Genomic DNA, 1,063,481 nt, shown 5'->3' on the forward strand with positions numbered 1-1,063,481 from the left:
ATGAGGAGCAACTTAGGGAGCTGGGTATCTTTAAACTGGAGAAGAGAAAGTTAAGAGGTGACATGATAACCATGTGTAAAAGCAATGGTTTGTCTAAAGCCACCCAATCTGACTGATTACATTCTGAGATGCTTGCAACTTTCCTCAAAAAACCACCCTTCCAAACACAATAAACAACAACTTGTAACAATTAATCAATTTTGTGTTTTAGCACACTAGGCGGTAATGAAGCATAACTTCAGTTATATAACCAGGATACCAACTGTCTGAGAAGAGACTGTGTCCAATTAAAAAGAGAGATGGCTTCCCTGAGAAATGCTTCAGAAGTTAAACCATGAAACAGTAACTTTCAGCATTTAGATATGTTCTATAGCTATTTCTAAAATGTATGGTTTGAATTTATCCATTTCTCTCTTCATATTTACTGACTGCAAAACAATAATATTGTTTTTCACATCAACATATCATAAGCTACCATTCAGCAATATGCATGCATTTTGTCCCTTTTCACTGCACACTTTAGGTGACAAGAATTCCCTTGTGCAACAAGTCAGCACTGATAAAATAGAATTGAAAGATTATAGGCACTACAATGGATGATTCTGAATCACAATGTAGTGTCACAAAAAACAAAATGCACAACCAGAAAATAACACAGGTGCCTAATCTTTGTAAGGAAAACCTATACTCTGGGGGTAGGAACCTACCAGATGTTGTTGGACTACAACTCCCAGCAGTCTGAGCCAGCACAGCCGCTAGCCTAAAATGCTGGGACATAGAATCCTATAGACAGCCAGCTTGGTGTAGTGGTTTCAGCATTAGACCTATTCTAGAGACCAGGATTTGAAAACCCATTTGACCATGAAAATCCAATGGATGACCTCAGGCAAGTTCTCAGCCTCAGAGGCAGGCAGTGGCAAACCTTCTCTGAACAAATCTTGCGAAGAAAATCCTGTGATAGGTTCACTTTAGGGTCACCATAAGTCATAAACAATTTGAAGGCACACAACAACAACAACCATAGAACATCTGGAAAACTGCATGAATCTAACCCTTGTGGTACACAGTTAATGCAGAGCTTAAAATGTCAATTGATTACCTGGTTCTGATGTTGCCTGAAAGATTAATTGAACTCACTACTTTGATAGTCAACATTATTCTCTCGATAGATGATGAATTCCCATTTTTGTGCATTTTAAGTGCATGAAAATAATACTGTGTGTAGCACAGGTTGAGTCTCTTTATCCAAAATGCTTGGGAGCAGAGGTATTTTGGATTTCAGATTTCTTTTGGATTTTGGAATGCCTGTATTTGCATATACATACAAAATGACATATCTTTTAGATGGGGCCCAAGCCTAGTAAGGGAGAATACAGTCCTTCCAATAACCTGTACCTTAGCTGTGATTTATTCCAAATGTAAAAGGAGTATAGCATAATATTATCCCCCAAAAGATTCAGCACTCCTTTAAAGTTCAGGCAAAAACCCAGAGCAAATTTGCCACCTCACTGAGATCTGAGACACACAGCTGTCATTATAGAAAATACAACAGAATGGGTGTTTCCTTAAAAAATTTTCATTTAAAAAACTGTTCACTGGCCTGTGATGTCATTTTGATTTCCCTATATTTCTGTGACATACGCTTCAAGTAATATTTATTAAAGCATACCAATTTCTAGTGGTATTAGACATCCCACCTGTTAATTGGTAACTGCTTTAAAACAGCATAAGCAATGTGCAGCTATTAAAACTGCTTTATAAAAAACACCTGACAACCTGCAAACAAGAATCAATACTGGTCTAGTCATGCATGACAATGCATCATTAATTTTTACTACAAGGCTTCTAACAGTGCTGCAGTGCCAACATAACTTCACAAATATATACAAGGGAGAGCCAAATATAAACATTAAGGTGATCATGATCTACTTAGTCACAGCACTGGGAGCAAAGTGTATACATCTGCCTAATAAGGGTGAATCAGTAGGAGAGAGTGTTTACTTCAGAAATATCAAAAGAGGCATAGGTCAAGGATCCCAATGGATATTGTCTCTGGGATTCTAAACTAGGATGAAAGGAAGGTAAAGAAATGTCTGCTCATTTGTGACTCCAGAAAGTGTTCTGTTCTACGCTTCTTGTGACCTACATTTTGAACTTGGCTGTATCCATTCTTCATTCATTTTCCAAAGGAGTTTAAAATTCTGCAGGCTGACTAATAAAATGGGAGAGGATAGGGCAAAAAGGAAACAGTTGTATGCAAAGCACATATCGTGGTGATGTTTTATTGTTGTTGTTAATTGTTAATGGTCAACTTTGATTTATGGTGATCCTGAATGAGAGGCCTCTAAGTGACTCTAAGGTGGCCTGCAGCTGCCTCAGCTGCGCTGGATTGGGGCCACAGCAACCGTACGTCACAGCCCTGATCTAGCCTTTCCAGGGCATAAAAAAAGTCATAAAAGCGCCACAGCTTTACAGCATTCCTTTGGTGCTGTGTCATGTGGAGGCAGCTCCAGAGGAGCACCATGATAGCATGTGCCATGTGGTGTGGAGCTGGAGCATGCTTCATATGGACACCATGCCCCAACTCTGCCCCCAGACCAGCTTTTCCTGCTGGTATGCACAGTCCTTTTGTCATCAACAGCCCTGCTCATGTCTTCCAAACTCAGAGCTGTGGCTGAGTCTATAATGGGGTGGGGTCCTCTTTTCCTACTGTCTTCTGCCTTGTTGGTACTGTGTGCCTTCAAGTTGTTTCCAACTTATGGTGACCATAAGGCAAACCTATCATGGGGTTTTCTTGTCAAGATTTGTTCTGACCATTATATCACACTGACTGTCTTTTGGAATGAGTCCTGCCTTCTCAGGATATGCCCAAACTGTGATAGTCTCACTTTAGTCATCTTGGCGTCAGTGGAGAGTTTTTGTAATGAAAAAAGAAAAGCCTATGTTTATTGTGTTAGGAAATCTGTTGCAGGATGGGAAAAGAGACAGATCCAAGAAACTGATCTATACTTGATTACATTAAACCCCTAAAAGTTGGCTGTCCTGTGTGGGGGTAAACTAATAATTATTGGGGTTGTTGCTCCCTTCCCAGACCATTAAAAAAAAAAAGAACAAAGAGACTAATGGACTTCTTGAACAATGGGGAATCAACCTCAGCAGGTAAGAAGGTAGGAAAGGTTTGAATACATAGACCAAAGAAAAGATATGGAGAGGTGAAACAAAAAGGAGGCATTATTTAAGCTTCCCTCTCCCATTAAGGACCTCATACAAACATGGATGCCTCCTTGCTTCCAACTGGGTCCTTCCCCTGCTAAAGGGTAGTGATTCAGGTCTTTATTCTTTCCAACATCAGACAATGGCAGGCAGTGGCTTCCATGTCAGGGTAGTGTGCATCTGTTCTGAAAGTTAAGACTTTCCAATCCTGACATTATGCTTCAGCAGGGGCTATTAAAACAACACCTTTTATCCCTTTGAGATCTCCAAGGCAGCTCTTCTGCAGTCTACAGATATTACAGACAGTGCAAGCCTAATAAATCAACGTGCCAACTAGAAGGGGTCCAAGCCCTTTCTCCTGACAGAAACTCTTCTGCTGGCAGAACCCCCTTCTACCAGTTGAATTCAGTAAACTGCCACCAGAACCATCTGCTAGCAGAAATGCCTTTCAAGCTAAGTTCCACCAGAAGAGTTTCACTCCCTTCTCGCCCCCCAAGAAAAAGGGTGGAGAAGGGATGAGGGGAGGAAAAATCATGTTATGCTACATCCAAATATCCTCCAAGCCAGGGACAGAGCCCCAGTCCCAGTACAAAGTCAAGGCCAGAAGCAAGAACAGTCTTATGTAATTTTCAACATCCCTAGCCTAGCAGGTAGTGGATTCAACATGGCTACATCTGGCCCAGCATCACTGCCCATGGTGTCACCTGGGGTGGGGCCAAAAGTGCATGCCCGCTCACCTCACTGCTGCATGCTGCTCTATGCATGAGTAAATGGCGCACAGCATGGACAGTGTGTGTGCACTCTCCCTCGTTGCCACACATAGAACTTTATCGCATGGGGCTTAAACCGTTCCCCAGCGCGTTCTAATGGGGGCGTGCGGGGGCCACACGGAACGCGATGGGCACGGGATGGGGCCCAGAACGTGACTTTACCACACGGGGGAACACCACCACCGCCGTGCGTTCCCATCGCGTTCCAATTCAGTTCCAGAGGGCGCCATTTCTCGGCAGGAGGGGGGAAGTGTGCTCAGCCAAGTGTCACCCTTCTTCTGGGGTGTCACCCAGTGCAGTTCATAACCCCCGTGCCCCCTAATGTCATCACTGATCTGGTATACTGTTGGTTTTGATGGCCATTAGTCACTCTGGCCAATCAAGATTGCTTTCCAAGCCAGAAGGTGATGATGTTCTTGGTAGGACAGAGGGATGTAGAATTATAGGTCCACAAGACACCGCAGAAATAATCCATCCTGAAACTGCTTCAACAGCCTTGGTTCAATGCTAGGGAATTGTAGTTTGTAGTGGCATTGACAGAGAAGGCTAAATGTCTCACAAAACTACATTTCCCAGAATTCCCTAGCATTGAACCAGGGTAGTTAAATCAATCTCAAACTGGATTATTTCTGATACCAGAAGTGTGTTTTGGACTACAGAGTTGAAAGAGACCATAAAGACCATCCAGCCAAAGCACTCCCACCCTTGCCATACTGGAAGACACAGAACTTTATCTCAAGAATGCTTTTGAACAGTTCTCAAAAATCACCCCCTCTGGGACGGATGTAGAACGCAATAGGAACGTCCGGCGGCAGCAGCAGCGTTCCCCTGTGCGATAAGATGGATTCTTCATCCCATCCCATTTTCATCACGCCCCCTTTTTGGAACGCAATGGGCCCATTCTAGGGCCTATGTGATAAAGTTCACAGTCAAACTACAGTCAAACCACTCCCAACAGACGGCCATCCAGCCTCCCTTAAAAACTTCCAAAGAAGGAGACTCCACCACACTCTTAGGCAGCATATTCCACTGTCAGATAGCATTCTTCCTAATGTCAAAATGGAATCTCTTTTCCCAAAGTTTGAATCTGTTGGTCTGGGTCCTGTTCTCTGGAGCTGCAGAAGACAAATTTCTCCATCTTCAGTATGACATTCTTTAAAACATTTAAACAGGGTTATCATATCACCTCTTCACTTCTCTTCTCCAGGCTAAATATACCCTGCTCCCTAAGCCTATCTCCATAGGGCATGGTTTCCAGTCTTTTCACCATTTTATCCTCCTCTGGACACTCTCCAGGTTGTCAATATCCTTTTTGAACTGGGGTGCCCAGAAATAGACACAGTATTCAGGCGGATGTCTGATGAAAGCAGAATAGAGTGATGCTATTTCTTCCCTTGATCTAGACACTATAGTATTGATACAGCCTAGAAATGTACTTATGTTTGCACCCCCCTCATGCTATTTAGGGAAAGATGGACTTTGCAGTCTGCCAGCATTTGCCTTTGACAGGGCAAACAAAGCAGACTTGGGTGACTGGGATGCTTATACTGACAAGCACTATTCCCACAATGCCCCCTTCTTCTTCTGATAACTTGTTTGGGGGAACAAATGGTAGCACAGGAGAAGGAGACGTAAAGGGTATGGGATTCAAGGAACAGGTGTGTGATCTGAAGCGGCCATTATCGGCCAGAGTTTGGCATTATTATTTTGGGGGACCATGGCTCCTTACATCACTCAGCCAGCATGTCAGGAGATTCTGACACGTATAACCCGAAAAGCAATTTTTCTGAGAAAGGTTGGCAAATTTTTGAACGATGACTTCACAGATTGTGGTGGTTGGTGGGGTCTTGATCTGATAGTTGTAGTTCAAAAAAGTAATATTTTCAAGACCTGGTATTGGTGAAAGAACCTGAAGAAATTACACTGTACAATCCAGCCACTTATATTCCAAAAATGTGGTTGACCAGTAAGAACTCCATAGCCTTATTAGCATATGCCCACCTTAAGAGTCAAGACCCTGAAATTACTTTTTCTGGACTGTCACATGATTCTGTTTTTATGGTTTTTGCAAACCTTCTTGACCAGATCCTGCGAACCAGTCCTCTATCCAAGTGGTGATATTTTTCCTGCATATTTTAACAGCCTTGACATAAAGATAGCAAAAATGCTAATGAGCAAAAAACTATGGAAGAGATTGAGAGAGAGCTCATGCATTTATTTTTTGAAGAAAGGTTATAATTTTGAATCAGTGATCATGTTAGTGCAAAAGCTGGTGTCTTTTTTCCTTTCTTGAGTATACAAGAAATATAGCTATTCAGCATACCCAGTCTCCATGCAGCAATATTTCTCTGAACTTGTCAGCTTCCTGTGTTTTGACATGTATGCAACCAGTTCATTAAAACATCAGGTATGCTAATCATACACATATTACTTGCAGTACACAAGTCATTGTATATTTACTGAGTTGATAGATCTCTCTTTTTAAAGGAGTGTATTATTTTATATTGTTTTCCATTATTCTGTAATGTCACTGTGCCATGGAGCATATTCAAGTGTCTCTTATTTCCAATATAAACTTTCTCCAGAACATAATGGAAGTCTCATATTGTGGACAATACAGCTTCGATCAGGATTGCATTTTTATTGAGAGCTCTTGTGTTTTCAGTTCTTGTTGGTTTTTTTCATCCCACATGTCAAGACTAGAACTAGGAACATCTGGGATGCATCTACTGTTGCTGTTGTGTGCCCTCAAGATGTTACCAACTTATGGCGCCCCTGAGGTGAACTTGTCATGGGGTTTCTTGGCAAAATTTCAGAGGAGATTTGTCCTTGTCTTCTCATGAGTCTGAAAGCATGTGACTTGCTTAAGGTCAGCCAGTTAGATTCATGGCCAAGCGAGGAACCAAACCCTGGTCTCCAGCGTCTTAGTCCAACACTCAAGCCACTATGCATGCTGGCTCTCACTCCACAGTTATAGTAGCCTTATACCACTTTGTCATGACTTCATCTTACAGAACCCTGGGATTTGTACTATGGCATGGTTCTTAGACCTCTCTGTAAATAGCTCTAGTGCTGCAGTTCAGAGAAGAGAACTAAAGCTTCCTAGCAAAGAATCCTAAATATCGTTAATCTACAAACTCCAGGATTCCATACAAGAAGCCAAAAGCAGTTAAAGTGGAATCAAGCTGCAATCACTCCTATTGTCAATTAGGATTGCCAAATTTAAGAGGACCCACCCTGAGTCTCCGGTTTTCATGGGTAAGCTCCAAGTGGGAGATAGGAGTTCAATCTCCAGTTTTTGCAAGTTCATTTCTGAGCAAGAGACAAGGGCTGTGTGAAAATCACTGGGCAGGGTAGGGTTGCCATTCATCAGGACCTCCAAACCAGGACAAATGTAGGACAAAATGTTCAAATGTAGGACACATTTTTTTTGTGTCCTACATTTGAATAGGAGCCTCCGAGGCTTTCCCTCTGGGCCTGGGCCCCGCCCTCGGTGGGGGCGGAGCCCAGGCGGGGAGGGACTCATCCCCTTCAGGGAGGCTTTCCCTATGGGCCTGGGCCCCGCCCTCGGTGGGGGCGGAGCCCAAGCATAGAGGGACTCCTCCCCTTCAGGGAGGCTTTCCCTGCAGGCCTGGGCCCCGCCCTCAGCGGGGGCGGACCCCAAGCGGAGAAGGCCTCCTCCCTTTCAGGGAGGCTTTCCCTGTGGGCCTGGGCCCTGCCCTCGTCGGGGGCGGAGCCCAAGCGGAGAGGGACTACTCCCTTTCAGGGAGGCTTTCCCTATGGGCCTGGGCCCCGCCCTCGGCAGGGGTGGAGCCCAAGCAGAGAAGGCCTCCTCCCTTTCAGGAAGGCTTTCCCTGTGGGCCTGGGCCCCGCCCTTGGCAGGGGCGGAGCCCAGGCGGAGAGGGACTCATCCCCTTCAGGGAGGCTTTCCCTCTGGGCCTGGGCCCCGCCCTCGGCGGGGGCGGAGCCCAAGTGGAGAGGGACTCCTCCCCTTCAGGGAGGCTTTCCCTTTGGGCCTGGGCCCCGCCCTCGGCGGGGGCGGAACTCAGGCAGAGAGGGACTCCTCCCCTTCAGGGAGGCTTTCCCTGCAGGCCTGGGCCCCGCCCTCGGCAGGGGCGGAGCCCAAGCGGAGAGGGCCTCCTCCCTTTCAGGAAGGCTTTCCCTCTGGGCCTGGGCCCCGCCCTTGGCGGGGGCAGAGCCCAGGCAGAGAGGGACTCCTCCCCTTCAGGGAGGCTTTCCCTGCAAGCCTGGGCCCAAGCGGCAAGGGAAAGCCTCCCTCAGCTTGCTATATCTTGCCCGGGAGCAGGGGCAATCCCGGCGGCGGGGCCAAACCGGGCCGTGACCGTGCGGCCCCGCCCCAAACCGGGAAAGTCCCGCCCCCAGGCGGGATATGGCAAGCCTAGGGCAGGGTCACATCTCTTATCTTCTCTTATTTTTTCTCCTCTCTCTCTTTTATTGTGCTCTGTAAAAAAAAAAACCTTGCTTGTTTTTCAAGCTGGCCATGCTCTTTGCAAATTTTAATTGATTTCGGCTTCCAAATGCCAGTGTTGATTTGGTGCAATTTGAATGCTTTCCATTTTAACAAAATAAATGTTCCTTACCCACTCTTCCTATATAGGCCAGAAGGAATAATCTGATCTGAGAAGAGCCCCTTTAAACAGGAGTTTAGCCTTAATTTCCAAACAGAAAAATATGTTCTCTTCCCCCTACCCTGTATGAGTGTGTGTGTATGTGTGTGTTTTTGAATGACTAGCTGTGAGCAAATATGGTTGCGGCCTTCAAGTCTCTTGTTGACATATGGCATCCCCATGAAATTAATAGGGTTTTCTTAAACAAACAATGCTTAGAAGTTGTTTTGCCAGTTCCTTACTCTGAAATATATCTTAGAGCACCTGGTATTTGTTGGCGGTTTCCCATCAAAGTACTAATTAGGGATGATACCAAAAGCTTACAAAATCAGATAGGATCTAGTGCTTTTAGGGTATGTAAGTCCCTTGGTATCCATCGTGTGCAGTTAAACTTGTTAAGCTAATCATTGTTTGTAGTTGTATCTATTTGTTATAGACCTTTAATTTCTTTTAAAAATCAGTGTGGCATCATCATCCTCTACCCACAATGTGAGATAGCTGTCCACTTTTTAGGCAGTTTATTAGCTTCTGTCACATGTTTGCAAATACAACGGAGCCAGGCAGTAGTGGGTCTCCTGATCTTGCACTGGACAGAAAGGAACTGCATTGAAAGAAAGATGCTGCTTTGACACCATCTTGTATCCTAGCTGTAACATGCTCCTTAGTGGCAGCATAATGTCTGGTTGGTGTGATGGTCATTCAAACCACCACAACTCCTTCCTGATTCCTTTTCTTGGCTAGTCATGAAAAACAGCAAACAGGACAGATTACAGAGCATGAATACTGTCATCGGGCCATGGAGGGGAGGCAGCAAGCTGTGTTCTGAATGTAACATTTCATCAATTTAATAGCTCATGTGCCATGGAAGCTATTACGTGATAAAAGGAATAAAAGACACAACCAGTCTTTATGTGCCCAAGATTTTCACCTCACATCCCCAACAAAAGCGTGGAGCCAGCAACTAAAATAGGTCACTTTCCATTTGTACAGGTTTAGTCTCCCTTATCTGGACTTCTGAAATCTAAAATACTCCAAAAACCAAAATATATCTCATGGGTGGCTGAGTTAGTGGCACCATTGTTTTGTGATGGTTCAAATGGACACCAACTTTGTTAAATGCATAAAATTATTTAAAATGCTGTTTAAAATTACCTTCAGGCTATGTGTGTAAGTTGTATATGAAATATAAATGAATTTTGAATTTAGACTTGGGTTTCCAACTCCAAGATATCTCATTATATACATATATGCAAATACATTTTTTAAAAAAATCAAAAATCCTCCTAGTCCCAAGAATTTCAGATAAAGGAGACTCAACCTGTAGTATTTTCCACCTATCCTCCTTTCAAGAATCACCCCTACAGGCAGAAAACGTAATTATTATTTGTGAAACGCGAGGCATGCTACAGAGAGACGGTTCTAAGTTTAGAGACAGCTCAAAAAAATCACATCAAAAGACCAATTGCCTTAACTTCTTTTTCAGATATCATTAAGAAGCAGTAGATGGGGAGGGGGGCATTCTTTCTATCTGAAACAACAGAGCTATGTCCATCTGGGGGGAAAATAGTTGAACTATTACCAGGTCACAGAAAAGATGGTTTACAGACTGAACTTTGCTTCAGAAGGTAGAAGGATGAAAATGGAAGCTCAATGACATCTTCACCACATCCCGCTGGCATCCCCAAGGAGTCCTCCCTACATTTTAGCACCTGGGATAGCCTCACATGGTAACCTTAGTGTCAACAGATATGGGAGAGTTAATAGAAAAAAAGTTAATGCAATTACTTAATCGTTAAAAACCTCAAAATCATTATTTAATTAAATTTCCCATCCATCCCACCAAAAATCCTTATGCATCCCTTATATCTCATCTACTTAAGATTCACCTTTCCTTAACTTACTGAATCTCTAATAAATCACAGCAAAGATTCCAGGGATAAGAGCTTCAAATCTCACTTGTTTAGGACACATGAAGAGTCTGTATATAAGGGTGTCGAACACAAGGATCTGTGCTGCACTGCAGAAGTAATGAAATTTGACACTGCTTCAACTGCTATGACTCAATGCTATGGGATTCTGGGATTTGTAGTTTTGTGAGGGATTTAGTCTTTCCAATCAGAGAACTCTGGTGCCACAATAAACTACAAATACCAGAATCCCATCGTATTGAGCCATGGCAGTTAAAGTGGTGTCAAACTGCATTATTTTTGGTGTTTGAATGCAGCCAGAGTATTTCATTTAATTAATTAATAACATCATTCTGGAAAAGGGTTAGTGCTGAAAATTGATCCTGAATAAATCAAATAAGGCATGCACACACACACACACACACACACACACACACACACATTCTTTGTTTCATTCAAACATTTCCAACTTTGTTGATTTTAATTAATTAATTCCAAATTCCTAGTTGGCCTCAAAGTCTACTGGGGGCAGGAAGATTAACTTAGGCCACATTCCCACTTACAAATAAATCACTTTGTGATCCAAATCAATAGACTGGTTCAGCAGCGGAGCATGGTTCACACTACATTTGACCCAATTGCATTTTCTTGCTGCAAAATAAAATAAAATAACCCACTTGTGGTTCACATTAACAAATGAATCAATTCAAAATGGACCCACTCCAGTCAGCCAAAGGACAAATTTAAACTGATTCCGATCTGCACCTGATTCACATTTGCACGGAATCGATTTATCTAAAAAGACACAGAAAAAACAGTGTCAAAAGGATGTGGGTTAAATGGATCTAGTGCATGGCCCCCCTCTCCAAATTGTTTCAGCGATTCACTTCAAGTGTGAACAGGTCATTTAAGCCACTTCAAACCTGGTTCAAGTGTGAACCAGGGTCATTTAAACCACTTCAACCTGATTTGCCATCCGGTTTACAATATAGTGGGAATGAGGCCTTAGAGTCCCTCCATATGGAAGAAAAGTGTCTGAAAGTCTCAGATTTTGTTCTAATTGACTTTATGTTGGTGGTCCACATGATGTTTTCTTCACTGCAAAGCATTTCCTGGACTATCCAACATTATCAAGGACTTTTCATTCCTACCTTCCATGTCACCTTCAATCAATCCTTTTTCCCCCCCAATATGGAATGTATCTCTGCTTGGCCATCTTTTTGTATTATTTTGGAACTAAGTAAGATGGCTGCTGCCAGGAATACACAGCTATTCTTTTCAGGATACAGTTCAACAGGATCAAGCAAAAAAAAGAGGAATGTTTGCACCAAACCAAAATGACCATAGTGTTTCACTAGTGTAATCTTGCTAGCGTAATACAATAACTAGTGTAATTCAATAAAATACTGTAATGTTTTAGCACTTTTACATAACTCCTGAAAAATAACAAGGAAGGCTTGGTGGAAATTGCTAAATAACCATTTTCTAAAATGTTGTGTGAGTCTAGATGTGACATGTGTTCTGTAGGAGAAAGAAGAGGAACACAAAGAAGGATACCCAGGATATTTGAAGAAAGTGTTTGGATGCAAACCTGATAAAGGTAAAATCAAAACAAGACGAACGGGAAAGTCCTGGTGCTTCAGGAGACTTTTTCATTTTTTATGAGCCCTATTCACTGTCTCTTAGGCCTGGTCAGTACTGGCAAGGATACTCCAGGGGCAGCCCGGAATATCTTGGCCACGGAGCTGCCTCTACCTGCCCCCATTACCTGGCCCTCCATTCCCACACCATGGTCACCATGACTAAGTGTCTTGCTCTGACCTCAGAACAAGTGGTGGCAGATGTGCTGGGCAGTCCAGCATGACACCCACACAGTCACTCTCGATCACATAGGAAAGGAAGGCTCTGGATCTTTCCAGAAGATCCCATGTAACAGATATATTATTTCAGTGCATTTTAATGCTTTAATACCCTGGTTCTGGTGCAGAACATTGTCTAGGACTTACATTATCATTTTGGCCAATGCAGACAAGGCTTCAGCCTATCCTATGCAAAATCACTATGTAAACTCTGGAGACTGGACTCCAACAACAACAACAACAATAATAATAATAATAAATTTTATTTATATACCGCTTTTCCAAAAAGTTCAAAGCGGTTTACATAGAGTTTAAAACCAATTACAAAACACATCATAAAATAGATAAAACCAAGAGCACTAAATACAATATTCAAATCTAAAACAATCATTCAATCAATCAATAGGGTGGGGTAGAGCGTCAATGGGATCAGAGTACACGACTTCATTTTCCAGGGGGGAAGGCTTGACAGAAGAGGAAGGTTTTAAGCCTCTTTTTAAATGTTTCCAGGGGGGTGATAAGACAGAGCTCATCGGGAAGACTATTCCAGATTTGTGGGGCCTCTACTGAGAAGGCCATCTGGGATGTAGTAACATATTTAGAAGGTGGAATTTCCAACAAGTTCTTCCTGGTTGTTCTGAGTGTGTGGGGCGGATTATATGGGGAGATGCGGTCCCTCAAGTAACTCGGGCCCAAGCCATTCATGTGCTCTGTAAAATATTACAATTGAAGCTTGGGAATGTTACTTCTTGGACTTAAGGCAAGTGGATTGTGGTAGCCCAAAAATACCATTTTTCTAGCTCCTGATGATCTCTGCCAAATCTAATCTTCAAACTGCCTTTCCACTTAATGATCTTGATCTGGTTATATCTCTGTGGTGAAAGCAGGTACAAAGACATCTCTTACTTAATTTAGTCCATTACTATCTGTAGTTTTATTTTGGCTGCCAAAAACAAATATGAAGCCACAGAGAAAGCTAACTGGAAATCTTGAGGTTTTCCTTTGTAAATACTAAAAATGAGCCATTTTTATTTACCACTCTTTATATCTAAAGTATTCTTTGGTTGTTGTTGTTGTTGTTGTTGTTGTTGTTGTTGTTGTTGTTTTACCTTACCAGAGCATCCTGCATATTTCTATCCTGTTTTATACCAGAAGCTTATGTTCCACTGGGGCACACTGCATTATGTTTAATATGAATACCTACATTTTCTACAAGAAAACCCTATGATATTCATGGGACCACCTTAAGTTGACAAGTGACTTGAAGGCACACATACACACATACAGAGAGACAGAGAGAGAGAGAGAGAGAGAGAGCCATAATTTTACTTGTAATAGCTTGGAATGTAAATCAATTAGGGATGTTAAGCTCCAGTGTGTCAAGTAATTGACATGGTTAAGGCTAAGGACCAGTTCTCAAAGGGGCCTAGCATGTATATTTTACCTGAGCATGTATATCTTACCTTTACATACTTGTCCATTTAATCTAGTACTATTACCTCTAACTGGCAGTGACTCTCACATGATCTACTCCCTATATTTATTTTTTAAAGAAAATCTGGACCTTCAAGAACTTTGAACCTAGAATCTTTTTACAAGCAAAACGTGTTCCAGCTCTGTCCCCAAAAGTTACAGATCATGGACATTGCAATTAGCCCAAATTGCAGCAGGTAGCAAGGGGAAACACCAGAAAAGCAGCCGTTCAGCTTATTTGTTAGTTATTACACTGAGATTCCACTTCTCTGCCAAATGCTCAAGGTGGCCACCAATAATAAAATACCGAAAGATCCCATGTCTCAGTTAAAGCATACAAACAAATCAATCTTTTAAAATTGTTTTCATTTCTTTTCAGCAACATATGCAATAGAAACAACAAAAGCAAAATCTGACTCACAAATGTGAAGGAAATAAAAAAAATCTAAGTTAAAGAAAAGACAAGGAATATATATATATATATATGTGTGTGTGTGTGTGTGTGTGTGTGTGTGTGAAATGTGGTGGCAGAAAGAAAGAAAAATGAGTGGAATAAATGGAAAAGAGCAGTGAAAGATTGTTGTTGCTGTTAACTGCCCTTGAGGTGAACTCAACTCATGCCGACCCTGTGGATGAGACATCTCCAAGACCCCTTTCCTCGACTGCTCTGTTTAGGTCCTCCAAATTCAGGCCCATGACCTCCCTGATTAAGTCTAGTCATCTGGTATGTGGTCTTCCTCTCTTTGTCTAGCATTTTTCCAGTGAGTCATGCCTTCTCATGTGTCCAAAGTAGGAAAGTTTCAGTATGACCTTCAAGGGGTATTTCAAGCTTGATGTGTTCTAGGACCCATTTATCTTTTTGGCTGTCCATGGTGTCCTCAGCACGCTTCTCCAGCACCACATCTTAAATGAGTTTATTTTCTTTTTATCCACTTTTTTCACTGTCCAGCTCTCCCATCTTACATAGTGATGGGGGATACCATGGCTTGGATGATTCTAACTTTAATGCTCAGTTGTATATCTTTGCTCTTTAAGATCTTGTCTAGTTCTTGCATTGCTACCCTTTCTATTCCTAGTCTTCTTGTTATCCCTTGATTGCAGTCCCCATTCTGATCAATGTTTGATCAAAAGTATGAGAATTCTTTAACTATTCAAAATATCTCAGATAAAATCTCCTAGATAAGAGCTGACTTGGATGCTGGTAATATTGCAGAGGCTATAGGTGAGGTGTCCAGTGACTCTATGAACAGCATCATACTGGATCAGTTTGAATCTGTGAGTACCGAGGATGTAGACAAGCTTCTTGGAAGTGTGAAGGAGACAATTTGCCCTTTCGACCCCTGCCCTTCATGGCTGGTCATCCAAGGAGGAGATGCACTTAGGACTCACCTGAGATAAATCATAGATGCATCTCTTAGGGAGGGCTATTTTCCACCTTGTTTAAAAGAAGTGGTGGTGCGGCCGCTTCTGAAAAGCCCTTCCTAGAACCCTTGGACATGAAGCCACTCTCCAATCTCCCTCTTTAGGCAAGGTAACTGAGAGGGCTGTTGCTCTTCAAGCGGTCTTGGATGAAACAGATTATCTAGAACTATTTCAAACTGGCTTCAGGGCAGGATATGGAGTCGAGACTGCTATTGTTGCCTTAGTAGATGATCTTCGCTTGAGCATTAACAGGGGAAGTGTGACCCTGTTGGTGCTCTTGGACCTCTCAGCAGCTTTCAGTACTATTCACCATGGTATCCTCCTGGAACGCTTGAGAGAATTGCGGATCGGGGGCACTGCATTGCAGTGGTTCCTGTCCTATCTCTTAGGCAGATTCCAGATGGTGATGTTTGGGGACAGTTGCTCTTCTAAAAGGGAGCTTAAATTTGGCATCCCTCAGGGTGCCATTTTGTCCACAATGCTATTGAATATCCACATGAAACCGCTGGGGGAGATCATCCAGAGGCATGGGGCAGCATATTATCAGTACACTGATCACACCCAACTACACCTCTCCATGCCCCTGACCATAACCAACTAAGGAAGGCATCTCCCCTCTGAATGAATGTCTTGAAGTGGTAATGGGCTGGATGAAGAAAAACAGACTAAAACTGAATCCAGATAAGATGGAGGTGATCGTTGGTGGAAGTCTTAATCTGGTTATGGAGGTTTGTCAACCAGTCCTGCACGGGGTCACACTTCGCCTAAAGGACTGTGTTCAGAGTTTTGGAGTGCTCCTGGATCCATCGCTCCAGATGTCAGCTCAGATAGATGCGACAGCCAGGAGTGCCTATTACCAGCTTCAGTTGATACTCCAACTGCACCCCTTCCTGGAACCTGAAGACTTAAAAACTATGGTGCACACACTGGTAACTTCACGACTTGACTTTTACAATGCACTCTACATAGGGCTACCCTTGCACCTAGTCCAGAAACTTCAACTAATTCAAAATATGGCAGCCAGAACGGTCACTGGAATATCTAGAGGCGACCTATTATTACACCCATACTTAAGTCTCTTCCCTGGCTGCCTATTACTTTCCGAGCACAGTACAAGGTGTTGGTGATAACCTTTAAATCCCTTCATGGCTTGGGAACAGCTTGCTTAAGGGATTGCCTTCTCCCATATAATCCACCCCTCACATTGAGGTTCTCTAGTAAAAACTTACTGCTGCCAACTAAAACTAGACTGGCTGCAGTTACCCAAAGGAACTTCTCTTCTGCCGCTCCCTAATTATGGAATAGCCTGCCAGAAGAGACCTGACATATCACCAGTCTTGATTGCTTTAAAAGGGCAGTCAAGACATATCTCTTCTGACAGGCCTTTTCAGATTAATATTCCAACAATCTCTTATTAATTTAATCAGTTATTCAACAACTGCTCTAACTGCCTCTGCCCTATTTTTAATAACCGTTTTAATAATTGTTTAATAATTTAATTGTATTTTATTGTGGATGGGAGGGTTTGGGGGGTCTGGGATACAATGATGATAAGTTATTATATTTTGCTGATTCTTTTATTGTTAGCTGCTTCAATCTATTTGGAGAAGCAGGATAAAAATAAATGTTCTTATTATTACTATTATTTAGATTTCCTCATTGTCTAGACTGAATTTATGGTGGTCCCCTGAGGTCATTATTTTTGTTTTCTTTATGTGCAGCATCAAGTCTGTCTTTATACTTTCTTCCTTGACCTTCCTTAGTAATTGTTCCTAGTCAATGATGTTTTTCGCTAGTAATATGATGTCATCCACATATCTTACATTGTTGATATTCCTTCTTCCTATCTTCACCCCTCCTTCTTCTAAGTCTAATCCTACTCTTCGTATGATATTTTCTGTGTATATGTTGAACAAGTAGGGTGATAAAATACAACTTTGCCTGACCCCCTTGGCAACTGGAAACCATATTGTCTTCCAACAGTGACCTCATGTCCTGAGTACAGATTTTCATCAAAACTATCAAATGTAAATGGTTATTAAATGTAGCTAGGCAAACTTTAAAATGTTATCATACAAAGAGGAGTAGAAGTAGCTGTGTTGGCTATAAGAAAATTCCCAAAATATTGGAATTTTGATGTAGTGGTCATGCTTTTAACAACCAAAAGGAGACAAAATGTGTGCAAGCTTTCATGATCGTCAGATTGCTACAACAGACACAGATTGGTGACAGACCTGTGCAGGTTGGTGGTAGCAATTCAGATGTGGGCATAAGATTACAAAAAGAAAGGTAGGGGGAAAAGGGGGGGATGAGCAGATAATGATTTGATCTTGAAGTTATGTAGAGTGCATGCCATCTTGAGAAAATCAGCCCATGGGCCCAGCAAAATTGCCCACTTCCATTTAAAGCAAATATATTAAGCATTCACTGCAGTGGGCTTAACTGTATTGTCATCCATTTTCAATGGCTTGTATTTTGCACAACCTAGGTATAATATGAACTTTTAGATGTAACTTGTACTGCAGTTCCCAAAATACTCAGGTGAGATTGTGGATGTTTTAGTCCAAAAAAGTAACTTTTCCAACATCAGGGTATTATTTCCAAGAGTGAAACTGAGGTTGCTCACGCCTGTTTGCAAATCATATTTCCTCATGGTTTCCCTGTTGTAGAAACTGTGGGATGAGATAATCGCAACCCCTCAGCATTTCTCTTACATACCTAAGGCTGCAGTCACACATACACATACAGATTAGTAAGTCACAATTCATTGACTTACCTCTGAGGAAATATCCTTTGGATTGTAGTGCATGTTCCTTACAATAGCAAAACCAAAGTAATGAATGATAAAGTGCACATTATGTTTTGCTTCAATAACAATATTTTCATTTCCTTGTGTGATGACACATCAGAATCTTAGTGTTGCTTTTTATATAAATTGATACAAATGGCAGGATTTTTTTAAAGTGTTGCTTTTGTAGAAAAATGCACTATAATGTGTTTTAAAGCAAACAGAACTATTATTTTCCACATTTGTCATTAGCAGGCTCCCAACTTTGTTTGGTAACAGGCAACATTTAAAACAGAATGTTTGTAGAATTATACCAGAAAGTCATGATGAGCTGAAGCACTCGAGATCTCCCTTTTGTTCTTGCAAGCCAAGTCTCAGGACTTTATCACACCAGCCTGCTCTCCTGCCAAAATCACACTAGTTTAAGGATGGAAGCATACTGGTTTGGCATAATTTCTTATTGCACTTTTCCCATGACAGTGCTTTGGCAATCCATAGGTGCATGATGTTTTGACAGCCTTCCAGGAGGAAGGGTGGGAATGAGCCATCGTGGCCACCAATGGCCTCTCAGAACTGACTGCTCTGTGAATGTGCATACCACAGCTGGCTTTAAGAAACTGTTGGCAGCCAGAGTCACTGTGAAGGGGAGGGGAAAGAGGGGGAGAAAAACAGAATCATGCTCACTCACACCAAGTGACTGCCTGAGAAGCAAAACTGCAGCAGAAGGAACATATCACAGGAAGGCAGTAATGGAATGACAGCAAGATTGAGAGTGTATTGACAGGTTTTGCCCATCAATAAAAGGTGCACTACAATAATGAATGTAATGCAAGATGGCAGCAGGACAGACACAATGTCATGTGATATGTTAACCATGTGATGGTTAAAGACATCTTGTTAAAATTCTCCTTTCCTATTCTCATGTGATAAAGACCTTAAGCATGAGAACAAGTGCAGATCAGAGCAAAGCTGAGTTATGTTATGTTAGAAATTTACAAACAGTGGATTCCTAACAAAAGGAGAAAGACAGCTCATAGTGCAAGTAGAAACAGCTCAGAGTCAACATTCCGTTGTCAGCCTACATTGAGGTCCCTGAAGGGATCAGATCCTGTCTGATATTGGAAGCTAAACAGGGTCAATCTTGGTTAGTACTTGGATGGGAGACTGCCAACAAATACCAGGTGCTATAGGCTGTATTTCAGAGGAAGGAATTAGCAAAACCACCTCTGAATATTCCTTGACTAAGAAAATCCTATGAAATTCATGGGGTTGCCATAAGTCAGCAGAAAACTTAAAGGCACATAGTCACACTGAATAAAACAACCTTTTTGATGCTACTCTATATTATCTACTGTGTATTGGCATCTATCTGACTTCAAAAGAATCAAACACTATGTGTGTATTTGTGTACTTCATATAAATAGGTCCTGTCTTTCCAGTTCTTTCCAGCGGAATACATAAGAGAAAGAGAAACATCTACAAATGAGACGGTTTTCTAATAGATGATTATCTCATCAGGTTTTTTGTGGGGTTTTCGGGCTATGTGGCCATGTTCAAGATGCCAACCACAGGTGCTGGCGAAACGTCAGAAAGAAAACTCTTTTAGAACAAGGCCACACAGCCCAAAAACCCCACAATAAACTATGGATGCCGGCCATGAAAGCCTTCAACTACTCATCAGGTTTTGTTTGGCAAGAATGCCCCTTGTCCCCAGATAAGTACAGTTGGCCCTCTTTTTTTGCGGGGATCTATTCCAGACCCCCTCACAAAAACTGAATTTTGCTTATATTCAAGCCCCATTGGCTTGAATATAGGCATGGCCGCATGGGGGCGTGAACCCCATTCATCCCCCCTCCATTCATCTCTTGTACATAAGTGAGGGACACATGTCTGAAGACTGAGAATGGAGGGAGGACTGTATTTTGAAATGTTAGCTACAATAATTCACAATGAAACTGGAATATAAGAAGTTTTATAAGCAACATAAGAGCTTGTTTAAAACTAGTTGATATGTCATCTATCATGACACAATATAGGCAATCTCACTACCAGATACATGCAATATTGTGAAATGGTCACTGAATAATGATGTTGTAATGACTGGGCCCTCCAGTCGTTTGGGGACTTCCCCTGAACCACAAAGGGTTAATCTGGGGGGAGGTACATGCTAATGAGAGCTGACATCACATGCTAATGAGCAGCTACATCATAGCTGACATAAGGCTTACCTGGCCAATCAGCAGAGCCAAAGCGGCCTTTTCAAGAAGGTTCCAGGAGAGGACTTTAAATACCCTGTAGGACCATGCTTCCTTTGTTCTCCATCTTTGTGTTTGTTTTGGGGAGCCAGCTGTGTGCTTGCCCTGAGGCAGGCAGGAGGAATGCAGGTGGAGTTGGCAAGGAGCTAGCTCCCTGCATCCAGAAACTCAACACGAACTGCAAATCCCATCACTGTGTGAGTAGCTAGGAAATGTGTTAGTTAGTGCGTCTAGGTTTTGTTATGTTTATCTAATAGCTTGCCTGAAATGAACATCTTTGTAACTGTGTTTTCTGACCTGCAAGGCAAGGAGGCTTTGCATGAGTGATATCTCCTATTCTATTCTATTTCTTTAAAAATAAATATCTTTCTTTTAAAAGTATCTGCTGTCTCTCTCTGTTCCTGTACACGTGTCTTAGCTCGGTTGCGAATTGCTCAAGTTAGCAAGGAAAGGAAACTAGATCTCTCCCTAGCAAGTCCCAGTGTGTGCTTAGGGAAACGTAGTGCATTGAGATTCACTGGGTGGTGGCAGTGAAGAATAGGACCTCAAGGGGTCTCATCCAGCTCGGCAGGGAGTGGAAATGGAGACCTAGGAGATCCTAGAGGGGAAAGTGTGAAGGGGACGCCCTGGGAGTAAGAGCCACACACAGGGCTGGTTGCTCCAGGGATCACCCCCAGATCACCACAGATGTATAACCAGATTTCAGATAATACAACAAACAGATATTTTAAAATGAGCAAAAACAGTATTTTACCTGTGGGGTCTCAGGGGGCCACAAAATGGCACTAGACGCCACAGGGGCCCATGGGCCACACGTTGTCCATTCCTCCTTTAAAATCTAGAATAAAGCTCATAGGAGATTCACCATATCCTTGATATGGAATCTGTTGGCTGATGCCAAAGGCAATGCCAACACGTTTTGGCAAGACTGCATTTTCTGAGGAGCTCTCTTTTCTTTCCTAGAGTTCAATTTTAATTCCCTTCCATTGTAAATTATTAACACTCCCATTTGAAAAAAGTTATAGGAAACTATTAAGAACATAAATGAGGAAATCAGTTAGGTTTTTTTTAAGTGACCTTGGTGTGACATGTTTTAAATAACGCATTTAACTGTTAGAAGAATGCTATGCAACACTCATTTTGGAAATGCACTTAAGATGTGTTGCAATTAGTTATAGAGAGAGCAATACAATTACTCTGAAATGTAACATTGCAAAGCATGCATCCATAAAGTTCAGGTGGAAGGATAATTGTCAGTAATGTATCCTACCCTCAGGCAGATTTCTTAGTAAGTCATTTTCAAATATTTGATGCTGGTGATTTAAATAAGACATTCTAGAATGTGAAGACATTCTGGAAGGCCACCCAGTTAAGTCAATGAAGTGCCTAATAGAAAAATCTGCACTAGGTATTTTCACTTTTTCCTCCTAGAGGAAGATGTCTGGGATGTCCCCTCGATGCTAGTTTTCTTGATTTCATAACTTGCTTTTCATATTCCCCACTTCATTTTAGCACCTTCAGAGTACCTTTGAATCTTCTTTGAAAGACAGCTGAGTGATAGTCCTAATTTTACAGTTATATTTTGAGCTCTATAAAGAGACTGAACAGCCAATTTGCCATACACACATACATATATAAAAATAGAAGAACTGGCTCTCCATGAAAGCTGAATGTAATTAACTTGACAATTCATCCCCTACAGTATGTGTACCACACAGCAAACTAGAATGGGAGTGATCACTGCACAGCCACACCTGTTTGAGGTTTTTATATATTTCATATATATAGGAAGCACATAAATTTGAAAGGGTCATCACTTGAATTCTTTTTTTCTTCTCTCCTCTCTCACTTTTAACAGATAAATTGATCTGGCCCATTCTGTGGTTTGTGTTTCTTTCCAATGGATAATCACTGATGTTTAGACAGGGAAATGCCCTGTAGAATATTGTGATTCTTCACTCCACATTAAGCTCTGATATTGCAGTGTAGTGAATTTCAAAAGTAATGGAGTTTAATTAAATTACTTAATCAACACTCTTAAAAATGGTAATGGTAATTTTAATTGGTTTAAATCTTCTGTAAGGCCTAAATGAATAGACAGCAGTTCTGGAGAACTGCAGACCCTAGAAATTGTAGCAAATTTCTAAATGAATCACTGGTTAAGGAGGAAACATCTGTCAAGAGTGGTCTAATTGAATGTAGACATTCAGAGACAAATGGGTTGTATTTTGGTGGCAGTGTGTAAGAATTAACATGCATAAATCTCAAGAGCTCTTATTTTCCAGAATTTGGAAAGTAATCTTGCCAGTTTTACTGATTTTATTGACACAGCTAATTATGTTGTCACATAGCTAGTGTTTCATTTATATTACCGAGGAACTCAAAAGTATGCTTTGAAAGCATTTTAGATAGTTACTGATTATATGTATTTGCACATTTATGATAGCTTTCAGCCCTGCCTTCTTTGATTTCACATTACTCTGTCTCGAAGCTGGAACATAACAACATGAAGATTCCTGTGCCATATCAGACCACAGATAGAAAGGTTAATTTTGTAAGTGCTACTATGTTACAGTTATACAAAAAGCTTAAAACCCTGCGCTTTATATGATTACATTGAAAAGAAGACATTTAGTATAATTACATTGATTCTAACCTGCCGTTAAAATTTACTTGGTACTACTACACGAAAACTCTTTACCAGGTTGCTGTAAAAAGAAAATCTCATTCATTATTTCACTCCTTCTCCCTCCACCCATTCCTCCTCGCCCCTGTTTTGAAGCTGGCAGGGAAGGAAATATTTGCATGAATGTTGGAAACCCCCATTTCACAAACACCTTCTGAAAGGGAATGAGTATGGTTAGAAAGAAATATGGATGAACAGGAAGCAGATGGAAACAAACAAACAAAAAAAAAACCCTATTTATAAATAAAACCAGATACACCCCACCCCATCCCACCAACAATACTCCACAAGAACAATTCTCTCTCTCTCTCTCTCTCCATATATATATATAGAGAGGGGGGGGGGGGAGAGTTAAAGTCCTTTGTATAAAGTTATATCATTGATTCTATCAGAGATCAGTTCTGTCTCAAAAGATACAGGTTCTCAAGTATGTTGTCAGATAATGTCTTTTTTTTATCAATCATGAGAATGCCACCACTGCTGGAGAGGAGCTAAACCACTGCAGATGCCTGCATTGTGTTTAGTAAAAACATATGAGAGCAATGAGGTGCCATCTCTTTCAGACATTTTGGACAAAAAGGGGGACTTTGGGGATTTGTAGTCTGACTTTAGAGGATATTACCATCTTCCACTAAGAATGATAATAACAATATATATATTGATAATGATGATAACAATCTAAACTGCCACCTACTATACAGCTAAGTTTCATCTTTGGCAACTGAAAAAGGTGGAAGCTGAAATGTTTTGTTCTTGATAGATACATATTTTAGAGTTCTGTTTGTTACTTGCTCTGTATGTGATTGTATGTGATTAATTTCTTCTTTCGTGGCTCCAGGACAAACTTGGAAGAGCTGTTGGTTTGTTTTTAATCCCGAATAGATAGAAGATCAGACAGACAGACAAATCAATCTGCATTACCAACCACTTCTTTACCAGCCACACACAACAACAAAACTGCCTCCAAAAACACACCTTATAGCTGCTGCTGCTGCTGCTGCTGCTGCTGTACCCAGCTACCCCAAAATATACTCTGGCTGGTGGAGAGTAGGGAAAGCAATTTACTGTCCATTGAGGAGAAGCGACAAAGCAGAGAACCATCTAGCTATGTTTCTATAGCTGGTTGAACATCATTGACATCATCCCAGGTACCTCTGGTGAGCACTTAAGAAATCCCAGAGAATGGCTCATCATTGTGCATCCATCTATAGGAATGTAGGTGGACACCTCTCTGCTGCTCCCCTACTCTCCACCAGCAAGTAACCTGGCCATGATTTATTGTATACAAAGAACAACCTAGCAAGACCAGCACCCTGAACAATACTTAGCTTCAAGTGTTATCTCTCATTGGGTATGGAGCTTCTCACTGAATTGATAATCTCTGGAGTTGGTTGTATTGCAGTAGTTATACTCCTGGCATAACTTCCAGCTTTTTCCCTCTCTGGGTGATAACAGCAGTGATGCCTTCAATAACAGCAGGCTCCAGTATCAGCCTCTGAAAGATGGATAAGTCAGTTAACTTTTCCAGTTAATTTTTTCCCCTAAAGTCACAAGCAACCATAGACTGGTACCCTTAATCATGTCATATCCAGAAGTGTATGGATCTGTCATTATAAGGGATATGAGGGAATGGGGATAAATGACATGGTGGAATAGTGCTATGGGGGGGATAAAGAGAAATGGAAAAAGGAGGGGGCAGTAATCTGAATGGAATGCAAATAGGGACAAGATGGGCAATGGCCAGAGAAAGTGGCAGTTTATGGCTATTTTTACTTCCTAAAGAAAGACTTTGATGTTCAGCAAGACAACATCTTCTTTCCAGTGATCGATGGATTGATATGGGAGATGGGGAAGTTGGAGGAAAAGTGGCAAGTTTAAAGAGACCTTTGATGTGGTTAAAAGCGCGTGAACTCATTGAATGAACTGTTGAAAGGTGAGTCAAAGGTGAGAAAAATCTAGTTGGTTCAAGTAGGGCTATTTTAGTCAGTACTAACAATAGTTTGTAGGCATAAATCTGATTTTATATTCTAAAGTAAATAAATATTCCTATATCTATTCGCACTTATTAAAGCAATGATGCTGCAATAGGCGCGCATGCACGCACACGCACACACACACACACACATGCTTTTTTTAAATGGATCTAGCACTTTCAATTCCCATTTGGACACAGCTGATTATATTTTCAGTTAATAATATGGAAAAATGGTCCTCACTTAATTATTTGTTATTAACATTTTTACCTCATGTTTTCTCAAATAACCTTAGATTGGGTATATCAATTCACAAATGCAAAATATATATATGAATATATTGTTTTTGGTATTTCTTTCCAAAAACCACCTACTGAAATGTTCAAAATTAATTATATTGCAAATTATCCCTCATTTTATGAGTAAAAAGGTTTTTTAAAAAAACCTCTTTTCCCTTCTGTTCCTTTCTGTAGGTTAAAAATCAAACCAGTCCTGTTTGTACTATATATAGATATTTTATGTTGCATAGCTCTAATATGCAAATATATGCACCTATATAAATTTCCAAAGCAACTCTCTCCTAACAAAGAGGATAGATTCAGAACTATACCTCTTGCTGTCTTTTTTGAATAACCAAGAAATATCAATTTGGTTCAAATCAATAACCATCTGTTAGAAATAAGTGAGTGTATTCCAGGGTTAGAGAGCCAGCATGGTGTAGTGTTTTGGGTGTTGTACTAGGACTCCAGGACACCAGGGTTCAAGTCACTACTTAGACATGGAAATTCACTTGGGGACCATGACCAAGTCACATACACTCTTCATCAGAGGAAGGCAATGACAAGCCTCCTCTGACCAAACCTTGCCACGAAAAACCCATGATAGATTCACCTTAGGGTCTCCACCAGTCAGAAATAATTTGAAGGCACACAACAGCATTCCAGGGTTGTGGAACCTGTGGCTCTCCAGAAGTTGTTAGACTCAACTCCCATCATCACAGATTAGTCTGGCTATAGCTAATGGGAGCTCCAATCTATAATCACAGTAGGACCCTACTTCTCCCCAACCCATCTTATCCAGATGTACTTAACATAAATGAACTGCACTCTTAATAAGAGCTGTGAAAAGTGTATTGAACTCTTGCAATTACTGATCCAGCTATCACTTTGCATCCCCAAGTAAGGAATAATGAAACCTGCCTTTTAAACTACACTTCTAAACATATTCATATAAGAGAAGGGCTAATCCCAATGTTGACAGAGACTGTAAAACCAGGATTTGGCAGTTATCTATACTATAATTTAAAGTGTCTGTCCATCAGTCTGAACTGGGTATGTTATCTAATGAGACTGAAACCAAGACTTTTGGCTTATCTAATTCTGGTGGCTTCTGAACAGACTTTGAATTTTGTTGTTTCTGTTGTAGAATGCACATTCATAAAATATTTTTACATGAACATGATATTTAGACTTAGATTCACATCCTAACATTTAATGGAAGGTTGGGACCATTTTCTCTTTTTAAAAAATGCTATTTTGGGTCCATTTTGTGTGGAGGTTTGTATGAAACATGGGCCTGTTACAGACAGGCCAAAATAAAGCTGCTTCGAGTCACTTTGGAGGTATGGTATTTCAATGATGCATGCGTCCTAAGAGTCCAAAAGCTGCACCAAAGCCACGCTCCAGTCCTAAGGAGGTAACAGGCCATAGAGTCATAGAATCATAGAGTTGGAAGAGACCACAAGGGTCATCCAGTCCAACCCCCTGCCATGCAGGAATCCAAATCAAATCGTCTTCGACAGATGGCCATCCAGCCTCTGTTTAAAGACCTCCAAGGAAGGAGACTCCACTACACTCCGAGGGAGTTTGTTCCACTGTTGGACAGCCCTTACTGTCAGGAAGTTCTTCCTAATGTTCAGGTGAAATCTCTTTTCCTGGAGCTTGCATCCATTGCTCCGGGTCCTAGTCTCTGGAGCAAGTGAAAACAAGTCAGCTCCCTCCTCAGTATGGCATCCCTTCAAGTATTTAAACAGGGCTATCATATCACCTCTTAACCTTCTCTTCTCCAGGCTAAACATCCCCAGCTCCTTAAGTCGTTCCTCATAGGACATGGTTTCTAGACCTTTCACCATTTTACTTGCCCTCCTTTGGACACGTTCCAGTTTTTCAACATCCTTTTTGAATTGTGGTGCCCAGAACTGGACACAATATTCCAGGTGGGGCCTGACCAAAGCAGAATAGAGTGGCACTATTACTTCCCTTGATGTAGATACGATACTCTTACTGATGCAGCCTAAAATTGCATTGGTCTTTTTAGCTGCCGCATCACACTGTTCACTCATGTTCAGCTTGTGGTCTACTTGGACTCCCAGATCCCTTTCACACGTAGTCTCATTCAGCCATGTTTCTCCCATCCTATATCTGTGCATTTTATTTTTCCACCCTAAGTGCAGTACCTTGCATTTCTCCCTGTTGAAGTTCATTTTGTTAGCTGTGGCCCAACATTCTAGTTTATTCAGGTCATCTTGAATGTTGATCCTGTCCTCTGGAGTGTTAGCTACTCCTCCTAATTTGGTGTCATCTGCAAATTTGATAAGAATGCTCCAATTCTGTCATCCAAGTCATTGATAAAGAAGTTGAATAGCACTGGGCCCAGGACAGAACCCTGTGGGACCCCATTGGTCACGTCTCTCCAGGATGAAAAGGAGCCATTGTTGAGCACCCTTTGCGTTCGGTCAGTCAACCAATTACAAATCCATGTAACAGTTGCCTTGTCTATCCCACATTTTATAAGCTTGTTAACTATGGGTATGTTGGACAGCTAAAAATACATTTATTTATCCATCCATCCATCCATCCATCCATCCATCCTATCTTTCTTCAAATATGGGAGATGTTTATTTTGTTCAAATCTTAAGCAAAATGTTCAATATCAATCCAGGTATTGCCAGATACACTTCCAAGTCTCAGACAAACAAAAAGTATTTTTGCGTTCAGCTTCTAATTACTGCTAGATAATGGAGCTCCACACCTCCATCCCGTTTTCCCCCTCTGAATAAGGAATATCTGGGCAGTCGGTGAAAAGAAAACAAGGAAGAGCCAGCATGGAAAGTGGAACTGCAATTTGAAAAACAAGAGGCAGATGTCATTTATTATAGAGATGAGAAACATAATCAAAAGAGGAACACTGAATTCATTATCCTTTAACCATCCTCTTCTACACACAGTATAGTCAAAGCATGATAATCAACCCTTGAAATGTAAGGCAGTGAGTAAATCTGAGACAGTGCAGAAGGGGAGACACTGGAGTTTATCGCACAGGCCCCTGGAATGGGCCTTACGCATTACAAAAGGGGGTGTGATGGGAATAGAAAGCAGCATAGAATACTGTTTACCGCACAGGAGAATGCCAACAATGATGCTGGAAGTTCTCATTGCATTCCAGATGTGTCCCAGAGGAGGCGATTTTCAGAAATGCTTCTAAACGGTTCCTGAAAATCACCTCCTGGGAGATGCATCTGGAATACAATGGGAACTTCCGGCAGCGGCAGCACTGGCATTCTTCTCTGTGGTAAACAGAGTTCTATGCCACCTTCTGTTTCCATCACGCCCCCTTTTGTAATGCACCAGGCGCATTCTAGGGGCCTGTGCGATAAAGTCCATTGTTTATTCTAGGTCAAATAATCCAGGGTCCTTGGCCTATGTGGTTTGAGAGAGAATGGAAATGGATTTTCACAGAAAAGAGTTTTGGCATAAAGTAACACTCTTTTCCCATGCCTCTTCACTGGTTGTCCAGCAATGTGTTAGCTTTAAATAACTAGATCTGCCATCATTTCCACACTGTTGCTCAAACTAGGGCCCCTTTTACATTATGTAATTGCATTATGGGTCTCCATGCATCCTTTGGAATCATGGAATATGTAGTTGGAGGAGAAACTTGAGTTCTCTGGTCGAGAATTATAAACCTCTGGTTGAGACTTATAATGCTACACTGCAAATTCCAGCCTTCCATATGGCAGTTAAAGTGGAATAATACTGCTATACTTGCAGTGTGTGTGTGTGTGTGTGTGTGTGTGTGCGTGCATGCGCACACGTTAAACTCATGGTATGTGCCTGCATTATCTGACTTCTCCTTATTATCAGGAGGGAAAATATGTGGCTCTCCAGCTGCTGTTGAACTAAGGATCCCATCAAACAGCACTGTTGTTTCCTTAGCTAGATAGCGTTGGCAGCTGATGGCTTCTTTATCAGTGGAAAACAACAAACTTTGGCCAGAGAACTGCAGAGTATCTGGTGTAGCTATATATGAAATTTAATGTAGTATATAAAAGATTATTGGGGCAGGAAGTGTTAGATACAATAAATACTAGCATAAGGACAATTACTGTTCCTATTGTTGTGTATTTCTGTGCTCACCACTAGAATTTATATTCACATATTATAACACTAATCAACAAAGGCAAATATTAGAAAACCTGATAAAGCTATGGAAGTCTGAAACTTAAAGAGTAGCTTTCTAAGGAGCTGGACATTAGCCTCTGAAGAGATTCAGCACCTTGGATAGCTTCTTTAAAATTGGAAAATAAAACCTGGGACAGATTCACCTCCCCTTTGACGTGAAGGCCACCAGTCCACACTATTGGCTAGGGCTGATGGAAATGTCATCCAGCGAGATCTGGAAGAGCATGCACTCTCCATCTCATCTTACTTAATTACAGATAGATGTGTGGAGGGGCACAAACCTTGCTAGAAATGCAGCACTCAAGGAAGGGAGGCATAATTGGAAAGAAACTTACGTTGTCTCCTGTATTCAAGGCTAGAACACAACTGGAACATTTCTCTATTTGGCACCAATATAAACTCCCCCCCCCCCCCCCTAATCAGAACAGAGATCCATCCCCTCCTCCTCCCTACTCGAATCATTTCCCATTACTGTCAGGAAAGAGGATGACTACAAGATAGAGAATGTGAGGGGGTTTTTATGCATGCACTGTGGACAGAAAGTAATGTTATGAAAAAGAACGATAGAAAGAACAGGCATAGCCAGCAGCAGTACCTTAGGGAGAAAAGGCACACCCAGACTTCAGCCATTTTGGTAAAACATACAGAATAACTTTGTCCCTGTTTGCGTTCTGTCTCCCCTGCCCATCCCTTCAAATTGGGGTAGGGATGTAAATCTTTTCTCATCTCATTCTCACACGTGAGATGGAAATGGTTCAATATTTTTCTCCCCACTCAGGGAGTTGACAGGAATTTTTGTCTATGTGTTGAAGAGATATTATTTTCACTGTTATTTGGCATGTGGGAGATGTTATTGTGTACAAACTAAACAAACAATTTTTGCATAAACAATTTTTGCACAAAATAAACCAGCTTTTGCACAAATTGCATTGACTGCTTCTTGATTCCATGTACTACCAAAAAGTCCAAAGCGTCTGCTTTTAAAAAGTGTGGGAAATGGGTTAATCATAAAGAATACACAAACTTTTTAAATGTAGTATGATCCTTCAGTGCCAGTGCAACAATAAACAGAAGATTTGAGTGTTGGATTTCAATTCTGGAGACCAGGTTTTGATTCCTAGCTCAGCCATAAAACCCATTCTGTGACCTTGGGCAAGTCACATACTCTCAGCCTCAGGGAGAGATAATGGCAAACCTCCTCTGAACACATCTTGCCAAGAAAACCCTATGATAGGTGCCTTAGGACAGCTATATGTCAGAAACAACTTGAAAATACACAACAGCAAACGGGGATTTAGACAAGGGTGATTCATAGGACAGCTCAATAATGTATCCATTTCTCAATATAACCTGTCAAACAATGTTTGTTTGTTTTTTCCTCCACGCTATCTTTCTTCAGAATGTTCAGTTTATAAGACTTCTTCACATCCCAGTCCCTGGTTATGTGCTGTATAATTTATAACAGTTACAAAAAGACAGATTAAGGTATGGGATACAGCTAGAAAGAAAGCTTCTGTTTACCATAGACAGATTTAGTACTCTGTTATTAAGCAAGGAAAACAAATGCGCACACACCTAGCAAAATATGATGCATGCTTGCAGAGAACCTATTCCTAAAATTCAGTAGAGCATGAAAATGAACAAAACAAAACTTGAAGAGAAGGAACATACTTTCTTAGCTATGATGAACTGCCACTGTTTCTGGTGGTAGTAATATACTTCCCCCTTTTCATGTGCTTCCTGCTTTAGGACATAAAGATATAAATCTCCATGATCTCCCATTTGGCCAGCAAACCCAGTCTCAGAATATGCTTTTCCTGCCAAATGGAGGTTGAGAAGCTCTCTGGCACCATGCTGCATGGGTGCTGAGTTTCTCTCCCCCACCCCCCCCACCCCAGTACATTTATAGAATTTCTATTGCAACACTGTTACTTTAAGGTGAAGCACTGCAGATTGCCTCTTTCCTCCAAGCACTTCACACTGAGCACATTTCTGTGCAAAGGAATCCCAAAGCAAAAACAGTTGCTCAAGACTAGAGGCTCTTTGTGACTGGAATATAGGGTTCTTCCCCTAATTGCAGGACATTTCATATATTTCACTGTTCACTCAGCCTCTTGTTGATCATAAACCAGCTGTGCATTTATTCTAACATGTGACTGTCCCCGCCCCCTGACCTTTTCCTTCCAATTTTGTCTGAAAGTCCATCTAGTTTTGGCACAAGAACAATTACCCTGTGTCCAACCCAAGTTGCATCATCAGTAACACCACCTACTCATTTGCTATTTCATATAGCCATTGTCACCCATGACATGTTGGTGCACTAAGAGCATCCCATCTTTTCAAAACCTTTCCTTTTAACTTAGTTCTGCAGCTGGATCTATTTTAAACAAAAAATTGCAGACTCTCATTGGGTCACACCCTTAAACATCCATGTTCCCAAATACACATGCTCTCCAGAACTGTCTTCAAAGAGAAGAAGAAAGCATTACACAGCTTTCTCTTGAAAGCAAGGAGATTTTCAGATCTACGTGGGGAGTTATGTACAAAGTACAGATGGAAGTGGGGCGTTTTTTCCCACACACACAAAGAACATTTCCTAGCTGCCCACTGACTTGGATAATCACATCTTTAAAAGGAAAGAAAGGAAAAAAGAAAGAAAGGAAAAGAAATGTCAGGAAACTCTGCCAATAACATATTGACTCTCTCAGTGCTAGAGCATGTATGGATGTAGCATTTTGGTGATTGCTAAATGGATGTAGGAATATAGATCCCTCTGTTTTAATATGTTTTTAATATGTGTTAAATACAATCCCCTAAAGGGAAAACCAGTTAGTTATAGTAGGTTTTGGTTTTGAGCATTTGTACCATGCTTAATAAAGTGAAATTCTGAGAATGAAGAGAGGTTTGGAGAGTCTAGCGAAATGGGTAAAGGTTCTGACCTGTTCAGAATCAGGTAGTATATGAATACAGCATATTAACAGCACATACAAAGCAAATAAATAAATAGTTGTAACAGCAACACTTCAGTGGCAAAAAAATAAAAATGAAAGACAAGTAAATTAAACTAGTAGTCCTTCTCAAGGATTTCCAAAAATCAGTTAACTAACTACAAATTAAGGAGTTTAAATACTTGTTTGGGTTTTTTTTTTTAATACTTTATTTTTTATAAATCATATAAGCATAACAAAAAAACTGTTCCAACAAATATTTACAATTTCAAGATTATAGATTACAATATCCAAAATACAAATAAACAATCTCTATAATAAATTGTTCCACAAATTAAACTACTTCCGCAGTGTCTCTGATACCTATACTTCTATCTTTTTATAATTTTCTTATCCTTATTTTACTAACATTACTGTTCTTAATTACTTAATGTTTTCATAGAGTGTTCTATAATATCCTGACCTTTTATCTTATCATTCACCAAAGATGCTAAGTCAATATTATTACGTATCCTTGCACCTTTCAATATCTGTTCTTACAATATAACAATATCAGGGACCATTCCTTCTCTATTTTCTCCCCATCTTTATGGTTTAAGCAACAAATCACCTTATCCATTTCTGGCATTTCAAATATTTTAAGTAACCATTCTTCCACTCTGGGTGTTTCTTGATTTTTCCAATGTGCCAACACTGTTCTAGCAGCTGTTATCAAATACAACATTATACGACCATATTTTCTTTCAATTTGTTGTGGAATTTTATTCAGCATATTCAATAAATATATTTCTGGTCTTATTTTGTATTTTATATTTAGCATTTGTTCAGTCCTAACATGAATCAGCTTCCAATATGTTTTAAGTTTAGGACACCTCCACCATACATGGAACCATGAGCCTGGAGCCGTTTAGCATTTCTAGCATGTATCCAAACCTGTTTTATAAATCTTAGCTATTATGTTTGGTGTTAAGTATCATCTTTGTTCCATCTTCCAAAAATTTTCACATAGATTTTGGGATTTGGTAAATTTCTTCATTACATCTATTATCATGTAATCATTACATCTGTTATCAAGTTTTCTTCTTGTTTGAGGTTTCTCAAAAATTTATATAATTTAGCAGTTCTTTTCGTTTCTTTTGAACAAATGCATACCAGTGTTCATTTTAAGTATCCTACAGTGGTTCTCACTAACAACAAAAACAATAAATTGTGACTGAAATTATTAAATGATAAAACAATAAATACAGTAGAATCCATAATTTGTTGTTGTTGTTGTGTGCCTTCAAGTCATGTCTGACTTATGGCGACCCTAATGTGATCCTATCTTGGGGCTTTCTTGGCAAGATTTGTGAAGAGGAGGCTTGCCATTGCCTTCCTCTGAGGTTAAGAGCATATGACCTGACCAAGTTCACCCAGTGGGTTTCATGGCTGAGCTGGGAATCAAACCCTGCTCCCCCGAGTAGCAGTCCAACACTCCAACTACTACACCCTTAGAATCTATAATACCATTCACTAAAAACTGAGGGTCTTTAATTGATGACCGAACAACCAATGCTGAGAACCTGTCCAATTTCCCTGGGGAGACCACTCCACATGGTGGGCACCATAACAGAGGAGGACTTCTTCTATACCACAGCCAAATAAGTTTCTCTCAACCATGATACTATATGGTCACAATGGTCTGCACTAAAGAAAGTAGTCTCTCAAATAACTTTCATTTCATTAAGAATGGTCAGTTTGTAGACTGGATTTCAACAACTCTTCCCATGTATCATCTGGAATCTGTATGGAAAGGTGATCTGGGTCCATTTCAGCAAAGCAAACCCTGGAACCATGATACATGAGAGCGAACTTGGCCTCCTCCCTGCTGGCCTTTCACCAACATTTTAAAATCATGACAGTGTGGCTTTTTTATGGGGTAGGTGTTTTAGATTATGTGTTTTAACTTTTGTACGTTTTACTCTTAATTCTATACTGTTTTAACTGGGTTATTTCAATTGGTTTTTTTAATTGTATTTAAGGTGTTTTTATCTTGTGAGCCACTTTGGGTCCCTTTTTCGGAGAAAGGTGACATAAGAATGAAATAAATAAATACAATAAATAAACACAGCAGGTGGTATACAGCAGAAGAAGTATCACAGTAGGTTCCAGTATCCACTTAAAAAGTTGGTAGAGTGAGGCCACTAAGCATCAAATTCTACTCAGAATATACCTAGGCCAAAACAAAAGCTATCCAGGCTGAGTGCACAGACACCTGGCAGAGCAAGTAAAAGATGGCTGCCCAAGGTTATGTTGTTCTCAGGAGTAATTTACATCCCACTATAATGGCTATGAGAACAGTACAGTTGGCCCTCCGTTTTTGCGGGGGAACAATTCTGGACCCACCTACCCCCATGAAAACAGAGGCTTGTGCATATTCAAGCCCCATAGGTTTGAATGGGGCACATGCCTGTGTGCCTATCTGTGCATGCACACGTGGAGGCACAACCCATTAAAAATAGCGGAGATTACCCCTCTGTGCATTTTCAAGGACACTGATCTAAGATCCGCAAGTTAGGAGGGGCAACTGACAGCAAAGTTTCCTCTCATGGTCCCAGCTTCTACTAACCTTGAATCACCAGGCTATCTGGCAGGGCCTATTTAAAATGAAAACCACCCTTTTAATGCTGCTGGACAGCCTTTAATGTTTGGCCATGATGCTAATAAGTGTCCTTGAACTAATTCTCTGGTGGCCTATGTGCCTTTCAGTTTCAGGTGCCAAAACACGCTGATTCTTTTAAAATATAGGAAATAAACTTAAAGCATTTAAGTTATAAGTAAACAAATTCCATCTATGTTTATTCTTAACTAGTTAACTATTTGGTAAATCAATCTTTATCCCACTTTTCAGTGACAATGAAATGTCTTTTCCAATAAGCAACTAAGATCAGCAAAGTTTAGCAAATTTCCTTGTTTGGACTCCCAGAACTTGATAGGGGATTCCTTTGGGGAGAATGTGAAGAACAAAGAAGTAACCTTTCCAAACTGGAGAGATCATCCAAGAACCATTCAAAGAAACCACACAAGTTATAAATGTAGTATAGCCAGCAAACTGTTATTGAAAAATATACTTTCCAATTCCACTTTTCATAGCCATCCAAACTGGCTTTCCCTTCATAATAGAGTGGGTGGGGGGCGGGAGAGACACTGCTATCTCAGCGGGTAGAAATGAATAAATCTGTCATTTTGTGGTCTGTATCAGTTTCACATGCATTCAACAAGTCTGTTCCGTCCAATTTCCACATCAATCTGAATAATTCTTTTAAGTTCACGTTTATTTCAAAATGTAATTTTCCCCAATATGCACATTTTTTTATATAACTGTCCATAAGATACATATTTTGTACACAATTTTGAGCCCAGAGCTGCAGTGCCTAATTCAGAGAAGTATGCAGCTGAAGGACAAAAGAGTTTCATTTAGGTTTGCTTTAAAATGCAGCCCAAATAACCACTCGCTTCACCATGGGTCCCAAATGCATGTATCTTCAAAATGTCAACAGGACCACCTGAGGCTTAACAGTAGACTCCAAGCAGTTTGCAGGGATTGGATATATTAAATTAAAATGCCTGGAAAGACGCCGTGCCTCTCACTCTCTCCTGAGTATCAGAAGGGTGGGAAAGACTTTAATACATTTTAACCTTCTGCAGTGGCAATGTAGTTTTAAAACTGATCTAGCTACTTTAGCCACATCATGAGAAGTATGACTCATTTTAAAAGACTGCAATGCTAGGAAAGGAGAGGACGGTAGAAAGAGAGGGAGACCACATGCCAGATGGTTGGATTTAATCAGGGAGATCATGAGCTTGAACCTGAAGGACCTGAGCAAAGCAGTAGAGGACTAGGAGACTTGCAGATGTCCCATCCACAGGGTTGCCATGAGTTGAGGTCAATTCAAGGGCAGTTAACAACAACAATCTACTTTCTGCCTCTCTTGTTCTGCTGCTTCAATTTTTTGATGTGTACATTTTTGGGTTTAACTTACCATTTTTACTGTATTTTTGGGCTTTAATCTGGAAGCTCTCATGAGGTCTGAAAGGTAGGGGTAGATACTTTCATAAATATATAACATTGGTCAGATTGCTACAGTGAAAACTGGAGAAGGCTCCTGTACCTTTAATGGGTATGTAGAAAACAGAATTTCAGGACATATTGAATGCCACACCTCCAAGTAACAAGCAACACTTGTTGAAATTCACTCTTCTGCACAACCGTTCAAGTACAGGAGCCTTCTCCCATTTTCAATCTCCCAGTCCTACAAAGCTGAGAGACTAACAGAAAACAAGTCATTTTTCAAAAATCCAAGAGAGACAGGCTTTGGTGTGTCAAAATAGACCATGAAAGGTACACAAATGATCTCCAGTTTTTACTCTGGCAACCCTAATGAATAGTTACAGCATGACAATAGAAGAAGGCCCAAACGGCACAGCCTTCGGGAATGCTAAAAAGAACCCACTCCTAGAGGGTTCGTTTTAGGGTGTGCGCAGGGTGCCATTGGTGCACTCGCATAGGCAGATGAAATCCACACAGCGTGGTGCTGTTCGGGTGCTGTGCCACGCAGACGTCATCATTACATGCCCCATCTGTGGTGCCTAGTAGGACCTGGGAGTGTGTGGATGCACAAATCGCTGGTCTGTTCTGGGCCTATATTACAACAATGTTGAAAACCTAGACTTTACAAGAAGTAGGAAATCCATTACATGGAAAGAACATGAGCATCATTCAATTATTGTACTCAGACCAAATTCCTAGATTTGCTCTGCCTTTCTTAAATTCTTAAGCCTATGCCTTTTGCACCAGGCAGTTCTCAGGGTTCTACTTCAAAACAAAGTAGATCCTGTAAGCCCAAAGTCTACATGCCTCTCATGTGTAGGATAAACGTTCAGTTTATTCTTCCAGATGTATTACAGACTTTCCCCCTGTACACACCGGCTGTAAAGGCTGGGTTGGGGGTGGCGTGAGAGTGTAGTGTCTACAGGACACACACCCTGGCTCTCGCCCCAGGGCAGCATGACACCGCGCACCACACCACATGGCACACAGCATCACAGCGCTCCTCCAGCACTGTGTCTGCATGATACAACACTGGAGCCCTTTTCAGGGGGCAAAAAGGAGCCACTTTTTGCAGCTCCTTTTTGTACCCTGGAAAGGCCAAATCGGGGCTGTGTTGTGCAGTTGCTGTGGCTCCAATCCAGTGAAAATGGAGGCATCTGCAAGCCGCCCCTTTGTTACAGCTAAGAATAATTTGGAGAGTTCTTTGCTGTACCCTTACTAGCTTGTAGTTTTCATTTCAAGTGATCAGATGTTCCAACACTGCTGGAAAGCCTATCAGTAACAAACCTCATGGACTTTGACAGAATCTGATAAGCAGTTCCAAAGTTTACCAGCCCACTGGGATAATGTTCTAATACTTGTATCCTACCCTACCTTTGATAACACACACAAGACATCAGTTAGGACACAACAATAAATCAAACCAGACATTTTCAGTCCAAGCTCTTGGTGTTAAAAATAACAGCTCAATGTATGTCCTCTGCAAGATATGTGGACAATCCATGGGCTGCAACTAGATGTTGGCCATTTCCTGTGTGTCCCCAGAGTATGCCTGCTTTCTCCTACTCACCCCCTACTGTCCAGCTGTTCAACCATCAGCAAGGCAGCAAAGAGAAATCACTGATCCAGCAATCACAATCTGGATTCCTAGGGGAACTGTGTGGTAGAGGCTTTAATTTCACCACTCACATACAGACATACAAAAAGTTAGACACATACAGTGATTCAGATCTCTGAGGGAGAGGCTATATATCTGCATTTGTGTATGTGTGAATAGATGTGAGTGAGTGAGGATCTTAAGTCCTGAATGAGTGCAAATGTGTATGGAATCTCCTTTGGTGTGCTTGTTCATGTGAATGTATGAGAAGGACCCATAGTTCATTCATTGCAGCCCCAGAGAGAGAGAGAGGCCAGTGTTGGTCTTCTGCACAAAAAGTCTCTTTCAAATCATCCCAGTAACATTTTGATTTTGCAAAATTTAGTATCGAAATAAATTCTGACGGAGTCCGCTTATGCCAACTGTGTGGGGTTTTTTTAAGTATCTTGTTTTCTCCAAGGGACCTTTAAGGGAATAATAAAACACCATACTGAAAGCAAATTATATCACACACCATGATAAAAGGTACAGACCACAGAAATCATGCCTAAAAAGCAATTTCCCAAACTCCATAATCAAGATTAGAAAACAAAAGGAATTGAGACAATAGAAAATTGTTATTATAGTGAAATAGCCTCCTCTCTTAATTCATCAGTGGAGGAAAAATGTGATATTAAAACAATTATATTTACACCTGGAGTTATTCTTTCTTCTCAACATGAATTGTTTCTACTTTTAGTGTTTTCAGCACTTACTTTTCAAATAAGACACAAATCTTAGGATTATTTATAACAATTATCCTACATCAAGGACTCACCCCATTTGAATAGTAATGAACTATTCCTCTTTCTATTCTTTCTATTCCTATGACAGAAATTATAACTTCCCTGGCTAGATATTTTCAGTATACATTCAACTTACATGTACTAACATTTCACATTTTGCTATCAAATATCATCAGAATCTGAGTTAGAGTTACCATTCAAAATATGTGATTGATTGATTGCTCACCTACACAAATGTTTTCATCTCTTGTGAGTTAAGTTTGAAAAATAGATCACAATATTTTCCCCTAAAAAATAAAAAAAATATATAAAATACATTTAACTGCAAAACAAACAGAGCTACTTTTCCTTAGATATAATTAACTGGATAGCAATGGGATACATTAAGTGGATTATAACCAGCTCTCAAAAAACTGAGAGGACAGAAGTTGATGTAATCTTGGTCTTGTCATCTTAAATGAAAAGCCTACAGACAGATGATATGACACATTCTAGCATCACCGCTTTCAAACATACTTGTAAATATCACCATCAATCGCATGACCTTCTACAGAATTGGCAAAGCTTTCTGGATCTTCACTTAGACATCTCTCTAACTGAGCAAGGGATGTTATCTTTCTCCTTCTTATCTTTGCTGCATGGGACTATATTGGGCTTGTTAAATTGAATCATATTCTTATTGCCTTTATAGATTACCACAAATCAGTAAAACCCAAATGCAATGGAGATAAATTTAAAGGGTCACTCCACCAAACATTGCCTTGAAAATATCTTCTGGGAATATATTCATTTCAATATTAACACCTTTCTTACATTGCTCCTTCTGATATTCTTTTTAAAAAATCAGTACAGTTGAGTCCACTGAAACACTGGTAGAATCCAGATATAGATCAAGTTCAGGGCTCTTTCACACATAATGTAACAGTAAACTTTCCTTTGCTTGAGTTACTAATTAATAAACAATTTTCTATCTGGAAGTTTTGAAGTGGAGACCAGACAGGCATTAAATAGCATGGGATCTAGCACTGGATTTCTTCTGTCAAGAAGGGTGTTGGACTGGATGGCTTACAGAATCCCCTTCAACTCTATGATTCCAAATGCCCTAACAAGTGTATTCATGAGATACAGTTTGTCTCAGATACTAGGCTTATTGAACAGTTCAGAAATATCTAACAAAACATACTGTATGTGCTTATGAGAGAGCCAGCATCATGTTGGATGCTGTGTTGGACTAATGCTCTTGAGAGTTGGGTTCAATTCTCAGCCTCAGGGGAAGGCAATGGCAAATTTCTTGTGAACAAATCTGGCCAGGCAAACTCTATGATAGATCACCTTAGGGTCTCCATAAGTCAGAAATTATTTGAAGGCACCCAGCATCAAACATGCATGTAGAATTAGTGTTATCTAGCTCAGATGCATGCATAAATATTAAGAGATTATTTCCAATGTTTTAAATTTGAAATTCAGTATTACATTTCTCAAGCAAATAAAATGATCCATTCTGCCCTCTGTAATGAGCACAGACAGTTCAGGTGCAGAGTTGTATATGAGGTCCTTTCTAAGTCTGCCATCATCAAGCACATTACGAAGCTGAACAAGAAATACTCAATGGCATCAATATGTTGTCTTTTAAAATGTTCTGGCTTACCATCTCTCTTTCTCATCTTTGCAGTCTTTAAGACAGGGATGGGACATTTTCATGAGACCAGGAAAGAGGACACTACTGTTGGCTAGGGGACTGGATGTTACTGCTGGTTCACAAATACACAAAGAAACAAACTTAAATTCTTGTGCTGTGATGCTGTCAAAAGAAAAATGCTTGTGAAGAGAGGGAGGGGTAGGCCTTCAGGGGCTGATTTAGGCCACAGGGAGTGCTGTTTTGGCACAGGAGTACTTCCAAACTTGATCCACCACAACTTTTGTTGTTGTGTGCCTTCAAATCATTTCCGATTTATGGTGATACTAAGGTGAACCTATCATGAGGTTTTCTTGGCAAGATTTGTTCAGAGGAGGTTTGCCATTGCCTTCACCTGAAGCTGAGAGCAAGTGACTTGCCCAAGGTCACCCAATGGGTTTTATGGTTGGGGGTTGGGACTTGAACACTGGTCTCCGGAGTTGTAATCCAACACTCAGTCCACTACATCATGCTGGCTCCTATCCAGCCCTCTGAAGGGGAAGCTCAAGCACATACACAAATGCAGGTGTGCAGGATTTTGAACTCCAACATGGTCTCAATCAGTTTAATCTGCCCTTACATTCATGGTGCAAACCACCTTTCTTCCCTGCCTTGCAGATGTGCTGACACTACATTCACTCCAAGGAGATTATAACATGGGGATAAGAAATGGGAGAAAAGTGCTATGCTCTCATCATGTTTGCACAATCGCAGGAAGATTTTCACACAATGTCGTGCACATACCATACTTGTCCCATCATCAAAGCATCATGCTAGTGCAAATTCTCATTAACAAAAAGCATTAATGACTTGCCAATAGCCCTTCATTAGTGCTATCACAAATGTGTGAAACACAATCACTTTTCAATAGCACCATTGAGAATCCATCATTAAACCTTCCAAAAATGAACTGAATCCCCCAGTCCCTCAGTGTACCATTTGGCAGAATCACTTTCTGTGTCACATTTGTGAGTCACAGGAGAGTTCCTTAAGAGTGAGAGATTACCTGTTTTTTCCTCTCCGATCACAACCCCTTCTTTTGATGCGCGGAATGTAAAAGCACTAGTTTGCCATTAGTGAATCGTTAATGCCCTGTTATTGTGACACCATGTGAAAGTAAGTGTTGCAGTTTCGCCATTGTATCATTTTTGCTAAATAACAATAGAATAGTATCATTAAGGTGTAAATAGCCCTCGTGTGATAATCTCCTAAATTTGAAGAGCCGGCATAGAAAGGCAGGGGGACAGAACATGAGTAGAGCGATGTAGTCACAACAGGGAGCAGATCCTATACTCTTTGAAGGAGGATGTAGAACCAAGTCCTCAGCCATATCTTTCTCTTGGAAACAACCCTAGTTGTTCCAGACAGCCTGTCTTGCCCATAGCTGAGGTAGAGAATTCTGTTTCTGCTCCACTTGTTAAATATTGAACTACCTGTACAGTTGGTATCTAAGCAGAAAGAAATGCCATCTTGCCCTTTGACTTAGGTTTAAAAATGGTTTGGGCAGCCCCAGGGGCATCACTAGGGGTGGGGAAGTTTGCGGACCGCACCAGGTGACAACCTATGGGAGGGTGACACCACAGTTTCCTAAACATCTGCCTTTTGGCAAAAATGGGGTGGGCAATTCATCTGCGTCTCTTTAAAACACTGAAGAGTTTGTGAGTGTGATGAGGCTCAGTGGGAAGAGAAAAGAGAGGCCCATTTTTTTTAATTAAATTTTAGAAATGTTCTTTAAAACATCACATCTTATCAAATTTTCACTTTAACCACATGAAATTATGTACATATAAATACATTTAGGCTGTATGTATGATATCTTAATGTAAAGGTATAATTTTAATTTTGCTAGTTGTTTGTATCACAGTTATTGCCATTCCATTCAGTGATATACAGGAATAACGAGCAACATTAGTACAAAAAACATTAGTAAGGATTTTTTTTTTTTCCCATTAGTAAGGATTTTGTATGATGTGGTATGGGAGGAAGTGAGTGGGGTGTGTGTGTGACGCAATGAGTTACTGCACTGGTTGACAACAACCCTGGTGATGCCACTGGCCAGCCCTATCAGGAGATGACTGACTGATGACTTAATAGAAATTATAGGGAACTTCAAGCTGTTCTGGCTTGGAAGAGACAGTCGTATACATCTCCTACCATGCTCTAGCTACTTGAAATCACTATTCTCAGGATTTGGAAGGAAATATTTTTGGACTACTTCTACCAGCCTCCCCCAGCCAACATGGCCAGTAACCATACTGGCTGGAGGAATTTGTGTGTTGTACACCAAAAACAACTTTTCCAAGTCCTTTTCCTGTACTTATCTTCCATTAGTCATCAAGTGACACATACCTCCATTCTAATATATGCTAACAGCATCTTTGCTGACCCACAGTAACTGGGACTTCAAGAGTTCCTACATGCATGTTTGTCCTTCCTTTTAAAGAAATCTCATGGACTCATTGAATGAAATTATCCATTGCCTTTAAGTACCAGTTCTGAGACTGGAATTTTGCACCTTCACAAGATGATCTGAAAGCTGGGTTTCTAATGGCTCCACCTTAATGAGTTCAACTTTGAGTTACTAGCATGAATTACATGTTCTGAAGTAACTGTTTCATAATGTTATGTCAGAAGTGACCTTTTAAAATACCACAGGGGATTTGTTTAGTGTTCAGATTGGAATTGTTTGTAAATAGCATGTGTAAATTGATAAGGAATGATACTGCAAATTATAGCTCATAACCCAGCCTACCAGACATCCTCCATAGCAGGTTTTTGTTGCAATAATCTCCTCATTTCTCCCCAAAGAATGTACTCCGGATACCTGCAAACCATCAACCTTCAGAAATGGATTGATGTCATTCTAACAGGATTGTACTTATGAAAAAAATAGATCAAGTATACCATGCTAGGCTTTTTAGGAAACCATCAAATACATTTCAGTACTCAGATTTTACATCAAATCATGCATTAACAGTAAACATGGCAATCCAAAAGCCCATTTTATAGAGCTAAGGTGGAGAAGAAGAATATTGTATAGAATGGAAGATGAGAGAAACTGTAGGGCAATATAGCTGTAAAAAGCAATAAAGGAGACATGGAGGCAAATGAAATTTACTAGAAGAACAGAAAAAGATAAAGAAAAGTTGAATAAATACATTTTAAAAAATAGGGCAGGGGGGGAGACACCAAAAGGCATCCATTGCACTTGTTAAAATCAAGGGGAGGATAAAATGTTGGTTTCTGAGGAGGCCGGAGCTCTGAATACCTTCTCTTCTTATTTTTCATATAGAATATGAAGGCAGCAGAAAGCTGAGATAAATATTAATGTGTCTCTGGGAATATCAAGCAGAAGCATTAATAAGGGACAGGTAAAAGAATATTTAGTTGATTTAAATATTTATGATTCAGAAGTGCCATCTCACATTCGCTGGATTTTTTTTTAAAAAGTAAGTAGATGAGGAGTATCTGCAACTAGGGTACTCGTCTTTCAAAACCCATGTGGGTTCATGCACAGTTTCAGAAGCATTAGAACATTCCACATGTTTAACAAAACTTTTGTTGATATTGCTGATGTGTTTAAAAAAACAGAAACCAAGTAATCATTACCTGAATTATTTTAAGACTTGCCTTACTTGACTAAATAAAGTGAGGAAGCAGGGATCAGCATCACACAGTGCAATCCAATATACTGCTCAAGCCAGCCCTACTATTGGGCAGAATGAGGTGGTCCAGTGGTGTCACTAGGAGTTGCAGAGGTGCAGCTTGTGACAAGAGAAAAGCCAAGCCATTCCATCCTGCCTTTGCTGCATTGGCACTGGTCTCCTCATGAGGAATGAATGAATGAATGAATGAGATTTTATTTATATACCGCCATTCCTTCGATCACGGCGGTTTACAGAATAATAAAAATACAAAATTACACTCAAAGTCCCCCCATATTAAAACAATACAATACAAAATTGTAAAATCCATCATTCAATCCTAATAATTAAAAACCAGTAAAAACACAGTGGAGGCAGTTCCAACCATTACAATACACACAATACACAAGGAGAAGGATGGCATTAGGACACGTGGGGGAAAGCTTGGCGAAAGAGCTAAGTCTTGAGGTTTTTCTTAAAAGACTCCAGGGAGGGGGCCAAGCAAAGTTCGTCAGGGAGAGAGTTCCAAGTCTGCAGGGCCAAAGCAGAGAAAGCCCTATGCGCAGACACCGCATATCTCACATTGGGAACTCTCAAAAGTTGTCTCCCACCTGACCTGAGAGTGCGGGGCGGATTATATGGGGAGAGGCGGTCCTCCAAGTACTCTGGGCCCAAACCATTTAGGGCTTTATAGGTAAAAACCAACACCTTGTATTGCGCCTGGAAGCAAATTGGCAGGCAATGCAGACCTTTCAATATAGGTGTTATGTGGCTGGCCCTGGAGCTACCAGTGACCAGCCTTGCTGCCATATTCTGAACCAACTGTAGCTTCCGAGTTTGGTACAAGGGTTGCCCCATGTAGAGCGCATTACAGAAATGGAGTCGAGAGGTTACCAGTGCATGTACCACTGTTTCAAGGTCCCCCCGGCCTAGGTAGGGTCGCAACTGGCGTATCAGCCGAAGCTGATAACAGGCACCTCTGACTGTCGCATCCACCTGAGGAGTCAGGTGAAGCGACGAGTCCAGAAGCACCCCCAGACTGCGAACTGTGTCCTTCACGGGAAGCGTGACCCCATTCAGGACAGGTGGACAAATTTCCTTCCCGGGACCGGGGGAGCCTATCACAAGTACTTCCGTTTTCTCTGGATTCAGGCTGAGTCTGTTTTCCCTCATCCAGCCCATTACCGACTCCAGACAGGCATTGAGCGGAGAGATGCCCTCCCTAGTCACTGCATCAGTCGGAGACACAGAGAAGACTATTTGGGTGTCATCAGCGTACTGATAACACCGCGCCCCGTGTCTCTGGATGATCTCTCCCAGCAGCTTCATGTAAATGTTGAATAGCATAGGGGACAAGATCGCTCCCTGAGGGACCCCAGATGTAAGGGCCCTCTTATCGGAGCGACAGTCCCCCAGCTCCACCATCTGGAATCTACCTGAGAGGTAGGAACGGAACCACTGCAGAGCAGTGCCCCGATGCCCAACTCCCCCAGGCGATCCAGAAGGATACCATGGTCGATGGTATCGAAGGCCGCAGAGATGTCCAAGAGCACTAACAGGGACACGCTACCCCTGTCCATGCCCAGACGGAGATCATCAACTAAGGCGACCATGGCAGTCTCAACCCCATAGCCCGCCCGGAAGCCGGTTTGAAATGGGTCCAGATAATCCGTATCCTTCAAGACCCCCTGCAGCTGGGAGGCAAACGCTCTCTTGATCACCTTCACTAGAAATGGCAGCAGTGAAACAGGCTGATAATTATTTCGAATTAGGGGGTCAAGGGAGGCCTTTTTTAATAGAGGTTTTACAATGGCCGTTTTTAGACTAGATGGAAATCGGCCCTCCCTGAGAGATGAATTAACAATTCAGTGCAACATCTCTGTTACCGCCGTTCCCCCTTGAACTGCCAGCCATGAAGGACAGGGATTGAGAGAGCACGTCGTCTTCCTAACGCTGCTGAGGATCTTGTCCACATCCTTGGTACTTACAGACTCAAAGTGATCCAGTAGAACTGAGTCCACGGAAGCTCTGGACGCCTCTACTCTCGATTCTGAACTAATAACAGCGTCGAGATCAGCCCTTAGCCAGAGCAGCGAAGGAGAGAGCCAAATTCTGCCTTTGCTACAGTAGTGCCAGTCTTGTCATGAGGCTGGCACTGGCACAGGAAAAGAGAGGGTTGAGCACACCCCTGTTGGTCCCCTGCCCAGCAGCCCCCTTTCTCCCCTCCACACCAGGTAACACCAGGAGTGACAAAGCTACTGAGGCGGTCACGTCAGATGGCAGGTGCTGCAAGTTAGTAAAAAGATGTGATAGGAAAGAGTTGTGTTCCCTACCTGTCCCTACCCTTGAAGCTTGTCTGAAGTCCTCCAGTAGTGAAGGATGCTCTCCTTGTAGTTCAGTAAAAATCTGGGCTCCTGAGATGAGAATTCTGAATGCCCTTACCTAAATGGCAAAACCCAGGACTCCTTGAGATGGAGTCATGACAGGTAAAGCATAGTGCTATAACTATGTAGTATGAAAGTGGCCAAGTCAAGCTATGCTTTGCCCAGGATACTGTGTCTCTGCTATCAATCCTTTTTTCTTTCTTTCTTTAGTACTGACTACAACCACTAAAATTCTGCTCAATCAAGCCTGTTGTATGAATTTGTGTTTTGAGGATTGGGGAATATATAGTCCTTCAAATGTTGCTGGATTCCAACTCCTACTGGCTCCAACCAGCATATCCAGTTTTGAGAGAGAAAGGGTATTCTGGAGGGTCACACATTCCCCGTTTCTGCTCTGGATTATTGCTCAGTTCCAAATACAAACCCCTCAGTCTTGTAGGCACAAGTGTAGTGTAAGGCACCCTCTGCAAGGTTGACATGCCTTGGAGAATGTCTTTTTTTAGCTAATTCTGTGTCTAATAATAATAATAATAACCTCATCTGTCTTATTTGTCTAGCTCTCTGTTTTGCCTAACACTCTCCAGACAAGACAAAGGTGTTCTTGTTCAGTTGGAAGGCAGGTCGGAGAATTAGAGATTCATCCTGTTTGATAAAGTTATACTCCCCGTAAGACATATGTTCACAGTTTGCGTGTACTCTTGGACTCAACTTTGAACCTGGAGGTCCTGGTTTCTGCAGTGGCCAGGAGTGCTTTTGGACACTTAAAGCTTGTGTGCCAACTGCGTTCATTCCTTGAGCTGTCAGATCTGGCCATGGTGGTGCATGCATTAGTTACATCCCATTTTAATTACTGTAACAGACTCTACTTGAGACTGACTTTGAAGAGTATTCAGAAACTTCATTTGGTCCAAAGAGTTGATCCTGATTGTTAACTGCAGCAGGTTACAGTTGACTCAACTTCACAGTCTGCCAGTTTGCTTCCAGGCATAATTCAAACTGCCTATAAATCTCAGGTCCAGGCTATCTGGCTCAGGTCCAGGCTATCTGGCAGATGTATCTCACTATATGACCCTACCCAGGCCTTGAGATCATCAGGAAAAGCTCTTCTCTCACACCCACTACCCTTGCAAGCATAGTTGGTGGAGACACAAGAGAGGGCCTTCTTGATGGCTGCCCCTCAATTTTGGAACTCCTTTCCCAGGAAGGCCAGAATAGCCCCCTCCTTGTCCTTTCATCTGCAAGCTAAAACTGTTTTATTCAGATGGGTTTTTAAAACAGAAACTTTTTAAAGAACAGGCTAGGGAGTGCTATATTGTTTTAACTGAACTGTTTTAAGAGCTTTTAACTGTATTTTATTCTTGTAAGTTGAGGATGAATTGTTATAATACTGTGAATTATTTAATTCTATTTTAATCTTTACCTTTCTATGTTATAATTGTATTGTTCTTTTAAAGTGTGTCCCAATTTTGGTGGGAAAGCAGGATACAAATTAATAAAGGAGGAGGGGAGAAAGGAGGAGAGGGAAAGGAGGAGGAGGAGGAAGCACCAAAATGCCATTAAATGTTTTGATCTGAGCCCTAAATATCATAGGTGCTATACAGACCGCCCAAAAAGGGCGGTCTGCCGGCATCTTGCTTTGCTTTGCGAGGGAGACACAGCTGACAAACCGCGTGGCTCCCTCGCGCAGCAAAAAGGACTTGCAAAAAGTGGGTCCTTCTTGCGGTACCATGATGACATCACAATGCGCCAATGGCACACTCGTGATGTCCTTATGATGCCGGGACGTGTGGACGCTAAGCATCCGTCGCGTCAAAATGGCGGTGCCCATGTAGACAGGGCACAGGCCATTTTGCCGCCACCAGTACATACTAGGCTAACCCTACTACAGGTTTTTGCTGCCGCTAGTATGTACTAGGCTAACCTGTAGTAGGGTTAGGGAGTGTCTGAATGGTGCGCGCTTCCTAACCCTACTGCCGCCGTCACCACGCTACATTTTGCAGCCTTAGACTCATAGAGTTGGAAGGGATCCCCAAGCATCACAGAGTTCAATCCCCTGCCATGCAGCAATACACAGTAAAAATACCACTGAGAATTGGCCACCCAGCCTCTGTTTAGTGAATATCTTCGGCCTCTCATCTTTGTTCCTGTCACAATGATACCATGGCCTTTGTCTCCATATAGTACAAAGCTGAAAGTCTTTCTTATGTCTTCTGCTGCTACACTGTCACAGAAACTCATTTGTCGAAGCAATCTTGGGAAAGAACAACTGATCCTGAAGACCAGACAGAAAGGCAACTCAGGAACCAAGCCATAGAAAGTTATAGCTCAAGTTATTCACCTCATTTGCCGAAAAAACAATGCTGGCAGTGGCAACGAGACTGCTGCTGTTGCTATTAATGGCTCTATGTTCCCCAGCCATGGAATTTGGCACAGTTTTGGTCCTTGAGGCATTGAAGAGGTGGATGTGTGCCTTGGATGGAGACTTTGGGTTTGGCCAGCTTCACTGCTGGAACCAACCATTCAGTTTGACAGAATTCAGATTCCAAATCCGCCTGCCAAAATCTCAGGCTGTTTCAATTCAAGGGTTATACATCTAAACAAACCTCAACCTCAATGTTGCTGGCAGATTAGTCTGAGCATGCTTCATCTCCCCTATCATAAGAACAGGCACATCTACGCTTTGTTGGCAGGCAAAAGCAGTGAGGCTCCAGTCCAGGTCCTGCCTATTCCTGGGCTGTGTGTTTAATGACTGAATTATCTGTCGCTCCAGCTCTCATGCTTCTCTACCTGTGTATTTATTCAGATGTAGACTTTCTCCCGTTTTGGGCCAAGGGGTGAGGTTGCAGGTTGCCATTTTTACACAGAGGACAAGGAAAAGGCATATATATTCAGATGGGTAAATGGCCTAAAGGAGCTTCAAGTGACCCAATCAGCTGGCCTGCAGACACTTCATATGGACAGAGACCTTGAGTCCAAAAATACAAAAAAATTGTAAAAGAGCATTAAACAACAACCCACTTAAAAACATAAATTTTGAATACTTAAAACCATTAGCTCCTCCCTACTTGTCATATGAGTTGTATGCTCCCTATATATGTATGCTCAGCATGTGAGCTGTATGCTCCCTGTATACTTCCAGTGGTAACTGATGGGTATTCGTTGCCCTGGGGCATGAAACAACCAGTCTTTGCACATTTTAATACAATAGTAATATCCACTGGGGTTTGGTTCCAGGGCCCTCATGAATACCAAAATCCATGGATGCTCAAGTCCCATTATTCACAATGAAGTAGTAAAATGGGGAAATCAAGGTTTGCTTTTTGGAGATGTGTGTGTGTGTATTCATGCAATGTGTGGTTGAATCCATGGATGCAAAATCCATGGAAACTGAGGGCCGACTGTACTTATGTGGTGAATTAATTGTCATTGTGAGCTCCTCACCTTTAAAAATTACCACTACCTTTTTCATATGTTACCACTGCAAAAGTTACCAGTGGTTGCATGCACTGAGGCATTGCTCAATGGAATTATTATTATTATTATTATTATTATTATTATTATCAATAGTAGTGATATCATGCCCTTTTCCTAAAAAATTCTAGGGGCGGGTTACAATATTCAAACAAATACAGCATAGAAAAAGACGTAAAAAAGATTAGCCTTCAGAAGTAATTAAGCATTCAACACTCATTACGAAAATAAAAAGACATTCATTTAAAAAGGAGTACAGTTTTAAAAGGTCATTTTTAAAAGCCCTTTCTATAAAACTGTCAGTTCCCAAAAGCCTGTATACTTAATGTCTAATTCCTGTCACAGGAATGATCCTGTTGGTGAAACCCTAGAAGAAAAGAGTTCTCCCTCGAAAAACTTTCCATCACTTATGTTACATTTCTATGGTATAATCCTTCTAAAGTAATAATTAAGGTTTTCCATGATGCCAGTGTCTGCAAAGCTCATTAAGTAAAGGCTGTTGTTATTTTTTAACTGCTCCGCTGTAAGCAACCAGACAAAGTAGTCAAACAACAACAGTGTGAAATTAAAAAGCAATTTTCACATCATGAATAATAATCTGTTCAATTTTTATACAAATAAAATAAGAAACAGGAAATCATGAATAATGAGATACTAGTTGATAGGGGTGAAAAATGTCTATTAAAATGTGTATTATTAAATCCTACCTTTGCACATCATATTTATATACGATATGTTCAAAAATTCATTTCGTAGTGATAATGAATTTGTCTGTAATTAACATCCTATCACTCAGCTCTGGATAGTGTTAGAAAAATCTTCTAAAGGCACTAAATCATCATACAAGAAGTGGCAGGGTGGGTGGGAGCAAGGAAAGAGAGCCAGGCATTTGATGTAGTGCTTTTTCCCCTTAAATTTACACTGCTAATCTTTCGGCCTGTCAGCAAATTGAGGGATCTTTGCAAATAGAAAATTTATTTGGTTTCAGGAGCACTGAGGAGACAGGAGATAGGCCAGGATTTATTGCTAGATCTCTGGGTGATTTGAAGGAGATCACTCCCAAAGGGTTTCTCCCACTCGCAATTGCTAAACAACAATGACAACAGAAGGGTTTCCCTTTGACCCAAACCAAATTGTTGATATCATGAATGCTTGGGTGAACAGGATAAGTGTGAGGATCAGTAGCAGAAAGGGGCTTCTGTTTTGACTCTGAGTTTCTCATTCTGAGTTTCAGTTTGATCTGGAAAGAAGGTATCCAAGGAGCTAAACTCCTTATCCTAATTCTATAGCTTCAGGACTTCAGATAGTTCCTTTAAAGTTTGGATTACAGCCCCAAGTGAGATTCTCCAGCCCCACTGGAACGTCTGTTTTAAATGTTTAAATGGATTCTAAGACTGTTTTAAGACTCTTGTTAGGAGATTTTAAAAAGTATTTTACTTCTTTTTGTTTTAAATTGTATTACTCTTTTAAATTGTGAGCTGTTTTTGAGTACCAATTTGGAGGGGAAACAGTAGCCCCTCCATTTTCATGAACTTGAAATCTGCGGTCTTGATTATTCATGGAGGGGTGAGCCCCATTGGCTAAAATGGTGTATGTGCCCATGGCGCACACACAGGGCCATTCAAGCCAATGGAGCTTGAATATATGATAGTTTCCATTTTCACTGGTGGTCCAGAATGGATACCCTGCAAAAATGGAGGGGTGACTGTAAATAAATATTATAGTGATTTTAATGCATTTTAACATTTTTTATCTTTGTATTATTGATTCGTTTGTTCATTGCCTCTGGGTGCTTTTGTGTACTGGGAGGTGATACAAAAATGCTCTTTAAAATAATGAATAATAATTAATACTGTGACTGAATGTTAAGGTATGCAGTAAGCCTGAATGCTCTTTCATTATGTGTCATTAGTGCAGATAAGCATTTTATATACATATATGTGAAAAGTGACTTCTCTTCAAGACAGGAGTCCAGTAATGTGGGAGGAGAAAGTGCAGAGGGTGAGTTTCCTGTTTGGAAAGTACTTGACTCACTGCTGGAACTTCCTTTCTCTATGAGCTCTGAATAAAGCAGCAGATGAAAACTTGCTTTAAACCACCTGTAGGTGAAGTTGTCATTGGCTCTATTACTGCTTGCTTTAAAAAAACAAAACTAGAATCGTGGTGTAGCTACAGAGGGCAAAATGAGGATAATGCCCCTGCAAATGAGATTTGTGTAAAGTATTATTTATAAGTGTAAATATTGTGTTTATTGTTGATGTTGTTTAGACAGTATGAACATGGAATTAAACAATTAACTATATTAAAAACATTTAAAACACGCACTTTAAAAATATTTTTTAAAAAAACAATAAAAGCAGCACAGTTTGAAACAATGAAGCATCCTTTCATAGCCCTTTTCTAAAAAGCCAGCTCTAAAAGCCTGCCTGGTTTTAAAAATATATATATCTTGGAGATGGGACCCAAATTTTAACACAACAGTCATTTATGTTTCATGTACACCCACCTTATAGATAGAGCCTAAGATAATTTTATACACTATCTTTAGTAATTTTTCTGTGTGAAACAAAGTTTGTATCTACTGCACTGTCAAAAAGCAAATGTATCACTATCTCATACATGAAGAAAGTTTTATTTTCTTTTAATATTGTGGATTTTGGAATTCTGGGTAAGGGAGACTCAACCTGTATTTGTCTCTCATCCCAATCCTGCTGCTGGTGGTAGTGGTGGTGATGGTAGTGGCATAGCTGTTATTGCTGCTTTGCACTTTCAATTGATGCTAGGCCTTTCTTGAGTCTACACAGAGAAGGTTTGCCACTGTCTTCCTCATGGGCTGGGTGAGTATGGCTTGCCTAAGGCCACCCAGTGGATTTAGATGGCTGAGTGGCAATTCCCACTCTGCTGTCCCGGAGTCTTAGTACAACATCTAACTACTGCATCACGCTGGGCCCCCCAGCCTAACCTACTCATCACTCTATTGCACAGATAAAATGGGCCAATCCTACATGTCATGCCGATCTCCTCCAAGGAAAGGGAAGTGCAAATGTGATGCATAAAAGGGGCAACATCAGTAGCTTGAGGATGGAGCAAACTCTTTTCTTGCATTAAGTCCCAAAGTCAGTCCTCAGCAATTTCCACTAAAAGAACCTTAGCTCAAAGAAGCAGCCGGGGGGAACCAGTTGGGACTATGGAAAGAGTACTCAGTAGATCCATTAGAATGTAGCCTGTAGCACTATAGCATCATTAGAAACAAATGTTATTTTTGTGTTTTGCAAAAAATATAGGCCCATCTCCCTCTCCCCATCCTCAACTCCTTTCTGTGTGTTTACTGACAGGTGTCAAAATGACATTGGTGGACTACAAAAGATTCAGAGGATAGCTGCCAGGATTTAGAGATCAAAAAAGTCTAGCAGGCAGGTCCTGTGGGGAGAGGCTGAAGGACATGAGTTTAAGCAAAAAGAAGCTTAAAATAAAGCCTGTTCAGGGGTGGAAGGAACAATTACTCATAATTCATGCCCAGCAAAGGAGAACACTTAGTTTAAAATCCAAGAACTGAGGTCACAAGTACAAACATGGCAATCTAACTCAATAATAATGTAGCATCAGGATCAAGGTAGTCAGGACCATTGCAAGCATCTGTCTGAACTGTTTTAGGCATAAGCTATTGTTCAAGAGAACCATGGCACTACCTTTCCACAGTGATGGGATTGTGTGTTCTTGTGACACAAGAGGCTATACTGATGGCAGCAGTGCTGCTGATAGGATCTTGTATGTCAGACAAGCTTTGGTCAGACTACATGTGTCAAACAGCTACATGTGCCAAATAGCAGCAATAGTGATGAGTGACATTGGTAGAGGAAATCTCTGAGACAATGGCAATGGCACCCTAGTGAACACTTGTCACTACTCTGCAGAAGGAGGCACAGTAAACCTCCTTTTGAATGTCTTTTACCATGGAAAATCTATGATGAGACAATAAAAAAATAAAACAGGAGATTGTGTGAGAAGATGAGAGTCTTAGGTCAGAAAGCACTAAACAATCTACTGGGGAAGAGCAGATAAATACAAGTAGCACTGTGGCTAGTGACAAAACTGGATTCAAGCCCAAAGGATGCTCAGCTGTTGACATGCTCAGAGGTAAAATAAAATAATTGGGGTGGACCCAGTGTGGCATAGTAGTTTGTGTGTTAAACAATGACTCTGGGATTTGATTCCTAGCTCAGGCATGAATCCCACTGGGTGATCTTGGTCAAGTCACATGATCTCAGCCTCAAGGGAAGACAATGGCAAACTCTCTCTGAAAAAATCTTGCCAAGAAAACCCCATGGTAGGTTCACCTTAGCATCACCATAAGTCAGAAACAACTTGAAGGTACACAACAACAAACAACAATTGGCATGAGTGAGACAAATTGGACAGGAATGGCACATTTTAGTCACTTAATTGCATAGTGTTTTAGGAGGAATGCAAAAAGACACTGTCTGCAGCTAAAAAGAAAGAGAAACCTCACTGGATGACAAATTAAACTTTTCAAACAGTTAAAGACAGATGAGAAACAAAAAGAAAATGAGTCAGAAATAGGGTCAAATCACTGAATGCAGCTGTTCAGCAACTTGTGCACAGAGACAACTACTATAATAAACTACTATAATAAAAAGCAGAGAAATAAGAGAACAAAAAGGAAGAACAAGAGTTCTTTCTAACAAGATCTGAGTAATCAAAGAGAAATTTAAACCAAGAATTAGGCTGCTATAAAACTAGTAGGGGAACACATTACATGACCAAGTACAAATAAAAATATGGTGGGAACAATACACTGAAGATATCGCTTCTCGGCCTTTTGGCTAAGATCAAGTGTAGTGAAGAACTAAATAAAAACATGAAAAGATGTCAGATTCATTCAAGAAACAAACATTTGAAGATGAAGCTACAGTGAAGTGGAAGCTGCATTCAGAGCACTTGGGAGAAATAGATCACCAGAAACAGGTGGTATTAAAATAGAGCTGCTTAAGCTTCAGTTAAAGAATCTACTCTAGTTCTTACTAAAATTACAAATTACTAAAATTATATCTGTAGAAGAGTTCTACAGATATAAAGATAAACAAATGGGTCTAGAGTAAATCAAGCCTGATCTCTCCCAGGAACCAAAATGACTAAACTGAGATTGTCATACTTTGGCCATATAATGAGAAGATATTACTAAAAAAGACAATAATGCTTGATATGGTAGAAAGCAGTAGCAGAAGAGGGAGACCACATCCAAGATGGAGAGCTTCAATCAAGGAAGCCATAGCCCTGAATCTGCAAGACCTGAGCAGGGCTATCAATGACAGAGTGACCTGGAGGTCTCTCATTTATAGGGTTGCCATAAGTCAAAATCAATTTGATGATAGCTAACAACTAGAAAAGAGTGTTGATCAATACAGTGGTTGGCCAGAAGATCAGGTCAATGTGGTGGTGAATCTGCTATGGGTTTATTCTGAACTTTACAGAAATCATCCAAGGGGCTGAACCAGTCTGTTAATCAGGTTCGGCACTTTGATTAGCTCTTTTAAAATCCAGACTAAAATGTGGAGTGGATTTACCATCCAAATGACACAAGCCACCCAGCCATCTCCACTGGAAACTTTTCAAGGGACCCTTGATATCGGAATCAGTGTTGTAGCCTTTTTGTCTTAGACTGGCACATCATAACAATGCAGCATTTTCTGTGCAGAACAGTAGCCAAGCTCATTCTGCCTGTGGGCCACTTCTCAATATCCAATGAATTTCAGAGTGCTTACCATTCCTCTGTACTAAACAGTTCTGGCAGTGCCACTTCTCATAAGATGTCAGCCCTGATTATACTTGTCTTAACTATTGGCAAACCTTCAGACTCATCAGTTTTATAGAGGGATCAAGAGAGCTTTTTTAGGAAAAAGTAATGACAAAAATGTCTTGACTTTGATATGATTTGCTTGAAAACAATGGAGACTGACTGTAGAAGAGTATAAGGTTCGTTTAAAGTAGGTACACAGACCATAGAGACATGACAAAGGCAAGCTATTGCTAATCAGTAGAGCAAGTCAGCAATTTGGAGTGTTCCCATACTGTGATTGTATAATTTCTGAGCTGTGTTACAGTGAACGTAAATGACTTTTACCCTTTACCTCAAACTGAATGTTTTCTTCTGCCAATTGCTCAGTTTCAGAAGTACTGTATTTCTTGTAATTAACATAGTGCAGGTGAGGGACTCAAACAGTGAGTTATTTCAAGTGAAGATGATGACCAGGATGTTGTCAGCCTGTGTTAAAAAGTTTGTGTTAAGATGCATCTGCACAGGTTCAAGGCCATGGTTTGGGATAAGGCTGACTGTAGGCCAATATACAACAGAGCTATGTAGCTAGCAAAATATCATTGGTTGATTGTGTATCAGCTATGTGCAGCATGCAAAATATGTGCTCTAACTCTAAGTTCTTCTCATGCATCATATCATTTGTTATTCTTTTCCATCAGGTCACGTTCAAATGGACCTTATGAATGAAAGGCCACCAAAAGCCCCATCATTAATATCTCTGTCAAGTCTTGCAAGCTCAGGGTCATGGTTTCCTTGATTGAATCAATCCATCTATAATGTGGTCTCCCTCTCTTTCCTCTCCCTTTTACTTTACCAAGTTTTATCCTTTTTTCCAATGAGTCATTTTGTCTCATGATATGGGTCCTAAGTACAGCAGCCTCAGTTTAATCATCTTGGCTTCTGATTGGCTCTAGAACCCATTCATCATTTTAGCACTCCACAGTATCCATAGAACTCTCCTCCAGCACCATATTTTGAAGGAGTTCATTTTCTTCCTGTCACCTTTCTTCATTGTCCAGCTTTCACAACCATACACAGAAATAAGACATACTGTTGCTTGGATGATTCTGACTCTGAAAGGTAATGATATAGCTTTATATTTGAGGATCTTATCTAGTTCCTTCATAGCTTCTCCTCCAAATTGGTTTCCATTTTGATTAATGTCTGAGCCAAGATACAGAAAATCTTTTATTATTTTATTATCTTTATTACCCACTTTAAAGTTGTGTAAATAATTTGTGGTTACTATTGTTGTTTTCCTAATGATTAACTGCAACACTGCTTGTGCATTTTCTTCCTTGACCTTCATCAAAAGTTCTTCCGAATCTTCACTTTTTTGGCAAGTAATGTGGAAGTCATCAGCTTATCTTAAATTCATTATATTCCTCCCTCTGATTTTCATGCCTTCTTCCTCTGAGCCTAATTCTCCTCTCCATATGAAATATTCTACATATAACTGAAACAGTTAGGTTGATAAAATGCAGCCTTGTTTCTCCATATTAGGTCCTGACAATGACCACTTGTTCAGCATATTCATTATATATCTGGACAATCACAAACTTACTTGGGAGTAAGACCAACTGAACTCAGTGGAATCTTACTTTGAATAAATTATACAACCAGGTTTGTTGTGTCATCCACCATCTTTGATTGTAGAAAATATGTTCTAGATATAGCTGCTTTGACCGCAGTATTTTGTTTTTAAGGCCCATTTTGAGATCAAAGGCCACCATTTTCTTAAGAGAAAGCACATCCCTAAGCTGCATGTTCTCTCCCTCAGCAACTGGTTCAAACATTTTGATTAAGAAGGCAGAAAATCCAAATGAAACCTCCTCAAGTATGTATATAATAAACCTGAAGTAATGTATTTTACAATACATATATGTGTGTGTGATATATTTTAATTTTTGATGGAAATTGTATTCTGCTTCATTGTATTTCGATATTCTTTGTCATTTACTAGAATGCAGATGAAAATTTTCATTCTTTATTTCACTCTTTGCCTTCTCCTCTTGGCTGTTTTGATCTTGGTATAAAAGGAAAAAGTTGCATAAATTTTGGAAAACCCAATTTCTCATCCAACCACCCAAAGGGAATGAATGGGGTTGTAAAGATATTCACAGAGAAGATGCAGGAAACAACTTGGCTTATTTATAAATATAAGCAAATAGCCAGACCCATTCCACCTCTCACCCCCATCAACATGCCTGGATCCCTCCCACAATAATGCACAAAAGCAATTTTCTGAACTTTTTAAAAAATACACAGACAGACTAATAGTGTGCTCTTCAAATTCTTTTTCATCTCCACTCATTTCTCTCTAACCCCTGTAGAATATAACCTTCTCATTGTCCTTCTCTGGTGTCATGCACCCCCTTCTTCTATCTCTCCAGTACTCCTCCCTCTTAAGACTCTCACATCTCTGTGCGTCTTTCTGACCACTTTGTTTTGTCTTGTCCCTCTTCCATGCACCCCCACCATACTCCCAGTGCCTCTAGTCTTGTGTGATTCCTGCTGCTCTTTCTCTATATATACCTTTCCCCTCACTTCCTTTCTGTTATCTGATCATTCTTTCTCTAGTGCCACTTTCTGCACTTGCAGACCTTCCTTTCTTGTGTAGTTCTCACACTTCTGGACTTTTATAGCACAAGCCCCGTTCTTGCTGTGAACACGGTAATGAAAGGAAATGCATACATAAAGATTTGGGAGCAGTCTTTATCACATAGAATCATAGAATCATAGAATCGTAGAGTTGGAAGAGACCACTAGGGCCATCCAGTCCAACCCCCTGCCATGCAGGAAATCCAAATCAAAGTATCCCTGACAGATGGCCATCCAGCCTCTGTTTAAAGACCTCCAAGGAAGGAGACTCTATCACCTTCCGAGGAAGTGCAGTCCACTGTCGAACAGCCCTTACTGTCAGGAAGTTCCTCCTAATGTTCAGGTGGAATCTCTTTTCCTGTAGTTTGCATCCATTGTTCCGGGTCCTGTTCTCTGGAGCAGCAGAAAACAAGCTTGCTCCCTCCTCAATATGACATCCTTTCAAATATTTAAACAGGGCTATCATATCACCTCTTAATCTTCTTTTCTCCAGGCTAAACATCCCCAGCTCCCTAAGTCGTTCCTCATAGGGCATGGTTTCCAGACCCTTCACCATTTTTGTCGCCCTCCTTTGGACACGCTCCAGTTTCTCAATGTCCTTTCTGAATTATGGCGCCCAGAACTGGACACAATATTCTAGTTGGGGCCTGACCAAAGCAGAATACAGTGGCACTATTACTTCTCTTGCTCTAGACACTATACTTCTATTGATGCAGCCTAAAATAGCATTGGCCTTTTTAGCTGCCGCATCACACTGTTCACTCATGTTCAACTTGTGGTCTACTTGGACTCCTAGATCCCTTTCACACGTAGTTTCTTTCAGCCAGGTGTCCCCCATCCTATATTTGTGCATTTTATTTTTCCGCCCTAAGTGCAATACCTTACATTTCTCTGTGTTGAATTTCATTTTGTTAGCTTTGGCCCAGCTTTCTAGTCTATTCAGGTCATTTTGAATCTTGATCCTGTCCTCTGGGGTATTAGCTATTCCCCCTAATTTGGTGTCATCTGCAAATTTGATAAGTATGCTCCCAATTCTGTCATCCAGGTCATTGATAAAGATGTTGAATAGCACTGGGCCCAGGACAGAGCCCTGTGGGACCCCACTGGTCACTTCTCTCCAGGATGAAAAGGAGCCATTGTTGAGCACCCTTTGGGTTTGGCCGGTCAACCAATTACAGATCCATTTAACAGTTCCTTTGTCTAGCCCACATTTTACAAGCTTGTTTGCAAGAATGTCATGGGAAACCTTGTCAAAGGCCTTACTGAAATCAAGATATACTATAACCACAGCATTCCCTTCATCTACCAAGCTGGTAATTTTATCAAAGAAAGAGATTAGATTTGTCTGGCATGACTTGTTTCTCTGAAACCCATGTTGACTTTTTGTGATTATGGCATTGCCTTCTAGATGTTCACAGACTCTCTGTTTAATGATCTGCTCCAGAATCTTTCCTAGAACTGATGTCAGACTAACTGGACAATAATTGTTGGGATCCTCTTTTTTCCCCTTTTTGAAGATGGGGACAACGTTTGCCCTCCTCCAGTCTGCTGGGATCTCTCCTGTTCTCCAGGAGTTTTCAAATATGATTGCCAATGGCTCCGATATTACTTTTGCCAGTTCTTTTAATACCCTTGGATGGAGTTCATCTGGTCCCGGAGACTTAAATTCATTTAGATTAACAAGGTGTTCCTCTACTATCTCTTTACTTATTCTGTGCTGAAATTCCCCTATTCTGTCCTCTGCTCCATTATCCTCAGGTTGAGCACCCTTTGCCTTTTCTGAGAAGACTGAGGCAAAGAAGGTGTTGAGTAATTCTGCCTTTTCTCTATCTCCTGTTAGCATTTTGCCATCTTCTCCACGCAGTGGCCCTACCGTTTCCTTCTTCTTCCTCTTGCTGCGGACATATCCAAAAAAGCCCTTTTTATTGTTCTTAACCTCTCTAGCAAGCCTGAGTTCATTCTGCGCTTTAGCTTTTCTGACTTTACCCCTACACATGCCTGCTATTTCTTTGAATTCCTTTTTCGTGATTTCCCCCTTTTTCCATTTCTTATACATGTTCCGTTTCAAACTTAGCTCGGTTGAAAGTTCCTTAGTCATCCATCCTGGTTTCTTGAGACACCTCCCGTTTTTCTTTCTCACTGGAACTGTTTGAAATTGTGCCTTCAGTATCTCCCTTTTGAGAAAGTCCCATCCGTCCTGAACTCCTTTATCTTTTAGTATTTCTGACCATGGAATCGCCCTCAATACTTCTCTAAGTTTACTGAAATCTGCTCTCCTAAAGTCTAGGATGCGTGTCTGACTCTGCCTGGCTTCTCCTTTCCACTGTATTACAAACTCCAGGAGAACATGGTCACTTCCACCTAATGATCCCACCACTTGCACCTCATTAACCAAGTCATCCTTGTTGGTTAGGATCAGATCTAAAATAGCTGACCCCCTTGTTGCCTCTTCCACCTTTTGGACCATGAAATTGTCTGCCAGGCAAGTGAGGAATTTGCTAGACCTTGAGGATTTTGCTGAGTTTGACTTCCAGCAAATATCAGGATAGTTGAAGTCGCCCATCACTACTACATCTCTCTTTTCTGACTGTGTGGTCATCTGTTCTAGAAAGATATCATCCAATTCCTCAGTCTGACTTGGGGGTCTGTAGTAGACTCCCACCGTAACACCCTTGTTGTTTCCCTCCCCTTTGATTCTTATCCAGATGCTCTCCACCTGGCTTCCATGATTGATGTCCAGGATCTCTTCACTGGTGTAAATATCTCTGACATATAGTGCTATTCCTCCTCCTTTCCTGTTTGGCCTATTTCTCTTAATAAGGTTATACCCCTCTATTTCCACATTCCAATCATATATATTCAGTCATGACACTGGGGTTGTTGCAGCCACAGAGAGTGCCACACTCTCTTTCCAAGAGTGCTCCTTAACCCTGCCTCCCTGCTCTATTTCTCTATCCAGCACACCTTTTGCTTTTATTATTATTATTTCTCTTTTTAATACCACTCAAGCAACCATGGCAATGTGATTCAGAGGGGCGGGGGGGGGGGAGAAAAGAAGGTCTTAAAAGGAGAAAACCAGCCTACTCAGGACTAGTGAGGGAGAGCAGGGAGTGGGAAAGAGGAGATTGAGAACAAAAAAAGAGCTGCATCTGGAAGCTTATCACATTGGTGGACTAATGCTACAGTAGGGAAATTGGCAGCTATCGATGAGCTTTGTCCAACAATAAAAAGGTGCACCACAGCTAAGTGTGATCTACAGATCAGCTACAGGTCAGTCATGACATTTTCTGATAAGGTTCAGGCACAGCTGTGACTGTCCTGCTTTAATTCCACTTTTCTACCCTTGTGTGATAATCGCTACACTCTTTCTCTTCCTATGCTTTCCTCTTTCTCGTTCATTGCTGTAGCCAAGGGTCCGTTTAGGGGAATTTTATTATTATTGTTATTAGCCCAAATATTGCAAGAGGAGGGCCTGCTACGACGGCCCTTGCAGAATCGTCTCCCGATATGTATACGGAGTAGACCAGGGGATCCCAATAAATAAAGCTGAGACAGATATTAATAACTAGATGTCTAATTTATTGGAATAGGGGAAAAACACATGCGTTGCGCATACACTCACACACACACTCAGGACTCAGGAAAATTAGGGTTGGAAAATGGGAACAGATTTCAGGCGTTACTAATGGAGATGCTTACCAGAATGTAGATTCCCTCCGGGAAGCGAATGGAGTGATGGACAGTGAGACAAGTCTGCTCCGCAACCTGGGTTTGAGCAGAAATGCCAGCCACCAAAACAGAGGTCTGACTGACGTGGAGCAAGTAGACCTTGAGAAATGGTGCGCTGAGCAGCCAAAGTGGGGACTTTTTATAGGCCAAATCTGGCCTGAGGCAAAGAGGCTGGCTTGGCCGAAACAAAGGTGTTCTAAAGATTTTCTTTTCACCTGGATGTCTGCCTTAGATAGTATAAAGGGCTTATGCCACTTGGACAATAGGTTTGAGGAGGAGGTTGATAGCTTCAGGGAAGGCAATCCTTTCACTCTTCCCAGCCTTGAGATAATCCCTTCATGCGACTTCCCCGGACCCTCTGAGATGTTAATATGGGTGCTCCCTTAGGGGAGGTGTACATGTCCTCTCGCTTTGCCAGTAATGGAGGACAGGCTGTTAGAGTTCATCCAGGGGTCATTAAGGGTTATCATTGATTCCAAAATTTATATTGCAGCATGGGTAACATTGCTGCCTGTGGTGGTTACCATTGAAGCCATATCCTGTGCCCAAAACAGAGTAAAGCAAGGCAGTTTATGTGTGTGCTGGGTTGACAACATAGCAAATATAAATGCTGCCCCCCCTCCCTTAACATGACCACCCAGATGTCCTCATAGTTACCCTAAATTATGTTGGGAATACAAGTTCTGTCTTAATTTGCTCCCCCCCCCCCAAAAAAAAAATGTACAGTAATTTAATATCATTAATGTTAGTGCATGGGTTCTGATCTCTGACTTTTCCAAGCTGTTTCAACACAGTGTAATAAGGGGCTTCCTTCTCAAACTACCAAGAAGCAGGATGAAATTAATGTTATTGAAGTATTGATCTGGACACATTGTAGATGCACCGGAAGTGAGTCATCTGTACATGTAATTCAGTTCATTCCACATAAGAAATTAATTTGTGATGTACAGAAAATCTGCCATGCATGCCCGTTTGGGTGCTGTCCCCAGATAATAGCAGGGACACCAGCTTGTGATTTGCAAGGCACAGAAGGGAGGATACTAGAGTCAGATGGAAGCAATGATTCATGTAGACAAGAAAAGGTGAATGATGCAGATTTCTTAAGCATAAACTCTTAAAGGCCTGGATCCTTTGCTTCTAGCTGTATTTGATTACAATTGCATCTTGCGGGAATTAAGGAAACTTGTTGCCATTCAAGTCAAATCTTAGGAGTCTGGAGACTTCTGTTGTAAAAACACGAGTCAGAAAAATAACCACTTGCTGCAATCATAACATATCATATTAAAAGTTTCATGAGGGTTTTTAGTATGCAGGAGCAGCATACCTGCTCATCAGCTACATTAACACAATGGCTCTTTTGGAGCCATTATACTTGATCATGCCAATGGTCCATGGATTATGTACGTTTATAAAGTCTGATGCACGTACAAACAAAGGAAGGCTTTTATCCTTGCATTCCTGGACCTCTTGACATGTAGTTCTAACACTACAAAGTCAAGAATAATATGTACCAAATGTTTGATTAACACAATGTGAAAGGAACAAAAATAGTTGGTTTGATCTTGCTACATTTCCTAGTGTATAGTGTTTTATATTTTAAAATGTATTTCTTTTAAATTTGTGTTTTAAAATGTTAAAATGTCTTCCTTTTTCAAAATATAAGTACTTTAAGCTAAATATGTTTTAATTCCATTCAGCAGCAACCAATGGGCAATACAATAGCTTCTGTGTATGCACACTTAACACATGCCCTTTGTAAATCAGTAGTGCAATTTCCCCCATGTGTTCTCATCCATCAGAGCTGTTCAGGGTGGTAAGGGATCTAACTCAGATACCTGACTCCCAGAACCCATTATTAGATCCTACGATAGCCTGCTGTGATGCATTTAACAACTATTTCACAGATAAATAAGAGCCAACTTGGACACTAGTATTATCGCAGAAGTGATAGGCAAGGTGTCCAGCAACTCCGTGAATATGATTATGCTGGATCGGTCTGAGTCTGTGAGTACTGAGGACATGGACAAGCTTCTTGGTAGTGTGAAGAAGACAATTTGCCTTCTTGATCCTTGCCCTTCATGGCTGGTTGTCCAAGGTGGAGATGCAGTACTTTTGAAACACATTATTAATCTCTTAGGGAAGGCCAGTTTTCCATCTTGTTTAAAAGAAGCGGTGGTAAGACCTCTTCTGAAAAAGCCTTCCCTAGTGGCTTTTGATACCATTGACCATGGCATCCTTCTGGAATGCCTGAGAGAATTGGAGATCAGAGGCATGGCATTGCAGTGATTGTGATCATTCCTCTCAGGCAGATTCCAGACGGTGATACTTGGGGACAGTTGTTCCTCAAAAAGGGAACTTAAATGTGGTGTCCTTCAAGGCACCATTCTGTTCCCAGTGTTATTCAACATATATATGAAGCCGCTGGAAGAGATCATCGGTAGTTATCAGTATGTTGATGACATCCAGATATATCTCTCCATGAGCAACAACTAAGGATGGCATCTCCCTTCTCAATGTCTTAAGGTGATAATGGACTGGATGAGGAAAAACAGATTAAAGGTGAATCCAGACAAGATGGAGGTAATCGTTGTTGGGGCCCCTAATCCAGGTTTAGAGATATGTCAACCGGTCCTGGACGGGGTCGCACTTCTCCTAAAGGACTGTGTTCACAGTTTGGGGGTGCTCCTGGATTCGTTGCTTCAGATGTCAAACCAGATAAATGTGACAGCCAGGAGTGCTTGTTATCAGCTTTGGCTGATATGCTAGCTTCGTCCTTTCTTGGAACCAGGGGACCTGGAAACAGTGGTACATGCACTGGTGAGCTCACGATTTGACTTCTGTAATGCTCTCTACATGGGGCTACCCTTGTGCCTAGTCTGGAAATTTCAACTAGTTCAAAATATGGTGGCCGATTAGCTATCAAAAAAACCAGAGGTGACCATATAACTCCAATCTTAAAATCTCTTCACTGGCTGCCCATTAGATTCCGGGCACAGTACAAGGTGTTGCTGATGACCTTTAAAGCCCTACATGGCTTGTGTCCAACCTACTTGCAGAATCACCTTCTTCCATACAATCCACCCCACGTACTTAGGCCCCCTGGGAAGAATTTACTGCAGCCAAAAAAGATTAGGTTGGCTGCAGTTACCCAGAGGGCCTTTTCATCTGCCACTCCCATACTATGGGATGGCCTGTCGGAGGAGATCTGACATATAACTAATTTGGATGACTTTTAAAAGACTATTAAGATGGATCTCTTCTGACAGGCCTTTCCTGAATAATTCACTCGGTCACCCCGCTGATGTGAACCACCCTACTGATTATCTTAAGATGCTCTGTCTCTTGCCTCTGACTGTTAAATTTATTGTTGCAATGATATAATTAGATTTAAATAAAATAAAATAAATTATTTGTATCCCGCCTCTCTATCAAAGATAATCAAGGTTGCTTACATATTAAAACACCATACAAAATCCCAATATCCCCTTTCCCTCCCTCACCTAAAACAGAATTAAAAAATAAAATATTAAAATATCTAAAGTAAAATAATCCAAGTAAAATAAACAACGAGGAATTAAGCATAGAACAGTCGATGGAGTAAACATATTAGGTGTGTGGCCAGGATTGCTATTTGGGGAAGGACTGACGGAAGAGATCTGTCTTGATAAAAGGTCCTCTGGGAGTTTTTGTGGGTTTTTTGGGCTATGTGGCCATGTTCTAGAAGAGTTTATTCCTGACGTTTCACCAGCATCTGTGGCTGGCATCTTCAGAGATGATTTCTCTGAAGATGCCAGCCACAGATGCTGGCAAAACATTGAGAATAAACCCTTCTTGCCCACAAAAACTATGGATGCCGGCCATGAAAGCCTTCAACTTCACATCCTCTGGGAGGTTGCAGTCAATGTGGACTTTATAGGTTACAAAAGATTCCCCCCATAGGACCTGAGTGCACGGGGAGGATTGTAGGGAAGGAGGTGCTCCCATAAATAGGTTGGGCTTTAAAGGTCATAAAAACACCTTGTACTGCACCCGAAGCCAATGGGCAGCCATTGGAGTGAATTTAAAACCGGTGTAATATGGTCACATCTAGATTTTCCTGTGACCAAAATTTACATTGTTACATTTTATCTCACATGGCAATAAATCATAATTGGAACAGGATAGCCACATCTTTGGCTGGGGATTATCACATGATGCTATTCTTCCAGTGGCAGACCATTTGGGAAGCATTTCTTTTCATTAACACAAAATCTCCATTACTGACCTCCTCTCCCACTACTGTTATGCTTTACTTTGAAGTGTAATCATTCAATTTTGCTTCAGTACTGATCTTAGTTGGTGAGGGGGTGGGCATGCTGTGGGTGTGGTTTAGGTGCCACTTAAGAAGAATGTTCCACAGATACAGACCCTGATACTGAAAGGCTCACACATCTGTGTATGTCATTGGAACAGACAATAAGCTTTTGCTTGTAGATCTAAAATTCCTAGATGGTGCATAACATGCTAGCTGAGCAGCCTGGTACTGAGTCCAGGCCAGTCTGAAAAACGTGGCCAAGATCAAACATTGCCACAAACTTTACAGGACTGTATGTCTATATGTGTCTACTTGAAGTCAGTAGGACATGAAGACTGACAGTACATACTGTTAGGTACAGTACTGAAAGAAGGCATGCCCTAAATAGACATAAAAGTGCTGAGGTCTTCTGGTTTTCAGATCATCTACAGGAGGCACTGAAGGAAAAGTTACTTCTTCTACAACTACGAGAGTGCTTCAGTCATATCAATTTTTTGAAGCCTGAGGGGGCCAGAGACAAAGGAAACCACTATCTTGTGTGTGCTTTTTTTGTTGTTCTATTCCTGAACAATTTTGGGAGAGAACTTTGCCCTGAGGTTTCCCAGATTAGGAAGTAGAAACCTGCTCTTTTGCTCACAGGGAGAACATAATAGTGACATCAAAGGATGAAAGAAGATAACAGTGAACAGTGAGAGGTAATGCCAGTGTACAGAAATCTGTGTGAAGATCGCTCCGTTGATCAAGTTGCAAAATTACCTCTGAAAACAATGCAGGAGCTGGTGGGTATTCTGTGAATAGAAAGAACTACTCAAATGGGTTGTCACCATGTTTTTGAGCTGCCACTCTGTTTCAGGCCACCACTAAAGAACAAGAGTAGGAATTAAGTCCTTTATTTAGACAAATTTGCCTTCAACTCCTGTGCTGCTTTTGAACTGTTATGGTGAGTGACTTTCAGGTAGTTTTCATCTGAATTTGTGCATACCCTCCAACTGTTCCAGTTACGTAGGGACTGTCCTGTGTCACCCCAATTTGGCTGCATCTGCACTGCAGAAATAATCCAGGTTGATATTACTTTAACTGCCATGGCTGAATGCTTTGGAATTCTTGAAAATGTAGTTTGTTATGACACTAGAGTTCTCTGACACAGACAGTTAATAGCTCACAGAACTAAAGTTCCCAGAATTCCACAGCATTGAACCATGGCAATTAAAGTGGTGTCAACCTGGATTATTTCCACAATGCGAATGCAGCCTTTTTCAGCTGCTTTTAAAATGTCTCAGTTTCTCTCTCCTCTTCCTACTTCCCCCCCCCCCTTTGTCCTTGGTTTACTTTAGTTGCTGAAAATTGTGTTCAAAGTGAAAGATTACTTTGCACTCTATTCATTCACCAGAGGGGACAGAAGGGGGCAGAATCTTGCCCTTCCCTGCAAACTCAGGCAAAAGCAAATTGGTGAAGCCTCTCTTACCTTGCATGTTCATCTTCATTAATAACTTTTGCCATTTTGACCACATTCTGATGTTGCTTGTCCACATGTCCCAGTTTTCACTTGTAAACTATAGAAGGGTGTGATCTATGTCTTCCCTTTGGGTCACCAAATTACTGTTCCTGTCTGCTATCTACCTTCAGTGCCTCTTTTTTTCCTTGATTGTGGGTGATATCCAGGGTTATCAATTTAATGCATGGCTTACCAATTGCAGCAGATTGGGAGGGGCAATTTTTTGTCATTATAGAAGCCACGCTGTCTAAAATGCTCTCAGTCTAAGAAAAGTTATCAGAAGTCTATTTCTGGATATATATATTTTTCCTTCCAAAAAGGTTGTTTATGGTAATTCAAGGTGTGGGGCTGCAACCTATTTAAAGGGTGAATTGCCACTCTTGAAAGCTCCAGCTGGAGCAATTCATCTTTTATGACAAAAAAGGAGGAGGCTGGAGAGGTCAAGGACCACAAAAATAATCTTGAGCCACCTACAGTCTAAGAGCCACACATTTACTGAAGTCTGTAAGATCACAGTCAAGAACTACTAAAACCATCCTATGGCCATATAGAACCCGAGAGCCACAGGTTGTTCATCCTGATCTATTGGCAGGTTCTCTAAAATGCTTCATCAGAATAGCAGGTGGTAAACAGAAGTAGCAGGAGAGGAGGAAGCTGGCTGATGCTGAAGCTCTGGAAGGTGCATTTCATCACTGTCTTAAGGATGTTGCCTGGGATGAAGTTGTAGACATTCCAGTTACACTACAATTGTTGTCATGGTGGTTTCTAGTAAAAATGGGATCACCTCTAGGCTTGCTGGAGTTTAGAAGCCAAGGTTGTATCCCTCTTCCATTATAAAAGAAATAAAATCCAGTCATTATATAGACCTGTCTCATTCGCCAGGCAAACCAAACAAGTGCCTTGGATGGTAGAGAAAGGTCTTTTAATAATGATGATGATGATAATAATAATAATAATAATAAATATTTGTTTATATCCCGCCTCTTCTGCTTTGAGGATCGAGGCGGGTAACAGCAAAGATAATACAATATACAACAAGAAAAACAACAGCCCCACAAGACCCCGACCCAACCCTGCCTCCCAACTATAAAATTAAACAGTAAATGATGGTTAAAAAGTATATAACAATACATCAAAATTTTTAAAAAAACACAAATAAGTAAAATAAGAAAAGGAGGGGGATTCAATTGGTCCTGGACATTATCAATCGGGGAAGGCCTGCCAGAAGAGAAAGGTTTTTGTCGCCTTTTTAAAAGCCTCGAGTGAGGATAATTGGCGAATCTCTTCTGGCAGGTCATTCCAAGTTTTTAGAGCGGTGACAGAGAAGGAGCTCCAGGAGGTCACCGCCAGTCTGGTCTTTCTAGATTGTAAGAGGTTTTTCCCAGAGGATCGGAGTATACGGGAAGGATTGTATGGGAGGAGGTGTTCCTTCAAGTAGACTGGACCCAGTCTGCTTAAAATTCTGTTTAGAATTCAGAGTTTGTACACACTTCACAATGATAGCAGTTTGATCCTTTTATAATTGCCATAGCTCTGTCCTGTATAATTCTGGGATATATAGTTTGTTAAGATCCTTAAAATTATCTACCCCATGCCCCTGAATTACAGCACTAAATCCTTCTGGTGCAGAATTAATGATTCACAAATTACATACCCTCCAACTGTCCTGATTTGGTAGAGACAGTGCTGATTAATCCTCTGTCATTCCACTTTTTCAGCTGCTTTTAAAATGTCCCAGTTTCTCTCTCATCCTTCCACTTTCCCTCTTCATGCTTAGCTTACTTCCATTGGTGCAAACTGAATTCAAGGTGCACAAGTAGTTTGTGATAAGTTAACACAATGGAAATAAAAGAGAAGAAGAGGGGATATCTTGCCCTTCTCAGTTGGTTCGGGCAAAAGGAAATGGCTGCAGCCTCTCCTGGGTTGTTTGTTCTTCCTCATTAATAATTTTTGCTGTCTTGATCACACTCTGATGCACCTTGTCCAAATGTGTCCCAGTTTTCATCCGTGAAATGTTTGGACCTATGAAACTACAAACCCATCGTGGAGGGATGGCAGCTGAAGTGGGATCAAAGTGCTATAGCTATGTAATGTAGATACACCTTGAGTTAGACTGCCCATGCTTTGTACTGCCCATGCTTTGTATACTGAAGATCTCAAGTTAAAATCCCAGCATCTTTGATTGAAAGGTTCAGGTAGCAAATGAGGCAGAAAAATCTCTCCCTGAGACCCAGAAGAGCCTCCCAGACAGAGTCAAGAAGATTAGAACAAAGACAAACAGTCTGATATGGTATCAGGCTGTTTTAGGAACAGTCCTTATCCGCTGACCATGAGAGAAATTTGGGTATTAAAATAAAATTCTTTCTGTTTGTACAAGGCCTTCATGCTCGGAAATAATTATTAAATGGAGGATCAGCCATGCAGAATACTGACCAGGAAAAAAATTAAGGGCTATTGTCAAAAAGACCTTGAAATTGTCAGCCTAGCATATCAGGAGGAAAAAGACAGCTGAAATGCATCAATGAAAGGATGAAAATGCAGAAGCAGAGAATACTAATCAAAAGATGTCCTATTGTTAATGTATAAAATCTGGACCCATCTGTAGTACTGCAGTCAGCTCTGATTACATTTTTTCATAGAAAAGGATGTTGCTATCATCACCCCAGGAAGAGAAGCAAAGCAAGATGAGTTCAAGTTATAAGAGTCTTTGAGACAAGGCAATTATAAAATGTTAAGCTTGCTTTCATTGGGAGCATCCAAAAGGCATAATAGAATTTTTCAAGGTGACCACAGAAGGACTGTGCCATAATTATTAACCTAAGTATGATGTACAAGATTGGGATAAACGGGAAGATTTAATAGGCAGAGATTTCATTGACAGCTTTCAATAGCTAACTGAGTCCAGATGGCCTATAGGACTGGAAAGACTGCAACAGAACTCGTGGCTGTCATTAAAAATGTTGCGGTCCTAGGTCAGGAATAGAAATTGTTCAGCCTTCCAAATGTTAAAATACAACTCCCAGCAGACCTAACTAGCAAAGCTGAAGGTAAAGAACACTTGGAGTTACAGTCTCAACATCTGGGGGACCATATAGTTCTCACCCCTGCCCTATCTTGCATGGCTTTAATCATTCTAATCCTATAGCTTCCAAGATGCCTTACAGTTGTTTCTTTGTATCTGCAGGGGACCGTTCTGGACCCCACCCCACCACTGCGAATAAGAAAAAATATGGGACCTGAGATCCCTTTGTTCCCTATGGCCATGGAACGTGGCCATGCAACTCCATTAACAGCAACAGGGCTTTCTGTCCACTAAAGCTCAAATCCACAGATGGCAAGCCCACAGATACAAGAGTCTACTGTAGTTTTTTGTGGACCAAGAAAATCCAGCAAATGCTTTGCTCAGCCAAGGACCAGAGAGACCCTCTCACAGCCGCGGGAGTTTACCACATACCATGCAGCTGCGGACAAATCTACATAGGGACCACCAAACGCAGTGTCCAAACACAAATCAAGGAACATGAGAGACACTGCAGACTAGGTCATCCAGAAAACTTAGCAGTAGCAGAACACATTACAAACCATCCTGGGCATAAAATGCTGTTTGAAAATACTGAAATTTTGGGCCATGCCAACAACTATCAGGTCAGAATGCACAGGAAAGCCATTGAAATCCACAAACACTTGGACAACTTTAACAGGAAAGAAGAAACCCTTAAAATAAATACAGTTTGGCTACCAGTCCTGAAGAACACCAAAACCAGGACTCTGCAAATGAAAATGAGAAACCACTCAAGGTCAGGGGCTTTCCCAGCAAACAACGGTCACCAATTAGCAGACACTAATCCTCTTTTGCATATCCTCCTTCCCTGAGGCCCAGCCATCAACAACATACACAGATTAACAGGGAATCACTCCTCCTCACCCAGGGTCACACAGTATATATATACCCACTCTCTTCCAGGCAAGCATTCTCTGAAGATGTCAGCCACAGATGCTGGTGAAACATCAGGAATAAATTCTTATAGAACATGGTGACATAGCCCTAAAAACCCACAAAAAACTATGGGTGCCAGCCATGAAAGCCTTCGACTTCACAAGAGTCTACTGGGTTTTTATTGCCTTCAAGTCACTTCTGATTTACAGCAGTTCTACAGTGGACCTATCATGTTCAGAGGTGGTCTGCCATTGCCATTTCCAGTAAGACTAAGAGAATGTGAGTCACTCAAGGTTATATAGTAGGTTTCCATAGCTGAGTGGTGATTCTGACTCGGGTCTCTTAGACTACCAGTCCAATACTCAAACTATTACACCATGTTGGCTCAACCAAGATGCCTACTCTGAATGGTATCCTTAAGTTCAGAATCATCCTCCATATCTCTATGTGAACTCATAGTGCCAAACCATGATAGCATCCTGCTGTTTATCCATGACTGCCACATACTTGTATCCTCATGTATATGCAAACTCTTGGTTTGTGGATAAGGCTTTGTCATTTTAACACCTTACTTTCCCTTCAATCTAGGCAGAACTAAAGTGCTCTGTAATGTTGTTGTACAATACTATCTACAAAATGGTGATATTGGACCACCAAAATGAACAAATTACATGCTGCAAGTTTTCGAAGCTCCACTAGCTTCTTCATCAGGCAAAGGTGTTAAAAGTGGAAGGGGAAGGGAGTGGAAGGGGAAGGGAGACAATATTAAGGAAGGCGAAAGGGATGGCGAAAATAGTCAAACTGACATAGAGGAAACAAGGCAAACAGTGCAAGGACCCAGCAGTGGGAGGCAAAAAAACTTGCACAGGCAGCAAGTAAAAGGGAACCATGGTCTGCGATGTCTCTACACTAATGCACAGAGCATGGGAAATAAGCAAGATGAACTCGAACTCCTAGTACAACAAAGCAAATATGATATAATAGGCATCACTGAAACCTGGTGGGATGAGTCTCATGATTGGAATGTGGAAATAGAGGGGTATAACCTTATTAAGAGAAATAGGCCAAACAGGAAAGGAGGAGGAATAGCACTATATGTCAGAGATATTTACACCAGTGAAGAGATCCTGGACATCAATCCTGGAAGCCAGGTGGAGAGCATCTGGATAAGAATCAAAGGGGAGGGAAACAACAAGGGTGTTACGGTGGGAGTCTACTACAGACCCCCAAGTCAGACTGAGGAATTGGATGATATCTTTCTAGAACAGATGACCACACAGTCAGAAAAGAGAGATGTAGTAGTGATGGGCGACTTCAACTATCCTGATATTTGCTGGAAGTCAGACTCAGCAAAATCCTCAAGGTCTAGCAAATTCCTCACTTGCCCGGAAGACAATTTCATGGTCCAAAAGGTGGAAGAGGCAACAAGGGGGTCAGCTATTTTAGATCTGATCCTAACCAACAACGATGACTTGGTTAATGGGGTGCAAGTGGTGGGATCCTTAGGTGGAAGCAACCATGTTCTCCTGGAGTTTGTTATACAATGGAGAGGAGAAGCCAGGCAGAGTCAGACACGCATCCTAGACTTTAGGAGAGCGGATTTCAGTAAACTTAGAGAAGTATTGAGGGCGATTCCATGGTCAGAAATACTAAAAGATAAAGGAGTTCAGGACGGATGGGACTTTCTCAAAAGGGAGATACTGAAGGCACAATTTCAAACAGTTCCAGTGAGAAAGAAAAACGGGAGGTGTCTCAAGAAACCAGGATAGATGACTAAGGAAATTTCAACCGAGCTAAGTTTGAAACGGAACATGTATAAGAAATGGAAAAAGGGGGAAATCACGAAAAAGGAATTCAAAGAAATAGCAGGCATGTGTAGGGGTAAAGTCAGAAAAGCTAAAGCGCAGAATGAACTCAGGCTTGCTAGAGAGGTTAAGAACAATAAAAAGGGCTTTTTTGGATATGTCCGCAGCAAGAGGAAGAAGAAGGAAACGGTAGGGTCACTGCGTGGAGAAGATGGCAAAATGCTAACAGAAGACAGAGAAAAGGCTGAATTACTCAACACCTTCTTTGCCTCAGTCTTCTCAGAAAAGGCAAAGGGTGCTCAACCTGAGGATAATGGAGCAGAGGACAGAATAGGGGAATTTCAGCACAGAATAAGTAAAGAGATAGTAGATGAACACCTTGTTAATCTAAATGAATTTAAGTCTCTGGGACCAGATGAACTCCATCCAAGGGTATTAAAAGAACTGGCAAAAGTAATATCGGAGCCATTGGCAATCATATTTGAAAACTCCTGGAGAACAGGAGAGATCCCAGCAGACTGGAGGAGGGCAAACGTTGTCCCCATCTTCAAAAAGGGGAAAAAAGAGGATCCCAACAATTATCGTCCAGTTAGTCTGACATCAGTTCTAGGAAAGATTCTGGAGCAGATCATTAAACAGAGAGTTTGTGAACATCTAGAAGGCAATGCCATAATCACAAAAAGTCAACATGGGTTTCAGAGAAACAAGTCATGCCAGACAAATCTAATCTCTTTCTTTGACAAAATTACCAGCTTGGTAGATGAAGGGAATGCTGTGGTTATAGTATATCTTGATTTCAGTAAGGCCTTTGACAAGGTTTCCCATGACATTCTTGCAAACAAGCTTGTAAAATGTGGGCTAGACAAAGGAACTGTTAAATGGATCTGTAATTGGTTGACCGGCCGAACCCAAAGGGTGCTCAACAATGGCTCCTTTTCATCCTGGAGAGAAGTGACCAGTGGGGTCCCACAGGGCTCTGTCCTGGGCCCAGTGCTATTCAACATCTTTATCAATGACCTGGATGACAGAATTGGGAGCATACTTATCAAATTTGCAGATGACACCAAATTAGGGGGAATAGCTAATACCCCAGAGGACAGGATCAAGATTCAAAATGACCTGAATAGACTAGAAAGCTGGGCCAAAGCTAACAAAATGAAATTCAACACAGAGAAATGTAAGGTATTGCACTTAGGGCGGAAAAATAAAATGCACAGATATAGGATGGGTGACACCTGGCTGAATGAAACTACGTGTGAAAGGGATCTAGGAGTCCAAGTAGACCACATGTTGAACATGAGTCAACAGTGTGATGCGGCAGCTAAAAAGGCCAATGCAATTTTAGGCTGCATCAATAGAAGTATAGTGTCTAGATCAAGAGAAGTAATAGTGCCACTGTATTCTGCTTTGGTCAGGCCCCACCTAGAATATTGTGTCCAGTTCTGGGCGCCACAATTCAGAAAGGACATTGAGAAACTGGAGCGTGTCCAAAGGAGGGCGACAAAAATGGTGAAGGGTCTGGAAACCATGCCCTATGAGGAACGACTTAGGGAGCTGGGGATGTTTAGCCTGGAGAAAAGAAGATTAAGAGGTGATATGATAGCCCTGTTTAAATATTTGAAAGGATGTCATATTGAGGAGGGAGCAAGCTTGTTTTCTGCTGCTCCAGAGAACAGGACCCGGAACAATGGATGCAAGCTACAGGAAAAGAGATTCCACCTGAACATTAGGAGGAACTTCCTGACAGTAAGGGCTGTTCGACAGTGGAATGCACTTCCTCGGAAGGTGATAGAGTCTCCTTCCTTGGAGGTCTTTAAACAGAGGCTGGATGGCCATCTGTCAGGGATGCTTTGATTTGGATTTCCTGCATGGCAGGGGGTTGGACTGGATGGCCCTAGTGGTCTCTTCCAACTCTAAGATTCTATGATTCTATGATTCTATGATACAGAAGGAAAAAAAATATGATGATGTTAGAATCACAGGCCTATATTTTGTCAAAATGTTGTTGTTCTCAGTTAAGATTGTGTGGAGGAATATCCATGCAGACAGAGCCCATTTGGCCACATAGGTGTCCCTTGAACCCACCAGGGACTATACCCAAATCCTGCCACTGCAACTGAATTGTGGTGACATGAGAGGGCAGAAAACCCAGAGAACATGTACACTTTTCCTGCCACCACAATGTCAGTGAACTTTAGTAGCATATACGACAAGAACTCAGCAACAAAAGGGTATTGAGGTCATAGAAAGAGCCACAAGAAGGTGACTGCCTATTGACAAAGGTTCTATATCATTGGAAAGGATATACTCCAAGTAGGATTTCTCAGTCCAATAGGTATAATCAAGCTAATAGGTTACCCTAAATAGGTGGTTAACATATATCCATTAGCATCACAACAGCTGATCAGAAGTTGATGTTCTGGATCAGATTTCCTTCCTCATCAGGTTACCTCATCTAGTTCTGTAATGTCTACATACTGTAATGTGCCGCTGTAAATAACTGCCCCAGGCTCCTCCTAACAATGTAATAATTAGCGTGATTGAGATGAAGTTGACATGACTCCAAGAAGATCTCTGTGAAATATATCCCGCTGCCATTTGAGGCGGGTGGGAGGAGATGCTATGAAAAATAGATTCTCTTACTAGCATTAATTTACTAGCAATAAATAAATATAAATGAAAACAGGGTTAATGCCCTTTCAACCTTCCATGCAGCTAGTCACGCTCAATATTCCACTGAGTAGCTTAAACGTTGATGCTGCCAGCAGTCCAATGTTAATTTTTAATGCATTTCAAGCCTTTTTTTTTGCCAGAGGATTACATTTTAATGTTCCATTTTAGAGTGACTATTAAGAAGGAACTTGACACAGGTTTGACAATGCAAGTATTTTAGAGTTATTCTTCTGCACAATTGATTGCACCAGTGGAACCTTTGGTTTTATTCCCTGTTCTTGCTTGGAAAATGACAGTTGATCCAAATTAGCCCTGTGTAGGAGGAGTGTGTGTAAAAACAGTAAACACAGGCCAGGATATTGACTGGACAAAGGGTGGGGTCTCAAAGAGTACGTGGAGACCCAAAATGAGTGCATGGGAAGCATATCCTTGATTGGATAGAACTGTGTCCATAGAAAAGACACAGGAGAGTGAAAAGAGCTGGCATGACAGAAGTAGAGCAGGGGTAGGAATTATGAGGCTCTTCAGATGTTGTCTGATGGCAATTCTGAGCAGCCCTGGCCATAACGACCAATGACAAGAAAGGCTAGAGGCTGAAGGTAAAACATTGTAGAGTAGTAGAGGGGCTGTGAGGCAGAACAATAGCTTTGAGCTATATTTTGTGATAAAAGCACTATTTTTAGAATTTGGGACCACATTTTGACCCATGGGCCACCCTTTCCCTAGAGACAATAGCAGATGTGGGTTCACACACACACACAAACCAGAGGCCATCAATGCCACAAGAACTACAGCTAGTCAAAAGTAGACAATCCTAAGCTGTGCAGATCAGTATAATGCAGCCTTGATTATTCAGCATGGGTAGACTCAGCTGTGGGAAAGATGTCTTGAATGTTTGACAGACCCTGTCCCCAGGCCTAAAAGATTTAAGTATCAAAGGTGTGAAAGAGACACCAGGTAACGAATGGCTTCTGGTCGCCACTTTGCTCACTGGGTTGGGGCCACAGCAACCACACACCACTCACCTGACCCAGCCTTTTTCCGGTGCAAAAAGGAGTGGCAGAAAGCCGATTCTTGTGGCCCAACTGCAATGGTAGGGTGCAGACCAGACAGCTCATGCCAGCTGGAAACAATGTGAATTGTAGTCCAAGGCTCTGAAAGTAACCATGGCTAGCATTCTGTATCACACTTGTGGATTTGTAACCTAGAATTGCAGATTTATAACTGTTTCATTTTAAATAAAACTGTGTAGCCTTACCTCAAGACTATATAAAATGCTTCCCTCCAAGCCCACTTTAATAATAATAATAATAATAATAATAATAATAATAATAAATTATTTATTTATAGCCCGCCCAATCACAAGGAATCCGGGCAGGTTACAGCAATAAAAATAAAAATACATAGAGGAGAGTGAGAAGAGTTGGCATGAAAAAAGTACACTTTAACAGCCAACATCTGCAGTGAGTAAATTAGGTCTGTTCAGCTGCTGATAGAACCATGAGGAGGACATTTCCAGACCCTCTGTCCAGCAAGTAAGGCTGCAACAAGGCACTGCAAAAGGGTTACTTCTTCTGTTTAGGGTGGGGTTTTAGATGTCATCATCCTTGCACCTCAATCAGCAGTTGAACAGACTACTTCATCCAATTTGGCTGTTGGCTGTTACATATGGGGGGGATCTGTCCAGGCGATATTAATTAGCACATGTAGCTGATTTAGAATACTGGAAAGTTTGCGAAAGGCTGGTAGAAGAGCCATGTTGTTAGCATAACCTACAACCTTATTGCTGAATACGGTGTTTTATATTTAATATCTAGCATCAAGCAGGTTTTGGGAGAGGTTACAAAGACCTTTGGAGACAGGGTAAGGCCTAAAGACACGTGGGATACCTAGACGGGACTAAAATAAATGCTAAATGGGTTTTCTGATCCATTCCTACCTATCTCCCCCAGCTCTTCACACTTCCTCTCACAATGAAGACAAATGGAGTCCCATTACAACGCAGAAAGAACCTTACCTCCACCTCACCCCATGCTATGTTCCCAGTCACCCTTCCTGTCTGATTATCTCAGGGTTGTCCCAGATTCAATCACTGTTTTGTCATTCCAAAGTTAAAACCATCAGCCAGTTTTGCCCCTTTTGTTAATTCCATGGGAAAGCCATCAAGTCTTTGGTATACCATGTGGTAGCATCAAGTACCTCTCAAGGCTATGAAATAGGATATAAATATCCAACCCCTGCTCTAGCCTTATATGTGCACAGAGGGTCCCTCTCGCTCACTGTGTCACCCTCCAATGCTGTCTGAGTCCCACTCCATCTTCTGTGGAACCCTCTCTTCACAACTGGTAATTATCACCCCTTCTAATTCCTGATTTCTCACTATCTAACCATTCACACTTTTCTTTATGTTAGCCTTGTATGCCTCTTAATGTTGCATTGGATTGTGTATTTGCATTCACTTTTGCACACATTACTAAATAAAACACTTTATTTCTCTGCAATGAATATTGATATACATAGGTGGAAAGATCCCCTATTTTCTCGCAGGCCTCCTTTTAAGCTAATAATCCCCCCATAATACCAGGGAGACACTGACACTGTTGGTGAAGACCCCAAGTTTCCTACCTTGCCTTTCAAGGTAACAATAGCCTTTGCATTTTGTAAGTCTGCCCTTCAGCAGATTACTTCAGCTATGTTTCATAGGAATGCACCTTATTTATATATCTTTAAAATGGAACATGATAATCCTCTTTTTCTTACTTGATTTGCCTTTTCTTCTACATGCACACTATATTTATATTGTGAACAAGAGAAAGAGTTTTCCTGACTGTAGCTTGGTATAATGGAGTGTTTTAATCTTATTCTGGGCTTCTAGACATCATTGCAGTTCAAAGGGATGATAAGATTAAAGTTATGCCACCTAGGCACATGTGCTGCTGAGCCTGAATCTGCATCTAGCAGCTTGTGCCCCATGGCAATTAGAACTTGTCATACCTTGAAAACGTTTGTATCATTTAGTAATTTTTAAAAAAATCTGTAACCTTATTATAATGATAAGCCTCTTCTTTCAACAAGCGAGGGCTGCATTGCCTCCCAGTGAAGATATGATAGCCTAGCAACATGCTTGTGTGTGTTTTTTTCATTCTTCTGGGATTGCAGGAGGACCAATGAAGTTCCTAGAAGTTTCCAACCTTACAGCCTTTGCTACAAGGTCAGCTGGAATCCTATCCTGATCACTCTTGAAGTTTCTGCTGCCATTTTGACAGAGCTATCTCATCTCCTAATCCCTTCTTTGTATGTTCTTCTTTGGGGATTGGACTTTCTCCCACGACAGTAACTGAAAGAGCTAGTATTATTACTATCTTATTATGTATGGAGTATCAACTGTTCTCAGGACTGAATTAAGACATCCCAAGAGCTAAAGCTGTGCCAGGTTTAAGAGGCCACCATAACATTACAAATGTTCAATATTTAAAATCTGTAATGTGCTGCTTTTTTTGTGGGGGAGGAAGATAGTTTCTAGAGGTACTTTATAATCTAAGGTCCTAAAATGTCATTTATTTGGCTTTTGCGTAAATCTGAATGGAATGCTGCATTCATGGGAACTCAAAGGAATTATTTCCCCTCTTGTGCTCTTTCTCCCCAGCTTCCTACTTATTTTCCACACCTCTATTTTTTACCCATAATCCAATTGACCTTGTCTACATTACCTATTGTCTGTACTACCACCACTCTTCATTTTAAAATGCTAAGTATGAAAAATATCACAATGGTATGGATAGAGTTGAGCAAAAATCTCTTTCCATATCAACTGCATTACATATTAAGGACATTAGAACCAGGTGTCATCATCTGAAGTTATTTGAGGTCAGGGGCAGGATCTTTTCTGTGGTGGTGTTGCATATACAGTGGGCCCTTTGTATATGCAGGGGATCCATTCTGGACCCCTCCCCCTGTCTGCCTGCATATGGCAAAAATGCAAGACCTCAAGTCCCACTGATTCCTATGGGGGCACACATGACCGGGCTTACCATGCACAGAAACTTAAAACTGTGTATGGCAAGCCCACCTATGGTGCAGGTGCACTGTATCATTCGCCCTTCCTAGCCAGGTTTAAAGGTAAAGGTATTCCCCATTGACAAGGTTGTCAAGTCATGTCTGACCATAGGGGGTGGTACTCATCTCCGTTACTAAGCTGAAGAAGACTCCAGATTCTTGGTAAATTAAGGAGTCTTTATTTAGAAGATATGCATAGTACAAACACACATGCAAGATAGCAATTCAGACATACGCACGCGCGCGCACACACACACAGCATACAGAACTAACTGAAAAGGAATCATGAAAGGGGATAGTGGGGTTTTTAGGAGTTGCAATGGTGTTATATTTACTTGTCTGAAGAGAAGACCCTGGAAGGCTGGAGTGACTCAGACAGGGAGATCTGAGGGCAACACAGATCATACACAGAGTGCAGGCGTGTATGTGGGCTGGGCTGTTTGTACAGCAGCTACATTTTGAGGATGTAGGCTGAAAGGCTTGTGCCAGGAATTTACAAGGGGATTCCAGACTGGCTGATGGGTTTAACAAAAGCAACAATGGATGAGGATAGCCCTGAGAAGGGTAGATGAAGAAGTAGAGCTGGGATTACAACAGGGGGTAGGCAGAGAGAGATTGGTTTATTGCTTTGGGTGTGAAGAGATCCTTATTTCTGATTTTGAGAAGAAATGCAGAACGGAGGGGGGGGGGGATAAAACACTTTAGATCTGATAGTTTTGTTTACTTTTATGTACACATTCCTAGGGAATTGATTTCTTTTTTTCTGGGAACCTGACATTTTTATTGATCATGAAAGGCCATCAATCTCTCAAAAACATGCTATCTCCAAATATGTGATAGTCCCAGCCATATGCTATTGGTGGACTGGTTATTTTGTAGGCTGCAGTGTGGTATGGCTAGCTGCAAAGATGAGTCTGGAACACTGGAGCACTGCCACAGAGCTAAAAAGCAGCAGAGGGAGGGTAGAGCAGAAAGAGCGGTTGAAAGAAGGGTGTTTAAACTTTCTTTTATCTGTAATCTCTTCCCATCACTCCTGGCTCTACCTTTCCATGCACCATCTTGACCATGACAAAATTATCAGTGGATGAGGGAACTGATGTAGGGGGAAAGCAATCAGATGAAATGTTTCAGCACTGCTTGTTTCCCACCTGGCTGACATTTATTCTTTCTCCCCACCTGCCTCAAATTCATGCACTCCACTCCCATGTTTCTTCCACAATCCACCTTGAAGTATTACCATGAGCCTCCATTAATCTTCAGAGACCAATGACGCAGCTGAATAGAACTTGAGAAGCAGTGAGGTAATCCCAACCATCACCAAAAGAGTCAAGAGCATATTTATAAAGAATTAATGACAGGCTTGTTAGTTTCTTCTTCTCTCCTACACATCTTGCTGGAGATAAAGAGCTCTCCATCCGTCAGCTCCGCACTCCGAAAGGGAGTGGGAAAGAGAGATGAAAGGAGAGCAGACTTTAGTAGCTTAAGGGGGAAAGTAATTTGCCACCTACACAACACAACACTCCTCCCATCTCCCTAGGAGCCATCGCCACCACTGCCACTCTCTTTGCAATGCTGCAATTTCCAGGGAAAGTTAATTTACGAAAGAAACTACAAAATGTGTTTAGAAAAAGATTGGTCACTGTATAACAATGGTTTGCAAATTATCTGGTTGCAGATAATTGAAAATGCATATTGCCAAGAGCAATGAATGCATGAAAAAGCTGGTGGGGGGCAGAAGAAGCAAAACATGTCACCTTTATCAGTGGAGTTAATTCAGAAATAGAAGAGAAGTATGACACAGAAAACCACAGCTAGAGTGGCCATACTACCTGAATAGCTGGGTTTTACCCAGATTCCAGGCAAGCTACCCAGTGCCCAATTAGATCAGAAAACATTTTTTAGAAAAGCAAGTATCCCTAGACTTTGTAGAAGACAAGACATGGAGCAAAATGTGGAGGCACTCTTCTGTGACATGATTCTTTAAGGAACAAGTCCACCAAAGAACAACTGTGTGGGAAGTAACAGTGAGTTGTGTGAGTAGAAGAATGCAAGAAATGATGGAGGGATGTCATGCAAGGGTGTAAGGTGAGGTGGGGGGAGTAAGAGGGACCATACTGTTGTGTGAGCAGCAGTCTGAGCAGAGGAGTGCAGGAATTAAGAGAGGGGTATATTGAAAGGGCACAAAGTGTAGTGATGGAGAGAGCAGGAAAGACAGGACAGTGAGCAGTAGAGTGCAAGAAACAAGGGAAGAGTATGAGAGCATAAGATGAATGCAAGAAGTAAGTGTCATGGCCAGCCAAGATTGGAGGATGAGGAGGAGGACGAGCCTCCTCCAGAGCAAGAGCTAATTGAGGCTAAACCAGGTGGTAATCCTGCTCTGCCAGGTCCCACTTGTGCTCTCCCAGCCACAGAGGAGGAGGCCCAACCAGGTCCTAGTGCTAGTGAGAGGCCTCCTGTGGTGCAACAGCCTAGTGGTGACTCTGGGGAGGAAGCTTGCCTGGATGTGCCTACTTACAAACAGAGAAGGGCGGAGAGTGCTTGCAGGCGCAGATCCAAGAGGATTGCAGAGAGGCAATTAGCCAACCAGCCTCAGGTGGCACGGGGGAAGTTTCCCTTATTTAAGCTGTAGAGAGGCCTCCACTCAGTGTCAGAGTTTATTGCATGATCCCTTGGTGTGATTGCTGCTGGCACTAGCTCCTTGTATCTTGAGTCCTTGTTGCTTTGATCTCGGACTGGACCCTTGTTATCTTCTGGCTGCTTTGACCTTGGACTGCTTTGACTACTCTGACTCCCGGTATCCTGACTTCGGCTTGGCCTTCGGACTGCTCTGACTTCTGGTATCCTGACTTTGGCTTGGCTTCTCGGACTGCTGTCATGCTTACTCCTTGCAAGGTCTGTGTTCTGCTTCCGTTTGCTGGGCTAAGCCATTCTTATTGGTGTGTGTCTGTGTGTGCTGGCCGCAGTCCAGGACAGAAATGGAAAGGCATTATGAGGGCATGAGGGATTGAGAGTAGGAGTAGTAAGAAGTAGGAGAGAGGTGGACACATGGTGTGAAAGGTATGAGTTCAAAAAGTAAAGGAAGGGTACAGTGCAAGGACTCAACTGAGGGAGAGAGTAGGAGAAATTAGAGAACAAGTGGAGGAGTGCAACAAGTAAGGGAGGTTTTTTGTGGTGTTTTTTTTTCGAGCTATGTGGCCATGTTCTAGAAGAGTTCCTTCCTGATGTTTCGCCAGCATCTTCTCTGAATATGCCAGCCACAAATGCTGATGAAGCGTCAGGAAGAAATTCTTCTAGAACCTGGCCACATAGCCCAAGAAACCCACAAAAAACTATGGATGCAGGCCATGAAAGCGTTTGACTTCACAATCAAGGGAGGGATGAACTGCAAGACCACAAGGTGATGTGAGGGAAGGAACAGAAGCAAAGGGAGATCAAGTAGTTGAAGCAGCAGACTACAAGAAACAGGGAAGTGGTGCTTTGCTAGGTTATAAGATGAGGTAAAAAGGTGGGCAGGAGGTAGGGTGTGGGTATTGCAGTGGGAAGGTGCAAAGAGCAAGAGTGGTAGGCACGATGAAGAGCAAGGTGTCGGAGATGGAGATGTGGGATCACAAGTTGAGGGATGGAGCAAAGTGGGTTGGAGATGCAGCAACTGAGTGTTGAGAACAAGAGAGAGGAGCATGACATGAGGTGAACCCAGCTGGGGATGAATTGGGATGGAACAAGTTAGTCACACTGTGAAGGAAGCAAGGGAGAAGCAGCAATTGTCCTTGAGATGGAGGGAAACAACTTAAATAATTCCTTCAGTACTCTTCTCCTTGAGGTCTACTTTGAGAAAAGAAGGAGCTGGAAAAAGACAGGAGGAGAGGAAAACAGATAAAGTTTATTCCTGACATGCATCTTCAAATTTTGGAAAAATGCATCCAAACAATGATAAAGAGAATATAATTTTCTTTCTGATGGATTAACTTCACATTTAGTTGCCTTGGTAGTATGTATGCATATTGAAATTGTTTATGCACACATATGACACACTAAGTTAAATGTACATAAAATGTACATAATATTTACTTCCACAATCTAAACTCCACCAGGAAAAGAAAACAGCAGCTGTAGAAACGATTTATGTTGAGAAGTACAAGGATGGCGTTAAGGCCAAACACATGCGCCACTTTGGTTTAGCAATTTGGTTTGGTTTTTATTTTTATTCTTACTGCATTTTCCTTATATAGTCCACCCACGTCATACGTGGGCTTGCCATCCACAAACTTGAGTTTGTCCAGGGGGGAAATGGTGTGTGCGCCTGTGCTGCACACACAGTACCACCATTAAAATCATATTGAAAAAGGTTTTTTTTTTCCATATGAGGCGGGGTCTGGAACAGATCCCCCATGTATAATAAGGGCCCACTGTACTTTTCAAGGTGTAGTTGAGTTAATCTTTTCCAGCAAAACAACAGCATCTTGTACCTACCCTTATCTAGTCAAAAGTATCCACCCTTAAAGATGAGTAAGTTTTGTTTTGCATAGATCTTTGCAGTATGCAGCCCATTTCAGATATATGGAGTGTTGCTCAGCTGACAGGATTTATACACATATTTGAGGTGGGAGGATGTCATTAGTAATGTGAGAGGGAAATGTAAAAAATACTAACATTTATCATTCACTGGCATTAACAACATTTGGGTGGGAAAATAGACATCCTAGCACAGCTAAGCTATTTAACATGTTGTTGTTGTTAACTGCCCTCAAATCGATCTCGACTAATGGCGACCCTATGGATGAGACATCTTCAGGACCCTCTGTCCTCCACTACTCTTCTTAGTTTCTGCAATCCCATACCTGTGACCTCCTTAATAGAGTCCATCCATCTAGCATATAGCCTTCCTCTCCTCCTACTTCCCTCCACCTTTCCCAGCATTATTGTCTTTTCCAATGAGTCCTTCCTTCTAACGATGTGTCAGAAGTACAACAGCCTCAGTTTAGTCATCTTGGATTCCAGGGAAGTTTCTGGTTTGATCTGCTCTAGGATCTATTTGTTTGTCCTTTTGGTTGTCCATGGGATCCTCAGCACTCTTCTCCAGCACCACATATCAAAGGAATTTATTTTCTTCCTATCTTCTTTCTTAACTGTCCAGTTCTCACATCCATACATGATAATAGGGAATACAATAGCTTTCATGATTCTTACTATTATGCTCAGTTGTATATCTTTGCATTTTAGAAGCTTTTCTAGTTCTTTCATAGCCACCCTCCCCATTCTTCTTCTTCTTATTATTATTATTATTATTAACCTTTATTTATAAAGCGCTGTAAATGTACACAGCACTGTACATACAATCTTTTTAATCAGACAGTTCCCTGCCCTCAGGCTTACAATCTAAAAAAACATGACATAAAAGGAAAAGGGAAAGGTGGTGGAGCTAGTAGGCTAATACATATAAAGTACATAGCAATACAGGAAATGGTTCGATAAAACAGGCACCAAAAGAACATCAAATAGCAAGCGACAATTATGCAATGCCTGGGAACGCTTCTCTGAACAGGATGGTCTTCAACTACGTTTTGAAGCTGGTTAAAGAAGTGATGGCCCTTGCTCGCGGGGGAAGAAGGTTCCAGGAGTGAGGGGCAGCGAGTGAAAAGGGGCGAATCCGAGATGGGGCAGAGGAAATCTTAACCTTCTTCTGATTTCCTGACTGCAGTCCCCGTTTCTATCAATGTTTGATCCCAGGTATGGGAATTCTTTTACTATTTCTATTTCTTCATTGTCTAGGTTGAACTTGTGAAGGTCCTCAATTGTGATTATTTTGGGGGGCTTTTTATGTTCAGCATTAAGCCTTTGCACTTTCTTCTTTGATCTATCTTAGTAGGTGTTCCAGGTCTGTGAGGTTTTCTGCTAGTAGTATAGTGTCATCTGCATATCTTAGATTGTTGATATTCCTTCCTCTTATTTTCACTCCTCCTTCTTCTGTGTCCAAGCCTGCTTTTCTTATAAAATGTACTGTGTACAAGTTGAACAGATAGTGTGAAAGAATACAGCCTTGTCTGACCCCTTTGCCAATTGGGAACCATCTGTTTCTCCATGTTCTGTTATGACAGTAGCCTTTTTTCCTGAATACAGATTCCTCATCAGAATTATCAGAAGTGTCGGCACTCCCATGTCTTTAAAGGCATTCCATAGCCTTTCATGATCTATTCAATCAAAGGCTTTGCTCTAGTCTATAAAGCACATGCTGTTTTTTCTTTTAGAATTCCTGGTGTGCTCCATTAACCATCTTTTGTTTGCATCCTATGTATGGTCCCTAGTGCCTCTTCCTTTCCTGAATCCCTCTTGAGCCTCTGGGGTCTCTCTTTTCATGTATGTTGGAATCTATGTTGCAGAATTTTGAGCAGAATTTTGCTTGCATGGGAGATCAGTGCTATGGTCCTATAGTTCCTGCAGTCTCTTGTGTTTCCCTTTTTGTGGATAGGGATGTATATTGATCGCTTCCAATCTGTTGGCCATCGTTTTGTTTTCCATATCTGTTGACATATGTTAGCACTAGAGTTGACTCTGTCAATGTGGATTTGTTTAAGTCAGCTTACTAGGGTTCAAGTTTTACCCCAAGGTTAGAGCATCCAGCACAATGAGAGCACCCAAAGACATCAGCATAATCCCTTTGTGTATGGAGGGCAATGATGGGATTCTAGTTGAAGAAGGTGGTTGTGCATACACAGACAAAGGACTCTTCTCCTGTCATAGTAGTTTTCCTTTATCTGAGATATGCATGCTAATTGTCTGAATTTTTCTCTTCCTTGGGAAAACCATTTAGCAATGGTTTTGGCATAATCCATTCATCCCAAAATGGCTGCTCAGGGACATGATTTTGTGTGTATATATATGTTTATACCACTGCATAGTAATTTGCTCTAGTTTATAACTGGGCTGACACTCTGTTCGTTCAACTAACCTTCTCAATAAGCCAGCCACCCCACTTGCCAAGGTGGCTATTGAGTCATCTCCATTCCAGACGCCCATCAATTGGAGCCATGCTTCAGGATCCTCTGCAAGGCCTCTGCTTTTCACCTTCTTCTGCCTTTGCTTCATTAGTTCTTGGGTGTGTGAGTATGTACTTTTGTCTGTGTGTGTGTGTTATTTTATTAATAAAACTAAAAGCCTCATTTAGAATTGCCTGTGGAGTTCTGTGTGATTTGAAACTGATATACACAGGGCTGATCCTAGGCTGAATGTTGCCCATGCCAAAATATAATTTTATTTGAGCTATTTAAATTCCCCTAAAGAATATTAATTTGTGGGTGCCCTCCCAGGACCCCCAGCTTTTTTGGGTAACACAAGGACATGTGGCCCTCTACTGCAATTCCCATCATCCCAACCCATTGGCTGTGCTGCCTAGGGATGATGGAAATTGGAGCCCAGCAACACTTGGAGGACCACACATTTCCCCAGCCATAGGTGGCAGGCTCAAAAGTGTGCTTGGCAGATGTGAGGTTCACTGTCTCAAGCATTCTATGAAGGTCAGTGGTTAATTTCTTTAATACAGCAGGGTGATAGTTCAAGGCAAAAGTCCTCTCCTTCGGTCTGGAAGCTCTGCCTCTTAATCCAATGGCAGCTATCTCAAAACGAATAGAGCCATTTCAGAGTATTTATAAGCACATTTAGTGTGTTCAAAGGCTGAACTTTTGACATGGCCATAAAAATATTCAGATCACATCAATTATAACCCATTCAGCATGTGTATTAGATCTGGCCTCCTAGCCCTTGGAGTATTTCTGATGCAGGCATCAGAACCCAAGAAGTTACCTGCCCTGATCTGTGGTGTGTAATTCGAGGACTTTTAATGGAGCAGAGTTCAGGCTGCCTACGGAAAAAAAATATCATGGGTGGGCTAATTGTTGAGGTTAATCATCAGCTGCAGCAACTTCTCTGTCAAGGTCTGCCCAATAGGCTGTTCCAATAATACCCCTTCCTCTGGCATGCACCAATTAGAGCACTTGTTTTCCAAAGCACCTGGAATTGTGCTGCTCTTTTAGAAAGAACAACATAAGGGGGGAATCCTTTCACGCCTCAGGTATTGTTTGGAAATTAAAGCACCAAAACTGTAGCAGAGTCTGAAGGTGGTCTCCTCCCTTTTTTCCCCCTCCCTAGAGTTATGTAAAAACTGCTATGTTCAGGGTTAACTTCCTTCCTCCTTCCTCATAGGCATCTGCTGCTGCTGCTGCTGCATCTGTTTGTGGTGGTGCTGGTATGTGCCTTCAAGTCATTTTTTACTTATGGTGACCCTAAAGTGAACCTATCATGGGGTTCTCTTTGCACAATTTGTTCAGAGGAGGTTTGCAATTGCCTTTCCCTGAAGCTGAAAGCATGTGGCTCACCCAAAGTCACCCAGTGGGTTTCATGACCGAACTGGGAAGCAAACCCTGGTTTCCAGACTCATAGTCCAGTGCTGAAACCATTACACTATGCTGGCTCTGTGTCCTAAGCCACTTGAGCACACATGGAAGCCACTTGGACTGCTGTAACTGCATTTGGAGACTCTGCACCATCTTTGAGTCAGTGTTCTGACACAATAAAGTAGGTTTGAATTTTTATTTTCCTATGAGTAACTGGAGTAGTCATCCTGATTTTTTTTATTGCTATATGTTTACAGCACTATGTCATTATAGATATATATTGAAAACCCCAAATATTCTTACATGAATAAGGAAGCATCTAGTGTCAACTACTGACTGGCTAAAGAAGATGAAAGATGGACTTACTATAACAAACAGCTCTAGAAGGTGGATACCCTACAGTGAAGGAACATTATGAGAGCCAAGGGAGCCCTTTTTCCCGTAATGCAGATTATCCCTTAGTACCTCATTCTTTTCCAGAATTCCAGCAACAAGCTGAAGCTGTGTGACTTGCCAGAAATTAGCAAGTACTCTTTGGTAGACCAGACTCTGTCCTTCCCTGAATTTGCATGTTCTCTAATGGAGAAGACATGAATGAGGAACATTTAAATAATGTTTATATCAAATTCTCAAAGATTGTAATTACAATCCCATTTATTTATTTATTATTTTATTTGCTGATTTTATTTATATCCCACTTTTCTCTTTATACAGGATCCAAAGTGACTACACCAGAGTTGCATGGTATACATCTCTGCATGCAGAGTTACACATTGCTTGTGTCATGCAGCCCTTACAATGAATGGCACTGTTCCCCAACTGAATGCACAGCCCAATGTGCATGAGCATGTGTGTGTGTGTGGTGGCATTACATGCACCATTCTGCTTTTACAACTTTAAAGTGAATGCAGACATTCTGCATTGGACAAACATGTCCAACTTCTTCTGTAGAAAAATTCCTCATCCATAAGAAGCCAACAGGGTTCTCACCAGTACTTCTGTAAGCTGGCTCTTCTACAAACCATGACCTGCTTTACTACCAGGACAACCTGTTTGTTTGTTTTAAACTTCACTGCAAATAAAAGATTTTTCTGGGTGGGAAAATTAGGAAGTAAAAATGACAGTATACCAGCTTCAGCAAGGAGTGGATAACCTTCTGTTTTACATGAAATATTCTATTGCGTTATGACAAAATATTGTTATTTGACTTAACCTTGATTTTCTTAGGCTGTAATGTAACAGAACACTATGCTATTATTGAATGTAAACCCCTACTCCAATTAAGAGCTTCATCTCTTATTCATTTAAACTCTATATGCCAAAAGACTTGGACTGTTGGCCTAGCCTCTTAACTAATTTATACTTAGTAGGAACACTAATTGGTACTGGTCTCCCTGGAATCTGTGAAGTTCTGAAGAAAATAAATCCCAAAGCACAGACCACCAATTAATAAGTAACCAAGGTATTGGAAGGGTATTTTTCTAAGAAGACATTTCAACTGATTTCTGGGTTTTTGAAAAAAGCTACACAAGTCTCCTTTCATTTTATCTGTAGTATATGTTGAAATGAGGAAATCAAAATTTTGTGAAAATTTTATAGACCTCTCTTTGTGAAGACATCCACCATAGAATTGGAAAGCATTGATGTGTGGCAAAATTTGACACATTGCTGTATCCCCCACTGTTTAAGAAAACAAAACCCTGACAAAATTTATTTCTCCCTCTCCTCTTGATTTATGCAATTATCTGTTGTGGCAGACTTAGCTTGTTTAGGTGAAAAATTCATGGGAAGCGAATAAGTAGGATAACAGCTTTTCCTCGCTATTTCCTTTCCTTCTCCACTTTCTTCTAGATCTCTTTCCGTAGTTGTGTGACTGTGGTTGAGCTATGTCTAGTGCTCAACATCAATACTCTGTTGTCCTTGATCAATCAACATACTCAAGTATAACTGGCTGAAATGAAATGTGTCAACACATTCTAAACTGACAAACAGAAATACCCCCTAGCTGTGGTTATTACACTGATCTCTGAAGAGCTTGTTGAATACAATCAAGAATCAGAAAGTTTGCTATCAGGAAGCTATTATCCTGGGCTTCTGCTGAGGACTTTCCACTTCAAAAACTATGCAATTATAAATGTATCAGCAATGCTTAAATTGGATAAAAGAGATATAAAAGTATATCTCAAAATCTAAGGCATTGCTATTAGTTCTTCATTTGTCTTGCGGGGGGGGGGGGGGGGGTCCCTCCAGAATTGCTCCTCTGCAGCTGCAAAGGATCATGAGAAACTTCCTTATAGTCAGCTGACTTTATAGTCAGATCCAGAGCCTGGAACATTACTCTTAAGCCTGGATTCTTCTGTATGCTAAAAATGTACTCTGTCATGGAGCTACACTCCCTGCTTGAGTCCCATCCTCATGAGTGTACTTGCATTGTTGTTGTTGTCTGCCTTCATCAAGTCAAGATTTATGGTGACCCTAAGGCAAACCTATCATGAGTTTTCTTCTGGGGGGGGGGAGGGGTTTGAGGCTGAGAGGGTGTGACTTGCCCAAGGTCACTCAGTGGGTTTCATGGCTAAGTGAGGATTTGAACCCAGGTCTCCAGAGTTGTAGTCCAACACTCAAACCACTACACCACACTGGCTCTCTCCCATAATCTTAGAAAGAAATTGTCTACTTCCACAAAATGCTGGGGATGTAACACAGATAATGCTTCTGTGTGGCACATGATGTAGGCATGTTCATTACCCCTTGTTTTGGTTGGATGTATTATGACATGTTAAATGTTATATTAGAAAAATCTTTGGCATTTTAGAAGCACATGTTTTAAATTGTATCCCCATCATATGGGAAACCAGCACGATGTAGTGATTGGAGCATAGGACTACAGCTCTGGAGATCAGGGTTCAATTGTCTGCTCACATTTTAGTATTTTAACTGTCTGGGGTTGCTCCTTGATCCGTCGCTTCACAAGACAAATCAGGTGAATGCAACGGTCAGGAGTGCCTGTTATCAGCTCTGGCTGATACGCCAGCTGCACCCTTTCCTGGAAGTTAGGGACCTTGAGACCGTAGTACATGTGCTGATAACCTCACGTCTTGATTTCTGTAATGCACTCTACATGGGGCTACCCTCGTCCTTGGTCCGGAAACTTCAATTAGTTCAGAACATGGCAGCCAGATTGGTCTCTGGTACATCCAGAAGAGACCATATAACACCAATCTTAAGATCACTCCACTGGCTGCCCATCAGTTTCCAGGCCCAGTACAATGTGTTGGTTATTACCTTTAAAGCCCTAAATGGCTAGAGTCCAACCTATCTTTGGGACTGCCTCCTTCTATATAATCCTCCCCGCACACTTAGATCCTCAGGGAAAAACCTGTTACAACCTTGTAAAACAAGGCTGTCCTCAACCTCCCAGAGGACCTTCTCAGCTGTTGCTCCCAGATTGTGGAATGGCCTGCCAGATGAGATCAGTCATATTGCCACTCTAAACAGCTTTTAAAAAGCTATAAAGACAGATCTCCTCCAGCAGGCCTTTCCTGAATAGTTCTCCAGCCAGCGGAAGGAAAATCTAACTGCTGACCTCTGACTTGACCACAGTTATTGTATTGTTTTTAAAACATGTTTTATGTTTTTAATTCCACACTGTTTAATTGTATTTTAAGGGGGGGTTGAGGGTTTGGACTGTATATTTTAACTTTGTAAGCCGCCCCAATTGCCTTTTGTAGAGAGGTGGGATATAAATACATTTTTTTAAATTATTATTATTATTAAAATGTACTGTTTTTAAGTGCTTTGATCCTTTTGACTGCACTGTATTCTTTTAATAAGTGATATTTTAATATTGTAAAATTTGATACTTTTGTTGTGTATAAAATCTGTGTATATATGAGAAACTCCTGAGTATAATCATGCTAGGGTGCTACTTCTAACAAAACCCTTGTAAATATATATATGTGTGTATGTGTGTGTGTATTTTGAGGGGGGGAGTGGACCAGAATCCACTTTGGTATTTGGTAGGGGCAGAGCGTCATATCAGTTTTCTGAAGTATGGAATGTTTCCTCCTTGAGAATATTTGACAGGGGGGTTGTTAGAAGTAGCATCCTAGTATGACTATACTCAAACTTTTCTAAAGAAGTCACAACAATGTTGTTTTGGATGGCACCTAAAAAGAGAACCAACCCTCTGAAAGTGGTGAAAGATGGCAAGGCATAATGCAATATCTCTTCTGAAAACCCCAAATGTCTGCCACGATGGTGCACTATGGCTCCAAAAAAGGGAGTAACTGGACTCTAAATGATACCTAGCCCTGCTTTAGCCTGCTGATAGTGTCACTGCTAACAGATATAACAGCTCCCATGCAGATGTCTTTTGTGGGATTATGTATGAAAATCATCACTAAGCAAGTGTTTTATTTTGGTCCCTAATGGCAGCTGTGACCCATGTATTATAGGTATTTTTTTTCTCAAAAGGCAGTGTTGTGAATCAAGGATTATCAACATGAAAAAGAAGAACAGGGGAAAAAATGAGATTCCATATGGGTTGAGTTTTGTGCACTTCCTCCACGAGAGGATAAAAAGGATTAAAAGCACATTGCTAGGAGGCAGATAGAAAGGCTTTATTACTGGGGCAGGGAACAATATGTTTCTGGAGAAATAAAGATGCAGTGAGGTCAATGCATTTTTTTTTAATATGAGTGATGCCAGAACTGAAGCTGCTGTATAACTATCGCTTTTGGAGAATGTGTCAGATAACAACAAAGCTTAGAAATGCTAGGGGTTTGTGGCTTGTTTGTTTTTTGGCACACTGTTCCAGAATCCCCAAGCCAATATGGTGACTATCCATGCTGGTTGGGAGATTCTGGGAACTATTGTACAAAACCAATAATTGTTCAAAGTTCTGGCCATAATGTCTATGCTCTTAGCTTCTTTGTTCCAACATCTTCATCTTAACAGAGGATATCCTCTTTTATAATGGGTAGGCCCATGGAGTGACAAGAGCTGGGAAGGTGAAGCGGGGTGCAAAGTATGTTTTTCCAGAAAAATGTGGCTCTGTAATTATAGCCCTGGAAGAATAGTGAGGGACTAGATTTGCCTCCTGGAATCCTTATTGTCAGAGATGCAAAACTGGACTGTCAAAAAGATGCAAAACTGGCTCCAAGATCAAATCAAGCCTGAATTCTCCCTAGAAATCAAGATGACTAACCTGATGCTGTTGGATTTTGGAAAGATCATGAGATGGCATAGCTCACTGGAAAAGTTAACAATGCATTACAGGTGGATGGACTCAATCAGGGAAGCCATTGTCCTGAATTTGTAGAACCTGAATGAGACTGTTGATGAGCAGAGCTCATGGAGGTGTCTCATTCATGTGCATGTGCCTTCAAGTCACCTATTGGCTTATGGCCACCCCATGAATTTCACAGGATTTTCTTACCCAAGGAATTGTTAGTGGTGGTTTTGCCAGTTCCTTCATGTGAAATACAGCCAACAGTACCTGGTATTCATTGAGAGTCTTCCATCCAAGTACTAACCAGGAATGGGGCTGACTTTGCATACCTTCCAAGATCAGATGGGATCTGGTGCCTTTACGGCATTCATTAATAGGATTGCCATAAGTCAAAACCAACTAGACAGCACTTAACAAATCACAACCCTTATTGCTCTTGGAAAGGTCTGAGAACTCTCAGCACAAGGTGTAGATTAAAAGAGGTATGAACCAAATTGAAGCTTAAGAAATCTACTTTCTTTAGTTTACTGGAATCACAAGGTCCTACAGCTGGAACCATGTGAAAAAAATGCTGAACTAAGAGTTTAATCGGATACACAACTCTGGTTTAGGGAGTTGACTAATCATGATTCCTGAACCCCACAAGCCATATATTGGAATGATATGCATATACAAACATAAATCTACATCCCACCCACTGCAGATCAGGGATTTTATCAGTTCAGTTTAGGAGATAAATGCTTGCTTGTTGTTGCATTTCTTAAACATCAGAAATCCATGATCTGCCACTAGGTCCCAGTCCAGTGAATTTCAAAATGAACTGTAAATGACCTATTCTAGGGATGACATCCAGCATCTTAAAAATCAGATTGTACAGCAGATTTATTACCCACCACCACCAGTAGAACCAAGAGATGCCCAATCTAATTTTTCTCCAGTCTTAGAATCATGGAGTCATAGAGTTGGAAGAGACCACTATGACCATTAAGTCCAACCCCCTGCCATGCAGGAATTCACAAAGCACCCCCGACAGATAGCCGTCCAGCTTCTCTTAAAAACCTCTAAAGAAGGAGACTACACCACTCTCTGAGGGAGTGTCTTCCAATGTCTAACAGGAGCAACTTCCCTACTGTTCCCTAAATGTTTCGTTTACAGCAGAATGCCAATATTATGAAAAAAAATTTTTAGCTAACTTACGAAATACTTTAATCATTTATTTAAGATTATGCAGGAAAAGGAAAAAAAACTATATGAATGATATGATCTGTGGTGGATTCCAGTTTTGATAAATGTATTAGTATACTGTCACTAATAAGTGGTATTAGTGACAGTATACTAATTTATATATACACACACATATTAGATATTGTATTACTATTTTGGCAAATATCAAGTAAAAGATAAGAAGGAAAAATATAACATTCCAAAATCTTGCCTGACATTGAAGGAAAATTGTTTAATTGTACTATTTCTTGTATAACTTATTAATAGTACTTTATATGAAGATACTTCATTACTAGAAGATTAGTTACCAGTATGTTAAATATAGAAGTTTCATAAATATTTCTCATTGTGTGTATGATGAATAAAAGTTTTATTTTAATAAAAAATATGATGAAGAGATTTCAAAGTTTGCAGATATACATATTTGAAATGTATTCTCTCTTACAAACTAGTCCATGTAACCTCACAAATATACCTGGTGGAAACACAGGAAAGGGCCTTCTCAGTGGTTGCCCCCAGGCTCTGGGAACTGCCTTCCTAGAAAGGTTAGACTGGCACGCTCCCTACTCTCTTTCTGCAAACATGTTTCAACAGGCCTTTGAGAACTGGTTATACATGGCCTGTCCTACCTAAACAATTTGTTATTTTTCTTGTGATGTTGTTGTTGTATGGTTTATGTGCTTAACTTGTTTTAAATGTTTTGATAGTTTAATCACTTCCTAACTTTTGTATTTTGTGAATTTTTAACTTTGAAAAAAAAACTGTTGTAAGATGCTTTGAGTCCTGAACTAGGAAAAAGGGCAGGATTTAAATAAATATGCTAATGATGATGGTGATTGTAATGGTAATAATGCTGTGATTGTTCAGTTGACTTTGATGAAGGCTCATCTGGTTCTTTCCTCTTCCCTCTGATGATTCTGCAAAAATCCAGCCGTTCCTGTCAAGACCTGCCCAGTCCATTCCCTTTGGTTCAATAAACCAATCTTCTGTATTTCAAGCTTTATTTCAATAACCAAAAAAGTTAGCAGTATGATTTCTGCAGACAGAACTATCATAATTCAAAGGTGCACACATAAGGTAAGCAATGCACCTCCTCCATAGATTTTTTCCTACTCATTCATAAACAAAAATATTTTTACAGCCAGTGTTAGTCACTACCTGCCCCTTTCCCACGAATCATTCCCAGGTCCTTTCAAGCTTCTTCCCAGACTGGCCTTGGTGAATAAGGATACTACCATCCTCTCCCACACATCTGTTTACTATCTATATAAGCAATTATTTGAGTTTACACAGGCACTACAAATTCCATCAGCTTTACCACCAAACCCCTCTTACATGCTTCTGTAAGGCATAAGCGGTAGCACTGCATATGGAATAGAACCAGCATATAGTACTGTATAACAAAAACACATAAACCATTTTCATGTCAGGATCTATCAGATTCCTGACAGTTCTAGGCTTTCTGATCTTTACATGGGCTTTATGTAAATTGAGCAAGAACAGAAAACTCTGAAAGATGGACACATAATCCGCTAGGTATGATTATTTAATGTCTGGACTACTCAAATAAATGTCTAGGCCACTCAAGAATCACAGTTCTGTGAGGGAGGAACAATCCATTTTTAAAATCCAAAATACAATACAACATGGAAACAAACATAATAAACCAAAATACAACCATTAAAATATATAAGTATTTAAGTAAGTGAGGTTACATTTTGAACACTGAAACGTATTCTGTGTTCACAGTGTAAACATACAGATGTTTGACTGAAACCTCCACCAGTCCTAACAAACATGATCATTGGTGAAGAGTGAAGGGAGTCAGTCCAACATCTGGATGGTAAGTTCTCTTCTTCTGAAAACAGACATTTAAACAAAAAGTGAGAAACCACCAACCACCTACTTTTAAATCAGCTGATTTTTTTACTGTTTTGTCTACTTAATCAAGACTGAAGATTCACTTGCTGGATTACGTTCCTATTTCAAGTCAACTACATAACAGACAACCACTTAGCAGGCATATGCTACCAGTAATAACGCACTAATGCAAGCTTCCTCTATGAAATTAAATGGAATGTAATTGCCGAAGAATGTCTTGTAAAATACTAACTCTCGGCCACTTATTATGGGCATTTACTTATGATTACTATATCAATGCCTCTTTAATTATCTTACAAACATCTTCTTAGCAGTCTTTTGGAAAGTGAACAAATACATTGCCTTTTGATCCTGGATCTTAAGAAGAAATCTTCATTGCAAAAAGGCTCAAGTAAGAAATAGATTGGTTGAAGAGCTTTAAAACCAGTAATCAGAAGTGGATAAAATTCCGTTAACACTCTGACATGTTAACATTCCAACAGACACCATCATTTCTTCAGTTCAGATATTCCTCATATGACTATAGCCAGGAAATCACACTACCTTCACACAAGAGGGAGGTTTTAGCAGTACATCAAATCTTGAGGGGGCAACCTTTCTGAGGGAACCTCCCAAAAACTGGGAATGGTGACAGTGAGAAAACTGGCATATGGATGGCAGGGAAAGTGGAATGAAATTGCTGGAAAAGGAAACACAGATATTATTTTGAAAAGGTAAAGCCATCTTGGTATCTGGATAATTCATATCTCAATTTTTACTGAGAAGTTGATTTAAAATTTTCCTACAGACAGAAGTAAAACCTGCTCACAAATATCAGTGAAGAAATAAAATGTTTTAAACTGTTTACTCCATCACCATTACTGCAAAACACAAAATGGAGAGGGGGCTCAAAAATGGGTAAGTGAGGAGGGGGAAACTGAAAGGATCGGACCAAGCTGTGAAGTTGAAGCATTTTATTTTCTCCTCTGGAACCATACTACCTCCTTGAGTCATTCTGGTATCATGGGTGAAAGGCAGAGTATAATAAATAAATTCCTTCTTGCTCTCCCCCTCACCCACCCCACCCCACCCCAGTTTCTCATCCCAAAGGTCTTTCTGCTTCTTATCTACCTCCTTTGTATTTTCTGTTGAAATACTAGTATTCTTTTCAGGGTGTGTAGCGTTCCCTGAGCTTTTACAGGATTTACTCCAGGGTTGTTGTTCTTCTTGCCTTTTGGAGCTCCCTAAAACTATTTCTCTGATTCCCCCTGGAAAAAGGTCTCTCCCCCCCCCCCGCCCCCATGTTTAGATGAACTCCTGTCTGTTCAATCACAATCCTACCATCAATAATATAATTTTAATGCAATTCTTTTAAAACTGCAAGCACATACCAATCCTTCAGCATTTGATTAAGTATACTTGTTGAAATCACGCTCAGCACAATGGATGTTGGCTGTTTTCTCTTGCTATGAAAAACATGAACACTAATGTGTTGTATTGTACAAGTGAAACTTATTCTGAGTTGCTTTCAGCTCAGTTCAGGAATTTAAGGATATATTTAGTTCGGATCTGGTTCTAGCATCTAAGCCCTAAAGAAATAGGGAACTCTTAACTGAGAGAAGTGCTTTTCCCCGATTCCTTGTAGGGAAGCAATCAGCTCTTGGGGGATGAAGATCATCCATTTTAATTTAGTTTTGGTAGGGTTTTTTTTGTGTGTGTGCATGTTACAGTGGATGAATACTAAAGATGGATACCTGCCTAGATTGATCTTCCCTTGGTTATCATTCATTGCCTGCAGGCAGTCAACTGACATTCTCCATGTTACTCTTTCCACAAAGCCTTTCTGGGTCCCTAGAGATTTTACTCTCCTGTACTGCACTATATGACAGTGACAGAATTAACACAGCAAATTCTAGCAAGATTTCAGTGCTACAGATGTGTTGTCTTTCTGTTGATATTTATCCCAGACTCTTTCTTTTCCTCACTATGAAATTCAAATAAATACCTCCTAATATCATGGCTCATCATGGCTTGATCCATGTACGCACTTAAAGCATTCCCATCCCAAGCAGTGAAGGGCTTTAAAAGACAAAACATTGATTTATATTATATTAAACCCAGAAACAAACTGGGAGCCAGCTGAATTGGTGGGGTACAAACATAATCTAATTATAACACTTAGCTATATCAGCCACATCATGAGAAGGCATGACTCATTAGACAAGACAATAATGCTAGGAAAGGTGGAGGGATGGAGAAGGAGAGGAAGACCACATGCTAGATGGATGGGCTCTATTAAGGTCATGGGTATGAATTTTCAGGGGCTGGGCAAGACACTGGGGGATAGGGAGTCTTGGAGATGTCTCATCCACAGGTTCACCATGAGTCAGGTTCAACAAATGAGTCAGAATTGTCAAACAACAAAATATGATCTCACAGCTATATTTTGACTGACTACAGTTTTTTAAATACAGTTGTCCCTCCCAATTAAGGTCTTGCCATTCCCATCCCTTGGTCTTTTTCAGACAGCAGGATGGGAGGGACATAATGGCATGCGTGCCCGAAGAGTGCACACTGTGCCGCACACAGGAGCACAGACCCATTGATTACAATGGGGTTCCAATATTGGCAATTTTCCTGATTCGCAGGGGGGTCCAGAACGGATCTTTTGCAAATCAGAAGAGATGACTGTAACTTCAAAGGCTGACAAATATTTAACATGTTACAGTGCTCTAATCTGGAGGATATCAAGGTGTGGAAAGCTGAGACAAGTCTACCTCTATCTTAGAAGATCTACAAGCATCTCAAACTATGAACTTGTTCCTAGGATGAAAACAGCTTCAGACAACACATTATGAACATCACTAAGCCAAGAAACTGAACCACTTGCTGGTACAACCTATGTCTTCTCTGGCTTATGTTTTAGTTTATTAGTGTTTATGTAGCCCACTGCCATACTCAAAGACTGGTTTAGCACTTTAAGCAGACAGAAAACTGAACTTGAGAAATTTACATTTTGAATGCTAACTGCGTGAATCTGGGAATTGTAGTCCAGACAATAAATTTTCCTGATAAAGAGAAAGAGAATTTTGGTGGTCATCTGCACATTGATAAAACTGAGTGAATAGCCTCACTCAATGGTTTCATGTTGATTGATAAAAGTATTGGGAATAAGATGGAACCCTGTAGTACTCCCAAACATAAATGCCTGGGAGTTACATTATAGATCTCCCATCCCCAGCTTCTGATACTGATACAAGTTAGAATGAGAGTGTCCTAACACAGTGTCTCCATTCTCTGAGCAGCCAACCCAGTCAGAAGGAAACTGAGGCTGACTGAAAAGAATACTTCACTTTACTTGATATTTTACTTTTGTCAGTCATATTGAGCACTCTTTGGCTGAAAAGCAAAATGCATGCCAATATAACAAAGATGCTGCCATTTCTAATTCTGCAGCAGTGTGATTGGTCATATGGTATGTCACACCTGAGACCTTTTTGACCTCCCCACATGTGCTCATTTTGCCACCTTGCATTTTAAACAACACAACATGTCTTTATCTGCTATCACAGCTTCCTGGCTGTGTGACATGATACTTTTTCTCCAATACAGACCACCTCCAGCTGGGTAAAAATTGTTTGGAAGTCCCAGATTTTGTTCCTTTACAAACCAGTTTTATTTTGGTGACCCATACAGTGTTTTCCTCATCACAAAGTATTACTTGAGATCCAGCATGGTGTAATGATTGGAGTGTCTGACTCTAAGGACTCTCAGCTTAGCCATGAAACCCACTGGGTGACCTTGGGCAAGTCATACACTCTCAGCCTCAGGGGAAGGCAAGGGGAAACCTCCTCTGAACAAATCTTGCCAAGAAAGCACCATGACAAGGTCACCGTAAGGGTCACCATTAGAGTGACCATTAGTCAGAAATGACTTGAAGGCACACAACAACAACAAACCACTGTTATAAAAAAATATTTCTACTCCTCAGGCCAATTTAAATTAACCCAATACTTTCCCAAATTAAATGTATCTGTTACAATAATAATAATAATAATAATAATAATACAGGCTCTGTTGAAATGGATGTAAATCAGTTTCTGATATGTTGCACAAGATTGAATGTGATACATGATCAATGAAAGAGAAGGACACAAAGGAAAGAGAGAAATCCTATATATTTCAAGAGAGGACTAGATGCAAACCTGTGAATATGCAGGTACAATAAAAATAAGAACTATTGGAAAGTCTTGATATTTTGAGTCAGTCTGTATGATTTCAAAATATCTCCCTCAACCTTACCAAGTTGTAACTATTAGATAACACACAAGAACTGGTTTGAACCCATAAATGTGTGGTACACATAAGTTGCTGCTGCTGTTGCTATTAATTACACTTAAATCTCTTTATATTTCTCCCTGCCTGAACTCTGTATGAGAAAGAGAGCATTCATTTACATTGCTATCTGAGGTGCACATAGTTGACCCATCTAGTGCTCTCCTCTTCCAGATCTAGTACTCATATAGTACTCTCTTCTTCCAGATGATTCTCAAGCTGTGAGTGACAAAGGTACCCTTGGAAGAAAGGTCAATAAATTTCAAGGCAGCTCCACCATTATGCAAAGTGAGCCATCTTCCTCAGGCATCTGATTTTGGGTGCCAAAAAAGGCTAGCAAATTCCTATTTAATTTATTATTGTTTGTTTTGATAATTTGTATCCCACCTGTCTCCCAATAATAGGACTCATGGTGGCTAACAGCGTTTTTAAAAACAATACAGATTAATATTATACAAAGTCATTAATACAAGTATAAATATAAGAGTTATTTTAAAAGTGATTAAACAATTTATAAAGTTAAACCAGTAAACATTAAAAACATTAAAATTTATATTAAAAAAGATAATTTATACACCTTAACAACATCACTACATAACGTTAAAACCTTGTCCTAGTCAGTTTTTAAAAGCCTGATGGCATTAAAACGTTTTGATTTGCTGACAGAAGAAGAGTAGGGATGGAGCCATCCAGGCTTCTCTAGGAAGGGAGTTGTAAAGACTGGGAGCAGCCACCAAAATGGCCCCCTCCCTTGTTCCCACCAAATGATCCTGGGAAGGGGGCTGGACAGAAAGCAGGGCCTCTCCAGTTGATCCTAGAGTTCTAATGGGCTCATAAAGGGAGATACAGTCCTTCAAATAACCTGGCTTCAGCTGTAGAGTTCAAAAGCCCTGTACAGCACTATATACCAGCACTTCAAACATCCAGAAATGTGCTGGCAACCAGTGGAGCTGTTGCAACAAGGGAGTTAACAATCTGGTTGCAGCTCTTTGGGTTAATTCAGTTTTCTGAACACTATTCTGCATGGCCCCACATATAGCACATTACAGTAATCCAAATGGGATGTAACCAAGGCACTACGCTTGGAGGGTTTTTTTAATTTTAAATTTTTATTTATTAGAGTACTTATACTCCGCCCTTCAGCTCTAAAGGCTATCAGAGCGGCTTACAATTATTATTTTTAATTAGACAGGTTGTTCACGCTATGTTATAGACCAGATTGCAAACTGGTTTAAAAGTGAGTAGTTCGCACTGGCATTAGCTTTTGTACATCCAGTTCATGGTGGACCCGTGACAAATCCCCCTTATCACATGTTTTCAGATATCAGGTTTTCTTCTGTTTCTTTTTTGAAAATCCATGTTTTTTCAGGGTGCTGCCAATGTGAACTTGTCCCCGATCGTACTTGGGCCATTTTCAAAGGGAGAGATTAGTGAACAGAGGGTGGGCAGATGGATGCAACATGCCTGTCCCCTCTCACAGGTCGCTTGGCAAGCACCATTTTTTTACTAGTGCTAGCTGCTGCTTCATAAATTTCTCCACTGCTGGGAACTTTTAAGCAATCCATCTGCTGTTTTTCTGCTATTTTTCCTGACAATCCCACATGGTGGACGCCGCTGGAGCTGGTGGAGGGGTTTTAAAATCCTTTTTAAAAAAATTTTTTCCTGATGGAATATGCGAATGTTTGGCCAGCCATGGATTCAGGAGGTTATTTTTCCCCTAGCTCTTGCTCCCACTGCTGTAACCCTTATATTAGCTCTCAGCTGTTTCCCACAGCCAGATGCTCGACATCACCAGAGATGGCAGTAGATTTTTTAAATCTTTTTTCTAAAAAAAATTATTTGCAATAGAGCATGCGAATGTTTGCTCTGTCATTGATTTATGGGTCAAGTTTTTCCCACCCTACACAGTTTTTATTCCACCCTGCTGTTTCCTTTCCTTTTTGTTGGGAAGTTCCACATTTCCATATGTTCAGTTGTGGCCAAACCTTGGCAATGGGTGGTCCTTTGAGGGGCATGTGTTTATATTTTATTGCAGCATCACCAGCAACAACAACGGAAGTAGATCTACGTATACGCTCATTATTTGATTGACAGAACAAAAAACCAACAATCAGGAATTATCTAATATGATTGATAAGGAGGCTCCATCTTAAATTGTCACTTTTGTCAGTGTGAAGATGAACCGGGTTAAATTGCACCAGAGAGGTCTGATTGGGGTGAAGATAGTGTGAACTTCTATTCGAGACAGATTCAGTATTGGATGAATGAATCTGCCCGCATCTACCCAGAACAAAAGTGCTGGTGTGAATGGGGCCTTTCCATGAAAGAACAGAGTCACTGTAGAACAGTACCTCCAAGGCCCATCCCAGAGCAGCAACTCAAAAAAACATCATGATTAATGGTATCTAAAACCACCAGTTGGTCTAGCACAACCAACATGGGCAAACTCCCCTGTCCAGTTTCCTTCATAGGTCATCCACTTAGGCAACCAAAGCTGTCTCCATCCCCTAGCCAGGCTCGAAACCAGAATAAAATGGATAGATAATCACTTCATCCAAGACCCTTGGGATTGAAAAGCCACCACATGTTGTAGTATCTTGAATGTCTGAGACTAGCCTATAGTTCTCCAATATAGTAAGATCCAAGGAAGTTTTTTTTTTCCAGAAGAGGTCTTTCCACAGCCTCCTTGAGGTGTATTGGTACCCTGTCTTTTTGTAATGAGGCATTAATCGCTTCCCTTTCCTGCTCAGAAAGTGTCCCTGTGGCCAGGAAAGGCAAGAGTCTAGTACACATGTGGTAGCTCTCACTTCTCCAAGGATTCTGTCTACCTCCTCAAGCTGCGCAAGTATCCAAGCAGGGGCCAAAGTTATATCCACTGACCTGGCATTAAGCAGCAACATTTTCAATCCAGAAAGATTGCTGCCATGGCTATCCAGATAATTTAGGATGGGAGTTTGGAGGTGACTAATACCCGATTGTGAGGTCTACCTCTAAGACAGTGCAACCACTTCCCATTTCTATATTGCCCTCTACCCTAAATAATTCGGATGACTGCTTTCTAAGCATCATAATTTCTCCCCCCCCCCCACCCCACTATATTGGCAACACATCTCCCTTCCCCACAAAAATAGTCAGTTGTTTATTTCCAAAAGGGCGGTGTCTGTAAGCAGATGAGCTTGCAAATTGAGAGGTGGCAAATAGAATATGAAAACATTGGCAAGCTCCCTCTCCCTCACTCCCAGGTGGTATTTGGGTCCTCCTCTCTCTCTCTCTCTCTGCAGGAGTGCTGTACATTATTATAACTTGATTGTTGTTAGAGGGTGTTTGGGACTTCATCTTGGGACTCAGTTTGACTACATGGCCATAACATCTGGAATAATTTTCTGTTTCTTCGCCATTTCCATTTTGTTTGTATGCTTATTTGTTCGCTTGCTTGTTTTCGCTTCCTAGATTGATGAAGTATTCAGGAAAACTTGAAAGCTTAGATGTTTTTGTATTATTCATATCAGTTCAAGCCACTGTTACTGGTACTCTTGGGCTGCATCTGCCCTGCAGAAATAATGCTGTCTGACATGGCTTTAACTGACATGGCTAAATATTATAGAATTCTGGGATTTATAGGTTTGTGGGCTATTTAGCCTTCTTGGTCAGAGAACCCTGTTGCCACAACCAACTACATATCCCAGGATTTCATAGCATTAACTCATGACAGTTAAAATGTTGTCAAACTGGATATGCTGCTGCAGCCTTGATTCACCCAGTAACTATAATTCAGCTTCCCCTTCTGGGATCTCCACCAGCTCCTCCTCTGTGCCTCATCACAACTTGCCCTAATTATTAATGAACAATGCATTTGCAGCATCTTTCATCCAAGGACCTAGAACTGCTTATCAGCATTAATGAACTAAACCTAATAATACCCCAGAGAGGAAGGAAGACTGTTCAGCTGTTAAATTCAGCAATGATGTGAAGTTAGGAAAGAGTAGTGTTTCGTTAAAGATGAACTTAGGGCACAAGAGGTCAAGTACAAGGACAAAAAAAAGCATTACAGTGCATTACTGAGAGAGCTAGCACTAGGACCCAGGAGATTTGAGCTCTTCTGCCTTACTGTAGTTTAATATAATAATATGCTACAGAAGAATACAAGAGCACCACATGGATGATATGCCTGGTTATATTTATTGTTGTTTTGTGCCTTCAAGTCATTTCTGACTTATGGTGACCCTATCATGGGATCCTCTTAACAAGATTTGCTTAGACAGTTAGCCATTGGCTTCCTCTAAGGATGTGAAAGTGTAATTTGCTTAGGGTCATTCAATGGGTTTCCATGGTCGAGCGGGGATTTGAACCCTGGTCTCCTAAAATCTGAATTCAACACTCAAACTGCTGATTCTCTATTATATTTATATTCTAGAGAGACAGTCACACATGCAGCCTCTGCTCAAATCTCAGAAGCCCAGATAATGTAGAATATACAAGATAAGCAAAAAACAACAACAAAAACAAGCAAGGTATATGTATTTATACTAGGTTTGGACATTTTAATGCTCAGTCAGAAGTGCAGAAAAGCATCATTTATTTAGTTATTGCACTTATATCCCACCTTTCTCTCAGAATGGGATCCAAAATGAACACTTGGAAAAGGAGAGGAATATGCATACTGGTCTTTCTGCTGCTCATGAGAAATGGGATTTGTTGTGCAGAGGGAGTTTTTTGCTTTAGTCCCACATTGCTCATATGTTGGGTTGATGTTTGGACCAGCACTGTGTTGCTAAATAAACTGCTGTCTTCAGTTCACTATGAGTCCGAACAGACAGGCCAAAATAAAGCTGCTTCAGGACACTTTGAAGGTATGCTGTTTAAATGCTGCATGCATCCTAAGAGGCCGGAAGCTGCGTTAAAGCCACGCTCTAGTCCTAAGGATTGGTGCAGCTTCTGGCCTCTTAAGATATATGTGTTATTTAAACAGCATACCTCCAAAGTGACCCGAAGCAGCTTTATTTTGGCCTGTCTGTTTGGGCCCAAAGTCTCCATTCTTGAACCCAAAAATAGAGAACCTCCTTCCTCAGAAATAGGAAAAAAATACCCATTTCTGAATCTCTAAGTCCCAAATTGTAATTTGACTTCCATTGTTTTTTTTCCAAAATGAATTCCTGTTTTTTTCCACAAAGGTCTGTGTGCATTTTCCAAAATGCATCTCCATTTTTTAAATAAGGAGTATGTCTACATGGGTCATTTGCAGCTGTTTCCCTCCACCCTTGTGTTCAGAAGATATAGGGCCAAGGTCCGATTCAACTGAGAACTGCCTGCATGTGGGAAGGGCCAATCCAAACCATCTCTGTGTTAAAAGATTTTCACACCAGCACTTACTGTGGGGTAAGCACTGGTAAAACAACAGCAAAACTTCAGGGAAGCACATGTGTGTGAAAGCCTGACACACTTCCTAAATGTCAGGGAATTGTCCCCTCACCTCCAGCGTCCTTGAATCGTTTGGCGAGCAGCCATTTCTCATTAACACAAAGTTTCCATTAACAGGAAATGGCTGCTCCCCAAACAATTGAGGGACACTGGAAGTGAGGGGACAATTCCCTTACGTTTAGGAAGCACATCAGGCTTTCGCACCCATGTGCTTCCCTGATGTTTTTCTGGTGTTTTACCAGTGCTTACCCCATAGTAAGTGCTGGTGTGGAAATCTTCTCAAACCAAATTTGAAAGATTTGCTCCAGATCTTCCCAGAAAATCCAGAGCACTCCAAAGCAACACAGGGAAGACACATAGAGTCCTGCTCTGCCCCCACCACTACTGACAGACATTGCTTTTCTGAGGTCACAACAAGGTGTCCAACCTTGTGATTAATGCTGGGCACCTCCTTTCTGGCCTCAGAACTCTGGTAATGGTTATACTGCAGCTACTCACACAAAAACCACAAGATTGTGAGTTCAATCCAAGCCAGGGGCTCAGGGTTGACTCTACCTTATATCTTTCTGAGGTTGCTAAAATGAGTACCCAGCTTGTTGGGGGCAATTAGCTTACAGTTGTAAACCACTTAGAGACTGCTCAGTGTGGTATGAAGCAGTATATAAATGCAGCTGCTATTGCTCAGAGGCAGTGGCTTATGGTAGTGGGCAGCACTGGAACACACAGGGGTGGTGGTGGTCAGGACAGCTTCAAGGCAAGAATACACCAAGGGAAGCCTGGAGTATTTGGCAAGTGTAAACCCACCCAAGGATGAGTAGCAGTTGGGAAAGAAGATGATTATAGTCTTCTTTCCCAACTCCTCATTCTTTACCCAGGCACCACAAGCAAATCATAACTAGGCACGCAATGCCCCACCTCTGTTACAGAAGATTACCTTGCTGCAAAAAGAGTGAGCAGGAGTGAGCAAAGTACAGTCCTCTAGATTATGTAAGAAATCTGGGTATGCTTGCCTTCCAAAATACTGGAAAGTGGGTGTGATATAATAGCTATCTTTAAATAGTTGAAGGCATAGCAATGGCAAATCTCTTCTGAACAAATCTTTCCAAGAAAACCCCTTAAGGTCAGAAACATCTTGAAGACACATAAAAACGGCAACAGCAACAACCTCAGTAACATGTGAAGTAGCAGTACTCAGAGTTGTATAGAATCATAGAGTTGGGAGAGACCGCAAGGGCCATCCAGTCCAACCCCCTGCCATTCAGGAAATCCAAATCAAAGTATCCCCAACAGATGCCCATCTAACCTCTGCTTAAAGACCTCCAAGGAAGGAGACTCCACTACACTCCGAGGGAGTGTGTTCCACTGTCGAACAGCCCTTACTGTCAGGAAGTTCTTCCTAATGTTGAGGTGGAATCTCTTTTCCTGCAGCATGGATCCATTGTTCCGGGTCCTGTTCTCTGGAGCAGCAGAAAACAAGCTAGCTCCCTCCTCAATATGACTTCCTTTCAAATATTTAAACAGGGCTATCATATCACCTCTTAACCTTATTTTCTCCAGGTTAAACATCACCAGCTCCCTGAGTCGTTCCTCATAGGGCATGGTTTCCAGACCTTTCACCATTTTAATTGCCCTCCTTTGGACATGTTCCAGTTTCTCAACATCCTTTTTAAATTGTGGTGGGTACATCTGACCCACAATGCAGTAAAATAATTCAATGGATAATTTAGCTGCTACCGCTTAATGAATAAAGAGCAGTGGGCCTCTCTTTTGATCCCTTTTCATTCTTCCTTCCTCACACAGAAACTCCTGAACCCCACAATTGCCTCAGTCTGTGTTATTTTCTGGAATCTAAGAGCCTATCCAGGACCTGCAACCAGGCCTGGATCTTATATCCTTCTCATCCTTTGCCCTTGCAATGAGTGTGTTTCTTTGAGTTACAGTTCTGTTTCCCTGCTGTAAAACAGCTGTATTTGACTCACCTCCTACCTCTTTGCATGTTCACTTATTGTTTGCCATTTATACAACTGTGCCATAATATTTGCTATTTCCCAGTGCAGTCATCATTTGCTTTTTAAAATTCTTAATGTGTTCAGTGGGTGGCACTGGCGCAAACTCCCTTTTGGAATAGATTCTGTGTGAGGTAAATGACTGGAAAAATTCTGACTAAACCAGGGAAGGAAAAGTGTAGTCAAGAGGTGATGTGTGGACCCCAAACTACATTTTCTTTTCCTCAGGATACCTCTGTAAGTCTCCGGAACCCTCCCCAAATTACAGACTGCGTGTTTTTTTGAAGGTGGTACTACAACAGAAGGAAAATTGGTGATTTTTTTTTCCCCCTGTAGAAATGAATGAAATAATTTGAAACAACACAATCCCACCCCTGGCTCCAGTCTCCCTTCTTCAGAACCAACTATTCTTCCAGCTGTTTCTACTCTTTAAGGTCTTGTTTTGGCTTGTAACAGAACACACACACACACACACACACACACACAGAGAGAGAGAGAGAGAGAGAGAGAGAGAGAGAGTTTGGCCTAAATCCTATTTTGAGTCCTGTCTAGAGCAGACCCATTGAATCAGTAAGATTCACCTGCATGTTAACTAATCATTCCACAACAGATTGAATGAGTCTACTCTACTTGGTAATAACCAACAGGATGCTAATCTTCCAGTGCTATGGCCTATCTTGGCATTACTTTCCTTGTTTCCATAGTATATTTTTATCCTGCCTTTAATCCCAGGAATTCAGGGTAGTCAAAAGGTTATAATAATTTTGGCAAGGCACTCATTATGCTACAGGAGAACTTTGAGGCGCAAATCCCAGACCCCAATCAGCAAAATGAATAGGAGGATCCCTAAACACAGCGGGCTAGCTGTGCATTTTGATTTACCAGTAAATCAAATAACACACATTATTATTATTGGTGGGTGCAGTAAGAGTCCAGAGTCTAAAATTAGCTAACAGTACAACTGGATATAGTTTAGTCTGAGAGAGAAGCAGGAGGGAAGGAACAAGGGAGGACGACTGGCTCAGGGTCACCTGGCAAGTTTTGTTATGGGTGAGAAAGGATTTGAACCTGGGTCTCCCTGAGCTCCTTGTATACTTTCTTTGTATCATCTGGTGCTGACTTCTGTTAGATACAGAATCCTTTGACATTATTCAGACATAATGTGGATATTCTTCTTGCCTGTGACCCAGAAAAGAAAAGAACAGCTCTTTCAAGATCAGGACCTGGCACGAACTTTAGACAGTGAAGCTGTGTGCAAGCCTTTATAATGGCTGTGTTTTCATTACTCATAACCAGGTTATAAACACTGTTGTGTGCAGGCTGCTCTCATTTAAAAAGGCTGCTCTCATCTGTGAGGAGTCATTCCATCTCTTCAATACTAACCAGTGGGAACAGCTTTGATTAGTCAAGAATGCTGTGTTATCTGTGGCCACATTCATGCACATTGTCACCTCAGGAACAGAACCAATATTCTCCTCTTTAGTGAAGGAAACAATGCTGTATTGGACAAAGTCAAAAACCAATGAAAAGCTTGTGTTTGATTCACAGTCAAAGGATGACTATGGGCATTTCCAGATGGAAGACTCTTCATGCTAGCAATTGGAAGTCATTGTGGTGCTATCCCATGTGGTGCTATTCCATCTGATTCTACTTAACAGATTTTTCTCTGTAAGGGGACAAAAGATGGATGCATCATTGAAACCAACAAAGGAGCACTAGAAGCAGAGGCAGAGAAAGCTCTGATCACTCCTGTGTCAATGGGGCAAAGGCATTGCTCTGGATTTTAGTACAAATTTTAAGGGAGGCATCCAAAGTGCTACAGTTCAGGACATCTCCTTTGAAATTTGGACTAAATCCAGAAAAGATATTCCACTCCATTACTGTGGAAGCTGCTAGCCACGATTGATTACAACTGGAGAATAATGCCATGTCATACTCACATAAAATTCAGTGAATTTTATTTATTTTATTTATTGAATTTATACCCCACCTTCCTCTCAGGCTGGGATTCAAAGCAGCTGAATACAGCAAGGCACCAGCATGATACTAACCTAATCTGGAATTACTCTCTATCTTTCTAAAAGGTATATCTATATATTTGTTGTTGTTGTCATGTGCTTTTAAGTCATTTCCGACTTGTAGTGACCCTAAGGCAAATCTATCACAAGGTTTTCTGGAGCTGAGAGGTTGTTATCCAAGCAAGCTTTTAATGTTTAAGCAGGGACGGGTCATATCAAAATCCATGCTTTTGATCCTGAAACCTTCCCTCGACTTATACATGAGGTCAACTTGTACACGAGTATTCACAGTATTAAAATGTGAGTTAGGGGGAGGAAGCTCTGAATTGGATGAGGCATCATGAAGATAGTTCAGACCCAATTTGGAGTTTTGGCCCTGAGTCATGTAAGCAGGATGAAGCAAATCTGGAGAGACTTCAGGATCAATCACCCATGTAGGCAAGCCTTTGGACCAAAGCACCCAGAGTCTTTTAACATTGTTCATGCTGTCTGATAGGAATTGAAGGTTGAAACCTGGTGGGTCAGAGGTTCTGCACCCACAATCTAGAAGTTAATGTTTCATGACTTGTGTAAACAATGGGCCATAGGCTGCAGTTTGCATGCAGAACATCCTATGGTTTTTCTCTAGCTTAGAGAATCAAGTAGCAGGGCTTGAGAAAGGCATGTGCCTCAAACCCTCAAGCGGAACCAGAATAGACAGTACTCTGACAATTGTCTCAGTTCAGTAGAAAGTGATTTCATATACAACTCTGTTTTTGCCATCTGCCTTCAAGTCATTTCTGAATTCTGGTAAGCTTACAGTGACCTTATCATGGAATTTTGTTGGCAAAATTTGTGCAGATTTGTTTTGGCTTCCTCTGAGGCTGAGAGAGTGTGACATGCCTGAGGTCATTCAATGGGTCTCCATGACTGTGTCAGTATTCAAATGTTGGTCTTCCAGAATCCAAATCTAACACTCAAATCACTACACCACTCTGGGAACATTAGCAATCTGCTTTATGAGAACGATTAAGAAAGATTAGAGCAAAGCAGCCATTTTCTGGCCTTCAGAGTCTCTTTTGAACTAACATTTTGTGTTTATGAAAACTTCTTTTTAAACACAACATATGAATACACACATGGAGAGATGTTACATGGCAATCTATTGCCCACACAACTTTTGAAGAAACAAATTTGTGAATAGATATTGACAGACTCTACATTTCTCTGTGCAGTTCCATCTGGGAATAGATTTACAAGTTATGAATTCCAGGATGAGCTCTTTACTTTTCCAACCCACCTTTTATTTTCATTTGTTTTGTCTTATCTTATTTTATTTATCTTAGGCTTCCTTTAGTCAACTGCCTTCGCTTTTTATTCTCTCTCTCAACCTTCTCACATTTGACTTGTTCTTTTGTAAATAGCTGTAATTATTCCTCTAGTTTCTGATTTAAATTGTCTGTTTTCTCTGGAGGGCTCCTGACTCCCACTACTGAGTTAAAATGACAGCCTCCAATTGTGAATGCTAGAACAGACCCAGCAAGTGTTAGAAGAACTTGATAAAGATTGCTTTTTGTCTTCCCTTCATTGGAAGTGTGGCATAATGGCAGCATTTTGTATTCTTATAACTGCATGCTAATGTCGCGGGCCAAACTACCCTAAAGGCACCAGATCCCATCTGATCTTGGAAGCTAAGCAGGGTGAAATTTATGGAAGTGCTGTAAGTGAACAGGCGACTTGAAGGCACATACACACGCGTAAAGCAGCATCCATAATGTGTGTGTTTTGATGACAACTAGGCATTCAAATACACACACACCCAGGAGCAATCATCTACTATAGATTCATTACAGTCAGTACAACTCTTCATTACATTACATATTTGCCAACTGATATGTGATTTATGAACTGTATATGGTTGGCCTTTTCATTTATAAATACAAAATGCACTGTAATGTATTAATGTCTCCTTTGGTTATCATGGACTTCCACATTGAGATTTGAACTATCACTGATCGTTGTCTAGATAGCTGTATGTGACTGTTATTGTTCACTATGCAGCTGCTTTGTCATGTTGTTTGGGATTAATCTTTGTGTTTTGCATATTTTCATTGTATTGTTTAGTATTTTATTCAGGATTTATTTGATTGTCTGTTTTCCCCTCCTCCCGTCCCACTGATTTTTTTTTTTAGTTTGTGCTCTACTCACTGCCTTCATTGTGTCCCAAATTAATGAACAAGCCAAGTTAGGAAATTTGTTTTCTTTGAAGAAGTAACCAATTTATTTTCTAATGCTAGGCTCCAGCAGACTGACAACTAGTGCTAATTCATTCTGCTCCATTTAATATCTCATCATGCCACTTTGGTCTGCTTCTTCTATACACACCTTTAAGACAAATAAATGCATGATATCATCTTCTTTACTATTATTGTGTCAAATGAGATCACTGCACCCCATATACAAGATAGTCTTCTGGCATCTTAATCTAAACAGGAAATCTTCCTGAGGATCTCTTTCCTCCACCTCCTTTTTCTCTCTCTGCTGCAAAACAATGAGAGAAAGAGACAGTGGGATAAAAAGAATGGTTACAATATGATATTTCTTGCCAGAATTGACCAAGCTAGGTATAAGATTGCATAGTGAACATCTTAACATTATAAGAACTGGTAAGGGTCCAGGTAAGCCAAAAACTTTTATACTTGTGAGGGCGTACTTGCCAAACTTCTGGATCATTGTTGGGAGGGCAATATTTTGTTGAGAGGACAATTAGCTTACAGTTGTAAACCGCTTAGAGACTGCTTAGTGCAGTATGAAGTGGTATATAAATTAAGCTGCTGCTAGCTGCTATATTGAAAATGATTGTCCTTCCAACAATGATCTAGGACCGTGATGGTGAACCTATGGCACACATACCCTTTCTGGCATGCAAAGCCATTTCTGAGGGCATGCGGAAAGACAGGAGGGTGGGGGAAAAGTAGGAATAGGTGCAGACCTGTTCCTCCTCTTCCCCCACCCTCCTGTGCTTTAGCTTCCTCTCTGCAGACAGCTAAAGGCCTGAGAGGGTGGAGGGAAGGCCCTCCCGTGCCTTTAGTTGTCTCCAGGGAGGCAGCTGAAGGCCCGGGAGGGTGGGTGGAAGAGGAGGAACAGGCGCCATCACTGATCTAGAAGTTTGGCAAATAGAGATTTGTTTCTGAAAACCTCACAATTAGAATATCCCAGTGATTCACATGTCATTCCAGTTTGAAGGCATATTGATACAACCAGTAAATTGTCATTTTGATTAATAAGTACAGCGGGAAGTGCCATCAATACCAAGAGCCAGCCAATTGCAGAGTAAATTTTAATGGAATGAGGCATGCCTTCTCTTGAAGGGAGAATAGGATAGATTGAAGTTTGCTAAAGAGCTTAATAAAGGGGGTGTGACTTTGGCCTTCCCAAGACTGGCCCCACAGTTCCTAGCCTTGGATGCCTGCCACTCTCACTTTAGTCCAAGATCCCCTCATTGGGTTTGGGGCGACTAAGTCTCCAGGTGATCTCATTGTGGGCTACTGTGCATGTTAGTTGTTTATGGTAAGTATGACCACCACTTGATTTAGGGTTAACAAAGACAGTCTGAGTCAGAGTTAACAAATTAACAACAGAATTAATGTACTGTATATACTTGACTATAAGTTGACCTCATGTCTAAGTCAAGGACAGGTTTTGGACCCAAAATTATAGATTTTGATATGGCCCATGGATAAGCTGAGGGTAAAACTTAAGGGCATGTTGCAAAGGATCTAGAGGACAAAGCATACGGGGAAAATGTGAAAGAACTTACAAAATTCCAGGAGTTATAACGAATGAGATTGAATGAGATTGAATGAATGAATGAATAACTATTTAAGCTCATCCTAAAGGCTGCATGGATTAGCAACTAGAGGGGGATCAGGTCTTCCAGGACACACACTTTCCTTTCACCAGCGGATGGTTCCTTTTTTAATAAGAGTTAAAATATAGTACTTACATTGACCTGTGGATAAGTCGACTCAGTTTTTTGACTCAAATTTCTAGACTTATACATTAGTATATAGAGTATTTTATTATATCCTGTAAAAAAAAAGTAAATGCTCTAACAAATTCTAGTTCTTGGTTCCAGACATAACAATCCTCAACTTGAGTTATGTCAGACCTTTGCCCTTCAATCAGTTTAGACAACCAGCACACATTCACTCCCCATGGACTCTTCCAATTGACTCTTCCAGCCATCAAACTCTCAGCTCCACTCTGTTTCTTTCTTTCAATCTCTCTTTCTATCTAATTCACATCAGACATACAGTCCTAGTTTTTATATGTTCTGATTCCCCCACAGCAGTGGTGTCACTAGGGGTGTGTGAGGGGTGTGACCCACACTGGGTGATACGCCAGAAGGTTGGGCCCTCCTTTCCACTGTGGGGTAAGGAGTGGCAGGTGTGCCCCTCACGGCTTCGCCATGGCAGCAGGGGCCTCCTCTGCACCCCTCCTGATCTTTATACCATGGTGCCACTCTCCTCATGAGTACAGTATAACAACAGTAGTAGACAAGGGACAGCACACCCCTTTTGCCACTGCTCCCAGAAGCCCCGCCTACCATACCAGGTGACAATTAGGGCAGGGACACCATTGTCCCCCAGACCTCCTTCACAGTCTCTCTGAACCACGATTGGCTGCCTTGAGGTCAACTTTGCCTAGCACCTCCTTCACAGTGGGTTTTTCTGGGATAATAAGATAATTTAATGAGTATATCATGAGCATGGTCTTTTTTTTAATGGCTTAGCAAGTGGTATACACACTCAATATTTGACTTAGTGCAAATTCTGGGGATGATTTGGAAAGTCAACTGATTAAAAAGTTCACCATATTTTAAAATTAGCTTTCAAGCCTTATAAAAGCATGCATTTACCCACATTTTCTATTTTGTTTTGTTTTGTTTCGTTTTTTGTTTTTCTTGGTGGGTCTATGTTTCAGACTGAAGTTGTTTGGCTGCTTTTTTGTGTGCCTTTTGAAAGCCTCACTTGTGATGGCTTCCAGGTTTAATAAATTAATAATAATAAATTGTTTATTTATTGACCGCTTTTCCCAGGATCAAAGCAGTGTACAACATGTAAGATAAATACATTACAAGCAATGACATATTTAAAAATTTGGGAAATATTAAAATAGCTTACAGTCTAAAATCAAATATTTTATGGCAGCTTGCTGAATATTTCTTCAGTGGTTTATATAATTTTACAGTTTTATCTAAGTACAATGTGGTAGCTCAACTGGTTAAGATGCCAACTCTGTTGATTGCAAGGTTGGCAGTTCAAGGCCTGGATACCACATGATGGGGTGAGCTCCCATCACTAGTCCCAGCTTCTGCCAAACCAGCAGTTCGAAAGCATGCAAAGGCAAGTAGATAAATAGGTACCACTCCGGTGTGAAGGTAAACAGTGTTCTGTCCAATCGTGCTGGCCACATGATTACAGAGTAGTCTCTGACAGTGCTGGCTCAGCCACAAATTGGCAACCTTGGCAATGGGGAATACATTTACTTTTTACAATCACATTAGTGAAATCTTTTTTAGAAAAAAAGAGTGTGCATTTATGGCAGTAAATGTTCAGTAAAGTCATATAGCTTGTCTGGGGGTGTGGTGCCCCGTTATTATTCTTCCCCCTTCTCTTGTTACCTTTGCTATTGTTGCATGCTACATTTTCTTCTTTGGGAGTTTTCCTCTGGATGGCTATCTCATTTATATGAAGATATGTGCCAAGATTTCACTCTAGGGGCATAATCAGAGTTTCTTTTCATTCCTTTCAAGGTGATTTCATAGTTTCTGATTTTAGTTAAATTTTCAAGAGCATTACAATTGAAAAAATACAGGATAGTAGCAGAGAGAACAACTAACCTCTGGTCACAGCCCCTGGATAATGGGTTTTGAACTCAAATGCTTATATAACATTTTAAAAATAAGAATTCATAACATTTCCTTGTATACTGCATTGTTCTCTGGTGTCAGTTTGAAAAGTAAACTCATGACTACACAAATACAGCATTGGAAGAGGCCATTATTAGTTGGCAATATCTGCTGAACTATCACATTTTCTGTGTATGACTCATGTGTCTTCCATATCATTTTAAGACAATGTAAATAAACAGTATTTCTGCTTTTCTCTACATTACGTGGGTTTATATTTTGATTTTATTTCATTGAATGTCTTCTTCTAAAGTTAGCCATTTCACATTTAAAAATGAGCCACAATGAATATGACTTACAGTTGAATATTTTCTTTTTTGCTTTGTTTTGAAAAATGCAGTCTCCAGAGGTTTTACAAGGTCATAAAATGCTCATCAGACTTTGCCAGCATAGCCAGAGCTGAATGAAGTGACAGAACAGTTCCATTCTGTGGACCCACCATTGTACTGTAGGTCCACAACTGGGCCTTCCCTTTGAAGACCCAATTGGGTCTGGTGATCGTTGTTTTTGTTGTTGTGTGCCTTCAAATCATTTCTGACTTATGGCAACCCTAAGACGAAGCTATCATGGGGTTTTCTTGGCAAGTTTCTTTACAGAGGGTTTTCCATTCCCAACCTCTGACAGTGAGAGAGTGTGATTTGCCCAAAGTTATTCAATAGGTTTACATGGCTGAGCCGGAATTCAAACTCTGGTCTTCAGAGTCATAGTCCACCACTCAAACTACTACACTGCTGCTTGTTATTAAAGCATTTATGGCATAGTAGATTACCTCCAGACTATACATGTGCATGGTTTTGAATTCTTTTACCTTTTAAAATAGTTGGTAAATGGTTTGATACATATTCATGTGATTAAATTATTCTGATTTTTTTTAAAGTTTTAAACTGTTTGAAACTGTTTAATTTGTTTCATTTGTATTTGTTGTTCTTGTTGTGTGCCTTGAAGTAATTTCCAATTTATGGCAACCCGAAGACGACCCTAAAGCAAACCTATCATAGAGTTTTCTGTGGCTGAGAGTGTGTGACTTACCCAAGTTCACCCACTGGGCTTACATGGCTGAATGGGGAATTGAACCCTGGGCTCCATGTGCCCAAACCACTACACCACTCTGGTTCTGTTTGTTTGTATACTTCCCTGTAATCCCATTATACAGAGTAGGATAAAAGGACAAAAACAACTAGATCCAAAGGCTCTCAGCTGACCACACCAAAACACCAGAATCAGCCAAACAAAAATGCATCTTGGAGACAGAGAGACAAAGCCCTCGGGAGGTGGAGGGAGATATTCATCCTTCCATGTATCTAACTGGTGCTTCCCAAGTAAAATTGCCCTGGCTAGTTCATGGAGGTTTAGAGCTGCCTTGCGTCCCATTAGGGAGAAAAGCCAGATATAAATCAAGGAAATAAATACAGTGTGTACATATATCATTGTCTCCAGTTTGTAACCCTCGTTTTCCAACCACTACCTCTTTTTCTTCCCCACAGAAAATTCATTAAGGAGGTAAAAGTGGAACAGTTTTTCAAAGGCTTTCATCTGGTAGCTCTAAGAATCTTCCATCAGGAAGCAGCCTTGGTGATTTGCCTTGTTTCTAATAGTCCACAACACACATTTGTATAAACATTTCACCACTGTTGTAATATGCTTACTTGCAGAATTATTTTCAGGCGCCTATCCCTCAGATTACAATTCCCCCAAATTTCCTAGCCAGTCAGCATCAGGTAGAACAGCCATACTGTCTAGGAACTTGGAAAGAAAGAGAGGCTGCTATTGAAACCATGGAGTCTGCATTCAGTCACAGCCTCAACATGGGTAGGAGGGAAGGTGGGGAGAAATAGCACACATTTAGATTAGGGTGGACTAAAGGCCTGATCCTCTAGATCAGGGGTAGGCAACCTTTTTGAGCCGGGGGCCGGGTTGCTGTCCCTCAGGCGACTGGGGGGCCGAAGCCGGGGGTGGAGCTTCCATCCTCCGGGGCAGGGCCGCGTGCCAGGGGGTGGAGATTCCACCCTCCAGGGGCTGGGCCGCATGCCAGGGGCGGAGCTTTCACCCTCCGGGGGCCAGGCCTCCCCATCTTTGCTGGCCCCTGATGGGGACCCAGGCCCCTCCTGGAGGGCCCCAGCAATGACAAAGGGCCACCCAGAGGCCCCCTGCTGCCACCGGAGCCCTCCTGGAGGGCCCCAGCGACGGCAGCGGGCCTCCTAGAGGCCCGTCGCTGTTGCCGCCACGGCCGCCCATCGCAGCCTTTCGCCGCTCTGGGCGCCGCCATTTTGGGCGAAAAAAATGGAGGCGCCCATAGCCCCAGAGGCCGCTATGGGCGCCACCATTTTTTCGCCCAAAATGGCGGCGAAGTCTCGCGCGACCTCGGGGCAAGTCGCACGAGACTTCGCCGCCATTTTGCTGTCCAAAATGGCGGCGCCCAGAGTGGCGAAAAGCTGTGATGGGCGGCTGCTGCGGCGGCGGCAGTGGCAGCGGCAACAGAGGTTGCTGACCCCTGCTCTAGATGTTAAGGAAAACGCAACATGGGACATACAGTGAATGAAATAAAACTTGTATGTGAGAGTCAGGGTGACTCAGCAAAAGCAATTAAGAGCCACACAGGTGTAAAAGATAATGGAATTAGCAAGTCCTAAATGCCAAGGACAGAAATGTAAAGTGGATAATTGAACACACCTGAGAATTGTTAAAGTGGACAAGGTGAGATGATGAAATCATTAATTCTGGGTAGAAACAAGAGAACCAATGAGAATGGATGTACACGCCCACTGGGTGGAAACTGACAAGAGTGGGTGGTATGATCCAAGGACTATAATAATGGCTATGATTCCTAATGTATTTTGTGGGTAGTAGTAGTGGATAGTAGTGAGGAGTTGTATTGGATAGTTTTGGAGCTGTATATAGTAGAATAAAGTAGATCTTTTATATAAGACTACTGAGTTGTCTGGTGTCTTGAGTGAAGATACAAGAGCCAGCTGGATCCTAAAGAAGTGGGAAGACTTCTGTGGAAGCAAGAGTGAGAAGGCTTGGAGAGTTTGTCAGGGTCTTCAGCCTATTCTCTGTAACTCTGCTGCTTTTGAAGCAAAGCTTTAACCACTGACCAAAACTGGTCAGCGCCGGTGCGTAACAAGGTGGTGAGTTCGAGCCAGAGGTGAAGAGCTACAACTCCCATCATCCCTGACACTAGATACTATTGTACCAGAATTCACATTCTTCCTGAGCACTCCCTCAGCCTCCATCTTCTGGGAATTATAATTCAGTTTTGCTTTAAACAGGTATTTCTATGATGTGGGTTTTAGAGAAACACAGTTGGTTTACAACACCTTAGCAATGGTTCAAAATGTGCATTAATAAATCCAGGTCAGCAATGCACTGCACTGCATTTGTGTATATGAATGTGCATGGTCTAATGTGAGCAAAATGCATTTATTGCCCACTGTGGAATTTAAGTTCTGGAAGCCCTGTGGGGAGAAATGAGGGCTGAGGAATGACATTAAAAGGTTATGTTGTTGTTAAAAGGTTGTTGTTGTTGTGTCCTTCAAGTCATTTCTGATCCTAAGGTAACCCTATCCCAGGAGCTGCAGAATTAATGCAGTTTGACACTGTTTTACCTGCCATGGCTCAGCGCTATGGAATTTTGGGATTTGTAGTTCTGTAAATCTCTGTCAGAAAGCTCTGATGCCACAAGAAACTACAAAACCCAGGATTACATAGAATGGAGCCATGACACTTGATGTCGTGTCAAACTGCATTAATTCTGCAACGTGGCAGCTGTCAGGGTTTTCTTGGTAAGATTTGTTTAGATGGGTTTTGCCATTGCCATCCTCTGATCCTGAGAAAGTGTGATTAGATCAGGATAACGCAGAGGGTTTTCATAGCTAGGAGGGATTTGGATTCTGGTCTCCACAGGCATGGTTCAAAAACCAAACCAAATGTTTTTGTACAACCCCACCTTCCAACTAGACATCTCCAAGGCCCGTTATAGACAGGCATAATAGTACGGACTCAGTCCGTACTAGGGTTAGAAAGGGGCGTCACTTCTGGACGCCCCTAACCCTAGTATGGACCAAGTCTGTACAAAATGGCAGTGCCCGTTCCACACGGGGGCCGCCATCTTTACGTAGCAGATGCGCTGCATCCGCACGTCACGCGGTGGATATGACGCCACGAGTGTGCCATTGGCACCTCGCGGCATCATAGCCACGACGCATAGAGAAGCACCATTTTGGCACTTCTTTTTAGCTGCGCCAGGAAGCCTCGCGGTTTGGCCACTAGGGCTTCTCAGCGCAGCTAATGATGGCACAGGCAGAGCGCTGCTTTTCGGCGCTCTGTAACGCGCCCAAGAGACCCAAAACAAAACAAAGAAACCAAACAAGGAAAAAATCAGGAATGGTTTACTAGGGACAAGAAGCAGAAAATAGACAACTAGCTGAAAAAGTTATGCAAATGTGGTTTTATTATATTATTATATTATATTATATTATATTATATTATATTATATTATATTATTCCTGCCTTTTCTCCAGTTTGGGACTCAAAGCAGCTTACAACAGATTTTTAAAACATAGTTAACATTCACAAAATACAAAAAGTTAAAAAGTAATTACAGTATCAAAAAAAATTAAAATCAGTTAAAAATATGAACCATAAAAAACCACAACAGCACAGCAAAGTAACAAAAGAAAATTCAGCACATGGAAGAAAGCCTATCCTATCCAACAGCCACTCCTCAAAGGCCTATCAAAATAGAAAAATTTTCATCTGTTTACAGAAAGAAAATAGGGAGGATGCTAGTCTAACCTTTCAGGGAGAGTTAGCCACTGAGATGGCCCTCTCCCATGTTCCCACCAGATGTAGCTGTGAAGGTGGGAGAAAAGCAGGATGCTCCTGTCCTTACTGCACAATTGCACAAATATTATCACACAATGTTGTGCTCATCCTTTCCTTCTCCCATCAATGAAGTGGAATGATCCTGTCAGTTTTCATTAACAGGAAACTACTATTAATGCAAAGTGACAGGACCATTCCACTTCATTTACAGGAGAAGGACAGGATGAGCACAACATTGTGTGATAATTTTTGCGCAATCGCACGATAAGGACAGGAGCATCCTGCTTCTCTCCTAGCCTTTTTCTCTGTATGATATTCTCCAAAGAGAAGGGCCTCCCCAGAAGATCACAAAACATGGACAGGTTTGTACAGGAGAACACAGTCCATGAAATAACCTAGACCTAAGCCATATTGGGCTTTATACAGGACTTAGAATTGTGCCCAGCAGCTGGTGGAGATTTTTGAATTCTAAGTGATGACCACACATAAGACATTGTTCTCCCCCCTACCAAGAAAAAAAAGTGTCTTGCACACTTTAGGTGCTGTTTCATCAGTCTGATGCCCTGATGTGTTGGACTATAACTCCCATGATCCCCACAGAGACATGGTCACTAGGTGATGCTGTCGAGAGCTGATGCTGTTGAGAGGGTGCCAGTTTGGGGAATGCTGTACTACAGGAGACATTCAGCAGCACTATGGAAATGCTGGAATTTTCCCCCTTTCCCCTGCAATGCTCAAATTCTAAAAATAAGAATGCTGCAGCTGCTAAGTTGTATCCATGGCATGGGAGCTCTGGCACAGCTGGTTGTCAGCCCTCACCTGTCCAGATCACTCAAGCTTGGAACATCTGAATGAATGAGTTCATTAGACTTAGGATGAGAGGTGAACCTCAACTAAACTGCAAACAGGACTCTGCCCCTTGGCAAAACATGATCATTTCAGGCACTCATTACTTTCCGGAGAGAGATGGGAAGATTAAACTATGATGTTTATCACACTATACTCTTAACGAGCTATGATTCCAGTGTGAGCCTGAGAATTCTAAATACCCCTCCTTAAAACTTCCAATCCCAGAATGCAGCAGGAGGCAGCTAGAGGAGTCACACTGGAATCATAGCTCGTTAAGAGTATAGTGTGATAAACCTCGTAGTAACAAAACCATTATTATTTTCATTTCCGTTCAGAAATATGGCATGTAGAGAAATCTAGGTAAGATATTTGTCATGTGTTCAAGTCTTGAATTAAACAGAACAGGAATGTAAGAAAATAAGTCTCTTTACTTCATCTGACTGTCTTTTGGACTTAATCTTTGGGCCTTGTTATTGTGTCTTCCCCCATGCTGGAAGGGGAGAGTTAGAACTCAGGGACAAACTTGGAATGGATTCACAAGTCATCACTGTTCTTGTCTCTCAAGCTGCACAGTGACTGCTGCTGGCAGGGAGGAAGACTCTTTGTCTGCCTCCATAAGGGAGACCAGAATGCCCTGTACTTGGCACAAGGTGCCAAGTAGCATCCCAGACAGGGGATGTATAGTAATCTTAGTATGCCATGCTTCTGTCTGCAGGTTCATGCCCCTGAAAAAATGCCTGTTCGGTTTGCTGGTTAGTTGATTTCACCAACTCATGGAGCACAGAGAGCCCCAGATCTATTTTCTTATTCTTGCTATATTTCCCTGATAATGTCTTATCATTAATGGATATAGCTTTTCCTATCAACCTTAATTCCTACAATCACATGCCAAAATGAACTGAAACTCACTAATCTATGCTGAAATCCACTGAAACTTTTTTGGATATAAAAAAGTTCTTGTTCAAAACTTGAAATCTCACTAGTACCCAAAATGATTAAACTAAGGCCATTGTACTATGGATATATCATGAGATGATGTGACTCTTTGGAAAAGATGATTATGCTCAGTAAAGTGGGATGCAGTAGATGCGGTAGAAAAAGAACAAAAATGTGTTACAGATGAATTGATTCAATATTTGTAGTCCACAGTCCTAAATTTGTAAGACCTTGGAAAGTCTGTTGGTGATCAGAACTTGTATAGATCTCTCATTCACAGAGGTGCCATAAGTCAAAGCCAGCTTGACAGCAAATAATAAGAACAAATTGATTTAGAATAAATAGATTAGTTGGATTATAGAAAAATCCTCCTTGCAATGTTTATAACATTTTAAATACAGGGTTTTATTTCTAAAACTGCCTTTTTTCACCCTTTTAAAATTTATACATATAAGTATCATCAAAACATTAAAGCCCCTTTTCAATAACATTACCTGCTGACCTCAACACACATAAATATCATTTATATATTGCAGTGATGCAGACTTCACATTTCTTAGATGCTTTTTTGTTTGTTTGGCCATTTGTTCAGTTTATCATTTTAAAAAAAATCCATCTTATTTTTACCATTTTCATTGATTTTCATCACTGGTCTCTTCTACAAACCAACCAACCGCAAGTGTTAGGGCAAGGGAGCATTCTGTGTCATAAAACATTACTAGTAACCTAAATGTAAGGTGCTTCTTTTGTCAAGCAAGCCAAAGATTAGCCTTAAACCACAGAATAAGCTTCATTGATCCAGACATGGTAAGATATCCATTCAATAAGGAGTGTTTAGCAAAGTTTTCCATTTGTAAAGACTTCCTGTAAATTAAGGCTCAGCTAGTGTGTGCGGTAAACATGCCATGTCAAATAGGGTGGCACTTGTGGGAAAAGCCTCTTAATTCTTCAGAAAGAACAGCCAAAGCACCCAAGTGAAATGTGTTAAGTGGAGACACAACAAGGTTGTTAGTGGAGTTGCCAGGCCAGCATTAAGAAGAGGGGACGGGGAATGGGAAGAAAGAGATGCTGCAGAGATTTCAGGAGGCAGTCAATCATTTGATCTATATTTTCTGCAGAGTATCCGGTATGACACAAGATTGATGGAAATAGCTCAGGCTCCATAGTTGTAGCCCTGTGGTAGACATGTCTGTGAATGGATGGCTAAGGGAGGATTGTATTTATGTTTGATGCCACCCACCCTCCCCATGGCAGGCTTGATATCCATGTGTTAGATGTCAGATCTGCCTGAAACCTACACATCAAACATATATCTGACTTGGAGTCTCCCACCCCCCAAACACCCAGCTGCTTTTAGGCAAAACATAAAACATGTTGGGATATTTGATCATGGATTACCCATATCAGAGGAGTGAACAGTCCGGAAGCCATAAGTAATATCACACCATCTAAGATCCACTAGCTTGATAGCTCAAGGATAGAACTGCACTGTTATCCCAGCAGATGCAATCACAATATTTCACTGTGGGCTTGAGTCCCATTGATTTTGAGAAAATTTAAACAGACATATATTTGTTGTTCTCCCCTCTGTCTTATTTGCTGTTTCTAAACCTCTGTTGACTAAGAACTGAAAAAAAGTTTGTTGTTATACTTAAAACCTGTATCAAAATTTTGGATTATATTATGCCACAAATCCAAAGTTGTGTACTGTGATACACCAGTGTGTATTGCCATATACATTTGGGTTTCCTAGTTATCCTACTGCAATAATCACTCAAACCCTTTGTATAAATCAAGCTTCTCTCTAATTTAATTCAGAGTTAAATGAATAAAGCAAAAAGAAATCTCTACTTTAATGCATTATTGTCAAGCAACCATTACTACATATGGATTTCATTTCTATGCATACTTGGGATTGAGTCATTATTACAATTTTTCTTAATGTGGAGAAAGCGTTTTATTTCTGTTCTGTGATTTTGGTAGAGTGAATTTCCCCCTGTTTTTGTATGCATTTAAAAAAAAAACCATAGTAACAGGTTTACAGTGAATGTTAAGAGGCTGAAATAAGCTAGGATCATTTCTAGAGGCACTGCAGAAGAAGAAAAATTAAAAGAACACTCTACCAAGAATCACTTTGAATGTTGCAAATTGCTGACAAAAGAAAATAGAGACTGGGCTGGTCAAGAATTTTGGGGAAAGCTAATACAAAAAAAAAAATGACCATTTTGATCTATATGCCTTCCAGGAAGATACAATCTACTATAGTTAAAACAAGAATATTCTGAAGAAAAATACTTCAAAATAATTTTATAGATAATTGAGATGTTAATCAACATTTTATAAACTATCCTGTCATCCTGGACAAGGAATGCCTGCACATTTTGGGTCAACCAGGCTGTTCTACTAGACATGAAATTAAAATCCCCTGGCCTCAAACCAACATCTGCATGTAACTACTCACAAGCAGACATATGGTATCACTATGCAACATCTATTCAGAATAGCAGCATTGCAAAATACATGGCGATGACTGGATGCCATTGTAAAATGCACAACCAAAATGTAAAATATAGGGTGCACAACCACAGTGCACAATGTGCAACTTTCAATGTCAAGGCACAGCTGAACATGATGTCTGCTCGACTCTACTTCTGCTGCTGTCTGAAGAATACGTCCCTTTCACAATGGTAATTTTTGGGGTTGCATGTGGAAGGTGATTTACCTGAAGTCTGGCTCCTATGTTAAACACACAACTTTTTGCTTTTACAGATCTACAACCAGTTCTGTCAATTAATATGAAGTCTCTTTGACTGCATCTGCACTGCATAATAATCCAGTCTGACACCATTTTAACTGCCATGACTTGATGCTATGGAATTCTTGAAGTGTAATTTTGTGAGGTATTTAGCCTTCTCTGTCAGAAAGATCTGGTACCACAACAAACTGCAATCCACAGAAGTCCATAGCATTGAGACAGGGCAGTTAAAGTGTTGTCAAACTGGATTATTTCTGCAATGCAGATGGAGGCTGAATATTTATGCAGTACTGTATATAATATATTTGTAACTTATATATCTTAACTGGACTGGAAGATTTCATTTAAAAAATTAGGATGAATGAGGACTCATCAAGAAGGGGACATCACTACAGGATCATCTCTCTGCTTTGCTGCAGTATGTAGCTTAGCACCAGGAATTCCTTATTTTGTTAACCATGGTTTTCAATACTTTATATAAATTTTCTATGCCATAGGCCTATGATGAACCATATACTTTACATACTTAAAGTCTCAGGCCCAGTCTCTGACATTTATGTTAATATAAGAGAATGTATGTCTTTCTTATGGCAGCCAGCTCTCATTAGGATATCATATTAGACAGCTCAACATTTGACAGAGTATCTTTGGTTTTCATCCAATTGTACTACTATGTTTCAAGTCAGAAAATTGCAATTGAGAAGCAAAAAGGAGAGGTCAGCCATAATTCTTCAGGAAATGTGGTTGGTGCTTCAAGATTAGACAAAGTGTGTTTAGTCTTTGTCCAAACTGCAGTGCTCAGTTTCAGAATGAAAAATCAAAATTCAAAAGGAATGGTTTCATAGAAGAAAAAAATAAAGTAGGGAAGTCCTGCCATAATTGATTAGGAAATAATTTCTTAAGGGGAATAAAAAACAAGGCATGCCCTGGGACACTATAACTAAGTTTCCTAAAGCAGGGAATTAAGGCATGAAAACCAGAAAGGGCTAAGACACTCCTGAGGATGGAAAAATAAAGGGATATCTGAGGTAAGAATTCAATGACATGGCTGTGTTAGTCTGGAAAATCAGTATGTAAAGGAAATGAAAAGGAAATGAAAATCAGTATGCTGCACTTTTCATGCAACTCAAAGAAATAAGATGGTAGCAGGAGTTTTCCTAGACTTGAGCCTAATTGCATCTGGGAAGGTAGGCACAAGTCTACAAAAACTCATGCTACTAACCTCTTTCTTTCAACTTCAGTTAATGTCAAAGGTGCTACAAGATCACTTTGCATACTGAGGTAAGGATGTTATCTTGACATTTAAAAAAAGGAGGAAGGTCAGTGAAAACAGAGCCCTACAAATCCCTTTTCAGGTTCTAGGTAACAACCCAGGCAGCCACTGGGTATAAATCAGGTAAAGACCAAGTAGTGTGAAAGGCCTATCTCAGAGTAGAGAATACTGGGCTAGATGAAGAAACAATCTGACCAGGTATAAACCAGCTTCCTGTCTTCTGTCATGAAGACTAGAATTTTTTTCACTTTTAAATGAAACCTAAAGTCATGGAATTTCCTGGTTGTGGGAATGAGGGTGGACTTCTTAACTATACACCAGAAAACCTACCATTTTTTTACTTCATCGTTGTTTGGTTTTTGTATTGTGCAGAAAGAAAAGATGGCTGCCCGACTGAGTGGGCAGGCCATGTTGCCGCCGGAGCGGCGACGCAGGCTCGGTGGAGTGCCCCAGCATGCTTTGCTGGGGCGTGCATGCTGGCGATTGGTTGCTGGGGAGGGAAAGGGAGGTACTTCCGCCTCTGAAAGGCCACTCTAGGGGGCGGATAGTCCCTCTCTATGGTTGCCTCGGTCCTCCAGGGCAACCGATTGGTTCGGCTGCTCTGGGGGCGGGGCGACTCCCTTCCCAGCAACCCCCTGGGCATGGCCTATTTAGGCCCAGTTGCCCACTGCACGGTGCCATTTGCTGCTTGGCTCTCCCACCCGCCCTCCGCCAGGGTGTTGGTGTTTGTCACAACTTTGGGGCGGCAGCAGAGGGTCTGGATCTGGTGGTCATGGTCTATATGGTTGCATAGCACTGTATCGGGAGTCCCTATGGGACACGGGAGCGATGAGGACATGCGTTGTGGCCATTGCGGGGGCCATAACGTGGCACCGCTTCCCGGTGACTAGGGGATTTAATTTGAATGCAATCACTAGGTTGCATGGATATGAGAGGGCGTTCCATCAGCCCCTAGCTCATCCCGATATCTTGCTGATATATGACTGGCCAGTATCTTACAACAGCGGGTTGTACGATGATCCAGACCTCATGCTTTTGCCAACCCTACCTTTTGGCTGCTGGTTTTGCGTGAATAAAGTTGTGGCCTTTCCTCCACATATGGCTCATGTCTTATTGTGGCGCCGCCCTCCCAGGCAATAACCTAATATTTGATTGCTATCAAACTCATGTCTCTAGAAACAGCTTGACTCAAGAAGTTCAGATCATGAAGTCAGATAACAAATGACAAGGCAGAAAGATAAGAATTATCAAATGAGCCTCTAAATTTGCAACACAACACACCTGGGAAATGGATTTATATCTCAGACCATACTTTTTGTTCATCTAGCTCAGTGCTTCCCAACCTCCCACATGCACACACATACACACAAAATAAAATGTTGCAAACTTTGGGAGTGTTGCACTGACAGTTCTAAAAAGAGAATATGCTAAAAAGTGGCTTTTCTCTTCTAGGGAGGCAAGAAAAAGCAAGATCTCAGAATTCTTAGGAATATATATATATATATATATATATATATATATAGAAAAAGCTGAGTCACCTTTACTGTTAGGTATTAAAGGATATTGTAAATGCATCTTGTCTCTAATGTAGGTCCTTTTTGTGCTATTCCTTATCCTGCATTCCCTGTGGTAACAGGGAGGAGTGAGACAGTGGAGCGTCTAGCTTTGAGGAAGAGATGGAGCTAATGGTAGGACAGAGTCCTTTCCCAAAATCTTTCTTTCCCCATCAATTTCAACATCTCTGCCGCATTCTTAAACAGGTTAATTCAAAAGTGTTTTTGCCTTATCATGATGAGGTGTCTGAGTCCCTGTCTGCAAAAGGCCCATCCCACCCATCTTCTGGCACAATCCTTTTTGGACGACACATGTCCCAAACCCTAGTTCTGGTGTGGGCAGTCCAGACAACATCTGCCACATTCCACACCAAAACTGGGATATAACATTAATATGGAGTAAAAAAAAATAAAAACAAAATCTGTTGTTCCAGATTTTCCAGGAAGATCTAAAACCCTTCATTTCTGCACTGCAGCAGCTGTCTACATGGCTTTTCCTATGGGCCACCTAACACATCTGCCACCAGCAATGATCATGTGGTAGGTGCCTCATTCTGACCTAAGGACAGGTCAGCCCATAGCAGTGGCAGATGCACCACCATGTGGAACAGAGCCCAGGGTAACAGGGGCAGATCAGGGGAGCTGTGCTGCCAGGATACTCTGGGCTGCCCCGGAATATCTGGTCCAGAGTGCTATACATGTTGAGTTATTTTTGTTACACGTTTCCATCCTTTTGCAGTCTCCCTGAATGTCTGTGCTTCCTAATCTGAAAAAGCCACATGGAAGCAAAATCTCATGGCATTTTCCTTTGGGTTTTAATGGAAGAGGAGGCAGCTGGGATGGTTGCTGGAGAGATGACTGTGTCATGAGTGACAGGTGGCTCAGAGAAACTCCATAAGGCATGTAACCACAAGAACCTCAAAACTTACTCATGAAGGTTCATCTTCCTTTGAAATTGCTAAGTAGCAAACAAATCTATCAGACTGAAGAATAATGGTGTTTTTTTAAAAAAGTGGAAGAATTGTACACTCTTTGTAAGTGTCATTCCTTTGAGTAAAAACTACACCTGTGTGTCTTGCTTAACCACAACTTGAAAAGTAAATACTTGCAAATCTAATGGATGGGAAAGTTTCGGTCCAATTAAATCCCTTGCTGTTGCTTTCCAGAAAAGATTGCAGAGAGAGATTGAATGAGTGCAGTCTTATCTGTCAAGCCTTAAGATACGTTTGCCTCCTTCCTAACAGCATGGAAGCCTGAAGGGGGAAACTGCCCTATCAGACAAGTATGCCACAATACAGTGGTGAGTTGTCAAACCTCCATCTTTCACCACCTCAGGATACAAACAGACAGCTTGGTGGGATTGGGATGCAAAAAACAGAGAGAGAGAAATCTGTTGTGTGAACATTCTCTGAGTAGACATCTGGTCCATCAAATAAAGGATTAGGCTTTTGTGACCATTTATGAAATATTGTTCTAAGCATGATTGCTGGGAATACTGTGAACACTTAGAAATGAAGGAAGGACTTGACAAAATAATATTAATATTCCTTGATAAGGTTTTTTTTTCATTTCTTTTAAAGCATGTTAGCCCACTGTATTCAGCTTAAAATAAAGTTCTCAGAGCAGCTATGGGCATCATTAAAAAGGCAAGCCCTGTTTTCAGGCTTGTAATGTAAAATACACCTTACAAAACAAAAGGGATTGGATGGGAGTAAAGGAAAGAGCAAACCTAGGCATTAGTTCATAGTTATGGCCACCTCTTCAAAGGGAGGGGGTCCCAAAATTTCCCAGCAGTCTTGTTTGCCACATCTTCCACTGCTACAGAGTGATACTTGAAAGTGACAGCTGATGGAGTTGGAGTTAGAGCAGCTGGACACCACTCATTTCCCATAGCATTGATTCACCATAGTCCCATGGCATGGAATCCTCAGATGTGCAGTTTTGTGAGATACAGTTGTCCCTCCATATTCGCTAGGGTTAGGGGAACAAGACCGCCGTGAATATGGAAAAACCACAAATAACAAAAACACTGTTTTTACCTGAGAGGACACCTCTCTAGGAATCTCTAGGTCCTCCAGTGCAACTCTATGGTCAATGTCCAACATACACTGACCATAGAATGGCACTGGAGTAGCTACAAATGGTCTTTCAGTGCAACTTTTAGTTAAAGTTGACGATAGAGTTGCACTGGAGGACCTAGACAGTCCTAGAGAGAACATATTAATGAAATCCGTGAATAATCAAATCCACAAATATCAAAGCTGCAAATATGGAGGGATGACTGTACTTAGAATTCTCTGTCAGAGAGTTCTAGTACAGTTTTTCAGGGGAACAGACTGGACAACTCTAGAAGAGAATTTTAGGCATCTCAATAATCTACAAATTCCACGATTCAATAGGATGGATCCATGACCATTAAAGTGGTATCAAATGACAACAGCTAAAATCTTTTTGGTGAGGCTCAACTAAATTAGTCCTGTTCAGTCAGGTGTTATATAGTGAATCAACACATAGGCAAGCCCAATTGATTCAATGGCTCTGGTCTAGTCAGGACTAACAATAGGATCTAGATCCCTAACTAAGTGTAGCTGTACCTAATGTAAAGCACAATCTCAAAATATTGTGAATCTCCTCCTTGGCTGCAAAGTCCGTTTGATAATTTGTTTAATCTTTTGATTAATTAATGTTAATGTTTTATATTTAACGCTATAACTTTATATATTATTTATTTAAAACTAATTATCTGATACATGTAATTCAGACTCAACAGTTATGACTACACAGGATAGTTATAATGTATGAAGAACATACTATAGGTCTTTCAGCAGCCAAGAATTCCAGGACCGTCAGGGTCCACATGGTGCATAGATAAAAGAGTTTAATAGTTTAGGGATATCACATCCACATTTGTTCATATTCTGTTCAGGTAATAAAAAGTATTTAAAAGGTACAGCTACCTTACTTAAAATAAAACTTGCTTCCAATAATTTTATGCCATTATAAATCGATCATTAATTTTATCTATTTATGGAATGAAAACTAGATGTCTCTAGTTTTCTCCACCATTTATGTTCCTGCAGTTTAAACCAAATGTTTCATACTTATTTTTTTTAAAAAAAAAATATCCCCAGTAGATATGGTAGATATTCTCTCTCTCCTTTCTGATGTCTGTCCTGCCATATAGCAAAGAAACAGTGTTTTTGCATCTCTGTTCCTCAGACACCAGGAGATTAACTTGGGTACTATTTAAGATTCTTTTTCCTGAAATAAACTCTATGTGGGCAGATGGCTGAGCTCACTGGTTGTTTATAACAGAAAGAGGGGCCTAAATGGGCTTGCATCGCTCAATATCTCAGACAAAGTCTCCCTTCCCAACATAAAATCAATTTGGCTATAAATCATTTCACATAGCATTGATCCACCAAAATGCTCAATACATTAAGTTCAATAGGGTTGCTGATCCAAGATCATGTGAGTTGTCTATTTTTATGTGTATACACACACACACACATACAAACACATACATCGGAGGTATACTGGAGGAGTAAAATGAGGACATTTTCCTCCAAAAAAAGAATTCCCACCCCCTATAAAATTTTCTTTCAGTCCCTGAATTTCTAGAATTCCAGAACTTAAAACTTCAGTTGAGTGTTTAGGAATACTGTTTAGGCATCCAAACAAAAGGGATAGGCAAAGTTACCAAGGAAATGTGTATACAGCAAATATGAGAGTTCTACGTGTGAATGATTTTCAGTGTTTTACTCTCTTCAATGCTACAAATTTAGGGATTGAAGGAAAAATTCAATGAAGCAACAGAATTCCTATCAGGGAAGGCCTTTGCACCCGCATAGCTACATCCTTGCCAAAATCCTTGGTGCCCTTGCAGCAGATTTGGCCAAAGAGGGAACAAAAATGTACAAAAGCAACTCCATGTACAAAAGCCGGTGGGAATGCCAACTGAACTGTTCTTCGTTTTGAGGGGCGAAATTCTTATTTGAGTGGCTATGCACTTTTCCCCATAGCTATACCCCCTCAACACACACACACACAATTTACCTTCAGGAATCAGGATAGGTCCTGGGGGTACCCCTATTTGGAGATATCAGAGTGGAAGGTAGCATTTATCTGTCTTGTGTCTTTAGGTCACCTCTCCACTTATGCAAATCCCATGAATTTCATATTATTTTCTTAGGCAAGAGAAGATTTGTCATTGCCTTTCTCTGAAATCTAGCCACTAGCATCTGGAATTCTTTGATGTTCTCCCTCGAAGTATGAACCAGGCTTGACCCTTAGTTTCTGAGATCAGACCAAATCTGGTACCTTCTGGGTATTTAGGTTTCATTACTGAAAAATAAGAAGTGCATCATGAAAAAAGGAAGATAAACGAATTTGCAGACCTGCCAAACACATTCTAATGTAGGTTTTTTTTGTGGGTTTCTCGGGCTATGTGGCTGTGTTCTGGAAGAGATTATTCCTGACATTTCACCAGAATCTGTGGCTTGCATCTTCAGAGAATGCTGGCGTGGAAGTGAATGGGGTATATATATATACTGTGTGACCCTTGGTAGAGAGGAAGTGATTTACATGTTAGTCTGTTGTTGAATGGAAAGTTTCAGGGTGTCTATTTAATTTGTGATTCATTCTCTTCTGGAAACCGACCCTGGGTGGTTTTTATTAGCACTTGCTGGGTTTTGATTTTGGTGTTTTTCAGGCTGAGAGAAGAGGCAGCAGAAGAAAGCATGTTTGATGGTGAGGGGAACACTTGAAGGTGTTCAAGGAAGTCACATCTCTGGGGAAGGAACGGGAGGAGTATTTAAGATAAATACTTGGAAAGAGTCCTTTGCTTTGAAGCAGCTCCAGTAGTTAAAATCTCTCTCTTTCTCTGTCCTCATCTGTTCTCATCCAGAGCATGTGGCCACTGTAAACCCCCTACATACACACTGGCTGCACGCCCTCGACCACCATCCCATCCTTCCTCATCAGGGATAACTTTCTCCCTTTCCACCTGGTCACCCTGGGAGCTGCAACTGAACAGCTGCTGGCTGAGCAGCAACCAAGAGGCCTGTTGTCCACACTGACTTTTGCCACAAGGCAGTGACATAACTAGAACTGGTGTCCTTGGTGTGGTAACTCATGGTCTCTCTCTCTCTCTCTCTCTCTCTCACACACACACACACACACACACACACACACACACACCATTAACCTCCTCTCCCACCAGACCATACAAAATCCTTAGTAATGGTTTTGTACTAATATTATACCTTAATAATTCCATATATCACTGAATGTAATGGCAATAGTTGTGATATAAACAACTCCTAAACAACTTCTTTGTCCTCCTAAATCTTGTAGCTGGAGGATGCTGTCTCCCATTCACACAAGGTATCCCAGCTTCATGAGTGGGGTGCTCCGGAAGCAGAAGGCTGTTGTGACAATCAGAGATATCAACCTTCAGCTTCTGGAGTGGGATGCAAGGATTTCCCCACTCCTGAAGCTGAATTCCTCCAGCACCTCACTTCTGAAACTGGAGGTTGCTGTCTCCCATTCTAACAACAGTCTTCTGCTTTAGGAGTTAAGAGGTGGAAGAATCCCCAGATTCCTCCTGCATCCCACTCCCTAAGCTGGAGGCTACTGTGTCAATGGCCAACAGCAGCTTTCCTCACACTCACTTGATCCCTGATTCTCCAGCCTGCTTCTCCCTCTCTCTCAGATGGGGCCAGGCCATACCAGGAGGACAAAGGAACACAGAAAATCTTGCCCTGTTTCCTCCTCTTCTCCCAGAGGATGTTTGAAGCTGAATGGGTGAAGAAAGGAAACACCTTGTTTTCCTTTCTGACTGCATCTTCTCTTTTGACCTCCTCGTGTCTTACAAGGTACTTTAATGCAATGCTCCATTTCTTCTAAAGGCAGACATTTAGACAGCAGCAGTGTTGTTGTAAGGGTTGTGGTCATGGTGTCATCCCGCTTATGGTGTCACCCTTGGCAACTTACACCCCATGCCCCCTAATGACATCTCTGCTGCAAGGCTTCTCAGTCATTGCTCAGCCAGCTCCTTGGTTACTGCTCCCAAGGTGACTAAGTGGCAAAGGGAACAGTAACTGAGATTTGTTGTTCTGAAGATGCAGTAGAACAGTAGACCTAATATCAAGAAATATGTGTTGCGAGCATTAAGGTTGCCATTCAAGAGGAAAGGGGGTGGTGGTCAAATAAAAGTTTGGGGAACATTGGTTTTGATTTTTTTTATATACCTGTGGGAGAACTCACAAGCAGCTAAAACAAGATCTGCTAAAAATCTGATTCTCAAAATTAAAACACATTTTTAAAATCATCATAATAATACATTTTTTTAAAAAAGTATGCAATCCTTCAAAATGATAACAATATTAAAAACAGAGTGCACACGCCCCTTAAAAAGGCCCCCATCAGGGAATTACTCATTAAAAATTTGTTTCAACCAAAGTCTTTGGCGTTGGCCAAAGGAGGGGAGAGAGGGAGCCAGCCTAGGACTGGATTGGATCATGACTGATGTTGACCCTGAATGTTTAGGATAACTAGTTAGAAAGTTTCCTTTAAGTTATAGCTGCAGCCCAAATAAGAACCTAGAAATAGCATTGTAATGTTTATGGTGAACTCAGTTGACAAGCTCTGAAGGCATATGAAGAGTAATTTCTAAAAGAGCACAGGGCTATGGATTATTATAAACTAAGTGTTGGGAAGCCAGCATCATGCAAATAATCTAAGGGTAATTTATTTCATGGAAACGGCCAACTTCCAAGCAGGATGCATACGCATAAATTTAGCTGTTCAAGAACAGCATCTTCCAATAGGCAACTTGTTCTTTTATTTATTTAGATATTTATATCCCAGCTTTAGATCATAAAATCAAATTAAGATGTAGATCAAACATTTTATCTCCTTTTTAAATACCATTAACATTATTATTTGGTCTCAGTTACTTTACATCAAAGTAAGGTTATTTTGAACACCATTCAGAAAAATATAATTCACAGTTTTCATCATTTTCATTCAGTCTCACAACTCTGATGTAGCTATAATTTCAACTCTCTTTTTAAAAAGGGAAAATCAAGACAGGAGGTATGGGAGTATCCAAGGACAGCCACTGCAACCATGGGATTGAGCTATATCCCCTACATCAAGTTCTAGGTGCCATAGCCCATACTGACTATGAGAGAGAGAGCCCTGGTGGTGCAATGGTTAAATGTCAGTACTACAGCCACTCACTCACAAACCACAAGGTTGTGAGTTCAATCCCAGTAGGTGCTCAGGATTGACTCAGCCTGGCATCCTTCCGAAGTCACTAAAATGAGTACCCACCTTGTTGGGGGAAATTAGCTTACAATTGTAAACCACTTAGAGACTGCTTGGTGCAGTATGAAGTGGCATATAAATGAAGCTGCTATCGCTATCGCTATTGCTGTTGCTATTGCTATATATTGACTAACCACCAAATACTCAATAATCAAGGATGGGATGGATAAAAGTAATCATGTGAACGGTCCAAGGTAAAATTTGATCAATGACTACACATCAAAGGTACAATGTGTATTGGCTTGTAGGAGAGATACCACCCTCATGTGTTGAAAATATGATATAATACAAGTTCAAATGTATCTTATATCTGCTCACCTGCCACAGCCTAAATACGGATTTCCCCCCCATCAACTTTGTTTTTTCTATACCTCCTCCTATTTGACTTCTACCATCAAAACAGCATTTGCCAGCACTGCCTCCAGTATCATCATTTATATTTAATGTCTTCTAAATAAAACACATTCTGTGGTCCATTTCATCACACCTAGACCTCTTTAACTATATCCTTTACCCCTGTAAACGTCATCCAACCACTTCCATTTCCCACTAATGCTTTCCATACTTTCACCCAACAATTTCACCCCACTCCCTCCCTATCACCACCATTTCTTTGCTTCTGACTTTTCTTCCAATATCATTACAACATCATCTCTGATTAGCATACACACAGGTTTTTTTTTATTATTGGCACAGGAATCATCATGTCTGTGTTGAGTTCCCCAGGCTTCCATCAAAAACATCCCCTGACAAGAAACATGAAACTTAGTAAGTTCAAGTGGTAAGTTTTCCAAGGAACCTTAGAAGCTGGCTGGAGGATTCACCATTTAATTTTGATTAAAAGCACTTCTCTCTTTACCTGTTTGCTGGGGTCCTGAGATTGCCATCCCAAAGATAGCTGGGTTGACATTTGGTAGACACTGAAAGCACATCCTGTTGAGTGCCTCAGTGATGAAATTTATGAATCTGTACTGCTTAACAGATAAACAAAATACTGTACTTTAAATTGTAGGGTGTATCCACACTGTACAATTATAGTAGTTTGATACCATTTTAACCAGCATTGCTCCATTCTATAAAATGCTGGGATTTGGTATTCTAATGAGGTACTCATTACAACAGGACAGGAGCCCTCTGACAGAAAATTTGAAATATCTCATGATCTACAAGTCCCAGGATTCTATAGGTTGAAGCCACGATAATTAAAGTGGTACTGAAAATTCTGCAGTTGTGTAGTGTGGATCCTCTTTTTGTAAAGATTGTGAAAATGGAGAACAGTTTCAGACCCTTTGTCCATTTAGCCCCATCTTGTCTACACTGACAGGTGGTGCCACTTCTGGTGTGAAGCAGATGTGGTTCCCCCCCCCCCCATTGCCTATCACTTGACCCTTTTAACTCAAGGTTCCTCACACATTGATCCAGATATCTTCTGGAGGCAAAACATACATTAGCAGAAAGAACATATTCTAAAGTTCTGCCAGTGAGCTACAATCCTTAGCTGAGGAACTGCTCTGAAAATTTTCCATTATACAGCAGAACAGAAACATAGAATAAACCAAATAATGCTCTCTATAATGTCCTCCATCTTCACTTTTACCTCCACTGCCATTGTTCCCATCCCTTTCATCACATCCAGTTCCAATTGTTTGATGCTGGAATCGCTTTTTGAGAGTCACCTGAGATGCTTTCTTCTCTGAGCAAGCCTGAATGAAGGGGAAAGTATCAAACTAAAGCCAAAGCAGGGAGGAAAGAAATGTCAGGTCTTGAGGCCACTTCTGTGTTTCTTTATTTGTTTCTACAGATTGCATATGAAAGCTCTTTCTTTGCTTTAATTAATTAGTAAGCGACTGCCAGCTTCATTCATTCCTCAAAAGTTATTTATTTTGTTTCACATTTATTTGCACAGTACTACTGTTGTGTACACAGATTACAATTTAATGAAGTTCTGAACCCCCTCACTCAGCAGGCATTTTTCTATGCAGGCCAGGAAACATAACATGCCTACGTATAAGCTTCCGAGTAAAATTAATCTCACACATTTCCCCATTTTTGTGCCTTGTTTAATGATATTTTAAAAATCTATTCACTCCCCCACCTCATTCCAATGTTATCTTCCTTGGCACATAATTTTTAGACATCTTTTTGACCATTTGTAATGACTGATATTCATAATCTATTTACATTCCTTTTCATAGCTGCATTCCAATTCATTTGGCCCACCTAATTAAAAACTAGTTTATTCTGGCAAAACCACCATGACCACATGTTTGTTGCAATGTTTATATCCTGTCAATATTCTTTAAAGAAAAGAAAGATCCAAATGTAGCAAGTAAGATTTCTCTCCTATTGATTTAAATACCCACTTTCAGTCTAAGAGCAAGAAAACCAAGCATCATATATTTTTTTCTTTAAAGCAGGGGAGTGTTGCTAGGTAGGGGAAAGGCTTACCACAAATAAATAATAATCATGGGTCATGTCCAGTTTCATGTTTGGGGAAAAGATGGATTTAAAAAAAGTAAAGGTTTTAGTTTTGACAAGATTGTCTAGTTGTGTCCAACTGTAGGGGACAGTGCTCATCTCCATTACTAAGCCAAAGAGCCAGTGTTGTCAAAGACAACTCTGTGATCATGCGGCCGGCATGACTGCACAGAATGCTGTTACCTTCCCACCCAAGTTTTACCTATTTATCTACTTGCACTTTTACATGTTTTCAAACAGTGAGGCTGGCAGAAGCTGGGACTAGTGACGGGAGCTCACCACGTTACATGGCACTTGGGTCTCAAACTACTGATCTGCTGACCTTGCAATCGCCAGAAGCAGGATCTTAACTGCTAAGCCACACATCCCTTCAAGATGTGTTACAACACTCATAGCAAAAAGTCTAGGGCATTAGTTCAGCTTTGGTTCACAGCATTTCCACGCTGCAGAAATAAAGCAGCTTGACGCCACTTCATGGCTACATCCTGTGGAATCCTAGTTCTTGTAGTTTGGCGAGATAGTCATCCTCGTCTATCAGAGATCTCTGGTGTCTTACCAAACTACAAATCCCATAATTCTGTAGGATAGAGTCTTGGAAGTTAAACTGCTTTATTTCTGCAGCATAGATAAATCCTAACTGAGGGGTGGGTTTTTGGTTTAGTAGACTTTAATTGGCTTTCCCCTCTCCTCTATGCCCATCATGTTTTACTTAGAAACTCACCACCTCTGTATAATGAAAATGTTAGCCACCTCTGGTGGCAGAGACTGGGTAGGCAGCAATGGTAACCCCCAGCCATTCCTTCTGAACCCCCTTAATGTTTACTTCTTTTGGAGGACAAGTATATATGTTTCCCCAGCCCCTAAAGTAGCCTGATGCCCTCTGGTGTGGCAGTCAATCTTCTCCCATTGCCAGGTTTGACGGCTTATCAGGCAAACTAGTTAGATTTTTCTGTGTGAGATGGAGGGGGATCATTTTGTCCTTTGCTCCACACAGTAAAATGTCTTCAGTGGGCCCTCCTAATAGCTGGTCCTCCATTATTTCATCTGATCTTTTTGTTTTTCCTTCAGATATCCTCAAAGGGTCTGGGTTACATACATATGCTCTTAAATGTTATCTTTGCATCTCACATGTGGGGGCCTTTTTAACCCTCATATAATAATTGTCCCCCCCATGCCACTACATTTCTGGGCTGATGGGATTGTGTGCTCCTGTGAGCCAAGAGGCTATGCTGACAGTAGCAATGTCGCTGGTAGAGTTTCCCACCTCGGGCTTTTGCTGACTAAATGTGCCAAAAATCTACTGGGCAGCAGCAGTAGTGGGAGGTGACATTGATGATGGATCTCTCTGAGGCAATGGCAGTGGTACCATAACTAGTGTTTGCTAGTACTGTGCAGAAAAAGGCCATAGTAAACCACTCATGAAGATTCCTACCTTGAAAACCCTATGACAGGACAGTCTAAAATGAAACAAGAGATATTGCCAGAAGATGAGACTCCCAGGCCTAGAAGGCACTAAATGAACAACTAATGGCTAATGATGCAACTGGACTCAAGCCAAAGTGATGTTCAGCTGTTGACATGCTTAGAGGTGAAATGAAAACCCAAAGCTGTACAATACATATCATAGGAACATGGGATGTGAGAAGCACGGATCAGGGGAAGCTAGACATCTTGAAAGAAGAAGTGGAACATATAAACTTTGCAATACAAGGAAGCTGAAGAAGCATGCTAAACCAACTATAGTGCCAAAATATAACCTGAATAACTTCTCTGTAGAATTTAAAGAAAATGTAAACAAAAATAGATTTGCACTATTATAAAGGAAACAAAGGAAAAAGTACAAGATGGAGAACAAATAATAACAAGAGTTTAAACTGTTTTTTTTTTTTTTTAAGATGAAGGTGGTAGAAGGAGAATATAGATCCACAGGAGAGAAGTATAATCCGGCCAGAGAGAGGAGAAGGAGAGGAGCTGCTGGGCAGCCATTTTGAGACCGTGTGCTTGTTGCTGAAGGGGCGGAGCTTCTGTGAGTCACATCTGTGAGTCACAAGGGGGCGGAGCTAGCAGATTAGCTTTATATACCACCTTCCAGAATTTTAATTTTCTTTAACTCAACAACTCTACTCAAGTGGCATCGGGTTAGAATCAGATATTGAAACAGAACCTTGCCTTTAAGTATAAGAGAGCAGCCAGGACATTCCTTTAAAGTTGTATTCCCAGTAGACTGAACTCGCTTCCACAGACTTGTGAAAAAGGCCAAGTCATCAGGGGCCTTAACGTTGGTTTTTACTAGAGAATTTTTTAAAGAGGAAGCCCACAGTCCTGTTATAGTCATTACTAAAGACCTTGCAGTATGGACGGCGAGGGATCTGCTGCAGTCACCTGCAACTCTTGTGGGATGTTTCTCTTCTTGCCTACAGAAGTGGAGAACTTCACCTGCACCAAGTGCAAGTTGGTAGCACTCTTGGAGGAGAAAGTGCAGCAGCTGGAGTCCAGAGTAGCTACACTTCAGCATATTAGGGAACAAGAGGATTTCCTGGACACAACAGAACTAACCATCTTGGATGAGTACCACGCAGAGGAAGATGCTAAGGTGGAGGAGGTCACTTCACATACACAGGAGGAAGACAGCTGGAGGAATGTCACAAAGAGAAATAGGCCAAGAAGGGATTCTTCAGGGAGCTTGCAGCTAGAGAATCGATTCGAAGCTCTTTCCCTTATCAAGGAGGATGAAGAAGAGCAGCATGGACAGACTTCAGGGACAGAGCAGGGGAGCCTGAGAGTCCCACCCGAGGGAACAGTCGCTGCTAAACCTCGGAGGAGGTGTGTGGTCATAGTGGGGGACTCCTTGCTGAGGGGTACAGAAGCAGTGATTTGTAGGCCTGACAAGATGTCTCGAGAGGTGTGTTGTCTTCCAGGTGCAAAGATCCGTGATGTGGCAGAGAGGCTGACAAGACTGGTCAAGCCTACTGACCAATACCCCTTCCTTTTGGTCCACGTGGGAACCAACGATACTGCAAGACACAGCCTGCAGAACATCAAAAGGGATTATGAGGCGCTTGGTAGGAAGCTGAAAGGAATGGATGTACAGGCTGTCATCTCGTCTCTTCTGCCAGTTGAAGGGCATGGTCCAGGAAGGGAGAGGAAAATAGCAGATGTGAACAACTGGCTTCGCAGATGGTGCCGCCAAGAAGGGTTTGGATTCTTCGATCATGGGCTGCGGTTCCATGAGGAGGGACTTCTTGCAACAGACGGGTTGCATCTCACGCCAGTTGGAAGAAATGTTTTTGCCAACAGTCTCAAGAACTTGATCAGGAGGGCTTTAAACTGAGTTCCGAGGGGAAGGGAGACAATATTAAGGAAGGCGAAAGGGATGGCGAAAATAGTCAAACTGACATAGAGGAAACAAGGCAAACAGTGCAAGGACCCAACAGTGGGAGGCAAAAAAACGTGCACAGGCAGCAAGTAAAAGGGAACCATGGTCTGCGATGTCTCTACACTAATGCACAGAGCATGGGAAATAAGCAAGATGAACTCGAACTCCTAGTACAACAAAGCAAATATGATATAATAGGCATCACCGAAACCTGGTGGGATGAGTCTTATAATTGGAATGTGGAAATAGAGGGGTATAACCTTTTTAAGAGAAATAGGCCAAACAGGAAAGGAGGAGGAATAGCACTATATGTCAGAGATATTTACACCAGTGAAGAGATCCAGGACATCAATCCTGAAAGCCAGGTGGAGAGCATCTGGATAAGAATTAAAGGGGAGGGAAACAACAAGGATGTTACGGTGGGAGTCTACTACAGACCCCCAAGTCAGACTGAGGAATTGGATGATGCCTTTCTAGAACAGATGACCACACACTTAGAAAGGAGAGATGTGAAAATTCTGCCTAAGATTAATTTTTTGTTTAGGATGTTGCCAATACAAATATCAGAGGTTGAAATTAAAAATTGGCAAGTATTAGTGAATAACTATTGTAATGGGAATAAAAAAGCAAGGATTAATAAAAGATATTGATATAAACCCCAAAAAGAAGGAGGTTTGGGTCTCCCAAATTTAAAATTGTACTATAATGCAAACCAAATAAGATATATTATAGATGGAGTCATAGAGAAAGGGGAATTAGATTGGTTAGAGATGGAAACAACAGGAATAGAGGAAAAATTGGAAAATATATTTTTTAAAGAATTTACTATGAAAGAAATGAAGGAAATAGAAAACCCCTTTTTAAAGAATATATTAGAAATTTGGAAAAAAAATAAAGAAAAACTAATGCCAGCTATTTCACCTTTAACACCAGTTATAATGCTAAAAATTTTTCCAGTAAATTTAAAGGAAGAAGTAGGGAAATTATAAAAGGTCAAGAAATATATAGGATAAGAGAATGGATGAAGACTATGAGGGAGAAAGGGAAAATAAAGGAGAAATTGCAAGGATCAAAATTAACTTGGTATAATTGTATTCAATTGGAACAATGGATAAAGAAGTATGAGAAAAATATAGGAGAGATTAGAGAATACACAAAATTTGAACAGTTGATTAGGCAAAGAGAAAGTATAGAGGCAAATGAAACTTTGAAAGGGGTCACAAGTGAAATATATAAATTATTATTAAAATATAATGAGAAAGAAGATTATTTAAAGACAACATGGGAGGATGATTTAGTACAAAAAATAAATGACCACGAATGGGGGAAAATTTGGAATCAACGCCATTTAAAATTTTATTCTATACGAATAAAAGAGAACTATTACAAAATAATTTGGAAATGGTATTTAACGCCTGTAAGGTTAAGTCATATAAATAAGAATTATTCAAGGTTATGATGGAGAGGGTGTCAAGAGATAGGCACTTTTATGCATATGTGGTGGGGTTGTAGAACCGTAAGGAAATTTTGGCAAATTGTATTTGAGGAGATAAAAGAAATAACAAAAATTGATTTAGAATTTAGTCCAAAGATAGCGTTATTATCTTTATATGATAAAATTAACTGCACCCAAGTTATAAAGGATCTAATTACAAATTTATTAACAGCGGCGAGATTAATGATAGCAAAAAAGTGGAAAGACCAGGGAGATTTACAAATACAAGATTGGTATAGAGAGATTTGGCAAATAGCAATTAATGATAAGTTAACTAGTGAAATTAAGTTTGGAAGAGGAATAATCAAGAGAAATGATTTTGAAGCAATATGGAAAACATTTGTACAAAAAGTTTTAGGAAAAGAAGGCGGTGTTTTACCACCAGAGGAAGAGTTACAATTCTGGAGATAGAGTAATAAGAAGACAGGCTCGGGTGATGGGGAGCACTTGGGGGAAGGGGGGAATTATGAAAAATATATGATGAAAAGAAATATGAATTAAAGTTAGATAAAGTAGTAAAGAATGGAATATAAAGGGATATATTATATGTATGGGGAATATAATGTAAAAGTCTTTTTTATATATTATTGTAAGGTGAATTTAATCAATATTTTATCAATTTATTATAATAACATGTATCAATTTCATTCTACCAATAAAATAATTTTAAAAAAAGATTAAAAAAAAGAAAAAAGAAAGAAAGGAGAGATGTAGTAGTGATGGGCAACTTCACCTATCCTGATATTTGCTGGAAGTCAAACTCAGCCAAATCCTCAAGGTCTAGCAAATTCCTCACTTGCCTGGAAGACAATTTCATTGTCCAAAAGGTGGAAGAGGCAACAAGGGGGTCAGCTATTTTAGATCTGATCCTAACCAACAAGGATGACTTGGTTAATGGGGTGCAAGTGGTGGGATCATTAGGTGGAAGTGACCATGTTCTCCTGGAGTTTGTAATACAGTGGAAAGGAGAAGCCAGGCAGAGTCAGACACGCATCCTAGACTTTAGGAGAGCGGATTTCAGTAAACTTAGAGAAGTATTGAGGGCGATTCCATGGTCAGAAATACTAAAAGATAAAGGAGTTCAGGACGGATGGGACTTTCTCAAAAGGGAGATACTGAAGGCACAATTTCAAACAGTTCCAGTGAGAAAGAAAAACGGGAGAAGTCTCAAGAAACCAGGATGGATGACTAAGGAACTTTCAACCGAGCTAAGTTTGAAACGGAACATGTATAAGAAATGGAAAAAGGGGGAAATCACGAAAAAGGAATTCAAAGAAATAGCAGGCATGTGTAGGGGTAAAGTCAGAAAAGCTAAAGCACAGAATGAACTCAGGCTTGCTAGAGAGGTTAAGAAGAATAAAAAGGGATTTTTTGGATATGTCCGCAGCAAAAGGAAGAAGGAAATGGTAGGGCCACTGCATGGAGAAGATGGCAAAATGTTAACAGGGGACAGAGAAAAGGCAGAATTACTCAACACCTTCTTTGCCTCAGTCTTCTCAAAAAAGGAAAAGGGTGCTCAACCTGAGGATAATGGAGCAGAGGACAGAATAGGGGAATTTCAGCACAGAATAAGTAAAGAGATAGTAGAGGAACACCTTGTTAATCTAAATGAATTTAAGTCTCCGGGACCAGATGAACTCCATCTAAGGATATTAAAAGAACTGTCAAATGTAATATCAGAACCATTGGCAATAATCTTTGAAAACTCCTGGAAAACAGGAGAAGTCCCAGCAGACTGGAGGAGGGCAAACGTTGTCCCCATCTTCAAAAAGGGAAAAAAAGAGGATCCCAACAATTATCGTCCAGTTAGTCTGACATCAGTTCTAGGAAAGATTCTGGAGCAGATCATTAAACAGAGAGTCTGTGAACATCTAGAGGGCAATTCCATAATCACAAAAAGTCAACATGGGTTTCAGAGAAACAGGTCATGCCAGACAAATCTGATCTCTTTCTTTGATAAAATTACCAGCTTGGTAGATGAAGGGAATGCTGTGGATATAGTATATCTTGATTTCAGTAAGGCCTTTGACAAGGTTTCCCATGACATTCTTGCATACAAGCTTGTAAAATGTGGGCTAGACAAAGTAACTGTTAAATGGATCTGTAATTGGTTCACCGGCCGAACCCAAAGGGTGCTCAACAATGGCTCCTTTTCATCCTGGAGAGAAGTGATGAGTGGGGTTCCACAGGGCTCTGTCCTGGGCCCAGTGCTATTCAACATCTTTATCAATGGCCTGGATGACAGAATTGGGAGCATACTTATCAAATTTGCAGATGACACCAAATTAGGAGGAATAGCTAATACCCCAGAGGACAGGACCAAGATTCAAAATGACCTGAATAGACTAGAAAGCTGGGCCACAGCTAACAAAATGAAATTCAACACGGAGAAATGTAAGGTATTGCACTTAGGGAGGAAAAATAAAATGCACAAATATAGGATGGGGGACACCTGGCTGAATGAAACTACGTGTGAAAGGGATCTGGGAATCCAAGTAGACCACAAGTTGAACATGAGTGAACAGTGTGATGCGGCAGCTAAAAAGGTCAATGCAATTTTAGGCTGCATCAATAAAAGTATAGTGTCTAGATCAAGAGAAGTAATAGTGCCACTGTATTCTGCTTTGGTCAGGCCCCACCTAAAATATTGTGTCCAGTTCTGGGCGCCACAATTCAGAAAGGACATTGAGAAACTGGAGCGTGTCCAAAGGAGGGCGACAAAAATGGTGAAGGGTCTGGAAACCATGTCCTATGAGGAACGACTTAGGGAGCTGGGGATGTTTAGCCTGGAGAAAAGAAGGTTAAGAGGAGATATGATAGCGCTATTTAAATATTTGAAAGGATGTCATATTGAGGAGGGAACAAGCTTGTTTTCTTCTGCTCCAGAGAACAGAACCCGGAACAATGGATGCAAACTACAGGAAAAGAGATTCCACCTGAACATTAGGAGGAACTTCTTGACAGTAAGGGCTACTCAACAGTGGAATGCACTCCCTTGGAGGGTGATAGAGTCTCCTTCCTTGGAGGTCTTTAAACAGAGGCTGGATGGCCATCTGTCAGGGATGCTTTGATTTGGATTTCCTGCATGGCAGGGGGTTGGACTGGATGGCCCTAGTGGTCTCTTCCAACTCTATGATTCTATGATTCTATGATTCTATGATAATAAAGATAGTTGTAAAGTATATTTAATCCAAAATGACAAACAGAAGACCATGATAGAGGGAGGGATTTAGAGATTTAATTTCCAATTTTTATGTTAAAATGTGTATGAAAACGTGTATGAAATATGGCAAGAACTTTGTTTTAAAAAGAATATATATTATAACTTGATATAATAGAAAAGTTTTGGATAAGATTCATACTTTAATAAAACTTTTTCATTGAACAGGAGCCAGAAGAACTCTGGACTGAAGCCAGGGACATTGTCAGGAAGGAATGCAAAAAGACACTGTCTGCAGCCAAAAAGTAAGAGAAGCCCCACTGAATGACAGATGAAACTTTGCAAGGCATTAAGGAGAGATGAGAAGCAAAAGTAATATGGGACAGAAATAGGGCCACCACCCTGAACACAATGTGCAGGGTCAAAGAGAACTACTATAACAATAAATGCAGAGATACAGAAGATGACAACAAAAAAGTATGGAAAGAGATACTGTAGCACCTTTAACTGAAAGAAGCTGGTAGCATGACCTTTTGTAGGCTTGAGTCTACTTCCTCAGATGCAAGGTATCTCATGCTACCAGCTTCTTTCTTTCAGTTAGTCTTACAGATGCTACAAGATCCCTTTGCATACTGATTTTCCAGACTATCATGGCTTATCTTTGAGCAAACAATGTAGAACAAGAAACCTCATCTGCAAAATCCAAGAAAATCAAAGGGAAATTTACACCAAAAGTGGGGATGCTCTACAACCAGCAGGGGAACACACTGCATGATCAAGAATTAAAAGCTGATGGAAACAATACACTGAAGAACTATTTAAAAACTGAAAAGAAGAAAGATTCATTCAAGGAACAACCGTCTGATGATAAACCTACAATTAAAAAAAGTGAAGTGAAAGCTGTACCTAGAACACATGGGAGAAATAAATCACTAGGAATAGAAGGTATACCAGCAGAGCTGTTTCAAATAATGGAGACGGAATCACTCAAATTCTTACTGAAATCTGTGAGAAAAGGAAATAATAGCTCACAGATTGGAAACATGCAGTATGCAATGTCAAGCTGGTTTCAGAAAAGTGGTCAAGCTGGTTTCAGAAAAGTATGACACTAAAGATCATATTGAAAACATATGTTAGGTGATGGAGCTTACCAAAGAATTTCAGAAGAGAATCTGAAGATTGCCTTTTTTTCACCCTATTTGTCTAACTTGTACAACAAACATATCATACACAAGGCTGGATTAGACTCTGAGAAAGGAGGTGTGAAAATTGAAGAAGGAACATCAACAATTTAAGATGTACAGAAGACATTATGCTACTAGCAGAAAATAGCAAAGACTTGGAATGAATACTGAAGAAAGTGCAGTTTGACATTAAGAAAACGATAAAAATGACCAAATATTAAAGCAGACAATGAAGACACTGAGATGGTCAAAGATTTCCTATATCTTGATTCAGTCATTAATCAAAGTGGAGACTTCAGTCAAGAGTTCAGAAGAAGACTAAGGCGCGTTACAGACTGCCCTAAAGTGGGCGGTCTGCCGCCGCCGTCATTAGCTGCACTGAGAAGCCCCAGCGGCCAGACTGCGAGGCTTCCCGGCGCAGCTAAAAAGAAGCACCGAAATGGTGCTTCTTTTTGGCACCCGGAAGTAGTGCCGCGAGGCGCGAGGTGCGCACTCGTCACGTCACTTCCGCTGTGCCACGTCCGGACACTGTGCGTCCGAGACGTAAAGATGGCGGCGCCCGTATGGACGGGCGCCGCCATTTACTACACACTCCGTGCGTACTAGGGACAGGGCTGGTTAGGAAAGTAAGACCCTTCCTAACCCTAGCACGCCCCTTTCTAACCCTAGTACGCGCAGAGCGCGTACTAAATGGCTGTTTGTAATGCGCCTAAGACTTGGAAAAGCAACTATGGGTTGAAGCAGACAGGACAGCCATCCCAATCACCACTGAGACTGCTGCAGGACCACAGCAATCAAATACTGCAGTCCCGATGGTGGCTGCTGCTGTGGTCCCAGATAGGCCATGAAAAAGAGCAGTAACAAACTGCTCCTTTTGCAGCCAGGTTTGAGCTACGTTAGGCAGCCCCGGTGCGGCTTCTATGTGGCCTCTGCACAATCCGGGGACATGCATCATGTGCACACCCTGCTCCTGGATCGGCCCGACGGCAGCCCTTTTGGGCCATCTATTTGAGGTTCATGGACAAGTTCCTCAGGTGTAAAGATATTTCATTGAATTCCAGAGTGAGGATTGTCTATGCCATTGTATTTTTAGCTTTCATATATGGTTGTGAAACCTGGATAATGAGGATAGGTGATAGGGATAGAATCAACCCATTTCAGAGGTGATGCTGAAAGAGAGTTCTGAGGATGCCTCAAGACTGCTAAAGACACAAATAAAAGGGTCCTTGAGGAAATCAGGCCTGACCTGTCCCTGAAAGCCAAGATTACTAAACTGATACTTTGGATATACCATGAGAAGACATGACTCGCCAGTCGCCAGGAAAAAATATAATGCTTGGCGAAGTGGAAGGGAATAGGAAAAAAGGAAGACCACACTACAGATGGCTAGACTCAGGGCCTATACAGCCCAGCACTTTGTGCCATCCTGTGAGCGGAGTCAGGGCACAGTGTCCTCCTGCTGCCCTAACTCTGCCCCCAGGGCACCATTTTGGTGCACACCAGTCCACACGACATGTGCTATCATGGTGCGACTCCAGTGCTGCATCTACATGATGCAGCACCAAAGAGGCACCATAAAGCTGCACCGCCACAGCTATGGCGCCCCCTTGGAGAGTACAAGAACATAACCCTCATTCATAGGGGTCATTAACCGCCCTGCTCAGGTCTTGTAGATTTAGGGCCATGGCTTACCTGACTGCAGGGCATAGGGTTGCCATAAGTCAAAATCAATTTGACAGTAATTAACAAAACAATAACAATTGGAGACTGATGGTAGATGTTTAAATCAATAGGACACAATTGGAACAGGTGTAGAGAGGGGTTTTCTCCCAAGGCAAAAACTAGCCAAAAAGGTAATCTTCCCCTTCCCAGCACAGGGCCATAATAGGAGTAAAAATACTTAAAATGATTTTCCATTTACCTTGAACTGGTGAGGGGGACTCCAATAAAATCTTGCAGTCCTGAACAATTCTATATGAAGTTCTTCCTTTTGTAATTTTGGAATCTCCTGCTCCACGCTTTTTGCATTTCAAAAGTCTTGTAGTGTGTTAACACCAAAGTGGGGAAAGGCAGTACAGAAAGAAAGGAATATGTTCCACCATGTTCTGGGAATTATTCATCATCTCTGTCTTTCTCTCTCTCCTTGCATTAGGTATCAGCACATAGTGCCTACCTCTTTTCTTTAGGTACTTGCATCCCAGATCTACATAAGGTACAGATCTACATAAGATAAGAGCAGCTAACATGCTAATGAATGGCAGTAATGCCACCAGTTCTTCAATTTAAGCATGGAGGCAGCACCAGTGGTCAGACATGTTAAAAACCACAATAACAAGCCAAAAAACAAAACAAAACAAAAAAAAACAATCCCATAGTATTTATCTTATTTTCTTTACAGTAATAAGGCACCTATTGGACAGCCTCTAAATGTAGTGCAGTAAAATCAATGGAGAACATTAAAATCAGAAATAAAATCCAACCAACCTGAAGAAGCTACCAACCAGAACCAAAATCCACAAGGTACAAGGAGAATCTTAATAGCTCAGGTCTTGAACAATTACCTTTCCCTTCCTTACTCCTGCCTTTTTTGCAAGAACAAAGGGGGAGTAATTCCCATTTTATGTAGGGCCAAATCTATCCTTGGTATTCTCAGCTAAAAACTGGCTGTAATGTTGAATTAACTGTTTGCCAGCTTGTAGATGCACCAACCTAAGGACCCTTTCACATTGCACACTTACAGCACTGTGATTCCACTTTAACGGCCATACCAAGCCATATGGAATTCTGGGATCTGGAGTTTAGAATTCTTAGTCAGAGAGCATTAGGGCCTCATCAAATGCCAAATCCCTGGATTCCATAAAATGCAGCCATAATAGTTAAAGTGGCTACTACCATACTGCAAAAGTAATGCATTTTGACACCACTTTAACTGTTAAGACTCCATCCTATGGAATCCTAGGGTATGGAGTTTGTTGTGACATCAGAGCTCTTCTGAGAGAGAAGGCTAAATATCTCACAGAACTATAAATTCCATAATTCCATAGCATTGAGCCATAGTAGTTGAAGCTGTGTCAAACTGCATTAATTTTACATTGTAGATGCAGCCTAATAGTGCTATACTTATGTGATGTGAAAAGGTCCCTAGAGAAATCCAGGGATTTAAAAGAGGAACGGTGTAGTTCATATATCTCACAGCTTGGAAAGTAACGTCTGAGAAACAATGAACTATAGTTGTAATTGGAAGTTCCCAAAATTACCATGAAATGCCACAGTTACATCATCATAATACACTGATCATGTTCTGGCCAAAGTTACAATTTCTGAACAGAATTCTATTTTTCTTTCTGTTTCCCTTAAGTGAATAAAATATCTACTTCTTTAGTAATTTCTTTAGTTATTTTTTTTTAAATATGAACTCTACAAGCCCCCAATCTGTGATTTTTTTTAAAAAAAGAAGCTTTCTCCTCCTCTCCGCCTCATCATTCTCTCAACACCCACAACAGAGAATGAGGCAGCCACAAGAACCATAGTACAAGAGTGCACTTGAACCAGGTGATACTGAACTAGGAACAAATACATGTAAAGCAAACTCAGCTCCCTCCCTCCCTGAGCCCTATTTTGGTACCATCTAAAGCCTGCTGCGACGATTTTAACAACTTCTTTGCAGATAAAATCTCTCAGATTAGGGCTGATCTTGACGCCAGTATTTATGCAGATCCTGTAAGAGAGGCGTCCGAAGCGTCCGTGGCCCCAGTTATACTGGATCACTTTGAGTTTGTTAGTACCGATGAAGTGGACAAGATCCTTCGAAGTGTTAGGAGGACGACGTGCTCTCTTGATCCCTGTCCCTCATGGTTGGTAGCTCAGGGGGGTGATGTGGTGTTGACTATGTTACACCGCATCGTTAATACATCTCTAAGAGAGGGTCAGTTTCCATCCAAATTGAAAGTAGCAGTGGTTAAACCCTTGCTTAAGAAACCCTCCTTAGACCCCCTGATTCACAACAACTATCGGCCCATTTCGCTGCTACCTTTCCTGGGGAAGGTAATCGAGAGAGCAGTCGCCTTCCAGCTTCAATCGATCTTGGATGACACCGATTTTCTGGACCCATTTCAAACTGGCTTCCGGGCGGGCTATGGAGTTGAGACTGCCATGGTCGCCTTAGTTGATGATCTCCGTCTGAGCATGGACAGGGGAAGCGTGTCCCTGTTAGTGCTCTTGGACATCTCAGCGGCTTTCAATACCATCGACCATGGTATCCTTCTGGAACGCCTGGGGGAGTTGGGTATCGGGGGCACTGATTTGCAGTGGTTCCGGTCCTACCTCTCGGGTAGATTCCAGATGGTGGAGCTGGGGGACTGTCGCTCCGATAAGAGGGCCCTTACATCCGGTGTGCCTCAAGGAGCGATTTTGTCCCCTATGCTTTTCAACATTTACATGAAACCGCTGGGAGAGATCATCCGGAGACACGGGGCGCGGTGTTATCAGTACGCTGATGACACCCAGATCGTTTTCTCTGTGTCTCCGACTGATGCAGTAACTAAGGATGGCATCTCTCCTCTAGATGCCTGCCTAGCGTCAGTAATGGGCTGGATGAGGGAGAACAGACTCAGTGTGAATCCAGGGAAAACGGAAGTACTGGTGATAGGTCCCTCGGTTCCGGGTGGTGAGATTTGTCAGCCTGTCCTGAATGGGGTCACACTCCCCTTGAAGGACTCGGTGTGCAGCTTGGGAGTGCTCCTTGATTCGTCGCTCCAGCTAACATCTCAGGTGGATGCGACAGTCAGGAGTGCTTGCTATCAGCTTCGGCTGATACGCCAGTTGCGCCCCTACCTGGACCGACGGGACCTTGAAACTGTTGTACATGCTTTGGTAACCTCTCGGTTGGATTTCTGCAATGCGCTCTACATGGGGCAACCCTTGTACCAAACCCGGAAGCTACAATTGGTGCAGAATATGGCAGCCAGATTGGTCGCTGGTAGTTCCAGGACAGACCACATAACCCCTGTTTTAAAAGATCTACACTGGCTGCCTGTTCGCTTCCGAGCTCAGTACAAGGTGTTGGTTTTGACCTATAAAGCCCTAAATGGCTTGGGCCCAGGGTACTTGGAGGACCGCCTCTCCCCATATAATCCGCCCCGCACACTCCGATCATCTGGGACAAACTTGTTAGAGGTCCCTAAATTTCATCTGGCAAGGACCTCACAGAGGGCTTTTACCGCTGTTGCCCCCTTATTGTGGAACAAGCTTCCCATAGAGCTCCGCTCCTCTGCATCATTGGTTTCTTTTAAGAAACAATTAAAAACATACTTATTTCAGCTGGCTTTTTCACTTTAGCTAGTAGTGTTCTTCTCTTTCTGCCCCTGTTTTCTGTCCTTCTGTCCCCAGAGTACTGTAAATAGTGCTGCTTATTTCCCCCCTGATGAATGTGATTTGTATAGATTCCTGTTTATATCCCCCTGTAATGCTGTTTTAAATTTTATACTTTGATGTTTTTAACTGTATTTTATTGTCCTTTAATTTTGTAAGCCGCCTTGATCGCACTTGTGGAAAGGCGGGGTAGAAATAAAAATTATTATTATTATTATTATTATTATTATTATTATTATTACTTTTGTAATGTTCATGGCAATGGATTATGTTTCAGCAATTGAGTTACATAGGACCCGTACAGACAGGCCAAAATAAAGCTGCTTCGGGTCACTTTGGAGGTATGCTGTTTAAATGCTGCATGCGTCCTAAGAGGCCAGAAGCCATGCCAAAGCCACGCTTCAGTCCTAAGGACCATTACATATGCCTTTTTTAGATGGAGCACAATGAATTATCCTCTAGACCTTTACACCTCATCCCGACCCCTTCCCCTGAGTTGTCAGCTCCCAGAAGGAGCGACTACTGCTTAACGGTGTGGCAGAAGAAAAGAAAGGATGCAGATGTTGATGAACTGGGTTTGGAGCTATAGGAAAATGGGAATTTAGTTACAGATGAGGCTCACTCTCCTATCCCTTCCCCTCAGAGCTACATCATCCAAAATGCTACCTCACTCATTCCTCTCCCCACCAGTAACCAGCACCAGCAGCAAACCTTCCTGGGGCTTGACAGCTGCCAGGGAGTGGTAGATTTTGGATGTTGCACAATGGGCTACAGAATAATACCTAGCATGCTCTCTCTCAAAAACAACAAAAAACAATGTGTCACACAAGACAGTTAGGTAGACGTGCATCTGACAGGATTCCAGCCTATGTGTGTTTACTCAGAAGTAAGTTCCACTGAGTCCCACAATGCAGAGCTTGAAAAAGTACTATTAAGAGGAATGAATATATTGATGGACTGAAGCCATCCACTAAGGGACTACCTGTCTCATTATGAAACTGTCTGGATGTTCAGATATTCTGGTGAGGCTCACTCGACAGGCAACTGGGAGCGGAATTTCTCTGTCATTCCCACTCTGCTGAATGCACTCTCTTTAGATTTACAATCCATTCCCACTCTCGTTGCTTTTAGAAAAGTGCAAAGGCCTGTTTTTTCTTCTTCAAACTGGCATGTTAAGCTATTTTAATATATACAGATGGTTTCAGTGGTTTAAATGGTTTTCATTCTTGTGGTGGTTTTAATGGTTTTGTTGCCTAATCTGTTTTAATTGTCTATGTTAGCCATCATGGATGCAACTTTTTTAGTGGAAAGTTAGGATTATAAAATTGCATTCAAATTTTTAAAAAGCAAAAACCTGTGCAATGCTAGGTTGATACAGAGGGACATTTCTTGGTTATTTACAGCTTTAGTGTGTCATGATATTCAATTGTCTTAAAAGTAATTTTCCTGGCTCCGGATCAATAGGATTTATTTCCAGATTAAGTGCATATAAGATTACAGCCTACATCTGTGAACAGAGCAGGTAGGATTCATTCACAGAACAGTTTCTGCAGCAATCCTGCCAAGCATAAGCAATGCTGAGATGCAAAACTAACTCTATGGCTTCCTAATGGGGCATTGGCTACCTTGTGATTTGTTTAAAGATTTCACTCTATCATATGAAATTGTCTCTAACATTGTTAACCTGGTCATCACTGTTCCTGTTTTTGTGCCAAATGACCCACTGTTACTCCCCCCATCCTTCACTTTTTCTGTAAAACAGAGTGCTTGATTGCCTTGGCTGCGATTCAGTTGGCTCCAAAGGTATAATTCTCAGGACCTTCAGACATAGCACTTGTAAATGCTTTTGTTCTGTTTCAGCTTGCCTAGTTGCAGTTCATTCAGAGGAAAGGGAGGGGAGGTGGCAACACTTTGTCGACTTTTCAACAGAAAGCTCAGCCAACCCTTGCCAATGGTTCATGCTGTTTCATTGGATAACATCCCAGCAAAATAGCTTTGGACCATGCTAATATCATGCAATAGTGGGTAGAGGGAAATGAATCACGCAAGAGACATAGCAAAGACATGAAACAATTTGGAACCTGCAAAAACTATATGGCAGAATCTTTGGAGAGATTATTTTCTTCTTTCTTAAAACAAAAAGCTAAGACAATGTTTCATTGATTTAGTGAAAAGTTATTAGCCCATGTTTCTAGAGTGTGAGAAATCTTTGAACACAGAATCACTTCTTGTTACATTTGCATTCCATCCTTCTTACAGGGATTTTTGGGCACAACTATTATTCCATTTTATCCTCACAGTAATCCTGAGAATGGTCTAAGGCAGTGATGGTGAACCTTTTTAGGTTCGTGTGCCAGGGGGCAGGGCTTCTGGCCCAGGGGATGTGGCTGCGTGCTGGGGAGGGGCTTCTGGCCCAGGGGATGTGGCTTCCACCCTCCGTGGGCGGAGCTTCCACCCTTTGGGCGGGGCTCCTCCCCTGCCTTTTTCCCAGCCCTCAGAGACAGCTGGGTGTTAGCAAAGGCCCGTGAGGGGGCGTAGCCATGGGCACGGCCCCAGTCCTCCTCTTCTCGGACCTTTCTTCACCCCAAAGAGCTCTCTAAAGCCCTTTGGGGGCGAGGAAAGGCAAAAGGGGAAGAAGAGGAATGGCAGGGCCCCTGCCTCCCTCCCCATGGACCTTTCCCTGTCCTCTCGGTGCCCCGTTTGGGGCACTTGGAGGGCAGGGGAAAGGTAAGTGGGGGAGGAGGGAGATGGGGAGGGCCCCTTCCTCCCTCTCCATGGACCTTTCCCTGCTTCCAGCTGTCTCTCCAGAGACAGCTTTAGGCAGGCAAAGCTCCCTGAGGAGGTGGCACTGGCGCGCACCCATCGCTCCTCCTCTCCCCGCCCTTTTCCCGGCCTCTAGCTCTCTTGAAGAGGCAGCTGGGGGTTGGGAGAAGGCTGCGAGGAGGAGCCAGAGGTGCGCTCCTCTGGCTCCTTCTCCGGAGCGCCCTTTTCTGGCTTCCAGCTGTCTCCGAGAGACAGAAGGAGGCCAGGAAAAGGCAGGGAGGGGGAGGAACAGGCATGCGTGTGCCTCTTCCGCCTTCTCCCTCGCCCCGTGCCCAAGGAAATGGCCCAAAGTGCCACTTCTGGCATGCGTGCAGTGGGTTTGCCATCACTGGTCTAAGGCATTACCAAACCTAGGGCCAGCCCCACCATTGGACAAAGGGAGCAGTTTACTTTGGCAATTTACATTGGAGACAGAACAATACCTCTGCCTACTTGTATCCCCTGCCATCCCATTCTATGTAGTGTCAACTACTTCAAAATATATATCATGCAAAATGCTACAGTACGCCTATCAACATGAGGCAGACAACAGGCAGAAGTAGGCAGGTTTTTAACAAAGGGGTTTCAGCAACCCTGCTTTAACATGTTTCCAGTTTTAACTGGGTTTTAATTTCTTTAAGCAATGGTGTTTAAACTTTTTTGTATCATGTGGATTTTTAACAATTTTTTTTATTGTAAACCACTTTGAGTCCCAATCTGGGGGAAAGGTGGGATAGAAATAAACAACAAGTGTACATGTTGCTCTTCAGTGGAATAAAAAGCTTTGGTTTAGCGTGCCTTGCCTTCACATTTTCTTGCTGTGTCTGTTTTCTCAGAACAAGTCTCCTCACTTCTCTTTCTCCTGTTTTCTAATACTTTCCTGTCTATTTTCATCTTAATACTAGTTCTAGATTTTCTCCGTTATCTCTGTTTTCCCCTCCCTTTTTGCTTGGGATCTTGCCTTCCACTTCACACTGTTAGGGATTCTTCACCCTCCTTAAGCAGGTACAGCAGTGGGAGTGGGCAATCATATCTACTCAAAAATAAACCCCACAGATTTCAATACAGTTTACTCCCAGAAAAGTAGTCTGAAGGGAGAGGTCACCATTGATGTCAAGCAACTATTTATTGGACTGGTAGAGATCAAAAGACCTCCCAGTAAGCTTATGTCTGAGTGGAGATATATATTCAGGTCTTCCCAGTATCTACCATATCACACTGATTCTTCTGCATCCACTTGATAAATCTTTGACTTTAAATTAGTGACATGAAGTATTTATAAAGTGGCTTTCCAGCTGTCCAACTGATCTTTTGCCTTTGACATAGAAATGCCAGCAGATGAAAACATTTCACAGCATGGAGATAAACAGTGTGATCCCCTCCTGATCTGCACATCTGACACAAGGGCAGTTTGGTTTTTTTATCTTTTAGAGAGCTAGCATGGTTTGAGTGTTGGACTAAAACTCTAGGAGACCAGGGTTTACATCCCTGCTAGTCCATGGAAACCCACTGGGTGACCCTAGGCAAGTCACATTTTCTAGGACTCAGAGAAGAGCAATGGTGAAGCACCTCTGAGTGGAGTTGCAGCAAACTGACAAGACTATTGTCTCAGAAGATGGGAGTGTGAGAGCTTTCATACCCAAAGCTACTTTCCTAAATTTCAGCATACAAGAAATTACTGTTGTTATCCAGATTCTAAGACTCTGTGATAACTTCCTTATGAAGTTATCTCATGTTTTCTGATCTAACCAGAGATAACCCCAGATAGAAAACTTCTCATAGAGTAAGAGTGGGAAAGTTGTTGTTGAACTGCACTCACAACAGCCACAGCTAGTGTGGCCAATGGTCAAGGAAGATGTGAGTCATAGCTTAAGAGGGGCCCAATCTACACTGAAGACCATCCCAGAACATCCCTGGTATATGTCTGAATTATATGTTTCTCTCATAGCACACAGGCTTGTTTTAATCAGTATCAATATAGACTGAGAACCATGTAGTTTCTCACTCCAGGGCAGATCTGATTCGAATTTTTTTCTATACCTGTCTCATCAAGTTGTTGCCATTTTCATGCTGCTACACTAATTGTCTCCATCATCAAACACAAACACACAATATACACACAAAAAAACTGCTAAAATTGAAAATTGCCCTACAGCCCTATACTAAGCAAATATGCCATACTGCATAGGACCTCCTCCTCCACTAAAAACAACATTGGCACTGTTTTAAAGAAAGCCTACATTTCAGCCACATAAACAGAGTGGCATGCTTTCTCAGATATTGCTTTAGTGTAACATTTCTCCACAGTCCACTTGTGCCCCTTCATAATCATTTTCTGAGCAATCTCCACACATCTATTTAATTTTATAGTTTAGCTGCAGCTGCTGTTGGAGTTTTCTACTCTCTCCCAAATAGGCAGGAGGTTCTTGATTTTATTCTACTTTTAGGCTAATCTCATTCCCTTGTTCAAAGCAACATAAACAATTATTTCCCGGTTTTCAAAGCAGAATGAAGCTGCATACATGTGCAGTCCCCTAATATGTGTGAGTACAGGCAGAGAACTAAGCAAATATGTACAATCATATGGCATGGAAAGACAAAAATGGCACTGATTTTGCTATGGCCCATCTCCACCTGGATCAATCCTGATTTTAACTAGGGTGGGGAAAACATGGAAAATAGGCAATCTGGGGTATTTTTTAAAGTGCACATTTAAAATGTGTTATAATCTCCAGACATTTAAAACATTTGAGATTGCTCCAGGAAGTAGCAAACAGAAGGTTCAAATTGGGACAAAGTTGAATGTTTAGCCCTGTGTAGATTGTGTCAGAATCTTGAGAGCTGCAGGGTCCCCACTCTTGCCCCAGGTATCTCTGAGAAGGTGGAGGAAGCCACAAGTAACCTGATTCCAGCTCTTGGAGAAGCACAATACACCTCTCCACTCAAGCGACTGCATGAAATGATGAGTTACAGCCTATAAGTGGGAAACAGAGGACACTGTCTGACCCATATACACTTCCACATTTATTGGGTGAGAATCTGCTCTGGGTTTTAATGCAAACTTAAAGAAATATTCCAAAGTGCTCAACTTATTTTGCCAATGGGATGAAGAAAGTTGGAGAGCTTCATCCAACTTCAGACTAAACGTTGGAATGGATTTACCACCTTACTGGTATGGAGGCCACTTGAGAGTTCTACTTCAGAAGGTGAAACAGGCCTGCCATAGCCATGCACTCCTTCAGCTGTCTGACAGCCACCTGAATTCTCCAGAAGAGGTGGAGGTAGGAGAGAAAGCTCCAAATCCCTGGGAAAGGCAAAGGCTTTGGTGTTTGCCACAAACCCAGTCCCTCTTTCACAGACAAACTGATTTAACCAGATACAGTGGTACCCCGGGATACGAATTGACCGCGTTACGAAATTTCCGGGGTACGAAAAAGTTAGATTTAAAAAAACTGTTCCGGGTAACGAAAGATTTTTTGGGTTACGAAATTAATTTCGGCGCGTTTCGGCGCGAAATTCAAATCGGAAGCGCGGCTAGCGGCTTTCCAGCGGCTTTCCAGCGCCTTTTCGGGTTGCGAAATGTATCGGGTTACGAACGGCGCCGCGGAACGAATTAATTTCGTAACCCGAGGTAGCACTGTAATCTGATTTAATCAGAGATAACCTCAGAGAGAAAACTTCCCATAGAGTAAGAGTGAGGAACTTGTTGTTGAACTGCAGCTCACAACAGCCACAGCTAACATGGCCAATGGTCAAGGAAAATGTGAGTCATAGCTGAAGAGGGGCCCAATCTACACTGGAGGCTATCCCAGGACATCCCTAGTATACGTCTGAATTATATTCTCTCTTAAAATATAGGTATGTAAGTTGGGTGGGGCTGAGTCAACCAGCTTTATAAGTCAGGCTCCTTTCCCCCATTTGGTTTGCTAGAAGCAAAATTGGTTTCTCTCTCTGTCTGTGGGACATGACCCTGAGATTTACAACCCTTGACTGTTTTTTGACTCTAATAGCTTGACTCCGTTATCTTGCTACTCCTATTTAGATTCTGCTTTGATTTACACCTCCTGACCCCAGACTGTTTCTTATCAGACACCACTTGTTCCTTTGGCTACTGCACTTTTGGCACTCTGTGATCTGTTGCAGTATGAGAGCAGGACAGCCACCAGTTGCCCCCATACAAATGGAAAACCTAGGGAATTTGTGCTTACATGTTTCTCACAACCAATGATATCCATTTTGTACGTTATAATAATCTGAGCACCAACTAAAAATTCAGCAAGGAGCCATCATAGTGTAGTTTGAGTGTTGGATCAGGATTCTGGGAGACTAGGATTCAAATCTCCACTCTCCCATGGAAAGCCACTGAATGACATTGGGCAGATCATACTCTCTCAGCCTCAGAGGAGACAATGGAAAACTTACTCTGAACAAATCTGGCTAAGAACACACGTTGCTAAGTTTCATAGAGTTGGAAGAGACCACAAGGGCCATCCAGCCTCTGTTTAAAGACCTCCAAGAAATTCTGTCATGTTTAGCCATGTTGTTACATGACATTTTAGGCCCAGGACAGGCCCTAGACAGGTTTGACAGGCCCTAGGCAATTGTGAGCAAAACCTTTAAAACACACACACACTCTTCTATTGGCCAATGTCATGAAGTCCTAGAAAGTTCCATGGTGGGCCAATGTACCCCCCAAACCTTTGCAGTTGCCAATCCCTGAACAATATAGAGGACCTTTTTGTTGGTCTTAGGAGTAATACAATATCAAATATACGATCACTGACTCACAGCTCTGTTATACCTTTACTAGGTATCACACCTCCTGATAAATGAATAATATTCTGGTGTATGAGTGGTCCTGAATTATTAATGGGACACTGAACTAGGCAGTTCTCTCAAGCAGTTCTTGAGGTAGAGGTCTCTGAAGAGGGATCAAATTTGCTTTGAACAATCAGGTGACTTTATTGCAAAGTAGATGTGGAGGCCACCTTTCTGTTCCTGTCTAGGATACACATGGACAACCAAAAGTACACAAAATATAAACAAAATAAAAAAATGACCACTTACATTTTTGAAAACAGGGTCCCCCTTACCTGGCACAATTATAGCGCTATGATTCCACTTTAATTGCCATTCCATCCTATGAAGTTTGGTGTCATTTGGTGAAGCGCTGCAGTGCTCTAAATGCCCCTGCCTAAAATGCAAATCCCAGAATACCATAGGATGTAGCCAGGGCAGTTAACATGGGGTCATAGTGGTGTGAAGGGATCATGTATATGTGTATGGAGGATAACCTATTTAAAGTCACTACTCCCAAAAATGTCCTGGAGAGGCTATACCACACCTTTTTGGACTGTAAAAAAGATGGTTCAGGGGAGTTGAGGCAGAAGCCATTAATGCTGTTTTAGGAGTGTCATCCAGTCCTGATGCCACAGTTTATCTACTCCTGCTTTTTGGATTAGCAGATCACAAGGAACTAGGGAATCATGACTTCCCAAAGCTGACAAGCATAAAATTACATCTTTCAATCTTTGACGCTTTTGAGTGTAATTTTCCATCTCTTAACCCATCTACAAATTAAGTAAAGTTAACAAACATTTTAATACAGCTAACCTTTAGCGATAGCATGCAGCCTTCATATTTTTTTAAAAAAGAAATCCCAGTTTTTCCCTGTGTCTTTTGAATTGAAATAATATTAGAAATGCATAGCATTATTTAAGATGTTTCTTTTATCGTTTGACAGCAGCTGGCAGAGACAAGCCACAACAGCAGAGAACCCAAGTCTCAAAGAAAGACCCTTTTAAAAAAGAGAGAGAGAGAGAGAGAGAGAGAGAGAGAGAGAGAGAAACGGACTTCTGTCAAACAGGAACTCCCCCTTGTGGTAGAATCAGCCACTTAAATGGGTTTCCTGACAACCAGGGCTGATAAAAGTTGGAACCAGGTAGAGAAACAGTCTTGGTACCTAGCTGGTAATGAATTCTCATGCACCGAACTCTTTTGAATACTCCCTCCTTAAAGTTCTGCCAGCTTAAGAATACACGCCACGTTTTGTTTGTACAAGAAGTAACCTTTCACTGTAATGTGCCTCCAGGCACAGTTATGGCGTCTCAATATTTCATTGGTGCGAATTAATCTTTTACCACATCGTCTTCGAGTTCCCTCTTCCCAAATTCTTTTAATTTAGGAGCTGACATCTTTGATGGATGATGCCGCACTTATCTTTTCACATTTGTCACTATGTAGTTTTTAAGTACCATTTCAACTCCTGACTTCACATTACATTTAAAAATAAAATAATCCTACTTTTAAGGATTCTGATGTGGGGGAATTAACAAGATATCTCATTGTTTGGTTTCATAGCAAACTCCCCCCCCCCCCCCGAAAAAAACAACCCTCCCTCTAGTCTTATTGTTAGCCTTAAGGGACTTTTCCCATCTATTCTGAGAGGAGAGAGGTCTAGACAGAAGAAGAAAAACAACTTGGAATGTTCTCTAAACAATAGCCTATCAGGGATCAAAGTATAAAAGTGGGATTATTCCATAGCGAAATCTCCTGTTCAAAGATCCAGTCAGCTATTACCTTCCAGCAGGATTTTCATCTCCTTCCTATCTTGTGTCTGAGTACGAATTGTTCTCACTAGGGGCTATTCCCCATCCCCATTTTTTTAAAACAAATAACATTCTTGGAAACTTCTTCCCCCAAACATGCTAATCCTTTGCTCCTCTTCCTCAGTTGTATCCCCATTTTGGATACTGTCTGGAAGTACTTACCACCTGTGCTCACTAATCCAATTTGAGACTGCTTTAACTGCCCTGGCTCAATGCTAGGGGATTCTAGGAACTGTAGTTTTGTGAGATGTTCAGCCTGCTCAGTCAGAGAGCTCTGGTGCCACAATAAATTACAATGCCTCACACTGAGCCAGGGCAGTTAAAGCAGTTTCAAACTGGATTATTTTTGCCGTGTGTTTTGGACCAGTGTTTCCTACCCTTTTCTGAGACCATGTCATCAAAACTCAAAAGACTGAATTATTAGGAACTGATTATCTCCCAAGGTTAAGAGAAGTGTTTTCATGCTATTTCATTCCCACTGGTTGATAGTCAAAAGCCTGTTCCAGCATGACAACCCCTAACATTTGCCAAAGATTATCTCTCTTGTCATTAGAGTCAGCAGAATGGTGTTCAGATACAGACGCCCTGCATTCATGCACATGGGGAGGGGGGATGGAGTAGCTGTTTCAAACACACAGCCTAGAGATAAGTGGAAATCTCTTCAGATGCTGCTTTGAAGGTATGCCAGCAGGCCTTGGGAGCCATGCCCAATTTGCCTCCTGGAGCAGTTATTATATCAGCATCAAGAAAATCTCTTCATATACTGAACAGATACTGAACAGAGCCATCGTGAAGGACTTGGAGTAATGCAAACATCCTGCTAGCCCTGGTTATCTGATCTCTTGTGTGTCTCTGATAATCATCTATATCAGGATACATTTATTGCTTGATACATTTAGTGCTTTACTACAACTGTCTTCTGCCTATTGTGCAATGCAATGGATGGTATTTTCAACTCATAGAGATTGAGGGGACTAAGGCACCCCTATTTTCTGTGCCCAAAGGGATTGTTCTTTATTTCTTAATTACTATCTATTATTGAAAGTATTTTTCTTTCCTCCATGGCTCCCCAAATGATGTAAAGCAAAACATACTAAAACATTGTTTAAAAGCAGTTGTTTGTTTGTTTGTTTGTTTTAAAAACATTCTGAATATTAATTTTGATAAGCAGTTTTAAAAACCAGAGGCCAAATGGGACAATACAGTTTGGAAGCTCAAGGGGGATGGAAGCAACCTGAATTCCCTTGTGAGGGAATTCCACAGAGAAAACCCTGTTTCAAGTACTGAAAAAAGTACGGAAAAGCACATTAAAAGCAGAAAATGGTAAGGAGACAAGCTCCACATGCTCTAAGATGGTCAACTGGTTCTTCCTTTTAAAATAGCCCAACACATTTTGGCGTGGATGAGAGAAGGTCTTCTTCAGGAGCTGAAAACAAGCATAAATATAGATATTAAAAGAACTATACTAAAGTAATTATATCTTATAAAACCTCACAGGAATACAATGTTTTTCATATCAGAAACATACACATGGAACTTGTCTCCTTACTGTTTTCTGTCTCATGTACTGACAAATGAACCTCCATGAAGTGGTGGGACACAACCCAGCCTCTGCTGAATATTTCAAATCTTGGGGAGGCTCATACAGAAAAAGATGGTCCTTTCAAATTGCTGTGCCAGTTGATCCACACACCATTTCTGATTTGACTGGATGTGGGTTTTTTAAAAAATTGACTACTCTCCTAAACTGAAAAGATAGTGGAACAATAAGTCTAAAGTGAGGCCTTATATTGAGAACACAGTGTCTGGTTTCGCATGTAACACAGACACATAGTCTGGATTAGCTATAGTCAAGGTTAACAATTCCCTATAATCTAGGACAGTGATGGTGAACCTTTTAGAGGCCGAGTGCCCAAACTGTAACCCAAAACCCACTTATTTAATGCAAAGTGCCATGTCCCTTGGGCTTTCTAGTAACAAACTCTAGCAAACTCTGTGCTGGGACAATGGCACATGTGCCCACAGAGAGGGCTCTGAGTGCCACCTCTGGCACGCGTGCCATAGGTTCGCCATCACTGATCTAGGATACATACCAGTTCAAAATCCCATTGATGCATACATCTAGTTCAGTGGCAGCTTCTGGCTCCTATGTCAGGGGCAACGTATCCACTCTGGTTTTTAGTCTGAAATTTAAGGGAGTTGTCCAAGGTGCTAAAGTTGTTTGGGGAGCAAAGTTCTGCACCTTAGATAGTTTAGACTAAAGCCAAGTCAAGATTTACCACTCCACTAACAACAAGATATCACTGCTAGTTTCCTCATTCTCTAGTTAAGGGAGTTCAGGGTCTCAACGATGCTTTACAACACCTATGAAAAAAAGCAAAGTAGTTAATAATAAATATTACTATTTATGATTTCTTAAAACATTGATATTCCACTCTGTAATGTCTGTGGACAGTTTACAATAAAATCAGTTTAAACAATAACAAAAATAATAATTTAAGCATTCTGAAAACAGAGCAAACAACTGAATAAAGTCAAAAGTCAAAACTCATGGAACACAGACGTGGTTTCCTCCAGCAGGCCTGATTCCTTGGGCAGGTGTATATAGTGAGAAGCATTCCTTCAAGTATATTATCATAGTTCCAAGCCATTTAGGCCTTTAAATTCCAGAAACCTGGATTTAGAAATAAATCTGCAATAAACATATTTCTGAGATGCCTTATCACATTTAGGCAAATTTGATTGGTCTGAATTAGATGTACCCTTTATGCTGTCAAGAGACCTTCCCAGTGAGACTGGGACATAAGCACATTTAGTGTAAAACGTTTACTTCCATTCTGTCTCCCCCACACACACACACATACACTGCCTTAAAAAAATCCTTCATTTTATTTCTCTGACATTTTAGCGTAGCAACTGTTGTTAAATACGTCCTGTGTTTTTTCTTTGGAAGATTTGATGTAATGTGTGCTCTCGGGATGGAATTATTTCATTTCATAAAATCCTTGTCATTTTAAGAGGATTTAGGAAACTAATACAGTGCATGTCAACAAAAAAGGCATCATGTGCTAACTGGGAGAAATTCATGTTCATCTTGCAGCAGAGGGGAATATATAAGATCCTGAACACACATTGCATTTAATACATTAAAAATGAGATAGTGTCTGAAACCAAGATAGGCAGGTATGAAAGAAAAAAGTTTTGCCTCTCAGTTTAATTGCCCAGTCCTTTGTATTCCCCATCATGATGTACAGATGTGAGAGCTGGACAGTGAAGAAAGTCAATAGAAAAAAATCAACGCATCTGAGATGCAGTGCTGGAGAAGAATGCTGAGGATACAATGGATGGCCTTTAAACTAACAAAAAGGTTCCAGAACAGATCAAGACTGAACTCTCTCTGGAAGCCAAGATGATGAAACTGAGGCTGTTGTACTTTGACCACATAATAAGAAGACATAAATCACTAGAAAAGACAATAATGCTAGGAAAGGTAGAAGGTAGCAGAAAGAGAGAAAGACCACATGCCACATGGACAGACTCAATCAAGGAGTTAACGGGGTGCATTAGTTGATGGGGTGTAACCTAGTTAATGGGGTGCAAATGGTGGAATCCTTAGGTGGGAGTGACCATGTTCTCCTGGAATTTGTTATATAGTGGAAAGGAGAAGCCAGGCATTGTCAGACACACATTCTAGAATTTAGGAAAGCTGATTTCAGTAAACTTAAGGAAATACTGGGGGTGAACCTGTGGTCAGGAATACTAAAAGAGAAGGGAGTTCAGGATGGATGAGAGCTTCTCAAAAGGGAGATACTGAAAGAACAATTTCAAACTGTTCCATTGAAGAGAGAAAATGGGAGGTGTCTCAAGAAACCAGGATGGATGACTAAAGAACTTTCATCAGAGCTAAGTTTTAAAAGGGGCATGTATAATAAATGGAAAAATGGGGAAATCACCAAAGAGTAATTCAAACAAATAGCTAGCAAGTGTAAAGTCAGAAAAGCTAAAGTGTAGAATGAGCTCAGGCTTGCTAGAAAGGTTAAGAACAATAAAGGGGGCTTTTGGGGGTGGGTGGGTATGTTTGCAGCAAAAAGAAGAAGGAGGAAATGGTAGGGCCACTTCTCAGAGAAGATAGCAAAATGCTACCAGGAACAGAGAAAAGGCAAAACTACTCAATACCTTCTTTGTCTCAGTCTTCTCACAAAAGCAAAAGGGTGCTCATCCTGAGGGAAATGGAGCACAGGATACAACAGGGAAAAGGTGTGATGGACATTGTAATAAGCTTTTGTTTTATGTTATAAAATCTTTTTAATAAAAAATAAAATGTAAAAAAAAACCAACAGGGGAAATTCAGCACAGAATAAGTGATAGCACAGCAATACCTGGTTAATCTAAATGAATATAAGTCTCCAGGACCTGATGAACTACATCCAAGAGTATTAAAAGAACTGGCAAACATAGGTGCTTTACAGAGCGCCCCAAAAGGGCGCTCTGCCGGTGCCTGTGGTTGCTGCATGAGGGAGCAACAGCGGACAAACTGCGCGGCTCCCCTGCGCAGCAAAAAGAACCCGCAAAAAGCGGGTTCTTCTTACGGCACAGTTGTGACCCTGTAAGGCACCAATGGCGCACTTACGGCATCACAACTGCACCGCGACATGCAGACGCTAAGCATCCGTTACGTCAAAATGGCGGCACCCATGTGTATAGGGTGCCGCCATTTTTACGCTCCCAGTACATACTAGAGGTGAGGCCTGATTGGATGCTGCGTCCTCGGCCAACCCCTAGTATGTACTGGGGGTGGAGCAAAGGCCCGTCTGTAACGGGTCATAATCTCAGAGCCATTGGCAATAATCTTTGAGAACTCCTGGAGAACAGGAGAAGTCCCAGCAGACTGGAGGAGGGCAAATGTTGTCCCCATCTTCAAAAAGGGGAAAAAGAGAGGATCTCAACAATTATCATCCAGTTAGTCTGACATCAATACCAGGAAAGATTCTGGAGCAGATCATTAAACAGAGAGTCTGAACATTTAGAAGGGAATGCCATAATCACTAAAAGTCAACATGGGTTTTTCAAAAACAAAACATGGCAGACTAATCTGATCTTTATGTATATGTGTGTGTGCCTAATTACCAGCTTGGTAGATGAAACAATACTATGGATATTGCATATCTTGATTTCAGTAACGCCTTTGACAAGGTCACCCATAACATTCTTGCAAACAAGCTGGTAAAATGTGGGTTAGGCAATGCAACTATTAAATGGATTTGTAATTCCTTGACTGGCTGAATCCAAAGGGTGCTCAGCAATGGCTCCCCTTCTTCCTGGAGATAAGTGACCAGTGGAGTCCCACAGGGTTCTGTCCTGGGGCCAGTGTTATTCAACATCTTTATCAATGACTTAGGTGAAAGAATAGGGAGTGTGCTTATCAAATTAGGAGGAATAGCTAATACCCCAGACGACATGATCAAAATTCAAAATGACCTTAATAGATTAGAAAGCTGGGCCAAAGCTAACAAAATGAATTTCAACACAGAGAAGTGTAAGGTACTGCACTTATGTCAAAAAAATGAAATGCATAGATATAGAATGGGTGACACCTGACTTAACGAGACTACATGTGAAAGGAATCGAGGAGTCCTAGTAGACCAGAAGTTGAACACGAGTCAACAGTGTGATGAGGCAGCTAAAAAGGCCAATGCAATTCTAGAAGTGTCTAGATCAAGGGAAGTAATAGTGCCACTCTTTTCTGCCTAGGTCAGACCTCACTTAGAATACTGTGTCCAGTTCTGGGCAGTACAATTCAAAAAGGATGTTGATAAACTGGAGCATTTTGCGAGGAGGGCAACCAAAATGATGAAGGCTCTAGAAACCGTGTCTTATAAGTTAAGACTTAAAGAGCTGGGTATGTTTAGCCTGGAGAAGAGAAGGTTAAGAGGTGATATAACAGCCTTGCTTAAATATTTGAAGGGATGTCATATTGAGGATGGAGCACACTTGTTTTCTCCTGCTCCAGAGAATAGGATCTGGAACAATGGATGCAAGATGCAGGAAAAGAAATTCTTCCATTAGGAGGAACTTCATGACAGTAAGAGCTGTTTGACAGTGGGACACACTCCCTTGGAGTGTGGAATCTCCTTCTTTAGAGGAGAGATTCCACTTTTTTAAACAGAACCTGGATGACCATCTGTCAGGGATGCTTTGAGTGTGAGTTCCTGCATGGCAGGGGGTTGGACTGGGTGGCCCTTGTGATCTCTTCCAACTCTATGATTTTATGATTTTTTGATTCTAGGAAGGTCAGAGGTCTGCAAGACCTAAGCAGAGCAGTGGAAAATAGCAGGGCCTGGACATGACAACACAAAATGCATTGCCGATGTGGAGTTGATAAATTTATCTGTTAACGTATTTTAGTGTTAACAGATCCAAGAGAACACACATATGTCTTTCATTTTGTTTCTCTTCCTTTGCCTCTCACTCTGCCCTGCAGTCTTTTCTTTTGACACTCACAGTGAAGCTTTGAGATGAGGAATGTGTATTCTGATACAGGACAATAGTGATGTTACTTTCCTTAACCATGGTTAGCAGAGACTGAAATTTAAATAGTGATGGTACTTGTGCCAAACCTTGGTTAGCAGATATAGAAAGCTTACATGGATGCATAGGTCTAAATCCAGTTGATAGTCCCAACTAGAGTGGAGTCACTGAATTAACAGGTACTTGGTAAATCAAACCTGAACAGATGCTTGAGTAATTCATTCGGTCTACTCTAGTTGGATTTACACCTGTTAAAGAACCTGTCTTATGATATATCCTACCTATCAGGAAAGCTACAGCATATTTTGAAAAGATACAGCTTACACCATCCTTCAGCTGGCTTATTAAAGTAAGTAATAGTCTTTATTTCAGCCAACAGGCCATTAGACAATAAAGTGTGTATAAGTGGCTTATTAATTAATTAACTTTACTTATATGACATTTATGCTATGAAAACTGAGTCTTTTACAGCAGTTTTTCAAAAAGGAAATGGTTCTCTTGCAAGGAGCTTACAATCTATTGCAAACAGATGGTTTAAGATATATTCTGGGAGCATTTTTGGCTGAAGGGTGGGGGTGGAGGTATAAATACTTGAAACAAACAAACAGGCCAAATTAAAAGGGTTGCCAGAGTGAAAAATGGAAAGGACTCCTGTACCTTTAATAGTTGGGAAGAAAATGAAATTTGAGCAGATGATGATGATGATTAACCTTTATTTATAAAGCGCTGTAAAATTACACAGCGCTGTACATACAATCTTTTAATTAGGCAGTTCCGTGCCCTCAGGCTTACAATCTAAAAAGACATGACACAAAAGGAGAAGGGAGTGGTGGAGGGGAAGGGGATGAGGGCCAGCAGTTCTTCTCTACCTCTGAGGCCTGGATCAGGGAAGATGGACTGGAGGGAGGGCTTGGCTTCTTAATGGATGGTTAATCTTTTTCCAGGGAGGCCTGTTGGAGCTAGCCTGCCTCTGTAATAGGATAATACATATAAAATACATAGCAATACAGGAAATGATTCAATAAAACAGACACCAAAAGAACATCAAATAGCAAGTGACAATTATGCAATGCCTGGGAAGGCTTCTCTGAACAGGATGGTCTTCAACTCCGTTTTGAAGCTGGTTAAAGAAGTGATGGCTCTTGCTTGTGGGGGAAGAAGGTTCCAGGAGTGAGGGGCAGCAAGTGAAAAGGGGCAAATCCGAGATGGGGCAGAGGAAATCCTGGGCTGAGACAGCAGACCTTGACTACCAGAACGGAGGGCCCTGGTGGGAAGGTGAGAAGAAATAAGGTCTGATAAGTAAGGAGTGGCCAGCCCATGGAGGGCTTTAAACATTGACAGCAGGAGTTTATACTGAATGCAGAAAGGGAGGGGGAGCCAGTGAAGGGATGCCAACAAAGGAGAGATATGGTCAGAGCGGTGGAAGGGTGTGATAATGTTGCTTTTTACCTAGTTGCATGACAAGCAACACCTGCTGAAATTTCTTCTTCTACAAAACCATTAAAGGTGAAGGACTCCTTTCCAGTTTTCCATCTGGCAATCCTATGAGAGCTTCCAGATATTGGTGGACTGTGACTCCCAGCAGTCTTAGCCAATATAGCCAATGATGAAGAATTCTGGGAGTTGCAGTTCAACATTAGGAGGGGCACACAGCTCCCACCCTTTTTTTAAACCCATGAATTTTAGAAACAATCTTGGAACCTTAAAAATAGGAGGATTCTTGACTCCTTGAACAGTGTCATTTTTGCAAGACAGAAAGATGGCTACCAAACTGCCTGCTGACAAGAAAGACTCACATTTTGGAGTTTAAATTGTCCTAACCTAATGCTTCAACTCTGCACTTAATAGTGTTTTTTAATCACTGAATTCTTGTCTAAAGTGCAATCTCTTCTTCATTTTTCAAGTCTTTCATCAACTACGTCTTCCACAAACCTTTCCCAGAACTCTTCCATTTGCCTGTCATGCTGCTAAACTAGTTCATTTGCTCAAAATCCTTGCGTGCATCTGTTTCCTCTACTTTCCATCATTGCCTGTTGGCAGTTCTTTTTGTCCAACTTCTAGAACAAATGTTTTTCAGAACCTTTTCGTTTAACCCTCCAAAGGAAAATTGGAAACTATATGGCTTTGCAAATGTTGTTCAACCTCAGCTCAGCATTCATCACCACGATGATGATGATGATGATGGTGATGATGGTGATGATGACTAGGGCTCCTGGGACATGCAGTCCAACAACATCTGAGTGGTGACATGATATCCTCTCCTTACTCCAAAATATTGGGGGGGGGGTCTGAAATGAGAAAATACATTGACAAACTGGAGCTTGTCCAGGTGAGGGTGACCAAAATGGTGAAAGATCTGGAAACCCTGCCCTACAAGGAGCAGCTTATGGAGATAGGTATATTTGGCTTAGAGGAGACAAGTTTAAGGAGCGAAATGATAGTCATGTTTAAATATTTGAAAGGATGTCATAATGAGGATGGAGAAAGGTTGTTTTCTGCTGCTCCAGAGACCAGGACATGTAGCAAAGGATGCAAGCTACAGGAAAAATTTCCTGACAGTCAGAGCTGTTTGACAGTGGAATACACTGTCCCTGAGAGTGGTGGAGGCTCCTTTTTTACATCCGCACAATACACTTTTAATTATTTTACTATACACTATTATGTATTAGCTAAGACTGATATCTTCTCTTTCCTTCACTTATGGTGCCGCAAGTGCGCCATTGGCACCTTGTGGTGTGATAAGCATGCCGCCAAAAGAAGCCGCTTTTTGGAGCTTCTTTTTTGGCCATAGGGAAGCCTCACCGTTTGGAGGCTGAGGGTTCCCCGCGGCGGAAACAGAGGCGCTGGCAGACCGCCCTTTTTGGGTGGTCTGTAAAGGGCCAAAGTAACATACAACTTGACTCTTTCAAAAAGCCCATTGACCTCAGTAAGACTCTTGGGGATTATATTAAAAATTAAATATGCATGTTATTATCTAATTAATTAATTAAAACTCCACTTTATATCTCCTGATATAAACCCACGGCAGTTTATAACAATGGCCCAAAACAGTCAGGCCAAAAAGCTTCTGGCCGCTCCAGTGGCAGGGCATACAGACAACACAGGGTGGTCTGTACAGTCACTGCAGTCTGGGGCCACTCAGGGCTTGACTGGGGCTGGATCAGCCAGAGGGCCTCTCCAAGCCACTGGTCTGTTTAACCCCACTGTACAGCTTTGAAGTAAAAAAATGATCATGATAAAAAGGGGGGACCCCCAAAACTGGTACTGACCAATTGTACATTGGAGTACATGTTCAATTAATGGAGGGAAGTCACTATAGTTTAAAGGCTGAATACATTCTTTCTTTGTATGTCAGGATTCCAACTTGCATACTTCCCAGAATATGTACTAGAAAAGACATAAGCTTGAGAAACATAATAAAAATCAGTATGAGTAAAGTATTGCGAAGAAGAAAAAGGGCTAGGGGTGGAACAAAACATCACTCCAGCATTTTTAATGGTTGTGTAGAGGCAGCAAATGTAATTTCCCCTTCTAAATATCTATTATCCATACAAAAGCTCTGTCTACTCTTGTTTCTGTTTTAGAATATTCAAAGAAACAGAATAAGCCAGAGTTCTCAGTTATGTGGAGACGTTTGTGTTCTGGGCATGATTATATTCTTCTTGAAGACTTTCTCCATCAATACAGGGATGGTCAGCATGGAAGCAGTAAGGGCTCCTCATACCTTGTTGTTGTTGTTAGCTGCCCTCAAGTTGACCATAGCAATCCTGTGGGTGAGACATCTCCAAGACCCCATTCCTGCCCAAGTCCTGCAGATTCAGGCCTATAATCTCCCTGAATGAGTCTATCTGGCATGCAGCCTTCCTCATTTTCTGCTTCCCTCTACTCTGGTCAATATTATAGTCTTTTTTTAATGAGTCATGTATTCTCAGGATGTGGCCAAAATGTGATAGCCTCAACTTAGTCATCCTGGCTTCCAGGAAGATTTCAGGCTTGATCTGCTCAAGAACCCATTGGTTTGTCTTTTTGGCTTTCCACAGTATCCTCAGAACTCTTCTCCAGGGCCACATCTCAAATGACTTGATTTTCTTTTTATCTACTTTCTTCACTGTCCAGCTATCACATCCATATATGATGATGGGGAATACAATGGCTTGAGTGAGTCTAACTTTAATGCTCAGTTGTATATCTTTGCTCTTTAGGATTGTGTCTAGTTCTTTCATCACTGCCCTTCCCATTATTAGTATTCTTATTTCTTGACTGCAGTCTCCATTCAAAACAATGTTTAATCCAGGATGTGGGAAATCTTTACCATTTAAATTTCCTCATTGTTGAAGTTGAATTTATGTTGATCCTCTGTGATCATTATTTTTATTATTTTCTATGTTCAGCAGTAAGCCTTTTTTCTTTGACCTTAGTAATTGTTCCAAGGCTGTGATGTTTTCCACTAGTACTACGTTGTCATCAGCATATTTTAGATTGTTAATGTCCCTTCCTCCTATCTTTACTCCTCCTTCTTCTGAGTCTGAACCTGCTCTTCCTATGATATTTTCTGCATACAATACCTCCATACTTATAGCAAAGCATCTTTAGCCAAAGGACCTGTTCAGTTTAAACTTATGGGTTGTCAAACTAAGTCAGAATCAAACAATGGTTTATGATTCTGATATGTTAAAACAAAAATTAACCAGATTTCCATTCAATTGGCCTGCAGTAGTTTAAAACTACTCACAACCTTGGAGAAAAACAGAAAAAGCTAGAACATGTGAACGTAAAGCTCTCTACTGTTACCAGAAGTACCATTAAACGATAATTTAGTTTTACATCAAACCTAGGGTATGATATTCACATTACACATGCCAATTTCTGCTACTGTATGCAGTTCATGGCTACCAACATTAGACTTTAGCTGTCAGAAGTGCTTATTTCCCTGGCACAAAATGGTGTCAGTATTGGCATGATCAAGTGTGCTGAATCCTTCAGCTTTCTTAACCACTGTACTCAGTTCATGACGCCTGTGAATAGGCACTTTCTGGATTACAGGACAATATATATTTCCAAAATACCTTCAATGAGACCCTTTTTAGGCCAAATATTCAAACCACTGATCATTTTTAAAGTGAGATGTCTTAGTACAAACTAGCCAGAGGCTGAGTATTATTTTCAATGTTACTAAAACGAAATGGGTCTCATTCTTGGAGAAAGGTGGCATATAAATGAATTAAAATTTAATAAATAGATGATGACGACGATGATGATGATGACGACGACTTGTCTTTTTCTTCTTTATTCCCACCCAATTCTTCATAGCCATTAATAGGTCAATTTTAGACATTAATAATACTGTTAATATCTGTTTTCTTTAATAAACCTTGTCATCTCTGAATTCGTTGCAACATTTTGCTGCTCCCTTTCTAGTTTCTTGGCTAATTCATACAGATGACAAATGTGAATCTCAGTTTCAGTTTTCTATTATTTCCCTTGTCTGATCAAATAAATTAGCAGACTTTCATTTCATTCCCAGGAGTGATATCCATATGCTGATGGAGACAGCATTTTTTAAAATAAAAAGAACCTGTTTAAACAGTGAAAATAAAAGATAAGTTATCACTTGTTCCTTACCGTGGCTTGCAAACCAAACAAAAAGACAAGCTGAGTTTACTTTCTTCACCTTGATGCCTACCGCATTTCATGTATTGCAGCAACTGCAATAGTGTTATCAAAGCTAGATTTTATTATGGCATATCTTAATTTTCAATTCCACCTTTATATACAGCTAGAAACTATTATTTTAAGCACAGGGGAGAGAATTGGCTCACCTCAGCAAGAGACTTTCTTTCCAGCTGCAAAGCATCAAAGTGGTAAACAAAACATGGCCTTTATACAGCTTTCTCTATTTGAACAGTTAAAGGGACTATTTGTACCTACTTCTTGTTGATAGACAATGTGCCATAGGCAAAGAGATACTGGAAAGGAAATAGCTAACTGCTTAATCTTGTTTGACTCCATTCACCAGACCTCTTTCATATATTTTTATGGTTCCTCAACCCAACCAAATTGCTAATCCAGAAAGAAAAAATGACTCCATCATATTAGATTTTCAATTTGATACATGCCAATTAACTAATAATGATTGACCTGTAGCTGCAAAGAAAACTGGATTATGTATTTTCTACTCTGAACTTTCTGGACCAGATGTATGCTTTTCAGGCTCTTTCAAATCAAGGCTTGGGAGTTATCTTTTGGACAACAAATCCCAGAATACTCTGGCGAGCATGGCCATGCTGGCTGGGAGTTCTTACATGTTGTAGTCCTCCCCAAAAAGCAATGTTTCCAATCTCATAGACATTAAACCACTAATGAAATTTTTCTCTATCCATATATAGGAAGTCCCAATATCTCTGTCACTCAGTTAACATTTGTATCCCTCCCATCCTGGATTTAAATCTGAACTGGTCCATCCACAGAGATGACTTGAGTATCCAGGACTTCTAACTTGATGGGATGGTTACTGAGCCATAGTCACAGTGAAGTAAGTACTCAGTAGTTAACTGCCAAGTCAGTACATTTTTTCTTCAGTTGGCCCCTGCCACCCTCATGTTCCCTAGCTTTAACATTTATCCAGAGAAAAGAGAGCACAGAACTGAGAGTGGTAGCTGCATAGCAAATGCTATATGTCACACCATCTCCACTATGAAATTATCATGAGCAGAAATAATTTGAACAAGGGAAGGGGAGTACAGTGGGTCCTTGGTATCTGCTGGGGTTGATTCCAGGGCTCTCCACAGATACCAAATCCTTGGATGCTCAAGTCCCATTATATACTCTCTCTGGCTTTTCTTCGCGAATGAAGATTCAGGAAGGACTCATCCCATGCTTTCTACAAGCATGCTGATGACAAAAAAGGCCAATCCGAGATAATTCTTTATCCACAGTGGCATAGTAAAATGGTGTCACTTATATAAAATGACAAAATCAAGATTTGCTATCTAGAATTTGTGTGTGTGTGTGTGTGTATCTGTTTAATATTTTAAAGCCATGGATAGTTGAACCTGTGGATAAAGAATTCATGGCTATAAAGGGCCAACTGTATATCCATGTGGAGATGGAAGATGAAGACGGACGGTCAAATTTGCTGGCAGAGCTTGGAAATTTCAATTTTTCAGACAATAACCACCAGAATACCCTAGCTGGCATGGCCAGTGGGCATGTTGGCTGGGGAGAAATGATAAAAAAAATTGGTTATTTTAATCTAAAAAGGTAACTTTTCCAAACTGTGCTTGGCTGCAGCTCTGTACTAGGAAATATTGGGCAAGTTGCACATTCCTAAGAATGACTGGCCAACAAAACAGGAGTATGAGGTTGGGGTGAGGGAGATAAATTGTTTTTAAATGCAGTTCCTGCTCCATAGAATAATGTCTGCTTCTTGCAGACGGTGGGAAGCAAAATGAAGAACACTGTTGGCTAAATGCTCCCTACTACACCTCTGTCTCTATCACTGTTACTGTGTTGCACTGCATTGCAAGCCAAAGGGTTTGGATTTGCTGGCATGAAGAAGCAAGGATACAACTACCAGAATTCCATGCAGGCACAAAAAACTGGTTAAGCAATTTAGTTAGTGCAATTAGCTAGTGCAATTCAAAGTACAGATTCTCTTCTAGTTACAAAATTATACAATATTAGACACTTTAAAGAAACCAGGAAGAAATTCCTGCTGATGACAGTTGTGTCATTAGGTTTGATGTCGTGTGTGAACTGCCTTGTCACCTCACCCCACTCGGCCAGACTTGGCTGTTGGCTTTATAGTCCCATGTGGCTGCTGCCATGCAGGACTCCTCCAGCAGCTGCAGCTTCTGATGGGGCAGTTGTGCAGCCTCTGGAGGGCCAATTAAAGGTCCGGTACAGCTGCTAGAGCCCAGGTGGCACACTTGTTAAATGCCAGTACTGCAGCCAGTTGGGAGTTCGATCCCACAAGGGCTGCAGGTTGGCTCAGTCTTCCTTCCTTTTATAGGTTGGTAAAATGAATATCCAGCTTGTTGAGGGCAATTGGCTAACACATTGTAAACAACTTGTAGGGGTATAGAGATATAAAGTGAAATTTCTTTTGATGGGTAAGTGGGAAAGGGCACTCTCTCATTTGCCCAATAGCTGTGCCAGTCACTCCAGGTGTGCAACTCAACTGGGTGACACCCTCCTCTAGCATGTTGCCCAGAGCAGTCCACATCTTATAGTGACACCACTGGCTGAAGAACAAGACAGAAGACAGAAAAACACAAGACATGAACATAGAGCTCAAGCTCATTCAAAGGCATGATCTAAGTCTGAGAGCTTTGATTCTCAGCAGAGCCACCAATATGTGATTCTGAGGTCCTTGGATGGTATAGCCATTAAGACAGGAATGAGGATGGTGAGGATGGTGTGGCTCTTAAAATGTTCTTGGACTCAAAACTCCCATCAGTCCTAGCCAGCATAATCAGAGATTATGGAAGTTGTAAATAAACAACAACTGGAAGCCATACATTTCCCAGTTCTGCATTAAGGGTAAACCAAGCTTTTGGTTGCCCAGGTTTCCAAATCTCTTTAGCTCAGCCAGTCATAAGTAGCTGCTTGCCAGGCTTAAGGATGCTATAAGAGCTATTTGACAAGGATATTGAATCACCAGTTGTTAGTCTATAGTTGTAGATGCTGTCTTTACCTTCTTAAAATATATGTATATGCTGTTTGCATTGCTGGTAGCCTAATCAAGCAGTCAGTTATTTACTTCCCTGAGATGGGAAAGAAAATGGTGAAGTGGATGGCTAGAAAATTGAGCCAAGATTTAGAGGGTGTGACTGGATGGACGTAGGACTCTATATATTACATATTTCACTCTGTGTATTAACTCACCCGAGGCGGGGGAAATTTTGCTTATTCAGTACTGGGATGGGAGGGGTGCTGCAATATAGGCCACCAGTGAACTAGGAGCAGTTTCTCCAGATAAGGCCTATCTTGCCTTTCTAAGGAAAGGATCCAAAGAGCAATTGCTATTTATAGTTCATTTATATATATATATATATATAAATACACAAAGGTAATTTTAGACTAATTTAATTAAAAAAAATCAGAGTGTTTTTAAAAACAAACAGATAACACTAATTTTTCTCCGTCATCATATCATATCTGTTTCCACATTGGTTTAGAACCAGTATATAACCCCAGCAGGGATAGCAACCAATTCTTTCTCCTTGCATCCCCAGTAGGCTGCAGTGATCTGTTTTGCCAGTTCCAGAATTGTCCTTTCAAACATCCTGTACTTTTCCCATGCAATTTGTTTGAGCATCCAGGATACAGAGTTATTATAAGACTGATCTATCCTACTTACAAATACTGCATGACTCTTTGGCAATAGGATTGTTGTTTTGCTGCTACTACAGCTTTGCTTTACCTCTGAGGAAGACTTTTGTCGAAATGCATTTGGATGTTTTGATCATTTTTATTATTATTATTATCATTTACTTTTAATGCATTTTGGAAGTTTAGATCCTCCTTATCTTTAATGCATTTTTGCACAGCGTGTCGCGCTGTTTATACGCTGCGCATTTTGGTGTAAGGGAATTCTTTGTTATTGCACCATCAGAATATTTTAGACATTTTAGACATTAAAATTATTTTTATGTTTTACTCCGGGAACACTTTTTTTTTGCCTAGACTGTTGTGTTTGTTATGCGAAACGCTCAGACAATCGCTTGGTCAATATTATCCTAATAAAAGTAGATCCCCCCCCCCAAAAAATACTCTTAATTTTGCAGACTTTCAGAAGCAGTTGCATTTCAATATAAATAACAACCGTTTTCATTTTTAAAAGAAATAAAACCCACATTGGTGTGCACTGAAGGTAGCATAGTAGTACAAGTAGCTTCAAAGAGATACAATTTAGATAAGGGTTAGACACACACACACACACACAAACTGTATGTATGTATGTATGTATGTGTATATATAGTAAAAAAATAAATGGCAGATTTTTGTGACTCAATTACACATTTCATCAAGGGAAGAAGAAGAAGAAGGAAGGAAGGAAAGAAGAGAAGAAGAGGAGGGGGGGAAGCCCTCCAGCTCCTAGCCACTAGTTAAGAGCAGCATGAAGGCAAAAAACTGCACTGCTTCTAAGTAAAAGGCGATACAAATCTCCCCGTGGAAAGGAAGGGACAAAACTCATTACAGATAAGGCATTTCCCCCAGAACGCCTCTCCCCGGATTGCCGCTCCCTCCGATCTTGCCAGGGATCAGCCCCAGCCTCTGGGCGCTCTCTCTCCTGCTTGCTTTCCTGCCTAGTCGCGGATATAGAGTGGGTTCCTTTTAAACTCCCCGCCAACTCAGGTGATCCCCAAGGGCAGGGATCATGTGGGATCTGGTTGGGGAATCCTCTGGCCGGGGGTCGGTGCGTGGCAGGGTGGGCAAGGCTGACATGAAGGGAGCTTATAGCCTTCTCCATCATCATCATCATCATCATCATCATCATCATCATCATCATCATCATCATCATCATCATCTCCATCTCCATTATCATCATCATCTCCTTCATCAGGATTATCATCATCATCACCATCTCAACATCATTTCCAGCATGATTATCATCATCACCACCATCTCCATCATCATCATCTCATCATCATCTCCATCATCTCCATCATCATCTCATCATCATTTCCATCTCCATCATTTCCATCTCCTTCATCATTATCATCACCACCACCATCTCCATTGTCATTATCATCATCGTCTTCATCATCATCATCATCATCATCATCATCATCATCATCATCATCATCATCATCATCATCTTTTATGACGCCTGCTTGGATTTAGAGCGGTACAGTAAAAAAGCGACTCCAGTTGAGAAAGCCGTCTTCCTCGCTTACACAAACACACACAACACTCGGGTGTTTTAAATGGATCGATGTTGGTTTATGCTCCCCCCTCCACCTGAAGCCTTCCGCTGTCAAGAAATTGGAAGTATGCGCGCGCAGCCGGTGGGGGGGTTTCTGGGGGGGGGGTTGCAAAAAGGGCTGGGGGGGAGAGAATGTGGGATGAATCCGCAGATTTCCCCAGGCTGAAGGGATGTGTGTGTGTGAGAGAGAGGGGAGTGTGTGCTTGTGTGTGATAGAGTGAGTGAATGTGGGTGTGAGTGGGTGTGTATGCGTGTTTATTGGAGTGTGTGTATGCATGTGACAGACTGAGTGGGTGTGGGTGTGGTAGTGTGCGCCTGTGTGGGAGTGTGTATACGTCTGATACTGTATGTGTACGCGTGTGATAGAGTGAATGTGTGAGAGTACTGTGTGTATATGTGTGTGTGTGTGTGTGTGTATACGTGTATATGATAGAGAATGTGTGTATGTGTGTGATAGTGAATGTATACGCGTGAGAGTATGTGCGTGTATATACATATGTGTGTTTATGTGTGTGTACATGTGAGAGTTTGTATATGTGTGATAGTGGGTGTGTATGCGTGTGACACTGTACTGTATGTGTGTGATAGAGAATATTTGTGTGTTTGTGCCTGTGATAGTGTGTGTGACAGAGTGCGAGTCTGTCTACGTGTGTAATGGAGTGTGACTTTGTGTGTGTGTAACAGCGTGTTCGTGAGGATAGTATGCGAGTGCATATGTAATAGCGTGATTCTACGCATGTGTGTATGTGTGTGTGTCTGACAGTGTGTGCATGTGTGATAGTGTATATGTGAGGCAGAGCGTATTGTGTGCGTGCGCTCGAGTATGTGTGTGCATATGAAAGTGTGTGTGTGTGTGTGTGAGAGAGAGAGAGAGAGAGAGAGAGAGAGAGGGTGCCTTGTTGCCCTCACACTGAGGGCGGAGTGTGTGTTCATCTGATGGAGATCAGCTGCCTTGGCCATTAGCGGGCAAACGGGCACGAATCTGCCAGAGTGTCTCAGTGTTAAACACACACCTCTCTTGGCTCTGTGTGTGTGTCTCTCTCTCTCTCACACACACAGAGTGCATGAGTACAGTCAGGAGCACGCAGGGAGGAGGAAGAGTAAGCCAGTATGTTGTGTCTTGTTCCCAGTCTGACAGAAAGGGCTGCAAATAACCAGTCTGAGGGAAACAAACCCAAATAAATATAATATGTATATATGTATATATCTGTATGTGAGTGGTGTGAGGGAGTGTGTGTGTATTTCCTCCCCCCCCCTTCCAAAGAAGCTAACCTTGGGCACATGCCCAAGAAAGTATATGTGGAGAGCTCTTGGTAGCACCTTTGAGACTCACTGAAAGAAAGAAGCTTCGCTAGACTTCAGCCTACTTCCTCAGATGCAGGAAAGGAAGCCCCTGCTGCCAACTCCTTTCTTTCAGTGAGTCTCAAAGGTGCTACAAGGTGTCTCCACAACAGACTGACTCTACAGACTAACACAGCTGTATCCTTGAATTATGCCAAGAAGAAAGTGTGCACCTCAGTGTTGAAGTTGTGTAAGTGAAGTGTATTCACGGCAAAGGGTTCCTAAAGCAACGACGGCGTCCCTTTAAAAACCTGCCTTTTATTATCCTCCTCAAGTCCTAAACACACCACAGACATAATCCAGTTTGAGACCGCTTTAACTGCTCTGGTTGGGTTCTAGGGAACCCTGGGAGTATTGTAGTTTACTGTGGCCCCAGAGCTCTCCATCAAAATTGCGAAGGCCTCTGTTTGTGTGGGGAGGTAGAGATGTGAAGGGAAAGGGGTCTACATGGCCAAGCACACACATTCTCTGCCCATTGTGGGTGTGTGTGTGTGTGTGTATTGTGTGCCTTCAAGTCATCCCCCACTTCTGGCGACTGTATTGTAGGGTTGTCACGATATGAGATTGTTCTTTTCAATTGTAATTCTATGCTTAATGCTTTATTGGTATAATTGTAATCCGCCTTGATTCCCCTGGGAAAAGGTGGAATATAAATAAATTAGATTATTATTATTATTATTATTGGCCAGATTTCTTCAGAGAAGGTCTGCCATGGGCCAGACTTGGTGCCAAAGAGCCCCCCTCTCAGACTGAACTGATGTCCTCACCAACAAGGAGGACAAGGATCCTCAAAATGGAGGACGTTTGAGGGAAAAAAAGAGGACGGGGCCACAGCAAAGCTAAAACACTTATAAATTCATGCTTCTTGTTGTGCCTTCAAGTTCTTTCAATTCTGACTTATGGGGACTCTAAGGAGAGCTTCTCATGGGGTTTTCTTTAGCCAGGTTTGTTCAGAGGGGGGTTGGCGTTGCCTTCCCCTGAGGCTGAGAGAGTGTGACTGACCCAAAGTGAGTCCTGCTTAACATGGAGGACCTTTTTTGGAATCCCTCCTGGATGGAAGGCTGAAATGGAGGACAGGTCCTGGAAAAGGAGGATGGCCTCTGGCCACCCTGTGTGGAAAGGTTGTTTGCAGGCAAGGAGGACAAGGCACAGCCAAAATGGAGGGGAAAAAAGGGAGGACATGACAGCACACCAAGCTAAAAGTACTCATATAGAAATATCTATATGCTTCTTAGTCCTTCTCAACACAAAGGACCTTTTGGGCATTCCTCCTGGACAGAAGGCTGGGTGACAAGAGGTCCTAACCTTAAAAGTAACCACAGAATCTAGGACCTTCAAGGAAAAATAAAAGGGGGACAGGACCAAAGAAAAGCTCAGAGCCCTCAGACAGAAATATATCAACTCTTGCTCCTTAGTCCTGCTCCAAATGGAGGACCTTTTGGGAATTCGCCCTGGACAGAAGGCTGAGATCAAAATGGAGGGCTTGTCCTGGAAAAGGAGGACCTCTGGCCACCCTGTGTGCAAGGTGGAGGATGTCCTCACTGCAAAGGAGGACAAGGCACCCCAAAATGTAGGACGTTCAAGGGGAAAAAGGGGGAGGGCAGGACCAAAGAAAAGCTGAAAACTCTCCTACAAAGATAGAAAGGTCTTGTAGCACTTTTGAGACTGTCTGAAAGAAGTGAACAGCATGACCTTTCCTAGATCTCAGTCTACTTCCTCAGATGCAGTTGGACATCATGATGATGGTGATAATAACAAATAGTAATAACAACGTAGAGACATCTTGGAGCACCTTTGTGACTCACTGAAAGAAAGAAGCTGGCAGCCTGAGCTGAGATGCTTTCCCTTTCTCCCCAAAGCGCTACAAGACCTCTCTACATTACAGTGCTGCTACAGACTAGCACGGCTACATCTCAGCCACAGCAATAAGGCAGTGCGTGCTTCTTCGTCCTCTTGCACAACACGGAGGACCTTTCCCCCCCCCCTCCTTGGAATCCCTCCTGGAGAGGAGGCTGAAATGGAGGACAAGTCCTGGAAAGAGGAGGAGGAGGAGGAGGACCCCCTCTGACCTCTAGGTCTTAATGCAACAAGTAGACAGACTGTGCATTTCGGTTAGCCAATAGAGGGATCACTGGTGGGTTTGGGTTTTGGGGAATGGCCAACACAGCTATCCCTGAGAGAGAGAAAGAGAAAGAGGGAGAGACACACACACAGAGAGAGAGGCTGCAGCTTTAAGGGCCAGGAGCGCGCAAAGCCAGCCTCCCCTTCCCCCCAATCCCCCTCTGCGCGCCCCCGCCTTCCTCCTCCTCCTCCTCCTCCTCTCTCCCTCTCTCTCTGCTTTAAAGTCTCAGCCAGGATCCAGGCTCACATGTTACTTCCTGTATGGAAGAATGGAAAGCTTCCAGCAGCAGAAGCAGCAGCAGCAGCAGCAGCCGCGGCGGTCCCTGCCTGACTGGGTTCGCTGGCCAGCCTTCCCCAAAGGCGCCCCAACTTGCAGCCCCGCGATGGACTGAAAGCAGGCTCCAAGCAGCCGGACTCGGTGCTGGGGCGGGCGCTGCTGCTGGTGCTGCTGCTGGTGCTGAGGCGGGGGAGGCTGGGCTGGGGCTTTCTTGGGCCGGGGCTTGGGGTTGTGGTTGTCGCCTCCGCCTCTGCCTCTGCCTGGGGCTGGGCTCCTTCCCAAGCATGGCTTGCCTGCTCCGGCCTCCGAGGAGGGAGCAGCCCGCTTGAAGGAGGAAAAGAAGAAGGAGAAAGAGAAGGAGAAGAAGAAGGAGGAGGAGGAGGAGAGTCCAAGGCTCTTGGGGGGAAGTTGTGAGGCCTCCTGCTCCTGCTCCTCGTCCTCGTCCTCCTGCAGCCGAGCCCTGAACTCTGGGACTCCCTTTGGATTCCCCTCCAGCCAGGAAAAAAGAAGAGGGAAAGGAGAAAAAGGAAGGAAGGAGAAGAAAAGGAAGAAAAGGAAGGCAAGGCGAGCGGCGAGGGTTATTTTGCCAAGGCTCGCTCTCTCGCTCTCTCTCTCTCCTCCTCTTTTAACCAAATCTCTGAATTGTTTCTCCTAAAAAGAGAGCGAGCCCTTCTTCCTTCCTTCCTTCGGTTCCTGGCAGAAGGGAAGAGGGCAGCCCTCTGGGCAAGTTGATTCTTTCATTTCTTCTTCTTCTTTTGGGGAGTGTGTCTGGCTGGAAGCCCCGCTTTCCCCTCCTCTCCCCTCTTGCCTTGAAAGAAAAGAAGGAGAGAAAGAGCGAGAGCGAGAGCAGCCCCCCTCTGCCTTTTTTCGATGTTCGGCTTTGGACATGCGGAGGCTACTGCAACCGTGTTGCTGGATCTTGGGCTTCAAGATCGCCCTCTCGGCGCTGCAGTCCGTGGTCTGCCTCCCCGGTGAGTGCCAGGGCCTGCCAGGGATCGGCGTGGGCATGGCTTTGGCTTTGCTTTGGGGTGCCCCTCCAACCCCCATTTGTGATCCTCAATAAGGGAGGGTGGGGGTCTGTTTTGTTTCCCGTGGGGGGGTGTGTGTGTTACTCCTATCCTCAGTACTGTTGTTGTTATTGCTACTATTCGGCTGGATCTTTTCTGGAAGGAGCCTGGCTTGTCCCTTTCCTTTTCTTAGCTTCGGGAAGAGAAAGGGAAAAGGAGGCTGAAGAAAAGGAAGGCACCCAAGCCTCAGCCCCGGCCCTTGGTGACCCTCTGCCCAACTTGTGCGGCTCCCTCCCTGGCTTCTCCTCCTCCTCCTCTTCCTTGGCTTCCTCCATCCCCTGCTCTCTGTGGCAATGAATGGCTTGGAGGGAGGGAGGGAGGGAGAGAAAGAGGCAGCCCTAGTCTCTCCTTCCCTCTCTCTCCCTGCCTGAGGAGGAGGGGGTGCCTGTGTGCCTGCTTTGCTTCTCCCTTCTCTGTGTTTAGGGTTGCCACTTCCAAGCCCTCTCCTTGCCTCCTTTAGCAGCTCCATGCAACCACTGCCTCCCCAAAAGCTGGCAGGCCCCCTGGCCCCCTCCGAGGCAGGAGAGATGGGCTTGCGCTGCACACACTCCCTCTGAGCTTTCCTTGGGGAATTTTAGGACTGGGAGGAGAAAAGCGGGGGGGGGGGAAGCAGCTCCTTCCTTTGGGGTTGCCCTTCCTTCCTTCATTGAACTCCTCTTCAACAAGGATTAGTATTAGGGAAGATAATGGGAACACCCCCCCACCACCACCACCTAACCTTATTCCATTGCACTGCCCAGGATTTGGTGCATTGCTTCCCTGGGCAGAGAGCCTGGCCATCCCCGGCTAGCCAGGCCAGGTGTGCCTCCTGGGTGCATGCATGCAAAGCTCCTTATACCAAAGGCTGTGTGTGTGTGTGTGTGTGTGTGTATATGTAAGCAAGCAGTGCTTTCCAGCTGGGGATTGCTGCCACCCCTTCGCCCTCCATTCCTTGCAGCCCGGGAGATGCTGGTGATAACTTGGGTCCCCCGCTCCCTGCCTTCCCCCTTGGCTTGGCTCCCACCCTTGCCCTTGCTCTGTGGGGGGAATGGATGCAGGCTCAGGGCTGGGGAGAAGGAATAAGAGGGTCAGCTCCTGCTCCTGGAGGCGGGGAAGGGAAGCATAGAGAGCCTGCAGACTTGCTGGCCTTGCCCCTGCCTCTCCTTTCCTTGGCTGTTCAAGAGAACTGTGGCTACCCAACTCCCTTGGTGCCAGGCTGCTGCTGGGCGTTTGCTTGAGCCTCTCCTGCTTCTTGATGGGTTGGTTGTGTTGATTTGGGAATTGGGGGGGGGGGGGGAGGAGAGAGGGTCTCCTTTCCATGGAGTTGCAGAGCGCAGCAAACTTCTCCCCCTTCCCTTTTTACAAACAGAGCCTGATACAAGTTAAAAATGTCAGGGAAGTTGAGAGGGGAAAAGAGATGTGTGTGTGTGTGTGTGTGTGTGTGTGTCTTTTCTCCCCTCCCCATGTACAGTAACGCAGCTGGCCCAGTAGAGGCAGCCCTGAGCTTCTCTCTTTCCTGGATTCTGTTCAACACACAGCCCCCAAGTCCCCCAACATAATGCACACAGATCTCTTGGTAAGAGCTGTTCTTAAGGGGAGCATTAACCCATCCCTGTTTTGTAGATGGCATGGTATTATTGTCAGAGCCTGGCTTTGGCTTATTAATTTCAGCGCAGCATTGCACACCACAGCTGGAAAGAAAGAACCATCTGAAGCTTGCCTAGGTATTGCAAGCGAAGTGTTTACACTGCCTCTCTATGCAGTTCTCTGGAATATAATTTCCTTCCATTCTTAGCCCTTTTTGGGAAAATGTGTGTGAGGGAATCAATAGCTGGCAAATTTGCTAGAAGAGATTTTCCTGTTGTACATACTACATCCTTTCTCTAGCTTGTGTGTACTGCTCAAAAGCTAAGCTGGTCAACTTATTGCAGCCTCTATATGTGTCTACTCAGAAGGGAGCCATATTGAGTAGAATCATTTTCTCACACACACACACACACACACACACGTGTGTGTGTGTGTGTGTGTTGTACTGCCAATTACCTGGGAGTAAGACCAATTGAACTCAGTGGGAGTTGCATCTTAGTAGAACGTGCATAGAATTGCACTGTCACTGGGAACCATGTCCAGTGCATGTTTCCTTTGGGTTGAGCCCCATGGGATTAAGTAGGACTTTCTCCCTGCCATGTATGCATTTGAATTTGAACCCTCTTATTCCAGTCTTCTTGAAATGAGCAAAATCATCTAAGTTTACAGAACCCTATAGATGCAGCATGGGTTGCCTCTACCTTTATGCACCCCCTTGACACCTTTTCTTGTTGCCAAATTCATATTCAACCCCTTCCCCACACTGCAGTTTGTTTTATTAGGCTTTTAATACTTTTTATTAGTGCTGCTTTATAGCTGATTAAAAAGGAGAAAGTTTTGTGACATTGACCTTTTTGATGTCCTTTTTTAAAAAAAACAACCCTGGATCCTTTTATAGACTGAAATAAAAGTTTTTAGAGGGAGGCAAGACTTGCAAAAGAGAAGGTACAATTGAGTGTAGACATTTGCTGACAGAGTAAGCCCCATTCAACATAGTGGGGACTTGTTTCCAAGTAAGCATGCAAAGGATTGTGAAAGATCAAAATTAGACACCTATACAAATGATTAAGCCATAATTCAAATATCCCTTCTTGTAGCAGCTCCTTTGGACAAAGAGCAGATTTCAGTTCAAAGTTAGAAAGAGAGAAAAGGAGAAGAGGGTTTTTAAAAATTCTCCCTGTTTGAAATTCTGAAGCTCTTGAGAAGAAACATTTATCTTCTTTGTATTGATTTCTTCTCGATTTCATCCTTCCAAGTGAAGCCTCTCTTTCTGATTCTGGTATATATTGTACAGTAATTACATCTAGAAGGCAGGCTGTCAGAGCACTTCAAGAAAACAAGCATAGATGTCAGTTTAATAGGGCTCTATTGTAGGAGTTGTGAATTTATATCCCTGGAATCTGAAGCGGGTAACCCTTCATGCATTACTGGCCAACAGAAGAGCAGGCTCATGGGAGCCATACATTTGTGTGGCTCCCCAGGCTGACAAAAACTTGTGGGGCTCCTGAACCTGCTTGTGGGGAGACCTGGATTGAGGGGGTGATACAATCAGTTCCACACAAGGGAAGTAAAGTAGGACAATGGATCCTGACCATGACTGATTTAGAGTAAGGAATCCCTGGAGTTACTCAGGCACTGCATGGCTGACCTCTACCATCACTGACCGTACATCACAAATGGAGGTAGCTTACCAGGTGCTGTAGGCTCTATTTCAGAGGAAGGAATTGGAAAAATTACTTGGACAAGGTATTCTTTGTTTAAGAAAGCCTTATGAAATCCATGGTGTATCCAGCATAAGTCAGCAAGTGACTTGAAGGCACATACACACAACACATATAATGTCTTTAGTAGATTACTGTGAATAATAAAGTGTGGATGACTATTCTTGCTTGTTGCTGAAACCATGTGAGATCTTAAAATAAAGCATCAAAACCTCAACCTGAAATGGTCATTGCAAAGGCTCCTGAATTATCTTAGTCCAGACCTTTAAAAAGCGTTCAGTTTTTGTTACTGATATGAGGGGAGATACGTTATGTTACTAGACAAATGCTATTAATAGGTTCTAAAACTCTTTCACTGCCTCATCTGTAGAAAAGGTTCCAAATACGGGACTGTCAGGCTTGAGAAGTGCGCAGTAGGATTCATAACATCATCTGCTGGAAATTCAGATGCAGTGTGGATGCACATGGGACAGTTGTGGATGAGAATAGCTGAAGAAATCCTGAAGCTAATTTCAGGAAAAGGAAGTGTGAATGGCCTGTAAGTGGCCAGTTGCGTGTGTGTTTATGGTGGGAATCAGTGAGAATACTGGGAGGCAGGGATTGGTATCCTTCCTGTTGTTGTTGGATTTCACATCCCAGTAGCCTCAGATAGCATAATGAAGTAGTAAGGAGTGCTGGGAGTTGGAGTGTAAGAATAGATGGAGATTGCAGATTTCCCAGTTATAACATTGCCATAGGGAAAGCTTTATAATGCTTCATTCTTTTATCTTCCCCTGCTTTATGGCCAGAAAGGCTTAAATGAACATATATGGGTTTGTAGATAAATACTTGTCACTGTCGTAAGGGTAAAATTCGTATGCATTTCAACTCTGAAGTAAGTTTCAATGTGCGTTTGGAGGTATCTACTCTCAAGTGAATGTACGTGGGTTGAATCCACTGTTGCGTGAATGGATTTCTGTTCATGTAGTAGGATTTTTCTGCAAGTATATTTGGTGGGCATAGAAGGCAAAAGGGGCAATTGTTTCAATAAAACCAGTGGACAGCAAGCATGATCTACAACCCTTGTGGTCACAGCACTATGCTGCATGTCTGTGAATACTTAGTAGAAAACATGTGCAACTGAAAAACTCAGTGCCTTATTTTTGAGTAAATCTTTCATTATACTTGGAAGCTTTGCTGGTAGTATAGAAATAACTTCACTGATTTTGTTTAATTAATGAAAACTAAATCTATAAATCTAATATTAGACAGTTAAATTATAAATCTATATTAGACATCTCAGTCAGTTTCCATATTTTATGGCAACTGAATAGCTCTCCCTTCATTGACATTGTATTTTCATAGCATGTTACACATATTCTGAGTTGAAGCACAGGTGTACTTTGGCCTTGTACAGATGTATATATGCACGGTATTTGCTTTCTGTTCCAGAAGGGGGGAAAAGAGCATTTACCAATAAACAGTTAAAAACTGCAAACTTTCCTTTTTCTCATTCATGAGGCATTCTTTATTCAGAGCACTTAGTAGGTCACAAAGTTCTGTGGAACCTGAATACCTGCAGTCTCAAAATTACTAAGCTTTGCACAGTACGGCACATAGTTAAGTGGGCTTGAATCATTCTGACACCAGGGAGACCTCAAAGCCATGTGCAGGATAGGGTAGCATACGTTTAGATTTAACAACGAAAATATGCATAATTGTGCCCTCATATTTGTCTGTGGAAAAAGGGGCTGTTTTCTCCACAGAAATGATGATTGATGTTTAAGACCATGTTAGGATGTGTATGTGTATATGTGCCTTCAAGTAGCCTTTCAACTTATGGCAACCCCATGATTTTCACAGGGCTTTTGTAGGCAAGGAATACTCAGAGGTGGCTTTGCCAGTTCTTTCCACTGAAATATAGCTGGCGGCATCTAGTATGCATTGGCATACAGTGGCTGTAATCTATGTATTTAAACCCATTGAAATCAGTAGGTTTAGGTGCATCTAATGTACTAGATTACTGCCTGTGAGTATGTATAAATCAATATTTATGGGCTTAGCTGCTATATATGTAGTATTATATACCTCCTTATGGACGTTATAAGTTTCTCTGGGAGTCTTTTTGGCTGAAGAGCAGCTTATAAAAATGCCAAATAAATAAACAAATTAGGTTTCCCCTTTTGGGAATTATTTTGGGAATACAACATATATTTTCTGTTATAATATGGTTTCATATATTGATGATAGTGTATGGATTTATGTCTTATACATGCCAATGTTTCTGAATAGGAACTTTTAAAATGTTAGAAATGTGTCCTTTAAATATTTTTATGTTCCTCCCTGCTGAATGTGTGTGTAATTCCATGTAATTCTTTTTTCTGCAGTTGTGTTTGGAAAGTGTCCTTATATCAGTTTTTCTATAAAAGATTGCTTGTGTGAATGTGTGTCTTCCGGAAAGTGTGGAATGCACAGGAGAGGGCCCTCCAAGACTTGTCTGAGTGCTATAGCTTTATGGAGATGACACATCTTACATTTTAATGATGCCTGTAGTTTTGAATGTCCCCCCTCCCCCCAATACTTTATATTTCCGGAAGTGTCTAATGAAGTCCTTGCAGATTAGGAGTGTCAAATGTCTCTCTTCTGGTTTTCCCCAGCAGTGGCAGATGAGTAGTCAGTAGGCTAGCAAGCTTCAGAGGAAAAGCTGAGTGGAGAATTTTGATATCCAGTGGCAGGTTTTGAGAAGCTGGGTTTTGCAGTTAATGATGCCAGGATGTAGCTTTTGAAATCTCCTAGCAGTCTTGGAAGCCATGTATCTTTAAAAATACACTGCAGTGTTTTAAGAAAGGGACATGCATATGCAAAACCAAAAAAAATATATTACCAGTTACAAGAAATGGGATACTGATGGTGGAGTTTCCATGTATTGCGCCTTACATGTATAAATCTACTTATATGGAAGAAAGCCGGACCACAAAGGTTACTTTTTGGATAGCAGCTGCTAGAATCCCCATACATCATGGCCACCAGAGATTCTGGGAGTTATACAGTAGTCCAAAAAAGGAATGTTTCCAAGCTCTTGAGGAAGGTTATATTTACTTTAGGATTAGAATAGTAAAAGGATAGTTCTTTGTGGTGGTTTTTGTTTTTGTCATCTCTTACCCTTTTCCTGCTTTGGGTGCTTAAACAACATCTACAATAAGCTTTCTCATTTATTGGGAAAATAAGACTTTTTAACATGCTGCATTTTCATAAGTAATCTAGCCCAGAGCCTTCATGTTGAATGGCTATCACCCTCTTCTGTGGCTCTTGATGTTCTTGATGTGCTATTTTGGCTGGAAGAAATAAAATACTGAGAAAGTTGTGAATTCCCTTGGGAAGAAAGACATTAACATCAGTAAGCTTGTTGTGTATTGTCTGCAGAGCTTCAGAAATGCTTGTGAATTGTCAGATCTTTGGAGAGCTGACGCTCTATCAGTAAGATTTGGGATTTTTTAAAAAAACAACCCTTATGCATTTTTAATGAGAGCTTTGCCTTTTTTCTAAATCCACACAACTTGTAGTCTTGTTCATTGTATTCGCGTATGAAAACCACTTTAAGACACTGAACGTTATGATCAGAGTCCCACTTAGCAGCTGATTTGCTTCTGGAAATCATGTTAGCTCTAATTTTAAGTGCTCTATGACTGCACCTAAAAGAGCCACAGAGCACTAGTTGGAACTGTCTTGTTAAGATTCACATAAACATGGACAGCAGTGTTCCAGGCAACTGGCCACACTTGTGCTTAATGATGCTCATATTAATATATTTCCACTAGATTTGGAGATGGTCACCAAGCTAAAAGGCTTTAAATGGGGATTGGAAAAACCCGTGAGGTATAAGGCTGCTAATAACTTCTGGTTACAAAGGTTATTGCATCTCCAGAGTCAGATTTGCTGTATGTAGTAGTATAGCGGGAAGGTATAGTTGTTTGAGTGTTAGACTGGGATTACAGGAGGCTAGGGTTTAAATCCGCTGGGAGACCTTGGGCAAGTGACATGTTCTCTACCTAAGAGAGAGGCAATGGCAAACCTCCCCTAAATAAAGCTTCCCAAGAAAACTCTTTGATAGGTTCCCTTTAGGATTGCTGTAAGTCAGAGGTGAACAAGAACAACAGAAGTTGGAAAGGTCTGTTGCTGTCCTGTGCTGTATATAGGATTTGTGGTCACTTCTGGAAAAAAGGAATGATAGACTAGATGGACCTTTAATTTGATTTAAATTATATTTTAATTACATATAAACATAACTGTAGGTATAAATACTGTAGAATAGCAAGCAACACAATACACTACAACTTACAACATTCCCTCCTCTCTATAGCTCCCCTCAAAATAAATAAATAAATAAAGGTTGACTTCACATTTGACAAAACAAACAATGGATCCCTTATCCTTTCCCCATTTCTTTCTTATATAAACATCCTGTATTCAATTCAATCTTAGTTTTAACTCTTTATAACTAAAACAGGATGAAAAATACAAAAAGAAACTTTCCTTACAGAGTCATCTCTTTCTTAACCTAAATAAATCCAGTCAATCTTCAGAGGGTTTTTGATGTTTGTAAACCCACTATCTGAGATCAGTTCCAATAGCTTCCATTCTGTGGACTCTTGAATAACAGGAAAATGAAAGGGGGGGGGCAATTTAACCTGTTTCAAACAATCAAAACGTATGATCTCAAACACTTTAGTCCAAAACATTGACTTTTTAAAGAGTTGGGCTATACTGTATATTTTTTTTGCCTCGCTAATAAAATTAGCAACTACTAGAGTAAAAGTCTGATCCCAGGAATGTGGCTTGCAAATCTGGAAGATCAATGCCAAACCTAGTAGGGCTTCACTATACTAGATGTCTGCTTTCATTGTTGTTCATTTTGTAAAGAGCTGAAATTTGGTTCTGTTTGCTGGCAGGAAGGAGATTATCTTTTAAAGAGAGGGAAACATGTTCTATAAATTTCTCCACTAAAATAGTGACCTGTGCCTCAACTTCCCAACCTCAAAGGCACACTAAGTTAATAAATTCTTTGACCAATTTTGAAAAAGCCTGATAAACAAGTGGGTGATGGCAAAATGATACAAATGCATTGTACTGTATTTCTATTTTGGGGTGCTCACCACAATATATATATATTTAGATGCATATAAAATGTCATGTGAATAAATTTGACAACTAGGCACCTGCAAAGACATGTCTTGTACATGTGTCATGAAGGTGTGATTGGTTGCTGCTCCCTGTAAAATGGTCCTCATTTCCCCCAGAGCCTGGAAAAGATCCCTTTTGGATTACAGCTTTCAAAATTTCCTAGCCTGCTGGCTGAGGGATTCTGGGGACTTTAATCCATAAAGTAACTTTTTCAAGCTCTGATTTCACCTGCTGGACAGAGTCAGCAATAGCAGCTATTACAGTGAGCCTGTCCTCAAAGTTTTACCCTGCAATCTCATCTTGAAACTAATGTATTGTGGGTTTTGTGTATGTGCGTATGTATGTGTATTCTGATTCTGTGTATTTATAAGGACAAACAGATCATTCTAAGAGGATAAAGCCTTTGCTCCAGCTTTTGTATTCTGTATTAGATACTATCTTGTTTGTTTTGGCCATGCAGACTTTTCTGAGCCTAAGGGTATAGCAATAAAAATTTGTCTCTAATATGCTGAAGCCTATAATGGTTGGAATTACGAGGGAGTCTAATTTCTGTTTGCTTTTAAGTTACTACAGTTTTCACTTTATTACTGAGAAATATATTATTAATTGCTGCTATGTTCACACCAAGCTGCGATACTTTATGATTATGTATTCCTGCTTGCAATCTTTTTTTGCCAGGCTTAATTATATGGGGCTTTTAAACTATAAGCCTTCACATTTTACCCCACTAGCTGCTGCTGTGATAAATCTTTGAATATATAACGCGGAGTGTAATATGTAATATATTAAAAAGATCTTACTTCTCTTGTTTTCCCTTCAGAGTCTTTCTGAGCAGCAAGATATCAATAACTTGATTCAGTATACTAGATATCAATAACATAGGCTTTTCATGATGTTTGGAAGCAAGGTTTCACAATGTAACCTTGAAGATATTATTTTTCTCCCAGTAGAGAATATCTATTGAGCAGTCTTTTTTGAAAGACAGACAAGGACTCTGATTAGCGTTCAACTTTCCATGATATAATGCTGAAACTTTATTCAGAAGCATTATCACATAGCTTGTTTGGCATTGCTGTAATAAAGTTTTATTTCTCCTCCAGCTTCTTACAGCCAAAGGTCCATTGAGTTTTAACCATCACATAGTGCACCATTTGGCTTGGTACACTGTATTTTGTTTCATTTTGAGAATGATTTTCCTGAAATTCTATTTCTGGACTTCACTTACTTGTCCAGGAGTGGGCAAGACATGGCATACAGACGGATATGAACATCTGTCTGTCTGCCTTGTCTGAGGGAAACATTTCTCATGTGAAAGCACATTTCTTCCTTCAAAACAGGTAGATACTCCCTGCACACCCAACCTACATGTAGTTACACACTCCTGGAAGCAAATTTGAATGTCAACAGTTGGAATGTGTGTACCTTATTTTAAAGGAAAAAAAGCACTTTATATATGGGAAAAAAATCATTTTTATGTGTACCTTGCTGCTGATTTTGTATAGTAGTTCTGGCACTGCAGCAACATGGTGCATCCCCCTGCACATTGCAATAGGAAGGGATTGGTCCCCAGGCCTGCAGAAGCTATCCCGCTTGCACTATTTTTCCAGTTCTTTTGGAAAGGCCTAATATTGTTGTTTACTTTTGTCAAGTCGATTTTGACTTATGGCAACTCTATGAATGAGAGACACCTGATCCTCAGTAGCCTTTTTCGGGTCTTGCTGACTCAGAGATATGACTTCCTTGACTCGAGTTTATCCAGCTGTAATGCAGTCTTCCTCAGTGCCTTCTACTTGGTTAAGCATTATAATCTTTTCTAGCGTGATACAGTCAAAGTATGCCAACCTCAGTTTAGTCATCTTAGGTTCTAGGGAGAGTTCAGACATGATTTGGTCTAGGACCCATGCATTTGTCTTTTTAGCAGTCCACTAAGTAGAAAAAAGTAGAACTTTTCTATTGGGACATAACCCCCATACATGATATGTCTGACACAGTATCAACAAATGTATTTTACTTGAGGTCTATCTACACTACACAGTTTAGTTTACAGCTAAAACCTTCATGGTTCCATCCTTTAAAAATCCTATAATATATAGTATTTGCAATAGAGAGTTCTAGTCCTGAACTATAAATTCCCAAGGTACCATGAGTGTAGGATTTGAGGATTATTTTAAGGGCAGCTAGTATTATAGCTCTATAGATCACTCATCATTAGCAGTCTTGTTCTGCTTCTCAGAGTATTACTAGCCATTTAGAGAGATAAGTGTAACATGGATTTTGTATGTAAAAATACATAGTATCCCAGAATACATTTCTGGGTCCAGTGGATGGTTATCAGCTGCAACTTTCAGCCAGATTTTCCTCCAGTTTCAGAACAAAGCTTAACTGGTTAGTTAACGCATTAGTAGTGCAACCATCTAAAATTCCAGAGTAAGTAACAGTAATAGCACCAACCTGGCTTCAAGTTAAATCACAAGCAATTCAATAACTTATTTTATGGGAGTAGTATTTCTTACTCTGAATGTCAGTGGGCAAATCTCTCCTCTTTTCTTGGGGAAAGTAAAAGTAGCTTCTCAGTGTGAGCAAGGAAGTGAAATACCTAAAATGACATGGTTTGCTTCTGCTCTTTGAATGTATACCTATGTGCTTTTGTTTTTCATGGTGTAGTGCTAAAGTTTGAAATACAGATGTGCACTATGACAGTGTCTACAGCTGTAACACCAAGAAGTGTCAACAGATATTGATAGCTGTATTGATCCTTATCAAGAATCCAATTCTAGCAGGTTTTTATGCCCACCAAGAGCCAGAAAGTCTTCTATGAAATGAATGGCTTTAAACTGCTCATTCAAGACCAAGATTAGACAGCGCATAAGAATACATTATTGTTGGGAACAATTGATAGGTTTCTCCTAAATATTTGGGTGTATTTGTGTGTGTTTTTTTTGTATGTGTGTTTATCTGCAAATGTCTGGACTATCCCAAATCTGCTAATTTCTGCCTTGTATATGGGTAGAGTGGCTTTGAGTACAGCTCTCTGAGAATGGAAATTGACACACACACACAAACAAATATCTACTAATATTAATTACTATATTACCCTTTCTATATGACGGGGGATCCATTCTGTTCCCCCCCCCCCAATGTATGGGAAAAATGAGTAAGGTGAAAGCATATTTATTCTTATGATGGCGCGCTCCTGTGCACATTTTTTTCCATGGGGCTTGCCGTACACATAAACTCAACGCTGCATACAGCAAGCCTGCGTATGACATGGGAGCGCTGTATATTCTGTAACTGATGCCTTGGTTATATCCTTTTTGGATTTTAATAATACACTCCATATAGGGCTGCCCTTGAAAAGTGCTCAGAAATAGTTGCAGCCACATTATTAACTGGGGTTGGCTAAAGGGAGGACACAGTTCCCTTGCTGCAGCATGTCCCCTGGGTGCTGGTCACAACTCAAAGTGCTGGTTATGACTTATATGTCTTAAGTCTACACTATCTGAAGAACTGCATTTCTCATTAGAACTGTAAGATCTTCAGGAGAAGCCCTTCTCTCTGTCCCACCACTGTCCTGGGCATTTATGGTGGGAGCAAAGGGAAGGGTTTTCTCAGAAGCTTGCGCTTTGATTTTGGTACTCCCTCCCTAAGAAGTTTAGGGTAGCTGCCCTAAGTTAAAACATATGCCATCAGGTTCTTAGAAACTGTCTGGAATGAGCATTTGAAGGTGTACTGTGCTGTTTTGTTGTTTGTGTATAGATTTGTTCCTCCCCATTCATGGACTTGGCATCCACAGTTTTGATCCTTCGCGGATGGCAAACCAGGAGGGACAGAATAGTGTGCTTGCCCAAGGCGTGTGTGCAGCGCCATGTACACAAGCACGCAACCATTATAATCAATGTGGACTTGAGTATTTGTGTTTTTTTTCTGATTCGTGGGGTGTGTGTGTCTGGAACGAATCCCCCATGAATCGAGAGGGACGACTGTAATTCTTTCATTAATTTTAATGATTTTGTACGTATAGATTTTTTATTTATCTTTTAAATAACTTATGTATATACTTTTTGTTAATGTTTTCATATGATTTTTTTTATCTATATTGGTTTTTTTTTTTTTTTTTTTTTTTTTTTGGTATGCTGTGCGCTGCCTTGAATCCCATTGTTGGGAGTAATATTATAAATCTTTATTTATAAATGAATAAAATAACCTGTGGTAGAATTCAAATATATAATTGTGTTAGTCTTGAAAATCAGTATATAACGGGCTCTTGTTGCACTTTTGAGACTAACTGAAAGAAAGAACCTGGTAGTGTGAATTTTCCTATACTCAAGTCTAGGAAAGCTCTCTTTAGCAGTAGCTTTCTTTCAGTTCGGTGCAAAGGTGCTATAAGATCCCTTTTCATACAAAATAATTTGTGGGTGCGTTTATATAAAATGGTGTTGATGTTAGAAATTGTTGTTCACTCTAGCAAACCTCACGTCTAATAGAGGAGACTTGCGTGTCATGAAGGCTCCTGATTTTAATCCGGATGTGTTACTATTTTTTAAAAAAAATTGTACTTGGTTTTCTCCTTTGATGACCGATTGCTTGATTTGTCAGTTAGGTTGGTGGTTCTCATTTTTTGAAGGACTGTCCTCTAATTCGTCTAGTAAAACTGAGGTTGAAAAATGTAACTGTGTGTGTTTGCAGGAGAAGTGTCTTCTCCCACTTTCCTCATTTGCTTGATTTATGTATAGTGAAAACTTCACAGCCAGCGTGCTCACAGGTTAGCAAGTATAAATAAATATGATGCAAACAAATGTAAGTTGGTGAATCAAATTTTTATTTGGCAAATGGGTTGGCAAGTAAACAAAACAAACACAAGGTAATGCCTGACAGTAAAGAGGTGTGATGCTGTATTTTCTTCTTATCTTTCTCCCCTCTTTGACTTATTTCTAATGCAGTTTATCCTACTGAATTTAATGCAAGGGCCTGCATGACTGAACTGACTGATGAGAATAACTGATTAGAAAATCCTTTGATTTTAGAAATTAATTAGCCAGCACTTTTTTCTTCTATTTTTGGAAAAATCTTTTTAATATATTCTGGGGATTTTTTTTAAGTTTCTGCTGCTATTATTGCTCCAGGTGGTTAACAATGATGACATATAAGTTAACAAAATGATGATTAAAACACACAAAAAAAAATCAATTTTGAAACATCCAGAAAATAGTTATTAAATTCATCAGTTATTTAATAATTAAAATAAATACCTATAGAAACAGTAGGTAGCAAGCATGATCTGAAGACCATGCATTGTATGACAATGCTATGCACACAGAAGATCAAAACTGTCTTTTTAAGATGGACATTTCTCTTACTGCAAAAATGTAACAAATCACTGTTCTTCAAACCATGAGTTGGGGACCAAAAGGTCTCAGTCCACTCTCTCATGGTATTCATCTTACCATTCCTAGGATAGAGCAATGGAAGAAACTGGCAGTGTGGGAGAATAGTTTTATGACAGGTATGAAAGGAAAAAGGGAGAAGAAATGATAGTAGATGACTACCAATACTTTGAGAGGCATGTGAAGTGGAAAAGAAGAAATGCAAGTTCTCACTACTTCAGAGTTGTGAACTGGTAAATTCTGCCCCAAATGGGAAGGCTGAGTCACTGTATTTAGAGCCAATACCAGTAGTTTAAAAAGCTGCTGCATAGAAATTGTTGCAGAAAACAATTAAGTCATTTCCAAAGTGGGGTTGGCTTACAATATAAAATTATGTAAGTCATTTCCCAACTGATAGTGCCTACTCCTTGTAGCCATTTTATGTCTGATTTTGCCACAACATGCACTTGCCATCAGCCCTGCTATCTCAATTGTGGTGGGAATGTCTCTTTAGCATACATATGGCTGTAAAGATTTGAGGCAGAAATAGACAAGTATCTGCTTTTGCCTACCCTTTCACAATTGCTTCTTTTTTACTAGCTTTTAATTCATGGTGCAGAAGATATATGTGAAAGAGTTATATGGTGTTTGGAGACATTCATATTCAGAATGGTAGAATGGCAAAGCTGCTTTGAAAAAAACATCCTTCTCTATGCTTGTAAGGAGACCTTGAGCAAAGATGAATACACTGCTATTTAAGAGCAAAATAGTGGATATTCTGTAGTTTTCTAACAGCTGTCGGTGCTTTTTTATTTGTCTTGTTTTGATTTCCCTCTTTCTCATGAAGAACATGTCTGTCCTCTCCACAGAATTTTCTTAAAAGCACTTCTCCTGACAGCTTTCTTCTTGGAGACCAGAATTAACTGGCTGTCTCATTCTTTCTTGCAGGCAAAATAGACATTTGTACAGACCTTCGTTTCCTTTGCACTTTCAAAGAGGAAGAGATGCTGATACAATTCTTCTTACCTCTAATTAAAAACAAAATGTTTTCATAGTGTGGCTACACAGAACAGGGATTATTGCCCTTGGCTGTTCTGAAGTCTTAATCTTGGGTGGGGGGAGAAGAAGTCTGGCTTTATCTGATAAGGAAACCTACATTTATTTATTTAAATTTTGTTTTCTTTGTATAACTATTGATTGGGGGATTCAGGGAGGAGAGACTGTATGGCTTGAGGATGACTTGGAAGAGCTGCTTGTTTATTTCCTGGTCCCTCGAGCCCCAAGAAAACAGTCTGTCCTTACATCTGATGGACTCCTCCCCCAAGAAAAATATCGTGTTGAGCCCTGAGACAAGGGGAGAAGATCAGCAAAGTCAACCCCTTATGCAGACACACAAGTCAAATAGAATCATAGAGTTGGAAGAGACCTCAAGGGCCATCCAGTCCAACCCCCTGCCATGCAATCAAAGCACCCTTGACAGATGACCATCCAGCCTCTGTTTAAAGACCTCCAAAGAAGGAGACCCCACTACTCTCCAAGGGAGTGTGCTCAACTGTTGAACAGCTCTTAGTGTCAGGGAGTTCTTCCTAATGTATAGGTAGAATCTCTTTTCCTGTAGCGTGAATCCACTGCTCCATATCCTAGTCTCTGGTGCAGCAGAAAACAAGCTTGCTTCATCCTTTCAATTTGACATCCCTTCAAATACATAAACATGACTGTTGTGCCACCCTTTAACCTTCTCTTCTCCAGGTTAAACATACCCAGCTCCATAAGCCACTCCTCATAGGGCATGGTTTCCAAACATTATCCATTTTTGCAAAGTACCTCCGTTTTTTGGTGCCGTAGAGGACGAGGCTGGAGTTTTGGAGAAAAATTGGGAAGATTATTATTGTTTTTGTGAGAATGGGTATGTGTGAGAAAGCATGATCTTAGATGGACTTTGTTTAAGCATTTTGTTTGTCTTATATGCATGTGACTTGAAGACATTGTGTGTATGCATGTGAGACATCTCCAAGGTGTTGCAGACTCAGGGCAGTGGCTTCCTTGACTGAGTCTATCCACTTGCAATATAGTCTTCCTTTTTTCCTACTGTCTTCTACCTAATTTAATATTACTGTCTTTTCTAGTGAGTCATGCCATCTCATGATATGGCCAAAGTAAGACAGTTTCAATTTAGTCATTTTGGCTTCTAAGGAGAATTCAGCCTTGATTTGTTCTGTTTATTGTTGTATACCTTCAAGTCATTTCCGACTTGTGGTAACCCTAAGGTGAACCTATAATGGGGTTTTCTTGGCAAGATTTGTCCAGAGGAGGTTTTTAAAACACATTAATTTTTTTATTTAGCAGTCCATAGTATCTGCAGAATTCTTCTCCAACAACACATCTAAAATAAACTGAGCTTTCTTCACCTACCGGCTTTCTTCACCATCTATCCCCCAATGGCAAGGACAATCCTAACTTCACTTACACTTCAAAATCTTTTCTAGTTCCTTCATAGCTGCCCTTCCAAGGCCTATTCTTTTGATTTCTTGACTGCAGTTTTCATTCGGATTAATGGCTAATCCAAGGTATGGAAAATCTTTTAACTGTTTTAATTTCTTCATTCACAATAAAGTTATGTAAAGCAACCATGGTCATTATATTTGTTTTATTAAATGTTCTGCATTAAACCTGCCTGAGCACTTTCAGCCTTGACCTTCTTCAGAATTGTTCCATGTTTTTGCTATTTTCTGCTAGTAGTATTGTTTCATCTGCATATTGATGTTCCTTCCTCCAGTTTTCACACCTCCTTCCACCAATCTTGCTTTGGATTTTGACATACAAGTAGAAGATAGAAGTGGATAGAATGCAGCATTGCCTGACCACCTTTTCTGATTGGAATCCATTCTATTGATTCCATATTCTATTCTAACAATATCGTATTGTCCTGAGTACAGGTTATGCTTCAGAACAATAAACTGTCCTGATGCATAACCCTGAAGTCATATAACACAACAAAGTGCTTAAAAACAAAGGTCTGCATAAGAGAATCCTTTCCCACACATAACTCTTTCAGTTCATGTTGATTGTGTCATTGGTGTTTTTGAGCAATATTTATTCAGAGGAGATTCGCCTTTGCCTTTGTCTAAGGCTGAGAGAGAGTGATTTGCCCAAGGTCACCCAGTGGATTTCTATGGCTGAGTGGGAATTTGAGCCCTTCTCTCTGAGTCCAAATTCTCAACTCAAACTATTACACATTACTGCCTCTCCTTTGTGTACTTACTCTCAGGACTATGGAGTCAGAGTTGGAATTGTACAATCAGAGTAAGAGGCAATTTTGCTTGAAGCTTGTAGAAATCTACCAAGTTAGACTCTGGTTTCATTAAAAAAACAAAACAAAAACGTATACTCTTATGATATATGATAAATATATCATTTTATACTTAATCACATACATATATTTTATGTTTGATCAGTCTAAGTAGCCTGATGATTCACATTGTGGTGATGAAATGCCTTGTGCTATCATTTCACTGCAGTAAATTTATTATTGCTAATTAATATAAACTTTCCATTTATGAAGGAGCCAGAGTCCATCAGTAGAACATTAATAGGAGGCTGGAGTCGAAGGTTTGGTGTACCAACTCCATAGCCCAGTTTACTCTGCATTTTATGAAGTAAACTCAAGTAAGTCATGTTCTCTCAACTTCAGAGAAGAAAAACTCTGTGATACAGTCATCATCAGTTGGAAACCACTTCAAGGCATACAACAACAAGAACATGTATAAAATATCTGTGAATCTGCTTTCGGACCATACCTTTCAGAAGCTCTGAAAAAATTACTGAGCAAAGCATACAAAATATGCAGGCTGATTTCTTGTTAAGATTTACACACTTCTAGTGCAGTGAATTAATTTGCATGATAAAAAGTGTGTTTGTGTGTGTGAGGATTAAAAATCTAAGACACATCCCATTGCAGGGATATTTGGTCTTTCATTATGCCACACAGAGCAGAACTTTCAAAACGATAACTCAAAACCTGCCTGTTGATACGTGTTGCATCATATTCTAATTGGTGAACATAGTTAGTGGAGTATTCAGGATTCTAAAATTAGTTGTTTATTTTTCCTTTCTTCTATGCCCAAGGGTGTTCTTCTTGCAGTTGCATCAGATTATATGGTTTTTCTGTGCCTGTTTGTAGCCCAGTCTGTTTGTATTCCACCTTTTAAAAAATTCTTTAACCATTTAAGTAAGTGTTAAGTACATAGTCTCAGTGACAGTGAGGTTCACAAACTGTGATTTGTCTTTAAATGGTTTCTGTGCACAAAAGAAGTGTTCCTCATTCATTTACTGTGAATAAATTCACTCTTACCATTTAAAATCTTGGATAAAAAATGTGTGAACCTAGAATGTTTTGCTGTCTGCTATGTCTGTTGTTAGTGTGTGTGTGTGTGTGTGTGTGTGTGTGTGTGAGAGAGAGAGAGAGAGAGAGAGAGAGAGAGAGAGAGAGAGAGGCGTTGTTTTGAGAAAAATACAGAACTATCCTCTTAGTAATCTTTCCAGGACTAAAAAGCAAAGCACGACCATACGTGTTTTGTGCTAGTTTTACTTTTACAAGTTTCGTAAAAGTCTCTTTTGTTAGTGTAAATCATGGGTGGGTCCCCCAGAGTCGTGGTCGAATGCTCAAACCACTACACCATGCTGGCTTTCATCTGTGTAAATACCTGGATGTTTAATGTGTGTCACTACTTTGGCAGTACATTGTGCAAAAGAGAGCACTCCTTGGGGGTGGTTCCTTGTCATTTTGCAAGGTTGTCTCTGATGTGAGGGCATACTGTGTCTGTTTGACAGCTCACATTTCCTTGTTGACAGTTGTTTATACAGTTGGGTTTTTCCTTTCTCTTTTCTTTCTTTTTGGTAACATTTTTTAAAAAGGATGTCTGTTTTTACCCAGAGGAAAGCAAAGCATTAGCTAAAAAGAGGTCTGTTTGAGGTATGAAACAGCTTGATGTACATAGGTAAAATCAAATATATTCTTCAGTGAATCTATGGAGGGGGCTGTCTGCATGAAGAATGTGGCCTTCAGGTAAGAAATCCCCCCCTCTTTTGAAGGGACAAAATATGTAAGTGGAAGGCACATAGCAGAATGATAGTTGGGAGTCACAAAACTCCTGACTTCCACATCAAGAATGTATTGCTCCAGAGGAACCAAGAGGAAGTATAGAAGCATAGTGCAGTCTTTTCCTTCTGATATTTAGACTGAAAAAGCCATAAGGTCAATGCACTTCTTTGATTTTCCCAATCTAATGCTGTAAATAATAATAATAATAATAATAATAATAATAATAAAATATCCGACCCTATCTGCACTCATGCAACCAAAACTTAGGAATCACGCTCAACATGGTTTTTGGACTGCAAGTCCCACAAGCCCAAGCAAGGCCAGTGGTGATGAATGCTGAGAGCTGCAATTTATTAGCGTCTAGAGGACCACATAAATTCTTGCCCCTGTTGTAAAGTGTTCTGTTGATGGCATCATAAATACTGTATATACAGTGGGCCCTCTGTATCCATGGGGGATTCGTTCCATCCCCCCCCCCCCCCAACCGGATACCAAAATTCGCAGATGCTCAAGTCCCATAGTACTCAGTGGTGGCATGGCCACAAGGCTGTACCACTACCGAGGACAATGACACTTTGCCTCCGCCGTTTTCACTGTGGCAGGCAGCAGGGGGATACCTCTTCTTCCTCGTCTTGCCTGTCTCCTCCCTCTTCTTCCCCCATCACCGCTGCCACAGCTCTTTCTCTTCGACTTATACATGAGTTTGATTTATAGTCAAGTATATACGGTAATAATACTGTTATTTATTTCACCTACTTCTCTATCAGTCTCATGAAAATTAAAATAAATAAATAAAAGAGCCCTGCTGGATCTAACCAAAGGCCCACCTAGGCCAGTGTTCTGTTTGCACAGTGGACAATGAGATGAAATACTTGAACTGAAATTATTAAGTCATCCAAGTAAGTGTTAACTGTCTAATGGCCATGAATTCTATAGCTTGACTCTGCAAGGTATGCAGACTTCCTTCCTTGTTGTTAACTGCCCTCGACTAATGGTGACCCTGTGGATGAGATATCTCTAAGCCTTCCTGACTTCTATTGCTCTGCTTAGGTCTTGTAAATTCCTACAGGTGACCTCCCTGATAGAGTCCATCCATCTGGCATGAGGTCATCCTCTATTTCTACTACCTTCTACCTTTCCTAGCATTGTATTTTGTAATGAGTCCTTCCTTCTCATGATGTGCCAAAGTACGACAGCCTCAGTTTTTTCATCTTGGCTTCTGGGGAGATTCCAGGCTTAATCTGCTCAAGGACCCATTTGTTTGCCTTTTCCACTAGCCACATTATTGTCAGCATTCTTCTCCAGCACCACATCTCAAATGAGTTGATTACTTTTTATTAGTTTTCTTCAGTGTCCAGGTTTCACATCCTTACATGATGATAGGGAATACTGTTGTTTGGATGATTCTAACTATGGTGCTCAATTGTGCATCTTTCCTCTTTAGGATCTTGTTTTTCACCACTGCCTTTCCCATTCTTACTCTTCTTATTTTCTCACAGCAGTCACCATTCTGATCAATGTTTGATCCTGGAAAATTCTTTATTTCAGTTTCATCACTGTCTAGATAGAATTTAAGCATGTCCTCCGTGGTCATTACTTTTGTTTTCTTTATGTTCAGCATTAGGCTTGTCTTTGCACTTTCATCTTTCAGTTTCCTTAAATGTTGCATGTGTGTGATGTTTTCTGCTACTTGTATAGTGTCAGCCACATACCTTAGATTATTATTATTATTATTACAGTCGTCCCTCTGTACGGACTTCTGATCCGCGTCCCTTGCTTACTTGTGAGGGACAAATGAAGGGACTTAAATTGGGGCACATGCTGCCATTCAGGCCAATAGGGTATATGACCTGAATTTCTCACCCTTCTATTTTATGAGATGTCTTGTAGCATTGTGAAAGAAGAAAGGCCTCTTCTCCACTTTATCCATGTCATGTGTAATTTTATACACCTTTGTCATCTCATTCCTTGGTAATTTTTTGTTCACTTTAACTCCCCCCCCCCCCAATGTTGTAACCTTTCTTCATAGCAGAGTTGCTCCAACCCCTTGAATTATTTTGATACCCCCTTTTTCCCCTTTTGTGACTTGACAACACCTCCTTTCTAAGGTACACAGACCAGAACCATCCACCAGATCCCTGATTCTTGTCCATATTGTTGTCCCCTTTCAGTAGAGACCTTGGGAGACCCTGTAGTTTACATTCCCCCACTGTAAGAACTGGCCTTTTATTTCCCTTCTCTTCTTTCTGTTCTTTAACCAGTTTATGACTGATAAGAAGCCTTCTCCTTTTATATAGTGAGTGGTAACTTTCCTCGTGAGTCTTTGATGAGTCTTTGCCAAAAGGGTTTTAGACACTTTAAGTAAACATCTACCAGATGGTTCATGTCCCCAATCAGCCCTCTTAAAGAATTCATAAGAGGATATTTTGACAGGACTTACCAGTAGCTATATTGATAGGTCATATCTTTCTAAATGTTTGAGAATTTGATATTTCAGTAATGGCTTCCACCATTTTACACATAGGATATTTTCAGCTGACTGGTTCCATTTGAAAAGTTGGTGTAGCATTAGCCACTCTCAATTTCTTTGGCACAGAGACTGATCTTTGCTGTTTTTGTTAATTGCCATAAAATCAGCTTTGAGCTATGTCAGTCCTATGAATGAAAGATCTCTAAGAGGACCTGTTACCTTGGTTTTTAATGAGATATCTTTACACTTCGGGATTTTCTCTCATTCTTCCATAGATGTCCTTTGAAGTGCTACTCTGATTTCTTGACTACTGTCTCCCTTTTGGTTTGATTGGGCCAAAGTATAGAAAATGTTCAACAACATTTATGTCTTCATAATCATATCACAGATGTCTTTTTATTTATTTTTTTACTAATAAGAAAACCATCTTCTCGGCTTTTTGAGACATATCTCCAGTTCCTTCTGCAGGTTTTACTGGCTGCTTCCCAGTTTCTGCTTTTTTAATTTGTCATTAATCTATTGGACACTTTTCCACACTTTGCCTCGGTTCCTCAGGCTTCCTTCCAGATAGTATCAGTTCAGGCATGGTCCTTTGTCTTCTGCAATGATGCCGTCTGTATACAAGAGTTCATTCAACTTCTCTCTTCTCACGCTGTGTGCTAGCTAGGAGCCTATAACACCTTCTGTTTCTTAGTTTACACAGAGCAAATACTAAGAGTAACCATAATGCCATGGAAGTTCAATTTGTAACCTAGCCATCTGTGTCAAGATTGGACTCCTTCAGTTCCTCTGCGTGTGTGTGTATGTATGTATGCATGCAATGTTAGTGCCACACGGGGAGAACATGCTGATACTGTAGTACTTAACATTTAATTGCTTCTTTTATTCTGTTTTGTAAATTAGAGCCTAAAAGAATCTGGAAGAGTAACCACAATAATATCTTAATGTCTGTGATGAAAAACATAAAGAGAACTCCAGAAGCCATCATGGAAGATGGCTGTAAACCTTCATGCTTCCTCAAGCATGTAAAATGTCATATCATATTGCTTAGTAATCACCTTTCTTTTGATAGATTACCCAATTTCAAGCTTTACTAAGAGATGCCAGTTTTTGCATCCAGAGTTAAAATCCATGGCCTGTATTCAGCTGTGTTATCCACCAGTGGAACAGGTGCTGCTGGCCGGAGGGATTTCATTTCTCTCAATCTGTTCTGGAAGGTTTTGGGATCATATTGAGGAAATGGAGGGGCAGTGTACAAGGGAAGAGAAATTGATTGCCTAACCAGACTTCCGCTTGCCCAATGTTGGAGATAACCAATAATCCGTGCAGAGTCATGCTTAGTCATGAGCAGGGCAATACAGGCAGACACATTGAGCCATCACAGTACCCCACTTGAGGAAGAATCCGTGTGTCAAGGATTTGGGTTTGATGGATCAGTATTTTTGATGGGTCAGAACAGTATTTACTGCTTGTTATAGTAAGAAGGGGGTGATTAAGTGAGCAAACGGGTTGTGATAATGGGGGAAAGTGGTGCTTCTCCCCTTGCCTTTGGTGGTGAGAAAACTTGAGCTATTGCTGGCCAGCAAAATAAAGTAATGTTGAAAGTTGCCTGATAAAAGGGACTGTATAACACCAAATCCTTTAAATTCTGTACTGCCTGCCAGTTGATTTTGGGGCCTAGTTCAGTGTGCTGGCTTTACTTTCCCACCTATCCTGTGCCTTAAGATCCACTGATAAATTTAGGATCTTCTCAGCATCTGAAGTGGGTCAGGAGACCTCCTGGACCATCAACATCTCATTTTTAATGCCTTTGCTAAGCAAAATTCCTTGCCCTAAGTAGTCTGTCTGTTTCTCCTTGGAACATATGCGAAAGTTTTTCTTTTAATTCAAAAAGACTTTAGGGCAGTTGAGCATGAGAAGGCTTTTTGTCAACTGTTTTAATTTGTGTTGGAATTTTGGGTTATTTTTTATTTTTTTATAATTGCCATCTGTAATTTGTTTCAGTTTTTTATATTAAAAACCTAATTTTTTGTTTTATTTTCTCCATAATCTGCTGCAAAATCCCTCTGGGTTAATTAGCAAGGAATTCAGTGTTATTCTTAATATGTTTGTGGAAAGTAATTTAGTTTCAGAAGCCATAGTGAAATATCAAATCATACTTTCTTATCGTGTGTGTGTGTGTATGTGTGTGTGTATAAAAGAACATTCTTCTAAAATTTGGAAAACTTTAGGGGGAGAGAGATGGAGGATTCTGTATCACAGCTCCTGGAAGTTGTCTGGAAGGGAAAAATCTCTGAAGTAGCTTGAGTCATGATGACCCTATTTTGTCTATCTCCTCTACAAAAATACGACACACCCCAATGAGCCTGTTTCCCTTCCATCTGTCTTGTGTAGTCCATACATGTTGCCTTGCACTCACCCACATAAATGTGTTCTGTTGTCAATATTGTATACATACCTGTGTGTCTCTTAGGAGAGAGAGGGGTTAGATCTGATAAAAGAAGAAGGGTATTCCACCAACCCATTATAAGTAGTTGGAGAGTCTTTTTCTATAAATCCATATAGTATTCATTTGTGTATGAAGGTGCTGCTCAATTTTCTATACTGTACTGTCTCTTGGTAATCCTAATTAATATAAGCTCTGCTTTTAATGGTAAGATGTCCACAGCCTGTAGATATAGGGCACTGTAACTTTGTTGTTCTTGTTGTGTGCATTCAAGTCATTCCAGTTTATGGTGACTCCAAGGCAATCCTATCATGGGGTTCTCTGGGACTGAGTGTGTGTGGCTTGGCTGAGGTCACTCAGTGGGTTTCCATGGCAGAGCGGGGATTTGAACCCTAGTTTCCAAAGTTGTAGTCCAGTGCTCAGACTGCACTGAGCTCTTGTGTAGTCCACCATGAATTCTGTCACAGAAAGGATGTATCTTGGAAATATAACAAAAGTAATTATAGTTAAAATGGTTTGCCAATAACTCAAGTATTGGTAGCTGCTGTGGCAGCGTTAACAGTAGAAAAGGCCTGTTAACTGTATCTGCAAAGTAGGCAGGAGTGTTAATATCCTGCACACCTAGTAGGCAGTGGCAGGAGGGAAGGAGGGAGATTAGCTTTCATGAAAGCAATGCAAAAATGAGGCTGTGTTTAAGAACTCTAAAGATGGATGGACTGGATTGAATGGATGGAATTGAGAAGGGGATTTGGAAACTGTTTTTCCCACCAATTGTACCAGAATTGTTTGTAGCCTTTGTAGAGGCATAGGTGAACTGTTTTTGGTTCTGTGCCTAGTAGTATCTGGAAGAAGAAGCTATAGTAGAGCCCACAGAAGATCCCATGTTCAGTTCTTGCTGAGTTCTAACATGTGCAGTATTTGGGAAAACCTATGGTTTACTAAATGTCAATCATTGAAGGTGCTTGGCTTAGTGGAATAATAGTACAATTTGTGATAAAAAAAAACCCAACAATGTATGTTTAGAGCAGTATTACCTCAAAATTATATTTTTCTTCCAACTCAAATGTTGGTATTGTTTCATTGATATTAGATGAAAAGGCAGTCTTTATAATCTTCATTGTAAAGATAACCACATGTTTACCAAGGGTTTCTTTGTTCCTGATGCAGTTTGTGCAAACTACTCATGTATAATCAACTATAAGTTGACTGCATATATAAGTCGAGGGCAGGTTTTGGGGCCAAAACTATGGATTTTTATATGACCCATAAATAAGTTGATGGTAAAACTTAGAGGCATGTAACAAATGATCTAAATGATGAAAGAAAGGAAAACAATGCCAAAGAACCTAGAAAATTCTAGCAGGCATAACTGTGCTCATACTAAAGACTGGATGGATGAGAGAATGGAGGTGGTATCAGTGTTTCCATGATAGGTTACACTCTTGCCTTTCACAAGGGTATGGTTCTGTTTTGTGCAGCTTTGGTGCAGCTTCCGGATTCTTAGGATGCATGCATCATTTAAACAGCATACCTCCAAAGAGACCCGAAGCAGCTTTATTTTGGCAGTCTGTAACAGGCCAATAGTTATGTTGAGTCAAGTTTTTTGGGTCAGTTTTTCGACCAAAATTTCTAGACCTATACATGAATATATACAGTAATATAGGTACACCTCAGTTAATAACGTAGATGTGTTGCTGGGAATTACTTCTTCAACAGAAATTTTGGCACCAGAGAGAGAAATAACATGGAAAGAATAGGAATAGATTTCTATTCCGTGCATGCACACATACTTCAACATAGGTGTATCCGCACTGCTGAATTGAAGTGGTTTAATACCACATTTGGTGAGGTATTCAGCCTGGTCTATCATGAGAGCTCTAGTGCCTCACCAAGCTACAGACCACAGGATTCGGTGGGATAGAGTCATGGCAGTTGACATGGTGTCAAACTTTTTAATATTTGCAGTGCGCATACCATGTGTCAACAAACTTTGCATTCAACACTAACCATATGCACATGAGAAATAAAATAACCAGGCCAGGGAAACCTTGCAAAAATAAGTAAAATTTTTTTGAAACTTCTATTTGAAAGTTTCTTCCCTAATAAAAACATTTACCAACCTGAAAAAGAAAAAGAAAGAAAGCGTCTACTAAAATTCTCACAGGAGTGATTTTTTTTCTTTCTCCACATTTTATTATGTTTTCCATTTTGTTGGCCATGACCTGGAGCTATGCTTTTTAAAATATGTGGGAGGTAGCATGCTAATCTCCTTTCCCCTTTTCTCTCTGTTTTCCTGTTTACACATGCTGTGTAATGGAAGCAGCTCTTGTTTACCTTATTTGTTAAAGGAAGGTATGTATGGCTACAGTATGATGGGTTAGAGTAGAAACCCATTATTTTCCAGCTGAAGCTTTAGTGCATTGTTTACTACTGACACACTACTACAACTTGGCATTAAAAGTCTGTTTTCTAGCCCTCCTTCACCATCCTTCCACTATTGATGCTGCTAAAAGAAACCTTTCACCTAGTCTGAAGACAAGGAAAAAAGAGGGGGCTAGGCAGGTGTGAACAGACTGTGTAAAAAGAGGCTTCTTTGTCAAAGGCTTTGTTAATTGAGATACATCTCTACTAAGGGCTGTGAAAGAAGAGAACCAATAATATGGTACCCTCCACCAATGAGGTGGCCTCCAGAGAGATATTTTGGAATACAACTCCCATGATCCCTGAATATCAGTCATGGAGGGAGGCTGCTTTATAAACCATCTGGAAGGCTAATTTAGAAGAAGCTGATCAGGGGAGGAACAGACTAAAGAGAGCTTAAATGAACCTACTTGTTTTGTTCCCAATGGGGAAGGATCCTGGGGGAATCAATAAGCCGGTAGAAAAATAAATTGTGTCATCAGTCTCGGAGTCAAGGTATGTAGCACTGAATTGAAAGAGAATGATGGTGTGTCTCCTGTCAAAAGGAAGCTTATGTTCTGCTCCCTGTTAGTAAGTCTTGACAGTTTTCTACGGAGATTCACTTCGTACTTCAAAAGCCATCTTGGCAGATTATTAGTGTGTGCAGGTGTTGTTATATTCCTTAGCTCATTAATTTTGAGAAGAGTATTGTAATGTTGATTATTCTTGCCCATTTCCCATTCTATTCTATTATGTGGTGGTAGTGGTGAGATGTTACTTTATATTGCTGTAATAGTTTTAACTTTTATTTTACACATACGTCGAGTCTTGCTCTGTTCAATAAAAAAAGGCATACAAAATTACCATATATACTCAACTGTAAGTATATGTATAAGATGAGGGCAGGTTTGGGGTCAAAATTATGGACTTTGATATGACCCGCAGATAAATTGGGGGCAAAACCTAGGGACATGTAATGAAAGATCTAAAGGAAAGGAAAACAATGGCAGGCATAACTCTTTGTGCTCATGCTAATGGCTGGATGGATTACAGAATAGAGGGGAGTGTGTGCCAGTGCTTCTAGGACAAATTACGAGGATGCTTTCTTTTTTTATGTGTAAGAGTTAAAGTATAGTACTTACACTGAACCGTGGATAAGTTGGCTCGAGTTTTTTTGACCTAAATTTCTAGACTTTTATATGGTGCATACAGTAAATAAAACTTCTAACAACATGGGAAAATTCCTTATTTTTGTTGTTTTTTTCCTGTGGTGTTGAGAAGAGATTCCTAGGCTTAATGGTAAAACTGTGAGTGTTATTTGTGAAAGCTTATACTTCTGCTAATGTTGTATCACCTCTATGGATGAGTGGAGCAGCATCCCTTGGGTTATGAAGCCAACACTTTTAATGAGTCTCCTGCCTTGCACTGAAATCATAAGTTGTTTTTGTTGTTCTTTCAAGGCTGCTATAGTTTAGCCTATATATCACATTTCCTTTTCTTTGAAAAGCTTGCCAGATTCGGGTATGATGGTGGCTGTAATTGTGTTTTTTGAATAAATAGCTGCTTTTACATTTAGAATGATTTCACCAAAATACAAAAGAACAGAACTGCCTGGGTTTGGTTTAGTTTTCCTGCTGTTCTTGGTTGGTTTATAGTTTTTGCACTATTTCTGGTACCATTTGTAGGGAAGGAGGAAATAATGAGGGCACATTACCCTTATCTACAAAATGGAGAAAAACAGTGATTGCTTCCTGTATAAACAGAAGAACCCCTTTCACTTTTGTTGCTTCAAAGCCTAATTAATCTTGGTGTGGTACTGATCAAAGAGGGAGAAAGGAAGGTTTCTCTTGAAGTTAGCACAAGAAGAGCAGTTTTATGCTTGACATGAAAAGTTACTGTCACCTGGCTCCTAAAATGGAATGCCAGCCTTCTTAAGGCGTTGCAGCCTTTGTCAGAGGAGGTACAAACTCAGTCCCACTTGTCAGGGAGCACTGTTTTGTGGATTTCTAATTACGTAGATTTTCAAAAGGCCATGTGTCACAAGATTTAAGTGTCCCAATTGATTCTTGTTCTGTAGAGCTCTCATTTTTAAACATGCAAAGTTTGACTACAGTGCTAAGCAAATAGAAACCCAAGAGATAGCAGAGAAATATGCGAGACGTGAGAATAGTGTGCTCACTTAGAGTCATAGAGATGGAAGGGAGGAGTTAGGCCCTTACTCCTGGTAAATAAAATTCCCTGCCATGTAGGAATGCCCAGTTAAAACAGCCCCAAAAGATGGCCATCCAACTATGTTTAAAGACCTCCAAAGTATATAGCCCTCCAAAACAATCTACTCCATTGTTAAAAAGCTCTTACTACCTAGAGGTTCTTCCTAAATTTTGAGTGGAAGCTTTTACTTGTCCTTGTCCTATATAGAGTTTAGCTAGCAGCTTTTGTGTTTTGGTTCTTGTTATTGATTGTCAGATAATATTTTTGGCCATGATATGCCACTCATTGCATGCATTCCCAAATCCTGTGATCACACTATTGCCACTAGTTTGGATAAATCTTTTTTTTTTAACTAACCAAAAATAGTATACACATTTCAAAAGTTACCAATCCGGTATATCGCTTTTTGGGATGTATTACTGTTAAATTCACTTTCTGAAACAAACCCATAGGGCTAATCTGTATGTCTTTTTTAAAACATTGCCTGTCAATCGTGCCTTCTTCAGGAATGACAACCACAGTAAAGTACTCAGCCATATTAAAAAGTACATAGGCCTGTTACAGACAGGCCAAAATAAAGCTGCTTCGAGTCACTTTGGAGGTATGGTATTTCAATGATACATGAGTCCTAAGAGTCTGGAAGCTGCACCAAAGCTGCACTCCAGTCTTTAGGACTGGAGCGTAGCTTTGGTGCGGCTTTTGGACTCTTAGGATGCATGCATCATTGAAATACCATACCTCTAAAGTGACTCGAAGCAGCTTTATTTTGGCCTGTCTGTAACAGGCCTAAGTCTCTTTCCCTCTCAAAGAAAGTGAGTAATGTGGTGTGTGAGTATAATGGGGAGGGGAATGTAAAAATTTGGCCTGTGTTTGAAGCTTGACACTTGCTGCTCCACACCCAGAAAATATGTTCTTGGCTCATGTTGGAGAGAATTCTCTTGTCTTTCTGATAAGCTAGAAATGAATTACGGTATGCTGTTTTGCCAACAGCCTCAGTTCTTTATACAGTATGGACCACTTGATCCAGCATACTATATAATGTATAGTAAAGCAAGGAATCAATAAAGCCATTAGCCAGCTCTCTGTCTAGCGAGAAACATTGATGAATCAGTCCATATTTCCCCTGGGTCTATTTAGTGACTTATGTCAGAGGAGAAATAAGTAGTATAAACAAAAGTCTGACCCTGTTCGAGCAGCTCTCCTTCCTGCGACTGTAAAGCAGATAACAGCAGTGTGCCTCTGTTTTTTGCACCCTAGTACTCCCCTCTCCTGTGCAAGTATAGAGCAGCACAAATCTGTGCTTCTCTTCTTTGTGGTTTTTGGGCCAGTTTTGCAATACTTGCAATTATGAATACAGTTTTACAATAGCTGTCATTTCTAAATTTAACACTGAATGACAAGACTGTGAGACTTTGGAAATACTCTGACCCAAAAATCCACAACAACCTTCAGATAGTACAGCAAAGTTTATTGGAGGACTTGGGATTAAGTATTCTTGCCACGTCTTTGTCGAAACTGAGGAGCTCTGAACTTAGCGGTTCTTCAAATTTCATTTGCAGATCAGCAGCAAACTATAGCAGCCACTGAACTCTTTGCCCCCTACTTCTGTTCCCATGACAAGTGAAAGTCCCCTTGCTTCCTTAAAACACCTTTTATGACACAGAAACTATACATATTCAGCACTGGAAAGAGCAAAGCTTTCATGTTTCCCCTGGTGCAGTAGAGACAGCAGTCCTTACAGCAGGAGAAGGGAGCTCTCAGTCCTCCATATACTGAGGAACTATCACTTCTTCTGTGTCTCCCCATTGGCTAGGCTGCCTACAGCTGGTGGGATTTTTAATTCATAGCTTCACCATTCCTGTCATATGGTCTGCTGGTATACGTAATCAGTTAGGTTTACCTAATGAAGAACTTCCCTTATGGCTTGGTATCTGTACCATCAACCAGGTAATGAGTCTGTCTGCAGATCTTTCTGAGCCATCTGAAATACAAAAAATATAGGATGAAATTCAGTGTTGCATGAGTGAACTCCCATTTATGCAATACCATTTTCTCTTCCTTTTCACATAGCCCTAGTTAGGACTTAATCCCTCTGTTAATTCCTATATTAGTGGGTATTGGATTATAACCTAAGTACAAGTTGGCTGATTGTAATGGTGAGAGGATAAATGTACAGGCTTGGTTTGAATACAGTTGGCCCTCTCTATACACAGATTCTGCATCTATGGAGGTAACAATCCACAGCATGAAACTATTCAAAGAAAAAAATCGAAAAAGCAAGCCTTAATATAGCCATTTTCTAAATAAGAGACACCATTTTACTACACCACTGTATATAATTGGACTTGAGCATTCATGGATTTTGGTATCCATGGGGGGTGGGTGGGGGGGGTGGGATCATGGAACCAGATCCCAGCAGATACCAAGGGCCCACTCTATCTCATCACGTCAGCACCATTTTCATGCCTCATTCTCACAAGATGCTTGCAGATTGGAATTGCAGTTTGAACATGTCATTGAAGCATTCATAAACACATCATTGAACAAAGTGGGGCTTTTGTTGTTATTGCCATCAAGCCAAATTTGACTTTAAATTTATGAATTATGAACTTTTAAATAACAGATAATTATTTATTCAAATAAATTATTTAAAATGGTCTTCAAAGTTAACTTCCTGGAGTTTCTTTTTGTCTCCCAGAGCCTGCATGGCTAAGGGAAGAGCAATGGCCTCTGCCTACATGGATATCCCTATGAACCATCTAAACTGATAATAATTGTAACACATTGACAACATGTAGGCATATGACTCCAATATCATCATTTTTTCTTCCTCCTGTTTGATTGTTAACACCTTTGCCTGATGAAGAAGCAAGTTGAGCTTTGAAAGCTTGCATCGTGTATTTCATGCAATTTGGTTGGCCAATGTATCACTGTTTTGTGGATTTTGGATGTTGTTGTACTGTAAATGAGAGACCGCCTTAAATCCCTTGTCATTAACTGCCCTACTCAGATTTTGCAAACTCTAGACCATGGCTTCCTTGATTTAAACAATCCACATGTAAGTGCGGTTTCTCTCATGCAGCCTTCCATTTTACCAAATTGAACCTTTTCCACTAAGTCTTGTCATCTCATGGTGTGGCCAAAGTATGACAGCCTTAATTTATCTTCTACTAAGTAAATAAGCATAGGTTTGCAATATAAAGTAATCCTTTTAACACCAGCTAGAAAAAGTGATAAGAAATAAAAGAAATGTATTTTTGAATCAAATAGCCACGTACTTGTTGAATGGGGTATAACACTGAAAAGCAAATATTGGATTCCTAAGTGAGCATTATAATCTATGTTAAAACGGTGCTAATGGGTAGAGTTGCGTAGAGTAAGATTGAAACAAAACAAAAAGCTCACTCTTAGGCCACTGAACTCCCCATTGTCTTAACTATGCTACCACAGTTGTAATGTATTTGTAACAAATGCTGACTCAAGAAGAATATAAAAACAGTTCAGTGTATGAAGCAGCTAGGGGTTACAAAGACAATAAATTATCAAGTGAAACAGTACTGTGAAAATGAATAGCACTGGGCAGCAACAAGAGACACCTGGAAAGTCAGAAAGAGGAAATGGGTATCAATGTCTTGCAGTAGAGTATGAAGGTTGGAGACCAGGGTTCAACCCCCGCTCAGCCATGGAAACCCACTAGAGCAAATCACACTATCTCAGCCCCAGAAAGGCAAAGGCAAGCCCCTCAGAACAAATCTTACTTAAAAACCTCATGATAGATATGCTTTAGAGTTGTTGTAAGTAGGAAAGGACTTGAAGGGTCACAACAACAAGAGGAGCGACAAAATAAAGTAATAATTGCTGTTTCGGTCCATCACAAAAGAAAGAAAAAGACTGGGTAGCTGGAAAAACTTGATGTTTTTAAGAGCACATACTTAAAACTGTTTGACCCAACTGCACAGCCTTTCTTTTATTGCTTTTCCTGTGTAGTAATGGCTGGGTGAGTCTTTCTGTGAGGAAAGTGGGACAGGCAGGCCAGGGGCCCCTTTCGTAAAACACAAGTATAGTGCTGTGATTCCACAACTAACAGATAAGGTTCCATCCTATAGAAAGTTGGAATTTGCAGTTTAGAGAAGGGTATTTGGAATTCTCCAGCAGAGGACTCCAGTGCCTCGCCAGGATTCCATGAGCTGGAGCAATGGCAGTTAATTGTATGGTGTGAAAGTACCCCAGGTTTTTTTTTTTTTAAAGAAGCCAGTGTTCCCTCTAATGGCTAGCAGCAAGCCAATGTCATCTGTATTGGCCAGCAATGAAAGAGAGTCTGCTTCATGCTTCCAGAGATCAACATGGTGATATATATGGTGTTATACTCCCCCCCCCCCCAAAATAAGTGAAGATTAGCTCAGATAGGTTTGAAATATAGTTTGAGTGTTCCCTATCTAAGGATGTGGTAGTTTAGTGGTTAAGATGCTAATTCTGACTATTGTAAGATTGGAAAGTTGGCAGTTTGAGGCCCGAGTGCTGCATGGTGAGGTGAGCTCCCATTACTAGCCTCAGCTTCTGCCAACCTAGCAGTTCAAAAGCATGCAAATGCAAGTAGATAAAGAGGCCCCATTTCGGTGGGAAGGCAACAGCATTCATGGCATTAATGTTGGCCACATGACCACGTGGGCTGTCTTCGGGCAACATTGACTCTTTGGATCAGTAACGGAGATGAGCATCTCCCCCTACAGTTGGTTATAACTAAACATTCATGTCAAGGGACTACCTTTACCTTTATCCCCTATCTAAATACTTGGAACTAGAAGTGTTTTGGATTTCAGATTATTATTCCTTTTTATTATTATTATTTTGGATACCTAAAGGTGGGACCCAACTCTAAAGACAAAATTCATTTATGTTTTATATACATAGTATACATGTAGTTTTATATAGTGTTTTTAATAATTTTGTACATGCCACAAAGTTTGTGTACCACCAGAAAGTAAAGGTTTCAGCCAGCCATTGTTTTCGGTTTTGGAGTATTTTGGAATTTGGAATTTTGGGTAAGGGAAGACTCAACCTGTATTTCATGAGCAGATCTAGGTAAGCAGAAAAAGCACTGAGTAAAATAAAGTGGTTTCATTATTATATCTATATTTTAAAAATTATTTTGCTATAGCATGTTTTAAAGGGAGATCAATCTAAAACTAATAGATCTGTGAAAACATAGAATGAGAAACATATTATAACTTTTCAGAGATGAGGGGGTGAATGGAATTTACTCTTCCAGTGTTCCTTTCATACTAATTGTAGATTGCATAGGAAAAAGAAAAGAAAAGCTAATCGGAGAATATTTTCAGGTACAATGGCGAGGAAGGAAATGCAAATATTGGTATGCCCACGCAGTAACAAATCCCTCTAATTCTTTGTTTAGTGGTATAAAAAGAATCCCACAATCCCTGCAGGGGTACTTTGCTTTGTGCAAAGCAAAATATTCCCAGCCACTGGGAAGTATTAATATCCTGCCAAGCAGAAGGAACCAGTCCCCTGTATACCAAGTTTTCATTTTTAAGTAGGCATCATGATGTGTTAAATATTTAGGTATTAATATTCCCTCATGGCTGGATCGTAATTTGAAATGAATTATCTGGCTCCTCAGCTGTCACAATTAGAACTAGACATGCTGAGGTGAAAGGGATCATCTGTTTTCTTGAACTGGAAGAGGAGGTGTTTGGCACACAAATGGAGTCATCCTCCCAATGAATTACCTATTGAAATCCATTCCAATTACTGTACCAAGTAGATTTTTTCCCCTCTTTGTAATGAGATTTAACAGAGAAAAAAGAGAGAGGAGAGACAGCAAGGTGTCAAATGCCTGGAGCTCTTTAAGAAAAAGAAGTATGAGTTAAAAGCCAGCCTTTATCTTTCTTGAAGGTTCAGATAGGACAGCTTCTGTTTTCAGCATAAATGTCTATTTCACCTTTATGGCCTCAGGTTATTTCCTTTACTGACATATCACTATACATGCCTGTATCTCTCCTCAGAGCTACATCTAATGTCTTGCCAGGAATTACCAAAATCTTGCATAGACACAACCATCAGATTTGGAAGTGGGGAAGTGAAGCACATATGGTGATGAATGTGGGGTGGAATAAGCACATTCTGTGGACCCAGGACTCATTCATACTACAGAATTATAGTGATATTATTACATTACAGTTCTGATGAGAAATCTGTCAGAACTGAATATGGAAAAACAGAATGGCTCCCAGTTGACAAAGGGGTCAGGCAAGGATGCAATCCTATCACCCTGTTTGTTCAACGAATATCATACGAAGAGCAAATTCAGAGTTGGAGGAAGAAAGAGTGAAGATAGGAGGAAGGAACATCAACAATCGATATGCAGACAACACCATACTACTAGTGGAAACCAACAACAACTTGGAACAATTACTTAGGAAGGTCAAAGAAGAAAGTGCTAACACAGGCTTACTGCTAAACATAAAGAAAACAAAAATAATGACCATGAAAGGTTTATATAAAGTCAGCCTAGATAACGAGAGAATCAAAACAGTTAAAAGATTCCCCACACCTTGATGAATCAAACATTGAATAAAACATTGATCAGAATGGAGAATGCAGCCAAGAAATCAAAAAATCACCAGGAATGAAAGAACTAAACAAGATCCTAAAGTGTAAACATATACAACTGAGCACTATAGTCAGCCCAAGCCATTGTATTCCTCATTACCATGTATGGATGTAAGAGCTGGACAGTGAAGTATGAGTTTCTCAAAAACAAGTTATGCCAGACTAATCTGATCTCCTTTTTTTGATAAAATTACCAGCTTGGTAGATGAAAGGAATACTGTGGATATAGCATATCTTGATTTCAGTAAGGCATTTGACAAGATCCTCCATGATATTATTACAAGCAAGCTAGTCAAATGTGGCCTAGACGATGCAGCTGTTAGATGGATTTGTAATTGGTTGACTGGCCGAACCCAAAGGGTGCTCAAACAATGACTCCTCTTTGTCTTGGCGAGGAGTGACCAATGGGGTGCCAGTACTATTCAACATCTTTATCAGTGACTTTGATGAAGGAATAGAGGGCATGCTTATCAAATTTGCAGATGACACCAAATTAGAAGGACTAGCTAATTTAGTAGGTCTAAGGACTAGGGTGATGATGGTGGAAGACTCAGAGTGAATCCGACTGAACACAGGCTAGAGCTCACTGGAAAGCCTATGCCATGGAAGTGGTGTCAGCAAAGAAACTATACTTCTTTGCCACCATTGTGTCTGTGTAGTGTCATCCAATGGAGCTGTTTTGAGTTGCCAGGGGCTTTTTACATTCTGGCCCCCAAGAAAGACCACTCAACAGCTCTCTGTGAAGAATCTTGAGTTCTGTATTGTAGTTTGTTGAGGTATTGGAGTGCTCTGACTTAGAATTCTTAAATTGCTAATCCCAAAATTTCATAGGATGGAATTGTGGCAATTACAATGGAATAATAGTGCTATAGTTCTATAGTATCAATAAGGGTCAGGTGTGGAAATCATGTGATCCATTAGATAGTTTGGACTAAAGCTTCCACAGTTCATCAGCATTTGCTATGCTAACTTGAGTGTCTGGCACTTGTAATCAAACAGTGCCTGGAGGGCTACATGAATCTCATCCCTGATGCAGACTAACAAATGATTTTGGGTTTATCCAAGTGCTTCTGATTTCGGTGGCCAAAAAGCCCTGCTACCTTGAAACCAAAGTTAAGGCTCACACCCTCAGACCTAGGACATTAGAAAATAAGGGTAATGTCTTAATAAGCATGTCCTGATATCATTAATGATGCTGCATCATATGATAAATTGTGCTTGGTTGCAGCTTCTTCTCCATATCATGACACTTTCTCTCGTTCCTTTTGGCCTATATCCAAATGGGGGATGCAGAGTGCTTGGGGTCAGCAAAGATGCCCCACTTCTCTTTGTCCTGGAGTGCTTGATAAAGCACCTGAACATTCTTACCACATTGCTAAGGGAATCCTGTGTTTTGGTACATTCCTCTTTTTTGAATATACACCTTCTCACTACTGTTTAACCCATTCCCTCATATACAGATTTAAGCAAGGAATTAGCATGATTCAACTTTTTTGTTGTTAACCACCCTTGAGTCAATCTCAACTCATGGTGACGCAGAACGATTATCTCTTTGCATGTAGTGCCCTATACGTCATAGGTTTTTCTTGGTTTTATTTGCACAGAAATACATTATTTTTTATGTCAGATTCCCATTTTCTGTGATGATGTTGATGTAGACTGGTAACTCAGAGACAAAACAATAGATTCAAAGCCCCTCATTTGAATTCTACCTCTTCTGTGAATTCATTAGGGGACTTTGGGAAAGATACCCTCCTTCATCTTTGTTCCCCAAGCTGCCATATAGGGAACACTAATGATTTACCTTGCAAGATTGTTGTAAGGATTTAATCTAAATCAATGGTTCTCAGCTTTTGCCTCTTCAGATGTTGTAGATGTCACTACCCAGAAGCCCCAGCTAGCATACCCAAGTGCTCAGAGTTTCTGGGAGTTGAAGTCCCTAGCATCTGGATACCCAAAGCTTGAGAACCATTGCTCAAGATAGTAAATGTGAAACACTTGCCATATTATGACTCCATATCAGGACAATTATGACTACAGTTTTATCACCACCATGTACTTATAAAGTCCCATGTTCAGTTCGTGGCATATGCTGTTTAAGAGGTTCTGTTAGGTGGTGTCATGAAAAACTCTGTCTGAGTTTCAAATGCTACAGAACTGCTGCCAGTGAAAGTATAAAAAAATTGGTCTGGAAGGCCAATTCTCACATAAGGTTGCTTCCTATATTCTTAGGACCTAATGTATTTATCCTTTCCAATGCTCTATCCAAGAATGTGAATACAGTATTTGCTTTTTTAGGTGAACATGGAATAAGACTTTTGACATGTGTGGCAGGGATGTGAGGCTCTGAACCCCCTATTCTAGGAAGGCTTGACTAGTTCCCATGCTGTCATCTTTTTGACTGCAGGCAAGGGTTTTCCAGTGGATTTTTGATCATTGACTGGTTATTGAGGAGAGAAAGGACTTTTAATGTTGGTGCTTTGCTTAAAAAAAGTAAAGTGTATTTAAAGTTTAAAATTTAACAGTGTTTTAATATTGTGCCATTTTTTTTAGCATTTTTCACATGTTAAACTATCATACATGTTTATATACATGTTTAAATCATGTTGTATGCTGTTTCAAGTCCAGGAAATAATCAAATATTTTTAAAGGTAGGATGTGACATAAGTACAAATCAGAGCTTGGAATTTAATTTAATTTTTTTGGACTATACCTCCCAGAATCCATGGCGAGAAACCATGCTTCCTGGGAGATTTTGGAAGGTACAGTGTAAAAAAGGGGGTTTCTCCAAGCTCTGGTATAGATCCAGTGTTGTCTGCTTAAAAAGCAGTTATTCCTGCACTTTTATCTGTTCTTGGCAGATTAGAAAATTCACAACGTGTGCTCCAGAATCTAAAGGACCGAGGGACTATCTTCCCACATGAGTAGATACTGGTACCTTTTTAATTAAAGGTGCATGTGCATATCAAGAGAAGACACTCTGCTTAAATTAGATAAGCCGAATATGACAGTATAAAAAGAGATTCACCAAGTAAAAGGTTATTAAGCTACCCTGTAAAGTCAATACACATCTCTAAAAATTGAGTGCTGCTAGGATATTTAATCTTGGTACAGTAAGCCATTTTCTCCCACTTTATTACTATTATGAAAGAAACCTTTCTTTGCCTTTAAAGATAAATAGTCTTTGTGTAATTTGACTTCAAGGTATGCAGTTGTTAAAGGTGGAGATCTCATCCTGATACATTGTCTGCTTTTTTCCATTGCCTGATATTGACACAATTTAAAGTGCCTTTACGATTGCAGGCCCTTGCCGGTCTCATGATCTTAAGGAGATCGCTTTTGCGTCTGTAATGATGATCACTCTATAGATCTTGTCAGTGAGGCAGGATGGCCTCCTTTTGCTTGCTTCTTGTCAAGGTATACACAGTTAATTGCTCATCAGAGTTCTTCTTTTTTGCAGTCTACATTGGGTAGAGTGTTCTTTTCTGATGTCATTTCTTTTTACACTGCCAGAGGCTTTGTGTTAATGGAGAATCAAGAATGTGGCAGGTTTAAGGTTTGTCAGTGTGTAATCTCAGATCTGTGAAAATGTATTTTAGTATGGATTGTGTTTTTAATACTCTGGTTATAATGCTAAGGTTTTTTTAATACTGCTGAGAAAGAACTGGACAAATGGTAAATAATTCTAAATATATGTAGATTATTTTGCATTTGAGCTCAGTATTCTTTGGAGAATAGCTTCAGAATCCCCCAGACAGCATGACTAGTGACTAGACAGTTATGAAAGCTATAAGCCAAACAACAACAACAACAAAACAAAAACAAGCATATAGCTGTTGTTGAAGGCTGGCATCTGCTTGGACCTACCTGTATAGTTAGGTGTCAGCATGACAAAAATGGCCATGGGCACATCTGTGGGGTGGGAAAGAGAGAAAAGTCAAAAACAGTGGTGACAGAAGAAATCCATGGACTCTGAGCTGCTACTTTGTCCAGGGCATGACTTCAGTAGTGGTGTGGGGTGTCCTCACAACCAGGTTGCTCTGGAAAGGATGGTTTGGAGAACAGCTGGTACTGTAAACAAAATCCAGTGGATTGTTTTTCTCTCTTTAATATTCTTAGATGTGTGTATGCAGAAGTTACACAGAAAATGCATTTAGAAAAAACAAACTTGTTGGAGAGAGCTGTAGTGCTTAAACAAACTGGAAACCCCGGGATTCCACAAGATAAAGCAATGATAGGCCTTTTGAGTGGAAATGTAGTGCTATAATTGTGTTATGTGAAAGGGCCCATTTTTTTTTTAGGCGTTAAGTGACACGTCCATGCAGTCTATACTTAAGATTGAAGAGATTTCAGCAAACTGTGCTCTGTCTTTCTCTCTCTCTCTCTGTGTAAGCCTGGGCTGAAAACATGTTTGCAGCATCCAGAGAACCATATGGAAACTGCCAAGTATCTGAATCTGAACGTACTCAGTCTCATAGCATATGTGACTTTGAGGGTGTGCCAGTTTAAGAAATCTTCATTCATTTCATCCCTGTGTAGGAAAAACACAGATTTTATATCACACCTTTCTTCAGACTGGTTAATGGCAGAATCAGAATGTTAATCTTTGTCCTAAATCTTACTGTTAGTCCCAACTAGAACACACCCATTCAATCAGTGGTAACTTAATAGGTCAACATTCTTGTAAGTTCCATTGAACCAATCAGTCTATTCTAGATGTAACTAGTAATACAGTTCAGGACTGTGTCTTTCTTTGCTCTCTCGCTTAACAGAAATTATTTTATGAATCTACTGCCTTTAAATAAATATTTACACAATAGTTTATAGCAAGAAAGAAAATACTGTAATACCATGATTATAAAGCCAATTAAAAAAAACTAAATTGATGAAACAGAAAATAAAAGATAACAGCATTTAAAAATTCTATGTATGCATAAAAGCCCAGTAGACATTTTAAAAGCTCCAACCCCATTTTAACTTCAGGCAGCAGATATCCAATATCATATGTAGCTTTGCCCTCAGTGAGGCCTTAACTATTTGGCTATTTCAGTAATATAATGTAGTCAATAGACTAATCCATGGGAATTACAAGTTTCTATAAGTATTCAGTTGTATAAAAATTGTTTTGTTAAAAGTGTGATGTAGTGGTCTAAGTGTTGGACTATGACTCTATAGACCAAGATTTAAATCCTGGCTTGGCCAGGCAAACCCACTTGGTGACCCTGGGCAAGTCACACTGGCGGGTTACAAACCGCCACTTACGACGCGCTCCGTGTGTGCTAGGGTTAGGAAGGGGCGTGGTAGGGTTAGGAAGAGTTGCCCCTTCCTAACCGGCCCCGGCCCCAACATTCGCGGAGTGCGTCGTAAATGGCGGCGCCCATCCACATGGGCGCCACCATTTTGACGTCTTGGATGCATAGCGTCCAGACGTGTCATGGTGGAAGTGACGCCGCGAGGGCGCGCTTTGCCCCTCGCGGCGCCACTTCCGCATTTTGAAAAGGAGCGCCATTTCGGTGCTCCTTTTTCGCTGCGCCGGGAAGCCTCGCGGTCTGGCCGCTGGGGCTTCCCTCCGCAGCGAATGGTGGTGGCGGCGGCGGCAGACCGCCCGCTTGAGGGCGGTCTGTAATGCACCACTATTTCAGACTCAAGAGGAAGGCAATGGCAATGGCAAACTCCCTCTGAAGAAACTTGCCAAGAAAATTTCATGATATTTTAGAGTTAGGGTTATCATAGCCGCTCTGATAGCCTTGGCTGAAGTGCGGGGTATAAATAAATAAATAAATAAATAAATAAATAATAATTATTATTATTATTAGTCAGAAATGATTTGAAAACACAACAACAACAAGTTAAATTTACTTTCAGTGTAACTATGATTAACAATTGCATTTAAAAATATTTATTTCTTATTTTTAGAAGAGCACTCCATATGGATTTTCATCTTTCAGGCTCCTTGGCAGTGAATGAGAAGCACACTACACTCTTAAAAAGACATCCGCTATGTAAATAGGCTTTTCACCAGAGGGAAGCTATTTTAATTATTATTCATTGGATTATAAAGTAGAAACCCCCCCATCATTTTAAAATCTTTGATGGAAACAATCTCACTCTGCCATTTGGGAAGCAGCAAACATTCGTGCTCCTGCAGAATGTTTTCTAAAAAGACTGAAGTGCCAAATGAGGTTATGCAAAGAGAGGTATTATTTTTCCCTCAGACACTCAGTGGCCTTAATGAAAGGATTCTAATTAGCCCTGCTAAAAACTATCTGTGCAAATCTCTGCGCTGTAGAGAAAAGAATGGACCTTCAGAATGAGTGGCAGGTTTTTTCTTCTTGAGTGGTCTCTGCTCCTTTTATAATCTAAACTTCATTCCTTGTGATCCTTTTGTTTACTTGTTTCGGTGTGCACTGCTTTATTATGGTTTTTTTAGGACACTGTGACATTATACTACATTGCTGAGCATAGCTGTGGCTCCCAGTAACCACCTTGAGGACTCATTGTTCTGCTGTGATAAGTCCTGCCCATGGCCGGACTTGGTTGGAAGGGTGGGGGGAATTGAAGTGTCTGGCTATGTTCCTCACCTGGGTTGCATACTGCTTGCTGTTCCCCATAGTCACATGCAGACTGAGGATGCCAATACCAACTGGGGTCCTCCAGAGGTCCCAGTAGATGGTTCGATAGCGGTGTTATTACAGTGCCACATTGAGTCCTGTGGGGAGAGGCTTTGGCCATTGTGGAGGGAGGAAGAGAATACCAGCCTCTGTAACAACAAGAACACCCCCAAACAAACCGATATGCAAGTCTAATATCAAATTACATTTGCATATGTCACTAATAGAATGCCTGACTTTGTTTGACAATGGCTAATTTAATCAACATAAGGCACGCATTTTATGTTAGTGTGTGTGTGTGTGGGGGAATTCAGCATCTTTGGGAGGAATGCAACAAGGAAGATATAGAATACAGGGTTCTATAGTCAGGCATTATGGAAAGGAAGTATTAGCTGAAAGACAACTGATGACATTCACACACACTCTTGTTAAGATCTCTGCCTTGAGCCAGCTTGCTGGTTCTCTATAAAATTTGTGAAGAATATATTTTGTCACTGGCTAGTAGCAGTACTGGGGATATGCAACCCATAATAGGTTTCAGTGGCAGCATATAGTTCAAAATAGATTGCTCAGGATCAATAAAGGTGAAGGATTATTGCCTTCTTATCTGTTTTTTGGGGCTGCATCTGTACTGCAGAAATAACCCAGTTTGACACCACTTTAACTGCCATGGCTCTGTGCTACAGAATTCTGGGAATTGTAGTTTGTTGTAGCACCAGAGCTCTGTGACTACAAATCCCAGAATTCCATAGCACTGTGCCATGTCAGCCAAAGGGGTGCCAAACTGGATAGTTTCTGCAGGTCCAGCTCCATCAGGGCCAGCCTGAAGGAAGGAGACTCCGCCCTCCATAACTGCCATCCGCCGGCCTGAGAGGGAGTTCACCAGGCAGGTCCAGCTCAATCAGGACTAGCCTGGAAGAAGGAAGAGCCCTCCCTCCAATCCATCTGCCTTGGTCCAGGCCTCAGAGGAAGAGAAGAACCACTGGACCTCATCCCCTTTCCCTCCACCATTCCCTTCTCCTTTTGTTTCGTGTCTTTTAGATTGTAAGCCTGAGGGCAGGGAACTGTCTGATTAAAAACAATTGTAAGCTGCCCTGAGAGCCATTAGGGCTGAAGGGCGGGATATAAATGTCAGGGATGATGGGAGTTGTGGCTCTTCACCTCTGGCCTGGAACTCACCACCTGGTTGTGCACCACGCTGACCAGTTTTGGCCAGTTGTTATATCTTTGCAAGAGTTGCAGAGAACAGGCTGAAGACCCCGACAAACTCTCTAAGCCTTCTCACTCTTGCTTCCACAGAAGTCTTCACCCTTCTTCCACCAGGGTCCTGCTGGTTCTTGTAGCTTCACCCAAGACACCAGACAACTCAGTAGTCTTATATAAAAGATCTACTTTATTCTACTATATACACAGCTCCACAACAATACTCAACTCCTCACTCTACTACCCACTGCTACTACCCACAAAATGCATTGGGATCTATAGTCATTATTATAGTCAAAGCATGGTACCACCCACTGTGGTCTGTTTCCACCCAGTAGGCGTGTACATCATTCCCATTGGTTCTCTTTGTTCATCCTACAATTAATGATTTCATCATCTCAGCCTTGACCACTTTACAATTGTCAGGTGTGTCCAATTATTCACTATGCATTTCTTGTCCTTGGCACTCAGAACTTGTTAATTGTATTACCATTCACACCTGTGTGGTTCTCCATTGGCTTCTGCTGAGTCACTCTGACTCTCACATACATGTTTTATTTCAATCACTGTATGTCCCATGTTGCTTTTTCCTTAACAATAAATACCTAAATAAATAAATAAAAACAAATAAGTATGGATGCAGCCTAGGTGTATTTCTGGGGGTGGGGGGGCGGCGGCAAATAAACAAGTTCTTGAATTAGGTAGACATTTGGTCTGATCCAGCATGACACTTCTAAATCTCACTTAAATATCTCTGGTGGAATGGAAGAGGATTCATTAGCTCATCTATAAGACCCTAACTCCAAGAACCCAGGATATTGAATGCTTCCAGCTTCTCTAATCTATATAGGAGAAATGTCTCAGAGCTCTCTGACTCCTGTGGCTGAATAAAACGAGTACTGATGAGAAGTTGAAGGTTTTCACGGCTGGCATCCATAGTTTTTTGTGGGTTTTTTGGGTTATGTGGCTGTGTTATGAAAGAATTTATTCTTGACATTTTGCCTGCATCTGTGGCTGGCATCTTTAGAGAATGGTGGCATGGAGCATGGAGTACCAGTCTTAGTGTCCACTGGTGGCAGTGCTTCTGACTGAAAGGGGCAGTGCTTCCTTCTGGAAGGGGTGTACCTAGGGGTGCCATTAGTCAGGACCTCCAAACCGGGACAAATATAGGACAAAATTTTCAAATGTAGGACCTTTTTTGGGGGGGTCCTACATTTGAAAAAGAGCCTCGCTGAGGGGAGGATTCCTTCTGCGCTTGGGCTCCATTCGTGGAGCCCAAGCGGAGAAGGAATCCGCCCCCAGGGAGGCATTCTTTTCCCCTTGGGCTCCGTTTTTGCCAACGGAGCCCAAGGGGAAAAGAATCCCTCTGCTCAGCGAGGATTCCTTCTCCGCTTGGGCTCCGTTCACGGAGCCCAAGCGGAGAAGGAATCCGCTCCCTTTCCCGGCCTCTGTGGAGGCTTGGCCTTCACAGACGCCTGGAAAGAGGGAGGAGAGCGCCCGCAATCGTGGCGATCGCGGGCAGCCCCCTCCCTTTCTTGGCCTCTGTGGAGGCTTGGCCTTCACAGAGGTCGGGAAAGAGGGAGCAGAGCCAAGCCGCCTCCCTCGGCGGAGGAGGCCAAGCAGGGAACGGGCCTTGCTCATGCAAGGCTCCTTTCCCTGCCTGGCGTCCGTCGCAGGGGGGGCGTCCTGGGGGCGGGGCCAAACCGGGGTGGGAATGTGCAGACCCGCCCCAAACCCGGAAAGTCCCGCCCCCAGGCGGGATATGGCATCCCTAGGTGTTCCCTGCCCTTTCTCGAGCGCCTTCACACAGCCTCTTCCTGCATTCTTCCTCAGGGAGAACTGGGCTGAAGGAAGGAGGGGCGTGGAGGCGCACATGGCTTGCTTGGCTCCTTCCTGTGGCCTGGTTCTCCCATGGAAAACTGGGCCTCGGCAAAGAGGAATAGGGGCACGTCCCTTCTGGCTGGACATCCCAGTCCCTTCCAGCCGGAAGCACTGGGGATGGGGCAGGGGGTTCATCTGGGTGTCAACCGGTGCAGTACGCACTCGCCACCCCCACCCCTATTATTATTATTATTATTATTATTATTATTATTAAACTTTATTTCTAAAGCGCTGTAATTATACACAGCGCTGTACAAAGTCGGTAAAATTAGAGAGAATATAAAAGCCTGCCCAAGGCGTACATTCTAAAATAATAACAATTAAAAGAGGAATAGTTAAAATTACCATAGTGATGCTACTGGCATGGAGGTGTGTGGGATATGCACACACACACCACACCCACACACAATGTGAAACCCTTTGTTGAGAGGAAGTGATTTTCATGTTAAACTGTGTGTTGGTCTGTTGGTGAGTACTGTTTTATAGACTGCATGATATATAATCTAAGTTCACCATGGAGCTGTTTCTTTAGTTTAAAAAGGGGAGACACATTGGTTTCTGCAGATGCCTTTAGAGAGGACAGGCTGTTGATGTTTTTGATTATTTATTTATTTACTGTATTCATACCCTGCTCTTCAGCCAGAAAGGCTTTACATATGGTGACTTCTATGGGAGATTGTTCCTGCATACTAAATTATGATGTACATATTTATTGCTTCTGTTTGCAAAGCATGCATGGAACTGGCATGTATGCACTCCCTACTAGAATGGCACAGTGTTTGTGTGTTGGACTACAACTCTGGAGACCAAGGTTCAATTTCCAGCTTGGTCAAGTCAAATGCTCTCAGCCTGAGGGGAACAAATTTTGCCAAGAAAATCCCATGATAGGGTTGCTTTAGGGTTGCCATATGTCAGAAATGACTTAAAGGCACACAACAACAATGATAACTAATTACTTACTAATTTTGAGGTTATGAAGAAATAAAATACATAAAAACAAATGATCACAACAAGGATGTTAGTTTTGCAGCCTTGTGAAATCTCTCTTCCATCCACAAATTCCTAAATGTGAAGTAGCACCAAAATACCAGAAGATACATATGATAGATAAAATGGAAGGACAGTTGGAAGAGGGGAGAAAGATTTTTCCCCATCTGATACCCAAACCTGGGGTTGTCTAAGGAGGCTGAGAATGATAGGAGATAAAAGAAAACAGAGCACATTTAAACTATGAAATTCATTGTCAATAGACATAGTATTTACTAGTAACTTAGATGACATTAAATAGGATGTCTCTGTTCTACCTCTGGATTCAGAAGCAATGGTGTCTTTGAATACCAGATGCTGGGGAGCAACAGTGAGAGGGAGCTCTTACCTCCATGCTATGCTTGTGGACTTCCCATAGGTGTCTGGTTGGCCACTGTTGGAAACAGCAAGCTGGACTAGATAAACTTTTGCTCTGATCCAGCAGGGCTCTTCTTATGTTCTTATGATGAGTTCTCAAAGGACTAATCAAAGCCTACCTTGCTGTGAAATGACATGAAATAGTCGCTTATTCTAGAAGGGAGTTTGGCATTCTTTTCATCGTTCTACATCATTAAAAAAGAAAGAGGAAGAGAGTGGGTTGGGTGTTCTTCTGACACTTCAGGTGCAAAAATGTGCTGCAAGTGATACCATGGAATATTCGGAAGTGACAACAGGTCAGAGATTTCCCGTCATGAGCTTTTTGATAGTGTTTTTATGCATGTGCTGCATCTTAAAATGTAGCGCATATCTCTTGAGTTAATTTTGAATGGAATGGACAAGTGAATGGTAAAGGATAAGTGTTTCCTGAGGCAGGAATTGCACTGTATGTTGTATTCCCAGTCTTGATTGGTTATTCATTTTGGCCATTGATTTGGTGTTTACACCAAATCTTTTGAAGGACAGTCCTCTCAATTTCTTCCTGTGCTCTTCTATCTGTTTGATAAAACCATCTCTGGCTGAGATCCTACCTGTTTGTATAGCTCTGTACAGTCAGCCCTCCTTATCCACGGATTCTTTATCCATGGATTAAAGCATCCATGGCTTGAAAGTATTAATAAATATGTATAAATTCCAAAAAGCAAAGCAATTTTTTGCCATTTTATTTAAGAGACATCATTTTATTATTCACTATATTTAATGGGGCTTGAATATCCATGGATTTTGGTATCCATTGGGTGTCCTGGATGATGGTGGGATTGTCAAGTGATTTGGGGAATAAAATCCAAAAGTCAGAGTAAGCCTGGGTAGATGAAACGTCCATGCCCAGAGGAAGTATATCTCAGAGTAGTAGATATGGCAGAAATAGTAAGGAAAGAATGTTTGCTTCTGTGCACTGACTTCAAATTTTCAAAGGCATATTGCCACATCTTGATTTAGAAATCAGCAATTCCCAACATTTCCCATTCCCTGATAGTGTTATACACTATCTCCCATAATCCTCAGCTGCATGGCCAATGGTCAGAATTCTTGGGAGCTATATCCAGTGTGGAGCCATTCAGAGTTTGGCCTGATCCAGGAAGGCTGTAACCTTCTTACGTTCCCTAAATACTGAGCTAAAATTTGTGTCATATCTTCCCTTTAAAAAACAGTTTTGCTTCATTTTTCTACATGGCTTTTCCTTCTGAGTAGAGTGACAAAGCTCTGAGCAATGCCCATTTGGCGAAACCCAATATATCCTATGGTTTCTCATTCTGAGCTTTCAGGGCTCACTGATTTTATTGTTTTAGTTTTCTTCTCAACAGTGAGGCCAATCCAAAGTAAATAAATATGATAGGTTAGTTTTTGTTGTTGTGTGCCTTCAAGTCGTTTCCGAGTTATGGTGACCCTAAGACAAACCTATCGCAGGGTTTTCTTGGCAAGCTTCTTCAGAGAAGGTTTGCTATTGCCATCCTCTGAGGCTGAGAGAGCTCACCCTGTGGGTTTCCATGGCCGAGCTGGGATTTGAACCCTGGTCTCCAGAGTCATAGTCCAATGCTCAAACCACTGCACCACACTGGCTCCCAACATTTACCCCTTTTAAAAGTTAAAGCTGAAGCATTCAAAAATCTAACCAATGGTTGTGGGCTGCACTTTATCCCATCTTCATTTTATTAAATTTTGGAAAGAATGTAAGGCTTCTTTTTCTATGATCCTTTTCCTCTTTCCTTCCAAGAGCCAGCTTTACACTGGGTGCATCTCCACTGTTGAAACAATGCAGTTTGACACCACTCTAACTGCCATTGCTCCATCCTACAGAATCCTGGGATTTGTAGCTTTGTGAGGCACCAGCACTCTTTGGCAGAGAAGGTTAAAGACCTTGTAAAACTGCAAATCCTGGGATTCAATACGGTAGAGCTACAGCCCATATGACATTATTTCCACAATGTAAATGTACCCACTGAGATCTGATTGCTAAGCCCACTGATACACCTTCTGTGCACAGCTATCTGCTCTTCAAAGGATGCTGGTGCCTCCCACCCCCCACCTTCCTTGCTTCACTGATTCCTGTAAGAAGCAGCTCATTAACAACAAACAGGTGCCCTTGCTTAGCTGTAGTCTTACTGCTGTGAGTCTTTGCTAATGAAGACTAGTCAAACAGAAATGGAAAGATCACAGTTTAATTTTAACATGTGGCCTTTAAATGGCCCAGAAACCTTTGGGAAGAGTGCAGGGCATGTTCAGTAGGGGGGATGAAAGAAATTGGTTGAATGACAGTACACTCAGACTTTTTTCTTCCTTGCCTCCTCCTTTCCCCAAGTACGTGAGCTGTGATAGACAGCAGTGTGTTGTCACTGGGGTAATATATAGTTGATAACAGTCCCTTCATTTGCATTGCTTTGCCTTACCTTGGTCTCTGCTTCCCCTCTCGCCACTGCCTGAAGCACATGTGTTGGGGAATTGGAAATGCAGTTTGACTATTGTATGTTGGCAGTAATCTTTCAATTTTCCCCCTCATAAAAAACGAGGCAGCAAACATGAGAAGCCAGTGATGTATGGGGCCATAGATGTGAATTGAATTTGCAAAGGGGAAATGGGATTTGGTTGCAGTTTGAACTGATAATGATGGGGCCCAAATGGATTTGTGATGGTCATTCATTCAGTCATTGCTTTCTCCCAACTGTGTGGCTTGGCAAAAGAGAAAGTTATATATAGGCAGGTGACTGTGAAAATAGAATAGGTTAGCTGGATGAGTACAAGTTAATGGCTAATAGCAAGTAATAGGTATGCAAACAACAGGCACAGTGACTAGCCTATTCCAACTGACTTGTATTAGGCTCAAGGTAGGATTAAATGGCTTCTTCACAGAGGAAGTATTTCAAGGGAGGAGAAAAAGGAACAGCTGGGGGTTATTGCAGATTGCAGTTTACTAAACCACACACAGACTTCCAGACAGAATGAAAACATATCTTGGCAGACATTTTAAGAATCTGCAGATAAGCTGTACCATGTTTTGGGGATTCTTTATTGCTGTTCATTATTTATAGAATACTTTAATGATAACAGGACACTTTGCAGATGGCCCAGGAAAGACAGCTAGTGGCCTGAACAGCTGACAGTGTAACCCAGCTAAATACAGTACACCAGGGAGAATAGAAAGTGGCTGCATAGATCTGTCAGTTTCTGTAAGATTGCAAATGCTGCTTTTTGGAGCAATAGTACAGACCATCCCGATGGAACCACTTGGATTTAAAGCCACAGTCTAAAACCATAGCTCAAAGTGTGCTTATTGAAGAGAAACTCCTGCTGAATTTTGTGGGACTTATTATGGGGAGGAAAGCAAGAACTAGGTAGTTCCTAGGCCACAGTGGGCCCTTGTTATCCACTGGGGTTTGGTTCCAGGACATGCATCCTCCAATGGATACCACAATCCATGGATGCTCATGTTCCATTAAATACAAAGGTATAGCAGAATGATGCCTCTTATATAAAATGGTAAAATCAAGGTTTTCATTTTGGAATTTATGTATTTTTAAAAATATTTTCAAGTTGTGGATGGTTGAATTTGTAGATAAAGAATCCAAGGATATGGATTGTATGTATACCCTAGATGTATTGTTGGAATTTGGTTTGGCAGTATTTTAATGTAACTTGAGAACATGAAATCTCAAGGATCACCTCATGTCATATAATCCTGCTAAACTATTGCCTTCAGTACCTGCAATCCTGATGTATGTTGCTTCATTTTCAGAATTCAGATTGTGGAATGAAACAGGCCATTTCTTTTGTGAGACTATGCAAATTGCTTCTTAGCCCCCACTTTTTTTTCCAGTTTCACTGAGCTATGAAATCCCTTGTATTTAATTAGGCTTTTATTGTCAGTTAAAATTTTGTTTCCCTCTTACTTGTTCTTTGTTTCGTAATGTGAAACTGATTTTAGTAATTTGGGCTATTTTTATTGTGCCATTAATGAACTCTTTTTGGAAGCTGTTCTGAATTTTTTGAGAGTTAAAAGAAGGGGATTGATATCTTAAAACATAATATATACATCCCTATTGTAAAAGTCTGGCTTTACTTAATAAAGTTTTCGCTTTTTCAGATGGAACACTGTGTTGAGTAGGTTAAGCCAACAGTGTTAGGATAGGTACATCATTTTGCTGCTGCTGGGACTCTCCCAAATCTCTTGTTGGAGCCTCGAATAAATCGGGGAATCCCAGTGCATTCTTATCAAGCAAGACTTTAATCACAAACACATTCAGAACACGGTGCCTCAGTTTTTTGAGTCATACTCTCACCCATGCTTTCAGAACAATACTATGCTGTGGAATATATTTTGGGAATTGTTTCTGTAACCATAAATATCTTGGATATTGTGCTGAGATTGATTTCTGCCACAATGCTGTGGTCTACCAGCAAAGGTTTTCACCTTGTTGTTGTTGTTGTCATTTCTGACTTATGGTGACCCTAAAGTAAACCTATCATGGGAGTTTCTTTGCAAGATTTGTTCAGAGGTTTGCCATTACCTTCCCCTGAGGCTGAAAATATGTGACTTGCCCAGGGTCATCCAGTGTTTCTTGGCTGACCTGTGAATCAAACCTGGTCTCCATAGTTGTAGTACTGAAACCACTGTACCATGCTGGCTCACCTTGACATATGGAATATTAGAAGCAGACAAGAATTTCCTCTCCCCAAGAAATTTTTTTAGGGACTTAGGCTTCTGTTAAACTGCTGGAGTCCATATTAGGTTAGCTCCCTATTCTGCAGCTAAAGCAGGAATAGGCAGTGTAGTTTTCGAGTGTCTTGTGTATACTTTTTACTTCCTAAACAAGACAGAATCTAGTTTTTTTCAGCAGTGTGTCTGCTTTGAAAGAAAACACACTTTCCCACAAAAATGGTGAGATCCTGAACATTTTCATAGAATACAGTTGTGCATCAGTTCTGCTAGTTCATTCAGATGTTCATGCTTAATTTATTGGAAAATTATACATTCTTTCAGTCTATTTTCTGATAGTTTGTCATGAAATAACACAAGGCTTTCTGTATATACTCCAAGTACTAAAGTGTTGAAAAGGCACATTTGGGAGAAAATATTAGATTTGAGTTTGATGCAACTCTCTGTTATCAGTCAAATGTCTAGAGACCCCAGGGTTGCCATTTAGGAATTTATATTTAAATCCAGTTACTTCTTTTAAAATAGTCCCTGTTTTACAGAAGATGATGAATCCTTGTTATGAGATTTCATTAGAAAATGTGAAGAAGAAAGGAAGAATAAATTAGTATTGCATGGAAATTTGAGATGTTGAGTTTTTTGCTGTGTATTTCCTGCTTCTGTGGGCACAAAACTGTTATTGAAGCCCTGCTAGTTTGCAACCTGTATGTATTTCTTTGTGTATCTTGGCAATTATTTGTTTTCCCAATTAATAATGCTGATGTTTAGCATTATAATATTATGTTTGAATAGTTATTCTGCCCCCCTGCTGCATCATCCTAGCCAATCAGGGATCACTTAGTAAGCACAGTGTATTTCCATTATGGTGTAGTCGACCACTTTTGACTGTGTGATGGCCTCGCTGGGGGCAATTTGCTGTACATATTAGAAAGGGATGTGAGAAATCATTGGAAAGAGTGGAGAAGTGAGCAATCTGTTGGGAGGCAAGAATGTTCACAAAACAAGCTTCCATATTTTAGCTCATTATTAGAATAAATGTATACTTTAGGTTTTGCAAAACGGCACTACTTAAGATAAGATAGACATTTGCTTCTATCTTGATTGCTAAGATAACTTTCCTGATGTTTTTGAGAGGTTCTAAAATTGTATTATCCCAAACATGTTGGCAGTTTATTATTTGAAAGGGTCTGAAAACCTGATAAATCTGGGGCATAAGCCTACTGGTTAAGAAGGAGTGGTATCAGCATAAGTCTTCATGTTGCTAACATCGCTTCTGATTTTTAGCCATTTTACAAGTTGTCTCCTGCATTGTACTTTATTTAATGACATAAAGGGCACTGTATTTTACTTAAATAATAGAATCGTAGAGTTGGAAGAGACCACTAGGGCCATCCAGTCCAACCCCCTGCCATGCAGGAAATCCAAATCAAAGCATCCCTGACAGATGGCCATCCAGCCTCTGTTTAAAGACCTCCAAGGAAGGAGATTCTATCACCTTCCGAGGAAGTGCATTCCACTGCCGAACAGCCCTTACTGTCAGAAAGTTCCTCCTAATGTTCAGGTGGAATCTCTTTTCCTGTAGCTTGCATCCATTGTTCCGGGTCCTGTTCTCTGGAGCAGCAGAAAACAAGCTTGCTCCCTCCTCAATATGACATCCTTTCAAATATTTAAACAGGGCTATCATATCACCTCTTAACCTTCTTTTCTCCAGGCTAAACATCCCCAGCTCCCTAAGTCGTTCCTCATAGGGCATGGTCTCCAGACCCTTCACCATTTTTGTCGCCCTCCTTTGGACACGCTCCAGTTTCTCAATGTCCTTTTTGAATTGTGGCGCCCAGAACTGGACACAATATTCTAGGTGGGGCCTGACCAAAGCAGAATACAGTGGCACTATTACTTCTCTTGATCTAGACACTATACTTCTATTGATGCAGCCTAAAATAGCATTGGCCTTTTTAGCTGCCGCATCACACTGTTCACTCATGTTCAACTTGTGGTCTACTTGGACTCCTAGATCCCTTTCGCACGTAGTTTCATTCAGCCAGGTGTCACCCATCCTATATCTGTGCATTTTATTTTTCCGCCCTAAGTGCAATACCTTACATTTCTCTGTGTTGAATTTCATTTTGTTAGCTTTGGCCCAGCTTTCTAGTCTATTCAGGTCATTTTGAGTCATGATCCTGTCCTCTGGGGTATTAGCTATTCCCCCTAATTTGGTGTCATCTGCAAATTTGATAAGTATGCTCCCAATTCTGTCATCCAGGTCATTGATAAAGATGTTGAATAGCACTGGGCCCAGGACAGAGCCCTGTGGGACCCCACTGGTCACTTCTCTCCAGGATGAAAAGGAGCCATTGTTGAGCACCCTTTGGGTTCGGCCGGTCAACCAATTACAGATCCATTTAACAGTTCCTTTGTCTAGCCCACATTTTACAAGCTTGTTTGCAAGAATGTCATGGGAAACCTTGTCAAAGGCCTTACTGAAATCAAGATATACTATATCCACAGCATTCCCTTCATCTACCAAGCTGGTAATTTTGTCAAAGAAAGAGATTAGATTTGTCTGGCATGACTTGTTTCTCTGAAGCCCATGTTGACTTTTTGTGATTATGGCATTGCCTTCTAGATGTTCACAAACTCTCTGTTTAATGATCTGCTCCAGAATCTTTCCTAGAACTGATGTCAGACTAACTGGACGATAATTGTTGGGATCCTCTTTTTTCCCCTTTTTGAAGATGGGGACAACGTTTGCCCTCCTCCAGTCTGCTGGGATCTCTCCTGTTCTCCAGGAGTTTTCAAATATGATTGCCAATGGCTCCGATATTACTTTTGCCAGTTCTTTTAATACCCTTGGATGGAGTTCATCTGGTCCCGGAGACTTAAATTCATTTAGATTAACAAGGTGTTCCTCTACTATCTCTTTACTTGTTCTGTGCTGAAATTCCCCTATTCTGTCCTCTGCTCCATTATCCTCAGGTTGAGCACCCTTTGCCTTTTCTGAGAAGACTGAGGCAAAGAAGGTGTTGAGTAATTCTGCCTTTTCTCTATCTCCTGTTAGCATTTTGCCATCTTCTCCACGCAGTGGCCCTACCGTTTCCTTCTTCTTCCTTTTGCTGCGGACATATCCAAAAAAGCCCTTTTTATTGTTCTTAACCTCTCTAGCAAGCCTGAGTTCATTCTGCGCTTTAGCTTTTCTGACTTTACCCCTACACATGCCTGCTATTTCTTTGAATTCCTTTTTCGTGATTTCCCCCTTTTTCCATTTCTTATACATGTTCTGTTTCAAACTTAGCTCGGTTGAAAGTTCCTTAGTCATCCATCCTGGTTTCTTGAGACACCTCCCGTTTTTCTTTCTCACTGGAACTGTTTGAAATTGTGCCTTCAGTATCTCCCTTTTGAGAAAGTCCCATCCGTCCTGAACTCCTTTATCTTTTAGTATTTCTGACCATGGAATCGCCCTCAATACTTCTCTAAGTTTACTGAAATCCGCTCTCCTAAAGTCTAGGATGCGTGTCTGACTCTGCCTGGCTTCTCCTCTCCATTGTATAACAAACTCCAGGAGAACATGGTCGCTTCCACCTAAGGATCCCACCACTTGCACCCCATCAACCAAGTCATCCTTGTTGGTTAGGATCAGATCTAAAATAGCTGACCCCCTTGTTGCCTCTTCCACCTTTTGGACCATGAAATTGTCTTCCAGGCAAGTGAGGAATTTGCTAGACCTTGAGGATTTTGCTGAGTTTGACTTCCAGCAAATATCAGGATAGTTGAAGTCGCCCATCACTACTACATCTCTCTTTTCTGACTGTGTGGTCATCTGTTCTAGAAAGATATCATCCAATTCCTCAGTCTGACTTGGGGGTCTGTAGTAGACTCCCACCGTAACACCCTTGTTGTTTCCCTCCCCTTTGATTCTTATCCAGATGCTCTCCACCTGGCTTCCATGATTGATGTCCAGGATCTCTTCACTGGTGTAAATATCTCTGACATATAGTGCTATTCCTCCTCCTTTCCTGTTTGGCCTATTTCTCTTAATAAGGTTATACCCCTCTATTTCCACATTCCAATCATGAGACTCATCCCACCAGGTTTCAGTGATGCCTATTATATCATATTTGCTTTGTTGTACTAGGAGTTCGAGTTCATCTTGCTTATTTCCCATGCTCTGTGCATTAGTGTAGAGACATTGCAGACCATGGTTCCCTTTTACTTGCTGCCTGTGCAAGTTTTTTTGCTTCCCACTGCTGGGTCCTTGCACTGTTTGCCTTGTTTCCTCTATGTCAGTTTGACTATTTTCGCCATCCCTTTCGCCTTCCTTAATATTGTCTCCCTTCCCCTCGGAACTCAGTTTAAAGCTCTCCTGATCAAGTTCTTGAGACTGTTGGCAAAAACATTTCTTCCAACTGGCGTGAGATGCAACCCGTCTGTTGCAAGAAGTCCCTCCTCATGGAACCGCAGCCCATGATCGAAGAATCCAAATCCTTCTCGGCGGCACCATCTGCGAAGCCAGTTGTTCACATCTGCTATTTTCCTCTCCCTTCCTGGACCATGCCCTTCAACTGGCAGAAGAGACGAGATGACAACCTGTACATCCATTCCTTTCAGCTTCCTACCAAGCGCCTCGTAATCCCTTTTGATGTTCTGAATGCTGTGTCTTGCAGTATCATTAGTTCCCACGTGGACCAAAAGGAAGGGGTATTGGTCAGTAGGCTTGACCAGTCTTGTCAGCCTCTCTATCACATCACGGATCTTTGCACCTGGAAGACAACACACCTCTCGAGACATCTTGTCAGGCCTACAAATCACTGCTTCTGTACCCCTCAGCAAGGAGTCCCCCACTACGACCACACGCCTCCTCCGAGGCTTAGCAGTGACTGTTCCCTCGGGTGGGACTCTCAGGCTCCTCTGCTCGGTCCCAGAAGTCTGTCCATGCTGCTCTTCTTCATCCTCCTTGATAAGGGAAAGAGCTTCGAATCGATTCTCTAGCTGCAAGCTCCCCGAACAATTCCTTCTTGGCTTACTTCTCTTTGTGACATTCCTCCAGCTGTCTGCCTCCTCTGTTTGGCAAGTGACCTCTTCCACCCTAGCATCTTCCTCTGCGTGGTACTCATCCAAGATGGTTAGTTCTATTGAGTCCAGGAAATCCTCTTGTTCCCTAATATGCTGAAGTGTAGCTACTCTGGACTCCAGCTGCTGCACTTTCTCCTCCAAGAGTGCTACCAACTTGCACTTGGTGCATGTGAAGTTCTCCACTTCTGTAGGCAAGAAGAGAAACATCCCACAAGAGTTGCAGGTGACTGCGGCAGATCCCTCGTTGTCCATACTGCAAAGTCTTTAGTAATAAATATAACAGTCAATCTACTGGGAATACTTCTTTAAAGGTAAGTACTGGCTGCTATTTTACACTTAAAGGGAAGGTTCTGTTTCAATATGTGATTCTAACCTGATGCCACTTGAGCAGAGTTGTTGAGTTAAAGAAAACGAAAATTCGGTCTCAAAATGGCTGCCAAGCAGCTCCTCTCCTTCTCCTCTCTCTGGCCGGACTGTTCTGGAAGGCTCTGGAAGTTGGTATATAAAGCTAGTCTGCTAGCTCCGCCCCCTTGTGACTCGCAGATGTGACTCACAGAAGCTCCGCCCCTTCAGCAACGAGCACACGGTCTCAAGCACACGGTCTCAAAATGGCTGCCAAGCAGCTCCTCTCCTTCTCCTCTCTCTGGCCGGACTGTTCTGGAAGGCTCTGGAAGTTGGTATATAAAGCTAGTCTGCTAGCTCCGCCCCCTTGTGACTCACAGATGTGACTCACAGAAGCTCCGCCCCTTCAGCAACGAGCACACGGTCTCGAGCACACGGTCTCAAAATGGCTGCCAAGCAGCTCCTCTCCTTCTCCTCTCTCTAGTAGTGGCATGAAGAAAAGATGTAATGTGATATAGGTCACTTTTCATTAGTTAATACAGTCAACCCTTTGTTTTTGTGGGGGAGCCATTCCAGACACACACCCCCTGTGAAAACAGCGTTTTGCATATGTTCAAGCCCCATTGGCTTGATTATAGGTGCGTGGCTATGGGAGGGCATGCACCTCAGGCACACACACTATTATTTCTCTTTCCATTTGTCTCTTGCCCATAAGCGAGGGACGTGGTTTCCAAAACTGCAAGAATGGAGGGAGGACCATATTTGTATATGTAACACTTCCACTGAATTTCTGGAATGAGGAAAGAAATATAGTATGTTTTATAAGACTGTTTGCACACTTTTGGAAGATGATAATATGGTCCAAGGGAAGTTAAAGATAGTTCTGGTCATATCAAGGGGCTCCTAACCTGGGATGCCTCCCCTCCCACCTGGGATGTGAGATGGAATTTCAGGGATTGTAACAAAGAGAGGTTTGTGTTCTTCAGTCATGAGACACTCAGCCAGTCTGCCTTGAAAAGTGGTAGTGCCTAATTGTGTTGGTTAGATAGTAATCTCATTGTTTATTTAATGAAAAGGATTGCTCAGTTTAGATTTGCATTTTATGCACTAAGGTAAAAGCATATTTTTTTAAAGTTCAATTTGTTAACGCACAGTATAATAATAAATTTTATTTATATACCGCTTTTCCAACAGATCAAAGAGGTTTACAAAAATAAATAATGACATAAACAACAACATTAGCAAATATACAACTAAAATTCATCCCCTTACCTTAACTAAATACAGTTAAATTAATCAAAATATGATTAAATTAATAACATTAAAGTCTATTAAGATATACCCAATATAAAATATACAAATACTGTATGGGCTTGCACAAGTCACATTCTTTCAGCCTCAGAGGATGCCAATGGCAAACCCTATCTGAAAAAATCTTGCTAAGAAAACCCTATGGTAGGTTTTACCTTAAGTTGGAAAGGACTGGAAGGCACACAAAAATAACATCATTTAACAGTTTGGATGAAATGGAAAACTATACTTAATTATAGTTAAAGTAATCTCCTCTCACTAGAAGCAAAGATGACTAAACTGAGGCTATCGTATTTTGGACATATGAGATAACATGACTCATTGGAAAAGGTGATAATGCTTGATATAAAGTAGATGACAGTAGGAAAAGCGGGAGACTGCACTAAAGATGCATTGATTCAGTCAAGAAAGCCGCAGCCCTGAGCGGCAGGACAGATGATGGCAGTTAATGGTCTTGGAGGTCTCACTTATAGGGTCACTATAAATTAAAGTTGATTTGACAGCAGATAAGAGAAACATAATTCCTACTTAATTGCAGCCTGAGTGAAGGAATTTTCTATATGAGAGGAAAAAACCCTAGCATTTTTCTTGGCTTCATATGGTTATCCAAAATGGCTCTGCATAAAAAATGGTGTTTTCTAGCAAGTGACCTTCTGTATATGATGCTGCAGGCAACATGTAGAAAAAATAGTACTCTGTGTAGGATAACGCCCAGAAGACCTGAGCCATGGGTGACTTGTTTCTCTATTGAAATCATAGCTCAAGGTTTGCTGTACCAAAATAAAATAAAATAGAAATGCTTAGAGCACCTATTGGAGGTACAGGCTCTTCAGGATGTGGTGACTGATACTGCAGTTTCTCTGTCCGCTAACTGCACTACAGGTGATTGGTGCTGTCAAACTTGATAGCATCAACCATCTGTTCAGCAACCAAGATCCATATGCCAGCAGCAAACATTTGCCCCACTGTTGTGTGCAAGGATCTCAAGACTGAGACCAAAATAACACATTTTCTCACTGTAGAATACAACAGATCAGAACCCAAATCTGGGGTAAAGGAAACCCGGATTCCCTGCTCCCATCTTTGTCTCTTCTGCTTTTCACTCTTCCTCCCCTTCTCTCTTTGTAACTTGCCTTACAAAATGATAACAGGCTATTGATTTCGCTAAGACACCTGCAAACCATTGTAATAATAGCAAAAAGGATTGTGCTACTGGGTAGGCGCCATTTTAGCAAAATGTGCATCTGTTTCTTCATTAATTTCAAGCACAAAACACCCCATATGCTTATGAACATACTGTGAGGGGAAAAATGTTAACTCTCACTTAAACAAATTTTGCTTGCAAAGATTCCCCCCCCCCCTCAGCTGTTTGGCAACTTTGTTGAGGAATGAATTAACAAAGCATTATGTATCAATCTACCTTTATTTTCTCTGGTGCTGCTATTTGTGATGTTTAACTTTTGAAAGTTTGCACTGTATTTGTGTCTGTTTCTTTTTCTTGCCTGTCTCAAACATGGTGCTAATTAAACATTTACTAATTAAACCCATTATGAGAAATACAAAGGCACAGAGACAAAAGAGAATCACCAAACGGTTTTGTTCAAATTAACCCCATTCTCCAGCTGTTCCTTCTCCTTTTCTGTCTTTTGTGGCTGGAAAGTTGAAAAGGTCCCCATGATGATATGGCTGATACCTTTTGTGTGCAGAGCAGCTTGGAAGCAATCTTGAGTCAACAGGGAAGCAATATCTTCTTAGAGCTTCTGACTTATATTACTTTTGTGATCTCAGGTATGAAGGAGATAAAAAGGGCAAGAGGTTTAGTGTGGATTCTCTTGAAAGCATGTAGAGTTCTTGAAGTAGTAATAATGAGCAGATTAAAACTGATATTGGTGAGACTTACATGAGGGAGAAGTACATGATTTCAGCTTTTCTCTGTTTCATTGAGCAAGGCAGGTTGCATCTAACTATCAAGAAAAGACCGGGATACTCTGTGACAATAACAACAACATAATTCAAGATCAGGAAGGAATAAAAAGATGCTGGATGCAGTACACAGAAGGGCTATTTAAATGGGATAACAAAATGAAGGACATATGGATTGGAGAGTCAAATGAAGATGAACCCCAAATTCTAAAAACAGAGGTTGAAGCTGCAATGATAGAAATGGGAAAAAATAAATCACCAGGAACAGATAATATTAAAATCGAATTGCTTCGATCCACATTAACAGAATCAGCATCAGTGTTAACTAAAATATGTCAACAGATATGGAAAACACAACAGATTGGAAACAATCAATATACAGTACATCCCCATCCACAAAAAAAAGGAGATACAAAAGACTGCAGCAACTATAGGACCATAGCTCTAATCTCTCATGCAAGCAAAATCATGCTCAAAATTCTGCAACGTAGACTCCGACCATACATGGAGAGAGAACTCTCAGAGTTGCAAGTAGGATTCAGCAAAGGAAGAGGCACTAGTTACCTCATTGCAAACATACAGTGGGTAATGGAGCACACAAAATAATTAATTCCCAAAAGTAAATCAGCATAATAATAATAATAATAATAATAATAATGTTAATTTGTATTTTCCTGCTTCTTCCCACGGATCGAAGCAGGATTACAACCAAAAGTTTCCATAGAGGCAATCATGTCTAAAATACATATCATAAAAACATCACAAAGTATAAAAATTTCATGTGCTTTATAGACTATAGCAAGGCTTTTGACTGCATAGACCACAAAAGACTATGGAACACCCTTAAAGTCATGGGAGTGCCAACATATCTGATAGTCCTAATGAGGAATCTTTACTCAGGACAGGAGGCTGCTGTCAAGACAGAATGTGGAGAAATAGAATGGCTCCCAATTGGCAAAGGGGTCAGACAAGGCTCCATCCTCTCACCCTATCTGTTCAACTTGTATGCAGATATTATACGAAAAGCAGGATTGCACACAGAAGAAGGAAGAGTGATAATAGGATGTAGGAATATCAACAATCTAAGATACACAGATGACACCATACTATTAGTTGAAAACATCACAGACTTGGAACAACTACTAAAGAAGATCAAGGAGGAAAGTACAAAGACAGGCTTATTGTTGAACATAAAGAAAACAAAAATAGTGACCACAGAAAATTTATGTAGATTCAACCTAGACAATGAGGCAATAGAAATAGTAAAAGTATTTTCATACCTGAGATCAAATATTGATCAGTGTGGAGACAGCAGTCAAGAAATCATAAGAAGACAAAGGCGGGTTACAGACGGGCAAAAAGGGGTATGTTCATGACGTCATGAAGGTATAGCCTTCAGACGGCCCTTACCTGAATGCCGCCATGAACACGCCGCCCGCACGCCCCAAGCGCGAAGAAGCGGCATTAAAAAGGTGCTGCTTTTCCCCGCTTCTTTTCTATATACTGCGCAGCTGCGCATCTCCGTCTGTAAGCTGCTGCACCGGTATGCCAGAATTGTTACGCCGCTAATTTAAGTTGCCCATTTAAAAGCTCCGTGTCTGCTGCGTCGCATAATGAGTCGGGGTCCTGGAACATGCGCACTTTGCACCGAGGCTCTAATTAGAGCGTCAGATGCCATGCAGATGTGGAAGCTGCAGCACAGCTGCACTCTGTTTTAATGCTCGTAACCCTAACCCTAACCCTAGAGCAACATGTACGCATGCGCTGCTAGAATTGGGGAAAGTTTGGAATTTAAAGTGAACCCCTACACACATTCCTGTGCCATTTTCACCTAACAATAAAAAACCCCTAAAACTTTAAATATTTACATATGTACAAGGGAGGTGATGGGGGATGGCAGGGGGACAGCGGTGGCAGCGGCGACAGCTGTGGCTGTGCATTGCAGATTCAGCAAGAGCGTGGGGACCAAAGGAGAGGAGGCATCCATGATGCTGGTGACACTACCAACGTGCAAGCGGACAAGGATGCCAACACCAGCTGATCACCAGCTGGCAGGAGACCACCATTGTTCTTGGGCAGGGCGAGGGAAAAAGTTTAAAGGGGCCTGGGCGCTTTAAATGTGCACATAGGCTTTCTGCCGCCGGTGCTGAGCGCCGCAGCTGTGCAGCTGCGCATCCACCAGCCGGCAAAAGAAAAAAAAAAGCCCCGTTTTTGGCCGCCCGTGCAGAAGCTGCCTCTCTCTTTGCAGTGTCCTCCGAGGCGGCGGTATGGAAACTGCGGGTCAGAAACGGCCCCAGGTGAGGCGTCTTCACTGCCCCCCATGTGGAAGCCCCATACACCTCAGCCACGCCCCCGGGGCGGGCGGTCTGGAGGCTCCGTATTCAGCAGAATACACCTCCAAGACGTCTTCCCCTGCCCGTCTGTACCCTGCCAAAGAATGGGGGGGGGGGGCAGCTATGAGAGAATTAGAAAATATCAAAAAATGTAAAGACATACAGCTGAGTACGAAAGTTAGACTCATACAAGCCATTGTATTCGCTATTATCATGTATGGATGTGAGAGCTGGACAGTTAAGAAAGCAGATAGGAAGAGAATTAACTCATTTGAAATATGGTGCTGGAGAAGAGTGCTGAGGTTACCATGGACAGCCAAGAAGTCAAACAAATGGGTCCTTGAGCAGATCAAACCAGAATCTCTCTGGAAGCCAAAATGACAAGGCTAAGGCTGTCATACTTTGGCCACATCATGAGGAGACATGATTCACTGGAGAAAACAATAATGCTAGGAAATGTAGATGGAAGCAGAAAGAGAGGAAGGCCACATGCTAGATGGATGGACTCTATTAAAGAGGTAATGGGTATGAATTTGCAGGACCTGAGCAGAGCAGTGGAGATATCTCATCTAGAGGGTTGCCATGGGTCAAGAGCGACTCGAGGGTGGATAACAACAACAACAAGCAGCATTTAGGCTTTCAAGAAACACTTTCTACAATATTCACTGACCAGCATGTTCAAACGGTTGTACCATCACCTCCCCTTCTGTTGGACCATGAGTACTTCCCCTTGTTCATTTCAAGTTTTGGTGCAAAGCTGTCCTTTCAGTTTGTGGAGTCAGAAACATAAATCTTTCACTTATTTCCTTGCCAGCATTGGCTCTAGTCACACAACTACCCTGCTTGTACTGTATCACTTTTCTCATATGTTCAGGATAGCAATGATAATATGACTGGTGAAAAATGGTGCCTTCATGCCTGTGAGAGCAGCGCTTTTGGACTGTCATATCAAGTGAGCCCTTGGGTATCGGAAGGAGCCACTTGCACTCAGATATCTTGCCCATAGTAGAAGGTTCCCTGTCCCTGAAGTAGGTTGAACGCTGAGATCAAATCTCAACAAAATTAAATTCAAGCTAAATTCAGAGTATATTTAAGTTCAAATATATTTAAAGCAGTTGAGCAAATGTTGCAGGGAATTTTGCAATATGGAGGGGAGGTGGAAGAGAGGGTGCATTTGGCTTGATCTTAGTCTCTTGAGCATGTAAAATTGTATTTACTGGTATAGGTAGGTATTGCAGTCAAATGAACTAACTTCAGACTTGTCTCTTTCCTTCAGCTTGGCATGTTTACAGGGAGATCAGGAGTGCTTGTTGTTGTTGTTGTTGTTGTTGCTGTTAATTTTATTTATTTAGTTATTTATGGCAGCTTCTGTAACAACAAATTAAAATGTTTACAAACCTTTTAAAACAGATTCAAAATCACTACATTAAAACACTATAAAGCTGATTGAAAATCATACAAAAGTTAAAAACAGATAAAACATACATCTATAAAACATACATCTATAATTAAAGCTATTAAATCTTAAATAAAAACATTTCTGTAAATTTACAGCGCTTTATAAATAAAGGTTAATAATAATAATAATAATAATAATAATTTCTGTTTGTTGGCAAAAGAAAACCAGGGTGGGGATCAGCCTAGCTTCCCATGGAAAGCAGTTCTAGGGGGTGGGAGCAGCTCCCAAGAAGGCTCTCTCCCATGTCTTCATCAAGCGAACCTGTGGTGGTGGTGGGACTCAGAGAAAATCTTCTCCTGATGATCTTAAAGCGCTGGCAGGTTCATATGGTGAGATAGTACCTTTGAAATAGTCTGGACTTACACTGTATAGGGCTTTATAGGTAATGACCAGCACTTTGAAGTACTTGTTTATGTTTCAAAGTAACTGTGGTTTATGATCATGACCACACTGGAACAAATGTTGGTTAGTTTTAACAATGATTGGTTTGAACAATGAAACTGGGCTTCACAATCCAGACTTGTTGTAATGAAAACATAGGTTCTAACTAACCAGTTTTTAATTTGAACATAAATGGCAAACTGTACTTAGTCGAAAGTGGAAGCATATGCTTCCAGTCTGTAACTTGAACAAAGGAGGATGTTAGAAGTAACTTTGGTTCCACCTGAGGAGAAGATGGGCAGGTACAGTGACTCTTATATAGGAAATAGCCAATGCTCAGAATACATTTTGTTTGTTTTTACACATGTAACTGCTGGTCCTTAAAAACAACAACAACACTGTACAGAATCCAGTTTGGATTATAATGGATCATAATAGATCCCTGATTTCGATGTATCTGGATTTGTGATTTAATTCCAGAAAAGGTAAATTATTAGGATACATTTAGGACAAGATTCTTCAAAGGCTTCTACTACATTTAGGCAGAAAAAAAATGAAATGCACAGATATAAAATAGGGGACACCTGGCTTGATAACAGTACATGTGAAAGAGATCTAGGAGTCATAGTAGACTATGAGTTGAATAAAATCCAACAGTGTGATGTAGCAGCTTAAAAAGCCAATGTGATTCCAGGCTGCATCAATATAAGTACAATGTCTAGATTGAAGTAATAGTACCACTCTATTCTGCTTTGGTCAGGCCTCACCTGAAATACTGTGTCCAGTTCTGGTCATCACAGTTGAAGAAGGATGTGGACAAACTGGAGTGTGTCCAGAGGGGGGCAACCAATGGTGAAGGGTCTGAAAACCATGCTTTATGAGGAGAGACCTAGGGAGCTTGGGTTTGTTTAGCGTGGAGAAGAGAAGGTTAAGAAATGATATGATAGCCTTGTTTAAATATTTGAAAGGATGTCACACAGGGGATGGAGTTAGTTTGTTTTCTGTTGCTCCAGAGACTAGGACACAGAGCAATGGATTCAAACAACAGAAAAAGAGATTCCACCTAAACATTAGGAGGAACTTCCTGCCAGTAAGAGCTGTTTGACAGTGGAACACACTCCCCTGGAGAGTGGTGGAGTCCCCTTCTTTGAAAGTCATTAAAAAGAGGCTGGATGGCCATCTGTTGGGGATGCTTTGATTATGCGTTCCTGCATGGCAGAGGTTTGGACTGGATGGCCCTTGTGGTCTCTTTCAACTCTATGATTCTATGAAATGTTTCCAGTAAGTCATATGTGTGTATGTATGCATGCACGCACACACAGATGGAAAAGTTTTAATATTTTTCACGTTCCTCAACAGTTAACAATCTGGAAGTATCTCAAAAGAGAAGATAACATTTGTGCATATTGAAAAGACTGGAATCTATTACTTTAAAATGGGCATTTCAGAGATAGTTGAAAACAAAAATTATGCATGTAAGCCAAAGCTTTTTAGTATTCTGGAAGTGCATGGATTACAGCTTCTACAAATCCTATTTGGCACTGTTAGAAGCTACAGAAGACATTACTGCATAAGCAAAAGGGGTTAGCAGAAAGTCACATCTCTCTCTCGCTTTCATTTATTTCAGTAGCTTCAAACTATTTCAGCCTGAAGGCTCCATCATATATTTACAGGCTAGAGAAGTTCATTATTTGGCCTTCGAAGATTTATATATATATGTGTGTGTCTGTGTGTTTTGTTTTAAACAAAGTATATTTATATGTCCCTTGCCCTTTTGAGATTTCAGGTTATCATATTTTAAAGCTTATCTATGGTAAGGGCTCGATCTTTCATATTAAAGAATGACATTGCTCCTTGTTATTTATTTTCCCATGTACAGATTTCACTGTTAGATTGTGAAACACTCTCAGCTTCAGGAATTCATTTCTTTTTCATTTGGCCATTCACTGTGGATTTCTAAACATGTGTGTTTGTTGCCTTCAACTTCCAGGACAGGAAGTAGGTTTTTAAAAATAAAAAAAAATCTTCGTTTATATCATTTATATGAGGAATGCTTGAGAAATTGTATGCTGTGCATTAATGTTAGCCTACTAAAATAAATCATTGGCAAAGGAAATGCATTGTTAGTGAACTCAGTAGAGTAAGGGAACTGCTGCCTGATTAATTTCACAGGACCAATCTGAAAACTGCAGTACAAAATCCATGTATCTACCTTTAGACCCTATTTGGTTTTATTAAGTTGAGTGGTAATTATCCAGATACACACAAGCCCCTGCTCTCATCATTTCGTGGCATTCTTGAATGCAAGGAAGAATTCTCCAGTTAATCAGAGGCCTTGTTCCCACTAATGGAGAATTTGGTGCCTGATCTGAATTGATGAATTGACAGAAAAATAGTTCCTGGTCCCCACTATGTTTGTGCCGATTCTACCAATTCAGATCAGGCACCTTGGCCTCTTCTAGCCTCAACTGTCCCCGGCCCAGCCTCCTTACCAGCTGCTTCTGGCCTCCTTCAGCCTCTAACTGGCTTCCTTAGCTTCCATGTTGCCTCCTTCCATTCCCTGCAGCCGGGGAAGCTTGCAGAGAAGCCTCTCTGCGACATCCTTCCCAGCTTCTACCCAATCTTCTTCCGTTCCCTGAGCCTGGGGAAAGTGGGAAGGAGGTTGCAGAAAGGCTGAAGTCAAGTCGGTGGCCCATGTATGGAGTAGTAGGGAGGCCGGTGACGGGGAGATGGCCGGGGCCATTGCAGCTTCCCCCATCACTGGTGGCGGAATCGAATCCGCCCCACTTAGTTCCACTTGGGCCAGGGCGGATTCGAATCCGCCTGTGGCTCCCACTGGGATGAATCAATTCATTTGAGAATAAATCGATTCATCCCCAAAACACCCCATTTACCAACGGTTTTTTGACATGGGTAAAAACCATGCCCCCCATTTCCATATCGCTTCAGCGATTCAAATTAGGTGGGAACCATGGTAGTTTAAACTGCATCATTTCAAATCACGATCTGGTTTAAACCATAGTGGGAACACACACACACACACCATATATAAACAAAAAACATAAAACATACCGTTCTAACATACTTATACACTTAAAATCACTTCCCATCCTTCAAACTGAAGACATCTGTTTTTTTTTGTACTTTCCAGTTATTATCTCTCTTTTTACAGTTAAATTCTTTAGCCTTTACCTTTTTACCTTATGTAGTACATATTATTATACCCAAACTGCTTTAACATTTGACTTGGTATGGTAACCAAAGGGGATCCAGACAACAAGGAACAACAACAATAATACCATATATTATTTAGTTGTATATTTATTTAGCCTTTCAACAGTTCTATTGTCAATAGGTAGGGTTTGTGCCTTTTCGTGCTGCTGAGTTGATAACGTTTCATCAGGTTCTAACAATATCAGATTATCTCTGTATGTGTGGAGAGCTAAACTGTAATATCATGCATTGTGTATACTTATCTTAATATGATACGAGCCTAACTGCTTACCAAAACCATGGAAAAGTATGGGAGTTTGTCTGTTTTGATGCTAGCATGACTGGGGCAGAAAACAGATAAATTTCTCTTCTTCTATCTGTCTTCTGGAAATAGGGATGCCATATCCCTCCTGCAGGCGGGGCAATCCCGCTTTTGGCGGTCCTGGCCCGGTTCCAGCCACAAGCGGGACTGCCCCACCCGCGGCCACCCACCTCCTCCTTCTCCTCCACCTCCTCTGCCCCCGCGTGCGCCTTGTGTATGGCCGCGGCTGCTCATGCAGCCGGCCGGCCATTCACTTCTGCCTCCGCCTCCTCCTCCTCCACCTCTATAGCCCCGCATGCAAGCAGGGGCGAGTGTGTGCTGCCACTGGCCGGGGCCAAGGCAAGCACCCAGTGCGGTCGCGCAGAAGCGCGTGAGGTGGAGGCGAAAGAGGAGGTGGGTGGCTGCCTGCCTGCTGCCGGTGTGCGCGGATGGGGAGCGCGCCAAGGCAGGCGGGCACCTCCTCCTCTGCCTCTGCCTCCGCCTGCCTTGGCGCGCTCCCCGTCCCTGTGCACCGGCAGCAGGCAGGCAGCCACCCACCTCCTCTTTCGCCTCCACCTCGCGCGCTTCTGCGCGACCGCGCTGGGTGCTTGCCTTGGCCCCTGCTTGCGTGCGGGGCTATAGAGGCGGAGGTGGTGGAGGAGGAGGCGGAGGTGGCTGCCTGCCTCTCCCTCTGGAGTGCGTGGAGGGGGAGCGCGCCAAGGCGGAGGAGGGGGAGGAAGGAGGAGGAAGAAGAGGAGGGAGGAAGAGGAAGAAGAGGAGGAGGAGGAAGGAGAAGGGAGGAAGGAAGAGGAAGAAGAGGAGGAAGGAGGAGGGAGGAAGGAGGAGTAAGAGGAGGAGGAGGATTTCCATTCCATTTGCACAGGTTTGCTTTAACAAGGATACTGGTGATGATGGTGGTGGTGGTGGTGGTATTGATATCAGCAAGCCTCTGAAGTGATTTTTACAAACTCATGTGCATTGAAGAAAAACCAAAGTCCCTTGACCAAGTACACACTTCTGAGAAGTACAGTTGAACCCAAGGGCAAATCACTTCTTGTTAAACCACCTTGACATATTCAGTATGCATAGCTATGTGAACCCATGTTCAGTGTGAAACCCAAAGAGTTTGGTTACGTAATAAGCCTCTGAAATATGCAAGAGATTGCCATGTTAAGTAAAGCCATGTTCAATGCCCAAATGTGCTGTAGTGTGTTTTGGGATGGGGAGGTGGATGGTTTGGCCAGAAAGGGAAGTACATTTGTGCCATCTGTCTAGGAATAATGCCCAAATGTCCTCCATTTTGATCATGCCTAAGGAACATGCATTTATATTAACATTTTTAAAAAAACCATCCAATTTTTTCACATGTCCAAAGTCCTACATTTGAAAATTTTGTCCTACATTTGTCCCGGTTTGGAGGTCCTGACTCATGGCAACCCTATCTGGAAAGGCAGATGATTCTCTTATTTCTTGCACAGAAATAATAATTACTTCAAAGCAAGTGATCATTGATACAGAAGTCTTGGGCTGACCGCTATCTATAGTAAGCTGCTGGTTTGGGCCAGGATGTGAATTGTGCAGTACTCAAGATGTGTTAGGACTGCAGCTCCTAGCATTCTTCACTGTCAGCTGTGGTGAGATTGGCAGTCCAGCAATATCTGGAGGGCTGCATGATTTCCACCTCTGGTCTATATGCTATTTTAGCAACACAGATTGTACACATTCTGCAGAGAAACAGTGGAAACTTTGAAGGTATGTAGGAGGGAAGCCCTGTCTAGAGAACTTATTCCTTTCTGTGAAGGTACTCATGCATCCCTCCCACTCTAGAGAGAGAGAGAGAGAGAGAGAGAGAGAGAGAGAGAGAGAGAGAGTCCAACCCTCTCACTCCCTGTGCTTTATAGCAGCCTCCCCCCAACTGGGTGTCTCCCAGGGATGATGGGCGTTTTCATCTAAACACATCTAGATCAGGTTGCCATTTGTCCCAGAAAATCCTGGAATATTCCAAATTGAAGGAATAAAAAAAAATGTCCTGGCTGAATGGGCCAGTTGAAGCAGTGAACACCAGATTTGTCCATTGTTGCAGGACGATGGATACATTTAAATGTGGCAGTGGCAATGGCAAAGAAGCAGGAAATGGTGCAAGAAGACTGGCACTGGCAGGAGCCTCATTTCACCCTTCAGGCTACACTTGCTATTGTGCAGCTGCAGCATGGCCACCTTAATCTTCCATTTTCTCCCCATTTCCCCCAACAGGCCCAGAAGGTGGGAAAGCAAAGCAGATAATGGCCTTGCATTGTGTGGTAATTGTGTCAGCAGCTTGTGTCTAGGGCTAGGCAGCACGATGGAACTTTTCTCCCAAGTAGCCTTGGGAGAGTAAAGGGAGAGATCCTTCACTCTGTGGGGCTGCCTGGAAGGCTCTCCCCCTCCTCTCTTCACATCCGCTAAGGGAAAAAAGAATTTTAAAAAGAGCTCTTAGCTTGGTACTGGTATGTAGGTTGAAACATAATGGTAGAAAAAGTGCAATGATTAATATATCAAATTTGCATAATCAGAATGCAAATTAATAATATCCATAATTATGATAATTTGCATAATATGCAAAGAAGATTCCCGGATATGAGGGACTGGAATATGGGAACCCTACAGCTGGACCACATGAGAATTGGGCATAAGGCTGCCTTCAAGTGAGCCAGTGAACTTTTTATTTCTGAGGCTAGCTTATTTATGAGGCAGCATCCATTTAGAACAAATAAATATAAAGAGCAAAGCCAAACAGCTAATTCTGCTTGCAGCTAGATTACTGTTTGTTTTGTTGCTTTTGTCAACTTGGTAAATCCACCAAGACCATATACATACAAATGCTATCTAGTATGCACAAGCAAGAGATGATTAGGAAGAAATGGAATTAAAAATCCTAATAGGAAGCGTTCACTGTTGAGAAAGGGAAGGAATACATTCAAAGTATTGGACTTGAAGCAGCATGAAAAATTTCCCTTTGTTTGTATACTCTTCAGTTTTAGTTTGATACCTCTTATTACAGTCTGAAGCCAATTTACTTCACAGTGGAAGGAGAAGGATGCTACTGTGTTCAATTGTGGAACATCTTTCACGTTGATTCTGTGGCCTTACAGGCACAGTAGAGTTTTCTTTATTGGCTCAGTTCAGAAATGACACCAAAAGATGCTTAAGGAAGCTCAACAGTGATTTGACATGATGATCTAAATTGATAGCTATGCTTTGTAATAAATCAGCTAACCAGAAGATGAAACAGTGGTTTGAAGTGGGTTAGCATAAACCAAAGTTTGCAACTTTTACTAATTTACTTTTCCCTATAGAATTTTATTTTATTTTTTAATACTGTTAATAGAGGCAACAGAATACACATGAATGTACACACAGGTATAATGGTAAAACATTTTCTCCTGGTAGAAAACCTTCCTTATGTTTCCAGATAAATCGTGTGATAGTCAGCCAGTTACGTATATTCCTTACTAAAATTACAGGTTTCCATTCTATTATTTAAAAGCACTAAACTGATAGGGCTGAGATGTTAATATCTTGACTTAATCCCTTCCTCTGTTCTTGGCAATGGCAGCAAAGAAACCAGCGAGTCATTGACTAAATCAGAAAATACAGTTAACAGGTTAGAACAATTAGGGATATTAAACCTTGGTTTAATATTGGCTAAATATCCTGGCTTGTTCTGATATGATTAACCATAGTTTTCTGGACAACACAAAAAGCCATAATCTAGTCTTCCCCAACCCATTATCCTTGATCATTAGCCATGCTGGCCGGAACTCATGAAAGCTGTAAACCATGCAGAAGGTTTCAAGTCTGGGAGGGCACTGTAGTGAATAGAAGATTTTCTTTTCTTTTTTCTTACTCCTGAAGCATAGCTATTCTTACCTTAATGAGCACAGTTTTTCACTGGGGCAGAAAAGAAGGGATTCTTCCTGTTCTTTTAACTTAACCATCAGATTTCTTCAAATAACATAATAACATAAAACTTGTTGCCCCACTTCCATCATTCCCTGGCAGCTTTCATTTATAACTTATAATGACCAAATGTAACTTTTGATGGTCAATTAATCACTAAAGAAAAAGGAAGAGAGAGATAAAAACCTCCCAGCCAGAAAGCCTGAGGGATTGCTCAACAAATAGGTTCATTGAAAGTAAAAACCCTTTATTTTGGGTGTTATGCAAGTTCACTGTATTAATTAATTACTGGTACACTTTTAGAGCTTTTAATTACCTGCCATTCTTTTGTTTTTATCACACTTCAGCTACCTTTGACTCTGGAGTTTTTTCAGCTTTTCCTAATACCTGCTTGACGTTGAGCTTTGGGGTAGGAGTTCAACACTTTATTAGAATAAGACTGAGTGCTCATTCAAGAAGCTCATCCTTGCTGAGGAAGGTGGGTTTTGTGTCATTTATCTTCAGTTTTTCATAATGGCAACAAGTGCACATAATGGCAACAGGTGCACTGGACTGCAGAAGAGGAGATTTCCAAGTACTGTATTTCCAGACTGCATTTGCATGCAGGGAGGTAGGGTATTGTATATTTAAAGAAGAAGCTGGGTTGTAGGTTTTTGGTGCCTGCCAGTTGGGGATGCTCAGATATTGAGTCTCTATAGCAGCAACTTGGGAGTCCATGTTCTTATTTATTTTTATATTAATATGTTTATCTCTCACCCTATACCATAGGATCTCAGGGTGGCCTCCAAGAAAAATCCATGTAAGGCTGTCCACTTATGGCGACTCCATAAATTTCATAGGGTTTTCTTAGGCAAAGAATACTCAGAGGGGCTTTTGCTAGTTCCCTCCTCTTAAATATACCCTATAGCACCTGATATTCATTGGCAGTCTCCCATCCAAGCACTAAGGCTGATCTGCTTGGGCGGGATACAAACCGCCATATAGTACGTCTTCTATACGTACTAGGGTTAGGAAGGGGCGGTGCTTCCGCACCCCCCTAACCCTAGTACGTATAGAATACGTACAACATGGCGGCGCCCCTTCCACATGGGGGCCGCCATGTTTACGTACTGGACGCATAGCGTCCAGACGTGTCGCGGCGCCTATGACGTCACGAATGCGCCAGCGGCGCCTCGCGACGTCATAAAGGCGCCGCAAAAAGAAGCTCCGAGATGGAGCTTCTTTTTTGCTCAGCGCGGGAGCCGCGCGGTTTGGCTGCTGCGGCTCCCTCGCGGAGCAAATGGCGCCGGCGGGAGACCGCCGCAAAGCGGCGGTCTGTATCCCGCCTTAGTTTCCAAGATCAGAAGGAATCAGTAGGCCTGGTAATTTTTTTTAATGTAAAACTCAATCAAGAAAGCCACAGCCCTGAGTTTGTAAGACCTCAGCAGGGCTATTGATGATAGGTTGATCTGGCAGTCTCTTATTCATAAGGTTGCCAGAAGTTGAAGTTCACTTGATGTCAGTTAACAACAACATAAATGATAAGTTAAAAAACTGTGTAGTATTTCCTGATGGTTGGAAGAAACAGAAGTTATAAAATGTGGAATTTCTTTTCAAGGGGTAGAAGATCATCTTTGTCTCTCACCCTGAAGATGCCACGTTCTCTAAAACTTTGTATAATCATCAGTCTTTGGTTCTTTCCTTATCTCCTTTAGTACCTCCTGTCCTGAGAAAACAATAACTTGCACATTTTTTGTGGCATTTTGGTTGGTCCTAATAAGAGTATTGCCCATTTGTGGGATTTTCAACTCTGCATAATGGTTGTAATAATTCTTTCTCCCTTCTTGCTGACAGACCTTTCTGTAGCTTAGTTGCCATTGTTCATCGTGCTGAAATATTGCTTTGTTACTATTAAGTGTTGGTTTTTCAAACACCTGCTGGCCTAGCCTTTGATCTGTCCATTCACTTAGAAGGGGGAAAAATGACCAGGGTTGCTTGTAATTACTCAGTGGTGCATATGTTATCTTCTTTCCTCATATGGGAAAATGAACTGTTTTTATTCATGACCTCTGTGAAGTTCCCTTCACAGAGGAGAGAAAATGAGCCAAATTGGAACTCTGGGGAAAGCTTCTAACCATGTAAATATTTCTTTGAATTAAGCTACATTGCTGTAAGACACGCGTGGGCAAATTGAGGCCTTCGAGATGTTACTGGAAAGCAACTCATATTGGCCTTGATACTGGGAGGTGCAGTTTAATAACATATGGAGAACCACAGAGCCCCCACCCCTGTTTGAAACACCTGTTTGAATATGTCACCTCTGCTGTGCAATAGAAGGGTTATTAAGGGACCACTGCATTCTGTGGAAAAGTAAGCTTATTTATTTCCCTGTGTTTACAGATTTTCCTAGCACTCAGACAACCACAATGAAATAGACTTAAACATAATTAACAACCTAATTTAAATCTTTCTGTCTTTCACTGAACTTCATAGAAACATGATTATGATTTTGGAGGAGTGTGTCCATGCACCTGTAATAAATACAAGAACTTAGCAGAAAGAAGTTGTGCCAAATTGTATAGTTAGCCCTCCAAACCACAGATTCATTATCCATAGATTCAACCATCCACATCTTGAAAATATATTAAAAAAATATACATTCCAAAAAGCAAACCTTGATTTTGCCAATTTATATAAGGGACACCATTTTACTATGCCACTGAATTTAATGGGACTTGAGCATCAACAGATTTTGATATCTGCGGGAGTCCTGGAACCAAATGCCCGTCGATACCAAAGGCCCACTGTATATCCTCCAAGAACAATGGCTCTTGGAGGATATACAGTGACAATTGTCCAAGGTAGCTGGGCTTCTGGGAGCTGAAGTTCAATACCACTTAGAGGACAAAGTGAGAACCACTGGCTGAGAACAGCCTTCCCTAATGTGATGGCTTTGAGTGCTTTTGGACTGTAATTCCCATCAACTGCAGCAAGTAGTCATGGATAATGGATGGAGTCTTAACAAAAATTGGTAGGTACCAGATTTGGGGAAGATTCTCAGTTGGTGAGAGCCTCATTTTTCACCTTCTTTGAACCCAAACAGCTGCTAAAGATGCTGAGGTTGAAGAGCTAGAAATCTACATTTAGACACAAAACTGCTGCAGGGCTTGAATGATAAAGAACAGCCATGGTTTTGTACTATGAGGAAGAGTCAATTCACTATCTAGGGATTTTTTTAAAGCTTTGCCATAGAGGAGGTTTAAATAGGAAAGCTCTTCCCTTTTAGTGTACAGTTCAAAAAGAGAAAAATAGGGTTCTGTGCCTTATTTTACAAGAAGTTTTTGCACAGCCATGAACCTCATCTATAATAAATACTGGTTTTTAGATATATTCTCACTTCAAGATATCTTGAGCAGTTGACTATTTGCAGGGCAAATAAACGCAATCAAACGCTAAAGCTTCAAGGAGATTAGAGAGCTGCCAAGGTCTGAACTATATCAACAGCTTGAAATTGGCTCTTTCAACAAAGCTTTGACAGTATTACACTGGCAAAACAAACACCACCGGTACACTAATCACTTGTGGCATCCTATATTCCTGTAACTCTTTCTGCAGGTTTGTGGGCTTTGTGTGCATGCATGTGCACACACTCCCCACAAACATATATTAGTGGAATATAGAATCCCTACACATACACACACACACACCCATGTCAGAAAAAACTGACACACAACAACAACATGTAGACCCCCCTCCATTTACTTGAAAAAGTAGCTACTGCATTAAAGCTTTCCAGTATTGTGTCATAGGTAATTGTATGTTTGCCTGGGAAAAAGGAAGACAAGCTTACTTCTTTCACACAATTCTAATTTATATATTTGCAACTCCCTAAGAGTCAAAGTGTAATGCTGGGTATGTCTACTTGAAAGTAAGAGCTGCAGTATTCAACAGGGTTTATGACCAAGCTGTGGTAGTTGATGATTTCCTTGACTGGGGGGTATTGAATCTACTGAAGTACTGAACTCTATTCCTAAAGTAGATGGGGTAGTGAATCTAAAGTATTTAGTTGGAACTTTAAAGCAACTACCCAAGGTGCCAACCCTGTTCTGAGGGTAAGATTCAGATGGATAGGCTCCTGTGCTGTTTGCCAGGATGCCACACACTCCTTATTGGTTCTTTAATCTTAAACCTTGATTACTACGGAAAGCCACCAAGAACAAACCAGAAAGCAGCATTGAAGGATAAGGGAATGTACGTGAGCTCAAATCAATATGAATTAGAGCAAGAATCCAAGTACCAGCCAAGATGTGTAGGTCAAGCAGTGACTTTTGGATACTGAATGGCCTAGTAAAGATGTAAAAGATCTTGAAGCAATGGTTTGAATGGGGCTTCAGGGCAGTGGCTGCTTGATCACATGAATACATTGCTGGTGGTAATCTCTCCTTGGTTACGGGGATGATTGTTAGCGAGTCCTAGTTTTAGTCTTGAATCTATAAACCATCTTTTCAGTGGTTTCTGAAATCTACAGTGAAGATGTCTTCAAGGATTAAGGTTAAAGAAACAATACCCCAGTGACACACTTTAGAGAGCTTGTGGCATTCTCACATGAATTATGTTCATCTACACCTGGTACAATGAAATGAGAAAGGGAGAAGGGTGGTATATATATTAAATAAATAAATAAATAAATAAATAAATAAATAAATAAATAAATAAAGCAACATAGATGCAAATGTAGATATAAAGTAGTAAGACCATAGTGGATTTTAATCAGCACACAATAGTAGTATCTCTACATAGGTTTGTATGGCCACTTTGAAGCAAATAGCTTCTTTCTTTCTCATGCTCTCTCTGTCTGGAAGCGTGTATGGGAAACAATCATAATCAAGTACACATAACCTTATGCCATAGTCTTACCTGAGAGTATCTCCCACTGAATTCATGAGATTGCTTTGTTAGCCTCACAGCTCTACTGGATGTCCCCCAAAGCATAAAGTATTAGAGCAATGGCTTTTGAAAATGCTTCTTCCTACAATGGAAACAAAATATTCTGAGCTTTTTGTGGGTTTTGGGGCTATGTGGCCATGTTCTAGAAGAGTTTATTCCTGATGTTTCGCCAGCATCTGTGGCTGGCAATTTCTCTGAATAGCCTGAAAAACCCACAAAAAACTATGGATGACAGCCATGAAAGCCTTCTACTTCACAAAATATTCTGATCTTGAAAATGTGGAACCTGGAAATGTGAGTGTACTTGCACATTAGTACACTAGTGTGTGGTACATTACATTCAGCTTTCTTTCTTTCCTCTCCCATACCACCATGAACATACCTAATTTGGTTTGATTTTGGAAGCTAAGCACGATTGGGCCTGAGAGCCAGCATGGTGGTGTGGTTTGAGTGTTGCACTACAACTCTGAGAAGCCAAGGTTTGAATCACCACTTATTCTTGGAAATCCCCTTGGGTGACCTTGAACAAACCACATTCAGTCTTAGAGAGAGGCAGTGGCAAACCTCACCTGCATAATTCTTACAAGGAAAGACCATATGATAGGGTTGCTATAAGGCAAAGTCAGCTTTAAGATGCATAACAACAACTGTGCTTGGAAGAAAGACCACCAGACAAGTACCAGATAACTCCAGTCAGGACAAGGAAATAAACTGACCTGAAAGCCTGGAGAGCCTCTGTCAGTCAGACTTGGATTATACCAGGTTAGACGAACCAAAGATCTGACTCAGTTTAAGGTAGCATCCTATCTTCCTATGTGAAGAATAGCTTATTGCAAACAGCTAAAGAGACCATAGTTTAATTATGCGATCATGCGACTTTGCAAACCAGAAACTCAGATGTGACAAAGCACAGTCATGGATCACAGCTAGTTGTTGGTTTATGACTGGCTTTTCAGGGAAGATTTAAGCCAGAAATGTTGTCGTGATCACTACTAAATAATAAGACAGGATGATCCCTGAACCCTTGTTTACAGTTTTGAGCAAACTGGACTGTTTTGTCAGCAGTTATATTGCAAAAGCAAAAAACAAAAACAACCCTGTTTTTTTTAATCCAAAAGTTAAATAGTGGTTCCATAGTTGGGTTGAAAGTATCACTTGGTGTAGCTGCCTTTGATGATTGGCAGTTGAAGATTAGGGTGTGTATATTTTCCATGAGAATGCAATCTGGTGATAATTTACCAGCGCTGGAAAGAAGTCCAACAACTGTTAATCTCCTCCATATAGTAAATCTGCCTAGGCTCCTAGGCTCTGCAAGATGCTAAAGATCTTCCCTTTCCCTTTTCTTCTTTACTTATTAATTTGAGAAATTATTTTGCTGTCAGTTTGGAATCATGAAGATGGAATCAGTGCCCCGTTGCTTGTTTTATTACCAGAATCTCAGCTGTGGCAAAAGTTTGAAGTCCTTTTTGTCGGCTGCATTTAGTTGTCCCAAACCCTGTTTTGTTATAGTGTGGCTTGTGGTAGTGGTTTGGTAGTCCATGGTAAACGTTTGTGTGTTTTCTCATTTGATCTGGGGACATTTTGACCTTTTGGCACTTTTAAAGCAAATTTTTGCCAACAAGATATTCAAAGAATATACAGATGGGAGGTGAAGTAATAGATTTCTTTTAAAGATTAATTTCATTAAAACAGGATTTGTGATGTTTGGTCCAAATTTTATCAAGCTTTCCAATTAAAATTGCTTTGTATTTAGATCCCTAAGCGTCAAGGATAACTTTCCCATTTCCTTTGATTTCTTTGCAAATAGACCTAAGAAAAATAAACCCCTTCAGTGTTTGTGTGCATACAAACATAAATCATAAGTGTGATATTTGGAGGGCATTGAATTGTATTGTAGGGAAAACATGGGAAGTTACTGGTTCTTACATCAGAGCTGTCTTGTTGATCTTCCTGTTTCCTACAGTGGCCAACAAGGTGTTTCTGTGAAACTCACATCAGGAGGTCTTTAAAGCAATAGCCCTCCTTCCATACTATTGCCTCCTAGCATTTGCTCTTCAATCTCCATATGTATTTGCGCAACAGTATGGATAACAAAGGATTTTCTCTTTATTTCTTTTACTCTTCGAGATAATGGTTGATGTAGTTGTGCGCATCTACAGTTGCATTCTTAATTTTTTTTAATTTTGGGGGGTGGGGAAGGGAAGTGGAGGGTCTATATTCCTATAGAAAATAAATCAATGGTTGTTTTTTCCCCCCTGAAAGTTAATTAAAAATATTTTGGAATTTTCTTTCAATTATTTGATTGTTATGGGAGACTGGAATGGGATAATTACACCAACATGGGATGGAAAATTGGAGAGGAAGATAAAAAGACAAATAAAGGCAACTGGCAGAAGCTTTTTTTAAAATTGAAAACTTGGATTTAGTGGATATCTGGAGATGTAAATGTAGAGATGATTTGGAGTATACTTTGTTCTGTGAGAGTCATAAATCCTTGTCAAGGACGGGTATGTATTTAATTTCAAAAACATTGATTAAGTGTTTTAGTGTGGAAAATTTCCCAAGAGTATTTTTAGATCATAACCAGAAAACTCTTAAGGCTGAGGGGGGAAAGAACCTCTATTAATTGGAGATTAGATAAGTCATTGTTGAGAAATGAGAAGATAGTTGAAAAGGAAATTTGAAGAATATTTTGAAGATAATTTGGACAAGGGAACAGAAATTAACATAGTCTGGGAAGCTAGTAAAGCTGGAATGAGAGGATTCTTTATACAGCAGACTTCAGAAATAAAAAAGACTGGCACAGATGCAAATGATTATGGAAGAGATCCAGAGGAAGGAAGAAGAATTGAAAAGAATGCAAAATAATACAGGGATTCTCCAGGAAATTAAGATGTCACAAACACAAGCTTCAGTGATAACAGTGAATGAAATAGAAAGGAAGATGAAATTAATAAACATAAACATTTTGAATTTGGTAATAAACATGGAAAATTGGTAAAGAAGGAAAGAGAAAGAAAAAATGATTACAAAAATATATGTTAAACCTGAAATTATTGTTGATAATGATAGGATTTTGAAGATAATTCCCAGCTATTTTGTGGACTCAAGAAGACTCAAACTTCACTGAAGAAGAAATAATATTTGACTAAACAAGAATTACCAGAGATATCAAAAGAGCAACAACAGTTCTTGAATGCTTGTATTATAAAGAAAGAAGTATTAGAAGCCATTAAGAGAGTTAAATCAAATAAAAGTGGAATGTGGATAAAAAGGTGAAAGCCTTTATAGTTTTGGTACTACTGCTGTTGAATATCTTCATAAAAGAAGATCTTTCTTTGTTTTTGACAGCCTTCTTATATAATATTAAATATTTAGCATCGGTTTGCCAGAGTGATGGATTGTGTCTTCTGATAAAGTTTATTCTGGCTTAATTGGTTCTACTCTTCTTATGAAGAAAAATGTTGTAATTATTTAATGACTATATTAGCTGCCTTGGGAAGTATTTTAAAGATAGAAAGGCAGGATGTATGAATATATTCTTCAGCTCTGATGATGGTAATGCCTCTGAAGATGTTAGATCATTTAGTCACCAAATCCACAATGAATTTGTCTGAGAGGTGGTCCCTCTTTCTTCCAAGCTTGTCTGCTGAAATTGAATTCTGCATCACAATTTTTCCATGGTTCTCTTTGTATTGTATGGCCAAAATGAAAAAGGATATCATTTTAATTTTGGCACCTTTGCATGTATTTTTCTCCAAAATGTGAATATAATGCATATTAAGCAGGTTAATGCACATTTTCCCACTGTGCATAATTTGTACCAATCACAGAGAATTTGATATCATTAACTTTGATGTTTCAGTCTCTATGCTGGCTGCAAACCAAGTTGAAAGCCTCAGATAATATCTTCAATAAAATTGACCTGTCTTTTGTTGAGCTTATCCAGTAGTGTTATGTCAGACAGTGTTGTACTCTGCAAAGGATATTGCTATTGCTGTCAAGTAGTGTTAGGAAGGTGGGTGTTCAGTGTATATAGCGTTCCAGCAGTCGGTCTGTTCAAACGGTATTAAGGTTGCTTTATATGCCCTTCAGTTTCCAAAGGTAGACAACTGGTCCACCTAGCACTTGGACTAGCAGATATGCTATAAAGCCTAAAGAAAAATCCCTGCTTCCTGAGCGCCTCAAAGAGAAGGTGCTGAAAATTAACCCCCCTGACAGGTTTCAAACAAAGCTGAAATTCTCCTGCAGAGCTTTCACCCTCCCCTACATGTATAGGGGTATGCTTGCAAATTTGGCCACCTAAAATGAAATTGCATCACAAGAAGTGTGAATATCAGTTGGCTTACTGATTCGGCAATTTCCTTTTTTATTTTTGCATTATACAACAAGTTTGTTTGTTGTGATACAGAGTACACAAGACTACAACTTGGTGCTCACAGTAATGTCTAGCAGCTCCCCATCTCCATTTCAATGGCTTAGGCCACCGGCCAAGGAAGAAGTGGCCTAAGAATAAGTTTTCTCAAGGACTGGGTTTAATGCATTTAGCTTGGTAACATGTGCTGAATTATTTTAAAATTTTGCCGGTTCAGTGCAAGTTCTCCTTTTATATCCTGCGTTGACTTTGAAATATAGGGATGTTAAGCCATGTGCCCCAAATTGTTGTTCTTAATAGGTGTTTGGTGTATTCTTTTCTTTACAGCACCAAACTGCCACACTGAAATGGTCACCTTTCCATCTTTGATGGAAAAGAGTCTTGTTTATATTTCTGCACATGAAGACAAAAATAATACAAAGTGTCTCATTTAGTGCGATAATGATATTCTGTTCTAGTCAGAACATGTGCCTTGTAATGCATATTAATGCAGATTAGGGGTCGGCACCCCCCGGCCCGTGGGCCTGATTTGGCCCGCGGAGGCGGCAGGACCGGCCCCAGTCCGGTCCTGCTGCCGATTGCCGCAGGCGGTATTGCGGTGGCGGTGGCGGCGAGGAGGGCGGGCCACAGACAGTGCGCCACCGCCCGCCGGCGGCTTCCTCTAGCCCTGCAGGGCCGCGCGGAGGGCTAAATAGGAGGAGTTTCTCCTCCTGGGGCTGGCTGGCCAATGGCTGCTGGCAGGGGGTGGGCTGTTGGAGCTCCAGCCTGCCCCCATTGGCCAGCCAGCCTCAAGAGGAGGAGCTCCTCCTCTAGTCCTCGGCAGGGCAGGAGGGGGCGGCGGTACTCCTCCTCCCTCCCGCTCTGCCCGCGGTTGGCTCAGGCGGAGGAATGGCCCCTGAGGGAGCCCAGAGCCCCTGAGGGCCAGCATCCTGGACTCCCTGGGGGTTTTCCTCCGCCAAACCTCTCTCTCCAGAGAGAGGTTTGGCGGAGGAAAGACCCCCAGGGAGCCCAGGGCCTGGCAGGCCGCCCCCAGGCTCCCTGGGGGCCTTTCCTCCCCCAGACCTCTCTCTCCGGATTTTTGCCTGCTGATAGAAGGACAGCAAGGAATGGATCCTCCTAAGGCAGAGGCTCCAGTGCCCATGCTTCCACAAACTATACCTGTTGGGACTGAAAGAAGCTACTCCACTGATGATCTCAGGGTCTAGACAGACTTATATGGTGAGATACTGTCTGTCAGATAACCAGGACCTAAACTGTATAAGGATTTACAGGTATTAACCAGCATTTTTAATTGTGTTCAGAAACAGACTAGCAACCACTGGCACTGTTGATACAGGGAAGTTTTATTATCCCTAGTCTAATCAGCCACAGTCAATAGTTTGGCTACATCTTTTTCTTCCCCAACTGAAATTTCCAAATACTTATCAAAAGGCTACCCCACACAGAACATGTTACAGTAACTTAAATGGGACATAACCAATGCATGTGTCACTGTGACTGAATCAGTACCTCCAGGAATCGGTGCAATTGACACACTAGCTTTCTGTGTGCAAGTGCACCTTTGGCCATCACATAATCCTTTCTCTGCACATTCAAGGCTGAGTCTAGTATGCTCAAATTGTGAACCTAAGTCTTTGGAGAGAGTCTATCACATGCAGTACTGATCAAGAGTACCTACTGCTGTGTCTGGATGGAGGCACCTGATCCATTAATGAGGCCAGACACTGATTTAGAACCGTAGCAATTTCCTTGGAGTTTGGTGGAAAGGAGAAATAGAGTTGGGTGTCATCAACATACTGGTGATACTGAAACTCACACCATTGAATCACTTCTCTCAGTTGTTTCATATAGTTGTTGACTAGGGTAGGGTATAGAACTTGAGCAACCACACAGACCAATGGCCAGGGAGTCTAAAAAGCAATACTCCAATACTACCTCTGGGCTCACCCTTCCAGGAGAGAATGGAACCACTATAAAAGAGTGCCTTCAAATCTCCCCTGCAACGTGACCTAGAAATCCAGCAGAACAAACAGGGATATGCTCCCACTCTCTAGTTCTTGGCAAAGGCCATCCACTAAAAATTATTGAAAACCCACTGGTGGCAGAAAATAATAAGTTCTTTGCAGCCCCCGTGGCCATGGAGTGGGCCTTCAAATAGTCTGTAGCTCATGTTTGGTCAGACTTGCTCCAAGTCTTCTACTGTTGTTGCTCTAGACTTCATCTCACTCTGAGCATTTAGTGGCACAGGTCAAGTTTTAGTTACAATAGAGGGTATAAGAGTTTTGATAAACATTTTGGGTTGCATGTAATCATGACAAAATGAATTCTGTCTGAGCAAGTAGGTCTGGGCACTTCCCCCACTCTCTGCAGCCTTTGCTATGAAAGACTGGATGACCATTCAGAGCAGAATGGGAAAGGGTGAAAATGACAGGTAAAGGATGAAGTGTGTTGGGTGTTCTCATTGTGGAAGGAGGTGTCTACTTGAATTACATTTATTTACAGTTGGCCCCCCATATTCACAGATTCAGCCATCTGCAGATTCAACCATCTATGGCATGAAAATATTAAAAAGGAAAGAAAAGGAACAATCTAAAAGCCAAACCTTGATGTTGCCATTTTATGTGACATCATTTTACTATTCCATTGTATTTTATGGGACTTGATTACCTATGGTTTTTGATATCTGTATTGGGTCCTGGAACCCAAATCCCAGCAGATATCAAAGGCCCACTGTATTTTATTTGTATGCTGCTTTTCTTGCAGAGCTGGGACCAAGATGTCTCCCTCCCAAAAAAGTCAATTTAACAACCTTAATGATAAAAAAACAACAATTAAAATCCACATATTAAACAGTAGAAAATCAGTTTAAAATAAATAAAACACTTATCTCAGTCAGATGCTCCCTTGCTTATCCATTAAAACTTGGCTTAAACAACAAGCTATTTTTCTGCCAGTGAAAGGAAAGCAGGGATGTGGGCGCCAGTCGTATGGAAGCAACTTTGGTGCTGGTTGTGGTGCTGGTGCAGCACTGGTGGATTTGGTGGTGCCAGTATGTGTTACAGTTAGTAACTTTTGCATGCATGCACTAAGTGCTAGTTTGTTGACCTCTTGTATGTTCCATACAACCTGCAGCCATTTTCCCCTTCCCTCTCTCTTTTCCATTTGACTTTATATTTGATTTATGCATGTGTATTGTAAGTAAAATTACTTTTATGTTTTACCAAGAATTTTCCTGTTCCATCAGACTTTTACAAACTGATTGTGATATGCTTTCAATAGTGTGCTGTTTGTTATATATATCCTTTCTTTTCATTAATTTTAAATGGCTCAACACTGGTTGGTTTTTAAATTATATATACATATACAGATATATGTTTATAAATGATTAACAAACAAATTTAAAAATGTATATCAAGAACAAAAATGTTTCAGCTTCTGTGTTCTTCATTTGCCAAAGATGAAACTGAGCTGCAGACTGGATAGTCTAGAACAGGATTCTTAGTAGAATATTATATTATGCTCTAAGAGGTGATGCCATCTGGTATTAGAAGTTTTAGAGTAGAAACCTAAAACTTTGCATTTTTGTCCAAAATGCCTGAAAGAGGTGGCAATGCCAAACAGAGACAAATTAGAGAAACTGTGATCTTCTGGGTTAAAATGCCTGCTCACTTGCTGTTTTTGCTGTTGTTGTGTGCCTTCAGGTTGTTTCTGATTTAAGATGATCCTATAATGGGTTTAATTGGCAAGTTTCTTCAGAGGGGGTATGCCATTACCATCTCCCAAGGCTGATGGGGTGTGCCTTGCCCAAGCATGCCCAGGGGATTTACATGACCAAACCAGGATTCAAACCCTGATCTGCAGAGGCATGTGCAATGATCAAACCACTACACCATGGTGGCTCTCATTGGTTGTTCTAGCTCCCTAGTAAAAATAGCAGATTTATGGTTCTTGGAGCGTATATGCAGTCTGTGGTTGTTTCGCCTCTCTGATTTGCCCATGTACCGTAGACAACATCCAATATCCCTGCATTCATATACATAAATACTAGTGCAGGACCAACAGATACTGTGTTCTTTGGTAGTCATTGTGCTTCTAAAAATGACAGTCTGCTTAAGGTATTTACAAGCAGTGCAATGCTGTGAATTGCCGACTGTTTTTTCCAAGACGGCTTTTATATATACTGATTTTTTTTAGATTTTCATATGTATTTGTTTTAATGATTTATAAGCTTCCTTGAATCCCAGTATTGGGGAAAAGGCAAAATATAAATGAATCAACTAATAAAATAAGAACAATAGCAGTAAGAAGAAAAAGGCAACTAAGTTTATTCCTTTGTGTGCTAGACTATTTGGATATGATATTTTTTTTTGTTCAGCTTCTACTTTGCTAATTTAATAACCCTGTTAGAGAAATCTAGTACTATCTCTGAGTTTTCTGAACAGAATATCTTTCCCCTGGATGGTGTTCACCCTTCGACTAAAGCAGTCTTTCTCAACCATTTCACCCTGGAGGAACCCTGGAAATAATTTCCAGGTCTTGGGGAAACCTTGCATAAAAATTATAGGGAACCCTTGCATAAAATTATTACATCTGTATCTATCAACATACCATTTTTTCTCACAATCCCTTTGGTGATCTCTCAAGGAACCCAGGATTCCAGAGAACCTTGGTTTTAATTTTAGCAAAGTTGCTAATTTTTTTTAAAAAACTTTGAGTGGATAGTATCTACTCCCCACCCCCCCAACTCCTCTGTGTAGTGGTAGGGGCTGAATGGTGTGTGTGTGTGTATGTGTTAGAGAGAGAGAGAGAGAGAGAGAATATATATGCATTCGAATAGTGTCAGGCATACTGCCTTAACATAGCTATTGCACGTAGATGTCATATATTTTGAATTCTGACCTGTAGAGTCTAAAAGAAGAGTTACTGCAGTAACTTTCAAAGTAAGGTGTATTTATTTCAAGAGGTGCTAATCATTCCATGATATCTGTCAGAAGTCTAGAATACATTAAAATATCTTCAAATACCTAGGTTTTAATGGGGAAATGTGTGTGTTTTGTTTAGCAGGCAGAGACGTCATCCATCCTGGTAAGATGTTTGATGACATTTAATAGAAGAATTTGTTTCCAGCAGAGAGGAATTACATGCAAATAACTTGGACAGCAATTTTATATCTATTTATAACTATGAGTAGAAAAAATGCCATCATTGCTTATAGTGTTACATGGATTTGTAACATTACATTTATGTAGCGTTAACTTCTGTCTAGCATGCATGTTACTGTGGCAGAAGCATTTATAGCAATAAATAAACGTCTAGAGCCAACTTAAAATGTTGAGGCAAATTGAGTCTTACAGCCCAATTTTATGAATTTAATTTCTGTGCCTCCAATTTAAGCTAATTAGGAACATAGGTACTACAGGGCTTGGATACTTTTGTGGTTGGCTGAAACCAGTCTTGCACCAAGGAATAGGTCCTAGAGATGCTGTGTCATGGTTTGCAAACTGCATTTTCAAGCAAAAGTTGTCAAGGGTTTGCCTCAAGGTGTGTAGGGTGTGTAAGCCCTGCTTCCTCCAACTTCCCTGAGCATCTGGAATGTACGCTGCATGTGAAGGTCTGAAGAAGGCTCAATAAACACATGTAACTGATTGTGGTTGCAAAACTCTTGTGAGCAGGAGCTCCATTTTTCTAAATTACAGAGCCCGCTGCAAAGCTTTGCACTCAGCACACAAAAATATAATTCGTGGATGTTGGGGGCAGGACTTCTAGTCGAAGGATGAGTATCTATAGGATATTCTGTTCAAAACTGTGAGAGATAGTAGTAGATCTCTACCCACATCTTTGCCCCCAGTTTTAATGCTATACTTGTTCAGGGGAACAACTGAACTGGGGTGTAATATTTTTTTCTGAGTGAGTTTGAAAACAACAGGTGTGATTTTCTAAAATATCATTCTGAGATACATTGTACACAATATTTTCCCTTCCAGATATTATGATGTCCAGATTTGCCAGCTATGGCACAACAATTTCATATTTACTGACTTGAAAGCTTGTCTTCGCAAACACGTACAGTATCAGAAGTACTTTTACTTGCCTATCCTCTAATGTGATGTATGCCATCCTCTGTTAACAATGCCCTTGAGCACTCTACATTGAACAAACATTTTGGTCTCGGCACCAGAGGATAAATGGTCATAGGAATGGGAATACACAAAAATCAGTTGCAGAACACTTCAGTCTTCCTGGACATTCCATTTCAGACCTCAGAACAGAGATCCATGAACAACAAAAACAAACAAAAAAATTACAGAAGAAGGTTGGAAAGAGAAACAGCAGAATTGGAAGATGTCCACAAATCCGAGTCCATTGACAGTGTGTTCAACAGAGGCAATGGTTTCCTGGCACACTACACATATTTTAACACTTGTTAATATCACAACTTCAAGAGGGCTGCCTTGCTCAGTTTATCACATCTCTTTTTAGGTTTCCTAAAAATGCAGCATCACACTACATTCAAACAATTCCCTCCACCATTCATAGGATTATCTGCTCAGCTTGGCTTTCGGCAATATCTTTATTCCTGCTTTCCCTCCTCAATGGCTATCATTAAAACTGAACATTTCACCTCATCACCATACCCATAAGTTTTGCTTTTCTGTTGCTGTTCAAAAAACAACTAGTTCATTCATAGCTATAAAGGTTTGTTCCTTCACTTCATTCACCTGATGAAGTAGACTTAAGTCTATGAAAGCTTATCCGACAAACTTGGTTCTCTTGGTTAGTCTCAAAGGTTCTGCAAGATCCCTTTGCATGTCAGATACTTGTAATTTGCTTTCCTTTTTCATTCTAGCATTGAAGTAAGGGCTATAGGTGGCCTTACTGACAGTCTTAATTGATCAAGCTCTGCATGTCAGCCTTTACATGCCTTTCCCTCTAGAGGTAGTGTCCATCAGCTGTGTGTTGCTAACATTTAAAATAAATGTGGTTTTGTATTTTGTTAGTGAGTGTAACTACAGCTTGCATGTGTGGGTTGCCAGTTTCACAAATAGTTTTATTTTACCTTTTGGCAAGTGTTGCCATATCTTGACTAAGCATGACAGCCGTCTGGCTTTCAAACTCTGCCTTAGATTCTATGTGCACATGCTAGAGTTGTGTAGGCTTCTTCTTTTTCTAGGACTACTTGATCACAGCTTGTCATATGGATCTCATGCCTGTAGGGAACTGCAGACTCTCTGGTGCTGATGACAATTCTGTGACAGCCATAATACATGAAATGGATAAAGCACTGTTTGCTCAGAAACATTATCTACTTGCTTGGATTCTTTTGTCTACTAATTATCAAATCAAGAATTCTGCAAGATGTTTCCTTGGAAATGCTGGGTTATAAATTTTCACTTGTGCATAAACATGGAAATCAAACCTACAATCAGTAGTAAATATAATTGCATGTCATAAGTACACCCAGAGATGCACAGTTAATAAGTTAAAAGCCCTTGCAAATCCAAAGCTGTTGTGTAAGTGATATTTATAACTTGCTGAGTGTGGGGCCAAGAATGAGAATAATATGTAGCACACATTGTGTGTCTATGTGTCTTCCGATCACCTGTCAACATATGGCAACGCAATGAATTTCATAGGTATATTTTAGGCAAAGAATACTTGGAAATAGTTTTTTTTCAGTTCCTTTGAAAAATAGCCTACAACACCTGGTATTTGTTGGTGGTTTCCCATCCAGATACCAATGTTGGTCTTGCTTAGCTTCCAGGATCTAAGAGGATCTTGTGCCTTCATTAGTGCCATCTTCTTTTCTTTTCTTTTCTTTTCTTTTGCATTCCTTAGGGTTACCTAAAGTTGCTTGTCAAGGCTGATGGGGCTTTATTGAAGGGTCTGTTACCATTCTGGAGAGCTTCTCCACTTACCCTGAAGAAAGGCAGAAGGGGCCATCTGTAATTACAATTGTGTTTTGAGCTCCCTCCTGCATAAAAAGGGCACTCTAGTTCCTCACCATATTGTTTCCTGTTGTACATTCAGATTTATTGAAGTACTTGAAGTTCAGATTAACTGAAGTCAACATATTTTTTCTCACTTAGGAATCAGTGCTTATTTGCACCCACTCAAGTTGCTCTTTGAGTGAATCCCTCTGTTATCTCGAGGTCCCATACATTTATTTTTTACCAACATTATACACACACACACACACACACACACACACACACAATAAATAGATAAGAGTAAAACTGCCTATGGCATAAAATCTAAGCAAGTGTGCCCTTGTATCCACTGGGGTTTGGTTCCAGGGTCACCTGTGGATACCAAAGTTTGTGGATGCTCAAGTCCTCTTGTATACAGTGGCATAGTAAAATGGTGTGTCTTATATAAACAGCAAAATCAATGTTTGCTTTTTGCAATTTATTATTACATTTTTAATATTTTCAAGCCAAGGATGGTTAAATCCATGGATGAAGAATCCATGGATACAGAGGGCTGAAGGTAATTAAAATACTCCTCATTTGAATTGAATATATCAGATCTGACCACATGTGATTTATAGTAATTTGGGCATTTTGCAGGGCAGGGGCAAAAAACTTTCATAAAGTCTGCTGAAAAAGGATTCACAGTCTTTACTGAAGTATCTGCAAGGATGTACATTATTAAATGTAGTTATTTGCTTTGCATGGATTTCCATGGCTGCACATTTTTGGCCGAGGGAAGACAGATAGATGCAAATTTGCACAGGAAATTAAAGACAAGTAAACACCAATGTGCATGTGCAAAAATCTGCCCCAAGTCTCAGAATACACTTATGTGTCGACTAGCCCTTATAGGAAAAGGGTTGAATTCAAGGCAGATACTAGGACTGGTGTGTGTGTGTGTGTGTGTGTGTGTGCGTGCGTGCGTGCGTGTGCGTGTGCGGACACTGTTATGTCTTCCGGCTTGCTTTACAAAACCTGAGATTGGGCCTGTATATGGGTTTGTCATATTCTAGTTAGCATCTCCTGGTATCCTTTTGATGCCTTCATCCTCTGATACTGGCCATCTCCCTAAACGGAAAATTGACTTTTTTGTTGTTTTTCTTGTAGTGCTTTGTCTACCCTCTTTCCACCTTTGCACCACCACCATCTTAGCTGTACCATCTGTTTGTGAATACCTCTTTCTCCCTCCTTTTCTTCCCTTTCATGTTCTACTGAGCCTTTCTCAGATGTCATGCTCCTCAGTTGTTAACTCTTCACTGCTTCATTTGCAATATATATTAACCACATTGCTGTCCACACAATTAAAGTTTATGTTATAATTTAAAAAAATGAGTTTCCACTCTTTTGAACATACATTTAAAGCACTAACCACTGGACTTAATCTGCTTGAGTGTTTGTTGTTAATTAGTCTGTTAATTGATCTGGAGGAATAAAGCTTTGGATTAACATAAGATACTGAGAAAATTCCTACAATCACGTGTGGGAGTAGAGTTGAATATTTTACCATGTTTTTACATCCCTTTTCATTAAAACAAAAGAGTGTGTTAAGTCATTGCAAACTAGTTAACCTTTATCTTGAGAGCTCTGTGTGGTAATAATGATTTCATGCTTTGAAGTTGGAGTTCATGGTCTCATTATCACAGAACTAAGGTGGGATACAACTGGCATACAAGCTGTGTCTTCTGCTACATGGCTGTCATTGATTTGAACTTGTTCTGGAGTCAAAGAAAGTGCATATAGTGAAGCTGGCTGCTTTCTCTGTGATCGTTTATTATGTAGGGCTTGGTGGTATTGTCCCAGTTCAGAAGAAATAGGAAATGAGGTGATCCGCCAACCTTGCAGAGAATATTTCCTCTGGACCATGTTGGAGAAGAGAACAAAACTGAGAAAGGGGGTGGAATAGGGACATGTGGATGTAATTCAGGCGAAAGAGCAAAATCCAGAAGGTCAGTATGTGAAAGCAAAGAGGATTCTTGCAAGAAGCAAGTTAGGTAAGTCATTAGATATTGTTCAGTAGTGTAGGTCTTGACAGATATAGGAGGAAAGGGGGATGAAGAAGACATAGTGCAGATTTTCAACATAAGAGTGTTCTCAGCCTCAAATCTGCTTGTTGATGAATTCAGTTGAGAAACCCATCTTCTCTGAATTGTACATATGTGATAGTCAGTTGGTGCCATCTTGTAATATGGGTAAAACCCACTGTATTTCTTCTGAAAAGCACTCTTCAGTACTTGCACAATCCAGGACTGAATTTTATATTCTAAAATACATTGTTGGGTGAACTTAGAGTGCTTTACTAGAAGGGAAGGCAGCTTTATAGTTAGAAGGAAGCAACAAGGAAATTCAAATAATAGTAGCCAGAGTTCAAATACCCTCTTGAGGACAGAAACCCTCCTGGATGACCTTGGGTAACTCACACTCTCTCAGCCTCAGAGGAAGGCAAAGACAACTCTTAAGTCAGAAACAACTTCAAGGCACACAACAACAACAGAAAACACTTATGACTCCAGTGTGGCATACTTTGTACAATGTAGAACCAAAGATGTGAAATTTTCAGAAATTTTGAAGCTGTGGGGAAAACCCCCAATTTTTCTTCCATTTTTAAAGAAAAAGAAAATCCAGAAATTTTGAAAAAAAATGAAAAAAATGCAATATTAACTTGCCCCTTTAAGATTAAAAGTCATTTTGTTACTCTAGGAACTTAAAATTTATTATATATAACTTGGTTTGGCATGAGAATAATATGTTTGATAAATGAAAAGTGGAGTTGATCAGAATATAATTACAAATTGAGCTTTCTTACGTTTTATTTTATTTTATTTGTTACAAATGAAACTGCAGGGCTCTCAACTGTAAGGAATACTTGCTTAAGTAAGGGCTGGCCAAACCTCCCATCCCCTCCCCCTATACACATAAAAACAGAATAAGCCATCAATATTAGTAAAGCAGAGAAACTTGTAGAGTCTCCACTAGTTCTCCAAAGTGTCAAGAGCACATAACACTCTTTCTTGCAATAAAAAGAACTGAGAAAAGGAAACCAGCCCTATGAATTGTAAAAATTTGATTCAGTATATTGTCTTACATAAAAGTCTTCCTCATACATACTTTTTAGGAATGTTTTGGGAGCCGTAAATATTTGAACACCTTGTCTTAAACATTTTATTCATCATTTTAAAAGAAAATACTGCATAATCCATTTTCTTCATCTTTTATGGGAGATAGACTTGGCGGGGAAAAGGAAAAAAATGTCACTCCAATTTTGGGGAGGAGGGAGTGTCCTCACATTTCTATATAGGACTCATGGAACATTGTGAGATTTACTTCTAAGGAAGTTACCACATGAGATGCTAGTGATGGAATTTGAATGGAATTACAACCTATGATTCCTCCCCTTTTCACATGACATCATCACTCCTTTGTGTTCTGTTGTCATACTGTTATTATCACACAATTTTACATTAACAAGAAACACTCACCAATAACCACCAATATTGATACATTCACACAGTTGCGCAGGTGCAGATTGCTTTAGTGCTACAGTCGTGTTATTGCGAGGTCAACATGGGGCAAATGGGCATGTCATGAACCCTTCTCCCTGCTTCTGTTACATCACAAACCTTCTAGTTTAGTGCAGAAGAAGGCTGATTTTCACTGAATTTGTTGAAATGTTAATTTACATATTTATGTAAACAGTCTTCCATTTCAGAGGATCCATCAATGCGGGATAAAAGAATGCACAAAAATTAAAGCAACAGCTTAGAATTTAATAATTTAAGTATACTGAATCTCTGTAAATTAGTCGTCCAAAGAATCTCATGATTACAGGTTTAATTTTGTGAGATTTCGAAAGAAAAATAAATAAATGTGTATGTATGTACAAAGCGAGGGGGAGAGAGGTGGCGGTTGGGGTCATGTGTGTTGTGTGGAAAACACAGGCTGGAAACATTTGTCAAAAAACAAGGACTGTCATTCTGTTGAAAGGTAATGTGGAAATAGGTGTTTTATTAGCATTATTGCTACTGTTGTAATCACGTTAAAGAAATTGCACGATTACAATCCAAAATCACACTTATGCAGTAATCTCTTAAGTAAATAGATTTAGGATGGGCATATAAACGTCCCACATATGGCTCCCAAGCATGGATCTGCAAGTATGTGTCTTCCAGAATGTTCTTTCCTTGCTTAAAAAATAGTGAATTGTTTCTCCTGGAAGCGTCAAACACCCTCAATCCCCACAGTGTAAGATTAAAAATACTGACTTTTTAAAACCAAAACTGGAGTCAGGACACCTTGAGTTTAGTTTGGTTTTGGTAGGGGGCATTTTTGGTGGTCTATGCCACCCCTAGAGGATCTGCAAGGCAGAAGGTTGTTCTCCAGATCTGTAAAATCTGCCCACTTCTGCACCAATCTGTTTGAAGCTGAGATCTCTGATTAGGAACATTTCCTCTACTTCAGTCTTTTGGGATGGGAGGCTGAATCATTGTCTTCTAAACAAGACAGCTCTCTGAACAGATGGCAAAAAACCTATTTAAAAATGGAAAACACAAGACGGCCTATGGTTAAATGGTGTGTCAAGTGGCTGAATCACTACAGATGACTACTCCGTGTAGAAGTGGGATTTAAGTTCTTTTACAAACAAAATTGATGCCAGAAGTTTAGAAATGGCTTTTTGCAGCTGAGAAATAACAAATAAAATAGAGTTTATATATTTTAAACTTATTTTTTCAAGTAATATTGTCTGTTTAATCATTTTTAACCTGTGTATTATCCATTGTAGAGAACCAGCATAAATGTAGTGGTTTGAATGTTGGACTGCAGCACTGGAGGCCAGGGTTCAAATCCCTGCTTGCCCATGGAAAGTCTTTGAGCCTCAGAGAGAAACAGACAACCCTCACTGAATAAATCTTGCCAAGAAAACACCTTCGGGTTGCCATAAATCTGAAACAACTTGAAAGCACACAGTAGTAACAGTTATACATTGTCTTACTTAGATTGCAAGCTGCCTGGGGTCCCATATTAGGAGAAAGGCAAGACCTAAATTCAATAAACAAATGATGGAAGAAATTATTCCAGGAACCGCATTGTTTTAAGGAGAATCCAATGAAATCTTGGAATGGTAAACCTAATTATTGTCATCCAAGCACCATGAGTGTACCCCTTTTTTCTCTCTCCTACCCGTAACCCCATACCACCCAAGTCTCATCCAGAGGCTCTTCCAACTCATTGGAGTAAATGTAAATGGAGTAAAGCCCCATAAAATTTCATCACATGCCTTAGTGCATTTGTTCATGGCTGTGTAAGAACCACAACAGTTTTCCTACTATTGCTAGCCAGTGTGGAAAACTCATGTGGTGTATACTTCTCTACCACAAGATGTTACAATATGATGATAGATTATTCAGCCGTTGCTGTTGCCAAATATGTGTACACATGCACACAAAGCCAAATATGGGAAAGGCATTTGGATTTTCCCACCCATCTCTCCTATTTAAAACTTGAGAACTGGGCTTGTGGAGTTCAATGCCACCAAGTTCATTGAAGTATAAAACTTTACACCTATCTGTAGCTTGGTACCTATAACATATGGTATATGATTGAAATTACCATTAGAGACAGAATGAACAAAACTGAAAAGATTGTTGTAATTATTTACAAAAGAAACTATTGCTCATTGAATTGCTTAAATGAACTTAAGAATAAACATCCTTCTTTAGCACTCTTAATGCTGACACTCAGTGATACTGAAAATACTTTGGTATCCAGGGTAAATTAAAAACAGGAAAGGTTATACCTGGTAAATTCTTCTTTTTAACTTAGCCTTTAAAGGATATCTGGTGTGTTATGTTTACATTGATTATCTCAGTAGTGTTTTTTTTCTTTTAGTTTTGAATTGTGCTACTTTAATGTTGTGAATGATCCTATAATTTTTTTTGTCAAAATGGAGGGTATAGAAATATTTAATGTATGCTGTAGTTTAAAGAGAAAGAGTCTGTGGCCATAAACAGATGGTGTTTTTACTTGATTTTAGGGTTTGGTCTTCTTTTAGGCTTGCAGTAAGGCAGAACATATATTCAAGGAAACAAAACCTTTAGAGGACTGGTTGTTATTCCCTACACGTTTGCTTTGCTTATATTTGGAGAAGGCAGAACTTTAAAGGAATCTCTCCAACCTGTTGGCTGCTTTTTAAAAAATGAGATAAGCAGGGTAGTTCAAGGCTTCCTGGTTTATATATATATAAATGCCGTAATAACTTGAGTGGAATCATGGCACATATTTTCTGCAACACTACTACCAGATTAGACTATTTGCAATATCAGAATTCTTGTTCCCTTTGAATACTAGATAGGAGGGAATTTTAAGTGAAGAGGGCAGAATTGCCCTTCTGATTCAAACTTTTATCGCTATGCAACATATTGCTGTTTTTTTCAAATCATATTTTAGGTTGATAGCAGCCTATGATAATGCTGAATGTCATTATCTGTAATTTAATTATTGAAAAATAATAATGTGTGTTGGGAGGGAGAAACTTTTTTTGACCAACCAAATTATGAAGTAAAAATTAAAGGGAACTATAATTGGTTTTATCACTGTTCCCCAAAGGTTACACTATGAATATTGTTCAGTACTGCATGTCATAGTTTCTTGCTTGAGACTTAATGAGATCTTAGAGGAAAGTCACCAAAAATATAAAAAAAATAAAATACATGCCTCTGAAGTATTTTTCAAGATGTTTGCTATCTTGCACTAGAAATATGTTTCACTACTCGAATCATTTATTAGCTGGATTCACTCCACCACACAGGCTCTTTATCTCAAATTGCTATAAGCTGTAATGTAAAGCTTTTTACTTGCACATCTCTAATTGACAGAATATTTATTCGGTACATATTAAACTCGAGACTGGCCTAGTTTTGAAAGAATATTTATTGCTTTGAATCTTGGTACTTTCAAAAGGAAAAGTGTTCCCCTCCCACTCACCAAACAACTCTTGTTCCCATGCTGAGGCTAATCAAAAAGGCACCTTTTGGTTGTTTTATTAAAATATTTCTTCCAAGTGTTGCTAATCAAAGTACATTTGGCAGCAAGGTATTATAAATCAAGAATGTTAATGAAGTCAAGCCTTCCATGTAAATTATAGTTGTTCAGTACAGAAAATGAAAATGGAAATTTCATTAGACAAGCTTAACATTCACTGTTTCAGTGGTGCTGAAACTGGTGTGGTGCTGTAGAAGAATCTACTGTGAGAATCATCGACCTATTCGAACCCACATTTAAGGAGGAGAAAGAATTTAGATGTCACTGTTTTACTGCATGCAGAGCTGTGAAAGATCACAAGCTTTTGGATTTAGAGCTGGAGACCCTCTACAAATATTTACAGTGCTCGTGTGTCAAGTCCAAAACTTGTAGAGATGTTTGTGATAGCAGTTTTTCAGCTTTCCTCTCAGTTTCTTTGTTCAACAATGTCTAAACTTTAATACCGGCAAAGACGGGGACACAAATTCTGTTTCTGCTTCCAGGTTTAGTAGACTTGTTGAAACAATGGGATTAAAATAAGCGTAGACTCACTAATCAGCAGTTGATTCAAGTGAGTTTAGAAAGGATTACTGATAAGTTTCAAGGTTTAAACCTTGGTTATCAGCCTACATTCTGTGGCCTGTTTATATTCTGGGAAAGGCTTCTCAAGAATTAATCTTACTGTTGTTACAAGCAATTTCTTGTAATAATATACCTTTTCATGTGTTATTTCCGATCATATATACACAGTTGTATACTGTACATCATTTCTCCACATGTATGTATTTGGGATGCATTGTTTAAACCAAAGAACAATTTTGTGAAATTTATTTCAGCTTCCATGTTAGTTTTGAAAGTGTGAATTGCCTTGGGAGTTTATCACATGGGAGGCAAAGCTCCCAAATCCCATGGATAAATGGCAATTAAATTTGGGAATATCCCACAAAAGCAGGATTGTTTTGAGATGATGTCCCCCGACATTGCCATTATGCTGCATTTAATATGTTAATAAAGCAGGCAAAACACAGTACTTTTTATTTTCGAGATTTTTCAGAAAATAAAAAGTGGCCAGAAGCGGAGAAATTCTGTACTTTAATTAACGGGTTAAATGCGGGATAGTGGTGACATCATGGGGTGTCATCTGAAAACAATCCCGTTTTGCGGGTTATTCCCAGATTTAACTCCCATTCATCCATGGGATTTGGGCACTTCCCTCCTGTGTGATGAACTAATTGGTTAGTGTTAGAAGGTGAACTAAATGCATTTCTTTTCCATTTCTAGAGTTGTAAACTTACACGACTCTTGCCACTCATAATCATTGACAATGAGCTCAACAGAGTCAGGTTTATTAAATGCAAACTATATCTGAGCAATCACTGGAAATGGAGTTTGAAATCCAATGTTTAGGGCATTGATGGGCAAGTTTCGGAGGGCATCCTACCTTACAGCTCCTGCTCCAGGCTGCACAAAGAGGAATCCTTCCTAGATCTAGTGGGCAATTGGGCCTATGATCTTCTGTATGTAAAAGCTTGTTCTCCACCACCCAGCTGCAGCCCTTCTCAAATGTCTTAAGCTCATATGGATCCCTATTCCAAGAATTGATGTGTAGACTAGTTGAGAGTTCTTCCTGGAATATGACGTCTTAGTGGTTGTTTAGGTGTGTATTGTTTGGTTTAATACGTGCATTTCAAATTGTCACTGTCAGTGTTGTCAGAATTTCAAAATAGCAATAAGGGTCATTCAAAATTCATAACATGCAGGGTTGGCTATCAGGAAGTGGCTAATAACAAGTTTGTGTTCTACCAAATGAAAGTATTGATTTCATTTAATCCAGCCGTGTAGTTCTCTATAAAATTAACATACTGTCTGTATCCATAAATTACATGATGTACACATTTCCACTTTTATGAAGGGACCACACACAAAAATATGAGATTTTATTTTTTTATTTTTTGTCATCGTGATCAGCCTATGTAAAAGAAAATGTTTCTCAACCTTTAAGTGAAGGACTTTCCTTATAATGATGGATACCTGCTATTCCTATCAGGGACAAGCTTTCTGGCCCTCAAATAAAGGACATCCCTTATAATATTGGATGCTTTTCAACCCTACTGGTAGAAGGATGGGATTTTTAAAAGAAAAAAAAATGTAATGCTGCATAAGAGAATTCTAGAAATAGCAATCTGGTCATTAAAAATGACAAAAATATTGATTCCCTACAAAATCAATTAGACAGCAAACATATACATTTAAGCAGGAGCAAGACCCACTGACTGGATTTAGATTTACTTCCAAATATCCCCTTGCCCTGATTGTACTCTTATCCAGTGAAATGTCATGCCTGTTACAGACTGCCAAAATAAAGCTGCTTCGGGTCTCTTTGGAGGTATGCTGTTTAAATGATGCATGCATCCTAAGAATCCGGAAGCTGCACCAAAGCTGCACTCCAGTGCTTAGGAATGGAGTGTGGCTTTGGCGCGACTTCCGGACTCTTAGGACCCATGCATCATTTAAATAGCATACCTCCAAAGAGACCCGAAGCAGCTTTATTTTGGCAGTCTGTAACAGGCCATAGCAAATACCTGTGGCTAAACCCAACCCCAAAACACACTTATCTCTAACATCTGTGAAAATGAAAACATCACTACAACATTTCTTTAAATTGTAGGGATTTTTTTTTTAAAAAAAGTTTTGATTCCCAAACTGAATACAGTATTTGTTTTTATTTATATGAATTGTGATTTGGAAATGCCTTGAAGTTGTGTTAATAACAAAAGACTGAAAAATACAATTCTTTTGCCACAGATGCAATCGTATGCTGTTACTATTTAGTGAATTTGTATATGTATGTTTAGTCTGTGGGCATGTGTGTACTACTTTACAGTAACAGGGTGTCAATAATTCCATAGACAACTTGCCTGGCATAAAATGTTGGGAAATAGTTATGATACAATATGATACAAATATATTGATATGTCTCGATGGTATCAGACATAGGTGCTGAGACAATACTGGAAGGGAGGAAGGTATGCGTTAAGCCTGTCAAGGTTGTTTCTGATAAAGAGTCTAGGTGGAACAACAAAAAAGAGAAAGAGAGGTATGAGAAAGAGGAAAAATTGGTTAATTATAATGAATAATAATTAAGCCCACCTGACATTTGAAATTGTGTGTAGTTTAATGGGCAATTTTAATGCTTGCTGATCAGTTCTGACAATGAACGCCACTGGAACCATAGTTTCTTAATTTTTCTGAATTTTACTTAACAAAACCTGGCTTTCTGAACTTGGTATCTTGCCAAGAAACCATGTGTTTGAGTGCCTTTGGAGTATCTTTTCATTGTCCATACATCTTCTTGTCTAGTATAATTCTTTTGACTCTTAAGTAAAAATATTTTGGTCACCCACCAACATGGACACAGACTTCTGATTTCCTATTGCTTTTCCTGCTGTAATGTCACAGAAAGGGATGGAAGGTTTGAGACATGCAGGACTAGTTGTTTCAGTAACTCTTGGTACTAGTTCCTCTTCATGTAAAATATTCAAGCACTTTGTTGAAATTCAAGGGCAAGAAGATAATTTGAGACATCTAAGATATAGAAGTTGAATCAGAGATAATTTTAAACGCAGTGGTTTGAGCGTTGGACTATGACTGGAGACCAGGTTTCAATTCCAAGCTCGGCCATGAAACCAGGGGATGACATTGGGCAAGTAATACTTTTGCAGCCTCAGAGGATAGCAATGGCAAACCGCCTCTAAAGAAACTTGCCAAGAAAACCCCATGATAGGGGTCACCATAAGTTGGAAATGACTCAAAGGCATACAACAACAACAACAATATGGTACTATATATGCAAGGTAATGTAGGTATATATGCAATATATATAATTTAGTTATATATGCAAGGTAATAAAACAATGCAATTCCATATATGAATTTGTATATATTAATTCTTTTTGGAATCCAGTATTCATGACATCTCAACATTCATATTTTTTTTCTGGTGCAGCTTTAGAGTTCTTATTGCTGTGAAGATAGGCTTAAAAAGTATGTGGTCTCTCTCTGATGAAAACTAGTGGGGATTGAGTAGTAAATTTATGAGGCAGGGCTTATATAGATTGAATAACTATGGGACCAAAAATGCAGCATGCAAAATAGGAAAACACATGCTCATTTGCTTTATGTGCATAATTCATATAGGTTTTAAAATTCATCATTTCTTGGTACAAAGTGTATAAGGGCTTCTTTGGGAATAGAAAACTTCAAGAATTTTTTGACGTGAGGTTTTTGGTTGCATTGGTTTTTTTGCTCCAGGATAGCACCAGTGGTATCTAAATATCATATATTTATTTCTTATGCCTGTAAATTTTGCATGAATCCATTGATTGAAATTCAGTTTTCAGTGTGTCTTGAGTGAAAGAATATCAATTTTTTTTCTTGGGCGAGACCAAACTGGATGTTTTGGCTGATGGAATTGCTTCTGCCAGTGGAACCAGCAGGGGCAATTACTTCTCCTCTCTTCATTCTTCTTCAAAACATGCTTCTGTGAATTGTATTCTGATAGCCATCATAGCTTTTCAAGCTCTGCAACCAGTGGAATCTCCAAGGATGTTTTCAAGGATAAATAAGGTGCTAACTGAAATGGGCAATATTTTGCATTTTAAAGATTATCTTCAAATGTGTTCATGTATGTAAACTCTTGATAATGATTTAAGTTGAAAGAAAAAAGTCTAGTGTGAGACATTCCTCTGAATATCCTTCTTCTCCCCAGCAAATACTTTTTTTTATCATGCATTTGGCGTGAATTGCAACAACATTACTGTCTGTCATAAGGGGAGTTGAGATGTTGTCAATGCAAGTGAAATGCCATCTTGTTCTGACAAATAAATGAAGCAAGAATCATGTTCTTTCCCTTGATGCTTCTGTACTCTCTGTTAAATCTGATTTTAAGTTCAGGCTGCCAAAACAGGAGGCCAGTTCTTGCCTATTTTTAGTTGACTTTGGGCGGACACTAGACAGGAAGGAAACACAGGAACAGTAGAGCCACTTTAAAAAGCATTGAAATAACATCTGGTCACCCAAGCCGGATACTTAGAATGACATGCCCCAAGCATTCTCAAAATCCTGGCTGCATGACCAAGATTGCAGAACTCAGGTTATTAATATGTCCCTGTGCATAACATTTCTGCCTTTTGTTAAGGGTCTTTGTTGTTGTTTTATTTTTAGTACAGGCAACTCTGGCTGTATCTTTCTGTGTGCATACAGGTATCAAAACTCATCATTTCTTGGTACAAAGAGTGTAAGAGCCTACTTTGGGTATACAAACTCCCAGAATTTTTGACATGAGCTTATAATTATGTTGAGATTGTCCCTACAGGTTAACACCAGTAGCAGCTAAATAAAGTCTGAGAAAAATTTGATTGTATGCTAAAATGCAATAATGGTCCTATATGCCATACAATTTTTACGTTCTTTGCTCTTTCTCCTTCCCGTGTTCTTACTTTCCAAACATAATTTCCTGAGTTCCATAAAAAGCTCTTAAATGCAGAGCACAGGAAGTTTCTCAAAAGCTAAACGGCAGCCGGCAATTGCTAGATGAAAAACAGGGAATGGTAGTCATGGTGTCATAGGAACACAAGAGGCTCTACAATTTTTCAAGAAAGATCTTGCTTGTCACCTGCTGCCTGATAGACTCAACAGGAAATGCCAGGGACTAAGCGTAGGACCTTTTCCATGCAAAGAAGATGCTCTGACCCTGAGCTAGGGCCATAGCTACCACTTCAATAATAGTTTGTTGTCTGTGGTCATCAAGAGGAGAGCAAATGTACAGGAAGATTGGGGAATGACTGGACAGGAGGAGGTGCGGCGGCGGGGGGGGGGCAGATTCCAGGCATAAAGACCTTTGGAGATCTCAGGCTTTGTGGCTGTGGACAGTCAAAACAAAAGAACAATGGATAACAAAATAAATTTTGGTATCTAAGCAACTCAGAAAATGGGTGTAATATCTCTTGTTTAATTCAGGGTCGGGGCTTGCTTATGCATCTTGCCTGCTTCGTAGCACCAGCTTTATTCTGAGCATGGCATGCGGCAGTTATATCTTTGGCACATTAATTGTTGAATGGCTTTTACCACCTTGACATCAAAGGGCAGAAGACGTCTTGATTCCACAATTGTCTCCATTTGCAACTATCCCACTTGATTATATATAGAGAAGAAAAAACAGTGGGGAACCGTGAAAGGCCTTGGCTGTGACCAAATACTTCCCTTTGCACTTTGTTGTTGTTGTGTGTCATCAAGTCATTTCTGACATATGGTGAGTCTAAGGCAAACTTATCAAACTGGGTTTTCTTGACAAGATTTGCACAAAGGAGGTTTGCCGTTGCCACCCTCTGTAGCTGAGAGAGGGTGACTTGCCCAAGGTCAACCAGTGAGCTTCCATAGCTAAGATAGGATTCAAACCCTGGTCTCCCAGTGTCCTAGTTCAACACTCAAACCATTACACCACTCTGGCCTATACTTTTGCACTACCTAATTTTACTTATGAGCCTCATTCCTTCCTTGACTATTTCCTATTCAGTATTGTGTCTGTGGAAAGGGTAGCGTCTAATTGTAGCAGATGAATGAGATAATGGGATAGATATTTTTAATTGTATGTATAATTAGATCAGGTCAGACACACCCACCTCTTGACCTACGAGCTGCATACTATGCTCTACCATTATATAGTGGCTTTTCCCTTTGGGATTGTACACGTGGCTGGCAGGGTACACTAAGCTTGGTGGTCAGGCCTTGCTTAGGCATATGTACAAATATGCAGAGGTGGGACAAATTACTTTTTGGACTAAAACACCCAGAATTCTACCAGCCAGGTGAGGCGTTTTGGGAACTGCAGTCTAAAAAAAGTAACATTGCCTCCAAGATCTTTAAATATATATGTATAACTAAATAAGGTATTCGACATGGGAGTGACCCAGAGAATTACCTTTCTCTGAACTTGGAAAAGATACTTTATAGACTATAACTGCCAGCTTGGTCATGTTGGACAGGGGATTCTGGGATTTCTAGCCTCTAACAAAGTAATATTTCATGTTCTAATAATGGGAAGGCATTAAGTAGCAAGCCACTCTAAACATGCACCAGGGAGTGTAGCAGATATTTGCAATTCCAAGGAATGGAGATAGGCACTGAGACGATGGTGTAGGTTGGGGGGGGGGGGGGCACAAGTCAGAAAAATGTGAATTGGTAGTTGTCAGGTAGACCGATTTTACATTGTGGGTCTGTTGTGGTTGTTTTGGAGTCGAACAACAGTGCTTTTGCAGGCTCACAGGATGCCCTGTGCAAGCAATACCACTGGGCACACATTTTGATCACCACCTTTCTTTTCCTATGGACAGTTATGTTCTGCATTAAGGATCTCTGCTGCTTAGCAATTCATCTGATCCTCCCTGATTACATATTCCTCGCACACTTGCAATCATTTCATTTGCAGTGACATAATCTTATTTATTTATATTTATTTACTTTATGAGCTTTTATAGCATCTGCTTTGCTTGCCATCCAAGCGCGACTGTAAACAGGATGTTGCAAATGCAAGCCAGACATGTAGCTTGAATTCATAGAGAGCTTCTACTGTGTGTGGTTTCCTCCTCCTCCTTTTGGTTGAAATATCACAAATGCTAGGACTGCAGGCTTAGGACTTCAGAGAAATGGGATTTTAAAGCAACAGGAACATCTGAACTCTAGACAACCAAAGATCCCATTTTACTAAACAATATTTTTATAAGATCATCCATCCATCTACCAATCCAGTTTAATTTTAATTTTTCATTAGGATTTAAATGTTTAAGACCTTGAATGTTTAAATTATATTAATCTAATTGTTTTTATGTTCTTTGATAAGTGAGCTACCTTTAGGGTGATGTATAGGTTATAATAGAGCCAGCATGGTGTAGTGGTTTGGATGAACTACAACTTTGTAGATCAGGGTTCGATTCCCTCCTGGGCCATGGAAACCCACTGAGTGACCTTGCGAGAGAAAACATTACCAACCCTCAGCCCCAGAAAACCCAGTGGTAGATTTTCCTTAGGGTTTTCATAAGTTGGAAGCCATTTGAAGGCACACAACAGCAACAAAAGGTTATAAAGTGACATATAAAATCCTCCAAATAAATACATGATGCTACTGTTTCTACTGAACTGAATCCCAATTTTAGATGGCTGTTATTGATTGGAGTTCTGGACTGCCCATAATTGAGATTCCATCCAAAACGAAAAACAAAAATCTGGATGGTTAACATGTTAATCTTTTGTGCACAACAATGCACTTTATCAGATGCATCAAGATGGAACGTAGACCATGAAATACTTATGCCACAAATTCATTTGTTAGTTCTTATGCCTTAGGGTCTCCATAAATCAGAAATAACCTGAAAGCACACAACAACAGTAAAGTGGTCATAGGCCACTTTGTTATTCCATCATATATAATTCCACTGTTTCAGGGTGTTTTTTTAAAGGACTGCTTATTCTGGATACACTCTTATTTTTCCCAGTATTGGGAAACAAGTTGAAAACATCAGAGGCACATAGAAACTAATTGGCCTATCCCCATAGTTACCACTTCAGCAGATGTAGTTAACATGCATTGCAGTGTTTGCATGAATCTAGTATAGCCTGCAATCGAGACTGGAGTGGCGTTTTGTGCAGTTTTTGGCATGATGCTACTACAAGCTGACATATATGAAACAGAAAATTATAATTAGTTCAGTGTTTCAGTTGAAGCATTATTTGGGATCAAGGTCAGGTTGGATTTTAAGCTTCCAAATCCCCCCCCCCTCACAAATGTGGTTTGCCTAGTTTTTTGGGACCACTTAGTACTGCTCTTTACTTATGGTCTGGTTTGGGTGTTCTAGTCTCTTCCACGTTGGTTACTGCTCCTTCGTGGTAGCAAGTAGTCCTTGCAAACAAGTACAGTACATCAAACCAGGGACATGTTCTGCAGGTTTGAATGGCAAAGAGCCAGTTCCATATGAAAGATAGAATACTAGTTTGAGGTCATGGACAGCTGGATTGAAGCTTCTCTTTCAGCTGTGAAGCCCATGTGGCATTTTGGGGTCTGTCACTGTCATCTGGCCCACCTCATAAGATTGTTTTGTATGCATGTGTGATGGGGAGATGCATATCCTGAGTATGTTGGTAGAAGGAGTAAACAAGAATAAATTAAGCCATCTGTCAATATTTTCAGATAAATATAGGAATGGGCAGCTGAAAATAAATGAAAGATTTAAGTAACTATGGCAGAAAACCACATAAAAGATGGGAGCAGAGCTTAAGGAGAGATAGTGTGTTTTTTGGTCTACAAAAACCACAAACCAAGGATTCCTCACTGCTATATTAAAAAAAAACTTTTCAAAGGCCATTTCCCTACTCCATAAAGGTTGGGATCCACTATTGCAGCCTTCTCCTGGCGTGTTGGTCTGCAGTTCTCATTACTTTTTGTAAACCTATTTGAAGAGAACCAGGTTAAGGAACATGGAACTACAGCTTCTATCAGGATGCAATACCAAGAGTGATGCATTGAAGCCAGGCACAAATATTTAAGCTTCTTTGGATCCCATCCTGGGAAAAGGCAGGGTGTACATTTAATAAATAAATAAATTTGTTATTGAACATACATCTCTCAGATAAGAGTTGATCTGGACGTGGGCATTACATCAGAAACAGTAAGAGAGATGTTCAGGGACTCTGTGGATTATGTTAAACTGGATCATTTTGAGTTTGTAAATACCGATGAAGTGGACAAGCTCCTTGGAAGTGTAAGGAAGACAATGTGTTCCCTCGATCCCTGCCCATCATGGTTGACCGCCCAGGGAGGGGATGCAGTAAAAACATTGTTAAGATCTATTATTAATGCATCCCTTAGGGAGGGGAAATTTTCAGACAAATTAAAACAAGCAGTAGTTAAACCGCTTCTGAAAATACCCTCCCTTGACCCCCTGGTAACAAACACCTATAGGCCGGTCTCCCTTTTATCATTCTTGGGCAAGGTGATCGAGAGGGCAGTTGCCTTCCAACTCCAAGCTGTTTTGGAGGAAGCTGATTATCTGGACCCATTTCGAACCAGCTTCAGGGCGGGATATGGAGTTGCGACTGTCTTGATCAGTGATCTCCGTCAGGGCATCGACAGGGGAAGTGTGACCCTGTTGGTGCTCTTGGACATCTCAGCAGCTTTTGATATCATTGACAATGGTATCTTTCCGGAACTCCTGAGGGAGTTGGGAATTGGAGGCACTGCATTCCAGTGTCTCCATTCCTACCTCTCAGGTAGATTCCAGATGGTGATGCTGGGGGACAGCTGCTCTTCTAAAAAAGAGCTGACATCTGGTGTCCCTGAGTGCACCATCCTGTCTCCTGTGCTGTTTAACATTTACATGAAGCCGTTGGGAGAGATCATCCGGAGACATGGGTGTGGTGTTATCAGTACGCTGATGACACCCAAATATGGTTCTCAATGTCTCTGACTGCAGCAGTGACTAAGGAAGGCACCTCTTCTCTGGATGCCTGTCTTGGGTCGGTAATGGGCTGGATGAGGGAAAACAAAGTCAAGCTGAATCCAGAGAAAATGGTGGTACCTGTGATAGGTACCTCAGGTCTGGGGAAGGAGATTTGTCAACCAGTCCTGGACGGGGTCACACTTCCCCTAAAGGATGAAGTTCGCAGCCTGGGAGTACTCCTGGACTCGTCCCTACAGCTATCATCTCAGGTGATAGGCCAGGAGTGCTTGGTACCAACTTCGGTTGATATGCCAGCTGTGCCTCTACCTGGACCAAAGGGACCTTGAAGCAGTGGTACATGCACTGGTAATCTCTCGTCTGGATTTCTGTAATGCACTCTACATGGGGCTACCCTTGTACCAAGTTCGGTTGGTTCAAAATGCAGCAGCCAGATTGGTCACTGGTTCTTCCAGGTCTGACCACATAACACCTGTTTTGAAGTCTCCTCACTGTCTGCCGATTAGCTTCAGGGCGCAGTACAAGGTGTTGGTTATTACCTTAAAGCCCAACATGGCTTGGGCCCGAGTTACTTGCGGGAATACCTCTCCCTACATAATCCACCCTGCACTCTCAGAACAACTGGGAAGAATTTATTAGAAAATCAGTCAGCCAGAATTGTATCGACTTCCCAATGAGCCTTCACAATAACCGCTTCAAAACTATGGAATGGCCTTCCAGAAGAGATCCGCGTCACTGCCTCCTTGGAGGCATTTAAGAAGGCACTTAAGATGGATCTCTTCTGGCGAGCTTACCTACCTGAGCTCGTGTAGGAGATATTGCTCCACTTCTTGACCATAATATAATCTTACTGTTATTGCCACAGATGACGAGTTCGTTTTAATGGGAAAATTATTGTTATTTCATTTTATTGATGTGTTTTGCATGTATTTTATTGGCTTGTAATTCCACCTCGATCCACCCTGGGAGAGGTGGGAAAATATAAATCATTTTAAAATTATTTTTATTATTATTAATATCTATTATTTTTATATCATGTTTTGGGACCAAAACCATCTTTTCAAAGTGCCACATCAGATAGGCTCAAAACCAAATGCAAAATTCACAGTAATCTAAATATCCAATAATTGAAAAATTAGTATTAAAAATAGCTAGATGACTAGATGGATCACCTTTTTCAGGCTAGCCTCCATATAGTACACTATTGTTGTGCAAACCAGAAGTGGTTCTCAGCAAGGGTTTAAAAAAGTTACTTTTTTTGAGTAAAACAACCAGGAATCCACGACCACACTGGTTTGAGGGTTTTGTTGTACAAAAAGGCAGTATCCTTCCTCAAGCTCTGCTCTGAGCTACTTGGAAGAAGAGGATGACTACTATCACAATCTCTATTTATGGTTCAGAGGGGAGAAAACTACCTTCTTCCTGTGGTGTTTTGCTGAATATTCTCCACCTGTCAGTGTGGAAGTGGAACGTTTCTGTCGGTCCAGTCAAAAACCAGACAGGGAAGGCTGCCGTTGCAGGGCTGGGGTTGCCAGGTGTCTGTGAATAGCTCCATTGTGGTGTGCTGGTCATGGCTGTTTCCCCCCAAGAATGTACTCCTGGCCAGGTTCAGCCTTCATAGTTAGCAACCTGCTATTTTTAGCTAGAAGAATTCTAGTTAAAGCAGCTGCAATGCTAATGACCATCTGCAGAGAGGAACGCTGGGTTTTGTGTTTAGAGGGTGGGGGTCGGGTGAGATGGTATACAGGCTGCTTCAAGCATCTGCATTCATTGTGGTGAAAAGTAGATTGAAGGAATCTGCAATTTTGTGCCAGAGAAAAGACAAATCTCGCATCCCAATGTAAATGGGCTCCCTTCTCACTTATCTCATTTAGGGACAATTTCAGCTTTGTCATTTTTTCCCTTCATTTTAACCTTCCCTTCCTTGAACCCTGTGGGGGGAATGAAACCCTTGCACTTAAATAGAATGGCTATTCCCTCCTAAATGTTTAAGGCTTGGATGGCGGATTTCCCAAGCTAACAGCTCTTAGCACTGTGGAGGGGAAAAAAACCTTTCTTCCTTCTCATCTGCATTCTATTAAGGCAAATAAATACTCTATAAGGAGCCCAGACTTGGCCTTGAAGTTGCATGGCTAAGAGGAAAAGAAATTCCCACCAACTCTCTGACCAAGCTGTTTGAAGTTACCATCCAATTTCTGAAGATACTCCTTGCCTAGTTCACCTCTTTCTATAAATGAGTGGCGGCTGGTGGCTTCCATGTCAGTGATGTGGTGAATCCATCCTGGACTTTAATCCAAACTTGAAAAGAACTAGCCAAGGTGCTTAGCCCTCTCCCTCAAATTGAACTGACACTTTGGAAAGCTCCTTTTAAATTGGGACTAAAACCTGGAACAAATTCACTACCACACTGACATGGGAGTCACCAGCTGCTATTGGTATAAGTAATATGCTTGGAAAGATGCAATTAGGGGAAATAATGTTGAACAATTGCTTCAATAATAGCAATACGGGTAGTGACAAATAGGAAAGATAATTTACTCAGCTGTATTTGGCAAGATGGCAAACCCCATTTGAATAAAGTTGCCAATAAAACTCTGTGATAGGTTCACCTTAGGGTCGCCGTAAATCGGAAATAACTTGAAGGCACACACATATACATGTGATATATGCTTGTATGGAACAAGTTGTTGAGAAAGATATGGATGGACAGAAAAATGAAATGATGCTAATGTCAATATTTCTTGCTGACGGAACATACATGTATGTCTCATTGTTTTACTCATGGATGCTGGCCCATAGATGGCCAAGTTGCACTTATTAATTCCCTTTGTTTGAGAGCTGCTGATGTACTGTGTAAATGGAGAGGGACTTTTTCCATTTTGGGAAAATGGGAAAAAGTTCAGTAGTGGAACATCAGTGTGCAAAAGTTACCAATTTAATTCCTGGCATTTCCTATTGAAAGGTTCTGGAAATGAGAAAGAGAGCTGCTGCCAGTCAAAGTGGGGAGTACTAAACAAATAATCCCAGCTGGAAAAAGCAGCTTTAAAAAGATCAGTGGGAACTAGTAGAGCAACATTTAATGCCAATTCCATTGATTCAGTAGGTCTGTTTTGCTCAGGTCAAAAAATTGGATCTCGGCATTAACTCTGAAAGTGAGATATCCTTGTTATTTGATGCATCTGGGCTGGCAAGCACCTTTAGCTTCAAGGAACACCTACCTCTTACTAGTTTGGCTTAACAATTCTTAGCTAATTGTTAGGTAATGTTGCACATCACAGAGGCACATGGCTCAGTGCTATGGGATCCTGGAATTTGTAGTTTGTTGTGGCACCAAAGCTTTCTGACAGAAAAGGCTAAATATATCACAAAACTACAAAATCAAGAATTCCATAGCAGTGAGCTATGGCAGTTAAAGTGCTGTCAAACAGCATTATTTTTGCAGTGCAGATGCAGCCAGAAACAAATGAAACTGGCTTATATAGCAAGACTGTATTCCCATGTAGCCCAATTCTGTCTACATTCACTGGTAGCTGCTCTTCAAGGGTGCTGGATGAGATTTCCCTCATTATCAGCTATGTTATGTCTTTTACAATGGGAGAGGCAAAAGATTGAATCTGGGGGCTTCTGCCTGCAAGGGTGTGTTCTCCCACTAAGCTGTGCCATTTGGGGGCCTGAATATACAGTTTGTGATAATTTAACTAGACTCGGCCAACCTCAGACTAGAGTATTAACTGTGCCTTATGTCAAAGCTGTGAAACATTTTCCAAGCACTGGGCCTTAACCATTGGGCCAAATACATAAAGGTGCTGCCTTGATAGAAGAAGAGAAAGTTGGGTTTAGTTACTAATTTTTGGAGATATTGCTAAGGTCTTCTCCCTCCCCCCACTTTACTTTGGTCTGAGTTTGGCAATTTATAGGGGGGAGGGGGGAAGTCCCTGCCTAATGTTCAGAAGTTTTTTATTACAATATTTCATTTTTATCCTCTCCTTCCTTCAAGGAATTCAAGACAGCATACATGGTTCTTTCTGACCCCAATTTTATCTTTTCACAACAACCCTGTGAGGATGTTTTCAGTGTGAAAAGTTATGGAACAACATTGATTGCTAAACCACACTGGCTTGTTGCAACCTCCCCCCCAAAATAAATAAATAAATAAATAAATAAATAAATCTCAGAACATAAGTAATGCACTCTTGAGTCATAATTAATTTCTGGTATAATTTTATTATAATTCTGTTTAAGAATTAATGACAGAAAGTGTTGGCCGACTGGAATTCAAAAGAACAGCTTTGCTTTTTAATAAGTTTATATGAATCTTTCCATTACACTAAAGCTGGATGCACTTAGCTCTCTATTACAAGACAAATGAGAGCATTAGGAAAATATTTTCAAGGTATTTTATATTAATATGCAGCCATATGTACTGCTATCTGGCAAATCAATTAGTAAAACGTCTCTGCCAATGAAACAGCCTCATCTCTGTTTTGTTTTTGTTTTTTAAAGTTAGTATTATGTTTGGTTGGGGCCTAGAATACCCTAAAGGCACCAGATCCCATCTGATCTTGAAAACTAAGCAGGGTCAGCCCTTGTTATTATTGAATGGAGACTGTCAAGGACTAAAGATGCTGTAGGCTATTTTTCAGAGGCAAAACCACCTGCGAGTATTCCTTGCCTAGGAAAACCCTATGAAATTCATGGGGTCACCATAAATTGACAGGTGACGTGAAGGAATGTAGACACACAAATCAAGTTTGGTGCAAATTTTGGGAAACTGGGAGGTGATGCCCTAAACGTAGAAGCAAATGGAAAAACACAGAGTTTAGGGAAAATGAAGCTTAAAAACTGTACTTTTATTGGAACAATATGTTGAATACTAAAATAAGGGTTAACCCTTATTTTAGTATTCAACATATTGTTCCAATAAAAGTACAGTTTTTAAGCTTCATTTTCCCTAAACTCTGTGTTTTTCCATTTCCTTGGTGCAAATTTTAAAAGGAACAAGAGGGTAGATAATGGAGACAAGGAATCATGCAACATTCCAAGTGTAATTGGACTATAGCTCACAGCATTCCTCATAATTCACTATGTTCTTTAGGACTGCTGGGGCTTGCACTCCAATATCTGAATGGCTGCATGCTTTGTATCCCTAATGGAAACCATTAATATCTGAGAGAACCAGGTTGGGTTGACCCCAACATGGGATGTAGTGATAGAGAGAGAGTTCTTAAGCCCCTCAACATCTACTATTTAAACCTTGTGTAAAGGAAGATAAAGTTTGATCACTTACCAGAAATGAAAAGTGTGTGCTTATCTACCAGTAACAGGCATTACATTTTACATCTGACAACAGGAAACTAATCTAATCTGTGCAGTAACTATCAAATCATACTTTCACCTATCAGTTATCATGGCCATTTCATTTTTGCTTGCCATTTTTGCTTGCCATCTGATTTTTGTGAGGTGGAGTTGGATAAAGACAGAGTAGAGCAGAAACACTGGAAGAAGACAAGCCAAAATACTCCAGTGTACAAGTTCTTATATACCAATATTTACACTGCTCTTCTATATCCCATTTAGATGTCTCATTGAACTCACTAGATTTATGAGCAACAACTTAGGGAGCTGGGGACATTTAGCCTGGAGAAGAGAAAGTTAAGAGGTGATATGATAGCCCTGTTTAAATATTTGAAGGGATGTCATGTTGAGGAGGGAGCAAGCTTGTTTTCTGCTGCTCCAGAGTCTAGAACACGGAACAGTGGATGCAAGCTGCAGGAAAAGAGATTCCACCTCAACATTAGGAGGAACTTCCTGACAGTAATCGACAGTGGAACACTCTTCCTCGGAGTGTAGTGGAGTCTCCTTCCTTGGAGGTCTTTAAACAGAGGCTGGATGGCCATCTGTCAGGGATGCTTTGAGAGTTCCTGCATGGCAGGGGGTTGGACTGGATGGCCCTTGTGGTCTCTTTCACCTCTTTTATTCTATGATTCTATAATTCTATGAAATGTGTATAGGATTGAGGTAATAACCGCAGACTTTTCATGGATCCTAATCTTATTCTAAAATACCTCTGAGCGATTCTGTTTATAGAGGATAAGAATGCTTAATAGACAAGAGTTGCAAAGCCTGGTTATCAGAGTGAAACAGCATAGATAATAAATTAACAGTTGTAGAATTACATGTCTTAGTGTTCAGATTTGCACTATTGTGCAGGAAATGCATGAAAACATATCACTGGTAACTTTTATTTAAATCAGTGATTTAATCAGGGCTGTAAGGAATATGTGCAAATCTTGTCATTGATAAAAAAGTGTCTTGAAAAGTCAAGAAATCTTGATACAAAAAGTAGTCAACCACTTGTGTGTATGAGCAAAAAGCCCAGAGCTTTCTCCATCAGCAAGAGCAATATTATTTTGCTCAAAAAAGTTGTTGTTGTTGTATGTCAAGTTGATTCAACTTATGGTGACCCTATCATGTGGCTTTCTTGGTATGTTTCTTCAGAGGGGGTTTGTCATTGCTAGTCCTCTGAGGCTGAGAGTGTGTGACCAAGCCAGGATTTGAACCCTTGTCTCCAGGGTCATAGTCCAATGCTTAAAACCACTACATGACACTGGCTCAAAAAAACAAAACAAAACAAAAAAAACCCCATACTTTGTGCAAAACCATTCCATTTTTTCAAAGTATATTTTGTGCAAAATTTTTTAAAATCTTTGGAAATTGTCCAAGAATTCTTATTATCTTGACCAATGGGAGGAAAATCTTTGAAATGTTTCATTCTCTTGTGCAAGAATGAAATAAGCCAGGATGTTATCCATTGGTTTTAAATCAATCTACTTTGCCTCTTGTATTAAGCTTTCTTCTTGTAGGAAGGTTTAATGTAGCAGAGAATTTAAACAATGCCCCTCAACATGCATTCTGAAGTTGAACACTATTTTACAGCCTTATACCTGTGCATCAGTAGACCAGGTGAGTCACATGGGCTGAAGGTAGGCAAGTCTAGGTTTTCTATGTACCTGGATGGAAAAAGCTTTTGGAAACCCATGGGATTGTAACATTGGCTTTAGTTCAATATTGGAAGAAAGGTGGGATACAAATGTAGTATATAATAAGTAAAGTACATGTGAAAGTGATCCGGGGTTCTAGTAGGCCAAAAACTGAACATGAGTCAACAGTGTGATGCAGCAGCTAAACAAAGCTAATGTGATTCTAGGCAGCATCAGTGGAAGTATAGTGTTTAGATCAAGGGCAGTAGTGGTGCCACTCTATTCTGCTTTGATTGGGCCTCACATGGAATACTGTGTCCAATTCTGGGCACAGTAATTCAAAAAAGATGTGGACAAACTGGAGCGTGTCCAGAGGAGGGTGACTAAAATGGCAAAAAGTCTGGAAACCAGGCCTTATGGGGAGAGACTTAGGGAGCAGGGTATGTTTAGGCTGGAGGAAAGAAGGTTAAAAGGTGGTATGATAACCCTGTTTAAATACTTGAAAGGATGTCATACTGAAGATGGAGCAAGTTTGTTTTCTGCAGCTCCAGAGAATAGGACCAGGAGCAGTGGATTCAAACTACAGGAAATGAGATTCCACCTCAACATTAAGACGAACTTTCTGATAATATTCAGCAGTGGAACATGTTCCCTCGGAGAGTGGTGGATTCTTCTTCTTTGAAGGTTGTTAAACAGAGGCTGTATGGCCATTTGTAGTCCTTTGTTTGTGTCTTCCTGTATGACGGGGTTGTGCTGAATGACCCTTGTGGTCTCTTCCAATTCTATGATTCTATAATTCTAAGTATAAATTACTTTCAGGCATGGCTGGGCAACTGCAGAGGGGCCAGGGGCCATTTTTTTGCCCAGACATACCCCTGGAGGCCAGCTACAATATGCCCAACACAACTGGAAGTAACATTGCAACACTTTCAGTTCCAGTTTCTTCCCATTTTGGGTATGTGTGGGCTTAGAGGGGCTTTCATAATAGGGGAAGGAGACAAAACCACTGTGGTTTTGAGGGTTTTTTCTTTTCCTCCTTCCTTTCCTTTCTTTTTGACTGAAAAATTACCATGGAAAAACATAGGTTCTAAGTGTTACCCTAGAAGTTGGGTGTGGTAATCAGGGGTCTTCTAGTGTTATTAATGAAGAGATTTCACCTTCATAAAATGTATCCTGGCAAATACATATTGCACTAGTCAGTTTTTCTTAGAAGCTGAGGATGCTGCAGGGAGGAAGATTTTTTCCCCCTTCTGTTCAGGGTTAATTTAGATCTTGGGGATTGTGGGTTTTTGTCCTTTGTTCAGAGCAGAATATTTAGTCAAGTAGGTTTTTGTGGAAGCAGATTTCCCTTTTCCGAGATGATTGTTGCAGCCGTTTAAATTGTCTGCCAAGCATCATAATAGAGTTTTACTACTGTAGGGAAATAAAAGCACACAGATAAGCCCAACTCATTGGAATTTAAACAACAACAAAAAGAGAAGGAGATAGTACAAAGGAGAAATAATCTGAACAGCCAAGAGCCAGCAGAAGACAAGCAGGCATACAGAGAGAGTCTCATAGAAATAAGCTGCTTGAAAAAAGGTTCCTAAAATTAGGATAAAGCCAAGAATAATTATGTAAGTTTAAAGAGGAATAATACACATTTTCTATCATGCATTTCTCCTTCTGATGGTAGATTTTATTTTTTGTTGTAACAGCAACATGAGGGCAGCATATCTGACCTCTGCCAATCTGAATTTGAATCACATTGAAAATTAGTTGCTCAAATTTGCAATATGTTCTCTAAATGTCTCATTTATATGGCTGTTAAACAATTGATGCTCTTTGCATCCAACATTGTACTATGAGTTGTCATGGACATGTTTATCCAGTGACGAGAGCCCTGCTAACAGGGGCTATGCCTAAAACTAGATATAGGTGTGTGCATGTTAGTTAGAGTGTTGCCTTCAAGCCATCTCTTAATTTATGGATTTATGAATTTAATCAGGTTTTCATAGGTGGGTTACAGACCGCCCATTTGGGGCGGTCTGTACCCGCCCCTTTCCTCGGTGTATCGGGGCCTCAGCTGCCAGAACGGCAGCCGTTGAGGCCCCGATCTGCCACTTTTCAGGCTGCGGGGAAGCGGCAAAATGCCGCTTCCCCGCAGCCTGAAAAGGGGTGTCCTTGGGGCTTCAAGCCCCAAGGACACCCCATGGTGGCAGGGAGGAGGAAAAAGGGGCCGCTTGGCCCCTTTCTCCCTTGCTTCGCTGGGCGCAGCCGTCTGAAGTGACGCAAAGTGGCGCCGCAAACCAGGAAGGAGCTCTGAAATGGAGCTCCTTCCTGGTCCGTGCAAAGGGCACACTAGGCGCCCTGGTGCGGAGCAAGGACATCACGTCCGTGCCGCCCCGTATAGAGGCAGCCATCTGGAACAGCTGCCGTCATTTTTTACGCGCAGAGCGCGTATTAGGGTTAGGGAAGTGCGGAAGCACCGCACCTCCCTAACCCTAGTATGCACTCTGTGCGTACTTTAATGGCGGTATGTAACCCGCCATAGACAAGGAATACTTGAAACATAGCATAGAGCACCTGCTGTCCATAGGTTGTCTCCCATCCGAGTGCTAGCCAGGGCTGACCCTGCTTAACTTCCAAGATCAGATGGAATCTGGTGCCTTTAGGGTATTTAAGCCACTAACATTGAGTACTTACCATAGATGGTAAATAACATTGGAAACTTATCATCTGTTATAAATTGTCTTCAATTAAATTCAGATATGCAATTTACATCTCTCCTTGCTATATGAGATTACCTTTTATTCTAATTTTCTTTGTGTATTTTTCCAGTTCTCTCTCCTCCTCTTTCTTTACACATATTTAATTTCATCTCCCCATCACATCTTTCTGTTCTGTGCTTTGTTTTTTTAAAAAGGAAACACACACACACACACACACACAGAATGAAAATTGTATCTCTAACACAGCAATGGGAATCATTCAGACTTCCAGCTGTTATTAAAGTGTAACTCACAACATTCCTTGTTAATAGCAGTGTTGGCTAAGGCTGATGGGAATTTCAGTTCAGCATCCAGAGAGCCTACACAAAAACTGTTGCTCTTTGAAATGGAGAAGCTGTATTCCTCTCTTGAGGATGTTAGTTTTCTAATATCGAAGTAAATTCTGGTGTAGAAATAGTTGTAAACAGGCATGGTAGGAGAGAGTGTCTAACATTTTACTATACAGGTTGAGTCTCCCTTATCCAAAATGCTTGGAACCACAAGTGTTGTGGATTTCAGATTTTTTATTTTGGAATACCTGTATTTTCATATATGTACATAATGAGATATCTTGAAGATGCAACCCACATCTAAATACAAAATTTATTTACGTTTCATATATATCATATACATAACATGAAGGTAATATTATATATATTTCATATTCATAACATAATATTTCGCCTACATAACCTGAAGGTAATTTTATATAATATTTTAAATAATTTTGTGCATGAAACAAAAGATTCTGTACACTGAATCATCAGAAATTAAAGTTGTCATGCCACCTATGAATTTGTTTTTTGGTTTTGGGAATATTTCAGATTTTAGAGTTCTGGATAAGGAAAACTCAAGCTGTAGTTCTAAAAGAAGTGAAAATTTCGTTATTAAAAAGTGTGCTTAGACTGATTCACGGTCTATGTAAGCTGCGCCACTGAGGATAGTGTGTTTATCCATGTTATCTGTGTTACAAAAATAGATATTAGTCTAAAACTGCAACTTGTTCTCCTGTTAATTTTCCTGATAGATCAATGCTTAAGAAATCTTAAGGGGGATACAAATGTTGATATGACTTACAGATTGGAAGTCTAGGTAACCAATATGGCAAATTCCAAAAAATTCAAACAGGCTCAGATCAACAAATAAAAGGCAAAACCTTCATTCAGTCTTCTAAAAGATAAAGGAGTGGAAGAACCATGCCTGTGTCAGGAGGTAGAATTCAAAGACATGATCATGTTAGTCTTGAACGTCAGTGTGCGAAGGGATCTTGTAGCACTTTTAGGACTAGGAAGAAAAAGGTTGTTAGCATGAGCTTATGTAGGCTTGAGTCTACTTCTCAGATGCTTGTGTAATAACATCCTAGGATGTACGCTCAAGTCTATGAAAGTTCATGCTACTGACTTGTTTCTTTCAGTTAGTCTTAAAGGTGCTACAAGATCCCTTTAAATACTGTGTCAGGAGATGCTAACTTACCAAGTTCCTATTGATATAGTGGATTTGCTTTAAGTGGCACTAAAACTGGACTTTGGGTTCAGGTTATGAAAGATAACCTAGTGTATATAATATAAATATATTTGCATGTAGATTTATGTGTTTAAAACATTAGTATGTTGCCTTTCAAGGCCTTCTCAAGGAAAGTATACAAAGTAGAAGACAAAATGCTAGAAGCAGAATTAAATAAATTAACTGCAATAATTATATCTAATCAATAAATATAATTAATGAAAACAAGCCACACCTTTGAAACTCCTGCTTATGAAATTTAAACCAGGATCATTGTTATGACAGTCACAAAAGCCAATTTGAAAACAGCAAGGGAGCTAACTTGGTTAGCCTTCAGTGCAAAGGGTGTTTTGTAAATGTCAAGGCACCCCAGAAGAAGCTCTGTCTGGCAGACCACAATTTATTTTATTATTTATTTATTTATTGGATTTATATTCCCACCTTTCTTCCAAAATGGGATTCAAGATAGCTAATGACCAGCCCTTGGGCCACTTATGAAAGATATAGGCAGTTGGTCAGATGTGAAGGAGGTTGTTGTGATGCAATGAGCTAAAAGGTAGTAATTATGTTTATATAATTAATTAATAATTTGTTTTATTTATATACCGCTATTCCAAAGATCATAGCGGTGAACAGCAAGTAAGCTAATTAGCAAGTAAGCTAATTTGCCCCCAACAGTCTGGGTACTCATTTTAGCGACCTCGGAAGGATGCAAGCCTGAGTTGAGCTTGGGCCCTTTTGCTGGTCTTGAACTCGCAACCTTGTGGTTTTGAGTGAATGGCTGCAGTACAGGCATTTAATCACTGCGCCACCAGGGCCTATACCTAAATATTCCAAAATACCTAAATATTCCAAAAGCACCAGATCTTGGAAACTAAGCAGGGTCAGACCTGGTTAGTACTTGGACAGGAGACAACCAACAAATACTAGGTGCTGTAACCTATATTTCAGAGGAAGGGTCTCCATCAATGAGCAGGGGACTTAAAGGCACATGCAGACACATACCTTTAAGTCGGAATGGTCAAAAGCAGCACATGGGACACATGTTGCCCCCAAATCCCACTTTTGTGGCTGGTTGACGCCCCCATACCAGTTCTCCAAAGCTCCCTCCACCAGTCTTTTTAAAAAAGATCTGATATTTAGAACAAATTTTGCTCAAAAATCACTCATAAAGCCACCTCCCAAACCCTTGAAAACATGCTAAAATAGTTGCATCCCCACAAGTACCCCCGAACATTACAGTGCCTCCAAATAATTCCACATTCTTCTGTAGTCACTGTAAAAATAGCAAGAGGAAGACGTGTGCCATCGCCTCCTTTAGAATCATAAAGTTGGAAGAGACCGCAAGGGCCATCCAGTCCAACCCCCTACCATGCAGGAAATCTCAATCAAAGCATCCCTGACAGATGGCCATCCAGCCTCTGTTTAAAGACCTCTAAGGAAGGAGACTCCAGTACACTCTGAGGGAGTGTGTTCCACTGTCAAACAGCCCTTACTGTCAGGAAGTTCCTCCTAATGTTGAGGTGGAATCTCTTTTCCTGTAGCTTGCATCCATTGCTCTGGGTCCTAGTCTCTGGAGAAGCAGAAAACAAGTTAGCTCCCTCCTGAATATGACATCCCTTCAAGAATTTAAACATTGCTATCATATCAACCTTCTCTTCTCCAGGCTAAACATCCCCACCTCCCTAAGTCGTTCCTCATAGGTCATAGTTTCCAGACCCTTCACCATTTTAGTCACCCTCCTTTGGACATGCTCAAGTTTCTCAATGTCCTTTTTAAATTGTGAAGGTGTGCAGAAGAAAACAGAGATATTTGGCCTGTGTGTGTTCATGTGTGTGCACTTGTGCATGCAGGCCATGGGGTAGTTTGGGGGAGAAAACTGCCCCCTGGCCCCCACAGAGTGGTCTGCCCCTGCTCTAAGTGGAGGTAGTCAGGTCAGCCTCCTCAGAGTACCCTTGCATGCTCATCCACCGAGCAGAAAATGAGTTATATCATAATGGTTTTTATGTATAAAAAAAATTGTGTCCCCTCTTCTACATCTTGCTACGTGTGCACACATACGTACGCACACACACACATGGTGTTTTGTAAGCCATTGTGTGAAATAAAGAAGAGAAAATATTCAAAACAGTAAAAGCTGCTAAAACGCACAAACAGAAGTCTGCTAATGCAACAGCTCTTTTTATGCTTGTAATCCCCACTAAAGGCAATGAGATTCCCTCCTCTTCTTTATGGCCTTAAGGCCAGATCAGCTGATTTGTTGTCCTGTTTGGAATATATTATACACTGACTTAATCTTGGTTATGCAGATGACTTTTTAAAATGGAATTTTTATTTCATTTCATTTTTTTGTGCAGAATTTGCAGGCCTGGTAAATCTGCTGAGGACAGAGTAGACATGTGTAAAATTTTCTGTTCAGCTACTGGACAAGTTCAGTGAAGGTGAAATTTAAATTACCTGATAGGAAATAATGTTAAAAGCCCAATTATAAAATGTCCAGCTGGTTGCGGATATTCCAACTATGGTTGGAGAGCTCAGATTGAACATAGCCAGATCTGGAAAGTTACTTTTTCTTTTTCTTTTTAAAAGTAAATCATTGTGTAACTCATTGCACAATGTATCTCTCTCCCCTGTAAGTTATCACTGCTAAAGTTACCCCATTTTTATAGCAATGTGTTATGTTATTTGATTTTTTTTCATGGATTTGTAGTTCCTAAAAATTGGGAGGGTGGGGGGATAACCCAAAAATAAAGGTAAGAAAATGCCTTAGAATTTTTATGGGAAATCCCCCCCCCCCCCAAATCCCCTCAAAAGCAAATAATTAGGGAGAAGAAGTTTTTAAAAAGTTAGTGGAGGCATATAACATCTTAATTGGCATTGTATTGTATTATTTTACAAAATGACTGTTCTGCCTTCATTGTTACCAGATGTAATATGATGCAAATGATATGTCAAAACACCAATAACATAGCTGGAAACGTGACCATATCCTCTTTGGTAGTTTCTTTGATCAGATTGTAGTAGTTACTTGATTGGAAGCCACTGATAAGGATAAGAAAATAGGAATAGTAATTCTAGGCTGTATCTGCGCTGGAGAAATAATACAATTTGACACTGCTTTAACTGCCGTGGCTGAATGCTGTGGAATTGTGGAATTTGTAGTTTGTAGTTTGATGGGGCACCACAGCTCTCTGACAGAGAAGACTAAATATCTCCCAAAACTACAAATCCCAGAATTCCATAGCATTGCAGTTCACACAGAGTCAAACTGTATTATTTCTGCAGTGCAGATGCAACCCCAGTGGAAGAGGGCAGATAATTTTGCAGAATGAAGAAATCTTTACTTGAAGTATAGTGAGGTACCTTGAAAAGCTTTTCATTGCAACCATGAGTTTCTGAATCCTAGTTTTAAAAAAAGGATGTTAAAGATTTCTCAGCAATTGAATTTATAGTTTGATTTCTATTATGTATACTTCCTGCTTCTTCATTAGCAAAATATGGATCTCTCATTAGTGGTTAATAAGAGGGGTTTTTTTTTGTAGGAGGGGGAGAAGGCCATGAAGCAAAAATCTTCTCTTGCTAGGTCACCTAATATTCCTGCTAACCATGATTGAAATTATACACTGATTTGCTGCATTAATTCTGTTTCTGTTCTGTCCGAAGATAGCTGTATCTTTTTGAACTGCTTCCCCCCTTTTCTTTTGGTACCCTATTGCCAGCATCTTTTGAGTCCATTTATTTCAAGACAAAGTTTCTTTTAATTATTTAATTTATAGCTCAAATGACCTATCAAACATTGTGTATGTAATTCTTATTCTCTGGCCCATGCAGGCATGAAATTTTATGGTGTTTGTATTCCAGAAGAAGGATATTTAAAGCCAACTTAAACTTTAATGGAAACAAGATTTCAATTATTCTTGTAGTGGTAAGGATGAAAATTTTCCAGTTCAGCTAGAGAAAGTTCTGTCTTCTAATGAACTTTAGTAATTAGAAATGTGCCAGAATATACTCAGGCATCTAATGAATAATCTATGGACATATGTGTTGTACAATTTGGAGCTGCTGTTTTCTCCCCTGCACCCTTTGTTCCATTCTCAGCCAGCTACATATTTTCCCACTGTGTGCTCATAGAGAACTCCATCATTACACCATATGGCTGCCTTCCTCTAGCGATTAATAAGATTTCAGGCAAAGCCCTTAGATCTGCTAGTGTATGATATTTATTTATTTGGAGGCCCCATGAGACCATGCAAAATCCCACCATGTGATTTCTCAGTTAACACATTGTTCAATCAGTTTCAAAAAGCAGATACCAGCTTTGTATCAGGATCTCTTTCTCTCTTGTCTCCTTTAAAAAAAAAAAAAGTGTGGCTAACTTGAACAACAACAAAAACAACAACATGCTGCATTTCAAAGCTGCTTTGCTTTATTTTACTTTTAATGGACACTGATTTCATGGCTGGGTGAAAGTTTCATGGATGCATATAATCAGCTTCTTGGCAAACATATAGGCAAGCCAATTGTTTATAGTATATTTTATCTTTGCAGTAAAGCTTATATGGTACAAGGGATTTGGGTGTATGGCTGTACACTGGGCAAAAAATCAAGTAACAAAGATAAAAGGAATTAACATTAATTATTAATACAGTTGTGGTACAGATCAAAGTGAGGATATATGTGTGTGTTTGTGTGATGTTTTGCAGACACTGTGACTCAAATGCAATTTAATGAAGTGCCATTGCTCAGCTGCTGTAATTGGAATATATTCCTACTGGATAGTAACTATGTGGATAGTAACTATGTGGAATAAATGATAAAAACAGGTATGTCTCTTGTAGCAAATGACTCGGTTTCATTGCATGCACTTATAGTTTGCCTGAGCTTTCTTATATAACCAGTATGAGCTGCAGAGAAAATCTGTCACATTTGAAACTTGTCCAGATTCAGCCATATATTTATATAGGGATTCCAGGTGCTGATGTTCGTACTTGCTTTCCAGGCACATAACACTCTCATAAAAACAGATGAAAAAGAAACATGGGTTGCCTTTTCTGAGAATAAACATAGGAAAGATCCCTACATATGAAATCTGAGCTTGGTGACATTTTGAAAGTAACTATGCATGACTGCATGCAGCCTATTCTTTTGTTCAGCGTAATGAGTTTTGAGGCCAGAGTCAGAAAGCTTCTGAACAGTACAACTTGGCTGTCTCCTTCGTAGTGTTCAGAGTCCTTTGAGAAGATAGTAGGGAATATTCCTGGGCCACAGCCTCCTTTCTGTCTATCTCAACATCAGCCATTTTTTGATTGTTGATATCATGAGTCAGGGAGAAATAAAGAAAACACCATCCATCAGTCTTGAGGTAAACCTTGCCCAGATATCACTGACAAAGGTTTGTTGGTGGTTTTTTTTAAAAATTCTGAACTAAATCAGAGAAGGAATAGAAGAAGTGGCAACATTATTTGCAGGCTGCTTTATGGAAACATGGCAAGAACAGCCATGTTCTTTTGCTGGCACCTGCGGGAACCTGTCAAGATTGAGCAGAACCCTCATGAGGAAACTTTGTGTTTTCATGCCCTTTCTGATGAGGCACTTCCTGCTGCAGATGCAACTGTACAAACACTGGCTGCCTCTGTCCTGAAATTTCCATGAATCGCTAAGATCTTGTGTCAAGGGTGTGTGCTCTCTCTTTTTCTCTGTCTGTCCTTGCTCCCATGGAAGATAGTACAGAGGAATCTTCCCATCAGTTCCAGGCCCACCATGGGTGGCAAAAAGATGCAGTCAGTTGCATCTCATGTTATTCAGTGATGATGGCATGCACATAGATGCATTAGCACAGATATGGGACCTTATCACACAAGGCACTTACCACACTGGAATCATGGGTCAAACACTTCAGAAGCGTGGAGGTAGGATTGGCGGTTGCACTTCTCAAACATCACTGAAGCATGTCCCGTCGACGAAGCATTCGTGGAGCAGCCATTTCTGTAATGCCAGTCTCTTCCGTTATTACAAAAATGGCTTCTCCATGAACAGTTCGGTGACAGGAGAAGAGTGAAATGCCTCAATGACATTTGAGAAGCGTGACCACCTCCTCGCTTCTGAAGCATTTGGCCCACAATTCCAGCGCAGTAAGTGCCTCATGTGATAAGGCCATGTACACATGCACTATCGAAACATGGCAATCTGCTGCCAGTAAAATCTTATATAAATCTTATAAAAGTATAATCAAAAGTAAATAAACATATTGTTGTTGTTGTCATGTGCCTTCAAGCCATTTCCAGCTTATGGAGACCCTAAGAGGAACCTATCATGCATGTGGTTTTCTTGGAAAGACTTGTGCAGATGAGGTTTTCCATTGACTTCCCCCAAGGCTGAGAGCCCAAGGTCACCCAGTGGGTTTTATGGCTCAGCTGGGAATCGAACCCTAGTCTCCAGAGTCATAGCCCAACATTCAAACCATTACGCCATGCTCGCTAAGATACAAGTTTGTATATTTGTGCCATGCAGAACATATCTTTTTCTTTTTTGTGCTATGCTCTCTAGCATTCACTGTTCATGCAGCCCATCTGTTTCAGTCTCTGGGCAGCTTTTATTCCCCACCCCCTTAATAGGGACTAGACCCTGCACCTACACCCCCCTTGTCAATAAAAAGCCTGTTCTTCCCTTGTTCTTGCAGTTATTGGCTGTGGTATTTGAAGAGCAGTAAGATTCAGTCATTTTTATATCAAACCCTCTTACTGCTATCCTGCACATCATTCAATTCAATACGGAGAATCTTGAAAAGCATAGCACAAAGAATTGCAATAATGGCTTTGTTCATAGTTTAGGCATCTGTGTTCTTTCTTGGAAGGTAATTTAAGTCATGTCTATCTCAGAAGTAGATTTGCCCATAAGTGTCTTTAAGCCTCGTAAGGCTTTGGCCACTGCCATCTGGTCATTTCTAAGTTTGTGATATGTATCAACATTGGGCTAGTTTCAGATTCTGTGAAGTTAACACCAGTGTCAAAACGTTAACATCTGTCTTCCACCTGGTTTGAATAAATTTGCAGCTGTGAACTGCTATTACTTTAATGGAAAATAGGCAGTAATATAAGTGCCTCTGTGTACAGATGGAGAGTAGCTCATGTTTCCTTACACGTTCCCCCTCCAGCTATCTAAACATTAAATCCAGTATTCCTCATAGATATTGAGTACAGCAAATCTTCTCTCAAAACATAAGGATGCACATTTTGGAAGTCCTACAAGCTATTTCATTTGGACTGTTGTTATTTTCTGAGTCCAGTTTAAACAGCACCCGGAGAAGTAATAAACTTGTTGATATGATATCCTGCCCCTCCCGCCCCCGATTTTATATTTTACTTACTCATTTAAAAATATTGTGTTCCTTTTGCCAAACATGAACCTTATGCCATGCTTAACTATAAAGAATCATTTTTGTACAACTGGATAAAAATCCTTTATGCAGCCATAATACAAATAAAAGCCCAGCGGTGCGTGCCAAGAACAATGAATATAAATATGGTGGTTTGCAGAATTACTGGGTGAGCTCATTCATACTTTTGCAGCATGCCCTGCAAAATCTTGTTTAAAAGTGTCCTTGGATGAAAAGCTGTGTTGTAATTGACACTTGGATTTTCTTGTTAGTGTTATGATAAATACGAGTCCTAAATGGAATATTTAAAATTTAACAGTATTTTGAACCCTCTCAGTAAAGAGGCAGCTAACTAGCACTGTGCCATAGTGAGTCATTTGCACTGACCTCCCCATCCCAACAACACAGGAGAAGTAGAGGAGGAGAGAGTTATTACTTAGGAAAAGAGGAGGGAGCTTTACTGTTTTTGGAACATGGTGATCCTGAGTGATGAGTGCTTAAAATCAAGCTGCTGGAGAAACAGAACAGAGTACTAGGCTATGTTCAGAAATAATGGTAAATCATGCTTTATCATTTGAAGAAAGAGCAACCATGAGCTTCAGACTCTCCCACTTCGCACAGCTATTGCATTCCTGTTCTAAATTAACCATAGATCAATGCACCATCTGAAACGGATAAGCCAGTTTATAAGCCCTGGTTTACCAGAGTAGCCTGTGTGTTTGAGCATTGGATCATGTGCACATGTTCTGCTAAACTACAGTTTAATGTTTTAGAAGTGTACTGTTCTCCAGGCTTCTGCTGGTTCTCAAAGGGATGTGTTTTAAGGCTTCTCTTCATTTGTTACAAATTTCAGTTTTTTGGCTTCCTAAAAATGGAAATTATATCTTATAGAAACCATGGTTAAGATGCCAGCATATCAAATAATGGTTTAATGATATAGGATTTGCACAAACCATGGTTACCTTTATACAAATGAACTACAAAATTGTATTATATAGCAAACAGTAGGCAGAAACTTATAATGCATGTGAAGAAAGAAACAGGAAGCACCACATGGTTATAATACTAAGGCCCTGTACAGACCGGCACTTTGGGCTAGCCTGGGGGCAGAGTTGGGGCTTAGCGTCTACACGATGCATGCCCCGGCTATGTCCACACGATGCAGTGCTGAAGGAGCACTGTATAGTTGCGGCTTTTGCACCCTTTTTGTGGCTCCTTTTCACACCCTGGAAAAGCTAGATTGGGGCTGCGGTGTACGGTTGCCACAGCCCCGATCTGACTAAAGAAGGGGCGGATGGAGGCTGCCCCTTTGGAGCTGTTTGCACAGCCCCTTTGTTGTCTTCTGACAGTGCTTCTAAGCTGAGCCTTAGGCTGCTGACGCACTACAGAAATACAGCAGCTTGACACCACTTAACTGGCATGGTTCAATGCTACACAATTTTGGGATTTTTAGTTTCATAAGGGCACTAGAACTCTCTGACAGGGAAGGCTTAATATCTCACAAAATTACAAATTCCATAGCACTGAATTATGGCAGTTACAGTGGTGTCATGTTGCATTATTTCTGCAGTGTGAATGCACCCTGAGTTTTCTTTGTTTGAGATCCACCTTTTTAAGGATTGTTGTAGAATTGATGGAACAGTCTACTGGCAGAAGGACAGAAGTGTTGAACCTGCAAACCATGGAATGAATAATGTGTGCATGCTGATGTGAGCCCTCAGCAATTGTAGCTGAGATTTAAACAGATTGAAAGTGAGGCAAAAGGTTTATGTTTTTCAACACTTCAGTGAAGTACTGTACCATACTGACCTTGGAGGAAATTAGGTTTTAGAGGGCATGTGCCCTGTATTGTATACATTAAGGGATCAAGCTTCCCTTTCCAGGAATCTCTTCAGTGCCAAGGAAACTGCCTAACCTTCACTTCTCCATTTCTCTCTCTCTTGAACACCCACACACCCTTCACCCATGAAAATATTCACATATTCCACATGGTTAAAAACAATTGTCTACAGAATATGTATTGTTTTCCTTGATTAAGTATCATTAAACATAGTTAAATATTTTTAAAAAACAATGCAAGTTACGAATTCATATCAACAATATATGCAGAAAGTCTTGCTGGAGGCACTTAAAAAGATCCCATCTGTTTAGGTACTATTTTCTAGTAATGCAACAAATGCTATCATATTTTAACATTGGGATGTGGAATGTCTGTCAAGAGGGCCATTTGCTTTGTCACAGATGGGATATTTGTATTTATTCCCTGCTGTCCCAGCAGAAGGATCTCACATGGATTATTGTGAACTGGCCAGAGATGTCTACATTAGTCAGTGTGTTTTGCCATCTCTTCTGTGGCTCTAGCTTGTTTTTCAGTGTCCAATAAATGTCCAAATTATCTGGAAGCCATAATGTGATAGCCCAAGGCAGAGCATGCCATTTCAAAATATGCAGATTTCTAAAAATGTACAGTTTCATAATGAGTGCTACTGCACAGTTTTCAGAATAATTCAGATAACATTCAGAATGGTTTAGTTACTACCTGTTTTTAATGGAAAGCTTTTAGAGCAGCTAAAAATCCTGTTACTCTGCCAAGCAGCAGGGTTGTATTTACACCTTTAACATCCAGTAAATGGTGGTTAGGCAGGAGATGGATTGATATCTACTTGTAGATCTTTGAATGATTTGTAGTAGATATCCAGTTCCTCTTCTGACTTCCAATAGTTCAAAGCTCTTTCAGTTACGCAAAACATAGAGTTTAACACTGACATATCTAGACAAATCTAACATCACAGCTTAATATTTCATATGAATGTGAACCACTACTACAGTGTATCATCTGACCTGAATGCAAAGGCAAACCATAGTTTAGCAAGAGAAGAGAAGAAGGGGAGCCATTTGCAAAGGAAAAATGTAGAAGACCCATCAAAACGTAACAATCAAATGTTCGATTTGGCTAGACAATGATTTTATTTTGAAATATGATACAAATTAGAAATTGCCAATAGAACCTGTCCCTTTCCTTCCCCTGTTATTCAGTTCCATGGGCACCACAGATTGCAAATTGACAGTAGAACCAGGCATTTTAAAACAGAAAAACTATATGGAATATGGTCCCTTCCCTTCACTCTTGGTAACTTGAGGTTTGTATGTAGTGCACAACAGTTTGATCCACTGCCCATACAAAGGAATGTGAGCATTGCCATAAATAATGCCAAAAAGTCTGAAAGAGAATTTCCATTACTTAAAACCTCTGTATAAAAATGGAGTGCAGAACCAAAAGCACAGAAATGGTATTTGAGGGACAATTGAACCTCTTCATGGTAGAAAGAAATTTCACACAAAATGTCTCTATTTCATTGTTATTGCTTGAAGTAAACTGGGCTTGCTGGTGGTGATGATGATGTTGATGATTCCATTTTTGTCCCTAAACTTAAAAACTAAAAACTAAAATAACTAAAATATATATTAAACATTGACATTCAGAGTAATAGAAATAGTTTAAAAGACCAAATTGAATTGACGTGTCTTCATGGTCTTCTTAAAGTGCCAAGAGTTGGAACTGATAACAGTACCTTTTCACTGGCTGAGATGGCAATCTGCTTTTACACCTCTCTGCCCTTCAGTACTATTTAGCCCAGGGGTGGGCGGAGTGTGGCCCTGGGCTCTTATGCAGCTCCAAGGCTGTTTGTGGCCCTCAGCCTCCTCAGGCTCCCCAGATTGCCCCCTTTCTGGCCCCGGAAAACCTCTTGTGAAAGTTTCAAGCACAAGCTTCAGGGCCAGATGGACTACATCCAAGAGTATTAACAGAGCTGGCAAATGTAATCTCAGAGCCATTGGCAATAATCTTTGAGAACTCCAGGAAAACAGGAGAATTCCTAACAGACTGGAGGAGGGCAAACATCCCAATCTTCAAAAAGGGGGAAAAAGAGGATCCCAGCAATTATCACCCAGTTAGACTGACATCAATTCCAGGAAATATTCTATAGCAGATAATTAAACAGAGAGTCTGTGAACATCTAGAAAACAATGCCATAATCACAAAAAGTCAAAATGGGTTTCTGAGAAACAAGTCATGCCAGACTAATCTGATCTCTTTTTTTGATAAAATTACCAGCTTGGTAGATGAAGGGAACTCAGTGAATATCACATAGCTTGATTTCAGTAAGGCCTTTGACAAGATCCCCCATGATATTCTTGCAAACACGCTAGTAAAATGTGGGCTAGACAGTGCAACTCTTAGGTGGATTAGTAATTGTTTGACCGTTCGAACCCAAAGGTGCTCAACAATGGCTCCTCTTCATCCTGGAGAGAAGTGACCAGTGGGGTGACACAGTGTTCTGTCCTGGGCTCAGTGCTATTCAACATCTTTATCAACAACTTGGACAAAAGAATAGGGGGCATGCTTATCAAACTTAGGGAGCTGGGTATGTTTAACCTTAAGAAAGAGAGAGTTAAGAGCTGATATAATAGCCCTATTTATGTATTTGAAGGGGTGTCATATTGAGGATGGAGCAAACTTATTTTCTGCTTCTCCAGAGACTAGAACACAGAACAGTGGATGTAAGCTACAGGAGAAGGGATTCCACCTCAACATTAGGAGGAACTTCCTGACAGTAGGGGCTGTTTGACAGTGGAACACACTCCCTCGGAGTGTGGTGGAGTCGTCTTCTTTGGAGGTCTAAACAGAGGCTGGATGGCCATCTATTGGGGGTGCTTTGATTGTGAGTTCGTGCATGGCAGGGGGTTGGACTGGATGGCCCTTGTGGTCTCTTCCAACTCTGTGGTTCTGTGATTCTAAGCATTTCACCTTTTAGTAGGCTGTAACTCCCCTGCGCCATTTAATATAAAAAAAACCACTTATTTTTAGCTTTTTGTGGGTTTTTGGGACTATGTGGCCGTGTTCTAGAAGAGTTTATTCCTGATATTTCACAACTGGATGCGGCCCTTATTTTTCTTAGCTTGAAATAACTTCCAGTTTTGTGCCTCCTCTTCCTCCTCATTCTTGGCAGTCTGTGTGGTACCAGAGAGTCCCCAGGCAGAAAATTGGCCCCTGGACCTGACAAGGCTCCCCACCCTTGATATAATTCAATAGGACTTCTTCTTGAGGGCACATCCAGCTGTAATTTCTTGATGCTAAATGATATCATTTTGACGACAGAAGTATTAACATTCAGAGGCTGGCATTTTGTTACTGAGACCCTGGCAGACATTTGTAGATGATGTGTGCCAACTAAGGATGGCATCTCTCCTCTAGATGCCTGTTTGGCGTCGGTAATGGGCTGGATGAGGGAGAACAAACTCAGTGTGAATCCAGGGAAAACGGAAGTACTGGTGATAGGTTCCCCAGTTCCAGGTGGTGAGATCTGTCACCCGGTCCTGAATGGGGTCACGCTCCCCTTGAAGGACTCGGTGCGCAGCTTGGGAGTGCTCCTTGATTCGTCGCTCCAGCTAACATCTCAGGTGGATGTGACGGTCAGGAGTGCTTGTTATCAGCTTCGGCTGATACGCCAGTTGCGTCCCTACCTGGACCGTGGGGACCTTGAAACTGTTGTACATGCTTTAGTAACCTCTCAATTGGACTTCTGCAATGCGCTCTACATGGGGCAACCCTTGTACCAAACCCGGAAGCTGCAAATGGTGCAGAATATGGCAGCTAGACTGGTCGCTGGTAGCTCCAGGTCGGACCATATTACACCCATCTTAAAAGACCTTCACTGGCTGCCTATTCGCTTCTGAGCTCAATACAAGGTGTTGGTTTTGACCTATAAAGCCCTAAATGGCTTGGGCCCAGGGTACTTGGAGGACCGCCTCTCCCCATATAATCCGCCCCGCACACTCAGAATATCTGGGACAAATATGTTGGAGGTCCCTAGGTCACATTTTGTGAGGACCTCACAGAGGGCTTTTGCCATCGTTGCCCCCTCTCTTTGGAATAAGCTCCCCGTGGAGCTCCGCTCCGCCGCATCGTTAGACTCTTTTAAGAAAAACTTAAAAATGTATTTATTTCGGCTGGCATTCCCACCTTAGTTAATTTTTTTTTCTCTGCCTCTTGTTTTTTCCTTTTGACCCCGGACTATCGTAAATCGATTTTTCCATTTCCTGCCCTTGACATACGTGTTTTATACTGATTCCTGTTCCCTTCCTTGTAGCAATGTTTTTAACTTTTATTGTATTGTTTTTATCTTGTATTGTAATCTTCTTAGCCCTTGTAAGCCGCCTTGATCATCTTTTTGGAAAGGCGGGGTAAAAATAAAAATTATTATTATTATTATTATTATTATTATTTAATTGCTTTGCATCTGGGTCCACGGGTGTGGACCCAGCTGGGGTGAGGCTTCAGCTGCTCTTTAGTACATCTGGGATGGTGCTAGTTGTAAATGGTTCCGCATAGTGTAGTTCCATGCTGTGTATAGTGGTGACCTGAGAGTGAGTTTACTGTTAGTGTACAGGGCAGATTCTTGGCACTCAGGAATTGAGATGAGCTCTTGCAGACCTTATCCAAATTAATTAAAAGTAATTAGAAGTGGCTACTTTCAGAGTCAGAATCAGCAGGACTCTGAATACGAGTAGCAAAGGAAGCAACAGTCGGAGAGAATTATTGCCCTTGTGTCCTGCTTCAGGTTTCACCCTGGACGATAGATATAAGCTTGGAAAGGTTACATTTTTAGACTACGGGTGACGCACTGGTGAGGGAAGCTCTGAGCTGGGTTAGATAGCACTCTAATAATAAATAAAATAAAACTTTTATTTATATCCCGCTTTTCTGTGACAAGACAATCAAAGCGGCTACAACATGTTAAAATCCACATTTACAAATTTATTATTATTATTATTATTATTATTATTAATCTTTATTTAGAAAGCGCTGTAAATTTACACAGCGCTGTACATGCAATCTTTTTAATTGGACGGTTCCCTGCCCTCAGGCTTACAATCTAGAAAGACATGACACAAATTCCCCCCATTAAAACAGAATTAAACAAATTAAAATTAAAACATTTATTAAAAACAATAAAATACAGCGAGGACAGAGCGGTGGGCTGATACATTATGTGGGAGGCAGTCATTCTGTGGCCGGGCACTTTTATTCAGAAAAGGCCTGCCGGAAGAGATCCGTCTTGACAGCTTTTTTAAAGCTGTCTAAGCTGGCAATTTGACGGATCTCGTCTGGCAGACCGTTCCATAGTTTGGGAGCAATTGCAGAGAAGGCACTCTGGGAGGTAGCAGTTAGTCTGGTTTTTAAAGGCTGCAGTAGATTCCTCCCAGAAGACCTGAGGGTGCGGGGCGGATTATATGGAAGCAGGCGATCCCTCAAATAGGTTGGACCCAAGCCATGTAGGGCTTTAAAGGTTATAACCAACACCTTGTACTGTGCCTGGAATCTAATAGGCAGCCAGTGAAGAGATTTTAAGGTGGGTGTTATTCGGTCACTCCTAGTTTTTCCGATGACCAGCCTGGCTGCCATATTTTGCACTAGTTGAAGTTTCCGGACTAGGCACAAGGGTAGCCCCATGTAGAGCGCATTACAGAAATCAAGTCGTGAAGTTACCAGTGAATGTATAACAGTTTCTAGGTCCTTTACTTCCAGGAAAGGGCGCAGCTGGCGTAACAGGCGCCCCTGATCGCCGCATTCACCTGATTTCTCACGTGAAGCGATGGATCTAGTCTCTGTTCTGATCTTGCATGAGTCTTCTTACATTATTATGAGAGAGGATGCACACCCTGCCAGAGAGTGTGCTACATGATGTTCTCAGTGTTTCTTTTCACTTTGTATTGTTAATATGCAAGTGAGTGGCAGTCCTTGCAAAATGACATGGAGTGGTTGCCCAGAATAATTCAGCACATGACACATAGACCTCCTTTCTTTTTGGGCAAGTTGAAATTCATAGCATTGAGAATGAAATGAACCTTAGGACTCAAGTATATCTCTTTCTGGCACACGTGTAATCTTTTGTGTTGCTTTGCTGGCAGAGTCACTGCTGCACCCATTTCAGCAATTAATTTAGCGAGTTCAGATCAGTCTGCAAATGTGAAAGCTGAATAAGCAAAGAAAGCACGTTCCATGCAAAATGGTTTTGTTGGAGCTATTCTTGGGCTGTGTCTGCTGCAGCACAAGCTTTCATGGTTCTATGTAAGTCTCTTCCTCTGCTGCAGTTAATGATAATTGGGAGTTACAACTGGTATGCTGCCTTGCAAAAAAATTTGCTGTTGGAGCCTCAAGATGACAGTTTTCTTAATGCATATTGTTTTTTCAATTCACATTTTATATATAGCTGAACTGAATATAAATTCACTGAGGACCTTGAGGAGATATTGCTGCTTTAGGAGTAAGTGTAGTTTCCCAGTGGACAGATAGTAAAGTGATCTACAGTCCTCCTTTATTGACCTATTGATATGGGTGGGAAAGATTCCCTGAGAAAAGGACATTTTGAAACTACAGTTGAGCTAGGTGCATAGTTTTGGCTTCAGGGAAAACCTCGTAGTGTTGTCTTCTGTGTCCTTTTCTACCATATGCAAACCTTCCAGGAAACTGGCCCTCTTTCCCTGCTTTTCCCAGGCTGAGGGTTTCTCACTGAATAACAGGGTTTTGTTGAAACCAAATCCTACTTATGTTCATCAAAGCCAAGACCACAACTCATCCACTTTTCTGATTACCATGTCATACCATGCAGTGGGCTGCTAATTTCTTATCAGTGACACATATCTGTTTGTTTTTAGCAGAATCTATTCTTCCTTTCTTCTTGCCTTTTAGCCAGTATTTCCATGCCTCTACTGCAGCACTCAAGAACCTGTGGTCCCCCAGATGTTGTTGAACAACGGTTCCCATTAGTTCTAGTTAGACTGGCCACTGAGATGTCATCAACATTATATATGTGTGTGTTCCCCATCCCTATTATAGAAATTATACAGTTTGTAATTTTTGTTTGTGTCCTTTGTTGCAAACCTTCTGGAAATCTTCCAAGCATTGGAGCACCTAGAAATGTGAAGTTAATAGTCTGAAATATTTAATACTTAATAGACTTTTAAGTAAAGAAGGCACCTTAGTGTTCAGGTATGACAGTATGATTCCCCCTACAACTTGGAATTGAAGCACACACAAAATCTTTCCCATCTGCTGCTGTATAAATATGTAGGTACCTTGCAAACTGCTACCTCAGAAGGATGCTCTGAGTCATTTGGTACTAAAGTTGGTCCTGCAAGCTATAATTCATAAACATTTCTGGTGTAATTATTTTTATAAGACCGCTCAGTGCTTCATGCGGGAGTGGGGTAAATTATGGCCTATATAAATCTTGTTCAATGTATAAAACTTTAAAGAGATTTCACAGCTAGTCATTTATGCTTTCACTTGAGAGAAACTAGGGAAGGGGGAGAAGGCAATATGTAAGAGCAGGAATATGAGAATCTGTTTGCAAGCATTGGTTATAGAACAATTGATATAATTAAATGTATATTGATTTAGCAACATTTGTCTGGAGCAGACTGGTTTGCTGATGGAATTGTTTATCTTCACTAGTTTTAGAGGCAGCCCTCTAAGAAATAAAGTAACTAAAAGTTATGGGTGGGCAAACAGCAGCCAGCCAAAATGATTTCATTAAAATATCCAAGACTTTCTGATAAAATGTAGGTTCATTTTATCCGGACAGCAGCTTCTAGCATTTCTCACCATGGGCTCTGTTGACAAGGGTGCTGGGAGCCAGAGGGCTAGCATAAGTCTAGCATAAGTAAAGTCTATCAGATAAGTCTAGCATAAGTAAACAAAAACATTCTGAATCTTCTAGAAGCCACTTGAAAGTTTCATCCAAAATACATCCTGGAATGTGAAGTCGAAGGCTTTCATGGCAGGCATCCATAGTTTTTTGTGGTTTTTTTGGGCTATGTGGCCATGTTCTAGAAGAGTTTATTCCTGATGTTTCGCCAGCATCTGTGGCTGATATCTTCAGAGAATCCTGGAATGATTTCCCCCCTCCTTTCAGTGCTTTTCACTTGTCTCATGTTTTCCGTTTTGGTGCCCAAACTTAAAGATCTATGCTTTTTCAACATGCTAGGGTAGTTGGTGAGGCAGGGTAGTCTGCTTCCCACCCACCCCCTTTTACCTTGCCTATGTTATGTAAGCACACACAGCTACAAAGGATCATGTAGGGTAGACTCCCCATTTTTTCCAGGTCAAGCTTTACTGAAGACCTGATACCACAATCCAACACTGAAAGTATGTCCTTCTCTAGCCCTCCTCCGTCATCCTAATGCTGATGCAGAAGACAGGGAAAAGAGATCTGGGTTGGGCTTCTGTAAAAATACTTTGTAAAAAGGAACTATTTTTTCAGAAGCTTTGTTAACTGAGATATGCCTGTATATTGATGCGACCCATGCGCAAAAGAAGGATATGGCAACAGGTTTGAGGAATATACAAGTACAAAAAAATCTTAGGGGAAATGCCATAAACGCTTTTCTGTAGCAATGCCATTCTGACTGCTTGTTGGGAGTGAGGAGATGAAAAAGAACAGAAAATGGTATTAGAGTAGAATTTCAAGCACTTCAGCATCTTGTTGCAGAGATCCCACTTGTGTTTATTTGAAGATGGAGAAAGACGAAGCCACTATAGTTCACTGACAGACCACATATTTTATATGGTATAATCGAATTCACAAGTCAAGGTATGGGGAATATGTGTTGAACTTAGAGAAGGTCAGTGCTGTACTTCAGAATGTACACAGAAATTGGATTAATACCAGTGCTTCATTGTGAAAACACTTTATATTGTAATGAAAATCTCCAAAGAGAATGGGAGAGTTGGAGGGTTTGGTTTGAAGGGATTTAATGAGCATAAGCCTGGTGGAATGGAAAGAATCAGTGGGAGTTAGTCGGCAGAACAACAGAGGCGAGGTGGTAAAGGTGATGTTACTCTATATGCCAAAGAGGGTTTAGTTTTAAATAGACTAGAAACCTTAAAAGTGTCAAACTTCTCTGAAGATTTGATGTGAGTTGACACACAAGCAATTTAGTAGTGAGGCCATGCTATTGTCTTCTTGACCAAAAGGCACACAGTGATGTTGCAGTGATGAATGAAATCAGGGAGTCATCCAACGGAGAGAATTTTGCACACCCCTCATACAGAATAGATAAGTGGATGTCACAACAGAAAGGTAAAATTTCTAGAGACCCTTCTTGACCAAAACGCACACAGTGTTGTTTCAGTGATGAATGAAATCAGGGAGTCATCCAACAGCTTAAATAAGTAGCCATGGTGAAGGGACCTTGAAGGGATCTGGTGTGAGAGGTGAGTGTGATTGAACCAACTGAAAACAGTGGCTGCACAGTGCTATCAATTTTGATATAAAAGGGGAACTCCAATACATTCATATTTGACTTAGAAAGAGGAAACTTTTAAAATGAGGGAGCTACAAGAAAGGAAATTGGAAAATAAAAACCAAGAAGGTCAAATCTCACCAAAACATATGTAATTGAGACTCAGTTAAAATACGTATCTCACAGGTTAGAATAGATAGTACAAAGTCCAAGAGGTTACCAGTGATGCTAACATACAGTGTAAAGCCAGGGAATGGAGATTTCCTTCAGAGACTGGAGTTCTACTCTACTCTACTGGAGTAGAAAAAAGGGAAACAAAAACTGACACAAAGTATAACCAAGTATTTGTGTATGTGTGTGCATGCCCCAAAGAAGAGATACAAAGACTCCCTGAAACAACAGTCCGCCTTGGCCTCACACTGGGAGGCATGGAGACACACTATCCACGTTGCTGCAGCCTTTTTTGAAAGCTCACACCGAACGCGTCTCGAAGAGAAATGACAACGCAGAAAGAACCACAACCCAGAAACATCACCCAAGGAGACTTTCCACTGTGCTGTCTGCAACCAGACCTGTTTATCCCAGATTGGCCTTTTTAGTCATCAACACGCTTATAGAAAGTGCAGGATGAGTCCTTCCTGAATCTTCGTTTGCGGAGTAAAGCCAGAGAGAGACAGAGAGAGAGTGAGAGAGCATGTGTATGTCCTTTCAGATTGCCTCTTGACTTTAGGCAACCCATTGAATTTGATAGGGTTTTCATAGACAAGGAATACTCAGAGGTGATTTTCCCAGTTCCTTTCTCTGAATTGTAGCAGTAGTAAGATTTATTCGGTCGTTGACCATTATACAAAATAACTTGATACAATAATAATTGCAAAATACAATTATTAATAATTGTTAAAAACAATTTCAGATACAAATTCAAGGTCATGTTATACACATATCAGTTTTCACCAACCAATTGGAAGCGTATTTTACATATGATGTAACAAAATTCTGAATTGTACTCTACAGCAGCTGGTATTCCTTGGCAGTCTCCCATCCAATTATGAACCAAGGCTGGACCCTGTTTAGCTTGCAGGGTCAGATGGGATCTGGTGCTATTAAGGAATTTGAGTACTAACAATATGTAAAGGGATTTTGTAGCACCTTTGAGACTAACTGCTGGTAGCATGAGCTTTGTAGGCTTGAGCCTACTCCTTCAGATGCATGTTTGGGGTGGAGAGTCCAGAGAGATCTATATAAGCTGGTTTTGTGTGAGAATGTCAATTGAAATCCAAAACCTTGTGGGTATGGAGATGAGCTAGAAGTTCCAATAATAATAATAATAATAATAATAATAATAATAATAATAATAATAATAGATTTTATTTTTATCCTGCTTTTCCGCGATGATCAAAGCGGCATACAGATTAAAATTTCAACATAAAAATACATACATATCAATAAAAACAATATAAAAAATATCATATTAACAAAACTATTACACAGCCAGCTTGGTTGAACTGATCCAAAAACATTGCGAAAATCGTTACACAATAGGGGGAGAAGGCATAATATCACATCTCATGGTGGGAAAGCTTGGTGAAAGAAAAAAGTCTTAAGGTTCTTTCTGAAAAGATCCAGGGAGGTGGTGGAATGGAGCTCGTCGGGAAGGTTGTTCCACATTTTTGGGTCCGAGATGGAAAAGGCCCTTTGCAAGGTCGCCGCATATTGCACACTTAGGACCTTCAGCAGATTCTTCCCGGCTGACCTGAGTGTGCGGGGCGGATTATAATGGTCATTGAAGGGCAAATAATAATAATAATAATAATAATAATAATAATAATAATAAAAAATAAACTGTTTATTTATAGCCCGCTTTTCCTTTGCAGATCAAAGCGGGTTACACAGAAGTACAACAAATGTACAATTTTGCAAACAGTATCCATAAAAAACCCAGGCAGGGGAAAGGATGTTGCCTAAACCCAAGGAGAGTAGATAACCATATGAAATAAGTATTGGAATGTAGTGTGGGAACCAGAGATGTGATGAACTGTTTAAGGGTGTCCTCATGATATTGGAGGATTAAATAATGTTGGCATATGTATAGTGTGCCAGGAGACCATTATCTCTATTCAACCCACCGTTGATGGACTGGAGTGTGTGGATACATCTGTGGATGCATTCCAATGCTGCTATATTTCTTTCAAATCTTCCTTTGTAGTTTCTTCGTTCAAGGATCAGCATTCTGAGGACCAAGATGGAATGTTCAGGAAGATCGAAGCATTCTGCAACTAGCTTTTGTGTATTCTTATTCCTAGTGTCTGGTTTATGTCTATTTATCCTCTGGCACAGGGACAATCATGTTTGCCAAAGCAGAGTGCTCAAGGGCATTGGGAACACACTATGGCATAAATGGCATTGGAGGATGAACAAGTGAAAATCCCTCTAATATTGTGGATGATGTCATTAGGGCCTGTGCTGACATTTCCTGAATAGATCTACTGGCAGAGTTGGTATATGGGTTTGTGGCAAAACTTTGTATCAGAGCCCATATCTATGTTGTGTGTTCTTCTATAGGTAAGTAATGACTTGAGGTTTGTAGGCTCTCTGTAGTAAAGGCTTGCTACCAAGCATCTTTGAGAATTCAGCATTATTGCCCAGAATAGATTGTAATCCATTGATGATATGCCTGAGTGGTCTTGGTTGGGAGCTGTGTGAGGTTCTGTCATTATCTGTTTCAGGGCAGGAACAGCCTGGCAGGAAGGGGCAGTTTGAGTCTGCCCCCCCTGAAAATGCCTTGGGACCGCGTCAAACACATGCCCTCCATCCGGCGGTGTACTGCGTCAAAACTCTTGAGTGTGTTTTCTCCATTAGTCCACATTATGAAGCTATCTTAAATGTATCTTAGGCCTGTTACAGACTGCCAAAATAAAGCTGCTTCGGGTCTCTTTGGAGGTATGCTATTTAAATGATGCATGGGTCCTAAGAGTCCGGAGTTCACACCAAAGCCACACTCCATTTCTAAGCACTGGAGTGCAGCTTTTGGTGCAGCTTCCGGATTCTTAGGATGCATGCATCATTTAAATAGCATACCTCCAGAGAGACCCGAAGCAGCTTTATTTTGGCAGTCTGTAACAGGCCACTGGTAGAGGAGTGGTTTCTGGATGCAAGAGTTAAGAATGCATTGTTTTAGGTTAGCCATGAAGATGTTGGCGTATTGTGGTGCCATGTGTGTGCCCATGACAGTACTGTTAACGTGAATCATGGAATCATAGAACCATAGAGTTGGAAGAGACCACAAGGGCCATCCAGTCCAACCCCTTGCCATGCAGGAAATCACAATCAAAGCATCCCCGACATGACCACCCAGCCTCTGTTTAGACCTCCAAAGAAGAAGACTCCACCACTCTCTTAGCGAGTGTGTTTGAACATACCTTACCATCAGGAAGTTCCTCCTAATGTTGAGGTGAAATCTCTTCTTCTGTAGCTTACATCCATTGTTCTGTGTACTAGTCTCTGGAGAAGCAGAAAACAAGTTTGCTCCATCCTCAATATGATACCCCTTCAAATAAATAAATAGGGCTATCATATCAGCTCTTAACTGTTTCTTGCTTAAGGCTAAACATACCCAGTTCCCTAAGTTTGGTAAGCATGCCCCCTATTCTTTTGTCCAAGTCGTTGATAAAGATGTTGAATAGCACTGAGGTCTATGGAGTTTATCACACAGGGGAGAAAGTGTCATGCTTCCGTTTTTTTCTGTTACCATTGCGCAATTGAGAAGAAGATGATCATACAATGTTGGGATGACTGCGTTGCCCACAAGTTATCAAAGTGTCATGTTCTTGTCAGACTGTATTAATGATTTAAATCGTTAATAACATCTCAAAAGCGCAATCTAGATATTATTACCACAAGTGTGTACTTACAAAGCGCTACAATTCTGCAGTTGTGCATTTCTGCAATTGCGGTTTCATTCCCAGCTTGCTATTCAAAATAACAGTAATGACAGTTGGGACGGGAGGGGAGAACCACCAGGATATCTCTTCTGCGCCTGTGCAGAGACTACAAAAATGCAACCATAACGCTTCAGATATATACACTAAAAGCGCTATTCTTCTGTTATTAAAGTGGAACTGCATCGTTTTTGGTTTAGGTGTGATCATCTCCCGTTACTGTTTCGTTGCTATTGCACAATGGTAACAGAAAAAAACGGGAGCATGACACTTTCTTCCCTGTGTGATAAGCTCCTATGTTATTACCAAAGGTGAAATAATTGTATGTGAGAACAAAATAGCAAAACTTGGTGGATAGAACTGGTAAAATCCCATCAGAAATGATGCATTCTTATGTGGGATGTTGATACAGTGCACCCGAGTTATATGCAGGTGTGCCTTATGTAGCTTCCAGCATATGCAGGAAGCTGTGCCAGAAGAAATGGCACTGCACGCTGGAAAGAGTAATGGTGTGCGTGCGCACTGTCATGCTGCAGTGCGCACGAGCCCCATTGGCTTTAATGGGGCCGGAACCTACACAGAATTTCCTTTACACAGGGGGATCCGGAACGGGAAGGGATCCGTGTAAGGGAAGGGACTACTGTATATGGGGAATTCCACATCCCTAGTAATTAAGGTTGAGGGTAGAAAAAGGGACTGTCATGAACCCCTTTTGTCATTGAGATCTAAAATTGTGAAACTTCCTTGTAAATATTCTTACATCCCGAAACTAGTATGACAGCCATGCTGCAGAGGGTTTCCCCATTACCTACCTGAATTGTGGCATACATTTTGTTTGAAAGTTCAGTGGGTTCCCCATTCTCACTACTTCAAGAAAGAGTGTTAAAAACATCCTTTTAATCTAGGCTTTCACGCTGTTTTAATGGTATTATTGTGTTCTACTGTTTTAAATTTTTTTTTTATGATCTTGGTGTTTGCTTTAGTGTTTTATGTTTTTGTTATGTGTATACCACCTTGTTATTTTACAGAAAGGTGCACTTAAATAGATGGAAATCAAGGGTGCATTGTAAATAATTTAGTTCCAGAAAAATTGACCCAGACAATGTGGTGCTTTGCATTCTTAGGTGTATTTAAAGTAGTACTGTTATGCTTCTTTTATATTTAGAAATGAAACACAGAAGTTATTTAAAGTAAACTACTTTTAGAATAAAATATTAAGAATAGATGTATAATACAATAGTAATGTATAAATGATAAACTTTATTTTCTAAGTAAAGTCGTACTAAATTTTAAAATAAGCTTGTGCTGACATACTTTTTAAAAAAGTTGTAGTAACATTTTTGAAACACCAGTACATAACTCATTGAGCATTGTAATATACCACTGAAATGTTCTCTAATGCTACAGGCTAAAGGCCAGATACATTTCTAGGACACAGCCTGAATCCCATTATCAATCCTGGCACGTCCCATCCACCCATGAAGGACTTTGCTCATGTAGGTCAGCTACTATTCTAGATTTTACAAAGCTCAATTTGCCTAACAGTCAGTCAATAGTCAATGGCTGATCACTGACCTGTGTGGATGCTTTATACAGCCATGATGATGTGACATGTCATTTAGGTAACCGTTTAGACTGCAATGCCATACCCAGTTTTCTCAGACTAAACCCAGTGGGATATACTTTTAAGTAGACTTCCGTAGCAGTGCTCTCTTAATCCTGTATAGACAATCACAAATGGATGAGCTTTTTATTTTTGCCTTATGGGAAAGGGCAGTGTGCAGGCTGCTTATGGCCCATGAATGCCACTTTTGCAGTCCCTACACCTGCAAAGCCCTACAATACATTGCACACCTGTGGCATTTTTCTATCTTCAAACTGCCCCAAACTGCACAGCAACCATACCCCTTAACCCATTTGATCTCTTTTTTGTCTGAAATTTGTGTACCAGGATACTCTTTTATGCACCAAAAGCCTGTGTGGGAACTGGTCCCAGTCAGTTGCTCATCCCCATTTAACAGATACAAACATGAAACAGTAGATACATTGGGGTAGCCATATTCAAGTTTTCATATCTGGGCATCTAATTTGTACATTATGAAAATCAAACAGACCAAGTGTTGCATTTTTTTTTCTTCCCACCACATTTCAGCCTTGGTAACATTGCTCTAGTAAACATTTACCTGAGAGATCCAGTATAGTGTAATGGTTAGAATACTGCTCTTGGAACAGGTGGACCCAGGTTCAAATCCCTTTTTGATCATGGAGTTTCCAATGTGACATTGGGCCAGTCATTACCCACCAGCAATCATACCACAGTGTTGTAAAAATAATTAGGGAGAGGCGAATCATATAAAGTGACCATTTTTATTCCTGGTGTAACGGTAGTGGTAGCAATGGTGGTGGCAGCAAGAACAATAACAACAGAATGACAAGAATGCCAACAACAAAATATTTTGTTATACACAGATGCTCTGGGTGGTATGTTCTTGTTGTATCCATGAGAATACCAAAGGAAACAGAGACTGATATTACCATATGAGTCACAGGGAGAAATATGGAGGAAAGTAAGGGCAAACACCAGTAATTGCAGGGGAGGAAACAAGGTGTGATTTCTTTTCAGAGAAACAGATTAAATGTTTTATTTGAACAAGAAAATGGTCTGGTTTAATGTTGTTTGTCCTATTCAAATTTTTATCATATTCCATATGCAGATTAGCTTATCTGTACTAGGCTGCGTGTGCTACCACCCAATTGCTATTTGTTAAGATAATGATGAAAGTGAACACAAATGCAAAACTTCCAACGTAGATCATTATCTTATTCACCCTGTGAATTACACCTTTTCATCCAATAATGTGTATGATATAATAATCTGCCAATTGAGGCAACACTTCATTCATCTGGTGAAATGGGCAGTAGTTCATGAAATCGTATGCAAAATTAATCTTGCTAGTCTTTTGGGTGCCACAAAACTCTTTATTGTTGTTGCTGCAGCAGATAAGAAGTAGGAAAAATTAGCAGAAAAGTGTTGTTGTTGCTGCTGCTGCTGCTGCTGCTGTTGTGTGCCTTGAAGTTGTTTCTGACACAGGATTCGTCAGAGTGAATTTGCCATTACTGGTGGGCCACTTGTGAGCTGCAGGCTATGTATGGACATTTTTGTGCCCCCCACACCCAAGGTTAAAGATTTTTTGTCCTCCAAAATGCCCCAGAAAATGATCTCTGAGGATGAAGAGGAGTATTTCTGCATGTTTGGATCTTTCTGGATCTCTCCTGAGGTGTCAAAATGAAGTTTTGTGAAATTTTTCAAAACTATAAGCAGGTGCACCATACGCGTCTTTTGGTTTACGCAGAAGTCATGCTGCAGTTCAGTGAATGGCTTGCGTGCCTATTGAATGGGGCTTGAGCTTACGTGGAATTTGCCTTATGCGGCGGGGTGGTGGTGGTCCGGAATGGATCCCCAGCATAAGGAAAGGCTCCACTGTACATTCTAGGGCAGTGGTTCCCAACCTGTGGGTCGGGACCCCTTTGGGGGTCGAATGACCCTTTCATGGGGGTCGGCTAAGACCATTGGAAAACACCTATTTAATTACAGTTATGAAGTAGCAATGAAAATAATTTCATGGGTTTGGGTCACCACAACATGAGGAACTGTATTAAAGGGTCGTGGCATTAGGAAGGTTGGGAACCACTGTTCTAGGGGCTCAGGAAAGTGAAAAATGATGCTCCTGTGTCCCATGGAGGGTGTATGGGGTTATTTAAAAAAAATTCAGGAGCAAATGTAGCCCTCCAAGTTCTCTTAATTAGTGGCGTAAGGTTTCATGTCTTGGATTTCACTTCACTGGATGAAGCTTTAGATCTTAATAAATCTAATAATAAAGTTGTTCAGATATCACTAGACACTGTTTTTGCTACAGTAGGCTAATGTATCAACTCCTCTGGAACATCTTTATAGCAGAACCAGGGAACGTGTTACTTTTCAGGTGTTGTTGAAATGCAGTTTCATTAGTCCTAGCCAATAGAACCCATTGTGTTGCAGTCCAGGCCACTTTGCATCCCATACAAGAAGAAAAGTGGGATATAAACTAACTAACTAGCTAACTAACTGTCTCTAATCTGGTTGAGAGCATATCAGAGGTGATAGAATCATAGAGTTGGAAGAGACCACAAGGACCATCCAGCACAATCCCCTGCCATGCAGGAAGACATAACCAAAACACCCCTGACAGATAACCATCCAGCCTCTGTTTAAAAACCTCCAAAGAAGGAGACTCCACCACACTCTGAGGCAGCATATTCTACTGTCAAACAGTTCTTAATGTCTGGAAGTTCTTCCTAATGTTGAGGTGGAATCTCTTTTCCTGTAGTTTGAATCCACTGCTGCTGAAGCATCAAAAGACAAACCTTACTCCTTCATTAATATTACATCCCTTCAAATATTTAAACATAGTTATCATGTCATCTCTTAACTGTCTCTTCTCCAGGCTAAACATAACCAGCAGCTTAAGCCACTCTTCATAGCACATAGGTTTCAAACCATCACTCTCTCCTGGACACTCTCCAGCTTGTCAATATCTCTCTTGCATTGTGATGCCCAGAACTGGACACAGTATTCCAGGTGAGGCCTGACAAAAGTAGAATAGAATGGCACTATTACTTCCCTTGATCTAGACCAGTGATGTCCAAACTCTGGCCATCCAGATGTTTTGGACTTCAAGTCCCAGAATCCCAAACCATTGGTCAAGGTGGCTGAGGCTTCTGGGAGATGAAGTCCAAAACACCTGGAGGGCCAGAGTTTGGACATTGCTGATCTAGACAGTATTCTCCTATTGATGCAGCATAAGATCATAGTGGCTTTTTAAGCTGCTACACCACACTGTTGATTCATGTTTAGCTTGTGGTCTGCTAAGAATCCTAGATCTCTTTTGCATGTACTGTTATTAAGCCAGATGTCCCCCATCCTGTATCTATACATTCCTTTTTTTTCCTGCCTAAGCATAGTACCTTACAGTTCTCTGTTGAAAATCATTTTGTTAGTTTTACCCCATCTCTCTAATCTGTTAAAGTCTCCTGGGCTATTTGATATTTAGTGTAATCTGCAAATTTGATAAGTATGCCCTCTATTCCTTCACCCTCTCCCAAAAAGGAAAAAAAATAAAGATGTTGAATAGTCCTGGGCCCAGGATAGAACCTCCCCCTCCCCACTAGCTACTTCTCTCCAGGATAAAGAAGAGCCATTGGTGAGCACTCTTTGGGTTGGGCCAGTCAACTAACTATAAATGCATATAATAATTTTGTGATGAATACTTCTCCTGCTTGAATGTGATAGTGCTGTTGATCAAGTTTAATCAGCCAGTGCCCTACCCCTTCTTGGTAGGCAGATAGTTTATCACTGTATTAATCCTATTTTATCTTCAAGATAATAGGATATTGTTGTTTCTAAATAATGGACTAATAGTTTTGCCTAGTACTAAAATGAATATGCTGCAGTTGCACTATGCTAATTAAATTGAAATTATTATTGAAATAGTAGTATATGATTAGGTATGTTATTATTTTACTATAGGCATTTTCTTGTCTTTCAAATATTAAACTATACTTCTTTTGCTGTTGTAGCTTTGGAACAGCAATGGACTAACCTCTGCTGTTAAATTATCGACATTTTAGGACTTAATTGGGTGGACATGGCATATAATTTCCTACTGTAAGATCTTTGCATTGTGATTTATTAGAAATAGCCTTTAGGTGCAGAATTCTTATTTAGTAACTTTCCATACTTTCCCGCTAACTTCTCTAGAGAGTTACGAGAGGATCACCACAAGCTTGCTTTGGTTAATTAGGAGGGAGTATTTTGTAGTTAAGACGTTTATATTGGTACCCTCCAGCATATCTCTTTCTTGCTTGCTTGCTTCATGTAAGGTTTTGAAAGGCCATATTCATTCCCTTTTCTTCAAATGATTTCAAAACACTCTATAGGCTATGGTAGCTGAGAGTCATTAGTGAACTATTTTGGCATTGAATTCTTTTACTTTAGTTACCCCCCCCCCCCCTTCTGTGTGCAATCATTAGAACGGCCTTTAAAACCAAAACAATAAACAGAACCTGAAATAACCTCTAACAATGCTTTACTGTACCAACTTCTGCTCAGGACTCAAAATTCTGTTCACCACGACACCACATAGCCACTCTCACTTTTGGTACATGGGGCCCCAAAGCAAGTGAGAATGAGGCAATCCTTTGTCCTCACTCTTTATGGGTGATCATGGAATAGTTAAGACAGGGTCAGCTTAATTCTGCAATGAAGGGATTCGGGCTCGCTCTTCGTCTTGGACTATAACGTCTTGGACTATAGGTTTCCTGCATGTTCAGAGACTTGCCAACCTAGACTGTACACTTGCCAACCTAGTTTATAGTCCCTCTGAAAGTGAATGCATTTCTGAAAATTACCCACCACTGCTTTGGCTCATCCATAATGTAAATCGTATTTGCAGATGTTAATCTGAATTTAATTTTTTCCTAGAAACACAACTCTTCTCTGACTGTGGAGATTAAAACTCATGGAAAGTTTGTTCATCTTTTTTTAATTAGTTACAACAGTTGTTTTGGTGAGACACCACATATAAAAATCTCAAAATCCCCCAGTCTTGTAAAACAAAAAGTTTAGATGAGCAATTGACATGAACATGCTTGATATACTGTAAAGCTGCATTCAGAGCTTGTTTCCATGTAGGAATGGACACAACATGCAAGATATCTAAAAAGAAAGTTGAGTCAGTTGTTGTCTGCCTTTCGTCTAGCAAGACTGGTATTTATGACAGATGTGTTCTCTTTGAGGTGGAAACACAGCCCTGGATTCACTCTGTTTCTAATGATGCCACCTATCATCTTGACACTTTATGGGCAGTATGTGTATGTATTTGTTGATCCATATATGCATTTATATATTGGGGTGCTAGGAAACATCTGGCATAATTGTACCTATAAATGACAGAATGAAAGATTATGATCAGGTCTGGGACTCAGACTAAAAGCACCAAACCCTTCCCTACTCTTTTCTTTAATCTGGTGGTAGATGTGGTTTTCTACATCTGTAGTCAACTGGAGAAAGTTAGGGAGGCACAGCATTTCAGAAAAGGTCAAAGGTCATAGTAGAATTCATGGAAATGTTTTCAGATTTAATTCACAGCATCTCAGGTGAAAACCTGCTTTTGATACCCTTGCATTGTCTTGCCACTCACTGTGGACTAAACTACTGAGCTAGATGAACAAATCAGCCAATTTGGTTGCTGTTTTCCAACTTCATCTTACCAAAGAATCCCTCTAAACTTTAATGCTACTAGCCTTCTTGGGAGGTATACCATACCCTGTCCATCAGCCAAAACAAACAAACAAACAAAAACAATGAGCAGTTCATGGTATGAAATAGACTTTTTAATATCTTTCTTGCCAAAATGGAACATACAGCAACTTAAATAGAAAAAGCTAGGAAATCCACACATATTATTATAATGCAGCTGCTTTGGGGTATTAGTACAGCCAAGGACACAGAAAAACACTGTGTTGGGAATTGCCAGTATTCTAATGTTTTCTCCATATGATCTGCTTTCCACCCTCTACCCCCCTTCCCTGCTCCTGTCTCAGCCAAGTGCAAGCTGTTATCTGTCTCTGGAGAGTGATGAGCCCTCTGGTTCCAGCAAAAGTGGAGTAATTTCACACCTGGTCACTGAAGGCTTATCTCCTCTGGTTGTGCTGTGTATGATAGATATTCCCTCAAGGGAACAACCCGTTCTTTTGCATACCTCTTGAACACTGGTTGCATAACACTCCTTTTGGCACATATTGCTTACAGAAATTATGGAGCATAGGCCAACCTTCCCCAGCCGGGTGTTGTCCAGCTGAGGATGATAGGGTGGGAATTGTGCAGCCATTCCTATGTTATATTTTATCTTGAACTTTGTGTTGAGGGTCCGAATAGAACCAGGTAGGAAGCCTGTACATTTAATATTTTTCAGTCTGACACACAGACATTTTACTTTTTACTCTGTGAAGACAGCAGGCACAGTTATTTCCTTTTTATCTTCTAGTATACAGTACAGGCTTCAGGACTTGAATTTTGCAAAATATATACAGAACGTAGCGTCCACCTTATAACAAAAAGAAAATGTTTCCTAAAGGACTATTTTTACAGTGCAGTAGGAAAGGATGAGCTTATTTTTAGTGCTCTCACTAGATGTAGATGGGAAAGGAACATTGTTATGTTATACAATGTAAAAGGCACATGAAATACAGAAATGGCAATTGTGCTTCCCATAAAAACAACACCCAGGGAATTCAGGGGCTTTTGCTAAGCTTTGACCTTTTTTCTTTGCTTTTAAATATCCTGACAAACATTATGAGCACGGTAAAGTTACATTTTGGACAACATCTCCTTTAGTCTACCAACCAGCTTGGCAGCTACCGTGCTGGTATGGAGATTCAAGGAACTCTACTCCATAAAGTAACTTTTCTAAACTCGGTAGATATTATAATCCTAAACCTGCATGTGTAAAGACCCAGAAATTCAGCCATTCTGAACAGCCAGGTATATTTTGCCAGCCCAGCATGGGTTGTTGCAGTCTTTGGAACAAGTTATATAATGGAAACTTTCCAAGGGAAGCACAGTACATTTTGGATAGCTAACTCATTCTGATCATGGGGGGTGAGGGTAAAGGAAGGGGGGTAGAATCAAAGTCCTGTTATAATTAAAACTCCTACTCAGCCTCCTTTCAAATGTAGAAACGCACTATTGTTGAGGGACTTGCTTGGCAGTGTTCCTGGCCAAGGGCTTTGGTTTGTGCAAAACCTAGTTGTGTGCTGCTATTTAACTTAACAGCAGCTCTTGTGTTGCATAAGGTTGAATGGAGTCTAAGGAGAGTGATGCTGTTTCTTTAAGAAGAATGTGACTTGCACATCAAGCACTGGGGTTCTTATGCATTTAGGAAAAGGGGAGCAAAACACACAGTTCATTAGCACTATTTTGTAAAGCGAACTAAATGTTTGTAGTAACAACCAGATTAATAGCATTGGGAATGGAAGTCCTTTCTTTCCCAGCTGACTAAAAGTTACAAAAGGCAGCAGAAATGCTGCATTGAACCTCCTGCCAACTACCTCAGCTTGGCTTTCCCTCTTTTATTTTGTACTGTGTCCCCCTCCCTGCTGCTGTTGGGGGAAGGGGTAGGGGAATGAAGTGTGTTGGTGTGTTGTGGGAAAAGGACTGAACAAACTCCAAGAACTACCACACTGTCTGATGATGCAGTCAATGGGTCAAAGTATGATTTATGAGTCAGAATTAAGGGGAATATGGGATATGGATTTTCCTCCACTCATTCATTCCACACATCCCAAGTTAAAAATATTTAGAAGAGCTAGAGCTTGAAAAAGTTACTTTTTGGACTACATCTTCAAGTATGCCCCAACCAGTATGGTGACTAATCATGCTGGTTCGGGATTTGGGGAGACATAGTCCAAAAGAAAAATAATTCACATAGCTGTGTGTATGTATAGTACATGCAATGAAGCAAGTATGTTAATTTAAGATGGAATAATTTTACTTTAGACTCCTAGAGATATATGTGTGTGTGTGTGTGTGTGTGTGTGTGTGTGTGTGTTTTAAAGAATCTCGTTGCTTCTGAGATTTAGTAAAGTCAGATAATATCAAGACAAGATGACAGGTCATGAGGATCATGAGGATTTGTAGTTTCTGTGAAGATCCCTGAAGAATCTTGAGCACTTTCCTTTCTTCGTAAATAACCTATCCTGATATTTTTATACTTGGTGAGATTTTTGGATTTTCAGAAAGATGTCATATTCATGGTACATGGAAACAAACTGTCTGGCCTTGCATATGATAATGTGTATTAATCCCAGCACAGACTTGTCCTAGTTTCATTGATTTCTTGGAAGTGGTGCATAGAGGTCAAGATGATGTTTGCCTCTCCCACCTACCCCCCTCGCCAGCACACCCTGGTTCTCAAGTTGTCATTCTGCTCCAGTTCTTTCTATACTTCAGCCTCTCCTTCTCTCTCTAATTTCTCTTTTCTGGCATTTAAAGCTTCCAGATTAGCAATTTTCCATTTTATATCTACACTGATGATTATATCTCCCTAGATACATAACCTTGCATATTTCCGTCTTATACCACCCCAATCACATTTACCCATTTATCTGAGTATGCGAAATTGTTATACCTTTCTGACGCCTCCTGTGCCTCCCTGGAGTGTATTATCCCTCCTGATTTTGGCATCTTCCACAATGTTTAATGAACATGAAACAAACGGTGTGGACTCCTTACTATTGTTTGAATGTATGGAAGCAGGAGGGGGAACAATTCATGCCTTCCAACAGATGGCAGCTTACATCCACTTAATGGCCACCTTTCCTCTCCACAGATTGTGTTGTTGGTAGTCAGACAGTGTATATATCTAATGTCAAGGCAGTTACTGTAACTAATACGGCTTTTGCTTGCTGAGTCCTTTTGAGGCCATTTTCTGCCCTTTACATTCCTGCTGCCAGAGGCAACATATCAAGTGGAATTAGCTCCAAGCCATTTTTTCTGCTGTCTTTTAGACTTTTGCAAAGGAAGGATAGCCCAGCTGTGGGTGTTTTCTTAGTGGATGTGGAGTAGTCCCTGGAGTTACATGCGTGATTTCAGAGGGCTTGCCATATGGAGTATCTGCTAGACAGTCATGCTGTAGGGTTATTTCATTGGATTGCATTATTATGCTACTCTTTCTGCAAGTGATGTACACTGTTGCAAGCCATTAGATGAGTGTGAGGAGTGGGATCAGTAGTGCCCCCCCTCATATGTCAGGGATATTTTTACAATATTTGTGCTATTTGCTACAACTATTTCTTTGTTTCCTGCAAACTAGCCACAGACTGGCAGCCACTGAGTCACAGATAAGCATTGGTCTGAGGACTACCATATTGAGTAATTCTTGTTTACAATTCCTTACTTATCTTTCCATCAGGTTTTGAAATAGACTAGGCAGAGAGTGGCCTGTACCCTAAAGGCATCAGATCGTGTCTGATCTTGGAAGCTAAGTAGGGTCAGGCCTGGTTAGTACTTGGATGGGGAACTGCCAAGGGCTAGAAGGTCCTGTAAGCTATATTTCGGAAGAAGGAACTGGCAAAACCACCTCTAAGACTATCTGTACTGCAGAAATAATGCATTTTGACCCTCCTTTAACTGCCATAACCCAATGCTGTGGGATCCTGGGATTTGTAGTTTGTTCTGGCACCAGAACTGTCTGACAGAAGACTAAATACTTCACAAAATTCCACAATTCAATAGCATTGACCCATGGTCAAAGCTACAAAGCAATGTCAAACTGCATTAAATATGTGAAGCTGCAGCTTGAGTATTCCTTGCCTCCTCTAAACTTCACTCTCCTGCCGCTGAGTCTAAGCCTGCTCTGCGTACGATGTATAGGTATGCCTGTGTTAGGCATGATATGGCTAGCAACATTGCAATTAAAATGTCTTTAGGATATACTTCAGGTGAGTCATCCCAGTCCTGCTCTTATCATACATTCATGTTTGACAACACAGCAACAGCTGTCAAAATTGGCTATTCTTGGGATTGCAGGACTGACATTTATTCTCTATGTATAGTGCACAATTTGTAGTCTTCTACCTGAGACAGCTATTGCACCCAGTCCAGTCACATGGCGCGGACTCAAAAGATTATGCCTATGGGCTTTCTTGTAAAACACAATTGATAGTAGTTCAGTTTGCTTACTCGGAACACCGATACATCATTGTGAAGATAAAAGAGTAGAATAAATAAGAAGAGAAGAGATTGATATATAAATGATAATTAAAATACCAACTTTGTGACATTGGTCAGTCTCCAGTACAGGTAAGTTTGCCCAAGGAGATTTTTTTTTTCCATAAACTTCAAATCTTTGATGTTAAAAAGCTGAAGTAGGAAAAAAAAAAGCCCAGAGATGTTGCATGCTGTCAGCCAGTTTGATAGTGCATTGTTCTGAACATATTTTATTTACCGTAATGTAAGAATTGCTATCCTAGCTCAGGTGTATGGTCTACCTTCCATATCTATCATCAACCTAGGTTAATGCCAGACATTGCTACTGAATCTGAATCCACAGGAGATGCCCATTAATAGTTTTGAACAAATAGTTCAAAAACCAGTGTAAGAAGGCTTCAACTACTCTGCCACTAACCTCAAGGTGGCCATTCGGGAGCAAAGGAACTTCAAAGATGAAAGCCTCTTCCCAACTTTTCTCAAGATACACGAGGGCTCAGTCTTAGGCAAGAGATCTGTAGGCTGGAGATCTGTATACATTGAGCCTTGCCCCCTCATTCCTTGACAGTGAGGCCTGGGGTAAGATTCTGTGTGTGTTCTACTGAACACATGTAAGACACTCAGCATGATTGGGTTTTCTTATAAAATGAGATCCTGGATCACAGGGACTGGCTGACTGAATGTGAATAGAAATTTACTTCAGATCACACTGTTGTCTGCCTTGAGGCTGGGGGATGTGGGGCAGGACCCGGCATACACAGGAATGTTGATCGTGGGCCAGTACACACAATGCCATTCCAGGACTGAACGCTTGTGTCTTTTAAAAGATTCGGCTCTGTCTTGAATCATTTGAACAGAGTTTCCCCCCTCAAAAGAAATTCATACTAAGTGTGTTAATCAGCTTGCCAACGTAAGCATGCTTCCGTTATCACCTAACAGCCCTTTTGTGAATGACTGCTGTTAATAAGGTAATTATCACTGTCTGTACTTTTGTATTTGTGCTCTCTCTGAAAGCACCATTTACGGTGTGCACGTGCGTGTACACACAGATTTATAGCTGTGTGGGTGTGTTGCAGAATAACCCTTTATGATGAAGTGGGGCTGCAATCCACTGAAATGTATTTTTCTTTTAAGTTTTTAAGATAGGTCTGCCAATGCTTGTTTTGTGCCCTGAGACAGTTGATTGTAATGTACCTTTGGCTTTACAAGCCTTGCTTATCTCCTTTGTCCTTTGGACTCTAAAATTTAGAGTGTCCCTATGAGGTCAGTGGCTTATCAGTTACCGTTGTGTACTTCAGCCACTGTCGTTGAAGGCAGCGGGAGCCTTGTTGAAGGCCATAAAGTATTCTGTGCCCAAACTCAACAGACACTAAACTGGAATGCTTTTTTTCCAGGAAAGTAAGCTGCTTTATTTTTCAGCATTGGGTTAAACTAGGTGTGGGGTATTCTGCCCCTCTGCTTTTGTTTTTTAAAAAACAAATCCTGAGTTCATTTTTGGTTCATGGACAGTGGTAAATTTTTGGAGTGTATTATGAGTGGATCATGAAGTTCATCTTGACTGTCCCATAAGTCAAGGAGTGTCCAAAGATGGAGGCAGTTGTATCAGTCTTGAAGCTCAGGAAGTTAGCTTTTTGTTGTTATTATTAAATCCCCAGAAAAGAACTAATTATTGCTGCATGATTGTTATTGTTCTATGATTTATTATTCAAGTTACTTTTAGTGACTTGTTACATTACTCGTTAACCTCTGCATTGCTATGTAGTTCCTTTGGTTCAGTTGCTATTTAGTTTGTAAACTCAGTGTTGTTACCCCCCCCCCCACCACCACCAACAACAAAGTAACACATTACAACTCACAACATGACTTGGAAAGTGCCTTGCTTCCAAATTCTGATTGATCCCAGTGAACAAACCAGTTCTTATCAGTTTTTCATTTCCACCAGGAACAGGCTTTTGTAAAACTTGTAATGGGTCTTATATAAATCACTTTATCTGTATCTTCCTAGTGCAGCCTAATTACCCCAAAAAAGTACCCTGTTGCAACTAACTTTCTATGTACATGGAACTCTTTGATGTGAAAGCATTTCAGACTGTGTCAAGCACACTGCTCAATAGATCCATTAGCTGACGGAGAGAGTATTGGTGATGCACCAGATCCAGTTCTCCCTGCACAAGTAAATCATCTTTTCTGAATGTGTGTGTGTGTGCATGTGCCTTCAAGTTGCCTGTTTTCTTAGGCAAAAAACCCCCAAAAACAAACCTCAGAGGTGGTTTTGCCAGTTCCTTCCTCTGAAATATAGCCTACACCACCTGGTATTCATTGGCAGTCTCTCATCCAACTACTAACCAGAGCTAACCCTACTTTGCTTCCAAGATCAGACAGGGTCTGGTGTTTGAAAACCACTGAAGTAACAACAACCCCTAAACACCATTCAAAATGAACACCACTCCTTGGCAGTCCTTTATAGACTGAGGGGGCTCTCTCTCTGTCAACTAGCATGCAAACAGTGGCACTGATCATGGCAGGAACCAAAAGGGGAAAAAAAAAAAAACCATAGTAAGAGCATCCATAGTTCTCTTCTTTTGCAGCATTTCAGAGCTCCTTGCATATAGTTCGCCCCTCTTCCTATCGGAGAATTTAAGACATCACTAAAAATTACATTAATACTTAAAAGTTATGACCTGAGCCATTATAAAAAGGACATTATAAAAAGAAATAGCTCCACAGACTCGCTAAGTACATCTTCTGGAAGGACACATCATTAGTTTCATCCAGTACAGGAGATATGAGAAATTAACCTGACATCACACTATCATGCTTAGCCAAAAGCTGGCTTCTTATCTGTGGCACTAAGACTGCAGCCAAACTATTCAACAAGCAAGCAGAATATATATTTTTGCAGTCGTAAATGTCAAGGCTGATGTTGCTTATACTGTGTAAATTGGGAATAACTCCAGTGATACCAATGGAGTGATAAAAATTACAGTCTCTGGAGTAGGCTATTCTTTCAGTATCAGGAGATTCACAAATATTTCATGTAGCCTTCATTTCACATTCTCAACAACTGCAGAGACATGTCATTTTGAAAATCACTTAGTGACTGAAAATTAACCCTTAACGTGTACCAGGCTTTTGTAAGTTAGTAAGTCCTAGAGAATCCACACCAGTTTTCAATATTTCCTTACTACAGGAGTTGTCACTGCCAGTGGGGAAGTTTTCAGATATGTACAAAGGCAGTACCTGTCACTGAATTGCACTGCTGTGCTGGCTGTAACTCAGGCATATACTTAAAACACAATTAAATATTAAAACACAATTAACCAAATGACAATATCAAAACATTGCTTCAAAGTGCAAACATTTTGGGGTTCAATTCCCAGGGAGGACTAGGGAAGACTGCTTCCTCTTCTCAAAAGTGCCCACAACCAATCAACACCTTTTCAGTTGAAAAAAGAAGGCGTAGAACATGTCGTCTCAGTTATCGCTAGATGGGGCCATTCTGAGATCCTCCATCTAGTTGCCACTAAGCTAGCCCTAGCTCAAACTGGCCTTTCCATCTTGAAAGGCATATACTGCCTAGATGGAAGTGCTCAAAATTTGTCCAGCACTGGCCAAGGAAGTCCCCTGCCAGCTTCACTTCTCAAAAGTGAGTTCACTGGGCACTTAGCCTCCAAGGCTTCAAGGAAACATCTTGAAAGAAAAAGCAGACAGATAAGCTTTCACAGGTCTACTGCCTCAGATGATTCCACGCATCTCAGGAAGTAGACTTACATCTATGAAAGCTTAAGCTGCCAACTTCTTTCTTTCTCTCAGTTAGTCTCAAAGGTGTTACAATATTCTTTGCATACTGATCCATACTAATACAGTTATGTCTATGCATTCAAGGACTGTTCCACTCTGTTCTCCCCTTTTCAGTGTTGAACCATTGCTTATAAAAATCCTGCAGTTTTAGTTAGTCTAGTGTGCAACTTTGTCTTAGAGAGGTGTGCTGTATTCCAACTCTGCAGGTTTTAAGGCAACACAAAATTAACAAATGTGAAGTCGAAGGCTTTCATGGCCAGCATCCACAGTTTTTTGTGGTTTTTGTGGGCTATGTGGCCATGTTGTATAAGAGTTTATTCCTGACGTTTTGCCAGCATTTGTGGCTGGCATCTTCAGAGAATGTTTGTCTGGGAAAGAGTTGGGTATATATTGTCAGAATGCAGGACCAGAATCCAGGAAAATCAACCAGTCAGCTTCATGAAGAATAAACAGAATTTTATTGATAGCTCCTGAATCAGCAATTCCACATCATTCAGTGTCTTAGCTGAGACTGACTCCTCCCCGCAGAAGCAATAGCTAAAACCCCCAATCAGGTCTACTCCACCCCCAGCCAAAAGCGTGCGAAAGAACTTCTCCACCTCTTTCCCACCATTACTACTTCGCCCATCTCTCTCCCCCCTCAGCTCCCAACTCCCTTCGCTCTATGCTGCATTCCAAATCTCTGAGAGAGAGATCTCCAAGGCCACTAAGATAAGACCCACCTGGCACCACTCAGCTCCTACATGCTCTTACTAGCCCCAGCAAAAGCATCCCAACCCCTATCATCCTCACCAACAGAATATAAAGCATATATCTGGTAGAATACAACCAGGATTCTAACATATATATTGTGTGACCTGGAAAGGCAGGAGTGATTTGCATGTGTATTGTTCTGTTGCTAATGGCAGGCCTCAGAGTAGGAGGGTCTGCAAAAGAGGATGAGTGTCTGCTTGATGGTGCTCATTGTCTGCTGGGAGATTTCTCATTTGCATTTGTTGAGTCTTTATCTTGCTCTTTTTCAGGACTGGTAGCCAAACCTTGTTTACTGTAAGGGTTTCCTCTTTCCTGTTGAAATTGTCCAGGTGTTTGTGGATTTCAGTGGCTTCCCTGTGCATCCTGACATGGTAGTGGTTGGCATGGTCCAGTATTTCAGTGTTTTCAAACAGTATTTTATGCCCAGGTTGGTTTGTGGCATGTTCTGCTACTGCTGATTTTTCTGGCTGGCCCAGTCTGCAGTGTCTCTCATGTTCCTTGATTCTTGTTTGCACACTGCGTTTGGTGGTCCCTATGTAGACTTCCAAGATGCGTTTTGCCCAGTCTACCAGTGTTTTGATTGTGCTTCTTTTTTTGTCCTGGGTGATAGTTGGAGTTCTTGTGAAGATGAACTGAAACACCTGGACTGGGCTCTGCAGGCTAATGGTTATTCCAGCTCAGACATCAGAAGGGCTGCCAGGCCCAGAAAAACCCAGAGGAGGGAAGACAAGCAGCCACCCAAAGGGAAGGTATTTTTACCATACATCAAAGGAGTCACAGACAGAATAGGCAAAGTGGTGAGGAAGCACAACCTTCAAATGGTTTACAAACCGACAAAGAAAATCCAGCAAATGCTCCGCTCAGCCAAGGACCAGAGAGACCCTCTCACAGCCGCAGGAGTTTACCGCATACCATGCAGCTGCGGACTAGTCTACATAGGAACCACCAAACGCAGTGTGCAAACAAGAATCAAGGAACACGAGAGGCACTGCAGACTGGGCCAGCCAGAAAAGTCAGCAGTAGCAGAACTGTTTGGTCACATGGGTCATAAAATCCAGGCAATAACATTTAAACTTAATTAGTAACAGAAAAAGTATCTTCTCTTGAGATTCAGGTATTTTCTGTCCTTGGTGAGGCTACTGGACTCTCAACTGAAGTTCTTCACTTATTAAATAAGTGACATAAGATGCACCCCAAAATCTCTTGGCCTGTTTTAATGTCTGTGGTGACGGGCAAATAATTTGCCTCTCCTTGAATTGTGCATTTGGAGGTGCATCACTTTGATAATAATATGAAGATATATCCATTTCAAAGTTACATATAACGTGTTGGACACTATTGACACCTCTCTGTTGGTAATCACATTTCTTCTTTCCATGGGGTTGAAAGCTTAATTGTACATACAACATAATAGGTGCCACTTCATTTCAGGAAATAACCTTGAACACCAATATCTATTAAACCTCCCTGTATTTCTGAAATGTTTATTTTATAATCTCATTAATGCTGCTGTCTTCTACACACTTACTTGGGAAGAAGAGCTCTTGAATTCAATGACACTTAAACCTATTCAGGTATTCAGAAAGGGGTTAAATCGACATTGGAGGAGGGAAGCGTGATAACCCCACCTGCCCAAAGTGTTGCTTTGTTCATATCATTGGCTTTGATGAGGAAAGACTCATCTAGACATGTACAGTTTTCATGCCAGCTAGAACATGAATTGTCCAGGGTTGTGGCTTATTTGGAGACCACACACACATACAGAACTCTCTCTTCAGAACCATTACTTGTCATGTGATCAGTTCTCACTTGTATGTCAACAGGGACATAGCCAGGATTTTGGGAAGGGGGGGTCTAGACTAAGTGCCACTAAGTGGGGCTTGAGTGTGGCGACAGAGCAGTGCAAACCATTCATTGTATCTAATGGAAGGGGGGTCCGGACCCCACAGACACCCCCCCCCCCCCGGCTATGTCCCTGATGTCAATCATCTCCTTTTTCAAATGTCTGAATAAGGCTTCATTTAGAAATGTGTAAGATGACACTGTTAGTTACTTGTTCAGGTGAAGCAACTTGGACTTACTCAAAATATCATCAGATACTTTTCTCTCCTCCTCCCTTTCCCCTCACCTCCCTAGCCTCTTCATTAATGGTCTTCTGTTATAGGTAGAGAATTGCTAGGGGAAAGGCTGTTGTATGTTTAGGGTTTTGTGTTATGCATATTTGGGTGTATTGTTAGCTTTATATATTAAGTGAAGTCAGATCAAGTGTGCAGCATATAGTGAAAACCCCATTAAAGCCCCTTTATTTTCTTTGTGAAAGGTTGACTAGCACTGCCATGAGCCTAATTACAGCAGGGTGAACTAAGGACAGAGGCTATGTTACCTGTTTACGCTTGAGACTTTCTTTGTTTGGGTTCATTTCTTAAGTTTTTAAGGATATGTGTGTGAGAGGTGGTGGTGGGGGCTGCAGGGCTGACCCTTTCACTGAAGGCATTCATTTGCTTTGCACTTTTGGTTTTCTCCAGTTGACTCTGCTTAAACTGGAGCAACCGAAAGGCTCCTTGGACTATGCTGAAGAGTAATCCTGTAGTGATATTTTTAGCCAGTTGCAAGGAAGAAGTTTAGTAAATAGCAAATGTTTGTTTTATAAGCTCTAATATGAGAAAACGTGATGGAGGAAGGTCATTATTTTGTTGAAGTATTCTAATGACAATTTTCCTTTTATTCTTTGGATCTTATGTTTTAAATTGAATCTAGTTTGAACAGAATAGAGGTGATCCAAAACTTATTTTCAGCCATGTATACAAAGAGCTAATCCTATTCTACAAATTCATTGTCTCTAAATGATACCAGTGGCTTCAAAATCTTCTGATATTTTTTCATCTTTGTGGGGGCTAAAACATGTTTTAATCTAACATATCTAATAACCAAGCTAGGACTTCAGTTCTTCTGTTGCTGTGAGATAGAAGAGATGACAAAATGTAGAGTGTCTGAGGCAGGAGTTACTTCTGAAACACTACTGTGCTTAACACCAGTGTACTTTTAAAACTGTGTAATAAGTAATGGGACAAAAAATTAACTTTCCCAGCTTTGCTTTTGAGCTCTGATTACATTTGTCTGGTTGCATATTAAAGTTGCATATTAAGGTTGGCCAGATGGCCAACACAAAAACCAAATAGCTTACATACCATATATACATGACTACAAGTCAACCTCATGTACAAGACAAAGGCAGGTTTGGGGGCAAAAATTAGGGATTTTGATATGACCCATGGATAAGTTGAGGGTAAAATTTAGGGGTATGAAGCCAAGGATGTAAAGGGTGATGCAAATGAAAACAAGGTAAAAGAACATACAAAATTCCAGCAGACATTAACTGTTTGTGGGCATACTAAAAGCTGTATAGATGAGATAAATAGAAGGAGGACAGTGCTTCCAGGGCAGATTAAGGTCTTTCCTTTCACCAGGGTATGGTTCCTTTTTAAGATAAGTATTAAAGTATAGTATCCATTGATAAATCAACACAGGTTTTTGGGGTCAATTTTTTGCCTAAAATTTCTAGACTTATACATGAGTATATACAGTAATCGAAAGTAAAAGATGGTGTAGTTCCATACAGGTGGCCAAGACTAGACCAGGTGCTAATTGTGGCTCAGGTCACAAACAACTCATGTCAAAAATAAGAGTAAAACTCAAGAAGAAAACAAAACCAGTCATCATACTAAAATTTGATCTAAACAATATCTCATCAGAATTTATGGACAATCTAAGGAACAGATTTGCACTACTAAGCACAATAAACTGAGAACCAGAAGAACTATGGTCTGAAGCCAGGGACATAATAAAAGAAGAATGCAGACAGACACTCTCAGGCGGGTTATAGACCGCCCATTTGGGGCGGTCTGGACCCGCCCCTTTCCCCGGAGTATCAGGGCTTCAGCGGCTACACCGGGCAGCCGCTGAGGCCCCGATCCGCTGCTTTTCGGGCTGCGGGGAAGCAGCAAAACGCCGCTTCCCCGCAGCCTGAAAAGGGGTGTCCTTGGGGCTTCAAGCCCCAAGGACACCCCGCAGCGGCGGGGAGAAGAGAAAGGGGCTGCTTGGTCCCTTTCTCTTTTAGTCCGCTGGGCGCAGCCGTCTGAAGGCTGCGCCCAGCGGACTAAACCAGGAAGGAGCTCCGAAATGGAGCTCCTTCCTGCTCCGTGTTCAGGGCGCACTAAGCGCCCTGGCACGGAGCAAGGACGTCACGTCCGCGCCGCCCCGTCTAGAGGCGGCGCGGTCGTCACGTCCTCACGGCGGCGGCCGTGCGGAAGGGCCGCCGCCGTTTAGTGCGTGACGAGCACACACTAGGGTTAGGGCAGTGCGGAAGCACCGCCCTTTTGTAACCCTAGTGCGTGCTCGTCACGCACTAAACAGCCGGTTTGTAACCGGCCTCAGTAGACAAAAAGAGAGAGAGGAAACTATGGATGACAGATAAAACACTGCAAGAAGTTATAAAGGAAAGAAGAGAAGCAAAACAAAAGGCAGATAAGAACAAACTAAGAACCATGAATGCAACTGTGCAATGGCTAATGCGAAAAGAAAAAGAAAACTACTACAATGATCAATGCAAAGAAATGGAAGACAACAACAAAAAGGGAAGAATGAAAGACCTATTCAACAAGATCGAGGAAATCAAAGAAAATTTTAAACCAAGGACCGGGATGCTCTATGACAATAAAAATAATATAATTCAAGACCAAGAAGGAATAAAAAAATGGTGGATGCAATACACAGAAGAGTTATATACAAGAGATAATAAAATGAATGACATGTAGAACGGAGAGCCATATGAAGATGAACCCATGAATTCTAAAAAGTGAGGTGGATGCTGCAATAAGAGAAATAGCAAAAAATAAATCACCAGGAACAGATGATATGCTAATCGAACTGCTGCAATCCACTCTGACAGTCAGCTACAGTGCTAACATATGTCAACAGATATGGAAAACAAAGCGATGGCCAACAGATTGGAAATGATCAATACACACCCCCTTCCACTAAAAATGAGACACAAAAGACTGCAGCAACTATAGGACTATAGCACTAATCTTCCAAGGAAGCAAAATAATGCTCAAAATTCTGCAACATAGGCCCGTTACAGACCGTCCAAAAGGGGCGGTCTCAGGCCGCTGCCGGTTGCAGCGTGGAGGAGCCGCAGCAGCCAAACCGCGTGACTCCTCCGCACTGCAAAAAAGGAGCGCGAAAATCGCGCTCCTTCTGGCAACCTGGAAGAGACGTCGCAAGTGCCAAAGCGCGCACTCGCGATGTCTCTTCTGGGTTGGGACGTGCGGATGCAGAGCATCCGCTACGTCAAGATGGCGGCACCCATCTGTATAGGGCGCCACTATATTGACGTATCGGTTACGCGCGAAGGGCAAGGTGCGTCCGTAAGCGCCGCCCCTCGTGCGTAATCGCGGCGCAAGGACTGCGCCTCTTAGGCCTGTCTGTAACGCGCCATAGACGCCAACCATACATGGAGAGAGAAATCCCAGAGGTCCAAGCAGGGTTCAGAAAATGAAGAGGCACTAGGGACCACATTGTAAACATATGATGGCTAATGGAGCGCACAAGGGAATTCCAAAAAAAAAAAAAAAAAAAAAAAAAAAAAAAAAATTCAGCATGTGCTTTATAGACTATAGAAAAGCCTTTGACTGCATAGATCATGAAAGGTTATGGGACACCCTTAAAGACATGGGAGTTCCAACAAATCTAATAGTCCTGATGAGGAATCTGTACTCAGGATAAAAAGCTACTGTCAAAACAGAACACGGAGAAACAGAATGGTTCCCAGTTGGCAAAGGAGTCAGACAAGGCTGCATTTTATCACCCTACCTGTTCAACTCATATGCAGAACATACTGTAAAAAAAGCAGGATTTGACATAGAAAGTGAAGTGAAAGGGGAGTGAAAATAGGAGGAAGGAATATCAACAATCTAAGGCCCGTTACAGACGGGTGTAAATTACATCCTGGGGACGTACTAGGGTTAGGGAAAGTGCATGTCTTACACACGCACCTAACCCTAGTACGTCCCCAGGACGTACAAAATGGCGGCGCCCTATACACATAGGGGCTGCCACTATGACATCACGAATGCACCGCCTCCGAAACGGAGCTCCTGAGATTTGCGTCGCTGGCGCAGCCTTTAAACAGCTGTGCCAGCGACGCAAGGGAGAAAGGGGCCGAGTGGCCCCTTTCTCCTCCTCCCCGCCTCTGTCGGGTGTCCTTGGGGCATGAAGCCCCAAGGACACCTCTTTCCAGGCCGCGGGGAAGCAGCTTTTTGCCACTTCCCTGCGGCCTGGAAAGTGGTGGATCGAGGCCTTGGAGGCTGCCGTTCTGGCAGCTGAGGCTCCGATCCGGCGGGGAAAGGAGCGCCTACAGGCCACCCTAAAGGGGCGGTCTGTAACGTGCCTAAGATATGCAGATGACACCATAGTACTAGCAGAAAATGGAACAACTACTAAGGAAGATCAAGGAGGAAATTGCAAAAGCAGGCATACTGTTGAACATAAAGAAAACAAAAATAATGATCATGGAGAATCTACACAGAGTCAGTCTAGACAATGAAGAAATAGAAATAGTAAGACTTCTCATACCTGGGATCAAACATTGATAGAAGTGGGGACTTCAGCCAGGAAATCAGAAAAAGATTAAGAATGGGGAGGATGTCTATGAAAGAACTGGAAAAGATCCTAAAATGCAAAGATATACAACTATGCAGAAAAGTTAGAATCATGCAAGCCTTTGTATTCCCTTTTGCCATGTATGGGTGTGAGAGCTGGACAGTTAAAGAGGATGATAGGAAGAAAATCAGGGCATTTGAGATGTGGTGCTGGAGAAGAGTGCTGAGAATCCCGTGGATAGCCAAAATAACAGACAAATGGGTCATAGAGCAGATCAAGCCAAAAATCTCCCTTGAAGCCAAGATGACAAAACTTAGGCTATTGTACTTCAGGCACATAATGAGAAGGCACAACTCACTGGAAAGAACAATAATGCTAGCAAAGGTGAAGTAGAAAGAGAGGAAAACTGCATGTTAGATAGATGGATTCTATTAAGGAAGTCATAATATGAATGTACAGGAACTAAGAAGAATAGTGGAGGACAGGGTGTCTTGGAGATGTCTCATCCACGGTCGCCATGGTCGAGATCGACTCGAGGGCAGTTAACAAATATGAACAAATATGAAAGTTTGTTGTTGTATGACTTCAAGTCCTTTCTGACTTATGGTGAGGCAAAGCTATCACAAAGCTATTCTTGGGAGAATTTGTTCAGAATGGGTTTGGTATTGCTTTCTTCTGAGGATGAGAAAGTGTGACATTTCCAAGGTCCCCAAGTACATTTCTGTGGCTGAGTGGGTATTCAAACTCTGGTTTCCCAATGTCCTAGTACAACACTCAAACCATTACACCATGCTGGTTCTCATCTGTGTCTTTTCCCCACACAAATCATATTGACAAGACATTTTCACTTCCACCTTTTTTTTTCTCCCACCCCTGTCTTATAGTTAAGCTTTTGCTTAAAGCTTATTGAAATGGGGTTGGGAACATGTGGCCCTATAGACACTGCTGGAGTGCATAATCAGCAGTGAGTTATCATGAAATGTACAATTGTGCAACATTTGCTTCTTTATCCCTACTGAAAGTGGAGGTGTATCATTTGATCTATAGCAAAACCTCAGTCCATCCTCCTTGTTATATATGGAATTACCGTATATACTCATGTATAAGTCTAGAAATTTTAGTCAAAAAATTGACCCCAAAAACCTAGGTCGACTTATCCATGGGTCAATGTAAATACTATTTTTAACTCTTATTAAAAAGGAAACCATCCCCTGATTAAAGGCAAGAGTGCACTCTGTCCTGAAAGCACTGACTTCCCTCTACTCTCTCTTCCATCCAGCCTCTAGTGTGAGCCAAAACAGTTATGCCTGCCATAATTTTGTTGGTTCTTTGGCATTGTTTTCCTTTGCTTCATCATTTAGGTCCTTTGTTGCATGAACCTAAGTTTTACCCTCGACTTATCCAAGGGTCATATCAAAATCCATAATTTTGCCCCCCAAACCTGCAGTTGACTTATACGTGGGGTCTACTTATAGTCAAGTATATACGGTATACCAGAATGTAAAACTGAAGATACACAAACCAACAAGGTAGAATAATAGCAAGCTTTTGTTTTGTATACTTTTAACATTTTACTATTGTGTTATTAAATTTTCATGCCCCAATTTTTTTGCTGAAGGCATATCAAGTCAACCACCTTTCCTCATGGTGTGTGTATGTGTGTGTCTGTCTCCCTTTCTCTCTCCCATTCTCTATCTCACCCTGTTGAGGTGTCTATGTCTCTGTTTGTTGATTACTGGCTTTTCAGTGTTTTATATTCTGGCATACAACATTGTGATGTGTTACAGGTGGATTATGTTTTTTGACCTTTTGTGCATATCCTGTACTTGAATGTAAATCATGAGAGCTTCCTCTAGCACAGCCTTCCCCAAGAAAATGCATATCCGCAGTGGTGATAGAGGATCATAATTTTTCAGTGAAGAGCCATATTTTGCTATCTGAGCTCAATAATGAATTTAGATGAAATGAAAAGTGCAATACTGTATTAGATCCTTTATTTGTAAATACTTCCCAGAAGAGCTTGCCTGATGTCAACTATTCATACAGCAGTCCCAACAAGCTACTGTGAATTCAGTGGGAAATAAAATAGAAACTATATGATTTTCCTGTTATGTTTTGATGATGATTTATCTCTGTGGAATTGTACTCTGTTTCCTTATTCCTTTTTAGTTCTGTTGTTTTAGAATAGTTCTGGTTGTGGTGTTAGGGCGGTTTTACATTATAAAATATTGTATGTCTCCTTGGGCGGTCTTACAGAACTGAACTGTAGGAGATAATTAACTTCAAGTTGTTTCTCCAGACAGCTATAATCATTTTCTTGTACTCCATGCCTGCCTTCTTCCTGCCTACATTTTGAAGAAGGAACTGGTTACACTTGGGGCTGGGACCGCATAAGGCGTCATCATCCAGGAAAATTGTATTTTCTTCTGTTATTCCAGCTCTTCTTTCTCAACCTGCCTTTGCCTGCTGTTTAGCCAGGGGAAGAAGCAGAAGGAAGAGTCACTGTGGTAGCCAGACTGAGCTTCATCAACATGCTTCTGTGCTCCTGCACAGTGCCAACAATGCCAAAAACAGCCTGTAATCCCAGCTGTTGCAATACACTTCTGCACAAGGAATGTTGTGCTTGCTAAGTCCTCTTGACAATTCAGAGCCCTTGGAGGGAGGTCTGTCTATTAGGACTCCTTCAGCCAGCAACAAAATGTTTTGCTCCATGTAATGAATGGCAACAATGGAATTCCTCTCTGGCTCAGTGGGCCATTTGGCCTACTTAGCCTGGTTTTTTTGTGTGCCAGTTCATCTGGTGATGCCAGTGAACTCCATGGGTCCCAGTATCATTGCCCATGCAACAGTTTGAGCAGTCGAGTAAATTAGAAATGGCACAACTGCTAATTACCTAGAGGCATCCCCAAGCGATCCTGGCAACTTTTCTGTTTCAAGAGTTCCAAGCTGCCATTTTAATAAGCACTGTTTTTTTTTAAAAACAAAAACAAACCCTGAGTTTTTCCTAAATTGGGTCTTTTGTGATATCTGTAATAAGTCTGGATGATTTACTAATAAGGCCAATGTGCCTTGGCTCATCTCTAGAATTGGTCCCTTTCTGAATATAAATTGCTTTGTTTTGGCTTTCAGCTATCTGTTCTTCCAACCCCAGTCCTAATATTCAGTTATGTACAAGTAACTCATATGCACAGAAGAACAGCTTTTGTAACCTAGTAAGACCTGGACAACTTTAAGAGCATAGAATAAAAGAGTGATATCATAGAAATTTGGGCTACCTTCATTTTCTAGCACACACATTTAGTTTCATGTACAAAATCATTCTGAGAGATAGCAGAGCATAGACGAAGGTAGTGGCAAACCTCTTCTGAACAAATCTTGCCAAGAACAACAACCACCAAAATAATTCCAGTTTTGTTTTTAAAAAATTGCAATGTGGAAATGTTTTCTGCATGCCTAATAATCAAGTAGGTATTACATCTAACACTTCTATTTACATGTTGCAGAAAAGAGGACAACATTTGCATAAAATGTGTGAGTTCTCTGAGAGAGGGGGAGATACAAATGAAGAAATAATTACTTGAATTTAAGTGGTAGTATTAATATATTTCACTAGAATGGTGAAAGGGATAGAGCTCAGATGATTACGTACAGAGAGACTGGCAGTCTGTAAGTGACACATACATGGGGAAGTCACACTGTGCATGCAGTGTGAATTATTTGACACAGTGCAACGGATGTATTCTTCCAACAGTGGCAGAAGCAAAGTTGCTCATACAGCAGTGTTGTCTGTTGCAGTTCACACTGCACAGTGGGACCCAGTCACTAACATGTGTTGCACAGTGTGTCTATTCTGCATGGGGGCTGCATGGTCCTGGTATTGTGTATCTCCACCTGCAGAGATCTGTGCTCCACTGAGGGATTGTTGTATTGCAGCCTCATTCTTCTGCCCAAGTCCTACTAAGTATTGATGGGCCTCTTCAAAGCCCATCTTCTGCCTTCTTATAATTATCTTTTAAAACCCTTCGCACAGAGGACTGGCCTCTGTAAAGTAGAACATAAGACTTTCCAAAATATACATGTTCAATGGCAAAAGGGATTATTTTATTTCTTTAGACACAGCTTGTTGTATTACAATGGCGGGATACAAACCGCCGCTTTGCGGCGTTCCCCCACCAGCGCCATTTGCTCTGCGCGGGAGCTGCAGCAGCCAAACCGCGCGGCTCCCGCGCGGAGCAAAAAAGAAGCTCCATTTCGGAGCTTCTTTTTGCGGCGCCTCTATGACGTCGCAAGGCGCCGCTGGCGCATTCGCGATGTCATAGGCGCTGCGACACGTCTGGACGCTATGCGTCCAGTACGTAAAGATGGCGGCGCCCATGTGGAAGGGGCACTGCCATCTTGTACGTATTGTATACGTACTAGGGTTAGGGGGGTGCGGAAGCACCGCCCCTTCCTAACCCTAGTACGTATACAATACGTACTATATGGCGGTTTGTATCCCGCCTAAGTTGACTACCCTGGGTTGGGAATCTTTCCCAAGATAACCAAAGAATTTGGTGGTTCTTGTGTTAATAGCAGCACCATTTTGGAGCTGAGGGTTTAAAAAACCACTCCTTGTTAATGGTTGGCTTGATAAATCTGGGAAATCCAGATTAATGAATAAAATATTTTTTTCTAAGTGCTGTATATTCTGAAATTGTTTCTCTCTTAAAATCTGTAGATTTGACTAAAACTCTGAGGAATATCATTGAGATTTCAGCTCTTAATTTTGTGAAACAAACATTTCTTCAAATATACTGAGTCTAGCAGGATATTCCTCTGTCTGATTCACTTTTATTCTTGCTGATCTTATGTGCAGTTTTCAGCCTTTGCTGACGTTAGGAGTGTGATCTAGAAATTTGATCTCATTTTAACTGTCATGGTTTCATTCGGTGGAATCATGGGATTTTAAAGTTTGACAAGGGTCTTAGACTTTTCTACTAGATAGCTTTATTCCTTCCCCATGAAACTATAGCTTTCCCTGAACTACAGTCCTGAACCACCCTAAGGTTTCCGTGGAACACAAGGTTTTCATAGGATGAAGTTAAGTAGAAACATACCAATATAACTATGCAGTGTATGCAAATGAAATCTAGAAGATATATTGTTTATTTCTTGAAGGATTTCTTGAATCTTGTTTTATTTTGTCCCAACAGGAGCCTTATTTGGTTAGATATGTTGACTCTGTTTTAAACAATGTTTAAAAGGTGTTAAAGAAACACTTTGATGTCAAGTATGTCTTTCGTCTCAGCTAAAATATTGGGTTTTGTTTAACACATATGTTAACATCCACAGAAATCTAGTTTCCCCTTCGTGCTATTTTGTTTTAATTATGCTTGCAGATTCTAAACTTGTTTTTGGGGTACATTAATTGCATTGTGATGGAGGAGGTAGGCAGCTGACTAAAATTGTCATTCAATAAAAATTGTTAATTCTAAAGATATTTGAGAGCAGGGCAATATCATATGATGATACTATAAGTACCTTTTCACTTAGCAGCTGGGTAAAATATAATTTGATCAAAAGTTGAAGACAAATGTGGAAAGGATTTGAAGGGGAGTATAAAGGGAACACACATATGAAGAAACATGTAGTAAGATCTACCTCAACAAGATTGAATGAGTGTTATTAACATTTTCACTGACTTAGTAGGTCATGAGTAGATAGTTGTATCGATTTATGATTTATATTCCATCTTTTCTTTTTTGAGTAAGTTTGCAAATAATAAGAGCGATGATGATGACAACGATGATGATGACGATTATGATTAAGATATAATAAGAACAGCAATATGTAGTAAGCTACAATAGATATTGTACAAATTCTTTGTCCGTATGGAATAAATGCCATTGTGTGTGTGTTTAAAAACTGGCCTGCTTTCCATTTTTGATCTTGGAAAAAAGGTACTTACTCATATCTCACAATCCCCTCAATTTCTCTGGTGTCAAATATCTAAAGGCAGTATTGTCCCACAATGAAGGGCATTTGAAAGTGATCTTCAATAGGAAGGAGTTATCGTGTAACCTATCAAGGTCTCTTCTCAGCCTGTTCTGCCCTTTCTTAACTTTGCATCAGCTTGTGGTTGTTCATGAAGCAATACCTCACTAGCATAGATGGTTTTATGTAGGTGTACATAGAGTTGCAGAAAAAAAGCATTAGAGCTTGGAAAAGTTACTTTTTTGGAATACAACTCCTTAAGTCCCCTAACCATCAAAGTAGTCCAAAAGCCTGAGTTTTCAGAGAAGCGTGCACACAATTGTATTTAAAAATTGTATATGTGTATGTGTGCTGGAATGGTTGGCTTCATGTTTCCAATATATATATTCAAGTTAATAGAAACCTAAAACCAGTGGAATTTCTCTTGTCCTCACTTTACAGATTTTGAAAAATAAATAAAAATATAGACAGGTTAGAAAAAAAGATGTAAAGTTTTCTCAATGCTAATATTTATGTATTGTCTAAATTGGGGGGAAAAGAGCCAGTGTGATGTAGTGGTTTGAACATTGGACTATGACTCTGGAGACCAGAATTTGAATCATCACTCAGCTTTGTTAAGTGAGGTATGTCTGTACAAACCACAAAACAGCAGTGGTTCTCAAACTTTTTGCCCTTGCCACCCCCCGCTCAATGTAGTATATGAATAAAAATATTTTGTTTAGCATGCATTTTTTTTCACACATTCATATATAGTCATATTTTAACATTTTATAAGGGAATTATATTGTTTTAACTAGAACAGTTTTATTTAAATCAATCTACTACCTAACTCAACATGTGTGTAAATTTTACACATGTTATTTCACATACAGCCATACACCAATACTCACAGGTGTGTACACAGTCAGTTATGCTCCTTCTTTCACTCACACACAGACTCATTTATTTTACAAAGTTACATAGAAACATTAATGTTCATGTGCTTATGCAAATATACACAAGTGAATATGTGAGCATGTAAAAAAGAGATGAGTGTTGCTCACTCTGTGTGTGTGTGTGTGTGTGTGTGTGTGTGTGTGTGTGTGAAAAGTACAGAATTTATGTGGCTATGTGAATGAATGTATTTGATTAAGAAAGAGTCAGAAAAAAAATACTCTCCTCATCTTTCTCTTCCCCTCCAGGATAGAAAAAGTTTGGGAAGTAGAGGAAGAGGAGGGATCAGGACTTACAAACCTTGTGCCCCTCTTGGGCAACTCTCATCCTCAGCAATCCCATGCAACAGTTTGAGAACCACTGGCATAGCCCACCATCAAAAGCTCTTCTGAATTAGTTTCTAAAAGCCTGGCAACCTAAGAATATTTTGACCTGATGACGGAAGGAGAAGAAGGAGGGCACCATATTAGCCTCTTTAGGGAGGAAGTTACACATTTTTGGAGTTGCCACTGAAAAGCCCTGTCCCACCAAATGAGCCTGAGAAAGTGGTGGGGCAGAGAGACTGATAAAGGGTGAGGGTTCTCCAAATAAACTGGCCCAAGCTATAGAGAGTCAACAGGTCCACCAGCTGGAACCTGACACATAAAAACCTCATAACACTTAGTATTACAGAATTCAGAGCCTAGTTATGTGATTTGAATATTGGAACTGAACAGAGAGCACACTGGCATTCCATATAAAAATCTATTTCTGGTTGTTGAGCTCAGCAATATTATTTAGGGTGTTGTTTCTATTGTTAAAAACCTGGGAATTAGAAATCAATACTGCTCTATTGAAGGAGAACTATCTATCCCAGTTTATCTTCTGCCATCCCCTGCTTTACATCACTTCAAATATAATGTGGATAATAACAAAAATATTGTTTGTTATTAACACACCAAACTTTAATTTTGAAAGTCACATTGAACTTTGTGCAGAGGTCTTGGGGCACGTTACTAAGGCTGGTGTACTTTGAACTAGATACTTCTTAAAGAATCCATTTTTTTATGTCCATGTATGAAAGAGAATTGCTCATGAAGGGAAATATCGGTCTTACCAAGGCATCTCCAGAATTCTGTGTGTGCCATTTTTTCATATTTCTGGTTTTGCTCCTTCGTCTTGATTGTTTTCCTTTTCCAAAGAAAAGAAGTGAGCAAAATCTACAATTATGACAAGTGATTACCCTTATTATGTCAGGTGTGCCACTTTTGACATTCAGTTTTGAAGTCTTTACTGTTCTGAACACTTTGGTATTTCCTTGTTGCCTTGATCTTAGACAACTAATTTCTACAGATCTGAAAGTTTGTAGCTTCCGGATGAGTTTTTTCTGTTCTTCTGCAGCGACTTGTAACTCCTCTAAACACGGTGTATGTGAAGAATGATGATGTGGCTGAGTAAATCCATGGCAGTTGTGCTGATCATGGTCTCTTCCAAGCTTCTTATCTCCTGGCAGAGAAGGCTGTAACTGCTGGAAGAGCCAATATTTTTGCTGATTGTACACATCTGCATTATTGGACATCTTGGCAAGATAAACCCTTTCTTGCTGTCTTGTGACTTCAGGCTTGACCATATCCCAGAACTCTAAAGATCCTTCCATCGGCTTGAAAGCCTCCTGTGATACTCCTGGGAACTCTAGACCATGACCCGTCACTTCATATTGCTTGGTCATTTTTCTTGTCTTCTTCCAAGTAATATTTGATACAACATGAGAGCTAGACCAATTCCACGAAGGCCAGAAGAAACCTGAGCTTATCTGTTAAAGGTTTCTCTTTTGGCAGAGTTATTGTTTCCTAGTTCATTTATATGACTAAGACCAATGACCTCACAAATGGGAAAAAATACAGGTAGCTTGTTTGACCATATTAATAGAGTCCTGGCAACAAAGACACAGGCAGCATCTCCTTACTCTCAGCAAAACACAGAAAACTATATACTGCATATTCTATTTGCACTTTAAATGATGGAGGATGGGTGCAATTTTAGTTCTTAGGTATGGTCCCTTCTTTTATCTTCATGTGAACACAGTTTGTTGCCTCAGATGTTGAACTAATACCTTGACTCCCAAGTCAAAATGGGAGTCAAATCCCAATTTTAGCCATATGATTAGTCTCTCCCTGGTAAACCAAATGTAGTCCTGATGTTATGTCAGGAAAATTCCAGAACCCTTATTAAGACAATATATTTATTAGACCAAAGATCACAAAGCATTGTGTTAGTTTTCAGATTCCCAAAACTCCTCATTTGGCTAAATGATGATCAAAGAACAGGAGAGAGCTGATGCTGAAATTACAGGGTCTACATTTAGTCACAGTCTTAAGATGTAATAAGGGAGGAGGTTGCAGACATTCTAATTAGATCCTTGATAGATGCAGCATGAATTCTTGTTGCACCCAGAACTGTGGTTAGTACTGTTGAGTTGTAGAAACAAGCAATGTTTGATTCCTCCCATTTCTCCCCTCGTTTTTTTTAAAAATTAGAGATCATTATTGACTTCTTCCTTCTAACAGCCCAAGGGACATTTCTAGATGTAACCAGGGAAACATCAAAGCACATGCTATTTATTAATTAAACCATTTCTATCCTGTCCTGTATCAAAGGATATCAGGGGAGCCTACAGGTAAGATCAATACAAGAGTGAGATAAGAAACTGTTGGAGGATTGGAGAGACATTGAAGGACTGTACCTCCAGAAATGAAATCAAATTTTTGTCCCCAGATGATACCAAGCATCTTCTAGGGAGGGAATGGGGGCATTTTGGGGTAATGTTTTTTCTCCCACCATGCCATTTCAGGCTTTGGAGAGCCTCCCCTTTTTTTACAATAAGAAGTGGCATGGAAATCACATCCTATTCATTTCTGTTGCAAAAAAGGTACCTCCTAGACCCAAAATGAGTGAAGAAAATTCATAAACCTGGTAAAAATTCCTCCTTATGTCTTCTAGTGGGTATTTCGGAGCATTTTTACTCTCTTTTCTCAAACATTTGACCCATGCCGAATAGCTCTGGAAGATCTCTATAGGCCCACCTCTGTACAATTTGCCCATCCCTGTACTAGAATATTTGCAGTCTCCTCTTCCATTTCATCACAAAGATTTTGAGTAAATGCAACCTCTCCGGCATCAGTACCGGCTAGTTTTTTTTACCCCAGTTGCTAGAAACAAACTCAAATTTCCTATAAAAGAACCTCCAACCTGTATTTCAGGATTCCTTCCTTGCAATTTACACTCAGCTCTCTAAGCTCTAGATATCAATGTTTTAAAAGAGATGACAGAAGTAAATGAAAAGGAGCAGGTGAGACAGTCCTAACCCTCAGTTTCACAATAGTTCAAAACTAGACAGAACACAAATAAAATAATTAATAGCATTGGGGAAGGGAAAGGAAAACAAGAAAACTTATGCACAGATCTTAGTACTATGAAGTTGCTCAGCCTTGCAGAATGCAGCATGTTTGTTAGGGAGAGGAAAGATTGATGGGGCTGACTCAGGGTGACCTATATTTCAACCTTCCATCTAGGAGGAATTCCAAAAAGCTCTCCATTTTGAGCATGACTAAGAAGTGTGCATTTATATTTATATTAATTTTTCTGGCTTTTATTTGGTATATGTCCTCAATTTTTCTCGAATGCCCTACATCTTATGGTGCCTTGTCCTCCTTTGCAGTGATGACGTCTGGTCACCCTGAGCTGACTTCGCAAGACTACTGCTGATGGTGGCCCTGCTTTTCATCTCCCTTGTTCTTAGTATGGTGTAATGGTTGCTGGATGATAGTTAGGTAGGAGGCAAAACTGGTTCTCAGGAGGATGGCCCTTTTTTCCTTCTCTGCCTCTTCTATAGATTGGTGAAGGAAATCCATTTACCTTAGCCTTCCCTCCACACAGTAAAATTATAGCAGTTTGATACTATGTTAATTTCCATGGCTCCAACCTGTGAAAATGGGATTTGTAGTGTGGTGAGCAATTTAGCATTCTCTCTGGTGGAGGGCACTAATTCACTCCATTTATAGTACTAAACTTGTCACCCCACCTCACCAGATTATGGGTGCATCCACACTGTCGAAATAATGCAGTTTGACACCATTTTAAGTGCTGTATACCTCTATCATATGGAATCCTGGGATTGGTAGTTTTACAAGTACTTTAACCTTCTCTGCCAAAGGGTGCTGGTGCCTCACAAAACTATGAACCCCATGATTCTATAGAATGGAGCCATAGCAGTTAACTGCTACAACTGTGCAGTGTGGATGCACCCTTAATTGATCCAGTAATTGTGACTGTGGCCCCTGATGGTTTCCCTGTCAGTAGAGAGTGGTGAATCCACTCTTTTAAGTTTTAGTCCGAATTTTAAAAGAGGCGGTGATCCTAAAACTGCTGGAAATGAAATCCACTAGCTGCCACTGGATAGTGCAGAAGGCAGAAACAAAAAGTAACTCATTATTTCATTGCTTGTTTCATCCACTTTTGGAACTAGGTGAGGAACAGAAAACTTTTACTAGATAGTTTAAAGAAAAGATGGAAAAGTTTATGAAAGTCATATATTTGATCTCATATGAAGAACTACTGGTACACTTTGATCTCAAACAGTTGATCTCATAGGGGGGAAATACATAAATCTGAACTGGATGAGGTCCCACTGTTTCAATATGTGCAGGTGAGTCATTCTGTGACATTGCTGTATATTTTCACATAGCGATCTTAGGAGATTTTGAATACCTGGCAGGGATGGATGACATTGGTTCTAAAGATTTAATTTCTGAGATCGATAAATGCTTACTGTTGGAGACATTAAAGAATAAGATAACCTACAGACTGGGGACATTGCAGCAGTGCAAGACTGACAGATTTTGTGTGCATAGTAGGAGGCTTTTAGAGGCCAAGTTTTGGACCAAGTTTTGTTGACACTAATAAACAATTATGACCTACCAGTAGTTGGGATGAATTTGTGCCAACTTAGGTATAGAAATTGCAAACTTCACTCAAATAATGTTCCTGTGAGGAGGAGGTAGGTTGAACATTGCCATCTGAGACTTCAAAGAAACAATTTCTAGTCAGTCCCCACTGAGCCATGAGTAGTTTTAGACCAGGGGTAGTTTTGGGTACCCCTGGGTACCCAAAAAACATGGGTAGTTTTAGACCAGTTCTCTCTAATGAGCTTTCTGGTTTTCCTATCTGGTTTTACTGATGTGGGTATAAAGTTGCTGTGAGGAGATTGTGTGCTGCCTTGAGCATGTTGGCAGGTAGATTATGAATGTTACTACCATAGAGAGATGAGAAACCTTGGTGCCTTGATTCCTTTTACTCATCTTGATGCTGCTTTTTTATTTAGAAAAATCTCCCAAAGAAATTTTATGTTACAAAAAATAATAGTGTCTCTGTGTGAGTGTATTAAAAACACACACACACACACACACACACACACACACACACACACACACACCTAAGACTACTTTACAGTCAGCCCTCCATATTTGCCGGGGTTAGGGATGCAAGACCCCCATGAAAATGGAAACATTAAAAACTCTACCCTCCCTCTCAACCATATCTAAGACACACAAAAAGTACGATCTGCAGATTCAACCCACCACAGATGCCTTCAAGGTGGCGGCGGCGTTCCTTTGCAAGGCAGAAGCAGGCAGCTGGTGGGGCATGCTGCTGCTTCCATTGCTGCCCTGTGTCATTTTTAATAGACACTTACAAGCTTCATTCACAGGTTGGGTCTTGTGAGCTTTGTAGTTCCTGTTAAAAAAGGTATATGGTAGCAGTGGATGTGGCGGCAGATAACTCATGAATAATCAAATCTGCAAAAGTGAAACCTGCAAATGTGGAGGGCCAACTGTATTTCCCCCCTCAAATTATTGTTTCTGTGTTCTCAGATGTCTTGGTTTGTGAAATAAGGAGAGCAGTAAAAAAAAAATGCTCCATGTGCACTTTCCCCACCTGAAATTTGAAAATGCTGCTTAGTTTATAATTTTCTTAAAATACATATTTGAAGAGTGAAAGACGGATGGCAGTCTCGTCTAAATGTACCTAGAGTTTAATTACTAACAATTACAATTTCTTTCCCTTCATTACTAAACTGTTCAGTGTTGTAAATATAGTGGTTGAGGAAGAGATGAGTGATATGGCAGACAAGGTGTAAGAAAGCTTCACAGAGCATAAATAAAAATGTAAAAAGTTGAGCCTTGCCTTGAGTAACACTTGGGGGGGGAGTTATTGCCCCATTTGCCATCATACACACAGTTTGATGCAGACAAATGCATCAAGTTTATGGGTCCTGTTCAAGTGTAATGCTTGCAGCATTGTATGTAGAGTGAGATCAGGAACAGGGCAATAATGGCTGGGGCATTTCATGGCTTTCCTGTCAGTGGGGCAATGAATCACACCTTCTAGTTCTTGGTTCAGAGTGTAAAGGTACCGAATCTCATGCCTAAAATAGGTTTTACACTTTAGATAGCTTCTTTAAAGTTGGCACTGAATCTGTGGTGTAGATTCTAGACCTAACTGACATGAGAATTACCAGTTGCTGCTGGGAGCAGCTCTTTGGTTTGTACTCTTTCTCTCAAATTCTTTTCTCTCTTCTCAAGATGCGTGTGTATATATGTGCCCACAAGTCACCTGTCAACATATGGCAACTCCATGAATTTCATAAGATTTTTATAGGCAAGAAATACTGAGAGATAGTTTTGCCAGTTCCTTCCTCTGAAATACAGCCTACAGCACCTGGTATTCATTGGCAATCTCCCATCGAAGTACTAACCAGGACTGGCTCTTCTTAGCTTCCATGATCAAATGGGATCTGGTGCCTTTGGGTGTACTTAGGGGAAGTGTGACCCTGCTGGTGCTCTTGAACCTCTCGGTGGCCTACGATACCATTGACCACGGTATCCTTCTGGAACACCTGAGAGAGTTGGGAATCGGGGGCACTGCATTGCAGTGGTTCAGGTCCTTCCTCTCGGGTAGATTCCAGATGGTGTCGCGTGGGGACAGTTATTCGACCAAGAGGGAGCTTAGGTCAGGTGTCCCTCAAGGTGCGATTCTGTCCCCAACGCTGTTTAACATTTACATAAAGGCACTGGGTGAGATCATCTGGAGACATGGGGTGGGGTGTTTTCAGTATTCTGATGACACCCAAACCTATTTCTCTATGTCTCTGACTGCTGCAGTGGCTAAGGATAGCATCTCTCCTCTGAATGCCTTCCTTAGGTCGGTAATAGGCTGGATGAGGGAAAACAAACTCAAGTTGAATCCAGGTAAGATGGAGGTGCTCACGATAGGGACCCCCAATCTGGGAATGGAGTTATGCCAGCTACTTCTGGATGGGGGTCACACTTCCCCTGAAGGACTCTGTTCGCAGTCTGGGGGTGCTCCTAGACTTGTCTCTTCATCTGATGGCTCAGGTGGATGCATCAGTCAGGAACACTTGCTATCAGCTTCGGCTGATACGCCAGCTGCGCCCCTTCCTGGAGCAGTTTGACCTTGAAACAATGGTACATGCGCTGGTAACCTCTTGGCTCGACTTTTGTAATGCGCTCTATATGGGGCTACCTCTGTGTCAAGTTCAGAAACTTCAACTGGTACAGAATATGGCAGCCAGGTTCGTTACTGGCACACCTAGATCTGCTCACATCACACCAGTTTTAAAATCTCTTCACTGGCTGTCTATTAGCTTCCAGGCAAGATACAAGGTGTTGGTCTTAACCTATAAAGCCCTACATGGCTTGGGTCCTGACTTTTTGCGGGTGTGCCTTCTCCCATATAATCCATCTGCACTCTTTGTTCCACTGGGAAGAATTTATTCCAACCCAAGAAGACTAGATTTACTGCAGTGACCCAGTAAGATCTGTCAGATCACTACCTTGGATACCTTCAAGAAGGCTATTAAGATGGATCTCTTCTGGCAGGCCTTTCCAAACTAGAACACCCTTGCTGACCTGCCTCCCTTCCTTTCCCCTTTCATCTTCCATCTCTTGAAATTTTTATCTCATTTTAGTGTATTGTATATTAATGTTTTAACTCTTTTTTCAGTTTAATCTCTTTTTAGGAATTGATTATCTTTTTATGTGAGGGGGGAGGGTGGGGGATTTTGGAATTTTTAATCTATCTCTTTTAATTGTACTGTATTTTACTGCTGTAATCAGCTTGGATTTCCTGAGATTAAGCGGAATATTATTATTATTATTATTATTATTATTATTATTATAACAGATAACAAACTAAGTAGGGTTGCTTGTATTTGAATGTCTGCTTTTCCTCACCATGAAAAGCAGTGTTGTAAAACCTAATCTGATCTGATCCTGAATATCCTGAGAGTGAAATCACTGGCAAAGCCCACACTAAGCTTTGTCATGCTTTCACAAGATTTCTTCACTATATGGAAATATTTTTAGGTTGCACTGGCCAAACTATCTGTATTTTAATTTGTCGTTATCTTAAGAAGGGGAGACAGCTCATATTGTTAGCCAAAATAATTCCTTTTGTGTGACACTTCACTGTAGAGATTTTAAAGTAATTCAGAAGAGGGAACAAATAATTTTACAGTCAGGCATGGTAGGTATTTAAACCAGATAAGTGGTGTCAGTTGATCCGAACCTTTCAAAATCCTTCTCCAGCAGTTTGCTTAACATTATAGTTAATCAGTCCTTTGCCCTTAATGTTAGCTTTTAAAAGTAAACATGTAACATTTTTTAAAGATCACAGACATAAGACAGGAGATTTCCAAAAACTCACAGAAAATAAGACTCTTATTGAGATATACATAGTCAAAGTGCAATGGAAGTTAAATATGATGATCCGAAAAACCCACTTTATTTTCAGGAGTTGCAAAGGTGATGAGCCTGAAATTATACTCCATCACATAAATATTGGGTATACGACTCGTAGATATAAGATTAAACACTATGTGAAAGATATGTTGATGTCACTCCAATGCAACATTTGGTGTTCATGCTTGTAAGTTTAGTTACCTCTTGTTAACTAACATCAAGTCAACTTTGACTTATGGCAACCCTATGAATGAATCAACCTGCCCAGTTCTTGTAAACTCACTGTGGCTTCTTTGTTTGAGTCTAGTGTTTTTTTCTTTTTTCCTACAGTCAGTCAACCTTTATTAGGCATACAACAAAATACATTTACAATAAAACTTTAGGATCGTTACTAAAATTTAAGCCATAATCTTGTTGCCTCCACCAGAAAATTGGCCATTAGTCTGGTAATATGTGGGTTCTGATCTTCCAATAAGTATTCCACTGATAACCCATCCAAACAGATATTCATTTCCATTAACCTTCTTAACAATTTCCCCCTCGGAATTATATACAATGGACAAAGAAATAAAATATGATGGAGACCATCTGGAGCTTGATCACAGTGACATACATGATTAAAAAATGGGGTCTGCAAATATCTGCCCCTAGTCAAATTTGAGGAGTGTGCATTCAAGTGAAAGGGTTTGAAAATAATCCGGAATCCTCCCCTACTGCCTTCTATCTTTCCAATCATTATTGTCTTTTCTAGGGAGGCATGTCTTCTCATGTTATGTCCAAAGTATCACAGTCTCAGCTTAGTCTTCTTGGTTTCTAGGGATAATTCAGGCTTGATTTGCTCTAGGGCCCATTTATTTGTCTTTTTAGCAGTCCACAGTATCTGTAGAACTTTTCTCCAGCACCACATTTCAAATAAGTTCATTTTCTTCCCATCAACTTTCACAAACATACATAGACATTTGAAAGACAATGACAAGGGCCATCCTAAATTTAGTACAGTGGGCTCTTGGTATCCGCTGGGGTTTGGTTCCAGGACCTCCCATGTGGATAAAAAAAATTCGTGGATGATCAAGTCGCATTAAACACAATGACTTGGTACGATGGTGTCCCTTATATAAAATATCAAAATGAATGTTTGCTTTTTTTGGAATTTACACATTTTAAAAATATTTTCAAACCATGGATACTTGAATCTGCAGATAAAAAAATCCGTTGAAACAGAGGGCTGTTTGGTTTATCTAATGTTTATCTGTAACCCCTCAATTGTTACCTTGCACAAGCTTAATTAATAATGACAGTATTGCTGATCAAGAGCTGTGTGCAGAGAACTGCCCTTATTTAAATAGTGTAAATGGCATGGGTCTGAGCTAGTTTAAGAACAGTTTAATTATATTAGTGCAATTATTCTAACATAGCAGGGTTTCTGTTAAGAGACTTTGTTATGAAAGCTAGCTGGGAGTAATTCAAATATCAAGAATAAATTGTGAAAGCATTTAGTAGTAAGGGCTGAGTGATTAGCTTTGAGGTTTTTTTTCTCCTTTGCACTAATGACTAAGAGATGGAGTCTGAATAATAACTTGTAAAGAATCTGATGTGCAAATGGTGTAATAGTTTATGTTAAAATTATAAGTGTGTGGAAAACTCGTTTCTGCATTTTTGTTTAAAAATATGAACTCTTAATGTCTGCAAAGATATTCAGGGAAGAATTTCCTTATTACATCTCTGAGGGCACTTATCAAATCCGTTTGATTGAAAATTTTAATATGAGATAGAGAAAATGGGTAGCCTATTAGAATGTTAAATAAACAGTGTAGTCTTTCATTGCTTCCACAGGCTATAAATGTTTGACACAAGACATTTTAGTAAGTGTGTCAGATCCGACATTTAACATTCATTAAAATAAGAGGGAATTGCGAATACCTGAATGTGCAAACAGCGAGGAGATGTATTGTTTCAGATAAATAACAGTTATAGTATCTCTAGTATGACAATAACTGGGTCTGTGTTAGGGCTAATAAAAAGGGTGGCAATTTCTCCAAAACAGCTTCATCTATTTGGTGCAAGCCCAAGCATCTGGCAAAGGAGATAGTAAGGATTTCAGTTAAGGATCAGAGGTTGTTACACCAATTTATGGAGGTTTTACATTTAAGTAGGTCTCTTGCTTCTCACTGGGTTTCCCTACTCATGCCTTCAAAAACAGCTTTATCTAAGGTGTCGCCTCTGAATGCATGCCTGGAGGAGGTAATGGGCTGGATGAGGAAGAACAGATTGAAGCTGAATCCAGATAAGACAGAGGTGCTTACTGTCAAAGGTCCTAACCTGGATTTGGAGGTGTGCCAATCAGTCCTGGATAGTGTTACAGTCATCTTGAAAGATGGTGTTTGCAGCTTGGGGGTACTTCTGGATCCGTCACTCCAAATGATTGCTTAAATAGGTGCAACAGCCAGGAGTGCTTACTATCCACTTTGGCTGATATGCCAGCTGTATCCCTACCTACAGCTGGAGGAACTAAAGTTAGTGCATGTGCTGGGAACTTCAAGGCTGGACTTCTACAATGCACTGTACATTGGACTACCTCTGTACCAAGTTCAGAAACTTCTTATAGTTCAAAACGTGGCAGCTAGATTGATTACTGGTACATCTGGATCTCAGCACTTGCTGCCAGTTAGTTTTTGGGCAAGGTACAAAGTGTTGGTTATTACCTTTAAAGCCCTACATGCTTTGGATCCAGGTTGCCTTCAAGATTGCCTCCTATATAATCTGCCCTGTACACTCATATAATCTGGGGGACATTTACTCCAGTCAGCTAGGACTAGGTTAGCAGCTGTCAGCCATAGGACTTTTTCTGCAGCCATCGCTAAACTGTTGAATGACCTGATGGAACAGATTGAACAACTTAATACACTGTCTGAATTTAAAAGAGCATTGAAAACCAACCTCTTCCAGCAAGCTTATCCAAATGATTTTTAAATTGTTAATTTTAAAAGATTAATTTTAAGTGTTGATCATTTTAATATGTGCAACATATCTTATTTGTCCTTTTAAACTGGTGTATATTTTAACTGATGTGTTTTAAGTGATGTGGTGTGTCTGTTAATTGTTGTTGTTCCCCACCTCGATCCATGGGGAGAAGCAGGTTAAATATACTTATTTATTTAGGCCTACTATCAGGTTCCTGCTTCTCCAGCTACATACCTATAACCCCAAACACTTCCCCATCATTTCTCCATCAATGCCTTCACTGATAATTTGGGAAACTGAATGCTATACATACAAATAGATACACTTCTCTTTTTCTGTTCTATATTTAGGCTTGATTAAATGATAATCAGAGTATAGCTACAGAGGAAGCAAAATGAGGACATTGCCCCTCCAATAAGAATTTTGCCCCCCACCATGAAACTATATTTCAGTCTCCAAATTTCTATCCTTGCAATATAGTACGGCCACCATATCCACGGGGGATAACATTCCCAGCCTTGCTGCAGATAGTGAAAGTTGTAGATAATGGTGAACCCCAGATTTCTGCTGAACATTGATCATAGAGTCACGCTGAAGGACCTCCAAATGCCTACAGAGAGACCTTTTATCTCCTGCACACAGAAATTGAAACCACGGTTACTGGTCCCACAGGCACAGGGTTATTCATTTTGCCTCCCCTCTCCAGTTGCTTTACCCCTGCTGGTAACATTTGTTTTTGCTTGGCACTGAATATGTTTTTCTCCCTGTTAGCGTTCAGTGTCCCTGATATCCATGGTTTATACCTCTGGAACAAACACAGACACAGACGCATGCTCAGGCTCCAAGGAGGTGCCTGGGGCATAGCGGCTTTTGCTCTTTGTAGATTGCCCTCAACCTTTTATTACTAAAGACAGCACTCTTGGACTCCTGTCTTCCTCCCCCTCCTTTATATGCTAATCCTCAGCACTCAGCACAGCATTTGTAGAGGATCTTTTGGCATATGCTTTAATCCCCCCCCCCCTTTTTCTGCTGTCTCTATTGCCTTCTAGCCATTCCTGAGGCTTCATGGATGCCCTCAATCACCTTGGCGACAACTGCTTTATGCCTTCTGATTCCTCTGGTATCTGTATTCCAGATACCTCCAAATACAGTCAGGTCCAACTTTCAGCTATTCCCCTGATGATCCAGCAGCTGATCCAAAAGCCAGCCAGTCAGTATGTTCCTTCAAGTCTCCTACAAGTGATTAAACACAATACATTAATAATGAAGTTCCAGTTCTGTTTGCTTAGGAAGAAAAACACTAACGTGTTTGTGAATAGAAGGCTAATCTGCTCTCCATGCTTCTTTTCACAAACAATTTCTGACAGCTGCCCCCAACTCTCAATCACGCTTCAGGGTCCCCTGAACCATGAATTTTTTTTTTTTTAAAAAAAGAAGAAAACATGCAATTTTATCCTCCCCACCTCTCTCTCTTCTTTCTCTTTTCTTCTCCTAGGGCCTTGGGCTATGCTCCATAGGTGTTACAATCTTCACACTCATGACTGCTAATTAATTGGGGGAGGCCAAGTCTTGGTTTGTAAGAGCAGACTTGGACACTTGTAATTTTGAGACTGAAAGATGGTTCAAAGCTACAAAATTGACAATAAAAGTTTCCCTAGACCTCACATTTATTTTACGTTGGAGTTGTTTGCCAGTATGTACTTAAAAACAGACAAACAAAACAACCATTGGCCATGTCTGGCATATTTTCAAAATTCTGAATAAAAGATGCATACATAGTCTTTTGAATGCATAGACTTTTCAATTCCTATACAGTGATAAGAACTTTATGGAAAGCAGAAATGGGATCATCTGAAGGTGTTATGTAAAGAACTAACTTGTGATTTAGAAAACTTTAAAAATGAAAATATTTTAGGGGCGCAAATGTAGTAAAATGTGTTACTGGTTTTGTTATTAATTTTCTTCATGGCACAGGATATTTGATGCCTCAGATTTTAAGAAAATCTGTAAGCTAGAAATAATATCCATCTTTGACAGAGAAGGCTAAATATCACACAACAGTACAAATCCTAGAATTTCATAGCATTGGGGTATAGCAGTTAAAGTGGTATCAAACTTATTTGTGCAGTGCGGGTGCAGCCTATGCCACAGAGCTCTTGTGCCTCCCTGAACTACATATCCCAAAATTCCATTGGATGCAATCATTGATGTTAAAATTAGATCAAAGTACTGTATCACTGGAAAAGCTAGGAGTAAAAGGCATATTCCTAGCATAATTGTGTGATCACGCTGAAAATTTTCAAACGTCATTGCGCTCATCCAGGACTTATCCTGTGAAGATCCAAGAATGCTCAAGCAACAAACCATTCATGGGGGAATTCCCAGGAATAGTTTGTTGCTGGAGCATTCCTGGATCTTCAACGGATAAATCCTGGATGAGCGTGATGTGTCTGAAAATCTTCAGCGCGATTATGTGATTATGCCAGCAGTATTCCTTTTACTCCCAGCTCCCATAAGGTCCATTGTGTAGTTTGAAATGGTCCTAAGAGGAAGGAGAATGGAAAAAACAATATCCTGAAAGTATCCTGAAAGATACTTTGCTGGCCAGTTCAGTAGGTTCATTCCAGTGTACATAACTAACTCTCTCCTTCCTTACAGCAACATTGTGAGGCCAGTCAGGCTGTGCTGACCTTTATGTTTGCCTTAGTTTTCTGTGTGCAGATTTCTTGTCAGTAAAGTTAGAATCAAGTGAAAAAACCATAGTGTTTTGTAGTCACTTAAAATGTACCTTGATATACCTCTAAGCCACACAAAGCCAGCATGGTGTAGTGGTTTGAGTGTTGGATTTTAACTCAGGAGGCCAGGATTCGATTACTCGTTCAGCCATGGAAATTAATTGGGAGACCTTGGGCAAGTCACATGCTCTTAGCCACAAGGGAAGGCAATGGCAAACCTCCTCTGACCAAATCTTCCAAAAACCCAAAAACATTATGGGTTCGTCTTAGGATCACCATAAGTTGGAAGCAACTTGAAAACACAGAACAACAATAATTCCTCTAACTCAGTGGAGTTTGGGTTGGTTAACAGTAACAAATACCAAGGGAAAGGTGGGTAAAGCGTGGCATGCATTGATGCTAGGTCATTTTTGCAGGCCTCCAAGGATAATCCCCCCAACTCCACACATTTTGGGAGGCTGGGATGTTTTTACCCCCAAAGGAATGACAGCACACACAGCCCCAACATCTGAGGGATGCTGTTCACCATTTTGCCACATTTGATGGCATTTTGATTCTTCTTAAACCTTTTTTTAAAGCTTCTAGAAGGTTCCCTCAGCCTTTCTGCAAATCAGAAATGGGTGACCTTCCTGTTCTAATTACTTTCTTTTTTAAAACATACATGGGCTTCCCATATGTGGACTTGAGGTAACAGAGACGGGAAGTCCCATTTAGATGAATGGCATGTTCACTGTGCCATGCATGGGAGCACACGCCATGCATCTAAATGGGGCTTGAGCATGCAGGGAATTTGTTTTATGCATGATGGGGGGGGGGGGTCTGGAATGGATTGCGCCCCCCCCCCCCCCCCCGTGTGAAGCAAGGGTCCCTGTATCTTGTAGGCTGAAGGAAGTTTTTTAGAGGCCTAAGAAAGGTGGGTTGAAAGATATGGCAAAATGGTGAATAGCACTCCAACCCTTATTTTGCCCTGGGTGACCTTGCACTAGTCATATACTCTCAGCCTCAGGGGAAGACCATGGCAAAACCTCCTCCTAACAAATCTTGCTAAGAAAACCCGATGATAGGGTTGCCTTAAGGTTGCCAAAGTCAGAAACAACTGAAAGGTGCACTACAACAAAAACCATATCTTTTTGAGCAAAATAAGATTGCTTTTGCTGATTAATAAGCTCTGCATTTTCATTCACACACACACAAGTGGTTGACTTTTTTTGTATCACGATTTCTTGACTTTTCAAGACACTTAAAATCAGTGACAAGAAAATTTACACATATTCCTTACAGCCCTATTTAAATCACTGATTTAAATCCAAGTTACTAGTGATATGTTTTCATGCATTTCCTGTACAATAGTGCAAATCTGATCACTAAGCCATGATACTTTACAACCAGTAATTTATTATCTTGTCAATCATTCAACACAGTAGGTTGTATTGCTTCTTAATATTCATGTTTTGCCGGACACTTAAAAGAAAGTTCATCAGACCAAAATTCCAGCCTGTATTTCCTGGCTTGTTCTTCCTCTGTGTTGCCAGGACTCTGTTAGAATAGCACCTTTCTGTGTTTCAACTGCTTACCTGCTACAAACCTAGAATTATAGTTATTAGGGGAGTCTCTGGAGAGCGGAGTGAAACTCACATTTTCAGAGGAGCATCAAATTTTTAATTGCATAAATAAGATGCTGACTTAGGCAAGTGCTCAATTTCACACCACTAAAGTAAAGGATTCATAAAGGCCTGGATTTGCATAATTTAATTTTCTGCACAGAAGATACTGGAAATCAATAGCATGATTCATAGCTGTACCATAGAATTGCCATGCTGCCATTCTTTGACTACTCAGGCTCCAAGTACAAAGGATTTTACAATTGATTAAATTTTGAGTGCTGACGGAGTGTTTTCTCCTCAGAATCTATAAATGGTTTGAACCTGTTCGCTTTACCCTTGTGGCATTGAAAAGTCTTGTGGTGGGCTTGTGACTAAGGAATTATTAGCCACTGCATTTCCTTTTTGTCAGAAACAGGATAGAAATATGCCAACTTGTGCATTTGTTGTTAGGATTTTTGTTGTTGTTGTTGTTGTTGTTGTTGTTGTTGTTTTTATAGGGATCTTCTTGTGTTTCTTGCAAACTGGTGATGGGGAGATAGAGAGAAGTTGAAGCCTTGTCAAGTTTCAAATGTTCACTCATTGTTTCCCTCTTATCTCTAATTTAAGGGACTGCTAGCACTGCTAATCTTAATACATTAAAGAAGTACCACTGGATCAATACTACAAGTCACAGCCTTCTGATATTAAAATGTATTTTGTGCAGTGTTGTTATTTACCTTACAGGGATCAGGCACATTGCATGAGTGCAACTAATGCTTGAAGAAAAACATTTGGCAGCATGCATGGTCTTTGCTGGACTATTTCCAGTGCTCTTTGCTTTTCATTGAGGAATTCAGAGGATGTGGGAATGAAACTGAATAGGCAGGACATCTCTGTGGCCTAAAAAAATCTTAAGCATTTATTTGTTTCTCTGTAATTAAGACTAGTGCTGTTTTTTAAATAAAATAAAAATAAATTTTACTCATTGGAGTTTATCACACGGGAGGCAAAGCGCCCTAATGCCACGGACAAACAAGGTTTAAATCCTGGGAATATCCTGCAAGTGCGGGAATGTTTTCAGACATGTCTGGCAATTTTGACATTAAACCAACATTAACTCGTGCAGAAGGCTGCAAAATTGCCCGAAGTTAAAAAGCGGCACAATTTTGCGGCTTTCTGCATGGGGTAATATTGCATTAATGACCAAGTTGCGCAATATTGTCTGAGAACAATCCCGCTGTTGTAGGATATTCACAGATTATTGCAGGATATTCATGGGATTTGGGCACTTCCCACTTCATGTGATAAGCTGCATAATCTTACATTTCTCTCTGCACCCTGGACTGTGAGTAACAAAACAACTACACTGAATACATTGTCCTGCTGATTTTATTGTGGCAGTACAAACTAGAGAGACTTTTCAACAATGTGTCATGTTGGATGGTTGATTGGAAGTTATTGCATTGAAGAATGAACACAACAGAAAGGTCACTGAGAATATCCATAGACAAGTATGTACTGGTACTATTTTCACACATGGCAACCAGTTGGAAGTGAGTCCTGTTATGGTCCACTGGTCCACTTTGTGGAACTTTGCAGGTTGTTCTCTGCAGCAGAAGGGACTCGCGCTGATTTATCTTTGAAACACTTTACTCCCACCTTTCTTCAGATTCTACCTCTCCACTTAGGCAGTCTTGGAATGTTTGAATGTTTACAGTCAACCTACCCAGTTAACTAAGAGAGATGGCAATTCCTTCTGAGTCATTGTGATTTGCAATTTCTTTATTTTTTTCATTAATAACAATATTCTATTTTGGTTTACGCTTAATGTGGGCAGAGACTTCAACTGTGCATGGCATACTGTAAAAAGAAATTGTATTCCATTTTCAAGCAAGCTTTCTGGTATTTTTGAAACCACACACCTCCAATTCTGCTCAGTCAAGTGTATAAAAGCAATAAACAAAGATTTTGATGCCTAAAAGAGCTCTCATAAAACCAGTGCATTTTAAAGAAAATAAGAATAGTTAAAAAAAAATTGTACAGAACAGCCAGTATAAAATCTTTAGTGGTACATTGCAAAGAGCCACTCCCTTAGTATTCTTGATAAATCCATGTTCTTTAATTTTTTAAAAAGTAAAACTCTGTTTATTTCATTGTTTCACATATAGTTTTTTGACTGTAGGAGGTGCTGGGAATCTGGTAAATATATATAAGCTGCTCAGCTGGAAAACCCATGTGCTTGGCTAGAGAGAAAGTTTTTAAAAAAGAGAGAAATTTCTTGCCACAGTAGATTTGTGTACCATTCTCTCTTTCATGGTAGGTTGTATTCTATTAACTCTGCCCCTCTTTTAGACAGTATGCATTTCTAAATTTGTATGCATATGATAGAATCAAAGTATGTAAATAGGTCCCCTTTGGTAGGATGGGGGGTGTTACTCACTTAAGAGATGGTAGTACAACTGTTTAGTGGTTTGATCTGTAATAGTTTTCTGATCAGTAGATGCAAGGAATTACATAATCCTTACCTGCTATTTGCTTCTTTTATCAATTGAATACATAGTAGGCTGTTCTTAAACATTCCATTTGACCTGCTGTTTTCCTGCTCAAATTATATCCTGATGTCTTCAGTCAGGAGAAGGGATGGAATGAAAACAGATGCTGCTGCTGCTGATGATGATGATGATGATGATGATGATGATGATGATGATTTTTACTGTGTGTGGTATGTTGTCAAGAGGCAGTGTGAAGATCTTAGAGGTGGACCAAGGCGTTGCTAAAACTGACATTTGTCTACAGAGTCAGAAGTACTTGTCCTCAGGAAGAGAAAGAACGTAGCGCTGCTGGTTTCTCGATGCTTCCAGTTTTTCTAATTGTCACTGACAAATTACTGGGTTTAGTTTTATCCTGTTTGTCATGAACATTGTGATTTTTTTTTAAAGTTAAAAATTGGAAAACTGAATGTTGAGGGATTATTGAATTTCAGTTTGCACATTGTTTCAAAAGTGCAGAATTAGGCATGTTTGCATTAAGATGGAAACCAAACAATTTTCTTCACCATCTTGACTTTTAGCACTATACAAGTATGCTATCTGGGGAGCTCAGTATCATACAGTAGGTGCCTCCTTAAATATATAAGGAGTTCCTAGTTGTATTGAGCTGAACACGGGCCTTTGATGTTGACCTAAACAAATCCCTTTGTTTAGGAGTAGCTTTTCCTCACAGTTGACATTTGTTGGGAAGCATTTTGTTGGCTTTATTGTGTCCATGTGCCTTTATGTCTCCTGTGAACTTATGGCGACCCTATGAATTTCAAATAGAATTTAGTGCCTTTTAGGGTATTTAGGCCCCTAGTAGGTTATTCATCCTTATGTATCAGTTTGATTGGTAGAGGTGTTATCTCTGGCAGTAAGTTTGGCCTGGCAAGAAGGGCAGGGAAAGAGGTACTGTCATACACATGATTAATTCATCAATGTAACAACTGTTTCATATTTTCAGCAGCATGGAGGCTGTTGATCTGCTGATCTAATAATTCTAATAATGCCTAAATGATTTAATTTTCTGTCAGTGATTGACACTTGGCTAATTGCTTATGCTGATTCTTCTCCCTACAGCTTTGACTGAAGGTTATGATGGCTCCCTTCATGAGAGCAGACATGGCAGTTCAGTGCAGATCCGGCGGCGGAAGGCATCTGGGGATCTTTATTGGGCATACTCAGGTGAGTTGGGCTGCACAGTAAAAGAATGATGTGAACCCTAGAGGTAACTTGTTCAACAATAATTTGTCAGAATCAAAAGAAGAAATGAGATCACTCAGGAGAGAATCACATACACAGACACCATTTAATCTGTATGGTCAACTTCACCATGAGTCAGAGTGAGGCGTATGCCTCAAGCAGCACATTTCATAAAAAGACACCAAATTCTAATACAGAAATTTTACTTATGGACTTTTCTGCCTCAGCTACCAAAAACCTGGATCACATTAGGTATTGTGCACCCACTTGGAGTGGGGTTAGTGTGTATGCAAGAGAGAATGCACATACCACTTGCTACTCTTTCAGCTAGCAAACAGCCTTAGGTGGCGACTTGCAGGTTTTGTTGCATCAGTTTTAACAGCCATAAAGACAAGGGTTTTGCTGAGAAATAACAAACAGCAAGTGAAGCTCTGCTAGCACTTCACATCTTCCTCTTGTGCTCGTGACTCTCCTTTCAGTGTTGGGCATTGTGTTTTAATTAGTAGTAACACTGACGTATTTACCAGAGAAAGTCTTTTCCGTTATGTCTCAAACAGGCTTTCTTTTTCCTCCTGCTGATTTTCATAGCAGCACAACAATTTTAGTGAAGTGTTTTGACACTTGTCTTCCATTTTGCATCAGTTTAGTATGCTGTGATTATCTATGCTACTCACAGATTTCTGCCCATCTCCACTTATTGTCCACTAGTTTATATTAAGGAGCATTACACTTAGTAAGAAAGCATGACTTATTCTTGTCAGTGAGAATATTCATAGTTCCTAATGGATTTTCAACACTGAGTATTCAGCCTTAAGATTTTTATCGCTCAAGCCTCTGTTTTGCAACTCATTTTCTTCCATTATTCTGACAAAGGTCTCATATTGCTTATCTCTCTTAGTTTAAAACAAATGTGCTTTCAGTTGCATTTCATAATAATGCATTCGTTCTGCTTTGTAACCACCAGGCCATCTACAACTTCTTTCTATACATTTTAGGATCTTAATTTGTCCAGGAGCCATGTATTTTCTGACCTGTTGCTTTCTTGCTCTGTATTTCATTTTGAAGCTTTGTTCAGTACTCACCAAAATATTACTGGTTAACATTTTTGTAGCATAAGAATGAAATCCTATTTGCAGTATAGAAGTAGATGTGACATCTCACTACCCAGGGAGTAACACTCTACATTTAATGGAAAATGTGTGGATGTGGTAATAGATGAAGAGTTGCAAAGATTTGCAACCTTCTGTGTAACATCATAATATGATGTGTAGCATTCAGATAACAGATTTCTTTAAAAAAATGTGGAGAAGTTGGATTCCCCCCCCCCCCCCTTTTCCTGGTTAGGAGACCTATGGAAGTGGGTCAGGAATCCAGGATGACTTTTAACAGGGTTTTTTTTCCTGCTAACAAGCAAAATTATTCACATACAAAATAATGTGGGTAGGACATACTTTGTGTTATGTACAAGAGACTCTCACAAATGCTGTTATAAATACTTGTAGGAACAGTTAAATTTTAAACAGTTTTAAAAGGGTGTAGTTACCCAATTTGGGTTTAATAATATGCCTATATGTATAAGTCCATACATACTGCCTTTCTCTTTCTCATTGTTCTATGACTGAAAACTCACTGAATTAATTAACAGTAGTTTCTTGTTATTTTAGCATTAGGATTCTCTTTGGGACCAGAACAAAGTAGGATCTCAAAGCATAATTTCAGACCATGGTTACTTCAGATCCTGGTTGTCATTGTTTCCATGTTTGAAAGTATAGTTCTAAACTAAGGAAGCCTTAAATTCCAATGGAACAGAGAAACCTTCTTAGATTTCTTGAGAAGGGAACTGTGCCACTTCGATACAACAACCCAAAAGGCGTTGTCTCTGATATCAATCAAATGTCTGCCAAATACAGACTGGAGAACAGAGCCTCTGATGACAGTCTGAAGCCTTGAGTTGTTTAAAATGGGTGAAAACAATCCTGAAGATAAATTACTTTTGGTTGTCAAATCTGTGAGTTAAGACTATTTCTGTTTGCTTATTTGTTTGCTCAAGTTAAAAGAATATGTAACTAAAACAATATATAATTCAGAAGTTTTGAAAGTTTAATTGAGAAGGGAAAGAAATTACTAGCTAAATTGAAGAATTAGTAAAACAAATTCCTACAGCCTTCTTCCAGCCATCATTAGATAAATAAAGGGAAATATAAATAATTTTATTATTATTATTATTATTATTGCTTCCTTTTGTATTGTATTTTTATTTCTACAATGATACAAGGACCGATTCTTAAGGAAAATGTTTTCTTTGTGCATATTACTTTGTTGAAACCTAATCTTCCTCTGCCCAGACTACTTACCTATGGTGTTACAAATTAAGGTCTTTGCTTATCCATCCCTTAAGGCTTCAGAGCAGAGTTGCTCAGCTCAAACATTTCTGACATCCTCAGTTAACTCAAGAGGATCTTGCTGTAGTCTTAAGCAAAGTAAGGGCATTTTGTTACATGTGATCACAAGTAACAAGTAACATCCTATGTTCCCTCTCTGTGATATACACTTTGCCAGAAATACATGTTGCAAACTTTTGAAGCTCTTCATCAGGCAAAGGTGTTTAAAAAACCTGTTAGTCATGAGCCTGCATTTTGTCAAGATGTAGCTGTTCTCAGTTCATGGAGGGACATTTGTGCAGGCAGGGCCTTCCATCTTCTGGCCATGTGGGTACTCCAGGAAATAAAGTTATAAGTTCCATTAGCAAGATAAAATGACTTTTTATTTGAATAGGCATTTTGCCTTTAACTGGTTGAGACAGAAGAATGTGCAATGAATGTGCTGTTTTTAATATGCAATACCTTTTAAAATGTGTTTTAACAGGTTTAAATTTTATGTTATAATTGAATTGTTGTTTAAAACTTTTTAAATGTTCGTACTACAGATTCTTTTAGTTTTTCTGTTTTAACCTATAGTGTAAGTTACTTTGAGTCCCATGCTGTGAGCAAACTTTCAATGCATGCTTGTGAGCGAAGTAGGGATTCTGTTCAATGAAACAGGGAGAAAATAATTATTCCACATTAACAGACAGAAATCAGGTCTGTTTGTGTACCATGAATCATAAAAAGCTACAATGCTAAGACAAAGACTCAATTTCTGGACCCCTTCAGACTTATTCAAATGCCTATCTCATGAACATAATTTTTAAATATGTGCTTTAGGAAATAGCTTATAATTAACTCTTCAATTTGAAATTAAATCAGACTGATGTGCTGAAAGAGGGAAAATATCTTCCTAAGAAAGAAGAGGTTTTGGTGCCAGCTTTGCCACACAAAATTATGTGTAACATTCTCAGTATAAAGTTTTGCATAACTGATGAGATGGGTTTCCATTATACTGTCACAGAAGCTTAGATTAGGAATGTAAATTTCATTTATTTCATTCCTACATTTGAGAAAGATGTTTTCTAAGTGTTTTCTTCTTAGTGGGGAAGATTATGAGAGCCGAATCTCCCCCCCCCCCCCCAATAATTATTTGTAAGTTTCAGAAGTATTTTTGTGCTGAAATATTTCTTTGTGCAGAATGTTGCTTTTTTACACAAAATAAAATGCTTATGTACATACCACCCATATCTTGTGCAAAACCATTTTAAAATGTTACTTTATTTTATTTGCTACTGCTGATGGCGATGAAAGAAAATACTGGTCTTTTTGCTCTCTTGTAGGGATTAAAAATCTCTCAACAGTTGACACGTTTTTGTTTTTGTTAGTGTGTTGAGACACTATCAAGATTGTCACACAGAGGCTCACCATTGCTAAATCATTGCTAAAGTGTCCCTAAAGCGCTACAGTGTGATCGCCAGTCACACTTATCCTCCGAGATTAAACTGTCAGGGAGGTGTCTTGTTCATCTCCTGTCATCAAAGCATTCGTGCAGCAGCCATTTCTCCAATAATGGAAGTTCCACTGTGCATGAAAGCTTTAATGATGAGAGAGGAGTGGGACGCCTCTCTGACGATTTAATCACGGGGATGGTGATCACACCATCACAATTTATACATTTACTGTATAAATGTTTACTAAATTTCATGGGGTGGAATTATTTCCTGTACAGTGGACCCTTGTTATATGCTGGGGTTTGGTTCCAAGATCCCCCGTGGATAACAAAATCTGTGGATGCTCAAGTCCCATTAAATATAATGACACAGCAAAATGGTGTCTCTTATAAAAATTGGAAAATTAAAGTTTGTTATTTGAAATTTATACTTTTTTTGAACATTTTCAAACTGTGGATGCTTGAATCCATGTATAAAAAATCGTGTATAACAAGGGCCAACTGTATTAATCTTTACAACTGACTACACCATTGGTGGGGAGCCATTTTACGTTCAAGGGCTGAATGCCCTCATAGATAATCTGTCAGAGGTAGCATGTTGCTAGTGGATGGGGCAGGTTAGTAGTGGGTGATTTTAGAAAAAACATGGGTTAGATTCCTCTTCCTCTTTTTCTGCACAGCCACTTTTCTTTATTTTTCTGCCAACCACCCTGTCCCTTTCTTTTTCTAATACTTTTCTCTCACCCATTTCCTTCTCTCCCCAGTGGGCAACTTGGAGGAAGGATAAATCTTTCCTTTCCTACCTTCCTTACCCTTTTATTTCCATCCTTCCAACACAAGGGATCTGTGTCTTTGTCTGATCATATATCAAAGCATAGTTCTATCAACTTGTCAACCTGAAGAGCTTCCATTAAATTTAGAACTATAGTTAGCAGGATTTAACATATTGGGGACAACCTAGTCCACAACTGAACATGTTCTCTTTAAATTCTTTAGAAACCAAGGAAGTTTAAATTAACTTCACCATTCTCTGGAATTGTGCCCATTCTCATGATAAATCTACATTATGTTTTAAATACATTTCTCTTTTCTAAAATAATATGGGGCAGCAAGAGCTGAGAAATATGTTAACGTAATGTTGAAATGGAACGTCTGATTCTGCCTTTTTGTCTCACCACAATGAAAATGGAACCTTAAATGATGAATGACATAGTTATTTAGTTTTTAGTATTGAAAACATGTTTGGAAGTTTCAATTTATCATTTTTGTAAAGGGAAAAAAGTATTTAAGAAAGCATTTAGTCACATATTTCAAAACTCTGTTAAGTAGTTTGCATTTCTGAATGTTTTATTGTTAACTGGTGATGCATATTATTAAGCTTTTCTTTGTGTGTGATAGTTGCTCTCCTCTTCTAAAGTTTGTTTTTGTATGGTTTTTATTGTTTTATGTTATGATAGACTCCCTAACACACACACATCTGAATCTGGCAAAATGAATCTTTTGTCCATTGCACCTTTATGGACACATATACAAATGTAATTAGTCTATATTTGTTGGGTTTGCTTGTTTTCCTTTTCCGTGTTCTTATTTCATACAGCATATTGTCTGGTTTCCAGATGTATGAGGTAGCAGAAAAAGAGGCCAGTCTTTTTGTTTCACATGGAATCAGTAGTGATTTTTTTCTTTTAAAATAGTATATAGTCCTGCTTAGTATTATCTAATTGAAACCCTTTTTGCCATAATGGTAGATTAAAATAAAGGTAAATTTAGGACTAGAAGCAAAACATAAAAGTTGAGCAATTCTTGCCAAAGGACAGATTATGATGAGAGGTTGGTTTCGTTTCGTTGACATATGATTTAAGAAATGTTACTGTATAATATGTAACTTCATTGAAAGGGAAACTTTTAAAAGATTTGTCAGGAGTCATTTTGGATAGTATGGTGGACAGTCATATCAAAGCCACTTAGTTGTGCCATATGGATGAAACCGTAGTGGGAACTGTGATTCCCAGCAGGAACACTTGTTTCCAGCTGAGCAGCTGCTGATATTTGCATCTGTCAATGAGGCAGGAAATGTATTTATTTAGCTTGATATGTTTTCCTACCTATTACTGCCCTGCTCCCTTGAAATTTAGAGGTGTTCTTACCAAATACTAGCCAAAGATGGGCTACCCTCAAAAGGTAACCAGCTCTGGCAGTTCTGAACTAACATGAGAAGAGAAGAGTTCTTTTAAAATTGGGATATTTACAGTATAAATACATAGAAAGAAGGAGGGAGGGGGGAAAAGAAAAGAGAAGGAGAAAAGAAAGGTGAAGCAATAGAGAGGATATGAAAATGGACTAAACACATGCTTAAATATAAACTGACCATGTGTCCAAAAATACAATTATTTGGGGCAGACATCTATAAAATACACAAATATTGTGAAGGCAATAAGATCCTGGATGCTTAATATTTTGTCTTTCCAGCCATAGAATATGAGACTTTTAGCTACAGTAAAAGCATACAGGATCCAGTTGCATTGACTGTCAGTTAAATTCCAAGTTACAGGAATATAATTTCAGAATAGATGCAGAAATACATCTAGAAATACCACTGATTTTTTAAAAATTAAACATGAGCATATCTAGTCAGAGTGACTAGTGAATATACTCACAAATATGTTATATATTCATGGAATATTTGGGCTTGTATTCCAACATTTAGTTGAAGACCAGTTCTTTCTAAGAAGATATTCAAGATGCTCAAAACATTTTTTTTTGCTCCATTAAACATAATTTTAATTCTAAAGTGATGTTAGATATTGAAGGCAGAGTCATTTTCTGTTGGTTGAATTGCACAGGGACAATACCTTATTGACACCAAATTCCATGCTTTCTAACAGATATCTACAAGCTATACTTGATTTTACTTTTTCTGAGGATATAATGAGTGTTTCCAACACTGTAGGACTGACAGAGGTGCTCACAGCTGATGGCCCATAGATGTTTTGTAACTGTACATATTGCTATTATGCATGAGAAGGATAGAGAAGTAGACTACAATACTGAAAATGGCAAAAATTATTGGACAGTTAATGCAAACTATAAACCCCACAACCAACCTGTTTCTTTGAGGATTGTTTTGCTGCCTTCAAATTAGAATGATCCTATAAATTTGGATTGACATGAATTGTAATTGACAAGTGATTGTTTGTCAGGCCATGTTGGCAGCAGAAAGTAAAGGGGACATCATCCTTTTCTCCTTAAGTTGTACAGAACTGTCACCCTGAGAGAGGACCTTCCTCATCTGTTTTGAAGTCAGAAAGTTCATAGAACCAACAGGCAAGCCCCCAGTAGAAATATTATTAGTATATCAAATTGTGTATGTGCGTTTTTTCAAATATAGTTTATATTATATTATTATTATTATTATTATTATTTATAAAGTGCTGTACATTTACACAGAGAGTGAGGGTTAGAAGGCACATGTTCTCCCTTCAGAGTGTGCCTAAGGCAGTAACTGCAATTGCTGACATTGTGAAAAAAAGGTTAATGCTGATCTTGCTGTGTATATGTCTGTGTTTTAAAAGATGCTCTTAGTAGAGTTTAGCTGCTAGGGGCTACAGAGAGCCATTTAATACTTCTAATCGGTTGTACACAAGCCTCTAAGTATCAGTACATCAGGGAAATCAGTTAAGAAACAACACAACAAGTAATAGAGTGAGGAACTGTGAGCAAATGAAGTTACCTGTTTCCACTGAGGACTATTTCCCTTAGGGTCACTATAAGTAAGAAATGACTTGAAGGCACACAACAACAAGAACACTTTTATGATGTTAATATTAGCTGCTTTGCTGGGTCTGTTTGGATAAGAAAAACTAACCATTTATGCAAACAAATAAATGTCGATGAATGAGTGACTTTTTTGTAACTTAAGGAATGATTGACTCATATGACTAAAGAAAAAGTACTAGCCACACTTATTATTATTACTATGTGGCTTACAACCATTAAAACAACATAGGACTTTATCATATGGGACGAATCCTGTGCAAAAACTATATTTAAAGTAAAACAACCTGCTTTTGTGGATTGTTTTTGACATGACGTTTGGGGTTAACATGAACAGAAAGTAGAACCCCCCCCCCACACACACACACACAAATGTGGGTTGTTTTTGAGGCAATGTTTGCGTGAAAGAGAAATGATTCAAAAATAACTCAGAAAGCCAACAATTTTTGCCAATTCTGAAGGAGTCATTCAGAGGCCACTACAATGTTCCATGCTTTCTGCTTGCAAGTCTCAGTCTGGCTGTAGTCATGGCAGAATGGATTGGGAAGGTATGCAAAAATTGGGTTGTAGTTGTCCACACTGGAATAAAACCACTGTGCAGCAAAAGAGGGAGCATCTTCAATCCTGAGACAGCCGAACTGCATCATCAATGGAGATGTTTCTACCTATTGTTTTATTTTTTAAAAATATCTGTTTTATTTATTGCATTTTAAATCTAGCCTTTCCATTAAAATGCACTCAAAGCAGCTAAAATTTTCTTAATATAATTCCAACTATAAAGCCATGAATAGCATCTCAGGAGTCAATAAACATCAAAACAGTTTACCAGGTTGAAAATATTTGCAATCATTGCCTTCCAAAATGCAATGAGAATGGGAGCATTTCCATGTGCTTTTCCATCAGTTCCTTTTATGGAATAGCTGAAATCATGGTGGTGATGCATAGATTATATTTTAATCTTTTGGAGTTTGTAATATATATATATATATATATGGTTCTAATAGCAGTTCTAATGCAGTTTGATAAAGGGTTTACATTCTTGATTGGCTGCATGTCATTATGCTTCCTATCACACTCTATTGGCCAGCTTGAATTCCTGATAAAGAAGGCAGCCTAGGGGAGAAAAAGAGAATAAAAGAAAATGGAGCAGAATAGCAACAGTGATGTCGAGGCAGTGAAAGCAAGAGCTATGATTCTGTATGAAAGAGTTATGAAAAAAAAATAGTAATTTTACTGGGGCAAGTGGCAAAGAGAGTTAAAAGTAAAAAGTTCTCTTTCTCCCCTTCCCAGCTCATTTCAAAAGCGAAGATTTACTATAACTCTAATTATTATTAGCAGAAAAACATTGATGGGGGATGGCACTTGCTAATATGTAAAGTCTGAGCAGATATGAAATATATTTACTTAATTAAGAATATTTTAGCCTGCTTTTCAATTTTATAAAAGTCCTGAATCAGTTTGCAATAGTAAAAACAAGCAGAATACCAAAAACCAAAACAAAAAATAATAAAGATTATTAATTACACCAATTAATGAAATAAAACAACAGACAGCAGAATTTTTCATAATATCCAGTAGGGGAAACTGGCAAGTGGAACAATTAGGAAAATGCCTATACCATCAAATAAATCTTCCAACAGATGACAGAAAAGCATACACTCAGACCTAAATTGAATATTTCCCTCCCCAAGCATCCCTGTGCGGGATCAAAAGCCTGCTGCAGAAGAGTTGTGAGCTCGATGGAGCATGTTTTTAGAGCACAGAATAGGCTGCAGAAATGATGATCTTCCCATCCTATCTTTACTGGAGCCATACCTTTGGATACTGGGCTGATCCCATTGGGAAGATAATGTGCTGGGGGCTACAAAGAAGAAGGCCCTCTTCTGCATCTCACCAGGACATGGTAAGGTAATCAGGGCCTCCCTTTCAAAGTATAAGGACAAGGGAAGGCAGTTTAACGTAACCTGAGTCAATGTCTGTCTATCCACCCACATATTGTAATTATATGCCAAAATGCACCTTCTTTCTGTCACCCATAATGCTGAGGAACACTCATTCCATAATGTGATCTGAGTACATTACCCAGCTCAGGTAGCCAACAATAGCAGGAAAGAGAGTTTTTGTTTCTCTTTGAAAGCACAGAATCAAAGATCTCGTTGAATGGATTTGGAGTTGGCCTGCAGTGATCCTGGTGGCTGTCTAATCACATTTGCTTTTGAAGTAGGACAATATTGCTTTCCTTGCTAACCTCAAGGATGTGGATTCAAGACTTTGGGTATGTTTTCTTTCAGGGGTAAAATTGTAGCTCAGTGGTAGAGCACATACTTTGCAGTTAAAAGCTCCCAGTTTCAGTTCATGTCATTTATTTGACATTGGGTGCAAAAAATAACTCCCTCAAACTCCAGAGAGCTACTGTTAGACAAATAAATATTGAGCTAGATGGGCCAATTTTCTGGCTTTGTATAAGGCAATTATCTGTAATTTTTTTATTCGAAGTTAATTGGATGAATTACATTTGATCTATCTTTCAGGCTTCCAGCTCATTATGGATGTGGGGCAGAGAAACCAACATGTGATATGCTGCTGTCATGGCTGAAAGTATCCTATAGTTTAGTGACTGGGTTGAGGGTAGGAAAGAACTCAGCATGGCAATGCTGTGTTACATAGAATATGTATTTATGCCTTGATAAGTTTGGGTGGTATGCTTTTTCTGCATTGTGGGAGCAAAGTATGGTCTGTATCACTGGAAAAGCTCATACACCCCCTCCCCATAAACTTATCTCCAACTATGGGGTGGTTACCTAAGTGCAGCATCAGACTCAGACCAGCTTTCTTCCTCCTATAAGTTAAAATGTTTGTTGAATGAGGCATGGCAGTGGATCTGGTCAGGAAAGGTTGCTTCAGAAAAACAGGAGGATTGTAAATTGCCAAACATCTGTTCATATAATCATAGAGTTGGAAGGGGCCTCAATAGATATATAAGCTGTGTGTGGTGATCCAGTGGGGTGTAGTGCTTTGAGCATTGGAAGACTCTGGAGACTTAAGGTTCATATTCTCTCTCAGCCATGTTACATTCGTCCAGCCTCACAGGAAGGCAAGTGCAAAACCCTTCTAAACAAATCTTGTCAAGAAAACCCTGTGATTGGTTCACCATAGGTTCTCCATAAGGTGGAAATAATTCGAAACAACAAAATCAAAATCAATACTAACAGCAGCAGTAGTGAGCTGCATACTTCCTTTTACCAGGAAAAAACTAGAGCTGGAATATGAGTGGCTGTGATACCTTTCCAGAGCTGTGTAGCTACCTAGACTCAAGCTCAGCTGCAAACAGGGCTATAAATAGATGCTGACATAAAGTCCAAGGACAGTTTTGAAGCATATGGTTAAACATGTCACATAGACGTGGTTTGCAATTCCAGTTTATAGGACAAGACAGCAGTCCTCCTTTGAGTACAATTCTCTGCTTTTATTGCCAAAGCGCTCCGAGTCATAGTGGGAGGAGTTGTGCAGGAGTAATCGTACAATGTCTGCCTGCGTGCTTCTTGCGAGCAACACGACAGAATTCTCAGCAATTCTGCATTATCATTGCATGTGAATGTGCTGCTGTGCCCAGTGCCTAAATCCACAGGGCTCTTACCTTGTAGATAGTCCATCTGTATTTTTATATTTTCAATTAATACATCAATTAATTGCAATAATTAATCAGTGCCTTCAATCTTCATTAGGATAACCTTTCTTCCTTTATTTGTCAAGGTAATGACTTTATTCTGCTGGTCTAATTGATCTGCCTAATTTTTAAATGACACATATACAGCTGTTATTAACTGAATGCCGCCAGTCTTTAATGTCTGCTTAATCACAGCTGCTTTTACAGTAGTTCAGTACTGCCTTCCATATTCTAAGTACCTAAATGCAGGCACTTATTTAGTTGGCAAAGGTTTCACAGGCCTTGTGTTACCAACATTTCTGCAATACAAAATCCCATTCCTCTCAGAACTGATACTCCTTAACAACAGCTTGGTCACCTGTGTCATCACATGTCCAAGTGATGAACATTTTAGTACATATTAGAGGCAGGAGGTGGTAGGGCATTTAGTGAAATACCCCCTGAGGCCATCTGTTTGTGTGTATGCTTTAAAAAAATTAAATTAAACTTTGACCCCTCTAAAACTGGGATAGGCAACATGCAAGTGTTGGGCACTTGAAACTGGTCCCTGTGTCCTGCTGAATATTACCAGTGTGGTAGGCAAAAAACCAAACAAACATGTCTTTGCACTTTGAGAAGGCAACTGTACACCAAGAAGCCTCCACATTTCAATGGAGATATAGTGATAGGCAATGGTGGTAGGTGATGTAGCCTGTGATGGGATCTGGGGTCCAAGTATTGTCTCACTGGACCCATTAGGTTTGCCCACTCCTCTCGGAGTACAGACTTTTTCTAATTTCTGGCTGTGCTCTCAGGCTTTGGAATAAGTCTTTAATATAGATGCATTTTAAAGCTTCAGGAGCTGGACCAATAAGGAAATAGCAACATGATTTACTCCTATTATTTATAAAGTAGGATTTATTTCAGACAATTCCATAATATTATAGACTATGGATTATAAAAGCCTCCAGCGTCCAAGAATTGTCTCTATAACCAAAATTACTTGCGTTACTGTTGTGTTTTCTTGAATTGATAGGTGTGTGGGGACAATATAATTTTATATTGTATTTCACTACACATTTATTTGGCTGACATTCACAGGTCTGGAAAATTAATTTTTGGACTACAGTTTGGAGAACCTCCAAACCTTTATAGGGGATTCCTGGAGCTGTACTATATTGTTTCATTAAGTTCAGTATGATCAAACAGGCTTAACTATTTTAGTTTGTCTGCTTTAAGTATCAAAATATGGATATAAGAAAGAGTTGTATCTCTTACAGGATTTGAAAAGATGAAACAAAACCAAAGGCTGTAGGTTTACCATTCTGCCACTCTTTCACATATTGTTTTGGTACTGTGCTCTTTTGTGTTCTCTGGTTTACACATTGGTAGCAGTTTTTAATTTTTACTCAAACCTGGTTTTATTTTTTGACTGCACTTCTCTCTGGAAGCTTTCAAGGTTCCTCCGCCTATAGATTAAAATTCTATGCTGGATTTAAGTCTCTGAGTCTAAGCTAATTAGAAAATAAGAATTCAGGTTTTAAGGGATTATAGAGAAAGTAAGAAGGGGCCCTTGTATTTTCTTAAGGCTGATAAGTAAGTAGTAAACTTTAAAAATTCTGTTTTAAGGTGCAACTGAACTAGTACAAATTAAATACTGAGTAGTATGTGTCAAGTGTGGTGGACAAACAGCAGGGTTTTTAATAGCTTGCAGAGTACCATAGATGTAATAGGTGATAACAAAACTGAGCCCAAGCATGAAATAATGAAGAATAAAAAAGAATCCTAGTTTCATTAGAATTTTTTGGCCATACAAATGCACTGAGTGATGTCTACTTAGAAATAATTGGAGATACAATATAATTATTCCCATATTTTTAGATGACAGACTACCACTGGGCTACATCTCTGATACACATCAGAGATTTCTACTTTTCATCTAATTCCAAGGAAGCTCTTTCACTGCTAAACCAGTGGCTGCTGCCAGTAGTGTGGCTGGATAAGGGTGATTAAAGCTAAGATTAAAGATAAGACAGAGGTGCTCCTGCAAAAGGCAGATCAAGGAATAGGTATTCAGCCAGTGTTAGATGGATTACCTTTCCTCTGAAATTTTAGGTTTGCCACTTGGGTTCACACATGAACCCAGCCTTGAGGCTGGAGTGCATCTCCATAGTTAAAAATAGTATGACATCTTCATGTATTTCTAGAATGTCAGCTCTGGCTATAGTGACATATGTCTTCATTATATCCCATTTGGATTACAGTAATGCTCTTGGGAGTAGCTTTCGAAACTGTTTTGAAATGTTATCAGGTCCAAAATGTGGTAGCCAGAATGATGTCTCAGATTAGTGACAGGGAATCTGTAACTCCCTTGTGGCAACATCTTCAGTAGCTTCCACTCCACTTCTCGCCACAATTGAAAGCCCTGGTTATTACCTATAATGCCCTATATGGCTTAGGTCCAGAGTATCTAAAATACTATGTTTCTCGGTATGAGCAGGCCTGTGTTTTAATATCTTTGGAAGATGGTTTTCTCTCAGTTCTGCCACCCACATTGTCATGTTTGGTGAGAACACTTGTGGTGTTTCTCAGTGGATGCTCCCAGGGAGTAGAATTCCCTTCCATAGGAGGTTAAGCTTGCCCCATCTCTTCCTTTGTTCCTTCCTTCCTTCCTTCCTTCCTTCCTTCCTTCATCAGACAAAGGTAGCTTTATTCAGAAAAGCCTAGTAACTGATTACTGTATAAGGCTCTTAATGGCTTTGTCTGCTATGTTTTAAATGCCTTCGTACTGTTTAATGCTATTTAGTGTTGTTGTAATAGGATAGTTTATTTAATTGCTTTACTGTTTTTATTATAAAATTACATTTATTTATTTATTTATTTATTTATTTAAATAGAATCAGAATCATAGAGTTGGAAGAGACCAAATGTATGTGAGCTGCCTTTAGATAGATAGATAGATAGATAGATAGATAGATAGATAGATAGATAGTTTCTACATTCAGGAAAAATACTACAGTGGAAGGTCAATTTCACTCACATCATTGTGAAAGAAGATTAGTTTCTAGCAGCAATCTTATTTTATATAGTTGTGGCTGGAATTAGTCTTTGCTTGCAATAATTTTCTTAAATGGAGGAACCTCCAATTAAACATACTTGCTGGATTGAAAAAAATATTGGAAGCTAGTTGTTTGGTCACCTAATGACTCATTATTAGTATAAAACTAAGGAGAGGAATCTAAAAATTATTAAATGTATTTATCCACTGTTTTCTTTGATGCATTGTCACATTCACATTTGTTTCCCTAGGAATTGAACATTATACAACAAGATCTATGGTCATATGAATTTATAATGGAAAAGCTACAAATGGAAGTGGATAGATAATCTTCCATGTATATGCCTGCATAGGTGAGATTTTCTGGGGTGAATAAATGAATAAATGGCCCAGTGGATCATTCATATCCTGCAAAATTAGATAGTTTCACTACTGCTGTCAATTTTAACACTTGACTTAGCAGGCACTTCAAAAAGGGAATTATTTAAGGCAGTGCCCTCGCCTAAGAAGATGGGGGAAGGAGGACCTATTTGCGTATTACTACTTTGAAAGACTTTTGCAAACAATTTTCTTGTCAAATGACTGTATTTTTAGATGTTTGATGAAGTTCCCAAAAGGTGGGTAAAATTGGCAGGTTGCTTTTAAAGTGAATGCATGGCTTTCAGAAATAGAGAAACAGAGTTAACAATTGTTTCATGATAATGTTGTGTGAATTAGGTCTGGTTACCTTGGTGATTGCAGTTTAGATGATGAGACACTCACATTAACAACCCCCTTGTGCCATCAGGACTGCGATGGGAGCCAAGGAGGTCCCTGCTAAAAACATGGGTGTTCATTTAATGTGTTAGGTTTATGTAGAGTTAATGAAGCTATATCTTTTCCAGGACAAAATGGAAAATTGAAAGCATGGAAAGCAATGTCTAGAAGAGTCTCTCTATATGATATTTAGAACAAAACCCTAAATCCACAAACAGCGATACCTTTTTTGGGCCAACCAAAAATGCACAAGTCAGCTTTACTGACTTCTTCAATAATAATAATAATAATAATAATAATAATAATAATTTATTTGTATACTGCTATTCCAACATTAGATTATAGCGGTTAACAACATTAATACAATAAAAAACATAATACATATCCCCAACAACAAATATCCCCATCCCCCCCAAAAACACATACTATACAGCACATCGTTAAAAACATTACTATTTACAAGACAAGCTGGATAGAAACAGTTGTGTATTGGGGGGAGAACAAGATGGAATTAGGACACATGAGGGAAAGCTTGTCGGAAAAGGAAGGTCTTGAGAATTTTCCTGAATAGATCTACAGAGGAGACAGAGCGGAACTCTTCGGGAAGCGAGTTCCAAATCTGAGGGGCTGAGGTAGAAAATGCCCTTTGCGCGGATGAGACATATCTCGTCTTAGGAACCCTCAAAAAATGCTGCCCAGTTGATCTGAGAGTGCGGGGCGGACTATATGGGGAGAGGCGGTCCTCCAAGTACCCTGGGCCCAAGCCATTTAGGGCTTTATAGGTTAAAACCAACACCTTGTATTGCGTCCGGAAGCGAATAGGCAACCAATGTAGATCTTGCAAAATGGGTGTTATATGGCAGGTCCTGTAGCATCCAGTAACCAGCCTTGCTGCCATATTCTGTATGAATTGAAGCTTCCGGGTTTGGCACAAGGGTTGCCCCATGTAGAGCGCATTGCAGAAATCTAATCGAGAGGTTACCAGAGCATGTACCACTGTTTCAAGGTCCCCCCGGCCCAAGTAGCTGGTAACAGGTGCTCCTGACCGTCGCATCCACCTGAGATGTAAGGTGGAGCGACGAATCCAGAAACACCCCCAGACTGCAAACTGAGTCCTTCAAGGGGAGCATGACCCCATTCAGGACAGGTGGACAATCCTCCTTCCCCGGGCCAGGGGAACCTATCACGAGTACTTCCGTTTTCTCTGGATTCAGGCTGAGTCTGTTTTCCCTCATCCAGCCCATTACTGACTCCAAGCAGGCATTTAGAGGAGAGATGCCATCTCTAGTCACTGCATCAGTCAGAGACACAGAGAAACATATTTGGGTGTCATCAGTGTACTGATAACACCGCGCCCCGTGTCTCCGGATGATCTCTCCCAGCTGCTTCATGTAAATGTTAAATAGCATGGGGGACAGAATAGCTCCTTGAGGGACACCAGATGTAAGTGCCCTCTTATCGGAGCAAACATCCCCCAGCTGCACCATCTGGAATCTACCCGAGAGGTAGGAACGGAACCACTGGAGTGCAGTGCCCCCGATACCTAACTCCCTCAGGCGTTCCAGAAGGATACCATGGTCGATGGTATCAAAGGCCGCTGAGATGTCCAAAAGCACTAACAGGGACACGCTACCCCTGTCCATGCCCAGACGGAGATCTTCAACTAGGGTGACCATGGCAGTCTCAACTCCACAGCTCGCCTGGAAGCTGGCAAAGCTCATAGAAATCATACAGGAGAAGAAAAGTTATGATGTCCCAGGCCTACATTTTGTCTCAGATTTTACTTCTATTCTCAGTTAAATGGTCTGGAGGGCTGTCAATGCAGGCAGAGGCCACTTCCTTTCTTGACCATATGAGGACCAGGACCAAGGGGAGTAAAACACAGGGAATACATTTTCAGATCCATTAGCAGTAGCAAACTAACTTCCATTGAGAACCCGGCAAATTCTATCTAGTGGGAGGCTAACTTCCCCTGGATGCTACCAAGAAATACTGAGAACCTCTAAATAGAGCTAGGAAAGAATCCTGCCTAAGACCCTGGAGACCTGCTTTGGTCAGAGTTGAGAATACTGGGCAGGTAACTGCAGCATGGCCCATTTTTTAACTCTTTGCCTCCCTTGTAGGCCACACTAATGTGTCCCAAATAACTGGCAATGATGTCACATAACTTTGACTTTCAATATTTCACCACCCCTGCCCTGTTTTATTTTTTCAGGGTGTGTGGCAGGGGTGGTGGTGGTCATTCATAGGGGTGGGACCATTATATTTTAGAACATTTTTGTGGCATTTGGGGTATTTTGGGTGTGATTACACTCAAGGGTCTATCACCAGACTCCTCTTAGCTGTCTTGATCCCCAGATCACTCTTGCTAACTGTCCAAACTGGTTTTTGAACATCAGAACTTCACCCCCTGAAACGGATAATTCAATAGGCTGTTGGTAAACCCAGGAGTAGACTCCAGAACTGTCTGTCTGATGTGCTTCCTTCAAAATCAGTGGTAGTATTTATTTTATTTTATTTTATTTTTATCCCATCTTTCTCCCAAAGTTGGACCCAAGGTGGCTAACAACACATATAAAACACATTAAAACAACTATTAAAATAGTAAAATTAAAATAGAAAAAAATCTAAAAATCTAAAAAATATAGCTATATTTTATAATTAACCTTCTTCATTTCATCTAATTCATGATAGCTGCATTGTGCAGTAGTGGCTGTGCTGCAAAGGGAATGTAGAAGTTGACCACTGTAGAAAACAGAATACTAGGCAGGAATGACCTTTGGTCAATTCCAGGAGGGTATGGTTTTGGTTTTGGATTTATGCCATGTTATAGCAGTGTTGCAACTAATAGCAATAGCAGGTCCATTTCTATACTGCTTATCAGTGCACTTAAGCACTCCCTAAGCGGTTTACAAGGTGTAAGCTAATTGCCCCCAACAATCTGGGTACTCATTTTAGCGACCTCGGAAGGATGCAAGCCTGAGTCGAGCTTGAGCCCTTTCGCTGGTATTGAACTCGCAACCTTGTGGTTTTGAGTGAGTGGCTGCAGCACAGGCATTTAACCACTGCGCCACTGGGGCTCAGCACCCATCTGCCCCCTTCGGCCGCCTTCGACTGACTAACAGGGACCATGCAGAAAAATGAAGACCCAGAAATTCCTAATTTGCTTTGTCTTGGTAAAAACTGGACTTTTAACTCCAGTTCCCCCAATACAAGAGATCACATCAGGGAACTGAAGCTTAGCTTAGCCAACAGACACCCAGTAGGTATCCAGTCAGACAGCCAAAAACAGCCATGGATCCTTTCTGTTAGGCAAACCAACTTAGGCTTTGAACAGGAAGAGGAAGAGCCAAGAAAAGTGTGTCCATCTCTGAAACACCATGTGGCTATAGTCAAAGTCTTTGTGAGGACACATTAACTAAATACATCTGGAAAACTGAGTGGGGATGGGACACTGCAGCATCATAAACCAGGCAGTAACTTATGGCCAGTACTGGCAACAACTCTGATCCTGTTTAATCTCTTCTAGCAGGTTTCTGTTACAGTTTCAGATTCTTGAATTGGTTTATGTCTGTCTGAATATTTTATGGCTCAAATTACTGATAAACCCTGGATGCTGACCGTTATTAACATTCCAGCTGTCTGTAGGATTGCTGCTTGGTCATGCTATACTTCCCATCTCCTGACAAGCATTCCTGACCTGATAATTAACTTGGCTTCTCTGAACTACTGCTCACACACCTCCAGACTTTGACTAGCTACACTCCATGATACTTAAGGTCAAAGCAGACACTGTACATACACGTACACATACAGACAACATGTCCCGCTGTCCTTTATATTTATGTTCTCATTCTAGTGGTGCTGAAGTATTTTTCTACTATTGTTAGAATTGCAGTTGACTAGAATGTATGAAGATCGTAGATGAGTTCTTTACACATTTAAACATCTGATTTTCATTTGGAAAAGATCCATTGACAGAACTTAGACAGTGAGCTTAACATTTCTTTGCCAAAATTTCCAGTTACAAATCTGAGTTCTACTGATGCAGTTTTTATTATGAAGTAATAATGTTAGCTTTCTCTTTGATATGATTGTTGCCCTATAGACATACCCTTTATAGCTCAAGCCATTTCTGGGAACAACTGAAATACAAACACAATTTTTTGTTTTTGTTCCCTAAATGCCCTTTTGTATTCTTAATTACTGGGTGTAAGCCATAGACAGGGATATAATTTTCCTTTCTTGTAGAGTGCCTAGTGCAGCATGAGGCACTTTATTAATAAGCCTGATTATTTTAAAAATGCTTCATATTTTAAAAGAGTTGCATGCAGCATGGACACTCACTGAATTAATGGCGCTTGAAATGTGTATCCAATAGTAACTTGTATCCCTGAATCAATATGGCTACACATATCTCTTACTCAGCCTTTCTTCTGGTGGATACCAAAAAAATTATCCATGCTTTTACCAAGGCAGTGGAAGAATTTAATAACTCAGATTATATGTTTTAAAGTACCAGGTTTCTGACCTGGGAAAGGGCTTTAACATAAGTTTGTTGCAGATTAAGTCCCCAGCATCTCCAAATAGGGCTAACAGTGAATGCTGGTTGATCCCCTGGACAGCTATTGACTGGAATTCAGTACTGGGTCAGATGTACAATACACATGCCCTACAATGAAAGTATAGGCTGTTTATTGTACTCCCCAGAGGTAAACAGTGCTTCTAAATACTCTCTAGGAGACCTGAGGGCATTATCACGATATTCTCTGACCCTCTGAATCCATATTAGGTTCAAGAAAGCTTTTTTTTTTCTTTTAAAAGAAAAGTAAAAAAAGAAGTGGTTTCATAAGCCAAGGGTGGACTGTACATAACAAAATGGCATGTATATATATTGCTAAAAATGCAGTTTTGTGGCTGGAGAAATTTTGGGACTTTACAAGTGTAAAGTCCCCAAATTTCTTCAGCCACAAAATTGCATTTTGTTCATCTGGACTGTTGAACTGGCAATTGTACAGCTTATGGGCTGTCATAAAGACTCTGTAACCTCATATGTAAGTGGCCCCTAGGTGGCACCATGGTCCATGGTGGTCCTCAAATGATTCATGGACATTACATCTTTCCATTGTACTGGTTGTCTTTTATGCCTATCCCCACCCCCCACCCCTACCCCCAAAATCCCATGGAGCCATGCTGGCTCTCAATTATCTTGACCTAAACTCAATTTCACATGTACTGTATACGCTCGACTATTAGTTAACTTCATGTTTAAGTTGAGATCGGGTTTGGGAGCCAAAGTTATAGATTTTTATATAACTCATGGATTAGTCAAGGATAAAATTTAGGGGCATGTAACAAAGGATGGAGGAAAGGAAAATGATGCCAAAGCACACTGCTGTTTGCCCACCCAGACATTCAAAAAGGTCAGAAGTGGCACCACAGTGGAGAAATAGAGAATGGTGGTGCTTCTTTTAGTTTCTTCCAGGATTGACCAAGCTCTTGCCTTTTGCCACTCTACTCAGAGAAGGGGATGGCTGCTTTTTTAAAAAAATAAGACTTAATGTACTTTACTTACAGTACTTCCATTGACCCATGGATAAGTCGATGCAGGTTTTGGTGTCCATTTTTTGATTAAAATTGCTAGACTTGTACATGAGTATATATGATTTGTTAAACAGAGGCTGGATGGCCATCTGTCAGGAGTGCTTTTATTGGGTATTCCTGCATGGCAGGGGGTGGGATTGGATGGCCCTTGTGGTCTATGATTTTATGTTTATTCAGAAGTAAGTCCCACAGAATTTTATGAGTTTGCCAAGTAAGTGGATATAGAATTGAGGCCTAACTAACTTTTTTGGGTGGGGGGAATACAGAGATGTTCACCCAGTGTTGTCTATATATACAGTATTGCCTTTTTAATGTCAGGTGAAGACTTTTTAAAAAAATCCCTAGGCTTTTGGAATATTTTAGTAATGCTTGAGCACTTCAGTTTTTTGAGTTCTGGGATAAAGTTTTACTAAATAAAGGAATAAGTATTGTATACAGTGTACCCCCGCCATGCACGGACACATTTTATGCGGCTTCTAGCTTATGCGGAAGCCACATGGCGAGAAAAACAATGGCACACACCACACCACCACATGGACATGCACCCTTATTTCCTATGGGGCTCGAGCATAGGCGGATGTTCCCTTACGTGGGGGGATCCGGAATGGATCCCCCACATAAGGAGAGGGCCCACTGTACTTATATTAGTATAGAAAGGGATCTTGTAGCACCTTTGAGACTGACAGAAAGAAAGAAGCTGGTGGCATGAGCTTTTGTAGACTAGAGGCTGTTTCTTCAGTTGCGTGTTTGGAGTACTAAGAAAACTGCTTCCAGGTTATGCTTTGCAAACTTCTTCATACCATAGTTCACAGGCAGTCCTAGTGTGAAATATGTTTTCCCTAGTTTCAAATGTTGCTGTAAACTGTGATTTGCAAGAAAAGGAGAAGGTAATGTGATAAAGAAGGAAAACTTATTTTGAACCATAGTTTGGAGGATCAGGAGCAAGATGTCTAAACTGTGACTTAGGTTTTCTCCTAATCTGCAGTGAATCTGCCACTGAATCTGCAGTGTCTCCAGGCCATATTCATATTTTTAAATGTCTGTGTTTTAAAATACGTATTATGCTTTCAGGGGTGGCCAGGAATGTGTGGCTTTCATCATAATACTCTGTATTATTATTATGATTATGATTATGATTATGATTATTACTATTATTTAGTATTTTACATTTATTATGTACTTAAAAACCTTTAATGTAATCAGAAGGGAAACATTTTTAACATTCAAATGCACCACACTGGATTATTCAGCAGTAGTTTTTTTTTTTTTAAATGTGAGTATGTATTAAAAGTTTAAAGTCAAAGAATATATTTTAAAACTTTCTCAGGGAAAAGGTTTTAAACAGGGTATGGATATATGAATTGGGGCATGAAATTCTATGATTAGAAATGGAGCAAGTGATGGATGATAGCCCATGTCTCCATTGTGTGAAATATGGGTGTGTAAATACTTCATGGTTATCATTCTGAAAGATAATCAAGGGACGGACTGTTACTTAATGCATTGTCAATCTGGGCAGAAGATCTAACACTGCAAGATTTAATTTTGCAAAATCATAACTCATGCATGTGTGTATATCATGAGACCATATTTTTAAGAAGTCCTCTAGGGTTCGTTCCTCCCCGCACACTAAGTCAAAGTTTCCAAGTATACAGCTCCACTTGCAGAAGATGATGTTTTGGTCAGCTCATGTCGATTGTATCTTTTACCTCCAGTTCTGTACCTACAAATATAGCTATTTACTTGATAACCTGTCCTATTTCCTTGTCCAAGGATGGTCTACATACTTGCTTACAATATAAAAAGGAGCAGTAATAGAAATGGAAAACATAGAATTAAATATACAGTGGACCCTCCAGATTTGCAGGTTTCAAAGCCATGATTTCAACCGTTCGCAGATCATCATGCCCCATGTTATTAAATGGTGGTGATGTGAACATAGACACTATGTGTGTGTTCATGCCACCATTTAATAATATGGAGCATGATCATCCACTTTTTTGTATCCACACAAGTTCCTGGAACCCAGCCCCTGTGGATCTGAAGGGTCTATTGTATTTTGTACCTAGTTTCCACAGGGGTTAATGACAATGAAAATTCCTCAGAAAGTGATATTTGTTTGCTACATATTACACAGTAGCTTTTAGAGATGGTAAAGCAGTTCACAATCTCCTTTTGGCAGTAAGTGCCAGAACATGCTTACTGGCAACCTCATTCCTATTCCTGAAACCCCTTGTTGGCATCCTCATTTTCAAAACCAGCACAGCTTTTGAGGTTGTCATTTTTTACATCTACATGGTTAGAATATTTTTCCTCACATGCCCAGATAAAAGTGAATATGGCACGTGTCCACATAATGCAGGTATTCATCTAGAATACATATAGATCAGCAGTGGAGAATGTTTGGCCATCCAGAGTTTTTAGCCTGCAACTCCCATCTGCTTGGAATTTATAAAACAGCAAATGTTAAGAGATTGTAATCCAGTATTTGGGGCACAAAAAGTTCCCCAACCCTGATCTAGAGACAGTATGTTCTTTTCTTTTCTTTTCTTTTCTTTTCTTTTCTTTTCTTTTCTTTTCTTTTCTTTGGTCTTATGCTCAAAAAGCTTGGGCCAAGTACTACTGAAAAACAACACTGACACAGGAGAATGAAATTATCAATACTGTAAATACTGCAAAGACAGAACCTATTCTCAGTCTTTCTACCAGCTGATGATATGATGATGACGATGACTACAACAATGGTGATGATGATGATCATTTTGCACAATTTGTAAGCAGTTCATTCTGTGGCAAGTAGCAGAAGCTGCCAGTGTGTGAACTTTTTTTATGTCTGCTAGGTGTAACATTAGCAAAACACTAAATCATTTCTTGTTTGGTATATAAGTTCACATGAAAACAGAGATACATATGGCGCGTTACAGACTGCCCGTTTGGGGCGGCCTGTAGGCACTCCTTTCCCCGCCTGATCAGGGCCTCAGCTGCCAGAACGGCAGCCTCCGAGGCCCCGATCCACTGCTTTCCAGGCTGCGGGGAAGCGGCAAAAGGCTGCTTCCCCGCAGCCTGGAAAGGGGTGTCCTTGGGGCTTCATGCCCCAAGGACACCTGATGGCAGCGGGGAGGAGGAAAAAGGGGCCGCTTGGCCCCTTTCTCCTTTGCATCGCTGGCGCAGCCATCTAAAGGCTGCACCAGCGATGCAAACCGCGGAAGGAGCTCTGTTTCGGAGCTCCTTCGTGAGCCGCAGAAAGGGCGCTCTTTGCGCCCTCCCACGGCGCAAAGACGTCACGTCCGCGCCACCCTGTTTGGAGGCGGCGCGTTCGTGATGTCGTAATGGCGGCCCCGTGTGGAATGGGCGCCACCATTTTGTACATCCTGGGGATGTATTGGGGTTAGGTGCATGCATAAGGCACGCACTTTGCCTAACCCTAGTATGTCCCCAGGACGTACTTTACGCCCGTTTGTAACGGGCCATATATTTCCTGAAATTGTGCCTAACCAATCTGTCTGTTTAACTAACAAAGGTTTTGCCAATGTGTCGCTCCATTTAGCAAACATTTAGTTCTGTATCAAAAAGAAAAAAAAGAAAAATCAATAAGAGTTACTTATTTATTTTAAAACCCATCTTTATTTAATTTGGAAACAGAAAAGATGAGCAAATAAAAGCTAATTGTATTGGAAATTTGAGACATGCAATCCTTAGTTACCTTATTCTGTGAATGAAGTTGAGGAAAATGATCACTAGCACCTATATGAAATTCATTATGATGATAAGAGTGCAGAGAGCACTTGAATGCATGGCATTATTTATTCCTTGCCTAGTTTGTCAAACATGGCAAAGCCATTGTCCAGTATTTCATATGGACATGTTGTGTGCACATGTTGTGTGCACATTTTGCCAATGTGAATTATCATATTTTCATATCAAGTGCCTTCATGTGGAATGTGGCAAGAGACCAAAGGGATAGCAAGCAAGTGGAAAATACTCTGGCAGTCATTTTACAGAGACAAGGGAACAAAGTCATTTGTACTGAAGGCATATTTCCAGAGCATGGAAAAGTTTATGTTGAGGGCTCCAGCTCTCACGGTCACTGGCTTTATTGGCTGGAGAATTCTGAGAGCTGTTCTCTAGAACATAAAAAAATGTTTCCAAACTCTGCAGTTAAATTGGATCCGCTTGTCCATCCAAGCTGTCAATAAGTGGGGAAAGGCATTTGTTATTCCTGGAAATGTAAGAATTGGGATGGGGTCTGAAGAGATCCATATCTCTTTGAGCAACGTATAATGGCCATATCTCTTTGAGCAACTTGTGAACTGGAACTGATGTGAGATAGGTACTACCCTAAGGAAGTTTTATAAACTTTGTTCCAGAAGAATGACTGCTTACTATAAAATGACTGTTTGAAAGTTTGCACAGGTAGGTCCAACTTATTGCTCTGAACCATACTCCAGTTCTAACAGTTATGATTTGGTGCATTTTGTTTTGTTGCTGAGTTCAAGGGCCACCATTTAGTGAATTTACAGACCCCTTGGGTCCCAATAGTCTAAATCAGTGGTCCCCAAACTGTCCCCTTTAACAGATTTTCGTCAACATGGCTGAGCTCCCAGAAGCCTCAGCCATGTTGACCAATAGTCTGGGATTCTGGGAGCTGAAGTCCCAAATCCCTTAAAGAGCACAGTTTGGGGACCACTGGTCTAAACCTACATATGATATTAAGAAATTATGTACCGGTAATTCTTTCCCTTTCCTCATAAGGCTACATTTCTTGAAGATAAGGGCTTAGGTTAAAGATGATCAGTACTTGAACTTTTCTTCCATAACCTTTAATGTTTCTGACCCTTCTCTCCCTCATTTTGAGAGATAATGGAAATCCTTGCTAGATAAAAGCAGAGGCCTTGTGGTATTGATTCAGCAGTAAGACAACCAATAACTTGCTTAGGATTCTATCAATATAGCTTGTCATTACTTTGAATTGTTAAACTTTTTTTAAAGGAACAAAAATTGTACTTCAGCACCATAGTGATTATGTTGCTTGCATTAACTGCCTTTTTTGCAATACTGAACAGAGTGGTGTGCCAAGTGGGGTGTCAGTGATCAAGCCCAACAGGCATGCTTTTGTGAAGGAAGTGGGACATATCACACAAGGATTATGCACTAGCAGGGAAAAGGGTGGAGAAATGAATGAGGGAACATCAAAGAATGTTTGAAAATCAGTTTCTAGATCAAAAACCATGGCAATTTCAATGAAGAAATAATTGGTTCTGTTGTTTACTTTCCTAATAAGGAGAGGGAAATGATAGCATTTTATGCATTGCAGAACTGGCATTGGATCCTCCCAGAAGCCATGGACAGATTTAGTGAGTGAATGTTGCTCCCTCTCAACAAGGAACTGACAAAAGAATATTGTGTTCGGAGCTTAATTTTTAATTCATTGTCAGTGGCTCATGAAGCTTGTGAGCAAATGTTCCTGAATATAAAACTGGCTTGTGGGGTACATGTTAATGTTTCAAATAAAAATCCAATATTTGTTTTAAGGTGCTTATTCCACAATACCAATAAGAAAAGTTAATTGAGAATTCTAATGGGATTCTCAATTTCTTTCCTCCCTGTTTTTTTTTTTTCTTTTACTCAGTCCTGAATATGAATATTATAGCAAATCCAATTGCATCAACCCTTTTCACTTTAAAGAAAAGATTAAGTGGGTTTCATGCCTTGGATGACTTAAGAAGGGTCTTTCAAGATCTTACAGTTTAAACGAATCGGCCAGACTTGAAGATTCTTTTTCATTGCTTGCTTAATCTAAAGTGATGCCTGTATCTCTAGTGGAAAATGATAATGTGGAAAGGATGCATAGGACTTCACTAGCAGGCACATGAATCTGAATGAATAAATGCAAGTGAAAGAAGAATTTGAAAAAAAAATCTAAATAGAAATCTTCAATTAGATAAATGCTTTGGGTGCATATGACAGGACACAGTGTCACTTGCTAGCTGTTGAATGTTGCATGAGTTGTTCAAAATGCTGAATATAAATTGCAGCATATAGGGAAAAAGAGCTAGTTACAAATGCAGACAACACTTGAGACTTCAGAAAGATTCTGGGGTAATCAAATGTGATTATTCAGCTGTTAACTCAGTTTCTAATTTATAAAATGTACAAGTCTGTGTATGTTGTATTAAAATATCTTCTTGGTTAAAACTTTAAGAGAAAACTGGAATTTGTTCATGGATATTCTTTGGGAGATATCTACAGGGAAAGTGCCAACATTTGAAAAATGTCTATGTGACACTTGTAGTTTTTGATATTATCATCCATATGTTTATATTAAATCCTGCTCTCAGGAGTATATCGCCCACCTTAGAATTCTGCCAATTCTAACATTTCCTTTGATGGCTTTATCTCAGTTTCAAACACTTCTCCACCAGCAACCGTTTAAATTCCCTTTGCCTCTTGGTTGAGTCACAGTGTTGGCTATTCATTTTCTGTAGCCTGAAGATATAGATGAAACACCATTACAGGCTGGCTTGGGATGACCCTGAACCAACCAAGCCCTGGTTCTCACCCTTCCTGTTCCAGACCTATTAAAAGTGATGGGGGTGGGGTGGGAGATATTTCTAACTAAAAAAGAAGTTTAGTCTGTGTTCCTTCAAATTAAGGATCAAACAGCAACAAATATTCTTTCTTGTGTTCAGACTGTGGGTTCTATTCTGCCACTGATGACTACTAGATTGGATCAAACAGTTATGTCCTCTGACTCAGAATCTGGAACGTTCCCATGATTATAAATTGGTGTGAGAGTGAGAGAAGAGAGTTAGATTTAGGGAGGTTTCCATTTTGGAAAGGGTTGATTTTCCTCACTAGGTTCTGAAAGGGATAATATGCCACATGTTGTACACCTAGAGCATAATGTTAAAGGACCCCGGCCTTCCAGAATCTTAGTCCAACATACAAACTTTGACACTGTGCTGGATCTGCAGCCTTACAGCTTCCCAAAACAGCACACTTATCTGGAATACTAAAAATATTTACAAAGCATAAATACAAGAAGAATACTTTCTCACCTTAAAAAGATTTACTTAATAGGCCATGAAGCATATATACCAACCAGATATGACATTTCATGTTTAAAGTGGGAAGGGAAATATCTGTGAAGGTAATTGGAGAAAAACTGCAAATTCTGCAGTATGCTTTCAGGAAAGAATCTGGATCATTAGTAATAGGGATAAGAATGGCACAAAAATGAAACTAGCTCATTCATTACAGAACAAAAAATGTTATAATATCCCTGCCTAATTTTATACATTAAAATGTTCTGTCCTGGTAACACACACACACACACACACACACACACACACACACACGACATGACAGAAATAAGATGTACTTATTCTCCAGCTCTGAGTGTGTTCTTAGCTATTTGAAAGACTTCAATCATAACTGATTCATGCCTACAGTTCCTTCCAGACAAGGCTTTTATTCTTCTGTCCTGGCTTTCTTTGTAGAATTTTTCTGAGGTGCTAGTGTGAAGATGGTACTATTGCAGAGCACTCTTCACTACAACAGGAAATGAAAGCCCTATTCTAAGAAAATAACTCTGTTTAAGACATTAGATCCAAGCCTCTGTTTTTAATCATGATTTTGTTTATAAATTAATCAATTTTTTCTCTTTTAAAAACAAGATTTTCCTCTGTCATTCATTGACCTATAACTCCCACAGTATCCCTTCATGGATTAATAATCCTGCAGCTAACTACTAGTGTCCTACCAGGGTTCTTAAACTGAGATTTACCAATGTACCACCAAGGTTTATCCTATAGCTACTTTCACTGGCACATTTTCCAACTATCTATGTGAGGATTCCCTGAAATTAAAATAGAGGCTCTTCTCCCTACATGAGTGGTATTGAACTTGACTGAAAGGACATGGAAGCTACAGGTTTTGATGTAATGCTTCCCATGGAGATTATGAAAGGAGTTATTTTCTTAGCAAAAGGGGTTGTAGCAGAAGAATAGGAGAACTGTCATTACACACATTTCTGAAAAGGTGAATGTTTTCAAAGATAACAAAGCTTCTGGGGGAAACAGCTCATATTGACCTAATGTCACAAATCACTTAATGTTCAGTTCAGCCATGATCGGAATGAAGATACTCTCAAAATGCAGACTGAATATTCAGATTATTAATTCAGCAACATTTGGGACATTTATGAAAGGTGGTGCAAAATCCTCCTTAATAAATCTTAAGGAAGGCTTATCAAGACTACCAATGATATTGCTCTTGCTGGGTTGGTAAACAATGATTATTAATTAGGTCATATGTTTGACAGTATTGTTACAGATTTCATGCCAATGCTGTCTTCATATTATTATGTTTGTTTTGATTTAAGCACAGTCAGAAGAACTTAACCTTGTGTTGACAGTTTCTTTGATATGATGGGGACGTAGTGTAATAGCATGGAAATGAATGGCTTTAAAATGGGATAGCTGAAGGTCAGAACCTAGAGTGATAACTCAACTAATGTAATATTCATATATCTAGCTACAAAATGGCACTATATATCAGTACTTTATCTCCAACTTTTGTCATTATGGAAGGGCCAAGAGAGGGTTTTTTGTACTGACAAAAAATGAATAGGCAAACTGGGGGTAATTGTGTACAGAACTGGTTAAGAAGTCCTGCCTTCATTATCAGTGTATTTCTCTGCTGTTGATAATGCAGATACACACAGCAATTTATGTGTCTAGATTTTACTGTAAAATATATATTCACATGTTAATTTCATCTGTCTGCATGTCTATCTAGTTACCTACCTGCCTATGCACCTACAACAGGGCCTTGGTATCTCCTGGGGTTTGGTTCCAGGACTACCCATGGTTACCAAAATATGTAGATGCTCAGCATTGATGATATTATATTATATAGTTATATTATATTATAATTTTTAAAAAATATTTTTAAAATTGGTTTTCAATATTAAAATTTAATTTTAGTTTTAATTTTTCCATTTTATTTATTTTTTTTGGAGATGGGTGATTATTTTGTATCATTCAAAAAGGAAAAAATGAAAGAAAAATGATAAGGAACACTGATTATTTGATGTTTAAGGGTGACACTGCTTGATATTATGTAGTAGTGTACATTTTGTGTTGTATAAATTTTAATAAAAGAAAGCCTAAAAAGACTCCACATCCTAGCAGAAGAAGGCTCTAGTAAAAAAAGTTGAAATTGTTAGAAAGATATGCTAGATATTAATATTCATGGTGCATGTGCCTTTAAAAGTGTGGAAGCTTTACAAAGTTGTCTTTTCTGCTATAAAAATTCCCTTTTCACTTCAACCTACTTAAAGCTTTTAAAATAGGCATGGAACAAGAACTTAACCTTGTCATACAGAGATCAGTCTAGTAATAGAAAGGAATGGTTTTCCTTTAAGCATCTGGCAATCAGGTCACTCTTAGGCAGGAACTTCAGGAAGGAAGGAAATTCAGCTGCTACTCCAAATAAAACTTGTTTCTATTGGGTTCCAGATACTATGACTTAATGACTTCCTCTTCAGTGTGTGTTTCTCTGTATCTGAGCATACATATATGTACATGAGATGCGGGAGAGGTGCTTATTTTAGAACTCACAAATTTACATTGTATATTACTTCCATGTGTCTTCAAACTGCCAAAATGGTGGGAAAATGCCGAACTGAATTAATTCAGGTAGCATGGGAAATCACACCCATATTAGTGTAAAGAAGAAAAAGTTCCAACCGACCCAAATTGACCTGTACTGTGCACATTCATTAGCACAACATCCTATGTACATTTCAGTGGGATAAGATTCTCTGATGAGAGCCAGTGTGGTATAACGGTTTCAGTATTGGACTGCAATTCTGAGGAGCAGAGTTTGAATCCCTGCTTGGCCTTGGAAATGCACTGGGTGACTTTGGGCAAGTCTTATTCTCTCAGCATCATAGGACAGAAAAGACAAACCCTGGTGGTGCAGTGGTTATTGCAGCCACAAGGTTGTGAGTTCAATCCCAGGGCTCCAAGGTTGACATAGCCTTCCATCTTTTTCTGGGTCTGTAAAATGAGTACCCAGCTTGTTGGGGGCAATTGGCTTACAGATTGTAAACTGCTTAGAGCACTGTTTTCCAAACTTTGGTCCTCCAGATGTTTTGGTTTTCAGTTGCCAGAATTGTTGCTTGTTGGATCAAATGGCATAGGCATTTGAGCCAACAATCAGGAATTCTGGCAGTTGAAGTCCATAACATCTGGAGCACCAAAGTTTGGGAAACATTGGCTTAGAGAGTGCTTAGTTCATTATTTACTGGTATAGAAATGTAAATGCTAATGTTATTGCTAACCCCTTCTGAACAAATCTGACCAAGAAAATCTGGCCTTAGGCTCTTCATTACGTTAGAAATGACTTGAATTTAAAGGTAATTTATATGAAACATTTTGGCCCAATATGCATACCTGTAATATTAGTGGTATTGGCAGATCAACATTTACCTGCCAACAGTTACTAATCCATCCCCTACATGGCATGAAGATTGTGCCTAGCGCTACACAGAGTGACACCCATCACATGGTCAAATAGTTTTTGAACCAATAAGTGGTGTTGTGGTAAATTTTGACGTACAGGCACACAACATGACTGTCCCCATAGTAGTGCCCCTAAGAAGACTCCTCAAATACAGATAGATTTGTTATTTCATATCAACCTGCCAGTTGTAGCAGTAGTGTATAGTGCAGTGGTTCTCAAACAAGATCCCTGAGGGGTGCGAGAGTTGCTCAAGGGGCTTGTGAGTCTTAGGCCCTGATCCCTGCTCCTCCTCAACTTTCCAAACCTTTTCTGTCCTGAGGGGATGGGTGGGGAGGTGGATGAGGACTGTTTCCTTATAAAATGCTAAAATATGAATATAAATGAATCTGTGATGAAAATACACACAGTAAACCAATGAAAGATTTTTATTCATATACTATGTTGAGTAGGGAGACATGATATCCCCACGTAGATGTAAACGGGGTCATAAGGGTAAAAAGTTTGTAAACCACTGGTATAGAGAAATCTGCTTCCCATATACTGCAAGGATTTCAGCTAAGTATAGTGGGGACAACAAAGTCTGGGGAGATAGTTCCTGATAATCAAATTGTCCCATGTGTCAATCTTATGAGTCCTGTTACAGCTGCACCACAAGAACTGGTACACCCATTGTCTTCTTAACAAGAGAATGTATGCAACCAAACCCATCCTTTCCCCTTTGGTCTGAATCTGACCATGTCCCCTGTTCTCTTTGAAGAGACAGGGCAGCATTAATCTTGCCTGCACATGACAGTATACAACAGGATACAGTGCCTGCTTTTTCCTGAGCACCTGGAAAGAGTTGAATCAGGCCCATTTTAATCTGTTCAGCAGGGGTGATGTGTGCATTGACTACTGTGGGGATGGTGAATTTTCTCTTGCTTTTATGGCTTCTCCTCCTACAGATGTATGGGAGCATCCAAGTGTTGGGTTCTGTTCTTGGCATGGGCTGAACATATGGGGTATGTCTGTACAATCTAGAGCAGTTATAGGAAGAGTGGCTATAAAACCAAGAATGGATTCAGTACCCTGCTCTTCAGAGAAGTGTAGCTTCTATCAGGAAAGGTGAGGAAAGGTGTCTTGATAACCAGATATAGCTATTTTGACTTACTGCTTGGTCTTTCTAAGGATGAATACAAATCACTATGGTTGCAAATTTGGCTCTGGAGTTAGAGATCTGGGGTGGAAAAAATTTCATGGGAAATATCCCCATCCTATATTTTTATGTGGGAAACAATTGCACCCACACACACACATTTGTCCAGTTGTCTGAGCTGCTGTACAGCAATCAATCCTTTAAGCAAATGGAAAATAACTACTTGTACTGAGTCAAATTTTCCATGAATGGTAAGAACTGTTTGACAGTGGAATATGCTTCCTTGAAGAGTGGTGGGGTCTCCTTCTTTGGAAGCTGGAAAGACATCTGTCAGGAGTGCTTTGAGTATATATCCCTGCATGGCAGGGACTTGGACTGGATGGACCTTGTGGTCTCTTCCAGCTCTTATGATTCTGTGTTTCTCTGGGTTCAGACTGAATTTTTATAAATAAAAGAAATTATGAAAAATATTCTATAGTGAAATCCATTTTTAAATGTTGGGTTTTATTTTTCTCTTTCCCTCAGATATTACAATAATAAAACAGACTTTTGTTTCCTTTGGATAATATTTAAGGAGACTTTATTCTTTCCTGCCTTTGTTTTTATATGTATATTTACTTTTTGGTTTTGTTTTGCTTGCAAACCTTTTAGCACTCCTGTCTCTTTTCACTATCTAGCTCTGTGACAGGTACTTGGAGGAGTCATCAAATGCCTGTCATTTCTAATTGTTCAACAGTAGCAGAGGGGAAATCGTTTTTATGCTTGTGTGTCAAAGCAGACTCTGGTGTGAAGTTTACTGTTCTTATGTTAATATGTGGTGCGAAAATATTGCATACATTTTATATTTAACTAAGATCTTCAAATGAGCTTACAGTGAGGCACTGCCAATTATTTGGAGCCAACATTTGCAAATACTGTTGCTTATTAGTGCTAAATTCAATATGTAACAGAAATTGTGAATATAATCAGTGGCAAAGACTCACTAGCCATTCCTCATCACTGTCTGTACAGACATTCTTCCCAACTGGATCCCAGTGACATGCATAGAGTCCCAGGCAGAAGCCCTTTTGGAAAGCTGTTTACAGGCAGTCATTCACTTGCTAGGTATGTAGTTCATGGATCCTCTAAAGACCATTCACAGACTACCTAGGATCATGGTCTATAGTTCAAAACATGAGTGTTCAATTTAAGTTCAATGTTATTTTTTAAAAATACTATTTTAGTGATAATTATTAAAATCAGCCCATTATATCACTAATTAATATCATGTCAGTAAGATGATTAAAATGGCCAAATGTGACTACCATCAAACATCCTTAGAAGAGATAAATAACATTGTTATTGCTTTATGCTAGGAAATCACCACCCTTATAGCTGTCGGCCAAAATTACACAATGGCTTCATGTGCCAACAGTTAATGGGAGTGGGACAGGATTATTTGTTCTCTTCGCACTTCCATGAGATTGTCTGGCCACATTTATAGTTGATGGAGAAACAAACTTACATTTCATACAAGCGAACAAGTCTTCCACATGCTTGGTTATCTCTTCTTATGTTCCTGAGTTACGGCATTGAATCTTCTGCTGCTATATTAATGTTTAGAAAAAGGTTTCTTTTGACTCCCCTTCCTGTATAGACATTTATATTTTTGTGATATTACTTCTGCATCTAGATTTGAGAATGCCAACAGCCATAACAGAGTGTTTTCTTCATGTAATTTCTCTCCCTGGAGTAAATAACACCTTATTGAGCTGTGTTGAAGTATGTCGACTTATTCAAGCTAAGGTGGTTGTGAAGTTGATAATTACTGTGAAGGAGCTGAAATATTAGTGGGATTTTTGCATGCTTGTCATTAGCTTGTGATGGTTTTTAAAAAATAACAACAAAAATAATTTAATACGTTCACTACTCTTTTTTTTAAAGTGAGTTGGTGGACGACTTACTTGCTCTCCCTTTCACCTTTTATTAGAAAAGAACAAGTATGCTAAAGCACCTTCCTCTACATGTTGCTGGCTTTATTGGAAGAGTGATGATTTGTCAAATTCTACAGAGAGAATATTGTAGTCTAAAAATGAACCATGTTACAAACAGAGTTGGTGGGTGCAGGGAAGGTGGCAGTGAGGGGAAGAGAGATTCTTAACTCTTATTAAGTTTCATATCCAGCAATAGTATTCATAGAATCATAGAGATGGAAGAAACCTCATGGGGCCAACCAAGTCCAATCCCTGCCATGCAGGAACTCACAATCAAAGCACCCCCGACAGATAGTCATCCAGCCTCTGTTTAAAAATCTCCAAAAAAGGAGATTCTACCACCCTCCAACAGAGTCTGTTCCACTGTCAAACCGCTCTTACTGTCAGGAAGTTCTTCCTAATGTTGAGATGGAATCTCTTTTCATATAAATTGAATCCATTGTTCTGGATCTCTGGAGCTGCAGAAAACAAACTTGCTCCATCTTCAGTACAACATCTTTTTGAATATCTAAACAGGGCTATCATATCACCTTTTAACCTTATTTCCTCCAGGCTAAATATACCCAACTCTCTAAGACACTCCTAATAGGGCATTGTTTCCAGACCTTTCACCATTTTGGTTGCCGTCCTCTGGACATGCTCCCATAGCTCCATCCTACAGAACCATGGATTTGTAGTTTTGTGAGATACCAACACTCTCTGGAAGAGAAGGATAAAGATTTTGCAGTGTGTATGTTTGTTTATCATGAGCTCTGCACACTATTGATACCTGTTCCTGATCAATGTCTGCTATTGCATTTTGACATGACAACATATGGCATTCTGTTTTAAGAGAAGGGCCTTGGGAGAGGTCATAGCAGGGTAGGAAGACATGATTCACAAGGAAAGAGTTTTGCATTTGAGCTTGGTTATCTGTAGTCAAAGCATTTCAGGTATCGTTGCTGGGAAAGTAATTTCTCTGTGATGGTACATCTACACTGTAGAAATAATGCAGTTTGACACTGCTGTAGCACCATCCCATGGAATCCTGGAATTTGTAGTTTTACAAGATCTTTAGCTTTCTCTGCCAAAGGGTGTTGGCACCTCACAAAACTACAAATCACAAAGTTCTGTAGGATGGAGTCATGGGAATTAAAGTGGTGTCAGACTGCATTTTTTATGTAGTGTAGATACAGCCTGAAATTCTGGAAGGCCTCTGCTTGTCATGAGCAGGAGTAGCTAAACTGAGCAATGATCTAAAGGACAAGCAGTGGGAGTAGAAAAGGGGAATGTGACAGCACTTTTAAAACTTTAACAGGGCTACTTCGTTGAAAACTATAAGCAGTGATCTTACTCTGTAGAAGGAAGCTTCATATATTCAACTGTAAACACAGCTCAGCAGGCAGGAAAGGTTTAGCATTCTCTTTCATTGAAGAGCATTCCAACAGTCCAGGAAAGGTTTAGCATTCTCTTTCATTGAAGAGCATTCCAACAGTCCAGGAAAGGATTAGCATTCTCTTTCATTGAAGACTGTTCAAAAAAGACTGGCTAGGCCAGCTGTAGGTATTACAACTTAATTTAGAGCAATGGGTTTTAGAGAGTTTGTGGAATTTCTTTAATTTCATTTCAACAGCAGTTGTGAGACTCTCTCAGTCTTCACTGAGAGAGGAAAACATTTTCCATATTAAGGCAGTTTGGAAAATAATACCAATGGATCCAGAAAAATGGATTTGGTATTGCGTCTTGCTTTTACTTAACTAACATTAAGTAACATTTTGATTGCTTTGAAGAATATACTAATAATTTAAAAATCAAAGTCTAAATCCAGTTATTTGTCCCATCTGGAGTAGAGCTGCTGAATCAAAGGAACTCATGAAAGTCTTGCTTTACCAAATTCACAGTGGTTCAGTGTGTCAACTGTAACCAGGGCCCGTTACAGACCGCCTAAAAACGGCGGGTTCAGTGTGTCAACTGTAACTAGGGCCCGTTACAGACCATCTAAAAGCGGCGGTCTGCCGGCGCTGCTGGTTGCTCCGCGAGGGAGCCGCAGCAGCCAAACCGCGCAACTCCCGCGCAGAGCAAATAAGAAGCTCCAAAATGGTGCTTCTTCCCGTGGTGCGGTTATGTGTGTATAGGGCGCCACCATTATTACGCCCCCATCACGTGATAGGGGTGAGGCCGGTGTGGACGCTAGGTCCCTGGCCAACCCCTATCACGTGATGGGGGCGCCTCAAGAGCCCGTGTGTAACAGGCCTGAGTCTTACTATTGGGCTTCAGTCAGAGCCACCATAACTGTCTACTTATTGAAAGAGACTAAAAAGTCTCATTAAAAAGTATTATGAATTCAAAAGTATCCATAAATATAGATAGTATGAATGACATGTTAATGTTTGCATTGGGTCACACTGTGCACACTATGCTTTAATCCCCCCCCCCCCAATATGTTCTCCCAATCTATATAGAGAGCTTTTCAATTGTAGTGACTGACCTTGCATTTAGGACAGGTCTGTCTTTCTTTCTTTCTTTCTTTCTTTCTTTCTTTCTTTCTTTCTTTCGTGCATAGCACTGCAGATTTCCAAATGTACATGGAAGATTTAAAGCATATATCTAGTCTGTGCATAAATAAAGCTTTTTCCAGTAGATATTATTGAACTATCTTGTAAATATAAGAAGATTTTCACTTCTTAGAAAATATCTTAATATGTGCTTCGATAATGCTCACAACAACTGTTTTCTGATCAAATTGGCAGCATTAAGTGAACAATAGGATCATAACAGCTATCAGTGTCATATTTTAGCATGTTTTTATTGACTTTAAAGCCATGTAAATAGACATTATTGCCAAGTTTAGAACATTCTTGACAGTCAGAATAAAGAGCACCTAAGAACATCTTTTAGGATTATCTTGTTCTTCTCTGTCACCTTTATTTTTTATTGATTGAATTGTCTGGTCAGCAGATAAGTCTGGATAAGCTATTATTTATCGACTCAGGCAGAAAGGTGAGTGATTTGCTGAAATACCTCTTTTCTTTATATCTCCTTCCCCGCCCAGATAATTTAACTTAAAATCCCTTGTTTGGCCCAGTCCAATGATACACAACTTCATTAGGAATATTAACACTTTTTTGTCCGCACATTACTTTTAGATTGTCCCCTCAGGTCACTGCAGGTATGAAAGGCACTGAAGATGGTATCTTAAATCTTGAACTTGTCTATGTATATATCTTTATGAGTTCAATTAGAGATACATGCAGTGCAGAATTGATTGTTTTAATAGGATCCAGCTGCTTTTAGTTTGTCACAAGACTTGAGGAGTCTATATTTAAATTAAATTTTCCTGTATGAGGAAGCATGCTAGCAAAAACATCCGATGTGCTATTGATTTCTCATGAGTACCATGTGCTTAGTATTCTTTCAAATATCATTCCATTGAATTATATTTTTTTTGTTTGAAAAATGTGTACTGTTGTGAAAATGGTTCACTTTCAGCATGAGAATGGATGATTGATTTCTTCTACCATTTTTGCCTTGTTGGATATTTTCTTGAGAACATTTTCTGTTGTTTGTAATACTGTTGTTCTGTTGTTTGTAATAGTATACAACATTCTGTAGCTGCAGACAACCTTGCTAGATATATCTATATGGTTTAATACTAATTTATTTTACTGTGACTTTCAAGAAGCTATCTTCTTATAGTTTTACATCCTTAGGAAAACTTTGTTTAAGGGCTGGTCTGAGTAACTTCTGAGCTATAAAACTATATTTTGAAATCAATATTTCAGTAATAGTTTCAAAAGATGGGTTCTACAATCTTAGGCACGGTACACACAGGACAGGGCTAAAGCACCCTGCTCGCACCATGCTAAGGTTGCGGGACCGCATGGTACCTAACCCTAGCATGTACTGGTGGTGCCCTGTGTACACGGGCGCCACCATTATGACATAACAGATGCATAGCATTGGTGCACTCGTGACGTAACTGGTACGAGGGGAAAAGAACCCGCTTTTTGCAGGTTCTTTTTCCTCTGCAGGGAAGCCACGTGGCATTCTCTGAAAATGCCAGCCACAGATGCTGGTGAAATGTCAGGAAGAAACTCTTCTAGAACATGGCCACATAGCCCAAAAAACTCATAAAAAATCTTTGGTAGGTCAATTCTTGCATGCATCCATGTGGCAGAATTTTTGAGGAAAGAGGCTCAGGTGACATTTATCATACAGTATTGAAAGGATGGGTTGTGCCTTGAGGACTGGGAGGTGTAAGTGGTAGTCACTTTGTTGTTGTTTGTTGTTAACTGCCCTCGAGTTGCTCTCAACCCATGGCGACCCTATGGATGAGACAACTCCAAGACCCCCTGTCCTCTACTTCTCAGCTTAATACTGCAAACCCATACTGGTGACCTCCTTAATAGAGTTCATCCATCTGGCATACGGCCTTCCTCTCTTCCTACTTCTATCAACCTTTCTCAGCATCATTGTTTTTTCCAATGAGTCCTGCCTTCTCATGATGTTTCCGAAGTATGACAGCCTCAGTTTGGTCATCTTGGTTTCCAGGGATGTTTTCAGTTTGATCTGCTCTAGGACCCATTTGTTTGTCCTTTTGGCTGTCTATGGGATCCTCAGTACTCTTCTCCAGCACCACCTCTCAAATGAATTTATTTTCTTCCTGTCATCTTTCTTGACTGTCCAGCTATCACATCCATACATGGTAGTAGGGAATTTTTAACTACTTTGAATACCTGATATTAAGGAACAGATAGAGTTGTGAAGGGATGTACTGTAATATGAAAAAAGATTGGATTGGTTGTTAGAAAGGACAATAATGTTTAAGACAATGAAGCTGAAACTAGTGGAAATAGCAAGGTAGGACTGAAAGAAGGATAAAAAGACGAGTTGGTGTATGTGCACACAATTTCAATTACTGAACATTCAGAATAATATTTAATATTCAAAAACCCTTGCAGAAGGGGGGGACCTTATTTTGTATATTTGCTGCCATAGCATTTTAAAGACTATGTCCATTGTAGTGTAATAATTCTGACTTCCTGAATTTGTATCATAGAATCCTAGAGTTGAAAGAGACCACAAGGGCCATCCAGTGCAATCCCCTGCCATGCAGGAACTCTCAATCAAAACATCCCCCAGCTGGAGCCTGACTAAGAAGCATAGACTGATACTGATATGTATCAAAAAGAGAGTAGGCACTACTGCAAGCCCAGTCTAGCAGGAATGAGAAATCTTTTGTGGTTTTCAGCCTGGAATCTGTAGACAGTAATGAGAGGATCCAATTATATTATGTATATGTGATTAAATGATATTACAAAGGAAAGTGGGGTGGCGGCTTACAGAAATGGCAGCATACACAAGCTAAATGCTGTCATATTTTGGTCAATAATTCACAACAGACTCCTGTCAGCACAAGCACCTGTGGAGTCAAATTGATACTAAATACTAAATACTATAAGAGGCCTGTTCTTGCAGCTTACAATCCAGTTACCTCTGTGATCTAGTGAGATCTTTTAATTCTGCATAAATAAACATATGAATAATAGGCAGCTCTTAATCACTGTGCATGTAATTGTTTTTCTTCCAAGGTACAATTACAGAATCCCATGATGCGACCTTGTGAAAATGAAAACAGCCTACACTGAATAACAACAGGGGAGTGTTAGAATGTTTGGAGATGGAGATGGAGAGGGAGAGGGAGAGGGAGAGAGAGAGAGAGAGAGAGAGAGAGATCTGTAGAAAATAAATAGATCTCAATACATCTGGTGCGTAGATGCCAAAAACGGTGTACTTTCATATGTCACTAAACCATCTTTGGTTTGGCCAGTGACTTAAATAACCAAAGCAGGTAGTGTAATGTTTAAACTTTATACATGTGAAAGAATACAGTGGTCAAATATAACTACCATTCCATCACCTTACTTCATGAATTTTTATGAAAAAGATAATTTTTCAAATCTTATTTCATGAATTATTGTGTCACAAAGATATCATGGGGGTAGGATCTATCATATCATACATGTTGCATGTAAACAAAGTAGTATATACATCTGAATAAAAAAAAAAGCCTGACTCAACAAAATAGTGCAGTCTTGCCAATATTATATGGCAGCAACATACAAGGTTTGTTTGCCCAATACACTAAGCCCGTGTCCACATAATCCTGGATTGCTGTATACAAGTAATGGGCTGGTATATACTACCTGATCGTGCAAAGCACAAAAAAGTGGTTTGTTTTCTGAATGCAGGCACTTTCTCTTCTCTAGTTTTTTGGGAGGGAACAAACTAAAAAGGAAAGCTGCTAATTGCCATGGAGCACAATCAATGAACTACAGAGGCAAATTCCATGTTTTGTTTATCAGCTCCCATTAAAATCAGTGATGGGTAGTGGCTTCCATTTCAGTGGTGTGGAAAATTCACTCCAAAGTTTTCTCTTAATGTTAAAGGAACTATTCAGGGTGCTAAATCTCATCTCTAAAATAGTTTCAGTGCCTTGGATATATCCATACATTGGTCCTTGGCATGTTTTGCAAAGCAGCCCACAAAGTACACATAGCCCCTTGGGTCAGCAGTACTGGTCTATGAGGTGGTTTAGGGAGTAACTGCCAGCTGCCTCTGAACCTAGCAAGCAGGTTTCTACTTAGCCCTTGTCAGAAGTAAGAGATACAGAACTTAGTGCTCATCCCCCAGTCACTACTTTACCATATCCTTGCACTATTTTCTGGAGTGTTTTTAGGAGAGTCTGGTGGGTGGGGAGCAGGAAAACATGAATATTTCTCTTGCCTATGAAGCCTTCAGTAAAAACATCAAAATAAGAGCAACAATTCTTTTGTAAGTATGCATGGAAGTTTTCAAATATTAATTTCATCACTACAACCCACTTTGGAATCATTATTGTGATTATGAGGTGGGGAGAAAGGCTTAGCTAGTGAGACACAACTTTTCAAAAGCCAGTGATCTATTTCTGTTTGTGTGGTGCAAAATAATAAAGCAACAACATTGGGATGCATCTCAGTAAGAAGTACAAATATCTCTTTATTTTGTGCATTGAATTGATGTCAGTTTGGAACAGTCTAAAATGCACAATCATATGACATTGGCTTTTCCAACCTGACTCTGAAGTGCAAAACACCCTTTCTGCACCATTTCCATTGTTGTTGTAGTAGTTGTGGTTGTGAGCCTTGAAGTAGTTTCTGACTTATGGCAACCCTAAGGTTCACAATGTTTTGTGGGGGTAAGCATGTGTGACTTGCCCAAGGTTATCCAGTGGGTTTCTGTGGACAAGCAGGGAATCAAACCCATATCTCCAATTGTAGTCCAGTACTCAAACCACTACATCGTTTCACTATTATTTGCATATTTAATTTAACTGAGCAGAATAAAATCAATGCCACCTGATACTTCATTGCATATTTTATGCATTGTTTACTTTATACGTTAAATGCATGGGAAATTGCACTTTGTTTGCCAAAGCAGATATCGAAATGCTTTAAAATTGTCAGTAATGCAAAAGCTTGTTTGTGAATCTTAGAAAACATCTCAGAATTGGCCAACACAAATATATAGCAAAGTTGATAGTTTGCTGGAGAATAATAAAAAAACGATTACACCTTTGAAAACATAGTGAAGACTCTGCAAAGGTAATCAGGATCATAAATCCAGGACACCTCTTTCAAATGAATCTGTCTCACTGAATTACTGTCATATTAAAATGGCATACACTTTTAATAAAATCTTGCTTTCTAGGTTCAGCGTCTGAGACCTGATTTTCCCCAGATACATTTTCTAATCCAGTTTAGAGTGACCTATACTTTTATCGCTCCTACTTGTGTGCTTAAGAGAGGTTCTTGAAGAAGGTTTTTTAGCTTTTGATGTGTGGAGTAATAGTATAGCAAATCTTATTAGTTAGTGGTCTCTCACTCTTTTAATAACACACGCACACACACACACACACACATTCCTATACCACACATAGGTCTTTGAGGCATCAGATAAATTAGATTTCTAAAACCCAGAAAAACTAGATTCTGAAATGTGGCACCTTGAATGAAAGTACATTAGGATAAGGAGATAGTTATTAGGTACGATGACTATACAGTTGACCCTTGACTTTCGCAGCTTCAACACTCGTGGATTTGATTATTCATGAGTTTTTATGCTGCATCCAGCTTCCCGGGGCTCAGAGAAACCTGGGAGGGAAGATTGTGGGGGCTGTGGGACCCCTCAGTTATTTTTTCCACTTTCACAGGAGTCGTCTGCCCCTAATCTCCACAAAAGTGGAGGCTTGACTGTATAGTGTCTGTGGAATCAAAGGCAGTATGTCTATACATGTTTCAGACCAGGAAAAGGTTTTGGGTTTCTTTTCAACAGTAAGTGACACAGAAGTCAGCTTTGAGACCACATTTTGTTTTTTAAAAAGGTCTCCAGATTACTTTCTGTTGAAAAAAAAAGGCGTTTCTTGGGAATAAAAATTGACTGTAGAGGTCTGAAAACATGGCAAGATATCTAGGAGGTGGGGGCGTTTGGGGGTAAAAGAAAATTAAAAGTTTTTGTAGGGGGTATGAGGTGGTGGCAGCTCTCTAAGGACAATATGCCTTCCCAAACCCCAACACTTTCTCACTTTTGCACAGTTTATAGTAATTATCTAAGAGGAGGAGGAATGTTTCATGTTTGAGGAATGCATGCTATATGGTTAACAGTAGCACTATAGTGTTTCCTTTCCCATCCCTTCCTTGGTATAGACATAAAAGGCCTATCTCTCTGTCTTGAAGGCTTCTGATACTATATACTTAGTTTAGGGAAGGCTATGAGGATAAAAAAGATAGCCAAGAAACATAGCTTCAACAGCACTATAACCCTGAATCATATGCACCCCTTCTTAGTTTCTGGGAATACATCACCACTTTTTGTTACTAGTCTCACTTATCTTTCTAAAATGTTTAACTCTGACTGGGTTGTACCCTAAGAGTGTGTGTGTGTGTGTGTGTACTCGCATGTATTTTGAACTTTTTATACAACAAGGTTTTATGTCTCTCTGAGCAGGAAAACAATTGCTGCCCCCCCTTGCAAATCCTCTTGTATCTTCAAAACACACCCCCCTGCAAAAGCCCCCAGTCATCAAATGGTTCTTTCCCTTCCAGCTTTATGTCGCTGTGACCTGTAGGGAGAGGGAAAGAATTGTTCAACATGCTCAGCTCTATTCCTTTCCAGTTTCTAGTTTGCTATTTCCTTAGGAAAACTTTTCACTTGAGTCAGTAGGCATCCAATACATTCTGTACAGTTTAAGTCTCCCATATTTGAAATGTCTGGGGCCAGAGGTGTTTGGGATTTGGGATTTTATTTTATTTTATTCAATTTTGGAATACCTGTATTTGCATATAGGTACATAATGAATATCTTGGAGATGGTACCCAAGTCTAAACACAAAATTAATATTTCTTTCATACAAATTTTATGCACATAGCCTGAAGATAATTTGACAAAGGTGTCACTATCAGCCAGTCATGAAAATTTTTAGTTTTGGGAGGATTTCAGAATTCTGCACACAAGATACTCAAACTGTAATAGTGATTCCTAACACCAGAACAAGAAGTCACTGGATGTGTTGTGCTTGAAAGAAGTGGTTGGGGAACTGGTGAGGAGACTACTTGCGGTATTGGGGATGGCTAGTATGGAATGGGATTATGTCCCTGCGTCTCTCCCCAGTTGGAGTCCCTCTGAGGTGACCTTAGCCTTCTCTAAATGCTATTATGGCATGTTAAACAGAGGACTGCATGGCAACCAGTGGCTATCTGTTTTTATTATAATGGATATCAGTTATATCTGCCTGGATCCCTAGGGAAAAAAATACATCTCCGTGTTCAGGATACAGAGATATCCAGTTAAAATTTATAAAGAAGCTCTTCCTACAAGGAATTTCTATTTGATGTACTTTACAGAAGCCTTTGTAAAATAGTTCTTTGATTAAAACACACTTGCACAACCACACCATGGAAAATGGTGCTGCAAAAATTCATAACACCCCCAGGGAACCTATTTCTGCAAAGTGATATACCTTGTTTTTCTGTCATGCCATTTAGAACACTGACTTCTCCCTAAAAGGTTATTTGCTTTTGACAGAGCCTTTATAATTGTACTTTGGGCAAAGTTACTCTCCCTCAGGTATCAGAAATCTCTGCGACAGTAACTCATACTATCTGTGCTCCTCTGGAGCCAAATCCAGCTGTGCAATTTTCGTCATAGCTCTATAGTTAATTTTCCCTTGTGGCCCTTTGGCTAATCCTTTGAGACAGAACTGCAAGGTTTGTGTGAAGAAAAACGTTCAGGAAAGAATATTTTTTTCACCTTTTGATTTGCATCTCCAAGACAACTCAAGATTGTGCCACTTGAAATAGGACAGGGTATGTTAATGCTCCCATCTTTTCTGCCCAGAATTTAAATTTCAGGCTTTTTTTTTTTTAAAGGTGGCTAGAAATGAAGCTCAGGCTCTTTTGATTATCCTCAGGTCATAAACATTTATTCAAAATGTCGTTCCTCTTCAAAGAATGGTCATATGAAAGGAAATTGTAGATAAATTAATTAAAGTCCTTTTTAATCCAAGCATACTTCAGTTAACCAAGTGTCTGAGACAGAAGCTCATTTTTACAGAGTGTGTGTGTGTGTCTAACCTTGCTTTTCCTTTTTGTTCATGGTCTAGCTAGAAGGATTTTTTTTTAAAAATAGCAGCATTGCCACTGGGAGGATGATGCAGGAGGGCTTCAAAAATACAGATTTTCAGTGTTAAGAGTTCAGCATATTTCTGCAACAAACAATGCATTAAAGCTTGACCTGGGAAAGAATGTGATTTTACTCTGGCTGGTTTACTGTAGCTATGTGTGCTTGCATACAGTAGGTAAGGGAAACAGCAGCTGCCTCCAGAATCCCTTACTCAGCATGCATGAATAGCAAATTGTAGATAATAGGGGAAAGGAGAAAAGAGTCATCCTTGGAAGCAATTTGGAAGAAATTTTCATGTGATGTCTAGCAGGTTCCAAATGTTTTTGTTTAATTCAATACAGGGAGAGGCGGAATACTAATACTAATAATAATAATAATGCAAGACTTTCCTGACCTGTTTTTTTTTTTCTTTTACCCTTTCACACATGTGTAGTGTTCATTTTAGATGGGAAGTTTGCCTAAATCATTGAATTTCTCTGCTTTTTTGTGGTGTAGGGACCTATACGTGTTTCTTCCATGTTATTTCTGCTATTAAATTTTCTGTTAAAGATGTAATGCCCAGGAACACGTCTACTTTGTTAACTGAAGTATGCTTGTGTTATATTGGAAGAAAATGATGACTCTACATTTTGTAGGAAAGGACCCTTAATTTGTAATCTGTGGCATTTCAGTCTGAAGTGACAGAATGTCTTTTAAAACAGGTATTAAATTAAAGTCCATATCATTGCAGGCATTTTCTACCCCTCCCCCCAATATGTTTTCTGTCCCAGTTACTAGTTTTCTCTGTCACATTTCTGTACTTCATTCATGCTACATAGAAAATCATTGGTCAGCTTGTTGTGTGCTTCAGGATGTTTCTGACTTATGGCAAACAAATGGCAAACCTATCATGGGGGTTTCTTAGCAAGATTTGTTCAAAGGAGGTTTGCCATTGCCTTCCTTTGAGGCTGAGAGTATGTGATGTGCCCAAGGTCACCCAGTGGGTTTACATAACCATGCTAGGCTTCGAATAGTGCTCCTTACCTTAACGGCCAGTGATCTGGCTGAGAGGCCCCCAGTCTGATATGGAAGTGGGGTGCCTCGCTAGGTGGGTGCAGCCAGGTGCTTTGTTTCTGCATCAGATGCAGTGACTGGGGTCATCTCAGACGGATAGCTAGCTAAGGAGCAGGTAAGGTAAGGAGCAGGCTGCTGGTCCCAGGTCCCTGGGTCAGCATGGGAACAGGTATCTGAGCTACCCATCCTTGTGTTGACCAGGGATCAAACTGGGGCCAGGAAAGCATGGGCTCTGTCTGTGCTTACCTGGTCCATCTGCTGCGCCCCCCTCCCATAGTTACACTGCTAAAGATTGGTCACTGGTGTTTCCAGGTTTGACCATATAACACCTATTCTGAAAGATCTGCACTGGCTGCCTATTCGCTTCCGAGCACAATACAAGGTGTTGGTTATTACCTATAAAGCCCTACATGGCTTGGGCTCGAGTTACTTGAGGGACCGCATGTTACTACATCCCAGATGGCCTTCTCAGTAGCGGCCCCACAAATCTGGAACAGTCTTCCTGAGGAGCTCCACTTTATCATCCCCCTGGAAACATTTAAAAAGAGGCTTAAAATCTTCCTCTTTTGTTAAGCCTTCCCCTCTCGAATATGAAGTTGTGTATTTTGATCCCATCGACTCTCTGCCTCACCCTATTGAATGACTGTTTTAGGTTTGTATAGTGCATATTGTGTTACTGGTTTTTATCTATTTTTATGATGTGTTTGTAACTGGTTTTAATTCTGTGTAAACCGCTTTGATCTTTTGGAAAAGCGGTATATAAATAAAATTTATTATTATTATTATTATTATTATTAAAGGAGAGAATTGAAATTACAATTGAAACGTCACTTTTTTGAGCTTCAGTATTGTAAAAATGCATAAATGACAAGCAACCAATCATCTATAACTAGCAGACTCCCAGAATGGGATAGCCCCCAATATTACTCAACTGGATTAGCCTCCTCTAAGCATTGAAAACGAAAGCCTGAGAAGAAAGCCTGCATGTGTGTAGTCCCGTTCTCATAGAGTCCCTGTGTGTGAGTAGCACAGGGCTTCTTCTTCAGCTATAAAACTCAATGTATAGACTAAAGATGTAAATATTCATAAACTGTTTCAGGCAAGGATGAATAATTTCCCCTTTTCTCCTAGCTGCAACAAAGTTGTTCAACACTGCACAGTTTTGAAAGAGCATTCTTAGCCAGGGATTGTATTCAATGCAAAATGTTCCCTAAACAGAAAACAGAAACAGAAAAGGCTGTTTTTTTGCATACACAAAAACATGTGTGTATTTTTCCCCCGTGTGTGTAGAATAAATCCTGAACTGTGAAGATTCTCATCCATCTAGGATTTTTCATTTTTACACAATTTTTAAACTATTATTTCCACCCCTGGCATAGGCATCAAAAGCAGGTCTGTTCCAGCTGCTTGATAGGATTTAACCAGCAGTGACCTATCCTTGTTCTGTACATGCCCTTTATATTCTAATTTGTTAAATACTTCATAAAATATATTTGTCCAGGTAGTCTAGAGTTCCATTTAAAACATAATGACAACATAATTGAGACAGAACACAATCACAACTAAACAATAAAATTTAACACAAAATGAAAACAAGAGATATATAATGGCACAGTATAGACTATAAGATGCCTTTGCAAAACTAAAACTTCTGTTGGGTATGTGAGTGAAAGGGACAACATGGATGTTAAAATGCTGGATACTGAGAATAGTGAAAATGCCACCTTAGCCTGGCACCAAAAAAGGGACAACATTATGGTCAGCAGGCCCACCTCTCTTGAGAGAGCATTCTGTAACTAGTGGAAGGGGGTTACTGAAAAGGCCTTTTTTGTTTTAAATGTCAGCCTGTGCTCCACAGAATGAATGGACACTAAGAAGGGCTTCTGGGGATGAGGTATTCTGTCAGGTCCTGAGGATGTAAAAGTTTATAAGATAAAACACAACACTTTTCATGCAACCTGGAAATAATCTGAAGCTAGCAAAAATAAGAAACGACCAACCCAAAGTGGGCTCATCAGAATAATAATAATAATAATAATAATAATAATAATAATAATTCTTGAGGTGGGGGACAACAACATTAACAAACAAACGTCAGTTAAAAGACACCAGTTAAAACGCACATCAACTTAAAAGGACAAATAAGACGTGGGCATATTAAAACAATTCACATCTAAAATTCATCATTTAAAATTCACAGTTTAAAACTCATCTGGATAATCCTGCAGGAAGAGACTGGTCTTCAGTGCGCTTTTAAATTTAGACAGTGTATTCAGGTGTTGAATTTCTTCCGGCAGGTCATTCCACATTCTAGAGGCAGCTGCAAAAAACATCCTCTGGCTGACAGTTGCCAACCTAGTCCTGGCTGACTGGAGTAAGTGTCCGTTAGAGCACCTGAGTGTTTGGGGTCCAGCATCCTTTACTCTGCCATGTGCAGTCTTTTTCATGCAGGTTTATTATTTCATCTGATGCGGTTTAGAAGGATGATAGTTTAGGAGGAGGAGATTCTGTTGAAATCAGTGTAGTGCACTAATTCAATGCAGGTCTTGCAACTTAAATATGTAAGGTGTTCTGAGGTATATTAATTTAAATTTGTAGGAAATTCATTTTATTTTTGAGAGGTATAGTGGTTAATAAGATTTTCAATGTGTTTTTTAATGAATAGCAACGTGGAGTCGGAATAATTGCTACCTTCTTTGCTACAGGGATTCAGAGAACCTGCTTTAACAATGTCTTGTTTGTTCAGGCATGAATTCTTCTTAATAAGACAACCTTTTAGAGTAACAGGGTGGGAGAGGATTCAAAGATCATCTAAATAATTTACAGTGCCTGGAATACAGTTTACCACAAGCAAAGGATAAGAGGGGCACAGAGGTACTTGAATGCAGTGATACAGGGAGTTTTAATTTTGGCAAGGGCTAAAATTAGTTTATATTTGTAAAAAACATGAAACAATAGTGTTTACAGTAATAATAAGAAATTTAGCAGTCCCTCTCAGTAAAACAGTGATTCAGAGTAGCCTCTCCTTTAGCTTTCAACAGCCATCTGAAATACTAAGAGGCAAGTCTGTATACTAGTGTCACCAGCAGTGCCTAACCCATGTGGAGGCTGTAGATGGCCATGGGACACTAGCTCACAGCGCTTAATTATAGTAGTTCAATACCACTTTCACTGGCTTGACTTTGTCCTATGAAACCCTGGTACAGTCACCCCTCTCCCTTTATCTACAGATTTTTTTATCCATGGATTCAAGCATCAACAGCTTGAAAATATTTTAAAAAGGTATAAATTTCAAATAGCAACACTTGATTTGCCATTTTATATAAAGCAGACTATTTTTCTATGCAATTGTATTTAATGGGACTTGAACATCCACAGATTTTGGTATCCTGGGTGGTGTTGGTCCTGCAACCAAAGCCAGCAGACAATAAAGGCTCAGTGTATTTCTGGGTTGGTGAGAAAATTCTGCAGTCCATTGCTACTGGAAGTACTGATCCTTTGACTGATGGTGCTCCCTGGCTGTAGGTTGGTGGAGTGTTTCCAGGAAAGAAAGCAATAACTGTATACAATAGGCCAGCCCCTGGCACATTAGAAAACAAAAATTCTGATGTCCCATGTTGAAAGCCTGAGAAATCAGTACTCCCAAATACAGCACTTCTGAGTACCTCTGCTTTTGTACCTCTGGCTCTGTCCTAGGAGGGAGCCAAGCCAGTTAAAATGTAATAAAATTGTTACATTTTTGTAGTGTGGATGCATCACAGGATTAAGGGTCATTACTGCAGAATACCTGAATACCTGCTCTGGCTCTTGATCGTTTTATTTAATGTGCAGTGGAGTAGCTGTTCTCATTGGCACATAGTGGACAGACTTCATGGATGGGAGGGGAATTTCAGGGTGTGCCAAAGCAGCTCGCATGCCTAGATGTCTCAGTAGTTATGGCTTGATACAGACAAAGCAGGCAGAATGGGTCCAGGTCTGACAGCTGCATAACTTTGCTTGAAAGCTTCAGTATATCAAACTAAGGGCTATTCCAACCTGTACTTGAGTGATTTATCAATTTTCTCAGATGTTATTCTCTTAAGGTGATATAAAAACATTTGCAAGATAGATTTTCCCTAGCTGTTCTGAGAAGAATGTATTAATCCTGTGTTCACTGTCAACAACACCATTCTTTTTTTTATTGACTGGTATTTGTTTTGATAGTGCCAACTCTAGTAAACTTGATGCACATGATGCAGAAACATCTATGAACATGTTCTGACAAATGAAGTTACATTCATCTAGTGATAAGAATGAAGGAGACCAAATAAACAGTATACTGTATGTAAGAAGCTTTCCAGTAATAATCAAGGTATTGTGTGTTGGAGGAAGGCTACTGCAGTCTTCAGGAATGTAGAAGAGATGGGTATAAGTGAAGAATGTTATTTTTACTACTAAAGGATATTTATGAAGCAGAGCAGTGCAAACTGATTAGAAAGCTTGGTTAGAACCTATACTTCTTTAAACACTTGCTTGTACTTAAATCCCCCCCCCCCTGAGATTAGGCTTTGACCTTTTGATGGAAAGATCCCTCTGGAATGAGAGCTGAAAAGTCCATTGTTGTGTGGTGGTGATACACAAAAATAAAAAAAGATGAATTTGTGCTGATTGATACAAAAGGAACAGTTTTTGTATAAAAGACAGCTTAAGTTGTATCTGTAAGTTAAATTTCAAAGCCAAAACATGCTTTGGGGAAGGGTAAAATATAACCTATTATTATGGGTGGCGGGGAGGGGGGGGAGAGGAACCTTTGAAGGTCATAATGAAGAAAAAAATCTGTCTTACTATTAAATATTGACAGCATCTAATGATACAGGGCTGATGGAGGTTCTGTATTTGTGCTTGATATTGTACAGGGATATTTTAAGTACTTTGGCCTTGAAGACGTGTGCTATTCCAGCACCTTAGTTCCTGACATCGGTTAGAAGATTTAGCCGTAGCTCAGTGTATTATCTTTTAATGCTTCCTTAAACTTGTACATGAATAGGAAAGCTTCTGTTGATGAATTTCATAAATAGTATTCATACATTTTGTTATTGTGTTCCTTCAAGTCATTTCCAACTTAGAGTGACGCAAAGGCGATCATGAGCTTTTCTGGGGTGGAGGCTATGTAATTCACCCAGGGCCACCCAGTTTGTTTCCATGGCCGAGCTGGGAATAGAAACCTGGTCTCCAGAGCTGTAGTCCGATGCTCAAACCGTCACACTGCACTGGGTCACATACACAGTAAGAAGCTCTCTTTCTCAGTTTAATTAACCAGGATATCCACTATCATTCTGGAGTAGAATCCAGCTCATCCATCCTGCTTTGCTCTTTCCTTTTCAGGAGTAGGAATCCTAAAAAGAAAAGTAAGATTAAGTGTAGTCTCCAGCTGTGTGCTAATTTGGAAAGATGTTGGATTGCTTCCAAACAAGAGAAGATTGGTAGCTAGGCATAAACAAGGATGTGAAGTTGGTTCATACATCTTGGCTCTTTTAGAAGGACTTCACCATATTTTCCAGGAACGAATGGAAAACTGTGTTTAAGTGCTGAGTCCTAGTATGTTTTACTGTTCATGGAAAAAGTAATGTGGTGGCAGAAAAGGGGCTGTATGCTATTTGTTTATATTCAGGGTTTTAAAGATTGCAAGGTTAGTATGATATGAAAAACAGGTTCATTTAGAATGCAGTTTGCATCATGTTTCATCTAGATGGGTGGGTGGTAACAGAATAACTTATGAAGGGAGCAAGAATTAAACGTTTACCTTTATCTGTATATTTTAGGTTTATATGTGAAAGAAATCTTACCTTAACATGAAAAATATTGGCTTTGAAAATAGAAGAAAGATGCTTTGTATCCTCCAAGGAAATCTTCCCATTTTTTCAAAGACCAACAAGACAAGAAATATAAATCAGATGGTTAGGGGAAAGGAGATAGTTGCAGAGCAGTGTCCTTCAGGGTATTCTGTATTCCACTTATGCTGTTAGGGCTAATGGAGCAGAGACTTTGATCTTAATTTTAGCCAAAGATTCTGTTTCCAACTGCTGTAAATGTCCTCTTCTACCTTTTAACTCTACCTGTGAGGAAATCTTTGATGGCCTTCTGTGTATTAACCTTTATGTTCTGGTGAGGAAAACATTTTTTTGGATGCTTCTCAGCTAAAACAGAAAACAGGCAATCCCCTTGTCATTTTTTTCCTTGAGAATTTTTATAAGAGGGTAAGAGATTCTTTTGAGGAAATACAAATACCATACATTTCTTTGATAATTTTCTCATGCTATTAGTGTATTTTAGATACTACTTACATTTGAGAAAAGAAATTGTTTTGCAATGTAAATATTCATACAGAAACAGTCTTTCCTACTGACCAAAGACTGGATCAGACCTTAGAGCCATACTTGCTTATGATTTTGATGTCAGAGCTAATACTTAGCTAGTACCTAATGAATTTCAAAGTTGAAATCACATGATTTTGCAGTCCTCTTTCCCATTGATTTCTATGATTGTTTTGGAACAAATCTTCCCAGGATGGATTTCTTTTGGAAAGTATTCAGAGTCCTCTAACACAGTATCAGCATCTCTAGGTCTTCAAAGCTGATAAAGCATTCCAGCTTTTCCCCATTATTTCCCCATATCCCCCCATTATTTTTCTGTGTATGGTGTAGTGGTTTGAATATTAGACTGCAACTCTGGAGACCATGGTTCAAGTCCTCATTCAGCCATGGAAGCCCACTGGGTGAGATTGTGCAAAGTGCACTTTCTCAGCCCCAGGGGATGATAATGGAACACCCCCCCCCCCCATAAACAAATCCTTTCGAGAATACCCCCTAATAGGTTTGCCTGAGGGTTAATTGTGTTTTAACTTTTGTATAATGTGGATTTCTAACCATTTTTTTTAAATCATTGTAAACCGCTTTGAGTCCCAATCTGGGAAAGGGGCAGAGTAGAAATAAAAAGGAAGAGGAGGAAGAAGAAGAGGAAGAGGTTGGAAAAAATAAGAACACCAAATCTTAAAATCACTCCAGTGGCTGCCAATTAGTTTCTGGGTAAAGTACAAAGTGTTGGATATTACCTTTAAATACATGGTTTGGGTCTAGATTACCTACAAGACCATTTTCTCCCTCACAATCTGTCCTGCATACTTGGGTCCTCTGGCAAATGTTTGCTTCATGCATTTTTAATTGTATTTTATGTTTTAACATGCTGTACCTGTTCTCAAGCCTTGAGCAGAGGTGAGAAAGAAGTAAAATGTATTATTATTACACCCACTTACAAATTGATTAACTCATCGAATTCAGTAGAATTAACATTTGCATGGACATCTGTCAGACTGCAAGCAGGACAACTGATTTCATGGAAAAGAGTCTTCTCTATTCTGGAAAATGGAAAATAAGTGTACCTATTTTTAATCTGAAAATTTATAGGATATGATGTACCATATGTTGAGGTTCTTAAAATAACACTGATATTTACAGGCAAGAAAATCTGTCTGGAACTGATTCATTTTTAACAGGTAATCCTATGCATAGGCTGCTTATGACATCTATTGGAAATTCTTTTACATTTCAGAAGAAATGTTTCTTCTAAATTCTCAGATACTGAATTTCATGTGAGTGTCACAAGCCCTAACGTACAAATGCTGCAATGACATGGCATTACTCTGACCAGGGAATTCTCCTCCTCCTTCTCATCTTGTAGTGAATTCTAGATCAGATTAGTTTTTAATCTGGAACACACACATACACACCAACCTTTACAAACTTGGACTACTCTTTATATGGTAATTTCCGTATATACCATTTTGGGAGGCTGGGTTTTATAAGGATTTTGCCATGGTGGTTCTTGCATACATTCGTGTCTGCTGGTGTTACATTCCAGGCCCCATCATGGATACCAAAATTTGTGAATGCTCAAGTCCCATCCCAAAGTAGTAAAGTAGTGTAGTAAAAGAGTGTCCCTTATATAAAATGGCAAAATCAAGGTTTTCTTTTTTTGGATTATTTTTTTTTGGGGGGGGGGGGCGGTAATTTTAAACCATGAATAGTTGAATTTGTATGTGTAGACTTGGATACAGAGGACTGACTGTACTACAACAGATACCAAGATGCTGCTGAAAACAGCAACTCTCTCCCCTCACTTTAACATCCATTTCAGCATACCAAGTGTCCTGGTGAAATTTTAAGATGAATTGCCAAGCCCCCACCAGACAGTATAATGGGACAGGTCTTCATAAGTGCATTTCATGCATAAACACATGCACACAGGACAAGAATGAAGCTGATACAAGAAGGAGCAGTATTGGAAAAAAGTTACTCACCTGTTTTTCTCAGGTAGACTTGTAGTTGGATATGATCACATATGTTCCAAGCTGGAAGAAAACGAGTACTGATCATTCATTCATTCATTCATTCATACATACATACATACATACATACGGGACTAGATTACTCCAGGCTGGTGCCTGCTAGATGTTTTTAACTGTAATGCCCTGGTGGTGCAGTGGTTAAATGCCTGTACTGAAGCCACTCACTCACAAACCATAAGGTTGCAAGTTCAGTACCAGCCAGGGCTCAAGCTCGACTCAGGTTTGCATCCTTCCAGGGTCTCTAAAATGAATACCCAGCTTGTTAGGGGCAACTAGCTTACAGTTGGAAACTGTTTAGAGACTGCTTAGGTGGTATGAAGCAGTATATAAATGAAGCCGCTATTGCTATTGCTATCTGTTCATACTGACTGCATCTTGTAATTCAAAGAATCTAGAAGGCAAGAGGGTGGAGATAAATAACTTGGTGGCATGATGTTTTCTTCTAAGCTCTGTTAAAGAAGAAATAAGTTATGTTTTATACAAGCATGGAACAGGAATTCCCAGTGTGCATTGTAATTCTGTAATGACTGTTATTTATCACAAATCTGCCACATGTTTGTTCACCCTGACTAATGAATGACCTTTCCATCCCCACAAGCAAACCTGCCTGGGCCTCCGTTGCTGAAGTTGTAGAGTGACGGCTATTTGTCATGCTTCAGTTATATTAATCACTGATTCAAACAACCCCACCAGGGAAAACATCTTGACCTTGTGTTATGATGCTTACATGCTTGCGTGCGCACACAGACAAAGTCAATACTTTCATGGGGCACCATCTGAGAAAAGCTGCTTTTTTGTCCCCTGTTGCAATAATTCGAAGTTGACTTTTGCTAGAATTTGGATCAAATTACTGCCAATATTGTCATAGCAAATTTATCAACCGAGACCTTGTTTACCATGTCTTTGTAATGCCTGGCCTGAATTTGTTGACTGTTTTGAGTTATTCTTCTGTAACGCTTCAGTTTCTTACATTAATAATTATAGAATACACAAAGGGGGGAGGGGGTTGTTTCCTAGCCCTGCAAAGCCACTGAATTATTCTTATTTAGATTTGATCTCCTACGTTACCAATTATAAATTATAAATGTTTCACTCTTTCATTCTCTTGATACTTAAGGAGAAGTAGAAAATATCACAAGGATCATAAACACCCACTACTACTACTTTGCACTTGTGTGTGTGTTTAGCTTTGAAGGACTCTGAAACTGTGTCTACCAGTACTGAACAAATTGTTCACCTGTATTCTTCTCTCCCCTTCTCCCTTCACCCCTGTGGCGAAGTAAGTGGGAATGCGTTGTACATTCTTAATGCACAACAGGGGACATGCAACTGTTGCAAAGAATGCTAAATGTCATTAATTTATATAATAATGCTATCATCCTGCTGTTTTACAAGCCAATAACTTAGTCCTTGTTCATCCTGGTAGTTTATCTCCACAAGGGAAGTGGATTATAGCCTTGTAAAACAACACAATGGCATTACCTCTACTGTGCCAGTGGCGCGGCAGGTATTATAATCAGATCTATTTTGTTCTCAGTAGAGTGCACATGGGCTCAGCCCTCTTTGCAGATCATACTATCTGTCCTGGTATTCCATACACCAAGTCTAAGAGGCAGTGGGCTTGTTCTTAGATGATGAATTAGTTCAGGAAAGTTACCCTGTCAGCGCTCAGAGCCACTCACCTTCATCTCATGGAGTTGCCTTATACCAAGTCAGATCTACCAAGTCCCTATAGCCCAGTAGCATCTGAGTCATTTAGCAATTGCTTTCTAAAACCTCAAGAATGGCAAAGTCTTTTCTGGGCCTGCTACATGGTCACAAATACATAATGTCAAGAGAGTGTTTCACTAGAGTGGGCTATTAGGTGGAGTGTATCTGCATTACAGAGAGCCAGTTTGGTGTAGTGGTTTAAACGTTGGACTATGACTCTGGAGACCAGAGTTTGAATCCCAGATCAGCAGTGTAAGCCCAGTGGGTGACCTTGGGCAAGTCACACTCTGATGTTTATCACACTATACTCTTAAAGTGCTACTATTCCAGTTTGACTCCTCTAGCTGCCTCCTGTTGCATTGTGGGATTGGCAGTTTTAATGAGGGGTATTTAGAATTCTCAGGCAGAGAACTTCTGGCCACAGAATGATCGCCTCTCACATCATATATTAGCCCACCACTCTGTCCTTGTTACATTTTTATTGCATTATTAACAGATATTTTAATCTCCATTTTTAATTGTATCATGTTTAATCCTGTTTTAAGGGGGGGGGAATTTGAGACATAATATTGAATGTGGATATTTTAATGTGTTGTGAGCTGCTTTGATTGTCTCGTCACAGAAAAGTAGGATAAAAATAACAGTTTTATTTATTATTTTATTTATTTATTATATGTGTGTGTGTGTGTGTGTGTGAGAGAGAGAGAGATGGAGGGAGGGAGGTGTAGGGATTTGAGTGTTGGACTATGACCCTAGAGATTAGGGTTCAATTCCCCCTTGACTATGGAAACCCACTGGTGATCTTGAGTGAGTCACAGATTCTCAGCCCCAGAAAACCCATGATAGGGTCCCCTTAGGGTTACCATAAGTTGGAAGCAACTTGAAGGCATACAGCAGCAATAATGGAGAGAGAGTTTCTGATGGGAAAAAGCAAAAGACAGGGGACCCATTACACAAGTATACTAATATTTCCACTGTAACTGCCATGGTTTCATTCTGTGGAATTCTGGGATGTATTTGTTTATTTAAATATGTCTATTCCACTCTCTCTCATAAGATCATAGGGAGATATACTGTACAATTAAAGCAATACAGTCTTCAAGGATTCCATTTTGGACCTCACTGCAGATACTGAAAAACGTGGGACCTCAAGTCCCATTATTGTTAATGGATGTGTGATGTGCACGCAACCATGTTGTTGCAACCACGTACACATTTCACTATTGACAGTAACGGGGTAGGGCCATACACAGATACAGATCGCTAGCCCAATATGGAGGGCCGAGTGTATAAACAATTTAAAGCAATTCCAGATAAAACCAGAATAATTATATAGGAGAAAAACATATTTGCATTTGAAGGATGGGTATTTAGAATTCTCAGCCAGAGATCCCTTTGCCTGCCTCATGAAACTACAAACCCAGGATTCCATAGGATGCAAGCATGGCACCTAAGCGGAATATGATGTTCTAATTGTGCAGTGTGATAGCCCCCCTGGGTGAGGAGAATTTGTTTTAGGCAGTTAAGACATGGTTTCTTAGCCTTGTGTTAATATAAAAGAAACTATAAGTGTTGACATAAAGAGTAAAGAGTGAAATAATACACATGACACATTGAAAGAAGGTTTCAAATAAAACATATTTGTTGTGTGACATAATCACAACTAATACTGATAACTGGTAACTTCCGTATCAGTAGGATAGAGAATTTGCCTGGGTGTTAGTCAAGACTTTGTCACTCTGTCACCCAAATAGAATCACCATGAACATCTCCTTTAAAGTCTGGATTGAAATTGGAGCACATACAGTGACCCACTGACATGAGAATCACCAGCTGTAGCCAGGATTATAGCAAAGTATCACCTAAATATGATCTTTGTGGAAGTGGATCTATTAGGGATGCTGATAACAGCCATGCCCTAGGAAGAATATGGAATTTTGAATTGGGATTGCTAAACAGTGGAATTGCCAGGGTGAGGCCATCAAAGGGAATATGCATGGGTGTCCTAGTTTGGCTTGTTTGGTTTTACAAAACCTACAGATTCTAGCATACAAAATGTTAATTCATTTGTGTCTGTGTGTGTGTGTGTGCTGAGGTGGGCAGCTGAGGATTTTTTAGCCCTTCTCCAGTGGGCAACACTGCCATGCCTCTCCCCAGTGATATTCATATTAGTGCCTGTGATCATGCAGAGTTCAAGCAAGCAGTCAACAACATGAAAAAACCAACCCAATCAGCAAAGCTGCTTCTTTATGTCAGGTGCTCTTTGATTAGGAAAGACCAATTAGGCAAGTCTAATTGGCTGTGGTCAGTCAATACTGGAATCAAATACTGGGAACCTGTCAAATTGAACTTGGTTCAGGTGCAAGTGCCATTTAGTTTAAATCTGAGTTCCCAGATGAGACAATTTAGCTCAGTCTATTTGTCTGGAGAATCTTATGTTGTCCTTTAGTTTCTTCACTACTAGAAGTGGTGAGCTCTGCAGAAATCTAGGTATAGGGAATTGTTTTTATAGTTTTATTTAAAGGTACTTTTAGCAGTTCTTTTCGCGTTTTGGAATTGATGACCTCAATGTTCTTTTGATCTTGGAAACTTCACTGTGCCAGAAGCTTTTCAAGGAGCAACCGTACTATATTCTAGGAGGAAAAGTAATAAGAAAAAAACCATCCGATTTCTCCAGTCTCAATTATTCAAGCACCCTGTTATCTGGAACAGGGTCATGTATCTTGACACTGGTTAATTGCATTGAAAACTACCTTGATTGTCCACAAATTCCTATTATCTTAACTAATTTAATGCTATGCGACATTTGAATAATCAAGGTCAGTTTTGGAAATTCTAAGAGGCCCAGATTAGTCTTTAGGAATTAAAGGGACAGAACCTAGCTCTCATTTCCACTCTTTCCTTGAACTCCATAAATCTAGCCTTCTTCCATTCTTTATCTTTTTGAACTGGAGTGTTTAAAAATATCCCATGCTAGTACAACACAGTGCTACATATATACATGGAACTAAGTTATAATGTAAAACATGGAAATCCATATCAACTGAGGTAACTTCTGCCTTAAAGGACTTTCCTACTGAGAAAGCAGTGAGGGGATATGAAGCATACTCAGAATTTTGGAAAATACAGTGTAGAGAGGTCAAACAGTATCTCATATTACAAAAATGTGAATTTATATAAATATAAATGCCATTTGGCTTCCAATTTATTTTATTGTTTAATACTTACAATTATCTGGGGCTATGTTCACATATTGTCTCACAGTAATGCAATATTAATTTGTGGGTAAAAGAACTTAGAACCATTACACTGCTACCTTCCTTCCATTACTCTGTTTAATAGGTTTGCTGGCTATGACAGCAGCATATTTGTTAGTGTCTAGGAGCATATCTCTATAGATTTAGTATTTAGCAGTGAGCAGGAAGCAGTTTCAGTAGATGTTAGATTCCATATGGTTGGGTGGTTGGGTTGTTGTTGTTGTTGTTGTTGTTGTTGTGTGCCCTCAAGTCATTTATAACGTATGGCAAACCTAAGGCGAACCTATCACAGGATTTTTTGAGGGCTGAAAGTGTGTGCCTTACCCAAGATCACCTAGTGGGTTTCCATGGCTGAGCACCATTTGAACTCTGGTTCCCAGAATCATAGTCCAGCACTCAAACTACTTAACTACATTGATTCTATAGCTTGCCAAGAGGTGAAAGTGGAATTGGAAGAAAGAGTGTGAAGACAGCGAGAGTGATCAATGTATTGCAGGAGTTTTGCATCCTAGTTAGGGGAAGGGAAGTTGGTACGTATAAGAGAAGGTATCTAACAATGAGCTAGATAAGTGATGGTGAACCTTTTAGATTCTGAGTGCCCAAACCCAGAGCATTCCTGCAACGGGTGCCAGGGGTGGGTCTTCCGGGTCGGGACTTCCAGGGACTGGAGTCTTGGGAGTGGGATTTCCAGGGGAAAACACACAAGGAAACAACTGAGGACTTGAACCTTAAGAAAGAGACTGCTAAGAGCTGATATGCTAGCCCTATTTAAGTATTTGAAGGGGTGTCATATTGAGGATGGAGCAAACTTGTTTTCTGCTTCTCCAGAGATTGGAACACAGAACAGTGGATGTAAGCTATAGGAAAAGAGGTTCCACCTAAACAATAGGAAGAACTTCCTGACAGTAGGGGCTGTTCAACAGTGGAAGACACTCCCTCAGAGAGTGGTGGAGTCTTCTTCTTTGGAGGTCTAAACAGAGGCTGGATGGCCATCTGTCGGGGATGCTTTGATTGTGAGTTTCTGCATGGCAGGGAGTTGGACTGGATGGCCCTTGTGGTCTCTTCCAACTCTATGGTTCCATGATTCTATGACCTAATAAAAGTAAAAATGATAAAGCCCACTCGTATAAATATTAAATCCATCCTTCTCAGCCCTGCTCAAAATGGAGGACGTTTTAGACAACCTCGTGAACAGGAGGGTGAAAGGGAGGAGAGTAAAAACATTAGTGAGGCTACCTTCATCATGGCTGAAGTCCCAAAATACTCTGCAGAAATAATGCAGTCTGAGGCCACGTTAACTGCCCTTGCTCTGTGCTAGGGAGTCCTGGGAATTGTGGTTTATTGGTGCCCCAGAGCGCTCTCGCTAAATATCTCACCAACCTAAAAATCCCAGGATTCCATAGTATTCAGCCATGGCAGTTAAAGTGGCACCAAACTGGATTACAATCAGCCCTTTTTTCCCCACGGATTTTTTATCCATGGATTCAAGCATCCACGGCTTGAAAATATTTCAAAAAAGTATAAATTCCAAATAGCAAACCTGGATTTTGCCATTTTTTATAAGGGACACCATTTTACTATACCATTGTATTTAATGGGACTTGAGCACCCATAGATTTTGTTATCCACAGTGGGTCCTGGAACCCTGGGCCCACTGTATTTCTTCACTAGGAATGAAGCCCTAACACCAGTGGCTGAATATCACTGTTGTGTGGATTTTGGATGTTACTGTACTTTGCTATATGGGCAACAAGAGACAGTGGGGTGTAGTGGCTTGAAACAGAAACCCACCAGGTAACCTTGGAGAAATCACATTCTCTCAGCCTTCGAAGGCCATGGCAAACCCCTCTGAACAAATCTTGCTAAGAAAATCCTGTAACATGTTTGTTGTGACTACGTAATCCTCTGGAAGATCAGGGTTCAATTCCCCATGAAGCCACAGAAACCCACCTAGCAGCCTCGGGCAAATCACTCTCTCTTAACCACACAGGATGGCAAGGGCAAACCCCCTCTGATGAAACTTGCCAAGAAAACCCCATGATAGAGTTGCCTTAGGGTTGGCAGAAATGACAGGAAGGCACACAACACAAATACTCACCCAAGTCTGGGAGGAGGAGGGGGAAGGGGAGGGGGAGGAGGAGGTGTCTCAGGGATGGGACCTCTGGCCAGAAGGGTCGGGGCTTTCACCCAGAAGGGCTGCATATCACCCCTCCTTGTCATAGCTCAGCTTTCCATGGGAGAACCAGGCCACGTGAAAGAACTGGAGCAGCTGCACATGTGCCTCCCTGCCCCTTCTTGCTGTGGCTCCAACATCGCTTCACGTGCCAGAGAAGGCACGTGTGCCACAGATTCACCAACCCCCTTTTGGATTAAATTAGGTACAATGACATAGTTTCCACTCAACTTCTCTGTCTCGATATAGTTCAGTGACAGTGGGACTGTATTTAACCATGTTTGTTGTCTCTCTCTATCTCTCGCTCTCTCTCTCTCTCTCTCACACACACACACACATTTCCTTGAATATGTTAAACCCAGTTTGCTAACTTTTCCTTGAGAAAAAAATTTATGCAATTAAAATTTTAATGGCATATTTTAAAGATAGCTAAAAGTATTCCTGAATGGTATTGATGTTTAGAGAGAATAGCCCACAAAAATATGGTATTGATATTAAGTAATTAAAACTTTTCTTTTTTCTTTTTAATATTTAACAAACTGTCATATGAAATTACTTCTTCTCTTCCCTTTCTATAAATAATATGCTGTTCCTCACTGTTACTAGATCTTGAAAATTCTGTGTTACAAACCTTCAATACAATTTTTTCCATAACATAGATTTTAGTTTTAGCCTTTTCAATCTTTCTGTTCTCATAAATTGCTCAAAATCAGTAATAAATTACCTTTATAGATAAACAGCATTAAAGCCCCCTTCCTTGTTATTTTTAATGTTACACTAGTGAGTGGTTGGTAATCTCAATTCTAGAATGACCTATAGTCCTCTATACTGTCATTCCCAGATAAAACATTGGAGAATTTATTATCTTTCCATAAATCCATTTTGATCAGGAATACATTGGTTTAATACTTTCTTGATACTTTATTGCCAGAGGTGGGATTTGTCCTGTCACCAAACATTGTTGACCAAAACCTCTAGCATGACTGGGCAGTCTAGTGAGTACTGAAGAATACTAAGAGTTGCAGTCCATCTGGAGTGCCACATGATTCCCGTTCCTCCTTTAATTATCTATGTATTAAATATTCTTACTCATAACCTTAAGTAAAGGTAAAGGTAGTCCCTTGACATGAATGTCTAGTCGTAACCAACTGTAGGGGGTGGTGCTTATCTCTGTTACTGAGCTGAAGAGCCAGCATTGTCCGAAGACTGCTCTGATAATCATGTGGCCAGCATGACTGCACCAAATGATGTTACCTTCCCACTGAGAAGTGGTACCTATCTACTTGCATTTGCATGCTTTCGAACTGCTAGGTTGGCAGAAGCTGAGACTAGTGACAGGAGTTCCCCACATGATGCAGCACTTGGGACTCGAAGTGCCAACCTTCCAATCTCTTTATTGCCAGAATTGGCATCTTAACCACTAAGCCACCGCATCCCTTAAACCCAGTTGTTATTCCCAGGTGGAAGAGACACACAGCATCAATTGGAACTTAGTAAGTCAGCACTTAAGTAAGTTCCATTGATTCAGTGAGTGTACTCTAGTTGGAACTAATAGCTGAATTTAAGGCCTAGTTTTGTTATCAGGACAACAGTTCCAAATCTGCTTGCTGATTCATGCCAAGTGAAGTGTTATAGTGACAAAGGAAGCTGATACTGAACTTTGTTTTTTGCATGATGAAGCAGTGTCCACTTTCTCTCCTAGGCAGAATTTGATGGATTTCAAGATAATTAACCCAAACTGGGGAACTGCTGTATGGGTCTAAGGGATGAAACCTATGTGATATTCATATAGCCCAGTATTTCTCCTTTGAGTGCCAAACTTCATTTTTCATTTTTAAAGAAAAGGATGTTGGCATCAGCACTAGTTTTGATTATCACTCCTTGCTGCCAACTGCCATTGGCCAGTAAACACACAGTGAGGCTGCAGGAGGGAGGATGGCATGTGAGTGGGACGCTCACATTTTATGTGTCGTATACACATAAAATGTATGTAACAATGTATATATAATTTTGCACATATGTGCATTAAAGCACCCTTTTTCCCATTCCCATATATCTGCACTTCTAACGGTGCTATTCAATAGATATTTATAAGAAATGCAGACATTTACAACTTGTGGGAGGGTTGTAAAGAAAGGGCTTTTAAGGAGGCATATTATTTTTACTGGCCTGTTTTAAGTGCTAGTTATTCTTTTTAACTATGCGTTTTAAATGATTTTAATATTGTGAGTAGTATAATTATATTTTAATATTTATCTTTGTGTGTTTTTACCTGTTTAGTAGTTGTTTTAAATTGTAAGTAACCTTGAATATCTGTTTTGAGAAAAGGGTAGAGTATAAGTAAAGTTAACAACAAAAGCAAATCTGCTTACCCCTATTTAAAGACAAAACATTTCCATAAAAAATCACCACAGACAAGTGATTCAATTTCCAGCACTCTTGAGTCAGAAACTGGTGCAGGACAGGCTACAGAAGGACAAATTAATACATAGTATGGTGATAGGAAAGAGCCTTTGGTAATGTGTACTAGTGGAGTGCACAATCAGCTCAAGTGTTATCAAGTATGAGAACAGGAGTGTTAGGAGTCCACAGATGTCCCACTATTTCATTCTGATGGAAGGTGTGTAAGATGATGCTCACTTATCACCTGGCAGGCTAGACTCACCTGCTGTCCATTTTGTGGATCATACAAGTGCTAGTGTTTCCTCACGTGGGTACCACCGAAACAAAAAGTGCTGTTTGTTGTGCTTTGCCACATAGAATATTGTTTCTATGGCTGTCTTACCCTTGAGACAGAAGAACAGTTGGTAGTAAATTGATCTGGCAGGTTTGGCAGATGGAGAAGAGGAGCTGTCTGTCAAAAGAGAAGCCATCCACCAACTCAGGGAGAGAAGTGGGGAGAGGGGCAGCAGCTCTTTGCAAACTGGAAACGGTACGTGAAAGCAGCAGTTCAGGTGAGAGAGTGAGAAAAATCAGTGAATCCAATCTATGGGTGCATCTACCACTGTAGAAATAATGCAGTTTCACTCCACTTTCAGTGCTGTAGCTCCATCCTATGGAATCCTGGAACTTGTAGTTTTACAAAGTCTGTAGCCTTCTCTGTCAAAGTGTGCTGGTACAACAACAAATTACAATTTCTAGGATTCCAAAGGATGGAGCTGTGGCAATTAAAGCAGTGTCAAAATACATTATTTCTGGAGTGCAGATGCAGACTGAGAGGCAATACAGATTGGCACTTTGTGCCGTGCTGTGGGTGGGGTTAGGGCGCAGCATCTGCAGGATGCATGCCCTAACCCCGCCCCCAGGGCACCATTTTGACACATGCTAGTCCACATGGCGCGTGCCATGATGACACCCCTCTGGTGCGGCATCCATATGATGCAGCACTGAAGGGGCATCCTAAAGCTGCGAAGCTATGGCTCCCCTTGTTGAGCGCAAAAAGGAGTTGCTTTTTGCGGCTTGTTTTTGCGCTCTCCGGAGGCCGGATCGGGGCTGCGGCATGCAGTTTCTGCGGCCCCAATACGGCCAGTAAAGGGGCAGCTACATGCCACCCATCTGTACAGCTCCTGAGTCTGTTCTGTCATACACTTTCCTAACTTTATTGCCCTTTATTTGACTAGATGATTGGAATTTGTAACTAGACATTGTAGCAAGTTTCTAACTCTTCCCCCCCCCCCCATTTGTATACTGCTTCATACTGAACTAACATTGTCTAAGCAATTTACAACTGTAAGCTAATTGCCCCCAACAATCTGGGTACTTTTTCTCAGAGTTATCCTTTCTATACTACAAAATGAAGTGGCCAACTGAGATTAAAGATTTGGGCCCTATACAGACAGCCAAAATAAAGCCGCTTTGAGTCACTTTGGAGGTTTGGTGTTTCAATGATGTATGTGTCCTAAGAGTCTGGAAGCTGCACCAAAGCTGCATTCAAGTCCTTTGGACTGGAGCGTGGCTTTGGTGTGGCTTCTGGACTCTTAGGATGCATGTATCATTGAAACACCATGCCTCCAAAGTGACTCAAAGCAGCTTTATTTTGGCTGTCTGTATCAGGCCCTGGAGTCTCATAAAAGGGTGGCAGCAAACTATTGTTTGATTCTTTTATTTCTACTTTCAGAAAGGAGAAGATGCTTTTGCCTTGAGTGTCGGAATAATGTGGTTGTTTCTACCAGAGATAGCAAAGTATTTTGGGCAATCCTGCTTTTTTCTCTTGGTTTTGTGTGTTCTGTGTGTTGATTATAATTGATGTTTTTCTCTCTATTAATCCTGTGTTCTTATAAATGAATTACAAAGTTCCTCTTTCTAACTTGTTATGGTTTGAAGGTTATAGTGTGATTTTAGGATTCCACCCTCTTACCTTCAAGTTTGCCTATAGCGTGTGTGTTATAATGATTAAGAGAACTTTTCAGCCTGGTAGGGGAATACAGCAAAGAGGCGGTGAAACTACCTGATCAGAGATGGGAAATAATTGGCTGTTTATTAATACTCAAATGCTTCTTGAGTCACCAGGACATGTTGCATGTCCACTGTTTTATTTTATTTATTTTCCCCCCTTTAGCCTATGAATACACATAAACAATGTGTTTCTGCCAAATTCCTAGGATTTCTATTAGAATTGCTCTATGGAAAAAAAGACCCATCTTAAAGTCTAAAAAAAAAAACTTAAATAAGTTCTCTCTCTCTTTGTATGTCAGTTTATTATTTTAATTCTACAAGCAAACAACAGGATGCCATAAAAGTAATTTAATCTCACACTATTATTGAAATGAAGTACAATTATTTCTTATCTCAAAATCAGATACAAAGACGCTCATTAATTAAAATTATTAAATTCATTCTCAGATTACCACTCTGTAGATAAAGAACATTGGTCCTCTTGCTACCCAAAATGGTATTTCTATTGGAACACAGACAGAAGCAAACAGAGTTAAGTAGAAAATCACAAAACATCACATCAATCAAACCACTGCTTAATGTGAACCTGTTTTTGAACTGCTCAGTTATGTATAAAGTGGGTCATGGTACCTGAAATATTTTCTTTGATAGAGTTGTGTGTGGTTGCATGAACATTAGAAAAAAGGGAGAAAAGTATGGATTTATAACTATGACACTCTAGCACCCCCCACAACATTAACCTCTTCTGTCCATTTTGGAATACTGTGTGTATTCTAAAACAGCCACTTTACGTACAGGTTACTATTTCCAAGCAGCTGAAAAAGAGAAAGAAAAAGTTTTGTTAGTCACTCTAGTACTGTAAAACCAGGAGTTTTTAGAGTACGGACATGAACATATAGTTCACCTATTGAAGGATTACAGTTCTCATCATTTCTTACCATCAACAAACTACAGATTTTGAAGTTTCAGTCCAACCATATCTGGCAGGGTGCATGTTCCCACAACTTTTTTTTGTCATGACTTCAGTCTAATGGCAAACATTACTACTTTGTGTGAAGTCGAAGGCTTTCACGGCTGGCATCTATAGTTTTCTGTGGGTTTTCCAGGCTTATGTGGCTGTGTTCTGAAAGAATTTACTCCTGACATTTCACCTGCATCTGTGGCTGGCAATTTATTCCTGACGTTTCACCTACATCTGTGGCTGGCAACAGGTGTAGGGGAAACGTCAGGAATAAAGTCTTCCAGAACACAGCCACATAGCCCAGAAAACCCACAGAAAACTATTGCTCCTTTGTGTTTATGATATTTTCCATTTTGCCTTTTAGTGCGAACCTGTCTAATGAGACAGCCCCTGAAAAGAAAAGTTGGAAGCAATAACAGAGATAGGCAAAGTGTAGAATGCTAATTAATCTGCTTGAGTAGTGTTCATTTTGAAGGCCTCTATTGACCTCAGACAAAATACAGAAGACCCAAGGGTGGCATATATAACGTATGCTACAATTTCCCCATCCTTTTTCATTTAGTGAGACCTTGAAGTGAAAAGGAGTGTTTAGAATACATTAAAGCCAATGGAGAGGAATCTCTTGTTCTTTAACTGGGAATATCAAGGAAAAGAAAAAATAATTGCTTCATACATGCTTGCATGCAGAATCCTGGAAAGCCCAGAAGGGTTGGGCTGAAATAGTGTGAAATCTTAATGCTTAAATAAAGTCATTCATATCCTTCCAATAAAAATGTCTTTCAAATGGATATGCATACTTTTTGCCCAGGAGAATTGTTATTTCAGTTTTTTTCTGGGGCTGTTTTGTATAATAATTAAAATATTAGTTTTTGCCTGTTTATCACAATTAGCAGAACCAGGAAGTTTGTTTTCCACAGGAGTAGCAGTTTGAAAGGCATACAGATTAATGGGTTAAATCCAGAAGGTTACTAATAACTTTATAGTTTCCATCTATTATTTCCCCTGATTTCTGCTCACACAGAAAACCTAGCAGACAAAAAGCTATTAAATGACCTAATGGGGCATTGAACTAACCTAAGGCATTTTGTGTAGGAAGCTGCTTCTTCCCTAACTTCTTATTAGAACTCCCTCAAGTATAACACCAGGATGGAGGAACCAAAATAGAAAATGCATATGTAATGCACTCGACTTGGCTTTCATACTGAAAAGGGGGCTTAAAATGGTGTGTAGCATTACAATAGAGGCAAGAAGACTTAAACAAAACAAAAAAATGATTTATTGTGCTGGTTCTGATGTTTTATGAAAGCTGAGTCCAGCAGTTTATTCTGCCAGCTGCCTTCAGTTCATTCTTGGGGAAAAGGAGGGATATAAATAAGTTGATTGAAGAGTTTTGACATTTACTTAAACTTGGGCAACATCACATGATTATGAAGTTGCTGTTCCCTCCTTTAAAATACATGATTGCTGTATGGGCAGTATTTGAGTTTTGTAGGTAAAAGTTATTGATAGAAAGGATTATGGCAGGATCTGAAGGAGGAAGCAATTTTCATCATGGGTGTGTTAGAGGGAAATTTTGACCACATTGCTGTGTTCCATTTGGTGCTTCCAAGGACATGCCTGCTGATGGAGTTTTATAAAGCATAGCTATGCTTCCTAATGGTGCTTTTGGTGTTTCATATCACTTGGCCTTGATAAGTAGGTAAGGTTCAAAGCTGTCCCAGGACCAATGGAAGTTATAGTCCAGCAACCTCTGGAGATCCAACTCTCTTCCAGGATAATACAGGTTGAGTCTCCCTCATAATTCTGAAATCCGAATTCTCCAAAAACCAAAATTGTTCATCCTTGCTTTTTGATGGTTCAGTGTACACAAACTTTGTTTCATGCACAAAATGGTTAAAAATATGATTTATAAAATTACCTCCAGGCTATCTCTTTGTCTGCACATATGTAAATATTGGTTATCCAAAATCCAAGAAGATGGAGGCTGCTGTTTTTTAATGTTCACGGTCAAATTTTACGGCTTTTTCTGCTCATGAAATCATACAGAAATTGAGATGTTACTTGGTTGTTCATACAGATATTTCCCCCTTGCAGTGGCAAATTAAAACATACTCACCTTTCCTGCTTCCCATATAGAGCAAATATCCATGTTCATGCGTTTCCACGCATGATAGCAGCTGACATAAAATAATGATTTCTGAGATGGGTAAAACTACTTGCAAGTACTTGAATGCCGTGTACTCACTGCAAATTCTGTTCCAAAGAAATGGAGGGGAAGAGAAAAGATAGGAAAACCGACACTCTTTCACCTTCTTGTTTGAGAAGAGGATGTACTTGCTTGTTTTATGAACAAATCTATTTACAGGTTAGGATGTTCTGGTGAGTGTTACTCTTTGCCAGGTTAATATCTACCTTCAGGTTGTACTTTTTAGTAATCAGTGACCATGGCCCAGATAAGACATCACCTTTCCTTGTAGAGTTCTTGGGGGATTTTTCTCCTTATGAGAAAACATCTTCTCATTGTCACATTTCTCCCATACGTCTTCCCCCTAGGGAAAACTGCCACCCTCTCTACCATTAAGAGCACAAAGACTTTTTCTTCTACACAGAAGTGAGGTGCATCTTCTCCTTCCTGCATTTCTCAAAGCCACTATGTGACTACTACTGTATTTATCTTTAATGTTAAAAAAGGTGAAGTAGAAGTTTCCCCTTGACATGATTGTCTAGTCGTAATTGATTGTAGGGGAAAGTGCTCATCTCTGTTACTAGGCCAAAGAGCCAGCGTTCTCTGAAGATGACTCTGGTGGTTGTGTGGCCAGCAAGACTGTACACAATGCTGTTACCTTCCCACTAAAGTGGTACCTATTTATCTACTTGCATTTTCATGCTTTCAAACTCTTAGGTTGTCAGAAGCTGGGACTAGTGATGGGGGCTCACTCAGTTACGTGACACTTGGGTCTCAAAACTGCTGTCCTGCTGATCTTGCAATCGTCAGAATCAGCATCTTAAGCACTAAGTCACCACATGCCATAATACTGAATGTTAAAAACTTGTAAAATAAATGCTTCTCAGAAAATGACAATATACAAGTCCCTACTTGGAAACTTTGGGGCTGTACAGGTGGATGGTATGCAGCCACTCCTTTATTGGCCGGATCAGGGCCGCGCCAACCCCATGCCGTGGCCCCAATCCAGCCACTGGGGAGCGGAAAAGGAGTCGCATAAAGCAGCTCTTGTTTGTATCCTCCAAGGGGCAACATAGCTGCGGTGGCACGACTTAATGACTCCCATTTGGTGTTGCACCATTTGGATGCAGCACCAGAGGGATGCCATGTTGGTGCATGCCGTGTAGACCGGCGTGTTCCAGAATGGTGTCCTGCGCTGCACCCTAGCTCTGCCTATAGGCCGGCACAAAATTCCAATCTGTATTGCCCCTTAAAGGCCTGAACTATTGACAAGACAGACAAAGGAAGGAGAAGGCAATTAGAAGATGCAAAAGGAATGCATTATTTATAAAGTACTGCGCTTCATTAAAAAAAAGAGGGTTCAATAGAAACTCCTTGTTGTTTTTGATTTGTGAGAGGAATTGTTAGAAAAACCAAGTGGGGAGAAATGTTAAGTGTTTTTTAAAGGAAGAAACAGAGGAGACCAGCAGCATGGAAAATTCAGATGTAGGAATGAGTGGGAACCTATTATGTGACAAAAGGTGAGCAAAAAGACATCATCAGAAATTCAGCAAATGAAAATAATACCCTGAGGTCTTTGAAGTGCTGAATGTAGATGGAGATTAGGTCAAATGGGCAGGTGAAGTGAGAAGCTTGGGAAGCCTGGTTTTTGTTGTTAACTGCCCTCAAGTCAACCTCTACTCATGGTAACCCTGTGGATGAGACATCTCCAAGGCTCCCTGTCCTCAACTGCTCTGCTCAGGTCCTGCAGGCTCAGTCCCATGACCTCCCTGATTGAATCTATCCATCTGGTGTGCGGTCTTCCTCTTGTTCTGTTGCCCTCCATCTTCCCCAGCATTATTAGCTTACTTGCTAATTAGCTTACTTGCTGTTCACCGCTATGATCTTTGGAATAGCGGTATATAAATAAAACAAATTATTAAATTAAATTATTGTCTTTTCTGGTGAGTAATGTCTTCTCATGATGTGGCCAAAGTGTGGCAGCCTCAGTTTTGTCACCTTGGCTTCCAGGGAGAGCTCAGGCTAGATCTGTCCAAGGACCCATTTTTTCATCTTGAGGCTGTCCATGGTATTCCCAGCACTCTTCTCCAGCACCACGTTTCAAAGGAGTTGATTTTCTTCTTACTGGCTGTCTTTGCTTTCTATCTTCCAGATCTGTACATACTGATGGGAAATACTGTGGCTCAGACAATTCTAAATTCAGTTGTCAATCACAGCCTTTGGAATGCTGTGAAGGAGGGGGGGGGGGGGGCAGAAGGAATAACCTGCCAAGAGGCTTGTTTATAAAAGAATCAGGCCAGTCAGACAGAGTGGAGACCAGTTAGGAAGAGAGGAATTGATAAGTTCTGAATAGGGTTTTCAGACTTGAGTACAGACCACTCTGTCCCACTGGCTCTCATATATAGTGGTTACAGTAGGAAGACCAAATATCTTACAATTTAATTAGCTTAGCAATTTTAAAACATAACTCTTTGATTTTCAAAAATAAATAAATAACTAGAGTACTTACTTTCTTCTACATAAATAAATCTGAATGTTAACAAACCTGAGAACTGTTGTGAAAAACACACACTCTATCAATCTATCTAGTTGTCACTTGCACACCCACAACTGAGTGTGAGGTATACGTACTTGAACCTCTACCATTTAGTAAGGACATCACCCCACATAATGATGAAAGTACTGTAACTACAATATTACAGATACACCTCAAAAGTCAAGAAACTGTCTTGTTCAGTCACCATCATCATGTACTAATAGAGTTACATTATCACCATAATGTAATGTTACTGTGAAACATTAAAAGTACAGTAAGTGATTATTTAGTACAAGTTGCTTCCAAGCTCTGATGTTGCCAACCAAGCTGCCACTTTTAGTCTTTGCATCTGATTGTCAGGGCAAGCAATAGAGCACTTTAGTGGTTAGCAACTTTGGTCTTTCAGGTGGACTTCAGCTCCCAGAATTCCTGACTGTTTGCCAAGCTGGCAGGGCCTTCTAGGAAGTGAAATCCAAAACACCTGGAGGACGAATGTTTAAGGAACCACTGTACTACAGAATAAACGTAGAATCTGATAGGCACAGTGCTTGGTACATCTCTTCCTTTTCTGCTACAGGACCCACTGAATCTCCTGGACACTTGCAGCTTTACTGGTTTTTCTTCTCCATCTGACCCTCCATTTCATGGTTGCTTTCTTCTCCTATATCAATGTTCATCATGGCCTTGACAGAGGACTTCTCTGGAAAGAACAATATAGAGATGTTGCTTGACTTTCCTACTCTTTTCTGTACTTTTCCTCATTTGGTCCTGTTTCTGCAAAACCTGTTTCTTATAAGTTTGTTTGTCATTATTCATAAACACCCCATAGATGAAAATGGCCACCACATACACATAACAAAATAAACTTTCAAACATACAAGGTGGTGCATACAGTACTGGTAATGGGTACTTTAAGTGGCATATCTACCCGTAGTCCATTTGCTGTGTACCAGTTCACTTTGGCAACATATGCTTCTCAAGCCTGGTAAGAGGAAACATTTGAAAACAGTCCAGTAATATATCATTGTGAAAGCAAGATTAAGCTATAGCAAGCATTAAACAATTCTTGGAGTCTGGGAGATCTTTTTAGTGTGCAGTTACTTCCCTTCAAATCATGGGAAATGCATTTGTATTCTACTCAGATAAAACTAAAGTGTGATTGTATCACAAAAGATTAGTTGTTATTCTAGAAAGTCCCTGTTCACTGTATTATTTAAAAAGGGCCTTTCCCTTTCTTTCTGACTAAACATTAAGCTAATTACTTCATTTGAGCTCTGATTTAAGCAAGTTTTATTCAATTCAGACTGTACACTTAAAGCTAATTTATAGTGTCTAGATTTTTTTAAAAACCTTATCGTTCAGTTTCATGGCACTTCCTAGTTTTTAAGTTATGTGGGTTGTTTATATTCTTAGAGAAATAAAGAGGACTGCAGTTCAGACAAGCCCATTTCCTTCTCTAATGGGAAATACTCCAAACACATTTTCTAAAAACAAACCTCAAAAGATTACTTTTGCAGACTTCCGTTTAGGAGATTTTGGATAACACCCTAGAACAGGAAATCACTGTTTTCACCAAAATTTATGCAGGATAGAAATAGATAATATTCCTGTTTAAAAGCACCACTAATACCTTTTAGATTTTGTAATGGGACATTTGGTATGTTCAGTGTTCCAAGAAGTTTAAATTTAGTAAATAGTTCATGTATAAGACCTCTCAGCAGGTTAAAAGTGACATTGTACAAAGTAGTCTGCTAAAAAAAGTTTGTTAATTGTTGCCATGCAGCGTGTAACAGAAAAGATAGGAACTGAAAATCATGGTGTGAAAAATAAACATTACATTTCACAGCACAGAGCAATATTAATTGGCACCTATGAATGATTTTCAGTGTTTCAAGGCTTCAGCTGATGCCATGTAATAGAGCGAAATTTATTTGGTGTTACACATAGATTATGGAGTATTCTCTACAGTTCATTTTATCTGTCTCTTCTCATATTTTCTCTCCTAATCTTATTAGTGCAAGGAAACAAGAGGAGGTACTAGGTAGTGCAAACCTGTCTTAAACTCTTGCAGATTTTTATTTGACCCATTGCCTCCCAGTTATTCCATGTTCCCTTTTAAAAACGCTTTTAGCCTTCATATTTCCATATTCAAACTGGGAAAAATGAAATAGCATGTCAGCCAAGATTTGATATTTAAGCCATTTATTTATTTATTTCAAAGATTTATATCCTGCCTTTCTCCCACAATGGGATTCACCCTTAAGCCATGGATTGTCTGTAGGCCACAAAACAAGCCACATTTTGTTCTCCTCATTGCTAGGTTCTCTTCTACTCATTATGTAATTTCCTTTTAAAGATAAGTATCTTGGAATGCAGATTAGGGACAAAGTATGCATTTGGGTTCAGAAGTAATAACCCATTTTTTAAAATAAGCCTGAATTTATAAGCTAGCAACAAACCACGGCTTTTGATTATAGTCCATGGCTGGCTGACTAACCATGGTTTATTTGTTGGGAAAGGATTCAGATGCAACAAGGTGGAATTCAGCAGACATTACTTGACATTGTTATTCACATTCCCACCTTGTATGTGTGAAAAGTGTCAATAAAGACAACTGCTCTGTTACTCATACAAGCTCTAAAAACTTTAATTGTATTAATTTTAACTAGATTGCTTCTTATTCAGTATTTAAAGATATAAACAGTAGCTATCTTGGCAAATCAAGCTTCCAGTCTTTCCTGTTGACGGACATGCTTTATGATACATCAGAGGTAACTTAAAGATGGAACAAGGCTCAAAACACAGAAATGTGTTGTTCACACGAGAAAGTGAAGTGAAGTTCACAAATTGTTTTCTAGTGTGAACATCAGAGAGTACCAATACCACTCTTTTTCTAATCTTATGCTGAAAAATTTGCAAATGGCATACCTCATGTTTCAGAAAGATGGTTGCACAGTTACTAGCTGATGCTAGCTAACTACAGTATATGGATCCTCCAATACTGATGCTGGGACAACTGTACTTATTACCAATTTGTTTCAGGATGCTGGTACTTGGTTGTAAAGCTATTGTTAGCTTGAGGCCAATATACTATAGGCCAGTGCTACTCAAAGCGGTGCTGGTTGATGAGCCATTGGCTGCTGGGCTGTAGCAAGATTTCAGACGAGTAAGAAACAGTTGTAGCCAGTGGACACAAGTATGGTGGTACCAGTCCCTGGCACATTGGTAAAGAACTGCTGGTCTGCTACATCGGATAGCTTAAGAACTGCTGCCTTTGGCCATTTGAGAGGAGCTTGTGTACATATGAGCTGAGGTGACTGGGGTCATCAAGGAGTGCAGGATATTGGCTTTTATTTATTCAGAGGTCCGTTGTTGTCCTTTTGGAGGTTAGAGCTTTCTGTTTTGTGGGGGGAAGGTTATAGTCTTCATGTCCCACCTGTGGGGCTCCTAAAGTATCTTACTGTCTCTGAATCTTATGATCTTCAGTAATGAAGATATAAATCTGCTGCCAGTTATCATGTGTGCAAGTGATTTCAAGTTGTCAATGAATTTTGTTGGGTTTTCTTCTGCAAGGAATACTGAGAGGTGGTTTTGCAAGTTCCTACCTTTGAAATATAGCCTACTGCACCATACCACAGGTTTTATCATATCATGAAAAGTATACAAGGCATCTTTTTAGATATTCCCCCAAAGGCTGAGAAGTGTGATGAGACCGAGTTTGAAAGTAACACATTAAAAATAATCGTGTGTGTTTGTGTCTTCTTTACAAATAAAACTTATGTTATTTATATATTTATTTGACACAAGAAGACTCAATACTGCTACTTAGAATGCTATAGCAAAACTAGGGGAAATAGAAGGATATTTTCTGATGCATAATCAATAACGTTTAGTTGTTATTATAGAAACATTTCTTTTAGGGAGATCTGGCATTTTGTCATTTTAGGGTTGTGGGGGTTTGGTTGAAAAGTTACAGTGTTACCAATACGTTTTAAGAAATTACTGTCACAACAATAAATTACTAAGGAGTGGAACATTGCTTTCGCAGTAGCAATTCCAGATTCTGGGCAAGAGAAAAGAATATGGGGACTGGACAGTTCCTCCATAGTTCTTTCTGGCTTTTAGGTTAGGATTATCACCATTGATAGAGGAGATATAAAGAAATTTAGAGACTGAGCCTATGCATGTTTGCTTGTGTAGTAAATCTGCCTGCATTGAGTTGTGTTTCTTCACAAGTAAGCATGCCTAGGATGGAATCCATAAGCCTTTATTCATTTGTACATGCTTAATATTAACAATATTTACAGAAATGCAAATGAGTCCCAGTGAGTAGAGTTAATGTTTAGTCGTCAGCATCAGAAAGAAGCAAATTAATCATACTTGTGTTTGATAGAGTCTAAAGGGTCAGAATAGCCATATAGCAAAATGTTCTGCAGATTATCGAGAGCAACAAGCAGCCGCCCGCCTCACCAGGCAGGCTGCTTTGCCGCTGGGAGCCACGCTGCAAGACTCCCAGGCTTGCCCCAGCATGCCTTGCTGGAGCAGGCTGTGCTGCTATTGTGCTGGTGTGAGGAGGAGAGGTCCTTCCACCTTAGTGGACTGCTCTGGGAGGCATGAGGACCTCTCTATGGTGTGCCCCGGTCCTCCAGGGCAGCCCATTGGCTGGGTTGCCTTGGGGGAGGGGCCACCATGCCTACTATGCATGCTGGGGCCTGGCCTATACAAGGGCCATGTGGTCTGGCCCCAGTGCCATTCGCTGCTCAGCTATCCTACCCTCCCTCCCTAGGGTGGGTGGTTTTAGTCACAACTTCAGGGGCGGCAGCATAGGTCATGGATCTGGTTGGTGTGGTTACCAGGGCTATGGAGCACTGGTATGTGAGTCATTAGGTACCTGGGGGCGATGAGGGCATACGTTGTGGCCACTGCAGGGGCTACAACACAGTAGCGCCTCCCGGTGACTAGGGGCTTAGAAAACATGTGAGCAGCTGGTGGCATGGCTGCGAGATGGCGTTCCTTAGCCCCTAGGTCATCCCATTGCCTGGCGGTCACCAGGCATGCGGCTTATCGAACAACTGGGGGGTTGTTCGATACTACAGATCCTGACCTCATGCTTTGGGCCAACCTTACCAATTTTATTTGCTTGCTGAATAAAGTTGTGGCCTTTCCTCCAGCTTTGGCTCATGTGTTTACTTGCAGCGGCCTCCTAGGCAACTCTCCAGCCCTTGTACATTCAGAAATATGGGGCAAAAATGTGCATTTATTATTCTACTCTTACTTTTCTGCCTAGCCAACAAGGATAGACACTATTATGGCTGACGTGAAAGTGAAACAGATACTCTGTTTGGTTTCTCACTTACATCTATCTTCAAGCAAAAGAAAATAACATGATTTCTGTCCTTTTCCATGGCCCTTCCCCCAGTGTGAATCAGTTATGTAGCTGAGAAAAATGTGCAACAGGCTATTTTTATGCTATCATAATTGCATGCTTTGCCTGTATTTCCTGCTTCATAAGCTTTAGTTGGATTTTGAAATAAATCACTTGAAAGGGAGAAAAAAACTTCTCATGCCCTCTTGTGACAGTCTAAGGTTACCCTAGTATTTCCAATACTGGAAATAAACCTGTGAACACACAGTCTCCTTTGTTTCCGTTGCCACACTTTAATCCCTTCTAACTCAGAACTCTCCCCTAATCCTGGATACCACCACCATCACTATGATCACTATTCTAACTCAAATCTAGTGTGTGAGGTACTAGTGGTTATACTTCAGTGCTGTGCCTCCAATCTCTAGAAGCAAAACGCCATTTCATCTGTAGTGTGCTGTTATCCCAGAACCAGGCCTCCACTTGCCCCATATATTTCATATCAATCTTATATTAAAAAGGAAGCTGGAGAGGAGGGTGACCTAGGCATGACCCTGCTGTGGATGCCTGACCTTCACGCACATGGAAAAACTGGTTAGAGATAGCCAGGATCTAGAGGGTACCCACCGTGATGGGATTTCCTGAGGCTCCAGCATAATCCCTTTTGTCTACAGAGGGCAATGAGAGGATCATGGCCAAAAGTGATTGCTTGAAACTACCTGAGACAAGGGAGCACTGGCAAATCCCTTTGTCCAACACATTTACAGCAATCACCCAACTATCTGGTTCTTGTCCAAACTATTCTTTCCTCCATGGGAAAGCATTTACCAGAGCTCCTAATACTTTCAAGCCTTGGTTTCAGCCAGAAAAACAGCTAGATCTAGTTTACAAACAGGCAGGCACTCTGTCAGTTTGACTAGACTAGACACCTCAATATGCCAGCTAACCATCCTCTTTGCCACAGAGGCTATTGAGTCTTCTCTGTTCTGTTCCTCTGAGATTGGATCCACGTGGTAAGTATCACCATTAGCAAGGCTTCACATCTATTCACCTTTCCCACCTTTGCTTCCCTAGCTCTTATTCATTTGTGTGAGTGTATGTGTTGTGTGTGTTGTGATTATTCCCCTTAATAAAAATACAAAACTTATTTGAATTTGCCTCTGGAATTCTGTGTGATTTGGACCGGATATAGCTGGGTTGATCCCAAGACTGATATTGCCCCGGTCAAACTATAACTCTCATTTATGCTAATACTATAATTTGAATAACACTAGATTAATTGTGGGAGTCCTCCCTGGATCCAAGCAGGGTAACTGAACATTAAAGGCATTCTGTTTCACACTCAATGCTTACAGAAATATATTTGCCCTATAATATTTATTAAACAACAATTATTAATTTTCAGAATTCAAATATCAGGCCAGTCTGAGAGAGACAAAGCTGTAGAGAAGGCAGTTACATTATGCTGACATCTGATTATATACTGAATTTAGTCCCTTTACAATACTTTTCTCCTGTTTCTTTGCATGGAAAAACTGTAAGTGAAATCCATTGGTTGTTTAGAGATTTTCTACAGAGTTCTTTATAATGACAATTTGTATTTAATTTATTTTCCATAATCTGAGGAATGGCTTTAATAAATAAGTATGCTTCTTATTTGTGTATATGGTGAAATCATGCCATGTTGTGTAGCAGTAATATTTTTTGGTTTTACATTTAACCAATTTAAATTGATGCATCAGTGTTTCTGCTATAGCTATTTGTCCTAGCTTCAGAAAAATGTTTTCAATGGAAACATATTTAGTGGTAGCAGTATTGACCACACAGCAGAATAAAACAAAATCCACAGTCCGCAAAAGAGTGATACCTTTATTGGCCAATCAAAATGCACAAAACACAAAATGCAAGTGTCCTGGCATCTTCATTAGGCAAAAGATTCTTTAAAATTATTCAGGAGAAGAAGAAGGAAAAACTTGACAGTGTTCGAGTCATAGGCCTACATTTTGGCCTCATTCCCATTATGGTTTAAACCGGATTGTGATTCAGTACAATCCGGTTTTAATGGTTCGCACTTAATCCTAATTACTTCAGCGATTCGGAAAGGGGGGACCATGCTCTAGACTCGCTTAACCTGCATCTAAAAATGCTGGTTTTTTCTGGGTCTTTTGGGCTGAATTGCTTTATTTCAAAATATGTGTCTTGCAAAGTAATCCTGTGTCTGAGAACCAGGATGTTAATGTGAGTCTCTGCTCTAAGTTTGTATCATGTTGTTGAGTGGATCGGTGGAAAAAAATTATGGAAATGTGTCAAGATTTACAGAAAGAGAAAGCACAGAACTGCACCAAGCAAGGGATACAGTAAAAAAAAAATTAAAATGGCCTTGCCGAAGAGAAGAAAGGACAGGTCATGAAGAATACATAGGTCTACGTGAGGTGAGTTAAGCATTAATTTACTAGACTCAGACCTCTCGCAGTATAAATTGTCTTAGAGTTTATTTAGCCTTTGCGATTTCAGCTACATATTATTACTGTAAGTCACCTTGAGGTTGTGTTATGACAAGTAAATAGTGGACAGGAAAAGCCCAGTGGCCTGTTTCTTTGCTGTAGAACAGAACTGGGAAAAGGGGATTTGAGTGCAAAAATAGTGGGGATTGCTTAACCCTTCTACTTCCTGATTTGCATAATACGCAAATTTGTATAAGGCATTCTTGATTTGGCGAAATAAACTACACGGAGTGTAGAATGAGCTATCTTATAGACAGTTGTAGGGATGCATGAGAAAAGCTTACTTTAAAATATGCCTTTCTATTTCTTTTTTAATCTCCACATGCCTGTGGAATTAATTGGGCCAAATAATAGTGTAAATCAAAGTTTTGGGGAGTCAGAAATATCATTGGGAGGGAGAAAGTACAATCCATTGACATTAATGGAACTTAACCTTTTAACACCTCAATATAGCATTGTAGGAATGTAAATGATCTTGTTTTATATCTGAGGGCTTCAGTGAATGTGAAACAGTTAGACTAAAATGTCCTTATTGTTATAATAAATATCTGGTTTATGCTGATAAGAAGTGAGAGGGTTCATGTAGTGCCAGGCGAGAAAGCCCAGAGAATCAGTTTAATTGAATCTTCTTACTTAGAATGTCACAGTTCTACAGAATGGAGGTCTAGGGAATTGTGGCAAAATGCTGCCTTGGCACCTTCTTATTGGCTGAGTGGTTCAGCTGTATTACTGCTTTGGTCCCGCTGAAACCAATTGTGCCGAGTTATTTTTTGAATAGCAAACAAAATGTGCCTTTTGCCCTAGCCTTGGCTGTATAGATATATGGCTTGGGTTATACATTGTTGAATTTATTAGATCAAATAATGGAAAAAATAAAATAAAATAAATGTTTGTAGCAGTAAGAAATATATTTCTTAATGGTTCTGCTGTTGTTTTATTACATTTCAGAACTTGCATATGGATGCAACATAAATTTTATTTCTTGACATCATGCGATTCTGGCACATGCAATTTAAAACAAACCAGACACACTAAATATAGTGTAGTTGTTTTTTCCAAAACATTTCTTAAAACTGTGTTTTTGTTACATCAAAGCCCATAATTAACTAGGAAAGATAGCACAAAGTAATCTTTCAGCTCATTTTTATTACTATTATTAGACCTTCTCTACTTATCATATATCTTATCTACTTATCATAATGGATGTGGCAGCTTAGTGGTCAAGACACCAGTTCTGACATTCAGAAGATCAGAAGGTTGGCAGTTCCAGGCCTGAGTGCTGCATGATGGGATGAGCTCCTGTCACTAGTCCCAGCTTCTGAGAACCTAGCAGTTCAAAATCATTCAAATGCACGTAGATAAATAGATACCACTTCAATGGGAAGGTAACAGCGTTTGGTGCAGTCACACTGGCCACATGACCATCAGAGCACTCCTCAGACAATGCTGACTCTTTGGCTTAGTAATGGAGATGAGCACTAACCCCTACAGTCAGTTTCGAGTAGACATTCACATCAAGGGACTATCTTTACCTTTACCTTTACTTATCATATACACACAGTAGCATGCACATACAATACATGCATGATTTTATCAGGTTATCATGCATGTATAATAATAATTATGTCCATTGTCTAAATATGAATTTAACTACTAAATATTGGGAGGGGGAAGGCTTGTTGTTGTTCTGTGTCTTCAAGTCACCTCATACGTATGGTGTCCCTGTCCTAGAGCTCAGGGAGTTTTGACCTGAAACTTCTCTCTTGCGTGTGTGTGTGTGTGAGGTGGGGGGAGCTGAACTAATCATGTAAGGTTCCATTTTGGCCAGTCTTACAATATGTAGCTTGGCTTGTTTGCAACAGATATCTGCAAGTATTGCTCTGCTGTCTGTCTGTGCCACCTAGTGTTCTGAATTACATGGACTGGTGTCTGGAAGATTAGTAAATTGACAGGCCATTAGGCACTAGGCACTATGTAGGTCCCGATGGTCTCATCCATATATATATATATATATATATATATATATATATATATATATTCCACCATGCTGGCAAAAGTCCTTGGTGTGGTTTTGTAATTTTTCTCTCATCTGGTTCTAACATATTTGCCACCTCCAGGAGGGTTTTGTTTGCTGTAGACACTGAAATAATTAGAAATATGCTAATTCAGTTGCTGTCCCATCTTGCAGTGATCATTTGATGTAACTGCAGTTATGATTTCACTGAGTTTCCTGTTCTAATAGTGATTCCTTGGTTTTTTTTGCAATCTACTGATAATAAGTTTGATTCGTAGGTTTATACTGTACTGCTCTCTATATTCTTTACACTATCTTGCTCTCTATATAGAACCCTGTTTGTCTGATGACATGTGATTTTATGCAAATATATTTATATATTTGACTGACTCACTTGTTTTAGCTAGGGTTAGTTGAAACAACCATGAGTTTGTGATTATGGAAATTACAAGTCCTATTAACTCATTTTGTATGTGTGTGTTGTATCAACATGTGCAACAGGGAATATCTCAGCTCTCCTTGCCTCTTTATGACTTCTCTTGCCCTCTACAGTTGGATGGAGACAAATCTGAAAAGAGAAAGCCTCCACTGTCAATAGAGGCTCTCCATGTGAGTTGAAATCCTCAAAAATCAGGTCCAGATTCAGGTGGAGAGCATCAAGTGGCAGCAGAGTTTCTGCAAACTAGTTGCTCATCATGTTTTGGAGGGTGATGAAACTGAAGATGGTGGACCTAGAGCCCTCCCCTCCTTGCATATTAATAAAGATGTGAAAGTAATGGGTACTCAGGGCTGACTGAGAAGTCAATGAATTGATTTTTCTATAACTTTTTTTCTTGAACAGTTGAATATTAGAGTTTTAAGTGTTCCTTGATGTAAGGAATATCCCTTGATGTGCACCAAATATTAGCACTCATCTGACATATTATTAACTACACAGTTCTGTGCTTGATTAGTACTACATGTTTGTCATATATATATATATATATATATATATATATATATATATCCCCTGCGCTTGTATTTATATTTTCTAATATATATATATATATATATATATATATATATATATATATATATCCCCTTTCTTGTTTCTCACATTAAAAATATACCAGAGCACATTCCAGTTGTGAAAAATGACCCTTGCAGAGCCAACAATAACCATTATTTCAAAATGTGGCTCAGGATATTTGGGGGAAATGCATTATATAAAAGAGATTAAATATAGTTCTCTGAGACATTAAAAAACCCCTTTTTTCTTTGTTTGTTTGAAAACATTCAACTAAAGGAGCTTAGTGAAACTTTTGTGTAAAACTTGTTAATCTATTCTAAGAAAAGCAATATAGCCTGTGAAGTCTGGGATGATTACGTGTTTGGAAACTGAAAGGTATAAAATAATGGGAATGGAGGCATGCTGTGTACAAAGTACAGTGATACAATTCTGCCTCAGAGCAAATATACATAATAAAAGCAGATTAGGCTGGTAAGGAACATTATTATTGTTGTTGTTGTTGTTGTTGTTATGTTTATTTATTTCCCACCTTCCTCCCAGTACAGGAACGCAAGGTGGCTAACAAATCTAAAACAGTCCAAGTTAAAACACTATAAAAACTGCAAAATACAAGTTAAAAAAATTTAAACAATTCAAACAATTAAAAACATTACATTATTAGAATTTCAAGTTTAAAGCTCTTTAAAACAAAAGCAAAACAATATCCGTGTCATCCAAAAGCCGGGTGGTATAAAAACATCTTCACCTGTCTCTGGAAGGACAGCCGGCCTCTCTAGGAAGGGAGTTCCAGAGCTTGGGAGCAGCCACTGAAAAGGCCCTTTCACTTGTTCCCACCAAACATGCCTGAGAGGGTAGTCAGACAGAGAGAAGGGCCTCTCCCAGTAACCTCAGTATTCTGGGAGGCTTGTACAGGGAACATGTGCCTTAAAAAAATCTACCTTAATTCAAACATGCATTGAAATCAATATGCTTCATCTTAATTTTCTTGACATTTATTAAATATGATTACAGCAGGCCCTAGTTATCTGCTGGGGTTTGGTTCCAGGCTCCCCAGTGGATACCAAAATCCATGCATGCTCAAATCCCATTAAATACAATGGTATAGAAAAATGGTATCCCTTATATAAATCTACAACACTATATAAATAAAGCATAATAATAATAATAATAATAATAATAATAATAATAATAAAGCATAATAATAATATAAAATGGCAAAACCAAGGTTTTCTTTCTGGAATTTATATATATATTAAAGTATTTTCAAGCCATGGATGCTTGAACCATGAATAAAAAAAATGTGCATAAGGAGGGTTGACTGCATATAAAAAGACAGAGTGTGTTATCTTAGAAGAGCTGTTTCACAGTCTCTCAAAATGGCTTCTGAAGTAGTACTCCCCATGTGATAGTGAAATACACTTTGCTCATGAAGTAGCTGGAAGACTTCAAAACCTATGCAGGTTTTCCCAGTGCTACTCAGGACTTTGATCATCCAGAATGTCCATCATCCCATTCTACACTCCTCTTATGGTGGGCCATGCTTTGTTGATTGGTCAGAACTGAATGTTTGGAATTATCTCATGAGAACTTTGCTCTCAAGTGGCTTGCTGGAGGAGACATCATCAAGTTGTGGGATACAATAGCTATCTATATGGGTATCAATACAGGTGGGGAAAGTGAGTGTCAGAGAGCTGGGGAAAGTTATGTTTTTGGTTTATAAAGAAAATCATACAAATGTGTGTTCTATTTCAGTATACAGAAATGATTCTTCACCATTGCTTAACACAGGAGCATATGAGTGAAATGAGAGGTCGATCCACTAAAGATTCAGTTATAAAAAATAGCTCTTTGTGTAACATGCAGGCAGTCTTAACTGTACAGTTTGGGATTTGGCTGTTGCTGGGAAGGCCCTATCCTTTTACATCCCCCTATGATGTGTAGCATAAAAGACAAGACATGTTATTTTTGTTTGTAAGTGTGGTATGCCTTGACACAGGCCTTGTCATTTCCATCTTCAGGTGAGTCATACTGGATTTCACAGCTCTGATGTGAAGATTTACAGAAGATTTAATCAAGAGTCAAGAGATAATATGTACTTGCATGCTCATCCTATATTGGACAATATTCCTGCCATCCAATCTAGCTCTCAAAAGGGGGCAGGAGGGCAACTTTAGTTTAAACTAAAGGAACTGATGTATTGAAATCTTTCAACCTATTATTTGTGTGCTTATCAGAATACAGCTAAACTAAGTTGCAATGTAGAATCTAGGATAGGGTTTGTTTGTTTGTTTGTCTGTCTGTCTATCTATCTATCTCTAGGACCTGATTAGATCAATCTGGGAGTTTCCTCATTGGCCTAGGGACATGTTTCAAACTAATGCTGAGGATGTCAATATAAGGAAGGCACTTTTTCCATATGTGATGGACATGCAAGAAGACAAAAAGCTTCATTTTGGAGAAAGAATTGGAGAGTAAATATGGATTACTTCTTCAATATATGACAACAGCTTAATCTTGGAAACAGACTATAGCACTGACAATGGAAGAATGGATTGTTAAAATTGTTGAGGTAGCCCAAATGGCCAATTTAATGTGAGTTCCAAAGGATAAGCCAATTGAATACTATTTGAAAAATTGAAATGCATATATGAACTTTATGAGCAATAAGAAATCTAACAATATGAGAATGGGTGGCTGTGGTTTTTAGTAATTGCAGCAGAATTAATCAGTTGCATCGGCAGTAGTAGAATAATATTCCCCCCCCCCCCCCGGTTTTTCTCCCGGTCAGGACTGAGGGTCAGATCCCTATTGTACATCATTTATATGACTCTTCCCCTTGTCACTTTCTGACTTTTTATTTTTTTGAATGCATATTTACTTTGAGCGCAAATTAGATTGTTTGTGTTAAAATTAATTTTAAAAAGATGAAAAAAGAATAAACTTGTCCCGTATTTTGAAATGTTTGAAAATAAACTAATTTTAGTTGCTTTCATTTAATTCATAATTGCAGCTCTGGCACAGTTGTTTGAGTAAACCTGCAAATGAATTAGCAAAGGATTGATGAAGCTGTAAGAGAAAATAAAGAGGGATACAGTTAAACCATTTCCAAGAGGAAAAAAAAGAGCATACTTCATTCAGTTGTCAGTATGTAATGGCTTTATTTTGAAAGCAAAACGAAAGGAAACAATAGACCCAATCGCTGTATTAACAACAAAGGCATAATTTTCTCACAAGATTGTGAAGTATGTTAAATCCATATAATTATCTCTCAGTCTGTACAGTTTTTTTCTCATCATTTACAGCATAAATAAATCCTTTGGTCTTCTCCCTAAGCTCCCATTAAACACTCTAGAGTGGGGTAAACTCAACATGCTCCAATAGCTCTATACCATAGTATATCTTGACAGATTCTCCTGTTTACTGTACATTGACAATCACTATTAGAAGTGAATTTGGTTCTATTTATACTGCTTATTGATGTGCTTTCTTCTTAGTATAGGAACAACATATAATGAAACTCTCCACATCCTCCCTCACCAGCTTCTCGTACACAACTGTTTTCAGACCTTTTTAAAGGAAATGGCCCTGGCAACTTGAGATCACTGTGCTGCAAAGTTCCTTTGGGAAATGGTGCTGGGAGCAACGAAATTCCTGCCTCACTAGGATCATCTCCATTCAGACTAAATATTCTGCATAGAGCTCTGTTTTGTATTGAGAAGTGATGGTTCCCATGTCAATGGAGCAGTTAATCTACTGTGGGCTTTAGTTTGAACTTGAGCTTTCTATGAAGGAGAATTTGTTTTGGGGATAGGGTTAAACCCCCCCCCCCCCCCGAGACAGCTCCTTCAAAGTTGAACCGGAGGCAGCTCCACTGCCCTACTGACATGGAAGCTACCAGCCACCATAGTCCTGTCTTTGTAGTCATGGCCAATCAGCTAATTTGAAATATTTAATTTGCTAGTCTCTCAGACCTCTGCAAATTGAACCCACTAGCTATTATCCACATACTTAAGCAAAACAGCTCATGTTTTGTTAAACAGGAATGGTTCCCTATCCTTGTTTCTCTAGACTGGGAGGCTGAGGGTTCTTTGCTGTTTCTTCAGCTAAATCTGTGTCTGTTTGCAGGTCCTCTCATCATCTTCTGGTTGTCTGGGCTCCCAAATTGTACAGAATGAGTTTGCCTCCCTCTGAGGCTGAGAGAGAGTGTCTTGCCCAAGGTAATCTAATTGGTTTCCATGGTCGAGTGGAGATTTGAGTCCTGGTCTTGAGTTGTAATCCAACTCTCAAACCACTATATCATGCTGGCTCTACTGATCTTTCCTTTGTGACATATCGCTTGGAGACCAGTGTCTCTTTGCTGTTTTCTGATTACATCAGCCATTTGACTGACTCTCTGTAGTCAGTTTATTCCAAGTTAACAATTGGTTTATGTTGTCTTTCAGGGCATTTGTTCCTTTATCAGCCTGTTTAGTTTGGCTTCCGACAAGGAATTGTTTGGTGCCTCTGCCCTTCGTATTGCATACATTCCTGTTTTATACTTTACCAACCACACTTATTACATTACTAATCAGGGTTCAGGGCCTTAGATTTGGCAAAATCCAACTCAAAAAATTGATTCTCTAGCATTTAAATTGTGGCCGAGAAATCAGTTTTGCTACCTGCTTCAAGGTTTGTTTCATTTTTTGGACTAATGGATAAAATAAAGTCAGAACAAGATAAAAATAGACCAATCAAACTTTATATCCTCTCTTTCTCCCATGGAACTGAAGAAATTGGTTTGGATCTAGATTTATTTATACTTAGACTAGGCCCATTGATCTTAGTCAGTGAGTTTGCCTGGATCCAATCCATTGTGTGCAATGTTCCTAGGCAATAGCCAGCCCTAGACCTGCTTCAGTATGGTTACTGCACCAAATTCTTTCTGGTCATGCTCCAAGAGTTGCATAAAATGCATTGCATGTGAAATTTATTGAGATCTGTAGGATTTAAGTGTGCTTTAAAATGCAGTGGATTGCAGCCAAAACATTGGTAATGATATAATTCATTCCCTGTTCTACAACTGCATACTTGTTATTTTTTTATCTACATGTTGTCCCCCATCTTTCAAATAATCTCTGCCTTTCCTCTCAAGTCCTGTTTATATGTGTTCCTTTTCTGTCTGAGAACTGCAATTTATACCAGTTAATGTGATCTGATTTCAAGGGATGGCATCACTCTTTCTCTAAAACCATTGCTGTTAGCAATTAAGTCACATCCAGCCTATTTAGTCAACCTTTAATCAACCTTTGGTTTGAATTTACAATCTTTTAAACTTTTTTCTTCTTAACTAGGGTGATTTGAATCATCAGCAGGCTTAACAGAAGATGTTACTGTTAAAGGTAGATGACTGAAAATTCGTTTAACTATTTTAATTACCTATCCCAAAACCAATACAATGGCTTGAGCAGGGGAGCAGGGCTTGTTGTCCTTGTTGCCGCTGCTTTCTGATTAGAAACAGTTTGTTCCACATGAGTCTCTTAATCTCCATGAAGTAGGTTGACCTTGATCTGAATAATTTTGCTTTAATTCATAACCTTTTGGAACTAATTATATTGCTATAGTTGAGCTAGTGATTTCAGATATAGGAAAAATTAGTAGAAAACTTAATATGTTAAGTGTTCATAAGCTAAAAATCTAATCCATTTACATTTATGTTAGAAGGGGGAAATTAATTTTATGATAAAAATTGATTTTAAATTTGAATTAGATACCCATACTAAAAGTCTTACCAGGATAAAGCTGAACGCTGCCATTGCTGATCCCCCCCCCCCCATCCCATCCATGTTTTGAGTTATGGAGAAAAGGCAACAGCCGCATAGATCTGTAAGTTTCACCACCAAAATGGAAATCATATGAAAGTGGAGCCTATTGAAAGGGGGCGAAATCATCCTGGGATGCATTTTTTGAAGAAATTTTCAGGTGGTCTCTAGAAGATTCAAAATATTTTTGTTTACTTACAGAAGGCATACCTGATGTAGGTGATTACTACACACAGTTAGACTTGGAAAAAATGTGGCTTTGCCAATACTGTTTGCATGATGTAGCCTCTGACCCATAGCCGCTGTGTCTCCTACCTGCAGTTAAGGTATTCCTTTTCTTTGACGGGGCAAAACTGTCATTTAACACATAGTTGCGCTAGTTCCCAGGAATGAAATGTCGCTGCTGGGACAGTTGCATTATTGACAATCAGGTGCTGTCCGTGTCTCCTCCTGTCCTCCGTCGCAATTCCCAAACAGCCTCATCGTCTTTATTTTTTTACAAGTTAAATCACTCCAGAATTGTGTTAAAAATTTAAAATGAAAATAAAATAAAAAATATTTAAGGCATCCTGGGTAAGGCATAGGGCAGGGGGGCAAAGTTAAGGAGGAGTCAGGAAGACAGCATGATGGTGGCAGCAACCCAAGTCTCATCCTTGTGAAGATGTATGATAATGGCTGTTCTGGAACCTGTATGTTTCCATTTTTTAAAACTGACATGATTACTATGAGAATGGGGCTTGTGTGGTTATGCCCCTAGTTGTTTCATTTCACATGTGCATAATGTTAGATTTGAATAAAAAGCAAACTGAACCTTACTGCTTTTTGTCTGTGTGGTGTAGGAAACTATCCCTATACAGTCCGTCCTCGCCTTACGCGGGGGATCCGTTCCGGATCCCTCCGCGTAAGGCGAATTCCGCCTATGCTCGAGCCCCATTGGAAACAATGGGGCTCGTGCGTGGCATCGCGGGTGCGCGCGGGGCGCCGCAGCTTGAGCATGTATGCTCAAGGCCGCGCATGGCACGCCCACGTATGGCGAGGTTCCACTGTACTTTCAATAATTCTGCCTCTGGTGCCAAAGTTTCTGTTAAGGAAGTAAAGCCCAGGAAAAGATCTACTTTGTTAACTGATGTGTATCTCTAATACAGTGGTGCCTCGGGTTACGAAATTAATTCGTTCCGCTGTCAATTTCGTAACCCGAAAGGCTTTCGCAAGCCGAATTCCCATAGGCGCTAATGGGGAAAAGCCGCGATTCCGTGTGAAATCGCGCAGAAAAGCACCAAAAGTTTTTTCGTAACCCGAAAAAACTTTCGCAACCCGGAACAATAATTTCCTATGGGTTTTTTTCGTATCCTGAAAATTTCGTAACCTGGGTATTTCGTATCCCGAGGTACCACTGTAAATGCTTGCTTTTCTCATTCCCAACCAATAGAAATGTATTACTCCAACAGGAATGTCCCATGTACCTGTTTTGACATAAGCAAACATCTGCAGGATTTTCAAAACTATTCATATTTATTTTCATCAATTTCATTATTTTCATTAGGTTCATTGATTTCTTACAGTACAAGGCAGTTATTTTTAAGTGCTAATTTATTGTTCACACTGTATCTTGAGATTCTGAAAACTTCTTGTTTAAGAAGAATAGACAAATGCTTCTTTTGTATAATGACAAAAGATTCAGTAGAAAAACATTAAATGAGACATATGCTAATATAACAGCTACTAAATTAACTGTCAGGGGTCACAAATGAAATAATCTAATGCAAAATACAAGAAGAGGAAACTAAACCATTGAAGTATATATTAGACAGCCAGTGAAGAAAAAGAAATACCAGTTTTAGGAAATCTTTCTCTGCATAAAATAATATTCAGCAAGGGAGTCAAAATCTATTCTTTGAAATGTCAAGGAATAAAATAATGACCTGTGAGCATAATGAATAGAGGTGCAGATAAAACATGAAAAGCTTTTGCGTGTTTGTGAAATTAAGGGCCTGTAGAGACTGGCCTGAAAGGCCGGCCTGTGGGCAGAGTCACAGTGTAGCATCTGCATCCTCGATGCCATGACCCTGCCCCCATGTGCCATTTTGGCGTGCGTCCGTTTACACAGTGATGCAGTGCCCAAATGCCACAGCGCAGAAGGGGTGTCATAATGCTGCAGCACTTATGATGCCTCTTCCAGGGAGCTGCTTGGGGCGGCACCTTTTTGCTCCCTCCAGGGTGTTGATCAGTACCTCTGTGTGCAGATGCTGCAGCACTGATCCGGGGCAGAAATGGGTGACTGCAAGCTGCCCATCTGTATAGCCCCTAAGTCTCAGAATGGTTAGTTAGCTTTTGCAGGGATTGGGACTTATAACACTTATCAACATTTTCAAAAAGATTAATATGCTTTACCCTTTATACATCTTAAGCCTTACTTTCCAAACTGAGAGTAAAACATTATTTAATGATAGTCTGCCTTTAGTGACAGAAGAAAACAGAATAGAAAAAAAATAGCTACTTCTCTACAAATGTTTCCTGGAGGATGTTTCATGTTGTTACAGGCAAAACCTTATATTGGAATTGATTTATTTTTTAATGTCTTGCCTTGACAGAAAATCATTGTGATGTGCACGATATTCAGCTGTATGAGTGAAAAACAAAACAAAATGCATCCTTGGTTATTTCATTTTTTAAAGTGCAGTCTATCTGTTTGAGTGGGGGAAAACCAGTTGTCTGATGGTGGGCGGAAAGAAATGAACCAAGAGTATTCATTGCTGGGCTATTCATTAGAGTTCTGGGATCTTCTGTCTGAATTTATTTATAGGGACTATTCAGTTTTGTTGCTAATAAGAAAATGCAGTTACTTATGAAGTAGATCCCTAAATGTATATAAAATGTTTCCAGGGGCTGCTTGTGCAACAAAAGCAGATAATCTGTGGCACCTTATTTGGCATACATTTGCATTGACTTCAGCTCACTAATTTGGTGCTGCCCAAACACATTTAACATTATTCTCAGTATTTAAGACACTTCCAGCATGGTAGTCTGAAATCCATATTAGTGCAATATGGTTATTAGGTCATTGATAATTACTAGGGCAAGTTACATGATTCCACCAAACATCCTCAGTGTGTTCTTAGATGCTTACCAACTTGTAGCTTAGAGCTGTAGGCAATGAAACAATTGGAGTATAGATGTAACAAAAGAGTCCCATGACAAGAGTGTGCCCAAACACAGAACAAAAGCTATTATAAAACTTATTTTACGGTAGTGATGGCAGTGAATGAAGCTTGCTTCATCACTAGTGTCTGCCGAATGCTCATCTTTTTCTTGTGTGTCTACTAGCTCATAGAATCAGCATATAAAATCTGCTCAAGGAAGCTACAAAAGCCCACTGTGACCAGTTTGCATTGCATTTGCAGGTAAAATTACTTATGTTTGTTTGTCCAGTGCTTGGAAGTAAATAGCTAGAAATAAGGGGTGTGTGATATTCTTTTTCAGGAACTAAGGAATAACTAGTTCCATCATGGCTGTAGTAAGAGAAGGCATAATTTCACTTGTTTTGTAATACTTTGTTTTTCCAAAGCAACTTTTCAGTTAGTTTTATGTAACATGTGATTACCTGAGAATGTAAGTATACTACAGTACTACTTTGGAGGGCTTGGAACTGTTACTGTTAACTGATTCAAAATAATATCCCAAACTTTGGTTCCAAGATGGGCACTATAGTTTTGTCAGAAGCAGAGGTGGATTTGGCTAGAAATCCAGCAGGTTATGTTGTGTTGTAAACTTGCAGCTTCTACAGCCTCTGAATGTAGACAAGATTATTGGATGACTTTGCTCAGAGTATAGTGGAGTCTCCCTCCTTAGAGGACTTTAAACAGAGGTTGGATGGCCATCTGTCGGGGATGCTTTGATTGTGATTTCCTGCATGGCAAGGGGTTGGATTGGATGGCCCTGGTGTTCTCTTCCAACTCTATGATTCTATGACTGACACCAGTCATCTCTTCTTTGATCATTATATTTCCTGGTTAATTACACTGGTCAGTTGGGGCTGGCTGTGTGGATCTCAGATGTGGCAAATGCTTTCTTGGGAGGAAGAACAGTGAATCACCGGGATGTCATTGCTGCGCAGCACTGTATACATGGCACGCACAGCTGTGACATCACTGCTGCGCGCCGTCCAGATGGACCCATGCAGCAGCGATGTGCTCACACCACCACCAACAGTTTGCGGAGGCACTAAAAGGAGCCGCTTTTCAGCGCTCTTTTGTTTTCCACATAGCTGCGCCATGCAATTTGGTTGCTGCGGTGTGGCTATGTGGAAAAGAGGTGGCTCCCAGCCGCCTCTTTCTGGCATTCTGTTGCTTCACACTTTACTGAAGATTAGTAGCTTTTCTAGTGAAATATTAATTTCATGATATATCCAGAATACAATAGCCCCAGTTTAATTATTTTGGTTTCTATTGAGAATCCAGCTTGACTTGCTCTAGGAGCCATTTATTTGTCTTTTTAGCAATTCATACTTTTCAATCAAGTTGTTAGCTTTCTTCATTGTCCCACTTTTACAATGATACATAGAAATTGGAAATATCATAGTATGAGTGATTATAATTAAATTAAATTAAATTTGGTATTTAATGATATATCTTTACCACCCAGTATTTCACATTCCGTTTTTGAATAGGAGGGTGGTGGCATTTCAAATTAAGACAGGCTTGGATGATGCTGCAATCTGCTGCAATGCCTTTTCCTCCTTTTAGCATATTACTAGGTATGGTGTTTTCTTTATTAACAGTTTCTTATTATTAACCAAAATGGCAAGATCTTACATTGACCATCACTTTGATTCAGCGAAAGTCAAAGCAGCTTTCACAGAGCTGGGCTTTTCTATTGCTGTCATCCATTTTAACTGATCTTGGCTGGTCTTATGTTTGGTGAATTTGATCGTTCCCTGAGACCCAGAAGAGTCCAAGCTAACAAAATGCAGCTTATAAATACAAGAAATAAATATAAAACAAACAAACAATCAAAACCTTAAACCCTAGAGTTGTTAATTAAAGCAGTATTGAACAAGGTTGTACTGCTTTTCTTCCCCAGTGCTTGGAACTACCTGTTTAATTGCCTCTAGGGGGAAAAATGCTAGCAAGCCAGTGATTTCTGTGTGTGATGTGTTCCAGTCTTGAAAATTCTGATATAGTAGGAACCACATCCAAAATGGTCACAAGGAACACTGATAATGAGATATTGTGAACAAAGAAGACAACAAAGATTACGCAGAGAAGTCCAAAAAAGGGAGCCCATCTTGTCTCCATTCATGAACTATGCATAGCCAAGTTGTTTATTTTTATATTGGATTAGCTGTGGCGTCTTTCAATATTATGAAATACAAGTTATATTCTTCAGTACCGAGAGCTGTTCTAATTGCTGGAAATACTGTAAATGTCTCCATCACTCTCTGGGTTTAATCTCAGCATAATTAGCTCCTTGCACAATAGAGTGCTTAATTTGAATGGCTGACAGGCCTCATTAACTTACAGAAGTAATTCCTGAGATTCTAGTTGTTAAAAGTGGGATTTCAGTGTGAGATTTTTTTTCCAAGAGGTGCTACAGGTTTCTTTCCCATATTATAGTATTAGTTTCAAAAATCAAGCAAGATATTTAAATGCTAAAGATATTTGGATGCAGAATTTTCCTCAGTGGTAAATGATGAGCTCTACAGCTTAGTCAGAAATGTATGCAGGCTGCCTATAAAGCCACGAGGAATTCAAACAATGCATGATTATCTGCTTTTGTAGCCAAATAAAAGTCTGTCTCTTAGGGATGGTGGATGAACATATTTGTGTATCCTTTATCTCTTTCTTGCAGTACATGCAAAGATGGCCACAAATTGCTTGCATCCATATGATTTATTCCATAGAACAGGTTTATTTGTAAGAATGACATTTTCCTGTAGTTGATCGTAGTTCTGTTTATTTCCTTTTGTTTGATTAGCTCTTTTGTGGGTGGCTGTTTGTGGAAAGCTGTTTTTGGTATTTCGAGTTATGTCAACTTCCTCTTTTATGTACATTAAGAATTTGCTGAGACCCCGTTGTTGGATTTTCTTGGCAGAATTTAGTCAGAGGAGATTTGCTATTGCCTTCATCGAAGGCTGAGAGTATGTGACTTGCTTAAGATCACCCACTGGATTTCCATGGCTGAGCAGGGATTTCAACCCTGGTTTCCCAGGGTCCTAGTCCAGCAGTCAAACACAATTACATGTTGGCACTCTCGTGATTTTTGCTTCTCAAATATATGTATTTACCTGTAGAATTTGTACTTTAAAATGATACTCAATCTGTCATATAAATGACTGACTCTCACTTATTTGGATTAGCTTTGGTTTGAGCATCTAGTTTTGAAAATGCTGGAAATTAGAACCTCCATTGCTTTGAATTAACTAATTTTGAAAACGTTGGAACTAATTTGTTCCAATGTTTATTAAATGTTATAAGAGCTATTAACTAGCTTCCAATGTAGAATCATGAGGTAAGATGTTCAGCATCTTTATATATTGCCTAGATCATGGAATAGAAAGCATGCTTATCAAATTTTCAGATGACACCAATTTTGAGGGAGGGGGGAGTACATAATACTCCAGAGGACAGGATCAGAATTCAGAATGACCTTGACAGATTGGAAAGTTGGACCAAAACTAACAAAATGAATTTCAGCAGTGATTATATGTAAGATACTACATATATGCATAAAAAAAGAAACACACAAATATAGGAAGAATGACCCTTGACTTGAAAACAGTATGTGTGAAAAGGATCTAACAGTCTTAAGCGACCACAAGCTAAATATGACTCAATAGTATGATGCAGCTGCTGAATAAACCCAATGTAAATATAGGCTGCATCAACAGAAATATGGTGTCCAGATCAAAATATGAAAGTAGTACCACTCAATGTTGCTTTGGACAGACTACACATTGAATACTGTGCACAGGTCTGGGTACCACAGTCAAGAAGGCTATGGGCAATCTAGAACACATGCAGAGAAAGATGACCAAGCTGTTCAAAGGTCTAGAAACCAAGGCTTAAGAGAAATGATGTAGGGAGCTGGGCATGTTTAACTTAGGAAGATGAGGTGCACAATAACCATCTTTACAAATGTAAAGGGATGCTATGTAGAAGGTGGAGCAGACTTGTTTTTTGATGCTCCAGAGACCAGAACATGAACCAATGGATTCAGATTCCAAGAAACAATATTTCACCTAAACATGGAGTAACATGCCTCAAGGGTGTATGTGTGGATTAATCTTCTTTGGAGATCTTTAAATGGATGTATGAGCTTCAGAAATGCTTTCATTGCATACTCCTACATGGCAGAGGGTTGAACTAGATAACCTTTGTATTCCCTTCCAAGTGTAAGATTCTGTGATTCTGAGATCTCCAGCTAGGCTTCAGGAACTCAGGGTACTGAAAAAGGTCTATTGAGGTAGTACTCCTGCCCCCAGTTCCTCTGGTGTGTTTTCCTACCCCTACCGCTGAATGTGGGGTGACCAAACTAACTTAGTATGAATTTGATATACACACTGGCTCTAGACTTCTCTTTGTTTTATGGTTTGTGCAGAAAAGTGTTAGAGAAATGGTGTGCCCATTTGTTCATTGCTAGGCTGACATTTCAAAGTACCATACAAAATGACTGCACATATATACCTTGTCATTTATTCTTACTGAATTTCCCATCTTCTGAGATTTCACACTGGCAGTCCGAGACGAATGGTAACAGTTTCCATTTAAATAGCCTGACACATCTTGAAGCAACTTGCCTGTTTATTTCAATTTGACATTATATATAGGCAGGCAGGTAGATAGATGTTTTAGATAGTTTAAATAGAAACAGACTTCTTTAGATAGAGAGAAGGAAAGAGCCTTTCATTGTATGTGGTTTCTAAACTGAAGTAGCAAACAAACAAACAAACAAACAAAACCCCTTTTAAAAGCCATAAATATGTATTGTTTGGGAGGTAAAACAGGAGTACTCAAAGTGGTAATCTGTGGACTTGTGCCAGCCTGCAAGCCATCAGCTGCCAGTCTCTGGCATGTTTTCAGGAAAGAAAGAAACAGTTGTAGCCAATGGACATAAATATGATGCTGGTTCCTGATGTGTGTGTGTGTGTGGATTCCCACATCATATAACCCAAGAATAGTGATCTAAAAGACTGGTTTTCTGTTGGTGGTTTGAGAGACCACCAGGAGCAACAGGAGCAACATAAAATAAGATTATTATTTTTTTAAAAAAAAATTAAAATGTAACTCTCCAAATGAATATGAGCTGAAAGTGGATTCTAGATCTAAAAAGGTTTGGATGTATTTGTATCTCCCTCTGCCCCTGTCAGAAAGATTGACAGGAGCTTGAGAGAAGGCCTTGTCAGTCGTTTCCCCTTCCTTTGGGAACTCATTTCAGAAGATGTACAGTCAGCCTTCCTTATCCATGCATTTTTTAAATATATGGATTCAAACATCCATGGCTTGAAAATATTTTAAAAATATATAAATTCTGAAAAGCAAGTCTTGATTTTGCCATTTTATTTAAGGGACACCATTTTACAACCCCATTATGTTCAATGGGGCTTGAGCATCCATGGATTGTGATATCCACTGGGAGTCCTGGAACCAATCCCAGTGGATACCAAGGGCCCACTGTACAACTGGAGTTAACTCTGGCTGCTTTGAAGAGGATTTTGAAACCACATTTTTCCCAAAGCTTTTTTTATTGTAACCATTACAGTAGTCCCTCCTAATGGATATTTTGAAATGGAATTTTGTTGCAAGTAATTTTATTCAAAATTGGTTACATTTGCATTTGTTCTTTTTGTATTTTATACCAATCGAATAAATAGTTTTCATAAGAAATAGATCTATCTATCTATCTATCTATCTATCTATCTATCTATCTATCTATGCGCACAGCAGTTGCATGGACAGCTGCATGAAGTAGGGAAGGGCAATGCCACAGATGGAGGCAGTAGGAATCTAAGCTACAATAGACCACATCAAAGTACAGCTGGGGGATAATATTATTAAATGCCTTGTTAGATTTCAAAACACCCCTGCAAATATAAATTTAGCATAACAAAGAAACAGGCTGGGCTAGAACCAATTAGTGTTTTAAGAAAAACAAGAGCAACAGTTGTCAGAAGCTTATTTGTGTAGGAAAGTGTTAAAATTTGCATTTCCCACTTTTAGTCTCCCTTGGTCCTGCCTACACTTTTGCCACATTTTACTTCATATTTATAGCTGGCTAGAGTTCCAAAGTGAAGCTGGTAAACTTCAGCCTGAAAGTGAGCAAGTCCAGAGGTTATTTTGCACATAAGGAAACATGACACATGGATGAATTTGTTTTCCAAACAAGTATACTGCAAATTTTTAAAATGTTAAGTTTAATATCTTGCAGATCCTGATTTGCTGTGTCACTAGAAATTATATCTCAGGCCTGAAATAGACAAGCCAAATAAAGCGGTTTCCAGCTGCTTTGGGGGTCTGGTGTTTACATGATGCATGCCCCCAAAGTGGCCAGAAACCTTGCCGAGGCTGCGCTCTGGGGCTAAAAGACAAATCGATTTTTATTGACTCCTGGCTGGGGCAGCTTGGGACTGTGGCAGTAGCCCACTTTTGGCCCAGAAAATGATTCTCTACAAACATTTGGAAGGACTTTGCCATAGTCCTGGACCGATCGCGGCCGGAGTGGCCAGAGGCCACTCTTTAACAGCCATCTGCTTCACCTCTAAGTTTGAAGTTCCACACATAGAAAATATAACAGTGGGTTGTTCCCATGTAGCTGGCTGTGTTGGAAAGAACAGTATTGTGAATAGTTTTGAACAGTAGTTTTAGAAAAACTTTGACTTCCCTGTTGCATAAAAGTAGCAGCAAAATAAGTTCCCTACATTCCCAACTGTACTGCTGAAATGAAGAAAGTTTGAGGTAAGGAAGAATGGTTTTTGGTTTGGAGGGACTATGCTCTCCATTCAGTTCTTGTATTCTGGTTTGGAATCATTTATTGAATATACATATATACAGTCAGCCCTCCATATCCATGGAATTTTTGCCCACAGATTCAAGCATCCATGGCGTGAAAAATATTATAAAAGTATATAAATTTTAATAAGCAAGCCTCTTTTTTGGCATTTTATATAAGGGACACCATCATTTTACTATGCCTTTGTATTTAATAGGACTTGAGCATTGATGGATTTTGGTAGGTGGAGGGAATCAGGGATAGCATTATAATGTAAAAGCTTCTTTTTAAAAAGGTGTTTGTATTCTTGTGTTCAGAACAGATTTCTGGCTTCAGAATTGTTTAATTCTAAGGCTCCAAGTGGTGATTTTCAAGGTTCCATTAAAAAGCAAGCAAACAAAGCAGGTCCCAGTGGCTTGCGTGTCCATCCCAAGTTTAGTCCATGGAAAAGGCATGTTCAGGAACCATGACTACAGGCAGCCTGGATGTTTTTGTCTTCCACCCATTTAGCACTCCCATTTATATAGTGGAGCAGACTCTGAGCAGGAAGATAGCCATACATATCATTTGTCAATTTGGATGTTACACTAAACAATTGTTAGACTTCGCAAGCCATAATCTGGGTGTCGTCTGAATTGAGTTGATGTCTCGCTTACCCTAAATGTGGAACTAATTACATATCTTCCCCTAATCTATCCACATCATTATAAGATGTTAGAGTAATTGAGGCGGACATACTGTAATGTCTTTTCACATCATTTCACACATTACTTGAGCAGCAACTGGTATTAACTGCTGGACTGAATTAATGTGTTTTATTTTGTGTACAGAGGAGAAGTCTTCTCAATGTTCACTACTTTTGTTATGTTTTTTCAGTTTGTAACTGGAATCTTTCCCATTTCTAATTTCATCATTATGAGCCTAGAAGCCTTATAATGTCAGACAATTGGTGCAGTTAGCTCAGTATTGTCTATGCTGAATTGCAGTAGCTTATCCAATTTGCAGATGACACTAAATTAAGTGGGGTAGCTAATACCCTAGAAGACAGGATCAGAATTCAAAATGACCTTAACAGGTTGGAGAGCTGGGCCAAAACTAACAAAATGAATTTCAACAGGGAGAAATGTAAGGTACTATTTTTAGGCAGAAAATAATGAAATGCACAAATATGGGATGGGTGGAACCTGGCTTGACAACAGTGCATGAGAAAGGGATCTAAAAGTCTTACTAGATTACAAGCTGAATATGTGTCAACAGTATGATGCTGCAGCTAAAAAAGCCAGTGTGATTCTAGGCTGCATCAAGAGGAATATAGTGTCTAGATCGAGGGAAGTAATAGTGCCATTCTATTCTGCTTTGGTTAGGCCTCACCTGGATATTGTGCCCAGTTCTGAGTGCCACAGTTCAAGAAGGATACTGACAAGGTGGAATGTGTCTAGAGGACGGTGACCAAATGGAGAAATGTCTGGAAACCATGCCCCATGAAGAATGTCTTAGGGAGCTGGATATGTTTAGCTTGGAGAAGAGAAGGTTTAAGAGGTGCTATGGTGTCAGGAATTGAACTTAGGGCCTTCATCATATAAACCATGTACTCTGGTGCAAAGTTACAGCCCCTTTATTTTATTTTATTTTATTTCATAGCTAGACATTTTTTTAAAAAAATTGAACAAATTTCCTTTATAGAGCTGTGGTTAATTTAAATAGCATTTTAGCATTTTAGGTTCTCTCATCCCGGAGAGAAGTGACCAGTCGAGTTCCACAGGGCTCTGTCCTGGGGCCAATGTTATTCAACATCTTTATCAATGACTTGGATGACAGAATTGGGGGCATACTCATCAAATTTTCAGATGACACGAAATTAGGAGGAATAGCTAATACTCCAGAAGACAGGATCAAAATTCAAAATGACCTGAATAGACTAGAAAGCTGGGCCAAAACTAACAAAATGAAATTCAACAGGGAGAAATGTAAGGTACGATACTTAGGGCAAAAAAATAAAATACACAGATATAGGATAGGGGACACCTGCCTGAATGAAACTACATGTGAAAGGGATCTAGGAGTCCAAGTAGACCACAAGTTGAACATGTGCAATGGTGCAGCTAAAAAGGCCAATGCAATTTTAGGCTGCATCAATAAAAGTATAGTGTCTAGATCAAGAGAAGTAATAGTGCCACTATGTTCTGCTTTGGTCAGGTCCCACCTGGAATATTGTGTCCAGTTCTGGGCACCACAATTGAAAAAGGATATTGCAAAACTGGAGCGTGTCCAAAGGAGGGCGACTAAAATGGTGAAGCGTCTGGAAACCATATCCTATGAGGAACGACGTAGGGAGCTGGGGATGTTTAGCCTGGAGAAAAGAAGGTTAAGAGGTGATATGACAGCCCTGTTTAAATACTTGAAGGGATGTCATATTGAGGAGGGAGCAAGCTTGTTTTATGCTGCTCCAGAGACTAGGACCCGGAACAATGGATGCAAGCTGCAGGAAAAGAGACTCCACCTCAACATTAGGAGGAACTTCCTGACAGTAAGGGCTGTTTGACAGTGGAACACACTTCCTCGGAGTGTAGTGGAGTCTCCTTTGGAGGTCTTGAAGCAGAGCCTGGATGGCCATCTGTCGGGGATGCTTTGATTGAGATTTCCTGCATGGCAGAATGCGGTTGGACTGGATGGCTCTTGTGATCTCTTCCAATTCTATGATTCTATGATTTAAAGGTTTAAAAAAAGACATCTGATTCACACATCCCCAGAAAAATCATTCACCCATTCTCCAGTCCAATGAAACCCCTGGAGGAGATTAACATTTTTGTGAATTTATCTGACAGAAATTTTTTTTCAGGGGTATTTGGGTTTTTTTTTGGTGGGAGGGTGAGATAGTTCTATAATCCCATGTTTGCCATACATTTTGCTGTCAGGCTTGAAATCATTATGTTAATGAACACACAATTTGGATGTACTATTTTGCAAAATATTGTAAAATATTTAGTAAAGCTCAGATGTGTTTATTGTTTATTTTTGACAGTAGGGGCTTTCAGTTCAGATTGGATAAGACTGACATACAATGTAGAAGTTAAAGGGCAAAAGTGGGAAGGAGTTTGCCCTTGACTGTAAGTATACATCATTCTCTAGTGCAAAAGACACATTTGATGGGTGATCAAAGATTCTGAAATATGCTTCAAGGAATTATAAAGATGTTGATGTTATTGGTGATGTGTGCCTTCAAGTTGTTTCCGACTTATGGTGACCCTTAGGGTGACTCTGTCACATTTTCTTGGCAGAATGTGTTCAGAGGGGGTTTGCTTTTGCCTTCTTCTGAAGCTGAGAGAGCGTGATTTACCCAAGGTGAATTTCTGTGGCCAAGCTGGGGTTTGAAGCCTGTTCTCCAGTCATACTCTAGCGCCCAAGCCACTGCACCACAGTGGTTCTAAAAATTGTACTTAATGTCAAAATTAAAAAGATTTTAATGCTAATTAGTATTTGCCATCTTTTAAAATGGTCAGTGTAAAGTAGTTCAACCCTGCTCCTTGGCCTCCTCGTCCTTTTCGTCCTTGTTCTTCCTTCTCCTCCTCTTCCTTTTCACCATTGAATATTTTTGCTGAATATTCCTCCATTGTTGTGACTCACTTCTCTTTACAGCTGTTGTTCCCTGCTGGGGAACAACACACTCTCTTTGGTGTGAAAAAAGAAGATAATTTAGCATGCTTACTTTCTCCCTGCATTGTGATAAACTAAATGCAAATTAGCTGGGTTTGTAGTGTCTGAGAAGTAACCACTGATTTCCTCTGAAAACCATCTTCTGGTCTGTTCCTCTGTCACAACTAAAGTGAACAATAGCAGAATATTTAATGAGAGGTTAGGATAAAGACCCATTTTAACATAATGCCCATCTTCTGTGGAGTAATAAGAAGAGAAAATGCTGGTTTGTATGTTGTTTTCTGTGATCTGAAACCAGATGATTCCTCTAGTGTGAAGAAGAAACTGTTGCAGAAAATTCAGGTAAGTACAGGTCTACAATTTACCCCAACCCCATTGCAGCAGAAATTTATAAATTCTGCTGAGCAAGAGTTGTGTGTTTCTTGTTGGCTGATTTTGTTGTTAGTATGGCTTCTCTTTGGTAGTAGCAGGCATCTAGTTAGTCATACAGTTTTTTATACTGCTGATACAAGTCTTGATATAAAAAGAGCATAGGATTCCACATTTTTGTGATAATACTGGAGAGCCCATTGAATATGATCCGGCTAATTTAGAACTAGGATCTAAGCTCTTCACCTTTTGCATCTGATGAAGTAAAAGTTTTCTTTAGCTGCTCCTTAGATAAATGATTCCTAATCTTGGCTAACTCATTATCCTCAATATCTGGGCATACCAGCCAGGAATTAAGGGAGTTCTAGTCATCTGTGGATCCAAGATTTGGTACCACTCCGTGTGTGTGTGTATGTAAAACAAGAAGCTGGGGGGCCATCAATACAAGATATGCCCTCAACATTCCTCCAGTAATTCTAATGAATCCTTTATGGCGACAAAGGAAGGGTGCAAAATTATATAAAGGAATAATTAGAAGGCCACACTTTTCTCCACCTTCACTGATACTAGTAGTTCCATTCATAACTTACCATGTCAGGTGTTTCCGCAAAATTCTGCAGGCACAAGATTCAGGCTCTAGTTCCAACTAGACTGAAACTGTTCACTGTGTCAGTGTTGACTTACCAAATTCCCACTTATTCAGTGGATATTTTCTGCTTGGGACTAACACTTGGCCTCATACTTCTGTTAAAGTATCGGTAAACTGTAAACCTCTTAGCTATCTTAATGATAAGAGGTTATTAACAATTATAATCTCTGTTCCTTGGCTGTTTCAGACTTAAACATCTGTAAGCATTGTTTTTGGATGCATGTATACATTTTGTCTACTTTTGCCAAGTATTTGTCCCCAGTTGATAAAAGGTTGCTTGAGAATCTTGGAAAATCCAAGATTTACTGCAGCATGATTACCAGGGGTTTCTGTAGCATATGAATATATTCTGAGATGTGTGCTTCTGGGCATCATGGCAATTTGCCATACAATTCCAGAAGGGGTTAAATATGTTTTCAACCAGATTGATGCAAAGGTTGGAGCTTACAGAGATGTGAGGAGGACAAAAAAGAAATTATGGCCCTTGTCAGTGATTCAGTCTTAAATTATTTAACTTTCAACAGCAAGAGCAAGTGTGGTAGACCATAGTCTCTTCCTGTGCACGTAGACAAATTCTACCTGCCATCCACTACAAATAGATTAATTCTGTTTCTTAGCCTTGGATTTAGATACCTTGAGGAGTCTTTCAGCACTATGGAAGGTAATAAATATCTTATATACCTCATATGATATGTACCTCAATCTAAAGTAGAATTATAATGCATAGACAATGTCTAGTGATGTTTTTGCTGAAGCTACCGTCTGTGCTGAACCCATCCCTAAAATATGTCCAGCCCTTTAGATAGTTTCTTTAAAGTTTTCACTTAACCCTGATGTGAATTCACTGACATAGTAGCCACCAGCCACTATTAGTCCACAGGATATATAGCATAGATGCACATACATGGAGAGTCTGTGGGGTGTAGTGGTGAGAGAGCAAGAATCAGATCCCAGTTTGACCACAAAACCTAATGGGGGGCCTTGAGCAAGTCACACTCTCTCAGCCTCTGAGGAAGGCAATGGCATACCCCTCTGAACAAATCTTGCTAAGGAAACTCCATGACAGGCTCACTTTTGTGATGCCATAAGTCAAAAACATCTTGAAGGCATAAAGCAACAAATACACATATGTGATCTCCTCTCCCAAGACTCTCCTAGCAAGTAGGCCCACCAACGAGAATTATTGTCTACTGCTATAATGATGGAAAATCCTATGAAATTAATGGGGTCACCATAAGTCAACAGGTGACTGAAGGCATACATGCACACATATAGTGGTGGAAGTAAAGAAAAAAGAGAAAAGGAGAACTGGTACCCAACACGAATTTGTAGTGTACTCTCCAATATGTCCCAAGTTGCTTCCCAAAGAAAGAAGGGTGACGTAGGAATAGATGACCAGTTAATGTTTTGAAAGGGTTTATTAATGTCACTTGATGCTTTGATAAATGGAAGCTTTTTGCATAATCTCAAATTAGGCAAAGCCATGCTGGGTAAACTTTATCAAAATTTCTTCTCTTGTGGGAACAGAGCAAATTATCAAAGTCATATAATCACGGGAAATCTTGTGCAGTCTCTCCTGCGCATCTGGTTTCTGACATTTTACCTTTACAGCTTTAAGGGCTAGACATGTTCAAAAATTAAAGCCATATTCCCAGGTGGAGGAAGACAGATGATTTCATATGAAGAGAGTGGTGTTTTCTGCTAAAAATAAATTCCATAAAAACTACTTTGACTTGTCTTCTTCCTGCAGAATGGTGGCTTTGCTAGTTCTTTTGCTAGCAATCAACAAACATGTTTTAGTCTTTTGCAGCCCATTTTTGTTCATATATATTAGAGAAGCTATGGTTCAAAAATCCAAAAGCCTGTGGTTGCACTGCCCATCCCTTTTGTGCTTCCTGAACCTTAATAATAGTAAAGAAGTAGACATAGCATCAATAAATCAGTGCCTGTTGAAGTTGCATCACTTGGGACAGTTTAAAACAAGGTTGAACTTCAACTGTACCAGAAGGAATAGTCCCCTGATAGAACTGCACAGAAGCAAGTGACCTGTCAGAGCTATTCTGCCTCTGGCTAATGCAAAAATCTGTAGGTTGGCTTAGGCCATCCATCTCTAGCTTCCAGTTCTAGCCTCATCTCCATTTAAATAAGACATTATGCTTCCCTGAGATGATAGCAAAGTGGTGGGAAAGTGAAAAAAATGTTTTACTGGATGGCCAGTAGGTTGTTGTAAATTAGAACAGACGCTCAAATGTCACAAATAGAAAGAGCCATTTTATTACAGGGCATTGGGGCATCATGTACCAGATGAAATTACATAATGACAGTTCCTGGTGGTAATATCTAGAATTTTGTTCTGCAGTTTTAAAAATCAGAGTAAAAATATTTTACCATGGTTTCATTAAAAGAAACATCCTCTCACAATTTATGTCTACCTTTAAAATAGTGCATAATGCTGCTATATTTACGTTCTGACAGTGAACCTGAAATATGCTGTTAGTCCAATTATTTGCAGCTCTTTAACCCAAGACTGTGCATTTGGTTTCATAAGACTTCAGTTGGGAGACTTCATTAGAGCTACAGCGCTAGAATTATACAAGAAACAATGTTATTAATTCTCTACAAGAGTTGACTCTACAGGAAAAAAATATATTTTCCTTGGCTTTGTTCGCATGGAAATGCTTAATTTCATAAGCACAATTCTTGTATCTTTTTTGTGCGTGGAAATGACCTCATGGGTTAATGCTGGCTAATAGCAGAACAGAAGGTGTAACTGGGTAATTAAAAGTAAAATTTGATGTGTTCAAAAACTATGTTCCCAGTTTCCTAACACAGGAATGTAACAGATGTTATTACAGCATCCAGACTGTTATCTTGATAGGTGACACGTCATTATCAACAACTGTTGATGAAGTTGCTTACTAAAGCCCTGGAGACATGATGTTGTAGAGGTGAAGAAGCTCTAATTGGAATACACTTACATCTGTGTGTGTTAAAAAAATTTTAAAAGCTGTTATTTGGGTTATTGTAACCTAGTATATTTTGGGAAAGTCAATATTTCTCCAGGTGTAGAAATCATCAGTGTGACAAAATGTTATATAGTGATAGTGGTGTAGTTGTTTGAGTAATGTACTATGACTCTGGAGACCAGGGTTTGATTCCCTGCTCAGCCATGAAAACCCAAAGGAAAGGCAAACACCCTCTGAACAAACCTTACTATGAAAACGCAGTGATAGATTCACTGTAAGGTCACCATAAGGCCAGAAATGACTTGAAGACACACAACTACTAAAGGAGATCTAGTAAAATCTGGGAGTTCACCAACTCTCCCTTGTTACAATCAGTTACTTGCCTCCCCCCCCCCCCACCCCAGTATAATTTCTTTGGTCACAAGTTGAACTGAACTTGAGAAATATTCACATAGTCTTTTTTCTATTGTGTATTCTTTCAGTGACTAAATTTACATCAGAATTTTCCAAAGCTTTTAGAATTTTAGTTTAATATTATTTCATAATCTTGTATGTTTTGGATGTATGCATTTATCAGTTTATATTATATTGCTTTGATTTTTGTATTTCTGTCTGGATAATGTGTCATCTCGGGTATTAGAGACAGAATCTGTGTATGTGTTGCTGAGGAACACTTCTTCATACAGTGACTTCCACCATTTACCTGTGTGCTGCATAAAGATGTGCTTTTAAAAAATGACTTGACTCCCACTATTTTTCTAGACTCTTTTCTTGGTCTGGATTCCTTTCTTGGAAATAACCATCTCAGATTCAACAGTGCATATGTGGAATTGGGATTTTTGTGTCTCAGTATGCATTAGTTACAATTGCTTACCATGAATCTAATTTGTCATTTTATTGCCTAGTCTCTCAGTTTGGTGACATGTTTTGGAACATTTCACAAATGTTTCTGTTCTTACCACCTTAAATAATTTAGTGGCACCAGCAAAGTTTATCATCCCACCCTTAGGTTCCAATGCCAGATCATTTATAAGTAAGTTTAAAAGACCCAGTCATTAGCTCCACTCTGGGAACTGGCCATTTATTCCTGCTACTTCGTTCCTTTTCTGTAGGCTATTTTCAATCCAATAAATAAATTTCAGTAGTTAAACTGAAACACTATAAGATGTTTAAATGTCTGGTTCTATTTTTAAAAGCTTTGGTTTGGTGTTAGGAAAAACAATGATTTTGTAGTTAGGCAAGCTGCTTTGGAGAGGTCCAAATATTAGGACACTCACCCAAAAGGACTACCATCACCTTTCACTTAACCTCAGAAGGTCATAGTATTTGATGGATTGACTCAGATAAAGAAGAGGAAAGGCAGCCCTTCTGTATACATTCATGCCCATGTGTGTCAGTATATATTTGGGGTGTGTCTGTGTCTGTGTGTCTTAGATACAGAATCCAGCAATACTACTTGCATCTAGCTCCGTTTGAAATAATAGGAACCTCAGCCCCATTCCAGTACTTTCATACCTTTACTTTCCATGGGACTTACTTCAGACACATATTTGTTGGATCACAGCCACAGTATTTTATTCCTTCCTGAAGATACAGACTGAGATGCAAGCTAGTTTATGTGCATGTACAATAAGATCAACCTCCCGGGTTTTTGCTTTGAAAGTAGAATGGCACTTTTGAATACATAATTGGCTCATGTGTTTCTTTGGGTAATGGATCATGTTTTAGTGGATCATGTTATAATGACTCACTGCAGCCTAGCCTATTGGGCTAGCAACATAATTCACCCCTAGTGTAATTTAATTCCATGCAAAATTATTTCAGTCTGCAATGCATGTGGAATATATTTTATTTAAACAGCTGAAGGTGCTTTGATGGAAAATGAACATGTTCAGCTATTGACAGAAAAAAAATAATGGCTAGTAATTTTTCTTTCCATTTGAAAAGTTACATTTCTTGTCAAGTTCAATTTGTGCCTAGGGGCAAGTCCACAATGGAGTAGCAGAATTCACCACACGTACAGAAAGAGCATCCAAGGAATTCCTTAGGAGAAAAATGTATATACTCAAGTGATTAATGGACCAAGTCAATTTCATCCAGCTTTTCACCACACACACACACACACACACACACACACATGCACACGTACACAAGAAAATCATGGGATACATTTTGTGGAGAATAGAAGGCATTTGCATGATGTTGATGTTTTTTCCTATGATGATTGTGGATTTTTGCTTGCTTAGCACATTTAGAAAAGTAATATACAACATTACTGTTCACTATAAATTCAAATAAACCTTTTTTCTAGCAATTCAGAGGCAGAACGAAAAAGAAAATTTGAGAAGCAGAATTGTGGTACACACTTAAGAACAGCACTGAGATGCCTTTAAAGTGATTTTCTGTTTAAAGGTGACAAAATGCAAGAAAATTCCAGAGTTTAAAGCCTGCAATTAGGTTGAAAGGGGGGCATAAATCTGAATCCTTGCAGTTGCAGAATAATCTTGCTCTGGGGTCCAATGCTCAGAGATAAAAATCCCTGACTCCTTTTGTGAATTTAAGCATGCTGGATGATTGTTTTCCCCTCCCCCAACTATTTTATTTCAGACATAGGACAATAGGAATGATAATAGATTTTATAGGAGAGCCTACACATGGGAGTTTATCACACTAGGGAGATCCCATGGGAAAACGGGAGTTAAACGAGATTTAAATTAGGGAAAACCCAGAAATGCCCAAAGTTTATCACACAATGTCGCTGTTAATGTGAAATAATGCAAAGTTAATCCAAACACAAAGCAGAGAAAACAACCAGAAAATTAAAAAGCTGGCTTTTTTTTCTGCTTTGTGTTTGGATTAACCGCGTTATTTCACTTGGACAGTCCCCTAGTGTGATAAACTACCCGAATTTGCAAGTTTTGTTTAAATTCAAATCTCATTTAACTCCTGTTAAACTCCCGTTTTACTGCTGGATCTGCCTAGTGTGAAAAACTCCATGGTAACATTGCAGTATGTGGAATTGTGCCACTTACCTCACAAAATGCTGGCATGGTTTAATGACAGACAGGCCATGAACATCAACTTTAGCATTCCTTGTGCCTAAATTTTAAAGTTCCCCACACAGGTTCTATTGTCATTATTGGGGATTTAATACCAGATTTCAGAATTGCATTTCCCATATTTCCCATAGTTTATAACACTGGACACTCCTTTCAGCTCTCTGTGCTCTGTATTTTGCAGAGTACAGAAAAGCAGGGCTGCTGTTAAAATATAGCTAGAAGGAAATCCCAGGGGATGCTATTAGAAACAAGCTGAATGTCTAGGGCTAGGCTGTGGCTATCTGTTAGGGCTGGGTTAGAACTACATTCCACCCTTGTTTGCCAGAAACAAGGTTTTTGGGAAGGGGAGTGGGGAAGCTTCTGCAGTTTCTTTTCAGAATATGGCTTAGTTAATTGATTTGAAACATGGTGCTGTAGGAAAGGTTGGTTTGAAGATTGTCTATGCCAGTTTTGAAATGTATGAAAAATAACTTATTTATAGGAGTTTAACTTTTGATGAGTGGCCTTCAGCAGTTTGACAAGTATTGTCTACATTTTCCATGTCGCCGCATAGACTTGGCTAGAATAAGAATTCAGAGACATAGCCATGGTAGCCTGGAATATCAGTATGCAAAGGGATCTTGTAGCATCCATGAAAGAAAAAGGTTGTAGCAAAAGTTTTGTAGACTTGGTCTACTTCCTCAGGTGCAGCTAGAGTAAAGTTTGCCAGCTGATTTTCAACTTGTACAATCTCATTTGCAAAATCCTTTCTTTAACTTTTACAGTGCTCCGACAGTAGTGTATGGTAGGCTTTTAAAAATTAAAAACTCTTTTAAATACAACTTTAGGCAACATCCTGCTCTGTGACTGGTTTGTACATCTTGCCCTTCTAGTGTACCTTATAAGGGGGAGGGCAGGAGGAAAGAGGAGGAATGGGAGTGAATAAGCCAGTTTCCCTAGAAGAGGCCTAGTCTACCCTGCCAAAAAAGAAAAGATGAAATGTTTCAGAATGAAATTTCAGAATAAGTCTAAAATTCCACACTACTTTCCAAAGAGAAATGACTTGAAAATAAAGGGGAAATACTACATTCAAGTGGTTTAACCTATATCTCTCTTTGATGCTATTAGATTGCTGTTGTTGTTGTTAACTGCCTGCAAGTCAACCTCAACTCATGGCAACCCTATGGATGAATCATCTTCACTACCACCTCCCATTCTCCACTGCTCCACTGCTCTATTTAGGTCCTCCAAATTCAGAGCCATGGCCTCCCTGATTGAGTCTAGCCATCTGGGTTGTGGTCTTCCCCTCTTTCTTCTACCCTCTACCTTCCCTAGCATTATCGTCTTTTCTATTGATTCATGCCTTTTCGATTGATTCATGCCTTTTAATGATGCGGCCAACGTATGACAGCTTCAGTTAGTTATCTTGGCTTCCAGAGACAGCTCAGATTTGATCTGTTCTAGAACCCACTTGCCTGTCGTCCTGGTTGTCCATTGTATCCTCAGTACTTTCTTCCAGCACCACATCTCAAATGAATGGATTTTCTTCCTACTGCCTTTATTTATTGTCCATTTTTTCAGATCCATACATGGTAATGGGGAGTACAGTGCCTTGAACGATCTTCACTGTAATGTTCAGAGTTATGTCCTTACACTCTATGATCTTGGCCAGTTCTTTCATTGCTGCCATTCCGAATAGTCCCTTTCCTCTGCTTTCTTGATTGCAGTCTCCATTCTGATTAATGTTTGATGTGAACTCTCTGTTTCAATTTTCTTGTTGTTTAGGATTAATTCTTGTAGATCGTCTTGTAGGTTGTTTTTTAAAAAAATATTTTTATTATTAATGTTCAACCTGGGCATTTTCCTCCTTGACTTTCTTCAGTAATTGCTACAAGCCTTTGTTTGTTTATGCTGGTAGTATTATGTCATCTGCATGTCTTAAGCTGTTAATGTTTCTTCCTGCTATGTTCACTCCTGCCTCTGAGTCTACTAAGCCTGCTCTGCATATGATATTTTCTGCATATAGGAAATGTAAATTGGGTGATAGTATGCAGCCTTGCCTGACCCCTTTGCCAATTGGGAACCATTCTGTTTCTCCGTATTTTGCTCTTTTGCCTACGTATTTTTTCTTCACCTTCAGTATTCTGATCCATTCTTTAGTATCCAAGATAATACTGAAGCTGAAGCTAACCATAGCATAGGTTATCATAGCCATGTTGTTGAAATGACACATATGTGGGACGCTTGTATAGGACACCAACATAATATCCAGAAGAGTTGTCTTCTCATACTCAGAAAGGATGCTAAAGCTTACTAACCAAAAACTTGTTACATTCCAATTTTTCCTTTATAGTTTTCCATCTCTGTCAGTCTAAAGTACATGGATCCAGGCATAAAGTACATGGATCCTAGCAAACATGTCAGGCTGGAGTGTTGAATCTCACTTGTCTTTTGGCAATGAAGCTGGCTTTTGTAAATAGCTATTCTGACATCTGGCTTAGGTTCCTTTCCCCTGTAATTCAGGTGTATCCCAGAAACATAGGACCTGTCATAAGTGGAGGAAGTTCCATCTGTTTTCCCATCACTTCTCTCCCTGACGGTGTCCTTTAAAATAACATGCTTGTTTTAAATAGTTGTGATGCTGTTTGAATCATTTTGCAGAAGAAAGGTGGGACAGAAATTAAATAAATAATGAATGAATGAATGAATGAATGGGCAGGCTGGCAAAATCTTCCCTTTTCACTTAGCTGGCAGTGGTATGACTCTCCATTGTATTCAAAGAGTTTTAATGGATGTAAGTGATTACAGTGATCAGTCTGTGTGTGTGTGTGTGTTGCTTTGCTAAAAACAGATATTGAAAAAGGCAGATGGTTTCTGTGTTGTCCTTGGAGCCAGTATTAACCTGTAGGCCAGCTCAACTTGGTTGGCTTTGTCATTTGTTTTTCCCATCTATTCCTTATGGTCCTGTGGGCATAAACAGATTTGTTTCATGTTTTGTTTTGTTTTTGTTCTGTTCTGTTCCTTAAAACCATGACTTTGCTGGCATGCTTTCATTTTATATTGTAAACAGATGCCTGTTATCTGGGTTTGGTCCTATGACTCACACCTAAGATAAGGTGAAGCAAAGTGCTAGGTTGCAGGACTATAGCTGACTCTGAGTTGGTATCCCCAAGTGGATACAAAAAGAGCAAAGTACAGGGAAGGGCAGCTTTTATTTTACAAATTCACCCATTATTTTTGTTTCCTAGGTATTAAAACTAATTCTTAACTGCTGAAATAACTGATACCAAGCCAATGTAAATAAAGCATTTCTTTAGCTCCATTACATTTAGCAGTTAAGACTTGTGTTAAGATGTTAACATAGTTTTAAATTTAGATTAAATGTGATGGATGAGCAAAAAAGGAAGGGAGCTTCTAGATGATTAGCAATTCTCAGATTTCCACAGCATACTATTATTACACTTTTCTCCATTATTATGCTCAGAAATAATTCCTTTAGCTGTTACTACTTCATTAAATGAGTGGTCCAATAGATTAGGGCTGTAGAGAGTTACTTTTTGGGTTACATCTTCAAGAATCCCCCATGCTGCATTGAAGGATTCTGAGAGTTGTAGTCTGGAAAGTAACAATTACAAGCTATAATTGTACAATTTCTGGTGATGGGAAGCAGGTTGATGTCTTTGTAGGCTTCCTCAGTAACCACTTATTGAAAAGGCTAGCAAAGTAGATTAAATGACCCAGTTCCAATATAGTGGGAAATCATGGTTTTCCATTAAAAGAGTCGGTCTGTAGAAGCTTTTGGCTTTTGTATAACCTTATATAATGCTCAGAAACCATCTACTATCTGCTTGCCCAGAAGGGGTTGCACCCCAGTCTGAGAAACTTGCTATCTAACCACAGGGATTTGGGAGTGTTTTTAGTGATAATGCATACAGTTCATTGTATAGAGGGCTAGTTCTATCACTTGTTGTAAGGGGATGTTGGAACATATCATCTAAAGCGCTACATTGCTTTTCTTTGCAATGTACCACCTCCTGTGTCACTTGCCACCAGAAAAGCTTATAACTACGATGTGTGTTACTTTTCAATCTTGGGAAGGCCTCAATTTGCAGCCAGTTCCATCTCAAAATACCTCCCTCTTTTTCTTTATCAATACTTCTGATTTTAATGAACTTTCCACTGTTCTGCATTACATATCAAACTTGAGAACTGTAGGTTCCTTTAGTTTTTTGGGGTTTTTTTCGGGCTACGTGGCCATGTTCTAGCAGAGTTTCTTCCTCTCTGCTAGAACATGGCCACATAGCCTGAAAAACCCACAAAAGAACTATGGATGCCGGCCATGAAAGCCTTCGACTTCACATGTAGGTTCCTTTAACTATATGACAAGGCAAAACAAAAACCAAGATAAAATCTATGTGCACAGGTGCAATGACTATGAGAAGCATTGGTCTTTAAAATCCAGGCACTTCACCCTGCAGAGGCATACATTGCTTCTTTAGTTAGTCGTCCTTTTCATGACACAGTTCAGAAATTAGCCCTGAGCACAAATCAGATATAGAGCAAATAGGAATCAATTATGTTTTATGAGGTTAAATGGACCATAATGGAAAGTCTGTTGATAATGGCACGTATTTATTATCATTAATCTACATAAAAATGAATGATACTGATGTAAAAATAATGTTAGCTATATTGATGTGACTTGAATCTTCAAATCCCAGTTGTGGACCAAGGCAAGTGATTACCTCTCCTTGTCCTGACTGAGGATGGAGAACTGAACTGTAAATGTAATATATGTTCTAGGAACTGTTGAAGGCTTCTGCCTTTCAGTGGGAATGGAGTCAAAATTGTAGATTAGTTCTAACCAATGTGTGATATTTATAAAGTTGATAAGCAGAAAGTAACCATGAGATAATAAAATGCTGTGGCCAGAATTTGTCAAATTCAAAGTGAATCACTTGCTTCCCATATCACCCAGCCAAACTAGAATTGTAAGCTACTGTCATTATTCTTGGGACAGCAGTGAATTGTACAAAGGAACATAGGAATAATAATAATAATAATAATGATAATCTTTATTTGTATACCGCTTTTCCGTGGACGATCAAAGCGGTTTCCAATATCAGATTAACAATACACAACACATTATGACTCTGCTTCTCTCCCCTCAAGATGGTGGTCGGGAGGAGGGCTCTTCTTCTTGGCAGGCAGAGGCCTGTTGTTTCTTGCCTGCTTCTCTCCTCTCAAGATGGTGGTCGGGAGGAGGGCTGCCTTACCCTTTGTTGATATTGTCTGGAAGCTAGGTTTCAGGCAAAGGTCTTTGCAGTCCCTTCCAGGAGATGCCAAGGAACGAACCTAGGCATTTCTTTATTAGTAGCGAATGCTCCATCATTAACATACAGCCCTTCCCCAAATATGAAAAATTTATATTATTATATGTAATTAGTTGCTGGACCCACCTTTGACTTCATCAACTCAAGAGGATTTTTTTCTTTCTTGCTTTATTTCTTGTGAGTGAAATATCTATCAGCCTTCTTTTTAAAAGTGAGGAGGCCATGCTTTTAAGATTTTTGCTCATAAATACTGATGAGTCTTCATTCCAAGCAATGTGTTCAGGCCGGGTGACAGTCAGCACTGTTTTACTTCCTAAAGTGCAAAACCTAAATGAAGCATAAATTCAAGCCAAAACGACTAGATCATTTTCTTGATAGTACATTTATACTTCCTTGAAGTGGAGTCTGCTAGAGCTTGTGCTTCAGTGGCATGAGTCACCTCCGTAGCATGATCAGATGGCTAAATAGGGCTGGAATCCAATGCACAACATTGTCATAAGTACACCAGGTGATGGCAGAAAGAAAAGGACTATGGGTATTACAGTCATGAAGGAAGTAAAGCATCAAATGAAGAACTCCTCCATCCCCCTGAAAAAACTGAGATCAGGAGTTTTTGCTTCAATTCCTCTACACTATTGCATACCTCTGGAAAAAGGGGGAATATAGCATGGTGTACCATCAGAATTTCAGTCATACAGTTTTATCACACTAGCGAGATCCCACAGGAAAACGGCGGGAAAATAGGAGTTAAATGAGATTTAAAGTACATTTGAATTGAAACAAAACTTGCAAATTCGGGGAGTTTATCCCACTAGGGGACTGTCCAAGTGAAATAACGTGAAGTTAAACCGAACGCAAAGCAGAGAAAACCAGCTTTTATACTTAGCAAGATTAGAATTAGCTTTCTTGATGGGAATGATGGCTAGTTCCAGTCTAGTTTTATGGTTATATTATTTTATCTTTTATGATGTATTATTGGCCTTTTGTTGATGGATCTCTTTTATTAACTTTACCATGTTGTTTTTGGTGATTTTTATGCTTTTTTTAAAACTCTGTTTTTGTATTTACTGTTTGGATATATTTTATATTGTGACGGCTTTTAGCTTTTAACAATAAATTTCTACTACTTACGGGTTGTTCTGAAAGTAAAAGGCTGCTGGTTTTCTTTGCTTTGCATTTGGTTTAACTTAGCGTTATTTCACGTTAACTGCGACATCCTGTGATAAACTTTCGGCATTTCCAGGTTTTCTCTAATTTAACTCTCGTTTAACTCCCGTTTTCCTGCAGGATCTTGCTAGTGTAAATATCTAACACCATAAATTGCAAGTATTTTCTAAGTACAAAGAAAGCAAAATTAGCAGGAAAAAACAACACTTGCTTGATCCCTGAAAGTTTGTTTGTCTTGCCTGAAAGACAAAATACAGTATATGTGGGACCACCAAAACAAAGTTCCACAACCAGAGTGCTACCAGAAGAAAGACCTATGCAATAGTTGTGTAGGCCACAACTGAAGGGCAAGCAGAACTTCCCCATTTGATTTTAAATCCCATATTAGTACTTGGTTATGTAGTTGTTGACGTACCACCATCCTGAATCTTTTAGGGTTTAATATGCTTATTCAGACTCCTTGACTTTATGGCTTGCTGGCTCCTATGATATATACTTGTGTACTCTATTATGATTGGTAACAATTGTGCATAGTCTGAGGCAGATAGGAGTTGCCACCATTACTTGGTTCCTGATCCTTTGCATTGTGAATTTCAGGGAATGTAACCTAGCATCTGTGGTAGGACAAACATAAACTCTGCCACTTAGCAGTGGACATCTCTTTTCTGTTAGACAGTATCATTCTCGGAGATGGTTATTTCTGTCATATAATGAGTGGTGAAATAATACAGAATTTGTATCTTTGTGTGTAACATAATAGTTTTATTTAAGCATTAGTGTGGTAAGAGTAAAAACAAATATAAATATTTAATTTTCTTTCTTTAAAACCACATTTGTTGGAAAAGGCAAATTGACTTGTTGTATATAATTTCTGCTAACTTTTAGTTTTTAAATTACAATGTCATTAAGAATTCATGTACCACAGTGAATGGCATATTTTAGAATTAGGCTTTGCTTACTGATCTGAAAGTTACTCAGTTCACTTAAGCTCACAAGTAGTTAAAAAAATAGCTTATTTGCTTAACGTGGAACTAGTTAAGAGCCTGTCAGTACAATGGATCATGAGAGTAATCGAACATCTCTCTATTGTACTGCACTCCCATATCCATGGGTCTAAATCAATTAAGCCTTTGATCCTACTCCTAGAAAGTAATCCCAATATCTTGAAATCTATGGCTGAACCTCTGATATTTTGTTTTCTCTGCATCGCTTGATGCAATTTCCTGGTGTCACCAGGATGGGTTCTAGAGTTGAGCCAGCCCAGGGCAACGCACCGTGCCAAAGCCCTGTCCTGTTGTTGTGTTTTCTCTCAACATACACACACACCTTAGACTCTTCGTATACATGTTGAAAACACTTCTGCCCTATTTTTAAAAATAGTATTGCCATATAAAGGATTCAAATGTTAAATCCATAACATTCTCTTTTTATTTTTGAGAATCTATTCAGCCCTCCATTTTGCTTTGTACTTTTACCTCAGTTTTCTACGTACTATTATTATGAATTTTTAAAAAAGGAGTCTGATAAAAAGTGATTTTGGCACTGAGCTACATGTGGACATCATCTTGAATGTCCCCCGCACCCAGCATATGAATTGAGTCATTCTGGATTGGCAGAGAAATGGTGGTGACAGTAGCAGCCACCATACAAATAGGGCCTTTTTATGATAGTGTGCCTGGTTGTTTCTGTGATTACAGTTTTGATGCTTTGCTTGACCTTCAATTGTTTCCCCTCCATCTTCTCATGGAAAATATAACAACAAGCATACTACTTAAATCTTCTCATCTGTTCTAGTCCTTATATTCAATGATACAATGGGTACTTCAGTTAGGCATGCCCACTTCACATGGTGATATTCTTCCTTGATTATTTCAGTGAAGGAGACAAGTGAAAAGGGGTTTAGTTCTTTCATTATTGTTTTACTTTCCCTCTTTCTTAAAGGGAAACAGTGTGTATGTTTTAGGTGTTTAGTTTAAAGAGCTATGATGAGTATTCAAATATGCAGGTTTTTTGTTGTTGTTGAAATGCAAAACTAGTTAAGAATGAAAGGACCACCGTGTTGGATCAGAACAAAGACCTGTCTAGTCCAGAGGTTCTCACAGTGGCCAGTCAAGTACCCATGATAGTCCCCTAAGCTGTATTTGAACCTAACATCAACCTCCTGTTCTTGTTCCTCAGTACCTGATGTACAGAGGCACACTGCCATCACCACTAATGGGTAATTTGAAGCAAGAGTTTTTCTTCCTCCCACCTCACATGTATGATGAAAATCCACAATAGAGTTAATTGCCAAAGTGAAAACTGGCCACTGTACCTTTCCTGGTTGTGTGGAAGAGGGAGTTTCAGCAAGTGTAGCTTGTTGTTACCTGGTTATATGATAAGCAACACCTGCTGAAGTTCCCTCTTTTACACAATCATGAAAGGTACAGGAGCCATCTTCAGTTTTCACTCTGGCAACCCTAATCCACATACATTATACAAAAGATGGTCCTGCCCCTGTTGTCATGGTCTTGCCCCTGTTAGCTTGGTTCACTCCAGCCCAAGTATTGCTGCACTGAGATCATATGCCTTTACAGCTTCTCATAGGGATTCTTCTTCAAATATCCATACTCATTGCATAGATATAGAGCAGGGCCATCTTGGTCGCATTAAATGAGTGCCAGTTACCAGTGTAGATCCATTCTTCATTTTGTGTCCATGCATCCTTGTAAAAGGAGGTTACTATAAAATTTTGCTCCCATTCTGAATAGGGCAAGAAACAAACAGGAATGGATTAGCATGCTTGTCATGCCCTTCCCCTGCTTGAGGTTTTGGCTCCAGAAGTCAAAACAAACCTATCAGAGCTAGGCCATCCTCCAGCTAAGCCTGACAGCCATCAGTTCTCCAGAGGAGGAGGAGGCAGGAAAGATTACTCAGAGTCCTCTGGAAAGGTGAAGGATTCAGTGTTTGGCACAAATCCAGTCCCTCGCTCTGGAAATAAAATTACCAGCTTGGTAGAAGGGAATGCTGTGGATATTGCATATCCTCATTTCAGCAAGGCCTTTGACAAGGTGCTCCATGACATTCTTGCAAACAAGCTTGTAAAATGTGGGTTAGACAACTGTTAAATGGATTTGTAATTGGCTGATTGGCTGAACCCAAAGGGTGCTCCTTTTCATCCTGGAGAGAAGTGGGGTGCCACAGGGTTCTGTGCGATTCAACATCTTTATCAACAACTTGGATGAAAGAATAGGGGGCATGCTTATCAAATTTGCAGATGACACCGAATTAGGAGGAGTAGCTAATACCCCAGAGGACAGGATCAAAATTCAAAATGACCAAAATATGTTAAAAAGCTGGGCCAAAGCTAACAAAATGCATTTCAACACAGAAAAATCTAAGTTACTGCACTTAGTTAAAAAAATGAAAAGCGTCCCCCTCCCCCCCCCCCCCGAGGAGTGATGTCTACATGACCAATATGCCTGCCGACAATGATATTCTGTCTTACTCCTGGATGTTGCATGCTGTTGGATTGTTGTATTTTACTGATGTTTGTATAGATGTACCATTTTGTGTTTTTATAGTGTATTGTATTGCATTGTATGTATTGATTTTAGTAGTCTGTAACCCCGCTTCGATCCTTTGGGAGAGGTGGGGAAACACAAATAAATTATTATTATTATTATTATTATTATTATTATAAATATAGGATGGGGGACACCTGGTTTAATGTGATTACATGTGAAAGGAATGTAGGAGTCCTAATAGGCCACAAGTTGAACGTGAATCAACAGTGTGATGTGACAGCTAAAAAAGCCAGTGTGATGCTGCATCACATTGTTTAGGCTGCATCAATAGAGGTATAGTCTCTAGATCAAGGGAAGAAATAGTGCCACTCTATTCTGTCTTGGTCAGACCTCAGCTGCAATACTGTGCCTACTTCTGGGCACCTCAGTTCAAAAAGGATGTTGAGAAGCTGGAGCATGTCCAGTGGAGGGTGACCAAACTGGTGAAGGGTCTGGAAACCATGCTTTATGAGGAGAGACTTAGGGAGCTGGGAGCCTGGAGAAGAGGTGATATGATAGCCCTGTTTAAATATTTGAAGGGATGTCATATTAAGGATGGTGCAAGCTCGTTTTCTGCTGCTCCAGAGAATAGGACCCAGAACAATTGTTGCAAGCTCCAGGAACAGAGATTCCACCTCAACATTAGAAGGAACCTCCTGACAGTAAGGGATGTTCGACAGTGGAACACACTCCCTCAGAGTCTAGTGGAGTCTCCTTCTTTGGAAGTCTTTAAGCAGAGGCTGGATGGCCATCTGTCAGGGATGCTTTGATTGGATTGGATGGCCCTTATTGTCTCTTCCAACTCTTTGATTCTAAATACAATCTTCAAGTTGGGTAGGGCTGAGTTGGCAAGCTTTATAAGTCAGTGGGCTTTCCCCATTTTCTCTGCTGGAAACAAACTTGGTTTCTATCTCAGCCTGCCTAGATATAACCCTGTGATTTACGACCTGGGACTATTTCTTGACTGGGATATCTTGCTACTCGTAGACTTTGATTTACGGTTCTTTACCCTGGACTGTTTGTTATTGGATACTGCTTGTTCGTTTAGCTTCAGCACTTTTGGCACTTTTCATTCTGTTGTAGCATTGAGAGCAGGACAATACTACCTCTCCCATCAGCCACTTATCAGTTTGAAAATTTTATTGGCTTTCTCCAATTTTTATTATGTTTCATCCCCATATATGACACGCATATCTGACCATGAAGTCAAGCTGATTGGAGAGAATGGGTATACATTTTGACAAAACAACCATCCCTTGTTGAAGCCTGTTGTCCCAAGTGAGTTCATTAATGCTTGGCCTGTTGCTGTGGCAATGCTGGGGAACCACAGCATTTAATGCCTTGAGGCTTTCTTGCTATTGCAGAAGGAGTAGTGCACACATGTCTCTCAGTAATGTAGTACAGCTTTCAGGCAGCTCAGAGTGGGGGAATGTGCAGTTCCAAAATGCTGTCGTTTATTTCCAGACTGCTTGTTTGTTTTGGTGCCAGAGTGTTCTTCCTGCTGTTGAGTTGGACAGTTACAGAGAGTTACAGAAGAGGGATTTATTGTGCCTGCTTTAGAGCTCCAACCTGGCTCAGCTACTAAAATTCCATCAGGGTGCATCCTTTCCTCCAAATGTTTGCCCTTCATTCTGTATCCAAGTGACTGCTCAGGTTGGACATAAGACTGAGTTGAGACAAAAAAAAGAAAAGCTTATGCACAGAAGTGTGTATTCTCCAGAAGACTTTTGTTTATATTTCAAATATCAAATGCAGTCATTTTTAGAACACCTGGTACACTCAATTTATGGTCCTTTCTCTTTTACATACAAAGTTGGGCAACCTAGTACCCTCCAAATCTTTTGAACCACAACTCCTGAATTTGATGACTGTTCCCTGGAACTTTTGGGAATTGGAGAGCACTGGGTTGCCGACCCATCTTAGGAACTCCCTAGACAACTCCCTAAGCCCCCTACAGACAGGCCAAAATAAAGCTTCTTCTGGTCACTTTGGAGGTATGGTGTTTAAATGATGCATGCATACTAAGAGTCCAGAAGCCGCACCAAAGCCATGATCCAGTCCTAAGGACTGGAGCGTAACTTTGGCGCAACTTCTGGACTCTTAGTATGCATGCATCATTTAAACACCATACCTCCAAAGTGACCCGAAGAAGCTTTATTTTGGCCTGTCTGTATTGGGCCTAACTATGCAATAGCATTTTAGGCATTCAGACATAGGAAGATATATTGTTACATTATGAGTGGGGAGTCTTTGGTCCTCCAGATGAATTGGATTTCAGTTTTCAAAAGTCTAACTAGTGAGTTCAGTGGTAAGGGATTATGGGAGTTGGAGTCCAAAGCATCTTGAAAGTTAAATGATACTTAGGTATGCAGCACAAGAAATGAATAAGAATCAAATTTCCAGCTCTACTGCACAGACTGTCATTTTATTTGCTATTAAAAATCTAGATGGACCTGTCATAATAATCATCCCCGTAAAAATAGATAGATAGTTTATAAATGGAGAAACAGCTGGTTATGTCTGGCGTCTCAAGGCATTACATTCCTCTCCAATGTATACACCATGAACTCAGATCTCTTAAAGATGTTAAGAGCACTGATGTATTGCTGTTAGATGGCTCTCACCTCCTGAAACATACATTAAGTGTATTACAGCTTGATAAAATCTATCCTTTCCCCCTTCATGTGCCCAGCTGTATGCAAAGTTTCCATTTTTTAAAAGTTATTACTATATTTTAAAGTTATTTTTCTTCCAAATGTATATGTATGTTATCCAAAAAAGAATACTAAAATGCAGAGAGTATGTTTTCCCCCCACAATCACACTCCATACAGTTTATTTTAATTTCATTTGTTGTTTCATTCAGTATGCAAATATAGAAAAATTTTGACATGGCAATCTGTTTCTGAACGTCCTCAGATCCAAAGCAGTAACATGGAAAAAGTATCCAAAAATTCTGCATTTTGATCATTTATAATCTCATGATGCTCACTCATTGCATTTAGTTTTTCTGGTGCCCACTTTATGACAATAGACAGTGTTGGTTTGGCAGTGTGGAAAATGACTTTTCTCACAGTCTTTATTCTCTATTTTCACCTAGTTATCAAAGAAAAATGTACATACCATTTCATGTAACCACCAGATGAAGAATGTTGGATGCCTGTACAGGCAAGCTGCCAGATAATTAATTGTTCTAATCCCCCTGTCTTCTGCTCTCATTCTCCTCTGCACTGAGAAAGAGGATAAGATGGCTACCAAATTGTATGAGTATTGTAGCACTGTAGCTCTTCTGGTGAATGCCTTGTAGATGATGATTGTTCGAGACGAAAATTGATGATTTACTTTGTACATGCATTTGTCCTGAGTAGAATTCATAGGTAACAGCTATTATGCTCTAACTTTGGCTCTGGTTCATTTTTCTCATGGGAAGATAAGCCTTTGTCTGACAAACAGCTTTACTATTGATCTTTCAAATCATCCATTTAAAGGAAGGAGTGCATCTGCATTAGGGACATAGTAGTAAATAGAAAACCATCATCCATTAGAGCAGAGTTCATCTTAATTGTGATTTTCCTCCATTCTGAAATTTGTTGCATTCTGGATTATATAATTATTTGCTGATTGGAGATTTGAAATCAGGGTTTTGAACCACAAATCTGGTCCATTTTTCAAAGATTTCATGCTTCTCTAGTGTTTTCAAATGTAAATGCAGTAGGATTCACCACAAGGTAGATAGATTTAAATCACAATTTTAATCACCATGAGAGAACATAATAAATAATAATAAAATTTTTTATTTATATCCCGCCCTTCTAAAAATCAGGGCGGCTTACAACATGAATTAAAATACAATCAATATACATATCAAGACAAAAAGTTAAAATACAATACAATAATCATACAAAAAATAACCAACAAAAGCCCCATAGCCCAACCTCTTGGCCACGGAAGAGGAGGGAGGCCCACAGGATTTTATTCGGGGAATGCCTGTTGGAACAGGAAGGTCTTTAAATCCTTCCTGAATTGGGCCAGGGTGGTAGATGAGCGGAGCTCGGTGGGCAGCGTATTCCAAAGGGCTGGGGCAGCTGTGGAGAATGACCTCCGTGTGGTGGAGGCCAACCTAGCCCCAGGCACCTTCAGTAATTGCTGCCCAGACGTTCTGAGGGTGCGAGGCGGAATGTACGGGGAGAGGCGGTCCTTCAGGTATCCTGGGCCCAAGCCATTTAGGGCTTTATAGGTGATTACCAACGCCTTATATTGGGCTCGGAAGCGAATGGGCAGCCAATGGAGGTCTTTCAGAACCGGTGTTATATGGCTGGTCCTGGGAGCACCAGTGACCAGCCGGGCTGCCATATTCTGCACCATTTGCAGCTTCTGAGTTTGGTATAAGGGTTGCCCCATGTAGAGTACATTGCAGAAATCCAGTCTCGAAGTTACCAGCGCATGTACAACAGTTTCTAGGTCCCTCTGGGCCAGGTATGGGCGCAGCTGACGAATCAGCTGAAGCTGATAACAGGTGCTCTTGACCGTCGCATTCACCTGAGCAGTCAGGTGAAGCGACGAGTCAAGGAGCACCCCCAGACTGCGCACGGAGTCCTTCACAGGGAGCGTGACCCCGTTCAGGACAGGTGGAACCACCGCCATTCCTGGACCAGGGGAACCTATCACTAGTACCTCCGTTTTCTCTGGATTCAATTTGAGTCGGTTTTCCCTCATCCATCCCATTACTGACTCTAGACAGGCCACGAGAGGAGAGACGCCATCCCCGGTCACTGCATCAGTCGGAGACATAGAGAAAATAATTTGGGTGTCATCAGCGTACTGATAACCCTGCGCCCCGTGTCTCCGGATGATCTCTCCCAGCGGTTTCATGTAAATGTTAAATAGCATGGGAGACAGAATGGCTCCTTGAGGGACCCCAGTTTTAAGGGGCCTCTCATCAGAGCACACGTCTCCCAGCTGCACCATCTGGGACCTCCCGGAGAGGTAGGAACGGAACCACTGGAGCGCAGTGCCCCCGATCCCCACCTCTGCCAGGCGCCCCAGAAGGATACCATGGTCTATGGTATCGAAAGCCGCTGAGATGTCCAAGAGCACCAACAGGGACACGCTTCCCCCATTGATGCTCAGACGGAGATCATCGACCAGGGCGACCATGGCAGTCTCAACCCCGTAACCCGCCCGGAAGCCAGTTTGAAATGGGTCCAGATAATCCGTTTCATCCAAGACCGCCTGAAGCTGGATCGCAACCGCCCTCTCGATCACCTTTCCCAAAAACGGTAGCAGCGAAACAGGCCGATAATTATTATGAACCAGGGGGTCGAGGGAGGGCTTTTTTAGGATCGGTTTTACAATGGCCAATTTAAGATCCGATGGAAATAGCCCATCCCTCAAAGATGTATTAATTATCCGGCGTAACAACAGTGTTACCGCCGGTCCCCCCTGGGCTGCTAACCACGAGGGGCAGGGATCAAGAGAGCAGGTTGTTTTCCGAACACTTCCGAGGATCTTGTCCACATCCTCGGTACTCACCAACTCAAACTGATCCAGTTTAACATAGTCCATCAATTTTACTAATTTATTATTTTTTTTAAATTCCTGATACAGGGCCGAAACAAGATGGCTGTAAAGCGGTGGCTCTGTGCCGCCCCTTTGAGTGCCAGATCAGGGCTGTGACAACCACACACCACAGCGCTGATCCAGTATTTTTCCAGCCCATGGAAAATGCCACTCCTTTTTGAGCCAGTAAACAGCTACTCTTTTCACTGCCGCCATGGCTCTTCTGCACTCCTATGTCATGTGGCATCTGCTCGCTGAGCCGCAGGAATGCCCCAGTGCTGCCTGCCGTCTGGTTGGGAGGGTGGCATGGCGCTGAATTGGAAGCAGAATTGGGGTGTGTGGCATGCAATAACCACACCCCCACACCACCCCAAATTGACAACCTGTTCAGCCCCACAGTTTCATATATGTTTCAAACAACAGTGCAAATTTCATCATCAAAATTTGTTAATTTGCAACTTGGTAGAGCAGTTTTAGGAAATTGGGTCTACTCTAATAGGAACTAACAATTGTATTTTAGCTCAAATACTCATTACATATGTTGAGCTGTAGATGCTATATGAGTACATTAGGAATGATGAAAAGTAAATCCCTCACACAGACATAACTGCTCTTCAGCCTAAGCCCAACTGTTAGTCTCAGCTAGAGTATACCCACTGAATCAAAGGAAACTTGGTATGTCAAGACTTAACTAAATTCTGTGATTCAATGTGCATATTCTAGTTAGGCCTCATAGTGTGATTTTAGGCCATAGTTGATTAAATTTTAAATATTATGCATGTGTTTCATATTTGCTGTTTCAATCTTGCTGACTGATAGATGGCCGTAAAGGAAAATTATCATTGTCTGACCATCCATAACCATCTAGTTGCTTTTCATATGTATTGTACTTGGGTTAGTTCCCTAGGGATGCAGAGGAGACAGCAGACATAGAAAGCCCAGGGAGTCATGTGGACAGGGACATAATTCTTCACTAATTTTCTTCTTAAAGAAAGCAATAAGGAACTTAACAATTTTCTTCCTGCTGTGAATAAGACTTCCAAAACCACACAGGTTTCAAAACCCATTTACAATTCATGTCTTATTGTGTGCAAAATTTGCAGGTGGTTATTTTGTACATAAAACTGATTTTTTTTCTACACAAGAAGCAACATTTGCTGCTCAGAAAATATTTTTACACAGAAATGTTACTTTCTGTACACAAAACGTTATTTCTGGCACAGAATATGCTATAATTGCGGTATAAAATTCACATATGTGCCCCGCTAAAGCACAGACAAGCCGGCTAAAGCACAGAAGGGAAGGCAGGAGGGGCATGCGTGGTCACAATTTTTGCACTTTGACGGGAGTTTTGTGCTTCCAACCCTCATGAAAGTGGAGGGCTAACTGTACATAGGAAATAGGTTGTTCTTTTTCTGTGATGGAAACATTTTCCTGCATAGAACATAATAACTCTGTGTAGAAATACTATTTTCTGTGCAAAAGAAACAACCATGTGCAATTTTTCTACAGAATAAATAACAAACTGTGAAGTCCTCCACTCCTCAGGGTTTTTTGACACTCATAGAACTTTTTTTTTTACTATACCATATACTTTTAAAATACTGTATTGTTTTAATCTCTTTATATGAACACGTACTCTTTAAGTGGTCACTGTAAGCCGAGAGCTTAGAGCACTTTGTTATCACCACCAGTCACCTTCAATTTCTTTTAATTTCTATGATAAATAAATTAATACTGTCCTTAAAATCTCATCATATCTCATTTTTCATACTCCATCATTTTTATTGAAAGACTGAAACAGAAATATGTGGATTCCTGGTTGTTCACATTGGACAATATGTAACTCGGTGGGTCTGTGTCTGAATCATTAATTATTCTATAAAAACGTAAATGTTATCATTATTGATTCATTTAATTCAATTTGTACAATCCGAATTTATTTACATCCCAGCTTACCCCCAAGATCCAGGACTCAAGACATTTAACAAAGTTTTAATCAAATGAAGTGATATGCAAACACAGACAAAGGTATAAGTAAAAGCATTCAAAAAGTGTAATTAAACTATACAAAGAATTAAAATCTATTAAAGAAATCCGCTAAAAAGGCTAAATGCACACGTACATATTAGCACACTATTAAAAGCCATTGCAGTCTGTGTAGGTAAGATTGGGTATCATGTTTAGATATTTATTTATTTATTTATTTATTTATTTATATCCTATTTTTCAAAGAGAGCAGGGACAAATTTAGTATTTATTATTTTTTACAAATGTTTTAATTTAAAAAAAATGAATGAAATTTTCAGAGACATATTGATTTAAAATGTGTAATGACTAGGGTGTTTAGTATAGATCTGGACACAATCTACCCGAAATGGCTGTGCATGTGGTATGTGTGTGAGAGACTTTCTTCTTCTGTATAGATTACCTTAGGCCCCATACAGACAGGTCAAAATAAAGCTGCTTCGGGTCACTTTGGAGGTATGGTGTTTCAATGGTGCATGCATCCTAAGAGTCCAGAAGCTGCACCAAAGCTGCGCTCCAGTCTTTAGGACTGGATCGTGACTTTGGTGCAGCTTCCGGACTCTTAGGACACATGCATCATTTTAACAGCATAACTCCAAAGTGACTCGAAGCAGCTTTATTTTGGCCTGTCTATATGGGACCTACGTCAATGAGATCTCAGCAAGCATCTCTACCATATTATAGTGAGGTTCATTTCATTATGATGTGGAGAAGGACCTTCTCTGCTGTGGTGCCCATCATGTATTATTTCCCTGTTTTGATTAGGTGGGTTCCTAATAAGAAGTGTTTGACCTGCCAGCCAAAGATTTGCTTGTCCAGGTATTTTTCTGATCACTAACCTAGTTAATTGGAACCCCCCCCCCCCCCCATGATTTTAGTGACTTTAATTATCTACATAATTAATTTGAATTGACATCCTCACATACCAATGGCATATGCATATGTCTGTGCCTGGCTTCCACTCCACCAAATGCATCTGAGGAAGTAGACTGAAGTCTACGAAAGTTCATGCTGCCAGTTTATTTATTTCAGTTAGTCTCAAAGGTGCTGCAAGATCTCTCTACATATGGATTCCACAGACTAATACGGCTATATCTTTGAATTCTATTTAATTATTTGTTACTGTTGATCTGAATTCATTGTATCTTCTGCTTTTTAACATTGAAATAGTACATTGTTAGCCATTCTGAGTTCTCAGGAGAAAGGTGAGTTATAAATATACATAATAAAATATCACCATAATATTGTATATTTGGATTTTCCGTGAAATGCCACTAATGATGATTATGATACCATGTATTATATTTTGTTCCACTACATCAGAGTTAAGTAATTCTGGTGGGTACGTTATAGTTGTTGTGCTTGTGAAAACATCAAACAGCTGTCTTTTCTATATTGGTTTTTATAAGCTTTTTTTTTTTTTAAAGGTCAACAATAAACCAATTAACCAACAGTAAAGTAGCATTAAATCACACAAGGATAAAATGCCTTGATGTTCCTGAATTCAGTTTCTTGGGTCATTTTTCCTGTTTGCTTCACTGTGTTGAAGTCTTTGGACACAGTGAAGGAGGGGTGCATAGTGATCATGTACTCTGATTTAAAAAACGAAAAAAATGTTTTAGGATAAAATAATGGTATATTTATCAAATCTTTATCATATCTATAATGGCCTTTTGTCATATGAAGCCCAAAAGCTATAGAAGTGATAGTTTAATTATATCTAACGCCTTTAAGATAATAAGATTATATCCGAAAGCTGGTTTGTTTATCTTTTAATCAGGTGTGTTGGCTTCTAGCTAATGCATTACAGAATATTACCTAATGTTTTGTGGGTATATTGCAGCTGTTATTTCAAAATGAATTTAGGTTAGTGGACTTGTGCCAAAGAAAGATGCACATTGCCTTATTATGTTTCAAGCTTTCAATAACCTTCTGCCCTGCAGTGGTTCAGATCATTGCATTGCTATGTCATGCTGAATAATTCGCAGTGTTTAGCACTTAAATGGGCTCGTAACAGACAATCCAATTAGAATAAAGTCTATTATCGTCTTGGTAACTTGGAATAAAATTGCGTGTTTCAGTGACGCATGTGCCATGTGAATGCTCATTTTGCAGGGAGGTGGGTGGCAGAATATTCCAGGGTTTGGTGGGTTTCAAAGAATGGACACCAAAGGGCATTGTATGTGAAATGGTCTTGCCAGAGATGCAAAAAGAGGGGAAGTGGCACTGGGATATCAAGAAGGGAGTGACTTCCAATATGTCCATCAGCTAAGTGGAAAGCCTATCAGATACAAGAACTTGATTTTCTTTTCTCTCTCTGTCCCCACCATTTTCTAACAGCTGTGTTGACATGTATAGTTTTGCTGAGGCATTAATCAAGGTCAGGAGTGTGCCAGTACCTGGGAGCCTGAATGAAGGTGATTTATGTGACTTAAACAGAGGGTTGGCAGGCTTTAAACATGGGTTCCCCTCTTGCTTGGGTATATGACTCTTGATATTTGGACTCTGATGTTTATAGGAAGGAGGTTCTCCTTTGCTGAGGGCTTTTCTTTCTGAAAGACATAAATATGAAGTTGGACAATATTTTGATATTTAAATTTTTTGTTCTTTTTTGGGTTGATGGTGAATGGGAAAACTCTAGCTGTATATGTGCCAGTTGATAGCTTACTCTAACTTTCTGATTTGTTCTGTTTTTAACTTCTTTCTACATACAGTATTAGTATCCAAGCGTGATGGTTTGAGCATTGGGCTATGACTCTGGAGAGCAGGGTTCAAATCCCTGCTCAGCCATAGAAACCCACTGGATAACGTTAGGCAAGTCACAGTCTCTCAGCTTCAGAGTATGGCAATGGCAACAGCAACACCCCACCCCCAGAAACACACCAAGATAACCCTATGATAGCTTTGCCTTAGGGTTACCATAAGTCAAAAATGACTTGAAGGCATACAAAAACAACAGCAGCAGAAACAGTATAAAGTTCACAGGGCAGCCAGGTTAGACAATACCTAACCAAAAAGCTGCTGTTTTATTTTATTTGGGTTTTTGTAGAGGCTTCAGATATGAAATCAGAATGATGTCTCAGGGCAGAACCAAATTCACTCCCAATTTCATTTGGATATATTTGGAATAGTAAAGCCTTTGACTGCATAGATCATAAACTGTCATCTTCCAGCCTGCGAGGGAGTTGATCAGGCAGCCCAGCTCCATCAGGGCTAGCCTGGAAGAAGAGACTCCTCCCTCCATAACTGCCATCTTCCGGCCTGCGAGGGAGTTGATCAGGCAGCCCAGCTCCATCAGGGCTAGCCTGGAAGAAGAGACTCCTCCCTCCATAACTGCCATCTTCCGGCCTGCGAGGGAGTTGACCAGGCAGGCTCAGTTCCATCAGGGCTCGCCTGAAGAAAAAGACTCCTCCCTCCATAACTGTCATCTTCCGGCCTGCGAGGGAGTTGATCAGGCAGCCCAGCTCCATCAGGACTAGCCTGGAAGAAGAGGCTCCTCCCTCCATAACTGTCATCTTCCGGCCTGCGAGGGAGTTGATCAGGCAGCCCAGCTCCATCAGGATTAGCCTGGAAGAAGAGACCCCTCCCTCTATAGAGACCCCTCCCTATATGCCGCCCAATCACTGGGAATCCGAGCGGTTTACAACAGAGGAGATAATAGACGGTCCCCTGCCCTCAGGCTTACAATTTAAAAGCCACGACACAAGGAGAAGGGAATGGTGAGCGGGGGAGGGGATCAGGTCCAGCAGTTCTTCTCTCCCTCTGAGGCCTGGACCAAGGCAGATGGACCAGAGGGAGGGCTCTTCTTCTTCAGGCTAGCCCTGGTGGAGCTGGGCCTGCCTGGTCAACTCCCTCGCAGGCCAGAGGATGACAGTTATGGAGGGAGGAGCCTCTTTCTTCAGGCTAGCCCTGATGGAGCTGGACCAGCCTACTCTCTCCCTCACAGGCTGAAGAATGACTGTTAAGGAGGGAGGAGCCTCTTTCTTCAGGCTAGCCCTGGTGGAGCTGGGCCAGCCTATTCTCTCCCTCACAGGCCTAAAGATGACAGTTTAATATGATTTTGCAGGAGCTTGGCAGAGCAGTAGAGAATAGGGGAGTGCTGGAGATGTCTCCTCCATAGGGTTGCCATGGGTCGAGATTGATGAGTAGGCAGTTAACAGTAACAACGAATATTTGGAATGCTTCATCCAAGCAGCCAGTTAAACTGTAGACACACTCAATCATATGCAAACTCAACCCATTTCATTATAGTAATTTTTCCCCCTAACCATTCCCTAGTCTTGCACTCTCTATTTTGGATATATTAAACTACATTTCCATTATCTCCAGCCAGCAAGGTAATTATTTGTGCAGCCCAGACTCAACTGGAGAGTGTCAGTTTGGGAAAAGACCCATTTAAAGGTTTGAAATCTTGCAAGAGGTTAGACAAATGGTGGCACATATACAGTATCTGGCTGTGACATTTTATATTAGGTTAAAATTAGAGAGTACCATTATGATTAGGCTAAGTTGCATTGTTCTGAAAACCTTACTGAAGGAGACTGGAAAATCCACTCTGGCTAGAGAAACAGAATAATGATACCTTCTGAATGGATTTTTAAATCAAATGAAGCCATTTTTGTAATGCCTTTCTCCAGTGCCCAGGGCATCTGTTTATATAGCTTCACTTTAATTATAATATATTTTATGACTAGATATTGAATGTGAGGTAATAGAAAATGAAACAAATAATGGTTAGCATAATCCTGGATACCCAGAGGGAAAATATGCTGAGTAAATAAGCTCAGTTAAAATGCTGCTGGTGCTGCTAGCAGCTTCATATTGTGAGAAGTTGTCACTGGTTCTGTTCAAATACAGCTAGGTACAGAAAATGAATTCATTGTAGTTGACGTGCTTCCTGAACTTATCCATTTAGCACATTGTCAAACCTGTTGGTTGACAAACGGCACCTTGCCTTGGAAATACACACATTTGCAAGACTTGCAGCCTGTTTTAGAGTAACAACATACATACAAAACCAAAGTTTACATTTTTTTAAGACTGTGAATAGCTTAAAGTGCATAACATTGAAAAATACATAGAAAAACACTTTAGTCAATTGGAAAAATGTGGGGGAAATATGCCTATCAGTGCATACATAGGAGAAAAATGTGTACAAAATTGGATGGATTTTCATGAGAAATTGAAAAAAATATGGTCCCAAAGAATGGTAACAAAACACAAACCATGAGACAACAGTGTATGATATTTTTGAAGAAACAGAATGAAATGACCCCCTCCCCAATCTTTTAAAACAACTACCTTCTTTGTATCAATTTAAACACTTGGCTGAGCAGCTGTAAGATTGTGTTTTTTCTCCATTTCTTTCTAATTTTGATAACTTGGTCATCTCATATGAGGCAACTGTTGTGTATTGTGATACACACACGTACAGAAATGAATGGCATTTGAGCAAAATGAAAATTGACATTATTCCCCCCTCTCATTCTCCAGCCCTCTCATGGAGAATAACCAATTAAAAATATGTACATAAAGAACACTTGGTCTCAGTCTGATATGTAAAAATAGTGACAAAACTTTCAAGTGCTATCAGAACTCTCAACTCTGTACTCCTGCTGCAAAGCTATAATGATGTCTCCAAAGCCAGAACGGATGCAGTAGGTAATGAATCTTCAGTTGGGTATGAACTGTATTACTGAGCCCAGGGTTTTCACTTTGAGGCTGCTTCTAGTTGTCACGAGAGCAGCATTTGCATAATTAAATAAATGATCTTAAAACTGTCTTCTCCAGTGGGGCTGTGAAATACAACACTTCTTCCTGTCAGTGCTCAAGCTCACAGCCATAGATTATTGGAAAATACATCACAGGAAATTAGCATCAAACCCTTGCTTTCAGTGGCACACACAGGAAGCAGATGACTTCTCTAAAGAACTGGGTTCTGAGTTCTATTTCTCTTGTCTTGTGTAAATTGATCTTTTGCCTCATGTTTTCATGGAAGGGAGAGAGCTACAGAGACTATTCTGGTAGCTTTCTTTCAGACTGAACCAAATGTTTAGTTGTAATTAAGATTGTTTATCGTTTGTAGCGTGCTAACTTGGTCCTCAATTTTACTCCCATCTTGTATTACCTCCAGAAGCTTCTCCTGATTCAAACTGCAAAATGTAAGCAGAACAAGATTGTCAAGCAATGCATTGCTTCATTACAGCCTTTGATGGAAGTGCTTAGCAACAGAAGACTAGAGGGGAATTTTTATCACAGTCCAGGTGCACACTGCAAAAGGCATTAGCAAAAAATAATATTCTTTCTCCATGCATCCACAGCATGAAGAATGATTGTCATGGGGCATGCCTTCTACAAGAATTATTTAGGATGGGAGCAAATACTCTGTCAAGGCAACCATGGATTTTAATAGTCACTTTGGGTGAGAGTACTTCAGTACTCGTATGGATCTGCATGGTGTGTTGTAGTCATGTATTGCATACGGTACTCAAAAAGTCCAAATGTTCATCTCGAAAGGAGTAGACTGTTCACATACATAGTTGTATGTGGACTGCAGAGCTAGAAATTTCAGAGATTTTTGTGGTTTATCAGTACAGTATGGTCAGAGAGGGAAAATGTAAACCCCCTGGAAAACAACACCATCTCAGTCCACTTGAAAATCATTTTGTTCTACTGATATTTGTTGTTCTCAAGTGGATGGGAGCACAACACTATGTCATGGCTATGCAAATGCAGCCATTCCACTGCATTCTGGGAAACCAGACTGGCCCCTTCTTTGATGGCCTTCTGCCGACAGGCGAAAACCTTCCTCTTCAGACAGTCATTCAAAACATTAAAGAATGGCCTGGGATGCTATGTTGTTTTAATGTATTTGATATTTTAGCGTTGATTTTGTTTTAATTATTGTAGTCATTTAATCTTATTTTAATGTACTATTTTTATATGTTTTTAACTGTAAGTTTTTTTTAACATTGTAAGATGCCTTGAGTCCCAGTCCTGGGAGAAGGGCGGGATAATAATAATAATAATAATAACAACAACAACAACTATTCACAGGGCCAGGTCTGCTATCTGTCAGATTAAACATATATAGACTGTACGAGGTCATTCCCCCACCCCCAAAAATGGGTGTGTGGGTGGACAAGAGTAATTGACATTACTGAAGAACACGATAATGGGGCATTTCACTTCTCTGTTGTTCTAGGAACAGAAGTAGAATCATCTACCTACGTACTTTGTTGTTGTTAACTGCCCTCTCACTCATGGCTATCCTGTGGACGAGACCTCTCCCTGTCTTCCACTGCTCTGCTTAAGTCTTGCAGACTCGTGCCCATGACCTCCCTAACTGAGTCAAGCCATATGGTATATAGTCTTCCTTTCTTTCTGCTACCTTCAACCTTTCCAAGCATCATCATTTTTTCTAATGAGTTGTGCCTTCTCAAGATATGGCCGAAGTATGACACCCTTAGTTTGATCAAATTGGCATCTGGGGTTATTTCAGGATTGATCTGTTCTAGGACCCATTTGTTTATCTTTTTGGCTGCCCACAGTGTTCTCGCCACTCTTCTCCAGCACCACATCTCAACTGATTTTCTTTTTATCCACTTTTTTCACTGCCCAGCTCTCACATCCATACATGGCTTGGACAATTCTAAGTTTAGTGCTCAGATTAGGACCACTCTTACCACATCTTTAATGAAAAGATTGTGTGTGTGTGTGTGTGTGTGTGTGTGTGTGTACGCCTGCATGATATGTATATCACCTAGTAATATTCTTTGTTACTGCTTAAATATCCTAAAGGCACAAGAAGATTCCATCTGATCTAGGAAACTAAACAGGTTCAGCCCTGGTTAGTAGTTGAATCAAAACCAGGTGCTGTAAGCTATTGTATTAAAGAGGAAAGAACTGGCAAAGCCACTTATGAGTATTCCTTGCCTAAGAAAATCCTAGGAAATGCAAAGGGTAACCATAAACTGGCAGGCAACTTGAAAATACATGAGCATACACTCTATTCTATTCTGCTGTTTCATTGGTGCTTCATCTCTGAGGATATTGTCTTACACCTCTTTTCTCCCAATCCAGGCATAATAATAATAATTTGTTTTATTTATATACCGCTATTCCAAAGATCATAGCAGTGAACAGCAAGTAAGCTAATTAGCAAGTAAGCTAATTTGCCCCCAACAGTCTGGGTACTCATTTTAGCGACCTTGGAAGGATGCAAGCCTGAGTCGAGCTTGGGCCCTTTTGCTGGTCTTGAACTCGCAACCTTGTGGTTTTGAGTGAATGGCTGCAGTACAGGCATTTAACCACTGCGCCACCAGGGCATGGGCTTGAATGGGTGAAAGTGGACATTATTGCACACCTCCATGCCCAACTTGGCTGCATTGTGTACCCAATCCGGACTCCGGGCATACTTTTCAAAGAACGATACTTTCCCATGCCTGGATCAGGCGAAAAGAGGTGTGTGATAATCTCCTGAGTCTGGTCTTCAGTAGGTCTGAAGACTCATATCGAATACAAATACATGGTATACAAATAAGAACAGGATCCCCAAACCTTTGAACTAGGCTGAACTCTATTAACACAGCACAGGACACACTGGAAACTATTGAAATGAGATCTCAAACCTCACAGGGGGGTAAGGCCTTTATTAGAGCCAATGAAAATATCAAGTTGTAATTAATAAGGTACCAAACTGAAGAAAAAGCATCTCAAAACTCCCACCTAGGGTCCAGCCATTGAATCAGTTTGATTTATATAAGGTTGAATTATTAATGAGCAATTGATACAAAGGGTCTGCTTAGCTGGAAATAATAATTATCCAAGTTCAGTATGGATTTCTTACTTGATGACACCACCTAGTAAAGTAGTTACAGTAAGTTCTGTTATAATGTGTTTGTTGTGTTCCTAAAAGAGTCCACATTAAAGTAATGTGCATGCTAAAAATAATAGGAAAATAGGATTAGGTGTTGATTACTCATATCTAAGCTATTTGTGTAACTTACCACAGATTTTACTCTGCTGAAACTAAAATAAAATTGATTGGCTCTCAGAGGTTTCTATGCCTGCATGCATATTTCCTTGCTGCCCCTTCGTCTACCTCTGCTGCCAATGCCATTGCACAAGTGGGGTAACTACTTAGGAGCTAAGATGAGGAGAGGTACCCATTCTCCCATTTAGAATGCTTGCGATCGAAATTGTGTCAATTAAATGTTTGCATTATGTGAAGAGTTTTCCTCTATTAATTAATCAAGTTATTGGCAGTTCACAATAGCAGGAGTTACAGAATCAATAAATGTGTGGATAAGCACAACAGTTTAATTAAGGACATTGTCACTTGTGTCTGAATTTTTTTTTTCAAATTTGAAAAATGTTTATATTATATACTTAGAAAATAGTGGGGGGGGGGGGACTAAAGAAGACATACAACATCAACTTGTAAAGGAAGGTCATATTACTCTTAAGCTACTAAAAGTCTTATGTATCTTGTATTTGCTCCTTGAGAAAACTCTGCATGTTCAGAAGGAAAGTAGACAAATGCCTTTTTTACATCTGGATGACAGACAAAATCCAGCAAACCTTTTAAAAATAAAGATGATTAAATAAAAGTAAATTCTTACTGTTCCAAATGCCCTCCTGACCTTGGTAAGTCATTAGTAGACTAATGACCATCTGTCTTCCAAAACAATGGTTTGGATAGGGAGAAAGCAAAAAACCCAAAAAACAAAACCAACCCAATTGCCTTTTTGTTTTAGCAAGGCATTCCTAAGGGGTTTCCCCCCTTGGAGGTGATTCTTTCCCCATTGCATAAGCATGTTTGTTTATTTATAAAAATAATTATAACTTGTGTTTTGACTAGAAAAGCAAATTAACTTAAACGTTAAAACGTAGTGGATATTGATATTTATGTGACTTGTCACTGTTTCCTACCTTTTGGGGGCATTGCTAATAAAGAAAAATGTTTATATTTTCATAGGAATTTTAGCGGGATCACTTTCCTAGCATTTCACAAAAATTCTTGGAAACATTTGTGGAAGCATGTATGGTTAATTATTATTTGTGGATCCTCCTGTGCGATTATGAAACATGAAGTGATTGCCATCACTAAAGGGGGAGGTGCACCTCAAAGGAAAAAAGTGCCGGGGCAAGAAAATGTAAAACAAAACAAAACAAAGCTTGGCACAGTGTATCTGTAAGGAAGTCAGTATTTTTGAAAATATGCAGCCAGTGATTTCGTGCTATTTTCCACACATCCTATACATACAATGCATACTATGCTTGGTGACTCCCTATCTTCTTGCTATAGATTGAAGTCTAACTTAACCTCAGACTGCTATTATCCTTTTTCTAGATAGGATTACTCTGCTTAAGTAGATTATTTTTATGGAGTTGCCAGCTGGCTGGCACATAGCCAGTCCAATTCTGAGATACTAGCAGGTTTTGCACCCAAGGTTTTTGTTTTGTTTTGTTTTTCAACACAGCAAAGCTTAGCGAAGCTTGGGAAACTACTTTTTGGATTTTAACTCCCAGAATTCCCAGCTGGCTGAGAGTTTTAATTGAAAAAGTGACTTTTCCAAAACCTATTAAATGAAGGGACATTTAAATTGCATTGAACATGCAGCTTTAAAATAAAAATTGGCCATGGTAGGTGGAGCATTCTAGGAGATAGGATTGCTACAGGAGCCCTAATGGCACAGCTGTTAAAGGCCTGTACTGCCGCCACTCACTCACAAACCCCAAGGTTGTGGGTTCAGTACTCACCAGGGGCTCAGGGTCGACTCAACCTGCCATTCTTCCAAGGTCACTAAAATGAGTACCTAGCTTGATGAGGGCAGTTAGTTTACACTTTGTAAACCGCTTGGGGGGTGCTTAAGTGCACTGATAAGTGGTCTAGAAATGTACTTGCTATTGCTATTGCTACAGAACAATTGACAGAACAAAGAGTGATCAACAGAACTTTGATAAATCAGTGGCGGGTTACAGACCGCCATTTAGTACGTATAGAATACGTACTAGGGTTAGGAAGGGGCGGTGCTTCCGCACCCCCCTAACCCTAGTACGTATTCAATACGTACAAGATGGCAGCGCCCTGTTCATACGGGCGCTGCCACCTTGACGTATCGGACGCTGAGCGTCCGTACGCGTCGCGGGCGTTGTGACGTAGTGAGTGCGCCCCTGGCGCCTCGCTACGTCACAAATGCGACTCAAAAAGAAGCTCCATTTTGGAGCTTCTTTATGGGTCCGCACGGGAGCCGCGCCTTGTGGAGGCTCCGGCTCCCCCGCGGACCAACCGGCGGCGGTGGCAGACCGCCGCAAAGCGGCGGTTTGTATCCCGCCTATGTAATTACTGAAAGAATCATTGTACTTCAGGGAAGAAAGTGACTGCCCAGTTGTTTCATTTTAAATACAATTTAAATTATTGCTATTATCCCAGATCTTCAGGAATACCAGTGATTGTGTTGGCTCAAATGGTTAGGAATGATGTGTAGGCAGTACAAATATCTGATCAAACCTTCTGATGCCTTCATTCTGGTGTTGCATACAACTTTCCATGAGAAATGTATACCATCTTTCACATTGGTGGAAGCTCATTTTTGCTGGTGTGATGTTTGGAAAATTATGCTTCAGTTTTGTTAAGAGTATGCTGTTTGTTCTTTGCCAGCCTCAGGCCAGGAGGTTAACTAAACATGCCTGGTTCTTCCCAGTCCAAATGTCAATCCTGGGCATTTAAGAGGAAAGACATTCCTTTTGGAAGTATCAGAGACAACTTCTTTGCCAGAGTTACACATTTTTTCACTTGTAAAAAGACGTTGTAATATAAAACAATAAACAGTTTGAAAAAGACAGAAATTCAATAATTTCATAACAAAAATAAGCAAAAGTGCGAACATGACATGTTTTTAAGTACTGTAAGTACAATAATTCCCCTTACCAGACTGAACAGCTCAGGCTCTGTGGATCTTTCAGGTTAGGAAACTGATATTGTTTCTCTTTCTAAGCTGCTATATAGGATTTCTCCTTCTAAGACTGGGTGCCCTCACTTCTTGACAGTCTCTGTAATTATTATCATTAATAATGTTCCTGTGGATCACAGAACACAAGGTTGAAATGTATATAATCCAGATGTTTCTTTGAACCCTTGTCAGTAGGACCATGGCTTTCTGCCTCACCTGACAGGTGTCTTCTCAGCTGGTGGTATACCAGGATTTTGCCAAGGCTTTTTCTAGTTTAGCTTTCTTATATCTTTGTGGTGTCTGTATTGATTTTGTTTTATGATTTTGTCCTGCATTTCTGTCAGTATCACCAAGTATCTGTTTGGCACCCAGTAGGTTTGAATGAACTACATTTTACCTTGGCACTGCTTGCCATCTTCATGATCTAGCATCTGGGGTTAACTGTAGGGCTCCAAAGTTCTATCAAGTATTTGTAGAACACATTGTAGCTAATTTATCTTTTAACTTCAGAGTTAGTTATTAAACTATTCTGACATCTTTTTAATATTATTGCCATTTTGTTATTTATTGCTTTAGCTTCTTACTTATAAAACACCAAGCATTTTCAGCTGTTTTATTGTTATAAAAATTTACACTGCTTGGAAAGAAGTGAGCTAGAGGTCTTTCATTGGCCATGCCACCAATGACAATATGGTGAGTATGAGATGAGGAGTTCCTGTCAGGTTTCTGTCCTGTTTTACTACATGGTGGTTTAAGTGCCATGGAAGAATTTTGTCCTTCTGAATCTAGTAGAATTTAGAATTTAGAAATACGTGATAATTTGGATCATAGTCTTGTTTGTTTGTAATTTTTATGGCCTTTCTAAGAGGAGGCCTCGGTTCAAGCAGACCATGCTAGTGGTTGGGGCATGAGTATCATTTCATCACAAACCAGGAAAGCCATGGCTTATCTCAGTTAAAGATAAGTCTATGTCAATATATCCATAGTTATATCTTTCTAGCTATATAGATGTTAAGATTTCCAGTTCTTTCACTGGTAATGCAAGCTACCAGGCAGTGTGATTTCCTTTGACAGTGTTTTTAAAATTGATTCAAGGCACAAACGTGTACATTTAACTATTTTCTTATTTAAAATATAATGAGAAACAATTCTTATACAGTATAAAGTGAAATGATATGGATATGGAATACAGCTGTGTTTAATTTTAATGAAGTGCATAGGAACCTATGATACTCAGATGGAGTGGTTTTAAGTTCAGTCAGAAGACAGAGACATCTTTTTTTTGTTGTTGTTGTTCTTTCTGTTTCTGGTGTGTCTACCAAGATGAGGGGTGACATGCAATAAGCAAAGATTGATTTAGAAGAAGCAACAAGTGTGGATCTCAGGTACTCAAGCCAGTTCTCCTCATCTTGACTTTGTCACCCTTCTATGAACCTGAATCCAATGTGTGCATGTTTGTACACTTGATATGACATATAAATGACATTAAATAAGTTTTACTGTTTGGGATTTCGAGAAACCTTCTACTCATAATAAAAGCTGTTTTACCTTTTGTTAACCATATTCCCAGACAGTATGCATGACTTTAAATATTTAGGGTTTTCATATTTAGGTAGGGATAGTCATCTCAAATTGTTAGTTATTTAATTCTGATTTTAGTTTATGCTTACTCAAATTGCTGGGAAGATACACGTGAGAATTTTCTGCTTCTGTGTCAAAATATATATTTGACTACAGAAAATAATATTAAGAAAACAAAACACATATGCGCAAATACATATAACCCCCGACATGAAATACAAAGCACGCACACAAAATAATCACTTCGTATAAGACTTCCTCCCAACTGAAAATGTTTAACTCAAATTATATTAAATTTCCTAAACATTTCTACTATAAGCATATTACTATTACTTTTATGCTATCTTATAAACCCCCAAACTGATAAATTTTCCCAACTTTGTCTCAAAAAAACTGATGGACATGTTCTAATCTTTCTTAAAATTATCCAAAGACTTTTCTTGAATTGATATTGCTAATTTGTCCATTTCAACAAGCTCATATATCTTAGATATATCTGTTAGAACAACAGTTTCTTTCCATCTCTGGGTATACAGAGTTATTGCTGTTGTAACTATGTGAAATTTATGACTGACTTTAAATTCTGCACATCTGGATGTGGGTCTGATTATGTTAAGGGATGCTATTTGCTACTCTGTCTCAGGGAGCAAAATATGTTAGGCAGACCCTGATGGGTAGGAACTAAAAAATAGAAATGTGTCAAGCTTTGTATCTACAGCAGAAGAGAATGGCTAAGGCCCATTAGCCTGAAGATTAATGTGTATCACTTCTTAGCTATGTTCATTTTCATTCTCTGATTTCTCCTTAACTGTCACACCTCTCTTATTGCCTATGATTAATCTGTTCTTAGGCCATACCTTTGGGTCAGTGTGGATGCTGGATGCCTATGGTTTAGACACTGCTTTGCACCAGGAATCACACAGTTCAGAGTCCTAAACTGTTTATTGTAGGCATTAAAATGCTAAAGACCTTCCTGTCTGAAGCTCCCTCATCTGTATCAGGTTACCATCGGTCTTGAAGACTGATCTAACACAGTGATTCCCAAACTTTAATGCTCCAAATGTTCTGGACTTCAACTCCCAGAAGCCCCAGGTAATTTGACTAAATCAGGAATTCTGGGAACTGAAGTACTGTACAAAACATCTGGAGTACTAAAGCTTGGTACCCATTAGTCTAACATATTTGATTCTTTCACCAGCAACAGAAACAGCCATTGGGGATACAGTGGGCTGACTCTTGGTGTTGCCTGTTTTTCATTGAATGCATTGATGCAAATTGGCAGGTATGTTTAGAAATCCCATTTCAAGAACGTGAAACAATTCTGGAGCATGAAGTATATTTCTGGTAGCATCAAACTAGGTGTTTCTCTTTCTGAGTCACAGGGTTTTCTTGCAGGGGCACTGTCACTTCTCATATAATAAAAAAAGCAAACGTTGAAATGCCATATATGTTTTCAAGCTTTATAAGTTTCTGTAAAGATATCAACTGTACCATGACATTTTCCAGATATAATAAAATGTCACAGTTCTGCCCAAACCCTATGATTGATTGCCAGCATAATCAAAGTCAATGTACACTCCTGTACACCGTCGTTCTTAAACTTTTTTTGCCTTCACGCTTTCGCTTGTTTAACCTGACATTTCCTATTACCATATCTAGACACCTAAATATGTCAAATGTTTATGGTGTGTAAAGAGTGCTGTTCTGTGGAAATAGCACAAATCAAATATGAATCTTGCATAAAAGGAATGTCTACCAGGTTATCCACCACTGTCGGGCATAATCCCCTATTTAAAGAACCGTTTTATTGGAAACATATTTCCTCTGATGGGGAAAGAGTCCTGATTTATAATAGCAATTCAATCCCCTTTTAATCCTCTTTTTTTAATATTCAGCACCAATTTGATTCTAACGTTATTTCCCATGGTAGAGGAAGAAACCATTTATTTGCAAAGTGAGCAGCTTACTCTCTTTCCTTATGTTTTTTAATTGTTTGTATTCCTTTGTGGGAGGATCTTTAATTGAGAGAAATTGCCCTTTGGATTAACTTTTTTTTTCTTGTTTGTTTGAATTAGCTGCCTGAAAGGTGATGATTTCAATGTTAAATTTCCAATTTTGATGATCTGCACAAGAACTATTTTGAAAACAATCGGTGTCTTAAGCACAATACATCTACTCAATACCTGTCTTATTTGAGATGATTAACAACAAGCAACTCTGTGGAACGCCGTCCCTTTGGCATACCTTTATTTCTTAGCTTTAAATGAAGATAGCATCAGTGTTACAATCATGAATATATCAAAATCATTTGGGACACCTGTTGTGTTTCGTTTAAAAAAAAACAATGCATATTAACAGCACAGGTAGAGTACCATCAACAAACAGGCATGGGTACTAGGCATTTTGTCTGTCAGCAAGGCTCTGGCTTTGAGTTGCAATAAAGCAATAATGAAATACAAGGGAATAATTAAATTTAAAGCCCTTAGTGAGTATTGCTTCTTTGTTCTCATTTTATGCATCAACAGAACTTTATTGAAGAGACCAAGCACATTGTTTGTGTTCAGTTATTTTTAAGACTGCCAGCGGATGAAATGGGAAGAATTGGAGCATGCTGTGTGGGTGTTTGATGGCTTATGCTTAGAGATGTGCAAGTGACTCTTACCAAACCTGAGATGTTACAGATGCCACTGTAATGAGAAGAATGTTGAGGAAGAGATAAAGAAGTTTCACTTTAATTTTAGAAACCTGTTTTTGATACTTGAGTAGTAGTTGTTGATTTAAATGCCCCAGCCACCTGATGTGTCGTGACATCCTATCGCTTATGTGATTCAGTATTTTACAGCAAGCATCTGTGTTGTTACAGCTCATTTTACAGCTTTGTATTGACTTCAGAATTCAGAAGTGGCAGGGCTTTGTATTGCATTTTCTAATGAAAGGTTTTAAGACAGAGTGTACTGGGTGAAAATCAAAAGTTTTATATCTCTTTTTCAGGGATGGCTGATGAGATGGAAACTTTTTGGAGAATCTCATTGGTTCTGTTTTATGGATTCTCTTTCCCATCCTTCCAACAAAGTATTGTTTGCTTGTTGTGGAATTTTAAAAAAATATTGTTCTCTATGAAAAGAATAAGCAGCATTTACAAAGTAACCCCTGAACGTAGTCATCTAAACATGTGTGAAAAGACATACTTAGGCTCCCTATGAAAAGGAATGTCACCACAGGAAAAGTCCTTGTATCTATATGTAAAATATTTCAGGTGGGGGAACATGATGTAGCCTCTGAGTAAATGATCTGTAGCATCTAGCAAATCTTGAATGTGATGGATGCTGGAAGATAGGCCAGACAATGGCCCTAGTTATAAGGACAGTGGCATGGAAGCATAACCACTCCAAATGTCCCTATGGCCTCCCTTGTCAGGAGAGGGATGAAGGGTCACTGTTTTCACTGGACTGTGCTTGGCATATTTTGCAGGCATAATTATTTTCTGGTGCGGTTGATGTGCAGCTTTAATAAATAAATGATATATTTATAAATATTATGCTTGACCTGTTTTTAAAAAGTAACTGACCGGCATTAATATATGATGGCCACTTCGGCTCAAAATCTCTCACTCTGGATATCTCCTCCTCCTCAAACTCCCAGCATGTAGTGCTTTGCTGTGCAAAGGTCAATTCTAGTTCTTTCTCATTTTCCTCAAATTGGAGAAGATCTTTGGGAAAGTGCTGTCTGATGTGCCATGGCAGACATATGGTAGCAGCCACAAACAGCACTCGGGATAGTGTCATGCATCTATGGGTGTTGGCCTTGGGGAGGGAGGGCAAATTTGGTACAGTTGGCCCTCCACATTAACGGCTTTAACTTTTGTGGATTTGATCATTTGTGGTTTTGAGTAATATGTTATCTCTCATAATCTGTAGGTCCTCCAGCGCAACTCTGGTAGAAGTTGACCATAGAGTTGTCCCAGAGAACCTAGAAGTTTCTAGAGAAAATACTTCTCTAGGCATTTGTAGATCCTCCAGCACGATTGTGGACCAGCTTCTGGCAGATATTGATCATAGAGTTGCACTGGAGGACCTGGAGATTCCTAGAGAGATGTTCTCTCAGGTAAAAAGAATAGCATCTCCTCTCCCCCCCCCCCCAGTTTTTCCACATTCACAGGGGTCCTTCACTCCTAACCCCAGCAAATGTTGAGGGACTAGTGTGCATCCAAGGTTGGCATTCAGCATTGCCTCCTTCCTTTGCTCTACCTCTCCCTTACGATTTATGGAGTTTATGGAAGGAAGCTTACTTTTCAGTGTATATGGATAGAATGCCTTCATTGCCTACTATTTAGGCACCTTACAAAGGAGAACAGGGCACCTGCCCCCTTTAAAAATTGTGTGGAAAAGAGCATTTCAACAGGTATGGCTTGCATGGGAGGATACCTCTACTGAAATTCCAATTTCTTCCCAATTCTTATATGTTCATCAATTCTGTCTACTTTTGTGAATGCATTGCTCACTTTACCAGCATCTCTCTTGTGAAATGACCATGGGGTCAGTAGAGAAAGAAGCAGAGCTGTACTCCTTAAAGGTAGGCTAGGTGTGTGGCTCCACATCTAGCTTTTAGTGCTGCTGAGGTCAGGAATGAAAGAATATGGCAGCCATGTTATTTATAGCTGCTTGCCTAGGTGAAGGTCTTATGTTCATTTTGTGGGGAAATATATGTGCATGTGCACACACATGCATATACAGACACAGCCTAGTTCAGGAGTTCTGCTTCTCTCCCCTATTTCAAGACTTCTTTAGAAGGCAAGCATTTATTTACAAACATTCAGATGAAACAACAAAATATGACAGTGATTGGTAACATTAACAAAACATCGACAAACATATTTACAAGTTACAGTAATAACACAACTTCCTATCCAATAATTTCTGGATTGTGCAGTTAAGTATTATATGCTTTTAATTATTCAAAAAGACCTATGTTCATGTTCCCCTATTTCATTATATTTCATGTTTCCTTGTATAAGAGTGTATAACTTTCAGAAACAAGCCAATAATAGTTTACAGCTTCACAATAGATATTTCTCCCATTGTATTAATCAATATTGTCTATCTATCTATCTATCTATCTATCTATCTATCTATCTATCTATTATCAGTCTTTACCTAATATACCCTAATATCACTCAGATTGTTTACTACTTCAAGATTTCTAAACCAAAGATTGGCCATGCTTCAAGATTTCTAAACCAAGCCAGGAGTTTTGACGCTCTGGGCCAAGGGTTGTCACTTGTTAATCTGATAGTAGTGGAACAATCTGAGAGAAAATAATCCTGAGTGGAGCGAAAAGCTATTGTTCCATCTTTAAATAGACACTCTATTGGGAAATTGAGGGGGGGGGGTTGGGCGAAGGAATTGAGAGGAAGCAATAGTATGAGAACAGAAGAAAGAAACTCCACTAGTCAAGGCAAGAAATAATCAGGGTCTGTGTGAGAGCTTTAAGGGTGAGAAGGAAGATGAACAGATGGATATTGGTGATAACCCACCAGGATTTAGTGACCCTGACAGTGCTCTGGATTGCTGGAGGATGCTGAGATGGCTTTTATGTAGGGCAGCCTTCAGTCTAGTGATAATGTTTGTGTCATTTGATATTTAGCTTGGGTAAATAGATTAGAAGGTCTTTCCTAGGTTATGGGAATTGAAATAAATCTGGAAGTGTGTGTGAGAGAGATCCTTCAAGCTGCACACTGGTAATCTCTTGTCTGGAATGGGAAAGGGGGATAAAATGAGAATGGTGGCAGGAAGAAAATAAATGAAATGTTTGCCTGCTCTCTGAATTGGGCTCCCGTGTTTCTTTTTATCCGTAGACCTCTGTATCTCTCCTTGGCTGCCTTTTATTATGGTGCCAGCCTTGTCATCAGGCCCATCTAGAGGTGATGCTAAAGTTAAAAGGATCTTGCCATATAATGTAAATGCTTTAAAGAACCCACAAGCAACAGCTGTTGGAGAGGGATCTCAGCAAGGGGCAGGAGGAGGATTAACTCTTTCTTCCCCTTCAGTGGTCCGGCCAAAATTGTTGTGTTGAGGCTCTTCTGTTTGTACTTGGAATAAATGCCCAGCATTGGTGTCAGGAAGGTACTTGCATGTAATGTCACTCTTTCCTGCTATATGCTGTTACATGTAAACATACAGGTAACACCATATCATAGCCACTTTGAGTCCCTATATTGGGAGAAAGATGGGATATAGATAAAGATGGTGATGGTGTTGTTGTTTTTGATGATGATATTAACAACAACAACAACAAAGGCAACAATAGTTTGTCCCTTTATCCACTATTCAACCAAAATAGAGTTTCAACCAATACGGTTTTTATGAGGTAGTTATGAGATAGTTTTTCTTGTCTTGTTTTCTCTCCACCTTCAACACTTTGCTTAAACCTCCCTCTCCTCCTGTCTCTTCATCATTCTCTCCCATTAATTTCGCTAATTACTTCATCTCAAAGATCACCACTATTTGCTCTGAGATAGTCCCTCCCGATTCTTCTTCTGCTCATAATCTTCTTTCACCCTCGCCTAAAAAATTTTCTGTGTTTCCTCCTGCCTCTTTGGATGAACTATCTACACTTCTGAACTCTTGCAAACCTGCAACCTGTCCTCTTGATCCAGTTCCTACTCGTCTTCTAATTTCTATAGCTCCTTCTCTTCTGCCCTCTCTTCTCCATATCTTCAATCTCTCTTTCTCTACAGGCTCCTTCCCGTCGGACTTCACACATACTCTCATTTCCCCAATTCTGAAAAAAACCTTCTCTTGACCCCTCCTCTCTGTCTAGCTATCGTCCGATTTCTCTTCTTCCCTTTCTTTCTAAGGTCTTGGAATGGGTTGTTTATTCTCACTGTCTTGAGTTTCTTGAAGCCAACTCCATCCTCGATCCCTTTCAGTCTGGCTTCCGCCCAAGGCATTCTACAGAGACAGCTCTCACTAAGATCTCGAATGACCTTTTACAGGCCAAGGCTAATGGCCTTTATTCTGTTCTCATCCTTCTTGATTTGTCTGCAGCCTTTGACACCATTGATCACTGCCTTCTAGTTGATATACTTTCTGACCTTGGGTTCTCAGACTCTGTTCTCGACTGGTTTAGACCTTATTTGTAAGATAAATCTTTTGCAGTGGTCACAGGTAGTCAGACTTCACCCTCTGTTCCCTTATCTGTTGGAGTTCCCCAGGGCTCTGTTCTGGGTCTTCTTCTGTTTTCTCTCTACACACTGTCCTTAGGTAAACTCATTAGCTCTTTTGGTTTTTCCTACCATCTGTATGCCGATGACACCCAGTTGTATTTTTCCACCCCTGACTTTTCTCCAAGGCTTGAACAGCAAGTTTCATCTTGTCTCACAGCTGTCTCACAGTGGATGCACCATCGGCGTTTGAAGCTCAAAATGTCCAAGACGGAGCTTCTTGTCTTTCCTCCTAAGCCCACCCTTCAACACTCCTTTTCTGTCTCTGTGGACAACATTTCTATTCAACCAGTCCAGCAAGCCCGCAGTCTTGGTTTTATCTTTGACTCTTCTCTGTCGTGTATCCCTCAGATCCAGACCACAGCCAAGGCTTGTAGATTCTTTTTATACAATATTGCCAAAATCCGACCATATCTCTCCGCCTCTACTGCCAAGATCCTGGTCCATGCCCTAGTGGTCTCACGACTCGATTACTGCAACATCCTCCTGGCTGGGCTTCCTCTTTCTCACCTCCGTCTTTTAATCTCTGTCCAGCATTCAGCTGCACAAATTATCACATCCGCCCACCACTCTGACCACATCTCTCCTGTGTTGGCATCCCTTCACTGGCTCCCACTCCCTTTCCGCATTCAGTACAAGTTCCTGCTGTCGACGTTTAAAGCCCTTCATGGGCTGGCCCCTCCTTACTTATCAGACCTTATTTCTCCTCACCTTCCCACTAGGGCCCTCTGCTCTGGTAGTCAAGGTCTGCCCCATCTCGGATTCGCCCCTTTTCACTTGCTGCCCCTCACTCCTGGAACCCTTTCCCCCCGCGAGCAAGAGCCATCACTTCTTTAACCAGCTTCAAAATGGAGCTGGTTAAAGACCATCCTGTTCCGAGAAGTGTTCCCAGGCCTTGCATAACTGTCACTTGCTATTTGATGTTCTTTTGTTGCCTGTTTTATTGAATCATTTCCTGTATTGCTATGTATTTTATATGTATTATCCTACCAGAGAGGCAGGCTAGCTCCAACAGGCCTCCCTGGAAGAAGTTTACCCATCCATTAAGAAGCCAAACCCTCCCTCCAGTCCATCTGCCTTGGTCCAGGCCTCGGAGGTAGAGAAGAACTGCTGGCCCTCATCCCCTTTCCCTCCACCGCTCCCTTCTCCTTTTGTGTCGTGTCTTTTTAGATTGTAAGCCTGAGGACAGGGAACTGCCTAATTAAAAGATTGTATGTACAGCGCTGTGTAAATTTACAGTGCTTTATAAATAAAGGTTAATAATAATAATAATAATAATAATAATAATAATTGTCTCTCATCAGTTCCTTCTGAAAATTTCATGACAATTGACTTGACATAAAACAAAATTGGTAGAATCTTTTCATTAGGATGATTGATGCCAAACTACAATTATTCAGCAAACTCTCATTTTATGGTATTCTTCTATCATGTAAAACTAGAAGATTCAAATACAAAAATCAACAGTTGTATCCTTCTTCAATACTATCAGTCACTAGGCTAGAATGATCCAAAGCATTTCCAGATGAGGGCAACCAAAATGGTGAAGGGTCTGGAAACCATGCCCCATGAAGAGTGACTTTGGGAGCTAGGTGTGTTTATCCTGGAGAAAAGAAGGTTAAGATGTGTTACAATAGCTCTGTTTAAATATTTGGAAGTATGTCATATTGAGGATAGATCAAGCTTGTTTTCGGCTTCTCTAGAAATTAAGACCCGTTGCAATGGATGTAAACTACAGGAAAAGAGATATCACCTCAACATTAGGAAGAACTTCCTTGACCATAAGTGCTGTTCAACAATGGAGCACACTCCCTTGGAGTGTGGTAGAATCTCCTTCTTTGGAGGTTTTTTAACAGAGGCTGGATGGCCATGTGTTGGGAATGCTTTGATTATGTGTTCCTGCATGGCAGGAGGTTGGACTTGTTGGTCCTTGTGGTCTCTTCCAACTCTATGATTCTATGATACATTTGGACTTACTCTTTTATTTCCAATACTTTGCTCATGTTCGCTCTTTCAAACTTGTTTTGAATGACAGCTATCACAGTCTGGTGCTATGATCCATAGGGAATTGGATTTCTGGGAATTGTAAACCAAAATATATAGAGAGTATAAAGTTCTCCTGCCAAGATGTAGCACTGATTGATTGATTGAATGAATGAAATATTTATGTCCTACCGTATATCATAGGACTTCAGGGCAGTGTGTAATTAAACTAATTTAAATAATTTAACATAATTTAAAATTACAAACAGCATAAAACCATGTAAATGAAGAGATTTAGATAAAATCATTAGGCCCAAAAGACTTGAATAAGAAGCCATGTTTTATTTTCTCCCATGATATATCCAGCTTTCTCGCCAATTATGGCTCCAAAAGGAGAACATTCTACAGTGAGGGTATCACAGTAAAGAAGACCATCTCCTACTGTATATCCTCACATATGGAGCATCTACACTAGAAATAATGCAGCCTGACACCACTTTAAGTATTGTAGCTTCCATCTGGAATATATGGTGCTGCAAGGTCTTTAGCTTCTCTGCTATAAATAGTGCTGTTGCCTCACAAAACTACAAATCCCAGGATTCCATAGGATGGAACCATGGCAGCTAAAGTAGTGTTAAACTGCATTATTTCTACAGTGTAAATGCACCGACAGTGCCTTGTTCCTACAAAGAGCCCTCCCCCTCGGCAGACTACAGCTTTTAGACTGGTGTATAAAAGGAACAGATGCTCCTTTCAGGTTTCAGGTGTCAAGATCCAAAGCCTTTCACTGCCATCATCAGAATTCAGTCTGGAAGCAAATTGGAAACCAGTGGTATATGGTTTCTATATTCTATTCTGGCTAGCAGTCTAGCTGCTGCATTTTGCAGTGACTGCAGAGTTGCCTTCAAGGGCAGCTCCACATAGAGCCTATTGCATCAGTCTAATCAGGAAGTTATTATGGCATGAACTCCTAGAAGCAGGTTTCAAGAAAAATTGTAGCTGGTGCACAGTTCTAAACTGGCCCCAGGCTGCCTGAGCTATAAAAGATCTGTTTGGGCTTTCAGTGATAGAGATGAGGTTAAGACTACTTTCTAAGCTAAGGGGAATATAACCATGTGAAAGGCAGGCTGCTTACTTAATTCCTAGATGCATATACCACCATCCTCAGTGCTTCTATATTGGAATTATTACCCCGGCCCACATAACTTGTCCAATATGATACCATAGTCAGTGCCAGAAAAGCCTCTAAGAGATGCAGGAGGGTTAACAGATCAGGAGTCTTCATCTGGAAAACATTGTCTCAGTCTAAAGCTGTTTTGGTGCTATGTGTGTGTTCATGTGCTTTCAAGTCACTTGTCGATTTATGGCAACCCCATGCATACTTCAACCTGAAATAGGTCCAGATAGTGGATCCTCCAAGAATGTCCAAAGTTGCCCTGCCACTACAAACTTTAGCACCTTGCCTCCAACATGGATATTAATGATAGGACAGTAGTTCTAACCACTTTTGAGTCCTGGGAGGTCCTGTTCAGGAGAAAGCACATTACAGCATGCAACAGAGAAGAAATTCCCCAATGCACCATTGCATGAAAGGGAAGAGTGGGAGTTGTCTATGTATAGCATTGATCTATCCCATCATAATTTTAAAAGAGAGGTGGTGAATATTATGTATGACAAAAGAGTAGTGATCCCTTGTTTTAAATTTGCTTTTTTTGAATGTATTTAAGTGCAAGTGAATCAGTGTAGTTAGATATAATATACTTCATTATGTGTGGTTAGATGTCATCTTTGCATGTATAGAAAATCTGCTTCTGCACCAAAAAGTATGCATTTTTAGACTTCCAGGATTGATTCAACAAATGATATTGTGTTCTTTTTCCTCATACAACCAGAAAGTAAGTAATTGATAAAATATGTTATTAGGTCCAGAGTAAGAACCTCTTCAGTCAATACAAAGCAGTCAGATTATTTCTGGTATTCCCAAAGTGTGTGAGGTGGCTCAATATCAGAATAGATTGCTCAAGGAACATCTCTAAAGCTGCGATTCTTCTACCTTACCTAAAACAATACTTAAAAATTGCTTTTCTCTAAGAAGCAAAGTAATGGTGAGGGATTTGGAAGAATATAGTTACTACATCTTAGTGATGGCCAGTGAGGATCAACTTAAGTTTTTTTCCCTTTCCTTTCCTTTCCTCTTCTTTTCTTTTAGTACCCTGAGGTTTACAAGCTAAAGAAAGGTGCAAAACTAGAACTCAGGTGGCTTGGAAAATGCTAAGAATTAAGGTCACAGATCTTCTGAAGCACAGACTCAGGGGAATTTAGTATTAGTACACAAACCAAGCTCACAAATCCTTTAACACAAAAATCCATTTGTACTTTTCCCACAAGCATTCTTTTCCAGCAACCTGATTTAGGTGGTGGAAAGAGCTTTTTTAGTTTTTGCTATCATTACACATTGGGAACCAGAAATTCTTGTCACCTATAGCAAATCTCTCAGAAATCTAACAGTTAATCCTAATCTGCTTTTTACTCATCCTGGTCTTGTGCTTCCAGACTTTTCATACCCTCTTCATAATAGTTGCGAGAGCTTGTTCTGTCTTTCAGTCATTTTGCTTTTGCTGCTGATCGTAAGAGAGTTATATCAAACTATGAGCCACTGTAGTGGAGTGGAGAGAACATTACAGTTGGCCCTCCGTTTTCACGGGGATCCATTCCGGACCCTTCCCCCCAGCAAAAACAGAGGCTTGCACATATTCAAGCCTCATAGGCTTGAATGGGGTGCCCCCCATGTATATGGATCAGGTGTGCACGCATCATTGGAAATAGCGCAGGTTGCCCCTCCATGGATCTCCACGAGTTAGGAGGGGTGACTGTATATTTTCGCAGAAGAGACCTAGCTTCTATTCCCTCTATGGCTGTAAAGTTCACCTTAAGCTAGTCACAACTTTAAACTTTATTTAAAGAGAGAGTAGTTTTGGATGCAAGCAAACAAAAGTAGAGATTATCCATGTGCAATATTAAAAGGAACAGATCTCAGCAGATGGATGTACCGTGGTTGCTTAAATGGCTGGTTCATGATCTAATTGCTCTCCTAGCAGGAGCAGTGGAAGATGAACCACTGGGAGACATTAACCCACAATATTACACACAAGAGTTCAAGCACTGTAGCCAAGTCTCACAACATGTGACTCCTAAAAACGAAGTGGTTTTTCAATAGTGGAGTTGTCAAAAAGGAAATAAGTACAATTCAGGCAGAATTCAGGAATATTAACTTAATAGGATTGAAATGTGGTGCTTGGAAAGGAGGGTGTGTAACAAAGCAATAAGGGACAACTACCATTCTTTTATTTCTTCAAAAAGTTTATTACTTTTTTTCTCACTTTCCCCCCAAGAAGTACAGGATAGCATACCCAGTCCAGCAACTTTATCTCCATATGCTGGCGAAACATCAGGAACAAACTCTTCTAGAACATGGCCACATAGCCCTCCAAAAACCCAGAAAAAAGAATAAAATTTTTATTTGTATCCTTCATCTCTATCAAAGATAATCGAGGTGGCTTACATATTAAAACTCCATACAAAATCCCAATATCCTTTTCCCATTCTCAGGCTTACTCTATTCTCTCTCAAGAAGCCAGTAGGCTATAAATCTACCAACCAATATATACCACTCCCCACACAAAGGATCTGGCTCGATAATAAAATGTGAAACCACTGTTGGATCAGGTCACATTTTTGATAAACAGTTAGTGGAAGATACAATTAACATCAATGAAAATAGATAATTTAATACAGTTATATATATTTTTTAAGTAACAGGACTGACAGCAAAGTGTTTTCTACAAATGTATGATTGGGGAGGGGAGGGAGAGTGGATGTGATTAAAGGAAGCTCTCAGACTATGACTTACTGTTATATTATAGTGTATGTATTGTAAAAAAATTAAAAATAAACATAAATAAATAAAATGTCAGCAATGGTTTCATACTTCTAGAACATTTTACTGTTGCATATATTTACATATAACTTGCACAGTACAAATAAAATCCAGAGAAGAGAGAGGCAACATTAAAGCCTCTTTTTCTTACAGCTTTTTCCTGTGAGTGGAACTGTGGGCAAACATTTTAGGACACCTTGATTAAAAATTTATAGCACTGCCGGGAAACAGATAAAATTACCTTGGTGATCACATCCAGCCTCTGGGCTGCCAGTTGGCCATGCTTGTGTTAGGCCAAATTTTTATAGCATCTGAATCATTTTCATATAACTATTCTGAATGTTATTCCTCCCACAATAGTTCTGATATCATTGGTAGCCACTTAATTAATCAGAATAGCTTTTCTTAGGGGTGGTGAGCTCAGACTCTTCCCCCCCCCCCCTTTACTCTTTGGCACTATTAAATATTACATCTGCATTGGATCTACAAAACTGAGACATCGTTTGTATCTTTCAGCACTAACTGCTACCAAAGTAGACAACATTGTGCTTACTAGATGTTTTAGATGAGAGCTTTCCTAAGTCCCAACTAACATGACCAGTGATTGGGGATTATGGGAACTGCTGTTCAAAAAATCTGGAAGGCACTGTACTGATTTCTCCATTCTGCTTTTTTTGGAGGGGGTAACCTCTTGTCTTCAACTGAATTTCGTATGTCCCTCTGCATCACTCAGGTTTCAGTACATTGTGGGTATAGTCTCTGGACTTCTGCCTGTTCTGCTTTCTGTATGTATGCATTCACATGCACCTGTGTGAAATACAAAACAAGTAGGGATGCAGTGTGAAAGAACAGAGAGTGAATGATCTATTCACTGCTACAAATTATATGCATTTCATTCAGCCCTGTTTTTCAATGGCCTTACATTGGCGGGGTACAGACCGCCGCTTTGCAGCGGTCTGCCGCCGCCGCCAGTAGGTCCGCGGGGGAGCCGGAGCCTTCAGACGGCCCGACTCCCGCGCGGACCGAAAAAGAAGCTCCAAAATGGAGCTTCTTTTACCGTCGCGTTTGCGACGTAGCGAGGCGCCAGGGGCGCGCTCGCTACGTCACAAGCGGCGCGACGCGTACGGACGCTCAGCATCCGATACGCAAAGATGGCGGCGCCCATGTGGAAGGGGCGCCGCCATCTTGTACGTATAGAATACGTACTAGGGTTAGGGGGGTGCGGAAGCACTGCCCCTTCCTAACCCTAGTACGTATTCTATACGTACTAAATGGCGGTATGTATCCCACCATTGGAAACGTTTCTCCATCTTTGTTCTCAAGCATTATCTTATGTAGAATTCCCAACTTGAAAGCCTGGTGGTCTGATTTGGAATATTCAAAAACTGTTGTTGTGTACCTTCAAATCATTTCTGATTTATGGCAGTCCTAATGCATGTGAGTGTGTATGTGCACACCTTCAGGTTACCTGTTGACCTATGGCAACCTCGTGAATTTCATTGAGGTTTCTTAGGCAATGAATACTTAGAGGTAGGTTTGCCAGTTCCTTCCTCTGAAATGTTGCCTGCAGCACCTGTTATGCACTGGCAGTCTCTAATCCAAGTACTAACCAAGGCAGTAGACCATCACAAATGGCTACTTAGTGGTTGTAGCTGCTCAGAAAACAGCTACAGCTAATGAAACCTCAAGAGAAACAGCCAGCTTTAATCCCGCTGTTTTCTGTTCCAGAACCCCCTCTAGTTTATAGATATGTTAAGTGCTAAAGTTAAAAAAGAGAAGTCACTGGAACAGTACACAGAATTCAAACACCCCATATGGAAAACAGCCCCAGACACCCCTCCTTGCTCTCCACTATCTCCAAACACCTAACCATCTTCTCTATCCTTTGTTGTTGTTATTGCTTCAAGTACTTTCAATTTATGGCACCCCTACCATGGGGTTTTCTTGGCAGGTTTCTTCAGAATGGCCATTGCCATCCTCTGAGGATGAGAGAAAGTGATTTGCCCAAGATCACCAAGTAGGTTTACATGGCCAAGCTGGGATTTGAACCCTTGTCTTCAGAGTCGTAGTCCAACACTCAAACCACTACATCACTCTGGCCCCTGTATGTTACTAGAATCTGTACTCTACAAAGCCATCTTGAGTCCTAGTTTTAGAGAAAGTACATTATATAAATGTTTACAATAATACTCTTTGGCTTCCCCCAACCCTGTGTTTATCAGGTGTTCTGTTTTCTTTGTGACATACTGTATGTGGGCTCCTAGATTCTTATCAAATATCAGGCTGATATGGGGTGTTCAAAATTCTCTATTTGAAACAGGCACCACCTGGCCACCAGCCGTACAACCCTCCCCTCAACATTTACTAAGTATGGAAAAATCAAACCTTACTTACCTAATGCCTGAGATCTGTTTCCTGGGATTGTGACTGACATGGTACTACTCTTGCTCCCCTTTGTCCTGCCAGGTTGACACCAAGCAGCAAAGTTTTCATGTGACAACGTGTGATACACCTTCATAAGATTTCTCTGTGGTTTTGGTTCCTCAAGATTTGAAATTTCACAGGCGTTCTGATATCTCAAAAGAGGCCTCCCTCCTGTGAGACTTGAATTGGTCTTATGTAAGCCTGCCTCACACATCCCACATGCTTCTTTTGCTCCTAGGCTTTCTTGACCCCTTTGTGGAACAATATTTTTTTTAAAAAAAAGTAGTGTGAGATTGACACCTTGGTAGGTGCCAATGGAAATATCTGGAGGGCATACTTGCTCGCATAAGTACCATATTGCTGTCTGGTGTACATAACACAAGAAAAACCAGGTTGCATCAATCCAAAGGCTAGTCATTACATATGGGAAACCCATCATCATAATTTGTTCCCAGAAAATTATATATAGAGTCATACTGCCTCGGATACTGGAGGTGATGTGTAGCCATCCCACTAGTGGCTATTCATGTCCACACCCTTCTTAAATTTTGATAAATAAGACCTTTTGTCAGCCACTATGTCTTTTACAAATTTCTTGTAGAAATTTGCTGTTGAAGAGAGTTGACAACTTGCTTAGGTGTATGAACTAGGAGTAATGGCATTTTGATAAATACATGTTCAGTTGCAGGCAACTATTCAAGGTTCTGTTATTGATCTACATTGTCCTTTGTGGCTTGAGTCATGAGTAAGTGAGGGTCAACTCACTGTCATAGCTGTTTTGATGAATGGTGATGGGCCTTTGCTTTTTTATGGTTTGACTTTTTTGTTGATGCTGTATCTATATGTCAGAGGGAGTGTCCATTCACTGGAGGGCCTTTGGCTCACGATTACCTTCCCTTGTTGGTTCTTCCGTGGTGAAAACTTTTGACTTTCAGGATAGAGTGTCAGGATCATATATCACTCTGTCTGGTTTACCTGGCTGACTGAAGAGAGTGTGATTAACTGTAATGTGATTTAGAAGTCTGTTTGGTTTGTCATTTGTCAATAAGCCATATATTTTTGCAGCACAGAGACCCAGGGATCAGATTTTTATTTTTAAGTTTCTCTCATAAATTTCCAAGTAAAAAGTTTATCTTTATAAAGAGCCTGATGATTATTGTTATACAGTGCGCCTGCGTTATACATGGGCACGCTTTATGCAGTCTTGAGCGTACGTGGTCTTCAGCGTACACGCTCAAGCTGTGGGGCGCAAAGGGCGGCACATCCCATTCAAATGAATGGGTGCGTGCCGCCGCGCACAAGCCCCATTGTTTCCAATGGGGCTCGAGCATAGGCGGAATTTGCCTTACGAGGTGGGGTCCGGAATGGATCCCCCGCGTAAGGCAAGGGCGGACTGTATATTCCTTAGAGCTATAGTTCAGAACAAGAATTCAGTTGTTGTAAATTCACTCTCAAGGCCACTAACTGTAGAATGACTTTGTTAGTTTTTTAGGACAGTCATGGAGAATGTGAGGTCCTCCATATGTTGCTGGATTGCAAATCCCATCACTCCTATCTATCATGACTCAATAGTGGATATTGCTGTTTTAATTTGTTTCATATGATGTTTTTAATTTGTTGCTTTAACTTTTAGATTGTACACCATAGGCAGGTTTTTTTATTCTTGATTTTACTTGGTTTTGTACAGCATCATGTAGATTTACGGCACTTTATAAATAAAGTTAATAATAATAATAATAATAATAATAATAGTGGGGAAAGCAGAAAATTGAATTCTATCAACATCTGGAGTGTAGCAACATTATGCCCACCCAATTTCAGGTATCTGATTCCTAAATCAAAATCTAGTTAGGGCAAATCTGACAAGGTAGTATTTTCTTTCTCACTGGGAATTAAGACATCAGGTGCATTTGCTCATTGACGGCGCAGATGGCTATGAATACTTAGAAGGGTAGAATTGTAAACACTGTGTTCAAGAGGATTTTGAATGTCATAACCTGGGATCAGATTAGTTCACACCTGAAGAGTAGAACATCGGGATGCACATAGTCATATTGCTCTAAGGAAGGATTGGGCCCCTGTCAAGGAATAGGGCATTGCCTTCCCAGGAGAGCTTGGAACGTAGCATCCCTGATAAAAAAAGTTTCAAATGCATTCTAGAGGTCATTGGTAGCATGTTTTGTTTATTGCAGCAGGAGTGCTCTAAGTGTTGGACTATGACTCTGGAGACCAGGGTTTGGTTCCATGCTTGGCCATGGAAACCCACTAGATGGCCTTGAATGAGTCTCATACAATCAGCCCCAGAAAAATCTTTTGATGGAATGAACCTAGCTAGGGTCATCATAACTAGGAAATGACTTGAAGGTATATAACAACCGCAAAGGTGATCCAGAAAGCAATTTCTGGCCATTTCATCAAAGGGGAAGGGGCAAAATTGTCTACCATATCCACAGAGAGTGTTTAGGGATAAATGTTTTTTAATGGACCCTATTGGGCCCCATACTCCCTACCCCTTTCCTAATATGACTGGCCAGACTAGCCTGGAAAGTCAGTCTACACTAGCCATTCTTTCCCTCCATCTAAATTTTTCCCTTATTGGGTTATTTCTCATACTGAGGTCTCCAAACACTAGGGGTTAGGAGAAAGCAAATGAGCAAATGTCCTAATTTGGACACAACATAAACCAACCTTTAAAAAAATCTGCATTAACTAACTACATTTGTCATTATTTCTCAACTCAGAACTATTATTAGATTTAACTGTGATATATCCAAACATAAACCAAAGTTTGAAGGTGACTTGTTCAGGCAGATCATAGTGTTTTAATTTATGTCTATGTTTATTTCTATATCTGTATGCACTGCATAATGAAGAAGAAATGATTAAATCTGTAAAGATGAAGAAGGGATTAGTTAAATTATATAAATATATATATTTAAAATTAATTTACATTTCCTGATTAAAACATTACAACAAATTATAGCAGTCTGAAATTAGAAAGAAATGTTTCCAATCTTCTTTGGCTCTGCCAAGTCACTGAGGACTTTATGAATTACAATTTGGAAAGTGATGTAACAGAGAAGACAAAAAATATTTTTGTATTGTTTACAGTTCTAACAAATCCAAATATTTAGTGTTATAGCATTGGTCGCATTTCCATTTTTCCAGGCATTAAATAGAAATTTTATTTAGGAAATGTTCTTTATTATTTTGTTATCTTAAAATAGTTTACATTAAATTAATTAGACATCAATAGCTGGCATTACATTAATTAATTAATTAGATTAATGTGGTTCACCTTTATGACTGCAGTTTATATACAGATGTATTCTATAAACATATGATCTGTATGGCTTCTTTTTCTTTATTTGTAAAAATACTAATAGTTGGAACAAAGTACAGGTTGAATATCCCTTAGCTGGAATTCCAAAAGCCAAAATACTCAAAAATCCAAAAGAAAAAAATGCTAGGCTGGAGAGAGATACAAGGATCTGTGAAATTGTGGGGGGTGTGGATTTGTGCCAAAGACTATGCTTGGATTCCTGCCATTTCAAAAGATCTTCAGTCTCTCCTGCCTCATTATGTCTATGCAAATACAGGTATTCCAAAAACAAAAACAAAAAATCCAATATACATAATGCTTCTGATCCCAGGCATTTAAGATAAAGGATACTTGACATGTAGCTTAAAGAGTCAGCATGGTGTAGTGGTTTGAGCATTGGACTAAAGCTATGGAGACCCTGCCTTGAATGTCTGCTTGTTCATGGAGACCTACTGGGTGACCTTGGGCATCTCATAATCTCTCAACCTCAGAGAAAGGCAAAGGTAAACCAGGGACGTAGCCAGGATTTTAGGATGAGAGGGGGGGTCCAGACTAAGTGCCACCATTATAATGGAGCTTGGGTGCGGCAGTGCAGCAGCACACACCATTCATTTTTCTAATGGAAGGGGGGTCCGGACCCCAAGGACCCCCCCTTGGCTACATCCCTGGGTAAACCCCCTCTGAACTTATCTTGCCAAGAAAAACTTGTGATACATTAGGATCACCATAAGTCAGAAACAGTTTGAAGGTACACAACAGTGAGAACAACAACATAGCATAAATATCCCATCAACGGGAAGTGTATGGTTACAGAAACAGTAACTTACAATGCATGCTGTTGTGAAGTTATTTAGAATAATTGGATTTTTGCCTACAAGCTAGACCATGGGGCAGAGAGAAAATTACCAAGCCTTGCCTCAAACTTCATTCCTTGGGGCTCCCAGAAGAACCCTCTTCTAATCCCGGAGCGAGAACAGTGTCTAGTAACTAGTCTTCTTTGTTATTGTTTTTTGTGGTTGTTGTTATTGTTAAGTACAAAGATACCAATACAGGTTGAGTATCCCTTGTCCATAATTCTTGGGCGCAGAAGTGTTCTGCAATTTTAGATTATTTTGAATTTTTGATATTCACATATCCGCACATTATAAATATCTTGGAAATGGGATACACATCTAAACATGATATTCATTTATGTTTCATATATACCATATACACCTATCCTAAATGTAATTTTATACAATATTTTCAATATCTGTGTGCATGCAACAAAGGTTTTGTTTTGTTTTGTTTGGCATTGTTAGTATTTAGAAAAGGGCTATCTAGCAATGGATTATTTGAGAAAGGATATGATAGTGTGTATTGGGGTGTGGGAAGGAGAGAATGCATTAACTGTTATTAAGATTCTAATGACAGATTGCATCAAAATCAGATAACACAGACTGTACCCTAGAGAGAGATCTCCAGGAATGAAAAGCCAGATATAATTAAATTTATGGAAGGTTTTAAAACATTTTTTGTTCTGTAAGAGACACTAAAAACACTTCATGGGGTTCATAAACTTGACCGATGAGCAGATTTCTTCATACCTTGAAGGAACACAAGCTGAAATGGGGGCAAAGCAATATTGCAGTTGTATTGGGGTTGGAGATGCTGTTTCCTGCTTCAGTAACTAGTACATTATAAGCACAACAGGAGGAACAAACAGGGCAGAAAGAGAGGGAATCTACAAAAATGCCAGCCATGGCCCCACAGCATCCTTAGCACTACTGTCACGGCCCACCGATTTCAGTGCAGTGGTGAGGCATGACCACAATGATACCTAGTCCTCTCCACCTCCACGGTCAAGCTACATTATTCTCATCAGGAACATACCAGTGGTAGAAGCAGGAAGCAAACAGTTCTGTAGAGATCCAAGGAGATCTGTATCACATTATGTACTTGACATCCCCTCTCCAGTGTCAAGAATCAATCGGTGTGGCAGTATGTGATACCAGTTCCATCCCAGCCAGTTGGCTTTGTCAGAACTGCACATCAGCATCCTAGCAAGCACCATTCACTTCCCTGTTCACCTTCTTGATGATCCTATTCTCTCTTGATTATCTCACATGCTCTGATGGCTGTTTCTCTTAGATAGGTTCCACTGACCTGGAAAGAGCCGAAAGTTGAAGAGCCTGTCCCCCAAGAACCCCATAACCAGCTGAAGCCATTTTGTACTAGGTTTTAGGAAAGCGTACCTACCCACTGATCACCACCACCACCAAGATGAGAAAAAACACATGGGAAACCAAACAGTGCCAGGTTTGAAATGAACCCTGAAAAGAGAAATAGCTTGCCAGCCAGTCACCCCAAGAGGAGTGCTTGTTGGCAGCCCAACAAAGCAGCAATTGCAGGCATCCCTGTCATAAGTGTTGATCATGGAATCAGCCTCCCTTAGTCTGCACAGGACTGAATATGGGACCTGTGGAAGAAGTAAAAGTAGTAAAGGGAAACACAGAGCAGTAGTTCTCATTTGGAGCATAAAGTGCTTGAACTAGCAAGTATTTCTAAAGGAGCAAGAAAAAAGGCAGTGGTGTCACCACAAGCACCCAGGGAGAGCTCATGCTAATGTCAGGGATGTGGATGAAGATGAAGATATATCTAGTTCAGGTGGAACACCATTCATGTTTTAGAGCAAAGCTGGTGTAAGGAAACAAGGGCCCGTTACAGACCGCCTAAAAGTGGCGGTCTGCCGGCGCTGCTGGTTGCTCCGCGAGGGAGCTGCAGCAGCCAAACTGCGCGACTGCTGCGTGGAGCAAACAAGAAGCCCCAAATTGGCGCTTCTTCCTGCGGCGTGGTTATGACGCCACGAGGCACCAATCGCGCACTCACGACGTCATAAGCGCCGCGCGACGTGCGGACGCTATGTGTCCGACACGTAATAATGGCGGCGCCTGTGTGTATAGGGCGCTGCCATTATTACGCCCCCGTCACGTGATAGGGGTGAAGCCGGTGTAGACGCTAGGTCCCCGGCCAAGCCCTATCACGTGATGGGGGCGCCTCAAGAGCCCGTGTGTAACGGGCCATGGAGACACATAATAGGATGTACCTTACCTTACTTATGTGAGAAGCTCTCTCTGTTGAATTGCATTGATGTTTGTTGTTGAATGTTGGCTTCTAAGACACTGAAGCTGATGAGTACAGTATTCAAAGAGACAGACATCTTCATCTGTTTTAGTATAATAAGAAATAAAGGAATCCAGAAACACCTGTAGATGACAACTGGGAGGAAAGAAATTTCTAGCATAAACTTTTGTGGATGCAGTATATTATATATATTACATCAGATATATTAATAATTAAATAATTGATGTGCTCAAGGTCAGTGTGTGCTCAAAATGCAGGCTTCTTTGCCCTCTTTTTGTGTGTGTCCAGGTTGTCTTTCCACCCAAGCTCCAGTTCCAGTACAGTTATCACCAAGGGAAAGTGTCTGAACCATGCCGTAACACATTTGGATGAACACAGTATTTTGCCTGACAGACTGAGGCTATCCCCAGAAAGACTGAGATGACTGTTAACTGTGGGATAAATGCATTCGGATAAAAGCAGTTCAGCCCACTGAACATCAGGCTAACATTTAAAATGACAAGCTTAAGAAAAATAGTGTTGCAGACAAATTTGAATGGCACTATTGATAACAGTTATAATGTCCCAGTGTTGCTAAGAGTCTGCCATTATATTGTTTCCTATTTAGATTTCATTTCTCTGTTTAATAATAATAATAATAATAATAATGACAGTTCACAGTAATTTTCTGGCTTTCAGAGTTTACGATCTGTTTTTCTTGATCAATAATGGTGAACAATGGCAAAAAATATAAACTGTTTTGTTTTGTTTTTTTAATTTCTTGAGAGAATAGTATGTAGTTTCAAAAGGTATTAAAACTTCATTACAGCGTTTGAAAATTATTCATTTAATATGAAACCCGAGACGGATTTTCATGTCCTATTGGCTGCAATTCATCCTTTTGATTGTTGAAATAGATTATCATTGCACTTTAATGTTCAAATTATTTTTCAAATCACACACAGAAAATGAAATGGCTATTAGGGATCTTTTCTGGCTTTTACAAAAGATCTTACAACCCTTCAGGTTTGAATTTACATATACTGCTTTTTACTCTCCAGAAATTGATAGCAATATGTCACAAGTAACCATCTTATGTACAACGTATTACTTCACAAGTTCACAATAGTATTCTTTACACAAGCACAAATATATGGATATAAAAATAACAACTGATACTGACCATCTGCTGGGGATGCTTTGATTTGGATTTCCTGCATGGCAGGGGGTTGGACTGGATGGCCCTTATGGTCTCTTCCAACTCTGTGATTCTATGATTCTATGACTTGTCTTCTCTTCACCAAATGCATAATATCTACTTGTTTCTTTAGATGGAGTAAAATGCTTGGGGGGTATTTTCATGGGGACCCCCCCCCACAAATCTTAGATAATTTTTGTTACTTTTTAGGAAGAATAATGAGTTACTTACTGGGTGGTCGTGGTACTTTTTGAATCAGTGGTACTTATCTACCTTGGGGAATTTTGCAAAATTACATAAAGAAATAATCTGAAAAGAAAATTTCCAAGGTATGTTTCTGAACCTTGTTTTTGTTTTGTTTTGTTTGTTTGGCTTTTTTTGGACACATAAATCTCATGTTAGGTCACATAAAAAGAATTTACAATAAGAAATAATTTGCAATCAGCATAAAACAGTATACATTAAAATTGTAGCCAAATGACTTTTCTACAAAGCTCTGTTCTGGTAGTCAAGGTCTGCTGTCTCAGCCCAGGATTTCCTCTGCCCCATCCCGGATTCGCCCCTTTTCACTTGCTGCCCCTCACTCCTGGAACCTTCTTCCCCCACAAGCAAGAGCCATCACTTCTTTAACCAGCTTCAAAACGGAGTTGAAAACCATCCTGTTCAGAGAAGCCTTCCCAGGCATTGCACAATTGTCGCTTACTATTTGATGTTCTTTTGGTGCCTGTTTATCAAACCATTTCCTGTATTGCTATATACTGTATATGCATTATCCTACTTGAGAGTATGTATTTTCCCTGGAAAATGATTAACCATCCATTATGAAGCCAAGCCCTCCCTCCAGTCCATCTGCCTTGGTCCAGGCCTCGGAGGTAGAGAGGAACTGCTGGACCTCTTACCCTTTCCCTCCACCACTCCCTTCTCCTTCTGTGTCATGTCTTTTTAGATTGTAAGCCCGAGGGCAGGGAACTGTCTAACTAAAAAGATTGTATGTACAGCGCTGTGTAAATTTACAGCGCTTCATAAATAAAGGTTAATAATAATAATAATAATGTAAATTTCCAATCTGGTGCTTGGGAGAAAACAGAGTGGGTGCCAGGCAGGACATATGGGGACAGAATTCAGCAAAAGTGATGCCAAATCCAAAATCTGACCCCAAAGTGTTCACAGGGACACTTTGAATTTCAGACAGTTTGTGAAGTTGAAGGCTTTCATGGCCGGCATCCATAGTTTTTTGTGGGTTTTTCATTCTATGTGACCATGTTCTAGAAGAGTTTCTTCCTGATGTTTCTCTGAAAATGCCAGCCACAGATGCTAGAGAAATGTCAGGAAGAAACTCTTCTAGAACATGGCCACATAGCCTGAAAAACCCTTCAGACAGTTTGTATATTCTGCCTTTTTTTCTGAAGGAGCTAAATAAACCAAACAGCTAATGCTGTAAAATAAAAGCAGTATCAGTACAATCAAAGATCAGGATAAGATCAGTAGAACATCGATAAGGAACAATGCAAGGTCAACAAGAAATTGCAGAATGCCCCAAATAACATTTGTGGTTATGTTCCTCTAAGTTTCCTGAGAGGCTATCCTTATGTAGTCAAAACATCTCCAGAAAGTAATTCCACCAGTAATTCCATCAAATAATTTTATCCCTGCACTGTCTCACTTCCAAGATGATACCTATGGTAAGAGAGTCACATATGTCTTGCCGCTGGGACAGTTCATCCGGAGCCATGGAGCACGGTTTTATCAGTATGCTGATGACACCCAGATCTATATCTCCATGTCTCCGACTGATACAGTGACTAAGGATGGCACCTCCCCTCTGGATGCCTGCCTGAGGTCAGTAATGGGCTGGATGAGGGGAAACAAACTTAAACTGAATCCAGAGAAAACAGAGGTACTCGTGATAGGTTCCCCAAGTCCCGACAGGGAAATTTGTCATCCTATCCTTGACAGGATCACACTCCCCCTAAAGGATAAAGTTCGCAGCTTGGGAGTACTCCTGGACTCATCCCTGCAGTTATCATCTCAAGTAGATGCGATGGCCCGGAGTGCTTGGTACCAGCTTCGGCTGATACGTCAACTGCGCCTCTGTCTGGACCGAAAGGACCTTGAAACAGTAGTACACGCACTGGTAACCTCTCGCTTGGATTTCTGTAACGCGCTCTACATGGGGCTACCTTTGTACCAGGTTCAGAAGCTTCAATTGGTTCAAAATGCTGCAGCCAGATTGGTCAAGGGAACTTCAAGATCCGACCATATAACACCTGTACTAAGATCTCTCCACTGGCTGCCAATTAGCTTCCGGGCGCAATACAAAGTGTTGGTCATTACCTATAAAGCTCTATATGGCTTGGGCCTGAGTTACTTGAAAGAATGCCTTTCCCTACATAATCCGCCCCGCACTCTCAGAACATCGGGGAAATATTTACTCGAACCCCCCAGAGTGAGATTGACATCAACTAACCAGAGAGCCTACATGGCAACAGCTCCATCCTATTGGAATGCACTCCCAGAAGAGATCAGACTCAGTCCCACATTGGAAGCCTTTAAAAAGGCACTGAAAACCCATCTTTTTCAGTTAGCATATCCTTCCAACTCTATCTAGAGATATAACACCCCAAGAAGATCAGGATGCCTAGCCAAAACTGATAGCGTGACTGTTTGATATATTGTTTTTAAGGTTTTTGACTTGTATGAAATTTTGATGTATTGTACTCCATTGTATTGTAATATGTTATAGCTATGATATGTGAACCACTTTGATCTGGAGGAAAGGTGTATACAAAGGTATACAAATAAAAGTTTTATTATTATTATTATTATTATTATTATTGTTCAAGTCTCCTTTTTCCAAAGTATCTTCAAGATCTCCAGGAAATACTCCTTTTCTTGAATGCCCTTTAGTTTCTTGTTATAGTATTAAGAATGTAGGAAAAGCCTTCAGGCTGCATCCACACTGCAGAAATAATACAGTTTGATACCACTTTAACTGCTGGGGCTCAATGCTTTGGAATTCTAGAGGCCTCAATAGATGTTGTGTGTGTGTGTACACACACACACACATACAATCTATGTGTCTAGCTATCTCAGATAAAGAAACAAGACCAAATGGATAGAATGAGAGCATATCCTTCTCCTGGCACACCAGATGAGTAGGAAGCGCTTTGCATATATTCAGCTTAAAGAGCCCTTGTAGGCTGCATTTATTTTATTCAAATGTAATTTAAAATTTCTGACAGTTGCAGCTATAAGAGAGAGACTAGGGTATGGATTTTTCAGTGCTTTCCTGGGCATTGTATCTCTGCATGCACAAAACTCAGTAGCCACTGTGAAAGCAGACTCCAGTGGAATAATTAAAAGTAATTCATTCAATACCCCCTTTTAAGTACTAAAATAAGCTCTAACAATTGGCCAATGAATAACCTGCAGTGAAATCTGATAGCCCTGGGGGTATGGGGATGGGAGAGAGAATGAAAGCACAGGAGACCTCCAGTCAGCAAGATGTGGACTCCACAGGTACTTAACAAATCAGGTGGAAAAGGGAAGCTTTGAAAAGAAATCAATTGGAGTAAAAAAGAACACATTTATCAGTGGTTTGATTAAACAATACAAACATGTCATGTGGAGAATTGGAAACTTTTCTAATGGCTCAGTGAATCAGCCTTCCATAAACTGGGGTCATCACAATTTGCTTTGTACTAAATGAATTAAGGAAGCAAAGATACTAATAGGAATAGCATTGCCCTAACCCAAACTTGCCTGTGTAAGATGGCACAGAATTGAGAGCTGAAATCTAGTTCCTTGCTTCTCATTTCCTCTTTTGGACTTAGATAGACATATCTGATTATATATGGTCACAGGAGGATGACCAAAATGGTGGAAGGTATGGAAACCATGCCCTATGAGGAGCAAATTGGGGAGCTGGGTATGTTTCACCTTTTCTTCTCCAGGCTAAACATACCCAGCAGTCACTACACTTCACGGATGGGAAAATGTCTGGATCAGCACAATGTCATGCGAAAGTCCTTCCCACAACCACGGACAAGGATGGGAAAAGGACCGGACAAGGCCATCCTTTTGCCTGTCTGATAATCTCCTATGACTCTGGAGACCAGGGTTCAATTCTCAGCTCGACCATGGAAACCCACTGGTGCACCTTGGGCAAATGACACGCTCTCAGACTCAGAAGATGGTGATGGCAAACCTCCTCTGAACAACTCTTGCCAAGAAAACCTCGTGATAGGTTTGCCTTAGGGTCTCCATAAGTTGGAAACAATTTGAAGGCACACAACAACAACAACATGTAATTCAACAGCAAACAAATGGCACTTCTGACAAGTTTATTCTGGATCCCTGAAAGATTAAGGCTGCATCTGCACTGCAGAAATAATCCAGTTTAATATTTAACTGCCATGGCTCAATGCTGTGGAGTAGTTTGTCATGAACCAGCACTTTTTGACAGAGAAGGTTAAATATCTCACGTTACTACAAATCCTAGAATTCCACAGCATTGAACCATGGTAGTTAAAGTGGTATCAGACTACATTATTTCTGCAATGTAGATGCAGCCACAGTTAATCAGATAAAATAAGTATTTGAAGTGATTAACAAATCAAATCTCATGAATATTTAGTAAAATATTTTGGCTCCTGCCTTCTTCGGTTGCTCAAAATAAAAGTGTTAAAAATAAATAAAAGAGTGCATTAAATTTCCACTTTATTTTGATAAACTGAAGAAGGGAAAGGCTGAAACATTTTGCTAATATAAAGGCCTGTTCATTTTTCACATGCTCATTGCATGGCCACTCTATTTAAAAACATTAGTTAGCCATTGATTAGAAAGGTCTCTGTCTGAGAAACTGTAAAGTTGGGAATTGTACTTGGCATTCACAACTGTAAAGTTGGTAATTGTACTTGCCGTTCACAAGTGGTTGGATTGCAGTTTCCATGAGCCCAAGTGGATATAGTCATTAGTGAGGAATGCTGGAAATTACAGTTCAGCAATAGCTGCCAGGCCACATTATTCCTACTCCTGCTGTAAGGTTTTGCCAGTAAGAATAGACAAGGTTGGGCTAAACACTGGAGGATAGGTGGGGTGCGGAATCTGACCCTGTATAAAAAAAGTCATACACACTTACGGGTATATTCCTGAAAGCAAGCATCAGTATAAAAAGTGTCCAAGCGTGTCAGGTACAAATCATTGTTCTGTGAAACAATATATTTATTTCAGTGTATGTCTTCTTTTAAAAAAATACCATTAGTCTTTGAAAAATATATTCTAGATTGAATTTTTATTTGTTTTGTGACCTTGGGTTTGCATTATTATTGCCTTTTCCCACGTTTGTGTGAAGCAAATGCTAAATAAATTGATTTTTAATGTTTATCATTGCCTCTTAGGAAGACAAGGCCATTAGCTAATGACTACCATGATGAACATATTTAGAATAGTAAGCACCTTTTAAAATAAATAGAAAAATAGTGCCCTGTTTTATGAATGCATGATGAGACTGTGGGGAATCCTAGGACAATTGATGCTTTTAAAATGAGAATGTACATTAATTAAGATTTTTTGGGTTTTTTTGTGCAGAACTCGGGTGTAGTTAGAAACGAGGAGAACCATGTCGAATGTTCAGTTCTTTTAGATATCATTATTACCTACCTTTTAAAAAAAAAAAAAGAAATACTGACTTTCGAAATACAAAGAGGAAAAGAAACACGAAAATATTTTTGAAAATAAACAAGGAAAGGTAAATAAGGTTGAAATCTTATGATTGAAATGGGGTTGTATTTAACTCATTTACCCCATTTACTTTACAATTACAAATGCAAAATGAATAGATTAATAGCTTGGAAGATTTCCTTCATGATTCTTTGTATTAAAATTAATACTTCTTAGTACTCTTTCTTCCATAGTCTATGGAAGGGGTTTGGTTGAATAGTGAACAGTTTTCTGAGTCGTGTATAAAACAGTCATGTCACATTTTATAAAATCAAATATTCTAGCATTGCCTTGCCTTTTACTAATCATTGTCTTCTTGTTTGAAGACTTTATTCTTAGCAAAAAATAAAAATAGGATTTATAATTCAGAATTCTAGCTATGTATTTGATCATTTTCTGCATAAAAAGGGAAGCAAACTCTCAACTTGTATTTTTGCTGTTGTGTTTACAGTGAACGGTATTTATGCATTTTTAATATGTTGTTACAACAATGACACTTCCTCTTTATGTTTTTAAAAATTAATTCTACATATGCTCCCCTCAATGTATAATACCACTCTGGATTAAGTTTAAAGGAAATGCAGAACACTCAAGTAATGTAGCACCATCTGCTATTAAGACAACCACTAGAGAAATATGTTGCTCAACCCAAGTACCCTTGCCAAACCTCTGAAATCGGTAGTCAGCTGCTTCTCACATTTTACATTCAAAAACTCAGGCTTTAAGAATGGAGCCATTCCTTTTACCTACTACAGGGAAGCAGGACTTAGAATGCATATAACTACCCTAAAGGTAGCAGATCCCTTCTGATCTTGGAAGCTGAGCAGAGTCAATTCTGGCTAGTACTTGAATGGACAATCGCCAACTAATAGCAGGTTCTGTAGGCTATATTTCAGAGGAAGAAACTGGCAAAGCTGAGTATTCATTGCCTACAAAAACCCTATGAAATTCATGGGGTTGCCATAAGTCAACAGACAACTTGAAGGTGCACGCGCATGCACACACACCTCTCTCCCTTGCAGAGATAAAGTCCTGCCACTTGGACCATGGAGTGTGAAATGAGAAGCAGTTAGCACTTAGCCACTAAACTCATCTGCTCTCATGATGTGAAATCTGACCCCACAGAGCTCTCACCACAGGCTGCCTTCAGCTCTACTCAAATGGCATTTAAATCCTTAATAGGCAATATAATTGGAACATAAGGCCTAGTCTGGGCCAGTGCCCTCCAGTAGGCTTCACCCAGCATGAGGAGAAGAGACAGTGCCAGGACATGCTTATATAGGTCATAGTCAACACCAGGGCAATGAGGCCTGTATAAAAACAGCTGTAAAGATATTCTGATAAAACAAGGATTGGGCCTTTCTTCTTCTGCATCCAAAATGATTTGGATGATCTACTTGGCATCCTTTCCCATGTGGAATGATTTTAAGCTGCAAATAAAAGAAGTGCTTCTAGTTTCTTGCATGAAAAGCAATATGGAAAATGCATTTTGTAAAAGGTCTCAGGTTCTTGGTAGGACTGACTTGTCCCAGATCTAGAGTTTCCAGCTCTGCAGAGCCACATTTGTATACAAATTTATATATTAGGGACGTTTGAGCTGAAGTGTTTTACAAAGGGCAAATCTAGAAAGTAAAAAAGTAAAAAAAGATGAAAAATCACTTCTTAACTGTTGTTGCAGCCTCCCACATTCATTGAGTGGGGACATAAATGCATTGCCAATGGCAGATTTTACTGGCTTTCAGCCTGAATAATGTGCTCCTATAAAGGCAAAGTCCTTACACGCTTTTAGAATAGTGTAAATATTGTTGTTAACTGCCATCAAGTCAACTTCAACGTCTGGTGATTCTTTGAATAGGACACCTTTTATCATCAACTACCCTGCTCAGGTCCTGCAGAATCAGAACCATGGCATCTTTCCTTGAGTCTAAATCTGCCTGGAATACAGTCTTCCTCTTTTCCTGCTGCCTTCTACCTTACCAAGTACTATTGTCCTTTCTAGTGAGCCATGCTTTCTCTTGATGTGTCAAAAGTATGACAGTCTCAGTTTAGTTATCTTTGCTTCTTGGGAAAGTTCAGATTTTGTTTGCTCTGAGTCACATTTATTTGTCTTTTTAGCACAGTATCCATAAAACTGACGCATAGACTTGCTGGACCCTTTTGCCAATTGGAAACCATTCAGTTTCTCAGTATTCTGTCCTAATAGTAGCTTCTTGTCATGAGTACATCAGAACAATCAAATGTTGTGGTACACCTATTTGTTTCAGACAATGCCCCATTCCTGTCCACTTTGGCTCACTTACCTCAAGTATTGCAATGTTTACATGTTTCATTTCTTGTTTTACTATGTCTAGTGTTTCCTGATTCATGCTTCTCATGTTCCATGTTCTTATAAGCAAGTCAGAAGCCAAACATCATTTCATCTTGAATCAAGTTGTGTTATTAGCCATAATGCTTCTCATAGGTGTCCTCTGCTGTACCCCAGTAGCATGTTGAGTGCCATTGAACCTGGGAGTTTCATTGTCTGTCACTGTCTCTTGTTTCATTTTGGATTCTCTTGTTGTACTGTCTTCATGGTAAAAGACATATATTGTGGGGGTATGCTCTTTGTGAGAAAGGGTGGCATCTAAATCAAATTCATAACTGGCATGTTTTGGAAGTACTGGAACATTTTGGCCTAAATCGAACTCTTAGTCCCAGCTTCTCCTACTAAATCAATATGGGATTTAATTGTTGACTTCCCTCTGAACACTTGATTCACTTTGGAGCCATCTTGGAAAAGACAAAAATGCTTGGCAAAGTGGAAAGCATAGGAAAAGAGGAAGACCCCACCACAGATGCATTGATTCATTCAGTGAAGCCATGGCCCTGACTTTATGAGACCTAAGCAGGACAGTTGATACCAGGAATCTTGAACGTCCTTCATTCATTGGGTTGTTGTAATGCAAAGCTAATGCAACAGGAAATAGCAATGAAAGCAACTTGATTCAATGATCTTGCTCTTATTGAGGCTAGCAACTGGTTTTTAGGGCATTAACGTTTTTGTGTTGATTCCTCTGGCTCTTTTAATGCTAGAACAAGGCAAGGTCAGGTTCGGGTGGACATTAGAAGTCCCCTATTGTATGCTTTGAGGAATCTGGGTTTGGCCAAACACAACAATCAAAGGATAGTTTTTTCCCCCAGAAGAGTGGATCACTATCCTGTGATATGGGTATAGACCTATAAAGAATGTGGTAAAGACTGAAAAAGTTGAAAATCAGACTTTTATTGAGGAAATGTATACTGATTGATTTTGTTTTGGAGAAGGAGAAAGTGGATGGCACATTCACCACCTTATTCAAATGCTTACTACAACAACTACTACTATTTGGTTGCAAAGCTGAAATCTAGCATCTTCATCTGACTAACTCCATAGGGTTTTGATATTTCAAGAAGTACTCTGCTGCAAAAAACAAAAGGCAGCTGGATGAAAATGAGGCCAGGAACTGCAGAATGCCACCCTCCCATGCAAATTGTCTTGCAATACTCATCTAAGGGGCAAGTGCCCAAGAAAGGTGACAGTAGTCAATTTCCTTGAGTCTTTAAAAATTATTATGGTGCCTAAGCTATAAAGATAAGTTCTCCACATCTTAGCACTTTTGTGCAGGATTTATTCATAAGATGAATCATACTGGTCCCTTCTGGTTTAAAAATCTGTGAATTATTGATTTCTACATTGTAGGGGTTTGTGTTCAAATGTGTCTGCAACCATTAACATGTGCTTCAATATCACTAAAATATGCAGAAACATTAGCTGTCATCCAGGAATTGATGAACTGCCATTTAAGGTAGATCATATTGTCTCCTAAGCTGCAGAAATGGAATGTGCACAGGGATATTGCTGTTCTGTAAATGTCTGCTTGAAAAATCTGGCATTTGTAGCCCTGGCTGTTCAACTGTAAAGAGTTGAAAGTTAATTCTAAATTAAAATATTGCCATACAGATTAGAACCGGAAAGTGCACTACTGCCAGATTCTCATATCTTTCCTATGAATGCTGAATAATAATTCTTTTATGAGGTTAGTGCCTGGCAAGTGCTTACAATGAAGAAAAATTAAAACCTATGGAGACATTTTGATGGATTTGGTTTTTTATTCCAAGATTATTTCTGGACAGAATATTTTGTTTTACTGTAAACAGTATTTTTCTTACTTTTCTAACCCTGGTGTACAGGTTAGCGGTTCCACTTCAGGTGGGAAACATTTAGTTCAAAGGCTGAAATTTATTGTACATATGAAGTCAAGTTTTCTTGATGCAAACAAAATAAACTATACAATCATCAATATAGGTTTGTTTGTTTTTTACTTGTCAAAATAATTGCTTCCTTGTTGCCAAATGCAAGAACAACTAGGCATTATCTGATGAATTCTACATTAGATTTTATTCTGCCCAGTTTTAATAGTGCATATCTCATTAAAACACTTTCTTCCAAATTCATTTCACATTTCAAAATTAATAGCAATAAAATTTGAGTTCTTTATGAATTTTTTGTCTCAGGTGCATCGGTTTGTAAAAGGTTAACATTAACATTTGTAGCAATTTTACTTCAGCTTGAATATCCAGCATTTACTTATTTATTATTAACTACCTGTAGATCAAGTTTGTATGTGCCATTTTAGGTACTGTGCAGTTGTTCTACATTAATACCATAACATCTATCAAAAGTCTAAAAATGACACAATAGCTATTGAAATAAATACAATATCAACCTAAAAAGCGAATGACCAACCAGTGAAGACGAGTGAAGTTAAACTATCAAAGTGTCACAGAAATTAAAATAACAGATACTTTAAAAGCTTATGGGGTGGGTAAGAATATTAATGTCAGGCGAGTTTCCTTGGAAAGGGTATTCTGTTAGCTGAGGAGCTACCATTAAATCCTTTCCTCTAGCAGATACTCCCCATACTTCATAATGACGGGAGAAATGAAAAACAAAATAAAGGGGCTCCCACAGATTATTGTAAGTCACGAATCAGTCCATACAAGTAGAAGTCTTCGATAAGGTACTGAGAGCCCTCTAGCAGTTAGGCTCAAAGTACTGCATCACTGTCTTTGAAGCCTTCTGGCAAGGAATTTCAGCTGCACTTCTGCTTAGCCAGAATTTCTTAGCATACAAGCATACATTTAAGTATGAATCCATTCTTTATTATACATCTTCTCTTGATATCATCTTTGTTTTTGCATACATCCTTGAGAACTCCCTTCTGATGACCACTCTTTTCTTGAACAGCAACTCTGTAAATGGGATAAAAAATGTTTGTGTCTGTGTGTTACTTTGGAAAGTTTCCTCCACTGCTGTTTACAATTTCTCTTCTAGGCCTTACTTCCTCTTGTCTGGAACTTGCCTTCGTGCATTTTGCACTCTGTGTTGCTTGCTGCCCTTTGTGCCTGATAACTCCCTTTTTCCAATCATGTACATTGTTCCTTCTTCCTCTATCAATCTCTTTTTCTCTATTCTTTGACTTAAGTAGCCCTCTCATCGACTGCCTTCCACCAAGACTGAGGGGCTGTGCCTCCAGCCGCACCTTTTACAACCAAATTGGGGCCGTGGCAATTGCACGCCACAACCCTGATCTGGTCTTTCTAGGGTGCGAAAGGGAGCTGCAAAAAGTGGCTCCTTTTTGTGCCCTGGAAAAGGTGTGATAGCCATGGCTGTACGGTGCTCCTTCTATGTGGTGTGGTGTGTGGCGTCACGCCACCCTGGAGGCAGAGCCAGGACATGTGTCATTTGAATGCCATGCCCTGACTCTGCCCCCAACCCGGCCTTTAAGTCTAGTCTGGACAGGGCCTCAAACATTTAATAGTCGTTCAAGGCAAGAGAAAGAGAGAGGGAGAGAGGGAAAGAGAGAGAGAGAGATCACAAAAACAGCAGATAAGGCTACTTCATACCATTTTGTTGGTAGATTTATTATGTCTGCCTATAATATACAGATTCTAAGCCTATGTTCCATGAGAACCTTATTCCTGATGGCCATCAGTCAAACCTTTAACGTTAGATTTATATGAGTCTGATACTGCACTTATCCAAGAACATGATGCTCCCTTTTTTTGTTGATATTATGGTGTTATCTATTGCGATTTTCACTGAGACGGGATAGTGATGAGATCGCTCCCCTGTCCTTAATCCATCCATGACTGCTGGTGTGAAAGGCTTTCAAATCATAGCACTGATCCTGCCATTAACCTGTCATTAAAGTGGCCTTTCATTAACGCAAAATTCTATTAATGCAAAATGCTGGACAATGTTGCTTTAATGACAAGTTAATGCCAGGATAATCCCGGGATCTGCACAACTTCGTCTGAAAGCCTGTTGCACGATCACCGTCATTTGCGCTTCCCAGGTGGGATAAGTGTGAATCCTGTCGGAAAGTCCTTCCCATCCATGATCACACAGGAAGGATGGGAACATGATGGGAATATGACGGGACAGGGATGGGACGTCCCTCCTCTGATAATCTCCTGTTCCCTAAACAGGAATTTCTATCCCTGGAGAACGAAAACATTCTGAAACTTGTGTACAACCTCCAAACTTACTGAATCAGTCAGTTGCTGTGGGATGAGCTCTGGTCCAATATGAAATTTCAGACTAGGATTTGTTCAGGCAGTGTTGATTAAAGTGACTATAGCAATATTCCTTTGTGCAAGGTTCATGACAGTTCTGCCTCATCTCTTAAAAATTGAGAACTTCTGATCTTGAACATTCTGCCACTCTCCAGGTCAGGACACAAGTCTTACTGAAAGCTCAGATTACAGACATACCATCAAATCACTGCCTGCCTCTTTCTCTCATCTCTGTGTACTGTGGTGTCATTCAAATTACTTATTAATTGATTCTATGTATTTTTTTTTGCCAAAATGTATACATGTTAAGGAAGATAAAGACTGTGAGGTGGAGCTAGCATGGGCTACTCTTGTGTGTTAGTGGGCATTGCTACATTAAAAAATGCCAGAATGTTTGTTACTTTGAGGTGTGCGAGAGTGGAAGAACAAAAGGTCAATGAAAAACTCAGGTGGCTCCTGAAGATGTTCAGACACTTTTAAGTACTTTGATGCTACCCCCAAACAAGATTTGTCCATTATAAATAGGAACAGCAGGAATATATGCAATTATCTGAGCATAATATCTTCTGAACATTACAAAGGAAGAGGATGCCAAATCTGTTTCTTTCTGCCTTCCTCCCCCACTCTATATGCTTGTTCACATGTTCCTGCATATTCAAGAATATTACCTGGGTTTATGTGTTAATTTTTATTTTATTTTTTCCCTGCTACTGCTATTGCAGCAGCAACACCTATCTGGATGCTGCCAGCCACACTGTGTTTCTTCCTACACAAAGTTGCATTCAGATAATTATATGGCAGGAAGGCTTCACTTTGACTGGGGCCTGGTTCTAAAACACTCCTTGTCTAGTGGCTAATTACATTGCAGAGTGTTCTGATTATAGGCTTGGTCTTACCTGTATGTAGTTCCTTCTCTCTGATGAACAAAGATAACATTCATACTAGAGGAATTCTTCAATATTGCTTGGCTACTGTATGGCCATTTCCATGATGTGGATAATTATTCTCCTCCATCTAATATTTAATTTGAATGTTAAAGGAGGTTCAGTGTGCCTGTGTGAGCATGGAAATTTGAGGGGATTGCTACAATATGGCTTAGTGAGAGATCGTTTTAATCAATTGTTTTTCCAGAGTTCTCTCGTTTACCATTATATTCAAAAAACAAAAACATTTAAGCCACAGCAGATGCATTTCCCTTAGAAGGATGGCTCTCCTTTGTTTTCCTCTGGTACTTTAATTGCTGTGAAAATCAAATAAGTGATGAAAGCTTCTATTATCTTAGATTATCTATCATGCTTCTTTGCTTACAAAAATTTTAATTTTAAATGAATTATCTTTTCAACATAACATGATTATGTTAAATCATAGCAATAGTGTACAATACGTGGCATTATGGTCTGAGAAGATATTATTGTGAGTCTGCAGTAATGATGGCTGCTGTTTCATCTGTCCATGGAAGCTCTGGAAATAGCCACTGGCAATTCCTGTAGTGAGTACTAAAGAGCTCCTCCTGAAAAGGCATATGGGAGTTGATACACTTGAAAGAACCACATCACTTTATTTTCTTGTATTTGTTGACCAAACTCATAATTTAGTTTCAAGTCAAGTTGTCACTCAGGCATTTGGGAGAGGAATCCGTAGAAGGAATCGTGGTAATGGACTGCCTCGGCACTGTTTCAAATATCAGCAGCATTGCTGTTCTTGTGATTTTACAGTAGTGTATTTTCTCCCATCCTGAATATTGCTGCTTGTCTCTTGATTGCTTATTGGCTGCTTGTTACCTCCCTTGTCTCACTAGTTTATTTCAATATAAACTTATGTGTATTACATTCCTCTTCCTCAGAATCAAGAGTGTAGGGTAGGTTAACATTGTTATTGTTGTTTTGTCTAGATAGCATTCTGTCCTCTTACACTCTTCTTAAACTTCAACTTTTATGTTGGTATATGAGAGGAACAAGTCTGATGACAAGGGGTGAAACAGATGGGTGTTGCCGTGATTCAGGACCACAGTGAACACATGGTCTGCTCTCAAAGGAGGCCACCACCACAGTCCCAAGTGGTCCACCAGCAGGAGTAGATTAAATCCATTCCTTTTACCAGCAGCATCAGTCTGTCTTAGGCTGCCTCAGAGTGGCTTCTAGCTGTTCTGGGGGTGTGCGTCATCTGCACACCATGCTCCCGAGGCAGCTAGAAGCTGCTCCTTTTGGCCTGTCTGTTTTAGACCTAAAGTGAAATAGTGTACTAAATAGGCTACCCTCTTGATTTCTGCAATGCGCTCTACATGGGGCTACCCTTATATCAAATTCGGAAGCTCCAATGAGTGCAAAATGCGGCAGCCAGGTTGGTCACCGGATCCTCGAGATCTGACCACATAACACCTATTCTGAAAGATTTACACTGACTTCCAGTTAGCTTCCAGGCACAATACAAGGTGTTGGTTATTACCTTTAAAGCCCTACATGGCTTGGGCCCGAGTTACTTACGGGAACGCATCTCCCCGCACTCTTAGAACAAATGGAAAGAAATTGTTAGAGGCACCATAATCTAAATGTTTCCATTTCCCAAAAAGCATTTAGTATAGCTGCCCCTAGACTATGGAATGTATTTCCAGAGGAGATCCGCCTTGCTACATCCCTGGAAACTTTCAGAAAGGCGGCTAAGACAGAGCTCTTTCGACATGCTTACTCACCTGACTTTCTATGAATTACAGACTGTTCTGTATGGTACGAGAGCATCTGACCCCACAATTGTTGATTTTATGCTTTTAATCCTGGTTTTTAACTTGTGTTGTAATAATATTGTAATGCTGTAAATGTATTTTTTACTCTGCTGTGATCCCGCCTAGATCCAAGTGGGAGAAGTGGGAAGATACAAATAAAATGTATTATTATTATTATTATTATTATTATTACCCATTTTGCTTTCTTTTGGGGCCCAAATCAAAACATCCCTTTCCGCAACAAGACTTGTACATCTTAGATTATTTATTAATTTATTAAATCAACTGATTTGTACTTCCTGTTGCTTGTGAGTTGAGTAGTTTTTATGCTTCCTTTTAATGTTCTCGTTTTCATTATATCATTTCTTCCCTGTAATGGCATGTTCACAGCCCTGAGATTTGTTATGGATGAAGTGCAGTTTATAGATTAAATAAAATAAAATACATAAATACATTTATCTCTTCCCACAACACACACACACACTGCTGCACAAGCAAACAGAGCACCCTGGGTTGTATTGGTTAATCTCAACTAGAACAGATCCACTGGGAAAAGATTGTTGTATAGATAAACTTTGTTTGAGTGGGTTTGCTCTCAGTGAGATTCAGGCCAGTAACTCTTTTTGTAGGGTTAGAAAAACCAGCACGTTATGATGGAGTGAAAGATATGAGACTATTCAGAGAGACATGAGTAGATCATATGACATATCCTTGGACTCCTACACTCATGCCTGAATATTGGTATTTTATGTGAACACATTTTCTAGTTCTCTCTTTCTTGTTGACTTTATGGAACATTCTTGCATGCCTTACATTACATCCTAACTTCTACCTAGATGGCAACTATTAAGATCACTTTTCCAGCCATCAGTGCTTCTGTATTTCAGAGCAAGTCTTTATTGATTAATAATTATACAACACTGCATCATTTTAATACTAACGATGCATTGCTAGAATAGAGGGTGACAGATTGCAATTTGCATTGTTTGATTTAATTTCATTTTTAATTATATTTTTGGTGGGGAGGTGGGAAAGGGAAAGAATGTAGAATTTTATTATGCAGATTTGAACAACAAGCCCTTTTGCAGTTTCTCTGTATTGACAAGCAAATCCCTGTATTCACAGATTGTTGTTCTTATGCGTTTGTTTTGTCAGCCTGTTTCTAATGTAGAATGTCATTGGGTTCAAGCCTTTCTGGAAACTCCATTAACAGATTAGCCTGCTCTACATCATTTTAAACTATGTAGTTATATTGGCTAGAGAGTTTCTGGAAGCTGTAGTCCAAAGAAGTAACTTTTCCAAGCTCTGTCTCACTCCAGGTTGAATGCTTTGTGCATTATTGAAAGTGAGTTGGTAGATTTTGGTGGATCCCATCTGGGCTAGCTGCATGCTTCTTGGCTACTTGGGGTCAAAGCAGAGCAGTGGAGGACAGGAGGTCCTGGAAATGTGTCATCCACAGGTTTGCCATGAGTCAAGGTAAACTCAATGGCAGTTAACAACAACAACAGGTACTTGGAGTGCATATTTCTCTTTGATGTTGCTCCTTTAAATTAATCCCATCAGGTTTTCTGTTCTTTTGCAGGCATGCAGAGTGAACAACATTAGGGAGTTTAGGTTTATCTTCAGACTCTTCTAGTAGTTTGACTGTCCAGCCCTGGCTCTTTTCTTTTGTGTCTATAGATGTGTGACTAGCTCTTGCCTACAATTATCCTGATCTTATCAGGTGTCAACTAAACATCTGTCTTCCATCCACTTTACTCGTACAGTACTATACCTGCACATGGCACTGTTGGGATCATCAGGGCTACCAGACCATGAACTGTTCTTGCTACATTTATCAGAAGTGGCATCATTGGGGGGTGCAGGGTGTGTGGACCATACCAGGTGACACTCTAAAGGGGGGTGACACCACTGCTCCTCAAACACCTAAATTTTGGCAGAAACAGGCTGTGGAATTCATCTGCAGCTCTTTAAAATGCTTTAAGAGATGGTGGGAATGGGAGGGGGGAACTCAGTGGGAAAAGAAAAGAGTTGCCCCAGAATTTTTTTTATAAAATTCAAATTTCAAATTTCAAAATTATTTTTTAAAAAATGATTTTTTAAAATTTTTTAATTTTTTATTCTTTTTAAGTTTTCTTTAACAACATTACATTTTAACCAAATCTTCACTGTGTGTATGTTAATACATTTAGGTTGTGCATATGATGTTACAATTTCAAGGTATAATTTTAATTTTTCTAGTTGTTTATGTCACAACTATTAGCATTACATTCAGTGGTATATAGGAATTATGATTTATGAGCAACATTAGTACAAAAAAGCATTACTAAGGATTTTATATAATGTGAAATGGGAGGAGGTCAGTGTGGGAGGTGGCACAACGAGTTACCGCACTGGATGACACCAACCCTAGGGATGCCACTGCTTATCAGAATGTATATAATTCTAGTTTGCCGGCTGTCTGGTGAGGAAAAGAAGTGGGTTTCTATGTTATACCATTGTGGACCTAAAAGTCTTTCTTTGAAATCATTTTGCTAAGAAGAGTTTTTGTTTAAGCTCCATAAAATGTGTTTTACCAAATATGTCTTTGCTATTTTATACAGCATAATATATTTGAGGTCCCACAGAGGATAATGGCAAAGGGCAGGCGGATGTTTAATGAACTGGAGTGCCTCACTTACCAAAGCTGCTGGAATAGAAGGTGTGATCTAGCAAAAATACCTAAAGCAGTTTGAACAGCTGATAGCCACTGACATTCAGAGCATGATATAAATCTTCTCTGTTTGTTCAGTCTTTGAAGTCTATTGTCTGTGTACCTAGCTTTTCTTTTTCTTTTAGAGGTACAGGCTTCCACTCAGCATTTGTCAATAAAGTTATGCTCACCCACATTTGACTTCTGATCCCCTTCTGCACCTCCTTATATGTAGTGTTCGGTTGACATGCTTTATAAAGTCATTCATTTGAATGAATGAATGTTGGCACAACTGTTTGGAGATAAAACACACTGACTTGTGCTTGGCCTTGTTTTTTCCTACTTATGGAGTCTGAAAGCAAGTTAACATGTCTTCTGGTAAAATACTGGGCAGTTTTCTGTGATCATGCATTAACACCATTTGAATTTTCTGCACTGAATGTCAGGTATAGAATGTACAATGCACAATAATTAGAAAGTATAATGGCATGATAATGCAAACGTTTGATTTAAAAAAATCAGAGTAAAAATGAAAGTGATGTGCATGTACGTGAAAATAATGTGCACGCATCTTAGCAAATCAATTCCTTAGAGATACCATCCTCACCAAATACACATATTGTGTGCCTTCAAGTCATTTGCAACTTATGTCATGGGGTTTTCTTGACATGATCTGTTCAGAAGTGATTTGCCATCGCTTTCCTCTGAGGCTGAGAGAGTGTTACTTGCCCAAGTTCATGCAGTGGGTTTCCATGGCTAAGTGGGGGTTCTAATTCTCATCTCCCAGAGTCCTAGTCAAACACTCAAACCACTATGCCATGTTGTCTCTCCCTGTACACATATACCCTGAAGAAATTGTTTGAACACAATCAAAGACAACCACAGCCATTTCAGAACTGGGGTATCTTAGCATAATATTTCCCAGTTTATTCTGAGATAAAAGTGATAAACAGGGCTTTAAGAGGAGGCTTGATTGGAGGAAATAAATGGATTTATGTAAGGTCATTAGTTATATAACATTTGGAATCTTGTCTCCCATGAAGAATTCTTACTGTTGACAAGATGAAAATGTGTCCAATCACAGTAATTCTGTGTCTTACTTGATAATCTTTAAGTCTAGTCATGCTGTATGTTGAGCTTTGCAATCCTAGATATAAAAGAATGGGAAGGACAAGGAACGAAAGGGAGCTAGTAATCAATGCCAGCCAAGGAAACACCCTCAGAAACACTTAGACAAAGGAAAAAATGGTATGCCAGTTGTTTGGGGTTAGGAAGAAAGAAAGACAAGTATGAGTCAGTCTGGTGATTCTTGGCAACAGGTATCTGTCTGACATAAAATTTCTGATAAATATTTCTTTAAGCATTGATTAGTGAATTGTCTGTAAAAGCACAGAAACACGGTAAGGAATAAGTTTCAGAAGTATGTATAATTACTTGGAAAAAGCCCATCAATCTGCTTGTGCTTGAAGATATTAATGTGCTGAATGTGTACACATAAGTGTATGTATACTTGTCAGCTTTTGGTAGGAATATTTTTGTGACAATTAAAGGTCATGCCGGCTTCTGTTATCAGCGTGAGATTTCAAACTGCACTTTCCTTAAAAAAAACAAAAACACCCTGATATGTCCTCTCTATCTCTAGCTAGATAGATAGATGTAGTAAACTGTTTGCACAATATGGTTTATATTTATCCTTTCACTGACAGCTCTCACTATTTTCTCACATTTTCCCAAGCAAAAAACAAAATCAGGTTTCTTGTGTTTTGAGTAAATTGGCAAGGTGTTGATTAAAATAAAATACTTGATAGTCTCCCTGGAGCTGTGCAGTGTTAACTTGTGTTGTATCATTTTGCCTGCAATTATAAGTGCTTCTTAAAGTTGTAGCTGCTGAATAATTCTATTGAGTACTATTTTCATTGGCCCTTAACCCTCATGGTTACAAAGCTACATGTGATGAACTAGGATTCCAGTGTGACAGCAAGGATTCTCCTGCTGTCCTGACCCCTTTCTTGGGTCAGACAAGACAAAAAGTGGATTTTCATCTCTAGTTTTCAGAGCCACATTTGACATTTCTTTGGCAGCTGGATGAGAACTCTGGGTGCAGGACTAGGCAAACAATTGTCCCTGGCAGGGAAGGATTAGTCATAAATCCCCAATACACACACCCACACAGTGATCCCTGCTGTTAAAAGTTGACAGTGCTGAACACTGGTGCATATAAAGATCTTTGGGTTGAGGTCCATGTTTGTGCAAATGTTGAAGCCTCCTTTTTAATGTAGCAAAATGCCAAAATGTCCTCCTCCAGGAGAGATGAATATTTGTTAAGCCACTAGATGGGCTTCCTTAAATTACATTATTATTTCCTGGGCTGTTTGCCCAGAAGTTGTCATTCATGACAACATGCTCCTCGGCTGAAATGACAGCTCGCCACAAAGCAATATTGCCACGTTAAGAAGAAAAAGAATGCAAAGGTTTGTTTTAAAATTCAGAAAGGATACATGGGCCCATATCTGCTGCTTCCCATAAACATTCTAGGAGAAGAATTCAACTTAATCACAAGTGTTTGCCAGAATTGTGCGCTGTACTCACATGGAAATGCACAACATAATAGAGCCATGGTTTTACACCACGTATTTCAAATAAGTTTTCACAGTAAGATGAATCAGCTATAACGAACAATTAGTTAGTAGGCTGCTGTGTTCCTCCAATAATTGTTCCAAATATCTAATAGGAGAGGATGTTTTTATATAGAGGAGGAGACCTCAGTGCACTGCCTTGTTCATTGGAGGAAGATAGAGATATAAATGTACAGTACTCATAATGAATAAAAGCATTAGACTGACTGTATTTTGAAAATAAACCCATAGATCAGCCTTCCTCCACTTTGGCATCTTCCTGAAGCCCAATGGGCATTGCAATTATCCATTGTCATCCACCAGCTTATCAGGATGATGAGGTGTTGGGGTTTGTAGTCCATCATATTTGGAGGGTGCTGGCTTGGGGAAGGCAGGCAAAGACAAACATTTTACTTTATGAATGGAACTCAAGCTTATACTTGAAGGGAATCATCTGACATCTCTTCCACACTGCAGAAATTAAGCAGTTTGACAACATATTTTACCTGTCTCCATCCTGTGGAATTCTTGTTGGAGAGGCGGGGTAGAAATAAATATTATTATTATTATTATTATTATTATTATTATTATTTTGTAGTGAGGTGAGCTGTTCAGCCTGGTTTGTCAGAAAGTTCTGGTGTCTCACCAAACTACAAATCCCAGACTTCTGTAGGATGAAGTCATGGCAGTTAAAGTGGTGCCAAATGGCATTTTCCCCTGCAGTGTCTATATGTCCTGAATTTCACTTTATTTTCCCATAGGGTGACTGAATGGGGCAGGGCATTGATTTTTCACCTATGGAGAGGAGGTGAAGAAGATGACCTGAAGCAATAAGTTTCACTAGGACAGCGTTGAAGGCGTCATTCTCTCAGCCTCTGTCCCACTGCATGCAAAATCTGGATAACAAGGGTGGCATGTCTGGAAGGGTCACCAAAAGGAATACAAAAGTAAAGGCAGCAAAATGCTTTTAAGTTCCCTGATATGCCACATAAATATTCATTTAATTATTACCTGCCACTCCCACGAGTCGTAATTGGAGCCTGTTATAAGCCTTCCCAAGTTATATCAGTGTGGAGCTGCTACCCTCCCTTTCCCTCCCCTAAAAACCAATCTCTTTCTGGCAAAGTTTGTTTGACTGGAAACAGGGCTGCATTCTTAACTACCTGCAGGTGAATTTTTCTATGCCAAGTAATGTGTCAGGAGCTAGTGGAGCATAGTAAGTTAATTACTTGTGTGCACAGTGAGAGGCAACAACAAACAGCAAGGCACCAGTGATAGGAAGAATGAGACTTCATTTCAGTCATCAGAGATTGTGTTGTTAATGAATCTACTCAGTCAGCTGGGAATTGGTGATGCAGATAAGGCCAGGTATGGCTATGTACCGATGAGCATCTCTGCCAAAACACTGCTGTTGTTTCCCTTTTAAAAAATAATATTTTTAAAGTTCCTTGATAATAACTGATTCTTCCTTCTTCTGGGGAGTTCAGATGCCTTTTAAAAAAATCTGATTTTTCAGTCGCTCGAAAATACAATGGCCATAAATCTTCTACAAGTTGAACATTTCCACAAGTGTTCCACAGCCACCCCATAAGTCTAATAGGGTTAACTAAGTAGCTGGCACACCCTAAAGACGGTATATAATAGCAGGTAGCACAGTCATTATGTTTCAGGGGCTGCATGCAAAAAGCTAGCTGACAAGGTTGTAAGTACCAGACCTGCCAGAGTCATTAATATTTTCTCAGCATAATGCATCCTTGCCAGCAAGAAGCTGCCAGGACTCTGTAGTGCCAACCTATGGTTCACCACAGCTGCACCGTGAATTGGGAGGGAGAGGAGGCCTTATGGTGTTCCAGATATCAGTGGGAAGCACTAGTTGCTGCCTGTCAAACTACCCCATCTGTGGAATGAGTATATTCTCTTCAAAGCCTTGGCCTTCAGCAGTTCCTTTGCAGATTTGTAAGTCTTGTCCTTTTTTCTTTGGATATCTCCAGAATTCTGTGTTTATTAAGAAAGAGTGGGTTTTCCCTGTGAGCCAGGAAACAGGCAGGAAACAGGCTTGGCTTTGTGACTGGGGGAGTTATTTCCTCCAGAACCCATCTGTGTGGACCATCAGTTTTGATGCATATATTTGTTGGAGCCATATATCTCAAATATGCCATTTGGGGATTTATCCATACAGGGTTTAGAAAATTATTTTTTAAAATTAATTTGTCCCCTGTTAATTGTCATAGTGGCTAAAAGGTACTTGGTTGTCATTGCTTGTAAACCATTGTGCTGTTCAGTATGATGTTCATTCCTTTTTTGTTATATCTCTTTGAGGGGGGGGGGTTAGGTTTGATAGGAGGATAGCATAAGACTTTTTAAAAAAATTATCAAAACTTTTTTTAAATGCTTGTTAAAGGTACATTCTAAAACCTATTACTCATTACACCAGTAAAATAATTCATCTGCTTTTATTACATTATGTTTGAATGTATCCCTTCGTTATCTACCTGTCACAGTGTATTACAAGGCCGTACATTTAATTTTAAGTTACTGCTTTCAGGTTGAGTCTTTCTGTTGGAATGCACACTGGCACTGAACTAGCTGGATGGTGTTCTCATTATAGTGCTTTAAAAGCATATAACAGAGTTTTAGTTGCTTCAAAACTGGTGAATAAGCATGTAGTCTTGAGAATGAGAACAGCACAGTACTTGGATTATCCCAGTTCAGGCATCTGTAACAACCTCCTGTTTCTAATGTGTCCTCCAAGGGTCATAGGCAGGTGTATATAGGGAAAGAACCTAAGACACTGACTGACCTACATTTGTATGGCAGTCATTATTTCATCCCTCCATTGGTTGGCTCCTTACTTGCCGTGCTATATATAGAATCCACTGTATCCACCACTGAAGAGGAGACTCTCAAACAAGCTAATTAAAAGAGGGAAGCAGGGGCTCTGGAACACTTTTTAATGTCAGCAGCAGGGCCCTGGATTGCAAAAACAGTAAAGAGGCTGCTTGGTGGGTACAGCACTTAGATTTACTACTGTGACCTTAAAGATTCCCTCTGTGTTTGACTTTGATTTGTCCTTCTGCTGAAGTGATGTTGGAAAACTTGGATTTGAGCCTTTCAGAATCCAGAGAGTATCTCACAGATGTTATCTGAAATTTTTTCAAAGCACTTTAAATAAATAAAGAGATGACTCTTAGTTGCTATCTAGTCTGGAAAACATTAGCTCTACTGAAAGTGAAATGTTTGTGTGTAGTGAGGGGGGAACAATGGGCATTTATCAGCTTTTAATAAAGTGAAACACGAGAGAAAAAAAAAGAGGGGCTCAGATAGATAACTGTCCAAGACTTTTTGGGCAGTGGCCTAAATGGATGGCCCATAGCTTAGGGCAAATTTAAGACTAAATTCCACAATCAGTACATAGCAGTGAACTTAGGGCTACTTCAGCAATGACTGCAGCGACTACACGGCCTGCTCCCAAAGCAGGCCACTGCTACACTCCCAAGCCAGCCGCTGGCAGTAGCAGATTATATCCACTCCTTTTTGGGCCAACTTTTCTCCAATTAGCACAACCTTCTGGCTGCTTTGGGGGCATGTGTCATGCCCCCCAAAGCAGCCAGAAGCCGCCTTATTTGGCCCATGCATTTTGGGCTTTAGTCTCATTGACCAATGTTGACAAACTTGTAAATAGTTTAAAACAGGAGCAAGGAATCTCTTCTGTCCCAGGAATCAAGTTTCATAGTAGTTCTTGAAGTTGGAGGAAGAACAAATTACAGTGGTGGATGGGGCCAAGGGTAAAAGGTGAAGCAAAAACACTAGCACCTTTTAGCTTAGACTTTATGGCCAGTAGACTTTATGACCAGTAGAGTTTATGGCCAATGTCTGAACCTTTTAGGATAAGGAAAAGTTCATGCAAACAATGGAATACTACCAAGTGATGATGATATGGGGAAAGGGACATGCTGGAGAACTGCAGCAAGGCACATTTGAGATCCTAGGGAGACTGGATTTGAATCTCAGGAGAGCCAGATTTACCTTCATGGGTCTGACATTTCCTATTCCTAATTTAAAACATCATGCAAGCTTTGTTTGGAGAGCTTTGTTGGTCCAGAATGTCCATATTTGGCTGAAACTTCAGATAGAATCATAGAGCTGGAAGGGTCCTCAGGACCCATCAAGAGCAGGATCTCCAACTAAAGTATCCCCAGCAGGTAGCAGTCTAGTCTCTGTTCAAAGACTCCCAGAGAAGGGGATCCCACAACCCCTCTAGACAGTTGGTTTCATTTTATAATGATGGCGGTGTTGAGATTTTGGTTCCATTTGCTTGCTTCTTCTAAGTACTTATCGTGGGCCTGACTGCTTACTTGATTAATTTTATTTTATTTTGATTTTGTTTTGATTTTACTTTGAGTTTTGATTGGTTTTTGCTGCTGATAAGGTGTAAGAATGGCGTTCCAAATTATATGGAAATTCTAAACATAAGGGTGACTGGATCTCATCCTTCCTCTGTCTAGCATTTACAAATAACATACAAAAGACATTGTATGTCTCCCCACCCACCCATTTCACAAAGATGTCTGAAAAGGAAGAGTGCCCACATGTGCTGCCCTTTCAGCAGGAATCTCACACTTTCCAAGTAGGATTTTAATCTTTATCAAATTAAGCTTCCCAACCTGGTGGATGGCTCACAGTAGAAAGATACGAGCAGAACTCTTGTACAACACATCTGGAGGACAACATGTTCTAGAAAACCTCCTGTAAATGCTCATTGGAACTTTTCCAAACTCTAAGCAGTCTTAACTTTTTAGCCATTACATTCAACTTGCCCAGCTGAACTTTGTTGGCATGGAAGCAGAGTTCATTTTTGCTGATAGATGTTGTTTATAAATGTCCCTCAAGCACTCAGCAGCATACACATGATGGGGCTATTAACACAGAATGTATCAGCCCTTCCCCTTGGGTAGTGACATGTAAGGTACTCAGACACAGTGGCTATTGCTAAATTTGTATTAATCTGAATGATACATAGGAATGATACTTAGGGAGCATGGCTGGTGCATACTTTATTCTCTGGGAGAATGGGTAGCCACTCAAATATGGATGTTATTACCAGATAACTGATAAAATCAGATAACACAGATTTAAGAAGCAAGCATACTGCTGCCTATTGGTACCTGCCTTGAATCACTTTATCAAGAGAAAGGTGTGAATGAATGAATGAATGAATGAATGAATGAATAAATAAATAAATAAATAAATAAATAAATAAATAAATAATACTGGGTCTAACACACATACACATTGCCCCAAAGAGAAAAGGTCAAGACTTTTCAGAGCATCAAATCTCTCCCACCTTCATCCAATCATAGGCTAGAGGTCAACAATATCACTTGCTCTCCACCACCATGAAAAGCCTAGGAGGGCATATCCATTGTTTAAAATTAAGCTAATAAAGGATTCCTTAGGTATTACTCTAGTCACATCTGCTGCAGACCTTAAAGGAATCCAAAAGAAACAACTGTGCTATTTAGCATCTTATTATTTGCTCCAGTTCATACTGCTTTCACATTAATGGTTGGAATATGGAAAGAATGCTAATGAAAGCCAGGCTTCGGGAGTATTAAGTGTCATTAAATAAGAGCTGGCAATAGCTTGTAAAACATCTTGGGAGCTATTATGTTACTGAATATCAGAGTAAGGGACAGTTGGATTGAATAATCTGTTGTCACATCAACGCTATTTAAAGGCCCCAAGATGGAGGAATAGCTTTTCCCTTAAACTCTGAGAACTATCTGCTTGTAGACAGGTCAATATTTAGCAAATGCTAATTACTCAGGTGTTGCTTGTAAACTGTCTCAGCAATAACAGCACTTTCTGTTTTCCTCTGCCTTTGTGATCTGAATAAAGACAAGATGGAGGTCTAGCCAAGGCAAAGGCAGCACTTCACATCCAACTGATAATTAACATCCTTGTTTTAAAATGGACATCCATGCTGTCTTAAATATAAGGTGCTGTCGTGTCTAATGATAATTGGGATTTTACTTTGAATTTAAATGTACATCTGTGCAAAAAAGTTATTGATAGAAGCTTTTCCTCTTATCGTTAACACCATATATATTCCTTCTGTTTTCTTTTCTTTTTCTTTTCTTTTTGGCTGTTTTATAATATAGTCAGGCAAACATCAGTCAGACTAATTGCTGTGGAACTTTCTTTCACAGAAAGCTAAGCTGGCTTTCTCTTTGTTCTTCTTCCATCAGCGGGCAAAGACTTTTCATTTATTTATTTAGGCAAGCTTTTGAGTGTCAGCTGGTTACTAAAGAAGCAACTTTTAATTTTGTCCTTTTTTCCCTGTGCTTTTTTCATTATTATTTTTAATGGTTTTAAATGAGTGCTGTCTTAAATAGGGTAATTTCCATAGTTGTTTTAAGCTGTTGCTGTTTAGCTATGTTTTGTTTCAATCTATGTTGTGAGCTGCCTTGGATTCACATATTTGGAGAAAAGAAGGATATTATATGAATAAATAAATAAAAACTAGCCAGAAACTAAATAGAACCTCTTTGTACAAAGGAGTTCTACGCATGGGCAATAACCACAGAATAAATGCAAGAGTTATCAAGATCAGCTGGAATTCTGTATCACAACCTAGGTTCAAAACACATGGCAGAAATAATCCACGATGACATCTCTATAACTGCCCTGGCTCGATGCTAAGGAATTCTGGAAACTGTAGTTTTCTGAGACATTTACTCTTCTTTGTCAGTGAGCTCTGGTGCCACAATAAACTACAATTCTCAGAATGCCCTAGCATTGAGCTAGGGCAGTTAAAGTGGTATCAAACTGCATTATTTCTGCAGTGTGTTTTGGACCCTTAAGTATAATTAACTAAGTAACTGGCCTGACCCCATCCCCCAAACCTGACAGAAATTCCCTTCACCTGCACTCCAGTTGACATCAGAATGGATCTCCTTCTCCCCATGTGCCAGGTGCCAAGTAAAGTAGGTGGACATGTCAAAATCATGACTAAGTAGCAATTGTGGATTCAAAACCGTTGCGGATGAGTAGATCTCAGTAACTGTTTTGTACTCATAATTCTTACTTAGGGTTTATCCACACTACAGAACAAAGTTTGATACCAATTTAACTGTCCTGGCCATGATGCTCTCCTGCAAAATCCTGGGATTTGCAGTTTGGTGAGGCAACAGAGCTCTCTGGCAAACCAGGCTGAATACTTCACTAAATTATACATCCTAAGATTCTGTAGAATAGTCATGACAGTTAAAGTGGTGTTAAAATACATTAATTCTGCAGAGTGGGCACACTGTTAGCCATAATTGTGACACTATTGCCACAATTGTAAATCACCACCAAATCTACCTTGTTGGGCATCAGCTCCGTTCTGCCAGCAATTGGAGCACTGGATGAATGACATTTCCCTCAGGTTTAGTGGGGGGAAGGGGCTCAGGCCAAGAGATGTTACTTTGTCAAGTACAATCAGACCTTCATACCCCCTCCCCCCGGCAGATACAAAAAAAGCAGAACATCAAGTCCCATTTTCATTGTGCTAATGGCAGCATTATGTACGTAGAGACACTAGTGCGGGTGTGTGCATGTGCTGCCATTTGGGACAAAGGGGTTTGCTGTCCTCAGATGCTCAGCTCTGTTGATAGTGAGGTCCCACTGTATATCCTCCTGGCCCCACGTAACTAAGTAGCTGATGGGATTCTAGCCACCATTTTGAGCAACTTCTGTTAGAAACACTGGGCTAAATCTAATTTGAAGTCAAAGGCTTGCATGGCCGGAATCCATAGTTTTTTATGGGGTTTTAAAAGTTGAAGTTGTCCAGGTATTTATGGATTTCTGTGGCTTCCCTGTGCATTCTGATCTGATAGTTGTTGGCATGGTCCAGAATTTCAGTATTGTCAAATAGCATTTTATGCTCCAGATGGTTTATAACGTGTTCTGCTACTGCTCATTTTTCTGACTGACCCCGTCTGCAGTGTCTTTTGTATTTCTTGATTTGTGCTTGGACGCTGCATTTGGTGGTCTCTATGTAGACATGTCTGCTGCTGCACAGTATGGCGTAGTCTCCTGCAGCTGTGAGAGACGTTGCAGACTGATATTGAAATCCATAAACACTTGGACAACTTTGACAGGAAAGAAGTAACCCTTAAAGTAAACAAAGTTTAGCTATCAGTCCTGAAAAACACCAAAATCAAGACCCAGCCCATCCAAATGAAAACCACCCAGGGTCAGGGGAATTTCCCAGCAGACAATGGATCATTAATTAAATAGGCACCTTGAGGCCTTGTCATTCAACAACAGATCAACACAGAGATTAACAGGTAAATCACTTTCTCTCAACCAAGGGGCACACAGTGTGTGTATACACACACACATATACACACACACACATCACTCCCATGGCAGCATTCTCTGCAGATGCTATCCATAGATGCTGGTGAAACATCGGGAACAAACTCTTCCAGAACATGGCCACATAGCCTGAAAACCCCACAAAAAACTAAATCTAATTGTTAGTCCTGGCAAGAGTAGACCAACTGACCATATGGGACTTGTTAAATCAGTATTTATAAGTCCCATTGATTCCGTAGGCCTGCTCTATTTGAGACTAACCATTGGATTTAGCCCATGTTGCTGGATTTGATGGACGTTAGTCAAATCTAGTCATTCAGATGTTATGTCTTATTCATTGTATGCACTACAAAAGCACATTTGCTTCTCAGGAAGTCCCTCTGCACTCTCATTTCATACTGAATTTTTCTTGTTTTAAGACCCTGCCTTCTTTATTAAGAGAAATGTGTGTGTGTGTGGGGGGGGGAAATGCAATTTGCAAGATGTCACTGTGGCAGACAAGCAAGAAATAAATTTTATGAAGTACCAGGTTTGTTCTGAGCATTTTCCAAAAATGCAGCAAATTATGAAAACTAGAGAATGGGAATTATTTTAGTCACACTAAGTTGCTACTGAAGTTCATATCTGATGCAATAACTTATTCTCCTATTCAGTAAGTTCTGCTTATTAATTTTATTGCCACTGCTGTGCAAGCATTGTTCAAGTATGTGCACAAAGCTCTGTAAAACCTAGACGCATGCTACATCTTTCAGCAGTTTATTATTAAACTTCTTGTGTTAAATCAAAATCCACTGTGTTTCCCTCTCTTGTTGCTTTTCCTTTTTTTGGGAGTCAGTTCTACAAAGTAACAATGTCCAAATCTGGGGCATTTTAACACTGGGGCAGAGAGAGGTCCAATATGCTCAGTGACAATTTTACTTACCCTTGTTTTTATCCTCCTCGTAACATTCAGATGTCTTTGCATTGATTGTAGGTTTATAGATTAAAGACAAGTTTTGTTCTTAGCTGCCCTTCCCATTATCTTGGGAACTCTATAACAATAACATAGAGACCAATATGACCTTTTTATTTCAGTTCAGTTGAAAAAGCATGACAGTGTAATTAACATGGAAAATAACACTGATGGATTTTGCAGTAAAACCTACTATTATCTGCATCTTTGTCCATCAAGATTTTTATAGCTATCTGGTTGTCTGCCTTTTCCTTTGAAGTAGACACATGTAAACTCTGTTCAAATGTTTGTCTGGTCACTACTCTAAGTGGATTTTGAGGATGTGGGAACATTTATAAGCTCTGCCGCCTACTGTCTCCACCCAACTAGCAGCATCCCAGAAATTCATGGATTCAGTGCAAAGGTCTCTTTAGTAATCTTTTTTTTACATTCAGCTGAGCACTGTTATAGAGCTTCCATCATCAGGACCTGGTCATGTCACGTTTCCTGATAATGTAAACAAATTCAATTGAATGTGATTACAGAGACCTCTTCAGATTTTCACATCAGTGTGCAACAGTCTACCACATTATGAGAGGACAAAAGTATAGATGCTTGGAGATGGGACTTCCATGAGCACTCATCCCCTCACCATTTAACTAGTTCTGCACATGAGGAAGAAGAGAGTAAGGCTACAGTATTCTTTCCAGCTTCTAGAATTTTGTCCATAACATCTGCTTATCAGAAGTATCGGCAGTGACACATCTGTGCCTCACTTTTAAGCCCATACACATAATCCCATAGTAAAATTTATGAATTATAATGATTTCTTTACAATGGCCTATGGTTAATTTAACAGCAGGCTTAATGTTGTCTAATGTGGTGACACTTTAGTGTTGTTGTTTTTAATGCCACTGGGTGGAACTACTCCAAATGTGGTAAAATGTAGGCATCAACAGAGATGTTGGCCTTGGGCATTTGCTATTTTTGTACTCATTGGTACAAATGGACAAGCATCATTGTCAATCCTGAAATTTTGCAAATGAGTATGAACATCTGAATTTTTAAATAGACAAAAATGGCATTGTCATTTCAATAAGTTTCTCCTAAATTGAGCTTGATTGTGCTGAGTATTTTTTGTGGCGTGACAGATCTGGCAGATAGGAGGCAAATTATCTCAGTGGCCCAGATGGAGTGTCTGTCATTTTATCAAGCAAAATGGTTGGAGAGACCATATTAGCAAAGTTATGTGAAGGAAAGCTGCCATTTTATTCCCTATTATGCCAGACTAGCAAATGGATGTACCAACTTTTGGCTTCTAAAAACAGCCTTAAGGCCTAGTAGTATACAGGCACACATTCATGAAGTAGCACTGCCAGATCAAAACTTCAAAAATGAGTGAAATTACAGGGACTGTGTCATCCTATGCCGTTGAGTCTGCAGGGTTATATGGAATTAGCAGTGACCTACATCTGCAACCATGCCATTTCTTGGCAGCCTATAGTTAGTGTTTTCATCTTGGTTCTACATACCAGTACAATAAATCTTTCTTATAGTACAAGAGAAATCCTGACCAGAAAATACTTGTTCCCCCATCCCCAGGATGTCCAGGAGGCCATTGCATGAAGGCCTAGTAAATATAGAATGTGCCGAGTTAAACAATGGGTTTGATCCAAATGGTAACTTTGTGATGCTATTCTGTATTACAGTGATCTGTACTGTTTGCCCCAAGGCCAGACTCTTCCTGGTTTGGCTGTGCACAATGTGTTTTGTAGTAATTGTTCTTTAACTGCAGTGGTTGGCATAAAATGATAGGGTCATTTTGCCAATGCTGTTGTTACAAGCAGCTGAGAATACAAGCAATTGACTTGTCCTGGTTTTACTTAGATCAGCATAAAAGTAGGATAAAGAATAGCCATCAGAGTACCACAGTATTCATAGCAAGGGTATTCATGCAAGTATGCAAGTAAATGAAGAGAAATAAATGCCATTTCTGGAACTCCTTTCACTGGCAAATATATGGTGTGCATTACAAAGCACTTGAAAAGCAAAGGTATCCAGTTACTAGGAAATGAAGAGCTCCTTTTGTGTTAAGAAATATTTGCAGAGAATCACTTTATAGAAAACTACAAAACTGGTAATGGGAAAGTTAATGAAAATGAAGAAAATTTAAGCGACTGGGTGTTAATACTACTTTTTAAATTTATATATTTAATCTATATGTTTTGCACAAAAAATGACTAGGGTACATTAAAAAAAACTTGAAAGTTTATATTTGCTTTAATTAGATCTAGATGGAATTCATTATTTTTAATGGCTTTTCATTAGTGAGGTGAAATCATTATTTGGAATATACAGTAGCAAATAAGACAACAAGCTATTTTTTCAGTTCTATTTAAAGACAGCTTAAGTATTAAAGAAGCTATTATTAAAACTACTATTAGAAGTTTTTGGGTGAAGGAAAAAAGGTGAATGTTTCAGTTGAAGGTCTAACCAAGGATTCTTCCTCCCCTCTCCTCTGGAAGGAAGTATTGCCCTCTACAAATAGGGAGTTTAGGAAAGCAGTCACAGTTGGCATGTAATACAAGAACTGCCATTTAGGTGAATTAAACTGGCTTTCCCTAATCTGGTGCACAGATGAGTTAGACTGCAACTTTCATCATTCTTAGCTCTTATGGCCAGACAGTCTAATACATCTGTAGACTACTTGCTTGGGGAAGGTCATATTAAATCAGTGGTTTAGAATTCTCTGACCATGGAGATAGAAATGTGGTTTTTGTCAGCATTGGCATGATAATTTATTATTATTATTATTATTATTATTATTATTATTATTATTATTTTGTGAACTGAGAAGTATCACATTTGGTGGCTAGTGAAATAAGACTATTAGGTAGCTTGCACTCATATGCTGTTGGATACGTTTATTGGCTGCTTCTAAAATCCATAGCGATGATGACTACGTTTTCATGCTAACTGGTCAGGTCATGAGATGGGGATGTAATTTTATTTTCATGGATTGCTATGTTAATATGTAAGTCTTTCCAAAGCTTCTTTCCTGTGTATGATATTTACAAAGTGGATCAAGACATTCCTATGATATTTTGCTGCAAGTGGCAACAGAAAATGCATTTTCTCTCTCTCTCTCTCTCTGATATGTACACACATAGTGTTTTACATAGAGAAGCTTACCAATATGGAAGAGGTGGGATATAAATAAATATTTTATTTATTATTGTTGTTATTATTATTATTATTATTATTAATTGATCTATTTCAATATAAGTAGGAAGACAGCATTCTCTCCATTATATCTGTGGGCAGCATTTTTTTTTATTGATGCCTGAGATAGTGACACCTTTGTTTTCTGGTGGTTCAGTGTACAACTTTGTTTCATTCACAAAATGTTTACAAATATCATATAAAATTACCTTCATAGTATGTTTATAATGTGTGTATAAAACGTACAGGTATTCTAAAATCCAAAAAAATAAAATCCAAAATCCAAAACACTTCTAATCCCAAGCATTTTGCATAAAGGAGACTCAACTTGTATAATGTAGAACGTCAATTGTACTTTATTGTAGGTAATAGGTAATCGATACCTGCAAGCTAGAAAGTGTGTTCTGTTTCCTTCACTAATGATCCAAGATTTTTTTTCCTTTTTCTGTTTTTAAACAAGACAATGGTCTTTGGAGCATGAGCCACTTAGCAAAAGAATTATTTTGAAATCTGCAGTGGAAGATCAGTTTCAATTAAAACTGCACTTGAATGTTCATGGGCAGAAAAAAATAATAGGTAATTGTAAACTTTGCATTAGTTGGCAGCAAATAAGAAGATTCTGCTACAGCTCTCCATCTTGATTTTAAATTTTATAGAATATTTATATAAATCATTTTTACTGTTATATACTTGCTCCTCACAAGTATTTAAAATAAAAATAGAATCCCATTTTTAAAAATGTTTGTCTCATAAAATTTATTACTCCAGATTTGTAATTAATTGGCTTTGGTGCTTGAATCCGTCAATAGGCATGTGTTTAAACTAACATTCTAATGTCATTACCCATATGGAATTTGTGTTAGAAAATGTCATAGCAAACTGTATTTAGAAATGAACACTATATATAAATGCAAAGAAAATTAATTGCAGAGGTACCGTTTTATAAATATAATGGTGTTTGCCAAGTTTGGGGTGTGGGTCTGCTCTTTTAAGTGGCTCTTCATAACTCAGCTCTGTCTGCTTATTGGTTGAACCATCATTACATCGACTGTTTTTATCCTTCGAACAGGTGCATATGGTCCTGAGCACTGGGTTACTTCAAACGTGGACTGTGGAAGAACTCACCAGTCTCCAATAGATATCATAGATCATCAAACACATGTTGGAGACGAATATCAAGAAATACACCTGGTTGGTTTTGATAATGAATCTTCAAACAAGACTTGGATGAAAAATACAGGAAAAACTGGTAAGGAGGGCATTGATTTTTTTTGATAGCCATTGTTATAATTGAGTCCTTATTCATGGTTAATTTTAGCCCTAGTCAAGCATTCATTCATTTGGCTGGGAACAGTAGGGTGCAAGTCTGAACCACCTGGCTTGCTCCCACCATTATGGTTCCAGTAGCCCATCCATCATAGGATTTTCAGATTATAAGGTTTCAGGAGTGGTTTACCATTGTCTTCCAGTTGTGAATGTGGGAAAGTGAAGAAAGCTGCTAGGAAGAAAAATCAACTCATTTGAAATGAGATGCTAGAGAAGAGTTCTAAGGAGCAAATCAAACCGACAATCTCCCTCGAAGCCAAGATGACAAACTGAGACTATCACACTTTGGGCATATGTTGAGAAGAAATGACTCACTAGGAAACATAATAAAGACAATAATGCTTGGTAGAAGGCAGTAGGAAAAATGCATTCCAGATGAATAGGCTCAATCACGGAAGCCACAGCCCTGAATCTGCAACACCTGAGCAGGCTGTTAATGATAGCATGAATTGGAGTTCATAGGGTCTCCATATTTGGAAGTTGACTTTGTTGATGTTCGGGTGGTTTTTTTGTTTTTTTGTTTTTGTTTTTTGTAAAATAGTTTGAAAAAAACAAAAACAAGGGAACTATGGCTTGAAAAGTACCTGACCATGCTTCTTTAACATTAATTGTTTTTGTTCCCCTATAGTTATGCAGCTATTTAAAATGCTCTCAGAAAGATTACCTTAATATCATACTCAGATCTTTTAAAAGTCTTAAACAAAATGAAACATTTTTATATAAAATCCTCTACATGACATTTCTCTCTTAAAAACCTAAAATAATCACAGAACCCCTTTTATTTTTAACATAATTCTACTAACATCTTCCATTCTTCCTTAAAATGATCCATAGTTTTTTCAGGTATCAACACAGTCAACTTATACATTATAAGTGGAAGTTGACTAGGCAGCAGCTCAAACAAAAACAAAGCCCATCCATGGACTGGGTTGGAATGTCTGTAGAGCTCTCATTCCATTTATTAATCATGTGAGTGAATCATAAATGTCTGAAATTAATAGGTTCTTGTTGTTAAATGCCTTCAAGTCAAATCCAACTTACAATGGCCCTACGAGGAACCAATCATGGGGTTTTATTGGCAAGATTTGGTGAGGGGGAGTGTCTTTGCCTTCCTCTGAGTCTGAGAGAGTATCACTTGCCCACAGTTACCCAGTGAGCTTTCATGTCTGAGCAGGGATTTGAATCCTGGTTTCCATAGCCATACACCACAATGGCTCTCTTAAGGTCTTAAAAATCTCTAGTCTTGATATATTGTCATGTGATAAAAAGATAATTCACTGTAAAAGTGCTAATATGGTGGAAAGATAACTTTAAGTAGTGTTTAAAACAATAAAAGTGATGAGTAAATAAATTATCCAATTTATCCAATAAAAGTGATGATACAAAGTGCAACATCCTCATTGAATGATCCTTCTGCTATTCCCACTTAACAGCCAAAAGCCTGTCTAAAACAAAAAGGCTGGGGTCTGCTATCAGAAATAGAGCAGGCAGAGTGGGGTTCAGCCAGTCTTCTGGGGGAAGGAATTATTCAGCCAGGGAGCAGCCACTGAGAAGACCCTCTCCATGTTCTCACCAAACATAAATGTTGTGAAGCAAAATATCCTCCAGACAGCTGGAGTTGCTCTTAGAATACAAACATTCACCATTCCTGTAGTATCATCTTGATCTTCTTTTTTAAACAGAATGTGGATGTTTTTTTTCTGTTTAGTCTGTATTTTAATTGCTACATCTAAAATGAAATAAAGATTGATTTCCATCTTCATGAATACTACAAGAATCTGTTGTGTGTGTATGGGAATACCCAAACCCATAGTTATACAATATACATTACAGTTCTGTACAGTCTACTCAGACTTGAGACCCAGAGGGTTTCAGTGCGGTTTATGCCAAGGTAATTAGGTATGGAATAAAACACTTACCTGGAAGAGATAAATAGACAGACAGGCAGACAGACATTGCACTCAATTATATATATTTCTGAGGAGACAGCAATAGGATTTGTTCTGTAAACCCTGATAAAGGAAGTATATCTTCCATGGTCCAAGATTTAGTTGGATTGCTTCAAAATGCTGAGGACTAACCTAGAGCAGGTTTCAGGTGATGCAATGGAAACTGAAACAAAGAAAAGTCTTATTCTGCTGGTATTCAGCTGCTTCCATGATGTTGGCTTAAGGCCATTGTACGTGCTGGGTTCTATTGAAATGATGATGATATGCTGTGGAGGTCATTAAATCAACCTTTCATTTCATTCCACTGAATGGATTAGTGCTAAATTTAATCATAAAAAGAGAAAAGATTGAAAGTAATTTTAAAAGAGTCATTTGTGGTGTAGTGGCATGAATGTTGGAAACCAGGGTCTGAATCCAGATTCAGGCATGGAAACCTACTGGGTGATCTTGGGCAAATCACACTCCCTTAACCCCAGAGGGAGGAAATGGCAAACCTCCTTTAAATAAATCTTGCAAGAAAATCCTAGAATAGCTTGAAGTCACATAACAAAAATATTTTTACAATACATTTCAGTTTTTCACAATACATATATCTTCTTACGTAAGAAAAGAAGACCAATGGAATGAGTTTAACCTAGAAATAAAGTTGTGGATAGGGATAACATTGGGGCTTATGCCTGATTTTTTGAAAAAACAAATAACCAAAATAAATTGGAAAATCTGGTCACCAGTGCCAAGGATTCAAGTGAGGTAAATTAAAAAGTGACAGGTTGGATGCTGAAAAGTTGTGGTCCAAGGTTTCCCAATCCATAATAATTTTTCACTTCATTTAGTGGCTTTATTACTAATTCAAAGATCTAAAAATGTGGAAGGTTTTGAAGTTTTCATACATCTTCATCCAGGAAGATATTACCAAAAGCTTGTTGTGGTGGTAAAGAAATATGAGTGTTGGACTTATAAAAATATTACACAAATATTAACTTTTTTAAAAAGCCACCATGACTAACTTTGACTTTGTTGTGATCTTTTCATAAACTGCATTAGAACAAATATCTAGAAATATCTTGAGGTAGTCATTCTTAGCCAAAGCAAGAGAAAGCATATTCCGCACCCAATTTCCAGTAACATTTAGTGTTTGTGTGTTTTGCTTTGTTTTGCAACTTAAAAAAAAGCAGAAACCCTTATATGTGTTTCTACAAACAGTGGTATGTGGGAAGACATATTTATTCTGCATTTTTGTTGCAAAAAAGTTAAAATAAAATAAACTATACAAACAAAAACAATTCTCCAGGAACATATGTAGGGTACACAGTGACAAAAAAGGCTAAGCGTGACATCCCTAGGGTAAAGCTAATGATAACTACTGGGTCAGATGTTAACGAAGCTGAGTCTGGGCTTTAGTTCCCATTTTACAGGAGTTATCTGACGTGCTAAAATCTGTCCCAAAATAAATCCAGTACCTTGGATAGCTCCTCTGACATTTATAGTACTGCTCAGAGCAGATATTAGGTTCGCTGAAATGGGAGCCACCAACTGACAATGAGTAAAACATGCACTGCTGTAATCTTCAGCATTCCAATTGATAAATAGAATAAAATAATTCTGTTCTTTAACACTTTGTACTCCTTTTGGAACATGGAGGCAGATTCTGTGAATCTTTTCTTGCCATAAATTTCAGTCCTGTCCATGCGAATGCTATAGACCTCGTTGAACCCAAATCTTATGTGGTAATATTTTAATAGGTAAGTATGCTATCCACTCATATGAAGGTGGGAAGGCAAAGAAAAGATTTAGTTTTGCCACGTGAGGCTTTGTGAAGTCCCAAAAGATCAAAAGGAATGGAAATGCTGCTATTAAGAAAGCACTCATTTTTACTGAGTGCTTTAGAAATGCAGAACTGTGATTAACATGAGAGATTATATGTTTTTCATAGTCCATAAGCAATATGGAATTAGGACCATGACTTCTTATAGATCCACGGTAGATGCTAGACATTGCTAGCATGTTTAATGCCAGACACATAGTGGTCAGTAGCATCACTGGAGGGGCGGGGGGGGGGGGCGCAGACCGCACTAGATGACACCATCTCTCCACCTAGCACCATGGCATGGAGGGAGAGAGCCCGGTACTTCACGTCCATGCCCCGTGTGGCTTTATTCTGAAGTTAAGCTGCATGGGGCAGGGAGCGGCCCTTTTGGCTCTGCCCCAAAGCCCCATCTGCAGTACCAGGTGACACCCTGGTGTGAGACGTCGCTTATAGTGGTGTGGTGTATTCATCTAGAGCTTTCACTGCAGCAGTAGCATGAGATCACTTCTTGCTTTTCTTTGTCACACTATCATGAGCACTTTTTGTCCTGCCATCACTAACTATCTACATTACAACCCAACACTTAATATGTTTACTTGGAAAGTAAGCTGCACTAATTTCAAGATGACTGTAGATTGGGTCCTTGAACAGATTAAGCCTGAACACTCCCTGGAAGCCAAGATGATGAAACTGAAGCTGTCGTATTTTTGCTACATCATGAGTAGGTACAACTCACTAGAAAAGACAATAATGCTAGGGAAGGTACATGCCAGATGGATAGACTCAACCAGGGAGGCCATGGGCCTAAATCTGCAGGAACCTAAGCAGAGCAGAGGAGGACAGAGGGTCTTGCAGATTGCATCCACAGGGTTGCCGTGAGTTGGGGCCAGCTCAAGGGCAGTTAACAACAGCAGCAGCAGCAGCAGCAGCAGCAGCAGCAGCATAATGATTGATGGTTGCAGCTTTCAGCAGTTCCTAATGTTCTAGCAATTTGTATTTTAGATGAGGAAAAAAAGACAAAACACTATTTTTGACATTGTTCTCGAAATTAGTTTGTGTTTTCACTCAGTTATTTTAGTTTGCATATTCCTAGCCTGTTTTAAATCTTCTTTTCTTACTTAGCTGGTAGGAGGTTGATGGGAAACCTTCTAATTGGTTCTGGAGGTAGCAGAGGTGGCTGTAGCATATCCACCATCCTTGGTTGTCTCCAGGGTTCTCAGTAGCCCAGCAGTGCCATGCCCTCACTTACTTATGTTTCCAGTCTTGCACCTGGAGTGTATTTCAAGGTAGTCCAGTAAATCATATTATCATAGTATACCTTCACTATAAGCAGCCATGTCTTCAATATTTTTTTAATTTTGGAATTCCGTTATAGCTTTTTTTAAAAAGAGTTTTGAAATGAGCATACTGGACCCTTTTCACTGTTGCAAGTTTCACTGAATTTCTCACAGATGATAAAAACCCGTTAAAATTCAGTGATGGTGTGGTGGCCAGTACCAGCTCAAATTGACATTCTTTTGGAAAGTAGAGTTTTAAATTCAAGCTCTGTCTGGATGCCTACAGGGCAACACATTATGTTGTAAATAATGTTATTTGATCAACATTTTCTATCAAGTTAAACACTACAGAGTTGGGTAAGAATGAGAATTTAAAGAAAAAACTTATATACTGTTGTAGTAACTCTTAACATTCCATACTTATGCAGGATAAGTACTGGTGGGGTGTTTTTCAAAAATATTCAGATCAGAATTACGTAAGATTTGGCCAATACATGGTGATTTCTAGCCCCACAATACTATTCATTTAGACAATTTAATTCAGTATGGTTTAGTTTAGTTTAAGACAGTGGTTCCCAACCTGTGGGTCGCGACCCCTTTGTGGCGAACTGAAGGCGCATCTATCACAAGCGTTTCTTGGCAAGATTTGTTCAGAAGGGGTTTGCCTGCATTTAAGGCTTTTTTTTTTTTAAGGAAAGCACTTATAAAATCTTGGCAAGTATTGGGATTTTACTATTTCAAATTCAGGTCTTACTAAAGAGAAATATTGTAAGAAAAGAACGTCTTCAGTATTTTGTCCGTGTTGCTGTGTACGATTTAGAAATGTTTTCTGTCTTTTTCATTTTTCACTTTTAGTAAATTTTAAATTGAACTATGATGGGGAGATTCAACTATCACAGTTTTGTGTACATTACTTCATGTCATAGGTACTTCAGCAATATTTCAGGGCCATAAAACTATTTGGGTTGATATTACTAAATAAAAAGAGCAATCTATGTTTTTGTCTATGTGCATATGCATGTGTACTAACTGTTCTTCTCTCTCTCTCTCTCTCTCTCTCTGTGTGTGTGTGTGTGTGTGTGTGTGTGTGTGTGTGTGTGTGTGTGAGAGAGAGAGAGAGAGAGAGAGAGAGATCTTACCCAGCCTTATAAGAGACACTATAAAATGAACAATTAGATGAACATTTCAGATTGTACATCCTCCTAATTATCCTTTTAATTATTAATCTAAAACAAGTAAAATGACCCCTGACAGAGTCATAAATGATTTAGAGGTCATCAAATATTTATACAATGCAGCTGAATCCCACTGTGCATTGAAAGAGACTCACAAGAGCCTCCTTTCTTGTCAGACTGTCCATAAAGTATGGACATATTTTTAAAAAGCCTCAAATCCCATCGCTGTCTCAGAGTCCATCATGCTCGCACAAGTAGTCTTTCTTCTTCCAATTGTTTTTTTTTAAATCTAATACAGACAACTGGAGGTGGAGCAGGCATCCTGATTTAATTGTGACCCCCCCACACACACACTCTACCTCCATGCCACTGTCATGAAGAATTTCATTTAGAATTCAATTTGTTTCATGCCATTGCATATAAGGTGGTTGGTCTTCAATTTTTTGTTCCCACCAAACAAGCCTTGGAGAGTGGCGTGTCAGAGAGAAGGGCCTCTCCAGAAGATCTCTAGTGGGCACATAAAGGAAGATATAGTCCTTCAAAAAACCTGGCCTTAAGCTGTATAGGGCTTTATAGATCATCACCAGTACTTAGAAGAGTGCCTGGAAATGGACCAGCAGCCAGTGGAGCTGTTGCAGCAAGGGAGTTGCATGCTCCTTATAGCCAGCTCCAGTTAGCAACCTGGCTGCAGCTCTTTGATCGAATTGAAGTTTCTGAGCACTTTTCAAAGGCATCCCCACATAGATTCTTACAGATGCACCAAGTTAACTTTCTTGATATCTTATACAGTATTGTGCCCACCCCCATCCAAAAATACTTCCTGTCTAATGAACCTACCAGCTGAACCAAAAAACTGAGTATAATCATAACATGTGAATGGGAACATCTTAAGTGTCAATCCCAACTACAGTAGCGTAGTTGAATTAGTGGGAACTTGTAAAGTCAACACTTAACATATATTTAATTGGTTAAATGGGACAACTCCAGTTGGAATTAGCAATTGGGTTTCGACTATTGATTTCAGTGGTGGATGAGCAAATGGATAAATTTCAATCAAATGATGTCTGTCTTTTTGTATTTTTCATTTTCATAGACTATCTTCAAAATCAACTGGTAGAGTGAGTGTGTTAACCCATAATTGCTATATATGAAAGTTTTGTGAGGTTATTTTCTTTGTAAAGCACTTGCCAAAGCATGCTCTCATCGATTTTTTTGATTACACAGCTGGAAAATTCAAATGTATGAGATCTCTTTGAATTAAGAGTGGCAGAGTTTCATGCAAAGTGCCCTTTGATATTGTCACACGAGCTTTGGTGTTTTATCTCTGCAGCTAGCTGCTGTTAATGAAAATTGACTTGCTCACTGGAGAGATAAAATCATGTGAAAATCATGTCTGCAAATGGATGAAATAGATTCATTTCACATTATGAGCAATGCCGTTTGAGTTCCACAGCAGACATGTTCTTACCAATGCACCTGCTTCCTTAATTTGCTGTTGGTTGTTGTTGTTTGTTTATTCTTGCTAACAGACCTGCTACTCTTTACAACAATTGGGGGACTAACTATACAAGTCCTAACCCCAACTGACTTGTTTGGCATGCCTGTCAATTGTGAATCTGTGCATCTGTTTGCAGATGGGAGATAATCTAAAGTGTGGGCTTCCTTCACATATATTGTCTGGCAATACTCTTTTATATGTTCTGTATTCTCCACTTTTTGAAACCATACAGTAGATCAGCTGAAGCTAAGGGCTGCTGCTCTGTGTCCAGTTTCCTGGGATTATGTCCTTTTGAACACAGTGTGGCAGTGACAAACAGTAGCTTCCATGTCAAGCATATGATCAGTCCTCTCTGGGTGTTACTCCTGAATTTAAAGGAGCTATCCAAGATCCTGGGTGTTCTTTGGAGATAGGGTTCAACACTTTGAACAGTACTTCTGAAATCTGGAATAAAACTCAAAACAGCTTTACCATACCCTTGACATTTGAGATGCTTCTTCATTTGGGTTTATTTTGAGGCATGCTGTCACCTGCAGTATTGAGTCTCCTAGCCTTAAGACAGCTTGCCCCCGATTCCCACAGAAACTTGAAGGTTTCCTAAAATTCAGCTGTCATATTTTGGCCAAGTCATTAGAAGGCATAACTCAGAGAAAACAATCATGTAAGGAAATGTGTAGGGAAGTAGAAAGAGAGAAAGGTCGCATGCCAGATACAGTAGATCGACTCTATCGAGGGGGGCATGGGTATGAGTTTACCGGACCTAAGCAGAACAGTGGAGATTAGAGAGTCTTGGAGATGTCTCATCCATGGGGTTATTATAAGCTGAGATCAACTCAAGGGCAGTTAACAACAATAAAGAATGCCCCCCTTCAGGATTGTGGGCAGCCATACTTTCCCCTGGGATACACTATTCCATTACTTGCCTCCCTCAATTTTCCATTTATTTCTGAACAGCTCTTCAGCTTTCTGTACATGTTTACCATGTTCAGTCCTCTTTGGGCTATTTTGTCCCTCTTTCAGATTATTTTTGTCTACCAAAGATTTTATTTGGTAAGATGTACAGATATTGAGGATCCTATGACCTTGCTGATATCCCTCTTGGGCATATGGCTAGTGCAATTTTTTCTGTATTTTGATCAAATAGAAGGTATAATTTTGCTTGGGGCCAATGACATTTATGCCAAGTAAAAGTGTCTATCATTTACCTTTGAACAATATAAAAATACAGTTTCTAGTAGTTTTAAGTGTTTCATAAATAATAATAAACATTTTAGTGGGAAATTCATTACAAACATTACAAATATTGTAGCATAGATTCTCCACAGATATGAAATGCCAAATAACAGAACATCCTTTTTATACCATTTTATGACATCACTTTGAACATTACCAATGACTGTGTAAAATGGAAGATAAAGATGCTTTGTGATTTAAAACATATTACAGAAAAGTGACAAAAGATTACATTTTCAAGCTGAAGAAAGATAATGTGTTGAGATTCTTTAGGATCAGTCTTGAGATCCATTTTATGTGACACCTTCATTCGAAACTTTGTCAATAAGCACTCATGTGTCATAGATCTGCAAGTAGCATCAAGCAGGGACATTTATCAATAGAAATGAGTATCTGACAATTATGTGGGTGGAACAGAACCCATTGGAGAAGCATAAAATGTACTTAAGTGAACAGCATAGAATATAAAATGATGCACCTGGAGTAATACTGTTTTGTTCCTGCTAGGGACTCATTGTATGCAATGAGAAAAGAAGGAAGATGGCATAATAATTTTCAAGATACCAAAAGAGCTGCCACAATGATGTAGCCATTAAAAAGACAGCTAAAGTTTTGGGAAGTTTTGAATGTGGTTAAGAGGCTTTTGACAGAAATAACGAATTTTTCCCTTTCCTGTATGTACAACAGTCTGTTATGTTCTCATTTGGGCAGAGCTAAGAAAGTGGTTTTTAAAGACTAAGGTTACTCTTATAGTTCTTGGGTCCAAAAGTAATTCTAGTGCTTTAAAAATATGTAATTCTTTTACTTGTGTCAAATGGCAACTGAAATACTTTTAGTCAATGTTTGAAAGTAATGAGTTGCACCATAACACTATAGTGTAACCAGTTATTCATAATGAATCTCTTCAATGGTAATGACCACCAAATGCAACTCCTCCTTTATGTTGGATAAAACCTAAGGAAATTTCCATTCCCCACAGTAAGAATGGAGGTTTCTCCTATTAATCGGGAGAAGAGAAGGTGATATGATAGCCCTGTTTAAATATTTGAAGGGATGTCATATTGAGGAGGGAACAAGCTTGTTTTCTGCTGCTCCAGAGACTAGGACCCAGAGCAATGGCTGCAAGCTCCAGGAAAAGAGATTCCACCTCAACATTAGGAGGAACTTCCTGACAGTAAGGGCTGTTTGACAGTCCAACAAACTCCCTTGGAGTGTGGTGGAGTCTCCTTCTTTGGAGGTCTTTAAACAGGCTGGATGGCCATCTGTCAGGGATGCTTTGATTGAGAATCCCTGCATGGCAGAATGGGGTTGGGCTGGATGGCCCTTGTGGTCTCTTCCAACTCTACGATTCTATGATTCTATGAACCTTTGCAGGGTGTTGTGATGGCCACCTTTCCAACTGGGTCCATTTTTCTTCTTTCTGGAAATCCTGCAGGTTCTTGATTGGCACTAGGAAGCCTCCTGGAAGTGCTACAAGTAGGATTTCTTGCAGCACAGTGCCTTGTAGCTTCTCCATGCTGGCAGAAAAATGGGACAATAAATACATACATACATAGGAAGGGTCCTGTAGTGGTAAAGATTTGTGCAACCCACATTGATTGGACTTTTGTTTAATAAAAATAACAAAGCCGTCCTTTGGAGGGTATGAGGGGTCTGACAGGCTGCAGGTGACACAAGTAACACTAGCATAAATTGTCAGGGATGATGGGAGTTGTAGCTCTTCACCTCTGGCTCGAACTCACCATCTTGTTACGCACCGGCGCTGACCAGTTTTGGCCAGTGGTTAAAGCTTTGCTCTAAAGCAGCAGAGTTACAGAGAATAGGCTGAAGACCCTGACAAACTCTCCAAGCCTTCTCACTCTTGCTTCCACAGAAGTCTTCCCACTTCTTCAGGATCCAGCTGGCTCTTGTATCTTCACCCAAGACACCAGACAACTCAGTAGTCTTATATAAAAGATCTACTTTATTCTACTATATACAGCTCCAAAACTATCCAACACAACTCCAATACAACACTACTACCAACTACTACTACCCACAAAATACATTGGGATTCATAGCCATTATTATAGCCCTTGGAAAACACCACCCACTCTTGTCAGTTTCCACCCAGTGGGCATGTACATCCATTTTCATTGGTTCTCTTGGTTCATCCCACAATTAATGATTTCATCATTTCACCTTGTCCACTTAACAATTCTCAGGTGTGTTCAATTATCCACTTTGCATTTCTGTCCTTGGCATTTAGGACTTGCTAATTACATTACCTTTTACACCTGTGTAGCTTCTAATTGCTTTTGCTGAGTCATCCTGACTCTCACATACATGTTTTATTTCTTTCACTGTATGTCCCATGTTGCATTTTCCTTAACATAAATATGAACGTAAGGCATACATAGCATGCTAGATTTGTCTTGGCCAGGAATGTGTTGGCAACAACCCAATGTGTACTGGGGGAATAAGGAACACAATCCATTTCTCCCCCCCCCCCAGAAAAGCCCTGGTTTTAGTTACTTTTTAAATGTCTGAATTTTTTTTTGTTTATCAGCACAAGGCATAAACATGCTCTTGAAGCATGTGAAATTCCTCCTTCACCTCATTCCATAACTATTTAAATCAAAAAATGCAATGAGGCCACCCCATAACTATTTAAAATAACTGTGGTTACAGTTATATTGCAAAAGGAGGAAAGTTATGTGTCTTAACAAGTGTAAAGTAATGTAACCATAGTTTAGCTACTGAGAGAGGAATTAATTACATTCAGTGTATGCAATTCAGAAAATTCTGTGTCTGCATTGCACATTTTCTTTCCATGTTAGCTCTTAATGCAAAGAATTATTAGATTAAAAAAGAAAAGAAACATGCTGTACCTAATAATAGTATTGAACAGCAGTTTAGACTGCTTAACCAAGCCTTTGCCCCACTGATATATTATTTATGGGGCAGATGGAAAGAAAGAAACTTTGTCCATAAATTGATAGAAACTTTATATTGAATTTATATTTGAGAAGAAAGTTTGTTATACGAGGAAAATTTAAATCCCTAGAGCCTTATAAGCTTGTTATTTCTGGAAATTAACATATTGTGTAGTGAATGCTTAAAAAATTTACAGTGGGGACACTTAACTATGAGGAAATGATCTGGCTATCAGCCATGTAGAAAAGCAAGTATGATAATACTCCTTTATTGTTTCAGCTCAAGACGTGGCTTATAGGATGGCTGCTGGTCCTATATTTGGGCAGCAGGGGACAAACTGGTCTTTTGTACTATCTTTGGTCCTAATCCTATCAGGCAGATATTCATTTGGGTGAAAATGACTGTATGAAGAGAAATGATAGAGTGAGTCATCTCCACTAACCCTAGTCCCAAGCTTCACATTCTCAAGACTATGTGGAGAAACATTGAGACCCCTGTGTTACTTGGTGACATCCCGCCACATAGCTTGCAAAGTCAAAGATTTGGTGTGTTCAGATGGAGACCTTCAATTCTCTCAGATAGCTACTAAATGTATGGGACTTCACGGTTCTTTGCAATCATGTCATGAAACAGGTCCTTTGAATGAATAGTGACAAGCACCAGCAATCATCTGCTACCATGCATTTATGTCCACCCAAAAGAATGTTTATATTATCCCTGTAAACGGTCACAGCAGGTTTATGGCAGAAAGGTTTTCAATCTTGTCCTCACTTTTATTCCTCCTCCTTCTTTCAGTTGCTATCCTCCTCAAAGATGATTACTTCATCAGTGGTGCTGGACTACCAGGCAGATTCAAAGCTGAGAAAATTGAATTTCACTGGGGTCAGAGTAATGGATCAGCTGGCTCAGAACACAGCATCAATGGGAGAAGATTCCCTGTTGAGGTGAGTTGAAAGCAAGTATATTCACACTTCTTAAATGAAAAACATATTAGTTTAACATATTGGTTTATTATGAGACTTGGCAGAATCTTGTGGTATATTTTGAAGGTCTTTGCATTTACTGAAAGTTTAGATCGAAATACAGTTGTTAGCCCCAACTCGATTAAATAAAGGAATTTACCAGTTCCCATTGATTTCATGAGTCTATTCTCACTGTCTTGGATCCTGTGTAGAGAGAAAGAAGAGATATGAATCAAATAAACAGACAGATAACTGCAACTAATAATTAGCTTTCTTAATTTCCTGGTTGAAGTTACATTGTAATACGGAATTAAATAGATTGATATTTTGATATTGTAATATTATAATAACAATTGATTTCCAGATTTTTGCCCAGCATAGTAGTCAGCAGAAATAGCTACAGCAATGGAGCTCTGTCATCTTAGCTTCTTATGCCAATGCCCCACACCATCAAAAGCCTATCTTTTAATTCAGAGTGCCCCAACTGAAGGGTTTCCAAGGCACTGCAGATAAAGGGCTAGGAAATGATGAGTGCAACGTTCTCCCACTCACAGGGTGTCTTGAAATGGATAGATGAAGAAACCATTTGATGTACTGTTTCAGCTGTTTGTCTCAATATGCCTTGCCACTGGGAGAGTGTTGCAGTCACCATTACACAACATTTCGATCTGTAGTAACTTAGAAACCCTTTGGTTGTGGTGCTTGTGAAGACACACCCAACTAAAGGTGGTGGCAGGTTTGGGTGTGCAATGCTGGTACCCTGGTGAGATCAAACTCTTCTACCCAAAAAAGGCTCTGAAGCTGAATGTAAAGTTCAAAAGGGGGGAAATTTAATTTAAAGGACAAAATAAAGAGTTTTCTCCTCCCCAGCTCTAAACAAAAGGTACTTTACAGTTTCAGCAATCTTCCGGATGTCATCTTTCTGGGTCTAATGTTAGTTTGCTCTCCTCACTCAATGGAGCTGGTGCAGGGTCTTTCAGCTCCTGAATTCTTTATTCACTTGTTGTTGATAACTAATTTGGCTGAGATCTGGTAACTGAAATGGCTAACCTGGTAACTGATTTGGCTAAAGTGTAAGAAATGCCCTTTCCGTCTGTCTGGGCCTGTTTGCCACCAAAAAGACAGCTCTCTGCCTGCTCACAGCAAAGACTGCTCCAAACCTAGAAATAATACAGGGGAATCCTACAACTCCTCCCACAACTAATACAAAGAACTTTTCTACACTAAACATACTATGGCCTGAACCAATGTGAAAGAAAATGCAGGGGGAGATTCAATCAGTCCTGGCAGGACATCACAGTGCTGCCTGACTTAAGAGCAGATTTGGGGGTGGGGGGGGGGAGTCAAATTGCATATTAATGACCATAAACCTGAATCCCAAAAGTTATGCAATTATAGGTCTGGCATACAATCACATAAATATTGAACAGGATGCAAGGCAGAGTTATGAAAGCAGAAGGTCTGTGGTGACTCCTTCTCCTTCTTCCCACTACTTGCATCACAGATTGGGTTGCTGTGACCAAAGAACTGACCTTTATTAAATCGTGTAATTCAGCATTTCAGTTCCCTAATGTATAAACAATGGGCGAATACATGTTTACATCTGGTTTCTAATGACATGTCCAAGTATTACAGTTGTAAATACTGTAAAAATATTTGGCTCCTTAAAAAGTTCAATATTTTGTGTACATTAAGTGGTAGCATAGTCAATTAAATCTATATCAATGAACTTTATCGCACTGGGTTCTCGGCCCGGCCTGGCAGGAAACGGAACGAGTGGGGGACGGATTTTACCGCACACACCCGTCCCTCAATCATTCTGTTCCCCCTCTCTTCCCTTCTCATTCCGTTCCAGAGGGAATGCTTTTTGAGAACTGTTCAGAACAGTTCTCAAAAATTTCCTCCTATGGAACGGATTAAGAATGGAAGAGAGGGGGAACGGAACGGATGAGGGACGGGTGCGTGTGGTAAAATCCGTTCCCCACTCGTTCCGCACTAGTCCCTGCTCCTTCTGTTCCGTCCTCAGAACGGAACAGAAGGACGCAGAGCGATAATCTTCAATTACACATTGTAACAGAACAAATAGTGGAAATAGCAAAGTGGGAACGGGGAGTGAATATGGTGGACTCTTTACACTTTGGGGGGGGTTCAGTTCTGGGGGGGCACAGATGGGAAAAAACACAGATGGTCACAACCCATATTTATTCAATAGACAGTGATGTGTCTGTATCAGCATGTCAGAGCGCACACACCACCATTGAAAATTATGGGGCATGGTGAACCGTGGACACTCCAATCCATGGATCATTAGCTTACTGATGTGGCAGGCCCACTGTCTTTCTTCATGGCACTGATACCTGTGATAGCTTTGGGCTATAAAGATGAATGCTCAGACGTGATTAGTCCATCACTGTAATTTGGAAGATATCATGACTGTGAAGGTTTGCATCACAATCTCTCTTCTGATATTTCTTCATGCTGACCTTGGGCAGAAGGAGGCTGCTATGTCCAGTAAATTCTATGAGGCCATGAAAGCAGGTTCCTGATTGTACCCTTACCACATCAACTTTTTAAGATGAAGAGAGGAATGTGTATGAGCATGTGGACATATATGTGTGCAGGCTTAACTAAGTTTCTTGGTGTCCTTTATGAACATGCTTAAAAAGACAATACAGTGGCCCTTGGTATCAGCTAGTTGAGGTTTGGTTCCAGGACCACCCATGGATACCAAAATCCATGGATGCTCAAGCCCCATTAAATGCAATTGTGTAGTGCAATGTATTATCTTCTATAAAATAGCATAATCAAGGTTTGGTTTTTCGAATTCATGTATTTTTTTTAATATTTTGAAGCCATAGAGGATTGAACCCATTGATTTAAAAATCCTTGGATATGGAGAGAAGACCTTTTTGGCTATAATTACCACCTATGCAAGAATTACAACACAAGCCTGATAGCAAAATCAAGGCTGAGCTTTGAGGCCCTTACCCTTGCATAATACTGGACAAATAGGGTCAGGCACTAAATATTATTTTCATTTCCCAATGGTACATTATGTGTAGATGTAATTGTGCAAGAGGAGAACATCATTTTGTTTGTATTGAAGTTTCCCTTAACCTAGATAATTGTGAAATAACACTGAATTGGACTGACTTTCTCACAATTATGTAGTCCAGTTGAATGTCTGCATCTCATTAATGTTGTTTTCACTTCCTTTAGAAATAGGGTTATGTATTTCTTTTGAAAATGAGGAAATTCTGAATACTCACGCAGGTCAGTTCTGCAACATTTTCTATAACAAAAAAATAAGGAAAGGCAAATTGTGTAGAGGTATCTGTTAAAGAACTTAACATGTGAACTAGAAAAAAGCAGATAATAATGTTTATGCTGAGAGAAATTAATTCTCAGTAAAGAAATTAATTCTCAGTAAAGAAGCCTTTGAGCATATCCCTTTAAAAAAGTGCATATTTTGCTCATTTGGCTGCTGTGTACCCTCAGCACCTTCCAGAACTGATCCTCGGATTCATTATGTATAAGAAATGCCTGTGTGCAGTTCCAGAATTTAGTCTGTAAAGCTAATTGTAGTTCAACGTGCAGGGACTTGTTGTAGAGCTAATTACCTGACAATGAAACCTCTCTGCCAAACAAGACCGTACCACATGCTGGAGGCTGTATTTCTAGGAAACCTATAAAGGGAAAACAATAGCAGCAGTGATGGCCTGCTGAGCTGAGGTAGCCCATAGGCAAAGGTCAGATATTTGTGGAGTTGTCCTCCAGGTTTGGCACTATTCTGCTGTCAGCACACTTGAAAGCAAAATGTGCTCTGAGCGTAATTGAGAAACCAGATGTGGATGGTACGAGGCAAGCATTTGTTCCAAAGACTACCCCATTGGGGAATGTCAACAAATCTGCTTCATCTGCAGAGTTTGCTCTACAAACACAGAGCATCTATGTGCTTTTGCTGGAAAACAAAGTCCTTGCTGTTAGTTCTTGTTGCAGGAGGTGGCAAAGCAGTGGGCTGTGCTCACAGAAAACCAAATCTAATTTGAAATGTCAGATACGAGACAGTACCTTATTGTTTTGTTATGTTGTTTGTATTTTTATCATCACAACTAATGTATCAGGTGGTACGGTAGTGTGATTTAATTGGTTTCCTTCGTTGGAGCCCATCTGGATCATATTTTTGTGAATGATTTATATGTTAAATTAGAGTATAGGACATATGAGAACATCCTTTTCATTATGTTCTCTGAAGATAAATTAGATCAAAGTCACTGCATTTATCCACTCATTGTGCTCTTTTTATTTATTTATTTTTAAGCATTAGTTTCATGCACATGTTTGATTATATCATTTTGCCAGGAAAGAAAAGGGTTTCAAGTAATAATGTTAACTTCCTTCCTTCCTTCCTTCCTTCCTTCCTTCCTTCCTTCCACTACTATGCAGAGTCAAAATGGGCATCCTTTTGTCATGAGTAGCCAGATTGTCGTGAAATGTTTTAAGTAAAGTATTTTTTCCTCATAAAACTTGTCATGAAGCTTCCCAGAGCCTCTGTTTCTGAAACCTCATATGCTCCAACATTATCTTTAAAGTGAAATAAAGACTGATGATTGTGCAATGATACAAGGTGCTAATCTAATTTAAATATTTTAATGTTATTTCTTTGGGTTTTCTTCTTAACATTACCAGATCTTCTATAATACACTGAATCCTTGTATTATTGGTTAATATATTGGAGACCTATATGTTTGTCATCATTGCTCATCATATGCTGTCATTTTTATATGACTTTCCCCATATACTCTTAATTTGAGAGCGTCTAACTATATGCACTGTCTCAATGAGATGTAGCATCTCCAAACCAGTACTGTACACCTTGATGTTGAAAAAGGCATCATTCCCCCTCTCCTGTTTTTGTTTTTGTTGTTGTTGTTGTTGTTTTGGTAGAGGGATTTAAAATTGTTTTCCTCATTTCTGACAATCTGTATCTAGCGAGGATTCCTTAGTGTTTGTAACTTAAGCTGTCAAGGTTTTATAAATAGCAGTATTGTCCAGTAGAACAATATTGTCAGCATTAATTTTCTCCTTAGCAAGTTATTTTAAGATTTGGAATTTCAGGGAATTTTCATGGCAGGAGAATACATGCAGACTTACTGTCTCTTCTAAATTTATTAAGCAAAACAATTAACTCGTATAGTTACACACCTCTGGGGAGTGTCATATTATCACATAGACATTTAAGTTCCTATTATACTATCACAGTCAGTTCCTAAAAGCTTGATGGTAATGGAGTTTGTACTTGCAGACCAAAGGAGAGCAAGGAGAGAACCATGCTAGCCTCCCTAGGGAAAGAACTCCAAAGACAGGAGCAGTCACCAAGGAGATCCTCTCCCTTGTTTCCTGTAACTTGGCCTGAGAAGGCTGTGGTAATGAGAATGGCCTCTCCTAGAAAACTTAGATTTCAAACAGGCTCATATAGGGAGATACAGTCATTCAAACAGCATGAAAACAGAAGTATTGTATGGTCAAGGTCATCTACCAAGGCAATGAAAGGTGTCAAAACCAGTGTGAAATGGATCGAGATCATCCATTTCAGACAGGAAGCCTTGGAGCTCAGAAGCCACCACATGCCTTAGTACCTTGCCCAAAATTTCAATATTTTTCCCCCCAATATCTATCTAGTAGAGTAAGATCCTGGGAAGGATTTTTCTTTCAGTAATGGTTTTACAAGAGCCTCTTTCAGGCATGTTGCAATGTTCTGTTGCTGTAAGAAGGCATTAATCACTCCTGTTATCGATTCAACTTGGTTCCCTCTGGGCTATTTAATAAGCCAGGAGGGGCAAGGATCTAGTACATACAGTATGTGGTGATTCTTGTCTCTCCAAGGATCCTGACCACATCCTCAGGCCTCATAAACTGAAAATATCCAGTATCACTGGGCAAGTAGGAGCCAGAGTTACATTCACCAGACAGCGTTACATTCATCAGACATGTAGGAAGCCCTGGTCATGCAGCAGGGAGCTTGGTAGCGCAATAGTTAAATGCTGGTACTGCAGCCACAATGCTGTGAGTTCGATCCCAGTGGCTTTCAGGTTGACTCAGCCTTCCATCCTTTGATAGGTCGGTAAAATAGTACCCAACTTGTTGGGAGCAATTAGCTTGCAGATTGTAAACCAATGCTGAGTTCACTGAGAAGCGGTATAGAAATATACATGTGCTATTGCTATGTATCATGTGGTGTCCAAGTTGGTACAGAACCCAGTAGTTTTCTGTGCAAAGTGTCAAGCAAATTCTTCACAGCAGGCAGATGCATGGATTCCAGATGTTAGACTGCAGCTCCCATCATTCCTCACCACCACTATACTAGCTAGAATTGCTGGGAGTTGCAGTGGAACAGCATTAAGATAGGGCTACACTTTGTCATCCCTTGCTTTATGGAGGAGGGAAGATTGGAAAAGGCAACAAAAAATGGGCAAGAGTTATGTGACCTGGGGTATTTTTGGAGTTGCAGTCTGAAAAGTAATTTTCTGAGCGTACATTTTCAAGTAACTTTTTGAACTACAACTTCCAGAAACCCCAAGCCAGCATGAGCAGTAGTTGCAGTTCAAAAAGTAACCTTTCCAAGCTCTAGCAAAAGTATACAGTGCCTTAACACATACAAAAACAACATGAATACAGTTGAGTATTACTTCTACATGAGATGCTAAGTATGTGTTATTTTTAGATCATTGAGGCATAAATAACCTATATCTTGATGTTTCACAAACGGATGAAGTGGGCTGTAGTTTGCAGAAACTCATGGTAAAAAAAACTTTCTCAAGTTTTGTGTTAGTTTTACTGGTGGACTGTATTTGTGTATTATTAGTTTTATATCTTATTTTATTCAAGGCCAGTAGTATTTCCTACATTTTTGTTAACTAGGATTCTACTTTCTTCCCAGATTACGGGTATTACTTTGACATAATATGCATACTGTTATCGCACAATTGAAATGTAGTTTAGTTAAGATACCAGAGATCCAGATTTAGTTTCCCATTGAAATCAATGGGATTAGAGTTATACCATCTCTACTTTGCCTCATTGATTTCTATCAAACATTCTGGATGCAAGGACTGTGGACACATAAGGGAGCTGTGGGTGAGCATTTCTGTACTGTGGTGCTCACTGTGATCAGAATAATGTCTGATAATCCAGTCCTATATAGCTGACTGGTTAAGCTTAATATCTTCAAATGAAGCCTGACTTCAGTTTTAACAACAGAAAATCCCTTTTTCCCAATTATTAAAAGTTTAGAAAGTGCTACTTTAGAACTATAAAGTAGGGATCTGCAATTGAGATTTGGTTAATAATTTGCAATCAGTGGTGAAATTAAACCCCCCACTCCCTTGAGAAGACAGTAAATTAAACAGGCCTGTTAAAACAGTGCCAGTATTAAACTAAGTTCTGGGGTTTGTAGTGCGTCGTAAACCAATACGCATTCCAGAGTTTCCTCATTAGAAACCTGTTGAGTCTTGTGAGAGTCTGGAGAATAGCAAGTTGCCTAATAACTGATACATTTCCTGCTGCTACAGCACAAGAGCTTTTCCACAGAAAGGACACAATGTGTTCAATAATCATAATTATGTAGGCAAGACCATGAACCTCTCTATTAGCAGAGCTTGCCACCTCTGCCACAGCATGGCTGCGATTTTGCTCATTGCCTATTCATTTCTATGCAAGATGCTGATTATGTCTGTGAAGAGCAGAAATCAGAAGAGTGATTTCAATCATGACTGTGTTAATTTGATGTGAGCTTTCAGCTGTTTATGAGCTTTCGTCTTAATGGTTCTAATTGTCAGTTATAATGTGAACACCATTATACAATAATGTACAGTAATTTACTTAGTAAATGAGAATCTTGTTCCAAGGACCATGCTGCAGGCAAGCCATGGAGACCTAATCCCTTCCATCCTTTATATCAGCATGCTTACAGTGTTAGGGCTAGGCTCTCCAACTAGAGTCTCGCTTTAAAACGCTTCTGAATTTCACCTAAGTCATTCTCCTTTTCCAAATCTTTTCTCAATCCTATGCTTATGTGTTTTAACCTATGTGTTTAAATGGTTTTGTGTCTTTAGTTATATGTTGTATTTTAATCTGTCTTGTACCTAACCTTGATCCTTGGGGAGAGGCAGGTGAGAAATAAAATCCTGTTCATCATCATCATCATCATCATCATCATCATCACCATCATCATCATCCTTCCTTTTGTTACTGACTTTAAAAAACCCACTGCAATACAGCATTATTTATTGTGCTTGTAGTAAAGCGTGCACAAAGAGAAGACATGTTAGTCAGGGGCACATGTAGACCAAGCAATGGTTTGGCATTATGTGAACATGCCTTGGATTCATGTGCTTCCTTATACATTAGAGATATATTCCTTGTACACTTGAATTCAATAAGATAATTCCTCTTTAGTGCAAACCATAGTTAGCTATTACACTCCAAGGGGTAAACTATTGACTTATTTAGCACATTTATATCTCACTTCTTCCCCCGCATGCAACTCAAGGTATCCTGGTTTAAGTGGGATTTCCTATCCAAATACTAATCAAACCTTCGTAACTTCAACATTTTGCTTTCCCTTGCAAACTAGATTTGTAAACCAGCTTCAAAACATGGTTTGGTATCTTATTTTGGAGAGCAAGCACTAGAAAGCATAGACATATCAAATATATAAGAAGCTCTCCTCTTTGAAATTGGAAATTGTTTTCTCTTGTCTTAGTGTTCTTAATGGAAACCACAATAGTGGCTAAGGAAATATTACTGAAATCAGTCTAAATAATGGTGTGTGTGTCTATGTGTGTGCTCAGAAGTATTATAACCAACCATTAGCAATATTATCAGTAGAGTACAAGCCCCATAAGCTATGACTAAAGACCTTTTTCACTTATATCCAGACTTTCCAAAAAAGGTTATAAAAAGAATTCTGTGCTCACTTACTGCAACATAATTTGGTATCGCAAGTTAAGATAGCAAGATAACGTAATGCAATTAAAATATAATCCATATTTCACACTTGGACTTCAGTCTTATCAAAGAAAAACTTAATTGTCTAGGGGAATTTCATAGGTCTCCCCTGGCAGATACATACAGATATAGGTCTCCCCTGATAATGAAACTCCTTTTTACAATACTTTTTATGCCTGCCCAGGCACCCTTTCTTCTTTGTCCTTTGTCTAGGTGAAAGTTTTTTTAGCAGCATCAAATTGATAGTATGGCAAACAAGGGGTGGAGAAACACAGACATGTAGTATCAGGTTACAGCAGTGTCTCTGCAGTAAACCATGCAATGAACAAAGTGTGACCTGGGAAAGATTGGGTTTCAACTCTAGCTAAACCTGTTGTAGACATGTATGCCTCCTTATAACAGGCAAAAGAAACAGCAGCTGCCTCCAGAATCCCTAACTGAACATTGCAGCTGGGGAAAATATGAAAAATATTCAAGAAATGGTTGAAAAATATTTCTGAAATATTGAAAAAACCCTGACAAGAAGTATCCTGGACTGATGAGAATCTTTGTTGTTTGCACATGTTTGCTTTTTTGGCAGAAAACAGTATTTTCAGAGACAGCATTTTCCAGACAGAAAATAACATTTGTGTGCAGAAATATTTTCTTTTCTTATTCAGAAAATGCTGTTTTCTTCAGAAACATGCACAAGCAAATTTTGCAGAGAAGAAGTCCGGAACTGCAAATAGTGAGCAAAAACTACAATTTTTCAAAGTTGGTAAAATTATTTGTTGTTTCCTTCAACGAGAAAATTAGTGAAGTATTAAGTCTCTAATGAGCATACATGAACAGCAAACAGAGGTGAAAGGGTTATACATGCCTCATTAGCTACCGCCAATTTATTAAAAAAAAGCATAAGAAAGTGAAAAGCTGGTGAAAGAGTCATCTCTTGCTGCATTTTGAAGAAAACTTTAGGTAGTCTCTATATTGTTAAAATATTTTTGCTTACTTAAGCAAGGTTTATTCAACCTAGCCATTTCATTTCACATGTAAATATTGTTAGAATCATAGGGTTGGAAGAGACCACAAGGACCATCCAGTCCAACCCCCTGCCATGCAGGAAATCTCAATCAAAGCATCCCCAACAGATGGCCATCCAGCCTCTGCTTAAAGACCTCCAAAGAAGGAGACTCCACTACACTCCGAGGAACTGTGTTCCACTGTCGAACAGCCCTTACTGTCAGGAAGTTCCTCCTAATGTTGAGGTGGAATCTCTTTTCCTGTAGCTTCCATCCATTGTTCCGGGTCCTAGTCTCTGGAGCAGCAGAAAACAAGCTAGCTCCCTCCTCAATATGACATCCCTTCAAATATTTAAGCAGGGCTATCATATCACCTCTTATCCTTCTTTTCTCCAGGCTAAACATCCCCAGCTCCCTAAGTTGTTCCTCATAGGATATGATTTCCAGACCCTTCACCATTTTAGTCGCCCTCCTTTGGACACGCTCCAGTTTCTCAATGTCCTTTTTAAATTGTGGTGCCCAGAACTGGACACAGTATTCCAGGTGGGGCCTGACCAGAGCAGAATACAGTGGCACTATTACTTCTCTTGATCTAGACACTATACTTTTATTGATGCAGCCTAAAATTGCATTGGCCTTTTTAGCTGCCGCATCGCACTGTTCACTCATGTTCAACTTGCGGTCTACTTGGACTCCTAGATCCCTTTCACATGTTGTCTCATTCAGCCAAGTGTCCCCCATCCTATATCTGTGTATTTTATTTTTTCACCCTAAGTGCAGTACCTTACATTTCTCCATGTTGAATTTCATTTTGTTATCTTTGGCCCAGCTTTCTAGTCTATTCAGGTCATTTTGAATGTTCATCCTGTCCTCTGGAGTATTAGCTATTCCTCCTAATTCAGTGTCATCTACAAATCTAATGAGTATGCCCCCAATTTTGTCGTCCAAGTCATTGACAAAGATGTTGAATAGCACTGGGCCCAGGACAGAGTCCTGTGGGACCCCACTGGTCACTTCTCTCTCTCTCCAGGAGCCATTGTTGAACACTGAAAAGGAGCCATTGTTGAACACTGTTTAGGTTCGGCCAGTCAACCAATTACAAATTATTATTATTATTAACAAATCCATGTAACAGTTACTTTGTCTAGCCCACATTTTACAAGCTTGTTTGCAAGAATGTCATGGGAAACCTTGTCAAAGGCCTTACTGAAACCAAGATATACTATATCCACAGTACTCCCTTCATCTACCAAGCTGGTAATTTTATCAAAAAAAGAGATCAGATTTGTCTGGCATGACTTGTTTTTCTGAAACCCATGTTGACTTTTTGTGATTATGGAATTGTCATCTAGATGTTCACAGACTCTCTGTTTAATGATCTGCTCTAGAATCTTTCCTGGTATTGATGTCAGACTAACCAGACGATAATTGTTGGGATCCTCTTTTTTTCCCCTTTTGAAGATGGGCACAACGTTTGCCCTCCTCCAGTCTGCTGGGACTTCTCTTGTTCTCCAGGAGTTCTCAAAGATTATTGTGAATGGTTCCGACATTACATTTGCCAGTTCTTTTAATACCCTTGGATGAAGTTCATCTGCTCCTGGAGGCTTAAATTCATTTATATTAACAAGACATTCCTGTACTATCTCTTTACTTACTCTGTGCTGAAATTCCCCTTTTCTGTCCTTTGCTCCATTTTCCTGAGGCTGAGCACCCTTTCCCTTTTCTGAGAAGACTGAGGCAAAGAAGGTGTTGAGTAATTCTGACTTTTCTCTGTCCCCTGTTAGCATTTTGCCATCTTCTCCACGCAGTGGCTCTACCATTTCCTTTTCTTCCTTCTGCAAATCTATCCAAAAAGCCCTCTCTAGCAAGCCTGAGTTTATTCTGTGCTTTAGCTTGCTATTTCTTTGAATTCCTTTTTTGTGATTTCCCCTTTTTTCTATTTCTTATACATGTTCCGTTTCAAACTTAGCTCGGTTGAAAGTTCCTTAGCCATCCATCCTGGTGTCTTGAGACACCTCCCATTTTTCTTCCTCACTGGAACTGTTTGAAATTGTACCTTCAGTATCTCCCCCTTGAGAAATTCCCATCCATCTTGAACTCCCTTCTCTTTTAGTATTCCTGACCATGGGCTCACCCCCAGTATTTCTCTAAGTTTACTAAAATCAACTTTCCTAAAGTCTAGAATGCGTGTCTAACAATGCCTGGCTTCTCCTTTACATTGTACGTATAACAAACTCCAGGAGTACATGATCACTCCCACCTAAGAATCCCACCAATTGCACTCCATTAACTAGGTCATCCCTGTTGGTTAGGATCAGATCCAAAATAGCTGATCCCCTTGTTGCCTCTTCCACCTTTTGGACAATGAAATTGTCTCCAAGACCAGTGAGGAATTTGCTAGACCTTGAGGATTTGGCTGAGTTTGTATTCCAGCACATATCAGGATAGTTGAAGTCACCCATCACTACTACATCTTTCCTTTCTGAGTGTGTAGTCATCTGTTCTAGAAAGGCATCATCCAATTCCTCCATCTGACTGGGGGGTCTGTAATAGACTCCCACCATAATATCCTTGTGGTTTCCCGCCCCTTTAATTTTTATCCAGATGCTCTCCACCTGGGTGCCAGTATTGATGTCCTGGATCTCTTCACTTGTGTAAATATCTCTGACATATAATGCTATTCCTTCTCCTTTCCTGTTAGACCCATTTCTCTTGAAAAGGTTATATGCCTCTATTTCTACATTCCACTTATGAGACTCATCCCACCATGTTTCAGTGATGCCTATTATATCATATTTGCTTTGTTGTACTAGGAGTTCGAGTTCATCTTGCTTGTTTCCCATACTCTGTGCATTTGTGTAGAGACATCGCAGACCATGGGTCCCCTTTACTTGCTGCCTGTGCAAGCTTTTTTTTTTTTTTTTTTTTGCCTCCCACTGTTGGGTCCTTGCATTATTTGTCTTGTTTCCTCTATGTCAGTTTGACTATTTTCTCCAGCATTTTTGCCTTCCTTAATATTGTCTCCTTCCCCCATGAAACTCAGTTTAAAGCCCTCCTGATCAAATTCTTGAGACTGTTGGCAAAAACATTTCTTCCAACTGGCGTGAGATGCAACCCATCCATTGCAAGAAGTCCCTCCTCATGGAACCGCAGCCCATGATCAAAGGATCCAAATCGTTCTCGGCAGCACCATCTGCGGAGCCAGTTCTTCACATCCGCTATTTTCCTCTCCCTTCCTGGACTGTGCCCTTGAACTGGCAGAAGAGACAAGATGAGAACTTGTGCATCCATTTCTTTCAGCTTCCTACCAAGAGCCTCATAATCTCTTTTGATGTTCTGAAGGCTGTGTCTTGCAGTATCATTGGTTCCCACGTGGACCAAAAGGAAGGAATATTGGTCAGTAGGCTTGACCAGTCTTGTCAGCCTCTCTGTCTCATCACGCATCTTTGCCCCAGGGAGACACCACACCTCTCAAGACATCTTGTCAGGCCTACAAATCACTGCTTCTGTACCCCTCAGCAAGGAGTCTTCCGCTGCGATCACACACCTCCTCCGAGGCTTAGCAGCAACTGTTCCCTCTGGTGGAACTCTCAGACTCCCCTGCTCTGTCCCTGAAGTCTGTCCATGCTGTTCTTCCTCATCCTGTTAATTTTTAATCAAAAGTTTAGTGTAAAATGTTGAACTGCTTTTCTCTTTGATAGTGTAGGAACAGATACTACCCTACTCTTTCCATGTTATTTCTGCTTTTGGTACCAAATTTTCCATTAAATAAGTAATGTCCAGGAACACATCTTTTTCGTTTACTGAGGTATGCATATAGGATAATCTAAATGTTCAGAAATAAGAGGCAAGATTTTAAAAATAAAATGTATCTTTCATATAGAAAGAATGGAATGGAAAACTAGCCTTTGAAACTCTGGAGAACCAGTAACCATCAGGATTGATAAAACTGGACTTGCTAGAGTATTGATTGCAGTGTAAGGCAGTGTTTCATGTTCTTTATGTAAGGTCCATTTATAACAGAAACATTATTCAGGCCAGAGAAAAACAAAGTAGCAATTTTCTACCCAAATGTATGTTTCAAGTAAACAAAAATATTAGATGTCTGTTGTTCTGGCAAATGCATAGTTGAAATTAATGAATGTGCAGAAAAAGTATTTGGTGAATGGTATTCATATTCTATACATTTCATAATTGAGACTGTGGGTTAGATATATGTTCAGTATACACAATGCTGGTTTAAAGTGTGGGGGAATGCAGCCCCCTGCATTCTGCTTTTGAGCCTTTCAGTGTTCCCCAAGCTCTTATTCTGATTTTTAAAATGCTCCTGGGGGAAACAGAGGACAAATTTTGCCACATTTCTGGTTCCCTCAGGCCATATCTAATACAAGACTGAACTATTATAAAGCTTTCTTCTAGACTTAAGTGGTCAAAGAAGGAAGATGTTAAATCACATCCATGCTCCTAGGTGTGGCACAGGTGACAATTCTGGCCACCTCTCCCATGTTTTTAAAAATTAAAGTACAGCAGGGGATGTAGCCCTGGTAAAATTCCTTGGACTACCAATGAAACCCATCCCATCCCAGAGACTTTATCACCCCTGGTGGATGGGTTGGTTGACTATATGGATATTTTTGTACATCACTGTGCAGCCATCATATATAATGTAAGTCAAACCAAGTTAGGGCTGATGGGGGAGAAAGCTTAAGTGATCCTTCATAGCATCTGAAGACTAGTGGTTCTCTTCATTTGTATAGATATGCATATAATGCTAGTCATATATTTTATTGTGCAGTTTGAACACACTAATTCATGAATAAGCCCTCAAGCAAGACAATGTAACCTGAAGCTGTCCTGTCTTCTCAGCTTCCTTCTGTCCTTTGCTCTGCACATTCCCTTTGCTTGGAAGAACATCTTGAGATTTCTCTCATAAAGAATTCAGTATGGTCTAATTTTAAGGAAGAAAGATGACAGTAACTCTTGTGAAAGCAAGTTAGTCTGGATTTCCCTTTTGTCCAAGATTGCTGTCCATTTAAATTGGTATTCTTGTAATTGTTTTGTTCTTTGCACTCTCCTTGAAGTCATAGCTGATGGACTTCACTTGTGGTTGTCTCTTGTGTTTTTGTCATGCAACTGGGGAATAGGTTGGGTCTTTAATTAATGATTTTACTGCAATAAAGGTTCCCTTTTAGAGCAGAATGCTTCATTTTCCAGTAGTGAAATATTTAATCTCCATCTGGCTGATCTTTTCTCTGAATGTCCTTTGGTAATTAAAAGGAAGTGGGAGAGGATGGTTTGAAATTTAAATGTGTTGTGGAGATGTGCTAATGGTCTGCAGGATCAGTTTTGCACAGACTAAAAGAACCTAGAGTAGAGCAGCACAGTATATTTTATAGCATCGTCATCTTCTTGTCTGCCAGAGGCAAATATCTTTCAATCACTCAGATGCCAGACTGCATGTAAAATTTCATTTTGAAGGATCTTTCCATTGGGCACAGCACCATTAGCTCTTGATGGGAATTATTTTCTTTCCCCTGGGGTTCACCTCCAGCCATGTGTCAGTGCTGCTACACTGCAATTATGATATAATGATAGAGTAAATGTTAGGCATCTTATCTCAGTGTAATTCCTATTTTGTACAAGTTTAATCAGAGTTTATTGTGGGGAGGGGGGCTGTTGAGAATAGGAGTGATCTGTTGGAGTGAGGATATTAGATAAGACTGACAGCAAGTTCCTGTCAGGAAGGAGTTATTTTGAATAGGAGAAAAATCAATACAGAGGCTGGAGAATTTGAGAGAGTTAGAAGACCTATTTAATGGAAGGCAACAGATACAGTGATGCTATTGCTTGAAAGACTGGATTGTTCAGGACTCGAAAGCCAACACACGATAAAGTATCAAGTTAAAAAAAAGTCAGAGACAAATCATCGACACTTGGGAAGTATTTTCTATCTCTGTAATCAAAAATATAAGGTATAATTGCCAATTATTAAAGACTAATAAAAGAATCATTCTTGGGTTTTGTGTTAATACAGTGTGAATAACTTTGCCTTTGAAATTGTAAACATTTGCTATCCAATTGTCCTTTTATGAAGGGGAAAAAGTGGCATGAACTGGCCTATACCTGCCAGCTAACATATTGCTATTGGGTATACTGCATTGTAGAATACCTTGCATGATTTTGTTTGCATCTATCCCTGGCTAATCTTCAACTATGAAAAAGTAACCTAATGTGGACATTTATTATGGCTTCATCAGATCTGTTACTTAGGGTAGGGTTGTCAACTGATTTAAGAATTTTTATTTAATTGGAAAACTTGATGTTAGCAAATGTATGTAGACTTTTTTAACAGTAAAAACTGTAAACATTTATTTGTAAATGTTGCTGTTTGGTGTGGGATTCTGGGAGTTAAAGCCTCCAAATACCCTTTCCAAGCTTTACCTAGGTAGACAGTGGGCCCTTGACTTATGTGGCAGATCCATTCCTTCAGTCTAAAAAGCACAGCTACAGTTGCTGCAACCAATCCTGGGTACTCTAGCATGAACACATACACTCTTTCTTCATCCCTCTGTCTCAGTGAGAGAGATAATTAAAGTACCACTGCTGTGATGCACATTCTTTGAAATCACGGAACCAGGGCTTGGAGAGGTTCCATTTTGACTGCAATTCAAGTGGGAAATTCTGGGAATAGTAAAAAAAAAAGTTACTTCTCAGGACAGAAGTGGACAGCTGTCATTACATTCCCTTGTGTCTCCTGACAATTACTTACATGTACCTCAGGCACTTGTTACCATTGTTAGAGGAATCACCAGTGTATGCTCTCATTCTGCAACTATTGTGAGGAACCTGCATGCATGCATCCAGGGAAAATGAGCTTTATGTTTTAGTGTCATGGGCCATGATCTGCAGGATTGGGACCTAGAAGGGGAGTCTGAAGAGGAGTATGAAGAAGGGACAGACAAGTCCCCCAGGTGAAGAGCAGCCTCAGCCAGCAGAAGGACAAAGGCAGGACTCGTCTACAGCTGATGGGACAGAGGACACAACTAGGGAGGTATTTTAGCATCTGGGTCCAAGGATGAGGCAAAGGGAGAGAAGAACATACCAGCAATGCTCAGTCAGGATGCTAGCCAAGCAGCACCAAAGAAGCTTTGATTAGAACCAACTGGTGGCATCCCAGCTAAGAGCTGAGTCTGCATAAGCCTAGTGCTGGAAGCAACTCCTCTGCTTTTGGGCCAGTGTTCCTGTCTCCTGCAAATTGGACCTTTGACTTCTTTGCTTTTTTGGCCCTTGGAATGTGTTGATCTTACTGCTTACTGGTTTCCTGACTCAGACTGCTTGACAAACACATGTTTTTGGAAAGACTCCCCTAGGCAAGGGTGTATTTTGGGTGCTGGTGATTTGCTGCCTTTGCCAGCATTGCTGGTTAATTGTTTCCTCCCAGCAGCCTGTGTATGTGTTAGCAGAATCAGGACATTTACACACCATTAATCTATCAAATGTTGATGGTGAGAGGGATGTGATATTTTTTACAATTGTGTGTGATAAAAAAAGTAAGTTTCTCTATCGCACATGCACACCAACTCACTCACTTTTCATATGATTGAATGCACTAGTTATTTGCTCATTGGAAGATTCTGTATACAGTACTATGCTTCTTTGGTTATACTATGCTTCTTTTTTAGAGTAATAACAAAAAATTATATGCATTTGCAACAATTAGCAATTAAAGGTTCCCTGTAGTGATCTGTTCTTTTGGATCTGGAATAATAAAGCACCTTCTGATTGATTTTGTGAATGGGGAATCAAAACAGAAGGGGCTGTCACCTCACATACTCCTCCTTGTGTTCTCAACATCCCCAACAGTTCATTATCATGTGACAGAGACAGCTGGTAGAAGAGGATTATGGCGATGTGAAGCTGAAGATTTGGCAATCATGCTAAATCAGATAAAATGGCTGGTTTGTATATAATTAGTACGGATAATTTTCAAAACTCTTTGACCCATCATCTCTTTTATCGCACCGAAGCAAGTTTTACCTGACAATCAAAGATAACCATCAGTTAATAGTACTTAAAAATCAATTCACTCAAGCCTTATGCCTGAAATAGTATTCTGTCCTCTGGCTAATTTTTACTTGTTTCAGCAGAGTAATATAACAGTTCAAGATCCAAGAGATTGCGTTCACTGTGACACTCTCCAAGCAAAAGATCTTTTGTATATTCCAGCTTTTTACTTAATGTATCCAACTTCTAATTTGATGTTTCAGTGAGTGAGATTTATCCCTGTATTCTCTTTTTATAAAGAGATGATGATTAAATGAGTGAGTGAATACCGGGTGGAGTATAAAATACAGTAGAATCAGTGATGCTTACGACAGCATGAAGTTATAATGGAGAGACGCTATCAACCTCACAAGATAACTAATTTATTTACTTGGTAAAATGTAGAGCAGGAGGAAGGCAAGGCACCTGCATGTACAGGTTGCCTTTCATTCAGGTCTTAGGCTATGCTGGCTGGAGGTTCTGGGAGTTGTAGTCCAAAAGGGTAACTTTTTGTTTTGTTTTGGTTTTGTGAATGCAACAGCTCCCCCTATGGAAGAGGCATTTAAAAACTGTAATATGGGATGAAAGTCAAACAGTTTATGGGGGGAACTATTAATAAACTATTAATTGTTGAGTCAAAGGAGCACAAGAGGTGGATATAAGTCCTGAACTTGGATTCAAAAACAACCAGCTAAAGCTTTGTTCTAATCTGCACTACAGAAATAATGCAGTTTGACATCACTTTTAACTGTCATGGCTCAATGCTGTGGAATCCTGGAATTTGCAGTTTGTTGTGGCACTAGTGCGCTCTCTATTAGGGGAACCTAAATATCTCACAAAGCTACAAATACCAGAATCTCATACCGTTGAGCCATGGCAGTTAAAGTCGTGTCAGATTGCAATATTTCTACAGTGCTGATTAGACCTTTGTCTGCAATTCTTTTAACTATACCGAGTAAATTACAACTTTTTGTTACTTGCCCCAATGTAAAAATTCATCATCTTCAAAAAATAATTTTCCATGTAAGTACACATCTTTTAAAACTATATTTTAAGTAGATCTAATCAGTAAGGTCTCCCAGATGGCTTCCAAATTTTGTATATATAGAATTTTTTTTGTTATGTTGAATTATTTGCTATACAGTAGGCCCTTAGTGAGGAATGCGGTGACATAGAGGTTAAGATGTGCCATGTGATGGAGTGAGTTCCTATCACTAGTCCCAGCTTCTGCTAATCTAGCAGTCTGAAAGCATGTAAAAGTGCAAGTAGATAAATAGGTACCACTGTGGTGAGAAGGTAACACCGTTACCTTCATATGTCCACGGAGTCATCTTTGACAACACTGGCTCCCTCTGCTTAGTAATGAAGATGAGTACCAGCCCCTACAGTTGGATACTAGACAAACTTCTCAAAGGGGGAACCTTTACCTTTTCTTTTAGGCCCTTGGTATCTGCTGGGGTTTGGTTCCAGCCCCCTCCCCCAATGGATACCAAAATCTGTGGCATAGTAAAACTGTATCCCTTACATAAAATGGAAACGTCAAGGTTTGCTTTTTGGAATTTATCACTTTTTAAAATATTTTCAAGCCATGGATTCCTGAATCTGTGAATAAAGTATCCATGTATACAGAGGGCCAACTGTATTCTGTTACTCATCCCAGCATAAAAATTACCTGTCTCTTTAAAAGGATTATTCATGGAAATAATAGACACCTTTGCAATGCCTAAGGCTCATGAAAGGTTCAGGTGGCTGTTCAGTACAGGCAGAGGAATGGAAATCTGGCATGGCGTTTGTCCTCCACATGCATTAAAAGGATAGTCTTCCACCCCCCTCTCACCCACCCCCCACCCCCACACCTGTCTCTCTGCTCCAATATTGATGGGCACTTTGCTGAGACATGCAGACTGACAGCAATGATCCTCCTTCAGGCTTCCTTGGAAGGTTCAGCATCTCTTCCCTAGCAGGTTTTCTTCCATTTAAGCAGATTATGGTGTGAAAGATGGAATGAAAGATCAGAGTTGGCAGGAAGCTGTGATTTGAATAGGACCTTCAATTTATTTGACAAGAGTAATGTTCTTCTGAATGGAGATGGACCCCTGCTCTGTGATGATAGGTGGGAGGATTGCCTTTAGGAATGATAGGCATTTTGGACAATGAGTAAATCGATTTGCTAAAAGCAGGTGTGACACACCTTCTTGGGAATTAAAGTCACCTAACTGCAGCTTGTATTTAACACGCTAGCAAGGCTGTTTATTTTCTTGCTGTTTATTCTTGCTGAATACAGGGAGGGGGTGGGTCGGTATGGATTTAAAGTGAGTTAAAACAAATTACAGTCTCTCTCTTTCACACTAAATTTCTCAGGTCATATATCATAAGTAGAGGCACTTATAAACTGGAGGTACAAAGAATGGGGCTGCAAAATGTTAATTGCTTAAATTGACCAGATTTAAGTATGGGTATCATTATGTGTGTTTATTTCACAGCCTTCTTAAGAAGGTTTTCTCTTAATGTTTATAGAAATAGTAACCCTTGGCAGACTACATAGTATTGATGAGAAATGTTGCCTCCCCCGCTGCCCCCCAGTCCCTGAATTTTCTAAAATCTGCCTTATATCTGTAGATTGGGTATTTGTTGATAATAAATAAATAATGCAGACATAAGGACAATTTGCCCCCATTTCTTATTAATCATTGTACTTACATTTTAAAATGTCTTTCATCTAATGATCACAAAACAGCGTGCTATGTTGTTTTTAACTGCCTTTGAGTCAAACTTAACTCACAGGGACCCTGTTACTGTGACATCTGCTAGACCACCTGTCCCCAACTGTTCTGCTTAGGTCCTGCAGGCTCAGGCCCTTGAACTCCCAGGCTGAGTCTAGCCATATGGCATAGGATTTTCCTCTTTATTTATTCCTCTTTACGGTCTTTTCAAATGATTCATTTCTTCTCATGATGTGGCCAAAATACAACAGCCTCAGTTTCGTCAAGCTTGATCTGTTTTAGGACCAATTTGTTTGTCCTTTTGGCTGTCCACGATATCATGAACAGTCTTCTCCAGGACCACATCTTACATGAGTTGATTTCTTCCTATCTGCTTTCTTCACTGTCCATCTCTCACATCTATACAGATGGGTGATGGGGAATATACAGGGTGATGGGGAATACCATGGATTGGATGATTCTGACTTTAGTGCTCAGTTGTATAGCTTTACACTTTAGGATCTTGTCTAGTTCTTTCATAGCAGTGCTTCCCATTCGTAGTCCTGATTTCTTGACTGCAGTCTCCATTCTGATCAATGGTTGATCCAAAGTATGGGAAATCTTTGACTGTTCTGATTTCTTCCTTATCTAGGTTGAAGTCGAAGGCTTTCATGGCTGGCGTCCATAGTTTTTTGTGGGTTTTGTGTTCTACTCTTTTAGAACATGGCCATATAGCCCGAAAAACCCACAAAAAACTATCTAGGTTGAATTTATGTAAATCCTCTGTGGCCATTATTTTTTGGGTTTTTTATGTTCAGTGTCTTTGAAGTTTTTTCACTAGTAGTATGGTGTCATCTGCATATCTTAGATCATTGATGCTCCTTCCTCCTCCTAAGTCTAAACCTTCCTCCTCCTAAGTCTAAACCTGCTCTTCATATACATTCTATCTTACCCTCAATTTATTTCACAACAACCCTATGAGGCAAATCAGGTTAAAAGAGACTGATTGACCTAAGGTCACTTTGGTGCTGTACAGATGGGCGCAAAGCGCCTGCCTGCACACGTCCTTTCCAGACGGCCCGCAACCCTAGTACATTATAATGGCGGCGCCCTTTCTACATGGGCACCGCCATTATGACATCACGGCTGCGCCGCCTCCAAATGAGGCAGTGCGGACGTGACATCTTGGTGCTGCTGAAGGGCGCCTCTGGTGCCCTTTCAGCGGTGCTGGAAGGAGCTCTGAAATGGAGGTCCTTCCTTCGTTTGTGTTGCTGGTGAAGCGTTTACACGGCTGCGCCAGCAACACAAAAGAGAAAGGGGCCGAGTGGCCCCTTTCTCTTTTTCCTCGCCGCTGTCGGGGTGTCCTTGGGGCATGAAGCCCCAAGGACACCTCTTTCCAGGCCGTGGGGAAAGCGGCCTTTTGCCGCTTCCCTGCTGCCTGGAAAAGTGGCAGATCGGGGCCTTGGGGCTGCCGCTGTGGCAGTTGAGGCCCTGATCCATCGGGGAAAGGGGCGGGTGCAGGCCGCCCCAAAGGGGCGGTCTGTACATCTCCATAGTCAGTATGTCTTAGTATGGACTAGAACAAAGTTCTAATGTACCAGTGATTTTTTTGTAAGTTCCTGTTTGAATGTGATTTCTAGTGTACGGATGTGTATGTCTGAGAGTGCAAGGGGTATGTTAGAAAACTGAACAAGTTTGTTTGATGCTGATCCTGCACTATACATTGTTTCCATAATTATTTGTATAAAGCTAGTGATTTCTGAGCAATTGAAAGACTGTTGTGTTTGAGAAGATCAATTACCTGAATATATTTTGAATTTCTTAATACCTTAGATATAGTAGATAACTCTACAAATTAATTCCTTCTCTCCCCTCCCCCCCACTTACCCCAGAAATACTTTATGCCCCTAAAAAGGACAGTATTATTGCCAAGATGACACCCATTATTATTATTTTTTGAGCAATTTTGAAATTAAATGGACTCAGCCAAGAAACTTATTTAGTTAATGAGGCACAGAAAATGATTAAAATTATTTACTTGCAGTGAGTATAATAGGGAAAGATAACTTTTGCTCCTTGATAAAATAGCATTGTTTGTTCTTTTTATTTTAAAAATATGGAACGTCTTGTTTATCAATTGTTTGCCCCATTGGGTTGTCAACATAATTTTAAGAAATATTTAATATTACTTAATGTTTAAAAATGTGTAATTAATTTAGATTCTGGGAATTTTGTAGCCCACAAAACAAGACAACCACACACAAAAAGCCTTTTTGCAAGTCCTGCTTTCTTTTATAAGAACAGGAATCCAGGGGGAATGATTTCAGAAATAACCAATTGATTCAACAGGTTTACTCTATTTGGGACTAGCAATTGGAATAAGCCCAGAGGATACCTGTAGTACAATTTCAAGCCAGTTTAACTGTCACAGCTTCATTCCTCTGATTAAGCTTGAGTTCTTCTATATCAATTGTTCCATATTCTAACAAGATGCCACTTATTCATGCTTTTATGGAGGAAATCAGGAGTTTAATTAATATAGCATCAGTTTATAGTGTGAATCTTTTCTTCTCTTGTTTTCTTGTGTGAGAATGAGAAACTGACTGTGAGTCAGGTGATACTTTTTGTTCATCTCAAGAGACGTTTTGCACTTCTGTATAAATAGCACAAATTACATAGTGGAACTATCCTAGCTGCTGTCTTCTTGCATGGACTTTTAAAAATTAGAAGCACTGAATGAATTGTTTCTATTACTATAGTATAAATCAATCAGTCCTGTACTGTGTGTGTGTGTGCATGCTTTGCTTCACACAAATAAAGGCACAGTATTATAGAGATTTTTTTAAACAAACAATGGTAACCTCAGTGCATTCCTTGTATTGTTTTGTTTTTTGTGCTGAAGGCAAGAACTTTCCTTGATGGTTGCAGTTTCTGATCCGTCTGTCTCAGCTTTCTGAAAGAGCATTTTTCATCCAGAGTGATAAATATTGCAAATATTGTTTGCATCTGTAGTGTAGATAAATCCATAAATGTAGCAGAAAGGTGTCATAATTAACAAAAGCAATGTGGATGGACCTTTTTCTGCACCAAACAATGGGATGGTTTTTTTTTATTTAGTGTGTTATCTGATGGAGTTGCTGTTTTTGATTTTCTATGTTCATCATGGAAGAGGAAAAGAGAAAATCGCCTTAATTATATACTAATCCGGTTACCTCTGAGCTGTATCCAGTGAAGTTGGACATAGTTTGAATTCTTTACTATTGTGTTATTCTCCCCCAAAAATTTTTTTTCCAAAATCTGAAGCACCATCACAAACACCTCATGCGGATTCTCAACATGTAACAGAAACTGAAGTGTGCATTCATGCAGTGCAGTATCTAATACTATTAGGAAGATGACAATTTCCCCCCATTGCACTGTAAAGAAAATAAGTAAGTTATGAAACTCTAGCCACAGAATCAGATGCTGATTATTACTTTTTATGGTCTTATAAAAAATGAAAGAACTTTGCTTCTGTCTATGTAAGCAGTTACTTATTCCTTTCCTTCTATATGTTGATACCACTTTGGAAACCATATTGGAAACCAATATTGTAAATAATTGGATATGACTCTTTATTTTCATTGTCCATCCTTCTTTGTTGCTAGGTATGTGTAATACATTTTTTACTATGGTGCTTAAACGATTTTCTGTTTAGTTCACATTCATTATTAAGGATGGAAATGATTATGGGTAATCAACACATTTAAGTATACATTATTATTTAAAGATGCCCATTCAGTACAGTAAATAATATGTCTGTGCACAATAAATCAACTACCATGTAAATATCCATACTGATATTGACTTTAGGAACATTTGACACAGAATGATAATTGACCATTAATGTAATAGATTATTACTTTTCATAGCTACATATAAAATGACCATACGCTGACTAGTTCTCAGGTCTGGTTAATTATGCAGCAAGCTTTCCTTCACTCATTTTAAGGTGCTTAAACAACTAGAAAAATATGAAATCTCTTAAAAATGGATTGACTGGTACCAGTATATTCTTTAAAAGGAGGAAGACAAACTCAGCAGGCTGCTAGTCAGTGGTGGAAGGGTAAGTGCTTAACCCTTCCCTCACTGCTTTTGGAACTTGGAATCTCCCCATCTGCTTTTTCATGTGAGAGAACAAAATATATAGGATAACCCAGCCCTGTAACATTATAGGTGAAAAAGCAAAAGGAAAATCCATTCAGGGCTGAAAAATGACTGGATAGGAAATGTTTAAGTTTCACCTGTCTTTGATGTCTGTTCTGTTCAGGCTGGCAGCCTGCTGTCAGTGCTGTTGGTTTTGGTTTGTAAAAAAAAACCACACCAAAAGTTGAATTTGGTGTGCTGGTTTTCACTTCTTATTTCATGCACTGTATCCAGTACTAAATATCTGTGCAATCAAAAGCCTGGCTTCAGGGAGGTATAGATCATATATAGGTGGTATAGATTGTGTGTGTACAAAAAAATACTAGGAGGAATTATATGGTTCTTCAAAACTATCTAGCCATAGGTATAAAAATGTTTTATATTTTGAAGTGACTTGTAAAGTTACAGAGCAGTACTTAACCTCCTTGCACTGCTGTGCAAGAGGAATGGTGGAGTATATCTTCCCTGGACCCCAAATTATGTCCATGGTTATGCTCTGTAAACATGAAGCAACTTTCCCTAAAGTTACTTGTGATAAGCAACAGAAGACTCCATAATGGGACATTTTGGGAGTATTGCAAAGGTGCTTTACATCTTTAGCCTATTTGCTGCGGAGTGTTCAGGATTTGGTTCTTGGCTGCACCAGCCTCTTTGAATTTTGATCACTCATTGTGCAGAGCGCCATGTAAACTTATGCTATATAAATAAACAACAACAACATAACATCTCATAAATGGGAAACGATAATTAACAAAGGGGAAAAAGCCAAATTGAACAGCACAAAAGCTCCTCACCTCCTGCTCTGGCTTATCTCGGTTAACATCGATTAAGCAGGGGCAGAGGTTCCATAACTGTGTCCCTTCTTCCAAGCCCACTTAGGATTGGACTGTTACTTTATTTATAAGTATAATTTGCCTTCATGTTTACTGTGCAATATTTAAAAGGCAGATAAAATATGTTGGCATCGTAGGAAGGCTGGCTGCAATCCAACATTTTAAAGCACATTCACTGTTATTTCATAATTTATACAGTGCTATCAATGTGCGTAAAAAATACAAAGTAGCAATTTCTTTTTCTTTTTAAACCCCAAAGAGGGTTTTTGAACATTAGGGACAACTTCAGGGAGGAGGGGGGCATCAAAAGTAGTCAGAGATGAATATCAAAAGTGGATTTCAGGAGGCTGTCCACCTGAGAATATAGTCCAAGGTTTGATTATACTTTTACACATAGAGAAAGCAACACAAAATTCAAATTTGGTTTGAATGCACTTCTTTTTATACAGTACCCTCTTTAGGCTGTAGAGAAGTTTTCTCTAGCCATAGTTCATAACAATGGGTGACAGTATCCGCACTGCCTCTTACAGGGTACAAATACAATAACTTTCCATCAAAAAGAATCACTTTGCTTGACTGCAGTCTCATACTTATTTAAGACACCATGGCTCTCCTGTGAGTATTACAGGTGGGTTACCAGTTTACAAGAGGGTTGTAGAACCTTTGGTGGGAGCTATTTATTTGCTTACATATGTGTTGTTGTGTCATATTTTTACCTTCTGTCTATATTCCTTCATATTGAGAAAAATGGTTGAAAAATACTGTACTATGAAACCAAAGTAAGTATTGCTACCTGATCCAAACCTGTGAGCCTGCAGATACTTTCAGCTTGAATTAGAAAAGGGAAATCTGAAATGAACATACATGCCAGGAAGAAAGGTTTGGTGTGGTGGATATTAATAGTCAGTAGTAAATAGTCAATTTATTCTTATACGTACTGTGTTTTTCACAGTACATTATATTCAAGGTGGTTCACAGAACATAGACAAGAAAATGCAACAAACATAATTTTAATACATTGCAACATAACAATAACAACTCTCTGACAGTTCATTTAAAACACAGCAAAGTTTTAAATGAGCATAAGGCGTAGCAATATGTTAGTTAACAGTATCAAGTATTAATAAACCAAGTTTATATACATATTAAGCAGTTCATAATAAGAAACCTGAGAAAAAGATAGACCACCTTCTCCCCAAAACCAGAGCTCTAGGGGGATTCCATTTTAAAACAAGTTAAATATAGCTATAAACACAAAGGGCAACGTGTAAATGATCTGCAATATTACAGCAGTTTAAACCATGTACTTAAAAAAAGATTTTTAAAACGTTAACAACAGTTCAGTAAAAACATTTGGAATGCAATTCCCATGATCCCAACTTGTTATGTTTTCAGGGGTAATGGGAGTTGTAGTCCAGTCCAATGGATAGTTGAATAGACACACATGCCTCCCTGCCCATCCTGCTAGCTTTTTAAGCTACCAGTAAGAATGTATCTTGGGAAAAATATTTGCTAATACTTGATCTACACAGATCCCACGAAAGAGATCTTAGCAATGGAGATGTTGATATGTAAGTGAGGGACAAGAGCCAGTGAGGTGTAGTGGTTTGAACATTGGACTACAACTCTGGAGACCAGGGTTCGGATCCCTGCTCAGTGATGGAAACCACTGGGTGACCTTGGGCAAGTCACATTCTCTCAGCCTCAGAGGCAGGCAAGGGCAAATCTCCTCTGAACAAATCTTGCCAAGTAAACCCCGTGATAGGTTCACTTTAAGGTTACCATAAATCAGAAAGCATTTGAAGGCATACAACAACAACAAGAAAACAAATGTTAGACCTAAGTATTATTCAGTTGATAACAATTATCTCTGTGTTAAGTGGGATTCTTTTGTGCTAGTGGTACTTGGGAAGAGAGAAAATGGTGTTTAAATATTTTCACAGTTGCCCACTGTTTTATCTCGAGCAGCTTAATTACTGCCTGACACCATACAAAAGGTGCTATGTAATACTAGCTTTGCCTAGCTGTAACAAATATTTTGTTGTGCTAGTAAATATCTGAACACCATGATGTGCATACCACAAACAACATTAATAAACCCCTTTTGATGTTTTGCAGTATCTTATTCATTTTACTTTCACATCCATTCCTCCTAATTCCAGATTTACAAAGGTTGGCTACAGTATTGACACAATTTTCTTGAGGTTTACGTCTCAAAACAAGCCTGTGACAGACGATTCATACACCTAGCTCACATTAATACTTAAGTCTTCCATATCCTTTGTATTACACAGGATCATGTTGGACATTCATCTGTTCCAGCATTCTGTTCATACAGAAGTATTATTGGCCAGATGTATTTTAGTTGGGAACTACTTAGCCTGTGCATATACCATTAAAATGTTTATGTATAATTAAATAAGGATATATACTGTGCTAAAATCTGTCATCTAAAATCTGTGCTAAAGGGATGCAGTGGCTTAGTGGTTAAGTCACCAATTCTGACAATCAGAAAACCTGAAGGTTGGCAGTTCAAGTCCAGAGTGTTGCATGACAGAGTGAGCTCTTGTCACTAGTCCTAGCTTCTGTCAACCTAGCACTTCAAACGCATGCAAGTGCAAGTAGGTAAATAGATACCACTTTGGTGGGAGGGTAACAGTATTCGGTGCAGTCATGCTGGCCAAATGACCGCCAGAGCAGTCCTTGGTGGCTCTTCAGCTTAGTACTAAACTCTTCAGCTTCGTAACGGAGATGAGCACTGCCCCTTACAGTCGATTACAAGTAGACACTCACATCAAGGGACTACCTTTACCTTTAACTTAAAATCTATCGATAGTAGAATGTAGAGCACAGGTTCTGTGACAGTATCTGCCCATTTTCTGTTCTGTAATAAAAGAAAGGAAATGCTCATTTGGATTTCAACTCTGGGAAGAATTGCAGATCTTCTTTCAAAGAATATAAACCAGTAGTTCCCAAACTTTGGTCCTCCAGATGTTTTGGATGTCAACTCTCAGAATTCCAGACTGTTGGCCAATCTGGCTGAGTCTTCTGGGAGTTATCATCCAAAACATCTGGAGGACCACAGTTTGGGAACCACTGATATAAACAACGCAGCAAAGAATAATCTCAGGTCATCCTGAGATTTAATACAGTAGAGACAACTGACAACAGGTAGTAGGGTATAGTCTAGAAGTGGAGTCTGCACTAGACTTGAGTGTACTGAACAAAAAGATAAGATGTGAACCTCTGATAGGATAGTTGAGGTGCTTAGTGGTATTAGGAGAAAATAAAAGAGCCAAGATAGTTAGAAAATCAGATAAGCCTGGCATGTCTCCACCATAGAAGACTGTTGTCTATGATGACCCATTCCCAATAAACCTTGACATGTCAGCCTAAAATTCTGGTACTGGTACTGGAATTCTGAGAGACATATGCCTATATACTGTTAATATAGTAAGAATTGTTCCAGAATTGGTTAACAAGATTAACCCTTTGTGTAATGGATGAAAATATATTTTGTTCTGGATAACTGAGCATTAAGAAAACATGATGGCTATGGCCTGTTACAGACTGCCAAAATAAAGCTGCTTCGGGTCTCTTTGGAGATATGCTATTTAAATGATGTATGGGTCCTAAGAATCCGGAAGCTGCACCAAAGCTACACTCCAGTGCTTAGAAATGGAGTGTGGCTTTGGCGCGACCTCTGGATTCTTAGGACCCATGCATCATTTAAATAGCATATCACCAAAGAGATCCGAAGCAGCTTTATTTTGGCAGTCTGTAACAGGCCAGTATGACTCAATATAAGACACCTTATATGCAACATAATGGAAATGTCTTATATATAATGATAAGGAATGGAATGAAGTTGAAGTACCCAGTTATGTCTGTGTAAAATCATTGTGTCTTCATTATCTTCATTACATTGGTTGCAACATCAATTCTTCTAAGCTCAACTTCATACTTCTTAACCTCTCACTAGCATCACATATGACTGCCAGACACATTCATGTTAAAATGCTGTTCCCATTCTAATGCAGGTTGAAGGGCATTCAGCTCAGTAACTTCTCTGTTGTACCTGCACCTCTGTAAAGTCCTCTTGGTCTCATTTTATGTGAACAAATTTTACTGAAGTGTTAGAATATTTATGAATATTCATGGCATGGCGACAGCTTAACTAATTGTGTGAAGATAGCATCTGCATACACATTTTATTTATTTATTTATTTAATTGTTGAATTTATGTCCTGCCTTTCTCCTGAAATGGGATGCAAGGCAGATTACAAAAATACAAAACAACATGATATTAAAAATTCCTATTCTATAAAAGTCAAACAAGAATTAAATGCCAGTGTTATGAAAAAACATGATTAAAATCTTTGAAATATATTTAAAACATACATTACTAATAAAAAATGAAATAAAATACAGCACACCACTTCTCACATACTACTGCTAACACAATTCCCATCTCAAAGGCCTTGTTGTTGTTGTTGTTGTTCCCAAATGTGTTTAAAATGTGTTTTTGAATCTTTATTCAATTTTAGAAGGACTCTCCACTCCTTGGTATGGCTATTTGTATGTAGACTATATTTCTGGAAAATAAACAGTAATAATTAATAATAGTAATTTGTTTTATTTATATACCGCTATTCCAAAGATCATAGCGGTGAACAGCAAGTAAGCTAATTAGCAAGTAAGCTAATTTGCCCCCAACAGTCTGGGTACTCATTTTAGCGACCTTGGAAGGATGCAAGCCTGAGTCGAGCTTGGGCCCTTTTGCTGGTCTTGAACTCGCAACCTTGTGGTCTTGAGTGAATGGCTGCAGTACAGGCATTTAACCACTGCACCACCAGTACAAAGGATTATCTAGACCTGCCTAAATTAATGCAGTAGAAATAACCTATATTGCATAGTATAACAATGTCTCCATTGATTTGAGAGAGGGATTGTGGTCCTATAATTAATACATTTCCTTAGGTCTTTCTTAACTTGTTATGGAAAGGCAGTGAGTATAGACGTTGAAGGCATGAACTAGAATGTTCTGTCTGGGTGGATATATTTCATTCCAAACTGAAACCTGGGGAGGGAGGGACATTTTGTAGATTATACTTAGAAAACAACTCAACAGATAGTTTTCATCCTTGGCAGTGTAGCAGAGGAAGGGTTTGAGGATGGGATTGAATATGTGTCTATTCCAATGAACAGACAAGTGGGATATAGGCCCATCACTCTGCTACAGAAAGTCATACAGCTCCAAGATACTGGTGAGACTGGGCAAAGGTTTTAAATTTTCTGTAGAAAATACTGAGGATATTTGGTCCTTGATTGTGCTATATGTATGGCCCAGGGCCATTGAGCCAAATTACGTCTTCCTTTTTCCATCTTACTAAGTGCTTCAAATTATTCCAGAAGCTGGAACTAACCACAGCATAGAATACCAACCCATATCAAGATTCCCCAGGTAAGATGTCTTTCATGGATGTGGCTTGCAGCAACTAGTATTTCCTGGCTTAGTGCTTGAGTAAACATGGAAAGTTTTTAATGAAACATCTTAAACCCCAAGTTTTTGTGTTAACTGCTAGGCATTACATCTTTAATAGAAACTTTGATACCAGAAGCAGAAATAACATGGGAAGAATAAGGATAGGTTCATACACCACAAAGATGAAAAGCAGGTCAACTTGTTTCTGCAAAGTTTTTTATTCAAAACTATAAATATTCACATATGAAAAGAAACAACAAGGTGAGATAGGCCTTGCATAAGAAAATAAAAACATATTAAACCTTCTAGAGATCACTTGAAAGCTTCATCCAAAATTCTTCAACTTTCATTATTATTTCAATTCTGGTGGCCAAATATATAAATCTATTTTTTTTAAAAAAAAACATCCTTGAGGTAGCTGGTGAGGCAGGCATATCTGCTCTATAATTTTTTCTCTGTTTGGCTGAGTAAGGGGTTTTACAAGCAGCTACTGCTTACTTTGCCCGTTGTAGTCAGATATACATGGCTATATCTTTAGGATCAGCTAAAGTAGACTCCCATTCTTTCTCAGATGAAGATTTATCCCTTTGTTTACTGTAGAAAAACAACTGCAAACTAGCACTGAAAGTATGCATTTCTCAAGGCCTCCTCCCCAATAACCCAGTGCAGATGCTGATTAAAAAAACCCATCTAGCTGGACAGAGGACAAGCACAAAATAAAAAGATTTTGTAAAAATAGGAATTTCTTTGTCAGAGGTTTTGTTCACTGAAGTATTTGTGTATCCTAGTTTCATCCTAATGGTGTCATTTCAGCAAAACTAATTTAGCTTACTTGGAGCCACATACAGCTGAGGCTCTTTCACTCTGCTGTAAGTGAAATGGATTTGACAGACATGAGTATCCTACAGAAGCTAGCCCCTTAGAGAGGAATCTCTGTTTAAAGTCTGAACAGTTCGTGGCAAGCCAAACCACTGCAGGGAATCAGCCTCTTGTAGTTTTTCTCTTGCTGTTGATGGTACTGATGTATACCCCATCCTTCCTTCTAAGAGGTCAGGGTAGGTAACAATCCATATAAAAATCAAAAAGGAAAAGCCGCAGTTTACAAGTACCTAAAATCACAGTACAAGCACTTGTCTTTCTAGGTGATCCTTTAGTAATGTCTCATTGTGTTTTGTTGAGAGATTCCACACACACATGTGCATGAACACTGTTCTGTCAATGACAAACTAATTAAACAGCATACATTTTTAATGATTTAATCTCCCATCATTTTGCTAGAGAGGAGTAATCCTCTTTTCAAACAAATCTGCTATGCATGGCCAGGCACTCATTGTGAAATGTATGGTTTTCATTAAATCCCATTGCTAATAACAAACTTAAGGGATGTTTTAGATAAAAGGGGAAGGGTGGGGAAGGCAATATCAGCATGCTGAATGATTGCAGTGATTATGCTTCACTACCCATTTAGCACCACATAGTGCTACTAGCAAAGTTCTACCAGTACAGGGTGTCTCATTGTGAGAGATGTTTGACAAATCAAAAGTCATTATATCTGTCAAAAGTACTAGCAGTAGATGGCTGAACAGGCATTTAAAAAAATTTTTTTTACTTGTCTCCAGCTTTGTAGCCTTCAGTAATAAGGCAGCCACCTGGTGTTTTATACTAAAATTCTCATCTGCCCCAGCCCATACAGCCAATGCTTTTGGATGATGTGGGGCTATAGTCCAACATATTTGCAGGGCACCAACTTGGAGAAGGCTAAGAACTATCAGGTAACTGTATGTGCTTGCATTTAAGGTTGCTACAGGTTAATTTTGTAACTTGTACTTTGTGTGTGTTTGTGTCATCAGGTCACCTAATGGTGACCCCATTAATATCATAAGGTTTTCTTAGGCAATGATTACTCAAAAGTGGTTCTGCCAGTTCCATCCTCTGAAATATATCCTGCAACATGTGGTATTCATTCATCCAAGTGTTAATTAGTGCTGACCCTACTCAGCTTCCAAGATCAGATGGGATCTGATGCCTTTTTATTATCACAGGTTAATTATGTAATTTTAATTGAACATATATTTCAGAGTTAAATAAATAAATGTGTTCACTATTCTGTCATTAGCAATCAAATTCAAAATTGATTGCATGGGTCTCATGTCCATTCATATACAAAACTACGTTAACTCTTGCCAGCTTCCTTCTCTGTCTGCAGCCCTCTACAGTGCATAACATCCTAGCTGTTTCCTAAAAGTTTCCCAGCGCCAAGAATGGAATAGGAGTGAGATACAAAAGGTGTGGAGCAAAAGAAGAATCGGAACACACACACACATTATGAGATCATGAAGTTTGTTCCATTCATCGAAGGATACAAAGCTGTTTACTGCAGCATGTTACATTAAAATAAAACTAAGTGTTAACATTTACTAGTATGTCTTGTTGCTCGAGGCCCATAAGAACTGGTTAGAAATCATTATGCTATGAGCCTGGCTTTCTATGTCCATGACACAGTCCTGCCAACATTAACCAGTTAAATGGCATTTACTGTAACCTATTTATTCTCTCATATTTTATCAGCAAAGATCTTGTATAAAGCTGGTGGAGTATACATTTCTTCCAGTGTACTAACATGGAGGATGTGCTCCTAGTTTGGTTGCCAGGTTAGAATTACCACAATTCCTTCTGTTTCAAGGCCAAAACCTGAGACCTAGGGACCACTCCTTGTGATGTCACAGGGGCAGACCCTTACTACAAATGTGATGTTACAAGGAACAGCCCCTGGTGGTGTCATTAAACACAATACCTTAAGCATCAGCCATAGTCACACAGAATATGCCTTTCAAACAAAAAACACATACACTTTCTTCTTGCCATGTGATTCTCCTTGCCCTGAGCACAGGAGAAGACAGGCTTGGCAACCCTAGTTCTGGAAGAGAGGAAAGATGGCCAGCCCATCAGCAGTGGGGGAGGGCAATAGAAATCTTTCTGCAAACCTGAGAGGGGGAGATCTTGCTTCACCACACTTGCATTAATAGGCTAACTTTGGGGATGCTAGATAAGCCACATGACACATAGCCCTGTCTCTCAAAAGCTTGTTGCCGTTTCCCTGCATCTGCTGCCACAGAACTGACTCACTTTGCCTATGCTAGTCAGAGGTGCAACAGAATTCTTGTGTGGATTATCTTTTTTTTATATAGGAGCTGCCAGCTTGAACTCAGCTATCTCATGCAATGTGGTTGCATTGCAACTAGAGCCACTTTGTCCCTTCAGTCTGCTTTTGATCTTGAGACACCTTTTTAAATTTGTACTGGCAACTTTTAAGGCTAAAATATTTTATTATGGCATATACTATAAGGACTAGAGTTTGCTTATTTATTGTATCACATTATGTTTGAGCCACTGCATGATAAAAATGTTCTCAAGAGTGGTAAATCAGCCAGGGGCACCGGGTCAACTCAGCCTGGCATCCTTCCAAGGTCGCTAATATTAGCACCCAGCTTATTGGAGGCAGTTATCCTTAGTACTTCAGTAGGCAGTACAGAAATGTACTTGCTATTGCTAAATGTTAAATAAAAAATTAAGACATAAACTTATTGAGTCAAATGAAATGCTGAAATAAAGTAAAAAATAAAATAGAACAACTAATAAAAGTAGTTTATCAATTTATACACAGAACAGAGATTAAAACACAAATATAGTTGGATAACAGTTCAATAATGTTGATTAAATTCAAATGTTTACAAACGTAAGGAAGTATAACATGCAAATGCCTACAATAAGTTTATTTGTGAGTGCATGGATTTAGAAAATGAATACAGTTGATCCTCAATTGCTGTGGGGGTTAACTGAAAGTCGAAAAGCCATGATAGGAAACTATTTTTTTTTACCTGATAGAACACTACTCTAGGCATTTCTTGGTCCTCCAGTGTGATTCAATGGTCAGCCTCTGCCAGACGTTGATCATAGAATTACAATGGAAAAACAACAAATGCCTAACATATTTTTTCAGTTGCTTATAATGCAGTAGCAGAGGCGGCAGCAATTACAGTAATCTGCAAATAATCTAATCTGCGAATCCTTAACCAACAAATGTTGAGGTATGACTGCGTTTGTCTGGCAATGAAAAAGAAATGAATTACAGATGCTAGATGAGACTCTTAAGGAAAAATACGTACCTGTAATGCGAAAAGGCAGTTTCTTTTGTAGACACTCTCCAAGCCTCTGATTGCTCACATATCACCCTTAAACATACCTGGTGTAATCCAATTTAGGACACTAAGCAAGGCTGGGGCTGGTTAGTACTTGGATGGAAAACCTCCCAAAAGTACCAAGATTATCCAGTGAGGCTAAGAAAGATTCCAGCCTGAAATCCTGGAGAGCCACTGCCAACCAGTTAGCAGCACCTGGCTAGGTGTCCCAGTGGACTCAGTACAGGATAGTTTCCCATATTCCTATGAGTGAGGGGGTTGCTCAGAGAGGGACAGTCTTATAATTCCAAAGGTCCCAAGCTATGGAAGCTTTATAGCTTTTACAGCCCATTGAATCATCCATTTGGTTCTAGACTTCAAAGCAAATATCACAATAATCATTTTAACAATTGTTTGTTTTCAAGGTGTCACCATAATGAATGTTGGTTTGGCTGCAACAGACTAACATGGCTACCTCTCTGTGAATTCCATTGAACTAAATTGACCTAAACATGCCACAGATAAATTATGGCAATCTTCTACAGCAGATGATTTATAGCTCTTGTCTAGTTTTATCATATTCTGCTACTTTTGGGAGTACAGCACCAATCCAACAGGGTTCTACCTCCATTGAAGATGTTTTGTATCCCTAAAAGAGAGCATGACCATCCTGATTCAAAACCATAGTATAGCACATATTATAAGGTATGATAATCCAGAATGCATTGTACTGTAATCAGTTGGAAAGAGGGGCTATCTATATTTCAAGGGAAGGTATTTTTTAATTTTAAAAGTGTGTACAGTGGGATCCACATAGCATGTGGCATTATCAAGCCCTGATTTTCTAGCTATAACAGAAGGAAGGAAAGTGGGAGTGTGAACAACTTGTTCTTCTTTCTTCTAAGTATTAGTGAAATCTATGAACCATCTCTCAGGCACCTTGAAAGTAAGTGGGACTGAAATGGAAGTGCTTTAAAATTGCTTCTTTCAGGTAGTGCTGACAAGATCACAAGAGATTAACCTTCCCTTAAGACACTTTAACCACCTACACATTTACACAATCTGAGTAGGTATTAAGATTATTATTTTTTCCATTCTTTCCCAAAGAACTGAAAGGTAGCCAGTCTCATCTGCACTAAGGAACTCATGGATAAGTCAGTTCCAAAATGAAAAATAAACTGTGTCACACAGAGTGAAAGCAACGAGGGAAGAGCTGTCCATTACAATCATCCCTAAGCACTCTGTATTAAGTTTGGTTCCAGGACATCCCATGGATACTAAAAAACCCTGGGTGCTTGTGTCTCATTAAATAAAATGGCATAGTAAATGGCATATCTTAGATAAAATGACAAAATCAAAGTGTGGAGTTATTGATACCGTCTTGGCACCCAATTTTGTTGTTATTGTAGGAACTATAGCCTGCTGTGAAGAATGAGACAGAGCAGAGACTTCTGTAGAGCAGACAGAATAAAGGGGATTGCCCAGTTCTTATTATGTGATATTCTCTGTTCCATTACTTTGCTATGCTAAGACTCGTTCTCTCAAGAAAGCTATTACTCATGAACCAGCCACCATGGAGAGCTGACTGCCAGCCACTTCCATGGTAGAGTAAACTTTCCCATAGTGCTGCCCTCTTCTCAGCCTTCCATCTTCCTCCAAGTTTTGTTATGTATCCACAACCTGGGAAAGGTTAGCATGGTGACACATACACAAATCTTCCTTTAGCACAGAAGTGAATATGAACAATAAACCTGTGAAGGGAGTTGTATCTCTTAAATTATTGTATATGGAAGAAACTGCTGTAAACATCTTATATTTGGGTATACCTCATATTCACACTTTATGTTCTTCAAATCTTCATTAGAAGAAAGGGGATAAAAGGGTACAGTATCTTGGGATATGAAAACCAATCAGAAAGGTTGCTTGTTAAACTCAGTGAAAAATGAACTCTGGAAAAGGCAGGTGTGATGATCCTTTGAGGACATTTTGGAATAATTGTACCAATAATGTATTAAAATGTCACCAGGGGAACTGATTAATTGGCATTGCCTTCATTTTTCTCTTCCATTCACTTGCATTCCTGTCCTGTCTGCTTCCTAATAAAAAATAAAAATAGTAATGTTTGGCCCTAGCACTATATTTGAAGTCTTTTATTACTGCAAAGTGACATATGTGAAACCTTGCAACTGACATTCATAGACTTAAATGCCTACTACTCCAATTGCTTTATTAATGTTTTGGCTTTCAGCATAAAAGCAAAAGCACTGGAGCCCTTGAAAAATTCTGATTATAACTGTGACATTTATCATTTTATAATAGTAGCATTAGTAGCTTCTTGACTGAATGTTGGCTTGCACTCGCCACAGGAGAAACCCCAACTTTCATTTGTCAGCTTGATGTCAACTGTAGGCCTGTTTTCATAGGAACCATATTTGCCTGGCTTAATGCAGAACATTCTTATTTTTTAGGATTACAATTTGTCATTGCATTCATGGACCAGTAAATGTGAACTGTCTCTCTCACCTCTTCAGATGCTTGTAAAGAAGCAAGACAAATTGTTTCTTTGTAATGATGAGAACAGATACTTGCATTTCAGTTAGAACTGGCAATATGTTGAGGAACTGGTGAATCCTGAACAGACTCTCTGCATGCCTTGAAGAGATTATAGAAACCACACTACTCTCTGCCAATACTCTCTGCCTGTCTTCAGATGTTGAAGATGATGTGAAAAAACTAAAACAGTCACCCTCTAGCCACCTATCCACTATGTTAAAGTTTGTTGTGCTAATAAATTTAGGTTGAAGAGATGGGTGGAACTGTGATGGGATAATCTAGGGTTTGCTTTTGATGTGAATGTACTAACATTGAGATATAAAAAACATAAATATTTTATTTTGCTTTTAGCCATATATGATATCTGCAGGCTATCCACAATGAGTTGTAGCCACTTTCCCTTGCTATCCAAGACATGTGTTGCATAAGAACAAGGATGGGACAACACCCCTGTTCTTTTAGAAGTCTAGGGCAACACATACCTGCCTCCCATGGACCTGTGACAAATGTCCTCTAACACCTCTTTGATTAAATTTGATTAAAAGCTCCTCGCATCCTCTAGGAGATGGTGTGGGCATTTCATAATGTTTTTGCCCTCTTGGCCTGTCTTAGAACCAACAGGATTGAAAAAAGGTAATCCCTAGCCAAAAACAGGCCAGAAATCCAAAATTGATTTAAAATTAAAATCCAGTCTGAGAGCTGCACTGTGAGCCCACATCAGCATAAGGTCAAATGGCTTGGGAACCAAATACCTGAAGAACTGCTTTCTTCCTTTCATTCTTCCCTGCATGCTCTATTCTTTATCTAAGGCCCTGATCCATATTCCTCAGCCATCTGATATCCAGCACATGGCAAGATGGATAATGAGAAGGGCTTTTGGGGTCATGTTACCCACCTTGTGGGATACCTTCCTGGCTGTAATTCACCAAGGCCTGATGCTTCTGATTTTAGCCATTTGACCCAACCTGGCTGGTTAATATAAAATTCAAAGACATAGTCATGTTTATATGGATTATTATGCAAAGGGATCTTGTAGCACCTTTGAGAAGTTGGTAGCATAAGCTTTTGTAGACTGCTTCATCATAGACAACTTCATCTGATGATGAATCCCATTGTGGGAGAAAGGAGGGATATAAATCTTTGCAATAAAATAAAAAAATAAATTAAGTAGACTGTCTACAAAAGATTGGGTTACCAACTACTTTCTCTCCATTTTTTAAAAAGGTGCTACAAGACCCTCTCATTCCACCTAGATATGAACATGCTACATTTTTTTCTCTCTGCATCATCACTTTGGGTTTTGGGTAATTTAAGTTGATTTGGCAATTTGAGGATGGGAGAGGTAGGATAGTGGCATTATCTGTTGAAAGAGCTAACATAGCATAGTGGTTTGAGTACTGGACTAGAGCTCTGGGACACCAGGGTTAAATCCCCTCTCATCCACAGAAACACACTCAGTAATCTGGGGCAAGTCACATTCTGTCAGCCTTAGATGAGAGCAATGGAAAACCCGCCTTGAACAAATCTTGTCCAGACAGCCCTGTGATGATCATCGTCTGTCAGAAACTCATTACAGGCACAGAACAACAACAGTTATCTGCTAATGGTTGTCTTTGCATTTTGAGGATTTCTATGTGTCCGTTGTATTTTTTATAAGCCATTTTGACTGGGAGGTACGTCACATTAAATAAATAAATAAATAAATAAATAAATAAATAAATAAATAAATAAATCCTATCTTTAGGTTTTTGGAAATGAAATATGTGTCCACTCTATAAGAAGATGTAGGCTTGATGGAAATGCCTTCAAAGTGCATTAAAAATAAGTAATCTGCTTGTTACTTTGGGAGGCATTTTTACTCATTTTACTTTGTCATTCAGTTTGATTCACTGAACTGATTCCATTTTAATGGTTCACTTATGTATGCAACTACCTGGAAAAAATAAAGATAAAAATGCCCCTAAAGCATTTTATTGAGTTTTTGGTCCAGAAAAAAAGATCATAAATAAGCAGAAGCCCAAGTACAATAGTTTGATTCAAGAAAAAAAGGAAACGGAGTGTGCAGAGTTGAAGGGTAGGGAATTAACATTGCCGACAAAATGAAAGTTCAAAAATAGCACCTGTGATCAAAGATTCAATTCAGTGTGTTCTGTCTTGCAGTTACACAGGAGATAGAGTTTCTACTTGTATTTATTAGTATTCTTTAGTCTGTTTGCTCTTTTTAGGAAATAGTTTTGTGAATGAACAGTTTTAGAAGTGCAAGTAATTTTATCTACCTTTTGCCAAATGCACAGGCAGTGTTAGCCTCAGGGAAAATTACATAGCCTTAGAATATTGCACAATAAATATGTTGTGTCACATAGACACCATCTGTAAATTATTCTGATAGACAGAACAGCTTGCCTGCCAAATTCTAAAACATGGTTTAGTATAGTACAGAAGTGTGGTAAAATAGCTCAGGGGAATTCTAGATCAGGTTGCATGAATTAAATGTTGACCTTGAGCTTGCATAGAGCACCTGCAAGCCTGGACAAATTTTTCTCTGCCTTTCTCGTGAAGAATGATAGAACATTACCTTTTCATTTTATGGACAGATAGTTAAAGGGTTAGTTAATAAACCCAAATACTCAAGACATCAAATACACAGCTCAGAAAAATGTTGCAAGTATATAAAGTGTGGAGTAGGATGCAGATAGCTAGTAGTGTTACCAGAGGAACTTCATATATATCACTGGTAGCTGCTGGCATCATTATTTGTCAAAAAATGATCCACTGATCTCTCTCTCTCTCTCTCTCTCTCTCTCTTATTTGCAAATGTATAGTGCATCTATTTACCTTACATCTAACCTGTGCAAACCTGTCCTTGAAATTGTTGACCATGTTTGCACATAAGGTTAAGCTGGGATTCTACAAATTTCAGCCTTATTGTTTGTATGCAACATGTTGTGGATGATCCTGATCAGTACTCCCTACAAATCAGGGGCTGTTAAATTAAGGAAACCAGACTCTGGCTTCTTAAAGTATTCATTCCTTGATTCATAAATGGATTTCAAATTGTGACTTCACAGTCTGAAGAGGAGTGACAAGACGAGTCCCTGTTTTGATGCTGCACTGAGTTTTTCCACCCTAGTGTTACTGGCTAGGTTGGCTAGTTCAGCATGTAAAGATAACTGAGTGGAAACAATTGCATAGTCCACGGTGCATGCTTTCTCAATGGAAGATATGCTGGGATTCTGAGTAATTCTCATTTGCATTTTTGCAGATATGATTACTGAGTATAACAGCATTTATATTTTGCACTTACTGCCTATCTTGATTCTGTTGTGCTGTGTATGATGTGCTTTATTAGTTAAGATTTGATCATCTATTTCAAAAAGTTACAAGGACACCTACTGACAAAAGACGTCTGAGCATTTCTTTGTAGCCTTGCCATTGGCCCAGTTTTGGCAGGAAATGCCACAGCTTTTTCACCAGATGAGCTGATCAAGAACATGTTTGAACACTCCTACAACTTGGAACTCTGGTTCTACCAGCAGATCTAGGGGCATCCCAAAACAATAGAACTGAATGCTCAAGGATGATTAGATAATCCTAAACATCCTCTAAATATCACCAATGCAGATAATTCTGCCTGCATTTGATCAGTTGAAGGTGAGCGACAGAAAACATCCATGGGTCAGAAGTGGGTAAGAAATCCTGGGACATAAAAAGACATAAAAGACATTTGTGGCAGCTTTTTGTAAACTTTGGCAGGATACAGACCACCCAAAATGGGCAGTCTATCTTCGCCTTGTTTTGCTGCACGAGGGAGCCGCAACAGAAAACAGAAAATCACACAGCACCCTCGTGCAGCAAAAAGAACCCTTAAAAAGCGGGCACTTGTGGCATCACAATGACGCCGGGACATGCGGATGCTAAGTGTCCATTGTGTCAAAATGGTGGCGCCTGTGTGTACAGGGCGCTGCCATTTTGATGTCCCTGTCACATGCTAGGAGTGAGGCCAGTATGGGCAGTGTGACCTTGGCCAACCCCTAGCACATGGCGGGGGCACCGCAAAGGCCCTTCTGGAGAGGGCCACAGTTGGAGAGATATATGACTAGCAGAGAGAGAAGATTCAGAAATAGGTTAATTTGAATTCTGGCCTCTTTTTTTTTTTATCAAAGTTCATTGAACTGAACACTTGCAGAGTTTTGTTTGCTTCTAAAGTTCCATGTGAAGTAGAAGAAGCTACAGTGTGGATGATTCCCTGCTGATTGTTATCATTTTATGTCAGCTACTGTTGCAAGCAAAAAAAGTTGGCAAGTGATCAGTCAACAAACCTAGATTTTAGGTTAGGAGAGTTCTTAAGAAAGAAACAGCAGCAGCAGTTTGGTTTGTGTAGCAACCTAATTCACCCGAGGTAAACTTCACCCAAGGTAAAAAGTTCCTTTCCAAATGTAACCTTAATTTAAGCGCACATACACGCACAAAACAACGGTACTGTGGTTTCATGGTTAAAGTATCATTTTGTTCTTCTTGTAGAATAACCTAACAAAGACCCATTGAATCAATGGAAACTGGAAGTCAACACATTTATAATTTCTGCTGATTTAATAAATATAGTTCAAACTAATGTTGTGGATTTAGACCTGAGATAAGCAGTCATTTGAAACAGAGTTCTGCACCATGAGACTTACTTTGTTATTGTAGACTTTGTTATTGTAATGCACCTCACAAATGGACCCTGGTGTATATAAACATTGGAATGTATATTAGACAGTATTAAGCAGGGGTAGGCAACCTACAGCCCGCGGGCCGAATCCGGCCCTGCAAGGCCTTGGGACTGGCCCCAGCCTGGTCCTGCCACCGATTGCCGCCGGGGCCTTTGGCCTCTCGTGCGAGGGGGCAAGGGGGGGCAATTGTCTATAGAAGCCTCAGAAACATGCATTTATATTAACATTTTTTAAAAAATCAACAATTTTTTCCGCATGTCCTCCATTTTTTTAAAAAAAGTGTCCCCCATTTGAAAATTTTGTCCTACATTTGTCCCGGTTTATTTATTTATTTAATTTTTTAAAATTTATTTAATTATTTATTTTTTGCCTCCGGCCCCCCAGTTGTCTGAGTGACAGCAACCCGGCCCCCAGCTCAAAAAGATTGCCTACCCCTGGTATTAAGAAATGTTCTGCCTTCAGAAAAATATGGAAGGTACAAAATTTATCCTGTACAGAAAGAAAAATATGTTAGCATTGAACAGGTTCCCTCAAATAATGAAGGATGCTAAGTCTTCCACGTGCCACCTAAGTAGGTTATTATTATTCTAGTAATACATTGTATTTATATGATCCTGTATTCTAAGCAATATGTAGAACAGTTAAGATTTTGTGAGATTTTAAATGCAATGACATGCTCTCTCTTTGACTTTGAAAATTAGGACAGCATTAGCTCTCAGATCAAAAGTCTCAGGATTTAAGTGCACATAGCGTTTAATTCACACATCTTTGGTTATCATCCTTGTGTTGGAGGTGGATACCATGAACTGCCATAGTGACAATCAGTGGGTCCTAGAACAAAGAACCTAAATGACTAATCTAAGGCTATCGTACTTTGAACACGTCATAAGATAACATGACTGATTAGAAAATAGAATAGTGCTTAGTGAAATGGGAGGCAGTAGGAAACAGGTGGGTAGACTCAGTCAGCTAAGCCACAGCTCTGAGTTTACAGTCCTTGAACAAGGCTGTTGATGAGAGGGCATCATGGAGATCTCTCATTCATGGGTTCACTGTAGGTTGACGCCAACTCAGGGGCAATTGGCAACAACATTGTTAAAAACAAAGTAAGACAGATAGTTAAGATGCAGTAAACATCAGAAAATGTACAGTGACAGAAGACAACAGCACTGGAACCTCCAACAGAAGGAAGGAACCCCATCTAACATGAGCAACATCTTTGTACCATTCTATCTTAGCCAATTTTGAGAATCTTATTGGTTTCACTCATCAACTTACCACAGAAAAATCATGTTTGATCACTCCACAGGACATATATTGTGCATGACTTTTGTCTTGATAACCATTGAGCATCCTACATGGACAACTCTTTAATGTTCTCTAAAGTACTCCATTGTTAGCTGAAAATATTTTATGTTTGTTGTGATTCATCTGTTTTAGTTTTTCCTTCTGATTTTCTGCCTTGCCACACAAAAATGTTTTAACTAGATCATTCTTCCAGATGTTAGAGTAACCTCTTATTTTGTGCCTGGAGCATTTTAAAATATGTAGCTACTCTTGAGGGATCACATATACCTCTCTTACACACACACACTTCCCATGACTCTGCATGTGTTAATGGGTCTCAGTATATTTTTGTAGCTGTTTGTTTTCAAAACAAATAGCTGTACAATAAATAAGGTTAGAGACAGGTCCTATCCTCAGGCTTCCAATTTAACTGACAAAGACAAATAGGGAAGGGACACCATTGGAAGGGAACTGCATGCAGTCACAAGTTTATAGGCACACACGTCCTCTAGGCATACAGGTCTCCTTAGGTACTGATTAATGCATGTGTCCAGTGCTGGAGCCATTTAGTTGGGAGAACTGTCTCTTTACTGGGAAATGCTCCGGTTGAAAACTTTCCATTCCACACATCCATCAGGAATACCAGAGGGACTGTAACACAAACTCCACTCTTTTGTTGAGCATGTGACTGCATGGTGAAAATTGCTTTCTACTCACAGGGTGAGGAGCTATTCATTGATCTGAATTATTTCTCTGAGGAGAATCAGGCTGCATAGAAAAAGTAAATACATTAAAAACAAACAAAAACAAAGCCATATTGCACCCTAAAACTCAGATATCGGAGATAAACGTTCTAGCCCCATGAAACTTTTTAATATGCAGGAAATGCTTTTTGTATGGAAATGGACATGACGACCAGTTTTCAATATTGGAATGGATGTCATATTGATGTTGGAGCAACCTTGTTTTCTGAAGCTCCAGAGACTAGGACACGGAGCAATGGGTTCAAACTATCTAAACATTAAAAAGAGCTGTTCAACAATGGAACACACTTCCTCAGAGCGTGGTGTAGTCTCCTTCTTAGGAGGTCTTTAAACAGAAGCTAGATGGCCATCTGTTACAGGGGGTGCTTTGATTGTGTGTTCCTGCATGGCAGAACTGGGTTGGACTGAATGACCCTTGTGGTCTCTTCCAACTCTATGAGTCTATAATTCTACAAATCAAAATAATGTATTTTGCCGTTCTGGCTGAATTGCTGCTGTTGAATTATTTTTATCCTTAGGTCTGTTATTCCAGCACTGCACTCCATTTCTGCACACTGACTTTTGAAGCTGGCAGCTCATTTTGCAGGGAAATAAATAGGGTGGAAAGTCCCCTCCTTTCTTCTGAGGCTAGCGATTGTTTATTTTGGAGTCTTTTTTTTAAAGTGTAGCAAATAGTTCTCAGCTCTGAACTTATCATTTGATATCCAGAAGGCATAGTGAAATAGCAAAACTCATTTCCATTGTCTGTTTGATTTGATCCAGTAAAAAAAGAAAAGAAAAGACAGAGAACATAGGCGAGTATGATATATTCTTCCATTATGCTTTTATATTTATTATGTATTACAGTCATGGAAAAACACTGCCTCTGATTTATTTTTTGCATATTTCCTTTTAGAAAAGGTTAGCCTGGAACTAGACTTTATGAAGGATGAGCAACAGCTGCCACCAAAAACAGCAGCACTATGCCTCAACTGCATTTGCCCTTGTATATTCTAGAGCAGTATTTCTTAAGCTGTACAATGTGGGGATCAGCCTTTTCTTTACTTTTTCTTCTTTTCCCCGTGTACTAGGAATCAGTACGATATTTGTGCTTAATGGCTACAATTCTTGTTGTCTTTCCAGGAAACAATCCAGAGACCATCAGATGATGGCTTGAGGATGGGCACTGGCTTGTGGACCACCACTTTGAATAGTAGTGCTCTAGAAAATCTTCTGTATGGCATGATATCCTCTCACTTTAAGCATTTTTCTGGTCCATTTCACTGTGAAAATATGTGCCATTATTTGTGGATTCATTTTCATTGGTTAACATGCAATTGGCCCTTTACATTTGTGACTTTGATTTTTGGGAATTTGGTTATTTGTTGGTTTGATTAATACGTTCTCTCTAGGAATTTCTAGATTCTCCAGTGCAACTCTGCCAGAAGGTGTCCAGAGACCGGAGAATCTAGAGATTCCTAGAGAGGTGTTCTCTTGGGTTAAAAAATAAAGGTTTTTTTTATTTAAAGATATAGCCATGTTAGTCTGTAGAATCAGTACATAGAGAGATCTTATAGAAATTGGCAGCATGAGCTTTTGTAGACTGCAGGAGAATTGTGGCTGGATGAGAGTTGTATATTGGGAATGTTTTATCTGAATTTAGCTAGCATTCTAATTTATCTGCCTTCGGCCCCTTCAGAGAAAACAATATATCTTCTTTGCTAAACAAACTTCCTTGCTTAGAATTATCCATGACATTCCAGCTCACAATGCACAGATGTCGGTATTGTTCAAGGAAAAATGTAAATATTTTGGCCTAAATCCCATTTTTAACCCTAATGAGAATAGATCCAAAGACTCTGTGGGAACATAGCAAATTAAGAGAAAGATAAATTACATTCTGTCAATGAACCTGCTCTATTTGGGATTAAATGTTGGATTTAGACTGGCAGTGGGCAGTTGTGAACTTCCAAACATTTTTGGTTTGCAGCTCCTCTGATCCCTCACCTTGGAAGCCAAAGGCCAAAAGAACCTCAAAGTCCATTTTGACACATCTTTGACTTAAACTATAGTCCATAATGCCACTCTGAAATGGTACCCTCCCAGTTTCATAAATACTTGAATACTCTGTTAGATTCTTGTCATTATCTGTTCATGTTCATATAATTTATATGAATAAATTCTGTTATTGCTGATTTCAACCAGAATGATTTATAGACAAAGTACAGCCCATAGACTACATGCATCCCATGGTTTGCAGACCTCACCCCATCCCTTAAAAAATCATCTGTGGATTTGGCCAAAAAACTCAAGCAGGGTTTTCTCTTGGACCTACCATCATCACCAACACATTTGGAAAGGATAAAATCAAGAGTTTTCTCAGTGACTGCTCTCAGGTTGTGAATTCCTTCCCATTGGCAGGCAGACTCCTTTTTATTTAGGCAGAGCTTGGGCTTTTAATTTCTTTTGATAGAAGGAGCTCTTAACTGGATGCACTGTGCTTATTTTATTCTTATGTTTCAAATGTGTTTAAAACTTTTTAAAACTTTTTGTTTTTAATAGAACTGTTGTTTACTTGTTAAATTTTGTAACAGTAGGTTTTTAAAGCTATACATTATTTTTGTTAATTGTAAACCTCCTTGCATCCCATGTTTGGAAAAAGGAATGAATGAATGAATGAATGAATGAATGAATGAATGAATCCCAGCTAGCCAAGCACACACACATAAATACAACTTGGCAGTTTGGGCCCCTTTGCCCTCCACTGCCCTCCTGAATCCCCTAAATCCTGGAAAAAGCCAAAATCAGACAAATCTGCTATGGAACTGGAAGTAACAGAGGTCCAAAACACTGCAGAAGCAAACCAGTTTGAGACCACTTTAATTGATCTGGCTCAATGCTATGGAATTCTGGGAACTGTATTTTTTGCAGCACCAGAGCGCTCTGATAGAGAAGGCTAAAAGAATCATAAAACTACAGTTCCCTAACATTGATCCAGGGAAGTTAAAGCGCTCACAAACTGGATTATTTCTGCAGTGTGTTTTGGACCAGAATCTCAATTCTGCTTGTACCCGGAACAATGGTTTGGCACTGAGCATGGGCAATGGCCCTTTCTTCATTCTCAGTGGCCTACCCCTGATCTATAGAAAGGAGTTTAATGACACTTTCTGTTTTTTCAGTTTTGAGAAATAAAACAAGAGTAACAGTGTGCTTTATATAGGCTGCTTGCAGCCTATTATTGGCAGGTGTGTTGTCATTCTTTTATATGCGTAAGCATTCTAACTCAAGATGAAAGGCAAAAGAATGTTAGATTTCAGAATGTAAATTGTGAGTGATGTTAATATACAAATATATGCAATCCATAGTCACAGCTGCTCATGTGTTATCAATGGACATGCTTTATCAAACCATTCAGTATCTCAAGTAAATAGTTAAATAATATTTTTTCTGTTTTGATTTAGAACACATATTTTCCAACTCTGGAGGAGGTTTCCCAGAAGGAAACATGTGAATTACTTATGCAGTGTTTAATTCAGAGTTTACTTCCCATCACAACCAATTAATGTTATTCCATTCCATTAAAAATAGCATTTTCTCAATTGGGAAATCACTCATGTAAGGAAAATTAAAATGAACCCACCACTTGTGGGCTCAGGCCTTACTTGACAGGTCTGATAGTTTTAAGTTTTGAAAACTAGAAGAGGTAGGAGCTACCTCCTTGGATAGAGACTCATATATCTAAGTTGGAACTGTTAATTGCAGTTGAATGATTCAGTTCTGGTTTTGCTTTTAATGAATTGTAGGAATCAGAATATTGGAAAGAGTGTTCAGTGCCTTAACATTTTCTCTTCTTGTTTATTACTGATAAGTGAACTTGCTTTGTTCAATCTTGGAGTGAACCAATGCCACTCCAAAAGAAAATTGTGGCTTCTGTGTGCTTGGGCAACTGCCTAACTGTGTAGCAGAACCTGAGTGAAATCGTTTTACTGAGTCCCAGCTAAGGCTGCATCTACATTGCAGAATTAATGAAGAATGACACTGCTTTAACTAGCATGGCTTAATGCTATAGAGTTCTGGGATTTGTAGCCTTCTCTCTCAGAGAGTTCTGGTGCCACAACAAATAAAAAAATCTCACGATTTGATAGGATGGAGACATGACAGTTAAAGTGGTGTCAGACTGCATTAATTCTGCAGTGTGGCAGCAGCCTATAATAGACCCAGTAAATCAACTGTTGACTGGTGAGTTAACAAATAGTTAAATCCAATAGATTTAATGGGTCTACTCTAGTCAGGAGAAATAATAGGATTTAAGCCCCATATGTTAGTGAATTAAAAGATGGAAGACATTTAAAAACAAACAAACAATGAAACAACGGCCTCCAAGCTTCCAAGATGTACAGAAAATCAGTTCTACGTTGAGCCTATAAAGCTAAAGAAATATCAGACTTCATCACCCATTATCTGGAGATGAAGCTCTCAGTTCACACTGAAAGCCAAAGATCAATATCCTTATCTTTGTTTTCCACCTTTTGTTGTGTGTGGGTGTGTGAAGGTAGAAATGCTGTTGTTGAATCATGAATGTGATAAACTTCATTTATTCTAGATTTTCACCTGCTTTGGACAATACCTACCTTTCCTCCTTGCAAAGGAAAGGGAAGGCTGATATCAAAATGAAATTAATTTAGATGGATTATGTGACTGTTTATATAACTGAGGGACAGAACACCAGGATGACAGAGGAAAGAGATGAGAAAAAGAAAGTAGAGAGCACTGGCAAGTGGGAACTGTCCAACAAAAATCTCTTAACACTTTACAGTAGGTCCTGTGGCAGGAAATTAAAATAGATGCTGTGTGCATACCAGAATCCTCTAACTAAAATGACCATTGACCATGCTGAGGAGATCAGAAAGTTGTAAACCCAAAATTCCTGAGCTTTTAAAAGATCTCCCTACATTATATAGCAGGGGTGAGCAAAATGTGGCCCTCAAGGGTAGATTTTGTGGCACTGAACAGCACTACTGTTTAGATCCCTGAATCAGGAAGCCAGAGCTCATTTGGTCGGGTGTCATGTGCCACCAAATTTTGCTACAGATCCAGCTTGTATGTAAACGCAAAACACACTGCAATTGTAATATTAATTCTCATACTTATTTTTAATATGTCCATTTTACAGATGAGAAACCGAGGCTAAAATAGTATTGACTGCCTAGAATCATAAAGCCTTCCAGATGTTGTTGGATCACAACCCTCAACTGATCTAATAAGCACAGTCAGTGGTGAGGAATGGTGGGAGTTGCAGTTCAAAACCTTCAGGAGGAACACCTGATTCCCATCCCTATCCTAGGGACACTTCTTGCATCAAGACCTGGGTTAGATTTGAAATTAATTTATCTGCCATATCACACTGGCATGTTGGACAAATTAATTTCTAATTAATTGAATACAATTAATTTTTGCCAGGAAGAATGAAGTAAATGGTAGAGGATCTATTCTGCCACAGTTACTTATTTAGGTGCTCCTCTTTATTTCTATAGCCATGTCTTTATAATCAAAATACAGTATGGCATAATGTGGTGTCAGGGGAAGAGGCTATATTAGATAAATCGAAGGTCCCATTTTTCATTAACAATGAATGTAAAAGAGATGCTATGCTTTTACTATCTGATTTATACCTGGGTCTGATAGAATTATAAGTACCGCTATGCCGATTCACTTATGTAGCAGGCGAAATGCACTACTCCTCATAGCTGATCACATATCTATGTTTATCCCAAGGGATCAGAGAGCAGATATATGGGAGATTATTGCTTTTATTATACAGACCCAGAAACACAGCACAGTCGCATCATGCAACAGTCAAAACAAATAAAAGATCAGCTACCTTATTGTTTTTTTCCTTACCTGTGATCCATTGCAAGATGAACAAATTGTTGTCTTAAAGTCATTTCCAACTTATGGTACCCCAAGATGAACCTATCATGAGGTTTTCTTGGCAAGATTTGTTAAGATGAGGTTTGCCATTGCCTTCCCCTGAGGCTGAGAGAATGTGGCTTCCCCAATGTGGCTGAGTTGTAGTCCAATGCTTAAACCACTATACCACATTGAATCTCATAGCCAGATCATATCCCTCTACATGGTGCTAGCTTCAACACAACTACAGCTTTAAACAGTGGATAACATAAATCGGGGGCAGTGGCAAGGGTAAAATTAGTCTAACTTGCTGATATATCTATGAGTCAGCATGGTTTATTGGTTTGAGCTTTGGACTATAACCCTGGAGACTGGGCTTCGAATCCTTGCTTGGCCATGGAAACCCACTGGGTGACGTTGGGCAAGTCACACTCTCTCAGCTTCTGTGGGAGGCACTGGCAACACCCCCTCTGAACAAATCTTGCCAAGAAGACCATGGGATAGACTTGCCTTAGGGCTGCTGTAAGTCAGAAACAACTTGAAGGTACACAACAAAACAATCTACAAGTACTTGCAAGCTTTACACCTGCTCCTTCAGGGAGTGTCCAACCCCATGTAGGGCAATTTACTTATTGAAATACCAGACGCAGGAATCAGTCTTCCATCATTTCCTTCATTGGTGACTCAGGAAGCAAATAGTGATTAAAAATTGAGCCAGAATTAAGCCACTGTAGTATTTACATGAGAGGTACCCTGATGCGTCAGAAATACGGGGAAATTAGAAAACTGGTGCCGGTACAACAAAACTGGAAGAGGGCAAGGCTGCCTGACATGTACAGTTGGCCCTTCTTATACACAGGTTTTTTTTATACAAAGATTCAAACATAGGCGGTTTGAAAATGTTCAAAAAAAGTATAAATTTCAAAAATCAAATCTTGATTTTCCATTTTTTTTAATAAGGGATACCATTTTGCTATATCATTATATTTAATGGGACTTGAGCATACACGGATTTTGTTATACTTGGAACCAAACCCCAGTGTATAACAAGGGCAAGGAAACATGTCTGCATTTTAAGACTCGCCTGTGCTTTTCCTTTTGTTCTGAGTGCAGCATCGTGTCTTCATCAGTGTATTTCCAACTGAGGCTGCATTACACTGCAGAATTAATACAGTCTGATGCTGCTTTAACTGCTATGGCACAAAGCTATGGAATTCTGGGGTTTGTCAGTTTGTGAGATATTTAGCCTTCTCTGTCAGAAAGTTCTGGTGCCACAACAAACTACATATCCCAGGATTCCATAGCATGGAGCCATGCAGTTAAAGTGTTGTGAAACTGCATTAATTCTGCAGTGTGGTACCAGCCCTAGACATGTACTAGGAAGTTACAGCCTACACATGAATACTCAGGAGTGATGGTGCACTACAATTCCACCAGCATTCTTGCCCAGCAAGATGGCTAGGCTTTCTAGGAGTAGCTGAGCTTGTTTGTTTGTAACCTGAAAGTTGTCAAATAGCTGCTTCCCATACCCTCACAGTAGAAGATTCTGTTTCAGTACATTTCACCAGCACTGGTATAGATCGTATGCCCTACCCCAGCAGCTGAAGTTGAGAAGAACATTGTAACTGCTGTGTGTGAAGCAGTGTTCACCAACTTAATTGCTTAAAGTAGTGGGGTTTTTTTCTTATCTGAGAGTCTGTTATCAAAAAGACTGCAAAACATCAATAGCATCCAAAGAAAATGACTGCTTTATTTTATTTCCACGTATTTCATGTATTTGATGTTCTGTTGCTCGATAATGACATCTTTCTCAAACTGTGTAAAAAGAATTAGTAAGGGAAGACTCTGTCTGGTACAGTTTATTAAGGTTTTTGTATCTTGCTGGTATTAACATGAAAATAAGTAAAAGAAAATAGTAGAGAATACATCAAAATCAACATGGAATGAAAAGAATGTTTTACATGCAAAGCCAGTTAGAAGTGCATTGGAAATGCTTTAGTGGGGACCATATTCTGTGAACCTTCTGACGGCTTTCAAGTGCACACTGGCTTTTTGGGTAGTGCAAATATGATTAATGCATATCTCTGACCCCAAACCCATTAATTAATTATTTACAAGGGTTTTTAGTAAGCCTTAATATTCCTTAAAATGATGGTGGTTCTGGAAGGAAAGAAGTGGCTTTACTTAATATTCTATTGAGCTCCATGTCTGCAGGAGGTTTTAATGGAAATTCACTGCAGTCTCTAGCTAAAGCAACATGTATATATGTTAATGTGTTGTGTTTTATTGCACCTAAAAATATTTGTGAAGGCTTAACTTTTATAGCTCTTTAAGGCCTGTCTTAATGTTTACTATCTGTCACTTCTAAATTTATTTATTTATTTATTTATTTATTTATTTATTTATTTATTTATTTCATACTCCAACATTTACCTTTCCTCCAAAAAGGGGGAGTTGGGAAAAGAAACAATGTACACTGAAATGTTTAGTTTGCCAAGTTTTGAATCATTTCTCCCTTCTCATGTAATTCCTATATGTTACAGAATTAGAGAATGGTGGAACACTGAGAATATAAAAAGATCCCTGATAGATCAGCAAGATAGATCACTCTAATATGATCTTAGCCCACAAACACAATAGAAATGAAATAAGCTATATATTCTGTGGCTCTGAAAGTTGTCATTCAGTGGCATTGTGGACTAGATCCAGTTATTAGTCTCAGTTAGAGGAGAACCACTGAATGAGTGAAGTTATAATAGTAGTAGTAGTAATAAATAATAAAATATTTATTTATATCGCACCTCTTCCGTTTGGGGATCGAGGTGGGTAACAACAAAATTTATACAGTACACAGTACAAAAACAATAAAACCCACAAAACCCTGACCCAACCCTCCCCCCAAGCTATAAAATTTACATAATAAAACATGATTAAAATATATATCAATACTACAAGGTTATTCTACAATCTGCAAATGGCGAGGAGATATAGTAAGAAGGACGGGTAGAATCGGTTCTGGGTGGTTATCACTCAGGGAAGGCTTTTTTTTAAAGCCTCCAATGAGGATAATTTGGGAGCCGTAGCAGAAAAAGGTCTCTGGGAGGTCACCGCCAGTCTGGTCTTTCTTGGTTGTAAAATTTTTTCCCAGAGGAAAGGGAAATAAGTCAATCTAACCCTTGACTTACCAGGTTGACTCAAAGTTCCATTGATTCAGGAAATCTTCTCTAGTATTGCTGGTGTATCCAGTTCCCACAGTAGCCAAAGATTGCCTCTATAACACTTTTTTCCCAACCTTTTTTTAGAAACATAGCATCATAGAGTTGGAAGAGACCACAAGGGCTATCCAGCCCAATCCTCTGCCATGCAGGAAGACACAATCAAAGCACCCCTGGAAAGTCCATATTTACCCTGGAAAAGTCCATATTCAGTCATAATTCTTTGTGGAATTGCTTAGCATCCCAGGCTTCGAAGGGCTCTAGGGCCTTTTCAGCATGTTCAATTTCCTCCTTCCTTCTCCCCCGAGCTTGGCATGCTGGTATCTACATGCTTCTACCAGGGAGGGGTTTGCTAGACAGCTTTTTTAGGATCCAACCCCTCAACCCTCTCCCCCTGGGGGTTGCTGCTGTTGTTGTGTGCCTTCAAGTTATTTCCAACATCTGGCAACCCTAAGGTGAATCTGAATCTGTCATGGGGTTTTCTTTGCAAGTTTGTTCAAAGGAGATTTTCCCTTGCCAACCTCTCAGCTTGAGAAGTTGTGACTTGCCCAAGGTCATCCACTGGGTTTACATGGTTGAATCAGGATTCAAACCCTGGTCTCCAGAGTCATAGTTCCAACACTCAAACCACTACACCATACTGGCTCTGAGTTTTACCCTTGGCTTACCCATGAGCCATAGGAAATTTCTTAATTTGGGGTCCCAAACCTGCCCTCAACTTGTCCATGAGGTCGACGTATAAGTCGAGTACATATGGCACTTCTTATTGCTAATTTATATGGTATTTGTTATCAATGTCTAACATTTATGCTTATTTATCCTTAGGAGTTTATCACACCAGGCACTTCCATCACCCAAACGTCATAAAAACAGGTTGGAAGCATCCATGGTGTGATCGCGCCTGGTGCTAATCATTTTCTTATTAACGGGCTGTTTTTCTGACAATTCGCTGGTGATTCCATGATGAAAATGCTTCCATTTTCCTTCAGTAGCACCAGGTGCAATCACACCATGGATGCTTCCAACCCGTTTTTATGATGTTTGTGTAATGGAAGTGCCTGGTGTGATAAACTCCTAAGTATTTTATATCCAGACTTATTAGTTCATTCGACTGATTATGCCAAAGGATTTTCAAAGCTTACTACAAGTTTTTAAAACAGGTTAATAAACAGTGTCTTAAAATTGATAAGCAACAGCAAATAAACAGCACCATAAAATTGACATTCGTAAACTTCAGAAGGAAATATATGAAGACTAGAGCATATAAATGCTAGGCTGCATTCCCACAACCATCTTTTCCATGTCCTTTGACTTCAAGAACTATCGACCAACAAAAACTATCTAGACAGTGTGGCTAAATCTTCCAGCTGAACAAGAGATGGAGTGGCATTAGTTTTGCTGTGGATGTGGATAATTGAAACTGCTGTGACAGCATCCTTCACTGCTCCATTCTCACTCAGAGTTTCCCCCTGTATGTGTGTACTCAGGCAAAACTGGCATGGTTAAGCGAATAAAAAAGTCTATTGTAAGAATTGGAATAAATTAATAGTGTTAGTGAGCAATTTGGATTTTGTTGTTGTTATTTTGTCTGTCAGTTTCACTCAACATAATGTGAGCAACATTATGGAACTGGAGGTTTTTAGGCTCCACACAAAAATAGCATACTATCAAGATCATAAACATTGGAAAGGCTGGAAATTGCCTTTTTCTGGCAATAGTGTTAAGAACAATTTTATCCTGAACGTTTGACATGAAGAGCTAGCTCCGATTTTATCCAGTTAACATACCGTAGTTGTCAATTGCATATTGCTGCTTTTTGCACCTTTCCAGTGTAAAGCTTGGGTAGAGTCCATCCCATTCAAACTATGGGTTTGAATAATGGCTTATGGTCTTATTGAGTTTGGGTTTGAATTATGGCTTATGGTCTTGTACTTATTGTATAGGTGTATTTTTGCATGAGTTCCCAGCTTTGACAAAAGGTGGGCAGAATACATCCTGGAGCGTTCCCTCCATCCATTTCTCTATGTTGAGGCCCCTGAAATGCTGTGGATTTCCTGTTTAGTCTGGTAGAAGTCGCAGAATCTATGGCCATCCAGATGATGATATATTAGTATTTTCATCACCATTGTCTGGAGTCATTGTGGCAGATAGGAACTGGAGTCCTATCTGGATGCCCATAGGTTCCACTTTTGTTATGTAATATAATAATAATAATAATAATAATAATAATAATAATAATAATTTATTTCTAGCCTGCCCAATCACGAAGAATCCGGGCGGGTTACAAACAAAACAAACAAACAAGCTTCATTTATATACCGCTTCATACCGCCTAAGCAGTGTCTAAGCGGTTTACAACTGTAAGCTAATTTGCCCCCAACAATCTGGGTACTCATTTTAGCCACCTCCTCGGAAGGATGCAAGCCTGAGTCAAGCTTGAGCCCTTTTACTGGTCTTCAGCTCGCAACCTTGTGGTTTTGAGTGAGTGGCCACAGTACAGGCATTTAACCACTGCGCCACCAGGGCTTGATGTATTTACTGTTTTACAACAGTAAAATACATCAAATTACAATAGAGTTAAAAAAAACCTAGACCTACCCCCCCCCCCAAATTCCCAGTACTACAACAGAATTAAACTATAATAGTATAAAAACATTAAAGACATTAAACAAAAAATAGGCAGAAGGATAGGCAGGGAAGAAGGATAGGAGGGGACAAATATCTCTATGTACAGAAAAGCTTAGCTGCACCTATTCATGATGGGCAGTTAAGCCTATTTTGGGTGCTGCAATCAATCCACTGTAGGGTCTGGAAAGCAGAGTAAATTGATTCCACTCTGCCAAAAAATGTTTTTGAATGGAAGCTACTGGTTCTGTTGAACCGTACTGTAGCGACATATGTAAGCATGGGTTAACCAAATGAATTATACATTTTTTCTCTTTTTGCCCCTTCCTTCCTCTTCCTCTGTTATTTCCCTAGTGTTCAATTATTTATTGTAAGCACTTTGGGGCACGGGTCTACTTCTGGAGCTCTGTAAAGCACCAATTACACTGGAAGTACTAAATGCATAAATTAGGATTTGGGAGACTTATGCAGGAGGGGGTGTTTGAAGTTTTTTACATAGTCCGAACATGAACCCTAAGGAAGCCAGCACTGATAAAGGAAATACGTTGATAAAGCTTTCTGCATGCTCTCCATATTACAGATGTTGTGAAACTGGACACTAAGGTAAGAAGCACACATACTATGCTAAAATAAGTACTCCATGCTAAACCACACACGAGAAAATGGAATGTGCTTTTCTCTTTTTCCTTCACTTGGACTAGCCTCAGATTGATTTACTGTGGCCAGCAGTGTGGTATGAACCAGGCAGCTGATGTCTGTGTTGCCAAATAGTTAGGACCAAGAGGATGAATTAGGATGCAGAAATAGGTAAAACAGGTTAGTAGCCAGAACCAAAGAGAAATTATGAATAGTAAAATTATGAGAAATAGATATTATCAATAGAGAAATTCCAAAAATGGTTTTTGAGAACAAGGGCAGAATCCAGTGCTGGATGTCTGTTTACAGAACTGTAAAATCTAATAGAGACGGGGAAGGACCTCTGTGCACCCCAAAAACCAGCCCTGGAGGGCTAAGAAACTCTTCTGAACTGATTTTTGCAGTGTTCAGGAAGGAAGGAGGTGGGTTTGTCATTGTGCTGTATTCCTGCCACTGTGTTGAATGTAGGCCCAAGGCAGGAATGTTAGGCTGCATCTGCATTATGAAAATTATCCACCATTTTAAGACACCACTTTAACTGTCATGGCTCAGTGCTGTGGAATCCTGGGATTTGTAGTTTCTTGTGGCACCACAGCTCTCTGACAAAGACGGCTAAATGTCTCACAAAATTACAGTTCCCAGAATTCCATAACATTGAGGCAGGGCAATTAAAGTGATTATTTTTGCAGTGGGGATGCAGCCTAAAACTACTAGGAGCAATGGCAGTAGTCTAAGCATAAAACCAGTCAGAACTAGAAAACAGGATGAAGAGAAATTAAAAACAGTAATTTCCCTAGAGTTAAATAGAAAGACTGTGTCACACAAGGGGGGAAAACCCCAATAAAATTAGAAGTCCTATTCACTTCTTTCTTTCTTTCAAGAGGCCAATGGCCAGCTTGGGCAGCCAAATCGTCTCTGAATTTTCATTTTTTCCAGAGAAGATACAGCTGTGTAGTCCTCCTTCATTATCATTCTGCTGTGCTGCCTTTATTCTAAAGGCTGTGCACAAAGAGTTTGTATGAATTGGCTGTCAATGAAAATGGGCATTTGACTGCACTAAGAATTTTATGTAAGTGAAGAAAGAGTTTGTGAGAACAAGGAATCATTTCCCTAGCACATCCTTGACAAGTGTTTCCAGAATCAACAGGTTACAAAAACAGATCTATACTTATTTGTGTGAGCAGCTAATGATACATTATGAATATAGGATTGCAGCATTTCTTTAAGAGAGAAATAGATGCTCCCATCCTGTTAGGCAAGGGGGAGAAACTTCCCAGTTATTCCTCCCTTATTCTTTCAGTCGCTCTGGTTTATGAGATGTCTGATAACAAGTGAGACAAAATTACTCCATTTCTCATCCACTGAAGTACTGAAGCCTAGGCTACGATATTTATCATAATCTTTGTTACATTTGTGAGTGATTTAATAGGCCTCAACATTTTTCGTTTCTTAAGAGCTGTGTGCTATTAAGCTGAGGCAATATTTAGCAATTGGTGCCGTCTCAAGAGGGTTATTGCTCAAAAGCATGTATTTGAAAATTCATCTCCTCCTTGTTGTATAAATGTCTTCAGTGAAGTATTTAAGCATTAAGAGACCTCATCATGAAAGATTCCATCTTATGATATTTAGCATTATTGTGCGTTTCTATTAATAACATTCATGTTTAAGCCCCTGCGACCACAGTATCTCAAGCAGCTCAAGGAATTGTGCCATTCAGTACCTACTAATGCCATCTCTACTAACGCTGGAAAAATCAATGTATTGTGTGCACTTGTAAGGCCCCAACAATGAATATATCTTGAAAACACCAACTTCAGAAACAGGAAGACTCAATATGTAGAAATAAATTGTGTGGAAGCTCAACAATTGAGACTTGCACTCTGACATGAATGTTCTGGCTCAAGCACACTGGGTCTGCACACACTCCGAAGATGTGTCCATGAGATAGTTTTGCAAAGGTGTAGCTGGGTCCACACTCTAATTGTTCATAACTCTTCTTTTCTGTTTGTTCACTTTTGTGCACATTTCCTGTTCACAAGTTGAAAAGGGGCCTTTTTTTTTTTTAAATTGCAACTCCCAGAATCTATCAGCCAGCATGGCCAGTGACCATGCTGCCTGAAGAATTTTGGGAGTCATAACTCCCAAGAAGTAACATCTTGTTTCTGCCCCATCTTATTAACACCATGGGCAACAAGAACTTTGTGCCCTGAAAAATGGGCAAAGAGAAAGTAATTTAATTTTGAAGGTAGCCACCTGGCCTTTTGCTGGTGTACTCAGTTTCATGCATGAACATTTTACCTATAGTCCAGGAAGTTGTAGCACAGATGTATTCTTAGTATGCTCCATAATAGTATATGAGAACTTATTCTTTTTTTTTGGGGGGGGGGGGGCTTTGCGCTATGATTCTGGATTATTTTGACGCAGTCCTGCAGTTACAAAGTGTGGCTTCTCTTTTGAGTGTAAATAAACCAGCTGCTCTTTGTGGTGATTTTCCCAATAAGAAGCAATTATGGTGAGCTTTTAGTAATCTGAGAAGGCAGTTTTCTGCCAGCAGAGCAGTGCTGGATAGAACATCTGGAAAGAAAAGAAAACAGTCTCTCTTTGACCAAGACTCCCCTCAACTGGAAGAACACAGTCTTAGCTGGGAATGCTTTCAGAGTGTTGTGTTCAATGGATTAGGTACTGGGAGAAAATCCAGGGACAGCAGAAGGATGAGCAAGGATTCACAGGAATGTGTTTTCCATTTGATCTGTAATCATGTGATTGCCTGGTCATTTGAGACCTCCTTCATTAACTCTGATAAGAATTAAACAAGGGCTACGATGGACTAAACTATATGCTGTCAAACTGTAGCCACCTTGTTAGCAGCTACCCTGAACCTTGGGAATGAAAATATAAAACAGAGATTGCAGTGGGATAATAAAATAGAGGCAAAGAATAAAGCCACTGGCATCACTGACACCAACCAGCTGCATAGAATTCTTGGCCATGCTCTTTCTTTCTGGTTCAAGTGCTTTTGGCAAGAATAAGTGCTCACTTTCTAATCTGGAGACAGCTTGGCAGGTTTGGGCTTTTTACCACGGTAGAGGTATATTTCCTCCTTTCATGCCTGTCATAGATAGGCAATCAGTAGACTGTGTGTATATAATCCACACCTTCAGGGTGCTCATCGGCTGATGATAGCCATGCTTTGAAGGGACAAATGACAGAAGCATATCAAGGAGTAATGGACAAGTGGTGAGCCAGAGCCAAGTAGCATATTCAAAATAAAATCTTGCACAATTTATGGCAGCTGGTGTTGCTTCTGACGTCTGCTGTGCTAAGTTACAGATGCCCCTTTGAAATGCAAGAATGTTTGGAAAACCAAATGCCAGACTGGCTCATCAACACCCTTGGTTTTCTAAAAAAGGGAAAAATAATAAGACGTTGGAGAGGAATTTGCTTATTAAGTCATATATATACTATCTCTCAGCATGTGAGCCATAGATTTATGACATAAAGATATATGATTTATATGTATCAACACCATCATTCCAATGATAGCCCAGAAGTGTTCCTTCTATATGATCACCTTCACCTTTTAGTATGTGGAATAGTATATAGTATGTTTAGTATATGTACCTCCACCACCATCATAACACAAACACTTACCTATCATTCAAGAAGTCCCAACTGTGGCATGCTTTAGGCTCCTGTTAAAAACTGGTCATTTTACCAAGGTAACTGATCTGACAGCCTTTCTCAGTCTGAGAACATTTATTTTGAACTTCTAGTTTTAAACGTTCTAACCTAAAGTGGTTTTGAATGAATATTGTGTGTGGAGTGGGGATCATAGACTCTTTCAAGATATTGTTAGGTTTGGGGAGTTGTACAAAGGCTGATATCATTAGGAATAACAATAACAGTAATAAAAATGATCTATGGAATGCTCAAACAAAGAGTATTTTTTTAAAAAAAGAAAGCCAAACCTCAAACTTTGATATGAAAAATACTTTTAAGACACTCTCGAAAGAACTTGGCAATCTGTTAGTCATTACCTGTGTTTTGAACTTCAGTGCCAGGCTTTTAATATATTTCAGGCTTCCTGAGCCACAGTTCAATTTGTATGCAGCAAGCATGAATTTTGTTTGCTGTAATCTCGAGAGGAGATAAGCATGACATCTGGTTCACACCTGTGGTTTTAGGGATAAGAGTGTAGCTGCTTTATGTATTATTCAGGGCACTCTGTTGACACCTCATGGAGTTTGGCTCCTCAGGCCCTTGATCCTTCCTTTTTGTACTTGTCTAAAGTAAACATGAAACACAGCAGCTTCCTCTTGGTAGACATTATAGGCTGAAGTGTAAGCAGCTTCAAATGCTGAAAGAATGGCAATTAGGTATGCAAGCTGCTTTCCTGATTACTCTGATAAAGTTCTGATTGTGTAACTCACGTTGGAAGAAAGTTCAAGCTAGGTGTGCTGCTTTGCAGTCATTAGTGCTAAGCCAAGGCAAACATTTCAGCTAGGCTGAGCTATCCATTATGAGAGGCACAAAGTTGATTATGCGCAGAGAGCTTAGAGATTGGCTTGATAAATAAAAGAATCCTCCCTTCTGCATGGACAGTTTGACTACTCTGTGGAGGTTTTCTGTCCATAGTCAAAACAATAACTACATCCTGCATGGCTTTATTGCTCAGAGAATAATAAATTAGATGCTATTTTATGCAAGTTATATTGGGAGGGGGAGACTGAAAGGGTTTTTAGGAGCAACAGCAGGATACAAAAGGCATTGGGTTGAATATAAACTGTGCATATACATATTTTCCTTCCCCTTCTTAAAACAATCTAAGTGGGCATGAGGAACTCATAAGAGCGACTAGCTTAAGATTCAAGACCCTGCATCAATCTGCCCTTTCTTATTTTAATTAATTAATTTGTAGAATTATTATAGAGAGGCACCAGAGTGTTAAACAACAAATTAAACATCATCAATGGAACACTTTTGTGTCATACTGTAACATTCTGATTACCTCCTTTTTGTACTCTGTCATCTCAGTTGAGACTAGTGCCAAACAGAGGACATTTTCAGATGCATCACCCTACTTGCCTACCTTTGGGGCCATGTCTCCAGTGATTTTTGTGTTTCATCTGTACTGTTCCTTTCCAGCACCAGGCAAAAAGTTTTCCACTCTCCCATCCTATCAAAAAGATTACTAGATATAATTTTTTATTTAAAATTTATTTGTTAAAAGGGGTTTTTTAATGTTTTATTTTGATGAAAAAAGTGAAATACAAATTATGAAATACAATTTATCAAGTAAACAAAGTTTACACGTCAACACCATTGCAAAGCATTCAAACTGTGTACTATATATAGTCCAGCCTCCAGAGTTAATGTCCATGTGAGCCAAATGCATTATTCCATACACAATCATGAGTGATCCAGGATTGTCTTCTTGGGTTTGTTGATTGATTAGCATAATAAATAAAATTCAAAGACATCGCCATGTTAATCTGGAAAATGAGTATGCAAAGGGATCGAATAGCACCTTTGAGACTAACTGAAAGAAAGAAGGTGGTAGCATGAGCTTTCATAGGCTCGAGTCTAAAAGCTCATGCTGTCAACTTCTTTTTTTTCAGTTAGTCTCAAAAGTGCTACATAATAAATAAAAGTGAATCAGGTTTTTGTAAAGTTATCTGTGTCTTTACCTTCATTCAGTCAATCCCTTAACTGTACTATATTAATTTTTCTGATGGACCTAAGTCCCATGTTTTTACATACCACAGTGTGTTTCCTGATTTCTAGTGGCTCAAGGTAAAAATGTGATTAGATTCTTATGTGATAACTGAGCATTAGAACCAGAGAAAATGTTTAATAGTACTGAGTTTGTGATAAATTGTTTTTTGTTTTTAATAATCTTTATTATAATAATTCTTAAAATACAACATTAAAATAAAATTAGTCTTTTCCATAACCTAATAATTCTTTTTTTTAGTTTACAACATCATCATCTTCAAGTTCTCCAACACAAATATAAATTCTATATTTCTTGTTCACACAACCTTACTTTACCATATATCTTTATAAACCTTATTTCATCTAATCATCTATAAACGTTTACTCTTTGTTTTTGTGATAATCTTCCGACTATGTATATATCTATATTTTTTCCATTATTTATTTTATTAATTTTAAATTGAACCTATTAGCTGTCAATGTTACATATTTCTTGAAAGAATCTCCTCCAGAATGGTGATACAACTATACAGTCTTATTATATAGGAAAGCCATACCCTCTACAAGACTATGTTGTTAAAAAGTTTTTATAATACCATACATCCAGATCTCCAAGTAGGTGCAGACAGTAAAATAGCATCAAACAATAATAAAACATTTTAAAAAATACTAATGTCAACTGTAGTTTTAAATGGCTTGTCGTTGATGTTGTCATTGGCTATTATTATCTTTTATTGTTTTGTTTTGTCATTTCATTTGTAGACCGCACTGAAAAGTGACATATTGCCTGGGCAGTACAGAGTTTATAAATGACAATATCACAATGAATGATACACATTCAGACTGATACTTAGGACAGCCAGATGAGTCAACACACCATAGTCCCTCATCTGAAGTGGAGCTTTGTGAGTGTGGGAGAGGATACTTATGTGTCTTTGGAATAGGAGCATAAATATCTGGGAGAAAATCAGGTTTGCTTCCTCACAATCTTGAGGGATTCTTAGTGCTACGATTTTGTTTTATTTTGTTTTGCTCTTCACAATTGCCTAGACAAAAATACATCCCTCAATTATGTAAAAATAATGAAAGTTGTATTTATTAATTGGTGGTAAATATAGTGATAATATTAAGACTTTGCATTGCTTTACTTTTGAGAAAGAACTGCTGATTTTTAACAAAGCACCTTCATAATTTTTCTGAGTAAAGATCCAGTTCATCTTGTTTGCTTTTGCAGAGTAAACTTTTAGTGGGGAAGGGAGGAGAAGAAAAATCTTTGTGTTCCATTCTGGTTCATCAGTTCATGAAATGACATGGCTTTGCATGGAGATTTCATCATAAGCGTGTGCATTATGGATTATGGCAGTGACTCAACAGGCTACAGATGTTGAGGCACGGACAGCCATAATTTATACTGCATATGTCTATAATGAACTCCCCATGCAGAGTCATGTCATTTCATGAACTGATGAACTAGAACGGTGCAGGAAAACACTTGTGTCAACTTTTTTCCACTTCAACAGTGTCTGGTCTGCATGGCCTACAATAAGAGATAGTTTCTGAAAGTTAGGTAGATTAATGGATTCAGACCTAAACCACTTCCTATGAAGTTGAAGCCCTTCTGAAACCAGAAGCATTTGCCATTGAGGTAATCTTTCTCTCTAGGTTTGAGCAGGAATTCTTGCACACTAAACACTTGTGATTTTTCAGATATGGAAAACACTACAAGAATGGTTATGCTGCTGTGTTATGAACAAAAAGAGTGTCCTGGCTCATAAAAAAAATCTTTAAAACATCTTGCACTCTGTCCTTTCATAAACAGAAGCTTATTACAAGTTTAATGGTAAACTATCGATTTTGCATGTAAAAAGTATAATCCCTGGTATTTCTGGAGAGGTTTGGAAGGACCCACCTGTGCAACTCTTGAGAACCACTGCCAATTAGTGCAAATGATACATACTGTATATACACAACTATAAGTCGACTTCATGTATATGTCAAAGGCAGGTTTTGGGACCAGCATTATTGATTTTGACATGACACATGGACAAGTCAAGGGTAAAACTTAGAGGCATGAACAAAGGATCTAGAGGATGAAGCAACAGAAAACAATGTAAAAAACGTACAAAATTCCAGCAGGCATGTTTGTGCTCATACTAAAGGCTGGGTGTCTGAGAGAATAGTGGGGCATCAGTGATTCCAGGAGAGATTATGCCTTTGCCTTTCATCAGGTGATGATTCTTTTTTCAAATAAGAGTTAAAGTACAATACTTACATTGACCCGTGGATAAGTCGACCCAGTTTTATAGCGTCAGTCTACACTTTCTAGACTTTATACATGAGTATATACAGCAAGTAGATGAACCAGTGGTCTGGCTTATACAATCCTAGCATCTTATGCTCCTAAATATGATGTGCTGAAATTGCTATAGCAGACACCTGTTAATGTCAATGTTTTTCTGTGAGGAAAGATTTCTGCAAATGCTGTTCAGTTGACATACCAGTGTTTGCAAATAGCACCACGATAAAATATTCCCATATATTTAAAAAGGCAGCTAGTGTCTACTAAAGAAGGTTAACAAAATGTAACACAAAGTTGCTTTATACTGATTAAAATTGTTCGCATGTCAAGTCAATTCTGATGTGTGTTGGCTCTCTGAAGTCTGATTTTCCCATCAACTGCTTCCTAAGATAACTGGAAATATCAGATGACCGAACTTGGCTCCTACTACTTGGAAAACCTGTGCTCTGCCATTGTGTTGTGGCTCCTTCACACAGCCTTGGGTGTGGCTTTATGCTTGCAAGCACACCCATTGGGGTCAAGTTTGCTTTGTAGGCAACCATAATAGAATAGCATAGCATACCTGCTTCACACCTGCATCTGAACTATGGATAAAATAGAACAATTACTGAATGAGCTATGTGTGATGATGCCCTGACATTCAGACCTTCAGTGCTGTACTGCAGGTATTCTGACGGATCATTGAACCTTGCTGGAGAGCTGAAGAAGAGGATAATGTTATCACACAGTATTCTTTGTCTGTGCCCCCACCTCAAACTGTGTGATTTTGACAGAGTTTTCACTCATTTGAAAGACTAAATTTCTCGGGAGCATTTAAGGTTTTAGCTGGGAGTTATGTGGCAAAGCACTGCATTCTTTCAATGTCCTTTGTGCCAGTAAATGTTCATTGTCCTTTATTGACCCTTCTAGGAAGAGGTGTGTCATTCAAAAGAATTGTACATCTTAAGTCGCTTTCTGTTGACTTTGAAGACAAATTCCATCAACTGCAGTGACTCCTGGGTGATCTCTGAAATTCACATTGCAGACAGTTTCCTTCCTCATTGCCAGTGTGTTGGCTTTTATCAAAACACTTGCAGTGTCTTGGTATGTTGCATTAACTGGCTTTTCCTCAAAAAGGCAATCGTCTTTGAGGGTTTGGATGCCCTGAGTGATATTTTGTTTCCTGGCAGGAAGACCTTCATGTGGTTCCAAAGCCCAAGAATTATGCTGTGGGAAGTTTATGGAGGATATCTTTAACAATTGCTTTCTAAAAAGATGAGGTTGTAGAATGTTAATCTTGATTATTTCTTTATTTTGATTTCTATACCACACCCTTGGTCTGGGCCTTTTAAAGTACAAGAATATATACACTGGAATGCCTGTTTAAAAATCAGGCACATCCACAGTTTTTAATCTTGCCATCCCAGTAAAGTTTCACAGGTTTTCATAATTGTCGAGCAACTTCTGAGAACCTTTTTCTGTGCCTTGCATAAATAAGAAGATTGGGGGTAGGATTTCAAGAGCCCTTTGCAGTTGTGCAGATGCTTCCACATACTTATTTGTGGCTTTTTTGTTGATTTGTAGTACTTTGCCCTTAAGTGGCAACCAGCCCTGAAGTACCGAGATGATTTCAGATTGCCTTGTCTATCTGTAGGCCTCAGAACTTTGTAGGATGCTCCTTTCAATGTCATTTTATCTTGTTGCTGTGCAAAAGAACACATGCAAATTATTATCCACAATGATTCCCCTTTTGGGTAAGCTTCATTAGTGTATTTAAGAAAGTTAATTACAAAAGAAAAACACCCTTCTAAACCTAATATACCCTACATGTAGTTAAAATTCCAGGAATATCTTCACTTCTGGGTTCTGGCCACAAAGTATCTGACCAATGAATGATTGTGTTACTGTTTGTGTGAATGTGTGTGTCTATATATAGAATTCAGAGATAACCGTGCAAATGTTAGAATATCAGTATGCAAAAGGATTGTGTGTGTATGTCCAACTGTTTCTGTTACTGTTGCTATTAGTGTTCACTGAACTTGGAAGAACTCTTGTTGTACACAACAAAACCTGTAAAGGAGAAAGGGATGAAAATGTAAATCTCAAGTGAAGTAAAAACCACAACACTGTAATTCACAGCTGTTGTGTGTTTTGAAACAGAAGAATTATTGCAGATTTCTTCTTGGTTTTGAATGATTTATAAGGATTTACTTGTGGCACAGTATTGCAGTCCATGTTGTCATGGAAATTCTATTGAATTTATAGTTCCATTTATACAAAACGATTTTCCAGACTTCATTTCATGGTGAATCATATGGTTGTTACTCTGAGTACAAAGCAATTTGGGGAGGGGGGGGGGATAAAAAGTTTGATGTTGTGGAAAGCATAAACACTAAAGCTGTTAATTTCATATGTAAATACAAATGAATTTAACTCACAGTTTTGAATTCAGCAGCCCTGCACAGCAACTCTCTAATGTGTTCTCAAAATCATGAGTTCAGTTTCTTTGCATATTCTTGCATGCAATATAGCTGGGGTAGCCATGTTGGCCATGCAGCAAAATATAGCAAAATCAAAAATTACATTGTGGTGATAATCATTATTAGGCTAACCAAAAGGCAAAAAATACAATATATGCAGGCTTTTAAAGGCTTCTTCATTGGGCATGGGTGTTAAAGAAGCGTTTTAGAGGAAGTAATGTGACTGTGGAGAATCACAGAGCTGCATGAATCTTGAGATCTTAAAGCTCAATTTAAGATGGTGGTGGAGGATGATTTGATGCAGGCAAAGACCTTGTGGGCCATGAGGTAGTTGTACCATTTTACAGGATAGTTAAAGTATAACATAATTCAAATTTTGAATGGGCTTATACCCCATTCAGCCATAAACCCCAAAAGAGCTCTTTCCTCCTGTTTTCCATGGTTACCCCTCCTTTCACCCAGCACCATCCATTCTCTTGGGGCTCACCTTGGATCTCCCAACATAGTCTTTCTTCTCTTTTCCTCATCTGTTCATTAAGCACCAAAGAAATATGAGCAGCAGCCTTACTAATTAACCTATGACTACATATTATCTACATCAGTACCATATAATATGTTATAAGCAAGCAAAGCAATGGCAGTAAACATGATGCTATTCATCATGGCAGGCTAGCTGAAAGGCTCAGGTTCTGACCCATGTGCTTGCTGTAATTCAGGAGTTCTTCACTGATAGAAAGTCATCAGAGACTAGGGCCTTTATCACACGGAGCCTTACTGTTGGCAAAAGGTTCCTGAAGAACAAAGATGGGATAGCCGGTCGCACTTCTTAATCATCATAGAGGCATCCTGTGTCTCTTCTGTTGTCAAAGTATTCATGAAGAAGCCATTTTTTAAATAACAGGAACTTCCGTTATTCAAAAAATAGCTTCACTGTGAAGGCTTTGACAGTGGGAGAGAAGCAGGACGCCTCAATGATGTTTTAGAAGCACAACCGGCTATCCCACCTATGTGCTTCAGGAATGCTCCAGGAACTTTTGCTGGCATTTTAGCAATGGTAGGTTGCTCCGGGTGAAAGAGTCCATAGCCGTGTTAGTCTGGAATATCAATATGCAAAGGGAACTTGTAGCACTTTAAGACTAACTGAGTGAAAAAGGTGGAGCATAAGTTTTCATAGGCTTGGTCTGCTTCCTCATCTTAAGCTACAACGTCTTTCACTCAGTTAGGTCTAATGTGCACTGCAGAAATAATGCAGTTTGACACCGCTTTGACTGCCATAGCGCAGTTCAATAGCATTCAGGGATTTGTAGCTATGTGGCATATTTAGCTTTCTCTTTCAGAGAACTCTGATGCTACAACAAACTACAAGTCCCAGGATTCCATAGCTTTGAGCCAAGACAGTTAAAGTGCTTTCAAGCTGCATTATTTCTACAGTTCAGATACAGCCTTAGGGCTGGCACAATACGGTGGCTTCATGATGGTGTGGGGTTCAGATAGCAGATGCCCCCCACGTCACCAGGAAGCCTCATGGATGACCACATGTGTCCCAGCTTCACAGCACTGCAGTGGCGTGGCATTTAGATGTCATGCACCACTGCAGCATCGCAAAGCTCCAGTGGGGAAAGAAAAGCCGCTGCAGAAAAGGAATGGCAATTTGTTGCTTCTTTTTTGCAGCGGCAAAACGCTGGAAAGGGACCACAGCATGCGGTTAACGCAGTGCCCACTCGGCTCTTTTGGGGTGGCATCATGCTGCCCCTTTGGGCCAGTCTATTTTGGCCCTTAGTCTCACAGGTGTTACAAGTTCCCTTTGCATATAGTTAACCATAGTCCAAAACACACTGCATGAATAATCCAGTTTGAGACCACTTTAGCTGCCCTGCATCAGTGCTGGCTTATTTCTGGGCACTGTAGTCTATTGTGGCCTCAGAGCTCTCTGACAGACAAAGTTAAATGTCTCACAAAACTATAGTTCCCACAGTCCATAGCATTGAGCCAGGGCAATTAAAGTGGTCTCAAACTGGATTATTTTGGAGCAATATTGGCTGTGCAATGAAATATAACAAAATCCAAAAGACTTGTAAAGATGCATTGAAGTACTATTACATGGAGCCTGCTAAGGCAGTTTTCTTGACATTCCAAGCCAATGTAATGTAGATGACTGCAATGATCTGGGGATATGCAGGTGGAGAGAATTAATTTCAGTTTTCTCAGCATATGTTCATCTGTCTACACTAGAGTCTATTGTTTCTACATATGACCCAGTCATGCCCTGATATTGACATAGTTCTGTTATAGATGGAGCAGATAATCTTTATGGCTGATGGGTCAGAGGCAGTTTGACCATAAATAGAGACAAGCCAGGTGCCTGAGGCTGTGAAATTCAACAGAGGTTCACTCATGTTGAATGAGGCCTCAGTCTGTGGAACTATGGACAGTGTGCTCCAAGTGACCACAGTTTCCCAATCAAGATCTTGCCTACTTTGCTCCCTCAAATCTTTTGTAATGTAGATGTCACTGTTTCTTCCTTTTGCAAGCAAGTAACTGAACTGGAAGACATCCAGGGTTGCCCCTACCAGTAGGCAGAATAGGATGAAGCAGCAGATTTGGGATGTGATAAAGGGCTATCAACATATGCTGGCCCCATGAATTTCAGAGTTTACTTGGGCAAGGAATACTCAGAGGTGGTTTTACCAGTTCCTTCCTCTGAAATATAGGTGCAGTACAGACGGCAACCGCACAGTCCCTAATTCTAGTATGGCGCAGCGCTGTAACAATGGCAGTGCCCTGTATACACAGGCACCATTGTTGTTACATAAGTGCTGCGCGGCATCTGCGTGGCGCACTTGTTACGCTGCCCCTGTGGCTTTAAAGAACCCACTTTTTGCGGGTTCTTTTTCCTGCAGAGGGAAGCTGCATGGTTTGGCAGCTGCGGCTTCTCTCCAGAGGAAAAAACGCCACTGCCAGCCTGGACAACAAGGAAGGTAACTAACCAGTGCTGAAGCTGCTTGGCTTCCAAGGTCATATGAGATCTGGTGTCTTTAGGATATATAGGCCCTGATGAAAAGATAGTAGTACTAACTTGGTTAGTGTATTCTTACTGCTAAGGATGTCATAAAGTACTTGTGGGATATTGTGCCTCATCTTTTAAAATTAGTTGTCTGGCCTTGTGTACTATGTCCCTTGACTTGGAATTTAATTTTCCATCTCAGGCAGCCATTTGTCTAGGTCTAGGGCCATTATATTTAAATATTTATTTTATTTATATGCCACCTTTCTCTCAGAGTGGGATCCAAAGTGGATCATTGTTTTTAAAATCTACCCATGCGATTTTAAAAACAATTCAAATTATCGCAATTAAAATAATATAAAAGTATTTTAAGACATATACTGTAAAAGATAATAAAATAAAACACACAAACACCAATTTAAAAAAGCCTCCCTGGCACAATTACATATTGAAAGCCTGCTTAAACAAGAAGGTTTTTGCCTGCTGGCAAAAGGCAAGCAGGGAGGAGGCCAGCTTAGCCTCTTGTGGAAGGGAGCTCCGAAGGGTGGGAGTAGCCACAGAGAAGGCTATCTCTCATGTCCTCACCAAGGGAGCCTATGTTGGTGGCAGGACTGAGAGAAAGCCTTCTCCTGAAGATCCTCGGGTTCTTGCAGGGTTGTATGGGAGATACAGTTTTTCAGATAGCTTAAACATAGTACGTAGCAGAATAAACTGGTCTCTTAACAGTCCCAGCATGGCAAGCTTTTATGAATCTGTGCCCTAGTATACTTTCTGTTGTAGCTGGAGATTTTGAGACACACCCACCCACCGTTAATGTGGGAAGCTGTCTAGAAAGATGATGGAAAACTATATGTGTCTGCATCTTGCATTGCTTGAAGCATGGTCAGCTCATTATATATAGTTTTCAGAATCCTCTTGCTATTTCAGGAACATTATTAGTTTTCACAGATCTACATGACCTAAACTGGTAAAATGCTGTCAGCCATCCAACATGCAAGCAAGCAAAAGAAAAAAAGAAGAAAAAGTAGTTGAAAATTGCAAAGCTTGCAAAATATATTTTTTTGGATACAACATCCTGAATCCTCTAGACAACATAGCCAATGGCCAAGCTGGTTGGAGGATTTGTGGAGTTATATTCTAAAAAGTAACTTTTCCATACCCTGCCTAGATGGTAATAAATTAGGAGGATGTAAGGAGTTGCAGGACTGAAGCAACATAACTGTCACCTCTTAATCTAAGTGATTTTATTTTTCATTCCGAAGGTCTTTAGGCTTGCTTAAAGGTTCTTCCTGTTAGATGCAACTGTTCAGAAATTCTGGAAAGTGGTACTTTTCATAGTTGAATATTGGACTCTCTTTGAGATGAATCAATAGAACAAAAGAATGCAGAAATTACAGTGGGCCCTTGGTATCCACTGCAGTTTGTTTCCAGGACCCCGCCACCATGGATAACAAAATCCATGGATGCTCAAGTCTCATTAAATACAATGGGGTAATAATATGGTGTCTTTTATAAAATAGCAAAAATCAAGGTTTAGTTTTTGGGAAAAAATTTTTTTTGAATATTTTAAAACCATGGATGAGTGAATCTGTGGATAGTGAACCTGTGGATATGGAGGCCCGACTGTATATATTTCTCAGTTAATTGATTGACTGATTGATTGAAAAACACATATCCTGCCCTGATCACAGGATCTCAAGACTAGCTTAGGATAAATCAATAAAAATCTAACCAATCAAAATATATACATATTAGAAAGAAACAACCAATTCAAATATAGGGCATTTCATATTATTTGTTACTGATACATAAATAAATGTCTTAAAAAATCATATAGGCATATATAAGGAAAGGCAGCTTGGCATAAGTGACAGTAGTAGTGGAAGGCAAATAGCAAACACCATAAATAAGCCAGGGGTACTTCAGCATGGTCAGTAAAAATATTTTCCTTGCTACATGAAGTCTTCCCAATGTTCTTAAGAAAAATATTAAAAGATACTGAAAAAGCATCTGTAAAAAGAAGGTTGGAGCTTATTGTAAAGCATTTGGGGGACAGGAGACAGTCGATTAAATGTTTGCAATTGGGTTTGGGGGCATTCAGAAGTAGTTTTAAAACTAAGAGCATAATTAATATACAGAATACACTGCGATAGATTTAGTGATGGCCACTGGCTTGGATGACATTTTTAAAAAGTTAGGCGAGTGCACAGAAGCGTAGAAGGCTGTCAGTTTATGATTTTTTGACTGTAGTCCCCATTCTGATCAATGTTTGATCCCAGGCATGAGAACTCTTTTACTATTTCTTTTTTCTCATTGTCTAGGTTGAATTTGTGTAGGCTTTCCATGGTCATAATTTTGGTTTTCTTTATACTCAAAATTAAACCTGCCTTTGCACTTTCTTCCTTAATCTTCATTAGTAGTTGTTCCAGGTCTGTGATGTTTTCTGCTAGTAATGTGGTGTCATCTGCATATCTTAGCTTGTTGATATTCCTTCCTCCTGTTTTCACCTGTCTTTTTTCTGTGTTCAAGCCTGCTTTCCATATAATATGTTCTGAATATAGGTTGAACAGGCAAGGTGAGAGGATGCAGCCTTGCTTGACACTTTTGCCAATTGGGAACCATTTGGTTTCTCCATGATCTGTTCCAACAGTAGCCTCTTGTCCTAAGCACAGATTCCTCATGAAGATTATCAGATGTGTTGGTACTCCCATGTCTTCAAGGGCATTTCATAATCTTTCATGATTGATGCAGTCAAAGGCTTTGCTGTAATCTATAAAGCACATGCTAATTTGCTTTTGGAATTCCTTGGTGCTCTCCATTAGCTATCGTATGTTTGTATTGTGGTCCCTAGTGCCTCTTCCTTTTCTAAACTCTGCTTGGACCTCTAGGATTTTTCTCTCCATGTATGATTGGAGTTCATGTTGCAGAATTTTGAGCATTATTTTGCTTGCATGGGAGATTAGTGCTATGGTCCTGTAGTTGCTGCACTCTTTTGTGTCTCCTTTTTTTGTGGGTGTGGATGTATATTGATTGTTTCCAAACTGTTGAACTTTGTTTTGTTTTCCATATTTGTTGACATATATTGGCAAGCACTATAATTGATTCTGTTAGTATATATTGAAGCAGTCTGATTGGAATATCATCTGTTCCTGGTGATTTGGTGTGCCCGCCCCCATTACACTTACTGCCTCTACTTCACTTTTTAGAATTTGGGGTTCATTTTCATATGGCTCTTTGTTCCATGTGTCCTTTATTTTGTCATCTCATTTATATAACTCTTCTTTGTATTGCATACAGTGTCTTTTTAATTCCTTCCTGAATTGTGTTATTTTTAGTGTCATGCAGGGGTAGGCAACCTTTTTGACCTGGGGGCCGGGTTGCTGTCCCTCAGACAACTTGGGGGGGGGGGGGGGCGAAGCCAAAAAAATAAATAATTTTTAAAAAAAATTAAAGAAAGAAAGAAACCAGGACAAATGTAGGACAAAAAATTAAAATGGAGGACACTTTTTTAATTAAAAAAAATGATGGACACGCAAAAAAAAATCTGCTGATTTTTTAAAAATGTTAATATAAATGCATGTTTCTGAGGTGTCTATAGACAATTGCCCCCTTGCTCCCCCTTGCCCCCACTTGCTCCTCCTTGCCCGCCGCTTGCCCCCACTTGCTCCTCCTTGCCCTGCACACAAAACCCCCGCGCGCTTGCACTGGAGGCCAAAGAACCCACACGCTTGCGCTGGAGGCCAAAGGCCCAGGGCGCTTGCGCGGGAGGCCAAAGGCCCCGGTGGCAATCTGCGGCAGGGCCGGGCTGGGGCCGTTCCCTAGGCCTCAGCAGGCCGCATGCGGCCCGTGGGCCATAGGTTGCCGACCCCTGTCATAGAGTATCCCCATCCTTGGTTTGAATATCCCTTTGATTTCCCAGACCTTATAATATAGGTGTCTCAGTCTTCTGTTTTGGTTGTTTTCCTCTATTTCTCTGCATTGGTCATTGTAGTAGTTTTCTTTGTCTTTTTGCACTAGTCGTACTGTTGCACTCATGATTCTGAATTTGTTCCCATCTCCCTTTTGTTTTGCTTCTCTTCTTTCCTTTACTGCTTATAGCATTTTGTATGTCATCCATGGTTTTGTCCCTTTCTTTTTGATTACTGAGAGTGTCTGTCTGCTATTCTATTGTGTCCCTGGCTTCTGACCATAATTCTTCTGGTTCACATTCGATTATGCTTAGTAGCGCAAATCTTTTCCTTATATTGTCAGTAAATTCTGTTGTGTTATTGTTCAAATCATATTTTGGTATGATAACTGGTTTTGTTTTCTTCTTCAATTGTACTTTTACCTTGTACTATAGTTATACTTTTACCTTGTTGTTAATCCTTTTGATAGTTTAATTATATTTCAACATTTGAATGATGTGAACTTTACTGGCATCTATTTTTAATGTTTGCAAGCCACCTTGAATCCCAGGGCTGGACAAAAGGCAAGAGGAGGAGGTGGTGGTGCTGATGGTGATGATGATGGCTGCTCACTCTTGACCCTGTGACTCTAAAGCAAACCTATAATGGGTTTTCCTGGCAAGATTTGTTCAGAGAAAGTTTGCCATTGCTTTCTCCTGAAACTTAGAGCATGTGCTGCCCATGGTTACCCAGTAGTTTCATGACTGAGCAGGGAATTGAACCCTTGTCTCCAGAGCCCAGAGTCACAGTCCACTCAAACCTCTACACCACTCTGGGTAACATAGGCCCGATACAGACTGGCACAAAGTGTTGGCCTGGGGCTGATTTTAGGGCTTGGAAGAGCAGTGTCCGCATGCTCCCGAGCCCTACCGTGCCATAATGGCCCGCCCCATCCACATGGGGGCACCATGATGACGTATGCACAGCAGGTTCTTTGTAGGGCTCCTGGAGGCTGTGCCATTTGGTTGCTGTGGCCTCTGTGTGGAGCAGAAAGGGGAAGTATCTCAGCACTCCTTTCTCCCCCCATATTACTACCTGGAATATCTGTGAGTCTGTTGATAGGACCATCCTTCCATCACCAGTACAGATCTCAGCTGTTCCACACATACTTACTAGGCCAGTTCATCACCTGGTGACCATCCTTTTGGTGCTCAGCCCCTCTGAAATTAGCTGTGCTGCTTCTTGTACAACAACTCATATACAATACGATACAAGGCTTTTGCTGTTAAATGCGTTAGAAGCTTATCTTATTCACATCCTTCCAGAAGCTAGGGTCACTTCCACATGGCAGTGAAGCAGTAGAGTAGGATTTTCTGGAAGACACATAGAACAGCTCATAAAAATTAGCAGCTTCTTTTTTTTCCAACAGGGCTGTTGAAGTTTCTAGCCCTTCAGATTTTAGAATGTTATCACTATAAGCCCACAAGAAAAGATAAGCTAAAGTCCAACACATTGGTAAGTATGCTTAAGCCCACCAAAACCAAAGGGCTTAAGTATGCCTAATTCTGTGTGGGATGGTGGCCAAAAAGTGGTAACTCCATTAGGTACCTAAATTTATTTTTGAAAATAGGATTCATGTTGCAGAGTCCTGCTGGCATTTGTTTGTTTATCTCACAACTACAAGTAATCGAATGCACTGTGATAAAACTTTGAATTCCCTAAATATTTTTGCCATGCTTAAAACCTTACAAAGAAATTAGTTACATGGATATAGAGACTTTGCATACTATTTGGTTCCAAGCAAGGGATTTCACATCCCACGGCAAACGGTGGTTGAGAATATTTCCTTCCCACACTGCAGTTGAGAGAAGTAATAATAATTAAAGATTAGTCTGTTCAATACTTAGCTCCACTGAATCAAAGCAAATTGTTCATAGTACTTTCTTCAGTATTCTGTACTTGAAGTCCTTTTTAGCCCTATCTTCTTCTCCAAATATTTTGGCTCTCCAGCAGCCTACTTAACTATTCCCTCTGCATTCAGCTGACTGGTTCATCATAGCACTGAACTGTTTTGAAAAACTTGCAGACTTTTAAAAAGAATACAGCTAGATTGTATGATACTTTTGGATAGCTAGAAGTAATAATAGATAAATATTGCTCACATGCACTGGTTTTTTTATTCCACTGCAAAATTTTGGTATCCACTCTAGTAAGGCAGATCATGTAGCAGGAGACCTATTAAACACATATGGTTCTGGAGGAGAGTTCTGTGGACTGCTGCCAAAATGATAAACAGGTCCTAGAGCAAACCAAACCTGAACTCAAACCTGAAACCTGAAGACAACTAAACTAAGGGTGTCATACTTTAGATGTATCATTAGTTAGGTATTTAGTTAATTTGTATGCCACCATTCTCCTGGAAAGAAACCCAAGGCTGCTCACAAATTAAAACAGTTTTAAAATTTTACAATAAAAATTTAAAAACAATTAAAATCATGCTGAAACCATATAAAATCACATAAAACATACAAAAGTTAGAAACATAATTAGAGCATACACCCTGTACAAAACCTCCCTGACAATGCTTTAATATTAAAACTCTGCTTGAATAAAAATGTCTGTGGTTGCCGGCAAAAGGAGAGCAGCAAGGGGGCCAGCCTAGCTTTCCATGGAAGAGTGTTATAGAGGGTGGGAACAGCCACAGAGAAGGCCCTCTCTCTCCTATCACCAAGCAAGCCTATGATGGTGACAGGGCCGAGAGAAAGCCTCCTCTAGTTCTTAGGATCCTTGCTGGTTGTTATGAGGAGATATGGTGTTTCAGATAGTCTGGACCATAGCCATATAGGGCTATATAGGTCATGACCAGCACGTTGAATTGTGCCTGGAAAACTTGACTAACTAGAAAAGGTAAGGTGGAAGGCAGTACTAAAAGAGGAAGATGGCATTACAAGTGTATTGATTCCATTAAGGAAGCCACAGCCCTAAGTCTGCAAGACCTCAGCAGAGCTGTTGATAATAGGAATACTTGGAGGTCTTCCATTTGTAGGGTTGCCATAAGTCAAAGTCAGCTTGATGGCAGTTAGCAACAACAACAAAAAATGTCTTGCTTGCTATTCAGAGTTGTAGGTAGGAACAAATAGAGTTGTAGGCAAGTTTGCACAACTTCCTTGTGAATAAAGACAAAGTACATATTTGTTTGGTGCAAACAATTTACAAATCTTTTAATTATCTGAAGAATAGCAAACCAGAGAGATACTCCTATATTTACTACTGCCTCACCTATCCCAGAGGCATTCACTGTGTGGAGCAACAGAATTCAAATGAAGAACTGGTTGCCCATGGCACAGAGCAAGTCAGCATCACCCTGTTCCATATTTCTGACCTGCACTGAGCAGAACCTCATTATGGCTGACGCAATTCCCAAATCAGGATGTGAAACCATATTTGGATTCTCTAATCAGCCACAGTTCCCTGCACTGAAACATCTTGATAACCGTGGCTGGTTAAAAACTGAAGCAAAAATTTTCCAGCATATCTTTTGGGGTGTGAAATAAGTAAGGATAAGGGAATTGCATGAGTCTCAAGCTCATCAAAGCTCAGAAAGCCATTGTTTTCCATTGTGTCTCAACTGGGCCACACTAGGGAAGGAGTGCTCTTTCATGACCTCTTTATAAGCTCCCCAAACACATGTGCTTGTCACTGTTGGTAGCAGGATAGTGAAGCAAACTGCAAGCCCCTGCTTATTTAGAGATGGATATCAAGGTTATCCATTAGGCCCATCTGCAAAAGATCTAAAATCCTTACATGGAACATCACATTTATAAAACACCTTGTCAGTCGCGATCCTCTCTACACTTAACCAAAGATCCACTTCCTTAAAGCATTATGTAGAAAGATAACCTGGAATGCATTTGTAACCTGAATATTCTGAGCTAAATGGATTTTTTTTCCTGCCATGATATAGTAATTTTACTTCAGAATATTTTTTATTTGGATTTTAGTTCACTGTGAATAAGACATGTAACTGAACGTCATTACTTGAGATTTGTTTTATTTGTTTCAGATGAATAGAGCTAAAGCAATGTAACCTAAAACCAAGTCGATTTTAATTTTAACACCAGCACATGAATGTATCATGTTGAATTTCTTGTATAAATTCAGAGTAGTCCAAACCTGGAGGCTGTTAATTTGTAAGAGATTGCCAGGGATCTATGAGGCTGGGAATATGAAGGCAAAACAATTAAAATGTATCCTCCAGCTCTGCCAGGCAAATGTATTCTCTGCTGAGTTCCCATGGTCTTTGTCGGGAGATAAAAAGATAAAGATGGGCCAAACAATAGCACAGTTAGGTATGAGCAAGGATGGGGAAAGTGCAGCCCGTGGGCTGCATAGTCTCCTTAAAGCCCATTTTGGGGGGAAGGTGAGAAGGATTTTTAAAAAATCAAATTTTATTACTGCTGCCCCTCAGTGTACTTTGTGAGCCTGGGGAACAATTCTTTTCTCTGAAATGTTGCCTACAGCACCTGCTATTCATTGGCAGTCTCCCATCCAGGTACTAACCAGGGGTAACACTGCTTAGTTTCCAAGATCAGGTGGAATCTGGTATCTTTAGGGTATTTAGGCTGAAAAAGGCTGCTTTCTAAAATCCCAGCAACCTGCTGCAAACATGTGTCAACCAGGATGGATCACATGCAGTTTTTGAGGCCCCAGATTGTTTTCTTTTTAGTCAAAATGTTCTTGCATCCTCTGGTAGGGGCAATTTTGTCGTGTTTTTGACTTCTCCCTGAGCTCTTCTAGGCCCGAGAGAGGTCTTTTTATCATCTGAAAGTGACAGAAAATAGGATGTACATTCCAAAACAGGAAGCAGATTGGATGGACAGTTATCCTGGAGGGATTACCCATTTAGCATTACCACAGAAGAAGAAAGAACAGCCAATTTGGTACCTAGACATCAGCTTGACTGAGGCTGGATAGCATGAAGTGTTTGTTGCGCTATTCATCACTGGTATATACTATTAAAACTCATTTAACTACATTGGGATATAGTTAGTCACATTCTAGGTTATAAAGCATATTCACAAACTGGTTTTAGAAGAATTAGAAATATAGTGGGCCTTTGGTATCTGCTGAAGTTTGGTTCCAGGACCCCACTGTGGATACCAAAATCCATGGATGCCTAAATCCTGTTATATTCAAAGGCAAAATAAAATGGTTTCCATTATATAAAATGGCAAAATCAAGGCTTGCTTTTTGGGATTTATATACCTTTTGAAGGATTTCAAACCATGGGTGATTGAATATGCAGATAAGGAGGGCCAACTGTACAAAGGCCGTTTTAGTCCATTCTGCAGAAGTCCTGAGATCATTAAAGGGACTTTAAGCAAGGAGAACATTTAGTATGTTCTGTGACTCCTTTCATCACTTCAGAGAACAGAATATTTCAGTTAAACCAGTTTTTCTAATTGTGCTGCCAAGTGTACGGTATGTGTAATCATATGCCCATTTGGCCTATTTTATGTGAGAAAAGCTTTGAGAAGTTTAAGTATTTGTGTATCTGAACATCTCTATAAGATGGAAAAAAAATATTGGTGCCCCTCTTGTGACTCTTAGGGAACAATGATTTAAAATTCTTTGTTGAATATAAGCTAATTCCACACCAGTAAAATGGTGATGATCCATTCCTTTTTGTACCTTCACAGGAAGGCAGAATGGATATTTATATGAGACAGGTTATCTTTGGGGGGGGGGGAGGCAAAATGGACAGTTATCTTATATTTCTTACCTTTAAGAAAGACTTTTCACAAAACATCAGTTACAGTATGTTCCTTTGAAATAAATTAAAATTTTCATTTATTTGGGAATAAATAGTCTTGAGCAGGAACATTATTGTATATGTTATTTCAAGACACAGAATACTAAGTTTTCAAACAGTAAAAATGAAGATATAGCTACCAAGAACTGATATGATTTGCATAGAGGTAATATTGTTTGATATAATGGAGTGGCTTTGGTCCCCAGTGTTGGAAGAATATCGGCTTCTAAAATAATAATGTTTGTGTGGCTTTGGGATGAAAACTTCCCTGTGTAACAGTGTGCACTATGTAGTATTACTGGTTCTGCTTAGACAGACTAGCACCTGGAGAAGATCATATAGGAAATGGGACATGAACTGGAAGCCAATTGTGCATCAGCTATTGTGTGTCTTCTGCTGTCCAGTGCATTTAATGTTAAGCATCTTCTGCAAAATTGTTCATGTTGCATGTAGGCTAGAATTTTACACCTGAATACTCATAGAATAACATATATCCATAATGTTTTATAATTTCTGAATATGTCTGTCTCTGCATGTAGATAGGACATAAATATTTTTCATTTTAATATTATTTATATATGATGTTTTTCTGTTGTTGTCAAATATGTTCCGTATTTGGCATAACTGTGTGTTCTATGTATCATTGTTATCTTTTGCTTATTTAACTGACGTGGTGTATACAACTTCCTAGGCAGCACATAAATTAAATCACTTGTGGTTAAGGTAACTTTAGAACAGGTGATGTCAAACTGATTCTCAATCCAATGTGTACATCAGTTACTGGGATTCCATTGCTACAGACTAACATGGCTACTCTTCTGGAAAATGCCAATGATGTGATGTTTGTGTTCAGAGCACCACAAGAGTAGGAACATGAATGAAGCCTTCCCATGTGGGTAGAGGAATGGTATTGAACTGCAGGTGTTGCTAACACTCCAAGGGTTTGTAAATGTAAGAGCAGTCAATGCACAGGTGTTGATTATATAGCACAGAAGGCCATCCACATGTTGCTGCCTCTGTGCATGGCCCTAATTTGCAGTGCATTCCTGTTAATAAATTAGGATGGCTCCTGCAGGAGAGCAGATGGAGTAAAGCTGTTCCCTGATTGCTTTCATATTTGCGTAAGCAATACATCACCATAGCTCATTAATGTGGCTCCATGACAACTGTTCTGCCTAGCTTCAGGTTTACTCAAATGTACTGTCTCATTTAATAATACTTGTGTCTCTTCTGTATATCAAAGATTTGCCATGGAAGAAAAATATATGTTTCTTAACCTGGGGATCATGAGATAAGTGTAAGAACTTTTGAAGTCAAGAGAATACACCTTAATGTAATAGCCTTAAAATGGTCATTTAATAACTTATATTTTATTTGCACAATCAAAATAAAGAACCTAAGCAGAATTAACTGCTAGGCCACAGATTTGGGAAGATGCTATACCAGGATTACTCAACCTGAGGATCTTCAGGTGTGATCTTCAAGGAAATTATAGTCCAACATATCTGATGGGTACCAGGTTGATTCATGTTTAAACAAGAGCAGGAGGACATTGCATATATTATTCATTAAGAATAATTGTCTCTACAAATCAGGGAATATTTGGTTTTCCCATATATGCTAGTGTTGTTCGGGTTGCAGTTATGATCAGAAAAATAACTGCATGCTGAGATGTGGAAATGACAGTTTGACCTCACTGTAGTCTATATGCTTGCAGCTTGGTTAAATATGCAAGCTACAATGTTGTGAAAAGTCCTGTATATTTACTATGATGAATAGACTTTGTCGCATCCACTTTGAAATGTCTGTAACTCATGGGGGAGGGGCATTCATCTAGTCTTTACAACTATTTAAAGCAGGAGAGGGAGAAAGAATCAGAACTGAAAAGTATTTCTTTTGAATTCATCCAGGGAACTTCATAGGTTAGTCAGAGATTTACTCTTAAGTCTCCCATGTATAAGGGCAACATATTATACACCACTCCATCCTAGCCTCAGTTTCTTAACAATTGCCTTTTCTATCATTTTTTTTCCCAACAGATGCAGATTTATTTCTACAATCCTGATGACTTTGACAGCTTTGGATCAGCTGTCCAAGAGAAGAGAATAATAGGAGCTATGGCAGTATTTTTTCAGGTAAGTTGCAGAGTGACCCTAAGTCCTAAAAGCCAAGACATGATTAAAAAAAAAAAAATTCCATCCCACCCTGCTTTTCCTTCTTCTCTTCCTTCTTGTTCATTGAATTGTTTCTAGTTTAATGGACGCATCTGTTTTCTCATTCACACCTGTCTAAATGAAGGATATTTCATATTGTCTGCTCAGTGATTTAAAATGTAAATAAGTGTGTTTAGAAACATAATGGAAATCTTTGCATGAATTATTCTGATTTTTATAGCTGCCTGACTGGTGCACAGATTGAAGAACACATTTATCATAGAACTTACCTTGCTGTTGAAGCATGTTGCTCAGGTTCTTGGAATATTAACGGGCTGGTTAGGCTGGAGGAAAACTTTAAATTCAGATGCAACTTGCCAGCGTATTAATCAATGTCGTCAGTCAGTTTTCCTGTCCTTCCTCCTCCTTTTTCTTTTCTACAGTGGCATCTTATTATAAATTGTCATGGTAACTAAATTTCTCAAGGAAACCAGTTTTTCCAAGTCAGTGAATTTATGGAGCCCCTTCTACCGAAATGCTTTTTGCCAGGATATGAATGTTCAGTTAGCTCATTTACAGGTTCAGCACACCTGAGAACTTGTGGTACTTTGTAGGGGCCACTGCTTACAATGGCTGACAGGTCAAGTCAAATTGGAGTAGTGTTCAACTCCTTTGTCTCATTATATTGGAGAAATGGTTTTCCTTTGCTGAGTAGAGGATAAATTGAGGTGAAAGCGATGGTCCAGCCTTATTCTAGCAGGCTGTCACAAATACCTCTACTCAAGCTATGCCTTTTAACACAAGTCTCAAATTTCCTCAAACAGTAGAAGCTGGAGATACATGTTTCACCTGTATTATATATATATATATATTACACTACCTTAGCTATTCAAATTGATAAAATGTAGACATTAAAATACTAACATGCAACAGACTTTTAAAAAATAAAATACTAACATGAACAAAAAAAACCCTCCTTAAGTTATTCATCTCTAAGGCATGATTGTCCCTTAAACAAGAGCTTCGGCAAACAATGCAAAAACTCTGTTTTCAGGGCCAAACTGCACATTGAGTCAGCTGAATAATTTAGGTTTTCTGTTATTCTTGCTGTTTTTGAGTTATCCTCAAATTGCCCATGTAGGTGATAGAAGGCCTTGAACTGTTTGCCCTCACTAAAGTCCTGGTCAGAAATGGGTACCTCATTCTTGCAGTTTGTTAGAGGGTGGGGGTGGGGGGGGGAATTCCTCAAGAAGAGTGAACAAATTTTGGCTACCAGTCTTGAGGAATAGCAAAATAAGGACTCAGCAAATACAAATGGGAAACCACTCAGAGTCAGGGGATTTCCCAGCACATAATGATCACTAATTAGTAGACACTAATCCTCTTTTGCATTAGCCTCCCAGCCTGAGGCCTGCCATCAGCAACAGAACAATACACATGCAATTCACTCCTGCATTCCCAGGCTCACACAGTGTGTGTGTGTGTGTGTGTGCCCACTTTTTCCAGGCAAGCATTCTCTGAAGATGCTGGCGAAATGTCAGGAAGAAACTCTTCCAGAACATGGCCACATAGCCCGAAAAACCCACAAAAAACTATGTTGAGGGTGCTTTGATTCTATGTTCCTGCATGGCAGAATGGGTTAATAATAATAATAATAAAAATTTTATTTATATACCGCCCTTCTATAAACCAGGGCAGTGTACAACATGAATATCATATACAGTAAGTACAATTAAAACAGCAAATACATTAAAACAAATACATTAAAAACATTCTGGCCAGCTTGCCACTGCTGACATAGAGGGGGGGAGAGGCTAATTGGAGCCTGTGTCAGGGAATGCTTGTGTGAACAAGAGAGTCTTCAGCTCCTTCTTGAACTGGGCCAGGGAGGTGGCCGAGCGGAGCTCAATGGGCAGAGAGTTCCAGAGGGTTGGGGCCGAGATGGTAAAAGTCCTCCTTGATGTGGAGGATAGTCTGGCCCCTGGAACCCTCAATAGCTGCTGCCCAGATGTTCTGAGGGTGCGGGGCGGATTGTATGGGGAGAGGCGGTCCTCAAGGTATCCTGGGCCCAAGCCATTTAGTGCTTTATAGGTAATAACCAACACCTTGTATTGTGCCCGGAAGCGAATAGGCAGCCAGTACAGATCTTTGAGCACTGGTGTTATATGACTGGCTCTGGATATACCAGTAACCAGTCTGGCTGCCATATTCTGCACTAGTTGTAGCTTCCGGGTGTGGTACAAGGGTTGCCCCATGTAGAGCGCGTTGCAGAAGTCCAAATGAGAGGTTACCAGAGCATTTACTACCGTTTCAAGGTCCCTCTGGCCCAGGTAGGGACGCAGCTGGCGAATCAGCCGAAGCTGATAACAGGTGCTCCTGACCGTCGCATCCACCTGAGATGTAAGGTGGAGCGACGAATCAAGGAGCACCCCCAGACTGCGCACGGAGTCCTTCACAGGAAGCGTGATCCCGTTCAGGACAGGTGGAACCACCGCCATCCCCGGGCCAGGGGAACCTATCATGAGCACCTCCGTTTTCTCTGGATTCAGACTGAGTCAGTTTTCCCTCATCCAGCCCATTACCGACTCCAGACAGGCCACGAGAGGAGAGATGCCATCCCCAGTCACTGCATCAGTCGGAGACATAGAGAAGATTATTTGGGTGTCATCAGCGTACTGATAACCCCGCGCCCTATGTCTCCGGATGATCTCTCCCAGCGGTTTCATGTAAATGTTAAAATGCATGGGAGACAGAATGGCTCCTTGAGGGACCCCAGATGTCAGGGCCCTCTTATCAGAGCAGACGTCTCCCAGCTGCACCATCTGGAACCTCCCAGAGAGGTAGGATCGGAACCACTGGAGCGCAGTGCCACCGATTCCCACCTCTACCAGGCGCTCCAGAAGGATACCATGGTCTATGGTATCGAAAGCCGCTGAGATGTCCATGAGCACCAACAGGGACACGCTTCCCCTGTCAATGCCCAGACGGAGATCATCGACCAAGGCGACCATGGCCGTCTCAACCCCGTAGCCCGCCCGAAAGCCAGTTTGAAATGGGTCCAGATAATCCGCTTCGTCCAAGATCGATTGAAGCTGGAGTGCAACCGCCCTCTCGATCACCTTCCCCAAAAATGGCAGTAGCAAAACTGGCCAATAATTATTATGCATCAGGGGGTCGAGGGAGGGCTTTTTAAGCAGCGGTTTTACAATGGCCAATTTTAAGCTGGATGGAAATTGCCCGTCCCTCAAAGATGTATTTATGATCCGGTGTAACAAAGAAGTTACCACCGGTCCCCCCTGAGCCGCTAGCCATGAGGGACAGGGATCGAGAGAGCAGGTTGTCTTCCGAACGCTTCCAAGGATCTTGTCCACATCATCGGTACTAACCGACTCAAACTGATCCAGTTTAATGCAGTCCACGGAGGCTCTGGACGCCAATACTCTAGATTCTGCCCTAATGCCGGCGTTAAGACCCTCACTTATCCGAGAGGTTTTATCCGCGAAGAAGTTGTTAAATTGGTCACAGCAGGCCTTAGAAGGTTCAAGGATCTGGTTCGGGGCAGGAGGGAGCTGAGTTAGCTCCCTGACTACCCTGAACAACTCTGCTGGACGCGACTCCGCGGACGCGACATGAGCACCATAGAACAAATTCTTAGCTGCTCGTATCGCCTCTCCGTAGTCCTCCAAAAGGCAGTCTAGGAGAGCCTTGTCGGCTAAGCGTAGGTGTTTCCGCCAGCGATGCTCTAGCCGTCGCAGGACCCGCTTCCTCGCCCAGAGATCTTCCGTGTACCAGGGCTTCCGTTTGGAAGCAGGCCTGAGAGGGTGCTTGGGAGTGATACTGGGTTAGACTGGATGGCCTTTGTGGTCTCTGTCAACTCTATGATTCTAAGATGCCTCACTGTCAAAATTGCCTGTGCTGTTTAGCTTTTAACTCTGAGGTTTCCATCCCTTGCAAAAGCCAGTATTGGAGAAATAATCTGCTTTCGAAACATGCTGAATTGAACTTTGGCTGCATCTACACTGCAGATTTAATGCTGTTTGACATCTTGTTAACTATCTTGGCTCCATTCTATTGAATTCTTGGATTTGTAGTTTGCAGGGGCACCAAAGCTCTCTGAGAAAGAAGGTAAATATTTCACAGAACTACAAACCGCAGAATTCCATAGCATTGAGCCATGGCAGTTAAAATGGTGTTGTGAAGACACACCCAACTAAAGGTGGTGGCAGGTTTGGGTGTGCAACGCCGGTACCCTGGTGAGATCAAACTCTTCTACCCAAAAAAGGCTCTGAAGCTGAATGTAAAGTTCAAAAGGGGGGAAATTTAATTTAAAGGACAAAATAAAGAGTTTTCTCCTCCCCAGCTCTAAACAAAAGGTACTTTACAGTTTCAGCAATCTTCCGGATGTCATCTTTCTGGGTCTGATGTTAGTTTGCTCTCCTCACTCAATGGAGCTGGTGCAGGGTCTTTCAGCTCCTGAATTCTTTATTCACTTGTTGTTGATAACTAATTTGGCTGAGATCTGGTAACTGAAATGGCTAACCTGGTAACTGATTTGGCTAAAGTGTAAGAAATGCCCTTTCCGTCTGTCTGGGCCTGTTTGCCACCAAAAAGACCGCTCTCTGCCTGCTCACAGCAAAGACTGCTCCCAACTAAAAACTTCCAGCTACAGCAGAGCATGCTAGGAAAGGGCAAACCAAACCTGGAAATAATGCAGGGGAATCCTACGGCTCCTCCCACAAACTAATACAAAGAACTTTTCTACACTAAACATACTATGGCCTGAAAGAATGTGAAAGAAAATGCAGGGGAGTTTCAATCAGTCCTGGCAGGACATCACAGGTGTCAAACTGCATTAATTCAGCAGTGTAGATGCAGCCTTATTTTCTCCAGCCCCATGTTTTGCTCACCCTGCCACCACAGTGCTGCCACTATGGCTTATACCAACATTGTTAATGCCACTGTTGATATACAACAGGATTTTTCTCTACAAGGCATGCTGTTATTTTTGCATATATACTTGCTTTCATTAGATGGAAAGCTAGACCTAATCAATATTCAAAATTTTGTTTACTGTTGCTTTCTGTTAATTTGAACCATATTCAAGTAAAAATAAACCACTTGACATTAAATGGAGTGTTTTAACAACTAGAATGATAATGGGCTGAATTAATTTAGTCATGGAAACAAGGAAAGGAAAATGCATTATTCTTTGTGAAGTCTCCACCCATGCTATCTGTGTATAGATATTTATAATGTAGTCAATGAGTTTGTAGCAGCGAAGCTTTGAATGAAGTGAGTTTTGAAGGCCAGGTGCTAAAGAGATGCATTTAGCACTACATTAATAACCTTTAAAAGGTCATATTGTTGTCTTTCTGATGTAATATCACCTGATGTTCTTATGATGTATACCTTATCTCCAGAATAGGTTTTCCTTTATTTTAGGGAAAATGTGCCTCGAAAGTCACCACAACATTGTATTTTCATTTCAATTCACTTACTGATCCATAATTATTGTGGGTTCAGTTTAAGTGATCCCAATGCACTGGATCCCATCTGATCTAAGAAGCTAAGCAGGATCAGGCCTGGTTAAAACTTGGATGGGAGACTGTAATGAATTCCTGCTGCTACAGGCTATATTTCAGATAAAAGAACAGGCAAAACCACCTCTAAGTATTCCTTCCCTATGAAACCGATATGAAATTCATGGGGTCGTCATAGGTCCACAAGAGATTTGAAAGCAGATACACAGACAAGAGCAGTAAAAAAAAGTTTGCCCGAAGTAGTTCAGAGAGGAAGTACTTTGGTATTACACGTTTATCCATAATATCAATCCTTGTTACAAAAGCCAAACCTTCAGGTGTGGATAAATAGAATAAAGGAATGGATGTATCCCTTGAGTCTGTGATAAGGTGAGGTAAAATGTAATAAATAAATTAAAACTGTATATATCAGAATGGATATAGTTGATGAAGACAAAAATAGCAGTGGGCTGAGTTAGTTTATTGTATGATAATTTATCAATACGGATAAGTTAAAGAGACTACTGTAAGAGGAACTCAAAATACAAGAAGCAACACTTCAACATAGCCCGTACTGGGACATAAGATGGGAAGGAATTTTGAGTGGTTGTCTGAAGATGACTTATATGGCTTATATACTGCATGGGAAGCATACCTAGGGCATTCACTTTAGGACATGAGGCTGACCACAAAACACATGGTTGATACAAGAAATGAATTGCATTCCCCTTTATTATCTTTCCTGTTCTCCATTGTTCTGAAATTAATTGTGTGGGGTATATAACAGTCATTTCTAGATCTGCAAGCCAAAGGATAGTCTTTGTGTAATCATATTTTTCCCATATTGCAGTCTGAACTACATTTAAGATGACTTCCAGTCTTACAACTCTGTCACTCTGACTCTAACCTGCCTAGCATAACTCTTCCCAGAAATATGATGGAGTCAGACATTTGGTTTTATATGCACTTGTGAACTACTTGTACGATGCAAACATCTCAGCAGTTGTGGTAGATTGGTTATTCTTTTGCAACAACCCACTTTCCCATTGAGGTTTTTTTTTAAATACATTAAATTATATAAATTCCACATTACTGTTCTGTTTTATTACCTGTTTAACATATAGTTTTAAGAAATACAGTGCAAAATAAACTTGCAGTATAATTAAAGTGTGATGATGAGAGTTTCAAATATCACAAGGCTTTGAAAGTCAGGCTGAATATCAAAATGCATTTGCCTGAGTTCCTGAAGGCTATTTCTATGCTCCATTTGGTTTCCATTGTGGTTGTAATCTCTGCTACATATTGCATGCAGCAGCATCTCACTGAGTGGGAACTACTGAACCGTATCTTAGGAAGACCTCATGAAATAAAAGGTTTCTCTCAATGCTATTATAGGTTGAATGCTCCTCTCTTAACCTTGTTTTATGCAGCATTACAGCAACATTTTTAATATTATTGTGATTTCTCTGTAAGTTCTCAGCAGAAAAAGCCAAACTAGAAAAAGTTAATATTTTTCTGTGGTCTCTTTTAAGTATGGGTAAGTACCTCTAAGTATTGCTTGCCTAAGAAAACTCTATGGAATTGGTGGGACACCATCAAAGCACATGCACACACATACACAACAATCAGTTAACATGATGGCTTTAGAATGTAATTGCTTATTAAAAATCTCCTGGAACACAGAGCAACCTCTGACTTTAAAATAAACATAACTGCTTAACAGAAACAGTGCTAGGATCATCATGGCCTTGGTGGAGTTAGCACTGAACACTTTTGGCCCAGAACGAATGATCTCACGTTTAATATTCTTGAAGATAACTTCTCAGTGTCTTTGTGTACAAAAGGCAAGGCAGTGGGGGAAGCTGTTGATGAAGCACCAGTAGTCCGTAACCATTAATGACCATTTATTGGTGTGCATGGCATTTTGAGATAACCTGTGAAAGAACTGCTCCCTTCACTGCTTCTCCAAGCCATTGAGGCTTCTGGTTCCTTTCTCACATTGATGAAGAGATGACCAATAAAGGAACACTGAAAAGTGCAAATTATCATAGTTCCCTTTCCAGAGTGGGGAGGAGGGACAGAGTGCAGCTGAGAGAACATGCAGGCCCCTGGATTTAATTTAGTTTAGTTTATATCCAGGTATTCTTCCAACACAAAGCACAAGGGTGCTTACAACTTTAAAGCAGAATGCACTTACATATCACCTTTTCCTAAAAACTAGAACTCAAGATGGCTTTCAAAAAATTAAAACAGATATGACTGAAAGTACATAGGATGAAAACATAAAACATTATTGTTAAAATGTGATTTATGCAATTAAATCCAATTAAAACAAATCCATCAAAAACAAGAAAATTAAAATCCATAGTGCTGCACACTATTACAAGCCCTTGTTGTACCTTCCCAAAAGCCTGTTGCGATAGAAACATTTTAACCTTCCAATGAATGGACACCAAAGAGGGAATTGTTTTCATCTCTAGGTGCCTCTGCAGTGTAGAAGTAATGCGGTTTCACGCCACTTTAACTGACATGTCTGCATCCTACAGAATCCTGGGATTTGTAGTTTTGTGAGACACCAGAACTTTGGGGCATAGAAGGCTAAAGACCTTGTAAAACTACAGATCCCAAGGTTCTGTAGGCTGGAGCTACAGCACTCAAAGTGATGTCAAACTGCATTATTTGTACAGTACAGATGCAGCCTCTCTAGTGAGAGAATTTAAAAGCCTGGGAAAAGGTTCTCTTCTGTGTTCCCACCAGTTGTAGCTGTGGAAATGGTAGAATCCATAGGAAGGCCTCTTGTGAAGATTTCAGAACTCAGGTAGGTTCATACAGGTAGAGACAGCCTATATGACCCAAACTATACCGTATTATGCACAACTGAAATCAATGTTTTGATTTCAATTTAAACCAAACAATTAAATTTATTCAAATTCAGATATACTGTGGATGGAAATTCTGTATCCACACTCTTGATTGTGATTCTTCTGTGGGGTATAATTCTGACATTTTCTTTCACTGTAAACTCTCCTTAGAAATGTTATTTTCATCAGCTCAGTTGTCAATACAGCTGGCCTGGTGAATGAATAAAATTACAAGATTAAATAGAATGAAAAAGCTGTATGAGCACAACCTTCCTGTATCTGTAGTTAGTATGAGTTAGCTGTGTGACTTAGTTTTTAAAAATTTCACTTAACACTGATTTCACTCCTGGAGTTTGATAAGCTGTTGTTCAACTTTCACAAGGCCACATGGACTTTGACACTCACTTCCATGTGTGATGTGTTTATTATTAATATTACTGCACATAGTTGACTATACATAGTGTTTTAAATGTCTTCTCACTCATCACAATATGCCATGAGCAAGGAGTCTCATCTCCTTTCTGAACTTCAGGTGAGCTTCTGCCAGTCAGTGTTGATAATGCTTAGCTACATGGTCCATCTTTATTTGAAAAAAGCTTCCAGTGTTCTTTTGTTTATTCCTGTGAAGAGAATTGCCTTTCCCCAGTATTTCCAGCAGAAACCAGAATGCCAAGCTGATGATTCAAGTAAATGCATTTCCATCCCACACTCTTGACAGACCAGTCTGAACAGAATGGGAGTCCTGAGTTTAGCACTCATAGAAAATACCATATTATTTTACATTGATAATTGATCAGGAGCTGAAATTTTATCCCATCCTTGGAATTTCTTACAGTGGCCATTGTTGTTTTTATAAAGATTTGATCACATATGGACCAAGTTCCAATGGTATATTTCCATATCTAATGCTAGTAGAACTGGAACATTTATCCCACCACCATCAACAAACCTGAAGCCTTCCATGATGCTAAAGTCTGTTTTAAAACATACCAGAAGGCAGAATTGTGTATCTGCAATTATGGGATCCATTGGAAATTCACAATTGGATCCTGAATGTTATAGAATCACTGTCTGCATACCACTGGCATCAAAGAATGTGGAAGCTAGCTTTCATGGAGAAATGTACACAGAAATGTTGTGTACTTTATGATGTCAGACAGAACTATCACTATTGAGTACTGATTCCTGTTCGTATCATATGCTAACAGGATCCCTGCTGCGCAACTTTTTTTGCTGTCTCACACCACATTCTGGAAAGATTTGATCTTTCTCTAATGCTCCAGAACATAATCTAATGACTATGTATGCCTCTTGTTTTATTCTCATTTCTTTGCAAAGTGTGCCACTTTGTTACTGTTGTTCAGTCTCTTTGAAGATTGATCATTTTTCTTTGAATTTATAACTCTGAATGCCTAATACATTTTAAAAAAAGAAAGAAGAAGAAGAGATATGCACCAGGGAGAAAGTATTTTCTATGCACTGAGTTTTCTAAATTCATTGTAATATCATATTTAAATGGGGGGGGGGGGGGGTTGTAGTCACAATTCCTATTTCTGCACATAGAACTCTAGGCTGCTGTTAAAAACTCTATCCAGAAATCCTAGGTCTACAACCAGGTGTGTGGGCATTGTTTGTAGCTTTGTCTTTTTTTTTTTTAAGCCGGGAGGGGGGGTATTTTTATGCCTTCCTGAGGCTACAGTTTTAAATAAATCCATGTAGCATTCCATTAACTGCGAGGAGATCCCTGTCAGATTTTTTTGAGGGGAGCAGGCGAATAGCATATCTCTTTAAAATTATTTTTTTAAACAATTTGTTGTTGTGTGCTTTCAAGTTGTTTCCAACCTTTGGTGACCATAAGGTGAATTTATCATGGGGTTTTCCTGGAAAGATTTGTTCAGAGGGGGCATTGCCTTTGCCTCCCTCTGAGGCTGAGAGAGTAAGAATTGCCCAGTTGTATGGGCAGGCTGTGGCTTTCAACAGCAAAGCAGGGATATGAACCTTGGTCTCCAGAGTCATAGCCCAATGATAGCATTGTATTTTTTTAAAAAGCACTACCAAAATAATCACAATAGGTACGTGTTCCCTCTCTCTTTGAATCAAGCCAGAAAGTTGAAAGCTGGTATGTGTTCATGTGTAAGATTTATAAAATAATAATAAATAAATAATAAAAATTTTATTTATACCCCGCCCTTCCAATGATCAGGGCGGCTAACAAAATGCACCAAAGTGCAAACAAGATACAAAATTAAAAACACACATTAACAACAACAACAATCCTTAAAAACAATAAAAAACCCCTAAGCCCAACCTCACGGCCACGAGAGAGGAGGGAGGAGGGAGGCCCACAGGATGTTTAGTCGGGGAATGCCTGATTAAATAGGAAGGTTTTTAAGCCCTTCCTAAATTGGGCCAGGGTGGTAGATGAGCGGAGCTCCGTGGGCAACGTATTCCAGAGGGCTGGGGCAGCTGTGGAAAAGGATCTTCTGGCAGTAGCAGCCAACCTAGCCCCAGGCACCTTCAGGAGTTGCTGCCCAGATGTTCTGAGGGTGCGAGGCGGAATGTACGGGGAGAGGCGGTCCTCCAGGAATCCTGGGCCCAAGCCATTTAGGGCTTTGTAGGTGATAACCAACGCCTTATATTGCGCTCGGAAGCGAATGGGCAGCCAATGGAGATCTTTAAGCACGGGTGTTATATGGCTGGTCCTGGAAGCACCAGTGACCAGTCGTGCTGCCATGTTCTGCACCAGTTGCAGCTTCCGAGTTTGGTATAAGGGTTGCCCCATGTAGAGTACGTTACAGAAATCCAGTCTCGAAGTTACCAGAGCATGTACAACAGTTTCAAGGTCCCTCTGAGCCAGGTATGGGCGCAGCTGGCGAATCAGCCGAAGCTGATAACAGGTACTCTTGACCGTCACATTCACCTGAGCAGTCAGGTGAAGGGAAGAGTCAAGAAGCACCCCCAGACTGCGCACGGAGTCCTTCACGGGGAGCGTGACCCCATTCAGGACAGGTGGAACCACCGTCATTCCTGGTCCAGGGGAACCTATCACTAGTACCTCCGTTTTTTCTGGATTAAGCTTGAGTCGGTTTTCCCTCATCCAGCCCATTACTGACTCCAGACAGGCCACGAGAGGAGAGACGCCATCCCTGGTCACTGCATCAGTCGGAGACATAGAGAAAATAATTTGGGTGTCATCAGCGTACTGATAACCCCGCGCCCCATATCTCCGGATGATCTCTCCCAGCGGTTTCATGTAAATGTTAAATAGCATGGGGGACAAAATGGCTCCTTGAGGGACCCCAGTATTAAGGGCCCGCTCGCTGGAGCACACGTCCCCCAGCTGCACCATCTGGGACCTCCCAGAGAGGTAGGAGCGGAACCACTGGAGCGCAGTGCCCCCGACTCCCACCTCAGCCAGGCGCCCCAGAAGGATACCATGGTCTATGGTATCGAAAGCCGCTGAGATGTCCAAGAGCACCAACAGGGACACGCTCCCCCTGTCAATGCCCAGACGGAGATCATCGACCAAGGCGACCATGGCCGTCTCAACCCCGTGACCCGCTCGGAAGCCAGTTTGAAATGGGTCCAGATAATCCGTTTCATCCAAGACCGCCTGAAGCTGGATCGCAACCGCCCTCTCAATCACCTTCCCCAAAAATGGAAGCAGCGACACCGGCCGATAATTATTATGAACCAGGGGGTCAAGGGAGGGCTTTTTTAGGATCGGTCTCACTATGGCCAATTTAAGATCCGATGGGAAACGCCCATCCCTGAAGGATGTATTAATTATCCGGCGTAACAAGAGTGTCACCGCCGGTCCCCCCTGGGCCGCTAACCATGAGGGACAGGGATCAAGAGAGCAGGTTGTTTTCCGAACACTTCCGAGGATCTTGTCCACATCCTCGGTACTAACCGACTCAAACTGATCCAGTATAATATAGTCCACGGAGGCTCTGGACGCTTCTACCCTAGGTTCTGCCATAATGTCGGCGTTCAGACCTTCGCTTATACGAGAAGTTTTATCCACGAAAAAGTCGTTAAACAAGTCGCAGCAGGCCTTAGAGGGTTCAAGGATCTGGTTCAGGGCGGGAGGGAGCTGAGTTAGCTCCCTGACCACCCTGAACAACTCTGCTGGACGCGACTCCGCGGACACAATACGAGCACCATAGAACGAATTCTTTGTTGCTCGTATTGCCTCTCCGTAGTCCTCTAACAGTCGGTCTAGGAGAGTCTTGTCGCTTAAGCGAAGGTGTTTACGCCAACGGTACTCTAGCCGTCGCAGAGCCCGCTTCCTCGCCCGGAGATCTTCCGTGTACCAGGGCTTACGCTTGGAAGCGGGCCTGAGAGGGCGCTTGGGAGCGATTCTGTGTATAGCCCCAGAGAGACCGGTATTCCAGATACCGGTAAGGGCATCAACAGAGTCGCCGTCATTTCCAACCGTGAGCCCCTCTAAGGCTTCTTGGAACCTCTCAGGTTCCATCAGCCTTCGAGGGTGGACCATCCTAATCGGTCCACCACCCCCGGGGGGGATCTGGGTGGAAGCCTTGATTGTCACCTCTACCAGGAAATGATCCGTCCATGACAAGGGGGAAATATCAGCTATTTCCACCCACGGATTTTCCGCCTCCGAACAGAAGACCAAATCGAGAGTATTACCCGCGCAATGCGTGGGACCCTGTATCAGCTGGGACAGGCCCATGGCCGCCATGGTCTCCATGAATTCCCGAGCCGCACCAGATGGAACAGAGCTTGCCGTGAGGGAGATGTTGAAGTCACCCAGGACAAGAAGCCTGGGCGCCTCCAACATCAGCTCAGCAACCAGCTGTGTCAGCTCGTTAAGGGAGTCCGCTAATGCACGGGGTGGCCGATACACCAACAGAATCCCTAGACTGTCCCTAGCCTTTAGGGTCAGGTAAATACACTCGATATAGGTGGTCTGTCGGAGGAGGTTCCTGGTGAGGGACACGGTGTTCCTGTGTACCAAGGCCACACACCCCCCCCGCCCACCTAACCTGCGCTGGTCCTTCACCGAGTACCTGGCAGGCAGGGCCTGAGCCCACACAGCATCCCCTTCAGGCCCCAGCCAGGTCTCGGTAATGCAAGCCAGGTCACACTTTGAGTCCTCCAGGAGATCCTGGAGGATGTGGGTCTTGTTCTTAATAGACCTGGCGTTGCACAGGAGCAGCGACAGGGTTTGTGGCACGGTTGGAATGACCCTCAGGTCCTTCAGGTTGGGAGAGGGACAGGAAGGCGAGATAGATATGACGCATCTATCCCGTCTTCCCCTGGAACGAAAGTCCCTTCTCCCACCGCCATACCTCCCCCTGCCCCACACAACCTCAATTGGGGCTCCGCCCACCAAGGTGATATCCCCGGCCCAGGCATCCCCCGCATCTCTATCCCTCCCCCACCCTCCTATGGCTGTTAATGGAGCAGGGACTAGCCACTGTAGGCATTCCCAGCTCCTAAGGCTATACTAGCCTCCTGCACCCGCAGCTGCGCAGCTCGGAAAACCCCCAGGAGGAGGCCGCCCGGCAAAAGGCACTGTCCCAGCGACAGTAGCGTCGACGGCGTCGATGGACCCCTGCACGAGGGGCAGAAGAAGAAATGTCCTCCTGGGCCGCTGCCCAGATGGAAGGGAGGGGACGGCAGCGTCTCTGACGGGGAGGCCAGGAGCCGCTCCGGCGGCACAGAGAAGTCCTCTTTGGGCCGGTGCCCAGATGGAAGGGGGCGGGCGGCAGCGTCTCTGGGAGGAGGCCGGGAGCCGGCTTTATGGGGCCGCTCTCACCGGCCCCTCCCCTCCAAAAACGCCGCTCCGGCGGCGCAGAGAGTCCTCTTGGGCCGGTGCCCAGATGGGAGGGGGCGAGCAGCAGCGTCTCTGGGAGGAGGCCGGGAGCCGGCTTTATGGGGCCGCTCTCACCGGCCCCTCCCCTCCAAAAACGCCGCTCCGGCGGCGCAGAGAGTCCTCTTGGGCCGGTGCCCAGATGGGAGGGGGCGAGCAGCAGCGTCTCTGGGAGGAGGCCGGGAGCCGGCTTTATGGGGCCGCTCTCACCGGCCCCTCCCCTCCAAAAACGCCGCTCCGGCGGCGCAGAGAGTCCTCTTGGGCCGGTGCCCAGATGGGAGGGGGCGAGCAGCAGCGTCTCTGGGAGGAGGCCGGGAGCCGGCTTTATGGGGCCGCTCTCACCGGCCCCTCCCCTCCAAAAACGCCGCTCCGGCGGCGCAGAGAGTCCTCTTGGGCCGGTGCCCAGATGGGAGGGGGCGAGCAGCAACTTTATATAGGATCTAAAATTATACTGTATTATAGTATATTGTATTGCTATACCTGTATTATAGATATTTCAGCCAGCTGGATTCAGTGCTGAACCTACGCACAAGCTAAGTAAACTACAATTTAGGACCTCAAATTCATTTAATTTAAATGAAAAATACAAGGAAAACAGACTGATACAGGTTGAGTCTCCCTTATCTGATGTTCTTGGGACAAGATGGTGTTTTGCAATTATTTATTGCTTCCCTTCTGTGGCTTTTAACATACACTGTAGCCGCGGTACAATCTAATTAATGGTGCCCATGGCACATGCGCAGCACCACATGCACGTGACCCACTGTTTTCAGTGGGGCACCAAGCATGCACGGTTTCCCCTTTACGCAGGTGGGGGGCAGAATGGATCGCCCACGTAAGGGAATGGAGGACTGTACTTCTATTTACACACACACACACACACAGAGAGAGAGAGAGAGAGAGAGAGAGAGCGATATCGTAGAGGTAGGACCCAGGTCTACACACAAAATTCATTTATGGTTCATGTAGACCTTATCTACATAGCCTGAAAATAATATTATGTAATATTGTTAATAATTTTGTGCAAGAAACAAAGTTTGTGTACACTAAACCATCAGAAAATAAAGCTGTCACTAACTTAGCCACCCATGAAAACTGTTTTGGTTTTTGGAATATTTTGGATTTTTAAATTCTGGATAAGGAGACTCAACTTTTGTTTTGTTTTGGTGTTTTTAAGTATTACATAGTATAGACAAATGTTAATATCTGTGTTCCCAGAGGTTTTTGATTCAAGCTCTCATAGTCCTTCCCAACTGGGAATACTGGCTAGGGATGTTAGTTGTTGAGGGCCATAACTACTGATATTGGGCCACGAACAATTTTAACCTGAATTGGAGGCTTTGTATATTTTTACTTCAGTTTGGATGCTCCCTCCTGTTTCCTCCTGCACTCTGTTTCTGAACTATTGCCTTGCCTAGCCCATAATCTTCATATTAACTCTGCTCCTCCTTACAGAATTTATTCCCATATTGTGACTTTCCTACATGCTTGTCACAATTGCATAAGTCTGTTATGAACAGTAACAGCATCCTAATCTCAAACCATGCCTGGGTTCATTGAGAACTAATAGCTAGATTCCTGAGGAATGATAGATGACAGAATTATGCTGGCACAAGTACACATATTCCAGGAGAACAGTGTTTGTGCAAGTGTGCCAGAGAGCATATTGGGAGGTGTCAGGTATAAATATTGCCCTTGGAAGCAATCACCTTTTTCCCCTGCCTACATTCTGCCTACAGGCATTTGCAGTCTTTGGATTATGATGGTTGCAGCCCACTGTGTTTAAAACTTTTCTATCCACAGGCTGACTGTGCAGTGCACAGAGATAATCTACCATCCTTGCTGGTGCCCCCAAAGCACTCCTTTCCCTTTTTATATACAGCAAGACACAGGGGTATTGAAACTGTGACTTGGCTGCAGCATTTACAAAAGAGTATACTTTAATTTAAAAATCCTTTTGTAGAATGCAACTCTAAAAGACTTGGCAAAAATGCTTATGCAGAGCATACACAGATGCAAGATGAATTGGAATGGTTGCTTTATTATACTACTCAGTCTTTGTATTTGTCCTGAAACTCTGATTTTTGGAAATGTTCTTGTCATTGCTTTTATGTGCCTTCAAGTTGTTTCGACTCATGGTGACCCTAAGACAAACCTATCATGGGGTTTCCTTGGGAAGCTTCTTCAGAGGCAGTTTGCCATTGGTATCCTCTAAGGTTGAGAGTGTGCAACTTGCCCAGAGTCATTCACTGAGTTTATGAGCCTGAGCTGGGATTTGATTCCTGCTCTTCAGAGCTATAGTCCAATGTTCAAACCACTACACTAAATTAGTTTTAAAGAGATATGCAATTCACTTGCTCCCCTTAAAAAAATCTGATAGGGATCCCCTCCCAGTTAATAGAACGCTACATGGATTTGTTTGTTTGTTTGTTTGTTTGTTTATGTTATTGAATCTGTATCATGACTTTCTCCCAAACTGGAATTCAAGACAGCTTACAATGTTTTGAAAAAAAGAGCTAGCTAAAATGGTAATTTACAAAAGTTAAAAAGCAATTAAATATAAGTATTATTTTTTAAAAAAACATGATTCAAAACTCCCAAAACACTTAAAAACGTATTTAAAATATAGTTACAATAACAGATTTAAAAATACAGCACACTGTTCACACAGACACTACAGCTCCATATATTTTTCTTCCTCTCTGGGAAGGAAATTCTGGAGTGTTTTATCTCTAATTTTCCTCTTCTTTCTGCCAGAAAAGAAAGGTATAGGATCAAATCAACCATGCGGTATAGCAGTAAATGGTCCCCTTCTCCCAAATCAAAGCCAGACAGCTTTTTTATACCCATGGGATGGAAAATGTCTCTATCCAGCTGGGTGATAATTGCTGCAACATCTAGAGCATTGAGAAGATGGTGAGAAAGTTTAGCTTTGTGTTCTTGTGGTGAAGGAGGACATTTTGCTTATTTGTCCCAGTGCGATGAGCTTTATTTCTGGTAGTAGAAATGCCCAGTCCTGTGAGTCTTACTCGAGCTGGCTAGTTGCCTTGAAATTGTGGTGGAGAAGTATTTAGCTGAACCCAGTGTGGATGATGCTTTCCCTTGTTGTCCCTGGAGGGTGAAGCACCAAAAGAGGAACATAACTCAGGGAAACTGTGAAGGTGAGGGTCTCTACATTTGTTTGTGTGGTTGGTGGGCTTCTACATTAAGGGGTCTGGCCCATTCTTAGTGTCTCCTATTGTATTGTTCTTTGGTGATGTATTTGGTAGGAGAAAGCAGTAGGGCACCACTGATAAAATACCCCTGTGTGGTGGGCATTATGACATGGGCAGGTCAAGAGACCTATTAAGAAAATGTGGGGCTAGAAAATTAGTTTCTATTCCTGCATCTGGTTCCCCTCACAACTAACTAGAGATTTGTTATCCTATCAGTATGCCCTTCGGTCTGCAGTGTTATTAGTAACAAGTTGCTTCTTAGTAAATATATATATAATACTTGATTTGGCCATGGATCAGGAAGCCAACACAAATGACAAAGCTAGCTGGAGTTAGTTTATCCCAGCTCTGTCCAGCCAGTACAACATCAGCATAGATTTTGGATGCAGGTAAGAAGGATTGCTATATTCTATCGGAATAGTACAGTCAGTCCTCCACATCCGCGGTTTTTTTATCCACGGATTCAAGCATCCACAGCTTGGAAATATTCAAAAATATATAAATTCCCAAAAACAAGTCTTGATTTTGTCATTTTATGTAAGGGGCACCATTTTACTATGCCATCCTATTTAATAGGACTTGACCATCCACAGATTTTGGTATCCACAGGGAGTCCTGGAACCAAACCCCAGTGGATACCAAGTGCTCACTGTATTTCCCTTCTTTGATTTTCGTAAGTTCCCAATATATAGGATATTGTTTTCTCATATTAAGGATTTTGGAATTTTTTTTCATATTAGAGATTCTGTTGGTATACTCCTCTGCCCAGCAGCCTCTTCTCCTGAGCTCAGACTAGGAAGTTTACCGCACTGTTCCTTCTGGGTCCGTTCTGAGGACGTAACGGAAGGCGCAGGAACGAGTGGGGGACGGATTTTACCGCACACACCAGTCCCTCATTCGTTCCGTTCTCAATCCGTTCCAGAGGGGGCAATTTTTGAGAACTGTGCAGAACAGTTCTCAAAAAGCATTCCCTCTGGAATGGAATGGGCACAGAAGAGAGGGGGAACGGAACGAATGAGGGACTGGTGTGTGCGGTAAAATCCGGCCCCCACTCGTTCCGTTTCCTGCCGGGCCGTTCTCAGAACGTCCCACAAGCCTGGTGCGATAAAGTCCTAGGTGTTGCAGACACTGAGGACCTGGTCACAGGTGATTTCCATGTCCATGCCAATGCCAACATTTCCAGGCAGCTCAGGATTTCATGTTTTCCATGACAACCATAACATCCCATTGGGCCACTGCATATGGCAGGACATACTATTGATTTCATCTTTGCTACTGGACAGAAGAATACTGCTCTAGAAATAGCGGGTCTCATATAGGGGGAACTAGCATGGCCAGATTACACTGGGTTGAGGTTAGGATTTGTTGCTTCTTTGCCTCACTCCTCAGCAGTGTGTGTGGAAGGAGCCTATTAAGATAGTCTATCCCCAGAGAATAATGGTGGCACCTGCTGGAGTCACAAGGCCTTCGAGGCTCAGGAGGGAATGATCTGAAAGTTCTGGGTAAGTTTCCTGCTGAGATGACTAGAGGTCCTGTTGAAACTAGGATCTGCAAGTGGATCTTGACTAGGGTGGTTGACCCAGTTGCTCCTGGGCACCTTCTTCACTTTAGGTGAGTTAATTCAGTTCTGTGCTTTACAGTGGAGCTGGGAATAATGACACAAAAGATAAGCCATCTTGAATGCAGAAAGATTTAACCAAACACAGATCAGCACTCTTTATCAAGTCTACTGTGTGTAGGGTTGCCATATCCCGCCGGGGGGCAGGACTTTCCCAGGTTTGGACCGGTCATCATGGTCCCGCCCTGATTTGGCCTTTGCCCCGGCCCCCACCCCCAGGCGCCGCTGAGGGAGGCTATGGGCCGGCTGTGGCCGCACGCGCCGATCCTGAATCCCTTGCGCCGGGCCTCTGATGCCATGCTTCTCGCGCGGGGCCTTTGGCTTCTCACCCGCTTGCGCGGGGCCGCTCATGCAGCCGCCACCAGCACCACGTTCAGGAGGAGGGGGGCAAGCGGTGGGCAAGGGGGGGGGCAAAAGGGGGCAATTATCTATAGAAGCCTCAGAAACATGCATTTATATTAATTTTTTAAAAAATCAGCATTTTTTTGTGCCCTCCATTTTTTAAAAAGTGTCCTCCATTTGAAACTTTTGTCCTACATTTGTCCCGGTTTGGAGGTCCTGACTTATGGCAACCCTAACTGTGTGTGGGTAATGATAGCAACAAGAGGTTTCTTTTCTACTATCATGGCCTCCTTTCTTGCCTTGTAAAGTTTTCTGAGGTGGCCCACAACCTTTTATAGGCTTAAAACAATTCATTCCCGTGTCACAACATTTGAAAATATTCATTATTTTTACTAAGAAAAAGAAATTTTAGCTAAATCTAGTCATCTATGTTTCTGTGTAGCTTTGAAGCATATGTGTGTGTGACATCCACACATAGGCATGCACTCTTTATTGCATTTGCTATCTGGAGTATTATTTTTCTACAAATCTGTCTTTCAGACACAGGGACCAGGTGCACCAGTGATTGGTAAGTGCTTCAAACTGGTGCTTGCAAAGTGGGGTCATGAAAGCAGTAAGATATAGATTATCCCATTCAAGGTAAAACATTGTGCACAATGTTGTGCTGGAACTGGTCCTGCCGTATGTGTTTCTAGTGTTTTTAAATTACTAATCAAATCAATTCAGATGCGCTTATTTTCTGCCACTTTTTATGAAGTTGTTGAAATTCAAAACAAATTCACTCACGTTTCATTTACAAGTCTGTATGCAAAATTGATCTCTTTGGGGAGAATAATTTTAATGGCAACTCTTCCAGATTTCAAACCATTTTTGTAACATTAAAGCCTTCATTTCAGCTTTATTCAGTGATTGAATAGCTAGCCGTGCAATTGGGGGATATGAAGCTCAAACCACTAGAAAGCTCAGGAGAAATAAAGGGTTTCCTTAATAGGAAAGTGGTGATGTGCCGTGAAGTATTCTGAAAGTTTGTTTGGTAACTTGCTTTCATTTAATGTGCAGACTTTCCATATTAGAGTGGGAAGGCCCTTCTTGATAGGATGATCAGATCTCCTCCTGTTGCTGCTGCTGTTGTTAGAAAAATAACTGTCATTGGTCCAAAACACACTGCAGAAATAATCCAGTTTGAGACTGCTTTAACTGCCCTGGCTCAGTGCTAGGGAATCCTGGGAATTGTTGTTTGTTGTGGCACCAGAGCTCTCTGACAGAGGAAGCTAAATGTCTCACAAAACTACAGCTCCCAGAATTCCCTAGCATTGAACCAGGGCAGTTAAAGCCATCTCAGGCTGGATTATTTCTGCAGTGTGTTTTGTACCAATGGTGAGAAAGACTATTTTCTCCAATTAGTGTATGGTATGTGTAATTAAGGATGTAAGACTGATACATGAGGTTGGAATGGCAGTATTTTACTTTTCTTTTTCTTTTTAAATAGTATTTTTATTAACATAAAAATAACACACACATCTCATTGACATATCAACACACATCAAAATAATATAAAATAATCATTCCTTTGTACATCTTGTTGTTGCTTATATTGACTTCCTGTTCAGTTTTGTCAGCGATTACAGTATCATTTTGTTCCTCCTTAATGCCCATTTCTCAACTTTGTTCTGTTTACCTAAATAATTATGCTGTTTATTTTAAAACTTTTACTTATTTATTTCAATTGTTTGTTTCTATGTCTTGTTATTTCTTCTTAAAACTCCTCACATTCTTATTTTGTCTTTGCCGCTATCTCATTGATTTATTAATTCATGTTCAGTTATGTTGCTCATAATAATTTCTTTTAAACTTCTCCATTTTCCTTTCCATAACTTTAATACTGGATTCCATTCTTTATCATTTTTTTTCCTGAAGTTTTATCTTTAAGCTAACGTATTTTTCATAGAGCTCATAATTTTGTCACAAATTGCATAGCAGGGTCTTTGCCGTGGGGAATGCTAAATATATTTGCTTGATGCATCTGGCTAGAGAAATGGTTTTGAACAGCAAGGCTTGGCCATTGTTTTTTTAGCCCCATACAAAATTTATCTTGGTTTATATTGATATCCAGTGTGGTATTGTGGTTGGAGCTTTGGACTGGGACTTGGGAAATCCCTGCCCTAGTCAATACTGAGCCATGAAAACCACTTGGTAACTTGAGGCCACTTACACACACACACACACACACACACACACACACACACACTTGGCCTGAGTGGCCCCACAAAGTTTTTGAAGAGCCAGGTTATACTTTCTTGAGCTCATTGAGGAAAAGGTGGAAAGCAATAAATAAATTTAAAAATAATGTGTGCTCCTGCTGTTTGATTGTTCTTCCTTTGTCATGGATTAAAATTGCCCTTGCATAGCTGGATTTGGATGAACACTGTGCTTATTTATTTATCTGTGTTCTTACCCATTTTACATGTTAACAGAACGCGACACTGTGGACAGAAGGGGATTATTTCAGTGAGCACCATGGCAGCTATATAAATTTGACCTTCTGATCACTTTGAAACAATTGGCTCTTTTTCCTCGCCCTTGTAAGAAGAAAAGCTCCAAGTTGTTACAAAGGGGGCTTCTTTTTTTGAGAGGAATTGTGATGTGTGGCTGTGGTTTGTGTCATGCTCTCCAAATTCACTGTATGGTTTCTTTTCTTGCTTCTTTATTAAATTGGGGTTACTAGACTAAAACAATTATTCTTGTCCTTCTTGGAGAATACTCCACAAAAGTTCTTCTTTTGATAATATAAACAACAGTTAGGTTTCAAAAAAGTTTGTGAGAAGCCTAAGCATCTGTGAACATTTTCGTGTTTTATCTAAAATGTAATATTTCCAATAATCTCTTTTCCTCCAAGTATATCTTAACTGGGATGGCATTTAGTAAATAACATTAATTAATTAATTGTTTTCCTTCTAAACACTTAGTCCTTCCCTTTCTTATTGGTTTGTTTCAAAAAACCAAAATTTTCATTAGTCACCATGAATTTATATTTTCTCTTCTTGAATGACCCTTTTTAAAATTTTATAATGCTGGGAAGTGAAGCTGGCATAGGAATATTTATAGATCCTATTAACATCTGCGTTTAGAATACAGTAATATATGTTAGTTTATGAATTAACTCTGCCATGCCTTTAATAGAAATTACTTTAGTGGCCGTACAGCAAAAGATATTCAATTTGATAGCCTATACTTTATGAGCATGTTTCATTAGCAGAGTTTCACAAACAATACTTGGATATCTAATATCTACAAATTACAGTAGTCAGTCACAGCAGATGTATTATCTTCACCCCAGTATGATTTGGGAGATGATTGATAACCAGGATGCCTGCTGATTATAATGATTAGAATAAAAGAAATTAGATCGGCATCCCTTAACTATAGTAATTGTTGATGCTTTTTGCAGTTTATGCTTTGCCATGAATTATGGTTCCTGGCAGTTTAAGCATTTTTGGCTTGGTAAGAGAGGTTTGCTTTCACTGCACTATCTAAAAATGCTTTCAAGATACACACATAAAGTCCAAGAAGAGTGAAGGACAGTAAAGGAAGGGGGTCAGAACAGGGTGAAAATATAAAGATTTTCATTTTGTTATCTGAGCATGTCAGTTCCTTAAAAAACTCATGCGCAGAAATGGCTCCAAATTTGAAGAAACTTTCAGCAATGTGACCTTAGTGGGACTAGCCAACATTAGTTTGAGCCTGTGGGCTTACTAGCAGCTGCAAACTGAATGCCAATATAATTACCCACAATGCCCCAATGTAGGATTTGCTACAGGGTATGATTGGCAATAAAAAAAAATGGGCGGCTGTTCACAGCTGTCCACCATTGCTTTTTCATGTGCTTAATTGAGGGATCTGATATGAGGATGGCTCTGCCCTGGCCCTGCCAGCTGCCTGTATACTAATGACACCAAGCCTGAGTGGTGACTCTAGTGTGGGCAAAGGATGCAAAACAGAAGCAAAACACAAATTCCACTTTCATCATTAGTATCAGCACTGAGAGCCCAAAGCTGATTCTTTTTCAAATTAATGCTGTCTAGTTAGAAAAAACAGAGAAGAAATTCAGCCAAAAAGGGGTTGTACAGAAGTGCAAAAATTAGATGACAGTAGCACAGCCTACTGTAGTGTAGAGCCAGTGTGGTGTAGTGGTTTGAGCATTGAACTCCGGTTCTGAAGATCAGGGTTTGATTCCCTGCTTGAGCATAAAAATCCACTGGGTGATTCTGGGTGAGTCACACTCTCTCAGCATCAGAGGATGACAGTGACAAACCCCTCTGAAGAAATGTACCAAGAAAGCCCTATGATTAGGGTCACCATAACAAAACTCTGCCTTTTTCTCCTCTCTTTCCCTGCCAGTTCATGGTCAGTTGCTCTACAGAAAACCCATTTTGTTCTCTTGAACAGTCCCTCTCACATCCTAAGATGAAAGTTATTATTTTTTCATCCCAAGAGGCCCAAGAATATTTGGAAGAGAAATGAAAGGTAGTAGGATAGAGAAAAAATGAACCCAAAAAAGAACAAGAGTAAGAAGGTGGAACTAGGCATGGTGTAAGGCTGGTGAATAGACAGCCAGTGTGGTATAGTGGTTAGAATGCTGGAATAGGACTCTCAGAGACCAGGGTTTGAATTCTGACTTGACCATGGAAACTCACTGGGTGGCTTTGGGCAAGTCACACTCTCTCAGCTTCAGAGGAAGCAAATGACTAACTCCCTTGTCAAGAAACCCTTGTGACAGGTTCACCTTAGGGTCGCCATAAGTTGGGAAGGTATTGAAGGCACACAACAACAAAAACAACAAAGGTAAAGTGAGATCTATAAGGAACAAATGGTACCAGCAAAACAAAGTTGCAAACACGAGTTGTTTTTCCCCAGTTTTAAAGGCTCAGAGCTGTATCTTGTTTCAAGATGCTCTGCTCTATATCCACCACACACTGTTTTTGATGTCTCCCCTCAGCTAGTCAGTATTAACTGTCCACTGAGCATATTTATTTCTCATTGGACTTCTGGGGGGAATTTCTTCCATGGCTCCGGTCCAAGAGTTTCACCTAGCCAGCTGATAACTCTCTTGTGGGTGTTGATGGTTCCATTGGCTACTTAAGGATCCATGTTCAGTGAATGATTTCACTATAATATTTATAACAGTATTGGACATGAATACTTATTTATTCTGCTTCAGTAATGGTAATTAATTTTCTTTTTTGTGCAACCATGAAAACTCGAATTAATTCTCTTATCCACATAAATAGTACAGATCCATTGAGTTAATTATTACAGCATTGTAAAATGCATTCCTATAGTGTTAATTAAGAATCACTTAGTATGGTTTGATAACCATAAAATAAAGAGTAGTTTGTATTACAAATATAAATGTGACTGGACAACATTGAGATATCCATTGTATTTCTAGAATGGTTTGAAGCTTAGATATGACTATCAAAATTTACATAGGCTGGAATAGTGTTTACCTTAATATATGAAGCCTTAAAGCAGACATATAGAGTTGTTCCGTTTGAATACACTGTGCTCATTCCTGCCTGAGTAGTCACTGGCACCAGCACTTATGTCTTCCTAAAGCCTCATGAAGAAGGTGTTTGGCTCCCCATTTTATGCAAAAAAGGAAATGATGCCTCACATCAAAGGACAGGGATAGCTCTTTTATATGTCTCTCAGACAACTCTCCTCTGTTTCCATCCTGTACTGACTGCCAACCTATGCACTGATTTTAAAAGCCGACCTCCTAACGATTGAAGCTGGTACTTCAAACATGGGCACATTTACATTAATATCTGTGACAATGTTTTTAAAAATTGTTAAACCCATGGAGCAGCACCAGCGTATTTTCCTTTGTGTCCATACTAGTTTTCGTATGTCTGTTTCCTGGTTTTGGAAGCATGAGCCAAAGAGACACATACACGGACGCTCATCCTACCTAGGCTTGCCATATCCCGCCTGGGGGCGGGACTTTCCCGGTTTGGGGCGGGGCCGCACGGTCACGGCCCGGTTTGGCCCCGCCGCCGGGATTGCCCCTGCTCCCGGGCGAGATATAGCAAGCTGAGGGAGGCTTTCCCTTGCCGCTTGGGCCCAGGCTTGCAGGGAAAGCCTCCCTGAAGGGGAGGAGTCCCTCTCCGCCTGGGCTCCGCCCCCGCCAAGGGCGGGGCCCAGGCCCGGAGAGAAAGCCTCCCTGAAGGGGAGGAATCCCTCTCCGCCTGGGCTCCGCCCCTGCCAAGGGCGGGGCCCAGGCCCACAGGGAAAGCCTTCCTGAAAGGGAGGAGGCCTTCTCCGCTTGGGCTCCACCCCTGCCGAGGGCGGGGCCCAGGCCCATAGGGAAAGCCTCCCTGAAAGGGAGTACAGTGGTACCCCGGGATACGAATGCGCCGCCTTACGAAATTTCCGGGTTACGAAAAAAATTTATTTAAAAAAACTGTTCCGCGTTACGAATGTTTTTTCGGGTTACGAAAAAACTTTTGGTGCTTTTCGGCGCTATTTCGCACCAAATCGCGGCTTTTCCCCATTAGCGCCTATGGCTTTTCGGCTTGCGAAAGCCTTTCGGGTTACGAAAGCGGCGGCGGAACGAATTATTTTCGTAACCCGGGGTACCACTGTAGTCCCTCTCCGCTTGGGCTCCGCCCCCGACAAGGGCGGGGCCCAGGCCCACAGGGAAAGCCTCCCTGAAAGGGAGGAGGCCTTCTCCGCTTGGGCTCCGCCCCCGCTGAGGGCGGGGCCCAGGCCTGCAGGGAAAGCCTCCCTGAAGGGGAGGAGTCCCTCTACGCTTGGGCTCCGCCCCCACCGAGGGCGGGGCCCAGGCCCATAGGGAAAGCCTCCCTGAAGGGGATGAGTCCCTCCCCACCTGGGCTCCGCCCCCACCGAGGGCGGGGCCCAGGCCCAGAGGGAAAGCCTCCCTGAAGGGGATGAGTCCCTCCCCACCTGGGCTCCGCCCCCACCGAGGGCGGGGCCCAGGCCCAGAGGGAAAGCCTCGGAGGCTCCTATTCAAATGTAGGACACAAAAAAAATGTGTCCTACATTTGAACATTTTGTCCTACATTTGTTTGGAGGTCCTGATGAATGGCAACCCTAATCCTACCTCTATTAGTATAGCTTATGGTGGAAACAAAGTAGTTTTAGCGGCACTATGCACATAGTGGCAGTGATCTGTATTTATTGTACAATCTTTATAATGCCTAGCTCTAAATTAATGCTAACTAGCAGCATCTGTAGAAACTGTTGGCATAGAAGGAACCTAGGAGGAGGAAACAATGAATTGCAACGCTGGGGCAAGATGACTGGGTCTACACATGCCAATGTAGATCTCTGCACAGCATGATTATGGCCCTCCTAGATGTTGCTGGGCCACAAATCTCATCAGCCCTAACTAGCACAGCCTGTGGTCATAGATGGTGGGAATTAAAGCCCGACTGCATCTGGAGGACCACAAATTGCCCACACTTGCTCCACAGTATGCTGTTGTAGCTTTAAGATTAAATATGTGACATTTTGCCTGCCAGACTTGCTGAGATATCATACCAAATCCGACTGGGCAACAGGGTGAGATATATATATAGCCATTCTGGAGACTTTTTACAGAGTGATTCTTGAAGAAGAAAAATTGTACAAAAATATGTATTATTTATTAATTCTCTTCAGATCTTTAACCAAAGTTGTTCCTTAGGCAAAAGGTATTTTTACTAACTATATTTTAATAAAGCAGAAAAAAAATTGACCCCACATAACACATGGCCTCAAATTGTAATATATTGACATTCTTCTTCATGTAAATGTGAACTTCACTCCTTAGTCCTTTTTTTAACCGCAATTAAACGTTTAAATCTATAATTGCATGATTAAACTCAGAAAAAACATCTGTCAATAACATAAGTGCAAAATGTTCCTGTTTAGTTACAGTCTATTTTATGTACAGCTGTGATTCTGTGGCTGCTGTCACATATTATGAAATGAAATGGGCTAGGATGAGAGGTTTTCTGTGTTAATTTTGTGAATATGAGAGCAGCTGGTCCAATTGATATGGGGTTACAGTCAGGCAGATACGTAAAACCACTCTGGGGAGAAAATCGGAGTAAGTGCAGAGTTTCTTCACATGTGCATTCTGACCTGATTGTTGTTGGCATGCTCCAGTATTTTCAGCATTTTATGCCCAGGATGGTTTATAACATGTTCTGCTACTCTTTTGATATCTTCATCAACCATTTTAGAGTTGTATAAATAATTTCTACTCATTTTTGTTTCAAGATCAACTGCTTTTGTACGTTTGTCCTTGACTTTCTTCAATAGTTGTTCAGATCTTTCCTCTTCTTTGCTAATAACATGGTGTCATCTCCATATATTAAACCTCCATATCTTAAATTGTTGGTGTTCTTTTCCACAATGTTCACACCTCCTTCCTTTAAGTATAACCCTACATTTTGTATGATATATTCTGAATGTAAATGGAAGAAGATGATAAAATGCAGCCATGGCTGCATCTACACCTCAGAATTAATGCAATTTGACACTGTGTTAACTGCTGTGTCTCAGAGCTATGGAATTCTGGGATTTGAATTTTTGTGAGATTTAGCCTTCTCTATTAAACAGCTTTGGTGCCACAACAAATTACAAATACTAGAATTCCATAAGATGGAGCCATGGCAGTTAAAGCAGTATCAAAGTGCATTAATTCTGCAGTGTGGCAGCAGCCCTTTTCCTGACTCCCTTGCCAACTGGAAACCTGAGTAAAGGTTATGCATCAGGACAATCTAGGTATATTTAGCAAAAAAAAAAAAAAAAAAAAAATGAAGCTGTCTCATGCCACTTGACACAGTCCTTTGTGATACTTCAATGTTGTCAAAACATTTAACATAATTTGAAATACACTTGTAAGGAAATATGGTAGAGGCTTCTGCAGTTATCTTTTCATTTTGCATTCTGAACAGCTGAAGTGCTCACTTTCCTGTCTCTTTTTAGCCCTATTCAGGTATTTTATAACAGTATTAACTAAACATATGAAGAGTGCCTAAGTCATGTGAAAAGTGTTGGTTGTGGAGAGGAGAGCCTGTCCTTTCCAGACAGGCTTCCAACACGAGCCAGAGCCCTAGAAAGTGAGATTTCTGTTTTGGGAGAGTTTAAAAATCATTTTCTCAAAAGGAAAATGAGGTTTCTGCTTTCGGAGAGCATAGAGCAGCCTCTTTTTTTCAAACCCATCAGTTTCCACAGAAGCAAATGAAAGGGGATGAGCTTAGTGTACTCCTTTCTTCGTGTGTTTACTTGACCGTTAAATATGAGCTCTTTGTATATCTGTCTAAAGTAAATTCAAGTTTAGCTTAACAAGTATTCCTGCATTTATTTGTTTAGTATTCTGCATCTGCCAATTTGTTGCCAGTGATCACACTAAGCAAACAATTGCCTCCTCCTGCTGTATTCTCCAGAAATTTATCATATCTCAAATAATATTTGCTTTTTAAATCATATAGCCTTTCAGCAATGCATACACACCTCAAGACAAAAACAAGTCTGAGACGTACAGGATGAGATTTGTTCAGAAGAGGTTTGCCATTGCTTTCCCCTGAGGCTGAGAGCCTGTGACTTGCCCAAGGTTACCTAATGGCCAAACTGGGAATCAGACCCTGGTCTCCAGAGTTGAAGTTCAACACTCAAACCACTATTCCACACTGATTCTAAATAAATGAGTCTTACTTCTAGGTTAGTATGTATAAAATTGAACTGTAATGTTTAAAAGTAATAGAGTTATCAGTAGCGGATAGCTGGACATAATGTATCATTTGTTATCCCAAGCACATTTATCTATTTTGTTTGTTTCTTTATTTTAAATCTAACCTTGCAACAGGATTTGGGGGGTTGCCAAAGATCCAAATTAGCCTTCAGAAACACTCTCTTAAAAAGTGCAGTTTATTCCAACGACTGGAACATGTGAATGCAGAAGGAGGCCCTGTATCTGTCCCTGAGTGCTCAGCTGCATTAGCTATCAATTCCCTGACATATTACTTATCATAACAAAAGTGAAGGAAAGCAAGAAGCAAGATGGGAGGGTAGCATGGGAAGAAAACAAGAAACTGTCTCAATCTCAGATGTCAGTTAAAAAACAACAGTAGCTACAAGTCTTGAGTCTTGACCCTATTTTGTATCCACCACCACAGACCACGCATAGCATAGTTCTGGGGCATTGTCTGGGAAGAGAAGGCAGAAATTAGAAAATTTGGAGAAGCTTTGAAAAAAATTATTCCTGTTTGTCATTGTTAAAGGTTCATTATTTCCCCCAGGATCTCCCAACTATTGCATTTCAAAGGGGTAATTAAAGGTATTATTTCACTGTATTCCAAACTACTGCATATTCCTGCAAACCCTGTAGTGAGTTTCAAAGGAGTCAGTGTTGCGTCCAGCATCAGGGAAGAAGTCGAGGCCTAGATGTAGGTGTAGCAGTATTTATTATTGCAATCAATAGACCCAATAATATAAACAAACAGCAAACAAAAAACTGTACAGTAGAAAATAGAATATAATTTACCATTCCAAAAACACACAGTTGAATTTGGCCTACAACTCCCATGAGCCCTAACTAGCATGGCCACAGGAGAGAATATGAGAGATACAGTTCCACAATATCTGGACGGTCATTGTAACTTCATACCTTTAAGCAATCTCATTATTTCTTGGGCTTGTGTATGGGTTTAATGCTTGCAGTTAGCATTAATCAGAATCTAAGTATCTGTACGGATCAAGACATTAACCTCTTCATCTGTAGTGGTGCAAAGATTGAAAAAATATATATAAGAAAAGGGAGGGGGGACTCTTCTAGTACCTCTCTTCTGAATAGCTGTGTTCTTGCCAAAACTTTATACTTTATTCTCTCTCTCAAGTTTTCCTCATCTGCATTTTCCTTTTAGAATTGAACCCAATATTTTTTTGGAAGTTAAATTCTGGAGCGGGGGGAGGGGGGATATTTTCTTTGGCCAATCAAGAAAAGCAGTCAAGAAGAAAATAATAGTTAGAACTTAGTTCAAGCAACTTCCTGTATAGTTTTCTGACTCCCAGCACTTCAGTTTTTGCCAATAGGTTTGTCAAGAGATTCTGGTCTGGCTCAAGCACAACTCTAAATCATAATGTAATGTCATGGTGGGTGGTGGCTCCCATATAATTAGATGTAAATCCAGTCTGTGTTTGAATCTGAACCCCAAATAGTTTCATTCACACTGTGAAATAAATACATTCTCTCCCTCTCTCTCTCTCTTTCTCTCTCTTTCACTCACTGTCTCTCTATTTCTTCTCTGCACTTTCAAGTTGCCTGTTGACTTTGGTTTATCCTGTGGATTTCATAGGCAAGGCTTCTCAGGGCTACTTTTGTCAGTTTCTTCCTCTGACAGGATCTGGTGTCTTTAGGGTATTTAGGATCCCCATTCTGTTCCTTTAACATTCAGTCCACAGCAATATTCTTCACCTGGGTCACACCACAGTTTAAAAGGGACATTGACAAGCTGGAGTGGACATTGACAAGCCAGAGGAGGGGCACTAAAATGGTGAAAGGTTTGTAAGTTATGACCTATCGGGAAGCATAGGGAGCTGGGTATGTTTAGCTTAAAGAAGAGAAGGTTAAGAGGTGATATGATAGCCCTGTTTAAATATTTAAATATTAAATAAGGATGTCATACTGAAGATGGGACCAATTTTTTTTCCCGCTCTAGAGAATAGGAACCAGATCAACAGCTCCAAATGACAGGAAAGGAGTTTCCACCTCAGTATTAGGAAGAACTTCCTGACAGTAGAGTTGTCTGCACTGGCAAAATAAAGCAGCTTCAAACTGACTTGAAGCCTACCTGTCCAAATGACATGCAAAGCAAAACTGGGTGGAAACTGATACCAAGCCACACTCTGGAGCTAAAAACTGGAGCAAAAAGAAGCTCTGATACTCCAGTGTAATGCAGAAAATGCACATCATTGCACAACACATGCATATAAACAGCATGGCGTGAGTACAGGAAAGCCAGGGCAGTGTATGGGAGCAATCTGGAGCATGTGCTCTGGGACTATGAGACGCAGCCACCAGTACCATTTCTCACCATATGGTTTTCTCATTTGAGCATACAGGTGCCTGTGTACCATCAACCCATCACATGATTGATCAGTCACATACCCAATGATGTGAAAGTACAACATGGTAGGTCGCCAATAATGCAATGGATGTCCTTAAAACATACAGAAACCAGACAGTCCAACAGGATCCATGGGGTGAAGGGAGGGGAAATGTGAATGTATGGGGGTTCTCCATGATTATGCTTTGCCAATGTGTCACTGGGCACACTGATGCACTGTATGGGCAGACTATTGCTCATGCAGCTGTATGGCCGATCACATGGGACATCCAATGGGATAGCACCTGGGTAGGATGAGAGTGGTAGTTCAGGTCTTGATTGGTGTGTTCATGTGATGGTGCTCATGCATGTGGGGGAGCCAAAAATACTCCAAGATATGCAGCTTGATGCTGTGTGGTGAGAAGTGCCCCTGGGTGTTCAGTCTGCCTTTGGAGCGGGCTATGCAGACAGCTTGGTTTCCAGCTGGTTTGAGATTGGCCCAATTTTTCCTGTTTGTCTACTCAGCCCCATAAGAGCTATTCAACATTGGAATATGCTGCCATGGAGTGTGTTGCAGTCTTCTTCTTTGAAGGTTTTTAAACAGAAGCTGGATGGCCATTCTGTCAGGGCTGTTTTGATTGTGTGTTCCTGCAGGGCAGAATGGGTTTGACAGGATCGCCCTTGAGTTCTTTTCCAACTCTATGATTCTGTGATTCTACCTGGAATGGATTTGGTGCCCCAGTGGCATGGAAATCACCAGCCACCACTAGTTTAGAATGATCAGAATGAACTGGAGGAGAGCTAGGGCTCATACATTTCCCCCTTCCCTTCCAGTGAAACCATTAGGAGAGTTTTGTAACCTTTTCCTTTCAGATTAAGCAAACCACAACATATTACGTTACCTCTCCTCCCAATCACTAGATGTAAGCCATGGATTAGGAATTTGATTTGTTTAAACAAACTATATTTATCTTTTATCATAGTTTACAAATTAGACAACATGATAAACTGTGATTAACTGTCTGACAATATTTGATGTGATGTGATTTGTTTGATATTTGATGTTTTTAATCTGTTTTTTTCCTTTCTATATGGTAATTTTATCTATTCCTCTTTTAATTGTTATTATCTTAGAATGTACGCCTTGGGCAGGCTTTTATTTACTCCTAATTTTACCGACTTTGTACAGCGCTATAGAAATAAAGTTTAATAATAATAATAATTAACTGTTGACAAAATTTCCAAAGTCATTCCTATGGTTAAGGCAAAGAAAGAGAGAGGAGGAGTGTGCAAGCCTCAGTTCAGAACTTTTATAATGCATAAAAGAAGAGGCTTAAAAAAGCAAAGTGAACTGGGCATCAGCTTTTAAAAAAAACTAATGAAAATAGACTAGCATAAGGTCAGTCATGTGTTAACTGCTGCAGGAAGGGTTGCATCCTTCTTGTCTACTTATAGGAGACAACCAGCATCACACAGGCATCCCTGTAACTTTGGGCAGCACAGGCACCATGTTTTAAAGTTTAAAGGTAGGGCGTCTCCAGATTACTTGTACTATTAAGCTGTACAGCAGTAGTAACCCTCTTTACTCCAAATGAAAAACAGCACGAAAAATTGCATTCATTTTACTTTGTTTCCTGGCAGTCAAAGAAGGAAGCAACCTCAGATAGGTTACCCCTCCCTCTCACCAATAAGCAGGAATGGTGCACACCTTTCTGGAGCACCTCCTAAAAGGGAGCAGCCTTTAAGGAATATCCCACATAGAATGAAGTAATCACAAGTAACTTTATTGCATATAACTACCTAACTTTCAAACTCTACCAGATGTTTCTCCCTGCTGTGGGAGAAAACAAACACTCCCCTGCATTATTCTTCCCATATTCAAACATCCTGAAGTATTGTGGAGAAATTAGTCTGCATAGAAAAACAGATGCGTTTTTTGGTAGAGAAATCTGTTTTCTGGGCAGAAAAGGGTGTTCCTGCATAGGCAACAGTGTTTTCTGTACAAAATCAAAAATAGGAGCTTTTGCACAGGAAACCTACAGGAAAAAGCATGCATGTTTTTCCACACAGAATAATGTATCTGCAATACAATTAGAGGAAGATAATTGCACAAAATTCTTGTTAACCTGTTATTTTTTTCCAAATGAGGTTTCCCTTCAGGAACCCTGTTTTTCAACTTGATAACAAACAATAACACCTCTTTCCATCTCTACTCTACAGCACATCTGCATCACACTAAATTATGAGTTAGAATGAAAGTGGATGGCAGGCAGTAAGTATCATGGTTTTAAAAACACTTTGCTAAATACTCTAGCCATCTGATACTCACTTGAACTGAATATTTTTCAAACAGGTCACCAGTTTTCTATAACAGAGATCTTCTCAAGATAAATAAACATGCCACAGCTGACTTTATGGTTCTTTGTTGTATTTTGAGAAGAACAAATAAACCTGTTTTTCAAGCTTTTCATACAGTTCTATCTAAATGCCCTTTGTCAAGTAGAATGAAACACTCACTCACTTGGAAGTATCTATGAGAAAGCAGGAACAAATTATTAGGTCAGTCAAGCAAGAATGCCTTAATATCTTTGCACTTGACCCATTTCTGTTGTAAGCAGCATTACAACATGTGATGGAAAATTTAAATTTGCAACATAGACAATAATCATATTTTTGCATTATAGTAAAATGCAAAGCAATTGTATTGCTGCTGTGGATAATTCTGAGAGAATATTTGCATAGCTATAATAATAAAAGGGGGAATACTCAGTTACTTTCCTTAATTGTTAATGGTATTGCTTAGATCACAGACTTGTTCACATGTGTGAGCATGGTCAAGGCAGGTCTTTTGAGAGAATGGAAGTACCAAGGGAAGAATGTAAAGTCCTGGTTGCTATGAAAGTTGCTAAATTGGATGGAGATGCTTAAGAACAAAATGAGGACATGAAGTATCAACAGTGTACTCCTGTTTAATGCTAGCTTTATTATAAATGTTGACGAGAAGTGAAGATAGAGAAAGAATTTGGATTCTATCTTCCCTGTATCTAGCAAAAAGTAACAATCAGTACACAATGAATAAGTCTTTCATAATTCTGTGTTTTGAGATACAGAGATGCATGACTGCTCCTTCTCTGCTTCTCACTTTCTCCTTAGGGCTGATATATGTCAGAAGTAAGTTGAAGGCACACAACATCAACAAAACATAATGATGTTACATGGAATTATCCACTCATTGTTCTGCAAAGTTAGTAGGAGTGAGTTAGCTATGTAGTGATTTCTTCCTCCCCACTTCCAAAATCCAAGGCAATACATTTACATAACAGTTAAAGCTCTTTTAGCAGCCAGTTCCAAATTATGAAAGAAACATCAACGGAAAGGTAGTTTGCAACATGCAAAAATGCACTAATATTCGCAGAAGATTGAATATGCCTTCCTAGAAAAGCATTCATCGCTATGTGAAGTCTGCCAGAAAATTTCTGCTACAGGAGAAAAATGTGAATCAACTGCATTTTGAATTGTTTTGACAGAGTGTTTAATTAGTGGTGGCTTGTAGCTTCATTGCCAGTGGGGTGGGCTGATCTGCTTGTGCTTTGTCTAAATATTAAAGGAGCCATCCAGGGTGCTAAATCTTGTCTTGAAAATAGGGAAAATAGTGAATCAACTCATGGTTTTAGAATGAACGTTAATGGAGCTGTCCAAGACACAGAGCTTGTCTGCAAAACAGGTTCCATACCTTGGACAGCATCTTTAAATTTAAGACTTAAACCTAGAGTGGATTCATTGCTCCACTGACATGGGACCCACTGCCAGCTGCTGTGCCAAGCACAGCAGTGATTGAAACATTTAACAGTGATAAATAAAAGCAAAATAATGGCCTGCTGGTTGAAATGATTGCTAAACACTTCATAAACTTTGGTTCACGAAACCAGAAATGGATGTCATTGCTGAAAGTAAAATTTAGAGATATAGCCGGGTTAGTCTGGAATATCAGTATGCAAAGGGATCTTGCAACACATTTGCGACTAATTGTGTGAAAGAAGTTGTAGCATAAGTTTTCTTAGACTTGGTCTACTTACTCAGATGCCCTGTTCACTCCATGCATCTGAGGAAATAAACCAAATCTGTGAATACTTTTGCTACAACTTCTTTTGCACAGTTAATCTCAAAGATGCTGCAACATCCCTTTGCTTTTCCTGTCATCTTCCATCTTCCGTACACAGATGCTGGCTTTTGTTAACAAGCCACCATCTTGAGCAAGCCAAGCATGTTAATATAAACTAGGATGCTGTATTCAAGCCATGGTTCCCCATTATATTTGAACTTTGGCTTAACGTTATCATATCACTCATCAGTTAACTAACATTTAGTCCATCTCCCAGTTCACATGTGACAAGAAAATCAGTGTTAATATGAGCAAAGATATTTGTGCAAAAGCTAGCACATGATCCTGGGTGACAGGAGACAGAAGTGTTTAATCCTGGTGCTTTTTATATCTTTATACTGCACAGAGGACTGGTACTAAACAGGCTGTGAATGACTGTAGGGAGAGGGCTACTGTAACATTAGTAGTGGAATGATTGATAGAATGCACTCTTTGGAGCTAAATAAAGAGGGGGGACACCCTAAAAGTTTATTCAGAGTAACTGTGGTAGTTCTACAGTTGTTTACTTTCCTTCAAGAAAATGACACATATCCCCTCTCCCTAGCAGCATGCAGTCTACTTATTTAAGCAGCAGTGTGCAACGTCTCTCAATACCACCAACAGTTCAGCTGGAAAAATTGCACACCAGGGGGTAACACTTTATCAGGACGAAGCCTATCTTTTAAAAACTGCCATCAGTGATACAGTAAGTTCTCAATACTTGTTGGGGAGGGGCAGGCACCAGGGGAGGGAGAATGCATACAGGTCTGTGTTTTGGTGTCAGTACAATCTGTCCTTTATAAGAAAGAGAAAGACTAAGTAAGAAAACAACTATTTTGCTTAAAATGGGGAAGAAAAACAAAACATTTATAAGGGTTAGAATGTGGGGATGTGGAATGAGTTAGGTTCCGTTGTCATCAAACAGTAGCCCTGCAGGTAAGGAAAGACAAGCCTTGAAGTTAAGAAACTACAGGGCAGAAAATGGGCTCTTGCACTGTCTCTGTGCCTCAGAGAAGAATTATTTTTGCAGCACCATAAACCATGTAATCAGCATAACAATTTACAAAACACAGCAGGCCAATTTCTGCAATGTATCAAGCATGCAAGGTGGATGAGAACAACAGATTGTGGCCTTCAGAACAAGAGATGAAAGGTGGTTGTTGGATAAATGTTACCAATAACTGGTATTTTGATAGTGCAACTACTATTTTAATAATAATAATAATCCTCTGTCAAAAGATTATACAGGGATGATAAGACAGAACAGAGAATTAAATCCATAGAGAAAAGTGCATGGGGAATAGATGTTTTTATTGTATTATTTTAGGTAGAAATCCCTAGATAATTTTATTCTTAAAGGTTATGTGAGGCTTCTTGGGGCTTTGCTACAAGTGCTGAATGCAGGGATGGATATGTAGCATCAACCTGGTGGGCCATGGGGATGACACACAAGCAATCCAATCAATTTAGTTTATAACATTGAAGGAAGCCATGCCTAATCATAAAATTTACCTCAGGTAATATGTGGAAGGCAGAGCCAGCTTCTGGATCAAAAAGTCCTGAATGGAATATTTCCCATCTTAAGGTACTGAGTTTGATCAGAGAATCAAATGAATTCTTTTAGGTACTTTTTGAAATGAGATTAGCCTATTGTCTTCTATTAATGTGTATTTTGGGACAGCAATGAATTACGTTTGGTTTGTCCTCCAAGCCATCCATGACTTCCCATTTGTAAGGCATCAAGGAGGGAAGACGAGTTATATCACCATCCAAATGGTATGACAGTGCATAAGACATTAACTTTTAATTAAAACCGGTTTAAAATTAAAACAAAAACATTTACTATCGTTTCCAGTGAAGTTCTCAGTTCAGTCCAAAAGCTTCTATTTTTCTAAGATAGTCACTTTGGTTAAATATTGGATATTGTGGGATTTTTCTTTGGTTATCTATAGCTTCCCTAGTTTAGCTTAATGGTGAGAACTACTTCTGTGTGTGTGTGTGTGTGTAGTATGTGTGAGTGTTGTATCCAATTTGTAAGAACTATGCATAACAGTAGCAGTGCTGTTTAATCACGATCTCATCAAGTCTGTGCAAATTTACTTGAAAGTCAGTCACCTCAAGGGTTTAGGCTAACTCTAATTCAGGAGGGGGGGGCTACCATATTACTATTAGTTACGACAATTGCAGCTTAGTCTCTTAGTTTGGACTGCAGTTTCCATCTGGCCTAATTCCCAAAGCCAATGGTGAGGGGTGCCAGGAGCTGCAATTCAGCAACATCTGTAGGACCACCATTGCCCACCGTTGGACTACAGTGTGCTAGTTTCTGATGGCTCAGGTCCAGCCAGAAGTCTGAGTTAGCAAAGGAGTTCACCTGGCAGCCTGAATGGTTCACTGCCAGAAGGCAAATTGGTGAAAGCAAGAACTAGGGAAGGAACTAAGATGTAACAGAGGTAATCAGGAAGGGAAATGATTTAACTGAGAGGATATAAATATCCCAGTCTTGTGTGGGTCTTTTGTAGAATAACAGCTCCCTATCCAACTCCTGCAGTCACCCCTGGCTCTTAGACCATTCTTACTCAGGCTCCTCCTGCTCCAGGATTGAGGAAGCTGATATTAAACAGTGACTTGTTTCCAAAATTAATCTTGGTTTTTACCTGGTGAACTGTAACCTGAACTGTGCTTAATTGAAAACAGAAAGAAAGCAAAGAGAAGGAGCACTGGCAGCCTGTAGACCATGCAAGATGGTTGCCGCACTCCACCAGGGAAGGATGAGGCACCACAACTGACTAGAAGGAAAGATAGTCCATCATCACGTTGAATTGTAGACACTTTGCGATTATTTCTGAAGAGCCAAAAAACACAGAGTAGTTAGGTACCACAGCATTTTCTGGCCTCATCCTCTTTAGTGGGTGCTTTTAAAATGTAGACTAATTCTCCACAATAATTCTCTCTAACATAATGTTAACTGTTCAGGAAGAATATTAGTTCACAACACTTGAGCTGAACAAAGTAGTTTTGGTTTGCTTAAGAAAAAAATGGAAGAGCATTTCCAAACATAGGAGGCCTTATTTGAACTCTGAAATGATCCTGGTCAGCAAAAACTGCACTGTGTGATTATTCTTTTTGTGCTTCTTGACTCTGACTCTAAGAAGAAGTCAGATGGCCTCCATCACATCAGAATTATGGTATTCCAGCTGAAGCTATGAAATACAGTGATTTCTTCCATTCCTCATTGAAGGATGTCAGAAAATCTGATGTACATAAGGCCTTCTAAATTATATTAGATGAGCTCAGTGGCTTTTAAAACCATTTTAGTATAACCTGCAAAATAATTGTAACCTTCTCTTTGGCATTGCTAGTTAATATCTCATGTTAAATACTTTTCCTAATGCTGTGACGGTGTATTAAGTTAATACATCACTGCAAAAGCTCTCACTCAGGATGATGTATTATTTGAAGGGGAATTAGCTAGAAGGATCGATGCATACCCATTATTCTATTTAACATAATCATTTGAGAATCCATTAGGTTTTTCTTCTACATTTGAAAACACAGTGCAGTCCATAAAACAGTGTGAACACATTTGAATGAACATTCCTGCATAACTACAGAGGCTTGGGGCCTTTTCAACCCTTTTCACTCTCAACTCAAATGTATTTTTCTCTCTTGAGTCAGGATTGCTAACACTTGAAAGCGGAAGGAATTGAGAATGCCATCTGGGATGCTGTGGCATGTGCTTTGAAACTGAAACATTTTGCTGTGGCAAGTGGCTTAATGTACATCCAATACATTTTTATTAGTTTGTTTGGCATAGTTCATTGCAAAAGGTTATTGTTTTTATGGTTCAAAGTCGCTTTGCACCAGTCTTCTTCCCCTTGTTTCTCCTATTTCTTCTAGAAAAGCAGAAATGTTTAATTACTGCAACTATTGCTTTGCTTTGAGCTAACATGATCACCTGTCATTTCAACTGAGTCTGAATTCAGATTTAATTCAGGTTAAACTTAGAACAGATAGGTGGCAAATCAACCAGAGAGAGTCTGTTTAAAAATATTGTCTGTAGCTCTGCCACAAAAATAATATTCCTTTCTACCAAGTTTTTTTTCTCTAGTGAGAAATGAATACTTTAAACTGTCACATGTCTTCACAAGATCAGGATGGGCTAGAGAATTAGTTGCCTTTTGACAACATGTTTCAGGGACACTAGCTTTCCTAGGATGAGGCTGGGCAGCTGGTAGACTAGGACTCTTCTATAGCTATGTTATTTGTGCTTGGCTCCAGTTGGTGGATTCTGAGGTTCAAGTGAAAAATAAAATAGTTACTTAGATACTGCAACACTAAAGTGTGTGGAACATCAATAGTTTAAACTTTGCTTAATCAGCAGCAAAAAGCATTGGCTATTGTTACTGATGTTCAACACTGGAATAAATTATTTCAGTTTGACAATGAATGTGTAAATGTGCCCCTTTTACAACCATCCCATTTATTATGAATAAATTAAATCTTTATTACACTATATACACTTTATTGCACTATGAATAAGTCACTCATTTATATTTAACTATAGAAGGGTGATTCAATTCTGAATCTGCGGACATGGGAGGATAACTGAGAAGGGATGTTTTGGCTTGCTTCGATCATTGCAATCCCCATATGAAGTGGCTTTCAGGTGGTAGCTTTTTACGTGGCTTCTCTCATATTTGAGGGCAAGGACTGTGACTGTGTGGAGCAACAGCTGCCTCAGAGAGGTTCATTCAGCACCTACCCTAGTAAAATAAAAATTGGCACCAATCAGGCAAACGCTATTCTATTTACATACACTTTTAACCTTCCTTTCTGTTTGGTGCTGCTTTTGAAACATTGAGGCAGATTCAGTCTATTACATTTTTGGCATATTTAATACCATTTTAATACCATTTGTTTTTCCTTGCAAAGCATTGTAAAGCACTTGTTCTGCTCATGCATGTGACTATACAGCCCCTGAGGGTAGTGAATGCACAACCTCACTGCTGCAGTACTCAAGCCTAAGGGACTATCATGTGGGGTACTAACAACCCACCTTCTGTGCGCTGATTTGTTTGCAACTTCTGGTGGAAAGTCAGAGCCTAAGATGCAGATTAATCTCCATGTTCCAACTGAAATATTTCTCCAGCTCTCCTTTTGCCAGACCCTATGCTCACAAAATATTTGTATGTCTTTTGGCGTGGGGAATATAGGACAGATTATAAAGGACAGATTGTACTGACACCCAAACACAGACCTGTATTACAGGGGAATAGAGGCCTCAACATGAGGACCACCGTGGGGACAGTTACAGATCAGATGCTCATTTGTGATGCATATATGATCACAGAATCCTGTGCTGTCATGTAAGACTGAGGAAGAGTCATAGAATCATAGAGTTGGAAGAGACCACAAGGGCCATCCAGTCCAACTCCTGTCATGCAGGAAATCACAATCAACAAGACAGATTGTACAGGCATGCAAAGAACTTTAAATTATGAAATAAATTTAAGAGACATCAGTGAAGAATAGGCATAACCAGGATTGGGTAAAGAGCACAATCAAGGACTTTCAGCTTGAACATCCTATCTGTGAGAAAGAGAATGCCTTCCCTCAAAGTGAAAGTACCCTGGTAAACAGGCATTTTCTAACCAAGCCAGGTTTTACAGGTGGATTATTTCCTTTCTTTTCCACCAAACCCCTGGCAGCACCTCTTTTCTTTCTTTCTTTCTTTCTTTCTTTCTTTTTTTTTTGGGGGGGGGAGGTTTTTGAACAAAGCTGGATCAGAATATCAGAAGATGTTACCTTAACTAAAACTTTGCATCCAGTCTGTCAACTGAGGTTCATATAGCATTGTCCCATGGCCTCGGTTTTTCAGATCTTAGTATCCTCTGTGGCACAGGATCTATAATACTGATTTGGGGTGTAACAAGAAGATGAGGTTATATCATATTCAGCCAGAAAAATTACTTAGATGGAGTCTTAACTCTTAATCTAACTTTCTTGAGTCTAAATCACAGTTTTTAATTCCTTGGAGAAGTGAACAAATGAACACACAAACAAACATTCAGTATGGTTTAAATTGTTACATTCTGAAAATATCAACTTAGTGTAGAGTTCTCAAAGGATAATCTCTGAGTATTAGTGCTTCCATACTACAGAAGCAGCTGGCTTTATCCAATTCTTGGCATGTCAGTTGTCTTGGCTGTTACACTTAGCAGATGGGTAAGACTTGAAAGATTGAAGATTATTGGTTTCCAAGTCAAGGGCCAAATGTTGCACAGTGGGGAAAAAAGAGTAAATTATATTTTGCTTTGGAGAGGAGAGGCTTGAGTAAAGCATTGCAAAATCATAGCTATTCATTTTCTGGTGCAAAATGCATGCCATTTCAGATTTCAAGATGTATGTGACTTGTCTTTTGGAAATGCATTCTAATACTACACTGTAGTCCATTTAATGAGCTTAAAAGCAATTGCTTCAAATTTATTACTTTCTGAAAGCAGCCAGAATTTGGGAGGTGGGAATGAGAGGTAAGTATTTCATATCTAACTGATGAAAAACTAGGTTTGTCACAGGTTCTGGCTCTGGTTTGAACTGAGCAAGGATTCAGTCCCACAGCTATAGAACATTGGGAAAGAGGAAGAGTTGGTGAATGGGAGGTTAATTGTTGATCTCTGGGATGGTACTCAGTCTGCTAACTAGCCGCTCCAGAAATGGTGTTAGTGCAAGGGAGCAACTGCTCCTTTTTACAAATGTGATAAAAGGCTCCATCTCAAGTGCACCCTTTCATGCTGTAAATGTCTATGCAGGATGGTGGGCTAGACTCTGGGACCTGTGGTTAATGGAGAAAATGCAGGTAATAACAATAGAGCAAGAGGCTTACACTCTGGATTGACCTTTCATAAGATTTGGCACCCATTTATTGAATGCATCCAGCAAGATTTAGTCTCTAGACACCCCCAATTTTAGCTATATTTTTATGGAAAGCTATCTTTCAGGATCCCTGAATATACGCTTTATCTATAATTTTCAGGGCCTTATCTGGGTTATTGTCTTTATTTATTGTTGTTTTGGTGTACTGTTTGTTGTCATGTTTTGTTTTAGAATGTATTAATACATTGTTTTTAAAAGAATTTTAAAAATGCTGTAAATGTCTAGATTGGCCAAGTACTAGCCCTACCTCTGACCAAGCCTTACTGAAGCTTTGATGCCACATCTAGAATGGCTGAAGCCCCTCATGCTTGCTAGAAACTTTTCACCAACAGAAGGAAAGAACGTTTGTGCACAAAACCAGCCCAGATATTAGACTGAGTGAGGTGACTATCTCTGGTACCAAATTTGAGGGAAGGAGGAAACAGAAGCAGTACCTAAATAATTCCTTCTGGGTCCTTGACCATCCCTCTTTTGAAGAGAGAAGATATGTTAGCCACACAGATTGTCCCCCACTCCATAAACTAGCCTGCCTTCGGTTATTGTTTAAGAACTGTCCCATTGCCCATGTTGAACTAAAGCAGTGGTTCCCAAACTTTGGTCCTCCTGATGTTTTGGACTTCAGCTGTCAGAAATTCTTATTGTTGGCCAAGCTGAGCTTCTGGGAGTTGAAGTCTAAAAACATAGAGGATCAAAATTTAGAAACCACTGAAATAAGGTTTAGTGACCAGACCAGTTAGCTTTTTCTTATGGAATAGGGAATACATATTGCTATCTTGTCCTTTGCCTCAGGCAATAAAATGTTTTTGACTGATCCTGCATGTGTCACTGTACTTTTAGAATAGGTCAGGAATCATTTCCTGTATTGCTATGTACTGTATATGCATTATCCTACTTGAGAGTATGTATTTTCCCTGGAAAATGATTAACCATCCATTATGAAGCCAAGCCCCCTCCCTCCAGTCCATCTGCCTTGGTCCAGGCCTTGGAGGTAGAGAGGAACTGCTGGACCTCTTACCCTTTCCCTCCACCACTCCCTTCTCCTTCTGTGTCATGTCTTTTTAGATTGTAAGCCCGAGGGCAGGGAACCGTCTAACTAAAAAGATTGCCATGTACAGCGCTGTGTAAATTTACAGCGCTTCATAAATAAAGGTTAATACTACTACTAATAATAATAATAATAATTCATGCGCATGCGCACACACACACACGCACACACACACACCTATTTCATGCAAGTGTATGCTGTTGTTTTAAGCTCTCATTTTCTGGCCTGTGGCTGACTTTGATGTGTGTGTGTGCGCGCACTTTAAACCTGTGCATTCTCAGTAACTCATAGTTTACACCTCAGAACTATGGAATCATAGAGCTGGAAAAGACCACAAGGTCCATCAGGCCCAACAACCCACCTTACAATAATACACAGTCAAAGCACTCCTGACAGATGGCCATCCAGCCTCCATTTAAAAACCTCTAAAAATGGAGATTCCACCACACTCCAAGGCAGCATACGTAATTCCTCTGTTGAACAGCTCTTACTGTCAGAACTTAGGTGGAAACTCATTTCTTGTAGCTTGAATCCATTGTTCCGTGTCCTAGTCTCTGAAGCAGCAGAAAACAAGCTTGTTTCATCATCAATATGACACCCTTTCAAATATTTAAACAGGGCTATCATGTCAACTCGTAACCTTCTCTTCTCCAAGCTGAACATACCCATCTCCCTAAGCTGCTCCTCAAAGGGCGTGATTTCTCTTCCCGATGTCACTGGTGATAACTCAGGATTTGACTGCATCACTTAAGGTTGTTTCCGATAACTGAAGTATTCAACAGATTAATTCTAATGGAACTCTTCTCATTCTGCATCATCCCCACACTAGCTTAAAAGACAGCTCACACTTCTTCCAACAACAACATGCTGCCTGTGGCATCTTCAAGACTAATCATTTTTGTTTGGCATTTTTGTTCATGGAGTGTAGCCCACTTCCACAAATCCATGTTGTGTGCTATGTTACTTCATAGAACACCATGTTTCTGTAGGACTGAATCAGTGGTGCTTCCTGCCAGAGCTAAGACTCCCTGTGCCTTTAGATCTGTAGAAGTTTCCTCTACATCCCATCCTTCACAGTGGCAAGGATGAAAAGTGCACAAATCCAGGAGTTCTCAATGCTGGCACCCATACTGTTCAGTGTGTCCCATGCACACCGTGTGCATGAAATCTGCTGAATGGTGGCTTTTCACCAAAGAAAAATCTAGCTTTTCCAGCAAACTTCTCTACAAACTTTTAGTGGTTGTAGTTTTTAAAGCTCTGTGATTTATTATTTTTTAGCACTTAAGATTTATTTTTATCATAGCAGCATAGCAGATTAGGCATAGGTCTCTGTGTGTTTGTGTTTCTGCATCCAGTAACCCATATGAGATAAAGATGGCTCTAATTTTATTCTTCCTTTTGAGATTTCCCAGATAATCTCCCTAAAATAATGCATTGTGTCCTTTGTTGCATTATATAGTAATGTGGCCGGTTAAGCTTATAATAACATGCTTAGGTTGTGAGTTGTAAATTGGATTCTCTTTGCATTCAGCACATTTAAATGTTAGCTGTTCATTCTGCCTAAGTCAATTGTGTGTTCACTAGGGAGCAGATACAGAGCAGAAAAAGTGATAAATAAAGAGATTTTACTGGTTTGATTTAGCTTTGTACATTTACCAATCCGTGAAAAACCCCAGTTAGCATTGGAAATAGTGTAACAGTACTCAAACCACAAGAGTATGTTTATTTTTTCAGCATACTGTAATTGATCATTACTTATTTGCCTCCTTCAATAGGATTAAAGGCACTGTTCAGTTAAAATCATAGATGCAAATTATAATTTTCCTGTGGATCTTTTTCCTTTCCTTTTCTACTGAAGTTGGAGCTTAGTAGAGAGCTAGACTCTGCTAATGCCACTCTTGAACACATCTGCTGAGCAAGAGATAATGAATAATCTTTTTTGTGCATAACCACAACTCTGTGTGTCAGGTGTGCTGTCGACTGCTCATAGTAATGAGTGAATCTGAAACAAGAAATGGATGGGCGGGAGGGATCTTTGTATTATGTTAATGAGTTGTGTATGCTTTATTGAACAGAAAAATCTAAGACTCTCACACATAGCTGTCCCAGAAATATAATGATTTCCTGGCAATTATGGGAATTTCAGTTAAGGTCAAAGGTACAAATGATACAGACAAGTGGTTTCTACCATCTTTCCTGAATATAGACATTACATTGAATGTACTGGCATGCCAAGGAAACTATCCGAGTACTGTTTCTATGGCCTGCAAAAAGCTCAGAAAAATATGACTCCAGTGGTAGAGATTACCACATGGCATGAAGGATTCCCAAAATGCTGATCAATTTAAAATCCTCTTCTGCAATAGTCTATCCTGTGTAAACATATCCTGCAACATCCAATTTCAGTATATTTCTTTGCCACTCATCCAACTGTTAGTATTCATTTCTCTTAGGCTTCAGTTTCCTGCCTTTTGTTTATATGGGTTTGTCACACATCAACCTAAGTGAGAAAAACACCCTTTGAAAACAAGAAAATGAGTGTGAAAACCACAAAAGAGACTAAGCTAGTTGTAAGCTATGTCTGGGACTAGTTCTGATTCTGTTTTCTGTCTCTATGAGGTAAATACAAGGAAATAATGAAGAAGAAACAATGGCATTAATGGAATCTGTAAGCATTCTTCAGTCAACCTGGCAGAACTACATATTACACTGATTATGAATCAATAGGGTTGCCATAAGTCAGGACCTCCAAACCGGGACAAATGTAGGGCAAATGTAGGACAACCTTTTCAAATGTAGGGCACATTTTATAAAAATGGAGGACATGCGGAAAAAATTGATGCTTTTTAAAAATGTTAATATAAATGCATGTTTCTTAGGCATGATCAAAATGGAGTACATTTGGGCATTATTCCTAGTCAGATGGCAGAAATGGACTTCCTTTTCTGCCCAAACCACCCCCCTCCATTCCAAAACACACACAACAGCACATTTGGGCACTTCCCGTGGCTTTACTTAACATGGCCTCTTGCATAGTTCAGAGGCTTATTCCATAATCAAACCCCTTGAGTTTAACACTTAGCATGGTTTAACATGGCTATGCATATTGAACATGTCAAGGTGGTTTCACAAGAAGTGGATTTGCCGTTTCAGGTTTCTTGCACCAACTCTACTTCTCAGAAGTGTGTAGTTAGTCAAGGGACTTTGATTTTTTTTCACTGCACATGAGTTTGTAAAAATCAGAGCAGCTAACATTGGCCATGCCTGAGAGGCTTGCTGATATCAATATCACCATCACCATCATCACCATCATTGTCACAACAAGGGAGACTTGTTAGCATTAAAAGCACAAAAAATACACCAAAACCACACTTTGGAAGGTGACACTCTCTCAACTTCAGAAGCTGACTCAAATCACATCATCACCACACTATCATTGTCGAAGCAAGGGACAATTGTTAGCATTAAAAGCATCAAAAATACACAGAAAAGGCACTTTAAAATGCACTTTAAAAATACAGTTTAAAAAATACAGCTTAAAAATGCACTTTAAAAATACAGTTTAAAAAATACAGCTTAAAATGTACTTTAAAAATACAGCTTAAAATGCACTTTAAAAATACAGTTTAAAAAACACATACAGTACTTCCTCCTTCTCCTTCTCCTTCTCTTCCTCTTCATCCTCCTCCTCCTCCTCCTCGGCACCAAAAAAGGGCAAAGGAAATGGCCCTTTCCTTTCCCCTCTGGCTGCAGCCCAGCCCAACAGAGGAGGAACTCCTCCTCCTGAGTCTGGCTGGCCAATGGGGGCAGACTGGGGCTGGAACAGCCCCGCCCCCTGCCAGCCCTCACAGTCTCAGGCCTGGAGGACCCAGCCTGAGGAGGAGGAAGTCCTCCTCATTAGCCCTGCGCGCAGCTCTGCAAGGGCCAGCAAAGGCAACCTCATCCACCCGGGACAAGGAGGAAACCGTGCAGGGACGGTTTGACCCCTAGTGGTCAAAACCCGGGATTGTCCCGCCCCCAGCCGGCTTATGGCAACCCTATGAATCAACAAATTTGCTGCTTTTCTGAAGAAAAGCTCCTTCAGAAGGGAAAATATTGGTGAAGAAGGTGTGTGAGAGGGAAAGAGACAGAGATTAACGGTAGACTTGCCATATTTTTTCATTTCAGTTATCCCTCTGGAAATCATTTTAATTTTTGCACAGTTCCAGATGTGTCTTGACTCTTAAATATATGTCTGGATCACCTTAGGGAATGAAGAAGCTTGAGGAGGGATGGTTACAATGAAAAAGCAAAAGGTGGGGCAACAAGGGTTTACAGCTCCTGGATCTGTTTTCTCTTACAAGAGTGAGCTAAGGTTTATGTATGTGTTCTTGAGTTTGTGATTTGTGTATGTTTTGTCCTAACATTTTACATTTTTGCACAATTAGCATATGTTTCAAGGAAGTCAATTCACCTTTGACCATTACTGATACTATCTTCTGACCCTTACTGAAACTATTGTCCCCCTGCTAAGCAAAATTACTATATATATATATATAAAAGTTTATTCAGTTTCTTATAAGCAGACATTCAAAGGATATGTGTGGGTATAAAGCTGGTATACACTGGCCCTTCTCCCCACATACTCATACTTACTACCTACACCCCCAACCTTCATGCTTTGAACGCAAAGACATGAATGAGGAGTCTGAGAATTCTTCCTCTGAAGACAGTTCATCTGTGAGTACCAGTTGGTCTTTGAACATTTAGAAAAGATTGATGTGATTACTAAGACGCAACATGGGTTTTTCAAAACAAGGCATGCCAGACTAATCTGTTATTTGATATATTTACAAAATCAAAGGAACACTGCAGATGTTGTGTGTGTGTGTATATGTGTGCATGCGCGTGCGTGTGTGTTTGTTTAGTAAGGCTTTCAGCAATGTCTCCCCAAAATATTCTTGTGGACAGTTTAAAAAAAAAAAGATGGGTTCATTGGTGCTGCTGTCAGGTGGATTTGTTGCTGGCTGATGAACTGAGTCCAAACAAGGATAACTAACAGTTTCTGCTCTTGAAGAGAAGTGACAAGTGGAATGCTTCTGGGTTCCATCTTGGGTCTGGTGCCATTCAACCTTTTTATACATCGTTTGGATGAAGAATAGAGGGATGCTCATTAAATTTGTAGAGAACGTAAACATGGGAAGAATAGGCAACACCTCAAACGACATAATCAAGATGCAAAATCACTTTAACAGAATGAAAAACTGGGCCAAAACTAGCAAAATTAATTTCAACAGGAATTAATGTGTATTTCTACATATAGCCAGGAAGTATCTGATTCACAAATACAGTGGACCCTTGTTATACGCTGGGGTTTGGTTCCAAGATCCCCCGTGTATAACAAAATCCGTGTATGCTCAAGTCCCATTAAATATAATGACATAGCAAAATGGTGTCCCTTATAAAAAATGGAAAATCAAGGTAAATTTATACTTTTTTGAACATTTTCAAACCGTGTATGCTTGAATCCGTGTATAAAAAATCCGTGTATAAGAAGGGCCGACTGTATAGGATGGCTGACACATGCCATGACAGCAATATATATTAAAAGGATCCACAGGTCTGAGAGACCACAAGCTAAACGTGAATCAATAGAATTCTGCAATGCAAAGAAATGTAATAAGTGTAATTCTATGTTAGATCAAAAGTATTACAATTCTGTATATGAAGGGAAATACAGTGGGCCCTTGGCACCCACTGGGGTTTGCTTCCAGGGCCCCCATGGATACCAAAATCCATAGATGCTCAAGTCCCATTACTGCAGTGGGGTTTTGCTTTCTGAAATGATACTCTATTGAATATTTTAAGCCATGGATGGTTGAATCCATGAATAAAGAGTCTCTAGGATAAGAAGGACCAATTGCAATAACCACTCTATTCTGCTTTAGTCAGACTTTACCTGGAATAGTATCCATTTCCGAGCAACATGTTTAAAACAGATACTAACAAACTGGAAGTGCAACAAAGGCGATATAGGAACTGGAAGTCAACCTCTGTGAGGAACAATTGAGGAAGTTGAGTGTATTTAGCCTGGAGAAGAGAAGACTGAGATGGCTGATATCAAATATCTGAAGGGTTATCACAGGGGTGATGGAATACGTTTATTTTCTGCTGTTCTGGAAGGTAGGACCCAAACCAGTGCGAATTTCAAGACGATTCTAATTAAATATCAGGAAGAACTAGCTCTCCCCCACCCCAAAGACCTATGTATTCTAGTACAAAACAGAGTAGATTGCTTAATCCCTAAACCTGTCCATCTTGGCAGTGAACCATTGGTGCAACTCATGGGATAGCTGTGTACTTATGTAGCACAGTGCTGCATTTGGACACCAAGTTACAAATATCTTAATTAATTTCCTCTGAATTTGCTGCATTGTTGATTTATCTTGGCTTATGTGTGTTCTGTACTGGATAACACTGTGGTCTGGTTCTCTGAAACTGGAGCACAAAGGTATTGTGAAAGGACAGATATGTGCACTATCAACGCAGAAGATGAAATAAATACAACTTATACAATGTTGTTAGACCTTCCCTTGTACTATAACAGTTCAATTGACCTCAGTTGAGAACTCTGTTTTATGTCTTCTAAGACTTTTGTCTGAAAAAGTGACTCTACTTTGATAACTTGATATTTCTATATTTATCCAGGACAATTTTTTATCTGTAGCAGTGAAAGAAGCAAGTGCAGAGCTATCAACTCAACCCCCACCTCAGATGATGATGCTATCCCTAATGTTTTAATGCCTTCTAAGACTTCTTTTTGATTTAGCCTCCTTCCCGTTTTATTATATTATAAATGTTAAGTGTTCATTGTTTAGTGAGGACCTGTTTTAAATGTAAGAACCAAGCCACTCGATAGATAGCATCTTTCCCCCTCCTCACCTTTAGAAGATTAAATTGAGACACTGTTCTGTCTAGTGCCAGATTTAACCAATCCTGTATCCTTTACATATAGGTCAATCAGAGGGACAATCCAGCACTGGAACCTATTATCCATGGGTTGAAGGGTGTCGTACATCATGGTGAGTGGCTACTTAAAGTTACCTTTTGCTGGGAAGAGTAGATGGCTTAGGATATTGTCCTTAATGGAATGGGTCATCCTTTCAAAGGACATATCGAGGCACATATTTTTCATACGCTGATGTTTAAGGGCACTGAAGCTGTTATTCTGTTAGTATAAAGTTGAAATTCATTGGTTACCTGGAAATATGTTTAGGGTAATATTATGAAATGTGTTCTTTTCAGATAGAGTTGTTGTATGTGTTTACTGAAAATTATAATTTTTTAATTAATAAATGGGCATGTTACTAATTATGTCACTTTTGGAACTCTTTTTCTATTTGCTTTAAATAGACTTACTTGTCTTTTCAAAGTTTTCTATTTGTTTATAAATTGATTGTCTTTCAGATTTAGGGAGCTGATAATGAAACAGAAAATTAAGTATTGTGAAAATTAATTAAAGTTTGCAGCAGGAGAGCATCCTGCTGTCACTGACATAAATGTAACCATTCAGCTGTTCTGATGCGCATAAAGCTATTATAAATATATCTTAAATTTTTGAAGAAGTTTTATTGCGAAAAATTCTCAGACCCTTATCATTGGTAATGCACCATTAGCAATTACAACGAAGCAGGGTCTAATTTCAAAAGCACTTGTCACATTTTTAATGTAATGATTTGTAAAGTTTTAATAATCTCATTATAATTCGCAAGGCATCTGCAAGAACAGAGCTAGGTACCCTAATAAATCTCTGCTCCATCTATAAAACATCTTCACACCTTTTTCAAGGGGATTGTCTTTACACATTAGCTTGTGCTGTGGAGCTTAACAAACTTTTTTTCCCTCTTGACTAGAAATGTAAAACCAGTTGACAGTGCTAGATTAAAACAAATAGGATTCTGGATTAATTGCTGTGCTTTCAGAGTCGTTTAATGTTGCAAGTCTGGATGCCAATAAATCTAGTGAAGGTGAAAAATAGGGGTTAAATGATAACACAACAGAAGGCCTTCATTTACAGAATTTTCCATAGGTTTGCCATTTATAAATTGCAGTCTTCAGCTGTGAAGTAAAACCTACACACTGAGCTGAAACCCATGGTGTTTTCCACAGAAATAGATGGTATTATCTAGTTCCCACTGGGCAATGGAAGAGTTTGGTATCCAGAAAAACAGGAAAAGTAAATTGAGCTATTGTGGTGATTACATAATTTGACACTGAAATCAAACCTACCATTTAAGTGACCCAGAATATTTCTTAGTCTTTCAGCCTACCTGCTCTGTATTTCAAGGTCTCAACCCACTCAAAGATGATTGAAGCTATCCCATTCCATTTCCATCTGCTGCTGGAATACCTGCTGGTGCCTAATCATACTTGTATCTTGCAGGTATACCTCATCCCCTTAAAAAAATGGTCTAGTAAATAGTGATGGGGCTCCCTAGTAACACTTTCCCTTCTCACATAATAATAATTTGTCAGTCCTGGAGTTGTCTGCACACAGCAGAATCTGAGTGGGCAAGAGATTTTACTTCCCTCACAATAGGTGCTCTGATCTCAAGTGGAAGAAATTAATGGATGTGTTTGAGAAACCTGTTTCCCAATAAAAATCTAAAAATAGGACAGAAGGAAACATTGTTTTCTTCATAATATGAAAGTGTAGAATGCTTTTTTCTCTCCTTAGGTTTAGGTAGAATATAATGTACCTATTCTTCCTAGCATAACGAAAATCATTTCTTCCTTCATTCAATTTGAGTGTCAGGCTGTACAATGCAGTGATTTCCTGTTGAGCAAAGGAAATCTACAGTAATGTTCTTGCATCCAGGCAATCAATTATTTTAGGAGATTATTGCACCACAAATCGTCCACAGGATAGATGCATGATGTAACAGTCAAAGATGGATTTTATTGCACTGCCCCGAAGCCGGGCAGTATGCAACCCATATGCAATCTGCACCTCTCCCAATTTCTCGCACAGTTTTTCAAGAACAAGATTTTCCCACAGGCAAATGCGTGGTGTGATAATCTTCTCAGAACTGTTATGTAAAATTTGAATTCACCACCTTCCTCTTGCTTCTTAGTCTGAGTTGTCCCCAACTAGGCAGATCACAATTCTGGAGAGAACAACAGAAATCACAACAGACAAAAGGCCTGCTCTGTGTACTTAATAAAAGAAACATCAACCTCCTCAGGGTCTAGATCTGGGTTGGAATAGTGTGACTTTTCAAATATAGCAAGCCTAGCTAGCATAATAACTAATGGTGAGAAATTTTGGCAGTTACTTTCCAGTAACATCTTATGATTAACTGTGTTCTCACCCTAGTCTATTGATGTAGCAACCCCATGCCTTTCTGCCATCTTGACCTACAGTCATGAGCCCACTAACCCTTCGTTGTCTGTCCACTTTCCTTGTGCATTCCCTCATGAGAATTTCTCTCAATCCAGCACCACATTTCACCACTTACAGTTCTGCAGGTCTTACTTTTCTATTCACTTTTCAACCCATCTGACTTCCCTAGAAAGTCCTTCCTGAGTCCATCTTCAGAAATATATAGTCCCTCCTCGACAGATGCATGGAGCAGGCTTTCAGAGTCCCTTCTCTTCATTTCTTCCCACAGGCTCCTCTACATACCACCTCCAATTCCATGGTCAGAAAGCTGCTCTGTAGTACAATATGGTAGATTAGTGTCTTGCTTCCAGGTCTTCAAATAATTCTGGTATAAATTCTTTATTAGGTTACAAAGAGTACTAGATAATAATGTCCTTAGGTACAAGTGTAAAATAATATTAACAATGTGAAATGCTCTCCATTCAGAGCAGTATTATATAATATCCTAAATAAATCCCAACATTTAAAACAGATATATTTAAAATGGCTTTATGGATAGTTTAATTAGTTTTCAGCAGTAACTTTTTGTCTGTTTCTACACATTTTAAACTGTTTCTGTTTTAATTTTAATGAATTGAAACTGCACTAGTAGTTGTTCAATATATTTGATCCATGCTGGGGTTTTGGAAAGATAGGTCAATATTGGCACATCTGCATATCTCAAATATCTACTAAGCTTGTCCATATACTCCCATTTGTGTTAGGGTTGTACTATGTGGGCTTACCACTCACACCTGACCATCAAATAGAGGAGCTGGTTTTAAGTTGGTTTATTCATCTTGGCTATTTAGCCTCATAACAGACATTTGCCAGATAGCTGTCTTTGTTCTTTTGTGATAGCAAAGTACATCAACATATCAAAGAAGGCACTGAATACTACAAGAGTTAATGGACCAAAGTAAAATTTGATGTGCACTGGATGTTCTTGTTATGTCATTATTACTCAGTTTTTATATGTTGAGTGAGTATTCCTTGCCTAGGAAAAACCTATGAAATTAATGAGGTCACCATTAGTCGACAGGCAAGTTGAAAGTACACACACACACACACACACACATATACACAGAGGTATATCTATGTTTTGGGTAGGACTGTGATTTACTACTACTACTACTATTTCTAGCATGCCTTTTTCACAGATTAAAAAATGATTAAAATGATTTTAAACACACACACATACCAGCATAGCAATTAACAATATTCAGCACATTGTGTAAGATGAGGCTTATATAATCACTCATCAAAGGCTTGTCAGAATAGAAAAGTCTTTCCTTGTCTGAGAAAAACAGTCTGAGTGCTTCTCGCCTGTCAGTCCTGCTATGGATTTGACATTTATCTCAGTGCTTTTAAAAGTGACTTCAGTATTGCCACAATTAGTAAGATGCTCTTAGGCAGCAGGGTCAGGATCCTGTTGGACCACTGTGCCTGCACAACTCCTAGATGCTCAGACAATTGTACTTTTTACAAGCTTTTATAAGGAAGTGTCCAGTATCTCCTTACACAAGCAGTTCCTTTATGTTACCTGGTGGTGCTTACATGGCAGTCTAGTGGCCAGGCCCAAATCCAAGATGGCATTGGACTGCCCTACAGCACCCATTAGGGTGCAATGGGCAGCTCCCACTTGGTTGCCACTTTTGCCCTTCTTTTCCTGACAATTTTTGGAATATGTGATCCTGCATATCTACAGGAGCAGTATTTTCTTCTCCACCAGCTTTAAATAGGATATTGACACTGGTATGTTCCTGTATGTGCTCTGGAGATTGTTTTCTTATGTACACAGTAAGAAGGTTTGTTTGCTGCTCATCCCAGAGCTCTAGGGTGAGACATGGGATATTCATTTTTCTGCTCATCTTGTCTTTTGAATAACAATTTAGTACCAATTTATTTGTATATTTATTTAGGATTATTACATCACACCCTTAAACAGTGTTTACCAGCTTATTAGCAATCAGTGTACAGAAATTTAAAACATAAGCACTCCATGAGTCTTATTGCATTGGTTATTAAATCGATTTACCTCCACCCAGTTTAAAGCTGAATTTGGGTGGCATCCTGATCTTATCAGACTTTTTTGCCACCAAATCTGCTGCCCAAATACAGCCCACCTTCATCCCCGCTTCCAGAGGTAAATCGATTTAATAACCAATGTGATAAGCCTCCATATCTAAAATGGGTGGGAATCAGGCAGCCCGCCAGAAGTTATTGGACTAGAAGTCCCATCTGCCCTTCAATCATAACCAGTGGTAAGAAATGCTGGAAGTATCTCAATCTATAATGACAAGGGTCCAAAACACACTACAGAAGTAATCCAGTTTGAGACTGCTTTAACTGCCTTGGCTCAGTGCTAGGGAATTCTGGAAATTGTAGTTTAATGTGGCAACAGAGCTCTCTGACAGAGAAGGCTAAATATCTCACAAAACTACAGTTCCCAGAATTCGCTAGCATTGAGCCAGGGCAGTTAAAGTGGTCTCAAACTGCACTATTTCTGCAAAGTGTTTTGGACCAAGATAAACAACCCTAAAATTTAGCCATGGATTAGATTTCATACTGATGAAAGTGTCATTTAATTCTTAATTTGTGCTATCCAGATTGTTCAAGGGACTATAAGGCGATACTTTTTAATTGCGGTGTAGGGGGCCATTGTCAGATGTATTTGTGGGTCCATAAGAAAAATAAAGATAAGAAAATGCAGACAAACAATTTAGACTGAATAGTGCCATGCCTCTTCTGAAGTGCAAGAAGACGCTATTGATACCATTTGTAAGAGTCCAACACTTAACCTGTGCAGGATTTTGCACATTTTTTCTATACATTTTCCCTGATCGGTTGATTTATTTTAACAAATTACCTAATTTAGGTAACTTTGCCCTGCTGTCTAAAGTAGTTTTCTGTCAATTGTTCACATTTTTGCCATTTGCATTTCATGTTTATATTTTAATACACTTTTATTTTTTAAAAACGACTGGTAAGACTTACAAATGTGGAAGTATCCAAGGCAAGAGGTACATTTTTGCATAATGAATTGTGACAGGTTCAGAAGTGCTACTTCCGTTAGAAATATCAAATCCAATACAATTTCTTTCCTTCCCTAAGTCTTACTCATCTAAGCCTCAATTATTATGTTACTAAATATATTGCTCGCTCTTTGAAATGTTCTTGCTCCCTGGCCCTCTGGACAGTCTTTCTACTAAGTGGTTCCTTAACTACAATGGGATGGATTTATTTTAATATAAAAGGAATTTTGAGCATGTTTCCTTTACAAAGAAGTTGAGGGACACTTCTGGGTGACTGCAACAAACTTGCTTCCTCCCATTTCCTCTATCATGTGCAGATCTTGGGAAAGGTTTTTTATTTTATTTTATATCTTGGTCTTCCTCCACCAAGTGTACAGCTTTGGGAAGAATGCACATGGACTAGTGAGAGAGGAAGGGGACACCCACGTAGTCAGCCAGAACAAGCCTTCTGATCAATATATCACAGCCAGAACATCCTCACTTTTTTCCCCTTTCACTGAGCTACAGGTGAATGGGCGCATTGTTGGTCTTTATTGTTCCAATCTTTTTTAAAAGGATGCTCAGACTTTGATCAATAGGGAGAAATGTTTTGTTAGATATAGAATCTTTGAGGTTCATTTTTATTAAATTGTGCTTGTTAGCCAAGAGCAAGTGCACTCCCCTTGGTTCAGCCTTCTAGAGAGAGAACAATAGTTTCAACAGTATTTCCAATACTTAGCCTTTGTTGCCCTGAGAAAAAAGCCTTTGCTGTGCTCCATTTTCAACAATGTCATCAGCTCACCTAGAGGGAAGGTATAAAGGGATCCTCTATACTCAACAGCTCTCTGTTTGTGGCTCTGGGGAGGTGAGAGATTTACTTCATTATTTATTACACTGTACATTATATAGTGACCCTAGGACGTATTCTTTTGAGAACTCTTGAGAGCAAGGGCAGGTTGGATGTTGCCAGATATTATTTGTAACCTGTTGGGAGTTCATTCAAAATCTGTGACACTCAGAGGTGCCACCTTCTCAATAGCAACCCATAAGATCTGCTACAAATTCTTAAAGACATCAGTGGATTGCAAAGGAGATAATTTGTTGTAACAGCCATCATTACTATTGGTCTGACATTTTATCCTGTAACTTCTGTTTTCATTCTTTGATTTCTGACCTTCCTTCTGATTTCATTGTCTCATGTGAGCAAGTCAATAGTATATGATTTGTTGTGCCATATAGACTGTACTGTCAGAGTGTTTTGTAATGGCCATTGTGCCACAGACAAATAAAACTACTGTACTTATTTTACTTTATTTCATTGTATGCGGGTGCAGGGAGTTGGACTATTCATGAAGGATTCTGGAAGCTATTGTCCAAAAAATAGTGTTTCTAAGTTTGATCGTATGTGAGGTAAATCATGGAACGAGAATATGCTCTGGGGATTCTTTGAACTCATATTTCCTAGTAGCAAAGGTGAATGGTGACAGCTGTGACTGTAGCTTCTCTAGTTTGTGCATTGGCTGAATTCTTTGGTCTTCCTCAATGCAGGCAGACTGTGCTGAATATTCACATAATCTGCCTTTAACCAAGGTGCATATGAAACATTTGTCAGTACAAGTAGGTAATGGCAATCTTGCATCCATCTCTCCTTCCTTCAAAGTTTTCTCACTTTCCCATGCCCTTCTAGTGATTAGTAAAGATTTGTAATGTCAGAATCATATTTTGCAGGAGTGGGAGCTATCTTGGCTGGAGTTTTCATCAGGGATTTGAATTACTGACTAATTTGATGGAACATAAATAATTGTGCCCTTCACACTGTCACCAGCTTAGTAATGATGATAGAAAAATGTCAACATAAAAATCGATGCAGAATTAGCTGCTGCTGCTGTTGAGAATTTTATTTTTTCTTCATCACTAGGGATTAAATTTCTAGAACCGTTATGTTGCACTAAGCTTAATTTTATGAGAAATGTTGTGAAGTGCAGGGGAAATAACACAGTATCCCAAAATAATCTAGTATTAAGTTTGATAAGAATAAAAAGAAAGATTCCAAGTTCTCTTCAAGGTGTGTGTGTGTGTCTAAAACAAGTCTTGAAGTTCCATTTTTTAGCAATGTAGACACATAAAATAATATAGAGAAGAATAGGGGCAGCCATGCCATAAAGCACTGAGGCAAACACATCAGGCAGAAGGTTTCAAGGACCTTGAAGCAGTAGTACATGTTCTGGTAATCTCTCGTCTTGATTTCTGTAATGCGCTCTACATGGGGCTAACCTTGTACCAAGTTTGGAAGCTTCAATTAGTACAAAATATGGCAGCCAGATTGGTCACCGGCTCCTCAAGGTTTGACCATATAACACCAATTTTAAAAGATCTTCACTGGCTACCAATTTGCTTCCAGGTGCAATACAAGGTGTTGGTTATCACCTTTAAAGCACTACATGGCTTGGGCCCGAGTTACTTACGGGAACGCATCTCCCCACATAATTCGCCCTGCACTCTCATAACAACAAGGAAGAATTTGCTGGAATTAAAAACAACTAGACTAGCCTCAACTTCCCAGAGAGCTTTTACCACAGCTGCTCCAAGATTGTGGAATAGTCTCCCAGAAGAGATCTGTCTTACTACCTCCTAGGAGACCTTTAAGAGGGCAATTAAGACAGATCTCTTCTGGCGAGCATACCCACCTGATCTTGTATAAGACACACAAATCCACCTCCTTTGAACAGGATTGGAATATTTCACTTCATAGTCGCTATTGATACCATGGTTTTAATTGATAATTTTTTATGCATTTTATTGTTCTGCCAGTATTTGTAATTTTATACTAGGTTGTAATCCTGCCTCGATCCACCCGGGAAAGGTGGGAAAATAGAAATAAAAATTTATTATTATTATTATTATTATTATTATTATTAAGTGTTGTGAAAGGATAAGTCATTTTATTATTGTATTTCTGCTGCCAGGGATTGCAGTTGTGGGATCCCCTACCTCAGAGATCAAAATACCTTGACTGGCTTAGGGTACTGCACACATTGACTTAAGTGAACAAGAAACACACTTTACTGCTTTACCTCCGACAGGAAAGTGAGTTGGCCCAATCCTGAGGGGAAGCCATCTGTGATTTTAGAGATGATTGCATTTGAATGGGCTTCCTAATTCAAATCAATAACGATTCTCTTCAGTGTCCCAGATAGTGCACAGGAGGTTGAATTTCCAAAAGATGTGGTACTTTGCAACAGCGTCCAGGGACTGGTTGTAAAGCAGCTCCTTATTGTCTGCACCAGGATGGCCCATTCCTACCACCCTGCCTTTCTTATGCCATTGCACCTAGCCCACCTTCCTTTTTATAAATAAAAAAGCCTGTTTAAAATTGTTATATGAAGAGGACAAGGAAGAATTAAGGATGTGTGCACAGGGGGTGGAGTTGGGTGCATCACTGAAGTTGATTTTCCTTGGTGGCTTTGCAGAGGGATTCAGTGTGAAGTGACAACAGGGCTTTTTTCTGTTTTCTGTGATCTCCCAAATGCATAGGGCTGCACAATGGTTAGGATTTGGTTTAAGTCTTTGTTCCTAAGAAAGTCCAGTATTTTTAGTTTCCAATTGCTACCAACTAACATAGTAGGTATTGTACAATTTAGAATAAATTATTAGATTCTCCCTCCACCTCAGTACAGTGGAGTACCTTAAGACATTTTTATGTTTTTGCTCCATATACATACTTAATAATCTCAGCATACCCTGTGTATGTGCTTTTTAAATTGTATCATTAAATGCTATAATATTCTGAATCTAGTTGAGAAGAGATGTTACCACCTCTAATGTTACAACTCAGAATGTTATGTTCAGTTATTGGTCCTTGGAGATTCAGACTGAGAAGTATTGAGAATATTTAGAAATATTGTAAAAATGAAATCAAGTATTGTGTTATTGTGACTTCATGCAAACTTAGAATATTTAACAGTACATTTAAGTATTTCATTGATACTGAGAACACTGTTTAATATTGTAAAAAGTGAATTCAGTATCTCCTACTTGCCTTGTTCTTCAGCTCACTATAAAAATAATATAAAATAACATTTTAATATAGAATTAGATCATAATAATAATTTTAATTCATTTTCAGGTCAACTGTAATAGTTGTTTTCCTTTTGTGAAACCTTCAGGGCATTTCATGGGAGTTATAGAAATACTTGGCAGTGCAAATAATACTTTTCCTGTTCTCACTGATCCAAGCGGTAGATGTCAAAGAAGTTTGAGGTATCAATAAGCTTCAGTCTCATTCACTTTTGTAGACTAAAGTCTATTTCCTCAGATGCAAATGAAACCAAAGAGGAGTACTGAGGAATTCTGAAAGCTCACACACTTTTCTGACATTTTTGGTTGACCCTAATAAAGATATTAACCAGCTCTAAAATGATTTTATTGTTCATAATATTCCAGTAAGAACAAAATGTTATTCCAGAAAACATCAAAATTCTTAGGTTTGCCATAAGAAAAAATTAACTTGATATAGGTTCATAGAACAAAAGGTGAAGGGAATGGCGGTGGGGAAGGGGACCAAGTCCAGTGCTTCTTCTCTCCTTCTGAGGTCTGGACCATGGCAGATGGACTGGAGGGAGGGCTCTTCTTCTTCAAGCTAACCCTGATGGAGTTGGATCTGCCTTTTCACTCCCTCCCAGGCCAGATCATGTCAGATCATTACTCTCTCTCTGTCCCTCCTTCACCGCTGTGGCTGTCAAATATGCTAGGTAAGCCATTAGGTAGATGGTGAGAAGGCAGGCCTCCGATGCCTCACAGTGGGGCAATGCAGCCCAGTGATCCTTGAGAAGGACTCACTACTGCACTAGAATATAGTTTTCAAACAGCAGTGAAAAACTCAAAAGCATAAGCAAATAATGGAGAACGATGTGGTAAAGAGGGGGAAAAAAGGCGCAGAAGCTAGTGTTATGCTGTCTCCAAAACATGTGACAGAAGTAATCCAGTTTGGGACCACTTTAACTGCCATGATTCAGTGCTAAGGAAACCTGGGAATTGTAGTCTATTGTGGCATAAGAGCCCTCTGACAGAGAAGGCTAAATATCTCATAGAACTACAGTTCCCAGAATTTCCTAGCATTGAGAAAGGGCAGTTAAAGTACAGTGGTACCCCGGGATACGAAAGCACCGCCTTACGAAATTCCCGGGATACGAAAAAATCCCATAGGAAAAAACTGTTCCGGGTTACGTTTTTTTTTTCGGCTTGCGAAAAAAATTTTTGGTGCTTTTCGGCGCTATTTCACACGAAATCGCGGCTTTTAGCGCTAGCGCCTATGGCTTTTTCGGGTTGCGAAATCTTTCGGGTTACGAAGGGCTCCGCGGAACGGATTAATTTCGTAACCCGGGGTACCACTGTAGTCTCAAACGGGATTATTTCAGTGGTTATTTTGGACCTATTTCAACTATTAACTGTTACAAAGTTAATATTCAAATATATAACTGTTTATTTTATTTTTAAAAGTCTAGATGGGCCACTTGTGGCTTGTCAGTTGATGTTAGACTGCAACACCAATCAGCCCTCAACAAGATAGCCAACACTGAGTCATGAAGGTTATTGCATGGGGGCAAAAGCGTCCCCTGATGTGTTCTAACGAGCACGAGCGCGCACGGAGCGTGATGGGAACCCGATGGGGCCCAGAACGCTAGTTTACCGCACGGTGGAACGCCGCCACTGCCGCCGGCATTCCCATCGTGTTCCCGATGTGTTCCAGGAGGCGCCATTTCTGGGAACAGTTTCAAAAGGGTTCCCAGAAATGGCGCCTCCTGGAACACATCGGGAACCCAATGGGAACGCCGGCGGCAGCGGCGGCATTCTACCGTGCGGTAAACTAGCGTTCTGGGCCCCATTAGGTTCCCATCACGCTCCGTGCGCGCCCGCGCTCGTGCTCGTTAGAACACATCGGGGGATGGTTTTGCCCCCATGCGATAACCTTCATAGTCAAATCACATCTGGAGAGCTACAACTCGCCAACTGTTGCTTTAAATAATAATAATTGAATTTGCACAATTATGCCGATATAATAACAACATGCATGCACTTTAATAAATCTGATAGTTTTTCCAGAATTAGGTAGAGGATGGAACACGTGAGATGGAATTATGATGTGTTTGGGTTTTGGGGAAACAAAATAACATGTGGCAAAAGAAGCAAAAATAGCAAGAAGCCAGAAGCGCTGGCACTCCCAAAGCCACTCTTAGTATAATTTTTGTTGGGACCATGGTACAGCAAGAAACTCCTTCTTCGCATGCCATGGTCCTTTTGGCTGTGAGTTAATCAGACACATTAAATCCATCCATATGTTAAAAGCACAGTCCAGTTTGGCCATTTATGTGTGGAACAGAGAGCCTTAAAAAAAGAAGAAAAGAAAATAATTATTCCAGATTAAGTTTGCTAATTCCCTCTCTCTTGCCAAACTACATTGGATTATTGATTTATGCAAAATTAGTGCAGACATGAAAGGCACTGGTTTGATATCAATGCCAGCAAAAATCCTATGCATATTAATTGACAATACATCCCAATGAATTCAGTAGAACTTATTTTCAAGCAAGTATACATAGGACAGTATTTAAAAGAAATTCTGCTGCCACCTTCTTGTACCAAGACAGCAGTTCAATGTTATGCTTGAATACTAGGCTAGAAACATGGCTGTTGCTTCTTATGTCATATGAACACTGTGCCTCTTATTTGTGCTGAGTTCCCAGCTTTCCTTTTGTGTCATGTCTTTTTAGAGTGTAAGCCTGAGGGCAGGGCACCATCTGAATAACTATCTGTAAACTGCTCTGAAAGCCTTTAGGGCTGAAGAGCGGGGTATAAATACAATAAATAAATACATAAATAAATAAATGGGAAAGGAGACTTAAGAAAATTGGAGAAGTAAAACATGAGCATGGATTCCCTGCCCCACATTAATTCATTAGCAACAATGAGTATAAAAAATTATTTTCCTGTATAATAGGTGGCCCGTAGCATGCAGCTCTGTGGAGATTTATTTGGTTAGTTAATTCTGAAGGTCTCAGATGCCCGCCTTCCCACCCACAAAGTAATTTACTTTTCTATCAGAGTTTGGAAAAATTGTATCCCCACCACTACCAGAATCAAGTTCCTCTTTCAGAAAACTGAAGCAGGCTAAAATAGCAGTTGTCTATTATCTACTGTGCAAAGAGATCTTGTAGCACCTTTGAGACTAACATAAAATCCATTTGCATGCCAATACTCTACATCAGTGGTCCCCAGATTGTGACCTTTAAGTGATCTTGGACTTTAGCTCCCAGAAGCCTCAGCCATGTTGGCCAATACTCTGGGATTCTGGGAAATGAAGTCTAAAATCCCTTAAAGAGCACAGTTTGGGACCACTGCTCTTGACTAGCATGGTTATATCTCTGAATTATGTCATCTGCGCTGTTGCTTTTGAGGGCTGCAATAGACTTGATGGGCCACATGTGGCCTGAAGCCTACACTATCCAGTCCCTATCTTAGAGTATAACTCTAGATCTCCCAGATAGAAGCAATGGAACTCATTAGTTATACTGAGAATTGCAGAGACTGGAACTCATAGTATTAGTGCAGTGTTATTTGCATGAAACTATCAAATAGATTTGTTAACCTTCTGATATTAACTTAAGATTGTGAATTCTTTGTGTTAATTATTAATAAAAAATCATTAATGTTTACATCATCATCATCATTATTATATTTATTTTTTTCTATCCACTTTTTCCCAGATTGTGACTCAAAGCTGCTTAGAAGGATTAAAAAATAGTCAAAACCCACAAAATACAAAAGTTAAAAAAATTAATCAGAAAAAAATATGAGGTTGGAACATATATCATTAAAGTGTGTGCGCACGCACATACACACACACATCATTAATATGCAATATCCAGTACATTGTGTAAGATGGACCCAGAATAGAAAAATGTTTGCTTGTCTGCAAAATTAAAGGAAGGAGTGTGCCATCTGACTTCTCTGGGAATGGAGTTACAGATTCTGGGAGCAACCACTGAAAAACCCCTGTCCTGTGAGCCAATGACTTGTATTTGTGAAAGTATTGGGACAGATCCTAAGCAGATCTCAAGTAATTCATTAGGGAGAATATGATCCTTTAAATATCCTGGACCTGAGCTACGTAGGGCTTTTAAGGTTATATGATAACCAGCACTTTGAATTGCACCTGGAAACAGACCAGCAGCCAGTAGAGCTGTTACAACTGAGGACGAGTTGCATGTTTTTGTAGTCAGTACCCATTAGTAATCTGGCTGCAGCAATTTGGATCATTTTGGAGGATTCTGGGCTTGTAGCCCAAAAAAGAGTTTCTGGGTCATCAGTACCACATTCAAGTGAGTTCAAAAGGCAACAGAGAACCTACATAGACACGAATATCATTGTGACATGAGTCTGATAAGCTTTACCACAACATGAGGTCACAACATTGTGTTTTTATGGTCAGTATCGGGAACCAGAAGAAAGACTGAAGTAAAGAATTAATTTAGTTGTAGCACCCATATTACTTCCTCCCCTTGAATGCTAATTCTCAGATTCAAACCACAAAAAAGATGCTGATGGCCCTGTAGTCTTCACACTTTTCTGTTTACCTGTTAATTAATCTATTTAAATGTTGTGCTTGAATCAGAACTGAGAGGTGGATATTAATAATCCCTCCCACCTTACTGATACTTATTGACCTCAGGTGTATTTACTAAAAGTCATACTAGCTCTTTGACCTTCTGAGAAAACCTAAAGCAACAACTTGGTCCACTCACAGTACAGGTATCACTATAATTTTATTATCACATTTTCTTAGTTGTTAATGATGCCTCTGTGGTAATTATTAATTTTCCGTTAGAAACATTAGAGGAGGCACCTTAAAATAATGCATGCTTTAGTGCCTTTTGCAAATAACCAATGTTGTGCTAATTAGTAAAAATAAATGAAGTGCAGCAAATTCAATGGCTGATTTTTATGAGATCTTATCCTGCTAAGTATACTCTTTAGAAACTTTCATTGCTAAACAGGGATTTAAACCCTGGTCTGCTGAAGTCATAGTCCCAATACTGAAACCACTACACCATACTGCCCCCTGTCCTGGCTCTACTTCTAAAAACATTGCCTATATAACAGAAACCAAAAGAGAGAAATTGTGGGGCTTTCCATTGTTCCTCAGATATCAGAATGTTTGTATACTTCCCTGTTCCCTTTTGAACCAGATCATGTATTCAAAGTGTCTGCAGGAATTGGGCTGGAGAATCATGATCGTGCTGATTTCTCCATGATGTGCCAAGCTCTCACACATTGCAGAATATGCCAATCTATGCCAGTACAGTTGCCTAAAATTCGTTCCAAATATATGAGTGTTGTTGTGTGGGTATTCATGTCCGAGCAGAGATTCAAACCCTGGTCTCCAGAGTCATAGTCCAATGCTCAAACCACTACGTCATCTGGAATTTCTGATGTAAGGATTGCATAGGTTCACTTAGGATTCTACAAACCATTAATGGAGGTTAATGACCATTAATGGAGGCTGAGTGTGTTGAGAGGGCAGATCCTGCCCCCATATAATGATTCCCCTCCCCTTCTTCCAGTGTGTACTCTTTGAAAGTCTATATAGCAGTGGTGTTTCGCCTTTTAGACATTCATATCTGAACAAATAAGTGCTTCCCCTAGGGGCTGATTGTTTTAACCATGTTACTGAGTACTCTTTGGGCTAGAATTACATTGCTGTCCTGCAGTCAAATTGTAACTGAATCACAAATATATGTTCATTTATGTGAAAATGTTAACTTTATTGAGCAGTCCACTCCACAGGGAAAAGCACAAATTTATAATGCCAACTCACCTGCCCCCTTTTGTCACTGAAACTCACAGAATTTTTAAAAAAAGTTTTTTTAAAAAAAAATTAGGCTGAAATGTTATCTAAATGAAACTGGAATCCTGAAAACTGCTGACTGCTGGATTATAGGTTTCTGAGCATTAGACACAGAGTTTCTTTGTTCGTGTGCCATTTAACAGTCTTTGCTGAGGTTGCTAACAGGAGTTATCTTTGAACTACCTCATACAATTTTTGATGCTATGTACTATATATGAGAGCCAATGTGGTACAGTGGTTTGAGGGCTGTACTATGACTCTAGAGACCAGGGTCCAGATCCCCCGTTCAGCCATGGAAACTCACTGGATGAATCTGGGCAAGTCACACTCTCTCAGCTTCAGAGGAAGGCAAAGACAAACCCTCTCTGAACAAACCGTGCCAAGAAAACCTCATGACAGGTTGACCTTAGGGTCACCATAAGTAAGAAGTGACTTGAAGGCACAAAACAACAATAACTACAGTGTACCTGCACCATACGCGGGAGCACTATACGCAACTTCAAGCTTATGCTGAAGCCATGCAACAATAAAACATTTGGCACATGCGCCACACAACATCGCAAGCACACACCCCATTGTTTTCAATGGGCCTGAGCTGATGTCCTTGTAAACTAAATTCATCTTTAGGTACCCAAGCCTGATTTAGCCTGTCTGCTTCTGGTGAAAACCACTTTCTAAGCTTCAAGGTTTCTCTTTCTACTGCTTTTTCTGGTCATAGCTCAGCCATCAAGCAACCATCAAACAACCACTTTAATGCAAAAGTTTCCAAGAACAATTCCAACATTTCATATGGAGATGGGAAATTTCTCCCTTGAAATTCTTGAGGGCAAATGACAGTTAGACAGACAATGCTGAGCTAGATGGACCAATAGTCTGATCTTGGTTTAAGAGACCTTCCTGTTCAGAGCTTGGACATTTACTTTTTAAAAAGTAATTAGCTACAGTAACAATTCCAAATCTCTCATATATAGCTAATTGCCATTATCATTCTAGGCTTTAAAAGGTAACTTCTTTCTTTTTTTAGTAGTAGCTATGATGCTTTCTTTTTAGCTATTTCAAAGAACATCACAATGCCCTGGTACAAAATGGTGAGGTCACTCACACCCTGTTACTATAAAAGTTAAGTTGAAACTCCTAAAAGTTGTACTACAAAAGGAGTGAAGTTATCCATAATCACATCATAGTAGCAATGTTACTCAGTTACTGTATGTCTCAGTTAATTTGTTTCTTCCAAACTCTGGTTGATATGAGGAGCCATGGATTTTTAAGTGGCTTTCTGTAAGCAAATAATGTACATAGATTTTGAGCCATTTTCCTGAATTCTAGCTAAGAGTAAAATAGTTATTCCATACACTAATTCATGGCAAAAGATATATTGAGTTTCATTGGTTGGAGGAGGGGCAAAGACTAAGACATGTGCTTTAGAACAGGAACAAGAAGCCAGAAAGACAAGCAGTTTAAGAGAAGACATCTCATTAAAACATATTCTGGCTACGAGGCATTCTCTATATGAAAGAAATATACAGTGATGCTTTGGAGCAGATCAACAGGCATATTTACAGGAATAAGAAACGTGGATTTTGGTTGTCATTAATATAGGACATGTATTATTGAATGCAAAACTGCTAAAAGTAAAAAAAACAACAGGTTGAATAACCAGAGCTGTGCTGTTGCATGCTTTTCTTTTCAATATTTAATAGAAGCAACCTATCAAGAGTTTGAGTACACATTCAAACACTCTGTCTCATTGTGTGACAGCAACGACACCTTCCTTCCTATTCCAATAGGTGCTGTCTACTTAGAACTGATTGTGGCTTCCCAGACACTTAAAATAAATTCCATCTAACTGATAACCAAAATTTAATCATAGCAGGATACTTCCAGTTTGCATTCAAATAAGGTTGTCCTTTGTCTAAATAACTTTTCCTTGGTTGCTAATTCATGTTTTAGTTCAAAATGTTTAAAAATGGAAGACAGGCAGGCTTGGATGAAATGTAGACTACATATTACAGTGTGTATTTAATATAAAAGTCATGCATTATTCATTTTTGCAATCTGAATAACTTTGAATTTAGCATTCCTGCTCATCTTTCCTTTGATGAACGATTAATTATTAAAATAGAATATTGTCAGCATATGGCACCAAAAAAAAAATTATCGGAAGCAGAATATGAGCTTCACTCTTGGATAAAAGAGTAATACATATCTGCATAGTGCTTTATGTAATGCATTGGTCCAGCGTTTGAAATACAATGTATGATTTTAAGTACGGAACACAAATTAGCAGTCATCCTAATTTTTAAGATAGGAACATATTTAACCCAACCAGTGTGCAAACAGATCTACTAGGTGTTGATGTGGATACAGTATTTGGATGCACAAAAGCACTGCTGAAAGAATTTCCACATTTTTGGATTATGTTGCTGTTTTCCCATTAAATCCACCTTTACCTCTTTGTGTTGCAGTCTACAGAGTTTCCCCCGAGATTATATTTCAATTGCACAGATGAAATATCACATTATGCCCATATTCAATTCTAATTAATATTTACTTTTTATAGTGTTCATAGAACATTCATGTCTATTAAGATTGCTCTCTGGAATACTGTGGTGGCAAGTTTCTTGGGCACCTTCTGTGAAATGAAGATAGCACATATCAGATGTAACCTATGTCTGATGCCTAACTTCCATGTGGACTATAGCCTTGATCCCTGCTTCCTAGCAGATTAGTATGGGAGCCAGTTGAGGATTGGTACTGATTGGCATACTTCCGGGCTGTTTCCAGTGTGAATCAGCCAAGCAGGAAAGAGAGAAAAGTCGTGGATTTGTAGGAGCCAAACATCTGTAGCAGAAGGACTTCCCTTCATAAACACTGTCATAGAGTAAGCAACTGCTTGACCACCCTCCACAACCACTGAGTGAGAGTCAGTAACTCATATTGGTTAGTTCATTCGCTCTGTCGGCATATTTTAGGACATGGTACAATCTATAAAATCATCTTAAAATTTATATCAAAGTAAACATTTTAAAATACTTTTTAAAAAATTAATGCAGTTTAACAGGCCAAGTAAAACAAACATCACAGATGGATAGATCACAAACAAAGCCAACATCTCACAAGGCATGGCTGAATAATCAGGTTTGAACTTGACATTGAAATACAGCTAGTATCTGCACAAGTCAGATCTCCAAAGGCAAGGCTTTCCTCAACTGAGGAATGAAAGAGAACAAATGAAAGATGTCCAAGCGGTGCTTCAGCTGAATATTGGACTGTGTTTTGTGCTGAGGACACAACTGGTCAGTTTAAAAGTACTATCATGTGGTGTCTTGGTAGCCACTTGCCTGTATCTGGCATTCCTGCAGAGGCAATTTCTTTCCATTTTCATCAGTAGTAGACTTAACAGTAGTAGAACCAGAGTGGTGTAGTGGTTTGAGTGTTGGATTATGACTCTGGAGATCAGGCCTCGATTCCTCACTCAGCCATGAAAAGCTACTGGGTGACCTTGGGTGAGTCACACACACTCAGGCCTAGCAAACCCCATGACAGGATCTCCATAAGTTGAAAACAACTTGAATGCACACAACAACTACAAGCTATGTATTGATAATTAGCTAAGAGTGTCCCTATTCTGCCATGTGTGTTTATCCAAAGGTCTCTCAGGGGCTGTGCACACAGCCCCAAAGGGGCAGCTTACAGTTGTCCCTTTTACAGCCAGATCATGCCTCCAACAGCTGCATGCCACAGCCCCTATCTGGCCTTTCCAGAGCATGAAAAGGAGCCACAAAAAGCGGCTCTTTTTTGCACCCTCGAAAGGGTTCCATAGCCTCGGCACCATGGCTTTACAGCACTCCTTCGGCGCTGCATGCATCATGTAGATGCTACGCCCCAACTCCCCACCCCCACCTCAATTCGGCATTTCAGTCCAGTCTGTAAAGGCCCTCAGTCTTGGTAGATGTCAAATACTGTGCTCTTGCTACATTTCTCGGAATAAAATAGAAATCTAGCCACTATGTCAGGGTGATAACAGCAAAAATGTGTGTATATATATATGTGTGTGTGTGTGTGTGTGTGTATATATATATATATATATATATATATATATATATATATATCCATCCATCCCCCCAATTAAATGACTCTGTGGCATAGGGGAATGGATAATTTACCAGACTCTTAGGGTCCACACACCAAAAACTTACATAGAGAGTCCCTGCAATGGTCTAAAGACAGAACTGAAAGCTTGAATTCTAGGAAAATGTAGGAAGAAAAACACATGAAAGATTTTCATCTTGCTTTGTGGAAGAGGGTAGAGGAATTAGGAATGCTTGCGCCATAGCAAAGCAAAAATCAATGAACAGCTGGTTGAATCAGTCATTGTACTGTCCTCCATTGCATTCAAATAGGTGTTAATTCTGTATCTCAATTTGTTTTGAGACTAGAAGGAAAGTTTACTCTGCCCTCCTATTACCAGAGTAAATGCCAACTGCATACTTCAGATTTTATCCCCCTCTTTTATGGTGGCAGTTTGGCAAGATTTCTGTGTATGCCAATTAGCAGGCTATTTTGAAAATGAAATGATGGATGAAAGGCACTCATACTGAATTGTGCACATTGGATAAGAGCATCTTCTATATAGAGATTATCTCTATGTAGGAAAATTCAGTGTGAGAAATACCCCAAGGCCATAGGAGAAACAGTACTTTTGTATGAACGACTTGGATTTTAGGTACACTCCAAATACCTTGACTGTTTAGTTTTTCTTGGTCTGAGCTACAGTGTGAGAGCTGTGATAAAAAGATACCACATTAACACAACATGTGCTATCAAATTAAGTAGGTCAGATACGCAGCAATCACTGTTATGTGACTTCACATTGCACATTTACCTATCATCATACTTAATGCAACTGACAGAACTGTTCTCCATGAATTTGTTCAACCCTCTTTAATGCCACTGCACTGGTGGTCAGTACCACATCTTTGAGCAATGAATCTCTGAATGAGATGTGCGTAAAGCAACACTGTGATTAATTTGGTCTCAAATGGCAAGGTTTTATACAATAGGGGTGGGCAAACTACATACCTGGGCCTACATGTGGCACCACAAGGATTTTTTTCTCCCAGTCTTCAGTCTTCTAGATATTACTGGACTGTCCTTTTACTACCCAGAATCACAAAGCAAGTGGATGGTCTTCCTAGAAAACACCAAGAGAAGCAATCCACTTTCGATATAGAAGTTTATCATTTTCTAAACATACACCCATTTTTCAAAACCAGATGTAGACTTCCAGCCACATCTGTTGTTCTTTTCTTCATTTTGATATTTTTTGTTTGTGTATGCAGCCTTCAGAAGATGCCAAGGGCAATAAACCACAGTTGCACCTCCCTATTCTATAGTGTTTGCTTAAGAATACCATACTTTCTGAGCCTACCTGATCTTGCCTGAAGTTAGAGGTCAAGTAGGGTCACGTTTGGAACCCTGATTATTGCTTGTGTGGGGCCAAGGATTTCTGGGGGGTACATATATACTGTAGAAATAATATAATTTGATATCACTTTAACTGTCATGAAGCCATCCTACAGAATTCTGGGATTTGTTATTTTGTGAGGCACCAGCATTCCTTGGCAGAGAAGGCTAAAGACAAATCCCAGGATTCTATAGGTTGGAGCTACAGTACTTAAAGTGGTGTCAAATTGTATTATTTCTACATTATAGATACACCATAAGTGAGGTTAAGAAAGAATGCTGCCTGGAACCCATTGCCTGTCAGATTGGACAATACTGAGGTAGATGGATCAGTGGTTTGACTCAGTATGAAATAGCTTCCTTTGTTTCCAAAACCTTTCCATAAGGTTGCCAGATCCCACCTATCTTCAGGTGAGAGATTAGGGTGCAAATTTGCCAGCTTTGGTGGCCTTGGCTCCAGGCAAGAAGAATGGGCTCCACGCAGATCTCCAGCTCAGCTAGCAGAGCAGCTGCTTGCTACAATTTCAAAGGCTTACTGAATATACTCAACTATAAGTCGACCTCATGTATAAGTTGAGGGCAGGTTTTGCCATGATCTGTGGATAGGTTGAGGGTAAAATTTAAAGGCATGTAACAAAGGATTTAAAGGATGAAGCAAAGGAAAACACTGTCAAAGAACTTACAAATTTTCAGAAAGCGTAACTCATACTAAAGGCTAGAGGGATGGGAGAATGCGGGGGGGGGGGGGGGGGATAGTGCTTCCAGGACAGATTACAGTCTTGTCTTCCACCAGGGGATGACTCCCCTGTTTAATAAAAGTTAAAGTACAGTACCTACATTGACCCATGGATGAGTCAACTCAGTTTTTCAGAGTCAATTTTTTAACCTAAATTTTTAGACTTATACATGAGTATATACAGTAATTTATTTCTTGCAACTTACAAAGACTCTCTAGGGGGTCTATAAAATCACTCAGTTAGCTTGCCTCCTCATCACTGTACTGCCAGGGCTCATCCTCCTCCCTGCTTTGCATCCTCCTTCTGGCTAGAAGCAATCAGTTAGATTAAAAGTTCCTCATCCCATTTCCCTAAGTGAGTGAGAAGGAATGATGCCCTTATTTCATCTTGATCTGGGAACAGCTAAGATTTATGCCTTAATTTCCAAACTGGAAAATTTGTTCTGTCTGTATGTGTGTGTCCTAGACTGCAGCCAACACGCCCACACTATGCCGATAAGAATGGCTTAGCACAGCAAATGGAAGCAGACCACAGACCTTGCAAGGAGTCAGAGTTAGAGAGCAATCCGAAAGCCAAGCCGAAGTCAGGATACCAGAAGTCAGAGTAGTCAAATCAGTCCAGGGTCAAAGCAGCCAGAAGACAACAAGGGTCCAGTCTGTTCTGAGGTCAAGGCAATAAGGAGTCAAGATACAAGGAGCCAGTAGCAATCACACCAAAGGATCATACAATAAACTCTGGCACTGAGTTGATGCCTCTCTGCACCTTAAGTAAGGGAAACTCTCCCCTGTGCCACCTGAGGCTGGTTTGCTAATTGCCTCTCTGCAATTCTCCTGGATCTGCACCTGCAAGCACTCTCAGCCCTTCTTTGTTTATAGGTAGGCACATCCAGGCATGATTCCTCCCCAGAGTCACCACTAGGCTGTTGCACCACAGGAGGCATCTCACTAGCACTAGGACCTGGTTGAGCCTCCTCATCTGGGGCTGGGGGATCACAGCTGGGACCTGGCAGAGCAGGATTAGCACCTGGTGTAGCCTCAATTAGCTCTTGCTCTGGAGGAGGCTCATCCTCCTCTGAGAGCTGCTCTTGGCTGACCATGACAGTGTGTCAGTGACAAGCTGTGAGCTACCATGGTTGGCACCTAATGCATAATACTTAATGACATCACCAGGTGCTGTCCCTGGGTCTCAGATTTTGACCCGGACACCTTAGAGCCTGGGACAAGGACCAGCAACCTGAGTTGAACATATTTAATACTACTGTATATACTCATATATAAGTCAACCTCATGTATAAGTCGAGGGCAGATTTTGGGGGCAAAATCATGGATTTTGATATGACCCATGGATAAGTCAAGGGTCAAACTCGGGCATGTGACGAAGGATCTAAATGGAAGGAAGGGACCACTTTGCTCCCTCCTTCTCCCTCTCTGGACCTCTCCCAAGAGTCACAGTGTGGTCATGCAAAGTGTGGACACAAACTTCCAATTTCCCTCCTTCCCCACAACCTTCCTCAAGGCTGATGTCTTGCAAAATAAAGGGACACAGACCTCCTATGTCCCTGCCTTCCCCAAGGCTGATGGCTTGCAAAAAGGGGGAGACAGACGTCTGATTTCCCTCCCTTCCCCACAGCTTTCCCCAAGGCTGATGGCTTGCAAAAGGGGGGCTAGAGACCTCTGATTTCCCTCCTCCCTCCCTCCCTTCTCCTTCCTTTCTTAGGAGCCCCAGGTGGCGCAGTGGTTAAATGCCTGTACTGTAGCCACTCACTCAAAACCATAAGGTTGTGAGTTCAATATCAGCGAAAGGACTCAAGCTTGACTCAGGCTTGCATCCTTCCGAGGAGGTTGCTAAAATGAGTATCCAGATTGTTGGGGGCAATTAGCTTACAGCTGTAAACCGCTTAGACACTGTTAGTTCAGTATGAAGCGGTATATAAATGAAGCTGTTTTGTTTGTTTTCTCTACAGCTTTCCCAAGGCTCACAGTGAAGTATTACCATATATACATCTACTAGGATTTTGGAGCCCATTTTTGGACTTAAATTTTTTGACGCATAGACAAGTTGTAAGACCCAGCAACCTCCACCAGAAATCCACAACAGCAACTTGCTTCAAGCAGTGAAGTTTTATTGGAAATACAGGTAGATGTGACTAGACAAACTTTTCAGCAGAATCTGGCAAGCCAAGCCCCAAGCACTAAGTTGGCTTTGGAGTTCTGACACAAGTATATATGGTATACCAAGTCAGAGAGAGGAGAGGAATCATTCAAAGATTACAGGATGGATGGTGGAAGTCAAACCAGATTATCTTATTGCTCCTTACCTGACTAAATTTATCAAACAGAATTCAGATAAGCCAGCCATGCAAAGAAAATAACTTTGCACAGCATGGGAGAGGTTCCATTGTAGGGACCAACTGTAGGTATAAAGCACTTAATAAGAACCTTGCTGTTACCTTTTTCATAGCAATAGTAGGGGATTTGGCCAGTTAATCATAAGAACCACAGGGAATAGCTGTGAAAGAACAGCAGAGACCTATCTTTGCCAGTAGCTGTTTCCTCCCCTTTTAAATTTTTGTTTTGTTTCTCCAAAATGTAAATTTTTAGCAGAGATCATAAATGTCAGTTCAGCTATGACCGCTGAGAAGAAATATTTTTCAGAAGAAAAAATGATACTCCTCCTACTCCAGGGCAGGATCTGCAATGTGCAATAAAACAAATAAATCTCAGAATCTTTTATAGGTATCATGTGGACTGTGTTTAGCAGTCTGATAACTTCAAAGTGCCCTCTCTCTTTCATTTCCACCCCCCTGATCAACTTAGATAGCCAAGGTGCATTCAGATCTCTCCATGACACTATGAGGAGCAGAACTAGCTATAGTTGTCTGTTGATTCATTGTGAAATGACTCTTATTTATATGCATCCTGTTCCAGATGGTGAGTTTAAGCTGAGGTGTAGGCTGGAGCAAGGATTCATTTGGGAATTTAGGGCCAAACCCAAGGTCCAGCACAAATAGGCAAGCATGAGGCACAAGCAAGGCCTTGAGTAGTTCTGAGCAGTCAAGTCCAGTTTGACTATTCAAGTGAGGCTCCGATGCCATTGCAGGAGCATGCTGGAATTCACCAAAGGCTAAATCAGAGCTTGAAACATTAGGTTTGAAAATTAATTTGATGATGTTAAACATTAGAAATTGGGAGAGTAATTCATTACTGCCAACACATATATTGGAAATCATTTAATTAAGTTATCCTTAATTAACTTGTTATTTAAAAAAATGTTAGTTTTCAGAATAGGCTATAGGATTCTCCAGGGAATGGCATGGGCTTTTTCACCACGTGACCCTGTAATTAGCACCTTCATGGGTGTTTGTTTTGTTATTTTAAAGTTTATTTCCCCCAAGTTGGATTTTCCTCCCAGATGGACTACAAAGCCTATAACACAATTGTTGCCTAAAGATAGTGGGAGTTCAACACATCTGGAAACAGTAATGTTGAGGAAGGTTTTGCTAAGTATGGGATTTCATATTATACTCTGTTCAATGACGTTCTGTTCTGTTTCCTCTTTTTATCCTATCCCATCCCACCATTGCCAATATGTACACTGATCACATGCCCTTCAAACACTTATTAAGGAGTGGTCTTAAACATTAGTGAGAACATGTTTGTTTCAGGTAGAGGATACTGATCCACTGCAATTGCAGCAATAAGTGGCTGTCTACAAAGATCAGTCAGTGAATCAAAGTTGAAGACTGCTGAATATGAAATGTTCTGAGTGCCTCTGAGTACACGCTGACATTTTAATTTTTTTCCAGAACTGAATCACTCTGTGCTGTCTACCTTCTCACTCCCTGTCCTTTGAATGATCTGGTTTTACTTGTTTGTTTGCTTTGTAAACTGCCTAGAGACTCACTCTTGGCGGAAAGACAGGATGTTTATGATTGCAGTGATCACTGGTAGAGCACACATTTTCCTCAATTAATTCAATGAGACTTGAGTAGATCTGAGTATTTTTTTTAAAGACCTAGGTAGAGGTGGGAGGGTGTGAATTTAGCTAACTGTATCAGTTAGCTCCATAAACTCCAACCTTACATAACCTCTCCAAGTATGTGATGTACTGAAGAATGGGAAGGGAAGAAAGTAGGGTAGGAGGGGTGAGGAGAGGGGAGCAACAAAAGTCCAGTGAGAAGGAAATCAGGCCTCTGAAGAAGAAAACTTTCTAATTGCTTATCCAAGCAACCAATTGTGTGAGCAATAATAAACACAATAATGAATAATAAAAGTGATACAATGCATAAGGGTTCAGTGAGATTCACTTCTGAATAGACATGGATTTAACTACTGTAAATATGACATGGGTTTAACGAATTTTTTATTTTGGCTTCAAATTAATAGTTCAACACTACCAAAAACCTCAAAAGTGTGTTACTGCTCTGAAAGCAGAATAGATTGGAGGAGAGGGAGAAATCGAGAGTAGAGGAAATAGGGCTGAGATTGAGGAAAATTTTTAACTTCGTTAACAAGTGTCTACTACTTTGTGAGCAATAATAAATACATTGAAAGATTGCAAAAGGGGTCATTGGAGCTCACCGCAAATAAAAATATACAATAATATATATTATAATGAATATACGATAGAAACCATAATAAAATCAATAGAGCTAGAGAATAGAAAGTTAAAGCAACCTCCATCCCTTGAAAGACACACAGGATAATAGGCTGTGATGGACACATCAGTCTTTTGTGTCTGGAGAAATAAGCAAACAAGTCAGTACCTCATCTTACTCCATTCCATACCTGATCTCCTTTTTTCTTCTTTTTACCTTTTTTTCCAGTTGGTCTTCAATCCCAGTTCTTTGAGTGCTTCCCACTTACTGTACTGGTTTCTGCCGCCTATCAGTAGAGCTGTGTGAAGTATTTCTTCCAGTCTAATCCCAGTTCTTCCAAATGGAAGCATTTCTTCCAATCCAATCCTTTTCCTTAGGTTGTTCTGTTTCTCTGAATCTGCCAGAGGAAGAGCTATTTAATCTAATAAATTTTGACACTTCATAATCAATTAATTCATTAGATGTTGGAGGTTGCTTTAGCATCAATCAAAAAAATCCAATGAGTTGAACATTGTTGTTTGGGAAATCTAACTAGTTAATAATTAGGTGGGCAATTAATTGGTTATTTCCAAGGTCTGGTTTAATTCAGTTATTAGACCTATGACCCTACTCAAGTTTTGTGATCATCACAGGAAGGCCTTCTGTTGCCATTGTCAGAGGCATGTTGAGGAAACATGAAAGAGTCTCCTCTGGCTGCTCCTACTCATGGAAGACTAGGCTACTCCCTCTCTCTCTCTTCTTCCACAGCAGGGAAATAACATTTTTTAGATGGGCTTTTGACTATTAACTGGTTGCTGTAGAAGCATCTTTTAATGGGTGAGATACTGTAATTTTTTCCTCATTGTTACGTTTTAAGTATTTTCAATTGTTTTAAATTAATGCTGCTTTTAATAAGATAGTTCATTCATTTAAAAAATACAATTACTAATTTTTAGCCAAATTTTGTCTTAATATTTTATTTTGAGCAGTCTTGGGTGTTGTACTGGCAGGAAGTTAAGATTGAAATTAAATATATGATTAAAATAGCGACTTGATACCTCAACAGTTGTCTCGATCCCATTGACTCAATGGCCCAGCTCTAGTCAGGACAAACAATCAGATTTAACCCTGAAGTTAAAATAGCTGAAATCGGCTGGCATGTTCTGCTCCTACCAGTAAATAACCATCCTTCATTTAAAGATGCATTGTCTGATTTTGTAAGCATTAATAGACTTTCATGTTGTTGGAGAACTCAAACATAGTTCAACCGAAGTTTTTGGGATACAGTCCCCAGAATCTGAGGACACTGGTAACACAACTTCCTCTGGGGGTTATCACACCTTGGGAACTATCAACTGAGTCCAGTGTTGAGAGTGTAAATACTCTTCCTCCGTGTCTGTTGTCTCATCTAGTCACTATTGGGAGATTGAACATACAGAAAGGGTCACCTGACTATTTGAAAGACTGTTTCTCTCCATATGAACCTGCAAGAATTATTAAGATCTTCAAGGGGAGGCTTTCTCTTGATCCCACCACCATTGCAAGCTTGGAACCTTCTCAGTGTATGCTCCTGCATTGTGGAATGCATTTCCATGGATGGCTAGGCTGGCCCCCTCCCTGCTTTCTGTTTGCTGACAGGCAAACTCCTTTTTGTTTCAGCACCAAGGAGAGTTTTCTAAACCATTGAGAGATGTGTTTATTATTTATTATTTAATTTTTTGTATTTAAAAAAATTATATTGTTTTAATTGTGGCTTCTTTTAATTTTTTTTTTATTTTTATTTTACATTTTCACTATAGATTTTAATTGATTTGCTTCTGTGAGCTGCCTTGGATCTCACTCTGCAAGAAAGACAACATATAAAATAAATAAATAGATAAATGTGGGAATAAAACAAGCAATGCAGCAAGACAGCTTGTTCGTGAACATTACAGCTGTGAGAAAACAAAACAGGGAAAGAGAGAAATTCCAAATCTGTCTTAATGTGGTCAAAGCAGACATGGATGGTTTTATCACTCTATCCACCTTGTGTGGCAAACCATGTCTGTGAGTGTATCTCTCATGCTCTGTGATCTCTCCCACTGCTGTAAGAAGAATGTCACCAACCAGGTTGAATGTATTCTAGTGGACCTATGTGCAACTATTTTCACTTCCCAGCACATGTTGGCATCTTTATTTGGCACCTCAACTAGTAATAGGAATGTAAAGATATCTATTTTAGAAAAAAATGAGACTGGCAATTGCCACGGCACTCACAAACTTATGAATTATAATATGCTGCCCTGTGTGTCCCCTAAAGCCATTCTGTTCTTTGCCAGGATTTTTAAAAGACTGCTCGGGTAAAAAAGTTAATATGATATCCATGTTTTCAAGATGGAGGGTGAACATCCTACCTAGTGTAGCGTTTAGGTAATTTTTGCATGACATACTACTCAAACATTTCAAAGCAACCTGCTTGTTCTTAGAGTTGTAAAAGAAAGTTTGGGAATGTAGTTTGCTAATGCAATCTAAACATTTATTTGTATAATTTCCTGCTCTTTTGGTTGCTGTTTTAAATTTACATTTTAAAAAACCTTGTTTCTATTTGCTCTTCTTTTCAAGGCTGTTTCATAGTCATAATATTTAAGTACAAGTGTAACACATGTTCCAAATTCATAAACCAAGTTTGTGAAAACTGAATCTATATTTACATCATGCTAATTAAATGCATTTAAATTTTGAAGTTCGGTAGGATGTCTGGCTTATGATACATGTCTGATGTAAAAATATTGTTCCATTGCTGAAGAACTTGTTCATCCCTGTTCTGCCTGAGATAAATCATGTTTGTCACAAGTTTAAACTATCCTTGTAGCCTGTCTGATTAAAGATTTGACCTGGATTTGGAAGGCCTGATTTGAATAGCAATGCGTTGTGGCTTTATAGTCAAAATCTCTGGGTTTTACTTGTGGTGATGAATGAATTGACCATTATAGAATGTTTTGCATACTGAAAGCATTATGGAGATGTTCATTTTAACTCGTGAATTTCTGCAAGCGTGAATGCCAGCAGGGTTAAGAAGGTAGCCGTCTAAAAAGGAAAAAAAAAAAACTACAAATCATGTTCCTTGACAATTCCACTGGGTTTTCTTGAGCAAAATGTGGCCTTGCCATCTGTTTATTTTACATATAAGAGGACTGATAGGGTGCTGTCTCATTGCAGGAGGGGGCTTGAATATGAAGGAGCACTTTATAAAATGTTGCTTCTTCATTGTGAAGCACATTAAAGGGTTAGGGTACATGCAACACTTAAAATAGATTGTTCTGAGTGAAGATTTTCATATGTGCACAGCATAATGACCTGAGGAATGCAAAATGCAGACTTGTGTTGACTCTTATATGAATGTAAAGAGCTGTCTTTAAGCATAAGGAAACCGAATCATCATACAGCATGGAACAGATTTTGACTAGTGTTCATGTCTGTCACTGAAAGCAGAGCTTAGAAAATGGGTTTTAAGAAGAATGAATATAAAGACAGAGGTCCAAAATACACTGCAGAAATAATCCAGTTTGAAACTGCTTTAACTGCCCTAGCTCAATGCTCGGGAACCATGAGAATTGTAGTTTATTGTGACACCAGAGCTCTTCAACAGAGAAAGCTAAATGTCTCATAAAACTACAGTTCCTTAGAATTCCCTAGCATAGAACCAGGGCAGTTAAAGCAGTCTCAAAATGGATTATTTCTGCAGTGTGTTTTGGATCTGAGGAACTGAGCATTTATGGGAAGTGGTGGCTTAGGGTTAAGACAACAACTGACAACTGCAAGGTCAGCAGATCAGCAGTTCGAGGCCCACATCCTGCGTGACCGAGAGAGCTGCCATCACTGGTCCCAGCTTCTGCCAACCTAGCAGTTCAAAAGCATGTAAAAGTCCAATCAGATCAATAGGTACTGCTTTGATGGGAAGGTAACAGCTAGTCATGACCCTTGGCATTTAGTCATGCTGGCCACATAACCACAGAATCGTCTTTGACAACGCTGGCTCCCTTGGTTTAATAACAGAAATGAACCCTGCCACCAACAGTCGGACATGACTAGACAAATATGTCAAAGGGGAAACCTTAACTTTTTAACTGAGCAGTTGCAGAGCATCAGCTTGTTGCAGCTCAGTTATAGATGGCATTTATTTATTCTTCTAAGCTTTGCTTGAAATGTATACGATTTGTTTCTAATATATATTTGTTTGCTTATGTTCCAGAGAAAGAGACCTTCTTGGATCCTTTTGTGTTAAGGGATATCCTGCCTGCATCTTTGGGAAGTTACTATCGGTATGCAGGGTCCCTGACAACCCCACCCTGCAGCGAGATTGTGGAATGGATAGTTTTTCGCATGCCAGTCCCCATCTCTTATCGCCAGGTATGTTTAATACCACAAAGAGTTTACCTAGGTTTCCTTGTCATCTTATTCAGAGACATGGTCATGTTAATCTGGAATATCACTATGCAAAATGATTGTGTAGCACCTTTGGGACGGTGTGAAAGAAGTTGTAGCATCAGTTTTCTTAGACTTGGTCTACTTCTTCAGATGCATAAGGAAAGTATTTATTTATTTATTTATTTATTTATTTATTTATTTATTTATTTCTATGCTGCCTTTCTCCCAGAAAGTAGCACAAGGCAACTCACAGATAAAATCATTTAAACCTACAATAATAATTAAAAACAATAAAAATAATCTAGCTAGAAACAGTAGAAAACTATATAAAACATATGAAAGTAAAAAAGGCATAACCAGATGCATTTGAGGAACTGAGGAGATAGACCAGGCTGAGGAGATAGGCCAAGTCTATAAAAGCTTACACTACAACAACTTTCACACAGTCTCAAAGGTGCTACAAGAACCCTTTGCATACTTGTCTTCTTTTTCTTAGTCTTCATTTTTTCCACTCAGTTCCTGTTTACTAAAGCTATAGCCAGATTACAATCTCTCTTTCTTTTTGACATGGTGAAGAAAACTGATTTTTTTTAAAAGGGTACAAGTACATGAATAGTATTCATAGAAAATAAAGTGTGTTGCTTTTGTTATATTATTTTGGAAACCACTTAACAAAAATTGGTAATAGAGCATAGCATCCTCTTTCCATCCTCTGAATTATTAAAATTTTGTTTAAATATATTTAAATGCCCTCTAAACATTTACACAAACATTCTCTCTTCTTCTGCTTTCACATTTCTTCTCAACTAAGTAATTTTAACGTATACAGATTTAGTACTGATAATTCAGTAAGGAATGTGATGCTTTCATTGATTTGCCACCTTTGTCTGTTTTTAGCAATGTTGCAAGTTTCCTGTTACATGCCTCTGGAATGGATGTACAGATTCCTAAAATGAATGTATAGACGGTCTTATTGTAGATCAAGGCAGTGAGTGGCATTTTCATTGAGAGGCATCCCAGAGTAATAATGTGGGAATGCAGCTAAGTGTTTTAACAATTAAAAAGGCTTTGACATTTAAAACCTTTGTTTTCAAAATGTCTCCTTGCTGCACTCTGTTCTGCCTTTTATTTGCTCATGGTAATAATGTACTTCATTGCAACAGACGCATCTTGGATGGAACTGTCTAAGAGTCTAAAAGTCAATGATTTATCTGAATGAATGAGTGTAAATATTCAGTAACCCTCACATGATTGAGGTAAATGAAAGCATCAAGTCATCAGTTATCCTGCTGCTTCTCAATCATTTTACTCAGAGGACACACCAAGATCATTTGCCTTTTTCTAACTGCTTGTACTATCCTGTCTTCAGTGTCTGTTGTTGTCAGGGATTGGATTAAATCAAATTAACTGACCTTTTTCATTTTGTTTTGCTTCTCTTTGGCACTGAAGTTTAGTTTTCAGAATTGGGGTTTTTTTTGCCACTTTTAAAATTGAATAATTGTGTGCTGCCTGTCTAGATAAACCCCAGCATCAATCTGTTTATGTTCAAATTAAATGCCAACAAATGCTGGCTTCTATATAGCCAGTGTGCCAGAGCTATTACAATTCTAGTGACTCAGCGAACAGTTCACAAATCTCATGTAGTCTGGCTAACCCTACCAATACTTAGAGAAAAATCTCACATCCATTTCAGAAGTACACAGATAGCAGAACATGGATTGCAACAGGGATGTAGCCAAGGGGGGGGGGGGTTCTTGGGGTCCGGACCCCCCCCTTCCGTTAGATAAAATGAATGGTGTGTGCTGCTGTGCCGCCGTACCCAAGCCCCATTATAATGGTGGCACTTAGTCTGGACCCCCCCCCCCTTCCCAAAATCCTGGCTACGTCCCTGATTGCAAAGAATCATTCCTACCTCATACTGGGCATTTTGGAGATCTATAAATACTCATTTCTTTCCTGTGTTATGACAAATTAAATGAGATTAAATGAAGTGGGAGGAGGATATTATGTGAACAAGCCATATTTTGTAACCCTTTAATGGTTTTTACTCACAAAGTGCATTCCTTAAAGTGTGTCCCTATAACCAAATGAAAAATGACAGACCTACTGTTTTTAATCTGCAACAATTAATGGGATTTTTAAAAGCTTCTAACTTCCTGCCTTTGTCTAGCTCTACTTCTCCTTTATTCTTGTAATACTACTTCAGCAATGTTTTACTATTTTTCTTCTGTTGAACCAAAGATCATCTCCACGCTCATGGCTTCCCTGTGGCTCCCTTTGCCCCTGTGGTTCTATGTGGGGTAAAATTGGGCTAACAGATGGAAAATAACTAGTTAACTAGGATACCGTCAGCCCTTCTTATACACAGTTTGAAAATGTTCAAAAAAAGTATAAATTTCAAATATCAAACCTTGATTTTTCATTTTTATAAGGGACACCATTTTGCTATGTCCTTATATTTAATGGAACTTGATCATACATGGATTATGTTATCAACTATCTCCCAGCAAACAGTTCATAATTTAAACTGCGCAGTGGTGAGGGTTGTAGCTTGCAGGCCACATGCAGCTTTCTGCCTTTTTCTGGATTTCAGATCAATTAGTCAATCAGTCACTTTATTAACAGCAGATCTTTTCCCCTCTTGGATCCCTCTGGATCCCTGTACATACACACGCACACACACGCACACACACACTCTTCAACCAGAAAACAAGAATAGCCCTCCTAGTAAACATTTTGTACCACCTTCTTCCCTCCCACAAACAAAAATATTTTTTTAATAAAACAAAACAAAAAAACACCATTTGTTGATACTATTTTTTGGTGGGTTTTCAGGCTACGAGGCCGTGTTCTAGAAGAGTTTATTCCTGACATTTCACCAGCATCTGTGGCTGGCATCTTCAGAGAATGCTGGCATGGAAGAGTGTTGGGTATATATATACTGTTGGTTGAGAGGAAGCAATTCACATGTTAATCTGTATATTGTTCTGTTGTTGAATGGCAAGGCTTCAGAGTGTCTATTTAATTAATGATCCTTCCCAGAACATGGGCTCATAGCATGAAAAACACACACAAAAACTATGGATGTCAGCCATGAAAGCCTTTGACTTCACATGTTGATAGTAGGTTTGCCAAAAACAGTATAAAATTTTGTGTGAGAAAACAACATTGTATTTCACACAGAACACAATGCTTTGAAAAAATGAAATTCCTCCAAAACATGAAAAGTTATCCAAAAACACCAAAATTTTGGGATTTGTAGTTTTGTGAGATGTTTAACCTTCTCTGTCAGAGAACTGTGGTGCCACAAGAAACTACAAATTCCAGGATTCCACAGGATGGAGCCATGGCAGTTAAAGTGATGTTAAATTGCATTATTTCTACAGTGCAGATGCAGCTTTAGACTGATTTAAGCATATGAGATTGGAACTCACAAGATTCAACCTTCCTAGTAGAAAGCAGGAATGCATTTTTCTTTTTGTGAAATGAGTCCAGCTAACTAGGAAGGGCCAAGAAACAAAGAAAAAAAATCAGGAAGCATTCTCCAAATGTCTTCAGGAGACAGATGAGGCCTTCACTCCTTTATACTCAGCTGAATTCCCGACTCTTGGCAGAGAAGCAGACTCTTTTGGGCATACCGGAGAGAGAGAGAATGAGAGAGAGAACCTTTCTTTCCCTGGGAGACAGGAAGGCAAAGTGTTGGATTGAGGAATCATGACAGCCCTCCAGCTACAGTCTTTGCCATTTCAGGGGGGGGGGGGGGGAGAAAATTGCACAAAAATGTTTATATTTCTCTGGGCACAGTTGTCAACACTTTTATGGTATATATTTGATGGGGCAACAATGTGGATGTTGCCAAAGATAGTATCTTATTGTTAGACTACTCTGGGGAATAAAACATCTCTAAAGCTTTGCAAGAAGTAACAACCATGTATCTTAGCAGTTAGAGTGGCTTTACCCAAATTTGCATTCTTCAGATGTGTTTTACTAAATCTCCCATAATCTAGTTACCGTATCTTGTGTGGGTATTGGTGGGAAGTGTAGTCCATCACATTTGGAAAACCCCAGTTGTGAAAGGCTAGTTCACATCGACAGATAACTCAAAAGACAAAAGTGTCACCCTGTCATTAGCGTGGTCCCTCTCCTTTGCATCTCCCCCCCCCCCCCCATACAAGAGTTTATCTTTGTCTAGCAGGGTCCAGCGTTTACGGTATCTGTAATGTGCAGCACAGTAGGCATCTGTGCTGTAGAAACTGCTGGTTGTTCAAGATACTGCTATAAATACGAATAATGGGAAGATGGAATGGCTGTATGCTGAGCTGTGATTTATATTATGCAGAAAATCAATGTGTGGCCCTATTTGGCATCATAATAGTACACCAGTCACACACACACTCCACGCAGCTCAAAACTAAAGAAAGAGCTGTATATATTTGTAAGTGCACCCAGTAAACAGGGACTAGGGAAGAGTCTCTTGCCTCCCTTGGAGATTAAGTTTGTAGAAGGTTTCTGAAGTGTGTTTTTTTTTTCTACTGCTGCTGCTTGGCAAGATAGAAATGGGGCTAGATAAGGCTGTTGGCAGTGATTTCAGCAGGCAGCCTGGTTTCCTGTTTGATTTATCAGTCTTGGCATCAGTACTTCCTGCCATTTTGCATTCTTATCAGCTGCCCAGATTTCACCACATTGTTTTTCTAATTAATGACCTTCCCTCCCAACCCTTTTCTTTTTCTTTTCTTTTCTTCCTTCTATTCATGCATTCAGCTGGAAGCATTTTATTCCATATTTACCACGGAACAGCAAGACCACGTCAAATCCGTGGAGTATCTGAGGAATAATTTCCGGCCTCAACAGAGCCTGAACAACAGGGTGGTTTCCAAGTCTGCTGTGAAGGATGCTTGGAACCAAGTCACAAGCAGCATCTTCGAAAATCCACTTGGCACTGAAGCCTCCAAAGGTAGATCCTAGTTGACCATCAAGAAAAGGGGAATGTGTATTGTGGCTATATTTTTTTATTTTTATTTTCCATTTGGGTATTTAAAGACCTTATAAAAATGACTTTTTGATTTCAGTTCCCAGAATTCTCACTGGCTATGATCACTATGGCCTGTTACAGACAGCCAAAATAAAGCTGCTTCGAGTCACAGTGGAGATATGGTGTTTCAATGATGCATGCGTCCTAAGAGTCCAGAAGCCACACCAAAGCCACGCTCCAGTCCTTAGGGCTGAAGTGTGGCTTTGGTGCGACTTCTGGACTCTTAGGACGCATGCATCATTGAAACACCATACCTCCACTGTGACTCGAAGCAGCTTTATTTTGGCTGTCTGTAACAGGCCTATGGGATTCTGGGAGTTGTAATCTAAAAAAGTAATTTTTCCTAGAGCTAAATATTCAGGGAGTAATACCAAGGGATCTGTAAATAATATATTGTTGCACTTTCTGTTAATATGCTTTCTTCAAACATCTTTTTCAGATAAGTCACATATTAAACTAGGCTTAGGAAACCTGGGAATCAGACTTGCATTTCCATAATTGAAAAGCAAGAGGTGAGGGAGAAGGTGAAGTCAGGGTACTAGGTAATATCACCAAATTGAAAAATTCTTTCAGACCAGCCCCCATTCAAATTTGAACTGATAATACTGGACAAATCTTTAATAGTAAGAAATGCTGAAACATTTTCATGTTATGGTGTATCTGAGCTTGGAAAAGTTACTTTTTTGTACTACACCTTTTGCAATCGCTGAATTGGAATGGTATATACAGTACTTGAACCAGGCTCTTAATCTCATACATAAAGTGTGTGTATGTTCCTTCAAGTAGCCTTAAGGTGACCCCATGAATTTCAAAGGGGTTTCTTAGGCAGAGAATCCTCAGAAGTGTTTTTGCTCATTCCTTCCTCTGAAATATAGCCTACAGCATCTGGTATTCATTGGCAGTCTCCCATCCTAGTACTAACCAGAGCTGACTCTGCTTAGCTTTCAAGATCAGTTGTGATCTGGTACTTTTAGGGTATTTAGGCCAATACACACAGACAACAGATTAAATGTTTCCACCACATGAATGTTATGACCCACATGGTGGCTGGTGTTGTGTATATTTTAGAGTCATGTTTCTGTAAACCAGAATGCCAAGGAATGTTCACTAGACACTGACAGAGTAGAAGGGGGAAACCTTTTTGGAAGGGAAGGGACAGGAAAATAATGAACCACCAAACCAACACCAGGGCATTGTCCTATTCTTAGGCCAGTCACTGTTTTGCCACCTCCGCTGATTTTGTTATCCCCCAGAGTTTATGAAGGAAACTTAATAGATTAGAAAGATGGGCCAAAGCTAACAAAATGAATTTCAACACGGAGAAATGTAAGGTGCTGCACTTAGGGCAGAAAAATTAAATGAACAGATATAGGATGGGGAACACCTGGCTGAATGAGACTACGTGTGAAAGGGATCTCGGAGTCCAAGTAAACCACAAATTGAACAGGAGTCAACAGTGCGATGCGGCAGCTAACAAGGCCAATGCGATTTTAGACTGCATCAACAAAAGTATAGTGTCTAGATCAAGGGAAGTAATAGTGCCACTCTATTCTGCTCTGGTCACGCCCCACCTGGAATATTTTGTCCAGTTCTGGGCCCCACAATTTAAGAAGGACATTGAGAAACTGGAGCGTGTCCAAAGTACGGCAACCAAAATGGTGAAGGGTCTGGAAACCATGCCCTATGAGGAACGCCTTAGGGAGCTGGGGATGTTTAGTTTGGAGAAGAGAAGGTTAAGGGGTGATATGATAGCCCTGCTGGTAGAAGCAGAAGTTCCTCAGATTTATTTCATCTTTGCTGCTTTAGAAGAACCCAAATTCCTATATTGCCTGGTAATATGACATTCCCCATTGCAGCTATATCCTTTTTGCACCAACAGAAAACTTTTAAGGACAGATGTCAGTGATACACAAAACTGTTTAGAGGTGTATATTATTTCCTAAATAATAGGTGATTTTTAAAAAAATTAGAATTCTGTATCCCTATGCATGAGTCCCATGAATCACAATAGAATCTATGAGCTATTCAACAGTGGAACACACTCCCTTGAAGTGTAGTGGAGTCTCCTTACTTGGAAGTCTTCAAGCAGGGGCTGGATGGCCATCGTCCGGAATGCTTTGATAGAGAGTTCCTGCATGGCAGGTGGATGGACTGGATGGTCCTTGTGGTCTCTTCCAAATCTATGATTCTTTGAGGTTTTCTTGAGCAAACCCAACTTAAATTAGTCAACGAATTCTTTGTATACCCTGTTTTTCAGCCAAGACTGGTTCCAGTAGCCACTGGCTATTAAGAAACATTAATAGCAACATAGAAAGGTACCATGCATCCTTGCCGAGGTGCATGGACTCAGCGCAATGCTAGAATAATTGCTTATCCAAAACACACAAACTGAGCTCATGAGCTTTGTGGTTTGTCCAGGGAAGACATCTAATTTGTGGAGAACAGATCAAAACAAAATAAACAGGCCATGGCAGCCCTCTTTGGACTATAGGACTCAAGAGAGTGAGACTTTGGTATTTATTCTGAATGCCAATACATACATACATATGTGCACAAAAACAGTAGCTTTGGGAGAAGCAAGTAAGACCACAAGTGAACTGAAGAATATTGTTAATCAAAAATGTACCATTGCATAGTCCCAGTAATGACTCTGGTTATGAGACATTGGAACTGATGTATCTTCATTCAGAAGCATTAATATTTATTGACAAGGAGTTGCTTGCCACAGGGCGCTAACAAAAAGTAATAGCTTACATTATAATAAAGTGAATAAATGCACTTGTTCTTACTTTTGAGAGCACCTTGGTAATGTGTTGCATAGTGTTTCAAATGCTTTACAGTTTTTATGAATGTCGGGGTAGTCCTTATCCTGATGGCTGTGCCAAAACCCATGTATATATTTTGATTAACTCCCTTGAGATCTTCAGGCTCCTGGTCACAATGTTCTTTTTAGAGGCCTGTTACAGACAGCCAAAATAAAGCTGCTTCGAGTCACAGTGGAGGTATGGTGTTTCAATGATGCATGCATCCTAAGAGTCCAGAAGCCACACCAAAGCCACGCTCCAGTCCTTAGGGCTGGAGCGTGGCTTTGGTGTGACTTCTGGACTCTTAGGACGCATGCATCACTGAAACACCATACCTCCACTGTGACTCGAAGCAGCTTTATTTTGGCTGTCTGTAACAGGCCAGAGTCTCTTCTTCCACCCCAAAAAGAGGTCCATGGAATAAGTGGGGGTTTCATCCACCCCTTCTTGTAGCCTGACAGCTGGGGTAGCCCTGGAGCCACATACATCCCTCAAGGAGTAGTAATTCACTCTTTAAACAGGTTCCTTTCCTAGCACGTGTGTGTATGTGTGTGTTAAAAACCAGAAGTAAAACCCTGGCCTCCAGTGGGTCCAATGAGAAGAAAATTAGCCCCTAGATGTGCTACAGTTGCCCAACCCTTGCTTATATGGTCTCAAGCAGGGGTTAGTCACCTTTTATGCACATCTTCTATCATTTTTTGCAGCTCTCAGAATTTCCTCCCTGTTGGAAAATTGGGAAGAGATCATTGCCATCCTGGAAGGTCCATGGGCACAGGGCTTTGCTTTATTTGCAAGCAGGTCTTTCAGAGTTGTTTTATAACCAAAAGTGAAGTTCTAGTCACTGCTGCTTTTGTAATAAATGAGATAAGAAGTCTTGTCGGGTGGAGACATGGCCTTTGATAGATCTCAGAGCAAATATTGCCCCTGGAGCTGCTGAAGTTGCCCTCCAGAGAGACACTATCTACAGCTGATCCTCTTACTACCTGGTACTGATCCTCTTGGGTTTTGGGAACATGAAACTTTCAAATCATTTTTGTGCTGCCTCTTAAGCAGGTCAGATGATTCACATCTGATCTGACATCTTATTATGATGTCCACCTGGTTGGAAGAGTCAATCCAGTCAAATACTAAAGACAGATTAATCTATCTCTTTCTACGGGCTCCTTTCATTTGAACTTTAAACATGCTCTCGTTTTCCCAATTCTGAAAAAATCATCTCTTGACCCCTCTTTTTTGTCCAGCTATTGTCCAATTTCTCTTCTTCTTTTTCTTTCTAAGGTTTTGGAACGGGTAGTTTATTCTTGTTGTCTTGAGTTTCTCGAAGCCAATTCCATTCTAGATCCCTTTCAGTCTGGTTTCCGCCCACGACATTCTATAGAGACAGCCCTCACTAAGATCTCAAATGATCTTTTATGGGCCAAAGCGAATGGCCTTTACTCTGTTCTTATTTTTCTTGATTTATTTGCTGCCTTCGACACCATGGATCACTGTCTTTTAGTTGATATATTTTCTGACCTCACGTTCTTGAACTCAGTTCTTGATTGATTCAAATCTTATTTGTCAGATAGATCTTTTGCAGTGGTCACGGGTGGTCAGGCTTTGTCTTCTGTTCAGTTATCTGTTGGAGTTCCCCAGGGCTCTGTTTTGGGTCCCCTACTGTTCTCTCTTTACACATTGTCCCTAGGAAAACTTATCAGATCTTTTGGTTTTTCCTATCATCTGCACACCAGTGACACTCAGCTGTATCTTTCCACCCCTGACCTTTCTCCAAGTCTTGAACTGCAAGTTTCATCTTGTCTTACAGCTGTCTCTCATTGAATGCGTCATCGGCATTTGAAGCTCAACATGTCCAAGACGGAGCTTCTTGTCTTTCCACCTAAGTCTTCCCTTCAATACTCCTTTTCTGTTTCTGTCAACAACACCTCTATTCGACTGGTCCAGGAAGCCCGCAGTCTTGGTTTCACTTTTGATTCCTCTCTGTCTTTTATCCCCCACATCCAGGCCACAGCCAAAGCCTGTAGATTCTTTCTTTGCAACATTGTTAAAATCCATCCATTTCTCTCGACCTCCACTGCCAAGACTCTGGTTCACGTTCTGGTGGTCTCCCAACTACATTACTGCAACCTCCTTCTGACAGGGGTTCCTCTCTCTCATCTTTGTCCTTTAATTTCCGTTCAGCATTCAGCGGCACACATCATTACATCCGCTCGCCCCTTTGGCCATGTTTCTCCTTTATTATCATCCCTTCACTGGCTCTCCTTTCTCTTCCGTATTCAGTATAAGCTTCTGTTGTTGACTTTTAAAGCCCTGCATGGGCTGGCCCCTCTTTATTTATCTGAACTTATTTCTCCGTACATTCCCACTTATACCCTCCGTTCTAGTAGTCAAGATCTTCTGTCCCAGCCTAGGATCTCCACTGCCCCATCCCAGATTTGTCCCTTCTCACTTGATGCCCCTGAAACACCTGGAACCTTCTTCCCCCACGAACATGGATCATCACTTCTTTGACCACTTTTAAATCTGAGTTGAAGACTATCCTGTTCAGGGAAGTGTTCCCAGGCACTGTGTGATTATCTATCTGATATTTGATTGATAGTTGATGTTGATGTTTTTAATTGTTGCCTGCTTATTTTAACCAATCCTATTTTAAATTACTACCTATTGTTTTATACATATTTTGTAGATTGTGCGCTATTGACAGGTTTCATTTTTATTGATTTGATCATTTGTATGTACATCACTGTGTACATTTACAGCACTATAAAAATAAATAATAATAATAATAATAATAACAACAACAACAACAACAACAACATTGTCTTCCATAGTCTTTTAAACCTTCCAGTGCTTCCCATCAAACTTGGTCTTTGCCTGGGTAATGGTCAACCTCAGCTGTATGTATGCAAAGGGATCTTGCAGCACCTTTGAAACTAACTGAAAGAAAGAAGCTGGTAGCATGAACCTTCGTAGAATTGAGCTTCCTTCCTCAGATGCATAAGGTGGAATGGAGCCCGACCTATGTAAACCAATTGTGTGTGAGAATATCGATTGAAATTCAAAACCTTGTGATATAGAGATGAGCTGGCAAGCTAAGTTTTAACTATAGTCACTGGGGGATAAAGGCAGGAGGAAGAGCATTGCTTAAGGCCATGAAGAGTAGATAACCAAATGAATAAGTATTGGAATGTAGTAGGGGGAACCAGAGAGGAGATGTGATAAACTAGTCATGGGCGCCCTCATGATGTCGGGGGATTAAACAATGTTAAAATGTGTATAATGTTCCAGGAAACCATTATATCTGTTCAACCCACTTTGACTTTGGCTCCTGTGCCTTTAAGAACTTTGTCCATTTTCTGTGTACCACTCATCTGAATCTTCCTTTAGGCTTGTGTCAGGATGCCAATTTCCTTTTCTGACTCTACAGGGCCCAAAAAAGCAGCTGTACTAATGCGATTAATTCTTTCTAATGTGACAACTTGGGAAAGAGGCAAAAGAAATGCTGTTGTTTGGCCCAAGACAAGATGCTAAATATATATCTGTTACTTTTTAAATGTGTGTATTATTTTCCATACTTATATGCCAACTCTTCTTCCAAGAAGCTTTCCCACAGGAAAAAGACTGCGATATGCCACCTAGAGCTTGTCTCAATACAGATAACCAATTTATCAAAGAGTTAATGTGGCAAAATCTTACAACTTAATTAAGTCTCTGACCTTTATCACACTGTGGCAGGGGAAAATCTTACCATATTTGCATTGTATAGATCAAGAAAATAATGTGAATGGAGGGCCCAGAATCCTGTTCATGTACCATACTAGTGTTTGCACTTTGTAATGCCATGCAGCAGCAATGAGAGAAGGTCTCCTAGGTCCTTTACCTTTTTCCTTCTATTGCACCCTCATCGTTGTAGACTAGCATTTTTTTCACCAACAAGATTCCAACCCAGATCTTTCCCAGTCTAAAATTGACTCTGTCCCTTTTGTTGTTGTTTATTACCCTTGACTCATGGTGACTCTACGGATGAGACATCTCCAAGATTCCCTATCTTCCATTACTTTTCTTAGTTCTTGCAGATTCATACCCTTGAACTCCTTAATTGAGTCCATCCATCTAGCACATGGTCTTTCTCTCTCTCTCTCCTTCCCTCCACTTTTCCTAGCATTGTCCCTTCACATGCATTTGTCCTTTACATGCAGTCTAAAACCAAAAAGCTCCTTTGCACTACAAAATGCCTGGTCAACAGCTCTTTGAAGCAAAAGTTATATCTTTGATTGATGTTCTCCATGCATGGAACATTAGGGAACTGACTAATTCCATTTGGGCAAAGCTATTTTTCAGGTCTGATTCTCACAGAATATATATATATATATATATATATATATATATATATATATATATATGCATGGATAAGCTTATTGATCCTACTGAATGATTGTGATGATGCTGTGAAGTTAGCAGTCTCAGGCATATCGCATACTACTTGCAAAGTGTTTGTATGGCTTAGTCTGAAAACCATTTGTGAGATCAAACACTTCATTCCATTTCAGTATTTTTAGAGGAGGCTTTCCCTGCAAGCAGTTGACCGTGAGATGGTTGAGAGACTTCACTCTTGGAAAGACCATCCTCAGAAACATGTGGATCCCATTCTTACTGACTGGCTCTTAGCTGTCATCTCCTTATGAGTATATACCACTTAAAGAAACCTGGCATTTTGACCAATTTCTGTGGCAGATATAGGCCTAAATCCTATTTTAGTCCAAACTAAAGTAGAGTTATTGAATCAGTTGGGTTTATTTATGTGTTGAATCACAGTTGTTGGAATGGGTCTACTCTAGTTGAGACTAACCAACAGGTTTCTAAGCATATTTCATTGGCCAGTGAATGTGCCAGTTGTTGTTTTTTCAGTCTCTGCCATACTGGGAAAATTCCTGCCTCCCCCCCCCCCCAATTTTCCCCATGATTTTCAAAATGAAAAGGCAGCCAGTACACCTCGTCATACAGCAAGCCTTCTATAAAGGAAACTTGTGTTTTTTGGGAGAGACACCATTTTCTCCACACCCAAGCTAAAAGAAAACAAGCTATTTTCTGTGGTGAAAATACTGCTTTCTGGGCAGGGAATGTGGGTTTTGTGTGCAACAAAAAAGTGGCCTGAACACCTGCAGTTTTTTTTTATGTAGAAGAAGTCTCTAATTGTGAAGATTCTCCCTGTTTTGGATTCTTCTCATCAGGGTTTGACAACAATGAAGAAACCTGTTTTTTCACAAGGGTTTCAAACGTTTTTGAATTTTTTTTCTATCCCGAAGAGTCAATACTGTATGCATGGCCTAGCTGCCATCAGAATACTGTTTGTACCCATGGTCTGCTTAGCTCTCCCAGTGATTGGCTCTATCTGTAGTGACAAGACCTGTGCATGTGCTAAGTGAACAACAGTGCTAGGTGCATTTTTACAAAGTTAAAAAGAGACACACACTTCCATTGTTAGCAGTCTAAAATGAACTGTCACACATCCCTCTAGAGGTGACATAGGTGACTTATATTTGTTACCAAGCAAAGTGACTCTTCCCAGCACTTGCCTCAGCAGAGGTGAGCAAGGAATGAAATGGCTGGTCTGCTTGAACTACCTACATATAAATAAAATGACTTAAAGTCACAATCCTCAAGTCGAATTTCATCTTGTTTATTCAGCCACTAAGTTCAGTACATCACTCTGTATTGTCATCCTTTCAGAAAACATGTTGCAACAGATTGTTTCACTGGCAAACAACAATAGCATTGTGTTTATCATACCTTAACATCCTTGTTGATGGTGTTAGTAGAAAACAGTAGATTTTTTAGCAGCTGTTTATGCAGTCTGCTGCTGCTGCTGCTACTACTACTGGGATTAACCTGTGCCATTTGCAGCACTTTGTGCTTATTCTTATTAGTCCCTTTCTCTCTTTTTTCCCCTCTCTTTAGCAACCTGCTATATTATGTGTTCACAGTTTGAAAGAATGCTACATAAAATGTTGCTTCCCTCCATAATGTTGTGGATTGTAATGCTTTGAGGGACATTAAAGCAAAGATTTCTCCTCTAATTAGCTTCTTTCTCTCCTTCCCCTTTCACAATTTTCCTTTTTGCCTTTTCTGTCCTTCAAGGAAGATCAGCACGTCTGGTATGTGCTGATTTGCCTGCCATGTAGCCTTTTAATTGGGGTGGTTGGGAAGTCTTTATGAGAGGGACAGAGAAAAAGAGAAAATCACTTTGCAGGACTAAAGTTGAGTTATGAAACTGGGGATCATAAATCCTAGCTGAAATTAATTATCCAAGTTTTCCTGCTGGCTTTGTGCTGAAAGTTAGTTAGCTGGACAAACATTACTGGAAGTTGTATTTCTTAGAATGGGTGTTAATTTACAAGATAGTTCAGACCCATTCTACAATCCAGTTTGTTCCCACAGCTGAGTAACATCAGGGTCTGGACAAGTTGTCAGTGGAAGCAAGGAAACTGATTTATTATCAACAAGAGGGAGCTCTTATGCAAATATATTGTTTTCCTCGTTTACAGTTTTTTTTTCTGGAGCTGAATTATGACCATTTTGGTAAAACATGGAGCGCACTGGAGAGTTCAGGGTTTATTCTATGTGTGTGAGAGAGAGATGGAGCAAAAGAATGGTATTTTCAGCACAATAATGTTGTTTTCTGTAAAGAAAAATATCATTGCTGCACAGTAATGTAATTCTCTGCTTTAAAAAAAGACCAGATGTGTTTCTTCAAGGAGTTTTTTTTTTTAAGTTCCACCCACCCAAGTTTTTTTCCAAGGACTTTTCGAGTCCTGTACTTCAAATTCGGCTGATACGCCAGCTGCGACCCTACCTAGGCTGGGGGGACCTTGAAACAGTGGTACATGCCCTGGTAACCTCTCAGTTGGATTTCTGTAATGCGCCCTACATGGGGCAACCCTTGTACCAAACCTGGAAGCTTCAGTTAGTACAGAATATGGCAGCTAGGCTAGTCACTGGACACTCCAGGGCCGACCATATAACACCAATTTTGTATGATCTCCATTGGCTGCCTGTTTGCTTCCGGGCACAATACAAGGTGTTGGTTATAACCTATAAAGCCCTAAATGGCTTGGGCCCAGGGTACTTGGAGGACTGCCTCTCCCCATATAATCCTCCCCGCACACTCAGGTCATCTGGGAAGAGTTTATTGAGGATCCCTTCTACAAGATATAGGTCAACCTCTCAAAGGGAATTTTCCATCTTGGCCCCTGGGATCTGGAACACCCTCCCCGAGGAGCTCCGCACCGCCACCTCCCTGGATCTCTTTAAAAAGAGACTGAAGACCTTTTTGTTTCATCAAGCCTTCCCTGATGTTCCATGATATGTGTGGCCCCCCCATATGATTAACATCTTCGAGTATATTGCTGGCTTGGTTTAATATTGATTTTATGTATACTGTGCACTGTTTTGTAAGTTTTAATTATCTATTGCAATTTTTATCTTGTATTGTATCGTTATTGCAATTATACACCGCTGTGATCGAATGGAATAGCGGTATATAAATTATTATTATTATTATTATTATTATTATTAAATAGTCCTTGACAACTGTACCATGTTTGAGGGCCTTCTTGCAGCTGGGAGAAAAATTGATTAAATTATTTTTTCTTCCCTATGAGAATAAAATTTAAAAATAATTGCCTAAAGTACCCATGGTATGTCAGCCAGTGTAAAACAATGCATACCTGCCCAATACTGTCAGAGTTAATATTTTAAGGGGAAAGCTCAGGAAATTTCAAGTGTCGTGGTTCCTTATGAAGGAACCTCTCTCTCTCACATGCATACACACTTCTATTTAGCCATCATTTTAAATACGTCTATCTCCTTGAAAAGATTCCTGCCTTGCTATAGTTAAAGGTGAGTTTGACTTTTTGCTAAGATATTTGAAAATGCTTTCATTCAGTTGCACCTGAGCAGATGACTTGGTAACCCTCTACAGGTGAGCCCCTCTTTGCAACTGCCCACTGTTCAATGATCCACTCTTTTGACAGTAATGAGAACTACTTTTCTCCTCCACTCCATCCATCCCACTCCTCCCAGAACCCCATCCAGTAAAAAATGTCCTCATGGAAAAGTGGGTAGGTCATTATACTTCACTCAGAAACATCTTTTTTCTTTATCCCACCCATTCCCCCTTCTATCCATCCCTCACACCTTTTCTTCCATCCCTTGCATTCCAACTGCATGCACAAGTTTCTTGTGCTCATAGCACCCTCACTGGTGCCCAAGCTGCCCTAAAAATTGGATTACACATTTCAGTGATTTCCAGTTTTTGACAACACTTTGGTCTCTAAGCTGTTGAATAAGCAGGGGACACCTGTATCTCTTAGTCTGTCAAATAAGCAGGGACACTTAATATCTCCAGTACTGCCAACCATGATGATAGTGACCATGATATAGTTCTGACTCAGCAGGATGAAAACTGTAAATCCTTCTGAGATCATGACTGTGAAGTACTTGCTGGTACTTATACAGTACTTGATAGAGGACTCTATTACAGGCATATGTCACACATTTGATGTCTTTCACCTCCAGTTAAAAGTCCATGTGGTAGATGATAGGGGGAAGATCTTCAGTGTGCCTGAGACCCCGAATATCTGCCATTAGAATAGACAAAACTGGCATGGGATCATGGTCTGGAAATTTTGCTTAGGAAGAACAACAAATCCCAGAATCCTCCTTTCAACAAGGCCAGAGGTGGGATTCTGGGAGTTGCAATCCAAAAACAGAAACTTCCAAGCTCTCAATGTTTTGAGAAGCTATAAGGCAATTCCCTGAATTTCTGATAGATTATTTAGCAATCATGTTTCCTATGGAAGCATGCAGAAGATTTATGGCCTTCTCTTGATCTTCCAGATCTATATTCTTCTGCCCTTTCTCTGAACACTTTTGAGTAGTTTTTTTTTTCCCATTCTGTGCTTTATTTTCTGCACAGCATGATTATGATTGGGCCAGTTCCACCCTTATTAGGCAGAAATAGCCTGAGGTAACAAATTACAAGTAACTTAGTTATTGATAACTAGTTGCATTTGGTTAACAATTATGTAAGAAGCAATTGTTTCTAGTTACTTTCCTTTTATGTTTTCAAAGAAGATGTGGGAAGGGTTGTAACAACACCTTTAAGACTAGCTGCTTTTTATTTTAGCATGAGCGTTGTGGATAGAAACCCACTTTTTCAGATACAGATACAGTGATATTCAGACCTCAAGATATAAAGCATATTTACACTACTGTAAGAGTAGGAGTGGGGTAGACTATAATAGGGTCCAGAAAGATTCAAATCATGGGGTATACCATTGCCCAACATTTACAAAGGGTGTTTAAGGGCATTTTGACAGCCCCCCCCCCCATCCTCTTTTCTCTCAGAAAGAGGAACAAAATATAATAGGCAGTTCAGTAAGGTGTTACTCAAAGCACTGAAATGAGTAACAGTAGTGACTACGCTTTTCAAATTGCAACAAGAAACTGGGAGAAATTACCTGAAAAATTATTTTCCAAGCTCTGGAAATGACCTTCTGCTTTCATATATCTTCAGATCAGGCTTCTGTATCAGCAAGATGGTGCTTTCAGTAATTGATTCCATTAAATCAGAATTGATTTTCTGATCACTTTTATACTGTGCTACACCTAATATCTGGAGCCAACATGGTGTTGTAGTTTTATTGTAGGACTAGGGATTTGGGAAACCAGAGTTCGAATCCCAACTTAGCCTTGGAAACCCATTGGGTGACCTTGGGCAAGTCACAGCCAGCCCTAGAGGAAGGCAAAGTCCCCTCTAAACAATTCTTGGCTAGAAAAACGCATGTTTGGTTCACCTTGGAGTCACCATAATTCAGAAACAACGTAAAGTCAAACAACAGCTAATAAAGTTTTGGTGTAAGTTACACTAGAAGCCCTGAAACCACTTTTCAGAAGAAACGCATAAATAGTGTGATTTCACTAGTGTTCTTAAGGGGATGTTCGTAGCACCTTGATCATTTAGCTTCCTAAGCTTTGCTGCCTCTTAGTTACTGTGGTAAGCCTTTTTTATTTTCAACAGTATGTTGTTTTATTTTCTGTCTCCTGTCACTGTAAATCAAGAGTGGCTCTTAAAATTGTCAAGAGGGTGAAAACGTGACTTCTTTGCAGCATTTTAGATTTGAAAGTGATGTACAAATCTGATCTGGCAGCCACGATAACCCCAACTCCTATATGATTTATTGATTCTAGGCTGAAATGCAGTAAATAAACCCACACATTGAAGATTAAGTAATGGAGAATGGCCACAGCCCACTTTATTGCCATATACTTTTATTTTATGACTCTACTCTAGAGTAAGTAGGCTGTGGATTACAGGCCAGTGAACTGTTTTTGAGCCTTTATGAATGTTTGCCAATGCCAGCATGATCTTGTTCATAATTTTGCTAGCACAGCATCATTTTTGGAATGTATGTTGTCAGAATTGTGGGTCATCTTCAGGTCCAAGTTCTAGAACTATTCCCAGACTCCCGATCCACAGAAATTCATGGCCATTAGTAACATAAAATTAATCCTGTTAGAAGAACTGTGCATGGGGACTGGGGGAATCCACAACCTAGCCCCTAATCTTTCTTGTATTGTCTTTCTGTAATAATGCTGACATGTTGAATGATAGGGCTTTGCATCAAATTGGGGTAGACATGCGCTATATACTAAATTAAGGTGAAGCTGTTTTGTTGGTCCAAAATAATGGTAGTTCCAAAATAATAGTTTCCGTACATTAAGAAAGTAAATTTTATATACAAGAAATCTGTTAAGCTAAGAAAACCAAGATGTACTTCTTGGATTTTTTTTTAAAGATCTTTTTCTCAAAAACATAAGCAAAGCCTGCTTGATGAACCCATTTAGCACAAAGTTGGTCAGATTGTAACTCTCCACATTATGCTGGACCACAACTCACATGCAGCCACCATTTTCTGTACTGCTCAGGACTGATGAAAATTCAGGTCCACAAACACAGCCAGGGCAGATGAGTACCCTGTTTTAAACATATATGACAATAGAGAGTTGATGGATACAAAAAAGTACATTTGTAGTAAAGCAGTCATTAGTGGTTAGGGTCCCAATGGAGCTGTTGAATGACATTGAATTGCATGGATTTTATATGTTCCTATGGGTTCACGTTCAACTGGAAGATGAGAACTGGAAGTTTTGCTTGATAAGCAAACCAAGTCAAGTAATATCGCTCTTTACGGCTTTATCTGGTATGTGAGATCAAATGAAGTTATTAGACTCTCAGAAATCTCATACTCATAGTGAGGCACAGAATTGTTTCCATCTTCCCCAACCTAGGTACAATTTGAACTGGCTCTAATGTGTGCTAAGTGTTTATATGTGTAGATTTAACAGCGATTAATCATTATTAGGCAAAATCAGGAGTACTGAGCCTTTAAATGTCAGTCAAATATACATAGGCTACCTATGTTTGGCTGTAATTCCAGTAACCCACTTCATATTCAGTTCTACCAATCATGAAAAGAGGACTTTATTGGTGTTATTTTAAATACCAGAATCTCCCCCCCCCCAAAAAAAAAAAAAAACAACAACATCTAAATAGACCTGGGTTCATAGTTTTAATAAGCCAATTATAAGTTCAGGATCCCTCTTCTTTCATTTTAATAGGAAATCATGTGGCACAGTATGTCTGATTTAGGGTGACAGACTGTTGTTTATAGATGTATATTTCTTTCATTACTGTAAAAGCTTTGGGCCTCATTAACTGTGCTTTTCCAAGATTCACAACACTTACCCAAAGATCCCATGAGAGGTTCTCTTGACATCAGAGTTCTCTGCCACAGATGCCTGATTGCCTCACCAAAGGTGCCTGATTGCCCTTTGCTAGAGTCTCACACGGCCCTGCTTGTCATCAGTAGGGATTTGCCTTCGAGTGCCACCTTTAAGTGATCCTAGACTTAGTTAATGAACAGTTATAATCTACAATATTAGCAGCAACTAAGTAGTATTGACTTCAGATCAGTAAAGGAGATATTTCTCAAGTATTGCACATAAATTCTCCTCCTTCCCCCTCCAAGATTTCAATCTTCATCTCCTGATTGCTTTTCAGAGTGTGTCTTCATTTCACTAGAACATCGCATTTTTCAATGTTGTCTCTTTTGTTTTGTTGGTTGTTTTATACTACATCGTGCATGGATATGACATGGTTTCAGCTGTATTCTCATAAGCTTTTCATTTTCTCCTCTCCCCACATTTCTGTTGTTTTTTTTATCTTAGGTCAGTCTAAGAACAGGATGTCAAGCCTTTATTCTCTACATTAGGGCTATAGAACATGAAGCCCTCCAGACATTGTTGGACTATATTGTTGGGGAGAGATGATGGAAATTGTGGTCCAGTAACCCCATGAAGGACCAAAAGTTTATAAAGATGAAACAGCCGCTTTGATTGTTTTAACAAAAAGCGGGGTAGAAATAAAAGTTTTATTATTTATTTATTTATAATTTACAGTAACTTAGAAATTGAACAAAAATGTGAACAGATGTGGGCATGCTTGCAGGAATTATTATTATTGTTGTTGATGATGATGTTGTTGTGTGCCTTCAAGTTGTTTTTGACTTACAGCAACCCTAAGGTGACCGTATCATGGGGTTTTCTTGGCAAGCTTCTTCAGAGGTGTTTTTGGCATCCTCTGAGGCTGAGATAGAGATCACCCACTGGGTTTCCATGGCAGAGCAGATATTGAACCCTGGTCTTCAGAGTCATAGTCCAAGGTTCAAACCACTACAGCACACAGGCTCTTTTTACCAAAACCCCAAAATCTACCTGTTGAGCTTTTTAAAAAGTAACATAGGAGCCAGGTACACTCTTTGAAAAGTGAACCTTGGGTACATGTACCAAAAATCCAAGAATTTGTGTAGAGCCATAAACCTCCTCCTTGTTTCTCCTCAAACACTCTTCATTTCATAGAAAAGGAGCCTATTTCATATGTTGCTGTTGTTAATACAGGTCAGAGTCAAAAGCTGTTGGTAATCTACTACATTTCAACTAGTGATCTGACAGTAGATGCCTATCTACTTTTTGCTCAGTGCCTTCCCCTGCTTTAGAAAATAATAATTTATAAAATCATCCCCCATGTATCAGCTAATCTGCTTTTGTGCTTTCTCCTTGTAAATCATTTTGCTAGTATGAGCAAAATCTGTCTCTGAAACTTGAGGGGTAAGGGATGATTATAGACTAAATATGGGGAATGTGCAGCCCTCTGGGTATTGTTGAATTTCAGCTTCCATCACCCCAGCCAGCATAGCCAGTAATGTGAGTTGCATAGGGATGTAATTCTTCACAATTCTTTCCTCGAACGATGAGCAATTTTAGCAATATTCTTCTGGCTGCAAGAAAATCTTCAAAATCTGCACAGCCTGTGGACAGTTGTGGGATTATTCTGCATAACATTGTTGTGTCAATGTTGTTAGGCACATGCAGAACAGCTTTTTCTATGCAGAAAATAATATTTGTTCACACAACAACAATAGAAACACTATTTGCTGTGCAGAAAATTCTGTTTTCTGCACTAAACAACCATTTGCAAACTGTGCAAAATGAGAACTACAAAGATTCTTGTCTGTCCAGGATGCTTTTCATCAGGACTTCTCAATACTGGAACCATGTTTTGAATAGTTTGGAATATTCTTTGCACTTCTAGAGTTGTAGTCCCACATGCTTCCTGTCCTCATAGGCTTTATATCAATTGCCTTTTCTACGAGTGATGCTTCTGGACAGACTCAAGTAGTCATAGTCTGGTACTGTCTATAAAAAAACTGAGTGACAATGCAGGACTGAGCAAACCAACAACAAAGGCAAGGATCTTAAAATTGGCAGTTTAGAGAAAACACAGTCCAAGGAAAAGAAAGATGGGCCAAAGACCATGAGGGTTATCTGGTATTGGCAGTAACCCACTTGCACCGCAGACTACATGCCAGCTTTATAGCTGTATTACCACACACACTGAAGTTCATACCTGTCCTGCTAAACAACTTTTGCATAGTAAGTGTTTTATGCATCTTGATATATATTCCTTTAATGTAATTAACAGTGTTGCATAGTGGTTTGAGTATTGTACTGTGACTCTAGAGACCAGGGTTCAATTCCCAGCTTAGCCATGAAACCTACTGGGTGACCTCGGGCAAGTCACATGCTCTCAGCCTTAGGCAATGGAAAACCTCCTCTGAACAAATCTTGCCTAGAAAACTCTATGCCTTGGGGTCTCCATAATTTAGAAATGAGTTGAAGGCACACAATGCACACAGTCCAACAGTATCTGGGAGGGCCTCTTGACTCTTGCTTTAATGGGTAGTTCCTAAAAATGTTTTCATCCCCTGGTAGTTTCTGTTGGTACAATCAAACAGATGGTCATTACATTTGAGCACAGTGAAATTTAATGCAGGTTGTGTGGAAGCACATTTTACCTGTGTTTCTAAATTTGATTGGGGAGTTGCCTGCAGCTTCAGAATTAGCTTTGCGTTGCCTGGAGTTTTGTGTGGAAGCCTTAATGCAACAAATATGTTGACAAGTACATATAAATAATCAGGAAACCTGATTTTTTAAAAAAATATCTTCCTTCTGTTCTCCTGCTTCTTTCTATTATGTCCAGCACTATGAGCTAAATAGAGCATATCATATACAACGTGTGATAGCAAGTTGAAGATGTCTGGATCTGTCCCCTGTGTGAAATATGAGCAAGATCTTTCTTGTAGTTATGAGAACTATAGAAGGAGAGAATTCCACCTACAGCTCTTGCATGAAGAAAATTTGTTTAGTGATAGACACTATTTATCATACTGAACAACAGGTTTCTCACAGAATGCTAAGACCTAAGTAAAAATGGAGAAGAAGGAAGATTGTGCTTCAAGTAAATTTAGTGAAACCCTTTGGTGGGGAGAAACATTTTAACTTACTTGCATGTAAATAAAATGATGTATTTTGTCAGTTCTTTTGCTCCCTTCTTTTATAAATCTGAAATGTAGGTGCACATAGTGGCAATGACGTTGTACAGGCTGGACTTTTAATTCCCATACTTTGCCACTTCTTAAGCCCTAAATAAAATACTAAGTGGCAATCATAGCCTAAATTCACTTTGTACTATTTCTGAAGAAATGGGTATATGTCCACAAAAGCTCATGCTAAAATAAAAATTTGTTAGTCTTAAAATAAAATGCTGCTACGTTCCTTCTACCCCCCCCACTTCTTCCTCCTTTTTACAGTAATAGATTAATTGTCTGTAATGAAATTAGGAGGGGGCAGTCTCATCTCCCCATTGCCACCCCACATGCTCCTCAAAACCTGTTCTGGAGCTAACCCTCATGAGCTGGCTTTTGTCCACAACTGGGAGCTGCAGTGGGAGGTAAGTAGGAGAAAGCACACTGCAGTGTTGCACTGACATTGCATTCTCACTGACACTGGAATTAGGACAGTACATCCATAGTGAATTACAATGTTAATGTTATTCTTGTGGCAGTGAAATCATCATCATGATTATCATTGTCACCATCAAAAGACATAGCCGTGTTAGTCTGGAAAATCATTATGCAAGGGGTTTTGTAGCACCTTTGAGACTAACTGAAAGAAATAAGCTGGTAGCATGACCTTTCTTAGCCTTGTGCCTACGTCCTCAGATGCACATTTGGAATGGAGAATCCAGAGACAGACCTATTTGTGTGGGAGAGTGTCAATTCAAATTCAAAATGCTTTGGATATGGGAATATGGTGACCAGTCTTAACAATGGTCATTGGGGGACAACAGCAAGGGGAAGGCTGTTGCCTAAAGCCAAGGAGAATAGATAACCATATGAATGAGTATTGGAATGTAGTGTGGAAACCAGAGAGGAGATATGATGAACTGGCCATGGGCGCCCACGTGATGTTGGGGGTTAAATAGTGTTGAAATATGTTGAAGTGTGTCAGGAAATCATCATCTCTGTTCCACCTATTGCTGATGAATGGTAGTCTGTCCATACATTCCAATTCTGCTATTTCTCTTTTCAATCTTCCATTGTATTTCTTTTGTTCAAGGACTGCTGTTCTGAGGTCTGAGATGGAATGTCCAGTGAGATTGAAGTGTTCTGCAACTGGGTTTTGTGTATTCCCATTCGTAATGTCTGATTTATGTCCATTTATCCTGTGGTGCAAGGACTGGTCTGTTTGCTAAATGTAGAAGGCTGAAGGGCATTGCTGGCATAGTATGGCATAAATCACATTGGAGAATGAGCAAGTGAAAGTCCCCTTAATATTGTGGGTGATGTGATTAGGTGTTTGGATGACATATCCTCAATAGATGTGTGGGCAGAGTTGGCATCCAGGTTTGTGACAAGGCTTTATACACATGTCGACATTTGAGCTGTGTGTCCTCTTGTAGGTAAATACAGGTTTGAGGTTTGGAGACTGGCTGTAGGCGAGTAAAGGTCTGCCACCAAGAGTCCTTGAGAGGGCAACATTATTAGGTAGGACAGGTTGTACTTCATTGTCACTATCATCGTCTTTCAAATAAAAAAATTACCCAAGGTGTAATATTTGGGAATTCTTTCCCACAAAAAGCTTGGTTGGCCCCCTCTCTGCTCTCTTCAGCAGCAGGCAAAGACCTTTTTTTTTATTTAAACAGGCCTTCAGTCGTTAAGTCGATAAGGCAGAAAAATGTTGTGTGAACATGCTGTCGTCTTCAGTATATGCTAACACGTCATGTATGTGTTTTAAAATTAGTGTTTTAATCAATTGGTTGTTAGACACTTTTTAGTGTGTATATATTGTTTTAGCTACTTTGTTTTATCTTAGTTTTAGCCACTTTGGGTTCTACAGTGGTAGAAAGGCAAGATATAAATTAATTTAATAAATAGCCTTTTCACTAGAAAGTAAATGCCCACAGTATCCATTCATGCCACCCCATGCCAGGAATGGGAAGAAACACATTAAGGCTGGGGTAGGCACAATGCAGCCTATGGGCCATGTGCATCCCCACCCCGATCCCAAAGTCTAGCCCCTGAAACCCTCCAAAGTGCCAGCAAAATATAATTTAGGGGTGTGATTTTTCACTCAGAACTGCTCAAAATGGTTCAAAACAAGTGGGTAAAACATAGCAGATTTGCCTCCCAACCACCCATAGCATCAAACTTTTTCAAAATGCTCCCAAAGGGGGCTGAAAATGAAACGAGAAGTGATATGATTTAACATCTGGGTATGTTAGGTGCTCTGGTATAGTTCATCACAGGTTGGAAGTGAAAAATGTTCTCTTTCTCTCTGCAGTTGCCCACCCCTCAATTAAGGCAATGTTGTTGCTTGCACAAAACTGTTTGAGGCAGTGGTTAATGAGCATGCAATCAAAGTATCTTTTGCACACATTGCTTTTATTATTATTATTATTATTATTATTATTATTATTACTATTACTATTTCCCGTCTCTCCCTGTGGATCGAGGTGGAATTACAACAATAGAAACAACATTACAAGATAAAAAACTACAATTTCATATAAAATACACTCAATAAAACAGTAAAACCACTATCATACAATACATAGACTAAACCATCATTTAAAATATACCCATGTTTTCCAGCGTATAAGATGACTGGGCGTATAAGACGACCCCCAACTTTTCCAGTTAAAATATAGAGTTTGGGATATACTCGCTGTATAAGACTACCCCTCTTCCAACGCACACCAAATAAAATTTTTAAAGAACATCAGATTTGATTTCAATATGGTAATTTTAATTCAAATGCTTATGACATGCAAGTACTTAGCAGGGAAACGTATTGTATACAAAGCCTGCTTGGATTGGTCAGCTCTCCCTGCCTGCCCAGCCCTCCCTGTCTCCAAGACTATCAGAGCGGTATTGCAAACACGGCTCTTTTTTCCATACCCCGCGGCCATTTTTGAGCTCCCCCCACCATATGCGGCGACCACAGATTCTCCAGTCCAGCTTGGAAGTTTCAGCACCTGCCATATCAGATAACCCCCGGTGTATAAGATGACCCCCGACTTTTGAGAAGATTTTCCTGGGTTAAAAAGTAGTCTTATACGCCAGAAAATACAGTATACCTTTACAAATAGAGGTGGGGTATTTCTAGGTCAGCCTTTCCCAGTCTGGCCCATTTCAAATATTGGGCTGCAAATCTCATCACTTCCAGCCAGCATCTGGAGAAGGAAACTTAAATTCCCCCAAGAGCATTTTTGAAAGTGCCAACAAAAAAAATCTGTTGTTTGCAGGCAATGGTGTCAACCAAAGTATTATATGCTATTATCTCTGCTGGTCCTTTGGTTTTTAACGTCAACATTAAGAATTAAAACAACAGCAATTTAACATGTTAAAAATTCACCCAATGTCACTGTAAATGGATTACATTTTTGAGCTCACAAATGATTAACAGAACATGTTTAATGTCCCAGTCTATTAATGTCCCAATCTGTACTTTATTTAGTGGACAAAAAGAGTAGAGTAGAGTAGAGAAAAAAGGCTATTATGGCACAGAGATATTTTCATTACTCTCCAATCCCTTCTTTTTAGATGTAACCACAACCCCCTCCCTTTGCTCATCTTAATAAATAATAAAATAATAAAATTTTATTTCTATCTCGCTTTTTTCCAGGCAATCAAAGTGGCGTACAACAAGTTAAAATACATCCATATATATATAATGCCCCCCTTAAAACAGGATTAAACAGTATAAGATTAAAAACTACATATTAAAAACCAACTAATCTTAAAGGCTTGAACACGTGCTTGAGCCATCCACATCTAATTATTAAATTTAAACACTTATTATATAAACAGATCAGCTACTGCCCCAGCCCTCCCCCTCCTCTACCACCCTTGCCTTCTTTTGGGGGGTGAAATGTGGTTGAGCTGGCATCATAAACTCAGAGAGCTGAAAGGAACCACGTGGGCCATCTAATCTAATCACTGGCCAGTGCAGATATCCGTAGCAAAAGCATCCCTGACGTTTAGCAATCTACCCTATGTTAAAAAACCTACAAAGCAGAAGAGTCCACTACTTTTCAAAGTAGTGCGTACCATTTTTGAACGTACTGAAGCATATTGCAGTTGAGGGTAGGAGAAGAACATTTTGTCTTTCGGCATGCTCATGATAACGACAGGAAGAATAAAAGCAGTAACACAGAAGGTGTGCATTCTGCCATATTGCTGCGTTCCTCTTACATCATTCTGCCTTTCAGGAATTAGCTACATTTTTAGCTACCTTATTATGTGTGACCTTAACTGAATAATCAGGTCGTTTATTCAGGTGGATCAAGCATTTTTGGTTCTATTGTGCCTTGAGCCCATTTTACCTAAATTAATAAATCATATGCTTATTTTTGCCTACTCATCAATCCAAATATTGTAGTTAATGCTTATAATAGTACACTTCTCCCTTGTGCCTTAGAGTAATTGAAGATGGGGGAGGTGATGACTGAGGAAATCATGTAGTTAATGAAGGTTTCTCAGTCTGAAATAACTTCATCTTTCTAGTAAAACATAGGCTGAATGCATGGAGAGCTCCTCCTCCTGTAGAGATGGACAGAAGCTTGTGTGAACAGCAGCACCAAAATGACTCCTCCTTCTTCTATCACCCTAGATATACTACTGCAGGGTGTTCAAGTATGGGATAACTGGAATCATGGAGTTGGAAGAGACCCTAAGGGCCATCCAGCCCAACCCCTTGCAATGCAGGAAGACTCAATCAAAGCACTCCTGACAGATGACCATCCAGCCTCTCTTTTAAAACCTCCAAAGGAGACTCCACTACAGTGAGCCCTTAATATCCACTGGGGTTTGGTTCCAAGAACCTGCTAGATGCCAAACTTCATGGATGTTCAAGTTGTATTAGATACAATGTAAAGTAAAATGCTGTTCCTTTTGAATATTTTCAACCTATGGGTGCTCGAATCTGTGGATAGAAAATCCATGGATACAGAGAACTGACTATACATTCTTAGGCATCATTTTCAACTAACATCTGTTAGCATCAGGAAGTTTTGAATCCATTGCTCCATGTCCTAGTCTCTGGAGCAGCAGAAAACAAATTTGCTCCATCCTCAGTATAACATCCCTTCAAATACGTAAGCTTAGCTATCATGTCACCTCTTAACTTTCTCTTCCCCAGGCTAAACATACCCAGCTCCTAAGTCCTACATAACCTAAATAAACTAATGCAATGAAGAAAGTCTAAAGTTATTATTATTATTATTATTAACCTTTATTTATAAAGCGCTGTAAATTTACACAGCGCTGTACATACAATCTTTTTAACTGGATGGTTTCCTGCCCTCAGGCTTACAATCTAAAAAGACAGTATTCAGAATCAGAAGACATTGGGAGGCTCAAATTCTGAAATGCTAAGTGTGTGCTTTTTACACTTGCCTCATGTTGGTGGATTTAAGGCTTGTAATCAACCTTGAATTCTGCCCATGCCTGCTACTGGAAACCCCAGAGCATCATAGTAAAATGTTCCATGCCATCCTAGCATGAGATGCTTGTCTTGTTGCCCCTCTGTTAATATTAGTGTCACTTGAACACATAACCAGGTTGAAAAAGGAGTGGGGAGAAATTGCTTACAAATGGTCAGTGTGAAAAGACAGGATTAATTCAACAGCATAATTCTGATACGTAAATTCAATAGCCATTTAATGTAATGTGCAGGTATAGTCCTTGGTTTAGAGATAAACAATTGGAGCCACAGAACCATTCACTCTTCCCCCCTCTTGGTACAATTCCCTCTCCCTCCCCTTCTTCCATATACTCAGGGTGAGCACAGTATATAACCAGCTGCTTCTGAAATCCAGGTCAGGGCCCTGGTAGGTGTTTCCTATGCTCTGGTCCCACTGCTTAGACCTAGAGAAGAAAATCTGGGCCCTTCTGTGTCATCTGTCTGCAGGACTGCCCTTGCTGTCTTTGGCGATCACTTTTATTCTATGTGTGTCTGTCTCGTTGTGTGCATGTTGGCACAATCTCCCACAAGAAAAAAAGTTCCCCAAGGGTTTAGTTGATTGCATATTATGTCAGTACTAGCCTATGATCTAGCACAGGAGCGAGCACATTTCAGAGGCTGGAGGGTCACAGCACTCCCCCTCCCCCCCCAAAAAAAATAGCAAGAAAACAACTTTGAGGGTGTTTTCAATTTTTATAAATCATTCTTTTGCTGAAAATCATGGGGGTTTTTTTAGTCCCAATTGGAAAGAAATGCCTGAAGGATTAGGAGGACATGGGTGTGTGTGTGTGTGTGTGTCTGCTGAGCTGTGCTGAATTCCCCACAAGGGAATTCCCCACCATCCTGAGGCAGCTAGCAGTGACCATCACAGCATAGCATCCTGACCTCTGATTGCAACAAGGGCAGTGTGAATACTGGTTTCCTTCAAAAAGCTCTCACGGGAATCTCTAGGGCAATGGGTGGAAAGCTCACTGAACTCTTGGAAGGCACTGTGTGTATATGGGAAGTTGTGAGTAAAGCCTTGAACTTCAGCTTTCAGCAAATATACCCAGTCACCTGGTTTTCTCTGAGTCTCTGAGGTTAGGCTTTGGCAAGCAGGTTTGCAAATCCGTCCTGGTGTTATCTTGGTGAATCACAGTTTCCTAATCTTAAAAGTCACTGTCTTTGTGGTAAGAAATGCACAGCACTTCATCAGTTGCCTCTTAGTGCCACCTAGTGTTCTCCATTAAGACCTTTACACTTCAGCTACTTAAGTGGGGAAACTCATTTAGCCATTGTAAATTAGCATATTACTTATTACACACACAAGCCATTCACCTTGTTTGCTGTCCAGTTGGAACATGGATATATTTACCGTCACCGTCCCCCATGATCTCTATCTCTAGTTCTTCTTATTAGAAATAGTTTACTATGGCTTCAAACGCACATAGCAACATGATACATAGGCATTCGAGACACAGGCGCCTTAACTTTTCATTCACTGGTGAGCTGAGGCCACAGTTGCACCTGTGTATTATAAACTTTTTAAATGGTTTTATTTGTGAGCTGCCTTGGAACCCTTTCTGAGAGGAAAAATATATAAATATAAATATAAATAGTAAAAAATTAGATCCAATAGATTAGTGAAATGGATTGTCTTCTTTCTTTCTTTCTTTCTTTCTTTCTTTCTTTCTTTCACATAGTTTTCCCTGGGAATCACAACCAAGGAGACATTTATGCTGTTCAGATTCATTTGTAAGACACTTTGAAGAGAAACCTAAACAAGAAAAAATACAAGAACAAAGGTAGCCATGTTGGCCCATGAGTAAAAATAAAACTAAATTTCACAGTTGACTAGTACCTTTATTAGAAGCAACCAAAGTGCCACACAAGGAGTTGTCAACTATGAATTTAAGAAAAAGGAGTAATCTCTCAGTTCAATTTTTTCCTCAGAAATGGCTATCCAATGTACCTTTATTTGGTAATTCATCCAAGATGTATCATTTTTAATTTTGTCAGCAAAGGCTGCATGAGTAAGTGGTGTTTGCATAAATGTGACTTGTTTTGAGATTATGATTTTTCAGTAATCGTGATTTACTGGACACTTGTCTTAATTATATTTTTGTTGCTTTTATTTTTAAAATCCCAGTAACTTTGACATTATAAAGGAAGGATTTTTTGACAGATTCCTCCAGTCCCTGGAGCATATAGAGATTCTGGTTCTATCAATAGTATCTGGTGTCCACATGGAGAGCCAATGTGGTGCAGTGGTTGTACTATTAGACTTGGAGCAACTAAATGTCATAATGCATAGTTTGGCTGTGCAAGTCTGGTTTGGTGTGTGTGTGTGTGTGTATGTGTGTTAACAGAAAGGTGTTGTGGCAGGGAAGAACCAAACTGAAACCATGTCAGGATGAAGAGGGACTTTAATACTTTCTCTTGCATTAAGAGTCTGTGATCTCCATTTCTACATTTGCTTTCCCCTGTGAAAGCACCTCTGGTGCCAACTCCTCCTTCCTCTGTTACAGCTTTCCCTGCCCCGCAACATCTTCTGGTGCTTGCTGGTTTTTTAAAAAACAAAACAAAATTCATCCTTTCAGTGGCATTACAGCCACCATAAATAGCCTTGGCTAAGGAACAAAGCGACTCAGTTTCAGGTTGCTATTTAGCCATCTAGCTCACCAGCTTGTTGTATACCTTCAAGTTATTTCAGAGTTACGTCAGTCACAGTGTCAACAGGATTTTCTTGGCAAGATTTGCTGAGATTTGTTGGACTAGGATTCTAGGAGACCAGGGTTCAAATCCCCATTCAACTCTGGAAACTCACTGGGTGACCAGGGCCTAATTATTCTCCCTCAGCCTAAGGAGAAAGCAATGGCAAACCTATTCTGGATAAATCTTGCCAAGAAAACCCTATGGTAATGTCAACATAAATTAATGGTAAACCTGAAGGCATATAACAGAAGCAGTGGTTAACATGTACCTTTTGTTTCTTCCTTTAAGTTAGATTTATATGATATTCATATTTTCCTTTTGTTTAGTTTGCAGTACTCCTCCTGTCAACATGAAAGTGAAATCAGTGAACAGAACAGCCTTGCTGGTTACCTGGAATCAACCAGAGATGATCTATCACCCTCCCATTATGAACTATATGATTTCCTACAGCTGGACTAAAAATGAAGATGAAAAGGAGAAGACTTTCACCAAGGACAGTGACAAGGACCTGGTAAAACCACAGCATCAGAAATTGCCATTAGTGTTAAGATAGCCTTACTCTGTCTTTCCTCAGTAGAAGGTAGGGATATGAAGCATAAGGAGTTTAAGCTAAACTTATGATTCCACTTACTTCCATGTAAAACATGAATGGTGTTAGTTGGGTCTGCTCACCACTCCACAACATGAAAGCATCTAAATCTGATTGTTTCTTTGCATGATACCAAGTGGATTCTTTCTCTTGTAACACAATGACAACTCATCCACTTTGGAACCTGTTCAGCTAATGTTGAAAGTTCCCCAACAGAAACCAGTGGATCCTATTGTGAATATGGCATTGGTAAAATTTCTGTGAGTGTTCACATTAGCACAGCCATTGCTTCTATGTGGGATTTGGCCTTCTGAACTGTCTGTCCTATAACATATGTGCCTATGTAATATGACGTCTCAGTTTTTGCAAGCACAAGTAGGGGCAATCTGTGTGCCTTTTGGAATGTCAGTCTAGAGGCAAGTGACAACTGTACAAGTCTTTAAAATTCCATGTGTATAGAATGAAAGTGACATATTCCATTTTTGAAAGAGCTCAGTTTATTGTTAATCAAAGCAAGCCTCTGGAATAATGAAATCAGTAATTGTATATGCACATAAAAATGCAGCCGCAATGAGTGAAATTTTTAATGACGGTTATCTTTTCTACTCCTTTGCAAATACACACTTCCTGGGTACCATTCAATCAGTTATAGGATAATATGTCTCTTATTCTTTCTGAGACTGAGGTTCTTTTACTTAATTTCCATTTATATTTTCAATTTCCCCCCACTAGAAGTTGTTATCTAGGTTGTATCAGAGAGTGATGAGCTTCATGAAATCAGAAAGCAATCTTCTGAAAGGTGCCCAAGGTTATGGCTGCCTGATAATTTCAAACTTGTCATCATTTCACAGTCTTAAGGGAGAATGTTTCTTCTCTTTTAATTAGTAATAAGAAGAGAGTGTATTAATTAGGAAAAATACCTGGTTACAAACATGGGGCATACTCCAAGAGGAGTAACTGTTGCACAATTTCCTTTCATATTTGTTCTTTCATAATTGGTTGCTTAGTTGTTACAGATTTGATAATGCTTGGCACTTAGGAGCCATGGTTTCCAGTAAGCACCAGTCTGTGACCACAAGAATGCCAGCCCAAGTCAGTGTTGCTGTTGTGCCCCCCTCCACCCTCGGCTTTTCAGTGGCTATTCCACATGCATTTTCTTCTCTGCATTCACTACTTTCTTGTTTCTGTAGATGAAAAACTGGAAGTAGGATGGGAACATCTTTACCTTCTCTGCCCTACCAAGGGCTCTAAAAGATTTGAGAGGACAGTTTTTATCATTTAGAAATAGGAGATTCATCTGTATTTCTGGTCCATGTCACTTTAGCATGTGTTGACTCATACATCTGATCCATTCCATTTCTTCATTAATCTGCAGTTTTAAAAAAAAATCCATGTAAAATGTGCATTAAAATATGTATTTAAATTCATATATTTGAATATATTTGAACATAATGTGCATTTTAAATGCACATTTTACATGGATTTTGATACAATTTTGTGCCAGGAACAGCATCATAAAATTGAGGGAAATGTGTAATCCTAGGAATAACTCCTGCCCAATCTACATATTATTCCAGAAGATGTGAATGAGATCAATATGTATCAGAATTCACCAAGGTCCAATTCATCAAGCTACCTGGTCTAATAATTGTCCAGATCGTAAAGGGCAGACATGACTTCCATGACTTGGCCATAAATAGATGTATGCATGTCAGTTCTAATAGTAATAAGATTAATTTTATTATTATTCTAATTCAACAAAATGTTTGTTGCAAGTTGAGTCCTACTGTTGTTGGCTCCTAGATATTTTCATCAGGTTATCTGGACTTTGTAATAACCATCACATTTCTCCTGCTCCAGTGTAAATATTAGAGAGTGGTGTGCTTCATGAAATCAGAAAGCAACCTGATACATTATGCCGTTGTATCCCAGGCACCCATCAACTTTTGAATTCTGTTAGCCTTCTGTTAGGAGTTCTGAGAATAACTGTTTAGGGATTCTTACATCTCTACAAAATTAGAAGCAGAAGGAAAATCTCAATTTACACACTTTTCAAAGGCTTTCTAACAGTGAGAATAAAATTGCTAAAATTATTTGTTGCTTCTTTCAAGAGCAAAAGCAGCAAAGAATTAAACATCTCTACAAAGAGGAAACAAATTCTTTTTGAGCAAGAACCATGTACAGTTGTTTCTGCCAACCAGCATTTTTACATATTAATTTGAGGATCTAGTGAAAGAACACTCAATTCTTTTAGTAGCTGAAAGATTAGTTTTAAAGAGAAGAATCTAGTTTCCTGAGACCTACCTTCAACTAGGATGTGACCCAAGGAAAGCATTTTCTTGTCTCTGCAAAAAAAAATTGTTCAAGAACAGCCTGAATCATCACTGTAAAATCCCTGCTTAAAGTAAACTTTGATTACACAGACAAAGATCTCATGGGCTTGACGGACCGCATCCTGTAAGCCTTTTTGTGACAGGCTTGTAATAGCTTTTGAATCACACCAAGGCAAGTCATGTCAGAAGGTTACACAGACCTTTTGTATCAAACTCAATATAATGGTACCCTTGTTCAGTCATTTTAAAAGCATTTGGGTTCTACACATGAAGAAAGGCAATGGAGAAGAGCACACTAGCACCAATCTTCTCCACTACTTTCACACTTTGTGTACGGCTACAGAGGCTCCATGAGCAACATAGAAACTTGGAAGATAACAGCTTGAAATTTCATAGAGCGCTTTTAAAAAAAGAGGATCTTATATGCTGCAGGCAGTTGTGTGTCATCCTTTGCACATGTGGAGTAGTGAGAATGATGATGGAAAGGGTGGAGCTCATGTCCTTGTCTCTCGCCATCCCTCTTCTTGAATAAGAGCCTGCACACTTTTAAAACAACTGGATGAATCACATGTGGCAAAGGGATATAATTCCATATTCATCATACTCCCTTCTTTGAAAGTTCAAGTTTTCAGATGCTTTATCAATTCCATTTTTGGAACGTATGTAAATACAGTTTGCTCGCATTGGGATAGTGTAGAGGTAGAAACTGGTGCTTTTTTGCATTACTTTGAGAAGTTGAGCACTGAGTGTAGAGGTAGAAACTGGTGCTTTTTTGCATTACTTTGAGAAGTTGAGCACTGAGCCAGGGACACAGTGTCTTGTGACAATTCTGCCTTGCAAAGTTGCTGCTTAAGGGTAATTCCACCCATCACCTCCTATGTAGGCAGATACTCTTGTGTCAGAAGGAAGTCAGGCTGAGTTGGTTTATCCCGTTCCACAGATAATGTCATCTCCATTTTCATGGTGGAGGGCACTGCTTATTTTTTTCATGAAGGGTGACTTTTTGCACCTGGCCAAAGAGTTACATAAATCCATTGACATTGTTCCTTCACAGAATCAGACCCAAGAGATGAGTTTCTTTCTGTTCAAGAAAGCTTGTTGTTCCTGTAAAATGTGTTTTAAGTATTATTTGTGTTTTGCAGATTGATCATTCCCATTGGGAGGGATAACACTGAATAATATCTATTTTTTTTAAACAGAAAGCCATCATTAGCCATGTCTCACCTGACATCCTTTATCTGTTCAGAGTTCAAGCAGTTTGCCGAAATGACATGCGCAGTGATTTTAGCCAGACAATGCTTTTTCAAGGTAAAACCACGTGATTTTCCTGTTCTTTTGTAACAGTCCCTTAGCTAGTCTACATTTGTAGTTGCAGCTTAATATTGCAAGCTGATGTGGTGAAGTGTTTATGAACAGTGCTTACATCAACTTACAGTCACATGCAATTAGTAAAGACATTGCTCAACTGAAGAAGTTTTGTTAGCATGATTCCTAGAATGACAAATTCTAAAAACATTGAGTTTCTTCACCTTCCAAACTGGAGGAAGGGAATGATCCTTACTCAGTATGGTTTCAGGCCTGTGCCGTATTCTCTGCTGCCAAAATTCACTGTCATCCCCAAATGCCCTAATAAGCAGGAGGGATCAATGTTGTCAGATAGATCAGCATGTACAGTGGGCTCTTCCTATCTGCAGGCTTGGTAACCATGAATTTGATTTTTCATGGTCGCCAAGCCCCATTGTTTCTAATGGAGGTGCGTGCCTGTGGCCACTAGTGCAACTGTGTGCATATTGCATAGGAAACAATGGGACTTGAGGTCCCATGTTTTTATTATCCTCAGGGAGGGGTCCAGATCCCCCCCCCCCCCAGATACAAAGAGAAAGTGTATATGCAAAGGGATCTTGTAGCTCTTATGAAACTAACTGTGCGAAAAACATTGTAACATAAGCTTTCATAGACTTGGTTTATTTCCTCAGATGTTGACCAAATCTATGAAAGGTTATGCTTCAACTTCTTTCACAATTAATCTCAAAGGTGCTACAAGATCGCTTTATATACTGATATTCCAGACTAGCATGTCTATGTCTCAACCAATACATATACATTCATTGAGGATTGGTGATCCAACTTCAAGATGAGGTAGTTGTGTTAGGAGAAACTAAGTTTTTATTTTAATTACAGAAGTTTCTCACTATTGCTGTAGACGTAGAGCTTCATGGTATGGGATAAGAAGCAGTTACCCAGGACAAGCAAGGGGAGTATAATTATAGCAATTTTGCAGAGTTAGTAGTGAGTCAAAATCTTGTATTGGGTATTTCTTTGCTGGCTTTTATGATTATGGAATAATCAAGAAGTAGAACATCTAGAATATGATGAACAACCAAAGGAAGCCTTGGTTCTTAGAAATCAGCCTGCTTTGGAATCAACGTATTCTTTTTACAGTATACAACAGGGGTAGGCAACCTGTGGCCCGCGGGCCGGATGCGGCCCGGCAAGGCCTTGGGACCGGCCCCAGCCCGGTCCTGCCGCCGATTGCCGCCGGGGCCTTTGGGGGGCAATTGTCTATAGAAGCCTCAGAAACATGCATTTATATTAACATTTTTTAAAAAATCAGCAAATTTTTTCACGTGTCCTCCATTTTTTTAAAAAAAAGTATCTTCCATTTGAAAATTTTGTCCTACATTTTTCCTGGTTTATTTATATATTTATTTTTTTTTAAAAAAATATTTAATTATTTATTTTTTATTTCGGCCCCCCAGTTGTCTGAGGGACAGCAACCCGGCCCCCGGCTCAAAAAGATTGCCTACCCCTGGTATACAATAATAGTGTTTGGGTTTGTTTGTTTTTCATAAATTCCTTCGTCCTTGATTCTGCCCAGAAATCTCTGGATAAAGAGTGGATATAAAAATAAATAAATAAATGGTGTTTGGCAAATGTTTTTTCTAGTTATGCAATCTAGTTAAATATTTTTTTCTCTTTCTGCTTCCCTCTCTCCACACCATCAGATAACACAACTCGAATTTTCGAAGGGACCAGAATAGTAAAAACAGGAGTGGTAAGTGAAATGAATTATTGGAAATATAAGAGTGTTTGTGACAACTTTATCCAGCAGATGGCAGCATAATGTAGTAAATCTCTAATAAAAGCAGTTTTAGAATTAAGAGATTGCAAGGGGTTTTGATAAAGTGCTTGAGGTGTCTTTCATCCCTGGTTGATTCAATATTACTTCAGAGAGGCCACATATCACCCTAAAACTATATTGCTACATTTAAGTATATTAAGTAATTAGAAAATTTGTAAAAAAATGTCTGCACAGCAAATAATGAACTGAAGAGTATTTAAAAATATTCAGGAAACCTGGGGACTAAATCAATATATGAAGACATACACAGCATTTTATATTTCGTTTTGCTTAGTCTCACTTGGAACGTCAAAGGTTACACATATTTAGAGAGCAACTGCACAGTTAGCGGGGGGGGGGGGGGGTAAACAAAGAAAACACCAAACATCCCTGCAATGTGCCAGATGTTCAAAATTCCTTCTCATTTTTTGTGAGATAGTCATAGCAGGCAAGCATCTCAAAGCTCTGAATGTGCAGCTTTGTTGTGACAGGAATCTATAAAAGCAGTTTACCTTTTAACATTCCTCTCATACACACAAATATCAAAGAGGACATGCCCCCCATCACACAATTCTCATCATGAGGCGGAAGATGAACATCTACATGGTGCTGTGGACTAAACGGTTGCCAGAAGACTGATCCTTCCAAGTGCCTGGGGTTTCATTGGGGGATTAGGTAGCCTGGATTACCTGATTTAACCCTTCTCTGGTCCACTCAGTTAAGATGGCTAGTAAAATGACAGCTCTTTCCTCATTAAAATACATTTATCTAGTTATTAGAGACACAGTATTCATTGCAGGTTATTTTAAATTATATTATATTAATCTTTATTCCAGTTTAAATCAATCCAAAATAAGAGTGGACTATTAGGGATGTATCCAACTTGCAGTTGAGTTTCTTCTTCTTTCCTAGTACATAGCAGGACAGAATACTTGTACAGTCGGCCCTTCTTCTACACGGATTTTTTAAACTCGGATTCAAGCATCCACAGTTTGAAAATGTTCAAAAAAATCAAACCTTGATTTTCCATTTTTTATAAGGAAGACCATTTTGCTATGTCATTTAATGGGACTTGAGCATACACAGATTTTGTTATACATGGGGGATCTTGGAACCAAACCCCAGCATATAATAAGGCTCCCTTGTATACATGCTAAGTGCATAGCAGCCAGAGAAATAATAATGCAGGAAACAATAATGCAGATAGAACTTTCCTGTCCTGGTACCCTCAGATGTATTGGAGCATAACTTCTGATATCATCTGGGCATTTCATTTCTGACCTCAATAGTGGTCATTGAACAAAAGAAAAACTACAAAGGAAGGTTGGAAGGAGCAATGGCTAAACTGCAATATGTTCACAGACCCCAGTCCATCAACATTGGGTTGAAAAGAGACAATGGCTTCTGAGACACTACACATATTACAATGCTGGTTAACACACCAGCCTCATGAAGATACTCTTGAGCAGTTTGTTTGTTTGTTTGTTTGTTTGTTTGTTTATATCCCGCTCTTTTCTCAGGAATGGGACTCACATCTCCTTTCTTGTTCCCAGCTTTCACACATCATATGCCAAAATTCCCTTCACCATTCTTATATCAATCCACCCACCAGGCCTTAGGCAACATCTTTCTTCCTGCCTTTGTCCTCCAACGACCATTGTTAAAACATTTGTCACCTTATCACCATATCCAGAAGTTTTGCATTTCTGTGGCAATGCATAAAGTCTGATTGAAATGGTTCTTCCTGGGCACCAGTTCAATCCATGCACCTGAGGTAGTAGACCAAGTTTACGAAAGCTTGTGCTACAACATCTTTCAAAGTAGACCTGAAACAGATGGGCCAAATAATGTGGCTTCCAGATGTTTTGGGATTGTGGCGCTTAGATGAAACATGTCCCCAAAGTGACCAGAAGCTGCAACAAGGATGTGCCGAGGTTGCAAAAGCTGGCCTTTTCAAGAGCAGATTAAATCCACTCCTGCCAGTGGCCTGTTCAGGACCGTGGTGACACCCCACTTTGGAGTGGGTCATGCGATAGATGCACATTGACCTTGTACAAATGTGCTGGCCTTTCTTTAAAAGAACTGGATACACTAAATCAGGACAGAGTTCATTGCCTCAGCGCAACTAAAGATTCGTAGCTTCACTGTTATTTGAGGGAGAGCAATTAAGTGTCTAGTGTGACAAACTGCATGCCTTTAATAACCAATGAATATAGTTGCTAAATATAGTAAAATTATAGGCAAAGGGAAATGTTAATGGAACATTGGGAAAGCAGTGAAAAATAGAGTAAAGCTGTTGTGTCATTGTATTTGCTGAAGTTAGTAAAAATGTTTTAACAACATGGAATTCTAGACAGCATAATTAAAATGTGTTTTATGTCTTGTGAAAAATATTCACACAAGCTATTGTTTTTTAATCTCATTTAGTTCAGTGAGGAAGGTTTATGTATGTGCAGCTTAACCCTCTCACTGAAACCAATCAGTTTTAGAAGAGCTTAGGCTTTGATGGATTTTACCTGCGAGGGCAGGGAGGAGAGCAGGGACAACAGTGCCATAATCTTTGGAATTCCTTTCCATGCCCTACTTGATATATCATGTTAAAATCGGATATTCTGAATTTGATCTGTCATTCTGAATTTGATCCGAAATACAAGGTCTTTTTAAAAAACACAATATAGCTGTTTTATACCTTCTATGTTGTTTATCTTGTGAATCTTAATATTTTTGCCAGCTAGATTTAACTACAATTGTTTAAATATACTTGTCTTATTTAAACAGAATAATGGGCACAATGGAGTGTTTGGAAAGAAAAGGAAAACAAAAGGAAAAAAGAGCCGAGGTAGCATGTCAGGTACCTCTACTGATGCTCTCTCTGGTGTGTTTTCTTCTCTTGTTCCCCCTGGTGATTTCTTCAAGCCTACAGCTTCGCCGGCACCTTCAGCCGATATGGCTCCCATCAGTTCTGGATCTTCTACTTGGACTTCCTCGGGCCTCCCCTTTTCCTTTGTGTCGATGGCGACTGGGATGGGGCCTTCCTCCAGTGGAAGCCAAGCCACGGTGGCTTCAGTGGTCACCAGCACCTTGCTTGCTGGTCTTGGGTTTAGTGGGAGTGGCATTTCCTCTTTTCCCAGTACTGTTTGGCCAACTCGTCTCCCTACATCTGCTTCTACTAATAAGCCGTCAGCAAGGCCAGTTGTGGCTACCACTGAGGCATTATCCTCTCCGGCACCAGACAGTGATTCTGCTCTCACAAAAGACAATGAAGGAGCAGAGGACGGAGAAAAGGATGAAAAAAGTGAAAGTGAGGATGGTGAAAGAGAGCATGAGGAAGAAAGGGAAAAGGATTCGGAAAAGAAAGAAAAGAGCGCTGCAACAGAGGCTGCCGACATAGAAAATAACAATGAGGTTACAAACACCACTCTCACTCCCAATAGAACTATGGAGGAGGGAGGGAATAAAACCATACCTGATCAAGAGCAAAGCCAAAACATTCTCCCAACGGGTAGGACGCCCAGAGGAGAAGGAGTTACAGAAACAGACACTAATTTCCAAACAATCTCTTCCACCCAAGTGCCACCACCAGCATTCACAAATGAACAATATACTCGTGAAATTTCAAGAAGACCCGAGACAGCATCAGTGACAACTTTACCAAAAGACAACAGATTTATTACCATTAACCCAGGTGAGTTACATTGCAGGAGTTTCATCTCTTTTTTAAATGTTGCACAACCATCCTTTGAGTTCACTTTCTCATGTAATCCCATTAGACATCTTTAGATAAGCCACCATTATGAGCAGACAGTGTGAAGTTTCATGTTTTGAAATGATAGTAATGAAAAATTCTTATACTGTATCATAATTTCCAGCCACTAACTCTACTCCCTTACTATTACTTCAGCCATTAATTTTCCATTATGGAGATCAAGATCAAGATTAGAAAAAGCAGAAATACCATAAAACATGAATGAATAACAAATTGTGTGTTAAAGGGAGGGGATATGACCTGTGGCAGTTGTTCACACCTTTCTGCTAATGTAATAACTTATTTTAAAACTCATGGTGTACTCAGTACCTCTAGAAATTTCTTTATTGGCTGGTTTTAAAGTCAGTATTCTCTTTCTCAGTTTATTCATAGGTTTTCATTTTGCTGTATGTAGGTATGGGTTTGGGTGTGTTGTATGCATTCCTCCTTAATGAAAGGACCCTTAATCTGAGTTGTTCCTCATGTTCGCCACTAAAATACAAAAGTTTAGGTTATAGAAGAGTGAATGACTGATGACACACAGAGAATGCACTGGGGTCTTTCTCCAGTAGATCTAATGGATCTAAACTCACCATACATCCCTATATCTGAGTAAAAGTGCTGTAGTCCATGAAACCTAATGTTGGAATAGATTAGTTTGTCTTTAAGGTGTCCCAAGACTACTTATTTTGATACTGATATAGACTAATACAGCTCTCTCTTTATGTACAAGTGTGTTGCTCTACGGTGTGGGTGTGCTGTTTGTATGTGAGAAAGAAAGAGTGAGAGAAAACTTGTGTGAAAACAAAAACTAGAATCCAAAACAGAGAGGGGGGAAACACCTTCTTCTAAAAAGTAGAGGTATAATCCATGTTAAAAAAAAACAAGAACATAAATTTTGGCAAGTATATTGTAAGTTTATAGTAAAATGGCATTTTGTGGATGCAGCTGAATAAAACTATTTTAAGCCTATGATGTTGTTTTTGAAATGAATTAAAAGAAGAAACCCTGCCAAAAGAAGAGACCTCCAGAGTGTTAGAGGAGCACTCATGGGTGACAGGATAAATGAGTTCTTTGCATCTCTTGCAACAAAAGAAGATATAGAAGAATAGCCAACATCTGAACTATTCTTCTTGGGTGGTGAATTGGAAGAAAAGTTGCATGTTGAAGTATCCATAGAAAAGATTTTAGAGTAAATTCATTGATTTAAAGAATGACAATTCAACAAAACCAGATAGTATTCACCCAAGATTTTACAAAGCACTTGCACATGAAAAGTGGAACACTGACTAGTGTCCATTTCCTTTTATTTCTTTTGACACCTACTCCCATACAAGACAATTTCTAAAGGCCTGATGAAATGCCAGTCTTTCACATAGACATATGTGCACAATCCCATATCTCGCTACAATTCTGGAAATTACAGACAGGTAAACTTGATTTAAAAGCTTGGCTTTAACAGTCTGTAGTTTCCAGGATTGTATCTAATAAAACAGAAGTTGAAAATAGAGTAAGTAAATTTAGAAAAGAACCACCATAGTATCTAGTTAATTCCTGTCGATCATCATCAACAGGGAGTCTCAGAAACATTATTTACCACATAGTAGTTTGAAAGGAGGTAGCAATGTTAGTTTGCAAATTTATACCCATGAAAGCTCATGTTAAAATAAAAACCAGTTAGTCTTAAAGATGGTGCTATATTCCTTCTTTCTTTTTTTCCCTCCTCTCTTCCTTTTCACCTACTGCACAGAGGCTTCTTGGGAGAAAGGTCATAATACCAGGAGACAGGAAAGGAGCAAATACATGGCCAAATCTTACTACTTGTCATGGACCTAACAAGCCAGTCCTATACAATTCTATGTAGAAGAAGAAGCAGTAGTAGTTAGGAATAGTGGTATCCACAGGAGTCATTGTATATAATGGAGAAATGGAAGGGAATAGAAGCGTAGTTGCCAATAGGCCTGCAGAGGGCAGACTGGCTTTTCCTGGAGTAAGTACTCCACAGTGATCTGGTGCCTTGATGTTCCTTTTTCCTTCTCTTTTCAGAGCTTCTTTTCTTTCCATGGAAAAGTCAGAAGATCTGTGATGACAACCTAATCTTGTTGACTGATTGATACAAAATACATACATACAACTTATCTGACATTCTAAGTAGCATCCAGCATTTAAGAATGGTGTGATAAAATCAGATCATAAAGCAACATCAGTAATTAATTAGAAAAACAGCCCCCAAACTAGAGAATTAACTCACCTCTCATTTTTACTGAAAGCTAAAACCATCCTAATGCCTCTTTGGATTGTGATGTGGGGGCCTTCAACATGAAAAACTGCTTATGTGTCCATATGCATTTTAAAACACATGCACAGATATATTTTATTCATTCCTTTCATCTCATCTCATTTCACTTTTATGCTGCCTTTCTGCCAGAGTGGGACCCGTCAGCTCACAAAACACACATATAATTCCAGCAGTTTTCAAATAAATAAAGCATTTATTTTCATAAACTGCCCCCACTCTGTGAACACACATATTTTATTGTTAAGTGTTTGAGATGGATTTTTTTCTATACATTTTTTCCCAAACTTTGTTGTGAAATATAGAAATGTACAGATTTTGACAGCAAAGAGTATTTTTATTTCTGTTCAAGAAATTCAAAGTAAGTTATTTCATTAGTTCAGAATGCATTACACTCCTAATCCACAGCAGCTGGTGGTGAATCTGCTGCAGATTTTTGTCACAACCTTAACGGAGCTACCCAACATGTAAAATGTGTTTTGGAAATTGGATTCAGCACCTTGGACTAAATGTGGAGAAGATTTCCCACTCCACTGATAGGGGAACTACCATCTTTGTTGTCAACAGCCCTCGAGTTGACTCCGACTCATGGCAGCCCTGTCCAAGACTTGTCCTCCACTGCTCTGCTTGGGTCCTGCAAGTTCAAACCTGTGATCTTCCTAATTGGGTCTGTCCATCTAGCATGTGACTTTCTTCTCTTTCTCATGCCCTCTACCTTTCCTAGAATTATTGTCTTTTCTAATTAGTTGTGTCTTCTCAAGATGTGGCCGAAGTATGACAACCTCAATTTGAGCAACTTGGGAGATTTCAGGCTTGATCTGTTCAAGAGCCTAACTAAAAGATTGTATGTACAGCGCTATGTAAATTTACAGCGCTTTATAAATAAAAGATGATGATGATGATAATAATAATAATAATAATAATAATAATAATAATAATAATAATATGCTATCTAGAGGACCACAAATTGTCTTCTCTTGCTAGAGAACCAAAACACTCAGTTTTGAAAGGTTGAAAGAACCCCAAACCACAGGTCTTAATTGGTATATAGCTTAGGGTCACCATTTGGAAACAACTTGAAGGGAAACAACAACAGACAGACAGCAGGGGAAGATTTCAGGATGGTGAGAAAGAAACAAAAGTGTATGTTTTCCTCCCTTTCTCTCTCCCACTCCCCAGAAACTAATCCCAGCTCCTGATCCAGTCTGTTTGAGGATCATTCTAGTGTGTCATTTTGTTGCAGGTAGCTGCTTAACCTCCTTTTTTAAGGTCATTGTTTTCCTTCCACATATTTCTCAGAGAATTTGAATTATATCTATTCAGCATCTTTCCTTTATGCTTTGTCCTCTGTGATTCAAGCTTCAGCTAAATAAATGTCCAGTAATTGTAATATTCATCTGTGTGATTCAGTTTATATATCTGTTTCTCCAAGTATTCCATTACACTGATTGGTGAGAATGGTGGCAGTTCAGTACCTGCTTGCGGCTGTCTCATGTGGTCAAGTCTACCATGGCAGTACATGAAATTTTTGCCACATGATGTCACTGCTGTAAGCTGCCAGACAGAACCATTGGCAGTGGTATGGAAAGAGATGTGGGCACTGACCAGGTAGAATAATGAGCTGGTGACTACTAGAAAATAGCTGGCTGCGTGGAGCAACTACTATCTGCATCACTACTACTGATACCATAGCCATCAAAACTGTGTTGTGCATGACTGTGTGTGTTATCAGTGTATGATTTGTAACAAGAGAACAAGCTGGTTTTTTTCTTTTCTTTGTTCTTTTTTCTTTTTTGTCAAACATACATTGGTATTTTGTGATACAATGCATGAAATGGCTTTTTTCTTCATTCCAGAGAAACTGTACTTTCCTTTTTGCTGTTAAATTTCCCTCAGATTGAGTGCATTCTTTTCATCTTGCCAGGCCTGGAGCATTATTGGCACTAAATGATTATCATTCATCACTACCAACTTGAGGCGCCATTAATGTGCATATCTGTTCTGTGTTGCCTCCATTGAAGTAATCTCTGAATTGGTGTAGGCAGATGCCGAGAATATATGATCAAGCTTTAAACTATATTTTTTAGGAGAGGTTTTTTTTCTTGTGAAACATAATGCCCTGTACAAATATATGTTATTAAAAAGTATTGCACATCAAATGGCTTGATGTTCTATCTAGAGCTTCGAAGTCATGTGTTACAAGTAATATTGACTGAATATGTAAGTTTTTGGTACGTTCCCAAAATAATGTATAACTTTCTAGGCTCTGGCTATATATATATATTTATTTATTTTTTATATGGTAGTGTCCTATCTTTTTCTTGAACATCCTATATTTTGTGTTGCCTTGTCCTCCTTTGCAGTTAGAACATCTGGTCAGCCTGGGATTGATGAAATAGCAGTAGGTGGGATGCTGCTGAGGATGATGGAGGTGGCAGTCCAACACATTTGGATGTATCAAGTTACAGAAAAGTGGCACAAATTAAACAAAGAAAAACTCAGCTGCTGCCGCTGCCCCCCCCCCAAAAAAATGGGCAAATTCCTGTAGCTTATGGTCTCTACAGACAAGGGTGACTACCTTATCTTTGCTATTGCCCCCGTTACTACTTTCACACACAGAAAAAGAGATAGGGGCCCTAGCAAAAATCCATTTGAACAAATCTTGCCAAGAAAACCATGCGATAGGCTTGCCTAGAGTCATCATAAGGCAGAAATGACACACAACAACAATTATATTATATTATTATATTATATTATATTATATTATATTATATTATATTTATTATTAGTGCTGTTGTGCTGTTGCTAATAGTTCAAAGAAGTAAACAGTTCAGAGAGCTTCTGGAAAGAAGAAATGTGAAATGATCAATATGAATATATGTTCCGAGAGTGTGAGGCAGGTGGCCTGCAACATAAACTTGCTCTGTGATCTAAAGGTTTTGTGAACATACGGTGCCAGTTCCCAATTCGGATGGATAGATGGATAGATAGGTGGAATATACCTGAATATGTGCCTCATCAAGTAAAAAAACTGGTTCATTAAATTAAAACAGCAAATAGGGAAGAATTGGGACTATTCAAAAGAGATAAAACATGCTCCCATCTCTTCCCAAGGAACAGGGTATCTATCCTCTCATCCTTGATGTTTACATTTTGCCTCTATGTAGTAAATATATCTGTATATCAAATGTAAGAATAAGTTGTAACATTCCTTGCATATTTGTAATTGTTTTGACACATAATTTCAAGCAGGCTAAAAGTAAAAAAAAAAACTGAAAAACCTCTATGTCTGATAAAGTAGGATGGAGTCTTTGGCTTCATTTGCACTGGGGAAACAATGCAGCTTGACACCTCTTTTACTGCCATGGCTCAGTGCAATGGAATTCTGGGATTTGTAGTTTTGTGAGCTATTTAGTCTTCTCTGCCAGAGAGCTCTGGTGCCACAACAAACTGCAAATGAAACAGTGCAGTGAAACAGGCTGGGTGACAGCTAGACTATAGGAGGGAAAGGTCTCAGATTAAATACAATTGAAGAGTGGCAAAGGCTTTTGATGTGCCCATTACACAGAAGTGAGGCTGGCCGGACAAAATCATGATTCTAGTATTGCATCAGATTTTTCCTGAATGATGGGATCCTGTTGGGTTTGGCCTGGGAGATCAATGGAAATGGAATCCTTGGCTACCTGTTGTGAAGTTCAACCAGAAGCCATGCAATCCCACATCAAAACCTAAGTGAGTCTTAACATCAGCTGAGGGCTTGTATTTGAACTGGGCCAAAGAGATACAACTGCTGCTGTTGGCCTACCACCCACCTCACTGCTCAGGAGCCCCCAAAATCACAGTCCATGGGAGCTCTGGCATCACTTCCAACTGCTGCCAAGATGGATAAATGTTGAGGTTTTGTGTGGGATTGCATGGCTTTCAGTTGTATGGGATTTTTTTGAAATAAGCCTGACATTGTGCAAAAGCCTTTGGAGATAGACTCATTAGGATAATTAAGCATCTGTGTAGGTTCTCTTCCCCCCCCCCCCCCCCCCCACGTTTCCATATGTGACAAGAATTATTACATTATAATTTCTTGTGATCCTTGAATATTTGCACAGCAGTTTGCAAAAGCTTTCATTCACTCAGACAGTTTGTATTCAGGTAAATGAAAGCATCAGACCAGATTTTGCCAGCAGACTGTGTACATAAAATATGACACTGTAGAAAAGTGTTGCCAGTCTAAAGCGGGGGGGGGGGGGGGGGCACTCTAAGGTGTGCAGGGAGATGAGAGTAATACCTGCAATCTAAATGGAAGCCAGCATATTCTGCAGCTACCTGTTATATTACTGTGAGTAAAACATTTTAGCTACTCAGTGTTTATACAGGGTTTTTTTAAAAGCTCTGAAATGTCTACTGTTACAGTGGAGGCTTGTACTGTCTCAGAAGCAGCATACGCTGATCCATTTGTCTCTCCTGTTTATAATTCAGCACACAGGAGTTCATGCTCTTCTATTTTCATGAGTGTCCTCTGGCTAAATGAACTTATGCTCTTGCGGTACTGGTATTCTAAATTACAGTAAGATTTCATTTTCTGACATTTGTTTGTATCTGTTCTTAAAAAAATTAAGAAATTAACTTTATCCATGGTGTTGTTTGGGGGAGTATCAATATATGAGGTAGGGTGATTTTTGTGTGGGTATGTATTTCCAAAATGGCTGTTTCAGATATTTCATCACTAGTAATTCTGACATTACTTACAAAGAAAAAACACATGTTTCTTCTCAGGGGCCTATTATAATGGGCAGCCAAAGAAACTGTAGGTTAATATGTTTGTCTAATAATCTTTTCTTATTTTAACCTTTGCCTATAATATCTTGCCAAAGCACACTTAACTGTCTGATATTTTCTTGGCCCAGATTCCAAAATGGATGAAAACTGCTGAATGAGAGTTTTCTCAGGAAGGGAATAGGTTTAGATAAATTACACATTTCAGTTTATGGAGAAATGGTTTTCAAAGCATCAGTGATTGGAATCTACCTGAAATAGGCACACTTTAATATCTTGTGTGTTGTTTTTCCCCCCATTCCTTCCTACTGGGATTCATTCCAAGCCAGTAAAAGGCAAACTGAATTAATTCAGTAGTGACATATGCCACCAAAAAGTGTTTGCATTTCTTAGCAAAACTGGAGTTTCTTCGCCCTTTTTTAAAGAAATGGGCAAAGTTGCAAAAAGGATACATTATATTTGTCAATTGCTGCTGAGCTGCCTTTGTTTAAAACCCCAAAATGAAAACCCTGGTTTGTTGTTGTTACTGTTTTAGCATGAAGAGAAATAAAAACGTCTGTGTCTTTCTGTTGAATGTACATTTTCTGCAATATTACTCAGCAGGCCACGTTTTTATAGGCTACTGAGTGCTGGACCCCTGTGGGTAGCCCAGATGTACTGTGGATGTCTGCTAGCATGGAATACCACCAGCTATTTCTGCTAGTATTGGTCTTTTGTATCTTCCCTTTATAATTGCAGTGAAATACGTTCTGATGTGCTTTTAAAAAGCAGTGGTCACACATGACTTCCCAGGCAAAGGTATAGTCATTTCTTTCATTCCTGCCTTTCTTTCATAGCATAGCTCCTTTCACCACATGCACACTTTTGGGGGGAAACCAAAAGGTCTGTAGTTAAACTGGCTGTTGATTAAAACAGTCTTTCTTCTGAGCAGATTGTTCTAATAATCAGTATATAAAGAGTAGAAGACACTGAAGTCTTAAACTTTTCTCTTTGTTACTCTGCTTCTGACCTGACATTAGAATATGAGTGCTCTGGTTTGCACACAGAGTTTGGAAGTTCATTTTTTGAATCCTTCATCTAGCATAGCCATGCTAGCTAGCAGATTCGGGGAACTATAGTCCAAAAAGTACTGTATATACTCATGTATAAGTCTAGAAATTTTAATCAAAAAATTGACCCCCAAAAATAGTGTTGGCTTATCTATGGGTCAATGTATGTATTATACTTTAACTTTAATTTAAAAAGAAGTCATCCCTTGGTGAAAGTCAAGAGTGTAATCTGTCCTGGAAGCACCTATCCTCCTCTATTTTCTTATCCATCCAGCCTTTAGTGTGAGCACAAATATGTGCTTACTGGAATTTTTTAAGTTCTTTGGCATTGTTTTCTTTGCTTCATCTTTTAGATCCTTTGTTACATGCCCCTAAGTTTTGCCTTGACCAATACATGGATCATATAAAAATCCATAATTTTGGCCCCAAAACCTGCCCTTGACTTATACATGAGGTCAACTTTGTTGAGTATATGGTAATCTTGCCAGGCTATATAATCAGATCAAACGTCTGGTCCGTCCAAAACAGTGGAGGTTTTCTACAGCAACCATCCAGATGCCTCTGCGAAATACACAAGCAGGATCCATAAGTAACACCTGAAGGTTCTGACACTTTCTCATCCTCACTCCCCAGGAACTGGGTAGATGTTCTTTGGGATACTGCTTCCAAAGAAAGAGGGTTGATGGTGGAGCAGTGTTTTTAGAGTTTGGGGCTAGGAAATGGATGATCCATGTTCAGGTTCTGAACATGTTCAAGTTCCTTGGGCTAGTCACACACGTTCACCCTGCTTTTGCTTACAGGGTTGCTGTATGGCTAAAGTGAAGAGGAATGGCCCGGGGGTATTTTGCCTTAAAATCATTAGCGGAAAAACAAGATTAAATGTAAACTAAACTAATAAAAGTAGCCACTGATTGATTCATTCTCCACCAATTATTCAAGTAAAATAATGGCTGTGATCACTTTGTCTTGTGCCAGTGAATTCTAGAAATTAATTATGCATTGGGTGAAGAAGTATGGTAATTTTCAGGGCTAACAATATAAAATACTTCCTCAAACAATGTATAATTACTGTCAGTCAGCTTCAGTGAATGACTCCCAACTTCTGCCCTGGCTCAATGCTAGGGAACTCTGGGAACTGTAGTTTTGTGAGACATTTAGCCTTCTCTGTCAGAGAGCTCTGGTGTCACAACACACTACAATTTCCAGGATTCCCAGCACTGGACCAGGGCAGTTAAAGCGGTATCAAACTGGATTATTTCTGCACTGTATTTTGGACCGTAGTTTTTAAACCAAGTTGAACACTTGTCAAGGTTATATTCTGCTAGTATTCATTGTTGTTGTTAACTGCCCTGTTTCTATCAATGTTTGATCTCAGATATAAGAACTATTTTACTATTTTGATTTCCTCATTGTCTAGTTTGAATTAGTGTAAGTTCTCCGTAGTCATTGTTACCAATCCCAGAATAACAAAACCAGACACCAAAATGGGTTAAAACAGGTCCATTTAGTGACCTATTTATTAAATTCTTCATGGAAATACAACTAATTTCTAACAACAACCAAGTGTGGGAGATGCTGCATCCAATGTCTTTCCCCTAGATGACCAAGAAAACTTAATGCTATACCAGCGGCGGGTGGGTCGATTTCTTCTTCACAATGAGGCAATGGGGACGGATAGCAAGCCTTGCTTCAGGCCACACCCCAATGTCCCACATCATGGTATCACTGCCATGGCATGATGTGATTAATGTCTCTGTCTCATCCCAGGGGAGGGCAGCAAACAGCCCATCCCCACTCCAACTCCTCTGTCATGGAGGGGGGTGGCCATTATTTTTGTTTTTTGTTGTTCTACAGTATGCCTGCTTTCTTCTTTGATCTTCCTTAGCAATTGTTTGAGGTCTGTGGGGTTTTTTGCAAGTATTATGGTTTCATCAGCATATATCAGATTGTTGATATTCCTTTCTCCTATTTTCACTCCTTCCTTTTCTGTGTCCAAGCCTGCTTTCCTTACAATATGTTCTGCATATAAATTAACAGGTAGGGTGATAAGATGCAACCTTGTCTGACCCCTTTGCCAATTGGGAACTAATCTGTTTCTCCGTGTTCTATTCTAACAGTAGCCTCTTTTCCTGAGTACAGATTACTCATCAGATTTGTTGGCACTCCCATGTCTTTAAGGGCATTCTATAACCTTTCATGATCTATGCAGTCAAAGGCTTTGCTATAATCTGTACAGCACATGCTGATTTTCTTTTGGAATTCCTTAGTGCACTCCATTAGCCATCGTAGGTTTGCAATATCGTACCTAGTGCCTCTTCCTTTCCTGAGCCATTCTTGGACCTCTGGGATTTCTCTCTCCATATATGGTTGGAATCTATGTTGCAGATTTTTTAGCATAATTTTGCTTGCGTGGAAGATTAGTGCTATGGTTCTATAGCTGCTGCAGGCTCTTGTGTCTCCCTTTTTGTGGATGGGGATGTATATTGATCATTTCCAGTCTGTTGGCCATTGTTTTGTTTTCCATATCTGTTGACGTATGTTGGTTAGCACTAGAGTTGACTCTGCCAATGTGGATTGCAACAGTTCTGTTGGAATATCATCTGTTCCCTGGAGACTTGTTGTTTGTCATTTCTCTTATTGCAGTTTCCACCTCACATTTTAGAATCTGGAGTTCATCTTCATATGGCTCATTGTTCCATGAGTCCTTCATGTTGTCATCTCTTTCTATGTATTGCATCCAAAGTCGTTTTATTCCTTCCTGGTCGTGAATTATGTTATTTTTGTTTTAATAAAGTGTCCCGATCCTTGGTTTGTATACCGTTCTGTTAGAATACGCTTCAGTTAAAATCCAGAGTGTAACAGGCAGGACTGATTTTTGGATATTTGTTTGCCTAATCTAAGTTCTTGAGGCTGTAATAAATGTGTATCAGATAGTAGCATATTATGAACATAGACACATGCTAGCTCCAGGCTTGTAGCCAACCTAATTATAAAGGGCTACATTTGAAAGTGTGAGGGCAAATGAAAGTAAATGATCATCCTATAATAACGCTGACAGTATAAAGTTACTGGTCTAATGACAGCAAAATGCCTGTGCAGTTATCAAGAGGGGAAAACATTCAGTAGCTTTGACTACCAATAAACCACCTCATAGGTGCACTGGCCAAAGCACGTAGGAGGGTAAGGATTCCTACTGTATCATAGGCAAGGTTATAGATAAGATCTCCATCTCTATCTTGATTAGATGAGATAACTGGGTAGGAGTGGAGATCTTTTAGATGACTGGCTAAACAAAGGCTGGAGAGAGTACAAAATAGTAGCCTTTAGAGCAGCAAAACATCAGATTTTGATCCTGGCAAAGCTGGTCCATCTCTGCTGCTGCCAAGTAATCATGATAGCCTGAGAAGATATTCCTTGCTTGATGAAGCTTGAAGAAGCATTACCAGCAGAATGCCAGTGTAGAAATATGGTTAAACAAACACACTAGGAGAGAGGTGTTACGCTTTGCTATGTAATTTGCATAGAGGTGTAACTTTTTTATAAGAATATGCCTAGAGAGATTCACGAACTGCAAGCTGTTATCACTTTTGACAGTGTATATCTGTGTTATTAGAATCAGTATTAGTATAAAGCTGCAGTTCTCCTGCTAATTTCCTGATAGTTCAAGGCTTAAGAATACTTAAGAAGAATATAGATGTTAAACTGACTGTTGGATAGGACTGGGCTTCACAAACTTGGGAGCCTAGTCACCAACATGGCAACTCCAAGAAAACCCAAACAGATTTGGGGGCGAAAGAGATGGTTAAAATAATCAGGTTTACTTCTGGCTTCCAGGCAGGGTGTTTAGATGACACGAGCCTCGAACCTATCCAGAAACTGCTCTCAAGCCGTCCTACGGGGAGAAAAGCCAGACTAAAAGGGAGCTGAATTTTTCTGCTTCTTCCTGGAAAGTGTGCACCTTTGCATGTGCATGTAAATGCGCGTACACCAGGGTAGCTCTAAAGGGGCATTCTTTCCAAATCATTGTGCATGTAAACGCCCCATTGTAGGAGCGCATTTAAAAGGGATGGAGCTGCTGTACCCAAGCAATGGGGGTGGAAATACCCAAAAGAAAAACCGTGACACCTCTAATGGAGATGAGTACAACATACACAAAACAGACAGTCAAAGAGGGGGCATGTGTGAAAGGAGGTGAAGGAAGGTTATATACCTTGATGGCATCTGCATACCTCTGCTCCAATGCCTTGTTTTGGTGAAGCACTGCACATATGAATGTGTGGAGGTTCACAAGGACAGCCATACAATTGGATTTGCCTGCTGTTCACTCCTGCGAAGGTGTGCAGGGATGGTGGGAAAACAAAACAAAAAAAGTACCCAGAGGTGTGTGGTCATGACATGTGTACTCCAGCCGCCTTGGGAGCAGGTGGTATGGTTGATGGGGTTTCAATGTGGCTTTGGAAAAGGCAGATTCAAGCCGCTTTTTCCTACCCATCTGTTTCACCCCTGAGACAGACAGGTGTAAGGCAAAGAACCATCAAACTTCTACAAGATGTGAAGGTGGAGAAACCATGCCTGTGTCAAGAGGGAAAATCCACTCATAGCACAGGGGAAATGTGGAATGAAAGTCTGCCAACCTACACAAAGATACTTCGAATATGTATTTCATTTAAATGAAACTAAATTTATTTATTTATTATTTTTTTATTTGGAGTATTTATACCCCACTCTTCAGCCACAAAGGCTCTCAGAGTGGCTTAAAAATACTTCCCAGTGAATGCTTTCATGATCACAGTGGCAAGCAGCCAAGCCCTTTAGATAATTTCAGATAATTTTGAATAACAATATACTACACCTTTACAGTTCACATACTTTGCACAACTGGTGGCGCAGTGGTTAAATGCTAAATGCCTGTACTGCAGCCATTCACTCAAAACCACAAGGTTACGAGTTCAAGACCAGCAAAAGGGCCCAAGCTCGACTCAGGCTTGCATCCTTCTGAGGTCGCTAAAATGAGTACCCAGACTGTTGGGGGCAAATTAGCTTACTTGCTAATTAGCTTACTTGCTGTTCACCGCTATGATCTTTGGAATAGCGGTATATAAATAAAACAAATTATTATTATTATTAACTTATCCCAAATTTATCCCAAATCAGAACCTTTAAAAATACCATTATTCTCTAATGTCAAACAACTAATTTTTTTAACATTTCTCACTTTAGGATAAGGGATATAAATGTTCTGTTATTATAAATTCAGAGTAGTTGTCCTAGATTATTGTGAACTAGGACATTTAAGACACTTGGCTCTTGTTGTTGTTGTTAACTGCCCTTGAGTTGGCCTCAACTCATGGCGACTCTGTGAACAAGACAAACTCAACCCCCCTTGTCCTTAACAGTTTTGCTCTAGTTGTGCAGGCTCAGGGCCATGGCCTCTTTGAATGAGTCTATCCATCTAGTATGTGGTCTTCCTCCTTTTCTACTGCCCTCTACCTTTCCTAACATTATTGTCTTTTCTAGTGAGTCATTTGTTTTCATTATGAGAACAGGTATGACAGCCTGAATTTAGTCATCTTGGCTTCCATTCAGGCTTGATCTGTTATAGGACTGATTGGTTTGTCTTTTAAGCTTTCCGTGGTATCCTTATCACTCTTCTCCAGCACCACATGTCAAATGAGTTGATGTCTTAAATAATCAAATCTTCAATGTCAGAGACACCTACACCTGTGAAGAGATCCAGGGCTTAAACCCTGGAAACCAGGTGGAGAGCATCTGGATAAAAATTAAAAGGGGAGGGAAACAACGATGCTATTGTGGGAGTCTACTACAGACCCCCAAGTCAGACAGAGGAATTGGATTTTGCCTTTCTAGAACAGATAGCCACTCTCTCAGATAGAAGAGATGGAGTAGTGATGGGAAATTTCACTTATGCTAGTATTTGTTGGAAATCAAACTCATCCAAAACATGAATGTCTAGCAAATTCCTCACTTTCCTGGAAGACAGTTTCATTGTCCAAAAGGTGGAAGAGGCAACAAGGGGATCAGCCATTTTAGATCTTATCCTAATCAACCGGGATGACCTAGTTAATGGGGTGCAAGTGGTGGGATCTTTAGGTGGGAGTGACCATGTTCTCCTTGAGTTTGTTCTACAGTGCAAAGGAGAAGCAAGGCATAGCCAGACACACATTTTAGATTTTAGGAAAGCTGATTTCAATAAACTCAGGGAAATACTGGGGGTAATCCCATGGTCAGGAATAGTAAAAGAGAAGGAAGTTCAAGACAGATGGGAATTTCTCAAGAGAGAGATACTGAAGGCACAATTTCAAAAGCTGAAATGGATTGGGAGAGTAGCAGCTTTCTCTGTGCTTCTCCACATGCTGATGAAGCACTTCTGGTCTCTATCTGTGGGAGATAGTTGTAAAAACATGCCTTTTGTCACACTGGAAAAATCTGTTTGGTAAAAGGCATGCTTTTACAACCATCTCCCTCAGGAAGAAGTACAGAAGTGCTGCAACAGCAGGTAGAAAAACAAGGAGAAAGCTCCTACTGTCCTGTATCATTTTGGCTTTATTTTCTAATGCAATAAGGTCATTTATCTTCATATTGACAGTGTGATTTAGGATACATTTACACCAGAGCTCATGTCAGTTCTAATCAAGCAAACATTGCTGATACTATAATAAATGTTAAGCCTTGCTGCCATAGCGTACAGACAGTTCTTCAACACATCAGAACCTCTCTTACTTTGACCAACTTATCTAAAACTTCTGGTCCTCTAAATTCACTTACTCTATGGCTCTTTTTAAATTAATTTTGTTTCAACTTTGTAGAAGTAGAACTTAAATTTTAGTGACCTTAAACTACTGCACTAACACTACCTTCATTATGTTATGTTTTACGTTATTTGTTTGTCTTGATTCACTTTTGCCAAAAGAAATGAATCATGTTCTCATCTCTCTCATTCTCTCTTCCCATGACTCCCTGACTAGACTGCCATTTGAGTGTGCTAGACACTCATTTAGGCACAGTTATGAACCAATTAGCAGCTAGAAGCACATTATCTACATGTTTATTCAGAAACCAACTTTTCACCATGGGGCTTGGTAATACCGTGCTTGTTTATTTTATTTCTTTTCTTAATTTCTTAGCCATGCTTTTAAGACTGTAGCCTTCCCAAGGTATTTTGCAGCACAGAAACAGTGCATCAAACATATTAATAAAGCTAAATGAAATGTATATAATTTTTTCTCTATTTTTTATTTGCATTTTATCAACAAAATCAACAAACAACAAGAAATATTCAAAACAGGCTCAGGATGCGAGTGAATGCAAAAGTAGGCATAAGAGACACTCAGCAGGTTGTTCCTTTGGAACAGCTATCCTGGCAGTGTTGGGTATTACTGTCCAGGATGAGCAGAGAGTTCTCCAAGGGAGTTGTCACAGTGCTTTCGAGGTCAGAAAAAGAAAGACAGAGAGTGTCTTCCAATTAGCATGTCCTCACAATGGTCAAGGCAAATGCAAGCCAGTGTTAATATAACCAATAAAAGTTGACCAGTACTCATAAAAAGAGTGTGATGTCTTGTGTCTGTTACAGGAACTGATGTTGTAGGGAAGCTTTTCTAGAAACCATATGTCAGAGGGTGGAAGAAGGGGAGGAATTGGGTTGGGGTCCCGCCTCTGAAGACGATGTGCCAGGGGACCCTGGTGAAGCCAAGGAGGACAGGGCGGAGCTGGCTCAAGGAGCAACAGCTGGAACTAGGGCAGAGACCGGGGAGGAGGTAGTGCTGGAGGGTAGAAAAGGAACGGAGGACAGAGACCCGGGAAGAAGGGAGGAGCGGAAGTGGACGCCGAGAGTGGAGGGAGACACAGGATACAAGGAGGAGATAGTGGTTCGGATTCGAGACGCCTGGACAGCGGAAGCCAACCACCGGTACCTAAGAGGGCGGAGAGAAGGGAGTGGTTGGGGAAGTGACCAAGAAAACCTGGTGGGGATTTCTTTGCTTCTCGGGTTCACCCCTTGTCCCTGGACGAAGCCAGTGGACTGTACCAGGCCAGGCCTGTGATTAGCCCTGGTCCCCATTTGCTTTGGGATATACGGGGCCGGTGTTGGCCAGCCAAGAGAGGTTCAAAGGGCAGGTCAGAAAGAGAGGTGGGACCTGAAGTAGAAAGCACCCACCCGGATGCTGAGCCACGGCGCTAGTTCTTAGGATGGTGAAAAAGCCAGTTTAAGTTCTTGTCCCACATGCAGTTGTTGAAGTTGCATTAAAGAGCATTGAGCATACGCTGGCGTCTTGGTCTCTTTGTCATGGAGCCTCAACTACCCACCTCATCTGCCGATGTAGCCAGGGGCCCGGTGACACCATATATTCCAGACACTCTTGTCCACCATTTTTCAAGAGTGAGATTATCTGTCTTCCAGAAGGCAGCTATTTCAGCTCTTGCAGCAGCCAGAAAGAAGGCAATGATGTTTCTGTACTGTTGTCTTTGACATATAGAGTCAAAGGAAAAATAAACAATTTTAAATTAAACCAGTTACCAACATTGCTATTTTAAGATGCCCACCAGCAGTGATTACCATAAAAATGCCCATTTAAAGGCCTGGTAGAACACATGGCTTAAAGCTGCTATTGGTCTCTTCAGATTCCTGCTGTAGGAGCTACAACTAAGGCTGAAGCTACACTGTAGAATTAATGCAGTTTGACACCGCTTTAACTGCCAGCACTCAATGCTATGTAATTCTGGGATTTGCAGTTTTGTGAGCTCTGGTGCCACAAGAAACTACAAATCCAAGGATTCCATAGGCAGAGCCATGACAGTTAAAATGATATCAAACTGTATTAATTCTTCAGTGTGTCAGCAGACCTAGAATGATTCTTCTCTTAATACTTTAGGATTGCTTCCCTAGCCATTTTGATTACAATGGTAATAGTGTTTATAGTCAGCTTTCAATCCATTCTCTTGTTTGAGGGTTTATCTTGCTTTTTCACTACCTGTGGTGGGGTTTTTTCTCTTTCTCATTAAAAGGCAAACTATATTTCCCTGCTAAGCTTTGCTGATTGTTTAGAATATAATCATAACACACAGTGGGCAAAAGTATAGGGTTATACTGAGAAAACAACAGATAATATGGGGCTTTTAAAGGCCTGAAGTAATGTGTTGTACCTAAAACAATAAAGTGAAGAGAATTTGATTGGTATCTGTTCTTCATTAGATCTTGGAAATGTTAGTGTTAGCATTACCATATCCATGTTAAAGCATTAAAGAACATTAACTTGTTAACATTAAAATGGTAAGAAGAGTTTATGGGTTGATTTAATTGTTTCACTAGTTAATGTGTCAAATTGTTAAGTTGTTAATGCTTTTACGAAACATTTAAACTCCAAAATGACCAGTAACAAATTAAAGAGAAACATTAATTTTGCTCAAAATCACAAAATACTGCCTGATAAGTAAAACATTAAATGTTAAAATTATTGTCAGAATGTTAATGAATTAGGGATAACAAATCAACTTTAATTGTTTCTAGGCTGTGCTCTCTGCTGAGAATAACATGCAAGCAATAACACACTTATTGTGATTCTAAGTCCCACTGGTTCAGATGGGGACAGAGATATATATTCATTATATCCATTGCATATGCAGCCCTTGATATGAAATGTCTCATTATACTTTATTGAATCTGTAGATAAGCATAATATGAAGCTAACTGGCTTGATTCTTAGATACTGCATTTGAGAATACATAATTATTTTACAAGTACTTCTTAACTGCCCTACTTCAGAAAGCTAAAAGACTCCTAGATTGTTGTTCCTGTTACTTTCTCACTGGTGCTGTTCATGCAGAATATTCCAGTCATTTGTCACTTTTCTCTGCACCTTTTGCCTCTGTTCTGCTCTGCCATTAACCCATGTAAGAGTGTTGGACTTGGTATGGAGGTTTTTTGGTTCAAATTTTTGTTCATCCACAAACGTGCTAGGTAAATTTGATGAAGAAGAGTTTATCCTAGTATGAGTTGCCAATGTAAAACAGTTATGCCTGCCCACATGTTGCAATAATTATGCTCACCCTCTTAAAAGAAGTGATTTTTTAAAAAATGAAAGCCTTCCACAAATGTGCTATCCAAATGCTTGATAATGATATGTGTTTACCAGCACCATTGACCAATTTGAAGTCCTAATTATAGTAAACCTGTGGAATCAATTGTAAGTTAACACTTACATCAATGTCATTGGTTAAATACGTAGGTCTGTGCTCATTAGGAGAGGCAGTTGGATTTAGGCCATTCTCTATTTTGATTGTGTATGAGAACTGCTCTTTTTAATGTATAGTGATCTCAGCATGTAAATCATAAATTAACATACTCTGTATTTAAACTGCATTCTCTTTGGCCAGGACGACAAATAATTAAGCTCTGCTATGCACATTATAGTGATAGCTTTTGAGTTCATTTGCTTTCACAGAGCCTAATGTCTGAGAAATAGGGTTAAGATTAAATTGCTGTTGGGTTACAATGTTATTTTTCCTTTTTGAAAATTTCATTTCACAAATCTATTTTGCCATGGCCCTTTTAGTATTTTTGCTTACTCTGATCACATTAACTGAATAAACTTTGGTTGGCATTCTGTGTATGGCATAGTATTTAATTTGGTTTCCTGAACCACATTTTGATTTTCTGCAATACAGGGATGTCATGCCTTGTGACTTAATTTCACTCTCCTTGCTACATGGTTTCTGGCTTTATGGGTCTTTGTTGCACTGCCAAAAATGGAGGTGGCAGCAGCTTTGGCTACTCTGCTTCTGGTGCCAGCACACATCTCCTTCCTTGTACATAGCTGGGGGACTTATATATAGTACCCACAGCCTTTCAGATGGCAAATGCAAAAAGTTACTGAACAATTCCAAGACAGTCTTTCCCAAATAGTCAATTCATTTAACTGAGAAAAAAAAACAGTTCCTTTGAAAATTAAATAGTACTGAACAGTGTTACTGTAGAAAACAAAGGCTTTTCTTCATGAAAATCCCACCTAACTGATCCAGTTTCTACAACAATCTAAGAGATATTAACTCTGTGATCATAGAGTAAAACCTTTTACTTTACGGTTGCTTAAGGTTAATAAATTGAAACAGATGTAAATTTATTTTAAAATCCATCACACCTGTTTACTGGAAATGGAAAATAGAGCAATATTGCTTTTATCAAGCATTGTATTTGTTAGTTCAGAAAACAGAAGATAGAATATGTCACTGAGGAATAATAGGAGATCAGTAAAATTGAAGATGGTGAAGAAAGTTAAAGTTTTCCATTGCAAGGGGTTCTGAATTAAGTGTGAATTAAAGTGCAACACTATGAAGCAACAACTGTTTTATTAGTACATTTATCAAAGGAAGTAATAGTGCCACTCTATTCTGCTTTGGTCTGGCCTCACTTAGAATACTGTGTCCAGTTCTGGACATTGCAATTCAAAAAGGATGTTGACAAGCTGGAGCCTATCCAGAGGAGGGCTATCAAAATGATGAAGGGTCTGAAAAACATGCCTTATGAGGCAAAAGTTAGGGAACTGGGTATATTTAGCCTGGAGAAGAGATGGTTAAGAGGTGATATGATAGCCTTGTTTAAGTATTTCAAGGGGTGTCATATTGAGGATGGAGCAAGCTTGCTTTCTGCTGCTTCACAGAATAGGACACGAAACAATTGAGGCAAGCTACAGGGAAAGAGATTCCACCTAACTATCAGGAGGAACTTCCTGGCAATAAGAGCTGTTCAATAATGGAACACACTCCCTCAGAGAGTGGTGGTCTCTGTCTTTGGACGTCTTTAAACAGAGGGTGGGTGTCCATCTGTTGGGGGTGCTTTGATTATGAGTTCCTGTATGGCAGGGGGTTGGACTGGATGACCCTTGTGGTCTCTTCCAACTCTATGATTCTGTGATGAGAGGGATAGGCATTAGACAACCCATGGGCCACATGTGCCCTGCCCTGGATGCCTTTATTGTCTAAGGTAGCACTGAATTGCAACTGAAATCCCCCCATAGAAGGGGGATTTCACTATTTTGAACCCATTCTTTGTTTCCTCTTACACCTTTCTCCTTATCTCCCCTCCCCCAACAAAATTACCACCAGTTTGGAGACAGAAAGAACAGTAAATTAGCTGTAATGTGTTTGAGTTTTTAATCTCAGTCCTATCACAGGTGCAGTAAATGAATGTAAGAGGTAAAATATGAGAACAGGGCCTCTACCTTTCAGAAGCCCTTGCAGCTCATGAATTTTAGCTACAAGATGGAAGTCTTACCAAGAGGGCCCAAACTTCTCCTTATTTCTTCAACTTGAATAAAGCACTGTTTTCAAGAAGCAGTTTCAGTCTTCAGTGAAAGCCTGAGGATAGAGTTCCTTTTTAAAAAAATTCCAGTCAGGCAGAATACAGAAAATATCAAGATGAAACCAACAATAGCAACAGACCCTGAGACAAAACATCTGTGACCAGGAAAAAAAAGGCAAAAGTTAACAAAATCATAGAATCTATTCCAGTGAGAATGTTTAAGGAAAGAGGGCATCATTCCAGTGCTTGACATGTAACCTAGAAAAATCTTACCTGAATATACTCAAGATATTCATAACCAAACACTGTAAAAGTTTTCAGTCACTTGTATTTTAATCAGCATTTTAGTCAAGGCAGTCAGTTTCTCCAGTAGTGCAAATATGTATAATCAGTGTAAATGTGCATACTTCACCATCCATCTAGAGAGAAAGACTAAGAAATCCTTTCCAACTTGCAGCTATTTCTAAATGTATGGCTGCACACATTTGCTCCTTGTGAATTGCTTGGATATCGTCACTAATGAGAGTAGCCCAATAATAGATGAGAATTGCAGTGTTGGCCCTGTCAATAGATTCATTTTTTCCAAAGGGCCAGGAATCTTAAACCAGTTGGCAGAACCAGCACAAATGCATGTAAATGTCTAGGGCATCACAGCTGCATGTGTCACATTAAAAACAAACTTGGCAGGCAAATGTAGAGAAGCAAGTTTTTCTTTCTGTTTCTGCATGATGTCTAAGCACTTTCGTTCTCTTCCGGTTGTAAAAGCTAGTCATAACTGATTTGTTAAATCTGTGAAAGTTTAAAACTGCTTTAAACTTGTGGTATCAGTCTGTGTATCCCTACCCACTCTACTCTGTTTGGTTTTTGTTTTAAAGGACAATATGAGCATCCCTTGCGTTAGGAGGTGTGAGCTCATGTTTCTCTCTTTCCAACACCAGATTTTAGTGTCCATCAGCAATCAACTTCTGCAAAGGCCATGAGCAAGAAGAAGATCGTACATTGAAGGGTGGTTTATGCAGTACAATGTTAATGTTAATGCAGGAGGAGGGGGGAATTGAAAATTGTCCTTAATAGAGTTTGGAAAGTTAATTTTAAGAATGAGTCCCAGTGTATCATCCTGCCAGAATGTGGATATCTTCAGCATAACATATTACTTTTTCTTAAAAGTTTTTTTCCAAGCTCTGGTCCATGACAAGAACCATGAGATTAATGTTAATGAATATTGTTCCTGTGTCTATTTGAAGCTACACTAAAAAAATGTCTGAAGTAATAAAGTGGACCCTTGTTATACACTGGGGTTTGGTTCCAAAATCCCCCGTGGATAACAAAATCCGTGGATGCTCAAGTCCCATTAAATATAATGGCATAGCAAAATGGTGTTCCTTGTATAAAATGGAAAATTAAGGCTTGATATTTGGAATTTATAAGGGTTTTTTTAATATTTTAAAACTGTGGATGCTTGAATCCATGTATAAAAAATCTGTGTATAAGAAGGGCTGGCTGTACAAGCCTTTCTTTGTAGTTTGCTGATTTGTTTTTGTTTTTAACCCTCATCGTTAAAAATATTTTAAAAACTCATTCATTTTTTTAAAAAAACTGATTCAGACACAGGCACATAAGAAATTTTATTTGTATCTGTGAAAATGTAATTTTTACATTTTACCTATGTAAAAGTGACAAAGATGTGTTTGCAATTCCATGTTGTCAAGGAGGCATGGCTGACTGCAACTCTTTCTTGAGTGTACAATGAGCGAAGTACTCACGATTGTCTCTTTGTGAAGTGTAAAATGCCAAGTTTGGAAACGTTTTCTGGAATACAGCTCCCAGAATCAGAGAGTTGTAGTCCTCTCCAAAAGTAATTTTTTCCAAGATCAATAAAATGATTCTCCATTAAATTTCTTCCTAGTGTTCAGTGCTCTTTTATATTTTCTGATTGTTGTTATTTCCTTAATATGCAGCAGACAAGAATATTTCCAGTATGGCAACCAGACCAGCTCCTGGAAAAATGGAATGGATCATTCCCCTCATCGTAGTCTCAGCCTTGACATTTGTGTGCCTCATACTTCTTATTGCTGTGCTAGTTTACTGGAGGTGAGTAAAAGAAGTGATTGTAAATGCTTTATGACTTGTGTTTAATTTTTCTGGTTTGATTTTTGCCTTTAACAATAATTATCTGTTTTCATTTCGTGAGTTTTGTGTGGTGAAAAGGAGCAATGAGATGGGCATATGCTTTGTAGTAGAAAGTCCCAAGGTCATTCTCCTTTTAAGGAATCTCAGGCAAATTAAGGAAGATCTCTGCCTGTCAATTTAATGCAGTGATTCGCAACCTTGGGTCTTCAGATGTTATACAGCTTCCAAAATGGCCAGATGGTACAGTCCTATAGATTCTGAACTAAAGACTGAAGACCTATAGAAAGTTGCTCCCAGTCCAGGTAAATAGGTCTAGATTAATGCCTTACGTTGTATAAGACTGGAGTTTTTTCTGTGAACTGTAAGCAGATATCACCTGCAGCTGTCTAATAAAACATTAAAATATGTGCATAACCTATGCATGGTTACTCAAATGTAAATCACACACAAGATGGCTTTCAGGTGTGTGTTATCGTAGTCCACCAATACATATTATTAAAAGAAAAGAAAACCACCATGCAGAGTACCCTTAAAGCAGATTAGTATTGTTGGGATTGGCTAGTTATTAAAAGGAAGAAATATAATGGTGGTAAGTGTGTTACACAAACAGTACATCAAATGAAGTAAAATATAGGCAACTGGAAATATAAAATAATAAAAGATACTCAAGTACATCTGCAAAACAGTGAAAAGAAGGACTGGGAATGTTTGAACTGCTATAAATAAAAAATAATAAATAAATGATCATTGTGAATAATTGATAACTAACAGTTGAATTGTTCAGCTTCTTTCAATTTCATTGCTCATGCATTCTAATCACTTTGGGACATGTGTAAACCTTGTGACACTTTGTGTCTTAGCCTTGCACATTTGCCTTCTCCTTCAATGTGGCCTGAGGAGGAGTTTGGGGGCTTTTGCTTCCATCTCATTAACCACCATGTGCCATGACATCCAAACATGGACAAACTGTAGTCAGTCTTGACTGAGCATATATAGTTTAGGAAGGCCTAATACAGACAGCCAAAATAAAGCTGCTTTGAGTCACTTTGGAGGTATGGTGTTTCAATGATACATGCGTCCTAAGAGTCCAGAAGCCGCACCAAAGCCACGCTCCAGTCCTAAGGACTAGAGTGCAGCTTTGGTGCAGCTTCCAGACTCTTAGGATGCATGCATCATTGAAACACCATACCTCCAAAGTGACTCGAAGCAGCTTTATTTGGCAGTCTGTATAGGGCTGAAGTGAACTAACCATATTCTAGATTAACCATCATTTAGAGCTAGCATGGCACACAAAATTGTAATCATGGTACCTGGAAAAGAGGTAAGGCTCAACCCCCAATCCTGACTAGGCTTGGATTGCTGAATCCCCACATCAGAATTATCTGGCTGTAGTTAATTTAAAATGAAAGCAGAAGTTTCTAATCCTGCAGCCACCCCCCAAAAAAGAGGAAAGGTACACACATAAGCCCAAGACTTGCTGCAGCTCATTGTTGTACTACTAAGCTGTGGTTTGGAGGTGATCAAAACACCGAGGCTAAGATGCTGATGTATGCATTAGTGCAGAGGATGAAAGGGAATCATTTCAGGATAAACAGAGCAGAAAAATATTACACCAAATGAAAGAATCCATCTTTGCAAAGATTCTAATATAAATAAACATTATTTCTGATTGCATCAGTTGTGCTTTATATAATGCACCATAGCTCGCCTTCAGATTACTCTTTGTCCTTAGGAAAAATTAATCGTCTGTCACACTGTTTTTGTTTTATTTTCAGGCACAAATCTAATTTAAAAGTTAGGAAATTGATATTGAACCAGAACAGAAGGGGCGGGGGGATGTAACTGGCAGTATAATAGGTAACATATGGAATCATTTTGTAAATGAAGCCATCAAGCGAATAACATGAAAATGAGTTTGGGATGAGTTTGTTCCCTCTTGAGAATGGAAATGTGGTAACATAATGAATAGCACCAATATAATATTTCTTTTTTTTAAAAAAAATGTTCTTTTCTTTTTTCACTGGTTAAGAAAATATATCCCTTTATGGGACAGGCCTTTTAGGCCAAGTGGCCTTTATTGACCAGTCCCTTTTGTTTCTCACTGTAAGAAAGACAGAAGGGGGATCGAAACGAAAATCAGAAAATAGATTTCCTTTTGGCAAGGCATTGTGAAAGAAAAATACTCTAATATTTCTAATTTTATGTTTTGAGCACATGAGAAAGAGGATGGTTGCAAAACGGAGTGACATAAAAATATTGAAGAACAGAAAAGCCTGTACTAGCAACCTAAAGTTCTAAATAAAATTTTAGATATAGTATTTATATTTGAGAGGCTGAAACACTAGAGCAGTTGTGCCTGGTTCCAAAAGTTGTGGTTTTGTTTTGTTTTGTTTTGTTCTGGTTTTTTTTTTTTTTTTTTTGGGGGGGGGGGGCTTCAGCTTCCTTGACCAGCATGGCCAGGCCAAAAAAAGTAACTTGCCCAAGCTCTAGAAATGGGTAGGACATGTGGGAACAATGGCTGCTGCCACATGCAGGAATAAAGTAGTTTGACATCACTTTAATTTCCATGGCTCCCAATCCTGGGATTTGCAGTTTGTTGTGGTACCAGAGCTGTCTGGCAGGGAAGGCTAAATATCTCACAAAAATCCTGGAAATCCATAGCACTGAGTCATGGTAATTAAGGTGGTGTCAAACTACTTTATTTCTGCAGTGTGACAGCAGCAAATGCCTTATTAAAAATAACAGTCAGCAACATTCCACTCCATGATAGTTTTAATTTTGAACACTGCAATCATTTCAGTGAACTACATTTCCTGTGATGCCTGCAAGGATGGTGGAGGCAGATGGGACACATGCACATATATACATTCAGGGAATGTGCAAGGGGTCATGGGGACACATGGGCTAGCCCTGTCCTTCTCTGACTACACTCCCTGCCATGCATTCATTTGGCACACCTACGAAGGAGCACAGCACTTCTACAGAAGAACCTTTCGTAGAGGCTGCACATGTAAATAGTAGAGACATGTCTTATTTATCAATCTTATGGGCCCCATTCAGTCTTTGCCTAAATAGGGAGGGCCATTTCAATCCTTCCTTCATTATTCTGTTGGGCTAGTGACTCATGTTTTCCACTGTTTTCCTGATGGGTAGGCAAGGCAGGGCCCAGGTAATGCATCCATCTTTCCAAGATGCCAGATATTTTTAGTGTCCCTGGAAGAGCCATCTCACAAGTTCTAAGGAGCAGGTGGCAGGAGCAAGACTCAAAGTGAGCAAGTGGAATTTACAGGTAGAGAACAGGGCTTGGAAAGTTGACTTTCTAAACTACAGTTCCCAGAATACCCTAGGGCTAGGCAGCCTGATACTGGCTATGCTATCTGGGTTTGTTTTTGGGATCTTTTGGAAACATAATCTTTCCAGATCCTGTCAGAGGGTTACCTCCCACTTCATAAAAGCTGAGTGGTGTGCAAACATTAGTATTTGCTTTGTTGTGTTTATCACTGTGACCACTCAAATAATGGAAGCCATTAACTTGTGATGTAATGTAGAATTGAAATTGTTTAGGTGCCTTAATTGATTGTATGACCATAATGCAGCTTGGCTTCTGAATTATCCTTTGTTGGTAATGTAGCTGAGGTGGAGATGTTGCCACAAATCTTGGCCTCTTTCCAACATATACCAAGCATGCTTTGTTGCAAAGGATGCCTTCTGTTTGGAAAAAAAACATCAGTTGGAAAAGTGGGCATTTACTCAATTTAAATGCAGCAGCATTTCCTTATTTTAAACTTAGGCATTGCTGTCTCCATTTTCAAAACCAAATTAAATAGCCATGATTCCAGAGAACATTATTCCAGACACCATTTATTGTGTGTGGGGAACTGTCCTAATATGAGAGGAGGTGATAGAAATTGTATCATATATTAAGTGAGATGTGTTGGGGTCTCATGGAGAAAGACCTCTTGTGAGCTACAGGTAGGCTCACCGGTGACCCTAGTTCTTATAGTAAAAAGCAAATGAAGAGCTTTCATGTGGATCAAATGAATGATGGATCAAAAAGATTAGTAACAGTTATACCAAGGATATTAGTAATATACAAGAAAACACTACTCTGGCACAGAACACAGAAAAATGGAGAACATAGTACAGGCTGTGTTTCCCTTATCCAAAAGGACCAGAAGTGTTTTGGATTGGGGAGGTTGGGATATTTTCATATACATAATGAGATATCTTGGAGATGGGACTCAAGCCTAAACTTGAAATTCATTTATATCTTGTCTACAGATTATACACAGAGCCTGGAGAAAATTTTATACACAATCGGGGTTTTTTAAAGATTTTGTGCATGAAACATAGTTTGTGCACGTTGAACCATCAAAAGGCAAAGGTGTCACTATCTTATCAACCCATGTGGACAGTTTTGGAATATTTCAGGTTTTGGAATTCTGGATAAGGGAGACTCAAACTGTATCTTAAAAATGATAAGCTTGTTAAAATATTGAAGACATCATAGTTATTAGGAGAGAAAAGGTTAAAAACATTCCATAACAATGAATAACCAATTACAACTCCAAGTGTAGAACAACCAGTTACAAAAACCTTCCTCAGTCTTGGGCCCTGTCAAACCAGCTAACATGAGCAATTCTGAAAGATCATGGTACAGAAGGCCAAAACATTTGGAACACAAGTTAAGTGAACAGTAGTGATTAATACCAAGTTTATACTTAATCATCACAATATTTATTAGAGAAAACCAAATAATCTGGAAGTTTTCTCTGTGTTTCCCCCCTTCCCCCAGCTAGATATATTCTGACATTGTTGGTATCTGCACAATTTTATTTTGGCTAACTAGTGTTTAGAAAAGGAGGTGCATTATACTTTCATCAGTTATAGCCAACAGGAAATTTCTGCCCTATTCAGAAATTTCTAAACAAACTGGTTATGCTCAGCAAAAAGTGATGATTTTCCCAGATAGCTGAGCAATACAAATAAAATGTTTAAGGCAATTTAATGAAATCAGAGTGCATACTCTCCATCTGTCCTAATTTGGTAGATATAGTCCTGATTAATCCTCTTTTATCCTACTTTTCAGCTGTTTTTAAAATGTTCCCGTTTCTTTCTGCTCCCCCTCTGTACTCAGCTTATTTCAGTTGCTGCAAACGGAAATCGAAACACTAAACTATTTTGCACTCAGTTTACTCTGCAGGAGGGAGAGGGGAACAAAAGGTCTTGTCCTTTTTAGTAGAGCTGGGTAACAGCAATCTGCTGCAGCATCTCCTGGCTTATATGTTCTTCCTAATTAAAACCTTTGCCTTCTTGAACACACTCTGATTTTGCTTGTCACAGGTGTCCCAGTTTTCAATTTGAGTATGGGGTTGGTGAACCTGTGACATTCCAGATGATGTTGATTTATAATTCCCATATCCTTTGCTATTATTGATGCTGATGAGAACTGAAATCCCACTAAAATTGGAAAGTAACAAGCTCCTCACCCATGCTTTACTCCAAAACAAGACCACCATTTTATAAGACCAACAAATGTGTCAAAAATGAGCCCTGCCCCAAAACTTTATTAAACGCTCAGTGAATTCTTGAAGCTTTCAAGCCCTTTGTAAGAAATATAAAGGAAAACTATCTTTGCTCTCATTGTTGTACAAATCTTGCGAAGTTCTCTGCACAAAGCAGTGCTTATCATGGCAGTAGAATGAAGCAGCAGTATACGAGTATTCAAGATCAGTGTATTGCTCAGGAAGCCTAGAAAAGAAGCTAAAAATTGCTTTCTGTTTTCATTTGCTGCCTGAGTCATTGCTGCCTCTGGCTGTTTCTAGGGTGATGTCAACCTGGCCTTTTCACACCTGTTTGAGCTGCACAGTGGGTCAACCTGACATGTGTCTTAGAAGCTGAAATATCTAGCAGAGAGCCTTTGTTTTCCAAGCGCTATGCTTCTGATTTCTAAGAAATGGCTGCATGGCTGATCCTATGCTGCCTTACAGCACCTTGTACTGCTACTCATCCCTTTGTCACCCACAAAAAACACAGATATTTCTAGCTGCAAATTCATATATATGTTCCACTATTTGTGGTAAACAAATTTCCTTTACATTTTGGCTAATCTAGCCTGCCAGTCTGTGCAAATTTACCAGGCAGACAGTTACATTTGAACTCAGTGAACCTTAATTTCAAAGCTTGGAAAAATTCTGTTTTTGGACTATAGCTCCCATAGTCACAAACCCAGCAAGACAACTGACCAGGCTGTTTGGGGGGATTGTGAAAGTTGTAATAAAAAACAGTCACTTTTTGAGGTTCTGCTTCGTTCCATGTAAACCATGGCTAGGGTTGCAAAGGGATCTTGTAGCACATTTGAACTTACTGAAAGAAAGCATTTTGTAGGATGAGCTTTCATAGACTTGAGTCTACTTCCTACAAGTCTATGAAAACACATGCTACCAACTTCTTTCTTTCAGTAATCATTTCATGGGTGTCATAAGATCCCCTTGCATAGTGATTTTCCAGACTCACACGGCTATGTCTTTGGATTCTACCATGATGTCTTAAGGCTGTCTGTCCTGCCTGCCTCCCTTTTTTGTTTCTAAAGCTTTACTCAGGCCTATTTCACATCACTGGAGATTATCACACTGTAAAAGGGATATTTTTGTCCCGTCCGTTTCCCATCCTTATAGTGCGATCACAAAAAGATTTTCAGATGATGTAGCTCTTATCCAGTCATTGTCCTGTCATTGAACTGCAAATGACTGCTGTTGCGCAAAAGACTTTCACATGATGTCACGCTTATCCTGTCACTGTCCTGTCGTTGAAGTAGAATTGACCTGTCCTTTTTTATTAATGGGAGTTCGCATTTATACAATTCCACTTAAATGATGGGACAAAGTGCGACATCTCTGAAACATTTTTGTGTGATCATGATAAGAATGGGATAAGGACGGGAGAGCAATTTGCTTCTCTCCCAACCCTGTCCCCATGTGATAATCCCCACTGTTTCTTTTCTCCTTGCATTAAGCTGTGCTCATGAGCATGTTAGATCTGAAGCATTTGCCATAAGCTCAGAGTCATGCTGTCACACAAGCTGACTCTCAAGTAGTTTCTGCACTGGTGTCTCGCTAATCCACTATTTGATTATTAAAGGCAGTTCTTGGATCAGCATGCTAATGTGTTAATTCTTTTAAAAATATTTTTTTTAATATTTTTTAAAAATAATACATTCATGGAGCTTTTTCACTCAAATTATTTTGTTTAGGTAACTGTTCAGTGTGAATATGTTGCCTTACACACACACACACACACACACACACACACACACATATATATATATCATGTTTGTAAACAGAACAAAAGCTCAGCAGGATGAAATAAGCAGAGAACTTGAAGAAGCAACAGACATGCCAGACAACAGCAACTTTTAAATAGGGTCCAAATTATAGAAGGTTCTGACTTTCAGCTAGGAGAAGAAAATTAATTCACAAGTACAGCTTCTAAGATTTGTAGTTGTCTGCCCTTATTGGTCACTGCAAATCACCTCTGAATTGCTCCAGTGGTCTAACCCTGAGATCTAAAGAAGCCCTATTTCATTACATCATTTGTGCAAATGAACTGCCTATGCAGAGCTACTATGTTTTTATTTTTTTTAAAAAAAATTGAATAGTACAGCTGCTGTCTCAAACAGAACAAAGTGAGCTAGTAGCATTCATTTAAATGTTATAAGATTTTTGAGAATCATTAAGTATTCTTCCTCCCAAATGTTTTGGTGCTCTAGCCACCATTCTTGAAGCATAAGGCAGGCTCCTAAGGAGGCTCAATGTATCCTTGCATTACACTGCATTATACCGGCATTATTACAACTAGTGTAAAGAATGCACTCTTGTTGCTCAACAATACACAAAATGCTGATTCTTGTGTTGGTGTTGGTCAACTAGCCATTGGCTAGTGCTCTGTGGCAAGTTCCAGGAAAATGTGCAAATATGATAACAGTATGGCATAAATAGGATACTGGTCCCTGGAACACTTTCTGCCTTTTCACACTACACAAATATAGTCCTATGATCCCAGTAAATGCCATGGCTAAAATCTATGGAATCCTTGGATTTGTAGTCTGAGGAGGCACTAGAGCTCTCTGGGAAGAAAATTCTAAATGCTACTCTCCAATCTATAAACCCCAAATTTCCATAGGTTGTGGACATGTTCATTAAAGTGATATATTCATGTAGCGTGATAGATTGTAGCCTGTTTATTTGCAATCTCCCATCTGCCTCGCCTGGCTGAATGCTATTCAGAAAACCTTAGATTTTTTACAAGTAGCCTACTTCATGGGATTGTTCTCAGACCAAAAGAAACATTCTCTTTTGAAAGCCTTTTAGACAGTATTCATGTCTTAGTAATCAGGAAAGTAAATGCTGGTGAGTGGATGCCAAAGGAGGAGTGATGCTTAATACCTTTGATGATATGGTCCTGAAGTTATTAAAGTCTATTGTAAGTTGTTTTGTCCTATGGACAGCAGCAAAGTCAGCTCCTTTTCTTTTCTTTTTCTGGTGAAGGTCTATATTTCAGAGAAAGGAACTGGCAAAGTCATCTCTGAGCATTTCCTTGCCTAAAGGTGCATCTGCACTACTTAAAGAATGCTGTATGACACCACTTTAACTGTCATGGCTCCATCCTACAGAATCCTGTGATTTGTAAGCTAAAGACCTTGTAAAACTAAAAACCCCATAGGGTGGAGCTATAGCACTTAAAGTGCTCAAACTGGATTATATCTACAGTGTAGATGCATCCTAAGAAAATCCTATGAATTTCATGGGGTCACCATAAATCAAATGATTTGCAGGCACAGAGTTGTTGTTATGTGCCTTCAAATCATTACTGATGTAAGGCAACCTTAAGGATGTTATCACATGGAGGCACTTACCATGGGTAAAATGCTTGCAAAATGTTCCTGAACTGTTTCAGAAGTGCGAAGGTGTGATTGTCCATTGTGCTTCTCAAACGTCATTGAGGCATCCCACTTCTCTTCCATCGATGAAGCATTCACAGAGAAGCCATTTTTTGAATAATGGGATCTTCCATTATTCAAAAAGTGGCCTCTCCGTGAACTCTTTGACAATGGAAGAAAAGTGGGATGCCTCAGTGACGTTTGAGAAGCATGGCAGACAATCACACCTTTGCGCTTCTGAAACAGTTCAGGAATGTTTTACCCACAGTAAGGCTCTGTGTGATAAGGTCCTAAGACAATGATGGTGAATCTTTTAGATACCGAGTGCCCAAACTGCAACCCAAAACCCACTTATTTATTGCAAAGTGCGATATCCCTCTGGCTTTCTAGTAACAAGCTCCGGCAAACTCTGTGCTGGGGTGATGGCACACACGTGCCATAGGTTCACTATCACTGTCCTAAGACAACCCTATCATGGGTTTTTCTGGGGCTGTGAGTGTGACTCACGCATTGTGACCCTATGGGTTTCCATGGCTGAGTGTGGAATTGAACCCTCATCTCCAGAGTCATAGTCCAACACACAAATCACTGGCTTTCTGAAGGCAATACACACACATTTTAATGTAGGTCTGCTATTGTTTTCATAGCTTAAAAGCTTAGTCTTTCCCAAAGAGACACTTATTTTCCTATTTTGTATCCCACTGACTTGAGAACATTCACAAATATGCACACAGTAGTCCCCAGTTTACTAAAGATGGTGAGAAAGTTGATCCCTGTAGAGATCTGTTGTTTTCTCATTCTAGAACTGTGGCAACTATCCCTTGACATTTTCATGCTCTGGAAGAGACTAGATTGGCAACCATTTGGTTTCTCTATAAGGTGGACTAACTATTTTACTATAAAGAGGAAATAAGCATTTTTTTCTTTATCCACCTTTCTCAGAAAGACCCTTGTGATCTGAAAAGTGAAGCGCCACAGTCCTTTTGACTGCTACTCTTCCCTGATTTTTATATGCTCCCTTTTAGCAATCAACTCAAAGAGTGTCCTTTTCTGGTTTCACAGATGTTCTGAGAGGTTCATAACATGCTTTCTCCCTTCTTTCTGTACTTTAATGGCCTGCCTAGCAAAATACAGCTGTCTGCAGTGGCTGCCTCATCACATGTAACCTAATGCTAGAAGCTCCTCATAACCTTTTACTGAATAGTGGTCTGCTCTTTTTTCCAGAAATCACAAGCACTTTCAGTTATAGTAACAAATCCCCTGCTGCTGAATTGACTTTGAGATATCTATTCAGGCTTTTGAGCAGAGCAACTCATCCTCACTTAAATTCCCTCCCCCTCCCCAAAAAAAGAAATCACTAAGTAAAGATTGCTTTAAAATATATTTAATAATAAACCACATGTGGTGCCAAAACACTCATAGTCATCTTCTTATTGTTTCTGGTAATATTAGCTTTGCTTTAAAATATTTTCTACATTATTTTTTTCTGTTGTTTCTTTTTTGCTGTATATGTTTGATAATGTGGGTAATTTTCATGCCATACAGACAAAAGCAGACACATAATCAAATGGAAATACAATAACAGAGTATAAAGCAGTTAATTTAAAATGTACTAAACCATCTGAATAAAATCAACTAATGTTAACTAATTTTGTAAAGAATTTTGGAAAACAACTATAGAAAGTGGCTTTGCTTTGCTTTCCTTTGCTTTGTAAGAATAGGTCTTAACCTATGCTTCCTAGGTGATCTTCAGTGTCCACTGAGTAGAGAGAATCTTCTCATTGATTATTTTGTATGACTGATGAAATACTGGACAGAGCATAACTTTTCCTGCTATTGTCCCACCTCTGTGGAATATCATGCTCTGCAGAACAATATAGTCAAAGTTTAGCAGCTAAAGAACATAGGCCTCCATTCCTACTGGAATGTATACATTTTTTAAAAAAAATCATTGGCTTGAATATATCATAGTCCAAAAAGCTTTCAGACTACATTCAGAAGTTTTTGAGTTTTTTGTATTTTTGGAACATATGTTACAGTAACCTATTATCTGGACTGCTAGAATTTGGTTGACAGTTGCTGGACCCATGTGCTCTAAGGAAGGCAATGTGAAAATAAGATGAAGCTGTTTTTTTAAAAGAAAAAAGAACAAAACATTCCAACCATTATGTTGAGATACTAAAAATGCTACTATAGTTGCCCCTCCATTTTCGCAGACTTTGCCCCATTGGCTAAGATGGAGTGCGCACAGGGCCGCATGTGGCGGTGCGCAGCCATTCAAGCCAATGGGGCTAGAATGTATGTGAGTTTCCATTTTTGCAGTGGGATCTGGAACAGGTTCCATAGCATTGAGCTATGGCAGTTAAAGTGGTGTCAAGCTAGATTATTTCTGCAGTGCAGATGCAGCATAAGTATACTTAGTATACTTAACTAAATCGCTGATACAGAATACTGGACATTATAGTTGAAATCAGTACACATTTAACAATCTGTCTTTTACTTTCAACGCCATTATTAAATGGTCCTCTAGCTTAATTTGAAGAAAGGTTTCCTATGTTAATGTGAATTTGATTCTTCTAGATCCAATATGTGCACTCAAATATCTGCTCAGTGACACACATGTTAGTTTCTTTGCATGACACACTGTGAGATCAAGAGCATTCCTGCCTTCATCATTCTGTCTTCTGAGGAACAGGAGAGCTCATGTTGTGATCTCACTAGATCTCCCCATTGTGTTTATTTAAGAAAGGAACATGCCACCTGTTTCTGATCTGAGAAGACCACAAGGAGACAGCCTTGTAGTACATAGAAATGTATGTCTTGTTTTACTTTCGTTGCCAAGTATGAGTGGCTATAAATGAAAATTATTACTGGAAAGGAGTTGGGGAAGATTAGAACATCTATACAAGTAAACCCACATGGATAGAAATTTTGCCATTACTTATACTCAACTATAATTCAACCTCACGTATAAGTCGAGGGCAGGTTTTAGGGCCAAAATTATGGATTTTGATCTGACTTATGGATAAGTCGGTAAAACGTAGTGGTGTGTGACAAAGCATCTAAAGAGTGAAGCAAACGAAAACAGTGCCAAAGAACTTAGAAAATTCCAGCAAGCATCACTGTTTGTGATCACACTAAAGGCTGAATGGATGAGAGAACAGAAGGGGGCCAGTGCTTCCAGAACAGATTATGCTCTTGCCTTTCATCTGGGGATGGTTCCCTTTTTTATAGGTGTTAAAGTACACGACTTACATTGACCCATGGATAAGTCGAGCCAGGTTCTTGAAGTCAATTTTTGGACTAAAGTTTCTAGACTTATACATGAGTATATACAGTAATTTAGGATATGCCAAAGAAAGTCTGTTTATAAGTTTTATATACTTTTTGTCTCTCTTTGTTTAGAGTGAGTAACAAAATAAAGTCCAAGGGCTTACCCCGCCTTTTCCATGAAGTCTCTTCTTCTCAGGACAGAGGAAAGAAGGGGAACAGGTGAGGGGTGTTCAGATCAAATGGGTGGATGTTTTACTAACTTTTGATTTGTTTATATCTATGAAATAGACATATAGACATTTATAGAATAGACATTTATAGAAAATGCTTTGGTCTACAATGCTGGTTAAAGGATGTGGGTTTGAAATAGAAAACTAGTTTAGCCTATCTAGTAGGCATACTGTATTTAGATGTAGAAGTATGAAGCTAACAAAAAAGTTACTCCAACTCTGTACTTTTAACCTAACTACATTGCTTCAAACGTGGCATTACATTTCATAAGATAGAAAAGGGTTAATAAGATAATTTTGTTAAATGATTGTTGCAACTATAAAAGAACATTTCACTGACAATATTTATATATTAAGAAGGAAAGCTACTAAACAACATTCTCCACCCAGATACTTAAGATGTGTTTATCTAGTCTTGTAAATACACTCTATCTGTCTGTCTGTCTGTCTGTCTGTCTGTCTGTCTGTATGTCTATCTATCTATCTATCTATCTATCTATCTATCTATCTATCTATCTATCATCTATCTACTGTATATACTTGACTATAAGCCAACATCATGTATAAGTCAAGGGCAGGTTTAGGGGACATGATATGACCCATGGATAAGCTGAGGGTAAAACTTAGGGGCATGTAACAGAGGATGTAAAGGGTGAAGCAAAGAAAAATGATGCCAAAGAACTTAGCAAATCCCAGCAGGCATCACTGTTTGTGCTGGATAAGAAGGGAACTGTGTTAATAGTGGCTGTGTCATGCGTGGGCAAGGTGACCAGGTACAGGTAGGGCTAAGAGAATGCACACATGTCAAAAAGGATGAAAAGAAAAAGCAAAGAAAATTGTGACCACACTACCAGTGATTATAACCTTTAACTTTAATGTGATAAGGTAAAGGTAGTCGCTTGACATGAATGTCTAGTTGTAACCAACTGTAGGGGGTGGTGCTCATATCCGTTACTAAGATGAAGAGCCAGCATTGTCTGAAGACTACTCCGGTAGTCATGTGGCCAGCATGACTGCACTGAATGCTGTTACCTTCCTACCAAAGAGGCACCTATTTATCTACTTGCATTTGCAAGCTAGGTTGGCAGAACCTCGGACTAGTGACAGGAGCTCACCCCGTCATGTGGCACTTGGGCCTCGAACTGCAGATCTTCCAATCTTCAGAATTGTCATCTTAACCACGTTGCACATATTTTGCCTATTTTTAACCCAGGAAAGCTGACAAATATACACAAATGTCTTAATTACAGCCTTAAAAGCCTGATTCCTCTTGGTGCTCCTTTGATGGGAAACACCAAAGGGCTACCACTGCCAGCATTTTCCCACCAGGAAATTCAAAAAGTCAGAAGTGGTAGCATGGTGGAGAGTAGACATGGCTGGTGCTTCTTTTAGGTTGTCCCAGATGGACTAAGCTCTCACCTTTTACCACTGTCTACATTTGCAGGTTTGACATTCACGGTTTTGATTATTTGTGAATGTAAACCCAGTTCCCTCCAACCCTGGAAAGGCTTGGGAGAACTGTCTCCAAAGTCTTTCCAGGGTGGGAGGGGCCAGAGGAAAGGAGCACTCCCTTCCCCTGAGTCCCTGCCACCCTAGAAAGGCTTGAGGGATGCTTTCCAGGATAGGAAGGATGGAGGAAAGGAGAACTTCATTCCCCCACCACTCCGCTCCCACCCTGGAAATGGCTGCCATGGGGGGGGGGGGGGGCAAGGGTTTTCCGCATTCATGGTGTCCTTGATACCTTAACCCCAGCAAATGTGAAGGGATGACTGTCATTCCTTTTTTGATAAGAATTAAAATACAATACAGTGGGCCCTTCCCTTACGCGAGGGATCCATTATGGATCCCCCCACATAAGGGAAATAGCGTGTATGGTGGAGCCTCATTAAAAACAATGGGGCTCATGCCTGCGCATTGCACAGGCACCACGGGCACACACGCCTTTGCTTCTTTTGACGCGCACCATTGCTTCTTCCAGCGCAGCCGTGTATGGTGCACCCACGTAGGATGCGGGCACACTGTACTTACATTAACCCGCGGATAATTTGATCCAAGTTTTTTGGTTCAATTTTTGACTAAAATTTCTAGACTTATACATGAGTATATATAGTATCCATCCATCTATCTATCTAATGCCCCCAAGGAAACCTCAGATTCTATTTATTCTCATAAATCAGTATGTATGTATATATGTATTTATTTATTTATTTATGTGCTTTAAGACTCCCCAATAATGAAATCTTAGGACAGTAAGTACATAATACATGAAAAATATGATATTGACCAATTATAAAATGCATAATGAAAAAACACTGTATAAAAATCGCTGAATCATATTGGTGAATAGCTATGGATGCATCAAACTTTTTTTGGTCTGTGAGACTTTCACATTTATAAGAATTTTCATTCATAAATCTGTTCTACCTCATTTCTGCATTAATCTGTATGTGGTTTTGGTCTGCTGAAAAATTGTGTCTATTTCATCGTATAGTGTGGGTTTTATGTACAATCATTTGGTGCATTTTAAAGTCAAATGTTGCACTGCAAGATTAGGAAACTAAAGACTTGGAAGGATGGTTTTGTTTGAAGTCACTTTTTAGTTTGGGACATACAAATCTGATTGGTTCTTTACGAAATGTGAGACAAATAAAACCCTAGAACATCTCTAGCAAATTTCAGAAAAGTAGGGGCCTGAAAATATTAATTTTAAAAAACAATCTGTTAAAAAGATGCAGTTATTCAATGCTTTGGAATGAGACAGTTGGTGTATAAATGCTTTCAGCTGTAATATATGCAGCAGAATATTCAGCTTCATATATGCAGCAAAATAAACTGACACCATACAACTCAGATTGTAGACAGAAAAAATTGATCATTTTTATACACAGAGACGTTTTAATGCATAGCATTCTATGAAATCCTATTTACATTGAAACTAATATATCTCAGGAAGGTGTTCTAGTTCAGTGCTCTTTTAGGCCTGTTACAGACAGCCAAAATAAAGCTGCTTCGAGTCACAGTGGAGGTATGGTGTTTCAATGATGCATGCGTCCTACGAGTCCAGAAGTCTCACCAAAGCCACGCTCCAGCCCTAAGGACTGGAGCATGGCTTTGGTGCGGCTTCTGGATTCTTAGGACGCATACATCAGTGAAACACCATACCTCCACTGTGACTCGAAGCAGCTTTATTTTGGCTGTCTGTAACAGGCCTAAGTGTGCTAGTTTTCTTCTTTCATGGTATGTTTTATGTAGGGAGGCACTCATAAAGAATTGCATGGAGTTAACCATTCAGTTGGGCTTGTGAAAGAGCAATATTTGAGAGATTAAGTATACATTGTGCCAGCTTGGCCTTATGCCCAAAATAAGTTAAGGACAGATGAGAATTAAAAATAAAAGGTGACAGAAATTTGCTCAGATCTCTGAATGCAAATGTTCAGCAACCTGTGCACAGGGACAAAGAGAGCTATAACAGTCAGTGCAAAGAAATAAAACATGACAACAAAAAAAGGAAGAATAAGAAACTTTTCCCATAAGATCTGAGAAATCAAAGAGAAATTTAAATCAAGACTGGGGATGCAATACAATGGGACTTTCCCTTATGCAGGGGATCCGATTCAGACACCCACCCCCCATGTAAGGGAAATACTGCGAATGTGCGCACCACATGCATGCGCCATTGCCACTACCGGCATGTGGTATGCTATACTACCAAGTGGAAAACACGTTTCATAACCAAGTAGAAATAAAAAGTCAATGGGAAGAATATACTGAAGAACTATATAAAAGAGATGAAAGGGTGACAGATTCATTCAAGGAAGAACCATTTGAAGATGTACCTCCAATTTCAGAAAGTGAAGTGGAAGCTGCAGTCAGAGCACTTGGGAGTAATAAATCACCAGAAAGAGAAGACATACCAACAGAGCTGCTTCAAACTACAGAGACAGAACTAGTTCTAACTAAAATCTGTCAACAAATACGGAAAACAAAATAATGTCCCACAGATTGGAAAAACTCAATATACATTCTAATTCCAAAGAAAGGGGATACCAAGGACTGTAGTAACCACAGGACCATTGCATTAATCTTCTGTGCAAGCAAAATGATGCTCAAAAAACAAAGACTATTACCATGGATGGAGCAACAAATGCCAGATGTCCAAGCTGGTTTCAGGAAAGAAAGAGGTACTAGGGATTGCATATTGCAAACCTATGTTGGATAATGGAATGCACCAAAGAATTTCAGATAAAAATCACTCTGTGCTTTATAGATGATAGCAAAGCCTTTGATTGTGTAGACCATGAAAAACTATGGGCCGCTCTTTTAAAAATGGGTGTGCCACAAATTTTGATTGCCCTGATGCATAATCTGTACTCAGGAGAAGAGGGGTACCATCAGGGTAGACTGTGAGGTAATAGATGCTTTAAAAATCTGTTGACATTTCTTTATAAAACAAAAAAGCAGCATGCTCCCAGTCCCTTCCTTGCAGCTGTACTGAAGAAAGAGGGGAACATAAGCTTATTCACAATAGCATTGAGCTATTGGTTTAGTAATAAATTCAAGCAGAAATCAGAGAAACCTATTTGCTCCTAAACGTTGTTGAATTACAACTTAATTATATCTTTTACCCCAAGGAGCATATTTTGATAGTATTTTGTAATTTAAAAATTGGGCATACCCACCTAAGGGGAAATAAATGCTTCAGTTTTCTGTAATAGATGACTCATCTGAATCTAAATATATGAAATATATAACTTGTAGTCATACGTTTTTAAATAAATAAATAAATAGGATTTTTGAATAAACTAATTTCATTATTATTATTATTTTCTTCATTGTAATATGCATCTGCAGATCAGATCAAATTTAACTGTGGTGATATTTAAATGAATATTAAAAATCTTTTTGTCAAGAAAACCAATTATATCCCCATTAAAATCAGTCCCTATTCAAAAGAGAATTAAAATGTTTTTAAAAGTGAATGAATAGTGATTAAATAATTCATTTTCGTAAAAGGTGTGGAATACAATTTCTACTTTCCAAAGGAAAACATTATAATTGGAGGAATTTGCAAATTGAAATTAGTCTAGCTCTTCATTTTTATCATTAAACAGAGTATTAAATTAGCATTTATAATATTCAGGTTCTGAATTTAAATATAAAGTAGAGGATGGCTTGATTCACATCATTGTTTACATGGAAAATACCTAAATTAAATATGCTGGAATTAATTTTTTTTCCTTGAAGGACACAAGCGTATTTTCTAAAAGAATAAGTGAACATCTTTTTTGGAAAAAGAAATCTTTTTTCCTCATTTGCATACATATTAGTGCTTGTTTAAAGATATATTAATTCTCTTCATTAGAATCTTGTAAATGTCATTTGAACATCTGATCATAAACTTTGGAAATTATGAAACTATTTTAAATGTGACATTCAGTGTCACTGAACTATCTCTTACATAAAGCTAGTCTATACTATGTGTCTGGAGGATAAATCCCATCTGCCTTTGCTGAAATTATAATAATTGTGAGCTCTTGTGAATAAGGAGCTGGCACTGGTTCCCCTAGAGTCTCCTCAGAAACAATTGGGTACTTCAGAGACCACTTAATCCAGTGTGTTATAAATAGCAATTTCGGTCTAATGGAAACAGGGAACTAGATCAAACCTTAATGCAAAAGATAGATTTTTTAAATTTATTTGGGTAAGTAGTGTTGATTACAATTTCTCAGGTATAACCAGACCAATAAATAGATAAGCTTGTTGGAAAGCAAACTTAGGTGGTTTACAGACCACCTTTTTGGAGCGGCCTGTACCCGCCCCTTTCCCCGCTGGATCGGGGCCTCAGCTGCCACAGCTGCAGCCTCTGAGGCCCCGATCCGCTGCTTTCCAGGCTGCGGGAAAGCAGCAAAAGGCTGCTTCCCCAGAGCCTGGAAAGGGGTGTACTTGGGGCTTCAAGCCCCAAGGACACCCCGACAGCGGCAGGGAAAAGAGGGAAAAGAGAAAGGGGCCACTCGGCCCCTTTCTCTTTTGTGTTGCTAGCGCAGCCGTCTAAAGGCTGTGCTAGCGATGCAAATTAAGGAAGGAGCTCCATTTCGGAGCTCCTTCCAGCGTCATGGAAAGGGCACCCCAGGCACCGTCACGCAGCGCCAGGATGTCACTTCCGCGCCGCTTCATTTGGGAGCGGCGTGGTTGTGATGTCCCAGTGGTGGCACCCATGTAGAATGAGCGCTGCCATTTTGTACGTACTAGGTACGTACTAGGGTTAGGGCACCCGGAAAGGACGCCCTTTCCTAACCCTAGTACGTACCTAGTATGTACTTTTTGCGTGGCTGGAATGCGCCCATGTATCTTTGATATATGGGCAATAGAGAAATCAAATAGACAACATATTAGAAGTATTTTTCTACAGTGGGCCCTTCCCATCTGCAAATAGAGAAAAACGGGTGGTTGCTCCCCATATTATTCATTGGGTGTGTGAAAGCATGTCCATATGCATGTGCCACCATTGAATAACATGGGGCACGGTGAGCCATGGATGTACCAATCCAAGTATTGCTAGCCTGTCAATGCAGCAGGCCCACTGTATATGCAAAAAGCAGGCGAGGAGTAGATTATGGCAAAGACAAAACCGGTAACATCAAAAATTAGAGAATACTTATAGAAGCATACTGAATTAACCAGAGTGCCAAAATACATCCCTGTAGAATTTTAAAAACAAGTTTTGAGCAGATTTGCATTATTATGGGAAATTAAGTGGAAATCAGAAAAACTCTAGACCCAAACCAGGAACATTATCATGGAAGAAACGCATAAAGACACTATATGAAGTCTAAAAGAAAGAAATGCTTCATTGAATGACTTGTGGCACACTTCAAATGGCTAAGGACAGGTAAAAAGCAAAAGTAAAAAATGACAGCAGTAGAGTCAGAAGTCTGGACTCAACTTTTCAGCACCTTCTTTGTAAGAACAAAGTGAACCATTATAATAATCAGTGCCAAGAAACAGAAGGCAACAACAAAAAAGGAGAATGGAAGACCTCTTCCATGCGATTTGAGAAATCAAAGTGAATTCTAAATAAAGAGAAGGGATGCTGTATGACCAAAAGGGAAATACATTGCTTGATCAGGACAAAATATACAGAAGGTGGAAGGAGTACATAAAAAAACTGTGTAGAAGATATAAAAGATGATGGATTCAAGAAAGTATCTTGATGATGAACACAGAATTCTAGAGAGTGAAATGGAGGCTGCTTTCAAAGCATTTGGAAGACATAAATCACCAGGAACAGATGGCATACAGCTCCAAGCTTTGTTGTTGTGTACCTTCAAGTGGTTTCCAAGTTTTTGTTGTTAACTGCCCTCAGGTTGATCTGAACTCATGGCAACTCTATGAATGAGACATCTCCAAGACCCTCTGTCCTCCACTATTCTACTTAATTCCTGCAATCCCATATCCGTGACCTCCTTAATAGAGTCCATCCATCCAGTATGTGGTCTTCCTCTCTTCCTACTTCCCTCCATCTTTCCCAGCATTATTGCCTTTTCCAATGAGTCCTTCCTTCTCATGATGTGTCTGAAGTACGACAGCCTCGGTTTGGTCATCTTGGCTTCAAGGGAGGTTTCCACATTGATCTGCTCAAGGACCCATTTGTTTGTTCTTCTGACTATCCATGGGATTCTCAACACTCTTCTCCAGCATCGCCCCTCAAATGAATGGATTTTCTTCCTATCTTCTTTTTTAACTGTCCAGCTCTCTCATCTATACATGGTAATAGGGAATATAGTGGCTTGCATGATTCTAACTTTTATGCTCAGTTGTGTATCTTTGCATTTTAGAATCTTTTCTAGTTCTTTCATAGCTACCTTCCCAATTCTTAGGGTTAGGGTTAGGGTCAGGAGCCCTGGTGGCGCAGTGGTTAAATGCCTGTACTGCAGCCACTCACTCAAAACCACAAGGTTGCGAGTTCAAGACCAGCAAAGGGCTCAAGCTTGACTCAGGCTTGCATCCTTCTGAGGTTGCTAAAATGAGTACCCAGATTGTTGGGGACAAATTAACTTACTGTTGTAAACCGCTTAGACACTGCTTAGGCCAGGGGTAGGCACCCTGCGGCCCGGCAAGGCCTTGGGACCGGCCCCAGCCCGGTCCTGCCGCTGATTGACACCGGGGCCTTTGGGGGGGCAATTGTCTATAGAAGCCTCAGAAACATGCATTTATATTAACATTTTTTAAAAAATCAGCAAATTTTTTCGCGTGTCCTCCATTTTTTTTAAAAAAGTGTCTTCCATTTGAAAATTTTGTCCTACATTTGTCCTGGTTTATTTATATATTTATTTCTTTTTTTAAAAAAATATTTAATTATTTATTTTTTGGCTTCGCCCCCCCAGTTGTCTGAGGGACAGCAACCCGGCCCCCGGCTCAAAAAGATTGCCTACCCCTGGCTTAGGCGGTATGAAGCGGTATATAAATGAAGCTTGTTTGTTTTTTGTTTTAATCTTCGCTTGATTTCCTTACTGCAGTCCCATTTCTATAAATGTTTGATCCCGGGTATGGGAATTCTTTTACTATTTCTATTTCTTTATTGTCTAGGCTGAACTTGTGAAGGTCTTCTTTATGTTCAACATTAAGCCAGCCTTTGCACTTTCTTCTTTAAACTTCCGTATTAGGTGTTCCAGGTCTGTGAGGTTTTCTGCTAGTACTATGGTATCATCTGCATAGATTAGATTGTTGCTATTCCTTCCTCCTATTTTCACTTTTCCCTCTTCTGTGTCCAAGCCTGATTTTCTTATAATATGTTCTGCATACAAGTTGAACAGATAGAGTGAAAAGATACAGCCTTGTCTGACCTTTGCCTTCCTCTGGGGCTGAGAGAATGGCCTGTTACAGACTGCCAAAATAAAGCTGCTTCAGGTCTCTTTGGAGATATGCTGTTTAAATGATGCATGCACCCTAAGAATTCAGAAGCTGCACCAAAGCTGCACTCCAGTGCTTAGGAATGGAGTGTGGCTTTGGCATGACCTCTGGACTCTTAGGACCCATGCATCATTTAAATAGCATACCTCCAAAGAGACCCGAAGCAGCTTTATTTTGGCAGTCTGTAACAGGCCAATATGACTTGCTCAGATTTACACAATGAATTTCCATGGCCAAACAGGGATTTGAACCCTGGTCTTCAGAGTCATAGTCTAATGCTCAAATCACTACACCACACCGACTTACTTGTTTTGAGCTACATGAACAGAATCCATCCATATTCTAAGAAAAATCTGCCAACAAATATGGAAAACAAAATAATAATTTGAAATGCTCAGTATATATTCCAATCCCCGAGAAAGGGGACACAAGAGATTGTAATAAGCATTGAAACATTCCATTAGTTTTTCTTCATAAATGGAGTAAGAAATGCCAGGTGACTAAGCTGGATTCAGAAAAAGTAGAGACAGTGATTATTATACTGTGAACATACATTGGATAATGGAATGCACCAGGGAATTTCAGAAGAAAACCAACCTGTGCTTTATAGGTTATTCATTATAGCATAGCCTTTGACTGTGTTTATAAATTTTTATAATCATGTCTAGTGCGGAAAATATCATATAGAAAGCACGAATGGTCTAAGAAGAAGAAGGTGTGAAAATTAGGTGTAGAAACATCAGCCTTTTAAAATATTACCAGAAAATAGCAAAAGCGTGAAACAGAAATAAAAAGTAAAATATTGGAGGATAATATAAAGCTGGCTGTGTCAAAGATTGCAGCCAAAATTTGATCATCTCTAGACCCAGGACTTTTAAGATGTTCACGTGTGCAAAAGTCCACTAGATAGATAGATAGATAGATAGATAGATAGATAGATAGATAGATAGGTGGGAGACCATTATTTGTCATGCATTTGGAAGAGAATGTGGAGACCATCTAGTCATAGATGTTTATGCTGCTCTTAATTATATTTTAATAAACTATATTTTAGTAAAGACTTGCTTCAAACTTAGATTTGTTTTCTGTGGCTATGCCTTTCTGGATTGAAGAGAATCGTTGTCCTTTCTTTCTTCAATATATAGGTTACAAGTGTTGAATCTTCTTGAAAACAAACAAAAACACTCCTATTAACATTTCTGGGCTTATAAGAAAAGATTTCTGCAGGATTTTCTTTCTTTTCCACCATCTGGAGTGGAGTATCTACTTTTAATGTGCTAGCAAAAGCCTTTTTCACCCTTCACTAATTCCCTGCCTAATGGCACACTGTGAAAAACTTTTCATGAGTTCTGTATCATCCAGAAACATGTGCATGTGTCGTTAATTTTTCAAGTACTATCTAATCTAGAGGCATTGTTTCCCTGTATATATATATGGCCAATATCATAAAATATATGATATTTCTTCAGTTGGAATTTTATGTTATGCTTTCAAAGTTTGGATGGTATATGATGTTCTGCTGGTTCACCTTACATTGAAGGGCACCAATTGTTCACAAACTGTAGCACAAAACATTCTTCTTAGTGGAGGGGGGCAACCCTAAAAGCTGAATGAGGGGCTTGACAGACTTGCTTTAGAGTCACCATAAGTTGGAAATGACTTGAAGGCACACAACAGCAGAAATTCTAGATGGAACTATAGTTAGATTTTGGCCCTGTAGACAAGAAAAGTAACAAACATTGTGGTCCCTGGGCAGAACATCATGAAGCCAGATAGAAAATCAGATCTACACCCCTGAAGCTGTAGAAAGAGTTCTTACCTTGAATCCCACCTTCTGATCCCACAGGAAGATCTGTGACTTTTCCCTACTTCTGCATCCAACTAATCGTGCATAACACAACCATTCCAACCTTGAAACACTCCATCCTGAAGAATGGAATTTACCTGCCCAAAATGTGCATTGTTTTTCAATTGTCTCAGTCATTTTCTCAAATGTGTCAGAATAAAAACATTTATTTTATAACAAGATTGGTTAGGAGACTAAAACACCACATGATGATTTACACATCATCACAGCTGAGGAATGCCTGACACAAGGTATTATGAGTTTTCCATACTGTTGGGGTCCAGTTGACCCTGGCATTTGACAAAGCATTAAAATATCTATATAATCCTGTGTACTTTTTTCTTGGCAAGATTTCCTCTGTTTTAAGGAGGCTTTATGCCTAGATACAGTAAGTGTCTGAAAGATGACAACCTGAAGCCCTTTTCTCCCTTTCAGATTCCATACTCAGCCATAATGGAAAAAATAGGCCTTTAACTGTGTATTTATGGATTAAAATCCTCTTCTAGAATGTTATTTTGTTCATGTTTGGTGTAAACAGGTTCCTTTAAATAACCTGCTTAGAGGCAGAGTTGCTTCATGCACCCATAAGCAAATCAGACCAAATACTGATATTTCCTTGTCAAGTCTTCAGTTGCATTTATCAGCATGTGTTTGTGTTTTCCAAATGGTTTGGCATCTTTTCTTCTTAGCCTCTCCCTTCCTATCAAACACTAGTGCTGAACAGTAACATTAAACATTAATGAGGTGGCTGCTGATCATATCACATACATGAGAAAATAGTGTGTGAGAGTAGGTCTTTTGTTCTTGTCACCTTTTAAAATTACAGTTTAATACCCCTTTAAGTGTCTTCACTGAAGAGGAGTGCACAAAGTGACAAGCATCACATCATCATTCCACCATTCCAATTAGGTATTTGTGCAGCAGATTGTCAACAAACTGGTTATCAGCCTTGTGTGATTAGAGACCAGCAGGGCCTAATTTGGAGCCAGGGATCCCTTCCCCCTTGAACACTTATTTCCATATACCAGCACTGAGTTTCTATATTTCTCAAAGGGGACATGTTTTGTTCTCCCCAGCAGAGTTTGCATCTCATCAGTGCATTGCAACTGGGGGTAGTGGAAGCATGGCAGAGGGGAATCATAATAATAATAAAAAAAATCAAGGATGTTAATTAAACACTGTATATTCCTCCACATGTCTCTTTGAAATACAAATGACTCATTTGTTAGGCAGCTGAAATGATCTAGCCTTGAATATCTTGTGCTACCACAACATAGTCTGTTTGGCCATGAACCACTTGCAGTGGCCACGTTGAGAGTTTTCTTTTCTAAGCTGCTAGGTAATAAACTCTGCTCTCTGCCAACAGGAAGACAAGAGTTGAGGGAAAGAAATCAAATACCTCTCTCCACAAAGATGTGCACCCAGGTACTCTTTAGATTATTGGTGGCTTACTATAATTCTCCTAAACCTTTTAGAGCAAAATCCTCTAAACCAACCTTTTCTGTGAGCCAGGTCAAAGGATTTAGCTATATTTGAGTAAATGAGCACAGTTATCATAGGTACTTGTCAGGCCAGTTTGCTTAACTTACTCAGTGTTAGGCTTTATTTGGCACTATTTTGTTCTTGACCAAGATTCCTTGGCAGTTTTCTTGAAACTTCATGGGAATGAAGAACAATTGTATACAGGAATTCACCAGTTCAAAGTATGTTGGTATTTCAGACTGAACTCTGCTTCGAAGATGGTTGCTTTATGCAGCAAGGTGGGGGCTGAGACAGTGGGAACTAATAATGCATACATAGATCAAAGCTTGGAAAAGTTATTTTGGATTACAACTTCCAGAATTCCAACCGTGTTGGCTGTGGGATTCTGGGACTGGTAGTCCAAATTAGTCATTTTGTCTGACAGGGACATAAGAGACAGGCTGGGCATTTGCCACGTTATTGTCCTAAAATATTTGAGCCCTCTTCTCTCAAGAGAAAAGGCTATGGAGATCCATTTAACTCACCAGCTTATTATCTCTCCTGCATGGTCTTTCCAAGAATGTTATTCCTTAAAATGGCCATACTATGAACCATTTCCTTTCTGGGTAAACCAACATGAAGTGTGATTCAATTTATATATGTCTATACAATTTCTGTCTTTATTCCACTGGGTAGCATCAGCCACTAAAATATGCATTCAGTCTATTTTCTTTCCTGGGTTTCATTACAAATAATTTTGCAAAACACAAAAAATAATAGTTTTTTGTGGGTTTTTCAGGCTATGTGGCCATGTTCCAGAAAAGTTTCTTCCTGATGTTTCACCAGCATCTTCAGAGAAAGATGCCAGCCACAGATGCTGGTGAAACGTCAGGAAGAAAATTTTCTGGAACATGGCCACATAGCCCGAAAACCCCACAAAAAACTATGGATGCCAGCCATGAAAGCTTTCGACTTTACACAAAAAATAATCTTTTCTATTTAAACACCTTGATATGGCCATAAAGCAGTTGTAAATTATTAAATATCTTTAAAGATATATGTGTATTTTTTAGAATGGTCTTTAAGGTGGAATCATAGAGCTGAAAGGGCCCCCATGGACTGTGTCCAACCCCTGCTCAATGCAGGATCTCCAGATAAAGCATCCCCAGCAGATAGCTTTCCAGACTTTATGAAGACATCCAGAAATGAAGTCTCCACCACCAGTTGGTGCCATTGCTGAATCACTCTTACTGCCAAGAAGTTCCTGCTAATGTTCGATCAGAATTTAGTGTCTAGTTTTGGGCATCACAATTCAAAATTGACAAGCTGCAGCAGGCCCAGAGGAGGGTGACCAAGATGGTGAAAGGTCTAGAAGCCAGGCCTTGTGAGGAGCAAGTTAGGGAGCAGAGTATGTTTAGCCTGGAGAAGAGAAGGTTAAGAGGAGACATGATAGCCCTGTTTAAATATTTGAAAGAATGTCAAACTAAAGATGGAGTAATTTTGTTTTCTGCAGCTCCAGAAAATAGGACCTGGAGCAACAGATTCAAAATGCAGGAAAAGAAATTCCAGCTCAACATCAGGAAGAATATCCTGACAGTCAGAGATGTTTCAGAACAGAATACGCTGCCTCGGAGTGTGGTGGAATCTTCTTTTTGGAAGTTTTAAAACAGAGACTGGATAGCCATCTGTCAGGGATGCTTTGACTGTATATTCCTCCATGGCAGGGGATTTGACTTGATGGCCCTTGAAGTTTCTTCCAGCTCTATGATTCTATATTTTTTGTTCTTCATACCTCTTATCATTCTTGTTGCCCTTCTCTCAACCCACTTCAAGTTGTCTATATCCTTCTTAAAATGAGATGTTCAGAAATGAATACAGTACACACATGTATGCTGCATATAAAGGGAGTATTATTTCCCTCAATGTGGAAACTGTGATATATGTCTGATCATGTCAGTGTTGCATATTACATTAGCTTAGGCAATCCTAAAAGCACCTGTAAGTTTAACAAATGGAAGTGTTTGTATTATTTTCTTTCCACTTCATTCTGTTCTCTCTTAATCCTCCAGTGGGAAGGTGTATTTTAAAATCAAAATAGAATAAACCATTTCACTGAATTTTAGCAGTGGCATCAGAGATAATTTTCTACATAGTAGAAAATTAACTCCGCTTTCACCCATACATTAAGAATTTAAAAACCCAAGTGATTATAACTAGCAGGATCTGTGATAGCTTAAAAAGTAGGCAGGGACTGAGAACTGTATTTTGAAGGCCATGTTTCTGAGCTATGAAGGTATAGGATGGTCAGTGTACAAATGGAAGATCATCTGTGATTCCCTAACTATGTTGCTCTGAGTTCTGTTTTTAAAAAAGGATGTAGTATATATTTCCTATTTACCTTAGCACCCAAAGGTTTTGATAAAACATTTTGTAAAGTTAGCTGTGGGTATATGTAATCCATAAATGACTTGTGACATTGTAGGCAGAAGACAGAGAAAAGGGGATGTAAGAAATTAATCCCCATAGTGGATGCATTCTCTGCTGTGGCCACTTTTTTAAAAAAAATTATTTCTACCCTGCTTTTTGTGAAAACAATCCAAGCGGCTTACAATGTTAAAAGAATACACCATATATACAAAATATCCACACACACACCCCTTAAAAAAGAATTAAATAGTTTAAGGTTAAAATTACATGAACAATTAAAACAATAACAGTGGGCAGAGTCATCAGATATATGTGGGGGGCCGAGTAATTTATTCTGGGAAGGCCTGGAAGAAGAGATCCATCTTAATAGCTTTCTTAAAACTATCTAGATTGGTGATTTGATGGATCTCATCAGGCAGGCCATTCCACAGGCTGGGAGCGGTTGCCCTTGCCCTTGGAGGCCTGATCTTTATTAACAGTTGCTTCACCCAGTTAATTCATTTCTAGGGTTCCCAGATCTCAAGCCTGGTCTCCCTTTACCAGTCCTTAGAGTGAAGGGAGGAATCATAGATTGAGAGTCCTGTCTTGAAAAGTGTGTGTAGGGATATTTTCTCCTTTGTTAGGCTTGATCCCATTAAAATTATAAAGCCACTGAATCCATTGAATTTACCCATGTGTTGACAATTGATTCTGTGGGTCTACCCTACTTGGGACTCACCAATGTCCTGGTGGTTTTTAATCTTGGTGTTTTTGTTGAATGGCATATTCTGTGCAACTGTGATTGATGCTTAGTGTATGATGCTTAATAATACCACCAGTGGCTCTTCTTTATAACAACATCCCTATGATATCATCAGGACCCACTCCTGTAACATCACAATGGACCACTAGGTCTCAAGTTTTGGCCCTGAAATGTCAGGGCCTGGAACAATCCTAACGTGGCAACTCTGCTTGTCACCTTGTGCTACTGAATAGCATACTAGGGAGAATACCTGAACTGTTGTCCACATGCCAGTCACTACTGTATAAACGCTTATGTTTGAACTGGCCCACACTTACAATATTCTGAGATTCTGTTTTTCTTTTTAATTACCACACTACTACACATATTCTGCATAGACACTGAACCAGTGAGACATGACCACATTTTATCTCAGTAGAATGTATATCTTCTAAAATATAATAACAAACTGTTTTATCAGGTCATTTGGTCCACCTAGCTCAGTATTTTTTACACAGTTTGTCATCAGCCTTTCTGGGTATCAGACAGGGATCTTTCCCAACCCACCAGAAGATGATGATGATGATGATGATGATGATGATGATGATGATGATGATGATGTACGAAGCACAAGTTCTGTTAGTGAGGTATGGCCTTTGCTACCATGATAATTGCTCAGGATAAGAAGCTTCGTTTCCTTTGTCCCTATAATTTCATTATACCTCTAAGTTCAAATATCCTTTGTATGAATATCTTGTTACTTGTGTTTCCTGTGTAATTAGGAGCTACCGCAAACTTGTAATTCTAACCTTAAATGTTATAATAAGCCTTGATTTTGCCAGCTCTTTGAATAATAAATGTGTTCCCATTAACAGTCTGAGAGGGTGTGTTTGGGGACTACATTTTAAACTTCAAAAGTGTCCTTGATTCTCTTTTGTGTATGTGTGTGTGTGTGTGTGTGTGTGTGTGTGTAAGTACTTTGTAGAAAGGTGCTTTCACACAATCTCCCTTTTGATCCAAGACATCTTATGACCTTTTACTATATTTATATAACCATTGCTGCCTCTTGAAAAGCTGAATTTAGCAACTCTCACACAGTCAATTTGTAATTAAAATATTCAGTTGCCTTCTTTCTGTCTCTAACCTGTGACTTCCAAGGACCCTTACACATTGCAAAACTGTGACACTATGATCCCACATTGACTGCCATGGTAACAACCTATAAAATTTTGGGATTTACAGTTTGGGAAGGAGTGTTTAGAACTGTGTTTAGAAAGCAAATACTATCTCACCAGACTACAGACCCCGTGAATCCATAGGATGGATCCAGGGCAGTTAAAATGGAATCATAGTGCTGTAATTGCATGGTATGAAAGAGCCTCAGGCTCCTACAGTTGGAACATGTGGAGGGGCTTTAATTAACTGCCTCCTGCCCTTAAAAGAGGAGCCAGCATGGCATAGTGGTTTGAATGTTGGACAGTGACTCTGGAGACCAGAGTCCGAATCCTGGCTCAGCCATGGAAACCCACCGGACAACCTTGGGCAAGTCAGTCTCTCTCAGCTTAAGAGGATGACAATGACAAAACCCCTCTGAAGAAACTTGCCAAGAAAATCCCCTGATAGGTTCGCCTTAGGGTCTCTATAAGTTAGAAACAACTTGAAGCCACACAACAACAACAACAACAAGCACTTAAAAGATTACATCCAGCCTCTTGTCATCATGATAGAAAAGATGGAAGGAAATTCTATAACTGGAAAGGTGTAAGGTGGCTAAACATATACAGAGTGGGAGACACTTAATGTGTCAGTGTAAAAGAACTAAAAACCTAGCCACAAACAATCTAATCTCTCAAATCGCCAGTGTTTAAATGTATTGTATTTAGTGTGCCAGATGCCCTAATGCTTGCAGCCATGTAATAATTCCTTTCCACTCACCCACACTGGAAGCCACTTGGCTAGAACACTAACTTTATCTCTAAGGAAGCTTCCTGGAAGGCCGCCAAAGTGTGGAGGCAGACATCTGCATGCAGGCTTTTTTGATGCTGTAGCTCAGATGAATGGTGCTAATGCAGAAAAGAGTAATAGGGCAAATTTGGTAGAGGCAATATTCAAAATTTAAAGCAACTTCTCTCACTCAACCATTCATCTCAATTTGGATTTTAGGTCAATTGACTGCAGGTATGAACTTAGGTCAAATGAGTGCAAATATGCTAACCTGCCCACTTTATAACGTACTTTAATAAAAAAGCATGGACTTTCTTTTTAAGTTTTAAAAAGAAATCCCAACTCATATTGTGCCTTTTTTCTCTCCAGAAAACCTGTGTAACAAAACCTTTGCACTCACCTTTGAGTTGTAACCTGCACAGATGTTCAAAACGTTGATTAAAATACGGAGGGGGAGTTTGACTTGTTTCAAGAGTGTCAGAGGTCACAGAGACAGAAACGGCTAACTGCTAAGGACATTGTGTCATCCCAAATAAAGGGGCCACAACTTCCTTTGTTGTTCTCAAAAGACACGATGGGCATTATGGAAGAAAGATCTTTGTGCTAGATTTATCACATGCATTCAGAGAATCATGTAAATGACTCTCCACACTGGATGCCTGGCCATTCCTTTTGATTCTGCAAGAGAGGACTCCATTATTGCATACTGTGCATGAATCCTAAACATCTTCTCAACAGGAAAAAAATTAACCTATATGAGTACCAGTTCTGGAGAAACTATGGTGGGTTACAAACCGTCGCTTTGCGGCAGTCTCCCGGCGCTGCTGTTTGCTCCGTGAGGGAGTCGCAGCGGCCAAACCGCGCGACTCCCTCGCGGAGCAAAAAAGAAGCTCCAAAATGGAGCTTCTTCCTGCGGCGCAGTTATGATGCCGCGAGGCGCCAATGGCGCACTCGCAACGTCATAAGCGCCGTGCGAACGCACAGCATCCGCTACGTCAATATGGCGGCGGCCATGTGGAACGGCCGTCGCCATATTCTCCATATTGACTACGTATTAGGGTTAGGGGGGTGCAGAAGCACCGCCCCTTCCTAACCCTAATACATAGTCAATACGTATTTTATGGCGGTTTGTAACCCGCCTTTATTTCTTTTACATAGAGCTTGGAAAAATTTGAATGCCAACACCCAGAACCCCCATGCAACTATGGGATGCTGGGAGCTGGGATCCAAAAAGTAACTTTTTCAAGTTGTCTGAATTGGCAGCCTTAGTGGTAAACATTCAACAAGACAGTGAGATGGATAGACTCAATGCCAGACTCAGTGCCATATGGAAAGACTCAATCAATAGGTAATGGGCATGAATCTACAGGAATTGAGGATAGTATGAATCTACAGTAACTGAGTACACCAATGAAGGACAGGAGAGCTTGGAGCTGTCTCATCCACAGGGTTGCTGTGAGTCAGGGCAGGCTCGAGACAGTCAACAACAACAAAGTGAAATGGTGTTTCTTGAAATGTTATACATACTGTTACATCTCTGCATATATTTTTGTACACAGAAAATATAAGGCTCAACCCACAGCCTCTCTAGGTAGAGAGATGGGAGATCTCTAGGTAGAGAGATCTCTAGGTAGAAAGATGGGAAAGATGTCATTCTGAAAGCCTAGAGAGACACTGCTAGTCAGAATTATTCAGCAAGCATGGATGTGCGCTAGTTGGGAGAGTCTGGGAGTTGTAGTCCAATAAAGTAACATCTCCAAGTGCTGAGTAAATATTTCATGTTGTTTTCAATATTTACTAAAATACATCCTACTACTGGGCATTTTCTGGGTTTTGGTTTGGCTTGGCTTGATTTGGCTTATTGCCATAAGGGTGGGTTTTCCTTTCCTCAGCTGACTCCCTTCTACTTATCCATGACAAGTATCAATTTTCTGTGAATCTGAAAAAGCAATTAGAGGATTCACTGTAGTTCCTGTTGGGTGCAAAGCCTGAGGAAGCACAATTGATCAAAAAGGTGATATGGACTACTTTTTTCTGAAGTGTCTTTATTGTCTGAGGTGGTTCATTTTCAGCATGTTGACAAATTTTATTGAAAAAAACATGATATAGATTAAACAATTACACAGTGAGCTTTAGAAACACTTCTTACATTTAATAGGACTTTAATTCATTTATAATTAGCCCAGTTGTATAACATTTATGCTTGCCAGTATTTTAGAAACTAAACATACCTCAGATCATTTGCTTGCTGACCCAAAACTCTTTCCCCTACAGTAAGCAATTTAGATTGTCAAATATGGTCTAGATAAGGATTCCTGAATTGCCAAAAGCTGTAGATTTGTCCTCTTTCACTGTCATTTCCCCTCAGCCACAACATTAAGTGCAGGTATAATGATCTATCTAACAGGACTTCAATAGTAAAGGTTCAAATGTGGTTGCTTGATTCTTCTGATTTCCTACTGCACAATGGATCTTTTGCCATTTCTGCTGGTTTTTAAGCAGACCCTTAAAGCAAAGTCCTGTCAGTAAATGATATTTTGAGGCCTCATTATGCCCTCTTTGAATGAGAACACAGATGTGTTCCCACATGAGCTGAGTATCACACAGACTAGGCACTCATTAATATTCAGTAGTTTGGTTGTTCATGTGGGTTTTCTCTTTTCTTAATTGCTAGAGCCCACACAATTTGCTCATAAAAGTCAGTGACTGATGACCCTATCTAATGCTGCACAGACTGCAGGCAGGTGTCGTCCTGAGGCACAATCCACCAATCAGACAGACAGACTGGCAATCTATATACTTCAATTAAGCTTGCACACAATGGCTTTTTGGCTAATTCTGGGTTGGATTTGATCTGCATCACTCAAGCTTCAAGGCTAAGACTACCTCCCAATGTGTGATTGCTACCGTATTTTCCGGAGTATAAGACGACTGGGCGTATAAGACAACCCCCAAATTTTCCTGTAAAAATATAGAGTTTGGGATATACTTGCCGTATAAGACCCCCTCCTTAAAATCCATGGAGGGAGAAGGCCAGCGGCCCTCGCGCCAGGCCGCGGCGCTCCTTCCCGGGCTCCGCGGGGCCTGGGAGGAGGGCAAGGCCGGCGGCCCTCGTGCCAGGCCGCGGCGCTCTTTCCCAGGCTCCGCGGGGCCTGGGAGGAGGGCAAGGCCGGTGGCCCTCGCGCCAGGCCGCGGCGCTCTTTTCCGGGCTCCGCGGGGCCTGGGAGGAGGGCAAGGCCGGCGGCCCTCGTGCCGGCAGCAGAGCCTTCCCAGCGTATTAGACGACCCCCCAACTTTCAAAAAGATTTTAGGGGTTATAAAGTCGTCTTAATACGCCGGAAAATACGGTAGTTTCGATGTCATCATCTGTCTATGAGATGAAGTAAACTTTAGAAAAAAAGGTATCCACTACACATGGCCACATCTGTACATGATTGTTCATGAAAATGTGGATCATCAGACAATATAATCCTAAAAGTAGTCAATGGTCTTTGAAGTCCTCTACAGAAGCTGAAGAGCTGAGGTTCATCCTTGGTCACCCTTTCCTGCCTAACCAGGAAAAACTCCTTTATTGTAACTTGTGAAAAAACTCCTTTATTGTAACTTGACATTAATTGGGGTCACTTAGGAATATTCTCATGGGGGCCACCAACAAATACCAGGTGCTGTAGGCTATATTCCAGAGGAAGGAATTAGCAAAGTATTCCTTGCCTAAGAAGACCTTAAGAAATTCATGGGGTCACCATAGGTCAACAGGAAACTTGAAGGCACATACACATATGCATACAAGAACATTCTAGCTGGACTTTAGTGATCTGCAAAGAAAAATAAAATATTTCTCTTCAATCAGAGGAAGGAACTGGCAAAACTACTGAGTATTCCTTGTTTAAGACTCAGGGAATTTCCGTAAGTCAACAAATAACTTGATAGCACATATACACACACATTTGAGTGATTGGACTTGTTTTGGTGATTAGATTTAAATAAACAGTCCTACAGTTTTCTACTGTATTGACAACTGAACAAGGACACTTACCTCTTAATCTTGGTGCTGAGTTAATAATACATTTGCTAGTAAGCAAGCATAAGACTAAGGCGGGGTACAGAAGGGCAGGGGAAGACGTCTTGGAGGTGTATTCTGCTGAATACGGAGCCTCCAGACCGCCCACCCCGGGGGCGTGGCTCAGGAGATGGGGCTTCCACATGGGGGGCAGTGAAGACGCCTCACCTGGGGCCGTTTCTGACCCGCAGTTTCCAAACCGCCACCTCGGAGGACGCTGCAAAGAGAGAGGCAGCTTCCTCACGGGCGGCCAAAAACGGGGCTTTTTTTTTTCCTTTGCCGGCTGGCGGATGCGCAGCTGCGCAGCTGCAGCGCTAAGCAGCAGCGGCAGAAAGCCTATGGGCACATTTAAAGTGCCCAAGCCCCTTTAAAACTTTTTTTCCCGCTCTGCCCAAGAACAATGGTGGTCTCCTGCCAGCTGGTGATCAGCTGGTGTTGGCATCCTTGCCCGCTTGCACTTTGCCAGTGTCACCAGCATCATGGATGCCTCCTCTCCTTTGGTCCCCGCGCTCCTGCTGAATCTGCAATGCACAGCCACAGCTGTCGCCGCTGCCACCGCTGTCCTCCTGCCATCCCCCATCACCTCCCTTGTATATATGTAAATATTTACAGTTTTAGGGGTTTTTATTGTTAGGTGAAAATGGCACAGGAATGTGTGTAGGGGCTCACTTTAAAGTCCAAACTTTCCAAGCAGCGCATGCGTACATGTTGCTCTAGGGTTAGGGTTAGGGTTAGGGTTAGGGTTACGAGTCTTAAAATGTGCTGCAGCTGTGCTGCAGCTTCCACACCTGCATGGCAGCTGACGCTGCAATTAAAGCCTGACTGCAAACTGCGCATGTTCCAGGACCCCGACTCATTATGCGACGCAGCAGACACGGAGCTTTTAAATGGGCAACTTAAATTAGCGGCGTAGCAATTCTGGCGTACCGGTGCAGCAGCTTACAGACGGAGCTACGCAGCTGCGCATCAAACAGAAAAGAAGCGGAGAAAAGCAGCACCTTTTTAATGCCGCCTCTTCCCGCTTGGGGCGTGCGGGCGGCGTGTTCATGGCGGCATTCAGGTAAGGCCCGTCTGAAGGCTCTACCTTCATGACGTCATGAATACACCCCTTTTTGCCCGTCTGTATCCCGCCAATGATTTAAGAAAGGGCTTTAAAATAAGAACACCTGGTATCGTAATGTTTATACATCTATCTGTATGTGGTACAGCTGCCTTTGACATACTTAATAAGGTTTTGGGTTCTCCCATCTTAAACATGATGTATCACAACAATGAAGAATATACAGAAGACTGGAGATGATCAAGGGTATGAGTTTTCTTCTGAATAAAGAAACAGAAGCATCTGAAGCTTTTTTTTCTTTAGAAAGATGATAGTTCATAAAGAAACATGACCAAAAAAAGTATAAAATTAAGTACAGTGAGAATAAAATGCATAGAGAGCTATTTGTCCCTCTCTCATAGTACAATGGGCCCTCCAAATTTACTTGGATTAGGAGCACAGAACACCTGTGGAAGTGAGAACATAACTAAAACCCCACTATGTTTTTTCACCAGAGAGAACACCTCTCTAGTAATCTCTAGCCCAATGTTTCCCAAAGTTTGGTCCTCCAGATGTTTTGGACTTCAGCTCCCAGAATTCCTGACTATTAACCAAGCTGCCTGAATCTTCTATGAATTAAAGTTCAAGATGATTTTCATACCAGTGCTTTACTGCTGATAAAACACCAGTAAAACACATCCTAAACGTCAGGGAATCATCCCCTCACCTCCAGTGTCCCTGAATCGTTTGGGGAGCAGTAATTTCTCATGAACGCAAAGTTTCCGTTCATGGGAATGACTGCTCCCTAAACAATTCAGGGACGCTGGAGGCAAGGGGATGATTCCCTGATGTTTAGGAAGCGTGTCAGGCTTTCAGAGACATGCACTTCCTAAATGTTTTACTGGTGTTTTACCAGCACTTACCCCACAGTAAGCATTGGTATGAAATTATTCTAGAACATCTGGAAAACCAAAGTTTGGGATCCATTGCTCTAGGCCCTCCAGTGCAACTCTGTGGTCAACATCTCGTGGAAGCTGACCATAGAACTGCACTAGAGAACCTACAAAGGCCTAAAGAAATATTTTATAGGAATGTCGAGGTCTTCCAGTGTGACTCCGGTTGCACTCCTACAGAGTCATGCTGGAGGACCTAGAAATTCCTAGGGAGAACATGTTAATCAAATCTGCAAATAATCAAATGTGCAAAAGTCAAAGCTGCAGATGAGGAAGGGTGGCTGTAGTAGAATCTGGGAGTACCCACTGAAATGAAACAGCAGTAGAATCAGGACTGGCAAATGCATGGGCTTCTTCATCCAATATAAAATATTGGATCCAGATGTAGGCACAAAAGTAGACCTTGCCATTCCTCTCCTTCCCATGGCAGCCCATCCAGCCCTATGGAGATTCTAGAAGAGGGGCAGGATACCTTTGTGAACTGGAATGTGCTATAGTGTAGTAAGGGGCACACCCAGATGTCTGGAAAAGCATTTCTGTTCATCCTTGATCCAGCCTATTATGAACTGGTGGATTCACTGCTAGAAGAAATGGTGGTGGTCACTAGATGCCTTTAAAGGGGCATCAAGTCAGCTCAAAAGAGAACAGCAGCTCTGAGTCATGATAATTAAACAGAACATCTGTGTTCAATGTTACTGAGTGCTGGTTGTTGGTGGGAGAAGACAACAAATGGAGTGTGGTTCCCTGATGCTGGGCATCTGTTTAGACATTATAGGAAGCTGGATCATGGGGTAGATGGGACTTAGGTCTGATCCAGCAAATCTCTGATGTAATGTTCTTCCTCAACAGGGATAATATGTAAGAAATCCTACAAGAGGGATTATTATCCGATGTGCAGCATGGTTTAGATATCTAGTAGTTACTCATTGAAAAAAGCTGGTTCTGCTGAATTGCAGCTGTCAGACCCTTTCTTCCATGTGTATCCCTACCAGTGTGAGGGAACTAACCACCTTTTGCCTTTAATTTTGCTGCTTAATTCAGCAGCTACTCTCTGATAGTAGTGCCCACTGAAGGTATGGTTTCCATGGAGGGCTTAGCCCTTGCCCTGTGTTGCTTCCACTTTTTGGAATGTTCTTCCTTTCGAACTGCAGTCAGTTCCTGCACTCACTACTTCATGAAGGGTATCCATATGCATCTTTTCGGTGTGGACTTTTAAATGTTTTCTTCATTAGTATGATTCTCATCCCCCACATAATTTTACTGATTATTGATTTGATTTTTGTCGCACCTTTTTTCTAAGAAAGGAACTCAAGGTACCTTATGATCAAATAAAATAAAATAAATACATTTGAAACATGAAACGAATACCATAGACAATTTTTTTAAAGACGGTTTTAAAAACACACTAATAAGAGAAAACACAGCCCCTGCTCAGCATGATATTAGCTGCATTGAGTCCTTATTTTTCGTGAAAGGACAGGATAAAAGCACTAATGCTAACAGCAGCAGCAGCAGCAACAATTAAAGCTCTCCTAGAGGAGCAAGTAAAGGAGTTAGAGACCATATAAACAAAAATAAGATCTCTCTCGCTCTTTTTCTCCCTCTGTTTTTTTATGCTGGCTCCTAAATAATCTGGTTGGTTCCTATGTGTTGCAAGCAAACCTCAAAAAGTATACCTGATTAGGTTACCTATTCTGTTTCATTTCGTTTCATTTCATTTTCTTGGCAGTGTTTTACTTCTGTGTGGCCTAAATATCCTAAAGACATCAGATCTCATCTGATCTTGGAAGCTAAGCAAGGTCAGCTATGTTTAGAGAGATTATCACATCAGCAAAAAAGACGGGAACATAGTGGTATGTTCTCATCAATATCGCGCGATAACACTATGATTATCACACGATGTTGTGTGACATCATGATTATTCCACAATTATCCCATGAATAAAGAGGAATTCTGAAGCCGCTTTTTATTCATGGAAAATCCCCGGAATAAAAAGCAGTGATAGAATTCCTATGTGTAGTCAACGGCTTTCATGGTTGGCATCCATAGTTTTTTGTGGGTTTTTCGGGCTATGTGGCCATGTTCTAGCAGAGTTTCTTCCAGATGTTTCACCAGCATCTGTGGCTGGCATCTTCAGAGAATGTTTGCCTGGAAAGGACTTGGCTATATATACTGTGTGACCTACCAGTCCTGAAAGATAGCAAGATAAAGACTCAACAAATGAGAAATTTCCCAGGGTCAGGGTTTCCCAGCAGACAATGAGCACTAATCAAGCAGACATTAATCCTCTTGTGCAAACCCTCACACCCTGAGGACTGCCATTAGCAACAAACAATATACATGCAAATCACTCCTGCCTTTCCAGGTCACACAATATATATAGCCAAGTCCTTTCCAGGCAAACATTCTCTGAAGATGCCAGCCACAGATGCTGGTGAAACATCAGGAAGAAACTCTGCTAGAACATGGCCACATAGCCCAAAAAACAATAGAATTCCTCTTTATTCATGGGATAATTGTGACATTGTGTGATAATCATAGTGTTTCATGTGATATTAACGAGAGCATGCCACTGTGCTCCTGTCTTTTTGCCGATATGATAATCTCCTAGGTTGGACGGGAGACCAACAAATACCAAGTACTCTAGGCTACGTTTCAGAGGAAAAAACTGGCAAAACTACTTCTGAGTATTCCTTGTCTAAGAAAACCTTGTGAAATTCATGGGGTCTCTGTAAGTTGACAGACGACTTGAAGGCACTTAGACACACGCACATTTTACCTTTATTTCGCTTGTCACAAAGGTATATTGAAGGTGGGGAAGATTTTTCTAGCTAAATCCTCTGCCCTGCAGGTACTTTCAGAATTCTGTGCATTCATTCCATTGCTCTTCTGTGGAGCTTGAGTTTCAAAGTATAATCCCTCTTTTCTTATTGACTGTATGCACAATGGCCTGCCTGATTTCTGAGATCTCATAAAATTATTGTTCCCTAGGGAAAGCCAGCCACAAAAACAACTCATATGGAGTTTGGGGAGGTGGTGGTGAGAGAATGATGGGTCTGCCCCAGCGAACACACTGGTTTCTTTCAAAGGCAACAGAGTTCTCAGTGATTTGCAGAAAATGTGTAGGTTGTCTGGATTGTTCTGGAATTAGAATGAAGAATGCCATTTCAGCTATGAGATTGTGGATCTCTTTCTTTCACTACTAAAAGTATTTCATTTTATTTGGATTAATTTACTGTATATGTTTGGAAACAGCCTTCCTCAGCCTGGTGCCCTGCAAATGTGTCTTTGTGGATTATTAAATAACTGTAAAAAATGTAGATTTAATATCATAACATTAGTGTCTGCCATCTTAGAAGTTTTAAAACATTATGGCAATAACTGCCACCTGATCAGAAATGGAGAAACCTGAACTAAGTCCCACCCCAATGCTAAATATGCTAAATTAGAAACTTGTGTGTTCTGTACATTGCATTATTGACATGCATGCCAACCCTTTCAAATACTAATTTTGTGTTTGCTGTGCCGTGTTTATTTTGTGTATTGTTTTTCAGAAGTAGTATAATGGTTTGAGCATTGGACTATGACCCTGGAGAACATGGTTCAGATCCTGGCTTGGCCATATAAACCCACTGGGTGACCTTGGTCAAGTCACTCTGTCAGAGGATGGCAATAGCAAACCCCCTCTGAAGAAACTTACTAAGAAAACCTCAGGATAGGGTTGCCACGCGTTGGAAATGACTTGAAGGCACACAATGACAACAACATGCAAATTTCACATTCCCATGGTTTACTCTGGCTCCCAGAAAAGCAAGCAAATATGAATTTAGACCAGCCACCTTCCCATGGGTGTGTGTGGGTGTGTGTGTGTGTGTGTGTGTCAAACTCCATCACTTTAAAAATGTCCTTGTATTCTATGGCACTGTGATCATCAGCAGGTACTAATTCTGGAGCTGCTCACTGTTCCAGAAAAATGCCATCTCTATCCAGGCTGCTAGCCCAAAGGACCAGGCTAAGTGGATGCAGAAGGGGAGAGGTCAGAGTATACAGTAGATTGAACTGCTGTGGAAGCCTTTCCTTACTAACTTACCACCACAGCAAAAGAAGTCACATTTAGGAGGGAGAATGAAAAAAGATAGGTATCAAATGTGTCTTGAGGCATGGCATCTGGGAAACATGGTCAGGGGAAGAAACTCATAATGAATTTAGGAGTGGAAGACAAGTGAGCATGCTTAGAAAAATTCCACTCCCAAATGTATCTCAGAACATTTATTGTTGTGTGCCTTCTGTGACACTGCTACCACATGGCAAGATTTAGTCAGAGGAGGTTTGCCATTGCCTTCCTCTTATGCTGAGAATTTGTTTATTGTTTGTTTGTTTGTTTGTTTGTTTATTCACTTTATATCCTGCATTACCCCTGCCAGGAGACCCAAGCTGGGTTACAAAATTTAAAATAAAAGTTTCACTAGAAATGTACTATTACAAAAGTTTTTTTTAAAAAAAATAAAAATAAACATCTATCTAAAATAAATAAAATTAGACAGATACATGGAGGATAATGGTATAATGGATACTTGTCATGATGGATGTATATTACTTCAGGATCAGAAGCTATATGCCTGCCCCGTGTATACCTAGAGATCAGGACTGTTGGTTCCAGCTCCTGCTTGTGTGGTCCCTAGATGCTTCTGGTTGGCCAGAACTTATAGTGAGAACTCATACTGGGCTAGATAGGCTTTTGGCCTGATCTATTCTGAATTTTCTTATGTTATTAAGCTTACCCTATACTATTTGCAATTAAATTTTGGTTGAACATTATCGGAACAGAACATATGACGTATGAGAGAGTAGCTGCTTTGAAAAACACTTCCCATATGTTAAACTATCCCTTTTCTTTATCCCATGCTTTTTACCTGATTTGTTGTTGTTGTTCTTGCTGCTGCTGTTATTGTTTTATGCCTTTCTTGTCATTTCCGATTAATGGCAACCCTAAGACAAACCTGTCATGATGTTTTCTTGCCATTTGTTCAGAGGTTTGCCATTGCCTTCCCCTGAGGCTGAAAGCATGTGACTTGCTTAAGGTCACCCAGTGGGTTTCATTGCCGAGTGTGGAATCGAACTCTGGTCTCAAGAGTCATAGTCCAACATTCAATGTTTATTATACTACTTGCAAAAAGGAAGCCACCAGTTTTGTTCTACAGAACAAAAGCATCTTTGCCATTTCTCATGGATCACAGCCATACTTGCATTTTGGTGGCCATGATTTACTAGTTAAATGGTGGATTGGAAACACTGTATGTTCAGTGTTACAATTTTTAGCCACCCTTTGAAATCTCCTTTCCATGTGGGGATGTGTTCATCATTGAAACACATTGACAGAGCTGACTGAATATGCTTAATCCATGTTATACAAATGAATACAATCAAGCCTCTTCTAGACAATTTTCACCCAACAATTCCCAGCTTTTTTAATATTTTAAATCTCAGTTCTCTGTGTTCTTAGGAACTCATTTGCTGTTGTGGCATGCTGTAAGGAAGTACATAAGTATGTGCATGCATTCTGATCTGCCCACACAGAGGGGAAATGCATTTGTTGAAGGAAAAGAAATGGTGCTTGCAGGAGGTATTTATTTTACATGCATCACCACCCTAGGCCTGTTTTTTTTAATGAATCACATTTGTTTTAGTGTGACATGCTCCCAGGCACATGAACAGAGGGTTCCAGTTTTTGTGAGAACGTATGATGAGCCCTTGGGATTGCCCAACCCTGGTTAGTTAACCAGGCAACATTGTGAGGCAGTGGGATGATCCAGTCCTTACATATTTGTACATGGAAATCCAATAGTACAGTATAACCAAGTGACATTATGAAACTGGGTTAAACACTCATTCTTAAGAACCTGGTATCACCATTTTGTTTCTTCTACTGGATCTGGAGATTGCAAGGAATATATAAATTAAATTAATTAGATTGTAATAAACAATTATTTCAGTATGGTGGGAAACATGTTTGTGGGAAAGTCCTCAGGTTCTGTATGTATTTAAAAGTAGTCCATCACTACTTCATGCACCCCCCTTTCATATACATGAGTATTCACAGAGACTTTGGTGTGGAGATCAGGATCCAATTTTCCATACTCCCTATTTTGGTATACAAATAACTAATGCCAAAAGACTGGTTTTAAATAAACACCAAAGTGACTGGAAGAAAGACATTTCAGTATTTAAAGGGCACCCGAATTAATATTTTTGTTACACTCTAGTCATGGGATTTTCAGCCTTTTCTTAATTATATTGGACCCCAAAATGAACTGTACTTTGTTCACTATAAACACATAAAGTACTTTATCAGACTAATTTTGTTACTGTTAAATTGAATGAGTTTTATATAGAATGCTCTGGGGATAGTAACTAAGTGTGGCATGATGATTTTTCCCCCCTGTTTTTCATTGTTCTTTTATAAAGAAAATCTGAAATACAAAATGAATAACATACTATCAGAAGTCATCCTCCATGGATTTTCTGCATATTTCACTCAAAGGAGAAAATCCTGACTGTATCAAATGCACAGACGTTCTACCTGATCCATATTCATAGCCTTTCCCCTTACTGTGACTGATTTATTCCTCTTTGTGCCTTCTGAGAGTTCACAGTCCAAAATAAAGGCAGCCCAAGTAGAAATTATGTCGCTCTTAAGTAAAGAATTGAAGGGAGGATCAGCCAAGCTATTCAGGGATGAGACAAACTAATTGTGTAGGAATATTTCGTTATGCATCGCATACCTTGGACGCCCAAACATTAGTTCAGTCCTGAACATCAGTTGGAAAAAAAAGTACATTCATTAAAAAGATAGTCTGCCTGGAAGCAATAGCTGTCTGCTTTGAATAAAACCATGCTGTGAAATGTGATCTTTGGTGGCTGCATATTGTTTCAGTCATTCTATGAATTTAGCTGCCATTTTTTTCATTATTTATAAAGTGCCATAAGTGCACAGCAATTGGGGGTGCCAGATGGCCCTATTATAACAGCCCTGAAGGTCTCTGTGCTGTCTTTGAATGGAGTGTGGGACTTGAACTTGGATAACTCTGAGTTCAAATCCTGACACAACCATGATAAAAAGCTCACCCACAATCTCCTACATCTGTGGTTAAGGAGGGAAAAAATAGAGTAACCCCCACATTCGTTTCCCCTAAACTCCTTTGAGGCAAGGCAGGATAAAATGTGTGGGTGGATGCCTCAAGGCTAGATGTATTTGCATAACAGCTCCACTGACCTTTGACTATTCATTTGGTTTAATATACTGCCTTTTCCTTAAAAATAGGACCCAAGGTGGTTCATAGTAAGAATCATAAAACATTGTTAATACGGAAGAGAAGCTTATGTGTTAAACACAATTGAACACAACTTAAAATTGATAAAAGATGATGAACATCAAATAAAGAAAAATCTAGCACATAGTTAAATGCTACTTCCTCAGCAATCGGTTGCTTCTCAGCAAGGGTGCATCTACACTGTAGAAATGATACAGTTTGATATCACTTTATCTGCCACGGCTCCATGCTACAGAATCCTAGGATTTGTACTTTTGTGAACCAGCATGGTGTAGCGCTTTGAGTGTTGTACTTTGACTCTGGAGACCAGGGTTTGATTCCCAGCTCAGCCATGAAAGCCACTGGGTGGCCATGGGCAAGTCACATGCTGTCAGTCTCAGGGGGAGCCAATGGCAAACCTCCGCTGAACAAATCTTGCCAATAAAACCTCATGATAGGATTATTTTAGGATTGCCATAAATCAGAAATGACTTGAAGGCCCACGGCAACAATAAAGGCAAGGCTAAATGCCCTGTACAACTACAAATCCCAGGATTCCATAGGATGGAGCTAGAGCACTTAAAATGGTATCATACTGCATTATTTCGACAATGTAGATGTGCTCAGACTCTGTCTGAACAAAGGTAGTTTTTGCCTGTCAGCAGGAGGACACCAGGGAGAGGAGACCAGCCTAATCTCCCTTGGAAGGGAGTTCCAGTGTCTGGGAACAGCCACTAATAAGGCCCTCTTCATACATGTCCTGTCCAGAGGTGCCTCCGAGCATCATGAAATCAACAAAATTATGCAGTGGATAGATGCCCCTTAATGACGTATAAGTGAGCCATTAAATTTCCTTCTGTTGTTGTTGTGTGCCTTCAAGTCGTTTCTGACTTATGGTGACGCTATCATGGGGCTTTCTTGGCATGTTTTGTTCAGAGGGGTTTGCCATGGTCATCATCTGAGATTGATAGAGTGTGACTTGCTCAAGGTCACCCAGTGGATTTCCATAGCTGAGCTGGGATTTGAACCCTAGGCATAGTCCAACACTCAAACTACTACACCATGCTGTCTCACTCTTCTCCTCCTCCAAAATAGCAATGGGATATCACCATTTTGGAGCAGAAACAGATGGGAAAAATTTAGAGAGGTGGTACAGGGTTTTGAGGACAAATTCAAGGATGCAGGGGTTTGCATGTTTCTACGAATTTGGGGGCTTTTGGTATGATGCTTGGGAAATTTTCACTCAAAAAACTTGCCAACGTTTACTTTAAAAATCTGGGAAGTTTGTTAGCTGAGACATGATTTGAAGTTAGTTAAGACTTGGTGGACTTTTATAGATAGGGTGCATATGTATAAAAGTGCATGCTTGATTTAAAAAAATCTGGGCGGTTCAGGGGCTTGAGTGGTAGGGGGCTTCAAAGACCACAAAAGTAGGGTGTGAGGTATGCATGTGGCCCATGGCATATACTTTCCCCACTTCTGATCTTGCAAGGGAGAAAACTCTGGGGCCTCTCTCCCCATCCATCACTTCTGTGTGAGTTAAATACTCACTTTTCAGAGAGCCCTCATTGATGCTCTGTAGATTTGTGAGTTGACTGCACACTTTTTGGCTCATCATCCCAAATTGGTTTGGAGATGGAAAGAGCTATGAAACAGCTGCTGCTTTTCTTGCACATAATGTTAGGAACAGGAGGGGTAAATGGATGAGTGAGCAGGTGAGATGGAGTGCAGCAATTCCTCCTTCATGAGGAATATATATCTATATCTGTCTGTCTGTCTATCTTCTACATTTATATATATATGAGATGGAAAAATATAGAATACCAGGGAACAGTGTGGTGGTGTGGTTTGAGCATTGGTCTAGGACCAAGGTTCAAATTTCAGATGGGCCATGGAAATCCACTGGGTGATCTTGGGCAAGTCATACTCTCTCAGTCTTAGAAGATGGCAATGGAAAAACCCCTCTGAAGAAACTTACTGAGAAAATCTCATGATAGGGTCCCCATAAACTGGAAGGGTACAGACAGCAATAAGGAGTTTTGTGGATTATCTCTAGTTCTCCCACAGATCCTCCCCGTGAGAATTGTGCTGCATGCATACAGTTGCGTGTAAGGAGATCTGTACCTGCTCATCTGAATGACCAGACATTGGAAAAGATACTTATCGGGACTATAATTTCAAGATTCCCCTAGCCAGCATGGTCACTGGGACTTGTAGTCCAAAAAAGTAAAAATTTCAAGCTCTGCCTATAAGACATTCCACTACTGGAGTTGTCAAGTTCCAAAGGATGGAGCTCTCTCATGCCATCTAATTATTATTATTATTAACATGCTGGCCTGACAGACACTAACCCTGGTGTCTATACAGTCCTCCCAAACCCACCCTCTAAATTGAGGAGGACCTGCTTGCTTGACTCTTTCAAATAGTGTTGTTTGGCCTATGCAAGTTGTGTGAGTTGCACTGCCTTCCCCCCTCCCTCTCCCTCCCCTTTCCGGAAAGCCCTCTCCTATGTCTCTCTAGGCTGGAAACAATGGCAGGACAAATTGCTTTGACAGAGTCAGCAAAATGAACAGGATGGTGTGGGCTTTTCTGCTTGGCCCAAATTCCTGATGCCATACTGGGTGGCACAGAAAAAGTGTGTGAGAGCTTCCAGTGGTGCTACCCTTACACACTGAGGCAGCCCCTCGCACGTGCATGTGTCAGGGAGCATGAACCTCGTGAAAGGCTCTGCACAGGTGTTGAGGAGCAGCAGTTCATTAAGTAAGGAGGCAAGGAGACAGAACTGGCTGCTCCATCCAGGCTATTGTTAAGAGCTCCTGACAGCTGAGCGCAGCCCCTTCTCTGGTCACAATAGCAGCTCATGCTGAGCAAGGCTCATTAAATATTCAATTCCAGCCTCAAGCAGCTCATTAAGGCAGCAGTGAGCCAGTGACGCGGCTTGGGCTTCTGCTGCTCTTGGAAAACCCTGCCTTGCTTAGCATCACCATGCAGAGGCTCACTGGATCTCTGGATGCTCTCCTCCTCAGTGCCTTCTCTGTGATGACCAGCTTGTGCTCTCTCCTTTGCATTAAGTACAGGTAAAATAATAATAATAATAATAATAATAATAATAATAATAATAATAAATCAGATTCCAAAGTGCTAGTGAAGCAAATTGAAGTTCTTAGATGCAGGTGCATTTGAAGCACCGGTGGGCTGTTTCCATTTATTCTCTGGCCTTTCTGGAATCCCTTTTTGGGAATGGAGCTGAGTTGACATCATCTACTGACACTCTACTTAGGAACATCTGTGATTCTGCTGGTTTTGCAGGAGGAGGAGTCTGGGGAAGGGATTGCACATCAGCAAGGAGTTCAATGAGGCAAAGTTGTTTCTTGTTGAGGCTGTAACTTTCCGGAGGGGAAGTAGCATGCCAGCTGTGTGTATTCTTCTGTCGTCGCAGTCCATTCTTTAACCTGGCATTAAGCAATGTGCTTCTACTCAAGATGGAACACATCCAGTTGGGGTTGCTGTTTTAATTCTCTCTGGAGAAAAGTTGCTGTTTTTGAGGAGGAATAATTGACACTCACTGTTTACTTTGCAAGTCTGCACTAGAGTTGGTCACAAGTTTCAGCAGCTGAACTTCCTGAACAATTGTGTATTTAAGAACTGTGTGTTTAAGGACAGATAAAAACAATGTGTTTAATACCAGATAAGAAATAACACTAAATGAGTTGCTTGTTTTTGTTGTGCGAGGTCGCAGTACATGTTAGTATCCAGTTGAGGGTCACTGGCATCACAAAGGTATTCATATATCTTTATGTGTGGTTGTGGGGAGAGAAAGCACATACTATTCCTTGTTTGGTAAGTAAATTCAAAATGGACAATAACTATCACAAGAGCCCTGAAAGAACTGATGACATTTCTCTTCCATTCACAGAAAATGTTTCCAGACAGCTCACTTCTACGTGGAAGACAGCAGTTCACCTCGAGTGGTGCCAAACGAAACCATTCCCATTATTCCCATTCCAGGTAAGAAAGGCCCAGCCTCTTAACTTAATTGATCCAGAGGCAAAAATCAGAATTCATGTGCAAAACTGTAATTTTTACTATATGTCCTGTGTCAATATGTCAACTGTTGCCCACAAGTATCCTGCATTTTGCAATAATAGTTGTCTTTCATTTTAAAATGATGTGTTAGTGTGGTGAGAGAGAGAGAGAACTACAATTTTATTTGTGTCTGGATGAGACAGATAAGTTTGATGGATTCACAAAGGGAACTCTCACACATCTTAAAGACAGCAGTCCACTAAGCACATGAACAATAAAACTTTTTCATCTTTAAGATGCCACAAGACTCTGTTGCACTCCACTAACATTTCTATCTCCCTCAAGTTTCCACTTGTCTTATATGCCTCCTATTTTCTGAGATTCATTGCCTTGCCACTAAATAGTCCATAACCCTTCTTCTTGTTCACAACAACTTGAAGACTAGATCTTCACTAGCCTGCAACTAAGAAATGGAAGTGTGAGGCAAAATTCCATGCATATTTACTCAAAAGTACTATTAAGCTTGATGGAACTTCAGTGTAGGTTTATCATACTGTGACCTGTCTAAAATAGAAGTGCATTCTTTGCTATTTATGTGATAGTTTTCTATAGCAAAGCCCTTTAAAAAACCCTTGATGCCCAAAAAAGATCTTGGTATAAGCAAGTGTTCTGACTTTATTTGAGGTAATGAAGTTGCTTCAGTTTGGAATGCAACTGTTAAATACGCTTACTGAGGAAGAATAAAATCCATCAGACTTTGTGGGACTTACTTTTTGAGTAAACAGAAGACACCAGGTCCCATCTGATCTTGGAAAGTAAGCAGAGCCATCCCTGGTTAGTCCTTGGGTGGAAGACCACCAATGAATACCTAGTGCTGTAGGCTACATTTTAGAGGAAAGAACAGGCAAACCACCTCTTGAGTATTCCTTGCCTAAGAAAATGCTATGAAATTCATGGGGTCACCATAAGTTGACTGGTGGCTTGAAAACACATACACACACTTAAACATGCTTAGTCTCTAGCAGAGTAGACTTGGTTTGATTTTAGAAACTAAAACTACTCATCAACTGTATTATAATTGTCAATATTGTTAATTCCATAGTATGGTGTAATTCTATATGGGACGGTTCTCAGAAGTAAATGTGAAAAATTTGGTATTCTGTCTTGCAGAAGCTGAGATGTGTGGTGCTCCAGACTTTTTGTATTTCAAGTTGTAGATGGCTTAGCCAGTATAGCCAGTGAAAAAATATTTGGGTTGCTGAATTTCCAAATAAGTTGAGGTCCCAAGATTGAGAACCAATGATCTGCCATGTTTTTAGTCCTTCTGGCAATGAAACCTAAATACCTCTTAGGAAGGAAATCTATAAAGGTTATCACAGCACAGTTATATTGCTTTCATTGTACTTTCTTTGTGCATTGGATCATTTTAGTCAGGTAGGCCCCTGGTTTGAGATTAAGGATGTTTCATTGGTAAGAGGAACTTGGGAAGATACTGTGCATCCACCCACAAAGCACAACGTTTGCCGCTCTCCTTGCAGTTACAATGGCAATGAGAAATGTGGACTTCCACAACACGAGTCAAAATCACATGTTGCCATCAGCTCTAAGGGTCTCCCATAGAGCTGACCAAGCCCAAAGCCTACTTGAGTATCAGGCAACTTACATGCCAGCTGAGACCACCAGTCCATGTAGCTCAGTACTGGCTTCACTGACTGGCAGCTGCTCTCCATGGTGTCAGGCAGGAGGCTTTCCCAGACAGAGTCTTCTCTTAAGTCTTTGGAAGGACTTTGTAAATCTGTGTTCATGTTAAATTGAACCTGGGATTGCTGGCATGCAGATCTATTGGTCCCCTGCTAAGAACAATGTTTCCTCTGTTTTTGTTTGGTTTTGTTCCTGAATCTATTTTAAACTTAAGAAGTGGAACTGTTTTACACTATGAATATGTCCAAGGTATGAACACAAGTTAAATATGATTATCTAATATGGTATAAAATAAAAGTGGACAACTTTAGGATTTTTTTTTTTATGGCCTATAAGCTTTCAGTAGAACTGTGACTCCCCTCAGCTGACATGACTCCTGATATTCATGGGATGACATTTATAAGGTGATCTTTTCTGCAGACATACAAAGAAAAGTAATTTGAAATGTGTTGTATATGTCTTTTCCAAGAGTGATCCTATTAGCTATATTCCTAATCACAGTTAAATCTGCCTTATAGGATTGTCTTCAGAAAAGTTTTATAGATAAATGGTTCTGACACAGCTTTTCTTCACATGCGCTATCCAGTTAGCACAATCATGTCAGAATTGACTATAACTGGGGGGATGTGGCCTATGGCATTTGGGATGACTCAGGTTGGGGAAGGCTGCCCTACGACAGCCAAGACTGAAATGTCTGTAAAAGTGTTTGTCTACATTAGAGGTGAGAAGCCTGTAGCCTTCCAGATGATGTTGAACTTCAGCTACCATCTGTCACAGCCAGCATAGAAAATGGTTGGTTATGATTAGAGTTGTAGTTAAGCAATAATCAGGAGGACTGTGTGTTCCTTGGTTTAAATTCGTTTTCGCCCTAGCCTCATCTCTCCTATCCTGTGTTGTTTTTTTCATTGAATAGAATCATAGAATCTTTATTTGGAAGGATTCACAAGGGCTATCTAGTCTAACCCCCCTGCTATGCAAGAATACACAACTAAAGCATCCAACCGCTGTTTAAAGACCTTTAACAAGAGAGTCCTTCATAATGTTTAGGTGGAATCTTTTCTTGTAATTAGTGGTGCTACTCGGTTTGGTTTCACCCCAATGCGGTAAGACATGCTGTCACCCCCGGCTGCCTGGCACACACCCCAGCCTCCCCTCTCGGCCAGCCAGGCCATCTCTGCCATGGTGAGGATGGTATTCTGCTGCCACTCTGGAGTCCCTTCTGGGCCTGATGGGGCTGCGGGCCAAGCAGGAAAGGGAGTTGCCTCCTTTCTCTGCCTGGCCAGCAGCCCAGGCAAATGGAAGACACCCCTTTCCATAAGGCATCCCATTCCCACCCAGCTGCCTCCCTCCTCCAGCCAAGACATCTCTACTTTGGTGGCAGTGGGCTGCTGCTGCTTCCAAGTCTGGCACAGCTGGTGGCTGAGTGGGAAAGGGGGTGATGGGAGCAGGAAAGACTCCTTTTCTTTTGTGGAAGGGGATGAATCCATGTTCGTTGCCACTGCTGCCACCAGCACTTCCCTTTGCTAGCCCTGCTGGGCCCTGATGGACTTCCAGGTGGCAGCAGAATCTTATCCCCATCAATGGATGGCAGAGGTGCTCTGGCTGGTGAAGGGTTGTGTATCTTGGGATGGACAATGAGTGTCTGCCCCACCACATGTTCACCTCCCTCTGAAGTGTCACTTGGTGTGGTCTATACCTCTTGTCGACCCCTAGTGATTTCCCTGCTTTGAATTTGAATCTACTGGTATGTGTTCTAGTTTCTAGAGCAGCAGAAAACAAGCTGGCTCCATCTTGTATATGACATCCCTTCAAATATTTAATGATAGCTATACTGTCAAAGATAGTTATCCTAGTGAAAAAAATTCACCAGTACAAGACAAGAGGATAGGATGAAAGTTTAATTTGTTCTGTTTTGAGAGAAACTTCATCACTTTGTGTTTGAATGACTTCCAGTTGGTAAATGGATCATCAGTTTTACATCAGAGAGGACTACCTGAACAGTTAAAGGCAAATTTCATTTTCAGCATGAATAGATATACTGTGTCATTCTCAACATGCCCGAGAGTCCTTACATTATAAATGATAATGGGATAATATGAAGTGTAGTATATTCAGGAATAAAATCTATGAAACAAAAGTGCAAGTCTTGTTTGGCAAAATCAGGGCTGAACCACTCAGAATTGTTGACTAAATTCAACAGATGTAGGATTAAAAATTTGATTGTTCACTATGTAAAGAAATCTCATCATATAGAAAAGCAGAACGCCAGGGAGAAAAGTTGTAGCTTAGTCCTTTATCTCATTTGCTAGTTCGCTATTCACAGGGAATGCTGGTGGTTATCTTTGGGGGCAATACTTTTTGAAATTCAGTCCCCCGCCTTTTGTTTGAATGATAAAATTTTAGAATGACTGGAGTATCCCACTTTCTAAGTATATGGATCTGCCTTCCAAAAGTATTGGTTCATTGCCTCACTATCACCAGGCGTCATAATTTTTGGGAACAGTAGAAAGTTAATCATAAACATCCTTTGTCTGCAAGGATAAACCTGCCAAAACAAGGCATTCACCTGTACAAGCTGTGCTGCACCACTTTTTTCCTGCTAGACCACAAATGTAAATACACAAGCGCACAGACACACTGCCAGCAGCCACCAATCACCGCTCTCCTCCTGCCCACCTGCCAGCCCATTTGACAACCTAAGTAACCAGCTGTGCAACCACCCACTCAAACACACAAACGATCAACCGGCCATACGGTACATCAATGTGTCCAGTGACACATTGGCACATCGGAATCATGGAGGCCCTCATGCCCCCTTCCCCCATGTTGAACCAGCCAGTTTGTTAATGTTATGATTAAATCCATTGTATTGTTGGTGACACCTCATGCTGGTCATCATTTCACTTCACGGATTGTGTAGTGGGTTGATGGTGCAGCTGACCACTTGTGAGCATGTGTGATTTATTTGCAGGCAGGCAGCAAAAAAAATTATGAGCAGCAATGGTACTGGCGGCTCAGTGCCCCCTTCCTCTGTTTCCACAGCAGTGCACAGTGTGCATGCTGGTGTGATCATTTGCATTTTCTGGCTTTAACCAGAGCAACTTTGGAGAGGTTATTTTGCTCTGGTGTCTAGTCCTGGAGCACAACTTCATCTCAGATCTCTCCTGTGTTGGCCATGCACATCATCTAAACCAGCAGGTTTCAAAACGAGGCATTCAAATTACAAAAGAGAGACAAATCCCTGTATGAGCTGGTTGGATGGCCATCTTTCAGGAGTGATTTAATTCTTGCATTTGCAGAGAGCTGGACTCCCTTCCAACTCTATTGCTGCCTCTACACTGCCAAATTAATGCAGTTTAACACAGCTTTAATTGTTATGGCTCAAGGCTGTGGAATTCTGGGATTTGTAATTTTGTCAGGTATTTAGTCTTCTTTCTCAGGGATGCCCTGAGGGGTGTGAAGCAGGGGAAGAAGAATCTAGCAGCTCCCTAGGGACTATCTGATTTATTTTAAAATGAGCTTTCTGGAACTGAGTCTACTTCTTCAGAAGTACTGGTATGGAAACATTAGAAACGCAGGATAGAAGCTTATAAATGATTGAAAGAAAGAATGAATGATGAGCTAACACCTTAAAACTGAGAGCTCAGGAGTATGCATACATATAAAAAGAGTAACAGACATGTGCCCACACACAACATTTTTTTGGCCTAATAAAATGGCCCTGTTTTCTGCCTGGTGCCTTTTTGCAGTCTTCCCCATCATACTTGAAACAACTTTGAATCTCATTCCCCTCAGCAATTTGCTGAGTGCTCTTCGCACCTGCCTGCCCATCAGTTTTAACTCCTATACGGTCGTTTTGCTGCAAAGCCTTTTTAAAGGTTAAATGGAAAAATCTTCCCTTTGATTCTCTTGCACTGGTGATGAAATGATACCTCTTTTGAACTTTAGAGACAGCCAGAAAGTGTGAGAAAATCATCTATGCTTTATTGATTCTGGAAGTAAAGTATAAATGACATTTTAACATACGCTGGTTCTTTAAAATAACCTTATTTGCTAGTGATACCCTAGGCAGTAGTTTAAATGGATAGTTAGGTTTGTCCCTGTGGAGCTGTACATCTATTTCAGTGAGCTGAGTGAACCTAATTTTGCTCAGTTATACAGCCATGGTAGAGACAATTTCAGCATGTATATCTAAAAAACGTGAAACATCTTTGCATTTCTCCTTTTAAAAAACTAACTCAGTGGAAGCATTTTGAGATCCTTGGCAGCTCCAGAACACATGGTGCTAATGCTTGATGATATAATAGAATTTCGGTAGGCCACAAGTGCGAAATTATCCAACAATTTAGATGCCTTACTTTCAGCTGAAGAAATGTACTTCATTATTGAGCATGAAACTAAATAACCTATAGGCATGTAATAATCTTTGCACATTCTGTCCTGAAGCTCAGACTCTTAATTACAATTCATAACTATCTCTACTGTGCAAACTAAAGAAACGGAGGACACCGACAGGATCATTAGGTCAGATGCCCCTGCAGTTATTACACACAATATAAATAAAAGAAAGGTTTAAGTCTCATCTGGGATCATATCCCTGGGGAGAAGAACAACTGTGCCTGCATGGCAGACCTATTAAACAATATTAAATGAGCCAGCATCTTGTCCACACACACACACACATATACACACTTTCTCTTGCTTTGTTTTCTTTGTTTCATAACCAACTTTGTTTTGGAGGTCTCCCTGTAAACTTTTCATCAAGATAATCATAGGATTTTTTTTACAAAAAATACAGGTTTGCAATTTCAAAACACATAAAAATAGATTAGACAGTCATAAAGTTTCCATCTGCATTAACACAAAACAACAGAATGGTTTGCTAGTGCTCCCATCAGTGTGCCAAAGAGAGAGGGAGAGAAGCACATGCACTCTGGTAAAAGCCAAGGGATGTTTTTGAAGCAAAGTTTGGAAAGTTACTCTTTACAGTAATTAATTAACTTTATAGTTTTAACACACCTGCATATGTATGTATGCACCTCTTCTTCGTTATTATTATAGTCAGCCCTACATATCCACGGATTCTTCATCCACAGATTCCACCATATACAGCTTCAAAATATTTTTTTAATCTAACCTTGATTTTGCCATTTCAAATATGTGACACCATTTTACTACCCCCATTGTATATAATGAGATATGGACATACATGTATTTCGGTATCCACAGGGAGTCCTGGGACCAAACCCCAGTAGATACCAAGGGCTCATTGTCGTTGTAGTTTTGAAAACAGGAGTGCATTTTAAAGTAAAGATAGAATGGAGTTTATCACACGGAGGATGGGATCACTCCTCCATCCTTATGTCATTCATAGTGAAAGTGCTGTACATTGTCCAGAGAGTTCGCACCAGGACTAGGGATTTCATAGGGTTTTCTTAGCCAAGAAATGATCAGAGGTGGTTTTGCCAGTTCCTTCCTCTGAAATATAGCCTACAGCACCTGGTATTTGTTAGCGGACTCCCATCCAAGTACTAGCCAGGGCTGATCCTGCTTAGCTTCCAAGATCAGCTGGGATCTGCTGTCTTTAGGGTATTTAGTCCTAAGGAATTATGCCATGGGACAGTTACACCAAATGGGTTGCTTTTATTCAATCACTTACTTTACCTGAGAAGAGACCATGGGGCGAAGCAGACGGTGCAAAAGGTCTGAGCCAGGACTGCGCCTGATCCAAGCCACTGTCTTTGTCCTGAACCGGGTGCCAAAAAGGAGTGGTATTTTACCACTCCTTTTTGGACTGGTTCTTCCGGAATGAGCTGTGCCCAGGGCAGTTTCTGGCCGCATTCAGGGCGTGCATCATCTGAATGCCACACCCCCAATGCAGCCCGATGGTGGCCCTTTTAGGCCATCTGTCTGAGACTCATTTTAATCCACTGATCATATTACACTGCCTATTTGTAATCCAGGTATTTCCTAAAAACAAGTATATTACCTGTTAAACATGTTAATTTACAGCTAAACACAGTTAGGAAGCCTGTTCCAAATTTTTCTTTAAAAAAACACGTACATTTTGCGTTAGAGTATTCTCTTTCAGAGCTTGGAAAGTTGTTTTTTTTTAAAACTAATCCATTCTTGTTCCTATTATAGTACTTTGTAAATGGCCCATTGTTATTACCTGTTACAGATCTGTTACAGTAACTTCTTATGACACTTACTTCATTGCTTTAAAAAGGCATAATCAGAGAAAGGCATAAAATCTGAAGAATTCCCATTAGGTTGTTTCTTAAAATGCCGCTAAAAATGCTCTTTAAAAGTACTTTCTTATCCATAATTCCAAAATCTGAAATACTCCAGAAACCAAAACTTTTTTCTTGAGTGGCTGAGATAGTGACACCTTAGCTTTCTGAATGTTAATTGTATACAAACTTTATTTTAAATTATTGCACAAAATTACCTTCAGGTGATGTGTATAAGGTTTATGTAACACATAAATTAATTTTGTGTTTAGATTTCATCCCATTTCCAAGATATCACCTTATGTACATATATGCAAAAACAGATATTCCAAAATCCAAAACACGTCTAGTCCCAGGCATTTCAGATAAGGGAACCCAGCCTGTACTTTTACATCAGTAGAATAAATTTGTTTCTAATTGTTATATTACTTTTGAAAAGTACTATTGTTCGGTCCTTATAACTGGACAGGTGCAATTTGTTGCAGATAATAGCCAAAGTCAATGCAGGAGGGGAAAACAGTGCATATTACCAGGGTCTGAAAGAAGATTCAGGACCTGACTGTGTGCATATGTTTTTGTCTTTCTTGATAGTATCATTGTTTTATTGATTTTGACATCCATTGTGATACCAGTGAATTTCTAATAAAATAATAGTAATATAGCCAGCTCTCCCTATACGTGGATATTTTTATCCACTGATTCAAGCATCCATGGTTGAAAATAATTTTAAAAATATAAATTCCAAAAAGCAAACCTTGATTTTGCCATTTTATATAAGGGACACCATTTTACTATGCCATTGTATTTAATGGGACTGGAGCATCCATGGATGTTGGTATCCACAGGGAGTCCTGGAACCAAACGCCAGTGGCCTACTGTATCCCCACCACCACCGCTGTCTACTGCACCAAACAGCTGACTCACTTTCCCCCGTGCCACCTCAGCCTGCCCTACATCCTTGCCACTGGGAACACTGAGGACATGCCCACCATGAGATCCCACTGCCCCAGGCAGCAGGTATTTTTAGACACAAAAGATGTCAGGGGAGTGAATAGGAGAAGAAACCCTTTCTCGGATCCCTCCCCTTCATGAACAGCCAAGAGCCCCTTCCTGGGTACCCCAAAGCCACCAGCTTAGCCCAAAGGCACTGAGATCACTTCTCATCACTGCCTAATGGCAGCCTGCCCGTTACACATCTGCTGCTGGCAAACAGCTGATGTGGCACCTGCAAACATCAGCAGGGCCCAATCCCTGATATCTGCCTTACTTGACTTGCAGGCCCTGCTCTGTTTAGAGACTGAGGTAAATATACAAATAGTATTTCTATATAAAAGGCTACTGAATGAGAATGCATATTTGAATTCTGTTGTTGGAGTCCTGTTGGTGCACCATGCTGATGTAACAGCTTTGACAGGGGTGGCAGAAACCAAAAGGCCACTGGTGGAATGGCCGTTAAAGAAGTAAAGCACTGGAGAAACAGGCTAATCAGAGTCAGAGTAGAGATCATTCAGTCATAGTATTCCTGACTTCTCTGGATAGTGAATAAGGCTACACTTGATCTTAGCCAAAAATCCTAGCAGCGATGATAGTGAAGAAAGCTGTTAGGAATAAAATCAACTCATTTGAAATGTTATGAGCTTTGTGGATGCCATGGACTAGTAAAAAGACAAAGAAATGAGTATTAGAGCACGTCAAGCCTGAACTCTCACTGGAAGTGAAGATGACTAAACTGAGGCTGATGAACTTTGGACACATCATAAGATGACAGGATTCATTAGAAAAGACACTACAAGTTGGTTGACTCAGTCAAGAAAGCCACAGCCCTGAGTTTGCAAGACCTGAGCAAGGCCAGTTGATGACTGGAGATCTTGGAGACCTCTTATTCAAGGATTTGCCACAAGTTGAAGTCAATGGGCCTTATCACATGTGAAACAGGAGCTCCAAATCGAAGCGAGGGGGGAGCAGAGTCACTTCTGATCCAAGGCAATTCACGTGATGTATTATACCTGAGGAACAAAATTGTGGTCTCTACTTGGGCAAAGCGGAGTGAGTGCACATCGTATTACCACACCAGAGGGATTCAATTATTCGAATTGGCACCCTTGTGCATGCTCAGTGGAGCTCTGAACTCTGTCATCCTTCCCTGTCCCCTCCTTAGTTGTCATCCTTCATCAGGGTGAAGGAGGAGGCAGGGGTTGATGGGACAGGTGGCAGGGTGACAGAGGGTGCAAGATTAGGGTGAGAGAGCAGGCATGGGTTGATGGGGCAGGTGGCAGGATGCCAGAGGGGGCAAGATCGGGGTGAAGGAGCAGGCAAGGGATGATGGGACAGGTGACAGGTGGTCACTGGGGGCGAGATCGGGGTGAAGGAGCAGGCAGGGGATGATGGGACAGGTCGCAGGGGGTCACTGGGGGTGAGATCGGGGTGAAGGCGCAGGCAGGGGATGATGGGACAGGTGACAGGTGGTCACTGGGGGCAAGATTGGGGTGAAGGAGCAGGCAGGAGATGATGGGACAGGTCGCAGGGGGTCACTGGGGGCGAGATCGGGGTGAAGGAGCAGGCAGGGGATGATGGGACAGGTCTCAGGGGGTCACTGGGGGCAAGATCGGGGTGAAGGAGCAGGCAGGGGATGATGGGACAGGACACAGGGGGTCACTGGGGGCGAGATCGGGGTGATCATCCACGCCAGACCAATTCAAAGTGAAATCAAAGTGAGCTTGGAAACAATTTTTGTGAATTCTCTTGTTACCGAATTCACAAAAATGAGGAGTCACTCCAAATTGACTGTGGATCTGCCTCGGAACGACCCCCCATAGAAAGCAATCATGTCTGATAATACATCATGTTATAACGTGACTACGCATGGCTGGACCCACAGTGACTCTGGATCTGAGCTGCAAAACCCCTCGTGTGATAAGGCCCAATGGCAAATAACAACCAGAGCAGTCAAACCATGGGTAAATTCAGTTTTCAGCCAGATAGTCAGGACCAACAATAGAACACAGACTTTTATCTCCTTTCCCTCACCAATGCTTGCCTGACCCTGAAAAAGGGCAACCATTAACACAGTAGACCAATAAAATTCCAGCCTATGGCCCAGAAGTTTCTAGAAGCAAGAGCTCTGTTGAGGAGTGTTTTGGGACATGAAGATGAGTGAAGTTTTTCATGTTTGGTCTTTAATGTGTAGGTGATTAAATCAGATTTTGTTCCATGTTATTTTTAAGGTGAGAGACCTCTGAAATGGCATGTTGACATGGCATATAGAGGTATGGACACCCATCTTGCACCTCTGAGATAGGATGGGCGAATTTGAGATAAATAAAATGGTGTTACAAAAATGTCTATTTCTTAAATGTTGGGACTAATAGATAGGATTTGCCCCCATTGTGACACTAAATGAATGCTAGGCTGATTTTAAGCAAGGAAGAAAGTAATTGCTCAAATGGGAATATGCACTGAGCAACTGTTAAGTTTCCTAATTAGCCTTTATAGGATTTCATTAATCTCTTCAGTAGACTAAAAGAGTTATGGTCTCTGAAGCACATTCATCCTGAAATGAGAAAAAAGCTTAACAGTAGCCATTAGATAAGAGCTACCTAGAAGAAGCACTGTCCTTATATGTTAGGTTAGCCATGTTTTATCTGAGGAGCTCTGTAGAATATGCAAGGAAAGAAGGTCAAATGCCTTCAAAGAATATTGTGGAATCTTCAAACAATGGTGGCATATTGGAATGTGGAACTCTCAAGCTCTACTTACATCTGAATATACATTTTTTCCACAATAGAGTGTTCCTGATATTTGCAGACTATATGAAGTAATTGTGTAGAGAAATCCAATCCCAAAAATTACTTACATCTGTAGTTTTGAGAGGCAAGGAGGAAAGGGCATAATGAATGTGAACTGGCAATATGTTTGTTTCAGGTGTATGGTGCATCTGAAGAAGTGGATTAGTATTCATGAACGCTCCAGCTGAAATAAATGAGTTAGTCTTGAAAGTGTACTGGATTCCTTTTTTCCCACTATCAGAGTTTTCTTTTTTTATGCTGTGACAGACTAAAACAGCTATCTCTTCAGACTCTTGAGAAGTTGCCATGTTTTCAAGGTGATAAGCATTTAAGCAGCAGATAATTTGGCTCATATACTCTGTTTCTTAGTATACTGGCAGCTTAGCCAAAATGGGTGTGGTGCTGTGATCATCTCATTGTGATGTTAAGTGGTGTTCAATGTCAGCATCAATCTTTTCACTGTTGAACAAATTAATAAGACAGGATGGGGAACTTGATGGAAATGAAATCACTACATGGAAGGTGTTTTTGTTGTGTAGCAAGAAATGAAGAGGACAGTGAAGAAGAAACAGACCAAGATGAGCCAGAACAGATAGACCAAGATGAGCCAGACCAAGAAGGGAATGGGGAAATGATAGAGGAAAATCCAAACTGGGAAAGAAGGGCATCGCTGATGGAATACAGTTGGGGCCAGGAAGATACTCATACTTTGTCTCTGCAGGGTAGCTTGACTTAATTCTTTAATTAGAAAGCAACTTGTGTCCTTTCTTGAACGTTCTTAACTGACATGACATAAATCTGGGGCATATACAGGAGTCTGTGGTCCTAAGTGTACCAAAGTAGAAATAGTCATTAGGTTGGATCCAGGCTTAGGCTGCATCTGCACTGGAGAAATAATGCTGTTTGACATGACACTGCTTTAACTGCCATGGCTCCATCCTAAAGAATCCTGGGATGTGTACTTTGTGGTGGCACAGAGTTCCCTGAGAGAGAAGGCTTGCAAAACTAGAAATCACAGAATTCCATAGTATTGAGCCATGACAGTTAAAACAGGTTAGAGCTAAAATATACTTAGAGCCAACCTACTGAAATCCATGGGATTTGATTTAATAATGTCTAAATTAATCCCCATGTATTTCAGAGGTTCCACTGTCAATCCCACAGGGCTCTTCAAAGTTGGATTTTAATCGTTTCTTTAGTTTTCAACCTTTTATTTAGCTAAGGGGTTTTCTTGTTTGTTTGTTTGTTTAGCATACACCACAAAGATGTTAGCATTCAGGATGAGCTTAATGTGAATGTATGAAGAAGGGAGGAAGGCTAGCTCTTGTTTCCTGTGGTTGCTCTTTTAATGTGGAAAAGAGTGTGATAGTCTGTAAAGGAGAATTATACCCTGAAGAGGAGAAATTTTGCTATGTGAGGCACTCATACAATCCAAAATACTGAAAAGCATGATTTTTCCCCAGCATGTTAAATCCATTAGAAAACTGAAAGAAGATCCTTAAATTACGTTTTTATAGTATGCTTCCTCATATTATTAAGAAATCATAAATACATATTAGAGCAAAGGTCTGTTATTAAGTTTAAATTCAAGATTTCTCCAGTTTTTGGTGGCAAATAGAATTCCATTGTGATATTTAGAGGAAACATAATAGCTCTTTGGTTACAGATCACTCAGTATTCCTAAGATGATTCAAGGCCACCTATAATTTTATTCAGACTTTTGCAACCAGATAGAAGAACCCATGGAACACCAGAACATTTGGTTGTGTGTTCAAAGAAATAATAAATATAGATATTTCATGGGTCATATTAATTTCCTACTAAACCTTCACATACCCTCAATACAAGTACAGGGCACAGCCCACAGGAATATTTCTGTGGGTTTGGTTGGTTGGGCCATTTACTCATATTCCTTAGCATAATGGTTTAATGCAGTCTGTTCATTTTAGCACTAGAAATTAGAAGCAGTAGAACCGAACAAAAGGAGCAAGTCCTCACTAGTGTGTTTTAATTTGTTACTGCTTTGCAGAATGTTCTGTGATAATAAACTACACCTGAAGATGTAAATATAGGTGCTATAGAACTAAACTAATATAATTTATTTATTCTACTCATATTTACATCACCTGTGATTCAGCCAATGCCAAAAAGTAATCTCATGAAGATACAGGGCAATTCTTTTGTCTCTCCATGAGCAAACCCAACCAATACAAATATATTTGTACTTTAGAATGGCAAAAATCAACCCTTTTAAAGTCTTTTCACACCAACCAGTGCAAGGACATTGTGTTTTTTCTATCTGAATTAATTTTCTTTCTTTCTTCCAAAAATAAATGCAATGAAATAATCTTTTCCAGTCACTAGCATCAACAAAATGAGATCTTGGCAAAGCAGCAAGAACATGGCATTTGATGAAGTCATGTGACTCTCCAGATGTTGTTGGGTGACATTCCCATCAGCCTTCACCACTGGCTATGCTAGTTGAGAGTTGAAATCCATCCATGTTTGGAGTGCCACAAAAGTAATAGCTAGACACTATAAGTTGTAGCATCCACTTTGTTATGTGTTATCTGAACACGTTATCTTTAGCTAATGTCAACTAAACTAGTACTTCTGAAAGTGGTAGTCCCTGGACTGGTGTCAGTTTGCAAGCCATTGGCTGCTGGTCTGCTAAGACTTTCCAGGAAAGACAGTTGTGACCTATGGGCACAAATATGGTACCAATCTCTGGCACATTAGAAAGAAATAATTGCCTGCCTCCCACATCAGACATCCCAAGAATCTTTCAGCTAAACCATCTTTATGCAAGGATTATTAGCACACTGTAATTAGAAATTTTATTACAAATCTTAAAGGGAATATGCCTGGTTTTGTTGATGGAAAATAAGAGGTGAACTTCTTCTTTTTTTCATTTTGCAGATGACATGGAAGCCATTCCCGTCAAACAGTTTGTTAAGCATATCAGTGAACTATATGCCAACAACCAGCATGGATTTTCAGAAGACTTTGAGGTATGTGTTAGAAACTTTTGATTTTCAAGTTTGTCTCAGAAGCCTTTAGCAGAAAAATGTTCTCTATAGGTCTTAAAATCTGTGTTGAAAGCAGCCTTAGATACAGAAAGAGAAATTGTATTTGCATAATTCTGTAATTACTTGGGCCTGATACAAGAAATAGGAAGATGTTTCCCACACCTCCACCTGCCTACTCAGAAGTAAAACCCATTGAGACCAATGAGATTTCCTTTCAGGTAAGTGAGTATAGGCTGCATCATGAAAGTATCTTGACTTTTTGTCTCTAGACCTGCTGCAAAGGAAGTGGGAAAAACAGAGGTGAGGTTGCTTTCAACTTACAGTGAGCAGCTGGATGTGTAATGAAAATCTGTGGGGTGTGTTTGGATGTTGGATCTCCTTGGAAGTACTTGCCTCATGTCGGGCAACTAAAAACAAAAGATGGTAGCACTACAGACAGACTATTTCCTTGTTACCTGCTTTTGAAAGATTTTTCAAGACTTGATGGGTTATTGCCTGGACCTTCTTCAGAAAAATGCATTTCAACACAACAGTGCCACTCAAAAAACTTGTCCTTGTTTAAATTGTGTTGAAAATCGCTATTGGGACAGCCAGCTACTGTCTGTTAATGAACAATTTTGGAAGTTCAAAAGACTGAAAAATATAGATCTCCTAGAAATACATTAATCTCCCTTTATGAGCCTATTAGAGCACTAAGATCACCCAAAGAGGCCCTTCTCTCTGTCCTGCCACCCTCTCAGCTTGTTCAGTGGGAACAAGGGAGAGGGCCTTTTCAGTGCTCTGGAACTTCCTCCATAGAGAGGCCATAATAGCCCCATCCCTGCTCTCTTTTTGACAGCAGGCAAAAACATTTTTGTGTCATCAGGCTTTTTTAAATTGATGAGAGTTGGCCTTTCAAGGTTTGTATATAGTTTTCAATACATTTTAGTATTTTTGGTGTGCGATGCTTTTAACTTTATAAATTGTTTAATTGTTTTTTAAAGTTAAAACTTTTACTGTTTTAAATTTGTTGTTAGCCACCTTGAGTCCCTATATTGGAAGAAAGGTGAAATATAAATAAACAGATGATGATTATAATGATAATTTCTTACTCAGGATTGCACACAAGGGAAAAGCAAATTAATTGACATACTGTAGTTAGGTCCCTGTAGTGTGAGAAGAGTAAAAGCAGGAGAACAGGTTCAGAGTTAGAGACCAAAAAAGAGACCATGAGATCCGAGGACACTTACAGCTTAAGCACAGAAGCACTCAGCTCTCCAGCTGGCCCTGCAACTGACTCATGTGTACTCTGTGAGGCTGCAGCCTCCTGTGGCTTATATAAACACTGTTTCATGCTTAATGATGGTGGCAGACTCAGGCTCTAATCAGCAAAAAGCGTGATTGCAAAAGCCAGTATTAACTGCTCTTTTTCCCATGCCTCCTTTCAGCCTGTTCACAATTGGGCTTTGAAAATACTGTCAGGAAGGAGGGATCTTCAGGCCTTCTGGGCCAGAAATAGCATGCAGCTGTTGTGCCATCTCCACCAGGGTGAGAGAGGCGAGAAATATGGTGTGGGGGCCTGACATGCTTTAGTAACCAAGTATTAAAAATGCCATGACTGAGTCATAAAAGGCAGCTGTATTTACAAATACGATATCGGCAGAAAATTGCAGGTTTGATACTGCACGCCCCCCTTGCTCAGTGTAATAAAGATAAGGCTGCAACCATTGTCCTTAACATGGCCCTTTTACACCAGTTCTTCCTGCCTTTTGGTTATAGCCTTTATGATTAACTGCACCATCTGATTTTTTTTAATCTAGACCAAATCAGAATAACAGGGGGAAAGTCCCTATTGTGCCAGTCATAAGCATTTTGTATTCATGAAGACAGCGGCTGTGCGAGGTGTTAAAAGTGATTTAGTTAAATTGACTGTTGGCTGGATGACTGAACAGGGATATTGAGGCATTTAACAATGTTGATGGTATTCAGGACAAACATTTATCCTCGGGAGAGCTGAATTTGATGAGGATGATCAAATGCAGTGCCGTCTCCTCAATTATTTATGAATTGAGACCCCAGTCCTATTCATCACAGCTGGTTCTGACACCATTTAATTATTCAAAATAATCAGCTACACATCTGTAAACTTGCACTGACTTAAAGGAGGCTTTGCTTCATCTGTCTGCAAAATCACTGCCATTAACCAAAAGCCAGGCAGCTTCTGTCTGCAACATGCAGCAGGGAAATGTATTACTAAAATAGCTCTTCAAAATGTCTGTTTCCTCATGCTGCCTGGTAGCGACTCAGTAAATATTATTTCGTCTGTTCGTTTTGATTTTTGAAGTAGGCCATCTCCATTAAAAGGGAATATAACTGTTTTCAAAGCAAAAATCTCTTTTTCCTTAGGGATGAGCTTGAAATAGTCATGTAGGTTGAGAATGGGGGATCTCTTTCAGCCTCTGGGCCTAATTCAAATTTAGAGAAGTTCTGCAAGGCTGTGTTCCATTAACCTGAAGGATGTGAAAAATCTGGCTTGTCCCTCAGGGACAGAACTCAGAGTTAGTTGGTCTTATGCTTCTTCATAAGAACTAGCTCCTTTGCTTCTGGGCTTCCATGCCACTTCCTTTGCTCCTGGGGATAACCTTAGTAGCTCGGGAGCCCAAGGTATGAGCCAGGCAAGGTTGAGTACATTGGTTCCTCCAAACCTGCATCTTCCTTGAGCAAAGTGCCATTCATTACTATAGTCTCTCAGTGTCTTGGGTTAGTCAGTCTCTCAGGGGCGATACAGATGGGCACCTCCTTGATGCCCGTCTTTCCCCCTCATCGGCACCGTGCACCCTAAAAAGTGTGGCTTCTTTTTAGAAGCACCATAATGGCGCTTGCGTGCATTGACGCGGACGCACGCGTGTCATTGTCATGTGCCTCATGTGAGGGGGCGCCAGCAAAATGACGCACAGGTTCCACTATAAGGGCTGGGCCCATACAGATGCCCAGCCTTCCAGAGCCCTAAATCGGCCCTACAACAGCGCTTTTTTAAGCTAAACAAATTCATGGAGGGATAGACTACCATTGTAGTCTAAATCCAATTGTTAGCCCCAGCTATAGTAAGCCCATTGAATCAGTAGAACTTACGTAAGTGATTCTTCACCACATTCCCATTGTGTAAGTGGTCTTATTCAAGTAGGAACAAATAATTGGATGCAAGCCAATGCCTGTTAGACATGGTGGCTAGATACTACTTCTAAGATCAGAGACTGCATGCATTTGAGTAGCACTCAGTGGAGAATAATGGTGGAAGAAGGCTGTTACCATCATTTGTTTGTGGGCTTCTTAAGTTTTATATAGTGTATGTGTAGATATTTTATGTCTTGACCAGTTCTACTAGTTCTTCCAGGAAGGTGGTGGGACCCAACAATGAAGAATCAATCTTCTTAGTTCAGAAGTTTTGTTTATGACATTTAAGGTCTGGTGATAAATTTTGACAAAGGAACTGTCCTGAACTTCCCTTCTTGGTCTATGAAATCTCATAGAAGCCTCGCCCAGCTGGCAAACATTGACCATGGCCCTCTTCAGACGGGCCTTTGCGGCGCCCCATCATGTGCTAGGGATTGGCCGAGGGCACACCGCCCATACTAGCCTCACCCCAGCACATGACGGGGGCGTCAAAATGGCGACGCCCTATACACACTGGCACTGCCATTTTGACGCGACGGACCCTTAGCGTCCTCACGTCCCGGCCATTGGCGCACTGCAGTGTCACAATCATGCCACAAATAGAACCCACTTTTTATGGGTTCTTTTTGCTGCGCGAGGGAGCCGCGCGCTTTGTCCGCTGCAGCTCCCTCGCGCAGCAAAACAAGGCACGGATAGACCGCCCTTTTTGGGTGGTCTGTATCCTGCCCATAATAAGCTTAGAGTGTGGGGGCTTTTAAAACTTTTTTTACTGTTCTGAGTTTGTATAAACCCTTCTGTTGTAGAAAGTCGGCCACTATCAGCAGGAGCAGTGCCTTCAGCTGTGTGTGATGAGATCTCCAGGACATTTATTTAGTCTTGGAGTGCTTTGACTATAGATCGTGAGACTGTGGAATATGTTGCCTTTCAGAAATAACATCCTGTGTAACAGCTTCCAGATATAAGCATGAAAAGTCTCAGTTGCTGCAAGTACAAAGGTAGAGTGTTACTTTACAGGCTTAAAAGAGAGAAGGAAGGAAATCAGAAGCAATAACATGGTATCAGTGGGCCCCACTTCTCTTGGGACCATGTGTCCAAAGATTCTTTCGTCTTCCTCCAAACTATGAGAGAATAATCCACACAAAACCTGCCTTCCCTCCATATGTTTCCCACAATCCCCTTCCAGCATGGCCAGTGGTAATGGATTGTCAAAACTGTAGTCTAAAATATCTGGAGGGCCAGCCTGATCTAGACTAAAGTTGCTCTGAAAATCTGTCAAATTAATAGAGTAGTGATAGAACATTGTCTTTATTTGAAACATTTGTGGTTCTCTTGCTCTCCGTCTGAGAAGTCAGCTTTCATTTGTTTCATATGTTGCTCAGCTCCAATATTTCTGTTCTGCATTTTGGCAACCTTCTAGAAGGATTGAATGTACTTGCCTTTGGGGAATTTATGTGTGAGAAGACTCTTTGCCCCTCTTAATGCAAAAGTCTTTCCTCCCTTCTCCTCTGGGAAACTTTAATCTGGCTCATACTAGAATGTTAGAAGGAGGAGGTTGCCTTATTTCTCTCCATCATATTTCATGAAAGAGGATAAAATACGGAGTCCCCAAAGAGCCAGCACTAAATGTTTACAATATAATACGTATTGGATTTTAGAACACTGTCAATTGCTTTGCCTTGAATTCATTAGTGGATTGGTCAATTCTGCTGCTATAAAGATTAGCAGTGGAGAATATAATCTTCCTAGTCTTATATTCAGCCTGTGGAGACTCAGGAGCTGTGATTCAGTCCCAACTTGCAGTCTGAAGTGAAAGCCAGCTGTGCTGATTCCTTTCCTTAGAAATTGAAAATATTTTTGTTTTCCAATATCCTCTCCTCCCACCCCAGCACTCTTCTGCCAAATGCTCTGAAAACTGAGAAAAAGAGCACCCATCCATGACATCCAATGAACTTCCTAATGCCTGAACTTGCTAACTTCACTTCTGCTGGCACCAGTAGCCCTATGCAAGCATTTTGCCTGCACACTAGGGTTGCCAGGGGAAATAAGTGAATGGGCTTCTGTCTTTTTAATGGTTGTGGGATTTCAGCTGCAATTCCCTCTTCTACACAGCCATCAAAGGAACAGGAGCCCTGTCCCTTATTTCACCTGGCAACTTTACTGCACATATAATGGGGGAAATATGTTGGGAAGAAAAGTTTAGACATAAGCCCTGCCTCTCAACATCCCTGAATATCTTTGCCCATTGAACACAACAGTCTGCAGGGTAACTGTAAATACATGCTGTTGAATGCATTTACAAACTTTCATGTATTTCAGATTCATGATAAAACTGATGCTTGTAACTATGTTCTTCTTACCCTCTTGCAGCCAGATGTATTTTGTGCCTCAGTGCCCCCCATTGTTGTTGTTGTTGTAATGATCAGCATCATCATCACCATATTGGTTTATAACCTTACTTTGTACCTTTAAAGCCCTACATGGCTTGGGCCCGAGTTACTTGCGGGAACGCCTCTTCCTACACAATCCGCCCCGCACTTTGAGAGTTTCAGGAAAAAACTTTCTAGAAATACAAGCCACCAGATTGTGTATAACCTCTCAAAGAACTTTCACTGCTGTTGCCCCTAAATTGTGGAATAGCCTGCCGGAAGAGATCCGTCTAACTACCGTCTTGGACACTTTCAGGAGGGCTGTCAAGACGGAGCTCTTGCGGCGGGCATACCCTCCTGATCCTGATTAAGACACCATGTTATCTGTCAGATTGATTCCCTGTAATTGACCACTGTAGCATGTTTTGAATTTTTACTGTTCCTGGATTGTGATTGTACTTTAAGTATTGTATTTTATGGTATTGCATTTTATGATTGTATTTATGGTTTTATCAGGTTGTAAACCCGCCTCGATCCGAAGGGAGAGGCGGGGCAATATAAATAAAACTTTTATTATTATTATTATTATAAGTGGAACTCAAGGCAGCTTACAAATTAAAACAAATAAAGCAAAGTTTTTTAAAAAAAATTAAAGGTCAACTTTAAAATAGAATTAAACTTTTAACAACACTAAAACACAATTTTAAAAATACAATTAAAATTGCCTGGACCATCAAGGCAGACATTCTGTTAAAGGTGTGGACATGTATACTGTGTGTGTGTGTGTGTGTGTGTGTGTGTGTTTGCACAAAATTATTTTTGGCTTCAATAAATGTTTGGAGAAAATGTTCAGTGGAAGCCTACAAACACAACGTTTATCTCACATCCCTTTCATACTCATGGGAAGCCCAGAGAAAGGAGCATTAAACAGACGTGCCACCTGGTCCACCATCATCTAGTGAGCTTCCTGGCTAAATAAGGATTTGAACCTGCATCTCCATCATCCCAGTCAAGCCTACCTAAGGCCTAGGTGCATCATCATTCCAACTCCACTCGCTTCCGGTCTCAATATAGGTGGAGCAATTACTGTCCTGGATCATGTAGTAAGCTCTCTATATAAAGACACCAAGTTGTCTTCTTGGCCCTGAACTCTTTTGTTCATCCATTGTACCACAAATCTTTTATTTTATTTTATTTTTGCCCATAGCTATTTTGCAGCTTTTGAAACCAGGGTTTATTTTGAATTAGATCTTTCAGGGGCACATTCCCCTGTAGCAAAGGCGAGAAACAACCCTTTCTCAAACCCAGCCTGAGGCAGAGAGAGCAGCAATTATTCTTCCACCCCCACCCCCACCCCTCAAACCAGCTGAGTTATTTTGAAACATGAGACCAAAAAAACCAAATAAGCATCTATTTTTGCAGGTCAGTACAAATACATTAATGGGTTTTTCAGGCTAGTGCAACGGGGCAAGAGCTTTTGCAACAAAATCTCCTCACTTATTTCCAGTTTGTGCCCATTAGTGGTGCTTCCATATCCACTTGCAGTTTCACCTGCTTTTTTATTCCCTGTAAAAAGGCAGCTGGGGTAGGGTGAGAGGTGAAGGAAGCTGTAGGACATCATAGACAATGTGCCCAGTCATCATTCAGATCTCTTAAGTGTCTTCCCTTACTATTTGCTCTGAAAGTTATGAGACTGAGTATAAGCCTGCCTTCTTTTTTCTAAAATCCTTTATATAAACTGCAGTGGAACATCCCTGCTACTAGTTGCCCTCAACACACACTCCTCTACACACACAATAGCAGCAAGGAGGACTTGGTGGCCCTGGACCCTGGTTGAATTGCACATACACAGGTCCCATGGGGTGTTATTGTTGTGGTATATCCCAAAATTGGGAGAGGTGGGACTCTCTGTAGGAAAGAAAATGTTGCTTCTGGTGCCAAGAATTGCCACCGAAAAGCCTGGGACAACAGGACATTATCTGCCATCAGCACATTTACTCCATCTGGAAGATCCCAGTATCAAATAACTAGCAGTTTGGTTATTTGCAGGCAATCACCTCATCTTGCAAATAGTAGGGGTGTCTCTCTAAAAGGTCTTGAACTGGAACTCCAGTCAGCAACCAACAATATCTGGCAGGCCCATGTTTCCACACTCTTGTTATTTAAGACCACAAGTTTTGTATGTGCTTCCTGGGGGCACGAGGTGTTGTCAGTTTCTATAGACTGACAGGGATACAAATTACTTGGATGTTTTCTGAAACATAGATCCATAGTTTATCCAACACCGTCTGAAGATGCCAGCCACAGATGCTGGCAAAACGTCAGGAATAAACTCTTCTAGAACATGGCCACATAGCCCAAAAAACCCTCAAAAATTAATTCTAGCTTTATTTGGTCACTTCCCCCTAAAGTACCAACAGCTTTGATCCCAGTGATTAACTCCTCCCCATTGGTTAGGATCAAGTCCAGTTTTGCTGATCCCCTTATTCCTTCTTTCCTCTCCCTTTTGAAAGAGGACATTAACTGTAAAGTACCATTAGGAATTTGTTGGAGAGCCTGTGTGTAGCAAAGCTAGTCTCCTTGTAAATATCAGGATAATTGAAGTCCCCAATAACTACCAATTCTTGCTTCTTGAAGATTTCTGAGATTTGTTTCAGGAAAGCATCATTACCATCTCTTCTTGGTTTGATGGCCTGTACTAAACTCCTACCACAATGTTGATTTTTCTGTCTCCATTTGTTTTTACCCAAATGATCTCAGGGTCATAATGTTTCACTTGTCTGAATTTATATCAGGACGTCTGTGCAATCAGCAATTCCTGGGAAATTTCTAGCTCATTGTGTCATGTTATTAGACATGTAGCAATTGGATTTTACAGATAAATTTAGGAAAATAATATTTGAAGTTTGTAAAACTAATCAGCAACTTGTTTCAGAGGAGCATTGGAAATGAATGAGTCATTAAACCCGTGTATATTAAATCCCAATCAGCGTTAGCATGGACAATATAATTAAAAGCTAGATTAGCTATAATGGCTCAGCATAGTTTTAACTATGACTAAAGAGCGATTAAAACGAAATGCATTGGATTCCCGAGTTACTGGCAATATGTTTCAGTGGACAAATAATATGAATTGTAGCGTAATATCTTGAAACAAAATTAGTGTTCACAGAAGTTGAACACCAAGCAAAAAATTATTCACTATAGTGGCCAACCTGGACAGTGAGAGAAAAAGCGAATAAGAAAAATAAATAATGCCAGAATCCTAAAAATTGGCAAATAGAGACATATCAAGTGACCATGTTCTCCTGGAATTTGTTATACAATGGAAAGGAGAAGCCAGGCATAGTCAAACACGCATTCTAGACTTTAGGAGAGCGGATTTCAGTAAACTTAGAGAAGTATTGAGGGTGATCCTGTGGTCAGAAATACTAAAAGGGAAGGGAGTTCAGGATGGATGGGAGTTTCTCAAAAGGGAGATACTGAAGGCACAATTTCAAACAGTACCAGTGTGAAAGAAAAACGGGAGGTGTCTCAAGAAACCAGGATGGATGACTAAGGAACTTTCAACCGAGCTAAGTTTGAAACGGAACATGTATAAGAAATGGAAAAAGGGGGAAATCACAAAAAAGGAATTCAAAGAAATAGCAGGCATTTGTAGGGGTAAAGTCAGAAAAGCTAAAGCGCAGAATGAACTCAGGCTTGCTAGAGAGGTTAAAAAGAATAAAAAGGGATTTTTTGGATATGTCCGCAGCAAAAGGAAGAAGGAAACGGTAGGGTCACTGCGTGGAGAAGATGGCAAAATGCTAACAGAAGACAGAGAAAAGGCAGAATTACTCAACACCTTCTTTGCCTCAGTCTTCTCAGAAAAGGCAAAGGGTGCTCAACCTGAGGATAATGGAGCAGAGGACAGAATAGGGGAATTTCAGCACAAAATAAGTAAAGAGATAGTACAGGAATATCTGGTTAATCTAAACGAATATAAGTCTCCAGGACTGAGCTACATCCAAGGGTACTAAAAGAACTGGCAAATGCAATATCGGAGCCATTGGCAATAATCTTTGAAAACTCCTGGAAAACAGGAGAAATCCCAGCAGACTGGAGGAGGGCAAACGTTGTCCCCAGCTTCAAAAAGGGGGAAAAAGAGGATCCCAACAATTATCGTCCAGTTAGTCTGACATCAATATCAGGAAAGATTCTGGAGCAGATCATTAAACAGAGGGTTTGTGAACATCTAGAAGGTAATGCCATAATTAAAAAAAAAGTCAACATGGGTTTCAGAGAAACAAGTCATGCCAGACAAATCTAATCTCTTTCTTTGACAAAATTACCAGCTTGGTAGATGAAGGGAATGCTGTGGATATAGTATATCTTGATTTCAGTAAGGCCTTTGACAAGGTTTCCCATGACATTCTTGCAAACAAGCTTGTAAAATGTGGGCTAGACAAGGTAACTGTTACATGGATTTGTAATTGGTTGACCGGCCGAACCCAAAGAGTGCTCAACAATGGCTCTTTTTCAGCCTGGAGAGAAGTGTCCAGTGGGGTCCCACAGGGCTCTGTCCTGGGCCCAGTGTTATTCAACATCTTTATCAATGACCTGGATGACAGAATTGGGAGCATACTTATCAAATTTGCAGATGACACCAAATTAGGAGGAATAGCTAATACTCCAGAGGACAGGATCAACATTCCAAATGATCTGAATAGACTAGAAAGCTGGGCCAAAGCTAACAAAATGAAATTCAACACAGAGAAATGTAAGGTACTGCACTTAGGGCAGAAAAATGAAATGCACAGATATAGGATGGGGGACACCTGGCTGAATGAAACTCCATGTGAAAGGGATCTGGGAGTCCAAGTAGACTACAAGTTGAACATGAGTCAACAGTGCGATGCGGCAGCTAAAAAGGCCAATGCAATTTTAGGCTGCATCAATAAAAGTATAGTGTCTAGATCAAGAGAAGTAATAGTGCCACTGTATTCTGCTCTGGTCAGGCCCCACCTGGAATATTGTGTCCAGTTCTGGGCACCACAATTCAGAAAGGACATTGAGAAACTGGAGCGTGTCCAAAGGAGGGCGACTAAAATGGTGAAAGGTCTGGAAACCATGTCCTATGAGGAATGACTCAGGGAGCTGGGGATGTTTAGCCTGGAGAAGAGAAGGTTAAGAGGTGATATGATAGCCCTGTTTAAATATTTGAAGGGATGTCATATTGAGGAGGGAGCAAGCTTGTTTTCTGCTGCTCCAGAGAACAGGACCCGGAACAATGGATGGAAGCTACAGGAAAAAAGATTCCACCTCAACATTAGGAAGAACTTCCTGAGAGCAAGGGCTGTTCGACAGTGGAACACACTTCCTCAGAGTGTAGTGGAGTCTCCTTCCTTGGAGGTCTTTAAGCAGAGGCTGGATGGCCATCTATTGGGGATGCTTTGATTGGATTTCCTGCATGGCAGGGGGTTGGACTGGATGGCCCGTGCGGTCTCTTCCAACTCTATGATTCTGTGATTCTATCTACTGTAACAGCCTATACCCCACTGATCCTGCCCTAAGCCTATCAGACTTCCAGCTTCCTCATAGTAGTGCTTTATTTTTGAACATTATTATAGTCCTCCTTCATGTTCCTTCCAATTGTTGGTGCAAACAGGCAAAGGTAGATTTAAACTAAGATGGAACTCAATTGAAAATTTGTTTCACAAGACAACTTCATTTTAATTTTAAAACTATATTATAGCTTTTGAATCAATATTGCAAAATCCAGATGTGAAATCCAAACAATAGCTTATGCCATAATAAATGTGTTAGTGTTTAAGGTGCCCCAAGATTCTTTGTTGTTTTTGATGCAACAGATCATTCACAAACTCTGGGTAGGCTTTGTTTTGTGTGTATTGTGTGGAGGAGGCAGAATAAACATTAGCTCTGTTCAGCTTAAGCAGGGCCTGTGCTATCTCTGCCTTCCGCACTCCTAACCTTCCTGCTTTGAGAAGAATAGTCTGCAGAAGACTTCTGTAGATTTCAGTTGAACACATGTAGTTAGTTCCCTGTCATCCCAAAGCCAATTGCAACAAGGTTCCCCAGGATGCTTCTAAGCATCTTCAAACAAACATGCATATTTTTATGGTAGACTTGAGACTCATAACAATTTCCTCATTATGGAAGCAAAAATACACAATGCGGACAACCATGTCAAGGCAGATTTCAGAGGGTTTTATGTCAAAGAAGGCAGTGCCAATTTTTCCACAGTTATGAAATAAGTTTATTTTTTAGTTTAGATGGCATGGGTCAGGTGTTAGATTACATATAAATATCGCATTTGTAAGTTTTCAGGAAATAACCATTAAAGCCAAGAAAAAGTGATTAGCAAGATGTTTCTTTTCTAAGAATTGTATGCATTCCAAGTTGGCCAAATCATCTATAAATGAAACTTCAGCTGAAAACTTGAGAGAATAATCCTTCCTAGAAATCCTAGTTTCCTATCATCAAGTTCATTGGGGGTTTTTTGGGGGGGTCCCCAGCCAATTTCATGAGCAGTACTTTAGCAACCCTAGATTAAATGAGTTTTGTAAACCAATAGTTTCATCCCCTGACTAAATTAAATAGAAGCTTTTGCAGGAACAGCTTTAATAATTTTCTTTTTAGCAGTCTTCAACTTAATTAAAAATTGGATTATAATATACATTAGACCTTGTTTCTTTGGTAGAAAGCTCAAATGTCCATCTGAGCTTAGATCACATGGATGTCAGGAAGTCAGTCCATTAATAGCAAATATGACATGATATATTTACTATTATATTTTATTCCATCTTTTTCCAAAGGAGTGACACTTACTTACCACATACATAGAAGAATATCACATGGGAGGCTTAATGTGTGTAAATTGTCAGGAAATCATCAGAAATCGTGGGAAACCCATGAACTGCATTCACATCCCCGTGCGCTTCTCCCATAAGTAAATCATCATGGAGGCATCAACGCTCCCTTGTCCCGTCAGTAAAGCATTCTTGGAGCCACTATTGGGCATAATGGGATCTTCCGTTATGTGTACATATGAGCATATTTGCCTTGAATTTCCTGAATTCCTTTTACTGCTTTGTGCTGGCTGTGTTCCGTAATAAATGTTGTTGTTGGGATCTTCCGTTATTGTAAATGGCAGATCTAAGACTGCTTTATTGATGGGAAAAGGGAGTGCCGGTGCCTCTGTGATAATTTACTCACGGGAGATACAGAGGTGTGAATGCAGATCATGGGTTTCCCACGATTTCTGACAATTTACACCTGGTAAGCCTCCCATGTGATATTCTTCATAGAATTGCACATATATTTTCCTCATAACAGTCTTATAAGGTAAATTAGGATGACTGACTCCTTCAAAGTCACCCAGTAAATTTCTTTGAATCTGGGTTCTCTGCACAACTTTAGTTATATTATTATAGGGTATGTTTGAAGGAACTGTCTCATTCAGAAAAACATTAGGAAAAGGCAGCTGGAATTGGCATCCTTGAGACTTTTGTTGGTGTTGATATCTAGGGAAGCCTTTCACAGTTTAAGTGAAATATGGTATGTTATACTACCATCCTAATTGTAATAATAGTTAAGCAAATCCATGCCTTTCACAATATAGTTTGAATCTACACACCAGTTTGAGAATGGTAACGAGTTTGATGCCAAAATGGACATGTTTAAACATATATATCAGCTTGTTCATTTCTTCCACATGGGGTGTATATAAGTGTTTCCATGCTGTGCATGACCTCTCTCCTATGGAATCTTTAAAGTGTGCAAAACAAGTGGGGAAACATGTCTGAACAATCTAATTACAGACCTCAGCCATTGCATTTTTTTCTCCCAGTTATTTGAAGACTTGGGAGCTTTTTTGCTGTGCATCACTGGTTTCAGACTCTATTCCCCTATTGTTCAGTTTTCCCCTATGGCATCCTTCATATTTTTTTCTCCTGTGATGTTCTGTGTGTCAACAGTTTCATGAAGGGTGTTATTTTTAAAATGAAAAAAATTATTTGAATTTGAAATGTAAGCAAACTTCATGCAGTTCCTAGTTGTGAACACTACACATTGCAAGATCCAAATGAACACCTCTGTACTTTGCATTTTTGATTAAGCACTTTACAGTTCAACTCTTAACACTTATGCTATCCTATTTAACTGACACAGAGCTACTGCATTCTGGGTCTGAAAATGATGTTTAGATTTTCTCAGGTTAATAATATTTACAGAAATGGTCAGTTGTGACCAGTTTCTCTCAGCACATATTCTCATCTCCCTTCTCTATTAGTATTGTTTGGGCCAGCTGAGACTTCAGTACATTGGAGGAAATCATAAACCCTACGCATTAGTAAGGTTAATTAACTTAGTGACCTTAGAAACCAGCTCCATTTGGAAAAGTCCTTCAAGATACAATGGCAACCGATCCATTTTCTGTGCCTTATTTAGATTGATTGTGGATAATCCCATAGCAAACACTCAGTTCTGTTTCTGACGTTAGCTTTTTTTGGCACATGTATAAAATCTCACTGGCTTTGTTCAAATTATTTCTATAGTATACTGTAAAAATTGGATCTGTAAATTTTATAGTAGAAAGGCACTGGATCAACAAAAAATTAAATTGTACTAGAGGCATTTACTTAGCTTTTGTTTTACTTTACCCCATAAAGTGCCAAAAACATTGATGAGGCAAGGTAAAAAAAATAATCATCTTAATAAATTATAGGCAGCCAATGCTTTAGAGCCATTGTTAAATAGATAGTGACATAGAAATGAATGGTCACTAACTAAAAACTGTCTTGCAGTAATGAATTCCATAGTTAAAACTACACTCAGTGTGAAAAAGAATTTCCTTTTATTGGGCCTGAATCTGCCACTGTTCAGCTTCAACTACCTTCTTGATCACTTTATTTCTGAACTAAAAGGCTCCAAACCTTGTAACCCTTTTTATAGGGGAGTTGTTCCCCTCATAAATCACTCCTTCCGCCATTAGCCCTCTGTGCATTGGGAGGCAATTGCTCGACCCCCGAGTCTATGAATTAGGACTTTTTCTATTTCCTTTGGGGGTTTGATTTAACTGAGGAGGCAGTTTGAATGAGATATAAGGGGTGGGGAGGGAAGAAAGAATTGTGAGAGGAGCCCCAGAGCTGAGAAGGAGAGGGGGCACAAAAAGTCCCAGGGCCATATAATACATTGCAAAAAAAAGTATCTTAACAGACCTGAGAGTGATTGTAATGTCTTCGCTAAATCTCCAGCTGCCCAAGTCTTCCATTAAAAAACCCATTTATCAATATGATTCAGGCATCACAAAGTGCAAAACACCAAAGCTACGTGGCCCTAGTGATAGAGCCTAGTTCATAGAATTACTAAGCCCTAGTTCATTTTTGCTCCACAAGCATTTTCTGTAGTTCTCCTAAAGGAAGGTAAGCAACTGGGGCAGGTCCAGGAATCATTTTTCTGTCTCTGTGGGCCACAGGAATCACTAACAGTAGCAAGAAAAGTCCCCCCCCCCAAAAAAAAAAACCTGGAAGTAGTGTTCTTTTTTAAAAAAAAACTGGCATTTTTCAATGTCAAAAGGTGAGTTGCCACCCCTTGAGGCTTCAAATAAATTTCTTGCCAGCAAAGAATCATCCAGGAGAGCCTAGAAGGTTCAAGGGCTACAAAATAAAGCCTTGGATTGGAAACAACATGAATGCACACAACAACAATAGAGTTGGAGTGTGTATCACCTGTTTTATTTGGTATCTGAATGACTTTGATATTGTTTGAAGGTGCAGTTAACATTATGGAATACAAATATAAAGGTGGAGCACAGAAGAGAAAAAAGGTGAGAAAAACATGAGAAGAGGCATTGGCACACTGAGGAAAGAAATAATGGTTGTGGCCATAACTCCTCCACTGCTGCTACCAAACCATTGAGTCCTCCGGTTACTTTAAAAAGACAGAAGAAAAGCAAGGGAAGCATGGCGTAGTGGTTTGAGCATTGAACTGCAACTCTGGAGACCAGGGTTCAAATCCTCACTCTGCCATGGAAATTCACTGGGTGATGTGAAGTCGAAGGCTTTCATGGCTGGCATCCATATATATATATATATATATATATATATATATATATGTTTTTTCGGGCTGTGTGACCATGTTCTAGAAGAGTTTCTTCCTGACATTTCGCCAGCATCTGTGGCTGGCATCTTGAAGATGCCAGCCACAGATGCTGGCAAAACATCAGGAAGAAACTCTTTTAGAACATGCCCACATAACTTGAAAAACCCACAAAAAATCATTGCGTGATCTTGGGCAAGGCACTCTCTAAGCGTCAGAGGAAGGCAAAGGCAAACCCCCTCTGAACAAATCTTGCCAAGGAGTCCCGCTAATAGGTTCACACCATAAATTGGAAATGACTTGAAGGTACACAATAGCAACAGCTCCTCTGACATGATTTCAGAGGTCAAATCCTAGTTCTGAAATAGAATAGAAATGGCCTCTCTTAATTAATGCCATTGAGTGGAATAGCAAATTAGCAGCAGCCATTTCAACCCATCCCTAGTATAAACTAGTTTTGTGTTAGCAGGTCATCTTCAGAGCATCACAGGCTGACACACTGGACAACATAATTGATCTCCTGGCTAATGTAACTTCTAGTAATTTGAGCAAATGGGAACCACTCAGTTGTGGTTTTGGAACTGCAAGACTGGACATCAAGGAACTGGCATCCCAAGTCATTATTTTGTTCATGCTAGGAAAAGGTGACATTAGCTCTATGCATGCTGTAGTCCCTGAAATTGTATGCTGAAATAAATTGTTTAGTCTGAAAGGTTTTACAAGATTGTTTTTTTCCTGCCCTCTTTTTGAGTTGAATGTTTGTAAGAGCAAAATGGCAAGATTAGGAACAGGGGGACCTGACTTTCTCTGGCAGTTTATTTCTGAAGTTTGTCTGTTAAAAGGAAAAGGAATCCTTTGCCCATACTCTCTTTCTCGGTGCTTAAGGAGCTTTTAGTGTCCACAAGTGAATGACAAAGCCTGAACATTTGCTTTTGTGCTTTGAAACTCTTGCTTCTTTTCATCAACTGCCTGACAGTGATTGCTGTCAGTTCTATATAATCTCTTGGTTTTCCAATCATCTTGATTATCTAGGGCATATACCTTCTCTGGGATGCATTGAGGATGAAATCTAGAAGGTCACTTGCTTGTTTGTTCAGTATATTTGAAAGGAGCCAATTGTTACATTTGAAAGGACCTTGAAGGACTGGGACATTGTCACACACAAAAAAATCTTAGTGAAGGCAACTGTTTGGAGATGATAGGGAAGGATGAAAAAAAAAAAAGAAGAAGCAAGACAAGGGAAGAAAGAATAGGGAGCGTTTTGGAAGGCAAAGCAAGCCTGCCTAAATGAAGCGAGTTGGGGTCTGGCTAAGAGATGGATAGATAACAGAGAGAGAAATCCAAATGGGAAAAACTCTTATTCTACTTTTGAATAGTGGCCATCAAAACTCCATGAGGTGAGAGGAAAAAATTTTGATGTCTCCTAAGTTCCTCCCAGAACTGGTATCGCCCCCTCTTTGTTTCTCCTTATTCTCACCCTCTTCCTTGCTTTTGCTATTGTTATCTACCTACAGTCTTGCTTTGAAAGAGAATAGCAGCACCCACTCTGCACACCACTGGTTAGGCATAAATGCTTCCTTGGTCTGAGGACCCTTCAGAGCTAGTCATTTGGGCCCTGGCCAGGACAGAAACACTTTGTTGATCCTGTTATTCCATCACCTAAGACAGTCATTAACAGAATGTGGCCCTTGACAGAAAAACAGTTTGCCCTCTCCTACTTCAACAAAAATCTCTTCCTCTTCTACTCCAGCAGTTAAATAAAGCCCACTCACCATGTGGATTGTTGCTATTACAACAACAACAATAATAATAATAATAATAATAATAATATGTTTTATTTATAGACCGCTATTCCGCAATGATCATAGCGGTGTACAGTAAAAATTGTAATATAATACAAAATACAAGGTGACAGTTAAAGGAGGGAGAAGTCTCATCCTTCAGGCAGTCCCTGATGTTGCTGGGTCTGCCTGATCACTCCCTCTGAGGCCAAGATGACAGTTGAGGAGGGAGAACATGTATGCTCCAGCTGAAAGTTCATGGTGCTGTGGGGACTCTCCACATCGTGATTCTCGCCTATATTGCAGAATATCATTCATTTTGTAACTGTAGCATGAAGGTTTCAGAATCGGGAGGTTTCAGTGACCTCCAGTGAGAAGTAGTGTCCATAGATGCACTGAACTGAGTGACTGAACCCTTGAACTGTGTAATTAATACACATAATAGAAGTGGAATTTTTGTCAACTTATTGGTTAGGACTAATACTCCATTGCCCTAGAATCATAGAGTCCTATGTTTATACTTTGATTTGTGTTTGGGGGAAGGATAGCAAGGGAGGCTGCAAATATCTGTGTAGCTTCTTGATGACATTTTTGCATAATCCCGAACTCCTAATTACACCTGCTGTTTTTTCCCTAACATTTCTCTTGATAATTCCTTCTATCTCTTAACTCCTGATCCTTCTTTGCCACAGCTGTGCTGTACTAATGATGTGCCTTATTAGGAAGCTTCTGTGTTAACATGTGGTGCCCAGGGTGACAAGGAGTTTTGTTTCTGTGTAACTCTGAAGAGGGATACTAGGGATACTGGATTGCATTTCTGGATATCCTGCAGAAGTGGTGACGTAGCAGACAAAGCTAAATATATGAGACAGTAACTAAATATATAAAACAGTTGCTGTTAAATTATTTTAAAGAGGGCATTAGAATGTGTTAAAGAAATGTCAAGAGTTTAATGTTTCTAATTGGAATGCAGGGAGGTAAACTTTTGTGTTAGTTTATTTAGCAATTTTTAATTTTTTAACAAAAATTAGAACAATTTCTTGTTGTTGTTGTTGTTGCTGTCATGTGTCTTCAGATCATTTCTGACTTCGGGTGACCCTAAGGGCCTAAGGTGATCCTATCATGAGATTTTCTTGGCAAGTTTCTTCAGAGGGGACTTGCTATCCTCTGAGGCTGAGAGAGTATGACTTGGCCAAGGTCAGCCAGTGAGTTTCCATGGCTGATTTCCAGAGTCATTGTCCAATGCTCAAACCACTGCACCATGCTGGTCTTGCAAATTTATCCTTTACTCTGATATGAAAACCAATTGTGGGGGATATCACTGTTTTCTTGAAGAAGATGGTAAAGCTATCAAAAATACTTTGACACTGAGGTATCATATTTTGTGAGGTTGATGTCTTGAATTGGATCATCCTGCTAATGTGGTACTGTATTTACTACAGTAGAAAATATAAACTACAACAATCTTTCATTTGATTTATTTTCTCATTCTAAAAGTGCATTTCAATGAATGAGACAGTTTTTATATATGACTGTGCCTCTGAATTATAATAGCCAGAGTGGTTTAGTGGTTTGAGCATTGGACTATGACTCTAGAGACCAGGGTCTGAATCTCTACTCAGCCATGGAAATCCACTGCATTAGTGTAGGCAAGTCACACTCTCAGAGGAAGGCAAGGGCAAATCTCTTCTGAATGCTGCCAAGAAAATCCCATGATTAAGTAACCATAAGTCAGATACAACCTGAGGGCACACATAATGACAACAACCGCTTAACTTTATATTTTGCTTCTTGTCCAGATTAGGACTGCTTTGGAAAACTATGAATTCAACTTATTTAGAAAAAAATAACTATGAATGCAGTTGGTTTTAAATTCCATATATTTGCTTTATTTTAAAAAAAGAAAAATTACTTTATATGCTTTGCCTGACCGTTTGAAATATCCTCAAGACCACTGTATCTTTTTCCAAATGTCTTTTTCCCCAAAGCTCAAAACTGGCCTAGCTTTAATTCTTTTTTTAAAAACAAACAAACATAACTTTAAATAATTAGAATAGAAACTTTAATAATCACTGTACAAGATGGACATTGCTTCGAGTATGGGAAAATATAAAATTAGATTAATGCAGAAAATCCCTCTTTGGATTTCACCTCAGGAGGCATTTCAACGTAAAGAAACTTCACAAGGGATCACATATAAAATTTTGGTAAGGAAAAATCTGGATGGTTCATACCATTTAAAAACCTAGGAAGAGTTAAATTGTGAGGGTTACAAATTAGATTGATTCCCCTATAGTTAAGGAGAATGTAGAACATTCAGTAGAGATGAGTAAATGGGAGTATACATGGACAAAAGGAATTAAATACACTGTGTCTCAAAATCTCAGTGAGAATTATTACAAAATGTTCTTTTGTTCATACCTGACACCTGAGAAAATATCAAAAATTTATAAGACCCAAAATAATTTATATTCTACATGCGGGAAGGAGCCGGGAACCTTTTTTCACTGTTGGTGGTCATGCAAACTAGTGAAGAGATAATGGGAAAAGGTGAATGATACAATAAGTACAATAAGGTTGAGATACAACCCAAAATGTATTTATTGAATATGTGTGATGACAAATTGGAGAAAAAGTCTGATAAAGTCCTTTTTTATATAATCACCATGGCAAGAATGACTTTAGACCTGAAATGGAAATCTAAGTAGATACCTGCTGTGAAAGAATGGTTACCAAAACTATACGATGCAATTGAAATGGACAAACTAAACGAGATGATAAAGATATAAGAAAGTAAAGGGGTCGAAGGAAGACTGGGCATTAGTTTTACATTATTTAAAGAAAGAATGGGGCAGCTTAGCCATAGGTAGCTTTGAATGTTAAGAAATAAATAAACATTGTATAATATTACCATGGACAAGTATACGGTGGTGGGAAGGGCGGGTGAGAGAACTAGAGGAACTATTCATAAAGGTATAAAAGTAAAGTTGTATAGTTTAAAGACACTGTTAGATTCGATAGATAAATGCATATTTGAGAACAAGGGTACATATAGATTAAGGGTAGTAGGAATGTAGAAGGAAAGGAAAAAAGCAGGGGGAAAAACAAATAATAGAAGTAAAGAGAATAGTATAGACCTAGTAACTTTATAAAGAAATGGTAATGAAACATACTATACTAACACATATGATATACAATAAGTAGATGGGATTTCGAAAGGGAAGGTGATAAAAGAAGGACAAAAAGTATGTAGGTAATAAAACCAGCATTGGTAAGAAGGAAGTTTTGGTTGGTTGGATGGGAAGAAGAGGACAGTATGTGGAATGAATATGTTGAGAAAAGGGTCTGATAATGTGAGAAGAAGGTGGGGGAAAGTTAGAGAGAAGGATGATGAAAGTAGGTAAGAAGAAGAGAGAGTAGGAAGGGAAAGAGAAGGGGAGAAAGGGAGAAATAGATAGAGGGTTAGAAAGGGAGAGAAGGAGAGAAAAGAAGGTGAGAATGGGTTGGAGGGATATTTGGCAGGAATGATAAAGGATGTGTGGGAAGGATGTGAAGGGAAGTAGAGTAAAGGGAAGAAGAGAGAGTATGTATTAAGAAGGATAGAAGATGTTTAATTGAGTTTGGCTGGTAATTGGATATACAGTAATACCGATTAGTGTGTCATTTTTATGAATAGGTATGGTTATATATGTGTTTTATTACTGTTGTTTTGTTTTGTATCATTTGTGTTGTATTTGTTTAATAAAAAAATAATATTTTTGAATTAAAGGAACCCATAACTGATGAATCTCTATTTTGAATAGTTTTTAAAATGTGAATGTGTCCAATTTCTGACCATATTGTAGCCTTGCAGCTTGAGGGAAAGATGAGTAGCTGTAAATGCTTTGTGAGGGATTTTGCACCAGAGTGAATTTTAATCACCAAGAATTTTATCAGCTACTAGGAGCCAGACAACATCCTTAATAGAACAAGAATATGTTTAAACAGCATTGTGCTGGAAGAATACTCATGGGAATAGAAAAATCAATTACACTCCAGCATTTCAATGTGTTCTGAATGAGCTGTTTGCGAAATGAGACAAACAAAATGTTTTGCACTCATCTGCCTTTTCCAATTTAATTGTTTTCTTAAAAGGAAGTGCAGCGTTGTACATCCGACATGAACATCACTGCTGAACATTCCAATCACCCCGACAACAAGCACAAAAACAGATATATCAACATTTTAGCATGTGAGTAATAAAGGCCTTAAATAAACCTGTTAACCACAACAGTAAACACTGTGTGCATCTTGCATGAATGCCCATGTTCCCAGCATGGGGTTAACTCAAGCAACAGAAATTAGTTTTCATCAAAGGGGCAGAATGACCCTCTCAGGCATACTTTCTGTGGGAGGTAATGTTGACTGTTTGGCATTAGATGTTTGTGGATTTATTAGAAAGAGCACACCTGCCTAAAGAGTTTGCAGTTCAATATTCTAGATTAAATGTCTGTTTTATCCTGGAATGCTAATCTCTGAAGAGTGATTTTAAGGGATGACTGTTATGAATCAAAGGATGAGATGCAATTTTGCTTCAAAGGGCTTGCATAATGGAACTCCTACTCCCTGGATACCTCCACTGCCCCCAAAAATGCTGCAGAAGATCCCCTAGAGATTTGAAAGGCCAGGGTGTGAAAAGGAATGGTACTTTCCCCCATTGCCCTGATAGAGGCCTTTTGTCATTGTTCACTGGATTTCACCCCAAATGATAATTTTACAATCCTTGGGGTTCTGTGGCCTTCTACATTTGCTAATGGGTCTGTCACATTTTCACGTGTTCCAAGAAAAAAATGTCACTACTTCTTGATCACTTGCTGAGAATTAGTACCACTGTTTTCTGGACAACAAGTGATGTCACTTGTGCATATTTTCTGGACTCTTTTCTAATGTGGGGCAGATAAAAGGGAAGGGGTGTTGGTTTATTAATTCGGTAGATAACGAATTCCACTTCAAGGAATCCACAACCAGAACTATGACTCCCTAATATTTTTCTTGTGTTGTTTTATGTTTCTGTTTGCTTCCTGCAGATGATCACAGTAGAGTGAAGCTAAGACCTTTACCAGGAAAAGACTCGAAGCACAGTGACTACATTAATGCCAATTATGTTGATGTAGGTTCTGCTTTTCTTTTGTTTTCCTTTTTTGCTTTCTTGTCTCCTTTGAGAAATAACTGTCCTACAGATGGAACAGAAGCCATTAGTGCTTGTAGAGATTTTGTTTGTTTACTAACTCTGCAAACTCCTCAAACATTCAGCAGGAAGGGCATCTATCTCTGCGATATGTATACATTATTAATATGACTGCCATGCAGATACTTTCATCTTGCTTTGCATCATGGTTTTCTTTGAAGGGTTACAACAAAGCAAAAGCCTACATTGCCACCCAGGGACCTTTAAAGTCGACATTTGAAGATTTCTGGAGAATGATTTGGGAGCAAAACACTGGAATTATCATCATGATTACAAACCTTGTGGAAAAAGGAAGAGTAAGAGCAATACAACTTTTCAGTAGCCATTTTTCTCCACTTTTCCCTATGAATGAATGGTCTTTCCTCAGATCTGTGAAGGGATAGAATTTAGTCCTTTAACTATAATGAGAACTATAACATAAACTGCAATAATTGCACTTTTGTTACTGTCAAAACCATTCCTCCCCATTTCAGTAGTAAACGCAAGCCCTATATAGGCATTCTTCATGGGTTTTACGTGCAGAAAGGGGGGGGGGCAGAGATGAATTCACTAGCTTTGTTCCTCTTCCCTAGCATTTTAGCAAAAACTATCAGCAAACGAAACCTCCATCCATGGCATCTTCCTTGAGAAGAGAAGCTGTGAAAAGTTTCAAAGGGCTAGAATCTGGAGAAGCAAGGAGGCCTTACATTTTTCCACTAATCTGAGATACTTCTGTATGCAGACCCCTAATGTTTCTTAATCCTGTTGTTGTATGCTTCAGAAACCAATACTAATTCTGTGCTATCTTTACTTTCCTCAGAGAAAATGTGACCAATACTGGCCAACAGAAAATAGTGAAGAATATGGCCACATCATTGTCACACTGAAGAGCACAAAAGTACATGCTTGCTACACAGTCCGACGTTTCACAATCAGGAATGCAAAAATGAAAAAGGTATGGAACATCATTATAGCATGACTTGCATTTAAAAAGGCATAGCTGGGATGTGCACAGTTGGCAAATTATGTAGCTATTCAATAGCTCTTTGAGAAAATATCAGCTTTGGACTTAACTGGTATATAGTATAGATGTCTTAAGTATTTGGAGGATGAAACTGTACCCTTTTAGAAGTTTATGAAGTTAGGAAAACTAGGAACTTCAAAGAATAGGGCAAGATCCTCGGTGCAGATCCTCCTATTCTAGGAAGAGAGCAAATAACTGGAGAAAAAGGGGTATAAATAAATGGCTTAATTGATTGATTGTATAGCTCTGTTCATCAGTACCCTCTATCTCTGCACATTTGCTCTATGACATGGAGCTTAGCATAGTAAAGTGTTGTAAATCAGACTGCAAATTCAGCTACATCTACACTGCAGGAATAATCCAGTTTGACACCACTTTAACTGCCATGGTTCAATGCTATCCAGTTCTGGGAACTGCAGTTTAGTGAAACATTTAGCCTTCTCTGTCAGAAAGCTCTGGTGCCACAACAAACTGCAGTTCCCAGAATTCCATAGCATTGAGCTATGGCAGTTAAAGTGATGCCAAACTGGATTATTTCTGCAGTGCAGATGCAGTCTCAGACAAACAGGTCAAACAAAGTTTCAGGGATTGGAACTATATGTGTGCTCTTGATGAGTTTTGTTGGATACTAAAGAAATGTTGGATGCCAAAGAAAAACATCTCAGTCTCTTTTCACCAAGATGCTCCACCTCCAGTTGTTTCAAGTCCCACCAGCCTCAGCCAGCATGGTCAATGGCTAGGGATGATGAAAGGGAAGTTCATTACCAAGAGAGTAAATGATTCCTAGGTCAGCAGATTGCTCTGTTAATAACCTTGGCTGGGTCCCTTGCATCTACCTTCTGAAAGAGTATCAGTGCTGCGATGCATCATCTCATGGTACTACCCAATACAGAAGACAGACTTTGCAACCAAAAAAGGCTGACATGACAAAGTCTTTCCCTTCTAAATTAGTTGCTGTACATGGGGGACATATATACTATTTTATTTTTCCAGCAAGTGAAAAAGAAGATAGGTATTGGCTAAAGTTTGTCACTTGCACAAACACTATATGATCTAGTGCCCAACTAATGTTTTTTTCCCCCTTCTTAAATGTCTATTATGCACTCTGGATCAAAAGGGGAACCCTAAAGGACGTCAGAATGAAAGGACAGTCATTCAGTACCACTACACACAGTGGCCTGACATGGGTGTGCCTGAATATGCACTGCCCGTGCTGACATTTGTGAGAAGATCCTCTGCAGCAAGAACTGCTGACATGGGCCCAGTGATCGTGCACTGCAGGTATGTCTGGATGTGATCAGTTTCATTTGGGGGACGACATGTGGAAAATAATCCACAAGTGCCATACCTTAGTATGCCTCCCTTTTCATCACTCAATTAAACCAGTGGTGTAGCTGCCATGACACCTTCATTCCTTCTCTCCTTCCAAGTCTAGCGACTATAGAATTGCATGTTCTAATTTTTTTTACTGTCATCGATGTGGCTGAAGTGGTTGGTACCCGTACTTTCAGCATCACAGCAACCTCAGTACTTCCACAATTTTTTTCCAGCAGCAGATTCAGCAGAAGAATTCACCAAATGGAAAATGAACACATTTTAATTTCTCAGACTTGTAATACATTGTTCTTTTGACATATTGTATTGTTTTTATGTTATTTAGTTAATCCACTCTGGCATTACTTTTGGGGGGCAAAATGTATTTTCAATGCAAATAAATGCTTCTCTGGTCAAGCAAAGCAAATATGGTAAATGAATAATATTTGCATGCACTGGAGTTCTTCTTATGTTCTGATTATAAGGTCACAGGAAAAGGTAGCTTGCCCTACATGTAATTCCTGAATTCTTAGATGTTAGCATTGTCACGTCATCTTGTTTTTTACAAACCAAGAAAATGAACACCACCAGTTGAGCCCATGCTAATCTTTCTTTCCACATTAACCTTGGAAAGGCTCTGTACTTCTCCTTGAATATGAATGGTTCACTAGGACAGAACATGGATATATTTGATACATCAAAAAGGAAAGAACAAAAAAGAAAGATTACACCAGTCCATACAGTACACAAGAAATGCACTGCATATTTTGAGTGCAATCCAGACACTTCAAAGCTTTGGCACATAGTCAGAACTCTAGAATTTTGTTTCTGATTTAACTAAAAGCCATTCCTCATTCAGTCAATCTGCAAATCATTCAGTCAACCTGCTTAACATTCCAGGAGTCAAACTGAAAGCTTCCCATCATACTGTACAGAAAATCTGGAAAGGTTTTGCAGGAAGCTAACTTCCCTGTCTCCTTCCTCTATCAGCCTTCAGATTCCCCTGAAACTGCTATATAGAGGGTCAGAAAAATCATCCTGAATCATTTTGGGATTCTCTCTCTCTCACACACACACACACACACACACACAGAGAGAGAGAGAGAGATTAGGTGGAAGCTTCTTATGTGAGTGAATCTTCCTTCACTCATATCCCTATATTACTGCCCATACTATTCAGGACAATCTCCCAGCTGTAACATTTTCAGATCACAAAGAGCCTAATCAAATGACAAAAGTAAGCCAACATGCAGCAAGAGAGAATTGGCTTTCTGCTTTCCTCTCTGCATACCCTCGAAGCACTTCCGTACTTTTCCCAAGGGAGATGGCCATAAAAGTGTGTCTTGTAGCACTGGAAAAATCCATTTGGCAAAAGGCATGCTTTTATGATTGTTTCCCTCTCGAAGGAGAGTGGAAGTACTATGACATCACATGGACAGGAAACAGAAAGTCGCTCCTGTCTTGCTGCATGCCGGATTACTTAGGTCATGAGATAATGCTTGTGCCACGTGGAATGTTGCTTCTTTGTCAGTATAAAACAACAACAAACTTGGGTCAACATTAACATTTAATCATGGCATTGCAATCTTTTGTAAGTATTAACTAGCCTTTCTGTTTCATCTTTTCTCTGTTTGTCAGTGCTGGTGTTGGCAGGACTGGTACCTACATTGTTATAGACAGTATGCTGCAACAGATAAAAGACAAAAGCACAGTGAATGTCCTGGGTTTCTTGAAACACATCAGGACACAGCGCAACTACCTCGTCCAGACAGAGGTAAAAATACAGAAACATATTCATCGTTATTGCATTAAATAGTTATTCACCAATTAAATCTTGTTACATATTGAAGACTTTGCCAAGTGCAGCTTACACTCAAACAGTAGTTCTTAATCTGTTGAGAATGGACTCTAAGGGATCTTTGGATAGGATTCAGGGTGTCTAGCCCTTCAATATCCTTTCCCGTTTCCTTGAAAATTGTGTTAAGTACATTTGCGGGGGAAGAGGTGCATAACTGTTACCAGGTTGTGACCTCCCTTCCAAAAATTAAATTGGTCACATACGACCTTTATTTTATCTTTTGATAACATTTGGGGGGAAATGCATTAGTTGTTTATGTTTATTTAATCATTTGTGCAGCATTCAAAATAAACCAAATGTTTCACAGAGAAGTTTTAAAAGACAAGTTGAGCCCCTCCTCCTCCTCCCCTCCCCAAATAAATCACAGTGTTAAATAATGAAAAGATACACGGGAAATGTTATATGCCAAGTAATGCATAATTTGTAATACACAGTGCTTTCAGTAAGGTGATCAGTAATTTTTTTAAAAAAACTGATGGAAATTATCAGCACTGCCACTGCCACCACTTTTTTTAAACAGCAAAAAAAAATTAGTAAAAAAAGAGAGAGGGAAATATTCTTAGAGTAATAAAATGTAAATAGGAAAGGAAAGAGAATTCTAGGCATTCAGAAAAGTGAAAGCAGCAGAGAAAAAGCAGGTTACAAAGAGACAGAAACATGTCAAATAAAACAAAATGTCAGAAAAGGGTCTGATGAGTTGTCTTCCTGGTGTTATACCTAATTATGTTGTTTCAAAAACAAAGCTTGTTCCTAAAGCCCCTGTATTCCACACAGTGAGCTTGGGTTTTGTTCACACCTTGTTTATTCCTGTCATTGTAGGAACAGTATGTTTTTATTCATGATGCCTTGCTGGAAGCCATTCTTGGGAAAGAGACTGAAGTTTCTGCCAACCAGCTACACAGCTATGTAAATAGCATCCTCATACCGGCAATTGGAGGCAAGACTCGGCTAGAGAAACAGTTCAAGGTAAGTTCCGTTCTTACTCTCCAACCCCACTGCTTTTTCCACACAAAGTGATCCACATTAAAAAAAAATCGGTGAAGATAACAATTAAGTTTATCACATGGGGCTTGGAGAACAAGAATGGAGAGGAACAGAACAGGAGGAAAACGCATGTTATTGCATGGGAGAATGCCACTGGGAGTCCCCAATCTGCTCCACATCCGTTCCACAGTAGCCGATTTTGAAGAATGATTCTGAACAGTTCTTCAAAATTGGCTGCTGTGGGGCAGATGAGGAACAGATTGGGGAGCCCCAGCGGCATCAGCAGCATTCTCCCATGCGATAACATGCGTTTTTTCCCATTTTGTTCCTTTCCCATTCCCTTCCATTCCACTCCGTTCCCTTTCTCCAAGCCCTGTGCAGTGTTTTAGCTTCAATCCCCATAGTAAACCCAGACTGCCTTTTAAGTGGCTTGGATATTATGGCTACCATCTTATAGAACAGGGACTGTAGTTTTGTGAGATAGGCAAGAAGCATTCTCTGTTAGCAATTGCTAGCCTCATATGGAACAACAACTTCAGATTTTGAGTAGCCATGCTATTTGTTGCTTTGTTATTACTACTAATGTTATGCTTTAATGATTTTTTATTAATGTAATGTAAACCTGCCCTCAGATAAATTTGATTTAAATAAATTGGTGCAAGAATGCAACCATGGTTCCACAGTGTGGATGGCTTCTTGTCTGAAGCCTTCACTGTGAAAATTCCTGTACTTTTATTGTTTTTTTCCTCAGTGGGAAGAGTATTTCTGAATAGCAGATATCACAGGTAGAATTAATTTTGTCCAGCTTGTCTATTCAGTAGACGCTTCTAATATATTTTGCCAGCCTGGTTCATTGACAGACTTTAATTTAGACTGCTGCTATGTTTCACTACCTGGTTCTTCTTGCAGATAGCCATGGATATCTTACAGCCCGAACAGATGGGTGAAATGAGCCCGCTTCCGAGTGTCATCAGCACACGGCGTTTAGACACCGCATGGTGCAATGACTCCAGGAAACTCTTTTGAAGCTGTTCGGCTGCCCAGATGTGGGTGGCTTCATGATGCTCCAGCAGTGCAGTGTTTACATGCTGCCTGCTGCCAGAACATCATGAAGCCACCATGGGGCCATGACACACCTGGGAAAGTTAGCTTTTCCCAAGCCAAAAAAGGAGCAGATCTTATCCACTCCTTTTTCAGCCATGTTGAAGGCAGATTGGGGCCACGGCATATGTTTGCCACAGTCCCAATCCATCTTTAGAAGAGGGCAGCTTCAAGCCACCCCTTTTTGTCAGTATGTTTTCCCCCATAGTGAAATTAGCTTGACTTCCAGTATTGCAAGTCATCTACTGAAGACCTTCTTACATACCCGTTCGCTTCCGAGCGCAATACAAGGTGTTGGTTACTACCTATAAAGCCCTGTATGGCTTAGGCCCGAGTTACTTGAGGGACTGCATCTCCCCATATGATCCGCCCTGCACACTCAGAACATCTGGGAAGAACTTACTGGTAATTCCACCTTCCAAATATGTTGCCACATCCCAAATGGCCTTTTCGGTGGTGGCCCCGCAGATGTGGAATGATCTACCCGAGGAGCTCCATCCGACAACCCCCCTAAAAACATTCAAAAAGAGGCTTAAAACTTTTCTTTTTTGTCAAGCCTTCCCCCCCCCCCCGAAGAATGAAGCTGCCTACTCTGTTGCCATCGATTCCCTATGCTTACCCCTGAATGTGAACGATTGTGTTTAAAATGTTTGTGATTGCACGGTTTCATTATGGGATTTTATCTATTTTATGCAATATTTTTATGGTTTTTTAATTGTTTGTACACCGCTTTGATCTGTGGAAAAGCGGTATATAAATAAAATTTATTATTATTACATGGATCTCACACCTGCCTCCTTGAAACTTGTTAAGAGCTACACCCTCCCCCAAAGAAGGTTTTACCCTTATTATTTTCTACTCATCCAGTGTGCATATGCCTTGCCATAACCAGCCAAAGGCAAAGGTTCAACATGCAAGTGATCAACCTTCACCCTGCAGAAATAATCCAGTTTCCCACCACTTTAACTGCAATGGCTCAATGCTATGGAATTCTAGGAATTTTCTGTAAGACATTTAGAGCTCTGTCAGAGAGTTCTGGTGCCACAACAAACTACAGTTCCCAGAATTTCATACCATTGAGCCATGGCAGTTAAAGTGTGTGAGATTGAATTATTTCTGCAGTGTGGATGCTACATTCATTGCGTTTGTTTTGACTGTGGCATCCTAGTTATGGTGAATGCAAGCAACAGTACAGGTTCGTTTTTTGGAAAATGATCACGGCAAGCTCAGTTCTCACCTGGGAAGTATATCACAAAGCAACCTTGGCAAACAAACCAGACTGTCCTCCAAATAAGAGATCTCACCTGTAGTGTTCAGATTCAAAGCAGCAATAAAGAGAGAAAAATTCTTCAAGCATTGCCTACTTGTGATGTTTGATAAAAGAAAAGGGAAGGCTTTTTGTTTACTGAGACCTCTTCTGACCTTCAGATGCCTTTAGGGTTTTGGAATATATCTTCAGAGGTGGTTAAATGGATACTGTCAGACCTGGTTGGAAACGAATTTCATTTACTCTGCATGATATAAATGAGACCTATACTTACTTGAGGACCTGAAAAGCACTTGAAAAGCACCTTTCTTTATGCAGAGAATTCAGTCTTTTTTGCCATTTTTAATGATTTTAGCAAATCTAGCTATGCATTTTGATCTTCCAGGGATACAAGGTGTCTCCCACACACACACACTCCAAAATAAAAAGTCTGTGTCTGCATATCTGTGTGTTTTTGTATGCCTGTTTTAAAGAATGACAAAAGAATTAATCAAGCTTGCTTCTGCTTTATTTAAATTTCTTAGCTGGTTATGCAGTGCAATGCAAAATATGTGGAGTGCTTCAGTGCTCAGAAGGACTGCAACAAGGAAAAGAACAGGAACTCATCAGTAGTGCCATGTAAGATCACATCTTCTAATCCGACTTTTACTTTGCATATATTCCTTGTGCTGAATTCTAAATTATATTTGGATGAAGTGATGCATGCCCTGGATTGGACTGTTAATGTGTCATTGGGTTGAAGCTCTTTTTAAATATAAATCTGAATTGTCGGTCCCACATTGTATACCAACTAATGCATCCCTGTACACACATGCAAATGAGAATTTTTAGAGTTTGTGGATATTCCAATGAGAATTTTATATAACAATGAAGGAATTTTAAAGTAACGATTTAATCACCTTCAACAAACACATCAATTCAGCTTTTCCTTTTAGAAAATATTTTCTAGAAATTGTCTTCTCTTAAGATAGAACAATACCAGTGCTTGTAAGAAAATCCAAAGGGTTTCTTCTGTTAGAAAAGGAATTGGAAATGTGTGACTACATTATTAGACTGCTTCTCCATCATCACCTGGCTAAGGCTGATGCGAGTATGGCTCCAAAAACATCTGAAGGGCCACCTTCCTGTCCTCAGTACTAGAGAAAGCAGTAGCTAAGGGGGGCAGTTTGAAGAGGAGAAAAAGCAGCAGTGAAGAGGTGGTGAATTCTCCACTTGCCTTGCCTTTCTCCTGTAGTTTTCCCAGATTTTCACATGCAGGTAATACATAATTCTCACTTTAGAAAGCCCACAGATATCCCTGGAGGAGTCCAAAGCCAATCCCTTATCACTCCTCAAGTAAATTCATTAATAGGCAGTGTAGCCTATGGGTACTACATGCAAGATATGCGAGCAGGTCTAGGCCTGCGTTTTTGGTTGATTGGTTTGGTCTGAGGGTTGGTTGGTTTTGGAATTACTACAATCTCTTCCAACCTAGTGTCCTGGTGAACTTCATGGTGGAGAGCCTTTTTCTAGAGGTTGGCCTATAACTGTATCATCTGGTAATTTTTGTTTTTCATTCAAGAGATGGCAAAGGGTATTAGACTAACCTCCAACTGAATTAACCAAATTGATCCATTCACTCTTTCACCGCCTCTCCTGATGGTCTCTTGGAGTAATTCGACCTGTGTCGATCCTTAGTTACACAATCTGTAACTAAGTACACTGTACTGGGGATATTGTATTGGATCTTGATATTTATGTGTAATTTTAGCAGAAGGAGGGAAGGTTAAGGGGATTAGGGAAATTTTATTATTGTCTGTTTATCTGTTTTATTGGACTGTTGTTACCCGCTTAGATCCCGGAAGGGAGAGGCGGGATATAAATAAATATTATTATTGTACTCCTGCATTTTTGTCCTCGTGTGAATGTTTCCTCCCCTCCTCCACACACCTGTTTTTTTAAAGATCATTTCATCCCCTGTTGACTCATCCGGGGTAAATTGGTTATTATGTTATGGTATTAATGCTGTGACTGTCAGTTCTGATACCCTTTTTTCCCCATGCTGCAGCCGAGCGAGCAAGGGTGGGACTAGCGCCATTACCTGGAATGAAGGGAACTGATTACATTAATGCCTCTTATATCATGGTAAGAAAATCAACATTTCATTGTGAGTAAATCGTTGGAAAATAACTGTTTCAGTCTCTAGAAATGATTACAGAAATTTTGCCTTGTGTTCCAATGCAGTGATTCTCTTTTAAAGAAAAGCACCATGTAAAGCAATATTAACCATCATAAATTTGGCTTAGAAGTGCATTTCCATTTTTATACCTTAAAATATTAAGCACATAGCAAATCCCCATCTTTATGCACATCTTAGAAGATGCATTTTACATAGAGCTCGGTAAAAATTTTCCCTCATTCCCCTGTCACATTAGGCAGAGGGAACCCCAGTGAACCAAAGGTCCTCAGAATATTTCCCATTTGAGATAATAGCCAGCATGCTACAGTGCTTGTACCAAAGGCTGCAGCCCAATTAAAAGGCTAATTTAAGCACATATCTGTGAGTGGTGCCTGAGTCACACTCAGAGCCTGGAAAACTCACAGGTTTTACTATAATTTCCACCATCTCCCACTCAGGAATGGCTATGCTAGCAAGGGAGTCCTGGGAAATACAGTCAAAAAAGTGGCTTGGGCTTTCCTTTGCTGGGGGGGGGGGGGGGGTCCTTTTATAAAAGGTTAGATCAGAGGTGGGCAGCTGTGGAAGGCTAGGGGGAGGCACATTAGACCCTTGGAGGGTCGCAGATGAATCTGCAATAAATAAATGAATAAAATATTATCCCCAAATACCTCTAAGAGGTATGGGGGCATTCTCAGCATTTTGGGATTTCAAAAAAGCCCCCTCCAAATTGGCAGAGGCAGCCCACAAATTGTGGTGGAAATGCATCCACATCCTTTAATGGGCATTTTATAGAGGATTTGGAGACTAAAAAAGATTTTTTTTAATGCTTACAAAAATTGTTTTTGATCCTTGAGGAACCAGGGAGGCTGCAACCATGGTAGAAATGCCTGCAACACCTCCCAGAGTGCATTTGGGGGTGTTCTAGATCAAACAGTTGGGGGGGATGGAAACAGGGAAATGGCCTTGGGGGCTGTATGCCCACAGCCACACTTTCCCTACCCCTGGATTTGATGCCCCCTCCCCATGTGTGCTTAATGGTAGATGCTTGCAGTGATAGGAGGTTGGAGTTCGATGTCTGTTTCTAACTTAATGATTCCAAGCTCTGGGAATGAGTCATGTCCTACATGTTTAACCTATAGATTCAATTTGCAAGAAAGGAATTACCAACTCAACATTAGGAAGACCTTCCTGACAGTAAGAACTGTTTTGCAGTGAAATCCCACAGAGGATGGTGGTCTCTTCTCTGTTGGTGTTGTTTAAACAAAGGTTAGATGGCCATCTGTGAGGGATGCTTCACCTTTTCATTCCTGAAACTGAAGGTATTGGACTAAATGGCCCTTGTAGTCCCTCTGATTTTCCTATGATCCATAATACCCTGGTTTAACTGGTGATGCATTAGGACGAGATAGCAAAAAATGCACCATAGGCAATGATTTTATATATATATATATATATATATATATATAAAATCATTGCCTATGGTGCAGTTTTTGCTATCTTGTCCTACTGTAAAAATCTTCATAGACATTCTAAGTACAACACTTACTGCACCAGAAATGGACTCTGTGGCATCACAGAAGGAATGCAACACATCCAGTAGGAATGCCCTGGGGCTCATTATTTTTAATTAGTGTAAACAAATGTTAGCTGCCACTCATCGTATCTGTTTCCACTATGGCCCTTGGTGCTCAGTAGGTTGCTATTCCTGGTGCAAAACCATTCAGTTAAATGGTATATGTTTGTGGAGCATTTTTTTTTTTTACATGTTATCTATTATTTTTGTTAGAGTAAATTAACCCAGCAAGGAGCTTTAAACATTCAGCAATCTAATAACTAGTTTTGTCTGTTTTTATCCATGAAGTGTAATGTTCTCAAAATACTCTATCCACTGAATACAAATTGTGATCTCTGCTTTCAAAGGGCTACTACCGGAGCAACGAGTTCATCATAACACAGCATCCCCTGCCACACACAACTAAAGATTTCTGGAGAATGATCTGGGATCACAATGCACAGATCATTGTCATGCTTCCAGACAACCAGAGCTTAGTAAGTTCTTTAATTCCACACGCTGTATATTAATGATGTAGCACAGCAGGGAGCAAGAACTGGGGCGTGTAGCTACATTTCCTGGCTGTGTTTCAAAGGAAAGTGTAGTTGATGTCTCAGTTAAGAACTCCATAATCTACAAATGACCAAAGAAGTTTGGGAGAGAGTGAGAGGAGCTGCAGGAGGGAGCAAACCTGCCAAATCTTCCACAAGCATCACTACAGAAATGTCCTAGTTTTGTGCAAAGGCAAAATTAATCCACTGAGAGGTTTTTTTCTAGATAAAAGGGAAACTGTAAATGTCTTTACTATTTACCAGCTGCCAATCAGAACCTTTCAAATGACAATTCATAAAAAAGTTTAAAAAGTGTTAAAGAAAAATATCCCACTGAGACCAGAACTTTTCTTTTCTTTTCTTTTCTTTTCTTTTCTTTCTTTCTTTCTTTTCTTTTCTTTCTTTTTTCTTTTTCTTTCTTTCTTTCTTTTTTTTTTTTGCTAAATATAACAGATAGCAGATAATCTTGTACAGGATGAAATAAGTATATGACTCAATATGATAACTGCTGTTCATATGATTTATGCAAAACATTGGAAATCAAATACAGTACTATCAATAGATGAGTGGATTATAATATTGAATGATGCCATACTGGATAATTTGTCAATGTACCAAAATAAAAGAGCAACTCAACAATATGTAGATAAATGGGAGGCAGTGTCAAAATTGTGGAAAAACAAGATAACATGACAAAAGATAAAAAGATGAAAAGATAGATTTTGTATTATTTTAATTTAGAAAATTAAATAAAAGAAAGTATATGAGGGGGAAGACTTAAGAAACTTACTAATATTACAAAAATAATATAATATAAGTTAATATATAATACGATAAGGAATGTATAGTACAATATGAATTTTGTAATGAAGAAATGCATTTGTCAATTTCATTTTCTGTATTTTCATCCCTGTATTGAATTAAATTTTAAAAAATTAAATGGAAAAAAGAACCTCTCAAATGACATTGGGAGACAATATCTGGCTGCCCATATTATCCTAAACAACCGAATATGTAAATTTTGGATTTCTTCTGTAGTACATCTCTATAAACAGGTACTGGACAAAACATAGGAACATAATAAAAGCCATGCTGGAACAGACCAGAGGCCTATTTTCTTTAGTATTATTTTCAGTGGGTAAAAGGTTGGCGATGAGAAACAGGGAATGAGTGCAAGAATAGCCTCCCAGTAATGCTCCTTACCAACTGGTATACAGAAGCATGTTGCCCCTGGTAATGGAGAGAAGAGGACTAAGCATGGTGTAATCGTTTGGGTGTTGAACTAGGACACAGGGTTCGAATTCCAACTGGGCTATGGAAACCCTCTGGGTGACCTTGAAGCAGATAATACTCTTTCAGCCCCAGAGAATGCCAAGCCCCCTCTGAAGAAACCTGCCAAGAAAGCCCTATGATAATTTGCCTTAAGGTCGCCATAAGTTTGAAATGACTTGAAGGCATACAGCAACAGTGGAGGGCAAGGAGAATGACAATTAACCAGCAACCAGTGATCTCCCATGAATTTGTCCAATTCCCTCTTAAAATCAGCCAGATTGGTGGGCATTACTATTCCTTGAGGTTATTCCAGTTTATCCATGCCCTGTGTGAATTAGTAGTTCCTCTTTGCTTCTCTGAATCTGCCACCATTCCACTTTAGTGGGTGATCCCCTTGAGTTCTAAGATTGTGAGACCAGGAGACCATCCAATTTCTCATGCAGTGTTTGTTCCCATACTGCTCTCCTGCAGAGCATATTGTTATTTCTATAAAATAACTGCAAATGCCCAATAATGTCATCATATTGACATCATTTGAATTGATTGTTTTGTTTTTCAAAGGCAGATACATATAATGTGGTGTCTGGCATTTACTGATTTATTCCCGTTTCCCTAGTCCAAGGGGCAGAGAAATGCCAAGGATCATCTGCATATTTTTTCAGAATGTCTAGTAGGTTTGTGGGTCATGACAGAAATGTAGTAGAAGCTGGAATCTTCTTATTCCTCTCACAATGATACTTCTTGGCTTATCTTCTATGCATTTTCTATGTCCTATTTGAGCAAGAGAAGTCCTAATCCACCAGCAGCCTGGCCCAGCCTTCTTTCTCTTCAAGTATGAGCCACTCACAGGCTGCAATTCAGCATGGCTCACTGAAGCATAGTACTTCCACAAGAGGACCTACAGTAGGATGAGCCATATAGCACCCCCTTACTGTACAGCCTCTGAAGCCCCCACTCTGTGGGAACAGACAGGATCAAAGAAGCACCTGGCTGTGTTCCTTTAGACATGCATGAAATGCCTGAGATCCATCCAAGTCCTCTGATGGTTTCGGTGTTGATGTAATTTTATGTCTGGTTACAATGACATAGCCAGACACTTCTCTGATCCTACCCCATGCCACAAGGTACGGAATGGCTGTGCAGGGAGGAAGGGGCTTCAGAGACTATGCAGTTAGTCTGTAGGTAGGAGCTTTAAGCACTGTGGAGGGAAGAGAGCAACACCAATTTTCACAATGTCCCCCCTCAAAAAAAAAAAAAAAAAAAAGAGTTAAGCAGACAAGAACAACTTACATGTGTTTATGTCCCTAACAGGATGCCAGCCATCTCATGTCGCAATTGTTTCCTAAGAATTTCATAACTTCTAGTTCATAGGTTCTGTTCTAGTCTGGATCCTGACAGGTACCTGAGCAAGGTCAGGCTTTCCCAAATCAGAGTCCAGTCTGGATCCCAGCAGCTGAGCGAGATTGTGCTGGCCTTTGTAGGTTTCTTTATTGGTATAATTTTACATGAGTCAGCATGGCATAGTAGTTTGAGTATTGGACTACGATTATGGAGATGAGGGTTTGAATCCCCACTCCACCATGGAAACCCACTGGGTGACCTTGGGAAGGTCACACTCTTTCAGCCTCAGAGGAGGGCAAAAGTAAATCCCCTCTGAACAAATCTTGCCAAGAAAACCCCATGATAGGGTTACCTTAGAGTAACTTTAGGGACGCCATAAGTCAGACTTGATGAAGGCACACAACAACAAATAATTTTAATATCAGACTCAGGTCCTCTGGATCACAGTCAGGAAAATTGCTACATTTAAAAAACGACTTTGATTTTATAAACTGAATATTTAACAATTTTAATATGCCTCTTTAATTCAAATTTATTTTATTAAATTTATAATTTAGTGTGTGTGTGTGTGTGTGTAAAATAACTTTTACAGATTTGTGGTGTTGAAAAAAGCTGGAAAAAATGCAACATCTATAAATAACTAGTTAATATCCAATATTCATTATGACTTTATGCACATGCTTGTTCTAAATCATAAGACATCATACATACAACATGATTATATTTCTGCGCTAGCTATGCCCATGTAAATATATTTGTATAAATGTTCTAAAATGTGCATTTCCCTATTCAGTATCAAATTTGCTCTGTTAGAAATTTCAGATTATTTCTGCAATAGCCATATTGTTGGCAGAAATATTTTGTAGTAAATCAGTTTTTGAGCCTGGGTATTAAAGCAAGTTGGAATTTTTTCCCATGTGAAAAGGTAAAGAATTATGATGAAAAACGCATGTCTTCTCTGTGATTCATTTATCTTCAGGCAGAGGATGAGTTTGTGTACTGGCCGAGTCGGGAAGAATCCATGAATTGCGAGGCATTTACTGTGACCCTTATCAGCAAAGACAGGCTGTGCCTCTCTAATGAGGAGCAGATCATCATCCATGACTTTATCCTTGAGGCTACTCAGGTATATAAAACATTCTCCAGAGATGAACCTGCATCTGTGACATTCAAAGCGCTGCTGTCAATGAACACTTGAAAAGAATAGTTTTCAGGGGATTGGTTTTATGTCTCCATTTGGTCAAGATGGACTTGTTATCAGCTACACTCTTTCTTTCTCATCAAATTCAGGTGGTTTTTTTTTAATTTTCATTTTGCTCTTTCCATAGAAGACAATAACTTTTCAGTTTTGATCTGATCCAAAGGTGAAGTTGCTTCTAGAGCAGGGGCTGATATTTCTCCCTTTTGCAAAGGGAGTTTCTACCTTTAGAAACCAAGGGAAAATCTATACCAGCAGTTCCCTGGATGTGTCTCAGGAGCTGCACATGAGCCCAGTGCAGAGGGCTTTACATCCACATTTTGTTGCTGTTGTTATCATTTATTTAGTGTCCTCAGTGTACGGCGTTTTACAGGTAAAACAACCAAAAACAGTAGGACAATCTAAAATACAGGCTGAGCATCCTGAGTCATACTTGGGACCAGAAGTATTTCAGAAGTATGCTTGGGCTAAAAGTATTCCAGATTCTTTTTGGGTTTTTGAATACAAGTAGTGTAGCAAATACTGTATTTGCAAGGATCTGTGAAATGGCAGAAATCCAAGCATAGTGCTTGCTACAAATCCATGCTTCCTGCTATTTCTCAGATCCTTCCATCTCTCTCCAACTGCATCTCTCATCTCATCTCCTCACATCTCTCTCCACCTTCATTGAAAAAGAAAATGCAGCACAGATCTCCAAGGAGCCCAGTAAACTCCTGCTTCTGCATTGTGAATGAATGAGCAGGTGCACCCGAGCCACTTTGAAGCATCATGTCAGCACTCAAAAAGTTTCTGATTTTAGGGCATTTTGGATTGCAGATTTTTAGATAAAGGATATTCAACCTGTATATGTGTATACACAGAGAGAGAGGAAGAAAGGAAGGAAGGAGGGAGGGAAGGAAGGAAGGAAGGAAGGAAGGAAGGAAGGAAGGAATAATAAAATATAAAACTATACAATACAGTTGTAGGACAATTTAGCTGTCTCCAAATATAAAACGTACAATATAATATAAAGCAGACTGACAAACTGCAAAATAATATGATCAAAATATACAAGATTATAAAATATTATTAAACTAAAATTTCAAAAGCTTTGGAAAGCAAGAAAGTTTTTAATCTGCATTTAGAAATAACAAGGGAGCATCCCACAAAGGTTAAAAGAGGAAATTCCAAGAGTATGGAGCCACGAGTGAAAAAGGATTGAGCCCAGCCAAAGAAGAGGAAACCCTTGGTTGGGTGAGAAGGCAATAGAGGTCTTAGAATGCAGATCTCAAGCAGGCTGGTAAAAAGAAATAAGGGCTGAAAGATAGGAGGAGCTAGGTTGTATAGGGCTTTGAACTTTAAAACAAGGAACTTGTACTAAATCCTAGAAGAAATGGTTAATCAATGAAGAGATAGTAAAAGTGAGGCAACATGATCAAAATGATGGGCCAAAATGATAATCTTAGCAGAAGAAATGTTGACTGGAAACCAGAGCACTAAAGTGAGGTAGTAGATGACCAACCAAAAGAAGATTACAATAACCAAAGTGGGAAATGCGCAAGATATGAACTAAGATCTTAGCTGAAGAAGGAGAAAGGGTCTGATTTTGGCAAAGTTATAAAGAAAAATGTGTCATGACTTTGCTACAGCCTCAGTGTGAAGAACAAAAGACAAAGAGTCAAAAATAAAGCCAAGATTCCATAGTTCTTTCACAGGATAAGTGGGAACATTATGAACAGTGATGGAGAATGTACAGAAGGATTTAGAGGGGAAATAAATAGTTCTGTCTTTGCCATGTTAAGTTTTAGATGACAATGAAATATCCATGCTCAAATAGCTGAAAGACATGCTGAAATATGATGTTCCATGTCAGAAGAGTTCTGGAGTGGAGAAATACAACTGAGTATCATCAGCATAAAAATGATAACACCATATGAACCAAGATTACTTTAAAAATAGTGTATAAAGAGAAAACAACAAAGGACCCAAAACTGAACCCTGTGGAACCCCAACTGAAAGAGGGAAAGAAGACATGACCTCCAGTTAACACATTAAATGACCAACCTGAGAGATAAGATGTGAACTGGCTGAGGACTGAATCAGTAAATCTTTGGTCTTGAAATGAATCCAGAAAAGCTCATGATCAAATGTGTCAAAGACTGCAGACAGATTAAAGAGAATAAGGACTGAATATTGGCCTTTTGACTTGGCTGAAGGTCATCTGTGATTTTCCTAAGAGCTGCCTCTGTAGAGTGTAAACGGCGAATTTCAGATTGAAAAGGATCCATTACAAAAATACAAGAAAGAAAGTTGAGGAAACATACATAAACAGCACATTCCAAAACGTTCAAGAGAAAAGGCAGGGTGGTAATTAGAAACAGGAGATGGCCCTAGTAAAGGCTTCTTAAGAATTGTAGAAACAGTAGGATATTTAAATTAAGGAGGAAATAGACCAATAGAAAGGGATAGATTAATAATATGGAGAAGAGAAGGGAGAGTGGCAGGAACAACATTAATTAAGAAGAGAGAAGGAACAGGATCAAGAGAGCAGGAAGAAGGATTTGAAATTTTAAATATTATGAGTAGTTCATCTAAAAAGATGGGGGAAAGTAGAAGACATAAAAGAAACAGACATTCAATATATTGGTAATGAAGGTTCAGAAGCAGCAAAATCAGAATGGATAATTTCAATTTTAGTATTAAAAATGTAGCAAAATCATCAGCAGAGAATGAAGGCTAGAGAGGTGGAGGGGAGCTTTAAAAGAGAATTAAAGGTAGAAAAGAGACACTGCAAGTACCATTCGTTAGCATGTCACCTTTCTGAAAGAAGATCTACTTATAAGCAGGCATGGTAGCAAGCCGTTTGCCCCTTATTCTCCCTTTTGTTCATCCATCATTCCCATACTGGTGCGCACACTGCAAGTCTAGAGCCTGGAGACTAAACAAAGGTTGTGCCTGTGTTTGAGTAGAACAAGACAAAACATGGGACTGGCTGTAGTACAAACAGCCTCAGCTTTTAAACAAGAAGTATTTATCCAACTGATATACTGTTTATCATGGAAGCAGAAAATTTTGAAAATTCATGTGTATACGGCATATGTGGATATCTGGATAGGTGAAAGGAAGGCTATCTAGGATTGGATTAGTGACACTTTTGCTTCTGTTGTTTAGTTTTTGTTTCAGCTGCAACATAAAAATTGGTCTCAACTCCATCCTCTAGGAGCTTGCATCATCATCGATCCTTTGATAGGTTAACAGTATATTGATCTTTGTCATATTTAAATGTTAAGTCTGGGCATGAGGTGCATTTAACAAAACTGAATTGTTAAAGTGGGTTGAAACTGAATTATTACATCACCCATGGGGTGAGTTCTTCACATTTGGGGAGATTAATTATTCCACTAGCAGCCAGCATTAATCAATTTGCAAGCTGTAAACAGCAGAAGTAGAGTCTCCTCAGTTGATCAATGTACTGCCAAGGATCTCCTTTTCTAACGATATGAAGCCACTGTCAGCAATACATTTTCTTCATGCTAAGGCTGACAGGGCATTCATTGTCTTACCCTATATGAACTAAAGGCATTCGTTTGCATGAAATCAGACTGACATCATTTCATCACCCTGGTGGAACGTAATGCTCTGCCAGCATTCTTCATCCCTCTTTCTTCTCTGGCCCAAAGCACACTGGCACAGCCAGTTGAGTGGCCAGGAGAGAACAAACAGCCACTTGGGCAGCATCCACCTGCAGTTCCAGAGCTGAGAGAAGAGCGGACACCATTCCCCCAGATCTCCAGCATGCTCATGTGTTTTCACTGCAGTCCAGGAGTGTGATGTCTTCTCTCTTCTCCTGAGCTGCTGCCAGATACTGTCTGCTGGCCTCCTCCTCTACTCTAAATGGCCAAGAAGGTGATCTCCAACATGGAAAAAGTCAGTTGTATGATGGAGAAGGTGTAGTTGTAAATGCCTCTTTGCACAATGACCTAAAAGGAGCCCTGGTGGCACAATGGTTAAATGCGAGTACTGCAGCCACAAAGTTATGAGTTCGATCCCAGGGCTCCAAGGTTGATTCAGCCTTCCATCCTTTTGTAGGTTGGTAAAATGAATACCCAGCTTGTTGGGGGCAACTGGCTTACACATTGTAAACCACTTAGAGAGTGCTGAGTTCACTGATAAGTGGTATAGAAATGTAAATGGTAAATGCTATTGCTAAAAAGCATATATGCAGACATAACAAGAGGATATGCCTGCATATGCCACCAACATGATTTTAGTCTGTCCTCTTTCTAAATGTGTGTCCTTCCCTTAGAAGGGAATAGATAGATGTAGTCAATAGATACAGTAGTTCCCTTAATACAGAAATAAGGTGACCTCACTTCCTTATAGAGAGAGGTTCTTCCTTGTATGGGGACAACATATTCATCATCAGTAATAATCAGAGGATGGGTCAACTGTTTCTTTATTATTATTATTTCTGAGGCTATTGCAGGTTTAATATTTGAGAGTTAGAGGGTGCTTTCTAGGCATACCAATAAAAGTTAACACCTGGACTGACTTTCATTTCAGGATGACTACGTGCTGGAAGTACGCCATTTTCAGTGCCCTAAATGGCCAAACCCAGATGCTCCAATAAGCAGTACCTTTGAACTTATCAATGTAATCAAGGAAGAGGCCTTAACAAGAGATGGCCCCACCATTGTTCATGATGAGTATGTTATATCCATCAAATTATATTCATAGACTGCATTAGAAAGAGCACAGTGAATTCCACACTGGATTGTCTACTAGGAGTGTTGCCTACTTGTATAAAGATGTTGCTTTTAAATAATGCATTTATTTTCTATATCTCACAAGATATGATATTCATTATAGGTAGCTGAAACTCCTCTAAGGTCCAAAACACATTGCAGACATAATCCAGTTTGAAACTGCCTTAACTGCCCTGACTCAGTGCTAGGGAATTCTGGGAACCATGGTTTTGTGAGACATTCATCCTTCTCTGTCCGAGAGCTCTAGTGCCACAATAAGATACTATTCCTAGGATTCCCTAGCATTGAACCAGGACAGTTAAGGAGTCTCAGACTGGATTATTTCTGCGGTTTGTTTCAGACGTTAGTGGTGTAGGAAAATTAAACATAATCTTAAACCTGTGTGGGGAGTTTATCACCCTCAAGAGTTTGTTGAACTCTAGTTCTCATCTGTCCCAGCCAATCTGGCCAGGGGTGAGGTTCAAATGTAGTAGTACGTCATTATTTTTCAGACTGAAGATTGCCTATCCCTGATTTTAATCTTATCTCACTGGCACTAATATATATTGTTTGCACCCTAGCAAACATAGCCAGTGCAGAGATTGACTCCAGTTTCCATAACATTAGAGGACCAAATGTTCCTCATGGGGCTTTATAAGATGTTTACAACAATGACAGTGCTGTAAATTGTGTTAACGGCACAAAGGCTAGTTGAACAAATCCCACATTGTACACTGAAGTTTCAGCCATAAGATTGTGGAAATTAAACATCCATAACCTATGGAGTATCGTCTCTTCCTGCCAACAAGGAAATGAGCATTTCCAGTCATAAAATACCTTTTGATGCATAGTTGATAGTGTACCTTCTTTGATGTTCAGTGTGATACACCATGTTTTACCTTCTCTTGTTCCATCCACTAAGGAATCTGATTCTTCCTCTTTCCCTTGCTTACTTATGTATCCAGGATCTTAGATTTGATTACCATATTGATTCAAATCATTGGTCCCTCTATACTAAATGGCAGCAACTTTTCAAGATCTCAGATAGAGGCCTCTCTTAGCTTTTCCACCTGAAATCCTTCAATTTGATATGTTAACCTGGGGAAAGTATGCAGCCTCTCGCTAAGCTGTGGCCCTACCCATTGGTACTGCCTCCTCTGCCCTGATCCCTCAAGGCTTCAGTGTACAAACCACAGTGGGGGTTTTTTTAGAGAAAGATCCTATAGCACCACAGCTATTTTGAATTATTTAAGATATCTTGAAGAAACAGTCAAGATGGCCCAAAGCAGTGATCAACTAGTGGGAGGGCTGTTTCCAAGAATCTTTAATTTATTTTTGTTCCCCTTGCTTATGGGTAATGGGAGTACCATAATAATAATAATAATAATTTGTTTTATTTATATACTGCTATTACAAAGATCATAGTGGTGAACAGCAAGTAAGCTAATTAGCAAGTACACATGCATTATTACTCTACACAGATGGGACTTTCCTTCAATGTTTGTACAAAGGGCTATATGCATATTTACTTCACCACATTTGACTTGCTTAAGCAGAAAGTAAAACACAGGTGCTTTTAGCTATATTTAGCTCTGGATAGTTCTAACGTTTACCTATTTTTGAGTGCTTTTGCTGCTCTTGCAGTATTCAAAATTGCTTTACAAAATTAGGACAGTTATTGATTTGGACATTTCATGAGACCAAAAAAACCCACCCTGTTTCTAACAGTGCTGAGTCATTTCTTTTGTAGATTGCTTTTTGTATTATTTGTTATATTCACTGATTTTTATTTTTATGCCTTAATACATAATATATGTTCCACTTTTAATGTATTCTGAGGAAATGTAGCTGAAAATGAACATTTTTCTTCTGTGCGCTCAGCCTCATCATCACAAATTTTATTCATTAATATAACAGCAAACTAATCCCAAATACAGGTACATCTGTCTGGCAAGGAATATAAAGTGCAAATCCAAGAAAACTAAAGCTGACACAGAAACATAAAAGTTTCATTACGGCTTGACAGGAGATCTCCATGGTTCACCTATGAGTATCTAAATACAGTGGTTCTGTGCATTTGCAGGTATGGAGCAGTGGCAGCTGGAACATTATGTGCCCTTACCACCCTATCCCAGCAGCTGGAGAATGAAAATGCAGTTGATGTTTTCCAGGTGGCAAAGATGATCAATCTGATGAGGCCTGGAGTATTCACAGACATTGTAAGTCTGTAAACTTGTAATATAAAATTGTTCTTTTCAAAATAGTCACTGTGGGAATATGTTCAATTAAAATCAACACATGTGGATTATGTAATTCCAAGTCCCTAAATACATGGATTCAGATTGAGGGAATTAGTGCCACTGAACACAATAGGACTTACTCCTGAGTAAACATGTGTACTGTTTTACAATTGTGTCTCTGCCTTTACCTGAAAATGGCACCAATTTCATTGCCACATTACCTGCAGAACCAAGGGTTTCAGTGCAGCAATAAACATGAATTTAAGTCCTAGGTTTTTTGTACATTTTTGGTGAAAATTAACTCTCTGATTGATCCAGTATGTGTAGTCTAGGATAAAAGGCAGCCATCAAGATAGTACTACCATTACTATCTCTGGGAGCAGTTGGCTACAGTATACTTGATTACATGCTTACAAGTTTAGCAGTAAGGAATTGTTAAAGTTTGTCAAGACTAGTATTCCTCTTGTACAATACGTTTTTCATTTAGATCAGAAATGACTGGAAAAGCGTTAGGTAAATGAGAAGAAAGCAAAGACCACTTTTGTGGAATATGGAATTTCTGCAAAAGAACTTAAAAGATAGGAAGAGACACTATTGCAGTAATTTGTCTGGGTTCCAGGCATAATACAAAACCGACAAAGTTTTTTTAGAGCCTATCAAACTTCAGGAGAGCTACAAGATTAGCAGAATCCTCCTGGACATGACAAGCAATAATAGAAAATGCAAACTTAAGCCCATTTTCTTAAATGCTAGGTAGTTTTAAACTTTGTGGTTTTTCCATTCCAGGAGCAGTACCAATTTCTTTACAAAGCAATGCTAAGCCTGGTCAGCACTAAGGAAAATGGAAATGGCCCCATGGCACTGGACAGAAATGGTGCTGTTATGGCCAACGACGAATCAGATCCTGCAGAAAGCATGGAATCTCTTGTCTAATTGGAATATGGAAAAGGCACTTAATTTGTGGAATTTCTGAAGACTGAGTGTACTTTTTTGAGGCCTTTTTTGCCAGACTCTAGGTTATACAATAACCCAATTACTTTTTTACACTGATAAAAAGTTTTGATATTTATTTTTGCCATTTTATGTCTTAATGGTATCCTACTGAGCATTTGCACCTCTGTTTATTTCACACGGTGAAACGCAATTTTATCTAGTTTGCACTATATGATCAGTGTTAACTGCCTATAAGGTTGTAATACAAAAGCAAGCAAAGAAACCCTGATGACATTCCATGACAACAAACATGCTACTCATTAGTTGAAATGCCATGAAGTTTTGTTAATTACTATGAGCCTTGACTCTTAAGTCTTGAATGCTAGACCAGGATTCTTTTTTTATTTACAACAAAAAGCTGTACCCTTCAACCCCAACCAATATGTACTTGTTTAGTTTTCAGATAACTATGGTAATTGTTATAGGTTTTCTATATTCCAGTAACACGGATGAGTGTTCTTTACTTTTGGGGGGTGAAAATGGTGGGATGATCACTAGCTAGACTGAAGTGCAGTAGCTTCTGGAGACTGAATAACTGCTTTACATTTTCTTGGCTTTCTCATTTACATGGAGACGTATGGATTGTTTTCTATGTAACTCATAAAATTACATTCCCCAAACAGAGGGCAACTCAGATGACTCAGTCTCAGTTAACTTCACTGAGTCCCCAGTTGTTCTTAATAATATTTTTATTTCAATATGGGAAATATTTTGATCATGTTTCCATCATAGACAATTTAATAATAACAGTGCAACAATGTACAATCAAGTCATTTTATTCTGAAAGCATTTAGGTGGCAATATTTCCAGTTACTACACTATTCACAATTTTACACATATATTTCCTTAATTCTTCTGGAACAGGACCTCTGTCTTAACAGTATGTTACATGATGGAGAGTGGAGTTTCTTAATTTCATAGCTGTTAGATGCTGTTTTTATGGGTGTATAATTTTCATACTTTAGTGCTAAAACATACTGATCCATATAACTGGTGAAGCAATCTAATAAAAAAAAACTACCTATAACATTACACTCTTCCTCTTTTTTTTTGGAAACCAAATTTAGCATATATCTCCTGACTTCATAGTCTCATTCCCATATACTACATGTTGTACAGCACTATCCTACAGCACAATCCTATACACATCTACTCAGGTCTAAGTCACACTGAGTCAATGGGCCTTACTCCAGGTATGTGTACAGGATTGCAGCCTTAATCTCTTTCAAATACAAGGAAACTCATTACCACTCATTAGCCAAAAATGTATATCCTTATTTCAGATTATTTTAAGATGCTGTTTTCAGACGCTTCTTTCAAAATTATCTGTGTAACTTAGGTGTTTACATTCTAAGAAGGGGAACAAAATGAATTATAATAAAGCACTTGGTTGCATTGCCAAAGCCATCTGCAGTCACTGTTAAAACAATCACAATAAATGCCCACTAGAGAAAGATTAGAAGAATGGACCTAGCTGTCAGTGAGCAGAACTCAATATAACTAGCAGCACATATTTTAATGGCTAAAATGTATTATGGCTGCCCAAATTAATCCAATATAAGCAGTTAGTGCTCTGAGTTTCACCCTAAATGGCTTTCTTTGAGAAAGATCCCCCCACATATACATATAGGTAGGCCTAGACGACCATTCTCCTTCTAGTGGTCATGTTTTCCTACCCTGTCACTCACACACATACACACACACAAACACAGTTCTGAAATGTTACACACACATTTTTACTACGCCAGTGAGAACCAGGTCACTGTGTGTCTTACTAACTCCATATAATTTTCTCTACAGCCAAATCTACCTTTTGTTTAAAAATTAAGCAATGAAAAAATGGAAGGGATGGTGTTTACTGTGAATAATCATTCTTGGATGACAGGAAGAGCAATCCATGTACTCTTCGGTTATTCTCCACATTGTTAGCTGATGTGGGGGATAACCCAAGAGAACATGGATTGCTTCTCCATACCTTTTATAGAATGTAACATTTTCTAATGACTGAAAAGCATTAACACTTATTTGCATTGACGAGCCCCAAACAGTGGTACAAAAAGGTTCTGGAATATTACATGAGTTGCTATTGTGCAAATATTGGGCATCTTAATCATTACAATGTTGCACTGTACTCTCTGCAAATTTATGAGATACTACATTAGGGTAAAAATATTTATCCAGAATAAAATGTACATACATTTAGGCAATGCTAATATAACTGGCCAGCACTCAGTTGGACAAAGAAAATGGTGGTCTGGCATATGACATCTGTAGAAGATTTTTCCTATTATTTTATGGGTTTCTTCTTAACAGTTCAAGATTGCACCAGAGAGCCACACTTTGTCATGAAACATGAAGTAATCTGGAACAGATTCAAAATTCGGAGTTGTCGCTATTGCCACAGGAGCTGAATTTTGTGCCCTAGTCTCACCTCAATCCTATTTAAATATTGTATTTTCTTAAGCAAATGCATACTTTTTGAAAAAACCTTCTGCCAAATTGTAATGAGGTATGTAAAGAATCAAACAAGCAGGGAAGCTGACCCACAAAGTAACAACTATGTACTTAAAATGATCCACTAAACAGTGGCTTGTAATTATTTGTAACCATATAACCATGCTTCTCTCTCATACATTATGCCCATTTTAAAATTTTGATGAAATTATTAATGCAGCATTCAAGAAACTACAATGCAAAGCCACAGAACGGTCCTACTTCTCTTTTTGGCAAATCCATTAAGAAAGAATTTACTCTGAGATTGAGGTTTATGGGATCCTTTGTGTATACTGGGGAACCATAAACACAGATGCTTTGGTGTCTCCTTCCCCCCATCAATAGATTGCATTAAGATGGTCATAACTCACATTGTCTTTCCAGAAGCTACACTCTGCCCTGAATCTCCCCTTTCAAGCTCTGCCCCCTGTATGGCTTCTGCTATGACTGAGAGGCACACTGTTTGCACTGGCATCAGGGACTGCAGTGCTTCCATTGCTGGCAATGGGCACTGCTTCAGGAAATTACAACTTTTGAGCATGAAATGAATATTGATCACGTCACATCCAAAATTTTGTGACCAGAAATGACTGGCTCAGTATGTTAAAGAGGTATTTTGGTGGGTTGATTTTTCCCCAAGTTTATTTGAATTTGTTGGTAACTTTTCATTTTAAACTTGTTTTGTGGATGGGATACCGCAGAGGAAAATGAATGTGTTTGTGACAAGACTGCCTGGCTACAACTAGCCAATTTCTGAAAATGTATATTAAGTCCTGCACGTGAGAATATGGGAGGAGGAAAGGGAGAAAGAGAATGAGGATTTTAAATTAAAATTAAACTACTGAAGCTAAAGTTAAGCCAGTGCCATTTGAATTGATACTTCTTTTTTTATTAATGTTTATGCAGAACTTAATCCACAAGTATATACAGTTTGCCCTTGGCATACAAGCCCTCGGTGTATGGGGCTTTAAGTTTACACAGGCAGAAAGTGGCAAGGGACAAAATGAGGAGGGAGCACACCGCCATTCAAATCAATGGGACTCCAGCATATGCAAAATTTGCCTTATGCAGGGGTTCCAGAACAGATCCCTTGCATATGGCAAGAGCAGACTGTAGCTTCATTTAATATTCAATAACCCTTCTTTTAATCTGGACACACAGGAAACAGGTTGTATTTTAGTACTGCAGTAAGCAGGGGGGGAAAGGTGGCTAGCAGAGATGCCTTTAGGGAGAAAGGTTTGCTGTTCCAGGTGAAAATCAAGGACGTGTTTCATAGTATATATTCACTGTGACATGAAAAGATTACAGTTCTCAGCTTCAGGTAACAATTCCTAGCTTGCTCTGTGTCAAACCATGCGCCAGTTTAGAGCCAAACAAATATGGGGCCTATCCATTATTTGAATTCAATACACATTTTTTGGTAATGCAGATAGCAGCAGAAGGGGAACCTGAGCAGCCTCCAGAACTTGCTGAGCTGCAAAGGAGGAATTCAACACTTTTTTCTCTCAGCTATTTTCTGAATAAAAATCAAAATAGTTAGCAGTTTTGGAAAAAGCAGTTTTTTCCAAACTACAGCAGAGAGAGCAGGAAAAAGTCTTCTTGCCCAATCCCCCCAACTTCTGTTGTCCATGGGAATCCTATATGACCTCTTATGTTAGTCATCTTTACGTATGCCTAGCTATGTAGCAGAGATGCTAAGAAACCCTTTGACTAATGCAAATGAGTAACAGGACTCCAGCTAGAGCGCTCATTGCACATCAATGTGTGATGCACATAACTGCACAATGCTCACTGTTTGTTATGCATTGCGCACTGATGCTCATCAACCACTGAGGTACATTTTTGTGCACCAATAGGCTTAGGGCAGTTTGCTGGCTCTGCTACATAGCAATGTAACAGCAGCCCTCTACTGGATACCAATGTTACACAACTGCGTGATTCTATGAATCTCACTGTGGGAGAAAGGTGGGATCTAAATCCTAGAAATAAATATAAATAAATAAATAATTCCTACAGAGACAAGTCCACTTATGAAGACATAAAGCCCCGAGAGAACTCCAGCCTACATTTTTACAAATGTGCATTAACTGAATTCACACAGTTAATGCCAGTATAATTTAAACCAATGGGACAAGTTAATAACGACTTCAGTCCTATTAATTTTAAGTGAATTTAAGTTTAACTAACTTTCCTTATGTTGTGGCTTCTGAGTGCTCTAAGATCAACTGCTTAAAAATATGACTTTGCTGTTTATTTGAAAGCACATACACACACATTTATTTCAACATTTTGACTTCTAGTAAACATACTAGATTTCTAAGGAATATTCTCGTATTGCTAATGAGCAGAAGCCCTAAAGTTTTATGAACAAATGAAGAGCCTCAGATTTGTAATGAGATAATATCACTTGTAACTACTTATCCCAGGGTCACCTATCCCAGTATTTATGAAGTTAGATCATCATAAGTACTGAACAGGATGCTGGCAAAAATCTTTTTAAAATATCTCCCACTGTTGGCATTCCAAGTCTTGGTACTGCCTTGGTACTGCAAATACGTTTTAATTTTTTGAGTTTGACCATTAACAGAGAAAAGTTTATCATACATGCATAGTGCAGCAAGAAAACCAAAAATGCTTATCTGGAGGGGAAATCCTTGTTTGAACTTTGAATATAAACAGTGAGACAAAAGTAGAGATTGTATGTGAGAGAGTGTATATACACATACATGCACAGAAGTAAATAAGAAAGCTAGACATTAAAATCCAAGAACAAGTGCAGCTATAACTGGAAAAACAAGATTTGCTTCTTTCACTTTTCTTGAAAATGAAGGAGACTTCTTGGAATACTACCAACATATTGTCCCTTTTTAATTATAGGACGATGATATGCTATGAATACCTTTTTCTTTTGAACTGTTATTGTATTTTAAAGTAGAGTTCTCGATTTTACCAAAGAGACATGATACTAATCCTTAAGAGAAAATAACACAGAAAATAAAGAAAAAAAGACAAGGGAAATTTAGTTGTCTTATGCTACCCTTGTATCCCTCCAGTAAGACCTACTGAGCTCATTGGGAATTATTTTTGATCAGATACATCCAGGATTGTGTTGTTAATGACTCAGCAGTCATGGCCTCAAAATTCATTCTCTTCTGCCACCCACTCCTTTGATAGATGGCTATGTTAAAATGGTGCCGGTGAATCTTATGAAGGAGAAATGCCTCATTGCTTATCCGCTGCATTTTATTTCTTTTCTGTTAGAGAAGTAATTCTCCACTCTGACCTGTCGCTCCTTTGAGCTTTCTTGGTTGCCATTATAAACAATGTATAGTACATTGGCTTTGCTTATTTGTAGAGGGAAGGCATGCAAAACAAAACAGGGAGAGAGAGTACACAAAGAAACCACAATGAAAAGACTTGGCCTCAGACATTGTCTTAGGTGTTTGACTGTTTTTAGTATTTTTGTTAGATATTTGCAAAGGGAAGCCTTTTCTACAGAGGATAATTAATTTCAAGAAAAATGTCTTGAGTTTTAAGAATAAACATGTCTCCAAAAGAGGAGATAGTCAATTTTATAAAATGTCACAACTCTCCAACATTTGGGGTAGTGACCTTTCTTTCTTTTGTTAGGACCTTTGAAACTAGCAAGCAGCCATTGTTTCTAAAGAACTAAGTACCCATCTCTATCCATTCTCTTCGTTTCCTTCATTTTTAAATAGCAAAAATCATTAAAACTGTAAATATTTTGTTGCTTGAATAAGCATCTTCTGGGAACTTTGTATCTATGGTATATAATCATAGAATTTTATATTTTCATATAAAGCTAATTTTTTTCTAGTTTCAACTTCTTCATAGTTTTTTTTTCCCTTTTGTGGTGGATATGTGAATACATACTTTATGTGTATTGAAGTAGTGAAATACCATCACATTCCAAAACAATTTTTTAAAAATTCAACACATATTATTTTCTTTGGGACAGTGATTGTTGATGCTGGATTTTCTTTAAATTCCATTGTCAGTGTGTGCAATAGGAATTAGATTTAACCAGTCACTGAATAAGTTTTGTCTCATTGACCCATTGGGGAAATGTGGTGTTTGGTTTCGGGGAGGGGGGAGTTATTAATTTTTTGATTTGTTTTTCCTTTTTGTAACTTGAAGAATTTCCTTTTTGTTATGTTTAAAAGTATATCAAAACATTCTATTATAGTGTTATTTAATATGTAAATTGTATTGCTATACATAAAATAAAGTATGGTTTTTGATGTATTTACAGTAGTTGGTGTTTTCACTATTTTACATTGAAACAGATTTTTGTCCCCAATCCAGCATGAGAAATCCATGTGTGCCTCTGTGCATGTATCATACAAGCTGGTGCAGACAGAGACACAGACACAACAAGAGCCTATTTTGGCTGGTGCGACAGGATACACATTTTAAAATATTAAAAATGCATCTACAATTTATGACGTGAGAAAATGAGTATTCACCTTTGTATTACAAAGCAGATGGCAGGGGATAAATCCTGCATCTGATAGTTTAGATCATTAGTCACACAGAACATCTCACTGAATGAAACTGGATTTCAGTGTTGATATATCAATCAGAAAAGTTTCAGCTCTGCTGTCCCTGTTTCAGACTATGGTAGTATGGAGTAAGCAAGCAAGGAGAACATTCTGTGGCCTTAATTTTCTTCATAAAATGGACTACATTACACAATGGCACATTCCTATCAGTTAATTCTATGTCTAACAGGCCTACGAGTGTATTGCCTGGGCAAATATAACTAATGAAGAGAATGTGTGCAGTTGAGAAAAAAGTGGGTCTGAATGAGAAAAATGTGTGTTCATTTCTCTTTTTTCACATATCAAGATCCTCGGATAACCTTAGTTAAGTCATTATCTTTCAGCTTGTTCTATTTCCTGAAGGTTTTGCAAGAATCGTACAGAATATACTTCCATACTTCCAGAGCCTTTTTGATATCAACAACTGTGTCTCTGTGTGATATATAGCAAAAAACAACATGTCGATAACATGACAGGAATTTAGCCTTCAAAGTTTTCAGATCCTATTGATAACCATATTTAATAATTATTACATAATGACAGTTGTATGCCAGAGGTTTAGGTGTCATATGGTGCTTTTTCAGGAGACATTGCTTTCTAAAAGTATTTTGATTCATGTTGTTGTGTCAGCACCATTAGATGGCACACTGTATTTGCTAGGTTAACAGTAAATTAGATGCATCAGGGGAGGTACATGGGCAGAGTAGAAGAGACTCTGGATAAGGTCCAAAGCCTTCCCAGCCTGGAGAATATATAAATTATCTCTCTTCCACTTCTCAAGTATGGATAGAAGTGGTGAATGATGTCTCTCCTTTTCTAGTGATAGATGCCTTGCAGGGCCTAGAAAATGTTAAGAGTATTCCAAATTAGTATTAAAACTTCCCTGGTAGATTCTTAAGCCTGTTCTCTCAAACATTCTACCCAATGTTCCACTCCCATTAACCAAACAGTCTTGAATGTATTCTGGTTCTGGTTCTGTACTCAAATTACACGGAATCAGAGGTTTAGATGGTCATTTGTATTATTTCACTCGTGAAGCACCAAGTTCTCTTGTCCTTCCTTCCCTCTACTGCCATTGCACACTTTACAATGGCTTCTACATTCCTGATATGTTACAGCAGAAAAACCCACACTATTTGTCAGCCTTGGAAAGAAAGAAAGAAAGAAAGAAAGAAAGAAAGAAAGAAAGAAAGACGAAGTTCCACATTTTAAGCTCAAACTATATCACTATCAAGACTAATGGGATAGAATGGAGCTTACATCTGCTACTCTGATACTAAATACATGTACTTGGGGAGAAACAACATTTTGTTGTACAGTATTAAAATATAAATAATAAAATGAGCATCTATAACGGAAGTTCCTGTTATGCAGAGAAATGGCTGCTGAATGATGGGATACCTTCATGATGATTTAATCAGAGGGGCAAAGCACGACCAACGATCATACCCTTGTGCTCTACAAATAATTTAGCAGCCTTTCAGAGACAGTAAGCCTCCGTGTGATAGTCCCCTATGTTGTCGAAAGCAGCATCAGCCTCAGCAGACTCTGGCCTGTCTATGTTACTTTAAAATTATAACATTTAACACATCTGTGCAATTGTCACAGTTCACCACTTAAGCATGCTGGAACCCTATTGATTTCAGTAGGATGTGGGAATGCCTAACTGTCAACGGGCTATGATGAAATTCTATAAATATACCTGTTTCTCAGCAGTTGTAGATAGGATTTAGGTTTTAGGCAATATTCAGGTAAGCTGGATAATAAAATTGCAAATATAGTCAAAATGGCTGCTAAATCTTTTAATAGCCATTATGATTTCTGTCTCAAATGACTATAGCAAAAATGGTAAACTATGAACCACTAATGTTTTTGGACTGCAGCTCCTACAATCCCTCACCATTGGCTGTTCTGGGCAGGAATCAGGGTAGTAACCAGTGAAAAAAATTTAGTTGTCTACCTCTGCTTTACAGTCTGTTGGTGGTGTGCCACTAAAGCAGTCATGAGCAAAGTATAACCCTCCAGATGTTTTTGGACTGCAATTCCCAGCATTCCTGTCCACTGATATTCTGCCTGAGGTTGATGTGAGTGGCAGTCCAACATCTGGTGAGCTGCATTTTGCATCCTTGCAACAGAAATATATAATCAGATACACTCACCTGCAGAGAAAAGGGTGCTCAGGACCCAGATGGCAAAGAAATACAAAGTATTTCTCTCCTCTTGTCTCGATCCCATCTCAAAGAATCAACATCACACAGAATTTAGGACAATGTTCAGGAGTTGTTGACAGTTATGATTAGTGATTTCCATGTAAGCAGGGCATCCCATTTTAGTCAAAACTTTAAATAAACTATACAAGTTGTTGACCCTTTTGGGGGGATGAGGCTCAGCACCCTGGATTGATCCTTTTAAGTCAGAGCCTAGAATGGACATCAGCATTTCATCACCTTTTCCAAAAGTCTATGCAACTTTAGAATATGAAGTGCAGCAGAAATACGTCTAAACTGAACACAGGTCTATAGTGGAACATCTATGGAAGAACCAGAAGTATTGCTCTCCTTTTTGCTGTGCAATAAAGCTCTTTTTAAACAACTTCATCCAATTCATTTGATTCATTTCCTTGAAAGTATTTCAGTACATTTTATTAAAACATATGCATTCTTTGCCCATGTCCAAAATTACACAAAACATAAGCCTCTTTCACTATACAGATTCCTTACCTTTGCATTCCTCTGAGTTCCAGATACTGTTAGGACTACTTTGTGCCCTGCAAATTCTACAAGTGCCACACAAAAAGGCACTATTAACATTTTGAAAATTACATCAGAAGTCTTTAAAGACTTAGCCATGTTAGTATGGAAAATCAGTATGCACCTTTGAGACTAACTGAAAGAAGCTGGTAGCACAAGCATCTGAGGAAGTAGGCTTATCTACAAAAACTCATCCTACCAGCTTCTTTATTTCAGTTATTCTCAAAGGTGGTATAAGATCCCTTTGCATGCTGATTAGAAGTCTTTAGCATTGTTATTCCATACCCTACAGAGGTGGAAGTCAGATTTTCCAGTGTCTGCACTCATCCTTCCTCATCCGTGTGAAGCGTTAATATTCCATATAAAATCATTGTTTGCCACCTTGCTCCAAAACACACTTGTGTGATCAAGCACAAACTGTTTCTTAATCTAATGATAACTACCTGCTATATTGTACTACCTGCTTGCAAAGAGTTTTCAATGATACTTTTCCCCCTTATCAGTTGATTGTTCCAAAACCGATATTCAGAGTTGGAGACCTTGCCTTAAAACGATTGTTTAAGGACTATAATGCCCATTATAGAAAGCTTTGTATTGGCTCCTTCAGTTTGGACATTAGAAGTCATTCTTTACCTAGGTACTTGACTTTTCAACTAATTTTATAGCCAATAAGATTATTTAAGTGGTTGAAATCCTCACCTCAGTGACTGATGGCAATTATTGTTTTTCACAATTACTGCAAAGGCTTTTTGATGTTTATTTCTTTAACCTTAACAGCCTGGTACTGCAATTTAGTATAGAAAGTGTTACTTACATTATAGCAGCCTCAGAATGGAGCTGTTCTCTGACACTTAAATTCAGGAAAGTTAGAATTGAAAGAGAAGTTCATATGCTACCTCATACCAATTGCTACTCTGAGCGTGAGTCAAAAGACATTTACGGCCCTGCTTGAGGGAGTTATTTTGATTTCCCTGTGACCTTCCACATCTGTATCAGGGCCGTTACAAAAACATCACTCTGATCATTATGGTATATAATGATGTTATTCCAAAAAGGATGTGATGTACAGAGTGATAACTCTCAGTTCACACTTCCATCTATTGAATTAATAGATTCTGCCTACAATAACAGTAGTTTATTATTTATGTCTCAATTCATTTCTAAATGCACACAAAACTGCACAGAGTGTAAGCACAAACCATATAGTACATACATAAAGGTACAACTAAGAACCAATTTCAAAAAGCAATAACAAAGTACGTACAATATGACCAGTTCTTTTTAAAAATGCATAAAAGCAGCAAGAATAAAACAGGTTACTCTCTGAAATGGGCAGCAATAAAACTTAGTGTTAGGTATTAAAATTCTGCTGAAATAAAAGCATCTTCGATTTTTTGATGAAAGGCTCACAAAGTGATGGTCTGCTATATTTACACAATTACCATCAAAAATCTATTTCTATATTTTCCTATAGAGCCTTCTATCCTCTAAGGCTCTATCCTGATCCCCCCCCCTCACCTGCAGAGTGATTCGAAAACTGCCTCCCAAATTCTCTTTAAGAATTATATAATTTTTTTCTACAGCTTATTCAGCAAGAAAACATATTACGAATACTACAGAACTCTGAAATATTATAAAGGATTCTGCTGAATGATCTAAGGCAGTGCTACTCAAAGTGGTGGTTCAGGGACCACTGCCAGTCCCTGGAGAGTTCCAAAGAAGCAATTGTAATAATGGGCAGAAATATGGAAACACCTGCATCAAACTAACTTTCTCACTTTTCTTCATGAAAGTTTCTGCCACATCAAAGAACCTATAACATTCACAGCTGGATACAACCAATTACTGCAGTATCAATTCAGTCCCTTTATCTACTTGGGCAACATTAATTATACATCCAAAGAGTGCCTATTGCACTACCACTGAGTGCTTGCTTGTTTGCACACCTCTGATCCTGGTATATAACATGTTGGTTGGAATCCTGTTGGTGGCATACACAGTGTAAGCTCCTGTTATGCTTGCATGTTATCATTTATGGCCCTTTATGGAACCATCTCTGCATGTACAACCCATCTTTCAGTTGCTTTAAGAGTGCCCCTGTAGTCATTTAATGGCAGGGGGATTCAGAAGGTGATATGGTTGTGTCCAACCACATTTCACTAGTCATCCTCATGGACCTTTGTCCATCCACTAAAAGAAACATAACTGGATAATGCCCGAGCATCCCCTGCCCTTCTATAGGCACTAACTCATGATTGGTAGCACTCTGGCTGCTGAAAGGTGGACATGCACAGGAATGGGTAAAGACTGGGTTGTGCATGGTGGAGCTTTACATACCTCCAAGCTAATGAAGGATTGTCTTCAAATGTTATCATCTGCTAACACTGCCCTGCTGCCATTTGTACATAGGCAAAACAAGATTTTCACAAATTAAAAAGGCATTACTCCTAAATAGATGGATTGTCTCTTCCAAGGTATTTATTGACATAACTCAGCTTGTTATGACTATTCATCACTTGTAAGTGAGAGGCACTCACTTCTCCTTCCTGTGATTGTATGTTATAAACATTAGCGCTCCACATAATAATACATCTTATTGCTCCCTTTTACAAAGCTTTTCCTTTCCTTTTGGACTCACTCAATATATTTTTCCCTTTCTTTCTCTATACACTGAGGTTACATATATCTATATCTACCCCCTTGGATCACTGTACATTTATCCATCTGATAGTGGGTGCTGGCCCATAAATGGTGTATCATAATATCAAAGTGTTAGACTTCAAGGTGCATTGTCACAAAACTTCTGTTCTCTCTTTTAAGGTTGTTCAAAGCTGAGCAATCCAGCTAATAATTAATAAAATGCATACTACAGGAAACTATAAACAATATGGTTTAATGAAAATAGTAGCTTATAATTTTATGTGATGTGAATCAAATTTACATGTCCTTCAACTGTCCTGATTAATACTCCAACATCCCATTTTTTAAGTTGCTTTTAAAATGTTCCAGTTTCTTCCTCCTCCTCCCATTTTCTCACTTTTTCCCCAGCTTACTTCCGTTGCTACAAACTAAGCTCAAAGTGCACAAATAGTGTGCACTCAATTAACTCTGCAAAGGGAGAGGAGCGAAGAGGATAGAATCTTGCTCTTCCCAATCGATTCAGGAAAAAGCAAACTGCTGCAACCTCTTCTAGCTTGTGTGTTCTTCATCATTAATAATTTTCACCATCTTGACTTCCCTCTGATGTTCCTTGGCCACATGTGTCCCGTTTTCATCTGTGAAATGTTGGAGGGTATAAATTAAAATAAAAATGCTTTACTTTTAAACTGTGTGTCTATGTGCCTTATTCTGTAATGGCCCTTGTAGACTTTTTATTAATTTTATTTCTAGAGTCTAAAGGTTAAATATTAATCTATCAGCTCATTAAACAGAACTGGAGCCCTGGTGGTACAGTGGTTAAATGCCTGTACTGCAGCCATTCACTCAAAACCACAAGGTTGCGAGTTCAAGACCAGCAAAAGGGCCCAAGCTCGACTCAGGCTTGCATCCTTCCGAGGTCGCTAAAATGAGTACCCAGACTGTTGGGGGCAAATTAGCTTACTTGCTAATTAGCTTACTTGCTGTTCACCGCTATGATCTTTGGAATAGCGGTATATAAATAAAAAACAAAAAAAACCTATCTCACAGAAATCAGCAAAAGAAAGACATGGATTTGTGTATATGTCAGGAGGCCAAACCATTGGTTCCTATAGCAAAACCAATTACACAGAGGTCATGGTGAGCCTACGTGTGGCAAAGTGAAGATACAGTGAGCCCTACTGACACTAGAGGTTAGTAGATGAATGTCATGAGGGACCCCAACACAAAGGCAAAGGCTGAAAAGCACAAAGCCTCAGAGGATGACAAAGATCATAGAGCTGACTGAAGCTGAAACAAGAAAGGCAGCTGGAGAGGGTTATGAGAAAGCAGCTCACATCAAGGACTAGCCCACAAATCAAAAGACAAGGATTGGGAAACAACAGAAGAGAGTCACTCAAAGACCAGAATATTTATAGCAATCCTTAGGGTTCAGTGAGAGAGACAGCTGTTCTGGCTGACTGAGAAGGTACTGCATTACACTGCTATACGCCAGGAGTTGCTGAAGATTTAGAACCACATAATCACAAAATTGGAAAGAACTACAGGGAACATCTACTCCAATACCCTGCAAATGCAGGAATACACCACTAAAACAACATCTCACCTCCCCAAAAAACCTGCCATCTAGCCTCAGTTAAAAAAAAAAAGTCCACCACCCCCTGAGGCAATCTGTTCTACTGTCAAACAGCTCTTAAATTCAAGACTTTCTTCCTAATATTTAAGGAGAACTCTTTGCTTATAATTTCAATCCATTAGTTTGTGTTCCAGTCTCTGAAGCAGCAGTAATCTTCTGTTTCATCTTCTACATGACATCCACTTTAGAAGCAAAGGGAGTTTGCATCACCTATCAGATAAAGATGGCCATCATATTACCTTCCAGTCTTCTCTTCTGGAAGTTGAACAGCCATCTTGGTTCCACCATGTCACTAACCTTCTTGAACTGTGATACCTTTATTGGCCAACCAAAACGGACAATATACTTGTTGCAAGCTTCTGAAGATCCACTGATGGGTTTTTGTTTGCATTTGTTAAATGGCCAACACAGCTACTTGTCTTCTTGGACTGTGGTGACCAGAACTGGACAGAGTATTCGAGGTATGTTCTGATGAAAGCAGAATAGAGTGGTACTACTACTGTCTTTGATCTGGACACTATGCTCCTAGTGATACAGCCAAGAACTGCACCTTTTTGGCCACCACATTATGCTTTTGATTCATTTTTAAGTTGTGGTCTATAAAGGCCCCTGGATCCTTTCCACATTATTGCTTTCAAGTCAGGTTGTCACTCAACCTATATTTTTGCATTTCATTTTTCTTGCCTAGACACAGTACCTTACATTTATCCCTGATGAAATTCATTTTGTAAGTTTTGGCCAAGCTGTCCAATCTGTCTAGGTCACTTTGAATTCTGATCCTGTTCTCTGGGGGTTTTGCTACCACCACCACCAAATTTGATGTCATCTGCAAATCTGAGAACCGTGCCCTCATCTAAGTCATTTATAAAGATGCTTAACAGCACAGGCTCATGACAGAAACCTAAAGTTATCCTACTAGTCACTCCTCTCCAAGATGAAGAGCTATTGGCAATCAACTTCCAGATTCAGACAGTCAACAAGTTATAAATCTACCTAACAATAGCACTGCCTAGCCCACCATTCAACAGTTTTCCTCTACAAATTTCATGGAGGACTCTGTCAAAAGGCTTATTAAAAACAAGATCTACCATGTCTGAGTAACTCTATAAACAAAGAGAAATAAGATTGGTTTAACTTGCTTTTTAAACAGGTTTTTGATAAATTCATGTTGGCTGTTAGTAATCTATGTTTATGCAATGCACTTACTACAACTTAAGAGCCCAAATAAATAAGAATGGCTACCTGTGACCTCACAGAACAGGGGTATAAATGGCATTGATAAAAGTGATTTCTTGTATATGTATCCAACAAGATGTTTCAGTGAACAAAATCAATTCACTCTGTTTGTGGGTGTGCTTTTAACCTTACTCTATAGTACCTTAGCAGCAGAAAAAGATTACTATATCCCCAGAAATACTCCCAGAAACCTCAAAGAAGTGGATCTTATATACATACACACAAACATACATACAGAGAGCTAGCATACACACACACACACACACACACACGGGAGGGGAAGGAAGTTATTCTGCTATGGGATTTAATACTAAAAGACCAATCCTATACACTCTTGTGTGGTATATGTAAGATGAACCCAATGAAGATTATTACATTACATGGCATTACATTTCCCCATCCACATTTTCTCACATTTTTTAATGACACTGTTGCAAGTGTTATATTTCCACACTACTCCTGCCAGCCAATGTCTTGTACATATTTGTGACATCTTCTTGATTGGGAAAGTTCCAAAGTCCAAAACAGAACTGTGTGCTGGCTTCTTTAAAACTTTATTTATAAAACTTCTTTTTCACACATTTGCGGTTGCAATCTCAGCCTGGATTAGAAATTCGAATACATCTTGTTTGTGTGCTCCACAGCACAACTGGATTCTCCTAGCAAAGAAAAATAAAATAAAAGTAGGTTCTGAAATAGCACCCCAGCAGTGGAAAAATGAGTAAGGGTTTGGAATTAGTCTCCTCAACTATGGAGAAATGGCAGAAGGTCCCCAAAGAGAATTCTTCACCATTGTGCTCCAATTGCAGTCAAGCACAGTCTATGATGAAAAATATTATCTTGCTATAAAAAAGAAATTGAGAGACTGAGGATGTCTACTGGGAATGCCTCACCCAATCTGACTTCCTACCACTTCTACACTGGAAATAAAGGGCGAATGATGTCTGGGGAACTCTCTTGAGCACTACACTCAGCAAATGTCCACAATACACCTGCCAGGAACCATCTGAGCCCTAACCAGGATACATGCAAAAGGGATCTTTTGCACAAGGAAAAAGAAACAGAACAGTGCCATAATCATGGTTTACTGATTTGAGAGGAAAGGGCAAAGAACCCTGGAATTACATCAATAAGAAAATACTGCAGCAGCAGCAGCAGCAGCAGCAGCAGCATGAGAAAAGCTCTGCTTCTAGCTGATAAGATCCAACCTCTATTCCATTATAAAAGTCTGGTATAAAAAAGATCACAGTGTATTCCTTGGGACAAAGGGGAGGCATATGTAAAGAGAAGCGTTCTTTCAAATATCAAGGTCCCAAGCCAGGTAGGGGTTTAAATATTACCATCTCCTTGAATTCAGACTAGAAATACATTGACAACCAGTGAAATTCCTTTAAAGCTGGTCTTCTGTGGTTTCTATAGTTTACCCCAGTCAATCATCTAGCTGCTGCATTTTGCATTCCCTGTCCTGGAATGGCTGAAGCCATTCCCAAGCACTCCAAGGTGTTAGCATTACCGACATACCCTGCTCTGTATATGGGGCTTCCATATTTTCATATCTGGAGCCAGACATGTTCTTAAGAAGTCACAGTGACCTTTAGAACACCAGGAAACTTTCCCAAGGACATGCAGGCCTAAAGAGATGTGAAGAATCCATGCAATGCCCAGATAAAAAAACTAAATGGATTTGCTGATCTCTCCATCCTCCCCCCTAGACTTTCCACATATCCTCTTGCACTAGAAACAAAGGCAAAGGTGAGTAAGCTAATATTTTCTACCTACCCCCTGCTGTGTGTTTCCAGCCAACTTCCCTATCCATCTATTTTGAGGTTGTACTAAATCCGGTCACTGTTTTTGTTACTCTGAAATTAAAGCCATTAGTCGTTCCAGAATCCCATTGCCGATTCTCTGGGAAGGCCACCAGGTCTTTGTTACATTGCAAGATTGCACCTAGTACTCCTGGAAGCTAGGAACTCAGGTATAAGTAGTCCCGAACCTAGCCTCCCCACAGTGTGCACATAGAGCCCCTCCTATTCACTATGTTTCTCTCAGATGCCGTCTGAGTGACTTTCTGCTTTCTGCGGTTTCCTCTTCAGGACAGATAAATATTACCCCCTACAACCCTAAGCCTCTGGTATCCAATTTCCATACCTCTATTTTGGTTAGCTCTATATAGTGTTGCTGTTTGAATTACTATTGTGGGTTTGATTGCACTATTGCATATTACTAAATAAAAATCTTAATTCACCAAACTTGGGGTCCTCCAGCAGTTAGTACTGGTATAAATAGTGGTAAACAATCATCAAGTTACCCAGCCTTTTGCTAGATTCCTCAAGCTAAGCAATCCCCCAACAATCCGCCCCGCACTCTCAGATCGGGTGAGAAACATCTTTTAAGAGTTCCTGATGTTAGGTATGTGTCATCTCGGAGGGCTTTCTCTGTTGCAGCCCCACAGCTCTGGAACTCCCTCCCCAACGAGCTCCGTACTTCCACCTCCCTTGATGTCTTCAAGAAGAACCTGAAGACTTATTTGTTCCGCCAGGCTTTCCCACCATGAGCCTTGTTGTTATGCTTCCCCCTGCAGTGTTTCGTTGTATTCCATTCTACACAGCCACTTGTATGGTTATTATTGTATTGTACTGTTTGTAAATGTTTTTATTGCTATTTGTGATATTGTTGGGGAAGGGGGTTGTGATGTTTTTATATGTTTTTATCTTGCTGTACACCGCTGTGATCTTTGGAACAGCGGTATAGAAATAAAATTTTATTTTTATTTTTATTATTATTATTATTTAAAGGAGATGCTGACACAGTTGATTCACACCTTTTGGGGGTAACAAAGCCATAGACTCTATATGAACCTCCAGTGTTTGAAATTACTCTCACAATACTCCCAAGCTATGTACCTTCTCCCCCATCCAGGGCATGTCATTTATTCAGTCCTCAAAACTACAGAGTAACTTCTTCTGCCTTCACTTTATTTGCTCACATTTAACCCATTACAACATCCATGAATTTGTCCACCTGATTCTGACAAGAAGGAAGAAGCAGAGCTGGATGTTATCGGCATATACATGGCACCAACCCAGAGACTCCTAATGCTCTCATTGGTGGATTCATGGAGAATGGCACCCTGTGGCATCCCAAAAGCAGGAATTCTCCAATGCCACTCTATGGAATCAGCTCTGTAGACAGGAGCAAAACTATTGTAACACAATGCCATCCAGCAGAGCTGGTTCAGTAAGAGACCATGCCAGTGTTATCAAAAGCTACTGGAAGATCCAGAAAGATCAACAGGGTAGAGGTTTATTTTTAACCCTGAGTAAGTAGTCAAACAGAATGAAGATTGTTCCATTACTGCCACCTAGACCTGAAACCAAAATGAAATAAGTCCAGATAATCTGTTTCTTCGAAGAATATATGCAGCAGTACAACATGGTTGATCAACTTGCTCAAAATGGGGATATGATCAATTACAGAGTAGTTGCCCCATACCTCTGGGTCCAACAAGGTTCTCATCAGGAGAGGGCATTCTACAGTATCCTCTAAGGCAGCAGGTGCCCTCCCCTAATAGATGAGGCATTTATATTTACCTGGACTCACCCAATCAATTAATCTCTGCTAGATTTATCAGCCAAGTATCAAGCTTGAATGGAGTTGGACAGATAAAGTGGTAACAGGTCACACACAAAAAAACAGAACTGTTCAATAATTATTTTTCTTGATTTTAACAAAAAGAGGACTGTATCCTTCCATGCATCAGCAGAGACCTTGGCAAGGAATCCAGGTTGCAAATCAAGATAAGGAGTTAGTCAGGAATCGAGGCGTGGTACAAACCACCAACAAGCAGCGTACCAGCACCGGCATTAGGGTTAGGGAGTGCACCATGTACACACTCCCTAACCCTAACATGGCAACGTAACAATGACAGCACCCTGTATACCGCGCAGCACTTACGTAACAAGTGTGCCAGTGGCACACTTGTTATGCCACCACTGCGGCTTTTTGCGGGTTCTTTTTCCATCAGCGGGAAGCCACACGGTTTGGTGGCTGCGGCTTCCCTCCGGTGGAAAAACCGCTGCTGCCAGCCTGGACCTTCAAGAAGGTATGTACCAGGCCCTAGTTAATCTAAATGAGTTCAACTCTGCAGGGCCAAATGAACTGCATCCCAGAGTATTGAGGGAACTTGTTGGCATACTGGCAGATACACTTGCCATCATTTTTGAGAAATCTTGGAGATGGTGTGAGATGCCCGAGGACTGAAGATGAGCAAAAAAAAAAAAAAAAAAAGGCAAAAGAAGAAGATCCAGAGAACTACAAGCCAGTCAGCCTGACTTCAATACCAAAAGAAGTATTAGAAGTGATTATATAGGAGTCTATCTCAAAGTACAGAGTGCCCGCTCCATACACAGGCGCGCCATATACGGCTTCCACTTTATGTGGAAGCCGCACTACAATACATTGAATGGTGTGTGCACTATGGTGCGTGCATGTGTGCCGCGCCGCCACAAGCATAAGCCCCATTCTACTGAATGGGGCTTGAGTTTACACGGTATTCGCCTTACTTGGAGGCAGAGGAACAGATCCCCACGTAAGGCATGGCTCCACTGTATCTAGATGATTCTATGATTCTATGACAATGCAGTGATTAATAGAAGCCAGAATGGGTCCGTCAAAAACAAATCCTATCAAACTAAACTAAATGTTTCCTAACCTATCAAATCCTATCAAACTAAACTAAATGTTTTTTGGGTTAGGAGATGGTGGAAATGCCGTGGGTGTCATTTATCTGTATTTCAGTAAACCATTTGATAAGGTCCCCCGGTATACTTTCATTAGCAAACTGACTAAAATGTATTAGATGGACACACCATCAGATGAATCTGTAATTGGTTGGAAAACTGTGCTCTAAGAGTTGTCGTCTGTGGCTATGCTTCAGATTTGATGGAGGTCTCAAGTGGAGTGCTTCAGGGTTACATCTGCCTTGGAGGGTACTGGACTCTCAGTCTTTGGAGGTCTTTAAGCATAGGTTGGCTGGGCATCCTTTAGAACTGCTGTAATTGTGTATTCCTATAAGGCAGGGGGTTTGACTAGATGGCCCTTGCGGTTCCTCCTAATTCTAAAATTCTATCATTGTGCATCTGGCTATGGGGAACTAACCAGACATTTTCATTATTTTTACACATGCATATGTCCATAACAGAATTCCAGCCATTATCTTATTTCAAAAGTATTTGAAAACCCCAGAGATATCTCAGTCTCTGGACGTGGTTACTGGTAACTTTTGTAGAACATTTTTGTTTTGGATTAGCTTTGGACGAAAATTCCCTCGCTTTATTGGTTGCTGCACACATTACAGCACAGTTCAGGAGTAATCAGGGCTATTTGTTACATGTTTTAAGGAGGTGCTGTGCCACTTTATCCTCAAGAAACCTTTTAGGAATAGGAGGTTAAAGGGCCATGACTTCCTGTTCACTCCTTGTTGGGGGGGAGGCCTATTCTGGACCTAAAATGGCCTGGGAAGGCAAAAAACAAACAAACAAAAAACAACCCTGCAAATTATTAAGAACCACAACTGGAAACTTCTAATGAAATGTTCTTCCCATACATGTAAAGGATGAAGAAAGGGTATTTCTTAGGCCAAAGCTTTGCATACTCAGTCTAATCTCAACATTCACACTTTATTGTGACATGCAAAAAAATTAAAAATAAGAGGACCAGAAATAGAAAAGAAACAAATTTCTGGAAAGAGACTGTTTTTATTCTTTTCTTGGTTTCTCTGTTGTTTTCCCAAAAACAACACAATGCATTTCAGAAAGTTCTTCCCCAGAGACAGTGATATTAATATGTGCACTGTCAGTATTTGAGAAGTTTTGTCTTCTTCTGGTTTTGTTTAACTTTGTTTTTAATAGTTTCCCTGTTTTTTTTTATTCTCCTGGCATCTGAACTTTACTGATCTGGGTCTATAATGCAACTTACTTATTCTATTAATATCCTATGCTTACCTTTAAAACAAGAAACAGAAAAAAGAAACTCCACTCCTTGCTGAGAAAGGAGGAAGCATAATGTAAGAAGGCAAGCAGACTTTTGAAACATCACTTTTGAAAAACATTAAACAGCTCACACTGGTCTTCCAGGGGTTTCCCATCCAACACAGCTCATTTCTAACTTTACTTAGCTTCAACTCAGGTACAAAATCAGGCACCCCACCAACCATTCACAATGCTATGTGATACAAGCAGATGAAAATATGCATTACTCATATGTAAGCATTATATATACAGATGAGAAATCTACCTTTCTCACATATTTTTACATATATGTAAAAAGATTAATGGATATGCCTTGAAAATGCAATGCCTTTATTTCTTGGGGAAGAACCAAAAACTTCCTATAGAAGACATATACACATTAGAAACCCTCTTTTTTAAAGTGGCATATGGCACCAATTGGCATTGATAAATGAAAGCACATAACAATAAAATGTGCTGTGCTAAATGCTAGTAAAAATGACAAACTGAAATACTATCACCATAAAAAGAGCAGTGGTAGGTACCATATTACAAGCCAAGATGATATATCATGCATTATATACTTAAACATTTTATTTCACTTGCCTGTAATTATTTGTATACATCTGAAAATACTGGTCCGTGACATCTTTTTCAGAATACAATCAACAGAGTTGAATATCAATGCTGTGGCAGTTTAAAGCAATTTTTGATTGTTAGTTGTGTTTAAGTGCCACCTAGTGTTAAAATTAACCAATTTCTCTTTAAAAGACATTAATATAAAAAACGTAGACAAGCACAACAGGGCTGGCAATTTCCAGTTAAAAACCTTTTAAAGTAAACAGTCTCATTAGTTTAGGCTATTTTGAAAATCTATTTTTTCAAAATGTGGCTATCATAGATCTTGCAGTCTGTAGGAAATATATCAGAAACATAATGAATGTATGATTGAAATTCATTTCATGTGATACAGTGGCATTAACATATCTGTACTTACTTGGACACTAAGTAGTATTAGCAGTGGTTATTACTTGGATGGGAGACCACCAACAAATACCAGGCTTTATTGCAGAGGAAGGAACTGGCAAAGCCACCTCTTGAGTATTCCTTGCCTAAGGAAACATTATGAAATTTATGGTGTTGCCATAAGTCAACAGGTGATTTGAAAGCACGTATACACACATTTAAAAGTTTGGAGACAATACTGGGGAAGAAAGAAAACCTGTACAGTTTCTGGTGGAAAGAAAATGAAAAAGAAACAATTATGTTCACATCTTATTGAAATAAATTGAACTTACAGCATTTATCTTCTAAATGAATTTAGGCAAACACATTTTTGCTATTACAAAGATGGAAACAATAGTTAGTTTATTACAGTAAAAAAGACTAAGGTGTTTAATAATAATAATAATAATAATAAAATCTTTATTTCGATACCGCTTTTCCTGGGAGATCAAAGCGGTTTACAAGTTCAAAGACAGATATACATCACAACAATTTACAATCTAAAATACAATCAGAAATACATTTAATTAAAACATCATATAAAAACAGTTTAGAATATTAGAATCACAAATTGAACATCCTAAATACACTTCACATTAGAGGATAGAGGAATAGGAGGATAACTTTCTCTATGAAGGGTCAGGAGGGTATGCCAAGCGGAACAGATGAGTTTTCAACGCTTTCTTAAAGATATCTAAGGAGGAACTGAGACAAATCTCTTCAGGGAATTTATTCCAATATGTAGGAGCTACAGGTGTAAATGCTCGTTGGTGAGTTAAGACAATCTCACCCTAGGATATTCAAGTATGTATTTGCCTCTTGTTCTGAGAATGCGGGGCGGATTATGTAGGGAGAGGCGTTCCCTCAAGTAACTCGGGCCCAAGCCATATAGGGCTTTATAGGTAACAACCAACACTTTGTATTGAGCCCGGAAACTAATTGGCAGCCAGTGAAGAGATCTTAGTACTGGAGTTATACGGTCCGACCTTGAGGTCCCAGTGACCAATCTGGCTGCAGCGTTTTGAACTAGTTGAAGCTTCCGAAACTGGTACAAAGGTAACCCCATGTAGTGCACATTACAGAAATCCAAGCGAGAGGTTACCAGTGAGTGTACTACTGTTTCAAGATCCTTTTGGTCCAGACAGAGGCGCAGTTGGCGTATCAGCCGAAGCTGGTACCAAGCACTCCTGGCCATCACATCCACTTGGGATGATAACTGTAGGGATGAGTCCAGGAGTACTCCCAAACTGCGAACTTTGTCCTTTAGGGGAAGTGTGACCCCGTCCAGGACTGGATGACAAATTTCTCTGTCTGGATCTGGGGTAACTATCACGAGTACCTCTGTTTTCTCTGGATTCAGCTTGAGTTTGTTTTCCTTCATCCAGCCCACTACTGACTCCAGACAGGCATCCAGAGGAGAGATGCCATCCTTAGACACTGTGTCAGTCGGAGACATGGAGAGATAAATCTGGGTGTCATCAGCATACTGATAACACCGTGCGCCATGTCTCCGGATGATCTCTCCCAGCGGCTTCATGTAAATATTAAACAGCATGAGGGACAGGATGGCGCCCTGAGGGACACCAGATGTCAGCTCTCTTTTACGAGAGCAACAGTCTCCCAGCCTCACCATCTGGAACCTTCCCGAGAGGTAGGACCGGAGCCACTGGAGCGCAGTGCCGCCGATACCCAACTCCCTCAGGCGTTCCAGAAGGATACTATGGTCTATGGTATCGAAGGCCACTGAGATGTCCAAGAGCACCAACAGGGTCACACTTCCCCTGTCGATGCTCAGACGGAAGTCATTGACTAAGGCGACCATGGCAGTCTCAACTCCGAACCCCGTCCTGAAGCCAGTTTGAAATGGGTCCAGATAATCAGTTTCATCCAAGATGGCTTCGAGTTGGAAGGCGACTGCCCTCTCAATCACCTTATATTGTTTAAAGTGCTCTGGCATGATCAAATGTTCTTATGATGTAAGATATCATAGCTTATATTTACATATCAGATGCATGATACATTACTCCCATTGACAAATAATTATACTCATGCTTATGTGACTGAATGAGGAAATTTGTGAAATGGAAAAAGTATAAACAACAATAGTTACTTTAAATATTGGCATCTGACAGTGATGTATACTTGAATTGATTGATTTGGACTCAGGTCACTTCAATAACTTCACTTGGACTTGACTCAGCAATAAATGACACACTGACGCAACTTGACTCGTGACTTATCCATTTTTAGCAACCAACTTCCTGGCCTAACTTCATCTAGAAACATTATGAAATGGAAAATGTTTTTCCTCCTTTGAACAACCCTTCTATCTTACTGCTTTTTGTCTGCCAGTCACATAACCGAAGTGGTACTTTACATCTGTTGCACAGGAAGCTCCCACCTCCTGTAGGTCCTCACCTCAAGGCCATAGCCTAAGATCTTTGCTGTTTCCGCCAAGAAATGTATCCCATGTTGTGGGGCCAAGTCTTCTGCTGCTTTTAGAGAAAACTTTAGGAGGCTCCTCCAATGTATAGTGGAGACAAACCTCCCTCACCTTACCTCAAGCCTAGAGTGCAGGGCACATTTCTCTGAAAGGAACAGCAAATGTGCCTTGTTCCTATTCTACCTATAGAAGACAAAGACAAACCTGCTGTTGAATTCTTATTTGGCTGTTTAATGTTGGGATCCGTCTTTCATGTTTTGTTTTGTTTTTATTTCAGGGATGGCTATATTGAAGTTAGAGACTAAAGCTATAATCCCACACTCTCCAGATGTCTTGATTTGGCACGAACAGTCCTGATTAATCCTCATTGTCCCACTTTTTTCAATTGCTTTTAAAATGTCCCAGTTTCTTTCTCCTCTTCCTCCCCCTCTTTGTATTTGGCTTACTTCAGTTGCTCCAAATTGCATTCAAAGTACAAAGTAGTTTACATTAAATTAGCTCACTAATGGGTAGAGGACAAGAAGGGGGTAGGATCTTGCCCTTTTTTTGGAACGTAGGCAAGAGCAAAGTCTGTCCTAACTTATATTTTCTTTCTCATTAATAACTTTTGTCACCTTGATCACAATCTGATGTTGCTCAGTTTTACACATCCCCATTTCCAAATGTGAAAAAGTTGGAGGGTATGTAATCCTGTTGGTGCACCACACTAGCGGTCACACTTTTACCATAGTCACAGCAAACAATGGCAAGGCAAGGCAAGGCAGACTAAATCTACTCATTTCAAGCCTGTTTCTCAATGCCATGCTTCCTTCTTGCCAGCAGTGGTTGTATCCTATTGCCTCCCTCTAGACCAGTATACACTTGTCCCTCCACATTAACTGGGGTTAGGGGCACAGGACCACCATGAATGTGGGAAAACTGCAAATAACAAAAACACTATGCTTTTACCTGATAGAATACCTCTCTAGGAATCTCTAGGTCCTCCAATGCAACTCTGTGGTCAACATCTGCCAGACGTTGACTACAGAATTGTGCTGGAGGAGCTACAAATACCTAGTGGAGTCTCTCTAGAAATCTCTAGGTCCTTTGGTGCAACTTTGGGTCAAAGTCCTCTGAATTCCTGTCTTGAGGCAGTAATGGACTGGATGAGGGAAAACCGACTCAAATTGAATCCAGGTAAGACAAAGGTACTTGCTATAGGGACCCCAAATCTGGGAATGGAGATATGTCAGCCAGTTCTGGATGGTGTCACACTTCTGAAGGACTCTGTCCGCAGCTTGGGGGTGCTCCTCAACTCGTTGCTTCAGCTGACAGCTCTGGTGGATGCGACTGTCAGGAGCTCCTGTTATCAGCTTCAGCTGATACTCCAGCTGCACCCATTTCTGGAGCCGGGAGACCTAGAAACAGTAGTACATGCTCTGGTAACCTCTTATCTCAACTTCTGTAATGCATGGGGCTACCCTCTTGCCAAGTTCAGAAACTTCAATTGGTATAAAATACGGCAGCCAGATTGATTGGAAGTTCTTCAAGTACTGATCATATAACACCAGTCTTGAAATCCCTCCACTGACTGGCTGCCTATTAGTTTCCAGGAACAGTACAAAGTGTTGATTATTACCTTTAAAGCCCTACATGGTTTGGGTCCTGACTACTTACAGGAGCGCCTTCTCCCATATTGTCTGCCCAGCCCCTTACGGTCCTCTGGGAAGAATTTACTTCAGTCTAAAAAATCCAGACTATCCACCATTTCCCAGAGGGCCTTCTCCACTGCTGCTCCAAGGCTATGGAATGACCTACTGAAGGAGATCTGCCACATTACCACCCTGGCAGCCTTTAAAAAGGCTAAGATAGATCTTTTCCGGCAGGCCTTTCCAAACTAGCCTTTCCTCCCTGAACACAATGCAGCTTATTGTCTCCTATTATAGAGTCCTTATATTTTTTCCCAACTTTGTTGATCCTATCATCATAATGTTTTTATATTGTAAATAATTTAACTTAGTTTTATAATCAGGGATGGGCGGCTGGGTGGGGGATTAATTTTAACTACATTTGATGTATAATACACTGTTTTTATATAGACACCAGTATTTGAGGGGGAGGGAAGTCAAGTGAATGAGGGGAAGAAAGGAAGGTTTTTCTGGTATGTTGAAGAAGGTAAGAGCAAGTGTTGGAGGAAGGTGTGAAGTCGGATTGATTAGAGTAGAGTAGGTTAGAGAAGAAGGATACTAGGTTAGAGAGAAGAAGATAGGAAGGGTAGGTCAGTAAGGAGGTGTAGAGTAGAATAGAGTAGTTAGAAGGATTTGGAGCGAGAACAGTGAAGGCGCTGTAGTTTAGAGAGAATATAGTATTGAAGGCTTGGATGGCTTAATTGGTTGGGGAGATTTTTAAAGAATTTTTGTATGTATGTAAATGTATTTTGTATACTTGAATGTCGTATGTCTGTTTTTCTTTATTTGTATGAATGCATAGCATTAATAAAATTTAATATTTAAAAAATTAAAAAAATACACTGTTTTTAGATGATGCAACCTGCCTTGATTCCCCATGAAAAGGCGGGCTATAAATAATAATAATAATAATTATTATTATTATTATTATTAAAATTGACCATAGAGTTGTGCTTGAGGGCCTAGATATTCCTAGAGTGAACAGATTAATAAAATCCATTGGTATAGCACATCAACAACCATGGGTCCTGGGAGACTGAAGCATTTCCCCCAGCCCATGGATTTTGTAATAGTGCCATATCATATGTCCAGTCTGTGTCCATTTAAACTGATGAATGTTTTAACTGATCTTGATTGTCTGTTAATTGTTGTTGTTTCCTGTCTCAATCCATGGGAGAGGTGGGTAAGAAATATTACACACACACACACACACACACACACACACACATACACTTTTGTATACAGACTTTTCATTCTATGAACGTAGGCCACCAGACTGTGTATTTTACATGGGTACATCTCACTGAAATCAATTTTCTTATTTACTTATAATATTTATTTATAATACTTTTTATTTGTTTATACATTAAAATCCACAAGCAGTATTCCTTTTTGAGGGGCAACTCCAAAGCATGAAATACAACACCATCCTGATTTTTCTCCTGTATGACCCTTTTTCCCTGATGAAGAAGCCAGTGAAGTTTCAAAAGCTTGCATAATGTATTTTATGCTTTGGAGTTGGCCCAAAAAAAGGTATCCCTCCTTGTGGATTTGGGATTTTGTTGTGTTTCTCTGCACAGCCAACTCAGCTAATACTTGTATATTTGTTTGATATAGCAAATGTGTTTAAGGATTAGATGTCAGTCACCCTACTGTAAGACAGGAAGCAACAAAGGCTCACGAGAGAAAAGGCTATTACAGGGCAAAAGCTTACATCTACCACAGGCAAGAGGATCATCCTTTCATAGTTAACAAGAGTTGATAAAAACAATTTTTCATCATAATGCATTTTACAGACTTTTGAAGCTACAAATAACACATACCACAGTCCCCCAGATGAGAGTTCTATCTATGAGGAAAGATCCAGTTTCAGAATTTGAGTCTATCTGGCACCATAAAGCTGTCCTCTTTAGTCTGATCTCTGCAGATAAAATAGTCCACAAGCCTTGTTCTTCCCCACTGATCCAGACAATATTCCTCTATGATGGTGCAGCCAGCCAAGGATCAGCAGTCTATAGGCCAAAGTGCTGAGTGACAATCCCTTAATTTCTGTTTCATCAATAAGATTGCTCTATGCCAATAGCTAAAACTGTGTTTTAATGTGTTATTTAAAGATTTACTCACCACTGCTGCATCACAGGCCAGCCAGGTATGTCCCTAGTGCTTTTCACCCTGGCATAGTTTTAGGACTGCAGGAAATGTCTCAAAAAGAAGACAGAGGTTGTTTCATAGAATCATAGAATCGTAGAGTTGGAAGAGACCACTAGGGCCATCCAGTCCAACCCCCTGCCATGCAGGAAATCCAAATCAAAGCATCCCTGACAGATGGCCATCCAGCCTCTGTTTAAAGACCTCCAAGGAAGGAGACTCTATCATCCTCCGAGGGAGTGCATTCCACTGTCGGACAGCCCTTACTGTCAGGAAGTTCCTCCTAATGTTGAAGTGGAATCTCTTTTCCTGTAGCTTGCATCCATTGTTCCGGGTTCTGTTCTCTGGAGCAGAAGAAAACAAGCTTGTTCCCTCCTCAATATGACATCCCTTCAAATATTGAAACAGGGCTATCATATCACCTCTTAACCTTCTTTTCTCCAGGCTAAACATCCCCAGCTCCCTAAGGCGTTCCTCATAGGGCATGGTTTCCAGACCCTTCACCATTTTTGTCGCCCTCCTTTGGACACGCTCCAGTTTCTCAATGTCCTTTCTGAATTGTGGCGCCCAGAACTGGACACAATATTCTAGGTGGGGCCTGACCAAAGCAGAATACAGTGGCACTATTACTTCTCTTGATCTAGACACTATACTTTTATTGATGCAGCCTAAAATTGCATTGGCCTTTTTAGCTGCCGCATCACACTGTTGACTCATGTTCAACTTGTGGTCTACTTGGACTCCTAGATCCCTTTCACACGTAGTTTCTTTCAGCCAGGTGTCACCCATCCTATATCTGTGCATTTTATTTTTCCTCCCTAAGTGCAATACCTTACATTTCTCCGTGTTGAATTTCATTTTGTTAGCTGTGGCCCAACTTTCTAGTCTATTCAGGTCATTTTGAATCTTGATCCTGTCCTCTGGGGTATTAGCTATTCCTCCTAATTTGGTGTCATCTGCAAATTTGATAAGTATGCTCCCAATTCTGTCATCCAGGTCATTGATAAAGATGTTGAATAGCACTGGGCCCAGGACAGATCCCTGTGGGACCCCACTGGTCACTTCTCTCTCAGATGAAAAGGAGCCATTGTTGAGCACCCTTTGGGTTCGGCCGGTCAACCAATTACAAATCCATGTAACAGTTGCCTTGTCTAGCCCACATTTTACAAGCTTGTTTGCAAGAATGTCATGGGAAACCTTGTCAAAGGCCTTACTGAAATCAAGATATACTATATCCACAGCATTCCCTTCATCTACCAAGCTGGTAATTTTATCAAAGAAAGAGATCAGATTTGTCTGGCATGACTTGTTTCTCTGAAACCCATGTTGACTTTTTGTGATTATGGCATTGCCTTCTAGATGTTCACAGACTCTTTGTTTAATTATCTGCTCTAGAATCTTTCCTGGGATTGATGTCAGACTAACTGGACGATAATTGTTGGGATCCTCTTTTTTCCCCTTTTTGAAGATGGGGACAACGTTTGCCCTCCTCCAGTCTGCTGGGATCTCTCCTGTTCTCCAGGAGTTTTCAAAGATTATTGCCAATGGCTCCGATATTGCATTTGCCAGTTCTTTTAATACCCTTGGATGGAGTTCATCTGGTCCTGGAGAGTTAAATTCATTTAGATTAACAGGGTATTCCTCTACTATCTCTTTACTTATTCTGTGCTGAAATTCCCCTATTCTGTCCTTTGCTCCATTATCCTCAGGTTGAGCACCCTTTGCCTTTTCTGAGAAGACTGAGGCAAAGAAGGTGTTGAGTAATTCTGCCTTTTCTCTGTCCCCTGTTAACATTTTGCCATCCTCTCGACGCAGTGGCCCTACCATTTCCTTCTTCTTACTTTTGCTGCGGACATATCCAAAAAAGCCCTTTTTGTTGTCTTTAACCTCTCTAGCAAGCCTGAGTTCATTCTGTGCTTTAGCTTTTCTGAGTTTACCCCTACACATGCCTGCTATTTCTTTGAATTCCTTTTTTGTGATTTCCCCCTTTTTCCATTTCTTATACATGTTCCGTTTCAAACTTAGCTCCGTTGAAAGTTCCTTAGTCATCCATCCTGGTTTCTTGAGACACCTCCCATTTTTCTTTCACACTGGTACTGTTTGAAATTGTGCCTTCAGTATCTCCCTTTTGAGAAACTCCCATCCATCCTGAACTCCTTTATCTTTTAGTACTTCTGACCATGGAATCGCCCTCAGTACTTCTCTAAGTTTACTGAAATTCGGTCTCCTAAAGCCTAGAATGTGTGTTTGACTATGCCTGGCTTCTCCTTTCCACTGTATAACATACTCCAGGAGAACATGGTCACTTCCACCTAAGGATCCCACCACTTGCACCCCATTATCCAAGTCATCCTTGTTGGTTAGGATCAGATCCAAAATAGCTGACCCTCTTGTTGCCTCTTCCACCTTTTGGACAATGAAATTGTCTTCCAGGCAAGTGAGGAATTTGCTAGACCTTGAGGATTTGGCTGAATTTGACTTCCAGCAAATATCAGGATAGTTGAAGTCGCCCATCACTACTACATCTCTCCTTTCTGACTGTGTGGTCATCTGTTCTAGAAAGGCATCATCCAATTCCTCAGTCTGACTTGGGGGTCTGTAGTAGACTCCCACAATAATATCCTTGTTGTTTCCCTCCCCTTTAATTTTTATCCACATGCTCTCCACCTGGCTGCCAGTATTGATGTCCTGGATCTCTTCACTGGTGTAAATATCTCTGACATATAGTGCTATTCCTCCTCCCCCTTCCTGTTTGGCCTATTTCTCTTAAAAAGGTTATACCCCTGTATTTCCACATTCCAATCATGAGACTCATCCCACCAGGTTTCGGTGATGCCTATTATATCATATTTGCTTTGCTGTACTAGGAGTTTGAGTTCATCTTGCTTATTTTCCATGCTCTGTGCATTAGCGTAGAGACATCGCAGACCATGGGTCCCATTTACTTGCTGCTTGTGCAAGTTTTTTTGCCTCCAACTGTTGGGTCCTTGCACTTTTTTTCTTGTTTTCTCTATGTCAGTTTGACTATTTTCACCATCCCTTTCACCTTCCTTAATATTGTCTCCAGAGCCTTACTCTAACATTCAAACCACTATGCCACTTCTGTGTAGAGGGTGAGTATGAAACACAAATTCACAGGGCTGTCCCTTCTGCTCCACTGTTTACAATTCACAGTGATACAAATGGGAAAAGATATGAGAACAGTAATAAACAGCATCCATCAGAAAACACAAATCTAGGAAAGAAAAATTCACAAAGGGAAAGCCCATTTTAAAGATACTTTCTTACAATTCTAGATATGCATTAAGGAGAATTAACATGTGCTGTCATTACTGTAAACATGTATGACTGACATTTAAAATGTTGGTTCCCTTTTAGGGTGAAAGCATCGATAAGCATAGCTATAATAAAGAAAACAAGTTGAGTCTCTCTTATCTGGAACTCCAAAATATTCTGAAAATCAAAACTCTTGTCATGAGTGACTGAGATAGAGACACCTTTGCTTTCTAATGAATAGTTCAATGCACACAGACTTCCATTCATGCATAAATTATTTTCAAATATTGTATAAAATTACATTAAGGCTATGTGTATAAAATGTATATGAAACATAAATGAATGTTGCCTTTAGACCTGGGTCCCATTTCCATGATATCTCATTATGTAAGTATATACAAATACAGGTATTCCAAAATCCTGGCCCCCCCAAAAAAAATCCAAAACCATAAACCAGCTTCTGACCCCAAGCATTTTGGATAAGGGAGACTCAACCTTTAACACAATCTCCATAAACCAGGAAGTCGGACTTATTCAATTATACTTGAATAAATATAGTAGATTGGGTTCTGCGATTGCTCTCTTGTAACTGAGCTTAGAACTGCCTTTCAACATAAGGCTAGGCATATTTAATCAAAAGTCACACTTACTAATTGCAACCTTGGTTAGGCAGACACCCAAGCCTAGATATGAAAGGCGGTGTGTGACCATTCCTGGCATGGTTTTATGTGGCATCATATATTAACAGCTATCTCGCTTTTTTGAGTGCCAGTCATCATGTAGCCAAAATAGCATCATCCACGCACAAGAAGGGAGTGTCAGTCAACTCACTGGAACCCCATTTTGCAAAAACTGGAAAAAAACAGAAAAAGAGGGGAAGAAACCTCCAAAAAAGCGTAAAGGGACTTGACTACAGCTGCACCTGCTTGGTTTTGTTGTGTGCTTCCAAGTCATTTTTGACCTATGGCAATCCTAAGGCAAACCTATCATAGGGTTTTCTTGGCACTTTTCTTCAGGCAGCTGTGTGTGTGTGTGTGTGTGTGTGTGAGGCTGAGAGAGTGTGACTTGCCCAAGGTCACCCAGTGGATTTTTATGCTCAAATGAAGATTTGAACCCTGGTCTCCAGAGTTGTAGAGTCGATGCAGTTTTACTCTTCTTTAACTGCCATGGCTCAATGCCATGGCATTCTAGGATTTGTAGTTTTGCAAACTATTTGGCCGCCTCTGTCAGAGAGCCCTGGTGCCACAACAAATTTCAAATCCCAGGATTCCACATAGGATGGAGCCACGATGGTTAAAGCAGTGTCAAGCTGCATTAATTCTACAGCAGCTTAGGTCTGGCGACCACAGAATGTAAACTAACTATGAAGGTGACATGAGGAAACCAGAGTAGAAGGTGGGATGGAATGGAATATCCTGAAGCCCTTTCATATTACACAACCGTAGCACTATGATTCTCCTTTAACTGTGCTGGTTCCATCCTACAGAATCCTGAAGTTTGTAGTTTAGGGAAAGGTATTTGAAACTCCGAGCCAGAAAGTTCCCCTGGCCTAGAGCCTCCTCATGCTACAAATCCCAGGATGCAACCATGGCAAATGAAGTGGAAACACAGTGATATAATTGCACCATGTCAAAGAGACCCACACGTTGCTTTGGTTACAGGACCTAGTAGTAAGTGCAAAGGGCAGTCTCAGTTCTCCAACTTTTGTTGTTGTTGATGATGATGATGCCTTCAAGTCATTTCCAACTTAGGGTGACCCTATCATGGGGTTTTCTTGGCAAGTTTCTTCAGAAGGGTTTTGCCACGGCCATCCTCTGAGGCTGAGAGAGTCATAGTCCAACACTCAGACCTCTATGCCACACTGCCAGGCAGTATATAGCCAAATCAGTGCCACCCACGAACAACAGCTAAGTATCACCTTTCTCTGGAGAACCCCATTGTTTACAGAACCATAAAAATGGTTGGAGGGCAACCATAAAAAGATAGCCCTAAGACCTAAACATACCATACTTACTGGGCACATTAATAATGCAGTTTGACACTGCTTTAACTGCCATGGCCCAATGCTACAGAAACCTGAGATTTGGTGTTTGTTATGGCACTAAAGCTCTCTGGCAGACAAATGGATATCCTATCATATCCTATCAATTTGTTGTTGTATGCCTTGTTGTACGGTGACCCTAAGGCGAACCTATCGTGGTTTCTGTGGCAAGAGTTGTTCAAAGGGCGTGCCATTGCCTTCCCCTGAGGCTGGCAGAGTGTGACTCGCCCAAGATCACCCAGTGGCCTCACACTCAAACCACTACACCACACTACTATGAACAGGACCGGCTATACCGGTTTGCACCCTTAATAGAAATACATGCTTATTTCACCTCCCAGACTCACTGTTTTGGGGAAACGCCCCAAGGTATTGAACTACAAACTTCTACTAAGGTCCAAAACACACTGCAGAAATAATCCACGTTGAGACCACTTTAACTGCCCTGTGGCTCAATGCTAGGGAATTCTAGGAACTGCAGTTTTGTGAGGCATTTAGCCTTCTCTGTCAGAGAGCTCTGGTGCCACAAGAAACTACAATTCCCAGGATTCCCTAGCACTGAGCCAGGACACTCTCAACCTGGATTATTTTTGCAGTGTTTTGGACCCAAGATAACAAAAGCAGAGGGAAGTGGCACAACTGTACTTTTCGATATTATTGCTGCTATTTGGGAACTTTTATTGTGGGGTGTAAAAAATATCATTGCCTGCCCTGAAGACTATTATATAGCCTTCAGGGCAGCCAATGCCATTTACACCCCCAATAAAAGTTCCCAAATAGGAGCAATAATATCAAACTGCAGATATGTGTGTGTGTGTGTGTGTATATAGGTTTTCCAGTCCAGACAAAGGAGGAAGTTGGGAGTTTGCAGTACTGTCCTTTCACAGAATGACTAAATGGAAAGCACAGAAAAGTTGCGACAAAAATATAAACCAGTCGCTAGTCTGCCCTCAAACTCGAATTTTTAAACCCCGCCCCCCGCGCTTCAGTTAAATTTCAACGGTTTCTAACGGTTCAATCTGTAAGCCCCGCCCCCTTTCGTAGTTCGACGCGCGCAGAACGCAGCATCAGCCCCGCCCCCAGTGTAAACCACGCCCCTTAAAAGCGGGATGGACCAATGGGAAGGTTCCAGCCAGGGGTCGTTCTCTTCCTCCCCCTTCCCATCCCGGTAACGCGAGAAGATGTAACGAGGCTGGCTATTGGCCCATCTCGCCAGCGCGGAATGGAGTAAGGAAGAGAGGCAGTGGTTGTTGCTACCCTGGGTGATGGAGGTAGCTATTATCTGCCCCCCTCCTGCGAGTTGTCTTTGATTTCTCCCCCCCATTATAGAGTGGTACGGTCCTGTTGCCCACTTGCATAGCCGAAGCCCCCCCCCGCTCCTACTCTTTTTGGTCTCGCCCGCGCGAACCCTTTTTATTCTAATGGATTCTTTTCCTTTCTAGAGGCGGCTCCTGCTTCGAATGCGCTTGGAACCTTCCTTCCCCTTTCCTTCCCATAATGGAACGTTCCACAGGGACTGTTTGAAAGGAAGGCGGGAGAGTCCATTCCCAAGTGCGGGGGGGGAGGGGGGAAAGAAAGGAGACATGGGTCCAAAACATACTCCAGAAATAACCCAGTCATTAACAGCCCTGCTCAGGTCTTGCAAACTTAATAAAAGCTATTATTATTATTGTTATTGTTATTATTAACTCTCTCCATTTGGAATGAAGTCTCCCTCTTTTCCTACTGGTTTCTGCCTTTCTAAGCATTGCTGTCATCGACATGATGATCTTCTCTTTTAGGACCCCAGTTATGTTTTGGTCAGGCCGCCTTTAACCCCCCCCCACACACACACACACATTCTCATATCGTCAGCAAGAACCATGTCCTCCTCTTCACTGTCCTTCTCCATTGTTCCAGGCCCACTGTTTAGGAACTGCATGCTGTCAACAACGCCTTCATTTCTCCTATAACTCTGTCATTCTTTTCGTTGAGAAACTGGAGCCATGTGTCCAAAGGAGAGTGACTAAAATGGTGAAGGGTCGAAACCATGCCCTACGAGGAAAGACTCTGGGAGCTGGGCATGTTTAGCCTGGAGAAGAAGAGAAGGCTAAGAGGTGATATGATAGCCCTGTTTAAATACTTGAAGGGATGTCATATTGAGGAGGGAGCAAGCTTGTTTTCTGATGCTCCAGAGACTAGGACCCAGAGCAATGGATGCAAGCTGCAGGAAAAGAGATTCCCCCTCAACATTAGGAGGAACTTCTTGACAGTAAGGGCTGTTTGACAGTGGAACACACTCCCTCAAAGTGTAGTGGAGTCTCCTTCCTTGGAGGTCTTCAAGCAGAGGCTGGAAGGCCATCTGTCAGGGATGCTTTGAGTGTGATTTCCTGCATGGCAGAATGGGGTTGGACTGGATGGCCCTTGCGGTCTCTTCCAACTACGATTCTATCTTTCTCTCTTTATCCATATGAAGCTGCTCCTCTCTACTTGCTTCTCTTTTTCCTCCTCCATCTCTCTACTCCCGCTTGTGTCTTCTCTTGTCTTCTGTGCCTCTTCTCTCTCTCTCTCTCTGCAGGAGATCTTCTCTTTCCCGCATGCAGTGCATGAGGCAGTGCAGCACTGGTTTCCTCTTCCTGCCCTTCCCTGCCTCTCTCCCATTCCTTGCTGTCCATGGAGCTGCATGCTCCTCATCACCACACCCAACCACCATAAAACGAAAAACTCTGGCAAAGACAGCAGGGAAGGCAGCAGATTGAGGAGAAGACACAGCAAACAAAAATCTGTTGTTGTTATTGTTGTTGTTGTTGTTAGCTGCCTCCAAATCAACCTTGACTCATGGCGACCCTGTGAGTGAGACGTCTCTAAGTCCCCCAATCCTCTCCCTCTCTACTTAGGTCTTTCAGGCTCAGTGCCATGGTCTCCCTTATTGAGTCTACCTGGCATGCCCTCTACAAGCATAGTTGTCTTTTCTAAGGAGTCATAGAAAAATACTATCCCCTATATCAGTGCTATCTGATGTTGGGGACCAGCAATGATTTTACCCAGTGTGCCAGTGATTGATACCATATTTGTAGTATCAGTCACTGGCTAGAATTGTTTATTTCCTAGAAGCTCACTGTGTACCAGCAGCCAATGATTTCTGGACTGGTGCTAGTCAATGGACCACCACTTTGAGTAGCACCTACCCTGTATCACTCCTGGAAAATGTCCTAAGTTACATTGGATTTCATTGTTTGGTGGGAGGGCACTATACATTCTGATCTACTGGACCCTTTTTTTATGTAGCTGTTAATGTAAGTGATAACAGCACATGGATAACATGGCCTCCTGTCTTTGCTGTCTAGGACAAATCCAGGATCTTGCTCTTTGCAGTGAGTGAGAGAAAGGTGTCTTGAGGAGAAGCTGATCCCAGGCCTAAGCTGGAGAAGCTGTTGATGCGGAAATACCTCCTGAAAGTGAGTTCTAAAAGAGATTCCATTTCCATTCAGGCGAGATTTCATGAGTATGCAAGCAAGCAATCATATTAAGTGCCACACAAGTTAGGCACATCTTATTTTCTTGTTTTAGATGAACACACAGATACAACACCCCATTGTAGGAATAGAACATTACAGTTGGACCTCCATATCCAAGGATTTCTTACCCACAGATTCAGCCATGCATGCTTGAAAATGTTTTTTCAAAAAATATACATTTCAAAAAGCAAACCATGATTTTACCATTTTATATAAGGGACATCATTTTACTATCCATTGTATTTAATGGAACTTGACCATCTTTAGATGTTGGTATCCATTTGGGGTCCTTGAACCAAACCCCAGTGTATACCAAGACCCCACTGTAGTTCTGTTACACTCAGGCATGTTCTAAAGTAAATTCTACTATTCCAAGGTTGAATGACTTGCACCAAAATAATGTTAAGTACAGTCAGCCATGCATTTAATATTGTTTATAATACTTACATGTTGCAAACTTGTCTGGCATGAATTTACTAGTGTGGCTCTGTGTGCAGTTGAAAGAGTTCAATTTGATGTTAGATTTGACATGCTCTTTCCTGAGACCTTCATGTTATTTAATTCTGCACTACATCTCAAGGTTCCATTTTTGCCTTTCTTTCTTTTCATTTGTCTGTTTTTTATAGATTAAAAGGCAGGAAGCAGAGATTTTCCTCTAAAATAAGCAAACATAGCGTAACTTTTGTTTACTGGTTCAAGAGGTAAATCCAGTTGAAATGAATTGAAAGTAAGCTAACAACTACTGACAAAATAAATGTTCCTTGATTCCCTCCTCTATCAGCCAAAGGATAAGAGCTTAGGTAAATAATAGTGTGGTTTGGGGATTTTGCTCTGTTCCACTTAGTACACATTGACTTGTGAATGGCCTAAGGAAATGTTCTGCTGAGTAAGACCTGCTTTGCCGAAACAAGGCAATCCCTGGCATCATCAGATAAAACAATCAAGTAATGTGAAGACCTTTGACAGAGACTCTTGAAAGCCTCTGACTTTCAGAGCAGATAATATTGGGCTAGAGGGATAACTAGTCAGATCTGGAATAAGGCCTGTGTTACCGGCCACCCTAAAATTCTGTATTCATATAGGGCAGGGCAAGGCAGGCTAATTTCAAGGTTCCATGGTTATGTTCTGTTCTTTTCCTTTTTCATCTGGTGCACTATTGTATTTCAAGTTTACAAGACAAGAATGCATTGGCATAACATCTGTCAACAGCTGGGGTTTGGCTCCAGGACCTCTCATGGATACCAAAATCCATGGAAGCTCAAGTCCTATTAAATACTATGGCATAGTAAAATGGTGTCCCTTATTTAAAATGGCAAAATCAAGACTTGCATTTTGAAATTTATGGCGCATTCCGGACGGGTCCTATGGGGCACCATCATTACACACAAGGGGCAGCGCTTCCTGACGCGCCTTGCCCTCACACGTAATGACTACGTCAAAATGGCGGCACCGCATACAGATGGGTGCCACCATTTTGACGTCGCAAATGCACAGCGTCCGGACGTCACGCGCCGGAAGTGGCACCGCAAGTGGGCACCTCGCACCTTGTGGTGCCTCTTCCGGGGCACAGAAAGAAGCACCATTTTGGTGCTTCTTTGTTGCTGCGCCCGGGAACCATGTGGTTTGGCTGCTGCGGTTCCCGGACGCAGCAACCGGCAGCGGCGCGAGACCACCCGTTTTGGGTGGTCTGTAACGCGCCTATGTATTTTAGAATATTTTCAATCCATGGATGAAAAATCCGTGGATATCGAGGGCCAATTATAATTTGAGTATGTATTGTTAGTTAAAATAATAAGAAATGACTTGCTGAATTTGGCCAGGTTAGAGTGAGCATGCCGTGGTGGTTTGAATGTTGGACTAGGTCTCTGGAGACCTGGGTGCAATTCCCACCTAGGCTGTGAAACCCACTGAGTGACCTTGGGCAAGTCACACTCTCTCAGCCTCAGCAGAAGGCAATCTAAACAAATCTTGACTGGAAAACCCCATGATAGGGCTTCCACAAGTCAGGAACGACTTGAAGGCACACAACACGCAAACACACTTCTTAGGCAAAGATCCTGTTCACTGCAGCTTTTGGCAGTATTATGGTTATCGTTCAGGTTGTTTTTCAGTGTCTGTTCCAAGTCATATGGGTCTAAAGCTATACCCACATGCCAGTTATCCTTTACACCAGCACACTGCACTGTGGACTGCCAGGATACTATTTGTATAAGAAGGTATTTAATCTCCTTATTCAAGCGTGTAAGAAGCACAAATGTAACTCAGAGTTATCCAATGTAATGCCCCAACAGTTTTCTGACTTGAATTTACTTCCACCACTCCCCATCCTCAATATCCCAGCAATTGGCCAGTGGTGTACCAGTAACCATGATCTTTTTTCTGGAGTGGTTTGGAGTGAAGTTGGTTCCTAGGATAACTATGTTTAATTTTGATTGAGGGTTTAAGTTTTGAATTTGAATTACTGAGGCCATAAAAATAAAGCAAATGAACAGCAACAGAGAAATCTTGTTGTATTAGATCAAATGTCAATTTAGTTCACTATGCTGGGTTGAATTTAGAGTCATCTGATGGAAGTTTCTCTGGATTCTCTGGTTTCACATTTATCCACTATTAGCATTACTGATAATATAAATAAGCTCTGTAATGGGCAATATTTCTTCAACAGGTCTCATTTTGTACATGCTTCATCAATACGTATATGTTGTTTTGTCCATCTCCTGGCAATATTATGGTGGTGAAAATATTCAGGAATCAGATTTCACTTATTAAAAGGCAGTTGCTTAGCCACTAATTTGACATTGTATGTGGCATTAACAATGTTTTAATAAACCTTCCAGGAAATATCTGTCCATGTCTTTGAAGAAATGTTTGCCTATCTTTCCTTTTCTTTAGTAAAATTGGGCTCTTATTTACATGACCAAAGATGGCATCCTATTTAGCACGAGAGGTTCAGCTTGCTAAAAGACATGAAGAAATGTAAGTACTTGTATCATAAGATTTCCTGGAAAACATTATGAGATTATTTGATTAGATTCTAAAGTATATTTAAAAATGAATTATTGACTTGAATAGTTTTTAAAAATTAAAATGTTTTCTAGGTCCACTTTGCATTTAAACATACAGGTTTTTTTGCTCTTGTATAATTTACCAAACTAAAAATTAGTGGGCAGTTGTTCTGTATGAAAGACTTTTGTAACTCTGGTCCAAAACACACTGCAGAAATAATCCAGTTTAACACTGGTTTAACTGCCCTGGCTCAATGTTAGGGGATTCTGAGAACTTTAGTTTTGTGAGACATTTAGCCTTCTCTGGCAGATAGATAGCTCTGGTGCCACAATACATTACAAGTCCCAGAATTCCCTAGTACTGACCCAGGTCAGTTAAAGCAGTCTGAAACTGGATTATTTCTCCAGTATGTTTTGGACCAAGAAAGCAGTTTCACTTAACAACAAAGGAAAAAATTGCCTCTAGGGGGAGCTGTGCCACCAGTACTGCCTTTTAGATGTACTACTAAGATCATCAGTATTGAATGTTCTGATTAAATTTCAGCTAGAGCAGAGCAATTGGATTTTGTCTTCTAAATTCAGTATGAAGTTTCATTTCAATAAAAAATTTTGTCTTGAAGCTCAGTGTAATCTACTTAATAAAACACTGTATTAGAAGGTTATATGCTGGCATTATTAGGAATGTTTTACCTATATTTTAAATAATTTGATATTCTTGTGCCAGCTGTGATCTGTAATGTATTTTACACATGTGTCATGAAAACAGTCCAGCATTTTACCTTCTAAAATAACCAACCAGGTGCTTCTGGAAAGTGTCGCCAGGCATACTCTGAATTCATGCACATGGTGAGAATCTATGCCTGCAAGGGATATTTGAACCTTGGCAATAGCAATAGCACATCAAGACAGATTGGTTCCACTAAACCATATTCTCACAGAGCTGTTTCACAGGGCAAGTTTTATTGAATGCATAAACATCAAAACATTTACAGTGATTATATTAAGAAATGGCAAATACTATGGTAGAGCTTAATAAATGGCAACAGTAAGTGAATAAAACAAACAGCTAGATAATAGAGTTGCTTCAAAATGTTAACTGAAGGAATCAGGTTTGGATAAACTGTAAAAGGATGGATTAAGGTTGCAAAAGATGCAAGGGTTGAAGATATGTCATTTGGGGTTCATAGTTTGCTGAGAAATAAAGAGGGAACAAAAGGCTCAGTGGAGAGGTTTCAGAGGTCAAGGAAAGATCAAGGAAAATAATTCATTCAGTTTGTTATGGGGAAGAGCTAATCTCTTCCCTTAAAAAAAAAACCCTTCTCTATCACTGTCTTTCAGTCCCTCACTCATGACCTCATAAGGTAAGTAGTTCCTAAAGACAGATCCAAGTTACAAGGTTTAGATTGTAAGCCTGAGGGCAGGGAACTGTCTAATTACCAATTTGTAAGCCCCTCTTGAGAACATTTCTGAAGAGCAGGGTATAAATTCAATAAATAAACAAGGTTTCCTTCTCCTAAGCCTGATTAGACTGTCTTACAGAGCAGCTGGTGAGTGTTACAACTCTAATTGAAGCAGTAGAAATAACAGGAGATAGTTGGCAGACATCTCAGGGAAGGGCAAGCTAGCATGGATTCTCTGAGCCAGAACAGGAACTTAGGAAAGAGATGATTTGGCTAAAATCCTGGTTTCTGTGCTCAAGATACTAATTTCAACTTAGAGTGAGCTGGGTGAAGATCATCCTTAGTCCAGTGACGTTAGCAAAGCCTCATTGAGAAGTATGTCAAAGCAGGACGTCTTCAAGATGAGAGCAGAAGCAAAACCTTTTTCTAGAGAATAGAACTATGAATAGAACCCAGAGTGCTGACATCCAGCTGTTCTTGTAGAATTTGGGATGCGAAACAGTCTCTGTTTACTTAGCGCTGTCACCTTTTCTAGGTGTAGGGATTCTATTGCCAGGTGCAGAGTACTAAGGCCTGGCGCAAAGGCAGGAAAAACAGCAAAAGAGTGACTAGAGGACTATCACACATGGGTAAGCTACAATTTTAGCAAGAGAATAGTGTCTTTGGCAATACTTGTTGCATGACGTTGCCTCTGACCTGTTGCTGCTGTGCCTCTGAAGCATTATTAGAGTGCATCTTTTCATTGATGCGAAAACCCATCAATAAGCAGCCAATCATGCTGCCAGCCCATTACTCCACAGGTGCAATAAGTAGCTCCCACAGCAGTTCCAATATTAGACTGTCACATGGTGTCAGTCTCCTTCTTTCTCCCTCTCCCTTTCACTATTCCCAAATAACCTGGTTTCTTTCTTTCTTTTTTCCACTTTCTGTTTTGTCCTCCACTAAATAGCCGTCCCAAAACTCCAGAATTGCATTAAAAATAAAAATATTTTTTAAATGAAAGGCATGCTGAGTAGAGCATAGGGCAGCAAGGCAGGGTTATGGGGGGATGCAGAAGAGAGTGCAGGACCATCAATGGTACAAAAAGCCCCAGTTGCCTTAATGAAGAGATGTGTGATAATAAAAGCTCAAACCTGATATGTTCCCATTCTTTTTAAATGCTGTGATTGTGACAAGACTGAAGCGAGACCAAGACTTGTGTGAAAAAGGTCTAAGAGGTCTGCCTGGCTATATAAGGAAGGCATTCTTGCTGTATAAGACTAAAAAAGGGACACATGAGATTAAAAAAGGGACACATTGGGAGACCTCCTCATTAGTGATAGCCATATTGATTTACATACCTGATTTCTTTCCTAGTGAGTGTATACCCATTGATATGAAAATCTATATTCCTTATAGCTAGTATTCTCTTTTTCCAGACAAATTCCAAGCTTCATTAGCAATTGACATATGAAACATGAAAGATATTGTGCATGCCCAAGTAACCAGAGAATTGCCAACAGAAACCCACAGGCTTGATTTAAGGAGAGACCTTTGCTCCACTATTGTTCCTCATGCAGTGTCATGTTTCACCTGAAGCAAGTATGTTCAGAGTAATAGGCTGAAGGCATTGATAAACTTGGCCTATGCACATTTGTTTAATCTCCTTTTGAAGCCCTCTGTGCTACCAAACAGTCTTCAATTGGTTGTGGAAGTGAATTGCATAACTTAATTATATACTGTGCAAAGAAGTATCCTCTTTTGCGCACCTTAAATCTGCTGGGAAGGGGTGATTAGTCTTCACCAGTTCAAACTCCCCCCACGGCAACACACACACACACATATATCAGTATATGTGCAGTAAGGATTGTTTGTATCAGTGGTTTGCCTTAGGACCCATTGATTGGTCTTTTTGACAGTTCATGGTATCATAAAACTCTACTCCAGCACCACATTCAAATTACTTCATGTTCTTCCTGTCTACTGTCTTCATTGTCCAGCTTTCTCAGCCATACACAGAAATTGGAAATAGGATAGCATAGACAATCCTAACTTTAGTATTCATTGATCTATCTCTACACTTCAGGATCTTGTCTGGTTCTTTCATAGCTGCTCTTCTGAGTCTAGTCTTCTGATTTCTTGATTGCAGTCTCCATTCTGATTAATGACTGAGCCTAAGTATGAAAAATCTTGAACATTTTCATTGTTTTCATCATCTACTCTAAAATTAGCTAAATCATTTGTGATCATTATTTTTATTTTTTTAATATTAAATTGTAAACTTGCCTTTGCACGTGCTTCCTTGCTTTCTTCAAGGATAGCCCTGTTTATGCATTTGAAGGAGTGTCACACTGAGAATGGAGCAAGTTTTTTTTCTGCAGCTCCAGAGACTAGAACACGGAACAATGGATGAAAGCCACAGGAAAAGAGATTTCATTTTAAAATTAGGAAGAACTTCTTTTCATAAATTTTGATTAAATCTAATATTGTTTGGGGGGGAAATTGTGTGAATGTGTAACAAAAAGAAGATTTGGTTTAAACGTTTTTGGAAACCAATAAAAATATATACATTTGGGGGAAAAATTAGGAGGAAGTTCCTGAAAGTAAGAGCTGTTCAACAGTGGAACACACTTCCTCAGAGTGTGGTTGAGTCTCCTTCTTTGGAGGTCTTTAAGCAGAGGCTGGATGGCCATCTGTCGAGGATGCTTTGATTGTGAGCAGGGGGTTGGACTGGATGGCCCTTGTGGCCTCTTCCAGCTCTGTCATTCTATGATTCAATAATTGTTTTAAGTCTTTGGTATTTTCTGCTAGTATTATGGTGTGATCTGCATATCTTAAATTGTTGATGTTCCTCTGATTTTCATGTCTCCCTCCTCCAAGTCTCATGGAGAATAATTATGTATCATATATTCGGTGTAGAAATTAAACAGTTAGGATGATAACTCCCTTGCCAATTGAAAACCATTCTGTTTCTCTGTATTCTGTTCTGATAGTAGCCTCTTGTCAGAAGTACAGGTTACGCATAAGGACAATCAATTGTTGTGGTACAACCATTTCCTTAAGATAGATCTATAATTTTTCATGATCTACACAATCAAAGGCTTTGCTATAAAGCACAGACTGATATTCTTCTGAAATTCTTGGGTGTACTCCATTATCCAATGTATGATTGCAATATGGTCCCTGCCTCTTCCTTTCCTGAACCCAGTTTAAACATCTGGCATTTCTTGCTCCATATATGGTGAAAGTCTTTGTTGTAACATTTTAAATATCACTTTCCTTGCATGGGTAATTAATACAATCCCTGGTGTCCTGTTTCTTCAGGATTGGAATGTATATGGAATGTTCCAATCCATGGGTCTTTTTTTTGTTTTGTTTTTCATATGTGTTGACAGAATTTAAATAGAACTAGAGTAGCTTCTGTCTTTGTAGCTTAAAGCAGCTCTATTGGCATGCCTTTTGTTCCTTGTTATTTATTTTCCCAAGTGCTCTGAGTATAACTCCCCACTTCACCTTTTGGAATTGTGGGTTCATCTTTAACTGTTTCTTCCCTGAATAAACCTGTCATCCTTTCATCTCTTTTATATAGTTCTTGAATATATTGTTTCCATCATCTTTTTATTTTGACTTGATCATGTAATGTGTTTCTCTGGTGGTCATACAGTGCGCCCGCTCCATTCGCGGGCACGCCATACGCGGCTTCCACTTTACGCAGAAGCCACACTGCAATACAGGGAATGGTGCACCGCCACGAGCACGAGCCCTATTCAATAGAGTTTACGCGGTATTTGTCTTACGCGGGGGGTCTGGAATGGATCCTCACGTAAGGCAAGGCTGCACTGTATAACATTCCAACTCTTGGTTTAAATTTCTCTTTGATTTCTCAGATCTTGTTGAATAGGTCTCTTGTTCTTCCTTTTTGTTATCTTCTTCTGGTTATTATTGTAATTATCTTAGTTCCTGTGCACAAGTTTCTGAACAGTTGCATTCAGTGTTATGTGACTATTTCTGTCACCTTTAACTTTTGCTTCTCATCTGTTCTTAAGTGTTTGGGGAGTTTCATCTGTCAGCTATGCAGGCTTCTTTGTCTTTTAGCTGCAGATACTGTGTTTTTGTGTTCTAGCACAAAATGTGTGGGAATAATATGACCATCCAGATTTTTTTCAATCCATCTTTCAACATTCCTCCACCCTGATTATGGTGGCTGTTGGGACTTGTAGTCCAATAACATCTAGAGAGCTGCATGATTTCTTGCTCTGCTTCTTTTTTATGTTATGAAGAACACTGACAGATTTGACAATGCAAACATTCTGCCTTCTTGTGTTTCAGTGGTTGAAAAGCCAGGGAAACTATTAATATTTAGGAAAGGGTAAAAATAGTACCAAATTTGTCATAAGTTTAGTAAAGAAATCTGTGAAAGCTCTGTGTGCACTTCTGATAGTTTATTCTCTAAAGAGGAAATAGCAGACCTTGCAAAGTACAACAAAGCAATACAAATTGTTGTGGGTGTAAAAAGAAGTAGTGACTTAATAGAAATAGACTGAATTAATTTAGGGGAAAAGATTATCACAGCAATATTGTTTGAAATATGAAGTCTTTGGTTTACAAGAAATCTGAATGTAACTGATATTTGTTCACCTTCACCAATCAAAGATATGTATTCCATGAAAGAGGAAGGACTGTAGCTTAGTAAAAGGGACATGCTGTTTAGCAGAAAGTTCCAGGTTCAGCCCCTGAAATCTCCAGTACAAACTGAGTAGGAAAGGTAAATAGCAGCGCTTGGAAAAAATAATTTTTGTGAACTACAACTTCAGGGTTTGCTCTAGTTCTCTGCTGGAATTGTAGTCTAAAAAGTAAGTTTTTCACATTCAAATAATAAGAAAGGCCTTTGCCTATATATTGGGGCAGATGATAGTCATTTATGCACCAGTGTGAGGATAACTGAGACATTGCTACAGCATTTTCTCCTTCGCCTGACTCCCTGATTACATTCTTTGACTGAATATCATCCTCCCTGTTTTTATCAAGGTACAGTAATATGTCCCTAGTGCTACATTAATTTTGGAGTCTAGTGTTTCCATCTGCACTGATTTTGTGGTGGACATTGTTCCTCTTAAGTCTTTAGTTTATGGTACTCTGCTTGACCTGTAAGTCATACTAATTCTACTACATCATTCCATGGACAATCAATAGTTTTATACTATTTCTTCTGTGTCCACTATATCTATTTTCTCTCCCAGTATAAAGCACTGCAGCTGTGGCAGATTACTTCATATACTTCTGCCATTATTAAAAACATATTTACTTCGTATTTTTCTACAATTGTGTGCAAAAACTTTTACAAATATGTGGCCCTTTCAAACTGCTCTCTGTTGTTTATGAATGCTTTTTGCCAAGATCTACCTTACCACTATTTTGAGGATCTGAAATATTTACTTCTGAGTTATGTTAACACAAACCAGATGTATCATAGTGCTTTCCACTTTTTCTCAGTTTTAAGACAATTTAAAATCTTCAAGACAATTAAAAAACCATTTGGTAACTGCTTTAATTATAACTTCAAGAAGTCTACTTCCATTTTGAATCAAGTGCCAGCTTTTTTCTTTAGTACAAGGAAAGCATGTCCTGTGTCCTGTAGCACATAGACATGTACAACTAAACTATTCCTTCCAACATCATAATCTCATTCATTATGACCACTCAGCCCTGTCTTGTTAGCTGTCTCTATTGCAACAAGTAGCATTTCTGACACTTCAACCTTAAAGGTCCTAAGTTCCAACTTCTTAGCTCCAGAGCCTCATGACATTGTCCACTTTTACCAGGGACAAAATGTGGAACAAATTCGAGACCAAACTGTAGGACAACTGCAGGGCAAAACTCAGCCCAAAATGTAGGACATTGAAGAAAAATGGTGGACCTTAAATGTCCTACATTTTGGGCTGAGTTTTATCCTGCAGTTGTCCTACAGTTTGGTCTCAATTTTGTCCTACATTTTGTCCCTGGTAAAAGTGGACAATTATGGCAACCCATGGTACCAACATACATCACAACCACTGATTCACACTTGCAGCCTATTTAAAGAAATCATGATGCCTGCAACTTTCACACCAAGCAAGTCACCATTCAGTCATCAGACGTGTTTCAGATCCATTTCTCTGTATTCTTAATTATTAAATCTTCCACAGTGATTCTCTGTGGGAGATGATCTCCGAGAATGCATAACTGCCCTCCTCAGAAGAGAAAAAGCAATCCATCTAGGGAGCTTTTGGTAGAAAGATGGATAATATTGGAATCTGGCAAGCAAGTTGGAGATGGGAGTGGAACTTCAGAACATGGGGAAAATGAAAGAAAAGATTGTTCCTTTTTCTGAAGGAAATGAAACCCATTTTTGGAAGAATAAATATGTCTGATTATATATGGGCAATATTAATTGGAAGGAAGAGAAAAGAGTATGTTTCAAATATGCAAACCAGTTAAAGCAATATGTGAAGTTCAGGTTAGGAATGGAACAGCCTTTCTTCTAAACATGACATCACCTCTGTCTGCAGAGCTACATATAACTGCAGAAACTGGTGACCCTAGTAATGCTGCAGATTACTAACTCTGCATTGTAAGCACATTTCCTCTGAGGTGTTCATTTCTGAGTGTTTCAACATTGCACTGATACTGCTTGTTGTATAACATGATGGTTACTTTCTCCATGGGAGCACAGCAAGAAAGGGACTTCCTGTGCTTTTCCCCCTCCTTCAGTGCACCCACGCTGTATTGAAAATAATTAGAGAAATACTGGGTGAGGGTAAAAGGTGGTTGTTTTTCTGAACGTTGTGCAGAAAGAATGGTCTGCCCACTTATCAGAATGTTTCCCTTTTGTAGCCTGTCTCAGAGATTGGTGTTGCTTCAGCAGATGGAGAGTCATCATGGAGACAAAGAAGCTGAAAAGACATGGCAAATGCAAGAAGCTGATGCAGCTCATAAAAGAAATGTAGTACTTTTAAATGTAAGTTTACCTGACTTTTAATCAGTAACTGTATAGTAAAATCTCCAAGTAACATTTTGTGGCTCCTCAAGTGGTGACTAACATATGAGCAAATGCCAAAGGAAAAAGAAAGGTTTAAACTTGTGCTGTCATCAACTGTTCCTCATACTCTCCCTATCACAGGAAAATGGAACAGGCTGTTAACAACATACGAACTGTCCTGCTGGACTGGACCACTTGTCCATCACATCCTCGGTATTGTTTATAATAATATGTATTTTATTTATTCAAATAGTTATATCCCACTCTGAGTCAAAAGATCTCAGGGCAGCATACAGATGAAATCAATATTAACAATTATGTGCCCGTTATTCCTTTGCAGGGACCTTTCCTGGCCCCCAGATGCCTCTGGAGGGACAGCTGGAGGTCGGGAAAGCTTGCGGAGGAGGAGGAGGAACGGTCACATGCCTATTCGTTCTCCCCAGGGACCTTTCCTGGCCCCCAGCTGCTTCCAGAGGGACAGCTGGGGGCAGGGAAAACTCCGGGAAGAGGTGCGTGCCTATTCTTCCTCCTCCCCAGGGACCTTTCCTGAGCCCCAGCTACCTCCCAAGGGACAGCTGGGGGTCAGAAAAGCTCGCGGAGAAGAAGGAACGGGCACGTATCTATTGTTCCTCCTCCCCGGGGGACTGTTCTCTCCCCCAGCTGTTTCTTAGGGACAGTTGGAGGCCAGAGAAAGGGTGGCGGAAGAAGTCCCACCTTTCGGGCACACAGCCCTGAAAAGGTTTGTCATCACTGTTATAGATTATATTAATTACTTTAAATGAACTCACTTTAACTACTGCAATCCCTGACTGGTCTTCCATTATGACTTCCATCCTCTGATCTCTGTCCAGCATTCATCTTTTTGTGAATCTAACAACATAACACCACTGCATTAAATCCCTGCAGTGACTTCCTGTCTCTTTCCAGATCTTGCAGAAGCTTCTTGTTCCTATCTTCAAAGCCATTTCTGGCTTTGCCCTCCACTCCTAGATTGCTGTTTATTTGTGCCTTCATCCAACTCCTTTACATTCACCTGTCCAAACATCTGCTGTTCTTACTTCTTTACTACTCCTCGTACAAGGAATCCACTTCTTTTACTGCTCTCAAATTCTTTCTAAAAACTCACTTTTTCTGTGAAGGCTTTGATGCAACTCCGTTGTCTCCTTATTATACTATAACTGAGTTTAAGTATGTGTATCTGTAATAAATGCCTATGCACATTTAACACATAAACTTTGACATCTAAATTAAAATCCCCTTGGTTTAGGGGATTTTATCCTCTCATCATATTGTAAACTTCAGTGTATGTAGATGGCACTGTATAAAAAGCATGTAAAATTATGGCAAAGTTCACCAGATCTGTCATTCCTGGAGTAAATGCATGATGTGTGGGGGCAAAAACTGGTATTGTTCCAATTGTAGTGACAATTAAAATGATATCGTTAGAATACATAATCCGTGAAGCTCACAATGGAGTACATTCTAGAAGCATCATAATTAAATGCAACCCACACTGTGGAAGGATAATTTCTGGGGAGTTTTCTTTACTTTCACTCTCCCGGAGAGGATAAGTCCAAGAAACCATTGTATAATTGAGTAGAGGTCTGGTTTGGGATTCATTTAGTTTTCAGCACAGTCCATATTCCTCCCCGCCATCCCAAGCTTGTCAGCTTGTCAAGACCTGGTCTTTCTATATCCCTTTTGGCAGAATGTTTGTATTCCTGATCCTTAAGATATATCTGGAGGGTGAGCCTGCCCGTTGGAAATTTCCAGGTGAGATACAGTGGCAAGGAGTCATGTGCACAGAAATGCAATTCTGTCTCCACCATGGACCTTCTTGATGAAGTTTGCTCTTCCTTGTATCAAGAGTGGTAGACAGATTTTGCAGTTATCATTATTGTGTACAAATTTACAGTATTTCACACTTTTTCAATAGGCAGATATTTTCACAATTAATATACATTAGTCAAGGAGCCCTGGTGGCGCAGTGGTTAAATGCCTGTACTGCAGCCGCTCACTCACAAACCACAAGGTTGTGAGTTCAATACCCGCCAGGGGCTCAGGGTTGACTCAGCCTGGCATCCTTCTGAGGCTGCTAAAGTGAGTACCCAGCTTGTTGGGGGCAATTAGCTTACACTTTGTAAACCGTTTAGGGAGTGCTTAAGTGCACTGATAATTGGTATAGAAATGTACTTGATATAGCTATTGCTATACATGGAGAAAAGCTTCTGTTGACCCCAGACATTAAGAATAATGCCTGTCCTTCTCTTGGCATAGTACTATTCTAATTTCTATTTGTTTTTTCTGCACAATGTAGTAATGTTGCGAGTAATAGTATCAATGGCTGAAAATGGACTTTTATTGTATCAGTAGAAGCTTCCATGGCTGCATTTTGTTGCAGGACTCTTTCAGGAGCAAAAATGAAGTCCAGAGTAAAATGAAGAATGACTGCCACTATCTTACTCCTTATAGAATGGTTTTGCCTGTTAGAAATGATTTCAGCATGCCATGTCTCAAGCACTTAGCAGTAAGATGCAGAAAGAATGTGATTATGCTCTAGGCTATGGAGATTTGCAGACTTAACTCCCTATCTTCAGACAGTACATTGTAAAGATAAAGTAGCACTCTGGGCACTTCTGAAGAAGGTGCTTATGAGCCCATGTTATTTCTTTCACACTTGCTCACCCATTCCAGCAAAGGCTAGCTCCACAAATTTTATGACAAAACATTTCTCTAGGAGTGAGCCAAGGCATGAGAAATCTTAGCATCTTTTTCTTTTTTCTGGCTGGAATTCAGCAGGTTCTACTGTCTCTAAGGAAACCATTTCCAACTGGCTGATTACTGACTTCCCTTTAGGCAAGCATAAATAGAAGAATCCTTTTGGACATGAAAGATTTGTCTTTTGTTGTTGTGATATATCTGCATTTTTTCTCTTCAAGTAAGAAGCTAGCAAGTCAGCGGCTTATTGTCCACCATGTTTTTGTTAACCATTAAGCTTCATTCCTGACTCTTCATGGTGGTGCATCTTGATTTTGCAGTGCATTCCTTCCCTCTCTTTTTTTAAAAGCCATGTGTGCTTCATTTCTTCCACAGATGCAGATACAGATGTATTTCCAACTGTGCCTTTTAGCATTCACCTTGTTGCTCTTCTGTTACACGTTTTTTGGTGTCATGTTTTGTGACAATGTGCCTTTGTTTTATTTTTCTAGAGACTTCCCTGGGGTAGCACAGTCTCAAAGACTAGGGATGTGTCACCTCGTTCTTTGAAAAATGGGAAATTACTTCCCTTTAATTGCTTTGTTCTAAACATGTTATGACAGATCACCCACTCATCCACTCTGCTCTTTTTGAAGCTGAGGGTTCTGTAACCTTCTTGTGCATATTTCAGTTCAGTGCATATGAGATTATTTCTGTCTGGAGCCAAAAAGGAAATTTGCACATGATGGGACTCTTAGTTCTTCACAGGAACTGGCATTTGGCTATATTTTGATGGAAAGAGCAGCTTATCACTTGGAGAAGTCCCAATATGATCTTTAAAAAGAAAAAAAAATGGGGCTGGCGCCACAGATGGAGGAATTAATTTTTATCAGATTTCACTAGGACTGACCTTCAGTAATTCTCCACATTGTATATCAGATAAAACCATTTGCATCAATATATTGGACAGTACCTAGTGGCTCTACAAAGACATTAATGACAACAATCAGATGCTTTATGCCAAAAATGGGATTTTTGCCCTACTTCTTATGTTGTTTATAGAAGGTCACTTTGTGAAACCAGAGGCAGAAAACATAGGCCATTTTATTAGTGTAAAGCATGGCCTAAGGAGACAATGTATTTTGGGAAAAGGTGAATTCATTTTATATTTTGTGTTGGAGGAAAGGGAATAAATGTAATCAAACACATTGAAAACATAAGAATTATTTTAAATGTTTTCTGTATATACTTAAAATGGTTCAGAAATATTTTATTTCATATGTATTTTTAGCCACTAATTGTAAAGAAGGTGACAGTTGTCCATACCAAAACCATAGCTACCACTATAAACTGAATACACCTATAGGAGAAATATTTATAAGTAAGCAGAATATTCTCTGTCTCCCATTACGTTGCTCTAAATGATTTCCTCAAGTGTCAGAAATGTTAGAACATTCGTTGAAGAAATAAAAGCATATGTATGACCATCAAAACAAATTGGCTGGCAGGAAAATGTAGCATTAGTGAGTTTAGCTGTATTAATTTTATTCTGGCTTTAACAGGCATGCAGCACTGCAGATGCTTTCTGATAACAAAATAAAACAGGAACAAGATCCACACAGAATACTATATTAGAACCTTGAAAATAAGGTTCAAATTTTTCTGCCAACTTTAGAAAATTGTTCCCGATAGCAGACATTGTACATTTCACAGTTACCATGTGGAGAGTTGTTGATTTGGCTTTCTCAGAAATACACCGATGCCATGATGAGGTGTCATTGTATTTCCCTGCCTTCATATGAAATAGAGTAAAAAAAAATATCAATTTTGTTTTTAACTATAGAACAGTTATTCTTGCTCTCTTGGTGACAACTGAAATTTTCTCCTTCCAAAATTATGAAATGGCTGAAACACAAATATTCTTGTTTGGCTTATCTGCTGGTTTTATTAAACAAAGGAGAATATAAACATTAAAATAAGTTGGTTTTTTGATATTCAAGAAGTGCTGAAATTCTATGTAAAATTTCTTGGAAGTAAACCCACTGAATTAAATTGAATGTGAGTTTGGGGGGAGGGCTAGCCAGGATCAGGCCGCTAATCTAAAAATTTTGCATGTTGGAATATTTATTGTCCCTTTATAATTTTCTGAAAAGTGAAGTTGCTAGATTAAAATTGAGTTTATTATGAAATAATTATAAATTACCTTCTCCATCCGCAGACAATATACCTTTCCTGCCACTAATAGCAATAGGAATGGAGGCATTCTGTCCTGTACGCTTTTAGGTTCACCATAAACACTCTTGAATATAAAACAAAGGGAGCAGTATTGTTGGTAAACCTCACCATTTCTGTCAAACATCAAGTATAAACTTCAGGTTATATGATTCTTGTTTGTTTGACTTTGTTTTGTTTTTTAGCCTTTGTGAGGAGATCCTACACTGCTTATTGGAGTACCTAACAAGTAGTTCTTGAGAAATTATTTTTAAAAAATAATTAGTAAAACTTGCTGAAGCCATCTGTAACTGGGCAATGGCAGGATTATGCTTTTGATCTGAGAGTATCATACTAGCATTGCTCAGCATTAGATTGCTGTCAATCAGAGTTGTCATGAAAGACAGCATGTTGGATTTGGATTTATGGTTTTTTGGATTCAAATCCTTACTGAATCTCAGTCACTTTCTCTCAGCTAATTTAACTCTTGAGGTTGTAGTAATGATAAAATGAGAGTGAGGATCAAAATGTGCCAAGGATTATAACTACATGCATTCTCTTTGATTGGAGAAATGTATATGGAGCATAAAAGAAGCTATGAACGGTTTTATGCTGATTTTTTCCTGTGGATATTTAGATATAATAGAAGTATTATTCTAGCAGCATTTTAGATTTGTAAGCTTTTTGATTCTCAGCATAAGGTAAGTAGTGTTTAGGTATCCCATGAACTGAATGTGGCTTGATGCATTTATTTGTCAATCTCTATCTCCTTACTCCCTGCTATCTGTGAAACTTTTATAAAACCACCATGTTTGAAATCACATTATCCATAAAACTGGACTTAATATGCCAAACACTCTCTGCACTACTAACTTGTAAAATATTGAAAAGAGTTGCCAAAAGCAAGCCCTGTCACCAAGCCTCAAAGGCGGGGGGAAGACATGGCTGCCTCTAGCTCTCAGCAGCATACAAAGTTGCTATCTAATCTTTCAGCATATTTTTTTCCATTTAAGGCATATTTTAGCTTCTAGCAACAATTTCTGTCACTGCCTGTCATTAAATCAGTATTCTGGACGACAATAGACTTGAAAATATGTTATAACTGGATAGGAGCAACAAAAAGACACATCTGGTGAGTAGGCCTTTCCAAATGCCCTTCTCAGCTAAAATCAACACAAGCCTGTACCACTTTTTCTTGCCCCAGAGTACTTTTCTTTTCCTACCATCATACATGTCTTTTTAGAAACCTAGGAAGTTGCCAGTGAGTCAGTGCATCAGCTCATCTAGCTCAGTAGTGCTGACACTGTTTGGCAGCAGCTCTCCAAGGATTCAAGCAGCAGTTTTTCCAGCCCTTCCTGGAAGTGATAGAATATATGGAACTTTCCCATATATAAAGTATGTGCTTTACCCTTAAAGGTAAAGGTAAAGATTTTCCTTTTGACAAGGTTGTCATGTTGTGTCCGACTGTAGGGGATGGTGCTCATCTCTGTTACAAAGCCAAGAGAGCCAGCTTTGTCAGAGACTAATCGCTGTTACCTTACGACTGAAGTAGTACCTGTTTATCTACTTGCATTTTTACATGCATTTGAACTGCTAAGTTGGCAGGAGCTGGGACTAGTGATGAGAGCTCACTCCATCACGTGGTGCTTGGGCCTCAAACTGCTGACCTGTGGATCTTACAATCATCAGAGTCAGTGTCTTAATCACTGAGCCACCACGTCCCTTAACCTAAATTAAAGTGATTGTAGGCACACAGATATCTGGGCTGGGTATTTCAGTCCTGAAATAAATCAGAAAATTCTGCCATAAAAATATGATCTGCTATGTATCACCCAAGCACGCCATGAGCCTGTGGTGTTTTGTTATCATGACAGTGGCTCTCTTTCAGACCAGAGCAGAAACATTTTGATAGGAGTTCTAGGAGTATACATTTTGTGCCGCATCTGCGGTGTCATGTAGTTTCTGGAGCTGTTAGTCTGACATGATAAACTCCCCACCTCATAGAGAGATCAGGAGGGTCTTACACTGCTATAAATGCATTAGTGTGGGAAGGAGGAAAAGTTAGCTGGCATTTTCTCTCCTGTCTTGGCATATTAACAGTCACTCAGATGGTCACTTCTTTTTGTTGCTGTCTGCAGGAAATTTGGTCCTGAACCCACCATCCCTTTTAACTTATTAGGGTGGCTTTTGTGTATGGTGGTAATCCAAGTGGCTCCTTGACTCACTGAGTGCATCTTGTCTTTTTGATCATGTTGCAATAGGATCCCTGTTCTTCTCATCTGCCATGCTTTGGGAATTATAGGAAGTCCCTTTGGGGAATTTCCTTCTTATTTTTTTAAACTTAATTTTGAAAGATGCCTTACTCTTCACACTCACTTTCTGCTCCCGACAATGCCATCTGCTATACTCTCTTCTTCCATTTCTGTTCAGCACTGGCTCCTTCACACCCCACTCCCACGCCCCTTCCCATCTCTCTCAAATTGCCCAAAAGGCCTGCGCTTGATCTCTTTAATGTTTGTGTATGAAAGCCCACGAAAAAAGGGGGGAGTGTTGCAGCTTCAAGGAGGCGCTTCCTCCCCCTCTTAAATTGAGTCTAGTTCTCTGTGAACCCAGCACATGGAAGTGGAAGCCCATGTGCAAATTTTCTAAGAAAAGCTAATAGAGGTGAGTTTTCATTGGAGTTTGAATGTCTGGTGAACAGCTTGCTGCCTTTCTACATCTTTGTGCACATGTTATGAATGCATATTAGCAAGTCATCTTTGTCTCTAGGCAAGAAAGAGCTTGAACAAAATTGCTGTCTTTCTTCGTGGCTTTGTTACTTTTGTAGCTTTCTTTGAGAAAGAATATTGGCTTCGTCACATGTGTGCAGCAAATGCTTTCACTTCAAACCGTGAATCATCTTAACTGTAAATTGCCCTCAGCATATACAGTTCAAATCATGCAGTCAGGGTTCTCAACAAAAAGTACCTCAGCAATAAGAACAATTCTTACACCATAAAGGGTGTTTGTCAGGGCAGAGCTGATTCATTTGAAATATCCATCATATTGACCTCATTTCTGAAGTTCTTTTTTCAGGGGTTTTATCTTATAAAATGATAACCACATTAGAGAGATTCAGACATTTCTTTGGAAAGTAGAGATGCAAGCTTTATCAGATACCTTAGAGTTGTGCCTTATAGGCCATCTGTAAGTCCAGCCCACTAACTGAAGCAGGAAATCCAGGGCTAGACCATCGCCAAGATATGACTGATGCACTATGAGTAAAAACCTCTAGCAAGGCCTTCCAGAGAATTGTTTCTGTTGATGAATGTTCTTATCATTAAGAACCTAACAGGTTGAGTCTCCCTTATCTGAAATGCTTGGGACCAGATGTGTTTTGGATTTTGGATTATTTTTGGATTTTAGAATAATTGCATATACTTAATGAGATACCTTGGGGATGGGACCCAGGTGTAAACATGAAATCCGTGTATATTTTGTATACATCATATAAATGTAATCTGAAGATAATTTTATACTTAATGTGTGTGCATGAAACAAAGATGTGTACACTGAAGCAAAGGTGTCACTATCTGAGTATTTCAGATTTCAAAATTACAGATTAGGGATACTCATCCTGTGGTGAACCTAATATTTGAAATGCCGTGGATGTAATATTCAACTTTCTCTTATTTCTCTTAATCAAATCTACCCATATATAATTGAAGTCTTTTGCATCTACTCCTTTCTGAGGCATCACTCTTTGTCTTCTTATATTTAACTGAACTTTAGTTGTTTGAAGAGTGGTGTCATGAGACCTCTCCTCCAGTCTAAAAATACCCATTTCCTTCAAGCTTTTCTCAGTCATAGATCTTGTCTTCTGTAGCATGGTCTACTTTCATTCCTCTGAACCTTCTGAACTCATTCCGGTTCTGGCTATGTCCTTCGCAAAGTGTGGTGACTAGAAATAGAACAGCACTCCAATTGATACCTGACTAGTGCAGAATAGAGTGAAATTATTATTTCCCATATCTTGGGAAATGTGATTCTGTGAATGCAGACTAAAACTGAACTCCCATGTTAAGCTACTGCAATCACAAGAGCCTTTTTTCACATGCTCTACCCCAGCTTTTTCCTGTTTCAGAATACTAGAATACATCTGCTGAGGCTAAATGAAGGATGATTTACGAGAAACAGAAGTACATCTTCATAAAGTGCTTAGCTGATATGTGGAATTCACTGCCACAAGTAATGACTGTTACCAGCTTGCTAAATCTCAAGATGGAACTTATATAAAGTATGCTTTTGTATATCAACCACCAGAGAGCCCGAGATTGTAGTTGATAACCTGCTGACAGTATCTCTCCCGTGGGGCACCTTACTGTCCATTGTGTAAACAGAATGTTGGGCTAGATAGGCATTCGTTCTGTTCCAAATTGGTTCTTTTTATGATCTTATGTACTACAATGTATAATTATCTCCTCCTAGACTTGAGATGACCATCATTATGATGATTCAAGAATCAAAGCATGTTCTGTGGTAGTAAATTCAAGTTTGTTCCAGCTGTAAATTTGACCAAGACCCAGAACTGCTCTTAAAGAAGAATACCTATATGATCAACATGCTAGAACCATCTCTGCCGGATAGGGTGACTTAATGCTGGCAAAGCACCCAGAGCAGAGGCATCAAAGGGGTGGTCTGCAGACCTGGCATCATTCTACAATTCATTTGCTGCCAGCCTGTGGCAAATTACCAGGAAATTGGGAAGGAAGGGAATTGCCAGGCTGCCGCATCAGATAGTTTGAGAAGCACTGGTCTGTTCAATATACATGTGCAGGCAGATTACACTTTTGTATCTTGAGACTTTACATAGCATTTCTGGAGTTTGGATTCTGACTTTCTTACACCTGTGGCCCAAATATTCAGTCAGAGAAGATGAAGATTATTATGATAAATATGCAGGTCAGAAAAAGCTGTTATTTCCCTAAGTCACTTTGAGAAACAGCATGCTATAAATATGAATGAAAAGGAGTGGGGAAGTACTGGCACATTGACTTGTGTTGGTTATGTCATAACAATAGTTCTGGCATTGTCCTGACAGTACATCCATTCCCAAGTACTTTTTTATTCATTCATCAGGGCACCAGAGCCATCAAATTTAGTAAGCCTGTAGCATATTGGTTAAAATGCTTTAAATATTGTTGAAACTGAAATTCTTGTTTATTTGGTTTTATGACCAGTTTGAGGAGCTTTGAACACTTCCTATACAAATTACCATGGAGGTGCTTTCATAAACCTCTCCTATTCTTATCTCAAACTACAAGTATGCATAGCTACATTTGCCTGCACTTGTCCTTTGTTATCCCTTTTTATTTTAAAAATAATCACATTTATACCCCATATTTCAGATTCACCTTGAAGTGCTCTTGGCAATTTACATAAGAGTTTATTTGTTTTTTAACAAATTCATGGAGATTATGACTATCAATCATGATGGTTTCTGTATAGCTTCCCATCATTATTGTCAGATATGGTATGGCTCTCAATGCCAGTAACTATGGTTCTCTTCTTGGATGCTATAGGAAACGGGAAGTTGGACTAGATAGGTCTTTGGTCTGATGTTGTTGTTAACTGCCCTCAAGTCGATTTCAACCTATGGCAACACTGTGAATAATACAGTGTCTGATACAGAAGACCTTTTCTTTTGTTTTGATTTCCATCATTGTTAAAAAGAAAGTTCATTTACATATCTGAGTTCTGGAAGCGTCAGTATGTAACAAACATGCTTTGTGTGTTGCAGGATATAGAAGCAGCAGAGAAGAAACTACACTCACGAGAGCACTTACTTCTACATCCTGATATTGTTAATCTCGAGGTAAAGCTAAGGCAGAATTTTTCATTGTTTAGATATATTGTCTTTAACACAAACATTTAAAAACTTCCTTTAAAAAAGTCTTCTCTTAAAATATGAAATCCCTGCAGGGCATCTAGTGATCTATTGCAAATTTCAAGTTATTTTGAAGGCCTTATGTTAGACTTACAGTAGGTACAAAACATCCAATGCAACTTTCGTTGGATGTTAAGTTCTATTTATTTTAGACTACAATTTCAGTTTTTAGTAAGTTGTATGTTGTTGTTGTCAAAGTCAGAAACACGCTGCTTGGCAGCATGTTGATTAGGTTTATTGAATCAATTGTTGAATGGAGAGTCAACACATACTTAGATCCAATTGATTCAGTGGGTCTGCTCTAATCAGAACTAGCAGCAAAATTTGAGATTTCAGATTGCTTTTTTGATTCATTTGTTTTTGATGTTTTTTTCCATAGTGCTAATAGGGGGGCGAGGGCAGGGAGCATTAAAGAAAATTCAGATTAAATAAAACTCAGTGCAATAAAATATCAGAGTAAGCGTTGTCCCCTTGGTCAGATCCTATTGTACTTCAGAGGTGGCCTGAGCACATCCAAAGGAGTGTGTGGGACAGTTCCTTCCTCTTCCTCCATATTTGGGAGAACGTCTGGGACTCATCCAGATCAACACCCCTTGTAGGCATTCCAAGTTCCTCACCAGCAGAAATGCTGTTCAGGAGAGAAGAGGGAGATTATCCATGGCCTATATTGCATTTTGGAGGCACTCTGAGCAGTCCAAAAGCTTAAGGTGATGATCTGAGGGAGGTCTAGGGTCTCAGTGACTTCAGCGTTTGGATGGCTTCTGTCACAGAAGAATGAGTGTAAGGGTGGTTGGCAGCACTGTGATGGAAAGATGGGTGCAATTGCTGTGAAATTACCAGTGTGGACAGTCAATTTAGAGAGACGTGTAGGAGTGGAATCTAAGAGAGGCTGTAGATAAGAATTAAAGCAATTAGGAGAAATTCCTTTAGTGAAGGGGAGGGTGTAGTAAAATTCTGGTAGCAAGGCTAGCTGTTCAAGGTGAAATAATTTAGATTATGTTTAATATCCTATTATTCAGTTTAATATCCTAATCTAAAAATGACCATTGATTCTGGTCATTGTTTTCCTTCAGTAAACATATTTACAAATAATTATTCTTATCTAAATTTAGCATATTGCATCCCACATATGACTTTGAATTACAGACCAGAGAAAATAAAAGTGAGTGTCCTGCCATTCTCTAAATCTGTAGATGCTGAGCTCAAGATGTTTGCGGGGAAGGTGATATTAGGATAGGTCAGGACTGAGGAGGCAGAGTGAATGACTTATCCACCAGATCCTTAGAACATCACCACTTCTAAAGTCAGCTAAAGTTTGTGAACTCTCTCAATAGTTTTCAAAGTTGGTCCATTTCTTTGACACTGTAGATTTATTTCATGTATACTTTATCCTCAAAACTATTTCAACCCAGTAACTTCAAAAACCTTGGAATCAGTATAGTATGTAGTGGTATTTATGTAAATGCCAAGCCATTTTCACTACATGATGATTACCATTGTTTTAGAAAAGCATTATTATATTAAGAATTCTGAGACTAGTGTTGGGGTTCAGCGAAACATAAATGCTGCATAGCTTAAGGAAACAATTACACAGTTCAAGGATTACCATTCTAATACATTATTCACCACAAGAGGGCACATCCAATCATTGCAAATTTACTCTAGGCATTGAAATCCTTCCAGCTTCCATTATACTGTGTAATTGAGGGATTTGAGATTTAGCACCAAAGTCATTTGGCCTTTTCTAAATTACTTCACACATAAAACAAGCTTTAATAACACATTGTATGTTCAGATTGTTTTGCTGAGATCCTGATAAACAGAGTAGATTATGTTGAGGATGAAAGTTAAATTGCATATCATGTTGTATCTTTTCAGACTCTTTACTGGGCAAAAGTAGAAGAATCCATTCCGAAATGGGAGCCATTTTTTTTAGGAAGAACCCAAGCCCCTGTTGGTGTTAAAACAATTAAGCTGAAAAAGCAGAATACAAGGCCTTCAAAAGGCTCAGTGCCAAGATAAACAGAAACCAAAAATCTGACTGGGCTGTTGGGAAGGGTCTGCTCAAACCTCCAAATAATGGGTCATAAAGTGGATTTGTGAAATATTTGTTGGGTAAGCACCATTAAGTCTAAAAGTGCATTCGGTTGTTCTCCCCCAAGTGCTGTTATCTACATGGAAGTGACTTTCATATCAAACACAGATGAAACACTGCAGGAGGGAAATGCATCTGCTTCACTGAGGCAGAAATAATATGATCTGTTACTCGTACTTCATCTTTTCCTAATAAAAGTGGAAGCAGATATAAATCGCATTGTCTATCCCTTGAGAAAATTTTCTTCTTGGGAGGGCATGAAGTTCACCGCCTGTTGGCAAGTTGAACATAAAACGGGTGGCTGTTGGCTCAATAGATTTCCAAACAATGGAGGCTCAAGTGGAGACTCGCTGAATTTGTTCATTTGCTTTTATCCTAATAATGTGCCTTCTTTCTCAGTCACATTTAGTCTGCGGACACAATATTCTGTGGCTACATACCACTCAGCTTTCTTACAATATTTCTAGTGCAATCCATCTGCTGTGACAGGATTTAACTGTAGGATTTTTAGAATCTTGCAGCATTTGACATGAACTCAGCTTTGTGCAAGGGATCTGTTCTTTAACAATGTGTGCAGCAACAGAAGACCATATCAAGAGACATTTTATGTGAGCATATTTTGTCAAAATAACGTTTTTAAACAAGCATGTCTGTAGTTTTTCACATCTTGAAATGAATAGTAATGCCAGCCCTTTTTTTTTTTTTTTTTTTTTGTAAGCTTCATTTGGCAGTTCAGAGAAGTGGAATATAAACAACAGGTTAAGATCTATATATGCATTTTGCACTTTACTACTAAGGACGTGGATTTCTGTATTGTCAAGTGAGCATCTTGGAAATCACAAGTGGTAGCAGGTGGGAGGTGTGGAGGTCCTTAGAGCTGAGATGTAAGGCAGAGATAAGAGTTTCATTTTTGTATGAAATGTGAGGCTTAACAGACAGTTATGCTGTTAGACCAAGAGCTTGTGTGCATGAACAGACATATACTACAATTGGTAGAGAATAGCACCAGTTGTACTTTTACTTTCTGGGTGTCTGTTTGTACATACGTATGTATATGCTTCTAGAGCATGGGTTGGAATCCTTTTTCATCCCAAAGACCACATTGCTTTGATGATAATATATGAGAGCTTGTGAGCGTGTGGAAGTGACACCACTCAAGGAGGTCTTCCCATCCCAGCAGACATACTGAAAAAGCACGCACACACACACTAATGATTATGAGTTGTTGGTTTTTTAAAAAAAAACAACCAAACACCAGTATTGGCACCAATAGAGCCTTTAAAACAGCCTAATTGCCACATTGGAGAGGAGGGTTATTGGAGAGGGGTAGCACATACCTCCCCCCACAAAAGGATTAGCTCCAATAGTTGACCCCACAATGACACACACACACACACACAACTCAAAATGGGTATTAGGCTTCAAAACTGTCTTCATTGACACCATTGGATGCTCTTAAAAAGACTACTTACAGGTCATTTCTTTGAGAAGAAGCCAGACACAAAAGAAGTTAACCCTCCTCCCCTCCCTTCTTTCCATATTTCCTTCTTTAATTCCTCTGAAAATCTCTCCTGTACAACAATTATGCTTTTTTTAAAAAAGGATCATTGCTTTTGTTGTGGGGACAGACCATGTTCTAGAGCAGCAAATGTAAACCTCGGGCTCTGAGGCTAGATCCAGTCAACCTGGGCCTTAGTGTGGCCCTCTAGGACCTTTCCTTACAACATTGTCGTTTGGTGATTTCCTTGCTTTTGTAAGTTTGAAATCCCTCCTTATTTTGAGGAGTAAAGCAAAAACATTCTAAGCAAATAAATACCACTGATCATGTTTGGTTTCAAGTTCCCCAGTGGATACCAATATTTGTGGATGCTTCGGTCCCATTACATACAATGGCGTAGTGAAATGGTGTCCCTTATATAAAATAGCAGAGAGAGCCAGCATGGTGTAGTGGTTTGAGCATTGGACTAGGACTCATGATCCAAATCTCCACTCAATTATGAAAACCTTGGGACCTCAGAGCCCAAGGTTCCCATTTGCAGCTCTAGACCTTGCACAAGTTACACTCTCTCAGCCTCAGAGGGTGGCAGTGACAAGCTGCCTTTGAGAAACTTGCCAAGAAAACCCCATGATAGGTTTGCCTTAAGGTGATCATAAGTCGGAAACAACTTGAAGACACACACACACACACACAGCAAAATGAACATATATTTTTTTAATATTTTCAAACCATGGATAGTTGAATCTGTGGTTAAATCTATGGATATAGAGGGCCAACTGTAGTTCTTGGCTATAGAGATAATTTCAGCAGTGAATGGGCTAATCTGGGATCGCTTTTGGCCCTGCCATGTTTTATTTAAAACAAAATCAGATCTTTATGTTTAATGTAACATAGCCTAGGCTGAAAAACCTTAGGACTGAGCAGACTTTAAAAAGAGTTGTGTGTATCTGGCTGCTCTAAGTTTCATAAAGTAAGCTCATAACAGCCCAAATGATTCTTGTAAACCAATACATCAGTGGGTAGAAATTATGGGTGTTTGAATCCATATACATTTCTAATCTCCTGCATTTCTGCATTTCTCTGGAACACTCAGTTCATTAGAAGCCCTACTTGGGCATTCTTCATATGGAGAACTTAAAAATGACTCAAAATATATAACTAACCACTTCAAATGAAAGGAGTTACTTGTTAGCCCAAGAGTGATACTTTTTATTTCACCCACACTTTTTTTGTCCACACACCACCACCTTAAGATAAATTAAACTGAAATGGGGTGGGGTGTTATCAGTATGCTGATGACACCCCAGTATATTTCTCCATGTCTCCGTCATTAGCGACAACGACAGATGTTAATTATAAAGATTGTATGTATGTATGATTGATTGTATATACAGCGCTGTGTAAATTTACAGCGTGTTATAAATAAAGGTTAATAATAATAATAATGGCATTTCTCCCCGCAAACAGTGTCTTGAGGCAGTAATGGACTGGATGAAGGAAAACAAGCTCAAACTGAATCCAGACAAAACAGAGATACTTACAGTAGGGGCCTCTAAACCAGGTATCGGGTTGCAACTTCCAGTCCTACGGGGGTTCACGCTCTCCTCAAAGGACTGTGTTCACCGTCTTGGGGTACTTCTTGATCCGTCGCTTTACATGAGAAATCATGTGAATGCGACGGTCAAGAGTGCCTGTTATCAGCTTTGGCTGATACTCCAGCTGCGCCCTTTCCTGGAACCAGGGGACCTTGAAACTGTAGTACATGCACTGGTAACCTCAAGACTTGATTTTTGTAATGCGCTCTACTCGAAAACTGCAATTGGTACAGAATATGGCGGCCAGGTTGATTACTGGATCATCTAGGAGCAGCAATCATATAACACCAATATTAAAACCACTCCACTGGCTACCTATTAGTTTTCGGGCACAGTACAAGATGTTGGTTATTACCTTTAAAGCCCTACATGGCTTGAGCACAACTTATTTAAAGGATCTCCTACTTCCATACAATCCACCCCATGCTGTCAGGTCCTCTGGGAGGAACTTACTGCAGCCTATAAAGACCAGATTGACTGCAACCTCCCAGAGGGCTTTTTCTGCAACCGCACCCAGACTGTGGAATGGCCTGCCAGATGAGATCCATCAAATCACCAGTCTAGATAGCTTCAAGAAAGCTGTTAAGACGGATCTCTTCCGGCAAGCCTTCCCAGATTAAAACACTTGGCTATGTAGCAACCCTCACATATATCTGATGACTCTGCCTACCGCTATTGTTTTAATTGTTCATGTAATTTTAACCTTAAACTGTTTAATTCTTTTTAAGGGGAGATATTTTGTATATATGGTGTATTCTTTTAATATTGTAAGCCGCTTTGATTGTTTTTACAAAAAGCAGGTTAGAAATAAAAGTTTTATTTATTATTATTATTATAAGGTGAGAGACTAACAAACTAGCCATTATTATCTGGTGAACGAGGATGGGAAACCTTTGGTTCACCATGCTTTTTGGTCTGCAGATCTCATCAGCCTCAGCGAGCACAAGCAATAGTAAGGGATTATGGGAGGTGTCCAAAACATTTTGAGGGAAAAAGTTTCCCACAGCTGCAGCGAACTTTATGAGTAAGCTGAGACTTCATAGAATCATAGAACTGGAAGAGACCTCAAGGGCCATCCAGTCCAACCTCCTGCCATGCAGGAACTCACAACCCAAGCACCCCTGACAGATGGCCATCCAGCCTCTGTTTCAAAACCTGCAGAAAAGGAGACTCCACCACTCTCCGAGGGAGTGGGTTCCACTGTTGAACAGCTTTACTGTCAAGAAGTTCTTCCTAATGTTTAGGTGGAATCTCTTTCCCTGTAGTTTGAACCCATTGTTCTATGTCTTAGTCTCTGAAGCAGCAGAAAACAAGCTTGCTCCATCTTCAATATGACATCCTTTCAAATCTTTAACCATGGTTGGCTGTCATGTTACCTCTTGCAATCTAGAGACTTGGAATCTGCGTTTCTCTAGTCTAAGAGCAATACTCTATAAACCTTTTACCATATTGGCATTATACTATATCATTTTAAAAAACTGCTCTATTGTTATAATTATAACTTCTATGTTTTTTTAAAACTACATTGCCATAGTTGTTATGAGGGCTTTTTGTGGGGATGCATTGTGTGTCTTGTTTTTCCATCCAGACTGGGAAAAGGAGCAGCACAAAGATGAATAAGAGACAGAATTAGTAGTAGTAGAATTAGTAGATATGGGGGAATCAAACTGTAGTTTTTGGAGCCCTTTTAGTCAACTGTGTCTTTTGTTTTCCAGTGATATAACTGGCTCATTTCATGATTGCTCCAGTTGAGTGTTTCTGCTTTACTTCATTAGCCATGGAAAGCAAGCAGGTAGCAGGATAGCAATACTAGATGTACCTGAAGGAGAGACCAGGACTGAAGACAGAACTGGATGTTCCAGAGAGGCAGGTATCTTGTGGTTTGACCAGCAGAGGGAGCAGACATACTGCCACCACATGTTTTTCCAAAGACTGAAAGGAGTGGAAGGTATACACATGTACTTTCCAAAATTTCAGGCTGTCTACACTGCTTGCTGCTGTCATCCTGAATATGTAAATTCCAATTACGCAAAAATACTAAGAATCCCTCTTAAAATTGCTATTTCACAAATGGTTCCATTTTTAAAAGAGACTACTGGAAGTTTGCTGTCAACTTTTCTCCCCCTTTCCTGCTGAAGTGTCCATTAAACTAATCAGGTTTTCTAATTTTTTAACAGAAACTGCCATCTTAGAACTATCCTGTTGAGTGGGTGTTGGTGTTTATAACAATAACGTTGTTTTCATAATATGTGATGGCAGATTAGCACGCTTCTCTGCAGTGTTGTTAACAGTTGTAATTAAGGAATAAACAGTAAAGGGTGTCAGTCCGATGACAATTTCATCTATAGTGTCACAATACAAAATGTCACAAAATATTACTGTTATATAACTACAAAAATATCAAATTAGGCTTTCATCTGAGAAGCAGAGAAGCTTTTTTAAAACAAAAAAACAAAAACAAAACCTGGCATAGATACCATCGCAGTTTTATACCTACTCAGTCTTCTGTCATGAAGACAAGTTGGTAATGTTTTCTGCTGTAAAATTTGGTCCTTTGCCATGCAACTGAATTAAGAGAAAGTATGAAGAGCTGATCCATGGCTGGGTTTTACGAACACCAGATAATGTAGGAGGATGAAGACAATATACCAGTTTTGTCTTCTTGGGAGAGATTTTTTCAAAAGGACATAAACATCTAGCCTTCATGTGTCTCTTCAGACAATCTCCTTAAGCTTTTCCTAAAATATGTTAGACTTACAGTTTACTTGGATCCATGTAGGAGGGATGGAAAATAAGTGAACTTTGAGAATAAACTGTTACTGTAGCATTTAGTTCTTTTAGACGTGGTTCTTGTGGTCTGCGAACATCCAGGAAGCTATAGTATTTTCATTGGGGGGGAGGGTCTGTGAAAGCAGTTCAGCCCATCTCCTCCTCTCTGCAGCAGAGTGGCCATGTTACAGGAGCCAAGGCAAAGGCTGGATGGTTGGTTGGTTGGTTGGTTGGTTGGTTGGTTGGTTGCCAGTATGTGGCCACTCCAGTGCAGGCAAGCCAGGCAGCTGAGTGACAGCAGAGCTGACAGCCAGACAGTCTTTGCCATTTTCTCCCCCCCCCCCCCCCCCCGTTTACAGCCAGGAGCAGCCTAGTCTCCTATCAGATACACTTCAACCCCCCCCCCCCCCACTTTTTTGGCCTTCTTCATCAGGACGGGAGATCAAGAGGGGAGAAAGAAGGAGAGAAGAAGGGAGGGAAAGAAATGAAGAGTAGGCAGACTAGCAAGCAAGCAATGGGTCTGGCACTCCTCCTCAGCACTGATATCAACTAACACTAACTTATTCAGAGTTAACATTTATATATGATGCAGCTCTCTGCCACTGCCTGCCCTGCATCCTCCTTGCCCTGCTCTTCCATCCCCACCAATAGCCCCATACCTCCCTTTCCTTGGCACCACAACACCTCTGCCTCACTCCAAGGGCACCTCTGCCAGACTGTAAACCAGCCCCCTCCACCTCTTTTTCACTTCATAGCTAATTTCAGATCCCAAAACATTCTGTGGGGTATGACAGAAGCATAGAATCACAGAATCTTAGAGTGGTTTCCGATTGCTGCTTCTGGGGAGCAGAGTTCTTGATGTCCATGTGCACAAGTCCCTTTTTGGACAGTGTTTCAAGATACCCTGCTGCTAGGGAGCAGAGTTCAATCTGCACTGGCCTCAGAGGTGTTGGAAGGAAAAGGAAAACTTTTCTCCTGCTTCTTCCCATAAGTTTGTGGTAGGAGCGAAATGAACAGCATTGTGCAGGTCCAGCCAGCCTTTGCCTTGGCTCCTGACATGCTGTCACTCCGGTGTCGCTCAACTGCTCAGGCTGCCTCCTCCCCAGAACAGAGCAGCCACATGACAGGTGCAAAGGCAAAGGTTGGCTGGCTGGACCTACACATTGCTGTTCATTGTGTTCCTGGTGGGAAGAAGTACCTCTGAGGGAAGGTTTAACAGATGGCGTAATTGTTACGGTTCAGTGTTCATGTGTTGCTGTCATCTATGAATTTGTTTTAAATCTTAACTCAAGTCTTGGGGGTCCATAGCAACAAAATATATTTAAAGGGGGTCCCTGGTAAAGATGACGCTAGGACTGACTGTTTTAGATCTACCAGTCTCCAAAGTTTTAGATGTCCCTTGCATAGAACAACATTTCACGTAGGGAACGGTATCTAAGTTGGAAAAGGGAGACAATATGGTTGTAAGATGATAAAGAAACAAAGAAAGATTGATGAATAATCCTGTTTGGGTGGAGAGAGAACTACATATAGCTGCCTTTTGGCCCAAAGAAATGCTGCTATAAATCCCTCCACGTTGCATGTTCTATATATGGCCCACTCAATTCCTTTATCAAGTGATGCTGCAGAGGCAGGTTTACATATGGTGGATTTGTGCATGGGTGTTTACTTTGAGGTCTTTTTAACAAAATGTACTCATTACTGTTTAATTTCTAACCTATCCGTTACTATAGAGAATGGCTACATTCAAATAACGCGAATCAATCACAATTTATCATGAAAGGAATTAGCACAGTCTTACTTCAGACCTGTATACTCTTCTCTTCCAGTGGTGTCCCAAAGAGATCAGAAATTTTTCCTCCACTTTTTTAAAATTTGAAAATGGCTTGTGTCCTCTAAGAAGCAATGGTGGTTTGTTTGGGACAAGCTAGTTTCAAACCACCACCTGCTGCCCCATGTCCCCTTCCAGTATCATTGGTCTTATTATACACAGCTATTTGGAAAGGAGACAGAGATTACAACTCAAGAGTGAAGGTGAAGTGAGGAAGAGGACCATTCCTCTTCCATTTTCTCAATCCTTAAAAGGTTCGCTAGGCTGCATCCAAACTGCAGAAATAATCCAGATTGACACCACATTAACTGCTGTGGTCCAGTGCTATGGATTTCTGGGAATTGTAGTTTTGTAAGACATTCAACCTTCTCTGTCAGCTCTGGTGCCACAATAAACTATAATTCCGAGGATTCCATAGGATAGAGCCATGGCAGTTAATGATGTCAAACTAGATTAATTCTGCAGTGCAGATGCAGGCCTACAGTCAAGTTTCCTGTTGACTGTAGCCTGGGCATTTGGTGTTAGACAAGCAGAGACATTTCTTTTGACTGCACACATTCTATATAATATACAGATTACCTGAAACATAATATATGAAAAAAGTGTGAAGATGTCATTCTACAAGATCAATACTCAGCATCATATCACACTCAAAGATTCTGTTAACTTCCAATTTCTTTGTCAAATTTATTTGCATCCTTTTCTTCCTCCTAAGGAATGCTTGATTGATGGATAGTTTTACATTCCTACTCTCCTATCCTTTACTGTAGGGTCTTCACATCTAAATGCTAGCAAAATACAAACCTATAGTTAAATTATATGGAAAAGATGGATGCCTATCTAGGAAATATGATTGTCTGTAGAACTGTTTGGGACATCAGTAGAACGTTACCTGATAGGATACTGCACAATTTAAACATCAGAGGAAATACCAGATCTGTTTCTAGCCTGTACAATTTTAAATGGAAAAATGGTGCTTCCCTTTTGTTCTGTACAAATACCCATGTGGTAGGTGGGTAGATATCTTGGCTAATAAAAAAGTAAATGCTATCTTCCTATGCCAATAGAATACATACATACATACATACATACATACAGCAGGGACGTAGCCAGGATTTTAGGAAGGGGGGGGTCCAGACTAAGTGTCACCATTATAATGGGGCTTGGGTGTGGTGGTGCAGCAGCACGCACTGTTCATTTTTCTAATGGAAGGGGGGGGGGGTCCGGACCCCAAGAACCCCCCCCCCCCCGGCTACGTCCCTGCATACAGCTTGAATGCCTGTAATTTCAGTAGTATGGAAAGCACCTTCATCACTGCAGATCACAACTCTTGTGCACTATCATTGTGCTCCCATGGCCAATCTGTCACCTGCTGTCTTGCCTTCTGTTGAGAAGCTTCTTCATACAGTGGTACCCCGGGATACGAATTGATCGCGTTACGAAATTTCCGGGGTACGAAAAAGTTACATTTGAAAAAACTGTTCCGGGTAACGAAAGATTTTTCGGGTTACGAAATTCATTTCGGCGCGAAATTCAAATGCGAAGCGCGGCTAGCGGCTTTCCAGCGCTAACGGAAAGCCTTTTCGGGTTGCGAAATGTATCGGGTTACGAACGGCGCCGCGGAACGAATTAATTTTGTAACCCGAGGTAGCACTGTATTTCAGTGAGCTTGCCCTCATATGGCAGACATGCAATCCACTTCCAGGGCTATATTCAAAGCTGTACCGGTGCCTAAGCTTGTTCTCTTGCATAGCCTTCAGGAGCCCATGATCATAAAAAGTGGGCAAGTAGAGCTTTGTGGAGGTCTGTGCATACATTTACATGAATGCACGTTCCCCCACAGCTCTGCAAGTAGAACTGTTCTTTTTTACTGACCAGAATTTTAATCTAGATGAGGGGGAGATCTTGTACTAAAAGATTTGTAGTTACCTATTCAGTCAATGATTGGATTCTTTCATCTTTTACACTCTGTGATAGAAATGGGTGGGTATATTTCATTTCCTTTTAATGGGAAATGTTAATTACTGGGCTTGAGAATACTCTGATGAGGTACAGGCTTCCCCATCGTCCCTGACACTGGCCCACCTTCCACCAAAATGATGGATGCAGTGATTCATGGAATGATGTGAAGAGCAGGGAGTCAAGCCTGTTGAACTCCAGGTTGGTTCTTCAATTTTGGGATGGTAGGTGCACCATCTATTCTGTATGGGAACTGAGAAGTTACATTTTTTGCCCAGCATTGCTGACCACAAGCACCCCATTCATCATAAAGATGGTGATTTCTCTAGTCTGAAAGTTAAGTGCTTATGCTATGGCTTCACAAATTTACTTCTCTTTCTCATTTGTAAACTTTAGGAGTCCTCTTCCCCAAGTAAGGCTGCTAATATGCTTACTGAAGAATAAGCATTATTAATGTTAGTTGTGTGGGACTTTTGAGTAAACATGCATAGAATTACATTGTAAATTGGATGGGGTGGGGGGGTTATGTTTTTAAAAAGGCATAGATTCTTTTTCACATTACTCTTATCTGAGAGGCTGACTTTAATAGCTCCAAAGTCCTTATAAGTTGCCATACCACAAGGAGCCAATCCCTCTTTATATGGCTCCATTGTGATTCTACAGTCTCCCTACTCCGTTTATAAAGACCCACACAGTTAATAACCATTTCTCAAATGTAATGAGCCATAATTTTCAGCTCCCAGGCTCCGTACTTATATGTTACGGACACCACTTTCACTGTAAAAGGGAGTGATTTCTTTAAACTATGCCTAACTGGCTGCACAAGTTAAATCCATTCACTTGTGCTTTTGTCAGACATCAATCTGAAACAGTCTTCCTCTTAATAGAAAAGAAAGAGCAGGTCTTGAGGGTATTGTATATTCCTAAGCACTTAATAACAATGATAACTCAAAGGAAATAGGAGATCAGGAGGCCACCCCATCTGGGGGGATATTACTCATCGGTGAAAAGGGAGGAAAAAGGGTTGATCTGGTGCTGGAATGAAGAGAAGTCTATCACTGTGCCTCTGTGCCGTCCATAAACTATGTCTAGGATGTGTCTGCAGAGCTGGCATTGACCTACAGTGTTGAAATTTACAGACATTTCCTCTTTCCCCATCCGCACCCCCAAATCTTTGATTGCCAAGCCATTCATTGGATCCAATGGTCCTTTTTTCACCTGCAGTCATCAGCCTTCAATTTCTCCTTGTACCTAATGGCTTTGGTAATGGCACAATCTAGGCTAGTGTCATCCCCTCTCCATGTTGCCTCAGCCGGTAACAGAATGAATCATAAGGAAGAGGCTGGTGGCTGTGTACGAAATGCTTCTATTTCTGCAGAACTGCTTGGCAACTGCCAAAAAAGCAAGCAGGGGAGGAAGTGGAAAGAGACATCTTGGCAATTCATGGGATTTGGGAAGAAGAGGATACCAAAGGGTTCTTGGCTGCTCTTCTTCCTACACTGATTGACTTGTCCAAGACCACACATCACTTTCCTTCGCTTGCAATTATCTAGCGAAATATCTTTCATTTCCACAATGAAACTGTGTGACACAATTGGCATGCTGCCAAGACCTCCTGCCTGCTCCAATATGTGTCTCTCTTGCAAGTGAGGACACATTGCAACCGCTCTCAGTGAATGCTGCAGCCCAGTGTAAGCAAAGGGTTAAGAGGTAGGCTCTGTCCAGGCCAGAACAGGGGTGACCAAGTACATTATTTGCAAGTCATGTCCACTTTACTCCAAACCTTGTAAACGAAGACTAAAGGAGTAGTCAGGTTGCTGGGTTTCAGGCCTCCATTCTGCAGGGTAGGGGAAGGAATTGCAAGTCAAGAGCAGTGCCATGAAAAGTCTGTAAATATAAATATTTTGCTCATCCATTAAGATGAGGGCATACTCAGTGCAATTATAGTTGATGCTTAAGGTATCATGCATAGTGATAACACCAAAGGTTGCTCCTTTGTAATAACATCAACACCAGGTCCACATGATATTACAAGGAGCTGTCCTTAGGCCTCAGATTTTGGCATCCAAATCCCAAAGCCTGGAATAGCACTGATGTGCCAACACTACACTCAGGAGTATATACTCATGTATAAATCTATATATTACACTGACCTGTGGGTAAGTCAACTCAGGTTTTTTGGGTCAATTTTTTGCCTAAAATATCTAGACTTATACATGAGTATATACTCCTGAGTGTAGTGTGGGCCCATCAGTGCTATTCCAGGCCTTCAGGTCTGGGTTAAAACCAACTAGAACAGTGGTTCCAAACTTTGGTCCTACAGGTGTTTTGGATTTAGGTTCCCAGAAGCCCCGGCCAGATTGTCCAACGGTCAGGAATACTGGGAGCTGAAGTCCAAAACATCTGCAGGGCTCAAATTTGGGACCCACTGAGCTAGACCAACCATCTGACTATAAAACTCTCAGATTACAAGAGTAGTATGCAATATACAAATTACACCTACTAATTTCCATATAGGCAGCTAAGTGTCGTCTTTCACTGTGCCTTTGGTTATAGGGAGTGCTATTCCTCTGTTTAGTTTTCAATAGGGGAAGGACTTCCTATTGTGAAATGCTCTCCATCCTTTCTGATTTTTATTCCATGCTGTCCTATCTGTTTAGCATGGAATAAGAAAAGTGTAAAATGATATTTCTCCTGTTTTTGAGGGGTGGGTACACTTATGTATGGTCTTTGAACTGTTCCATTTTCCTCCTGTTGCCTGTGGACATGCAAACATAGTGTTAAACTAAAAAGATGGATTTTCTTATCATTGGGACAAAGGATGTATACATAAGGTGGAGGAATAGGGACTGATGGCAGCATTGCTCCTATTTCACTGCATCCCACCCTACAATCTGTGGTTTCATTTCATAGAGCTACATGCACTATAAGAATCCCGACTGCCCTGAGGAACTGTAGTCTGATAATATTTTCAGAAGTTTTGTGTCCATTTCTCAGAAGAGCTTTACTTGTATAATCCAACATGGCCAGGAGTTGGACTAGATCGGCACTGTGATTCCTTCTCTTCTCTGTGATTCTATCCTCCTATGCCCATGACTGTCAGACTGAGGAAAATGCAATAGGAAAACAGTAAAACAAAAAGAACAAAAATAATGAATGATTGGAGTAAACCCACAGAAGTATTCTATTTATAAGTATGAATAACAGTGCCAGACCAAAACATCTTGCAGCCTGAGGCAGTACACACACACACACACTTATTTATTTTGTTATTTGAATATCTGAGGCAGAAAACCTACAGAGTTGCCTGTCCCTGCTGCAAAAACACAAGTGCAATCATAAATTAAATAACAATCTGCTTCCTTTTCATAACACTCAGAATCAGTTTCCTGAGATGGCTACCTCATTCTACCTAATGGCAGGGCTGATGCTGTAAAGAAATACCAGTACCAGAGTATTGTCCAGGGAACTGGAACGCACTCTTCAGTCACAGAGCCTTCCGTTGTTCAAAGCACTCCTGACTTCTTAGTAGTACACATTCTGCCATGATTGCAGCAGGAGATGGAACAATGGGTGCTGCAATAAGATGTAGTTATGATACATAAAGTCTTCTGCTGAGAGGCTGAAATGACAGATCTCTCTCGTCTGTTCAGGGATGCATTAAGTATATGAGAGGGAGGGAGGCGTTGTCCCTTACCAGGCTGCTTATATTAGACATTACCTCTGATTTTCCATGTTCCTTAACAGTCATGGTATGATCTTAGATCAGCGGTTCTCAACCTGTGGGTCGCAACCCCTTTGGAGGGTCGAATGACCCTTTTACAGGGGTCGCCTAAGACCATCAGAAAAGACATATTTCTGATGGTCTTAGGAACCGAGATGAAAATAATTTTATGGCTGGGGATCATTTAACTGTATTAAAGGGTCGCAGCATTAGGAAAGTTGAGAACCACTGCCTTAGATGGTTTGTTTCTATGTTGCTGCAAAATAAGTGTGAAACTAAGTTCCTCCTACTCCTCAAATTACACTTTTTTAGATGAAGGGTGGGCAACTTCAGAAAGTCTAGGAGCATCTATGGGCACACTGAGTTCATAAATGCAAACTAATATCCTGAAGTAGCCAAATATCCACCTCCCATTTATTGTAGTTCATAGAATAATAACGTTGGAAGAAACCACAGGGGCCATTCAGTCCAACCCACTGTCATGCAGAAACTCACAATCAAAGCACTCCCAAGAGATGGCCAGCCTCTGTTTAAAGACCTCCAAAGAAGGAGACTCCACCATTCTCTGAGGGAGTGTATTCTACTGTCGAACAGCTCTTACTGTCAAGAAGTTCTTCCTAATGTTTAGGTAGAATCCTGTTCCTGTCATCTGAATCCATTGCTCCATGTCCTAATCTCTAGGGCAGCTGTAGTTATGTGCCTTCAAGTCATTTCCTCTGAGATGTCATCTGGTGTGGTCCGCACCACCACCCTTTTGACACCACTGCCTGAATGGGAGTTCAAACCCTGGTCTCTCAGAATCCTAGTCCAACACTCAAGCCACTACACCATGTTGGCTCTCATGTAGCAAAGTAGCCACATCATCAACTGTAAAGGAATATGCAAAAGTTCAAGTCATCCATCAATGTATGACTGGTATGATTTGGTGAAGGAATAATGCCTTCCTCCTTATATAATTGCTACAACACTCACTTCCCGTTTCATTTTCTTAAATTTTAGGGCTGCAAGCAGGGGTTCTGCAACCCACCAAAACACAACAGTGCCCCAAATTGGGTTTATCAATGGAAAAAAAAGTGGAGCATTAGAAGGGCTCTTGAAGGGGTGCAAAAATGACCTTGGGTGCACTTTGCCAGTAGGTCATCCTTATTTTGGATGAAAGAAGAACTCTTCACAACATATCCTGATCTAATTTACACTTATGGAAGGATTGTGCACTTTGGAGGGAGGTACAAGGATCCAGAGACATCACTAGGGGACATCACCTGGTGCAGTAACGAATGGTGTCACACACACACACACACACACACACACACATATACACCTGACCTTCTCCCATATCACACTATACAGAATCCCTAGTAATTTTTTGTACTAATGTTATCCATAAATCATAATTCCCACATATCACTGAATGTAATGGCAATAGTTCTGATTTAAACCATTAGCAAAATTAAAATTATACAGTTGGCCCTCTGTATCCATGGATTTTTTTATCCACAGATTCATCCATCCATGGCTTGGAAATATTTAAAAAATATATAAATTCCAAAAGCAAACTTTTTTTTGCAATTTTATAAAAGGAACACCATTTCATTATGCCATTGTATTTCATGGGACTTGAGCATCCACAGATTTTGGTCTCCACGAGGGTCCTGGAACCAAACCCCAGCGGACAACAAGGGCCCACTGTACCTTTAAATTACAATATCATATGCAGAGCCCAAATGTATTTGCATGTACACAATTTCATACAGTTAAAGAAAAATTTTGGCAAGGTGCAATTAAAAAAAAATGAAAAGGAATTTTAAAACTAAATTTTTTTTTTAAATTTTTTAAAAAAGACAGATGCCTCTCCTTTCTCCTCCCACCAAGCTCACCCTACACACCCCTCCTCTTCCACTGAGCTCTGTGTTTTAAAGGAACGAAGGCAAACAGTTTCTGTCCAAAGGCAGACGTTTGGGGAACATTGGTATCAGCCTCCCTTAGAGTGTCACCTAGTGTGGCCCACACCTCCTGCATCCCCTAGTGATGTCCCTGCAAGGATCATGAACAGGGTCAGGATCAAGCAGCATCCACACAGAGGAGCTGTTGGGACAGGGATGTTCTTGTCATAAGGGAAAGCAAGGCAGCCTTCTCAGGCTGCAGATGCTGAAAGGCACAGAACTGACACTTCATACCCTTTTCAAAGCTGCCCTCAAGCACAGTAGAAGACTAACACCAGTGTCACTAGTGTTGAAATAAGATTCAGCTGTCAATCTGATCAGCCTTTGTACATGGAATGGGGGAGACATCATATTTTCCTTTCACAGTTCAGGTAGCTGAATGTTTTGGCTCACTATTGGGAACAGATACATCTATATTTTCAGAAAGCCAGTGTTGTGTGGTGGTTTGAGTGTTGGATACAATTCTGGAGATCAGGGATTGTAATATTACTTTGATAGGTTTGCCTTAAGGTCACCATAAGTTGGAAACGACTTGAAGGCACACAATACCAATCACTACAACGGCAACAACAGCAAATATATATTACTGTGCAACCATCAAGTATACAGTATTGAATGCCTTGATGAACAAGTGAAGTTTTCCCTAAATTTCTGGTTTCAGTTTTTGGTAACTGTGTCATCAGTTATTCAGTCAAGAGGAAGGCAGGATCTGAAAAGCTATGAGAAATCCTAGTGTGGGCCCCTGATAATGTCATAATGAGATGACTTAACCATATCAGTTTCATGTGGCGTTCCTTGTTTTTCTGCGTGTAAATGTTCTCCTCCTCCACATACATACATACCTGGTGGCAGATGGTATTTACCACTGCCGTGGAAAAGCTTGAGTACAAACAGTTTCCCTGATGTGGTAAATACCAGCTTTGCCAGTACAGGGAGTGCACATGGGCTAGGAATCCACGATGTGTGGAAGAGCAGCATCCCCTGCATAGTCACCATTCAGGTGTTTTGCCTAGTCCATGGGGGACAGTAAACTGATGGCAGATCCATAGGAATCATGTTTAGCAGTACATCCCTCTTCATCCAGATGTATGAGTAGAGTCCTGCTCACTCCTCAGGAATTCCAAAGATCTCCTTAGTGCTTTAACTGCACAAATGGTATGGTGCTGCTGTTGTTGTTGTGTGCATGTATCTTGCCTAAGGTCAAATAATGGATTTCATGGCCAAGCTGGAAATCTCCAGAGTCTCTGTCCAACACACAAACCACTACACCTCAGTGGCTCTTAGAAATGGTATAGCTGTGGATATTTATGCCTATAAGGCAATAGATAGATGGAAAACCAGTGTGGCATATGGTTTCAGTGTTGGAGAGCAGGGTTTGAATTGCGACTTAGCCATGGAAACCCATTGGGTGACCCTGGGCAAGTCAAATTTCTCAACTTCAGAGGATGGCAATGGCAGACCCCCTCTGAAAAAACATGTCAAGAAAACCTGTCATAGGATCTCCTTAACGTTGACATATGTCAGAAACAACTTGAAGGCACACAACAACAACAACAACAACAACAACAACAACATATAGATACAGATATGCACCCTCTTCTCCCATTTGCTACTAGAACAATGCTTTTGTTTGTGGTTTGCCATTGCCATCCTCTGAGGTTAAGAGAGTGTGATTTGCCCAGAGTTACTCAGTGGGTTTTCATGGCTGAGCAAGGATCTGAATCCATGAATAAAGAATCCATAGACATGGAGAGATGGCTGTATTCTTCATGCCTTCCAATGATATTGTAAATGTTGAAATCCCAACACTCATAATCACAGCCACACTGCCAATGAAAATTAAAATATGGTAAGTTATGGGTTGATCCTTATCCACAGTCCACTTCAGGCAGTTATCATCTCTATCGTCATGAGCAAGTCTTTTGTAAAGCCAATACCTCTTCATTGCCCATTCAAGATTAAACCACCCCAAAATACTTTCTATTACAATAGCTCTTGGCATATGCCTGCTATATGTACCAGCAGACACATGCAGCAAAGTTGGCATTTAGGTTGCAACTGAATGATTTTAGAGGTTATAAGAGGCACATGATATAATCATTCCTGTTCATCACAAAGTCCCAGGCTTGACACTGTCAGTGCTGTTTGCTGAGTTGCCATCATCCATCTCCTACAACTGGCACCATATGGGCTGATAAGGAACCATCCTTCATGCCCTGAGAAAATGGGGCAGAGCAATGTGTAATCAAAACGCAAAAGTGGAAAAGAAACAGCAGAAGAGAAGGAGCACAGAAGGGAACATGGTCTTAATAGTTTTATATTTTTAACTTCGTATGTTTTTAATGGTTGTATATTTTTACTTGTTATAATACTGTGTTAATATAACACATTTTTTATTTTAATATATTATATTATATTATATTATATTATATTATATTATATTATATTATATTACATATTGTGTAGGATAGCTACTGTAGTATAGTGGTTTGAGTGTTGGACTACAGCTCTGGAGACCAGGGTTTAATACATTTTTGGCCATGAAACCCACTGGGTGACTTTGGGAAACTCACACTCTCTCAGCCTCACGGGAAGACAATGACAAACCTCCTCTGAACAAATCTTGCCAAGGAAGCCCCATGATAGGGTTCCTTTAGGGTTGCCATAAATCTGAAATGACTTTAAAGCACACAACAACAACAACAATTGTTGTTGTTTTGTTTTAATTATGTTTCTAAAATTGTACTGTTTTTTAATTATCTTTTGTGAGTGGTCTTGAGTCCTGTTTAAGAGAAAGGTGACATATAAAATAAATAGGTCAGCTAAGAAACATATGCCAACTCACATGGAGAACAGGATGCAAACCTGAGTACCATCCATTCTAGCATAGACATGCTCCCATTCAGCCAAGCAACTGTTTTCCTCATGCTTTTCTCCTCCCATTGTCTCAGTTCCATCTTGAGTCTCATGTCTTTTACATCAATGCTAAACAAAGTGCTGGACCTGGACTGGTGCTGGTCCCTGAGCCATTGGCTGTCATTCCCTAGCAAATTTCCAGGAAAGACAGAAACAGTTGCACCCAAAGGGCACAAAGATAGTGCTGGTCCATGGCTCACTGAAAAATAATTGCTGCCCTCCCACATCAGATAGCCTGAGAAGCAAGCACTACTTTAGGTTGTAAAACATTTTGAACACCACCCTGGGGGACTTGTTTTGTTTTGGTTGAACAGGGGCTGAAAAGTGTTTGTTTTTTTTTTAATTAAATTAAATGCAACAGAGAAATGTACACAGACACTAATGTTTTTGTCAGTGGTTCCCAGTCCTATTAAATTCACACTAACCATCATGTATGCACGCAGCTGCTAAAGAAGCATTTAACTGTTAAAGAAGCGATTAAATACCAACACAATCATCTCCCACACTAACACCAATTTTGCTCAAAGTGCAAAAAAGGGAAGTGCTTATTCAACACTCAGAAAGTTTGATGTAAATGCTATGTGGTAACATCATTAAGCGCTCGAGAAATGCTCTGGAGATTTGCCTTCCCCTCCACATTGGGATTTCAAAGAGTCCCTTCTGTCTTCCCACCAAAACTATGAGGCTTAGCCAACCTTCTCCCTTTCTCCCAAAACTCTTGAAATAACAGGTCACACTTCTTAATTTGCTTTTTACAAGGATGAAGATTAACCCAAATTAACACCACTTCCCAGTCAGAGGTTGCATCCACACTGCAGAAGTAATTCAGTTTGACAACACTTTGGTTGCATTTGCACTGCAAAATTAATACTGTTTGACAGTGCTATGGAATCCTGGGATTTGCAGTTTGTTGTGGCACCAGAGCCAGCTGGCATGAGAACTAGTGTGGTGTAGTGGTTTAAACATAGGACTGGGACTCTGGAGATCGGGTTTCGATTCTCTGCTTGGCCATGGAAACTGGGCGAGTCACATATTCTCAGCCCCAGAAAATCCTGTGATAGGGTTGCTAGGATCTCAATAAATCGGAGCCTTGGTGGTGCAGTGGTTAAATACCGACATTGCAGCCACAATGTTGTAAGTTCGATCCTAGAGAAGGGCTCCAAGGTCCACTCAGCCTCCCATCCTTTTGTAGGTCTATAAAATGAGTACCCAGCTTGTTGGGGGCAATTGGCTTACACATTATAAACTGCTTAGGGTGTGCTAGTTCACTGATAAGCGGTATAGAAACGTACTTGCTATTGCTATTGCTATTGAAGCCACACAAAAACAAATGGCACCAGAGTTCTCTGACAGAGAAGGCAAAATAGTTCACAAAACTACAAACCTCAGAATTCCATAATATTGAGCTGTGGTGGTTAAAGGGCCATCAAACTGTATTATTTCTGCAGTGTGGATGCACCACTGAGAGAAGCCTAGCAGTAGTAAAATGTGGGATGGGAAGTAGGAGGGGATGCTGCCCCTCCCAGAATCTCCCTCAGCCTAATCTCCCCACACTTAGGACAGATTTTAAACGACACTATATGAATTTTATTCTCTCTCTGGCCAAGGTAGTAGGCCACAAATCCCCATTCATGCTCTAATTGGGAAGCTTTGCAGTGGGTTGCCCCAACCGGAGGAGAGGAGTTGAAGGATGTGCCGCCTTCAGCCATGGGTGGTTGACATGCCAATGCATTTCCCATCTTGGTGGGGACATTTGAGGGCTCCACTCCATCCCCTGGAAAGGGGGGCCTCTCTTTCCCTTTTCCCTTTTTTCCTTCCCCCCCCCCCCCCTTTTCTCCCCCACCAGCTTTGAGCAGGCCTGTTTCAGATTGGCCTTTTTATGTTTGATCTAAAGAATAGTTGTTGGCCAATTCCATCTTTTCATCACTGTTCTGCCAGGCCTAGATCCAAGCGGCTTGTCAGATGCTCATTAACTCCCCCTTTGGCTCTTTGCAGTGTGTCTCCTAAGCTCATTGTGCCAAGAACTCACGCTTCTTTCTCTCTCTTTCTCTGCTCCATCAGGGAGACAAATTACTTTCCAAAATTTTTTTTTAAAAAAGGTTGGAGGAGGAGGAGGGAATCACCAGGGATGGTTTAATGAGAATTTCTCCAGGCCTGGCAGTGGAAAAAGCGATGTAGTTAACATTCGGTGGACTTAATTGGACTTTTCTCTTCTGCCTCCTTCAAAAAAACAGGGAAAAATTGGAAAAAAAACCTCCGAAGCTATCCTGTTAATCTCTCATTTGTAATCAATTGTGTTGACTCAACAAAAGTCTAGGTCGTCCTTTCTTCCTGTCCCAGACAATCCTTTGTTGCCTCTAAATGCCTCATTCTTGAGTGCTCCTGGTCTTGTAGATGGGCTCGATTGTTGACAGTTCATTATTGCGCTTTTGTCCATTTAATCTCCCTTGCTGTGTTTTGCATGTGCATGCCTTAATGAGCTCCGTTGGCAATTAACATGTTTCTCGCAGCAAAACCGGTTGCTCAGACGTTCAGAGAGTGGAGTGCAGGAAAAGGGCAACGCAGCGGCCTCCAAGGTGCCCTGCTTCCCAGCCCCGGCAGGCCTCGCCTGGCACCCTGCGCCACCGCCACCTCCCCCATTATCTTGCAGGTTATCTTTGCAATGTGATGATTTTGATGTGTACAAAATCATATGCAGTGAACCCTTGGTATGTGCTGCAGTTTGGCTCCAGGACCCCCACGGAGATCAAAATCCGTGGATGCTCACATCCAATTATATTCGTTGTCCTTCTGTGCCTTCAAGTCATTTCCAACTTACGACAACCCTAAGGCAAACCTATCATGGGGTTTTCTTGGCAATATTGGTTTCAAGGAGGTTTGCCATTGCCTTCGCTTGAGGATAAGAGAGTGTGACGTGCCCAAAGTCACCCAGTGGGTTTCACGGCCACGCTGGGAATCGAATACTGGTGTCTCCAAAGTCAGACGCTCAAACTACTACGCCACACTGGCTCACCTTGAAGATACCATGGCATAATAAAATGGTGTCCTCTATATAAAAAAGCAAAATCGAGTTTTGCTTTGGGGGATTTATATATGTTTGGAATATTCTCAAACCGTGTATACTTGACTCCATGGAGACAGAATCTGTGGCTATAGAGAGTTGGCTGTATTTTATTGTAAGTCCCGAAGTGGAAAAGAAATAGTGTCCAAAAGAATAAATAAACATGGCATGGAGTCTACGTACTGGTAGATGAGACATCATCCCATGTGGAAGTGCACATGCAGAACGTAGCAAGGAAGAAAAGAAGAAGAAATGCAGCAGGTGCTCTTTTATTTTATTTATATATACACACACGCATGCATATGTGAGAGAGCAAGGAAGGGGAGGGAAATCGCCTTCTTTCTGGGTGAGTAGGATTTGCCTTTGGTGACAGCAAACTCCAATTCCATAGAGCAGCTTTTTCTCTCTACAAGGTGGGCCTGAACACTGATTCCATTATTCTGTCCAAAGCTGCTCTTCAATATTGAAATGCTAAAAATGAAGGGGAGGGCATTTTTTTCGCACGCACATGCACACACAACCTGGCACCCCTGCCCATCCCAAGATATCCTTCCTGGGCCCCAGCCCCAACCGGGAGAAAAGAGAGGGGGACACTGGCAGGGCAGACTTGGAAACCTCCATAGGGAGAATAGAGGCACTCTCTTTCCCCAAAAAAGGATTTTTATTTATTTTAGAAGACATGAAGGCAAAGGCAGTGGTGTGGCGGGTTGGGTGGTGGTGGAGGAGAACCTCACACGCCTGCAAATGCTGGCAAGTTTGAAGTGTCATTCTTTACATAGAGAGGAACCTCTAACCCCCCCTTAGGCACTAGGCCTGTTCAAGCTGTTGTGTTCATGACTGTGGCTTTGGAAGAGGGTTTGTTTCTCCCCTCCCCTATTTTCTTTCTTTCTTTCTTTTTTTTTAAACATTATTTGAAGCTTGCTGGCAAGATTGCTGAAGTGTGAGCAGTCATGGACAGAAGAAACATCTTGTGGGGGAAAAGATAATTGGAGCCTTTTGTGTGCATGTGTGTGTGTGTCTGACAGAAATACTCTCCCCCTGAATTTTAGCATTTTAATATTGAGGAGTAAGTAGCCTTGGACAGAAGAATGGAATCAGTGTTCAGGCCCACCTTGTTGTAGAGACAAAAGCTGCCCTTTGGAATTGGGTTTTGCTGTCACCAAAGCAAATCCTACACACCCAGAAGGAAGGCGATTTCCCCCCCTTCCTTGCTCTCTCACATATGTATGTGTGTGTATATAACATATATATATATATATATATATATATATATATATAAAATAAAAGAGCACCTGCTACATTTCTTCTTATTTTCTTCCCTGCTACAGGCTGCATGCGCCCTTCCACATGGGAGGACGTCTCATCCACCAACACGTAGGCTCTGTGCCATGTTTATTTATTATTTTGGACACTATTTTCCCCCATTTGGGGGGCTTACAATAAAATATAGGATTTTATACAGATGAACATCATAACAATGCACAGAGAACTTGCAAGAAAATGTTGCACTGGGTAGTACTCCTCAGGATTCCAGCCAGTTCATACCCTTCTCCAATACATGCCCTTTCAACCTACCCACTCTAGTTTTCTGGTTCTCCACATCTAACACAGACACTTAGCCATTTTTCACCAACTCAGCATGTTCAATCTTTACTGAGCTTCGGTGTGTGTGTGTGTGTGTGTGTGTGTGTGTGTGTGTGTGTGTGTTTGTGTTAAATGCAGTAAAGTTGACGTTGACTTATGGTGACCCTATGAATGAGAGACCTCCAAGTCACCCTATCAACAGCTCCGCTCAGGTCTGCAGACTCAGGGCTCTGCTTTCCTTGATGGGGTCTGTCCATCTGTGGGAGAGGGAGTGATCCATCCTTAAATGGTTGATTGGGTTTAATCTGTTGCTTTTGCAAATCTGTGGATTCCACGGAGCTTGCTAATACATCTCCCACGTGCAGGACACCCCTATTTTGGTACACAGTGATCAACCTCTGTTGAATGAGTTTGTTAGTAATATATAAGTGGAGCTCCTTTATGCTGGATTATGGTTATTTAGCCAAGTGTTGCTCCTTTTCTCCAGCAGGTTCCTTCCAGTCTTGGGCCAGTTTTGCCTGGCCAAACCAGGTTACTGTTGGAAATTCTGAGGTCAAATCTGCACTCAGCCTTGTAACTGCAACTCTCTCTCCACCTCTCTCTTTTTATCTATCTAACCTACATCACAGGGATGTTCTGAAGATAAAAATGAGATAACCCTGTGTGTGCCATCTTGAGAGTAGAATATAAATGGTAAAGCTATCCATAACAATTGCATTCACACCTTAGCGTTGTTGTGTGAGAGCATTTCTGACTTGTGGCGACCCTAAAATGAACCTTGTTTTCTTGGCAGGTTTCTTCAGAGGGGATTTGCCATTGCCATCTTCTAAGGCTGAGAGAGTGTGACTTGCCCAAGGTCACCCATTAGATTTCCATGACCTAACTGGGACTTATGGCAACCCTAAGGTGAACCTTGTTTTCTTGGAAGGTTTCTTCAGAGGGGGTTTGCCACTGTTATCCTCTAAGGCTGAGAGAGTGTGACTTGCCCAAGGTCACCCATTAGATTTCCATGACCTAGCCAGGACTGAACCTTGGTCTTCCAGTATTCTAGGCCAACACGCAAACAACTACACACTCTCAGATAAACGAGTCTATGATAGCAACCTCTATATATTGAAATCATGGGTCTTTTTCTTCTAATGGTATCTGCATTTCTCAAGAGAGCAGACGAAATGAAGATGTTCCACCATCCTAAGGCAGAGAAGGAAATCAGAGCAACCATCACTCTTCCCAGGAAGCTGACTCTACCAGACTTTGCCTTTCCCTAAGTTATCTTCCAGTATCCATTCAACCAGGCCAGACAAGAGGGAGAGTTACAAAAAAAATCATCCTGCCGTCTTAGCTGATAAGAGTGGCATTTTCTGCTTCTCCCCTCTTTGAGCTGTTTCTGTTCTTAAGTGGCCATAATAAATAGAACACAATATCTGGCTTCTGTTAAAACATTACAGCAGTATCAAACCTGTTCATTATGAACTTTCTAACATCAAGAGTATGTGTCCTCCTGCATTAGAAAATTGGTGTGATTAAAAATGGTAAGCTTAGTTCAGCAGCAGTAGCAGCAAGCGGGGACTCCACAGATTATATAGTAAAAGGGTTAGATCTGAGTTTTTAGTAGATAAACAGGATACACAGATAAGTAAAAAGAAACTTACTTTATTGTTACATCTAGGTTCTGCAAAAATAACTAATCAGTAGAGAAAAACGACTTTGGTACAGAGATCCCTAAAAACTGATCTTCAGGTGTGTATGTGCTGGTTCAAAGCAGAGAGAACAAGAGTAGACCTCTGAACAAAGGTTTGAAAATCTCCCAACATTTGGCAGGATAGGAGGAGATAGGAAGTGACCCCTTCACAGCTACACTGACTAAAATGACCATAGAGATAATCAATGCATCTCTGAAGAAGAATGCCCTCTTCTCGAAAACACAGAGGTACAAGCATTGATGCTACTCCAATATCCTGCTCCATTTGTTCCTTTTCTGGCTATGTCTTTTTAGATTGTAAGGCTGAGGGTAAGAACTGTCATGCCCACTCAAGAGTGCCTTTCCTGCTGCTTCTCAAGTGAAATATAAATGATCTATAAATGCCAGGTAGTCTCTTGATAGCCAGCCTGGTGTAGTGGTTTGAGTGCTAGACTATGATTCCAGAGACAAGGGTTCAAATTCCAGCTCAGCCATGGAAAATCCCTGGATGACCTTGTGCAAGTCACAGTCTCCCAGCCTTAGAAGACTGCAATGGCAAATCCCTCTGAAGAAACTTGCCAAGAAAACCCCATGATAGGTTTGCTTTTTGTCACCATAATTTGGAAGTGACTTGAATGCACACAAAAACAACAACAGTGTGTTGAAGAGCTCTGTGCCAGTGGTCATTCCAAATGTGGCTGGGGACAACAGTGGCAGCCCACCAACTGTTCCTCTTGAATGTTCAGGCCTTCCCCCTCTCTTGGAGGGCACAGCCATGTGTGCTCTGTTATCTATCCTTCATCCTAAACTATATTGTTGCCCTCAGTGTGGAGAAGGATCCTATCTCTTCAACAAAGTTGATGTAAGATCAGATGCCCAGGCCAGTAACAGAGGAAGACACCATGTTGTCCTTTGTCTCAAGGACAACAAATTGTCTTGAGCTGGCCCTGTTTTGAGATCTATCTCCTATTGACATTGGTGTTTCGCTTTATAGTTACTGTCAGGAAATTAATCTGGAAATATCAAAATATCTTGTCAGACCGAGACCTATATTTATCATCCTGTGCTCACTTTCTTAGCCAGTGTGGCATAGCTGTTGACCAGGGTTCAAATGTCTACTCAGCATTTGACCTTGGGCAAGTCACACTCTCTCACCCTTAGAGGAAGGCAATAGCAAACCTCTGAATAAATCTTGTCAAGAAAACCTTATAATAGAGTCACCATGTGTTGGAGTATACTTGAACACATTTAACAACACATCCAGTTTCTTCAGAGTAAACCTGATTGATCTCAATGGGACTTATGTTCAAATAGACATATATTGGCTGAGATCCTACATCAGTTAGGTGGAGTGTAATGTACCCTGTGTACAGCTCTGTATCTTGTTTTTGTTATTTGCCTCCAAGTTATTTCTGACTTATGGTGACCCTAAGGGGAAACTGTCATGGGCTTCTCTCAGCAAGATTTGTTCAGGGAGCACTTGGCATTGCCTTCCTCTTAGGCTGAGAGAGTGAGTTGCCCAAGGTTACCCATCAGGTTTCATGACTAAGTGGAGATGTGAATCCTGATCTCTTGGGGTATGACAGTCAACCACTACATCACACTTTGAGTGCATCTACACTATACAAATAATGCATTTTGATGCCAGTTTAAGTGCTGTAGCCCCATCCTACGAAATCTTGGGATTTGTCAATTTACAAAGTCACAGAGAAACTCCTTCTATCCATTCCTGTTCCCTATACATTGGTTGAATAGCCTCCCCACTTTCTGTCCTCCCCTGCAGTCATCATCATCATTATCATCAGACCCCTCCTAGACCCTGACAGGAGGGGACAAAGAGGGAAAAAGATGCAGAACAGCACCTTGCGCTCCATCCAAAAAAAGATGCAAGCATGGGTATGTCACTATCAGGCTTCCATCCATAGCATCCTGAATCCTATTGTTAGCCCAGACTAAGAAAAAGCCATTGAATTCGTTGGATTTATTTATATGCTGACTGCCCATTCAGTAATTGATTCAATAATTGAATCTGGTTGGGACGAACCAACAGGATTTCCAGACAGTATTGTGATGGCTGAGAGCTCTTCAAAGAGTTTCTGTCTTCTAAGGTATTCTTTGCCTTTGAGTTAGGCACAGATATTAATTAATTTAATATCCTGCCTTTCTCTCAAGGCAGCTTACATAAAAGGTTAAAAGAAAATACAATTAAACAACATGTAGCACCAAAGTTAAAACACAATTAAAATAAATGATTAAACAAACCACCAGAGGGGAGAGACTGAGCTGGGTACCTGCTATGTATCCCACCTCCTACTTCATCGTAAATATATGTTCTAGAATTTTCTCCAACTCTACACTGTTTCAATAGAAATTGGACCTTTGTCCGGTCTTGCTTTCCAATATGCAGGTTGAGTGTCCTTTATTCAAAATGCTTGGGACCAGAAGTGTTTTGGTGTCATTATCTCAGGCAAGGAACAGATGGATGGGAAAGAGTGGCCCGAGGCAACTCCAGTCTGGTTCCTTCTTGCCCTGGTCTAAAAGATGGGATCACAGCTTCAGCGTGGCTTCCAGCCATGTTGGAGATGTGCATCATCTAAACAGTGCACCTCCAATGTGGCCAGAAGTCGTTTCTTTATGCCCATGTATTCCAGGCCTCAGACACTCACGTGGAGAATTTTGGATTTTGGAGTATTTTCGAATTTGGAATTCTAGAAAAGGGAGTTCAACCTGTACTAGAATGCTTTTATCAAAGTATTTTGAAGCAATTGCCCATCCATCAGCATGAGTGTAGTCTGAAAACATTAGGATTAGTTGACCCCATCTTGCTTTATTGTTTATTGACAGCAGAGGAGGGGAGACCTGTGGCCCTTCAAGTGCTTTTGAATTGCACATTCCTCCTCATTGCCTGTGCTGAATGGGAATGATGGGAATTGTAGCCCCTCAATATCTGCGTGTGTGTGTGTGTGTGTGTGTGTGTGTGTGTGTATATATACGCACACACACACACACACACACACACACACACCATACTTTCATTTGTCAATGTCTGAATTGCACCCCCCACTCCCTTCTCTCCCCTGTGCTAAGCACCAGTGGTAGGGGTGGACCCTGTAGGGCTAGAAGATAGCCCCTTGCACCCTAAAGAGAGAGAGAGAGAGTAGTGTGGTGTATGTGTGTGTGTGTGTGTGTGTGTGTACACACACACACATGCGTGCACACACACACACACATATACACATACATATATACACACACCAACCCACAAATAATAACACGGAAGATCTCCGGGCAAGGAAGCGGGTTCTGCGACGACTAGAGTGCAAATGGCGATGACACCAGGACTTAGCCGACAAGGCACTCCTAGATTCTCTTTTGGAGGACTATGGAGTAGCGATAAGCGCAGCAAAGAATTCGTTCTTTTCTGCGCGTATCGCGTCCGCGGAGTTGCGTCCGGCAGAGCTGTTCAGGGTAGTGAGGGAGCTTACTCAGCTACCCTCCTCCCTGAACTCTATTCTGGAACCATCCAAAGACTGCTGTGACGAATTTAACAACTTCTTTGTGGATAAAACCTCTCGGATAAGGGCTGATCTCGACGCCATTATTTCTACAGAATCCAGAATAGAGGTCTCCAGAGCTTCCGTGGACTCTATTGTACTGGATCAGTTTGAGTCCGTGAGTACTGAGGAAGTGGACAAGATCCTTAAAAGTGTTAGGAAGACAACCTGCTCTCTCGATCCCTGTCCCTCTTGGCTAGCAGCTCAGGGGGGTGCGGCTGTAACTACTATGTTGCGCCGCATAATTAATTCATCTTTTAGGGACGGACGCTTTCCATCCAGCTTAAAATTGGCCATTGTAAAACCGCTGATAAAAAAGTCCTCCCTAGACCCCCTGATTCACAATAATTATTGGCCTATCTCTCTGCTGCCATTTTTGGGGAAGGTGATCGAGAGGGTGGTTGCCATTCAGCTTCAATCGGTCTTAGATGATACTGATTTTCTAGACCCATTTCAAACTGGCTTTCGGGTGGGCTATGGAGTTGAGACTGTCATGGTTGCCTTGGTCGATGATCTCTGTCTGGGCATGGACAGGGGAAGCATGTCCCTGTTAGTGCTCTTAGACATCTCAGCGGCTTTCGATACCATTGACCATGGTATCCTTCTGGAACGCCTGAGAGAGTTGGGAATCGGGGGCACTGCGCTCCAGTGGTTCCGTTCCTACCTCTCGGGTAGATTCCAGATGGTGCAGCTGGGGGACGTGTGCTCCGATAAGAGGGCCCTTACATCTGGTGTCCCTCAAGGAGCCATTCTGTCCCCCATGCTATTTAACATTTACATGAAACCGCTGGGAGAGATCATCCGGAGACACGGGGCGCGGTGTTATCAGTACGCTGATGACACCCAAATATGTTTCTCTGTGTCTCCAACTGATGCAGTGACCAGGGATGGCATCTCTCCTCTAGATGCCTGTCTGGAGTCAGTAATGGGCTGGATGAGGGAAAACAGACTCAGACTGAATCCAGAGAAAACGGAAGTACTTGTGATAGGTTCCCCGGGTCCAGGTTTGGAGATTTGTCCACCTGTCCTGAACGGGGTCATGCTTCCCCTGAAGGACTCTGTTCGCAGTCTGGGGGTGCTCTTGGACTCATCGCTCCACCTTACATCTCAGGTGGATGCGACGGTCAGGAGTACCTGTTATCAGCTTCGGCTGATACGCCAGCTGCGACCCTACCTGGGCCGGGGGGACCTTGAAACGGTGGTACACGCTCTGGTAACCTCTCGGTTGGATTTCTGTAATGCGCTCTACATGGGGCAACCCTTGTACCAAACCCGGAAGCTTCAGTTAGTGCAGAACATGGCAGCCAGACTGGTCACTGGATGTTCCAGGTCCAGCCATATAACACCTGTTCTGCGAGATCTACACTGGCTGCCTATTCGCTTCCGGGCGCAATACAAGGTGTTGGTTATAACCTATAAAGCCCTAAATGGCTTGGGCCCAGGGTACTTGGAGGACCGCCTCTCCCCATATAGTCCGCCCCGCACACTCAGGTCAACCGGGAAGCAATTTCTGAGGGTTCCACCCTTGAAACGCTCTACAACTGCACAGAGGGCATTTTCTATCTGTTGGGATATAGCAACTTCGCATGCTAAGCCTTTCTAGTACTATATCTCTATGATGCTTTTAGGCCAAGACCTTTTCTAGGAATGCATGTCAATGGTAGTTTTATTGCTATTAACAAACCCTCCTCACTCCCCCTCCTCATTTCCTGTTTACCATGAGGACACCTAATTACCTTTGTTCTTGGGGTGAAGAAGCAGCAGAGATGAGACTCCATTACTAAACTTGCTTACCAACTAATCAGCATGCCTATGCCTGGAGCTGAGAAGATGCTGGGATAGCATCCTTCTTAAGATGCATGGAGACTACCTTTTCTACCTCATTTTTCTTGCAACATGAAGCTAGACCTGTGTATCTCTTCATACACATGATTTTGTAAGTAAACTTGTTTTCTTTTTCACTTTTAACCAAGTGAGTGTGTGTTTTTTATTGGGGACACGTGGCTGGGAGAGGAGTGAGCTAGATAAAGTTTTATTCCTGCTTGCCCATCATCATCATTTTTCTGCTGAGTAAGCTTTGCTAGTGAGATTAAACAGTCTTGCTTACTTTCTGAGTTTCTAACGATCCTCAAGAAAGAACTACATTTCCCAACACTATCTCAGCCCTGCGGTTATGGAATTCGCTTCCCGAAGAGCTCCGCTCGACCCCCTCCCTCGACCAATTCAGGAAGAGACTCAAAACCTTTCTCTTCGAACAAGCTTTCCCCCAGTTGTAATCGCTTTTTCTCCCCCCCCTCCTTTTGCACCTGCACTTTGGCTAGTTTTTGTAAGGTTTTTAATCTGTGTTTTTAATTCCTTGTTTTAATCTCTGATTTTGTTTTATATTGTATTGTTGATATTTATTGTTTGTTGCTCTATGATGTTGTAACCCGCCTTGATCTCATGGAAAGGCGGGCTAGAAATAAACGATTTATTATTATTATTATTATTATTATTATTATTATTAAGCTTGGGTGGACCTCTTTCAGGAGTGCCCTAGCTGTGTATTCCTGTATGGATGTCCAGTGGGATCCCTTCCAACTCTAAGATTTTGTGATTCTAAGCTGACTTCGTCCCTTGTTGGAGTGGGCTAAATTTTGCCTGATCTTCTGCTACAGAGTATGGGGGGATACACTACCTGCTTGCACCGATTCAGACTGCACTTTTTTCCTCATAAATATATTAAAGTCCGGCTGTACTACAGTCAGGAGATGTTCCAACTTAAATACTACGAACAGTGCAAGTGCAACCAGGGTAGGACCTTGGAGCCTACATCCATGGTCTTACTTAGTAGAATGAGCTGGAGGACTTCCAAACGGAGTAGAGTTGCTTTACCATGTTGTGAAGTGAACGAGTATATGTCCCACAAAATCTAGAACACAAATTCAGCTAATTACACCAAGGGTGGTGTGTGTAGGCACATAACATATAACTTACTGTCCAGGCATACTGTATGAACTTCTCTTACAGATCTAGGAAATCTTTCTAGCTGCCTGAGATGCTCAAGTAAATCAGAGATGAGGAATCTTTGGCCCATTGGACATTTTTGACTCCAGCTCCCAGAAGCCCTACTGATAAGGGACTGTGAGAGCTGGTGTGCAAAACATTTGGAGAACTAAAGATTGTCCTGACGCAGTCAAAAGTTGAGAGAATGGACCATTCGCCTGCAAGAGATGATTAGTGGTTTGACATGGAATGAAATAACTTCATATTTCATCATATCTTCAATATCTTTTTACTACAGTATTGTCGTCAGCAATGCTTAGGACAGGAGTGGGGGACAAATGCAGATGTCACCTAGTTTATTACAGATCTAGGGCCACTTTGCAAACTCCAACCACTTCTGCTTTGGCCCTCTGCTCTGCTGTGTTCTGCTTTGGTTCTGGCCAGGGACACTTTTGGAATGCAGATCTCGACAGGAAAAATGTCCTACAAAATCTCTAAAATTTTGGGTCACTTTGAAAATTTGCATCAATCTTTTGGCGATGCCTCCTGTGTCATTAAACTGTAATGTGTGAGCCTCTAGAAGTCACATGGTTAAAATTCCTGAATCTCTTTCCAATTGCTGCTCCTTTGAAGAGGTAGGCAGTCACTGTTGCCTGATCTCTCCTATTGTGACTGAAGTGTCTGCATTTAGTCTGAGTTCCTACAATTATAGCCCTATGTGAAATACCACCTTCCAGGTGTAACAGAGAAGAGGACTTGGTGTTAAAAATTACAGGCTGAGTTATCCTTTTTCAGACCTCCTTGACACAGAAAACGCTTGGAGTAGCACCTCTTGAAAATCTAAAAGGCTTCCAGCTGTAGGCTTGCAAGCTGCCAGCCAGTTTTCTAGGCACAAAATCCTGACCACAGTGCAGCTAGGTAGTGGGAATTTTGCCAGGACTTAAACAAAAGCCTGGGGAAAGAGTGGGATACAAATAAATATAATAAATAAATAGAGTCCCAAACACTATTTTCCAAGCTCTAGGGAAATGAAGGTTCCTTTTGCGGAGTCTAATCACAAATCACAAGGTACTGTTTTAAAAATCCTACACCATCCAAATCCATCTTTCCCAAAGACTAGAGAATCCTAAATTTCTACAAAAACACTTGTTCTCAGTGTGGGTTGATTTTGTTCACAGCACATTTAGTCTTTTACACACACTTAAGGCAGTTGAACTTATGTTCAAATGTCATTGTGCATTTTTATATGCGCACACACAGAAGGGAGTATGTAATTCAATATTAATATACTTTAAATTATGTTCTAGCCATTCACTGCACCTAGCTTCCTTCTCCTTCCTTTGCTATAAACTAAAATGAAGGAAAATATAACGAAGGCATTAACAGAGTTTGTGCACTGATCTGGAGAAGATTTTCAAAGCAAAGTCAGAATTCCTTAAATGCATATGTGTAAATTTATAGTGTTGTTGTCTTAGCATTGCTGGAACTAAATAAATGCTACTTAGCAATAATAGTAAATATTTCCTAGACGTTTATGCAATCTGTTGAGGGTCATAGAAGGTTGATACTGGAGTCAAAAGGAACATTCCAGTCATGTGCAAGACTTGGCATTGTTTTGATGGGGCTAAAGAGTTGTTTACAGACGATGTACTCAGTGCAAAATTAATAGACTGAAAGCTATCTTTCAGTTTAATTGAACCAGTAACCACAGTATGTAGTGTGTAAGACATGCAGCCTACCTATGGCCTCTCTCAGGAAAGGTAGTGTGTGTGGAAGGATGTAAAATAAAATACCTTTGGGAAAATGCAATGAAATGTATTCTGACTGTCATTGATACAAAAGTGTGCATCAGCCCTGCTACTTGGAAATGAGCAGAGTTTGGGTAGGTTACCTTTTGAGACTGACAGTTCCACAATCTACCCAACCATGGCCAGCATGGTTTGCTGGCTGGGGAATCCAATAATCCAATAGCAATGGAAGGATTTGAAGCCTGTTATTACTGAAGACGATCTAAATCCAATGTTAATTCCATGTAGAGTACAGCCATTGAGAAACGGATTCAGTGAATTTACTTTAACAATTGATTCAGGCCAAAGGTTTCACTCCGAAGCACACTTATGAGGGAGTAAGTGCCCATCAAATGCAACCCAATTTGTTTCTGACTAAACATGTTTAAGGTCGCCTTGCTTGTCTTTTGTAGAAACGGTAGAATAAAAAATAATGTGTGGGGTCCCTGTATACTCAGACATGATTTAGAAAGTGCAGTATAAGACGTAAAAAAATTAAAATTCAGATTTCAAATTCTCTGAGCTGGGTGAGGGGAGCATCTTTATTTCCTCTCCTCTATATTAGTGTTCATTTTATGATGAATTCTCCAAAAGCATATACTGGCTTTCATGAGGTGAAAAAAAAAATCCTGTTTCAGGAATGTTGTGTTATTAACAAAAATTACATGGTGTTCATTCCCTTTTTCTGTAGTATCAACTGCAGCACGTACAGTACTTCTATTGTGCTGGGTGGAACGACAAATTGCCTTTCAAAATCCAATCGTATTTGCTAGTAGATAGAAAGGCAGGCAGTGAGAGAGGTAAGTGGGCAGACTGGCAGACAGATATAACCTACATTAGGGGCAGGCAACTGCAGAAGGAGCGGGAAGCAAAACAATCATCACGATGGGCTGGCTCCTTGCATTTTCCTCACCAGAAGTGACATTGTATTGCTTATGGCTACCATTTTGGCTAATATTTTGCCAAGGGTGCAATGGCTGGTTTTTTAGTGGAAAAATTGCACCAAAATCAATACCAAAATGTTTAATTTTAAAGAACAGTTGGGGGCTTTGGGGGATTCCCAGGGGACTTCAGGAGCCAAAAATGAGGGCTGCATCTGGCCTAAGGCTTGCTTTTTCCCAACCCTGATCTCCCATCCTCAAGATAATTAGCAGGGCAAAACTGAGAGTTGGGCACTCAAAGAGTCATCAATACAGCTGGGCTTCAAACCGAAGAAGGCGTCCTATGGATTCTCTCCCAGCAACATCACTCTTCAACATTTTTGTCAGTGACTTAAATGATGGGGTGGAGGGAATCCTTGTCATGTTTGCAGATGATCCAAAACTGGGAGGAGTAGCTAATACATTGGAAGATAAGAACAGAGTTCAAAAGGACCCAGGTAAACTAGAAAATTGGACAGAAATTAATAAAATGGAAACCAGTAGAGACAAATGCAGAATTCTACATTTAGGCCACAAAAACCAAATGCACAGGTATAGGATGGGGGATAATGTGGCTCAGCAGTATACCATTGTATTCAGGAGAGTAATATTTACTTACCTGCTGCAAATCTCCAAGAGGCATACTCAGCTCTGAATCCATACTAAGAGCAAATCTCTTAGTATGGATTCAGCTGATCCACTCTTAGCTGCCACTTTGGTAGCATTGCTGGAGAATGTGTGATGTGATAAATATCAGAAGGGCACAGTTCAACAGGAGAATGACAACTGTTCAATCGGTTAGTGTTGGCTTGCATCTCACTTAAAGAGCCCTAGAAGGAAAGCCTCTGTCAGCCAGAGAAGTCATTACTTGAACTAGACAGACTGTATGGGGTAAGGCAACTTTATACCTATGGTGCTTCATTAGATATTAGATATAATCTAGATTTAGATATTGTATATAATCTGGCTATTATGTTAACAGGGCAAGCCTCCAGGTGTTGTTGGAGTGCAGTTCCCAGCATTCCTCCCCATTGGTTATGCTAGTGGTGACTACTGGAAGTTGCCACCCAACAATATCTGGAGAACAGAAGGAGCTCCTCCCTGTCTTTAAAACAACCAGACCTAAAGCTGGTGGTTTTATAACTTGCTGTCCATTATCCATTTGGATATTTGAATCAAGGTGTGACACATTTGCCCAGACAAAGCTTTCAAAAGGCCTCACTGCCAAAGTGTGCAAATGCCCAGGAGTTCCACATCAGCAAGAAGACATCTTAGGAAGCTGGGCAGAAAATGGTGAAGCCTTTCTGAATAATAGCTTGAAACAAGCAGAGACTTTCTCCGTCCATCAACTTTTGTTAGGTTCTTATTTTAGATTTTGGGGAAAGGTTTGGGTTGGGTGACCTGCAAATGGGGAAATAAGGGTAAATCCTGGTTATTTGTGGATGAGATAATACTCGGAATCCTGAACTGTAATAGATGGATGAATAGATAGATAGATAGATGATAGATAGATAGATAGATAGATAGATAGATAGATAGATAGATAGATAGATAGATAGAAATATTGCAAATGAAAAGAACAACTGTGTCAGACTAACATATGTCAGACTACATAGAGTCTTCTGCTGTGGTGCTCCTATGATAAAATTGTTGAAAAGCAAGTACAAACATGCTAAAATGGGAAAATGGTGCTGGAGTGGCTAAATTTCCTAAAGGCACCAGGTTCCCTCTGATCTTGGAAGCTCTGCCCTGGAACTGGCAAAAACACCTGAAAGGATTCCTCACCTAAGAAAACCCAATGAAATTCATGGGGTCGCCATAAGTCAACAGGCGACTTGAAGGCACATACACACATGCATTAAAAAATTATAGCATAAATCAAAAGGGTTTTTTGTTTTACAGGGGCGGGGAGACCTTAGTCCCTTCTCCTATTCATCTCCTAATGAAGAGTCTGTAACTCAAAAGGCATGGGGATTATTATATTGCGGTGAAAGGTATTGGCCTGAATCCTATCAATTATCCCCACTTAGAGGAGACCCTTGAATCAGTGGCTGAATGCTGAATGTGGATGAATCCCATTGATGCCGATGGGTCTGACACTAACAGTGGGGTTCCCTCCTAGAACTGCTAACTGGACTTTGATCAGGGACTTTGGGGGTGTCGTTTTGATAACCACTCATCTAAGCCCTTCTGTTTGGTGGCAGTTTAGTGAGCCTTTATTAAAGCCTTTGAAAACACAACAGAATAACAATACCTTGAGAAAATGCAGGCCTCCAACTAACATCATGTTATAATTTTCTTGTCTCTCCTGTACGACTTTTTGTTTTTGTAACACCTTGCAAAGGGATCTGGTGCTACTGTACAAGATCCCTTTGCCACAGGATCTGGTGTTGCAAGATCCCTTTGCCTAAAAGTATCGCTGTTTTGTGGGTGTGGGATGTTCTTGTCCTTTGAAAATAGTTAATCATCCTCTTGCAATGGCTAAGAAACTGGATGACTAGGTGTCCTAACTGCAAAAGAGGATAAGGCACTGTGAAATGTAAGACATTCCAGAAAAAAATGGAGGACGTCACCAAACAAAGGCTAAACACACCCATATAAATATTAATTCGTGCTTCTTTTGGAACTCCTCCTGGAGGAAAGGCTGAAATGGAGGACACACCCTGGAAAAGGAGGACGTGTCTGATCACTCTGCTAGGAAAGCATTTTGAAAACTTGGTGGAGGAGCAAACATTGGAAGGTGACTGGGTGCCCTAACCAACAAAGGAGGACAAAACACTGCAAAATGTAGGACCTCCAAGAAGAAAAATGTAGAGCATGGCAAAACCAAAGCTCAAAAGCACTCATACAGAAACATCAATGCATTCTTTAGTCCTGCTCAACGTGGACCTTTTGGGATCCCTCCTGGAGAGAAGGTTGGCTGGCCAGAGGTCCTAAGCCAACCTTCCAAGGAGGACAAAATGGAGGACCTGCAAGAAAGGGAGGGGGACAGGACCACAGCAAAGCTCCAAAACCCTTCCTATAGAAGAAGCCCATGCTCCAAAAGAGAGGCACTTTAGAATCCCTCCTGGGCATCAGGCTGAAATAGAGGACAGGACCTGGGGAAAGGAGGACCACCTATGGGAGCAAACCAAAGACACACAGAGAAAGAGAAAGAGAGAGAAGGATGGCTTGTGTTTTTCTTTGGTTTGATCTCCCCCTTTTTCCCCCTGTGAGCCCCAGTTCCCTCTGCAAGAGGCTCGCTTCCCAGCATTTATCCCCTCAATTAAAGGGCCCCGGCAATTGCGCTTCATTCATTGCTCAGCTTGGATTGAGCAGCACGCACCGGGTCGGGGGCCAGCACTGGCAGCAGCAGCAAGGGAAGAGGATGGGGAGGAGGAGGAAGGGCTCCCCAGGCACTCCCTCCAGGGAGACCAGAGCAGCCCAGCCCTGGACCAGACACCATCTCCTGATGCTGGGTGTGTGTGTGTGTGTGTGTGTGTGTGTGTGTGTGTGTGTGTGCCCTGGGAGCTGCTGGGGCTGATTGGCGTGATTAGTGTAATGCTCTCTGAAGGGCCCCCCTCCTGCCCTCTCTTCATTGGGCTCATTAGGCAGAGAGGCAGCCTCAGGGGCTGCCAGGAGAGACACCACCAGCACCAGCATCCTCCTCCTCAACCATCGCAAGGGGGGGGGGGGGGATAGGACTTCCAAAGGACCCACAGGGGAAGGAAGGAAGGATTGATCAGCTTCCAATAATAATAATAATGGTGATGGTGATGGTGATGATGATGATGATGATAGTGGTGAAGGTGGAGGTGGTGATGATGATGATCCTTATCCTCCTCATCAACTCTGGCACGAAACTAACTTAAACACGTCTTCGAAGGGACCCACAGGGCAAGGAAGGATTGATCAGCTTCCAATGATGATGATGATGATCCTTATCCTCCTCCTACTCCTACTCCTCCTCCTCCTCCTCATACTATCGCAAGGGAAGAAATGGCTTAAGCACTCTTCGAAGGGACCCACAGGGCAAGGAAGGATTGATCAGCTTCCAATGATGATGATGATGATCCTTATCCTCCTCCTCCTCCTACTCCTCCTCCTCCTCCTCCTCATACTATCGCAAGGGAAGAAATGGCTTAAGCACTCTTCGAAGGGACCCACAGGGCAAGGAAGGATTGATCAGCTTCCAGTGATGATGATGATGATCCTTATCCTCCTCCTCCTCCTCATACTATCGCAAGGGAAGAAATGGCTTAAGCACTCTTCGAAGGGACCCACAGGGCAAGGAAGGATTGATCAGCTTCCATAGTGATGATGGTGGTGATCCTTATCATCCTCATCAGCTATCGCAAGGAAAAGAAAATGACTTAAATAGGTGTTGGAGGGGACCCACAGGGCATGGACGGGTTGATCAGCTTCCAGTGATGAAGATGATGATGATGATGACGACGACGACCATGATTCTTATCATCCTCATCCTCCTCATCAGCTATCGCAAAGAAAAGAAAATGACTCAAACACGTCTTCGAAAGGACCCACAGGGGAAGGAAGGATTGATCAGCTTCCAATTAGGAGCGGGACATGCTCCAAATAATAATAATAACGATAATAATAATAATAATAATAATAATACGCTGCCTTGAGTCTCTATATTAGGAGAAAGGCGGGATATAAGAAAATGAATAATAATAATAATAATAATAATAATACGAAGTTTTTGTTCACTCTCTCTTCCATTTTCGATGACTTTTTCTTTAGGGTTCAGGGGCGACGACGACGATGATGATGATATCATCATCAGCAACAACAACTATCCAAAGGGGGCGGAAATAGGCAAAGGAACGATGGTTCAGCTTCCAATTAGGAGCAGATAATGCTTAAAAACAAACAATTAGATTAATAATCTAAAGTTTTTATCTATTTTAAATATAGATAAGGGGGAGGGGGAGCCATCGAAAAACGGAAGCTGCTACTTTCTTCTCCCGCTCATTAGGGTTCAGGGGTTACAATAATGACGATGATGATGATGATGATGATGAGCCCTGAAATCTAATGAAATGATGATGATGATCGTAAGCCTTGAAATCTAATGAGATGATGATGATGATAATGATGAGCCCTGAAATCTAATTAAATCATCATCATCATCATCAACAGCAACTATCCAAACCCCCGATTTAAACAGATCTTCGAAGGAACTGATCAGCTTCCAATTAGGAGCGAAACCATGCTTCAGAAAAGAAAGGAAGAGTAACCCAAAGTCTTTATCTCCTCTCTCCCTCCGCCTCGGAAGGGAAGCTGCTCCTTTCTTCTCCGGCTCCGATTATGAGATGGAGGGCGGCGGGGGGGGGGGGGGTTCTTTTAATAAATATAAAGAACCATAAGCCATCTTCATTTCATTAGCTTTCAGGGCTTGCTATCATCATCATCATCATCATCTTCATCGTCATCATCATCATCAAAAATAAGGTTTCTATTACAAACGTCCTTGCTAAGGAGAAGTCAAAACGCCTCGTCTCCTCTTTGGATATTTACCCATTTACTTCTCTTTCTTTGCTCTCAGCTCCGGATTAAATGGGTTTAGACGAAGCCACCCTTTTCCAAGGCAGAAGCGGGTCTGTTAACGGAGACCTTTTTATGGAGCAAGACAAAATTTAAAACAACAACAACAACCCTGCAATAAAATTGAAAGGGAAGAGCCTTCCCATACATTTAGGGTTTTTAAAAATAGTTTAAATAGTATTATTTAAACCTCTGGAACTGGAATTCATTTTTTAAAAAAGAAAGCCCTGTAGCCTTGCAGGAAGACTCCTATTAAGCGACCTTTTATTGCCTCGTCGGTGATATATTCCTCGGTTATCCCAGTGTACATTAAAATTTCCATTTACAGTCCTATATACATGGAGGGAGAGAGAGAAGGCTGGCTCTCGGTGGAGTCCCGGGGGCTTGGCCCTCCCCAGCCGCAGGTTAAATAAGTGTACGCCTCATATACATAGATATACATACATACAGATCGAGAGAGAGAGAGAAAGAGAGAGAGAGAGATCTTTGAAGGTCTCTGTGGAACAGGTGCGAGTGGCTAGAGGGGCCCGAGAGCAGCTTCTGTGTCTTTCACCGAATGGAGAAAGAGAGAGGGAGGGAGGGAAAAGGGAGAAAAGGGAGAAAGGAAAAGGAGAGAAAGGAGGTGGGGAGAAGAAAAGGAGGGAAGGAAGGGAGAGAGGAAGGAAGGAAGGAAGGAAGGAAGGAGAGTGGGAGGGCAGGAAGGAAAGACAGGAGAGAGGGGAAGGAAGGAAGGAGGGAAGGGGAAGAAAGGAATGAAAGAAGGGAGGAAAAGAAAGAAGAAAGGAAGGGAGAGAGGGGAAGAAAGGAAGGAAGGAGAAGAAAGGAATGAAAGAAGGGAGGAAAGGAAAGGAAAGAAGGGGAAGAAGGAGGAAAGGGAAGAAGGAAGAGGAGAAGAAGGGAATGAAAGAAGGGAGGAAAGGAAGGAAGGAAGGAAGGAAGGAGAGAAAAAGAGGGAGGGAAGAAAGACGGGAGAGAGGGAAAGGAAGGAAGGAAGGAAGGAAGGAAGGAAGGAAGGAAGGAAGGAAGGGCGAGCCAACCAGCCCGGCTTGGGCTGCTGCCAGTCACATTGCAGAAGTGAATGCGGTGTGACACCGTTTGAGCTGCCACTTCGGCTCCATGCGATTCAATCCTGGGATGTGTAGTTTGCGGCGGCACCGTGAGCTGCCTTAGCGAGAGAAGACGAAATGACCGTCGAAAACTACACATCCCAGACCAAGAGTGAAAGCGGTGCCAAACTGGGTTCTTTCTCCAGTGTGGATGCAGCCCTGGTAAGGGATGGCAACTCCCTTGCTCTGAGCCCGCTGCAGCGGCGGTCCTGGGGTGCGTGGCTGTGCGGTGTGTCGGGGGCGGTGGGGACGGAGGGTGCCGTCCTCTAGCCGGGGTTCCTGGGGGGCTCCTTGGCGGCGGGCGGCGGGGGTCCGGCGGGGGGGCCCTCGTGGAGCTTCCTGACGTGCTTCTTGAGGTCAAAGTTCCGGCAGAAGCCCTTGCCGCAGGTGAGGCAGGTGAAGGGCTTTTTGTCGTTGTGCGTGTGCATGTGGAAGGTCAGGTTGTAGATCTGGTGGAAGGCCTTGTTGCAGATGGTGCACTTGTACTGCTTCTCCCCGCTGTGGGTCAGCTTGTGGTTCTTGTAGTTCCCTGCAAAGGGAAGGAAGGAAGGAAGGACACCTTGAAACCAAAGCGCAGGGGGCTCGAATGGATGGCCTCTGGGGACCCTCCTGGAAAACCATTGCATTCCCCCTCTCTCCCTCTCCTCAGATAGACAGAGTGCAAACTCCGCTGCCTTCCGCCATTATTATTATTATTATTATTTATACCCCGCTTTTCAGCCAAATCCCTTTGTAACTTGGTAGACAAACCCTTCCTAAACTTCCTTTAGGAAGTTTTCTAACACAACAAGATATTCTCCTGCTCCCCTCCCGATCTCTCCTGCTCTTTAGCAACTTTCTTCCCAAAGATGGTGAGGTGAAGATGTCTTCTTTTACCTGAACTATTCATTAGATTAGGATCAGGATTAGATTAGGATTAGATTAGGTGAGGATGTAGCCTCTATGCATAGGTAGATTCGAGCCGTTAGTAAAGTGTTGTTTTTGAAACTGCAAGCTATTTGTGTTGTCTTTTGAGTCAACCTCAGTCCTTAGGGCAAAATTCAGGAGTAGCTGTGTTGGCCATTCAACAATTACAAACAAAAAGTAAATCAGGAGTAGCTGTGTTGGCCAAGAAAGGGATCACTGATGGACTTTTCTTTGTATCAGTCCTTAGGGAGCATTGTTAGATAAAGACAAGGTTTCTGCTGCTCTGATGATTTAAAGGCTAGACCCTAACAGGATTGGCTTTGATATTTTGGTTGCCTTAGTAAACTTGAATCCTCAGCAGATCCTTTCCACAAAGTCTACGGTTTTATGAAGGTGCTCTGCTCCCCTCTGGGCTCACAACAAACTCCAGCTCCCAGAATTCCATAGCCTTGAGCCAGAAAAGTTAGAGCAGTGCCAAACCGAGTTGTTTCTCCAGTGTAGATGCAGCCAAAGTGTTATGGCTGCACAAACTGTGCTCCTAAGATGTTTTTTCTTTCTTACTTAACACACATGGAGGTCAGCTTTTAGGGACCTCTGTAGCAAAGCATAGTTTTCTTGACTGATTAGTTATTTTTGTAGAATCTAGATGTAACAACAGACTATGTTTCTTTATACCTACCTATATGCCATGTTTATTTGCCAAGAGCTCAGATCTAGCCCTTTAGTAAACACCTGTGGAGTACCTGCTTGCTGCTACTGCTGCTAAACCAAGCCTATACCATTTTGGACCACAACAAGTTTCCAAATGTTTTGGACTTCAGCTCCCAGAATGCCTGGCGGCTGTTGTCCAAGTTGGCTGGGGCTTCTAGGAAGGAAGGAAGGAAGGAAGGAAGTCCAAAACACCTGGAGGACCAATGTTTGGTAAGCAATGATCTGCATTGTAGAAATAATGCAGTTTGATATCACTTTAATTCCCATGGCTCCCTCCTACAGAATTCTGGGATGTGTAGTTTTCGTGTGTGTGTGTGTGTGTGTGTGAGAGAGAGAGAGAGAGAGAGAGAGAGAGAGAGAGAGAGAGGCCCTAGCACTCTTTGGCAAAGAAATAAAAACCATCAATCCCAGGATGCCATAGGCTGAAGCTACAGCACTTAAAGACAGCGTCTACACTGCAGATATAATGCAGTTTGACACCACTTTGGTTGCCCGGGGTTAATGCGATGGGATCCTGGGATTTGTAGTTTTGTGGGACATTTAGCCTTCTCTGTCAGAGCGCTCTGGTGCTACAACAACCTACATATCCCAGGATCCCATATAGCACTGAATCATGGAAGTGAAAGAGGTGTCGCATTGGGTTATTACTGCAGTGCAGATGCAGACTAAGACCACACATTTTCTGGTTTTCATTCGCATAATATTGGAGGGTATGACAACTGTGGAGTTGTGATTTGAGTGTTGGACTAGGACTCTGGAGACCAGGGTTCGAATCCCCGCTGAGCCATGAAACTCACTGGGTGCCCTTGGTCAAGTCACACTCTCTCAGCCTCAGGGGAAGGCAAAGGCAAACCCCCTCTGAACAAATCTTGCCAAGAAAACCCTATGATACATTCGCCGTAGGATCACCATAACTCAGTAATAACTTGAAGGCATCCAACACAGAGAGACACACACCGTGATGGTGCCACTTTGAGGCCGCCATAAGTCTGAAACACAGCACAACTCACACACACATACACACACAACACAACACAACACCTCGTGATAGTGTCACCTTAGGGCCGCCATAAGACGGGAACCACTTAAAAGCACACAACACACACACACACACACACACACACACGTAACACATGGTGATAGTGTGTCCTTAGAGTCATAAATCGGGAACACAACACACACACACACACACCATGATAGTGTCACTTTAGGGCTATATAAGTCGGAAACACAACACACACACACACACACACCACGATAGTGTCACTTTAGGTCCGCCATAAGTCAGAACCACAACACACACATCACGAGGGCCGCCATAAGTCGGAAACCACTTGAAGGCACACAACACACACACAAAACACACGGTGAGAGTGTCACTTTAGGGCCGACATAAGTCGGAAACTACCTGAAGGCACACAACACACGCACACACACATGCAACACACGGCGATAGTGCCACCTTAGTCGGAAACACAACATACATAGACAACACACACACACAACTCCCCGTTACAGTGTTACTTTAGGGCCGGCAGAAGTCGGAAACACAACACACAGAGACCCGGGGAAGGCAGGCATACACAGGGACAGAGGCACCCTCTTTCTTTCCCACATCCACATCCACACACCCACAAACACACACACACACAGTTTCTGTGGGGGGCTTCATTAGGCCGGGTCCTGCAAAGGAGAGCCCAGGGCTGTCAAACTCAGTCTGCATCAAGGCGGAGGCGGCCGCAACGGACAAATTACACCGGTCCAGCCCAGGTCAGCCTCCTGACCCAGAGCAAATGGAGAGCTGGGATTAGGACCAGAAAAAGGAAAGAAAGAAAGAAAGAAAGAAAGAAAGAAAGAAAGAAAGTGGGGAGGGAGAAGAGAAGGGAGGGACGCTTCTCATTGAGACCCTTCTCGCCTAGGGAAGGCGAGGGAGTTTCTAGCTGGGTTCAACAAAATTAAAATCTGCAATAAACATTCCTGATGGTCTCCTCGGAAATTTGGGATATTTTCCCCCGTTCTTTGGTTGAGAAGAAGGAAAGAAATAATAATCGAAGATCTCAAAGGCAAACTTTGGAGGAAGGGAAGGACCCCCTTTCGAATTAAAGTGATCCCCCGCTTAGTTCACGCAAAAGGTCCAAACAAAAGTTACATCGCCATTCTTTGTTCGGCTATTTTAAAGTTATATTCTAATTCTTTATCTCAACTTTCCATCTTTTTTTTAAACAATATATCTGAATTGGAGACCATTCCTCGTTGTCAGTATCTCCCTGATGTAGTAAAGTTGCTAATCGAGCCAACTCCTGCATTTCCATTAAGTTTTGGCAAACAAAAGTACAACAACGCCCCAAATCCACCAAACCGGGATGCTTTTCATCGGCCGACCCAAATGCACTTCCCTCTTGAGCCAAGTACAACAATATCCAAAACCCACCAAACAAAAATCCACCTTTATTCGACCAACTAAAATACACTTTCCTTGGGAGCCAAGTACCACAACATCCAAAACCCAACAAGCCGGCATACTTTGCATCAACCAACCCAAATTCACTTTCCTTGCGAACTGATTACAAGGATATCCCAAATCCACAAAACCAGGATCTGCCACAGAACGCACTTTGCATTTTGCGATTTGTGCATTTTGTTGCATTTTGGTTGACAGGTGTCCCGGTTTTGTGGATTTGGGATGTTCTTTCGGTTCAGTTGATCCAAGCATCTGTGCTTCATTCTCCTCCTATCAGCACTCCCCAAGTTTTCAAGATAAAGGTGCAAAAATAATTAACTAATTAAAAATAACGTGCCTTCCCTTGGAGTTCCCAGGGAACTCCGGGATCGTTTTAATCACCGTTAGGAACGAAAAACGGCCTTGAGTTCGTTTATTTCGTTCAGATTCTGCCTCCTCCTTCAAACCCGAACCAGGAGCAAACGAAACGCTTCCAAAAAGCAAAGCAAAACGTCTCCCACTCCCACGCCGTTCAATAAAAATAGATTTAAAATAAATATCAGTAAGCTTTGAAACCCCCTCCCCGGTAATTCCCCCTCCTCCACCCAGGAGCGGAGATCGGACTCAAGGAGCTTAGGGATCCGAAGTACCTTTCTGATGGAAGCCTTTGCCGCAAAATTCACAGACGAAAGGCTTGTATCCCGCGTGGATCCTGATGTGCGTGTTGAGCGTGGAGCTCCGGTTGAAGGCCTTCCCGCACTGGCTGCACTTGTGGGGCTTCTCCTGCGGAGAGAAGAGGGGGCCGTGCGAAAATCAATAGGTGGCATGGAAGGAAAAGGGCTTTCTTAAAACACACACACAAGGGATAAATAGAGATAGATAGATAGATAGATAGATAGATAGATAGATAGATAGATAGATAGAGATTGATAGATTGAATAGGTCTACTCTAGTTGTGACCGACAATATGGTTTTGGCCATTATGGTTGTTATTAGAAGGCAAAAGGGATCATGTAGCACCTTGGAGACTAATTGAAAATGCCATTTTTTAAAACACACACACACACAGACATATATCATGTGTGTATATGTATATGATATATATATATATATATAGAGAGAGAGAGAGAGAGGTCTACTCTAGTTGGGACTGATCTTATGGTTTTGGCCATTATGGTTGTTATTGGAAGGCAAAGGAATCATGCAGCACTTTGGAGAGTGAAAATGTGATTTTTAAAAAAATATATACATACATATCATATGTGTGTGTGTGTATTTCTATAGGTCTAGTTGGGAACGACAATATAGTTTTGGCCATTATGGCTATTAGAAGGCAAAGGGATCTTCTAGCACTTTGGAAACTAACTGAAAATGTGCTTTTTAAATATACATGTGTGTGTGTGTGTGTGTGTGTGTGTGTGTGCGTGGCACGTGCATGAGTATGTACATGTGTGTGCATATATTCAAACATATATTCTATAGGTCTACTCTAGTTGGGACCAAGAATATGGTTTTGGCCATTATGGTTGATATTCGAATGCAAAGGGACTAAGTGAAGACTAATTGAAAATGTGCTTTTTAAAATACACATACATGTATATTAAACACACATAACACATACACACCATTGGGTGCTCTGTGGGAATGCTTCCTTTGGAAATGAATAAATTAAATGCCCTGCAAGAGACAGTCCAGGAGTTGTCAAACTCAGTCTGCTGCGTGAAGCGCGGTCGAATAGCCCACTGGACTGCCCCCCCCCGGTTGTTCTTGGGGGAAACGTGAGAACCAAGCCATGATGGAAACTTAGGTCCCTAACCCGGGATCGTACCTGCGTGTGGATGATTTTGTGCCGGCAGAGGGTGCTGGCTTGGCGGAACCCTTTCCCGCAGACTTTGCAGACGAAGGGCCGGGCTCCCGTGTGGACAGGCATGTGCCGGGTCAGGTTGTAATGCGCGTTGAAGACCTGCCAGGAAGAAAAGCAAACACAGGACACTTGGGAGGAGCCCTTCGCCTCCTCCAGAAAAAGACCCCCCCCCCCCAAAACTGCCAAATATTGGAGACTTGAAAGAGTTTAAAGATTGCCTCCTGAGAAAGTTTATAACGATGTGGAATGAAGTTTATCATGAATAATCCTCCTCCTCCTCTTCTCTAGAATCATCATTTTGGTGAATTTGGTGAATTCAGCATCTTGCTGAATTTAAAAGAAAAACATCATGCTCCTTCCTATTTTGATCCACTTTGATCCCTCACCATTGTTTCCAAATTATTTCTGATTTAGGACAACCCTAGCATGGAAATTTGGCATTGTTTATTTATTTATTGGCATCATCTGAGGTTGAGAGTGTGTGATTCGCCCGAGGTCAGCCGGTGTTTTGTTTTCTATTTTGTTTTTTAAATACCTGAGCGGGATTTGAACTCAGACCAGGACACCGCGCTGGCCTTCACCGTACTCTCGATCTGTAAAATGGGAACACGATGCTTTAACATTGGTACATGGGCCCCCGGAGCAGAGTATAGAGTCGAGTAGTCTTTTGTGTTGTTCCGGCTGTTAGGATATTTCAGAGTGGTTTGAGTCCTGAATTAGGATTTTGGGAGATCAGGGTTCAAATCGGCCATGGAAGCTCACTTTTGGGCAAGTCCCACTCTCTCAGCCTCAGAGGAAGGCCGAAGCCACCCGCCTTCGGAATAAACCTCTCCAAGGAGGAAACAAAAATGTATCTTCCAAAGTCGGAAATGACTGAAAGGCACACAACCAGAAAGGATGTTTCCAAATCGCCTTCGGTCTTGAAAGGCGTCGTCTCTGTCCCAGCGGTTTTAAAGCTGCATCCACACTGGAGAAATAACCCGGTTTTGCACCGCTTTAACTCTATCTGGCTCAAGGCTGTGGAATCCTGGGAGTTGGAGTTTGTTGTGGGGTCCAGTGTGGATGCAGCCTTTGCAGGTTTAAAAGTTTCCAACCTGCTAAAGGATCTTGCAGCACCTTTGCGACTAAAACTCAACGAAAGAAGCTGGTTAAGCCTCCGGAGGCTCAAGTCTACGAAAGTGGTGTCAAACTGGATTATTCGCGCAGGGCAGAAGCAACCTAAAAAAACTCTGGAGCCTGGGTTCGGACCCCGGCTCAGCCTAAAATAAAGCCACGCTTGAGGAAGTCACACTCTCCCAGCCTCAGAGGGAGGCAAAGACAAGCCCCATTCTGAACAAATCTTGCCAAGAAAACGACTTGAAGGCACACAACAACAACGATTGCTACTAGGAAGATTAGTATGCAAAGAGACCTTGCAGCATCTTTGAGATTGACTGAAAGAAAGGAAACACGCAGACAAACGCAAACAAAAAACCCCCACCAGCGATCCCTTTATTGGCCATCCGAAATGCACAAATGCACAAGTAGACCGTGCATTATTTCGGTTGGCCGATGAAGGGATCACCGGTGGGTTTTTGTTTGAAAGGATGGAAGTTGGTAGCAGGAGCCTTTCCGATCCGACTGCGGGAGGAAGGCGGGATATACATCCTTGAAATAATAAATAATTTCATTATAATACTCAATTCGTAGGCTCTTGTCAAGGGAAACTCACGCTGCCGATTTCTTTCTTTCCATGAGCCTCAAAGGCGCAGCAAGAGCCTGATTTTTCCAGGCTAATTTTTACTAATTTGAACAGACTTAATTTTCCAGTTTTCCAGTTCCCGATCCTGCCTCTTCTGCTCGGCTAACGTTAACCACATCCATCATGGCCAAAACCCTATTGTGGGTCCCTACTAGAGTAGACCTATCGAATCAATCTCATCTACCTCTCTACCTCTCTCTCTATCGACTCCCCTCTCAACGATTGATTCAACGCCTCTGCTCCACTGGGAACGAACCAACAGGATCCCAGCTAACCATAGTAGTTTAGAGGGCCCTGTATCCCCAGTGAAGGACGGGAAAGGACTGGGTGGCGGGTGGCCATGACCCTGGCCCCCCTCCTTAAGGACTGAGCCCTTTGAGGACCCGCATGTCGTTGATCGCTTGGTAAAATGGTCATCGAGAGACTATAGGGCTGCATCGACGTTGCAGAATGAATAGTGGGAGGATTCAAAGACCCAGGTTTTTCAGTCTGGAAAAAAAATCAGGAGGCAAAGGGATCTTGCAGCACCTTTGAAAGAAAGAAGTTGGCAGCATGAAGGCTTGAGTCGGCTTCCCTTAGATGCATGGAGGCTCAAGTCTACCAAAGCTTCTTGCTTCCAGAGAAGTCGGCTAGAAGATCCCCCTTGCATGCAGATTTAATGCAGTTTGGACCCTGCTTTCCCTGCCCTGGCTCCATCCTATGGAAACCTCTTAGGCCTTTATCCATCCTCAGCCCCAGTGTGACAAAATCCTTAGCATTTATAGTTTCTTGCGGCGGCAGCAGAGCTCTCCGAGAAAGAAGGACAAATGCCGCACATCTTGGAGCAGGGCTAAGAAGCAGGGCTTTAGATGTAGGGAGGCGTGCTTTGACCATTTCATGGGTCCTCCTTGGATGTCCTCCATTTTGCGGTGCCTAGTCCTCCTTGGCGGATGAGGGCCTCTGGTCACCCAGAGCCCAGAGGTCCTCACCTCCCCCGCAAAGAAGGACCAGGCACCCCCAAATTGCTGTAAAACGGGGGACGCTCCAGAAAAAAAAGGACGGCACTTTGGAATCTCTCCTGGGCAGAAAGCGGGAACAGAGGACAGGGGCTGGGAAAAGAGGACCACCTCTAGCCATCCCTAGACGGGGGGGGGGGGGGAACCCTCGCCGGCTCCCTTCGAGTCTTTCCCGCCAACTTCCTCCTCGTTCTTTCCTCCTCCTTTTCCTCCCGCTTCCCTCTCTCCCAGTTCGGAGCCCCGTCGGGACTTTCCCACCGACTTCCTTCCTTCCTTCCTTCCTTCCTTCCTTCCTTCCTTCCTTCCGTCTTTTCTTCCTCCCTCCCTCCCTTCCTTCCTTCCTTCCGTCTTTTCTTCCTCCCTCCCTCCATCCCTTCCTTCCTTCCTTCCTTCCTTCCTTCCTTCCTTCCTTCCTTTCTTTAGGCCTTCCCTCTTTCTTTCTTTCTAAATTTCTTTCCTTCCTTCCGTCTTTCTTTCCTTCCCCTCCCTTTCTTCTCTCCTTCCTTCCTTCCTTCCTTCCTTCCTTCCTTCCTTCCTTCCTTCCTTCCCTGCTTCCCTTCCCTGCCTACCTTGCCGCAGACTTCGCAGGTGAAGTTCTTGGGCTTCCCCTCGAGGCCGGCTGCCGCTGCTGCTCCGTGGGGGACGGCGAGGCCTTTGCCGTGGGGCCCGGCCTTGGCTGCGTGGGGCAGGTGCCTCTCGTTCTCCTTCGTGGGGTGCTCCAGGGCCCCCGACAGGCGCTCCTTGGACGGGAAAGGGCCTCCGGGGAACTTCTGGCCCGTCGAGGCGGAGGAGGAAGGCGGGGGCGGCGGGGCCGGGGCCGTCGGCGGGGGCGGCAGAGGGGGGGCAGCCAAGGCGGCCAGTTTGGCATTCTCCAGGAGGAAGAGTTTCTGGTGGGCCGAGAGGGCGGCGGCGGCGGCTGCTGCTGCTGCTGCGGTTTGGGAGTGGAGGAGGCTGGAGGTGGCGAAGAGCTGCCCGTGGAGGAGCTCCGAGGGAGGGTAGGACGAGGAGGAGGAGGAGGAGGCGTCCAGGTAGTTGAAGTAGTAGAGGCTGGCCCCGTTGGCCTGGTTGATGGCCTGGGGCTTGATCACCCGGCTGGGCGCCTGCGGAGGAGGAGGAGGAGGAGGTGGAGGAGGGGGCGGCAAGGGGGGCCCCTGGGGCTGCTGCTGGTGATGCTGGTGGTGCTGGTGGTGATGGTGGTGGAGGAGCAGGAGGTCCCCCTTGCAGCAGCAGAGCCCCCCGCGGGCCAGGCTGCCGCCCTTCCAGAGCTCGGCGGCGGCGTAGTTGAGGCTGAGCAGGGCCTTGGGGCCGGAGGGCAGCCCCTCGTAGGCCGGGGCCAGGGCCGGCGGGGCGGGCAGCAGGCAGGGCAGCGGCGGGCACAGGCCTCCTCCTCCTCCCCCCAGCAGCTGCTTCTTAGGGCCCGGGCCCAGAGGGCCAGCCCCGCCGCCGCCTCCGCCTCCGCCGGCGCCGGGGAAGGCTCCGGGGGGTCCCTTGGGGCGGAGGAGGAGGGCCCCCGGGGGACTGGATCCCGTCGAGGCTGCGGCTGCCACGGCGGCACTCTTGGCCATGATGCGCTCGATGGAGAAGGCCAGCGTCTTGGCCGGGTTGGAGGACGGGCTCCGGACGCAGGAGGCGGGCAGCACCGTCTCCAGCGACGCCGAGGAGGCCATCTCGCCTGCGGGGAGGAAGAGGAAGAGGAAGAGGAAGGGGAAGAGGAAGGGGAAGAGAAGCCCATCCGACCCCCAGGAGGCAACGGGGACTCAATGGCCAAAGAACTAGAAGAACTAGAGAGAAGGGGAGAGCATCCGAAGGCAAGGAGTCAGTCTGCCAGGGCTCCTTCCGAGGGGAGCCCCTCGGTCCTCTGGCTCAGCATCGCGGGAGGAGTGCAGCCCCTTCCAAGGAGCATCCCTCCCTTTCTTCCTTCCTCTTCTCTCTCTCTCTCTCGCTTCTTTCCCCTTGCCCCCCCCCCCAGCCTCTCCTCCTCCTCCTCCTCCCCGCCATTGACATTCAAATGAGCCCAGCCCGCCCCGGCAGAGGGCCAAGCAGAAAGGGCCAAGAGAAGGAAAGGCTAAGAAGGAAGGAAGGAAGGAAGGAAAGAGAATGAAAGAGTGAAATAATGAATGAAAGGAAGGGAAAAAAGAAAATAACGAAAGAAAGAGGGAGAGAGGGAAAGGAAGGAAGGAAAGAATAGGAAGGAAGGAACAGAGAATGAAAGAGTGAAATAATGAACGAAAGAAAGAAGGAAGGGAAAAAGAAAATAATAAGCAAAGAAAAAAAGAAGGAATGAAAGAAGGAGAGAGGGAGGGAAGGAAACAATAGGAAAGAACGAAGGAAGGAAGGAAAGAAAGAAGAAAGGGAGGAGGAGAGAATGAAAGAGTAAAATAATGAAAGAAGGAAGAAAGGAAAAAAGAAAGAAAATAATAAGGAAGGAAAGAAAGAAGGAAAGAGGGAGGGAGGGAGGGAGGGAAGGAAAGAAGGAAAGAAAGAAAGAATAGAAAGGAAGGAAGGAAGGACGGAAGGAACAGGGAGGGAAGGAGGGAGGGAGAGAATGAAGGGAGGAGAGAATGAAAGAGTGAAATAATGAAAAAAGGAAAGAAGCAAGGAAGAAAGAAACTAATAAGGAAAGAAGGAAGGAAAGAAGGAAGGAAGGAAGGAAGGAAAGAAAGAAAGAAAGAAAGAAAGAAAGAAAGAAAGAAAGAAAGAAAGAAGGCAGGCAGGCAGGCAAGCAAGCAAGCAGGCCAAGGAAGGAAGAAGAGTCACCCCCCCCGCAAGTCGGGGGCCCTTGGGTCTGGGTCTGGGCAGAGGACTTTTATTGGGGGGACCCCTCTCTCTGTCTCTTCCACGGCGATCATGGCTGGGGGACCATCCTGAAGAAGGGTCTTTGGGGGGGGATCGGCGGGGGGGGGGGGTCCGTCCTTGGCTTACCTGGGGGAGGTGGGGGGGCGTCGGCGGAGAGGCATCCGAGGAGGAGCGGGGCTCTCTTAGACGGCGGCGGCGGCGGCGGCGGGGCTGAGCGGTCCTTTCCTGGGCGCCTTTGAGGATGGCATCGCTTGAAGGAACCCAAGGGCAGAAGGTCTGGGCCACCGAGGAAAAAAGAAAGGGAATGGAGAGAAGAGAAAAGAGAGAGAGAGAAAGAGAGAAAGAGAGAGAGGAGAGTGGGTTTCTTTTCACAGCCAAAGCTTCCACAAGTCTGGAGAGGATGGGAGGAAGAGGAGGAGGAAGAGGAGGAGGAGGAGGGAGAAAGGCAAGAGACCCCCCTTCTCTCCCTCTTCTCTCCCTCCTTCCCTCCTTTCTTTCCCGTTTGTAAGGCCCACCCTGGCTTTTTTTTGGGGGGGGGGGTTGTGGGTGTGGGTTTGTGTGTCGACGGGGAGAGCAAGGCACTTGGCAGCTGGGCAGAAATGAGGAGGGCAAGGAGAGAGAGAGAGAGAGAGAGAGAGAGGAGCAAGGCGAGAGCACAGGGCAAAGCCCAGAGGAGGAGGAGGAGAAGAAGAGACAAGAAGGAAAACGGGGAAAGAAAGAAAGAAAGAAATACATCCAACAGTGGAGGAGGGAAAGAGGAGAGAAGGAGCAGGGAAGGGAAAGAGGAGGGTTTCCTTTGAGAAAAAGGGGAAAAAACAGTGTTTTCTTAGCCTGAGACTACTCTGGTGCACTTCCCGTCGAGGCAAAAGGCAACCCGGGAGGGAGATCAAGGGACCGGCGGGGTTTGGCTCGTTTGAAGAAATGCCAGAGGGAGCCCTCTCTCCCTGGAGGACTCCCCGAAGGCTCCCCGGAGGAGTCCCAGGCGGCGCCAGGGCGAAGTCGGCTGGCGCCCGACTCCCGACTTTGGCCCAAAGAGAAGCGGAGCCCTTCAGGGAAACCCAGCAAATGCCCCGACAAACAAACAAACAAACAAACAAACAAACGCAGCCCGTCCTTGACGGAAGGGAGTTTTCGTATTTTTTAACAAACAAACAAACAAAGAAACAATAAAATCAAAATCAAAACCGGAACCCCTTCTGGCTAAGATTTCATTGAAACGATTTTCCTCCCTCGCTTCCTCTTCTTTTCCGTTTCCTCTTCCTATTTTTGGTTTATAATTTCCGGCTCCCCTTTCAAAGTTTCCTGTCTAGAAGGGGGCGGGGGTCGACATTAGGAACAAACGGCAGGAGAAGAGATGCCCAGGGAATTCCCCCTCCATAGATAGATAGATAGATAGATAGACACACACTCAGAAATAATAAAATAAGTAAAAGTAATATATATACACACACAAATAAGTAAATGATACACACACATGTAAACAAATAATATATATATACACGCACACCAAGTCAAAGTAATATATATAATATATATGTATATGTATATGTATATATATATATATATATATATATGCACACACACATAGAAATTAGTCAAAGTAATATATATAAGTCAAAGTAATCTATATATTATATACAGACAAATATGCAAAAGTTATATATTTTTTCTCTTTTTCCTTCCGTGGGCCAGACACCCGAGTCCTGCGTGGACCTTGGTTTGGTCTCTTTTGGGAAGACAAGGGGGGTTTAGGCAGCGGGGGAGAGAAAGGAAGGGGGAGAAGGGGGCTCCTGGAGGAGGAAAAGAAAGGCATTGGAAGAGTCGCCCTCCCTTTTTTCCTTTTTACCTCCCCCTCTTTAAACCGAATCGGACGCGCAAATGGGAATGATGCCGCTCTTTTTTTGCCGCCCGCCCTGGCGGAGACACGCGTGTTTCGGAGACACACGTGGGTGCTCCCTCCCTGGGCAGCTCCCGCCCGGGACCCTTTCCCACCCCCCACCCCCACGGGGAGGGATGAGGGGGAGAAAGGGGGGCAGAGGAGCCCTCCGGGGACACGGGGGGGGGGGCTGGCTGAGCGTGTTTCTGGCTCTTCCGTGGGGGAGAGGGTTTCAAGGCATCGGGTCCCTCTAGTGTCCCCCGGGACCAACCCGAGCAGGTGAACCAGGGGTCGTAAGCGCAAAGGAGGACCAGGCCCTAAAGAATGGAGGACACTTCCTTCCTTCAGTCATTCCTTCCTTCAGTACGTCCTTCCTTCCTTCCTTCCTTCCTTCCTTCCTTCCTTCCTTCAATCCTCCCTCTCTCCCTCCCTCCTTCAATCTTCCTTCAATCCTTCCTTCCTTCCTTCCTTCCTTCCTTCCTTCCTCCCTCTCTCCCTCCCTCCTTCAATCTTCCTTCAATCCTTCCTTCCTTCCTTCCTTCTTTCCTTCTTCAGTCCTTCCTTCCTTCCTTCCTTCCTTCCTTCCTTCCTTCCTTCCTTCCTTCCTTCCTTCCATGTAGGGACATCAAAGAAAAGCTCCAAGCCCTCCTCCTCACCCCTCAATCCCTATGTTTCTTAGTCCTGGAGGAAGGGGAAGGGACTCCTCCGAGAGAAAAGCGAGTCCGAACCGGAGCCCAAAGGCGGACCAGGCACCGCCAAAACGGAGGGCCCGCAATGTCGGGACAGGCTCCCAAAGGAAAGGCTCAAGGCAGGCAGAGGGAAATGTGTCCTGCCCCGCTTCTGGGGCCTGCTCCAGATGGAGGACCTTTCTGGCGGTCCTCCTGGGCAGAAGCCTGAAATGGAGGACGTGTCCTGGGAAAGGAGGACCTCTGGGAACCAGAGGAACCCGATGTTCTCCCTTCAAAGGAGGACAGGCCCCCGCAAAATGGAGGACGCCCCAGCAAAAAGAGAGGACGCGACTGAAGAAAAGCTAAAAAACCCCACTCATATAACTAGAAATTCTTGCTTCTGTTTCATCCACACTGGAGAATTAATCCGGTTTGGCACCTGGCTCTTTCCTGGCTCAAGGCTATGGAATTCTGGGAGTTCCGCTCTGGGCCCCACAACATACTCCAACTCCCAGAATTCCATAGCAAAGAGCCAAACAAAGAGTCAAAAACGTGGCCAAACCGGGTTATTTCCCCAGTGTGGATGCAGCCTAAGAAGCATGGTTTTAAACGTATATAGAAGTGTTTTGAGCTTTTGTGTTGGAATGCCCTCCCTTTTTCCCTCGAACGTCCTACATTTTACGGTGCCTTGTCCTCCTTTGCAAGGGAGGACATCAGGTCACTTCAGGTGGCCATAAGTCAGAGAGGACTCGAAGGCCCACGGCGACAAGCAGCAAAGGCCCTGGCTCCCCCTCGGTCCCCCCCCCCCCCCAACTAGTCCTTTCCGCCGAAGATCCTCAGGAGAACCTGGCCACCCGAAGCTCAGGAGAAGGGCCTCCGCTGCCCCTTCGGCAGCCAAGGCCCCAAAACTGGATTATAGGTTGTCAAGGGAAGAGGTCGAGATCGCAGGTGGAGGAAGGGAGCTTTACGGGAACATCATTGCTGGCCCCTGGAGGGAGCTCCCTTCCCCTTCCTTCCTTCCTTCCTTCCTTCCTTCCTTCCTTCCTTCCTTCCTTATTTCCTTCCTTCCTTCCTTATTTCCTTCCTTCCTTATTTCCTTCCTTCCTTTCATTCTTTTGTTCTTTCTTTCCTTCCTTCCTTCCTTTCATTCTTTTGTTCCTTCCTCCTTTCTTTCTTTCTTTCCTCCTTTCCTTCAGTACGTCCATCTTTCTTTCCTTCTTTCCTTCTTTCTTTTTTCCTCCCTCCCTTCTTTCAGTCCTTCCTTCGATGCCCCAGAGTTTACCTATAGCGAGGACAGGGCGATTCTCCCTCTCGGTCACTTAATGAACACTTTGGCAGAGAGCAGGAGGAGGAGGAGGAGGAGGAGAAGAAGACCAAGAAAGATCCTCTGCCCCCCAAAGCCCCTGACCCCCGCTTCCCCCTGTTTTGTCCTTGTGTGTTTCCCCAGAGAGGGGAGAAGCCCCGCTATGCTTGGGGAACTGGCTTCCCCCGGGGGGATGCGGGGCAGGAGCCCTTTCCCGGGAGGCGAGGCTCCTCCGCCTGGAGGGGGCTATGTCCGTGGGGCCTGGGAGGGCCCAGGCCGGGGCCAGAGGGGGGCCCTCGGGGGCTTCTCCAGAGCAAGGGACAAGAGCCCCCGAATCCACAAAGCCAGGTGCCTTTAGGGGGACAACCAAAAGGCACACAAAACCCTGGAGCTGGCGACGTGTCCCTCTGCCCCCCCCGTGCCCCCTCCATTGGCCCCGAGGGGCTCCGGAGCCTTGGAGGAGCTCAGCCCGGCCATCCCCAGGGAAGGGCAAAGGGAGACTACAGGGGAAGGGGAAGAAGGACAGGCCGAGGGGCTCCCTGCCTCCTGGCCCTCCTGCCCTTCCTCCGCTTCCCTCTTGCTAGATCCCTCCCTCTCTCCTGCTTTTCCTTCCTTCCTTCCTTCCTTCCTTCCTTCCTTCCTTCCTTCCTTCCTCCTTTCCTTTCCATTCACCTCCTCCTCACCCATCCCAAACTGCCTTTCTGCCTTTTTCTCATAAGTCACTAGCTCCATCTTCCTTCCTCTCCCTCTGCCCTGGTACTACTCTTTCTTTCTTTCTTTCTTTCTTTCTTTCTTTCTTTCTCTCTCTCTCTCTCTCTCTCTCTCTCTTTCTTCTTTCCTTTCTGCCCATTCTCTTTCCCTTTCCCTCCTCTCTTCTCATCCTGATGTTCCACCCTTTCCCCTCTTTCTTATTCTTCCATCCTCTTTTCCTTCCCCTCTCTTCTTCGTCTTTCCCTCCTCTCTTATTCTCTTCCTTCCTTTCCTTCATCCAGATCTTTCCATTCTTGCTCCCTCTTTCCCCCCTCCTTCTCTGTCTTGCTCTGTTCTGTCTTTCTTTCTTTCTTTACTCTCTCATTCTCTTTTTCTTCCCATCCTTCTGCTTCACCTTTTTGCCTCTCTCCCTTCCCTTCCTTTCCTTTCCTTTCCCCTTCTTCGTCTTTCTATCCTCCCTTCCTTATTCCCTTTCTTCTTTCCCCTCATCCATTTCTTTCCTCTTTTGCTCCCTCTTCTTTCTTCCTTCCTTCCCTTCCTTCATCCAGATCTTTCCATTCTTGCGCCCTCTTTTTCCCCCCTCCTTCTCTGTCTTGCTCTGTTCTGTTCTGTCTTGTCTTTCTTTCTTTACTCACTCATTCTCTTTCTCTCTTTCCATCCTTCTGTTCCATCCTTTCCCCTTCCTTCTTATTCCCTTCTTTTCTTTCCTCTCCCCACCTTCACCTTTCCTTCCTTCCTTTTCTTGTTCTCCTCCTTCCCTTCTGTCACCCAGCTCTTCCTTGCTTCTTCTTCCATGCCCTGCTGTCTTGTCTTTCTTGAGTCCCTCATTCTTTCCTTCTTCCTTCCCCCCTCCCCTGCTTTTTCCCCTTCTTCTCTTCCTTCCTGCCCTCCTTCTTCCCTCTGGCCTTCTTTTCTCCCTCAGGGTTTCTCAGGTGAGGAGCCCCCTTTCCCCGAAAGGAAACCAGAAAAGAGCCTCCATAAGTCGGAAAGGACTTGAAGGCACACAGCGACAATAACCAGTGTCTCAGTAAAGCGAGCCTTGTGCAAGGATTATTTCCCCCAGTCATCATCATCATCATCATCATCATCATCATCATCACCACCATCATCACTTTGCAGCCTATACTCGCTTTCTGGAGGACCAATAAAACAAATGATACATGCAGGTCTCCCTTCAGTCTCCCCCATCTGCCCTGGTTCCTTACCTCTCTACTTGAGGCAGGCCTAGGATAGTACCCGTTGTTGTTGTTGTTGTTGTTGTTGTTGTGTGCCTTCAAGTAATTTCCGATTTATGACTACCTTAAGGCGAAACTATCGTGGGGTTTTCTTGGCAAGGTTTGTTCAGAGGGACTTTGCTTGGTCTTTCTCTGAGGCTGAGAGAGTGTGACTCACATACAGCCAGCCAGGGTTGAGCAGGGGCTTGAACCTACTCAAACCAGACTTGGCCACTCTGGCTCTCACAGTACATATTTCTCCCTCTTTTTCCTGTGTTCACAGCACTTCAGGAACCCGTACAACATCCCAGCGAGGTAGGCCACTATGCTTCCCAGCTACCGGTGAGGAAATGAGCCATAGTTTACTGCGGAAGGGCCCTTGGGCAGCTCAGGCCAGAAGTGAACCCAAAAAGTCCCCCCACTTCTTGCATCTTTGACGCCCCACTGAACCTCCAGGGAAAAGGTGAGGAGGCTGAGTGGATGGGCAACCGAGCTTTGAACGGGCACAGAATTGTGGCTTTCCCCTGGCACATCGATACGCATAGGACTGTGGCTTTCGTCTCACAAGTCAATGTGGCTAGGATTGTGCATTTCCCTTTACAAATAAATTGCAGTTCGGAAGGGGAAGTAAAAGTCGGATCTCATCAAGTCAAGATGCCTGTTTCCCTGTGTTTCCCACCTGCCCTCAAAGGAGGAGATCCGTCCCATTACCTCCTTAAACAGCTTTAGAAAGGCTGCTAAGACGGAGCTCTTCTGGCAGGCCTTCCCTGAATAGATAGCCAGCCACCCAAAAAGTCTCACTCCTTTGCCCTGATTTCGCTGTAGCCATTGTGATTTGTTTTGTCTGTTATTTTAAGTTATGTTTTAAATTGTAAGTTGGGACTGTGAGATGGGAATGTATGTTTTAATCTTGTAAGCCATCCTGGTTGTGTTGCACAGAGGGGTGGGATAAAAAATAAATTATTATTATTATTATTATTGTTATTATTATTTATTAAAGGATGGTGACTGCAAGCGCACTCTCGGATCCGGGGAGGAGGCAACCCCCCAGCAGGCCCAGCTCCGAGGCCAGAAAGATGGGTTAGCATTTATGCTTGTTCTGTAGATCTATACATAGAGAGACCTTGTAGCACCTACTCCATCAAAGGGGCAATAAATACCTTTGTGAACTGGTAAATAAACCCTACAGGGACACAATATTCCAGGTGAAGTCCGACCAAAGCAGAATAGAGTGGCGCTATTACTTCCTTTGATCTAGATACTATACTTCTATTGCTGCAGCCTAATATCGCATTGGCCTTGTTAGCTGAAAGAAAGAAGCTGGGAGCCTGAGCTTTGGAGCAGAGAATCCAGAGATACTCCAAAGGTGCATCATGTGTGGTAATTAATCATGTGAATTGCCTTGGATTCGAATTGACTTTGCTTCCCTTTCCCTTTGGGAAATGGCTTTGGCTTGGAGTTGGGATAAGGACCTAGGAAAGCTCAGGCTACCGACTTCTTTGCAAGATCCCTTTGCGTATTATTGAACGGAACAAGTGGAATAGTGTTTTAAACCTCTCTCTCTCTCTCTCTCCCTCTCCCCCCTCTGGGCCCTCAACAATCTCCAACTCCCAGAATTCCACAGCCTTGAGCCAGAAAGAGTTAAAGCGGTGCCAAAGCGGGTTATGTCTCCAGTGTGGATGCAGCCAGTCGGATTAGAGAAGAGCAGGCTAAGTAGAAAAAGAAAAACTCCCTGGAAAGGGGATTTGGGATTTGTAGGGCGGGGGCCTGAGCCCAAAGGCAGTCCCACTGAAGGCAGCTGGAGCCTCCTTGAGTATAAATGGCCTCGGACAGAGGTGCAGTTCCCGAGGGACGCCTTTGCAGCTCAGAAAGCCTTTGCTCTGCAAGGAAAGCTTTCTCCTAAGAACGAGTTTCAAAAATCAAGTTTATCTTCATTGGGGAGGAATTCAAATCCTACAAATGCATCCGAGGAAGTGGGGCTCAAGCCTATTGGAAACCCATGCTGCCAAGTCCGCCCTTTCGGTTGTTAGCCTCAAAGGTGCGGCAAGATCCCTTGGCAGACGGGCCTCCGAGACTAACACGGCTAGGTCTGGAAACCCGACAATATCTGTCTGTCTGTCTGTCTGTCTGTCTGTCTGTCTGTCTGTCTGTCTGTCTATCTATCTATCTATCTATCTATCTATCTATCTATCTATCTATCTATCTATCTATCTATCTATCTATCTCTGTGCTGCACAGAGAGGCGGGATATAAATGATGACGACGACGACGACAATAATAATAATAATTTCTCTCTGTGTGTATATATACCTAAGACAAACCTATAGGCTATTCTCCCCTTATTTCTTTGTGTTTATATATGTCTCTCTCTCTCTCTGTGTGTATACCTGTTGCCCTTCAGAAGCGCTCGAGCATATATTTACACTCCCTGCTTATATATATGTGTGTGTGTGTGTGTGTCTGCCTATCTATAACTATATATCTATATCTACATCTACATCTATATCTATATGGCAAACCTATAGGCTATTCCCCACTATTTCTTGGTGTGCGTGTATATATGTGTATATATGAATATGTATGTGTGTGTATATACTCCGTTTCTCTTCAGAAGCGGTCATATATTTACACTCGTTATTTACATATATATGGATGTGTGTGTGTGTATGCCCTAACGCAAACCTATAGGTCATTTCCCCCATATATGTGTAAATATGTATATATATATATATATGTGTGTGTGTGTGTGTGTATGCCTAAGGCATATAGGTAATTTCCCCCAAATGTATGTATATATGTGTGTACTGTATATGTGTGTGTGTGTGTGTGTGTGAGAGAGAGAGAGATCAAAAGGACCATCAGGGTGAGCAGATGCCACACCTGCAAAAGAGGAGAAGGCACCGCACAAATTTGGCGGACATGCAGGGGGAGAATGGAGGACCTGAACCAAGAAAAGCTCCAAACCTTCCTCTAGAAAGAGCAGTCCATGCTTCTGGGTCCTGCTCCAAAGGGAGGACCTTTTGGCATTGCTCCTGGACGGAAGGCTGAAATGGAGGACAGGTCTTGGGAAAAGGAGGACGACCTCTGACTCCCCCTCCCTCCCCTTCCCAAATCAGGGTTTACTTAAGGTAAAGGGCTAGCCTCTTGTCATTTCCCCCAGAGACTAATCCGGATCTTATTTTTGGAAAGGGATTTAATCCTCATCCTTCTTTCGTTGCTTCTCTCCTCCGCATTTAGCCATTTCGTGAAAGAGCTTCAGGAAAAAAGGCAGCGGAAAAGGAAGAGGGGAAGAAGGCTTAGTGTCATCCTGTGCTATAATATTTCGAAATAAAACCTAGTGCTATCTATCTATCTATCTATCTATCTATCTATCTATCTATCTATCTATCTATCTATCTATCTATCTATCCATCCATCCATCCATCCATCCATCCATTATTATAGCACAGGTTTAAATTAAGCCTCCCTTCTTCCTCTATTTCCTCCCTTCTTCCCCTATTACACACACACACACACACACACACGTATATGCCACACAGTGATTTTCTTTCTGTTGCTTATTCCGTTTCACTCTTGTTCCATGAATTCTGGTTCAGAATTGCAAAGATGCAACAGGCTGTGCTTGCAAAAAAGGAGCTGGTACAGTCCTTCCCAGATTTGCTCAGTTTTGCAGAGGCAGTAGGACTGTCACTTCCCAGCAGCCTTTTGGCTTGGCTATGGTGTCTGGGGCTGATGGGAGTTGCAGTCCACCCCCATTTGGAAGGCTGCATGATTCCCACACCTGCTTCAGCGGATGATGTTGAGTTGTTGTTGTTGTTGTTGTTGTGTGCCTTCAAGTCATTTCCAACTTATGGTGACCCTAAGGCAACCCTATCATGGGGTTTTCTTGGCAAGTTTCTTTAGAGGTGGCTTGCCAATGCCATCCTCTGAGGCTGAGAGAGTGTGACTTGCATAAGTGGCTGAGACAGGATTTGAACCCTGGTCTCCAGAGCCCTAGTGGTTAAATGCCTGTACTGCAGCCATTCACTCGAAACCACAAGGTTGCGAGTTCAAGACCAACAAAAGGGCCCAAGCTCGACTCAGGCTTGCATCCTTCCGAGGTCGCTAAAATGAGTACCCAGACTGTTGGGGGCAAATTAGCTTACTTGCTAATTAGCTTACTTGCTGTTCACTGCTATGATCTTTGGAATAGCGGTATATAAATAAAACAAATTATTATTATTATTATTAGTCCAATACTCAAACTTAGTAGTCAAATATCAGTTGGCTCTTATATTTATATCCTGGCTTATCCCCAGTCTGGGACCTAAGGAGTCACACACCGGTTAAAAGAAACATTTTCAATTTTTTTAAAAAAATTAAATATCATTAAAAGCAATGAAAAATAGAACTATGGAAAATTACACACACACACACACACACACACACACACACACACACACAGTACAGCCCAGTTCTGCCAGCCCACTAGGCCCCTTGAGGAGTCAGTCTTCAGAGGCCTGATGCAAGAAAAGTCTTCACCTCCTTGTGAAGAGGTAACAAAAAGGGCACCAGTCTAATCTCTCTGGGAGCAGCCACCCAGAAGGCCCTCTCTTGTGTTTCCATCCGCAAACTTCTCAAAACACAGGCAGGCTCATAGGGGAAAATTGTTGGTGTTGAATGCCTCCAAGTTATTTTGGTCTTATGGCAATCCTAAAGTGAACCTATCACAGGGTTTTCTTGGCAAAGGTCTTCAGAGGGGGGTTGTCATTGTCATCCTCCGAGGCTGACTGAGAGTGTGTGACTTGCTCTAGGTCACTCAGTGGGTTTCCATGGCTGAGCCCGGATTCAAACCCTGGTCTCCTTGGTGTCCTAGTCCAACATACAAACCATTACACCATGCTAGCCCTCGCATGGGAGAATACAGTCCTCCAGATATCCTGAATAGTTTTGCCCATACGGGTTTCAGTACATTAATTCCCATTAAACATACATTTTATAGTGTAGTTGTTTGAGAGTTGGGCTAGGTCTCTGGAGATCAGGGCTTGATTCCCAGCTTGGCTATAAAACCCATTGAGTGACCTTGGGCAAATCACACTCTCTCAGCCTCAGGGGAAGGCAATGGCAAACCTCCTCTGAACAAATCCCATTATAGGTTTACCTTAGGGTCAGAAATTACTTGAAGGCACACACCACCAACAATTGTAGCCTGATCAAGAGTCATGCCTTCAAGGAGCAGGGGTGCATCTATACTGTAGAAATCGTCCAGTTTGACACCACTTTAACTGTCATGGCTCCTTCCTACTGAATCAGGATTCCATAGGATGGAGCTATAAGTGGTGACAAACCTCATTATTTCTATAGTGTAGATGCACCCCAAGTGTTAATTTGGTAGCATTGCCACAGAGATTGTATTCCTCCAGGGCTTTCAGCCTGGGAGAGGGCCTGCCTTTGCCAATGCTAGTAGCAGACCATATGAGGAGAGGGCAGGAGTCATGCAGGCTGATGGTGTCCAACCTTAAGAGTCTAAATGCTGCCATGTTTCATTTGATCAGTATGTTGCTGCCTGCCTGCTGTTCACTGTGGCCAAGGTTGAATTAAAGCGGTTGGGACCCTGGAGCAGTTCCAAAAATAGCCCCCGCTTTCTGCTCATGTATGACAGCTTTACTCAGTTACTCAAGTAACACACAACATACTGGTGATATCAAAAAGATTGGGAGATGCAGGAAGTGAGTGGGAAGAAGATGAAGAAATCTGCTTTGCTTCAGCACTGAGCCCCTTTGCCTTCAGAGGGCCTGGAGCATTTGTTCCAACTCAACCATTGATAATCTGGCTCCGACTGCGACCTCCAAACCAAGGTATTCAATTCAAACTCTATATAGCAGAGGAAAGGATTGTCAAAATGAACCCTGGGTATTCCTTGATTAAGAAAACTCTCTTGAAAATCCTGAGCTTGCCATGAGTTTGTTAAAGTATAAAGTGTATGAAAATATTCAGATGTAACATAATGGATATGATTATTCACTTTGTAGAAGCCTGGAATTGGCTGCAGCTGGGACTCAAACCAGCAGGTGATGTGCCAGAAGCACGTAGCAATGTGTAAATATACTGTGTCATCTTTGAAGGGGGAAGATATTCCAGGATGCACAGGAACTTGTACAGGAAGAGGCTGGACAAGGTGGCCGCATGGCAAATGTGTATATAAGCCAAGATGTCCGTTGGTACAGTTTGTGGGGTTTATAGTTGGTGGATGGTGTTGGTGATTGTTCTTGTGTGTGTCTTTGCAACAAACAAACAAAGTGCCTCTTCAGAGATAAGCCAGGCGTCGGTTTGCCTTTTATCTGGCAGCTGTTTTCCTGGTGTGCTCCATCAGCTTGCCGGTTGATTATCTTCACACAAGGCTTCCAAGTTTACTCTGCACGCTCACGTTTGCATCAACAGAGTTGACAGATGACTTGAAGACACATAGCTACACAAAGAGCAGTATGGAGAACCAACATAGTGTGTGGTTTGAGGGTTGGTCTAGGATTCCAGAAGACCAGACTTTGAATCTGCCTTGAACCATGGTCTGAGTGTTGGACAAGGACTTTGGGAGATCAGGGTTTGAATCTCTACTCAGCCACTGAAACCCAATAGGTGACCATGCGCAAAACCACTCTCTCTCAGCATCAGAGGCAATGGCAAGCCTCTGTTGAACAAATCTTGCCAAGAAAATCTCATGATAGAGGGTTTCCTGTGCAAATTCACATCTATTTGCCCATCTTCTGCTAAAAAGGGACTGCCACACACTTGATAATGCTCATCCTCACGGACACTTATGGCTGCTTTGCGAAAAACCGCAAATCCCCTTTCAGGGGAATTTATGGAGTTTTTCATCCCTCCCCCCACAACAAGTCCTAATTCCTCCAATTTGTGTGTGGCCAAATAGCAGTCTTTTCAGTTGGACTCAAGAGTATTTTAATAGTGTAGACAAACCCCAAATGATGGATGAAGATGTTGACTAGCACTGGGCCCAGGACGGAACCCTGTGGTATCCCACTGGTCACTTCTTTCTTCAGGATGACAAGGAGGCATTGGTGAGCACCCTTCAGATTCGACCATTAAACCAATAACACATCCACCTAGTCCACATTTTGCTAACTTATTTGCAAGAATATCATGAGAGACCTTGTTAAAGACCTTACCAAAATCAAGATATGCTACATCCACAGCTTTCCTTTTATCTGCCAAGCTTGTGACTCTATCAAAAAAGAGATAAATTAGTAGGGCATGGCTTGTTTTTGAGAAAACCATGGTGACTTTTAGTGATCATCACATTTCTTTGTAAATGCTTATTTTTTTTAATGATCTGCTCTACAATATTTCTTGGTACTGATGTCAGACTGACTTGGTAATAATTGTTTGGGCCCTCACCCCCCTTTTTTGGAGATGGGGACAACATTTGTCCTCCTCCAGTCTTCTGGGACCTCTCCTGTTCTCCAGGGATCCTCAAAGTTTATTGCCAGTGGTTTTGAGATTACTTCTGTTCTCCCAGTGGGCTCCACAGGCAGTGTGAACTTGCAGAAGGCAATTAGTTCAGTCCTTTCCTTCCTTACAGAGCAACCAATCTCGATCCATCCAAATTTGTTTCTAGACACAGGATGCAAACACCAGAATAGGGCCCCTGCTCTCTAAGGGGGCTTCATGGCCAGAGTCTTCAGATGGCACATCACTTGTGCCCTTTCTGGTTTCACAAGTGGTTTTGCACTCTCTTCAGTTATTCAAGGATGGATCCTAGAATTCCCTACACAAGCAATTACTGGCCATTGCAAAAGGTGGGGATGGTGCAACTGGGCTGGCTCACACACCAGTCTGGATTGATCATAACACCAAGTAAATACTAGAATAAGAACCAGTTATACTGAAAATTTTGCTTTTAAATACTGTACCAGGAGGATGGGAGCAAGGGCTAGGTTCTGATATTTTGCACCAAATCCCTGACCATTCTTTCAGTTCAGGATACAACAATGGCATTCTCTTTTGCAACATGGGAGAACTGTAGCGTTCAGATGAGAAAATTTTAAAAGGAAGAAACAGTCTGTTTATACTGCTGAAGACTGGATAGAATCAAGTCTGAGGAAGAAAGAAGTATGAATAGAAGTGCTGGGGGGGACATGTGCTTTTTAGGAATATGGGCAAACCTAGACCTTCTGTATCTTTTAACTGATATGTGTTATTTATGAGGTTTTATATTATGGGAGCCAGAGTGGTGTAGTGGTTTGCGCACTGGACTAAGAGTCTGGAGACCAGGATACAAATCACCACTTAGCCATGGAAACTCATGGAGTAGCCTTGGGCAAGTCACATTCTCTCAGCCTCAGAGGAAGGCAAGGACAACCCCCCTCTGAACAAATCTTGTCCTGTCAATAAATCTTGACAGGTTCACCTTAGGGTTATCATAGGTTGGAAAATAACTTGAAGGCACATAACAACAAGTTATTTGTTTGCTTGTTTGATCATTTAAATATTCATATCCTACCCAATATTTATATTTATGCCCTACATGGCTGGCTGGTCTTCTCTCCCTCACAGGCCAGAGCTATGACAGCTGGAACATGGAGGAGGACCTCTCACCAGAAGCTATACCAGTGATGGAGAACCTTTTTTACACATCCACCAGACCAAACTGCAACCCAAAACCCACTTATTTATCACAAAGTGCCATGTCCCTTTGGCTTTCTAGTAACAAACCCTGGCAAACTCTGTGCTGGGGTGACAGCACATGTGCCCACAGAAAGGGCTTTCAGTGCCACCTCTGACACATGTGCCATAGGTTCACCATCACTGAGCTATACCAAGGCATCATAGTCAGGAAGGATTAAATAACCAGTGAATTTTGAACCTTGGTCTTCCACAGACAAGAACTGTTTTTCATAACTTTGGAAGGTAATAGAAGGTTCTGTGTTGGTATGTGTGAAACATGATGAAAGAATTATTTTTTGCAGTTCTTATTTTCCAGTTTTGAGCTGCAGATTTCCAAGGAATATTTGGCTTCCAGTCTGAAAGTTGGCAGATCCTCTTTGAACATCAGTTCATGTAATATGGTCACTTCCTAGCTGTAAGTAAAGGCTCTCTCTGTTTTTGTTAATATGTTGATTTGTGTTTTTCTCACTGTATCATAGGTGTATCATAGCTGTCAGAGTTTTAGGGCTGCACACTTAACTGGGAACTTGTGTACATACATAGCGTACTTCCAGTTACACTGGATCACTTGAAATATTGGTAGAATAAATATTGATTGGCATGAAAATCATGAAATGTTAAAAGCATGAAGTAGTTCAGTTCTCACAACACTACCATAAGGAAACATAATCCTCATGGTGCACATGTGACTCGTAAATGGATCCAAAGAATGGCTGATTTCTCAAACAACTGCCAGGATTTGGGGGCTAAGATTTAGGAGTGATGGAGTAAGAATGTTTATCATTAATTAATGTGCCATTGGATAATATCTTTTTGTTTCTCTGGCTGTAATCCTGTATGGCAGTTAAGAATGCATAACCTACATATTCATTAGATATTCATGATCCCCACCTTGTCCCTAGTTTAGGGACTATGTAGGGACCATGAACATTCCTCAGTCTCCACTTACCTGGAAACAGCTGTTGTGATTAGTGAGAGTCTGTTCTCCTGTCTCTTGGGAAGCAGATGGCTGCTGTTCCCACTCTCCCTTGTGCAAGTGATCTGTGGCACCAGGGGCAATTATCACAGGGACCCTGTTTCTTCCTGTTACAATGGGGATTGTTCAAGAGAGGGGGTGGCAATGGCAGCCAGTAGATTCCAGAACCACAGGGGAAAAGAACCCTGTTGATCACAATGGCTACTTTTGGGTAAGTGGGGTGTGGGGTGGGATCAAGTAAGAATTCACTTCATAGTGCAGTAACTATGGTGGTTATGCACATATATAAAGATCATTCAGGATTCCAGCCACAGTTTTTTAAATTTTGCAATGTTGACAAATGCACAATACAAGCTTTCTGAAATAGCTTTGATCTATACTTTATAAGGCCAACCTGTGTCTCTCAAGGGGTCTTGAATTTGCCCCGAGAACAATGCCTCCTGCTGCAGGAGTGGGAGATCTGTACCCCTTCAGATGTTGGACCCCAGCTTCCTTCAGCTCCAGCCAGGTCGATCCATAATGATGGGAGCTGGAAGCTGAATTTTCTTCAGCTTCCAGAATCTATTCTATCTTAACCTTGCTGTGTACAGATATTCACAGGTGAGCTTTGGCTTTTTGCTCAAGCCAATACCCTACCTTCAGCCAGGTTTGGCTACCAACACCAGGACCAAATGGCTGTTGTTAATTGCACTACTTTCACCCAGGATGCAAGGGCATAAATCCTATTGTTAGTTTCAAGTAGAGTAGACCCCTGAACACATTCAGTTTGCCTATGTGTTGATTCTGTTGTTGTTGTGTGCCTTCAAGTTGTTTCCTACTTATGGCAACCCTAAGGCTTGGAGTTTTCTTGGCAATATTTGTTCAGAGGGGGTTTGCCATTGCTTTCCTCTGAGATTGAGAGAGTATAAATTGCCTAAGGCTCCCCAGTGGGTTTCAGCAGTGGCATCACTAGGGTTGGTGTCACCTGGTGCAGTAACTCATGGTGACTCATGGTGTCACCCTCCCATACCACACCATACAGACTCCTTAGTAATGCTTTTTGCACTAATGTTACTTGTAAATCGTAATTCCCATATACCACTGAATGTAATGCTAATAGTGGTGACATAAACAACTGGTAAAATTAAAATTATACCTTCAAATTACAATATCATACACACAACCTAAATGTATTTACATATACATTGTGAAGATTTGGTTAAAATGTAGTGTTTTAAAAGAAAATTTAAAAAGAATATATATTTTTTAAAAGTTTAAAGTTTAATGTTTTTTAAAAAATTAAAAAATTGAAAATTTTATTTAAAAAAATCCTCTCCTTTCTGCTTCCACTGAGATTCACTCCCCTCCCACCATCTCTTAAGTCATTTTAAAGGGAAGCAGATGAATGTCACAGTCTTTCTTCCAAATGGTAGGTGTCTGAGGAACAGTGGTGTCATCCCCCTTAGGGTGTCACCTGGTGTGGTCCACACTCCCCACACCCCCTAGTGATGTCACTAGGTTTCAGTGGCTGAGTCAAGATTCAAACCCTGATGTCCCTGCTGCCTGACAGCTAAGATGCAACCCAAAACTAATTAAATAACGGTTTGCTTCACTTTCAGTGATATCCCAGATTAGCTGCCTGGAGCACCCACATCATTTTGCCTCATGGTAGGGCTGATCCTGCCATGTGACTGCCTGCTCTTCCTTGGACTACATGTAAGATGATGGAGGTGGATAAACTTTGCTGTACCACCAACTTCCAATGTGCCATTTGGCTTCTTTCTCTGGACTTTATCACATGTGAGGAATTTCTCATAATTGCAAATGAAAAGAAAGTAGGGCCAGAATGCATTCACGTGAATTCGCTAGTTCAGCAAATTTACGTGAATGTGAATTGCGTTCGAACTGGTTTCCCATTGCCCGAAAATAGCATGCCATTGCCCGAATTTGCGTGTGGTACTCTATTACGCACTAACATGAAACCCCATGATTGCGCTCGGACTGACTTCCCATTGCCCAAATTTGTGTATGGTAGTCTATCGTGCAATAACGTGAAACCCCATGATTGCATTCGGATTACCATTGGATTATACTTCCAGTTTCCCTTGTCTGATAAAGTCCTCTGTCTCATTGGCCACAAGTGATACACTTTCCAAGTGCATTTCAAGCAGCAGAGGCACCACCATCAATAGAACAAGGGAATAAAATGGATATAGCCCCTCAGGCACCTCTTGCAAGCATTACTGTATGGGATCATCATCATCGTCGTCGTCATCGTCGTCGTCATCATCATCTCTTACCCACCTCTCCCCAAACTTAATTTGAAGATTGCAAAACAACCCCTTTCATGGAAGAAATAGATTGATTGTAGGACTTGTACTTTGGATCAGTTGATCAAGAATGTCAGACACCCCTGCTGTGTTTGAAAAATTACTCATACATCCTCCGAGGAATTGAAACCAAAATGGTTAATGTATAAATATTACTTGAAAGGCACTAAAATTGATATCAATGCAGTTAGAGCTGAGTGAGAAGAGAAGCTAGATTGTTCTTTGTAGTTTTACAAGGTCCGTAGCATTCTCTGCCAAAAAGTGCTCGGCTCATGCCTCATAAAACAAATCCCATGATTCTATATGATGGAACCATGGCAGTTAAAATGGTGTCAAATTGCTTTATGTCTATAGTACAGATGTACTCTATGGACCTTTTCACACAAGGCACCTACCACGTGGATATCGTTGCCCAAATGCTCCAGAGGCACGGGGGGTGGGATCATCCGTTGTGCTTCTAAAATGTAATTGAGGCATTTTGCTCTTCTTCCGTTGATGAATCATTTGTGGAGAAGCCATTTTTGTAATTACAGAAGACAACGGCTTCTCTGCAAACAATTTGTCGATGGAAGAACAGAGGACACGCTTCAGAAGCACAACTGGTGATCCCACCTCCGTGCTTCTGGAGCATTTGGGCAATGTTTGGGCTATGATTACTGTGGGATAAGTGCCTCGTGTGAAAAGGGCCTATGTTTTGTCCAACAGAAACTGATGGTTCAGGTGTACAGGGCAACACCTTTTTATAAAAAGAATGAAATCATCTGTTTTAACTAAATGTTAGTGATGTAATGCAGACAGTGCTTCCTTGCAGCATATGATGTGGACATTTTCAATGATTACCCCTTTTTGACTGGAGGTGTTACAACATATTAATTTTCTTTTAGAAAAATCTTTGGTATTTGTAGATGCACATGGTTTTTCAAATTGCATCCTGTGATGTTGAATTTAACTGAGGGACAACAGTGTCAAATCCTGAGTGCTTTTACTGTTGCAAAGAGTCCTTTATACTCCAGACCTCAAAAGATAAATGTTCATCACCCATTGATCAATAACCAGAAAGCTGTTAAGGCTTTAGCAGTGCATGAATGTATATTTTGTAGATGTCAGCTTCAAGAAAATGTATTTTTGGACATATGGTCATCTTATATTTATGTATACGCCTAGCCCTTTTCCAAGGAGCAATGAGACCTTCAGCTTTTAATGAGGAAGATGTTTGAATCTGCCTTGTCAAATGTTTGGAGAGTGGGTTGCTCTTCTCTCTTGATGGAGATAAACTTACCTTTGTATTTCCCTTTCCATCCCTTTTTCTTTTTTCCTTTCTTTTTAAAAATGCATTTTCCCTTTGTAATCAAACCTTAAAAATCCAACGATTTTTTAAAAATGAGCTTTTCACTCAGTCCTCTACAATTCAGAGGCTGGAAAAGTTCCTTTTTTTATATTACTAACCAGATGCCGTCTACAAGACAGCATGGAGGATTCTGGGAATTGTAATCCAAAAAGTAACTTTCCCAAGGCTTACTAAAGTGTTCCAGATAAAGGCTTTTAAAGGTTTGCTGAATTTATCGCTTCAACAGGGCATTTCGGAGAATTAGAATAATGATCCCGACATGAGACCAATCATCAATGCGTCCGTCTAGTTGAGGCACCACTTTAAATGTCAAGGAAAAAACTGCATCTTCTGTCTCCCTGCTCCCTTTTCCAAGGAGCAATGAGACCATGGCTTCAGATTTTAATGAGAAAGATGTTTGAATCTGCCTTGTCAAATGTTTGGAGAGTGGGTTGCTCTTCTCTCTTGATGGAGATAAACATACCTGCCAAATGGTGTGGTAGCTTCCTTAAGATTTTTTTTCTTGGAAACATGCCCTGATATCACATTTTCTGTCTCTACCAGAGTTTCAGCTAAGTTGCTGTGCTATTTTTAGTTTGTTACATGCCTGGATGTATGTACTCTTCTTTTACCTATAAATATATTCTCCTCATTTCACTTCTGATTCTTTAAGAGAAAGCTTGTGTGAGTTGAGCACTGAGCACAGTAATGTCTTCTTTTTACAACTCCTGCAGTGAACATGGCTACTAACTGGCAGATTCTGGGAGACATAGCCCCCAAATGTAACTTTTCCGAGATCCAGTGAAGGTGACTACCAGCAGCAGACATCCCTGTTGGTGATTTGTTTCTGGTCTAGTTGTGCTAACTATCCTGGATTAAGCATCAAAGTTTCTTTTCTATTCCTCTTCCTCTTCCTCCTCTCTTAAAAATGCAACCGAAATCTGAGTTTGAATATGAAAAATACTTGCCTTTGTATCCCCTAAACTGGTTGTGATACCTTCAGAAATTTCCTTTCACTTGTTTTTGGTACTATGGACCTGAAGGTCTTCTACTATTGATGTCAAATTCAAAACAGTGTTGTATATGGACACAATGTTTTTTTATGGCTGCATTTCCACTGCAGAATTAATGAAGTCTGACACCGCTTTATCTGCTGCGGCCCCATGCTATGAAATTCTGGGATTTCTTGTTTTGTGAGACATTTAGCCTTTTCTGTCAGAGAACTCTGGTGCCACAACAAATTACCGATCCCAGGATTCCATAGCATTGAGCCACAACAATTAAAGCAGTGTCAGATTGCATTAATTCTGCAATGTGGCAGCAGCCTGAGTCCTCCAGAGGCTGCTTCTACCAACGGTTTGTCGAGACACCATGCGACAGGTGGCGGCTGCGGCTGCTGCTGGTGTTCCGGAGCTGCCACCCGCCATTCATGCTGTGGGTGGTGTTTGAAACAATGGGAACGAGGAAGCCAATATGAGCTTCGCAGGACGTGCCACAAAGAGAGCAGTTCCCAGCAGACAGCCTTTTCCCTCCATCATCACCTTTAAAAAAGTGTTTGAAGATTCTTTCCCCCCCTCAAACACTGAAGATGCTTTTAGGCAACCCAGGAGTATTCTCTGCAGGCTTTCTCTGAGCTGTATATTCACCCTTCATTTTTCTGTCTTTTAAACATTTTCCATCAATAGGGATTTTTTTTTTTGCATTTTCTTATTTTTTAAACACAGACTGTTGTAGACGCTGTCTAGGGTGCTTCACTGCTATTTATTTAACGGTTCCTCTCCTGCCTTTTGATGCCAAAATGTACTTAACGATGTCTGAAAGAACTGACTGCACCATACAAAACTGCAAGCACAAACCAACTGCTCATCTGTCAAAAGAAAAAGGCCAAATTAGGAGAATGCTTTTTTTAGGGGGGACATGAAATCATCATCATGTTGACAATCTGGAACATGTTCAGAGGAGGGCAATCAAAACGGTGAAAGGCTGAGGGAGCTGGGTATGTTTAGCCTGAAGAAGTGAAGGTTAAGGGGTGACAGGACAGCCATGTTTAAATATCTGAAGGAATGGCATATTCAGCATGGAGCAAGTTTGATTTCTACTGCTTCAGAGACCAGGACAGAGCAATGGATACAAACTACAGGAAAAGAGATTCCACCTAAACATTAGCAAGAACTTCTTGATGGTAAAAGCTGTTCAACAGTGGAATGTGTTACCTCAGAACGTGGTGAATTCTCCTTTGGACTCTTCAAACAGAGGCTGGATGGCCATCTGTTGGGAGTACTTTGTGTGGCAGGGGAATGGGCTAGATCAGTGATTCCCAAACTTTGGTCCTACAGATGTTTTGGACTTCAGCTCCCAGAAGTCCCAGCCAGCTTGACCAATAGTCAGGGAATCTGGGAGCTAAAGTCCAAAACATCTGGAAGACCAAAGTTTGGGAATCACTGGATGAGATGGACCTGGTGCTCTCTTCCAACTCTATGATTCTGTGTATGTCAATAATAGGAGGCCAGTCTGATTTTTGTGAGTCACATCTGGCTGCCTGTGACTATCTCTTGATGTCCGACTGTTTCCTATTTCCCTCCAAATGTAACTGTGTTCTATCTTTTCATGATTACTCTCCATTCATGCTTTAGTTCTTTCAGATCCTGTAATTGGCTGTATTCTGCTGCTGTGCCATTGTGTAAGGATACAGACAGCACAGGGTGCAATGGTAGCAAGCCCTTGTGGTTAATATGTGGTGGCCCATATAGAGATCAGGAGAGCTGGAATTGCTCTGTGCTCTCTGTCCTATTATGAACTTCCTGTGAGATCACAAATAAACCTTGTCTGTTTTTTTTAAACAGCCTTCATGTCAGTCTGATCCAATCTGACCACCTGGCCTGTCTTCCTAGTCAGACAAATAAGTCATAACATGTTTGTTTATTTCAGTATCTGTCTTTGTTGCATAGCAAATGAGCCAACATGTCTGTGACGGGCACAGCAAAATCACGTTGTCCTTTGCAATTGCTTTGCCCATCTCTCAGCTTCTGCAGTCTCCCTCTACAACCACAATCTTATTTTTGGACTTCTGGCACCTGTTCGTGACTTAATCTCCTTAAGGGCTGACATTATTCCAGGGTCATCCCTCCCTTACCATCATTGTTGCATGTATTAATTTTAATCGGCTTGATCTCCATATTAGCTACAGCCCAGGACTAATTTGTTGCTCAGTGTTTCCCTTTGTTTTGACTTGCAAGCCACTTTCATCACGGCACAGGACTTTGCCAGAGGATTGCTTGTAATCTCTGCATTTCATTTCTGGCCTCTCCAGCTCATAATTTACATTGTTATAGGAAATGGAGATCTAAATGGAGAGCACATGGCCTGTGACCTAAAGTCTCATCTCAAATGCTATGTTACAAAAAGCTGAGGGGAGGGAGAGAAAAGGGAGAGAGAAGGAGTGATAGTAATGATGATGATGATGATGATGATGATGATGATTTTATATGCTACTTTTCTCCTGATATAATGATTAAATGATTAAAGGGTATTATTCTGCATGTGCATTGACACAGGTTAAAAAAAGAAGACAATTCTTGATGTAACTAGACATAGATTCCCCAGCTCCAAGTTATGAAAAGCACTTTTTAGTTACTCATTGACTAATTAATCACTACTGGCAAGGATCAAATACAAAACAGCTGATCTCTTTGTTGCTTCCTCCACCTTTGTACAATGACATCTGTCCGCAAGGCAAGTGAGGAATTTTTTGGACCTTACACACTTGGCAGAGTGTGACTTCTAACAAATATCAGGGCGGTTGAACTTGAAATCTTCCATTGTTACTATTAGTTCTCCTTTTTGAACATGGTCTGACTAGGGGACCTTTAGTAGACCTCAACAATGAGATCCCTATTGTTTTTCTTCCCTTTAACTTTTAATCAACTTGTTTTCCATGCTCTAAATCATGTTATCTCCTCGTAGGAATACACATTCTTGACATGAAATGACACTTCTCCTCCTTTCTGGTTTGGTCTATTTCTCTGAAATAGGTTATACCCTTCTATTACTACTTTCTAACCATGAGACCTACCCCACCAGGTTTCAGTCAGGCCTATTAATCATGTTTGCCTTTCTGTGTTAAGACATAAAGACATGTTTATTTCTCATGTTCTGTGCATCAGTGCAGAGACATCTAATACCATGGGTCATTTTCTCAACATTTTCTCAGTGTTATTTCTAGCATCTTGAATTCAGAACATCTTGGCACCCAGTACAGTTCCTTCAGAGTTGGCATTATATGATATCTGAAATGAACTGCATATCTGAAAAGAAGTGCCTTCTTTCAAAAATTTTAAACAGAGGCTGGATGGCCCTCTGTCTGGAGTGCTTTGACTGTGAATTTCTGCATGGCAGGGAGTTGGACTGGATGGCCCTTGTGGTATCTTCCATCTCTGTGATTCTATGATTCTATGCAGTGAGTAGTCTAGCCATGGCATTTTACACTAGCTGTAGTTTATTCTGAGTCATCTTCAAGGGCAGACCCACATAGAGTGCATCGAAGTAGTCTAATTTGGAGGCTACCAGTGCATGGACTACTGTGGGTAAATTATCCCTGTCCAGGAAATGCCATAGTTGGGGGACCAGCCAAAGTTGGCCCCAAACATTCCAAGCCAGGCCCCAAACATTCCACAAAGCATCCATCTTATTAGAATTCAGCTTGTTTACTCCCCCTCATCCAGCCTATTACATCATCCAGGCAGGGACGTAGCCAGGATTTTGGGAAGGGGGGTCCAGACTAAGCGCCACCACCTTAGGCACTCTCTCCCACCTACTCATCTACTCACTCACTCACTCACTCACTCACTCACTCACTCACTCACTCTGCCTCGTGGTGGCTGCCCAGGTGGACTGACCTCATTTAAGAGGACTGACCCCCTTGGCTAAGTCCCTGATCCAGGCACTGGCCCAGCACCTCCAGTTCCAATAACAAGGAGAAGCAGAGCTGAGTGTTATCAGTGTATAGATGGTATCCAGTTCCCAAACTTCTCATGACCTCTCAAAGCAACTTCATGTGGAGGTTAAACAGCACAAGAGACAAGATTGAACCCACACTGCTCACTCTTCCTGCCTTCCTTCTCCCATCCTCATCACATCTTGTACCCTTGCAACACACTCCTTCCTTGATTCTTGAACTCTACCACTCACACCGTTCACTGTCCCTTTCCTACTATTCCCACCTTTGCTACAGCTCACACCCACACAATGTAGCCCCCCATGCTCCTGGGACTCACACCGCTCACTCTCTTTTCCCTGCTCCTTCTTCCTTTGCTTCATCCAACACTCTCTTAGCTTTTTGCACTCTGCAGTTCATAATGCTCACTCTTGCTTCCTGAAGCACAGAGGCAGGCTTGTTTTCCGAGTGCCACCTCATTTTTCCCCATATCTCAGCTTCTATAAGTGGTAAAGACTTACTTTAAAAAAATGAAAGCAAGCCTGGAATTCAGGCTAAGTGAAAGCTCAAATGGGCACTGGATGACATGCCTAGAATCTGGACTATATGGCAACCCTGCAGCCTCCTCTAATCCACTGCTTGTTACACTGGAACCCATATTTTCTGAAGACACTTTTGTTAAAGGTGTGGGTGAACAACTCTGGGACCCCAGTGGCCATTTCCCCTGCTGGAAGATCAATCTGGGATGCACCAGCCTCCTCAAAACAAAACCAGAAGTGACCAGAAGTACACCTCTAAATTTGCAAAACCTGTGTTTGGGGAGTGGATCAAAGCTATGTTTGGGGATGTTTGTATATTATTTTAAAGAGACATTCTCAGAAGCTACAGCTCTCAGGTATGACCCCCTTTTGGGGAAGAGAGAGAGGGGATCTAGGAGCTTAGAAAGGCTGTAGGGGTCTGAAGGACTTCCCTGCAGCCCCAGGCCATGTGATTACTGCTCCTGAGCTGAGGATGCATTGTTTAGTGCTTAGTGGATTTACAGCAAGAGCTTCACATGTGTAGAATGATCGTCCAGCTCCTGTGGATGATTGGTTTCACCCAGTGGGTGGGAGAAATGCTAAGAAATGGGCAGTACCTACATGTTTGAGTTCAGAAAAAAGAGCAAGGGAGCTGGAGACGAGGGGAGGTGTGTTTGCCATGGGTCAAGAATTAGACCCTTGTCTTATTCAATTAGGCAACAGGACTTTAATTTGTGGGAATAGCAGTGAATGGAAGGGTAAATTCCTTACTGTGATCTTATGTATTTTGATTCCAAGCTTCAACAACCATTGACCTGCATATTTTCAAGCAAGTCCTGCACTGGTGCCTTATAGCATGTGTGCAACTTTGGAAATTTGTGTTGTGTCTTTTTAGATTGTAAGCCTGAGGGCAGGGAACGGTCTAATTAAAAATAATAATTGTAAGCCACTCTGAAAGCCTTTAGGGCTGAAGGGTGGGGTATAAATACCATAATAAATAAAATAAAATAAGTATATATGCTGTGTTCTGTGTTGTATTGTTGATGGTTTTTTGTGTCTGATTTAAATGCGCACATTGATTAAAAACAATTGTAATCATGTTTGCAATATTCATTTACAAAGTAGCCCTATAGAAAACAAAAGAATGGTACAATGTCACAAGTACAATATTCTATAAATAGTGTAGAATTTACTACACACTCTACCTTTTTGGGTCGGTGGAGGCCTCAAAAATATGTTGCAATTATAGCTATCTATTGTGGGGGGATCCAAACTAACTACCCAAGTTTATTTGCAGTGTGTTGAGTGGCTGAAGCTTAGGCAATACATATTTTCAACTTTTGTCCCTGTTCCTAGCAGCTGTGTTGTTGTCATTGTTGTTATGTGCCTTCAAGTCTTTTCTGACTTATGCTGACCCTATCATGGGATTTTATTGGCAAGTTTCTTCAGAGGGGGGTTGACACTGCCAGGGAGTGTGACTTCCCAAGGTCACCCAGTGGGTTTACGTGGCTGAGCTGGGATTCGAACACCAGTCTGCAGAGTCCATAACTCATAGTCCAACACTCAGACCATTACACCATGAGTTGCTACAGAAGACAAAAATGTGCAGTAGGGCAGTCATACTGTAAATGTGCTAAGTTGTGTAAAGACATATCATCCAACATTTCACAGATGCCAACTGGAACGTTTGGCTGAGTGATGTCAGAGTGTGGTCAAAAAAGGGTAGTCAGGTAACAAAAGGGCAAAAGTGATTAATGGGAAAGAGCATGCAACACTGCTACCTGAAGTAAAGAAAACCTAGGATTTAGATACTCAGTTTGGGAAAGTCTGATAAAAACAAAAAGCCCAAATGGGAAAGACTGCTGAGTTGAGTACAAACTAATTTTGCACTTTGGACTCAGTTTGCAGCAAATAAAGTAAGTAGAGGACAAGTGGGAGGAAGAGAGGGAAGCTGGGACATTTTAAAAGCAGTTGAAAAATGGGATGGCAGAGGATTAACTGGGAGTGTCACTGACAATCTGGATATAATAATAATAAATAATAAAATTTTATTTCTATACCGCTGTTCCAAAGATCACAGCGGTGTACAGCAAGGATAAAACAGATAAAAACATCTAATCACAACCCCTTACCCCAACAATATCACAAAACTAGCAATAAAAACATTTATGAACAACAACAACAATACAAGTGGCTGTGTAGAATGGAATACAACAACATTGCAGAGGGGAAGCATAACAACAAGGCTCACGGAGGGAAAGCCTGGCGGAACAAATAAGTCTTCAGGTTCTTCTTGAAGACATCAAGGGAGGTGGAAGTACGGAGCTCGTTGGGGAGAGAGTTCCAGAGCTGTGGGGCTGCAACAGAAAAGGCCCTCCGAGATGAAACATACCTAGCATCTGAAACTCTTAAAAGATGTTTCTCACCCGATCTGAGAGTGCGGGGCGGATTGTATGGGGAGAGGCGGTTCTCCAAGTACCCTGGGCCCAAGCCATTTAGGGCTTTATAGGTAATAACCAACACCTTGTATTCAGCCCGGAAGCGAATAGGCAGCCAATGAAGATCTTTTAAGACTGGTGTTATATGGCTGGCTCTGGAACATCCAGTAACCAGCCTAGCAGCCATATTCTGCACTAATTGAAGCTTCCGGGTCTGGTACAAGGGTTGCCCCATGTAAAGCGCATTGCAGAAATCTAATCGAGAGGTTACCAGAGCGTGTACCACGGTTTCAAGGTCCCCCCGGCCAAGGAAGGGTCGCAGCTGGCATATCAGCCGAAGCTGATAGCAAGTGCTCCTGACCGTCGCATCCACCTGAGTAGTAAGGTGGAGCGACGAATCCAGGATCACCCCCAAACTGCGAACAGAGTCCTTCACAGGGAGCGTGACCCCGTTTAGGACAGGTGGAACAATTTCCTTACCTGGGCCAGGAGAGCCAATCACCAGTACTTCGGTTTTCTCTGGATTCAGGCTGAGTCTGTTTTCCCTCATCCAGCCCATTACCAACTCCAAGCAAGCATTAAGAGGAGAGATGCCATCCCTAGTTACTGCATCAGTTGGAGACACAGAGAAGACTATTTGGGTGTCATCAGCGTACTGATAACACCGCGCCCCGTGTCTCCGGATGATCTCTCCCAGCGGCTTCATGTAAATGTTAAATAGCATAGGGGACAAAATCGCTCCCTGAGGGACACCAGATGTAAGGGCCCTCCTATCAGAGCGACTGTCCCCCAGCTCCACCATCTGGGATATGCCCGAGAGGTAGGAATGGAACCACTGCAAAGCAGAGCCTCCGATACCCAACTCCCTCAGGCGATCCAGAAGGATACCATGGTCGATGGTATCGAAGGCAGCTGAGATGTCCAAGAGCACTAACAGGGACACGCTCCCCCCGATATGATAAAGATAACTTGTTACAGATAAACTATTTCACCCACTATCCCTTTGGTAGCAACCATATGTGTCCAGTCCCTTAGGACCCACAGGGGTGCACTCTTTGGTAGGTTGCAGAGAGCATGATTGTAGATGGGGAGGAAGTCATGGGGAACACATTTTTATCAGGGGAAGAAATTTCTTTCTTTCTTTCCACCATAGTTTGGCTCCCCTCTCTAGCAAGGCTTCAGAAAGGATGTTGACAAGCTGGAGTGTGTCCAGAGGAGGGCGACCAAAACGCTGAAGGGTCTGGAGACCATGCCTTATGAGGAGAGAATTAGGTAACTGGTTATGTTTAGCCTGGAGAAGAGACAGTTAAGGGATGATACAATAGCCCTGTTTAAGTATTTGAAGGAGTGTCATATTGAGGATGGAGCAAGCTTGTTTTCTGCTGCTCCAGAGAATAGGACCTGGAACAATGGATGCAAACTACAAGAAAATATTCCAACGTAACATTAGGAGGAACTTCCTGATAGTAAGTGCTGTTCAACAGTGGAACACAATCCCTCAGAATGTGGTTGGGTCTCCTTTTTTGGAGGTCTTTAAATAGAGGTTGGATGGCCATCTGTCTGCAGTGCTTTGATCATGAGTTCCTGTATGGCAGTGGGTTGGACTGGATGGCCATTATGTTCACTTCCAACTTTATGATTCTAAGGTTGACCAACAGCTGAATGGTGGGACTCTTTGTTTGTTTGCTTTGGCTGGAGAACTGGGAATGAGCCAGTGTGGTTGGATACAACTCTGGAGATCAGGGTTTGATTCCCAGCTCGACCATGAAACCCACTAAGTGACACTGTGCAAGTCACTTGTTCTCATCCTCAGGGAAAGGCAATGCCAAACTTTCTCTGAACAAATCTCGTCAAGAAAATCCCATGATAGGCTTGCCTCAGAGTAACTATAAGTTGGAAATGACTTGGAGGCGCACAACAACAATAATGGGTACCCATGGTAGGCTGCACGAAAAGCTTCTGTGGAATGCAGCATGCTTTGGACTAAACTATTCTGTTCCTTTGGCAAAATTAAAATCTGCATGTACATTACCCCTTGAAAAATTGGACACGAACTTGCTTATAAATTGTTTTTATTCATTTTGAGGTGATGGGAGTCAGTATGATAGCTCCATCCTGAGGAGTTGGAACAACTGTGGCTATCTCACACAAGCAAATCAACCTTTGGGTTGATTTTCACAGCGAGTTCCAGATTTGCACCCAAGTAAGATTTGCACCCAAGTAAGTTACAGCTTGAGGCTCATGTTATGAGGGGCTTCAAAATATAAACAAATGACAAAACATGTACAACATTTCAGGATTGCTATGGGGCCTCTCAAATTCAACATAATGTAGGGTCTCACAATGTCCTAATCGCTGTGTCCTAAACAAAATCCTTGAATGGTGAACATGCCTTGATGGAGTCCTGCTCCTTGATGCTCCTTTCTTCAAAAGTAGATGAAAGGTGCAGGCCAAATACCCAGTGCTCAAGACTTTGAATGCTGAAGAAAACAACAGCGGCCCTTTAAACAGGGGAAACTGGATAGGAGTAGGTTGGGGGCTAAGATGGTAGGAGAGAGCAGTTTCCTACAGCTCCCTTAGGCCAGGAAACATACTTTGTGGGAAGGAGGAGGAGGAAGCCAACTGCCGAAATTTGAAACAAATTGGATTAATAGGTGGTGACATGTGTCAATTTGCTTGCATTTCCAGTCTCCATGCTCCATGAATTAACACTGCCAAAGAAGGAGAGCTTAGCTGGACTTCCAGAGATGAGAGAGAATTTGACGGAGCCAGGCACGGTGCTATTAGAGGTGGTGTGAAGCTAGACTCTCTTCCAAATGAAGTGGATGCCCAGCAGGGCTTTTGAGCAGTAACTAATGTCAGTAACTGAGGGAAAAG

At 40.3% G+C, this 1,063,481-nt stretch overlaps 3 protein-coding genes across 10 annotated transcripts; 2 read left to right on the forward strand and 1 right to left on the reverse strand.

Annotated features, from left to right (window-relative positions):
* The first annotated feature begins 184,748 nt into the window (after nt 1-184,748).
* On the forward strand, nt 184,749-926,786 carry LOC149321282 (receptor-type tyrosine-protein phosphatase gamma). 5 transcript variants are annotated; one of them, XM_089518763.1, is made up of 30 exons: nt 184,749-185,048; nt 374,548-374,652; nt 571,948-572,127; nt 584,855-585,003; nt 667,351-667,446; nt 718,091-718,157; nt 748,425-748,582; nt 753,362-753,554; nt 779,941-780,125; nt 783,736-783,844; nt 785,542-785,591; nt 788,436-789,342; nt 811,789-811,921; nt 824,304-824,390; nt 858,989-859,080; nt 873,737-873,828; nt 895,379-895,475; nt 896,311-896,393; nt 896,633-896,767; nt 897,271-897,405; nt 898,592-898,755; nt 900,427-900,562; nt 901,466-901,612; nt 904,523-904,616; nt 906,046-906,122; nt 908,077-908,205; nt 911,852-911,998; nt 916,613-916,755; nt 918,878-919,013; nt 919,821-926,786. In XM_089518763.1, the coding sequence occupies exons 1-30, from the start codon at nt 184,964-184,966 to the stop codon at nt 919,965-919,967; spliced, it is 4,458 nt and encodes a 1,485-aa protein (XP_089374889.1). In that variant the 5' UTR covers nt 184,749-184,963; the 3' UTR covers nt 919,968-926,786. The 5 variants fall into 5 exon arrangements, with proteins under 5 accessions (XP_089374889.1, XP_089374896.1, XP_089374871.1 ...); XM_089518770.1 differs by having other exon boundaries at nt 788,574-789,342; XM_089518745.1 differs by having other exon boundaries at nt 184,907-185,048; nt 811,792-811,921.
* A 28,300-nt stretch (nt 926,787-955,086) lies between these two features.
* Nucleotides 955,087-982,400, forward strand: CEP15 (centrosomal protein 15). Of its 4 annotated transcripts, none has more exons than XM_089494524.1 (6): nt 955,087-955,200; nt 957,256-957,366; nt 960,319-960,402; nt 968,684-968,807; nt 979,516-979,590; nt 981,541-982,400. In XM_089494524.1, exons 3-6 carry the CDS (start codon nt 960,350-960,352, stop codon nt 981,682-981,684), a joined length of 396 nt encoding a protein of 131 aa, XP_089350650.1. In that variant the 5' UTR covers nt 955,087-955,200; nt 957,256-957,366; nt 960,319-960,349; the 3' UTR covers nt 981,685-982,400. The 4 variants fall into 4 exon arrangements, with proteins under 4 accessions (XP_089350650.1, XP_089350812.1, XP_089350731.1 ...); XM_089494686.1 differs by lacking the exon at nt 955,087-955,200 and adding an exon at nt 955,494-955,565; XM_089494605.1 differs by lacking the exon at nt 955,087-955,200 and adding an exon at nt 955,732-956,025.
* A 38,578-nt stretch (nt 982,401-1,020,978) lies between these two features.
* LOC149321284 (fez family zinc finger protein 2-like) lies at nt 1,020,979-1,035,117 on the reverse strand. The gene is made up of 5 exons (XM_089518781.1): nt 1,033,797-1,035,117; nt 1,031,444-1,032,546; nt 1,028,103-1,028,237; nt 1,026,925-1,027,057; nt 1,020,979-1,022,746 (listed from the first exon to the last, which is right to left on the reverse strand). The coding sequence occupies exons 2-5, from the start codon at nt 1,032,539-1,032,541 to the stop codon at nt 1,022,484-1,022,486; spliced, it is 1,629 nt and encodes a 542-aa protein (XP_089374907.1). The 5' UTR covers nt 1,032,542-1,032,546; nt 1,033,797-1,035,117; the 3' UTR covers nt 1,020,979-1,022,483.
* Between the last annotated feature and the right edge of the window lie 28,364 nt (nt 1,035,118-1,063,481).

Source organism: Sceloporus occidentalis, unplaced genomic scaffold (assembly GCF_023333645.1).
Source record: "Sceloporus occidentalis isolate IW3139 unplaced genomic scaffold, rSceOcc1.0.p SCAF_1, whole genome shotgun sequence".
In the NCBI taxonomy this organism is placed as follows: Eukaryota; Metazoa; Chordata; class Lepidosauria; order Squamata; family Phrynosomatidae; genus Sceloporus; species Sceloporus occidentalis.

Excerpts from the sequence above, each read along its gene's own strand:
- LOC149321282 (XM_089518763.1), top strand. The coding sequence starts at position 184,964 with ATGCGGAGGCTACTGCAACCGTGTTGCTGGATCTTGGGCTTCAAGATC. Across the intron at positions 374,653-571,947 it reads TCTTTATTGGGCATACTCAG|GTGCATATGGTCCTGAGCAC; the intron begins GTGAGTTGGGCT and ends TCCTTCGAACAG. Across the intron at positions 906,123-908,076 it reads TTAATGCCTCTTATATCATG|GGCTACTACCGGAGCAACGA; the intron begins GTAAGAAAATCA and ends CTGCTTTCAAAG.
- CEP15 (XM_089494524.1), top strand. The coding sequence starts at position 960,350 with ATGGCATCCTATTTAGCACGAGAGGTTCAGCTTGCTAAAAGACATGAA. Across the intron at positions 960,403-968,683 it reads GCTAAAAGACATGAAGAAAT|CCTGTCTCAGAGATTGGTGT; the intron begins GTAAGTACTTGT and ends TCCCTTTTGTAG. Across the intron at positions 968,808-979,515 it reads GAAATGTAGTACTTTTAAAT|GATATAGAAGCAGCAGAGAA; the intron begins GTAAGTTTACCT and ends TGTGTGTTGCAG.
- LOC149321284 (XM_089518781.1), bottom strand. The coding sequence starts at position 1,032,541 with ATGGCCTCCTCGGCGTCGCTGGAGACGGTGCTGCCCGCCTCCTGCGTC. Across the intron at positions 1,027,058-1,028,102 it reads ACAAAATCATCCACACGCAG|GAGAAGCCCCACAAGTGCAG; the intron begins GTACGATCCCGG and ends TTCTCTCCGCAG. Across the intron at positions 1,022,747-1,026,924 it reads CAAAGGCTTCCATCAGAAAG|GGAACTACAAGAACCACAAG; the intron begins GTACTTCGGATC and ends TTCCCTTTGCAG.